General features: G+C 34.6%; 9 protein-coding genes, 6 long non-coding RNA genes, 1 other non-coding gene and 1 pseudogene across 17 annotated transcripts; 9 read left to right on the top strand and 8 right to left on the bottom strand.

Annotated features, from left to right (window-relative positions):
* The first annotated feature begins 42,935 nt into the window (after positions 1 to 42,935).
* Positions 42,936 to 43,382, top strand: LOC137390483 (uncharacterized). Its single transcript, XM_068076811.1, has one exon. It carries the CDS (start codon positions 42,936 to 42,938, stop codon positions 43,380 to 43,382), a length of 447 nt encoding a protein of 148 aa, XP_067932912.1.
* Positions 43,383 to 48,885: 5,503 nt separating this feature from the next.
* Positions 48,886 to 52,514, bottom strand: LOC137391080 (uncharacterized). The gene is made up of 4 exons (XR_010978105.1): positions 52,347 to 52,514; positions 51,670 to 51,830; positions 50,637 to 50,771; positions 48,886 to 49,225 (listed from the first exon to the last, which is right to left on the bottom strand). It is a non-coding gene; the product is annotated as an uncharacterized lncRNA (long non-coding RNA).
* Positions 52,515 to 52,791: 277 nt separating this feature from the next.
* Positions 52,792 to 65,608, top strand: LOC137391578 (uncharacterized). Its single transcript, XR_010978129.1, has 4 exons — positions 52,792 to 52,961; positions 61,781 to 61,871; positions 64,399 to 64,541; positions 64,839 to 65,608. It is a non-coding gene; the product is annotated as an uncharacterized lncRNA (long non-coding RNA).
* A 65,159-nt stretch (positions 65,609 to 130,767) lies between these two features.
* Positions 130,768 to 140,359, bottom strand: LOC137391988 (uncharacterized). The gene is made up of 4 exons (XR_010978198.1): positions 140,306 to 140,359; positions 137,054 to 137,164; positions 136,650 to 136,780; positions 130,768 to 130,848 (listed from the first exon to the last, which is right to left on the bottom strand). It is a non-coding gene; the product is annotated as an uncharacterized lncRNA (long non-coding RNA).
* Positions 140,360 to 162,304: 21,945 nt separating this feature from the next.
* On the top strand, positions 162,305 to 711,524 carry LOC137389874 (uncharacterized). The gene is made up of 3 exons (XM_068076024.1): positions 162,305 to 163,254; positions 164,053 to 164,159; positions 710,089 to 711,524. The coding sequence occupies exons 1-3, from the start codon at positions 162,380 to 162,382 to the stop codon at positions 710,253 to 710,255; spliced, it is 1,149 nt and encodes a 382-aa protein (XP_067932125.1). The 5' UTR covers positions 162,305 to 162,379; the 3' UTR covers positions 710,256 to 711,524.
* On the top strand, positions 182,971 to 187,151 carry LOC137392146 (uncharacterized). Its single transcript, XM_068078776.1, has 7 exons — positions 182,971 to 182,987; positions 183,547 to 183,737; positions 184,252 to 184,351; positions 185,279 to 185,446; positions 185,638 to 185,727; positions 185,929 to 186,188; positions 186,662 to 187,151. The coding sequence occupies exons 2-7, from the start codon at positions 183,555 to 183,557 to the stop codon at positions 186,872 to 186,874; spliced, it is 1,014 nt and encodes a 337-aa protein (XP_067934877.1). The 5' UTR covers positions 182,971 to 182,987; positions 183,547 to 183,554; the 3' UTR covers positions 186,875 to 187,151.
* LOC137391157 (uncharacterized) lies at positions 285,701 to 291,207 on the bottom strand (annotated as a pseudogene).
* LOC137392143 (malignant fibrous histiocytoma-amplified sequence 1 homolog) lies at positions 322,951 to 377,532 on the bottom strand. Its single transcript, XM_068078771.1, has 11 exons — positions 377,450 to 377,532; positions 374,215 to 374,352; positions 353,362 to 355,364; positions 353,049 to 353,132; positions 352,644 to 352,819; positions 351,934 to 352,122; positions 351,238 to 351,460; positions 346,136 to 346,378; positions 345,569 to 345,678; positions 334,214 to 334,341; positions 322,951 to 323,785 (listed from the first exon to the last, which is right to left on the bottom strand). Exons 1-11 carry the CDS (start codon positions 377,530 to 377,532, stop codon positions 323,770 to 323,772), a joined length of 3,393 nt encoding a protein of 1,130 aa, XP_067934872.1. The 3' UTR covers positions 322,951 to 323,769.
* LOC137391363 (uncharacterized) lies at positions 388,563 to 392,646 on the bottom strand. The gene is made up of 4 exons (XR_010978119.1): positions 392,507 to 392,646; positions 391,362 to 391,522; positions 390,328 to 390,462; positions 388,563 to 388,915 (listed from the first exon to the last, which is right to left on the bottom strand). It is a non-coding gene; the product is annotated as an uncharacterized lncRNA (long non-coding RNA).
* On the top strand, positions 398,483 to 399,593 carry LOC137391661 (uncharacterized). The gene is made up of 2 exons (XR_010978151.1): positions 398,483 to 398,606; positions 398,904 to 399,593. It is a non-coding gene; the product is annotated as an uncharacterized lncRNA (long non-coding RNA).
* Positions 619,274 to 693,547, bottom strand: LOC137392140 (uncharacterized). Its single transcript, XM_068078767.1, has 9 exons — positions 693,495 to 693,547; positions 691,149 to 691,294; positions 689,722 to 689,784; positions 634,895 to 635,005; positions 634,491 to 634,621; positions 628,631 to 628,749; positions 624,157 to 624,307; positions 620,937 to 621,002; positions 619,274 to 619,336 (listed from the first exon to the last, which is right to left on the bottom strand). Exons 1-9 carry the CDS (start codon positions 693,533 to 693,535, stop codon positions 619,274 to 619,276), a joined length of 891 nt encoding a protein of 296 aa, XP_067934868.1. The 5' UTR covers positions 693,536 to 693,547.
* A 1,242-nt stretch (positions 711,525 to 712,766) lies between the features above and the next one.
* On the top strand, positions 712,767 to 714,149 carry LOC137390482 (uncharacterized). Its single transcript, XM_068076810.1, has one exon. The coding sequence runs from the start codon at positions 712,767 to 712,769 to the stop codon at positions 714,147 to 714,149; it is 1,383 nt and encodes a 460-aa protein (XP_067932911.1).
* Positions 714,150 to 721,371: 7,222 nt separating this feature from the next.
* Positions 721,372 to 725,616, top strand: LOC137390480 (uncharacterized). The gene is made up of 4 exons (XM_068076809.1): positions 721,372 to 721,513; positions 723,325 to 723,828; positions 724,296 to 724,360; positions 725,277 to 725,616. The coding sequence occupies exons 1-3, from the start codon at positions 721,372 to 721,374 to the stop codon at positions 724,328 to 724,330; spliced, it is 681 nt and encodes a 226-aa protein (XP_067932910.1). The 3' UTR covers positions 724,331 to 724,360; positions 725,277 to 725,616.
* Positions 725,617 to 729,174: 3,558 nt separating this feature from the next.
* LOC137392168 (uncharacterized) lies at positions 729,175 to 730,350 on the bottom strand. The gene is made up of 3 exons (XR_010978218.1): positions 730,224 to 730,350; positions 729,870 to 729,985; positions 729,175 to 729,377 (listed from the first exon to the last, which is right to left on the bottom strand). It is a non-coding gene; the product is annotated as an uncharacterized lncRNA (long non-coding RNA).
* A 38,618-nt stretch (positions 730,351 to 768,968) lies between these two features.
* LOC137389873 (uncharacterized) lies at positions 768,969 to 773,057 on the top strand. Its single transcript, XM_068076023.1, has 7 exons — positions 768,969 to 769,154; positions 769,676 to 769,775; positions 770,741 to 770,908; positions 771,079 to 771,213; positions 771,512 to 771,601; positions 771,800 to 772,059; positions 772,500 to 773,057. Exons 1-7 carry the CDS (start codon positions 768,972 to 768,974, stop codon positions 772,710 to 772,712), a joined length of 1,149 nt encoding a protein of 382 aa, XP_067932124.1. The 5' UTR covers positions 768,969 to 768,971; the 3' UTR covers positions 772,713 to 773,057.
* A 291,619-nt stretch (positions 773,058 to 1,064,676) lies between these two features.
* On the bottom strand, positions 1,064,677 to 1,093,201 carry LOC137389876 (uncharacterized). 2 transcript variants are annotated; one of them, XM_068076025.1, is made up of 9 exons: positions 1,093,145 to 1,093,201; positions 1,090,741 to 1,090,886; positions 1,087,608 to 1,087,670; positions 1,076,033 to 1,076,143; positions 1,075,633 to 1,075,763; positions 1,073,753 to 1,073,871; positions 1,069,706 to 1,069,856; positions 1,065,717 to 1,065,782; positions 1,064,677 to 1,064,945 (listed from the first exon to the last, which is right to left on the bottom strand). In XM_068076025.1, exons 5-9 carry the CDS (start codon positions 1,075,699 to 1,075,701, stop codon positions 1,064,883 to 1,064,885), a joined length of 468 nt encoding a protein of 155 aa, XP_067932126.1. In that variant the 5' UTR covers positions 1,075,702 to 1,075,763; positions 1,076,033 to 1,076,143; positions 1,087,608 to 1,087,670; positions 1,090,741 to 1,090,886; positions 1,093,145 to 1,093,201; the 3' UTR covers positions 1,064,677 to 1,064,882. The 2 variants fall into 2 exon arrangements, with proteins under 2 accessions (XP_067932126.1, XP_067932127.1); XM_068076026.1 differs by lacking the exons at positions 1,087,608 to 1,087,670; positions 1,090,741 to 1,090,886; positions 1,093,145 to 1,093,201 and having other exon boundaries at positions 1,075,950 to 1,076,043.
* Positions 1,076,640 to 1,076,696, top strand: LOC137392319 (small nucleolar RNA SNORD78). Its single transcript, XR_010978223.1, has one exon. It is a non-coding gene; the product is annotated as a small nucleolar RNA SNORD78 (small nucleolar RNA).
* Positions 1,093,202 to 1,134,919: the final 41,718 nt, after the last annotated feature.

Genomic DNA, 1,134,919 nt, shown 5'->3' with positions numbered 1-1,134,919 from the left:
TATATATATATATATATATATATATATATATATATATATATATATATATATATATATATATATATTGCTTGGCACAAAAGTGATGTGCAAAGCTCATCACTTTTGTGATTTGAGCACTCTGGTGCCAGCACATTGACTTTCTTAAATCTGTGAGACAACTCATTGGTAATTGGATTTGTGTCCCTTGCCTAAGCTCTGAGCTGCACTGATGAGGCTTCAATAGCCGAAACAGTACTGTCTGTAGTAGTGCTGGGCACGGGTAGTAATACTCGTTGAACTCGCCGGTTTATCTTCTCTCGAGTATCGGGTAATAGAGATTTCGGGTATTCCGGTCCTTCGGGTTCGGGTTTTGACTTTCGAGTTCGGGTTTTGGTACACGGATCCGTCGAGTAGTGTTAACAAAAACTCGGTCTATTGCACCCTGCGCTCTTCGTCTGGGACCACAAGGCATTTCTGTGCCATTTTTGCTAAGGAGGCATGACGATGGGGTTTAACGAGTCTTTAATTTAATAAATAGAATAAAATATATCATACCTTATTTACTATGCCTACTAGAAATATTGTAGTCAAGCAGTGATTACTTGTCATTAAAAGGTGAGAAGAAATACTTACATCAAATTGTATTTGCGCAATTAGCCAAATCGGCTTCGTAAACAAATCTATGCCATTTTTAATACGGCGCGTGTTCGCAATCACCGATAACACATAGGTCCTTAGTCTGGTTCCGCTATCGCCTTGTTAGAAACAGCTATCAGCGTTGATAGTAGCAGTGAATATTTAATAACTCTGTTTAAATTGATTACCACAGCTAGCTATTATGGATTACATAATTCATTATAACCAAGCTTTACTAAGCCAACAAGCCTTACTAACGGAAAAAGCCGATAATGTAAAGTTTTTTATAATATTTGGAGCACCATCTACAAAAAGTCAGAGAGGTACATAGAACATGCTTAAGTATTAAGCTACCATAGACCCTATCTTCTGCCACCTGTTTACACGAAAATGCCCTGTAGCCCCAGACTATCTTGACTGTTTAACAACCCACCTGTTAACGCTGCGAGTACGAATGTCAGTCAATAAAAACTGAAAAATGATAAATAAAGTGAAAAAAAATATCATTGCTTTGTAAATTTGAAGATATATCTGTTTAGAAAATTTAAACATAAAATCCATATCAACAAACCCGATACCCGAAAAACCCGTAGGCAAAGAAATATACGAGTCTAGCACTACTAGCTACCCGATACTCGAAAAACCCGAACAGAAGGGGGCGGGTCTAAACCCGTTGACCAAGAAGTACTCGTGCCCAGCACTAGTCTGTAGCATGAGTATATATATATATATATATATATATATATATATATATATATATATATATATATATATATATATATATATGAGCAATATTTATTGTGGTAATCAATAGTCATATTTTACAATATGTTTTCCACAAGGTACCACAGCAAGTAAACTGACTAAAAAGCGGTGTACACCAAAAAATAAAAAGGACCCCAAAGAAACTATAGTCTAACTAAAAAACTAGTGAATAGTCTAACTAATATAATAATATTAGAACTGAATGCGTAAAATATGTAAAACGCAAGCTTGAGGATTGATATGAGTATTGTTTAAACAAAAAGTAGACGAATAAGAGCTCAGTGAAAATAGTATACATATCTATGAAAACAGTTTTCTAGTTATGAAAACAAAGTGTAATATAAAATTGCTAAAATAGGTAAGGCTATATGGTAAATGGTATTATTGGTCAGAGGATAGTAGGTGTAGTTTGAGTTTTGTTTTACAGGATTGCAAAGGAAGAGTTCTTAAATGAGTGCAGAGATTATTAAATGAATTGAGCAGGTTACTGTTGAGTTTGTTAAATCATATATGATTTTAGTGATGATAATTATCGCTTCATGTTATGAAAAAATAATTACACATTTTTCTCGAATGACAACATTAACAATTTTAATCTAGTGCTGCGCTGATATACCATTGGATAACATTGACCTGATGTATTAGCTATGGTTGCATAGACATATCTGTTCATTTTTAGGAGCTAATACCACCGGCTACAGAGTGGTGTGTCTGCAAGCGCTTACAAGACATGCCTTCTCTTCCTGAATGTTTGTGCTGCCATGATGCTGAGTTTGTGCATCGTCTCCATGACCGCGGGGAGCATGAATGCCTGTGTATGCATCCTGGTGTGGACAAACTTGTAGCGCCTGCACTCCTTGAGTTGGGGTGGAATAATTACCTGTGATATCATAGTGAGTTGGATTTTCATTTAATGCCAAAAACACCAAAGCTATGCTAATGTGTCAAGCATTATCTACAATTCTTGTGTTACACATTTAATGCATCGGTTGAACACACATATTCTGAACTCGTGGAACACAAGGAGAATTGTTATATTTAGCTTGTACATTTACTAGCGTAGAGAGTGTATTAGTTTTATAATTTTATTATATAAAGATCGAGATTATTTTGATGATCAGCAATTATTGTTTTTCAATAATTGTTTTGGTAGATAATCTATTCCCATTTTGAGAGCCATCGCCAAATGCTCGGAAAAGGTTGTGTGCATACCGCAATCTTGTGTTTTGGCTAATGCCGCAAATCTTGTTTGCAAGTCTGCAAACTCTTCTTCATCATCCGTTGGTGGGAAAAGAGCACGAATCTTAGACACCAAGCATGCAGGTAGAGGCCGTCGCTCACCGCGACGAATTTGCGGCATAAGCCAAAACACAAGCTTGCGGTGTGCACACAACCTTTGTAACAACATCCGTTGTAATGGACCTCACTCTCAGGCCGTGGGAAATTAGATCGGACTGGCATCGCTTGAAGCCTTCCAGCTCCATGGTGTTAGAGCTGGTGGTCTCTGTTGACTGCAAAATAAAGAAAGTTACGACCAACAATCACTTTCACATTATTTGAATGAATTATTTAGCTAGATCAGCAACTTCACGTTTATGTAATGATAACTACTAAAAAATTTGGGTTTTTGTCAGGCTGTGAAGTAAAAGCTGTCAAAGTTTTACCTTGACAAGATGGCTGTTGACTATTAAACCGCAGCTCTGATCCATCATAGTGTAGGCCCTGTATAGTGCGCAATGCCCCGGACTATCACATCTACCGTCACCTGCCAAATCAAGCTCCCAATCGATTGCTGACATCAATCCCTCGTTGTGCAGAGTGTGCTGCTCAGCAATACACTGTAAACTATTGTAAAACTTTATTATTCTCCTATATTAATTTTTATCATTATCATTAGTCTAAGAATGTAGAATCCTCTTCCCCCTGTTTGTGCTATATTATGATGAAGAATCAGCATTTTAAATTATAATATATTTCACTTGAAGGATGACATATTTTCATTTCAAGAAAAAAATGGTTTCTAAATGTCGTTATTCAATTAGTGTGCCAAGCTTTTACTCACATTTTCCAAGTTTATGGGTAAATATTAACACTCACACCATGTAAGTATTCTCTTTGTTGGTAGAGGCAAACGCTGTGGCTTGGTATCCCGATGTTCAGGAGCGACAGAAAACGGAGGGTCTGCGTAAGGCATTCGCCAGAAAAGAGTGATGCAGATGCCAGCAGGGGGTTGATGACGTGAGCTCTGTTCACCCTGGCAGTTGTTTCCCAAGTGTACGATTGGTGACAGGAGGCACATGTAACCTTGAACTTTACCCATCCGCCTACTCGCACTATCGTGAATGAGCAGGGGAGGGCGCAGGCGTGACCGTGAAATAGTCGCTGGAGTGCTGTCACACTTACTATTATTTTCTCCTCTTCGAAAGAGGATTTGGGTCTGAAATCACTACACAATAGTTGACTTGCAATAAGATTTGTACAACATCATTTCCTGTTATTATATCATATTTGCTTGATCAGAAAAAGAATAAATAAATAGCCATGCAATCATGACACAGATTTTACAAAACCTTATCAGAATCCATGATATTGTAAACATAAAATGTGAGTATAATAACTCTATGAATATTTTTTATATTTTGTCAAGTTTGGTTAAGTTCAACTATACATGTATCTTACATGTAATTGGAAAGCGTTTGACGCTGGCCAACTTAGCGCTCAAACTCTTCCCAGTCCTCAGTGGATGGCACTAACTCTTCATCTAATACTAATAATAATCATATAATAATATTAATATGCTATTAACGATGATACCAGGAAATGACAATAACTAGTTTATATAACATATCTATAAGTGAGTGGGGTTAAGAAATTTGGCGAAATTAATCGTGAAACTTGTAACATTATTTTATTGATTATATATTAATACATTACGTTTTACAGATAGACATGCAGGATGAATTAGTTTTTTGTTATTATAATAAGAATAATACACGTAATTAAAAAGATAAAATACTAATAATACCATATTACAATTAAATGACATTAATATTGTTATATTAAATATAGATTAATACAGTAGTATTAGGAGAATACTAGAAAATAACCCGAGTTACAACTACTAATACAAGTAATTCAAGAAATAAACTACTCACGTGCTTTGGTGAAATGTGGAGTATGCAAACAGGTTAAAAAACATGTCATCTTTAAAATGGCAAAAACAAAGGTAAGAGTAAGCAGGTGAATAAATAAAGTTTGTCACATCCAGCTTCACCCAGTTGCTCCACGCCCGGTGAAGGTCTGGTCTTTTCTCTGCTCTTATCCAAAAAAAAGGTGCTTCTCAGCTTGGCAGCTGCACAAACACTATGTGGCACGTTAGACATTTTGACGAATTGAAATTAACAAGTTTAACATGAGAAAGCGTGTTTGCTATTTGCGATAGATCGAACTTGAACTGAAACTAACATTATCTGATCATGTGACTTACAATTCCCGTCATATGGCGCGAACAATTTCTACAGTATTTTTCAACCATCATAGCTGACCAAAAGGCTCATCATTTTTATCAGAGGATGATATGCAATCGTTCAAGCTAAGTTTAAAAAAGTAAACATATTTTTATGCTATGTTTTGAGATATCAGTGCTCAAAGTTGCAGCATTACGGTGCCGATAAAATAGACGCGTAAGAACAATAGACATGGTTTTTATCGCAAGCGTGAAGTATATTTGTGAAAATAGTTCGACGAATAAAGATGCATGAAAGTGTAAACATAAACCATCTCTCTCACACATACGTCATATTTTAGCCGTTTTGGAAAACGAATCCAAACTTGGGCGGCCTCGTGTCGCTGCGATTTTCTATTCGCTTTTGAGCTTTTAATCAAATTCCCACATATTTGGCACCTACTACACAACAGAGTAAGACATGGCGAATCTTTTGATACCAAATAACTGTAATGTGAATTTTGTTGCAAGTCAGTTATATTGAGCTTTTTATTGGCCTTTTAATTTACATGATAACATCACGTGTCAAAACAATAACCTTAATGTTTGAGTACGTCATTGAAATAAAGGGATCCCAACATACACCGCTTTCGTGATAGCTGCGAATAACTGTTCGTTTTTGAGCTTTTAGGAGCTTGTAATCATATTTCCACATATTTTGCACCTACAACACAGCAGGGTAAAACATGGTGAGTCTTTTGATACCAAATAACTGTAATGTGAACTTTTTTGCAAGTCAACCTTTAAACTATGGCAACAACTCAAATGCCATTAGTCATTCTCCTTTATGAACATGTTTGTACAATAAACAATTTAGCTAATATAATATTTCATTGCTTTTCCAATCTTCAAAACTCAAGAAGGATGAGGTTTAAATTGTAGCCAGGAGATTGTAGGACAGCTAAAATAATCTAAATAAATTATAAGTAAAATAAAATGATATATATATATATCATAATCACAAAAAGAGTTTATAAAGCTAAAGATTATTAATTATTCATTTAAAAAAATGAAAGAGTAACTTTTAAGTTCCTTACAGTTAACTAGGTGTAAATCATGTAATATTTAAATACAATATAAACTGTGATACATTATTCTTCTAAGCTCAAAGATTTTTAGCTGACAATCAGTGAAATTTTTGCTCAATCTCAATTTCTTTCACACAGCCTAGCATAATGTGAGAATAAGTGTTGTTATTTTATTATTGTTCCTTCCTCAGTAACTTCATAATTACACATGAGTTTTGTTACCTCTCTTCTTAATGTGCCCGGTTTGAGAAGAGATGTGAAAGAGCCAAAATCTAGGGCAATATTTAAAGGTTCAATACCTTAAAATTGACAAAAGAATATTTCAAATGTTGATGAATATTTTTGTGTAATCCAGAGTATTTAAAAATCTTTGCACATCATTTTGTATGGACTTGTATAAACTAGTTTACCACAGCCTATGTAAAAAGGTTTTACTATTTTTAGGCAAGGTTTTTAAAATCTCTTCGATGTCAACCCTCTGAGATGGAAAAAAACCAATTAGTCAAACAATTCAAAACATTGTTTAATAATCCAACTTCAACAGTATATGAAATCTAGTTATTAAAGAATGTTCATTAAATAGAAAAAAATTCTCCAATATTTTTGCACAATCAAAAAAGTAAGTTACCTCTGTGAATCCCTTAAAAGTATAGTTTTAATTGAAACTGTCTGATAGAGAGCCATGCAGTGAGCAAATGGAAGTTCTGACCAAAAACGTCATTCCTCAAACACTATACTCAGTCCAAAACTTCTCAATAGCGTCTCAAGAGCACGTCTCTAGCAAACGTTGGTTTGACAAACAGAAACAGTTTCTACACAGATTGTGCGATGAATTAGTTTAAACGACATTTGCTACTATCATGTCTCACAAATGTTATTCTGTAGATTTTGTTTATGGTTCTCACTCTATATCTTTCATTCTCGCTTTCATTTTCTTTTTTCCTTCTTACTCACTATCTGTAGTAAGAGTAACATGCTAACATATGTTACTTCTAAAGTAACATATGTTCCCATGCGTTCTAAAGTTTTCAAAAGTGTGTCGAAGTTATAAAATATGTCAAGACATTGTGCATAAATAAATGATAAATAATATATAAATAATTTCCAGTCAACTTAATAACCAAATATTTTTATATGCAACCTTTTTATGTCATTACATTGTCACAATTTGTGTTCACAGAAACTATAATCTTTTTATCAGTTTGGTATTTTATGTTTAACAAAGTTTCTATAGTGACTACAATAATTACAAAAATTTATGAGGGTTTATAATCATTAATCAAAGCCATTATTGTCTCAGCAAAAAAATTGGTTAGTAGATGCAGAGTTTTCGAAGTTATGAATTTAGTTTTGGTAATACTTCAGGTTTTTGTATTCACAGTTTATCAATATTTTTGTATATAACTACATAATAGTTTTTTACATTCAAGTGATTTGTACTATGCTGCTAATATATTCTCAATAGAGTTTCATATTTAGTATAATAGTTGCTAACTGTTTAGGAAGTTTTTAGCAAGTATTTAAGTTCAAAATTCATTCTGCAATCTTCAAAAATATAATTTTGGTTGACTGAAAACTTTTATTTCAGTGTTGTCAAAGATTTTTTCATACACATTTTGTCAATAATTTTCTTAAGTAAATTTGTCTATCATTCCAAAACTATTCTTTGTAATCTTTATAAGTACTATTATATAACTCTTTCATTTGAAAATCAACTAAATGCTAGGTTTTGAGCAGAGTATAATCAAAATTACTTTGTTTGAAGAAAAATTATTTCTTAGTGTTGCTTCGTGTTTTGTAGGATTTGTAGGTAGAAGGGATTGCAAGTAAATGTGTGTCAGTATGAGATAACCAAACCTTAATCTTAGATATTCACAATAAATATAACGAAGGTCAGGGCCCAAATTCCAACTGTAATGTTAGTAACGTTTCAACTTTCGCATATAAATATAAAAATTTGTAGCGTCAGCTAAGTATGTTTTAAGTTATCCCCACATACATGTATTATAACTACTTACAGAACTATAATTATGAAGTTATATGCATTTGTGGTAGCTTTGCTCATGAAAAAACAAGGGTATGATTTTTTATGCTTTTTCATACTATCAGTCCAAACTTGAAATTAAGTAATTGTATCACTGGCTTTATATACCACACATCAATCTGAAGGCTAGTCTAATATACTAAAATTAGTGTACTATATTGAATCATAAACTATTTTGGTTAAAAGTTGATTTTAAAATTTTTGCAGCATTCTAATTTTTTTAGACATACAAACTATAAAATTTTGAAACAAACCAAAATTATGATAATAACTGCCCAGGTAAGCAACTAGTGTGGTTTGCAAATTATAAGGAGGTTTACACTAAAGGATAAAAAAATACACAATTAAAAGGCATGTTGTGGTTACCATCAACAAAATACAATCTTTCCAGGCTTTGAATTAGGATCTATCATATGCAAATCTTTTCATGTAATTAAACTTAAATACAAAGGATGACTTTTATACAAGAAAAGGCACAATCACAGCACTTCAAAGTAGCTCTTATCCGTCACCTGTCAGGGAACTGGTTGATGTTGTTATAGTTCATGTCAAGTACTTCTAGTGAAGTCAATTTTGTCACTGCCTTTGGAATTGACCGAAGAAGACCCCGATCAAAACCTATGTTGCTCAACTGGGATTCACCTTGACCGGTGATCATCAAAACTCTTAGCGTTTTTAGTTGGTCAAATCTACAATAAAAATATGCAAAAAAGAACCAACTAGAAAATTATTCAAATAGTTACCTAAACGTAAAGGAATTCTGAGACACCTGCTTCATAACTATCTCAAATTAACCCTGCAATCATTGCTAGGTAAATATATAAAGAAGGTATTTGTATGTCAGAATATGAAACAAAGTAGACCTATTGAGAAAACGCATTAATACTCTGCTTCTGTCTTGCAAGTTTTTTTTCTTTTAAAGAATAGAAAAAGCATAATATTATTATGTTTTATTATTTATCTTGAGTTGTTGACTGATGTTTTAAAAAAAGAATCAAGGAGATTGACCAACCAGAAGCTGAGATATAGCCAGCCAAACACAGGTCTACCAAAAAACATAAGTGTTTTGGTAATCATCAATATATGATGTATGAAATCGACTTGTGTGCCATTGGTCAATTAAGCCAACTAATGTGCTCTCTTATAACAATCACCGCGTTTTAATTGGTTTAATCCCTGAAAGTATAGAACAATCAAATTGGGCCTAACAATCATTGCTCTGAGAATTCCGAACCAGTCCCTTTGACGTGTAGATTGGTTTTAGAATAAAATAATTACACGCATTTATTATTTCGCTACATTCTGCTATCACGCTCTACAAATTATATTAGTTACATCATTTATTCTATACGCAGTTATATTATTATTTTGTATAATATGCATTATGATTATTATATTAACCATAAAAAATAATCATAGATAAGATAATAGATCAATAGAAAAATCAAATCAAAAGTTATCGTTTTCTTTTCTTACAGCAAGAGCAGCAAGGTCAAGTTATTCTTTTTAAGATTATAGCTGTAGTGAACTTACAGTCTGCTAATAGTGACGATAATCATGAAAATCAACTGAATGCTGCAGTAGAAACACAGTAGAAAAATGATGAATGAACAAAAATCCACATTCCTATTTTTTATTCTAAACGAACTGCAATTGCGGATGTCGCATATAGACTATACACGCGCCGTTCGTTGAACAGAGGATCTTCGGAGCATATCCGTGGAGATCGAGTTAAAATTTGAAGCGCAATAGTAAAAATCTCCTCTTCTGTTTTGAAAAATCACGGCGAGGGGTTGTGGGCAAATGCCTTTACCACACAATGTTTGCTTGATTTTTCTGAGAAACCAGAGCTAGTCTGCAAATTATTTACTATCGCGAGAAGCGTTTCACATTTCGTAGCCAAAACAATCATTATACGTAACGGCGGTAAGGGTGCGCAACTCCGGCACATGAACATTAAGTCGATTTCATATGTCACAGTTTTCGGGATTTTCGAAAGGTTTTCCTCTGATTCTTTATTAGGTAGACCTGTGTTTGGCTGGCTATATCTCAGCTTCTAGTGGGTCAATCTCCTCGATTCTTTTTGTTGAACATCAGTCAACACCTCAAGATAATTAATAAAACATAATATTATTATGCTTTGTCTATTCTTTAAATGTCTTCTGGCGGAGTAGGCTTCGACCCTAATTTCTGAGCACTAAATCGATTTCTTAGTTCTTGTTTGTGGGTAACTTGGCCAACTTAGGCTTAGTTTAGCTGGAGCTTATCGATAACTGTTTAAACAACACTGGCAGCTGACTTTCACCCAACCTTCTTTCATTAGTAGCAAAATTTTTCAATTAGAGCTCAGGTAGTGGAGCTTGCTGAGACAAAGCCTTGTGCCGCTGAGCCCCGCACTACAAATGGCTAAACTTTTCCATCAACAGTCATTGCTTAGTAGCAAGATAACGGTCCAAGGTGTGCAATATCTTGCAAGGCTTGAACTGGCCATGGCCCAATCATCTCCATCATTAAACCAGGTGCCAAGATTTCCTTCTCTGTTAGATTCTTAATAGTCCGGTTAACTAGTCAACCCTCCACTAAATCAATGAATGTCTGACACAATGGCCAGTCATCAAAGCTAGATATAGGTGCGGTCTTCCAGAGATGTCACTCCTTAATTCTGCCTATTTTCTGGTGCATTTAATCATTGAAAGTTCAAGTATGCTGTTTCATTAGCAGAAGCTTTGTATGTTTTCAAGTGCATTGTTAAACAAAAACTTACTCTGTGATATCGTATGAACATGTCAGAGTGGAATGACAAGGGAAGTTTAACTACTGAAGACATATCTAGTGACACAAAGCTTTTATTATTTATGATAAAGCTAACAAATGCCGTGTGTTACCAGCACATGTGTTAATGAGGGTGTTAATTATATGTTAATTAACACATAATTTAAAAATATGTGTTAATAACATATAACATAAGAAAAATGTGATATGATTTACTTGTAAGGAAGTTCTAACTGACAGACAGTTGTCGTTTTAGCAAAGCTGTCGTTGTTTTTTTAAAGTCAGAAAGGGTAAAAATATTCTACATGTGTAGATAGGTTTATGTATTATGTATTAGTTTATATACTAATACAAAATGAAGGTCATGAAGGCAAAAAACAACAGTATAGGGGATGTCTCGCGACTGACCCGTCATGCGACTAACCATCCCACCGCTATCCATTTGAACCTAAAAGGCCAAAGTTCATTCTATGATGTGTCCATGGTGATTGTTAGGACAACTTAAAATAAAAATACTGAGATTTGAACAGTGTGGGTGTAAGAGTAACTTGTCAATGTTTTTGGTTAGTCGTGCGACAATTTTAAAGCTAGTAGTTGTAAACATGTAGTATACGGAGAAGTTTAACATATTTGATTGTTTCATCATTTCCTATTATGTTCTACGGTGTAAAAAACATACTGAATTGATATTGTAAATTGGTATTTGGTAAATTGGTATTTTAGCTCCCCCAATATTAGCAAATATAATATTACCACTAAAAGGGATTTTTGAGGGCGACTTGAGAACCCTTAACTTCAATTGTATGGTACAACTAATTAGTATAGCTCGCATAATGATGAGCTGTATATTTTTTAGTCCTACGATTGTTCTAAACAAAACAAACATGTTCTGTATGTGCAGAAAAAAAGTTTTAAATATTGAGGCATTTTTGGCTGTATTTATGCACAAGCCCATGTGTCAATACAAAACAAAGAAAATGATTGATTGATGCCTCTATCAGAATGTTCTACAAAATTGTTCATTAATTTACACATGATTTTTTCAAAGGATGAAATGGCACTATTAGTTCTGTCACGCCACGTTCAGCCACCTTTAAAAAAGTAAAACTTTAGAAAGCCTAAAATTCGATGTATACTAGGCATCAAAAGTTGGGCACCTCATCTATTTTAAAAAAGAACACTATTTAGAGATAACAGCGAACTTTGAAAATGCTAGATTTCAACTGCACAATTTTACGTTTCATTGTTTATATTTGATCATTCATTAAAATTGTAGTTTTAATCAATTTTGCCACTACACTATTTTTACTATTCTCCTTTCTACCAACTTTCTATTATCCTTGCTCTGAGACATCTTCAATTAATATAGAGAGCTCAATTATATGACAGGTTTAGAAAAAGGTTGAAGACTGCAGTGAAAGATTTAAAAAAAATTGACCACCGCTGTAAGAAATTAAACAAAAAGCTTGTCTGCCGCGATCAGAAAGCTATTTGGTACACATTATCATATTTAATGTTTTTTACTAACACAAATTAAATCTTTAAAACAAAATTACGCAAATTTTGCTTTAACAACTACTTTCAGTTTTGTTTTGATCAGTTTAGAAGAAACCGCTTCTGGTCCCTAACAGCAGTTTAGATGAAAACTTAGTGCAGATTAAAATTGGTTCAGATAACTAAAGGTTCAAATAATTTTAATAATACTTATTTTAAATTAAAGAATGTGTTCACTAGGAAAATAATAGAACCTGATTTAAAGTTATGTATACTAGCATTTAACACTAACATGTATTTTGCATTTTAGGACAGTTTGAAAGTAAAAAAACCTCACCGGCTCTTATGATATTTAATGTACAACCATGCACCAGCAAGTTAAAGTAATTGTTCATCAATAGGTAGTAAACATTGTTCTCGTAAGGAATTCATATAAACTATGAGCATAACTACTTCTTAGGGAGTTGGCTTATCTTGCAATATGACAGGTTCAGCTCTTCTAGTGAACCCAATGCAGTGAGAGTTTCACAAACATTAATGAGTTCTGTTGGTCGGCTCTACCTTTAGTATGTATAAAGAACTCAGCTGTGTGATAAGTTTGAAAGAATTTGGTCTGCTGCTATCAGAAAGTTTTATGGTGAGCGGTATTATCTTAAAACTTACCAATCTGGTCGGATTATACACAAATAGACAGATTAATTTCAACGAAAATCGCCACAAAACACTTGACAATCTCTGTTTAATAAGATTTAAGACCGAAAATTGAAACGCCGAGGGACCAATAATAGAACGATGAAGTCTTGCGCATTTCACGAAAAAATAATGTGCACTTTTCACCAGTCTATAGCATTGTCGAATTGCCGAAGGTTTTGGCAATCAACATAGGAGTACAGAAATCGTTTCATTTTTGCCGATTTCAATTTTTTCATTTTCATTTGTCGACACATTTGAATACTTTCCCATTCTAACTGATGTCCAACACAGTATAAGTAAAGCAAATGATGATGATATTTTTAACGTTTCTTGTGAGATTATTACAATAATTGATTATAAGTTTGGATGACTACAGAACAATGACTACGTAGTACAGACTTTCTAAAAATATAACACAGTGTAAGTAAAGGCATGACGATGATATTTTTTCTAACGGTTCTAATGAGATTATTGCAATAATTAATTATAAGTTTGGATGACTACAGGACAGTGACTATGTAGTACAGATTTTCTAAAAATCTGTATAAATATCACAACTTAGTGATATTGCTAGCTATGCCGTTTTGAAATGTAAACAAAGTTGTGCATTGGTTTTTTATTATTACTATATAAATAATATTGATTGATCTAATAATATCAGTGCATTTTACTTCTAATATTGGCCAATATTGCATTTTTTTTTGCATGAGGAGAGATATAAACATATAATCTTTTCCTTTCATTATTGCTATTTGTTGTATATAATAACACCCAGTAAATTACAGCTACCACTGCAGTTATCCTATTTGACTGCTAATATTGCATTCCTCAACCAATCAGTACCCTTTCTTTTCTCCAATATCACTTTGGTCGTGGGCTGTATGACAGTGGAATTTCTAGTATTAATAGTAACAATCTAATACTTAAAGATTATTAACACAATAATATAACAGTTTAGATTAACAAAAGTAATAATATATTTCGCTAGATTAATCATAGTAATAACATAATATTTTAGATTAATAATTGTAATAATATCATAATATATTACTTTAGTTTAGGAAATGGGTTCATCTGAGGAATAATAAAACTTCATAAAATTTTTGGATAATTACTACCCTTTGATTTAAACCCTTTAAATTAAACTCTTAAAAGTTGACTTGCAACAAAATTCACATTACAGTTATTTGGTATCAAAAGATTCATAATGTCTGACTATGTTGTGTTGTACGTGCCACATATGTGGAAATGTGATTACAAGCTCTTAAAAGCTCAAAAACGAAAAGCAGCCGTAGATTGGAATCTCTTTATTTCGATGACGTAACCATGAAATTTGGTTATCGTCTTGTCACGTGATGTTCTCACGTGAATTGAAAGACCAATACAAAGCTCAATATAAAACTTATCGTAGTACTAGTTTATGACAAACACTTTGGGTTTTACCGAAGACCCCGTATCAAATATAGATGCTCGCTACTTGACAGTTTTGTTTCGCCTGGTCTAATCGGCAAGTCGTAATCTGATGATAGGACCCAATACTTCGCAAATCATTTTTGCAGCACTTTTCGATTATCACAGGTGACCAACAGGCTCGTCATGATTATCAGACAATGATATGTACCCCTTCAAGATCATGCTAAAAAATTAAACAAAATTTTACGGTAAGTTATAAGATATCAATGCTAGAAGTGACAGCATTACAATGACAATAAAACAGACGCGTAAGAACAATAGACATAGTTTTATTGAATGCGTGAAGTATATTTGTAAAAATATTTCAACGAATAAGGTTGCATGAAAATGTAAACAGAAACCATCTTGCACAACTACATCACGTTTGAGCCGTTTTGGAAAGGGGATCCAAACTACGGCGATCTCGTGTGACTGCGATTAACTGTTCGTTATTAAGCTTTTAAGAGCTTGTAATCACATTTCCACATATTTGACACCTACAACACAACAGAGTAAGACATGGTGAATCTTTTGATACCAAATAACTGTAATGAGAATTTTGTTGCAAATCAACCTTTAAGTAGTAGTAAAAGTTGTTCATAGAAAGAGTTCATATAAACTATGTGTATATTTACCTTTCTGGGAGTTGGCTTATTCTGCAACCTGACAGGTTCAGCTCTTCTAGTGAACTCAATGCAGCGATAGTCTTAGGAATCTCCTTGATATGGTTACCAGAGAGATTTAATTTTCTCAGCGACTTCGGAAAGCTCCACCTGAAAATAAAATATTATGAACAAATTTAGCTATCATAAAACATTCATATCCTCGACCTCAATTTTATTTAATTTGCGAACCATACAATTTTTTCTATACGTCGCAGTGATACACAACTTCACAGTACCAACTTTTTTTCAGCCTATCAGTTCTTTGTCATTGTAATTTTTATTTGCAAAAATCCTATGAATGTTACACAATTGTCTACTAAAGAGCTTTATAGTTATTAAATTGTTTAGTTTGCTTTAAGTTTTGCTTTAATTTTCGTTTATATCTTTGAGTACTACTGTAACAGAACGATGAATTAAATTAGCAGTTGAATAATAAAAAAAATATCAGCTGAGTGAATACATTTTTGACTTTATATTGTAATACTAGAAATTCCCCTGTTATACAGCCCCCGACCAAAATGATATTGGAAAGTAAGAAAGGGTTGAGAAATGCAATATTAGCAGCCAAATGGCGCTGCAGTGCAATAGGATAACTGCAATGGTAGCTGTAATGTACTGGGTGTTGGTGTTATTATATACAACAAATAGCAACAGTGAAAGGAAAAGATTATATGTTTATATCTCTCCCCCTGCAATGGGAGAAATGCAATATTGGCCAATATTAGAAGTAAAATGCACTGATATTATTACAATAACCAATATTATTAATATAGTAATAATATAAAACCAATACAAAATTTTGTTTACATTTCAAAACATCCTAGCTAACAATGTCAATAAGTTGTGATATTTATATAGATTTTTAGAAAATCTGTACTACGTAGTTATTGTTCTGTAGTCATCCAAACTTATAATTAAATATTGTAATAATCTCATAGGAATCATTAGAAAAAAATATCATCGTCATTTCCTTTGCTTACACTGCGTTGGACATCAGTTAGAATACCAAAGTACTCAAAAGCATCTAAAATGTCAGTTACTTTGAAATCGGCAAAAATGAAACGATTTCAGTACTCTTACGTTAATTACAGAAACCTTCGGCAATTCGACAATGCTATAGACTGGTGAAATGTGCACGTTAATTTTTTGTAAAATGCGCACGACTTAATCGTTCTATTCTCTGTCGCTCGGTGTTTCAATTTCCGGTCTGTTTTGAAAAAAAGTAAGACTTAGCAAGTTTTAATAACGATTTTTTGCAAAAGTAAGCTTTCTATTTGTGTATAATCAGTTCAGATGGGTAAATTTTAGGAATATGTCGACACTTTTCAAAGACTTGGTAACATGCTTAAATATGTTTTTATGTGTTTTATATTGTTATTATACTTTAATGGCTTTACAAAACAATGGTTAAATTTGTTGATGAGATTTCGAGACAAGGGTTCGTCTCATTGTTAATGAATAATTTTCGTAAGTTGTGTGCAAATGCATTTATCATAAAAACTCTCAAACTTCCCTCTCGCTCGTTTGGTCGTGGGAATACTATTACGATGGCTAATACTTGCACCGGTAGAGATAGTTATGTGTAATAAGAATTTGTACATTGTTTTCTAAAGGAAGGTGCATGGTGCAAGTAGCAGCATGCTTTGCTAGACTCCAAATATTCAGGTTTGATTCCTCTTGGAGTAAACCTCGTTCCTAAAGCTTTTAGCAAGGCAACAAATGCTGCTCTTATTATATTACAAATATATACAATGTAGATGATGCAAGCTAAAATATTATCTAAGAAATATCCACCAAAAACTTCTTCACAATCAAGTGCTTACTTATTCTAAGACAATAAAATAATAACTGCATCCAATCACAATATTGATTAACTTTACAAATAAAATTAGAATAGTGCAGGCATATAATTGTTTCTACTTCTTTCACTAGTCTGAACAAGAGAAAATGTTCATCTCAAGTTATGAGAACATCCCGTTTAATGAAAACAACAAAATATTCCACATGCTTAATTTTTACAAAAGTTGCAGAACTTGTCTCTAACTATCAAATTACTTGATATATTTAAAGATATAGAACAAGAACAAAAGTGAGAGGATAATTAGCAAAAAAAATTAGTGCTGATAAAAAAAACTACAGCTACTGGTGCAGCTAGTATCAGTCCTAATAAAATGCCAATATATCAATTTAATTATAGAGATAAGCCGTCAACAAGTAAATAACTCTATAAATTACTGAATACAAGATATCTATCAATTCAGGTAGTATGGCTTGTGTCTTGCTATTTCGGAATGATTGGTAGCAGTCAGTTTAAAAAGTACAATGCAGGAATGCGGACATTTTCTTGCTCAAACCAATTGTTTACATAAACTCAGTGCCTGAGAATGATAATGTTGCCCCTAACAGTTAAGGGTTACAATGATTCTGATAAAAAGGTCATTAATTGCTAGAACCAATAAAGATAGCTAAGACTTAACATAGATAATGCCTTTTGGTCAGATTTCATTTTATGATGACGCTGCTGTAGAACATCCTGTTGAATTCTTAAACTCACTGGATTTGTCCAGACTGCCTGCTCATAAATTGCAGCTAAAGATAGGAGCACCAATCATGCTTCTTCGCAACCTCAATCCTCCTAAGTTGTGAAATGGCACTCGGCTAATTGTTACGCAAATGTTTTCACGCGTAATTAAGGCAAAAATCATTTCAGGATCTGGTAGAGGAGAATCTATTTTTATTCCAAAGATCCCGATTATTCCAACGGACCGACTATTTGAATTTAAAAAGATTCAGTTCCCCATCAAAGTCTACATTGCTATGACCATCAACAAGTCGCAAGGTCAGTCCCTCAAAGTAGCTGTTATCGACTTACTGTCACCCTGCTTTAGCTATGGCCAGCTGCACGTTGCCTGCTCAAGAGTAGGCACAAGCCGAAAACTGTTTGTTCATACATCCGACAGAAAAACAAAAAATGTTGTCTATCCGCAAGTGTTGCGTTGAATTAACATTGTGTTATTGTTATGTCATGCTTGCATTGAATTAACATTATGTTACTGTTATGTCACGCGGTTTACTTCATGTTCTGCTATACCTACATATTATCCACATGCAGCATTTTCTAACATGTATGTTTTTCAGTATATATATATATATATATATATTTTCATGCATTTGTTTTTCTTATTGTGACTCAAAAAAGGCTATCATGTTGGCATTAGGTTTTATTATTGTAAGGTGCTAATGCTGTATCTGCATTGACATCATATACAGTGAAACATGGATAACTCAAACATCACGGGACTGAGCGAAAGTGTTTGAGTTATCAGAGCGTTCAAGTTATCAGAGCACAGTCACAAGTAAATGTATTTATCAGTAGATACATATACAAACTACATGTATATATATATAACTAAAGTATAGGTTGTTTGTTGTAAGTTAAAGGGCATCTGATGTAGAGTTTTAAAGTATTTATCAGAAGGTATAGATATTTTTATACACTTGAGATTTGTGTGTTGTTTTAGGTGATGTGACTGCCAGAACTTTTTCAGATTGAAATTGGCAAAACTTAATTAACTAGGTTAAAATGCTCAGAAGACATTTTTTCTTCTGAGTGTTTTACTCGAGATCAATTTTGCCAATTTTAATCTTAAAACGTCTTTTCAGTCACATTACCTAAAACTGCAAACAAATTTCAATCCAATAAAAAATATTTATTCTTTCTGATAATTTTTAAAACTGGACATAAGTAAACATTTATGACCAATGCAAAAAAGCATGCTTTACATCTGATCAGTTGTTTCATTTAAAAAACTTATCGAGTGTTTTCTGTGACAAGGTATTTTTTTGACAAAGATCAACAGTGTGACTTATTGTAGAAATAGATTTTAAACAGTTATTATAGTCCTTGCACTCTCTCATGTCTATAAAACGTCTGAGGACATCTAAAGCGTTGTTTGCATCAGCCAAGGTAGGTGGATCAGGTTCAACAATCTCAGCCTCATCCTCTCTATCGGAGTCATCGAGAGTACCACAATATGTCACGGACTGCACAATCTCTGCATCACTCAAATGCTCAGCAACAGTAATGTCTGCATCAACCACTAAAAGCTCATCTGCAAAACCAAACTTGAATTTAAGCTAAAGTAACACTATTTTTAAAACATTTGTTAGGCACCTTAGACAGTCATAAATTTAGCCCTTTATTGGGTCGAGTTCATAATAATGTAACAGCATTGGCTATTCCAAGATTACTTACTTGCTGTCACATTTAATGTAGAATCTATGTTGTGTAGTAGAAGATTTAGATTTCTCACCGTGTCACCTTCTTCATTATCATCAGCAGTTAAAGTCGCATCTGTTTGATCAAGGTTGGTATGACCAAACCCGTGGTGAAAACAGTTGGCAATCGTTTCTTTTGTGACACGGCTCCATGCTCTGTGCACCCAGCGTATTGCTTGCAAAACATTGATAGAAGCATCTGGCTTCTTTCTATGAGTGTCAATGTAATCAACAGTGAATTGCAAAACTTGCTGACGATAGTAAGATTTAAAAGTTCGAATGATTCCTTGGTCCATAGGTTGCAGCACGCTTGTGGTATTGGCTGGTGTAAATAGAAGCCTGATTGACATAAGCCCATTCAAAGTTGGGTGTGCTGGACAGTTGTCAATGATGAGAAGCACTTTCCTGTTTTTTCTGGTCATCCGGTGATCAAAATCTCTTACCCATGTTTGAAAGATGTCACTCACCATCCAAGCCTTCTTATTGTGGTAATACTGACATGGAAGGTTAGTAAAATTTTTAAAACAGCGGGGATTTTTGAACTTTCCTATTACAATGGGAACTTCCTTCTCGGTTCCCGACATATTAGCGCAAAGTGCCACAGTCAGTCTTTCTTTTGACAACTTCCCTCCACTACACTTCTCCCCTTTAAAGTGCAACGTTTTGTCGACCATGAGCTTGTAAAACAACCCGGTTTCGTCAATATTGAATATGTTATCATAAGTGTACGTTTGAAGTAATGGAGTAAGCACCTCTTTTTTCCACTTTTCCACTTCTCAAACATTTACTGCAGCTGACTCTCCAACAACTATCTGACTGCCAATAGAATGCCTTTTCTTCCACCTGTCGATCCAACCGCGAGAAACAGTAGAATCCTTTTCTAAATCCTGTAAAACCTTGTTAGCCTTTTCTAACAAAATTGGCCCGTCAATAGGTACGCCTTCACTACGCACTTGTCTAAACCAAGTCAATAATACACCCTCCAAATCATCGTGCGACGTTGAACGATCTCTTAGCCTTGATGAATTTTGGTCACATAACGATCTTATTCTTTCTTTTTGTTTAATCCATGTTGACACTGTAATTTTTGGAAGATTTTCCCTTCTTGATAATGCTGATAGCTTTTGTCCTGCTTCGATTTCCTCGAGTACTTTAAGTTTGTCAAAAGGTTTCCACGCTTTTCTTTGCTTGCGTGATGCCATCGTAAAGCGGATGTCTGTTGTAGTGGGCGCCAAGCCACGAGCCTATTTGTGACATTTTATCTTTATGTATCCGCATATAATCGCTGTTACAATATGTATTTTGCATTCTGTGTCTATCTTTATTAAATTTTTATTGCCAATACCTTCTAACGTTTATAGCTTGGCCGTAACTAAGCGATTGTCTTAGCGACCCTATTAATCATTTTTATACGATTTCTTTTTCGGTTCTATTATACGGTACGGGAGAAATTATACGTACACTATACGCATACTAAAAGCGCTTTTGTTAAGAAAGCAGTGTAGTCTCAGCTCCGCGACTAGTGGAAACTCCGTCGAAATAAATTGAGCGGAAACCACGTTTGTGAATTCGGCAAAAAAACTGTTCGAATTAACGGTGTCGAGGTCGAGTTATATAGAGCCATTTATCATTGCGAGGGAACGGACCAAGCAAATTCATTCGAATTAACCATGTGTTCGCTATATCCGAGGGGGAGTTATCCATGTTTCACTGTAGTCGGTACTGTTATACATGTAAACTTTACTAATAATAAATTTTATCATCACAACCACATTACTGTTGCACTGTTTGTACATGTCATGCCAAAACACAGATTATAGAAGAACTGGTGAGCCTTGATTAGTGTTAGTAGTCTTCATTCAATGTATAAGTGTAGAATTCATGTATAGTGCACGTATAAGTAACCATACAATAAATGCTGGCGACAGCCCAGCAGAGCAGTAGCAAAATATTTTGTAGAAATTGTTGAAAGATGCAAAATTTTTGAATACTGCTGGTTCGAAGAACTTCAGCTTGCCTAGCAATGACAATTTCATTATCAGTTCGCTGTACAAAAATATGACAACACCAGTTTGAGTGGTTTGAGACTGATGCATTATAGACTCTTAGTAAAACACATTGCAGATTAAACAAGAAATTGAAAAAAAAGCTTGTCCGCCGCGATCAGAAAGCTATTTGATAAACATTATCATATTTAATGTTTTTTACTAGCATGAATTAAATATTTATAACAAAATTACGCAAATGTTGCTTCAACAACTACTGTCAGTTTCATTTTGATCAGTTTAGAAGAAACCGCTTCTGGTCCCTAACAGCAGTTTAGATGAAAACTTAGTGCAGATTAAAATTGGTTCAGATAACTAATGGTTCAAATAATCTTAATAATACAATAAAACTTATTTTACATTAAATAATGTGTTCACTAGAAAATAATAGAACTTGATTAAAAGTTATGTACTTTAGCTTTATGTACTCCGCATTTTAGGGCAGTTTGAAATTAAAAAAACTGATGGGCTCCTATTATATTCAATTATTAACTATCAGCCAGTCAAAATGGTTGTTCATCAATAGGTAGTAAACATTGTTCTCGTAAGGAATTCATATAAACTATGAGCATAATTACTTCATAGGGAGTACCCATATCTGGCACTCTGACAGGTTCAGCTCTTCTAGTGAACTCAATGCAGCGATAGTCTTAGGAATCTCCTTGATAAGGTTACCAGAGAGATTTAATTTTCTCAGCGACTTCGGAAAGCTCCACAACCTAAAAATAAAATATAATCAACAAATTTAGCTATCATAAAATGTTCATATCCTCGACCTCAATTTTATTTAATTTGCGAATCATACAATTTATTTATTTTAGACTTTAACAAGCTATAGTCAGACAAGCATGAGAAATACACAGACAAGCTAACAGCTAACACACAGACAAGCTATGAGAAATAAATGTATGTATATATATATATATATACACATGCATATTAAATTGTTTCCTCACCTCGATTAACCCGTATGAGTGATAGTTTCTGCTCTAACTTGGGTCTCCTACCAGAGACCTGGGAGGCTCTGGTAGGAGACTCCCAGGTCTCTGGGAGCACTGGGCGCAATAACACCGGCGCATAAAATGTGGCTTGCCGAAATACCAACAACAATCAACTCAGGTGAGTTGCAGAAAAGTGTGCTATTGGGAACAGCTAAGATCTTGAGGCGAGCGCTCAAACTCCCAGGTCTCTGGTAGGAGACCCGAGTTAGAGCAGCATTTACCACCCATACGGGGTATCCTGGCTGAGGAAACAATTTGTTTATTTTTGTATATATATATATATATATATATATATATATATATGAATTAACTATGATAAGGTAAACTCACATCTGTCACAACTTTCTGGTAGCATCTGACTAATTTCAAACCTTTAGTAAAAAAATATTCTTAAAATATAATAATGCAATGTTTACTGTTATTCTGTATCTAATGCATTGTAGTGGAATCATATTAAATAAATTAACTGAATTACCAGCTGGGCAGAGTTTTCATATTGCAGTCAATCACACGGAGCTCTTCAAGAGAGTTTGCAGGCAAGCCTGGCCATTCTGGTGAGAGGTCAATCCGGCAAAGTTCTAACTTCTTGAGGCTGGTGAATGTTTCCAGACTAAAATACATTCCAAACAGCCATTTAAACCGGTGAAAACACTGTGAGCATAAGCTATACCAAAATGTATAAATGCCTTTTATTGCACAGTTTCCATATCCTACCTTCCTACTGCAGAAGTGTTTCTCAAATGTAAATGTGTCACATGAGGGGCGATGTCAGCTAGTGACAGGTAGCAATCTCCATCAATTGTTAGGTGAGTTATATGATGCTCTCCAATATCTGTTTTAATTTCTTGCGCATCATTTCTATGTTTACACACAAGGTCTCCAAGTTTGCCATTCCATTCTGGCTCCCCAGAGTGTCTGTAGCCTAATTTGGTTGCTAAAAGTAATGAAAAAGTAATTATAAAACATTTTCATAGAGGTAATTGCATCATTGAAGACATTTAAATGAAATTAAGACAAATATAAGGCTAAAAGTTCAACTACAACTTGATGTCATTTTTGTTTTTGTAAACTAACCCTGTCCAGAGATATCAGCGTTCGAATGTGATCATATTTTGGAAAGCTCAGATTCAAGCGAGTGCTTTATTCGTGACACATATAGTCAGCATAAATGAAAAGAGTACGGGAACAACAAATAAACGATCTTTTCTTTAGCAAATCATCAACGCAAAAAATTTATATATGTCATAATAGGCGTTATGGCTAACATGCTCATTGTCTGGGATCTTGAAGGTTCTCATCATTAGGGAATTTACTGAATTATTGAATCACACATGCTGAATCTACACATTTTATTGATGAGCAGCAGAATTTTAACAATGGTTCAAGTTCCAGCGAAGGTGACTCCGAGTTTTCTGAGCATCAGGTGATTAAAGCTTATGGCAGACAGCCTATAGAGCTAACTGGCATCAGCAGCATTATGAGGCAAAGGACGATATGAGAAGAAAAGTGAATCTATTTTTAACTTTTAGTCTCTAATATATACTGAAGTAATAGTAATAATTTTACTAGTCATGAATACATATACTAGGTAATAAAATAATAACTTTTTTACTATTACCAATCTTTGTTTGATATACTTTTTATGGGTTCATCTAACTATAAAATTTGCTTCAAATTTTTTTTGGTTGTTTAAGATAGACAATTAGATTTAAAATTAGAATTTAACTTCTAATCTTAAATCTAATTCCTCCACTTATCATCTGTAGCGACTGAAAAAAATGAATTATTAATGCTCATCTTTAACTTCCAGACATAAAGCTTCGAATTGTTGGCTTGGCATACTTATGCTTTTGTTAAACGTATGTTCATTTTGTAATTTTATGCTCTCGATCTTCCTAACTCCCAAATTGAAAGCTTAGAGTAGATACCCATTAGGAGGACATATCTAAGAATGACATTTAATAAATTTGTTTTATTAATTAAATGATGTTTAGGTGGCGCCACCAGTAGAGCAGTTGTGCTAATGTGGAAACTGCTAGACATGAATGTTTGCTGCACAAAAAATGATATGTGGCATTCTGTTCCTCAGACTGGTCCTTATTGGATGTTTGCTGCTGATAATTTTACTAGATTTCATTTTCACTTCCATGCGACATTCAATAAGTTATCTAAAGATAATAAAGGTTTAATATTTTGTTAGTACCTAAAGATTCTGATGTGAAGTGATTAAAATTATCTGAAAGGCTGACGAAGCATGGTATGTACAGCATGGTATGTAAACACAGAGGGAGTTTCCCCTACAGATCATGGGAATCTTGAACATACCCAGAAAGAATTACAAAAACAGAGTGGGGATCACTGCCAACCCACGAATACAACATAGTGAAAGCTACATATCTTAGGACAAAATATGAAGAGGAATATCCAGATACAATACATACAGAGTTTGAGTTTACTGCAGTAGAGTAACTTTTCCTATTATGAACTGAAAATATGTGAGTGGCCACGACTTGGTCGATTCTACTTTATGAAACTTTTTGCTGAAATGAAACTTTTTTGGCTTGTGAAAACTATACAAAAAATAGTAATGCTAAAGATAAAGCAAAAATTATTTGCACAGCATATTGAATACATCATAGCCCCATTGCCACCTGTGCTAAAATCTTCTCTGATTGATGGAATTGTGAAGTTTAATCAGAGCTGTATTGGCAGGTAATTTTGCACAGCTCGACTCAATTCAGACAGATTAAATATTAAGAGTTACTCAAAAGATTTTATGCTCAATGTTACTAAGTGAAAACAGGTGAGTCCACACCACAAATCAGGTACAGGAAGGGCTTTATTAACCCATTGCCAGAATCAGTGGGTTAATTCACTTAAAGGAAATCGATATTGTTTTGTGTTCGCCATTTTGGTCAACTAACAAAAACCATTTGTTCTGAACTTTAATCAACTAACCACATGTGACCAGGAAACTATTTCCTACAAATTGATACTGATAACGTACTTAATAGGGATACAGTTGGTTTCACCTTATATTTGAACATATTCTTTTTGAAGATGTGGCTTGCTTAATTTTATCTAGTAACTAGTTTCTAGTGTTGGTAGCAATTGAAAATTTTGCTGATACAAAGGCCCTGATGAACTAAGTTTAATCAATGACATCACTACATCATTACACTAGCAGAATTGTAGTCGGTACTCAGACGTTTACACAGCATTTAGAGGAAACTAATGGAACAAAATTTTAACTACCTTAATTGAGACGTTTGACACACCTATAGCAATATACATGTAACTAAATTATTTATTTTATGTTCAAATTTATGAGCAAATACAAATTAAAATATATGCCAGTAGAGCCCCCAAGCACTCGATTTTAATAGCAATAGCCAATGTAAGTACATGTGAGAGACAGGTAGTCTCGCAGCTGTAACAGGCAAATCTGGGCATATCTTTTTCTGCTGAGTGTTTTAACAGCAATATATTTTTTAGTTTTGAAACATCTTAGCAACAAGGCCACCCCAAACATCAAAAACAACCACAAATGATAGAATGATACCTATTTCTTTTGATAGAATAAACTAAAATTTTGGGCAACTACATCTCTAAAAGTGTCATGACAAAAATATATTAAAAAATCACACAATTTTTACATTCAGTCCTAGAGAGCAGTTGGCATTATAATAGTACTGGTAAGTTGTTATAATGCTGTCCATGTATTTTCTCACAAATTTTCTGCTAATTCTGTTAATTTGCAGAGAAAGACTTATTTTATTATGATAAGCAATTTTGCAGAAGGTTTTGAAATATTTGCAATTCCATGCTTCTAGGGCCGTTAGAAACTTTCTGATTTATCTTTTACACCCATTGTTGAAATTCAGTTAATTTGTAAAATGACTGAAAGGTTTACCAAGTATACAAATTATTAGCAAATTTTGGCCTTTGAGATACGGAAACCGGTATGATATGGCGGAGTTGAAATGCCAAAGTGTGAGATGGTTCTTAAAGAATAGAGAAAGCATAATATTATTATGCTTTATTAATTATCTTGAGGTATTGACTGATGTTCTAAAAAAATATTCAAGGAGATTGACCCACTAGAAGCTGAGATATAGCCAGCCAAACACAGGTCTACCTAATAAAGAATCAGAGGAAAGCCCATCGAAAATCCCGAATCTGTGACATATGAAATCGACTTAATGTTCATGTGCCGGAGTTTCGCACCCTTACCACCGTTACGTATAATGATTTATTTGGCTACGAGATGTGAAACGCTTCTCGCGATAGTAAATAATTTACAGACTAGCTCTGGTTTCTCAGAAAAATCAAGCAAACATTGTGTGGTAAAGGCATTTGCCCACAACCCCTCGCCATGATTTTTCAAAACAGAAGAGCAGATTTTGACTATTGTGCTTCAAATTTTAATTCGATCTCCACAAATATGCTCCGAAGATCCTCTGTTCAACGAACGGCGCATGTATAGTCTATATGCGACATCCACGATTGCAGTTCGTTTAGAATAAGGAATGAAAATGTGAACTTTTGTTCATTCATCATTTTTCTACTGTGTATCTACTGCAGCATTCAGTTGATTTTTATGATTATTGTCACTATTAACAGACTGTAAGTTCACTACAGCCATAATCTTAAAAAGAATAACTTGACCGTGCTGCTCTTGCTGTAATAAATGGAAACGACAACTTTTGATTTGATTTTTCTATTGATCTATTATTTTTTCTATAATTATTTTTTATGATTAATATAATAATCATAATTCAATTATACAAAATAATAATATAACTGTGTATAAAATAAATGATGTAACTAATATAATTTGTAGAAAACTCCAAATGATAACCGAGATTGATGATTGATGTAATTGATTCCAATTATTAGCTAAAAGTTAGTTAAAAAATTATTGGGTTAGTTCATTGCAATTAGTTTAAAAAATCTGAACAATGCTAAAGATGAGTCTGAATAGGAAAGCTAAGTAGGGGAACAACAAAACTGAGCTGAACTACCAAGATAGCGGAATGTTGCGAAATAATAGAAGCGTGTAATTATTTTATGCTAAAACTAATCTGCATGTCAGAGGGACTGGTTCGGAATTCTCAGAGCAATGATTGTTAGGCCCAATTTGATTGTTCTATACTTTCAGGGATTAAACCAATTAAAACGCTGTGATTGTTATAGGAGAGCGCATTTGTTGGCTTAATTGACCAAAGACACACAAGTCGATTTCATACATCATATATTGATGATTACCAAAACACTTATGTTTTTTGGTAGACCTGTGTTTGGCTGGCTATATCTCAGCTTCTGGTTTGTCAATATTCTTGATTCCTGTTTTAGAACATCAGTCAACACCTCAAGATAAATAATAAAGCATAATAATATTATGCTTTCTTTATTCTTTAATGAGACATCTAAGTGACCAAGTATCCAAAAGATTGTTTACAAAAAAAACACATCTTTGGTCTTTGAAATTTTAAAAGTCGGCTAAAAGTGTAAAATAAACGAGTTAAAAACTAAGCAGCCAAAAAAGGAAATGTGAAAAATTAAAAATAGATATAAACTTGAGACTAAATTTTGTGTAAAGTAAGTTTATTTGCATAATATTAAAAGTTTATGTTAAATGGTGTCACAAAAGGGTATTGTACAGATTGTTTTGTCCCCATGTCTCTCTCACACAGTCTCTCGAAGATACTCACTACATTACTATACGTGATAATGTGACATTTCATTGCAGATAACATCAGATAAATGAATGATTTTTAGTATGTGAGCGTTGGTGGTGAATAAGAACAGTTAAAACATGTTTATCTGTTGTATTGTCCTGTTTGTAGGTAGTTTTTTTTCAGATGAGAACAGATGACTTTTTAATTTGTCAATTTAAAAGAGAAAATTTGATTTTAGAGAGTGAATTGGCATATGAGCTTGATAATTGAGCAAATAATGATCTCAATCGATATGAATGTTAAGTAACTTCCTTTTTTAGTAAAAATGACACTTAAAACAAATTTCAAAAAAATTTAACTGAGCTTCTCATGAATAAACACATTTCAGTTAAAAGTCGCTCGACTTTATTTTTTCTGCATTAATTTTTAGGAAACATTTTAACGTGTATTTTTGAAATATGTGGTCATCATGATTCAATTTTAACTAATTATGCATAATGAGCAATAAGTTGTGTTAACTTGGTCAAATTATGAAATCTATGCTGGCTTTCATAAAAGAAAAACCATCTATATACTAACAATAGACATCGATAAATAAAATAATAAAATAATCACATCCTGCACTCTTTTTACTGGGCGCATTAGCCTTGCTATGGGAAGCTCCAAATTTTCGACCATAATTGTTGCCCATTTTCCTTCTTTACGAACAGCTGGTGAAAGTTAGGTTTCATCATTGAGTTACTGTATGGGTAGTGGAAGTGCTGTAAAAACAATTCGGAGATGAAAGTTCAATGATTAATACTTGACTAGTGCTATATAACATTCATCACTTGCTGTTTGTAGTGTTAAGGTATTCAAAGCTATTAACTTTAATGAATATATTGAATGATTATCAGAGTATTTGACTAACTTAGTTTAGTCTAAAAAAATACAATAAATTGTATGTCATTTCAAGTTTTTTGTTTATATATTTGATTTTTGTATTTGACTAGCATGTTGGAGCTGGCTGACATTTACTTTTGCTGACCTACTTTTGTCATTTTCACACAACCTAGAAAATAGACAGTTGGGGCATTGCCCATTTTTAAGGTATTGTTATACCCAGCAGGTATATCAACCACTAAAAATTTATATTATTTGTAATATCTGAAGAATTTGATTGCTGTACACAAATTTCGTTATATGAAAATAAAAAGTATGAATGCCCTAAAATTTTATATTATAAAAGTGTTTTGTACAGTTCAAGTCAAATTTGAAAGAAAATGAAACAACATGAAAGGTGTTTGAATTTGAACCATTTAGTAAGACAATTACAATAACAACGGAAAAGGGAACAACCAAAACTGCTCACCAAATACATAGGGCTATACTTGGTCATAAAGATCCTGGACCAATCATATGTACTTGGGGAAAAAACAAGGACAATCGTCCACCAAGTGTAAAAGTGTGAAAACCTTTTCGAGCATGTCCAGATGAGTTGAATTATGCTGCAGTCATCAACCCAGAAGGTCTAATGCAAAAAGAGACCAGCTGGTTCAACTAACAAAAACAGCAAACAAGCTGTAGGTGGTGTCATATACTCACATGAGTAGCCATAAAATAAACAAAAGAAGAAATAAAAAGGACTGGTGGCTGACAGCTTTTTTAGACAAGGGGTTTTAACCAGGGTATTAATCAGCAAGCAAGATCCTGAGTGCGATTTTCCAGTCGGTACCTAAACATTTCCATCAGAATAATTAAGCGACTTCACCAGCATGGAGATGCCTGAGGTGACACAGATTTGGCTATGCCCGGTATTGCTGCTAACAGTGACACTAACTTCACTAAGCAAGGGCTGAGGAAATCAGCTGTTTGGAGCCTGGGCTCTGCTGGCTTTCCCATCTAAAGTCTAATTAGAGAATGGTACTTCCGATGTGAGATCCATCAGGCCCTGTATACAGGCTAGCTCTTGACTTGGATACGCTTGATTAAGTTTGACTCAGTTAAACTAGGTGTTTAAATGTGAGTCAGCTTGTGTCAGCTTTTGCCTGAGTCACCTTCTATTTATAGGCACTCTGGTAAAGCAAGGTTAACCTTGTTGTACCAGAGCGTCTATAAAAAGAAGCAATGCAAGCAATGAGCTGAGCACTTTTGTGCCTTCTCTACATATGGGCTTCATTGTATACTTATATTTACAAATATATACATATATATTTTCCACCATTTTGGTGTGGTGCTGTAAAGGAATTGTGCAGACTTTCTTCACACATGAGTGTCCATTATATATTGCAAATATCCATGAGTATGTTTATGCATTTTTGCATGTATGCATAAGTGCTTGTGCATCGGCAAAAGTATGCATAAGTAATTGAGCGTTGGTAAAATTATGCATGGGGATGCTGATGTGGAAGTAAATGTTTGTGTCTGTAAATATTTGACAGTAAAAAAAATTTAATTACAATGATGATTAGATGAAGCAGATGTTTTCAAGAATTACTGTTTGTTGCCGAACTAGTGCATTAAAATATATGAAATGCATTTTTAAGAATTATATAAAAAGCAATGAAAATGGTCTCTATATATTGAAATAGGTTATGTTTGACAATTCAACTAGTGTATTGATCAAACCTTAAAGCTCTCTAGTTCCCGATGACGAGACCTCAGGATTCTAACTAGGTATACAACTGAAAACCAATTAAATAGAAGCTGTATTTGATGTTGTGTGGGCTCAATTCGAACTGTGCGCAAGGCAAACCAAAATCAAGCTGAATGCCCTGAAAAGCAACCAGACCTTAATACAAAGACACGCTGTAAAGGTAGAACGACTAATATGTACCATATATGCAGACCTGCTGGCACAATACTAGCCAACAATGGCCAAAATGTTTTGCAACTCCTTGAACCACCTCATTTTGCAGAGACACGTTTTGGCCGTGCTCACGCCATCACTAGCAAACTGATATAATGTTGCCAGTGCGGACGTAGTCACCTCCTTTGCAAAAGTAACCAGTTTTCTGCTGCTTAAGACAAAGGAAAGACAACCGGCCAGAGCCTGTGTCAGAACTGGTTGAGAGGTTCCAACGGTAGTCATCAGCTTACTCGCTTACTCTGATTGTGAAGCAGTTGGCCAAACTAATCGAGCAGACTCAAGACTGGCCCAGTCACCAAACAGCAAGAAACAAGTTCTGACCAAGCTCAGTTTCTCTCAACCATTTCTGACACAGGCTCTGGCTGATTGACTTACCTTTGTCTTAAGCAGCAGAAAAACTGACAACTTTTGCCAAGGCGGTGCCCACGCCTACACTGGTATATGGCAAAGCCAAAGAAAATTTTTTTTAGGATTTAGAACAGGCATGTCTGCTGAAGCAGCTTCAGCTATAAAAACTCCTGTTTTGTAAATCAGTGGGGCTGCAGCAGTGGACTGGTAAGAACCTACCCAAGCAGTCATCACTGAAAATCACCTCGCAAGACAGCAAAATCAAAGGCTCAATCACTAATTTTTACCTGTAGAGAAAGTAGCACTTAAACCGGCACAAGAGAACAAACACATATACACACCCGAGTCCCTTTCTTTAGGTGAGGCTGAATGCGCAAAAAGGAAACTGAGGGCCCTGTTTCCGGGTCTTCAAGAGCATCAATGAGAATTTGGAAAGGGTGATGGTACCTGCTATAAAAGTGGCAGGACTAATCTCCACTTACATTAGCCAAGCTGAAGCATGAACACCTCAAGATTCTGCTTCCAAGTGGTGGACTCTACCCCAGTTCAAAAGATCTGGCCAGACCAACAAAAAAGTTGGACAAGACAATATAGCCATCTATTCAGTCGCCACTGAAGCAAGAGTATGGTTCGGCCTAGGCACAAACTCTCAGCTGGACTAATTTAAGCCATTTTTTCCAGAAAGCTGGAGGGTTGGTGTGCGCAGTTCCTGCTGGATACGGGGTTGCAAAACTAAGATGTTAAGTAAGCAAGTGGTCAATCAACTTTCTCGGGTGCTGTATGACCAACTTGACAAAAGTGATGTGGATAAGATGTTCCTCAAAAGAGCCTAATTGTTTTTCTATGAGGTAATCCTAATGATGCTAAGATTTATCACAACAGAAAATGTTTTGTGGTGAGTTGCATCATCGAAGAAGCTACTCTGTGTTGCTGCATTTGGTAACGCAACAGTGCTCCTTGGAATTCCAGTAGTTGGTTGTCCTGACATTGTCATTTAATATCCAAGAACCACTGCCCACTGTGGCTAATACAGGAACAGTGAAAAACCATACTATCAGGCAGCACAAAAGCAGAAAGACAAGTGTTGGCAAAGTACATCAATCTGATGATGAAACCCCTGTCGCTGAAGTCCAGTACAACAATCGGTTCACACACTGGTATGAAAGATAACCAGCTGAACTCCATCCAGCCTTTGTCCGAAGAGGATGCCATGGTCCCAGTGTTGCGAATGGAAATAAGGGAGGGTACCGAACATCTTGGCATATCGTTCAAGACAACATAGTAAAACTGCCTAGGTCAAGTTCAGTCGAACAGGAAGACTGGCAGAGCTGTTGCACCAGTACATCCCCATCTCAAGTACCGGTGCCGGCAATATAGGATGCATTTCGTGGTAGAGCATCCATTCCAGTGAGGAAGGTACTAAGCTCATTTGTAAACCCCTATCTCTTCCTTATACCCCACATCACCTCGGAATCAAAAAGAAGGCGAAGACTGAAAGAAAGTATGTGACCTGCTGGGCAAGAAAGTGGCATTTGATGTAGACTACAGCAGACTCAAAACAGTTACCCAACATGATGACTACTTACTTCCTTAAATCAACAACATATTGGATCTGTTTTTCAGCATGAACCTGGTCCTGGTCAGTGGCTACTTTCAGACCCTCCTGGATGACCGCGTTCAAGAGAAGTTTGTATTTGCTACCCATTATTTTCTCTAGAAGTGGAAAGTCCTTTCTTTTGGAGTGACTTTCACGTCGAAGAATTTTAAGAGGCTGACTGTCACCATTGGTAAACACTCCTGTTGTGCCTATATGACTCTTTATCGCGACGAATCCTGAGATGCACTTTCAGGATCTAGAAACGGTTTTGGAGAGATGGCAAGAGCCACATTGAAGTTAAAGCTATCCAAGAAAAAACTGCTGAGATCAAGGTCAGTTACTCGGACAACATGCTCAAAAAGGAAGGCAAAAACCACCAATTTGGCAAAAACAGAGTTTGGGAACCGCAAGAATTTCTGGGTACAGTCGATTATCACCAGCAGTACAACTCAGAGGTCACCACCATGGCAAGCTCTCACCATAGGCCGGTCAGAAAGAAGAAATCATGGATGTGGTACTAGGAAGAGCAGTCAGCATTCAACCAGCTCATGACCTGTCACATAACCCCTGCATTGGAATATCTGTAATTCCAGAGACGATAATTCTAGACTGTAATTCTAGACTCGCATGCTTGAAAACATGATGTGAGAGCAGTATCGTGGCAAAAGCGAGGTGGAGGAATAGGTATTTGTGTACCATAGTGGAACACTCGCCAAAAAAAACCACTGCTTATGTGAAAAGAACTGCTGGTAGTCATAAAAGCGGCAACTCACTTTAGGCCCTACATTTATGGCTACGAGTTCCTTCAGCCAGCCATTGAAGAAATCAAAAGAACTCTTCCACCAGCTGACACATTGGCTGGAGATCCTGGCCAGGTTCTGCTACAATCTGAAGCACCATGCCGGTTAAAGGCACAAAGATGCGGGTGAGCTCAGCCAGCAGACCCCTGAGGACTGCCGACAGTGTGAGTTCACAAAAATTGGTATATAAGGCCAATGTGAGGGAACTGGCACAGGAAGGCTGGGATGAGGCAGATGAACTAAGGTGAGACACAAAATATCTGTCAAAAATTGCCAGAACGGCACGAGATACATGTAGTGCGCTATTCAGGTAAACTCCCTGACTTAAAAGCGGCAGATGTAGAGATTGAACCAGGACGAGCCAAAGCCACCCTGGCACCTTTTGACCTTGCTCGAGTAACCATGTGAGATGCAAAGAAAGGAGAGCTTGCCTAACTACAGGCAGTTGGGTAGACTCATTTCCACTATATAAGGAAGGGGTTAGCAATGAGACGAAGGTAACTCTGGAGCAGCTGGAGATGGGTGGCTAAGAGATCAGGATACTGTCCAAGATGCAGAATTTTCTGAGCAACAGGTTTGCCAACATGTTGGAAGACTAAGCGGCCCTCAAAATTAGCCAAGATGGTGTGCTGTCACTAAAAATGCTATAAGGAGTTTACCACATGGCCGACACACATCCTGCCCCACTCTTGAGTAGTAAGAACAAGGAGCCGCCTCCAACTCTTGTGGTGCTGGCCTGGCCTGACAGCAATCAATGAATAGGTGGCTAGTAAAGAGTTGGAAAGTGATCCAGGCTGCTACGTATGATGGGACCAGGACAGCTGTTGAAAAGTAAAGGCTACATGCTGGACAGCCCTGGCAAAAAGCACCCGTTCACTGAGTCTGACTCATTCTCACCACTCCGAGAGGTGATGGGTGCTGATACTCTCTGACCTTGTCATGAGATGACAAGATGCCCTATCCATGCCAGATATCATGACCTCAGTGATGGTAAAAACACTGGATACACTCAGGCGTTTTACTACCTGGGTTCACCTGAGCAGATCTAAACTGACTAGGTAAACTCATTTTGAGAGCAAATGATGAATGAGCTCAGCCAACAGGGAAAGAGAAAAAATAGCACTAACTCACCACACCTTATTATTCACCAGGCAATGGGATATAGTACAGTAGGAACATAAACTTATCTTTCAGCTTTTTCCTTCAGAGGGTGGGCTACTCAAAAGCGATGTTTCATATTCAAAAATTTATGATAAATTTAATTATAATATTTTACACCCATGTGTTTTGAAATTTTTGAGTCAGGGAGTACTTTTGAAATGGGATGGGGCAACTCCAAGTTTGCTTGGAAAACCTTACATATCAGACAAAGAAAACTATTAGATAATCTCGAAAAATAATAAATGCTTTTATTTGAGATTAGGTTACTCTCAGCAATTCTTAATCCATGCCAGGATGCGGCAAAACTGCTCGTTTAACTGCCTTGATCAGTCTGTGAAGAAAACCCTAGTCAAAGAGGCTAAAGTTTAATTTGAGACAGCCAAACAAAGTTTAAACAGATAGTTGATAGTGGAAAAAAAGAATATTCAATGTGAAATTGCGCAAAAAGTGCTACACATTTAGAAATTTGATGGGAGTTCAGACTTGTTACGTCATTATGCCTGTTATAAAAAGAATTGTACAATACTTTAATAACGAGTTTGTTACATAACAAACTCGTTATGGAAAGAGCTGAGAAAAGACATGAGAAGAGACAGAAAGAAAGTGATACAGCAGAAAAGGTGCATGAGAATAGACATTTATTAATTCACAAATCCATGATGATTACTCCATGATGATGGTACTTCGGTGGGAGAAAAAGAAAACATTTTCATTATTGTCTGCACATTTTGTGAGCAGCAAAACTAACTCTTTGCAGTTTACATGACGTGTTAAAGCCTACAATTTGAACATTAAAGGATACATAAATTAAAAGTAAGTAGAGAAATGATACTACCACAATATTTGAATTTACTGAATATAGGTGGACAATCAGTGTTGTATAAGGTTTGCTAGTCATACTTTGAACATTTTTATTGGCTCATTCCATACCTTCACCTATTTCTAAGGCTTCATCTAGGGTCATTTCTGTTCTTGAAAGTAGTTCACGATGTGTGCTCTCAGATGAAATGTGGCATGCAAACTGATCTTGCAATACTTTCGGTCTAAAATCTGAATAGAAATTACTGTGTTCCAAAAGTGCTTGGAGTTGTGCTAGAAACTGGTTCAGTTTTTTTTCTGGTTGATGTTATTTTAGCGAAAACGGACAGTTTCTACAACTATCTACAGAGCTAGAGATCAATTGATCAATTGATCAGGTAGAAATTGTGTAAGTGATTCAAGACCCTGGCTTTTGGATATATCGGGGACTATGAGACTGTACAAAAGGCTATTTTAGCAGAATAAGACTCTAAACAACGGCTTTCATTTTTGCATCATTTGTAATGCCAATTGCTACAGTGAACATTTCAAACAGTTCAAAATAAAGAAAGAATGCCTTCGAAAAGTCATCATCTGGGTTCGTGCTTTCTATGGACGCTGCCATATTATCCAGGTGTTTGCAGTGAATTGAGAAAAATGTTATTGTTTATTTTTATTAAGCTAGTGTCAAAAGAAAATATGACTGAACAGAATGTGATATGATGAAACATAGAGTTGGTGCAATATTACACATGGTATACATCTCTTGTTTTGTTGATGGTATTAATATTTTATGATGTCTCGTGAAACCAAATAAATCCCATCCTCAATGCTAGTTGCTCTCTTTTTAACGTTGCGTTATGATAGATATACAGCCTAAGCTATAGTAATTACAGCATTGTCATAGATAGTGTGCACACAAAGGCCCTTGACATACAGTAAAGAAATGTTAGAGCAGTAATCATAAGGTTACTTTAGGTCAAATAGCAGAGATTTGGTTGTTTGATTGGCCATTGTTTATGTTGTTACGGCAGAGCAATGTGATCAGGGCCATAGGGATAGGCCTACAGGCCCCCACAGTCATAGGGCCTAGACTTCAAGACACCGAGGAAGGCCTGGCCACCTATAAGGACTTAGACTAGAACAAAGCAAAGGCACCGAGAAGAAAGCCGATAGACCGAGAAGAAGACTGAGTAAAAACCGTGCAAAAAACAACGAAGAGGCAGAGCCTAAAATGTAAATAAAAAGATGTTAGAAATTCCACTGTCATACAGCACACGACCAAAGTGATATTGGAAAAAAGAAAGGGTACTGATGGTTGAGAAATGCAATATTGGCAGTCAAATGGCACTGAAGTGCAAGAGGATAACTGCCATGGTAGCTGTAATGTACTCAGTGTTATTATGTACAACAAACAACAATAATGAAAGGAAAAATTTATATGTTTATATCTCTCCCCCTGCAATAGGAGAAATGCAATATTGGCCAATATTAGAAGTAACATGCACTGATATTATTAGAATAACCAATATTATTAATATAGTGAAAATATAAAACCAATGCACTATTTTGTTTACATTTCAAAACGTCATAGCTAACAATATCAAGAAGTATCAATAGAATATCCAAACTTATAATTAAATATATTGTAATCTCATAAGAATCGTTAGAAAAAAATACCACCGACATTTGCTTTACTTACACTGCGTTGGAGATCAGTTAGAATACCGAAGTACTCAAATGTGTCTAAAATGTCAGATACTTTGAAATCGGCAAAAATGAAACCATTTCAGTACTCCTACATTAGTTACAGAAACCTTGAGCAATTCGACAATGCTATAGACTGGTGAAATGTGCACGGTTTTTTTTCGTGAAATGCGTATGACTTAATCATTCTATTCCCTGTCACTGGGCGTTTCAATTTCGAGTCCTAACTTTGAGAAAAGTGAGGCTTAGCAAGTTTTAATAACGATTTTCGTCCAAACAAATCTGTCTATTTGTGTATAATCTGATCAGATGGGTAAGTTTTAAGATAATGCCGACTGTTTACATAGACTCGGTAACATATTTAAATAGGTTTGTATGTGTTTTGTATTGTTATTGTACTTTAACGACTCTACAAAACGATGGTTAAATTTGTTGATGAAATTTTGATACAAGGGTTGGTCTCATTGTTGAATAATTTTAAGGACTTGTGTGCACGCGTGCATTTATCATAAATCTCCCAACCAATTGCTTCGCTCTTGTTTGGACATGGGAAAAGGAAAAAAATCGATCGTTTGAGCACAGTCATACTGCGCACATGCTCTCTACACGTTATACATGTAAATTTATATATCTACAGTGCACCCTCGAGATACGATTACTCTGATATACGATTTTTTCACCTTACGAAGTTTAACATCGTGAGATCTTCAACTCGCTATACGAACTTTATTTCACCATACGAATTTGAGAAAAGCTTTGCCTGAGTCAAAATTTGGCGGTCGGTGGGCTCATAACGCACATCGAAATAACAGAGACGCCGAAATGCGGTTTGCCGAAAACATTTCCCAACGTTTAGAAGATGCATGATGACCGACTTCTCTCATGTCAGAGTTCCACATGGTAAAGAGCGAGTATTCATTTTTACCGTTATAATCCCTCTACAAGACAAAGGAAAAATGACTTCCATGACTACAGAGTTGGAGGTCGTAAATAAATAAGAAGAAGACGCCTGTATTGTTAATATTGCAAAGGAATATGTTCGCAACCAGTCAACAATTGCAATTATTAAACATAAGAAATTCGTTAAAGCAAGCACAAGGAGGAACTTACGACTGACGACTTGAATGAGTTGAAAGCAATACACGGGATGTAGAAGAGACATAAAAACCGGCATAAAAGTGTTAAGTGTTAATTTACCAATGTGAACTGTTACATAAAAACATTACTGTACAATGCATATCATAATTTATCTTCTTTGTGTGGCATTTTGTTCGTGCTTTATTCAATACATTTTATGTCTTATTTATTTCATTTTGATTTTATGTTGTATTTTCTTTTTTAACCATGTATTTGCAGATGGGCCTGTTTTTACTCTGTTAAAACAAATCATCGGATGTATGTAACTCATATATAACTAGCTACTCAAGATAGTTGACGAATCCATATTACTTTCTGGAAGATGCTAAAACCATGCCCTTCAGGGTATAAATATGTACAAACCTCTGTATGTATGAGCACATTGATTTTTGTGCACAATTCATTCAAGACAAACTACTGTACAACATTTTCTGAATCATTTTACAAATGTTAGCTAGCTAGCAATTTTCTGCACTGCACCAGCATTTACAGTGCACGAGCAAGCGTCATCCTCAATAAGTAATAATCCGCACTAAGTTAGCTTCTTTTTTTAGCACTCTCTGTACCAGCAGCAAAGTTGTGTCTTCCTGGCCATTTCTGCTTTTCACGACCCAAAAATAATAAACTAGATCAACAGCTCAAGTCAAGTTACTCCAAAGGTATGTGCGTACACTACAGTATGGTAAATGAAATTTCATTTTTTGATGGCCATTATATGGCCAAGCGTATGAGAGGCTGCCTTTGAGAATTGCAACGCACGGCTTTTGTGGTAAAGTTAGCTTTAAAAAAGGTTTTAACCAGACTCGCGAAAGGCTATAGTAAAAGCTTGGAGGTGAAAAGATTTTAGTGATGAAAAGTTAAAACTTATTGAAATAGTTAAAAATACATACTGAAACTCAGCTTTGAATGTGGGTTTAGTAAGCTAAACATATTTGAAGTGAACTAAAAGCTTATGTTGTACGTACGTCTTGATAGTAAGAACTCCTTACCGTGTGTACTGCATTTTGTACACACATGATGACTGACGTTGCATTTTAAAGTTTTGCAGATTATAATCACTAGGTGCACTTAATACAATGAAGCTACTGTAGGTAACTATAGTTACTAAAGTTAACATACTATTAATTTACTAATTTTTAAAATGTACACCATTTTTATAAAATTTTGGACCATTTTTTTGCATTGTGTAATTACAATGGTTTCTATACCCTTACATATGATTTTTTTACGATACGATGCCAACCTTTCAATGGATTAACATCGTATCTCGAAGGTGCACTGTATTCAGTAATTCTACATTTCATTGACACTGAACACTCGGTATTATTCTTTGACTGCCTTGTGGAGAGTAAAGGGAACCCGCAATTTCCGTTATAACGTGTACAATTATTACAGTTCATGAGCATGTGTAGAGATCAATGCAAATGCGTGATGATAAGTGGTATGATACTGTAAGAGCAGATAATCGCTAATATTGTGTAACAATATGACGAGAAAGTAACTGCTAATTGTGTACAAGAACAATGATGCTGTATTGCAGTTATGACAAATTTACATGATTCATTCCAAAACTAAAAAAATATTGAAATGTTTAGTAAAAATTTAAGTACCACAATGGTGCGATTCTAAAAAGAGCATAGCGATATGTTCCTACATAAAAGTTTGCTATTTTGCTATTTTATTACACCCAACACTTTAGATGTCGGTTGATAAAAGTAGTAACAAGCAGATTTTTTGACCTAAACCTAAGCACAAGTTTACTTGTAATGACATCAGGTGCTGTTATTTACTTTTTATTATCAGAGCAAAATCTAATTTGTTTCTAGATTGAGGGGGTATATCATTCTGGGTTGGCAGAGAATAATAATGTCGAGCAACATTAACCTCTGTCAGCTGGTTTGCCTTATTATTACATTATCATTATGACATTATTATCCTCTGTGGGCAGAGCTATCACGACCAAACGATCGTGCTAAAGCTAAGAGACTTAGCTTCTCCGAAATAGCACAGAATCAAGCAGAAAAGACACAACCGGCTTTGGACTCAACTAAAAAAATGGATGGCCGGTCACTGACCAATAGGGGATCACTGAGTGACCACCAAGTTGGAGAGTGAGAGATCCGATCTACCACCAAATCGATAATTGAGAGACTGACCTACCACTGAGTCAGCAAGTGAGAGACCAACCTGCCACTGAACCGGCGAGTGTGAGACCGATCTACCATAGAGCTGGCAAGTAAAAGACTGAGCTAACATTGAGTTGGCCCTTCCAGAGAAGGTGCAGAGCCTCAGCTTGAAGCATATTGAATTCAGAAACCAGTTTCATGTACCTCATAAGCTATGAAAATGTCTCACAATTGAATGGTGCAACTAATGCAGATGCTAGTTTCACTATGTATATAAATCTCAAAGTCTGTTGCGTGTAGTTTCAGCTATAGCTTTACCATAGCTATAACTGGACATATGCACATATAAAATCATGTAAAAGCAGCCCAGATATGCCAAGCAAGCCAGAAAACGAGAAAGTCTGGTTACATGCAGCTGATTGTATGTGCACTACAAACTGTATTCATTATGCATCTGTAAAATGTAGACACTTCCTTATATTCCTAAAGTGGTTTGGTTTATTGGGGAGTTGCGAAGGGTCATAGCGAATCAAATCAACTTACATGTCAATTGAATTCATCTCAGCCAGAATAATAAGTCAATTGATAAACTTTGCTTATGAAAAGCTTTGGGTTGTCGTTTCTAACTGTAAAACAAGAGCATTATCTATCTATATATATCTACATCTATATATATACCTCAAAATTTGTGAGTCCTCTGTGATTCTGTGAATCGGCCTGTTCAGCTATAGCCATTAAAATGTTGAAATAAAAAGCTTTCTTGATGTTGGATTTGAACTCAGAGTTTGCAACCGCAAGCTTCTAATCCAGAGGTTCTAAACCAGTAGGAAATTTGAGAATTTTAGGTGGGAAATTCTCAAGCTTCAAATTGATAATATTGATTACACGCATTTCAGGGATATAGTTGTACTGTATTTTCATCACATACATGGTGCAGATGCATGCTTTTATTGTGGGTAAAACTGTAGTAATACGGAAACCAAGCCTAGTGATAGATCAAGCAGCTTATTGGCTAATTAGTCTGCATTGCATCAGCGTTGTATCATTACCATATTGCTGAGGCATCACACAAGTATACACCAAATCAGTAGACTGCTAGCTTTCCAAGGAGCTGTATGTATACTAACACTAGTATTGACAATATTTACTTGCATTCAATGCATACATAGTGCACTTTGGTAACATGATCTAGACATGTATAGCTATGTAATTTTATACACAATGCGCATTTAAAAATTATCTGCACATATCATGTGCAGATATGACATCATCGGCAATCCTGTCAAAGTCCTTTAAGCGAAAATATGATGAAAGTTATCTGGACATTGGTTTTTCACACCTTACTAGACAATATCTCCAGCTTCCACAATGTGTTCTATGTATAAATACATATGGGAAAGGTTCTATGAAACCAAATCAGCTTAAGTAGCATTTAAACAGCCAGCATCCGGAATATGCCAAGAAAGAAAGAGCTTTCTTTGAAACTAAGGAAAGACAACTTAAACGAGCAAGACCGGACACTATTGGTGCCATTCATCAGCACACCCATACTGCATTGAAACTATCTTATTATGTTTCACACCGCATAGCAAAAAAAAAAACAAACCACAAACAGCTGGTGAAACACTCATTAAGCCCAGCATGTTAGAATGTGTTAAGCTGGTGCTTGGTGACACTGCCTCTCGGAAATTATCTGATATAGCGCTTTCAAATGACACCGTTAGATCAAGAATCGATGATTTATCACTGAATATACAGTCCTGATTAATAGAAAAGGTCAAAGCTTCTCCCATATTTGCGATCCAACTCCATGAAACTACTGACATTACCAATCTTTCTCAATTAATGGCATGTGTTCGGTATGTCTCTCAAAATACAGTTGAAGAGGACTTCCTTTTTTTTAAACCATTGTTAGACACAATAACATCAGCTGATATCATGCAGGTGATATCTAAATTTTTTGACCAGGAAGAGCTGGATTGGGGCAAGCTTGTTGGAGTTTGTACAGATGGCGCTCCTGCAATATTGGGTTGCCGCTCTGGATTTGGTGAATTGGTGAAAAGAAGAATTTATTGATAGAAGGAAAACACTGCTTCATCCACAGAGGGGATCTCACTGCTAGAACTCTTCCAAGTTCATAAACGATCATCTTTCAACAGCAAATAAAGCCATCAACTAGATAAAGAGGTCTGCATTGAATACACGACTTTTTAACAAGCTATGTAAATATGTGAATGCACCTCACTTCTCTGTGTTAATCCACACAGAAAATAGATCTGTAGCTTTCCAAGGGCAACATGTTGGCCAGATTCTTAAGAGCTGTGATCAGAAACTGAAATTTTTGAGCACTCAGAAAAAAAACCCAGTCCTCCTCAATGAGTGCAGATGAACTTGAACCAACTTTTGCCTACTTAATAAACATCCTTGCCTCGCTCAATAAGTTAAAACGGAAGTCGAAAGGAATAAATAAGATGGTGCTGACAGCAGCAGACAACATCAGCGCATTCAAAGACAAACTTAAGCTGTGGCATAGCCGTGTGGTCAGGGGAAACGTTATTTCTTTTTCATTTTTAAATGAAATGCTGGAAAACAAAGAAGAAAGAGTTACTGATTGTCTATCTGAGAGTATTTCTGGCAATTTGGTTGCTTTGAGAGATGAATTCAGTAATTACTTTCCCAAATTGGATGCCGACAAAGAAATTCTTTGGGATTTAGCTAGAGACCCATACAAGCGGTGTGCTGAGGAAGTTCCTGAGGAGCTCCAAAAAGGCTTTCTGGAGTTGTACAATGATTCTACTATGAAAGATAAAATTTGGGGCTAAATCAGTGGAAGAATTCTGGGTTGCAGCCAGACCCATGTATCCAAACACCAGCTATGAAGCGTTAAGAATGCTTGTACAGTTCTCATGCACCTATTTATGTGAAACTGGCTTCTCAACTTTAGTCAGCATGAAGACAAAGGCACAGAATAAGCTTGACATAGCTGCTAATTTAAGGTGTGCTCTTTCTCGAATTTCACCAAACATACTAGAGCTAGTAAAAATAAACAGCAGCAGAGGGCCCACTAAGCGATCATGACTGCTAACTTTGTACTGTGCTGTTTTTATTATAATTAGATTACTCTATTGTTCTGTTTTATCTTGAACTTTATTTTTTCCATAAATAAAAAATATATGATGACAAACTATCCATAAAATATGATTTCTATCACAGTTCAATTAATAATTGATTCATTTTGACTGTATGGCAAAATGCTATCTAAAAAACTTCCTGCAAGAGGAGATTTTTGCCGCTCTGAGAGCGGCAAAATACCACTATTTTCGGCTGCTAGGAGGGGGAAATCTCGAAGTTTGGTTTGTCAAAGTGGGAAATACACTGAAAAGGTTAAGAACCACTGTTCTAACCAAACGTTTAATCACTGAGCTACATAGTCCTTAGAAATTGTATCGCTCTAATCATATATCATATAATCATCAATCTCGATTGTGTAAGTTTAATAACGTACTGATTGATACATTGCGACCAAGGATTACGATGCCCCTGTTATAAAATATTTTTTGCCTAACTCTATGAAACATGATGATTTTGATGATACTAGGGTGAACTTGTTTTCCACCATATAATAACAACAATGATTCCTCTCAAAATTAAACTTTTTTGATTGTTATATGTTATCTTTTTGCAAATTTTTGATGGTAGAAACAGATTCGCAAACAGATAAGTGATAAAATTTTAGTTAAAAGTTTACTAAGATACATACTAACACTTCCTTCATGTATGTTTTTAGTAAGATAAATTCATTTAAGTTAGAGTCAGCATTTATGTTACACGCCTATCTCGAAGGTAAAAATCTGCCCCTAGTACATTGTAATGCTACATTTTCTTTTAGATCATAACCACAAAATGCACTAATGTTATTGTAGATAACTAAAGTTACCATGGTTAACATATTGCTTTGTTAATACTTTTTAATGGTGATTATTTTGATGACTTTTACCAGGCATTGATTGCATTAGATAATTGTATGGCTTTATATACCACCCTATACGTCTACACCAGGGGTGGGCAACTGGGGGCCCCAGTTGGGGCAACTGAGGGCCCTTTGCCCATTTTTCAGTGGCCTTTTTATTGCTTAAGATTAGTAAAAAAAATTATATGCATTCTGATTAGCACAGCATAGGTTTAGTGACAAACTACTTTATTATAATGAAATTTAATGTGTACAAACATGCCAATTTGTAAATGCAGTAGCACCAATATAGACCAGGATGATTAACTATTTGCCTTCTCTCCAAATGGGGAAACTTTCTTTCGGAAATTTGAAATTCCTTATATGAGTTACTGCGCTATCAACCATACATTGGTTCTGGGGATTTCTCTAGATTGCCTAGAAATTTCCCCACATTATACAATGCCTAGCTTTCATTTTTGGAATATAACCGGAGACATTTGACCACATGGCTTCGACATCAGTGGACAGAAAAAACTGATCATTCAATACAGATTGGACTGAAAAGTTCTTCTTCCATGAAGTAGCTTATAAACCAGTGTGCCTAATCTGTTCTAAAACAATATCTATAAACAAGCAACCAAACCTCGCCAGACATTACAATACAAACCACTTAGACTATGATGGAAGATATCCAACTGGAACTGTCAGAAGAAAGGATGATCTACAGAAGTTGTCACAGCAAGTGCGTGGTCAGATGAATTTGATGAAATCTGCCAATTCTATTCAGAAAAGATGCACTGCTGCTAGTTACCAAGTAGCTCACATTCTTGGTAAAGCAATGGCTTCGCATAGTGAAAGTGAGACTATCAAAGAATGTATGCTGAACACTATTAAAATGCTATTTCCTGACCAAAAATATATCCATGAGGCTATACAAGGACTGCAGCGCTCACGCAAAACTACCACCAACCGAATTGAAATTAGTGCAGAGCACCTAATAGAGAAAGTTGTGAATGACTTAGAAGAATGTACTGCTTCTTCCATAGCTTTGGATGAAAGTACGGATATTAATGATGTTGCACAGCTTTGTATATTTGTTTGATACTTTGCCAACAATGCATTCCAAGAACAATTGTTGTCACTGATTCCACTAACCAAGCGTACCACAGGTGAAGATATTTACAAAGCTTTCAATACATTGATAGATACTCATAATATACCTCTAGATAAAATAATAGGAGTAGCAACTGATGGTGCATATGCGATGGTGGGGAGACAATCAGGTTTTGTAAAACATTTCATGGATTTTACTCCTACTGTAGTTCCATTCCACTGCATAATTCACAAGACTATGTTGTACTCAAAGTTAAATGCTGACTACAAGAATCTTTTGCTGAATATCATGAAAATGATAAATTATCTTAAAAACAAGTCAGCGTTGCGCCATCGACAGCTGAGAGCCTTCTTGCAGAACCTTCAAGCAGAATATGATAAGCTTCTTACTCACAATAATGTCCGGAAAGTTGCACGCATGCATACACAATGTAAAAGTCATGTTCAACTTGTTTACAAAGCTTGCCAGCACATGAAACTGGTTTTCTGTTTTTATGTTACCTGGCGAAACAATCATTCATATTATATCTATATCAGTTTCAATTTCTACTGATGATTTAAATTTGCCAACTTGCAGGTTGCTGAGCAAAGGCAAAGCTTTGAGTCAAGTGTGGATGTTCAGAAATGAGGTGGACAGCTTCCTAAAGCCTGGTTCCCATATACGTCGCAAAGCACCGGCGACAGCACCGCAGGCTATTAGCGATGAAATGGGAATGTATGCGCCGGGTACTGCCGAGGACCGCCAGTAGTTGCCAGCGGCATCGCAATAGTTTAAGGCTGTTCAAATTTCGCAAATGGTCGCAGGCAAAACCTTCCCGAAATGCACTGTAGGGGAAGGTGGGGAGGTTGAGCCACATTTTTTATTTTTCAAGTTATTTTTTAAACTATCGAAACTATTCTCACAAAGATTTGAGATTAATGTACCCCACAATGTTTAGTAGCAGTGCATCAAAGAAAAAACCTGTTAAGTAAGGCTTTTGGTTTTTACAATGATTTTAGTAAAGGTCTTTCCCTGGCTCTACCTGCCTCACACTTGGGGCAGGTAGAGCCATTCAATAATTTGTTATGGGGCAGGTTGAGCCACTCACATAAATGTAACCAAACAGTTGCAAACTTTAAATGATCCTGGAGAAGAACCTTATGCTGTCAATACAACAAGGTTGCTTATTACAAACATATTATTTTAATAAATATATTTAAAATATTGGTAAAAAACTATTGTTACATGATTAAAATATAATTTGTGTGTTACAACTAGACTAAAATATTGCTATGTAATCACTTTCAAAACAATTGTTTGTTCGAAACTTTGCAATCAATCATTTGTTGAACATTGAAGCCACTAATATCTACTGAAAACATAACCTTGCACACTAGTGGACTGGTTCCACCAACTCTAATAGGATTACCCAAGTCCATAACAATATTCTTCATTCCAACGTTCTCATCCATGTCCTGTTTCTCAGGGTAGATAAAAAGGCCACGGTACTACTAGCTTTACGCATGAAGTTTATTTTCTACAGGTTGTTTTCTACACCGATAATAGCTCAACATAGTAGGTTTGAGTTGTCTTCTGGGTGGCATATTTCACTAGTGCATGACTGTTTATAGTGAGTGCCCAACTAACAATTTTACGTTCCCAGAACGTTCCAGGGAGGTTCCGAAAAGTCCCAGAAACGTTACATCGTAACGTTGTCACAAGATTATTTGTAGACACATTTTCAACGTTCCAGCAACGTTGTGGGAAAAACATTGCTGGAACGTAACTCTCAAAACGTTCCATCAATGTTGTGGGAATTACTTTGCTGGAACATATTTCCCATAATGTCCCTACAACGTTGTGGGAAATACGTTGCTGGGACGTATTTCCCACAACGTCCCAGCAACGATGTGGGAATTACGTTGCTGGAATGTTAGCAAATGATCCTGCATAACATTCCCACAATATTGGGAGAACATTGCGTAATATTCCACGAACATTTCTTACATAATATTGTCTCAAGGCTATTAGCTAACATCCCAGGAAGGTTACGCATAGAACATTGGTGGGACATTGATGCGTAGGGATTTCCATCTTTATTGTACAATATTCCAAGCTACTGAGAATCGCTTTCCATGCCGCGGTAATCTCGTTGAGCTAAAACGAAATATAATTATAAGGGCAAACAAGTTAATGGGCATTGGCTTCGCTCTACTAACGAAATGATTTACATACGCGTCGCCTTGTCAGACGACACGGAGCGTTAGTCAATCGGTAGATAGACTACACACCAACCATCTGACACAACATGTATCTGTGGCGACTTGGTCAGTTGCGATGAGTTCACACTGTCGCGTTTTACTTTGACTCGTTTAACGGATGGACAGAGCTAATGGACCCTAGTCATTTTTGCGATATGTCTAATGAAGTGCGAAAATTGAAATTTGTAGTGAATTTTCATTTCATTTACATAAATCATTCAAATTTATCATTAATTTTTTTTATTATTTTGTTTGTTTTTATATCTGTAATGAAAAATCTATAACATTTTTAATTTGTTACATTTTAAATAATTTTTTGTTATGAAAGGGGGACAACTTCCAAAAAATGAATCATGCGTTTTTGTACCATTCTAGCTAGAACGTTAGAACGAGGAAAAGGTTTGCTAACGTTATTATAACGTTGTTACAAAACATTGTTATCGAATGTCCCAGCAATGTTACAGGATTGCTACTTTGAAATGTCTGGGTATAAGCATTCACATAATATTGTCTTCTAATATATTCGGAACAGTATGGCATTACACCATTATGGAACATTCAGCAGATGATCTGGTGCAAAATTCCTGCGACATGGGGAGAATGTTACAGAACATTCCACAAGCATGCCTTTCATGATGTTGCCTCAAAGATATTAGCCAACATCCCAGGAACGTTTTCGTGCAGAACATTAGTGGGATGTAACTGTGTAGACAATTTCTAACATTTTGATGTTTCACAGAATGTTCCTCTAATGAATTGCGTACAATGTTACTATAATGTACCGAGCATAACCGTCGACAATATTCTTTCCTTAAGCTATACAACATTCCGCCAACATTACGTCTCCGAAGCAATCTAATTTTTCTATAATGTGCCATGCTTGACCTTCACACAACATCTCTTCTCAAGGCTGACGGACATTCAACAAATATTGCACTTTAGATATATACAAAGACTTTTACTAGATTATTCTTAAAATAATCTTTGTGAGCATCTCAATAGTTAGGGCATGATTCCGAAGCTGTATATTTTGGTACAAACAGTTGCATGATATAATAACAAAAAATAATATGAAACACAATAAAAATATAGCTATAAAATGACTAAACTCTATATATATTGTCATCATCAAAACATGGCAGAAAAATACCACAACCTTTACACCAGAATAAATTATATATCAATGATACACAGAGACAAACAAGCAAAGCTATGATCATATTTGTGAATAATGCTACAGTCCACCAAATGCTTTACCACATTAGACTAAAGTTTTTCCAGCTCGTCCGTCCTTGGATTGTGGTGGCGAAGGCTGTTTTTTCATCAAACAATTCAGATTACAGTACAATCCTTTAAGCCCTGAAATGTGAAGAAGCACTTATATCAGCAGATGAGAACTGCTAAAAAGTACAGAATACAAACAAAGCAAATATGAGTATAAACTAAACATGGCAACAACCTGTTAACAAAGTAATTATGAACATCGAGGTTGATCTGCCACATCACAGTGTCACTTGCTAGATACATGAAATAGTACCAGCAATACTTTTCTTTTCACTATTTGTGGGCACTCTATAATAAGGTAATATTGTCCACTCATTCAAGTTTTTGGAATCGCGATTCCTCATAATAGGCACAGGTGGATACAAGAGTGCACAACCACCATATTTTCAAAATCATCCTAATCAGCTTTTTATTTAATGGCTTCATAACTGAGCTTCCTATAAGGCTGCAACTTCATATTGGCATATTATGAAAAATGCACAAGCATATCATATTTAGGGTTGCGCTAATAGTAAGTTTCTTCAGAAGCAACTAATGTCCTAGTCGCATTGTTCTTATGCTGAATTATCATTTTAATAATTTGAAATTTAAAAAGAGTTGTTGTAGAATAGCAATGCGGTAAATTAATTAGTAAATCTCATGTAGCAAAAAACACAAACTTGGACATATCCATTAAAAAATAATAACAAACTGTAAGCTAACAACTCCGCATTAGTCGAGTTATTTACTTGGAGGTTAACCTTTCTGATGAGACGCTATATGTGCAAACAGCTATATACGCAGGTAAATGAGAAGCACTGCTAATGCTATTGCAGATTGTTCCAAAGCTTTAAGAAACGCCGTGCAGATATTTAATGAAAAATTAAACGATAAGATTTTGTAAGTTTTAGTTGATCTAGAAGTATGCGAGCAGCCTGCCTTTTCAATTTCCTTTATAAGCTTGTTTGAATTAGCGCGTACACTCTTTTAAAAATACATAGTCAATCAGCTATTGTTGCCTCTTACATATTGTCAAATTCTTCAATCATACCTATCTTATATCACAATCAAATAGCTGAAAATCATGTCATAAAAAGAGAAAAAGAAATTACATCGCACTACTAGCTCTAAGTTGACATTTTGGTAAAAGGCAGCACGATTCTCAACCTAACATGCTTATCACAAGTTATACATAATCTAACACAATGCAAACTTTCAAGAGTTGCTTTCTTAATTATGTACACGTGCACACAACTCTTAGATTTCCATATTTTCTCTGCTTAAAATTCTGATGTGCTAGGTAGTTAGTGTTGAAATGTGCTTCCAATCTGCCAAAAAAATCTACGTTTTGTACTACAGCATTTCTAAATTTGAAACTAATTTTTCCAACTTTCAATAACAAAAATCACAGTTAAAGGGAGAGTAACTATAGATCTATCGTAAATTCAAGAGTACAAGTCGAGATCTGAAGTTTGGTTCGAAAATCCTGGTTTTGACATGTACATACCGTGACCTCTTCCATGGCCCAAATCCTTTATTCGCTAATAGTTCAATGGGGATCAGAGGCGGGCAATGCGTAGCTGAAGAAATGGCATTCAAAACACCATCAGTAAGGACGCCTTTTTTGGCGCCGTCGGGAATACTACAATTAACAAAAGCCTGAGAGTAGCATGTTATAGTGAAGATCACAGAGAACAAAAAACAAGCCCTTAACCAACGTACTGGTTCTCCTCAATACAAGAACAAAACCGCTACCTCGGATAATAGGTATTCAACAGAGTAGCAATGCCGCAAGACAGATTTCTGTCAGAAATCGTGATTCATGTACAAGAAAAAGGTGTGAATGCCCAATAGTGGATGTGTCAAATGGAATACTGAAGTGTGGCCTTGTAGGCAGATACTACAAAAACCAACATCCAATTCAAAACATATCACGTAATTCCAGAAGAGAATCCTAGTGATGACATTTCGAATGGTGAATAATGGGGACCTGGTGTTCCAATCAGCTCACATTGAGTAGGATTACTGGTATTTCACTATTTTATAAATAAATTCCTATATGTGATATCATGTAATTTTGATTTGCAACGGTTTTTGAAGTTGAATTTTACTAGAAATCGTGCCATGAATTACATTACCGTCATATTTTTGTGCAGACACCGCAGCAATACTATTTAAATTCATGAAAGAAACGAAGTCACTGTTGGGATTCAAACACAAATGCTCTATGGTAACATCTTCCAGCGCAGCGAGCTGGAAGCTTGTAGGTGTAGCATAAATACACACTGGTCAGTGCGCGAGGCGACATTGCAGTAGAAGGACTGGTCTTATGTACTGAATATTATATGGTATGTTTATCGAATTTGATATGGTTGTCACGACGTTAAGGGCTTAGGGCACAAATAAACAAACTTTCCATGTAGCTGAATTAAAGCATATTGATAACATATTAGTAAGCCTACAACATGTATAATAAAAACACAGACATGGAAAATTTGCAATAGTGATGGAAAAATGCAAGAAATATGTCTAGATCTCACCTGTCCCACATTTATTGATACCGATTCAATTGGTTATGGAGAATTTACTGTTGAGCCGAACCGGTGTATGGTTGGCAAATTGACCATAGTAGTGGTGATTGACTAGATAACGATTAGACGATTAGTTGCAAGGATAATGGCCAGATCTTGTGAGATTCATTCTAAAAAATCGCAAACAAACTACATTAGAGATCTTGCAAACAACAAATCGATAAACTATCTATATGGTAAGAATCTAATGGTTATGGACTTGGACTGAGATTGAACCGATAGTTGTAGTTGTAAACCCTAAATCTGGCCACTAAAAACTGCTGGTTGGTCACTACTAATATTGCTCAACATTTTCCAACTGAATAACAAGTTTAGTAGCTCAGTGACTAACAAACATGTCTTTACTCATTTGATATATGCGTATAGATCTTCATCTTTATGGAGACAATTTTGGAGACAAAAATAATGGCAATGAAAGAATTCTTCAAATTAAGTTTAGGAATGGCGTTCAAACTTGCAAGCTGATGCTTTTCAAGCTGTTTTCCAACGTCAAACGCATCCAAGAACGATAATCCACTGCAGTTTACCACCATGGAGTGCAATTATTTAGAAACACAGTCTTTAACACTCGGTTTTATTTACGGAGAAAAACTTGAATTTGTACCAATGCAAAAAACTTTACTCACCAGCAATAACGATCGCAAAGAGCGTCAATATCATTTATTACTATATTGTGAATTTTATTGCAAGTATTGCAGATGAGTTAAGCATCGTTAAATCATTAATTAAACTACAACAACCGGAAAAATAAATCATATGGCGGATATTTCCTCCTCCTAGTTTTGCCTTGTCCGATATTTTCAGGCATAATACGATGTAAATGCATACCTTCGAAATCTTTCGAAGGAGTACGATGCGGATTTTTAGCTTTCCCACGCATCGAACTTCATAAATTCCGAAAAGTTATAACTAAATTCTATGTATATGCCCACAAACAATCTCGGTTGATATTTTGGTTCATTATACAGTAATACAAAAACGCGTTTAATCTCTTTGTAAAGATTTAATAGACGTAAACTGACAAAACGTCGTAAAACCACGGTTATGGAAGACCAAGCGAGTCATACTTAACGCCGAATACCTGTTGGAGATTCCGACAAGTTGGTGATTTTTTCTGAAACTACCGATGTGATTACCGCTGCCTATACTCATGATGTTGTGTTAAAACTGCTAAAAGAGTTCTGAATAAATATCGCCGAGTGATTTATTCACTACTAATGGACGTGATTTGACGCTATTTGGTAAGAAACCTCAAATTGTTGATCAGTTACAAAACTGCCTTACACAAAGCCACTGCACACTCGCAGACCTGCGAAAATGGTGCCCGAAGGGTTGAAATCAACTTGATATCGAATAATGAATACCATATTTGCCTTGTGGTGACCGATTTAACTCATGCACTACTATAAGCCCCTCTGTGGGGCTTACAGACAATTTAAATCAGACGGAAGCCCCTCATTGGAGCTTTTTTATATTATGTGGTTTGGTTCTCTTTTTGTAGCTACAAGTGAATGGATTCAAATTTTCTTGGTTCAAATGCTTAGTATGGAGACTATTGTAGTGTGTGCTCATGTGAAACTGACAGTAAAGGATTCTTATAAGTATTATATATAGCATTTGTATTCATTTCATGTGAAACGTTAATTGCGGATGATTCCCAACGTCTATAAGCACAAAAGCTCTGAAACGCGCTCGTAGAGAGCATACGAATTTCATCGCATCCGACGAAGACTTGCCTTGTTTGGCCTGACCCATTTTGTGAGCAGCTGTTTGAATGGCTTTTGTTGATACAAATTAATTATGTTCAACCTAAAATGAATTACGTAGTGAATAAGTTGAAGACTCTTTTATGAGAAAGAGATTTTGAGGTGATTCTTTTGTGAGCAGTACATCATGTTTATGTTACACAACTATTTATTGTACTGACTGAAAAGAAAAACGAAGTTGCAAGTTGTCAGTCAAGACTCAATAATCATTTTTTATTTACAGCATGAAACTTTGTTGAGTCCAAAAATAATCCATCAGACAACAAGCAAAGCAACCTTTTCACTTCTAACATTCCTTGCAAAAAAACATAATTTTCAGTGATTTGTCTGCTAATATGTTACACAATTCTAAGAAAATTTATCTTTGCCAAAATTATTTAAGCATTGCCAATTGGAAGTAACTTTATGCGGATCCATGGTCTATTCTAGCAAATACATGTAGACTAATTATTATGACATGACCATGTAGTAACTGTAATTTTTAAATTCTGTAATTTATCTAATTGTGATTTTTACAGTTTGATATAAATGAGATAATCTCTCTTCGAGTTAAATTCAACAACAAGATTGCATAAAGGTTTGGAAATTTTTTTGAAGGTGCATCCCCCTTTTTCTTATTTTGTAAAGAGCAAATCTGACAATACAACAATCATTTCAACGGGTATGTGAACTGACTGTTTGATATAGCCGCGTAATTGCCTTTAAGCTGTATAAATCATCTATGTGAGAATTTTCTGCAAGTTGACAGTCTCGGTTACGATGGTTGTTTCTTGTGTCATTACTGACCAATGCCCCAGATGGGCGCAAACTATTTTTCTAATTGCAAAAGGAAGATTTGTTTAGTAAATTGACAATGTCATATAAGCAAGCTAATAACAATAACTGAACACTTCATTGTTTTGTTAATTATTTGTAACATCTACTGTGACAAGCAACGACAAAAACTGAGCCAAAGGTTTTAAAAGAACAGTGAATATCACACTGTATTATTTAACACTGTTTACGAAAACCTACAATAGGTGTTCTCGTCATTTCATGAACAAAAAATAAGATTGTTATATATGACCTATTGTTAAAGGTTGACTTGCAACACAATTCACATTACAGTTATTTGATATCAAAAGATGCACCATGTCTTATTCTGTTGTGTTGTAGGTGCAAATTATATGGGAATGTGATTAAAAGCTTTTAAAAGCTAAAAAAACCAACAGTTAATCGCAGCCACATGAGACCGCCGTAGTCTGAATTCTCTTTTCAAAGCGGCTCAAATGGGACGTAGTTGTTACAGGATGGTTTCTGTTTACGCTTTCATGCAACCTCATTCGTCGAAATATTTTTACAAATATATTTCACACATTCAATAAAACCAGGTCTATTGTTCTTACGCGTCTATTTTATCGTCATTGTAATGCAGTCACTTTTAGCTCTGATATATTATAACTTACCGTAAAAAGTCGTTAAACTTTCTATCCTTAGTTCGAAGGCGTACATATCATTGTCTGATAATCATGACGAGCCTGTTGGTCACATGTGATATTCGAAAATTGCTGCAAAAATTATTTGCGAAGTATTGGGTCACATGATCAGATTACGACGTGACGATTAGATCAAGCCAAAACAAAATTGAAAGTAGCGCGCATCTATATTTGATATGGGGTCTTCGGTAAAACCCGAAGTGTTTGTCATAAACTAGTGCTACGATAAGTTTTATATGGAGCTTTTTATCGGCCTTTCAATTCACATGAGAACATCATGTAACAAGACAATAACCAAACTGTCAGAACTACGTCAGAGAAATAAACAGATTCCAATGTACGGCGGCTTTTTGTTTTTGAGCTTTCAAGAGCTTGTAATCACATTTCCACATATTTGGCACCTACAACACAACAATGTAAGACATGGTGAATCTTTTGATACCAAATAACTGTAATGTGAATTTTGTCGCAAGTCAACCTTTAAGACTAAAACTAAAGCTTTGGAGGCTAAGCTGCTTTTCATCAACAACAAAAACTTCAGCTTTTTAAAATTCACTCTCAGGGTCGTAGAGCTCACATGTGTGCTATACGGCTCTGTTCACGTCTACACATACTGTTGCAACAATAAAGCTATCTCTCCTTGGAGCAGACAATTCCACTTCTCCGGTAACTTTTAACTACTAAACAGCTATGGCATTCGTTAAAAAGTATTAGTCAGCCCAGCTTATAGCTCTATGGTGACAGTTTTGTCTTATTAATAGAAACACACATGCAATAGATTGAAGGGGAGTCTATGGGTGATCGATCCGCATGATGCCACACTATCACAGTATTATCCAAGAATTGTATTTCAATGGGATTATCGCTCAACTGAGCAGTTACCGGTGTATCTTAGACTCGCAGCTTACAAATTTCTTACTCATCAATACTCTTTAAGGGTGGTCAGTGGTCATGTGAGAGCCGAAATGAACTAAACGACACAAAACAACGTCGCTGTCAGTTGTAAACTGTTCAGCCAAAGACATTTCTGGCTGAAACGAACCATTTCGATCCTGCTCAAAATTTTGTGGTCGAACCCTTGCGTTTATTGGCTGGTTAAAATTCTACCGAACACTCGTCACATTTCTATTTACGTGCGTGTGAGCAAAGATAAATAGAAATGGGACGATCTTTTTATTTGGTTAAATAAACAACATCAAACAATTTATGACCAGGCTCTCCCGGACTTGTGATTGTGTTGCATGAATGTAAGATGTTGTGCTTGAGTTTTGCATAAATGTTAAAAAATGGTTGTGGTTTTATTTCCTGTAGAATATAAGTAATGTGTCATACTCATCCTGATGAATAATCGTTGCCTGTTTTATTTATGTAAAACCACAGTACTATGATGAAGACTGTTTTTGTTTGTTATGTACTCAGCATAGAAAAACATTCATATATTAACAAAAAGTATAATTTTGTTGATGGAAGGTTTGGCAAAATTTTTCTATCGAGTGATTTATTCTGAGCAGGTGAACGATCTTCTGATAAGTCTGCTGTATAATAATAATTAATAATTGTTCCTCAAAGTTTTTTGTTTACAATAGAAATATTTAGTTTAAATACATAAAAACTACCAATGAAACAGTGTCCTGTCTCCATGCGTATGGTATCTAGGAGGCGAACTGACTTCGGATGCCATGTGACATGTTGCTTAGCCGACCCAAAGTAAACTAACCTCCAAACCTAAGTCAGTTCGGTCATCGCGTGACCACAGCTTTAGCGTGTCACCTTTGCAACATTACTAAAAGGCTGTGTTTCAAGTAAGCGAATCTATTACTGGTGCACCTTCCATTACATCACGTGGTCCATACATGCATACATAGCTGAGAGGTTCTATAGAGGTCCGAAGGGCTATACAATATTACATAGCCTTTTGCAGAGGTCTCTCCAAAGTCATTCTGTTATCGAAGATGTCATTGGCAGCTGACCAAAATTAAAGTAAAACAACCATGATAGTTAGTGTAATTAATATAATTATTCAATAAGTTAAAGCAATGGTAAAATAAATTGTGGCAATATGTTACAATGCAATACTGTTAGCAGCGGATGACATTCAATCTATATATAAATGTGAGCGTTAGTCGGTCGGTCCAGTTGTATACGGATAGTTTTAGTAATAAAAAATTCGCTTCGCAGAGGATTTAAACTTGCGAAGATTGTAATCGCAAGTTTGCAAACACGCATAACTAACCACAAGATTGTGATTTTCGGCCATCTTGTTTTCGGTATCCGTATTGTGATTGTAGGTTACTAACTAAATGTATATGTAATTTTTACTATTAACTAATATTACCATTTGTTTCATTTTTATAAAATCATTTTAAAATCCATTACCTCTCTTTTAATGTGACGTTTCAATTTCAGATGTCCTGCTACATTCCTATTTTCGGTTTCTTATAAAGCAATCGCTAAATCTACAAAGTACCGTGGTGTGCTTCATTGCTATACATTTGTACTGGTATCGTCCATAAAAACTTTTTCAATAGTTTTTCAAAGTAGCTTCTGCTGCAGCAGTAACCTTTGTATACACACATTTCTACATGTATATAGTCACTGTTATTAATAATTCAGCCTAGTCATGATTTTTATTTTATTTTTTCAATTAAATAGTGCAAGTGCTCTAGAATATCGAATATCAGAATAGGATGAGGTTAAGCACTTTACAAAGAATCACAGCCATCTTTGGTACTAAGAATGATCAGTGCTTGTCCAATTACTACATGAATTATGATGTTATACTTATTTCTTTGGCAATTAGGCTTATTTGTGCTGTTTGTCCGAGGTTGGAAGGAGCAGAAAAGCCTCTGACCTCTTGTATAGAACGCACTAGAGTTTGCGCAAGCAGAGTGCCTCAATAGTTTAATAACCTAACCAGGATGGACAATCATTTGTGTCGCTTTGGTTGTCCACTAGTTTATTGAATGATTCATAAGCAGTTTGTTTGTGTGTGTGTATGTGTGCTCTGGTCACTCACCTGTTCCCATACACGTCGCAAAGTACTGGCGACAGCACCGCATGCTATTAGCGGTGAAATGGGAACCTATGCGCCGGGTACAGCCAAGGACCGCCGATAGTTGCAGACGGCCTCGCAATAGTTTAGGGCTGTTCAAATGCTCGCAAAATGCCGCAGGCAAAACCTTCATGTAATGCTCGTACAGGTGAAGGTCACCATTATAGAAACGGCATGGTGAGCGAACATTTTAAGTGATTCCTCGATTATGTTTAGCGATGTAGCTTATATGTGAACATATGCCACCGAGCCTAGTGCCGCAAGCGTTTTGCTGCGCAAGTTACCGCCAGAGTCTCGAAATCGATATGTGAACCAGGCTTTAGTATTAAGCTGCGTTCAGATCAGCCATTGTGCAGAGGCCAAGTTTGATCTGAGAGTGGGTGATTTTGTCCGTTTTTTATTTGCAGGGTCAGATAACTTTAGCTGATATATTTTAGTGAGTCACTCCTTGAATTTTGCTGACTGTTTCCTACAATGTTTTTAGTGAACTTTTTTAGCAAACTGCCTGATTATTTTGCAGTGCTCATCGCTAATAATGGATAACCATAAGGAGGACGATCTTTTGCTAACATAATGTGCGCAGCAGTTATATGTTCCACAGCAGTTTTCCGGGTTGCTGTTACTCATGAGTGAAGCTATGACAATAGCATACACAGGTGTGAAGACAAATATGGTGTTCATATTAAAGCCTGATTTCCATATGACAGCACAAGGCCGCGACGTCCTGCGTGCGTAGGCCAGCTGTGATATGGAAACTTCAACACACGACGATAGCGCGACGTGCGTACGCTAATCGCAAGGATCCAACAGAATGGGTCCTTGCGATGGGTGCGCACGATTATGTATCCCACAATACACCGCTAGACCTTGTCAACCCATCCCATAATTCAAACGGAGGGCTGTTTTCCGAAGAAATCTGTCTCTCCTACGAAAAAGTAAGGAAATTATCCACTCTGTCCAATGCAAGCGTGGTGCCTACGCGCGAGATGGAAACACCGCATTGCGGCCTATAAAATGCATTAAATGCGCACGATCATTGTGCTGTCATATGGAAACCAGGCTTTAATGACACTATGACTCACGGTAAAAAAGATGTCATTGGCTACTCAAATAGAATATCGGCTTTGAAAAAAAATTTTCTCTTTGGACTATATCGGTAACAGGCTTGTTTGCGCTGTTCACACGATACGATTCTTGGTCAGTAGAAAAATTGGTCAGAGAATGGACCCAAAATCGGCTGCTGTGACCGCAGCTTTAGTCTGCTAGATTTAGCTTTCTGCTTTTAGGAGGAAACTTATGTTATGCAAAAGCTATTGTAACGAATATTGTTGGTTGGTCACATCGTGTATCTGCTCTAGTAGGGCAGTGGTGTCAGGTTTAATGCTTATTAGTTTGTTGTAGGGGCTTAATAGAAACTGATGTTTTTTTTCTTCTCTAGAGGGTATTCTCAGTAGAAGCATATATCTGACTTTAGTTCATTTTTGGCAATTGTTTCCAGTTCTAATTTATTGCAGCTTCAGTGGTAGTGTCTGCCTTTGAATTTTGAGCTAATATAATCGTGCATTGTTGTGCCATTTTGTGAAGCGACCAGCATTTGTAATCTTCAGTTACACACCCCATGAATACTTGTCATTGTGAAACAAAGGAACTCATCATGTTATTCAACTTCTATATTAGTATTTATGCATCCTGTCTTAAAGATGTAGTTGCGTCAAAATTTAAGTTGATCTTAAAAGAAAGCATTTTTTTTTCTCTATCAGTTGATATGTTGTTTGTTGTGTTACGCGATCGCATTGCCAAGATATTTGAAGATTAAAACCGAAAAAATCTGATCACCGTAAAAACGCTCAGGCCACAAAAACGTGCCCAGCCTCGCCAAAAATGATGTCACGCGTTTGGCAACCTCTCTCTATCTCTCGTATTCACATCGGCTATTTGCGATAAAAGTCTAGTCTTACGCGGCTCTATTGACATATATCTTATTTTGTATTTGCTCGTGTTGGCTAGAATAAAATTTTAAATCCTGCTACAGATGCATTATTATGAATGTTTGAAAGGCCTCAAATAACGAAAATTGAAAGTTTGTTCTACTCACTTTCTCCAAATGTTGTGTAAACATTTGGGTACCGACTACCAATTCTACCGGTCTACGGTAATGCTGTCTAGTCACTTTATGTAGAACGCGGTCTTTGTATCAGCACAGTTCTGCAGCTACCCATATAAACGATATACAGCCTCCCATAAGCCCCGCCCACATTATGTCGCCTATTACCTACGTACTAGTTTCTTACTAGTATTCTTACCGAATGCTAAATAATTGAAATAAGCAAGCCACCTCTTTGAAAAGAATATAGACAGGGATAGAGTTTTAAGGATGAGAAGTCTGCTGCAAACTAGATTTGAACTCACATTCTCCAGTTCTGCGGACACCCATATACCATATCCGATTCACTACAATATTCTGCAAATCATGTTTTGCATTATCTTCAACAATATTATTTTATTATATAATTTTTACAAGCAAAAATATTTTCATCTCGGCATAAAGCTTTTATTAAAAATCTTCATCAAGTCGTGGCCACTCACATAGTATTAGCTGATACAATAAGACAAATTCATCTACTGCAACAAACTCAAACAAAACATCATCCAGCACGCATTCAAGTCTTGCTTTCTCCTTTATAGCAGTTTCCACACTGACAAAGCTTCTTCGGCTGGTGGGACGACATAAACATTCTGTAATCAGTAAAACAAGTAAATGTAAACAAAGAAGATGCAATAAATATGTCATTCATAGATATGTCATTCTAAAGCGTATCTATTGACAGCTTCCAAATTGGGAGTTAAATAAATTGCGAGTGTAATTTTAAAAACGAATAAACATTTAATAAAGGCACAAGTACGCCAAGCCAACGATTCGAAGCTTTGGTTCTGGAAATTAAAGATTTGCAATGATCAATCGATTTTACCCACTTCCTACGTGTGAAAATAATTTGTAATCATGACTCTAATTTACCAAAGAAAATTCGAAAAAAATATTATAGCTAGGTAAAACGGCAGATAAGCTATGAAACGATGATTGGAGATAGCAAAGAATTATCATTTTATTAATTAGTATATGTATTTATGACTAAAAAATATTACATTTACTAAAGTATAGAAGACTAAGTTAATTTACCTCCATTCTGTCTTCTTCTGCAGCAAAACGCTGCTGACGCCTGTCAGCTTTGGCTATAGGCTGTCTACTCTAATCTTTTACTAAACGTTGCTCAAATAACTCTGAGTAGCGGTCGCTCGAACTTGAAGCCATTTTAAAACTATCTATAACTTAGTAATTGTTGAAACGCGTTGAATCAGTAACGATGAGCATGAATTCTCTAGCGATGAGAATCTTCGAGATCACAGACAACGCGTTTTACGAGTGATAACATTTATTACGGTCTATATAAAAACTTCGCGATCGTGATTGGCTAACGAAGCGACCTCATATTTATCGCTCGTCGTTTCGTTTCAGAAAACAAACTAGTTACGTCACGAAATTGGCACCCGCTGGAACGTGAGCTTTTTAAAAGAGGGCCTCATTCAAACGCATATATCTCTGGACAGGGTTGGACTACAAAGACAAAAAAGGCATCAAATTGTAGCTGATGTTTTAGCCTTTTATGGGTCCTAATTTCATTTTTGACGCAACTACATCTTTAAGAGTATTATACACCTCTTACATAACCACTCATCCCCTTTTATTTAACCATTTCTGATGTGATTAGGAAACAGCTTTCTGGACTCTTGCTAGCTAGCCTGGGCATGGCTTTCGTGGTGGATATGGAGAGAGAGCCTGGGACACATAGCGAAAAAAAGGTAAGATAACTTCTGCAAAACGAGCGACATATGTTACATATGACGCTCAGACTGATACTAATGGAAGCGTGTCGTTAGATTCGTATCTCACGATGTATTAGATGTGGCGCGTTTAAAAGCTTATTGTCATGGTAACGTGACTTGATCTAGTAAAAAGCGCTATTTTTTTGATAGGCTGGGTGGTTACGAAATACCTCGTTTGATAATAAAACGATAGGAACCATAGGCTACTATTCTCTTGCGTTTTCACGTTAGCAGTTTCATTTCCTATACTGATAAAAATGGAGCCATTCAAAATTCATCTATCAAAGCTAGGCATAGTCACACTGAGACCAAAACAGTCTCAAGTTTTACAACATATTATCGCAGGTTTTGACCAATTTATAGTTCTTCCTATTGGCTTCGGAAAGAGTATTTGCTTTCAGATGGCACCGTTTTGCAGTGGTAGATCCGAGTTGTTCATAATAACTGTCGCGAATAATAATACTCGTGAGTAAAATAAAACTGAGATTACTTTTTACTAGATAAACTTTTCTTTACTAGCAGCGTGCAATTCATTTTTGTTGTTCTATTGCTGTTCGTTTGCTATGTTTGTATTGTTATTGTGAATTTTTTTTATTCAATTGATTCAATTTTTTATTATAATTAAATCAAAACATAATGAATTGAACATATGAAATAATATAACTGTCGTTATTGCTTTATTATGCAACCGACATTTCATACTTACTAACCAGCGTTTGTTTGCTGCCAATTCAGATTAAAAATAATACATAATACTCGCGGAGATCATAAATAAGACCGTCACATGATACTCCTTCGGAAATAACGATTGTGATATTAGCGACTTCAGAAGTCGGCTTTTAGAGTTGTCTTCCCCGCGTGTTGCGATGTGTCCCAGGCTCTCTCTCCCAATCCCCACGAGAGCCATGCCCAGGCTACTTGCAGATTTATTATTCCAACTTATTAGCACCTGCTATTTTACTGCTTAGCATAAATGTTATCTGCTTCCTTGTACTTACTCGCTTACTGCCTAGGAAGCTTTGCAGCGCCCAATCGTCTGTGATCTACGGATGTGACGATTGCCTGACTGATTAGGCAAACATATATAAGCCTGTGTAGATCAGAAACAATTCGAACTCCATATTTTACTCACGCTCTACGTATCACTCTGCTCTTGTATCACTCTTTATATTTTTAGACTTGCGCAATGAGCATCGGCCATTGACTTGATTAGCCTTCATATATTTCATGTTTTTGCAATTGAAAGTTTGAATTTTTAATAAATATATTCTGTTTTAAAGTTTTTTAACTAAAACAAACCAGTCTAATTCTTGACATTAAATCTACACCTAAAATACAGTCCTTTATAAATTCGCAAATCATAAACCAACTACTTGAACCACCAATCCAGCACTTATAGTTAATAATCTTTTAAACAGAGGGTCATTACAATTTCTATGTCATCAGTGAACTATTCAATTGACAAGTTCATTACTGAAGCAGCATGTTTGTGGTGGTTGTAGATAGTAGTTTGTGATTTTGCTGCCAGCAACTTTCTAACAGCAAATTGTTTCCAGCAAAACTGTTGAAAATCTGAGTGTATTGATTTTAACTATATACATTGTATAATAACCGCAAGTACATCACTAACTTCCATACTATACTCCACACAAGTTGCTTGTAAAACTGTGTATCTCATAACTGAATATTGTAAGATGGCAGATCTCTTCATGAGTGTTTCTATTGTATTCTCAAAAATCTGGTTAATCATTGATTGGCTTGGTTTGCTGAGCATCAGTATCTTTGTCAGACTTATTATTGTTGGCATAGGCCTGAAATCCTCAATTGCTTTATTTGTTTTCTCTATAAAACATGTTATAATGGAACTCTATACATAACAACCCAAAGGTAGACAAATGTGTTTTATTTTATAATTTTAAAAGTATAGCACTATGATTCTTCGTCTTAACTTATTAGTATGCTGGACTTGGTAGATGGCATCGAAATCTGCAAGCAAACACATTAACAATCAAATATATTACAGAATAGGAGAATGTGTTCTAAAAATGGTAACTACCCTTGTTGCTAAGCTCGCACCTATTTTTTGGATCAGCTTTAAAATGGCTTTTGTGCTAGAAAAACAGCAATACTGTTTCTAGTGCTTTTTGATTCAACTTAACTAGCCCATGTTTATTACATTTACTGTGACTAGCATGCTCACTTATCACCACTTGCGACTCTACCACATGCCATTCAGCCACCTAAATGCTGAGTATTAATTAATGTCATACGGCAACCAGCTTTATGGATGCAAAGCTTTTATGTGAATTTAATAATATTTATAAAATTAATTGCTATTAAATCTAAGTGGTAAGTACAATGGCTGGTTTGGAAACTTTGGATAAGTTTTGGCACAGTATTCCGATGTCACTCATGAAAAGATCCTGAGACCTACCGAAATTTATTAAAAATAACATTCTTTGCAATTGTGTTATGCAATTAAAACGTGATTTTAATGACACAGATGGCTCCTGCCTCTACTTCTCTCATCTAAACCAAGAAAGAGTCATGTAGAAGGTGACGATGACTTCCATGATGATTTGAAATCAAGCGAACAGCTGGAAATCGAACTGTCAAGGTCTGGCTCGAACATAGTGGAGTGCATCGGTAGGTAAATATGACCAATATTTCCAGGTTTTCTACAAAACAAAATATCTGGCACACATTGCAGCCTCGCTGCATATGCTAAACTGCATGGCTGCTCATATTGTGGTGCATAATTTGGGTATATAAATGTATTTTGGTATTAGCTACTTTCACTTATTGTTAGTGTATAAAGCAGATATACAGAAAGCAGAGTGGCTTGAAATAATACTGCAGCAGATCAGCGATATGTAGTTAAATTTATTTTATGGTTGATACATATGCTTTTTATAATAATATTAGCATATGATATTTATTTAGCAGGTTATGAGGTACAGAGCTTAAAACTCAACTGCAATGACTGCACCAGCTTTATAGCCTCCTGTCCAGGTTTACGCATCATCCCCTGATGCGATACTAATCAGTGTAAAAGATAGAGGTGGTATGTTTCCACCTCATCCTGTCATCACAAAGATATGTCTAGGCTCAGAACTGAGCATACGGCAGAGTGTCGACTTACAAGGAATCACTGCAGACATACACAAGCTGGTGGTCACTAAAACTCTTTCATCGGTTTTACAAAGCAATTTGCATCAGGGATTTCCATGCTCGTTCCACTGCACAGCGCAACGTTAGTTAAAATATCACCTCCAGATATTTCAGGATTATAATTCATCAGGAGGCTACAAAGGTAGCAGCTAACAAGGGAATCTCAGATCAAGGCTTAGCCGACTGGTCGTCTTTAGTCATGTGTAGCCTTTCACAGTATGTCTAGAAAAGTGTACCATTTGTCGCTTGTTTTCTACGAGTTTGCTGATGCTGTTTGCATAACACCCAAGACCCAACATTTATATTCATGGCAGACTGCAATCAGCGTACGATGTACCAGTGTGTATGCATTTGAAATCAGTTTGTACACCTAGCTATCTGACATGTTAGCCCATAGCATATGGCAACATTGATAATTTTGCAATATCTTTTGGAATACATGTGCATCAATATACACTTTTACTCGCACTTTTTATATGAAATATTCAACTTCATGTTTACAAATTTGCAGGGTAGGAAATACATAGTGTATAAGCGTTGTATCTAAAATTTGAAACAAATATCTTGTGTGCTTTAGTAGTTATATCAAATTACGTGTAGCAACAAAAATGTCTCTTGATTCTTTCAGTGTAAACAATGATGACTCACTTGCCTGACCAGCTGCAAGTGAACAAAGCATTGCCCTTCTGTCACAAAGCATGTGGTTATTTATGTAGGACATCACTGCTTTGCATTGCCCAGTCTCCTATAGCTAATAGGTCTTAAATAGGCTCGTAAATGTCACCTTCAAGAAAGGGTAGTGAGCTTCAGCCAGCGCATTGGCATTTAAAATACACCAAAGGTCAAGCTGAGAATTAAACATGAGTAGCAGTACGCAGACCAACACACACAGGCACACATACATATTGAGCTATCCCTGCTACTTCACTCTGTATGGGGTATAAGTGGTAACATCACTTATGAGTTCAATATAGTGTCAGGGTCAGTCATGTAGTAGGACACTCCCCTGGTCATGAATATAATCTCCAACATATCTATGGCAAAACAGTCTTCAGCCATTTTGCAGCTGTTTAACTATGTGAATACAATTGTGAGAACTTTGCAAATTTTATGCAATTCAAGTTAGTTTATTTTTATCCTGCAAAGTTCTGATCAGACAGCTGTAATCAGCAATTTGGATTTAAATGCTCTCTGTTGTGTCCTTATGAGGCTTACAGCGTACCCGTACCCGTGGTTTTATAGAACTATTAGGACTAAAAATGGCTTGAGACAGCTGGAACAAACATTTACTGAACCAAAATGAATCGAACAATATTAGAGCATGAGCGTTTAATTAATCTAGCAAAAGGGCTACCCAAATATTGCAGCAGTAATATTAGGTGCTCAAAATTAGCCAGTTCAACCTTCTTAGGAGGGTTTTTGACATACACTATTTTCCCATGATGCGCAGTGCTTCGGAGTTGCGCCCTTTCCGAATCATGGAAACGGCGTCTTCGCACTGAAATCACTGCGCACTGATCAGTGCGAAGTCTGTGCAAATTTGCAACAAGGAAACAGCAACTGCGCGGTGGCTGCACATATCTCCCATGCCATGAAAACGGATTCTTCGAGGGCCATGAAATAGTACAAAAGCTATCCTGCTAATCTTGTTTTCTAATCTGATTTTCTTTCACCTATATTTAATTATGGTCTGCGCCCACAAGGATGAGGTGATTACTTTCCCAGACTTTGTTATCGATGCCAACACCTTTCGAAAAACAGGAGGCACGTCCTAAATAACGTTTAAATAATATATTGCTTAAAAAATTCTTATTAAAAATATATTACTTTGTAAAAATTGTGTTCAAGTTTTGTAAAACATTGTGATTGTGTATTGTAAATAAAAGTATAATGATGACAGAAGCATAAAAAGACCTTTTTTGATGTTCGGTATCCATGATCGATTCAATTTCTCCATCAGACGATTCGATTTATACAATGTCTCTTCTCTGGCTAATTTGCTGAAAACCACTGCGCAGCATGGTAACGTGTCAATCCCTTCGACTTTGGAGGGGGCTGCATCGCAGTACTGCGCACCATGGAAACATAGTTATAGTCCTTTTAACATTTCCCTAACAATAGACCGATCTTTAAACAGAGCAGCTCGTTTATTGTGAACGATATTTGCAATAAGGTTTCCTTTTATACATTTGGAAAATTTGCAGGTATTTTATAACCATAAAACAGCTAAAGTTTTTTAAAAATTCTGCAACTGAATAAAGCATTGTTGCAGAAAAACAGTGATATCTTATAGAGAAGTTGTTTTCATTGCATGAAGCAAGACTAAAGCCCAATAAGGATACTTCATTAATAATAATTTTGTTTGTGTTTTAAAGAGCCTTGTTAAATATTAAAATGGTTTTCTATTCTGTGCTAAAGTTTTGCATGCAAACAATAAAATAGAAGGAACTTAAATGACAACATAGGTGAAACAAATGCAGGCCTCGATTGAGTAAAATGTTGGTATATTGTACCTAAGTTCACTTGAAATGTAGAAAAGAGTAAATTGAATGTAATAAAATCCTGCAAAAGTGCTCTCAACTTCAATGAGGAATTAGTACGAGTGACTGCGCGTTACAATCAGAGAATATGAATAATTAAGCATTTTGCTATGTACACACTGTACTCTGCAATCAAGCGTTTCAATAAACACTTGCTGATGTGGATTTAACACCAGGCTTGACCTCAGAGGTCAAGTACTAGCCTAATTAATGACTCAATCAATAGCTAAGCAGTCTTGTCCCCGCTGAGCTTAGCAGCAATGATTCGGAAGGTTGGCACATTGAGACTGCTGAAATGGAAATAAAAACGACTGAATCGTGAAAATGTTTTTAATGTGATTGTCATCGATATTCTAATGCACATTAATAACACTAGTGCCGTTTCCATAATTGGCAAGAACAATGGATTCGATAATGTTTTTTAGATTGCAAAACTCGCTTAGCTTGCGGATTTATGCTGTTTCCATGACGCAGATAACTTGTGGATTGGCTCAGTTTGCAAATTATGAGCGTCATGGAAACGCAGCTATTGTCTGTTAATTCTCTAGCATGTTGAACTCTTCTCTAGTTGAGCTCTAAGAGATGAGCGAATTAATCACATCCTTCAAATAGCACGACAGTAGACGGTCTCACTGTCAAGGACTGTTACACAGGCTGAGGATGTCTGACTGCTAACACGAGCTCACTCCGTTGACTATCTATGCGTTGACTATCTATGCCATCTCACCGTGCGGCGCATGGGCCATCATCCTAACCATAATGTTTTGGAATGTTGCATATATGTTACAGCCATTCTGAAAATAGAAATACACACAAATTTTTATTAATCATTTTGATACTTATGTGGCTACAACATATAATGGCACTGTTTTGAAGCTGTCTTCTATTATAGTTGCAGCTGTGTCAAAGGTTGGCTTGCAATAAAATTCACATTACAGTAATTTGGTATTAAAAGATTCACCATGTTTTACTCTGTTATGTTGTAGGTGCAAAATATGTGAAAAGGGATTACAAGCTCTTAAAAGCTCAAAAACGAAAAGCCGCCATAGCTTAGAATCTCTTTATTTCGATGAGGTAACCACGAAGTTTGGTTATTGTCTTGTCACGTATGTTCTCACGTGAATGGAAAGGCCAATACAAAGCTCAATATAAAACTTATCGTAGCAATAGTTTATGACAAACACTTTGGGTTTTACCAAAGACCGCATATCAAATATAGATGCTCACTACTTTACAGTTTTGCTTCGGCCTGGTCTAATTGGCAAGTCATAATCTGATAATGTGAATTAACACTTCGCAAATAAATTTTGCAGCGCTTTTCGATCATCAAAGGTGACCAACAGGCTCGTCATGATTATCAGACAATGATATGTACTCCTTCGGGGTAAGGTTAAAATATTTAATGAACTTTTGCGATAAGTTATAAGATATCAGTGCTAAAAGTGACAGCATTACAATGACGATAAAACTGACGCGTAAGAACAATAGACATAGTTTGATTGAATGCGTGAAGTATATTTGCGAAAACATTTTGACGAATAAGATTGCATGAAAGTGTAAACAGAATCCATCTCTCACAACTACATCACAATTGAGCCATTTTGGAAAGGGAATCCAAACTACGGCGGTCTCGTGGGGCTGCGATTTTATGTTCGTTTTTGAGCTTTTAAGAGCTTGTAATCACATTTCCACATCTTTTGCACCTACAACACAACAGAGTAAGACATAGTGAATATTTTCATATCAAATAACGGTAATGTGAATTTTGTTGCAAGTCAACCACCAAACACCACTAAACACCTGGCCAGACATTTAGTTGTGCTGCCAAAATAGATGACTATGGTATATTTAAACCCACCAGTCTCATGTGCATCGCATCTCCATCATTCGCTCATTGAGCAATGCTATGGCTGTCCCAAAGTAGGTATTATTCATGGAGTAAGCTCCATGACTGCATGAACAGTAATCAATCAAAAGTTTACTATTTTAGTCATGTTTACCAGTTTGCCTCTTCGCTATGACATCACTCAATAGGCTTACAGTGGAAATGTCTTACGGTGTGTTTACACTGCAGCAACTACTATCAATTTTAGTTGCGCATGAAATTGGCTGCAATCACATAGCTGCAACTTCCTACAACTCCACCGATGATTGCACAGTAAAATTTTAGATTTACCAGACTTATTTGTTTTTTGAAACATGTAAACAGTTAGAATTTATATTTTCAAAGCTTGATGCAGTTGCACGAGTGCATTGGGCGGAGTCAATGACTATCTCTGACATCAAACATCTTTGTAAGCCTTTGCCTTTACAGATATTGTTACCCACAGCTAAAGCTTGGAACATCAGCAGAATTTATAACAGAATCTTTGTGATTGCTTTTGTCATGTTATGGAGGATTTTTTTCACCCAACCTCAGACCAGCTGACTATTTTACAGCGCTTACTGCTTGCTGTTTGAATTTTTCACCTTTATTGCTCTTCTATATGAATAAACATGTTTCACCAATCATTGCAAATGTTAGTTGACTTTGATCATGTCTCATCGCTTTTCTTCTTTTCACAGTGTATGACTTAGTATGAGGCTTCCTAGTTCATCTACTAGCAAAGTTATGGTAGGGATACTTAACAATCACTTTCAATACGTCTACTTCATTTAAAAGCTACAGAGTGACAAATCTAAACATCTGAGGTATGCATGAGTTGACATTAACTGACTTGCCCTTAATTCGATTATGGAGCAAACTTTGAAGGCATGGTATCAAATGAAACCATATACATGTACCTCTGAAAGGTGTTATGAGGTCACTTAAGTTAAAGTTACACTAAGCCAAAATAAATTTGGGCCTACAAAAACAACACTTGAGCTAAGGTTAAAATGGTCCGCTGCTTCTGTAAAAAGTATTCACAAAATTAGCCATTATTCTTCTTTGAGGTAGGTTTTCAGATAATATGTCACATATTTCAAACATTCATCTTGTTCATTGTTAATAAGACTAATATGCTCATTGCTAATATGATTAATTTATCTCTGCAAAACATTCCAGTTCATTAGAACATTGTCAAGACATGCACAACGCTTCATTTATTACTAGGTGAATGCCCTGCGTTGCAAGGGTAATATAACTGCTAATAAACACTACATTACCTACTACATTACAATTACAGTACATTAACTGCAACTGTTTATAAGTTGTTTTATTACCCCTGCAATGCCAGGCATTCAGCTAGTGAGGCTATGAGCCCTGAAGCTAGATGGTAATTATTATCATTGCTATAACAGGACTACACTTGGACACAGATTATATATATATATATATATATATATATATATATATATATATATATATATATATATATATATATATATATATATATATATATATATATATATATATATATATATATATATATATATATACTCATGCTACAGACAGTACTGTTTTGGCTATTGAAGCCTCATCAGTGCAGCTCAGAGCTTAGGCAAGGGACACAAATCCCATTACCAATGAGAGTTGATTTCCTGCCATGAAACAACTAGGTTGCCTCACAGACTTTAAGAAAATCAATGTGCTGGCACCAGAGTGCTCAAATCACAAAAGTGATGAGCTTTGCACAAACACACCTAGTAGTCTGATCAGGCCAAGGCAACCAGCTGTGGCCTGATCAGACTACTACGTGTGTCAGGCAGGCCGACGAGGGGAAGGCCCAGAGTTCAGGCTGCACCGGCTTGTTAGGATAGTAAGGCTGGCTCAGCTACCGGGCCAAGCCATTACAATATATACATATATATATATATATATATATGTATATATATACCCATATTTCAGAGTTAGGAGTTGAATAAATATATACCAGTTAGGAGGTTTCGGAATATAAGGGATTAGGAGTTAACGCAAATATATATGGGTAAGCCTCCTATATGGTCTAATTTATCTACATTGTAGATATATATATATATATTTATTCACCTCCTAATTATTATATATTTTTATGGAAATTTTAGGAGAATATGGTATCATACAATATATATTCATCGCCTTATCGTACTTTGTATATATGCATTCTAGAAAAACTGTCAAAACTTGGAGAATGTCTAGATGGTTGTTGTAAATTACATATCAATTTGAAGGTAAAATATTTCATACCTCAATGAGTGAGCAAAAATAAGGATTACCAGTTAGCAGATTGCTACAACTTACACATAAATTAGAATGTTACCATTGTAACTTATGTAATAGTCACAATGGAAACATTACATAGCATGGCACAGCTTACCTACCCTTTAGTAAGATGCCGTAATCTATATCATTTAGGAGTTTGCTATAACTTGTTTGTTTGAGAGGCTGCTCTGATTTACATATAATAAAGTATGTTGCTATAACTTATAGATCACTTGAGAAAATGCTATAATTTGAATTTCACATAGTTTGTAGCAATTATCTATATATCAGTAAGAAGGCTGCTATAAGTTATATATTATTTAGGAGGCTGCTGCTATTTATAAATTGTTTTGGAGGTTGCTATAACTTACATATCATTGCAGAGGCTGCTATGAGTTACATATAGTTTAGGATGTGTCTATCACTTATAGATCACCTAAGACCTTGCTATAATTTGAATTTTCCATAGTTGATAGCAATTATTTATATATCAGTTAGGAGGCTGCTATCGATTATATATTAATTAGGAGGCTGCTGATATTTATATATCATTTAGGAGGTTGCTATAACTTACATATCACTGCAAAGGCTGCTATGAGTGACATATAATTTAGGATGTTGCTATCACTTATAGATCACCTAAGACCTTGCTCTAATTTGAATTTTCCATAGTTGATAGCTATTATTTATATATCAGTTAGAAGACTACTATGAATTATATATTAATTAGGAGGCTGCTGCTATTTATATATCATTTAGGAGGTTGCTATAACTTACATATCATTGCAGAGGCTGCTATGAGTTACATATAATTTGGGATGATGCTGTCACTTATAGATCACCTAAGACCTTGCTATAATTTGAATTTTCCATAGTTGATAGCTATTATTTATATATCAGTTAGAAGACTACTATGAATTATATATTAATTAGGAGGCTGCTGCTATTTATATATCATTTAGGAGGTTGCTATAACTTACATATCATTGCAGAGGCTGCTACGAGTTAGATATAATTTAGGATGATGCTATCACTCATAGATCACCTAAGACCTTGCTATAATTTGAATTTTCCATAGTTGATAGCAATTATTTATATATCAGTTAGGAGGCTGTTATGAACTATATATTAATTAGGAGACTGCTGCTATTTTTACATCATTTTGGAGGTTGCTATATTTTACATATCATTGCAGAGGTTGCTATGAGTTACATAGAATTTAGGATATTGCTATGACTTATAGATCACATAAGAGTTTACTATAATTTGAATTTCATATAGTTGGTAGCTACTATTTATATATCAGTTAGGAGGCTGCAATGAATTATATATTACTTAGAAAGCTGGTGCTATTTATATATCATTTAAGAGGTTGCTATAACTCACATATCATTGCAGAGGTGCCATGTGTTACACATAATTTGGGATGTTGCTATCACTTATAGATCAACTAAGAGTCTGCTATAATTTGAATTTCATATAGTTGGTAGCTACAGTACTATTTATATATCAGTTAGGAGGCTGCTATGAATTATATATTAATTAGGAGGCTGCTGCTATTTTTACATCATTTAGGAGGTTGCTATAACTTACATATCATTGCAGAGGTTGCTATGAGTTACATAGAATTTAGGATGCTGCTATGACTTATAGATCACATAAGAGTTTACTATAATTTGAATTTCATATAGTTGGTAGCTACTATTTATATATCAGTTAGGAGGCTGCAATGAATTATATATTAATTAGGAGGCTGCTGCTATTTATATATCATTTAAGAGGTTTCTATAACTTACATATCATTGCAGAGGCTGCTATGGGTTACATATAATTTAGAATGCTGCTATCACTTATAGATCGCCTGAGAGTTTGCTATAATTTGAATTTCATCTAGTTGGTAGCTACAGTACTATTTATATATCAGTTAGGAGACTGCTATGAATAATATATTAACTAGGTGGCTGCTGCTATTTATATATCATTTAGGAGGTTGCTATAACTTACATATCATTGCAGTGGTTGCTATGGGTTACATAGAATTTAGGATGTTGCTATGACTTATAGATCACAAAAGAGTTTACTATAATTTGAATTTCATATAGTTGGTAGCTACTATTTATATATCAGTTAGGAGGCTGCAATGAATTATATAGTAATTAGGAAGCTGCTGTTATTTATATATCATTTAGGAGGTTTCTATAACTTACATATCAATGCAGAGGTGCCATGGCTTACACATAATTTGGGATGTTGCTATCACTTATAGATCAACTAAGAGTATGCTATAATCTGTACAATAAAACAACAATCTGTATAAAACAACAATAATTGTTGTTAGAACTTACATATTGTATAGTATGTTAAACTTTAACAAAGGAATCAATAAATTTGTATTTAAAACAACAACAGCCACCAAGCTTGATACTAAAAAATTCAACTAGTAAAGTACCATAGAATGGTCGTTGCTTAGTCACCAAACGGAGTAAATTTATTCAGACGTCAAGTTTAATGCGATATTACAAAAGCCTCAACAACAAGAAGACCCTGCTGCCAGTTTAATTTTGCAGCTTCTCGAGTAAGTTGTGGGCTCGGGCATAAGTCATCATTATAATTTTCAAACACCAATTTTTTTAACAGTATACAGCTCTGACATTTTTGGTAGTTTGCCTAAATCTTCCGATCATGGCTTTTTGAACTCTCAATTTTCTTTTAGGCTGCATAACTTTCTGCTCACTAAAATAAACAAATAATGTAACTCAATATTTATAAATATGGTCTATGTTATAGTTTTTTATTCAGTCACATATCGCTGCTGCACTGCATACAAAAACTTAAAAAAATCAGTTGGTAACAATGCATGGACGGAACTCAGTTACTGTGATTGCTAAAATGAAACACACACACACACACACACACACATCTTTGCTTGCTGTGCATATCATCTACAGTAATAATATGAATTACTTGCACAACATACTTAGTTACTCAATCTAACATACATTAACAGCAATGTGTTTCTATTCATCTTAAGCCACTCTTAGAACGTTAAGTAAAAACATTTCCTCACTCGGGAATGGAGTGTCAGGTTGCAAAACCTGCGCAATACCACAGCACCATAAATTGGGTAGATTCCAAACAAGCCCATTGTGCCTATGTAGAACCCAGGGAAAAACTTAATGTCACATAGAGAGCCAATAAAAATACAATAACATTCTATCTTGAGGGCATTTTCGCTTTTCAAAACTTCTTTCTTACTGCAATTTATTGTTAGCAATTATCAGTCGGGCTGGACCCAGCGCAGTACCAAATTTTTTCTAACTTTAGATCTCTTGACTTTGGGTGGTTTTATTGATCAATAGTAATACTGAGTGCTATTATTCACATTTTACCAGTAATAATAATGCCCTGAACTGTCAAGAAATTGATAGAACATTCTACTCAGACACATTCACTTAAATTTGGAAAATGACCCAAAAAGATATATTTCTCATTGTGTAGTGAATTTCTGATTGTTTTAGTCAAGCACAGCGTTCTAAGTAATTTTTTGGGCTTGTCGGTTTGACAGTAAGTTGTCAGTAGACTGGCTGCTGCGGCATATTTCCTTATATTTGGTTTTTCTTTAAAAGAATTATTATAATTTATCTTAGAGCTTGTTTCTTGAATAATACATCATAGTGTACAGTGCAGTACAACAGATAATATCTATTGTCGGTATTGTATTATCTATCATAGTCATTGTTTTATGCATATTTTCTGTACATAAAATAATAGCTAAGACTGCTTGATACAAAATAACTATACAAGTGCATTGCTGCGGAGTTGGTCTCTTTTAGTCTTCAAAAAGAGCACATTTATTGACAAATACAACGCAATGATAATAAGAAGGTTCAACAACATAAAAAATTCAGCTGGCATTTTTTCTCGCAGCCTTCTTTAGCAAGTTGTTGGCTCAAGCCCAAATCACTATAACACTTCTGTTAGGCAGCGTTGAGTGTATAGCATCCAACACTGATCTTGTTGGCAGTTTGCCTGATTTTTCAGTCCAGTGCTTGTCAAATTCTGCTATTTCCTCTGCACTTTACCGTTTTCTGCTGACTGAAATAGTAAATAATGTGAATTATCATTCATAAAAATCTGATAAGCTATGGCTTTGATGAATTACATATCATTGCTCAGCTCCATTCAAAAGTTAAATAAGCTGGTTTATGTGCGGCAAGTCAAAACAGAATTGACGGTTTCTCAGATACAAGTGAACAATAAGGACATTAATGCTCGTTAGTGTCATTTCTCATTTAGTAATATAATACTTAACCAATGTATTGTTATTCAAAACACACATATACTGTAGAAGGTACTTTGATGACCACTTCTATATACTACTTTAGTAGCTAATTATGAAACTAAATGGTGTGCCACTTGTGTGCATGCGATAGAGCAGTTTGGATTTCTATTTGCTTCAAACTATTAGAGAAATGATCAGGATTAACATTCATTGAGCAGTCTCAATGGCCAGTGTTCAGAAAGATTGCTGCTAAGCTTAGTGTGACCTGACTGGGTAGCTATTTATTGAGTCATTAATTAGGCTAATACTTGACCTATGGGGTCAACCACTGTGGTTAAACACGCATTGTTCAGGTGTTCATTGAAACCACTAATGCCTAGATTGTTCTAGATACCTAAATGCCTCTGACTAGGAGAGCTATGTTTTGTAACCTGACAGCAGCAGAACACAAAGACTAGTGTCAGCATTTATGTAGGCAACGAATTTGACTGAAATACTTGAAAAGCTAGACACCTCTATTTTTTCTACTGCATTTGAGCTACAGCAAAATAATCACGCTTGTTTCCCTAGTACATTGTGTTAGTTTAAAGCCACTTATCATAGCATCACCCACAATTAATCTGATGTCTGAAAATCACTCTTCGGTGTTGATAATCCATGTATGTCACTCTGCACTTATTTAAAATCAATGCATTTTTGATTAGATGCTACTACACAAAGAGAAATATACCCTTGGGTTCTTTTTTTAAAATCATGCATTAGTGATTTGCAAATATATGAAAGCAGAGCCTTATTTAAAACTAAAATCTTTTTGCGTCGATATTTGCAAAGTTATGCTTGCTATTTTAACCTTGACCCAAAACTCCAATATTATAACATTCTGAAATACAGCTAAATTGACATAAGGTAGAATCATAATTTGAAGGCCATGTTCATTTGAGTGCTACTCTAGAAGTGTTGAAAACTAGAGTGTCACCCTTTAATTGACAACCACATCCAGCTGACTGCGACTTCAACATTCTTTGATCTTTGGATTCGATTTTGGACAGGATGGATAGAAAAATGTTGACAAATTTTTACTAAAAATGACTCAGTTACAACAATAGCAATTAATACTTTTGTCAATGCATATTGAAGCGAGTTTTCTAACTTCTAAGCTTTACAGTGTTTTAGTTGAAGCTTTGAAAGCAGCACCGTGGAAAAAATTAATAACTCTATTAGGCTGATAATAATTTTATTGTTTAAGCGGCCTTGATAGTTCGGCATATATGAAAAAACGGTTTAGCAAATATGATGAAATCTGTACTACTATTTGAGGCTAAAATTTCTTGCACATGCTACAGCATTAGAATAAGCAGTTAACGATGGCATTTTGCAAGCTCAACGCCCAGTGTATATGTTATCACTGGATCACAGCTTAGTTTGTGTGTTATATAGTTTTTATGTGTTTTTTTCAAAAGAAGTAACGTTCACTTGAACGGTGGCGTTCTATCTTTAACCGTCATCTATTATAGTACAGGTCTAGTAGAGGGGCGTTTAAATGAATGGGGATTCAATTAGAGATTACATAATATTTTATTAACCCTTTCACCGCTGCATGCGCATTTAGGCGAAATCAATGGACGACCGGCATATGTGCATGTTGCGAATTTCCTGGCAATTGCATAGTAACTTAATTTTATTATTCGTTGACAACATAACTAACAGTCTTTAAGACTTTTTATGGTATTGACAGTGTTGTCCAAAAGTTTCCCTGTAAAATTACCCTAAACTCACGAAGCAATTTTAAATTTTTGTTTAAGACTTTTCAACATAAAAAGAAACATTTGTTCTTTCTGATTTTCGAAATATTTAGTGCTATTATAGCTTTCGCAAGTACATCCATAATTGAAAACAGATAATTACTTATGTTGATAACATTATTGATGATTGTTGATGACTGACGGATTAAGATTTTAGTGATTACACATATAATTAAAGTAGCAGCTCCAATAGTGACTTCAATGGTGGTCAAAGTAATAGTTTCGTAAGAGTAAGGAACATGGTAGAGCATTGTTTTTCGAGATTCGAAGGGATCGTAGCTTCACATAGCATTAGCAATGCACGAAGTAGGAATGCATTAAGTTTTTTGAATAGTACTATTTTTTAACGTGTTGGAAAAATAAAATCTATAACTAAAAGGTTTTAGATAGAGTTGAAGCTAATAAAGATTGAACATATATTATGAAGCACAATCGACAATTTTTGCCACTATAATTGGAAGGGTTAAAAAATGCAGTGCCATGGCATTCAAACATAGATTTTATAGTAATATTATTTCTTATAAATTTTTTGAAATAAAACTTTTATTAATGTGGCACGCTCTTGTGGAAATTAACCGTTAATCAGCAACATACCCCCTTCAAGAAAGCGTCCAGCTGTGCTTCGTACCATTTTCTATCTGGTGGATATAGTGCTTAGATGCGGTGACCAGGTTTCTACCAAAATAAGCAAAACAATTTGAATAGCCCAAACAGATGTTATGCAGATTAAAGATTGATGCAAAAGATGCCTGATGTTTTTAGGTTTTTCAGCAAATCCGTGTCCCTACCTCCCATTACTAAAATTCTATGAAGCAGTAATATTTTATCTCTTGCGATATTCTTCTACAAAATTGAAACATAGATTTTAAAGCTTCAACAATTTAAAGGATTTCATTTACTCCAGTCACTTACTTATGACTCAGCCTCTATTTTAAATCCGTATCAAATTACGACTAAAATGCATCAACTTGTTAATTACAATGAAAATAATACATTATCATAATTTTATACTGCCCTAAGCAAGCAAAACGCCCTATTTGAAAAGTTTTTCAAAATTCACTTTTTTGTGCTTATATGTAATTTAGGTTGAGATCTAACATGTCTCGAAATTTCATATATCTGAGACCACCAGAAATAGCACTTTTCACAATGTGCAAAATGCCCTATCCACATTTACCACACATAAAGTGGCAATCAAAGCTCTCTATCTGCAGATACAGCGTTTTGATTGGCCTGAACATACACAAAGTTGGACATTATGAGCAGCATTATGTAATCAAAGAGTATATAAACAAAGGGAAGTGAAACTGAAGCATATATATTTGGTTGTTTTAAGGCAGCTCATACAAGCTAGTGCACTTCTAAGTGCTCATCTTATTGCTATATTTTTTATCATAATATATTTATTATGACAGGACGATATCTAAGTGACAAAAGTCTCGATTTAAAGATCCGACTCAGAGATTTGATGAAAAATTTGTTTTAATTACATGTCCATTGGAAGGTTTTGCTTTTTTAAAATACTGACATTATTGCACTCAGTTGTTTGCTTTAAATTATTTTCAATAAAAGCGTTTGATCTTTTTTAAACTACTATTTTACTTACTCCTTTCATTTCATGACATCAGGTTTGAAGGATACCTAGATCTTTGATCATCTCTTAACTTTTGAGCTGAATATGGCTATTACAGGGCTTTAATCCATGTGTTGACTGGATGAGTAATAGGAATTGCAACATATATCATTTTGTTGACTAATTGCGGGTTAATATCAGAATTTAAACTTGTAATCCTTTGATAATCCAGTCATGGCAAATGGTCTTGTGGCAAACTAACAATGAGAAACCAGTCCAATTAAGCAATCAAAAGGCCCTATCTGCAGTGATAGGGGGTTTTGATTGCCTAGTGCCAGCTTAGTAAATTGTCAATTTAAGCAAACAAAATGCCCTAAGTGAAATAACTCCTTTGATTTTAAAAATTCACGAAAAAAAAAATTCGGTAAAGATTGTTGGATATTTCACCATAATAAATAAAAAAACAACTAAAATACTGCTAATACTGATGCCAGGCTCGACCAAAACGTGTTTGTGCTTGTGCTGAACAATTTACAAATATCAACATACAGCGTTTTGCTTGCTCAGGGCAGTAAAGTATAGGCTACTAATAATTCTGCCTGTTTGGTGCTATCAATCAGCTAACACTACTAATCAGAATAAAAAGCATCCATAATTATTTTAATGCTTTTTAAAAAGTTACAAAAGTTAGGAACATCGACAGAGTCACAGATATTCATCAATTGCTGGCTACTGTGCTATATGTTACCATAACTATTTTAATGTGTGTCGGTTAATCTCACAAAGCTACCCTCGTGTATAATTACAAAGTTATCATTTTATGAAAATTAGTAATAATTTCATTCTTTTAGCATTATAAAGTTGGGGTTTCTTGACCTTTTTAACTTGACAATATTACGATCTTGCAATTAAGGCAGTAAAATCCAAATCCAAATTAGCTGCGAAAACCTATGCATTGTTGTTTGCCGTCGCAATTTGATGACATGAGTAAGTTGCTTTGATATAGTATTTAAAGTGGCTCGCCCTACAGGTCAAAAATGGCCACTACCGGTCTAACTTTTTGCATTGGTATTGAGGCAAAGTAAAATACTTTTTCATGATGCCTTTTCACCATAATATGGTACAATTAATTCAATGACAAAATTGGCAAAAGTAATATAAAACAATTGTGACAAACAAATATACCAATTGTGACATGATTAGTCTGTTCTTCTGCTGCTGCAAAACCCTAAATGGCTAGACGCGTGAAAAAAGCAAAATGTTTAGCGGCTACAATCTCGCTAGAAGGTTGAACTTATGTGATAAGTCTTTAGGTTGTGTAGGAGTGAGAGGTTGGCTTGTTTCTTACAATCTATTTAATCAATTGACTAGCATGCAAGAAGATAGCAAGCCATGCCACATTAGGAGAATGAGTCACTTTAAGCACAAACCACAATTGTATAAGTACATAGGTCATTTCTGCTAGTGAGAAGACCTTGGAGAATAAGACCACATTATGCAATTCTGTGAAGATTTTATTACTGCAGTTATACTTGTGCTGCAATACTTCTAATAGAGTGAAAAGCAAATGAGCTGCCCAACGACAACCTCCTTCATTATAAAGTTACAAAGAATAGGAATAACAACAATAGCTTTCATTCGGAGGCTGAGGCTATTGAGAAGTAGAATGTGAATTAGCTAAGAAGGCAATAGTAGAACACACATAATAAGAGCATAGGCATCATGATTGACGTGTATGCAGGCAATGAATTTATGTACAATTTCACTACCAAATTTTTTAGTAAAGCTAGACACCTTTGGCTAAAGAGTGCTAGATATAGGTCAAAACAAGCCAGTGACAAATCTCATGTTATGCATCCTTGTTTGGACACTTTATTTCTAAAGTGTTTAATGCATTGGAAGTTTAACATAAAAGTGTGCTAAGAATGCACAAAGAACATTGACAGCAATAACTGCATAGTACTGACAGCAATAACTGAATAGAACATGATGTTTAATTAAAATGTAACATAAAAATAAACGTTTTATTTTGTTTTGGTAAGCTTGCAGCAAAAATGTTTGCTGTGCACATAAAATATTGTTTTGCTCCAAATACTTTACAAACAAATAATAATAACTTTATTGATGCAAAGTGTACTGAAATTATATTTGCTACGAGCACCAATGGAAGTCAAAATAAGTAATACAATTCTTACAGACCTTTTAAAAACAATGGCCTTTGCTGCTACAGAAAAGTGAGTAGACCCATAGGAAGAGAAGTATATGTTCTTATACTGCTAAAACTACCTTTGGTTCAGAAATCAGATTTGAAAAGAGCAATGAATTATTATAAGCATTGGCAAAATGTTTGGAATGGATAGGAAACAAAGCTGGGTATTGCACATGCTGGTAATTTAGCTAATGTAAATAGATTTCCTACACTACCTAATTGAAAGCATCAATGCAAAATCTAAATACATGTAAATACTTACTAGCCATAGTAAAGAGTGACCGTTTAATGTTTGTCAACATAACATCTGTACCGCTTTGAGCATCTTGAAATTATATTAAAGTTGCTTTCATTATGAGCTCCCTTTGACATTTTAAAGTATTAAAATGGGCAAATACAAGTTGCATTTTCAGAGAACTTTTAAATTCATGTCAGATGCCACAAAAGTTCCTCTGCGTTGTTTGTAGTATATTCTAAAAGTGCTAACACTACATTTGTTTTAAATTTTAAAGTTGACACAAATAATTGAGCAAATTATGTAGCTTATTAGTAAAACTTTTGTTAACATCAGCAAACAAACTGCATACATGCTGCCCGATACCGAAGGCCAAAAATAATAATATATATTGCTATTTATATTTTAACCAATAGTTTTGCAGTTTTGTTATTGTATAGCAATTTGTATAAAACCTACTGTATTTCAGGTTTGAGTAACTATGAGTTTTAGTAGTGTTCTGGCCCTTCCTATGGCGTGTTTTCAACATTTTGAGGTAATAATTAAAAGCCATGAGTTGAATTGCGCAACTTCAGCAGCATCTTATACATATATATCATTCGCCAAACTTATTGTCTTGAATCATCAAAGTTCACTAAATCATTCAAAAGGAAATACATACACTTGTATCTCTAATTCTGTTATAGCTTTACCCTTTTACTGCCACCCATGTAAAAACTAAGCTACCGGCCTACCGCCAACCATTTCACCGAAAATTGCCAATTTAGCTTCATGATATGTACATGAAGCATGTATACAATTTTGTTTCAACTTCAAAGTTTATCTAGAAACTTTTTGTAATATATTTTATTTTGCTAAAATGTTAACATATAGTGCTATGCAAAAATCAATGTACCTTCACTTTGTGCATTGCTAAAGCTATGTGAAGCTACAATCGCTACGAAGCTAAAACGATGCTCTACAATGTCCCTTACACTTAAAAAACTATTATTTTCACTATCATCAGAGTCACTGCTGCTACTTTAATTATCTGTGTAATCACAAAAATCTGAATTTGAATTGGCTATAGTGTCATCAACATACATGTAAGTGATTATATGTTTTCTGACTTGCGCGATACTTAACAAAACTTACACAAAAATGTCCATTTTCATTTTGGAAATTCCCAATAAAAAATTTGAAACTGCTTGGTTATCTTAGACTAATCTATTAGAGAAATATTCGAACCACACTGACAATACCATCAAAGTTTTAAAATCATCCGTTATGTTTTTAACGGATAATAAAATTAGGTGACCACGCAATTGTTGGAAAATTCGCAAAAATGTGCATACGGCAGTTGCTGATAGATTTAGCATAAATTCGCATACGGTAGGGTAAGAGTAAAAACCAACAAAATATTTGTCAATTTCCTGCCTCTAAACATGATATCTCAAAACTGATAATTACTCTCAGTGTTGACTGAGTAACTAAAAGTGGTAATGAGTAACCATGGAAAACTATTCATTTTATATAATTATGCAATTGCTCAGCAATTGCAACCATGACTCATAAAGACTAAGAAAAGCAATACTAAATCTCTTTGCTATGCTACATTCCTTTGATTGGTTTGCGCTATTTATATTATGTAATCTGCCAATAATAGATGAATAGAACACAAAAGTGGCATAATGGTTTATGTAAGCGTTTGAAATAATGCAATGCCTGTAAAAATTGACAACTTTTCTTACTGAAGCTATGGCTATATCAAATTATCACACTAATTTTTGGCTCGCATGTATAATGTGCTAGTTGACAGCAACTTATTGTAATATCGCATACCTTTAATTTTATGTCTGCAAATCAGTCTTTGGTGTGGGCCATCAATGCTTCTCACCTAGCAGTTATCTATAACTAATTGATTAATTTGATTATGAAGCGTCATTGATAATTTGCAACTATACAAAGAAAAACTAATTTTGGGCATGCTGTTACATTCTTACGTCAGGTATACATTTGCTAGTTACAGTAAAACTTTGTACAGTATATTTTGTGTTGGTGAATTTAAAGTTTTGCTTATCATAGTAACTTTGCCAAAACGTCAAACATTACTACATTTCAAAATACAACCTTACTGATATAATGTTTTATAGTTTGTAATCTATACTTATTTACATGTTAAAAAAATTTAATAAAATTCGGTAGATGAAACCTCGATTATTTTGACATATTTTTTATGCAAACCAACGTGTAATTAGCAATATACCTTTTCTAGAAAAGAACATCCAACTTTGTCTAATACTCTCTGCCATCTGATGAATATACTGGCATTAATGCTTACCAAGTTTCTAAAAAAAATGAATAGATAATTCAAATATCATAAACAGATATACAAACCAAAATGAATGCAAAATACACATTTTAGTTCACCGGTTAGGTTTTTTGGCAAACTTGAATGTCTGCCTCCTACTACTGAAGCTCTATAAAACAGATAAGCTCTTAATTACTACACAATTACTACACAAGATTCAAACTAAATACTAAAAGTTTTAAAATTCAAAGGCCGCATATACACCATTTACTTGCTTATGCCTATGCATGTACTACTATTACTTACAAAATCATAACTGAAATACGCAAACTCTCACTATTCATGATAACAATAATACAATTACATAATGATCATGATATTCTAACAACAGTTTTGACTGTTGGTAGAACCACATTAATAACTTTACTTATCATTATAAAAAAACATCAAAAATTATTATATTAATAAATGAAAATAGATTACTGTTAGAGAATTAACTGATTCACTAAAATAACTATTAATTGTCAGCTGGCGTGTCTGTGTTGATGTTACAAAACCGAACATTCGTGTAACAATAATAAAGTCCAAAATTAGGATTTTACAAAAAGTTTTGATATTCTCCTTTATGGTATCATAATGCTGAACTTTCTTGACTTTTCTATGCAGAACAATATCAGCAGTAGGATGACATAAACAGGTGTAAAAAAATATATATCAAACGTGTTCTATGCTACATTCCTTTAAAATTGTAATAATTGAAACATACTTTTTTCACGCTAGTCCTATTTCTTTATTAAATAAAATTTATACTGCTTTTCTACAACTGTATGTTTCAAGTAAATAAACTGTAAATTGACTAAAATAACATGAAAAACTTACCAAATGTGACGTGCTCCCTTACATATAGTTATTCCGCTGCTACCAAGCTCTAGTAGACTACATGGGTGAAGAACTAATAGTCCTAACAGCCACAGCAACATTATAACAGCCACATCTCGCTAGCTGTTATATACTGTGGTTATACTTTTGCCACTTAATTTCAATAAATTTTAAAAATCAATTCTTCGACTAAAAAACCATCTCTCAGGTATTGCATTCGGATGAAAAGTTTCAAAAAAAAATTTATTTTGTGGCTGGATGCAACGGCAGCAAAAATATGAATTGTACTGATTATACACTTATTTAAACTTTTACTACAGCCATGCTTAAACATCAGTGGAAAACATAATGTGCAATTATTGTGAATTTTCACAAAAAAGAGCAGATCAATGAGAAACCGTGCAAAAAAAGGGAGTGCTTAAATGGCAGTCTTGAAAACCATAAAGAGGGTCAGCAAATAAATTGTAATGTATTGTAGTTTGTTAATATACAACTTTATTTCCTAAATCTAATAAAGCTTTCATGAATATTAGCAAAACTGACTGTATCCGACATAGCTGCTAATTCCTTGTATATGCTGATGATTAGTCATAAGCTTATTGCAATATGTTTTTAAATAGATTGTGCTATTAACTGAAACGATACCAAAACACTTAAAAGTAAGAATATTTTAAATTTGATATATGCCTCCTAGTTCCATATATAAGAGCCTCCTAGAGTTTGTAATTTATTGATAGAAAATTACACATTTTTGTTGGAGTTGTCTCCTCTTTTCCATATATATGAATATAGATATATAAGGCAATTATGGGAATCATGTTTAAAATACTTCTATAGGGTTGTTAAGCCCTATAAACACTGCTAGAATTAGGAGGCTCCCTGGACGCCTCCTAATTTTTCAGAGCCTCCTAACATGGATTATATATTGATAGAAGCCTCCTAGTTGGGAAATATAGTTCTATATATATATATATATATATATATATATATACATATATACATATATATATATATATATATGTATATATATATTACAATATATACATATATATATATATAGCTAGCCCGCTATATATATATATATATATATATATAGCGGGCTAGCTATATATATATATAGCTATATATATATATATATATATGTATATATTGTAATGGCTTGGCCCGGTAGCTGAGCCAGCCTTACTATCCTAACAAGCCGGTGCAGCCTGAACTCTGGGCCTTCCCCTCGTCGGCCTGCCTGACACACCTAGTAGTCTGATCAGGCCACGGCTGGTTGCCCCAATCTCAGGCTCACTTGGAACGCTAACACAGCCTGCTCTCTGAGACCCTATCTAGGCTAGTCTAGGTTCCGGGCTAGCTTACTGTAGGGCCTGATCTCTAATGCTATGGCATTTCTGATCAGGTCCTGTTGTAGCGTAGCCAACCCTTAGCCTTCCTTAGGTATCTCCCAAGCAGTCCTTACTTGAAGCTAGATCAGTTTTGGTAGAATGGTCCTGACTAAGCCACCCAGGCAGGCATAAACGTGATCAGTCGGTGTGAGTGAATTTAGCCTATTTATTATATATAATCATGAATACATGTTGCACAGCGTCGCCCACTTACATAATAATTACATAACACCTAATTACGTTGCGGCAGGCCTGTGAGGCATGCAGTGTTACATAACAGGCTATAATAGAAAAGCACACATAAGGTTGTAATACAGAACATTGATATCTAAGGATAAGAGCATAGTTAATACATTTGTCTAGTCCTCCACAATATATATATAAAAAAAATTGTTTCCTCACCCCGGATATCCCGTATGGGTGGTAAATTCTGCTCTAACTCGGGTCTCCTACCAGAGACCTGGGAGTTTGAGCACTCGCCTCAAGATCTTAGCTGTTCCCAATAGCGCACTTTTCTGCAACTCACCTGAGTTGATTGCTGTTGGTATTTGGGCAAGCCATATTTTACGCGCCGGTGTTATTGCGCCCAGTGCCCCAATGACTACTGGGATTACAGTTGTTCTTACATTCCAGCATTTTTCAATTTCTTCTCCAGAAAGGGAGATATTTAAATATCTCCCTTTCTGGAGAAGAAAGGGAGATATTTAAATATGATATATATATATATATATATATATATATATATATATATATATATATATATATATATATATATATATATATATATATATATATATATATATATATATATATATATATATATATAAATATATATATATATATATATATATAGACTGTTGTTTATTCATTAGGCTCAGCTTACTTTTGTAGTCTATCAAGAATCACATGTAAGCCCATGTCTATTATTTTAGTGACATCTGTGATTGACTGGTTTAGAACATCAACTAGCCAGATATGCAAAAAAAACAGAAAATAAACGCTCCATTTGCAGATTATGGTTATGTACATAGTGTTGACACAAAATTTTGCATAAAACACGCAAATAAAATCACATGGAAAATGATAGCAAGTAGGCAAGCAAAAACCAAATGTGTCGACAAGCCTGAACAATGATGTTGTGTCTTCTAATATACAACCCTGATTCCTAAAGCTAAGAGCTGTCTGATGTGGACTACTGAGCCGTAGCGATACTAACTGCTAGTCTAAACATTTTACTTGAACATTATCTTTATGGTAAATGGATTATGATATACTTTAAATGCACAAACCCTATTACCCAAACAGACAATAGAAAAACCATTTGTTGTTGCATTGTACTATAGCCGTTTTGCTTAGTATCAAATCTATATATGATGTATTTTAACAATTCTAAAGCCAAATTAATCTAGCTTATCCTTCAGGGTCCTATTGGGATCTGAACTGCAACATGATAAAAATGAATTTTTTTAAACTAATTTAATGTGAACTTGTTAAAGATTTTCATAAACATGACTTGACTTGGAGCTCTCTACATGCACATGTATTTTTCTGTGTAATGCAAAAACACTGATTCAGTTCAAGCATGTACTCAGCTGCAATCTATTTCAATAACAGATTACCCAGTTTTTTCCAGTTAGAGTTTTCCCTCCTTGGAAGGTTGCATCTATGAGGTGTTAATCATGCCTCATAGCATTTCTCTAGAATTACTAGCAATTATCTGATACAACCTCCGGTAACTTCTCTTACTGCACCCTAAAACTTATGCTTAGTACAATGTGATTCTGCAAAAGAGTTGAAACCTGACAACAACAGAAGCTATGAAACATCCTGATAAAATACACCACAGTATAACAACTCCTTACCAGGTCTTTAGTATAACTACTAAATTGATGAAAACTGCCATATTTGGTAAAATCATCATTTATTATTATTCTAACATTATGACAGAACTAAATTATTTAGCGGAATGAAAGGTATATACTTTCGGTACTATGTTATGCAAATAAAATGTATGAACAAATCGAGTATTGAATTGTAATTTGAAAGTATTCAAACAATGTTGTTTTGGTATAATAAATCAAAACTCAAACCAAAAATGTTTAAAAATATTGCACAGGCTCACAACAGCAGACTCAAGTCTTTTGAAATAATTTCAACAAAATACATTTTTAATCAATTGGTTGAAAACATTTAACTTACAAAACAAAATGTAAACATGAAAAATTTGTTTAAAATGTACTAATACACATATTAAACTTACTTGTATTTCGTCTATATAATTTGTAAAAGCTTTTAATGATGAAAAAACAAATATCTGGCAAGCCAATTGAATTATCGTTTTTGGAATTTCAAAACTTAATGCTACAATTTTTAAAACCTTGCCGTAGTATTATTAATTCCCGTAAAACATATCAGTTGATGTTACACACATAGAATCAAAGTACTTGTTAATAAAATGTCGTTTGTCAATTTATATAAAGACTGTTTTTGCATCATCATTACTTCTAAGAACTACAATTGTAGCTGAATGCTTTATGCCTATTTACCAAATGTATATGTAGAACAGTCTAAACAGATGCAACTACTGTGAACTAGTAAATGCTGCAGCTTTATAACCTCGTTACATTTATATTACTGCTACACTTTCCTCTTTAGAAACTCTTTGTTTGCATTCAAACTTCTTTGCGTTGGCCTGTTATCAAATTAGCCAATGTTTTACTTTTTCAGCGCTCTCTGAAGTTAGTACCAGTACCAGTTGGTATTATTTTTGAAATTTGCTCTTTTCAACTATATTTGCATTTATCTCAAATTTTTAACAGGTTACTAATGAGGTTTTAACTACATTACTAATGAGTTTATGGTCAAAACGCATACAGCGATAGTCTGTCATTCTTGCTATAAACTTTGTAGTATTATTTTACATACCTAGTATTTAGGATCTTCAGTTAATAGCATCTATAAACTGTATGCAAAGTGAATACAGTGTCTTTCTTTTCGTGAATTTTAGCAAGTCAATAATCTTACTTTCCATTTTATTGACTACTGCAGTTTAACTATGTTAGTTTCAAAAAACTGCAAGCACCAACTATTATAGCAATTTAATAAAAACGAGTTAATGTGAAACTAAAAGTTGTCCTTCTGTTAAAGCGTAGTGGTACAACTCCCAAATTATTAAAACATCACTTGAAGTTACTGTATCTTGCTGCAAAATGAGAAGGTAACTTCTATGTAATTTTGTATGCAAAATATAAATATTGTGTGGCGTGCTCCGAGCAAATATGTCAACAGCATTGTTGCTTTTAGATGCAAGCTTCTAATTTGTTTAAATAGGTTTCTTTCTAAATATTATTGCATATATCCCAGTTGAAAATTTGGGATCTAGAAGCGACCACTAGCGGTGGAAACCGTCATGGTCAGGATACACTTGCCTGACCATAATGTTCCTGATTGCAACTCATAATTAATCACATTTGGCTAATGTCTAAAACTCTCTGTACCATTGTGCTCGATTTCTCAAAATAATGAATATCGATAGAGCTATTAATAATTCCCATACAAAAATGAGAAAAGTAAAATGATTGCAAACAGCTGTTATGATGAAAAAGACAAATGATTGCTATCAATTGGTTTTAGTCAAAACAATATTTGCATAGGAGGATGGCAAAATGGGTAAAAGTAAAATTAATCTTTTTTTTAATGGTTTGTTGTTCGCCTATTTATTAAACTACCAACAAAAGCTCTAATAGAACCAGTTATACAACTATGTACATATGTTACACCATAATGTTATAGCAACATAGCAAGCCCATGTTATACACATTTTTACACTCCAACATCCCAAAGTAATGTTTTTGTAACATTGCTGGGACATTTATTTGAAAGTAAAAACGATATAACACCACAATGTTCTAACTACATTGCAAGGCAATGTTATATAAATGTTTACGCTGGAACATTCAAAGGTAATATTTAATGAATATTCCTGGGACATTCATTTGAATGTAAGTATGATGTCACACCATAATATTCCAACTACATAGCAAGCCAATGTTATATGAATGTTAGCACTCGAACATTGCAGAGTAACGTTCCTGTGACATTTCTGGGACATTCATTTGAAGTTAATGACGATGTCACACCATAATATTCTAGCTACATTGCTAGCCAATGTTATATGAATGTTTTCACTCGAACATTCCAGAGTAACGTTTCTGGGACGTTCCTAAGACATTCATTTGAAGTTAAATATGCCGTCACGTCATAATATTCTAGTTACAATGCCAGCCAACGTTATGTGAATGTTTTCAATTGAACATTCCAAAGTAACGTTCCTGGGACATTCCTAAGACATTCATTTGAAGTTAAATATGATGTAACACCATAATATTCTAACTACATTACAAGCCAATGTTATATGAACATTAACTCTCGAACATTCAAAAGTAACATTCTTGAAACATTGTTGGGACAATTATTTGAATGTAAATATGATGTCACCCCATAATATTCCAGTTACATTTCAAGCCAATGTTATATGAATGTTTTCACTTGAACATTCCAGAGTAACGTTGCTGGGACATTCCTGGGACATTCATTAATAATGTTCGCTAACGACGTTATGATAACGTTTCCAAAATATATTCCTGTAACATTCTGCTGAACGTTATGATAATATTATTGCACAACATTATATGCAACGTTCCTGCGACATTGTTGGAACATAATTCCACAATGATCATCAAATAACGTTTGTAGAACGTTATGACAATGTTTTTGGAACGTTATTTCAGCGTAACGTTACAGAACATCCCAGGAATGTCGTTGTTAGTTGGATATCCTGGTGAATGACAGGATTTGCCCATTGTATTAGCAATTGCAAATGCAGTGTAGAGTAGATATGCTGCTTTTACAATTATATTATATTCATGAATAAACTAACTTCAATTCATGAATAAAATATCAAATATATCATGGGACATTCCTATGAAATTCATTTATAGTTAAATATGATGTCACACCATAATATTCTAGTTACATTGCAAGCTAATGTTATATGAATGTTAACCCTCGAACATTCCAAATTAACATTTTTGTAACACTGCTGGGACATTCATTTGAAATTAAAATTGAGGTAACACCATAATATTCCAACTACATTGCTAACCAATGTTATATTAATGTTTGCACTCGAACATTCAAAAGTAACATTCCTGAAACATTGCTAGAAAATTCATTTGAAGTTAAATATGATGTCACACCATAATATTCTAGCTACATTGCTAGCCAATGTTATATGAATGTTTTCACTCGAACATTCAAAAGTAACATTTCTGTAACATTGCTAGGACATTCATTTGAAAGTAAAATTGATGTAACACCATAATGTTCTAACTACATTACAAGCCAATGTTATATGAACATCAACTCTCGAACATTCAAAAGTAACATTCCTGAAACATTGTTGGGACAATTATTTGAATGTAAATATGATGTCACCCCATAATATTCCAGTTACATTTCAAGCCAATGTTATATGAATGTTTTCACTCGAACATTCCAGAGTAACGTTGCTGGGACATTCCTGGGACATTCATTAATAATGTTCGCTAACGACGTTATGATAACGTTTCCAAAGTATATTCCGGTAACATTCTGCTGAACGTTATGATAATATTATTGCACAACATTCTATGCAACCTTCCTGCGACATTGTTGGAACATAATTCTACAATGATCATCAAATAACGTTTGTAGAACGTTATGACAATGTTTTTTTTGGAACGTTATTTCAGCGTAACGTTACGGAACATCCCAGGAATGTCGTTGTTAGTTGGGTGTTTCCTTTGTTGGTTGAGTAGCTATATCATGAACGGTCTCGTCATCTATGCTGTTACGGTCTGTATCCAACGTCTTTTTTGCTAGTTCTTCTTCTGATGTGGATTCATGTCTTTGTTCTGTGATCTTGCCTTCGATAGAATTTAGTCTCTTCCTAATTTTCTGTTTATCTGAACATCTCTTTTAGTCTGTTTTTTTTTTTCGGGGTGTCAGTCAGTATGGCAGACCCCGCCTTTTTTCTTTTACATCTAGATCGGTTTCTAAGTCCTGCTGTAGGCACAAGCATAATTTGTTGGTGTATGACTTTTCTCTTACCGGCTAAAGCCTGAATAGGTGTGTACTCTTGATCAGAAGTAGTTTGTAGCATATTATTATTAGTAAGAGTAGCAGAGGTTGCAGGATGTTCTTCCTCAATTGCAGTAGCAAGAGTTGCAGGCTGTATATCTTCATCAATAATAGAGTTTGGAAATGGTCGGTCTGTCACGTTGGCTGCCATGAACTCATGATCACCAAATATTTGAGTATTTAAAAAAGAGATGCCCACATGAAAACCCTGGTAAAATATTAGCTGGAGTCATACTTAAGTTGAATGCAATAGCAGCCAATCGACCTATGTCATAGATTGATACAGGATAGCAGGATTAGAGCGCGTTAAGTTGGCACAAGCCTTATTGAAATAGGATTTCAGAAGACCAAAAACTGCTCGATCAAAAGGCTGAAGTGTGTGAGAGATATGTGGACGTAGAGTGAAAAGCTTGATATTTGATCGTTTGCATAGCTCAACTACTTCTAATGACACACGGTAATTATGGTCCAAAATCAGCAGAACTGGCTCATCTGGTGAACAATGGGAGTGTTAGATGATAAAAAGGCATGTAATCAATTACAAATATCTCTGATGTCATTTAGCCTGACTTAGAAGCTACTCGTTTTGCACCTGGCAGAGTGCCATTCACGAAGACTTTTCTTATGAAGACACTCGGAAATATGAAAAAAGGTGGTATGTAATTTCCACGTTCACTTATTGCTCAGCACAAACTAGAAAGTTTGCCACGCTCATGGGATACAACAGCTTCAACCTGTTTTTACCCTTGGAGCTAATCACTTCACCAAGCACCTGAACAGTTAGTTGTAATGCCCATTTCATCTAGATTATATATCTCCCAATTGGTTTGGGAGCAGGTTGAGCCAGGCTCAACCTGCCCAACTGCTCAAACAAACCAATTGGCTCAACCTGCCCCTTATTCTCATATTGAATTCAAATGCCAAAATAAATAAATTTTCTTGGAAGTTGATGGTAATTTAAGAATAAATTAACATAAACATGCCGCTTCTAAATATATGTTAATGAGAAGATTGTAAACCAAAATATGAAGAAAATACAGTTGGTTGATTATGGGAGACAATATTTACTTTTTAGGGTGTTTTCCACTATTTTAGAAATATTTCACTTACCATGCATTTAATGCAATCTCCAATGGTTTTAAAATGGCTGACATTGAGCGTTGACCTTCTGGAAAAGAGCACAACTCTTAATGTGTAATGGTTTTCAAAAAATTCACTATGGCTCAACCTGCCCTCTGGTTCAACCTACCCCACTTTCCCCTACAGGTAAAGGTCACCACTACATGTAGGAATGGCATGGCGGAGCGAACATTTTATTTGATTATGCAATTATGTTTACGATATTATTAACGATTTGGCTTTTATGTGAACAGATCCCAACGAGCCTAGTGTCGCAAGCGTTTTGCTGTGCATGTTACTGCCGAAGTCGCGCAATCAATATGGGAACCAGGCTTTAGTGAGATTGATACAGAAGCTAACAACACATTCTTGGAACATTCTGCGATCTGAACAGAAGATGGTAGACATGGCGGTTCTAGTTGACTTTCACAGCTACATGAATAATCTAAATGTCAAGCAGCAAGGTGATGGAAAATATGTTATTCATCTTTGGCAAACAATATCTGCTTACTAAAAAAAGTTGGAAGTATTTCACAATGATATTGTTAGTGATTTGGATCATTTTTCAACGCTAAAAGGCTTTATGCACCCATTGGAAGATTCTGACATTGTCGATCTTGTCAAACCACAAACGTTCATAGCTTATGTTATCGATGAAATGAATTGGTGTTTCAAAGCTTTCAACGATTTGAATTTCTTGACTAATTTACTTGCATGCCCTGATGATAAGGAAAACCACAAATGGAAACAGCAATTGTGTACATTTATGATGGAGATTAGTCCAGCATCGATGGAGCTGGAGCTATGTGAATTTTGGTCAGACAACTGTATTCGAGAGCAAAACAGAACCCAAGCACCATCGCCCTTCTGAACACAGCTAATCAACCATGAACAATTTCCTCTGCTGTCAAAAGTTGCCATAAAACTGCTTAGTCTATTTGGCAGCACATACTCGTGTGAATGTCTGTTCAGTAAACTGGTGTTCATAAAAAAAAAGTGCAGAAGTACCCAAACCGACCAGCATACTAAGCAGCTTATAATTGCAGCAGTAAGCAAGATAGAGGTGGATTATATGGAGCTAGTAAACAGCTGAGAGCGGCCTGAAGTATCTCATTGATCTGATATAAAATACTGAGGACGCAACTACCTACTACATCACTATGACAGCGCAGCAACTTCTCATGGACAGAGATATGTGTACAATTGAAATGTGTGTTCAATGTACAGTTAAAAAAAATATAATGTTATACGAATCACAAATTAACCTTGTTGTGCTTATTGCCTTATTAATCCCACGAACAAACGAGCGGAATCGAAGTATGAGAGTTTTTATGATAAATGCATGTGCACACAACTTACGAAAATTAATCATCAAAAATGAGACGAACCCTTGTCTAGAAATTTCATCAACAAACTTCACCACCATTTTGTAGAATTGTTAGAGTATAATAACGATACAAAACACATTTAAGCCTATTTAAATATGTTACCAAATCTTTGAAAAGTGTCGACATATTCTTAAAACTTACCCATCTGATTGGATTATACACAAATAGACAGATTAATTTGGACAAAAATCGCCACAAAACGCTTGAAAAGTTTGGTTTAATAAAAGTTAAGACCGGAAATTGAAATGCCGAGCGACAGAGAATAGAACGATAAAGTCATGCGCATTTCACGAAAAAACGTGCAAATTTTACCAGTCTATAGCATTGTCGAAGGTTTCTGTAATTAACATAAGAGTACTGAAATCGTTTCATTTTTGCTGATTTCAAAGTAACTGACATTTTAGACTCTTGAGTACTTCGGTATTCTAACTGATGTACAACGCAATGTAAGTAAAGGAAATGACGATGATATTTTTTTCTAACGATTCTTATGAGATTTTAAGATTATGAGATTATACTTATGAGATTATAAAAACTATGACGTTTTTAAATGTAAACAAAATTGTGTATTGGTTTTATATTATTACTATATTAATAATATCGGTTATTCTAATAATATCAGGGTATTTTACTTCTAATATTGGCCAATATTGCATTTCTCCCATTGCAAGGGGAGAGATATAAACATATAATATTTTCCTTTCATTATTGCTATTTGTTGTATATAATAACACCCACACCCAATACGTTACAGCTACCATTGCAGTTATCCTATTGCACTGCAGTGCCATTTGACTGCTAATATTGCATTTCTCAACCATCAGTACCCTTTCTTTTTTCCAATATCTCTATGGTCGTGGGCTGTATGACAGTGGAATTTCTAGTGCTATATATATACATGTAATATATCTATATAGTGGTATGGTTTGACAGCTTCCAAAGGGTTTGATCACGTGGCCCTTCGTTTTGGATGATTTCTGAATTTCGCCCTCATGCAAAAGAAGTTGCCCACACCCCTGGTATACACGATGTTTTCACCTTATGATGGCATCACTAAAACGAACTAAAATTATATAATCGTATCCAAAACAAGTTTTTGTTTTATCGTAGCAAAAACAAACTATATTTAGTCTTTCCTTATTAATTATTTTACATTTAAACACCTTTAAAGTTTTATTTTTGCTCCTAATTTATTTCAACAAAACACTTATTTCATGATATGAAATTTGAACATTTTAGTTGTTTGAAAAAGTTTGAAAAAATTAACAGTTGTTTTCTTTTTTCTTCTCATTCATTCGAACTGCATAAAAACACTTTTCTCATGATATGAAGTTTGAAAGTTAGAATGGTAAATGTTGCATATGTTAAACTAAGATAAATTTTCTGTCCAAAGACTTTTTATTACCAGAGCAATGTTGGGCATTCAACTAGTATATATATATATAAATCTCAAAGTTAGTTGTTCATCTGACCGTATAAAAAAACGTATCGCAGAAGATTTGATCTTGGAACCTCCCATTCACAAGGCGACAGGCTATCCCATTAACTCTTTCACTACTGCATTAAACTCTGACCTAAGGATTATTCTGCCCAGTATAATTCAAATGGATTTTTTGAAAAATCGATGTACCGTTAGTATTTAAGCAATATATCGAGAATCAAAATAAATATTGTTTAACTGTAAAATGCAACTGATTCAGAACAAAATTCTTTACAACATAATTATAAAATTATTTAGTGAATTCCACTTTCACAAAATTTCTGACACTTTATTTGCGTTGATCGAACACGATGTATTTCTTATTGTCATGACGATAACAATCTTGTGTTATTGTTTTGAAAAAAATAATTAGAAATGGAACTGTTGCACCAAAAGATTTTTAACACGATTGTTAGCAATGATAGTTATAGTTAATTAGATGATTGGCAACACGGTTGTTTCTTTGGGGACAAAATTTGATTGATCTAGCTAATGTGTGGGCTTTGTAATGAAAAGAAAATTGAAACCCTATTGATAAGTATTGATTAATTGCACTTTTAAGGGCGATAAGAGTCATTATCTGGGTTCAATTATGCATAGCAACTTTGCATAACCGCAAAATCGCTAAAGCACGCTCTGACGGCTTTTATTAATAAGTTTAGTGATACGGATACTAACTAACTCAAATTAGCCAATCGCAACTACATTACCTGCCACGGTTTATAAGCTGTTTTTTAATACCCAAGTAACGCCAGGTATCTGGCGAGTTACTGTATATACTCAAGTACGTATAAGTCAAGTTTTACGGTAAAAATTCTAGTATTGATTTATACAGGAGTAATGTTTATGAAAATGTTCTGTTAAGACAAACAAAATGGGAGTATGAAAAAGAAACTCGCTTATTATAAATCCAAAATAAACTTTTGTGGTATAACAGACACTCATAGTAATGGTGCTTCAGGATATGAATGTTCAAATTTGTTATAACCAGGTTTCGGTCATTTTAAATTATCGCTTAAAATTATCATCCTGCTTTCGATAACTCCTAACACATTATGCATTCACCAGATTACTTTGCCTCGCAAGGGCTGTGTTCCAGCATTGGTACCTAGCGTCTCACATCGCAATTGACGTTCAAATTGGCTTGAGGGTGGCGCAACATCTCCTTAGCCAATGGAATGATGCCAACAGATCCGGGTCATTTATGATAGCCAAATTCTCTTTTGATGGGTAATTACTGGTACCGTCCCGCCCTGAATTGTGAGCAGTGAGTAATCCTGTCACTCTTTCTGAAGCTCGCTAAGATCACAGTTCTACGGTTATCTATCTTCAATGCCGGGTAAATTAACGTCAGATCCTACTGCGGACTGCATCAACAAACAAAAATCCACGCTTTTCGTGGCGAGTTCCGTACATCCAAGGAGAGGCCAACTCGCCGAGCGATCTTTCGATAAAACAAGTGTTACAAATTCCTGCATACTTTCATTTTCTTTAAGTTTAATAATAACTGTAATCATGACATCAGTCCTTTGAATATTTCTTCAATAAAAAAATGATAAGTACTGTCTTAGAGTTAAAAATAAACTAATAAACGAACAAACACTGGCTGTGAGTTCTAATTTTAGTAACTGTTATTACTAATATTAGGACCAATATTAATAATAACATTAGTAATTATTACTAATATCATTCATGTTATTATTAATAATAACATTATTATTATCAATATCAGTATTAATAATTGGTTAACTCGAGTAATTGAGAATCCACACATACCTCCATAACATGTTAATTCACAGAACTATTGGTATCAAATATCAATTAAAATCCGATATAACATACATATATTATCTTGAACAATCTTATGACAGTACTTTCAATCATAAAAAGTAAGCACTATATTGTGTTATACCGTTATGTCTGATATTAGCCATGTACAGATACACAGCACCATGTACAGCACCGTTGCAAATTTCATAGCAAATTGCCACAGATATAGCATCTACAAATTCCAGAGATGGGAAAATCACCATTACAAGCCAACTCCAAGATTTCAATCCACAAATAAAACATTGGAAACTTTGCATAAAAAACGATAAATAACAACTAAAACCTTGAAGGTCAGAGCCAGATTAAAACCAATGATTAACTCCTAAATAGTGCATTTTAAGATAAACGTCTAACCAGATTCCTTAACAGGTACAGTCGCCAGACGATAGCAACTTGCGTCATGCAGTATATCAAAATCCGCATCTGGTACCAATCTACACCAAACAAAAGGTTATAATTAGAGATTAATTAATTAAAATCTCTGCTCATGGAAAACAAAAAGAAGTAAGCAAAAACATCCAAAAACTACAAGATTCACAATTGAGGACCTGAAACATATAGTTTCACTCCTGGACATTAAGGCTAAATTTTATTAAAAATAAAAAGACGAATATTCAATCATATTCTTCACTCTTTTAGCACAGTTTCTCCATAGCAGTCAGACGCATAAGTAGAACAAGCCGAAGAATTGATTACTGAGCTAACAAGAGAGTAGCTTCATCTCAAGTTTCAGACAATTACTTTTCAACTCTCATAATTTAGTCTTAAGATATAACTAGTACATCTGTATCTTATTCTTAAAATAAACATAGAGTCATGAGGAACTATGAAACAGTAGTCTTAAATTGCAGTATTTGGAAAGGTCAACTGCAAAATCTTATGAACATTAATAAACAAGTTAAATCGACTAAAACAGCCATTAATCAAGATCAGACCTTACTAAGGAGCTATTAGCAATAACTACTTACAGCAGCACATCTGTGGTCGATAAATAAACTGAGCCATTCCCAAAACGTTGTAGAGAACTGGTACGATAATCCAGTTCTATCAATCACCAATACAACAATACTGCTAAAAGAAGAATAAAATGTTGCACCTCAAACTGCAGGAAAGATTTCCTAAATAGTTGTTTGTTTTTAGTAGCAAGCATGTATTTGAGAATCTTCAACGATCAACTTGCGCTTTAATGTGGAAATCGTAAAGAGCAACACTCCGTGGCAGGTACTACGTGATGAGATACTGCTCCGTTATTGGTCGCTATGGCATTGGCTGATACTTACATCTGATTGGCTTCCATTAAGCTGTAAATGGTTAATGCGGGTGTATGGGCACATGTGATCCTTTACATGCTAGTCAATGACATGGCCAATAAAAGAGTTCATTGATTCATTGCATATAGCATATAAGCCTCTATCTAGGTTCTATATAATTGCATAGCTTCATTATAAACTCATTAACTATAAACTCATGCCTATCATGATATTACCCTGATATAACAACAGAAAAGTGATTGTCCATCCTCCTCTTTACTTCAACATCCATGGTATATATGTAGGTATATCGTTGATCCTACCAATGATATATCACTGATTCTACAGATTGTGATACCTGTTGATTCAATTAAATTACAGACGAATCATATAAATTCTTTGACAATGTATTGATGAATGATCATACAGAATTATATGGATCAATAATTAGATTATATTGTCATGAACGGATTTCCCTCTATTATTAAACACTACTTTTGTATCTAAGCTACCCAAAATTGCAAATATAAACTGAAAAAGTTCATGACCATATTTCCAGAGATAAATGTGTATTAACCATTATGTAACATGTGTGATAACCCGTTGCTAATGTCCTTCTTAGCAATGTTACCCTTAGGGGGCTTATTCTGTTTAAGCCAAGGTTCGTAGAACTGTTTTTCTACCACAAGATTTAATACTGTGATAACGAGACAGAGGTCGTATTTAAGATCAGTATATTCAACGACCTATATTACTTAGCGAGGATGTATAATAAAATTTGAGCGTAAGAGTATCGGTATAAATGTTTGAACGAAAGACTCCTCACAAACAAGAGGGGGTTCCCTTATATAGGAGAGTATGACTTGCATAAAATATGTGGGGCATGAGTCAAACACAAGATACAAAAATGTTGCAGAATAATATTTACACAATTAATTTTGTTCCAGGCGCACAGACAAAGATAAGCAAGCGGATGCGGACAGATCATTAGCGTAGTTGGAATGTTTATGGAGGCTGACACGAATGGTGACACAGACAGCCTTGGCAGGAAAAGATGTTGGTCTTGTAGTAATTGTCAGATGTCAAATGATGAAATTTTATAAAAAAAAGTGTTACGTTCTTATCTTTTGTGTATAGTAAAATAACAACTTAATGTGTAAAATATATGTAGCTCTGACATGAGAGTTGTTCTGACATCGGTATGTAGAAACCGCAGCTAGGCAGAGGCGAGATGAAACTAGGTCATAGTCAAGATACAGGTATCTTACACCTTCCCCCTTAGACGACGATGCGGCAGTAAATCTTCTTAAGGTAAAAGGAGCAGGGGTGATGAGGTTGGAGGTTCGACTGTCTATTTCTTGAACGAGGCAAAAGGAATGGGGGTAGAGTGTTGGTGACGAGGGGTTCTTCTTTGTATTGCTACCATCGTTCCATGTTTTGGTAATGTTTTTTGTAAATGTAATCTGCGCTTACGAGTCTTGCATGTGGCCTAGAGCAGATCCCTGCTACCAAATATATCACAACCAAAGCTGCACCTTCATGTATCTTGTCGATGACTCCTAATTTGCAGTACCCGCTATCCATCAGCATATGTGGTTACTGCTCCTAGCAACAAAAAGCAAAATCTCAGCAAAAGTTGTATCAAAATACAATAGTACATTGAGTGACAGCCTAACTAAATGAAGCCTTACCTACTAATCAGGCCTCTGACTAAGGTCACTCAGGTGAACATGTAAGAAAAAGAACATAAACTGTAAAATATTTAAAAAAATTTTTAAACATGATAAAATACAATGGCAAATAGGTTGCATATGTTGCTCCTCTCCCCTTCGCTCAAGAAAACTTTAGGTTGTTGTATGGAAATACTGCAAAAACAAGATACCAACGGAGAATGTAGCCAGACCACAGGATAAGCATATAATTCGTACAAGCAGCAAGACACCCAAAGACATTAAAAGATTTAATAATTAGAAAATGTCAAAAGCAAATTAGAAACTTCAAATTTGGAAGAAATCAATCATAGAAATTGCGTCAACACCAGATGGAGAATATGCCAAAGGGAGGTCGAAGCAATTAAACCTACCAACCACCATCATCAAAGAGCCACCAGAGAAACATTAGAGACGAGTCAAATGAGTCACATACAGATCTCCCACTCCTGTCAAACATGACCTAGACAGCAGGAGTAAGTCACGAGCTCCACCCTACATGTCAACATCACGTGCACCAGCTGATGAATTACGCAAACAAGATATCTTCACACGCCTGACAGAAAGCATTGAACCTTAACACTCAACCTACACCCACAGGCTAACCATATCGCATGCCAGACATCTATACAAGAGAACAGCTCCTATGACTCAGCATCTCTCCCTCCATCCCCATCTCTATTTCCTGCTCTAGCTTGAGCTCTGGCTCTCTCTCTCTCTCTCTTCCCGAGAGCCTCCTTGGACGCTTTCCCATCTGCCTGCTGAGGAGCTTCTCTCTCTTCTCTACCAATAGAGCCTCCTTCTCCACCACCAGCCGAGCCTCCTTTACGCCACTATCTCAACTGCCGACTCTCTCTACCTACAGTATGACCTCCCACGACTCTCGTTTGACTATTGAAACTCGCAGCCGCATAGACCTAGCCAAGCAAACACAGACGACCGTTCGAGTAAGAATATAATTTTTATTAGCTCTTCTAATTGTTTTGTCATTAATATTATTGTTTTAGAATTTTATTAGTTGTGTATTTTAATTGTTTGACTTATAGAATAAAGAAGTAACTTGTACTGGTATATATCAGCATTACTTACAATAAGCTTAACACCTTCACTATACCTGAACCAGTAATAATCAAAATAGCTCCCACAAGCTAAGTAAAAGTGCACAAACTAAACATAGTCAAAATAGAATAATATGACAAGCAAATTCAACACTGATGTTCTGTGTGAATTCGGATTAGTTATGCATAACATAATTTTTCCACAACCACACATAACATTTTTGGTGGAGGTGCCTTATCGGTCATCAACCTTTCACATAGCTAAGTGGGTATTCCCTAAACGCTTAAATCTTTCATAATATTATTCATAGCGCTTACCATAGAACTGACATCTTCATCTCTATTCATATCTGGTTGCTTAGCTATTTACAATACCTAATTTGATTGCTATATTCTACTGGGCAGGTAGATATTCACATATCTATTGTGGGACTCATTAAAAAGTCTATGTTAGCTGAGATCTCGTGACTTATCTAGGCATACCGTTTAGCTAAAGCATAACCACATAGCTAGGCAAATAATCCCCTGACGCCTAGACATTTCGTAATTCATACTTTCATAACGCGTAATTGCAGCCTATATTGGGGTTGATCACCCATTGCATACTGCTTATTGGCTTGCGGATCCTAGTTTATTGTAAGAAAATCTGATGTCAGATTTATATTTGCCTAGGAGAAAACTAGAACTTTCACAGCCGCGTGCTTCCACTTCACATTGGCCATAGTTTCCTCTATTTCCGACTGCCGTTCGTGGGAAATAAAACTCATATATCCTTTCCGACTGTTTCGTTTGCGGGAAAGGTAATATCAAGACTACACATACAGCTGAGCACTGTTGTTACTATATTGCCTACCTTCTGACTGTTTTACTCCAGGGCAAACACAGATCAGAAGTTGATAAATGTACAACTTCACAAATCTCTTAAGACACTCTCTACCTTGATTTATCTTTCTGACTGTTTCGCTTGCGGGAAAGCATAGATCACATTTATACATTGGCAACCTTTTATGTACGTTCAATTCTGCAGATTAATCCAGTCACACGCTCACACGCTCACACTCAACCTATCTTTCTGACTGTTTCGCTTGCAGGGAAAGCATAGTGTCATATTATTTCCGGCTGTTTCATTCACAGGGAAATAAAACTCATATCCTTTCCGACTGTCCGTTTGCGGGAAAGCGAATATCAATACTAACTATTAGTGACTGTAGATATATTGAGCTCAAGGTTATGAAACCTAACCTAAACATGTAAGATCTTAAAAACTATTTACTTTATGTTGAAGTACATCTAAGCAACATGTACGATCAAAAACTACTAAAATAAAGGTAATTTACTTAAGCGTAATTATAACTTGGAATCAGTTATTCGTTTACTGGATGGATAAGAATATATGCGCAATGTTCTTATTATGGGATAGCTATTTATAGCAGGTCCACATTAGCCGAAGCAAAATACAGATTCATCATTTTCTTAACGATGAAAACCAAATTAAACTCTGAAGTAAACAATAATTCACTTTGTATAATGTAATAAATTTGGCCGTGTACCCATTTCTGCTGCATGCATTTTTTTAAATGAAAATAAACTTGAAAAACTTAAGAAATAGTTCAAAAGAAATGAATATTAACAAATAAAACTTTTCATTGAAGTGAATCTTAGTGATAAACTTCTATTAAGTTCATTAATTAAATTTTTAAATTGATTCTTTGAAGCCTAAAAATGACTTAACACTTGGCAATTCTATAGAACTAGTACAAGTTCTTAAAATGAAATTTGATAAATACTGGACAACACCACATGCACTAGCGCATTTCTGATTACTATAGAAAGTTTTTCATAATTAGACTGTCTATCTTGCTTACTGGGCAGGCTGATAAATTACTAATTTTCAGTTGTGGGCAGATTTTATTACGCTATGCTAGCTGAGGCTTGATTGCAGTTTGCTATTTTTGAGAACCTAATCTAGGAAAAGCTTGCTATTTAAAAAGAATATTAATTAAGTGTTATAACAAGTCATAGTAATAATATATAAACTGACTAATTTTGAGACAATGCAGAATGATGGAACTGTAATAAACTGTGCAATAACGACATGCACTCGGTCAACCCAAACGTTCTTTTACAATCTCAGAACAATATCTAGCATACAATGAATTGCGCAACAACAATAATCCAATGTGGATTAGCTTCCCTTAGGTATTCTCGAGATATATACATTTGCTTAGCAAACAATCGTAAGCCTCATAAAATTTACAAAAAAAAATTTGTTCCTTTTATACTTATGTTACTGTAAGTATCAACGCCTTACTCTTACGTACACATTTGGCTTACTATGCATGTAGAACCTTCTTATTATATATTAATAGTAAGTTTTAATTTTAAAACTATCATATACCAATTATTGCACAAACTTATAATTGGCCATATAATACCACTAATTTCTAGCCCTACCCAAAATAGCATCGGGGAAGAAAACCCTCACCTATTGACTTTCTCACAAAACTTTGTGAGCAACATTTTGGCCTAAGACATTCACTCACCTTTCAATATTATCTGATGACTATTATTGGCTTGCATGCAGCCCAGAATAGATTAAAACAAAGCAGACGCTTCTAAGCTTGATTTGGTTAGATATTTAGAACACCTTCATTCAACGCTATAAACAGCATGTTTCCTATAAAAATTAAAGCACCATCCACTGAGCTCATGATTGCTAAATGGCAATGCAAACTTGAGACACGAAAAGTTTTGCTACATCCATTCTTAGTGTTATATTCATCCTCTGCTGGTCAGAGAAATAAACCATGCCTTGATGTACCAACAAAGCCATGAAAGCTAATTAGCTCCAGTACCAAGACTAGTAGCTCTGGTATGTCTGAAGCCACAAAGCTGATAAATTTGCGTTCCATTCTCAAAGCGCTTAATAATTGGAAACCGCGAAAGCTTCTTAGGATCTGATAACTGCTATGGTTGCCAAGACAACAACTGGCTATTCAGTGCAACATGCTTTTAAACATCTTTTGGCTAAACACCTGCTTTGTCTGACTCATTACTGTACAATCATTTGCATGTAAGCAGGAGAACTTTGAATGCATTCCTCAGGATGATGGTCATCCTAGATAGAACCAGGGGCTACATATCATCATTGGTAAAGCTCAGGTAAAATTCGTCTGACACTTTGTATGAATTTAAAAAAAAAATAGTTTGCAACCTTCTCCTGTAGTTGAGAGTTTAAAAAAAATACAACTTTAAAACAAAACAAAATCACCAATTAAAATAAAATTTAAAATAATTTTTGGCCATTCGACCAATCGAAAAAAAATGTTCACATTTACTTTAAATTTCAACAACTCGCTCTGCTAAATTTTCCCAAAAACAGTTTTGACCAAAAAATAATTTGCTCTATTTCCAACTTTTAGATGCATCGTTAATTTCAATCATATTTGCTTAACTCCAAAACTCAAGACTCAACAGCTTGTTAATACCGTGGAATGATATGTTTCATGTTCATGATTAAAATTAGAAGATTTGCAAAAGTATATCATTAAAAACAAATTTTATGTTCCATTTGTGAAATGGCTGACAGCCATATTACTTCGAATCATGGGATCAGATTTCACTTTAACTGCTTGATAAGGTACCAGAGGCTGTAACTACAAACTAATTTAAAAACACACTTCATAATTAAATTGCATATTGATGAGTTAAATATGTTAAAACAAAATAGGTAAAACTTCAACCTCCTGAACATTTGCGCTAGCCTCAGGTCATGCTCAGCTTGTCATGACAGACCAGCTAATCCGGATAGTTGATCTGCCATGTTCTGGTTGTCTGACTTGATTTCAGTTATAAGAAAAAGATATTCATACTGTGTATAATCCCAAAAATTTCCTTATCATCTAAAACATTAGCATAAGAAATTATAAAGCAACAATAAATATTTAACTCAGTTAAAAATAAAACCCACCAAAAAAAGTGTGCTTCTATTTGAACAGACACCTGTACACCACAGTAGCCTTTTGATTAACTTTCAGTTTAATATTTAAAAACTAGTCAAGTAAAACACTCATATTTTGTTTCCCAAAAGTGATTTGACAAGGAAGTTCTCTTACATAAGGTAATTCTAACTTATTCGTTCACAAAAAATATCATCCCAAAAGATGGTACGCCAGCTTTATGCAACTTTTGAAATATATGGTTGCTATCGTATCAATGCCATCACTACTTAGCTATCAATCGTCTCAATGCTACACTTTAAATTGATAGTAAAGCAATAGCGTTACATATTTTCAATTGATTTAATTTAATTACTTGTTGACTGTTAAAACCCAAAGACACTTCAATTCTTTTAAAACAACTGAAACTGCTTTTCTTTTCTAAAATGTTAGGGTCTACTGCGCTGGCAACTACTATTATAGGTTAATAAAAAGATTTAAAAATTGTTTGACACGTGTTTTGGAAAGTAATATAATCACGAAAATTATCTCGATGGCAAAGGGAAGTAAACTCGAAAAGTAAACACCCTCAAGTAAAAGGAAGAATAACTACCCACACAAAGACAATGATTAACAGTTTGCACTGAACAGAATGACTATAGTAATTACCTTTATGTCTATATGAATGAATGTAATGTGTGTGTTAGAGTAAGTATATCCATGTATGAATGTATGTGAAGCCGTGTGTGAGTGTGTTTATTAACCATTCTGTGATTGTTTAAAGTGAATGACAACGTGTGAACACTCGAGTGTGCATACGCTAATGAATGATAACCTCATTGCCGTACAAATTGGTTTAGCAGTAACGCCTTACGCATGATTTAAACTGGTTGAATATTTATTTTGCCTGCTGAGAGCTTGCGGCTATGAAAGAGTGATTAATCATGAATAAGTGACATATAGAACTACTACTCTTTATTGAACTACGACTGTGTGATGTGTGCAAATATATTGACTTTGTAGGCGCTAGATGACTTTAACAGTTAAAAACCTCTTTCTTCCTATTACAGTGCTTAGCTTTAAGCTCTCAAGATTTCAATGATTTTAATACTTGCTTTCCATGATATACTTTCCTACATAGCTTTACATAAATTAAACTTTCCCTTTTGATAATTAAAACTTGAAGTTGAATATATTAATTTACACATTAGCTGAAACGCAACCTTTTAATAGCATTCTAGTAGAAGCTTGAACCAACCATGCTACTAATAGACATCAACGCAATCCATTGATAGCTTTTAGTTAAATTGAACAAAGCGTAGGTGATATTAAGACTTGTCTTCCCAATTTGCTTAAACAAGAATGAGTGCAAAACTTCAAAATACAAGTCTCAATGACTAGCTTATTTGAAATTAACTTCTGACATTATAACTTATGACTCTAACTTATGACATTTTCCAGATTTAAAACAAAAACAGATTAATGGTATTTGATGTACTTATGACTTTCAATTAATAACTAACTGCTGACTATGACTTACTACTAATATACTTCAAGCAAACATGGAAGATTACCATACAATTTCTGCATGTGCTTCTCTAACCAGTTACAACTCTAAACTTACTTATGACTGGGACAACTAACTTCACCGATGATGTGACTTCAAATGCTTGACATTTATTGCTAGACTTTCTGATTTAATACTGCTTATGAATAGCTCTGACTAATATTCTCATAACCATCCACTTCCACTAACCTGGCTTACAGACTCACCTGACTCTCAACAATACTTTACTACTAAATTGAATTTTCATTACTCACTTGTCACTTACAATTATATCAAGTCATTTGTACAGACTATTATTCAAAGCCACAACTAGTATGTGTCTCACAAACCCGACCTAGCTAACCTTGGACAATGCCTTTTCACTATTAACAACAACCTTGTCCTTTACTGCATTGCATTCAAAGCACTCATTGACATGTACTCTTCCTTACACTCACAACATATACACAATACTTAGAGATGCAACCCTCTCATCTTCATCGCAGTCACCCTTCCAACCCCTTTTCAATTTCTATCTAACTACTAACTATGACAGATCATTGACTTTAATTTTGTACGAATATCTTGTTTATAAAACTTGTGTTCTTTTACAGATAACGTGCCGAGTTTTTATTTTGGATGTGGCTATTCGATTGTAACTGATAATTTCCCTCTTGATTAATGGTCTGAAAAATAAAAACCTATTTTGCCCCATTAAAGCTAACGGCGTGCCTCACAATAATGTTATAAAAAATTCTGTTTCCAAATTTTTAGGATAGATCTTTTGTTGTAAGTAAATCGTCACATAGCAAAAAAATATATGACTACTGAATTGTAATTTGTTTTTCCTCTTTAAAATTTTTGGAACTTTTTATTTTTAGGTTAAGATAGGCTAGTCAAAAGCAGGTGTTTTAAATAAACTGTTGGGTAGCACCACAAAAAAAAACTTCTGAATAAGTCACTCATTTAATAGTTACTGTTAATTTTTTTATTTCTTTGGAGGTACGCCGATTTGTGTTTGCAATGTATGAAGTTTCTGTTTTATGTTACCATCTTCTTTCTCTCTACAACTGCCACCCAAATGACCACAACGTTGCTTTCAGCCACCCACAAGTACCAATATACAGGATGACCCGTTTCCATCCCTATATTATGAATTTATTACATACATGTTTTACTCACAGTTACTTAGTGCTGTGTATAACTGGAACTGTCTACTTACTAATATAGTTACATTAAAGTTATTATAAGTTTTGCTTGAGTTGCAAAAGTTATTGTCACTGTACTGTGGAAAAACTAAATCCCTGTCTGCAAACACATTGCAGTACATTCTCTTGTCCGCATGTTTACTCATAGCACAGTTATTAAGCAATTGCTTTCCATGCATCACAGGCTGTATTCTTAGTCTTCCCAAGTGGTAGTCAACACAAAACTTTCCCAGTTGTTTTAGACTGTCAACTCCTAATATTAGTGAATATTTGCATGTTTCTATTACCAGAAAAACTGTTTCAATAGGAATATTACCATGGCATCGTATTGGCCCAAAAACCTCACCTAATCCTAACACTACATGTCCACTCATCACAATTACAGCTCGAGAAGTTTCTTTTATTTTAGACTGCATGCCAAGTTTTCTACACAAGTCCATGCTAATTGTAGATACCTGCGCGCCTGTATCTATCAGAGCATCGTGTTCTTGACCAAAAATTGTGGTACGTATTAAAGACTCATGAACTAAATTCGACATATTGCACACAATATCTGCTAAGGTGGGAGCATGTTGCCGTGTGTATACTCGTCTTGCTTTTGTCCGAGAGGCTATATGCTTAGTGGCCTGTCTAGTAGACTGTCTGTTTTGTGTCTTAAGTTGGTCAGTTTCCCTAGGTAAATTTCGCTCAGGTGTTTTGTAAGATACTAGCGGAAGGGAAGCTGGCTTTCCTGGAGCCCTACTGTTTTCCTCTATGTTAGTTATTTTATCTGATAGTATGTCATTGCTATTTGATGGCAATTCATCGACCTCAATCTCCTCAAGCTCATTTTGCTCCAATGGAATCTGGGTATTCCCAGTAGTTTGGTTCAAAGCGATAGATATTTTGGTATTTCCATCGGTTTCCTTAGAGCCAAGGAAATATCCACGCAAATTTTTCTTAGGATCTTTTGCAAATGCTTTCAGTCCAGGGCACATGAGAATGCATCTCCAAACTAAATTTAAGGTTATATATAGACAGCACAAGAATATCCAAAACTGCTTTATATCCCATGTACCATAGGTACTCAGGAATGAAAAAGTTCCTTGATTGACTATATTGTTTGCCAGTTTGCCGGATTGCAGTTAAGGGTCACTGTAAAAATTAGAAGTTACTCTTAAATGCTCCCGAATTTTCGCTTGATGTGAAGAGGAACTAGCCCAGTCATTTAGTGAGAACTTGTCTCTAAACGTATCCCAGTCATATAGTAATAGTTGATGGATTACCACCTTGTCATGTTCGATGCCAAACAATGAATAGTCTAGAAATATCAAGTTAAGAGAGTCAGTCTTGGTAATAGAAGTCAAATCACCGCTGCTATGATGATAATAGTACAACTTGTTCTGTAGCGAAACAGGAATTTCCTGGTTCATTGCACACTCACCGTAGTCCCTGTCATGAAATACTATATTTGTATGAGTGTCGAGCCAAACAGTTTGATTAGCGCTTGCAATATTAATGTTCAAAGGAATCCTGCTAGAGCACGTTTCCACAGACATTATAGAGTAGTTCTCAATTGGTTCACATGAATAAACCGATAAAAGGTTGTGAGTCAGCATTGCATAAACGTAGATATTATTTAGTAGGTGCCTAGCAGCCAATGTCGGGCTCCGCTCAAGTGAACTTGTGACCAATTGCACTAGTGCTTGCATGGCATGACAATTATTAAAAAAAAACGCTTTGCACATGTGATTGTAGTTTTGGTGGATTCGCAATTCAAGAGCTTGCAGCTTGGTATTTACTTCGCTATCCGTTACTCGTCCATCAATATCTCGTTTCCCTTGGGTTACATTGTTTACACGGCTGCAAGCTATGCCTTGGTCAGACAACTCCACATCGCCACCACATTCGCTATCTTGACGCACAATTTGATTTTTAGTGAAACTTAAGGCTAACTCACCACTTTCTGCCATCCAGAACCGATCTTGGAACTGGCCATGGAAAGTCTGGTGTGGCAGGTACTTGCACTCCTCCCTCTCGTCTGATTCTCAGAGAAGAGCAGAGCCATCCCTCAGGTTGCAGAAGCCAGCGAGGTAGGTGCAGTGGTCTACCACACCAGCAGGGCTTTCCACATTCTCGGCTTCTCCATGTCTCTTGAATACGCTCATCTCATACAAATAAGCATTGAAGACAGTGAACTCATAATCTGTGCAACATTTAAAACCAGTGTGAACTTCCGGTTCTGCCACATTATCTGTTTGATAGATTGAACCAATTTGTACCAGATCACCATGTGGGGAGGTATGCCATTTATACATTGAATAGCACGTGTCTCGTGAAACAAGTTGGTCAAAGTAGTTGTCTGTCCTAGTCTGTCCCTAACCAAAAAATCCTGAATTAGTCACAATCCTAGTTTGAATGGTTTTGCAATGAAATGCTCCGTTTTTGTATTGGACCAAATTGGGCTTATATAAAGTCAATGTCAAGTCGTAGGGGTCATGTGCGGCAGTGGTGTCTGGTAGTATGCAAAGAGGCAATTTGGACAATTGAAATTTTGCTACCGTATACCCAGTCCGGCAAAGCATTGGGGACTGAGCTTGGCACATAGTCAAGAGCGCAAGGAATGTAAACAAGAAACTCATGGCATATGACATTCCCAGTCCACTACCAACATTCCTTCTAGTTACACTAGGTGGTCTAGAAGGGTGGTAATTAGCCTCATTATCGCTATTCAATTGCCTCTGCAAACCGCTTGCACTCACTTCACTTGCACTACCCTTAAGGTTAGTCATCACTTGCTCAGTTTCAGCTACATCAAGTGAAATCAATTCGTAGGCTTGTTCCCTGCTTACACATTCGCTAGACACAGTAGGAACTACCTTAGCCCTATTGCCGACCTTAATTGTCTCAACATTTACCTGCGAAACCTGTGCTACTTCAAAAACAACCGCAGGTACTATTGTGGCTACACGGTAAATTATTGAACCCATTATTTTTGCTTTAACTTCCTGTGCAACTGGTGCCTCAACATATTCAAAAGCTATGTTGTCAAAAACCACGGTTGTATTATCTCGTGCCTGGTTGAGCGCTACACTAGCTGGCTTTCTCGTAGAATTTGCAAAGGGCACTTTGGCCGAAGCATATGCTGCTCGCGGGGGATTTGTGACAGGTTGCTCAGTAACTGGAGATTTTTGACTCGCTAGCCAATCCTTGAACCATTTCGGCATCTCGTTTTGCTGGTTATTTACCCTATGCTGGCCTCTATTGCTGCTATTGTCAAAGTTTGGTCTAGGTTGTTGGTACAACTGAAACCTGCCTTGCCCTGGCCTTGCTGACCTTCCCTACTACTCACAGCCTTCTTGTCACAAAATCTAGCTAGATGTTTGTCCGACAAACACAAAAAACATTTTCTAACTGTCTTGTCAAACCGTTTGTTTTGAACTGGGTGAGGCCTGCCACTCTGGTAATTTGCGGAAATGTCAGAAACATTTCTATCTGCTAGTAGCGCAGTTTCTACACCAATCGCAGCTCTCAAAATATCTAACAAGTTTTTGCAATGTGAGCCCATTATTTTGTCTCTAATAGCTGAATGCAAACCCGCTCTGAAGTGAAGCAAAATATAAGTGCTGTCTTCCCCAGCGCTTCCACTCGCAACCATTTTTCTGAAGCGTTCATAATACTTGTGCACGCTTTCCATACTTCCCTGTCTCACTGCTGAGACTTCCAACGCTACTTGCTCATCACCTTTGCATGCATTCAACTTAGTTTTCATGAGCCTTTTTACTTTTTCATAAGTTACCTAACCGCCTTCTGCCCTAACAATTTTTTTAAATATGTCGCAGCAAGATCTTTAAAATATAGCTGCAAAACCAGCACATAAGAAGACTTGGGCACTTCATTCAATAAACAACAAGTTTCAAATTGCATTGAGAAACTATCAAAATGTTCTTCACTTTTCCCAGTAAAACTTAAGCCAAACTTCACCTGGTCGCTCTTACAAGATTGCCTTACCTCATAGCCATTACGATCTAATAGGTTGCCACCAAAACTTACCGCTGGATCTTCCGCTGGAAGGAAACGGCTCTCTCCCCTCATTACCGGTCCTCTGTCAGCTATCTCTGACACCCTCTCTGTCAACGTTCGAGTCATACGCTCAATACTGTCAGTCTTCCTGTCCACAGCGTCTAGTGCATTCTGCTGCCGGTACACGACATCACCCATCTGCGCAAACCTCTGGTCGACCCGCTCCATCAGATCTTGAAGACTCACCAATGAGTTTTCCTCACTGTCTCCCATCACACGCAAAAACTTCTGACACCAGCGTGATAACCCGATGCTAATGTCCTTCTTAGCAATGTTACCCTTAGGGGGCTTATTCTGTTTAAGCCAAGGTTCGTAGAACTGTTTTTCTACCACAAGATTTAATACTGCGATAACGAGACAGAAGTCGTATTTAAGATCAGTATATTCAACGATCTATATTACTTAGCCAAAATGTATAATAAAATATGAGCGTAAGAGTATCAGTATGAATGTTTGAACAAAAGACTCCTCACAAACAAGATGGGGTTCCCTTATATAGGAGAGTATGACTTGCATAAAATATGTGTGGCATGAGTCAAACACAAGATACAAAAAGGTTGCAGAATAATATTTACACAATTAATTTTGTTCCAGGCGCACAGACAAAGATAAGCAAGCGGATGCGGACAGATCATTAGCGTAGTTGGAATGTTTATGGAGGCTGACACGAATTGTGACACAGACGGTCTTGGCAGGAAAAGATGTTGGTCTTGTAGTAATTGTCAGATGTCAATTGATGAAATGTTATAAAAAAGTGTTACGTTCTTATCTTTTGTGTATAATAAAATAACAACTTAATGTATAAAAGATATGTAGCTCTGACATGAGAGTTGTTCTGACATCGGTATGTAGAAACCACAGCTAGGCAGAGGCGAGATGAAACTAGGTCATAGTCAAGATACAGGTATCTTACACATGGTTGACTTATTTTACATGAGGTATTCAGATACATTAATAGGTTGCTCATCCATTAGTAGGTTGTGTTTGGCCGATAGAATTGACATATGTTACTATTTTTGAATATTCGTGCGGAAGACCGCGAAAAGTGGGTCCACCCTGTTGTTTTTGTTTTGTATGTGCGTTGCGAAAACCTTTGCGTGCGTGACCCGGCTGCGAAATTTTTTTCCCAAACAGGTTTACATACGGCAGTAAAATTTTGGTTCCTGATTGGTTCTAGTAATTTATTTTTAGTAATCAAAACCTACATTATTACATTAAAAGTCAATAGTTATAATTAGAAAGGAACACAAAATTCGGGTTTGTGTTGAATGGGTTGGTGTGAGCTCGACAGTGCCTCTCATCATCACTCGTGACCGTTGCGTAACTTTCTACCATCTGTTGTTGGTGGAGCCATAGTTACTAATGTTCGTACAATAAACTATCGTGTTATATATGCCCCTATGCATCGTATGGGCTTCGAAGCTTTGTGTGACTCGCCGGGTACCAGATTAGGACGTCACATGATGCAAATGTTATATACACAGAATTATCAAGCCTTTAGGTCTTCTTGACTTTTTCTTATTAGTAACTGACCTGTAGAATCTAACATGGTGTCATAGGCAGAAAACATTTATGCCGGATTTATCATATGGTACAAGACTCACAATATAGATGTCAGATTGTCAGCCTGTAGAAAAACTCCATTGCCGTGCGGATATTCCCCTATAAACTCATGTTTGACCGACCAATAAGGTTAGCCTTAAGGCGTGGTCACACGAGCACTGAACCGACGTAGGATCGGTTCGGAGGCTAGTTCGGTTTGTAGCACATGTCACACTGCCACCGAAGTAACTTTGCTTCCTAGATACCATACGAGAGAAAGGACACTATTTCATTAGTAGTGTTTATGTATTTGAGTTAAATATTTCTATTGTAAACAAAAAAACTTTGAGGAACAGTTATAAATTATAATTACACAGCAGATTTATCAGAAGATCGTTCAGCTGCTCAAAACAAAACACTCGATACAAAGATTTTGCCAACCCTTCCCATTAACATAATTATATTTTTTTATTAACATATGAATGTTTTTCTATGCTGAGTACATAACAAACAAAAACAGTCTTTATCATAGTACTGTGGTTTTACATAAATAAATCAGTCAACGATACTTCATCAGGATGTATATGACACATTACTTATACTCTACACGAAATAAAATCACAACCATTTCCTTACATTTATGCAAAACTTAAGTGCAACATCTTACATTTATGCAACTCAATCACAAGTCCGGGTGAACCTTGTCGTAAATTGCTTCATGTTGTTTATTTAACGAAATAAAAGTATCGTCACATTTTTTTTTAACTTTACTCACACGCACGTAAGGAAAAATGTGACGCGTGCTCGCTAGTATTCTAGAATTTTAACCAGCCAATAAGAGCAAGGGTTTAGCACAAAATTTCAAGCAGTGGTCAGGTATAATTGCAGTGGCTCAAAACCTGGTCAGCTTCTGGGTCGTTTTGTAGAGGTGGAGCTTAATGCGGAAATGCAAATGTTTTGTCGGCACTAAGCGACGAGGTTTTAATCAAGTGCCAATGTTTAGTCGGTTAGAAATTGAGTCTGTAATCTTTTTTTATTTTTTGTAACAAAATAAAGCATAAACATCGTTTCAGGCAAATCCTTAATCAAAAATATGAGATCTTTCATCAAACTAGCATAACGTATTCACATAGTTGTTTATCATAGTTTTGTCGTGTTAAGACAAAATAGTAACATGCTCACGAAACGGAAAAAAATCTTCTCAAAACTACATTATTAATTATTCTGTATTCATTTATACAGTGTGTATGAAAAATATCTTACATATGTTGTAATATGATTGCACTTACATGTATGTAACGCGGTATTACATAAGCTATTGAATATTTGTGATTATGTTCTAACCAAATAAAATGCACATTGAAACAATTGTCTACTTTGCTACCATTCTGAGAGCTAAAAAAGATTGTATTTCGTTTAAGTGTAACTATTTATGTTAGCATATCGTAAGACAAAGATGGTGAAAAGGCAACAGAAGACATTAGTCTATCTTATCTTTACTGCAAACACCGACTTCTCCAGCAGCTAACTTTATTTAGATTTTGAACATGACCATACTCTGTAGGTATTCATTTGTCAATTTGCTTATATATTTATTATTTATGTACATCATTGTGTGACCAAAAAATGTTCTTGATTTGTTGGGCAAAAAATATTTTATTACTGTTGGCATGATGAGGTATTTTCTTGCTCCAATATAAATAATGCATGTGGCAATTGTTGTGCATCATTGTTAGCAGCTTTCCCGTTACCTCCACAAGCACAATGTAGCCAATTCTGGAAAATCAGAGGGCAGCACACACAAAACCTTTAGCATGATGTATGTCTATTGGCATTGCTAACGTTGTACAACATATATTGTTTGAAAGGTCGATGTGCAATGACAAAATGTCTGGTGATGAACCACTGGAACAATGATGGGGAGTAGGTTGTTTCAGTTATCGGACAAATTTATCATGATAAATTGTTTAATAAAAGTTTAATAATTTTACTTTATTTGATATAAAAAGAAAATGTTGCACATAACCTAATTACTACCACATCAGCACCAAAGCCATAGAAGGCCTTTAACAAGCACAAATGAGAACAGAATAACCTAGTAGAAAAGGGCTACATATACTACATGTAGATATGTGAAAATAGGTGCATATAAGTCTGGGTTATTTAAAAAAAAATCAGTGTCGAAAATCCTGAATGTATTATGTATGCAGGTATGTTTTAATTTGATCAATATATTCACTCAAAATTGAGCACAGTACAAGCTGAAACAGTTTGAGTTTTTGCATATAAAAGTATTCCTATCTAGAACAAGTTTGTTCTCTATGGCTGCAGATGAATTGGCAATGAGGTGGAGGGCATGCCAGATGCCCTCTGGCGTGCCCTCTCTTCATTGCCAGTTCACCCACAGCTATAGGGAACAAACTTGTTCTATGCCTATCTACATGTAGATATTGCCTGTATTAGAAAGCCTCAGGAAACTTTTATGCTCTGTCATTTCTTACTACCTGCAAACTCTTTTTGGAGATCCTTGATCTAAAATAAAAACAATCATTACATGTGTATTTACATCTCCTTGAACTTGTAGAGTACTGTGAATGCAGTATTCAAGTGGCATTATTTGCGACGATTTTTGACTTTGACAGGAATATTATTTGTTAATTTAATGAAGTAGATTGGAAGGTTACATTGGACATTGTGATTAGCTTGAAGTTAATTTGGCGATCTCAAAGAACTGGGCAAATCTGCTTTTGCTAGTTCCTGACTTTATTACTGTTTTTACAGTAGTTTTATTTCACAATTATTTCTTGGCTTCATATATCTTCTCCGATCCTACATTGCTCAACCGACTTAGCCCATAGAGTTGACTTGTAGAAGACAACAACAACATTAGTCCAATTACTCAGTATACGAATCGGATGGTGTTGTGGCACCTTGTTATCAATTTCTCAAAGAGTTGATTACAACTCCAGAGATGCTCCCAAATTCTGATTAGAGATTTGCAAATTAAATTAAATCACCAATCATGAGATTGGCATCAAAGCACTATAAAATGGATTACCCAGCTTGTCAATTAAATCAAAACCATCAATTACATAGTGGATGATGGTTTTAATTTCATTTTATTTGAAAGCTGAGCAGTCACCCTTCTGAGTGATTTGATTTGGAGCAAAACACGTGCCAGCAACTTGATATGCCTTACAAATCTGGCATCAAAGAATTGGGAGCATCGCTGCACAACTTTCTCTAATTCAGACACTGAGCACTTACACTAAAGTGACACGAAAGCATCATGCAACAGGGTTCTAATTTTAAAAGTGAGTTACTGAATATTACCACCCACAGGACTGTTAGGTATGAAAATAACATCAGGTGTCTGAGTTACATCTATAATGCTGTCGTTTGTGGCGTTTCGTAGATGCTCCCCACATCTATGGAAGCTCGCATAGCCTATGCTCTTACTCCTACTCGTCCTGAGCAAGCACTGCGTTTCCTCCTTATCTTGAGCTTTAAATCAGAATGCTCGAGGCATTGAATGTTTAGCTGGGTGTGAACAGGCAACTTAACAAATATCGCAGTTGGCAGCAAATACTTTGTTTCTAAAACCTAATCCTGCCTACACAAGGGGTTCTTCTGCATTATCCTACTACAACTTCACGTTTTTCTAGCTACTAATCTAGGGCTATAAATGGCTTGAAGATCCGCCTACCAATGAAATTCCACATTTAACCATAATTAATATTGCACGATTTGCCTAAAATTTTATTGCTGGTTATGTGAGTGAGTACCTCCGTGTTACTATCAGATGTATTGTCTTGAGGGTGCGGTCTCTTTGTTGGATTCTGTGACTAAAAATGTAAACAATACGTAAATTATGTATATCGACACCATGTGCCAACATATATGAATTTATGCACATGCATAGCATATTTATATTTGTGGGCACAATCTAACTAAATTCAAATTGGCAAAAGAGTCCAAATAAAGGCCTTGTTGCCAGAGCTCCAAAATAAGCATTCATTTTATCTTGCTTTTAATGATTGTTTTTGCAAATTTTAGGTGTGAAATATTAAATGTAAAATAAAATATTACGCCCAAGTTTAACCAAAGGTGTGAACTGCAATATAATACTATCCGGCACATGTGTGAGGCCTCGGGATGAGAAATTCTCAAGAAAAATGAGACAGATTGCCGTAAACTTTACTGGCTATTGGGTCAAGAATATGGTATCTGAGCATTCCAATCAAGTCCTTGTTTCTTTGCAATTCTACCGAATTTCTATGAGAGTGCAGATGAATTAAAATAAGAGAAAATTTTTTTGATTTTTGATGTACTGTGCGACCGAAAGCAAAGTATCGAATACAGCTTAGACGTGTCGCAACCCTCACAGTAGTGTAGACTTAGATTTACTGCATTCTCTAATTTCAGGCTTACAGGAATATAAATGTCCACGCGTGCTTTTGTTACAAGATAGCTATTTCAGAAATAAGACAAATTAAAATCAATAAAAGAAATAAATATTATTTATCATCTCTATGTAAAATCCATACTATACTATCTGTGCATTTGTAAAGACATGGAAGGATAGCCCTGTCTAAATATATTGGACATACAATGACCGAGTTTTGCTGTCCAAAAATATCCCTTATAATAGGCTGAGTAAAATATTCTTGGTGTACCGGTAACTTACTCTCCGCTGTTCTTTGTACTTTTCCTTCTGGGTTAGCTGTCTTTCAGGGCCGTACATGCAACCATACTCTTTTTCTTCGCCATACATACATAAATAGCCTTGACTGTCATGAATGACGTTCTTACCTCTCCAAATAACTTCACCTTGTTAAATTAGAGCACATAAAATTTTAAAATTAAGAAACATGGTACAGATTTTTTAGATTCATTGGCTGAAGTCATTGTAGGTTTTTAGCCTTACTTGATTGCTAACACTCAATTGAGAACTAACTGCTGCATGTATATGATGCTTGATACATTTATTGCTTGCTTGATTGTAGTTATTAATATATACAATGATTTTTAATGTCATTTCAATTGCATGCCAATGCTTGTACATTGAAGCCTATGTATATCTTCTAATCAAGGCTGCACTATAAGCTTGATTGTAATCCACTGCATGTCTGTATATACACACGAATATCCACTTTGTTAAATAAAGTTTAAGAGTTGAGTGTCTATAGAGAGTAATCCTTTATTGCTGAGAGGTAGATGGTGTGTATCCAGTGTGAGTTGCTAGTGAACTGATGAAAATTGTGTCAACTCTGCTTCAGGTATGGCATGTGATGTCATAGATCACATGGTACAAAAACAAACCAAAAAGGGCTTCATAAAACTGCAGCATAAAAACATATAAGCTACTATTGACATGTACTTCTATTGCACAACAACCAAGCATAGGCCTACATTTTATAATCAAGGTTACACTTCACAATCAAGGTTACACTAAAATATCCGAGGTATAAAATGTTCATTTTCAACACAAGATCACAAATTAGGCAGTGGAGAAAAAGTGCAAGATTACCTTCAAAAAGTCTTTCATGCTTGTTGAATATGCCGTCCTTATGGTATGTGTAAAACTTGTTGCCATATTCGATTTCATGGGCTTTGATGGCTTGCTCAGCCTTGTTTAACGATGAGGCAAGAACAAGTGGCATAATGCTTAAATGCACTGCAATTAAAAATATATTTGGTAGGCCCTCAGGCTCTTTGCAGAAGTTGACTGTCGTCGGCAATCATGTCATTCAGCTATCGAGGCTTCGATAACTTACCGACACGATTGCCGACTACAGGCACGGGAGGCCTGTAGGTAGGCCTATATAGAAGATGAAATGACGAATACAAGAAGTCAGTAATGATTACATGATGACTCACTGAGGTCTTCTTTTAGGGTTGTAGCAATATGAATATGTAGTGCATTGCAATTAATTTTTTTAAGACAAATTGCAAGCAGTGACCGACTCTGACTACTGAGGACTACTGATCACAGACAGGCTGTTTAGTCCAAAAATATAACTGCCCTGCATTGCAGGAGACTACACAAATTTGCTTTACCTTGCCTCTTCTCCTACATTTCTTGTGAACCAAACAGATGAGATACAGCCTAGGCCTGGCAGTGCTACTTACAACGCACCATTGTAGAAACAAGTTCAAATAAAATTGGAGATACACAATTAAATGATTGTTCCTTAGGTGGCTACAGTACATACTGTCGTTGTTTTACAAGGTGCTACAGTTGAGACTTGGGAGTGATACAAAGTTAGTTGTTAAAGTGTGTGCTTGCCGCAAATACAGTAAAGATAAGAAACTGTTGTCTTCTGTTGCCTTCATTTTTACAATCAATGTCTAACGAGATGCTAATATTAATATTTACAGTGAAATTAAATTGAATCATTTTAGGCTCTCAGAATGGTAACAAAGTGGACAATCGTTTTAATGTGCATTTTATTTGTTCAGAACATAATCGTAACTTTTCAATATTTCATGTAATACCGCTTTACAAAAGTGTATTTATATCAAAAAAACATAAAACTATTTTTCAAATATAAACGAATACAGAATAATTAATGGTGTATTTTTGAGAATATTTTTTCTGTTTCGTGAGCACATTACCATTTATTTTTAACAAGAAAAAACTACGATAAACCGCTCTGTAAATACTTTATGTCAATTTGCTAAAATAACTCATATTTGTAGTTAAAAATTTGCTTGAAAAAGAAGCTTATGTGATACATGTATTTTGTTAAACAAAAAGATAACTACTCGATTTCTCAACAACTAAACGTTTGCAGTGGCTGAAAACAACTAACGGTGGCTCAGTACGACTAACTTTAAAGCTTTTGTATTTCCGAATTAGGCTTCACCCTTACAAAACGACCCAGAAACTGACCAGGTTTTGAGCCACTGCAATTATACCTAACCTCGAGCAGTACTGAAATAGTTTGTTTCGGCTAGAAATGTCTTCTGCCGAACTTTTCACAGCTGAGAGCGACGTCGTTTTGCGTCATTTAGTTCGGTTCGGTGCTCGTGTGACCACGCCTTTATGCATACCTTATAAGAAGGATGTAGACAATGGTCAGTTCAAAGATACCAGAGAACACATGAAAGTAAATTTGATTGTATTAGGAAATACAGGGCAAAACAACTCCTGAAAATTTTACTGGAGCAGGTTATACACGTTAGGTCTCCTACTGACATTGGAACTGAGAGTTCCGTGCTGAATAAGAATACCTATCCTTATAGTTACTATGTTAGGGTGCAGCGAGATCCAGATAAACAAAAGAAACTTTTTTGAGTTATACCCTGATTTTTCTGGTGGCTGTGCCATGGATGGATGATGGAGGAGAGGACCAGCCGCCAGCTACTCTCAGAGGTACCAGAACTAAAACCTTTCTTTCGAGGCGCAGACAACAGGTTGAGAATGTGATGCCACTTAGGAACGTGGAGCCAGTAATTGGCAAGTAATCCAGGCATGAGCAACATGTTGGGAATGTTATACCAACAAGAAATGGGATGCAAGTAGAAGGCGAGCAACCCATAAACGCTCAAGGTGCAAGGAATGTTCGGGTGACAAGATATGGCAAAATTAGCAAACCACCCAATATGGGGACTATGAGGTTTATTGAGGTCCACTTGTAGTTTTAGATACAGACCAATGTCAAGTTCTAGTTCTGGTGCGTACAATGGCTCAGGAAGGGATCTGGATCCAGAAAATTATATGATTATTATGATTAACATTGAATAGGTGTGTATTCTCGATGTGGTATTATTTGGTATGGCATATTCACATGATTTATGAAAAAGAGGCTGGGAACAATTTTGTGTCCAGTTTGTTAACATGTGTATACATATAATGGTGGGCCGTAATTCAAACAGAACATTAGATTAGACATACACTCATCAAATACACCGAAATTATTGAGGGCTAAAAAATCTCAAAAAATTATATAATTAAGTACAAACAACTGTTTGACATTTTTTCTAAAATCAAAAAGTTGAAATTTATAGAAAAACTCAACTGTTTGGAAAAAGCACCATATTGATTGTAAAATTGTTAATATATGAATATAACTACTTTAGCAAGAAATGAGCTAGGAGATGGTGCTGGTCTGGTTGATGACAGTGAGTAGCCTGATCATCTCCTCATCTTTGTTCTGTAACAAAATCTATAAGAGTAGCAGTTGATGACAAGTGGCATCTGATGACAAGGGGCCGTTGATGACAAGTGGCAGTCAATGACAAGTGGCAAATGATGACAAGTGGGAGTTGATGACAAGTGGCAGGAGGCACAGTTAAGAAGTAAGTTACAACTGAAAGTCACAGAGTAAATTAATAAAATTAAAAAAAACTAGCTAGTAAGATGTAGTGTTCATCATTTTTCAGTAGCTAATGAATTAACTTACGAAACATAATCAGTGCATGTAAAAACCTAAGGAACTCAAGATTCAAGCTTTAGGTGTACAATCTGTTTAATGATATCATAAATAATTTCCTTACAACATTGTCATGCAGAAACCAAGATTTATGTCGCAATCAAACCAATCCAAGTGACAATTATCAAATGAGAACCATGACTAAAGTACTTTGTTAGCCGTAGTACTTGATGGTGAAGTATGTAGTACTTTGTTAGTTGTAGTACTTGATGGTGAAGTATGCAGTACTTTGTTAGTTGTAGTACTTGATGGTGAAGTATGTAGTGCTTAGTAAATTGCAGTACTTGATGGTGAAGTATGCAGCACTTTGTTAGTTGTAGTACTTGATGGTGAAGTATGCAGTACTTTGTTAGTTGTAGTACTTGATGGTGAAGTATGTAGTGCTTAGTAAATTGCAGTACTTGATGGTGAAGTATGCAGCACTTTATTAGCTGTAGTACTTGATGGTGAAGTACGTAGCACTTAGTTAGTTGCGGTGATCCGACGGCCAGCATGTTTCAAGATTAAAATATTGAAAAAATTTGATTGCGGTTCAAACACCTGGGTGAAAAATACATGTGAAATGTGTTTTAACTGTAATCAAGTTTTGTTGATTTTAATCTTGAAACATCCTGGCAGTCAGATCACCTCAAACATTGAAAACCATAGCAAATAATAAAAATACTGATACTTTCCGATAAAATCTACTAAAGTTTTGTGAAAGTTCACATTTAATTAAATATTTATTAAGTGAACTGAGCAGATAATAAACAAAAAATATTTCCTACCTTCCAAATAATGACTAGAGAGTCATCTGAGTAAGTTATCAGGCCATGGCAGCACAACTCCACACCCCATGAGAAAAAATGGAATTTTTGATTATACGATAACAAAAAAGGAAAGAAGACAACTCTTGGATGTACAGCTGACAATTCCAGATAACGTAAAACATTTATGCAAATTTTTTGCTTCATACTTCATAAAAATTCCTTATCACATGACCTGTTAAGTCGGCAAAATTTTTCACCAAAATAGTGCTTTCTTTCATTCCGCACTTGGGAGAAAGAAAACAACAATGTCTCTATTATATATACAAGTGCCATAGCTGTCTGGTCCATCAGATGGTCGATAAAGCACAGAGAATCAGTAGGCGCTATAATCTTCAGCAATAATTGAGACGATCGATCGATGCAGATGTTAGAGTGTCACACTACTAATTCTAATATCACGAGTTGGAGAATCGGCTAAACTTATCTTGTAGCATAACCTTGAACCCTGGTGACGAATAGACAGACGGACAGATAGTCACTGCTCTATTTAGAGTGAAATATTTTTTCACTCAAGTTTTTTTCATTCATGAAAGATCAAATCACTTCGTAACGATCTTGGAATTAATTAGGTAGGTAATTCACATGTATTTCAATGTAATTATAACATAAATTTCCTTTAACGTAAAACTTTCTGGAACAGATTATTCTCATTGTAGGAGCCTCTACAGTACCTTACTCACTGTGGCCAAATGCTACTTCTACAGCCCAAATCACACTTATACAACTCATATCGTACAATTCATATCTTACTCCTACAATTCATATCATACCCTTTCAACTCATATCCTCCTTTTGCAACTCATACCCTACCCTTGCAACTCGTGTCATACCCTTTCAACTCATATCAAATTGTTGCAACTCATATGATACCCTTGCCACTCATATCACACCCTTGCAACTCATATCATACCCTTTCAACTCATGTTATACTTTTTCAACTCATATCATACCCTTGCAACTCATATCATACTCTTGCAACTCATATCATACCCTTGCAACTCATCTCATACCCTTGCAACCCAAATCATACCCTTGCAACTCATACCATACCCTTGCAACCCATATCATACCCTTGCAACTGATACCCTTGCAACTCATATCATACCCTTTCAAACCTACCATAGCCTTGCAACTCAGAACATACCCTTGCAACTCATATCATACCCTTGCAACTCATATCATACCCTTTCAACTCACACCCTACCCTTGCAACTCATATTATACCCTTGCAACTCATATCATACTTTTTTAACTCCTATCATACCCTTGCAACTCATATCGTACCCTTTCAACTCATAACATACCCTTGCAACTCATATCGTACCCTTGCAACTCATATCATACCCTTGCAACTCATATCATACCCTTGCAACTGAATACCCTACTTACACAACCCAGCAGCAAACAACAATCCAATAATCAGTGATTTGCAACACAGAAAGGTCTACCATATGTCTGAATTGATTAACAATCAACGAACATTAACACCTCTACTTGAACACCGGCTTTCTTCGAACGCTACCTTTAATATAACCCCACTATAGGAAGAGGGTTAAAAATAGAGCATCATCTTTAAATAGAACATTACCTCTATTTACTGTCACTTTGAAACTTTGTGATCTTCACAAACCCATAGTAGAAAGTCATCAGTAAAAAATGTACACAAGATCACATCAATAGAGTGACACCAATAACAATTAACTATTTTGTTTTTGCTGTTGTGCATGATTTTAGTGAAGGTGTATCTGATAAAATCAATTATCACAATCATCAGAGCTGCACTCTGATTCGAAATCATAATGGTCTAAATCTGAGAAACTGTTTCAAAATTCATCCATAATGTGGTTTATAATCCGACCTGAAGACTTAAAAGCATTATGATGAATGATGAGACAACTCTTCAGGAACACCGTAATTGTAGCCATTGTTATGGCGTATTCTAACATTAAAAACATTTAAATTTATTAAGTTTTATGTCCAGTTGCTAACTCTAAAGCTTTAGTATTCTCTTTAAAACTTTGAAAGCACCATGAACAATAATTAATAACTGTATCTGGCTTATATGTTTGTACTTAAAGCAGTTCCTTGTTTAACTCAGTCTGGAACTTGGACGTTTATGGTTTAGCAAAAATGCTGAGGCCAATGGGATTAATGTCACTCCGCCTAAAGGAATGTGCAAAATATAGGTTACATTAACATCACTTCACCTGTAGAAGGGTTAAACTGGTCTTCCCAAAATTCTGACTAGCTAGTCAAAAAATACATCACCACCCTCTAATTGAACATCGCCTGGAATAAATCGCCACTAAAAAATAATGGTTGCAAAATAAAGAGCCATGGCGTTCAAATAGAGGTTTTACAGTATCTTAAAAAGCTTTAGTTCAATTCCTTTCACTAATATTTAAAACTGTCATCAGCATTCATCAAAACATTGACTTCAGCAACTATATCTCAGAATTGCTTGGTACTAATGACCAGAACTATTCTAAGTGCTAAGAAACACACTGCGTGTTACAGGTTGTGGCTAATGAAAATTGTTAACACTTATAGATGACATTAATAATTAATCTATTACCAACACCTACCTTAACCATGGAAGCGTGAGCTAGAAGAGCTCCCTCACAGTGGAGAGTACATAGTGATTCATTTGACCTGTTTCTACCCTCTTCCTTCAGAACATTCACATCCCATGTGAGCAGCTTGCAGTTGTCTTTATTCTGTGTGATCAGCAAGCGACTATAAAAACACCAGGATAGCAGATTGAACATTAGCACTGTTTAGGTCTGGCCCATGGTCAGGTGACTGAGCTTTGGTATGGTGTCAGAATTAAACATGACTCTAGAGATGCTGATGACTGTGCCGAGCACTTACCATAAATCCCCATATATAAGCCGACCTTAAAAAACAGCCCTGAAAGAAGGAACTTATAAGAATTTGCAGATGAGCCGATCATATAAATCATAACACGCCGTATGTACCTATCAAAGCATAAAAGTTGCGGAAATGGAATTTGTAGGGCTTAGTACGAAATGTTTCTGATTGGTGAGTAGTGGTATAATTAGCCTATCATGCCTTCGCTTAATTGAAAGGAAACAATCATCTTTTTGCATTTAGCCAATGGAAAACATGTTTGCTTCTAACATTGACCTTAGTTTCGCTTTTCAAAAGCACAATTTTATAGCTATTTGTTCTTCGTGATGATCAGAAGCATTACCACTATAAAGGTTTTACAAACTGTAGATCAATAGACTTCTGATGATCATCTATTGGGCAATAGCAGTAGCGACAGTGAGTATTTATTTTAACAGTAATAATAATGCCATAAGCTACTAACCTATAGTAATAGCGGTAAATCGTGCGACCCGGAACATGCTCAACTTTTCAACCATAGTAGTATGAAAAGAACATGAACGTGTCTGAACTCATTCTGTAGCACATTTTTTACGTTTTTTATGACATCAGATGATGTAAAATTTTATGCTAATTGATTTGGTCAAATGTAATGACAACTTATATGCTCCAATGTCAAATATTTGGTTTTTCCAAATAGTTAATTTTTTCCGTAAAACATTTATTTGATAGCAAAAGTGTCAATGACAGAGGTAATTATTATTGAAGAAGCAGTGTAAGACATTATTTTCCTTTCATAGGTAAATCATATAATTCTCTGGTAAGATCTGTGCTAGTGATACTATCAATGCAATGCTAGCGATTATTTGTATGACCAACCATAAATGTTATTGTCATCATAGCCTACTATTACCAAACAAGTGCTACCTTGTGCTACCTTTAGGTGTGATGATTATAGATGAGACAAATTTAATTAATAAAGCTAAATGCTACAACCACTCAACAAAGATTAGATTACTTTAACCATGAAACTTTAATAACAGTCTTTTGTCCAAAGCTGACGATGCCACAAAATGTATTTTCCAAACGTTTTGATACACACAGCCGAGGATAAAACTGAGTCGCTAACGTTTGTTAACAGGAAGCAACCTCATTAAATGAGTTTTGTAAAATTAGAATTTGTTTTTTCATACAAAATAAGATTTTAGACTATACGATCTTTTGATAAGTCTTTACAATGGTGGTTAAATTACATTTCAATTTTTAAGTTAATCATCTGGTCCTGATTAAAATCTTTTTCATAAAAAAGAAACATTCAAAACGTATCTTCATATGGGGTAAGCATCTAAGAACTATTTGGAGTCAAATTTTGTTCATAATTGTATCAGCTAGTGAAATGACTAAAAAGGTTACATCTTACCAGAAGCTAGTTACTGTTACAGCTAGGTTTATCATCAAATTTAGTCATAGCAGAATGCGGTTGCACTCAAACAACTCGTAAACTATTAATAAGAAATTTTAACTGTAGTTTAGATGGTTATTAAATGTAGGAAGCACATTTGTCCTGCATCCATTTATACTAATTATTCACGGAAGTGATGTACATGTAGGTATTTCAATTAAAATTTGATCTGTTTTATTTGATTTTCAGGATAGCAAATGAACATTTTATAAGATTTAGAAAGGTGTTAGAAAACTAGAGCATGAGGTTTAGATAATTTGGTGCAGTGAATCGCTTGATAAGCCGTAAAATAAACAGCAGCGTCTGAAAGTGGTCAAAAACAAATTTAATCTGGCACTATAGCAAAAGATCTGACCAAATATCTGGCGGTAAAAGGGATTAAAATGTTTCAAAGTAAGCATATGTGTAAACTAGAATGATTCAGGCAGAAGGTAAACTCTCAGATCTCCAACGAAGTGAAACAATGTTAAATCAAGTTACACACTATGGGTGTACTGTAGCATCTAAGTTACATACTATGGGTGCACTGTATGATGTAAGTCGCATACTATGGGTGTACTGTAGCATGTATGTTACACACTATGGGTGTACTGCAGCATGTAAGTTACATACTATGGGTGTACTGCAGCATGTAAGTTACATACTATAGGTGTACTGTAGCATGTAAGTTACATGGTATGGGTGTACTGTAGCATGTAATTTACATACTATGGGTGTACTGTAGCATGTAAGTTACATACTATGGGTGTACTATAGCATTTAAGTTACATATTATGGGTGTACTGTAGCATGTAATTTACATACTAAGGGTGTACTGCCGCATGTAAGTTACATACTATGGGTGTTCTGTAGCATGTAAGTTGCATAATATGGGTGTACTGTAGCATTAAAATACATACTATGGGTGTACTGTAGCATGTAAGTTACATACTATGGGTGTACTGTAGCACGTAAGTTACATACTGTGGTGTACTGTATCATGTAAGTTACATACTATGGGTGTACTGTAGCATGTAAGTTACATACTATGGGTGCACTGTAGCATGTAAGTTACATACTATGTGTGTACTGCAGCATGTAAGTTACATACTATGGGTGTACTGTAGCATGTAAGTCACAAACTATGGGTGGTCTGCAGCATGTAAGTTACGTACTACGGGTGTACTGTATCATGTAAGTTGCATGCTATGAGTGTACTGTAGCATGTAAGTTACATACTACGGGTATACTGTAGCATGTAAGTTACATACTATTGGTGTACTGTAGCATATTAGTTACAAAATATGTTTGTACTGCAGTATGTAAGTTACATACTATGGGTGTACTGTAACATGTAAGTTACATACTATGGGTGTACTGCAGCATGTAAGTTATGGTAAAAGCAAATACTAAACATTATAAATGAAGTGTTGTGTGTGGCTATCAGGTTCATCAGGTGATATAAAAACCTATTGAAAAAGTGAAAATACTGAAAATTCACACCCTGCGGTCGTCTGGTAGTATGTTATATGACTAGGACATCTTAACTCATCAAGTCAAAATGATTTTTTTTTAATTTTAAAAGCTGCTGACATCGCCATATATAATCTTTCATACCTTGAGAAGTATTTAGTATTTTTTCAAACTGAAAACTGCCCTTTATTCAAAACAAAATGTCCTTCCTAATGATACATGAAATAGCTAGCTTAACTAAATTTTTCATTCTATAACAATAGGAAAAAATAGTTCAAGAAATAATTTCCAAATCGCACTTAAAGTACCGGAAATTATTTGTTCAAGAACCTAAATGTAGTGTTACACATGTTTTGTGACCTGTAACCTCTTATATTAGCCTTTACCATCATACTGAGCAGCACTGAAACCTTTTCATCCCGGTAACTCTATTATTTTGCACTACAGAAAACATGTTTACATAAAGCAACAAGAAGAGTTATAACTAGGATTGTAGAAGTTGTGTGATTAATACTTTTTTGTGTTCTTTGAAGCTTAAAATTCTTTGATAGTTTGGACAAAATAAAAACATTGACTTGGGCTATTTCTGGACTATTTGAAAAAAACTTAATGCTTTTGATTGGTTGAAACAGAATCATAAACTCCTAGAGATTTTACATAATAAAATTCATGTCTATTGTGTTGATCATGTCATAGCGATAAAACAAATTAAATGGGATACTTGGCTCCGGAAATTTTGCCTTCTTTTTTGATTAACGACTTTGGGAAAATTAAAAACACTCACTTTGACAACATAGGGTTCCAAATAGGTTGTAGGGTTGTAGAGAATTTTGTGGAGATACAGATAAACTAACAGTAGCTAAAAAATATTTAGCTACTGTTAGTGGTTGCCATGAAACAAGCAGATAGACTATGCAATGTCAGAAAGCTGCAATGATGCTGCTTGCTGACTTGAGACTAGACAGAAACTCAATGATACCTTGCTGGTACATAGTATACAAGACCAAGGGAAGAAGAGAATGTCTGTGCATATTCAAACTTTTGAGAAAGCAAGGAGACGACGTGGAGGCTTTTCTCATAGACAACCAGCAGCAAGTCCTGTGTGAAAATAAAATCTGTAATTAATGCTCAGACGGCAATCCATCCAATGCCAGCCAGCTTGCCAGACACAACCAAAGAAATTAAAGGTGCGTTTACACCAGGCCGATTTGTCGGAGTTGTTTCAACTCCGACAAAATCGGCCTGGTGTAAAAGGCAAATTGGTTGTAAACACTGCTTTATCTCCGTCACCGACACAAAATCGGCAGAATGCTACAAACTATGTTGGTCCGATTTTGACGGTCGTCCTTGTCGGAGTGAAACAATAAATTGACCAATCATATATCGTAATATTGCAAAATTTCGCAAGTGCGCAGGGAAATATAATCATAAAACATGGCTGTTTATTCCGTAGAACCTAAAGTTCAGTTAAAATTAGCATTGAAATCGCTGAGTTCCGAGCAGTTAATTGCAGAATTACAACCACGATTTTACATATAGAACCATACGCATCCGGAGCATTTTTCACGGGCTCAAGGACAGTATGTGGAGTTAGCCAAGTCGCTGAACAGCACAGGTTAGTAGGACTAGCACTAGTGAGCACTGCAGTTTTATAGTGTGAACAGCTGATCTAGCAAAGGTAGTACACACTTAGTAATTAAACATTATTAATGTTTATGTTAATAGTTTGTTTATTACCACAAATTTAATAATAATCGCTTTTATTTGAACCCTCGCCAAACTGCAACCTATTTTCATCATTGTTGATTGTTTTATTAGAGATCACTCATGTTTACCTACACAAGCATTCAATGTGTTAATTATTTATTTAGTTGTTCGTTTATTTTATTTCAAATTGTCAAAGCCAAATATCAAGTGCTACGTACGTACTGGCTGAAAGAATATAAAAAAGTACTCGGTTCTCAGAGGTCAGGTGCAGGGGCTGGAGATGCTTATCGACCATCTTGGCCATATTACACCAGCCTAATGTTCCTTTCAGCGACGGTGCATGTCAATCAGACTGAGTCTAGTATTGAGATGCCTAGTGAAGGTATTTAGTTCATTTACAGTTTTACAAATTGTACCTGGTGCATTTAACAATACCCACGCTACTGTATGACAAATCGACAAATAACTCATATTCGTCATCTTTTTCAGCACCCACAGACTCAGCCAGTCAAGCTGACATAGATAGATCAGATTCATTGGTGTTAGCTGTACCAATTGCCGCGTCTCCCAGCCTCGAGGAATTGAATGGTGAAAGTGCGCCCGAACCTGAAACCGCAGTTCAGGCATCCCGGTCACTGAAGCGCAAGAGGTCGGAGCCTGAAGAAACTAGAGTTAAAGCTTTAAAAGCTATAACATACACTATGATGACAGTGCAAGAAAGTAGGAACACAAAATTAGATGAGTTTGACTATGCTGGCAAGATGATTGCTGAGCAGCTCCGCCAAAGTTCAAGCAAACAAGCAGCCTCGACCGCATTGTTGAAGATTCAACAAATTCTTAATGAGGCTCGGTATCAAGAGCAACCACCGGCACCTACATGTATATATGGTCAATCAGCTGAAGCAGACACTGATCCGAGCTATTTAATATTATAGTACCAGCAAGTTCTTTTTATAATCATAAGCTTATATTTTCTGCATATATGCCTCTTGTATGGGAATACTAAAATTCTCATGTACAACATGGTTACCTACTGTGCATTTGGTCAATAACCATACATTATATATTAAACAAATCCCTTTTTGCCCTTATTTCAAATATGTAAATAAAACAGTTTATAAAATTATGTTTTTAAATCACTATGTAGGCTAAAAACTGAACATTTCATTTTTTTTAATTTGCAACATTTCAAAAAATTGAAGTGATCAGAATTCAGCCTACATAATTATTAAAAATTTAATTTAACAGCTGCTTCATTTATATATGTGAAACAAGGACAAAAATAGGAGTAATTTAATATATAATTTGTGGCCATGGACTAAATTTACAGACTATATTTACAGTGGATAACAAAGTTGGTAAATGAGATTTTTAGTTTCCCACAAAAGAAGTCCAGTTTATTTTGCACACCACTGTATATGTCATAAGTGAGAATGTTTTTACACAGATCAATAGGACTCAAATATTCAATAAACATGCATTTTAGACACTGTCTGTACCATTGAGCCAAATATTTAACTGCTGTACAGTAGATGGCAAACACCATAATTGCTGCGATCAAATGAACTCTTGCAGTGTTGGTTGATGTACATCGAACTTAATAATAATTCATCAATACATGACTGTGTTACCAATGCTTGACAGATCTAAAACATAGGTAATTCTCATTCACTACTGCAAGAGACAGTCTTAGATATGCTCACCAAACTACAGGTGAACCAGGTGAAAATTTTTGAAATGATTGCAATTATTTGTATCACTGCACGCAAATTGCTGATGAGAGATGTCAGAACACAAGAGATGAATTTCAAGCAACCTAGTTATAAAATGCTTTAAATTAAGCTTACTTGTATCATTGTAACAATGCATACTCTCTCTGCCACCAGACTGCTCCATCTTTGTTGAGATAATCACAGTACTGTTCCCGAACCATCTTAGCAGCTTCAGTTGGTCTAACGGGTCGAGCTTCAACACTAGGTATAGTGTCTGCTAGATTAGACGGTTCTCGAGGTAATGGTGGCACTGTTCATTCAGGAGGATGGCAAGAACTACGAATCAGATTGTGAAGAGCGCAGCAAGCCAATACAATGGTTCTAGTTTTATCTGGTTGAATATCAATGCGACGAAGTAAAATTCGCCATGTCGAAGAGAGAAATCCAAGAGTTTTCAATTAGTCTTCTAACTTGTGACAAACGGTAATTAAAAATTCTCCTCTCATCTGTCAAAACCCTTTTCGGATATGGTCGCATCAAGTGAGATTTTAAAGGAAAGGTCTCATCGGCTAATTTTACATAAGGTAAAGGTTCTTTACACCCTGGCAGCAAGCGGGCAGGCGGTACATTAACATTATTGCTGGTCAATGATGCCTGCAGCGTACTGACTTCAAACACACCTTCATCTGAAGCTCGACCTTGTGCCCCAACATCAACATACGTAAAAGAGTAATTGGCATCACACATAGCAAGCAAGATAATTGATTCCTGTCCCTTGTAGTTATGGTACTCAGACCCAGCAAGCCAAGGCTTGTTCATCATGACATGTTTGTTGTCAAGGGCACCAATGGCATTTGGGAAATTCCTTTTCTGTTCCAAATCAGTCGAGATGTTGAGCCATTCTTGCACACTAGACGGAGTTTTAATAAAGTAAACTTTTAAACAATTGTATATTGCTCTTGAAGTCTCGGAAATTATTTGTGATAAGCTAGCAACTGAGATGTACCATTCATAATGCATCTGAGTTAAACTAGCACCGGTGGCTAAATATCTCAGTGTTACCATCAATCTTTCTTCGGCAGTAATAGCTTCTCTATAGTGAGTATCTAGCTTCTTTATTTCTAGCTCCACTTTCGATAAAACTAAGCAAAACTCTTCTTTAGACAATCAGAAGTAATTTTGGAATGTGCCAACCCGGTTGGACGATAGCTTGTCATCACCAGTAGCATCGATTAGCTTTGGCACAGTTGAATAAAAAGCACCATGTATGGTACGTGATCCAGTAATTGGACCGACCCGCGGTTTACCCTTTCTCAAATCTTCCTACAAATACACAGAACATGCAGGAGTACAATCATGTGAAAAGTCGGTTTGGGTCACAAATCGAGGAAAGATTTTCTCGAAAATTAATAGGTATATTATTTTATTAATTATACCTATTAATTAGTATATTAATTATATATTAAAATATATATATATGAGCAATCTTTATTGTGGTAATCAATAGTCATATTTTACAATATGTTTTCCACAAGGTACCACGGCAAGTAAACTAATTAAAAAGCAGTGTTTAAACAAAACGTGGACAAACAAAAACTGTGAAAATAGTTATGCATAACTATGACAACAAATTTCTAGTAATGAAAAGAACCAACGTATAATGTTAAAATGGGTAAGACTAGATGGTGAATGGTATTATTGGTCAGTGGATAGTAGGCGTAGTTTGAGTTTGGTTTTAAAAGATTTTACAGGTGTTGTAGGGTAGAACACACGTAGGCCATATATAAGATAGGAATGGATAAAATTATAGTAATATAGTCTGGCAGTATCAAAGTTCATAAGATGACGAATGTTATAAAATAATCGTAGGTTAGATGATATGTTATTTGAAACGAATGAAATGTGGTCTGGTTGATGACAAAGCCAAGTAGTTTAGAAGTAGTTTGTCTTGTTAGGGTACTGTCGAACATAGAAATTGTCAGAGGGAGATTCAACGGTGGATTTACTAAGATATAGTGAGATTTCGATAAATATAAGCAATATTATTTCTAACGGTTGGTCTAACCGGGCACAGTGGCAATTGATAAAATTACGTGAATTGAAACATTGGTGAAAAACCGTGAACAATAATGTTAAATTAAATGTTAACAATATGAATAGCTTAAATAATTGACTATACAATGTATATCCAAATTAAAATATGCGTACGTACCTGTTTTTCTTCGCCTTCATCTAAAACTATAACGGTTGCAGCTGCAGCACAACATAGTAGTAAATCATCGTTGTCTTGTTCCATCATTGAAAAAAATTAATTTTGATGAACTAAATTATTACTATTATTACTATAAGAACTACTGTAAGAAGCAGTGTGGGCGTGCTATGAATCAATGACAAGGTTATCGTTTCCGTTCATAGTGATAAGCGCTCAAAATGGAATAGGTATCGATGTTGTATGTAATTAGTTAAAATATTGACCCACTTTGTATAATCGGAGTTGGAGTTGGTTCGGTGTAAAATCCTCTGCAAAAACGTATTACACATCGTAGACAGACTAGAAGCGGTTCCAACTCCGACTCTATCGGAGTTGAAGCAACTCCGACAAATCGGCCTGGTGTAAACGCACCTTAAGTACAATAATACAGGTACCAACGGTTGAGCAAGCTTGGTATAGAACACAACTGAGAAACTGATGGAACAATAAATCTTCCCAATACAACTTATGTACACCATGTAATTGGCCTGACTCCTGCTCTACCAGTTTCTGCTCAAGAGTAGGTTACACCTTCCAAAAGGGTTTTATTGAGATTATGCTATGAACATGTTTTGGACAATTAGATTCCAGTCATGAGCAAAATAAATAGAAAAGCTTTGTAAGACAACTAATTTCAAACTACTCATCAGATAATTCAAAACTTGCTCCTACGTTCCAGTCAGTTCTTATGGTAAAAAAACACTATCACGTTTTAAACATATATGTATATGGCTCACATCAACAATTAGACTAGAAGAATGCTGAGATGTCCCTATTTGACATATCAACACTGAACTTTCATACAAGAAATATTGTATGAGGTCTGAAAGCTTGGCGTGAATCATACATAGAGACATAGACATAGAACGGAGCTTGCGCTTGCAGTAAACAAAAACAAACTGATATATCTATAGAAATGAAATTGGGATTTCCATGTGCGTGTAACCGGAAATAGCAAGATTATAGGAGCAAGGAACAAACCAATCAGGGTGTTACTCTGTCTGAACAGGCCCGCTGCTACTACATTCAATGGTAATATGTCAGCAATATAATCACTAATGGGTTGCTGGTTTGCTTATTAACCTACCAAATATAGTCAGCAGGTTCTCTACATTTGTTTACCTAACCATATAGTTTACTGTGCAAAAAATGACATTGTTATGCGAGGGTCACACGCAACTAATTCAGCCAATAATAAAGCACTAAAATGAAGGTAAAAACTGACTTACACCATGCAGCTTCAAAAGGCAGTTTACAGGAGAATCTGAGAGGAAGGCAGGATATTCGGTTGGTTCCATCTTGTGATTAATTTTACATACTAACACTTCTCCTGATAACGTGCCGACTGCAAACTTATCCTCTAAAAACAATTCAGACTAAATACACTCAAGAGCGAAGATAGATTATTCAATGAAGATGCATTAGAGATAAGATATTGGCAATAATATGGATTACTTAATAGAATGGAAAGTGTAGAACAGGAACAGCACCGGAGAGAACTTATCAGTAGGAAACAAATATTTGTAAAATGCTCAACCCTATCGCTTTACCTGCGTTTCTGTGTTTTCAAACATGGCTATATAATCTGGAGAGTGGAGGAAGATGGTGTAAAACAAAAGTGTGTAACAAACACCTGATAGTCTGGTAGCAGAACAGAAGAGTGACTTCTCATCAAGTCGAGCTAGAATATCTACATGCTGTAGTGTAAGTCTACCGTTGGTATCCCAATGCTTCTCATATATGTCTATAAACATAACAGTCACCAACCGTCATTGCTTCAAATACAGCTGATAAGAATGTGTACATTATGAACACTATCAACTATCAACATTATTACGCTAGTAGTAAACACTAATCGTTTATCAGTTGTTCAACTCCTTCACTACCACAAGCAGCGTAATACGCCTGGCTCGCTTAGCAAAACGTTTGCGTACAGCTAAGAGGAGAATGGTGCGACTTTAGTAAGCTTCATACAAAACCATTCTGATTAGTGAGTAGTTGATTAATTAGACTATTGTATTCGTGCTCGAACAAAATTAAACAACTATTGGCATGTGTTAGGCCAATAGAAAATATGTTTTCAACCCATCCCAGGCATAGTTTCATTTTGCAAAAACTTTACTCTCCATTGCAATTTTTTGCTTACAAGGGTTTCACTAATTTTAGATTTAAAGACTTTCAGTGATTTTTATTGAGCAATAACACTGCTGGGAGTATTTTTATTTTAGAATAATAATGCTGTAAGCTGTAATAATGTTGGTAAATTGTCTGATGTGGATGTGATCATGGTTGTATTGAAAATAGTCAAAAAACTGATCAAGCTCATCTTGCAACATTGGAATTGTTGTGGAATTTTATGGAGCAAACTAGTGTAAAATTTGATGCTGATAAATTTGATTTCAAAATATTTTTATAGACTGTGTGGCTTGAAAGTTATGATAATTTACTTAATGCCATATTTGGTATATATATAAGGTGGCAAAATAATTAATGATGGTTACAATCTATATATATACATGTATATATATTTCTCAAGGTTTGTCATCAGTTTTATGTCATCTGTTTTCAGTATGTACAGCTTTACCTAATATTAGAATCTTGGAATAAAGAATCCGTACCGAAGAAGATTTGATCTCGGACCCTCCCCTTCACCTGTCCGACCCCATACCAATTAAGCCACTGATATTGATCTGTTAGCTAGCTGACATATTTCGCTATATGAGAGCAAATAACCAACGGTTTCGCGCACTACACAGGGTGATTGCGTAACGTCACAGAGACAAATAGCTCACATTTGTAAGCTTACTCAAATTCCGCATTGGCAACATGCCAGGCAAAAAGCAAGTGGCAGGTAACTCTCATTACTTCTCATTATTAAAAGGCCGATTTTTAATACCTGGGTAACACCTGGAAGCACAGCTAGTATAAGTATATAATCCATCTCATAAAAACACTGAGAGCACCACCTACTGTTATAAGTATATAATCCATCTCATAGAAACACTGAGAGCACCACCTACTGTTATAAGTATATAATCCATCTCATAGAAACACTGAGAGCGCCACCTACTGTTATAAGTATATTCCATCTGATAGAAACACTGAGAGTACCACCTACTGTTATAAGTATATAATCCATCTCATAGAAACACTGAGAGCACCAACAACTGTTATAAGTATAGAATCCATCTCATAGAAACACTGAGAGCACCACCTAATTTTATAAGTATATAATCCATCTCATAGAAACACTGAGAGCACCACCTACTGTTATAAGTATATAATCCATCTCATAGAAACACTGAGAGCACCACCTACTGTTGTAAGTATATAATCCATATCATAGAAACACTGAGAGCACCACCTACTGTTGTAAGTATATAATCCATCTCATAGGAACACTGAGAGCAACACCTACTGTTATAAGTATATAGTCCGTCTCATAGAAACACTGAGAGCACCACCTACTGTTATAAGTATATAATCCATCTCATAGAAGCACTGAGAGCACCACCTAATGTTATAAGTATGTAATCCATCTCATAGAAACACTGAGAGCACCACCTACTGTTATAAGTATATAATCCATCTCATAGAAACACTGAGAGCACCACCTACTGTTATAAGTATATAATCCATATCATAGAAACACTGAGAGCACCACCTACTGTTATAAGTATATAATCCATATCATAGAAACACTGAGAGCACCACCTACTGTTATAAGTATATAATCAATCTCATAGAAACACTGAAAGCACCACCTAATGTTATAAGTATATAATCCATATCATAGAAACACTGAGAGCACCACTTACTGTTATAAGTATATAATCCATCTCATTGAAACACTGAGAGCACCACCTATTGTTATAAGTATAATAATCCATCTCATAGAAACACTGAGAGCACCACCTACTGTTATAAGTATATTCCATCTGATAGAAACACTGAGAGTACCACCTACTGTTATAAGTATATAATCCATCTCATAGAGACACTGAAAGCACCACCTACTGTTATAAGTATATAATCTATCTCATAGAAACATTAAGAGCACCACCTAATGTACAAGGAATCAATCGCTTGTGATTAATAAACTATCACAAAGTATTCACTGCAGAAAATAAGGGCAAAACAAGTGGATGAATTTGACCAACCAGAGCTTGATAAATGAACTACTACTGTATATAGAATGAGTGCAATCAGCATCTTATTAGTACCATATAATTAGAAAATGCATTTAAAAGCTGCACATCACAAGTCTTTCACTGTTTTTTATCAGAAAGAAATGAATAATGATAAAAGTTAAGGTCGACTAGGAACTAAGTGGGTTTCTCCAATGAACTACTTCTTGTTTATGTATGATAATATATTTATAAAGAGAAAGGAGAGGAGTTAGTGATAAAGATCCAATATGATGAAGACTTGATCTTTGACTCATTATGATAAAGACTTGACCTTAGACTCATTACAAGAAAGATTGACCTCAGACTCATTAGCATAAAGACATGACCTTAGACTCTTTATGATAAAGAAATGACCTTAGACTCATCATAAAGACTTGACCTTAGACTCATTGTCATAAAGAGTTGACCTTAGACTCACAATCATAAAAACTTGACCTTAGACTCGTTATCATAAACACTCGACCTTGGACCCATTATCATAAAGATTTGACCTTGGACTCATTATCATAACGACGCGCCCTTACATTGTATTACCTTTTTAAAAAAACTTTTTGATAGAAAGTAGGAACAGGGAATATACAGGCAAATGGAAGTACGAAATGTTTTAAGCCATCTGCCACCTAGATGGCAACATTTGGAGGCGATCAACTGGTAATGCTGGTAACACAGTGCATAACAAGTCATACGGTACTCACCTACAGCATGGCCAGAGATGCACACAACATGTTCAGAAGATTCCAGAAGCTTCACAACATCATCTATATATAATGGAAAACAACTCATTAGTGATAGCAGAATATGACACAAAATCCATTACACACAACTTACACACATGTGCTTTATACAGCACTAGCTGCATTACCCGTCTACAGGAATAGATTCACACGCAGAATAAGGTTTATTGAGAGTTGTCTTTCATACTGTAAAACAACTCCAATTATGCAGTTACATCTCCCTCTCTCCATCTCTCCCTTTTCCCCTCTTTGCCCTCTCTCCCTCTCTCTCTCTCCCTCCTTCTTTCTCTCCCTCTCTCTTTCCCCCCTCTCCTCCTCGCTCTCCCTCTCTCTCTCCTTCTCTCCCTCTTTCCCCTCTCTCCGTCTCTCCCCTTTCTCTCCCTCCCTCCCTCTTCCCCCTCTCCCTCTCTCTCCCCCTCTCTCTCCCTCTCTCCCCTCTCTCTCCCTCTCTTCCCTCTCTCTCTCCCTCCCTCTTTCTCTCCCTCTATCTCCCTTTCTCTCTCCCCCCCTCTCCTCCTCGCTCTCCCTCTCTCTCTCCTTCTCTCCCTCTCTCCGTCTCTCCCTCTCTCCCTCTCCCTCCCTCTTACCCCTCTCCCTCTCTCTCCCTCTTTCTCTCCCTCTCTCTCTCACCCCCCTCTCCTCCTCGCTTTCCCTCTCTCTCCCCTTCTCTCCCTCTCCCCCTCTCTCCCCCTTCTCCTTGCTCTCTCTCTCCCTTTCTCTTCCTCTCTCTCTTCCTTGGTTCAACGCAACACATGCGGATAGACAACATTTTTGGTTTTTCTGTCGGGCGTATGAAGAAACAGTTTTCGGCGTGCGCCTACTTTTGAGCAGGCGACGTATAGCTGGTCATGGCTGATGCAGGGTGACAGTAAGTCAATAGCAGCTGCTCTCTTTCTTTTCACAATAGCGTATCACAACGCTCGGAGTACTCGTGACAGTTCTGTAATAGTAAGTTACAGTAGGCCTACTCGTAGCTGGAAAAAGAATTAGTAACTCGGCTGCTGAAGGAAATGAACATGACCCACTATCACGAACAGCGGTAAATCCAAAGTTATTAAGTAGTGGAGATGTGGCAATTAATAGACAATACAACATCGTATAAGAAACACTTACCTTTTTGATGTGGAAATTTAGTAGGTGAGAAATGTGTTTTTCCAGTGGCTCCAAAAAACAAACGTTTACGTGACCTTCTCGGTACACGTTGGCAGAAAATATTAATTGCATGCAAATACCTACTTGTTAATTTATTTTATTTAATGAATAGTACATTTGTATAGCTATTTAGACACCCTTGTATAGGCCGCAGAACTCAGAAAAGGTGCTTTTAAACACGGCAGAAAATTCGCCGTTTAAAAAGCGTGCTAATCAGGGATTTCGGTTAATGCGCTCGAGCGGTGAAAGAAAAACAACAGAATCGCCACACTTTTATATAAGCCCCTTGGCTCAAATCGTCAAAGAAAAGTAGCGGCTAATAGTCCATATTACGAAATTACGATATTACGATAATTAGTACACATATTAATTCGGTTGGCTTCGTTTGACCGAATGGAAAAAGAAAGACCGCTCTATAATTTATTTACCGTTACTACACATATTACCTAATTCAGTTTGCTTCGTACGACCGAAAATCGTACTACGATAAAAGGAGAGACCGCTCTATAAGGCGGACAATCAATCAGATAGACAACAATTGCCGTTTATATAGTAGATAGAGAACAGCGTTTTCCTAGTGGTTGCAAGAAACAAATGTTCCTATGACCTTCTCGGTACACGTTGGCAGTAAATATTAATTAGATGTAATTTACTACTCATTAATTTAATTAAAGAGTAGTAAATTTTATTTAATTCGCTACTAATATTTACTACTAATATTTACTACTAATTTAATTTTACTACTTACTCATATTAATTAAGTTTCTTTCCTACGATCGAATCGAAAAAAAAGACCGCCATATACGGTAATTTATTCATACTGCTCATATTTGGGAGTTATTGGTGACTCAATATATCGAGAAGACAACTCATACTATTAGCATATCAGTATTTATCGTCAATCCCTACGATGAATAGCAGTTTACATATTATAATAGAGGCGTGTACTAACCGGAGATTCCCGTTAATGCGCCCTAGCGGTGAAAAAAAACCCAGAATAGACACACCCTTATATAAAAGTAGCGGCTAATAGTCGGAAAAGTAAGGTACTTTATAAAGCGGACAGATACACAGATAGATAGACAGACTACGATTGCCGTTTATATAGTAGACTAGCTGCATTACCCGTCTACAGGAGCAGATTCACGGGCAGCATAAGGTTTATTGAGAGTTGGCTTTCATACTGTAAAACAACTCCAAATATGCAGTTACATCTCCCTCTCTCCTTCTCTCCCTCTTTCCCCTCTCTCCGTCTCTTCCCTCTCTCTCCCTCTCTCTTCTCCCTCTTTCTCTCCCTCTCTCTCCCCCCTCTCCTCCTCGCTCTCCCTCTCTCTCTCTTTCTCTCCCTCTTTCCCCTCTCTCCCTCTCTCCGTCTCTCCCCTCTCTCTTCTCCATCTTCCCCCTCTCTCTCCCTCTTCCCCTCTCTCTCCCTCCCTCTTTCTCACTCCTTCTCCCCTTCTCTCCCTCTTTCCCCTCTCTCCCTCTCTCCGTCTTTCCCCTCTCTCTCTCTCCCTCCATCTTCCCCCTCCCCCTCTCTCTCTCCCCCCCCCCTCATCCTTGCTCTCCTTCTCTCCCCTTCTCTCCCCCTCTCTCTCCCTCCCTTTTCCCCCTTTCTCTCTCTCCCTCTTTCTCTCCCTCTCTCTCTCCCCCCCTCCTCCTCGCTCTCCCTCTCTCTCCCCTTCTCTCCCTCGCTCTCTCCCTTTCTCCCCTCTCTCTCACTTTCTCCCCTTTCTCTTCTCCCTCTTTCTCTCCCTTTCTATCCCTCTCTCCCTCTCTCCCACCCTCTCCTCCTCGCTCTCCCTCTTTCCCCTCTCTCCCTCCCTCTTCCCCCTCTCCCTCTCTCTCCCCCCTCTCCTCCTTGCTCTCTCTCTCTCTCTCCCTTTCTCTCTCTCCCTCTCTCCTTTAGTTCAACGCAACACATGCGGATAGACAACATTTTTGGTTTTTCTGTCGGGCGTATGAAGACACAGTTTTTGGCGTGTGCCTACTTTTGAGCAGGCGACGTATAGCTGGTCATGGCTGATGCAGGGTGACAGTAAGTCGATAGCAGCTGCTCTCTTTCTTTTCACAATAGCGTATCGCAAACCTCGGAGTACTCGTGAAAGTTCTGTAATAGTAAGTTACAGTAGGCTTACTCGCAGCTGGATAAAAATTAGTAACTCGGTTGCTGAAGGAAATGAACATGACTCACTATCACGAACAGCGGCAAATCCAACGTTATTAAGTAGTGGAGATGTGGCAATTCATAGACAATACAACGTCGTATAAGAAACACCTTTTTGATGTGGAAATTTAGTAGGTGAGAAACGCGTTTTGCCAGTGGCTCCAAGAAACAAACGTTTACGTGACCTTCTCGGTACACATTGGCAGTAAATATTAATTGCATGTAAATAACTACTTGTTAATTTATTTTATTTAATGAATAGTAAATTTGTATAGCTGTATAGACACCTTTGTATAGGCCGCAGAACTCAGGAAAGGTGTTTTTAACACGGCAGAAAATTTGCGGTTTAAAAAGCGTGCTAACCGGAGATTTCGGTTAATGCGCTCGAGCGATGAAAGAAAAACAACACAATCGCCACACCTTTATATAAGCCGCTTGGCTCAAATCGTCAGAGAAAAGTAGCGGCTAATAGTCCATATTACGAACTTACGATAATTAGTACTCATATTAATTCGGTTGGCTTCAATCGACCGAATGGAAAAAGAAAGACCGCTCTATAATTTATTTACCGTTACTACACATATTAATTCAGTTCGCTTCGTACGACCGAAATTCGTACGACGATAAAAGAAAAGACCGCTCTATAAAGCGGACAGATACACAGATAGATAGATAGACAGACAACGATTGCCGTTTATATAGTAGATAGTGAACAGCGTTTTTCTAGTGGTTGCAAGAAACAAATGTTCACATGACCTTCCCAGTACACGTTGGCAGTAAATATTAATTAGATGTAATTTACTACTCATTAATTTATTTAAAGAGTAGTAAATTTCATTCAATTCACTACTAATATTTACTACTAAATTAATTTTACTACTTACACACATTAATTAAGTTTGCTTCGTACGATCGAATCTGTTACAATCTTGCCACAATCAATACTCATAGAGGATCTATTCTTTAGCCCTGAACCCTTGTATATAGTACATATCAATCAATTTATCTTTGTATAAGCGATTCTGCATTACTTATTTGAAGTCATCCTCTCATGTAAAGTTTCTTTTAACTTTTACACAAATATTCTCAAACTAAATATGAATTGTTCACTACTATCTTGCATTCAGGATTCTTCTACAGTTTCTGTTTTATTGGATAATATGCCTGCAAATAGAGGCTTTTTGATATTTTGTTATCAGCAAAATAAAAGATTACTAACTAACTAATGAATGAATCGAAAAAAAAGACCGCCATATAATTTATTTATACTGCTCATATTTGGGAGTTATCGGTGACTCAATATATCGAGAAGACAACTCATACTATTAGCATATCACTATTTATCATCCATCCCTACGATGAATAGCAGGTTACGTATTATAATAGAGGCGTGTACTAACCGGAGATTCTCGTTAATGCGCCCTAGCGGTGAAAAAAACTACAGAATAGACACGCCCTTATATAAAAGTAGCGGCTAATAGTCGGAAAATTACGGTACTCTATAAAGCGGACAGATACACAGATAGATATACAGACAACAATTGCCGTTTATATAGTAGACTAGCTGCATTACCCGTGTTCGGAACAGATTTACCTAAAGCAATAGTTTTATTGAGAGTTGTCTTTCATATCGTTAAAACAACTCCAAATATGCAATCTACTGAAATTTTTGTGCTGATCTGACTGCATACACATATGCAGTTGTACATGTCAATAATGTTGGAGAGCCCATTGGAGATATGCAATGTGTTTTACCGCTAGTCTACAATGCATCAGTCTCGAACTACTCAAATCGGCATTGTCCTAATTTTGTACACAGAACTGATAATGAAATTGACATTGTTAGGCAAACTGACGCCGTTCAAACTGGCAGTATGGCAAAGTTTTACATATTTTAAGAAATTCTAGAAAATATTTTGCTGTTGCACTGCTTAGCTATCGCCAGCTTTTATTGAATTGAGACTTCTGCATGCTTGAAACACTAATCATGACTCACCAGTTCTTCATCTATAGCCTGTGTTTTGACATGGTATAATATACAAACTGTGCAGCAGTAATGCGGTTGTTGATAAAATTTATTATGAATAAAATCTACTATATAAACTACATATATGGCCTCTCGCCTTTTCAACGTAAGGCGTTACATCCGGAGCATTTTTGGACATTCGTCTCATAAAAAAAATTCAACCCTATACTGTGTTGCATGACTGTAGTAAAGCGCGAAGTTTTCTGTCCATACACGGCGCCTGGTAATAGCTGCTGTAGTTAGTGCATCTCGCTGTTGTCGCCGTTTCATCCGCTCTGAAAATTCAGCTCGGTGAGCAGCTGTTGTAGCTAGTGCATCATTTTCTTGTCGCCGCTGCATCCGCTCGGAGGTTTCTGCACGTCTGGCCGATGTAGCGGCTGCTCTGAGCCGTTTGAGTTACTGCTGGGGTCGGTCTAGTAGTCTCTGCACTTCTAGCGGCTGCAGCATCTATTCTGGCCTGCTCTTGGTTTCTGCTCTTCTAGCAGCTGCAGCAGCAGTTCCGTTTCGTTTTAGGCGTAGCTGCGTTTGCTCTGCCGTTTCTGCTCGTCTTGCTGCTGCTTCGCAAATTCGATCTCTCTCTACGGGAATCAATCTGTTTTTGCGTTTGGGCAATAGGCTTTTTGGAAGGCATTGTGCTGCTTCAAGCATTTCTAACATTGAATGAGATGGTGTGCTTTTTGTAATATACGCTGCTCGCTTTCTTCTCACCGCTGCCTATCGCCAGGCTCGGAGCGCCCGTGCAAGTTCTGTAGTTTCTGTAGTTCTCGTAGCTGGAAAAAAAAGTAAAAGTAACTCAGCTGCGGAAGGAAATGAACATGTTTATTATCACAAACAGTGGCAAATCCAACGTTTTCAACCCTTTCACTGAAGTAGACTCCCTCATGCGTTTTCTATGGTCGACCGCCATAGACACATTTTTGCGACTTTCCCAGCAATTGCTAGTAACTGAATTTTATTATTCGTTGATAACATAACCAACGATTTTTAAAACTTGTATGAAGTGACAGTGTTGTCCAAAGATTTCTCTATAAAATTAGCCTAAAATTTAATTTTAAATCTTTGTTTGAGAATTTCCAACTTAACCACTTCAGGTGCATGCACGCTTCGAGTATATTCTTCTCAAGTTCATTAGCCAGTTTTAGGCTTTGCGTAGTTGCATTACTCACCCATCTATATTTAGAGCCTGCTTACAGTTACACTCTATTTACAAAGCTAAGCATGACTTTCAGACATGTTTGCAGACATCGGACTGGTCAAACAGCTATGGTCAAATGAAAGAATTTCAAGTAATTTGGGTTCAAAGTTCAACATCTCGATCAGTTAGTAACAACGCGATCAGTTAGTAATAACGCGTAGTAGTTAGTAGTTGATGCGTATAGGCTTCAACTCAGCGATAGAAATGGCAGACTTCCAGTAGAGTGGTGACGAAAATAAGTTAACAGCTATGGAAGAGATTGTAGATTGCATTGTATACACAGTATGTTTTAATTGTTTGTTATTATATATAGTTTTATACATTTTCATGCTACCCTTATTAGTCAAAAATGTTCGTAGAACACGAATTTTAATAAAACCGCTATTTCATGCTACTTTCAAAATTTATTATTTTTAATTTTTGAAATAAAGATAATACGATCAGATACAGAATTTTCTTTGCTTTCCAAAAGAATAGGTGTTCTAAGTAAAAATGTGAGTGCTTCTACGGTTAAAATGACTTTTGTTGACCTGTGTCATAATCTGTAGAGCATCATGATTTAATTGTACCTGAACGTGAAATTGGATTATGCAATTGTACCCGAAGTGGTTAAAAACAACCATTTTTGTGTAAGTTTTGAAAATGCCATCGAGTTAGAAAACAATTACTTGTGTTGATGACATAGCTGATTCAGATTTTTGTGATTACACATATAATTAAAATAGCAATAACATAGTAAATAGCAATAACATACAACAATACTAACCTTTTCGATGTAGAAATTTAGTAGGTAAAACGCAGTAGCAGTACCCGTGCAAGTTCTGTTGTAGCTGTAGTACTCGTAGCTGGAAAAGAATAAAAGTAACTCAGAACGAAGTGAACATGTTTACTATCACAAACAGTGGCAAATCCAACGTTTTCAACCCTTTCACTGAAGTAGACTCATTTATGCGTTTTCTATGGTCGACCGCCGTAGACACATTTTGCAATTTTACCAGCAATTGCTAGTAACTGAATTTTATTATTCGTTGATAACATAACCAACGGTCTCTAAAACTTTTATAGTAGTGAGAGTGTTGTTCAAAGATTTCTCCATAAAATTAGCCTAAAATTTAATTTTAAATCTTCGTTCGAGAATTTCTAACTTAAAAAGGAAGATTTTTTGTGCGAGTTCATTAAATGCGTCCGAGTTAAAAAACAAATAACTAATTATGTTGATGACACATGACAGATAATTAAAATGCACAAAATATAGATACAACGATTTTTTGTATAGCAGTGCTTGTTAACATGTTGGCAAAATGAAATATATAACCAAAACAAACAGTATGGATGGAGTTTGAAATTGAAAAAATATCGTATAGATATTAAGCAATATCGGCAAAATGGCTGGCAGTAGGCCGATAGCTAAAATTGTACACGGACGCAAGTGAAAGGTTTATGTAGTGGAAGTGTGGCAATTCATATACAATACAACATTGATTAAGAAATACCTACCTTTTTTTATGTAGAAATGTAGTAGGTGAGAACTGCGTTTTCCCGTGACCGCAAGAAATCAACGTTCATGTGACTTTCTCATTACACGTTGGCAGTAAATATTAATCGCATGTAAATTACTATTCATTAATTTATTTACCCTAGGACACTTATATTTCGCTAGTATTTAGTTTCGTGAGTAGCATACAGAGTAAAATTTTGCTGCAACTTAATTTCGTAGCTCTGATGAGTGTGAAAATATAGTGATGTGAAAATAAATGCAGTGGAACAAACATCATTAGATTCCTCAGGTCCAGTTCACTGGTACGAAATATGTTTCAATTTGGGACTACAGTACTTTTCAGACTATAAAACGCACCTCTATATAAGCTGCATCTGCTTTATTTTCCAATAAACGATAATAAAACAATACATAAGCCGTACCTTTGAATAGGCCGCAAAACTAAGGATTAAGCTTTTTAACGTGGCAGCAACTTTCCTGTTTAAAACGGAACAGTCGAGAACGGCACCGTTTCGTATTATCCGACGCTTTTTAAGTTAGTGCCTAACGGGACAGTACCGTGAGGCATTGTTTCGTATTTTCTTTCACCGCTAGAAGCCACTAATTGGAGATTTCCGCTAGTGAGCCCTAGCGGTTAAAGAAAAAGCCACAGATTAGCCGCACCCTTATATAAGCCGCATAGCTCAAATCATCAGAAAAAAGTAGCGGCTAGTAGTCCGAAAAGTACGGTAGTTTTTATTTGTGAACCACAGGTAAAAATGTGTAGGCGATATCAATAATGCAATTTAATAGCTTGCTGCCATTTGTTTCCTGGACTATCAATGACATCAAGGTCCCTGACGCAGTGACCTATGTGGTACCGATATTAGAATTTATAACACGCGGTGGCCATGGCTCCAGGTTGTTATTGCTTCGGGTTGGTAATAAAATTTGTCACCACAATAATTATTATTCAATTTTATGACTTTCCCTATTAGACTGTCATCCTCATCAGTTACAATTTCAAAGACTAAACTAATATCATCATCTTCCTAATTTGTCTAGGCTTTTACAAAAAAACTTATTATCTTAATTTGTTTGGCCATGCTGCTCAGTCGGTGTATTAGCTATAATGAGTTTAGCAAAAATTACACAATGAGCCAACCACACACGAAACTTGCCTGCATTTCTAATATGATGATTTTATTGTGAATATCAATGAACAAAGCCATTTAATTTCGCGTTTTCGCTTGTTCGTTATGAGAGTTTAGTTTCGCTCATGAAATTTTCGCGAGAGTATGCTGCCGCGAAAATGAGAAAGTTAGATGCCGCGAATACATAAGTGTCCTAGGGTAATGATTAGTACATTTGTATAGCTGTATAGGCTGCCAAACTCAGAACGGTGCTATTCCACACGGCCGAATTTTGCGGTTCCGAAAGCGCCAATGTCGTTGGGCGCCGTAAAGAGCCGCGCTAACCAGATATGACGTGCTCTGTGTAAAACTATGAATAGGTTATGTATAGTAGAGGCGTGTAGTAACCGGAGAATCCCGTTAACGCGCCCTAGATACCTAGTAGCGGCTAATAGTCGGAAAAGTACGGTACTCTATAAAGCGGACAGATACACAGAAAGATAGATAGACAGACAACGATTGCCGTTTATATAGTAGATTGGAATGCATAAGGAAAGTTTACAATTCAAAAATGGTTGCAACTAAGACTGCACAATGCAGAGAGTAACAACCTCCGTTAACTTACAAACAAAGACAGCTAGCATAGGTAGAGAAAGCAGAAGTGCTGGCAATGTCTAGAGAAAAACTTGGCAATGAATTATAATGTACTCAGTCCTTGAGTGTACCACTGGTTTACCACTGGTACTGAGATATACCGCTTCATCACTGATTGTACCAGTAATCAATTGATACAATCTTATTGAACTAATGAAGTCAGAAGTACCACTTTATCCCTAGTGGTACGTGTCAGTACCACTACATCATTGATACAAACAGTGATGAAGTTGTACATCTCAGTACCGCTTTACCACTGATTGTACCAGTGATGAGGTGGTACTGATATGTACCACCGCATCCCCGTTACAATCAGTGTTGAAGTGGTACATGTCAGTACCACTTTATTATTGATACAATCAGTGATGCAGTGGTAATCTCAGTACCACCTCATCACTGGTACAATCAGTGGTAAAGTGGTACTGAGATATACCACCTCATCACTGATTGTATCAATGATAAAGTGGTATTGACATGTACAACTTCATCACTGATTGTAACGGTGATGAGGTGGTACATCTCAGTACCACCTCATTACTGGTACTATCAGTGGTAAAGCGGTACTGAGATGTACTACTACATCACTGATTGTATCAATGATGAAGTGGTACTGACATGTACCACTTCATCACTGATTGTAATGGTGATGTGGTGGTACATCTCAGTACCGCTTTACCACTGATAGTACCAGTAATGAGGTGGTACTGAGATGTACCACCTCATCACCGCTACCATCAGTGATGAAGTGGTACATCTCAGTACCACTTCATCATTGATACAAATAGTGATGAAGTTGTACATCTCAGTACCACTTTACCACTGATTGTACCAATGATGATGTGGTACTGAGATGTACCACTTCATCACTGTTTGTATCAATAATATAGTGGTACTGACACGTACCACTAGTGATAAAGTGGTACTTCTGACTTCATTAGTTCCTTTTAGTTTTGATCGTTTAGTTTGCCTGAATTACGATGATAATTACCCCGGCAGTCTAGCGTACCATGAAAGATCATCAATAAATAGTATTTTGGTCAACCTGCGTCTATATTACTTCTGTTCACTTTTTCTGCGATCTGCGATAAAGCACAAACAATATTTTGAAACCTTTCTTCTGTAATGGCGGTCAAATAGAGGTGTCGTTCAAATAGAGGTTTATATATACATAATTATATACATAATTATTTTGCAATTGCAGAAGATGGTCGATTAGCGGAAGTGTTAGAGTGTCAATTGACTACACAGCAAGTTATTAGTTCGATTACTACAGAAAGAATTATTTTATAGTAACATTTAACCCTGGCTTCGGGCAGACAGACTGTCACGGCTCTTATCCTTGTAAAAAAGATTAGAATGTGATATCCAATAGAGTGGTCTTATATTCATCTTCTAGAATATTCTAGAATGCTGCTGTCCTTCATGTCAGGCTGTGCAAGCCAAAGGTTATGTTAAAATGACTAGAAACTAAACAAGAATTAAAATCATACAACTTGTAACTTCATTTATAATTCAGCAGTGGGTAAGATGACTTGGGCTAACCTTTAGCATTAGTTCTACCAATATCTTGAGTCGAGAAAGGTTATTGAAGCTGGTGGGAACTCATCTGGCAGAGCTGCAGCTTTGAGTGCCCAAACAATAGAGTAATAACATCAGGAAACTCTAAACAAGGTATGTGCAACATCAGCCTGTAATACATATGATGATTCAACTAAAGTTACTACTTCCTCAGAATGTCCTTGGGGCAATGAGTACCACAAAATAGTTCATAGACAAGTAAGAGATGAATTAATAATAACACCAAGATAAACCGATTTGCAAAGGAATCAGAAAGTGTGGAAAACTGTCTTAAACATAGGATTTTGTAGCACAAACAAAATATAATGTCTATGAATAACAATCAGGACAGACGTAAAGTAAGTAATCTATCCTACTTTATGGCTTCAAGTTTGACGGCTTTGCTGAATCATTGTTTTTCCGTGACCTTGATTTGGATACGCAAACACTGTAACACACTGTTTTTTCTCGCTGCTAAGGCACGAAAATGGCGGGGCCACAGCAATGAGCTGGTTGATGTCGTCAATGAAAATAAAATCCCAGTAACAGCTGAGATCAAATTTAACTATTGAATGCGATTGACAATCTCACAATTTTACAGAGATTTTTCTATAAGCCATTTTCGTCATTTTGCTATCCGGATGCTGATTGGCTCAATTTTTTTATCATTTACTTAATTTCTTTGATTTTCACTATACTCATATTTCGAAGTTGCGTTCTCATTTGTCACTAGAGAATGTCGTTACTACATACAACATACTATAGATGTATGCCACAGGTAAACGGTTACACATATAGTGATTTCAAAAGTTCAGATATCTGTTTATGTTCCAAAGTATTACTACTATGGTTGGTACGTCGAAAAAAAAAATTTTCTATTTCGTGGAAACTTTGATTTCACGCGTGGGTCAGTAACTTATTCTTGCGAAGCAGGAGAGATTACTGTACTCTGTGTACTTATTACTGTGTCAATACAACTGCAGATGACATATGAAAGAGTTTTCAAAGTAAATGTATCTATAAACTAGTTATAGTTAGAAGTTGAACAGGGACTTTCAAGGCCAATGCACACTATCGCTCCAATCAATGTTTAGCCACATAATAGACTGCAATGAGTAGTTGTTTTGACATCATCACCAATAATAAGGTGTACACACACACTAAAGCAATAGCCGTAGGTGGCCGCAAACCAACAACCAATAGAAGTTGTGATATTGCATTCCTGATATCACGGGCCCTTTTTCATCTTTTTAATTATCTGATGATGTAATTCATCACCAGCGTAGTTCTTCGCCATGCATGCGAATATGAATTGACACGAATCTTCACAACTGTTGAAATTGGATACGATGCCATAGCAGGATCAACTGGATCAAAATGATGCCATAGCAGCACATCGTTGCATAGCTAATCGTTGAATTGAGTGATAGCGTGCACAGGCCTTGTGGTTAGCATCGAGATGAGAGCAGACCACAAATAAACATTTCAATACCTTCATTTACTCTCAGCCTGTCAAAGATCAAACAAGGGTAATATCAGAAGATACTCAGGACACGACCAGCAGACACTTAAAACATGAACAGGAGACACTTGAGGCATCACCAGGTAACACTCAAAGTATCACCAGGCAACACACAAGGTATTGTCAGGTAAAACTCCAGGTATTGCAAGGAGATATTCTCGAGTGATAATTAGATCAGCGGTACCGGACAGAACTTTTAAAGTTTGCCTTTATCATTACTTTGTTTTCTAGATTCATGCAAAATTTAGTTTGTTTAAGAACTCGAAATTTTTTTGTCTTAACATATAAACAGACATCTTTACTTTATTTAAAAAATCTAAAAATGTTTGCTAATAGCTGTCGCTAAACAAGCTGGAAAAACCTAAAACTGGCTATGCTATGTTTTGTATTTGCAAAAGTTAATGGCTGCTGATCACGCAAACTAAATATCACCTGCATAAAAAAGTTAATTTTGGTATAAAAATTGGCCGAGTAACTTTAGAAATTTATTTCGCTGACAGAAATCAAATTTATCCTGTCAATAATTAGATCATCATGGATCCAATAAGGACAATAACTGAAAGCTTAAAAGCCAAGTAGAGGCAAATGTGAGTGCAATAAGCTAGACCTGTTTGACAAACCCAAGCCATCATTTAAAAGGTGTCATACACTAACCTCACAGATATATCTTCACTTAGCATGAAACACTTCAGCATCTCTCTACTTTCCAAGTCCCAGATGTGTAGTGGTGGTTAATAAATGTTCAACAAACAGCAAATAAGTAGCAACAAACAGAAAGATTACGAGAGTCCCACAGCAAAGGATACAGAAAGTTATAACGTCATGAGTATTAGACGAATATTTTCTATTTTCAAACCAATGTTGTTGATGTTGATTACTAAAGGTGATGCCACAGAGAATACAAGGGTAAAGGTGATGCCACAGAGAATACAAGGGTAAAGGTGATGCCACAGAGAATATAAGGGTAAAGGTGATGCCACATAGAATACAAGGGTAAAGGTGATGTCACAGAGAATAAAAGGCTAAAGATGATGCCACAGAGAATACAAGGCTAAAGATGATGCCACAGTGAATACAAGGGTAAAGGTGATGCCACAGAGAATATAAGGGTAAAGGTGATGCCACATAGAATACAAGGGTAAAGGTGATGCCACAGAGAATATAAGGCTAATGGTGATGCCACAGAGAATATCAGGCTAATGGTGATGCCACAGAGAATATAATGCTAAAGGTGATGTCACAAAGAATACAAGGGTAAAGGTGATGTGATGCCACAGAAAATACAAAGGTAAGGGTGATGCCACAGAGAATAAAAGGCTAAAGGTGATGCCACAGAGAATACAAGGATAAAGGTGATGCCACAGAGAATATAAGGGTAAAGGTGATGCCACAAAGAATACAAGGGTAAAGGGAAGGGAGGGTATTGAAAGGGAAGAAAGGGTATTTAAAAGTAAGAGAGGGTGTTTAAAGGGAAGGTATTTAAAACGAAGGGTGTATATTTAAGGGAAAGGAGTGTAATTAAAGAGAAGGGAGGGTATTTAAAGGGAGGGAGTGTATTTAAAGAGAAGGGAAGGTATTTAAAGGGAAGGGCGGGTATTTAAAGGGAAGGAAGGGTATTTAAAGGGAAGGGAGGGTATTTAAAGGGAAGGAAGGGTATTTAAAGGGAAGGGAGGGTATTTAAAGGGAAGGGTATTTAAAGGGACAGAAGGATATTTAAAGAGAAGGAGTGGTATATAAAGAGAAGGGAGGGTATTTAAAGGGAAGGAAGGGTATTTAAAGGGAAGGGAGGGTATTTAAAGAGAAGGGAGGGTATTTAAAGGGAAGGGAAAGTATTTAAAGGCAAGGAAGGGTATTTAAATGGAAGGAAGAGTATTTAAAGAGAAGGGAGGGTATTTAAAAGGAAGGAAAAGTATTTAAAGGGAATGAAGGGTATTTATAGGGAATGGAGGGTATTTAAAGAGAAGGGAGGGTATTTAAAGGGAAGGGAAAGTATTTAAAGGAAAGGGAGGGTATTTAAAGGGAAGGAAAAGTATTTAAAGGGAAGGAAGGGTATTTAAAGGGAAGAGAAGGTATTTAAAGAGAAGGGAGGGTATTTAAAGGGAAGGGAAAGTATTTAAAGGAAAGGAAGGGTATTTAAAGGGAAGGAAGAGTATTTAAAGAGAAGGGAGGGTACTTAAAGGAAAGGAAAAGTATTTAAAGGGAAGGAAAGGTATTTAAAGGGAAGGAAGGGTATTTAAAGGGAAGGGAGGGTATTTAAAGGGAAGGGAGGGTATTTAAAGGAAAAGAAAAGTATTTAAAGTGAAGGAAGGGTATTTAAAGAGAAGGGAGGGTATTTAAAGGGAAGGAAAAGTATTTAAAGGGAAGGAAGGGTATTTAAAGGGAAGGGAGGGTATTTAAAAGAAAGGGAGGGTATTTAAAAGAAAGCATTATTATGCTTGCAAAACAGAAAGTTATTGCAAGCATATTTTGCCCAAACACTGCAACACGTAATCTTACGGGATTTAACTGCATCTTATGTACATTTATCTGCCTTGTATTAGGTCCATTAAGGTAATCCTGAAATTTTATGCAGTCCTGGTTAGACTTGACATCACATTAAAGAAAGACATCATCGGCATAAAGCCTGATTTTTGAATGCCTAATCATATTACCTATGTGATTTATGTATAGGATAAACAACGCTGCACCTAGAACAGAAGCCTGAGGAACTCCAAGTGTAACTAGCAACATTTCTGAAAGTCTACCATTCACCGCAACCGTTTCGGACAAAAAATATTGTACCCACAACAAAAGCTTAGGATTTACGTTGTACTCAGATTGTAGGTCAAATATTAATTTCTCATGATCCATTTTATGAAACAATTTGAGAATTCTAAGATAGCGGTATGTACAGTTGTTTTGTCGTCTCGAAACTTCTGCAGTCCATTTAGAAAAAACACGATTTGAGTGTACAAGAAACCCCTTTCTAAAGTCGTGTTGGTTGACATTTTGTTACTATATATTAACAATAAGCGATTGCACAGAGTTGTCGCCAGACTTTTCTCCTTTTGTTTAATACAATACAGGATGACACTACTTTAAATTTTTACAACCACAAGTTTTGTTAAATAGGATGTAGAGCAGCCTAGTCTATGATATTCCTCACCCCACCCCCCCCCTCCCCCCGATATTCCCCTTTGCGTAATACTCGACTTCATTTACTTACACAGATTGCACCCTTTTGTTTAATGAGGTTTGAAACAAATCTAATTTCATGGTCAGTTCCCAAATAAATACCATAAAATTTCCAATCACAGAAGGTTGGTAAAAATATGAGGTTTGCAAATAACTAAATAAAACAGCAGTCAAAGCGTACAATTTACACGAAAAATTGGAGGTGTGTTGGCCGTGACCTTTGTCGAGAACAGTAACCCATGCTTTTTGAGAATCGGTGAAAAGGGCGGGCGTTAAGTGCTTAGGAGTGCCGCGAAAAATGATAGCAATTTAAACTTTTCGCTAAAATAGACCTAAAACAAAATCTAGAGTAGTAAAAACATATTTTGATGTACTAGATTGGTCACGTTTGAAGTAAATAGAGTTAAATAGATTCCAATTTGGTAAACATATTTTATTTATAAATAACTCATTTTTTTATTTCGCTTTGAAACATTAGTGCACAACGTTAGAGATTATCTTTGCATATTTTATCCTTACGGTTTTCCACTTATCAAGCTTAAGTTAACTGAAAGTTAAGGTTCATTTTTTCTCCTTTTGGTGCATCAACTATTCGAACGGGACGCTAAAGCGACATTTTTAAAACTGCATTGTTATAAGGTCGTTCACGACTTGTGTTTTTCAATGCCGTTCAATGATATTTCAACGTCATTTTGCTTATCACTAATGTTTCAATTACTATAGAACATGGACATATCTAATTGATTAATCATTCACCTAAATGTTAAATCTGTTACGATACAATATTATATGCATAAATTGAATTCACATTATCCATATCAAATGCATATGTTTGCTGTAGTCAAAAACAGCAAACTTTAATACCCCACAAATTGCGAGCTTACTTTTGCTTTATTTAAAAAATAGTGCCATCATCTTTTTGAGGTCTGCTTAAACACAAACCACCAAATGAACCATAATTATCTACCTCAACCATCAAGAATAATGAGCCATTGTGGCAAAAATTTTGCATTTGGGTTGTTTGCTCGAGTACTCCTAAGCTTCCTTGAATTTATTATCTTGATTAAATTATTTTTTTGACCAGGTAATATAGGTTTAACAATAACAATTATTCTTTGTAACAATGTAGATTGTTTTATTTTAATTAATGACTAGATTGTCTCAGCAAAGTAACGAGCTAAAGCTTATTATACAAAGCATGAAAGTATGATTAAAAATTAAATCTTGAAAAAATTATTTAAATCAAAGTATACCTAACTGTATAAGATAATTATCAAAACAAAATAATAGACTACAGTTCTACAATAATATCATCAGAGTGAACTATATTTTATTCCTAAAGCACATCAATTACATAAGCACTTTTATCATATACCCTACAGGATGAATTTATTCGCAGAGTTTTTTTTCGCGAAAATTGCTTTTTCATACATATTCGCGGATTAAATTATTTGCGGCAGAACACTGTCACTCTCTATGAAGAGTTAACTCTATTGCAGCTAGCAATAGAGTTAGCACAAAGCATGCGCAAACCGCGTGTTTCGGTTTCTATTTAGCTTATAACTACGAGGCGATCATGCTAAGCTATAAATGTTTTGCTGCGTTCAGAGGTTTTCACGAATATTCTTTGATTTGGAGGCCTTTGATGAACCAAGAATTCGTGGTAAGTAATGAGTTTTTTCTAAACCATTTATTAAATTAGTTGAATTTTACTTTAGTTCTTCTGTAATACGAAATATTTATTTTTTCCATCCCTACCGCTTCATTATTTGTTTTAGTGTGAGAGACTTTTCATCATACATGGAGGCACAATGACTACAAGGATGGTAGATGTCATTCTTGGAAGATCACCAATCATTCAGAGAGGTCTTGAAATTGAGGTAGAGGTGACCGCAGCTACTAATGAGGAGAATATATCTGTTTTAAAAAAGAAACAATAAACGCCTTCACGAGCACAATTTTTTTGCCAACTGGCAGAACTTTCCAATAGTAAGCCACGAGGAAAGTTCTGATGATAACTCCCTTACCAGCCATGTAGTAGCGAGAGTATCGCCTTTAACATCTACCCAAGACAGTGACAACGATATAGAGCTGCTATTACTAAAATAACTAGCCAGAGAGCACTATTACGCGCTAGTATTTACTTATCAAGTGTATCAGTTTAATTTTATTGTCAGACAACCGCCATATTGGCCAAACTGTTTTTATTTACTACATTCATCGTTTTTAAAATTTTATTTTTATTTGAAATCTTTTATTTGTAAACTCAAGTTTGTAATAAATTATAATATATCTACACATGAAATAAAATATATAATATAATCATGTTTGTCGCAGCGATATCAAGAAGTTGTTGTTGAAGAAGGGTCTTGGTTCATTAGTTGCTTCTCTGCCAATATTCCTGCCTCGGTGAATATTACTACTTGTCTTTAGTTTTCATAATCAGAATACCGGTAGGTGCCGCTTCGTTCTCAATCTGCAGTAAACACAAAGGAAAAATATTAACATGTGTAAAGGAAGTACAAAAACAGTCGCTGAAGTATTTACTGAACGCGATCAGTTTTTAAACAAAATTAACTAACACAGTTAAATATGGGAAAAACGTATCTGCACTGCAAATCAAATACATACCATAATGTCCAGATCAGAATCATTATTGTCCTCAACTTTGGTATTAGAAGTTGATGGAGCTGATTTCAATGTTAAATGACTGTAGGAGAGATTTTTGCGATGACGGTGCCATGCCTAATAACTTGTGAAAACCTTGAATAATTTTGTAAAGAAGTTTGATGCATTGACAATGGGCTTAACTTGAAGCCCCAGCGATGATTTTAAAAAGGTTTTGAAACTCGGCTACGTTTAGTACTTCTGCCTAGCAGCTATTTTTACGATGAGGCCATTCTGCAGAACTTGTGACACCTTGAATAATTTTGTAAAGAAATGTGATGCATTAGCAATGGGGTTAATTCAAAGCCCCGGCGACTATTTAAAAAAGGTTTTAAAACTCAGCTACCTTTAGTATTTATGCCTAGCGACTAGTTTTTACATTTGAGGCGGTAGTTATTCTCCGTTGTGATTAAAAATAGAACTAACTATTCGCGGAATTTCATAATTCGCGGAATTGACTGTTCGCGAAATCGCGAGTTTTTATATCCATCGAATATTTTCATTCTGTTGGGTATTGCAGTACACCAGAATCTTGGCTTTCGAATGGGCCAATGATCAATACACAAAGAATAATAGAACTATGAAAAACAGGGTGTCAAAAGTATGTCCTGCAATAAAAAACACTTGGTTGTGGTTCCCACAATGTGATGTCATAATTATCATTTAGCCTTAGATCGTCGATCCTTTTCGCTGCCATTGAAGCTGCGCTTGTCTGTGACAATCAGTGCTCTTAAACCCGGGGAGCGCTAATAATAAACTAGCATTCTAGATAATCAACAATGCCCGGGGATCGTGCTAACGCCCGACCGATACAAACACATGTTCTGAGTTAATTGATTTCGGGTAATTGTTAGAGTTTACTTTTTTTATCCTTTCGTTCATTTAAACATTTATAGTAAGTGTTATCACATCGTTTTATATGATGGCATTGTTTGTCCAATACAGAAATGATTAATAACTTGATTTATAATTACTTAGTAATTAAATATAAAGAAAAACAAATTAAAATATTTATACCTTATATTCGAATAAATAACAGTATATGGAAAATAAAAAAGCAGGTGTATTGAGCAGTTAAATTAATCACTTTGTGTATGATGCTAGCTTATAGACAAATTAAGTTATTCACAGTAGGCTTCTCATTTTTAACAATCCTAGAGTGCAGTGAGTCAATCCCAACAATTGATTTAATTAAATTGACTTCTACAACAAAATTAAACAAAAACAGAAATGACTACTATTAATGTAACTTGTTGTTAACCACCCATGGACGTAAAGTTAATGAAAACACATCAATTAAGTTGTGACCTGCTGTGGCGTGGCCCTAGGACTATATGTAGATTGCACTTTTGCGAGATCATGCAATGCTTGAAATTAATTTGCCTCAGTCGTGCCCCTCAACATCACAATAAAAAGCGAGCGCTAGCTCATTATATCATCGGAAAATTATAGTACAGTCAAACATGGATAACTCTAATTTCACGGGACCGAGCGAAAGTGTTCGAGTTATCAGAGCGTTCAAGTTATCAGAGCACTGTCACAAGTCCATTTATTTATTTATTTATTAGTAGATACATGTACATATACAAACTATAATATAAATCAAAAGCATAAATGGCTTGTTACAAATTAAATGCTTCTAATGTAAAGTTCAAAACATTTTTTTATCAAAAAGTATAGAGATTTTTCTATCACTTGAAATTGGTTTGTTGTTTGAGGTGTTGTTATTGCAAGAACGTTTTTTAGATTAAAATTGGCAAAACTTGATCGTTGTTGAAATGGTCAGAAGAAAAGACATATTTTTCTTTCGAGCATTTTAACCAAGGTCAATTTAGCCGACTTTTCTGCAAGTTTATCCGAAGGTTACCTCGCTTTTCCTTGCTTCCAAAGGGCCATCACTAAACCATTAGAAAAGTCGTTGACAAAAATATTTTGCCCGATGGTGGTAATAACGACATCTATGAATGACGAAAAGTTGAGGTTTACCTCTATGGCTTGGAATAAAGTGATTTTCTAAAGCGATAACAACCGTCTCGGTAGCTGTTTGGCAAAAAAATGTTCGAGTTAACAGAGTTGAGGTTGAGTTATCTAAAGCAATTTATTATTACGTGGGAACGGACCAAAGAAACCGTTCAAGTTAACCATGTTTTCGAGCTATCCGAGGGCGAGTTATCCATGTTTGACTGTATGGTGCTTGGAATCTGAGTTAATTATCTTAAAAATAATCTGTGCATGGATAGCTAATGACACTGATGCCTTGGTCATCTTCATTGGCTCTCTGGAGTTGTCCTACTTTCGCCTGCCTCTAGCGTCATTATCGTCGTTGATAAATATAAGCGGTAAGCATTAAAAATAAGCGGTAAGAGCACACAACACCGAATTTGAAATTTTTGGCGTCGCAGTTTTCGAGCCTATACCATTGAACGTTTCTGCGGTAGAGCTCTTGGGAAATCCTATAAACACCAACCTATGTCTGTGTCACCATGTCAAACAATGGCTCATTTGAAAGCAGAGATGTTGAAGAACTTAAATAAGCTGAAATAGTCCTTATGTAATTGATGTGCTTTAATCATATTTAATCTCTTTAGTTTTTACTTTTGATTTTGTCAAATTAATACAGGCTTTTATGGATGTATTTCACGTTGTGTGTGAGAGTTGTAGTTTCTTAAGCATTTGATTTTCTTCCGGGTTTTCCTAATCATTTTAGTTGTTATCAATATCAATCTGACCGACCCTTCATGTGACTTCTACAATTAAGTTTGTTTTTAATGTTTTTGTGGTGCTAATATATTTTAGTGCAAAATATGCGACGCTACAAGAAGATTCCTTCATGGAAATAGTGCTGCCAACTAGTGTTGTTTTCTAAATTGCTGAATTTTGAAGACGTCACATCAGGTGACATGGCGAAGGTGGTCAATTTTGGTTTTGACACCATTAAAGATGCATCCTCAGCTCTTTCATCTTCAATTAGGTCAGGATTTAGGACTAATTTTCAGCACACCGTCATTTCAACATCAACAGGACACGTTTTAATAACGAATCAGGGCATACAAATACTAAAGGTTTTGGAACTAAAAAGTCCTATTTATGAGTGTGTTATGACTCACATCAGAGCCTATTATGATAAGTTTGGTGATTGCACAAAATCATTTTTACTTTTGTTAAATGAACTACTCATACAAGTTGCTTACTTGTCTGGAAATCCTACTGGCTTCAATTATTTTCAAGAGAAAGACAGAGTTGCTCAGAGAGTGAAGCTATGCCAAGAGATAGAACATATTCTGGCTCATACAATAAACCATTTGTTTACTTTGATGAGCCAGTATTGTCTTGTGTCAGACATCGCTTTAGTCACTCATGACTCATCTCATCATATCGTAAACCTTATCGCGGGTTACTTCAAGAGTCATCTTGCTGACCAGGAGGCATTTTATCTTGGATTACTTTCAGTTCAGTTGATCGAAGCATGGAGAACATGTAAGACCTTCTCGTCTGTCGACTCTGTTGTACATCATCTCTTAAAAAACAAAAATTATATTCTCCATGAAAATGTCGGCCAATCCTTGTCAGCCTCAGCCTTATTTCCTGGATACTTACTAAGTCGAGGGTTTTGTCGTTTCGAACGTCTACAAAATTCTAAAATTAGTGTGATTGAAGGGAGGTTTGTTTTGTTGTCATGTCCTCTTGACAGCGGTGCTACAGATGGCAATAACATCGCAGAATATTCCCTTCATGATAACGAGGGTATAGATGCAGCTTTATATCACAAACGCGTACGCGCATCAAAAGTCCTTGAGTTGATCACGAGGCTTGGAGTTCAGCTAATCATTACTGTTTACCAACTCTCTACCACTGATAAAGATCTCTGTCAACAACATAATATGGATGTTATTCATGCCCTTCCCGAAGACGAGCTTGAATTCTTATCCAGATCCTGCAACAAAGCAATAGTCTATGATATTAATGATTTAGCTATAGACAATGTTTGCCCATTTAGTAGATGCACTGAAATAACTTTCGGAACAGTTATCTACTCTCATCTCATCCCAAAAGATGCACCTGGTGTGAACACATTAGTATTAGGAGCTCCAACGGAAGGTATCGCTCATCAGCTTAAAGACCTCATTTCAAGCAGTTTGAAAGCAGTAAGAAGCTCACTGGTTTCACGCGATGAAACTCAATGGATGAAGTGAGTAACATTTGCTATGCCTTTGTTTCATTATCTTATCTGGAATGCTCTTTCCTTTTGTTCATGCATCTACACTAACCATTTATTAACTGTATCAATGCACAATGGCATGTCATCATACTCTGAATATTCATCATACCCACCTGCTACCTTATGTAATACCACCTTTACGTGTGAAGTTTCAGTAAAATTCTTTGTTTTGCTGAATGTTTTGTAAGGGCCATTAAAAAACAACCAATTTAAAACCAAAGCCAAAAAGTAAAACCTCTTTCTAATGAAAATTTCATCGATATTTAAAGATAAATTTAACTGAATTGTAAATGAAAGTGCTTACGTATCATCAACAGTTTCTCGCACTTCATTCGTTTTGCCATCATATTTAACTCCCTTTTTTGGTATCATGTAAACTATCCCATTAGCTGCTACCAACTGTTTTCATGCAAGTGCCGATAGGGACCACCCATTTTATTATGTTAATACCACCTTATCTGTTTCTGTTTTTATATTTGATCACTATTTAAATGCACTTTTAGTAATCAAGAGAATATGTTTTATACTTATTTATAATTCACTTTCTTAAATTTGACAAAGAGGAGCATTTTACATATTTTGTTCTGTGCTGATTTATCTTGCAGGAAAAATAAAATAGTTATCGGCTATAACATAATTATTGGGAGGTAAAAAATAGTAATTTTTTGTTAATCTTTCTATTCCTGGTTTAATTGTTGTTTGGTAAAATAGTGCAGGTATATTTTCAGAATTGATGCTCGGTAACTATTTCTGTCAATTTGTTTGTAGCGCAAATATACAAAGTGGTATGTTTTCCAGCTCTTCAAAGAACTCTTCAACCGGTGTGACTAGGAGTAGAATATCAAAAGTTCTGTCAAAAAGCAACAATTTAACTGGTAAATGTTAATTTAGCAATGTTAAAATTGAAATAGTATATAGAGTGTGAATACATATAGAGTGTGAATCATAGCCTTTCGCAAGGATTGTATATTTAGTGCAAAAATTATCCCTTACATTCTGAATGCAATATTTTCCTCTTCTGATTGGTTTATTAAGAAGTAACAGTCCACATAAAATGATTTTTATTTGATTATGTCCGAGAAATTCACTCAAAAATTTCACAAATTATGTGGATATTATGTGAAACCAGAATAGTTTGTTGGTTTATTTTACTTGTGTTTTAAGATCTACTACATTAATTGTAAAATTTAATAACAAGCATATTCTACTTTCAGATTTTGTGGAGATCATGAAGTTAGTTGGCAGTTTTTGCTATAATGATATAGCAAAAATATCAGCCTATTAATAGGGTGATATATTATATTGTGACCAATCATAATCCAACTTGCTGCTGATGAAAGTCTTATTGTTCAGCTCGAGTTCAAAACTTTGTTTCTAGTGCTACATAGAATCAGTATGTCTCACTAATTTCTAGCACACTTACACTGGTTCTCAGGCTATACTTCACAAACCTGTTCAATCACCAATACCTTTTTCTATCATGACTTCATTTGCAGCATCGAAATAATCACAGAGGAAGTGCTTTATCTACAGGATATTTACTAAGTTTTGTAGCCTGAAGTAAAAGTTCTTATTTGTAAATGCTTTTTTCCTTTCCAGCTGTTTACTATCAGTGCAACTGTACATGGTTTTAGCTCACCTGCAACTGTTGTCATATGTTAGTCAGGTACTAGCCTAGGAGTAGGTACTAGACTTTTGTGTCTTAGCTATAAAGCTCTGTTTGTAGCACAAACGATCTTCATAGTTCATTATCATAATGCCAGTCTGCTAAAACTGTGACAATTTATGAATGATTATGTCAGACTAACTCGACGCATGTAAAAAGGTCCAAAAAGGATAAATAAAGTGAAAACGTTTTTTGTCAGTTTGAAGACCAATCAAAATTGAGTTCTTAATAATTTTGAATTACAAACATTACCTGACATCTTGTATACAATAAATATGAGTCTGAAGGTTTGTTAATTTCCATTTCAAATTAGAAATAGCTGGTTGATAAACTTTGACAATGTTGATCTGTCATATAACATCTCTCTCTCCTCCCCTCTCTCTATCTCCCTCTCTCTCTCTATTTCTCTCTCTCTATCTTCCTCTCTATCTCCCTCTCTCTATCTCCCGCTCTTTCTCTCTCTATCTCCCTCTTTCTCTCTCTTTATCTCCCTCTTCCTATATCTCTCTCGCTATCTCCCTCTCTCTATCTCCCTCTCTCTATCTCCCTCTCTCTATCTCTCTATCTCCTCTCCCTATCTCCCTCTCTCTATCTCCCTCTCTTTCTCCCTCTCTCTATCTCTCCCTCTCTCTATCTCCCTCTTCTCTCTCTATCTCCCTCTTCCTATATCTCTCTCCCTATCTCCCTCTTTCTCTCCCGCTCTTTATCTCTCCTTCTCTCTATCTCCCTTTTTCTCTCCCTCTCTCTATCTCATTTTCTCTCTCTTCTCCCTCTCTCTCTCTATCCTTCTCTCTATCTCCCTTTCTCTATCTCCCACTCTTTCTCTCTCCCTCTCTTTATCTCCCTCTTTCTCTCTCTCTCTCTCTCTCTCTCTCTCTCTCTCTCTCTCTCTCTTTTTATCTCCTTCTTCCTATATCTCTCTGGCTAGCTCCCTATCTCTATCTCCCTCTTTCTCTCTCTTTATCTCCCTCTTCTTATATCTCTTTTGCTATCTTCCTCTTTTTCTCCTGCTGTTTGTCTCTCCCTCTCTCTATCTCCCTTTTTCTCTCCTCTCTATCTCCCTCTCTCTATCTCCCTCTCTCTATCTCCCTCTCTCTATCTCCCTCTCTCTATCTCCCTCTCTCTATCTCCCTCTCTCTATCTCCCTCTATCTATCTTCCTCTCCTTCTTTCTCCCTCTTTCTATCTCTCCCGCTCTCTATCTCCCTCGCTCTATCTCCCTTTCTCTATCTCCTCTCTATCTTTCTCTCTCTATCTCCCTCTCTCTATCTTTCTCTCTATCTCCCTCTCTTTCTATCTTCCTCTCTTTCTATCTCCCTCTCTCTATCTCCCTCTCTCCCTATCCTTATCTCTTTCTCTATCTCCCTCTTCCTATATCTCCCTCCCTATCTCCCTCTTTCTCTCCCGCTCTTTATCTCTCTCTATCTCCCTCTTTTTCTCCCTCTCTCTATCTCCCTATCTCGCTCTATTTCCCTCTTTCTCGCCTTCTCTATATCTGTCTCCCTCTCTCTATCTCCCTCCCTATCTCCCTTTTTCTCTCCCGCTCTTTATCTCTCTCTATCTCCCTCTTTTTCTCCCTCTCTCTATCTCCCTATCTCGCTCTATTTCCCTCTTTCTCGCCTTCTCTCTATCTGTCTCCCTCTCTCTATCTCCCTATCTATCTCCTTCTCTCTATCTCCCTATATCCCTCTTTCTCTCCCGCTCTTTATCTCTCCCTCTCTCTATTTCCTTCTTTCTCTCCCTCTCTGTATTTCCCTCTATCTATCTCCCTCTATCTATCTCTCTATCTCCCTCTTTCTATCTCTCCCTCTCCCTATCTATCTCCTTCCCTATCCATCCCCTCTTCTCTATCTCCCTCTCTCTATCTCCCTTTCTCTCTATCCCTCTCTCTGTCTCACTCTATCTCCCTCTCTCTATCTCACTCTATCTCCCTCTCTCTATCTCCCTCTCTCCATATCTCTCTCTTTCTACAGTTTTATAGTTTGTCTAGAATGGTTCTTAATTGAAAAATTATATTTAAAATTTATCAGCTTATACAAGTCTCAGTCTGCCTGCGTTTATAAGTCTGGATGATCGTCTTGTAACAAGATTATAAAAAATCGTCTTCTCCTGACAGATGCTTATTATTTAATGGTGTGAAGTTCGCAGCTTCAGTCTGGTGAAGTTTTAAAAGAAACCTCCATAGATCTCTCACTATTTTGTAGTTGGCTTGTAGGTTGGTCCGTATTATTACATATGTGAAAGGATGTTGAGGCATACTGCTTTGATTAGGCTACAAACTTACCATTACCTCATAGTATAGCTTGTGGCAGCGAAAGCACTATTATGACATTGTTTCTAAATCTCTCAGCACATTTTACCTTGGTAGATATCAGCTCTATTTTTTACTAAGACTGGTTTGTGTATTGATCATAAGTCGATTTGTGCCTTCGCTCTTTACTCTGAAATTTGTGGCTGGTTTGAGATCCTTATTAAATGGAAATTGTAATAATAATCAATATTTTAGCCCTTTAATCATTAAAACCAGTTTAATCTCATCTAATAGTTGTGATCAACCCTTGGTAACCTGGTTTAATGCAACGCAAATCTGTCTTTCTGCCATTATCATGGATTGATCTTTCAAGTGATCAATTCAGCTCAATACATTCAGGTCTAAAGAGGGAGAGTATAACCCAAGTTTTGCCTTGTTTGAAGACAGGAGGAAAAGCTTGCTTGTTTCTCTTTTTAGAACCCCCCCCCCCAGAGTACCTCTGCACAATAGCCGTTGGTGGGACATTCGAGCTTGTTCTCCACCATATCATTGACAAACACCTGCAAGAACTGTCAGTCATATCGCATGGCGTTACTATGTTGACCATCCTTAGAGACTCTCTAATCTGCATACCTCAGCTGTTGCATGAGAATGCATATGGTCCTGCTAAGCCCCGTTGGTTGGAGACCCTCACCGTAACCAAGAACCGACTGCATCAAGGCGATTCTGTTGGGGTAGATGCTGTTGAAGGCACGATAACTACCCATTCAGAGACTGAGTCATTCCATAGCAAGTGTCAACTAATAGTTGAAGTATTACTTGCTTTACGTCAATTCCTGCATCTTCAGTCTGCAATCTAGTCAAATAAACCTTTAAATATACAGTTTGCTTTGGTACCTGCTGACACTTACAGACATCTGTTCATATCAGACGCTTTTATTTTCTCTAAAATATTCTTAATTCTTTCTCCATTGGTCTGTGATTAAAACTTTTAAATGCTGAATCATTGCTAAATTAATGGTTTAAAGTGTTTTTGTTGGGCACCCAGACTAAATTCTTCATCTCTACACCTGCCTGTCTCACAGTTCACAAAGCGCTTATGTGCACTCACAATGTCATATGTCACTAGACTTCTTTGTTCAATGATGTAATAACAGGAATCTTTCTTTTTATTAACTCTATTGATACATGTAAGTTTGTTAGCATAGCTAAATACAATCACTGTCCGGTACAAACTGCTAATTAAGAGTTGTTCTCCTTTTAATCAAGAGCAGTCAACTACATCAACAACTTAGCAAGTTTCATTGATTTTTTATTATCATAAAGTGACAGCTAACTGTTCAGAATTCATTCAATTGTACTAGTCATTATTTTTACTTGGCTCACCTGCCATAGCATTTTACCACTGTCAGTACTGTTCTTTTGTATTACAAACAAGTAAAGTTGCCATGATTCATTTTATGAAAGTAACTTATCAATAACACTTGTAGCAGTCAATGAATTTGAGTTCTTTGTCTGCATTTCGAAAGAATTCCTTGTTCACACATGAGGGCCGGGAGGTTAGAGAGCCAGACTATTTCAACAATTGTTTAGCTGCAAAAAAGTGGTGCATAAATGACCAAGATGCTTTGGCAGCATCTTCCTTTTTATACCTACTATTGATAGCCACATTTGACAGTGTCTTCATGAACACACAAAAAATTGATCAAGATAAATCCAACTCATGTCAACAATAATGCAGCATTTCAAATCTGTACTAAGGCAAACATATAATAAAAGTTGTCTTTATAACTGTACTTAAAACACTCATGAACTGGTTTGTTGTTCGACGTGAATCAGCAAATATGAGTTACAGTTAAAGTGAGCAGCCCGGTGTGATTCAATAGTGTCATAGCTGAATAAAAACACAAAGATACCCATTAGCAGTTGCCTTGAAACAACTGTTTGATTGATCTGATGATTGTTAAGAAAGTAAAGTCTCACATGGTTTGGGTTGTCAATAAAGGAAAACTGATAATTGTATTGTTCTGTTCGCAAGCTGCGACCACCCATCAAGTTAACCATCAAGTTTGTAAAGGTTCCGGCTGATTTCTGGGTTGTGAATGTTAATCATTAATATGGAGTTCTCTCCATATAGAGTTGTTTTTTGATTGACAACTTATTTACATCTTTTAATAATATCAAAGCTAATAAAAAAACAAAAATCAAGATAATCATAGCAACTGACTTGTGAATATAATAGACAAGGTGGCCAAATATATCTATATTTTATGGTGAATATTTAGACTCAACTAGGCAAGATACACCTTGTCAGGGAAATCAACTGATGTCGTCTTTAAATTTGACACTTTCGTCTGGGAGGTTTTAGGCTCAATACTATTTCAGTGTTACCTGTTTGCTTGGATAAACACTTTGTGAACTCCCAACCTACATATAAGCAGTGCTGCCGAGCTGTATTCATCTGAATGCCTTGTTACGTGGAGGACCACAAAAACATTAAAAGGTATACACAGCAGTTATTAGTTAAAAATGCTAGATACAAGATTTATACTTCACGTAACATAAGAGATCGCTTTTTGAGCAAACCCTGTACTCTAGGCATTCACTATGCTCCTCAACAGTTAACAAATCACTTTGACGCAAGCGTTGATATAATTGAAGCATCGATTTGCTGCCATGGAATTAGCTTTTTGCCAGCAATCAAACAACAAAAAGTTTTGTGATCTGTACAAGTTACAGTTACAATACAACAAATGTGCAACATAAAAACAGCAAATGCTCATGTAAACCAAATACAAAACAATGATTTCCTTACAATTAGTGATGGAAGCAGCAAAACCCATGCAGCAATTCATAAACAACGGCAAAGGCTTCCCTTCTCCAAAATATAATTCACTTATACAGTCTTTTGAAGATTAAAGGCTTTGTCTCTGCTGGCGTTCATTGCTTTTCTGCTGGTTTCTTAATCTTTCACTTTGATTTTATAATCTGTCCGCAGTTAGCTATCCTAATGTACTTTATCCTTTACTTTAAGCCCTCTTGTTAAAGCTCATTATCCCTTGGATAGTACATGAGATTACTAACATGTGGATAGAAAGTGTGATTGGGAATTAAAATCTCTTGCATCAATGACAAACAGCAACATAAATCAACTATGTCTGTGTTAGTTGCATCCTTGAACAATTACAACGCTAGATTTTTTTAGGTTTGATGACCAGTTTACTTTCAATGATTAGTAATACTGTCTCATCATCGTAACTATCTGCTTCTGAAGGATATACTCTACAATCTACATGGACTCTTCATAGAGCTGATATTTATTATTAATGTTATACATTGAACAGACGGAGTACAGAGTAGAAAGAGTCAAAAGCTAAACAAGCTTTTTAAGTAAAAATAAATCATATAGATAATAAAAGATTCAGTATCAAAAAATTTTTATCCATCAAGTCCGTCTAAAAATTATAAATTATGTATAAGTTTTAGAATCATTTGACCTGGAATAATACGATTAAAATAATTAAAATTCTAACAAAAGTGAAATAATATAAAAATTGTTAATAGTTAGACATATTCCTGCCGGCTGCTAACAAAATTGAGCTGTGGAGGATGAGGTGTACAGCGACTGTAGTTCAACAAATTACTTCTATTAATAGTTTTCTGAGTCGAACAGTTAGAGCAGTCTGAGCAGCTCACCGTATTACTGCTTTCGGTCAGACAGTTGGGGCAGCAGTCTGCCCTCCATGCTTGGTTATTATTCTGACTCATGTTGCCTTTATTTTCCTGATTTCCTGCGCTTAATCTAGCCCAATCTCTGTTTTGAATTGTTGTTGTTTGGGGTGAGTTGGGGTAGGCCGCTATCTGTGGATATTGTCTTAGTTGATGATTCACGGGCAAGACAAAAGTTTCATGAGGGTGTAGAGATGCCGCCCTTGGCGATGTAATTGAAATCGGTGGAGCATATATATCGTGTAGTTGAGTTCTCAGTTTATTATTACGGCCTCGGATTTGCATCTCTTGATCAACTTACGTTAAAAAATGTGCCATGAATAAATAAACAACTGTGAAGAAATTAGTACCCCTGCTGGCTCTATATATTCAGTAGTCATAGAGTTTACACTAGATGCAATTAAAGTACGTAATAGAAACAAAGTATGCTGCCGGATTGTGACTCTCTGTTGTTCATTATTGCAATATCTTCACTAATTGAGTTTAATAGGAAACTTATGACATTTCGATATAATTGTTCAGCCAAGGTCAGGTTGTCATGACACTCACCATGTATGTTGAAATATTATCATTAGCTGCCAATTACTCCTGCCAGCAGGGAATACACATACGGCATAGCCTATGAGGCTTCAGTTTGTTTATAGGACATATTTGTTCAGCCTTATTTCACAGACCATCTGGATTTTGTTAAGCTGTAAACTAGATAGATTATAGATGCTCGTATAATAAAATTGGAGGACCACATTTCCTACGCCAAGTAGTTACTAGCAATCTGTTTACTAACAATTTCATTACATATTGTTATTACTGAAGCGAAGTGATCCAAAAATGGCTTTTATTTAATTCGTTTTAGGTGAATCTTCACACTTCCAAGGGAGTTCTCTGCAAGAAGAGACAAGAATAAAAAACATACTCACAGGCCTCAAAAATACCCTAGAAATCGTTTAGCTAATTTGTTTGCATTTGCAATAAGGGCAAGTATTGTTCAGTAGCTCTCTGGCACTCAGATATTCATGTACCAAATAGTTAAAAGAACAATCAACGTAGTTCATATTTTGTTTGCTTACCGCTCCATTGGCTATCTCGGCGTAGACATGTCTTTCTTGGGCTGGAAGGGTGTGCAAATAGCCATCATTATTAGAGGGATGCATATTAGCATATTTCCTACAGCGTAGAACATAGTCAGTTACAGCCAGGTTTGTTTGTTTATCTCCTAAGTGATAGGGATGCCTAAAGCACCTGCTGCAAGGACTAAGAGCAACACCCATCGCTGCCACCATAGAACTTCATTAAGCTTTCCCTGTTGAAATGCTTTCTTCACTGATGAACTAATATCAATTGTAGCATTCAGAAACCAATTTATAATCTTATGTAACAGCGCATGAGATGACAAGGCGTAGCAAATGTGCAATCAGCTTGTAACATTGAACTAATCTAAATAAAACCACTTTTGTGTCGAGTGCACCTACGAACCATTGTTGGGAAATTGCAGTTTATTCATGCTAGCTGGAACGTGTTATGTAACAGGCCCTACACTATGCTTGTAACCACTGGAAGTGAATGCTGTCTGTCTATAGACGGCTTAATCTGTCTCGCTGCCAATGTGCCTTTTCAATGAAAATAATTTATGATGTCTCGTATCAGTGTCTGTTAATTATGGAATTTTTGTAACCTGACTAGACTCAGTTTTTTCAACTTCAACTTGGTTCAAATTTCAAAATCTCTAACACAATAAAAGGAAAAAATGTACGGTATACTTCGCTATAGTAAATTGTAGCTTCGTGCATTTTACAGTTTTATAGCGCTGTAAAATAATAGTATTAATGTAGCATTGTATAATGCAATGTTTTGACATTCCTTGTTTTTGCAACCAACAAGTAGGAAGAGCTAGTAGGAAAGGGTCCTGTTGAGACATGTTCATTTAAAACAATTTGTTAACACCTCTGTTGTTAATAAATATGACAAAATTAATATTTCACAATTTAACCCAAATGGGCAGTTATGTCTATTCATGCTATATTTATACATAACCAAATGACGGATCAACATTGTAATTGTGTTTCGATTTATTTCCAAGTGTTCATATACATTTTAGCCAGTTTCACAAAAAATAATGATTCAAATTGAAATATGGTGATGCCATACGGAAGATTTTGCTTAACATTACGGTGTTAACAAACTGTTTTTCTTGAATACGATCTAAAGCCTAATCCTCACCCCACCGTGAACAGCCGGAGGTGTACCTGCGGTCATCAGCGGTACCAGGGTAAGCTGTATGTTTCTAGCTTCTGGTTATGTATCGAAGGTGATAACGTGAGGAAGAAATGTTCTGCTTCGAGACAATGGTATCTTTTATGCATGGAGTTAAAATATAAAGAATGTTTCCAGGTCAACGTGGTATTCATTTCTTTATCCCAAAGAAAGAGTCGGTGTATTGCCCAACCCCTTGTGGAAAGCGTACGGGCAATGCATTCTGGGTGCATATGCCACCTGTGCACAGTTTTCACTACCGGCGACATCACACAACCTAAGCAAGCGCCCTTAGAAAAACTCAACTCGCTGAGCTTTGCTGGTGGCCACCGCCGACAGATATTTTACTGCCGGTTCAGATCAGCCTACTGGTTCTCAGCAACCACCGGCAGCTGTCGGTTGCATTACCACCACTCCTTACGGTGGGTTGAGAACCAGGCTTAACACAGCTTTACAACAGGATGTCATCCTTGTCCTTGGTAGCAACTATCAGTTTCACGATGTTGTAAGGTTCACATGTGAAAAATTAGGTAAAGCTTTCAATGCTCCAGAGTGTATACTGAAAAAATGAAATAATAGGTAAAATTTGTTATAGCAGGCGATTTTAAAGTTTAAATATGGCATAGACAACATTTCAAACACGTGATATTGTTATTCTATTTGCCAATGTGCCATGGGAGGTAAGTCCTTAACTATTTTAAATACCCAGTTTACACACCATATAAAGGCCCTGGTGCTGCGTGTATGATTCATGTTAGATAAACTTAAAACAGCCAATTAAGTCTGCTTAGAATTAAGAGTGTGTCGGATTTTTAATAGTATACAACTAAAAGTTGTATACTATTAAAGCCAAAGTGTACAACCAAAGGTTGTATAAATCAACATTAAATCTTGCTCAGAAAGCTTATTTTAAAGGAAACCCTTTCATACAACTTCATTCTCAGTGACTTACTTGATAGGGAAGACTCCTCGCTGCCATAAACAGAATCCAACGATCAGTGCAAGAAGTATTACAACTGTGAGCGCTATGATCACAACTATTATAAAAATTCCATTAGGACTGTTTTGATCATCCGCCCGATATGGCAGAGTCGAACTCCGAGCGGGTATAATTTTCTCAAGTATCGTCTTCGTTGTTGTTGAAGTAGTAGGTAGACTCTGTGATGTAGGTGAGGTAGATGTGAGGTAGACTCTGTGTATCTACATGTATAATGACCGTTGTTTCAGGAGTATTTCCTGGACATTGGCACTCGCTGGTACTGGTGTGGCACTGCAGCGTTAGAGGATTGAATGTCTCATTTTCTGGACACAGACAATGAGAGCAGGATAGTCCTTGACATCTGTAGTAGCTCTGGCAGTTGCGAGAGTCGGTAAAGTTGGTGACAGGGTAACGCATTCTTAGGGGAACGGATTCACTGCAGGCTGCAAACAGATGCAATGGTACATCATTAAAATATGTTCTGTCAGCTAGTGTCAAGTCCAAGCATCTGCCAACTGTATGAGCAGCTGCTGCCACAGCTTTCTATTCTAGTCATCTGCCTTTGATAGACTTTATGCTTCTCATTAGACAGACAACAGCATTAAATATAGCATTGGCCAAGATTGTATATCGCTTCTCAAGCCCGGTGGTTATAGCAATTATTTCTACGTCTGCGGGAGAGATAGGAGCTGACTTTTTCAAAAAATCAACTCAAGCAATAGTTTTAAAGTTGGCTAATTAATAGAGCAAATACATTCTTACAACGTGACGCATTGTACATTTACTTCAAATATTTCAAACTCTTTCTTGTACTGTTCTCGTGTTTACAAGCTTTGCCTTACAAAACTATAGATATGAAATTATATTACCCAAATGAAAAACAAACAAGTTTATCAATCACGCACCGAGTATATTCAGTCTCAAACAGATATTCGCAAGTCTAAGTAGAGTAAATAGGTAACCATTGACAGTAGCAGTTACGTATGAAGATTACTATGTCTAGGTATTTGACCAGACTAGAATTTGCATAAAACTCCAATTTGCTGGTATCAGACAATTGAGGAGGAACCCATTTAGTCAGGTTTCCAGCTTCACAGGCATTCAGTAGTGCAGAAATGCTGGTTAACTAATCTAAATGAACCATATTGCCAGCAGCTGGGCTCAACAAGTCTCTAATTTCAAGGTAGACCTCAATGGAATGCAACACCCTTTTATGATGGACTTGTTAGATGAGAGCGGGTATAACCATATCTAAAGGCAGCAACGTGATACACTCATAAAGATTGTGACCACCAAGTGCTTGCTCATAAGTGGTCGGATCACAAAGGAAAATTGTCTGGCTGCAGAAAGACGTTTCAAAATGTTCATCTATGTATTTGCTTGTGAAGAATAAGCCAACTTTCACTCAGTCTCAGTTATTACTAGCAAGTATATTATTAGGTTTGTACTTGACCCTACTTTTTGGATATTACGAAGAGGAGAGATTGTGTTGGCTGGCTTGTTCTTGTCCTCTTATTTATCCCTGAACCTATGAAAAGAAGAGCTTGTAATTGGCTTCTTTTTTTCTTTGTAACTGTTTCTCAACCTACAAAGACGCGAGTTTGTTAAGGGTAGCTCATTGCTCTTCATCTCAATTTTTATTTCCAAGGACTATAACATATCCTCTAAGCGTCTAGTCATTTTATGTAATTAGTTTTATACACAATCTGCAAGCATTCTGTATGTCTCATTCACATACAAATGGGTGTTTTCATGTCTTTCTTCCATCGTTCTCCCCAATTTTTCGATGACATCTAGCTCTTCATCTTCCAACTCACTCAGAGTGATCACACTTTCTGTGTCATTTTTGTGCCTTTTTTCAGCTCTTTGCTGATCATGGTCTGCCATGCCTTCTGTTATTGTCTTCCTTAACTATTAGCACTTTCCTCCCGATTATTTTTGCAGCTTCTGACACAAGAATGTCAGGGTGTTCTAACCTCACACTTATAGGTTCGGCATAAATTATTGTGTTATCGAAATTTGTATAACAAATTTCAAACAAGATAATATATTTTCGTAGTCAAAATTGTGCATTTTGCAATCACGTGTAAAAGACTCACCTTTTGTAGCTAAGAGTACTTGTCTTATATAAAACTATGATGACATAACTTTTGTCAAAACATAAACATTGCAAGACCCAACTTGGTACATGTGATGCACAACATTTGCCAAAAATAGACATTTTATTTTTTAGTCACAAAGTGATACAACTTAACTTCACAGACAGATGTATCATAACATTGGTTTTGAGAGAAAACTTTGAAGACAGACTCAAGTTGAGACTGTTAATTCTAGAGCGAGTTCATTGCATTGCATGTCAGCAATGATTGCCAATATAACTAAATCTGTAAACATTGCATAACTTGTGTAAATGCAATGATTTCTTGGAAATGTTATGGCAATGTTGCAATAATAAGTTAAAGGTTTTCAAATAAACGCATAGCGTCTGTATTTGCTCAGACTGACAATCAATCCAACAGAAATGAGTCATCAAGATTAAATTGTTCTCCTTCTTTAAGATATCTTCATATCTTACATATTATTAGTTTGCACCGACAACTTGTCTCTTTTTTGATCGATTTCACTGGTTTTCCAGACAATGGCTACAGCAACTTTACATTAGTTCAATGAGGAATAGCACATGTTCAGTGTCTACTTACGGCGATTTATTCATTTCTTTCTACACAGCAAAGTATATTCCGCAAAGTACAACTAATAACACATATTTTATATGTCTACAATAAAGGAAAACAAATTTATGCTTTACTATAAAAAGAGCAGTGCATATCTGTTTCTCGTCCATCCGCATCCAGGGGTCAAGGTTAAGTTACAAAAAAGGTTTCAGTGATACTCCAGCTTGTGAAGTTTAGAGATCAAATTCAACACTGTAACATCTTCACCAATTGATTGCCTTGAAATATTTATTAACCATTTATTAACACAACAAACTAAAAGGTCATGAAAATTGTCTATGTAATTATAGATGTAACGCTAAACGTAGGTCCTCAGAAACAAAACTATACTTTCCAATAAAAGGAGTAACCCCTACCTGTTTTTCGTCTATCTGCATCCAGGAGTCAAGGTTAGGATAAAAATTAGCTTCCAATGATAATCCAGCTGGTGACATTTATATATGAAAATCAACACTGTAACATCTGCACATATCGATTGCATTGAAGTATTTATTAACCATTTATTAACCCAATGATCATGAAAGCAATAAATCATAAAAATGTCATGAAAGCTGTCTATATAATAGATGTAAAGCTATACATATTTTTATCCCAAGTGAAGCAAAATATGTGACCATTTAAATAGAGTTTTCGCAGTTTCCTTTAATGGACACTTTATGTAATGTATAGCTTTTTAATGTATATAACCTGATATAAGGTAAGCAAGCAATGAGCAGTATCATGAGTTTGTGAAAGTACAGTTGGCTACTAATACAAACAATATTTGCAATAATAGCTTGCAAAGAGTACACAACTTCAAAGTGTATTTAATAAGGTTTAATCAAGTCTGGGCTTAGCCAAAATATTTTTGTTTATTCGTTCACTCATGTTCTTTTTTATCTAAAACTTGATTCATTTTATATAGGAAAATGACTAAAAGAAGCAAGTAGCCCCAATTCCAGCTAGCTCAGGGAAGGTAAATCTAGAAAGAGAAACTGATGTTGACAATACTTATGAAAAACTGGAGAAGATAATAAATGATGAGATACAGTGAATAACATAACTCGCAAGTATGTTCACAGCTATCTCCCTTTCTGTTATTTGATGGTAATTGATTTGGAAAACTCATCATACTATCCAGAGATAAGAAGATGTGAATATGCCAGGTGAGCTGCATTTTGACAGATTGCATAGTGTATAGCCACAATCTACATTTTAAAAGTGACAATATTCAGGCTACTGTCTAATTAAAATAAATAAGACAAATTCTATCGATACTACCCCAGTTCTTTACATTATTTACATGTGTAAAGAAATGATGTTATATCACATTCTTTTAATATGATTTGTCTGCTATGTATCTTTTCAAGTTTACATAAGGCGATTGTCAAAGTTTGTAGCATGCTGAACAGCGAATAACTCAGAATTTCCAATAAGTTAATTTCTGTTTACCTTACCTTAGAAAACTTGTGTCTACAAGATCAGCAATATCCTTATGTGCAGTGAGATAGCGCAATATGACTTCTCACAAGATGCGTGAATTAGAGGTAGTAAAATGTTCATTTACTAAACTGAACATTAGAAATTGATAAGATTATACTATTATAAAATAATATAATATTTCACTTTGTTATAAAACTTGTAATATAAAGTACAGAATTTACTCATTCAATATGTACTACACTATTATTATAGCAACAGTAATAACACTATATGTTATAGTGTTTCATTACCTGCCATAATATATGTGATATGATTTAATACAACATGTTATAATTTGATGCAATTCAATACATGTAGGGCCTACATTATACTATAATATATTATAAACTGATGTAATTCAATATAGACTCTATGATGATCTTTACTATAATCTTCACCGCAATCGTCACCATAATCTTCACCATAATTTTTACCATAAGCATAACCGTAATCTTTGTCGAATCTCTACCTTAATTCTTGGCATTAACTTTACTGTAATATGTACCGTAACTTTTATCGTTATCTCAACCAAAATATTTTCTGTATTTTCTAGCGTAATCTTTACCGTAATCTCTACCGAAATCTTTGCCATCATCTTTACTATCAATAAAGGTACAGCTGTTTGTTTGAAGTTACATGAATGACTGTCTTCAAAAAAGATTGCATCATGTGGTATTTGAACTTCCAACTATCAGCATGGCTGCCCATCACGCTACCTTTTTCTCAATTACCAACTCATTATTGTTGTAAGATAATTGCATAATTACCCATGGCACATCAGACGGCCGGGGTATTAGTATAGCATGACACGACATGTTATAAGATTATCTGATAAAATTATGTATGTATTAAAGAATACTACAGTATAGCGCAAGACAACTTATTATACTTTGTATGGTTTGTTATAAACTGATTTAACACCGCATAATACCAAGCAAGTGGATATAGCATATTGGAACAATACATAAAGTAATAAAGTTTATATATACAATATATTAATAGCAGTTTTTGTTTGTCTGTTGTTGGTGTGTCCAGTTATAGCATTAAAGTTATGGAAATTATCAATCTACTTGGCCTTGGATTTGAACTTGGAACCTTAAGGTTTGCAGACAAGTGTGCTTACCACTAGGTTAGGCAGGTACATTGCTGAACAAAGAAATAATTGTGGCCATACTCATTACACCAGTAGCACTCCGTACTCTTGAAGTCTTTGATAAATGTTTTTGGTTAATACTAGCGTGATTGAAGGCCATAATTGATTGCATGAGAGATCATTATGTCTAGCCATACTCTTGTGTGTGCTCTTATTAAGTAAGTTGATTTACCAACTTATAAGTTAATTCTAGTCAGCTTAAGTTACTCTTAAGTTACTCAAGTTCATTGGGTAATTATTTCATTACCCGTGCATTCCCAGATATTTACTATTTAAATTATAATACAGTAGAATATTAAACACTGGTATTTTTGACCGTCACTTTGGAGAGAAGCCTGATCTCCTAAACGATATTCTTATCCTTATATGACCAAAAATATAAGAATTATTTATTGTTACATTGGTCAGGTCTTATGTAACCCATACTCCTATATAGGAGGTTTAAAGATTTCAAGGACAAAGCTCGAGCGTCTGAGCATGAAAAACAAAAAAAAACATAAAGAGATACACAGAGACATTTTCAGAAACTAAAGCTAATCTGAAGATGAACAAAAAAGAAGATTCTGACACCAGCTCAGTGTCAAAATCTGGTTGATGACAATTCATTAGAGCGGCTCTACTGAAACTTTTTATTTCTGTTCATTTTTGACTTCACAAAAGTAACAGTTCAGGTTCATTTTAGATTGATTAGTTCTACCTGCAAGAGCTGGAACGCGCTACACAGCAGAACACATGTCTGTGTGTTGTAGAAGTGAATAATTAGGGGGAAGAAAAGCAACATTGTTGTAGCAGGCATTGAAAGTTATAGAGTGGGTTTGAATTATTGTTTGGATTTTGGATTTGCAAATTGCAATTAGAAAGTGTAAAAATCTCATGTAATTATATTAACCATAACTGTGAGATGCTACAGGTGCCATCTACATTTCTGCCATCTGGTGACAGAAATAAACAACCATAAATGTAGCAATTCCAACTCGTGTTGCCAAGGTCATGAACTACAAGTGATCAGTTTCAACACAATACCTCACTAATAATTATATCGTGAAATGACTCAGCATGAGTGCAAGCATTGAGGTTAGTTGGTATATCGGGTAGAGTGCTGTGAACATTCATAAATTTTTCAAAACAAGTTGGTTGTCCGTTTACTGCGAGTGATAGTCTATCATAAAAGGTTATGCAAGTATCATAGATTGGAAAAGTAGGCTCAAAAGTATAAATATGAAATAGATGTAAAGCGCTTGTGTATAAGTTTAGTGATAAAGTGGTAATTTAATTCCTTCCAGCTTTAATATTTGTCGTTGGGTTATAAATAATTTATGAAGTAAGTTGGTTCGGTAAGTCAGTAGTACTATTATATAGAGTAAGTTTTTTCTATAAAAAAAGTTGTATTATTATATACAGTAAGGTAGTTCAATAAGTCAGTTGTGCTGGTATATATAGTAAGGTAGTTTTATAAGTCGGTAGTACTAATACACAGAGTAAGTTAGTTTTACAAGTCAGTACTACTGATATACTGTGTATGTTAGTCTGATATCGCTTGCTAGGCCATTTTCCATCAGGTTGTACATGGTCATAGAGTTGTCATGTAACATTTTGTGACAACATTCATGTGGTGATTTTGTTTTATGACATACAACAATGCAAACAAATGCTAAAGAAGCTCTCTGACACAGGCCAGGTAATCATCCATATATGTTTGGCTTCGACTATAATATTACTGAAGCAAATAGTCTCTATTGGCATGAATTGGTTGATTTAAAAAAGTGATTGAGACAAGGTTTATCTAGCTGATTCTAATTTAGTCTTAAACTAAAAAACAACAGAATCAATAATTTCCTTAAAGAGTTGATATCATTAATTATAACATTATCATTACTCAAATACAATACGGATATTCTACAGATATCTAAGAGCCTCTAAAGATTTCAATTTTGCACAGCTATTTCATGCAGCATCTTCCATAGATTTTGGTATATTTTAATCTCTTAGAATATTATTAGTTCTTGTAATCAATAAGGGCTTTTTTTTAAATACTACATGTACTTTATATTGTTACATCTTTAGTGAGTGGCTAAATGCTGCGCCTTTCAAGGCATGATATTCTCCTGCACGTCGATGTATTTCAAAAGTGTCTGCTGCCTATTTTACCAGTGTCAGCTTTTTGGCAATCAGTGCATTTGTTTTTGAAATCAAGTCATTTGTGATAGCCTGTGATGGCACCGCAAGAGATGACAAACAGGGGTAACTAGGTTAAATTGCTGTTATTCACATACAGTCGGAAAATGAAGTGCAGAACACATTCATAAATTATCTGGTGAATCAGACCATAATATTTATAACACAACCATTTCCACCACACCAGCTGTCATGTCATTTATTTCCCCGCTAGACCAGTTCTTTCACAAGTGTTTCTACTATTAAAGTTGCTGATATTTCTATTATCTGTATTGCAGGCATTCATAAAACAACAAGATCTGCTGATGGCTGTCTAGAGCTGTTATTGAAACTTTTTTCATAAACTATTAATCATTATTCCTCAAAGTTTTTCTGCTATCTTTTTATACCAAACGGAATAACAGAATTATGCAGCTGGTTAGGATTGCACAATAATCCACGGCCTACAAAAGAGCAGACTATGTAACAACAACTGTTCTCTGATGTTACGGATGATTCCGAAGTGACCAGTGATCTCTCCAGTGATCTCTGACTTTGGGGACTTGGAGAAAAACAACTACATGTAGTAGTATTTATAAACTTGCAAAACTAAACTTGTTTAAAACAGAAATTTGTATAAAACTAAAGCAAGTCAAAAAACTTTCATTAAATGATGTTTGCTATTTACAATCTTCTCTAAATAATTCTAAAAACCTACAAAAGTGAAAATATATGGCGGCACCAATGACCATGCAATTAATGAAGTATTGAGTGTTACTAAAGTTTTATTACTCTCAAGTACTTCACAGCCATCAAGTATAAATTAATGATACGTGTTGAACTCAATTAAAACCATTGATCTGCAGCAGACATGATTTAGGTCTATCTTAAGGTATATTTTTGTCATTATTTGTTGTGCCAATATTATACAAAAAACTTATCTAACGCACAATGCAGATTAAAAAATGCTTGAAAAAAGAGACTTCAACAGAAGTTTAATAGAGGTTGGTGTAGGTTGGAAGCACTGACACTCTTTGCTCCACATTAAATCTGTTTCAATGGAATGGAGTGTTTACATACCAAACTTTAACTTTTTATCTTAATGATTACTGCAGAAGATCTAGGATAGACAGCTGTCAGAACTGATTGAATACACTTGCTAGCAAAATTGGTAAATCAGTAAAACTGGTATCGTGAAATATTTTAACCAGAAGATGCTGTTAAACATATTATTTGACCAAATTTTTCACAAACGGAAGCTGATGCTTTACCAGAGTATAAAAGCAGCTATACATCAATATCAGTAGCCAAAGGAAGCTGCTGCCTAAGGCAAGTACATACACATACAACTAGTTTTTGATACCACTTAGAGTAAGCTTTTGAATTTAAAAATGCATACACACAGATTTTTAGAAGAAAATTAACAATTCATATTGGAGGTATACCAAATTTTCTAAACATATTTTGTGGTAATACAATGGAGAAACCACAAATAAGATTCTTAATACCAAAACAATGAAAACAAAACAGGCTTACTCAGCATATAGTTGTACATTATGATGGCATTGTAATTAATCATTAACATTTATAGATTTACGTGTTCAGGTTACTTTAAAAATTTGACTTATGCAGGTAAACAATTTTAAAATTATACAATTTGTATGTAATAAAAATATTGTTGGTTAAAAGCATGAGAGGGAAATTTCGTAATAAATTAGCATATAAGAACTTGCTTGTCCGGTATGCCTTGTTATTATTGAGTTACTATATTTTTATTAAATTATAATTATTATGGCAATACATAATATGGTGAGCAGTAAATGCAGCGATCTGAATAAAATTAGTTATTTGAGGTAGATGATCTGTAAGTTTCGTATGCTAATTTTAGATTACATAATGGAAAAAGGTTACATAGTCAAGCGACAGAAGCGTAATGACGTCATCCAGGTATTGACTGCTGTTATAACAATCTCTGCTCTGACTCTCTCTGTCTACTCTCAAATAAGTTACCAGTTGTTAAAGGAGGATGTTAATCATTTAACCGCAAGACTAGATCAGCTAGAAAGAAATGGAATACAGGTGAGAAGTTATGAAATCTGTACAGTAGATTAACGACAATTGATCTTAGTAATAGTCAATTTAACAAGAATATATTCTGAACTGGTGCAAGTAGGATTGTGCGGCAGAGCTTAATTTCTTTGAATTTTTGTTTTAACATTGGAATGGTCACATGAGAAGTTGTTTTCATTTGAAAAGTTTTTTTTAACATACTTAATTGTCTGAAAGTGCAGGTACATATAACTGTCCAAGGACTTGCAACCTTATATAACAGATAGTATTATAACGATGTATGTTCAAAGTATGTTGTGTATAATAGGAACAGTAGACATAAAACATGCACTGGTACCCAGCATAGATTCTTCTTTAGCAAAAATCTTGATTTTATTGAGAAAAAATTAGGAAATGATGTCGCATCTTATGATAAATCATGTATCAAAAGATAAATGAATTTGTGCTGTTCACTTATTGGATAAGAAACTGTTTGAGACGCTGAGGTTTATAGGATTGTGTTACTTAAAAACTTCATATCTAGGTGACAATGATGTCTTCAACTGATATGGAACAAGTCCTACAAAAAAGATCAGCAGAAGACGAGGGAGTTAGTGATGGCATACTAAGTCAATTATCACCAGGTAAATTAGCCAAAATGTAACACTCACTATTCAGCTTTTATATCAAAGCAATAGACTTAATAACAAAGTTGTTAGTTTGCTAGTTTCCTACAAAAAGTAGAACAGGACACAATGGTACTTTAACAGTGGATTAGTTCAGTTCCTCAGCTCTACGCTAAATATAAGTTTTTTTCAATTTAAATACTGTTATTGTCACGGTGTCATGATGAAAAAAAACTTGTTTTCTCAATGCACTACTAACATAAAGAGACAATTCTCAATTGATTGATAAGAAGAATAGATATGCACATTAAAGGAATTATTAAATGACCTCGATATATCATAAACTGACACTACTTATGGCCTGTGAGCTGGATAAATTTGGTATACTATTTATTTGCTCAAAATATTAGATATCTATAAAGGATAAAACTGTAGTTTAACTCAAGTTTAATTGTAAAGCTTAAACAAAAGTATAAACTTCACTATTAAGATCAGCGTTGGTCAGGAGAGCAACACTCCTCCATACAAATAAACTTAAAAGTAGTGAGAAGTAAACAGAAAGTAAACGGAGATTTTCTATTGATTAAGACTTGATGATGTCATGACAGGTGTAATCAGAGCTACATATAAAATGGTTATTAAAGGTAAAATGTTGATGATATCAGTGGAATTGCTTAAGAATGTTTTTGCATGTAAATGTATAATGAAAATATTTTGGACAGGCAGAAAAAAGTCTTTGGAAACTTTAAATATATCCTTTTCTCATCAGAGTGCTGGTATGTTCTGTATTGCTTAAAGGCTCCCTAGACACTCCTGGAAGTCTTTAATGCTTGTACTCAAGTTTTTATTTGTTTTTACTCAAAGCATATTTAGATTATTTTAATTTAATGAAAGACTTGAGCATCAAAAAAAAACTATCGTAACATACATGTATTTTAACAACAGGACAACTTTCATACTTAAGAGGACCTCCAGGAAGAGATGGTAGGGACGGTAGAGATGGCAGAGATTGTGAAGAGTCAGACCTGACTGGACTGAAAACGAGGGTTGAAAAGTTGGTAAACTACACCAAGTCAGTTGTAGCTCGACCATCTGCCAGGCACTCTGATAATGGTATGTTCGCAATAATAAACAAGTTGGACATCATTTTAAAAAACACTTTATGTCAATGAAAAGAAAAACCATTTTATTTTCGAGATAGGAAACATCAATATTATTTTTACAAGATAATGAAAAATTGAAAGCTATGAAAACTTTTATAAAAATTGGAAACTCTGTAACATGTAACTTGATTTTTTTTGTAGCTGACGTACAACCAGCTTCTGGAGGAGGAAGTTCGTATATTAGATGGGGCAGAAAATCGTGTGGTAACACTTCACAGCTCCTCTACACAGGTTGGTTACAAAATATATCTACTACCCTCTAATTCCTTGCGGCAAACTTTATCAAGCAAATAAGATGACTGGTCATTCATTTAAAATATAATAATTTTGCAGATTCTTTAGAATACATTGCTTGTGATTCTTACCAGTGATTTCAAGTGCTGATTAATATTGCATTTACTTAAATTTCATGATTTTTAATGTATCCTACAGGACTAGCAGCAGGGCAACACTATGACCATGAAGGAGGGTCATCTGTCTATACATGTCTACCTTCAGAGCCGGAGTATAACTCATATTTAGCTAGCAGCACGGGTAATTACATATATGGAGGAGAGTACCAGACTGACTCGAATATATTTCCTAGTCGTATGCATGACCAGAATGTACCTTGTTCCAGATGCTACCTTCCTAGCATATCTACAACTATTATGATACCTGCTAAAAGAACTTGTCCATTATCTTGGAATAAGGTGAAGTACCACATATCATCCGATATAGGCTTCTTTGCATATAAGCTGATATTGGAAGAGAAAATTTCAAAACAACAATTTCATTTTTATACATTTGGTGGATTATTGTGTCCAATTACATATAAGCTGTAACATGTGCATTAGCAAAAAAGTTATTAATATGCTAGCTTCATACACAAGTTAGAATAGCGTCATACCATATTTTCGGAGCAACTTTTCTCAGATGCTCAGTTTGACACAAGATGTTTTTAATCTTGAATGATTTCATCAGCATGTTATCATGATAAAAAGGATGTTGTTTTATCAGTTTGATTACAAACATAATAGATAACTCCCAATTGAATGATGAGATGCCAATGAGAAAAAAATAGATCAACATTTGCATTAAGATAAATATGCAAATGTAACTAAGTTGCTAAATATAGAAGTGTTTGTAATTAATAAATATAAAAACTGAGTTTATTTTGGTTTAGGAGTATGAAGGATATCTGATGTCAGGGCTCTACAGTCAAAAGAGAGCGTATAACTATGTATGTATGGACAAAGAACCAGAAGCCTTAACTGGACTACATACCAATACAGATGGAGCGCTGTTTTATTTTGTTCAAGGAGCCTGTGGCGAACTAGGATATTGTCCACCTTACATCGCGAATGCAGAATTAACTTGTGTTGTTTGCTCTAAATGACATAGTTCATTTTCAGTAAATCTTTGAGTTAACTGAAAGTGGCAGTGAAATATATGTTGACTTTTTTTCACTCTTACTAACGGATTATACAACTAATTGTTCTGGTCAAAGATTTGAGCTGCATAATCTGAATTACTTCCCAACGTAATTGTTCCTTAATTAGTTCAAGATATCATTGTACCTGTGTAATGACTACTAACCAAAATATAAGAATAATAATTGTAAAGTAATAGTTACCTAAGACTAAGTAGAGAAATATAATACACTTTCGGATATACACATCATTGATTCTTTATTAGAGTAGGCCTATAACAGTGAGACAATATCTTAGAAGTAAATCAGTGATGTTAGCTTGCAGAGTTAGCTTGTATTGTTTGTTCTAAATAGCATGTTTCATGTACACTGATTTTATGAGTTAATATATATTAATTCCGCTGCTTATATAACTTGTTTTGCCAATGAAAGATATCAACGACATATAAACTCAAACAACACAAAACCCCAAATATTACTTCCAAATAAATTAATTTTTCTCTATAAATTCAAATCTATGTACCACTAGCATATCTTTTAATTGGATCACTTTAAAAAAAAATATAGGCTAAGTAAAGTGTCAGCATTTAACATAGTGGATGTGTTCTGCTGTTTTACATTTAATACACTTTTTGCTTGCTTAAACTGAGTTATGCGATATTCTGTTAGCCAGAAAGAATTGCTCTGAAACTTAATTCAGTGTACTTAAATTATCTCTCTTACAAAATAATACTATGGCTGATTTCGCAACAAAAATCAGACACCCAACCAAATGAGTATAGTCAATGATGAAAACAATGAAAACATCAAAACACCATTTCTAAAAGTGCACCAACAGGTGGTAAGACACTTTAATGTAAAAGTGAGTAATTGATGAACACTTAATGCCTTTGCAAGGTGAATCTTCTGTGTAAAAGCATCAAGGCTGACCCAGTGGCCTACTGGGAGCCTGCCACAAAGGTGACAGGACCATCTCCAACTCCAGCAACCTTTGGCCCACCAATCAATCGGCGAACTTTGCACCTGCCTTAAAAATGGCATGCTCAAAGATGCATGAACAGTATTCTATTGCTTCTTGAGACAGGGACGGTGCTGAGTGGATTAGGGCGCAAGCATAAGATCAGCCCTTTTTGAATAACTAATTTCTCAGAAAAAGCTAAACAGTTGATCTATGTTATACTTAATAAACATTGAGGTGCACCACAAACTTGCCGAGCAAGGTGGCTTTTGACCACGCTTCTCAAAGCAGCACAAGGTCAAACAGAAAAGACTAATAATCATGGCCATAGCTAATGTGGCCTGGCTACTTCTCTATGGGATGATCCAACTGCCAGCTTAATTGTGATATGTACATGTAAATACTGAGGTTTTGTAGTGACCAGATCAATGAGATTGCCATATTGAGAGTGCGGAGCTGAGTGGCCCCCTAATGCTTGATAGAGTTGATGAGCTTGATGACAATTTGTAACTTTAACAGACAAAATATATTTGATGGGCACAGATAGACACAAACGCTTGCTATGAGAAGGATGTGGGTAATTGGAGACCTGATGATTCCAACTTAAACTGATATGGTCATACTATGCTGGGTTGCTACCTAACTTTACTGTTCATAAAACCAGATAGAGGGTTGCCCAAGGGTCCCTGTTAGCTAGTAGCTTCGACCAGCCTGTCACATAGTAGTGTAGTCGCATGGTGCCTATATCTCGCTGAGAAGTTCAAGTCCACATCAAATGTTAAAACTTTGTGCTTAGAACTTGAAAGTAGACTTACTGTTCTACACCATTTGGAGCTACAGACCAAAATATTTGAAAAGCGAGAGCGCAAGAATCTGGGGCACTGATTCATTTAGAGAACTCACGGTATGGATCACAGGTGACAAAAAAAATGGAAAACCCCTCATTAGGCCAAATAACTCACCAATCTTCTCATGTGGTACCAAACACTTTTCAGCAAGGACTAAGAGACCTGGGCCGGACTTACAAGGTGGAACACTCTATGCCACTAAAGGAAACAACAAACGAATTTGGCTCCTACGTCCACTGATGCTCAAGAGAGGCCTCAACAAAACAGAAGGCGCAATACCTCTTGAAAAAGGGCTCATTGAGCCGGTTCCAAATGTCTGAGGCTAATGTGTTGTTGTGCCAAAGGAAAAAAGGTAAGTGAGTGTGATTGAATCATAGTAATTGCAGAATACTTCAAATTGACTTGCATTGCTAGGGGAAGTGTTTTGACTGCTGGATAGGACGGGCTAGCTCACACATTTCCGACACTGTAGCAATGTATTTACCAAACTATATGATTGTATTGAATGAACAAGTAGCTTGATTCTAATACAGAAGTAAAGGATTTTTACAAAAAGGTATTTTTTTTCCATGAGTGCGATTAGTATGATCTTTTACATACCGGTTCAACACAAACCAACGAATTCTTCATTAAACTTTCGACAACTGTGTTAATAGTGCCAGTAAGAGAAAAACTCAAAAAGACTAAGTGACAGAGCAAGGTGATGGCAGAAATGAAAAAGTGACAACCAGCCTTTAAACTACCAAGAAACAGATCGCGAGTGAATTGAATTCATAAACCGTCTGACCAACATATTAGAAAAGACTATCTTGCTTCCAAAGACCTTAACCTTCTATTTATAATTGAGTTATTTTCACAGTGCTTATACTTTGTATCTTTTGGTTTAAACATTAGTCATATTTGCATTTTACATATTCAATGGCTTCACTCCAATATTATTATATTAAAAAGACTACAACACCAATTTGGTGTTGATATAACTAATGCTATTTTGTTTACTTTCCATGGTGCTTTGTGGAAAGCATGTTGTAAAATATGAGCATTGCTTACCACATTAAAGATTATACAATAAATAAAAATAAAATGTACAATTGTACAATATTGTACAATAAATAAAAATAAAATACATTCTTCACAAAATCAAACTAAACAGGTATTTGACATCAAATAAGACTGGCTTAGACCTTCCATATTTTACTTTGAAAATATTTTGTCAGATTAGGTCTTATAAATTTTTACAAGTTGAATTAACAATCTCAGTTGTGTCATGGTAAACAAAACGCCTGTTTGAGTTTGCCGTGCACCTAAATGGCATTTTTTAAAGGCTCAATCACAAAATTTAGTTTTAATTTTGACAATTTATAAAGTTTGATGTTTTGGAAAGTTGAAAATCCTCACCGTAATTCCTTGAAAATTTTTAAGATAATTACTCTGACTTATAATATCCGACAAAATCACAAGAAGAACCGTTTGCCTTTTTGTTTTATTTTTTCTTAAGTTGATACAAAATTTGTTATACAAAAATTTACTTAATATTTTAACAATGATTCACTTGTGTAATAATGGTAATAAGAACTCAAATTGTATTAAAATTGATTTTGACAATTTTGGGCTATTGATGTTGCAGGTGATTAGAGCTTTTTGCAGTCTGGGAGTGTTCTTTTGTAAGTTAAACTTACTTTTAAGCTTGTTGTTACTCATTAACTCCACTCTAAGGTGGGAAACTGTTGTGTCTTACTGTTTGTCAGATGCAAGTCTTTGCCTTTCCTCAGAGTTGGTGAATGTCAACTGTCGCAAATCAATACTACATGATTTGTCATATAGAAATTGATTTATGAAATAATATAACATACTAATAATCATACTCAACATGAGATGAATCAAACACAAAATTCCATTAGTTTTCAAAGTTTCCATATTTTCCACGATACAAATTCTAGCAAAATTCAACTTCAAAGAGCCGTCGCAAATCAAAATTACATGATATGTATTTTTGATTTGTATGTATGTATGTATGTATATAGTGATTTATTTATGAAACAGTAAAATATTAGTAATGATACTCAATATGAGATGAAAGAAACACAAAGTTTTATTACTCACCGTTCAATTGGTCATCACTAAGATTCTCTTTTAGCATAACATGCTTTTATTCAAATTTAATGCTCTTTTCCGTAGTATTTGCGTACTAGCCCACACTTTGGTAATCTATTTGATACATCTACTATCATTCATCTATCTGGTTTCTTGTATTTGAATCACAATTCTTGACAGAAACCCGGCTTACAGCGTTGCGATTCTGTTAAATACATATTGTCAGCTCTGGCAGTTTTGTTCTTTTGGTGAGAGGGCCAATACGGGAGTGAAGTGCTGTTCTTTGTGCTCTGGGATTTTGATCTTCTTTCTCTCATTATTTTGCTAAGTGTAGTTTTGCTGAAAGCATAAAAACAGGAACCTCTGCTTGTGCTGTTTTTAAAGGCATTTCTTCAGCTATTCTTCGCCACCTATGAATGAAATATTAGCAGTCAAACAATTTGAGCCGGAAAGTGTGTGTGACCGATCCATGTCAAAACCAAAAAAAGTTTAACCAAACTTTAGACATCAGCTTATACGCTGTGTCGACTTGTACGCTGGAATTTGTGATGGATCTATGGCTACTCTCTATTTAACTGTGGTTTTTGTTTTGAAAGTTGACAAAATAGTTTCAAGTTTATAAATGCTCTAGTATAGAATGTAAATATTTTAGCACTTTTAGAATTTAGCATATTTTAAAAGCACTTTTAGCTATTAAAAACTAGTTAATTTTTATGCAGAGCGAACTTGGAATATCCAAGAGTCACGCCTACACGTACTTCATTAAGCAAGAAATCCAAAAAGCTTGCTCTTACATTATTTAGTTAATTATTATAACAAGCATGTTTGATTGAGAATAGTAGTTTTTCGAGTCGAAACCTTTAACTCCAATTTATGGGTTATTTTATTATGATTAAAAGTACATATGACTGTAAAAGTTGACAATGTGTAAGACGCTACAGCTGTTTCACCTTCACCTTTGTTTTGTAAACTAATTTCAATTTGTTTTTTTCAGCTGTTCATATAAGCATTCAAGTAATAAAAAGTGACTTACTATGTATTTTTGTATATACTTCCAAATCAACTGAAAATTACAAAAGCTTTTATTTTAAAAGTTGTTTTTATTAATTATCTGCACTCTGCATTTTTTAAACAATCGGCAATAGCGTTAGTAATGCATTTCATTTACCTGCATATCTGTTTCTTAACAGACATCGCCTCATCAGAAAGGTTTATTGCAAGTGAATAACTGGGAACTAAACCAGAGTTGTTAGCTTACAACTTGTAGTTGCTTCTAATTAGTAAGTTCACGGTTGATGTTTCTGGCAACATAGGGTTTATTAATAAATTTACCATGTTTATATCTCAAAACAAAACTTTTTTATTTATTTTAAATGCGTTTAAGACTCCTGAAGCAGAAACCCTTGAAAAAAACCTCCTATTAACACAACCATAAATGTGAGCTACTTGTGCATTTTATGATACACAAAAACAAATTTGCAGATTTATAGATAGACCAGTTATGTAGCCATCAGATAAACCGTTCATTATGATAAATCTTCCAAGGTATTGTAGTTGTGAAATTTTGTATTTGGGTCCGTTTCTACTGAAGAATCGAGAGTCCAAAAAATTTTAATGGGTGGCCATAATTACCATAGTATAGAGTGCCACAAAAAAGTGACAAGAAAAGAGAAGTATTGCAGGTACTATAAACATTCATGTATCCAGCAAGTGATACTTTGATATGGTAAATCAATCTTGATGAGTTATTTTGTGTCCTGTGATTTTTGGCAGCTCTCATCTGTTAATATACATGTAAATGCATTTTCCAATTTTAAACCTAAGAGCATTGTACTGTCATCTGATTCATTGAATGACAGAAAACCCTTTGCTACCGTTGTGAAAAATCCTTGGTAATAAAGCATTGGCTACACTGTAACAATATTCACAAGAATGATCAGTTTTCTTTGTTCGTATCGGGAAATCTTTGATATAGGCCTATACCTTTTTCTGGTTTAAAGGTTATTAATTTTTCTGGCAGGTTTTGATGAAAGTAATATATATATGGTTTAGTCATTTTATAGCTATATTTTATTGTGTTTTATATTATTGTTCTTGTTATTATACCATGCAACTAACAGGGCCAAATCACTAAAATATACAACATCGAAACCATGCCATAACTATTCAGGTATCTGAAAAGATTATTTTAGGAACATTTTATTAATTATCTTTGTATCTTTTACATGTAAGTGCAGTGTTTGTGGAATTTCATTCAAATTTGAGAGGAAATGTTGTAGGAAGGTTATGCTTGGTGCATTATAGAAACATTGGTATGCTTTTGACGTGCAACGCTAATGAAATGTCGTGGAAATTAAGGAAGGTATATTGTAGGAAGGTTTTGCTCAGTACATAATAATAACATTGTAAAGGACTTTTTAGATGAACATTCGGTGAAACGTTATCAGAATGTACAAAAAATTTTCCAATAGACCTTTTTCCTCACATAAATTTCCCCCATTGCTATATTGGAGTTGTCTTCTTCAAAAGGGTATATTCTGTTAGCATTGAACTGAAGAATATGATATAACAGCTTGTAACCATCAGTCTAGTATTCAGATGCTTTTAATGCTGCAACAGATCGTATAGATTTTGGTTGTGGAAAATATGTCGTGATCTTATAATGAGGCATGCAAGCGCTGTAAATTCATTAAAATTGATGGCAGAAGTAAAAGTACGGAGGCAAAGAATTAAAATTCTAAACAATAAATGGGACGAGAAAAGCTAATCTATTAGCTTTGCAAAAATTCATTTGCAAAGATTTACTTGAGCGTCTACACCCAGATACCATTTCGGATTTCTTGTTCAGTGTCGCCATATGTGGCTTGGACATAATGTAGATTTTTTCCCACAGGCACAGTTCGCATTTCTTGGCAGCATTATTGTAAGCTGCTGATATGTGGATAATATTCCATTTGAGGGTATGCATCATGTTTTTTTCTTTGAGAGACCATACATGTTCGCTTAACCTGGTTGCCGATCTTTTTTTGATATTGATGAAGGAAGACTTGTGGTTGGGGTACCTCTTCTTAAACGTATTTTTGGCTAATCCGATGTAAGTGTCTTAACTGTTATTCATCCTTACTGTAACTTGATATATAACCTTTATTGTTTAGAAGTTTGATACAAAGCCTCCACACTTTTACTACTGCCATCAATTTGTGAATTTACAGTGCTTCCATGCCTCATTATAAGATCACTACTTAGCTTGTAATTTTCTATGTATATATAAGCTACTGAGCATTAATGAATGTCTCCTGATAAGTGTTTTTAACACGAAACTATTAGTAGTGTAAATATAATAGTCAAAATTTGTATATATATATATATTTATATATATAGGCTCCATATGTATATATATATAGGCTCCATATATATATATATATATATATATATATATATATATATATATATATATATATATATATATATATATATATATATATATATATATATATATATATATATATATATGGGCAGTGTGAAACTTTTAGTCATAAACTGTTGCTAAAAACTTTTTCCATCTTTGTACTTATACAGGCTCGGTGGACCACTTTGAGCACTATATCAGTGAAGTCTCAACCATTATCTGTATATATATATATATATATATATATATATATATATATATATATATATATATATATATATATATATATATATATATATATATATATATATATATATATATATATATATATATATATATATATATATATATATATATATATATATATATATATATATATATATATATATATATATATATATATATATATATATATATATTACACAGCAGTTTGCCATTTTACTTCTAATATTGCATTTCTCCTATTGCAGGGGAGAGATATAAACATATATTGTTTTCCTTTTATTATTGCTGTTTGTTGTATATCATAACACCCAGTACTTTACATCTACCGTTGCAGCTACCATTGCAGTTCTCCTATTGCACTGCAGTGCCATTTGACTGCTAGTATTGCATTTTTCAACCAAAAGTACCCTTTCTTTTTCCATTATCTCTTCGGTCGTGGGCTGTATGACAGGGGAATTTCTAGTAATAGTATTAATCTAATACGTTAGATTAAGAAAGGTGTGCTTATGAGAAAAATAAAAAAAACTTCATAAGAATTTTGGATAATTACTACGCTTTGATTTTGTTTTAACACAGTTTTATGTAAAGTAGCCCACTTACAAATGTATAATATACAATATTTATTCAGTAGCAAGTTTATCATGGCTGCTGATAAAAACTTCATAGCAGTTCATACAGACTATGTGTATGTTTACCTCTCTGGGAGTTGGCTTATCTTGCAATCTGACAGGTCCAGCTCTTCTAATGAACTTAATGCAGTGATAGACTCGGGGAGCACTTCAATAAGATTACTAGAAAGATCCAACTTTCTCAGCAATTTTAGAGAGCCCAAGCTGCAAATGAATTATATTAAACAGATTTTTCTCTCATGAAATGTTCGTATCCTTAGCCTTAATTTTATTAAATTTGCTAAAAGATACAAATATGCTGTAAACACAGCAGTGACACACAGCTATACAGTAAGACCTTTCTTTTACCAATCAAGTCATTATCATTAACTTTTTATACAAAATATCATATAAATGAGCTAAAAATGTCTACCAATTGCTAAACTATCAAAGGTTTTCATCATTTTGCTTTAATTTTTAACTGTGTTTGAACACTAAAGAAAGCTGAATTATATTAGCATGTGAACCATGAAATAAAAGTGATGTCTCAAACTTATATTAAAGCTAGTAGACTTGCAGTCCCTTGGGACGTAATACTAGTAGACTGGCAAATCCTAGTGCTGTAAGAGATTGTCATGTGTACTAACTATTCCTAAAAATACTGATAGATGTGGGAAGGTGGTTGAGTGGGGCAGATGGTACCGTGATTAGCTGCAATCTAAATATTCAGATTTCGCTACTATGCGGGCAAATCTTCTTTCCAAAGCTTTTAGCGAGGCGACGGATACAGCTCTTATTGTATTAAACCTAAAGATTTATCATGCTAAAATATTTTGCACAAGAACCACTCCCGAAAGAACTCCTCACAATTGATCGGTTTTCTTTTTCTTAAAAAATAAAAAATAACTGAATCCAATAACAAAATTGATTAACTTTACAAACAAACTTAGACCAAAGCGTACAAGAAATTGTTTTGGTTCCTCCAATTGTCTGAACAAAATTTTTTTTATTATTGTCATAACTGTCATGCACAACATTTATCGTAATTTCTAGGTAAATCGAACACGCTGATTCCGACTTTGTACTCAAAATAAAGATTAATTCACAAACTTTCAGAGTGATGAAAGCTTTTTTTACAGCGTTTTAATGTCGGTCTTGAAAACAACGTGATCAGCATAACAAATTCGGCCCAAAAATATTTGACAAAGCCTAGCATTTTAGGAACGGAAGTTAGGTACATGTATGTCTAGTCCAATTTAGAATGATAGAGATGGATGTCTTAAAACCTATTATTGTCTACATTCAGCTTTCAAAGCAACTTCAGTCTTTTTAAAAGGTAGCTAAGCTAATTAATATAGCAAATTTAAAAATGAGCTCACAAAAGCGCGATAAAAGTGTTAGCTTGTTATAAAATCGTGCTTTTTGAGCTCATTTTTCTTGGCTTGCAGCCTATTAAAACATCATGTAACAAGCTACGAGCAATATTAAATAGTTTATATGCCATTCATAAAGGACTGAGATTATTTTACAGGCTGAATTTAGATAATAATGTGTTTTAAGACAACCATCTCTATCATTCTAAGTTGGACTAAACATCCCTAACTTCCGTTCCTAAAAATCTAGGCTACGTCAAATATTTGTAGACGGAGCTTGTTATGCCGATCATGTTGTTTTTGAGACGGATATTGGAATGTTTTAAAAAGGTCTTCATGACTTTGAAGGTTAGTGGACCAATATTTACTTTGAGTACAAAATCGGAATCAGAGTGTCTGATTTCATTAGAAAATACAATAACAGTTGTATGTGACAGTTATGGTTTAAATTATGAAAGCATGTGAATGAAAGTTTTTTATTAGTTAAATTTGAAATTTTTATTACATTAATATTTAGGAACTACAAACCATCATGTTATTTCTAAATGAATATTTGAAAAAAATGTTTGTAGTGCCTATAATATTATTTGTCTATTTGTGTATAATCTGATCAGATGGGTAAGTTTTAAGGGACTGTCAACAATTTACATAGACTTTGTAACATATTTAAATAGGCTTATATGTGTTTGTATTGTTATTATACTTTAACGACTCTACGAAATAATGGGTAAATTTGTTGATGAGATTTTGAAACAAGGAATTGCGCCGTTGTTAATGAATAATTTTCGTAAGTTGTGTGCACATGCATTTATCATAAAAACTCTCAAAGTTCACTCCCACTTGTTTGGTTATAGAAATATTATTAAATAACAAGAATTAAATCTTCATAAGAAAATTTAACACTTTTTGTGGCTGCCAGCTACTCCTTGATCAGCTTAGAGAAGTCCATATTTAATCACTAACAGCGATTTTGATGGAAACTCAGTGCAGGTTAAAACTGGTTCAGACTACTCAAGGTTTAAAGGTTGACTTGCAACAAAATTCACATTACAGTTATTTGGTATCGAAAATTTTACTATGTTTTACTCTGCTGTGTTGTAGGTGCAAAATATGGAAATGGGAAATGTGAAATGTGATTACAAGCTTTTAAAAGCTAAAAAGCGAACAGTTAATTGCAGCCACACGAGACCGCCGTAGTTTGGATTCAGTTTCCAAAATGGCTCAAATGGGACGTAGTTGTAAGAGATGGCTTTTGTTTACACTTTCAAGCAACTTCATTCATCAAAATATTTTCTCGAATATACTTCACGCATTCAATAAAATCAGGTATATTGTTCTTACACATCAATTTAATTGTCATTGTAATGCTGTCACTTTCAGCACTGGTATCCTATAGCCTACCGTAAAAAATTGTTTAAATTTTTAAATTTAGCTCGAAGGAGTACATATCATTGTCTGATAAATATGATGAGCCTGTTGGTCACCTGTGGTAATCAAAAAATGCTGCAGAAATTTAATCTCGAAGTATGGGTCACATGATCAGATTGCGACTAGACGAATAGACCAAGCCGAAACAAGACTGTAAAGTAGCAAGCATCTATATTTGATATAGGGTATTCAGTAAAACCCGAAGTGTTTGCCATAAACTAGTGTGGCGAGAAGTTTTATATCGAGCCTTTTATTGGCCTTTAAAATTACGTGAGAACAGCACGCGACAAGAAAATAACCATCTGTATTGACTACGTCAGAAAAATAAACTGATTTCAATCTACGGCGGCTTTTTGTTTTTTAGCTTTTAAGAGCTTGTAATCACATTTCCACATATTTTGCACTTACAACACAGGAGAGCAAGACATAGTGAAACCTTTGGTACCAAATAACTGTAACGTGGATTTTATTGCAAGTCAACCTTTAAGTAATCTAAATAATACATTAATAACGATACTAAAACTTTAGATTAATAATATTGATAATATAATATGTTAGATTAAGAAAGGTGCGCATCAAAAAAATAATAAAACTTCATAAAAGTTGTTGATAATTACTACACTTTGATTCTATTTTAATGCAGTTTTAACTTTAGTAACTATAGTTGCCTATGGTAGCTTTACTGTATCTAGTTGTTCGCATCTGTAAAAAATTAAAACATCACAACGTACTACACGCACCACGGGCAGCAGGGATAGACGTATAACATAAATGTTAAATTTAACCTAAACGTTTTTATCTTAGTAAACATACACTTAATGCTATTTTCTAGTATGTGTTTTACACAACTAAACTTCAATTTAGTCACAGGCTAAAATTTGATCACTTTTTCGTTTTGTGTTTGTTTTTACTGTTACTGTTTTGTAGAAACGGATCAACGGAAAACTTTCAAAGATTAATTCCCCAGCGTTGAGGGAAAGGGTTTCTTTTACTGCCATTATTTTCAATCAATAGAATTTATTTTTATATGTGTGTCAAAGAGTACATATTATAGTGCAAGGTTTTTTAAATTATCATATGTAACCCCCCTTTTTATCTTACGAATATTTTTATATAAATAATGTAACAATTTATATTAAGTATACTGAACCAAAAAGCTATGTTAGCTTTGCCATTCTACATTTAAACAAAGTTGATGAGTCAATAAACAAATACAAATTAAGGTTTTCTAGAAAATAATCAACATAAAAGTTACAAGGATTATATTTTATGTATTGAAAGCAAGAGTTTGTTTTACTTGTATAATTTTCAATTAATAAAGTTAACTTTTATATACAGCTCCAAACATAAGAATTATAGTGCAATTTTTTTAATATTAAGGTATCAACAATCATTTTTGCTTAACAAATATTTAGAACTGCTGTCCACAATTTTAGTACAGTCAGTTTTTTAATGTTTTAAACTGACTTCCTATTTGTTGATTTATATTCAGTAAGTTCTACGATACCTATTTTATACATATCTAATATCTGCTGAGTGACAGAAACATCAGTACCAGCCATATCACCATATCAGCCGCACTAGCTATACCTGCCGGCTTCACCCAATCTTGGCTGGCATTTGCCGCCTCTATCATTTGTAAAGAAGTCTCCATTTTAGAGGAAGACGGAGTAGGCAGTGGAATCAGTCAGATATGCAATATCCAATAAATATACAATCTTTGTACATTAACTCTGTAAATTATTATACATTAACATTATTTGGAAGCAATTCATTTCAAAGAATTGATCAGTGAACCTGTTCAAGTGCGCAGTTGGACAGGAGAAGTCAAATGGTGTTGTTTTAAATAAGGATATACACAAGTACCCTTTCATCATTATATAGTGAGTCTGGATAACTATCTTTGATAAGCAAAGATTGTAATTTGTTTAAAATTATTGAGCTTGATACCAATGTCTAAGGGAACAACATAAAATAAGGCTGGAATTAGATTATTTACTACATTTACGAAATGTATGTGACATTAAAAGGTAAACATTAGTAAAACTGTGTTGGGGCATTTACTTCATAAAATGATGATATGATTACCTATTTTACTCAAACATAATATACCTTAACCAAATTGCTTGCAATTTCAACTGTTCATCATTAGTGTAGAATAAAATAACCACATCGAATTCTATGCATTTACAACAATATTTATATATTAAAAAAACCAATATAATTTGTTAGGTTTCTTAAAATAACAAAATTATCAAAAAAATATTTAAAAAATGGTGTAATAACCTTTACATTCCTTACAGTTATTTAATGGAAAATCATGAAGTAATTACATATAGTATAAGTAAAACATGATAGAAAGTGTTTGAAGCTAGAAGTGCTCTAGCCGACAATGGTCATGGTTTTGGAAATTTTATGTCACAATTTTGGCAATTTATCTATACAACTTTCTCACCTTGTGATGCCAACACTGAAATGAACTATAATCATATAAATGTATATCAAATATTTTTTTAGTGTAATCGTAGCAAAACAGACTATACTTAGCTATTACTTGCTAATGATTTCACATATTTATTTAAACATCTTTACACTTTTATTCCTCCTAATTTGTCTCAACAAAACACTTATTTCCTGATATGAAATTTGAAACTTACAGTTGTTTTAAAAAGTTTAAAAACTTTTACAGCTGTTTTCTTTCTTAATTCATTTGAAATGAAAAAAATTCCTTCTTTTCATGACATGAAATTTAATATTTAAAATGGTTAGGGTTGTATATGTTAAATGAAAATAAATTTCTTGTTAAAAGATTTTTTTATTATTCAGGCATCACCTTGGCATTCAGTGATAGATCACATAATAATATATATCATATGTAATATATATCATATAATATATAGTATATATGATATATACATTTATTATATATATTTACAGTAATTACAATATTTACATTTACATTTCACAGTAATTTGAAAGCCACAAATAGCAATGTATCATGAGTGTAATGAAAGTTATTAAAATATGGAAAAAGGAATCAAGAATACAAATATAGCTCCAAAAATGCATTCTGAATAATTTTTACCTAATCAGATTTATTATTGTTTATTTTCAGTTTATTCTTAAAATCTTTTCATCAAAATCTTTGAAATACTGTAATGAGCATGTTTCAAAAAGTATGAAGTGTCTTCTCTTTAGAAAATTGAAAAAGTTATATTATCCATTCCAATTTAAAAGAATTTTTAGTGTAGTTTAACTATAATAAATTCTTCCGGACTGAGGAAGTCTATAAAGTAACCCATCAACTTTTTGTACACAACTACTGGGAAACTGTAGCTAATAAAATTTGACCAAACGCAAAAAAAATCAAAGTTTCTTTGGAAGTTGAATAAAAGCCTTCATATTCAATTTCAATTCCTACTTTACAAATACTGGTTGAGTGAGTTATCCTAACAGTAAATTTGACAGTATTCAACTTTAAATAAAAATATTTTATTTCTATTTTATCTTTCAAGAAAAGATCGGCCGATGTTGATACAGATACTTAACACCCATATCGGCACCGATACTGATTCCGATACCAATATCGGGGCAGCTCTACTGATGAACGATAATCTGTAACCAGCCATTGTCATAAGGTGAAACATCAAAATACAGTCTATGACTATTTTGGATGTGGCTAAATTTGTAACAGTCAGATGCGGTAAGGCTTTGACAGGGTAAGCGTATCAAACATTGAAGTGAATTTCATATGTATTTGATACCTGTCTGGGATTTGTCCCACACCATTGTTAGACAAATCAAGTACTTCCAATAAAGTAAGTTTGGTCACTACCTCAGGAATAGATTGAAGGGATCTATAATGTTCTTCAGAGTATGATATCTCCAATACCTTTAGCCTTTTTAGCTTTTCAAACCTGAAATACGATGATATAAATAATAAGAATATATTGAAAAGTACTTCAATAAATCATGTATTCACTCTTCTATACTGACTTGATTTCTGGTACATTTTCTTTTAAAGCACCTCAAAGAAATTGGCTGCTGCACCAAGTAAAGACTTGACTGATAGATTTGTCATCAGATCTGATTTATACAATTGATCACTTTTTTTAAGAAACTCAATTGCAGTCGCTACATTCAATACAATCGAAAATACAAAATGTTTATTGTTTCAACCTCTGGTAAAAAATTTAGTTCTAGTCACTTATTAATCTACATGTATATAATATATTTTAAACAAATATTTTCATGTTATTTCTATCCTATCACAGTCTGACCAGTTCAAACTAGTGACATTGGTGTGAGCTGATAAAATGAGAACAAACTGTTTCTGTGTTTTCATTTTGCAATTAGCAAATATACAAATCATTAAATCTATTTGTTTGTTATAGAATATGTAAGAACAGTACCTCTTTAGTGCAGGTATCAATAGTGAGACTATTATTTATTCATGGTGCTTTCCACAAGCTGAATCACATTCCGTGTTTTACACGGTGAAAGTACATGAAGCTGGTGAGTTATTAAACTGTGAAAAAGCTAAATGCTGTTCAAAGAACTTTTGAAGCGCACACAAGTAGTTCTAATGTGAATTAACAACCTTCAGACTCTATTTTACGCACACCATCCTATACATTAACAATAGTTTTGCTGTCAGTCACTTGAAAAACATGAATCACAATCAAACAATATTTTTAATCTTTAAATGTGAGCATAGCTGTCCCATAAACTAATCACATGCATTTACATACCAGAGTTTAAAAAGTACGTTATAACTAAACCGAGAGCAACTTGGTTTCTAGTTAAAAACCTCATTTAAGCAACTTATGAAATACTAGATCTTTGGGCAAACAAATAGTAGAAATTTTTAATCTGGTAATTACTATTTAGTGAACAATTCTATTGCGACAATGTTATAATGAAAAAAGAGAATCTAGAGAACAATTGATTTAGGTAGTATAATTAGGTTTACAAAGAAGGCAATCATTTATGAAGTTTAAATACCCTGAAGCTTTTGACTCTGCAACTAATTAGGTAGGATTTCATCAAGGTTTTTGACTTTTACTAGTAATATTCCTATGAATTATGTGTAAAAACCTGTCTACAGAAAAGAGTGAAAAGAACATTCATTTTCATCAGAATACCTATTTCATAGCAATATTGTGAAATTCAAAGTGTAACCATTAACAACACATTTATCATATACTAAATTAGGCCTACACTTTGATAAACCATTCAAAATTCAGCTTGCAGTGTAAAAAGAATAAATCATTTAAACTGTTGATTGTAACTTTGGATCATCATTGTTATTTGTGAAGGAAGTGTAACGGTTCTTGTTTTTAACTTATGACCCTTATAAAAGTTTTCAGCAAATGTAGACCCTATTAATAGGAATCACACGTACCAGTACATGTATTATATATAAATCAAGCACAGAACAAATCAATAAAGCGAATAATATATTACAAATAAGTTACTATACAAACTCTACAGATGTATATGCACAATAATTGTACACTACTACTTGTGCTTACTGTACTTGTGCTTATGCAGGTGAAAAATCTAGGCACTGAATGTGCCCAGTTAAAGCTGGAGGAAACACTGTTGCTCTAGTTAGGACTAAATTTAGTAGTAAAGGTCTACAGCTACAGCACTAAAAATTGATATAACTTTTGACAACCAATACTCATAACTAGGGTTAAGACTGTTCCCGATACTTGAACAGCGCAAATTATTTTATACTTTCTAACTTCTCAATTTACACTCTTTTTTATGGAATCAGCGTCTATTTTAATTTTTGATAGTCAAGATTTTGAGCCTTTGATCAGTTGTAAATTTTCCGCTGCTTGGCTGGTCACAAGATTTATAATCGATGCAGAAAACATAAAAAAATATGAGGGTTACTGTTGAAGATAAATGAATGTTTGAGGTGTCATTGTCATGTTACAGTGTCTGCTATTGAGATTTGTCACCGATATTTGTTCATACAGTGTTGTTGAACATTTTTACAGCAACTGACTCATCTATTTTCTAGCTATACACAATAATTATTGTTTAACTCATCAACCCTCTAAGAGTTTGGCTTCATCCTTCGAGGCGAAGAAAGACAATAACTGCGTATGAGATATAATTTCTCCGAAGGGTGTTGGTAGAGTTCAACATTGTGGAGCAAAGTTGACTCATTGAGTTATGCATACTCTTCTTCAGCACTGACATTTAACTAGCTTGGATGGTTCAACTCTGACTTGACCTCTACTCATGAGGAGATTGGTGCGCCAATAATACCTGATTATTAGAGTTAGTCATATTTGACAGGTTTTCTGTTGTCATGTCTCTGTTGCCAGAAGGTTGAAATATGTCAATCATCGTGAGGTTGTCATTAAGCAGTGTAATCAAATTGAGGTTCAATGGCTTCTGTGATGAGTCAAATGAAGCTGTTTTTTTAGTCACAATCACTTTGATCCATTCTGTGTGTTGAATCGGTTCATTGCTTCTCCTCTCTTTTCTTTACGTGATAAGGTAATATTTTTTGGGATGTGATAGGGTCTGAAAAATTTGGATCAAAGCTTTCCTTTCTTTACTTTCGTAGGATTTTAGCAACAACCGAGTTATAAACCTTCTCCTTAGCTTGCAATTTAGCCGGTCTACCTTGCAAAAACTTTCCTACCTTTTGAATGCATCTCTGTAAGTAGAGTCTATATTAGATTTTGGTGAAGTCAGAAGAATTATCGGGGTGTCATACATCTTGTGATACTGGACCTCGCCCTAAGCATCATTAAATTAGCATATTACCATCTCATGCTGTCTAGCCTGGTCGGTATGGCCCTCAATATTAGTGGTAGAAGTTGATCACAAGTGTCGGTGTCCTCTCCAACAAATAGAGCTATTGGTAAGTTAATCAAAGTCAACTTAAGCCTCCCGTCGACTGAGTTGCTCTGTGGTCAGTTCATGTTAGTGAGCGGTTAGGGAGAGGTTATGTGTGTCACATTTCCACAGTTCACAACATCTCAGAGCTTGGAAATGCCCCAAATGGAACGCAGCCCCTTGATACAAATGTATAGCTTTAGGCACGTAAAAATATGTATACACTATCTCATCCAGCACATTTGCTAGAGTAAAAGCTGTCCCATTTAGAAGGGGAATATCATAACTCTAATAAGTGAAGCGGTTGAGTTGTGATATGTGGAATATAATTAATGATATTTGAGCATTGCTTATGCTTAAACTTTTTATAATGATTTTTCTTGCCTGGTAAACAACTGCTTTGCACTTTATCACTTATCATTTTGTTAGAAAGCTTGAAAGGCTTATGCCAGATTGTCAGTGTCACTTGCCTTTATCAATATCAATAGAGAGGCTGTGTAGTATTATAAGTAGTCTAACAGTTAAATAAAATTACACTAAGACGGGTATATTTCAGTACCCAGTGGTATGTAGTGGACCAATTTAATTGAAGGCCACAACCTGACAGGGTTAACTCACATAAAACTGGTTTTTGGCTCTGCTTTGCAACTCGTTCATTCCTTTATGGCGCTAGCAGTCTTGCCATGTTTTTTATCTTTTGTTAAACTTGGTTCTTTAGATGGCAGCTATCACTGTGTTACCACCACAACCTGCATCCTATTTTGATGGCTCAACTAACATTTTCTGCTGATTGTTAGGTAAATACTTTGTCACTTTCTTCTAATTCATGTTATTTGTAGCTTTTCTTCAAGCTGAGTGTAAATCTGAGTAGAATCTACAAAGCTGTGCTGATTACTGGTTGCTCAATACACATGTGCAACAAATTCTGTTTTAGCATGACCTAGATAGTGAGCTTTAAGTTCGGGTCCTCTATCTATTTTTGTCCCAGTTTAGATTTTCCAGTAGTATTAATTATTCTCATGACATTGGTAATCATCTGTTATGGTAGCGAGTGCATCATTCTGCTCCAAATGCTGGGTAGTTTCTCGGTTTAGCTGTTTGTGTCTTTGTATCTGGAGGTAGCTCTATACCACTTTCTCCTTATTATTTAGAGTTTGCTCATTGATTGGATCGGTTTTTTTGTTGTCTCCTCCATGAACTAACCTGTGGTGCCACTCTTGATAATCAAGTAGTCGCAGCTTAAAAATGATTTTGTTTGCAAAAGGTTGTTTGGGTGTGCAAAAAAATACCTTGTTTCATGGTGGCTAGTTGTGACACCGCTAGCTTACATGATGATGTTCTAGTCAAGCTTGAAAGGTAGTAGTAATTGATCACTTATAACATGCTATCCTGAAGCTGTGGTGTTTGAAATAGCTTCTATGGGCCGCATGATGCAAGTCTGTACAAGGCTTCTGTGACAGATAAAAATTCTCCCAAAGTAAAGTATGTGAAGATAGGTCATGTCTTCCATTAGATGGTTGAAATTGGCCATGCATGTGCATTGGCGGCAATCCTCGCACACCTGCTAACTGAGCCCTGCTGACTCCGTTTCTGCTGGCTCAGGATATGCCTTTCCTTTTTAGGGCACTAACATCTCTATCGAATTATTTGGTTGTCTTTAAAAGTGGGCAATCCAGAGCAGTAGGCTAGTGACGTTTGATCAGCCTTTGTTTAAAACTCCCACATACTGCTAGAGTTTGAAATGCAAAATCCTAATTACAATTGCTAAATAATTGTTACGTGACACAATAGCTTTACTCATCCATTGACATCATTTTAAATTACCACACAATAACCTTGTCTTAGCTTTCCTGAAGAGAGATATATAGCTCTCAAGCCCATGATGCTAGCCTTGATTCTTAGGTTAAATAGGCAACTTTAATATTTTAATAAATCTATGGTGATAAATTTGCATCATTAAAAATGACAAGAGGTCTATTTTATGTCGCGGCCAAGGCCTGATCAAAGTAGCAGCAAATTTCCCATCATCGATTTTCAGCTTCTTGCTACCCACTGTGCGGCCAAAGTATTTAAGTATAAAATTTATTTTTAGAGCTATGGTTTTATATATGTGGTCTTATGTAGCAAAAAAACTTTTCAATATGTTGTATGTGGGTGTCAATGTACAGGGCACATACAATAATATCACGTAATATGTCAACATCATCTTCTAAAGGAGGCTTTATAGTACTGCTTTCATAAGAAGCTCAAATATGGATGGAACTGAGATTGACTCAAAAAGTATATACGTATAAAAAAAACACAATGAATGCTTAGTTTAAGACGTTCAAAAAAACTCGCACTTCTTTTAGTTTCTGTGACAGTCTTGACACTAGCCTTGAGTATATCTAAAATGCCTTTGTTAACTTATTCTCAACTTTCTGTAGACATTGTTTGCTAAAATGTTTCATGACTTCTGTTGAAAGTTCATTCAAAATTCATTAAGCATGAAAATATTAAGAGCAACAGCAAGTAAAAAAATGTAAGTAATGTTGTTTTGCGTCAGTGATTCTAGTGGGTGGTGCGACATTAATGTCGATATCGTACGCACTACGTATTAAGACTTACTACTGGTCTGTGTTCATTTTTTATTCAATGAAATACTATATAATGTGAAAGAACACATGTGATGACTTGAATAAGTACATTTTAGACATGTATATTTTTATTTTAACTTGTTTTGGGCGATCGTTATCAAACGTCCTTTCAATGTTTTTTTTTACTCAGTAAGATACTAAGCCTTTTTCCCCAAATCAATTTTTATGCTTTTATGTGAACAAAATAACTTGCTATTGGTCTGTGCTCGTTTATCTATCAAATTAAATACTTTTAAAGTAAAAGAACACATGTGAGGACTTGAATAACCACATTTTAGACATGTATCTTTTCATTTAAACTTGTTTTGGGCGATCGTTATAAATATCAATATGTTTTTTTACTCAGTAAGATACTAAGCCTTTTTCCCTGAATTGATTTTTATGCTTTATGATCGTTGTCCATGCCCTTTCTTTGTGCCTTTTTTACTTAGTGAGATCCAAGCATTGATTCTTTGTGAACACAAAAAACATTTTATAATCATGGCTTCATCTTCCCAACGACCTGCTAGATCAACTCGAAGGGCCCAGTTTGTTTTGGCAATTTCTATAGTTGATGACTCAGACAATGACTCAAATCTTGCTGATGTCAGTCTAATGGACTTTGATATATACCTAAGTGATGAGTCTAGTGATGACGATGCTTCTGTTGTTGGGGCAACGGATGGTGGAGGAGATGCAATCAGTAATGATGAGGTTTTAACTGTAATTAAAAACCTTAGCAATGACAAATGCCCCAATGTCAATGATTTTACCAGTCTCATTGGGCCAGTATTTGCTCCACCAGAGGCAACTGCAGTGAATTACTTTGAGGGATTTTTTGCTCCAAGTAAGCAGGGGGGTGTTTCTTTGTGGGAACATCCAGTCTTTGAAACCAACAAGTATAAAGAGTACTATACAAGAAAAAAACAGGTTCTCAAGAAACACTCCAAGGTATACAAGTGGAAAGATGTAACAGAAGAACAAATGAAAGCATTCATTGGCATTATATTGAACATGGGTATAAATAGAAAAAAGACTAATGAATCCTACTGGGACAGCACCAACTAATGTCAGAATGCCCCACCATTCAAAAATACATTTACACAGGATACTTTCAAACTGATCTTGTGTTTCTTTCATGTCAGTGACAGTGACCAAGAGCCAGAGAAAGGAACACCGGAATATGATCAGCTCTACAAGTTCAGACGAGTACTAGAGCATCTAAACCAAGCTTAGCAAAACGAGTTTAATATGGGGCATGTTCTCTCAATTGATGAATCTATAGTGGGTTTTAAGGAGAGGCATCCTTTAGTGAATTACATACGCATTAAGAAACACCATCAATGGGGCCGAAAGGATATAACTGGTGTGACTCTGCAACCGGCTACTGTTCACAGACTATGTATCATACCAAGGGAATGACAAAAGGTGTCTCTGGTCAGCCATTTTTGGTATGTGAAGCACTCATGAAGCCTCATATGGACAATAACCACCATCTCATAGTAGATAACTTCTACACAAGTGTAAACCTTTGTGAAAAGTTTCTTACCAATAGCACATACGTCACAGGAACTGTAAGATCAGGCCGTGTAAAACTTCCAAATGAAATGAAAGTGAAAATGAAGAACAAAGGAGAGATATTGGCTAGTAGAAAAGGCAACCTTCTTGCAGCCAGTTGCGTGGACAGAAAGCAGGTCAGATTGTTGTCCACTTGCTCAACAGCAAACATGGTAGAGAAAGAGGTATACAATGCAACAAAAGAAGTTCCACAGGTAGTAGTAGACTACAATTCTGGAATGGGGGCGTAGATCAATCTGATCAGATGACAGATCAATATTCTGGGGAGTTTTGCACAGTAAAACTGTGAAAGAAAGTAATCCTACACTTCATTGACAGAACTGTGACCATTGCTTATATCTGCTACAAGGCTAATTCTAACATTGTAGGAAAGAAGATGGACCATCACCGCTTTCTTATTCAGTTAGTCGAAGGGTTGATTGGAGATTACCGTGAGCCTAAAAAACGTGTAGGACGACCTAGCTGCTTTCGAGTTGCAAGGAAAACTGCCAGGCATTTCCTTGAAGTCATTCCAAATGTTAAAAAAAATAAATGTACAGTATGTGCTAAACCAAGGGGTCAAGGCTACAAAGGTTCTAGAATTGGTACATGGTGCAAAGATTGTGGAGTCGGATTGTGCAAAGGTGCTTGCTTCAACTCTTATCACAATTAGACAATAATATTGTCTATTTGTGGTCTATAGTCCATATTATGGACTATAGACCACAAATAGACTGTATAGACTATGAATATGTGCAATGAACTAAGTCTAAACAGTGGCTAATACGCATTACAAAATGTGGTTCTACTTGTAAAATGCTTTATTTGTAATATAAATACAGAATATGTTTTATTCAACAATATAACATTATCGCAACAACAACCAAATTTTTTAATTTTTTTAATAATTTACATGTGTAAGGGTAGTTTAAATATCTCAAATAGGCACAAAAGGTGTAAAACTGTTTGTAAAATGCCTTGTTATATGTTACCAACCTATCATACAACTATAATGTAGCAAAAAATATCACTTCAAAAAGTTTCAAAATTTTAAGTTTTTGAAATTTTTATATAAAAAATAATTTATCCAAGACGATCAGAAATAGGCTCAAAAACTCACCTGCAAAAGGGTTAACAATGTTTAACAAATATACTGAGGTTTTCATAAAAAAACAAATTTATTGTACAAAGTTGTTGCATCATGCTTTTTCTACCCACCAAAAGTTATATAGATCTTATTACACAGGTCTTTTCTGTAATATTCAGTCATCTTCATTGACTTTAAAAAGTGTTCTGACTTGCTCTATTATTGACTCAATATATTAGCATTAATATTTTACTTCAAGTGTTTGCTACACAATGATACATTAAAGGTTGACTTGCAATAAAATTCACGTTACACTTATTTGGTATCAAAAGATTCACCATGTCTTACTCCACTGTGTTGTAGATGCAAAATATAAGGAAATGTGATTACAAGCTCTTAAAAGCTAAAAAACGAACAATTAATTGCCGCTGTCACGAAACTGCCGTAGATTAGGAGGATTCATTTCAAAAACGGCACAAATGGGACATAGCTGAACAAGAGAGCTTCTGTTTACATTTTCATGCAACCTGATTTGTCGAAATATTTTCACAAATACACTTCCCGCATTTTATAAAACAATGTCTATTGTTTTTGCGTGCCTGTTTCATCATCATTGTAATACTGGCAACTTTAGCGTTAGTATCACTAAACCTATTGAAAAAAATTGTTTCAATTTTTAACCTCAGCAGGAACAAGTCCATATCATTCTCTGATAAATATGACAGGCATGTTGGTCACTTGTGACAGCCAAAAAATGCTGCAGATGTTGTTAGCGCTGTTTGGCAAGAAGTATGGGACACACGATCAGATTACGACTAGATGATTAGACCCAACCGAGGCAACACTGAACTACCGATCATCCATATTTGATACGGGCTTTTCTGTAGAACCCAAAGTGTTTGTCATAAACTAGTGCTACGAGAAGTTTCATATTAATTCTTTTATTGGCCTTTCAGTTCACGTGAGAACATCATGTGTCAAAACAATAACCAAATCGTTTAAGTATGTCAGAGAAATAAATTGATTCCAGTCTACGACGGTTCCGTGATGGCAGCGATTAACTACTCGCTTTGAGCTTTGGAAAGCTTGTAATCACATATCCACATAATTTGTACCTACATCACAGCAGAGTAAAACATGGTGAATATTTTGATACAGCATTATTGTAATGGGAAGTTTGTTGCAAGTCTACCTTTTAAGACGAAGTCATACTTTATGTAAAAGCAGACAGTAAGAAAAAAAAGGTAATCAAAAAGCTGACATAATTTTATACATCAGATGAATGAACAAGCACTCGAGTAAATCAATAATACTAAGTTTACTTTAAAAAATGAACGCCTTTAACAAAACTTGCTGGAAAGATACATAAATGTAATTAAGGTAAGTAGTAATTTAATGGCAATTGGAATGCTATATATGCCAATACTGACAGTTCTGTGCACCATCAGAGGTTTCCATGTGTAATAAGTATGTGCTCAATTATTATTAGATGTTGAAAGGCTATTAATTATTACATGCTATATATACCAATACTCTGACAGTCATGTGCACCATGACAGGTCTACATATGTAATAAGTACATGTATGTGCTCAATTATTATTAGATGTTGAGAGGCTATCAATTATTAAATACTATATATACCAATACTCTGACAGTCATGTGCACCATGAGAGGTATACACGTGTAATAAGTATGTGTTCAATTATTATTAGATGTGGAAAGGCTATCAATTATTGAATGCTATATATACCAATACTCTGACAATCCTGTGCACCATGAGAGGTCTATATGTGTAATAAGTATGTGTTCAATTATTATTAGATATTGAAAGGCTATCAATTATTAAATGCTATATATGCCAATACTCTGACAGTTCTGTGCATCATGAGTGGTCTACCGGTGTAATAAGTATGTGCTCAATTATTATCAGTTGTTGAAAGGTTGTTGAGAAGCACTGATAGTAGTGAGCTGGCTCGTAATATGAAGATCTGAGTTAAAGTTATGTTCTGTGCAATACTTTATCTAATGCCCGTAGTGTGGCTTCAAAAAGACTAACAGACAATCACAGTTCTTATTATAACAAAGATTGCCTATGTTAAGATAACCTAACATTTGTCACTACCTTCTGGTAGCATATTACTAATGTCAACCCTCTAGTAAATAATATTCTTAAAATATAGTAATGCAATGTTTACCGTTATTCTGTATCTAATGCATTTTAGTGGAATTGTACTAAATAAATTAACTGAATTACCAGCTGGGAAAAGTTTCAATTTTGCAGTCAATAACATGAAGCTCTTCGAGAGAGTTTGCAGGTAAGCTTGGCCATTCTAGTGAGAGGTCAATCTGGCAAAGTTCTAACTTCTTGATGCTGGTGAATGTTTCCAGACTAAAATACATTCGAAAAAGCCATTTAAACCAGTGAAAACACTGTGAGCATAAGCTAAACCAAAATGCATAAATGCTTTTTATTGCACAACTCCCAGATCTTACCTTTCTACTGCAGAAATGTTTCTCAAATGTAAATGTGTCACGTGAGGAGCGATGTCAACTAGTGACAGGTGGCAATCACCTATAACTGTTAGGTGAGTTATATGATGCTCTCCAATATCTGTTTTAATCTCTTGCTCATCATTTCTATGTTTACACACGAGGTCTGTAAGCTCACCATTCCATTCCGGCTCCTCAGAGTGTCTGCAGCCTAGTTTGGTTGCTGAAAATGATAAAAAGATCAATTATACATAAAATGTGTTTAAAACGTGGTTGCACCATTAAAGACATTAAAATATACGATTTTTTAGCCAATAATGGGCAAAAAAATTTAAGGAGGTCATTATAAGTGTTGTTGCTAGCAAACTCGTTGTTTGTAATTTTGAAGATTCTCATCGTTAGAAAGTTTACATATTTACTGAATCCCGCATGCTGAATCGACACGATTTATTGTTAAAGTTTATGGAAAACAGCCTATAGTTAGAGCTGATGGGCATTAGCAGTGTTATGTTGCAGAGGAAGCTAGGAGAATAGAGGTAAATCTATCTTGAACTTTGAGTCTAGCATATATATATATATATATATATATATATATATATATATATATATATATATATATATATATATATATATATATATCCCAGAGGATCTTAGTTTGAGGCGAGTGCTCAAACTCCCAGATCTCTGGTAGGAGACCCGAGTTAGAGCAGAAATTACCACCCATACGGGGTATCCGGGGTGAGGAAACAATTTTATATATATATATATATATATATACTTCACTAGCAGTAATAACTTTACTAGTCATGGATACATTCACTAATTAGCAGAATTATACCTTGTTGCTATCACCAATCATCAATTCATATATTTTTGGATGTCTCACCTCGGTATAATGCTTGCATTAGATTCTCCATAGCGGTTTTAGCCAGTAAATCAGATTCATGATTAGAATTTATGTTTACTTTTTACTTATAGAAAGTGAGGAAAATAGATTGATCAATACTCATTTTTAACTTCCAGAAAAATAAACTTTGAATTGTTGGCTTGGCATGTTTTTGAAAGTTTGTTCATTTGCTAGTTTTACACTTAAACTTACAGAACAATGTATCTATTAATGATATGTATTCATCACTTGTTGTATTGATTACAAGATGTTTAAGTGGGACCACCAGTGTGGCAGTGATTTCAGTGTGGAAACTGCTATGCATGAAGAAAGAGAGACATGAATCTGTGCTGCACAAACCATGATATAGCGGAGAAGCAGCCCAGAGCTATCTTTCACTTTTATTTATATAAATATGGAGAATAAAGTAAGACCAGATTGTTTGGCAGAATTTTATGCAGAGTTTAATAATGTTGTCTCTACACCTATACCTGGTCACATTTAGAAGTTCTAGGACAATTTTTATGTCGAGAAAGGACAACTCCTAAAAACTTGAGTAATTCCACTTTTTTTTCTTCTTGGTATTGCTGCTATGAGCTGCTATACATTTTAGAGTTATAAAAGCATGGATGATGGGGAGTGTGTTTTCTATCGTTTGGAAAATTGTGGTGAAATCTTGGTAAAGGTTGTTCTGAAAGGTATCGATGAAGCTGACAAGTTTGCTATAGAAACTGCAGTAGTAGTGTTGACCAAGCCATATATTGTAAAGCATAAACTATTCGCTTCCTCAATCCCACTCTTATGTCAAGACTTGTCCCTAGATTAGGAGATTTCCACGCTGTGATGGCTTTTCTTGGTGTGATAGGCAAAATGTATGGTGATGCTGGGTAGGCTAAAATAATCGCAGAATCGCAATGTATCACTGAAGGAAGCTTTAAAGGGATGGTCAATGGTTATAGTTACAATAGGTCCATCATGGCACAAAAACTCTGCATGGAAACACTGTATGACCTATTGTTGGATGATTTCGCTGAAAGTCTTGAATCCTCTAGTGCCTTTGACTCTTTTAGTTTGGATGTTAGTAGAGCTGTTTTATATCACACTTAATGTAATCAATCTGAATTGGCCCACATGAATCAGGCATTCCAAGATTTTATAGTCACCTCTTTAATAGGCAACCCCACATTTAGATTCTGGGTATAGTATATTGAAGTGGTGACACAGCTGCTAAATCTTTTCTGAGCCATAAGGGAATATGATTGGAACCTCCATGTCAAATAAATACTATGACTCTTGCCATGGTTTTGTGCATACAACCACTCCAACTATGCAAGGTATGGCACACTTTCCTATATGGCAAAGACGCACCCTCTAATTTACCCAGCAATGGCAGATAACCGTGGTTTTTTTTTCAATATGAGCATCACCGACCATTCTTCAGCATTGCCAGTGATATGGCGATAGAAGATACCGTCAACCAAGATTCTAAATCATAAGGTGGTCTCATTGAATTCACAAAAACTCGATCTGCCTCACAGAGATGGATCATGGCTCATCCGCAAAGGACAGCTGTGCACACAGAAATAAAAAAGCTTCTAGGATTGGACTCCACAAGCTCAGACAAGCATGGCTTGTCAGAATCAGCAGGAGAAGCTTTCGAAGACACCATATGTCTCATCAAATAAATCATATCTGCTCGAATCAACCTATTCAAGTACAAAAATAAAAACCTCGTCTTTATCGTCAGTAGAGTCGAGGCTTCAACTGACATTGCGTATGATTTACAAAATGCAAGACAGATCAAAATAAAGCAGTTTGAAGATTTTGTTACTAATTGGATGACAACTCAAGAAGTAGAACTCATTGCGCCAATAAAGGCAAACAAACTGAAAGGTTTTGCTTTGAATTAAAGTGCTAAAAAAACTTTTAATAAAAAAGTTTACAGTGTACAGAACGGATCTTTGATCGTCTTCTTGTAATCAGCCAGCAGAGGAACGTTGATCTTAGAAAAATACTTTTTATTCTCTTGGCAATGTAAGCTGGAGCCTGGCAAATGCGTATGGATTGATTATGAAGACACTTAGGTCGACCCTTATGGCAGCATTGGAGAAAAAGCTAAAGCCACATCCAACATGTTACACAAAATTTGAAATCCTTTCAAAATTTTATGCTGTGTTCAATGATGGAATGACTGAGATTCAAGCTTTGAAACCTCCAGCAGCACTTGGAATGGTTGCTAGTGTCCTGTTGAAAAGGCTAGCATCAATCGCGCTACATCATATGGTCCTTCTCGGGTGGATTTAGTCTGTGATAGCTATCCTGAGGCGAGCATCAAATCAACAGAATGAATGCATCATGGATTGAAAGGTAGTTAAAGTGTGACAATTTTTGAACCAAATCAAACGGTACCAAAATGGTCTGACTTTCTGGCAGAAGGTGCTAAGAAGGAATATTTGGTGGCTTTCTAGAGTAAGGAGTGGAGCAGTGCACAGATCAAACAAGATCTTGGTGTATATATCACATTTTCTTCCAAGTGCAAAAATATCAGTTTTCAAATGGATGGGAAATATAGTAATAAAAATATAGTGAGTCTAGCATCAGACCGGGAGGAAGCAAACCCAAAAATGATAGCACATGTAAAGTCCACAATGGAAGACAAATAATCGGACTGTACGGTGATGATAAAGTGTCAAGATACAGATGTGTTTAAGATTCGTATATCTTGCGTAGATGAGCTTCCATCAGATCAATTGTACTACTTTTTTGGGAAGAGAGAACGAATGCGAAACATACGCATTGGACATTTATTAGGTATTCTAACACCACCCTTCTGCCAGGAACTTCTGGGTTTACATGCATCCAGTGGTTGTGATAGTATGAAAAAAGGGAAAAAATCCTTTCAGAATTTGCTCAAGCAGAATCCTGAGTTCATCCACATATTTAGCTCTTTGGACTTGGAGTTTGAGGTAGATAATGATACTCAGCACTCTATAGAAAAAATCATTATCTGGCTTTACAATATTGGCTAAACTGAAAAGGTCAATGAAGCAAGATATTTGGTTTATTTCCCTCCCTCAAATATTTCCCAAGCTAACCATTTTCCTTCCCCCAACCCAAGAGGAACTGAAGCTGCATGTATTGAGAGCTGGTTACCAAGCAGCCATATGGCATAGAGCTACACAGCCAAAAATATTGACCCTCCTCTACCTACCAATCATGGCTGAACTTTGTCTAATGACAATCTCAAAATCACATGGAAGACACAGAACCTAGCGTCTTATGATGTGATGAAAGACGTGTTTTGTCGATGTAAGACAGGATGTTCATCAAATAGATGCCAGTGCCAGAAAGTTGGACTTAAATGTACAGATATGTGTCAGTGCAAGGACTGTGGAAACCAAACCGGTGCTGAAGAAGAGAATACATATTCTGATGAGAATGCTGGTGAAGAAAGACTATTATACATCAAGTATCAGATTATGTCTTTGAAAGTTGGCAGAATATTTCCACTCATGATACCTTTCCCTGATACCAGACAGAAAAAAAAGGTTCTGAATCTTGGTCAAATCTTTAAACAGCTGTGACAGCTTTTGATTCATTTTTCCTTCTTGTAGATGTGTAGAAAATAACACACAGTCACGGTGCTACATCAGACCCACAGCCAGACAAACTATGTAATTCATTATATTATATAATATTGTGTATAAGTTGAAATATATGTAACTTGGAAAGATATAAATATTAAATCTGAAATATACTACACATTCTGATCTTGATTGATGTGTTGCAACCTCTTTGCTTTCCTCAAATGATAAACTGGCAAAAATTGAAATTATATCATTAAATCTATATACTACATAATACATCACACAAAATGTTGTGGCCAGTTGAAAGAATTGTCAATTACATACTCAGAACAAGCTCCAAATTCTGGTCGAAAAACAAATGGAATCGAGTGGTATTCACAATCATATTTAATACATACTTCAAGTTACACATATAACTCACATAATTATATTATTATCCCATAACCAAACGAGCGTAGCGAGAGTTTGAGAGTTTTTATGATAAATGCATGTGCACGCAATTTACAAAAATTATTCATCAACAACGTCGCAAACCCTTGTTTCAAAATCTCTTCAACAATTTTAAGCATCGTTTTGTAGAGTCGTTAGAGTATAATAACAATACAAAACACATATAAGCCTACTTAAATATGTTACCAAGTCTTTGTAAATTGTTGACAGTATCTTAAAACCTACCCATCTGATCGGATTATACACAAATAGGCAGATTAATTTGGCCGCAAATCTTTATTAAAACTGGCCAAGCCTTACTTTTATTAAAATTAAGACTGGCCAACCAAACACCGAGCGACAGGGAATAGAACAATTAAGTTGTGTGCATTTCAAAAAAACATAACGTGCACATCTCACTAATCTATAGCATTGTCGAATTGCCGAAGGCTTCTGTAATTAACGTAGAAGTACAGAAATCGTTTCTTTTTTGCCGATTTCAAAGTAACTGACATTTTGGACACATTTGAGTACTTTGGTATTCTAACTGATTTCCAACGCAGTGTAAGTAAAAGAAATGATGATGATATTTTTTCTAACGATACTTATGAGATTATTACATTATTTAACTATAAGTTTAGATGACTATTTAAGAGTAATAGTCACACTAACAACATCAATGATGTGCAATATGTTACTGTTATTTTTTTCTAAAAGCTTTTGTTGAATAGATTTTCTAAAAATCTATATAAATATCACCACTTCTTGATACTGTTAGCTATGACGTTTTGAAATGTAAACAAAATTGTGCATTAGTTCTCTATTACTATGGTATTACCATATTAAAAATATTGGTTATTCTAATAATATCAGGCATTTTACTTCTAATATTGGCCAATATTGCATTTTTCCTATTGCAGGGGGAAACATATAAACATATAATCTTTTCCTTTCATTATTGCTGTTTGTCATGACCAAACAATTTTTTAAATAGATTTTCCAAAACTCTTTATAAATATAACAAATTTTTGATATTGTTAGCTATGAAGTTTTGAAATGGAAACAAAATTGTGCATTGGTTTTCTGTTATTACGATATTAATAATATTGGTTATTCTAATAATATCAGGGCATTTTACTTTTAATATTGGCCAATATTGCATTTCTCCTATTGCGGGGAGAAATATAAACACATAATCTTTTCCTTTCATTGTTGCTGTTTGTTGTACATAATAACACCCACACCCAGTGCATTACAGCTACCATTGCAGTTATCCTATGGCACTGCAGTCACTTTTGACTGCTAATATTGCATTTCTCAACTTTCATTATCTCTTCTTTTTTTTTTAAATCACTTTGGTCGTGGGCTGTATGACACAGAAATTTCTAGTGTAATATAAATTTAAATCCATGCATTTTTGCAATCCTATAATATGATACTTGAAATCAGCTACCAATTTGAATTAGTTTGATGTATCACAGTTCCGCTCCGTACTGGTCAAAGTTGTATATTATGAAAGTTTTATTATTAATTTATTGTATTACGTAATACATTATAATTAGTTTGGTGGCTAGTTTAGAAGTGTAGAAACTAGATATTCAGAATCAGCATAAAATTCTGGTCAAGACCATTATTTTAGCATATCATCCATTCTAATATAAAATAAATCACTTTTTTGAGCACTTTATGGCTTCTCCACTAATATGTGGCAGTAGGTTTCTCTGGTTGACCTTAAGTGTGTTGCAGAAGTGCAAAAAGTTGTAGACCTTATAAAATAAGGTTCATTGAGAGCGAAACTTCAAAACTACTGATGTTACCATAATAAGTTTTGTAGCTAATAGGATTTTTGTTTCTGCTAATTTCACTAGATGTCATGACACTTCCAAGCAACATTCAAAAGTTCTCAAAAAGGAATGAAAGTTTAATAGTCTGTTAGTTTTCAAGTATTCTTATGCAGAGAGCCTGAAACCACATGAAATGATGATGGAACATAAGATGTAAAACATGGCATGTAAAGACAGAAGAAGTCATGCATCCACCAAAAATTGGTATTTCAGACATACGCCGAAGGACTTACAAGACCAGAGTGATGATCACTACCAACCTGAGTATACAACTAGTGGGAGCTGCATATTATAAGACCAATTATGAGAAGGAACATCCAGATACGATGTATAAAGTGTTTAAATTCATTGCAGTAGAGTAATTTTTTCCTATAACATGAGCTGAAAGTCTTTGAATAACTACGACTTGGATGAATGTTTTTAATGAAAACATTTTGCTGAGAGAAAACTCTTTTGGTTCATAAAAGCTATATAATAAAATAATCATGCTAAAGATAATGTGAAATTTAATTGCAGAACATTAAATACCCCTTAGCCCTATTGCTACCTGTGCACAAATTCTTGTCTGATAAATGGGTTTATTAGGTGTAATCAGGACTGTGATGACAGGTACTTTTGCGTAGCTCGACTCAATTCCAACGAACCAACTATTAAGAGCTAGCAAACAATTCTATGCTATACACTTCTAAGTAAAAACAGAAAAGTCTACAACACAAACCGGGTACAAGAAGGGGTTTATTAACCCTTTGCCAAAGTCAGTGGGTTAACCGATTTAAAATAAATTGACGCTGTTTTGCGTGCACCAATTTGGTCAACTAAAAAAACATTAGTTTTCTACTCTAATCAACTAATAAAAAAGGACCAGCAATTTTGTTTTCACTAATAGATACTAACAATGACTAGATAACGTTGACTATGCCTGACTATTTTAGGAATGCGGTTCATTTCACCATATATTCAAATATTTTCTTTCAAAAATGCAGCTTGCTTATTTTATCTAGGAACTAGTGTTTCTAGTTTGAGTAGCAATGGAACATTTTGCTGGTACAAAAGCCTCAAGGAACTAAGTTTAATCAATGGCCTAACTACCGTAGACTGGCAGAATGATATTCAGGAATCATATGTTTTAACAACATTTAGAGGAAATGAAAGAAACAGTTTTTTAACTACTTCATTTAAGATATTTAGGACACCTAGAACAATATACATGTATATGAATTTAAATTAAAAAATTTATTCTGACAATTATGAACACAAATGCAACATAAAATATATGCCAATAGAGCCACGTAGCACTCGATTTGAATAGCAACAGCCGGTGTAAATACTAGTGAGAGACAGGCAGTTCCGTGGCTATATACATCCTAGCTATATACATTTTGGGCAAGTCTGGGCATGTTATTTTCTTCTAAGCATTTTACCAACAATAGTTTTTTTGATTATAATCTTGAAACACCTTAGCAGTCAGGCCAACTCAAAAAAAATAAAAAAACAACTGTAAATGACACCTATACTTTCTGATGGAATGAACTAAAGTATGGTGCAACTACATCTTTAAAAATGTTTTGACAAAAACTTTTAGAGATTGTGTGAAAAGAAGCCACACAATTTTTACATTCAGTTCTATACAGCAGTTGGTAATATTATAATACTGATAATTGGTTTATTTGATGCCCGTTTATTGTTTCCACAGATTTTCTGCTACGTTTTGTGATTTTCACAGAAAGATCTTTTTTATTATATTAAGCCAAATTCGCAAACAGTTCAAAAATATTTGCAATACCATGCTCCTAGGGTAGCTAAAAACTTTTTGATTTATATTTTACACCTTGTTTTAAATTCAGTTAATTTGTAGAACGACTGAAGCTTTTAGCCAATATACAGAGATACTAGACAGATTGGAGATGCAGACATATAAGATGGTTTTTGATGAGGCATCCATGTGGCCCAGTGTCTCAGAGCCTGTTACAAAAAACTGCACCATTAGCATTGTTTCATGAAAGTGGTTTAACAAATTAAATAGCGGCTAAACGTGTAAATTAAAACAAGGCAAAAATTAGGCAGCAAAAAAAGAAAAGTGAAAAATTAAAAATGGAGATAAACTTAAAACTAAAGTTTGAGTAAAGTAAGCTTATTTAAACAATACTGAAAGTACATTATATGCTACATAGTGTCACAAAAGTGTCTTGTACAGAACATGTTGCCTCATTTTTCTCAATCGCACAGTGTCTCAAAGATGAGATCTCACTACATTACTGTATATAATAATGTAACATATCATTGCAGATCATAATAGTTAGATAGGTAATTGTTACTGTATCAGTGTTAATGGTAAATAAGAACAGGTAATATCATGTTTATACAGTGCATTTGTTTTTGCATGTGTGTGTGTGTAATTTATTTCATCAAATATATAGTACATACAATTGCATACATACGAATAAGAAAAAAAAAATTTTCAAACAATTTTATATCAAGAATCAAACAAAAGCAGAGATGATGAGGCCAGTGCAAAATAGCAGAGCTACCCGGTCGCAGGCACAAGTTGACAGCCTAAGGCGTAGACACTAATGTTCACCAAGTCGAGCCAAGGTAGAGCTTTATCTCTGTTTGAAAATCACCAATAGGTTTTATTAATTTCAACAACGCTGGCAATTTATTCCTCAGTGCAGACATCACAAAGTTAGATGTTCGTTGACTAGCAGATGAAGAATAAAAAGGAGTAGGAAGTGAGGATGATTGAAATCGGGCGTTATAATGTGAAGGTTTTTAAAATGTTTGTGAATGATATAGTTTGTGGGCTTTAATAAGTGATTTGTAATGATACATTTTATCAGAAGTCAAAATCTTAGAGTGTTGAAATAAATCAAAAGTTGGGTAACCAAAAGGCTTTTTTATATATAATACACAATCATTTCTTTTTAAACTTAATTAATTTGTCAAGGCGAACCCAAGAAGCATTTCCCCATGATTCTACAGCATAGAATAGCATAATTTAGAGTGAATAAAAGAGTAGTAAAGCATTATCAGGATCTTTCTTAAAACACTAGTGTTTAATTGAAAAACAGTCCTGAAATAAGTCTTAAGTCACTCAGTAAATTGTGTGTGCGTGCGTGTGCGTGTGTGCGTGCGTGCGTGCGTGTGTGTGTGTGCACGTGTGTATATACACCAAATGCATGTGTACATACATGTATATACACACGTGAATTTCTGTGAAACTCATGTGAATTTGTCTCACATGTTGTGTACACTGCATGCATGGTGTAATCCCTTAATCACAATGAAGTAAGCTTTCAATTAATTTGATTGCACGATGTTTAGCACATATTTTAATGGAAAATGTGACATCCATTATGCAGTTCTGCTTTTGAAAGTTTTTAGAAACATTAATCACAGCTATACTACTCACATTCAACAAGGTAAGCAATGTTTTTGATAAATATTTACACATGAAGTAGTATAAATGAGAGGGCATTTTTCGCTAGCAGCTTCTTACCATGCAAAACATATTACTTTCGTGTAGGGTAAAGCCACACAGTTAGCATACTAGGCAAGTGCTCATTGCTATCAACACCCAGCAACTATTGCTTAAACAAGCTGTATAAAGCTCTTAGTTCAGGTGGTCTAACGATTATCGACGTGACTCAAGTTGTTTATTCAGTTGTTTGAAGCCTGATTGAGTGGTCACCGACTGCAAAAACTTAATACCCTAGGACACATATATGTATTCCCGTCATCAAACTTTTGCGTTTTCACAGAGCCATACTCTCGCGGAAATTTCATGAGAGAATTTAAACTATCATAACGAACGAGCAACAAAGCGAAATTAAATACCTTTGTTCATTGGTTTCCTCAATAAGATTGTCACATAGAGGGACAGAGACGTCATTGGTAGTCCAAGAAACAAATGGCAACAAGCGATCAAATTGAATTATCGATCTCGCCCACAAATTTCTACCTGTGGTTTACAAATACAAACTTGTCCCAAATTGAAAAAATTTTCTTACAAGCAAATTGGACCTGAGGAGTCTAATTTGTTTGTTCCACTGCATATATTTTCACATCACTATATTTTTGCACTCATCAGGGCCGCAAAATTAAGTTGCAGTGAAAGGTTATTCTGCGCGCTACTCACGAAACTAAATACTAGCTAATAAAAGTGTCCTAGGGTAGTCCAGGTATTCATTCGGTAAAGGAGACGCAGGCTCAGTCTTTTATTATAGGCCCTACTCAAAGATTTATGTCAGTAACCTATTGAAATTCGCTACATTTGCGATGGCTGAAGCGTGAAAGAATTTTATATGAGCAACATTTTTACCATATGAAACCAAAAATATCTTGACACATATTGAAACTACACAATTAGCGCGCTAGTCAGGGCTGGTTGCCAAGAACCTCTAGAAAGTAATGCTTAAGGAATGTGTATAAAGCTCGCTGTTCAACGGGTCAAACAATTATTGATCACTCAAATTGTTTATTCAATCGTTTGAAGCTACATTCACCAGCTTCAGACTGCGAAAACATAATAGTTAAGGTATTGATTTGATCCATTGAGATGCAGGCTCAGTCTATTGTAATAGACCCTATTTATAGATTTATGCTATTAGCCTATTGAGATTCTCCGCAGTAAAATAAAGCTTTCATTTGCCTCAGCCAGTTGAAAACAGAGAAGCCTTTGTTGATTTGCCTGGTGGATCCCTGGTGCAATTTTTTGCTGTGTTAAAAATAATTCATGCGAAGTTGAAACTATATTGTTTTTACCTCCTATTTCTTTCTAACTATTCATTACAGCATTTCATTGGCGAGTGAACAGTTTGAGTTTTTGCATCTAAGATTCAGATAAAAACATAAGATTTACCATCTTTAAAAAACTGTTTGACTTTATGTAAAATTCAATAGCATGTATGAAGTACTGTATATTAAACTAATGAAATTTTTTCCTTTCGATTTACGAACTTTTTTTTATGAATGTGTGATAACCGCTGTGATATATAGCGCTGTATTTAGAGACATTTACAAGAACGTAAACATTTTAAAATATATGTCAATAGGCCTATAAACTAATGATCAAATGACAAAAAACTAACTTAGTAGAACTGTATTGTAGATCTAAATCTGCTACAAGTGTTGCTGATGCGCAAAAATCACTCCATAGATATTGGACTTACGGATAAATTTGTAGCAACGAATCTGACTTAGTAGAACTCTATCGATATTCAAGGCTTGGTTAAAGCTGTTTCTAATTTGGAAACAATCACTCTTTAGAAATTAGACCATTGGAGCAAAATTGCCAAATGTCATGAAAGTCTTCACACAATACAGCGAGTAGAGCTTTCGGCTCTCTGCCAAAATGCATCTGTCATGTCATTTCATACATGTAGTACATTGCTTGTGTTCTATATTCCACTAATGCCATTCCCACAGTGCACGTTAGGAGTGTTTCCAATTTGTATAATATTCATGTTTATGTTAGGAGGTATAAATATGGTCTGCACTCACAAATATGAGAAGTATGGAGCTTACAAGAGCGGATAATACACACAGTGTGTAAACCAGTCCGCCTCATATGTAATTGGGTACATTATGGGCAGGGTGTAGAAGAGCATGCCTTATATAATATATTGTTGCCTTCATAAAAAGTTTTTAATTTTTTTTGGCAAGATTTAGGCATGTTGATAAGTCAAATGTACACACAGTCTAAAACAGGTACAGCTTAGCTCAAATTGCTTCACGAGTTTCATTCCGCAAAAACATGTTAGGGTTATGAATCACCAGGCACAATATGTACAAGAGAGTACAGTGTTCATGATACCAAAGATTAAATTCAGCATGTATGAAAGTCTACTGCACCCGCTAGTATAGTTGGATTGTCGCCTGCAACAAAATATAATGCACACAGTCTGCAAATCAAGATGCTTGATACACAGTTGAACATTTGGTTAAAAAAACATGCTTTTCTTGAATAATGAAATGTATACATATATATATATATATATATCTAACATATATTGTTATAATATATAACATATATTCCTAACGGCCAATATAATGGCCAAAATAATATATATGTATATATATATATATATGTATATATATATATATATATACATATATATTATTTTGGCCATTATATTGGTCGTTAGCAATATATGTTATATATTCCTAGCGGCCAATACATAATTGCTAATCATGGCAGCCCAGGAGTAAGTGCTCCCAACAAGGCAACTCCAAACGAAAACCTATCACACTAGAGACGATCCTAGATGCAGACTGTGCAAAGATGCACATGAGACCATCCAACACATCATCAGTGGATGCAAGCAGCTAGCAGGAAACGCATACACTGAGTGGCATAATCATGTCGCAGGTGTTGTGTATAGAAGTCTATGTGATGAGTATGGCCTTAATAACCCACAACACTTGTGGGAAGCTCCTGGTAAGGTCAATGAAAATGACCGCGCTAAGATCCTCTGGGACTTCTACATCCGGACTGACAAGCATGTCCTAGCAAACCAACCAGATATAGTGGTGGTAGACAAGGAGAACAAGAGGGCTACTATAATAGATATAGCAGTACCCAATGACTACAATATAGCCAGCAAAGAAAAAGAACAGGTAGAGAAATATATCCCTCCTGGAGAAGAGATTGAAAAGTGCTGGAATGTAAGAACAACTGTAATCCCAGTAGTGCTTGGGGCACTGAGCACAATAACACCGGCGCATAAAATGTGGCTTGCCCAAATACCAACAGCAATCAACTCAGGTGACTTGCAGAAAAGTGCGCTATTGGGAACAGCTAAGACCTTGAGGCAAGTGCTCAAACTCCCAGGTCTCTGGTAGGAGACCCGAGTTAGAGAAGAATTTACAACCCATACGGGGTATCCGGGGTGAGGAAACAATTATATATATATATATATATATATATATATATATATATATATATATATATATATATATATGTATATGTATATATAACATAAATATACTTTCATTTAATGAATAGTTTTATATCTTATTATCTGTATACATCTGTGTTTGTATTCTTATTACACAATGTGTCTAGTTATAGCACTTAAAATCCAGCAATCAAAAACCACCAGACACTGGATTTGATCACAGGACCTCTTGATCTAGAGGCAGCAAACAACCACTAGATTAATCGATATACAAATAATTCAAATGGACAAATAGTCACTACATTGGTTAATATACCCATGTTTAAATCAATTTTTTACAGTTAATAACTAGCACTATGGACAATCATGTATAACAATGGTTAGATGGACTACAAACACGGGTATTGACGTTGTAAATATTTCAGTGAAGATCAAGTGTTCCAGGTAATATATTCAGATTCCTTAGTTCAATATTCTATTATCTACCCAAAATTAGGCGTTTAGCCATTATATATAAAAATTGTTTTTCTGCTTTATAACGCGAAACTATATTTTAAAGAAAACTTGAGGTGATCTGTTATTGTCTATTACGAGTTTAAAGCGTAACTGTCTCAGCCTATATGTTCAACTTATGGTTGATATTATACAGACCTTACTACAAAAGACAAAGCTATTAAACTTTGAAATCACAGACATGTACATATTTGTTTAGTTTAAGTGTTATATAGATGTAAGTGGTACCAAATATATTTAAGCAACAATTTTTACATCTACACTATCCCCTGGTCATATGTTAGCAATTTATTTTTCAACTTTTTACACTTTTACACATTATATACTAAATAGCCAGGGTGAAAGATAGTCATAAAGCACATAAGGTTTGCCTTTTTATTTATTATAAAAACGTTAACCAAATAATCAAACAATCAATCTTTCCAGAAAATATTTTACCAAATAAGTGGCAAAAGGTGGTTGCGTTACCACTGCATTGACCCAGAACTACCAACTTCAAAAATAACTTTATGCAGTGAAAGTTTACAAATAAAAAAATAATTTATGCAGTGAAAGTAAAACCAAATTTATGCTGTGAACACTAAAGGGTGGTAAAAGACACATTGTGCAATTTGCTCTACAACTGACTGCACTCCCCCAAACCTAGATATGACGCTTTAGTTGTCATGTAAGTATTCAATTGCACTGTTTTGCTGCTGTTATTGCTCAAAACTCTGATCAGTTTCTGTTACCACTAAAGATACCTCCGAGGTATTCATCAACACTTTGTGGTCTGCTTTATGTTACTCCTTATACAGCTTATTGACTAAATTATTAACAACAGCAGCAAAATAATGAACAATAATTTAGGTTTGTTATCAAATTGAACATGAGAAGCAAAGCTATTTGTTAAATATGTAAAAATATACTTACTCATATCATATGGTTGATGGTGGTGATCAGTGTCCATATTCCTTGACCTTAGTTTATCACTGAACAGTTGACATGCACAGCAAGTGCTGGTTGTTAGGACTCACTAGCCACTACTGCTTACATACTATGTGTAACACACTTTGCTCCGCTAAAGCGCTATTGACCTACTTCGTTTTTTATTATTTCTTGGAGACTCATATTACGTGCCTTGCATTACAAAGGATAATTGTTCAGGTTTTGATTGCAGCTGTTAATATACTTGCTCCGTTATTTGTATTAAATCTTATAGACACATTTAACCTATTATTATTATGAATAGCCAGCAACAGATCGCTACTGAGCCCTCTAGTTGGTTAGAAATAATAGAGCTTTCAATGAACAAATTGTGACCTCTTAACACCTTTATCTAATTTAGTAGCTTAAGTATATTGCTGGTAACACATTTAGGTGTAGCGCTCTGAACAGATATTCCATTTGGAGATTTTGAAATGCAAGCAGAAGTGGAAATGAGTTGTCATATGCCAGTTGCTCGCTAAAATAGAACTGATAGTTCATTAGAATTCTTTTTTGTTGCCTTTTCACAACTGCTATTTGATTTTTTATAGTTAGCAATCGTGATATTTCTACTTATTACGTTAAGCAGTTGATATGTGTGGTTAAATTTAGACATCATAAAAAAGTAGATGACTGGACTATAATTTATGTAAAATGTACTGTTACATGCAAATATCAACATAATATATCAATACATTTAAATTAATCTTCCCCCAAGTTCAATTGACTTTTAAGAAAATTAATTAGTTAGAGTTGGTTGGTTGTAACAAAGGTGAAAACAGAAATATGAACTTTATTTAATGCAGATAATACTAATATTTATTACCATAAAATATTCTTGAACAAAGTATAAATACAAAATTGATCAGCCAATACTGTACATTAGGCTATAAACTCGAACAAATACTTTACCTGTAGCTAATTGTGATGCATATTAAAGTAAGCTTCACATTAATAATATGCTTCACATGGTAAATAAGCTTTATCATGTGAAGCTTAGACCTAAGCTGTTTGTGTTTGCGTATTGTACAACCAGCCAATGCATAATTAAAAATTGTTATTACCAGTTTTAAAAAGTTGTAATTGTGATAAAAAGGGAAACTTTGTGTTAATTCTATTTAAAAGCTCTAACTCAAAATATAATTGTATTAAAATCGTGTCAGAATGTTTTCAGCCACATTTTGCATTTTGGCAAAAAATATTGATGGTCAATGTTAACTCAGAGCAATGAAATACTTTGATATTTTACTTTTTTATATACTAATGCTAGCCTATTAATGTATGTTCCAGCTTATGGACATCTGTAATTACTCCTACACTTGCATCAGATTTTATTTATAATAGGGCTTAATTGATCTTTAATGTTAATCTTTACCGTAATCTTTCCTATAATGAAAGACATGGCCTTCCGTTTGAAAGCCATGGGTTGCTTTGAAAAGATTGTATCATGTAGTTTTTGAACTCTCAACACTAAGTATAACAGCTCAGCGTGTTACATCTGCCCCAATCAACAACCCATCAGCCTTGCAGAATAATGTTACATATGCATGTATGTATTGCAAATCACGATCTCTTACAGCAGATCAGACTGCCAGGGTATTAGTATAACACAATACAACATGTTGCAGGATTATTCCACAAACAAACGAGCGGAAGTGAAGTTTGAAAGTTTTTATGATAAATGCATGTGCACACAACTTACGAAAATAGTTCATCAACAATGAGACGAACCCTTGCTTCGAAATTTTATCAACAAATTTAACCATCGTTTTGTAGAGTCGTTAAAATATAATAGCGATACAAAACACATATAAGCCTATTTAAATATGTTACCAAGTATTTCTAATTATTCGAAATTCTCTTAAAACTTACCCATCTGATCGGATTATACACAAATTGACAGATTAAGTTGGTCGAAAATCGTCACAAAACGCTTGAAAAGCTTGGTGTAATAAAGGTTAAGACTGGAAATTGAAACGCCGAGCGGCTGAGAATAGACCGATTAAGTCGTGCGCAATTCGCAAAAAAACGTGCACAGTTCACCAGTCTATGGCATAGTCGAACTGCCAAAGGTTTCTGTAATTAATGTAGGATTTTTGCCGATTTCAAAGTAACTGACATTTTAGACACTTGAGTACTTTGGTATTCTAACTGATTTCCAACGCAGTGTAAGTAAAGGAAATGACGAAGATATTTTTTTCCAACGATTCTTTTGAGATTATTACAATATTAAATTATAAGTTTGGATTACTACAGAGCAATGACTACGTAGTACAGATTTTCTAAAAATCTATATAAATATCACAACTTCTTGATTTTGCTGACTATGAGGTTTTTAAATGTAAACAAAATTGTGCATTAGTTTAATATTATTACTATATTGAAAATATGGGTTATTCTAATAATATCAGTGCATTTTACTTCTAATATTGGCCAATATTGCATTTCTCCTATTGTAGGGGAGAGATATAAACGTATAATATTTGCCTTTCATTATTGCTATTTGTTGTATATAATAACACCCACACCCAGTATATTACAGCTACCATTGCAGTTATTATATTGCACTGCAGTGCCATTTGACTGCTAATATTGCATTTTTCAACCATCAGTACCCTTTTTATCCAATATCTCTTTGGTCATGGGCTGTATGACAGTGGAATTTCTAGTGTATAATTACTTTATAAAAGGTATTGAAGTATACTAAATGAGAGTACAAGACTAGATACTTTTGGTTAGCTATAATACGTTTTAATCCTGCATAATACCAAGAAGTTCGATATAAACTACAATGAACCTGAAAGAATACCAACTATAGAAATTTCTTTGTTTGTCTGTTTACCGTTCAAGTATCCTATAGAGCGACAAAGTTATGCGAACAACCCATCAGCCTTTATATAGCCAAAAATCAGCTCCACACTAGATATGAAATCAGACCCTGTAGCTCTGCAGACAAGTATGCTCATCACCACAGCTATAGCTGCTACATTACTACACAATAGAAGAATTGTAATCCTACTCATCATACAGGTTGAAGTATTATGTACAGGCTTGGGGCCACTAGCAGTGCAGTGCACACTGCACTGCACTAGTGCACTGCACTAGTGCAGTGCATAGTGCAGTGCAATTTAAAAATAGAAATGTCTAGTGCAATGCTTGTGCAAATTTGACATGAGTCCCTGAGTGCACTAGTGCAAGTGCAGTGCTTAGTGTGACATGGTATGTACTAGTGCAGTGCCTAGTGCGGATTAGAAAATTCCCATAAACGCACTAGTGCAAGTGCAGTGCACAGTGCAACATAAAATGCTCTAGTGCAATGCCTAGTGCGGATTGGAAACTTTTTCATAAATGTACTAGTGCAAGTGCAGTGCCTAGTGCGACATAGTATGCACTAGTCTAAACTAGATCTAAACTGACTGACGCCAACTTTGAAAGGCTAATGTTCCTTCGGTCAAATAAACATCTTCTCTGAACAATATTGCTTATCAATTTCGCCATCAATATGACTTACTGTTTACATGATACTGGTTTATCCAAGGGTAGATTTTCTTGTTGTCCCACGACCACACGAGCGGAGCGGAAGTGTGGGAGTTTTATGATAAATGCATGTGCACACAACTTACGAAAATTATTCATCAACAATGAGACGAACCCTCGTCAAGAAATTTCATCAAAAAATTTAAGCATCAGAATGTAAAGTCGTTAAAGTATAAAAACGATACAAAACACATTTAAACCTATTTAAATATGTTACCAAGTCTTTGTAAACCTACGATAATATCTTAAAACTTACCCATCCGATCGGATTATACACAAATAGACAGATTAATTTGAACGAAAATTGCCACAAAAAGCTTGAAAAGCTCGTTTTAATAAAAGTTAAGACCGAAAATTGAAACGCCAATAAAGCCGTGCGACCGATTGTAGAACTATTTAGCAGTGCGCATTTCACGAGAAAACCGTGCTCATTTCATCAGTCTATGGCATTTTTCACTTGTAATCGAATTTGTTCGAAGGTTTCTGTAATAAATGTAGACCGTTTGAGGCGTAGACCGATTTACAGGTACGAAATTGTGGTACACAGTTTATCAGCCTGTGTTTTTTGTCCAATCACCGAAGGTTTCATTATTTGAAACGTTAGCTGAAATTCTTTACAACTTATGTACAAGCTAGAGCCGAACTACAACGCCCCTTCATGACGAGAACATTTTTTATTTTGCTACAGTTTTATACACGTGAATGCTCTTACTCGCTTTCTGTTAAAGATCGCTTATCAAAACCATTCTACATTCAACGCAACCAACTTTCAAACTGTGTATAGTACACAGTAGCTTGCCATTTTACTTCTAATTTTGCATTTCAGAGTTATAATAAACATATTTCTTTATTGTTGTTGAATTACATACATTACAGTAGATTAGGCCTACAGCTTTATAACACTTTTATAACAGCTTTTATTTTGCTGCAGTTTGCAGAAATCTTCGAGACGCGTGAACGCTCATAGGTTTTCTATTATTGCTCTATTACTATATTAACAATATTGGTTATTTTAATAATATCAGTGCATTTTACCTATAATATTGGCCAACATTGCATTTCTCCTATTGCAAGGGAGAGATATAAACATGTAATATTTTCCTTTCATTGTTGTTGTTTGTCATGACCAAACACTTTTTAAATAAATTTTCTAAAAACCTATATAAATACCACAACTTCTCGATATTGCTACCTATGACGTTTTGAAATGTAAACAAAATTGTGTACTGTATTGTTTTTCTAATATTACTATATTAATAAAATTGATTATTCTAAGAATATCAGTGCATTTTACTTCTAATATTGGCCAATATTGCATTTCTCCTATTGCAGGGGGAAAATATAAACATCTTTTCCATTCATTATTGCTTATTGTTATATATAATAACACCCACACCCAGTACATTACAGCTACCATTGCAGTTATCCTATTGCACTGCAGAGCCATTTGATTGCTAATATTGCATTTCTCAACCATCAGTACCCTTTATTTTTTTGCCAATATCTCTGGCCATCTCTTTGGTCGTGGGCTGTATGACCTTGAAATTTCTAGTACATAGTACATTTATGTAATAAGAAGTGAATTCTTCCATTCCATGCTTGCTTAGTATATTTAGTTATTGTAATTGTTATACATTGCACTATTTGATATCTGTTGTCATCTGCACTATTTAATATTGAGCATTATTGTAGGTCTATGGTTTGTTTGAAATTTTAGGTGAGGCTAGTTTATTTGATAAATACATGGCTGACATCCTTTGCACGGCTATAATTGTACTATTGCAGTGGATAGCAGTAGATATCTGTTGATTAGCAAGCAATTCTTGCAGCTGCTATAGCAAAAAAGCTCATTGGTCTAGTGCCTAGTGAAGTTTAATAGTGAAGTGCCTAGTGCATTTATGATTTTACAGTGCACTAGTGCTAGTGCAATGTCTAGTGCACAAGAATTTTTGCTATTGCAGTGCCTAGTGTATTTTTGACTTCACTTTTCGATGCACTAGTGCTAGTGCAGTGCCTAGTGCACAAGAATTTCTGCTAGTGCAGTGCCTTATGCATTTTATATTATTACTATGCCATGCACTAGTGCTAGTGCAGTGCCTAGTGTACAAGAATTTCTGCTAGTGCAGTGCCTAGTGCATTTTATATTATTACTATGCCATGCACTAGTGCTAGTGCAGTGCCTAGTGCACCTTACTGTCGTCTAGCCAGCAAATAGTGCAGTGCGCTCAATACCCACTAGTGGCCCCAAGCCTGATTATGTATATATGTATATGTATATAACATAGATATACAGTCAAACATGGATAACTCGTCCACGGATAGCTCGAACACATGGTTAATTCAAACATTTCCTTTGGTCCGTTCCCACGTAATGATAAATTGCTATAGATAACTCGAACTCAACACTGTTAATTCGAACTGTTTTTTTGCCCAACGGCTACCGAAACGGTTGTTATCGCTTTAGAAAATCACTTTATTCAAAGCCATAGAGGTAAACTTCATCTTTTCGTAATTCATAAGCATCATTATTACCACCATCGGCAAAATATTTTTGTCAACTACTTTTCTAAAAGTTTGGTGAAAATTGATTTATACTGCGATACGATGAATAGCACGGGCTAGCCGGGTCACGCGCGCAAGGATTTTTGCCACGCACATACAAAACAAAAATCGCATGTTGTTTTGTATGTACGTGGCAAAAAACCTTGAGTGCGTGACCCGGCTAGCCCGTGATGAATAGTTTTTCGACGTTGATTCCGTGTTGAATCAACGTCGGAATGTTGAATGTTTAAAACGTCTTAAAATTGGTGTAATTAAACGTATACGTTGTCTGAGCTACAAAAAACTATTCATCGTTTGACCTAAACACAAATACCTGTGTACATTCAATAAGTATCTATTAAAAAAGCGTGAGTGATATAGAATGTACCGTAAAACCTCGTAAAACTTCTAATTGAACTACCTCGGAGTGTTGCTCTTAACGAATCCCAGGTAAAGTAAGGTAATCTGCATAAACTTCAAGAAGAAACGGCAAAATTGATCGTGGGTAAAACCCCAAAAGAAAAAAATGTCTTTTCTTTTGAGCATTTCAACAACGATCAAGTTTTGCCAATGTCAATCTGAAAAACGTCCTGGTAATAACATCACCTCAAACAACAAACCAATCTCAATTGATAGAAAAATCTCTATACTTTTTCATGAAAACGTTTTAAACTTTACATTAGAAGCATTTAATTTGAAACAAGCCATTTGTGCTTTTGATTTATATTATAGTTTGTATATGTACATGTGTCTACTAATAAATAAGTAAATATATAGACTTGTGACAGTGCTCTGATAACTTGAACGCTCTGATAATTCGAACACTTTTGCTCGGTCCCTTGAAGTTCGAGTTATCCATGTTTGACTGTACTTTCATTTAATGAATAGTTTTCTACCTTACTATCTCTATACATCTGTGTTTGTATACTTACTAAACAATATGTCCAGTTATAGAGATTAAAACTCAGCAATGAGAAAACCACCGGACATTGGATTTGATCTCAGGACCTCTAGGTCTAGAGGCAGCAAACTTAACAACTAGATTATTCGGTATACATATAATTTAAATTGGCAAATAGTCACTACATTGGTTAATATACTCATGTTAAAGCACTGGGTTGGAGCTAATAACTAGCATTATAGACGATTATGCATAATGGTGGTTAGACGGGCTCAAAATACGGGTATTGGTTTTGTAAATATTTCAGTAAAGATCAAGTTTTCTTGGTAATTTATTCAGACTTCTTAGTTCAATATTCTTTTACCCACACAAAATTAAGCGTTTAGCTAGTACATGTATATATATAAATATTGTTTTCTGCTATTTAACGCAAAGCTATATTTTAAAGCAAACTCGAGGTGATCTGGTTTTCTCTGATACGAGTTTAAAGTGTGAAAGTCTATGCTTATAAGTTCAACTTCTGATTGATATTATACCGACATTACTATATACACAGAGATAATTTTTTATTGGATTTTAAACCATTAGTAAATCTAAATTCAGGGTGACCAAACTGTACTCAAAATTGGTTTAATTGCATTTAATAATTATTTACCTATGCCAATGCATACTTTGGCTATTAAATCATATTATGGTTAATAGTTGAGCTGTTGTACAGGTATACTAGTGCTTCTTCAATCGTATTAAGATTGATAGTTGAGCTGTTGTACAGGTATGCTAGTGCTTCTTCAATCATATTAAGATTGATAGTTGAGCTGTTGTACAGGTATGCTAGTGCTTCTTCAATCATATTATTATTGATAGTTGAGCTGTTGTACAGGTATGCTAGTGCTTCTCAAATCATATATTGATTGATAGTTGAGTTGTTGTACAGATATGTTTTTTTTGGAAATAACCAAATCTAAATCATTCTACACTTTTGTGCTATGCTGCTATGCATGCTCTCTGCTCACTCATGGTACTATAATTTTTAAATTAAAAAATAAAATTTCAATTTTATACCAGGAGAAGACAATTACACACTTGGATGAATCGTTAATATGAGTTTCTCATTTTTATTTCCATAAAATGCTGATGTTAAATAAATGTATGAGCAAAATATAATATGGTAGTACTAAGGCTATAATATGAGTAAAAAAGGTTTAAAAATGAACTGTTTTGCGATGATACATTTACATGTAAATGTTTATAAATATAAAAGAGAAAATATATTAATTAAATACTATCGATACCAACCAAGACACCATCAGTTGGACTTCTAGAGAAGCTGTTACTAACTATTTCACATCATTTGAAGCAGTCTCCTCTGCGATGCAGAGTTTGTTGTCATCAATGATGAAGGCAGCCGTAACAGATGCTCCATCAGAAACTCAACTGATAAATGGGCTAGGGTGTGGTACCTCTGGTTAAACACAAAAAAAAACATGTAACATAGGCCAGAAATGCATCTACCTCAGTTGCCATCAGGACTACTGGTCCCGTTGGCAGAACAATGTAGATGCATCCCTGTACCTCTGTCAATACAATCGTTTTTACATATGCTGGTATCACCCAAGATACTTTGCGGAAGTATCTTTATAAACAGGCTGGTGGCTGCCGATTTGCCCTTCCAAACACGTTTCTTTATATCATCAAGCTTTTCACCTATAAAATCACGAAGGTAAACTCTTAGTTTTATAGATAAAAAACTGTAGTTCGGGTATGTGCTGTTGTAGTCATCTAAAATGATGATTGGAGATAATGTAAACCTCTAGCTCATGTAAACTAAGCTAAAATTAGTATACAGTTATGTAGGTAGGTGGGGTTAGTGATTAGGAGTTATTAAACTCTGGGTTAATGGTTAGGAGTTATCTTACTCTGTTTTAAGGGTTGGGAGATGATAATAATACAACTCACAACCAATAACTTGTGTAAACTCTGCTAAAACTAGTAATGTAGTGATGTGGGTAAGAGGGTTAATGATTAGGAATTATCTAACTCTCTGTTGAGGGTTGGGTTATAATAATACAAGTCGTTACATCACTACATAATACAAGAGTTGTAATCATACTCATCACACAGGTTGAAATACGTCTACTTAAAGCACTTGCAAAAAGGTTATTTGCTACCGCAACTTAAGATCATGATTGATTTCATGAGTGATCATGACACACATCATAAAAATGTTCATACTATTGTAAGATGATAGCCATCTTATAAATTAATTAAAGTGAATTTAATTTACTAGTTAAAGTTGATCAAATTCATTGGGTAATTATTTTATCACCCACGGAATGCTGCGCCTTCTCCTATCAAAATACAATTCAGATAAATATGGTATACTTGTATTTAGATTCAAAACCTTGCTGAGAAATCTGATCTTTTAAATTGTATTTCTATAATTATATGACCTACCAATAAAAATCATATACATTTTTACAATGTAGTTTGGTCAAGCTCTGTGTTATCTAGACACCTATAGTAGAAGCAAGCAAATACTTGAAGGTACTTGTTTGCATGTCTAATAAAGTATTGTTGAGAGACAGAAAAGGTTTGTTGAAACTTGAAATATATTATCTTCTTACCGCAGTTCTGGTTCATTCTATACTGATTACTTTTACTCACGATTACTCTTACTAGACGCCCATGAAAGTTTTAAGATCTTGCCTTTAAGCTTTTTACATGTATCGATATTCAGATTGTTTTAGTTTCACAAAAACTTTAGCATAAAACAAAAAAAACAAAACATTTTATATAAAAATTTCCTTATTTTTCACATATTTTGCCTACAGGAGAACCCTCTTACTTTAAGAAGATTGCACAGATAGATGGTCAGGATGGTAGAGGTGGCAGATATTTTGAGAACTCTGGTCTGACAGAACTGTGAGTGAGGGTTGGAAAGTTGATAAACCAGACTAAGTGTATTTTCTCACGGTTATCTGATAGGTACTCTTATATTGACATGTTTAAACTATTTTGTAAGTTCAGCTCTGTTGTAAATTTAATTTATTTAATGAACAAAAAAATGTTGATTGCAGTTTGAAGACCAGTATTTACATTATAAGTATTTGTAGAACACTACCAATACCTGTAATGTTTCCTGAGACAGATATCATGAGATTTTTTTGGACTTTTCTCCTGATGGAGTGTAACTAAAATAATGCTTATGGATCTCCTCTAAAAAACTACATGAAGCTTAAATAAATTGAAGAACAGGTGCAAGTAAATAGAGATAGGAATAAACCTTCTTCAAGTTCATTGCTTCTGCAATAGAACTATTGCAGAAGGTAATTAACCAAATTAATATTTAGTACTGTGAACAATTTGATAATAATAAAATGATCATTATGAAGGTGACAGAAAAGTTGATCAATGTACATAGATGCAATAGATGATCTATAATAAAAAGCCTATAAATTGGTTACATCTTTCTAGGTAAAAAATTAAGCACTATCCAAAACGTTTGAGACATAAATCTGTGGTTGCAAAAAAATGAAAAATAGAATACACCTTACTTCTATAAAGAGTGATTATTGTGTAACTGAGACACAACCCACAAGTTGATCACAATACTGGACATGGAAATTTATACATTTGATGGGACAGGAAATCATGTTGTAAATCTTGAAAGCTTCTCTACACAGGTTGGTTACAGAAAATATAATATACTTCCTTCTAGTTCCTTAAAACTAGCTTTATCAAGCAGAAAATGAGACTTGTCGTTCATTAAAATTATCATAATTTTGCAGAATCATTAGAACATGTTTTTGTGAGCAAAGTTTTTTTAAGTTCTGAATGACATGGCGTTTAGTTAGAGTTTATGATGTATAGATATATTCTACAAGGCTAACCGCAGAGCAAGGTTATAATTAAGAACGAGGCTTATATGTCTATACATGTCGCCCATCAGAGCCAGAGTATAACTCATATATCCAGCAGGTGACCAAAGTAATTACATATATGGAGCAGAATACCAGACCAACTCTAATACGAGATATATGTCCTAGCCACAAGCATTAAGTAAGATAAACATATTTGATGTGAAATATAAGCTTATGTTGTACGTACGCCTTGATAGTAAGAACTCCTTACAGTGCGTACTGCATTTCGTACACATGATGTTGCATTTTACAGTTTTGCAGATTATAATCACTAGGTGCACTTAATACAATGCAGCTGCTGTAAGGAACTATAGTTATTAAAATTAACATACTCTTTTACAATATGTTACAAGTTTTCAATATGTACAGCATTTTTATAAAATTTTGGACGATTGTTAAAATTTTTTGCATTGTATAATTACAATGGTTTCTATACCCCTACATATGACTTTTTCACTATACGATGCCAACTTTGGAATGATTCAACATCATATCTCGAGGGTGCACTGCATAGCCTTAATTATGTATAGCTCAAGTGTTTCAAATTGACTATATGTAGTTTGACAGACGAGTGAAAAAAATAAACGAGTCAATAGCAGTCTCAAAAAATGCACATTTAATAGATTCACCATGCAATGCTTAGTGGAAAGAAAGTTTGAAAATAGGAAGAATGATTTCAATACATTACAACCTTTCAATTAAGTTCTATAATTTTAAGGCAGTGTTCAAAAAATATTTAAAAGCTCCTTTTTAAAATGAATTTTTTTAGGTAATGCAATATTCTTTGCTTGCACCTTTTGTTCTGTGACTGACAACAAAATTAATTTTGATAATTCTTTAAATCGCTAAACAAATTTGTTATCAAATTTTGTGTAAAGAAAACATTTCAAAAGATAATTGTTGTTGTAAGTTACATTTGTTTATCTTTAATATCACAAACGATAAATAAACTTTCAAATAAAATCAATTTTTTTGTTTGTGACAGTGGGAGATTCAACTACCCTTTCCATGATTAAATAATTCCTATTTTACTAGGGCCTTAGATTTTCCTCAATAATGAAGATATTGTTATCAGTCTGTGGCTGATTGGAGGAAGACCTGTCATTACAGACTATCGCTGCTAATAATAAGTTATCTTCACTAGTTTGCCTGCTATTACTCTTCCTCTAACTAGTCATGACTAAAATGTATTTTATAGTTGTTCTTAAATGGATAGGTAATATGTAAATTACCTACCCTAACTTTTAGGTTTAGCAACTTAGTATACTTTTATAAAATAAACTAAAGATACTAATGTACAACAGTAGTATATAGAGAGCAGATCTACACACAAAAGTGACGGATCCAGCGGGGGGATAGAAAAAGGGGGTTGTGAATTAAATTGGCTAGGGGTGTAGATTGAATCGTGTGGAGTTGAATGAGATGTTGGGGTTTGGGGGGAAATTGTGGTGTAGAGTAGGGGGTTGAATTCGAGGGGTTACGGATCCGCTCCTGGCGTAATCAGCGGATTATCTGTGGATGAGTCATCCGATTAGCGGGGGATGAGTCATCCGATTAAACGCGGATTATCGCGGGATTAGTCGGGGGAATCGTCGCGGATTAGTCGGGCGAATCGTCGCCGATTATCGGTGGAATAGTGGGGGTGAATATCTGGGACATCGAGGGCTGGATGGTTTTCCGGAGTGGATCTCGCGGATTATCGAGGAGAGCGGGAGATTACCTACCGGATGAGTGAGGGGGTTAATATCTGGGACACCGAGGGGTTGATTTTCCGGAGATTGTTATATATTTGAAACATGGAATATATATGAGAAAGTGTTTATGTGCAAAGTGGAGAATGTTATATATTTGAGAACGTTGAATATATATGAGAAAGTGTTTATGTACAAAGTTATTTTTTTTGAAGATTTGATGTTTTTGTAATGTTGAAGCTCTTGAATGGTTAAGAATTTTGAGGATTTTTATTTTCGGTTTTTTTTTATATATGTTGAATGAAAGATCAGTTTTATTACAAAATTATTCACTTTAAAAGATATATTTATATGTATTATTCATTATTTCCATCATCATTTCGTTTCAATAAAAATAAAATAGTTTATGTTTAACTTGAAATATATGAAATGTACAAGTAGATAAGTCACAATAAAGATAATATAGTATAAATGAAACATTGAATATATATAAGAAAATGTTCATGTACATTCTTTAAAACGAAGTGTACAAGTAGATAAGTCAGAATAAAGATAATATAGTATAAATGAAACATTGAATATATATAAGAAAATGTTCATGTACATTCTTTAAAACGAAGTTTGTATCGAGTTGTTCATCAATCACTCATCGTCATCGGAAATAAGTGAGATAGCAGGATCCTTTTTGCATTGTACCGAACTCTCGTAAAATCTGCTTGCTTCTTCATGTCCCATGACTACTACATCATAGTATTCGCGAGTATTGTGAGATGTTACTAGCCCCTTGTATATAATGATACCCGGATAATTTTCTTTCAACGAAAGGGCACATCTCGAAGGCATCGTTAAAGTTCCTTGAACTTCCTCTCCATCAACTTTGGTTGAAAATGCTACAGTTGGTACCACATCCACATTGCCTTCACCATCTTTGTATTCACTTGCTCCAACATTGTGATAGTGGAAAATAGATGGTGCTTTGAACTCCTTGAGATGACGAATCTCGAAATGTTGTATAAGTTTTTCAAGTCTCTTCGATCTCAGATTGGCTAGAGTACGTTTCATGTCCGAAGGAGTTGAGGTTCCTTCTGTTACTCTTCTTAAGTCATGGTAACTTCCCTGTCCATTACTCTTAGGTTTTAATCCAAGATATACCATAATACTTGGATAAGACAGCGATCCATCCAGAAATCGTTGTGGAGCAAATACAGCAGTAGATTTACTAATCCCATTTTCCACATAGTTGAAGTGAATGATACAGCACGCTCCATGGAACGAATGAGCTTCTTCCGTTTTTGTCACCTCCATAATCAATCCTATTGAAAGATTTGACATTCTCTGCAGTGATTTTGCTTCCATTAAAGTAGCCTTACTTAATGTTCTTAACTTGTCTGCCACATCTTTTACCCTTTGCTCCAAATTCGTTTCGATTTGGTTGGATTTCTTCTTCTTCGTAGGAGGAGTCGTGTTAGAAAGAGTTACAGGTGACATTTTCTTTTTCGACATCTTCACTGAACTATTCGATCCAGGTTTTATCACTCCAGATTGAGTATTATCCTCCATAGTTGTGTAGTGTGTTAATTCTCCGAGTTTGAATGAACAACTGATATCGTTTTAGTAAAATTCTGCTGGTTATATACAATTCTCCTCATCAAATGATTAATGAGTTTTGATGAATTTAGTTGCATCATCCATAATATCAGAAGACTTTTCGCGAAATTGAAAATCGCGAGATTCAATTTCGCGAAAGATGACTATATAATATATATAATGTGTAATTACGCGAAATGGAATTTCGCGAAATTCACTTTCGCGAAATTCAATTTCGCGAAAGTTGACTATATAATATATATAATGTATAATTTCGCGAAATCCAATTTCGCGAAATTCACTTTCGCGAAATTCAATTTCGCGAAAGTTGACTATATAATATATATAATGTGTAATTTCGCGAAATCCAATTTCGCGAAATTCACTTTCGCGAAATTCAATTTCGCGAAAGTTGACTATATAATATATATAATGTGTAATTTCGCGAAATGGAATTTCGCGAAAGTTGACTATATAATATATATAATGTGTAATTTCGCGAAATTCAATTTCGCGAAATTCACTTTCGCGAAATTCAATTTCGCGAAAGTTGACTATATAATATATATAATGTGTAATTTCGCGAAATCCAATTTCGCGAAATTCACTTTCGCGAAATCCAATTTCGCGAAAGTTGAGTGAGACAAGTTGGATTAGAAGTGATTTATAGCTTTTGTGCAGGTTCCACCTCCTTGAACTTGACTAGTATAAATACAGCCAAGTTTAATGAACTCACCATTATCGAGAGTTTTTTTCGAACTATTTCTATACCTAACTGGATTATATATCTCACAAAAGTTTGGATTAATTCTACAATTTGGATATCTACGTATAATCTTCTCTCAGAATTTTGGATTATCTCTGTTTCACTGGATTATATTTCTCCGAACTAACTGGATTATATTTCTCACAAAAGTTTGGATTAATTCTACAATTTGGATATCTATGTATAATCTTCTCTCAGAACTTTGGATTATCTCTGTTTCACTGGATTATATATCTCCGAAATTTGATTACATCGAGGAAATGTATCTGGCAACTCCCCATTCAGAAGGAGAGTGGAGCAAATCTGATGAGGTAAGTTGATTTACAATAATTGGTGGAAAAAAATTTTAATGAATGAATAAATGTAGAGAGAATAGTAAAATGAGTTTTTTAAATCTTGACAGTTGGAATTCTTCCTCAAAGATGTTCAAGCTTTCACGAGAGCATAATTTAATTTCTTCGGAAAATTCTACTCCTTCCACTTCAATTGATAATAGAGAAAGAAGCAGAAGTAGGGAAAGAAGTGCATCATCCGTTTCAGCTAATAAATATATCTGCTTAGAATGTTCGACTTCATTTAACAAAAAATCAATCCTCAAAAGACATGTCAAGCACATTCATCTCCAATCGAATGAAAGTTCAGAATCGTTTACATCATCAACTAATGATTCTTCGGAACAATATCGCAAATATGATGATGATGATGATAGCTCAATTATTATACAAGTTTCCGATCACCCTTTCATTTTCAAAAAAGTAAAGAATGATTCTCATCATTCTTCATTTCGTTCTGCTTCAACTCAAATTGGAAGAGGAGATCCTACTCGATCTAAGATAACAGTAACTCCTATTACTCGTAATCTTGCTGATGATAAAACCGATGAATCAGATGTATCAGAAGAAGAAAATACAAATGAAATCGAAGAAAATAGTTATTTATCTGATCAACCTACAAATCAAATCGAAAGAAATGAAAATGAAGTGGACGCTGATGATGACAATTTAGTTGGTATTAATGATAGAGTCAAGCCCATCGTTCCTATCGAAAATGAAAGAGAACAAGATAATCAGGATATCATTCCTGTTAATGATGATGAGGAATGGGATGAGTTAATAAGAAGATATTGGAATGCTATGAAAACAAAAAGACGACGAGTAAGAGTTGTTGAAACGTTAAACGTAAATTTATGGAATGGAAATATTCCTCAAGCAGAACTTCCAACTCGAAACTATTCGGAAAGAATATGGAACGAGATGTTGACAACTTGGAATGGGTTACAAACAAGAGCAAAGTTAAATTGTAGTGTGGGATGCATTCTTGAACATAAAACTTCAGGAGAATTAAGATATTTTCATGCTTCATCGAATAATGCTACAATTTTCAAAAAAGCAAAACTGATTACAACAAGACAGGAACTACAGAATTTCTTTGAAGAATTGACAAGACAAGATCTTTCTGCTATAGCGATTCGAGAACGCCCGAGTACAGCTTGGAAATTGAATGTAATTACCAATATTTCATTCTATTTCTATAAATTGATTGGAATGGGGCAAATAGGATTGGCTTCAGATCTTCCGACTCACATTCTTAACAATCGACATGTAATCACTATGCATAACATTCCTCGTAGCTGCACTCCTTACACAGACAATCTCTGTTTCTTCAGATGTTTAGCATTGAAGGTAATGTGTAAGTGTTCAAACCGATGTAGTTGCACCAGACAAAGACCAAAACAGCAACTTGTGAAGGTGCTATTTCAAAAGTACTCGAATCACATGTCTTCTTCCTCATCCTACAAAGATCTGATGAATAATTTTCCTGGAATTGAGTTAGGAGACTTAATTTCTCTTGAGAAATGTTTTGACCTCCGTATAACCGTATTTTCTCTGAATGCTGATGAAACCTCAACAGTCATCTGGACATCGTCCCAAAAAGAGGGAAAGGAACTCTTCCTCGATTTGCAGAACTCTCATTTCAGTTTCATCAAGGATGTTAATGCTTATACTAAAGGGTTTAGTTGTCCTTCCTGTGAAGTGAGCTTTACAAAAAGAGGAAATTTCAATAGACATAAATGTAGTCAAGAAGTAGTAACAAACTTCATCTTCGAAGGAGGAAAGTTTAAGGCAACACCTACAATTTTCGAACAACTGAAACGAGAGATAGGAATATCCGTGGCTGAGGAAGATACTTATTATCCCTTTTTAATCACCTATGATATCGAGTGTTATCTTCCAAAATCCGACCTTCCACCAAATTCCAATTCGGTTACATTCACATCGAGACACGAATTGATGAGTATATCAGTTTGTTCAAATGTACCCGGATTTAAGGATCCAAAGTGTTTTGTAAGTGAGGGAGATACTGATTCTTGTATATCTTCTTTTGTTCAGTATATTTCCCAAATTGCTGATGAAGCCCGGGATATCCTTGAAAAAAAACTTTACTACATTAGACAGTTGATGAAGGCAAAAGCTGAAAAGCAAGGAAAAGTTGAAGAAAGATTTAAATCCTGTAAATTTTCCAATCCTCGAGTATACCATTCAAGAGAGGAATTTTGTCATTTATTTAATCGTTTCGACAAATTCATCTCATGTATTCCGATTCTAGGATTTAATTCACAAAACTACGACCTGAATGCGATGAAAGGACCTCTACTTCGATGTCTTCAAGACACAGAAGACGAAGATTTTGATTTTGTAGTGAAAAGAACAAACAAGATGAGCTGTATTCAATCAAGAAGATTCAAATTCTTGGATATTTCCAACTTCATTGCTCCAGGATTTTCCTATGCAAAGTATCTCAAAGCTTTCAAATGCTCTCAACAAAAAGGATTCTATCCTTATGAATATATGGATGATCTTGAGAAGTTGAAACAACCGTTTCTACCAGCTAAAGAATGCTTTTACAGTTCTTTGAGAGATGAACATATTTCGGATGCTGATTATGAAATCTGTTTAAACATTTGGAAACAAGAGAAGATGAAAACGTTAAAAGATTTTCTAGTATGGTACAACAATCTCGATGTAGTACCATTTGTTGAAGCTGTAGAAAAACAAAAAGAAGTTTACAGAACCATGGGAATCGATATGTTGAAAGATGCCATTTCACTTCCTGGATTGGCAGTAAAATGGATGTTGAAACTTTCAGATTCGCCTCCTCATCCTATGAGTTCTCATCATCAGACAATCTCATCACATCATTTCAAAGCTTGTCAACCTGTCTGTCTGATCAAGGAAAGTGATAAAGATATTTACTTTACTATCAAGGACAATATCGTAGGTGGACCTAGCATTGTTTTTCACAGACTTCATGAGTCGAAGAAAACACTGATTCGAGAAAGAAAGTTTGGAAAGGAATCCAAACTTTGTGAACTTATTCTAGGAGTTGATGCAAATGCATTATATTTGTGGAGTATGATGCAAGAAATGCCTACTGGAAACCCTAGAATAAGACGATTCGAAAATGGATTTGCATACACTCATTCTCGAAAAAATAGCATGGCTGCTCATGGATGGTTACAATTTTTGACTTGGAAGGACAATATTCAAATCTTACATGAAAACAACGATAAAGAATTTAGAATTGGACAACATAATCTTCCTGTTGATGGATATTGTGAAGAATCGAATACAGTGTTTCAATTTCATGGATGTTTCTGGCATGGACATAACTGTAACAAGACCAAAGGAATAAGTATACATCCATATAAGAATCGACCCATGAGTGAAGTTCTGGAGGAAACGATAAAGAAGGAAGAATATGTTAAAGAACTTGGATATCGTTTAGTAAGAATCTGGGAGTGTGAATGGAACAAGATGATTGAGGATAACACCGAGATTAAGAACTTTATTAGTATCTTCAACGAAGAGTTTTATCCTTCCAATTCCTTTGCCACCGAGGATGAGATTATTCAGCAGATTATAAAAGGGGAGATATATGGATTCATTGAATGCGATATATCTGTTCCTGAAAACTTATACGAAAAGTTTTCAGAAATGAGCCCCATTTTCAAGAATACATCTTTGAATAGAAATCATCTTAGTGAAAGTATGAAAGAATTTGCTGAAAAGGAAGGAATGCTACCTCAAGAACAACGAACTTTGGTGGGGAGTATGTTTGGAGAAAAAATTTTACTACTCACCACTTTAGCAAAATGGTATCTTAATCATGGATTGATTATAACCAAAATATATCAAGTCATAGAATACACCCCTAGAAGAGTTTTCCAGTCATTTGGAGAATCTGTCTCAAATGCTAGAAGAGCTGGTGACAAAGATCCTGACCAAGAGTTGATAGCCACAACCAATAAACTCATTGGAAATTCATCGTACGGGAAAACAATCACTGAGAAATTAAAACATCGAAATGTCAAGTATATTCAAGGAGATTATGAAGCATCCTTGAGAATACGATCACACAGATTTGAATCTTTGGAGGAAATCGCTGATAGCTTCTATGAGTTGACTCAACACAAGCCTTCGGTTAGTAGTATATATTTATTATCTTATTGATATAATTGAATCATAATGAAAAATTTACTTGAGCTAATATATGTAAAGGAATCTAATAGGACTGTATATATATTTATTCAGATGAAAATGGATATACCTGTACATATCGGATTCTCCATATTACAACTGGCTAAACTTCGGATGTTGGAGTTCTACTATGACTTCATGGATAGGTAAGTAATCTCATTTGTATCTTTTAGAAAAAATATGTATAATGGTAAACATTTGAATGATAATTTTTGAAATGGGAGTATTATAATACTAAGATAACAAGAATTAAGGATTGAAATTTTTTATTTTAGATACTTCGACAAAAAGGACTTCCAGTATGTGGCGATGGATACAGATAGTGCCTACATGGCTCTTTCATCACCTATGGATAATATCGTTAGAAAAGAGATCGCTGATATATACTACAAAGAATATGGAAAATGGTTTCCTAGGATGTATTGCGATTGACACGCGGATGATTTCCAACTCTGTAAATCTGTTCCTACAAAGTTGTGGGAATTACAAAATTGTTGCAAAGAAGTATATCAATATGATATAAGGACTCCTGGTTTATTCAAAGTAGAATTTTCAGGTCATGGAATAGTAGCCTTAAATTCTAAGACTTACTTTTGCTGGAATGATGAAACTCATTCTACAAAGCATAGCAGTAAAGGATTAAGTGAAACTACGAATAGTTTTACAAAAGACACTTTTTTAAAAGTATTACATTCAAGATCTCCTAAGGAAGGGGTAAACAAAGGTTTTGTAAAAAAAGACAATAGAGTGTTCTCATACACTCAACTTAGAACTGGATTAACATATTTTTATTCAAAAAGAAGAGTATGTAACGATGGAGTGAGCACAGAATATATTTTAGCATAATTTTTAGAAGTGAATTTGTTGTTAAGTATATATGATAGTAGAGTTTTGCTCCTCGATGTATTATTACTATAAAATTTTATTTTCTTCATTGTCTCTTCTTTTCGTATATACAATATCAATAATATATAACTAAGCTCATATAAATTCAATATACTATCCAATGTAAAATCATTTCGAATGTAGACTTTCTCATAGTAACATGACTCAAAACATTCTGATTAAAGATTTTGTTCCATTCGAGGTTGCAGAAATAATCCCAGATAACATCTTGGTTCATCTTGACAAAAATGAACAAATTCGTACACATCTTACCGAGGAATGTTTATACTACATTCTAGGAACAGCTGCTTTTAGAAAAGTTGTGTCATTGAAAAGATTAAAGTCCAACTGTGTCTGCAGTGCGTTGGAATGCAGGGAATGTTTGGAATCAACATTATGTGTAAAAGAAATATCGATAACACCCTCAGATTTGAAGATGACCTTTGAATGGGTTGATCTTGAAGCTACCATTCGAGAAGGTAAAATTGGAAAAGAGGTTGATTTAGAATGGATTAACAGATTTATCGCGACCGATTTTAAAACGATGGAAGAAACGTTTTTTGAAACCGTGTTTTGGAATAGAATTCGGCACTACATGACTCATCCTACTCAACGTGATGAAACGAAACAACTGCTCTTCAGAAGACTCATTCATATAGCACAATTTTCATTAATCGGAGAAAGAGTGGAAGAGGAAATCGAGCATGAAATTGATGATGTAATTATAGATGAAAAATCTGTTGGATGAAATAAAAAAAAAGAAGATTCGGAATGATATTAAGTCTACTCCTCTAGATTTCTCCACCATTCTTCAATTTAGCTCTGTTGGTGAAGGAACCAAAAAAAAAAAACGAAGAAAACAGAAACAATGTCGGTTATATTTCTAGAGGAGTTTATTCCAGCTCATCTTAAGGATGGACAATTATCAAGAGTGATTGTAAAGAAAAACACAAAAAAATTCATCAGAAGAGTTACTGAAGAAACTCTTTACTATGTTATCGGATTCTATATCTATAAACGTCTCGTAACATATTTAGAAAGTCGGTGTGGATGCTTCGAGGGAGCTCGAGGATGTCAATATTGTATTAGAATAATGCAAATACGATATGGAAATGAAGGATTGACTCGACAAGAACTTCATGAGACTTTTGCCGAACTCGATATTGGAACGTGTTTGGAATCTGCTCAAATCGGACCAAGGAGTGACAAAGTCCAACTATCTTTATTATCCTCACTTGATTGGAACACACCTTCAAACATAATATTAACCGAAACAAGACTTTATCCATATTTGAGAGGAGAAGCCAATGATCAACATTCTACAAATCGTTACTTCAGTGAACTCCTACATATCAATGGGAAGAATTGATAATCATCACAGTTAGACTTTGCATAATTCTTTATATTTAATCACTTTATATCCAAGAAGGATTGACTCATCAAATAGAATTGAATAACTTTTTTTGTATAGTATTTCAAAATAATTTTGAAGAATGAACTATATATATTATATTGACATACTTTTTTATGCATTTTCTTTGCCTACTTCAGTCAAGAGAGTAGTATTTTAAAAAGACACTATGACTATAATGAATTTGCACATTATAATATTTCTCATTTTACGCTTTACGGGAATAATAAATGGAAATCAAAGAATTCAATATGTTACCGATGCGAATAACTGCTTAAGCAGAACACTCAATGAATTTGAAGTTTCATTACTACTTCCATTCGAAGAAACTACTTTATACATAGATATATATATACCTAGATTGGCCAATAGGGAAAAAGCCTGTCAGACATAAATAGCACGACGTAACGTCACTGTATTGTACCTCACGCCTGACTGCACTGCTGTTTACAATGAATCTAATGGGAAGAAGGTAACAAAATTACATTTATTTTCACATAAAAACCTTCTTGTATACATAATCCAGTAAACTAAAGCAATTCTGTGATAATATCTGATAACCACCATAGATTAAAACTATAAAAGCTATGAATTGTTGCACACAAATCATGAGCCATCATGGCTTTATTTGCAACCTCTCTTATCCCCATTCTCTCTTTTCCGCTTCTCTAAAGAATAAGTTAGAAGGGGAAAAGAGAGAAGGGGAATGGAGAGGGGAGGGGAAATAGCCCACCCACTCAAAGAGCCAGACCTTGGCTAGGTAAATAGACTAATATGCTGAACTAAACATGACTAAATATGATGAGTATGCAAGTATGTCTGAAGTCAAAAATGAGACAGAATGATTATTTTACAGCTGGCTATGTAGCTGGCTAGGTCACCAAAGCTGAAGTGTAATGATTGTATCACTAGCATCGTGGATGTTACCAACGTTGATGTAAACCAAGCAACGAATTCCCTAATCACAGTTAAGAATCAGGGTGGCTTGACTTTGTCTTTGCCTGTGGTGATTGAGGTTTGCAACCACAGCGAGAAAGCGACAAGAGTGTTGCTAAATAGTGCTGGATTGGTGAAAAACTTTGCCAGGCTAGCACTAATTGCCACCACTAAGAAGCCAGTCACGAAAGGACAATACCAAGTTATTTGTACAATATGCAAAAGCAAGTTAAAGGTTGACTTGCAACAAAATTCACATTGCAGTTATTTGGTATCATAAGATTCACCATGCCTTACTCTGTTGTGTTGTAGGTGTGAAATATATGAGAAGGTGATAACAAGCTCTTAAAAGCTAAAAACTTATACAGTCATACTTCAACTTACGAGCTTAATGTGTTCCGAGACTGAGCTCGTATGTTAATATATTCGCATGTTGGTGCAATTTATTTATATATCGAACAATTAAATATATATTGCTTTGTTTCCATACTCTAAAAATGCAAATAAAACACTCAAAACAAGATATTGTAACAGAAAGAACATGTTGGTTATTGTCATAATCTACCACATGCCTTCAAAAAGCAACAATTAAAAAATAATACAAAAAATGTGATTAATTAAAATGTAAAATTAAATACATACAATAGCAGCTAATGCTAGCATTTGCGAGGGAGGGAGATATAAGTTATCCTTCATTACAGCAGTTGTCTTTGATAAATTTGAATTTTATCAATGTCTTAAAAGACAAACTCAGAAGCAAACCTAAAAGCAAACTTTCATTTTTAACTTGACGTAATTAAAATTTCTTCGGCGTTCGTAGTTTAAAGTTTCACGCTGGTTAGCTAATTTTTCCTTTGTTTCGCTTTCACGACTAGCCGGCCGTCTTAAAATAAATCTATCTAAATACGTTCGCCTTTGTAACATGTTGCGATTAGGACGAACGCAGGTGTCGTCACAAAGGATTAAAGCACAACCACTAGCCAACTTGTCCGAATGTCTATTTTTATAGTTTTGATAGATAGCACCGGCCTTTTCTCGTAGCATCGTTTCAGTTACGCTGTCACCGGACAATTGTTTATCTTTTATCCAATTAAATGCCTGAGCAGTCTCTCCATCAGCGGTCGTGAAGATCGCTGCGCCGTTTAGAAACAATGATTAGTCCTTTTGCGAACTAAATGCCCTGAATATAATCCTTCTGTTTGATAATTGTGGATGTATTTCTTTCATATTGCTTAGCTAGCTCAATCACGCATACACATTTCGCATATTTTTCAATAATTTTCTGTTTAATATCAACTGTTATCATTTGCTTTTTCTTTCATCATCTTTCATTTTACTGGCAAACTTTCAGTTAATGCAGAGTACTTTTAATTCACATACAGTGTAATTCTGCACTGAAAATCGCGCACAAAAACGCAGTACCAAAGTATAAATCTGAGTAGTTGAAAAATACAGAGTGATGCTGTTCTCATAAAACACCTTCGGCATACTTGGCAACTGACTCACGTGCTCGTATCTCAAACATGGCTCGTATGTTAGTACTGAAACTTGCTTAAAAGCTGGCTCGTATCTCAAGTTTCTCGTACGTTGGAGCACTCGTAAGTTGAAGTATTACTGTACTTTGTAATGTTTAGTTCAACATGATATTAGTCTTTTACCTAGCCAGGGTCTGGCTCTTTGTGTGGGTTGGCTATTTGCCCCCCCCCTCACCTTTCCCCCTTCTCTCTTTTTCCTTCTCACTTCTTCTTTGGAGAAGGGGAAAAGAGAGAATGGGGATAGGAGAGGGTTGCAAATAAAGCCCTGATGGCTCATGATTTGTGTGCAACAATTCATAGCTTTTATAGTTTTAATCTATGGTGGTTATCAGATATTATCACAGAATTGCTTTAGTTTACTGGATTATGTATCCAAGAAGGTTTTTATGTGAAAATAAATTTAATTTTGTTACCTTCTTCCTATTAGATTCATTGTAAGCAGCAGTGCAGTCAAGCGTGAGGTACAATACAGTGACGTTACGTCGTGCTATTTATGTCTGACAAGGCAACCGATGGGAATAGCTATTATTGGCCAATCTAGGTATATATATCTATGACTTTATATCACAAGAATAATGAAACATGCGGAAGAATATTTCCATTGGACTACTTTCATTGTGGTTATCCATTACCAGGCAATCACAGATTTGCGTGTAAAGAACTACTAAATGAAGATGAAACAGATGGAAAAAACCTATACCTTAATCCTATAGTGTCAGCTTCATCGGAGCAAGTTCTAACATATTCTGAATGTGAATATTCAGTTCAAAATTCCACAATCGATATTCTAATTGATTTCAAATTATTCTACAGAGGAGAATTATGTGGATATAACTCTACTCTTTCAATGTTGCAATGTCCTCCAGGATCGAATTTTCAAGATATTGACTTTATCTGTAATCTTCAACCTATTTCAAATTCTACTACACCTAAAGATACCTTCATATATGATAATATTGGAAATAATGAAGGATTAGATTTGTTACTTCCTGTTCAGTTTCTCAATTCTTTGGGAAAATCAACTCTTATTTTAGTTCTTCGATGTGACACAGAAATTGATGAAAGATGTATTCCAAAACTTTCCTTTTTAAAACGAATGACAGAATGATTTTGAATTTTTTGTAACATTTATAGTTTATATTTTATAATAAAAACTTATCTCTCATTCAACCAAATATATAACAATCTCCGGAAAATCAACCCCTCGGTGACCCAGATATTAACCCCCTCACTCATCCGGTAGGTAATCTCTCGCTCTCCTCGATAATCCGCGAGATCCACTCCGGAAAACCATCCAGCCCTCGATGTCCCAGATATTCAACCCCCACTATTCCACCGATAATCGGCGACGATTCGCCCGACTAATCCGCGACGATTCCCCCAACTAATCCCGCGATAATCCGCGTTTAATCGGATGACTCATCCCCCGCTAATCGGATGACTCATCCACAGATAATCCGCCGATTACGCCAGGAGCGGATCCGTAACCCCTCGAATTCAACCCCCTACTCTACACCACAATTTCCCCCCAAACCCCAACATCTCATTCAACTCCACACGATTCAATCTACACCCCTAGCCAATTTAATTCACAACCCCCTTTTTCTATCCCCCTGCTGGATCCGTCACTTTTGTGTGTAGATCTGCTCTCTATATACTACTTACAACAGTGTGGCTGAGTCTGCGCTGTTAGATACCCAGACAATTTTGCTAATGTTTATTTTTTGTGCTAGTCATAGAAATAAAAATTGTGTTTCAAAAAAAATTATTTTTATTTTAATTGAATATGTCTATGATTACTAATAAATTGGGTAAGTAATTTTTGGGACATATTAGATGCTTCTCATGTTTGTAAATAGACAATAAAGGGCAAATTACATGGTAGTCAGCTCTAAAAATAGATTAATCATGGTTACAGAGAAACCATGAGTTGTCTCCTCCTTAAATGATAGACATGTATGCTGACAGAACCTTCTTATCCTTATATTACTGCTTGCTGCCGAATCTATCCTGAATTATCTTATATAAAAAGAAAAAAAAAACATTTGTGCTTTCAATACAAGATTAATTTTCAATGCCGATTTATGAATCTATTATGTGTGCTTCTCAAAATAAACTATTAAAGATTAAATATCTGCATCATTTAGCTTACCTAGTAGCTTGATCAAAATATGGTCTCTTATTCTATATGCATAATAGTTATTCTTTATTGGTAATAAAAGGCATTTGTATCAGAAGTAGTTATTTTTAAAATATCTTACGGCTTTGTCTGGCCTGTTTGTGTGTAGATGACTAACTTATATTGAGGTTCCTTAAGACGCCTGACTGCGATAAGTAGGTTGAAGGTCTTTTTTATTGAAACACTACCTAATAAGCAGTCATCATTTTACTGCTAGAATAAAAAAACTAACAAATAATTTTATATGATATAAAAGTGTTGGAGCTTCTAGCACACCCATGGCAAATTTTGACCAATAATGCAAAATGGCTGCAACAAAGAACAGTTACAAATTAGCAACTACCAAACACATTTGTTTTGTATTCTGTGGCAGCCTGATGAGGCATTTCAGTTTCATAGGTGTTATCACTTTGTATTATCTCAAAGTACTTATTTCCTTCTTGTTTATTTCTGACGATAGTACTTTTTCATTTCAAGATTATCTAAGAGGCACTGTGATGAATGTGTCACTGCGGGGCATTGTAGAAGGCTGATCCTGAAGATCAGCCTTCTACATTCTATAATGCTGATCATCATTTTGATATCCTCGTGTGGATCTAAATAAAGTGTATCAGCAAATCAATGTACCTTTGCTTATAGTTCTATCTTCACTTTGATTACAGTTTGATGTCACCACTGTAGAAGAGATGGCTTGTTTTGGTGCCACTCTCAAACTGATACCTACACTGTATATCGGGTTCCCCTGGATATCGCTCAGACGCTTTAGGCATATCATAGAAACAGCGGTGATAAGGAGTCATTTTGGGAGATACCACACAGATTTTTTACAGCCGTCAGCTTTTTTCAACGGCCTTTAGATCTGTATTCTAGTTGGTCATCCACAATTTGATAAGCAGGACAAGAACAGCTAAGAAATTAAACAAACTTGGTATCCAAAAATTCAACTATAGAGAACTCACTCGGCAGCCTATTGTAGTCAATCTAAGTCAGATTTTAAGAGATTTCAGGCTATATAAAACAAAGCCTTGATGTCTTCTCATTAAAGCATTATAAAGGAAAACATTATTTTGTATAAGTATCTTAATAATAATCTACCAGTTAAACTTAATTGATGCATTTATAAAAAAACTGGTCGGAACTTTAGCTGTTTTCTAAAGATTTATCTTGCTGTTTATCATAACACATTTGTGTGCATTTTATCATATCTGAGTTTTGTACATTATATAAATGATTAGTGATGAAATAGCAAACACAAACTCACTTTGCATTTTTTCTAGCAACTATAGAAGATTGACCAAAAAGGTCTACATGAATTTCCTTCCGCAACCATTTGCCACTTGTTTGGCAGTTGAAACACACAACAAAATGGAATACTGCTACGCAACCTGGCAATATTTAGATAGGGATGGTGTTTTTGAATTATGTAGCTTTTATCCATGCTGTGAGCAATAAACACAATTCATGAACACAATTAACAACATTACAAGCTATTTGAAAGGAGAAATAGTTGATGCATTATTGCAACTTTTCATATATTAACCAGTAAAATTGAGTGTATTCCAGATCTCAACGCAATAACCAAACCTAGATGAGAATATTTAAGAAAAACAATTTGCAGCACGACTATCAGTAGAACGACTCAATACATTCTAAGTGTAATCACAGCCAACCCACAATGGTGGAGAAAGTACAACTTATTGGAAGCTCACTAATGGCAAAATAACAGTTTTTAAAAGAGAGTTAGACAGATCGCTTTAGATTATTTGAAATAATGCCTATTTGTTCTATGCATAGCAGAGTATAACTAACAATTACAGTATAGATTTTATTAAAAGTGTCTGATTAATGTACTTGATGCTATTATTGAGTACAAAAATCTTAAAAGAGTTCTACAAAACAACTCTCGTGTATCAGTATCAAACTGATGCATTTACGACCAATCAATAGTTTTTAAAGTAATTGATGCAATAAGTATAAACTTAATATTATCCAGATGTGTATTAACATGATTTATCCTGAACCTAAAGAAAATAGAAACATGTGTGCTATGTTTCTAGTAACTAGTCCATACAGAAAAATCTCTGTTTTATCACATTTGTGATTAGCAGGTGACCGCTAATATAATATACAGATAGCTGTTCACAAAAAATTGAGTCAATGCACTAACAAAGTAACAACTGCTGCTCAAATTTAAAGCAAGTAACTATGACAATTGAACATAAAACATGTGAACACTTTTAACAAGTTAAAAAATGTCTGAGAAAGTGAGTGAGTAATTTTTGTGTGGTCTGCTTTCACCTGTATGAGGGCAAGATTGTGCTATTTCAACCTAGGAATGTCAGCTTCAGATGAACTATATATAGTGTAAATAGTAGTGGAAAAACAATTTGGCATCATTAAGTGCAGTGCTATTACCAAATTTTAAGGCTCAGCTTCGCATTGAACACCCCTCTTGTTAGTTGTCTGAGCACCTAGTGTAGCAATTGACCTTTGATTGCAAGTTGAGCAAGATCTTTAGATCAATTAACTCTAGGAAGCATTGAAGCATTGCATGGCAATATCTAAATAACGTGAATATTGGTGAGCTGGTTTTAATAAGCTAATAGAAATGTAGTTATCTGTTCCTCTGTTAATATTTTTTAGAATGTGCATCCAGACATAATACATATTGTAATTTACTTTTAAGCGGTAAGATGACAAATATGATCTTGTTTGTCGTTTCATTTTTTTATTTTCCGTATTTGATTGTGCAATTTTTTATCAGTAATAAAGTTATATGGTTACATGAATGTGTTCATTTGACATTTTAAGCCTTGACATTTAGTCAGGAAGTTAGACAGATACAGGATTAGAACAGTTACAACAGACAACCGTTAGCCTTTGTTTAGTGTTGATTTTCTAAGACAGGATTAGGAAATGGTTCCTTTACATCAATTGTTAAAAATCAGCTTTTTCAGTTTTGGTAACAGTAATTAGGTAGTTTTATGCATTTCCGAAAGTATTGTTTAATAATGAGATGCTAGGGAAGAAATAACCTCATTTGTCTCACATTTAAACATTGCTTGAAACCAGAATATTGCTGCAAGAATCTTGTTAGATCAGTAGTTGCATTAACAACTTAAATTCATGCATTTTAATAGTTAACTTTTCAGAATTCGTGCTCCTGAAAGGCATTAAACCAAAATGGAAAGATCACCGTTTTTTTTCCTAAATATTCCTAAAAATTTAGCATATATAGTACTTTTTCTCTTTGTTGCAAGTAATTATATGACATAACTGGTTGGATGCCTGGCGTTGCACAGTTACTAAAATCAGCTAATAAACAGTGAAAGGTAATGTAGTTGCCTGCCACTTGCCATTAACCTGGCACACGGCAATTGGTTTACTTTAATAAGCTAGTAACCTAATGCTAAACTTACTAATAAGAGCCGTTAGAGCAAGCAAAAATTGATGTTGCCCAATAACGCAGAGCGTTAAACAAATTTTCACCCACATAGCAACGTATATATTGCCCAATGAATTTATCGATTTTGTATAGCTCAATGTTTAGCATATCATCTCGGGGTAGGGGGAGGGAGTTTCACAATAAAATATTTTGCGATATGGGCTACTCATTTAAAGATTTTAATAGTTATAGCTGGATAAACTGAATTACATACAAACTTTGGGATTTATATATATATAGATAGATAAATATAAAATTTATTCATGTAAAATCTTAGATAAAAAACAACTTCATTACTATTAGTTTCATGTCTGTTACGCAGACAATCATCAGATAAAATTGTTTTGGTCCAACTGAGTTATATATGTAAGCGAGGTGTAATTACTATAACGACTGATAGCTATGTAATTGCATTTCGTAGTGTGCATTTAGCAGAATGTCGGCATGTGGAAGCTAGCTCGTAACGCTTGTTGAGTGAGCTCATTTCTGGTTTTGTCAGGATGATGTACTTTTCTGATATGCACAGGTTACAACGCTTGGTGGCTGGGTCATATGGCCTTGCGTGTTGAACGATTTTCCATTTAATTGTATACGGTGTGTTCAGGCCTTTTAGCTGCCAGATGTAGTTACTAAGCTCTGTGGCAGATTGCTTGTCCTGGTGCCTGAAAGATGATATGTGGCCGCTGAATCGTGTCTTAAAGGTATTTTTTCTGTGAGGCCAATATAACTTTCTGTAGGTTTGCTACCGTCGTCTGCGGTGACTACAGCTTGGTAAATGAGCGACTTGCTAAGACAGTTTCCTTCAAGAGGGCATTCGTTTGGTGCGCGAAAGTTGCATGTTTTGTTGTTTGCTGGGTTCGTCGAGGCGTTGTTCAAAAGCTTCTTATTGTGATTGTTGATGGTTTGTTTGATTTTAGGCATGCAGCTGTAGCCAATCTTTGTGTTGTTTCTATTAAATAGCTTTCTTAGAGGGTGATTGCTCGGAAACGATTTATTTAATATTTTGATGAATGTCTGACTGATGTTATTTGCCACGTTTCTGGTATATGGTGGGTTGAACCATGTGATTTTTCTTCGTCGCCTGTGTAGTTTAGTTAGTGTAGTGGTCTCATGGGGTGTGAATTTCAGCTGGTGTGTATATCCGCTTGTTGTCAATGTCTGCTGGTACGGTGGTGCTGCTCGGTTGAACTCATTAGCATCGGATGAGATTGCTGATAGTCAGTGGTTGATTGCTTGAGGTAGCTGCTAAATAATGCAGGGTGGGTGGTTGGATTGAGTGAGGATGTATGACGGGATGTATTTGGGTTTGTTGTACGGTGAGTATTTTCCAGTTGTTAGGTCGAAGGTGACGTCTAGGAAGTGTGTCATTTTTTTGTTGGTTTCGGCTGTGATGTTTAGTCCGTGCTTCTTGAATATAAGGCAGAGGTCTTTTTTTAGTTTTTTGGCTTGGCGGGGTGTAGATCCTGTTAGTGCCAAACCGTCATCTCTATACAGTCCTACGTTGACGCTGTGCTTTTTACTGATCTCGTGTAGTAAGAATGAGCCAATTAATTCGCACGTTTCTGCTCCGTCGTAACTCCCCATTGTCACGTCAAAATGGGAGTTTTCTCCCTTTTTGCCCCACATTGTGTTTCCGTTAAATAACACTGATTGTTTGGTGTGCATGATGATGTCTGTGTCCTCAGGTGTAATGTTATCGTAGTTTGATGCAAATTTCAATGCTGATTGGAAGAGTTCGGCTGAGATAGAGGGGTAGAAATTGACTACGTCAAACTCTATAAAGATAGCTCTATCTCTGTTCTGGATATTCTTGAACCCGGTAATGACTTCTGCGGTGTTTTTCCACTGGTTGATGTTTAGACTCTTGCTGATGTTACAGTTTATGCAGTCGAGAATTGCTTTGCTTATGCATCCGATGTTTGATTTAGCAGGGTTTAATAATCTACATGCAGGGTTCTCTTTGAAGTTGGTTTTGTGGTCTTTCAATGTGATAAATGCGTCTCGTTGGGTCATGCCATTAATTCTGTCGTCTAGGTCGAGAGTTGTAGCAATCTTTTTGGCTTCTCTGTTAATACTGTCTGTTACATCAGCATCGATCTTTTTGTATGAGTTGGTTATGCTGTTTTGGAGTAGTCGGTTGTAATCGGCAGTGCCTATTTTGTAGAAGTTTGACGTCTCGTCAGCTGGGACTACCATTGATTGTGGGTTGTTAGTGATGTTCGCCATGTCTTTGGATAGTTTCTGTTGGAAAGTGCACGGCTGCTGTTGCCTGAATCTTACGTTGCGTATCATATTAGCCATTTCTCGTTCGAATTTCTTTAGTTTATGTTCTTGCGGTGGTGATTTGCGTGAGTTAAATCCGAATGTTTCTTTGCTTTCAGATGTGATGTGCGGGTTCAGGTGGAAAAATGCTCTCCATGGCATTCTCTTTATAAGGTGTTCTACTTTTTCTACAAGTCGTTTGGTATACTCTTGTTGTGATGGTATGCGGATGTTCTTGGCTGAGTATCCAAGGTTTATACAATCCATGTTGGCGTCTTCATGATTCAAAGACGCCAACATGGATTGTTGGCGTCTTTGAACGCACACTCGAAAGCACACAACAGCTGCTTTCGTGTGCTTGTTAACCTTCAAAATTAAATTTTTTAAGTAGCCACTTGCTGGTTTGTATATTTTCTTGATGCTGTCGAGCGAGTGTTGTGAATATTTTCAAGAATTGAGATGATGCATCAAACTAAAAGTCACTAATTAATTGTTTATAGTTTTTTTTCATGAATAACTTAGTTTTGCATTGTTTAGTAGTAACTTGTTTTGAACTTGGCTTTAACTAGTTTTTTTCTATGTTAATGCTCTGTTAAAGCAAGGTGATCTAAACAAAACCACTTGTATATTTTTTACAATAAAGTTTGCTTGTTTGAACAATAGCTAGCATATTAATATTAGATATAGCAAAGTTTGAAATTTGCAAAATAAATGATAAAAAATATATACAATAAAGGTGACCTTTGAGTAATTAAATGTGTTGAAACTGGAAAAGAATTAGGCTGAGAGCTGAAATGCTGACTTGAATTTCCTAGCAATGATTTGTGTTAACATCTTCAAAGGAAGGACTACAACAAGTTATAAAGGTTTGACTATATCACTGTAACAGTAACATATTTGTTGAATGTAAATAAGCTACAGCAGAAGACCCTGCGAGTCTAAAAGATTTCATAAAAGCTTCTAAATGACTTGGCACATTCTTATATATCTTGAACATGCCTGTCAAGATATACAAATAAAATTACTGACTGCCACCAAAGTCAAACATTGACATATAAATGTCTTGATATATAAATGTTTCAAGATGCAACGCGTAATTTGCAAAACTTTATGCTTTGGTAAAAAACAAAATATTTGAGATACGGTTTTCCATTCAATGTAAAGTATTGTTGGTGTGTATTAGCATGTTAACGTGTCATTGTGTAGTTTATTGTCATTACACTCTTTGCATACTTTAAAAAAGAGACTGACACAAACATTGTTAGGTCGCTACACTGTAAAAGTAGCATGTAGTGACAGTCAAAAGAAAGGTGAGGCGAAAAGGTCAGCCCAAAAAGTCGGATGAATAAGAGTTTACAATGTTAAAAATACTAATGAGCATCAGTTTAAGAATTTGCTTTTATTTGTGTTTACTTTTGTATGTCAATATATGTTTCTAGAAGCTGATATATGTATGAATGTGTGCGGCGTGTGCAGCATGCACGACTAGTTCGGAGTGTGCAGCGTGTACAGCATGTGCGGCGGGTGTGGAGGGTGTGGCGAATGTGGCGTGCGCAGCCTGCACAATGTGGGCAGTGTGTGCGATGTGTGTGGTGTGTGCAGTGAGTGCGGAGTGTGTGATGTGTGCGATATGTGTGCGCGTGCATGTGTGTGCTACTGTTTCCCTATACTCGTGTTAATGCTATAGACTCATGTTTGCATATAAATCAGTTTCTATTTTGAAATTGCCCCAAGTCACTGCTAAGACTTGCAACATAGGACATGTTTAATTGCTGTAAACACATAACATTTTTCTTGTACATCCCAAATAATATGGGTATTAGTTGGACATTCCGTAATGTTACGCATAAAAAACAGTCCAAGAAAACGTTTTCAAAGCGTTTTACTAACATTATCCAATGCTGATTATTGCATTCTATTCCAAGAATGTCCCATGAATGTTATAGTAATAATCTGTAGAATTTTACATGAATAAATGTCGCTAATGTTTTCATAACATTGTTCGAGGACATTTTTATTGAACAATGTTATATTTGTGCAATAATTCTATACAAAATTCTTGTTCAATCGTTGTTTACAACGAATAAACAACACAACAGTAACAATGTTGTTGTTCAATCGTTTTTCAACTGAACAACAACAATGTAACATTGAATGTTCCGATAAATTCCTGGGGCCTTCAAATGTTCCAGGATTTTTACTTTGGTGTGTTTTAATGTAAACGCCCATAAACATTGCTTGCAATGTAACTCCTAAATTAAGGTGTGACACCATTTTTACCTTCAAATGCATGTCCAAGTAAAGTTACAGGATTGCTATTTTGAAATGTTTCAGTGTAATTGTCCATATGACACTGACTTGCATAATAACTGGGCTACTAAGGTGTGACATTATTTTTACATTAAAATGGAAGTTCCGAAGATGTTTTTTTCAGAATGCTTAGATGTAAACATTTATATAACATTAGCTTGTAATGTAACCCAAACATTATGCTGTGACATCAAAGTTAGCTTCAAATGGATGTTTCAAAAATGTTACAGGAATGTTAGCTGAGTATCTTTGAGCGTAAAAATGCATATATTAATCAAATTAATCTCTCAGCATTGTTATAGGTCATGAACGTTGAGGACAATGTAGTATATCCTAAGCCAGACGATTTCACCTACTAGAGTCTGCTTGGTGCTGAAAAACTTTCATCTGGGTGACGCAATATTATTCTAATCAAATTTATTCAAAAATTTACAAAATTTCATTTCAAAGCAAACAAACTGATAAAATAATTGCTTCGAGCATGCTGCACAAATTTTTTATTTTGTATACAGCGTTGCAAATAAATTGCTTTCATTTAGGAGTAAGATAACTTCAAGCAGTGTATTACAGTTTTCAGAGATTTAACACTAGTCTTCAAAGGGAGAAAAATTTTCAGTTTCACAAAGTTAATCTCAAAAATTACTAATACTAGGGCAACATCTTAAAAATTGGAGAATTATGTACATAAATTCTAAAAAAATTTATGTAAAATAAATTAATTCTAGCCTTGACCTGTCTCTTTAGGTCACTCTACAGTCTAAATCTAATGTAACATTTAGAATCTCGTAAAACCATTGTTTCAATACTTTCACTTGTTTTTCTGATAGATTTAGCATTACATCTATTATTTTAAAGGTTTTAATTTGCGCAGGGAACTTGTTGGCTTGCCAGATTTTTATGATCTAACATTAAACATTCTTACAAAATCTATAGACAAACACAAATAAGTCCAATTATATGCGTTAAAGCAGCATAAATAATTCTTGTTGTTCTTATTATGATCTGTAAAAGTTGATTGTGTTTTCAACAAATAAGTTAACAATTTATTCTCATGCCACTATTTGGAAATAATTTACTCTTCCTTTTTAAGTCTGTTCAATATTTTTAATTTGTTTAAACATTTGATTTGGTATCCAAACCACATTGTTCAAATACTTTTGTTGCCAAAACCCAAAACTACAGTCTTCATGATGCTGAGTTGGTATCTAACACAAATTCATCAAACAATTTATTTGTATAAAAAATTACTGAAAGTGTATACTTTTTAATCAGATGAAGAATATAGCTGTCACAAAGTCGAAATAATAATAAAAGATAATTTTAACTAATATGATATTTTTCATCAGTTAACTAGTTAATTTAATGACCTGGTAAGGAGTTTTCATACTGTGATATTTTTTTTCAGGCTGTTTTATAGATGGTTTTTTTGGCATATTGAACCCTTTTGCAGCATCACATGTTATCAAGAATATGTTTAATTATTGATTAAGATAAACTATTCTAGTTTGTAACAGATAATTATAGTACTTCTGGATAAATGTGATGAGGTGTGATTAAAACCTTATAAATTTAACTAGCCAATGATAAAAGGTCTTAATGACAAAAATGGAACAATCTGTACGAGACCAGCCGAGGTTTTAGTGACAAAATTTTGCAGTAGACATGAGTTTGCACATGCTAGAACACTTGACCATCAGTAACTATGACAGTGTCATGTTGATGATTTTAATGATTTATATTACAGTTGATTAGAATTTAAAGTGCACTACTGCATTTGCATGACATAAACAAATATATGCACATGTATATTTAAAGATCTGTACAGGTATGTTACCCTTAGAAATTATAAAAGTTACGAAAAGTCAAGGCATGTTTATGACAATATTTAACATGTTTAAATTAACTTTTTTAGAAAAATGCATTTTTTATGATCCAGTTTTAGATCACAATTGAATTACCAAGTATAAAATAGGTTATTTGGCTTGTACGGTTGGTAAGAAAAACTATATAAATATTTTATTCAAAGAAAAGTGACTATTAGTACAAAATAATTAAATATGGCTTTTTATTGTTGGTTTGGGTCATATGGTCTGCTGTTTGTGCATTCAAGGTATATCATAATTAATTCACCATTAATATAAGGTTTGAGTAAAATGATTAGATTAGAAGTTGGTATTGGTGCAGCTCAGTCGTCAGCTGCAGATAACTCATAGCTTAAAGAAACAGAACCTGGCAGAAAGGAAAATACTTGGCAGCATTTTTTATGTGATTTCATTGACCATATGTTTATTCAAGATTTGGTGTCGACACTATGAACATAGCCACACCCAGTGAATGCGGCACTCATTTTCCTTTCTAACATTTAGGCTAGTTGATGTGATAAAACAGCCAATCATAGATGTCAATACAAGAATACACAAACACTTACTTGTGCTTTTTTTGGTAAACGTTGAAAAATAAGTCTAGCGTAATAAATAGAGATCAATACATATTTATATTGATATAAATAAATATATATCGTCAACAATCATGTTGAAGGTGTTGTGTACAAAAGTCTATGTGATGAGTACAGCCTTAATAAAGCACATCACTGGTGAGAAGTTTATGGTAAGGTCAATGGAAATTGCCGTGCAAAGATCTTTTGGGATTTTTACATCCGGGCTGACAAGCATGTCCTAGCAAACAAACCAGATATAGTGGTGGTGGACAAGGAGAATCAGAGGGCTACTATAATATATATATATATATATATATATATATATATATATATATATATATATATATATATATATATATATATATATATATATATATATATATATATATATATATATATATAGCAGTACCCAATAACTACAATATAGCCAGCAAAGAAGAATAAAAAGTAGGAAAATATCTCCCTCATGGTGAAGAGTTTAAAAAGTTATGGGATGTAAGAACAACTGTAAATCCAGTGGTCTTTTGTTCACTAGGCAAAATAACGCCTGCACATAAAATGTGGCTTGCCCAGGCACTGACAACAATTAACTCAAGTGAGTTGCAGAAAAGTGCACCATTAAGAACAGCTAAGATCTTGAGGCGAGTTTTCAAACTCCCAGGTCTCAGGTAGGAGACTCGAGTTAGAGCAGAAATTACCACCCATATGGGTTTACCAAGGCGAAGAAACATTTTTCTTATGTATATATGTATATATATATTTATATATATATATATATATATATATATATATATATATACCCAGAACTTGCCTTTTAGTGGGGATTTTGAAATACACCTACTAGTGGGACTTTTCTTAAGGTCTATAAAATTACAGTAAATATATATATAATACCCAATAGTCAATGTTGGTTAGCCATATATAAATTTTGCATATATATTGCTAACAAATGTTGACTATTGTATGGAGTGCCATTTGTAAAATTTTGTGATATTCACACTATAAAAACATTTTTAGTATACATGTTTAATATGTGAAGATTCATGTTTAGTATGTAAGTTAGCATACTAAACATGAATCTTCACATATTAAACAAGTAAACTGACATACTAAAAATGTTTTTATAGTGTGAATATCACAAAATTTTACAAATGGCACTCCATACTATTGAGTATTTACTATGCATTTATACCAAATTTAATTTTAATTATATTAATTATATATTAAAACGTTAATTTAAAATACATTCAAATAGCCTAAAAGTAAGTGTTTTATGAAATCGCTAAAGAATGGCAGACTATAAGTATATTTATTAAGATATGTACAATGTATAATAATTATGTTATTATATTGTCAATTGGAGGAATTCATGATCAGCTTAACTATACTGCTATGCAAGTCTATAATTCTTTTGCTCTTTGCTCATGTACTAAGCATTCTGCTTTTCGTGGTTGTTCTAACACCATCACAACACACAAAAGATTGCATATTACATCATACGTATTACAGATATTGCAAACCTACATTACCATACAGTCATTTCCAAATTGTCCTTTACAACCGGCCAATCTAAAAATCTAAATTTCTTGTTTTAACCATGCCATCAATATTTACCGAGTTCTAACCTACAGCGCACAGATGTAAAACTTGTGTGTATATTAGGATATTTAACCAAGACATTGACTCTCTTTTCTATTTTATGCATTCTGAAAAGAAGAGAGAAAGAGAGAGAAAGTTAGAGAAAAGGAGCTATAAACTTAGTTAATGCTACATGTCAGCAAGTATATTCCTCTTGTTGCACACATGCAGTATGTGCACTGCTTTTACATTAGATATATACTTTATGTAATACCCAATAGTCAATGTTAATTATCTATTAAGATATATTGTATAATTTATATATGGCCAACAAATGTTGACTATTTGGTATTTCAATATGCATATATATTTTTGGTAATATATTAAACGTTAAAAAGTTTCAATACGAGTTTTTTTTTATAAAATCCTTACAAATAAACATATACGGGCCATTCACCTATATATACTCACATAGTATCATATGTTATGATTTTGATGGATTTTTGATTGAGGTTTAGCCTTACTTTATTGCAATCAGACTTATAGCTTTATGTTTTTGACTCTTTCCTCATGTTCTAAGACTCTGACTAAGAACCAAAAGCCTTAACAGTTGGTAAACCCTAGCCAGTATTTATTTCTTACAGTGCACCCATTTCACATGAATAACAGTTACATCAAATATATATCTAATTTAACACCCAATAGTCAATGTTCGTTATCCATATATATATATATATATATATATATATATATATATATATATATATATATATATATATATATATATATATATATATATATATATATATATATATATATATATATATATATATATATATATATATATATATATATATATATATATATATATATATATATATATATATATATATGTATATATATACAATATATATGGATAACGATCATTGACTATTGGGTGTTACATTAGATATATATTTGCTGCAACTGTCATTCATATGAAACGCATACGCTGTGAAAAGTAAATACTGGCTAGGGTGTAACACCAGTTAAGGCTTTTGGTACTTACTCTGTGCCTTAGAACATGAGGAAATAATCAAAAACATCAAGCTATAAGTCTGATTGCAATAAATTACGGCTAAACCAAATCAACAATCCATCAAAACCGTGAAATATGATATTATATAAGTATATAAAAATATGCCCTGCATATGCATATTTGTAAGTATTTTAGAACAAACTTTTTTGTTGAAACTTTATAACGTCCAATAAATGACCATAAATATCTATGCAGACTAAAATACCCAATAGTCAACAATCGATACCCATATATATATATATATATATATATATATATATATATATATATATATATATATATATATATATATATATATATATATATATATATATATATATATATATATATATATATATATATATATATATATATATATATATATATATATACATATATATATATATATATATATATATTCTAACAGACTTTAAAAGGTCCCGTCAGGAAGCTTATTCCAAAATCTTTACAACAAATCCTTGCATTGGTCCAGTGGGCTAGGTGTAAGACTTGTGATCGGCTTGGTCCGAGATCAAATCCTCTTCGGTACAAAATATTTTTTCAAAGACGAATTTCTGATGAACGATTACAGGGATGGTCTTTGAGAAATAAATATATAGATAATAGATGGTTAATGATTTTTGGGTATTCTAATATACATATATATATCAATGATATTATCATAGACCTTGAAAAGTCATATTAGAAAGCTTTTTTTCCAAAAACCTCAAAAACAAGCAGTTTCTGATTATTTAGTTATGTACAATATATCATGTACTATAGTTTGTATTATCATTCTGATGAAGCAGCAATCAGAGTTTAGCCTGAATTTACTGCAATGCAGGCCGATAGCTCTGTTTTTGGCTCTTTCTCCATGTACTAAGTTTCAGAAATTTTGTGTTTGTGTTAACACCATCACCATACACCAACATTATACGCACATGTTCATTGTCGCATGTTCACTTTTCTGTCATATTTGTATTCATTGTTCAAGACGTGGCAGCAGTGATGTCACACATACCGTTTCGTGTCAAAATCCAAGCATGTTTTTTTTACAAGTGGGCTTTAAGATTAGGCTTCAGAAAATGATGAATTTGCCAATCTTTTAAAAGGCTTATGATAAGTCAATATTGACCTGTTAGATTACTGCAAAATCAATCAGTCTGGGTCGCATTGACCGCCCAATATCACTTTCATGTCATTTTCCTGGAAATCTAGAGCTTTGCAAAAAAAAGTAGCTCAAAACGGGTAGATAGGCTTTTTATTGACAACACATAACTTGCAACATCACAATGCAGAACTTGATTTCATACCAAAGCCTGAAACTATGAGCAGATCAAACACCTTTGATCATAGCTACTAGTTGATGCAACTGATCTTTAATGAGTGTTTTGTGTTTGAAATATGTATGTAGTTTAGATTTTGTTTAGTCTGTTACTATGTAATGCAATAATTTATTAAAAAAACTATGAGGAAATGGTACATATAGTAATTCTACAGAATTATTGTGAGTCAAGCACGCTTCTTCTTTAGCATGTACTGTGCCTTTGATCGAATGTTCATTCTCGATCGGCCTAACATCTTTGTCAATAGATCCATTTCTGCAGGAGTTGGTAGCTTTCCTGAGGATGAGGACCAGTTTTCTGTCAGCATCTGCTCTTCTTTTGTGGTCCTTCTCGCCCGCTCTGTTAAGATTGCAACAACACATACTATGAATATGGAATGCCTACCGGAACAAATATAAATTTGAACTCGGCACAAGTTTGATGAACTTTCACAGACATGGGAAGCACCTATATGTTGTAATGATTAAACAAAAAGGCATAGTTTTTTGCACAAATGCACACAGCATTAGACCAGCTATGTTATTTATTTTTTTAGCTACTTGCTTTCTTTATAATGAAATTTTTTATTGTGACGGTATCACGAAAAAATGATACAACTTGTTTTTAGTACCTCATGGATGACTGTAATGCAAAAAACTAACGTGTTGTTAACTACATTTTTTAAGCTTATTTTGAGTCACGAAACAAAGATAAGTGTGCGCTCGATGGTTACGATGCTACTGTAAATATGTGTACAAGTGTTGTAAAATTGTACGATTTTCATGGTATTTGCCTGAAGAAATTGTGAAATACATTTTTTCATTTTGGTGGTATTTGTTGTGTGCTGTTGAATTTTGTACTAGTGTTTTACCAAACATCTTTGTATTATGAGCGCAGTTACATATATTCAAAAAGAGTTTAAATACTTTGAAACCTGTGAAAAACTGTCCATAGTTACTGAAACACATTGACAAAGATGGCCAGGGTTCGAAGGGTTGTTTGGTCATGATTGCAATGTGATTTCAATTGTTATGTTTTTGAAGAGTATAATTGTGGAATATTTAAGTGAAATTGGTAAGGTTTGATTAATCCTAAACTTCTTCCTATTATTTTCAAACTGAGTTTAGAAGTGTAAAAATATTTTGTTTGTTACCAATCACTGCTGCTCTCAATACCGCGGCTTTTTTTGTTTAAATTAAAACTCAATATAATTCATGAAATGCTAAGTTCTAATCTTTATACTTTTTTAAGCATTGTTTTACTGACAAGAGCCTAATAGATTGATAACAAGTAATAGCCCTTGTCTGATTAAGTCGTAAGATTTGCAAAATTGTGTCATGTTGGTCCTTCACTGTGACTATATTACAAAAAAAATTGCTTTGCTTATTTTTTCTTAGGTTTTTGGTTTAGAATATAACAATGTTAGTTATATACACAGACCAATGCCAATATTGAGCAGCACCTCACACAGACAAGAGATGAGAGGAACAAGAATACTGGTCTATACACATTGAGTTTTACACTCACTAACCTTTTGAAACAGTGCTGGTTGAGGAAGCAGAACCTAACTGATCTCGTTCTTTCACTGGGGCTGCATCTAGAGCAAAAATATATGTAGAAAAAACATAGGGTAATTCAAGCAAAAGGTCAGTAATCAATTGGCAAACATTATATCAATCTCAATTATCACCTTTATGAAATTGTATTGAATGTAAATTGCAGATGTGGTAGGTAAAAAAGTTTTGAAAGGCCAACCTCGAAACGAGTTTTTTAAGTTTAAAATAGAACTTATAGTTTCCTCAAAATATATCTTAAAACTAAAATTATTTGACAAAGTTTTAATTATTCTTATGTGCTGTTATCCCAATACATTGAAATTTACTCCATAAGCCAGTTCCTAAATTCTAAACAGATTAAACTGACAGATGGGGGAAATAAAAGGTGTCTTCAAGGAAATTCTGGATGCCTTTGTGGAAATTTGGTTTTTGGATTGGGTTTTGCAGCAGAAACTGTCTAAAAGTATTAAGAGTTTCCAGCTTATAAGATTTTCAATCCACAAGAGTTTTATTGATATGTATTTAAAAAACATCTTTTTTAACTATTGGCATGTTTACCGACAATTCTGTCCTGCTAGAACCCTGCTCGTTGGCACTATTCTTGCAGCACAGAATAGATCTGTAGGTTTCGTTCATTTCATGATTCTGGTCAGAACCAATAAAAAATTTATTACATGTGGCCGTACTTTTAAAACTTGTTTTTTGTCCATTGGTCAACACTATCAAATAAAACGTCACTAGTTTTGGTTTGAAGCATCTGATTCAGCATTTAGATACGATCAGGTAATTCAAGTAAACAACAATGAAATGCCACGGCACACTGACAGTAAATCTGTTTCCAAGTTTGTTACTGTCCGTGGTTATTAAAGAAAATCTTTATCTATTTCAAGTCCAAAAAGTGTAGCCCTAAAAACCTAGGAAGCCTGTCACTTTTCACCGAATAATCAGCCATGCTCCCAAACATCACTAATAAGTTTGTGAAAGTCGCTGGTTGAGCGATGCTTTTGATTAGCAGAATTTCAAGTTGAGCAAGTTTCAGGTTTTTAATGCAACCCAGTGCCACTAGAATGGATATTTGTATTAAAATAACAATGTGAAGAGAGAGGTTGTTTTAGTTACCAACTTGACAAAGGTGAGGATAGTGATTTTAAAAGTGATGACATTGATTTTAAAAGTGACTATTCTGATGACAATTTTGTGTGGTAGGACTCCCAGTTCTATATAGAAAACTGATTTCCTAATTATTTATGATTGAAACTAAGGGAGAGAATAGCCTTTTTAGGATATGACCAATTTACCTTACAATAGCTAGCCGCATGTGTTTTACACAAATTAACCATTTTGATTTACCAGAACAAACAATCAGATCAGAACTGAAAGGTTTTTTTTAACTTCACATTAAGCCCAATCAGAGAAGATATGCTAAAATGTCACAAAAATTTACATATTTATGGATAAATTTCCACATGCATCAGTTCAAAAGTTTGTGGTAACACTTTTTGTATCTAGTAAAACAAGTTTTGAATCTACATAGTAATGTATGTGTGCAAAATTACTTTTTTTAGCAGTTTCTTCTACATCTTAGATCTTGGGTCTCTGACTCATCTGCAAAATTGAGTTTGTCACCAATTGACTAATTCAACAAACTAATAATGAGCCACTGGCAATAACAATTTGATCTCATGAGCAGGTTATGGTGAAAAAACCCATTATTGCTGTACTATAATGAACTAACCAGATTTGCAGCAAGAAAAATAGACAGTTCATTGACTATCTCATGAGTGTGTGTGCATGTGCATGCACAGTATGTGTTATTTTAACCTTACCATCCATGAGCTGATGGGTCTTTACTTGGGCGACTGCTTCATCCAAGGTCATATGGGTCCCTGCACTATCGGTTTCTGGCCGAAATCCGTTGAACATGGAAGTCAACACTTTTGCTCTTTTTGTCCGCTCTACTAATTCACTTTGGAGGGAATAATGATTAACGTGAATGCTATAATCATGACCCAAATGGTCAGCAAACTGTCTAATTTCTCCTTCATTCATTGACATTATCTGAAAACAAAAATACTTTATTTTACAAATCTGTTGCATTAGTTATCACAATGTAGCCTATTGCACCATGTAATTAGCCTTACCCAAGTGAGATAAAAATAACAGTTAGTAAGAGCCAGTGACACTTTGGAAAACAAATAAAACTACTTATTTGGTAAAAAAATTTGTTATGTATACAAAGTTTAATTTTAATCTATAGCATCAATGCCATATGCCACAATTAAACTTTAGCATCATGTCAAAACACAAAGATTGGCTCTATTAAATACACTTATTTTTGAAATTTGCTTCTTCTATTAACACTACTGAAACATTCACCAATAAAATATATGCTACATAGATTGACACAAAGCAAGAGTTGCATGGCTAGAATCACAAAAGAGACTTTTTAAATAGATATTGCTGCTGTCTCGACAAAATTTATATTCAGGAATCAAATGAAATTAATTGCTATTCAACATAGGTCAACTGAGGAGTAAGCAAGCACAGTTTTATCCCTTTGTTGCTGATGATCTGACCCAAAAGCAAAGTAACTCAAAGCCTACTGGTAAGAATGGTGGGTTGTTTGTAGTCAAACTTGAGCTTAATTTGAAAAAAAATCTGAATTAAGGACTAAAAATATTTTTGCTATAAGTACTCTAACTATATAAAAGAACCACCAAAATAATTCTTGTAATTCATTGACAGCGGTGCCGATACATTTTACATGTAGATACCTCAAGCTGATCTGCAGGATACAGTATACGGCTAATAATAAGCTAACCAATTTATGTAATAATACAAGCATACAAAAGTCAACCTTTTGAATCCAGGCCATTATTGTTAATGTGGATCAGCATTGTGAGAAAATTAACCAATGAGGTAAAGTTTTAAAACTTTTATTAAATGTGGCTAAATGTGCTCATAACCCAACATTTTTTGGTACAACACTAGCAGAAAAGTCTACAAACAACACTGTGGATATGCTTGCTTACTTGACATGAAGTGGCAACATATTTTCTAATTTTCCTTGAGTGTATTTGCTCAGGGTGTTGTAGTCCTGAACTAAAGCCAACTGTTTCTTTTAAAACCTTTGTTCTATCCAACGGTCTTTTACTAAAAGGCCTGTAAAATCAAAAAAGCAACATTCCTAAATTGCCACATAAAGTTGACCAAAAATAGAGACATCTGCAAACAAATAAGTTGGTGTAAAACTTTTAAGCATTGAAGCTATTTGTGGCTATACAACTGTTGTTTAAAAATATTTTATCTTTAAATCCAAGGCTATTCCAAGCTGTGATTTATTTGTAGCAATTAATACAAAAACACCAAAAATTAGTTCTGCCAAAATATTCTTAATAATGATAAAGTGGTTTTAAATCGAAGTTCTGCACTGCACTCACCTTTCGAACAGATAGTCACTCTGAGAAAATTTTTGAGGGTGGTTATCAATTAGATAATCTATAGCAGTTTTTGCTTGATTATTGATGAGGACAAAAACACTGCGCAGACCTCTAGTGGATTTGCCACTAACTTGGACTGCATGGGTGCTGCAAAACAATATTGATAAGAAAGATAATCTATGCAAACTGGAATAAAAAACTTTTATGCAAGCTGCGGCCATAAGCGTTGATAACAAAAAAACCACCTATGACCATTCCAGATCACACTTATCTCATGTTAATGAATAAAAATTGTAAAGGCCTGATCTTCGTTTCCAGTTCAGTATGCTGACCATATACTTGCACAAATTGATGTTTTAAAAAGCTCGAACACTTTCACAAGCATGTATATACATACTTTCGAGCAAAGACTATTTTGTCCTCTGACATCATGTCCAAGATTTCACGCCTATCATCACACCTCAATCTTTCTATACCTGTTTGTAGTCTTGAGTTTTCCGTTCTGAAACTTCTGCTGGACGACGAGCATTGATAAGAATGAGATGCGCCATGACATGTTTAAGCAAATGCTCATAATAACATCTATCTTCACTGAGCATCTCTCCCATTGAACTTTTTAAGTATTTGGATATAATTTCAATGTCTCTGGCCAATGGGAGTTCTTGTTTTTTGTTTAATTTTTCAATCTTTTGCCTGAAGAGTGTAGGAGAGCTAACTTCATTAGTCCACGAAGCGTTATAAAGCTCCATCCAATCTTGTGCGTCTTCTTTGTTCAACATAATTCCCTGCATGTTTTTTGTCGAGTGCACTGCGCGATTTGCAGTTGGCACAGACTTTTTATGAAACCTCCTATTTCAACAGTCATATGTTTATTTTCTTTTCTAATGTTTTCTGCAGCCGCAACAAAAAAATCATAGTATTGAGGTTTAAACAGATCGATGTACTGAGTCTCTTGTCCAACCATGTCTGAAATAAGCAATCTAAACCTGGCCAGAGCTTTCAATTTCTTCCTTATTTGGTTAATGACATTGTGCTCCAGTTTTGCTGCCTTTCTCTTTAACTGGAGTTGATCAAACATCCTTATAAGCTCATCAGATGCAACAATTTTGACAAGGCCTACAACCAACCATAAAGTAAACATTTCAATGTTTACTGCAACTTGTTTCAACCATCAACAACTATCCTATGCAACAAACTGTGGGATTAGTTTAGTTTTATGTGGTTCCAAATGCCAAACTAATTTAAACCACAAGTCTAGGACTGGGACTAAGTAAGTAAAATGGGGAAGCAATTTTCTTAAAGCTAGGTAAATCAAACTGGCATCAATCATCTCATTAGTAGATTACTACCGTTTAACATTTTTCATTGAGATAATTGTAGCACATCATATGATAATGTAGACGGCATTTTCGAATCTGGGCGTAAAGAGGATGAAGACACATAACTCATCTTCTATTGAAATAAAGTTCTAGTTACTACTGCAAACTATACCAGGCATATCAATCAGTGCAAAAAGCTTTTATACAACATTGATAAAGTTATAAAGGTAAGTTTAAAAGATAAAGGTCAATTTAGAATATCTCAACAGCAAAAGGTTCACAGCTTCAAAAATTTGTTCTTACTAGCTGTAAAACCTTTTTATGTCAACTTTACACAACAAATCTTAGCTTGAAAATAATTTTCCAGCATTTCAATGTATGTTAGGTCATGTAGCTAGCAAATTTTTAAAGGGAAGTTATAGCAGCATTCATACAAAAATGTTTGAGTGTCCAATTTTTAACTGTTTGGCTCGGTAAGATGAGGTTGACCAAACACATTAGTGAAAGTGATAAATACAAAAAAATAAATCAATAACAATGCAATATTTAGCATATAAGTTTGAGTGAGCATATGTATGCATGTACATCACCTTGGTTTTTTTCTTTTTCTCTCATTCCATGTATCGCAACATCATCGAGCTAGTTGCTAGCAGGAAGGAAGGGTTGTAGCACCATTAGCCCATCCAAAGGTGCATTGGATGTTACTATAAACTTTTTTCGGGTCATAAATTGGCTCTGGTTGCTCTTTTTAGCACATAACTTAACATGTGCAGCTAGGGCCTTTGTTTTATGATAGTATGCAAGACAATGTTGACATGGAAGGTAAAAATCAACAGGTATTTCCTCATGAGGGCAACGAGAGACCACCAACTCTCCATGACCTCGCGAAATAACCTAAAAGCAAACTCAAATATAGCATCACAAAAACTAGTGTGCCACTTTTGCAACAAAAAATAACTTGAATTTAGGCCTTTATCATGGGCTAAAACAACACTAATTCTCAGCCTCATTAATAGCGTAAAAAATATTTCCTATGTCTCGACTAAGGATATCAAAAAACAGTTATACATACATGGTCACAGAAATGTGTATACACTGCTAATGCATGCCATGCATGAACAAGTATTTGCATCAAAGTTCATAGTCATACATATTACTTATATGGTGCTGTGAACCCAAGTTTAGCAAATAAATTACCTCTGTGTTATGTTGGTGATCTCCAAGGTTCTGTAGAAGAGTCACTGATGTCAGCCGAGCCTCAGAATTTGTACAATCCTTGATTTCCTTCACTTTGAGTTCCTTGTTGTGGGTGTTTAAGTAATGCTTCAATATCTTCCCAACATACTTTTTTTGCAATAGAAGCACCAATGCAACTTTGTGTACTTGTTTTCACTTTGATAAACAATAACAACAACTGCAAATAAATAAAATGTTGAGTATAAATCTATGTATTGTCGATAGGTCTATCATTGCCCGCTCATGGTAAGCTATCATAGTTTTATGTCTGAGGTTCAAATTTCTCTATTAATTGGCTCAGTACACTAAGCTTTTTCTGTATAACACTTGGCATAAATAGTGTTACTACATTGAGCCAAATCAGAGATTTTTTGTTAGGCATTTGATCGATTCTCTAACAATGAGAATCTTTGAGCACGCAAACAACTACTTTGTTAACAATGATGCTGCGATGACCTTTATAAAAATTCCAAGTGGATTACAAACCACAAAATTAGTGAACAGGACAAAATTTCAACTAATGATAAACCCTCTTATCAATATGAAGAAAGCATATGCTGAGACCGTCTGTAAAGTGAGATGGCTTTGAAATGTATTTAACTACCCTAACTGCAGTTTAATAGGATGAATGGGTGACTCAGAATTGTTTGCCACAAGGGACATATTAAAAAGACCTTACTAGTGTCATTCTTATTGAAAGTTGTGAAGTTTTAAAAAAGAAGTCTATAAAAAAGGCAAATGACTAACAAACATTTTAGGTTATTATGTCAATTAGTTTTAAGCCGAATGCTTTTCTTTTTATGGTTGACCTTGCTGTTGGGGCCCTAAAGTCTTCAAATTAGCAGTTTCTAAAAAAATTTTGCAGCTACATGCATAAAATCTCCGACTCTGCTGGTTATGGTTAGTTTTGTGTATGATGTTAAAATGAGTAATGTTAGATGTGTAATGAAACTACATTCAACCTAACAGAAGAGTTGCATATGCTGAAGTAAATGGAATATTGTTTAAATAAAGCAAATAGATTCTAAACTATACATTCAATTTGACCATGTTTTGTCCAGACAGGTTTTACAAGGCTTTACAGGCTATTTAGATGAGGAGAGTCATATGGACTTGTTTCTGTGACAATTTAATTGTAAACAAAACCTTGATAAGCAAGAAATTATGTTATATAAAACAACTTACCATCTTTAACACGAGCAGCATATGAAGCAAAATTAGCGCCAGTAGAGCCACTTTCGTCATTTTCTATAAAAGTTGTTATATTCAACTTTTATACCAATAAGTCAAAGCTAGCAATTTGTGCATAGAAAAATTGCACAAAGATTATCCAAATTATCAAAAAAGTATCATTTCTTTGAGGAAAATACTTGGTGTACTATTGATCTCAAAACAATTGAGTTCTTGAAATGCAACTGAGTTGATGATGCACCAAAAGTACTTACCGCTGTCAGAATTACTAGTGATGCTAGCTGGGCTGTGTCTAGCTGCTGGTGCCTTTGCTGCCGGCAAGGTTTCATCAAGTCCGCTATCTATTTGAAATTGGGTTGCAGGTGGCATCGCGCAACTCATATTTCTCTCAGTGATTACCTGGTCTGCGATCAAAGGGTAATAATAGTTATTTACATGTATCAAAGGTGTGACAATAGCCCGCCTGATTGATGTAAACATAAGCATAATTTACCAATCAATAGGTGATATATTTTCTATTTATTTTAATTCAGTTTTTACCATTCATAAAATATGTTTTAGCTAGAAAATGGTCTCTTAATTTGTGTATTCAAGACTAACTTTGATACATTTTTTACTTTTACTCGCTCAAAGTTTTGTCAAGTTAAGATATGTTTACATGTTGTTAGCTTTGTAAAAATACTAAAGATTGGAGCTTTGCTAAACGTAGGTAGCTCTTTAAATAGAACTTATTAGAGTTAAACATACAATGTATTTGTTAATGGCTTTTTGATATAGTTTACTCGCAATAGAATGTTTTGTCTAATTTTGAAAAAAGGTTAATTGTCAAACAAAATTGTAACCGGTAATAATCATAATACTTTTGTAGTCTTTTGTAGCAATTGTTTTTTTCTAAAAAAAACTTGTTTTAGTAAATTTATTATGTTTTTGATGTGTTTTAACATGTTATGATAGTGCCAGGGTTTAAAAGTTGAAATAACTCGTTTCAAAAGGATGCAGTATGATTGTTGTATCGGGTCTTAAACTGACCTTCTGTTAGCCCTACATAAGTTTTATCAGTATTTTCTGCTATTACTGTGTCTTGCTATATGCAAGATGATGTTAGGCATTTCTCATTGAGTGAGCAGTTAGCATTGACTCTGCAGTTGCACTGTCTGATGTGATGGTCGTTGTTATTAGTTGACAGCAGCCGGGAGTTGTGTGCACTTATAATGTTCTTTATGCTAGTGCAGCAACTATAGCTGACCTTGATGTAATTACGATTAAAGATCTTATGGGGCTCATGGTGCTGGGAGAATGCTATGCTAATGATCTTCAGAAACCTCTTTCAAATATTGGTGAATACGTTCATGCTATATCCCGAATTGTACCACAATATGTTGCGCTTTCGAGGTAGTCGCTGATCCTTTGCATTAGCTGGGGGTGAGAACTTGAGTTTGTAATTGTGTCCACAAACATTAAAAATCAAATTTTACCAAACATCCGCTTGGAGATAGCCCTCCGTAAGCAAGGAGAAGTGCGGTAACCTTTAGATAAACCTAATTAAAGAAAAAATGGCAAAACTGGTTTTTGTTAAAAAGCTCAAAAGAAAAATATGTTATTTTTTCTAAGCTTTTATCAGTATTTTTTGCTGATACCAGTTTTCTGGTATGTTTTAGCCAATGTCTTAAATATTTCTGAACTGGATGGTATCACGCTTAGTCTCTTGTTGATAGAAGGTGGAACATTTGCAAGAGTAAATGTGGATGGTTTGATTTCATGTGTACATAAGTTGGAATGTTGGTGGGCTTTGTGTATGGCATGTAGGTCTTATCATGGATGTTCAGTGCAGTGTGCAAGTAGTTAACAATCTTCTTGCTGACCTCAATGGTGATCTTACGTCCAGTGTCATTGAATATTTTGCATATACCTTTCTTGATGGCTTTAGCTTTTCTAGGTGATTCACAAGTGATGCCTTAGCCGTCATCTCTGTAAAGTCCAAATCCTTGCCCATATTTCTCAGTAATTCTGTTCAACAAGAATAGTCCTACCAACTCGTATGTTTCTGCCACGTCATTGCTACCCATCATCACATCAAATAGGTTGTCAGAATGTTTCTTAGCCCAGTTGTCACCTGAGTTGACTAAAAATGACTTCTTAGCATGTAAGATAATATGGATATCGTCTTGTGATATATTAACGTGGTTAGAAGCAAAATCGAGAGCCAGCGTTAAAAGCTCTATAGTTATAGATGGGTAAAAGTCAACAATGTCAAACACTATGAAAGAATGTTTCTGACCGATGTTGAAAGAGTTATTCCACTGTAGTACAGATTTGGGGCTCTTCCGTTTCGAAATGAACTTGTCTCTACATGTAGACACGCGGTCAAATACTTGCTTAAGAACAGTAGTGTAACTTAGCTTTTACCAACTTATCTGCCTGATTCAGCTTTAGTTTTAATCTGTATGCTTGTGACCACACCATGTGTATATTTACTGCTTTTATTGAGCAAAGTCATTGTATCTGATGATTGTCTCGCAGAGGCATGAAACTATTTAGTAATAAATTGATTTGAACTTAGTCACATGTTTTTCCTGTAATACTTTATATATATAATAGGTATATATGTATATGTATACATAAGTCTATATATATATTTACATCTATATATTTATGTTTGTATATAAATATATATATAAATTTATATGTTCGTGTACATTTATCCCACGACCAAACACGAGCGGAGCAAATGTTAGAGTTTTATGATAAATGCATGTGCACACAACTCACGAAAATTATTCATCAACAAAATTGCAAACCCTTTAACCTGAAATCTCATCAACAAATTTAACCATTTTTCAATGGAGTCATTTAAGTATAATAACAATACAAAACACATAAAAACCTATTTAAATATGTTACCATGTCTTTGTAAGTTGTCGACAATATCTTAAAACTTACCCATCTAATCGGATTATACACAAATAGACAGATTAAATTGGCCGAAAATCGTTATTAAAACTTGCCAAGCCTTACTTTTATCAAAATTAAGACCGGCTAACGAAACGCCGAACAACAGATAATAGAACCATTAGGTCGTGCGCATTTCACGAAAAATTAATGTGCACATTTCACCAGTCTATAACATTGTCGAATTGCCGAAGGTTTCTGTAATTAACATAGAAATATTGAAATATAATCATTTCTTTTTTGCCGATTTCAAAGTAACTTACATTTTAGACACATTTGAGTACTTAGGTATTCTAACTGATGTCCAAAGCAGTAAAAGTAAAGGAAATGACAATGATATTGTTTTTTCACGATTCTTATGAGATTATTACAATATTTAATTATAAGTTTGATGACTATTGAAGTGTTATAGTTGAACTAAAAAATCAATGATGGGCAGTATAGTACTGTTATTATTTTTTCTAAATAGTTTTGTTAAATAGAATTTCTAAAAATCTATATAATTATCACAACTTGTTAATATTGTTAGCTATGTTGTTTTGCAGTGTAAACAAAAATATGCATTGGTTTTTGTTCAGTTCATTTTACTTCTAATATTGCACTTCTCTTATTGCAGGGGGAGAGATATAAACATATAATCTTTTTCTTTTATTATTGCTATTTGTTGTATATAATAACAGCCACACCCAGTAGATTACAGCTACCATTGCAGTTATCCTATTTGACTGCTAATATAGCATTTCTCAACCATCAGTACCCTTTCTTTTTGCCAATATCACTTTGGTCATAGGCTGTATGACAGGAGAAATTCTAGTATCTATAAACTTTGGTGCTTGTCTTTTTGCCTTTTAGCCTTGATTTTGAACAAGGTTTTCAATTATAAAAATTAGAATACAAAAATGAAAATCTGCTTGGTAATGAGATTGAACTCAGAACCGGAATCTTTACTGAACACATCAGACTGGCTCAACCCAAAGTTTGAAGCTGCTATCTTGCTCTGCTATACCATTCATACTTTTTGCAACTGCCAATCAAAGTGCCCGTGACTAAGCGCTCGTTCAACTGAATGCATCCACTTCGAGTAGGATTTGCTATCTTTTTCCAAAAACTTTAGTGACAACAATTTCAATGTTGTCACTAAAACATTAAGTTTAAGTTAAAATGTCAAGGATTTTAGCTTGTGGATTTTTTCTTTGAGCTGCATTAAAATTAAAAAAAGTTTTTTGTGAAAACGTGTTTGTTTTTTGGCTGGCTTAGATGGGATTGCCCCATAGTTCCCTGGTTGTGAATTAAATATTTCATTGTAATAATTTTACTATTTTTGATCAATTATCGTGCTTAACTCCATCTCAAGTTATTTTCTTCAACTTCACATTTTTGCTATAGTCTGAGCTTACGTGAAATATTCGTCATATTGGGCATTAAACGACATTGCATCTATCTGTGATGTATATACTGTACTTTTTTGATTTATTGCTTACAAATTATATACAATAACAATTATAAAAAATAAGAAAAATAAGAACTATAAAAAATGAAAATGTTATCATATTATGGAAGCAGGCTGATCAAATTACAGTTCAGTTAAGAAAGTTCAGGCCAACCCCACATTTGCTGCACACTGTGGTGGTTGCATTGACTTCACAAAGTTGACACCTTCCACGTATTTCAGCTTTGGTTGGCCAGTGACTTACTTCATATTTTCGATTATAAATGCATGGCAGGTTGATTATTTGTTGTATTTGGTAATGGCAAAGGAGACAAAGCAGGAAGACTTCTTTTTTGCTTGCGTTGACAAGAATTAATGCTGAAGCTAGATAACTCAGAAATTTACGCTGTGGCAACAACTCATTTTTGGTAGATTCAACAGTTTGTGGTCTCTTTTGTGCAATAGCCATGCATTTACAAGACCAACAGAAAGCATGTGCCAAAACAAATAGATGTACCACCTTCTTGATTTTAAGCAAAACCTATATTTTTCGAAGAATGAATCTAGCAAGTTTACACCACCTATGGGTTAGTTATAGTCTCTAATCACAGCTGGCATGACTACATGCAACTCATTCTTCTGCTTCTTGTTCCATCTCTTGGTTGTTTGTATTAGATCTAAGCAGGTAGTAGTGGACAACATTGTCACAGCTCGGTTGTCATACCCTCTAACTGCAGCAATGTTGCTCTCTTCATTCACTCGATAATCATACGAACCACGACCCTTCTTTTTTGGATCTGTTTCATTGGCCATGCTGATTCCTGGAAGACTGTTTTGTTTGACAGTACCAGTGTAAAATATTCCATCATCTGCAAGTTTTGTTAGAAAAGGTATACTAGTAAAAAGATTTTCAGCATTCACCTTATAATTTTGATGTTTTGGTAAAGTTGATGTGAGCTTAGCAACGACATCTCCTCCCTGACCTAATTATGTTCGAGTTCCATCGCCGCCTTGATAGACAACAAAATCCCTCAGCAGTTTGCTACTGTTAACCCTTGCCCATATTTTGAACCCTCATTGGTGAGACTCGCATTTTACATACTTTTGTATAGAACTCCTAATTCCTCTATACTGACACATCATTTCATCAACTGATGAATGCTCTTCTGGGACAATTGCTAGACACTGCTTCCTCATAGCGTTTAGCCAACGTCGAATTTTCTACAATTTGTCTTCTCGATTTGCTTTGTCATCTATTAGTGCATTATTGATAAAGTGAATCAAGGTACAGAGTAGTTCACACCTATTCCTTGACATGACACAACTGACTGGCTCATATGAGCGATCAGCTTCCCAGTATTGCCGCACGCAAGCCATTCTCACTAGTCCCATTCGAAAAAACATTCTTACCATCTGTTTGAGTTCTTTTACTGTTACAGTAGTATCGGCACACTTTCCAGTTTTCTTAACACTATAAAAGTTAGTATTTTTTGCGAGGCTACTTATCATGTCAGATGTTACCAACTTCTGAAAGTACCCAAAAGGTGTGAGTAGATGTTGATTTTCCTCAGCTGCAGTGGTGAACCTTTGAAGTCTGTTAAAGGCTGACAAAATGTCTTCTTCCACCAATAAGTTGGCTTACTATTTCTGGATGTAGAAGCAGACTGTGGAACCAAATGTATAAGGGGTTCATTGTCTCTGCTGCTGTCACTTTCACTATTGTATTGAACACTGTTCTACAATCTCAATATATATGCTATGTATATTGTTGTTACACTAAATATTAAAAAAAATTTGTAGTCTATCAAGTGCCTGATGCAGAAAAAATCTCAAAAATACGTATTGTATAGTAAAACTTGTTGGCTTTTTTTCACTTGTGAATTTTTAGTTCAGTCTTCATCTGAATTGCTATCATTATTAAATGTTTCTAAATCGCTGTCATCTGCATCAATCATATCGAGTATGCTTTCCACTCTAACATGTGTCTTATGAGAAGCGATAATTGTCAAGTTGTTGCTATTTTACAGTAATAGATCTACAAGAAGAAACATAGACATGTGAAATTACCTATCTCTAATACATATATGTATGAATGCATGTTTTGGCGCAATAATATTGGCAGTAACATCTCTTTGTTATTAAGAAAGGTGATTTTTCGATAATTATAGTGTGATTAGAACAAACTGTTTTTTGAGCAGCCAGGTATAAATGTATAATAATTAAATCTAAGTAATTACAAGAGATGTGGAAGCCTAATATAGGCAAAACATACAACCATTCCGGTAACTGATTGAGCCACACAGATTTCATTATGTTGCATAGTAAATGACACTAAATGCCCAATGGGACACATGTGTCATATGAAAATATTTCTCTCTAATTATGTCCACACCGTGAGAAAACAAAAAAACATAGTGGCCACATCTGAACAACAGACATGCATGAACACAGTTATGAAAAGTAATAGGTTGCAAACTTAACAGTTGTAATGTTTTTCAGCAGTATGAAATCAGACGTCACCAAATGGAAAGCAAGTAATCCATAATGGCTACCAAGTCACATGGTTTCAAGTAGCCAGTCAAAACTAGTTTGCATGTGTTGATAGCATAACAGAGGAATTATAGTGACAAAAAGCTTTGCTTCAATGCGCTTATTCATGGCTTGAGAACTTCCAGAATGTTCCGGCACTACAGCACTACAGCTTGAGTGTCACGATCATTGGTTACAAGTTAAACTTTGGATACTTTACTTATTCACATGTTTTTATCATAAAAAAAAGATTTATTCATTTTAAATAAAACTAATGAATTCAAACTAACTCTATTTTATCAAATTCATTCAATACATTGTCATTTATATGCATGTTGTAGTTCTTATGCATGGTACTACATGCTATAGTTATGGATATAGTGCATTAACAGGCAGAATTTTCTTTCATCAATGAATGAGCTTGAGCTCATTAACACATTCATCACAAAAGCTCGTTACAGTATTGGTTGTGTACTATCTTACATATTGTTTCTTTAAAATTTCACAAATGTGTGATTCATATTTTATTATCACTCAGTCCGACAAAAAACATTGTTTACCCTCGAGTGCTTCAGTGAGGTATTCATTTACGACAACTCATTTTTAAAACACACATCTAAAAAATAACAGATTTTTTTATTTTGGATTGTCATTTTCGAAAATTACTGTTTAACCTTCAAAATTGCTGTTTGACTCCTTCCATTTCTGAGTCTTCCTGTGGCCGTCACTAAAAACATCTCGCTTTTACATTTTTTATTGTTGTATTCAAAGGTCAACACATAGTTTTAGCTGCAACAGTAACTTTTCAATACACATACTTTTAGGTACTAATTGTTATTATTAATTCAAAATTTCAATTATTTCTACTTTGTTTTCTCAGGTTTTGTTAATCGCTTGAATACAAAGTCACATTTCATTGTGATCGTTGCAGCAAAACAGAACTCATCTAGCCATTACTTGCTGGATATTTAACATTTTAAAAAATCTACAAGTGTTTTATTTTTTCTCCATAATTATTTGAACTGCACAAAACAGTTTTTGTAATATCAAGTTTAAAAGTTATATACTGGTAAATGTTGCATAAGATGAATAATAATAAAGTTTATGTGCAAACTAGTACTTAAATAGGATTCAACTACTCAGCAGTATTCATCTAGTATTCAACAGAGTAGAAAAAATTATCGATTAAAACCGAGTCATCGATTGAAGCTGAACTGATTGATTTATATTATGCAAAATATGAATTAATTATTTGGTGCTTACTTCCAATAAATTTGGAGCTTTAATTTGTTCATGCTAACATTTTTTTATTTGTTTTAGTATGAACAACTTTATGTTAGCACAATCAAGCAATGTCCAGTCTATTGCCAATACATATTTATTAATGTTTCATTCCGCAATGCTATTTTAAAAAATGGTATTCACAGATGCTTAGTAGAATTTTAGACTACAGAGTGGACTTCTGTTGTTTCTCTGCACAAGCGCAGACTTCCCTCCAAAATGTACTTATGCTGAATAGCAAAGAGCGGCTAAATAGAATACTACACCAAAATTCAAGACGATATACAAATAAGGTTTACAACTTGCAAATCAAAGTGTAGATTGTAATATATATTTGTTGTCAAAGTTAATTTTAAGCAAACTGGTTATATAGTAAACTACATTTACTATTTAGTCTAGTCAAATGCAGAATGTTGCCATAGAAAATTTTATTTTGAACAAACAATGCAAGTTAACTCGGCTCCTTCTATATAGGGCGGGCAATGTTCAAGAGAGCCACAGTTTGCTTGAACAAAGTAAAAAAGTGCACCATTGTTATATCCGTGAAGTCCATCCAAAGCCTCTGGTTCTTTGTCCATACAGATATAGTTATACGCTCTCTTCTGTGAGTGGTGTCCAGACATGAGATATCCTTCATATTCCTGTGAGATCAGGAAAAATAAAGGCTTATATTAAACTGGTAGTTTATATGCGAAATGACACATATCTTTTTTTTCTGTGCATCACATATGCAACTTACTTTTAGAAAAAAGGAACAATAATAACTCAAATAGTTGAAATATATCTATAAAACCGGAAACTGACTTAGTTAAACGTGTAAACGTCAACCAATTCTTCGTAAGTCCTTTCAAAAGGTCATTAATTAGACAGATGACATTCAAGTTGCTTACCTTATGCCAAGATGATGGACAAGTTCGTTTAGCAGGAATCATAATTGTTGTAGACCTGCTAGTCAAGTAGCATCTCGAACAGGGTACATGCTGGTGATGCATACGACTGGGAAATATATCAGAATTGGTCTGGTACTCTCCTCCATATATGTAATTACCCTAGTCACCAGCTAAATATGAGTTATACTCTGGCTCTGTTGGGAGACATGTATACTCGGATGAACCTCCTTCATGGGTAAAGTGCTGACCTGCTGCCAGTCCTAAAAAATGTAGAAAACTTATACTCGTGTAGCCTATTTATCTATTAGAACATGTAATTGCATCGATATATCATCAAATTATGCATGTTGTCATCTCCTAACTTCAGGCAAGATCGCATAGAAAAGCTCAATCATGGCGTTATACGTAATGCAATCGTTTGCTCTGTAGCCTTTAGTTTTTGAAATAAAGAGCTTCCAGAGGTTCTTGGATTGTATATTTATATATTGCATTGTTTATATGTCCTTCAAATTAAACTATTCCAAGAGTTACGGTGTATTTACATACCAGGGTAGAGGAGTTCTGAAGAGTTGGTACATGACTTTCGACTCCACCTGATATATGAACTTCCTCCTTCGAATGTTACCGAAGAAACTTCCTCTGCTGCTGAAAAGAATTAAATGTTTTTAAAGCTATAGCTTCTGCACCTAATGTTGTTTTCAGTAACGAGCTTATTTGTTTCTCAAAGTCTAAAAGCATATCAGTGGTATCAAAGTGATTATTATCTTATTGAATTTTATTTAGATCAGAAAGTGAGTGTTATATGCGGCAACTCTCCCTAGTAACTCTCTAAAATAGAATTGCCAACTGAAGGTACTAATTACTGTTTTAGCCACAGCCATGCATACTAAACAGTAAATAGTTACCAAGAGATGGTGTATTTCTCTCATCTACGTGCTGAAGGCTCTCCTCAATTTCCTCTAATTTCCTGCTGTTGCTTTCAAGGCGGCTCAAAAGTCCATGAGCTATTGTTTGATTAAAGTCCTGTAGAAGTTTTTCTGTAATTATGTGTAATCCTAAATCTATATAACCTAGTTGCTTAAAAAGGTTTATTGTATTATCTGATCGCGGGTGTAAGGCCAAGGTACTATGTCCAAGATCTTTAAACATATGAACTACAATGTTGCAGTACGATACACACAAATTTAATTATATTAGCATCTTGTCAACAGCTGCAGGGTATACCATAATCGGAAAGTCTTTCAGATGGTGCTGGTCTTGTAGATCTTGTCTTCTTTACCAACATTTCAACTATCAACCTCAATGCAGTCCAATCTGACTCTTCACAGTCTCTTCCAACTCTACCATCCCTTCCATCTCTTCCAGGAGGTCCTCTCAAGTGTGAGAGGTGTTCTGTTGGTAGTGAAATAACATAAGTCAAGTGATGATATACTGACAGTCTTCCTTGTTAGAATGTATGTAAACAGGCAAGACAGAGTCGAGAAACTGATACTCATACTTCGTGTTCATGCCAAGTTGACCTGTGTAAAATTGTTTTTGGTTTTCTAGAAGTAAAAAAAACCTATAACCAATTAGGAAGCCAGAGTTCAAAAGACAAAAATACCAACTTTTTTACAGTTAAAAACAGACTAGCTTCATAGTATCAAGGTCAGGTAAAAGAGCTACATTAATTCTTAATTGATTATGGCCAAAAAGAGGTTTTGCTACTAACAAAACCAAATGTGCGATGCTAAAAAACATATTCAATTGTACATGCAGTTTTATGAAACTTATTTTGAACATCATTAGTTTATAGACTTAAAATATTTTGAACGCTTTACCTATTTGAGTCAATCAATAAGAACATTTTCTAAAGTTGATGCTGTGCATGAAAAGTTCTGTGGCTGAACCAAAACACTAGTTTGTAATGCTAGTTAAACAGAAAATTTCATATTATTTCTAAAGAAGTGACCCGATCATTAGCAAACATAAAAACTTCAATTTCCCAGTAGCATTAAAAATTATTGCTATGTTATTCTCCATTTGAACAAGGGCAAAATTTCCTACAAAGCGAATCATATTATATTACAATTTAAAACAAGATAACACTATTGAAGTTCAATTCAAATTGGCATGTAGCCTAAATTCTGATAGTTTTTTCATGTACCATCAAATACTTAGTTGTGTTTCTAGGAAATGTGAATGTTTCATAATACAAATAAAAAGTAGAAAAAATTAGATAGAGTACTTGTTTTGGTTAGCCTATCTTAGGCACTTTAGATATCTTGAGTACTTGTCTTGCTTGGGATATATATATATATATCTCATTCAAGATAAATACTTAAGGTATTTAATTATATATACATATTGTACATATATTTATATATATTTGTATATATAACATTCTGAATAAAATGATATATAATTAGCAAAGTATACATAATGTACTTAGAAATTATTAATGCATGGGACTAGAATACCACATATATTTTTTCAAGAAATATATATTTAACAACATACATGTATATATACAAAATATACTATATATGTTATGTTGTATAAAAATTAAATATAAACAGAACAGTCGGAATGTCTGGCGTTGCATGGTATTAAAAATCAGCTTATAAACAATGATGTGATATAGTTGTTTGCCACTTGCCATTAGCCTAGTACATTGCCAATTGCTAATTAAAGTGAGCTTACTAAAAAAAGCTAACTAATTGCTCTCATGAGAAAACAAGCATAAAATTTTGTTGCAATAAACCGAGATCAGTAGATTTTTTTCACCCAGGTAGCGACATATACCGTCCGATGAAACCACAAGTCCTGCATAGCTAAGTTGGTTAGGCAGTTGCTTAGTAAATGGTAAGATCAGAGATCAAATATTATGTGGTACGGGTTCTTTATTCTAATATTTTATTAGCTTTAGCTAGAACAACTGAACTATACACAAACATTGAGCTTTATACAAATATCTACTTAGATAAATTTATATACTAAATATATAAACATACAAAAATTTTCTGCGAAGACAAAACGAAGCAGCTGTATGCGATGTTGCGTGATACAATATGTTTTAATTATTTTGTAAAACATGATTTAAATTATTATTCCTGATTTAATTATGTAAGCTTTAACTTTCTGCTGCAATTTTAAATAGTAGCATATAATTACTCTTGCAAAACTATTAGGCAAATTATTGCACATTTTGTTTGAAGGCAAAATTGATTTCTTAACTCAATTACAAGGCAAATATTTTCTAAACTAATTCAATATTTCAATCCATATATTAGTTTCTACAGAGACTAATTAATCAGCTCAATTAGTTTACAGGCTAAAAATGAAGCCAAAAAATAAAACTGTTTTCTGTGTTTACAGATCAAAATCTCACCTGTATGTTTCTGTTTTTTGAATTTTTTTATTAAGTTTTATTGTAATATATACTTAAAACCTTTTGATACAACACTTTGATGCAAAGCTGTTGATTGAGCTAATAGGAACCTTGCATTTGTGAAACAAAAGGTTTAAGGAAAGGCATTCACACCCAGTATTCATATAAATGTTTTTCATCAGTCTCAAATGCTTTATATCTGTTTACTATTTGGCAGTATCAGATAGGTTTCTCACATAGACATCAACAAGTGTAATTTCTTTGAAAACCCAAACCAACGACTGCTTGCCAGTACAGAACCTATCAAGTTTGATTTGAGCTACAAAAGGGTAACCATATTTTAAATTACACTATAATTAGTAAATCATTTGCATTATCTTGTAGATAACATAATTTTTTTCAAAAGGTATATAATACAACGATCATTTGTAGTGACGCTGCAAATGGAAGTTCTTCTGGTCTGTTAATGTGATGGCCTCTTGAATATATGTAGGTTATATAGAAATAGTGGAAGTGACCTGCTTGTTTGGAAACTAGTTTAGAAATGTTTACAGGCTCATGCAAGCGTTTTGAAATTTAAATAGTTTTAGTTTATCATGCATGCAACAATTTTCAAATTAGCGATATTTTAAATGTTTATGCTAAAAAATACATATGAATAGCAATTCATCGTGGAAGTTTTTTTTTCATGAATTTCAAAACTTTGAGTTTTTGACCCACAATAAGTATTTAAGCGTTTAATGAAACTTGATTTGGTTTCCACGTAAGAACTGTTTTAAATACTGTCTCTACTACAGCTGCAGTTTTTATGACCTTCTCATCTGACTTACCTAAAGACAGCTGACCTAAAGTCACATCATCAGCATTCTCATCCTCTGCTGACCTTTTCATCATAGCATGATTCAAATTTGCTGAAGAGGTCATTGCTTCCTTAGAAATGAATCATCATTATTGTAGTATTTATATCTAAATATAGTATCATGGGCTCTCAAGGAGTTGGTAAACGATTTTGCAACATAGTGGAATTTCTAGCCGAATTTTGACTGACACGACCTTAGATATGGAAAAGAAAAATAAACAGAAAATTAAATGACAAATTAAGTCATGAGCAGTTATAACAAAATTATTTTGAAATTGTTGTTTTTGAGTAGCACATTTATTAACTCTATAATATTGAAACAGCATCTATCTATAAAATAATGTCTGCTAGAAACTTTAAAATTATTAAATATGGATGTGTAAAAGGAGACAGAAAGTTAAATAACAAATTAAGTCATGAACATATATAAAAAGTAACAAGTTTGAAACTTTTGTTTTTGGAGTCTGTTTTCCAACTTTATCAGAGTGAAGCTCTATCTATCTATAAAATAACGACTTAAAGTTTCTGAAAACCACTGAATATATGTAATGATGTGATAGTTGTAACTGAGTCTCACCTTATTAGTGTGTTTTTCCATCTGTTCCAGTCGAATGGTCAAATCCTTTACCTCATTTTGTAACCATTGGTTACTTATTTGAGCATAGACAGACAAAGTGACAGCAGATATTGCAAGGGCAATACTCAGTCTTTGGATAACTTCATGCTGCTTGAAACTTTGACTTTTTTCCATTGCGTTCTCTAAAAATTCATGTTCTAAAATGTACTGAAAATTTTTGTTTGTCATTGTGCAAAACAATATTTGTAACAAAAACTTTGTAGACAATGAATATAGAGTTAGTACTAACCAGTTATAGAAAAGATAATAACAAACATTATTAAAACTTTCCTTTTAATAAGTTTTACAGGTCTTTATTAAAAAAAGCAAGTTGCTACTGTTTGCATAGTTTTATAGCTAAAGACCAAATAACCAATATACTTTCTTTGAAAACTTTAAGTTTGGTTCAAAAAGTTGGAAATTTAGATAACATATTGTCACATTTGTTGTAGGATGGGGAAACCTTTTATTTGTTAGTTTCCAGAAAGATATAACATGTATTTTACTAGTATAGACAATTCTCATAATTTTAATTTTGTATTACATTTTTTTACAAATTATTGAATTTACGAATTTATTTCATGATGCTTGAGAGAATTTTAGTCAAGCATTCCTTTTATTTTTGAATTAAGAGTAAGCAAGGAAGTTCAATTTTCCAAAATGATTGATGGCCTCAGGTTTTGAACCTACATTCATGTCTTGACATTTTTGTGATTTCTATGGAAATATTTTGGCAACAAAGTTTACTTGCATGTAAAATTTATTACCAAGATTAAAATACCATCCGTTTCAGCAAATAATATGTCATTTGTAAAAAAAACATGATAAGATGTAACCACTTGAAGTATGTTTATTTGTCAGATTCTAATATCATAATTTACATGTAATTGTTAAAACAAGTGCATTGATTGATACCATTGAGGTTGAGAGGCTTTTATAAAGACTGTATATTACATGCTGGACTCTTGTAAGCGTTAATTTATATAAATTGTCTATTGTCATTGTTTAAGTCGGTCTAAACAAATAAATAATAAATATTAATTTTCCAAAAAAGCATTTACAAAAGGTTTCACACTTTTGTAAAACAATGACTAAAGATTTATCTTGTTTTATACAGGTAAGTGTGCACTGTTTAGTAAACTGCAGCAACAAAAAATTCAAATACAAACAGAGTTTACAATTTTGTAAAACAATGACTAAAACATTTCAGTTTATGAAATTTTGAATTTATTCTTTTGAATTTTACTTTAATAGGGATTAACAATTTATTTTTATTGTTTGTCAACCTAAGGGCATGTATTTACTCACCCTTACTAGCTGCTCTGTTCCGACTTTCCTCAGCAATTGAAAATGCTGGTCGATTAATCTTTTTTTATAGCAATGAAAGGTCATGGTGCATTCATTAGTTGATAAATATGATAAATAGATAAAAATAGTGTATTTTGTTACCAAAACAGCCAAATCATGTGATGTTATTTGGCATTGAAACATCTGTTATGAAGATGAAGTCACTCCTGCCTTATTGATTTTCCAGTGATCCAAAGGTCACATCCTGGGATTCGTTTGTAACATTTCACATTGAGTGACAGATGATGACATCTACATAAATTCTTGTCAGTAGAAAGATCAGGTCACCATGAACAGTTTTGTGTGTCCTATAAAATCACTCTTTCTTGTGCTCATTCTTGAGCTGGTCTGGCTGTCAAAACGCCAGACAAGTTGTTACAATAAATCAAAAACTCTAAAACTGCTGATAAGGATATGAAAGTCATCAAGTGAAAATAGATGTACTTACGCTATCTTCAACATTTGCAAATTCACTTTATAGTCCAATTTTATTCATTCCTGCATTCATGGAATTACAGATACAACATCAACTAGATATCAAATCTATAAACACCTAACTTGTCACTATTGGTAATTAAACCCTTGTCCAATATATTTATTTCTTACATGCATACACAAACAAATTATATTTAATGTTTAAATAAAATTATTATGTCTATGCACATGGTATGAAATATAGAATGAATATTTCAATCTCAGTCACAGTATTTTTTACATAGGTAGATAGTTTAGCAGAATAAAAAGTACAATTTATATTGTAGTAAGTAATGTCATACTCTTCTGACAAAATACACACTAGTGTCAATAGAGCTGAGTGGGCAGAGTAAATTAATATATAACAATTTCCTTGTACTTGCTAGTTGCAGTTAACTGCAAAGTGCTTAACTTTTTAACAGATTTTTGCCATTCTATATTTCAAATTTTAGTGAAGTCAGTAATCATTATTTTTACTCAAGTGCTAAAATGCTACAGTCTTTGTATTCCTGATACTTGCAAGCTGACTACACATTTTGTTCAATCTTCTATATCTACCACATCACATCACAGTTTTCAAGTAACAATTAGTTCAACCTCTGAATTAAACCTGGTTAGTAGTAGCATGCAGTTGGCTACCTTAATGTTTCTCTAAATAACAAAAAAATATCAGCTGTTTGTATAGTATAACTCTCACATGACTCATTTGTCTTTACCACTTCTTAGGTCAAGGTTAAGCCTCTTTAACTACTTACAGAAGGCTGTAAGGAGCAAATTTCTGATAATAAATAACTGCTTTCATTTTGGCAGTCTTTTAGCTGTGAAAAAATAATTCCTGAATGAAATGAACTAATGCCTGTAGTTTCAGGAATTTAGACATCCACTGGACAGATTGTATCCTGTCAAGCTTTGATTAATTCAGATTTTGAGATCAACTTGCATCTGTCTGACTAAGCAAATTCACATTGGCCAGCAAAAGGAACTTTATGCTGCACCCAATGCTAAACAGATTAAATCTTTATCTGCTCTCTCCAGTTCCAGCGCTAATGAATCCAGTTGATAATCACATACAATTATTCTGTTATAATTCAATATAACCGAATTATTGGATGTCATTATCAATGAGTCCATTTGTGTAGCATAGGCCTATATATCTGGGATAGCATAGTAGGTGTTATCAATCAACAGAGAAGAACATACTGAGAGTATACATGCTATAAAGGGCGGGACTCTAACGTTCACTTATGCTAAATGCTTATATCGTTAAAAAGCTTTAGTATACACATTAAAAAGCATATTACAATGATTATGCCACTACCTTATACCATTAGTCACTATCCTATTTTGCTAAAATGCATACAGTACAATAAGTAAACTGTCAGAGCCAGACTGTCACTAGTTTTGTTGTATATGTTATAATTTGTTTTATTATCAATGATGATTATTTCTATAATCACAGCAACAGCTGCCAGTATGCTGCTAAATATATTTGAAAGCACTTGCTAAAATCTGTTATATTATGCTTCTCAAACATATCATTATATTCAACAGCTAATGTGAAAATAATTGCAAAATTTTACACGTTTTATTAAATGTCTATTTACATGTTGGCTATTATTAAAGAAATTGTTAAAAATTGCTAGTCCTTTCATAGCTGAATAGAATGTGATTTATCGGTTAATACTACTGTTAAAAACTATATTAATTTAATAGCATATCCCTGCTCTAAAAATTGTATTAATAAAAATCAAATTTTCAAAGATCGACATTTAATTTTTTTAATATCTAAATAGTTGCTGCAAGTTGCAATCATAAAACATGAGTTATTCTGCAGCCTGTTTCTTAATACACTGAACATATATCTATTTATTTTTACTCTTAATAGGCTTACAGTTTAAGATAGCAATATACTTTATAATTAAACTCTGATGACCTACTGTAATTTATCACATCTGCAGTAAATATGTACAAAAACTAACATATTGAAAGTTTTTAAGCATTTAAGTTTTAAAATATATCCCTATTTCTGTATAGCTCATGTGTTTCAAGTTGACTAGCTTAAAAGTCAAATGGAAAAATAATAAATGAGTCAATGCCATTTAAAAAAGGCGTATTAACCATATTCATCATTCAATATTTAGTGAAAACAAAATCTGCGAAGAACAAGATTGAATTCAACCCATTACAACTTTCTAAGTTCTGTATTTCTAAGGCAGAGTATAAAATATATTAAAAATTCATTTTTAAGACTAAGTTTGTTGGGTAATTTAAAATTATTTGATGGTGCCTTTTGTTCTGTGAGTAAAAAATTATCAATATTGACAAATCTTTAGACCGCTGAAACAATTTTGTACCAAATTTTGTGTAAAGGAAGCATTTTAAAAAATAATTGCAGTTGTAATTACATTTAGTTATTTTTTATCACCAAATATAAATGAGCTCTCAAATAAAATCAACCTTTTATCTGTGGGAGAGTTCGAGATTTAACTAACCTTTCCATGAGTAAATAATTCCTATAGTACTAGGGCATTAGATTTGACTCAATAATGAAGACATTGTTATCAGTCTGTAGCTGATTAGCAAAAGCTGTCAATACAGTCTATTGCTGCTACTAATAAGGTATCTTCAGTAGTCTGTATGTTGCTACTGATTTACAAACTAATTATATAGTGTAACTGTAAAGAATTTAATTTATTTTTCCTAAATAGAGTAATAGGCAATCTGTAGATTATTTTTGTAAAATAAATAAATTTTTAAACAAAAATTGTTGGACTGAATTTGCGTTGTTGGAAACCTAAACTAGCTTTTCTAATGCTTCATCCTTCTATGCAAGTCATAGAAATAAAAATTCAGTTTTGAAACACCCAATGTTTATTTGATTTTATCAAATTTCTGTGATTACTAATAATTTAGATCAGATAGATTTTGAAACATATTAAATGCTTGTCATATTTATAAATAATCAGGACATTGGAGTCAGTTAGCTCTACAAACAGGGTAACCATAGTAACAGGCAAACCTTGAGTTGTCTCTTTTTGAAATGATAAACATATATACTGACACACCTCTCTTGTCCTTATATTACGGCTTGCTGGTAAATCATCATGAGTCACTTCATATAAAATGAAAAAACAACTTTATCCTTACGACAGTAGATTATTTTATAATGCCGATTCATGAACCTATCACGTGTGCTTCACAAAACAAACCTTAAAAGATAAAATATCTGCATTACCTGGCTTGCCTAGTAGCATAACTAAAATAGGTTTTTTTATTTTATATGCGGAACAGTTAGTCCTATTTGCTAATAAGTAGCATTTAGGGAAGAGGTAGTTACATGTATTTTTAGAATATAGGTTTTGCTTTAAACATCGCTATCTTTTGTGTGTAGAGTACTGACTTAAATTGAGGTTCCATAGCACCTATGACCTTGATAAGAAAGTTGATGGTCTTTTTAGGACTAAAACATGACCTAATAAACAGTCAGAATCTTGCCGTTATAATAAGAAGAACTAACAAATCATTATTTAGTAGATATAAAAGTGTCTGAGCTTCCAGCACGCTCATGGAAAGTTTCAACGAATAATGAAAAGTGGCTAAAACAAAGGTCAGTTAGCTATTGGCATTTGCAAAACACATTTTTTGTATTTGGTGCTAGCCTTCTAAGACACTCCAGTTTCATGGTTGATGCTGCTTTGCATAATCCCAAAGTACTTCTCTCTTGTATATTTTTTATTTCAAAGTCATCTAAGGGGCACCGTGATGAATACGCCATTGTTGGGCAATGTAAAAGGCTGATCCTGAAAATCAGCCTTCCGCATTTTTTAATCCTGAACAACATTATGATATGTTAGCTGTAGGCCTGATCAAGGTGAATTAACAAACCGGTGTACCTTTGCTTATAGTTTTACTTGTACTATTATTACAATTTGATGCCAACATTGCAGAAGAGGCAGTTAATTTTGGTGCCACTCTCAAACTGACACCAATATTGAGCCTCCCTGGATATCACTCAAACGCTTTAGGCATATTCAGATGAGCGGTGGTGATAAGAAGTCCCTTAGGGAGATACCGTGCTTAATTTTTACACTTGTCAGTTTTGTCACAGGCCCTTACATCTGTCTTCTAGTAGGTCATCAACATTTTAATGAACACCACAGAAGCGGCTAAGAAATTAAACGAACTTGGGCACTCAATGAACAAATCACAGGGAATTCGTCATCAGCCTTTTGTAGTCAATCTAAGTCAGATGTTTTGACAAGACAATTCAGGCCATGTCAAAACATAACCTTGATGTCCTTTCATCAATACATTATAAAAGAAAGCATTATTTTATATAAGTATCATATTTGTGTATGAACTAGTTTCTAGTAACTAGTCCAAACAAAAATATTTTTATGTTTAAGTGTATTTTTGGTTAGTATGTGAGAGCTACTAAACTATACAGCTAGCTGTTCACAATAAAAGTGAATCAATGCACTGACAAAGTACTGATTGTAGCTGAAATTAAAAGCGAGTGAATATTACAAATGAACCTGATCCACATGAATACTTTTAGCAAGTTAAGTGATGCATGAGTAGGTGAGTAATTGTCATGTGGCCTGTTTGTCCCTGACTCAGAGCAGGATTGGGCTATTTCAACCTAGTAATGCCAGCCTCAAATGGATTATAGTAATTCACGTAGAAATGGAAATACAGCAAGGAATCATTAAGTGCAGCTGTAATATCAAGTGGTGAGACTTAACGTGTGAGCAAACTAAAAGTGAATGAAGCAAAGCTATAGCAACAGAGGCATCAAATAAAAGTCACCTCAGAGCACACTTGGTGCGATATCATTTGCATCCATCAGAGCAAATTTATGATATAGATGGCGGTGGTATTTGCATTAATTTAAATTGGAACAAAAATGTACTAATTATTATTATTTATTTAACTATCAGGTAGCTTTAACTTTTTGGCAATTTCTCACCAGTTACTCCTCTTAGTATCTTCTCTTTTATAATTTTGGTGTATTTGATTATAGAGGCATGGCCTCTCTCTTACCAGCGCAATGATTTGCTCTTCTATATCTGATCACGCTACCATCATTATTTAAGTAATCAATTTATTATTATTAATACACTACTATTTGGTAAGACGACGCTTGTAGTTTTTGCGGTCTATGACCTTGGAACAGCCAATAGCATGCAAAAAGTTGCACCAAAAATCAAACATGTTTGAACGCTCTGAAAACGCCACAGTCTTGCCGTTGCAGCCTCCGCTTTGTCGCTTCGCTTCACTTTTGTGTCACATTTGCTCTAGTGTGCGCACACATTCAGCCTTGCATAGGACACGGCTTGTTTGTTGTCCAAGAACCAACTGCAGCGACTGCACATTTATTGCAGGTTGAACAAGATCTTCAGATCAGATGACTTTAGGAAGCATTAAGGCATTACATGATATTATTTAAATGAAATTGATGTTGGTGAGCTGGTTTTTATAAGATAATAGGGATGTAGCGAGATGTTCTTTTCTTAATGTATTTCAACATGTGCATCAATACTTAGTACACTTACTGTTGATTTTTAAGGTCTAAGGCGAGAAGTAGGATCTTGTTTGTGGTTTTGTTTCTGTATTTTGCGTGTTTTATTGTGTGGAATTTTATCAGTCATGAAGTTATATGGTAACTTGAAGGTATTTAATTTAAATTTTAAGCCTTGAGAATCAGTCAAGAGGTTAGACGGTGGCAAAGTTTGAACAATTATGACAGACAATTGTTAGCCATTTTTGATTCACGATGTTGCTCTAAAACAGTGGTTCCCAACCTTTTTTTCGCTTTTACCCCTTTGCAAAATTTTCAAATACAAATTCTCTCCCCTGGAAAATGTGGAGTGTTAACCTATATGATAGTGTATTCACTGAAAGAGCTACACTGGCACATATATGTAGTTCAGCACCATATAGACATTTATTTGTTAAATAACTGAGAGTAGCATATATAGTAATAAATCACGTCAACATTATGGTTATTTCGTTACACTCAACGGGTGTGGGGTGAGATTATGAATTTTAATGCGACCGCTCCTGCTGATGCCTCTGTGCAAGTTTACACAAATCAGGCTTTGTTTTTTATAATGCACATCTCAAGTCGCTCTCAAGGTCAAGTCGATTTATTTTCTCACTTTCAAGGTGCAGCATTGATGAAAATCCTACTTCGCGTAGGTAGGTACAGCTAAATGGCATCAGAATCTTTGCCTTTTCAGCAATGGGTGGAGAAATGTTTTTTGCTGAAAGCCAAATCTCGTCAATAGACATTGATCTGATATCATCTTTGAGTGCAGAAATGTTAAAGGTTGACTTGCAACAAAATTCACATTACCGTTATTTGATATGAAAAGATTCACCATGTCTGTTGTGTTGTAGGTCAAAATATGTTGGAAAGGTGATTACAAGCGACTAAAAGCTCAAAAGCGAACAGAAAATTGCAGCCACACGAGACCGCCGTAGTTTGGATTCCCTTTCCAAAATGGCTCAAATGTGATGTAGTTGTGAGAGATGGTTTTTGTTTAAACTTTCTTGCAACCTTATTCGTTGAAATATTTTCACAAATATACTTCACGCATTCAATAAAAATATGTCTATTGTTCTTATGTGTCTGTTTTATCGTCATTGTAATGCTGTCACTTTTAGAACTGATATTTTATAACTTACCGTAAAAAATTGTTTAACTTTTTAACCTTAGCTCGAAGGAGTACATATCATTGTTTGATAATCATGACGAGCCTGTTGGTCACCTGTGATAATCAAAAGTGCTGCAAAAATTATTTGCGAAGTATTGGGTCACATGATCAGATTACAACTTGATGATTGAATAATTCCGAAACAAAACTGTAAAGTAGCAAGCATCTATATTTGATACGGGGTCTTCGGTGAAACCCAAAGTGTTTGTCATAAACTAGTACTACAATAAGTTTTATATTAAGCTTTGTATTGGCCTTTCAATTCACGTGAGAACATACGTGACAAGAAGATAACCAAATTTCATGGTTACGTCATCGAAATAAAGAGATTTCAATCTACATGTACAGCGGCTTTTCGTTTTTGAGCTTTTAAGAGCTTGCAATCACATTTCCACATATTTGGCACTTACAACACAACAAAAAAAGACATGGTTAATCTTTTGATACCAAGTAACTGTAACGTGAATTTTTTTGCTAGTCAACCTTTAACCAACTCAACAGACTCCTATTGTAGCTCCTCTGGAATTTCTTCAACAGTACATTTAAATGGATTTCGTTTTATGTTGAGAATCTTCTTTTTTTTCTGAAGGTAGCTTAGGGAAGTAGCATCCAGAGTTTGTTATGAGATCAGACAGGTGTTTAGTAATGGTTGCCACTAAACTACCAAGAGCAAGTTTTGTATTCCAATAATTCAGCGAGTGTGGGAAAGAATACCGTGTTCCCAGTGCAGGTCGTGTATGCCACAGTACCAGCTTTGCTTTGAAAGCATCAATGCTGTCATGAAAGGCAAGGAAATGATGATTGCTCCTTGCAACTTCAAGTTCAACTTGTTTAGCGAGGCAAATGTATCAACCAGGTATGCAGTCTCAAATGCATAGTTATCAGCTTTCATGGCTGCGAAAAGTTCATGCTGGCCTCTACTTTCAAGAAATTTTATAACCTCGGGCGTAGCTCAAAGAGCCTGCCTAACATGTTTCCCTTGGGCAACCACCTCACTTCAGTATGAAATAACAAAGTTGTAAACACGACAGCACCTTCAGAACATAGTGCTGAGAACAATATGGTATTTAGTGCTGATGCTTTGGTGTAATTCACAACTTTTATGTTCACATCCAAGTTTGATTTCAACGCTTGTAGAAGAGTTTTTGATGCTAATAATTCACGGTGAATGAAGCGATATCCTTCTATAATCCTTCTATATCAGGGTTCTTGTGCTCGATCTGTCTTACAAAGTCGGATCTAAATCCTAACATAGCAGGTGCTCCATCAGTGCATACACTTATTAACTTCTTCCAACCTAACTTGGCCTTTTCAAGGAAATTTTCAACTATTTTCAACACATCTCTTGCTGAAGTTGTTCTAAGCAAGGACTGACAAAACAGAAACTCCTTTTCAATGGATGTGTCATGCACACATCTATCATACACCAATAGCTGGGAAAGACCAGTAACATCAGTTGACTCATCCAGTTTTATGGCACAAAATGGGGATGCTTTAATCTTAGCAACTACTTTCTCTTCAACATTTGCTGCAATACCATCAATGCGTCGCTTCACAGTCTGGTTGGATGCTGGGAGGTCTTGAAATTTTTGCCCAGCTGGTTTTTTAAGTACTATTGATGCACAGTCTAACATACATGGCTTGATCAGGGTCTCTCCTATTGTATGTGGCTTTTTACACTGAGCAATACGGTAGGAAACAGCGCATGAAGCTGTAATATGTGCATTACTATGAGCATAGAGATCTCCACTTGCATCAAGTCTACTTCTCTTTACTTGCCGCTCTTTAGACTAAAACTAATTCCGGTCATTCTCAGCTAGTGTGGGGTGAATTTTTTTGCTAGTTTTGCTTCAATTGAACGAGTTTCATGGAGTCATTTGAGAAAGTTTTCAGGCATATCACACATTGCGGAAGCCGAAGACCGTTTTTTATAAGATACGAAAACCCATAATCCAAGTAACTCTCAGTGTAGGTTCGTTTCTTTGCCTTTGACATCTTGCACTAATTAATAGTTGTAAAAATAAAGCGGCGGCTGTAAAATATTATAAATGAGCTAGTATCTGTTTGTACAATAATAATCATCTGTGACTGTATTAATATTTTTTTTTGGATCTACTACTATAATAGATGCATGATTATGTGACTTATTTGCAGAAAAGCAAATAAGACATGGCATGAGTGATAATAAGAAACAATAATGTGACCATATATGTTATTATACTTTCACAAAGAATCTTACAGATTTCTTTCTTTTATATGTGATGCAGTAGTTGATAAGTGAGTGTTTCCTTGTGTCAAATACATGTGCACTGTGAGCAGCACAATGTCAAAGTAAGCATTAGTTTGACCTTAGTTACTAAGGTCATTAATTAAGGTCAAGCTGGCTTATTGAAATTTTTCCAAATTGCTAGCAAAGATTATTACATTTACAGTACCTACATGCAAACCGTATTACAATGAATGCACAGTAAAATGTACTTGGTCTACTACCCTAGCCAGAATATACATGTAATAGAAGAGGAATAAGAAGATAAAACACATCTAGAATTTTGTTAAGGCTTAAAAGCGCATTCGAAAAATGCGAAATTATAAGAACTAAAATTCCCCCCCCCCCTTAAAATGCCAAATTCCCCCGGGGGGGGGGGGGAGAATTCCCCCCAGAGGGGAAATTCTCTCCAGGTTGGGAACCACTGCTCTAAAACATGATTGGGAAATTATGTTATGTAACTATGTTGTAAAAAAACTATGTTAAATATTTAATATTTAGTACTTTTTGTACTACATGGGTACTTTTATGTGTCTGACTATCTACCAAGCTGCTGAACAATTGATCATATAATTTTAATAGGTCAATTCTTCTTCTGTCTAAAACACACTACAATGAATTTGTGTTTTTAATAAATATCTATACTTGAAAATATAGTAAAAACTGTTTCCATTCTTTTTGAAGATGCTTTATGTATGACATGATTTTAGACATTAAAATAAAACTCTTTTACATTTGTTACAAAACTTATCTATGGTTAAGCCACTCTCCTATGATAGCTTACCTGCCAATTTCATATTCTTCTGTAGTTAATAGCTGCTTTATGGATTGCTTTGAAGTCGCCGAGGAAGTATTGTAAATGTCCTCAAGAATCGAGATGATGCAACAAACCAGAAGCCACTAACAAATAGTATATAGTTCATTTTCATGAATAACTCAGTATTTCATTGTTCAGATTTTACCTGTTTAGAAATTGACTTCAACCAGTTCTTTTCTATATTAAAGCTCTGTTAAGGATACTACACTGTAGTAGCCTTATCTAACTTAGGCTACTACAGTGAAACTTTGGCATATGTATGTCCTGACATATGAATGGTTTGAGATGCAGCACATAGTTTGCCAAACTGTACTCTTTGACATAGATCCAAATGTTTGAGAAATAATTTTCGATACAGTATTTTTCTTGTGTAAGCAACCGATATAAGCAATTCAGTTTGTTTTTTCATTAGTAGTGCAAACATGTCGATGTGTAATTACATGTAATTGTTGTCAAATTATTTGGACACTTTTAAAAAAGAGATTGAAATACACATCATTGCTATTTGGTATAATTGGCAGGTGATGAAAGTACAAAAAAAAGAAGCCGAAAATACAAAACATGAACGTAACAATAAGTAAAAGTTTAGGTGAGTAAAAATTAAGTAGCATTATTTAGGAATTTGATATGAGTTAGGAATTTGATTATATTTTTGTTCAAAGTTGTATGTCAAAAATTATTTTTAAAGACTGATACACATTACTGTTTCCTTATACTCGTTTCATTAATATAAAAATAGGTTTTGTTACAAATCAGTTTTTCTTCTGAAATAACATCAAGTGAGTACTATCGCTTGCAACATATGACAGCTTTTATCACTGTCTACACGTAATAAATTTACGTAGTTATTAGTGTACATACGTACTAAAATAATAACAACATACATAAATAAAATGGTAACAAGTCATTTCATTCCACCTCTCATAACCTTCACTTCTGTTGACCTACCATCATCATTCATTTTGGTAACTAAACATCCTTTTTGACTTTGTTTGCATTTATTATCAATTATCATATTACTATTTCATTCTATCAATATTAGTGTCATTACTCATTTTTTATAGAAACAGTATAAATTGCATGTCATTTAGTTGTGTTTTGTTATGGTTTTAAATTACAAGACCAAATTAACTCATATTACATTACTCGGAACAAAAAAAAAACTTTTTAGATGCAATTTCTATTATACAACGATGGTTATGAAACAAATTAATTTCATGTGTCAAATTTTCACGGTATTAAAAATGAATCAATCACATACATTAAAGAAATTGAACAAAATTGTATATCATTTGAATGATAACCAATAAGGGCTGATAGATTTATTTGAGTTGATTCCTGAGCTCTAACAGCGACTTCGTCGGAGATTGGAACATATGGCTGATCAATCGAAGATGCTGATCTTGTTTCAAGAAGCCCTTGATCAGCATATTAAAAAGTTAAACTAGGCTCAGTCATTACATAGATGTAGTATGAAAGGGCCAACTTATAACAAGAAATGCATACACAACACAGAACAAATTATAACCCCATCATCATTTGACAGCTCAAAATACAACAAGTAAAACAATGAAAGGTTAATACAGAAACAAATATGTCATTATTTGCGTATATGCAGAAACGCCGTGCTCGGGGAGTTTCTATATCTGTTTATTGTTTTATAGAAATGCTTAATAAATAGATACCAATGCATTCCATAGGTAGCTGTCATTTTGTGATATTTGACCAATATTTTGCTAATTTCATTGTGAACAGTAAACGGACTGTAAACAAGACTGGAAACCTTACATAAACAACCTTCCCACTATGTTGTTATAGCAGACACTCATTTGCTATAATGTCAACTTTAGTAGCCCTGAATAAGCAACTACATGTAAATAAATATGTGATTGATGTTATAAGCGTAGGCATTGTCGGGCTAAAATTCAGTTGGATCACCCTCTCATTAAATATATGCTCTAGTTGCTCTATTACTGCCACTGATGTTTTATTACATAGCTTCCTTCTAATACATATCTGCTAGGGCCACAGTCTTTTATTGTTGATTATGGTGAATTGATGTAACTAGTTATATTAACTGCTAACTGAGACCAGTCTCCTCATATCTCTACTTGCTCAGTTTCCTACTGAGCTGGAGCCAGATCTACTCACATAGACACAAAACATTGTTTTACAACTTTTTTACATTTTTGTGCAGATGCCAGCATCCCCCTTAATTGTTGCTCAACGTTGAGTTTGATTTACTGGTAGAGGATGAGACTCATCTTCTAGCAGTAAATCCTCAGTGTTTAGAAGTTTGTGCAGGTTGTCTCCTTTATTTTCCAAAACCGTTATGTAAACACTGCATAACTGTGTTATGAATCGCCCCTAAAGAACTTATGGTAATTTGTCTGCTTTGTTTTCTTGGAATCTGACGAAATAAATTCTAAGGATAAAACCATCCTCTTCAATTATGTCAATGATTAAGACAAATCTTTTTAACCCAATCATTTCACTCGTACCTCCAACTTTAGGCATTTTCACATCATTCAGCCCAAGTATTCCCCAGTAATACACTGTGGCTGTGTCTGTACAAACCGGCAAAAATCCCAAATTTATTTTAAAAACCATGTTTATTGCCTTTGCAGATATATTTAACTCTGCAGCCTTATAAGAGCTCCATCATTAATACCTCGTTACCATTTTTTATCTTCTACTATCCTGTTGTCAACCTCTACTCACACTCATACTGCATAGTTTAGAGCTACTAGCATTGCTTCCAAATTAGCCATATTGGTGTTCCAGTTGCACTTCACTGGCCCCCTGAGTGGGTCATGTGCCCCAAACACACGTGTTGGCTTTAGTTTCATATAACTGCATTCTACTCTGAGCAATCTAGCTACCAAATAGTGACCTATTGATTTCCCACATATTGAGTACAACCATTTTGTAGTTATTTGAGATTGCTCACCAAGCAACTCTGAATCTCTGCTGTGTATAGGAACAATTTATTCATTCAAAGGATTGTCAACAATATAGGGATTGCAACCACTTCCAATATTTTTATCTAGGAATAACAATGGCTATTATACAAGGCGGGATCTTAGGCGCTAGCTTGACTTAAACCCTATAAAAGTCGTCCCATACAGTCTGACATTGAAATTCACCGCTTGAAACTGCTGCAAGGGTACATCAACATTAACTTGTAAGTGTGGCTTCTGCAAATCAAGTATGCATGTCTGATCACCCAACGTGAGCCATTGTTATAGTTTCTCTTGATATACTGCTACATTGTTTTCTGTTTTTCTAGTTGCATACTTATTCAACTCACCGCTATAGTCTATGGCATGGCTTACTTTGCAGATTGGCGATAAGGGGAATTACATGTACCCCCATTTACCTCACCATCCATATTTTGTTTTGATATTTTAACCATCCTTTATTAATCCACTGTTTAGCATCAGTGCTATATTTATTTCTGCATGTGTTATTTATATCATAGACTCCACATTGAATTTTCAGAGCTGATTGTTTTTTATGTATTTCCAGCTACCTGTAAACCTGATGCTATTGAAAATCGCTATAAAGTCAATATCTTCAATGTGCAAATTGTTAGAGTGTGGCATTTGTTCTGCAGCAGCTACCACTGAACTATCTGAGTAATCAAACTTTACAATGCTGCATGAACAACTGTCACACTATTCAGTTTATAGGTTATATCTACTCCTAGAATAAATCTCCATTCATAAACTAAATCTGGTGCAACTAGACAGTTAAGCTTCACACTCTGGCCATCAATTAAAGCTTTTAGTTAGACTTTCATAGCTGCATCCTGTAGTACTTCCATTAAGCATTTCAATAGTTTTACGGAATTAGAAGATTTGATTTAAAAACAAATTCATATCTAAGTCTGAAATAGAAAATAAAGTAGAAACCTAGTCAGAGTTTATTAATAACTCAAAACTAAGAATCCAAACTGGAACCCAAATGAAAGTCAGGACCTGAGTCTATTTTCTAATTTAAAGAAAAACTTACAATAAAAGCGTTTTCGGTTATTAATCAGATCTGCAGTTCACATTGATATCCTAGTTTAAATCTGCATTAGTAAGGCCATAGAATTTTAATGTTGAGTTAAAATCTATTTTAAGATCTTCTTCCACTTATAAACAAAAATGCAGTTTCAACTCTGAATTGCACTTGGTCCAAGAACCCAAACAAGGTTTCGAATAAAATGCTGAAATAAAATTATACTCTGACTTGGACAGGTCCAGAAACAGAGCAGTATTCAAACTAGATTACCAGTTATTGTATGGTTCAGATGCATAATGTAAATACAGTTCTCATTATAAATAATAGTCAAAATAGAATTTATATCAGACATTAAATCTCAACCTAAAACATATATTGCTATCAAGATCAACTCTGAATTTAAATCGATAACCAAATATTAATCTCAAACAGAATTAGAATAAATTTCCAAATTGAATCTTGACAATGGAATGTGTATCTAAAAATAAAAGCTGAAGCTTACATCTTAATATGGCTTTAAATTTAATGTGTAAACCAAATCAGACTCCAAAATTGCTAATTAATTACAAATCTAAATCCAAATTGGAATACATTCAGCGTACAAACTGGAAGCAGGTATGACCTAAAATCTCAATAAAATTAAAAATTGTAAGTTTACACTCAAATAGTTTTTCATTTGAACTATAATTCGAGGGTTCATTTTTTGATTGCTCATGAATTGATTTTTATAAAACCTTTCATAATATAATAGACAATAAAAATCTGTTCTTTACTCATATCACTGCTACTTTGAAAGAATAAGCTTAAAAGAAAAAATCTACAAAATATTTTTTTATCTAGGGCTATGGGTTATACTAGTTAGCTCAAATGTGCATCATATTTGCCACAGAAAATTTTATTCTCATATCAAAGAAGCAATCTATTTTCATTAGTCAACCTAAAAAACTGCTGATTTATAAAAAAATTATTCAAATTACTTAAAAATACTTAGGCAAAAAATGCAGCCATAAATAGAAGTAAATGTTGATGCAATCAAAAAGCAAATAATAGCTAGTTAGCAGAGCCTCTTGTACCAACCAGAGGAGACTGCAAGAGAAGCATTACAGGTGGTTATATTCTTTTCTTTGTACTTACCTGAAGGTGGGAAACACATGCTGCTCAGCTAAAGCAGATGATCAAATAATATTAAATGCCGTATTCACACCTTGAGCGCTTCTTAATACACCCACCATTCAGCACCAAATAACTTATAGTGGAAATGCATGAATATCCTATAAGTCACATAAATGTCTATACCAGGCTACAGGTTTAGTCGATCATTCTAATTTCATCATTTGAAGCATCAGACAAGCTAAAGGGTAGACTTCTTAGCGTGTTTGTATAAAAGTGTAACTTTCCTTGGTACGCTTTACATTTTTTGACTATGAATATTGTTGTATAAATCGATGTGCTCACATGTATTGATGTGAAGATGAAGAAGCCTCCGTCTTTCGTTACACTGCCTTATATCCTCCACTATACTGCCTTACACTAGCATATCTACTAGCTTTACCCACTAGCTTTATCCTGCTTTATGCACTCACCGTAATTACCAAGACCACCTGTACTGCATTGAGCTCAGACACCAATATAGCCTGAGCCTAACAAATCCCATAATACAACATGCCCTTTCTTTTTTTCTTTTTGTTTTGGGCTACTCCATCACTACCAACAAGCAGACATAGTAACTTACCTTACTTGTGTTGCTCGTTACCTGACTCCATTAGGGCAGTCTCCATAGGCTATGACTCTGGCTTGTCTGACCCTGTACCACCGTCTAAAGTACTCTTCTCGCTACTGCCAGCTCCATTGCCAGTCTGCACTGGCTTTTCCATAACCATGACCTCCGCCGCTACCAATACTTTTACTGTGACCGCTGTCACTACCAACACTACTTCCACCAACATCTCCAACACTACTTCCACCAACCCTGATTAACCCGGAGCCTTTGGGTTGGGTCAGTAATGACTCCTCAACCTCATCTCCGTCTCTTCCGTCTTTACCTCGCTCTCCCCAGTAAGAGGCAGGCTCGACAGGCTTCCTGTGGGAAGTCTCCACCCGGGCCGTAACCGGCTGCACAGGGGATTGCACCACAGAGCTGGGAGTTGGCATAGGCCCAGACCTATCTAGCTCGACCTCACCTGCAACCAGTGCAGGTCTGCTACCAGCGATTCTCCTCTGAACCTTGGCTAACTCTTGCACCACTACCCTGAAAGCCTTGACATTTTCCAACTCCATGACTGCTGCCTCCCGTTTGGCTTTCAGCTTAGCCAGTTTCTCCTTCAACTTCCTCCGCACCTCCCTTTCCTCCCTTTCAATCTGTGCTACCTTTTTCTCATGACCTTCTCTGTCTAACATTCCATTGCTGGATACCTTGGCTAAAAAAGAGCAAACCTTTTCCTTTACAGACACTGGTACAGCTACTTTCTCAACACCTTCCCTTACCTCATCGTGACTGTGTTCTCTATCATACCCCATAGACACTTGCACCTCTCTGGTGCCTTGGGCTGTCCCCCGTTGACAACCAATTTCTACATATTCGCTACTCTTCACTCCCTTGGTTTTACAAGTCCACCAATCTTGACCTGTGTGACCTCTCTTAACTTCGCTCTCTCTGTCAGACTTATTTGTCAGGTTTTGCAACTCGACATCATCTGAAACATAACTTGACCCCGCAATAATGGTTCTTGACAAAAACGGCTTAACTGGCTTAATACTTCTACACTCCTTAACAGCCTCAAACTTACTTTCGCATAACGCATTTACAACTGCAAATAATTTAAGCTGCCTTAACTCAGTTATGCCCAAGAAGTTCGTTCTCAATCCTTTCACCACATAAACTTCAGCATCCATATGCCTGTCTTTACTTTCCAAATGAACTATTACACTTCCAACCACTTTTAACTCACTACCATCATCAGTTTCTAAAACTGTCGACGGTTTCTCTAACCGTAGGTTCAACTTATTGGCTGTTGCCTCGGTTACCATAGACACCTCAGCCCCAGTATCAAACGTAAACTCTACATTTACTCCATTAACTTCTAAATACTGCACAATTCCCTGGCCTAGTCATTGATCTTCCCCATATTTATCTCTATAACCAGAGAATCTAACACTTCTGCCCTTACTATTATCCCGGTACCCCTCATCATACCGGCTCGTCTCGCGCCTCTCCTTATACTTCTCCCCCTCAAACCTATCCGTACTTTTGTCCCTGTACCTACTAGACTTGTCTCTCATCTCGCGGGGGCTTTCTCGGCCCCTGTACCTCTCCCTACTACTGTCCCTGCCACTATATCGCTCATAGCTATTATCCCGACTACCTCCTGACCGCCTGCTACTACCTCGCCTGTCATAACCTACTTCTCTCCTATCCCTACAATAACGGGATACATGTCCTCGCTGTCCACAGCAAAAACATTTAATGGAGGGACAACTCCTCATCTCATGCCCACTACGTTTGCAATTGTAGCATACTCTACCTTCACTGCCTTCTCTACTGCTTGCTCTATATCTAGAGACATGCCTCTCCCTGCTATTATCTCTATACTTTCTACTGTCACTGTCCTTGTTATAACCCTGGCCTCTTGTCCCATATCTACTAGTATCTTGCTCTTCACTACCATAATACTCTCTACTACTCCTAGGGCTACCCTTAGGGGAAGATCTACTTGCTGAATCATAACTTCTATCTCTATCATTACTCCTGTACTGCACTCGGCTATCAAACTCCGATACCTTTGCTACTTCTCTCTTAACCTCACTCTTTAAATCGGTACTTCTACCCTCACCTCTCAAAAATCTATCAGAGTTGTTGGCCATTTCACGAGCCCTCAATGCCTCCTGCACTAACGCTCAAGTAAGATTGGCATTCTTCATTAACTCTATGCTTACTTCTCTATCTCTCAACCCGTTAACCGCCACAATAAGGGCAATCCTGACCCTATCATTATTGTTAGTCACCTCTGCATATCTGCTCAAACTCTCTACCCGTTGTAAACATTCTCTATCACTTTCCCCAAGTGCCTGCCTAGCCGTAAGGAACTTATGCCCCTTTACGAACATACTCTCTTGTCTATCATAATAGTCTTGCAAAACCTCCACTGCCCCTTCATAAGTAGAATTTACGCCATCTACGTCAAACCCTGCACCCCTCAATACTTCTCTACCACTGTGCCCAATAGCTCTCAATAGTGGCACTAACCTACCTCTACCTCTCATAATAGAACGTCTATTGCCACCTTCACCTTCGTAACCTCTTCTCTCAACAGCACTCTCAATACATAAATTCATCTCCTCTATGAATCTCTCCCACGACCCATCACCGTGCTCTCCAAACACCAGCTTCGGAAACCCACTCTCCATCTCTACCCGACACAATATATCTCTCGCCACCAATTCACTCTATCCCACTCGTATGAAATTAGTGTAATTCCCACCTCCGAATACGTAATAAATATTTACACCTCAACAACACCGCTACTTCACCGCTACAACGCCTCACAACACCACCCTAACTCACGTCACCTCGCCTGCACGCCCGTGAAAGGGTCTATTCAACCGTTTAAACTTACCCCGCAACCAGAAATATTATCGCCAACGTTAACACACAAAGAAAAAAGTTAGAATCCTATCAACTGTGCCATGTTGTATAAATCGATGTACTCGCATGTGCTGATGTGAAGATGAAGAAGCCTCCGTCTTTCGTTACACTGCCTTATATCCTCCCCTATACTGCCTTACACTAGCTTATCTACTAGCTTTACCCACTAGCTTTATCCTGCTTTATGCACTCACCGTAATTACCAAGACCACCTGTACTGCCTTGAGCTCAGACACCAATATAGCCTGAGCCTATCAAATCCCATAATACAACAAATATCTTTAAGATGTCTGATAGTTTGCCTATGCGAGGATCAAACCTCCAAATTAAGGATGCACTTTTTTGCTAGTAAATATTGACATGAGGAATAATTTAACACCTTCTCTGGTCGTCTGAATCAATACTTAATAAATAGCTCATGCAACTTTAAAAGCTCGAGTAAAAATACAGGGTCTGTTGCGTTAATCTGCTACACACAGACAAAGAGAACATTGTCAAAAATAGAATAGGAGAAAAAAGCCAAAACGCAAATAATAATGTTCTTTCAAAAATGAGTGTTACCGTTTCAAAAAATTTAAATACCTCTGTTGAAAAAGATTCATGAGCACTAGTTTCTATTAAAAACAGTCATCAGATTTCCACAAAGTGAAAAATATATATACATAACTCCTTTTAAAAACCCAAGGACTATATATTAGTGTAATACGACTTCACAGTTTCTCTTGCCTCTTTCTCTCACTTACTCCCTCACTCACTCTCTTACTCACGATCTTACTCATTCCATCGCCTAATCCCTCCTTCACTCTTTTTACTCAATTTTTCAATATCTCACTCTCTCTTTTACTCAATCTCTCACTCTCTCATTCCCTCACTCTTTCACTTCTTCACTTACTCAATCACTCTCTCTCTCTCTTTCACTTCTTCACTTACTCAATCACTCTCTCTCTCTCTCTCCCTTTCACTTCTTCACTTACTCAATCACTCTCTCTCTCTCTCTTTCACTTCTTCACTTACTCAATCACTTTCTCTCTCTCTCTTTCACTTCTTCACTTACTCAATCACTCTCTCTCTTTCACTTCTTCACTTACTCAATCACTCTCTCTCTCACTCACTCACTCACTCTCTGTCTCCCTCTCTCTCTCTCTCTCTCTCTCTCTCTCTCTCTCTCTCTCTCTCTCGTTAACTCATTCAATCACTATCTTAATTTTTCACTCTCACACTCTTTTCCTCACTCGATCTTTCATTTACTTCCCACTTACTTCCCCACTTATTCTCACCCCTCTTACTCAATGGTTCTTTCGCTCGCTTGGTCTCTCTCTCTCTTTTACTCTCTCTCTCTTTTACTCTCTCTCTCTTTTACTCTCTCTCTCTCTCTTTCATGCTCTCTCTCTCTCTTTCATGCTCTCTCTCTCTCTCTTTCATGCTCTCTCTCTCTCTCTTTCATGCTCTCTCTTATTTTTCTCTCACTCTCTCTCTCCCTGTCTATTTCCTTTCTTTAACTCTCATTCACACACTTATTCTCTCTCTCACTCACTAGCTCACCCATTTGCTCACTTGCTCATTCTCCCTGCTCACTCTCATTTGGTAGACCATTGGTCACTTTGAGAATGACTGTTTTGTAGTACTAGCTTTATCACTTACTTCTGTGCAGCTCCGTTTTCTGTTCATCTTGCCATCGGTTTCGGTTCATTTTCCTCAACTCCATGTTATGCACAGCTACATATTCGATTAAATTGTATTCAATATTTAATTTCAACACACTCTACCACAACGTTTCCTTAAATTTCATTCGCAAATTTACAAAATAGGCTTGTTACTCTTCTGTTTGCTTTCTATCTGATATTCCATCGTGTGCTAAAGTAGGAACAGCACAGTGCAAGGATTTGCAATATAAGTAATGCTTTAGCCAGTATTACTATCATTAATTTGGGTCATTTCCAGAAAACTGTATGCAGAATGCATTGAAGAACACTGGCTTTTGCAATACCAGTCTCTCTATGTAACAGTACAAAGGCGTAATCCAGAATGTAAGAACAGATCTAGACATACTGGTAGCTTTGATCTATCGCAGAGGCTAAATGGAGGATGTTTATCGATTCGGATTTTTAAATGTGGATACAGCTCACTTTTTGGGAAGTCTAGTAAGACTCATTATTTTGGGTATTTTACTCTGTTCCAAAAGTTTGCCCATATTCATCACAAGCTTATAGTTAGTGTTGCCAGTTAAGTCGCTGGCAATCCTATCCATAATCTATGACAGCTAGCATCAAAGCTAAACAACAAGCATACAGTTCATAGTTTTCACTTGCTGTTTCATGATTCTTTTCAACTTCATTATTTCTATTTATGATGTAGTAACATTATTCTACGTGTAACATGTATTTTGTGCAGGTTTTAATCATTAGCTGTATTTATAATTCATACTGCTGCTATATCTGAGCTTGTGGAGGTTTTGAACTAAATATCGTATTTACATGATAAAATCGCTTTCTACTTACAAAATGTTTTTCTGACGAAATGGCTTCCAGAGTGATTACTTCTGTAAGCAAAAGTTTTACTGTATGCATAATAAGAAGTACAACTAATGTGCAGTCAATGCTTTTAAATACTTTATTGTTCTAGAAGAACCAACTACACTCACTGTCCTGTAAGAAAGGAATAACTCTAGGTTTCTTTATTTATATGTTATATACTTTATAGGGTGTAATTCTACCCTCTGTGTTAGAAAAGCATTATTTGCTGATATTTCAGAATTCCACTTGCTAAATTCTCTGCATAGCAGTTGCGAATTCTTTGTTAGGTGCAAATTACCAGTTATGTCATCTTATTAGTAAAATATCAAGTTTTATTAGATTAAAGTATTATTCTTATAATTAATCTGCCTTAATGCTTGCTGCCTGCAGTTGCCTGTAACAATGGTCTCTACAAACTGCAGTAGAAAGGCTTTACAGGCTTTTAGCGCTTTGTTTACGCAGATTTCTCAGATACATTCAACAGTCAAATAACTCAAAAGAGGATAATCAAACACTTTATTTGGTTTACCGCCTAATTCTATTAAGGTTTTTACCAATATAAATAGCATATCTTTCCTAATTCTTCCAATGTACATCGTACATCTTGTGAAATCAACATAGAAAGATCAGCTAAAAAAGTTGACTCACATCTCAAGATAAATTTCAACTTGATCGCGAAAACCATTAACTGAAAGAACCTTGTCAGGATTGTCTTCTTGAGTGTATTTCTCCCATTACTCAGAGAAGAGGAATATCGATATACCTCCAGTTCCAGGATCTGAGTAAAAAAAAAAATCTGTCAAAAATATGAAGCTAGCATTACAAAGTTATTTAGTTACCAAATATAGGTAAGTTTTGGCAAAGTATTGTAGTCAGAAATATAATATACATGTTCATAAGACCGAAAGGTATATTAGCTAATCTAGTAGTAAGAAACTTTTTGTTATTAGTATGCTTGAGGTTTTATGTCGCTTGTTTGGTCATAGCATAACATGTTTTCTTCAAGTGTGTTTCCTTTAAAACTGAAAGAATATTCATTTTGCTCCCTTTTTAGACAACTTATGAATGCCATTTGATGGACACCGTAGGGAAGTGGCAGAAACTGTGTAAGAAATTCTTTTTGCGCAACTTGGGATATAACATCACATCTCGTGTTATACAGATAGTAAGAGGTAGACAGCAATTTCAGCTGGCTACAATTCCTGACCAATGTAGACGAAAAAATCTGGAACTGATCTATTGCATAAACAAATAGACTCACTCATCTGTTTATACCAACCTCGAATCTCAAATTATTAAAGGGAACATGCACCACATCAACTTTATTTACTTCATACCATAAGATATACCGTGTACATGAGAATAATTAGAAAATATGTGCTATTTTATTAGAGAAAACCTTAATAGAAATAGGCAGTGAACAAAATAAAATTGTGGTAATGCTTTATTGAGTTATTTGACTGTTAAATGTACCTGAGAAATCTGCGCAAACAAAGCAATAAAAGCCTGTAAAGCCTTTCTACTGCAGTTTGTAAAGACCGTTGTTACAGCCAACTGCAGGCAACAAGCATTAAAACAGATTAATTATAAGACTAATACTTTAATCTAATAAAACTTGGTATTGTACTAATGATGATGACATAACTTTTAACTTGCACCTAACAAAAGATTCACTACAGCGACGCAGAGAGTTTGGTAAGTAGATTTCTAAAATATCAGCAGATAATGCTTTTCTAACACAAAGAGCAGCATTGCAGTGAAGAGTACAATTCTCTCATTGGATTACTCAATATTCAACTTGTAAAAACTAGGCCTAACTGATCATGAGATCAGTAAAGTACGTAGTTAAGTACAAGTTATTTTACAGAAAAAAAAAGTTTAATAGCATTTCTTGCTCAACAATATAAAGTTAGTGAAAAGCCTACAGTAGTTGAAAAGAGTCCAGGGACATCATCAATGAGACACTAATGTCTTGAAATTGGTTTTAATACATAATGCAACACTTTGGTGCTGGTCTACAGAAAGGTTGAGGCATACTTTTTCATTCACTACATTCACAACCAAGTCCTTCTCCATTTAAAAACAAAATCGTTCTTCTTGGTGAGTTTTGCCTTTTATTGTTTTAATTCCCCTGATTGCATCAATTGTCGATAAAAAATTTTCCATTTCTCAGCCTGCTATAAGTAGTCATATGAGTTTTAGAGACTACAAATTAACATAGGAACATGGTGTTCTGGGTCTAACACAGCACTAATCGAGTAACTATTTGAATACTTCTGTCAACTTTTTAAGGTGATCATCCAGTCAACTTCCTCCACATTGTATGAAGCTGTTTAATCTCATCAAGCCTTTCTTCCTGAAATTTTCTCTCCACAACTACCATATCAACAGAGTCATCGAGCAGATACAATAGTGTAAGATGAATCTCAAGCACAATAATTAACAAAGTTTTATCTCGTTTTGCAAAGTATTATTTCCGCTTACTATTATTCAACTTTCCATCATCTATTCTAGTTCAACAACTACACTCCACTGCCCTGACTTGCTCTATAGCACTTTAAACTGTTATTTCCATGTAACAAAGTAAACTTTGTTTACTCTATTAGCTATGTTATTCTTTCTGCACCATTTATGTTTAGACCCATAACTCATTAATTTTATCGACCTTGCTTTATTTAGTTGTTGACAAAAACTCACCATCAAAATGGGGCACCATGTTGCTGTTAAGTAACTTCAAAGCTGTAACAGTCACAAGCTAAACAAAAACGGAAAATATCAGGAGCAAACCTAAAAAGTTTACATAAATATATCCAGAACAATTTTAAGAAAACACAGAAATAATGTTTCTGAAAGGTTGGTCAGGTAGCGAGTAATGTAACAAATCAACGATGTAAAGAGCAGCAAATGCTAGACCTTAGTAACATTGTATTTGTATGTAATTAATTATACAATAAACAAGTTAAACTAAAACATATCATAAACTGACAACATAAACTATTAATTGGCGATGAAAAACATTTTGAGAGCAGATCTAAATAACTCAATTTTACAAGTTGATATTATAATCACAAGTAGCTGTGATAGTTGTAATAGAAGCAATGCAGTTATGTGGCAAGTTCTTCTCAGAATCATTGTTTGGTCATGTTAGACATAGCAAGACATTAAGAAAATAACATATTTTATGGTATAGGCATCTTCTCTGTATAGAACTTTCAAAACTGTTTTCTTGCAAGGGGTGATTACATTTTTATTTTGGCGCAGAATTGTCTGACAGAAAATAACCTGAGTAAACAAAACACAATGGGATACTGCTGAACAAAGTACCAGTAAAAAACTCCAACAAACTTAGCATGCAGTTGAAAAGGTTGAAAAACTGAAAACTTTTATTTCAAACTCTTTTAATCACTGCTTGATTAAAAGTTGAAAAACAAAATGCACATTGGTAATAATCAGGTAATAGAAAACCTTTGACATCTCTTAATCGAGGTTAAACTTGTCAGACTCAAATTCTAATCGACTCAATTTACAATGAAAGGAAAGCCAACCTATCATAAGATAAAATTTTAAGTAATAAGTCAGCGGTAATGTCAGTGAAGTTCCTAAACTCACTAAGAACATCTTGATTTTCTAAGACTTCCTGAACCTGAGGATTTTTTTAATTCAAATGTTTACTATGGTTACTAGTTTATAAGTTATAGACTACAGCCACAGCGGATTGATTGTCGCACATGTAACATTAAGGTCTTAATGCTTACCTTAACATCTCATATAAGTTGTTGTAGCCATCCTTATCAAATCCTGCTGTACCAGCTTGTTGGTCCAATACCAACAATAAATGCCACTCTAGACTTTGACTACCAGTTCTAAAAACTAGCAAATTCTGCATATTGGGTATTCCAGCTTCAGCATAATTTGCATTGTGAACACCAGATCAAAAGCCATGGTGCTTTTTAGATACCAAATAGATTGTTTAGCAGCTGTCATAATCATCTCAATATCTCAGCAGGCCATGCATAGAACTTAGTCCGTGCCCTCTTTGTTTCAAAGTGTTCTAACACAATGATATGGAAAAATACTATCAATATTTAATTGATATAAGCCCATGTCAACGGGATTGCTACTATTGTCATAAATTGACTTACATCACATGCATCTACAAATGAAACTTGTTGATAACTCTGCATGTTCAACTTTCGAAAAATGTTGAGTTGTAGGGAGTTGGGTACTCTCTCAACTGCACGAAAATAAGGTCCTGATCTTGCATCCTGATAAGTTTAGAGAATGCCGGATTGACTTCATTAGGCTGCATTTAGAGTCAGACATGAGGAGCAAATAATCATTGTAGATTGCAGTCATTATTTGTTGATACTTTTTCACTGGGATATCTACACGTAAGTATCCAGAGATGAGTGGTTGACCGGATGAAGCAAAGAAATTTTAAATATATGTGTTTTACTTTGTTACAATTTCTAGCATGATGCGAAAAATAATAAAAATCTTTGGTAAACTAACAGATGATGCATTTTTGACAATTTTTTAAAAGACTTGTATACCGCAGCACATAAATACCTGTAACGGAAGATGGTGTTCCTGTTGAACTGCTTTCTAAATCTGGAACTAATGAATAGCTATACCTTGGTCTGCAACACTAGTTAGAAATATATATATATATCAATGACAAACAGGAATGATCTATATTTGTCAGAGTCTACTGGGTAATGAGAAAAACCCTTATCTAACATATGAGGAACTTACCAGTTTTGATAAAGCTTAGGGTTGCAACATTTATATAATTTAAAGTAGTATTTTATGTTGAACAGAGTTCTTTGCGCTCATTTAATAATAACCTACCTTTATCAGTGGTTTCATTTAATTATTTGTATCAATTAATATGTGGTATGGAGGAACTATATTTATCACAGTCTGCTGAATTTTGAGCTAAGCCCGTATTAATCATCTAGGGTTACACTAATTTGATAACCCATCACGTAAAGGTTTTGCATAAAGCACCTATTCATGTATGATAGTGTCACATCTTTTAGGTGGCTTGATGAGTTGCCATGGATCGTTATTGATCAGCAATTGAAGCTCAAACTTAGCAACAATATTCTAATCACCTCAAGAGTACAAACGTTCACTTCTGCCTCACTTCAAGGTGCGACAACTCTACCTACTGAACAAGCTGCTAGACTACCACCTGTAAAATCATAACCCTACATAAAACAAATTATAAGTCTATTGGAGCTTGTCAGTCAAGCATTTTGTAAGTAAAATAGATATATTTCAGATGCAAACCAATCTACTCTCATCAACTCAATTTTGCTCTCTTTTGTAATAGTTGAAGAGGCTGTAAGTATAATTATTAGAGCTGCACAAAGATTATAAAAAATTAATCATGATTAATAATTGGTTCGAGCCAGTTAACCTTCGATTAATCTTAGCATTAATCTATCAAAAACCTGCATATTCGAAAACAAATAATACAGCTACATGTATATATAAATTAATTATATTTGAGACAATATTTGTTAACAGGAGTACATTTTATGTACAATGTACATAAGTTACAATGTTATAATTATTATCTTGAGTATGAAAATAGTCCATGAAAGTCTATAATTAGCCAGCTAAGAGTTGAGGCAGCACAGTTTATTCACATTATCCGAATGAAGAGATGCCCTCTTCCTACAAATAATATTGCCAGCTTTAGAGAATAGCCACTCACAGGGTGAAGTAGGGGCAGTTGTCAGTAGTTGTAGTTATAGTCTGCAGACAGCTGGTGATGATTTCTGAGCGGTAGGATAAGAATCAGTTAAATGATATCTTAATGATGATGTGCTGTGGTGGTGGGCAAATTCTTTTTGGCATATATTGCACTTGACTTTCTTGTTTATGCTTTCAACAACATATGCAAATGTGTCACCTAGCTCGGAAGATATTCTCCTGCTTTCATGTTCAATAAAGTGTCAGTCTAATATTACTATTCTTCTGAAGCCAAAATTATTCTGTGATTTTTTTGAAAAATAAAAATGCATGTATAATTTACCTAAGAAAGTTATTCAATATAAACCAAAATAGACTGTAAGATATTAAATAATACTAAAACCGATTTTGTTGCCATTACCTAGAAACATGTTCAAACAACTAACAACATGCCCGCTTACAACTAGATCGACATGGCGCTTGTGTCATTGCATTGTATAAACAAGTTTTATGTTAGTGTTTTATGTTAGATTAATTGGCTCAACTCAGTTTATCGGTATTTGTATTGATTGCGTTAATCGATTAATGAACAGATCATTGTGCAGCTCTAATAACTATACTTGTCTAGCGTAATACCACACTCAACGGCAGCTGTAAGTATAGATGGGTTATAGAGTTTGTTGGTTTTAGACCTCATACTTGATCCAAATGTCAATTAAACCCAATGCTTCCAATTAATAATATTTTTTGAGTACGCAGTCTAGACCAGGTGCCCAAAAAGTATGATAGTCCTAAATAAGTATTCCGCTTTCCAACTTTTAATAACAGTATGTTCATAGACTTGATTGCCTCATGTACGGTTCTTCTCCAGCTATCAGCTCGGCCAGTTTGTTGTGTGGAATGAATAAAGAACTGTTTGAGATATTAAATATACATGAAACTCGTGTGATACATGTTGGCAACAGTAACTATCACTGTGGAGCATGCATATAGTCTGGCTAGTCTGATTAATCACAAGCAGTTCAAACACTTGAAATACCTAAAATCACTATATTTATCTTATAAAGTTATCAATAAGTCATTCCGCTAAAATCATCAACAAATAACAAAAATCATATAAAACTGTATTAATCTGTCTGCAAGGCCGTAATCATCAGTGTGAATTAATTTATTCCTAAGAATATTTTATACCTCATTAGAAAAAATACCTGAGTGAAATTTTGAATTTGAAATGCTTGAGATAACGTTCTTCCCTTGAAACACTTTTTTACAGATTAATACTTAAATTTGTGTTTAGTTGAATGTGCAACAAAGTGAAAAGAGAAGACAAACCATGAATATGCATAATTTGAGAGAGTGTATTACAGGATACAGCCAAATTAGACCTGAGTGGAAAAATCCAAAAGGTAAACCATTTATTGTGAAAAATTAAAAACATGCCAACTGTTATTCGCGACGGTTTAAATGTGAGCAACTGAGTAGAATCGGTGAAATAAGTAAGACACACAAGCATGCAGGATATATATTTGATTAACTATGTTATATAGTTTCTATGAATACAATTACCCCAAGAAAAAGAAGAAAAGTTTAAGATAAAGCACATTTGACTTATAGAAATCTCCTTAGTCCTCAACTATTGATAAATGGTTGCTGATTAGAAAGGTTTAGTATTCACAGTGAGGCTACTGAATGCCCTATATGGACCGAGTAATAAAAAAGTGTAACATAAATTTTGAATCTAACATAAATAAACTTTGCTCGCTAAACACATAACCAAAGAGAGTTTTAATATGTATTATACTAAACTTAGCTAAAATTATATCACTTATCTGTTTGTGAATGTTTTTATTAAATTGAATAATGCTGAACCGCGATGGCGAGCAACATATATCTCTTTTCAGGATTGTCAGAAGTATTTGGGCAAACAGCATATTGACATATTTGTTATTTTGCCACAATTAGTACACCAACTGTCAAATCTTGATTTCAAGAGAGTTTTTTGTTGATATTGAATAATCGAACATGGAAAACAAATTTACCCTAGTATGGCAAGGACAATAAAGCGTCGTGTTTTATGAATCACAGCAAACAAATAATATCACAGAGCATTGCAACACATTAGCACACTGTATTAATCAGTCCATAGTTTAAAATGTAGCATCGGGAAAAGGGTATACAGTACATGTATATGGTAATGACGATGGAATGGTAAAAACTGTGTAGCCATGTTGTTAGATGCGCATGATTACAAACTTGCGGTTGCAAACTTTGTTCAAATACAGCATGACATGGACTTTTAATTCCTAGAGATTAATAGCTCTAGATAGACAGACTAGAGTGACAGAGAGCAAACATTTAGATTTATATAGAGATTACATTTTATATGATTTTTGAACTTTTTCTTGATTATACTACGGCTGACTAAATTGAGAATTTTGCACCAAATATTTAAAAATAATTCTCAAAGTTCATTTATAAACGGTATTTGTAGTATAATGAAATTGACCTGCTATATTCAGCTTCTAATATTTTTTACCAGAAACCTTTAATTATAACTATAATTCTAAGTCTTTGGTTGGCTAAACATAATTATAATTTAAGTGATGTAACTTTCTTCCATGTTTATATAATCTGTCCAAAATAGAAAAAAAGTTTAAGAGAATTTTTGAAAAAAAAAATTTTTTGAATAAAAGGTTTCGATCTCAATTAACATGACAGGGTTTACAATAGATCAGCAAATGTGCTGTCAATGAGACTTAGGAGAATGTACTGTCACTATTGGGACCCATTGTCAGTCGGTTTAAACTGCTTCAAACAACCTCTCAAAAGGGTTGCGCGTTTCCGAATTGTTATAAATTGTTGTAATTGAATAAATTTTAAATTTGCATGTTGACTGAAAGAAACGGGTGTATAATAACATCATTTGTTTTCTGCCAAAAGTTCAAATTGTTTTTAAATACAGCAAGTAGGTTTTTAAAAATAATGCTATGGCGAAACTTAAATTTTAGAAATGAAAAGCCAAAAATGTTTTTTCTTTGACACAAGATAATTGAGGTGAAACTAAGGAAGTCTTAAAATATGATGATTGTTATTCATTATTTCTTTGCATTTATATTAGATAAAAACTGAGTTTATCTTCTTGATGGAATGGTAACTTGGAAACAATACATGCTTATTGAAGTATAATAAGGTTGTTAAGTACTGTGTATATATATATATCTCTAGAGCAATCATGAATACTGCGGATGCAGTGAATGGTGAGCCATAAAAATTAGCAATGATTTCAATGAGTAAGATATCAGTTCACACAAATATATTTTATTTATTTAAACTAGTAAATAAAATTTATATAGCAAATTAAAGTGGCAACCAGAACTGCCAGCATACCACATTGTTGTTAGTAGTTAAAGTATATGTTAGAGTTCAGATGCATAGGAGGAAAGTTAATTATGAGTTTACTATGGCTACTCAATAATAAACTAGATAAGATAATCCATGAGAATAACAAACAATACAAAGAGTCCAGTCAAATGGACCTATCAGCTCTCAGCAAAAGTATAATACTTGATAATAAAGAATGACACAATATTCGACTGTTGTGATGATGTTTATTTTCATGTAAACTAAGTGTACAACCTACTTGTCATGACAGACCAAGTTAGACCAAAGTCAGCAATTTTCAAAGCCATAATTTCTGAATGTCTATCAAAAACAAATTTAGCATATTCAAAATCTAATTTTAATAACCAAGTTCTGAAGAATGGTTGAGAAAGTCTGGTTTAGTTTGACGAAACAGCATTACATCAGTGGTGGGTTAAAGGTTTTACATTATCTTTAAGCTGTTTTGTATTAACTTTGCCCCAAGACTTAGTTTAATTTTAAAAGTGAAGCTCATTCTAGAATCTATACAAACAACACTGTATTGCTTATTGATGCAGCCAAATATTTTGCTTGTTAGGTACAGAATAAAATAGCTTAAAATTTAGTAGCTAACTTCAGCCTAATTTGGTCTGTCATGCCTACCAAATATATACAAACTATCCAGAGAAGCTTACACAGAAGTGACAAAAGATTTACCGGCTCGGGAAACATGGGAAAAGGTATAATTTTCTCCCGTGAGTAAAAGTACAGGTCGATGTTGGAACATTTCCACCTTGTGTGTCATTTTTCTGACTCATGCTGACCTTTTTTACTCTCTTCTGTACCTATAAAAACCATTAAAATTTGATTATTAAGAAATTGTAGTTGCAAATTGGTAGTCTCCTTTAAAAACCTCATTTTTAAATATGTTACAGTTTTTTTTCCTGCAGTAACGTATGAACTGTTTTAAAAGAGCATAACTTATTTCAACATATTACCACCAGTAGAAGAGATGAAAACGAGTGAGCCGCTTTTGGCTAACTTCACAATTTTGAATTTGGATTAAGATTGAAATGTAAAACAGCGAATATGCTTTTTTACTCCAACGTATTTTTAATAATACTTTATTTGAGTTAGCAGTTATCAACATTTAAAAATATATTGACTAAATTTTGAGACTCATCAAAGCACTCTTTGTTATGAATGTTGCTACTTGTTCACTTTTCTGCAGAAATCAAATTTACCAGTATTGTAAAACTTTGCAGAACAGTGTTGTCTCCTCCCTTTTTATGTAACAGAGGGTTGACAACTGTACATGTATGTACATCTATGGATAGTAATGTGTAAAATTATATTCTAATTTTAGGCTCTATTTACAGTTAAAAGAAAAGATAGTAAGAAGAGACTTAGTCTACCTTAAAGCAGTAATGATTGCTTTGAACTGAACTAGTTTCCTGAAAATTATAACAAAATTGAATTAGAGAAAATTTAAACCCATTTGTGGCTATAATATAAAAAGTTAAGGTTGTACCACTCCTTTAATATGTAGTGAGTTGTAGTTACTCACTGGTAATTAAACAACATTCTGTAATGAAACAACCCTTAAACATCATATGTGGCAACAGCAATGACTTTCTCTATGACTTTCTGAACCTGTGGATGTTTTACATTCAAGTGTTTACTTTGTTACTTGTTTATATGTTATAAACTACAGCCATAGTGGATTGATTGTCGCACATGTAACATTAAGGTCTGATTGATTACCTTAACATATTTTATAAATTGTTGTAGTCATCCGTCCCAAATTCTGCTGCGCCAGCTTGTTGGTCCAAGACCAACAATAAAGGTCACACTTTAATTTGACTACCAGTTCTAATAACTAGCAAAATCTGCATTTGTGTATTCCGTCGTCAGTATGATTTGCATTGTAAACACCAGATCAAGAACCATGGTGCTTTTTGGATACTAAATGAATTTTTTAGCAGCTGTCATAATCATCTCAGTATCTCAGCAGGCAATGCATAGAACTTAGTCTGTGCCCTCATTGTTTCAAAGTGTTCTAACACAATGGTATGGAAAATAGTATCAATATTTGATAGATATAAGCCCGTGTCAACAGGATCGCTACTACTGTGGTATCATAAATTGGCTTACATCGCATGCATCTACAAATGAAACTTGGTGATAACTCTGCATGTTCAACTTTTGAAGAATATTGAGTTTTAGGAAGTTGGGTGCTCTCTCTCATTAACTGCATCAAAATAAGGTCCTGATCCCGCATCCTGATAAGTTTAGAGAATGCCGGATTGACTTTCCTTAGGCTGCATTTAGAGTCAGACATGAGGAGCAAAAAATCATTGTAGATTGCTCTCATTATCTGTTGATACTTTGTCACTGGGATATCTACATGTAAGTATCCAGAGGTGAGTGGTTAACCGGATGAAGCAGAGAAATTTTAAATATATGTGTTTTACTTTGTTACAATTTCTAGCATGCTGCGGAAAATAATAAAAATCTTTGGTAAACTAATGGATGATGCATTTTGACAGTTTTTCCAAAGACTGGTACTGCAGCACATAAATACATGTAACATAATGATGGTGTTCCCTGTTGAACTGCTTTCTAAATCTGGAACTAATGAATAACTACTGTATCTTGGTCTGCAACACTAATTAGAAATACATGTATCAATGACAAACAGGAATGATCTATATTTGTCAGTCTTCTGGGTAATGAGCAAAGCCCTTATCTAACATATGAGGAACTTACCAGTTTTGATAAAGCTTTGGGTTGCAACATTTATAGAATTTAAGATAGTATTCCATGTTGAACAGCGTTCTTTGCGCTCATCTAAATAATAACCTACCCTTATCAGCGGCTCAAGTTAACTATTGGTATCAATTAATATGTGTTATGGGGGAGCTATATTTATCCCGGTCTGCTGAGTTTAGAGCCCAGCACTTATTGATAATCTAGGGTTACACTAATTTAATAAGCCATCAAGTAAAGATTTTGCATAAAACAGCTATTCATGTATGATAGTGTCACATCTTTTAGGTGGCTTGGTATGTTGCCCTAGATAGTTATTGATCATCAGTTGAAATTCAAACTTAGCAGCATCTTCCAGTCACCTAAATGTGTACAAACGTTCACTTCTGGCTCACTTCAAAGTGCTACCATCCCAGCTGCTCAACAAGCTGCCAGACCAACATAAGTAAAATCATAAATCTGCAACAAATAATAGGCCAATGGGAGTGTGTCAGTAAAGCATTTTGTAAGTGAAAGAGCTCTATCTCAGGTGCACACATATCTACTCTTACCAACTCAGTTTTGCTCTTTGCAAACATAATTATACTCGACAATCATGATATCACACCCCACAACGTCTGTAACTATAAGTGGATTATAGAGTCAGCTGGTTTTAGAACTCATGCTTGTTCCAAATGTCTAATGAAACCAAAGATTTCAATTTATAATCTTTATTGAGTATGCAAGTCTGGACAAGGCGCCCGAACACTCCGATAGTCCTAAATAAGCTTTTATTTTTCCAACTTTTGATAGCAGTAAGTTAATAGAAGTCAGTGCCTCATATACGGTGCTGCTCTAGCACTCAGCCCAACCAGTTTGTTGCGTGCAAATAATAGAGAACTGTTTGAGATATTAAATATACATGAAACTTGTGTGATACATGTTGGTAACAGTAATTATCACTGTGGAGCATGTATATAGTCTGACTAGTCTGATTAATCACTAGCACTTAAAACACGTGAAATACCTAAAATCACTATATTCATCTTAAAAAATTATAAATTAGTCATTCCGCTAAGAGCATCAACAAATAAGAAAAATTTCATAGAACTGTTTTAATGTCTGCAAGGCTGCAATCATCAGTGTGAATTAATTTATTACCAAGATTTTATACCTTCATTTGAATAAAAAACCTAAGTGAAATTTTGAATTAGAAATGCTTGAGAACCTTTCTTCCCTTGTAATACTTTTTTACGGAGTAACACTTAAATTTTTGTTTAGTTAAATGCGCACCAAAGTGAAAAGAGAAGAAAAACTATAAAAATTCATAAATGAGAAAAAATATTACAGGATACAGCCAAATTAGACCTGAGTAGACAAATTCAAAAAGTGAACCATTTAGCATAGAAAACCAATAACATGCAAACTGTTACTTGCAACAAGTTAAATCTGAGCAACTGAGTAGAATTGGGGAAATAAATAAAAACAGACAAGCCTGCAAGATATTTATTTGCATACTTATATTATATACCGTAAAAGCTCTAATTTAACGCCGTCTTTATTTGAACTCCTTCTTTATTTGAACACCATTTACAATTGACCGCCGCCCTGGGAGAAGCGTTGAAAAATAGATCCCCACTCTCCAATTGAACGTCACCTCCAGTTTCCCGCCACTTTGACTTTATTGGATCTTTATGAGTCCATAATATTAAATGACTTAAAGAAAAGTGTTTCCTGTTTATATCAATAACAATTAATTCTCTCATTGTCCAATTCCAAAGTTTTTCGTTTTTTTTTCCCTCGTTGAAACTTTGAAAGCAGCACCATAGCAATAATTAATAAAACGGTGTCAGCTTATTAGTAGTAGTTTTCTGTTTAAAACGGTTATTCTACTTTGAAGTAGCCTACATATGCATTACTAAAGAAAACGACTTAATATTATAATGTTACATGTAGATGAAATTTCAAAGCAACGCTCTAAAAATAATTACTGTCTCAGGCAAATAATGGTTCATTGTTTAACCCTTTAGCGACCGCGGGCTTACGGCTGGAAATTCCCCAGCGTACCAGTGCATTTACTATGGCGATTTGAGCCTTCGACACCGCTGCGTAAAAACTGCAACAGTTTTCTTCAAAATTGAGGTAGTTACATAAATTAACATGCATCAGAATCCTGAGAAATTTCTCTACAAGCTGATACTTTTTTGATGTAGTTAGCTTGCATTTGCTTACCTGCAAGAGTCGCAATTCGTTGAAGCTACGAGTTTTTTTATGTTAATACGTCATTTTCAATTGTATTTTACATTCACTAAAAGCAATTGGCAATGTTGTATAATTAATTCTTGCATGGATTCATATGTTCACAACAATTTGCAAAAAAAATTAGTCGTCCAAAAGCATTGAAAGCGGAGTTATGAGCTCCGATGTATAGCGGGAGCGCCATTGGAAAAGCTCAAAACGCCATGTCCATAAGCCGCGCAAGAGTCATCCGACAAGGTTGCTCCAACTTTCGTGCAAATTGGCACAAAACTGCAAATGAATATGCATCTAGAAGCTGAGACATTTTCCTGCAGAATGAGATTTTTTCCTCCACACAGCTTGCAAAAACTTTGCAGCTAGACATCTATATATGCGCAGTTAAAATTTTTTGCTCTGAATTTTTATGCATTTCTTGAGACTAGATTTATGTAAAAAATTTGCATATAAAGTCATTGCACAGATTCATGTGTGCTGCAGCAAAGATTAACTGGATGTGTGCAAGAAGAATTGAGTCGTGAGCCTATATTCACACATTTGGTGAAGCAGCAAAAGACAGGAAGCAACATTTATGAGCAGAAACAGCAAATCATGGACTGCTAGATTGCAGAACAATATGAGAACTGAACTATTTGATTAGACTGCTGCTCTGAAGATGGCAGTGTGCAACAAATACAGCACATCGATGCACAACTAATACAATAGATTAGCAAATGTATGTACAAAAGCTAGCAATACAAAGCAGTGAAGCATTTGCAGAAACTAAATAAAATACCATTTGTAAATAAATTTAGCTAGCATGGTAAGGATCAAAACATGACTCGCACAAAGATATTCCAAAATTGACTCCGCTGCCAGTGCATTCAGCTTGCTCATCGACAATGTATACAGACAATTGGTGCGCATAGCCAGAGACAGCAACGGAAAGCAAATAACATAATTCCAAAATTAGATCTTTTAGATGGAATATGCTGTCTGAAGTTGAGCCAGCCTTTCCATGCCAGCAAGCTTTCATCTACAAATATAAATTTATCAGATAGAAAAACAGGATAGAACCAGTCGCATGTCATGGCAAAAACATTTTTTAATTTGAACAATTTATTGCCAGCAGGGTCTTCAAAATTGTCAATAAAGTGTAAACTTGCTTCTAATTTTCTTTCAATTTATAAACTGATTAAAAATTAGCGTAGATAATAAAGGAATGTGGACCAGTAAGGCAATAGAGTAGGCTTTTTGAAAATACCTATATGCAAAACTAAACAAGCAACTCGCCAAATATTTATCATCAACAGGCTTCGAAGCATCGCAATGTTTTTGAAGGCCATATTTATTCGTTTCGTTAAATAAAACATTTATCATGGCCGATGTTTAAAAAGCTTTGAATAATAAAAACACTTACCTGTTTAAGAATTCAAACTTATACTCCTCCCAGGCTGTCAGCAAAATGTAATTCTTTTGGTTTTAAATCAGCTCCTCTTTGATATCCGCCATTATTCGCCGTTTCAATGCCGGCCGTTTCAGTCTCACTTTCGCAATCTAATTCATTCTGTTGATTTTCTTTTTTACTTTCATCGTCTTCCTCACATTTTTCTGGTATAAAATCCTCTTCTTCACTTTCAAACCAGTCGGTATCTTCCTGTAAACGAATCTTTTTAGCAGCGCCTCAAATATCGAGTCCGTTCATGATGATCAGCTTTCCATAAAGAACGTTCAACTTCTAACAACGTGTTCTTTTTGCACATGCGTAGAATGGACTAATTATTGCCTCAAAATAGTAGTGTGATATCTTTTAAAACGCTTAAAAGTATTAATTAAAAATTTTAGTGCCGTTTTTAAAATAAATAAATGAATTTAAAAAATACGTATCGAAGACTCAGATCTGACGGGCAATTACGGGTTCGGTACGCTGAGACTGCGCTCTCAGCCCGTCAGATTACGGGAACGGGATTCAAAAGGTTAACGTGGTTGTGATAATTCGAAGTGTGTGTACATATGAAAAGCTGAACGACTTTACGATGGTAGATGGATCTATGAAAGCAACGCCATAGAAATAACTACTAACTGTCCCAGGCTAATAATATTTCTACACTATGTTTAATATGGCCTAATACTTCGAAGGACATGCATATAAAAGCTGGTTTGCCAATTTTGGAGAAAAAGTTACGTTAGCGGGCAAACTAAATGAGCAAAACGAAGCAAACTTACACACACTGCTAAATGCGGCGCTTGTAAGTTTTTATCTGCCAAAAATTGTTTGAATGCTAGTATGGACTATTTAGGCAATGCAGAATAAGAATTGAGGCAATAAGATATTATGGAAGGTATTGGACAGCTAGAGGATGTTCGTTCCATCGAAAACAACAATCAGAACGCAGCTATACGAGCAAACGAGGGAAATAACTTATAAGAGCGTTATTTTTTGTTTCTTCATGTAATATAAGCGTGGTTCGTTTATGTCACTAATTCATGAATGTATTTTGATATCATTTGATAGATTATTATTGCATAACTTGTAAATATGCAGAGTTATAGTGTGTTAATTAATAACATCTTTGCAGCTTTTGTAACACGGCTTACAATGGATCGATGCTCATGACTCCACTTCTACTTCGTACAAAAAGCTTGGCTGCAAATTCTTGCCTGCAAACTGTAACAAACATATCAGTGAGTGCAATGAGATTTTATTCAACAATATCAAATATAAGTATAAAAAAATACGTCTTCAAATTTGGAAATAAATAAAAATTTAAAATGCCAATAAATTGCAAAGAAGGACGCAGGCTATGATTTCATCGCAGGTCAACTGCATGCAATATAGATATTAACTGATACAGATGTTTATATATGCCTCTTTATTAAAAGACCTTTGACAAGCTGGCAGTCAGTTTGCAGATTTACTGCATCCAAAGGGTCTAATATCGCTCTACCGAAAAAGAAGAGCAAAATATAGGCGACGCAATAGGGCTAAATTTATTTTCTGAAAATTATGATGAGCCATTTGAAAAATACACCACCAGCCTTTATTTGAATGCCACCTCCAATTGACCACCACTATAGATGAGAGGTTGAAAAATAGAGCGCCATGACGTTCAATTAGAGGTTTTACGGTAGTTTCTATGAATACAATTACCCTAAGTAAAATAATACCAGTCTAAGATGAAGCACATTTGACTAATAGAAGTCTCCATAGTCATTAACTATTGATAAATGGCTGCTGACTAGAAAGATTTAGTATTCACAGTGAGACTACCGAATGCCCTATATGGACTGAGTAATAAAAAAGGGTAACATAAATGTTGAATCTAACCTAAATAAACTTACCTTACTAAACACATAACCAAGGAAAGTTTTAGTATGTATTTTACTAAACTTCAAAATTTTAACTAAAACTATGTCACTTATTTGTTTGTGAATCTGTTTTTACTAAAATGAATAATGCTGAACCAGGACGGCAAGCAACATATATCTCTTTCCAGGATTGTCTGAAGTATTTTGACCAACAGCATATTGACATTTTTGTTATTTTGTCATAATCAGTACAGCAACTGTCAAATCTTTATTTAGAGAGAATTTTTTGTTGATATTGAATAGTCGTATATGGAAAACAAATTCACCCTAGTATGGCAAGGACAATAAAGCATCGTGTTTCATGAATTTAGGCAAACAAATATTATCACAGGGGCATCGTAACTCATTAGCACACGGTATTAACCAGTACATAGTTTAGAGTGTAGCGTAGAGAAAAGGGTATATAGTATATGGTAAGAGCCGTGGAATGGTAAGAGCCGTGTAGCCAAATGATTAGATGCTCATGTTTACAAACCTGTGGTTGCAAACTTTGTGTAGTGTAGGGAAAATGGTATATAGTATATGGTAAGAGCCGTGATATGGTAAGAGCTGTGTAGCCATATGATTAGATGCCCATGTTTACAAACCTGTGGTTGCAAACTTTGTGTAATGTAGGGAAAATGGTATATAATATATGGTAAGAGCCGTGGAATGGTAAGAGCTGTGTAGCCATATGATTAGATGCCCATGTTTACAAACCTGTGGTTGCAAACTTTGTTCGAATACAGCATGACATGGAGTTTTCACTCCTAGAGATTAATAGCTCTCGATAGACAGACTACGGTGACAGAGAGCAAAAATTTAGACTTATATAGAGACTACATTTTATAAGGCTTTTGAACTTTTTCTTGATTATTGTACGGCTGACTAAATTGAGATTTTTGCACCAAATATTTAAAAGTAATTCTCAAAGTTTATTTATAAACGGTATTTGTAGTATAATGAAATTGATCTGTTATATTCAGCTTCCAATATGTTTTACCAGAAAATTTTAACTATAACTATAATTCCAAAAGTCTTCGGTTGGCTAAACATAATTATAATTGAAGTGTTGTAACTTTTTTCCATGTTTATATAATCTGTCCACAATAGAAAAAAAGTTCAAGAGAATTTTTTAATAAAAGGTTTTGATCTCAATTAACATGACAGGGTTTACAACAGACCTGCAGATGTACTGTCGACAAGACTTTGGAGGATGTACTGTCAGTATTGGGACCCATTGTCAGTCGGTTTAAACTGCTTCAAACAATCTCTCAAAAGGGTTGCGTGGTTGTGAATTATTATAAATTAATATGTTTGAATAAATTTTAAATTTGCATGTTGACTGAAAAAAACGGGTGTATAATAACATCATTTGTTTTCTGCCAAAAGTTCAAATTGTTTCTAAATACAGCAAGTAGGTTTTTAAAAATAATGCTATGGCAAAACCAGAAATTTTAGAAATAAAACGCCAAAAATGTTTTTTCTTTGACACAAGATAATTGAGGTAAAACTAATGAAGTCTTAAAAGATGATGATTGTTATTTCCTTATCTCTTTGAATTTATAATAGATAACTGAGTTTATTTTCTTGATTGATTGGTAAGTTGGAAATAGTGCATGTTGAAATTTAATAACTTTGTCATTTACTGTGTATATATCTGTAAAGCAATCATGAATACTGCGGATGCACCGAATGGTGAGCCATGAAAATTAGCAATGATTTCACAATGTAGTGAGCAACATATCAGTTCACACAAATATTTTTATTCAAACTAGTAAATAAAATCAATATAGCAATTCAAAGTGACAACCAGAACTACCAACATACCACATTGTCGTTAGTAGTTAAGGTATATGTTAGAGTTCAGACTCACGAAGTGAGGTAAGTTGTTTAGGAGTCTACTAGCTATTCAATAATAAACTTGATAAGACAATCTGTGGAAATAACAAACAATACAAAGTGTCAAGTCAAATGGACCAATCAGCTCTCAGCAAAAGTAAAATACTTGATAATAAGGAATGGCGCCATATTCAACTGTTTTACGATGTTTATTTTCATGTAAACTAAATGTATAACATTTTTGTTATGACAGACCAAGTTAGACCAGAGTCAGCAATTGTCAAATTTATAATTTCCGAATGTCTAGCAAAAACAAATTTAGCATTTTCAAAATCTAATTTTATTTACCAAGTTCTGAAGACAAGTTGACAAAGTCTTGTGTAGTTTGCCAAAACGGCATTACATCAGTGGTGGGATAAAGTCTTGTGTAGTCTGACGAGACTGCATTACATCAGTGGTGGGTTAAAGTATTGTGTAATCTGCCGAGACTGCATTACATCAGTGGTGGGTTAAAGTCTAGTATAGTCTGACGAGAGTGCATTACATCAGTGGTGGGTTAAAGTCTTGTGTAGTCTGCCAAGACTGCATTACGTCAGTGGTGGGTTAAAGTCGTGTGTAGTCTGCCAAGACCGCATTACATCAGTGGTGGGTTAAAGTCTTGGGTAGTCTGCCGAGACTGCATTACATCAGTGGTGGGTTAAAGTCTTGTGTAGTCTGCTGAGACTGCATTACATCAGTGGTGGGTTAAAGTCTTGTGTAGTTTGAAGAGACTGCATTACATTAGTGGTGGGTTAAAGTCTTGTGTAGTCTGCTGAGACTGCATTACATCAGTGGTGGGTTAAAGGTTTTGCATTCTCTTTAAGCTGTTTTGTATTAACTTTGCCCCAAGACTTGGTTTAATTTTAAAAAGTGAAGTTCATTCTAGAATCCATGCAAAACACTGTATTGCTTATTGATGCAGCCAAATATTTTGCTTGTTTGGTACAGAATAATATAGCTTAAAATTTAGTAGCTAACTTAACCCTAATCTGGTCTGTCATGCCTACCAAAGGTATACAAACTATCCAGAGAAGCTTACACAGTGATGGCAAAAGATTTACCGGCTCGGGAAACCTGGGAAAAGGTATAATTTTCTCCCGTGAGTAAAAGTACAAGTCGATGTTGGAACATTTCCACCTTGTGTGTCGTTTTTCTGACTCATGCTGACCTTTCTTACTCTCTTCTGTACCTATAAGTACCATTGAAATTTGATTATTAAGAACTTGTAGTTGCAAATTGGTAGTATCCTTTAAAAGCATCAGTTATACAATAGTTAAGAAGATGAAAACAAGTAAGCCGCTCATAGCGAACCTCACAATTTTGAATTTATATTCAGATTGAAATGTAAAACAGGAAATATGCCCTTTTAGTCCACCATATTTTTAATAATACTTTAATTGAATTAGCAATTAACAACATTTAAAAGTAGATTGACCAATATTTGAGACTCATCAAAGTGCTCTATGTAATGAATGTTGCAACTTGCTCACTTTTTCACAGAAATCAAATTTACCAGTATTGTAAAACTTCGTAGATCAGTGTTGTCTCCTCCCTTATTATGTAACACAAAGTTGACAACTTTGGATAGCAATGTGTAAAATTATATTTTAATTTTAGGCTATATTTACAGTTAAAAGAAAAGATAGTAAGAAGAGTCTTAGTATACCTTAAAGCAGTATTGATTGCTTTGAACTAAACTAGTTTACCGAAAATTATAGCAATATTGAATTAGTGAAAATTGAAACTCATTTGTGGCCATAATATAAAAAGTTAAGGTTATACCACTCCTTTAATTTGTAGTGCGTTGTAGTTACTCAGTTGTAATTAAACAACATTCTGTAATAAAATAACCCTTGAACATCAAATGTGTCAACAGCAACACTCTTAGTTACATACAAACACCACCACAAATCTAAATATGTCCTTCTATGCTAAGGTACTGTGATAGTCTTCAATATGTTTTATTTAGGGAAATTAAGACTATGAAAATACTTGAGTATAAAAACTGCATAAAATTATGAAGATGAATTCTACCACTAAAGCTAAATAAAAACTCATTATTATATTTTGGTGCACCTGAAAAAGGTTGAGGGGAATGAGAGTAAAGGTAAAACCTATGGTAGCGTATTACCCAGGGGTATTTAAACAAGCAAATAAATAAAATTATGATATTATTTCAACTGATAGCGGAGAGTAAATCACTTGCTAAAACAAATACAAAATAAATAAACACACCAAGTGTTTTATCACTAGAGAATAAAAATTTTATCACAAATATGTATAAAAACACGAATCCAAATGTGTGTGCACACAAATGACAGCTCAAACTATCTAAAGGGCTTTAGCTTTGGGCAGGCTCCTTTTGGCAGCTGGAGCACCTTCCCCAATCATAGCAAGTGGGTGTCAAAGTTGGTGGCGGTGAGTACAATTTCATCTAGGTAGAGCAGCATCATTTTTCAATGCAAGACATGCAGTACGCGCTCCACCAACCTCTGGAAGGTGGTTGGTGCCGAGATGAGACCAAACTGCAAGACCCTCCATTTCCAGTAGCCGGAACGAGCAGCAAATTCTGACTTCTTTTGAGCAAATAATCATCCAAGGGTACTTTCCAATAGCCGTTAAAAAGGTCCAGTGTGCTAAAGTACTTGCTGCCAATGCTTTGAACCTGTCATTGCTGCGGGAAAGGGGATAGGTGCCCTGCTCGATGATGGCATTTAGCTGCTGGTGATCTATGATGAAACACGACTTGCCATCCTTTTTCAGGACGATTACCACTGATGAGCTACATACACCAACAATTGACTCAATGAATCGCTTGTCAAGCAATTTTTAGACTTCACATTGAGGCTCAGTCTTTTTCTTTGGACCAGTCGCTGAGGTGGCTGTAGGATAAGACGGTTTCTTACTTAGGTGGAAATGAATGATTCGCTTCAAAAGTCTAGCCCATATTTCCATCACAAGTGGTGAGAATGCGTTGGTAGCGTGTCAGCAACTGCGCCAGCTACTTGGGCTGTTTCAGCGCCCTGCAGCTATGTTGGCCCACCACATCGGAATCTGCCTAGTATGCTAGCACTTCTTATATTGGTTTAGCCACTCTCGGTTGTGCTGCTCCCAAACCGGATAGGCATGGTTTGTCATTAACCTGGCGGTCCTCTACCCCTGTACGCGCCAAATTTCAGCAACATGTTGAGGTTGAGGCACCGTGCTACTATGCTTCTATTTGACTAAATCCAGTTTAAGCTTGTAGCCTGGGATGGTTCATCAGGCAACCCTCAATCACTACCAATGGGGATAGTATCCTTAAGATAGCATCCTCCCTGATGTGACTCACAAAAGATACCTATTCGGCCTTTGTACCACGGAGCTCTATGGTCAGCCGTATTACCTCGTAAAAATGCAGCCTTGGTCCCATCAGCCATGATTCTGTGGCTGTCACTTTTTACAAAAAATCACTTGTAGCTAGGATAGCTTGTCGAACACTTCAAGTGACAAGTTTTTGATACACCCGGTGTCAAGTAGGAACTGAAAGGGCAGCTCCTTCAAATTCCCAGAGAAGATGTAGCTAGTGAAGTGGACCCAACTCAGTGAATGTGCCCAGACTTAATTTGCACCACTATGGCTAACCCAGGCACATGTCACTGATCTATGCAATCCTGAAACTGCCAAAGCGATGCTTTGGGGTGCCTGCAGAGTCTCACCGGCATGAGTACCGTGAATGAGTCCTACGGAATTTAAAGCAGGCTTCATATCGTGTACCACTCTATCATTGTATCTTTCAGCTCCGGGAGATGGCCTGAGAGTCAACATTCTTGGAGCTGACTTTTGAAGCAATTGATATCTTGTAGCAAGCAACTCTTGAGACGTTGAGCTGGCCAGAAAAGCAAGTCTCCAGTATTGCACCTGCCGGTTTATTTCCACCTGATTTGTGAGTGAGCTCCTGCCTGGGCAGCCAGGTTCAGCTATTTTTTGTTCAAATTGGCATCATGGCATACCTGGTCGGTCCTCTAAGAGTTGAGGCTTTGGATCCTCGAAAGCCTGGTAATCGTTTCTGAAATTTGTGGCCATAGTCTCCTCCATTGCTAGCAATAGCAGGGGCCGACCTCTTCCTTCTTGGCTCTCCATTTTTACGCCAGCGCTTTCAGGCTGTAGGCCCTTCCTGGCCGGATCTCTTCTGTAGGGACCTGATTGAGCCAGCCATTATGAAAGGCCCTTGACCCAGCGATGATTGATTTTATTTTTTCCAGGGGAATACGGTTTTGGGGCCTTGGTGCAATTTGTAGTTGACATTACCATCATGGTTTGGGACCAGTTTCCCGATGTACCCATATTCGAGGCAATGATGGTGCACATGCCTAGAGAGCCCGCTGCCTTAATATCGCAGAAGTTTTTTCCTTCTTTTCTTGAGGCCGGCTCCTTTTCAGTCGCTGCTGCTGCAGTTGCTGTGTCAGCTATTGTGTGAGCTGGCCCAACTGAATGACGGCATGATCTTGGATCATTGCTGCTTGCTCCTCAAGAGCCTTCTCCATGATCCACACATATGCTGCTACTTTGCCCTTTGGTTTGATTCCAAGGAACTTTGTCTTGGCATACACCGCCTTTATCAGATGACCGTGGGCACAACTAAGAGATGTCTCTGCAGAGCGGCATGCTAGACTAAGCAGCAAAAAGGTCATGTCTACCCTGTGGAGGCCGTGACACTCTCTGTACGCCACCCAGACTAATATTTGTACCTGAAAGGCATGCTCCTACAGAAAGGCTGCAGCGGTTTGCCTCAAGGTGCCCAGCTTGTTACAAGCTTACCCGGCAAATTGGTCAAACTGGATTCGAGGCTCATCAAAGACGGCTCTTACACGGTTGGCTTGTCCGCAGTCTTCTGCTTCTTCATTCTGGGTGTTTTGGAAATGTTGACAAAGAAACCGGCGAAAAAGAGGATGGAAAGTAGCCTAGATGAACAGATTCCACACAGAGAAGGCCTCTCGATCTCTTTCATCTAGGCACCAGTGTTAGCTACTTATTAGAACCGACTGATGCAATACTGGAGTTCTCCAAATCCTGAGAACTGAGGTGACTTGAACTGATGGACTAGGCCTAGGCTCAGCGTGTCATTGCTAGTCATTCAAGGGCATCGGCCAGCTGATCGATTCTTCAGCCATCCATAGACTACTGGAAACTACTTGCCAACTTCCATGGGACGGTGATGTTGTCTTCAGTGCATGGCCTGTAAGGGGTCAAAAATGCTTATACTTCTAGACTCAGTCTTGTAGAGCTAAAATCCTTGATTCCAACGCTGCCATCATAGTAAAGGAAATAGCCTACTCCTTTACTCCAAACAAGACAGTAAATTAATAAATAAACACACCTGGTGTGTAACCACCAGAGGATATATATTTTATCGCAAATATATATTAATACATGAATTTAAATGTGTGTGCATACAAATGACAATCATAAAGAGAGTCTGTCCTCGTTTTGCCAAAGTTATGCCAATCTTCTTTGTTAAAATGATTGTTTCTTGTTAGGCTCCATCCCCTTTTCTTTATTTACCACTTGGCCTCTTTAACTATCACTAGGTCGTCCGTGCCGGTTTATCGGTGATTGATCAATCTCCGACGGCAGGAATGCCTAGTTTTGTGATGCCACTGACCGTGGGGTTGGTCATTTCAGCTCGGATCACAGCGCTCCATCGCAACAATACAGATCTTTTCATTATATAATATGTAATAATTTTATTTCAAACATGCTGATGCCTTGCAGAGCGATAAGGTTGCTGGACTAGCTGGAGAATTATTTTTCACCTACTGACTTTGTTTAATCAGCGACTACTGCTAAAACTAGCAAGCAAAACTAGAAGAGGCTGTAGGCTGTACATATTACTCTCCTGAAGGGTCAGTAAAAAATCTAACAGAAAGAACAAAAGGAGCTACCACTTCACGCTACCCACAAGTGGGTATGGTTGTCAAAAAAACTGAGGAATGGGACAACTCCTAGTTGCAAGCTTGCTTTGTTAAGCAATATCAAAGTTTGAAAGCATGGCCTGTTCACATTCACTGCATGAAGCAGCACGAACAGTCATCCACATAAAGCGAAAGCTGTATCATGCTATATCATGCCTGCCCAGACGAACTGAGTTGTGATTTAAATACATTGGAGCTAAGAAAGACCCAGTATAAAGAGAGCAAGGCCATTTCACTAAGAAAAGTTAGAGAAAACCTTAAAATGATCTGGTTAATTCCTCAGCTTCAAGTGCTGCCACTCAACTATGCAAACAACAGAAAATGAAAACAAGGAAAAGGCTTAAAAACTGCTAACTACTCTGGCAAAAAACACTCTGAACTTGATCGACTCCAAAAAGTTACTCGAGCCAGTCTGACACAATCCAGAACCTGCAAAAACAACTCTGACACCAGATAGGTATTATGGTTGGACGTGCTCGGTGGTCGAAGATCAACAGCTTATAACAGAGTGATACACTACAAATCTGAGAGGGAAGAAACCTGTGGGATCAACTCCGCTATAGTTATTACTTCATTTCGTTGTGAAGCCTCTAACACTACAAACTTTTGATCTACTATACATAACTCATTTCATACAAAAATGAATATTGCCTTCTCAACGTCATATCAAAAACTGCTAAGTCAGTTGGACGCTCCTATGAAAAACTTTTCTGTATATACCAAACAGTCAGAGCAAGAATTGTCAGAGCACGCTGGGGCTGTCTTAAAAGTTTCAGCTGTAACAGCACGTGCTCAACATGCTTTGTAGTAATGAGCGGTTAAGCCTTCAGAAAACAACTAACCAAGCAAGCGATCCCAAAGTAATAACTCCACTCGAGTTTCACAATGACCTCGATTGGCTTGAGGAACCACCAGTGGAGAATCTTGCCTTAAAAGTGAAAAATAATCTTTTTGAGGCATGCAACATATAAATACTGCACACTGCACCAGATAAGAAAAAAATGGAGCATAGCTTGAGCTCCATATAGCTATACTACTTGCTACACAAAACCAACAGGAGAAACGAAGGCTATGGTCCGTCAGATATTTGTCTCCTGCATAGCCAAAATTGGACTGAGAACCTGCAATATCAAAGGGTTTTCACAGAATCTGCCATTTTACTACTGGTTATAGGTGGGCCCGCATCATGTGATGCAACACTTTATGACCTTTCTATGACTGTGTTTCTGCCAGAATGATTCACGAGACCAAGTACGGAGACATCAAAATGCCAACTTTCGGAAAAGCGTGACTGTGTTGTATGTCTGGTTGATAAGCCAGAACTGAGTCGACTTTTGGCGAATCAAGGATGGTATTCTTAAACTAAAATAACTCTGTGCAGCCCGATTCTAGCTACCCAAGATCGACTTTGAAGATCTAAAAAAGCCAGCCTAGTAGGCCAGACTACCTTTCCAAGCCTACATCAAAGGTTGACAAATGTCAGAAAATAGGTAACAAACTTCCCTTTGAAGCCCATTAGCCGTGTGACTTCCAAAAACTGACCAACATCTAAGACACTATTTGGATTGGCAAGGCGTAGGCTGGTCAACTATTTCTAAGGCAAAAGGAAAAACAAATGAGCTAATCAGCTAAACCAGGACCTTTAGGACAGGAAAGATGCTGCCAGAGCTACCCAGTGCATCACAGCTGGGGACCAATTTTACACTAGTGGTAGGAGGATGAGAACCTGGGGTACAGGAGCCCGGTAACTTCTGACCTTGGTTCAATTGGCTCTTACCAAAGTTTGAGTAGAAAGATAACTCTTCAAATAGTGAAATATATGGTAATAACCTGCAGACCCTATAACTGGACCACTGACTAATATAGCATAAAGACATTTTTTTATAATATTTAAACACCCCCACCCTATGCAAGAAGGCAGATATTGTTTGCATCTGTTTTCGTCTACAGGTATCCACATTTAACAAGTGAAGAAAACATACATTGAGTTATTCAAACAGAGTACAGTGCAACCTCGGTTCTCGAACACAATCCGTTCCAGAAGGTTGGTCGAAAACCAAGTTGTTCGAGATCCAAACAGGGTTTTCCCATTAGAATTAATATATATAAGTTTTAGTCCGTTCCAACACCCTGAATGTTTACCTTTTTACTATTTTATACATTATTTTATGCATGAAATTGCACATTAAAATGCTGACCAACACATAAAAAGCCATGTATATCTCAGAAAATGTTAAGCAAAATGGCAAAGACACAGATAACATAAACATAAATGTAACCCAGGCTAAACGTACGATCGCGTTGTCGTAATCTTCCATACGAAAGATTACGCTAACATGAAAGGGATAAAGAAAAGAATTATGAATCGGATTTTTTACTCGGCTACAGGGTGTTCATTTCTCTTAAAATATCTATCCAATGACACTCGCTTCTGCCTTCTTTTTAGCACTTTTCGGAAGTGGTTCATGATAGCCTTGTTAAAGTCATTGATGACTCTGGTGGCTGCGGCTTTATCGGGGTGGTGGAGTTCGACGAAATTCTGTAACTCGGCCCATTCGCTACACATTTGTTTAATCTTGGACAATGCGACAACAGTTGGTCACGGAGAGAGCGATCTACACCCGTACACCGCTCAGCATCCCACCCTCACATACGCACTCACGCGTTGTACCAGCGTTCGAACTCCGATTTTTGTTCGAACTACGAAGCAAGAAACTCTTGAATTTTTTGTTCGGACTCGGATTTGTTCGAACTGTGAGTTGTTCAAAAACCGAGGTTCCACTGTATGTTGTTTTTAGAGTTCAGATACAATGATAGGCATCCGTTATAATTCATAGTCTGTTATCAGATGTGCTAGAGAGTTTGCATTTGCTGCTCTTGCCGGAGCTGTGCTGGTCTATAGATAGTCTGTTATTGACTGTTATACATAGTCTGTATTAATGGCTCCTGCATTAGTTGTGCATAAGTGCATGGTTAATTATTGTCAGCATTTCTGCAACTATCTCAAAGTGTCAGTTTCTGTTTGGCCTAGTACAAAGTTTCCTTGATTATACTCAACTTATAAATTCCACTCTTGAAAACTACTAAAACTGGATGTGTAAAAATTTGACTATCATCAAGTAAACAGCAGGAATAATGCCTTATGCACTTCTAATTGGAATAGCTATTGTATTTCCATAAGATATAAGCACAATTCTCGGCTTTATTACCATGACCTTCAACAACTGAAAATTGAAAAGACCATAGCTTGCATAAAAACAAAATATAAGTTTGGGAGTAACAATTCAGCAATTCACGTAATGTAAGTCTAACTCGCGAGTTCTTTGGTGACCCTGCCATTTAGCTCAAAATGAAAGGCAGCTAAAATCACTCAGCAAAAAATACCTATCAGCTCGGCTCCCTCAGCAACCAGACTAAAAAGGTCAATGGGCATGGCTATCAGCAGTAGCCGCCAATCCCTCAGAGCATAGGCTTAGGAACAAACAGGCTGAAGAGAAGAAGGGAGCTGGAGGAATTTGGGTGTCAGGACCATTTATTTTTGTGCTCTACATTGACCCAGTTCTCCCCGGGGCGGGCACAGCAATTTATTTACAACAGCCACTACAACCGATAGACTTTTCACGCAAGATCTTAAAGTTACTATTCTCAATATTTTACCGTTGTAACAGGAAATGCGCTTTTACCAATATGAACTCTACTCTTCCGAGAGAGGGCAACAAGTGATATCCCAGCAGTAATTTCAGCAATAGACTGGTGAAATGTGCACATTTTTCTCGTAAAATGTGCGTGGTTTTAATGTTCTACTATCTGTCGCACGGCTTTATGGTCATTTTGTTGGCCGGTCCTAACTTTGATTAAAGAGGCTTGTCAGATTTTAATGCCGATTTTAGGCCACATTAATCTTTCTAGTTATGTATAATCCAATCAGATGGGTAAGTTTTAGGATATTGTCGACACTTTTCAAAGACTTGGTAACATATTTAAATAAGTGTAGATGTGTTTTGTATCAATATTATACTTAAACGACTCGACAGAAAAATCGTAATTTTTTATTGGATTTTGGTAAAAGGGTTTGGGTATGGTCGTTGGTCAATACTTTTTAGGAGTTGTGTGCACATATGCATTCGACATAAAGCTCCCAAACACTCGCTTGACTCGTGTTTAGTCGTGGGAAAACTCTATGGAAAATGGCTCTCTTTTAGTAAAACTATTATGTTGTGACATAAAAATATAAGCAACCTCACTTATGTTCAAGTTTCTGTAATGCTGTTGGTCTTTGCTAAGCATTTGCTAACCGTTCATTTACAGTGTATGGCCAAAGATATTTGCCGTTAAGCACTGAATATTCTTGTAGATTGCTTATGAAATAGTGAGCAACAAGCCGTACACGCCAATTAATCCCTCATCAATAAGATTTATAGAGGAGTCCTACAGAATGACCAGGAAAGCTCCAATTAACTTGTCATCAGGTAGACCTACACGAGATGGTGGAAAAAAGAGCTGACAGAGGTATTATTAAAAACATTGCCCAAGCTCCCACAGACTCCGGAGACTTTTAGTAAACGCTATATGGGAACTCCGATTTACCTCAGAACACATGACTAAAGTGAACGGAATACCTCTGCTAAACCCACGTAGCAAGAAACCGCACTTCTCCGCTGGAAATGCCCAAATCCGTGTCTGGCGCATGACAAACGGATTTTGTCGCAACATAATATTTTGTTATGAAACAAATTTTGTTGCAACATCATATTTTTGTTATGAAACTATTTTACGTCAGTCTGATGTTAACCAATGGAGTTACATGTTATTTTAAGCACCTATATATACAGAATATTCACTATGATTATAAAAGAGAGAAGTTTGTCATCTTTTCTACATTCAGTAACCTCGGAAGCACCTTTGCTAATATACTTGTACTCATAGCTATATTCACTCTTGTGCATTCACAGACTCTCTGCCAAAGCTACTCGCAGTTCAGGCAAGTGACTCTTTGTTATGATACAGCCTATGGGCAGAGTTATTTTTTCAAAGTGGTGGGAATTTTCTCTTTTATTTTATACTATGCTTTGCAACATTTGTAGTATATCTTATACATCTTGTTCTTTACTCTAATAGATAACATTTGATAGTGGGGTAAAAACAACCAACCTCATCTGGTTTCTTTATTTGACATGGTAATCAATTCAAAATCATTGTGGTAAATGCAACTCCATTTGATAGAACTTGTCACAAGATAAATTAGCATACTGGTCTAAAATGAGTAATTCATTCTAATGAGAAAATAGCACAGGACTCAGCGTTGCCTCGCAGACTATTCTGCATGAATTGGACTCAGTTTGCTGGTATTTTAAGTCTAGACAATTGCACTTAGGACCCAGATTTGCTCTTCAGCACACCATGTCTAAAATTTAACAAACTGGGCGCCCGACAATTGAGCAACACAATTCTATTGGTGTGGTGGAGACAAATCTGAAGTGAAAACTTATTACAAAAATATAAGTACTAAGACAACCACTCTTAATTGCTTTGATCTCAAGATTATCACAGTAAGGTAAACCCAGATGTTTTATCAGAATACATATAGATATGTATGACTAAGTCATATAGTTTTCATTATCATAGTTAATCATATTTTGCTTAAACTTTTTAGAGTACTTCAAATGAAACCTTGACAGCGTTTACAGTTGGCTCATTGAGCTGGAATGTACAAATACACAGCAGCATAGCAAATATATGTGGCTTTCGCCAAATGATAAAGCGTAGAAACAATAAACTTGGCCACATTCTTAATTTTGTGTTGAACCATCTTATTTATAATTGAACAAAACAAGTACAGCGTTTATGGAGGCTGTGAAATATTTGCAGAAATTTGTCTCATAAATTATCTATAAAAATGAGGTCTTTTTAATCTCCACTTTCTGATGCACACAGATATATCAGTAACTTTATGTAAGGATGCAGTAATCTATATAAAGTTAGGTGTTCATTACTTGGTTTGTTGATCATTTGTGTGGCCAGCTTTAGCAATAAAATATGTATGCTTGTAGTGCTAGCTAGCGTTGGAAACAAAAATATCGCATCACACTAAAATTGAACTCAAACCAACACTTAGACAAGACTTATGCAGACAGGCATGTAAACCAACACGCCACATGGCAGGAATTCCACACTAAGGAATAATTTTGGGCAAACATATTACATGAGCCAATATTTAATACAGCATTAGACTGTCAGCCTACTAGAAAAAAACAGGTTCCAAGACTTCCACAAAATGCTATAAATATGTGTATATACGAAATAAAATTATCCAAACTCGTAGCACAAAGAGAAATAAACACTCAATTTCATTTAAAAGCTAGGGGTTAATGTTGTATATGTTTATAAAAATAAACTATTTGGTCAAAAAAATTTTGTATTAATCATGCACAACTGGGCATTCAGCTCATGAAGTATACTTACAATTTTGAATAAACTCTCAATATCTCTGTGACAAGCGTGTCTGTAGAAGGTAGCAACTAACAGTCGAATAAACCAAGATCCATGAGTTGTGGACCTGATTGATCTGTATGCTGCAATGCATAGTAGGTTAAATAAACCCTATCCGCACTCTTATATGGCATAGCATCATGGTCATCCTATGTAAGGCACAGTTGTTTTTGATAGTTATTATGATACAGTTTTGTGGCATTGATACTTTTAGCAAAGTTTTATGATAGCATGCTACATTGGCAGCTAGAGTAGTAGATAAATATTAAAAAATATTGTATGTTAAAACTCCATCATAGGTGATTGTATTGGGGGTGTGCTACAAAATACAAGGAAGCTCGAAATAAAGGTAACAGCCTGATAAATAAATGGGTACAACATTTTTGATGTTTAACATAAAATCACCTTACTGAATGTCCTTTGTTGTGGTTGCAAATTATGGAATCTCTGTTAACTATGAGACGAGCCAAGCTTTTTTCTGCCAGCTATTATAGTATAATTATCAGGTGATTTGTGTTGGATGTGTGTCTTGGTACTCACATTCACAGCTAGATTTCATGATGAAAAAATCATCTACGTTGAGTACAGTTGGACGAGCTGAACGGGGAGGCTGATCATAATCAGAACAAGGTACAAAGGAAGGAAGTCCTGTGGTTCCTTTGGCAGCAGGCACTGGTGGAGTGGAGGAAGAGGACTGCTGTTCAACACATAACTTCACAGTTGTAGGAGTTCGACTGATCTCGGAATCAGGAATTTCTTGCAAGTCACCGTAATCAAACCGATCTAAAACACACAGTAGGCGATTTTAATCTGACTCATCAAAATATACAAGCGTCATAATGTATAGTATCTTAAAAATGCCCCTCTCAGTTCAAAGCGTAATGAAAATATTCTAGGTTGAAAATCGCATTATTTGCATGCATTCAAAATATATGCTATAATTCATATGGCTTTAAATATAATGAGAAACAGCAAACATAAAATGTGCTCAATTAAATATTCAATATCTGGTTATTTGTTCATCTTAACTTTTCTATGAATGGAATAAATGCTTAGCAAAACTTGCACAGTGGTAGACATCAAACTGCTTTCTGATGATTAGTTGACTTCCTCATAGTCAACAGCTAGTAGTCAGTTATCACATACAACCTAATGGTAAAACATGTTATAGCTGTTCAAAAGCACTTACTGAATAACTAAAATCTAGCTTTTAAGAATAATTAGTGAAGTGGTATGTGAGGTCATCAAGTTGTAAACCTTATTAAAAGTCTGGCTTTTAAAATATAAACGAGTAAGGCACCTGCTGTATGTGCTCATAGTCTACAGAGAAAACCTCTCATAAAGGTGCAACAGTTAGCCATATTCTGCAGACAACCTTTCCAAGGTATGTTATATTCAATTAAACTTAACTATTTAAAATACTTCAAACACAATTTTAGCAACTTTTATACGAATCAAATACAACTTACTTACATTTGACGTAAGCCGTCATTGCATCATTTTAAAACCTAAATTATTAATAAAGACCCAAAGGTTAGCACACTCCTTTTTCCTAAATATTACATCAGTTATTACTTAGTTATGTTTTGGATAGACAAACACAGATGAAATATATCACTGACTCATTGCATAATTATTAGCTGAGGAATCACACAACTGTGTTACTAAACAATGTATCACATGTATGAAGAATTGACCAACTACGAAAATGATATCTTCGATGAATTTTTCCATTATTGTTGAGTTACATATAGACATTTGCAGTAAAACATGGATCATCAATAACTTAGGACAGAAAAAGCGAGTATCCAGGAAACTTATGCAGTTAAATTTTCGCTTAAACAGTACCATATGTCAATGATAAAGACAAACAACTACTGAAACAGTCAGACTAAGTCAAAGACAGAAGTCCAACTGTAAAAATAAGTTTACATACATATATTTAGCTACTAAAAATTATATTACATGAAAGTATCTCTAAAACAATTTAAATTTTTTTATAAACTATACCACATTATAAAAAGGTTTTTATTTGCATGGTATAAAACAGGGTACCGATATTCATATAGTAAGCTCTTTCAGCCAATCACAGGTGTGCTAGTTCAATATTTACTGATGAAGATCAGCATGTTGGTTGTGAGAGTACACATGAATAATGCATGACTCACCACAAAGGCCATAGCTACCCCTAATATGCTTGTTTGTCTGTGTGTAGCAAGACATTTTCAATGAAAATTATTATACGACAGCAGTAACAGACTCTAGTAAGAACCTTGTGAAATTAATAAAAACATATGAATATACATTTATCTCCTTCTCTAAAGAATTCAGCTGATCACTAAAATGCAGAAACCAAAGCTACATGTAGCAGTTTTGTATCTACAGCTGAAAATTTTCACAGAAATATTTTTAGTTGTAAAGTTTCTCAAAAAATCCAAGTTCACTTGGATTGCTAAAGGCTGATGATAAAGTATTTGTTGAAAAAAATTTCCTTGTAGGTTTAAAATATATTAACTCGTTCAATCAAGTTTTACCGATATTTTCAAAACAAAAATCAAATTATTGAACTCATGTTTTTGTTTTGATCAGTAAAAACAAATTCATGGATTTCTGCTAATTTTCACAAAACTTTTCTTGATCCAAAATTTGAACAACTAAACAGCCAAATTTAAACTTGTGGTAGATGGCTGCATGATGCAAGACTTAAAGATGTAGTTGCGTCAAAAATGAAATTAGGACCCATAAAAGGCTAAAACATCAGCTACAATTTGATGCTATTTTTGTCTTTGTAGACCAACCCTGTCCAGAGATATATGCGTTTGAATGAGGCCCTCTTTTAAAAAGCTCACGTTCCAGCGGGTGCCAATTTCGTGACGTAACTAGCTTGTTTTCTGAAACGAAACCACGAGCGATAAATATGAGGTCGCTTCGTTAGCCAATCACGATCGCGAAATTTTTATATAGACCGTAATAAATGTTATCACTCGTAAAACGCGTTGTCTGTGATCTCGAAGATTCTCATCGGTAGAGAATTCATGCTCATCGTTACTGATTCAACGCGTTTCAACAATTACTAAATTATACATAGTTTTAAAATGGCTTCAAGTTCGAGCGACCGCTACTCAGAGTTATCTGAGCAACGTTTAGTAAAAGATTAGAGTAGACAGCCTATGGCCAAAGCTGACAGGCGTCAGCAGCGTTTTGCTGCAGAAGAAGACAGAATGGAGGTAAATTACCATAGAGTCTTCTATACTTTAGTAAATGTAATATTTTTTATAGTCATAAATACATATACTAATTAATAAAATGATAATTCTTTGCTATCTCCAATCATCGTTTCATAGCTTATCTGCCGTTTTACCTAGCTATAATATTTTTTTTTCGAATTTTCTTTGGTAAATTAGAGTCATGATTACAAATTATTTTCACACGTAGGAAGTGGATAAAATCGATTGATCATTGCAAATCTTTAATTTCCAAAACCAAAGCTTCGAATCGTTGGCTTGGCGTACTTGTGCCTTTATTAAATGTTTATTCGTTTTTAAAATTACACTCGCAATCTATTTAACTCCCAATTTGGAAGCTGTCAATAGATACGCTTTAGAATGACATATCTATGAATGACATATTTATTGCATCTACTTTGTTTACATTTACTTGTTTTACTGATTACAGAATGTTTATGTCGTCCCACCAGCCGAAGAAGCTTTGTCAGTGTGGAAACTGCTATAAAGGAGAAAGCAAGACTTGAATGCATGCTGGATGATGTTTTGTTTGAGTTTGTTGCAGTAGATGAATTTTTCTTATTGTATCAGCTAATACTATGTGAGTGGCCACGACTTGATGAATATTTTTAATAAAAGCTTTATGCCGAGATGAAAATATTTTTGCTTGTAAAAATTATATAATAAAATAATATTGTTGAAGATAATGCAAAACATGATTTGCAAAATATTGTAGTGAATTGGATACGGTATATGGGTGTCCGCAGAACTGGAGAATGTGAGTTCAAATCCAGTTTACAGCAGACTTCTCATCCTTAAAACTCTATCCCTGTCTATATTCTTTTCAAAGAGGTGGCTTGCTAGTAGTAAGAAACTAGTACGTAGGCAATAGGTAAAAGGCGACATAATGTGGGCGGGGCTTATGGGAGGCTGTATATCGTTTATATGGGTAGCTGCAGAACTGTGCTGATACAAAGACCGCGTTCTACATAAAGTGACTAGACAGAATTACCGTAGACCGGTAGAATTGGTAGTCGGTACCCAAATGTTTACACAACATTTGGAGAAAGTGAGTAGAACAAACTTTCAATTTTCGTTATTTGAGGCCTTTTAAACATTCATAAAAATGCATCTGTAGCAGGATTTAAAATTTTATTCTAGCTAACACGAGCAAATACAAAATAAGATATATGCCAATAGAGCCGCGTAAGACTAGACTTTTATCGCAAATAGCCGATGTGAATACGAGAGATAGAGAGAGGTTGCCAAACGCGTTACATCATTTTTGGCGAGGCTGGGCACGTTTTTGTGGCCTGAGCGTTTTTACGGTGATCAGATTTTTTCGGTTTTAATCTTCAAATATCTTGGCAATGCGTTCGCGTAACACAACAAACAACATATCAACTGATAGAGAAAAAAAATGCTTTCTTTTAAGATCAACTTAAATTTTGACGCAACTACATCTTTAACCCAAAATATTTAAACAATTAGCTAAGTATTGGCATGCAAGCTACTGCAAGCTGCGCTATGACACTGAAATTAGATAAAATAGTATCATTGTTGGTCATTTTGCATTTTGAACATAAAAAATTAGTGGTGCTGGGGTTTAGAGTTGTTTGCTCTTGTGATAACGGATGATTCACAAACTGTGCACATTACATTCAGTTGATAGGCTTTGGCTTGTACTGGAAATAAACCAAATATAATGCTTACAAACTCTAAGTCTACCAATACATATACAACGACTCATGAGTACACAAAAAGTACATATTACACCTAGTTAGAGTTTTTAGAGTCGAATTAAAATAACGCACTACAGAGGTTGACATGCTCCTCATTTACTAACACTTATTAACTGTAGACTCCAGCTATAATGGAACAAGTCTCGCCTTTTTCAGTAAGTAGTTTGCATTGATAATCCCATTGCTAAAATGAGAGCAGACTATTTTGTAAACACCGGGTAATTGTGATTGGGAGTTGTCCACTTATGGCTGGATAAGCCTCTCAATAACTTAAGTAATTAAACACTCAATGAATTTACACTCAAGAAATAATAATTAAACTCAAACTTGCACACCATCTCTCATGATAGTGAATCTAAACATATGATTGTTTCAGTAGATAGGAACAAATTATATAATTACTAAACTACCAGTTGACCTTGACACAAGCTAGCACAGAAAGTTTTAAATGGAATGAGACCATTTGTAAAACATTCTATTAAATGATGTAGTAACATTACCAATGTCAAATACACATATCAAATTTTGTCAAAAAAAATCAAAAATTTTCAAAAATCATAACCCTAAAAGTTTGTAAAGCATTTAATTTGTAGTCATATTTGAAATGTTGGCAAAGTCCTGAAAAGCTGGGTGTAGTATTATATTTATTGGAAGAAAGTACATCTTATTTCCTCACCTCCAGAGCACGCCTGGACAATGATGAGCTTAGGTTTACCAGCCATTGCGGGAAATCTCCTTGGAGACAAACTGTCTCTGATAGAAACCAATGAGAAATATTTTGCATGGTGGTCTAGTAGCATGTCTCCTTCAGTTCCATGGCTCATGATGATCAGTACAAACATTCCAAGTCTGTAATGCTCTTCTCTGCTTGTTTCCTCCTGTATCTCTTTCAGTATTGTCTGTAAAACATTTTGATAGAGAAGAATGTAAATGAAAATATTTATCAGCCTTTTCATTTTATTTATGAAATTAGAAAACCTTTTAATCAAAAAATACTCAAACTGGCACAGAAACACCACATTGTAACCGATCTTGTAATGAAGGGGATGTATATTTAGGTTCTGGTAAGAAGTATCAAATTCTATTGCAGATGATTGAACAAGACAATTTTCTTAAGAAACTCCTGGTTGAAACTACTCATCACATGTTGTCGAATGCACTTGCAGACATAACATAGATGTAGTAATACAGTTATACTGAAACTGTCAAAAGGTGAAAAAGTTAAAGCATCTATTGCGTGTTTATTTAGCAGTTGAACTGTTTATATAAAACTTAAGGTTTGGGTGAGACAACAGCTAGTACAGAAACTTACCAGATGATTGACAATAGATGATTGTTCAGATATTGATATTTAGTCAGAATTATCTACTACCTCAAAGCTCAAGTCGGTAAGTTCTGTTTGGGTTTTGGCGACATCAAATTTTAGATCTTTCAACAGCCTCTCCAGGTTAGCATAGTCTATATCAGAGCCATGCCTTGTGTCATGCCTTGTGCTTTGCTGGAATGTTTTGATGTTTAAAATAAGGGCTCTTCCTCTTCTTTTCTTACTCATCTGATATACCTAAATACCACTTAAGTATTAAAGAAGAAATAAAAATGTAATTTAGGAATATAATGAAGAATTTAATATTGCTTTACATGAAATGGTGTCCCAAGGCTGTGACCAAACTTTACAAAAGATTAGCTATAGTTGTAGAATGAGGTCCTAATTACAAGACGATAAACAACTACGTGTCAAAGCAATATTGTTGTTGAATATAGGCGTACTACGTAGTGTTATCTTTTTTCAATAAAACAAACAAGTTTTCTTATCCTGTAGAGCTAGACAATGTTTGTAATAGTTTGTATATTGTTGGAAGAAATTTGCTGAGTGTTGAAGCGTTAATAAAGTTATATGATTCTCTATCAATCTAACAACATTGACATCAACAACAAGCTTGATTTGTGATCATTCAAGTTACTTGGGCATAATTTAACAATAATAAAATTAGGCCATGTCATTTACGGGAAAATATAGCTTCTGATAAACCCCTCATGCAGTTGCCAATATCTTACAATATCTTCTTTACTTTAGATAAATACCTTGTCTTTGTTTGTGTAAAGATCTTTAATTTTTTTCTCTCGAACAGTAACCAGTCTCATGCTGATCAAGGGAGAGGAAGTATCGTCACAATGACTTTCTTCACTATCAGATACAACACTCTCATCATCTCCTGTTAATATTTCTACAGGAGGCACTCCTTCATCTTCACTCTGAGCTAAAGTTAAAATTCTGCCTAATAAAATATTGTGATGAGTAGCATTTCGAGCAAAGCATATTCAACTACCTTAATAATACGCTGATGAAATCACTATGATAAATAATTTGTTAATAAATGATTTGATTTGTTAATTTTTTTAAAGTGCTTAATTAGTGTCTGTATATTTATCAAACATGTAGATGAGTGAAGTGTTTTAAATACATATGTTGCCTATAGAAGTGCTCACCTTGTTCAAAATTGGCTTGGCATTGCTCTAATTTGAAAAGAAATTCCTTCAGCTTTTTGATCTCATTGTCAGTGAGGTGAAAGCCTAAAATTTGAAATTGAAAGTTTAATAATAGTCTTTTCTGTCTAAATTCAGAAAAAAGTTAATTTGTTCTTTTGCAGAAACTACCTTTCATCAACTCCCTTGAGTAATAATGTCTGTCGGTCAACAATCACAGTACCAAATACAAAGTAAAAAGACTATTTGTTTATTAATTGTGAATTAACTGAAATCATGGATAATTGCGGGAACTTAAAATATACAAATGACTTACATGGAAACCTCAAAGGCGTTGGCACTTTAACTGGAGCTGAGGAACGTTTTTTGCAAATGACTGGTTTTATTCCGGAATAATCCGTAACCTTGACCTCAGGTTTCTCTTCATCTGGTTTGTACTGGAAGTAAAGCCAAGGAGGATTGTCCTGAATGTCAGGTTCTTGACTGCCGATGAAGAAGCAATGGGAGCAGTAGGTACGAATAGTTACACGACAAGCTTTCCATGACTGAAACAATTGACAAATGATGGCTTCTGTTACACAAATCAGGCACTTCCAGGACTCGCTAAGCTCTTCAGTAGAAGTCGAAACATTGACCTCGACGAGTCTTTTCTGCAAATGATGTACCACACTTGTGACGCTGTCTCCATGCGCGATGTTGACCCCATTCTTCAGAGCAGAAGTTTCATGACAATGGTTTTGGAGAACATTGAGAACTGTGACTGACATTTGCTGATGAACATACTCTGGTATAGACAAACCTCCAAGAAGGATGTCTAATCTTAGTTGAAGTTTGTTTTTGGTCTCAAACAAGACTCCTGGAGATGTTAAAGCCAATGCTGGGACTAAATATTCAGCATTTGGCGACTCTTCAATTGGACCATGAATCATCAAAAAAGAGCGTAAAAGCTCTCTTGATACAGCAAATGGGAATGCCGAATCCTTGAGAAGGTTTTTCAGAAGAGCTTCTGCCAAGACACCATCATACAACAGTCGTTGTACAAGTTGTTTGTACTCAAACTTGCCAATTTCTCTACCGTGATGAGGGAAAACTTTAAACTTGGAAAGATGATTGTCCCACTGTTCTGGTGAAGAATGATGGAAAAGCAGATTTATCACGGAAGTGATTTCACTGAACCTGTGAAGAATGAAAGATGAGAGGCTTTTAATCTTTTCAAAGAAAAACACCCGACCAGCATTGTGCATGTAGCGCAGGATAATCAGTGGATCAGCATTTGGAAAGTTCTCGAGCACTGTTGAAACTTCCACATATGGCTGTTCAGAGAACTGTTGAATGAAACGCTCCACAGAATTCCATAGTTGGGGTAGTTCTACAATATGCTTTTCACATCTTTCATTGAGCTTCTTTTTAAGAAGTTCTATGTTAGATGTCTCTTTCAGATCGTTTCCAAACTCAAAAATCTCTCCTTCATCAAACAATGGTAGGTTCATGTTAGACAGATGCTCAACCACGGTCAACACCTTTGGAAAGAGAGTTTCAAGTTGTCTTTCTTCTTCTAGCAATTTCCCTCGTATTGACTCAGCTTCGGTGAGAAGGTCTTCCCGTGCTTGACTCCTCTGAGCGCTTGTCAGCTCATCTGTGTGAGTGAGAACAAGAATTGGTGGGCCGAGCTTTGGACAAGCCAGATAGAGATGAGATAGCCAATTGAAACATACCATTCTACATGCTTCTTCCGTTCCTTTATTTTGCACATTTTTTGCAAAATCTGCCAAATCTACTACTATCAGTGGTACACACCCCTCTTTGCTGAGAATTTGATATGCGAGATGATAAACTCGATTACCACCATAATCAAAGAGCTTGACTTTGGTGGCTTCAAGAGGCAACTCTTCTACTTGAAATACTCTGGTTGTCTCATCTTGTTCGGAGCTTCTATCACGGTGTGTCAGCACACGTTTGCCAGTTTTCAATGTTCTAAATAAGCTTGTTTTGCCAGACAGTGTGTTTCCAATAACAGCTACTGGCACTTCTACCAACTTTACTGGCTTGTCGGCAGCAAGATCAACAAAGAACTTTCTGATAGCTTCCACTCCTTGTTTGCAAACACTGTATGGAGGCTCCTTCAAGTTTTCACACCCTTCACAATCAAGACTATCAAGACTCTTCATCTCTAAGACTCCACTCTTTATTTTTTTCAACTTTGCGTTTTCCATCAGATCCAGCCTCTCTAGCATTTCTAGCTTGTAAATCCAGAGTGGGAGAGACTGAATGTAGTTGAATGACAAGTCCAAATCTCTCAGCATCTGAAGACTGTGGCATCTAAAATATAATTTTTTTACTCTTTTGAACTATAAACAAACTTTGGCCAATATTGTTGTTACATCCAAAGGCAGCGTCACTAACATAGAAAACATAGATATTATTTTAGACGCAACTATGCAAAGCTTTATTTTAAACTTTAATGCATTATTTTGATTAAATGCAACAAAATTATTGCAAATTTCTTCATTATATTAATGGCTGAAGGTGCTGAAGAATGTCATTAGTTGTGTTATAGCTACACTAGAATAATTCTTTAATTATTAGAAATATTATCAAACTGGAGTAATATCTCATGTAATCATATATTAAATATGTTCTGTTAAAATTATTTTAACTTAAGTTGCACATTTTTATACATAAATTCACTCAGCAAAAATTTGGCGAACCAAGTTGATTGAGCATATATATATATATATATATATATATATATATATATATATATATATATATATATATATATATATATATATATATATATATATATATATATATTCGGGACAGATGGTGCAGTTGGTAAGGTATTGGAACAGTGATCATTAGGTCCTAGGTTCAAACCCCAAAAAATGCATCCTTCTGGCAGGTCCTTACACAAGACCCTTGCCTGTATATTGTCTACAACCTCTATAAAGAGTGCAATAACCAAAGCCATGGTGGCTTGGATGTCACCTGACCAAACACGGTCTGTACTGCCTGTAGCTGAACCAGAACGAGGCAGTGACAAATGGGCTACTGGTTCAAAACGGTTGAGTGCTCAAACTCCCGAGTTAGAGCAAAAATTACCACCCAAATAGTTAACCGGGTGAGAAAACAATTTATATATATATATATATATACATTGTATATATATATTCACAAACTAATTTAAATGCTTTCACTATCAACGCAGTTGAGCCTTAGTGATAGCAAGTGCTCACTTTTGTTAGGTGCAAATGGTTTTTCGTTAATTATACTGCTAGTGATTTTGAAATTGAAAATTAAAACTTGAGGTTCAACATTGGTATAGTGATTAACATCAAAACTTATCAACTTTTTGATAAATAGTAAAATAAACAAATTAATCTGATTTTTGTCTTGTCTTATAAAGTCATGGCACCAGCACAAGTTTATCAATTTCGCTGAGCCGCATTGAAAGATAAAAGTTCATTAGAATGAAATGTCGTATATTTACAGTGTACGATGTCAACAGGGTCAGAAGACTTATGAAACCAGCAAGGCAAAAGCTTTGCTAGAAGATATAAAATCGTTACATCAATCTATGATTCAGCATTATTTAGTCTGCACAATAGCTCAATAACCTATAAACTGGAATACTAAGTTTGTTGGCTGATTATACAAAATCTTTCTGTGTTTAATACATAGAGCGAAGAGCCTACGATTAAAGTTAAAACTTCTTATTGTACACAATATTTGAATTGTTTTTAAACATTATGCAATGCTTAAAGAAGCTACAGTTAAGGTATTAAGACCTTCTAGTTTGTTGCAATTTTTTTCTACACTTTCCAAATTTCAGTTTCTGGCTTGATAATTTGTGTATTAAACCTAACGAGACATTAGAAAATTAAGTAGAAGTTGAACTATTACAAATGTGTAATAAGAAAAACAAGCAAACATGTCTCAAGTGAAGTTATATTTAGACACGATTTGAGATTCCTCTCTAGCCACCAGATTGCTTTAAAAGAACATTTTACCTGCCTCAGCTGTTTATAAATATACTTGTAGTTATTAATACAATAATGTTTAGTATATAGCCAAGCATTGTACTATGTAACCAAACAGACTTGCAGATTAGCCTAAAATCCACCGCTCTGTTAACATTTTTGCTACCGAATTTATTTCTAGATCTGCCCAATTTAATTTTTCTATTCACACAAATGTTGATATAACGTCCCTAAATTTGTTATAACTTGAAAAGAATAAAAAAATCAATTTAAATGTTGTTCAAAATAAGATACTTTTTTAGGAAATGGAAAGCACATTAAGTTGACTTTCTTTAAAATGGTAAAAACTTTCACAAACTTTACGAAAAATATTTTGCCAGCGATTTCGATAGTCGTATTTTTACTGTCGCCGTAATATTCGATCTTTATTACAGTTTTCCAAATGAAATACATGCATTGAAAAGACAGAATCACTTGATATAGAGTGACTGAAGACTCAATAGCAAAGAATTTTAGAGGCTTCTACAGCTTAAATGATTGGGTATTATTTTTTGTCGGTTCTTTTTCAGTTGTGAACTTTCTGTTTGATAATTAAGGAACTGTTAGTGAGAGGCCTGTTGATTGGTCTGTATCATTAGCAACAAGCTTGATTTCATGGAGACTAGATTTTATTGGTCTATTGGAAGCGAACGAAGAATAATCATAGATAAACTAACACATTGTATAAAAGCTGATGTATCGGCTTCCAGCTACAAAGAGATGGTAACCAGAGCCAAAACAACGGCTTGCGGTAGTAAAAGAGTTAATTATTGTTAAAATGGAAAATTCAAAAGACATGAAGTAAAAACATAACTCTGTGTTTATAATGCAAACTTGTATGCACCTATTTATGAGTTATTTACATAACACAAACTGAAAATACTAAGGAGTCACTTATTAAAAGTTGGAAGTTGTTATGAAAGCTCTAATCGTATTGTTGTAAAAAATGTTCTTTAAAAGCGAGCTCAAAGTTGATCATGTGTCGAGGTAAGTGATTTACTTTGCAATAAACGTTAAGATTCTATTTGCGTATCTACGCAAATTTTAAAATAAATTCATTAGTTTTTGTGATGTTTTGATAGATGACAAATAAATCATGTATAATCTATTGATAGAGAAGAGGTAGTAGTACAATGAACAATCAGCAGCAGTTGTGACCTGACACCATTATGAATATGTTAGAATTATAAGGCTATAATAACAACACAAGCAACTACTGTTTAACAAATTGTGTTTTGAGAAATAAAAAATGTTTAATTTTATTTCTTTTGAAAGTTTTTACCTTTCTATTTACCTATTGGTCACACCGAGCCATAATTGACAGATGATAAACAATTCCAAGAATATTCTTATGCATTAAACTGAACAGATTTTACAGTAACTTATTTTACAATAATTACTTTTTGATACAATTAATAATGGTTAATATTATTTTTTAAAGTATTATTATTTTTGAGATTCTAGCAGCACATTTAGAGTTGTAACAGTTGTTACTGAGCTATCAAAATATATTTACTTTGAATTTTATCAGAAATATTTTGAGCACAATACAAAAATATTAATTCATAGTTTCACTCAAAAACACTATTACTTATGAAGTAAAATTGGATGGTATACATTCAACACAAATTATTACTTTAAGAATCACTGTTAATATTACTTAGACATTTTTTATGGAAACTTCAAATGAGTAACATTAGACAACGAATTTCCTACTTGATATGCTGCATTTTATATCTCTAACTACTACTTGTATTCGTGAAAACCAAGTTGTAAATGTTTATTCGTACAAAAATTAGCATTTAACAAGAATATAAATCATAGCTTTCTGGCCAAATGAAGTACCGTAGCAAAATTTTGCAAATTTTTCTTCTAATTGTTGGTAAAATTTAATGAATATTAACTATCATATAATTATATTAATTTGAGACTAGTAATATAGGTTTAGGAAATGTAAGAAATAAAGGTAGTGTTGGTGATAATTATATATGGTATAATTTACTCTCACTTCAACTGAATAAACTTTTGGCTACTATAGCTTACATATTATTCATCGGTTTTTCGCATGTTATATTTCTGGCATTTTACATATATACTTAAAACAGTTTAAATATACTATCAAGTTTTAACCTTTTGAACCTTAATAGTCGGTTTTCCGGCATTGCCAAGGGTGTGTCAAAATCCTTAACGACCGGAATTGCGGCATTCACATGGCTTTGTTTACAAAAGCCGTTTCTAAGTAAAAGCGTAAACTAATCAAATTAATTCTTGCACAGGATGTTAGACCAAAAAATTATCTTTCATTTGTAACAATTTTCATATATCTTTATCTACTTTCTTCATAATAATAACAAATCTTTATTAGGACGATATTGCAAAAAATCGATACCGCTCGCTCGTTGGTAGGTAATAAATGATTGTGTTGCAAATAAAGAGTTTTATGATATTAACTTGAATATTCTAGAATAAAATGAATAAAAAAATAATGATTAACATGTGCTCGAAGAATATGATACTAGTGTAAATGTTTTTTACAAGTTTTTAAAATCATACTAACTTTTATAGTTTTAGGTTGAGTCATGGTCAAATACAGTTTTTTTCTGTTTGATGAAATTTATTGGGGTTGCCCGATTTTTTACTAGTAAACCTAATATAATTGTATTATGAGCGCAATTAGAAATCTTTAGTTAAAGTTTAAAAACTTCGGATCTTTGGACAACTTGCTCAGGGTTGCTGACACACATTGACAAAAATGGCCAGGCTTGAAAGAATTAAACTGTGAAGCTTTTTGAAAACCATTAGGTTTTATGTTAAAAATGTTTGTTCTTCAATTATAATCTTTTTACACATTTTGCCAAGTATTACAAAACTGAACGATTAGACGAATAGGTTGAAATTTAATTATACTTAAATATTATGATAACCAGAGTGGTACGAATTTGTTTAACTTGTCTCAATGTTTTTTGTGCTTTCTATTTTTACTTTTATGATCCCTTTATTAAAGAAATGCTTAAAAACTTTGTATCAATTTACTTTATGCCAAGCTCCAATCAGCATTTTTTTCAAATCAAATAATATTTATAATATGGTTTCTCTGTATGAAGATGTGGTTAAATGCTGGTATGCCAAAAATATTTATTTATTCTGGTATGAACCAGTATAAACTCCAATTCTAAGAGGTTTCACAACAGAAAAGTAAATGATATTCTACATCATATAAATTATACAGTTCTGCTCCGATAAGTGACTTAGTTTTATTTGCTCATTTTATGATGTGTTATTAAATATTGTAGATATAATATAACCATCTAGGGCAATAAATGATAGCTGAGAATATACAGGTACTTTATCTCACTTTTGCATATTTAAAAGTATTTTGACTGTTATATATTGGGAAATGTTGAAACATTGTGTGACTGTGTTTATTAATTTGTTAATTGATGAATGAATATTGACTGGAAGAAAAACTACTCACATAAACTAAACATTAACTCTTTCACTACCGCAAGCCAGTGTATTGGCTCGGGTTATCACCTGTTTGTGGCTGGAAGCCGATACATCAACATTTAAACAGTGTGTTAATTTATTTATAACTACTCAGCTTTTGTTTCAGATGAACCAAAAAAATTTATCTCCATAAAAATAAGCTTGTTTTTAACGATATTGACTAAACTAATCAGCAGGCTTCTCATTAGCGGCTCATTGATTACAAGACAGAAAGTTCGCTGCGAAAAAACCAGAGCAAAAAGGAATACCACTATTGTTTACAGCTGTGGAAGATTGTAACACCATTAGTCATTGGGACTCCAGTAACTGTATATCAAGTAATTCTGACTCTTCTAGTGCATGTGTTTCATGTGAAAAACTGTCATGGTAACTGAGTAATATAGTGACAGTCAAACTATGACTATCGAATTTGCTAGGAAAATAATGTTGGTAAAGTTTGTAAAATTTTGTTGTTTAATAAAACTCATTAAATTTTTCAATTTATTTCCTAATAAAATATCTTCATTTCAACAAATTATTTTTTTAAAGTACGTGGACATCTTGGTTCTTTCTTATGCTATCACCAAATTAGTGATGTTATGTCGCAATTTGTGTAAATAGAAATAAAAATTTTGGCCAGAGCTGGAAGTAATTTCGGTAGCAAAAAGGTTTAATTAGCTGCAAAAAATGTGAAACTTTATAACAATGTGTGTCTCAATAACAGATGTTGGTAAAAATTCCAAAACAACTGATGGAACAAAAAAAATCTGAAAAGTGTGGCATGAGCTTATGATATTGATGCACAGAATGTTTAGTGCCTCAACAGAAAATGTATGGGTTAATAATTTGGATAAATGAAAACTTTTCAAAATATGGCTATGAGCTGTTAATGACCTGTCCCATCAAAACATCAACATGATAAGTAAATTGTCATAGAAACCAACTAGATCACCAACAGAGCCAGCCAGGAAAATGACTGAGCTGTGTAGATATTTGGCTGGGTCGGTACAATAAAGATATCTTGGCCAATTTTCCAAAGAAGTAGGAGGAGCTAATTGCTGTACCTATATAAAGAATAGCTGCGCTTCTGCTTGGTAAGAGAAGAAAAAAATAATAATAAGCGCTAATCTACTATATAAACAGCAATTGTAGTCTGTCTTTTTATCTGTATGCGTATGTATGTGTCCGCCTTTTAGAGTACCATACTTTTGGGACTATTAGCAGTTACTAGGCATCTAGGACGCATTAACGGGAATCTCCGGTAGTGCGCCTCTATACATAACCTATTCATCGTTTGCTATTTTCGCACAAAAATGACATAATAATTACAACTTTATGGCCTTCTTTCAACTTCATGACACGCGATGCTTTTTTGTGCTCAACGTATTAGGGCTAATTTGTTTTCGGCAAAACGATATCGACAATAGACTCTCTCAATATTAGAATTTGGCGATTAAATTTTATTAATTCTATGAAACACGATGCCGTTTTTGTGAAGCTTTATTTCTGGCTTTTTTAAAGGGTTCAATTGTTAAATTGCTGTTAAGGTCACTCACTACTTTTCACGCGAACAATTGTATTATCTCGAGTAAGAATAGCATCTAGATTCTCTCACCTTTGATCAGGCAAAGACACTACAATATTTTATTTTTACTTAACATATTGTCGTACCAGTGTCGTCGTATTCAGAGTTTTGATGGATAGCTGTCGGTGGAACTGTAACTTTTTTTATACATACACTTCTATGCAAGAACTGTTATTATTAATTCAACATATTCACAAATTATATTCTATTTTCTCAGTTCGTATTAATTGTATCATTACTGAATCATATCATATTGTAATCATAGCCAAACAGACTCAATTTAGCTATTACTTGCTAATTATTTCACTGTTACATCTAAACCCTTATAGTCATTTTATTTTTAAAGATTATTTGACCTGCACGAAACCTTTTTTGTCAAGATATGAAGTTTAAAAGTTGTTTGACAAAGTAAGTTTGAAAACCTTTACAGTTGTTTTAGGTAAAATGGCAAGTGTTGTTATATGCTAAATACAAATCAATTTTCTGTTCAGTTTTTTATTTATTACCTGGACAACGCTGGGTCATACGTCTAGATGTATTAGCTTACACATATTTCCTGTTAAACCTAACCAGTTAGTTTTTTGTAATTAATTTCACATTTTACCACAAACATTTGTAAGATTACTGTGAGATTTATTGTGTAAGATTGCAAGTGTCAGTTATTCTCCAGTCTTTTATATTTACATAAACTGACGCACTTTGAGAAATATATGTATAGACATACAAATTTAAATTCTCTTATTACATTTATAAACTTCTTATGACTTTTGAAGTTTATAATACAGATTTTTTAAAGTTTGTTGCATCGTTGTTAATATTTCAACTTGCATTCTTTTAAACATAAATTGAGTATGGTGTTTGAAGTTTAAACATTATTCATTTTCCTATCACTGTTATTATTACTTGATTAGTTTCTAATCTTTATTATTAATACTATTATTTTATTCAACCATTTTTGGCAGACATTGTTCTAATAAAAATTCTACTACAAAATACTATGATATTCTGTCATATTTTTAGTATCGTCTTATTCAAAGAATTGATGGATAGTTTCTGGTGGGACAGTAACCTTCATATACCCACACACTTCTATGCAAGAATTGTTATTATTAGTTCAACATATTCACAAATTTTACTTTGTTTTCTCAGTTTGTATTAGTTGTATCATTACCATATCATCTTTTTTTGTAATTGTTGCAAAACCGACTTTATTTAGCTATTACTTGCTAATTATTTAAAATTTACATCTAATCCCATTTACAATGGTTTTATTTTTTTTAGTTTATTAGACTGGCAGAAAACCTTTTCCTCATTTAATGAAGTTTAAAAGTTACAGTTGTTTGACAAAGTTTAATAAACTTTACGGTTGTTTTTAAGTTCTCTCAAATTATTTCAACTATTCAAAACACTTTTCTCATGATAGATTACCTATCATTTTTTTCTTATGTTACCTATGTAGTTTGAGTGTTAGAATGTCAAATGTTAAATAGAAATATATTTTATGTGCAAAGACTTTTTTATTACCCGGGTACAAGTACAGCTTATGGTGTAAAATAGCAACTACAAGTACAAGCTTAAAAAGTACAGCTTATGACGTAAATAAAATGTTAAAAAAATACTTAACCAAAGTTTTTTTTCTTGCCTTGGAGTGGATTAAAGTTGACATTATTTTATTTTAATGGGAAAAATCGTTTTGGATCTCAAACAACTCGGTTTTCGAACTACTTTCTGGAACTGATTATGTTCGAGAACTGAGGTTCCACTATACGTTATCAAAAGATATAGGTCGCTGAAAGTTATGAAATTTTAAATTAACATTGGTTTGTAAACCTTTACAGTTGTTTTATTTATTTTTAAATCAGTTGTCCTGCACAAAACCTTTTCCTCATCATATGAAGTTAGAAAGTTGTAGTTGTTTAAAAAAGTTGGAAAACCTTGGCAGTTGTTCTATTTTCTCTCCTAATTTATTTCGACTACACAAAACACTTTTTTCATGATATGTAGTTTAAAAGTTATAATGACAAATGTTGTTATATGTTAAATACAAATCAATTTTCTGTGCAAAAACTTTTTTATTACCAGGGCATTGCTGGGTAGCACAGCTAGGCCTGGAGCCGTGGCGTCAGTCGGGGATGCGCAGGAGACCTTTTTTGCCCCGAGTACAGCAAGAGTCTCCAGGCGCGGCTTTCCGGATGAATGAGTTGGCGAGTGCGAGGTGATTGATTGCAAAGTGATTCAGTGCTAGGCGATTGATTCCGAGTGCGAATTGATTGGTTGCGAGACGATTAGTTGCGAGTGCGAGGTGATTGATTGCAAGATGAGTGTGAGGCAACTAAATGCGAGGCGAGTGCAAGGCGATTGAGTGCGAGGCGATTGATTGCGAGGCAAGTGGGAGGTGATTGGAAGGCGAGGGTGAGGCGATTGATTGGGAGTCCGAAGCGATTGATTGCGAGGCGAGTGCAAAAGCGCGATTGTCAACTGCTCGGCGGGTAAAGACTGGTCAACCAAGGCGGGGGCTCAGCGGCAGAAGTGCACGATCGTCAGCTGCAAATATAGACGGGTATAAATGGATGCATGAATCTAAACACAAAAATCTAGAATATTTACTAGACTTTACACACATATACTTGTAAAACACATTGCAGATTTTCATTGTTCGCCTCAACATTGACATGTATATGTGCATGCATACTCTGATCAGGACAACACTTTCAGTAGACTGCATATTTGGAGTTGTTTTACAGTATGAAATACAATTCTCAATAAACCTCATACTGCCCCTCATCTGTTCCTGTAGGCGGGTAATGCAGCTAGTTTATTATAAACCATTGTTTGTTTTATAGCTATTTTTAAGAATAAGTATATCATTAATACTGAAAAATGCTGATGTTTTTTATGTAGCAAATGAAAGTTTACATTCACTAAGTATGTGTTCTATAGACAAAACAAATCTGAATCTTTTAAATGGCAACATTGGCTCTACCAGATCTGTGTGCAAAAACCAACAGATAAATACTATGCTTTAACTTTTCACTAATGCTTTACGATTGTTAGTTATAAAAAAACTAAATGAGTTATGTCTGTAAAATGACGGTACCTAAACTAGAGTATTCTACAGATGATCAATAAATGTTCCGCTTTAATTCTTTGTTGGACATACATGTAACACCAGTTATGTCACCTTTATGCTGCAATCTTCCATGAATCGAGTGACAACTATTTAATTTAATATAGCATTATTGTAAAAATAAGTTCTTTTTATTCAGAAAAAGAATCAGGCAGTCAGGCAGAAATTGTTCTATGCAAGACATATTTCACTAATATACCATTGCCTTATTTCAATAACTTTAATTTCAAATTTTTGAAAAAGACGAGCAACTATAGGCATAGCAAGATTCATCAGATTCAGATACATCGGTGTTTATTTAGATTCCATCGCTCATATACATCAAAACTGAAGACCGACTCAAAACAGAAGACTCGTGTGTCAAGCGTATTTCAAACCTATATACTTGTTAGTTACACTGATCGTGTTATTTTCAGTGTTTGGACAAAAGAATTTAAAAACTTCGAAAGCTTGACAAAGGTTTAAACAATGCCTCTTCTAGTGCTGTTCATTTCATTAACCGCAACTGAAGACAATTCTAATTGCTTATCAAAACACGTTAGGGTTACCAATCCTATTGTGGCCAAGTTCATGAATGAAGTCGAAGACTGAAGATTGGAGTTATGCCTTGAAAATATTCTTGAAGCTGTATTTGTTATAAATCTAAAATTTGACTATTTTCACGTCAACCGAAACGAGGAAAATTTTTTTTTATTTTAGCCAATTCCTTTTTATTATTGTGTTTTTTAAATATAGTTCTTTGCTAATTGTATAATGATTAGTTCACACAAGACAAAGAAAGGTTTTTGAGTCATGACAAATATAGTTAACATAAAAATAACTATTTTTCCTAAAACATCTTTTTTACACAAAAAATGAATTTATAATAATAAAATTAAGTCCATATGTGCATCACTTTGCAGGTAGTTCTTTCTTAATAATTTTTATTTATTAATCATAAAAAATCCTGCGAATGGTTTTTGAGTCATGATAAAAGAAGCGGTCAAAAAAATAACAAGCAACGTTTTGATATTAATTTTCTCGCAAGGAGTAACTTTGAAAATAAAGTTGCCCGTCAAGTGTCACGGAGGACACGTCGGCATTCAACCATGAAGCAAAAACCTTTTATTACTATCAAGAGCAATCGCAATCTATAACATTAAGCATAACTCCATCTGATATGGCAGATCACCACTCCCAACATGCAGCGACTGAAATATGAGGCAGACATTGGGGTTGCAGCCCTCAATCCTGTTGCTAGAAAAGAATCCAACTAATCAGATAACAACCATAGCAGCATGGACCAAAGAAGTAGTGTGTGGAAGAAGGCTGCTCGCCTGCTAAGCGAGCTAGTTAGCTTAGAGACACAATCATATGAATGCGACTCTCCGGATTTGTACTGGTTGGTGGGCCCCTAAGATAGAAAGTTGTAGCCAAAGTAGATATAAGAGAAGAGAAAATATAATGGTTTTGCCATCATTTTAGGATTGCGACGGCAAAAGAAAAAGAGAGAGAAACAGAGAGAGAGAGGTTAGCAGAGAGGTGAGCAAAGAGATGAAGGTTACACAGAAGTACATGTATTTAGAAATGGATGTTGAAAGGCAGTACCAGGACCTATTGAGCAACAATATCATAAAGTCAGCTAGAGTACCCTGGAGCTCAACTTTAGCACTAGCATAAAATAGGAAGGATGGTGGGTAGCCTTTCTACAATGACTATGGACACGTTAATGGGATCAAGAAACATATTTTAATTTTAGATATTGGGTCCTGGCAATGGCTGTTGGATGTGAATGAAGAAGAGAAACCATTTTTAACTACTCTTTTTTGGTTTTGAAAGTAAGAAGGACATTATTTTGGGGTATTTCATCCTATGTTGTAGGACTTTTTTAGGACATAACGTTGATAAGCATTCTGCACAGCCTCCCTTGCAGACACTTTTGCTTTGTCAGATCAAAACAACCGACATTGCCGCTTATTTTGAAACACAATTTTATTGATTTGAACAAGTCTTTATGAGGCCGCGGAGAGCAGGATAAAACCTGAAACCATCTCAGTGCTAGCTGATGCAACAAAGTGTATGTTACTTGGGACACGTAGTCAGCAAAGACAGAACCAGAGTAAAGTGGCATGCCACGGACATCATGTAGCTACGTGGTTTACGGGATATGGCAGGATAACAGTCTGACCAATACGCAGTCTTAGAAGCAAAAGCTTTGCGGCTAGCAAAACCCACCACCATTGCTTATATTTTAGTGTATCCTTACACAGTTCAATAGTATAACCTGAACAAGAAGGGCAGCAGATGAAGGTCAAGATAGGAAAATAGAGCTATTGCATATTACAGTGAAACCTTGGCACCAGCAGAGCAATAGTGTTGCATCAAACTGAGTGAGTTATTGATAGTAGTCAAAACACCTCAGATAATACTTGTATGACCATGAGCTTTTGCTACAAACTGACCATTAATTCCTTTGTTCACAGTGTAAGGGAAAAACCATCCTATCAAGTAGCCATGTGGTAGATATACCTGCCAAGTTTGCTACCAAAAGTTCTTGAAACTTTGCCAGAAACATCCGTGAGAATGATTATGGGTTGAGCTATCAGACTTGCCAAGACTGACGTAAATGTGACCTGCAGCAAGCTCTCGGGTTGGGACGTTTGTCTAATTTTCTGCATTTTGAAGTGATGAAAAATTTATTTTGTCCTTGCCACACAAGGAAAAAGGTTTTTTCAACTTTTTGCCGCCTTACGATATTAACAAAAGTTTGGCTGTCTGTGTTCTGATTATGTCAAAATAAGGGAGTTGGCAATATGCTATTTGCCAAAATTCCCCTTACAAAGCCTCAAAAAGATACTATGCTCACTCGCTATCTAAGTTCAGCGTTATTAGTTAAAGTGAAAACGAAACTGAAACCAGATAGGTGGTAAAATTTCAGCTGATGACAAAGTTGAGGTTTGGTTTAGTATAATACATACTAAAACTTGGATTTGAGTATTTGTTCAGTGAGCTAAATGTGTTCAATTTAAACTTGACGTTTACATCATACATCTTCTCAAAGGTAACAACTCTCTACAGTATGTACTGTGCGTCGTACCGGGGAATGCTACAATTTATTGCAGATCCTAACCACTAAATACACTAAATACGCTACAGATACTTTGGGTAAGCATAGCTCCTAAGGTTAACATATTAATTTGTTACCAATTTTGATGTGCATGTATAGTCTCTACATGTACATAAAATTGTGATAATTTTTGATTTCGATCATATGGTGTTTGCATTAGATGGTCACCAAGGGTTTCTATACCCTTCTATACTGTGTTTTTGCCTAATGGGGTCAGCACTGAAAGAAATTAAAACTGTATGGTGAGGGTTCATCGTAATCGACTTAGGAGTTGGAGGGGCCAATAAGCAGAAACTCGCTTATAAAGATGAAGACATATCAGAAAGAAGACTGCAGCCAATCAGTAACTCTTTGCAGAAGCCAGCTGTCTGCTCAACATAGCTAAAATGTAAGATATCAAAATCTATCAAAAAAGAAGAGTGATTCATTTTGAATGGTCAAATTGTGTTTTCATGATGTGACATGCATAATTATCATGGCCAGCCAGACCAATATTTAGAGACGATTATCTGGTTATAACCATGTGGTTGAACATTCCCAAAAAGTATCACTTACACAATCTATGCAATGTTTGCTGTTTTAATTGTGTGTATATGGGCAGTCATTGCTAGCTTACATCGCTATGAGCCATGTCGAAAATGAACAATTTTATTGGAAGTCTGCAATTAGGATACATTTTTGATTCAACGTAATAGTTCATCTGTTTATGGGCTGTGATCACATCATTAATGTCTGAAAGATACTACGTATTATTAGGCTATGGTGCGCATCACATATACTAAGTTGTATTTGGCTAAGTTTATATTTTTGCTCAATTCATGCCGTCATAGCTTTTTTCTGAAATAATATTTTAGCTAAATAATGTCAGTATTTTGCATGTGATTGTTATATGCACGGTGTAAAATACTCAAAGATATGCTACTGTTCAAATTTAAAATTGGAAGTCATATTTGTACACAATATATACTGGACCCATAAGTGTAAGTTAAGAACACCTTCAAAAAGGATGTGTTGAGAGTTAGACGACTCCCACAATAAAGAAGCTGGAGAAGGAAAACTCTTTGATTAATTAGTCTAAACAAGCAGACTTCTCAATTGATTCACTTCAGCATGAATCGGTTGAAAAGCTTGTGCCACTTAATTTAAGGTTTGCTAAAATGACCGATATAAAGAGTGAGCGTGTCATAGCGTAACACACCAAAACAGTAGAAGACTGGAGAAGGATTCATCAGATGAAGAAAACTGTATGTAGGCAAATCTCTTCTAGAGTTGTTTCTTTGAAAAAAGTTGTTTCCAAGCAAACGATCATAAATTAAAACAGAGTTTACAAGGAAAGCACAAAACAAGCAAACATGAATAAAACAATATTTCCATTGCATCAGGTGAGCTAAGCGATCCTTTTTAGTATCAGACTGTTTGCAATGATGGATTCAATGAGCTTGAGTATATCTCAACTTCAAATCTAGAATCTTGTAAAATAGCACAGTCGGCAACAAAAACTGTCTAAATCAGTTAAACCGGCTGTCATTAATACTAACACTACCACAGAGTCAAACCATCTCAACATCAAAACTTCGAGCTCATGTCTTACCAGATAACCGGTAGCAGCTAAATAAAATTAAAAAGATAAATAAAAAATAACTTGGTTGACTGACATAAACTGTCTCTAATGCGAGCATCATTGGAACTGTTTGAGCTAACGAACTGGTCGGAGCATGGAGGGTAGCCGTGTTGAACGAATCTGTTCCAGCGGCGTTGGCTAAAAGTTAAATGCTGCGTGGGCTCCACTGCAACAAAGGATTATTGGCTGGGTACTTTTGTGCTCACTCACTTTAAAAATAAATTGACTGCCTGGAAACCGTGGCTTCCCGGTATCCAAGGCAAAAGATCGACGCATGTCAGAACAGCCATCATGAGTAAGAACATACGATGGCTTTCTGTGCAGCCCCAAGCCTCGAAAGATCCCGAATCAAAATAACATCAGTCTAAAGTTTTAGATGGGAATAAAAAATGTGGATGTTTAAACAATACAAGTAAACAGTTAGGATACGAAAATCGGATCATTAGGTACTTCATCACGGAGAATGTGGGAAAGATGGTAGTAAGCTTGAAACACCGTATAGACTGGTATGATATATGTAGTTATATTGCAAGTAACAAAAGAGGCCACCACATCTTACCATGTTTTGCAGCTAATATTTACCTTGCACATAGAAACATTTCTAGAGATAAAAAAACACAACATCAACAGAAGACGGAGAACACTCATACAATACTAATTATATAGTACCTATCCAGTTGAGAAACTACAACAAAACCAGTTGTTGAAGCCGAAAAATAAGGGACCTTAAACAAAGTCTTAGGATGTATTTCAGCCAGTCACGTAATTAAAAAAGGAACAGCAACAATAATAACAGTTGGGTAAGATTAATATGTGTGAACCAACTCCGAAGTGCAGCCAAGCAGGTAGCTTCTGACTAGAACTCGGGCATGGCGGAGAAAGAAACTGTAACATGAGGTGTCATAATTGCAATAGGGAGGGGGTGCTCCCACCCAAACTACTACACTTTCTAAGTATCAATTGAGGAAATTGTATAAACCAGCTTGATAACTAGCAGACCAGCTGAACAAAAACCTGAGACATGGCTAGTCTATTACAGAAGTACAAAAAGTTGTACCTGACTCACTTATCCAAAATAATAGGAAGAGCCAATAATCACACCTACATAAAGGTTTGCTGCGTCTCCACTTATGGAAACGAAGAAAATAAAGCAATAGAAAGAGGTCATATATGCTATATTATTAACAACTTTACTCATGCTGTAACTAGTGTTACAAACGAAAACTGCTAGTGTTTTTGTGTGACAACTGAAGTTCTAGCATCATTTATGTTTGCATCTTAAAGATATATTAAGATTTAACTTTTCAAAAAAATATTTTTAATCCAAAATAATGTTTACTGCTGAATTTAACCGTTAGCCGTGAACCATAATTAAAGTAACACAGGTATTTTTATCTAGCAACAAAAAATGCTGCTTTTAAACTCCACTCCCCACAATGAATCAGATGATATAACTAAAGATTTGATATCTCAAACACTAAACCGGGTGCTGTGTTGGCAAAGTTAAAGGATTAGCTTGGCTGCTCTAGCAAAGTATCATAATGTGAACTCACACCCTACACTGTAATCAGGGAACTGTTTGAGTGAAACCAGGTTTGAATAGCTGTAGCATAAACCTATTAACTATAGTATAGTTAGTAGGTCCCTAAGCTGTATTAAGGTTTGAATAGCTGTAGCATAAACCTATTAACTATAGTATAGTTAGTAGGTCCCTGAGCTGTAGTAAGGTTTGAATAGCTGTAGCATAAACCTATTAACTATAGTATAGTTAGTAGGTCCCTGAGCTGTAGTAAGATTAAAAACTGGTATTGTAATATTCATATACATGTCTTGAAACCATCTAAAACTCAATAAAGATGGTAAGCCTATGACATAACAAGCTGAGAAAGTAGATAAGTAGGTCTTCACTTTTTTGTTCCTGAAGAATAGTATGAACCAACTATTTATGATTTATGAATCAATATTTTATGATTTGCGGTGTTTTTAAACATTTAAACATTTTTAAAATTTTAACATTTTAAATGTTAAAATAATTGTAGTGAGCGTGCGTACTAATTATTTAAGCAACCTTTTCCGATTTGAAGAACCGTTGGTCCTATTGCCAAAAACCACCCCAATTCTTTTGTTAGTATTTGTATATTAAAAGTATGATATATTGAATACATCATTTAAAAATCTAAGTTTCCAGAAAGTTCTTTATTGATCAGAAGAACACAATTATTTATACACTACTATATGGGAATCTTCAATTAATTAAACAAATTGTAAGCTCATCAGGCGAGTTATGAGCAAAAGTACATCAATGTCCTATTAAAGTCTCCAAAAAGTGTTGAGGTCCAGTAGTTACTGATACAAATAAGCAACATAGACACAAGGTGTTAGAATCGCCCAATGAGTTGCGTATGTTTTATGAAATACACTGTAATAATTATATTTGTGCGGGTCCCTGCACATTTCGTCATAAATAACTTTAATATATGATCAAAAATCATCACACATTGGCTAAAAGACCATTGAAAGTAGTATTTAAGAAAATACATGGAGATGTAGAGGTAAATTAGTATCTCTCTGATGGAAGCAATAGAAATACATATTATAATATACTCTAGCATAAACTACACAACATCTGAACTACTAGAGCTTATACATGATTTGTTAGTCTTTCATACTATATCTTTCTGACAGCTTTTTACATTATCCTTTTCATTTTAAATACTGTGATACTTCTTAAATCTTAAACAATTAAATTTTAAATTAATTTTGTATGTAAAATAATATGTATCTACCAGTTTAATATGATTTATTGGTCAAATTCAAATAATGAGACAAGAGTATGCAGTGATCTAACAGTATACAAGTAGAGTCATTATTAAATATGGTTGCTGAAACTTTAGTTAAGAACTGAGCTTCAACGTGTCTATGGTTTTGAACTATCACAAAAACAGTAGTTTCAAGTGAACTACAATTGAAATCATACTCTGTGCGGACCAAGATCTTATTTCCATTCAACACTTACATTAAAAATGATTCATATTTTATTATGGCTGCTTGAGTAAATTTAGGTGGTATTAAAAAGCAAAGATTAGTGAAACTGTATGGTGCATTTACTTCATGAGATGATAAGATAACATGAGATTATGTTATGCACTCCAACATACTATGCATTGACTGCAATGCCTACAGAGACTACTGCATATCATTAGTTTGGAGTGAAATAAAATATAGTTTTACATGATTTCACAGATAATATTTACAGAGTAAAGTAGCACAAATAGTTTCTTGAACCGAGAAATGAACGAAAAACATTTGAAAAGTTGAAGAACCACGTTTGTTTTCCTTCTGGCCATCTTTTGAAAATCATTGGATAAATACATGTAACATAAGCATAGTGTGATATAATTTACCTTCGAACTAAAAGCCTTCTAGCTGACAGAAAGTTGTTTTTGAAATCATGTTTTTGTTTTTTTCAGGTCAGTCGAAAATAAATATATTCTACATATGAAGGCATATGTACTATATATTAGTATATGTCAATACAATACAGGCGATTCTTGATTAGCTCCTCTATGAAATAGTTTAAGAAAATTTTATATTTATGTTATGTTGGTCAACTCTATCTTTAGTATGTATAAAGAACTCAGTTGTGTGATAGGTTTGGAAGAACTTTAAATATCGCTGTCAGAAATTTAGAAAAAGGTTGGGCCACTGCTGTAGGAAAGTAGAAAAATTTTGGTCTGCTACTATCAGAAGGTTTTATGGTGAGCATTAACATAGTTAACATTATTAACTAACAAGAATTAAATCTTTGTAAGAAAATTTCGCACTTTTTTGTGGCTGCCAGCTACAGTTTGATGAGTTCAGAGCAGTCCATCTTTAACCACTAACAGCGATTTTGATGAAAACTCAGTGCAGATTAAAACTGGTTCAGACTACTTAAGGTTTAAGTTATGTGAATAATACAGCAATAACAATAATAATACTTTAGATTAATAATATTAATAACGTAATACGTTAAATTAAAAAAAGGTGCTCATGAGAAAAATAATAAAACTTCATAAAATTTGTTGATAATTACTAAACCTTAATTATATTTTTTTAGTTTTAGGGTAAAGTAACCCACTTATAATATTCAATGTTTAATCACCAGTAAGTTAACATGGCTGCTCATCAATAGGTAGTAAAAGTTGTTCATAGAAGGAGTTCATATAACTACGTGTATATTTACCTATCTGGGAGTTGACTTATCTTGCAATCTGACAGATTCAGCTCTTCTAGTGAACTCAATGCAGTGATAGATTCAGGAAGCACTTCAATAGGATTTCTATTGAGATCCAACTTTCTCAGCGATGTCAGAGAGCCCAAGCTGCAAATGAATTATATTAAACAAAATTTTTTCTTGAGATATTTTTATATCATTAACCTAGGTTATATTAAATTTGCTAAAAGATACAAGTTTGCTTTAAACATAGCAGTGATACACAGCTATGCAGCAAGAACTTTTCTTTAACCTATCAATTCTTTATCATCAACTTTTTATTTAAAAGACCATATAAATGAGCTACGAATGTCTACCAATTGCTAAACTATCAAAGGTTGCGGACATTTTACTTTTTTTAACTGTGTTTGGGCACTAAAGAAAGCTGAATTATATTAGCATGTGAGCCATGAAACAAAGTTATGTCTGAGAATTATATTAATGCTAGTACACTAGCAGCCCTTTGTACCGTTAGAGATTGCCATGTGTAATAACGATTTCTACAGTTATTTTTAGATATGGAGACGAGGTTGAATGATGCAGATGGAATCATGCTTAGATGGAATCCACATATTCAGATTTGATTCCTGGGCAGGGCGAAACTTCTTACTAAAGCTTTTAGCAAGGCGACAAACACAGCTCCCACTATAGTAAAGCTAAAGATTACCCATGCTAAAAGATTTTGCACAATTAATACTTCCCAAAGAACTCGTCACAATCAGGTGCTTTCTTATTCTGAGAAAATAAAAAATAGCTGAATCTAATAACAATATTGATTAACTTTACAAACAAAATTAGACCGAAGCATACAAGAAATTGACTTGGTTCCTCTAATAGTCTGAACAAAACTTTTTTTTTCTTAAACCAAAACTGTCACGTAAAACCTTTATTGCATTCTCTAGGTAAATCAAACACGGTGATTCCGATTTTGTACTCAAAATAAAAATTGGTTCACTAACTTTCAGAGTAATGAAGAGGTTTTTACAGCGCTTTAATATCGGTCTTGAAAACAACACGATCGGCATAACAAGCTCCGCCCATAAATATTTGACGTAGCCTAGCTTTTAAGGAACGGAAGTTAGGGATGTTTAGTCCAATTTAGAATGATAGAGATGTGTGTCTTAAAACCTATTATTATTTAAATTGAGCCTTCAAAATAATTTTAGTCTTTTTTAAAAGGAACATAAGCTATTTAATATTGCATATTTAAAAATGAGCTCAAAAAATTGCGATAACAATGCTAGCTTGTGATTAAACTACGCTTTTTTGAGCTCATTTTTTTGGCGTGCAGCCTATTAAACATTGTGTAACAAGCTACGAGCATTTTTAAAGGGAAACTGAACACAGTTTACTGATGAAGGCCAACTTTTATTATATTTGTTTTGTGAAATTTACAACATTTAACAAAATATAAATTATTTCTTGCAACAGATAAATACTCAGAATAATATTTTAAAAACAAAAAATGTCTGTGCATTCAGATATAACTGAGTACAGAGACTTTTTTTAACTGCATATTTTGAAAAAAAATCGGATAAATACTCCATTGCAAAAATGTGTGTGAAATGTACTCGCCACTGGGTGCACTGATTCTCAATAAATCATCCAATCATGCGAAACATAGCGTTTGACTTGATTTGTTTTATCTGTGATGGAGACCGCACATCCCCCGCAATTGTGACAACCCGGAAACAAGTGTGCATATAGAACACATTTTATGATGATCATTGCTAATACGTATCGCTAAAAAAATTGGTTATTTGGATATTATTTATTATTATTTATTTTTTTGGATATTATAATTTGGATATTCGGTGGTCTAACAGTATACAAGTAGAGTCATTATTAAATATGGTTGCAGAAATTTTAGTTAAGAACTGAGCTTCAACGTGTCTATGGTCTGACCTATTACAAAAATACTAGTTTTAAGTGGACTACAATTGAAATCATATTCTGTGCGGACCAATATCCTATTTCCATTCAAAATTTACATTAAAAATGAGTCATATTTTATTATGGTTTCTTGACTAAACTTAAATTGTATTAAAAAGCAAAGATTAGTGAAACTGTATGGTGCATTTACTTCATGAGATGATAAGATAACATGAGATCATGTGGTGCACTCCAACATACTATGAATTGACTGCAAATCTTACAGAGGCTACTGCACATCATTAGTTTGGAGTAAAATAAAAATATTGTTTTATATGATTTCACAGATAATATTTACAGAGTAAAGTAGCACAAATAGTTTCTCGAACCAAGAATTGAACGAAAAACCATTTGAAAAGTTGAAGAACCACAATTAAATTCCATCCGGCCATCTTTTGAAAATCATTGAATAAATACATGTAACATAAGCGTAGTGTGATATAGCTTTCCTTCGAGCTAAAGGCCTTCTAGCTGACAGACAGCTGTTTTTGAGAATGATGATTTTGTTTATTCAGATCAGTCGAAAATAAATATATTCTACATATGAAGGTATTTGTATTACATATTAGTATATGTCAATACAAGACAGGCAATTCTTGATTAGCTCCTCTATGAAAATGTTTAAGATAATTGTATATTTATGGTCTGTTGGTCCACTCTCTCTTCAGTATGTATAAAGACCTCAGCTGTGGGATAGGTTTGGAAGAACTTTAAATATTGCTGTCAGAAATTTAGAAAAAGGTTGGGCCACTGCTGTAGGAAAGTAAACAAATTTTGGCCTGCTGCTATCAGAAAGTTTTATGGTGAGCATTAACATATTCAACATTATTACCTAACAAGAATTAAATCTTCGTAAGAAAATTTCACACTTTTTCTGGCTGCCAGTTACAGTTTGATGAGTTTAGAGAAGTCCATCTTTAACCACTAACAGTGAGTTTGATGAAAACTCAGTGCAGATTAAATTTGGTTCAGACTACTTAAGGTTTAAGTTATGTGAATAATACAACAATAGCAATAATAATACTTTAGATTAATAATAGTAATAATATAATACGTTAGATTAAGAAAGGTGCTCATGAGAAAAATAATAAAACTTCATAAAATTTGTTGATAATTACTACACTTTGATTCTATTTTACCATAGTTTTAGGGTAAAGTAACCCACTTATAATACTCAATATTTAATCACCAGCAACTTTATCATGGCTGCTCATCAATAAGTAGTAAAAGTTGTTCAATATAGAAGGAGTCCATATGCTATGGGTATATTTACCTCTCTGGGAGTTGGCTTATCTTGCATTCTGACAGGTCCAGCTCTTCTAGTGAACTCAATGAAGTGATAGATTCAGGAAGCATTTCAATAGGATTATCAGAGAGATCCAACTTTCTCAGCGATTTCAGAGAGCCCAAGCTGCAAACGAACTATATTCAACAAATTTTTCTCTTGTGATATGTTTATATCATTAACCTAGGTTTTATTAAATTTGCTAAAAGAAACAAGTTTACTTTAAACACAGCAGTAATACACAGCTATGCAGTAAGAACCTTTATTTAACCTATCAACTCTTTATCATCAACTTTTTATTTAAAAGACCATATAAATGAGCTACAAATGTCTACCAATTGCTAAACTATCAAAGGTTGCGGACATTTTACTTTTCAAAACTGTGTTTGGGCACTAAAGAAAGCTGAACTAAACTAGCATGTGAAGCATGAAACAAAGTTATGTCTGAGAATTATATTAAAGCTAGTAGACTGGCAGCCCCTTGTACCGTTAGAGATTGTCATGTGTAATAACGATTTCTACAGTTATTCTTAGATATGGAGAGGAGGTTGAATGATGCAGATGGAATTTTTTTCTACATATTCTAAATTACACCTTCTGGCTTAATATTTTGTATATTAAACTTAATAAAACATTGTAAAATTAAGTAGAAGTTGAATTATTACCAATAAGTAATAAGCAAAACAAGCAAAAATGTCTCAAGTGAAGTTATATTTAGACACAGTTTATGATTCTTCTCTAGCCAACAGATTGCTTTAAAAGAACATTTAACCTGCCTCAGCTGTTTATAAACATGTTCGTAGTTTTTAATACAATATTGTTTAGTATATAGCCAAGCATTGTTCTATGTAACCAAACAGAATTGCAGATAAGCCTGAAATCCACCGCTCTGTTAACAATTTCGCTACCGACTTTATTTTTAGATTTATCCAATTTAATTTTTCTATTCACACAAATGTTGACATAACATCCATAATTTTCTTATAATTTGAGAAAGAATGGAAATATCTGTTTACTTTTTAAAAAAGGTTGTTCAAAATAAGATACATTATTAGGAAATGGAAAACATATTAAATTAACTTGAGTTAAAATGGTAAAAACTTTTACAAACATTACCAACAATATTTTGCCAGCGATTTCGATAGTTGTATTTTTACTGTCTTCATAATATTCGGTCACTATTACAGTTTTTCAAATGAAATACATGCACTGAAAAGACAGAATCACTTGATATAAAGTGACTGAAGACTCAATAGCATAGAATGTTAGAGGCTTCTACAGCTTAAATGATCACGGTATTATTTTTTGTCAGTGGTTTTTCAGTGGTAAACTTTCTGTTTGATAATCAAGAAGCTGTTAGTGAGAGGCCTGTTGATTGGTATGTATCATTAGCAACAAGCTTGATTTTATGGTGACTGATTCTTATTTGTCTATTTGAAACGAAAGCTGAATAATCATGGATAAACTAACACATTGTGTAAAAGCTGATGTATCGGCTTCCAGCAACCAAGAGATGGTAACCCGAGCCGATCGGCTTGCGTTAGCGAAAGAGTTAACTATTGTTAAAGCGGAAAATTCAAAAGACATGAAGTAAAAACACAACTCTGAGTTTATAATGCAAACTTGTACACCTATTTATGAGCTATTCACATAACACATACAAAAATACTAATGAGTCACTTGTTGAAAGTTGGAAATTGTTATAAAAGCTCTAATTATATTGTTGTAGAAAATGTTCTGAAAACGAGAGTTCAAAGTTGATCATGTTCAAGGTAAGTGATTAAAAATGCAAAAAAACATTAGATTCTATTTGCATATCTACGCAAATTATAAAATAAATTCCGTACTTTTTATGATGTTTTGATAGATGAAAAATAAATCATGTATAATCTATTGATAGAGAAGAGGTAGTAGTACAATGAACAATCAGCAGCAGTTGTGACCTGACACCCTTATGAATATGTTAGAATTACAGGGCTATAATAACAACTACAAGCAACTCCTGCTTAACAAATTATGTTTTGAGAATTTAAAATTGTTTAATTCTAATTCTTTTAAAGATTTTCAATTTTCTATTTACCTATTGCTCACACTTGCAGATGAAAAACATTTCGAGACTATGCATATGCATTAAATTAAACAGATGCTATGTTGTACCTATTTTACAATAAGTACTTTTTGATACAAATAATAATGTTTATTTTTTTTAAATTGTTATTATTTTTGAGATTCTAACAGCACATTTAGAGTTGTAACAGTGCTTACTGAGCTATCAAAATCTATTTACATTGAATTTTATCAGAAATATTTTGAACACCTTAAGAAAATATTAATTCATAGTTTCACTCAAAAACACTGACAGTTATGAAGTAATTTTGGAGGGTATAAATTCAACACAAACTATTATTTTAAGAATCACTGTTAATAGTACTTGGATATTTTTTATGGAAACTTCGAATGAGTAACATTAGACAAGGAATTCCTACTTGAAATGCTGAAATTTATATTTCTAACTACCACTTGCAGTCATGAAAACCAAGTTGTAAATGTTTATTCGAACAAAAATTAGCATTTAACAAGAATATAAATCATAGCTTGCCAGCCAAATGAAGTACTGTAGCAAAATTTAGCAACAATTTCATCCAATTGTTGGTAAAATTCACTGAATATTAACTATTATATAAATATATTGAGTTGAGACTAGTAACATAAGTTTAGGAAATGTAAGAAATAAAGGTAGTGTTGGTGATAATCATATATGGTATAATTTACTCTCACTTCAACTGAATAAACTTGTGGCTACTATAACTTACATATAATTCATCAGTCTTTTGCATTTTATATTTCTGGCATTTTAAATAAATTTAAAACTGTTTAAATATACTATCAAGTTTTAACTTTTTGAACCTTAACAGCCGGTTTTCCGGCATCGCCACGGGTGTGTCAAAATCCCTAATGGCCGGAATTCCGGCATTCACATGGCTTTGTTTACAAAACCGTTTCGAAGTGAAAGCGTAAACTAATCAAATTAATTCTTGCACATGATATTAAACAAAAAACTTCACTTCCATTTGTAACAGTTTTCAAATATCTCTATCTACTTCCTTCATTATAATAACAAATCTTTATTAGGACGATATCGCGAGAAAATCAAGACCGCCCGTTCGTTGGTAGGTAATAAATGATTGTGATGCAAATAAATAGTTTTATGATATTAACTATAATTTTCCAGTATATTTTGAATCAAGAACTGGTGATTAACATGTGCTCGATAAATATGATACTAATGTAAATGGTTTTACAAGTTTTTAAAATCGTACCAACTTTTATAGTTTTAGCCTGAATATTGGTGAAATACTGTTTTATTCTGTTTGATGAAATTTGATGGAGTTGCCCGACTTTTTACTATAGTGTTTTACCTAATATAATTGTATTATGAGCGCAATTAGATATATTTAACAAAAGTTTAAAAACTTCGGATCTTTGGACAAATTGTTCAGGGGTATTGACACACATTGGAAAAAATGGCCAGGGTTAAACGGGTTAAACTGTGAAGCTTTTTGAAAACAATTAGGCTCTATGTTAGAAATGTTTGTTTTTCAAGTGAAATCTTTTTACATGTTTTTGCCAAGTATTACAAAACTGAACGATTAGACAAGTAGGTAGGAATTCAACTATACTTAAATATTATGATAACAAGAGATGTACACATTTGCTTAACTTGTCTCAATGTTTTTGTGCTATTTTTTTACTTTTATGACCCCTTTTCAATTGAAGAAATGCTAAAGAAATTGTATCAATTTACCTTATGCCCAGCTCCAATCAGAAATTTTATCAAAGCAAATTACCTTTCTAATATGGTTTATTTGTATAAAAACGTGGCTAAATGGTGCTAACACAAAGTTTTGTAGGCCAAAAAGATTTATTTATCCTGGTATGAGCCAATATAACCTCCACTTCTATTAGGTTTCACAACATAAAACTAAATGATATTCTACATCATATAAATTATACAGTTTTGCTCTCATAAATGACTTAGTTTTATTTGTTCATTATATGATATGTTATTAAATATTGTATATATAATATAATCATAGAGGGCAATAAATTACAGCTGAGAATATACTGGTACTTTATCTCACTTTCACATATTTAAAAGTGTTTGGACTGTTACGTATTGGGAGATGTTGAAACAATGTGTGACTGTGATTATTAATTTGTTAATTGATGAATGAATATCGACTGGAAGAACAATTACTCACATAAACTAAAACATTAATTATTTCCCTACCGCAAGCCAATGTATTAGCTCGGGTTATCTCCTCTTTGCGGCTCGAAGTCGATACGCCGACTTTTAAACAGTGCGTTAGTTTATTTATAATTACTCAGCTTTCGCATCAGAACAACTAATAGATCTAGTTTTCATAAAAAATAAGCTGGTTTCTAACGATATTGACTAAACTAATCAGCAGACCTATCACTAGCAGCTCACTGATTATCAGACAGAAAGTTAACAGGCCGTGTCGAAAAAATCTGTTCCAGCTGCGTTGGCTACAAGTTAAATACTGGGCTCAACTAGAAGGAAGGACTAGTGACTGGGAAGATTTTGTGCTCACTCACTTTAAAATGAATTGACTACCTGGAAAGCATAGCTTCCGTGTCACCTAGGCAAAATGTTGACGTATGTCAGAACAGCCATCCTGAGTAAGAAAATACAATGTCTTTTTGTGCAACCCCAAGCCTCGAAAGATCCAAATCGAAATACCATCAGTCGAAAGCTTTAGATGGGAATAAAAACATGTGGATGTTTAAACAATACAAGAAAACAGATAGGATAGGGCAAATCTAATCATTAGGTACTTCATCACAGAAAATGTGGGAAAGGTGGTGATAGGCTTGAACCACCGGATAGACTGGTATGGTATATGTAGTTATATTACAAGTAACACAAGAGGCCACCACATCTTACCATGTTTTCCAGCTAATGATTACCTTGCACATAGAAACATTTCCACAGATCAAAAAACACAACATCGAAAAAAGGTGGAGAACACTCATACAAAGCTATCTATATGGTATCCAGTTGAGAAATTACAACAAAACCCAAAAGACCAGCTGGCAGTTGTTGAGCATGAAACCTAAGAAACCTTCAACAAAGACTTAAGATGTATTCCAGCTAGTCACGTGATTAAAAAAGGAACAGCAACAATAATAACAGTTGGGTGAGATTTATATGTGTGAACCAACACTGAAGTGCAGCCAAGGAGGTAGCTTCTGACTAGAACGCGGACATGGCGGAAAAAGAAACTGTAACATGAGGTGTCATAATTGAAATATGGAGCAGGTGCTCCCACCCAAACTACTACACTTCCCAAGTAACAATTGAGGAAAATTGTATAAGCCAGCTTGATCACTAGCAGACCAGCTGGACTAAAACCTGTGAAATGGCTAGTCTAGCGCAGAAGTAACAAAAAGTTGTACCTGGCGCACTTATCCAAAATCATAGGAAGAGCCAATATTCACACCTACATAAAGGTTTGCTGCATCTCCACTTATGGAAACAAAAATAATAAAGCAATAAAAGGAGGTCATATATGCTATATTATTAACAACTTTACTTATGCTGTAATTAGTGTTAGAAACAAACATTTTGTTAATATCGAAAACTGCCGTTGTTTTTGTGTGACAACTGAAGTTCTAGCGTCATTTATGTTTGTATCTTATAGTCAGATAAAAATTTAACCTTTTCACATAATATTTTCAATAAAAATAATGTTTACTGCTGAACTTAACCGTTTTCCTGCAAAACTCTATAAAAGGTTAAAGTAATACAGGTATTTTTTGCCTAGCAACAAAAAATTGCTGCTTCTAGGCTCGGCTCCCCGCAATGAATCAGATGATATAACTAAAGATTTGATATCTTAAATACTAAACAGTGTGCTGTGCTGGCAAAGTTAATGGATTAGCTTGGCTACTCTAGCAAAATATCAAAATATAAACTCACACACCCTACATTGTAATCAGGGTACTGTTTGAGTGAAACCAAGTTTAAATCACTGTAGCATAGACCTATTAACTATAGTATAGTTCATAGGTCTATGAGCTGTAGAAAGATTAGAAAATTTGTACTGGAATATTCATATACATGTCTTGAAACCAACTAAAACTCAATGAAGGTGGTAAGCCTATGACATAACAAGCTGAGAAAGTAGATTAGTAGGTCTTCACCTTTTTGTTCGTGAAGAATAGTATGAACCAACTATTTATGATTTATGAATCAATATTTTATGATTTGCAGAGTGTTTTTAAACATTTTAACATTTTAAATGTTAAAATAATTGATGTGAGCGTGTACATTAATTATTTAAGCAACCTTTTCCGATTTGAAGAACTGTTGGTCCTATTGCCAAAAACCACCTCAATTCTTTTGTTAGTATTTGTATATTACAAGTATGATATATTGAATACATCATTTAAGAATCTAAGTTTCCAGAAATGTCTTTATTGGTCAGAAGAACACAATTATTTATAAACTACTATATGGGAATCTTCAATTGATTACACAAATTGTAAGCTAATCAGGCGAGATATGAGCAAAAGTACATCAATGTCCTATTAAAGTATCCAAAAAGTGTTGAGGTCCCGTAGTTACTGATACAAATAAGCAACCTAGACACAATGTGTTAGAATCGTCCCAATGAGTTGCGTATGTTTTATGAAATACACAGTAATAATTATATTTGTGCGGGTCCCTGCACATTTCGTCATAAAAAACTTTAATATATGATCAAAAATCATCACACATTGGCTAAAAGACCCATTGAAAGTTGTATTTAAGAAAATGCATGGAGATGTAGAGGTAAATAAGTATCTACCTGATAGAGAGGATGGATGGGCATCTTATAATATACTCTAGCATAAGCTGAGCAACATCTGAACTACTAGAGCTTATACATGATTCGTCGGTCTTTCATACTATATCTTTCTAACAGTTTTTTACATTATCCTTTTCATTTTAAATACTGTGATACTCCTTAAGGTTAAGAATTAAATTTTAAAATAATTTTGTATGTAAATTAACATGTATAATATACCAGTTTAATATGATTTATCGGTCAAATTCAAATGATGAGACAAGAGTATGCAGTGATCCAACAGTATACAAGTAGAGTCATTATTAAATATGTGACCCAGGCAGTCAGAATGTACAATCGTGCTAAAACCAAATTTTTGAGTTATATCAATAATTAAAATCAGCAAATTCAGAGGATTTTAATGCATTTTTAATTTTTTAAATTGGATAGTTTAAGCCCAGGTTATGCAAGATTTAGTAGAGAAGGTCTCGTGATGAACTAAAACTGTTGTTTTGAGTTTAAGCAGGATAAAGTTGGTGATTCATGAACTGTAAATCATGGTATTTGTTTACAAATCAAAATGCCATAGAAACCGACCACTTAATCTCAACCTATTTTGATGAAACCTGGCATTATCCACAATAAAACCCTGAAAAAGATGATGGTTGCATTTTTATTCCAATTCGATTGACGGTTGACCTCTCAAAGGTCATGGTAAGGTTAACACTATATGTGGCTAAAAGCTCACCTTTTTGGAGTTTTTCATTAAAAGGGTATGCTTCAAACTTGGCACTTCTCATCAAGCTATATTGCTATGACTGCATATAATGACAGTCCAACGATTTAGCATAGTGTTGGAAGGGCATTCAGAATTGTCCAACTATACAGAAGGTGATGGTAAGGTCAAGTAAAAGTGACAAAAGAGCGCATCATGATGCGGAAGTATCAACCCAACTCATCAAGTGACTATTCAATCTAGAGCTCTTTTTATGTAGTTTAACACTCACACAGTGTAGCACGAGTACGCTGCAGAGATTTATTGTAGTGCATTGGAGGGGTTTGTTTGTTATGCTAGTGGCAATTTGTCCGAACACAACCGTATCCGATCTTTCCTTTAGTAATCCTTGATACACAGTTCTAATGAGGCTTAATGGTTCAGATGACATAAAACTAGCACATAATTCCCTACATTTGCACCCACTTATTAGTTTGATGTCAACAGCTAAAATAGAAATGTTATCAGCAGTGATAGGCTGATCTTTGATAACCTAGGACACTTATGTATTTGCGGCACCTATAACTTTCGTGTTTTCGCGGTGTCATCCTCTCGCGAAAATTTAATGAGCGAAACTAAACTATCATAACGAACGAGCGAAAACGCGAAGTTAAATAGCTTTGTTCATTGATATCCACAATAAAATCGTCATCTTAGAAATGCAGGCGATTTTCGTCTGTGGTTGGGATAAATGGGAAAATTCTAGTAAACTCATTATAGCTAATACACCGACTGAGCAGCATGGCAAAGCAAATTAAGATTATATCAGTTTAGTCACGGAATTTGTAACTGATGAGGATGAAAGTCTGGTAGGTGAAGTCATAAAATTGAAGAATAATTATTGTAGTGATGAATTTTATTACCATCCAAAAACAATATCAACCCTCATCAGGTCCAACCACATCATCTCTTTCACTGCCAACCATGTACAAATTCGTTACCGGCCTAGTGCCAGCCATCTTACCGAAATTTCCGATATAGCTTCATGATATGTATACAGTATTTTTTCAAGTTCTACTTTAATTATCTGTATAGAAAATCTAAACTGGCTACTAAGTCATCAACAACTAATTACCTGTTTTATGACTCGCGCGGGGTAGTTAATGAACTCACAGAAAAATGTTCGTTTTTAGATTACAAATTCTCAAACAAAAGTTTAAAATTGCTTCGTTGTTTTAGGCTAATTTTATAGAGAAATCTTCAGACAACACAGTCAATTTCATAAAACTCTTAAAGACCGTGGGTTATGTGGTCAACAAATAATAAAATCAGGTTACCACACCATTGCTGAGAAAGTCCAAAAATGCGTTTATAGCAGTGGCCCCTAGAAAACGCATAAATGTGTTTATGGCAGCGTAAGGATTATACAGTTTAGGTTGTGAAGTTGGTTGTTACCTATCTATTTTCTTCTTCTTGGGATTTGAGTGTGACAAACACAGCGGGAGGGACCTAGACAACATTGATAGTCTAAGAAACAAATGGCAGCAAGTGATCAAATTGAATTGTCGATCTCACCCACACACTTCAACCTGTGGTTTACAAATACGAACTATTCCCAAATTGAATTTTTTTCTTCTTAGTGAACTGGACCTGAGGAATGTAATGTTTTTTACAATTCATTTATTTTCACATCACTATATTTTCGCACTCATCAGAGCCGCGAAATTAAGTTGCAGCGAAATTTTACTCTGTGTGCTACTCACGAAACTAAATATTAGTGAAACATAAATGTCCTAGGGTAGGCGGTAATTTGATTTAATTCATTAGAATGATCGTTATTACTCGCATTATCGTTAGCAACCTCATATTGCGCAAGCAGCTGTAATTCTAAGGTTGCCCTCCCAACTAACAATTTTACGTTCCCAGAACGTTCCAGGGAGGTTCCGAAAAGTCCCAGAAACGTTACATCGTAACGTTGTCACAAGATTATTTGTAGACACATTTTCAACGTTCCAGCAACGTTGTGGGAAAAACATTGCTGTAACGTAACTCTCAAAACGTTCCATCAATGTTGTGGGAATTACTTTGCTGGAACATATTTCCCATAATGTCCCTACAACGTTGTGGGAAATACGTTGCTGGGACGTATTTCCCACAACGTCCCAGCAACGTTGTGGGAATTACGTTGCTGGAATGTTAGCAAATGATCCTGCATAACATTCCCACAATATTGGGAGAACATTGCGTAATATTCCACGAACATTTCTTACATAATATTGTCTCAAGGCTATTAGTTAACATCCCAGGAAGGTTACGCATAGAACATTGGTGGGACATTGATGCGTAGGGATTTCCATCTTTATTATACAATATTCCTAGCTACTGAGCATGGCTTTCAATGCCGCGGTAACCTCGTTGAGCTAAAACGAAATATAATTATAAGGGCATGCAAGTTAATGGGCAATGGCTTCGCTCTACTAACGAATTGATTCACATACGCGTCGGCTTGTCAGACGACCCGTAGCGTTAATCAATCGGTACATAGACTATCACCAAATATCTGACACATCATGTATATGTGGCGACTTGGTCAGTTGCGAAGAGTTCACTTTCTTGCGTTTTACATTGACCCGTTTAGCGGATGGACAGAGCTAATGGACCCTAGTCATTTTTGCGATATGTCTAATGAAGTGCGAAAATAGAAATTTACAGTGACTTTTTATTTCATTTACATAAATTATTCAAATTTATTATTATTTTCTTTTCATTGCTTTGTTTGTTTTTATATCTGTAATGAAAAATCTATAACATTTTTAATTTGTTTCATTTTAAATAATTTTTTGTTATGAAAGGGGGACAACTTCTAAAAAATGAATCATGCATTATTGTACCATTCTAGCTAGAACGTTAGAACGAGGAAAAGGTTTGCTAACGTTATTATAACGTTGTTACAAAACATTGTTATCGAATGTCCCAGCAATGTTACAGGATTGCTACTTTGAAATGTCTGGGTATAAGCATTCACATAATATTGTCTTCTAATATATTCGGAACAGTATGGCATTTCACCATTATGGAACATTCAGCAGATGATCTGGTGCAAAATTCCTGCGACATGGGGAGAATGTTACAGAACATTCCACAAGCATGCCTTTCATGATGTTGCCTCAAAGATATTAGCTAACATTCCAGGAACGTTTCCGTGCAGAACATTAGTGGGGTGTAACTGTGTAGACAATTTCTAACATTTTGATGTTTCACAGAATGTTCCTCTAATGAATTGCGTACAATGTTACTATAATGTACCGAGCATAACCGTCGACAATATTCTTTCCTTAAGCTATACAACATTCCACCAACATTACGTCTCCGAAGCAACCTAATTTTTCTATAATGTGCCATGCTTAACCTTCACACAACATCTCTTCTCAAGGCTGACGGACATTCAACAAATATTGCACCTTAGATATATACGAAGACTTTTACTAGATTATTCTTAAAATAATCTTTGTGAGCATCTCAATAGTTAGGGCATGGTTCCGAAGCTGTATATTTTGGTACAAACAGTTGCATGATATAATAACAAAAAATAATATGAAACACAATAAAAATATAGCTATAAAATGACTAAACTCTATATATATATTGTCATCATCAAAACATGGCAGAAAAATACCACAACCTTTACACCAGAATAAATTATATATCAATGATACACAGAGACAAACAAGCAAAGCTATGATCATATTTGTGAATAACGCTACAGTCCATCAAATGCTTTACCACATTAGACTAAAGTTTTTCCAGCTCGTCCGTCCTTGGATTGTGGTGGCGAAGGCTGTTCTTTCATCCAACAATTCAGATTACAGTACAATCCTTTAAGCCCTGAAATGTGAAGAAGCATTTATATTAGCAGATGAGAACTGCTAAAAAGTACAGAATACAAACAAAGCAAATATGAGTATAAACTAAATATGGCAACAACCTGTTAACAAAGTAATAATGAACATCGAGGTTGATCTGCCACATCACAGTGTCACTTGCTAGATACATGAAATAGTACCAGCAATACTTTTCTTTTCACTATTTGTGGGCACTCTATAATAAGGTAATATTGTCCACTCATTCAAGTTTTTGGAATCGCGATTCCTCATAATAGGCACAGGTGGATACAAGAGTGCACAACCACCATATTTTCAAAATCATCCTAATCAGCTTTTTATTTAATGGCTTCATAACTGAGCTTCCTATAAGGCTGCAACTTCATATTGGCATATTATGAAAAATGCACAAGCATATCATATTTAGGGTTGCGCTAATAGTAAGTTTCTTCAGAAGCAACGAATGTCCTAGTCGCATTGTTCTTATGCTGAATTATCATTTTAATAATTTGAAATTTAAAAAAGAGTTGTTGTAGAATAGCAATGCGGTAAATTAATTAGTAAATCTCATGTAGCAAAAAACACGAACTTGGACATATCCATTAAAAAATAATAACAAACTGTAAGCTAACAACTCCGCATTAGTCGAGTTATTTACTTGGAGGTTAACCTTTCTGATGAGACGCTATATGTGCAAACAGCTATATACGCAGGTAAATGAGAAGCACTGCTAATGCTATTGCAGATTGTTCCAAAGCTTTAAGAAACGCCGTGCCGATATTTAATGAAAAATTAAACGATAAGATTTTGTAAGTTTTAGTTGATCTAGAAGTATGCGAGCAGCCTGCCTTTTCAATTTCCTTTATAAGCTTGTTTGAATTAGCGCGTACACTCTTTTAAAAATACATAGTCAATCGGCTATTGTTGCCTCTTACATATTGTCAAATTCTTCAATCATACCTATCTTATATCACAATCAAATAGCTGAAAATCATGTCATAAAAAGAGAAAAAGAAATTACATCGCACTACTCGCTCTAAGTTGACATTTTGGTAAAAGGCAGCACGATTCTCAACCTAACATGCTTATCACAAGTTATACATTATCTAACACAATGCAAACTTTCAAGAGTTGCTTTCTTAATTATGTACATGTGCACACAACTCTTAGATTTCCATATTTTCTCTGCTTAAAATTCTGATGTGCTAGGTAGTTAGTGTTGAAATGTGCTTCCAATCTGCCAAAAAAATCTACGTTTTGTACTACAGCATTTCTAAATTTGAAACTAATTTTTCCAATTTTCAATAACAAAAATCACAGTTAAAGGGAGAGTAACTATAGATCTATCGTAAATTCAAGAGTACAAGTCGAGATCTGAAGTTTGGTTCGAAAATCCTGGTTTTGACATGTACATACCGTGACCTCTTCCATGGCCCAAATCTTTTATTCGCTAATAGTTCAATCGGGATCAGAGGCGGGCAATGCGTAGCTGAAGAAATGGCATTCAAAACACCATCAGTAAGGACGCCTTTTTTGGCGCCGTCGGGAATACTACAATTAACAAAAGCCTGAGAGTAGCATGTTATAGTGAAGATCACAGAGAACAAAAAACAAGCACTTAACCAACGTACTGGTTCACCTCAATACAAGAACAAAACCGCTACCTCGGATAATAGGTATTCAACAGAGTAGCAATGCCGCAAGACAGATTTCTGTCAGAAATTGTGATTCATGTACAAGAAAAAGATGTGAATGCCCAATAGTGGATGTGTCAAATGGATTACTGAGGTGTGGCCTTGTAGGCAGATACTACAAAAACCAACATCAAATTCAAAACATATCACGTAATTCCAGAAGAGAATCCTAGTGATGACATTTCGAATTGTGAATAATGGGGACCTGGTGTTCCAATCAGCTCACATTGAGTAGGATTACTGGTATTTCACTATTTTATAAATAAATTCCTATATGTGATATCATGTAATTTTGATTTGCAACGGTTTTTTGAAGTTGAATTTTACTAGAAATCGTGCCATGAATTACGTTACCGTCATATTTTTGTGCAGATACCGCAGCAATACTATTTAAATTCATGAAAGAAACGAAGTCACTGTTGGGATTCAAACACAAATGCTCTATGGTAACATCTTCCAGCGCAGCGAGCTGGAAGCTTGTAGGTGTAGCATAAATACACACTGGTCAGTGCGCGAGGCGACATTGCAATAGAAGGACTGGTCTTATGTACTGAATACTATATGGTATGTTTATCGAATTTGATTAGGTTGTCACGACGTTAAGGGCTTAGCGCACAAATCAACAAACTTTCCATGTAGCTGACTTAAAGCATATTGATAACATATTAGTAAGCCTACAACATGTATAATAAAAACACAGACATGGAAAATTTGCAATGGTGATGGAAAAATGCAAGAAATATGTCTAGATCTCACCTGTCCCACATTTATTGATACCGATTCAATTGGTTATGGAGAATTTACTGTTGAGCCGAACCGGTGTATGGTTGGCAAATTGACCATAGTAGTGGTGATTGACTAGATAGCGATTAGACGATTAGTTGCAAGGATAATGGCCAGATCTTGTGAGATTCATTCTAAAAAATCGCAAACAAACCACATTAGAGATCTTGCAAACAACAAATCGATAAACTATCTATATGGTAAGAATCTAATGATTATGGACTTGGACTGAGATTGAACCGATAACCTTGTAGTTGCAAACCCTAAATCTGGCCACTAAAAACTGCTGGTTGGTCACTACTAATATTGCTCAACATTTTCCAACTGAATAACAAGTTTAGTAGCTCAGTGACTAACAAACATGTCTTTACTCATTTGATATATGCGTATAGATCTTCATCTTTATGAAATTTTGGAGACAAAAATAATGGCAAAGAAAGAATTCTTCAAATTAAGTTTAGGAAATGGCGTTCAAACTTGTATCAGAGTTTGTCACATCAGAGTTGTCTTCTCTATTTTATGGCAGTCAAAAACTATTAATGATTCACCATTACTCCGTTTGTACACAACACACAGTCACTCGCAATGAGATTTATTATCAACAATGCCTCTGAAGTAGGTAATGAAATCAAAAAATATATGCTACTACTCAGTAACATGCTTTACCCATTTTTCTACGCATATATGGCTTCAAAGCCATTTCAATTCTATTAGCAAAAGCTCGCTCAACCAGCAAAAGTGTTTTTATCAGTTATTAAGACATTCGATAACATCGCTGTGATACGTGAAAAAAATCATATTAAAAGTTGTACTTCTCTTAAAGCACAGAGGTACAGTTAAAGAACGAAAGCAATATGTAACCCTTTTAGTGCCATAGGACTACTCTTTTTAATGAATTCCTGTTTACAGAAGCGAGACATTTTAAAGACAAATTATATCCATTCTATGACTCGCAAATGCTTTTCAAGCTGTTTTCCAACGTCAAACACATCCAACAACGATAATCCACTGCAGTTTACCACCATGGAGTGCAATTATTTAGAAACACAGTCTTTAACACTCGGTTTTATTTACGGAGAAAAACTTGAATTTGTACCAATGCAAAAAACTTTACTCACCAGCAATAACGATCGCAAAGAGCGTCAATATCATTTATTACTATATTGTGAATTTTATTGCAAGTATTGCAGATGAGTTAAGCATCGTTAACCCATTAATTAAACTACAACAACAGGAAAAATAAATCAGTATGGCGGATATTTCCTCCTCCTAGTTTTGCCTTGTCCGATATTTTCAGGCATAATACTATGTAAATGCATACCTTCGAAATCTTTCGAAGGAGTACGATGCGGATTTTTAGCTTTCCTACGCATCGAACTTCATAAATTCCGAAAAGTTTTAACTAAATTCTACGTATATGCCCACAAACAATCTCGGTTGATATTTTGGTTCATTATACAGTAATACAAAAACGCGTTTAATCTCTTTGTAAAGATTTAATAGACGTAAACTGAAAAAACGTCGTAAAACCACGGTTATGGAAGACCAAGCGAGTCATACTTAACGCCGAATACCTGCTAGTTCCCATCAGAAAAGTCGTGCGCCCTAGGCATGCAGTATATACGGTAGAAATATCCCATCAGAAAAGTCTTCGGTCCGCTCTAACTTTTCTGATGGGATATTTCTACCGTATATACCGCATGCCTAGGGCGCACGACTTTTCTGATGGGAACTAGCTTTTACCTTGGAGATTCAGACAAGTTGGTGATTTTTTCTGAAACTACCGATGTGGTTACCGCTGCCTATACTCATGATTTTGTGTTAAAACTGCTAAAAGAGTTCTGAATAAATATTGCCGAGTGATTTATTCACTACTAATGGACGTGATTTGACGCTATTTGGTAAGAAACCTCAAATTGTTGATCAGTTACAAAACTGCCTTACACAAAGCCACTACACACTCGCAGACCTGCAAAAATGGTGCCCGAAGGGTTGAAATCAACTTGATATCGAATAATGAATACCATATTTGCCTTGTGGTGACCGATTTAACTCATGCACTACTATAAGCCCTTCTGTGGGGCTTACAGACAATTTAAATCAGACGGAAGCCCCTCACTGGAGCTTTTTTATATTATGTGGTTTGGTTCTCTTTTTGTAGCTACAAGTGAATGGATTCAAATTTTCTTGGTTCAAATGCTTAGTATGGAGACTATTGTAGTGTGTGCTCATGTGAAACTGACAGTAAAGGATTCTTATAAGTATTATATATATAGCATTTGTATTCATTTCATGTGAAACGTTAATTGCGGATGATTCCCAACATCTATAAGCACAAAAGCTCTGAAACGCGCTCGTAGAGAGCATACGAATTTCATCGCATCTGACGGAGACTTGCCTTGTTTGGTCTGACTCATTTTGTGAGCAGCTGTTTGAATGGCTTTTGTTGATACAAATTAATTATGTTCAACCTAAAATGAATTACATAGTAAATAAGTTGAAGACTCTTTTATGAGAAAGAGATTTTGAGGTGATTTTTTTGTGAGCAGTACATCATGTTTATGTTACATAACTATTTATTGTACTGACTGAAAAGAAAAACGAAGTTGCAAGTTGTCAGTCAAGACTCAATAAACATTTTTTATTTACAGCATGAAACTTTGTTGAGTCCAAAAATAATCCATCAGACAACAAGCAAAGCAACCTTTTCACTTCTAACATTCCTTGCAAAAAAACATAATTTTCAGTGATTTGTCTGCTAATATGTTACACAATTCTAAGAAAATTTACCTTTGCCAAAATTATTTAAGCATTGCCAAGGGGAAGTAACTTTATGCGGATCCATGGTCTATTCTAGCAGATACATGTAGACTAATTATTATGACATGACCATGTAGTAACTTTAATTTTTAATTTCTGTAATTTATCTAATTGTGATTTTTACAATTTGATATAAATGAGATAATCTCTCTTCGAGTTAAATTCAACAACAAGATTGCATAAAGGTTTGGAAATTTTTTTGAAGGTGCATCCCCCTTTTTCTTATTTTGTAAAGAGCAAATCTGACAATACAACAATCATTTCAACGGGTATGTGAACTAACTGTTTGATATAGCCGTGTAATTGCCTTCAAGCTGTATAAATCATCTATGTGAGAATTTTCTGCAAGTTGACAGGCTCGGTTACGATGGTTGTTTCTTGTGTCATTACTGACCAATGCCCCAGATGGGCGCAAACTATTTTGTAATTGCAAAAGGAAGATTTGTTTAGTAAATTGACAATGTCATATAAGCAAGCTAATAACAATAACTGAACACTTCATTGTTTTGTTAATTATTTGTAATATCTACTGTGACAAGCAACGACAAAAACTGAGCCAAAGGTTTCAAAAGAACAGTGAATATCACACTGTATTATTTAACACTGTTTACGAAAACCTACAATAGGTGTTCTCGTCATTTCATGAACAAAAAATAAGATTGTTATATATGACCTATTGTTAAAGGTTGACTTGCAACGAAATCCACATTACAGTTATTCGATATCAAAAGATTCACCATGTCTTATTCTGTTGTGTTGTAGGTGCAAATTATATGGGAATGTGATTAAAAGCTTTTAAAAGCTAAAAAACCAACAGTTAATCGCAGCCACATGAGACCACCGTAGTTTGAATTCTCTTTCCAAAGCGGCTCAAATGGGACGTAGTTGTTACAGGATGGTTTCTGTTTACACTTTCATGCAACCTCATTCGTCGAAATATTTTCACAAATATATTTCATACATTCAATAAAACTAGGTCTATTGTTCTTACGCGTCTATTTTATCGTCATTGTAAAGCAGTCACTTTTAGCTCTGATATATTATAACTTACCGTAAAAAGTCGTTAAACTTTCTATCCTTAGTTCGAAGGCGTACATATCATGGTCTGATAATCATGACGAGCCTGTTGGTCACATGTGATATTCGAAAGTTGCTGCAAAAATTATTTGCGAAGTATTGGGTCACATGATCAGATTACGACTTGACGATTAGATCTAGCCAAAACAAAATTGAAAGTAGCGAGCATCTATATTTGATATGGGGTCTTCGGTAAAACCCGAAGTGTTTGTCATAAACTAGTGCTACGATAGGTTTTATATGGAGCTTTTTATTGGCCTTTCAATTCACATGAGAACATCACGTAACAAGACAATAACCAAACTGTCAGAACTACGTCAGAGAAATAAACAGATTCCAATTTACGGCGGCTTTTCGTTTTTGAGCTTTCAAGAGCTTGTAATCACAATTTATTGCAGCTTCAGTGGTAGTGTCTGCCTTTGAATTTTGAGCTAATATAATCGTGCATTGTGGTGCCATTTTGTGAAGCGACCAGCATTTGTAATCTCTAGTTACACACCCCATGAATACTTGTCATTGTGAAACAAAGGAACTCATCATGTTATTCAACTTCTATATTAGTATTTATGCATCCTGTCTTAAGAGTATTATACACCTCTTACATAACCACTCATCCCCTTTTATTTACCCATTTCTGATGTGATTAGGAAACAGCTTTCTGGACTCTTGCTAGCTAGCCGGGGCATGGCTCTCGTGGTGGATATGGAGAGAGAGCCTGGGACACATAGCGAAAAAAAAGTAAGATAACTTCTGCAAAACGAGCGACATATGTTACATATGACGCTCAGACTGATACTAATGGAAGCGTGTCGTTAGATTCGTATCTCACGATGTATTAGATGTGGCGCGTTTAAAAGCCTATTGTCACGGTAACGTGACTTGATCTAGTAAAAAGCGCTATTTTTTTGATAGGCTGGGTGGTTACGAAATACCTCGTTTGATAATAAAACGATAGGAACCATAGGCCACTATTTTCTTGCGTTTTCACGTTAGCAGTTTCATTTCCTATACTGATAAAAATGAAGCGATTCAAAAGTTACTATCAAAGCTAGGCATAGTCACACTGAGACCAAAACAGTCTCAAGCTTTACAACATATTATCGCAGGTCTTGACCAATTTGTAGTTCTTCCTACTGGCTTCGGAAAGAGTATTTGCTTTCAGATGGCACCGTTTTGCAGTGGTAGATCCGAGTTGTTCATAATAACTGTCGCGAATAATAATACTCGTGAGTAAAATAAAACTGAGATTACTTTTTACTAGATAAACTTTTCTTTACTAGCAGCGTGCAATTCATTTTTGTTGTTCTATTGCTATTCGTTTGCTATGTTTGTATTGTTATTGTGAATTTTTTTATTCAATTGATTCAATTTTTTATTATAATTACATCAAAACATAATGAATTGAACATATGAAATAATATAACTGTCGTTATTGATTTATTATGCAACCAACATTTCATACTTACTAACCAGCATTTGTTTGCTGCCAATTCAGATTAAAAATAATACATATTACTCGCGTAGATCATAAATAAGACCGTCACATGATACTCCTTCGGAAATAACGATTGTGATATTAGCGACTTCAGAAGTCGGCTTTTAGAGTTGTCTTCTCCGCGTGTTGCGATGTGTCCCAGGCTCTCTCTCCCAATCCCCACGAGAGCCATGCCCAGGCTACTTGCTAGCCTTACTGCCTAGGAAGCTTTGCAGCGCCCAATCGTCTGTGATCTACGGATGTGACGATTGCCTGACTGATTAGGCAAACATATATAAGCCTGTGTAGATCAGAAACAATTCGAACTCCATATTTTACTCACGCTCTACGTATCACTCTGCTCTTGTATCACTCTTTATATTTTTAGACTTGCGCAATGAGCATCGGCCATTGACTTGATTAGCCTTCATATATTTTATCTTTTTGCAATTGAAAGTTTGAATTTTTAATAAATATATTCTGTTTTAAAGTTTTTTAACTAAAACAAACCAGTCTAATTCTTGACATTAAATCTACACCTAAAATACAGTCCTTTATAAATTGACAAATCAAAAACCAACTACTTGAACCACCAATCCAGCACTTATAGTTAATAATCCTTTAAACAGAGGGTCATTACAATTTCTATGTCATCAGTCAACTATTCAATTGACAAGTTTATTACTGAAGCAGCATGTTTGTGGTGGTTGTAGATAGTAGTTTGTGATTTTGCTGCCAGCAACTTTCTAACAGCAAATTGTTTCCAGCAAAACTGTTGAAAATCTGAGTGTATTGATTTTAACTATATACATTGTATAATAACCGCAAGTACATCACTAACTTCCATACTATACTCCACACAAGTTGCTTGTAAAACTGTGTATCTCATAACTGAATATTGTAAGATGGCAGATCTCTTCATGAGTGTTTCTATTGTATTCTCAAAAATCTGGTTAATCATTGATTGGCTTGGTTTGCTGAGCATTAGTATATTTGTCAGACTTATTATTGTTGGCATAGGCCTGAAATCCTCAATTGCTTTATTTGTTTTCTCTATAAAACATGTTATAATGGAACTCTATACATAACAACCCAAAGGTAGACAAATGTGTTTTATTTTATAATTTTAAAAGTATAGCACTATGATTCTTCGTCTTAACTTATTAGTATGCTGGACTTGGTAGATGGCATCGAAATCTGCAAGCAAACACATTAACAATCAAATATTTTACAGAATAGGAGAATGTGTTCTAAAAATGGTAACTACCCTTGTTGCTAAGCTCGCACCTATTTTTTGGATCAGCTTTAAAATGGCTTTTTTGCTAGAAAAACAGCAATACTGTTTCTAGTACTTTTTGATTCAACTTAACTAGCCCATGTTAATTACATTTACTGTGACTAGCATGCTCACTTATCACCACTTGCGACTCTACTACATGCCATTCAGCCACCTAAATGCTGAGTATTATTTAATGTCATACGGCAACCAGCTTTATGGATGCAAAGCTTTTATGTGAATTTAATAATATTTTTAAAATTAATTGCTATTAAATCTAAGTGGTAGGTACAATGGCTGGTTTGAAAAATTTTGGCACAGTATTCCGATGTCACTCATGAAAAGATCCTGAGAGCTACCGAAATTTATTAAAAATAGCATTCTTTGCAATTGTGTTATGCAATTAAAACTTGATTTTAATGACACAGATGGCTCCTGCCTCTACTTCTCTCATCTAAACCAAGAAAGAGTCATGTAGAAGGTGACGATGACTTCCATGATGATTTGGAATCAAGCGAACAGCTGGAAATCGAACTGTCAAGGTCTGGCTCGAACATAGTGGAGTGCATCGGTAGGTAAATATGACCAATATATCCAGGTTTTCTACAAAACAAAATATCTGGCACACATTGCAGCCTTGCTGCATATGCTAAACTGCATGGCTGCTCATATTGTGGCGCATAATTTGGGTATATAAATGTCTTTTGGTATTAGCTACTTTCACTTATTGTTAGTGTATAAAGCAGATATACAGAAAGCAGAGTGTTTTGAAATAATACTGCAGCAGATCAGCGATATGTAGTTAAATTTATTTTATGGTTGATACATATGCTTTTTATAATAATATTAGCATATGATATTTATTTAGCAGGTTATGAGGTACAGAGCTTAAAACTCAACTGCAATGACTGCACCAGCTTTATAGCCTCCTGTCCAGGTTTACGCATCAGGGGATGATGCGATACTAATCAGTGTAAAAGATAGAGGTGGTCTGTTTACACCTCATCCTGTCATCACAAAGATATGTCTAGGCTCAGAACTGAGCATACGGCAGGGTGTCGACTTACAAGGAATCACTGCAGACATACACAAGCTGGTGGTCACTAAAACTCTTTCATCGGTTTTACAAAGCAATTTGCATCAGGGATTTCCATGCTCGTTCCACTGCACAGCGCAACGTTAGTTAAAATATCACCTCCAGATATTTCAGGATTATAATTCATCAGGAGGCTACAAAGGTAGCAGCTAACAAGGGAATCTCAGATCAAGGCTCAGCCGACTGGTCGTCTTTAGTCATGTGTAGCCTTTCACAGTATGTCTAGAAAAGTGTACCATTTGTCGTTTGTTTTCTACGAGTTTGCTGATGCTGTTTGCATAACACCCAAGACCCAACATTTATATTCATGGCAGACTGCAATCAGCGTACGATGTACCAGTGTGTATGCATTTGAAATCAGTTTGTACACCTAGCTATCTGACATGTTAGCCCATAGCATATGGCAACATTGATAATTTTGCAATATCTTTTGGAATACATGTGCATCAATATACACTTTGACTCGCACTTTTTATATGAAATATTCAACTTTATGTTTATAAATTTGCAGGGTAGGAAATACATAGTGTATAAGCGTTGTATCTAAAATTTGAAACAAATATTTTGTGTGCTTTAGTAGTTATATCGAATCACATGTAGCAACAAAAATGTCTCTTGATTCTTTCAGTGTAAACAATGATGACTCACTTGCCTGACCAGCTGCAAGTGAACAAAGCATTGCCCTTCTGTCACAAAGCATGCGGTTATTTATGTAGGACATCACGGCTTTGCATTGCCCAGTCTCCTATAGCTAATAGGCTCGTAAATGTCACCTTCAAGAAAGGGTAGTGAGCTTCAGCCAGCGCATTGGCATTTAAAATACACCAAAGGTCAAGCTGAGAATTAAACATGAGTAGCAGTACGCAGACCAACACACACAGGCACACATACATATTGAGCTATCCCTGCTACTTCACTCTGTATGGGGTATAAGTGGTAACATCACTTATGAGTTCAATATAGTGTCAGGGTCAGTCATGTAGTAGGACACTCCCCTGGTCATGAATATAATCTCCAACATATCTATGGCAAAACAGTCTTCAGCCATTTTGCAGCTGTTTAACTATGTGAATACAATTGTGAGAACTTTGCAAATTTTATGCAATTCAAGTTAGTTTATTTTTATCCTACAAAGTTCTGATCAGACATCAGCTGTAATCAGCAATTTGGATTTAAATGCTCTCTGTTGTGTCCTTATGAGGCTTACAGCGTACCCGTGGTTTTATAGGACTATTTTGACTATTAGGACTAAAAATGGCTTGAGACAGCTGGAACAAACATTAACTGAACCAAAATGAATCGAACAATATTGGAGCATGAGCGTTTAATTAATCTAGCAAAAGGGCTACCCAAATATTGCAGCAGTAATATTAGGTGCTCAAAATTAGCCAGTTCAACCTTCTTAGGAGGGTTTTTGACATACACTATTTTCCCATGATGGGCAGTGCTTCGGAGTTGCGCCCTTTCCGAATCATGGAAACGGCGTCTTCGCACTGAAATCACTGCGCACTGATCAGTGCGAAGTCTGTGCAAATTTGCAACAAGGAAACAGCAACTGCGCAGTGGCTGCACATATCTCCCATGCCATGAAAACGGATTCTTCGAGGGCCATGAAATAGTACAAAAGCTATCCTGCTAATCTTGTTTTTTTCTAATCTGATTTTCTTTCACCTATATTTAATTATGGTCTGCGCTCACAAGGATGAGGTGATTACTTTCCCAGACTTTGTTATCGATGCCAACACCTTTCGAGAAACAGGAGGCACGTCCTAAATAACGTTTAAATAATATATTGCTTAAAAAGTTCTTATTAAAAATATATTACTTTGCAAAAATTGTGTTAAGTTTTGTAAAACATTGTGATTGTGTATTGTAAATAAAAGTATAATGATGACAGAAGCATAAAAAGACCTTTTCTGATGTTCGGTATCCATGATCGATTCAATTTCTCCATCAGGCGATTCGATTTATACAATGTCTCTTCTCTGGCTAATTTGCTGAAAACCGCTGCGCAGCATGGTAACGTGTGAATCCCTTCGACTTCGGAGGGGGCTGCATCGCAGTACTGCGCACCATGGAAACATAGTTATAGTCCTTTTAACATTGCCCTAACAATAGACCGATCTTTAAACAGAGCAGCTCGTTTATTGTGAACGATATTTGCAATAAGGTTTCCTTTTATACATTTGGAAAATTTGCAGGTATTTTATAACCATAAAACAGCTAAAGATTTTTGCTTAGATTTTAAAATAACCTATCTAAAGTTTTTTTTTAATTCTGCAACTGAATAAAGCATTGTTGCAGAAAACAGTGATATCTTGTAGAGAAGTTGTTTTCATTGCATGAAGCAAGACTAAAGCTGAATAAGGATACTTCATTAATAATAATTTTGTTTGTGTTTTAAAGAGCCTTGTTAAATATTAAAATGGTTTTCTATTCTGTGCTAAAGTTTTGAATGCAAACAATAAAATAGAAAGAACTTAAATGACAACATAGGTGAAACAAATGCAGGCCTCGATTGAGTAAAATGTTGGTGTATTGTACCTAAGTTCACTTGAAATGTAGAAAAGAGTAAATTGAATGTAATAAAATCCTGCAAAAGTGCTCTCAACTTCAATGAGGAATTAGTACGAGTGACTGCGCGTTACAATCAGAGAATATGAATAATTAGGCATTGTGCTATGTACACACTGCACTCTGCAATCGAGCGTTTCAATAAACACTTGCTGATGTGGATTTAACACCAGGCTTGACCTCATAGGTCAAATACTAGCCTAATTAATGACTCAATAAATAGCCAAGCAGTCTTGTCCCAGCTAACTTAGCAGCAATGATTCGGAAGGTTGGCACATTGAGACTGCTGAAATGGAAATAAAAATGACTGAATCGTGAAAATGTTTTTAATGTGATTGTCATCGATATTCTAATGCACATTAATAACACTAGTGCTGTTTCCATAATTGGCAAGAACAATGGATTCGATAATGTTTTGTAGATCGCAAAACTCGCTTAGCTTGCGGATTTATGCCGTTTCTATGACGCAGATAACTTGTGGATTGGCTCAGTTTGCAAATTATGAGCGTCATGGAAACGCAGCTATTGTCTGTTAATTCTCTAGCATGTTGAACTCTTCTCTAGTTGAGCTCTAAGAGATGAGGGAATTAATCACATCCTTCAAATAGCACTACAGTAGACGGTCTCACTGTCAAAGACTGTTACACAGGCTGAGGATGTCTGACTGCTAACACGAGCTCAGTCCGTTGACTATCTTTGCGTTGACTATCTATGCCATCTCACCGTGCGGCGCATGGGCCATCATCCTAACCATAATGTTTTGGAATGTTGCATATATGTTACAGCCATTCTGAAAATAGAAATACACACAAATTTTTATTAATCATTTTGATACTTATTGTGGCTACAACATATAATGGCACTGTTTTGAAGCTGTCTTCCATTATAGTTGCAGCTGTGTCAAAGGTTGGCTTGCAATAAAATTCACATTACAGTTATTTGGTATTAAAAGATTCACCTTGTCTTACTCTGTTATGTTGTAGGTGCAAAATATGTGAAAAGGGATTACAAGCTCTTAAAAGCTCAAAAACGAAAAGCCGCCATAGCTTAGAATCACTTTATTTCGATGACGTAACCACGAAGTTTGGTTATTGTCTTGTCACGAATGTTCTCACGCGAATTGAAAGGCCAATACAAAGCTCAATATAAAACTTATCGTAGTATTAGTTTATGACAAACACTTTGGGTTTTACCAAAGACCGCATATCAAATATAGATGCTCACTACTTTACAGTTTTGCTTCGGCCTGGTCTAATTGGCAAGTCATAATCTGATAATGTGACCCAACACTTCGCAAATAAATTTTGCAGCGCTTTTCGATCATCAAAGGTGACCAACAGGCTCGTCATGATTATCAGACAATGATATGTACTCCTTCGGGGTAAGGTTAAAATATTTAATGAACTTTTGCGATAAGTTATAAGATATCAGTGCTAAAAGTGACAGCATTACAATGATGATAAAACTGACGCGTAAGAACAATAGACATAGTTTGCTTGAATGCGTGAAGTATATTTGTGAAAACATTTTGACGAATAAGATTGCATGAAAGTGTAAACAAAATCCATCTCTCACAACTACATCACGTTTGAGCCGTTTCGGAAAGGGAATCCAAACTACGGCGGTCTCGTGGGGCTGCGATTTTATGTTCGTTTTTGAGCTTTTAAGAGCTTGTAATCACATTTCCACATCTTTTGCACCTACAACACAACAGAGTAAGACATAGTGAATATTTTCATATCAAATAACGGTAATGTGAATTTTGTTGCAAGTCAACATTTAACAACTAAACACCTGGCCAGACATTTAGTTGTGCTGCCAAAATAGATGACTATGGTATATTTAAACCCACCAGTCTCATGTGCATCGCATCTCCATCATTCGCTCATTGAGCAATGCTATGGCTGTCCCAAAGTAGGTATTATTCATGGAGTAAGCTCTATGACTGCATGAACAGTAATCAATCAAAAGTTTACTATTTTAGTCATGTTTACCAGTTTGCCTCTTCGCTATGACATCACTCAATAGGCTTACAGTGGAAATGTCTTACAGTGTGTTTACACTGCAGCAACTACTATCAATTTTAGTTGCACATGAAATTGGCTGCAATCACATAGCTGCAACTTCCTACAACTCCACCGATGATTGCACAGTAAAATTTTAGATTTACCAGACTTATTTGTTTTTTGAAACATGTAAACAGTTAGAATTTATATTTTCGAAGCTTGATGCAGTTGCACGAGTGCATTGGGCGGACTCATTGACTATCTTTGACATCAAACATCTTTGTAAGCTTTTGCCCTTACAGATGTTGTTACCCGCAGCTAAAGCTTGGAACATCAGCAGAATTTATAACAGAATCTTTGTGATTGCTTTTGTCATGTTATGGAGGATTTTGTTCACCCAACCTCAGACAAGCTGACTATTTTACAGCGCTTACTGCTTGCTGTTTGAATTTTTCACCTTTATTGCTCTTCTATATGAATAAACATGTTTCACCAATCATTGCAAATGCTAGTTGACTTTGATCATGTCTCATCGCTTTTCTTCTTTTCAGTGTATGACTTAGTATGAGGCTTCCTAGTTCATCTACTAGCAAAGTTATGGTAGGGATACTTAACAATCACTTTCAATACGTCTACTTCATTTAAAGCTACAGAGTGACAAATCTAAACATCTGAGGTATGCATGAGTTGACATTAACTGACTTGCCCTTAATTCGATTATGGAGCAAACTTTGAAGGCATGGTATCAAATGAAACCATATACATGTACCTCTGAAAGGTGTTATGAGGTCACTTAAGTTAAAGTTAAACTAAGCCAAAATAAATTTGGGCCTACAAAAACAACACTTGAGCTAAGGTTAAAATGGTCCGCTGCTTCTGTAAAAAGTATTCACAAAATTAGCCATTATTCTTCTTTGAGGTGGGTTTTCAGATAATATGTCACATATTTCAAACATTCATCTTGTTCATTGCTAATAAGACTAATATGCTCATTGCTAATATGAATAATTTATCTCTGCAAAACATTCCAGTTCATTAGAACATTGTCAAGACATGCACAACGCTTCATTTATTACTAGGTGAATGCCCTGCGTTGCAAGGGTAATAGAACTGCTTATAAACACTACATTACCTACTACATTACAATTACAGTACATTATCTGCAACTGTTTATAAGTTGTTTTATTACCCCTGCAATGCCAGGCATTCAGCTAGTGAGGCTATGAGCCCTGAAGCTAGATGGTAATTATTATCATTGCTATAACAGGACTACACTTAGACACAGATTAATATATATATATATATATATATATATATATATATATATATATATATATATATATATATATATATATATATATATATATATATATATATATATATATATATATATATATATATATATATATATATATATATATATATATATAAATATATATATATATATACATATATATATATATATACATATATATATCTATATATATATATATATATATATATATATATTGTAATGGCTTGGCCGGTAGCTGAGCCAGCCTTACTATCCTAACAAGCCGGTGCAGCCTGAACTCTGGGCCTTCTCCTCGTCGGCCTGCCTGACACACCTAGTGGTCTGATCAGGCCACGGCTGGTTTCCCCAATCTCAGGCTCACTTGGAACGCTAACACAGCCTGCTCTCTGAGACCCTATCTAGGCTAGTCTAGGTTCCGGGCTAGCTTACTGTAGGGCCTGATCTCTAATGCTATGGCATTTCTGATCAGGTCCTGTTGTAGCGTAGCCAACCCTTAGCCTTCCTTAGGTATCTCCCAAGCAGTCCTTACTTGAAGCTAGATCAGTTTTGGTAGAATGGTCCTGACTAGGCCACCCAGGCAGGCATAAACGTGATCAGTCGGTGTGAGTGAATTTAGCCTATTTATTATATATAATCATGAATACATGTTGCACAGCGTCGCCCACTTACATAATGATTACATAACACCTAATTACGTTGCGGCAAGCCTGTGAGGCAGGCCTAGATATGCAGTGTTACATAATAGGGTATAATAGAAAAGCACACATAAGGTTGTAATACAGAACATTGATATCTAAGGATAAGAGCATAGTTAATACATTTGTCTAGTCCTCCACAATATATATATATATATATAAAAAATTGTTTCCTCACCCCCGGATACCCGTATGAGTGGTAAATTCTGCTCTAACTCGGGTCTCCTACCAGAGACCTGGGAGTTTGAGCACTCGCCTCAAGATCTTAGCTGTTCCCAATAGCGCACTTTTCTGCAACTCACCTGAGTTGATTGCTGTTGGTATTTGGGCAAGCCACATTTTATGCGCCGGTGTTATTGCGCCCAGTGCCCCAATGACTACTGGGATTACAGTTGTTCTTACATTCCAGCATTTTTCAATTTCTTCTCCAGAAAGGGAGATATTTATATATCTATTTATGTATGTATATATATATACATATATATATATACATATATATATATACATACATACATATATACATACATATATATATATATATATATATATATATATATATATATATATATATATATATATATAAAGTTTATTAAAAACTACAGGTTAAAATCATTACTACTATTAGTTTCATGCAATCGTGTTGCAATCTTCAGGTAGAATGACTAAAATGTATAATGGACAAGCTATAAAATTACTTAATAAAGCTGAGGGCTTAATACTATTGTGTGATATATATATATTATAGTATACAGCAAATTATGTAGTCAAATTATGTTATTGAGCTAATTAGATGTTTTCTGGCATGCCGGCATGTGGATATTAGCTCACTTCTAGTGTTAAGGCTGGCTAACTTCGGTTCGAATATGATGAAGTATTTTTCCCATAGACATAACTGGCAAGATTTTGTTGATGTGTTGTAAGATCGCGCTCTTTTGATGATCTTCCAGGTTATATTATAGCGAATGTTCTTGTCTTTTAAGTCCCATATGTATTTACTCAATTCTGTTTGTAGCCTTTTAGTAGGATATTTAAAGGATGTATTGTGGTTGGCTAGTCTTGTTTTAAAAGTTGTTTCGGTTAGGCCTACATACGTTTGTTTCTCTTGCCCATCGCGTTCTTCAGACTCTACGGTTGCCTGATATACTATGCATTTTGAAAGGCATTCTCCATTTAGAGGGCAATTTTCCCGATTTTTGCAATTGCATTTTCTGTCGGTGTTGGTTGGTTGTGATAGTGCTTGTTTATTGTGCCCGCTAATTATGTGGTTGATATTAGAAGCACAGCTATAACTTAGTTTTACGGATTTTTTTTGAAGATTTTGTGTAATTTGTGTTCTGGTGGAAATTCTCTCTCCAGGATCTGGAAAAATTGTTTACCGATCATGGTGTTAACAGCTTTGTTGTTGTGTAATCGGGTGGAAATTCACTCTCCATTTGTGGTTGCATCATCATCATGCTCTAATTGACTCAATTATTGAGCACTTTACTTTACAGTGTAAACCACATATACTATATATATATATATATAAAAAAAATATATATATATATATATAAAAAATAATATATATATATATAGACTATATATAATATATTATATATATAGAATATATATAATATATATATATATATATAGACTGTTGTTTATTCATTAGGCTCAGCTTACTTTTGTAGTCTATCAAGAATCACATGTAAGCCCATGTCTATTATTTTAGTGACATCTGTGATTGACTGGTTTAGAACATCAACTAGCCAGATTTGCAAAAAAAACAGAAAATAAACGCTCCATTTGCAGATTATGGTTATGTACATAGTGTTGACACAAAATTTTGCATAAAACACGCAAATAAAATCACATGGAAAATGATAGCAAGTAGGCAAGCAAAAACCAAATGTGTCGACAAGCCTGAACAATGATGTTGTGTCTTCTAATATACAACCCTGATTCCTAAAGCTAAGAGCTGTCTGAAGTGGACTACTGAGCCGTAGCGATACTAACTGGTAGTTTAAACATTTTACTTGAACATTATCTTTATGGTAAATGGATTATGATATACCTTAAATGCACAAACCCTATTACCCAAACAAACAATAGAAAAACCATTTGTGGTTGCATTGTACTATAGCCATTTTTCTTAGTATCAAATCTACATATGATGTATTTTAACAATTCTAAAGCCAATTTAATCTATCTTATCCTTCAGTGTCCTATTTGGATCTGAACTGCAACATGATAAAAATGAATTTTTTAAAACTAATTTAATGTGAACTTGTTAAAGATTTTCATAAACATGACTTGACTTGGAGCTCTCTACATGCACATGTATTTTTCTATGTAATGCAAAAACACTGATTCAGTTCAAGCATGTACTCAGCTGCAATCTATTTCAATAACAGATTACCCAGTTTTTTCCAGTTAGAGTTTTCCCTCCTTGGAAGGTTGCATCTATGAGGTGTTAATCATGCCTCATAGCATTTCTCTAGAATTACTAGCAATTATCTGATACAACCTCCGGTAACTTCTCTTACTGCACCCTAAAACTTATGCTTAGTACCATGTGATTCTGCAAAAGAGTTGAAACCTGACAACAACAGAAGCTATGAAACATCCTGATAAAATACACCACAGTATAACAACTCCTTACCAGGTCTTTAGTATAACTACTAAATTGATGAAAACTGCCATATTTGGTAAAATCATCATTTATTATTATTCTAACATTATGACCGAACTAAATTATTTAGCGGAATGAAAGGTATATACTTTTGGTACTATGTTATGCAAATAAAATGTATGAATAAATCGAGTATTGAATAGTAATTTGAAAGTATTCAAACAATGTTGTTTTGGTATAATAAATCAAAACTCAAACCAAAAATGTTTAAAAATATTACACAGGCTCACAACAGCAGACTCATGTCTTTTGAAATAATTTCAACAAAATACATTTTTAAATAATTGGTTGAAAACATTTAACTCACAAAACAAAATGTAAACATGAAAAATTTGTTTAAAATGTACTAATACACATATTAAACTTACTTGTATTTCGTCTATATAATTTGTAAAAGCTTTTAATGATAAAAAAAAACAAATATCTGGCAAGCCAATTGAATTATCGTTTTTGGAATTTCAGTACTTAATGCTACAATTTTTAAAACCTTGCCGTAGTATTATTAATTCCCCTAAAACATATCAGTTGATGTTACACACATAGAATCAAAGTACTTGTTAATAAAATGTCGTTTGTCAATTTATATAAAGACTGTTTTTTGCATCATCATTACTTCTAAGAATTACAATTGTAGCTGAATGCTTTATGCCTATTTACCAAATGTATATGTAGAACAGTCTAAACAGATGCAACTACTGTGAACTAGTAAGTGCTGCAGCTTTATAACCTCGTTACATTTATATTACTGCTACACTTTCTTCTTTAGAAACTCTTTGTTTGCATTCAAACTTCTTTGCATTGGCCTGTTATCAAATTAGCTAATGTTTTACTTTTTCAGCGCTCTCTGAAGTTAGTACCAGTATCAGTTGGTATTATTTTTGAAATTTGCTCTTTTCAACTATATTTGCATTTATCTCAAATTTTTAACAAGTTACTAATGAGGTTTTAACTACATTACTAATGAGTTTATGGTCAAAACGCATACAGCGGTAGTCTGTCATTCTTGCTATAAACTTTGTAGTATTATTTTACATACCTAGTATTTAGGATCTTCAGTTAATAGCATCTATAAACTGTATGCAAAGTGAATACAGTGTCTTTCTTTTCGTGAATTTTAGCAAGTCAATAATCTTAACTTTCCATTTTATTGACTACTGCAGTTTAACTATGTTAGTTTCAAAAAACTGCAAGCATCAACTACTATAGCAATTTAATAAAAACGAGTTAATGTGAAACTAAAAGTTGTCCTTTTGTTAAAGCGTAGTGGTACAACTCCCAAATTATTAAAACATCACTTGAAGTTACTGTATCTTGCTGCAAAATGAGAAGGTAACTTCTATGTAATTTTGTATGCAAAATATAAATATTGTGTGGGGTGCTCCAAGCAAATATGTCAACAGCATTGTTGCTTTTAGATGCAAGCTCATAATTTGTTTAAATAGGTTTCTTTCTAAATATTATTGCATATCTCCCAGCTGAAAATTTGGGATCTAGAAGCGACCACTAGCGGTGGAAACCGTCATGGTCAGGATACACTTGCCTGACCATAATGTTCCTGATTGCAACTCATAATTAATCACATTTGGCTAATGTCTAAAACTCTCTGTACCATTGTGCTCGATTTCTCAAAATAATGAATATCGATAGAGCTATTAATAATTCCCATACAAAAATGAGAAAAGTAAAATGATTGCAGACAGCTGTTATGATGAAAAAGACAAATGATTGCTATCAATTGGTTTTAGTCAAAACAATATTTGCATAGGAGGATGGCAAAATGGGTAAAACTAAAATTAATTTTTTTTTTAATAGTTTGTTGTTCGCCTATTTATTAAACTACCAACAAAAGCTCTAATAGAACCAGTTATACAACTATGTACATATGTTACACCATAATGTTATAGCAACATAGCAAGCAAATGTTATACGCATGTTTACACTCCAACATCCCAAAGTAATGTTTTTGTAACATTGCTGGGACATTTATTTGAAAGTAAAAACGATATAACACCATAATGTTTTAACTACATTGCAAGGCAACGTTATATAAATGTTTACGCTGGAACATTCAAAGGTAATATTTTGGGAATATTCCTGGGACATTCATTTGAATGTAAATATGATGTCACACCATAATATTCCAACTACATAGCAAGCCAATGTTATATGAATGTTAACACTCGAACATTCCAGAGTAACGTTCCTGTGACATTTCTGGGACATTCATTTGAAGTTAATGATGATGTCACACCATAATATTCTAGCTACATTGCTAGCCAATGTTATATGAATGTTTTCACTCGAACATTTCAGAGTAACGTTCCTGGGACGTTCCTAAGACATTCATTTGAAGTTAAATATGCCGTCACACCATAATATTCTAGTTACAATGCCAGCCAACGTTATGTGAATGTTTTCAATTGAACATTCCAAAGTAACGTTCCTGGGACATTCCTAAGACATTCATTGGAAGTTAAATATGATGTAACACCATAATATTCTAACTACATTACAAGCCAATGTTATATGAACATTAACTCTCGAACATTCAAAAGTAACATTCTTGAAACATTGTTGGGACAATTATTTGAATGTAAATATGATGTCACCCCATAATATTCCAGTTACATTTCAAGCCAATGTTATATGAATGTTTTCACTTGAACATTCCAGAGTAACGTTGCTGGGACATTCCTGGGACATTCATTAATAATGTTCGCTAACGACGTTATGATAACGTTTCCAAAGTATATTCCTGTAACATTCTGCTGAACGTTATGATAATATTATTGCACAACATTCTATGCAACGTTCCTGTGACATTGTTGGAACATAATTCCACAATGATCATCAAATAACGTTTGTAGAACGTTATCACAATGTTTTTTTGGAACGTTATTTCAGCGTAACGTTACGGAACATCCCAGGAATGTTGTTGTTAGTTGGATATCCTGGTGAATGACAAGAGTTGCCCATTGTATTAGCAATTGCGAATGCAGTATAGAGTAGATATGCTGCTTTTACAATTATATTATATTCATGAATAAACTAACTTCTATTCATGAATAAAATATCAAATATATCCTGGGACATTCCTATGAAATTCATTTAAAGTTAAATATGATGTTACACCATAATATTCTAGTTACATTGCAAGCTAATGTTATATGAATGTTAACCCTCGAACATTCCAAATTAACATTTTTGTAACACTGCTAGGACATTCATTTGAAAGTAAAATTGAGGTAACACCATAATATTCCAACTACATTGCTAACCAATGTTATAATAATGTTTGCACTCGAACATTCAAAAGTAACATTCCTGAAACATTGCTAGAAATATCATTTGAAGTTAAATATGATGTCACACCATAATATTCTAGCTACATTGCTAGCCAATGTTATATGAATGTTTTCACTCGAACATTCAAAAGTAACATTTCTGTAACATTGCTAGGACAATCATTTGAAAGTAAAATTGATGTAACACCATAATGTTCTAACTACATTACAAGCCAATGTTATATGAACATTAACTCTCGAACATTCAAAAGTAACATTCCTGAAACATTGTTGGGACAATTATTTGAATGTAAATATGATGTCACCCCATAATATTCCAGCTACATTTCAAGCCAATGTTATATGAATGTTTTCACTCGAACATTCCAGAGTAACGTTGCTGGGACATTCCTGGAACATTCATTTGAAGGTAAATATGACGTCACACCATAATATTCTAGCTACATTGCCAGCCAACGTCATGTGAATGTTTTCACTTGAACATTCCAGAGTAACGTTCCTGGGACATTTCTAAGACATTCGTTTGAAGTTAATTATGATGTCACACCATAATATTCTAGTTACATTGCAAGCCAATGTTATGTGAATGTTAACACTCAAACATTCAAAAGTAACATTCCTGAAAAATTGCTAGAAAATTCATTTGAAGTTAAATATGATGTCGCGCCATAATATTCTAGTTACATTGCAAGCCAATGTTATATGAATGTTAACCCTCGAACATTCAAAAGTAACATTTCTGTAACATTGCTAGGACATTCATTTGAAAGTAAAATTGATGTAACACCATAATGTTCTAAGTACATTACAAGCCAATGTTATATAAACATCAACTCTCGAACATTCAAAAGTAACATTCCTGAAACATTGTTGGGACGATTATTTGAATGTAAATATGATGTCACCCCATAATATTCCAGTTACATTTCAAGCTAATGTTATATGAATGTTTTCACTCGAACATTCCAGAGTAACGTTGCTGGGACATTCCTGGGACATTCATTAATAATGTTCGCTAACGACCTTATGATAACGTTTCCAAAGTATATTCCTGTAACATTCTGCTGAACGTTATGATAATATTATTGCACAACATTCTATGCAACGTTCCTGCGACATTGTTGGAACATAATTCTACAATGATCATCAAATAACGTTTGTAGAACGTTAAGACAATGTTTTTTTTGGAACGTTATTTCAGCGTAACGTTACGGAACATCCCAGGAATGTCGTTGTTAGTTGGGCTATTATCACAACTCTCCCTCATCATCGCTTTCACTATGATCCGAGGCAGCTGGCTCAGACTCTAAGTAGAAATACTCATCTAAATTAATAGCAACAACTAGCCGTAATTTTTGCGATTGCTTTATTTTGTTCTAGCTTAAAGCATCAAAACAGGAAATAGCCACATACATGCGCGCACCCGCAGTTAGAGGCTATATTTATGATCTTGGGTTATGAGAATTTCCGTAGCAACCACCGATATGGGTATAGTCAGAGCCATATAGTTTCACAGAGTCCCGTGACCAAAAGCCGGAAACAACAACGCTTGATTCCAAACAAACCTGATCGACATACTGATCTCTAATGGAATATTCATACCTCGCTGTCAATAACGCTCTTTTTTGCATTTACTTTACGTTTTTACAAAAACGTTATTAGCAGATTTTTGTAGGAAATTTTGTTTTCTTCCAAATGGTTCATAATACAACAATCAATTTTAAAGTGACTGCTGATGGGAGTAGTTTTTGTCGAATAATGTTGCGGCTTCTCCATTATAACTTATATAAAAATAGTAGGCGTGGCCTGTTTGTTTGGAATCGAGCGAGCTCCCGTATACGCTTCTGTTGGTCGCGGGACTCTGTGAAACTATATGACACTGGGTATAGTTAAATGGCAATTCTGGCTTTATGATTGGTCAGACACAAAAATAAACAAGACCATATGAAAGAGCAGGGTTGAATGCACTATAAATCACTGTTTACTAAAATAGTGACGGTGAGTCATACAATAGCGTAAAGCACGCTTATCGTGCTATTGTGAACAATCTAACTACCACACGATTGGAAATTCTGACGGCCGGGGTCACATATGGTTGCTGAAACTTTAGTTAAGAAGTGAGCTTCAACGTCTCTATGGTGTGACTTATCACAAAAACAGTAGTTTCAAGTGAACTACAATTGAAATCATACTCTGTGCTGACCAAGATCCTATTTCCATTCAACATTTATATTAAAAATGACTCATATTTTATTATGGCTGCTTGAATAAATTTAGGTGGTATTAAAAAGCAAAGATTATAGAAACTGTATGGTGCATTTACTTCATGATATGATAATATAACATAAGATTATGTGATGCATTCCAACATACTATGCATTGATTGCAATGCTTACAGAGGCTACTGCACATCATTAGTTTGGAGTAAAATAAAAATATTGTTTTATATGATTTCACAGATAATATTTACAGAGTAAAGTAGCACAAATAGTTTCTTGAACCAAGAAATGAACGCAAAAAAAATTTGAGAAGTTGAAGAACCACTTTTAAGTTCCATCCGGCCATCTTTTGAAAATCATTGGATAAATACATGTAACATAAGCGTAGTGTGATATAATTTTCCTTCGAGCTAAAGGCCTTCTAGCTGACGAACAGCTATTTTTGAGAATGATGTTTTTGTTTATTCAGGTCAGTCGAAAATAAATATATTCTACATATGAAGGTATATGTATTATATATTGGTATATGTCGATACAAGACAGGCAATTATTGATTAGCTTCTCTATAAAAATGTTTAAGATAATTGTATATTTATGTTCTGTCGGTCCACTCTCTCTTCAGTACGTATAAAGACCTCAGCTGTGGGATAGGTTTGAAAGAACTTTAAATATTGCTGTCAGAAATTTAGAAAAAGGTTGGGCCACTGCTGTAGGAAAGTAAACAAATTTTGGCCTGCTGCTATCAGAAAGTTTTATGGTGAGCATTAGCATATTCAATATTATTACCTAACAATAATTAAATCTTCGTAAGAAAATTTCGCACTTTTTCTGGCTGCCAGTTACAGTTTGATGAGTTTAGAGAAGTCCATCTTTAACCACTAACAGTGATTTTGATGAAAACCCAGTGCAGATTAAATTTGGTTCAGACTACTTAAGGTTTAAGTTATGTGAATAATACAACAATAGCAATAATAATACTTTAGATTAATAATAGTAATAATATAATACGTTAGATTAAGAAAGGTGCTCATGAGAAAAATAATAAAACTTCATAAAATATGTTGATAATTACTACACTTTGATTCTATTTTACCACAGTTTTAGGGTAAAGTAACCCACTTATAATACTCAATATTTAATCACCAGCAACTTTATCATGGCTGCTCATCAATAAGTAGTAAAAGTTGTTCAATATAGAAGGAGTCCATATGCTATGGGTATATTTACCTCTCTGGGAGTTGACTTATCTGGCAATATGACAGGTTTAGCTCTTCTAGTGAACTCAATGAAGTGATAGATTCAGGAAGCATTTCAATAGGATTATCAGAGAGATCCAACTTTCTCAGCGATTTCAGAGAGCCCAAGCTGCAAACGAACTATATTCAACAAATTTTTCTCTTGTGATATGTTTATATCATTAACCTAGGTTTTATTAAATTAGCTAAAAGATACAAATATGCTTTAAACACAGCAGTAATACACAGCTATGCAGTAAGAACTTTTCTTTAACCTATCAATTCATTATCATCAACTTTTTATTTAAAAGACCATATAAATGAGCTACGAATGTCTACCAATTGCAAAACTATCAAAGGTTGCGGACATTTTACTTTTCAAAACTGTGTTTGGGCACTAAAGAAAGCTGAACTAAACTAGCATGTGAAGCATGAAACAAAGTTATGTCTGAGAATTATATTAAAGCTAGTAGACTGGCAGCCCCTTGTACCGTTAGAGATTGTCATGTGTAATAACGATTTCTACAGTTATTCTTAGACATGGAGAGGAGGTTGAATGATGCAGATGGAATTTTTTTCTACATATTCTAAATTACACCTTCTGGCTTAATAATTTGTATATTAAACTTAATAAAACATTGTAAAATTAAGTAGAAGTTGAACTATTACCAATAAGTAATAAGCAAAACAAGCAAACATCTCTCAAGTGAAGTTATATTTAGACACAGTTTATGATTCCTCTCTAGCCAGCAGATTGATTTAAAAGAACATTTAACCTGCCTCAGCTGTTTATAAACATGTTCGTAGTTTTTAATACAATATTGTTTAGTATATAGCCAAGCATTGTTCTATGTAACCATACAGAATTGCAGATAAGCCTGAAATCCACCGCTCTGTTAACAATTTCGCTACCGACTTTATTTTTAGATTTATCCAATTTAATTTTTCTATTCACACAAATGTTGACATAACATCCATAATTTTCTTATAATTTGAGAAAGAATGGAAATATCTGTTTACTTTTTAAAAAAGGTTGTTCAAAATAAGATACATTATTAGGAAATGGAAAACATATTAAATTAACTTGAGTTAAAATGGTAAAAACTTTTACAAACATTACCAACAATATTTTGCCAGCGATTTCGATAGTTGTATTTTTACTGTCTTCATAATATTCGGTCACTATTACACAGAGAGAAAAAAATGATTGTAATTTGATTTAGTCAGGCTTAAGATTTAATATTATGTTGATAATGATCTAAAAATCACTGTTACCCATAACACATACCCATACTAATTGAAAAATGATTTGATAATGATAATTAATGGCAAATTAATCAAGAGCTGGAGTAAATAGTGAGTCTATCCTACATTCAGCCGACAACTCAAACTTCAATCACAACTGATCATTTTTAAATCAGTGAAGCAAAATGAAAAAATCAATCATATGACACTGAAGATTGATTTAATAATGATCGCTAATTAATTGTTGACAGCCAGGACTATCAAAATTCAATCACATACTTTCTCATGAATCTGTTTTAAATCATTGTTGAAATAAATCAAATTTCAGACAGTTGCCATTTAATATTGATTCCACAATTCACAGCAGTTTAGACCAAGAGTTGTTCCCACTTTAATCTAGTTACACATATTAAATACATATGTTACACATAAAAAATACAACCATGTTCAATTGTCTCTGTATGAAATGCTTACAAGCATTCAATTTGCTAGAGTCCAACGCTATAAAGTTGCCGTGTGAGCTACCATAACAATTGTTTTTCTCTGGATATTCCAAGTATAATAAAAGTTCAAAAAGTTTACATCATTTCTATCATCTGAATTATTTTTTATTCTGATCTGACAAAAAATCACTAACGATCGCAGGATCAAATCACTTTTATTTTACCATTTTAAAATTCGAGCCTATGTTGACTAGGTTTTTCAATTTTTATTCTTTTCCAAAAAGGCACGATTTGTTTAGCTTTTAGCACAAAGCAACGTCTCTCAGATAATCGTTTCATATGGTAATTCATCGACTAATATCTTGTTGATGATATTTAAACCTTACTAGCATTCACATCCTTTGTTTAACGCTACTAGACGACAGCTTTATAAACGTCTACCGAAAGCGACATAAAGTTCGTTTCTCCATGCAACCGATAAACGACATTAAAACGATAAACGATAAACGACACCCTTTCCCCAGCCCAAGGGTTGAAGTCAAGCAAAAATGACGTGAATTCCAGGATTTGAGTTTCAAAAAATGGTACTGCCATGGCAGAAACCGCAGTATAGAAGAATACGGCCCTGCATGGCAGTTTAGTGAACTGAGCTAAGAAATGTAATGCATTGTATTTTGAACCGCATCAAGCTGGGGTTAGTTCATGAAATTATCTGTTCCCTAATTGGAACTAGACAGAAGCGTTGGATTTGAACTTGGTAGTGGAAACTAACAGTCAATAAATAAAAAGTACTGGACATCCTTCCTTGCTGAGATCTTGGCACTGCCCCCTTGATTGATTCATATGAACAATTTATACATTTGGAGAATTATAAATATATTCATTCGTCAGTTTGTTCAAACCTAGCTAGATATTCTCTCAAGAAAGGTTTTCAACATGGCATTGTTGAGTTCACTGAACTAAGGTTTTTTTGCACAACTTTGCAGAAATGGTGCGCAGCCAAACACCGTTTTTGGCCCAAGACTGCTTTTGTCTGATCGCTGGGGTAATGAAATGCTGGAATAAGACTACACAACAGAGTAAATTATTGAGAATTCGGTAATCGGTATTGCATTAACCTTTTGCCTAAAAAATGTAACATGGTAAAATACGCAATTTCCTCTAGCAACTTATCTCATCATAATAATTATGTTTAGCTTGGATGTCAAAAGTCTAGTAATATAAGGGCCAAGACTGAGATCTCATTAATAAATCCAGACCACCATATCATCGACTTAGCTGCACAGGCTGCAGCAAGTCATATCTCATGTTCTACCAGCAACACAAAATTGAGCTGTCATTTACAAAGCTGTTTATTAACGAGCTTATGCAGAAGCAATGAAAGCTCTTTAGGCATGCTCTCTATCTAATGAGTCCAATGAAATAGCTGGCCAAGGACTGACATGATCAGCTTGCAATAGTTGTTTTAAATTTTCTATTAAACCTTGGACTGTTGTAGTAAGGAAATAGCTATGATCAGAATGTTGTTGAGTTTCAAATCTGGAATAATTGAAAAATTGCCTTATTGCATATTATTGGTCTACTCTGGAATGTCAACAGTATAATTATTATTATTAGACTTCTTTGATATTGAAAAAATTCATTTTGAAGCAATTGAAATTTCACAAGCATGACTAAGTTGTGTACATATTAATAATTAAAGCTTTGTATATATTATTCTTGATAAACATAGAATTGTGTTGGGAATCTCTTGACTAAATAGTTGTACATGTAAAACCAAGTAAAATTATAGTATCACACCTTTTCACACTTGCAGAAAATTGGAATGAGCTACAATAAAGGAATGTTGAAAACGGGGCAATCAGTCAAACATCGCTTTTGTAGGCAGTTTTAGATATAATTGATAACAATGGTAAAAACCCTCTGTCTAATATTATTGGTTTTATTGTTTTATTTATTATTTAGTTTTATTGTAGCCTAAGCTCAGCCTGTCTCAGGTTAGTTGCAGTTGATATATTTTTATATACATGCTAGATGGTAAACTCATTGGCTGTTATGCTACAGCCTTCCTAATTCAGCGAGCCCAATAATATCTACTAGCCAATGCCTAAAACCTCTGTTGGATTGTGCATAAAATGCTATCTTCCACAATCTTCTACTACAATTATCTAATACTATATGATTGCTTATTTATAGCGTGGTTATACCTTGTCTTATTATTAACAGATGCTATGAGTTACATAACTTAATTCAATGATGGGATTTATGTTGTATATGAAACAATAACGCTGTGAGTTATTGGGAGTGCTTGCTTTCAGTATGGGCCAGCGCAACAACTAGAGCGACCTGGTAATATTACAACCACAGCTGAGAAGAACATTTTTATAGACAAGCATTTAGTTATTATTGTTGGTCACTTTGTTCTTTTAGCTATCAGGATGTTTTGCTGAGCACTGTACACTATGATACCAAGCAGCCTTAATACTAGTATTCTGTAATGTGCTTTTGCAGTAGAAACAGGTAGTTGAAACCACCCCTTGACCGACAGCGAAACTCATGATGCCTTGAAATGAGTATGATTTAAATTTCTATATGGCTTGGCACTTCAATTATGGTGGCCATTTGAAAGGAGTGATTTTTGGTAGAGCTTATTGTATGTCAGGTTTTGAGGCAACTGAAGCCATTCTCCCGTTATCAATGAAAACAAAAATAAAGTTTCAGCTAATCATACAAAATCATTGTGCAATGCAGTCACAATTGTTTAACCAATGCTTCATGGATATAATTAATGGCCAATTGATGTTTGTCACTAGTATGATTGTATTTCACCAGAGATACAATAGCTAAGAAAACTTACCATCTTGTTAAAATTCAAGGATAAACATGACTCTGAAATCCTCTAATTGTAGCATGTAGCTAATGTATCCAAACTGCTGCAATCTAAGCTTGAGGCTGTACTATTGAAAAATTTTCATCACCTTACTATTTGAATGATGGCTTCAAACAACCCATTCGATGGTCATTGTCTGACTCAAATCTCCTAATTCCACTTTCCTAATTCAACAAACAAAATGTAGTTTGTGGAGTCGAATATAAGCGAATAGTATAGTATTAGTTGAGCCATCTGTAAGCTTTCTACTAGAGCTAAAAGGATGAAATAGTAGATTAAATTACTACATTACACTTATTTAGGATGTTTTTCCTTGCCTGATATCAATAAAATACACTTATTACCAGCGAAACATTTGGTTGGGAGCAATGATCTGGCAATTGTTTTCACTTAATCTGATACATAGAAACCTTTAGTGTATTTTATTTTACTGAGTGAAGATTGATTTCTCCTATTAAGTTGCATCGTCATTTGTAGTGCTCAGAAGATCTGTAATCTGTATGTTTATTTGACTTTTGTAAGTGTTGCTTAAAACATGGAGTTAAGGTGGTTATATGTGAGCCAAGGGGTGGCCATGGTTTGCCATGAGCTGACATTTATACACAGTATCATATACATGTAGATGTCGATTTCGCTGTTTATTGGTGCTATACAGTATATACACAAAATTTGATTTGCGTGGTAATAAGGAAAAACCCTGATAGTAATGCATTCCTAACACCGCGCATCTTCGCCACTGTTGCAACATCTATCTGATACTCAACCCAACTGAAATGATTAATGTATCCATAATACAATATTCAGTATAAGATAAGCTATTTGTTTTTATGTCAACTCAAGCAGCTACACTACACATATTGCGTGGTGGGGTAGAGGCACGGCTCTTTCTCTCTCCAAGAGAGCCTATCCAGACTAACTCATATTCATTATGTCTTTTTTTACTTATGTTGACATCTTGGGGTTTTTAAAATTCTCTGTATTCCTAGCTTAAAAATACAAACTAAAATCATTGCATTCCACGGTTAACTATTATTCACAGTATTTTTGCTCAATACATGTACAACAAATTGGCCATGTTTTGCTTTAAAGCTATAAATGCCCAATATTTATGATGATGATAAGCAGCTCAGGGGCTGGGCAGCCTATTCATCGCATTGACCAATGAAAACAAGGGAGGCATTTTCAAATCATCCTTGTAGAATTAAAGCTGGCAATGGTCATTTTGCACTTGATACTGTTAAAGCGATCACCTAGTAGGATACACAACACAATAGACAACTATTCAGATAATTACAAAATATATCGTAGTGACGACATAGACAATATTGAAGCAAGTAACCATGAAGAGCTTGTGCCATCTCTGCCATCACACTTTCTGCAGTCATTTGGATAATCAATTGTGAAAGCCTGCCATGGTGAGTTTGTATAACATACAACATGGCACTATTTAGCCAAAAATTTATCATAAATGTCATACTAATGTTTCTGTCACTAAGGAATGTAAAGTTCCTGAGAACTACATCATTGGATATCACAAAAACTTATAGAACACACGCACACCCCTTGGAGCAAGAGTAATGGTGGCTGTATTGGGATTTTTAAGACTATATTCACAATCTCAAATCTTTTATAATTTAATGTATATTGTCTGTTGTTTAAAACATATAATAGAATATTTAACCTCACAGAAACAACAGAACAACTATGAAAAAATTGCTCACATATTCAACCAGAATATATCATTTAAATTTTTCTATCAATTTTAGACCAAGGCGTCGATGAAGATATTTTTATAGAACTGATGGAACACCAGCTGGCCAACCTTCAGCCTAACATGATCTCAAGAACTCAAACTCTCCTTATTAGGAAACAGAAGGAGTTACAACGAGTAAGTTGAAAAACATTAATTCAAATTGTAAGAGTATGTTGAGTAAATCAATATTCCTCATTGAGTTAGATAACTCCGAATCATTAACGCAAAGTTAGATAACTCCTAAACATCTACCCTACCTACCCACATAACTATATTACTAGTTGTAGCCAGAGCTATTAGTTATGACTTGTATTATTATCATCACCCAGACCTTAACACAGAGTTAGATAGCTCCTAATCATTATCGCAGAGCTAGATAACTCCTAATCATTTACCCTACCTACCCACATAACTATATTACTAGTTGTAGCCAGAGCTCTTAGTTATGAATTGTATTATAATTATCACTCAAGAGTAAGGTAACTCTTAATCATTAATCCTACCTACCCACATCACTATATTGCTAGTTTTATCACATTTACATGAGCTATTAGTTATGAACTGTGTTATTACCTTTATGATTTTTACCTTTGTACCAATTATTACCAATTTACCTTTGTGGTTTTATAGGCGACAAGCTTGATGATGAAAAGCAATGTGTTTTGAGGTGCCAGTCGACAGCCACCAGCCTGTTTATGGAGATACTTTCGCAAAGTACCTTGGATGAAACCAGCAGAGGAGCCATTGTATTGACAAATGAACAGGAATGCATCTACCTGGTTTTGCCAACGGGAGCAGTGTTCCTGATGGCAACTGAGGTAGATGCATGTCTGGCCTATGCTAAGTGTTTGTTTGTGGTTAACCAGAGGTACCACATCCAAGCCCATTCATCAGTTGGGGTTCTGGTGGAATGTCTGCTACGGCTGCTCTCATCATTGATGACAACAACCTCTGCATTGCAGATGAGACTTATTCAAATTATGGGGATAGTCAAGTAACAGCTTCTCTAGAACTCCAACTGATGGTATCTCGGCTGGTGTCGCTAGTACTCAATTAAAATATTTTCTCTTTTATAACTATTTGTAAACATTTACATGTAAATACTTCATTGCAAAACAGTTCATTTTTAACCTTTTTATTCATATTATAGCTTTAAAGTTGTCATAATATATTTTGCTTATACATATATTTAACCTCAGTATTTCATGAAAATAAAAATAAGAAGTTCATAGTAATCAGTTCACTCAAGTGTGCAATTGTCTTCTCCTGGTATAAAATTACAATTTTATTGTGTTTTAAAAATGACAGTACCATGAGTGAACAGGGAGCATCCATAGCAGCACAGCACTGAATCGCAGAATGATTTAGTTTTGGTTATTTCCACAAAAAGCATCCCTGTACAACAACTCGACTATCAATCATAATATGATTGAAGAAGCCCTATTATACCTGTACCACAGCTCAACAATCAATCATAATATGATTGAAAAGGCACTAGAAAAGCTGTACAAAAGCTCAACATTCAATCATTATATGATTGATCAGGCACTAGCATACCTGTACAAAAGCTCAACTTTCAATCATTATATGATTGAACAAGCACTAGCATACCTGTACAAAAGCTCAACCATCAATCATTATATGATTGAAAAGGCACTAGCAAAGCTGTACAAAAGCTCAGCTATCAATCATAATATGATTTAATAGCCACAGTATGCGTTGGCATAGGTAAATCATTATTAAATGCAAATTAAATCAATTTTGAGTACAGTTTTGTCACCCTGAATTTAGATTTATTAATGATTTAAAATTCAATCAAAATTTCTCTCTGTGTACAGTTTTTCAAATGAAGTACATGCACTGAAAAGACAGAATCACTTGATATAAAGTGACTGAAGACTCAATAGCATAGAATGTTAGAGGCTTCTACAGCTTAAATGATCACGGTATTATTTTTTGTCAGTGGTTTTTCAGTGGTAAACTTTCTGTTTGATAATCAAGAAGCTGTTAGTGAGAGGCCTGTTGATTGGTATGTATCATTAGCAACAAGCTTGATTTTATGGTGACTGATTCTTATTTGTCTATTTGAAACGTAAGCTGAATAATCATGGATAAACTAACACATTGTGTAAAAGCTGATGTATCGGCTTCCAGCAACCAAGAGATGGTAACCCGAGCCGATCGGCTTGCGTTAGCGAAAAAGTTAACTATTGTTAAAGCGGAAAATTCAAAAGACATGAAGTAAAAACACAACTCTGAGTTTATAATGAAAACTTGTACACCTATTTATGAGCTATTCACATAACACATACAAAAATACTAATGAGTCACTTGTTGAAAGTTGGAAATTGTTATAAAAGCTCTAATTATATTGTTGTAGAAAATGTTCTGAAAACGAGAGTTCAAAGTTGATCATGTTCAAGGTAAGTGATTAAAAATGCAAAAAAACATTAGATTCTATTTGCATATCTACGCAAATTATAAAATAAATTCCGTACTTTTTATGATGTTTTGATAGATGAAAAATAAATCATGTATAATCTATTGATAGAGAAGAGGTAGTAGTACAATGAACAATCAGCAGCAGTTGTGACCTGACACCCTTATGAATATCTTAGAATTACAGAGCTATAATAACAACTAAAAGCAATTCCTGCTTAACAAATTATGTTTTGAGAATTTAAAATTGTTTAATTCTAATTCTTTTAAAGATTTTCAATTTTCTATTTACCTATTGCTCACACTTGCAGATGAAAAACATTTCGAGACTATGCATATGCATTAAATTAAACATATGCTATGTTGTACCTATTTTACAATAAGTACTTTTTGATACAAATAATAATGTTTATTTTTTTTTAATTGTTATTATTTTTGAGATTCTAACAGCACATTTAGAGTTGTAACAGTGCTTACTGAGCTATCAAAATCTATTTACATTGAATTTCATCAGAAGTATTTTGAACACCTTAAGAAAATATTAATTCATAGTTTCACTCAAAAACACTGACAATTAGAAAGTAATTTTGGAGGGTATAAATTCAACACAAACTATTATTTTAAGAATCACTGTTAATAGTTCTTGGATATTTTTTATGGAAACTTCGAATGAGTAACATTAGACAAGGAATTCCTACTTGAAATGCTGAAATTTATATTTCTAACTACCACTTGCAGTCATGAAAACCAAGTTGTAAATGTTTATTTGAACAAAAAATAGCATTTAACAAGAATATAAATCATAGCTTGCCAGCCAAATGAAGTACTGTAGCAAAATTTAGCAACAATTTCGTCCAATTGTTGGTAAAATTCACTGAATATTAACTATTATATAAATATATTGAGTTGAGACTAGTAACACAGGTTTAGGAAATGTAAGAAATAAAGGTAGTGTTGGTGATAATTATATATGGTATAATTTACTCTCACTTCAACTGAATAAACCTTTGGCTACTATAACTTACATATAATTCATCAGTCTTTTGCATTTTATATTTCTGGCATTTTAAATAAATTTAAAACTGTTTAAATATACTATCAAGTTTTAACTTTTTGAACCTTAACAGCCGGTTTTCCGGCATCGCCACGGGTGTGTCAAAATCCCTAATGGCCGGAATTCCGGCATTCACATGGCTTTGTTTACAAAACCGTTTCGAAGTGAAAGCGTAAACTAATCAAATTAATTCTTGCACATGATATTAAACAAAAAACTTCACTTCCATTTGTAACAGTTTTCAAATATCTCTATCTACTTCCTTCATTATAATAACAAATCTTTATTAGGACGATATCGCGAGAAAATCAAGACCGCCCGTTCGTTGGTAGGTAATAAATGATTGTGATGCAAATAAATAGTTTTATGATATTAACTATAATTTTCCAGTATATTTTGAATCAAGAACTGGTGATTAACATGTGCTCGATAAATATGATACTAATGTAAATGGTTTTACAAGTTTTTAAAATCGTACCAACTTTTATAGTTTTAGCCCGAATATTGGTGAAATACTGTTTTATTCTGTTTGATGAAATTTGATGGAGTTGCCCGACTTTTTACTAGTGTTTTACCTAATATCATTGTATTATGAGCGCAATTAGATATATTTAACAAAAGTTTAAGAACTTCGGATCTTTGGACAAATTGTTCAGGGGTATTGACACACATTGGAAAAAATGGCCAGGGTTAAACGGGTTAAACTGTGAAGCTTTTTGAAAACAATTAGGCTCTATGTTAAAAATGTTTGTTTTTCAAGTGAAATCTTTTTACATGTTTTTGCCAAGTATTACAAAACTGAACGATTAGACAAGTAGGTAGGAATTCAACTATACTTAAATATTATGATAACAAGAGATGTACACATTTGCTTAACTTGTCTCAATGTTTTTGTGCTATTTTTTTACTTTTATGACCCCTTTTCAATTGAAGAAATGCTAAAGAAATTGTATCAATTTACCTTATGCCCAGCTCCAATCAGAAATTTTATCAAAGCAAATTACCTTTCTAATATGGTTTATTTGTATAAAAACGTGGCTAAATGGTGCTAACACAAAGTTTTGTAGGCCAAAAAGATTTATTTATCCTGGTATGAGCCAATATAACCTCCACTTCTATTAGGTTTCACAACATAAAACTAAATGATATTCTACATCATATAAATTATACAGTTTTGCTCTCATAAATGACTTAGTTTTATTTGTTCATTATATGATATGTTATTAAATATTGTATATATAATATAATCATAGAGGGCAATAAATTACAGCTGAGAATATACTGGTACTTTATCTCACTTTCACATATTTAAAAGTGTTTGGACTGTTACGTATTGGGAGATGTTGAAACAATGTGTGACTGTGATTATTAATTTGTTAATTGATGAATGAATATCGACTGGAAAAACAATTACTCACATAAACTAAAACATTAATTATTTCCCTACCGCAAGCCAATGTATTAGCTCGGGTTATCTCCTCTTTGCGGCTCGAAGTCGATACGCCGACTTTTAAACAGTGCGTTAGTTTATTTATAATTACTCAGCTTTCGCATCAGAACAACTAATAGATCTAGTTTTAATAAAAGTAAGGTGATTTCTAACGATATTGACTAAACTAATCAGCAGACCTATCACTAGCAGCTCACTGATTATCAGACAGAAAGTTAACAGGCCGTGTCGAAAAAATCTGTTCCAGCTGCGTTGGCTACAAGTTAAATACTGGGCTCAACTAGAAGGAAGGACTAGTGACTGGGAAGATTGTGTGCTCACTCACTTTAAAAGGAATTGACTACCTGGAAAGCATGGCTTCCGGGTCATCTAGGCTAAATGTTGACGTATGTCAGAACAGCTATCCTGAGTAAGAAAATACAATGTCTTTTTGTGCAACCCCAAGCCTCGAAAGATCCAAATCGAAATACCATCAGTCGAAAGCTTTAGATGGGAATAAAAACATGTGGATGTTTAAACAATACAAGAAAACAGATAGGATAGGGCAAATCTAATCATTAGGTACTTCATCACAGAAAATGTGGGAAAGGTGGTGATAGGCTTGAACCACCGGATAGACTGGTATGGTATATGTAGTTATATTACAAGTAACACAAGAGGCCACCACATCTTACCATGTTTTCCAGCTAATGATTACCTTGCACATAGAAACATTTCCACAGATCAAAAAACACAACATCGAAAAAAGGTGGAGAACACTCATACAAAGCTATCTATATGGTATCCAGTTGAGAAATTACAACAAAACCCAAAAGACCAGCTGGCAGTTGTTGAGCATGAAACCTAAGAAACCTTCAACAAAGACTTAAGATGTATTCCAGCTAGTCACGTGATTAAAAAAGGAACAGCAACAATAATAACAGTTGGGTGAGATTTATATGTGTGAACCAACACTGAAGTGCAGCCAAGGAGGTAGCTTCTGACTAGAACGCGGACATGGCGGAAAAAGAAACTGTAACATGAGGTGTCATAATTGAAATATGGAGCAGGTGCTCCCACCCAAACTACTACACTTCCCAAGTAACAATTGAGGAAAATTGTATAAGCCAGCTTGATCACTAGCAGACCAGCTGGACTAAAACCTGTGAAATGGCTAGTCTAGCGCAGAAGTAACAAAAAGTTGTACCTGGCGCACTTATCCAAAATCATAGGAAGAGCCAATATTCACACCTACATAAAAGTTTGCTGCGTCTCCACTTATGGAAACGAAGATAATAAAGCAATAAAAGGAGGTCATATATGCTATATTATTAACAACTTTACTTATGCTGTAATTAGTGTTAGAAACAAACATTTTGTTAATATCGAAAACTGCCGTTGTTTTTGTGTGACAACTGAAGTTCTAGCGTCATTTATGTTTGTATCTTATAGTCAGATAAAAATTTAACCTTTTCACATAATATTTTCAATAAAAATAATGTTTACTGCTGAACTTAACCGTTTTCCTGCAAAACTCTATAAAAGGTTAAAGTAATACAGGTATTTTTTGCCTAGCAACAAAAAATTGCTGCTTCTAGGCTCGGCTCCCCGCAATGAATCAGATGATATAACTAAAGATTTGATATCTTAAATACTAAACAGGGTGCTGTGCTGGCAAAGTTAATGGATTAGCTTGGCTGCTCTAGCAAAATATCAAAATGTAAAATCACACACCCTACATTGTAATCAGGGTACTGTTTGAGTGAAACCAAGTTTAAATCACTGTAGCATAGACCTATTAACTATAGTATAGTTCATAGGTCTATGAGCTGTAGTAAGATTAGAAAATTTGTACTGGAATATTCATATACATGTCTTGAAACCAACTAAAACTCAATGAAGGTGGTAAGCCTATGACATAACAAGCTGAGAAAGTAGATTAGTAGGTCTTCACCTTTTTGTTCGTGAAGAATAGTATGAACCAACTATTTATGATTTATGAATCAATATTTTATGATTTGCAGAGTGTTTTTAAACATTTTAACATTTTAAATGTTAAAATAATTGATGTGAGCGTGTACATTAATTATTTAAGCAACCTTTTCCGATTTGAAGAACTGTTGGTCCTATTGCCAAAAACCACCTCAATTCTTTTGTTAGTATTTGTATATTACAAGTATGATATATTGAATACATCATTTAAGAATCTAAGTTTCCAGAAATGTCTTTATTGGTCAGAAGAACACAATTATTTATAAACTACTATATGGGAATCTTCAATTGATTACACAAATTGTAAGCTAATCAGGCGAGATATGAGCAAAAGTACATCAATGTCCTATTAAAGTATCCAAAAAGTGTTGAGGTCCCGTAGTTACTGATACAAATAAGCAACCTAGACACAATGTGTTAGAATCGTCCCAATGAGTTGCGTATGTTTTATGAAATACACAGTAATAATTATATTTGTGCGGGTCCCTGCACATTTCGTCATAAAAAACTTTAATATATGATCAAAAATCATCACACATTGGCTAAAAGACCCATTGAAAGTTGTATTTAAGAAAATGCATGGAGATGTAGAGGTAAATAAGTATCTACCTGATAGAGAGGATGGATGGGCATCTTATAATATACTCTAGCATAAGCTGAGCAACATCTGAACTACTAGAGCTTATACATGATTCGTCGGTCTTTCATACTATATCTTTCTAACAGTTTTTTACATTATCCTTTTCATTTTAAATACTGTGATACTCCTTAAGGTTAAGAATTAAATTTTAAAATAATTTTGTATGTAAATTAACATGTATAATATACCAGTTTAATATGATTTATCGGTCAAATTCAAATGATGAGACAAGAGTATGCAGTGATCCAACAGTATACAAGTAGAGTCATTATTAAATATGTGACCCAGGCAGTCAGAATGTACAATCGTGCTAAAACCAAATTTTTGAGTTATATCAATAATTAAAATCAGCAAATTCAGAGGATTTTAATGCATTTTTAATTTTTCAAATAGGATAGTTTAAACCCAGGTTATGCAAGATTTAGTAGAGAAGGTCTCGTGATGAACTAAAACTGTTGTTTTGAGTTTAAGCAGGATAAAGTTGGTGATTCATGAACTGTAAATCATGGTATTTGTTTAAAAATCAAAATGCCATAGAAACCGACCACTTAATCTCAACCTATTTTGATGAAACCTGGCATTATCCACAATAAAACCCTGAAAAAGATGATGGTTGCATTTTTATTCCAATTCGATTGACGGTTGACCTCTCAAAGGTCATGGTAAGGTTAACACTATATGTGGCTAAAAGCTCACCTTTTTGGAGTTTTTCATTAAAAGGGTATGCTTCAAACTTGGCACTTCTCATCAAGCTATATTGCTATGACTGCATATAATGACAGTCCAACGATTTAGCATAGTGTTGGAAGGGCATTCAGAATTGTCCAACTATACAGAAGGTGATGGTAAGGTCAAGTAAAAGTGACAAAAGAGCGCATCATGATGCGGAAGTATCAACCCAACTCATCAAGTGACTATTCAATCTAGAGCTCTTTTTATGTAGTTTAACACTCACACAGTGTAGCACGAGTACGCTGCAGAGATTTATTGTAGTGCATTGGAGGGGTTTGTTTGTTATGCTAGTGGCAATTTGTCCGAACACAACCGTATCCGATCTTTCCTTTAGTAATCCTTGATACACAGTTCTAATGAGGCTTAATGGTTCAGATGACATAAAACTAGCACATAATTCCCTACATTTGCACCCACTTATTAGTTTGATGTCAACAGCTAAAATAGAAATGTTATCAGCAGTGATAGGCTGATCTTTGATAACCTAGGACACTTATGTATTTGCGGCACCTATAACTTTCGTGTTTTCGCGGTGTCATCCTCTCGCGAAAATTTAATGAGCGAAACTAAACTATCATAACGAACGAGCGAAAACGCGAAGTTAAATAGCTTTGTTCATTGATATCCACAATAAAATCGTCATCTTAGAAATGCAGGCGATTTTCGTCTGTGGTTGGGATAAATGGGAAAATTCTAGTAAACTCATTATAGCTAATACACCGACTGAGCAGCATGGCAAAGCAAATTAAGATTATATCAGTTTAGTCACGGAATTTGTAACTGATGAGGATGAAAGTCTGGTAGGTGAAGTCATAAAATTGAAGAATAATTATTGTAGTGATGAATTTTATTACCATCCAAAAACAATATCAACCCTCATCAGGTCCAACCACATCATCTCTTTCACTGCCAACCATGTACAAATTCGTTACCGGCCTAGTGCCAGCCATCTTACCGAAATTTCCGATATAGCTTCATGATATGTATACAGTATTTTTTCAAGTTCTACTTTAATTATCTGTATAGAAAATCTAAACTGGCTACTAAGTCATCAACAACTAATTACCTGTTTTATGACTCGCGCGGGGTAGTTAATGAACTCACAGAAAAATGTTCGTTTTTAGATTAGAAATTCTCAAACAAAAGTTTAAAATTGCTTCGTTGTTTTAGGCTAATTTTATAGAGAAATCTTCAGACAACACAGTCAATTTCATAAAACTCTTAAAGACCGTGGGTTATGTGGTCAACAAATAATAAAATCAGGTTACCACACCATTGCTGAGAAAGTCCAAAAATGCGTTTATAGCAGTGGCCCCTAGAAAACGCATAAATGTGTTTATGGCAGCGTAAGGATTATACAGTTTAGGTTGTGAAGTTGGTTGTTACCTATCTATTTTCTTCTTCTTGGGATTTGAGTGTGACAAACACAGCGGGAGGGACCTAGACAACATTGATAGTCTAAGAAACAAATGGCAGCAAGTGATCAAATTGAATTGTCGATCTCACCCACACACTTCAACCTGTGGTTTACAAATACGAACTATTCCCAAATTGAATTTTTTTCTTCTTAGTGAACTGGACCTGAGGAATGTAATGTTTTTTACAATTCATTTATTTTCACATCACTATATTTTCGCACTCATCAGAGCCGCGAAATTAAGTTGCAGCGAAATTTTACTCTGTGTGCTACTCACGAAACTAAATATTAGTGAAACATAAATGTCCTAGGGTAGGCGGTAATTTGATTTAATTCATTAGAATGATCGTTATTACTCGCATTATCGTTAGCAACCTCATATTGCGCAAGCAGCTGTAATTCTAAGGTTGCCCTATTATCACAACTCTCCCTCATCATCGCTTTCACTATGATCCGAGGCAGCTGGCTCAGACTCTAAGTAGAAATACTCATCTAAATTAATAGCAACAACTAGCCGTAATTTTTGCGATTGCTTTATTTTGTTCTAGCTTAAAGCATCAAAACAGGAAATAGCCACATACATGCGCGCACCCGCAGTTAGAGGCTATATTTATGATCTTGGGTTATGAGAATTTCCGTAGCAACCACCGATATGGGTATAGTCAGAGCCATATAGTTTCACAGAGTCCCGTGACCAAAAGCCGGAAACAACAACGCTTGATTCCAAACAAACCTGATCGACATACTGATCTCTAATGGAATATTCATACCTCGCTGTCAATAACGCTCTTTTTTGCATTTACTTTACGTTTTTACAAAAACGTTATTAGCAGATTTTTGTAGGAAATTTTGTTTTCTTCCAAATGGTTCATAATACAACAATCAATTTTAAAGTGACTGCTGATGGGAGTAGTTTTTGTCGAATAATGTTGCGGCTTCTCCATTATAACTTATATAAAAATAGTAGGCGTGGCCTGTTTGTTTGGAATCGAGCGAGCTCCCGTATACGCTTCTGTTGGTCGCGGGACTCTGTGAAACTATATGACACTGGGTATAGTTAAATGGCAATTCTGGCTTTATGATTGGTCAGACACAAAAATAAACAAGACCATATGAAAGAGCAGGGTTGAATGCACTATAAATCACTGTTTACTAAAATAGTGACGGTGAGTCATACAATAGCGTAAAGCACGCTTATCGTGCTATTGTGAACAATCTAACTACCACACGATTGGAAATTCTGACGGCCGGGGTCACATATGGTTGCTGAAACTTTAGTTAAGAAGTGAGCTTCAACGTCTCTATGGTGTGACTTATCACAAAAACAGTAGTTTCAAGTGAACTACAATTGAAATCATACTCTGTGCTGACCAAGATCCTATTTCCATTCAACATTTATATTAAAAATGACTCATATTTTATTATGGCTGCTTGAATAAATTTAGGTGGTATTAAAAAGCAAAGATTATAGAAACTGTATGGTGCATTTACTTCATGATATGATAATATAACATAAGATTATGTGATGCATTCCAACATACTATGCATTGATTGCAATGCTTACAGAGGCTACTGCACATCATTAGTTTGGAGTAAAATAAAAATATTGTTTTATATGATTTCACAGATAATATTTACAGAGTAAAGTAGCACAAATAGTTTCTTGAACCAAGAAATGAACGCAAAAAAAATTTGAGAAGTTGAAGAACCACTTTTAAGTTCCATCCGGCCATCTTTTGAAAATCATTGGATAAATACATGTAACATAAGCGTAGTGTGATATAATTTTCCTTCGAGCTAAAGGCCTTCTAGCTGACGAACAGCTATTTTTGAGAATGATGTTTTTGTTTATTCAGGTCAGTCGAAAATAAATATATTCTACATATGAAGGTATATGTATTATATATTGGTATATGTCGATACAAGACAGGCAATTATTGATTAGCTTCTCTATAAAAATGTTTAAGATAATTGTATATTTATGTTCTGTCGGTCCACTCTCTCTTCAGTACGTATAAAGACCTCAGCTGTGGGATAGGTTTGAAAGAACTTTAAATATTGCTGTCAGAAATTTAGAAAAAGGTTGGGCCACTGCTGTAGGAAAGTAAACAAATTTTGGCCTGCTGCTATCAGAAAGTTTTATGGTGAGCATTAGCATATTCAATATTATTACCTAACAATAATTAAATCTTCGTAAGAAAATTTCGCACTTTTTCTGGCTGCCAGTTACAGTTTGATGAGTTTAGAGAAGTCCATCTTTAACCACTAACAGTGATTTTGATGAAAACCCAGTGCAGATTAAATTTGGTTCAGACTACTTAAGGTTTAAGTTATGTGAATAATACAACAATAGCAATAATAATACTTTAGATTAATAATAGTAATAATATAATACGTTAGATTAAGAAAGGTGCTCATGAGAAAAATAATAAAACTTCATAAAATATGTTGATAATTACTACACTTTGATTCTATTTTACCACAGTTTTAGGGTAAAGTAACCCACTTATAATACTCAATATTTAATCACCAGCAACTTTATCATGGCTGCTCATCAATAAGTAGTAAAAGTTGTTCAATATAGAAGGAGTCCATATGCTATGGGTATATTTACCTCTCTGGGAGTTGACTTATCTGGCAATATGACAGGTTTAGCTCTTCTAGTGAACTCAATGCAGTGATAGACTCAGGGAGCACTTCAATGGAATTAATAGAGAGATCCAAATTTCTTAGCGATTTCAGAGAGCCCAAGCTGCAAATAAATTATATTAAACAAATTTTCTCTCATGAAATGTTCATATCCTTAGCCTTAATTTTATTAAATTTGCTAAAAGAAACAAGTTTACTTTAAACACAGCAGTAATACACAGCTATACAGTAAGAACTTTTATTTAACCTATCAACTCTTTATCATCAACTTTTTATTTAAAAGACCATATAAATGAGCTACGAATGTCTACCAATTGCTAAACTATCAAAAGTTGCGGACATTTTACTTTTCAAAACTGTTGTAGTCACGATCCGTTATAAGGAAGAGTGGTTTATGACTGATATGAACTTTATTGACGTAGTTCACACCGTAAAAACTACAAAATGGTAAAATGCAGTTTATACAATACTATATATGCATTGAGTTTCACATCAGTCGATTTCTTTAAAACATAAGCAAGTAAAACTACAAGTGAATATAAGTAAAAATACAAGCATGATAAAATAAGCCAGGCAGCAGTTCAACACTACTAATTCTTCAATGTCAGCATATTGTTCATCCTATGTGACATTTCAGATGATTGCTAATACAGCCAAAAATAAGCAGTAATAAGTTGCCAACCTTGTGGAATTCAAAGCCTTGATTAAATACAATTGTAGCAGTAAATACAAAACTAAATGTAGCAATAAAAAACACAACATACCTTGTGCTCTCTCCATAACAGATCTGACTGGTTTAATACTGTGATTAGTTTGATCTTCAGAATAATTCCTAATACATGTGATATGACTGTAATACTTCAGAAAAATAATATGTAGGTGAGAGAGAATTCTCAAAGCGCTACTGTCCACTTGTGAAAGTCTGCCTGCTTATATACTATGGCATCTTGTAAACAGGTATAAAATTAGAAATTGTAGCACCTAAATACTTTTGCAATTGGTAAGCAACAGGAAAGTTGATTCATCTTTTGTTACTTAAAATACTTGAAAATCAACAATTTTCGGCTAATGCAACTCGTGACATCATACATTTCTTTGTGCTGACAGCATTTGTGCTGTGACATCAACAAAAAGAACATCCGGATAGGACGGTCACCCACCAGTTCATCAAAACACAAAACCAGATCAGAGCAGCCCGCCCACCCAGTGCAATGAGCTACAACAGCACAGTCATCAGTAAAACAAACAAACAACCGTGCCAAGGTCTACTTCTAACTAAGCGCAGCTACACTCCCCTCTTTAATTCGACCCCTTTTGTCGAATTCAATACTAGCAGGATAATCCTATAGGAGCTAATGATAACATAATCAGCAAAACTACAGAAAGCTTTAATAAATGAATGTTTGGCTAAATATTTGCATGAGGTTTGCACAGAAGTATTACTTTATTGATAGGTCTTTCTAAAAATACTTGTGATGAGAGTCGTCTACCCTTGTTGTCTATACTACCATCTGCTAATAGCAGTTTAACTTTTCTGACTAATTTGTCTTTGCTTGGGATAGTTTCCATTACTCTTGCGAGTGGCCAATGATTCCGATGTTTGGAGTCATCTTGTAAGATGACAATGTCATCTTTCTCTATGTTGGGACATACCTTTGTCCACTTTTGTCTTTTTTGCAAGGTTTGGAGATATTCCTTACGCCAACGGGACCAGAAAGTGTTGGCCAATCCCTGCACAACTCTCCATCGTTTTCGAGAGTAGGTGTCTTCAGAGTCAAACTCTCCAGGTGGAGGCATGACTACTTGTGACTTCATTGTAAGCAACTGATTTGGAGACAGTGCAGTTTCTACACTACTGTTGTCACTAACTGCAGTCAGTGGTCTGCAATTTGTTATGGCCATGGCCTCATAAAGAAACGTACGAAGTGTGCCTGTGTCTAGTCTGTTATGACTGTTCATAAGAATAGAATTTAACACACTTCTGATGGTTCTGATGTGCCTTTCCCACGCTCCTCCCATATGACTAGAGTGAGGTGGGTTTGTAACAAAGTCAAAGTGGTTGCTTTGGGCAAATTTTGTAAATTTGTTGTGGCTGCCCTCTTTGAAAGTTTTAGCAAACTCATTAGCGGCACCGATAAAGTTTGTGCCTCTATCAGTGTGGAGTTGTCTTATTGGTCCCCTGATTGCTATAAAGCATCTAAGCGCATTGATGAATGCATCTGTACTCATGTCATCTAGGACCTCAACATGAATTGCTCGAGATGCCATGCATGTAAATATTACCCCATAGCGCTTTAGCTCTTTTCTGTTCTCTTTCACTATAAATGGTCCGAAGCAATCGCACCCCACATATGTAAAGGGTGGAGCACTATTCACCCGTTCACTTGGCAAATCTGCCATTTTTTGGCTTTCTGTTGGACGCCGCTGCTTTCTACATTGTATACAGCTATGTATGTATGAAGCTACAAGAGAGCTGCCTCCTAGTATCCAATAGCCAGATGACCTAATTTCATTGAGTGTAATACCTTTTCCTTGGTGCGCTACTGCCCTGTGGCAATTTGCTATCACCAGTTGTGTGACATGTGATTTCTTGGGTAATACTATAGGGTGAGTTTCTGCAAAGGGCAAGTTTGCTTCTTTAAGTCTGCCACCCACCCTGATTATTCCTGAACTGTCAATAAATGGGTCAAGCTTTGCTAACGCACTAGATTTACTTAAGGTTCCTCGCTTTATTTGTTCATATTCTGTGAGTCCCCCTTGCTGGGCCCACTTTAGGATTGTAAGTTTAGCCTTTTCATGAGCCTCTACTTTAGAAATGATACTTTGTGCACCTGTCTTAGATCTCACAAAGCTTTGTAACTTGCTTACTGCTCTCACAGCTGACTGGAGGCTAGAGTATGCTGTCAGCCTGTCAGTCATGGTCAGTTTCTTTGAGCTTGTGAGACTGTGACAGGTAGCTTTAATCTCAGGGTCAGTAGGGTTCAGTGTTGTGTATTCTTTAGCTACAGGAAACAGTTGGAGGTTACTGTTCCTTAAGAACTTGGGACCAGTTAGCCAGCATGAGTCCACCAGGCTTTTTATATTAGCTCCTCTAGAGGCAATGTCTGCAGGATTCTCTTGAGTGCTGATGTATTGCCATTGATCAGCAAGTGTAATGTCAGTTATCTGCTGAACTCTGTTGGCTACATAGACATGGAATCTGCGAGCTTCATTGTGTATGTATCCAAGCACTACTTTGGAATCAGTCCAAAACACCTCCTTTGTGAGGTTATTCAGCTTTAATTCTGATTTCAGGTTGTGTGCTATTGTAGCTGAAAGTACAGCAGCTTGTAGCTCTGCTCTAGGAATTGTCACTTGCTTCAAAGGTGCAACTCTAGATTTACCACAAAGCAAAGTGCAATGAACTCTATTGTCAGCATTGACATATCTTATGTATGAGCATTGCCCATAGCCTAGATTGCTAGCATCTGAAAAATGATGCAATTCAGTTGAAATGATATTTTCAAAGTCTGAAGGTTTCAAACATCTGTCTATTTTGATTTGTGCTAATGCAACTAAGTCATGCATCCAGCATTGCCATTGGTTCTGCAGATTTTCTTTGCACATCTCTTGCAAGATTTGTTTCCCCTTCAAAATGAAAGGAGAAATGAGACCTAAAGGGTCAAAAACTGAAGCTATTGTGGACAGGATGCCACGCCTGGTTACTGGCTGACTTTTTAAGGCTATTTTGAACTGAAACTGGTCATTCTCAACACACCATTGTATGCCTAATGCACGCTCTATTGGAAGAGCGCTATTCGCAGCCTGCAAGTCTAAATCTTGGAAGTTGGCTGCCTTTTCTGTCTCAGGCACTGCGGTCATAACTTCCCTGTTGTTGCACACAAACTTGTGCAATCTTACATTGCCTTTTGAGCATAACTCTATAGCATTGTTTATGACACCTATGGCCTGCTCTTGTGAGTCCAAGCTCATTAATCCATCGTCTACATAAAAGTCATGTGTTACGAAGTGTTTGGCTTGCACACTATATGGTTGCTCTGGGTCATGCTTGTCTGCCACTAGCTTGCGTAGGCCAAAGGTGGCACACCCAGGAGAAGAGGTGGCACCAAATAAGTGCACAGCCATTCTATACTCTGCTATTTGTGACATGGTGTCATCTTTGTACCATAAAAATCTCAGGAAATCTCTATCAGACTCATGCACTCTGAACATGTGGAACATCCGTTGAATATCGCACATAATTGCAATTTGTCCTTTTCTGAATCTGTGCAGTATGCCTACAAGGCTATTCAACAAATCAGGTCCTTGCAGCAAATGCTCATTTAGGCATGTGGCTTGATATTTAGCACTACAGTCAAATACAACTCGGATTTTATCAGGTTTTTTAGGATGGTATACTCCAAAATGCGGAATATACCAAACTTCACCTGGAGTTGCTTTGCTGTTAGTGGGCACCACTTCAGCATCCCCTGCTTCTATTATTGTTGCCATGAATGCAATATAATCATTGCGGTACTGTTCGTCCTTTTCCATTTTCTTTTGCAAGAGTGAAAACCTCTTTTTTGCCATGGCTAGGTTGTTAGGCATTACAGGCCTTGTTTTGAATGGCAATGGCATTGAGTAAAAGCCTTGCTGAGTTTGTTCTGCTTGTTCAGAGAGTGTACTGACAAAACGTTTGTCTTCTTGAGACATAGGGATTTGCTTCAACTCAGGACTTTGTTTCTCTGTAAAGTCTTGTTGTAATAGATCTATAATCTGTTTGCTGCAAAGTTCATCAGTTGCTTCTGCTTTACACACAAACGTTACTGCTTTTGGCTCAAGTTCAGCATGATTTTGGTTTTGCAATGTCATGATCCTATGACTGGTGTGATTAAACTCTTCTTTCGAACCTTTTTGCAATTTTCCAACTATGCTCCAGCCTAATGGGGTTTGTACTGCATAAGGGTCTGCATGACTAGCGCCAATTATGGACTTTAAAGGCACAAGAGCTCTAGACATGTTATACCCTATAAGCATGCCTACTTCAACTTTTTCTCCTTGCAGGTTTGGAATTTCATGTGCTATTGCTTGCAAATGTGGCCAATCTTTGGTCATTTGTGCACTTGGTATGTGGCTCTTATCCAAAGGTATAGAGTCTCTAGTATAAGCACAAGGCACTTGTATACTATCGTGAGCGCTATAACCTCTGATTACCAAATCTGTATACATCTTACACTCTATGTTTTTGCTACTCGCAGTCATTGTCGTCAATTGAAGTGTAGTTGGTTTCCCTACAGTGTTCAACCGTCTAACTGCATTGTTTGTGACAAATGTAGTATCTGACATTGTGTCTAACATTGCATAGACTAGAATTTCCTTACTAGGTTGGTTTGTGCTAGATAACCAAACTGGCACTATCATAGAGCTGAGACTGTTGCTTGAATTTGCTTGACTGTCACTACAAGTTGCAAGTGCTTTTGATTCATTATTAGCAGCCTTCGCTGGTGGATTAGGTGTACTTGTACCTGTGGTTGTTGCCATGTGATCCTTTGTTTTTGTAGGGCTGGCAGCATTGTCATTCTTTTGATTTTCTGTTTTTGGCACTCGTTCAACATGCAGTGCAGTAGGATGATTCTTTCCACAAGCCTTACAAGTTGCTTTGCTAGTGCACTGTGCTGATCTGTGATCAGTAGCTTTTAGGCAAGAAAAGCATAGTTTTTGTTCAAGTACAAACTGTTTCTTTTCTTCTGCAGTTTTCCTTGCTAGCTTTCTGCATTCAGCTAAATCATGATTAGACAGGTGACAAAAAGCACAAGACGGCTTAGCTTTGGAGTTACTATTAGAATCACTATTGCGGTCACCGCTGTTACTGTTGCTGGTTGCCAGGTGAGCTGTCGATTTAGATTTAGTTGGCTTTTTTGGTTGCTTTGTGTCGTCAGAGCTAGTTGAGTAACTGACAATTGAAGGATCATTTAGAATGTCAGACTCATTATTTACAAATTCAACAAACATGCTAAAAGCAGGAAACTTTCCTGCTGACTTTTTGTGTTCTACAATTTTACGTTTCCATCTATTTGCTAGCCAATCAGGCAGCTTAGCCGCGAGTGCCATGTTGTAACGTGAATCATTGAGAATTTTCAATCCTTCAAGGTGTGACATTACTGTCTCACATTGGCTGAGAAAATCTGCAAATTTTTGTATGTGTGCATTGTCGTTGCCTTTGATTTTTGGCCATTGTTCCAGTTTTGACCTGAAAGCTTCTGCTACAGCACAATCAGAACCAAAACGCTCCTTTAACTTTTTTCTTGCTTTTTCATATGCATCGCTAGATTGGAGATAAAATAGCCCACTCACTGCCTCCTTTGCTGGACCTGCTAAGTATTGCTTAAGGTAGTGGATTTTATCAGAGTCTGGTATACCAGATCTCTCCACAAGTGATCTAAAAGACACTTCCCAATTAACATACTCTAATGGATTCCCAGAAAATATTGGAGGTTCAGGCACAGGGAACTTACTACTGTGTACAGCTTTTGCGATGGAATCTGCTAATATTTGAGCTTCCGATACATTACTTTTTACTGACACTACCAAGGATTGCTGATCGTTTTCAACTACATTTTCCTCTGCTGAGGGTTGCGCAATCTCATTACTAGCACCTACATATGGCCTGTTGTCAAGAGCTTGAACAATTTCTTCTCTTTCATCTACACCATTTTCTTCTAGTAGTCTGCGCCTCAAAGAAAGCCTATTTCTTTTGTCAACTAAAGACTGCTGTTGCATTTTTAATTTCTGGTCTTTTAATTTCTGCTCAAGTTCATTAAGCACACGCTCATTTTCTGCTTGCACTCGCAGTGCTTGAATTTCAGCCTCAACCTCTTCGGTTTGAATTCTTGCTACTTCTATAGCTATTGAACTCTTAGAAACTTTACTTTGACTATGACTATGAACCGAATGCGAAGCTCTTGGAAATTTGTCACTTTCAGTTTTGACATATTTTTCCATTAATGCGACTTGCTCTCTAACCTGTTCATCTTCAGTGAACTCAGGTTCAAGCTTACATAAAATGTCTAGCTCGGCAGTTACATCAAGGTATATGTCTGTTATTTTGTCTTTTATCTCATTAGTGCATGCAGGACCTTTTTTGGTCAGCTTATTGAACTTTCTGATACAACTTGCTATATTGTTTTTACGCAAAGCAATTTCGTTTTCAGTAGCCTTTCTACTTTGTTTTCGACTACGTTTGGACTTAGTCATCTTGCTTTTAATCTAGGACGTACTAAATGACGGCAGGATTGCTTGCCTGATATGCATAGTTTTGATATATGTCATAAGTCATGCACATAAACCAGACAAAACTACCCATAACCCCAGCCGAGCTCTGAAGAACAGTAGCAAAACCTACCCAGCCAGACGTTTTAATCGATGTCCGTTTTCAAATGCTTGCCAAAAATTGGATTTTTGTCTCAAATATGATGTCACACTGACAGAAGTATGATTTTGCACTTTCCAATGGCTTACCAATCGCAATTACAAGAAAGATTAGCCTAAGTAATGATTGCCAACAAAAAACCAAGCTGTGCTGTTTTCTAATGTCTTTTCTGATAGCTGAAGTGATTATCACTCACCGACCTCAGACTTCAGTGTTGATGTGTATTGGCTAGGTATAGTCTCAGATATCCATGTCAGTTGTCTCAATGTTATTGATTGTCTTTGTAGAAGGTAGGCGAATAAGCTATTCCTGCTGTATGCTGAGCTTTCGCTGGCTTCTCTTGACTCTTTTGGGTGAATAGGTTGTTTATTGAGCTCTGGTTACCACTCTTGACTCCATGGGAGAATAAGTTTTTACTGTAGTCACGATCCGTTATAAGGAAGAGTGGTTTATGACTGATATGAACTTTATTGACGTAGTTCACACCGTAAAAACTACAAAATGGTAAAATGCAGTTTATACAATACTATATATGCATTGAGTTTCACATCAGTCGATTTCTTTAAAACATAAGCAAGTAAAACTACAAGTGAATATAAGTAAAAATACAAGCATGATAAAATAAGCCAGGCAGCAGTTCAACACTACTAATTCTTCAATGTCAGCATATTGTTCATCCTATGTGACATTTCAGATGATTGCTAATACAGCCAAAAATAAGCAGTAATAAGTTGCCAACCTTGTGGAATTCAAAGCCTTGATTAAATACAATTGTAGCAGTAAATACAAAACTAAATGTAGCAATAAAAAACACAACATACCTTGTGCTCTCTCCATAACAGATCTGACTGGTTTAATACTGTGATTAGTTTGATCTTCAGAATAATTCCTAATACATGTGATATGACTGTAATACTTCAGAAAAATAATATGTAGGTGAGAGAGAATTCTCAAAGCGCTACTGTCCACTTGTGAAAGTCTGCCTGCTTATATACTATGGCATCTTGTAAACAGGTATAAAATTAGAAATTGTAGCACCTAAATACTTTTGCAATTGGTAAGCAACAGGAAAGTTGATTCATCTTTTGTTACTTAAAATACTTGAAAATCAACAATTTTCGGCTAATGCAACTCGTGACATCATACATTTCTTTGTGCTGACAGCATTTGTGCTGTGACATCAACAAAAAGAACATCCGGATAGGACGGTCACCCACCAGTTCATCAAAACACAAAACCAGATCAGAGCAGCCCGCCCACCCAGTGCAATGAGCTACAACAGCACAGTCATCAGTAAAACAAACAAACAACCGTGCCAAGTTCTACTTCTAACTAAGCGCAGCTACACTGTGTTTGGGCACTAAAGAAAGCTGAACTAAATTAGCGTGAGAACCATGAAACAAAGTTATGTCTGAGAATTATATTAAAGCTAGTAGACTGGCAGCCTCTTGTACCGTTAGAGATTGTCATGTGTAATAACGATTTCTACAGTTATTCTTAGATATGGAGAGGAGGTTGAATGGTGCAGATGGAATTTTCTTCTACATATTCTAAATTACACCTTCTGGCTTACTAATTTGTATATTAACCTTAAGAAAACATTGGAAAATTAAGTAGAAGTTGAACTATTACCAATAAGTAATAAGCAAAACAAGCAAACATGTCTCAAGTGAAGTTATATTTAGACATGGTTTATGATTCCTCTCTAGCCAACAGATTGCTTTAAAAGAACATTTAACCTGCCTCAGCTGTTTATAAACATGTTCGTAGTTTTTAATACAATATTGTTTAGTATATAGCTAAGCATTGTTCTATGTAACCAAACAGAATTGCAGATTAGCCTGAAACCCACCGCTCTGTTAACAATTTCGCTACTGACTTTATTTTTAGATCTATCCAATTTAATTTTTCTATTCACACAAATGTTGACATAACATCCATAATTTTCTTATAACTTGAGAAAGAATGAAAACATACATTTAATTTTTAAAAAAGGTTGTTCAAAATAAGATACATTATTAGGAAATGGAAAACATATTAAATTAACTTGAGTTAAAATGGTAAAAACTTTTACAAACTTTTACAAACTTTACCAACAATATTTTGCCAGCGATTTCGATAGTCGTATTTTTACTGTCTTCATAATATTTGGTCACTATTACAGTTCTTCAAATGAAATACATGCACTGAAAAGACAGAATCACTTGATATATAGTGACTGAAGACTCAATAGCAAAGAATGTTTGAAGCTTCTACAGCTTAAATGATTGGGTATTATTTTTTGTCAGTGGTTTTTCAGTGATAAACTTTCTGTTTGATAATCAAAAAGCTGTTAGTGAGAGGCCTGTTGATTGGTCTGTATTATTAGCAACAAGCTTGATTTCATGGTGACCGATTCTTATTGGTCAATTTGAAGCGAAAGCTGAATAATCATAGATAAACTAACACATTGTGTAAAAGCTGATGTATCGGCTTCCAGCAACAAAGAGATGATAACCCGAGCCGGTCGGCTTGCGTTAGCGAAATATTTAATTATTGTTAAAGCGGAAAATTCAAAAGACATGAAGTAAAAACACAACTCTGAATTTATAATGCAAACTTGTACACCTATTTATGAGCTATTCACATAACACAAACTGAAAATACTAAAGAGTCACTTGTTGAAAGTTGGAAATTGTTATAAAAGCTCTAATTATATTGTTGTAGAAAATGTTCTGAAAACGAGAGTTCATAGTTGATCATGTTCAAGGTAAGTGATTAAAATTGCAGAAAAACATTAGATTATATTTGCATATCTACGCAAATTATAAAATAAATTCCGTACTTTTTATGATGTTTTGATAGATGACAAATAAATCATGTATAATCTATTGAGAGAAGAGGTAGTAGTACAATGAGCAATCAGCAGCTGTGACCTGACACCCTTATGAATATGTTAGAATTACAAGGCTATAATAACAACTACAAGCAACTCCTGATCAACAAATTATGTTTTGAGAATTTAAAATTGTTTAATTCTATTTCTTTTAAAAATTTTCAATTTTCTATTTACCTATTGCTCACACTTGCAGATGAAAACATTTCGAGACTATGCATATGCATTAAATTAAACAGATGCTATGTTGTACCTATTTTACAATAAGTATTTTTTGATACAAATAATGTTTATTTTTTTTAAATTGTTATAATTTTTGAGATTCTAACAGCACATTTAGAGTTGTAACAGTGCCCACTGAGTTATCAAAATCTATTTACATTGAATTTCATCAGAAATATTTAGAACACCATAAGAAAATATTAATTCATAGTTTCACTCAAAAACACTGACAGTTATGAAGTAATTTTGGAGGGTATAAATTCAACGCAAATCATTAATTTATGAATCAATATTAATAGCACTTAGATATTCCTTATAAAGACTTCGAATGAGTAACATTAGACAACGAATTCCTACTTGATATGCTGAATTTTATATCTCTCACTACTACTTGTAGTCATGAACACCAAGTTGTAGATGTTTATTCGTACACAAATTAGCATTTAACAAGAATATAAATCATAGCTTGCCAGCCAAATGAAGTAATGTAGCAAAATTTAGCAACCATTTCATCCAATTGCTGGTAAAATTTACTGAATATTCACTATTATATATTATTATATATTGATTTGAGACTAGTAACATAGGTTTAGGAAATGTAAGAAATAAAGGTAGTGTTGGTGATAATTATATATGGTAGGCCTATAATTTACTCTCACTTCAACTGAATAAACTTTTGGCCACTATAACTTACATATAATTCATCAGTCTTTTGCATTTTATATTTCTGGCATTTTAAATAAATTTAAAACTGTTTAAATATACTATCAAGTTTTAACTTTTTGAACCTTAACCCTTTGACCGGGTATAAGCCCCCCCATAAACAACCGAGACTCGTGTAATTTATTTTCGAAAATTCAAAAAAATCGATATTTTATGAACATGCATAGCTCAAATCTTAAATTTAGTTCAATGAACAAAATTTTTTGTACATATACATTCATTCACATATCTACTACTCAAAAAAAATTACAACCATGTGCAATTGTCCCTGTATGAAATGCTTGGAAGCATCTTTTTCGGTAGAGTCAAACGCTATAACGTAGCCGTGCGAGCCACCATAACGATCGTTTTCTCTGAATATTCCAAGTATATTAAAAGTCCAAAAAAGTTTACATCACTTTTATCATTTGAATTAATTTTATTCTGATCAGACAAAAAATCACTAACGATCGCAGGATAAAATAATCTTTTATTTTACCGTTTTGAAAGTCGAGCCGATGTTGACTGGTTTTTCCAACTTTTAATCTTTTCCAAGGAATCGCGAGTTGTTTAGCTTTTAGCACAAAGCAACGCCTCTCAGATAATCGTTTCATATTGTAAATCATCGACTGATATCTTGTTGATGATATTTAAAACTTACTAGTGTTCATATCCTTTGTTTAACGTTACTAGACGACAGCTTTATAAACGTCTACCGAAATAGACATAAATGTCGTTTCCCCACGCAACCGGTAAACGACATTCTGGTCGTTTCCCCTGTCAAAGGGTTAACAGCCGGTTTTCCGGCATCGCCACGGGTGTGTCAAAATCCCTAACGGCCGGAATTCCGGAATTCCGGCATTCACGTGGCTTTGTTTACAAAAACCGTTTCGAAATGAAAGCGTAAACTAATCAAATTAATTCTTGCACAGGATATTAAACAAAAAATTTCTCTTCCATTTGTAACGGTTTTCAAATATCTCTATCTACTTCCTTCATTATAATAACAAATCTTTATTAGGACGATATCGCGAAAAAATCGAGACTACTTGTTCGTTGGTAGGTAATAAATGATTGTGATGCAAATAAATAGTTTTATGATATTAACTATAATTTTCCAGTATATTATGAATCAAGAAATGATGATTAACATGTGCTCGATAAATATGATACTAATGTAAATGGTTTTACAAGTTTTTAAAATCGTACAAATTTTTATAGTTTTAGCCCGAATTTTGGTGAAATATTGTTTTATTCTGTTTGATGAAATTTGATGGAGTTGCCCGACTTTTTACTAGTGTTTTACCTAATATCATTGTATTATGAGCGCAATTACATATATTTAACAAAAGTTTAAGAACTTCGGATCTTTGGACAAATTGTTCAGGGGTATTGACACACATTGAAAAAAATGGCCAGGGTTAAACGGGTCAAACTGTGAAGCTTTTTGAATACAATTAGGCTCTATGTTAAAAATGTTTGTTTTTCAAGTGAAATCTTTTTACATGTTTTTGCCAAGTATTACAAAACTGAACGATTAGACAAGTAGGTAGGAATTCAACTATACTTAAATATTATGATAACAAGAGATGTACACATTTGCTTAACTTGTCTCAATGTTTTTGTGCTATTTTTTTTACTTTTATGACCCCTTTTCAATTGAAGAAATGCTAAAGAAATTGTATCAATTTACCTTATGCCCAGCTCCAATCAGAAAGTTTATCAAAGCAAATTATCTTTCTAATATGGTTTCTTTGTATAAAAACGTGGCTAAATGGTGCTAACACAAAGTTTTGTTGGCCAAAAAGATTTATTTATTCTGGTATGAACCAATATAACCTCCACTTCTATTAGGTTTCACAACATAAAACTACATGATATTCTACATCATATAAATTATACAGTTCTGCTCTCATAAATGACTTAGTTTTATTTGTTCATTATATGATATGTAATTAAATATTGTATATATAATATAATCATAGAGGGCAATAAATTACAGCTGAGAATATACTGGTACTTTATCTCACTTTCACATATTTAAAAGTGTTTGGATTGTTACGTATTGGGAGATGTTGAAACAATGTGTGACTGTGATTATTAATTTGTTAATTGATGAATAAATATCGACTGGAAGAACAATTACTCATATAAACTAAAACATTAATTATTTCCCTACCGCAAGCCAATGTATCAGCTCGGGTTATCGCCTCTTTGTGGCTCGAAGCCGATACACCGACTTTTAAACAGTGCGTTAGTTTATTTATGATAACTCAGCTTTCGCATCAGATGAACTAATAGATCTAATTTTCATAAAAAATAAGCTGGTTTCTAACGATATTGACTAAACTAATAAGCAGACCTATCACTAGCAGCTCACTGATTATCAGACAGAGAGTTCACAGGCCGTGTCGAAAAAATCTGTTCCAGCTGCGTTGGCTACAAGTTAAATACTGGGCTCAACTAGAAGGAAGGACCAGTGACTGGGAAGATTTTGCGCTCACTCACTTTAAAATGAATTGACTACCTGGAAAGCATGGCTTCCGTGTCACCTAGGCAAAATGTTGACATATGTCAGAACAGCTATCCTGAGTAAGAACATACAATGTCTTTCTGTGCTACCCCAAGCCTTGAAAGATCCAAATCAAAATACCATCAGTCGAAAGCTTTAGATGGGAATAAAAACATGTGGATGTTTAAACAATACAAGAAAACAGATAGGATAGGGCAAATCTAATCATTAGGTACTTCATCACAGAAAATGTGGGAAAGGTGGTGATAGGCTTGAACCACCGGATAGACTGGTATGGTATATGTAGTTATATTACAAGTAACACAAGAGGCCACCACATCTTACCATGTTTTCCAGCTAATGATTACCTTGCACATAGAAACAATTCTACAGATCAAAAGACACAACATCGAAAAAAGGTGGAGAACACTCATACAAAGCTAACTATATGGTATTCAGTTGAGAAATTACAACAAAACCCAAAAGACCAGCTGGCAGTTGTTGAACCTGAAGCCTAACGGACCTTCAACAAAGTCTTAAGATGTATTCCAGCTAGTCACGTAATTAAAAAGGAACAACAATAATAACAGTTGGGTAAGATTTATATGTGTGAACCGACACTGAAGTGCAGCCAAGCAGGTAGCTTATGACTAGAACTCGGGCATGGCGGAGAAAGAAACTGTAACATGAGGTGTCATAATTGAAATATGGAGCAGGGGCTCCCACCCAAACTACTACACTTCCCAAGTATCAATTGAGGAAAATTGTATAAGCCAGCTTGATCACTAGCAGACCAGCTGGACTAAAACCTGTGAAATGGCTAGTCTAGCGCAGAAGTACAAAATGTTGTACCTGGCTCACTTATCCAAAATCATAGGAAAAGCCAATATTCACACCTACATAAAGGTTTGCTGCGGCTCCACTTATGGAAACGAAGATAATAAAGCAATAAAAGGAGGTCATATATGCTATATTATTAACTACATACTTATGCTATAACTAGTGTTAGAAACAAACATTTTGTTAATATCGAAAACTGCCGTTGTTTTTGTGTGACAACTGAAGTTCTAGCGTCATTTATGTTTGTATCTTATAGTCAGATAAAAATTTAACCTTTTCACATAATATTTTCAATAAAAATAATGTTTACTGGTGAACTTAACCGTTTTCCTGCAAAACTCTAAAAAGGTTAAAGTAATACAGGTATTTTTTGCCTAGCAACAAAAAATTGCTGCTTCTAGGCTCGGCTTCCCGCAATGAATCAGATGATATAACTAAAGATTTGATATCTTAAATACTAAACAGGGTGCTGTGCTGGCAAAGTTAATGGATTAGCTTGGCTGCTCTAGCAAAATATCAAAATGTAAAATCACACACCCTACATTGTAATCAGGGTACTGTTTGAGTGAAACCAAGTTTAAATCACTGTAGCGTAGACCTATTAACTATAGTATAGTTCATAGGTCTATGAGCTGTAGTAAGATTAGAAAATTTGTACTGGAATATTCATATACATGTCTTGAAACAAACTAAATCTCAATAAAGATGGTAAGCCTATGACATAACAAGCTGAGAAAGTAGATAAGTAGGTCTTCACTTTTTTGTTCCTGAAGAATAGTATGAACCAACTATTTATGATTTATGAATCAATATTTTATGATTTGCAGTGTTTTTAAACATTTTAACATTTTAAATGTTAAAATAATTGATGTGAGCGTGTACATTAATTATTTAAGCAACCTTTTCCGATTTGAAGAACTGTTGGTCCTATTGCCAAAAACCACCCCAATTCTTTTGTTAGTATTTGTATATTACAAGTATGATATATTGAATACATCATTTAAGAATCTAAGTTTCCAGAAAGGTCTTTATTGGTCAGAAGAACACAATTATTTATACACTACTATGTGGGAATCTTCAATTGATTACACAAATTGTAAGCTCATCAGGCGAGATATGAGCAAAAATACATCAATGTCATATTAAAGTCTCCTAAAAGTGTTGAGGTACAGTAGCTACTGATACAAATAAGCAACATAAACACAACGTGTTAGAATCGTCCCAATGAGTTGCGTATGTTTTATGAAATACACAGTAATAATTATATTTGTGCGGGTCCCTGCACATTTTGTCATAAATAACTTTAATATATGATCAAAAATCATCACACATTGGCTAAAAGACCCATTGAAAGTAGTATTTAAGAAAATGCATGGAGATGTAGAGGTAAATAAGTATCTACCTGATAGAGAGGATGGATTGGCATCTTATAATATACTCTAGCATAAGCTAAGCAACATCTGAATTACTAGAGCTTATACATGATTCGTCGGTCTTTCATACTATATCTTTCTGACAGTTTTTTACATTATCCTTTTCATTTTAAATACTGTGATACTTCTTAAGGGTTAAAAATTAAATTTTAAAATAATTTTGTATGTAAAATAACATGTATATACCAGTTTAATATGATTTATCGGTCAATTTCAAATGATGAGACAAGAGTATGCAGTGATCTAACAGTATACAAGTAGAGTCATCATTAAATATGTGACCCAGGCAGTCAGAATGTACAATCGTGCTAAAACCAAATTTTTGAGTTATATAAATAATTAAAATCAGCAAGTTCAGAGGATTTTTATGCATTTTTAATTTTTTAAATTGGATAGTTTAAGCCCAGGTTATGCAAGATTTAGTAGAGAAGGTCTTGTGATGAACTAAAACTGTTGTTTTGAGTTTAAGCAGGATCAAGTTAGTTATTCATGAACTGTAAATCATGGTATTTGTTTACAAATCAAAATGCCATAGAAACCGACCACTTAATCTCAACCTATTTTGATGAAACCTGGCATTATCCACAATAAAACCCTGAAAAAGATGATGGTTGCATTTTTATTCCAATTCGATTGACGGTTGACCTCTCAAAGGTCATGGTAATGTTAACACTATATGTGGCTAAAACTCACCTTTTTGGAGTTTTTCATTAAAAGGGTATGCTTCAAACTGAGCACTTCTCATCAAGCTATATTGCTATGACTGCATATAATGACAGTCCAACGACTTAGCATAGTGTTGGAAGTGCATTCAGAATTGTCCAACTATACAGAAGGTGATGGTAAGGTCAAGTAAAAGTGACAAAAGAGCGCATCATGATGCGGAAGTATCAACCCAACTCATCAAGTGACCATTCAATCTAGAGCTCTTTTTATGTAGTTTAACATTCACGCAGTGTAGCACGAGTACGCTTGATTTATTGTAGTGCATTGGAGGGGTTTGTTTGTTATGCTAGTGGCAATTTGTCCCAACACAACCATATCCGATCTTTCCTTTAGTAATCCTTGATACACAGTTCTAATGAGGCTTAATTGTTCAGACTACATAAAACTAGCGCATAATTCCCTACATTTGCACCCGCTTATTAGTTTGATGTCAACAGCTAAAATAGAAATGTTATCAGCAGTGATAGGCTGATCTTTGATACCCTAGGACACTTATGTATTCGGGGCACCTATAACTTTCGTGTTTTCGCGGTGTCATCCTCTCGCGAAAATTTAATGAGCGAAACTAAACTATCATAACGAACGAGCGAAAACGCGAAGTTAAATAGCTTTGTTCATTTATATCCACAATAAAATCGTGATTTTAGAAATGCAGGCAATTTTTGTCTGTGGTTGGGATAAGTGGGAAAATTCTGGTAAACTCATTATTGCTAATACACCGACTGAGCAGCATGGCAAAGCGAATTAAGATTATATCAGTTTAGTCACGGAATTTGTAACTGATGAGGATGAAAGTCTGGTAGGTGAAGTCATAAAATTGAAGAATAATTATTGCAGTGATGAATTTGATTACCATCCAAAAACAATATCAACCCTCATCAGGTCCAACCACATTATCTCTTTCACTGCCAACCATGTACAAATTAGTTACCGGCTTAGTGCCAGCCATCTTACCGAAATTTCCGATATAGCTTCATAATATGTATACAGTATTTTTTCAAGTTCTACTTTAATTATCTGTATAGAAAATCTAAATTGGCTACTAAGTCATCAACAACTAATTACCTGTTTTATGACTCGTGCGGGGTAGTTAATGAACTAACAGAAAAATGTTCGTTTTTAGATTAGAAATTCTCAAACAAAAGTTTAAAATTGCTTCATTGTTTTAGGCTAATTTTATAGAGAAATCTTCAGACAACACAGTCAATTTCATTAAATTCTTAAAGACCGTGGGTTACGTGGTCAACAAATAATAAAATCAGGTTACCACACAATTGCTGAGAAAGTCCAAAAATGTGTTTATGGCAGTGGCCCCTAGAAAACGCATAAATGTGTTTATGGCAGTGTAAGGGTTATACAGTTTAGGTTGTGAAGTTGGTTGTTACCTATCTATTTTCTTCTTCTTGGGATTCGAGTGTAAAAAACACAGCGGGAGGGACCTAGACAACATTGATAGTCTAAGAAACAAATGGCAGCAAGTGATCAAATTGAATTGTCGATCTCACCCACACACTTCAACCTGTGGTTTACAAATACGAACTATTCCCAAATTGAATTTTTTTCTTCTTAGTGAACTGGACCTGAGGAATGTAATGTTTTTTACAATTCAGTTATTTTCACATCACTAGATTTTCGCACTCATCAGAGCCGCGAAATTAAGTTGCAGCGAAATTTTACTCTGTGTGCAACTCACGAAACTAATTATTAGCAAAATATAAGTGTCCTAGGGTAGGCGTAATTTGATTTAGTTCATTAGAATGATCATTATTACTCGCATTGTCGTTAGCAGCCTCATATTGCGCAAGCAGCTGTATTTCTAAGGTTGCCCTATTATCACAACCCTCCCTTATCATCGCTTTCACTATGATCTGAGGCAGCTGACTCAGATTCTAAGTAGAAATACTCATCTAAATTAATAGCAACAACTAGCCGTAATTTTTGCGATTGTTTTATTTTGTTCTAGCTTAAAGCATCAAAACAGGAAATAGCCACATACATGCGCGCACCCGCAGTTAGAGCCTATATTCATAATCTTGGGTTATAAGAATTTCCATAGCAACCACCGAGATGGGTATAGTCAGAGCCATATAGTTTCACAGAGTCTCGTGACCAAAAGCCGAAAACAACAACGCTTGATTCCAAACAAACCTGATTGACATACTGATCTCTAATGGACTATTCATACCTCGCTATCAATAACGCTCTTTTTTGCATTTACTTTACGTTTTTACAAAAACGTTATTAGCAGCTTTTTGTAGGAAATTTTGTTTTCTTTCAAATGGTTCATAATACAACAATCAATTTTAAAGTGACTGCTGATGGGAGTAGTTTTTGTCGAATAATGTTGCGGCTTCTCCATTATAACTTATATAAAAATAGTAGGCATGGCCTGTTTGTTTGGAATCGAGCGAGCTCCCGTATACGCTTCTGTTGGTCGCGGGACTCTGTGAAACTATACGAAACTGGGTATAGTTAAATGGCAATTCTGGCTTTATGATTGGTCAGACACAAAAATAAACAAGACCATGAGGAAGAGCAGGGTTGAATGCACTATAAACCACTGTTTACTAAAATAGTGACGGTGAGTCATACAATAGCGTAAAGCACGCTTATCGTGCTATTGTGAACAATCTAATTACCGCACGATTGGACATTCTGACGGCCGGGGTCACATATGGTTGCTGAAACTTTAGTTAAGAAGTGAGCTTCAACGTCTCTATGGTGTGAGTTATCACAAAAAACAGTAGTTTCAAGTGAACTACAATTGAAATCATACTCTGTGCGGACCAAGATCCTATTTCCATTCAACATTTATATTAAAAATGACTCATATTTTATTATGGCTGCTTGAGTAAATTTGAGTGGTATTAAAAAGCAAAGATTATAGAAACTGTATGGTGCATTTACTTCATGATATGATAATATAACATAAGATTATGTGATGCACTCCAACATACTATGCATTGATTGCAATGCTTACAGAGGCTACTGCACATCATTAGTTTGGAGTAAAATAAAAATATTGTTTTATATGATTTCACAGATAATATTTACAGAGTAAAGTAGCACAAATAGTTTCTTGAACCAATAAATGAACGAAAAAAAAATTGAAAAGTTGAAGAACCACTTTTAAGTTCCATCCGGCCATCTTTTGAAAATCATTGGATAAATACATGTAACATAAACGTAGTGTGATATAATTTTCCTTCGAGCTAAAGGCCTTCTAGCTGACGAACAGCTATTTTTGAGAATGATGTTTTTGTTTATTCAGGTCAGTCGAAAATAAATATATTCTACATATGAAGGTATTTGTATTACATATTAGTATATGTCAATACAAGACAGGCAATTCTTGATTAGCTCCTATATGAACATGTTTAAGATAATTGTATATTTATGTTCTGTCGGTCCACTCTCTCTTCAGTATGTATAAAGACCTCAGCTGTGGGATAGGTTTGGAAGAACTTTAAATATTGCTGTCAGAAATTTAGAAAAAGGTTGGGCCACTGCTGTAGGAAAGTAAACAAATTTTGGTCTGCTGCTATCAGAAAGTTTTATGGTGAGCATTAGCATATTCAACATTATTACCTAAACAGAATTAAATCTTCTTAAGAAAATTTCACACTTTTTCTGGCTGCCAGTTACAGTTTGATGAGTTTAGAGAAGTCCATCTTTAACCACTAACAGTGATTTTGATGAAAACCCAGTGCAGATTAAATTTGGTTCAGACTACTTAAGATTTAAGTTATGTGAATAATACAACAATAACAATAATAATACTTTAGATTAATAATAGTAATAATATAATATGTTAGATTAAGAAAGGTGCTCATGAGAAAAATAATAAAACTTCATAAAATTTGTTGATAATTCCTACACTTTAATTCTATTTTAACATAGTTTTAGGGTAAAGTAATCACTTATAATACTCAATATTTAATCACCAGCAACTTTATCATGGCTGCTCATCAATAAGTAGTAAAGGTTGTTCAATATAGAAGGAGTCCATATGCTATGGGTATATTTACCTCTCTGGGAGTTGACTTATCTGGCAATATGACAGGTCCAGCTCTTCTAGTGAACTCAATGCAGTGATAGATTCAGGAAGCATTTCAATAGGATTACAAGAGAGCATCAACTTTCTCAGCAATTTCAGAGAGCCCAAGCTGCAAATAAATTATAGTAAACAGAACTTTCTCTTGTGATATGTTTATATGATTAACCTAGGTTTTATTAAATTTGCTGAAAGATACAAACTTGCTTTAAACACAGCAGTAATACACAGCTATGCAGTAAGAACTTTTATTTAACCTATTAATTTTTTATCATCAACTTTTTATTTAAAAGACCATATAAATGAGCTATGAATGTCTACCAATTGCTAAACTATCAAAGGTTGCGGACATTTTACTTTTCAAAACTGTGTTTGGGCACTAAAGAAAGCTGAACTAAATTAGCGTGAGGACCATAAAACAAAGTTATGTTTGAGAATTATATTAAAGCTAGTAGACTGGCAGCCCCTTGTACCGTTAGAAATTGTCATGTGTAATAACGATTTCTACAGTTATTCTTAGATATGGAGAGGAGGTTGAATGGTGCAGATTGAAATTTCTTCTACATATTCTAAATTACACCTTCTGGCCTAATAATTTGTATATTAAACTTAATAAAACATTGTACAATTAAGTAGAAGTTGAACTATTACAAATAAGTAATAAGCAAAACAAGCAAACACGTCTCAAATGAAGTGATATTTAGACACAGTTTATGATTCCTCTCTAGCCAACAGATTGCTTTAAAAGAACATTTAACCTGCCTCAGCTGTTTATAAACATGTTCGTAGTTCTTAATACAATATTATTTAGTATATAGCCAAGCATTGTTCTATGTAACCAAACAGAAATGCAGATTAGCCTGAAATCCACCGCTCTGTTAACAATTTCGCTACTGACTTTATTTCTAGATCTATCCAATTTAATTTTTCTATTCACACAAATGTTGACATAACGTCCATAATTTTGTTATAACTTGAGAAAGAATGAGAATATCCATTTGATTTTTAAAAAAGGTTGTTCAAAATAAGATACTTTATTAGGAAATGGAAAACATATTAAATTAACTTTAGTTAAAATGGTAAAAACTTTTACAAACTTTTACAAACTTTACCAACAATATTTTGCCAGCGATTTCAATAGTCGTATTATTACTGTCTTCATAGTATTTGGTCACTATTACAATTTTTCAAATGAAATACATGCACTGAAAAAACAGAATCACTTGATATAGAGTGACTGAAGACCCAATAGCAAATAATGTTTGAAGCTTCTACAGCCTAAATGATTGGGTATTATTTTTTGTCAGTGGTTTTTCAGTGGTAAACTTTCTGTTTGATAATCAAGTAGCTGTTAGTGAGAGACCTGTTGATTGGTCTGTATCATTAGCAACAAGCTTGATTTCATGGAGACCGATTCTTATTGGTCTATTTGAAGCGAAAACTGAATAATCATAGATAAACTAACACATTGTGTAAAAGCTGATGTATCGGCTTCCAGCAACAAAGAGATGGTAACCCGAGCCGACCAGCTTGCGTTAGTGAAAGAGTTAACTATTGTTAAAGCAGAAAATTCAAAGGACATGAAGTAAAACAGAACTCTGAGTTTATAATGCAAACTTGTACACCTATTGATGAGCTATTCACATAACACATACTACAAATACTAAGGAGTCACTTGTTGAATGTTGGAAATTGTTATAAAAGCTCTAATTATATTGTTGTAAAAAATGTTCTGAAAACGAGAGTTCATAGTTGATCATGTTCAAGGTAAGTGATTAAAATTGCAGAAAAACATTAGATTCTATTTGTATATCTATGGAAATTATAAAATAAATTCCGTATTTTTTATGATGTTTTGATAGATGACAAATAAATCATGTATAATCTATTGAGAGAAGAGGTAGTAGTACAATGAGCAATCAGCAGCTGTGACCTGACACCCTTATGAATATGTTAGAATTACAAGGCTATAATAACAACTACAAGCAACTCCTGATCAACAAATTATGTTTTGAGAATTTAAAATTGTTTAATTCTATTTCTTTTAAAAATTTTCAATTTTCTATTTACCTATTGCTCACACTTGCAGATGAAAAACATTTCGAGACTATACATATGCATTAAATTAAACAGATGCTATGTTGTACCTATTTTACAATAAGTACTTTTTGATACAAATAATAATGTTTATTTTTTTTAAATTGTTATTATTTTTGAGATTCTAACAGCACATTTAGAGTTGTAACAGTGCTTACTGAGCTATCAAAATCTATTTACATTGAAATTTATCAGAAATATTTTGAACGCCATAAGAAAATATTAATTCATAGTTTCACTCAAAAACACTGACAGTTATGAAGTAATTTTGGAGGGTATAAATTCAACGCAAATCATTACTTTATGAATCACTATTAATAGCACTTAGATATTCCTTATGAAGACTTCGAATGAGTAACATTAGACAACGAATTCCTACTTGATATGCTGAATTTTATATCTCTCACAACTAATTGTAGTCATGGAAACCAAGTTGTAGATGTTTATTCGTACCAAAAATTAGCATTTAACAAGAATATAAATCATAGCTTTCTGGCCAAATGAAGTACTGTAGCAAAATTGTGCAACCCTTTCATTCAATTGCTGGTAAAATTTACTGAATATTAACTATTATATAAATATATTGATATGAGACTAGTAACATAGGTTTAGGAAATGTAAGAAATAAAGGTAGTGTTGGTGATAATTATATATGGTATAATTTACTCTCACTTCAACTGAATAACCTTTTGGCTACTATAACTTACATATAATTCATCAGTCTTTTGCATTTTATATTTCTGGCATTTTAAATAAATTTAAAACTTTTTAAATATACTATCAAGTTTTAACTTTTTGAACCTTAACAGCCGGTTTTCCGGCTTCGCCACGGGTGTGTCAAAATCCCTAACGGCCGGAATTCCGGCATTCACATGGCTTTGTTTACAAAAACCGTTTCGAAGTGAAAGTGTAAACTAATCAAATTAATTCTTGCACAGGATATTAAACAAAAAATTTCTCTTCCATTTGTAACAGTTTTCAAATATCTCTATCTACTTCCTTCATTACAATAACAAATCTTTATTGGGACGATATCGCGAAAGAATTGAGACTGCTTGTTCGTTGGTAGGTAATAAATGATCGTGATGCAAATAAATAGTTTTATGATATTAACTATAATTTCCCAGTATATTTTGAATCAATAAATGATGATTAACATGTGCTCGATAAATATGATACTAATGTAAATGGTTTTACAAGTTTTTAAAATCGTACAAACTTTTATAGTTTTAGTCCGAATATTGGTGAAATATTGTTTTATTCTGTTTGATGAAATTTGATGGAGTTGCCCGACTTTTTACTAGTGTTTTACCTAATATCATTGTATTATGAGCGCAATTACATATATTTAACAAAAGTTTAAGAACTTCGGATCTTTGGACAAATTGTTCAGGGGTATTGACACACATTGAAAAAAATGGCCAGGGTTAAAACGGGTTAAACTGTGAAGCTTTTGAAAACAATTAGGCTCTATGTTAAAAATGTTCGTTTTTCAAGTGAAATCTTTTTACATGTTTTTGCCAAGTATTACAAAACTGAACGATTAGACAAGTAGGTAGGAACTCAACTATACCTAAATATTATGATAACAAGAGATGTACACATTTGTTTAACTTGTCTCAATGTTTTTGTGCTATTTTTTTACTTTTATGACCCCTTTTCAATTGAAGAAATGCTAAAGAAATTATATCAATTTATCTTATGCCCAGCTCCAATCAGAAAGTTTATCAAAGCAAATTATATTTCTAATATGGGTTCTTTGGATAAAAACGTGGCTAAATGGCGCTAACACAAAGTTTTGTAGGCCAAACAAATTTATTCATTCTGGTATGAACCAATATAACCTCCACTTCTATTAGGTTTCACAACATAAAACTAAATGATATTCTACATCATATAAATTATACAGTTCTGCTCTCATTAATGACTTAGTTTTATTTGTTCATTATATGATATGTTATTAAATATTGTATATATAATATAATCATAGAGGGCAATAAATTACAGCTGAGAATATACTGGTACTTTATCTCACTTTAGCATATTTAAAAGTGTTTGGACTGTTACGTATTGGGAGATGTTGAAACAATGTGTGACTGTGTTTATTAATTTGTTAATTGATGAATGAATATCGACTGGAAGAACAATTACTCACATAAACTAAAACATTAATTATTTCCCTACCGCAAGCCAATGTATCAGCTCGGGTTATCTCCTCTTTTGGCTCGAAGCCGATACACCGACTTTTAAACAGCGCGTTAGTTTATTTATAATTACTCAGCTTTCGCATCAGATGAACTAATAGATCTAGTTTTCATAAAAGATAAGCTGGTTTCCAACAATATTGACTAAACTAATCAGCAGACCTATCACTAGCAGCTCACTGATTATCGGACAGAAAGTTAACAGGGCGTGTCGAAAAAATCTGTTCCAGCTGCGTTGGCTACAAGTTAAATACTGGGCTCAACTAGAAGGAAGGACCAGTGACTGGGAAGATTTTGTGCTCACTCACTTTAAAATTAATTGACTACCTGGAAAGCATGGCTTCCGGGTCACCTAGGCAAAATGTTGACATATGTCAGAACAGCTATCCTGAGTAAGAACATACAATGTCTTTCTCTGCTACCCCAAGCCTTGAAAGATCCAAATCAAAATACCATCAGTCAAAAGCTTTAGATGGGAATAAAAACATGTGGATGTTTAAACAATACAAGAAAACAGATAGGATAGGGCAAATCTAATCATTAGGTACTTCATCACAGAAAATGTGGGAAAGGTGGTGATAGGCTTGAACCACCGGATAGACTGGTATGGTATATGTAGTTATATTACAAGTAACACAAGAGGCAACCACATCTTACCATGTTTTCCAGCTAATGATTACCTTGCACATAGAAACATTTCTACAGATCAAAAAACACAACATCGAAAAATGGTGGAGAACACTCATACAAAGCTAACTATATGGTATTCAGTTGAGAAATTAAAACAAAACCCAAAAGACCAGCTGGCAGTTGTTGAGCCTGAAGCCTAACGGACCTTCAACAAAGTCTTAAGATGTATTCCAGCTAGTCACGTAATTAAAAAGGAACAACAACACTAATAACAGTTGGGTAAGATTTATATGTGTGAACCAACACTGAAGTGCAGCCAAGGAGGTAGCTTATGACTAGAACAAAGGCATGGCGGAGAAAGAAACTGTAACATGAGGTGTCATAAATGAAACGTGGAGCAGGGGCTCCCACCCAAACTACTACACTTCCCAAGCATCAATTGAGGAAAATTTTATAAGCCAGCTTGATCACTAGCAGACCAGCTGGACTACAACCTGTGAAATGGCTAGTCTAGCGCAGAAGTACCAAAAAGTTGTACCTGGCTCACTTATCCAAAATCATATGAAGAGCCAATATTCACACCTACATAAAGGTTTGCTGCGTCTCCACATATGGAAACGAAGATAATAAAGCAATAAAAGGAGGTCATATATGCTACATTATTAACAACTTTACTTATGCTGTAATCAGTGTTAGAAACAAACATTTTGTTAATATCGAAAACTGCCGTTGTTTTTGTGTGACAACTGAAGTTCTAGCGTCATTTATGTTTGTATCTTATAGTCAGATAAAAATTTAACCTTTTCACATAATATTTTCAATAAAAATAATGTTTACTGCTGAACTTAACCGTTTTCCTGCAAAACTCTAAAAAAGGTTAAAGTAATACAGGTATTTTTTGCCTAGCAACAAAAAATTGCTGCTTCTAGGCTCGGCTTCCCGCAATGAATCAGATGATATAACTAAAGATTTGATATCTTAAATACTAAACAGGGTGCTGTGCTGGCAAAGTTAATGGATTAGCTTGGCTGCTCTAGCAAAATATCAAAATGTAAACTCACACACCCTACACCGTAATCAGGGTACTGTTCGAGTGAAACCAAGTTTAAATCACTGTAGCATAGACCTATTAACTATAGTATAGTTCATAGGTCTATGAGCTGTAGAAATTAAGATTAGAAAATTTGCACTGGAATATTCATATACATGTCTTGAAACCAACTAAAACTCAGTGAAGATGGTAAGCCTATGACATAACAAGCTGAGAAAGTAGATTAGTAGGTCTTCACTTTTTTGTTCGTGAAGAATAGTATGAACCAACTATTTATGATTTATGAATCAATATTTAATGATTTGCAGAGTATTTTTAAACATTTTAACATTTTAAATGTCAAAATAATTGATGTGAGCGTGTACATTAATTATTTAAGCAACCTTTTCCGATTTGAAGAACTGTTGGTCCTATTGCCAAAAACCACCTCAATTCTTTTGTTAGTATTTGTATATTACAAGTATGATATATTAAATACATCATTTAAAGGTCTAAGTTTCCACAAATTTCTTTATTGGTCAGAAGAACACAATTATTTATAAACTACTATATGGGAATCTTCAATTGATTACACAAATTGTAAGCTCATCAGGCGAGATATGAGCAAAAGTACATCAATGTCCTATTAAAGTCTCCAAAAAGTGTTGTGGTCCAGTAGTTACTGATACAAATAAGCAACATAGACACAAGGTGTTAGAATCGTCCCAATGAGTTGCGTATGTTTTATGAAATACACAGTAATAATTATATTTGTGCGGGTCCCTGCACATTTCGTCATAAATAACTTTAATATATGATCAAAAATCATCACACATTGGATAAAAGACCCATTGAAAGTAGTATTTAAGAAAATGCATGGAGATGTAGAGGTAAATAAGTATCTATCTGATAGAGAGGATGGATGGGCATCTTATAATATACTCTAGCATAAGCTAAGCAACATCTGAACTACTAGAGCTTATACATGATTCGTCGGTCTTTCATACTATATCTTTCTGACAGTTTTTTACATTATCCTTTTCATTTTAAATACTGTGCTACTTCTTAAGGGTTAAAAATTAAATTTTAAAATAAATTTGTATGTAAATTAACATGTATAATATACCAGTTTAATATGATTTATCGGTCAAATTCAAATGATGAGACAAGAGTATGCAGTGATCTAACAGTATACAAGTAGAGTCATTATTAAATATGTGTCCCAGGCAGTCAGAATGTACAATCGTGCTAAAACCAAATTTTTGAGTTATATCAATAATTAAAATCAGCAAATTCAGAGGATTTTAATGCATTTTTAATTTTTAAATTGGATAGTTTAAGCCCAGGTTATGCAAGATTTAGTAGAGAAGGTCTTGTGATGAACTAAAACTGTTGTTTTGAGTTTAAGCAGGATAAAGTTGGTGATTCATGAACTGTAAATCATGGTATTTGTTTACAAATCAAAATGCCATAGAAACCGACCACTTAATCTCAACCTATTTTGATGAAACCTGGCATTATCCACAATAAAACCCTGAAAAAGATGATGGTTGCATTTTTACTCCAATTCGATTGACGGTTGACCTCTCAAAGGTCATGGTAATGTTAACACTATATGTGGCTAAAAGCTCACCTTTTTGGAGTTTTTCATTAAAAGGGTATGCTTCAAACTGAGCACTTCTCATCAAGCTATATTGCTATGACTGCATATAATGACAGTCCAACGACTTAGCATAGTGTTGGAAGTGCATTCAGAATTGTCCAACTATACAGAAGGTCATGGTAAGGTCAAGTAAAAGTGACAAAAGGGGGCATCATGATGCGAAAGAAGCAACCCAACTCATCAAGTGACCATTCAATCTAGAGCTCCTTTTATGTAGTTTAACACTCACACAGTGTAGCACGAGTACGCTGCAGAGATTTATTGTAGTGCATTGGAGGGGTTTGTTTGTTATGCTAGTGGCAATTTGTCCCAACACAACCGTATCCGATGTTTCCTTTGGTAATCCTTGATACACAGTTCTAATGAGGCTTAATTGTTCAGACTACATAAAACTAGCGCATAATTCCCTACATTTGCACCCGCTTATTAGTTTGATGTCAACAGCTAAAATAGGAATGTTATCAGCAGTGATAGGCTGATCTTTGATACCCTAGGACATTTATGTATTCGCGGCACCTATAACTTTCGTGTTTTCGCGGTGTCATCCTCTCGCGAAAATTTAATGAGCGAAACTAAACTATCATAACGAACGAGCGAAAACGCGAAGTTAAATAGCTTTGTTCATTGATATCCACAATAAAATCGTCATCTTAGAAATGCAGGCGATTTTCGTCTGTGGTTGGGATAAATGGGAAAATTCTGGTAAACTCATTATAGCTAATACACCGACTGAGCAGCTTGGCAAAGCGAATTAAGATTATATCAGTTTAGTCACGGAATTTGTAACTGATGAGGATGAAAGTCTGGTAGGTGAAGTCATAAAATTGAAGAATAATTATTTTAGTGATGAATTTGATTACCATCCAAAAACAATATCAACCCTCATCAGGTCCAACCACATTATCTCTTTCACTGCCAACCATGTACAAATTAGTTACCGGCCTAGTGCCAGCCATCTTACCGAAATTTCCGATATAGCTTCATAATATGTATACGGTATTTTTTCAAGTTCTACTTAAATTATCTGTATAGAAAATCTAAATTGGCTACTAAGTCATCAACAACTAATTACCTGTTTCATGACTCGCGCTGGGTAGTTAATGAACTCACAGAAAAATGTTCGTTTTTAGATTAGAAATTCTCAAACAAAAGTTTAAAATCGCTTCGTTGTTTTAGGCTAATTTTATAGAGAAATCTTCAGACAATACAGTCAATTTCATAAAACTCTTAAAGACCGTGGGTTATGTGGTCAACAAAAAATAAAATCAGGTTACCACACAATTGCTGAGAAAGTCCAAAAATGCGTTTATGGCAGTGGCCCCTAGAAAACGTATAAATGTGTTTATGGCAGCGTAAGGGTTATACAGTTTAGGTTGTGAAGTTGGTTGTTACCTATCTATTTTCTTCTTCTTGGGATTCGAGTGTGAAAAACACAGCGGGAGGGACCTAGACAACATTGATAATCTAAGAAACAAATGGCAGCAAGTGATCAAATTGAATTGTCGATCTCACCCACACACTTCAACCTGTGGTTTACAAATACGAACTATTCCCAAATTGAATTTTTTTCTTCTTAGTGAACTGGACCTGAGGAATGTAATGTTTTTTACAATTCATTTATTTTCACATCACTATATTTTCGCACTCATCAGAGCCACGAAATTAAGTTGCAGCGAAATTTTACTCTGTGTGCAACTCACGAAACTAATTATTAGCAAAATATAAGTGTCCTAGGGTAGGCGGTTAGCAGCCTCATATTGCGCAAGCAGCTGTATTTCTAAGGTTGCCCTATTATCACAACCCTCCCTCATCATCGCTTTCACTATGATCTGAGGCAGCTGACTCAGATTCTAAGTAGAAATACTCATCTAAATTAATAGCAACAACTAGCCGTAATTTTTGCGATTGCTTTATTTTGTTCGAGCTTAAAGCATCAAAACAGGAAATAGCCACATACATGCGCGCACCCGCAGTTAGACCCTATATTTATGATCTGGGGTGATGAGAATTTCCATAGCAACCACCGATATGGGTATAGTCAGAGCCGTATAGTTTCACAGAGTCCCGTGACCAAAAGCCGGAAACAAAAACGCTTGATTCCAAACAAACCTGATCGACATACTGATCTCTGATGGAATATTCATACCTCGCTGTCAATAACGCTCTTTTTTGCATTTACTTTACGTTTTTACAAAAACGTTATTAGCAGCTTTTTGTAGGAAATTTTGTTTTCTTTCAAATGGTTCATAATACAACAATCAATTTTAAAGTGACTGCTGATGGGAGTAGTTTTTGTCGATTAATGTTGCGGCTTCTCCATTATAACCTATGTAAAAAAAGTAGGCGTGGCCTGTTTGTTTGGAATCGAGCGAGCTCCCGTATACGCTTCTGTTGGTCGCGGGACTCTGTGAAACTATACGACACTGGGTATAGTTAAATGGCAATTCTGGCTTTATGATTGGTCAGACACAAAAATAAACAAGACCATATGAAAGAGCAGGGTTGAATGCACTATAAACCACTGTTTACTAAAATAGTGACGGTGAGTCATACAATAGCGTAAAGCACGCTTATCGTGCTATTGTGAACAATCTAATTACCACACGATTGGACATTCTGACAGCCGGGGTCACATATGGTTGCTGAAACTTTAGTTAAGAACTGAGCTTCAACGTCTCTATGGTGTGACTTATCACAAAAACAGTAGTTTCAAGTGAACTACAATTGAAATCATACTCTGTGCTGACCAAGATCCTATTTCCATTCAACATTTATATTAAAAATGACTCATCTTTTATTATGGCTGCTTGAATAAATTTAGGTGGTATTAAAAAGCAAAGATTATAGAAACTGTATGGTGCATTTACTTCATGATATGATAATATAACATAAGATTATGTGATGCACTCCAACATACTATGCATTGATTGCAATGCTTACAGAGGCTACTGCACATCATTAGTTTGGAGTGAAATAAAAATATTGTTTTATATGATTTCACAGATAATATTTACAGAGTAAAGTAGCACAAATAGTTTCTTGAACCAAGAAATGAACGAAAAAAAATTTGAGAAGTTGAAGAACCACTTTTAAGTTCCATCCGACCATCTTTTGAAAATCATTGGATAAATACATGTAACATAAGCGTAGTGTGATATAATTTTCCTTCGAGCTAAAGGCCTTCTAGCTGACGAACAGCTATTTTTGAGAATGATGTTTTTGTTTATTCAGGTCAGTCGAAAATAAATATATTCTACATATGAAGGTATATGTATTATATATTAGTATATGTCGATACAAGACAGGCAATTATAGATTAGCTCCTCTATAAAAATGTTTAAGATAATTGTATATTTATGTTCTGTCGGTCCACTCTCTCTTCAGTATGTATAAAGAACTCAGCTGTGGGATAGGTTTGGAAGACTTTAAATATTGCTCTCAGAAATTTAGAAAAAGGTTGGGCCACTGCTGTAGGAAAGTAAACAAATTTTGGCCTGTTGCTATCAGAAAGTTTTATGGTGAGCATTAACATATTCAATATTATTACCTAACAATAATTAAATCTTCGTAAGAAAAGTTCGCACTTTTTCTGGCTGCCAGTTACAGTTTGATGAGTTTAGAGAAATCCATCTTTAAACACTAACAGTGAGTTTGATGAAAACCCAGTGCAGATTAAAATTGGTTCAGACTACTATTTTAGGGTAAAGTAACTACTTATAATATTCAATATTTAATCACCAGCAACTTTATCATGGCTGCTCATCAATAAGTAGTAAAGGTTGTTCAATATAGAAGGAGTCCATATGCTATGGGTATATTTACCTCTCTGGGAGTTGGCTTATCTTGCATTGTGACAAGTCCAGCTTTTCAAGTGAACTCAATGCAGTGATAGACTCAGGAAACACTTCAATAGGATTTATATTGAGATCCAACTTTCTCAGGGATTTCAGAGAGCCCAAGCTGCAAACGAACTATATTAAACAAGATTTTCTTATGTGATGTGTTTATATCATTAACCTAGGTTTTATTTAATTTGCTGAAAGATACAAACTTGCTTTAAACACAGCAGTAATACACAGCTATGCAGTAAGAACTTTCTTTAACCTATCAATTCTTTATCATCAACTTTTTATTTAAAAGACCATATAAATGAGCTACGAATGTCTACCAATTGCTAAACTATCAAAGGTTGCGGACATTTTACTTTTCAAAACTGTATTTGGGCACTAAAGAAAGCTGAACTAAACTAGCATGAGAACCATGAAACAAAGTTATGTCTGAGAATTATATTAAAGCTAGTAGACTGGCAGCCTCTTGTACCGTTAGAGATTGTCATGTGTAATAATGATTTCTACAGTTATTCATAGATATGGAGAGGAGGTTGAAAGGTGCAGATGGAATTTTTTTCTACATATTCTAAATTACACCTTCTGGCTTAATATTTGGAATATTAAACTTAATAAAACATCGTAAAATTAAGTAGAAGTTGAACTATTACCAATAAGTAATAAGCAAAACAAGCAAACATGTCTCAAGTGAAGTTATATTTAGACACAGTTTATGATTCCTCTCTAGCCAACAGATTGCTTTAAAAGAACATTTAACCTGCCTCAGCTGTTTATAAACATGTTCGTAGCTCTTAATACAATACTATTTAGTATATAGCAAAGCATTGTTCTATGTAACCAAACAGAAATGCTGATTAGCCTGAAATCCACAGACTGGTATGATATATGTAGTTATATTGCAAGTAACAAAAGAGGCCACCACATCTTACCATGTTTTGCAGCTAATATTTACCTTGCACATAGAAACATTTCTAGAGATAAAAAAACACAACATCAACAGAAGACGGAGAACACTCATACAATACTAATTATATAGTACCTATCCAGTTGAGAAACTACAACAAAACCAGTTGTTGAAGCCGAAAAATGAGGGACCTTAAACAAAGTCTTAGGATGTATTTCAGCCAGTCACGTAATTAAAAAAGGAACAGCAACAATAATAACAGTTGGGTAAGATTAATATGTGTGAACCAACTCCGAAGTGCAGCCAAGCAGGTAGCTTCTGACTAGAACTCGGGCATGGCGGAGAAAGAAACTGTAACATGAGGTGTCATAATTGCAATAGGGAGGGGGGTGCTCCCACCCAAACTACTACACTTTCTAAGTATCAATTGAGGAAATTGTATAAACCAGCTTGATAACTAGCAGACCAGCTGAACAAAAACCTGAGAAATGGCTAGTCTATTACAGAAGTACAAAAAGTTGTACCTGACTCACTTATCCAAAATAATAGGAAGAGCCAATAATCACACCTACATAAAGGTTTGCTGCGTCTCCACTTATGGAAACGAAGAAAATAAAGCAATAGAAAGAGGTCATATATGCTATATTATTAACAACTTTACTCATGCTGTAACTAGTGTTACAAACGAAAACTGCTAGTGTTTTTGTGTGACAACCGAAGTTCTAGCATCATTTATGTTTGCATCTCATAGATATATTAAGATTTAACTTTTCAAAAAAATATTTTTAATCCAAAATAATGTTTACTGCTGAATTTAACCGTTAGCCGTGAACCATAATTAAAGTAACACAGGTATTTTTATCTAGCAACAAAAAATGCTGCTTTTAAACTCCACTCCCCACACTGAATCAGATGATATAACTAAAGATTTGATATCTCAAACACTAAACCGGGTGCTGTGTTGGCAAAGTTAAAGGATTAGCTTGGCTGCTCTAGCAAAGTATCATAATGTGAACTCACACCCTACACTGTAATCAGGGAACTGTTTGAGTGAAACCAGGTTCGAATAGCTGTAGCATAAACCTATTAACTATAGTATAGTTAGTAGGTCCCTAAGCTGTATTAAGGTTTGAATAGCTGTAGCATAAACCTATTAACTATAGTATAGTTAGTAGGTCCCTGAGCTGTAGTAAGGTTTGAATAGCTGTAGCATAAACCTATTAACTATAGTATAGTTAGTAGGTCCCTGAGCTGTAGTAAGATTAAAAACTGGTATTGTAATATTCATATACATGTCTTGAAACCATCTAAAACTCAATAAAGATGGTAAGCCTATGACATAACAAGCTGAGAAAGTAGATAAGTAGGTCTTCACTTTTTTGTTCCTGAAGAATAGTATGAACCAACTATTTATGATTTATGAATCAATATTTTATGATTTGCGGTGTTTTTAAACATTTATACATTTTTAAAATTTTAACATTTTAAATGTTAAAATAATTGTAGTGAGCGTGCGTACTAATTATATAAGCAACCTTTTCCGATTTGAAGAACCGTTGGTCCTATTGCCAAAAACCACCCCAATTCTTTTGTTAGTATTTGTATATTAAAAGTATGATATATTGAATACATCATTTAAAAATCTAAGTTTCCAGAAAGTTCTTTATTGGTCAGAAGAACACAATTATTTATACACTACTATATGGGAATCTTCAATTAATTACACAAATTGTAAGCTCATCAGGCGAGATATGAGCAAAAGTACATCAATGTCCTATTAAAGTCTCCAAAAAGTGTTGAGGTCCAGTAGTTGCTGATAAAAATAAGCAACATAGACACAAGGTGTTAGAATCGTCCCAATGAGTTGTATATGTTTTATGAAATACACTGTAATAATTATATTTGTGCGGGTCCCTGCACATTTCGTCATAAATAACTTTAATATATGATCAAAAATCATCACACATTGGCTAAAAGACCATTGAAAGTAGTATTTAAGAAAATACATGGAGATGTAGAGGTAAATTAGTATCTCTCTGATGGAAGCAATAGAAATACATATTATAATATACTCTAGCATAAACTACACAACATCTGAACTACTAGAGCTTATACATGATTTGTTAGTCTTTCATGCTATATCTTTCTGACAGCTTTTTACATTATCCTTTTCATTTTAAATACTGTGATACTTCTTAAATCAAAAAACAATTAAATTTTAAATTAATTTTGTATGTAAAATAATATGTATCTACCAGTTTAATATTATTTATTGGTCAAATTCAAATGATGAGACAAGAGTATGCAGTGATCTAACAGTATATAAGTAGAGTCATTATTAAATATGGTTGCTGAAACTTTAGTTAAGAACTGAGCTTCAACGTGTCTATGGTTTTGAACTATCACAAAAACAGTAGTTTCAAGTGAACTACAATTGAAATCATACTCTGTGCAGACCAAGATCCTATTTCCATTCAACATTTATATTAAAAATGACTCATATTTTATTATGGCTGCTTGAGTAAATTTAGGTGGTGTTAAAAAGCAAAGATTAGTGAAACTGTACGGTGCATTTACTTCATGAGATGATAACATAACATAAGATTATGCGATGCACTCCAACATACTATGCATTGACTGCAATGCTTACAGAGACTACTGCATATCATTAGTTTGGAGTGAAATAAAATATAGTTTTACATGATTTCACAGATAATATTTACAGAGTAAAGTAGCACAAATAGTTTCTTGAACCGAGAAATGAACGAAAAACATTTGAAAAGTTGAAGAACCACGTTTGTTTTCCTTCTGGCCATCTTTTGAAAATCATTGGATAAATACATGTAACATAAGCATAGTGTGATATACTTTACCTTCGAACTAAAAGCCTTCTAGCTGACAGACAGTTGTTTTTGAAATCATGTTTTTGTTTTTTTCAGGTCAGTCGAAAATAAATATATTCTACATATGAAGGTATATGTATTATATATTAGTATATGTCAATACAATACAGGCGATTCTTGATTAGCTCCTCTATGAAAATGTTTAAGATAATTTTATATTCATGTTATGTTGGTCAACTCTATCTTTAGTATGTATAAAGACCTCAGCTGTGTGATAAGTTTGGAAGAACTTTAAATATTGCTGTCAGAAATGTAGAAAAAGGTTGGGCCACTGCTGTAGGAAAGTAAACAAATTTTGGTCTGCTGCTATCAGAAGGTTTTATGGTGAGCATCAACATAGTTAACATTATTAACTAACAAGAATTAAATCTTTGTAAGAAAATTTCGCACTTTTTTGTGGCTGCCAACTACAGTTTGATGAGTTCAGAGCAGTCCATCTTTAACCACTAACAGCGATTTTGATGAAAACTCAGTGCAGATTAAAACTGGTTCAGACTACTTAAGGTTTAAGTTATGTGAATAATACAGCAATAACAATAATAATACTTTAGATTAATAATATTAATAACGTAATACGTTAAATTAAAAAAAGGTGCTCATGAGAAAAATAATAAAACTTCATAAAATTTGTTGATAATTACTAAACCTTAATTATATTTTTTTTAGTTTTAGGGTAAAGTAACCCACTTATAATATTCAACGTCACAATCATGTTCAAGGTAAGTGATTAAAATTGCAGAAAAACATTAGATTCTATTTGCATATCTACGAAAGTTATAAAATAAATTCCGTAGTTTTTATGATGTTTTGATAGATGACAAATAAATCATGTATAATCTATTGATAGAGAAGAGGTAGTAGTACAATGAACAATCAGCAGCAGTTGTGACCTGACACCCTTATGAATATCTTAGAATTACAGAGCTATAATAACAACTAAAAGCAATTCCTGCTTAACAAATCATGTTTTGAGAATATAAAATTGTTTCATTCTAATTCTTTTAAAGATTTTCAATTTTCTATTTACCTATTGCTCACACTTGCAGATGAAAAACATTTCGAGACTATGCATATGCATTAAATTAAACAGATGCTATGTTGTACCTATTTTACAATAAGTACTTTTTGATACAAATAATAATGTTTATTTTTTTTAAATTGTTATTATTTTTGAGATTCTAACAGCACATTTAGAGTTGTAACAGTGCTTACTGAGCTATCAAAATCTATTTACATTGAATTTTATCAGAAATATTTTGAACACCATAAGAAAATATTAATTCATAGTTTCACTCAAAAACACTGACAGTTATGAAGTAATTTTGGAAGGTATAAATTTAACACAAACTATTATTTTAAGAATCACTGTTAATAGTACTTGGATATTTTTTATGGAAACTTCGAATGAGTAACATTAGACAAGGAATTCCTACTTGAAATGCTGAAATTTATATTTCTAACTACCACTTGCAGTCATGAAAACCAAGTTGTAAATGTTTATTCGAACAAAAATTAGCATTTAACAAGAATATAAATCATAGCTTGCCAGCCAAATGAAGTACTGTAGCAAAATTTAGCAACAATTTCATCCAATTGTTGGTAAAATTCACTGAATATTAACTATTATATAAATATATTGAGTTGAGACTAGTAACACAGGTTTAGGAAATGTAAGAAATAAAGGTAGTGTTGGTGATAATCATATATGGTATAATTTACTCTCACTTCAACTGAATAAACTTTTGGCTACTATAACTTACATATAATTCATCAGTCTTTTGCATTTTATATTTCTGGCATTTTAAATAAATTTAAAACTGTTTAAATATACTATCAAGTTTTAACTTTTTGAACCTTAACAGCCGGTTTTCCGGCATCGCCACGGGTGTGTCAAAATCCCTAATGGCCGGAATTCCGGCATTCACATGGCTTTGTTTACAAAACCGTTTCGAAGTGAAAGCGTAAACTAATCAAATTAATTCTTGCACATGATATTAAACAAAAAACTTCACTTCCATTTGTAACAGTTTTCAAATATCTCTATCTACTTCCTTCATTATAATAACAAATCTTTATTAGGACGATATCGCGAGAAAATCAAGACCGCCCGTTCGTTGGTAGGTAATAAATGATTGTGATGCAAATAAATAGTTTTATGATATTAACTATAATTTTCCAGTATATTTTGAATCAAGAACTGGTGATTAACATGTGCTCGATAAATATGATACTAATGTAAATGGTTTTACAAGTTTTTAAAATCGTACCAACTTTTATAGTTTTAGCCCGAATATTGGTGAAATACTGTTTTATTCTGTTTGATGAAAATTGATGGAGTTGCCCGACTTTTTACTAGTGTTTTACCTAATATCATTGTATTATGAGCGCAATTAGATATATTTAACAAAAGTTTAAAAACTTCGGATCTTTGGACAAATTGTTCAGGGGTATTGACACACATTGGAAAAAATGGCCAGGGTTAAACGGGTCAAACTGTGAAGCTTTTTGAAAACAATTAGGCTCTATGTTAAAAATGTTTGTTTTTCAAGTGAAATCTTTTTACATGTTTTTGCCAAGTATTACAAAACTGAACGATTAGACAAGTAGGTAGGAGTTCAACTATACTTAAATATTATGATAACAAGAGATGTACACATTTGCTTAACTTGTCTCAATGTTTTTGTGCTATTTTTTTACTTTTATGACCCCTTTTCAATTGAAGAAATGCTAAAGAAATTGTATCAATTTACCTTATGCCCAGCTCCAATCAGAAATTTTATCAAAGCAAATTACCTTTCTAATATGGTTTATTTGTATAACAACGTGGCTAAATGGTGCTAACACAAAGTTTTGTAGGCCTAAAAGATTTATTTATCCTGGTATGAGCCAATATAACCTCCACTTCTATTAGGTTTCACAACATAAAACTAAATGATATTCTACATCATATAAATTATACAGTTTTGCTCTCATAAATGACTTAGTTTTATTTGTTCATTATATGATATGTTATTAAATATTGTATATATAATATAATCATAGAGGGCAATAAATTACAGCTGAGAATATACTGGTACTTTATCTCACTTTAGCATATTTAAAAGTGTTTGAACTGTTACGTATTGGGAGATGTTGAAACAATGTGTGACTGTGATTATTAATTTGTTAATTGATGAATGAATATCGACTGGAAGAACAATTACTCACATAAACTAAAACATTAATTATTTCCCTACCGCAAGCCAATGTATTAGCTCGGGTTATCTCCTCTTTGCGGCTCGAAGTCGATACGCCGACTTTTAAACAGTGCGTTAGTTTATTTATAATTACTCAGCTTTCGCATCAGAACAACTAATAGATCTAGTTTTAATAAAAGTAAGCTGATTTCTAACGATATTGACTAAACTAATCAGCAGACCTATCACTAGCAGCTCACTGATTATCAGACAGAAAGTTAACAGGCCGTGTCGAAAAAATCTGTTCCAGCTGCGTTGGCTACAAGTTAAATACTGGGCTCAACTAGAAGGAAGGACTAGTGACTGGGAAGATTTTGTGCTCACTCACTTTAAAATGAATTGACTACCTGGAAAGCATAGCTTCCGTGTCACCTAGGCAAAATGTTGACGTATGTCAGAACAGCCATCCTGAGTAAGAAAATACAATGTCTTTTTGTGCAACCCCAAGTCTCGAAAGATCCAAATCGAAATACCATCAGTCGAAAGCTTTAGATGGGAATAAAAACATGTGGATGTTTAAACAATACAAGAAAACAGATAGGATAGGGCAAATCTAATCATTAGGTACTTCATCACAGAAAATGTGGGAAAGGTGGTGATAGGCTTGAACCACCGGATAGACTGGTATGGTATATGTAGTTATATTACAAGTAACACAAGAGGCCACCACATCTTACCATGTTTTCCAGCTAATGATTACCTTGCACATAGAAACATTTCTACAGATCAAAAAACACAACATCAAAAAAAGGTGGAGAACACTCATACAAAGCTATCTATATGGTATCCAGTTGAGAAATTACAACAAAACCCAAAAGACCAGCTGGCAGTTGTTGAGCCTGAAACCTAAGAAACCTTCAACAAAGACTTAAGATGTATTCCAGCTAGTCACGTGATTAAAAAAGGAACAGCAACAATAATAACAGTTGGGTGAGATTTATATGTGTGAACCAACACTGAAGTGCAGCCAAGGAGGTAGCTTCTGACTAGAACGCGGACATGGCGGAAAAAGAAACTGTAACATGAGGTGTCATAATTGAAATATGGAGCAGGTGCTCCCACCCAAACTACTACACTTCCCAAGTAACAATTGAGGAAAATTGCATAAGCCAGCTTGATCACTAGCAGACCAGCTGGACTAAAACCTGTGAAATGGCTAGTCTAGCGCAGAAGTAACAAAAAGTTGTACCTGGCTCACTTATCCAAAATCATAGAAAGAGCCAATATTCACACCTACATAAAGGTTTGCTGCATCTCCACTTATGGAAACAAAAATAATAAAGCAATAAAAGGAGGTCATATATGCTATATTATTAACAACTTTACTTATGCTGTAATTAGTGTTAGAAACAAACATTTTGTTAATATCGAAAACTGCTGTTGTTTTTGTGTGACAACTGAAGTTCTAGCGTCATTTATGTTTGTATCTTATAGTTAGATAAAAATTTAACCTTTTCACATAATATTTTCAATAAAAATAATGTTTACTGCTGAACTTAACCGTTTTCCTGCAAAACTCTATAAAAGGTTAAAGTAATACAGGTATTTTTTGCCTAGCAACAACAAATTGCTGCTTCTAGGCTCGGCTCCCCGCAATGAATCAGATGATATAACTAAAGATTTGATATCTTAAATACTAAACAGGGTGCTGTGCTGGCAAAGTTAATGGATTAGCTTGGCTACTCTAGCAAAATATCAAAATGTAAACTCACACACCCTACATTGTAATCAGGGTACTGTTTGAGTGAAACCAAGTTTGAATCATTGTAGCATAGACCTATTAACTATAGTATAGTTCATAGGTCTATGAGCTGTAGTAAGATTAGAAAATTTGTACTGGAATATTCATATACATGTCTTGAAACCAACTAAAACTCAGTGAAGATGGTAAGCCTATGACATAACAAGCTGAGAAAGTAGATTAATAGGTCTTCACTTTTTTGTTCCTGAAGAATAGTATGAACCAACTATTTATGATTTATGAATCAATATTTAATGATTTGCAGAGTATTCTTAAACATTTTAACATTTTAAATGTTAAAATAATTGATGTGAGCGTGTACATTAATTATTTAAGCAACCTTTTCCGATTTGAAGAACTGTTGGTCCTATTGCCAAAAACCACCTCAATTCTTTTGTTAGTATTTGTATATTACAAGTATGATATATTGAATACATCATTTAAGAATCTAAGTTTCCAGAAATGTCTTTATTGGTCAGAAGAACACAATTATTTATAAACTACTATATGGGAATCTTCAATTGATTACACAAATTGTAAGCTCATCAGGCGAGATATGAGCAAAAGTACATCAATGTCCTATTAAAGTATCCAAAAAGTGTTGAGGTCCCGTAGTTACTGATACAAATAAGCAACATAGACACAATGTGTTAGAATCGTCCCAATGAGTTGCGTATGTTTTATGAAATACACAGTAATAATTATATTTGTGCGGGTCCCTGCACATTTCGTCATAAAAAACTTTAATATATGATCAAAAATCATCACACATTGGCTAAAAGACCCATTGAAAGTTGTATTTAAGAAAATGCATGGAGATGTAGAGGTAAATAAGTATCTACCTGATAGAGAGGATGGATGGGCATCTTATAATATACTCTAGCATAAGCTGAGCAACATCTGAACTACTAGAGCTTATACATGATTCGTCGGTCTTTCATACTATATCTTTCTAACAGTTTTTTACATTATCCTTTTCATTTTAAATACTGTGATACTCCTTAAGGTTAAGAATTAAATTTTAAAATAATTTTGTATGTAAATTAACATGTATAATATACCAGTTTAATATGATTTATCGGTCAAATTCAAATGATGAGACAAGAGTATGCAGTGATCTAACAGTATACAAGTAGAGTCATTATTAAATATGTGACCCAGGCAGTCAGAATGTACAATCGTGCTAAAACCAAATTTTTGAGTTATATCAATAATTAAAATCAGCAAATTCAGAGGATTTTAATGCATTTTTAATTTTTTAAATTGGATAGTTTAAGCCCAGGTTATGCAAGATTTAGTAGAGAAGGTCTTGTGATGAACTAAAACTGTTGTTTTGAGTTTAAGCAGGATAAAGTTGGTGATTCATGAACTGTAAATCATGGTATTTGTTTAAAAATCAAAATGCCATAGAAACCGACCACTTAATCTCAACCTATTTTGATGAAACCTGGCATTATCCACAATAAAACCCTGAAAAAGATGATGGTTGCATTTTTATTCCAATTCGATTGACGGTTGACCTCTCAAAGGTCATGGTAAGGTTAACACTATATGTGGCTAAAAGCTCACCTTTTTGGAGTTTTTCATTAAAAGGGTATGCTTCAAACTTGGCACTTCTCATCAAGCTATATTGCTATGACTGCATATAATGACAGTCCAACGACTTAGCATAGTGTTAGAAGGGCATTCAGAATTGTCCAACTATACAGAAGGTGATGGTAAGGTCAAGTAAAAGTGACAAAAGAGCGCATCATGATGCCGAAGTATCAACCCAACTCATCAAGTGACCATTCAATCTAGAGCACTTTTTATGTAGTTTAACATTCACACAGTGTAGCACGAGTACGCTGCAGAGATTTATTGTAGTGCATTGGAGGAGTTTGTTTGTTATGCTAGTGGCAATTTGTCCGAACACAACCATATCCGATCTTTCCTTTAGTAATCCTTGATACACAGTTCTAATGAGGCTTAATTGTTCAGATGACATAAAACTAGCACATAATTCCCTACATTTGCACCCACTTATTAGTTTGATGTCAACAGCTAAAATAGAAATGTTATCAGCAGTGATAGGCTGATCTTTGATACCCTAGGACATTTATGTATTCGCGGCACCTATAACTTTCGTGTTTTCGCGGTGTCATCTTCTCGCGAAAATTTAATGAGCGAAACTAAACTATCATAACGAACGAGCGAAAACGCGAAGTTAAATAGCTTTGTTCATTGATATCCACAATAAAATCGTCATCTTAGAAATGCAGGCAATTTTCGTCTGTGGTTGGGATAAATGGGAAAATTCAGGTAAACTCATTATAGCTAATACACCGACTGAGCAGCATGGCAAAGAAAATTAAGATTATATCAGTTTAGTCACGGAATTTGTAACTGATGAGGATGAAAGTCTGGTAGGTGAAGTCATAAAATTGAAGAATAATTATTGTAGTGATGAATTTTATTACCATCCAAAAACAATATCAACCCTCATCAGGTCCAACCACATTATCTCTTTCACTGCCAACCATGTACAAATTCGTTACCGGCCCAGTGCCAGCCATCTTACCGAAATTTCCGATATAGCTTCATGATATGTATACAGTATTTTTTCAAGTTCTACTTTAATTATCTGTATAGAAAATCTAAACTGGCTACTAAGTCATCAACAACTAATTACCTGTTTTATGACTCGCGAGGGGTAGTTAATGAACTCACAGAAAAATGTTCGTTTTTAGATTAGAAATTCTCAAACAAAAGCTTAAAATTGCTTCATTGTTTTAGGCTGACTTTATAGATAAATCTTCGGACAACACAGTCAATTTCATAAAACTCTTAAAGACCGTGGGTTATGTGGTCAACAGATAATAAAATTACGTTACCACACAATTGCTGAGAAAGTCCAAAAATGCGTTTATGGCAGTGGCCCCTAGAAAACGCATAAATGTGTTTATGGCAGCGTAAGGGTTATACAGTTTAGGTTGTAAAGTTGGTTGTTACCTATCTATTTTCTTCTTCTTGGGATTCGAGTGTGAAAAACAGCGGGAGGGACCTAGACAACAATGATAGTCTAAGAAACAAATGGCAGCAAGTGATCAAATTGAATTGTCGATCTCACCCACATATTTCAACCTGCGGTTTACAAATACGAACTATTCCCAAATTGAATTTTTTTCTTCTTAGTGAACTGGACCTGAGGAATGTAATGTTTTTTACAATTCATTTATTTTCACATCACTATATTTTCGCACTCATCAGAGCCGCGAAATTAAGTTGCAGCGAAATTTTACTCTGTGTGCTACTCACAAAACTAAATATTAGTGAAACATAAATGTCCTAGGGTAGGCGGTAATTTGATTTAATTCATTAGAATGATCGTTATTACTCGCATTATCGTTAGCTGCCTCATATTGCGCAAGCAGCTGTATTTCTAAGGTTGCCCTATTATCACAACTCTCCCTCATCATCGCTTTCACTATGATCTGAGGCAGCTGACTCAGGTTCTAAGTAGAAATACTCATCTAAATTAATAGCAACAACTAGCCGTAATTTTTGCAATTGTTTTAATTTGTTCTAGCTTAAAGCTTTAAAACAGGAAATAGCCAAATACATGCGCGCACCCGCAGTTAGAGCCTATATTTATGATCTTGGGTTATGAGAACTTCCATAGCAACCACCGATATGGGTATAGTCAGAGCCGTATAGTTTCACAGAGTCCCGTGACCAAAAGCCGGAAACAACAACGCTTGATTCCAAACAAACCTGATCGACATACTGATCTCTAATGGAATATTCATACCTCGCTGTCAATAACGCTCTTTTTTACATTTACTTTACGTTTTTAAAAAAACGTTATTAGCAGCTTTTTGTAGGAAATTTTGTTTTCTTTCAAATGGTTCATAATACAACAATCAATTTTAAAGTGACTGCTGATGGGAGTAGTTTTTGTTGATTAATGTTGCGGCTTCTCCATTATAACTTATATAAAAATAGTAAGCGTGGCCTGTTTGTTTGGAATCGAGTGAGCTCCCGTATACGCTTCTGTTGGTCGCGGGACTCTGTGAATCTATACGATACTGGGTATAGTTAAATGGCAATTCTGGCTTTATGATTGGTCAGACACAAAAATAAACAAGACCATGTGAAAGAGCAGGGTTGAATGCGCTATAAACCACTGTTTACTAAAATAGTGACGGTGAGTCATACAATAGCGTAAAGCACGCTTATCGCGCTATTGTGAACAATCTAATTACCACACGATTGGACATTCTGACGGCCGGGGTCACATATGGTTGCTGAAACTTCAGTTAAGAAGTGAGCTTCAACGTGTCTATGGTGTGACTTATCACAAAAGCAGTAGTTTCAAGTGAACTACAATTGAACTCATACTCTGTGCTGACCAAGATCCTATTTCCATTCAACATTTATATTAAAAAAGACTCATATTTTATTATGGCTGCTTGAGTAAATTTAGGTGGTATTAAAAAGCAAAGATTATAGAAACTGTATGGTGCATTTACTTCATGAGATGATAAGATAACATAAGATTATGTGATGCACTCCAACATACTATGCATTGAATACAATGCTTACAGAAGCTACTGCACATCATTAGTTTGGAGTAAAATAAAAATATTGTTTTATATGATTTCACAGATAATATTTACAGAGTAAAGTAGCACAGATAGTTTCTTGAACCAAAAAATGAACGAAAAAAAATTGGAAAAGTTGAAGAACCACTTTTAAGTTCCATCCGGCCATCTTTTGAAAATCATTGAATAAATACATGTAACATAAGCGTAGTGTGATATAATTTTCCTTCGAGCTAAAGGCTTTCTAGCTGACAGACAGCTATTTTTGAGAATGATGTTTTTGTTTATTCAGGTCAGTAGAAAATAAATATATTCTACATTTGAAGGTATTTGTATTACATATTAATATATGTCAATACAAGACAGGCAATTATTGATTAGCTCCGCTATGAAAATGTTTAAGATAATTGTATATTTATGTTCTGTTGGTCCACTCTCTCTTTAGTATGTATAAAGAACTCAGCTGTGTGATAGGTTTGGAAGAACTTTAAATATTGCTGTCAGAAATTTAGAAAAAGGTTGGGCCACTGCTGTAGGAAAGTAAACAAGTTTTGGTCTGCTGCTATCAGAAAGTTTTATGGCGAGCATTAACATATTCAATATTATTACCTAACAATAATTAAATCTTCGTAAGAAAATTTCGCACTTTTTCTGGCTGCCAGTTACAGTTTGATGAGTTTAGAGAAGTCCATCTTTAACCACTAACAGTGATTTTGATGAAAACTCAGTGCAGATTAAAATTGGTTCAGACTACTTAAGGTTTAAGTTATGTGAATAATACAACAATAACAATAATAATACTTTAGATTAATAATAGTAATAATATAATATGTTAGATTAAGAAAGGTGCTCATGAGAAAAATAATAAAACTTCATAAAATTTGTTGATAATTACTAAACTTTAATTATATTTTAACACAGTTTTAGGGTAAAGTGACCACTTATAATATTCAATATTTAATCACCAGCAACTTTATCATGGCTGCTCATCAATAAGTAGTAAAAGTTGTTCAATATAGAAGGAGTTAATATGCTATGGGTATACTTACCTCTCTGGAAGTTGACTTATCTTGCATTCTGACAGGCCCAGCTCTTCTAGTGAACTCAATGAAGTAATAGATTCAGGAAGCACTTCAATAGGATTACGAAAAAGATTCAACTTTCTCAGCGATTTCAGAGAGCCCAAGCTGCAAACGAATTATATTAAACAGATTTTTCTCTTGTGATATGTTTATATCATTAACCCAGGTTTTATTAAATTTGCTAAAAGATACAGATATGCTTTAAACACAGCAGTAATACACAGCTATGCAGTAAGAAATTTTCTTTAACCTATCAATTCTGTATCATAAACGTTTCATTTAAAAGACCATATAAATGAGCTACGAATGTCTACCAATTGCTAAACTATCAAAGGTTGCCGACATTTTACTTTTCAAAACTGTGTTTGGGCACTAAAGAAAGCTGAACTAAATTAGCGTGAGAACCATGAAACAAAGTTATGTCTGAGAATTATATTAAAGCTAGTAGACTGGCAGCCCCTTGTACCGTTAGAGATTGTCATGTGTAATAACGATTTCTACAGTTATTCTTAGATATGGAGAGGAGGTTGAATGGTGCAGATGGAATTTTCTTCTACATATTCTAAATTACACCTTCTGGCTTAATAATTTGAATATTAAACTTAATAAAACATTGTACAATTAAGTAGAAGTAGAACTATTACCAATAAGTAATAAGCAAAACAAGCAAAAATGTCTCAAGTGAAGTTACATGTATATTTAGACGCAGTTTAATTATGATTCTTCTCTAGCCGGCAGATTGCTTTAAAAGAACATTTAACCTGCCTCAGCTGTTTATAAACATGTTCGTAGTTTTTAATACAATATTGTTTAGTATATAGCCAAGCATTGTTCTATGTAACCATACAGAATTGCAGATAAGCCTGAAATCCACCGCTCTGTTAACAATTTCGCTACCGACTTTATTTTTAGATCTATCCAATTTAATTTTTCTATTCACACAAATGTTGACATAACATCCATAATTTTCTTATAACTTGAGAAACAATGGAAATATCCGTTTAATTTTTAAAAAAGGTTGTTCAAAATAAGATACATTATTATTAGGAAATGGAAAACATATTAAATTAACTTGAGTTAAAATGGTAAAAACTTTTACAAACTTTTACAAACATTACCAACAATACTTTGCCAGCGATTTCGACAGTTGTATTTTTACTGTCTTCATAATATTCGGTCACTATTACAGTTTTTCAAATGAAGTACATGCACTGAAAAGACAGAATCACTTGATATAAAGTGACTGAAGACTCAATAGCATAGAATGTTTGAAGCTTCTACAGCTTAAATGATCACGGTATTATTTTTTGTAAGTGGTTTTTCAGTGGTAAACTTTCTGTTTGATAATCAAGAAGCTGTTAGTGAGAGGCCTGTTGATTGGTATGTATCATGAGCAACAAGCTTGATTTTATGGTGACTGATTCTTATTTGTCTATTTGAAACGAAAGCTGAATAATCATGGATAAACTAACACATTGTGTAAAAGCTGATGTATCGGCTTCCAGCAACAAAGAGATGGTAACCCGAGCCGATCGGCTTGCGTTAGCGAAAGAGTTAATTATTGTTAAAGCGGAAAATTCAAAAGACATGAAGAAAAAACAGAACTCTGAGTTTATAATGCAAACTTGTACACCTATCTATGAGCTATTCACATAACACATACAAAAATACTAATGAGTCACTTGTTGAAAGTTGGAAATTGTTATAAAAGCTCTAATTATATTGTTGTAGAAAATGTTCTGAAAACGAGAGTTCAAAGTTGATCATGTTCAAGGTAAGTGATTAAAAATGCAAAAAAACATTAGATTCTATTTGCATATCTACGCAAATTATAAAATAAATTCCGTACTTTTTATGATGTTTTGATAGATGAAAAATAAATCATGTATAATCTATTGATAGAGAAGAGGTAGTAGTACAATGAACAATCAGCAGTTGTGACCTGACACCCTTATGAATATGTTAGAATTACAAGGCTATAATAACAACTACAAGCAACTCCTGCTTAACAAATTATGTTTTGAGAATTTAAAATTGTTTAATTCTTTTAAAGATTTTCAATTTTCTATTTACCTATTGCTCACACTTGCAGATGAAAAACATTTCGAGACTATGCATGTGCATTAAATTAAACAGATGCTATGTTGTACCTATTTTACAATAAGTACTTTTTGATACAAATAATAATGTTTATTTTTTTTAAATTGTTATTATTTTTGAGATTCTAACAGCACATTTAGAGTTGTAACAGTGCTTACTGAGCTATCAAAATCTATTTACATTGAATTTTATCAGAAATATTTTGAACACCATAAGAAAATATTAATTCATAGTTTCACTCAAAAACACTGACAGTTATGAAGTAATTTTGGAGGGTATAAATTCAACACAAACTATTATTTTAAGAATCACTGTTAATAGTACTTGGATATTTTTTATGGAAACTTCGAATGAGTAACATTAGACAAGGAATTCCTACTTGAAATGCTGAAATTTATATTTCTAACTACCACTTGCAGTCATGAAAACCAAGTTGTAGATGTTTATTCGAACAAAAATTAGCATTTATCAAGAATATAAATCATAGCTTGCCAGCCAAATGAAGTACTGTAGCAAAAATTAGCAACCATTTCATCCAATTGTTGGTAAAATTTACTGAATATTAACTATTATATAAATATATTGAGTTGAGACTAGTAACACAGGTTTAGGAAATGTAAGAAATAAAGGTAGTGTTGGTGATAATTATATATGGTATAATTTACTCTCACTTCAACTGAATAAACTTTTGGCCACTACAACTTACATATAATTCATCAGTCTTTTGCATTTTATATTTCTGGCATTTTAAATAAATTTAAAACTTTTTAAATATACTATCAAGTTTTAACTTTTTGAACCTTAACAGCCGGTTTTCCGGCATCGCCACGGGTGTGTCAAAATCTCTAATGGCCGGAATTCCGGCATTCACATGGCTTTGTTTACAAAACCGTTTCGAAGTGAAAGCGTAAACTAATCAAATTAATTCTTGCACATGATATTAAACAAAAAACTTCACTTCCATTTGTAACAGTTTTCAAATATCTCTATCTACTTCCTTCATTATAATAACAAATCTTTATTAGGACGATATCGCGAAAAAATCAAGACCGCCCGTTCGTTGATAGGTAATAAATGATTGTGATGCAAATAAATAGTTTTATGATATTAACTATAATTTTCCAGTATATTTTGAATCAAGAACTGGTGATTAACATGTGCTCGATAAATATGACACTAATGTAAATGGTTTTACAAGTTTTTAAAATCGTACAAACTTTTATAGTTTTAGCCCGAATATTGGTGAAATACTGTTTTATTCTGTTTGATGAAATTTGATGGAGTTGCCCGACTTTTTACTAGTGTTTTACCTAATATCATTGTATTATGAGCGCAATTAGATATATTTAATAAAAGTTTAAAAACTTCGGATCTTTGGACAAATTGTTCAGGGGTATTGACACACATTGGAAAAAATGGCCAGGGTTAAACGGGTTAAACTGTGAAGCTTTTTGAAAACAATTAGGCTCTATGTTAAAAATGTTTGTTTTTCAAGTGAAATCTTTTTACATGTTTTTGCCAAGTATTACAAAACTGAACGATTAGACAAGTAGGTAGGAATTCAACTATATTTAAATATTATGATAACAAGAGATGTACACATTTGCTTAACTTGTCTCAATGTTTTTGTGCTATTTTTCTACTTTTATGACCCCTTTTCAATTGAAGAAATGGTAAAGAAATTGTATCAATTTACCTTATGCCCAGCTCCAATCAGAAATTTTATCAAAGCAAATTATCTTTCTAATATGGTTTCCTTGTATAAAAACGTGGCTAAATGGTGCTAACACAAAGTTTTGTAGGCCTAAAAGATTTATTTATTCTGGAATGAGCCAATATAACCTCCAATTCAATTAGGTTTCACAACATAAAACTACATGATATTCTACATCATATAAATTATACAGTTCTGCTCTCATAAATGACTTAGTTTTATTTGTTCATTATATGATATGTTATTAAATATTGTATATATAATATAATCATAGAGGGCAATAAATTACAGCTGAGAATATACTGGTACTTTATCTCACTTTAGCATATTTAAAAGTGTTTGAACTGTTTTGTATTGGGAGATGTTGAAACAATGTGTGACTGTGATTATTAATTTGTTAATTGATGAATGAATATCGACTGGAAGAACAATTACTCACATAAACTAAAACATTAATTATTTCCCTACCGCAAGCCAATGTATTAGCTCGGGTTATCTCCTCTTTGTGGCTCGAAGCCGATACGCCGACTTTTAAACAGTGCGTTAGTTTATTTATAATTACTCAGCTTTCGCATCAGAACAACTAATAGATCTAGTTTTAATAAAAGTAAGCTGATTTCTAACGATATTGACTAAACTAATCAGCAGACCTATCACTAGCAGCTCACTGATTATCAGACAGAAAGTTCACAGGCCGTGTCGAAAAAGTCTGTTCCAGCTGCGTTGGCTACAAGTTAAATACTGGGCTCAACTAGAAGGAAGGACCAGTGACTGGGAAGATTCTGTGCTCACTCACTTTAAAATAAATTGACTACCTGGAAAGCATAGCTTCCGTGTCACCTAGGCAAAATGTTGACGTATGTCAGAACAGCCATCCTGAGTAAGAAAATACAATGTCTTTTTGTGCAACCCCAAGCCTCGAAAGATCCAAATCGAAATACCATCAGTCGAAAGCTTTAGATGGGAGTAAAAACATGTGGATGTTTAAACAATACAAGAAAACAGATAGGATAGGGCAAATCTAATCATATGGTACTTCATCACAGAAAATGTGGGAAAGGTGGTGATAGGCTTGAACCACCGGATAGACTGGTATGGTATATGTAGTTATATTACAAGTAACACAAGAGGCCACCACATCTTACCATGTTTGCCAGCTAATGATTACCTTGCACATAGAAACATTTCTACAGATCAAAAAACACAACATCAAAAAAAGGTGGAGAACACTCATACAAAGCTAACTATATGGTATCCAGTTGAGAAATTACAACAAAACCCAAAAGACCAGCTGGCAGTTGTTGAGCCTGAAACCTAAGGAACCTTCAACAAAGACTTAAGATGTATTCCAGCTAGTCACGTAATTAAAAAAGGAACAGCAACAATAATAACAGTTGGGTGAGATTAATATGTGTGAACCAATACTGAAGTGCAGCCAAGGAGGTAGCTTCTGACTAGAACGCGGGCATGGCGGAGAAAGAAACTGTAACATGAGGTGTCATAATTGAAATATGGAGCAGGTGCTCCCACCCAAACTACTGCACTTCCCAAGTAACAATTGAGGAAAATTGTATAAGCCAGCTTGATCACTAGCAGACCAGCTGGACAAAAACCTGTGAAATGGCTAGTCTAGCGCAGAAGTAACAAAAAGTTGTACCTGGCTCACTTATCCAAAATCATAGGAAGAGCCAATATTCACACCTACATAAAGGTTTGCTGCATCTCCACTTATGGAAACAAAAATAATAAAGCAATAAAAGGAGGTCATATATGCTATATTATTAACAACTTTACTTATGCTGTAATTAGTGTTAGAAACAAACATTTTGTTAATATCGAAAACTGCCGTTGTTTTTGTGTGACAACTGAAGTTCTAGCGTCATTTATATTTGTATCTTATAGTCAGATAAAAATTTAACCTTTTCACATAATATTTTCAATAAAAATAATGTTTACTGCTGAACTTAACCGTTTTCCTGCAAAACTCTATAAAAGGTTAAAGTAATACAGGTATTTTTTGCCTAACAACAAAAAATTGCTGCTTCTAGGCTCGGCTTCCCGCAATGAATCAGATGATATAACTAAAGATTTGATATCTTAAATACTAAACAGGGTGCTGTGCTGGCAAAGTTAATGGATTAGCTTGGCTACTCTAGCAAAATATCAAAATGTAAACTCACACACCCTACACTGTAATCAGGGTACTGTTTGAGTGAAACCAAGTTTAAATCACTGTAGCATAGACCTATTAACTATAGTATAGTTCATAGGTCTATGAGCTGTAGAAAGATTAGAAAATTTGTACTGGAATATTCATATACATGTCTTGAAACCAACTAAAACTCAATGAAGGTGGTAAGCCTATGACATAACAAGCTGAGAAAGTAGATTAGTAGGTCTTCACCTTTTTGTTCGTGAAGAATAGTATGAACCAACTATTTATGATTTATGAATCAATATTTTATGATTTGCAGAGTGTTTTTAAACATTTTAACATTTTAAATGTTAAAATAATTGATGTGAGCGTGTACATTAATTATTTAAGCAACCTTTTCCGATTTGAAGAACTGTTGGTCCTATTGCCAAAAACCACCCCAATTCTTTTGTTAGTATTTGTATATTACAAGTATGATATATTGAATACATCATTTAAGAATCTAAGTTTCCAGAAATGTCTTTATTGGTCAGAAGAACACAATTATTTATAAACTACTATATGGGAATCTTCAATTGATTACACAAATCGTAAGCTCATCAGGCGAGATATGAGCAAAAGTACATCAATGTCCTATTAAAGTCTCCAAAAAGTGTTGAGGTCCAGTAGTTACTGATACAAATAAGCAACATAGACACAATGTGTTAGAATCGTCCCAATGAGTTGCGTATGTTTTTTGAAATACACAGTAATAATTATATTTGTGCGGGTCCCTGCACATTTCGTCATAAAAAACTTTAATATATGATCAAAAATCATCACACATTGGCTAAAAGACCCATTGAAAGTTGTATTTAAGAAAATGCATGGAGATGTAGAGGTAAATAAGTATCTACCTGATAGAGAGGATGGATGGGCATCTTATAATATACTCTAGCATAAGCTGAGCAACATCTGAACTACTAGAGCTTATACATGATTCGTCGGTCTTTCATACTATATCTTTCTAACAGTTTTTTACATTATCCTTTTCATTTTAAATACTGTGATACTCCTTAAGGTTAAGAATTAAATTTTAAAATAATTTTGTATGTAAACTAACATGTATAATATACCAGTTTAATATGATTTATCGGTCAAATTCAAATGATGAGACAAGAGTATGCAGTGATCTAACAGTATACAAGTAGAGTCATTATTAAATATGTGACCCAGGCAGTCAAAATGTACAATCGTGCTAAAACCAAATTTTTGAGTTATATAAATAATTAAAATCAGCAAATTCAGAGGATTTTAATGCATTTTTAATTTTTTAAATTGGATAGTTTAAGCCCAGGTTATGCAAGATTTAGTAGAGAAGGTCTTCTGATGAACTAAAACTGTTGTTTTGAGTTTAAGCAGGATATAAAGTTGGTGATTCATGAACTGTAAATCATGGTATTTGTTTACAAATCAAAATGCCATAGAAACCGACCACTTAATCTCAACCTATTTTGATGAGACCTGGCATTATCCACAATAAAACCCTGAAAAAGATGATGGTTGCATTTTTATTCCAATTCGATTGACGGTTGACCTCTCAAAGGTCATGGTAAGGTTAACACTATATGTGGCTAAAAGCTCACCTTTTTGGAGTTTTTCATTAAAAGGGTATGCTTCAAACTTGGCACTTCTCATCAAGCTATATTGCTATGACTGCATATAATGACAGTCCAACGACTTAGCATAGTGTTGGAAGGGCATTCAGAATTGTCCAACTATACAGAAGGTGATGGTAAGGTCAAGTAAAAGTGACAAAAGAGCGCATCAGGATGCCGAAGTATCAACCCAACTCATCAAGTGACCATTCAATCTAGAGCTCTTTTTATGTAGTTTAACATTCACACAGTGTAGCAAGAGTACGCTGCAGAGATTTATTGTAGTGCATTGGAGGAGTTTGTTTGTTATGCTAGTGGCAATTTGTCCGAACACAACCATATCCGATGTTTCCTTTAGTAATCCTTGATACACAGTTCTAATGAGGCTTAATTGTTCAGATGACATAAAACTAGCGCATAATTCCCTACATTTGCACCCACTTATTAGTTTGATGTCAACAGCTAAAATAGAAATGTTATCAGCAGTGATAGGCTGATCTTTGATACCCTAGGACACTTATGTATTTGCGGCACCTATAACTTTCGTGTTTTCGCGGTGTCATCCTCTCGCGAAAATTTAATGAGCGAAACTAAACTATCATAACGAACGAGCGAAAACGCGAAGTTAAATAGCTTTGTTCATTGATATCCACAATAAAATCGTCATCTTAGAAATGCAGGCGATTTTCGTCTGTGGTTGGGATAAATGGGAAAATTCTGGTAAACTCATTATAGCTAATACACCGACTGAGCAGCATGGCAAAGCAAATTAAGATTATATCAGTTTAGTCACGGAATTTGTAACTGATGAGGATGAAAGTCTGGTAGGTGAAGTCATAAAATTGAAGAATAATTATTGTAGTGATGAATTTTATTACCATCCAAAAACAATATCAACCCTCATCAGGTCCAACCACATTATCTCTTTCACTGCCAACCATGTACAAATTCGTTACCGGCCTAGTGCCAGCCATCTTACCGAAATTTCCGATATAGCTTCATGATATGTATACAGTATTTTTTCAAGTTCTACTTTAATTATCTGTATAGAAAATCTAAACTGGCTACTAAGTCATCAACAACTAATTACCTGTTTTATGACTCACGCGGGGTAGTTAATGAACTCACAGAAAAATGTTCGTTTTTAGATTAGAAATTCTCAAACAAAAGTTTAAAATTGCTTCGTTGTTTTAGGCTAATTTTATAGAGAAATCTTCGGACAACACAGTCAATTTCATAAAACTCTTAAAGACCGTGGGTTATGTGGTCAACAAATAATAAAATCAGGTTACCACACAATTGCTGAGAAAGTCCAAAAATGCGTTCATAGCAGTGGCCCCTAGAAAACGCATAAATGTGTTTATGGCAGCGTAAGGATTATACAGTTTAGGTTGTGAAGTTGGTTGTTACCTATCTATTTTCTTCTTCTTGGGATTTGAGTGTGACAAACACAGCGGGAGGGACCTAGACAACATTGATAGTCTAAGAAACAAATGGCAGCAAGTGATCAAATTGAATTGTCGATCTCACCCACACTTCAACCTGTGGTTTACAAATACGAACTATTCCCAAATTGAATTTTTTTCTCCTTAGTGAACTGGACCTGAGGAATGTAATGTTTTTTACAATTCATTTATTTTCACATCACTATATTTTCGCACTCATCAGAGCCGCGAAATTAAGTTGCAGCGAAATTTTACTCTGTGTGCTACTCACAAAACTAAATATTAGTGAAACATAAATGTCCTAGGGTAGGCGGTAATTTGATTTAATTCATTAGAATGATCGTTATTACTCGCATTATCGTTAGCAGCCTCATATTGCGCAAGCAGCTGTATTTCTAAGGTTGCCCTATTATCACAACTCTCCCTCATCATCGCTTTCACTATGATCCGAGGCAGCTGACTCAGACTCTAAGTAGAAATACTCATCTAAATTAATAGCAACAACTAGCCGTAATTTTTGCGATTGCTTTATTTTGTTCTAGCTTAAAGCATCAAAACAGGAAATAGCCACATACATGCGCGCACCCGCAGTTAGAGGCTATATTTATGATCTTGGGTTATGAGAATTTCCGTAGCAACCACCGATATGGGTATAGTCAGAGCCGTATAGTTTCACAGAGTCCCGTGACCAAAAGCCGGAAACAACAACGCTTGATTCCAAACAAACCTGATCGACATACTGATCTCTAATGGAATATTCATACCTCGCTGTCAATAACGCTCTTTTTTGCATTTACTTTACGTTTTTACAAAAACGTTATTAGCAGCTTTTTGTAGGAAATTTTGTTTTCTTTCAAATGGTTCATAATACAACAATCAATTTTAAAGTGACTGCTGATGGGAGTAGTTTTTGTCGATTAATGTTGCGGCTTCTCCATTATAACTTATATAAAAATAGTAGGCGTGGCCTGTTTGTTTGGAATCGAGCGAGCTCCCGTATACGCTTCTGTTGGTCGCGGGACTCTGTGAAACTATATGACACTGGGTATAGTTAAATGGCAATTCTGGCTTTATGATTGGTCAGACACAAAAATAAACAAGACCATATGAAAGAGCAGGGTTGAATGCACTATAAATCACTGTTTACTAAAATAGTGACGGTGAGTCATACAATAGCGTAAAGCACGCTTATCGTGCTATTGTGAACAATCTAACTACCACACGATTGGACATTCTGACGGCCGGGGTCACATATGGTTGCTGAAACTTTAGTTGAGAAGTGAGCTTCAACGTCTCTATGGTGTGACTTATCACAAAAACAGTAGTTTCAAGTGAACTACAATTGAAATCATACTCTGTGCGGACCAAGATCCTATTTCCATTCAACATTTATATTAAAAATGACTCATATTTTATTATGGATGCTTGAATAAATTTAGGTGGTATTAAAAAGCAAAGATTATAGAAGCTGTATGGCGCATTTACTTCATGAGATGATAATATAACATAAGATTATGTGATGCACTCCAACATACTATGAATTGATTGCAATGCTTACAGAGGCTACTGCACATCATTAGTTTGGAGTAGAATAAAAATATTGTTTTATATGATTTCACGGATAATATTTACAGAGTAAAGTAGCACAAATAGTTTCTTGAACCAAAAAATGAACGAAAAAAAAATTGAAAAGTAGAAGAACCACTTTCAAGTTCCATCCGGCCATCTTTTGAAAATCATTGGATAAATACATGTAACATAAGCGTAGTGTGATATAATTTTCCTTCGAGCTAAAGGCCTTCTAGCTGACGAACAGCTATTTTTGAGAATGATGTTTTTGTTTATTCAGGTCAGTCGAAAATAAATATATTCTACATACGAAGGTATTTGTATTACATATTAGTATATGTCAATACAAGACAGGCAATTCTTGATTAGCTCCTATATGAACATGTTTAAGATAATTGTATATTTATGTTCTGTCGGTCCACTCTCTCTTCAGTATGTATAAAGAACTCAGCTGTGGGATAGGTTTGGAAGAACTTTAAATATTGCTGTCAGAAATTTAGAAAAAGGTTGGGCCACTGCTGTAGGAAAGTAAACAAATTTTGGCCTGCTGCTATCAGAAAGTTTTATGGTGAGCATTGGCATATTCAACATTATTACCTAACAATAATTAAATCTTCGTAAGAAAATTTCGCACTTTTTCTGGCTGCCAGTTACAGTTTAATGAGTTTAGAGAAGTCCATCTTTAACCACTAACAGTGATTTTGATGAAAACCCAGTGCAGATTAAAATTGGTTCAGACTACTTAAGGTTTAAGTTATGTGAATAATACAACAATAACAATAATAATACTTTAGATTAATAATCGTAATAATATAATATGTTAGATTAAGAAAGGTGCTCATGAGAAAAATAATAAAACTTCATAAAATTTGTTGATAATTACTACACTTTGATTCTATTTTACCATAGTTTTAGGGTAAAGTAACTACTTATAATATTCAATATTTAATCACCAGCAACTTTATCATGTCTGCTCATCAATCAGTAGTAAAAGTTGTTCAATATAGAAGGCGTCCATATGCTATGGGTATATTTACCTCTCTGGGAGTTGGCTTATCTTGCATTCTGACAGGTACAGCTCTTCTAGTGAACTCAATGAAGTGATAGATTCAGGAAGCATTTCAATAGGATTATCAAAGAGATCCAACATTCTCAGCGATTTCAGAGAGCCCAAGCTGCAAACGAACTATATTCAACAAATTTTTCCCTTGTGATATGTTTATATCATTAACCTAGGTTTTATTAAATTTGCTGAAAGATACAAATATGCTTTAAACACAGCAGTAATACACAGCTATGCAGTAAGAACTTTTCTTTAACCTATCAATTCATTATCATCAACTTTTTATTTAAAAGACCATATAAATGAGCTACGAATGTCTACCAATTGCTAAACTATCAAAGGTTGCGGACATTTTACTTTTCAAAACTGTATTTGGGCACTAAAGAAAGGTGAATTATATTAGCACGAGAACTATGAAACAAAGTTATGTCTGAGAATTATATTAAAGCTAGTAGACTGGCAGCCCCTTGTACCGTTAGAGATTGTCATGTGTAATAACGATTTCTACAGTTATTCTTAGATACGGAGATGAAGTTGAATGGTGCAGATGGAACTTTCTTCTACATCTTCTAAATTACACCTTCTGGCTTAATAATTTGAATATTAAACTTAATAAAACATTGTACAATTAAGTAGAAGTAGAACTATTACCAATAAGTAATAAGCAAAACAAGCAAAAATGTCTCAAGTGAAGTTACATGTATATTTAGACGCAGTTTAATTATGATTCTTCTCTAGCCGGCAGATTGCTTTAAAAGAACATTTAACCTGCCTCAGCTGTTTATAAACATGTTCGTAGTTTTTAATACAATATTGTTTAGTATATAGCTAAGCATTGTTCTATGTAACCAAACAGAATTGCAGATTAGCCTGAAACCCACCGCTCTGTTAACAATTTCGCTACTGACTTTATTTTTAGATCTATCCAATTTAATTTTTCTATTCACACAAATGTTGACATAACATCCATAATTTTCTTATAACTTGAGAAAGAATGAAAACATCCATTTAATTTTTAAAAAAGGTTGTTCAAAATAAGATACATTATTAGGAAATGGAAAACATATTAAATTAACTTGAGTTAAAATGGTAAAAACTTTTACAAACTTTTACAAACTTTACCAACAATATTTTGCCAGCGATTTCGATAGTCGTATTTTTACTGTCTTCATAATATTTGGTCACTATTACAGTTCTTCAAATGAAATACATGCACTGAAAAGACAGAATCACTTGATATATAGTGACTGAAGACTCAATAGCAAAGAATGTTTGAAGCTTCTACAGCTTAAATGATTGGGTATTATTTTTTGTCAGTGGTTTTTCAGTGATAAACTTTCTGTTTGATAATCAAAAAGCTGTTAGTGAGAGGCCTGTTGATTGGTCTGTATTATTAGCAACAAGCTTGATTTCATGGTGACCGATTCTTATTGGTCAATTTGAAGCGAAAGCTGAATAATCATAGATAAACTAACACATTGTGTAAAAGCTGATGTATCGGCTTCCAGCAACAAAGAGATGATAACCCGAGCCGGTCGGCTTGCGGTAGCGAAATATTTAATTATTGTTAAAGCGGAAAATTCAAAAGACATGAAGTAAAAACACAACTCTGAATTTATAATGCAAACTTGTACACCTATTTATGAGCTATTCACATAACACAAACTGAAAATACTAAAGAGTCACTTGTTGAAAGTTGGAAATTGTTATAAAAGCTCTAATTATATTGTTGTAGAAAATGTTCTGAAAACGAGAGTTCATAGTTGATCATGTTCAAGGTAAGTGATTAAAATTGCAGAAAAACATTAGATTATATTTGCATATCTACGCAAATTATAAAATAAATTCCGTACTTTTTATGATGTTTTGATAGATGACAAATAAATCATGTATAATCTATTGAGAGAAGAGGTAGTAGTACAATGAGCAATCAGCAGCTGTGACCTGACACCCTTATGAATATGTTAGAATTACAGGGCTATAATAACAACTACAAGCAACTCATGCTTAACAAATTATGTTTTGAGAATTTAAAATTGTTTAATTCTATTTCTTTTAAAAATTTTCAATTTTCTATTTACCTATTGCTCACCCTTGCAGATGAAAAACATTTCGAGACTATGCATATGCATTAAATTAAACAGATGCTATGTTGTACCTATTTTACAATAAGTATTTTTTGATACAAATAATAATGTTTATTTTTTTTAAATTGTTATAATTTTTGAGATTCTAACAGCACATTTAGAGTTGTAACAGTGCCCACTGAGCTATCAAAATCTATTTACATTGAATTTTATCAGAAATATTTAGAACACCATAAGAAAATATTAATTCATAGTTTCACTCAAAAACACTGACAGTTATGAAGTAATTTTGGAGGGTATAAACTCAACGCAAATCATTAATTTATGAATCAATATTAATAGCAATTAGATATTCCTTATGAAGACTTTGAATGAGTAACATTAGACAACGAATTCCTACTTGATATGCTGAATTTTATATCTCTCACTACTACTTGTAGTCATGGAAACCAAGTTGTAGATGTTTATTCGTACACAAATTGGCATTTAACAAGAATATAAATCATAGCTTGCCAGCCAAATGAAGTAATGTAGCAAAATTTAGCAACCATTTCATCCAATTGCTGGTAAAATTTACTGAATATTAACTATTATATATTATTATATATTGATTTGAGACTAGTAACATAGGTTTAGGAAATGTAAGAAATAAAGGTAGTGTTGGTGATAATTATATATGGTATAATTTACTCTCACTTCAACTGAATAAACTTTTGGCTACTATAACTTACATATAATTCATCAGTCTTTTGCATTTTATATTTCTGGCATTTTAAATAAATTTAAAACTGTTTAAATATACTATCAAGTTTTAACTTTTTGAACCTTAACAGCCGGTTTTCCGGCATCGCCACGGGTGTGTCAAAATCCCTAACGGCCGCAATTCTGGAATTCCGGCATTCACGTGGCTTTGTTTACAAAAACCGTTTCGAAATGAAAGCGTAAACTAATCAAATTAATTCTTGCACAGGATATTAAACAAAAAATTTCTCTTCCATTTGTAACGGTTTTCAAATATCTCTATCTACTTCCTTCATTATAATAACAAATCTTTATTAGGACGATATCGCGAAAAAATCGAGACTACTTGTTCGTTGGTAGGTAATAAATGATTGTGATGCAAATAAATAGTTTTATGATATTAACTATAATTTTCCAGTATATTATGAATCAAGAAATGATGATTAACATGTGCTCGATAAATATGATACTAATGTAAATGGTTTTACAAGTTTTTAAAATCGTACAAATTTTTATAGTTTTAGCCCGAATTTTGGTGAAATATTGTTTTATTCTGTTTGATGAAATTTGATGGAGTTGCCCGACTTTTTACTAGTGTTTTACCTAATATCATTGTATTATGAGCGCAATTAGGTATATTTAACAAAAGTTTAAGAACTTCGGATCTTTGGACAAAATGTTCAGGGGTATTGACACACATTGAAAAAAATGGCCAGGGTTAAACGGGTCAAACTGTGAAGCTTTTTGAAAACAATTAGGCTCTATGTTAGAAATGTTTGTTTTTCAAGTGAAATCTTTTTACATGTTTTTGCCAAGTATTACAAAACTGAACGATTAGACAAGTAGGTAGGAATTCAACTATACTTAAAAATTATGATAACAAGAGATGTACACATTTGCTTAACTTGTCTCAATGTTTTTGTGCTATTTTTTTACTTTTATGACCCCTTTTCAATTGAAGAAATGCTAAAGAAATTGTATCAATTTACCTTATGCCCAGCTCCAATCAGAAAGTTTATCAAAGCAAATTATCTTTCTAATATGGTTTCTTTGTATAAAAACGTGGCTAAATGGTGCTAACACAAAGTTTTGTTGGCCAAAAAGATTTATTTATTCTGGTATGAACCAATATAACCTCCACTTCTATTAGGTTTCACAACATAAAACTACATGATATTCTACATCATATAAATTATACAGTTCTGCTCTCATAAATGACTTAGTTTTATTTGTTCATTATATGATATGTAATTAAATATTGTATATATAATATAATCATAGAGGGCAATAAATTACAGCTGAGACTATACTGGTACTTTATCTCACTTTCACATATTTAAAAGTGTTTGGATTGTTACGTATTGGGAGATGTTGAAACAATGTGTGACTGTGATTATTAATTTGTTAATTGATGAATAAATATCGACTGGAAGAACAATTACTCATATAAACTAAAACATTAATTATTTCCCTACCGCAAGCCAATGTATCAGCTCGGGTTATCGCCTCTTTGTGGCTCGAAGCCGATACACCGACTTTTAAACAGTGCGTTAGTTTATTTATAATAACTCAGCTTTCGCATCAGATGAACTAATAGATCTAGTTTTCATAAAAAATAAGCTGGTTTCTAACGATATTGACTAAACTAATCAGCAGACCTATCACTAGCAGCTCACTGATTATCAGACAGAAAGTTAACAGGCCGTGTCGAAAAAATCTGTTCCAGCTGCGTTGGCTACAAGTTAAATACTGGGCTCAACTAGAAGGAAGGACCAGTGACTGGGAAGATTTTGTGCTCACTCACTTTAAAATGAATTGACCACCTGGAAAGCATGGCTTCCGGGTCACCTAGGCAAAATGTTGACATATGTCAGAACAGCTATCCTGAGTAAGAACATACAATGTCTTTCTGTGCTACCCCAAGCCTTGAAAGATCCAAATCAAAATACCATCAGTCGAAAGCTTTAGATGGGAATAAAAACATGTGGATGTTTAAACAATACAAGAAAACAGATAGGATAGGGCAAATCTAATCATTAGGTACTTCATCACAGAAAATGTGGGAAAGGTGGTGATAGGCTTGAACCACCGGATAGACTGGTATGGTATATGTAGTTATCTTACAAGTAACACAAGAGGCCACCACATCTTACCATGTTTTCCAGCTAATGATTACCTTGCACATAGAAACAATTCTACAGATCAAAAAACACAACATCGAAAAAAGGTGGAGAACACTCATACAAAGCTAACTATATGGTATTCAGTTGAGAAATTACAACAAAACCCAAAAGACCAGCTGGCAGTTGTTGAACCTGAAGCCTAACGGACCTTCAACAAAGTCTTAAGATGTATTCCAGCTAGTCACGTAATTAAAAAGGAACAACAACAATAACAGTTGGGTAAGATTTATATGTGTGAACCGACACTGAAGTGCAGCCAAGCAGATAGCTTATGACTAGAACTCGGGCATGGCGGAGAAAGAAACTGTAACATGAGGTGTCATAATTGAAATATGGAGCAGGGGCTCCCACCCAAACTACTACACTTCCCAAGTATCAATTGAGGAAAATTGTATAAGCCAGCTTGATCACTAGCAGACCAGCTGGACTAAAACCTGTGAAATGGCTAGTCTAGCGCAGAAGTACCAAAAAGTTGTACCTGGCTCACTTATCCAAAATCATAGGAAAAGCCAATATTCACACCTACATAAAGGTTTGCTGTGTCTCCACTTATGGAAACGAAGATAATAAAGCAATAAAAGGAGGTCATATATGCTATATTATTAACAACATACTTATGCTGTAACTAGTGATAGAAACAAACATTTTGTTAATATCGAAAACTGCTGTTGTTTTTGTGTGACAACTGAAGTTCTAGCATCAATTATGTTTGTATCTTATAGTCAGATAAAAATTTAACCTTTTCACATAATATTTTCAATAAAAAATAATGTTTACTGCTGAACTTAACCGTTTTCCTGCAAAACTCTAAAAAAGGTTAAAGTAATACAGGTATTTTTTGCCTAGCAACAAAAAATTGCTGCTTCTAGGCTCGGCTTCCCGCAATGAATCAGATGATATAACTAAAGATTTGAAAATTGTATAAGCCAGCTTGATCAAATATTGTGAAATGGCTAGTCTAGCGCAGAAGTACAAAATGTTGTACCTGGCTCACTTATCCAAAATCATAGGAAAAGCCAATATTCACACCTACATAAAGGTTTGCTGCGGCTCCACTTATGGAAACGAATATAACAAAGCAATAAAAGGAGGTCATATATGCTATATTATTAACTACATACTTATGCTATAACTAGTGTTAGAAACAAACATTTTGTTAATATCGAAAACTGCCGTTGTTTTTGTGTGACAACTGAAGTTCTAGCGTCATTTATGTTTGTATCTTATAGTCAGATAAAAATTTAACCTTTTCACATAATATTTTCAATAAAAATAATGTTTACTGCTGAACTTAACCGTTTTCCTGCAAAACTCTAAAAAAGGTTAAAGTAATACAGGTATTTTTTGCCTAGCAACAAAAAATTGCTGCTTCTAGGCTCGGCTTCCCGCAATGAATCAGATGATATAACTAAAGATTTGATATCTTAAATACTAAACAGGGTGCTGTGCTGGCAAAGTTAATGGATTAGCTTGGCTGCTCTAGCAAAATATCAAAATGTAAAATCACACACCCTACATTGTAATCAGGGTACTGTTTGAGTGAAACCAAGTTTAAATCGCTGTAGCATAGACCTATTAACTATAGTATAGTTCATAGGTCTATGAGCTGTAGTAAGATTAGAAAATTTGTACTGGAATATTCATATACATGTCTTGAAACCAACTAAAACTCAATAAAGATGGTAAGCCTATGACATAACAAGCTGAGAAAGTAGATAAGTAGGTCTTCACTTTTTTGTTCCTGAAGAATAGTATGAACCAACTATTTATGATTTATGAATCAATATTTTATGATTTGCAGTGTTTTTAAACATTTTAACATTTTAAATGTTAAAATAATTGATGTGAGCGTGTACATTAATTATTTAAGCAACCTTTTCCGATTTGAAGAACTGTTGGTCCTATTGCCAAAAACAACCCCAATTCTTTTGTTAGTATTTGTATATTACAAGTATGATATATTGAATACATCATTTAAGAATCTAAGTTTCCAGAAATGTCTTTATTGGTCAGAAGAACACAATTATTTATAAACTACTATATGGGAATCTTCAATTGATTACACAAATTGTAAGCTCATCAGGCGAGATATGAGCAAAAGTACATCAATGTCCTATTAAAGTCTCCAAAAAGTGTTGTGGTCCAGTAGTTACTGATACAAATAAGCAACATAGACACAATGTGTTAGAATCGTCCCAATGAGTTGCGTATGTTTTATGAAATACACAGTAATAATTATATTTTTGCGGGTCCCTGCACATTTTGTCATAAATAACTTTAATATATGATCAAAAATCATCACACATTGGCTAAAAGACCCATTGAAAGTAGTATTTAAGAAAATGCATGGAGATGTAGAGGTAAATAAGTATCTACCTGATAGAGAGGATGGATTGGCATCTTATAATATACTCTAGCATAAGCTAAGCAACATCTGAACTACTAGAGCTTATACATGATTCGTCGGTCTTTCATACTATATCTTTCTGACAGTTTTTTACATTATCCTTTTCATTTTAAATACTGTGATACTTTTTAAGGGTTAAAAATTAAATTTTTAAAAAAATTTGTATGTAAATTAACATGTATAATATACCAGTTTAATATGATTTATCGGTCAAATTCAAATGATGAGACAAGAGTATGCAGTGATCTAACAGTATACAAGTAGAGTCATTATTAAATATGTGTCCCAGGCAGTCAGAATGTACAATCGTGCTAAAACCAAATTTTTGAGTTATATAAATAATTAAAATCAGCAAATTCAGAAGATTTTAATGCATTTTTAATTTTTTAAATTGGATAGTTTAAGCCCAGGTTATGCAAGATTTAGTAGAGAAGGTCTTGTGATGAACTAAAACTGTTGTTTTGAGTTTAAGCAGGATAAAGTTGGTGAATCATGAACTGTAAATCCTGGTATTTGTTTACAAATCAAAATGCCATAGAAACCGACCACTTAATCTCAATCTATTTTGATGAAACCTGGCATTATCCACAATAAAACCCTGAAAAAGATGATGGTTGCATTTTTATTCCAATTCGATTGACGGTTGACCTCTCAAAGGTCATGGTAAGGTTAACACTATATGTGGCTAAAAGCTCACCTTTTTGGAGTTTTTCATTAAAAGGGTATGCTTCAAACTTGGCACTTCTCATCAAGCTATATTGCTATGACTGCATATAATGACAGTCCAACGACTTAGCATAGTGTTGGAAGGGCATTCAGAATTGTCCAACTATACAGAAGGTGATGGTAAGGTCAAGTAAAAGTGACAAAAGAGCGCATCAGGATGCGAAAATATCAACCCAACTCATCAAGTGACTATTCAATCTAGAGCTCTTTTTATGTAGTTTAACACTCACACAGTGTAGCACGAGTACGCTGCAGAGATTTATTGTAGTGCATTGGAGGGGTTTGTTTGTTATGCTAGTGGCAATTTGTCCCAACACAACCATATCCGATGTTTCCTTTGGTAATCCTTGATACACAGTTCTAATGAGGCTTAATTGTTCAGATGACATAAAACTAGCACATAATTCCCTACATTTGCACCCACTTATTAGTTTGATGTCAACAGCTAAAATAGAAATGTTATCAGCAGTGATAGGCTGATCTTTGATACCTAAGGACACTTATGTATTCGCGGCACCTATAACTTTCGTGTTTTTGCGGTGTCATCCTCTCGCAAAAATTTAATGAGCTAAACTATCATAACGAACGAGTGAAAACGCGAAGTTAAATAGCTTTGTTCATTGATATCCACAATAAAATCGTCATCTTAGAAATGCAGGCGATTTTCGTCTGTGGTTGGGATAAATGGGAAAATTCTGGTAAACTCATTATAGCTAATACACCGACTGAGCAGCATGGCAAAGCAAATTAAGATTATATCAGTTTAGTCACGGAATTTGTAACTGATGAGGATGAAAGTCTGGTAGGTGAAGTCATAAAATTGAAGAATAATTATTTTAGTGATGAATTTGATTACCATCCAAAAACAATATCAACCCTCATCAGGTCCAACCACATTATCTCTTTCACTGCCAACCATGTACAAATTAGTTACCGGCCTAGTGCCAGCCATCTTACCGAAATTTCCGATATAGCTTCATAATATGTATACGGTATTTTTTCAAGTTCTACTTTAATTATCTGTATAGAAAATCTAAATTGGCTACTAAGTCATCAACAACTAATTACCTGTTTCATGACTCGCGCTGGGTAGTTAATGAACTCACAGAAAAATGTTCGTTTTTAGATTAGAAATTCTCAAACAAAAGTTTAAAATTGCTTCGTTGTTTTAGGCTAATTTTATAGAGAAATCTTCAGACAATACAGTCAATTTCATAAAACTCTTAAAGACCGTGGGTTATGTGGTCAACAAATAATAAAATCAGGTTACCACACCATTGCTGAGAAAGTCCAAAAATGCGTTTATGGCAGTGGCCCCTAGAAAACGCATAAATGTGTTTATGGCAGCGTAAGGGTTATACAGTTTAGGTTGTGAAGTTGGTTGTTACCTATCTAATTTCTTCTTCTTGGGATTCGAGTGTGAAAAACACAGCGGGAGGGACCTAGACAACATTGATAGTCTAAGAAACAAATGGCAGCAAGTGATCAAATTGAATTGTCGATCTCACCCACGCTTCAACCTGTGGTTTACAAATACGAACTATTCCCAAATTGAATTTTTTTCTTCTTAGTGAACTGGACCTGAGGAATGTAATGTTTTTTACAATTCATTTATTTTCACATCACTATATTTTCGCACTCATCAGAGCCACGAAATTAAGTTGCAGCGAAATTTTACTCTGTGTGCAACTCACGAAACTAATTAATAGCAAAATATAAGTGTCCTAGGGTAGGCGGTAATTTGATTTAGTTCATTAGAATGATCGTTATTACTCGCATTGTCGTTAGCAGCCTCATATTGCGCAAGCAGCTGTATTTCTAAGGTTGCCCTATTATCACAACCCTCCCTCATCATCGCTTTCACTATGATCTGAGGCAGCTGACTCAGATTCTAAGTAGAAATACTCATCTAAATTAATAGCAACAACTAGCCGTAATTTTTGCGATTGTTTTATTTTGTTCTAGCTTAAAGCTTCAAAACAGGAAATAGCCACATACATGCGCGCACCCGCAGTTATACCCTATATTTATGATCTTGGGTTATGAGAATTTCCATAGCAACCACTGATATGGGTATAGTCAGAGCCGTATAGTTTCACAGAGTCCCGTGACCAAAAGCCGGAAACAACAACGCTTGATTCCAAACAAACCTGATCGACATACTGATCTCTAATGGAATATTCATACCTCGCTGTCAATAACGCTCTTTTTTGCATTTGCTTTACGATTTTACAAAAACGTTATTAGCAGCTTTTTGTAGGAAATTTTGTTTTCTTTCAAATGGTTCACAATACAACAATCAATTTTAAAGTGACTGCTGATGGGAGTAGTTTTTGTCGATTAATGTTGCGGCTTCTCCATTATAACCTATGTAAAAATAGTAGGTGTGGCCTGTTTGTTTGGAATCGAGCGAGCTCCCGTATACGCTTCTGTTGGTCGCGGGACTCTGTGAAACTATACGACACTGGGTATAGTTAAATGGCAATTCTGGCTTTATGATTGGTCAGACACAAAAATAAACAAGACCATGTGAAAGAGCAGGGTTGAATGCACTATAAACCACTGTTTACTAAAATAGTGACGGTGAGTCATACAATAGCGTAAAGCACGCTTATCGTGCTATTGTGAACAATCTAATAACCACACGATTGGACATTCTGACAGCCGGGGTCACATATGGTTGCTGAAACTTTAGTTAAGAAGTGAGCTTCAACGTCTCTATGGTGTGACTTATCACAAAATCAGTAGTTTCAAGTGAACTACAATTGAAATCATACTCTGTGCTGACCAAGATCCTATTTCCATTCAACATTTATATTAAAAATGACTCATCTTTTATTATGGCTGCTTGAATAAATTTAGGTGGTATTAAAAAGCAAAGATTATAGAAACTGTATGGTGCATTTACTTCATGATATGATAATATAACATAAGATTATGTGATGCACTCCAACATACTATGCATTGATTGCAATGCTTACAGAGGCTACTGCACATCATTAGTTTGGAGTAAAATAAAAATATTGTTTTATATGATTTCACAGATAATATTTACAGAGTAAAGTAGCACAAATAGTTTCTTGAACAAAGAAATAAACGCAAAAAAAAATTGAGAAGTTGAAGAACCACTTTTAAGTTCCATCCGGCCATCTTTTGAAAATCATTGGATAAATACATGTAACATAAGCGTAGTGTGATATAATTTTCCTTCGAGGAAAAGGCCTTCTAGCTGACGAACAGCTATTTTTGAGAATGATGTTTTTGTTTATTCAGGTCAGTCGAAAATAAATATATTCTGCATATGAAGGTATATGTATTATATATTAGTATATGTCGATACAAGACAGGCAATTATTGATTAGCTTCTCTATAAAAATGTTTAAGATAATTGTATATTTATGTTCTGTCGGTCCACTCTCTCTTCAGTATGTATAAAGACCTCAGCTGTGGGATAGGTTTGGAAGAACTTTAAATATTGCTGTCAGAAATTTAGAAAAAGGTTGGGCCACTGCTGTAGGAAAGTAAACAAATTTTGGCCTGCTGCTATCAGAAAGTTTTATGGTGAGCATTAGCATATTCAACATTATTACCTAACAATAATTAAATCTTCGTAAGAAAATTTCGCACTTTTTCTGGCTGCCAGTTACAGTTTGATGAGTTTAGAGAAGTCCATCTTTAACCACTAACAGTGATTTTGATGAAAACCCAGTGCAGATTAAATTTGGTTCAGACTACTTAAGGTTTAAGTTATGTGAATAATACAACAAAAACAATAATAATACTTTAGATTAATAATAGTAATAATATAATACGTTAGATTAAGAAAGGTGCTCATGAGAAAAATAATAAAACTTCATAAAATATGTTGATAATTACTACACTTTAATTCTATTTTACCATAGTTTTAGGGTAAAGTAACTACTTATAATATTCAATATTTAATCACCAGCAACTTTATCATGGCTGCTCATCAATAAGTAGTAAAAGTTGTTCAATATAGAAGGAGTCCATATGCTATGGGTATATTTACCTCTCTGGGAGTTGATTTATCTCGCATTCTGACAGGTTCAGCTCTTCAAGTGAACTCAATGCAGTGATAGACTCAGGGAGCACTTCAATGTAAGTAATAGGGAGATCCAACTTTCTTAGCGATTTCAGAGAGCCCAAGCTGCAAATAAATTATATTAAACAAATTTTCTCTCATGAAATGTTCATATCCTTAGCCTTAATTTTATTAAATTTGCTAAAAGATACAAGTTTGCTTTAAACACAGCAGTAATACACAGCTTTACAGTAAGAACTTTTCTTTAACCAATCAAGTCATTATCATCAACTTTTTATTTAAAAGACCATATAAATGAGCTACGAATGTCTACCAATTGCTAAACTATCAAAGGTTGCGGACATTTTACTTTTCAAAACTGTATTTGGGCACTAAAGAAAGTTGAACTAAATTAGCGTGAGAACCATGAAACAAAGTTATGTCAGAGAATTATATTAAAGCTAGTAGACTGGCAGCCTCTTGTACCGTTAGAGATTGTCATGTGTAATAATGATTTCTACAGTTATTCATAGATATGGAGAGGAGGTTGAATGGTGCAGATGGAATTTTTTTCTACATCTTCTAAATTACACCTTCTGGCTTAATAATTTGTATATTAAACTTAATAAAACATTGTAAAATTAAGTAGAAGTTGAATTATTACAAATAAGTAATAAGCAAAGCAAGCAAAAATGTCTCAAGTGAAGTTATATTTAGACACAGTTTATGATTCCTCTCTAGCCAACAGATTGCTTTAAAAGAACATTTAACCTGCCTCAGCTGTTTATAAACATGTTCGTAGTTCTTAATAATATATTGTTTAGTATATAGCCAAGCATTGTTCTATGTAACCAAACAGAATTGCAGATTAGCCTGAAATCCACCTCTCTGTTAACAATTTCGCTACTGACTTTATTTCTAGATCTATCCAATTTAATTTTTCTATTCACACAAATGTTGACATAACGTCCATAATTTTCTTATAACTTGAGAAAGAATGAAAACATCCATCTGATTTTTAAAAAAGGTTGTTCAAATTAAGATACATTATTAGGAAATGGAAAGCATATTAAATTAACTTGAGTTAAAATGGTAAAAACTTTTACAAACTTTTACAAACTTTACCAACAATATTTTGCCAGCGATTTCGATAGTCGTATTTTTACTGTCTTCATAATATTTGGTCACTATTACAGTTTTTCAAATGAAATACATGCACTGAAAAGACAGAATCACTTGATATAGAGTGACTGAAGACCCAATAGCAAATAATGTTTGAAGCTTCTACAGCTTAAATGATTGGGTATTATTTTTTGTCAGTGGTCTTTCAGTGGTAAACTTTCTGTTTGATAATCAAGAAGCTGTTAGTGAGAGGCCTGTTGATTGGTCTGTACCATTAGCAACAAGCTTGATTTCATGGAGACTGATTCTTATTGGTCTATTTGAAGCGAAAACTGAATAATCATAGATAAACTAACACATTGTGTAAAAGCTGATGTATCGGCTTCCAGCAACAAAGAGATGGTAACCCGAGCCGATCGGCTTGCGTTAGTGAAAGAGTTAACTATTGTTAAAGCGGAAAATTCAAAGGACATGAAGTAAAACAGAACTCTGAGTTTATAATGCAAACTTGTACACCTATTTATGAGCTATTCACATAACACATACTACAAATACTAAGGAGTCACTTGTTGAAAGTTGGAAATTGTTATAAAAGCTCTAATTATATTGTTGTAAAAAATGTTCTGAAAACGAGAGTTCATAGTTGATCATGTTCAAGGTAATTGATTAAAATTGCAGAAAAAACATTAGATTATATTTGCATATCTACGCAAATTATAAAATAAATTCCGTATTTTTGATGATTTTTAGATAGATGACAAATAAATCATGTATAATCTATTGATAGAGAAGAGGTAGTAGTACAATGAACAATCAGCAGCAGTTGTGACCTGACACCCTTATGAATATCTTAGAATTACAGGGCTATAATAACAACTACAAGCAACTCCTGCTTAACAAATTATGTTTTGAGAATTTAAAATTGTTTAATTGTAATTCTTTTAAAAAATTTCTATTTTCTATTTACCTATTGCTCACACTTGCAGATGAAAAACATTTCGAGACTATGCATATGCATTAAATTAAACAGATGCTATGTTGTACCTATTTTACAATAAGTATTTTTTGATACAAATAATAATGTTTATTTTTTTTAAAGTGTTATAATTTTTGAGATTCTAACAGCACATTCAGAGTTGTAACAGTGCTTACTGAGCTATCAAAATCTATTTACATTGAATTTCATCAGAAATATTTAGAACACTATAAGAAAATATTAATTCATAGTTTCACTCAAAAACACTGACAGTTATAAAGTAATTTTGGAGGGTATAAATTCAACGCAAATCATTACTTTATGAATCACTATTAATAGCACTTAGATATTCATTATGGAGACTTCGAATGAGCAACATTAGACAACGAATTCCTACTTGATATGCTGAATTTTATATTTCTCACTACTACTTGTAGTCATGGAAACCAAGTTGTAAATGTTTATTCGTACAAAAATTAGCATTTAACAAGAATATAAACCATAGCTTGCCAGCCAAATGAAGTACTGTAGCAAAATTTAGCAACCATTTCATCCAATTGCTGGTAAAATTTACTGAATAGTAACTATTATATATTATTATATATTGAGTTGAGACTAGTAACATAGGTTTAGGAAATATAAGAAATAAAGGTAGTGTTGCTGATAATTATATATGGTATAATTTACTCTCACTTCAACTGAATAAACTTTTGGCTACTATAACTTACATATAATTCATCAGTCTTTTGCATTTTATATTTCTGGCATTTTAAATAAATTTAAAACTGTTTAAATATACTATCAAGTTTTAACTTTTTGAACCTTAACAGCCGGTTTTCCGGCATCGCCACGGGTGTGTCAAAATCCCTAACGGCCGGAATTCCGGCATTCACGTTGTTTTGTTTACAAAAGCCGTTTCGAAATGAAAGCGTAAACTAATCAAATTAATTCTTGCACAGGATATTAAACAAAAAATTTCTCTTCCATTTGTAACGGTTTTCAAATGTCTCTATCTACTTCCTTCATTATAATAACAAATCTTTATTAGTACGATATCGCGAAAAAATCGAGACTGCTCGTTCGTTGGTAGGTAATAAATGATTGTGATGCAAATAAATAGTTTTATGATATTAACTATAATTTTCCAGTATATTTTGAATCAAGAAATGATGATTAACATGTGCTCGATAAATATGACACTAATGTAAATGGTTTTACAAGTTTTTAAAATCGTACAAACTTTTATAGTTTTAGCCCGAATTTTGGTCAAATACTGTTTTATTCTGTTTGATGAAATTTGATGGAGTTGCCGGACTTTTTACTAGTGTTTTACCTAATATCATTGTATTATGAGCGCAATTAGATATATTTAACAAAAGTTTAAAAACTTCGGATCTTTGGACAAATTGTTCAGGGGTATTGACACACATTGAAAAAAATGGCCAGGGTTAAAACGGGTTAAACTGTGAAGCTTTTTGAAAACAATTAGGCTCTATGTTAAAGATGTTTGTTTTTCAAGTGAAATCTTTTTACATGTTTTTGCCAAGTATTACAAAACTGAACGATTAGACAAGTAGGTAGGAATTCAACTATACTTAAATATTATGATAACAAGAGATGTACACATTTGCTTAACTTGTCTCAATGTTTTTGTGCTATTTTTTTACTTTTATGACCCCTTTTCAATTGAAGAAATGCTAAAGAAATTGTATCAATTTACCTTATGCCCAGCTCCAATCAGAAAGTTTATCAAAGCAAATTATCTTTCTAATATGGTTTCTTTGTATAAAAACGTGGTTAAATGGTGCTAACACAAAGTTTTGTTGGCCAAAAAGATTTATTTATTCTGGTATGAACCAATATAACCTCCACTTCTATTAGGTTTCACAACATAAAACTACATTATATTCTACATCATATAAATTATACAGTTCTGCTCTCATAAATGACTTAGTTTTATTTGTTCATTATATGATATGTTATTAAATATTGTATATATAATATAATCATAGAGGGCAATAAATTACAGCTGAGAATATACTGGTACTTTATCTCACTTTAGCATATTTAAAATTGTTCGGACTGTTACGTATTGAGAGATGTTGAAACAATGTGTGACTGTGATTATTAATTTGTTAATTGATGAATGAATATCGTCTGAAAGAACAATTACTCACGTAAACTAAAACATTAATTATTTCCCTACCGCAAGCAAATGTATCAGCTCGGGTTATCTCCTCTTTGTGGCTCGAAGCCGATACACCGACTTTTAAACAGTGCGTTAGTTTATTTATAATAACTCAGCTTTCGCATCAGATGAACTAATAGATCTTGTTTTCATAAAAGTAAGCTGGTTTCTAACGATATTGACTAAACTAATCAGCAGACCTATCACTAGCAGCTCACTGATTATCAAACAGAAAGTTCACCGGCCGCGTCGTAAAAATCTGTTCCAACTGCGTTGGCTACAAGTTAAATACTGGGCTCAACTAGAAGGAAGGACCAGTGACTGGGAAGATTTTGTGCTCACTCACTTTAAAAGGAATTGACTACCTGGAAAGCATGGTCACCTAGGCAAAATGTTGACGTATGTAAGAACAGCTATCTTGAGTAAGAACATACAATGTCTTTCTGTGCAACCCCAAACCTCGAAAGATCCAAATCAAAATACCATCAGTCGAAAGCTTTAGATGGGCATAAAAACATGTTGATGTTTAAGCAATACAAGAAAACAGTTAGGATAGGGCAAATCTAATCATTAGGTACTTCATCACAGAAAATGTGGGAAAGGTGGTGATAGGCTTGAACCACCGGATAGACTGGTATGGTATATGTAGTTATATTACAAGTAACACAAGAGGCCACCACATCTTACCATGTTTTCCAGCTAATGATTACCTTGCACATAGAAACATTTCTACGGATCAAAAACACAACATCAAAAAAAGGTGGAGAACACTCATACAAAGCTAACTATATGGTATCCAGTTGAGAAATTACAACAAAACCCAAAACACCAGCTGGCAGTTGTTGAGCCTGAAACCTAAGGAACCTTCAACAAAGACTTAAGATGTATTCCAGCTAGTCACGTAATTAAAAAAGGAACAGCAACAACAATAACAGTTGGGTAAGATTTATATGTGTGAACCAACACTGAAGTGCAGCCAAGGAGGTAGCTTCTGACTAGAACGCGGACATGGCGGAGAAAGAAACTGTAACATGAGGTGTCATAATTGAAATATGGAGCAGGTGCTCCCACCCAAACTACTACACTTCCCAAGTAACAATTGAGGAAAATTGTATAAGCCAGCTTGATCACTAGCAGACCAGCTGGACTAAAACCTGTGAAATGGCCAGTCTAGCGCAGAAGTACAAAAAGTTGTACCTGGCTCACTTATCCAAAATCATAGAAAGAGCCAATATTCACACCTACATAAAGGTTTGCTGCGTCTCCACTTATGGAAACAAAGATAATAACGCAAAAAAAGGAGGTCATATATGCTACATTATTAACAACTTTACTTATGCTATAACTAGTGTTAGAAACAAACATTTTGTTAATATCGAAAACTGCTGTTGTTTTTGTGTGACAACTGAAGTTCTAGCATCATTTATATTTGTATCTTATAGTCAGATAAAAATTTAACCTGTTCACAAAAGATTTTCAATAAAAAATAATGTTTACTGCTGAACTTAACCGTTTTCCTGCAAAACTCTAAAAAGGTTAATTAAAGTAATACAGGTATTTTTTGCCTAGCAACAAAAAATTGCTGCTTCTAGGCTCGGCTTCCCGCAATGAATCAGATGATATAACTAAAGATTTGATATCTTAAATACTAAACAGGGTGCTGTGCTGGCAAAGTTAATGGATTAGCTTGGCTGCTCTAGCAAAATATCAAAATGTAAACTCACACACCCTACACTGTAATCAGGGTACTGTTTGAGTGAAACCAAGTTTAAATCACTGTAGCATAGACCTATTACCTATAGTATAGTTCATAGGTCTATGAGCTGTAGTAAGATTAGAAAAATTGTACTGGAATATTCATATACATGTCTTGAAACCAACTAAAACTCAATGAAGGTGGTAAGCCTATGACATAACCAGCTGAGAAAGTAGCTAAGTAGGTCTTCACTTTTTTGTTCCTGAAGAATAGTATGGACCAACTATTTATGATTTATGAATCAATATTTTATGATTTGCAGTGTTTTTAAACATTTTAACATTTTTAAAATTTTAACATTTTTAAAATTTTAACATTTTAAATGTCAAAATAATTGAAGTGAGCGTGTACATTAATTATTTAAGCAACCTTTTCTGAATTGAAGAATCGTTGGTCCTATTGCCAAAAACCACCCCAATTCATTTGTTAGTATTTGTATATTACAAGTATGATATATTGAATACATCATTTAAGAATCTAAGTTTCCAGAAATGTCTTTATTGGTCAGAAGAACACAATTATTTATACACTACTATATGGGAATCTTCAATTGATTACACAAATTGTAAGCTCATCAGGCGAGATATGAGCAAAAGTACATCAATGTAGTATCAAAGTCTCCAAAAAGTGTTGAGGTCCCGTAGTTACTGATACAAATAAGCAACATAGACACAAGGTGTTAGAATCGTCACAATGAGTTGCGTATGTTTTATGAAATACACAGTAATAATTATATTTTTGCGGGTCCCTGCACATTTCGTCATAAATAACTTTAATATATGATCAAAAATCATCACACATTGGCTAAAAGACCCATTGAAAGTAGTATTTAAGAAAATGCATGGAGATGTAGAGGTAAATAAGTATCTACCTGATAGAGAGGATGGATGGGCATCTTATAATATACTCTAGCATAAGCTAAGCAACATCTGAACTACTACAGCTTATACATGATTTGTTGGTCTTTCATATTATATCTTTCTGACAGTTTTTTACATTATCCTTTTCATTTTAAACACTGTGATACTTCTTAAGGGTTAAAAAATTAAATTTTAAAATAATTTTGTATGTAAATTAACATGTATAATATACCAGTTTAATATGATTTATTGGTCAAATTCAAATGATGAGACAAGAGTATGCAGTGATCTAACAGTATACAAGTAGAGTCAATATTAAATACGTGACCCAGGCAATCAGAATGTACAATCGTGCTAAAACCAAATTTTTGAGTTATATCAATAATTAAAATCAGCAAATTCAGAGGATTTTAATGCATTTTTAATTTTTTAAATTGGATAGTTTAAGCCCAGGTTATGCAAGATTTAGTAGAGAAGGTCTCGTGATGAACTAAAACTGTTGTTTTGAGTTTAAGCAGGATAAAGTTGGTGATTCATGAACTGTAAATCATGGTATTTGTTTACAAATCAAAATGCCATAGCAACCGACCACTTAATCTCAACCTATTTTGATGAAACCTAGCATTATCCACAATAAAACCCTGAAAAAAATTATGGTTGCATTTTTATTCCAATTCGATTGACGGTTGACCTCCCAAAGGTCATAGTAAGGTTAACACTATATGTGGCTAAAAGCTCACCTTTTTGGAGTTTTTCATTAAAAGGGTATGCTTCAAACTTGGCACTTTTCATCAAGCTATATTGCTATGACTGCATATAATGACAGTCCAATGACTTAGCAAAGTGTTGGAAGTGCATTCAGAATTGTCCAACTATACAAAAGGTCATGATAAGGTCAAAGAAAAGTGACAAAAGGGGGCATCAGGATGCGAAAATATCAACCCAACTCATCAAGTGACCATTCAATCTAGAGCTCTTTTTATGTAGTTTAACATTCACACAGTGTAGCACGAGTACGTTGCAGAGATTTATTGTAGTGCATTGGAGGGGTTTGTTTGTTATGCTAGTGGCAATTTGTCCCAACACAACCGTATCCGATGTTTCCTTCGGTAATCCTTGATACACAGTTCTAATGAGGCTTAATTGTTCAGACTACATAAAACTAGCGCATAGTTCCCTACATTTGCACCCACTTATTAGTTTGATGTCAACAGCTAAAGTAGAAATGTTATCAGCAGTGATAGGCTGATCTTTGATACCCTAGGACACTTATGTATTCGCGGCACCTAACTTTCGCGTTTTTTGGCGGTGTCATCCTCTCGCAAAAATTTAATGAGCAAAACTAAACTATCGTAACGAACGAGCGAAAACCCGAAGTTAAACCATAACTGCCGCCATCCTGAGTAGAAGTTTTTCAAATAGCAAATCAACTATGCTGATCACTATGGGCACACTATTTTTCATATTTATTGCCTCAATAAAAAAATTCCAAACAGTTTTGAGATTAATTTGCATTTTGTCCCCAAAACGATGTCATTTAGAACACGTCGCTATTTAGCGGATATCGTTAATTTAGTGGCGTAACCTAGCTTACAATTGGCCAATTAACAACGCTAGCTTATAATAAAATCGCGGTTTTTTGAGCTTTATTTTCTCGGCATCCAGCCCATAAAACATCCGGTAACAATCTACTTCTGGTGATACCGCCGCAAGCAGTGTCAGGGCAAGCAGCTTTAGGGTAGTGAGCGTGAAATTTTTATATAGCTTAGTTTCTCATATGTGTTCCGTCTGTCATAGTACTAATGTAGGGTTAGTTGAGACTGATAGGGTATATGGTATGTCTATTTTATTTGAAGTAGTTTGTAACGATTGTAAGACCGTAGTTATGTCGCAGCACACATCCCCGAGTGTGGTAAATGGTAAGGCTTATGATATAAACGATAGATTTGTTTATTCTTGTAAGAGTAACAGGGTAGGTTATGAACAGGCATGCAGCTTTATTTCGGATTTAAATTTACCACTGCCTATTACGAGTGCCTCATACTTCGCTATGTTAGGTAAGTTAGCTACTGCATGTTCTACAGCTTTAGAGGCTTGTTTTAGAATCATTAGGAATATTGTAAAGGCAGAGTATCTAAAGCTTGATAGACGTAGTACTGATGTAGATACTGTAGATATAGCTGTGAGTTACGACGGTGCATGGCAGAAGCGTGGACACACTTCACGCAATGGTGTATTTGTTGCTATAGATGTTCTTACTGGGTATGTTGTAGACTTTGAAGTGATGTCAAACTACTGCCAGGTATGTGAGAAAGGACCGAAGAAGGATGACAGAAGATCCATGACTGCTCAAGCGGTGCTATGGAGAGAGAAGCAGCAAAGATTATCTGGCAGAGATCTACAACAGGGCCTTTACGTTATACTGTTTCTCTTGGTGATGGTGATAGTGCAGCGTATGATGCGGTGTGTAGTCTGAATGTGTATGGTAATGTCAGCGTCAAGGAGGCGTGCATAAATCATGTTGCTAAACGTTTGTCAACTCATATGAAATAACTCAAGTTTCATATAGTAAATCGGCGACGCCTATTTCCGGGAAAGGCAAGCTTACAGAAACCTTGATGACCTCTTTGCAGTCTTGTTATCGCAAAGCCATCAGTCGGAATCCAGGTAACATTGATAGAATAAAAAGAGAAATTTTGGCCGCGCCGTATCACATCACGTCTGATGCCTCGCACCCGCAGCATGATTATTGCCCTCGTGATAGCTGGTGTTGATATAAGAATCCCAGCAAGTCATCTTCAAAACCTGACTGACCAAATGCGATGTTGAGTGTGATACGAGAGATTGTCAGACGAGAGATTGTTGGAGCGGTGTGCGAAGGTTCATACGCAGAATGCGAATGAGTGTTTGAATGGGGAAATCTGGCGACGTTGCCCGAAGACCCAGTGGCATGGTGAGCATGCGGTGACAGTGAGCGCGACGATGGCCCTGATGTTCTTCACTAGTGGTAGGACTGAAGTATTCAAGGTACTGAAGTATTTTGGTTTGCTTGTAGGTGAGAAGTCATTGCTGCATGCAAAAGTTAAAGATGAGCACAGATTGAAGAGAAAGAATCGGAAATCGGTAAGGTTTACTTTCTTTCGCAGTTGCTTGGTTTCATACTCTTGAAAAGGTGGAGTAGAAATCGAACAACTGCCGAAGTAAGTCAACAGCATGTCGCACGACTACTGAGCAACAGAGAAGCGGCATAAATTTTTTTTCAAAGTCGTTTTTCTCAAATGTGCTTTTTCAGTGACTCCATATGCTACGTGAGACTATATAAAGAAGAAAGTATGTAATATTGTCATGAGATTTTACTTGTATATTCAGAATTTTGTGTAGAATCAGGTGATAGTAACAGATTTTGGCTAAAATCTGCACCTTCTTTGTTATTGTGTAAATTATAGGTCAGTCTTGTAAGATCGATCGGCATAAATTTATTTGTTCAAAAATGAAATTTTGTATTCATTATCAAAATTCTGTTTCTATGGCTGCTAGAACCACACTCTGAGCTTCAATTTGACACCAAGAACAAGCATTTTGGTGTAGCAGCTTATTTACTAAATCGTCAAATGTGAGGCAAGCATTACAGGTTTCAGCTCGTTTCTTGTTTGGAAAGCGGTGCAAGGCCAGATTTTGGCATTTCTCAGGATTGCTTGAACATTCATAGGCACAGCACCCACGGCGACTTGACTTTTTATTGGCCTAAACATTAACAATACATACATGTAGTAGAATGAATATAATTACATTACTTCGAATGAGACAAAAAAAGGCATTTGATCAACCATGCCAAGCTAGATTACAACCCTACCAGCTGAGAGACAAGTATGTAATATATGTTGTTGTAATCAGTCTAAACAATCTTTCTTTTGATAGTCCCATTCATTCACTTCACTTTCAATTCCGAATAATCATAAAAAGGTATGTTCGTTGTTATGAGACCATGATAGGACAAGTAAGTTGAGTTGGTAAGGTAGTTAGTTTGTTACCAGTAGCAACATGCAACGTGAACCAATGATATAGCACACGCGCAAAGGTTAAGTTGATTTAAGTATTTAAAATTTTTATTTTGGGTTCACATACCTGAGGTGTTGTAGTTTTTTCTGCTGACATTTTACCGATATTTTAGTTTTATTGTAACGTTTATGACTTATAAACTAGTAGCACAAGCATGCTTTCACTACTAAACTCATTGCTCAGCGGAAGGCTCTGTTGCCGTGATGCACATCACTGCGACTTGACATCGTGAGAACAACAGCCAATTATAGGCCTCACTTTTGCTCCATTGTAATGATAGCTATTCGCCAATCTAGGATTTACTATATCTATATCTAAACTCTCTTTGCTTATAGCAATCAGCAAGACAGTTGATAGATCAGCAAGATAGTTATTAAAGGTTGATTTGCAATAAAATTCTCATAACAGTTATTTGGTATCAAAAGATTCACCGTGTCTTACTCTGTTGTGTTGTAGGTGCCAAATATGTGGAAATGTGATAAAAAGCTCTTAAAAGCTCAAAAACAAAAAGCCGCCGTAGATTGGAATCTCTTTATTTCGATGACGTAGCCATGAAATTTGGTTATTGTCTTGTTACATGATGTTCTCACGTGAATTGAAAGGCCAATAAAAAACTCAATATAAAGCTTATCGTAGTACTAGTTTATGACAAACACTTCGGGTTTTACCGAAGACCCCTTATCAAATATAGATGCTTACTACTTTACGGTTTTGTTTCGGCATTATTCAATCGTCAAGTCGTAATCTGATCATGTGACCCAATACTTCGCAAATAATTTTTGCAGCACTTTGAATATCACAGGTGACCAACGGACTCGTCATGATTATCGGACAATGATATGTACTCCTTCGAGCTAAGGTTAAAAAGTTCAATGATTTTTTATGGTAAGTTATAATATATCAGTGCTAAAAGTGACAGCATTACAATGACGATAAAACAGACTCGTAAGAACAATAGACAGTTTTATTGAATGAAGTATATCTGTGAAAATATTTCAACGAATAAGGTTGCAAGAAAGTCTAAACAGAAACCATCGCTCAGAACTACATCACATTTGAACCGCTTTGGAAAGGGAATCCAAACTACAGCGATCTGGTGTGGCTACGATTTTCTGTTGGTTTTTGAGCTTTTAAGAGCTTGTAATCACCTTTCCACATATTTTGCACCTACAACAGAGTAAGACATGGTGAATCTTTTGATATCAAATAACTGTAATGTGAATTTTGTTGCAAGTCAACCTTTAATAACTATCTTGCTGATCTATCAACTGTCTTGCTGATTGCTATAGGCAAAGAGAGTATGTTGCCAATCGGCATAAATTTCTTCGTCGTCTGTACTAGGAAACAGTGCTCTGACATAAGCATATATGCAGGCAGGTAGTGGCTTTCTTTCACCTCGTTTCAAACTTGGGTATGCCCAAAATATTAACGACCTGTAAGCGCACAGTCTTTTTTGTTCATTAATTAGTCTGGTAATCTGTTCTTGGGTTAGGTTTGGGCCCACTTGAAGCAATTCAGCATCTGGTCTTTGTGGTACTGTAATGATAGGAACAAAGGTTAAAAACATAGTCCACGCATGCTAGGTTGAGATTATGGGTGATTTTCAACCCATCATGCTGGCTGTAGGTAAACTTTTGCAATAAAATATCTACAATATTCTTGTAAGAGGTAGCATTATAGAGCTGCATAATAATTTGCTTGAAAGATTAAAAACATTATAGGATGAGGAAGGGATTTGCTAAACAGCAGACATGTCATGCGACAAATCTCATTATGCAGTGCAAATCAAAACACACCATGGTATGTACAGTAGTTGTGCCACATGTTTCTTAAGGGGGCATACATCATAAGTTCGCCAATGTTGGGGCATGATGTAATGCAGGAAATCTCTGGCCCTCCACTTCTTTGCGTGTCCCATATAGGATGATTCCTGCAACAGATGTTCATGTCTTCTTTAGGCCAAGCCTGGCATCTCCCACAGCCACACCATTCCTCAACAGGTCTTGGTACATAAACCTGGTAAGGAAGCGAATGTTTTAGTGACAAGAGGTTGAATACAAAGCGGCTTATCTTTACATACATGTACAACTGAGTCTCAAAGTGAAAAATTTGGGGAAGCTAAGTCAAGAATATTAAACTCAATAAATTTATTGACAACACAACATGATGATGAACAAGCCGATATATTCATTTGTATGTATGTATATAATCCAACGAAATCTAATAAAATGAATGATATAACTGCTTTGTACTTTATAACAAATATCGCATTTTTTCATCAATTATTTTCGATAAATTAAAAATAAATGAAATAAAAATAATATTACTCACGTTCACAACCTCGTTATCTTCCATCCTAACAAGAGGTTCAGCCACAAAACCATGCATACCTTCATCCATGGGTACTTGGGTTCCTGCCATTGAGAGCGTTATCTGTATAAAGCGATTTCCGAGCGTCTCGTTAAGAATTTATGAAAAATTATGTAAACCTGACCTTGACCTTTGGAGATTTGACATCTGTAACGTCGATTTTCATTGGTAAGCTCGCAGAGCTATTTGTTTCTCAGTCGACTAAACATCTCCGACTTGCGTCCATAAAAAGCTAGGTTACGTCACATGTTTATGGGCGGGGCTTGAAGTGTCGTTTTCGACCCCGATATTGAATCGCTGTAAAAAGCCTTCAAAAACAAAAATGACTTTGAAAACTAGTGGACCAATTTTTATTTTGATTACAAAATCGGAATCAGCATGTCTGATTTACATATGAAAAAAACAAAAACACTGATCGTGGCAGTTATGGTTTAAATAGCTTTGTTCATTGATATCCACAATAAAATCGTCATCTTAGAAATGCAGGCAATTTTCGTCTGTGGTTGGGATAAATGGGAAAATTCTGGTAAACTCATTATAGCTAATACACCAACTGAGCAGCATGGCAAAGAAAATTAAGATTATATCAGTTTAGTCACGGAATTTGTAACTGATGAGGATGAAAGTCTGGTAGGTGAAGTCATAAAATTGAAGAATAATTATTGTAGTGATGAATTTTATTACCATCCAAAAACAATATCAACCCTCATCAGGTCCAACCACATTATCTCTTTCACTGCCAACTATGTACAAATTCGTTACCGGCCTAGTGCCAGCCATTTTACCAAAATTTCCGATATAGCTTCATGATATGTATACAGTATTTTTTCAAGTTCTACTTTAATTATCTGTATAGAAAGTCTAAATTGGCTATTAAGTCATCAACAACTAATTACCTGTTTTATGACTCACGAGGGGTAGTTAATGAACTCACAGAAAAATGTTCGTTTTTAGATTAAAAATTCTCAAACAAAAGCTTAAAATTGCTTCACTGTTTTAGGATGACTTTATAGATAAATCTTCGGACAACACAGTCAATTTCATAAAACTCTTAAAGACCGTGGGTTATGTGGTCAACAGATAATAAAATTACGTTACCACACAATTGCTGAGAAAGTCCAAAAATGCGTTTATGGCAGTGGCCCCTAGAAAACGCATAAATGTGTTTATGGCAGCGTAAGGGTTATACAGTTTAGGTTGTGAAGTTGGTTGTTACCTATCTATTTTCTTCTTCTTGGGATTCGAGTGTGAAAAACACAGCGGGAGGGACCTAGACAACATTGATAGTCTAAGAAACAAATGGCAGCAAGTGATCAAATTGAATTGTCGATCTCACCCACACATTTCAACCTGTGGTTTACAAATACGAACTATTCCCAAATTGAATTTTTTTCTTATTAGTGAACTGGACCTGAGGAATGTAATGTTTTTTACAATTCATTTATTTTCACATCACTATATTTTCGCACTCATCAGAGCCGCGAAATTAAGTTGCAGCGAAATTTTACTCTGTGTGCTACTCACAAAACTAAATATTAGTGAAACATAAATGTCCTAGGGTAGGCGGTAATTTGATTTAATTCATTAGAATGATCGATATTACTCGCATTATCGTTAGCAGCCTCATATTGCGCAAGCAGCTGTATTTCTAAGGTTGCCCTATTATCACAACTCTCCCTCATCATCGCTTTCACTATGATCTGAGGCAGCTGACTCAGGTTCTAAGTAGAAATACTAATCTAATAATTTTTGCGATTGTTTTAATTTGTTCTAGCTTAAAGCTTTAAAACAGGAAATAGCCACATACATGCGCGCACCCGCAGTTAGAGACTATATTTATGATCTTGGGTTATGAGAATTTCCATAGCAACCACCGATATGGGTATAGTCAGAGCCGTATAGTTTCACAGAGTCCCGTGACCAAAAGCCAGAAACAACAACGCTTGATTCCAAACAAACCTGATCGACATACTGATATCTAATGGAATATTCATACCTCGCTGTCAATAACGCTCTTTTTTACATTTACTTCACGTTTTTAAAAAAAACGTTATTAGCAGATTTTTGTAGGAAATTTTGTTTTCTTTCAAAAGGTTCATAATACAACAATCAATTTTAAAGTGACTGCTGATGGGAGTAGTTTTTGTTGATTAATGTTGCGGCTTCTCCATTATAACTTATATAAAAATAGTAGGCGTGGCCTGTTTGTTTGGAATCGAGTGAGCTCCCGTATACGCTTCTGTTGGTATACGGGAGCTTTTCAACTTTCACTTGTTGAAAGTTGGAAATTGTTATAAAAGCTCTAATTATATTGTTGTAAAAAATGTTCTGAAAATGAGAGTTCATAGTTGATCATGTTCAAGGTAAGTGATTAAAATTGCAGAAAAAACATTAGATTATATTTGCATATCTACGCAAATTATAAAATTTGATTCTCTCTTTAGTATGTATAAAGAACTCAGCTTGGGATAGGTTGGGAAGAACTTTAAATATTGTTGTCAGAAATTTAGAAAAAGGTTGGACCCCTGTTGTAGGAAAGTAAACATATTTTAGTATTCTGCTATCAGAAAGTATTATGGTGAGCATTAAAATATTCAATATTATTACCTAACAATAATTCATTCTTCGTAAGAAAATTTCGCACTTTTTCTGGCTGCCAGTTACAGTTTGATGAGTTTAGAGAAATCCATCTTTAACCACTAACAGTGATTTTGATGAAAACCCAGTGCAGATTAAAATTGGTTCAGACTACTTAAGGTTTAAGTTATGTGAATAATACAACAATAACAATAATAATACTTTAGATTAATAATAGTAATAATATAATATGTTAAAGTAAGAAAGGTGCTCATGAGAAAAATAATAAAACTTCATAAAATTTGTTGATAATTACTAAACTTTGAATCTATTTTACCATAGTTTTAGGGTAAATTAACCACTTATAATACTCAATATTTAATCACCAGCAACTTTATCATGGCTGCTCATCAATAAGTAGTAAAAGTTGTTCAATATAGAAGGAGTCCATATGGTATGGGTATATTTACCTCTCTGGGAGTTGACTTATCTTGCATTCTGACAGGTCCAGCTCTGCTAGTGAACTCATTGAAGTGATAGATTCAGGAAGCACTTCAATAGGATTACGAGAGAGATTCAACTCTCTCAGCAATTTCAGAGAGCCAAAGCTGCAAACGAATTATATTAAACAGTTTTCTCTTTGTGATATGTTTATATCATTAACCTAGGTTTTATTAAATTTGCTGAAAGATACAAGTTTGCTTTAAACACAGCAGTAATACACAGCTATACAGTAAGAACTTATCTTTAACCTATCAATTCATTATCATCTACTTTTTATTTAAAAGACAATATAAATGAGCTACGAATGTCTACCAATTGCTAAACTATCAAAGGTTGCGGACATTTTACTTTTCAAAATTATGTTTGGGCACTAAAGAAAGCTGAACTAAATTAGCGTGAGAACCATGAAACAAAGTTATGTCTGAGAATTATATTAAAGCTAGTAGACTGGCAGCCCCTTGTACCGTTAGAGATTGTCATGTGTAATAACGATTTCTACAGTTATTCTTAGATACGGAGATGAAGTTGAATGGTGCAGATGGAATTTTCTTCTACATATTCTAAATTACACCTTCTGGCCTAATAATTTGTATATTAAACTTAATAAAACATCGTAAAATTATGTAGAAGTTGAACTATTACCAATAAGTAATAAGCAAAACAAGCAAACATGTCTCAAGTGAAGTTATATTTAGACACAGTTTATGATTCCTCTCTAGCCAACAGATTGCTTTAAAAGAACATTTAACCTGCCTCAGCTGTTTATAAACATGTTCGTAGTTTTTAATACAATATTGTTTAGTATATAGCCAAGCATTGTTCTATGTAACCAAACAGAATTGCAGATTAGCCTGAAATCCACCGCTCTGTTAACAATTTCGCTATCGACTTTATTTTTAGATCTATCCAATTTAATTTTTCTATTCACGCAGATGTTGACATAACGTCCATAATTTTGTTATAACTTGAGAAAGAATGAAAATATCCATTTAATTTTTTAAAAATGTTGTTCAAAATAAGATACATTATTAGAAAATGGAAAACATATTAAATTAACTTTAGTTAAAATGGTAAAAACTTTTACAAACTTTTACAAACTTTACCAACAATATTTTGCCATTGATTTCAATAGTCGTATTTTTACTGTCTTCATAATATTCGGTCACTATTACAGTTCTTCAAATGAAATACATGCACTGAAAAGACAGAATCACTTGATATAAAGTGACTGAAGACTCAATAGCAAAGAATGTTTGAAACTTGTAAACCTTAAATGATTGGGTATTATTTTTTGTCAGTGGTTTTTCAGTGGTAAACTTTCTGTTTGATAATCAAGAAACTGTTAGTGAGAGGCCTGTTGATTGGTCTGTATCATTAGCAACAAGCTTGATTTCATAGTGACCGATTCTTATTGGTCTATTTGAAGCGAAAGCTGAATAATCATAGATAAACTAACACAATGTGTAAAAGCTGATGTATCGGCTTCCAGCAACAAAGAGATGATAACCCGAGCCGATCAGTTTGCGTTAGCGAAAGAGTTAGTTATTGTTAAAGCGGAAAATTCAAAAGACATGAAGTAAAAACAGAACTCTGAGTTTATAATGCAAACTTATACACCTATTTATGAGCTATTCACATAACACATACTAAAAATACTAAGGAGTCACTTATTGAAAGTTGGAAGTTGTTATAAAAGCTCTAATTATATTGTTGTAGAAAATGTTCTGAAAACGAGAGTTCAAAGTTGATCATGTTCAAGGTAAGTGATTAAAATTGCAGAAAAACATTAGATTCTATTTGCATATCTACGCAAATTATAAAATAAATTTCGTAGTTTTTATGATGTTTTGATAGATGAGAAATAAAGTATAATCTATTGATAAAGAAGAGGTAGTAGTACAATGAACAATCAGCAGCTGTGACCTGACACCATTATGAATATGTTAGAATTACAAGGCTATAATAACAACTACAAGCAACTCCTGATCAACAAATTATGTTTTGAGAATTTAAAATTGTTTAATTCTAACTATTTTGAAAATTTTCAATTTTCTATTTACCTATTGCTCACACTTGCAGATGAAAAACATTTCGAGATTATGCATATGCATTAAATTAAACAGATGCTATGTTGTACCTATTTTACAATAAGTACTTTTTGATACAAATAATAATGTTTATTTTTTTTAAATTGTTATTATGTTTGAGATTCTAACAGCACATTTAGAGTTGTAACAGTGCTTACTGAGCTATCGAAATCTATTTACATTGAATTTTATCAGAAATATTTTGAACACCATAAGAAATTATTAATTCATAGTTTCACTCAAAAACACTGACAGTTATAAAGTAATTTTGGAAGGTATAAATTCAACACAAACTATTATTTTAAGAATCACTGGTAATAGTAGTTGTATGTTTTTTATGGAAACTTCAAATGAGTGACATTAGACAACAAATTCCTACTTGACATGCTGAATTTTAAATTTCTAACTACTACATGTAGTTGTGAAAACCAAGTTGTAAATGTTTATTCGTACAAAAATTAGCATTTAACAAAAATATAAATCATAGCTTTCTGGCCAAATGAAGTACTGTAGCAAAATTTAGCAACCATTTCATCCAATTGTTGGTAAAATTCACTGAATATTAACTATTATATAAATATATTGAGTTGAGACTAGTAACACAGGTTTAGGAAATGTAAGAAATAAAAGTAGTGCTGGTTATAATTATATAAGGTATAATTTACTCTCACTTCAACTGAATAAACTTTTGGCTACTATAACTTACATATAATTCATCAGTCTTTTGCATTTTATATTTCTGGCATTTTAAATAAATTTAAAACTTTTTAAATATACTATCAAGTTTTAACTTTTTGAACCTTAACAGCCGGTTTTCCGGCATCGCCACGGGTGTGTCAAAATCCCTAACAGCCGGAATTCCGGCATTCATATGGCTTTGTTTACAAAAACCGTCTCGAAGTGAAAACGTAAACTAATCAAATTAATTCTTGCACAGGATATTAAACAAAAAATTTCTCTTCCATTTGTAACAGTTTTCAAATATCTTTATCTACATCCTTCATTATAATAGCAAATCTTTATTAGGACGATATCGCGAAAAAATCGAGACCGCTCGTTCGTTGGTAGGTAATAAATGATTGTGATGCAAATAAATAGTTTTATTATATTAACTATAATTTTCCAGTATATTTTGAATCAAGAAATGATGATTAACATGTGCTCGATAAATATGACACTAATATAAATGGTTTTACAAGTTTTTAAAATCGTACAAACTTTTATAGTCTTAGCCCAAATATTGGTGAAATATTGTTTTATTCTGTTTGATGAAATTTGATGGAGTTGCCCGACTTTTTACTAGTGTTTTACCTAATATCATTGTATTATGAGCGCAATTAGATATATTTAACAAAAGTTTAAAAACTTCGGATCTTTGGAAAAATTGTTCAGGGGTATTGACACACATTGAAAAAAATGGCCAGGGTTAAACGGGTTAAACTGTGAAGCTTTTTGAAAACAATTAGGCTCTATGTTAAAAATGTTTGTTTTTCAAGTGAAATCTTTTTACATGTTTTTGCCAAGTATTACAAAACTGAACGATTAGACAAGTAGGTAGGAATTCAACTATACTTAAATATTATGATAACAAGAGATGTACACATTTGCTTAACTTGTGCTCAATGTTTTTGTGCTAATTTTTACTTTTATGGCCCCTTTTCAATTGAAGAAATGCTAAAGAAATTGTATCAATTTACCTTATGCCCAGCTCCAATCAGAAAGTTTATCAAAGCAAATTATCTTTCTAATATGGTTTCTCTGTATAAAAACGTGGCTAAATGGTGCTAACACAAAGTTTTGTAGGCCAAAAAGATTTATTTATTCTGGTATGAACCAATATAACCTCCACTTCTATTAGGTTTCACAACGTAAAACTAAATGATATTCTACATCATATAAATTATACAGTTCTGCTCTCATAAATGACTTAGTTTTATTTGTTCATTATATGATACGTTATTAAATATTGTATATTTAATATAATCATAGATGGCAATAAGTTACAGCTGAGAGTATACTGGTACTTTATCTCACTTTAGCATATTTAAAAATGTTTGGACTGTTACGTATTGGGAGATGTTGAAACAATGTGTGACTGTGATTATTAATTTGTTAATTGATGAATGAATATCGACTAGAAGAACAATTACTCACATAAACTAAAACATTAATAATTTCCCTACCGCAAGCCAATGTATCAGCTCGGGTTATCTCCTCTTTGTGGTTCGAAGCCGATACACCGACTTTTAAACAGTGCGTTAGTTTATTTATAATTATTCAGCTTTCGCATCAGATGAACTAATAGATCTAGTTTTCATAAAAATAAGCTGGTTTCTAACGATATTGACTAAACTAATCAGCAGACCTATCACTAGCAGCTCCCAAAGAGCAGCTCCCAAAACCCAAAAGAGCAGATGGCAGTTGTTGAACCTGAAGCCTAACGGACCTTCAACAAAGTCTTAAGATGTATTCCAGCTAGTCACGTATATAAAAAAGGAGCAGCAACAATAATAACAGTTGGGTAAGATTTATATGTGTGAACCGACACTGAAGTGCAGCCAAGGAGGTAGCTTCTGACTAGAACGCAGGCATGGCGGAGAAAGAAAGAAACCTTTCTTATTAAGTCATCAACAACTAATTACCTGTTTTATGACTCGCGCGGGGTAGTTAATGAACTCAAAGAAAAATGTTCGCTTTTAGATTAGAAATTCTCAAACAAAAGTTTAAAATTGTTTCGTTGTTTAAGGCTGATTTTATAGAGAAATATTCGGACAACACAGTCAATTTCATAAAACTCTCAAAGACCGTGGGTTAGGTGGTCAACAAATAATAAAATCAGGTTACCACACAATTGCTGAGAAAGTCCAAAAATGCGTTTATGGCAGTGGCCCCTAAAAACGCATAAATGTGTTTATGGCAGCGTAAGGGTTATACAGTTTAGGTTGTGAAGTTGGTTGTTACCTATCTATTTTCTTCTTCTTGGGATTTGAGTGTGAAAAACACAGCGGGAGTGACCTAGACAACATTGATAGTCTAAGAAACAAATGGCAGAAAGTGATCAAATTGAATTGTCGACCTCACCCACACATTTCAAGCTGAGGTTTACAATTACGAACTATTCTCAAATTGATTTTTTTTCTTATTAGTGAACTGGACCTGAGGAATGTAATGTTTTTTCCACTTCATTTATTTTCACATCACTATATTTTCGCACTCATCAGAGCCGCGAAATTAAGTTGCAGCAAAATTTTACTCTGTGTGCTACTCACAAAACTAAATATTAGCGAAATATAAGCGTCCTAGGGTAGGCGGTAATTTGATTTAATTCATTAGAATGATCGTTATTACTCGCATTATCGTTAGCAGCCTCATATTGCGCAAGCAGCTGTACTTCTAAGGTTGCCCTATTATCACAACCCTCCCTCATCCTCGCTTTCACTATGATCTGAGGCAGCTGACTCAGATTCTAAGTAGAAATACTCATCTAAATTAATAGCAACAACTAGCCGTAATTTTTGCGATTGTTTTATTTTGTTCTAGCTTAAAGCATCAAAACAGGAAATAGCCACATACATGCGCGCACCCGCAGTTAGAGCCTATATTCGTAATCTTGGGTTATAAGAATTTCCATAGCAACCACCGAGATGGGTATAGTCAGAGCCGTATAGTTTCACAGAGTCCCGTGACCAAAAGCCGAAAACAACAACGCTTGATTCCAAACAAACCTGATCGACATACTGATCTCTAATAGAATATTCATACTTCGCTGTCAATAACGCTCTTTTTTGCATTTACTTTACGTTTTTACAAAAACGTTATTAGCAGCTTTTTGTAGGAAATTTTGTTTTCTTTCAAATGGTTCATAATACAACAATCAATTTTAAAGTGACTGCTAATGGGAGTAGTTTTTGTTGATTAATGTTGTGGCTTCTCCATTATAACTTATATAAAAACAGTAGGCGTGGCCTGTTTGTTTGGAATCGAGCGAGCTCCCGTATACGCTTCTGTTGGTCGCGGGACTCTGTGAAACTATACGACACTGGGTATAGTTAAATAGAAATTCTGGCTTTATGATTGGTCAGACACAAAATAAACAAGACCATGTAAAAGAGCAGGGTTGAATGCACTATAAACCACTGTTTACTAAAATAGTGACGATGAGTCTTACAATAGCGTAAAGCACGCTTATCGTGCTATTGTGAACAATCTAATTACCACATGATTGGACATTCTGACGCCGAGGTCACATATGGTTGCTGAAACTTTAGTTGAGAAGTGAGCTGCAACGTGTCTATGGCGTGACTTATCACAAAAACAGTAGTTTCAAGTGAACTACAATTGAAATCATACTCTGTGCTGACCAAGATCCTATTTCCATTCAACATTTATATTAAAAATGACTCATCTTTTATTATGGCTGCTTGAATAAATTTAGGGGGTATTAAAAAGCAAAGATTATAGAAACTGTATGGTGCATTTACTTCATGAGATGATAAGATAACATAAGATTATGTGCTGCACTCCAACATACTATGCATTGATTGCAATGCTTACAGAGGCTACTGCACATCATTAGTTTGGAGTAGAATAAAAATATTGTTTTATATGATTTCACAGATAATATTTACAGAGTAAAGTAGCACAAATAGTTTCTTGAACCAAGAAATGAACGAAAAAAAGTTGAGAAGTTGAAGAACCACTTTTAAGTTCCATCCGGCCATCTTTTGAAAATCATTGGATAAATACATGTAACATAAGCGTAGTGTGATATAATTTTCCTTCGAGCGAAAGGCCTTCTAGCTGACGAACAGCTATTTTGAAAATGATGTTTTTGTTTATTCAGGTCAGTCGAAAATAAATATATTCTACGTATGAAGGTATATGTATTACATATTAGTATATGTCAATACAAGACAAGCAGTTATTGATTAGCTCCTCTATAAAAATGTTTAAGATAATTGTATATTTATGTTCTGTCGGTCCACTCTCTCTTCAGTATGTATAAAGAACTCAGCTGTGGGATAGGTTTGGAAGAACTTTAATTATTGCTGTGAGAATTTTAGAAAAAGGTTGGGCCACTGCGGTAGGAAAGTAAACAAATTTTGGCCTGCTGCTATCAGAAAGTTTTATGGTGAGCATTAGCATATTCAACATTATTACCTAACAATAATTAAACCTTAGTAAGAAAATTTCGCACTTTTTCTGGCTGCCAGTTACAGTTTGATGAGTTTAGAGAAGTCCATCTTTAACCACTAACAGTGATTTTGATGAAAACCCAGTGCAGATTAAAATTTGTTCAGACTACTTAAGGTTCAAGTTATGTGAATAATACAACAATAACAATAATAATACTTTAGATTAATAATAGTAATAATATAATACGTTAGACTAAGAAAGGTGTTCATGAGAAAAATAATAAAACTTCATAAAATTGGTTGATAATTACTACACTTTGATTCTATTTTACCATAGTTTTAGGGTAAAGTAACCACTTATAATATTCAATATTTAATCACCAGCAACTTTATCATGGCTGCTCATCAATAAGTAGTAAAGGTTGTTCAATATAGAAGGAGTTCATATGCTATGGGTATATTTACCTCTCTGGGAGTTGACTTATCTCGCATCCTGACAGGTCCAGCTCTTCTAGTGAACTCAATGCAGGGATATATTCAGGAAGCATTTCAATAGGATTACTAAAAAGATTCAACTTTCTCAGCGATTTCAGAGAGCCCAAGCTGCAAACGAATTATATTAAACAATTTTTTCTCTTGTGATATGTTTATATCATTAACCTAGGTTTTATTAAATTTGCTGAAAGATACAAATTTGCTTTAAACACAGCAGTAATACACAGCTATGCAGTAAGAACTTTTCTTTAACCTATCAATTATTTATCATCAACTTTTTATTTAAAAGACCATATAAATGAGCTATGAATGTCTACCAATTGCTAAACTATCAAAGGTTGCGGACATTTTACTTTTCAAAACTGTGTTTGGGCACTAAAGAAAGGTGAATTATATTAGTGTGAGAACCATGAAACAAAGTTATGTCTGAGAATTATATTAAAGCTAGTAGACTGGCAGCCCCTTGTACCGTTAGAAATTGTCATGTGTAATAACGATTTCTACAGTTATTCTTAGATATGGAGAGGAGGTTGAATGGTGCAGATAGAAATTTCTTCTACATATTCTAAATTACACCTTCTGGCTTAATAATTTGTATATTAAACTTAATAAAACATTGTAAAATTAAGTAGAAGTTGAATTATTACAAATAAGTAATAAGCAAAACAAGCAAACATGTCTCAAGTGAAGTTATATTGACACAGTTTATGATTCCTCTCTAGCCAACAGATTGCTTTAAAAGAACATTTAACCTGCCTCAGCTGTTTATAAACATGTTCGTAGTTCTTAATACAATATTATTTAGTATATAGCCAAGCATTGTTCTATGTAACCAAACAGAAATGCGGATTAGCCTGAAATCCACCGCTCTGTTAACAATTTCGCTACTGACTTTATTTCTAGATCTATCCAATTTAATTTTTCTATTCACACAAATGTTGACATAACGTCCATAATTTTGTTATAACTTGAGAAAGAATGAGAATATCCATTTGATTTTTAAAAAAGGTTGTTCAAAATAAGATACTTTATTAGGAAATGGAAAACATATTAAATTAACTTTAGTTAAAATGGTAAAAACTTTTACAAACTTTTACAAACTTTACCAACAATATTTTGCCAGCGATTTCGATAGTCGTATTTTTACTGTCTTCATAGTATTTGGTCACTATTACAATTTTTCAAATGAAATACATGCACTGAAAAAACAGAATCACTTGATATAGAGTGACTGAAGACCCAATAGCAAATAATGTTTGAAGCTTCTACAGCCTAAATGATTGGGTATTATTTTTTGTCAGTGGTTTTTCAGTGGTAAACTTTCTGTTTGATAATCAAGTAGCTGTTAGTGAGAGACCTGTTGATTGGTCTGTATCATTAGCAACAAGCTTGATTTCATGGAGACCGATTCTTATTGGTCTATTTGAAGCGAAAACTGAATAATCATAGATAAACTAACACATTGTGTAAAAGCTGATGTATCGGCTTCCAGCAACAAAGAGATGGTAACCCGAGCCGACCGGCTTGCGTTAGTGAAAGAGTTAACTATTGTTAAAGCGGAAAATTCAAAGGACATGAAGTAAAACAGAACTCTGAGTTTATAATGCAAACTTGTACACCTATTGATGAGCTATTCACATAACACATACTACAAATACTAAGGAGTCACTTGTTGAATGTTGGAAATTGTTATAAAAGCTCTAATTATATTGTTGTAAAAAATGTTCTGAAAACGAGAGTTCATAGTTGATCATGTTCAAGGTAAGTGATTAAAATTGCAGAAAAACATTAGATTCTATTTGTATATCTATGGAAATTATAAAATAAATTCCGTATTTTTTATGATGTTTTGATAGATGACAAATAAATCATGTATAATCTATTGATAGAGAAGAGGTAGTAGTACAATGAACAATCAGCAGTTGTGACCTGACACCCTTATGAATATGTTAGAATTACAAGGCTATAATAACAACTACAAGCAACTCCTGATCAACAAATTATGTTTTGAGAATTTAAAATTGTTTAATTCTATTTCTTTTAAAAATTTTCAATTTTCTATTTACCTATTGCTCACACTTGCAGATGAAAAACATTTCGAGACTATACATATGCATTAAATTAAACAGATGCTATGTTGTACCTATTTTACAATAAGTACTTTTTGATACAAATAATAATGTCTATTTTTTTAAAATTGTTATTATTTTTGAGATTCTAACAGCACATTTAGAATTGTGACAGTGCTTACTGAGCTATCAAAATCTATTTACATTGAATTTTATCAGAAATATTTGGAACGCTATAAGAAAATATTAATTCATAGTTTCACTCAAAAACACTGACAGTTATAAAGTAATTTTGGAGGGTATAAATTCAACACAAACTATTATTTTATGAATCACTATTAATATAACTTAGATATTTCTTATGGAAACTTCAAATGAGTAACATTAAACAACGAATTTCTACTTGAAATGCTGAATTTTATATCTCTAACTACTACATGTAGTTGTGAAAACCAAGTTGTAAATGTTTATTCGTACAAAAATTAGCATTTAACAAGAATATAAATCATAGCTTGCTGGCCAAATGAAGTACTGTAGCAAAATTTTGCAACCATTTCATCCAATTGTTGGTAAAATTTACTGAATATTAACTATTATATATTATTATTTATTGATTTGAGACTAGTAACATAGGTTGAGGAAATGTAAGAAATAAAGGTAGTGTTGGTGATAATTATATATGGTATAATTTACTCTCACTTCAACTGAATAAACCTTTGGCTACTATAACTTACATATAATTCATCAGTCTTTTGCATTTTATATTTCTGGCATTTTAAATAAATTTAAAACTGTTTAAATATACTATCAAGTTTTAACTTTTTGAACCTTAACAGCCGGTTTTCCAGCATCGCCACGGGTGTGTCAAAATCCCTAACGGCCGGAATTCCGGCATTCACATGGCTTTGTTTACAAAAACCGTTTCGAAGTGAAAGCGTAAACTAATCAAATTAATTCTTGCACAGGATATTAAACAAAAAATTTCTCTTCCATTTGTAACAGTTTTCAAATATCTTTATCTACTTCCTTCATTATAATAACAAATCTTTATTAGGACGATATCGCGAAAGAATCGAGACCGCTCGTTCGTTGGCAGGTAATAAATGATTGTGATGCAAATAAATGGTTTTATGATATTAACTATAATTTTCCAGTATATTTTGAATCAAGAAATGATGATTAACATGTGCTCGATCAATATGACACTAATGTAAATGGTTTTACAAGTTTTTAAAATCATACAAACTTTTATAGTTTTAGCCCGAATATTGGTGAAATACTGTTTTATTCTGTTTGATGAAATTTGATGGAGTTGCCCGACTTTTTACTAGTGTTTTACCTAATATCATTGTATTATGAGCGCAATTAGATATATTTAACAAAATTTTAAAAACTTCGGATCTTTGGACAAATTGTTCAGGGGTATTGACACACATTGAAAAAAATGGCCAGGGTTAAACGGGTTAAACTGTGAAGCTTTTTGAAAACAATTAGGCTCTATGTTAAAAATGTTTGTTTTTCAAGTGAAATCTTTTTACATGTTTTTGCCAAGTATTACAAAACTGAACGATTAGACAAGTAGGTAGGAATTCAACTATACTTAAATATTATGCTAACAAGAGATGTACACATTTGCTTAACTTGTCTCAATGTTTTTGTGCTATTTTTTTACTTTTATGACCCCTTTTCAATTGAAGAAATGCTAAAGAAATTGTATCAATTTACCTTATGCCCAGCTCCAATCAGAAAGTTTATCAAAGCAAATTATCTTTCTAGTATGGTTCCTTTGTATAAAAACGTGGCTAAATGGTGTTAACACAAAGTTTTGTAGGCCAAAAAAATTTATTTATTCTTGTATGAACCAATATAACCTCCACTTCTATTAGGTTTCACAACATAAAACTAAATGAAATTCTACATCATATATAAACTAGAAATTCCACTGTCATACAGCCCACAACCAAAGTGATATTGGAAAAAAGAAAGGGTACTGATAGATGAGAAATGCAATATTGGCAGTCAAATAGGATAACTGCAATGGTAGCTGTAATGTACTGGGTGTTATTATATACAACAAATAGCAATAATGAAAGGAAAATATTATATGTTTATATCTCTCCTCCTGCAAAAAAGAAATGCAATATTGGCCAATATTAGAAGTAAAATGCACTGATATTATTAGAATAACCAATATTATTTATATAGTAATAATAAAAAACCACTGCACAATTTTGTTTACATTTCAAAACGGCATAGCTAACAATATCACAAAATTGTGATATTTATATAGATTTTTAGAAAATCTGTACTACGTAGTCATTGTCCTGTAGTTATCCAAACTTATAATTAATTATTGCAATAATCTCATTAGAACCGTTAGAAAAAATATCATCGTCATGCCTTTACTTACACCAATGATATACAGCCCCTCATCATTGGGGGCTGTATATCATTGCTTACACTGCGTTAGATTTTTAGAAAATTTGGACTACGTAGTCATTGTTCTGTAGTCATCCAAACTTATAATTAATTATTGTAATAATCTCATGAGAAACGTTAAAAAATATCATTATCATTTGCTTTACTTATACTGCGTTGGACATCATATTGCGTTGGATATCAGTTAGAATGGGAAAGTATTCAAATGTGTCGGCAAATGAAAATGAAAAAACTGAAATCGGCAAAAATGAAACGATTTCTGTACTCCTATGTTAATTGCCAAAACCTTCGGCAATTCGACAATGCTATAAACTGGTGAAAAGTGCACGTTAGTTTTTCGTGAAATGCGCAAGACTTCATCGTTCTATTATCTGTCCCTCGGCGTTTCAATTTTCGGTCCTAACTTTTATTAAACCAAGCTTTTCAAGTGTTTTGTGGCAATTTTCGTTGAAATTAATCTGTCTATTTGTGTATAATCCGATCAGATGGGTAAGTTTTAAGATAATACCGACAGTTTACAAAGACTTGGTAACATATTTAAATAGGTTTAAATGTGTTTTGTATCGTTATTATACTTTAACGACTTTACATAACGATGCTTAAATTTGTTGATGAAATTTCTTGACGAGGGTTCGTCTCATTGTTGATGAATAATTTTCGTAAGTTGTGTGCACATGCATTTATCATAAAAACTCCCACCCTTCGCTCCGCTCGTTTGGTCGTGGGATTATACAGTTCTGCTCTCATAAATGACTTAGTTTTATTTGTTCATTATATGATACAAAATGTATGTTGTTAAATATTGTATATATAATATAATCATAGAGGGCAATAAATTACAGCTGAGAATATACTGGTACTTTATCTCACTTTAGCGTATTTGAAAGTGTTTGGACTGTTACGTATTGGGAGATGTTGAAACAATGTGTGACTGTGTTTATTAATTTGTTAATTGATAAATGCATATCGACTGGAAGAACAATTACTCATATAAACTAAAACATTAATTATTTCCCTACCGCAAGCCAATGTATCAGCTCGAGTTATCTCCTCTTTGTGGCTCGAAGCCGATACACCGACTTTTAAACAGTGCGTTACTTTATTTATAATTACTCAGCTTTCGCATCAGATGAACTAATAGACCTAGTTTTCATAAAAAATAAGCTGGTTTCTAACGATATTGACTAAACTAATCAGCAGACCTATCACTAACAGCTCACTGATTATCAGACAGAAAGTTCACAGGCCGTGTCGAAAAAATCTGTTCCAGCTGCATTGGCTACAAGTTAAATACTGGGCTCAACTAGAAGGAAGGACCAGTGACTGGGAAGATTGTGTGCTCACTCACTTTAAAAGGAATTGACTACCTGGAAAGCATGGCTTCCGAGTCACCTAGGCAAAATGTTGACATATGTCAGAACAGCTATCCTGAGTAAGAACATACAATGTCTTTCTGTGCAACCCCAAGCCTCGAAAGGTCCAAATCAAAATACCATCAGTCAAAAGCTTTAGATGGGAATAAAACATGTGGATGTTTAAACAATACAAGGAAACAGTTAGGATAGGGCAAATCTAATCATTAGGTACTTCATCACAGAAAATGTGGGAAAGGTGGTAATAGGCTTGAACCACCGGATAGACTGGTATAGTATATGTAGTTATATTAAAAGTAACAAAGGAGGCCACAACCACATCTTACCATGTTTTGCAGCTGTTTACCTTGCACATAGAAACATTTCTACAGATCAAAAAACACAACATTAACAAAATTTGGAGAACACTCATACAAAGCTAACTATATGGTATTCAGTTGAGAAATTAAAACAAAACCCAAAAGACCAGCTTGCAGTTGTTGAACCTGAAGCCTAACGGACCTTCAACAAAGACTTAAGATGTATTCCAGCTAGTCACGTAATTAAAAAAGGAGCAGCAACAATAATAACAGTTGGGTAAGATTTATATGTGTGAACCGACACTGAAGTGCAGTCAAGGAGGTAGCTTATGACTAGAACTCGGGCACGGCGGATAAAGAAACTGTAACATGAGGTGTCATAACTGCAATATGGAGCAGGTGCTCCCACCCAAACTACTACACTTCCCAAGTATCAATTAAGGAAAATTGTATAAGCCAGCTTGATCACTAGCAGACCAGCTGGACTAAAACCTGTGAAATGGCTAGTCTAGCACAGAAGTACTAAAAAGTTGTACCTGGCTCACTTATCCAAAATCATAGGAAGAGCCAATAATCACACCTACATAAAGGTTTGCTGCGTCTCCACTTATGGAAACAAAGATAATAAAGCAATAAAATGAGGTCATATATGCTACATTATTAACAACTTTACTTATGCTGTAATTAGTGTTAGAAACAAACATTTTGTTAATATCAAAAACTACCGTTGTTTTTGTGTGGCAACTGAAGTTCTAGCGTCATTTATGTTTGTATCTTATAGTCAGATAAAAATTTAACCTTTTCACATAATATTTTCAATAAAAAATAAAGTTTACCGCTGAACTTAACCGTTTTCCTGCAAAACTCTAAAAAAAGTTAATTAAAGTAATACAGGTATTTTTTGCCTAGCAACAAAAAATTGCTGCTTCTAGGCTCGGCTTCCCGCAATGAATCAGATGATATAACTAAAGATTTGATATCTTAAATACTAAACAGGGTGCTGTGCTGGCAAAGTTAATGGATTAGCTTGGCTGCTCTAGCAAAATATCAAAATGTAAACTCACACACCCTACACTGTAATCAGGGTACTGTTTGAGTGAAACCAAGTTTAAATCACTGTAGCATAGACCTATTAACTATAGTATAGTTCATAGGTCTATGAGCTGTAGTAAGATTAGAAAATTTGTACTGGAATATTCATATACATGTCTTGAAACCAACTAAAACTCAATGAAGGTGGTAAGCCTATGACATAACAAGCTGAGAAAATAGCTAAGTAGGTCTTCACTTTTTTGTTCCTGAAGAATAGTATGAACCAACTATTTATGATTTATGAATCAATATTTTATGATTTACAGATTATTTTTAAACATTTTAACATTTTTAAATGTTAAAATAATTGAAGTGAGCGTGTACATTAATTATTTAAGCAACGTTTTCCGATTTGAAGAACTGTTGGTCCTATTGCCAAAAACCGCCCCAATTCTTTTGTTAGTACATGTATTTGTATATTACAAGTATTATATATTGAATACATCATTTAAGAATCTAAGTTTCCAGAAAGGCCTTTATTGGTCAGAAGAACACAATTATTTATACACTACTATATGGGAATCTTCAATTGATTACACAAATTGTAAGCTCATCAGACGAGATATGAGCAAAAGTACATCAATGTCCTATTAAAGTCTCCAAAAAGTGTTGAGGTCCAGTAGTTACTGATACAAGTAAGCAACATAGACACAATGTGTTAGAATCGTCCCAATGAGTTGCGTATGTTTTATGAAATACACAGTAATAATTATATTTTTGCGGGTCCCTGCACATTTCGTCATAAATAACTTTAATATATGATCAAAAATCATCACACATTGGCTAAAAGACCCATTGAAAGTAGTATTTAAGAAAATGCATGGAGATGTAGAGGTAAATAAGTATCTACCTGATAGAGAGGATGGATGGGCATCTTATAATATACTCTAGCATAAGCTAAGCAACATCTGAACTACTAGAGCTTATACATGATTCGTCGGTGGTTCATACTATGTCTTTCTGACAGTTTTTTACGTTATATTGTTCATTTTGAATACTGTAATACTTCTTAAAGGTTAAAAATTAAATTTTAAAATAATTTTGTATGTAAATTAACATGTATAATATACCAGTTTAATATGATTTATTGGTCAAATTCAAATGATGAGACAAGAGTATGCAGTGATCTAACAGTATACAAGTAGAGTCATTATTAAATATGTGACCCAGGCAGTCAGAATGTACAATCATGCTAAAACCAAATTTTTAGTTGTTTAAATAAATAAAATCAGCAAATTCAGAGGATTTTAATGCATTTTTAATTTTTTAAATTGGATAGTTTAAGCCCAGGTTATGCAAGATTTAGTAGAGAAGGTCTTGTGATGAACTAAAACTGTTGTTATGAGTTTAAGCAGGATAAAGTTGGTGATTCATGAACTGTAAATCATGGTATTTGTTTACAAATCAAAATGCCATAGAAACCGACCACTTAATCTCAACCTATTTTGATGAAACCTGGCATTATTCACAATAAAACCCTGAAAAAGATGATGGTTGCATTTTTATTCCAATTCGATTGACGGTTGACCTCTCAAAGGTCATAGTAAGGTTAACACTATATGTGGCTAAAAGCTCACCTTTTTGGAGTTTTTCATTAAAAGGGTATGCTTCAAACTTGGCACTTCTCATCAAGCTATATTGCTATGACTGCATATAATGACAGTCCAACAACTTAGCAAAGTGTTGGAAATGCATTCAGAAATGTCCACCTATACAGAAGGTCATGGTAAGGTCAAGGAGAAGTGACAAAAGGGGGCATCAGGATGCGAAAATATCAACCCAACTCATCAAGTGACCATTCAATCTAGAGCTCTTTTTATGTAGTTTAACATTCACACAGTGTAACACGAGTACGCTGCAGAGATTTATTGTAGTGCATTGGAGGGGTTTGTTTGTTATGCTAGTGGCAATTGGACCCAACACAACCATATCTGATGTTTCCTTTGGTAATCCTTGATACACAGTTCTAATGAGGCTTAATTGTTCAGACTACATAAAACTAGCGCATAATTCCCTACATTTGCACCCACTTATTAGTTTGATGTCAACAGCTAAAATAGGAATGTTATCAGCAGTGATAGGCTGATCTTTGATACCCTAGGACACTTATGTATTCGCGGCACCTAACTTTCACGTTTCCGCGGTGTCATCCTCTCGCGAAAATTTAATGAGCGAAACTAAACTATCATACCGAACGAGCGAAAACGCGAAGTTAAATAGCTTTGTTCATTGATATCCACAATAAAATCGTCATCTTAGAAATGCAGGCAATTTTAGTCTGTGGTTGGGATAAGTGGGAAATTTCTGGTAAACTCATTATAGCTAATACACCAACTGAGCAGCATGGCAAAGCAAATTAAGATTATATCAGTTTAGTCACGGAATTTGTAACTGATGAGGATGACAGTCTGGTAGGTGAAGTCGTAAAATTGACGAATAATTATTGTAGTGATGAATTTTATTACCATCCAAAAACAATATCAACCCTCATCAGGTCCAACCACATTATCTCTTTCACTGCCAACCATGTACAAATTCGTTACCGGCCTAGTGCCGGCCATTTTACCGAAATTTACGATATAGCTTCATGATATGTATACAGTATTTTTTTCAAATTCTACTTTAATTATCTGTATAAAAAATCTAAATTGGCTATTAAGTCATCAAAAACTAATTATCTGTTTTGTGACTCGCACGGGGTAGTTAATGAACTCACAGAAAAATGTTCGTTTTTCGATTAGAAATTCTCAAACAAAAGTTTAAAATTGCTTCGTTGTTTTAGGCTGATTTTATAGAGAAATCTTCGGACAACACAGTCAACTTCATAAAACTCTAAAAAAACTCTCATAATAAAATCAGGTTACCACACCATTGCTGAGAAAGTCCAAGAATGCGTTTATGGCAGTGGCCCCTAGAAAACGCATAAATGTGTTTATGGCAGCGTAAGGGTTATACAGTTTAGGTTGTGAAGTTGGTTGTTACCTATCTATTTTCTTCTTCTTGGGATTCGAGTGTGAAAAACACGGCGGGAGGGACCTAGACGTCATTGATAGTCTAAGAAACAAATGGCAGCAAGTGATCAAATTGAATTGTCGATCTCACCCACACATTTCAACCTGTGGTTTACAAATACGAACTATTCTCAAATTGATTTTTTTTCTTACGAGTGAACTGGACCTGAGGAATGTAATGTTTTTTCCACTTCATTTATTTTCACATCACTATAATTTCGCACTCATCAGAGCCGCGAAATTAAGTTGCAGCAAAATTTTATTCAGTGTGCAACTCACGAAACTAAATATTAGTGAAATATAAGTGTCCTAAGGTAGGCGGTAATTTGATTTAATTCATTAGAATGATCGTTATTACTCGCATTATCGTTAGCAGCCTCATATTGCGCAAGCAGCTGTATTTCTAAGGTTGCCCTATTATCACAACCCTCCCTCATCATCGCTTTCACTATGATCTGAGGCAGCTGACTCAGATTCTAAGTAGAAATACTCATCTAAATTAATAGCAACAACTAGCCGTAATTTTTGCGATAGTTTTATTTTGTTCTAGCTTGAAGCATCAAAACAGGAAATAGCCACATACATGCGCGCACCCGCAGTTAGAGCCTATATTTATGATCTTGGGTTATGAGAATTTCCATAGCAACCACCGATATGGGTATAGTCAGAGCCGTATAGTTTCACAGAGTCCCGTGACCAAAAGCCGGAAACAACAACGCTTGATTCCAAACAGACCTGATCGACATACTGATCTCTAATGGAATATTCATACCTCGCTGTCAATAACGCTCTTTTTTGCATTTACTTTACGTTTTTACAAAAACGTTATTAGCAGCTTTTTGTAGGAAATTTTGTTTTCTTTCAAATGGTTCATAATACAACAATCAATTTTAAAGTGACTGCTGATGGGAGTAGTTTTTGTTGATTAATGTTGCGGCTTCTCCATTATAACTTATATAAAAATAGTAGGCGTGGCCTGTTTGTTTGGAATCGAGCGAGCTCCCGTATACGCTTCTGTTGGTCGCGGGACTCTGTGAAACTATACGACACTGGGTATAGATAAATGGCAATTCTGGCTTTATGATTGGTCAGACACAAAAATAAACAAGACCATGTGAAAGAGCAGGGTTGAATGCACTATAAACCACTGTTTACTAAAATAGTGACGGTGAGTCATACAATAGCGTAAAGCACGCTTATCGTGCTATTGTGAACAATCTAATTACCGCACGATTGGACATTCTGACGGCCGGGGTCACATATGGTTGCTGAAACTTTAGTTAAGAAGTGAGCTTCAACGTCTCTATGGTGTGACTTATCACAAAAACAGTAGTTTCAAGTGAACTACAATTGAAATCATACTCTGTGCGGACCAAGATCCTATTTCCATTCAACATTTATATTAAAAATGACTCATCTTTTATTATGGCTGCTTGAATAAATTTAGGTGGTATTAAAAAGCAAAGATTATAGAAACTGTATGGTGCATTTACTTCATGAGATGATAACATAACATGAGATTATGTGATGCACTCCAACATACTATGCATTGATTGTAATGCTTACAGAGGCTACTGCACATCATTAGTTTGGAGTAAAATAAAAATACTGTTTTATATGATTTCACAGATAATATTTACAAAGTAAAGTAGCACAAATAGTTTCTTGAACCAAGAAATGAATGAAAGAAAATTTGAAAAGTTGAAGAACCACTTTTAAGTTCTATCCGGCCATCTTTTGAAAATCATTGGATAAATGCATGTAACATAAGCGTAGTGTGATATAATTTTCCTTCGAGCTAAAGGCCTTCTAGCTGACGAACAGCTATTTTTGAGAATGATGTTTTTGTTTATTCAGGTCAGTAGAAAATAAATATATTCTACATATGAAGGTATTTGTATTACATGTTAGTATATGTCAATACAAGACAGGCAATTATTGATTAGCTCCTCTATGAAAATGTTTAAGATAATTGTATATTTATGGTCTGTCGGTTCACTCTATCTTTAGTATGTATAAAGAACTCAGCTGTGGGATAGGTTTGGAAGAACTTTAAATATTGCTGTCAGAAATTTAGAAAAAGGTTGGGCCACTGCTGTAGGAAAGTAAACAAATTTTGGCCTGCTGCTATCAGAAAGTTTTATGGTGAGCATTAGCATATTCAACATTATTACCTAACGATAATTAAATCTTCGTAAGAAAATTTCGCACTTTTTCTGGCTGCCAGTTACAGTTTGATGAGTTTAGAGAAATCCATCTTTAACCACTAACAGTGAGTTTGATGAAAACCCAATGCAGGTTAAAATTGGTTCAGACTACTTAAGGTTTAAGTTATGTGAATAATACAACAATAACAATAATAATACTTTAGATTAATAATAGTAATAATATAATACGTTAGATTAAGAAAGGTGCTCATGAGAAAAATAATAAAACTTCATAAAATATGTTGATAATTACTACACTTTAATTCTATTTTACCAGAGTTTTAGGGTAAATTAACCACTTATAATATTCAATATTTAATCACCAGCAACTTTATCATGGCTGCTCATCAATAAGTAGTAAAAGTTGTTCAATATAGGAGTTCATATGCGATGGGTATATTTACCTCTCTGGGAGTTGACTTATCTCGCACCGTGACAGGTCCAGCTCTTCTAGTGAACTCAATGCAGTGATAGATTCAGGAAGCACTTTAATAAGATTACCAGAGAGATTCAACTTTCTCAGCGATTTCAGAGAGCCCAAGCTGCAAACGAATTATATTAAACAAGTTTTTCTCTTGTGATATGTTTATATCATTAACCTAGGTTTTATTAAATTTGCTGAAAGATATAAATTTGCTTTAAACACAGCAGTAATACACAGCTATGCAGTAAGAACTTTTCTTTAACCTATCAATTATTTATCATCAACTTTTTATTTAAAAGACCATATAAATGAGCTATGAATGTCTACCAATTGCTAAACTATCAAAGGTTGCGGACATTTTACTTTTCAAAACTGTGTTTGGGCACTAAAGAAAGGTGAATTATATTAGTGTGAGAACCATGAAACAAAGTTATGTCTGAGAATTATATTAAAGCTAGTAGACTGGCAGCCCCTTGTACCGTTAGAAATTGTCATGTGTAATAACGATTTCTACAGTTATTCTTAGATATGGAGAGGAGGTTGAATGGTGCAGATAGAAATTTCTTCTACATATTCTAAATTACACCTTCTGGCTTAATAATTTGTATATTAAACTTAATAAAACATTGTAAAATTAAGTAGAAGTTGAATTATTACAAATAAGTAATAAGCAAAACAAGCAAACATGTCTCAAGTGAAGTTATATTTAGACACAGTTTATGATTCCTCTCTAGCCAACAGATTGCTTTAAAAGAACATTTAACCTGCCTCAGCTGTTTATAAACATGTTCGTAGTTCTTAATACAATATTATTTAGTATATAGCCAAGCATTGTTCTATGTAACCAAACAGAAATGCGGATTAGCCTGAAATCCACCGCTCTGTTAACAATTTCGCTACTGACTTTATTTCTAGATCTATCCAATTTAATTTTTCTATTCACACAAATGTTGACATAACGTCCATAATTTTGTTATAACTTGAGAAAGAATGAGAATATCCATTTGATTTTTAAAAAAGGTTGTTCAAAATAAGATACTTTATTAGGAAATGGAAAACATATTAAATTAACTTTAGTTAAAATGGTAAAAACTTTTACAAACTTTTACAAACTTTACCAACAATATTTTGCCAGCGATTTCGATAGTCGTATTTTTACTGTCTTCATAGTATTTGGTCACTATTACAATTTTTCAAATGAAATACATGCACTGAAAAAACAGAATCACTTGATATAGAGTGACTGAAGACCCAATAGCAAATAATGTTTGAAGCTTCTACAGCCTAAATGATTGGGTATTATTTTTTGTCAGTGGTTTTTCAGTGGTAAACTTTCTGTTTGATAATCAAGTAGCTGTTAGTGAGAGACCTGTTGATTGGTCTGTATCATTAGCAACAAGCTTGATTTCATGGAGACCGATTCTTATTGGTCTATTTGAAGCGAAAACTGAATAATCATAGATAAACTAACACATTGTGTAAAAGCTGATGTATCGGCTTCCAGCAACAAAGAGATGGTAACCCGAGCCGACCGGCTTGCGTTAGTGAAAGAGTTAACTATTGTTAAAGCGGAAAATTCAAAGGACATGAAGTAAAACAGAACTCTGAGTTTATAATGCAAACTTGTACACCTATTGATGAGCTATTCACATAACACATACTACAAATACTAAGGAGTCACTTGTTGAATGTTGGAAATTGTTATAAAAGCTCTAATTATATTGTTGTAAAAAATGTTCTGAAAACGAGAGTTCATAGTTGATCATGTTCAAGGTAAGTGATTAAAATTGCAGAAAAACATTAGATTCTATTTGTATATCTATGGAAATTATAAAATAAATTCCGTATTTTTTATGATGTTTTGATAGATGACAAATAAATCATGTATAATCTATTGATAGAGAAGAGGTAGTAGTACAATGAACAATCAGCAGTTGTGACCTGACACCCTTATGAATATGTTAGAATTACAAGGCTATAATAACAACTACAAGCAACTCCTGATCAACAAATTATGTTTTGAGAATTTAAAATTGTTTAATTCTATTTCTTTTAAAAATTTTCAATTTTCTATTTACCTATTGCTCACACTTGCAGATGAAAAACATTTCGAGACTATACATATGCATTAAATTAAACAGATGCTATGTTGTACCTATTTTACAATAAGTACTTTTTGATACAAATAATAATGTCTATTTTTTTTAAATTGTTATTATTTTTGAGATTCTAACAGCACATTTAGAATTGTGACAGTGCTTACTGAGCTATCAAAATCTATTTACATTGAATTTTATCAGAAATATTTGGAACGCTATAAGAAAATATTAATTCATAGTTTCACTCAAAAACACTGACAGTTATAAAGTAATTTTGGAGGGTATAAATTCAACACAAACTATTATTTTATGAATCACTATTAATATAACTTAGATATTTCTTATGGAAACTTCAAATGAGTAACATTAAACAACGAATTTCTACTTGACATGCTGAATTTTATATCTCTAACTACTACATGTAGTTGTGAAAACCAAGTTGTAAATGTTTATTCGTACAAAAATTAGCATTTAACAAGAATATAAATCATAGCTTGCTGGCCAAATGAAGTACTGTAGCAAAATTTTGCAACCATTTCATCCAATTGTTGGTAAAATTTACTGAATATTAACTATTATATATTATTATATATTGATTTGAGACTAGTAACATAGGTTGAGGAAATGTAAGAAATAAAGGTAGTGTTGGTGATAATTATATATGGTATAATTTACTCTCACTTCAACTGAATAAACCTTTGGCTACTATAACTTACATATAATTCATCAGTCTTTTGCATTTTATATTTCTGGCATTTTAAATAAATTTAAAACTGTTTAAATATACTATCAAGTTTTAACTTTTTGAACCTTAACAGCCGGTTTTCCAGCATCGCCACGGGTGTGTCAAAATCCCTAACGGCCGGAATTCCGGCATTCACATGGCTTTGTTTACAAAAACCGTTTCGAAGTGAAAGCATAAACTAATCAAATTAATTCTTGCACAGGATATTAAACAAAAAATTTCTCTTCCATTTGTAACAGTTTTCAAATATCTTTATCTACTTCCTTCATTATAATAACAAATCTTTATTAGGACGATATCGCGAAAGAATCGAGACCGCTCGTTCGTTGGCAGGTAATAAATGATTGTGATGCAAATAAATGGTTTTATGATATTAACTATAATTTTCCAGTATATTTTGAATCAAGAAATGATGATTAACATGTGCTCGATGAATATGACACTAATGTAAATGGTTTTACAAGTTTTTAAAATCATACAAACTTTTATAGTTTTAGCCCGAATATTGGTGAAATACTGTTTTATTCTGTTTGATGAAATTTGATGGAGTTGCCCGACTTTTTACTAGTGTTTTACCTAATATCATTGTATTATGAGCGCAATTAGATATATTTAACAAAATTTTAAAAACTTCGGATCTTTGGACAAATTGTTCAGGGGTATTGACACACATTGAAAAAAATGGCCAGGGTTAAACGGGTTAAACTGTGAAGCTTTTTGAAAACAATTAGGCTCTATGTTAAAAATGTTTGTTTTTCAAGTGAAATCTTTTTACATGTTTTTGCCAAGTATTACAAAACTGAACGATTAGACAAGTAGGTAGGAATTCAACTATACTTAAATATTATGATAACAAGAGATGTACATATTTGCTTAACTTGTCTCAATGTTTTTGTGCTATTTTTTTTACTTTTATGACCCCTTTTCAATTGAAGAAATGCTAAAGAAATTGTATCAATTTACCTTATGCCCAGCTCCAATCAGAAAGTTTATCAAAGCAAATTATCTTTCTAGTATGGTTCCTTTGTATAAAAACGTGGCTAAATGGTGTTAACACAAAGTTTTGTAGGCCAAAAAAATTTATTTATTCTTGTATGAACCAATATAACCTCCACTTCTATTAGGTTTCACAACATAAAACTAAATGAAATTCTACATCATATATAAACTAGAAATTCCACTGTCATACAGCCCACAACCAAAGTGATATTGGAAAAAAGAAAGGGTACTGATAGATGAGAAATGCAATATTGGCAGTCAAATAGGATAACTGCAATGGTAGCTGTAATGTACTGGGTGTTATTATATACAACAAATAGCAATAATGAAAGGAAAATATTATATGTTTATATCTCTCCTCCTGCAAAAAAGAAATGCAATATTGGCCAATATTAGAAGTAAAATGCACTGATATTATTAGAATAACCAATATTATTTATATAGTAATAATAAAAAACCACTGCACAATTTTGTTTACATTTCAAAACGGCATAGCTAACAATATCACAAAATTGTGATATTTATATAGATTTTTAGAAAATCTGTACTACGTAGTCATTGTCCTGTAGTTATCCAAACTTATAATTAATTATTGCAATAATCTCATTAGAACCGTTAGAAAAAATATCATCGTCATGCCTTTACTTACACCAATGATATACAGCCCCCCATCATTGGGGGCTGTATATCATTGCTTACACTGCGTTAGATTTTTAGAAAATTTGGACTACGTAGTCATTGTTCTGTAGTCATCCAAACTTATAATTAATTATTGTAATAATCTCATGAGAAACGTTAAAAAATATCATTATCATTTGCTTTACTTATACTGCGTTGGACATCATATTGCGTTGGATATCAGTTAGAATGGGAAAGTATTCAAATGTGTCGGCAAATGAAAATGAAAAAACTGAAATCGGCAAAAATGAAACGATTTCTGTACTCCTATGTTAATTGCCAAAACCTTCGGCAATTCGACAATGCTATAAACTGGTGAAAAGTGCACGTTAGTTTTTCGTGAAATGCGCAAGACTTCATCGTTCTATTATCTGTCCCTCGGCGTTTCAATTTTCGGTCCTAACTTTTATTAAACCAAGCTTTTCAAGTGTTTTGTGGCAATTTTCGTTGAAATTAATCTGTCTATTTGTGTATAATCCGATCAGATGGGTAAGTTTTAAGATAATACCGACAGTTTACAAAGACTTGGTAACATATTTAAATAGGTTTAAATGTGTTTTGTATCGTTATTATACTTTAACGACTTTACATAACGATGCTTAAATTTGTTGATGAAATTTCTTGACGAGGGTTCGTCTCATTGTTGATGAATAATTTTCGTAAGTTGTGTGCACATGCATTTATCATAAAAACTCCCACCCTTCGCTCCGCTCGTTTGGTCGTGGGATTATACAGTTCTGCTCTCATAAATGACTTAGTTTTATTTGTTCATTATATGATACAAAATGTATGTTGTTAAATATTGTATATATAATATAATCATAGAGGGCAATAAATTACAGCTGAGAATATACTGGTACTTTATCTCACTTTAGCGTATTTGAAAGTGTTTGGACTGTTACGTATTGGGAGATGTTGAAACAATGTGTGACTGTGTTTATTAATTTGTTAATTGATAAATGCATATCGACTGGAAGAACAATTACTCATATAAACTAAAACATTAATTATTTCCCTACCGCAAGCCAATGTATCAGCTCGAGTTATCTGCTCTTTGTGGCTCGAAGCCGATACACCGACATTTAAACAGTGCGTTACTTTATTTATAATTACTCAGCTTTCGCATCAGATGAACTAATAGACCTAGTTTTCATAAAAAATAAGCTGGTTTCTAACGATATTGACTAAACTAATCAGCAGACCTATCACTAACAGCTCACTGATTATCAGACAGAAAGTTCACAGGCCGTGTCGAAAAAATCTGTTCCAGCTGCATTGGCTACAAGTTAAATACTGGGCTCAACTAGAAGGAAGGACCAGTGACTGGGAAGATTGTGTGCTCACTCACTTTAAAAGGAATTGACTACCTGGAAAGCATGGCTTCCGAGTCACCTAGGCAAAATGTTGACATATGTCAGAACAGCTATCCTGAGTAAGAACATACAATGTCTTTCTGTGCAACCCCAAGCCTCGAAAGGTCCAAATCAAAATACCATCAGTCAAAAGCTTTAGATGGGAATAAAACATGTGGATGTTTAAACAATACAAGGAAACAGTTAGGATAGGGCAAATCTAATCATTAGGTACTTCATCACAGAAAATGTGGGAAAGGTGGTAATAGGCTTGAACCACCGGATAGACTGGTATAGTATATGTAGTTATATTAAAAGTAACAAAGGAGGCCACAACCACATCTTACCATGTTTTGCAGCTGTTTACCTTGCACATAGAAACATTTCTACAGATCAAAAAACACAACATTAACAAAATTTGGAGAACACTCATACAAAGCTAACTATATGGTATTCAGTTGAGAAATTAAAACAAAACCCAAAAGACCAGCTTGCAGTTGTTGAACCTGAAGCCTAACGGACCTTCAACAAAGACTTAAGATGTATTCCAGCTAGTCACGTAATTAAAAAAGGAGCAGCAACAATAATAACAGTTGGGTAAGATTTATATGTGTGAACCGACACTGAAGTGCAGTCAAGGAGGTAGCTTATGACTAGAACTCGGGCACGGCGGATAAAGAAACTGTAACATGAGGTGTCATAATTGCAATATGGAGCAGGTGCTCCCACCCAAACTACTACACTTCCCAAGTATCAATTAAGGAAAATTGTATAAGCCAGCTTGATCACTAGCAGACCAGCTGGACTAAAACCTGTGAAATGGCTAGTCTAGCACAGAAGTACTAAAAAGTTGTACCTGGCTCACTTATCCAAAATCATAGGAAGAGCCAATAATCACACCTACATAAAGGTTTGCTGCGTCTCCACTTATGGAAACAAAGATAATAAAGCAATAAAATGAGGTCATATATGCTACATTATTAACAACTTTACTTATGCTGTAATTAGTGTTAGAAACAAACATTTTGTTAATATCAAAAACTACCGTTGTTTTTGTGTGGCAACTGAAGTTCTAGCGTCATTTATGTTTGTATCTTATAGTCAGATAAAAATTTAACCTTTTCACATAATATTTTCAATAAAAAATAAAGTTTACCGCTGAACTTAACCGTTTTCCTGCAAAACTCTAAAAAAAGTTAATTAAAGTAATACAGGTATTTTTTGCCTAGCAACAAAAAATTGCTGCTTCTAGGCTCGGCTTCCCGCAATGAATCAGATGATATAACTAAAGATTTGATATCTTAAATACTAAACAGGGTGCTGTGCTGGCAAAGTTAATGGATTAGCTTGGCTGCTCTAGCAAAATATCAAAATGTAAACTCACACACCCTACTCTGCCAGATCCTTGTGCAAAACCAACAGATAAATACTATGCCTTAACTTTTTACTAATGCATTACAATTGTTAGTTGGAAAAAAAACTAATTGAGTTCTGGCTGTGAAATGACAGTATTTAAACTAGCGCATTCTAGAGATGATCAATAAATGTTCTGCTTTAAAGGTTGACTTGCAACAATATTACCATTACAGTTATTTGGTATCAAGATTCACCATGTTTTACTCTGTTGTGTTCTACGTGCCAAATATGTGGAAAAGCGATTAAAAGCAGTTCAAAATTAAAAAACAAAAAGCCGTCGTAGATTGGAATCTGTTTATTCATCTGACGTAGTCATTACAGTTTGGTTATTGTCTTGTCACGTGATGGTCTTACGTGAATTGAAAGGCCAATAAAAAGCTCAATATAAAACTTATTGTAGCACTAGTTTATGAAAAACATTTCGCGTTTTACCGAAGACCCTGTATCAAATAAAGATGCTCGCTACTTGACAGTTTCGTTGCAGCTTGATCTAATCGTCAAGTCCTAATCTGATCATGTGACCGAATACTTCGCAAATAATTTTTGCAGCATTATCCAATTACCACAGATGATCAACAGGCTTGTCATGATTATTAGACAATGATATATACTCTTTCGAGGTAAAATTAAAAAATTAAATGAATTTTTGCGGTAAATTATATGATATCACTGCTAAAAGTGACATCATTACATTGACAATTAAACAGACGCATAAGAACAATAGACATGGTTTTATTGTATGCATGAAGAATATTTGTGAAAATATTTCGTCAAATAGGTTGCATGAAAGTGTAAACAGAAGCCATCTACCACAACTACATCAAATTTGAGCCATTTTGGAAAGAGAATCCAAACTACGGCGATCTCGTGTGGCTGCAATTAACTGTTCGCTTTTAGCTTTTAAGAGCTTGTAATCACATTCCCGCATATTTTGCACCTACAACACAACAGAGCAGGACAGGGTGAATCTTTTGATATCAAAAAACTGTAATGTGAATTTTGTTGCAAGTCAACCTTTAACTCTTTGTTGGACATACATGTAGCACCATTTATGTCACCTTTATCCTGCACTCTTCCATGAATCGAGTAACAACTATTTTGTTTAATATGATTTGAACTTACACAAAAATGTTCGTTTTCAAGTTGGAAATCCCCAAACAAAGATTAAAATATGAGGCTTGAGGCTAATTTTATAGATAAATTTTTAAAACAAAACGGTCACTACCATAAAAGTCCAAAAGACCGTTGGTTATGTTACCAACGAATAATAAAATTCAGTTACTAGCAATTGGTGGTAAAGTTGCAAAAATGTGTCTGCGGCGGTCGACCATAGAAAACGCATAAATGAGTCTACATCAGTGAAAGGGTTGAAAACGTTGGATTTGCCACTGTTTGTGATAGTAAACATGTTCATTTTCTTCTGAGTTACTTTTAATTTTTTTCCAGCTATGAGTACTACAGAACTACAGCTACCACATGACTTGCATGGGTATTGCTATTGCGTTTTGCCTACTAAATTTCTACATCGAAAAGGTTAGTATTGTTGTATGTTATTGCTATTTACTATGTTATTGCTAGTACTGCTATTGCTATTTTAATTATTTGTGTAATCACAAAAATCTGAATCAGCCATGTCATTAACATAAGTAATTGTTTTCTAACTCGGTGACGTTTTTAAAACTTACACAACACACAACAAATGGTTGTTTTTAACCACTTCAGGTACAATTGCATAATCCAATTTTGCGTTCAGGTACAATTAAATCATGATGCTCTACAGATTATGACATGGGTCAACAAAATGTCATTTTGACCATAGAAGCACTCACATTTTCACATAGAACACCTATACTTTTTGGAATGCAGAGAATATTTTGTATCTGATTATATTATCTTTATTGCAAAAATTAAAAATAATAAATATTGAAAGTAGCATGAAATAGCGGCTTTGATATAATAATAGCGGCTTAATAGAAGACATAATTACAACATATAAGTTCAATTATACAAGAAATTGAAATTCACACAACTTGACACCAGACTTCTACAAACTATCACACCACTCTAAACAGTATAGTGACAAGTTGAAGTGTGTAAGGAAATGTCATTAATTATATTTCAGGCTATAAATTTAATTGCAAAATTAAATGCAGATTTAGTTGATTTTACTCTTTATACAAACAAGGATATGATATTTTATTCTTACTTTACACTACCAATTAGACTGATAACAAATAGTAATGTTACCTTCAGAAACAAAACATGAAACCATTTGGACTTCTCTTAAGAAATAAATTATTTTACTGAATTAAACCTTAAACTTATCTGGTTAAAAACCAGTTCAAAGAATTTCGCAAAATCCAATTTAAAAAAGTTACATAGTGAAACTTTAAAATTTTAAAAAAATTAATGACTTACTGTATTTTAATTACACAAAAACAACCAAATGATGTTTTGATCTTGTCAGAGCAATAAGCCATAAAATTGAAGAGTTAAAATTTAATGGTTTATTCTAGTTACCACCAATAAGAAACAGTATTAAACATGGCAAAAGCCTTCATAACAAACCAGTAAAGAATTGTTGTGTATCTGAATTGTGAGAAGTGTAATGTATTTTATATAAATGTATGTTAAACCTTTGAACTTAAATAGAAATCGTCACATTGATACAAGGAAACAGCTACCATGGCACCGGAGAGCAGCTGTTATTTCTCACCTATCAGGGAGTTCATTGATCCCGTTGTCTGACAAATCAAGTTCTTCTAATGAAGTCAATTTGGTCAGCACCTCAGGAAAAGTTTGAAGGCCATAATAGCTGTATTTAAATCGATACGTACAATCTTTGTACAAATCATTGGAATAGCCAGTGATCCTCAGAACCTTCAGCTTTTGAAGTTGTATAAAACTAAAATAAGATAATATAAGTGAATTTAATTGACAAAATCTGATTCAACTGATCATTCATGCGAACCAAAAATCAAAAACAGGTGTTTAATTTAGAGCTGAAAATTGCATAATATCTAATTAACCACATTCTATCAACTTTCAGGGTAGTTAGCCGCTTCACTAACTATAAAAATTAATACTATATTTAATTTTTTACACTTTATGTTATGTTTTAACTTCGGATGAATTAAGTGTAAAGGAATAGAAGAAAAATTTAATTATTTAATTAGAGATCTATCGTATCAAAAGATTTTGAGAAGTCAATGAGTACAACTGAAACAAAAATGATATTGTTTAAAGCAGCAAGAGCATCAATTGTAAACTCTATTGATGCTTTGTGAGTTCCTTTCCTTTTCTGAAATCCAATTTGAGTTTTTGTAACGTTTACTTAGCGTAAATACGCATTTGTTGGTTAATGAGATGCTCAAAAACTTGTGAAAAAACTGTCAGAATAAAAACAGGTCTATAGTTATTAGATAACAGCTTATTGCCTCCGTTTTTAAACATGGGCAAAACTTTAGCACATTTCATTTTTTGTGGGAAAACACATGGTTTTATGCTTAGGTTGAATAAGCATGCCAAATATTTTGATAGCTCATGCGAACGAGCTTTCACTAACTTTGCGGGTATTGCATTTATGCCTTTTATTGTTCATTTAATAAACTAATGCAAATGAAGGTTTTCTAGAAATGAATCAAAAAAGTTACAAAGATTAATTGCCAGGTACTATGTTATAATTTATGGAAAAAAGATTTGTCAAAGATAAATTTTTGCGAAAGATAAATGCTGTTGTAATTTATAAAACAAAATCTGAACCAAAAAGCTATAATAGTTTTGCCATATTACATTTAAACAAAGTTGATGAGTCAATTAATTAATACAAATTAAAGTTTTCTATAAAAGAATCAACATAAAAGTTACAAGGATTATATTTTATGTATTGAGAGCAATAGTTCATTTCATTGTTATGAATTTCAATTAATAGAGGTAACTTTTATACAGAGTTCAAAACATAATTATTACAGTGCCAGATTTTTTATGTGCTAAGGTATCAACAATCATTTTTGCTTAACATAATAATTATGTTAAGCAAAAATGATTGTTCGAAACATATTATGTTTCGAACTGCTGTCCAAGATTTTAGTAAATTCAGTTCGTTTAGTGTTATGAATAGGTTTCCTATTAACTCAGTAGTTTTACCATAAAAAGTCTTCCCGATAGGAAATCCATAAAGTATGACATCATTTTTTTGCACACAACTAGTGGGAAACTAGCTAATAAAGTTTGATCGCAACATCAAAAAAATCCAATTTTTTATGAGCGATAAATGAACGCTTTCATTTCCAATTTCAATTGCCACTTTACAAATACTGGTTGAGTGAGTTATCATCACAGTAAATTTTAACATTATTCAACTTCAAATAAAATATTTTAATTTGTTCAGCCCCATATGATTTCTTCATATCTTTTTGTTTGCCGTCCTTGATGTTTTCTTTTAATGTGGAATCTTTTTTTAATGTGTGGTGTAGGAAATTTGTTAGGTAATAAATAGCATAATCTATATTTATACGTTAAATTGATGATATATTCAACAACAGCTCCATGATTGACTTATGTTAAAGCACATGAATTACATAATTTTTTATCATATATTTCAATACATGAGAGTCTTGGCTTTCGAATGAGCATTGTTTGACATGGTGAGACAGTCGTTGGTTGGTGTTTATAGGATTTCCCCAGAGCGCTACCGCAGAAATATGCAATGGTATAGACTAGAAAATTTTGACGTCACCATTTTCATATTTGGTGTTGTGTGCTCTTACCGCTTATTTTTGCTTACTGCTTATATTTATTAACTACAATAATGACGCCAGTGTCAGGCGAAGGTAGGACAACTCCAGAGAACCAATGAAGATGACAAAAGAATCAGTGTCATTAGTTTTCCATGTACATATTATTTCTATGATAAATAACTGAGATTCCAAGCACCATACTATGTTTTCCCGATGATATTATGCACTAGCCTTTTCATTTTATTGTGATGTTGAGGGTCGCGACTGAGACTAATTAATTTCAAGCATTGCGTGATCCCGCGAAAGTGCGATTGACATGTAGTCCTAGGGCCACGCAACCGCAAGTCGCAATTTAATCAATGTGATTTCATTACCTTTATCAACGACAGTATATTTATTGAAGCAAATTAACCCAGAACATGTGTTTGTATTGGTGGGGCTTTAGCACGATCCCGGGCATGGATGATTATCTAGAATCCTAGTTTATTATTACCGCTCTCTGGGTTTGACAGCACCGATTGTCACAGAAAAGCGCAGCCTTAATGACAGCAAAAGGGATTGACTATCTAAGGCTAAATAATAACTGTGACATCACATTGTGGGAACCGCAACCAATTGTTTTTTATTGCAGGACATACTTTTGACACCCTATCTTTCATAGTTTTATTATTCTTTGTGTATTGAATATAGGCTCATTCGAAAGCCAAGACTCTGATGTATTGAACTATATAATAAAAATTATGTAATTTATGTGCTTTAAAGTGATATTCAAATGGTTTCATTAAATATGAATCTTCATTCAAAAACGAAAGAAATAGGTTTGATCTAACATAAAAGTTGTTGTCAATGCTTGTGGATCATTGTGAATATAACTGTGTGGTACTTTTCACCTGATGATCACTGGAAACAAAAATAAGTTTGGTAAATCTTCTATGTTATGAGGTTTGCATTTTTTATTGTTAGATAAATTCTAGAAAAAGTCATCCGCATATACAGTACAAAGCAGTACTTATTTGACAAAACATATTGATAAGATTAATAATTTTCTCCCTTATGTATCTAGTATATGTAAGTTTATGTTGGTATATAATAGGTATAAAAATATTGAGCTTGATATCCATTTTAAAGTCAACAACATAAAATAGGGCTGGAATTTGATTATTGACTACATTTACAAAATGCATGTGATATTAAAAAGTTAACATTAGTAAAACTGTGTTGGGGCATCTACTTCATAAAATGATAAGATGATTACTTATTTTACTCAAACAGAATATGCCTTAACAAATTTGCCTGCAATTTTTACTGTTCACCATCACTGTAAAGTAAAATAAAAAAATGATTTCTATGCATTTACGAGAAATCATATTTATGTATAGAATTACACAATTTTTTTTTAAGTTTCCTAAAAAACAAAGACATAACAAAAAATTCAAAGAATTGTGTAAGAACCTTTAGATTCCTTACAGTTATTTAATGGAGAATCATGGAGTAATAACATATAGTATAAGTAAAATATGATAGAAAGTATTTGAAGTTAGAAGAGCTCTAGCAGACAATAGTCATGGTTTTGGTAATTTTATCATTGATTTATTACAGGTCAGCGAAAGGTGAAAATATCCTTTGTCACTTTTATTTCTATCTTTTCTTTGATAATAGTTTAATTAAATATAAAAGGTTTTGCTGCCTCACTTCTGATATGTCAGACTCGTGAAGAGGTTTAAAGCAAGTTAACATCATGCAAATTGTTTTAGTTTTCAGAACGTCAAAATTGACATAGAACCATTTTTAATGTCGGTAACTGATTTTTATGTTGTCAAAAAATTCAAAAATATCTGCATATCATTTTGTATGCGATCTATAGATAGCTGGCAACAAGGAAACTAAAATGATTTTACTATTTCAAGCAATGTTCTAAAATACCTGGAAATCCTCTGAGACGTCCAAAGGTACCATAAAACATGAAATTTGGTTATCAGAGAATGCTAACTAAGGGTAACAATTTACACGGATTCTATTCGATCCACAATTTTTCTTTCTCAGACAAAACTCTTCACAATAAACTCACATTTATTACAAGTTTTTTTTTCAGGAACATAATAATTAAACATGAACAGTTTTGATGGCCATCATCTTGTCATTTCTGATTTTTGAAAAGATTTAAAAGAACCAGAAACTTGGAAACTTTTAGCAGTTCAGGGAATTACAATTAAAAGGGAACGTTTGTAGCAACGTTTATGCATTTCAATTCTATAAATGGCTGAAAACTAACGCAAAGTGAAGTCGTTTTGTTGATTCAGGTTAATTTTGAAACACACCTCGATTCAAAAACCCAGCAGAGCGCAAAAATCAAATTATCCAATAATAGAAAACATAGTTACAATATATATGTTCAATTATACAAGAAATTGAAATTCACACAACTTGATACCAAATTTCTACAAACTATCAAACCACTCTAAACAGTATAGTGACAAGTTGAAGTGTGTAAGGAAATGTCATTAATTATGTTTCAGGCTATAAATTTAATTGCAAAATTAAATGCAGTTTTAGTAGATTTACTCTTCATGAACAAGGATATGATATTTAATTCTTACTTTACACTACCAACTAGACTTTGATAACAAATAGCGATGCTACCTTCAGAAACAACAGATGAAACCATTTGGACTTCTCTTAAGAAATAAATGATTTTACTGAATTAAACCTTTAACTTATCTGGTTAAAAACCAGTTTAAAAAATTTGGAAAATCCAGTTTAAAAACGTTACATAGTGAAATTTAAAAATTTTGAAAAAAAATGACTATTTTAAAATTACTGTATTTCGATTACACAAAAACAACCAAACGATGTTTTAATCTTGACAGAGCATTTTTCGGTAAAATTCAAAAGTTAAAAGTTATTGGCTTATTCTAGTTACCACCAATAAGAAACAGTATTAAAACATGGCAAAGGCCTTCATAACAAACCAGTAAAGAATTGTTGTGAATCTGATCTGTGTGAAGTGTAATGTATTTTATATAAATGTATGTTAATTTTTTGAACTTAAATATAAATTATCACATTGATACAAGGAAACAGCTACCACAGCACCGGAGAGTAACTGTTATTTCTCACCTATCAGGGAGTTTATTGATGTGGTTGTTGGACAAATCAAGTTCTTCTAATGAAGTCAATTTGGTCACCACCTCAGGAATAGTTTGAAGGCCAAAAAATTTGACGTGATGAAACTTCTTGTCCAAAGGCTTGGCATAGCTTGTGATCCTCAGAACCTTTAGCTTTTGAAGTTGTATAAAACTAAAATAAGATAATATAAGTGAATTTAATTGACGCAAATCTGATTCAACTGATCATTCATGCCAACCAAAAGCCAAAAACGGGTGTTTAATTTAGAGCTTAAAAGTGATAATATAATATGTTAGATTAAGAAATGTGCATATCAGAAAAATAATAATACTTCATAAAAGTTGTCGATAATTACTACACTTTAATTCTATTTTAATAGTTTTAGGGTAAAGTAATCCATTCAAAAATGCAATGTTTAATCACCAGCAAGTTAACATGGCTGCTCATCAATGGGTAGTAAAAGTTGTTCATAGAAGGACTTCATATAACTATGTGTATATTTACCTATCTGGGAGTTGGCTTATACTGCAATGTGACAGATTCAGCTCTTCTAATGAACTCAATGCAGTGATAGACTCAGGAATCACTTCAATAGGATTTCTAAAGAGATTCAACTTTTTCAGCGATGTCAGAGAGGCCCAGCTGCAAATGAATTACATTAAACAGATTTTTCTCTCATGAAATGTTCATATCCTTAGCCTTAACTTTATTATATTTGCTAAAAGATACAAATATGGTTTAAACACAGCAGTGATACACAGCTTCACAGTAAAAACCTTTATTTAACCAATTAAGTCATTATCATCAACTTTTTATTTAAAATATCATATAAATGAGCTACAAATGTCTACCAAAAAGATATAACCATAAAAGGTTTCAAACATTTTGCCGTAATTTTAAACTGTCTTTGAGCACTGAAGAATGCTGAATTATTCTGATGAATTTATCTCTGATTACTAAAGGAAGCTGAAATAAATTAGCATGTGAACCTTGAAATAAAAGTGATGTCTCAGAAGTCTATTATTGTACACTGGAAGTTCCTTGTGCCGTACAAGTGAGTAAATAAAACGTTTAGTAAGGGGACAGCTCACTTGACACAGCTCTCATTATAGTAAAGCTAAAAATTACCAACGCAAAAAATATTTTGCACACAAATTACTCACCAAATAATTTCTCACAATCAGATGCTTACTTATTCTGAGACAATAAAAAATAACTGAATCCAAAACAATATTGAGTAACTTTACAAACAAAATTAGGCAAAAGCATACAATAATTTGTCTTGGTTCCTCTAATTTTCTGAGGAAAAGTTTTTTCTTAAGCTTTGACAACATTCCACGTAACAAGAATAACAGTATATTTTACTTGATAATTCAGTAAGTTTTAACAGTGCTTTAGAAAAATGAAAAATCCTAAAAAGAAAACATATAAGGAAAAAAATTTACTTTGACTGTTTATGCCTGCACTTACTTATTACAGAAGTTGTCTGGCCTCTGTTATATCAAGAAAATGCTTGATACATTTAAATAAATATAAAAAAATCGAAAGCGATAGGCAAATTTCCAAAAAATGAATTCTTACAGCAAGAAATACCCGCTAACAATGGAGATAATAATTACACATAGTCTCCATAGAACGTGGTAGAGTAATAGCTAATAACTACAAGTTATTAACTACTGGTAGACTACAAGTTAATAACATTATGAGTCTCTAAAACCAAATATCTATTAACTTAATCGAAACCAACTAATTTTCATGCAATCTACTTTTAATACCAGTCATTTATCAGAAAAATGCTATAATTTATGTTTTTATGCTTCAAAAATGCTTTTTGATGTTTTAGTGTTCATATAGAAATATTCATTAAATTGTAGTTTTAATGAATTTCGCCACTTCTTCCACCATTTCCTATGCCTAGCAACTTGCTAGTACCCTTGTAAGTGGACAAACAGCTTCATTACTAATATTAATGAGTTTGGTTGCACTGAGAAAACTTCAGTAAATAGAAACAGTTCTATCACATGACAGGTTAGGAGGAAGGTTAAATACTGCAGTCAAAGATTTAGACAAAAATTAAACCACTGCTGTGAAAAAACTAACAAAAGTTTGTCTACTGCTATCAAAAAGATTTATGGGTAAAATTAACATATTTGATTTTTAAATTTACATGAATTAAATCTTCATAAAAAATTTCTAGATTTTTACCTTCACAAATACTGCCAGTCACATTTTTTATCAGTTTAGAAAATTTTAGTCGGATACAGCAGGTTTGGTGAAAACTTAATGCAGATTAAAAGTGATCGAGTGTGCGTGTTAAGAAAAATAACTTACAATTATCCTTAACATAAAAAATATGTTATTTTCAGCAAAAGATTTCAGCGGTTGAACTTTGCACAGAGCTGGTACTGAGACAGAGTTGCATGAGATTGAAAGAAAAGGAAAGGGTATGAAAGGAGATCGAGGTTAATATGTTAGAATGTAGGGCAAGTTTACGGAACATATAATAGAGTCGCAGAGTGCTCATGTACTCAGTGTAGCTGTAGAGCACCTGGGTAAAGCTCAAATGATTGCTGGGAGTAGGCCCGAAGTCTATCAGAGACAGACTGAGATAAGTAGGTATGGGCCTACTTTGATACCAATGCTTGTGGTGCCACTTTTGATGCTGTTCGACATGCCCTGAAGTTTTTTGTAACGAGAAGCCTGTCATACCTGTATCTTTTAGTGAGAACACAGCAAATATAAAAACAGCAGTAGCTGTGGTAGATAGGTAATAATTAACTCAAACATCAGACTCTGGACTAGTCAGTAGTAATGATAACAGTGGTGACAAGGTCACGGTAGCAATATTGATAGTTTTTGCTGGTTGGTTTACCTTTTGCTTGTTGGTGGTTACAGTATTCGAATTGAGGTTCCAAAAATACCAATGACAACACCAGTAAAACAGAAGGTGGTTTTGGCAGTGGTACATGATTGCAAGGGCTAGAAATACAACCGATTAAAGCAACCTTAGAAGAGTCAGGTAATCTGACAAGTTGAGTGAATCGTAAAAAGTAATGAACATCATTGCATGCGGCTTTGCAGCTATGTGCAGTTCATTGAAGTCCCTCGTAGTTCTGGTACCAACATAAAAATTATGCTTTTCTCATAAAAAGGGAAAGGAAAAGAAAAAAGAAAGCATATTGTGTGATATTATTTGTAGGTCAAGGCTAGATTGACATCTGAGTGTCAGTTATGGATGTCAGTTATGGATTAGGCATGGGTAGACGCCATGCCCTCCAAATTAATTTGCAAGAAATCCGGTCTCACATGCAAAGCCTCTGTCAGACTGTTGGCGGGCATAGCCAAAATGTGTCTCTGCAAGCCGGGATGGTTGACCAAACTGCAAAGACAGCTCCTCAGACATGGAGATTCTTTATGGTCTTGGAAGGTTGCAAAATGCCCCTTGGACCAGCTTTTCATCTGGCAGACATGCTACTAAAAGGAGTTTGCTTAGACCCATCTCAGGGTGCTCAGCTTAGTGCAAGCCTGCTTTGGCAAGAAGCCGAACCAGTCGCCAAGTGTGTCAAATATGGCTTCTACACCATTGGCCTCTCTATAGTCCTGTTTCTTCCTTCAGGAACCTTCGGAGGTGTTGCAGCTCACCTTCCTTGGTCCAGGAAAGGTCTGATGAAATACTCCGCATTTCCAGTTCCTGAATTCTGAGGTGCATTTAAATGATGGAGCAAGGCCAGGGCCTGACACGGCCATTGCTATTTGTTCAAGGACCTCAGCCAGCTAGCCCATTTCCTAGCATCTTTTTTCCACTAGAAAAAAGCTCATCAAGCTCTGGGGCAACATTGCTCATGCAACATGGCCTACCGAGTTCGGAGAAATCCTTTTCCGCCACTTACTCAAACAATGCTGGTGATGCTGTCTCTAGCACATTGTCTGCAAAGGATCAGGAATGCTCTTGCTTCTAGACTCTGTCTTTTGGAGCCAGATTTGATCTCACTACTGCCAGCAGTGTAGAGGAAACTAATGGTTCCTTTCACTCACCAAAATGCAGTCAAGCAATAACACTGAGTTTTAAGCTCCAACAATGCATACATGTACAGATATCTAAATAAATAAGTATTTAGCAGCATATATGGAATATAGGCAATAAACCATATAGTAGAGCAGGAGGGCACCAAAAAGCTGTCAAAAAATGATTTATTCCTTTTGGAGGTGGGCTACGTGATAAGAGTGGCATCTAGATCAGAATTTTGAGCTGATTTCAAATATTTGGTTTCTACACCTCTTAGATTGTTCATTTTTGAGCAATTTAATTAATATATTATTTTAATTAAATAAATGTCTGTAATGTTTCATGTGCTTCTACCAACAATGTAATAATGAAAATGGCATATAAATACTAAATAACTAGCAATAACCAAAGTTGGAATCAATTCTGATAACACTAAAATGTTTATTTTTCAAATATAATATTAGAATTGTATTATATAATAATATGTATTCCCAGTTTGGGTGATATTGTGGCAGCTTTACAGTTTGTCCTTGGTATTCCGCAACTCATATATCATTACAGATCTGCAAAACAAAATGAAAAGTATTTTTAAACTCAAACCATGTATATATAACATTTTAGTATACCCTACAGGATGAAAATATTCGTTGGTCAGAAAAAATCGCGATTTCGCGAACAGTCAATCCCGCGAATTATTAAATTCAGTGAATAATTAGTTCTATTTTTAATCACAAGAGAGAATAACTACTGCATCAAATTGAAAACTAGTCGCTAGCCTAGTTTTTAATGTAAATACTAAATGTAATTGAGTTCCAAAACATTTTTAAAATCATTGCCTGAGCGTTGAGCTAACACCATTGGCAATGCATCACATTCATTTACAAAATTATTCGAGGTTGTCGCAATATATGCAGAATGGCGTCATCGCGAAAATAGCCGCTAGGCAGAAGTACTAAACGTAGCCGAGTTCCAGAACATCTTTAAAATCATTGCCAGGCTTCGAGCTTTATTGCCATTGCGTCAAACTTTACAAAATTATTCAAAGGTTTTACAAGTTACTCGGCATGGCTTCAGCATAGCAAAAATGCTCTCCTATTTTTTCTACATTAGAATCAACTTCATCAATCTCTAATACCGAAGTTGAGGACGATCATGATTCTGATCTGGACATTATGGTGTGTATTTGATTTGCAGTGCAGATACGTTTTTCCATAATCAACTGCATTAGTTAATTCATTTGTTTAAAAACTGATCACTTTCATCAAATACTTCAGCTATTGTTTTTGTACTTCCTCAACACTCGTTAATATTTTTTCTTTTTTGTGTTTACTGCAGATTGAGAATGAAACAACCTACTCCGATTACGAAAACTAGAGACAAGTAGTAATATTAGTAGTATGTAGAGAGCAGATCTACACACGTTTGCACTTAAAGTGAGATTTTGGGTACATTTTAGCCCGAGAACCTTGGAGAATGGTGTTGTCTGATGGAAAGTTTGGGGGGTAGGTGTGTGAGTGTTGGGAGCTAAGGTTATGAAGTTTGAGAGGAATTGTGGGAAGGATGCGGTGCTGGTCGAGAGGAATTGTGGGAAGGATGACGTGAAGAGGGCGATGGTTTCGGGTTTCGATGCGATGGGTTTGGGGTTCGGGTGTCGACGAGTTGAGCGATCGATCGTCGAATGGTTGGGGTTGGGTTGGCGACCGGTGGGGTGAACGGTGTTATGTCGTTTCGGTTGAATGAACGCTGATGTTGGACGAGTTCGGGCGTGTCTATTCGTGGAATCGGTTAAGTCTCCCTTCGTTATAAAATTCTTTAAAGATGAGTAATAAGAAAGGGGAAAGTCGAATGATTTATTCATTATGAAAAATTTCTTTTGAGAAGACATGAAGAGTCTTTATAGAAAACTAGATGATATAATTCAAATTTCTCCAATACTATTTATTAGTTTTGGATTTTTTTCGGTTAACGGTGAATTTTTACGAAATATAATTCAATTAGAACATAACCCCTCGGATTGTACTTATGGTATAGCTAGTTATGAAATTATTCAAAGGTTGGGAATTACTGAACGAGTTGTTCAATGGGCTAATCCATCTTCACGGTTAGCGAGATATTGTGTAGGCAACTCAGCTCGTTCAAGGTTTTGTGGAAGGAGAGCATTGCCTATTAAGTTTGTTTGTCATCATCCACATTTCGAAGAAAATAATGGTAGATTTACAGCACCAATTAATACTTCCACTACTCGATCCACCATCAGAACTACACACACATCCAGAATTCCTACCACCACCACAACTACACTCGCTAGTACAATTCCTACTACCACCACAACTACACTCGCTACCATCATTCTAGCAAGTGGAATCACAACTCTTCCATCATCTGAAAATCTTAAGGAAAATATAACTAATATCCCATTTGTACCAATAACCTTAAGATTATATAATCCGAATAATGAAGAAAGAGAATATGGAAATGAAAGTTTTTCTGTAGAAAGATCCACCATCATAACTACACACATTTCCACAATTCCTACCAACATTGCAACTACGGACGTTACCACTATTCCAGTGAGCAGAATGACAACTCAGACATCATCTGAAAATCTTAAGGAAAATATAACTGATATCTTATTCATACCAAGAGCCTTAAGATTATATAATCCAAGTAATAAAGAAAGAGAGTATGGAAATGAAAGTTTTTCTGTAGACAAATTACAGGATGTCGAAATTTTTTATCATAATCACATGCTGCTGCTAAAGTTGTAATCTAATTTTCATGCTTTCCTAAATTTTTATTCCGCAATGAAAATGATATGTGAATATTGTATTGATTTTATTTTAATAATAGTATCTTAAAATATACAATAAAATATAAATTCTCCATCTTTGGAGATGAAGATTTTATTTCTAAAGGTTCTATTGATTTGCATATATATTCATTCAAAAAAAAAAAAAATTCTTTCTTATAAATACTAATTGCCAGTTTTCTGTGGAGTTGAAGAGCTTGCCACTTCAGAATATTGTAATTCTTTCTTATCGAGATAGAAGTATGTGTTGCTTGACTCGCTTTTCTCATCAACTTCTTTTTGTTTTGCATCATCACTGTTTAAATATATAAAACATTGAGGAATGAGAAAGGATGAAATAAATGGATAACTATATATCTTTGGATTTAAAATTCTCAAAATCTACTTACCAAAATATACATTGAGCTAAGCCATCGTATACGTCTTGTCCACATGTACAGGAAGGTAATCCATCTATAGGATAATCTAATGGTAAATCCAATTGCAACTCCGTTTCACTATTTTGAGAGTTTGTTTCTTTCGAGTTGTTTTTTTCATCAGTTTCCTTACCATCTTCTTGATACCTGTTTAATTTTTTGAAAAACCATTGAAAATTGAGAAAAGATGATGTATATAAAATGAATAATTATATATTCATATAAAACTTTAGAATTTAAAATTTCAAAATGTATTTACCAATGTACACATTGTGCTAATCCATCATATACATGTCCACATGTACAGGAAAGTAGTCCGTGTGTACAATATTCCCATGGTGTAGCCCAAATTTGAAGACAACTATCTGTACATTTCCATTCTGACATTTTACCCTTCTCAGAATTCTGTTAGCTTATGAAGAGTGTTATGATAATAATGATTCGTTCTCGATTGCTTTATATAGTTGAACGTTTGTAAAACACTTGAGTGAATTTAATGAAAATTTATAAATAGATTACAAAACATTCCTCTATGCTTACAATTTCGCGAAAATGAATTTCGCGAAATTACACATATATATATTATATAGTCAACTTTCGCGAAATTGAATTTCGCGAAATTGGATTTCGCGAAATTTCACATCATATATATTATATAGTCAACTTTCGCGAAATAATTTTCGCGATATATCGCGATATTATCGCGATTTTTGCGATATCGCGATTCTGCGATATCGCGATTTTCGCGAAATTATCGCGATTTCGCGATATAATTATCATATATATTATATAGTCAACTTTCGCGAAATTGAATTTCGCGAAATTTCACATTATATATTATATAGTCAACTTTCGCGAAATTCATTTTCGCGAAAATCTGTTTACTATTTTCACCTCATTAATTCCTTTGGACACACCCATCATTCTTCAATTCATTATATAAGCGTTGCATGAACTGATGGAATATTCTGCCTCCTTAACCATCTCTTGATGCCTACTTATATACAGACTTGAGAATTTGGGTCGATCGATCGTTGATACCATAAGGCTTGTATGCTTCAGCTAGAATTCTGTTAGCCGGCTACTCGCGATTAAGTTCGTTGAGTGTCGCTGTGTTCAGGTTGTTGTGTGGACAAGCGCCTTGGCATTTGACCTGATTGTTTTCCTAGGTTTACCTATGGAATTCTCCTGTTTGGTTTGGCTTAACCATTCCATAACAGTTTCTCGACCAGTAAATAGATGAAGATGATGAACTAGTAAAGGGGCATACATGGATTAATATGTGGATTATTTTGAGGATAGCTCCAACTCAGCGTGAGTATATCAATATATAAAACTTATATCAAAAAAGTAAATAATATTCGGTTGTATTTGTTACCAAGTTTATTTCGATATAAAGTATATATGTATATTCAATTGTAAAATATAGAAAAAAATTTATGTCAGTTCTTCTAGTAATTTAACAATTTGGGAAGTTCCTTGAATATGTACATTGTCAACACCTTCATTTTCTTCGTTATTAAGACTTTTACTAATTTTTCCATTCCAATCATATCTATCTAGTATAGTTTTTCGAACCACATGATCTCGTGTATCTGTTTGAGAAATTTTTAGCATAACTGTTAGAAAATCTTCTATTGAACATTCTCTGCTCCAAAATATTGCGAAGAGAAGACAGTAATCTCCACATGTTGTTGAAAGAAATCCTTGGAGTAGAACATCATTCCATTTAATTAACTTTATTATAATAATTGTACACATACTTATTCTCAGTACTTTATTAACACTCCTGATGATCTCTTACAGCACTTTATAATAATTGTACATATACTTATTCTCAGTACTTTATTAACACTCCTGATGATCTCTTACAGCACTTTATAATAATTGTACATATACTTATTCTCAGTACTTTATTAACACTCCTGATGATCTCTTACAGCACTTTATAATAATTGTACATATACTTATTCTCAGTACTTTATTAACACTCTTGATGAACTCTTACAGCACTTTATAATAATTGTACATATACTTATTCTCAGTACTTTATTAACACTCCTGATGATCTCTTACAGCACTTTATAATAATTGTACATATACTTATTCTCAGTACTTTATTAACACTCCTGATGATCTCTTACAGCACTTTATAATAATTGTACATATACTTATTCTCAGTACTTTATTAACACTCCTGATCATCTCTTACTACACTTTACAATAATTGTACATATACTTATTCTCAGTACTTTATTAACACTCCTAATGATCTCTTACAGTACTTTATAATAATTGTACATATACTTATTCTCTGTACTTTATTAACACTCCTGATGATCTCTTACAGCACTTTATAATAATTGTACATATGCTTATTCTCTGTACTTTATTAACACTCTTGATGATCTCTTACAGCACTTTATAATAATTGTACATATACTTATTCTCTGTACTTTATTAACACTCTTGATGATCTCTTACAGCACTTTATAATAATTGTACACATACTTATTCTCAGTACTTTATTAACACTCCTGATGATCTCTTACTACACTTTATAATAATTGTACATATACTTATTCTCAGTACTTTATTAACACTCCTGATGATCTTTTACTACACTTTATTATAATTGTACATATACTTATTATCTGTACTTTGTTAACACACCTGATGATCTCTTACAGCACTTTATAATAATTGTACATATACTTATTCTCTGTACTTTATTAACACTCTTGATGATCTCTTACAGCACTTTATAATAATTGTACATATACTTAATATCTGTACTTTATTAACACTCTTGATGAACTCTTACAGCACTTTATAATAATTGTACATATACTTATTATCTGTACTTTAATAACACTCCTGATGATCTCTTACTACACTATATAATAATTGTACATATACTTATTCTCAGTACTTTATTAACACTCCTGATCATCTCTTACTACACTTTATAATAATTGTACACATACTTATTCTCTGTACTTTATTAACACTCTTGATGATCTCTTACAGCACTTTATAATAATTGTACACATACTTATTCTCAGTACTTTATTAACACTCATGATGATCTCTTACTACACTTTATAATAATTGTACACATACTTATTATCTGTACTTTATTAACACACCTGATGATCTCTTACTACACTTTATAATAATTGTACATATACTTATTCTCAGTACTTTATTAACACTCCTGATTGCACTGTGAGAGATCATCATGAGTAATCAGTATATTGAGAATTATTCCATGAAGCGGTAAAGCACCCATGGATCCTTTAATTAAATTAAACTAGTAGACTTGCTAGCATCACATTCTAACTGATATCTTCAAAATATGGAAAAGACTGTGAAGTGATATATAATACACAATCTTTCGATAAAATCATGACAAAATACTTTTGGTAAAGAGAACCCTGTTATCATTCATCAATCTTTGAGAGAATAAATGATACATACTACATTTATTCAAAACAATACATATATTCGTTTTCTTTATATTCTCTTCAAAACGAATACTTACCTATACCTACCTTAGTACAATTCCTTCATCTGTCCATTGGGCCTTCTTTTTTTTGCTCATCCCTCTATTTACTGGGCAAGAGACTGTTATGGAATGGTTAAGCCAAACCAAACAGGAGAATTCCATAGGCAAGCCTAGGAAAACACTCAGGTCGATGGCCAAGGCGCTTGTCCACACGACAGCCTGCACACAGCGACACTCAACGAACTTAATCGCGAGTAGCCGGCTAACAGAATTCTAGCTGAAGCATACAAGCCTTATGGTATCAACGCTCGATTGCCCCAAAATCTCAATCTGTATATAAGTAGGCATCAGGAGCAGGACTAAGTGATGAAAAGGAAAATTACACTGAGCAAGCTTCTTATACAGAGTATTGAAGAATAGTGGCGTATCCAACAGAATCAATGAAGCGAAAATAGTAAACAGATTTTCGCGAAATTGAATTTCGCGAAAGTGAATTTCGCGAAATTACACATTATATATATTATATAGTCAACTTTCGCGAAATTGGATTTCGCGAAAATGAATTTCACGAAATTGGATTTCGCGAAATTACACTTCATATATATATTATATAGTCAACTTTCGCGAAATTGAATTTCGCGAAAGTGAATTTCGCGAAATTGGATTTCGCGAAATTACACATTATATATATTATATAGTCAACTTTCGCGAAATTGAATTTCGCGAAAGTGAATTTCGCGAAATTGGATTTCGCGAAATAACACATATATATTATATAGTCAACTTTCGCTAAATTGAATTTCGCGAAAGTGAATTTCGCGAAATTCAATTTCGCGAAATTACACATTATATAGTCAGTTTTCGCGAAAGTGAATTTTGCGAAATTCAATTTCGCGAAATTACACATTATATATATTATATAGTCAACTTTCGCAAAATTGGAATTCGCGAAATTCAATTTCGCGAAATTACACATTATATATATTATATAGTCAACTTTCGCGAAATTGGAATTCGCGAAAGTGAATTTCGCGAAATTACACATTATATATTATATAGTCAACTTTCGCGAAATTGAATTTCGCGAAAGTGAATTTCGCGAAATTGAATTTCGCGAAATCTGTTTATATATATCATTAGGTCACAAAATTAATGAACCACGTCAACACTTCTACTTGTTATAAAACCTTCGATAGAATATGCCTTTTCAATTCAGTTCATAACTTCACAATGAGTACCAGAGACAACAGAAAAAGGATATTTCAAGAACCATTACAATGTGCAGATAAATGTGTGAAGCGATGGGGTTACTGCTCTCATGGAATGGAAATAAGCGACCGGAATCGAAAAGCTTGTCGATTTCTCTTACATGAAAAGTTCTATCAAGATCTCAACGAAAGATTACGGTTTACAGTAAGTACTACAAATTCAATCTAGATGTTATGTAGGAATGTTACAATGTATCTTCTCTTCTGAGTAGTAACTATGTGTTCTAGGCTGATTGTATTCATTGTAATTGCAAACTCCAATATCTTAGCAAAGTGTATGTTATATCCCTACTCAGATTAAAACAGATGAATTTGGTTCTTCTGAGTTAATTGAATGAGATGGTTTGAATGTATATTGTAGTCTGACTGTAATCAATGCTATTGTAGATTCCCATATCTCACCAGCAAAATGGATATATCCCTAAACATAGTCAGAAAAGGATGGAAGAATTTGCTTCTTCAGTAAGTATTACATGTATTTATTTCCTTAGTTCAACTGAATGAACTAATTTGTCTGAATGTTTTAGTTTTACTATAAGTCCTATTTTGTCATAGTCTGTCTGTATGTCCTATTGGGATATTCTTTCAGAAAATACAACTTTTCGAGACTCGTCATCTCAAGGAGTTCAAAGCACCATCTATTTTCTACTATCACAATGTTGGAACAAGTGAATACAAAGATGCTGAAGGCAAGGTGAATGTGGTACCAACTGTAGCATTTTCAACCAAAGTTGATGGAGAGGAAGTTCAAGGAACTTTAACGATGCCTTCGAGATATGCCCTTTCGTTGAAGGTGGAAGTATTAATTGGTGCTGTAAATCTACCATTATTTTCTTCGAAATGTGGATGATGACAAACAAACTTAATAGGCAATCCTTCCACAAAACCTTGAACGAGCTGAGTTGCCTACACAATATCTCGCTAACCGTGAAGATGGATTAGCCCATTGAACAAGTCGTTCAGTAATTCCCAACCTTTGAATAATTTCATAACTAGCTATACCATAAGTACAATCCGAGGGGTTATGTTCTAATTGAATTATATTTCGTAAAAATTCACCGTTAACCGAAAAAAATCCAAAACTAATAAATAGTATTGGAGAAATTTGAATTATATCATCTAGTTTTCTATAACGACTCTTCATGTCTTCTCAAAAGAATTTTTTCATAATGAGTAAATCATTCGACTTTCCCCTTTTTTATTACTCATCTTTAAAGAGTTTTATAACGAAGGGAGATTTAACCGATTCCACGAATAGACACGCCCGAACTCGTCCAACATCAGCGTTCATTCAACCGAAACGACATAACACCGTTCACCCCACCGGTCGCCAACCCAACCCCAACCATTCGACGATCGATCGCTCAACTCGTCGACACCCGAACCCCAAACCCATCGCATCGAAACCCGAAACCATCGCCCTCTTCACGTCATCCTTCCCACAATTCCTCTCGACCAGCACCGCATCCTTCCCACAATTCCTCTCAAACTTCATAACCTTAGCTCCCAACACTCACACACCTACCCCCCCAAACTTTCCATCAGACAACACCATTCTCCGAGGTTCTCGGGCTAAAATGTACCCAAAATCTCACTTTAAGTGCAAACGTGTGTAGATCTGCTCTCTACATACTACTAATATTCATCAAGGCAGGAATATTGGCAGAGAGGCAACCAGTCAACCTAGACCCACCCCTTCATCGACAACAACTCCTTGATATCGCTGTAGCAAACATGATTAAATTATATATTTTATTTCATGTATAGATATATTATAATTTATTACAAACTTGAGTGTACAAATAAAATATTTCAAATACAAATAAAATTTTACAAATGATGAATGGAGTAAATATAAACAGTTTAGTCCATATGGCGGTTGTCTAGCAATAAGATTAAACTGGTACTCTTGATATGTGAATACTAGCGTGTAATGGTGCTTTCTGGCAACCAGTCAACCTAGACCCACCCCTTCATCGACAACAACTCCTTGATATCGCTGTAGCAAACAAGATTAAATTATATATTTTATTTCATGTATATATTATAATTTATTACAAACTTGAGTGTAAAAATAAAATATTTCAAATACAAATAAAATTTTACAAATGATGAATGGAGTAAATATAAACAGTTTAGTCCATATGGCGGTTGTCTAGCAATAAAATTAAACTGGTACTCTTGATATGTGAATACTAGCGTGTAATGGTGCTTTCTGACTAGTTATTTTACTAATAGCAGATCCGTCGCTGTCACTGTCTTGGGTAGGTGTTGAAGGCGATTCTCCCGCTACTACATGGCTGGTAAGGAAGTTATCATCAGAACTCTCCTCGTGGCTTACTTTTGCAAAGTTCTGCCGGTTGGCCAAAGATTTGTGCTCGTGAAGACGTTTTTGTTCCTTTTTTAAAAACAGATATACTCTTCTCGTAAGTAGCTGCAGTCACTTCAACCTCAATTTCCCGACCTCCCTGAATGATTGGTGATCTTCTAAGAATGACATTTACAGCCCTTGCAATCATTGTTCTTTGGTGTATGATGAAAAATCTCTCTCACACTAAAACAAATAATGAAGCAGTAGGGATGGAAAAAAATATGGTAGTATTGCGTTTTACCGAAGAACCAAAGTAAAATTCAACTAATTTAGTAAATGTAAAAACTCATTACTTACCACAAGTGGTTGGCTTATCAAAGGCCTCCAAAGCGATGAATATTCGTGAAAACCTCTGGACGCAGCAAAAATTGTTTACCGTAGAATAGCATGATCGCCTCGCAGTTGTAAGCTAAATATAAACCAGAAAACGCGGTGTGCGCATGCGTAGTAATAACTATTACTAGCCGCAATAGAGTTAACTTTTCCTAGAGAGCGGAAGTTTTCAGCCGCAAATAAATTCATCCGCGAATATGCATGAAAAGACAATTTTCGCGAAATATAACTCCGCGAATAAATTCATCCTGTAGGGTACATATATTCATCATTAATGCTTATTATGTTGATCCGTTTACTTTATTATGCAAGTCAACTTGCAATTAGTCAGTCTTTTATACGGTGTGACACATATGTATTCTAGTCAAAAATGAAGTGCACCTTTGGTTACAATACCACTCGAATACTAACCTTCTAATTCACAGTCATCTGAGTCTTCTGCATCACTACTTTCATCTCCATCCTCTTTATTTCTATTGCTACAGCAGCTGCTTCTGCACATGTCCGTACACTTGAGATCTGTATTGTTGCACTGACAGCGACGAGACTGGCACCCAGTTTTGCATCGACAAAACATGTCCATGAGCACATCAGGAGGTGCTGGTTGTTGTGTTATCCATCTAGCTTTAAGCTCTCCATCTTCCATAAACCATCCATGTTGCTGGGGGATGGGGCATTGATGATGATTTGCTTGGCTCTTCTCCATATCGCGGCCTGATAGGCAGCCTTAAATATATGGAGATTTAACTCATCTAGTGTGGGTGGTAGGTTTGGTTGTGATGTACGAGACGGTGAGCAGAACATCATATACCTTGCTTCATTGATGGAATTTGTCTCGTCACCATATAATCTGCATATGAATGTCTCGATAGATTATCTTATTGCACCATCAATTTCAAAATCTGCTCCCAATGACTTTAGTGTGTTACAGAATTCAAGATTGTTCTTTAGCAGCATGAAGAAAGTTATCTTCCCGTTGGAATAGAATGCGCTTACACTGTCGCATCAACTTAGAGCATGGAGCCCGAGCAGTGCTCTGCATCATTCGGGTGTGAGGACAGTAGACAGACAGACAGCCTGTTTACATATCTCAACTGCTTTTTACCACATCAGTAAATGAGTTTTTGTGATGGCAATTCATCCACTAGAGATAGACAGCTTAGGAAAACATCTGTGTCCTGGCACTTGACTAGAACTTTTTTAGCTGGGTTTGTCTTCTATTATCTTTGCGATATGTGATAAAATGCGCGTATCTGCTTCCTCGTGGTCTGGTGTCAAACTATCTATTTGGCTTACAGCGATTGATCCATAAAGGTCATAGCTGATCATGTAGCATTCTTGAGAAAAAGCTGTTACAAGATCTAGTTTCTGCTTCACAGTTGACTTCCTCCATGTATCCTTAAAAAATTCACTAGGGCAGTCTTGTTTGAGCCATCTGCTAAAAATTCAGACCTTTTTGGCACTGATTAATTTGGACTAAACACAGCAACCTTCTGCCTTCCTTTCACACTTCTATGACTTCTCTCACCTCCTTTAATGCTGATATCAGGGTATGTGTCACAAACAAAATCCAGACGACATGTGTGACATACGTTTGCAATACTAACTATTCGTTGCAAAAGCTGATTTGCAACCATGCCAAAAGTTGGAAGAGCTTTAAGGGTCTGAATTTCAGCCATAGCATCAACCACAACAGCGTCAAAGACTGGTAGCTGATCCTGGTTAACATAGATTGTAGGTTGATCATCAACATCTTCCTCAACAGCAGCCATCAGAGCCGACTTGGCAGTCTTGGATATAGAGCCATCAGAGTTAGCCAGAGACCAGCTGACGTTGCCAAGAGAGAATGATAACACTCTTCTCAAATCCAAGTTACGCTGTTAGCTGATTACTAACAAATTCTCAAACAGTCTGTGCGAACACGCTAGGACTTTTTCTTTTGATTTTTTCTTAGCTGATTGTAATGTGGGGAAGGTTTTGAGCTTGTTTGACTTGATGGATGCATTGAAATCAATCTCATGGTTGGTTAACCTCCTCTGGACAAATTCTGAAAGCTGTTTCTCTCCTATCACATTTGCCATTTCAAGATCCTGCTTCACTTCAATGGAGGCTTTTGCACCACTGGTAATATGTACTAGCTTGGTGGTTTGAAACGCAAACAGGTTTATTCTTGCTGTTATGAGTCTTTCATGACTTACCTCATGTCCTCATCAGCCTTCCATGCCTTTTCACGCATCTCATAACTTGCAGCATCCGAATCACCAGGCACTAGCATCTTCTTCATGTCTTTATGTACAGCTGTTCGTTCTGGGTGAGATAGAGTCCAGCATTGAGAGGCCGATGATTCCCGGTAAACCCTATGATTCTACAGTGAGACTTTGAGTCTCTTTTAACTGTTTGCTCAATAGATTGATCACAAGCAATAGAGCTGAATGGACCGTGATATCGTGATTGATAAGTAAAATACCCCTTCTTCATAAGAGCTTCATACACCTTGCTACGCTATACTTTCAGATTAGTCAACTCTGCATAGTACAGCATGCCATATCTAGCGTAGTTTATGTAGTCATGTGCAAAAAAACAAGGAAGGATCATACATGTAATTTATCTATAAATTTATGTCTAAATTGTAGGCTATAACACGTCATGTAAACTGCAAAGAGTTAGTTTTGCTGCTCACAAAATGTGCAGACAAAAATGAAAATGTTTTTTTTTCTCCTACCAAAGTACCATCATCCTGGAGTAATCATCATTAATTTGTAAAGTTATAAATATCTAATCTCACCTCTTCTGCTGTATCACATTCTTTCTGTCTCTTCTCATGTCTTTTCTCAGCTCTTTCCATAACGAGTTTGTTACAATACTTTTTATAACGGGCATAATGACAACAAGTTTGAACTTTGATCGAAGTTCTCAATGCTTAGCACTTTTGGAGCAATTTTCCATTGAATGCTCTTTTCTTCTAATATCAACCATCTGTTTGAATACTTTATGGCTGTCTCATATTGAAGTTTAGTCACTCTGACTAGGGTTTCATTCACAGACTAATCAAGACAGAGAAACAAGTGGTTTGCTGCATCCTTGGCATGAGTTAAGGAATGCTGAGAATTGACTCACTTAATCTCAAATAAAAGCATTTATTAATTTTTGAAATTATAAAATAGTTTTCTTTGTCTGATATGTAAGGCTTTCTAACCAAACTTGGAGTTGCCCCCTCCCATTTCAAAAGAGCTCCCTAGCTCAGGAAAGTGCAAACACATAGGTGTAGAAACATTATAATTGAATTCAGCATAGATTTCTGACTATAAACATCTTAGTTTGAGTAGCCCACCCTCCGAAGGAAAAGACTGAAAGATAAGTTTATGTTCCTGCTCCACTAATATAAAAAAATGCAGAGAGTGCGCGTGTAAAACTCTGCTCAAACGATTGTGTCATGCTCCTTTTATATCTTTTATCCTTTTTAGGCTCAACCAAGTTTTCTCTTTGTTTCATTTTCAGTCTTTTGGTGTGGTTTACTTGGTCATCCGGGCGTACTCAACAGTGACCGGGTCTGCTTCTGTAACTGGAAGCTTTGGTCAAGCAACCATGGTTGCTAGGAAGTCAATTACTACGGCCCCTGTTGCTGCGCTCTGCCGTAACGCAACTGTGAAAATTTTCCTATATTTTCAATAAAGTTAAAGTCTAACTTATTAGGTTATTGTAAAGTTGTGTTACAAATATGTGTATAATGTATTATCACTTCATGGTGAGGTATAACCTTGGGATAAAAGAATATCATCAATTGATGGTTTGGTGAGAAAAACATAATTGTGAAACAAGCTCAAAATTTTGTTTTCACTAAATATTGAGTTAGTTAATGATTGCTTCTGAAGAGGAACAGCGTATAAGATCAAAGCTAGCAAATCTACATAAATATTTTTTGTTCATATTTAGTAATTTATTAAAATACTGTCTTCAAATAATTTTAACCACTGAATCTGCATTTGTTATCTCTCTTCTGCCTATATTTTAGAACATCGCAGATAAGTTGCCATCAATGTTGGCTCTGTTTAAACACCCTTTTTCTGTGTGATGTGTTGAGTGAATGTAGTAACTGAAGGTGACTAATACATTCAGGGTTATTCTGAATTATTCTGTAAAAATCATTGAAAATAAGTGTATAATAATTATTTAAGCAAACCTTTTCTGGTTTATAAAACTGTTTGTGCTACTGCCAAAAACCACCAAAAAAGGTAAATAGTTTAAAAAGATTTTAATTTGAGCAAGCAAAACGTATAAAAAGTGGAGTTTCTTGCTATTTCGAAAACAAAGAACATTTAGAGACAACAGTGTGCTTAAAACTTTCCAGATTTTCGATATGTATCGAATATCCATCAAAATTGTATATTTAATGAACTTTGTCATTAAATTCTTCCACCATTTACTATCCCTATGAATTTTCTAGCTTTCTTGTAAGTTGGCAAACAATTTCATTCCTAATATTAATATGTTTGGTTGCCTCTATATATCAGTAGTAAATATAGAAAACTCAGTTGTGCGACAAGTTTAGCTTTATTGGTTTAGAAGCTGGTTTAGAAGAAGATTAAATATTGCTGTCAGAAGTTTAGAAAAGGTTGGACCGCTGCTGTAGGAAAGTAAACAAGAGTTTGGCCGCTAATATATAACAGTTTTATGGTGAGCCTATTTAATAATAACATATTTAAAATTATTAAACAACAAGAATTAAATCTTCATAAGAAAATTTAGCACTTTTTGTGTCTGCCAGTTACGGTTTGATCAGTTTAGAGAAGTCCATCTTTAATCACTAACAGCGGTTTTGATGAAAACTCAGGGCAGGTTAAAATTAGTTTAGACTACTTAAGGTTTAAAGGTTGACTTGCAACAAAATTCACATTACAGTTATTTGGTATCAAGAGATTCACTATGTCTTACTTTGCTGTGTTGTAGGTGCCAAAAATTTGGGAATGTGTGTACAAGCTCTTAAAAGCTAAAAAACGAACAGTTAATCGCAGCCACATGAGACCACCGTAGTTTGGATTATCTTACTAAAATGGCTCAAATGTGACGTAGTTGTGGGAGATGGCTTCTGTTTACACTTTCATGCAACCTCATTCTTAGATTTTGTAATATTTATTCCTTTAATAGCGTAATTATGCATTTTTGGTTATTGAGATGCTCAGAAACTTGTGAAAAAAACTGACAAATTTTAGTTAATTAAGCTTCAACGTTTCGATGGTTTGAACTATCACAAAAACAGTAGTTTTAAGTGAACTATAATTGAAATCATACTCTGTGCCAACCGAGATCCTATTTCCATTCGACATTTATATTAAAAGTGATCCATATTTTATTCTGGTTTCTTGACCAAATTTAGGCGGTGATAAAAAGTAAACATTAGTGAAACTGTTTGGTGCATTTACTTCATGAGATATTAAGATAACATAACAGTATAAAGGGCACACCAACATACTATATGCATTGATTTCAATGCCTACAGAGACTACTGCACGTTACTAGTTTGAAGTGAAGTAAAAATAATGTTTTATATGATTTAAAAGACAAGATTTACAAAGTAAAGTAGCACAAATAGTTTTTTGAGCTGAAAAATGACCAAAAAACTTTTGAAAAGTTAAAGAGCCGCGTTTAAATTTCATTCGGACGTCTTCTGAAAATCATTGGATAAATAAATGTAACATAAGCGTAGTGTGATATAATTTACTTTCAAGCTAAAAGGGTTCTAGATGAGAGACAGCTGTGTTTTGATAATGATATTTTTGTTTTTTAAGGTCAGCGAAAAATAAATATACTCTACATGTGAAAGTATATGTATTATAGATTAGCATATGTAAATACAATACAGACAATTATTGATTAGCGCTTACATGAAAATGTTTAAGATAATAATCTATTTATTTACATATAATTTTTTGAATGAATTACAAGGTATTATTAGTCCTCCAATTCAACATTCAAGTAATTTAAAAAAAGGGAATAGTTCAAAAATATTTTAACTTCAGCATGCACTGGGCATAAAATGTAATTACATGTAATTCCCCGTTTTGAAAATAGAAAACATATAGAGATAGCAGCGCGCTTACAGAGTTTGCCAGAAATCTATCAGACTATTTCACATTTCGTGTTCAGATTAATCAATCCATCAAAATTGTAGTTTGAATTAACTTTGTCATTAAAATCATCCGTCATTTTCTATCTCTATCAATTTCCTAGCTTCCTTGAAAGTTGGCAAACAAATTCATTATTGATATTAATAGATTTTGTTGCTCAACTCTATCTTTAATAAATATAGAGAACTCAGCTGTCTGATAGGTTTGGAAGAAAATTAGATATTGCTGTCAGAAATTTAGAAAAAGGTTGGACCCCTGCTGTAGATAAGTAAACATATTTGATATGTTGCTATTAGAAAGTTTTATGGTTAGCATTAACATATTTAATATTATTAACTAACAAGAATTAAATCTTTGAAATAAAATTTATGACTTTTATGTGGCTGCCAGTTACAGTTTGATGAGTTTAGAGAAGTCCATCTTTTATCATTAACAACTATACAAACTATGTGTATATTTACCTATCTGGGAGTTGGCTTATCCAGCATTGTGACAGGTTCAGCTCTTCTAGTGAACTCAATGCAGTGATAGACTCAGGGATCCCTCTGATAAAGTTACTAGAGATATCCAACTTTCTCAGCGATGTCAGAGAGCCCAAGCTGCAAATTAATTATATTAAACATATTTTTCTTTCATGAAATGTTCATATCCTTAGCCTTAATTTTATTAAATTTGCTGAAAGATGCAAATTTACTTTAAACACAGCAGTGATACACAGCTATACAGTAAGAACCTTTCTTGAACACATTAACTCATTATCATAAACTTTTTATTTAAAATATTATAGAAATGAGCTACAAATTTCTATTAGATTATTATTATTACAGAGATTATTCATGCTACTATATTTTGCACAAGAAATACCAAATAATTCATCACAATCGTTTACCTACTTAATCTGAGACAATAAAATAATAACTGCATCCAATGACCATATTGATTAACTTTACAAATAAAATTATACTAAAGCATACAATAAGCTGTTCTAATTAGTTGTAATAGAAATAATTGTTGTTAGTTTCTATAATAGTCTGAACAAAACATGATATTTAAGTTATGAAAATATTCCGTATAACAAGAAAAATGATATGTTCTATTTGATAATTCAGAAAATCTCACCATTGCTTTATAAACTAGAAATTCTCCTGTCATACAGCCCACAACCAAAGTGATAATTGAAAAAAGAAAGGGTACTGATGGTTGATAAATGAAATATTAGCAGTCAAATGGCACTGCAGTGCAATAGGATAACTGCAATGGTAACTGTATTATACTAAGTGTTATCATATACAAAAACAGCAATAATGAAAGGAAAAGATTATATGTTTATATCTCTCCCCCGCAATAGGAGAAATGCAATATTAGAATTAAAATGCACTGGTATTATTAGAACAACCAATATTATTAATATAGTAATACAGTAATAGTAAAAAAACGATGCAAAATTTGGTTTACATTTCAAAACACCATAGCTAACAATATCAAGAAGTTGTGATATTTATATAGATTTTTAGAAAATCTATTTAACAAAACTATTTAGAAAAAATAATAAAAGTAACATATTGCCCAACATCGGTCACTATATACTTCAATCTTGTAAATTCGAACGCTTATTCTTATAATTAAATCTCATAAAATCGAATAATTATTCTTATAATTGAATCTTATAAAATCGAATGATTATTCTAATAATTAAATCTTATAAAATCGAATGATTATTCTTATAATTAAATATTGTAATAATCTCATAAGAATTGTTAGAAAAAATATCATCATTTCCTTTACTTTCACTGCACTGCTTTGGACATCAGTTGGAATACCAAAGTACTTATAAGTGTCCAAAATGTCAGTTACTTTGAAATTGGCAAAAAAGAAACGATTACTTTTCAGCACTTTTACATTAATTACAGAAACTTTTGGCAATTGGACAATGATGTAAACTGTTGAAATGTGCACGTTTTTATTCGTGAATTGCGCATGACTTAATGGTTGTATTCTCTGTCGCTCGGCATTTCGTTTGCCGGTCTTAATTTTGATAAAAATAAGGCTTGGCAAGTGTTAATAATGATTTTAGGCCAAATTAATCTGTCTAGTTACATGTATGTATAATGCGATCAGATGGGAAAGATTTAGAAAATTTTGTACAAGTAATAGATAATTAGTAACATATTTAAATAGGTTTATATGTGTTTTGTATCGTTATTATACTTAAACGACTCCATTGAAAAATGGTTAAATTTGTTGATGAGATTTCAGTACAAGGGATTGCGACAGCCGTTGATGAATAGTTTTCGTGAGTTGTGTGCACATATGCATTTATCATAAATCTCGCGAACAATCGCTTCGTTCGTGTTTGGTTGTGGGAAAACCAACAGTTGTCAAATAGAAAACATGTGAAAAATATATTTATAGTTTGATTATTTGTCACAGTGCTTTATTTTGACAGCTGACAGGCGTCAGCAGCGTAATGCTGCAGAGGAACATAGAAGAATGGTGGGGAGTTTATCTTTAACTTTGAGCATCCTATACATATATTCTAAAGCAACGGTAATAAATTGAGTACTCATGAATATATCTACTAATAAGTAAAATTATATAAAATTTTTTGCTGTCTTGAATAATCTTTGCATATCTTTTTAATCGTTTCACCTAGCTATAACATTTCATTTAGAATTTTTTGCTAGCAAATTAGATTCATGATTAGAATTCATGTTCATTTCTCACTTGTTAAAAGTGAGGAAAATCGATTGATCAATGCTCATCTTCAACTCTCAGAAAAAAAGCTATGAATTGTTGGCTTGGCTTGCTCATCTTCATCTCAGTAGATACGCGTTAAAACAACACACATATATACATGTATATATACATATATAGATATATATGTATATATATAAATATATATACATACGTGTATATAGATATATATGTATATAAATATATATATATATATATATATATATATGTTGACAATTATTACATTTGGTTTAGTGTTGCAGGATGTTTATGTTTACAGGTTCACTAGTGGAGCAGTCGTGTCAGTCTGAAAACTGCCATAAATGGGAGAGAGAGAGACACGAATATGCGCTGCATAAACCATAATATGTTTTGTTTGAGTTTGCTGCAGAAGATTAATTTATCATATTATATGAACTAAAACTATGTGAATGGCCACAATTTTGGTGGATGTTATTAATAACAACTTTGTGCTGCGATGAAAATTTTTTAGCTTGTAAAAATTATATAATAAAACAATATTGTTGAGGACAATGCAAACATGATTTGCAAAACATATAGAAAACATTATAGTCCTGATGTCATCTAAGCTGAAATCCTCAAATGTTTACACAGTATTTAAAGGGAGTCAATAGGCAAGTTTTCAGTTTCCCTCATTTGAGGTGTTTGAAGCATTCATAATAATGTATTTGTAGCTGGATTTGAAATTTTATTCTAGCCAACATGAACAAATACAAAATAAAATATATGCTAATAGAGCCACGTAGGACTAGACTTTTATTGCATTAGCCGATATGAATACAATAGATGGAGACATCATTTTGGGCAAGTCTGGACATGTTTTTTTAGCCTGAGTGTTTTCACCCGATCAGTTTTTTCGATTTTAATCTTCAAATATCTTAAAAATGAGATTACCTAACACAACGAACAACATATCAACTGATAAACAAAATAAATACTTTCTTTTAAAATCAACTCAAATTTGACGCAACCATATCTTTAAAGATAGCTCGGATAATAATGTGGGAAAATATAACATATTTGTTTATCTTGCATTGCCTAGCATTAAATATTAACTTATTTGAACTGGTACAATAATTGCAAGAACTTCACAAATCTGTTGATAATGTCCTTCAGTAAAAAATAACATAATTTAAGTTAGCATGCATAATAATATTTCAAAAAACTTTTTCAAATTTGTAAAACCATTAGCACTATTTTCAAAAACCACTTGCTTTCATTTATTTACATGTTGTAGATTATTCGTACGATAGAGTGTATAACAAATATTATATAAAAATATCCTTATATGAAGATTCTCTTTCTCATCAGATTTATCTGTTGTTTTAAATAGCGCTCCTGTTTACACTGTCACGTTTGGCAGTTTGTTTGTTGGCTTTAATCTCATTAAATAAATAACATGAAAAATGATAGAAAAATTAAGGTGCAATGAGGATCGATATGCACAGTAGCAAGGCAATTCGAAGCGCAAAGATTTAAAAGATAATTTTGAATTAGTTCTAAACTTGAATGAGAAAATATATTTGCTAAAGCTTATTAATCAAAATAGAGAGATCTATCGTATCAAAAGACTTTGAGAAGTCAATGAGTACACCTGAAACAAAAAGAGTATTGTTTAAAGCAGCAAGAACATCAATTGTAAACTCTATTGATGCTTTGTGAGTTCCTTTTCCTTTCTGAAATCCAATTTGAGTTTTTGTAATATTTATTTATTTAATAGCGTAATTATGCATTTGTTGGTTAATGAGATGCTCAGAAACTTGTGAAAAAACTGACAGAATGGAAACAGGTCTACAGTTATTAAATAACAGCTTATTCCCTTTGGTTTTAAATATGGGCAAAGCTTTAGCACATTTCATTTTTTTGTGGGAAAACACATTGTTTTATGCTTATGTTGAATATGTTGGCCAAATATTTTGATAGCTCATGTGAACGAGCTTTCACTAACTTTGCGGGAATTGCATTTATGCCTTTTATAGTTCATTCAATAAACTAATGCAAATAAAGGTTTTCTAGAAATGAATCAAAAATGCTACAAAGATTAATTGCCAGGTACTATATTATAATTTTTTTAATTATATAATAATAATTGAAAGATTATTCTTATCTAACTAATTCGTATTTGAATTATTAATATAATAATAATAATAACTGAAAGATAAATGATGCAAACTATTTTAGTTTTCAGAACATCAACAGAGAACAATTTTTGACATCGCTAACTAAATTTCATGCAGTCAAAAAATTCAAAAATCTCTGAATATCATTTCGAAAATTTCTTTATGCTCTTCACAATATACTTACATGTATTACAAGTTTTCTTTCAGGAACATAATAATTAAACATGAACAGTTTTCATGGCCATCATCTTGTCATTTCTTATTTTTGAAAAGATTTGAAAGAATCGGAAACTTGGACACTTTTAGCAGTTCAGGGAATTAAAATTAAAAGGGAACGTTTGTAGCAACGTTTATGTGTTTCAAAGTTATAAAGGGCTGAAAACCAACACAAAGTAAAATTGTTTTGTTGATTCAGGTTAATTATGAAACACACATCTATTCAGATACCCAGCAAAGCACACAAAAGCAAATTCTCCAATAATAGAAAACATAATTACATTATATAAGTTCAATTATACATGACATTGAAATTCACACAACTTGACACCAGACTTCTACAAACTATCACTCACTCTAAACAGTATAGTGACAAGTTGAAGTGTGTAAGGAAATGTCATTAATCATATTTGAGGCTATAAATTTAATTGCAAAATTAAATGCAGCTTTAGTAGATTTACTCTTCATATAAACAAGGATATGATATTTTATTCTTACTTTACACTATCAACTAGACTTTGATAACAAATAGTAATGTTACCTTCAGAAACAAAACATGAAACCATTTGGACTTCTCTTAAGAAATAAATTATTTTACTGAATTAAACCTTAAACTTATCTGGTTAAAAACCAGTTCAAAGAATTTCGCAAAATCCAATTTAAAAAAGTTACATAGTGAAACTTAAAAATTTAAAAAAAATTAATGACTAACTGTATTTCAATTACGCAAAAACAACCAAATGATGGTTAGATCTTGTCAGAGCAATAAGCCATAAAATTGAAGAGTTAAACTTTAATGGCTTATTCTAGTTACCACCAATAAGAAACAGTATTTAAACATGGCAAAAGCCTTTATAACAAACCAGTAAAGAATTGTTGTGAATCTGAACTGTGTCAAGTGTAATGTATTTTATATAAATGTATGTTAAACCTTTGAACTTAAATAGAAATCATCACATTGATACAAGGAAACAGCTACCACGGCACCAGAGAGTAACTGTTATTTCTCACCTGACAGGGAGTTCGTTGATCTTGTTGTTGGACAAATAAAGTTCTTCTAATGAAGTCAATTTGGTCACCACCTCAGGAAAAGTTTGAAGGCCATAAGGTATTGATCGCTTGGAATAGCCAGTGATCCTCAGAACCTTTAGCTTTTGAAGTTGTATAAAACTAAAATAAGATAATATAAGTGAATTTAATTGACACAAATCTGATTCAACTGATCATCCATGCCAACCCATAGCTAAAAACAGGAGTTTAATTTGGAGCTTAGAATTGCATAATGTCTAATTAACCACATTCTATCAAACTTCAGGGTAACTAGCCGCTCCACTAACTACAAAAATTACTGCTATATTCCAGGATTTACACTTTATGTTATGCTTTAACTTCGGATGAATTAAGTGTAAAGGAATGAAAGAGAAATTTAATCATTTAATTAGAGATCTATCGTATCAAAAGCCTTTGAGAAGTCAGTGAATACAACTGAAACAAAAAGAGCATCAATTGTAAACTCTATTGATGCTTTGTGAGTCCTTTTCCCTTTCTGAAATCCAATTTGAGTTTTTGTAATATTTATTTCTTTAATAGCGTGATTATGCATTTGTTGGTTAATGAGATGCTCAAAAACTTGTGAAAAAACTGTCAGAATAGAAACAGGTCTATAGTTATTAGATAACAGTTTATTGCTTATTGTGATTATTATTATAATTATGGTGATGAAGTTATCTCTGATTACTAAAGGAAGCTGAATTAAATTAGCATGTGAACCTTGAAATAAAAGTGATGTCTCAGAAGTATATTAATGGTAGTACACTGACAGTACCAGTACCTAAGATATTGTTACATGTAATAACTATTCCTACAAGTTTTCTTAGGTATGGGAAGGTGGTTGAGTGGTGCAGATGGTATCATATTTAGCCGGAATCTAAATATTCAGATTTCATCCCTGTGCGATGCAAACCTTCTTCCTAAATCTTTTAGTGAGGCGACTTTTAATACCAGTCATTTATCAGAAAAATGGTATAATTTATGTTTTTATGCTTCAAAAATGCTTTTTGATGTTTTAGTGTTCATATAGAAATATTCATTAAATTGTAGTTTTAATGAATTTCGCCACTTCTTCCACCATTTCCTATGCCTAGCAACTTGCTAGTACCCTTGTAAGTGAACAAACAGCTGCATTGCCAATATTAATGAGCTTGGTGGCTCTGAGACAACTTCAGTAAATAGAAACAGTTCTATCACATGACAGGTTAGGAGGAAGGTTAAATACTGCAGTCAAAGATTTAGACAAAAATTAAACCACTGCTGTGAAAAAACTAACAAAAGTTTGTCTACTGCTATCGAATAGATTTATGGGTAAAATTAACATATTTGATTTTTAAACTTGCATGAATTAAATCTTCATAAAAAATTTCTAGATTTTCACCTTCACAAATACTGCCAGTCACAGTTTTTATCAGTTTAGAAAATTTTAGTCGGATACAGCAGGTTTGGTGAAAACATAGTGCAGATTAAAATTGACCGAGTGTGTGTGTTAAGAAAAGTAACTTATAATTGTTCTTAATATAAAAAATATGTTATTTTCAGCAAAAGATTTCAGCGGTTGAACTTTGCACAGAACTGGTACTGAGACAAAGTTGCATGAGATTGAAAGAAAAGGAAACAGTGTGAAGGGAGATCGAGATTAATATGTTAGAATGTAGGGCAAGTTTACGGAACATATAATAGAGTCGCAGAATGCTCATGTACTCAGAGAGGCGGTAGAGCACCTGGGTAAAGATCAAATAATTGCTGGGAGTAGGCCCGAAGTCTATCAGAGACAGGCTGGGATAAGTAGGTCTGAGCCTACTTTGATAGCCATGCCTGCGGTGCCGCTTTTGATGCTGTCCGACATGCCCTGAGGTTTATTGTAACGGGAGGCCTGTCATACCTGCATCTCTTAGTGAGAACACAGCAAATATGAAAGCTGCAGTAGATGTGGTGGATAGGTAATGATTAACTCAAACATCAGACTCTGGACTAGTTACCGTAGTAGTAATGATAACAGTGGTGACAAGGTCACGGTAGCAATGTTGATAGTTTTTGCTGGTTGGTTAAGCTTTTGCTTGTTGGTGGTTGCAGTATTCGAATTGAGGTTCTAAAAATACTAATGACAGCACCAGTAAAACAGAAGGTGGTTTTGGCAGTGGTTCATGATTACAAGGGCTAGAAATACAACTCATTAAAGCAACTTTAGCAGAGTCAGGTAATCTGACAAGTTGTGTGAATCGTAACAAATAATGAACAACATTGCATGCAGCTTTGCAGCTATGTGCAGTTCATTGAAGTCCCTCGTAGTTATGGTACCAACAAAACAAATTATGCTTTTTTCATAAAAGGGAAAGGAAAAGAAGATAAAAAAGCATATTGCGTGATATGATTTGTAGGTCAATGCTACATTGACATCTGAGGCCATGTCAGTTATAGATCAGGCATGGGTAAACACCATGCCCTTCGAATTAATTTGCAGGAAATCCGGTCTAGCACGCACAGCCTCTGTTAGACTAGCGGCGGGCATAGCCAAAATGTGTTTATGCAAGCCGGGATGGTTGATCAAGCTGCAAAAACCGCTCCTTGGACATGTCGATCTTTTAGGGTCTTGGAAAGTTGCCAAATGCCCCTTGGACCAGCTTTCCAACTGGCAGACATGCTACAATAAGGAATTTGCTTAGACCACCTCAAGGTGCTCAGCTTAGTGCAAGCCTGCTTTGCACTAAGCTAATAAAAAAACTCCCACACAACATTAACTTGTGACTAACTACACTATCCAGTAATGAGGATGAATTTAGCAAAGCAGCACTACCTTACCAAAAAGCACTCAATGAAAGTGGTTATAACCACACATTAAAATACAAACACATCCCGACACAGCCACAGCTTACGCTGACAAGAGACAGCGTAAGCAACACATAACATGGTACAACCCACCTTTTAACGCCAACGTACAGACTAACATAGGCAGAAAATTTATAAACTTTATAGATGCATGCTTCCCGCCTACTCATCCAATGCACAAAGTATTTAACAGACACACACTAAAACTCAGCTATTCTTGCATGCCTAACATGAAACAGCACATATGTTCACATAACAGACACTTGTTGAACAACCAGAACAGCACGACTACAAGTAGGGCTTGCCATTGTAGAGTAAGGCACAACTGGCCACTATACGGAAACTGCATAACTACGAACATAATATACCACGCCATAATGACTAAAGAAGATACGGGCACCGAGAGCACCTACATAGGACTATGCACAACCGACTTCCAATCAAGATTTAGAAACCACCCGGCCTCTTTCATACACAGTGACAAACAAAACAGCACATAGCTAAAGTAAAGACATCTAGAAGCTTAAGAATGACAATACAAGCTACAGGATTAAATGGAAAATTATACAGAAAGCTAGACCTTTTCAAACCAAACAAAGAAATGCCATATGCGCCTTACTGAAAAGTGTTACATCACTTGCAGGCCAGAAACAGCCACTCTAAACAAAAGAATCAAAATAAACAACACATGCCAACACTCCAAGAAATGCCTTTTTAGCCAATACGGTCAAGACAGAGGGGAGCTACGGACACCGCCAACAACACCAGGAGAGGCAATTATACCAGCCATTTACCGCAAGTCATCTGAAGAGTGCACCAGCAGGAAAAAGACCTGTCATGACCCCAGAATAAAACATCAATCTGGAAGAAAGATAAGTAACATTAACCTATTCCACACTCTAGTTAGTTATAACACTCTGCACTTTTTAGATCGTAGAGTGCTGTTGGCAGTAGGCCTGACCACTTGATCTATTATATATATATGTATGTATATATATATATATATATATATATAAATTTATACATAACTATATATATATATAAATTTATACATAACTATATATATATATATATAGTTATATATAACTATATACATGTATATATATAGTTATATATAACTATATATAACTATATACATGTATATATATAGTTATATATAACTATATACATAGTTATATATATATACATGTATAACTATATATATAACTATATACATAGTTATATATATATACATGTATAACTATATATATAACTATATACATAGTTATATATATATATATACATGTATAACTATATATATAACTATATACATAGTTATATATATATATACATGTATAACTATATATATAACTATATACATAGTTATATATATATATACATGTATAACTATATATATAACTATATACATAGTTATATATATATATACATGTATAACTATATATATAACTATATACATAGTTATATATATAGTTATACATGTATATATATATAACTATGTATATAGTTATATATATAGTTATACATGTATATATATATATAACTATGTATATAGTTATATATATAGTTATACATGTATATATATATATAACTATGTATATAGTTATATATATAGTTATACATGTATATATATATATAACTATGTATATAGTTATATATATAGTTATACATGTATATATATATATATATAACTATGTATATAGTTATATATATAGTTATATAAATATTAATAATTTAATAAATTTATATAGATTGTAACTTACCAAATAATAATACTAATTACGCTGAAACTATTAGTGTTGCTTTAATTTTGATCAGTGGCCAATGACGTATTCAATAACAGAACGACATTGAAATAATCTCTGCGTCAGGCGGTGTGATATTGTAAGGCGTTTTGGATTTTTGTAGAACCTCTCAGCTATGTATGCGTGTGAAGATCAAGCGCCGCAGTGGAAGGTGCAACAGTAATTGATTCTCTGATTCTCTTATGGTGTTTGATTTGGAGCTTAATAGTGATAATATAATATGTTAGATTAAGATGATGTGTGTATCAGAAAAATAATAAAACTTCATAAAAGTTGTCGATAATTACTACACTTTGATTCTATTTTAATATTTTAACAGTTTTAGGGTAAAGTAACCCACTTAAAAATTTAATGTTTAATCACCAGCAAGTTAACATGACTGCTCATCAATAGGTAGTAAAAGTTGTTCATAGAAGGCGTTCATACAAACTATGTGTATATTTACCTATCTGGGAGTTGGCTTATCCTGCAATGTGACAGTTTCAGCTCTTCTAATGAAATCAATGCAGTGATAGACTCAGGGAGCACTTCAATAGGATTACTAGAAAGATCCAACTTTCTCAGCGATGTCAGAGAGGCCAAGCTGCAAATGAATTATATTAAACAGGTTTTTCTCTCATGAAATGTTCATATCCTTAGCCTTAATTTTAATAAATTTGCTAAAAGATACAAATTTGCTTTAAACATAGCAGTGACACACAGCTATACAGTAAAAACCTTTCTTTAACCAATCAAGTCATTATCATCAACTTTTTATTTAAATTATCATATAAATGAGCTACAAATGTCTACCAAAATGATATAACCATAAAAGGTTTCCAACATTTTGCCGTAATTTTAAACTGTCTTTGAGCACTGAAGGATGCTGAATTATTCTGATGAATTTATCTCTGATTACTAAAGGAAGCTGAATTAAATTAGCATGTGAACCTTGAAATAAAAGTGATGTCTCAGAGGTATATTAATGCTAGTACGCTGACAGTAACAGTACCTAAGATATTGTTAGATGTAATAACTATTCCTACAAGTTTTCTTAGATGTGGGAAGGTGGTTGAGTGGTGCAGATGGTATCATGATTAGCCGGAATCTAAATACTCAGGTTTCATTCCTGTGCGATGCAAACCTTCTTCCTAAATCAATTAGTGAGGCGACAGCTCACTCAACACAGCTCTTATTATATTAAAACTAAAGATCACCCATGCAAAAATATTTTGCACACGAATTACTTACCCTAAGACACTTTAATTTCGCTAGTGTTTAGTTTCAAGAGTAGCACACATAGTAAAATTTTGCTGCAACTTAATTTCGCGGAACTGATGAGTGCGAAAATACAGTGATGTTAAAATAAATGCAGTGGAAAACACAGATTACATTCCTCAGGTCCAGTTCCCTGATAGGAAAAAAAATTCAATTTGGGACTAGTTCGTATTTGTGAACCGCAGGTTGAAATGTGTGGGTGGGATCGATAATTCAATTTGATCATTTGCTGCCAAGTGTTTTTTGGACTATCAATGACGTCTAGGTTAGAGCCGTATAGTTTCACATGTCGAATGTGAAACTATATGGCTCACTCATGGTCATATGTGAAACTATATGACACTGGTCTAGGTCCCTCCTGCCGTGAATTTCACATGTCTTTCACACTCGAGTCCCAAGAAGAAGAAAATAGGTAACAACCAAAACTGTATAATGTGGTTGGGCCTGGTGAGGGTTGTTATTGTTTTTGGTTGGTAATAAAACTCATCACTACAACAATTATTATTCAATTTTATGACTTCACCTACCAGACTTTCATCTTCATCAGTTACAAATTCGGTGACTAAACTGATATCATCATCTTAATTTGCTTTGCTATGGTGCTCAGTCGGTGTATTAGCAATAAGGAGTTTACCAGAAACTTCCCATTGATTCCAACCACACACGACAATTACCTGCATTTCCATTATAAATATTTTGTTGTGGATATCAATGATTAAAGCCACTTAATTTCGCTTTTTCGCTCGTTCGTTATGATAGTTTAGTTTCGCTCATAAAATTTTCGCGAGAAGACGACACCGCGAAAATGCGAAAGTTAGATGACGCGAATACATACGTGTCCTAGGGTACCAAAGAACTCCTCACAATCAGATGCTTACTTATTCTGAGACAAAAAAATAACTAAATCCAAAACAATATTGATTAACTTTACAAACAAAATTAGGCAAAAGCATACAATAGTTTGTTTTGGTTCATCTAATGGTCTGAAGAAAGAAAAAGATTTTCTCAAGCTTTGACAACATTGCACGTAACAGTAATAACAGTATAGTTGACTTGATAATTCAGTAAGATACCATTTCCGATACCAAAATCGGGGCAGCTCTACTGATAAACTTTATTATAATATACAACCAGCCATTATCATTATGAGGTGAAATATCAAAATACATTCTATGAATATTTTGGATGTAGCTAAATTTGCAACAATCAGATGCGGTAAGGCCTTGAAAGGGTAAGCATATCAAACATTGAAGTGAATTTCATATGTATTTTATACCTGTCTGGGATTTGTCTCACGCCATTGTTAGACAAATCAAGTACTTCCAATGAAGTAAGTTTGGTCACTACCTCAGGGACAAATCGAAGGGATCTATAATGTCCTTCAGAGCATGATGTCCTCAATACCTTTAGCCTTTTTAGCTTTTCAAACCTGAAATATGATGATATAAATAATAAGTATATATTGAAATCATCTATTCACTCTTCTATACTGACTTGATTTCTGGTACATTTTCTCTTAAATTACCTCAGAGCAATTGGCTGCTGCACCAAGTAAAGACTTGACTGATAGATTTTTCATTAGATCTGCTTTATACAATGGATCACTATATAAAATATGGATCAAAAAATGGATCACACAATATAAAACATTGTTTGTTTCAACCTATGGTAAAATATTTAGTTCTAGTCACCTATTCATCTATATATTATATTAGAAACAAATACTTTCGTGTTGTTTCTATCATTTCACAGTCTGACCAGTTCAAATCAGTGATATTGGTGTGAGCTGTTAAAATGAGAACAAACTGTTTCTGTGTTTTCATTCCACAATTAGCAAATATACAAATCATCCAATCTATTTGTTTGTTATAGAATAGTTAAGAACAATACCTCTTTAGTGCAGGTATCAATAGTGAGACTATTATTTATTCATAATGTTTTCCACAAACTGCATCATATTCCCTGTTTTACACGGTGAAATTACATGAAGCTGGTGAGTTTCAAAACTGTGAAAAAGCTAAATGCTGCTCAAACAACTTTTGAAGCGCACACACATAGTTCTAATGTGAAATAACAACCTTCAGATTCCATTTTAGGCACACCATCCTTTATATTAACAATAGTTTTGCTGTCAGTCACTTGAAAAACATGAATCACAACCAAACAATATTTTTCAATCTTTAAATGTGAGCATAGCTGTCCAATAAACTAATCACATGCATTTACATACCAGAGTTAAAAAATTACTTTATAACTAAACCGAGAGTGACTTTGTTTTCAGTTAAAAATATCATTTAAGCAACTTACGAACCGCTAGATCTTTGGGCAAACAACTAGTAAAAATTTTTAATATGCTAATTACTATTTAGTTAACAATTCTAATGTGACAATATTATAATGGAAATAAAGAATCTAGAGAACAATTGATTTAGGTAATACAATTAGGTCTACAAATAAGGCAATCATTTATGAAGTTTAAATAGAGATCATATCATGTTCAGTCCAATATTTTCTCTAACACTCTTGGTGTGACTTCAGACAGACAAACTGACAAGCACAGTTCTTATTATAGCAAGGATTACCTATGATAGGGTAAACTCACATCTGTCACAACCTTCTGGTAGCATCTGACTAATTTCAAACTTTTAGTAAAAAAATATTCTTAAAATATAATAATGCAATGTTTACCATTATTCTGTATCTAATGCATTGTAGTGGAATCATATTAAATAAATAAACTGAATTACCAGCTGGGCAGAGTTTTCATATTGCAGTCAATAACATGAAGCTCTTCCAGAGAGTTTGCAGGCAAGCCTGGCCATTCTAGTGAGAGGTCAATCTGGCAAAGTTCTAACTTCTTGAGGCTGGTGAATGTTTCCAGACTAAAATACATTCCAAACAGCCATTTAAACGGGTGAAAACACTGTGAGCATAAGCTATACCAAAATGCATAAATGCCTTTTGTTGCACAGTTTCTATATCCTACCTTCCTACTGCAGAAGTGTTTCTCAAATGTAAATGTGTCACGTGAGGGGCAATATCAGCTAGTGACAGGTGGCAATCTCCATCAATTGTTAGGTGAGTTATATGATACTCTCCAATATCTGTTTTAATTTCTTGCTCGTCATTTCTATGTTTACACACGAGGTCTTTAAGCTCACCATTCCATTCTGGCTCCCCAGAGTGTCTGTAGCCCAGTTTGGTTGCTGAAAAAGATAAAAAGAGCAATTATAAATAAAATATGTTTAAATATGTGATTGCACCATTAAATTTATTAAAATATACCATCTTTTTTTAGCCAATAATCAGCACAACATTTCCAAGGTCATAATGAATGTTATCGCTAACAAACTCGTTGTCTGTGAATTTGAAGATTTACATCGTTAGGAAATGTACCAATTTACAGAATCATGCATGCTAAATCGACACCTTTTATTGATGAACAACAGAATTTTTACAATGCTTCAAATCCCAGCGAAAGTGACTCGGACTTTTCCGAGCACCAGGTTGTCAAAGATTGGGGCGGACAGCCTATAGTTAGAGCTGACAGGCATCAGCAGTGTTATGCTGCAGAGGAAGCTAGGAGAATGAAAGTAAGTCTATCTTAAACTTTGATTCTCTCATATATATATACTAAAATAAAAGTAATAATTTTACTAGTCATGGATACATTCACTAATTAACCAAATTATACCTTTTTGCTATCACCAATCATCGTTTCATAACTACTTGGATGTCTCACCTCGCTATAATATTTGCGTCAAATTTTCTATAGCAGCTTTAGCTAGTAAATCAGACTCATGATTAGAATTTATCTTTACTTTTCACTTGTAGAAAGTGAGGAAAATAGATTTAGCAATAATCATCTTAAATGCCCAGAAAAAAGCTTCGAATTGTTGGCTTGGCATGCTTTTGTTAAAAATTTGTTCATTCTGTAATTTTACACTAAAACTTACAGAACAACATATTTAGTAATGACATCTACTCATCACATTCATTGTATCGATTACAGAATGTTTATGTGACTTCACCAGTAGATCAGTGATGTCAGTGTGGAAACTGCCATACATGAGGAAAGAGAGACATGAATGTGAGTGCTGCACAAACCATGATATGTGCCATTATGTTTCTCAAGTTGATCTAAGTGTGTTGCAAAAGGGCAGAAGGTTGCAGAGCTTATAAAAGCAGGTCTATTGAGAGTGACATATTAAAACTACCGACGCTACCATAATAAGTTTGGTAGCTAATTGAATTTTGTTTCTGCTAATTTCACTAGATGTCATATCACTTCCAAGCAACATTCAAAAAGATATCAGAAGGGAATGAAAGTTTAATATTTTGTTAGTTTCTAAGTATGTGCCTAAAACAATATGAAAGGCTGAATGAACATGAGATGTACAACATGGTATGTAAAGACAGAGGAAGTCATGCACCCCAAATCATTGGTATTTTTTAACCTTTTCCATACTGTTTCCGCATTTCGTCAGGTTAAGAGCATGGTCTCAGCGTACCAAACCCGTATATGCCCGACGGATCTGAGTCTTCAATAGGTATTTTTTAAATTCATTTATTTATTTTAACAACGGCTCTAAAAAATTTCAATTGATAATTTAAGAAGTTTTAAAAGACATCATACTACTATTTTGAGGCTATAATTAGTCCCTTATACGCGTGTGCGACAAGAACACATTGCAAAATGTTGATCGTCCTTTACGGAAGCTAATCATCATGAACGGACGCGATTGTTCATGCGCTGCTAATAAGATTTGTTTACAGGAAGATATCGAGTGGTTTGAAAGTGAAGAAGAGGATTTTAGGGCAGAAGAATGTGAGGAAGAGGATGAAAGTGAAAAAGAAGATCAACAGAGTGAAGTGGATTGCAAAAGTGAGACTGAAATAAAACAGGGAATTATGACGGATATCAAAGAGGAGCTGATTTAAAACCAAAAGAATTACATTTTGATGACAGCCGGGTGAGAGTAGAAGTTCCAATTCTTAAACAGGGAAGTGTTTTTTTATTATCTAAAGCTTTTTATAACATTGTCCATTATAAATGTTATATTTAACGAAACGAATGAAGATGGCCTTCAAAAACATTGCGATGCTTCGGAGCCTGTTGATTATAAATATATTTGGCTAGTTATTCGTTTAGTTTTGCATATAGGTATTCTCAAAAAGCCTACTCCGTTGGCTTACTGGTCCACATTCTTTTATTATCTACGCTGATTTTTAATTAAATTGAACGTAGAATGAAAATTAGAAGAAAGTTTACACTTTACTGACAATTTAGAAGACTTTGCTGGAAATAAATTGGTCCAGTTAAAAAATGTTTTGCCATGATATGCAACCGGTTCTATCTTGTTTTTCTGCCTGATAAAATTGTATGCAAAATTTTTACATAAATCTAGCTTCAAGAAATGTATAAAAATCAGACAGCCAAAATTAAACTGCGTATATTTGGATCTCTAGTTGCAAAGTTTATGCAAGCTGTCTGGAGGAAAAAATCTCATTCTGCAGGAAAATTTCTCAGCATCACATTTCTCAGCTCATTTCACAGCTTCTGATAAACAAGCTAAGCTACACAAGCTTTTCTACAAGTGTCAAAGACTTACACAAGCAATGCTTCCTTATTCTCATGCTGAGATTGCAAAATAATGCATGGTTGAGGCTATGCAAACAATTTTTCCAGATAAGCGTGATATGATTAGCAAATTCAAAGCTATACGACATTTTGGGAAAACTTCTACAGGTAGAATTGAAACCATTAATGATTATCTTGACTTTGCTAACCCACATAGACCAAGTAGATTACTTTTCAATCGCTATTGATGAGCCTACTGATATAATGGCCTACTACTCAATTAGCAGTCTTTGTAAGGCATATAGGCTACTGTGTGTACACTATCAACTGGTAATGTTATTTTTATCATGTGGTTGCCAGCTGAAGTGGTTACATCATGTGGTTACAAGTGCATTTTAGGAGACACTTGAAGGAGAACACAACTCCAAGTAGAAAATGATGCACTTATTTTACGATTTTTGGTTTAAAGTGACTAAGCCAAAAATTTATACTACATGCGTCTTTATAAAGCATCAGCATGCTTCTCTATAAAGCATAGTATTATGTTTTATTCTTATATCCTGTGTCGGCGATTCTTTGCTGGTGAAGAAATAAAAGAGGGCTTCTTACTTTGGTTGGATTAGAAGGAGAAACTACCACCCAGCTATCTATGATACCCTCGTTAAAGGAGGGCATTCATATTATCAATTCCTCATAGATAAATTGATAATATGAATATACCTCTCCACAAATGTATATCTGTCACAACAGATGGTGCAAAAGCCATGGTTGGAAGAGATCAAAGTGTCATAGCTAGATTGAAGAACGATGTGGCATCAGTGCTAGCATTATATTGCATCATCCACCGGACTATTTTATGCAGAAAACCAAATAATCTATTTCAACAACTAATGTGTGAGGTGAGGCTATGAAGATGATCAACTTTTTCAGAAGTCAATCAGCTCTCAGATACAGAAACTCAAGAAAGTTTATAAAAGAAAGCAATGCCAATTGTGAAGATTTACTAACATACAATAACATTAGATGGCTAAGTAAGGGAAAGTATGCGTACGTGTATGTGTGTGTACGTGTGTGTACGTGTGTGTACGTGTGTGTACGTGCGTGTACATGTATGTGTGTATGTGCGTGTGAATCAGCATTTGAGTTCAAGATCATTTGAGTCACGATCATTTGAGCATTTGAGATCAAGATCAAGTTAAAGATCAATCAAGTTGAGATCCACTTTGACTCAAGATCATTTGTGAGAGCCAGATTACCAAGAGATAGTGAGCAGCCATAACACCTTTTTAAAAAAAATGATTTTCCAGTAAAATAATTCGCCCACAAGGAGGGGGGTCTGATATAATCCTGAAAATTCACCTGCAAAAGGGTTAACCATATTTTTAGGAAACATTTTTATAGACAGTGCAGTGTACGCACAGGATGCAATTTTGATCCATTCCAGGGTTGGTATCATATAGTGAAAAAAATCATATGCAGTAGCTTAGAAACCCTAGTAATTATATAATGCAAACATCCCTTGGTGAAAATTGTCAAAATTTTATATAAGTGCTGCACATATTAAAAACTGACATAATAGTATGGTAACCTTAGCAACTATAGTTATCTACAGTAAGTTTATTGTATTTGTATTGTGATCTGCAATAAAATGTAACATTATAATGCACCATAGAGAGTTATTGCCTTCAAGACTGACGCACGTATAACATAAACTTTGAATTGACCACAAAATTTAGCTTACTAAACACACGCACGCACCCACCCGATGCTGTTTTCATAATGAAGTGGAATTTTGTTAGGAGGTTAGAAGAGGTTGCCTGAAAACGGACTTCTTTGAAGAGATCGCAAATCCAAATTTGCTTACTGGTTTTGAAAGGAAAATATTACCTATTTACATGGAAATTGCTGAACTGAGAGAAATCAGTCATTGTGTCTCTTTCAAGCATTGTGAAAATATTTTTGTCAAACAACATTTCGGTAAATTTGCTATTTTTACGTACATAATAAGCACACTGACTGCCAAAATTGAACTTGGGCAAAAACTTTGTTTAATTTGTGAAATGAGATTTGTATGGGGTGGTGAAAAAATCATCATCTTTCACTTTGTAAGGTGAAAATAGCAGGGTAATCATATCCTGAAAGAGCGCTCTATATTTTATAATATGAGGTCAGCATGATTTAATTTTAATGAAACATGCATAATGAACATTGAGTTGAGCTAACTTGATCAAATTATGAAAATCTAGCCTAGCTTTCATATAATAAAAACCATCTATATACTAACAATAGACATCCATTTACCAAATACTCATTAATAAAATACCCAACTGGGAGTGTATTTGAACATGTAACTCTTCTGGTAATTCTAGCAATATTTAATTCATTGTGATTTCATTGTATGTCATTGTATTTTCATTGTATGTCAGACATTTGACTTCCTAGTATTTATTGAATGATAAATACATACTCTAGGTTTCTGTTTTCATTTGTTTAAATCACACTAAAAGGCAACTACTTTACTCACCAGGTTTCCTGAAATCCAGATGCTCCTCAAAATCATTACTCTTTGTCTTTTTTTCACTGGGGGCATCAGCCTTGCTACAAGAAGCTCCACGTTTCTGACTAAAATCCTTGTCCATTTTCCTTCTTTCAGAACAGCAGGTGAAAGTTAGGATTCGTCAAAAAAGTACTGTATGGGTAGTGGAAGTGCTGTTAAAACAATTAGGCGATGAAAAAACAATGATTGATACTTGACTAGTGTTATATAACATGCATCACCTGCTGTGTGTGATGTTAAGGTTTTTAAAGCTATCGACTTTACTGAATATATTGAATGATTATTAAATAATTTGAGTAACTTAATCTAGTCTAAACCTGTCAAAATTTATATAATAAAGTTTTTCTCATTTCCATTGTTTTATTTATATATATTTGAATTTTATATTTGACCACCTAGGAAATAGACAGTTAGGGCATTTCTCATTTTAGGGCGTCGTTATTCCCTGCAGGTAAATCAACCATGGAAAGTTTATATAATTTGTAATATCTGAAGAATTTAATTGCTGTACACAAAGTTTATTATATGAAAATAAAAATATAAACGCTCTAAAACTTTATACTATAAAAAAGTGTTTCGTGCAGTTCAAATAAATTTCGTAAAAAAAAGAAACAACATCGCAGGTGTTTAGTTGTGAACTATTTAGTAAGTAATGATTAGAAGGTCTGTTCTACTCTAATGCTTACAATGAAAAACGATTGGATACTGATTCAATAATTACAAACAGATTACAATCCAACAATTACAATAACAACAAAAAAGACAACAAACAAAACTGCTCACCAAAAACATAAGGTAATACCAGGTCATAAAAGCCTGGGCTAATCAACTGTACTTGGCGAAAAGACAAGGGAAATCCTTCACCATGAGGGAAAGTCTGAAACCCTTTCACTCACGTCTGGAGGAGCTAAATCACGCTGCGGTCCTCCTCAAACCGAGAAGAAGGTATAATGCAAAAACAGACCAACTGTTTCAGTTACTAAAGACAGCTGAGAAGCTGGAAGTGATATCATATACCCATACGAGTAGTCAAAAAAAATACAAAAAAAGAAATAAAAAGGACTGTTGGTCGACAACTTCTGTCAGAAGAATCAGCCAGCTCCACCAGCAGGGGGAAGCCTGAGCTGATGCAGACATGACTATGCCAGGTATTGCCGCTAACAGTGACACTAGCTCCACCAAGCAAGGGGTGATAATAAAAGAAATCAGCTGTTGGGAGCCTGGGCTCAGCTGGCTCTTCCACTTAAATTCTAATTAGAGAATGGTACATTCGAGGTCAGATCTAGTGGGCCCTGCGGACAGGCAAGCTCTTGACTTGGGTCAACTCGATCGGGTTCGACTAATTCAAACTAGGTCAAGCAAAGTGAAGTTTGCTTCGCCAGAGTGTGTATGAAAAAGAAACAATGCAAGCAATGAACAGAGCACTTCTGCGCTTTTTCTACATATGGGCTTTATTGTATATTTTTTATTTACAAATACATCCATAAATACTTGACCACCACTGCCCAGTTGAGCTGACTTTGGTGTTGTACTGTAAAGGAATCTTGCAGACTTTCTACACACATGAGTGTCCATGACACTGCAAATATCCATGTGTACATTTATGCATTTGTGCATGTATGCATAGGTACTTGTGCATCGGTAAAAGTATGGATAGGTACTTGTGCATCGGTAAAAGTATGGATAGGTAATGGGTTCATTGGTAAAAGTATGCACGGGAACATTTATGTGCAAATTAATGTTTGCGTTTATCAATATTTGACAATGAAAACTTTTTTTTAATTTAAATGATGATTAGATGACGCAGACTTTTTCAAGAACATGCTGTTTGCTACCAAAAAAGTGCATTAAAATATATTAAATGCATTTTTTATAAATTATATAAAAAGCATCGAAATTTGTCTCTATATATTGAAAGAGGTTATGCCTGGCAACTTAGCTGTTGATCAAACCTTAAAGCTCTAGAGGTGCTGATGACTGGACCCGAGACTTTGACCAGGAATATCAATGAAAACCACCATCCAGTATGGCATTATGGGGTATGCTGAACATTTATCAGCCACTGGAACTGGCAAATGCCCTTCAGTGAACAGCCGGGGCATCCATATTACACTTCCGGAAAAGCCTCAAGGAAGAAGCTGAAGGTCGTGGTCAACCCAATGAAATATAAGCAGAACTTGATGCCCTCAATGCAGACGAATTTCGAACTCTCCACAAGGTAGACCAAAATCGAGCTGAATGCCGTGAAAAACAACCAGATCTCACCGCAAGGACACGATGTAGAGGTTGAATGACTAATCTGTATCACGATGCAGACTAGTTTAGGCAATACCTGCCAATAATAGCCAAGATTTTTCGCAACTCCTTGAACCAGCCCTGCTACACAGACACCTTCTGGCCATGATCAGCAAACTAGCAAACTGGAATCATTTTTGTCAGGGAGGGCATTTGGCACAGCCTTTGCAAAATTTGCCAGTGTTTCTGCAGCTTAAAACAAAGGAAAGATAACCGAATGGAATTTGTGTCAGAACTGGCTGCGAAGACCCACCAGTATTCATCAGCTTACTTGCTTACTCTAATGGTGAAGCAGGTGGCCAAACAGATAAAGCAAATTCAAGACTGGCCCAGTCACCGACCAGTAAATGACAGTTGTCAGGCAAAGCCAAAGGCAAACTTTTTCTTAGGATTCGAAAGAAAGAGACATAACTGCTGAAACAGCCTCAGCCATGAAAAGCGCAGTCTGGTAAATCGGTAGTGTTGCAGCAGTGGAGTCTAATACTCATTGCACTCAGGTCTTCCACACTACTTTACTGGAAAAAATTGACTCCAGAGGTCGTCACTAATAATCACCTCTGGAGAACCGCAAAAACAAAGGCTCAGTCACTTCTTTTAACCTATGGAGCAGGTGGGATATGAGCCGGCACAAGAGAACAAACACATGGACACACCCAAGTCCTTAGCTCCAGGTGAGACTCAAAGCACAGGAAGGATACCGGGGGCTTGCTTCCGGGTTTCAACAAACCTATGAGAATAAGGAGCGTGATGGTACCTGCTTTAAAAGTGGCAGGGCCAATCCCAATTACACCAGCCAAGCTAAAGCACGAACACCTGCAAATTCTGCCTCAAAAGGTGGCGGGCTTCAACTCAGTTCACAAGAGCTGGCCAGACTAGTAGGAATGCCAGACAAGACAATATGGCCATCCATTCAGTCACCACTGGACCAAGAGTACAGTTCGGCCTGGGCGCAAACTCTCAGCTGGATCAATTTGAGTTATTTATTTTCCAGAAAGCTGGAGGGTTAGTGTGTGCAGTTCCTGATTGATACGGGGTTGCAAAACTATGTTAAGTAAGCAGGCGGTCAATTAAATTCCTGGGGTGCTGTATGATTAACTTGACAAAAGTGATGTCCATAGGATGTCGCTCAATAAAGCCCAATTGCTCTTCTATGAGATAATCCTAATGAGGCTAAAAGATGTCAAAACAAAAAAGGTTTTGTGGTGAGTTGCACTAATAAAAATACCACTCTGATATGCTGCATTTAGTTGTTCTTATTAGGCAAAAGTTGAAGCACTATGGTTGCAGGTGTCGACAATTGTCATAAATGTTGAATACTACCACAAGTGTGACAAGGTCTTCAAATCATTTAGGAGCCTGTGTTCTTGGGGGGAAATGATACACCCACATTATTTGAATTTAGTGAAGATACTTGGACAGTCTGTGGTGTATAAGGTTTAATAGTCATCTAGTGAACATCTTTATTGTATTGCTCCATACCCTTAGCTATTTCTAAGGCTTAGTCTAGTGTAAGTTCTGCTTCTGAGTGTAGTTTACGATGTGTGCTCTCAGATGAAATGTCACATACAAACCAAACTTGCAATACTCAAGGTCTAAAATTGGCACAGGCATAACAGTGTTACGAAAGAGCTTAGCGTTGCGCTAGAAACTGAGTCACGTTTTTCCGGGTAGCTGTTTTTTAGGGAAAATGAATAGTTTATACAATTATCAAGGACTGGAAATAAATGACCCATTAAAAATTGTGTACGTGCTGATAGACCCTGCTTTTTGGATATATCAGGAGCTGTGAGACTGTAAAAAAGACTGTATAGGACAGTATAGGACTCAATGAAACAGCTTTTTTTGCAGCATATGTAATGCCATTTGCTATGGTGACTATTTTAAGCCGTTCAAAATAAAGAGTGAATGTCTCCAAAGAGTCCTCGTCTTGGTTCCAGTGATTGGAAAAAAAGTTACTGTTTTTTTGCTTGTTGAACTTGTGTCAAAAGAAAATATATGACTAAAAAAGTGTGATAGGATGATAAAACTGATATAGTTGGTGTAATTTAAAAATTTGGCATGCAAAGAAAACAAGTATACATGCCTGTCAACAAAAGTCTCTTTTTGTTGATGGACATGTATAATCTATGACGTTCTGCGCAATCAAGTGAATCTCATCCTCGTTGCCAGTTGTTCTCTTATTACCTGTTGGGATAGATACACGGCCTAAGCAATAGTAATTACAACATAGTCCTAAATAGTGTGCACACAAGGGGCCTTGAGGTAGAGTAAAGGAATGTTAACCCAGTAATCAGAAGGCTACTTTAGGTCAATTAGCAGACTTGGTTGTTTGATTTGCCACTTTGGTTACGTGTATAATTATTACAGTTCATGAGCATGTGTAGAGGTCAATACGAATGTGTGTTGATAAGTGATTTGGTTATTGTAAAAGTAGATAGCCATTAATTATGTGTAACACTATGAAAAGAAGGTAGCTGCTAAATGTGTTAAGAATAATGATGCCGTGAATGAACTCTCATGATTTTTACAAAATCTAAAGAAAAATAAGATAGATCTGTAACAATTTAACTACCGAAATTACAAAATTTTAAATTTTTATTTCCTGCATAAAATTTCATTATTTTGCTATTTTGTTAGGCCCACCACTTTACATGTCTGCTGGTGAAACTAGTAAAAAACACACTTTTTGACCTAAATAGTAGCACAAGTGTTTACTTCTTACGACAACGGCTGGTGATATTTATTTCTTATTATCAGAGCAAAGTCTAATTTTTGTAGGTCAAGCAGGTATATCAATCTGATATGGCAGAGGAAAATAATGTCAGTCATGATGGCAGAGCCATCACGGCTGACATTATTATCCCATCAGCCATCGTGACAAACCAACCGCGCTAAAGCTACAAGACTCGGCCTCAGCGAAATTAAAGAGAATCGAACAGAAAAGGCTAAGTCGGCACTCAACTGGGCCAGAAAAACAGATAGCCGATCACTGGCCAATAGGAGATCACTGAATGACCATCGTGTTAGAGATTGAGAGATGGATCTACCACCGAATCGGCAATTGAGAGACCAACCTACCACCGAGCAGCAAATGAGAGACCGACCAGCTACCGAATCGGCAAACCTGAAACTGATCTACCACTGAGCCGACAAAGGAAAGTCCAAACTACTACTGAGTCAGCCCTTTTGGGAAAGGTACGGAGCCTTTACATGAAGCAACTTGGGTTCAGAAACCAGTTTCATGTACCTCATTAGTAAGCTATAAAAATGTCTCACAGTTGAATGGTGTAAGTAATGCAGATGCTGGTTTCACTATGTATATAAAAATTATAAATCTCAAAGTCTGTTGTGTGTATGTGCAGCTATAACGATGCAATAACTATAGCTGGACATATGCACATAAAATCGTATAAAAGGAGCCCAAATGAGCCAAGCAAGCCAGAGCACGGGAAAGTCTCGCTACATACAGTTGATTGTATGTGCACTCTCAACTGTATTCATTATATATTTGTAAAAATGCATACACTTCCTTATATACTCAAATTGGTTTGGTTTCTTGTAGAGCCATAAAAGGTCACAGCAAAATCCTTTACCAAATAACATGCAAGTTGATCAAATTCATTCCAGCCAAAAGTCAATTGATGAATTCTGTACATGAAAAGCTTTGTGTTATTGTTTTTAACTCAAAAAAAGCGTTATTACCATATATACTCACATATAAGTAAAGTCTCGGGGAACAAACATTGGAAAGGATTTATACAAGAGTAACGTTTATGGATATGCTTTGCTAAGTCAAATAGAATGTGAATGTTAAAAAGAAACTCAGTTTTATAAATGAATATAAACATTCCAGTATCGCCTTAACAGACCCGCATAATAATGGTCTTTCGCGATATGAATATTAAAGGTTGACTAGCAACAAAATTCACATTACCGTTATTTGATATGAAAAGATTCACCATGTCTCACTCTGTTGTGTTGTAGGTGCAAAATATGTGGAAAGGTGATTACAAGCACTTAAAAGCTCAAAAACTAACAGAAAATCGCAGCCACACGAGACCGCCGTAGTTTGGATTCCCTTTCCAAAACGACTCAAATGTGATGTAGTTGTGAGAAATGGGTTTCTGTTTACACCTTCTTGCAACCTTATTCGTCGAATTATTTTCACAAGGATACTTCACGCCTTCAATAAAACTATGTCTATTGTTCTTACGCGTCTGTTTTATCGTCATCGTAATGCTGTCACTTTTAGCACTGATATCTTATTAAATTAGCGTAAAAAAACCGTTAAACTTTTTAACCTTACCTCGAAGGAGTACATATCATTGTCTGATAATCATGACGAGCCTGTTGGTCACTTGTCATGATTATCAGACAAGTGCGGATAATCAAAAAGTGCTGCTAAAATTATTTGCGAAGTATTGTATCACGTGATCATATAGCGACTTGACGATTGAATAATGCCGAAACTAAACTGTAAAGTAGCGGAGTATCTATATTTGATATGGGGTCTTCGGTAAAACCCAAAGTGTTTGTTATAAACTAGTACTACGATAGGTTTTATATTGAGCTTTGTATTGTCCTTTCAATTCACGTGAGAACATATGCGACAGGACGATAAACAAATTACGTGGTTACGTCAGAGAAATAAATAGATTCCAATGTATGACAGCTTTTCGTTTTTGAGCTTTTAAGAGCCTGTAATCACTTTTCCACACATTTGGCACCTACAACACAACAGAGTAAGACATGGTGAATCCTTTGATACCAAATAATTGTGATGTGAATTTTGGTGCAAGTCAACCTTTAAGGTTTTTTATTTATATGTAGATACAGTGAACCTTTACCATGCGATTTCAATCCGCTCCAGACTTGGCATCGTATGGCAAAAACATCATATAAAGGGGTATACAAACCCATAGCAATTATCTAATGCAAACATCCCTTGGTAAAAATCATCAAAATATTATATAATTACTGTACATATTAAAAATTAGTAACAAGCTAGTATGTTAGCCCTAGTAACTATAGTTACAACCAGCAACTTCAATTTATTTAGTGATTACGATCTGATATAAAATGTAACATTACAATGTACCTTCGAGACAGACGAATTACATAAACTTTGAATTTAACTGAATTTAGATTACTAAACAAGCACTTAAAGCTGAGTTTTAGTATGTATTGTCAACTATTTAACATAACTTAACTTTTTTATTGCTAAAATTCTATCACCTTCATATTTCCAGCTTCCTTTTCACCATCACTTTTAACCGGCCTTATAAAAACCCTTTTCAACCCAAGTTGACAAGAAAGCCCAAAAGATGCTGTTCTCAAAAAATTTTCTGTTTAATGTGTAATGAAGTGGGTTTTGTTAGCAGGTTAAGGAAAGCTGTCTGATCCCAGACCCTCTGTTCGAAGGGATCGCAACTCACACTTTGTTAATGGTTTCAAAAGAGAAAAATTATCGTTTTTCACTTAAGGAATGCTGAACTGAGAGAAATGGGTCATCGTACCTTTTTCAGGCGTTGTGAGAAGGTTTTCAGCAGACAAAACATCGGCCTCTTTGTTATTTCGACGTGATAAGCAAATCAACTGCAAAATTTGAATTTTGACCAAAATATATGACTGAATTTGTACGGCGAAGTAGAATTCGTATGGCGAAGTAGGATTTGTATGGCGAAGTAGAATTCGTATAGCGAAGTAGAATTCGCATGGCGAAGTAGAATTCGCATGGCGAAGTAGAATTCGTATGGCGAAGTAGAATTCGTATGGCGAAGTAGAATTCGTATATCGAGTTGGAATTTGTATGGCCACGTAGAATTCGTATATCAAGGTGTAATTCGTATGGCGAAGTAGAATTCATATGATGAAGTAGAATTCGTATGGCGAAGTAGAATTCTTATGATGAAGTAGAATTCGTATGGCGAAATAGAATTCGTATGGCGAAGTAGAATTTGTACGGCGAAGTAGAATTTGTATGGCGAAGTAGAATTCGTATGGCGAAGTAGAATTCGTATGGCGAAGTAGAATTCATATGGCGAAGTAGAATTCGTATGGCGAAGTAGAATTCGTATGGCGAAGTAGAATTCGTATGGCGAAATAGAATTCGTATGATGAAGCAAAATTCGTATGGTGAAGTAGAATTCGTATATTGAGGTGGAATTTGTATAGCGAAGTAGAATTCGTATAGCGAGGACAAAAACAATCAGTAGAGCGGGAACATAAACTTATCTTTCAGCTTATTCCTTCCGAGGGTGGGCTACTCAAACAAAGATGTTTCATAGTCAGAAATTTATGCTGAATTCAATTATAATGTTTCTACACCTATGTGTTTGCACATTTCTGAGCTAGAGAGCACTTTCGAAATGGGAGGGGACAACTCCAAGTTTGCTTGGAAAAACTTACATATCAGACAAAGAAAACTATTTTATAATCTCAAAAGTTAGTAAATGCTTTTTCATGTATTTGAGATTAGGTGAGTCAACTTTCAGCACTTCTTAACCCATGCCAAGGATGCAGCAAGACTGCTTGTTTCACTGTCTTGATCAGTCTGCGAATGAAACCCTAGTCAGAGTGACTAAACTTCAATATGAGACAGCCAAACAGTATTCAAACAGATGGTTGATATTGGCAGAAGAGAACATTCAATGTGAAATTACTCAAAAAGTGTCAAGCATTGAGAACTTTGATGAGAGTTCAGACTCGTTATGTCATTATGCCTGTTATAAAAAGTATTGTAACAAACTTGTTATGGTAAGAGCTGAGAAGAGACAGAAGAATGTGATACAGCAGAAGAGGTGAAACTAGATATCTATTCCTTTACAAATTCATGATGATTACTCCATGATAATGGTACTTTGGTGGGAGAAAAAGAAAACATTTTCATTTTTGTCTGCACATTTTGTGAGCAGCAAAACTAGAGATGTGGAAAGATTGTGAAAACGGCTTCCTAAACAAGCTCGAAGGTCAGATGCCATCATCTGACTTGCCTGTGCTGCTGAAATACCAACTGACATCACTTTCCCTTCATATGTACACTTCCAACCGTCAACACAAATCAATCATGTACCTCAAGCTGAATTTGAAAAATGGGGCAGTGATTATTCGCAAAGACTTCAGTGAGAACTTTAACTGTAAGCAACTGAAATCAAAGCACCTACTACACCACAATAGGGGTGACAGTAACCACTGTCATGATTTATTATAAGCTGAATAGAGTCCTAGCCTACAAATGCTGTGCATTAGTTAGTGATAGCCTAGAACAAACTAAGGATGCTGCTTACACTGTTTAATAGAGAACTTGTGAAATTTCTGAAAGCCGAAACTATTAACTTGCAACATAATCATTATGTAAGTGATGGATCTGAATTGCAAAACAAAAACTGGTTCACAGTTCAGAAATTGATAAGCCATAAGGGAGAAATGGGTATGGCAGCTGACTGGAAGTTTTTTTTAGACATCGCATGTCAAAGGCTCAGTAGATGGTGTTGGGAGAAGCATCAAACAACAGGTTCTAATGGCAGAATACCAAGGATGGTATGTGGTAAACTCGGCAAAATCATTTGCAGAAGCTGCAACAATAGTAACTTCCAAATCAGTAAAACCAATGAAGATTTTATACATCTCAGAAAATATGATCACTTAAACGGCAAGGGGCTGCAAAGAACGCTGGTCTACTGCACCTCCAATTTGTGGCATTCTATCTTGCCATCACATAGCAATTAAGGAAGATGGTGACGTTACTCTGATGGAATGGGGTTCTTCCACTTATCAGCCAGTTCCATCCACACCGAGCAGGGAACCGAATCAAAAGGCAACCATAGGAGATACTTCACAAACACCGACTCAGCTCTTACCCCAAATGCTGGTCACAGTGGCCTATAACTCTGAAGTCAGCTTTGGAGAAATTCTCACAATCAAAGCTAATGAAGGTAGTTACACTGTAAAGTACATACACCGTGCACACAAGCAGTGACCAAACCCCGACGACATAAGATCCACCCACAGGAATTTGCTTCTTTAAGTATGCCCAGTTGTTGTACCAGCAGCAACTACCAGGTCACTGAGATACTTTGTAATAGGAAATTATGCAATCATAATGGCAGAATATGTTTTTTTAAATGGTTTACTGCATGAAAGTCTGACAGCCTTCCAATTATATGTGTTTTATCTTTAAATAAAATAAATACAATATATGGTAATTTTAAAACTATTGTTTGGTTTAGCACAAGTAAATATACATACGCAATGTGCATACATATGCAATGTTGCAACTACAACTCATAACAATTTGTGGTCTAACAACTAGAAAACATAGAAAAATGCTTAATTTTCATAATGTTATTTTTGTCCCACGCGTCACAGTCCCGCGCGTTACAGGTGGTAGTCTTCTTTCAAACCTTACAGAATCATTAAAATTTGGCCTGGAAACAAAATGATATGTATTCCTAATAGGGGAACAATAAAGCTTTGAGCTTGTCAAATGATAATGTTATGAGTCAAAAATTTCCGAAGATTTTTCTAATTGATCAAAATGTAGTTTTTCATGTCAAACTATGGCCCCGCGCGTCACGCCAGCTTTAATGGTTCATAATTTGTTAATGAGTGGCATGACAAAGATGAAATCTCATTGAGTGATGGTTGATGTCAAGTGCTCTCTAAAAAAAGTATGAATAATACCAGAATTACGCATCTGAGCTGAGAAGTATGCGAGGAAGCACTCAAATGACCGGACAACCAAAAATACACGCTTCTCGTGGCGAGCTCTGTGCATCCAAGGAGTGCCCAACTTGCCGAGTGATCTCTTCATAAAATGAGTAGGCTATTACAAATACCTGCATAATTGCCCTTTCCTAAAGTTTAATAATACATTTAATCATGATATAATCGTCTCTGTGAATATTTCTTCAATTAAAAAAAATGATAATTACTGTCTTGGAGTTAAAAATAAACTAATAAACTAATAAACTCTGGTTGCGAGTTCTATTTTAGTAACTGTTATTACTAATATTAGGACTACTGTTATTAATAATATTAGTAATTATTATTAATTTTATTCATATTAATTATCCCACGACCAAACAAGAGGGGAGCGATTGATTGGGAGATTTATGATAAATGCACGTGTGCACACAACTCTCGAAAAATTATCCGTTAACGGCCGTCACCAAACCTTCGCAACGAATTCCTATCAACAAATTTAACTATTTTTCAGTAAAGTGCTCAAGTATAATAATGATACAAAACGTATATAAACCTATTTAAATATATTACCAAGTCTTTGAAAGGTTACCGCAAATTCCTAAAACTAACCCATCTGATCGAATTATACACAAATAGACAGATTAATTTGGACGGAAATCGCCACAAAACGCTTGAAAACCTTGGTTTAATAAAAGTTAAGACCGAAAATTGAAACGCCGAGCGACAGAGAATAGAACGATAAAGTCGTGCGCATTTCACAAAAAAATAACGTGCATATTTCGCCAGTCTATAGCGTTGTCGAAGGTTTCTGTAATTAACATAAGAGTACTGAACTCGTTTAATTTTTGCCGATTTCAAAGTAACTGACATTTTAGACTCTCGAGTACTTCGGTATTCTAACTGATGTACAACGCAGTGAAAGTAAAGGAAATAACGATGATATTTTGTTCTAACGATTCTCATGAGATTTTAAGATTATGAGATTATACTTATGAGATTATGGAAACTATGAAGTTTTTAAATGTAAACAAAATTGTGTATTGGTTTTATATTATTACTATATTAATAATATTGGTTATTCTAATAGTATCAGTGCATTTTACTTCTAATATTGGCCAATATTGCATTTCTCCTATTGCAGGGGGAGAGATATAAACATAATCTTTTCCTCTCATTATTGCTATTTGTTGTATATAATAACACCCACACCCAGTACATTACAGCTACCATTGCAGTTATCCTATTGCACTGCAGTGCCATTTGACTGCTAATATTGCATTTCTCAACCATCAGTACCCTTTTTTTCCAATATCTCTTTGGTCGTGGGCTGTATGACAGTGGAATTTCTAGCAATATTAACATTATTATTATTAATAATATTATTAATAATTGGTTAACTCGAGTAATTGAGAATCCACACATACCTCCATAACATGTTACTTCACAGAACTATTGGTATCAAATATCAGTTAAAATATGATATAACATCCATATATTATCTTAAACAATCTTATGACAGTACTTTCAATCATAAAAAGTAAGCACTATATTGTGTTATACCGTTATGTCTGATATCAGCCTTGTACAGGTAGACAACACTGTGTACAGCACCATTGCAAATATCATAGCAAATTGCCACAGATATAGCATCTACCAATTCCAGAGATGGGATAATCACTATTACAAGCCAACTCCCAGATTTCATTCAACAAATAAAACATTGGAAACTTTACATGAAAACAATAGATAACAACTAAAACCTTGAAGGTCAGAGCCAGATTAAAACCAAGGATTAACTCCTAAATAGTGCATTTTAAGATAAATGTCTAACCAGACTCCATAACATGTACAGTGGCCAGACAACAGCAACTTGCGTCATGCAGTATATCAAAATCCGCATCTGGTACCAATCTACACCAAAGTTTATAATTAGAGATTATGTATGATAAAATCTCTGCTGATGGAAAACAAAAAGATGTAGGCAGAAACATCCAAAAACTACAAGATTCACAACTGAAGACCTGACACATATAAATTTACTCCTGGACACTAAGGGTAACTTTTATTCAAAATAAAAAGACGAATATTCAATCATACTCTTCACTCTTTTAGCACAGCTTCCCCATAGCAGTCAGATGCATCAGTAGAAGAAGCCGAAGAATTCATTATCGAGAGAACAAGAGAGTCGGTTCATCTCAAGTTTCAGACATTTACTTTTCAACTCTTATAATTTAGTCTTAAGGTATAACTAGTATATCTGTGTCTGATTCTTAAAATAAACATAGGGTCATGAGAAATTATGGAACTGTAGTCTTAAATTGCAGTATTTGAAAAGGTCAACTGCAAAATCTTATGTACTTTAAGAAACAAGTTAAATCGATTAAAAGAGCCACTAATCAAGATCAGACCTTACCAAGGAGCTATTAGCGATAACTACTTACCGCAGCACATCTGTGGTCGATAAATAAACTAAGCCATTCACAAAACCTTGTAGGGAACTGGTACGATAATCCAGTTCTGTTGATAATATGCCCGTAACATTTATGTTGTGTTGTGACTTAATACTATTATTCTGAATAACTCATATATCTTAGTTTCATGTTTTGTAGAGCCTGGAGTGGGCCTTGTACATAAACTAACACAAATCTAAAGTCAGTCAACAGTTCTATTCATATTGTACAACGAATAACAAACATGGTGCCCCGAGTGAGGAGATACTACTACTGATGAGAAGTGACTGACAGTTGATGATTCGCAAATCTCAAAGCTTCTACCTATCTCAAATCACAACAACAACTTAACAATATGAGCATCAGTGTTGACTTTCTAGCTCCTAAGCCTATAGAAGATGGAGCAGACTTATCCAATCAGTGGAGCAGATTCAAAGATGAATTCGAGTTATTTCTCCCAGCAGCTGAGAAGACTAACTCAGATGACAAAGTTAAAGTTGCTCTTTTGTTGAGGTGCGTTGGACCAAGGGGAAGTGATATATTTAAAACATTCACTTTCCAGACTGGCAAGTCAAAATATGTTTATAAAGATGTGATGGAGAAATTTGATGCTTTTTGTAACCGTGGCACAAAGAAGCTTTTCAAGAGACATCAACTCCTTTCAATGAAGCAGAACACCCTGACGATAGATGAATATGTTACAGCTCTTCATAAAGTCGCGAGTGAATGTCAACTCAATACCATGTATGACGACTTCATGCTTCAAGTTCTGCTTCTGGGTATCAATGATGATCAACTGAGACGAAAATTATTCGATGACGCTGGAGGTGATACCGGACTTGGATTAGAGCAGGCTATAAAGAAATGCCGCATTGCAGAAAACTCGAAGAATGACATGGCAACTCTTCAGTCGGAGGAGGCCATTCAGGTAGTAACTACAAAGAAGAATGATGGTAAGAATGGTAACCAAGAAGGAACAAGGCCCACCCGGGTTGGTAAATCAAGCAACAGAAGTATGTGCAGAAATTGTGGCGCATCCCATCCTCCACGAAAATGTCCAGCATGGAGACAACAGTGCCATGGCTGCAAAAAGTACAACCACTATAAGATGCAATGTCAATCTAAACGACAAGTGAATCTTGTGGAGGATGAAGGATAAGGGTCAGAGGGCTCCCTATTATGCCTTCATGTTGTCCGGAGAGACAGGAAACTGCTTACATCTGTTGTCACCAAGGTGAATGGAAATAGAAAGCAGACCAGATTTCAGCTGGATACCAGAGCGTCCTGTAATATTTTGAATCACACAGATTACATAGATCTTGGAAAACCCAGTCTAGATGGCAACCGTAAACAGCTGAGACAGTTTGATGGTTCAACTACTAGGGCGTTAGGAGGATGTGAAGTGGAAGTCGCTGGTAAAACCTTCTATTTTCTGGTACACAAAACACGCAATCACAGCTTGCTGTCTCTAGATGCTTGCCTTGAGCTCGGGCTGATCTCAATCAAAGATGAATGGGTAACTCTTGTTAGTGGTGACAACTTTCAAGAAATCCTCAAAAGCTATCCAGATGTATTTGAAGGAATTGGTTGCTTGCCAGGAGAATACCAATTGAAGTTGACAAAGAAGCCATACCGAGACAGAGCCACAACCGAAAGACGCCACTTTCCATGATGACTGATCTGAAAGATAAATTAGATAGCTACACAGAGAAGGGTATTTTAGCTCCAGTTGACTACCCTACGCAATGGATTAGCAATAATGTATCTGTCAGAAAGCCGAATGGTTCACTACGTGTGTGCATTGACCCTTGTAACCTCAACAAGGTGATACAGAGGAACCATTTCCCCATGCCAGTTCTGGATGATGTTCTCAGCGATCTGGATGGCGCCAAGGTGTTTACCTTGTGTGATGCTAAAGATGATTTTCTCCAAGTAAAGTTGAGTGATGTATCTAGCGATTTGACAATCTTTTGGACTCCCTTTGGGAAATACAAATGGCTCCGAATGCCTTTCGGTTTGTCATCGAGTCCAGAGGAGTTCCAAAGACGACTCTCAGATGCTTTGAGTGGGTTAAAGGGAGTGAGAGTGGTAGCGGATGACATTTTAATCTATGGAAAAGGCGCAACATATGAAGAAGCTATGCTGGACCACAATGTAAATCTGGAGAAATTCCTTGCCTGCTCTAGGAGAGTAAACCTGAAACTCAACAGAGAGAAGTGCAAGTTTATGCTCGATTCACTACCATATATTGGCCACATAATAACACCGGAGGGCGTAAGACCAGACCCTGCTAAAATTCAAGCTATTACCAAGATGACCGCTCCCACCAACAGTGATGGGATGTGCAGATTCCTTGGTCATGTGAATTATTTGGCCAAGTTTGTTCCACACTGTTCTGCAGAATGTGAGCTATTGCGCAGACTAGTAGGGGTGTCAGATGGAGAGTTCAGATGGGGTGAAGATCAGCACTGTACCTTTGCAAAACTAAAATGTTTAATCATCGCAACTTCCTCTCTAAGATACTTTCAGGTGAACAAAGCAGTTGTAGTGCAAACAGATGGCAGCAAAGAGGGTCTTGGTGCAGTACTCTTACAAGATGGTCAACCGGTGTCTTATGCCTCTCAGAGTCTGACTGAGAGTGAACGAAATTATGCGCCCATAGAGCTAGAGCTGCTTGGCATTGTCTTTGGTATGCAAAAATTTGATCAGTATGTTTTTGGAAATCCTGATGTCACTGTGCACACAGATCACAGTCCACTGGAGTCAATATTTAGCAAACCACTTATTCAAGCACCAAAAAGACTGCAGTCGATGTTGTTGGTCCTTCAACGGTATCCTATGTCGGTAGTCTACAAGCCAGGAAAGGAACAGATTAGTGCAGATCTACTTTCAAGAGCTCCCACTGGCACACCTGAACAAGAATTCAATGAAGAACAAATTTTCACAGTCAACCAGCTGAGGTCATTCATGTCTGACCTGAATCCAGAAATCATAAAGAGACCTACCAGTCTCAGAGGCGACATATGTGAAAATACAACAGCAAACCAGGACTGATCCCATTCTGAGCCAGCTGAAAACAATGATTCTGTCAGGATGGACTGATAAATAAGTGATCTGCCGGAAGAGCTCCGGCCATACTACTCTTATCGAGATGAGTTGGCTGTACCTGATGGGGTCATCTATAAGGGTTCAAGACTTGTAGTTCCAGATATGATGAAACTGGATATTCTAGAGAAACTTCGTAGTAGCCATCAAGGTACCGCAGCAATAATCACGAGAGCCAGAAGTGTAGTGTTCTGGCCCCCGATGGCCAAGGACATAAGAATCAAAACGCATAAGTGCGTCACCTGTGCATTAAACTCTCCAGCACAAAACCTCATGAGACTCTAAAGAGTCATGACACACCTGCAAAGGTGTGGAGCAAGATTAGAATGGACATATTTACACATAAAGACAAGCATTATCTGATACTTGTTGACTACTACTCAGACTTCTTCGAGTGCGAGCCTCTCTCTGATCTGCAGTCAAGATCTGTTATTAAAGCTTGTAAGAAGGCGTTTGCTAGGTATGGAATTCCACATCAGATTCATTCTGACCATTGAACACAGTTTACCTCAGCAGAGTTCACCAACTTAGGCAAGATCTGGGGTTTCATACACACCACATCATCTCCCGGACACCAACAGTGTAACGGCAAAGCAGAGGCCGCCGTAAAAATAGTAAAGAGATTGATGAGGAGGGCAGATGATGTTTACCTGGCCCTGTTAGAGTATCGGAATACAACCACTGCTGGCATGTCTACCTCGCCTGCACAGAGAATGTTTGGTAAAGCTACACGCTCCATACTCCCTACAGCTTCTGACCCTGAGGCCGAGGTTCTGAAGCAGAAGGCAAATCAAAAAATGCAGACGCAGAAATACTATAATAAAGCAGCCAGAGATCTCTCTGAACTGGCTATTGGCTCTCCAGTGATGCTGAAAGATATTCAAGCACAAAAGACAAAGTGGTATCAGGGACGGATAGTGGAACAGCTATCAGACAGATCGTACCTGGTATCAAATAAAAACACAGGCAATGCAGTGAGAAGAAACAGAGTTGATCTAAGACCAATGGTATCTGGTCCTGACCATACCATCGAAGCTGAAGTCATTAACCCGCCTGAGCCTCAGGCAAATGATTATGTGCCACCTGATGTTGAAACGGCACCAATTAGCTGTGACCAGTCTGTAGCTACAGATGAAGCTATGTCAGCTCCATGGCAGAGAGCTCGACAAGTCAAACTACCAAGCAAATACAAGGATTATGAGATGTACTAGGTGACCAGGCTGACCCAGGAGGTGTCAGAACAGGCTGAGGGGGCCTGCGCCTCTGAGGCCTGATGGGACTAACACAATCTCTTTGATACTGGTCATGAGACGATAGATGACAAGAGACTTTACAAACTATATTGCTTTGACAATTAGTCAGATTCAGTTCATATTTCATTTATACACTAATACATACGAGCAACATTTGTGAGAAGCTATTACCACACATTTCTATTCATGTGCAATAGCATTTCTTCATCATACCTTTGTGGATACATACGATACATAATATGTGATATTCATGACTTGCTTTATCACATGCTTCTTTCCAAATATTGTAAAAGGTATGTTGATAATATGCCCGTGACATTTATGTTGTGTTGTGACTTAATACTTTTATTCTGAATAACTCATATATCTTAGTTTCATGTTTTGTAGAGCCTGGAGTGGGCCTTGTACATAAACTAACACAAATCTAAAGTCAGTCAACAGTTATATTCATACTGTACAACGAATAACAAACAAGTTCTATCAATCGTTAATACAACAATACTGCTAAAAAAACGAGTGAATTGTTGCACCTCAAACTGTAGGAAAGGCTTCCTAAATATTTGTTTGTTTTTAGAAGCAAGCATGTCTTTGAGAATCTTCAACGATCAACTAGCGCTTTAAAGTGCTGCCATTGCACAAAAATTATTTAGGCAAGTCAATCCAAACCTCATTTAAAACAAGTCTAGATAGGGGCGTTTTCTGAGATTACGATTACGGTATGAGACTGGACAAGACGTCATAGTTAGCTAGCCGTGGCAGCGGAAATGCTACGCCTCCCAATGATGACATATTAATGAGACACTTACTTTCACCCTCCAAAAACCTACCTCAATAAGTAGCTAGGGTTATTTAAATACAACGATTCCACTTTTCTATTCTTTACTTTGTTGGTGACTTCCTATATTGGTGAATGTATTGGGAGTTTTCCTTTCCGAGATGTTTGAAAAGATAACTCCAGAATTGTATATCAAATACTTGGTAAATCCGTTTTTGAATAAATAAGTTGCAAACATTTTGAGAATTACTTTGACCTTATAAGTTGGAGATGTTTTTACTTTTTTTGCTTTGGCTTCATTGGCAGATTTGCAGCAGAAATAACAATCAAGACCTTAATTTAATAATTGATGAGTTGAAATGTTAATTTTACAATTTTAACGGTATGATAGAAAATTATTGCTTTTATTGCTGGTGGTACATCTTGCAAATTGATGAATTTGCTAAATCAAACTGCGTTCTTCTCTTTGGCTGTGATTTTAAAAGTGCAAAATTAAACACTGTAGGAACTGCATCTTTCTTCAAGATATTTACGCCTCTCACTTTTGAATAGCGGTTATCAATAAAGTACGCCTGAAATAAAAATCAAATCAGAGATATACATATTAATTAATATTAACAGAAGTAATACTAACGTCTTTTCATTACAATCGACCTACCTATAAAAGTATGCGCAATGTGCTGAAAATATAGCACTACACAAAAATGATAAACCCAACCAACCCACAAGCAAACAACCAGTTGAACTGGCACAATGGGCCATAACATGAGTTGTCTACAAAGACTAAGATTTTCTTCAAACGTGAATTCTTAGTCCTGTAAAAGATTCTCGTGCACTAAGCAACAGCTTCTACTTTTAATAGCAGAATTATTATTAAGACTCATTAAAAAGGTGGTCGTTTGTACTTAGTACTATATACTAAGCTTAGTCTTGTTATAAAATGTTACAACTTACTGAGCATAAACATGATGAGCTGATGGGCTGCCAGTTTGTTTCCTTTACTAGAGTCGAAAGAGGAGATACGTTTCATATTTGCCAGCCATTGATTCCGTAGTAAGTCAGTCTTTGGAAACTGATGGAAAGTAAACCCTATTAGTGCAAAGAGGTTCTGTTCAACTGCTTAAAGAGTTTAAAGAGAGCATTTTAAGAGAGTTTAAACTTTAAAGTTTACAGAGAGCAGCCTTTCATGGCTTTAAAAAAACTGACACAACATTTTAAGTAAGGCTATGTTAAAATAAATAATAATTTGAAACTTGCTGATGCACAACCACCCTTTGGAAGAAAATTTTTTTGGCTGGTAGTGCAGGCATGATTTATTATTAAACTCTCTCCCTTTTTTCGCTGACCTTGAAGATTGAATTTTGAAAGGTAATGTGAGACCATTTATTTCATTCATTTGATCTTTATATTTGTGAAGGCCATTTATTTGCCTTTTGCACAAATTATTTTCTACATCTTCATCAAAACAAACATTAGTGTACAAAACAATGATTTCTTCCACAAATAAAAATTTATCTGCTCATAGGTTCAGGTTTGACTGGTCTTTTTATCTCGTGAGAATTAATATTTATAGTAGGTAATTTTAACAAATTGTTATTTCACTTTCCAAGTTAGACAGCGTAACTTACCTACCAGTGGATGCGCTGTAGAGTTGCTGGGTTGGTGTGAGCTTGACGATGCCTCTCATCATCACTCGTGACAGTTGCGTAACTTTCTACCATCTGTTGTTGGTGTAGCCATAGTTACTAATGTTCGTATGATAAACTATCGTGTTATATATGCGTCCCCTATGCATTGTATGGGCTTCGAAGCTTTGTGTGACTCGCTGGGTACCGGATTAAGATGTCGCATGATGCAAAGGCTATATATACAGAATTATCAAGCCTCCAGGTCTTCTTGACTTTTTCTTATTAGTAACTGACCTGTAGAATCTAACATGGTGTTTAGGCAGAAAACATTTATGCCGGATTTATCATATGGTACAAGACCCACAATGAAGATGTCAGGTTGTTAGCCTGTAGAACAACTCCATTGCCGTGAGGATATTCCCCTAGTAAACTCATGTTTGACCGACCAATAAGGTCAGCCTTATGAGAGGGATGTAGACGATTGTCAGTTCAAAGATACCAGAGAACACATGAAAGTAAATTTGATTGTATTAGGAAGTATAGGGCAAAACAACTCCTGAAAATTTTACTGGGGCAGGTTGTACACGTTGGGGCTCCTACTGACATTGGAACTGAGAATACCGTGCTGAATAAGAATACCTCTCCTTATAGTTACTATGTTAGGGTGGAGCGAGATCCAGATAAACAAAAGAAACTTTTTTGAGTTATTACCCTGATTTGTCTGGTGGCTGTGACATGGATGGAGGATGGAGGACCAGGCGCCAGCTACTCTCAGAGGTACCAGAACTAAAACCTTTCTTTCGAGACACAAACAACAGGTTGAGAATGTGATGCCACTCAGGAACGTGGAGCCAGTAATGGACAAGTAATCCAGGCATGAGCAACAGGTTGGGAATGTTATACCAACAAGAAATGGGATGCAAGTAGAAGGCAAGCAACCCATAAGCGATCAAGGTACAAGGAATGTTCGGGTGACAAGATATGGCAGAGTTAGCAAACCACCCAATATGGGGACTATGAGGTTTATTGATGTCCATTTGTAGTTTCAGATACAGACCAATGTCAAGTTCTAGTTCTGGTGCGTACAATGGCTCAGGAAGGGATCTGGATCCAGAAAATTATATGATTATTATGATTAACATTGAATAGGTGTGTATTCTCGATGTGGTATTATTCGGTGTGTCATATGAAAAAGAGGCTGGAAACCCTGTTGTGCCCAGTTTGTTAACATGTGTATACATATAATGGCAGGCCGTAATTCAAACAGAACATTAGATTAGACATACACTCATCAAATACACCGGAATTATTGAGGGCTATAAATCCCAAAAAATTACATAATTAAATACAAACGACTGTTTGACAATTTTTCTAAAATCAAAAAGTTAAAATTTATAGAAAACCTCCACTGTTTGTAAAAAGCACCATATTGATTGTAAAATTGTTGAAATATGAATATACATGTAACTACTTGAGCAAGAAATGAGCTAGGAGATGGTGCTTGTCTGGTTGATGGCATTGATAAGCCTGATCACCTCATCATCTTTGTTCTGTAACAAAATCTATAAGAGTGGCAGATGATGACAAGTGGCAGTTGATGACAAGTGGCCGTTGATGACAAGTGGCAAATGATAACAAGTGGCGGTTGATGACAAATGGCAGGAGGCACAGTTAAGAAGTAAGTTACAACTGAAAGACACAGAGTAAATAAAATTTAGAAAACTAGCTAGTAAGATGTAATGTTCATCATTTTTCAGTAGCTAATGAATTAACTTACAAAACATAATCAGTGCATGTAAAAACCTAAGGAGCTCAAGGTTCAAGCTTGAGGTGTAAAATCTGTTTAATGATATCATAAATAATTTCCTTACAAAATTGTCATGCAGAAAACAAGATTTATGTCGCAATTAAACCAATCCAAGTGACAATTATCAAATGAGAACCATGACTAAATACTTTGTTAGCCGCAGTACTTGACGGTGAAGTACGTAGTACTTTGTTAGTTGCAGTACTTGAAGGTGAAGTACGTAGTACTTTGTTAGTTGTAGCACTTGATGGTGAAGTACGTAGTACTTTGTTAGTTGTAGTACCTGATGGTGATGTAGGTAGTACTTTGTTGGCTGTAGCACTTAATGGTGAAGTATGAAGTACTCAGTTGTAATACTTGATGGTGAAGTATGCAGTACTTTGTCAGTTTTAGTACTTGACGGTAAAGTATGCAGTACTTTGTTAGTTGCAGTACTTGATGGTGAAGTACGTAGTACTGTTAGTTGTAGTACCTGATGGTGATGTATGTAGTACTTTGTTGGCTGTAGTACTTAATGGTGAAGTATGTAGTACTCAGTTAGTTGTAGTACTTGATGGTGAAGTATGCAGTACTTTGTCAGTTTTAGTACTTGACGGTAAAGTATGCAGTACTTTGTTAGTTGTAGTACTTGATGGTGAAGTACGTAGTACTTTGTTAGTTGTAGTACCTGATGGTGATGCATGTAGTACTTTGTTGGCTGTAGTATTTAATGGTGAAGTATGTAGTATTCAGTTAGTTGTAGAACTTGATGGTGAAGTATGCAGTACTTTGTCAGTTTTAGTACTTGACGGTAAAGTATGCAGTACTTTGTTAGTTGTAGTACTTGATGGTGAAGTATGTAGTACTTTGTTAGTTGTAGTACTTGATGGTGAAGTACGTAGTACTTTGTTGGCTGTAGTACTTGATGGTGAAGTATGTAGTACTCAGTTAGTTGCAGTACTTGATGGTGAAGTATGCAGCATTTTATTAGTTGTAGTACTTGATGATGAAGTACATAGTACTTAGTTAGTTGTAGTACTTGATGGTGAAGTACGTAGCTCTTAGTTAATTGTGGTGATCCGACGGCCAGCATGTTTCCAGATTAAAATAGACAAAACTTTATTGCGGTTCAAACACCTGGGTGAAAAATACATGTGAAATGTGTTTTAACTGCGATCAAGTTTTGTTGATTTTAATCTTGAAACATCCTGGCAGTCGGATCACCTCAAACATTGAAAACCATAGCAAATGGTAAAAATACTGACACTTTCCGATAAAATATATTAAAATTTTGTGAAAGTTCATATTTAATTAAATAATTATTAAGTGAAATGAGCAGATAATAAGCAATAAATATTTCTTACCGTCCAAATAATGACTAGAAAATCATCTGAGTAAGTTATAAGTCCATGGCAGCACAGCTCCACACCCTATGAGAAAAAAATGAAATTGTCGATTACACGATAACAAAAAAGGAAAGAAGACAACTCTTGGATGAACAGCTGACAATTTCAGATAACGTAAAACATTTATGCAAAGTTTTTGCTTCATACTTCGTAAAAATTCCATATCACATGACCTGTTAAGTCGGCAAAATTTTTCACCAAAATATTGCTTTCTTTCGTTCCGCACTTGAGAGAAAGAAAACAACGATGTCTCTATTATATATATACAAGTGCCATAGCTGTCTGGTCCATCAGATGGTCGATAAAGCACAGGGAATCAGTAGGCGTATATAATCTTATAATCTTCAGCAATAATTGAGACGATCGATCGATGCAGATGTTAGAGTGTCGCACTACTAATCCTATCACGAGTTGGAGAATCGGCAAAAGTTATCTTGTAGCATAACCTTAAACCCTGGTGACGAATAGACAGACGGACAGATAGTCACTGCTCTATTTAGAGTGAAATATATTTTTGTTTTGCTTTAGTGTAGACGCATAAAATATTTTTCTTATTTTTCTATTGCAGGATAAACTTCGCAGTCTGCAAAAAAAAATGAACAAGTTGTTATAAATTGGCATTGTAGGTGTGCACTCCTTTTAACTTACTGTCAAATTACCGCAATATTGGAGCAAAAACTGAGCAAAATTGATGAAATAAAAATAAGAAAAGTTGTCGACACGAACTGAAAATACTACAGTTACAGTAGTCAATAAATTTAAAAATTAAGGTAGTTTTTTGCATTCATGAAAGATCAAATCACTTTGTAACGATCCTAGAATGAATTAGGTAGGTAATTCACATGTATTTTAATGTAATTGTAACATAAACTGCCTTTAATGTAAAACTTTCTGGAACAGATTATTTACGTTGTAGGAGCCTCTACTGTACCTTAATCACTGTGCCCAAATGCTACTTCTACAGCCCAAATCACACTTATACAACTCATATCGTACAATTTATATCTTACTCCTACAATTTATATCATACCCTTTCAACGCATATCCTCCTCTTACAACTCATACCCTACCCTTGCAACTCGTGTCATACCCTTGCAACTCATATCAAATCGTTGCAACTCACATGATACCCTTGCAACTCATACCGTACCCTTGCAATTCATATGATACCCTTGCAACTCATATCACACCCTTGCAACTCATATCATACCCTTTCAACTCATATTATACTTATTCAACTCCTATCATACCCTTGCATCTCATATCATACCCTTGCAACTCATATCATACCCTTGCAACCCATATCATACCCTTGCAACTCATACCATACCCTTGCAACCCATATCATACCCTTGCAACTCATACCCTTGCAACTCATATCATACCCTTGCAACTCCTACGATACCCTTGCAACTCATACGATACCCTTGCAACTCATATGATACCCTTGCAACTCATATCATACCCTTTCAACTCATAACATACCCTTGCAACTCATATCATACCTCTCGTTTCACTCATATCATACCCTTGCAACTCATATCATACCCTTGCAACTCATATTATACCCTTGCAACTCATATCATACCATTGTAACTCATATCATACCTTAGCAACTCATATCATACCCTTGCAACTCAAATCATACTCTCACAGCGAATACCCTACCCACACAACCCAGCAGCAAACAACAGTCCAAGAATCAATGATTTGCAACACAGAAGGGTCTACCATATGTCTGAATGGATTAACAATCAACGAACATCAAAACCTCTATTTGAACGCCGGCTTTCTTCAAACGCTACCTTTACTAGAACCCCACTAAAGGAGAAAGGTTAAAAATAGAGCGTCATCTTTAAATAGAGCGCTACCTCGATTTGACTGCCACTTTGAAATTTTGTGATCTTCACAAACCCATAGTAAAAAGTCATCAGTAAAAAATGTCCACAAAATCACCTCAATAGAGTGACACCAATAACAATTAACTATTTTGTTTTTGCTGTAGTGCATGATTTTAGTCACGGTGGATCTGAGAAGATCAATTATCACAATCAACAGAGCCGCACTCTGATTCGAAATCATTATGGTCTAAATCTGAGATATTGTTTCAAATTCATCCATAATGTGGTTTATAATCTGACTTGAAGACTTTTGATGAATTATGAGAATACTCTTCAGGAACACCGTAATTGTAGCCATTGTTATGGCGTATTCTAACATTAAAACATTAAAAACGTTTAAATTCTTTTAATTTTATGTCCAGTTGCTAACTCTAAAGCTTTAGTATTTTCTTTAAAACTTTGAAAGCACCATGAAAAATAATTGATAACTGTATCCGGCTTATATTTTTGTACTTAAAGCAATTCCTTGTTTAACTCAGTCTGGAACTTCGATGTTTATGGTTTAGCAAAAATGCTGAGGCCGATGGGATTAATGTCACTCCGCCTGAAGGAATGTGCAAAATATAGGTTACATTAGCATCGCTTCACCTGTAGAAGGGTTAAACTGGTCTTACCAAAACTCTGACTAGCTAGTCGAAAAATACATCACCACCCTCTAATTGAACATCACCTGGAATAAATCGCCACTATAGAAGAATGGTTGCAAAATAAAGAGCCACAGCGTTCAAATAGAGGTTTTACGGTATCTTAAAAAAGCTGCAGTTCAATTCCTATCACTAATATTTAGACCTGTAATCAGTATCCATCAAAACATTGACTTCAGTAACTATATCTCAGAATTGCTTGGTACTAATGACCAGAAGTATTCTAAATGCTAAGAAACACACTGCGTGTTACAGGTTGTGGCTATAAGAAACACACTGCGTGTTAAAGGTTGTGGCTATAAGAAACACACTGCGTGTTACAGGTTGTGGCTATAAGAAACACACTGCATGTTAAAGGTTGTGGCTATAAGAAACACACTGCGTGTTACAGGTTGTGGCTATAAGAAACACACTGCGTGTTAAAGGTTGTGGTTATAAGAAACACACTGCATGTTACAGGTTGTGGTTATAAGAAACACACTGCATGTTAAAGGTTGTGGCTATAAGAAACACACTGCATGTTAAAGGTTGTGGCTATAAGAAACACACTGCGTGTTACAGGTTGTGGCCAATGAAAATTACTAACACTTACAGACAGATGACATTAATAATTAATCTAATACCAACACCCACCCTAACCGTGGAAGTGTGAGCTAGAAGAGCTCCCTCACAGTGGAGAGTACATAGTGATTCATTTGATCTGTTTCTACCCTCTTCCTCCAGAACTTTCACATCCCATGTGAGCAGCTTGCAGCTGCCTTTATTCTGTGTGATCAGCAAGTGACTATAAAAACACCAAGATAGCATATTGAACATTAGGACTGTTTAGGTCTGGCCCATGCTCAGGCAACTGAGCTTTGGCATGGTGTCAGAATTAAACATGACTCTAGAGATGCTGATGACTGTGCTGAGCACTTACCATAAATCCCCGTATATAAGCTGACCTTAAAAACAGCCCTGAAAGAGGGAACTTATAAGAATTTGCAGATGAGCCGATCATATAAATCGTAACACGCCGTATGTACCTATCAAAGCATAAAAGTTGCGGAAATGGACTTTTGTAGGCTTAGTACAAAATGTTTCTGATTGGTGAGTGGTGGTATAATTAGCCTATCATGCCTTCGCTTAATTGAAAGAAAACAATCATCTTTTTGCATTTAGCCAATGAAAAACATGTTTGCTTCTAACGTTGACTTTAGTTTCACTTTTCAAAAACACAATTTTATAGCTATTTGTTCTTTGTGATGATCAGAAGCATTACCACTATAAAGGTTTCACAAACTGTAGATCAATGGACTTCTGATGATCATCTATTGGACAATAACAGTAGCGACAGTGAGTATTTATTTTAACAGTAATAATAATGCCATAAGCTACTAACCTATAGTAATAGCGGTAACTCGTGTGACCCGGAACATGCTCAACTTGTCAACCATAGTAGTATGAAGAGAACATGAACGTGTCTGAACTCATTCTGTAGCACATTTTTTACCTTTTTATGACATCAGATGATGTAAAATTTTATGCTAATTAATATGGTCAAATGTAATGACTACTTATATGCTTCAATGTCAAATATTTGGTTTTTCCGAATAGTTAATTTTCTCCGTAAAACATTTATTTGATAGCGAAAGTGTCAATGATAGAGGTAATTATTATTGAAGAAGCAGTGTAAGACATTATTTTCCTTTCATGGGTAAATCAGACAATTCCCTGGTAAGATCTGTGCTAGTGATACTATCAATGCAATGCTAGCGATTATTTGTATGACCAACCAGGAATTTTATTGTCATCATAGCCTACTATTACCAAACAAGTGCTACCTCGTGCTACCTTTAGGTGTGATGATTATAGATGAGACATATTTAATTAATAAAGCTAAATGTTACAACCACTCAACAAAGATTAGATTACTTTAACCATGAAACTTTAATAACAGTCTTTTGTCCAAAGCTGACGATGCCACAAAATGTATTTTCCAAACGCTTTGATACACACAGCCGAGGATAAAACTGAGTCGCTGACGTTCGTTAACAGGAAGCAACCTCATTAAATGAGTTTTGTAAAATTAGAATTTGTTTTTTCATATAAAATAAGATTTTAGGCTAGACGATCTTTTGATAAGTCTTTACAATGATGGTTAAATTACACTTCAATTTTTAAGTTAATCATCTGGTCCCGATTGAAATCTTTTTCATAAAAAAGAGACATTCAAAACGTATCTTCATATGGGGTAAGCATCTAAGAACTACTTGGAGTCAAACTTTGTTCATAATTTTATCAGCTAGTGAAATGACTAAAAAGGTTACATTTTACCAGAAGCTAGTTACTGTTACAGCTAGGTTTAACATCAAATTTAGTCATAGCAGAATGCAGTTGCACTCAAACAAGTCGTAAACTATCAATACGGAATTCTAACTGTAGTTTAGATGGTTATTAAATGTAGGAAGCACATTTGTCCTGCATCCATTTAAACTAATTATTCACTGATGTGATGTACATGTAGGTATGTCAATTAAAATTTGATCTGTTATATTTGATTTTCAGGATAGCAAATGAACATTTTATAAGAGTTAGAAATGTGTTAGAAAACTAGAGCATGAGGTTTAGATAATTTGGTGCAGTGAATCGCTTGATAAGCCGTAAAATAACCAGCAGCCTCTAAAAGTGGTCAAAAACAAATTTAATCTCACACTATAGCAAAAGAACTGACCAAATATCTGGCAGCAAAAGAGATTAAAATGTTTCAAAGTAAGCATATGTGTAAACTAGTATGATTCAGGCAGAAGGTAAACTCTCAGATCTCCAACGAAATAAAACAATGTTAAATCAAGTTACACACTATGGGTGTACTGCAGCATGTAAGTTACATACTATGGGTGTACTGTAGCATGTAAGTTACATACTATGGGTGTACTGTAGCATGTAAGTTACATACTATGGGTGTACTGTAGCATACTAAGTTACATACTATGGGTGCACTGTATGATGTAAGTTACATACTATGGGTGTACTGTAGCATGTATGTTACACACTATGGGTGTACTGCAGCATGTAAGTTACATACTATGGGTGTACTGTAGCATGTAAGTTACATACTATGGGTGTACTGTAGCATTTAAGTTACATACTATGGGTGTACTGTATGATGTAAGTTACATACTATGGGTGTACTGTAGCATGTATGTTACACACTATGGGTGTACTGCAGCATGTAAGTTACACACTATGGGTGTACTGCAGCATGTAAGTTACATACTTTGGGTGTACTGCAGCATGTAAGTTACATGGTATGGGTGTACTGCAGCATGTAAGTTACATACTATGGGTGTACTGTAGCATGTAAGTTACATACTATGGGTGTACTGCAGCATGTAAGTTACATACTATGGGTGTACTGTAGCATGTAAGTTACATACTATGGGTGTACTGCAGTATGTAAGTTACGTACTATGGGTGTACTGTAGCATGTAAGTTACATACTATGGGTGTACTGTAGCATGTGAGTTACATACTACGGGTGTACTGCAGCATGTAAGTTACACACTATGGGTGTACTGTAGCATGTAAGTTACATACTACGGGTATACTGCAGCATGTAAGTTACATACTACGGGTGTACTGCAGCATGTAAGTTACACACTATGGGTGTACTGTAGCATGTAAGTTACATACTATGGGTGTACTGTAGCATGTGAGTTACATACTACGGGTGTACTGCAGCATGTAAGTTACACACTATGGGTGTACTGTAGCATGTAAGTTACATACTACGGGTATACTGCAGCATGTAATTACATACTACGGGTGTACTGCAGCATGTAAGTTACATACTATGGGTATACTGCAGCATATAAGTTACATACTATGGGTGTACTGTAGCATGTAAGTTACACACTCTGGGTGTACTGCAGCATGTAAGTTACATACTACGGGTGTACTGCAGCATGTAAGTTACATACTATGGGTATACTGCAGCATATAAGTTACATACTATAGGTGTACTGTAGCATGTAAGTTACATACTATGGGTGTACTGCAGCATGTAAGTTCTGGTAAAAGCAAATACTAAACAATATAAATGAAGTGTTGTGTGTGGCTATCAGGTTCATCAGGTGATATAAAAACCTATTGAAAAAGTGAAAATACTGAAAGTTCACACCCTACGGTCGTCTGGTAGTATGTTATATGACTAGGACATCTTAACTCATCAAGTCAGAATGATTTTTTTTTAATTTTAAAAGCTGACATCGCCATATATAATCTTTCATACCTTGAGAAGTATTTAGTATTTTTCAAACTGAAAACTGCATTTTATTCAAAACAAAATGTCCTTCCTAATGATACATGAAATAGCTAGCTTTACTAAATTTTTCATTATATAACAATAGGAAAAAATAGTTCAAGAAATAATTTCCAAATTGCACTTAAAGTGCCGGAAATTATTTGTTCAAGAACCAAAATGTAGTGTTACACATGTTTCGTGACCTGTAACCTCTTATATTAGCCTTTACCATCATACTGAGCAGCACTGAAACCTTTTCATCACGGTAACTCTATTATTTTGCACTACAGAAGACATGTTTACATCAAGCAACAAGAAGAGTTATAACTAGGATTGTAGAAGTTGTGTGATTAATACTCTTTTGTGTTCTTTGAAGCTTAAAATTCTTTGATAGTTTGGACAAAATAAAACGTTGACTTGGGCTATTTCTGGACTATTTGAAAAAAACTCAATGCTTTTGATTGGTTGAAACAGAATCATAAACTCCTAGAGATTTTACATAATAAAATTCACGTCTATTGTGTTGATCATGTTATAGCAATAAAGAAAATTGAATGGGATACTTGGCTCCGGAAGTTTTGCCTTCGTTTTTGATTAACGACTTTGGGAAAATAAAAAACACTCACTTTGACAACATAGGGTTTCAAATAGGTTGTAGGGTTGTAGAGAATTTTGTGGAGATACAGATAAACTAATAGCAGCTAAAAAAATATTTAGCTACTGTTAGTGGTTGCCATGAAACAAGCAAATAGACTATGCAATGCCAGAAAGCTGCAATGATGCTGCTTGCTGACTTGAGACTAGACAGAAACTCAATGATACCTTGCTGGAACATAGTATACAAGACCAAGGGAGGAAGAGAATGTCTGTGCATATTCACACTTTCGAGAAAGCAAGGAGACGACGTGGAGGCTTTTCTCATAGACAACCAGCAGCAAGTCCTGTGTAAAAATATAATCTGTAATTAATGCTCAGACGGCAATCCATCCCATGCCAGCCAGCTTGCCAGACACAACCAAAGAAATTAAAGGTGCGTTTACACCAGGCCGATTTGTCGGAGTTGTTTCAACTCCAACAAAATCGGCCTGGTGTAAAAGGCAAATTGGTTGTAAACACTGCTTTATCTTCGTCACCGACACAAAATCGGTAGAATGCTACATACTGTGTTGGTCCGATTTTGACAGCCGTCCTTGTTGGAGTGAAACAATCTATTGACCAATCATATCTCGTAATATTGCAAAATTTCGCAATTGCGCGGGGAAATATAATCATAAAACATGGCTGTTTATTCCGTAGTACCTAAAGATCAGTTAAAATTAGCATTGAAATCACTGAGTTCCGAGCAGTTAATTGCAGAGTTACAACCTAGATTTTACATATGGAACCATACGCATCCGGAGCATTTTTCACGGGCTCAAGGACAGTATGTGGAGTTAGCCAAGTCGCTGAACAGCACAGGTTAGTAGTACTAGCACTAGTGAGCACTGCAGTTTTATAGTGTGAACAGCTGATCTAGCAAAGGTAGTAAACACTTAGTAATTAAACATTATTAATGTTTATGTTAATAGTTTGTTTATTACCACAAATTTAATAATAATCACTTTTATTCGAACCCTCGCCAAACTGCAACCTATTTTCATCAATGTTGATGGTTTTATTAGAGATCACTCACGTTTACCTACACAAGCATTCAATGTGTTAATTATTTATTTAGCTGTTCGTTTCATTTTAGTTCAAATTGTCAAAGCCAAATATCAAGTGCTACGTACGTACTGGCTGAAAGAATATAAAAAAGTACTCGGTTCTCAGAGGTCAGGTGCAGGGGCTGGAGATGCTTATCGACCATCTTGGCCATATTACACCAGCCTAATGTTCCTTTCAGCGACGGTGCATGTCAATCAGACTGAGTCTAGTATTGAGATGCCTAGTGAAGGTACATAGTTTATTTACAGTTTTACAAATTGTACCTGGTGCATTTAACAATACCCACGCTACTGTATGACAAATCAACAAATAACTCATATTCGTCATCTTTTTCAGCACCGACAGACTCAGCCAGTCAAGATGACATGGATAGATCAGATTCATTGGTGTTAGCTGTACCAATTGCCTCGTCTCCCAGCCTCGAGGAATTGAATGGTGAAAGTGCGCCCGAACCTGAAACTGCAGTTCAGGCATTCCGGTCACTGAAGCGCAAGAGGTCGGAGCCTGAAGAAACTAGAGCTAAAGCTTTAAAAGCTATAACAGACACTATGATGACAGTGCAAGAAAGTAGGAACACAAAATTAGATGAGTTTGACTATGCTGGCAAGATGATTGCTGAGCAGCTCCGCCAAAGTTCAAGCAAACAAGTAGCCTCGACCACATTGTTGAAGATTCAACAAATTCTTCATGAGGCTCGGTTTCAAGAGCAACCACCGGCACCTATATATGGTCAATCAGCTGAAGCTGACACTGATCCGAGCTATTTAATATTATAGTACCAGCAAGTTCTTTATATAATCATAAGCTTATATTTTCTGCATATATGCCTCTTTTATGGGTATACTAAAATTCTCATGTACAACATGGTTACCTACTGTGCATTTGGTCCATAACCATACATTATATATTAAACGTATCCCTTTTTTGCCCTTATTTCAAATATGTAAATAAAACAGTTTATAAAATTATGTTTTTAAATCACTATGTAGGCTAAAATCTGAACATTTCATTTTTTTTAATTTGCATCATTTCAAAAAATTGAAATGATTAGAATTCAGCCTACATAATTATTAAAAAAACTAATTTAACAGCTGCTTCGTTTATATATGTGAAACAAGGACAAAAATAGGAGTAATTTAATATATAATTTGTGGCCATGGACTAAATTTACAGACTATATTTACAGTGGATAACAAAGTTGGTAAATGAGATATTTAGTTTCCCACAAAAGAGGTCCAGTTTATTTTGCACACCACTGTTTATGTCATAAGTGAGAATGTTTTTACACAGATCAATAGGACTCAAATATTCAATAAACATGCACTTTAGACATTGACTGTACCATTGAGCCAAATTTTTAACTGCTGTACAGTAGATGGCAAACACCATAATTGCTGCGATCAAATGAACTCCTGCAGTGTTGGTTGATGTACATCGAACTTAATAATAATTCATCAATACATGACTGTGTTACCAATGCTTGACAGATCTAAAACATAAGTAATTATCATTCACTACTGCAAGAAACAGTCTTAGATATGCTCACCAAACTACAGGTGAACCAGGTGAAAAATTTTGAAATGATTGCAATTATTTGTATCACTGCACACAAATTGCTGATGAGAGATGTCAGAACACAAGAGATGAATTTCAAGCAACCTAGTTATAAAATGCTTTAAATTAAGCTTACTTGTATCATTGTAACAATGCGTACTCTCTCTGCCACCAGACTGCTCCATCTTTGTTGAGATAATCACAGTACTGTTCCCGAACCATCTTAGCAGTTTCAGTTGGTCTAACGGGTCGAGCTTCAACACTAGGTACAATGTCTGCTAGATTAGACGGTTCTTGAGGTAATGGTGGCACTGTTCCTTCAAGAGGATGACAAGAACTACGAATCAGATTGTGAAGAGCGCAGCAAGCCAATACAATGGTTGTAGTTTTATCTGGTTGAATATCAATGCGACGAAGTAAAATTCGCCATGTCGAAGAGAGAAATCCAAAAGAGTTTTCAATTAGTCTTCTAACCTGTGACAAACGGTAATTAAAAATTCTTCTCTCATCTGTCAAAACCCTTTTCGGATATGGTCGCATCAAGTAAGATTTTAAAGGAAAGGCCTCATCGGCTAATTTTACATAAGGTAAAGGTTCTTTACACCCTGGCAGCAAGCGGGCAGGCGGTACATTAATATTATTGCTGGTCAATGATGCCTGCAGCGTACTGACTTCAAACACACCTCCATCTGAAGCTCGACCTTGTGCCCCAACATCAACATACGTAAAAGAGTAATTGGCATCACACATAGCCAGCAAGATAATTGATTCCTGTCCCTTGTAGTTATGGTACTCAGACCCAGCACGCCAAGGCTTGTTCATCATGACATGTTTGCCGTCAAGGGCACCAATGGCATTTGGGAAATTCCTTTTCTGTTCCAAATCAGTCGAGATGTTGAGCCATTCTTGCACACTAGACGGAGTTTTAATAAAGTAAACTTGTAAACAATTGTATATTGCTCTTGAAGTCTCGTGAATTATTTGTGATAAGCTAGCAACTGAGATGTACCATTCATAATGCAGCTGAGTTAAACTAGCACCGGTGGCTAAATATCTCAGTGTTACCATCAATCTTTCTTCGGCAGTAATAGCTTCTGTATAGTGAGTATCTAGTCTCTTTATTTCTAGCTCCACTTTCGATAAAACTAAGCAAAACTCTTCTTTAGACAATCGGAAGTAATTTTGGAATGTGCCAACCCGGTTGGACGATAGCTTGTCATCACCAGTAGCATCGATTAGCTTTGGCACAGTTGAATAAAAAGCACCATGTATGGTACGTGATCCAGTAATTGGACCGACCCATGGTTTACCCTTTCTCAAATCTTCCTACAAATACACAGAACATGCAGTAGTACAATCATGTGAAAAGTCGGTTTGGGTCACAAATCGAAGAAAGATTTTCTCGAAAATTAATAGGCAATATATATATGAGCAATCTTTATTGTGGTAATCAATAGTCATATTTTACAATATGTTTTCCACAAGGTACTACAGCAAGTAAACTAACTAAAACGCAGTGTTTAACAAAAAGTGGACAAACATAAACTGTGAAAATAGTTATGCATAACTATGACAACAAATTTCTAGTTGTGAAAACAACCAACGTATAATGTTAAAATGGGTAAGACTAGATGGTGAATGGTATTATTGGTCAGAGGATAGTAGGCGTAGTTTGAGTTTGGTTTTAAAAGATTTTACAGGTGTTGTAGGGTAGAACACATGTAGGCCATATATAAGATACGAATGGATAAAATTATAGTAATATAGTCTGGCAATATCAAAGTTCATCAGATGACGAATGTTATAAAATAAACGTAGGTTAGATGATATGTTATTTGAAACAAATGAAATGTGGTCTGGTTGATGACAAAGCCAAGTAGTTTAGATGTAGTTTGTCTTGTTAGGGTACTGTCGAACATAGAAATTGTCAGAGGGAGATTCAATGGTGGATTTACTAAGATATAGTGAGATTTCGATAAATTTAAGCAATATTATTTCTAACGGTTGGTCTAACCGGGTACAGTGACAATTAATAAAATTATGTGAATTGAAACATTGGGGAAAAACCGTGAACAATAATGTTAAATTAAATGTTAACAATATGAATAGCTTAAATAATTGACTATACAATGTATATCCAAATTAAAATATGCGTACGTACCTGTTTTTCTTCGCCTTCATCTAAAACTATAACGGCTGCAGCACAACATAGTAGTAAATCATCGTTGTCTTGTTCCATCATTGAAAAAAATTAATTTTGATGAACTAAACTATTACTATTATTACTATAAGAACTACTGTAAGAAGCAGTGTGGGCGTGCTATGAATCAATGACAAGGTTATCATTTCCGTTTATAGTGATAAGCGCTCAAAATGGAATAGGTATCGATGTTGTATTTAATTGGTTAAAATATTGACCCACTTTGTATAATCGGAGTTGGAATTGGTCCGGTGTAAAAGCCTCTGCAAAAACGTATTACAAATCGTAGACAGACTAGAAGCGGTTCCAACTCCGACTCTATCGGAGTTGAAGCAACTCCGACAAATCGGCCTGGTGTAAACGCACCTTAAGTACAATAATACAGGTACCAACGGTTGAGCAAGCTTGGTGTAGAACACAACTGAGAAACTGATGGAACAATAAATCTTCCCTTTACAGCTTATGTACATCATGTAATTGTCCTGACTCCTGCTCTACCAGTTTCTGCTCAAGAGTAGGTTACACCTTCCCAAAAGGGTTTTATAGAGATTATTCTATGAACATGTTTTGGACAATTAGATTCCAGTCATGAGCAAAATAAATAGAAAAGCTTTATAACAGAACTAATTTCAAACTACTCTTCAGATAAGTCAAAACTTGCTCCTACGTTCCAGTCAGTTCTTATGGTAAAAAAACACTATCGTGTTTTAAACATATATGTATATGGCTCACATCAACAATTAGACTAGAAGAATGCTGAGATGTCCCCATGTGACATATCAACACTGAACTTTCATACAATAAATATTGTATGAGGTCTGAAAGCTTGGCGTAAATCATACATAGAGACATAGACATAGAACGGAGCTTGCGCTTGCAGTAAACAAAAACAAACTGATATATGTATAGAAATGAAATTGGGATTTCCATGTGCGTGTAACCGGAAATAGCAAGATTATAGGAGCAAGGAACAAACCAATCAGGGTGTTACTCTGTCTGAACAGGCCTGCTGCTACTACATTCAATGGTAATATGTCAGCAATATAATCACTAATGGGTTGCTGGTTAGCTTATTAACCTACCAAATATAGTCAGCAGGTTCTCTACATTTGTTTACTTCAGCAAATAGTTTACTGTGCAAAAAATGACCTTGTTAAGTGAGGGTCACACGCAACTAATTCAGCCAATAATAAAGCACTAAAATGAAGGTAAAAAGTGACTTACACCATGCAGCTTCAAAAGGCAGTTTACAGGAGAATATGAGAGGAAGGCAGGATATTCAGTTGGTTCCATCCTGTGATTAATTTTACATACTAACACTTCTCCTGATAGTGTCCCGACTGCAAACTTATCCTCTAAAAACAATTCAGACGAAATACAGTCAAGAGCGAAGATAGATTATTCAATGAAGATGAATTAGAGATAAGATATTGGCAGGAATATGGATTACTTAATAGAATGGAGAGTATAGAACAGGAACAGCACCGGAGAGGACTTATCAGTAGGAAACAAATATTTGTAAAATGCTCAACTCTATCGCTTTACCTGCGTTTCTGTGTTTTCAAACAAGGCTATATAATCTGGAGAGTGGAGGAAGATGGTGTAAAACAAAAGTGTGTAACAAACACCTGATAGTCTGGTAGCAGAACAGAAGAGTGACTTCTCATCAGGTCGAACTAGAATATCTACATGCTGTAGTGTAAGTCTACCATTGGTATCCCATTGCTTCTCATATATGTCTATAAAAACAAACAGCTACTAACCGTCATTGCCTCAAATACAGCTGATAAGATTATGTACATTATGAACACTATCAACTATCAACTTTATTACGCTAGTAGTAAATATTAATCGTTTATCAGTTGTTCAACTCCTTCACTACCACAAGCAGCGTAATACGCCTGGCTCGGCAAAACGTTTGCGTACAGCTAAAAGCCGCATGGTGCAACTTTAGTAGGCTTCATACAAAACAATTCTGATTAGTGAGTAGTTGATTAATTAGACTATCGTATCCATGCTCGAACAAATTTAAACAACTATCGGCATGTGTTAGGCCAATAGAAAATATGTTTTCAACCCATCCCAGGCATAGTTTCATTTTGCAAAAACTTTATTCTCCATTGCAATTTGTTGCTTACAAGGGTTTCACTAATTTTAGATTTAAAGACTTTCGGTGATTTTTATTGAGCAATAACACTGCTGGGAATATTTTTATTTTAGAAGTAATAATAATGCTGTAAGCTGTAATAATGTTGGTCAATTGTCTGACCTGAATGTGATCATGGTTGTATCGAAAACAGTTAAAAAAAACTGACCAAGCTCATCTTGCAACATTGGAATTGTTGTGGAATTTTATGGAGCAAGCTGGTGTAAAATTTAATGCTGATAAATTTGATTTCAAAACATTTTTATAGACTGTGTGGCTTGAAAGTTATGATAACTTACTTAATGCCATATTTGGTATATATATAATGGTGGCAGAATAATTAATGATGGTTACAATCTATATATATATGTATATATATTTCTCAAGGTTTGTCATCTGTTTAATGTCATCTGTTTTCAGTATGTCCAGCTTTACCGATTATTAGAATCTTGGAATAAAGAATCCGTACCGAAGAAGATTTGATCTTGGACCCTCCCCTTCACCAGAGATTGATCTGTTAGCTAGCTGACATATTTCGCTATATGAGAGCAAATAACCAACGGTTTCGCGCACGACACGGGTGATTGCGTAACGTCACGGAGGCGAATAGCTCACATTAGGAAGCTTACTCAAATTCCCTATTGGCAACATGCCAGGCTAATAGCAAGAGGCATGCAACTCTCATTACTTCTCATTATTTATAAGCTGATTTTTAATACCCGGGCAACACCTGGAAGCACAGCTAGTATAAGAATATAATCCATATCATAGAAACACTGAGAGCGCCACCTACTGTTATAAGTATACTCCATCTCATAGAAACACTGAGTGCACCACCTACTGTTATAAGTATATAATATATATCATAGAAACACTGAGAGCACCACCTACTGTTATAAGTATATAATCCATCTCATAGAAACACTGAGAGCACCACCCACTGTTATAAGTATATAATCCATCTCATAGAAACACTGAGAGCACCACCTACTGTTATAAGTGTATAATCCATCTCATAGAAACACTGAGAGCACCACCGACTGTTATAAGTATGTAATCCATCTCATAGAAACACTGAGAGCACCACCTACTGTTATAAGTATATAATCCATCTCATAGAAACACTGAGAGCACCACCTACTGTTATAAGTATATAATCCATCTCATAGAAACACTGAGAGCACCACCTACTGTCATAAGTATTTAATCCATCTCATAGAAACACTGAGAGCACCACCTAATGTTATAAGTATATAATCTATCTCATAGAAACACTGAGAGCACCACCTACTGTTATAAGTATATAATCCATTTGATAGAAACACTGAGAGCACCACCTACTGTTATAAGTATATAATCCTTTTGATAGAAACACTGAGAGCACCACTTACTGTTATAAGTATATAATCCATCTCATAGAAACACTGAGAGCACAACCTAATGTTATAAGTATATAATCCATCTCATAGAAACACTGAGAGCACCACTTAATGTTATAAGTATATAATCCATCTCATAGAAACACTGAGAGCACCACCTACTGTTATAAGTATATAATCCATATCATAGAAACACTGAGAGCACAACCTAATGTTATAAGTATATAATCCATCCCATAGAAACACTGAGAGCACCACCTACTGTTATAAGTAGGCCTATATAATCCATCTCATAAAAACACTGAGAGCACCACCTACTGTTATAAGTATATAATCCATCTCATAGAAACACTGAGAGCACCACCTACTGTTATAAGTATATAATCCATCTCATAGAAACACTGAGAGCACCACCTACTGTTATAAGTATATAATCCATCTCATAGAAACACTGAGAGCACCACCTACTGTTATAAGTATATAATCCATCTCATAGAAACACTGAGAGCACCACCTACTGTTATAAGTATATAATCCATATCATAGAAACACTGAGAGCACCACCTAATGTTATAAGTATATAATCCATCTCATAGAAACACTGAGAGCACCACCTACTGTCATAAGTATTTAATCCATCTCATAGAAACACTGAGAGCACCACCTAATGTTATAAGTATATAATCTATCTCATAGAAACACTGAGAGCACCACCTACTGTTATAAGTATATAATCCATTTGATAGAAACACTGAGAGCACCACCTACTGTTATAAGTATATAATCCATCTGATAGAAACACTGAGAGCACCACCTACTGTTATAAGTATATAATCCATCTCATAGAAACACTGAAAGCACCACTTACTGTTATAAGTATATAATCCATTACATAGAAACACTGAGAGCACCACCTACTGTTATAAGTATATAATCCATCTCATAGAAACACTGAGAGCACCACTTACTGTTATAAGTATATAATCCATCTCATAGAAACACTGAGAGCACCACCTAATGTTATAAGTATACAATCCATATCATAGAAACACTGAGAGCACCACCTAATGTTATAAGTATATAATCCATCTCATAGAAACACTGAGAGCACCACCTACTGCTATAAGTATATAATCCATATCATAGAAGCACTGAGAGCACCACCTACTGTCATAAGTATATAATCCATAAGTAGTATGTAGAGAGCAGATCTACACACGTTTGCACTTAAAGTGAGATTTTGGGTACATTTTAGCCCGAGAACCTCGGAGAATGGTGTTGTCTGATGGAAAGTTTGGGGGGTAGGTGTGTGAGTGTTGGGAGCTAAGGTTATGAAGTTTGAGAGGAATTGTGGGAAGGATGCGGTGCTGGTCGAGAGGAATTGTGGGAAGGATGACGTGAAGAGGGTGATGGTTTCGGGTTTCGATGCGATGGGTTTGGGGTTCGGGTGTCGACGAGTTGAGCGATCGATCGTCAAATGGTTGGGGTTGGGTTGGCGACCGGTGGGGTGAACGGTGTTATGTCGTTTCGGTTGAATGAACGCTGATGTTGGACGAGTTCGGGCGTGTCTATTCGTGGAATCGGTTAAGTCTCCCTTCGTTATAAAACTCTTTAAAGATGAGTAATAAGAAAGGGGAAAGTCGAATGATTTATTCATTATGAAAAATTTCGTTCAACTAGAAGGAATATAAAAATATATAAAATTATGGAAACTATTCATAAGGATAATTCTAAAGTTTACAAATCTTGTGAAGAAGAAAAAGATAATACAGATGGATTAGTTGAAAATGCTGTATTATTACATAAACATTTTGATAACATCACTAAATCTACATCAAAACCGCTTCGACAAAGTTTGCTTCAATTTTTTGGACCGGTTTTAATATTACTTGCAATAACTGTAGCTTCATCTTTGATTGAATATTTTTTTATTCGGATTACAGGAGAAAAGATGAATGCTACTGTGAACTATGTAGAAGTATTTTTTCAAAATCTTATGAATAATGAAAGTGTGATTTTTGAAAACATCTCCTCATCATTATAATTAGTTGAAATGAAAACTTCAATGTTAGTAATTATCAAAACATGGAGAAAGACGGACTACAATCAATTGATGTGAGGTTACATTCTCCTTTCACATCTATGATAACAGGACCAACAGGATCAGGAAAAACTCAACTCGTTAAACGGTTGATTGAACAATCTCAATTAATATCTACCCCTTCTCCAATCGAAATTATATATTGCTATGGAATATGGCAGGAAGCTTTTGAGGATATGAAAGGAGTGGAATTTCATGAAGGATTGAAAGATCCGAGTACTTTTCCCAAAGATGGAGAAAATAGATGGATGATCATTGATGATCTAATGGAGGAATTATCATCAAATATCAAGATGGCTAACAATTTGTATACTCGAGAAAGTCACCATCTAAATATTAGTATTTTTACTATTACACAAAACTTATTCTTTGGTAAACTTAGAACAATTTCGTTGAATAGTCACTATTTTTTTATAGGAAAAAACCCCAGGGATTCTACATCAATCACATTTTTAGGAAAACAAGTTTTTCCTGGACAAGTTAAATATTTTCAGGAATCCTACCGAGATGCAACATCTTCACCATATTCCTTCATGAGACTGGACCTCCGACAAGAAACCGATGATACAATGAGAATTATGGGAAATTTCCCTCCTGTTGACTCTACGCCTATGATTATTTATAAGCCTAATTAAGCAATCGATTTTGATTGGTATTTCATAATTAAATAAAACAAGTATATATTCCAAGTTCTCCTTAAATATTCACCATACTACTTCTGTATCTTCCTCTGAGTGATTACTATAACATCACTAAAATTATCACATAGATATGGCTGAAACAAAAAGAATTCAACGAAATTTACTAACTTTATTAACTCTAGTTGGTGATTCTATTTCTTCTCAACATTCAATTATTAAAAATGCTAAAACGGATTTAATTTTAGCAATTATTGATTGTGTGAAATTACTCATTATAAGAAAAGAACGACTAACTGATGCTCAGTATAAAGCTTTGAGTCGACAAAGTACGAATATCGCTCGACTGATTAGTCCTAAAACATCGAATTTGGAAAAGAAACAACTTTTGCAAAAAGGAGGGTTTTTATCGGCTTTACTAGGTCCGATCGCGGGTGCTATACTCCCAGGATTAGTTGAACCATTGCTCGGAGGATTGTTTAAACCACGAAAAAGAAGATAATTAAGTTAACATGGATAATTCTCCACTTTCTAAGAGAATGAAAAAAAACAGAGTAATTCTGCAAATACTGAACAGTCTTACAGATGAACTTGCAAGTTCTGCTTTACCTCATATGAAAGAAGAAGTAATTAGAACATTACTTGAAATTGTTAAAAATATTATATATGGGAATGTACCTTTAACGAAAAATCAATGCCATTCTCTGAGTCAACATAAAAAGGAGTTGATGAATATTATCAATGAAAACAAACCGCTTAAATATAAACGAAAGATTTTGCAAAACGGAAGAGGATTATTGAAACGGATTATAAAGCCATCCCTCAACTTGTATTAATCATTCAGCAGGAAGATGAGCTTTCCTAAGTACACAAAAAAAATTTTTTTGGTTTCTGAAGACGAGTACAAAAGGAACCAATTTAAAAGTCAACAGGATTCAAAAATTATCAATGATGGCTATAGTTCGTCACTTCGTTTTAATCCATTAGAAAATCCAAGAGTAAGTAAGGTTAAGGAGACCAGAGATAGGATGCGTCAAATTAATAACGATAACACTATTTCAGACTATAACAAAGTTAATTTGTATGCAGCTGAACTTCAAAATTTTTTAGATGAAATGAATTCAATTCGGAGTTATCCAATTCAACAGTCTCTGACTATTCGAAAACCGATTTCAATGATGTCACAAACACCTTCAGCTCCACAAAATTCAAAAGAAACTCTAAAGAAAGATACACCTGAATTACCCGAAGATAATTCGTCTCAAGACTCTACAGTTTTAAAAGATTCACCAAAAAAGAAGACACATTATTACAACCGAAGTTAAACGAAGAAGAACCATCGTCAAATTCTTCTAGATCGTATTCCATTTCTTCAATAGTTGAAGACTTCGGTTCGAAACAAGATCAAACTAAAGTGAAAAAACTTCTGGAAAAATTGGAAAAGTCTGGAAATTATGATTCTTTAACCGGGAAAATAACAGGATCTACAGGAGAGATTAAACCTGAGAACTTACGAAATCTTCTTGAAAGAAAGATTCGTGTTAAAGATAGTTCAATTGTATCTTCTCCCTTTTCTCCAAGTTCATTTGAGAAACAATATAACCTATTTGAAAAAATTATCAAGGAGTCGAACTCGAATTTATCAAATAAATCAAAAACCAATTCGAATAGATCGTCTTCACGAAAACCTTATGTAGGAACAAGAGGAAAATGGACGACTTACTAAATGAATTCTATTATACCCCAGATCTACCATCTTCATTAGGTGGAGCACGAAAACTGATTGAAGCACTTCGGAGAAAAGAAAGCGAACAAGAAGTTAGAGATTGGTTAAGTGGTGAAGATGCTTATACGTTACACAAACAAATAAAAACGAAATTTAGAAGAAGACCTACAATTGTTGCAGGAGTTGGTGAACAATTACAGGCTGATTTAATGGATGTTAGATCTCATCGAGCTGAAAATGATGGAATTACATTTTTACTTACAATGATTGATGTTTTTTCAAGAAAAGCATGGGTAGAGCCTCTTGTTAACAAATCAGGTATATTGGTAGCAAAAGCCTTAAAAAAGTATTGGATGGAACTAATTATAGAGTTTTTCAAACAGACAAAGGAAAAGAGTTTAATAATCGAGATGTCAAAAAAGTTTTGAAAGAAAATAAAGTAAAATGGTTTACATCTGAGAATGAGACAATTAAAGCTTCCATCATAGAACGATTCAACAAAACATTACGGATGAAGATGTATAGATTCATGACATATTCGGATGAACGTAGATATATTGATGTTTTACCACAAATGGTAAAAGCATATAACAATACTATTCACACAACATTAGGAATAAAACCGAATGATGTAAATTATGAAAATCAAGAAAGAATCTGGAATAGGATTTATGAAAATGGAGAATATAGTTCTGACAGTACTCCCAAATTCAATATTGATGATTACGTTCGTATTAGTAAAGCTAGAACAGCTTTCGAAAGAGGTTTCACAATAAATTGGACGGTTGAAGTTTTTCAAATTACAGAAGTACTTGATTTTGAAAGACCGATTATCTATAAATTACGTGATTTGGCAAACGAACCGGTTGATGGAACTTTTTATGAAGATGAACTACAGAAAGTAAAAAAACCCACATTTTTTCGAATCGAGAAAATTCTCAAATCTCGGAAACGAGGAAGAACAAAGGAAATACTCGTTAAATGGATGGGATATCCTGATTCATTCAATAGCTGGGTCAATGAAAGAGATTTTGTTAAATAAAAGAGGATGATAAGGAATTGAACTTCATTGAAAGAATTGAAAATGTCGGAGTTCGTAACTCTTCCTTCTGATGCTAGTTTTAGTGACTTTCCTAAAAATACTAATTCAAACTTTACAGTTAGACTAGCCAGATATGTAGATTTTACAGAAGGACAATGGGAAGTTGCTCTAAAAGATATATCGTTTTTAAATAATTGGCCAAATGTAGTAGAAGGGATAATAAGCATCACAAAAGCGGAACTTAATGGGAGATTTCGTCGTTTCGACATAAAAATTGGAAATGGAAGATACGAAGATATAGATGAAGTAATTCAACGAGCTCATGATGTTCTAAAATCCTTCAATTTCCATCCAACTATAGAATTCGAATACGACAAAATATCCAACAAATCTATGTTGTATGTAAGAGATTCGAGTGTTCAGGTTTCGTTTTCACAAGATTTCGCAAATATCTTAGGATTAGATCCAAAGATAACTTATAATGTGGGAAAACACGGAAACATCACATCTCCGGATATCAACTATGGATTTACATCATTATACGTATATTCATCAATTGTAAGTAACAGACTCGTTGGAGATGCAAATGTACGATTGTTACGAGTTGTCCCAGTAAGTGGAAAGAAGTTCTCTCGAGTTTATACAGAATTCAGTCAAGCGCATTATGTTGAAGTAGATAAAATTTCTACTGATGTGATAGAGACCCTTATAACAAGTGATGATGGAGAAAAAGTACCATTTGATGGAGGGAAGGTTATACTAACGGTTCATTTCAGAAAGAAACTATGAATTCCATATTAATTCCATATACTCCAGAAGACTCAAAAAACTTTTACATTCAATATTACACGTCTAATCAAACAGGAAATGGCGGATTGACACCATATAAAGGAAAAAGAGTGATGGGAAATGGACGACTATGAGGAATATTTAAAAAATTAGCAAAAGCTGTTGCGCCTCTAGCAAAAAAAACGGCTATCTCATTAGGGAAAAAAGGGTTAGATGCTGCATCCAATTATCTTAATAACATGGTAGAGAGACCAAAAGAAGAAGAAGAAGAAACAGATGAAGTAGTAATTCCAAGAGTTAGAAAACCTGGGAAAAGAAAATTAAATAACCGTAGCAAACCTGCAAAACGACGGAGAAAAGCCACTCCAAATATTTTTTAAAATTTGAAATGTTTTATATATTATTATCTCAATATTTTTAGTTCATTTCATTGACATACATCAATAGTGAAAGATGAGTTCTGGAGAGATTGGTTCAACAGGTTTAAAAATAACGGGTTCTCCTTTTACGATAAACGAAAGTTTGGGTATATTTGATGTTCCGGGCACACATAGTTCGGTGGAGCACGGATATTATAGTGAATTAGGTCCGTCACGACTCAGTGAATATGGACCAATTGAAATTGAAATACCTGGAGATGTAGATCACTATATCGATTTAAGTAATTCATATTTGCAAATCGAAGGAAAAGTAGTCAAGGACGATGGTTCCAATTTAGACAATACTGTTGGTAACGTAAATGTTGTACCAAGGGATGCGTTTTTTCATTCGCTAATCAAAACAGCAACATTCAAAATTAATGGATCCGTTGTTGAACATTCAAGTGATTATCCTATGAGATCGTTCATAGAAACCCTTCTCAATAATAGCAGAGAAGCAAAACAATACCAATTAAAAGCAGAAGGATGGTTTCAAGATGATAATCTTGCAAAAGATGGTGCGGATTTCGATAATACTGCGTCTACAGCAAGAAAGAATCTTATTAGAGGATCAAACACATTTGAGTTTTTTGGACGACTCCATCTTAGCATTTTTCAACAGGAAAGATATCTCATTCCAGGATTGAATTGTAAATTAGAACTAGACCGAAGTAAACCAAGTTATTGTCTGATGGCAACAGGAGCTGCTCCTGGAGGAGGGGGAAAAGTAAAGTTGACGAAATGTGTACTTCATCTTCGAAAATTAAAAATCAACCAAACAATTCAGCTTTTACATAACGAAAAACTACTTAATGGTGTTAATGCAAAGTATCCTCTTTCTCGGGTATACACCAGATCTTATAATGTGAATACTGGATTAACCCATACTCAAATTAAAATTGCTGATAACACACTTAGACCAAATTTAATACTTGTTTCACTTTCATCACACGATGGAGAAAATGGATCATACAATCGTAATCCTTTCAAATTTGGTCATTACGATGTGAGTCATGTAGAACTACAAATTGATGGACTACCTTTTGGAAAACGATATACTCCAAATTTTGAAAATAGAATGTATACTCGACCATATGTACAACTTCTAAATGCAATGGGAAAAGATCTTTCTTCTGAAGGAAGTGGAATTGGACTGACTGAATATGAAACTGAACTTGCAATATACGCTTTCGATTTGACAGGAGATCTCTCATCCGAAGGTTTTCATTTAATGAGACATGTTTCACTAACAATCGATATCGGTTTTCGGACTGCAACACCAGAAAATGTCTATCTTAATACATATATACAAAAAGATGGAATGATGGAAATCGCTTCTGACTTTAGCGTTCGACTCAGTGGTGGAAGCATATTCTAAGGATGAATACAGCAAATATTTCCGATGTTCTTTCCCAAGATCACATGACTAATAATCATTTTTTTGCTGTCTGTGCAAGAAATGAATTTAAAGAACAATTTTTATCGAATGAAGGAATATATATTTTTAACACACACTATTCTTATCAACCAGGAGAACACTGGATAGGAGTTATTCGAACAAAATCCGAAATTAATTATTTCGATTCAACAGGACGAGATCCTTCAACATATCCAGATGTCGCTCAAATCTTAAAACTTTCTGGAATAAAGTTAATTAAATGGAATGATGTTCTACTCCAAGGATTTCTTTCAACAACATGTGGAGATTACTGTCTTCTCTTTGCAATATTTTGGAGCAGAGGATTTTCAATAGAAGATTTTCTAACAGTTATGCTAAAAATTTCTGAAACAGATACACGAGATCATGTAGTTCAAAAAACTATACTAGATAGATATGATTGGAATGGAAAAATTAGTAAAAGTCTTAATAACGAAGAAAATGAAGGTGTTGACAATGTACATATTCAAGGAACTTCCCAAATTGTTAAATTACTAGAAGAACTGACATAAATTTTTTCTATATTTTACAATTGAATATACATATATACTTTATATCGAAATAAACTTGGTGACAAATACAACCGAATATTATTTACTTTTTTGATATAAGTTTTATATATTGATATACTCACGCTGAGTTGGAGCTATCCTCAAAATAATCCACATATTAATCCATGTATGCCCCTTTACTAGTTCATCATCTTCATCTATTTACTGGTCGAGAGACTGTTATGGAATGATTAAGCCAAACCAAACAGGAGAATTCCATAGGTAAACCTAGGAAAACAATCAGGTCAAATGCCAAGGCGCTTGTCCACACAACAGCCTGAACACAGCGACACTCAACGAACTTAATCGCGAGTAGCCGGCTAACAGAATTCTAGCTGAAGCATACAAGCCTTATGGTATCAACGATCGATCGACCCAAATTCTCAAGTCTGTATATAAGTAGGCATCAAGAGAAGGTTAAGGAGGCAGAATATTCCATCAGTTCATGCAACGCTTATATAATGAATTGAAGAATGATGGGTGTGTCCAAAGGAATTAATGAGGTGAAAATAGTAAACAGATTTTCGCGAAAATGAATTTCGCGAAAGTTGACTATATAATATATAATGTGAAATTTCGCGAAATTCAATTTCGCAATTTGACTATATAATATATATGATGTGAAATTTCGCGAAATCCAATTTCGCGAAATTCACTTTCGCGAAATTCAATTTCGCGAAAGTTGACTATATAATATATATGTGAAATTTCGCGAAATCCAATTTCGCGAAAGTTGACTATATAACATATATGATGTAAAATTTCGCTAAATCCATTTTCGCAAAATTCACTTTCGCGAAATTCAATTTCGCGAAAGTTGACTATATAATATACATAATGTGAAATTTCCTGTTATAAGTATATTTACTGTTATAAGTATATCATCCATCTCATAGAAACACTGAGAGCACCACTTACTGTTATAAGTATAAAATCCATCTAATAGAAACACTGACAGCACCACCTAATGTTATAAGTATATAATCCATATCATATAAGCACTGAGAGCACCACCTACTGTTATAAGTATATAAGCTATCTCATAGAAACACTGATAGCACCACCTACTGTTATGAGTATATAATCCATCTCATAGAAACACTGACAGCACCACCTAATGTTATAAGTATATAATCCATCTTATAGAAACACTGAGAGCACCACCTAATGTTATAAGTATATAATCCATATCATAGAAGCACTGAGAGCACCACCTACTGTTATAAGTATATAATCTATCTCATAGAAACACTGAGAGCACCACCTACTGTTATAAGTATATAATCCATTTGATAGAAACACTGAGAGCACCACCTACTCTTATAAGTATATAATCCATATAATAGAAACACTGAGAGCACCACATAATGTTATAAGTATATAATCTATCTCATAGAAACACTGAGAGCACCGCCTACTGTTATAAGTATATAATCCATCTCATGGAAACACTGAGAGCACCACCTACTGTCATAAATATATAGTCCATCTTATAGAAACACTGAGAGCACCACCTAATGTTATAAGTATATAATCTATCTCATAGAAACACTGAGAGCACCACCTACTGTTATAAGTATATAATCCATCTCATAGAAACACTGAGAGCACCACCTACCGTTATAAGTATATAACCCATCTCAAAGAAACACTGAGAGCACCACCTACTGTTATAAGTATATAATCAATCTCATAGAAACACTGAGAGCACCACCTACTGTTATAAGTATATAATCCATCTCATAAAAACACTGAGAGCACCACCTACTGTCATAAATATATAGTCCATCTTATAGAAACACTGAGAGCACCACCTAATGTTATAAGTATATAATCCATCTCATAGAAACACTGAGAGCCACACCTACTGTTATAAGTATATAATCCATCTCATAAAAACACTGAGAGCACCACCTACTGTCATAAATATATAGTCCATCTTATAGAAACACTGAGAGCACCACCTAATGTTATAAGTATATAATCCATCTGATAGAAACACTGAGAGCACCACCTACTGTTATAAGTATATAATCCATCTGATAGAAACACTGAGAGCACCACCTACTGTTATAAGTATATAATCCATCTCATAAAAACACTGAGAGCACCACCTACTGTCATAAATATATAGTCCATCTTATAGAAACACTGAGAGCACCACCTAATGTTATAAGTATATAATCCATCTCATAGAAACACTGAGAGCCACACCTACTGTTATAAGTATATAATCCATCTGATAGAAACACTGAGAGCACCACCTACCGTTATAAGTATATAATCCATCTCATAGAAACACTGAGAGCACCACCTACTGTTATAAGTATATAATTCATCTCACAGAAGCACTGAGAGCACCACCTACTGTTATAAGTATATAATCTATCTCATAGAAACACTGAGAGCACCACCTACTGTTATAAGTATATAATCCATCTGATAGAAACACTGAGAGCACCACCTACTGTAATAAGTATACAATCCATATCATAGAAGCACTGAAAGCACCACCTACTGTTATAAGTATATAATCCATATCATAGAAACACTGAGAGCACCACCTACTGTTATAAGTATACAATCCATATCATAGAAGCACTGAAAGCACCACCTACTGTTATAAGTAGATAAACCATATCATAGAAACACTGAGAGCACCACCTACTGTTATAAGTATACAATCCATATCAAAGAAGCACTGAAAGCACCACCTACTGTTATAAGTATATAATCCATATCATAGAAGCACTGAGAGCACCACCTACTGTTATAAGTATATAATCCATCTGATAGAAACACTGAGAGCACCACCTACTGTTATAAGTATACAATCCATATCATAGAAGCACTGAGAGCACCACCTACTGTTATAAGTATATAATCTATCTCATAGAAACACTGAGAGCACCACCTACTGTCATAAATATATAGTCCATCTTATAGAAACACTGAGAGCACCACCTAATGTTATAAGTATATAATCTATCTCATAGAAACACTGAGATCACCACCTACTGTTATAAGTATATAATCCATCTCATGGAAACACTGAGAGCACCACCTACTGTCATAAATATGTAGTCCATCTTATAGAAACACTGAGAGCACCACCTAATGTTATAAGTATATAATCTATCTCATAGAAACACTGAGAGCACCACCTACTGTTATAAGTATATAATCCATCTCATAGAAACACTGAGAGCACCACCTACCGTTATAAGTATATAACCCATCTCAAAGAAACACTGAGAGCACCACCTACTGTTATAAGTATATAATCAATCTCATAGAAACACTGAGAGCACCATCTATTGTTATAAGTATATAATCTATCTCATAGAAACACTGAAAGCACCACTTACTGTTATAAGTATATAACCCATCTCAAAGAAACACTGAGAGCACCACCTACTGTTATAAGTATATAATCAATCTCATAGAAACACTGAGAGCACCACCTATTGTTATAAGTATATAATCCATCTCATGGAAACACTGAGAGCACCACCTACTGTCATAAATATGTAGTCCATCTTATAGAAACACTGAGAGCACCACCTAATGTTATAAGTATATAATCTATCTCATAGAAACACTGAGAGCACCACCTACTGTTATAAGTATATAATCCATCTCATAGAAACACTGAGAGCACCACCTACCGTTATAAGTATATAACCCATCTCAAAGAAACACTGAGAGCACCACCTACTGTTATAAGTATATAATCAATCTCATAGAAACACTGAGAGCACCACCTATTGTTATAAGTATATAATCTATCTCATAGAAACACTGACAGCACCACCTAATGTTATAAGTATATAATCCATCTTATAGAAACACTGAGAGCACCACCTAATGTTATAAGTATATAATCTATCTCATAGAAACACTGAGAGCACCACCTACTGTTATAAGTATATAATCCATTTGATAGAAACACTGAGAGCACCACCTACTCTTATAAGTATATAATCCATATAATAGAAACACTGAGAGCACCACATAATGTTATAAGTATATAATCTATCTCATAGAAACACTGAAAGCACCACCTACTGTTATAAGTATATAATCCATCTCATGGAAACACTGAGAGCACCACCTACTGTCATAAATATATAGTCCATCTTATAGAAACACTGAGAGCACCACCTAATGTTATAAGTATATAATCTATCTCATAGAAACACTGAGAGCACCACCTACTGTTATAAGTATATAATCCATCTCATAGAAACACTGAGAGCACCACCTACCGTTATAAGTATATAACCCATCTCAAAGAAACACTGAGAGCACCACCTACTGTTATAAGTATATAATCAATCTCATAGAAACACTGAGAGCACCACCTACTGTCATAAATATATAGTCCATCTTATAGAAACACTGAGAGCACCACCTAATGTTATAAGTATATAATCCATCTCATAGAAACACTGAGAGCCACACCTACTGTTATAAGTATATAATCCATCTCATAAAAACACTGAGAGCACCACCTACTGTCATAAATATGTAGTCCATCTTATAGAAACACTGAGAGCACCACCTAATGTTATAAGTATATAATCCATCTGATAGAAACACTGAGAGCACCACCTACTGTTATAAGTATATAATCCATCTGATAGAAACACTGAGAGCACCACCTACTGTTATAAGTATATAATCCATCTCATAAAAACACTGAGAGCACCACCTACTGTCATAAATATATAGTCCATCTTATAGAAACACTGAGAGCACCACCTAATGTTATGAGTATATAATCCATCTCATAGAAACACTGAGAGCCACACCTACTGTTATAAGTATATAATCCATCTGATAGAAACACTGAGAGCACCACCTACCGTTATAAGTATATAATCCATCTCATAGAAACACTGAGAGCACCACCTACTGTTATAAGTATATAATTCATCTCATAGAAGACCTGAGAGCACCACCTACTGTTATAAGTAGATAATCTATCTCATAGAAACACTGAGAGCACCACCTACTGTTATAAGTATATAATCCATCTGATAGAAACACTGAGAGCACCACCTACTGTTATAAGTATACAATCCATATCATAGAAGCACTGAAAGCACCACCTACTGTTATAAGTATATAATCCATATCATAGAAACACTGAGAGCACCACCTACTGTTATAAGTATACAATCCATATCATAGAAGCACTGAGAGCACCACCCACTGTTATAAGTATATAATCTATCTCATAGAAACACTGAGAGCACCACCTACTGTTATAAGTATATAATCAATTTGATAGAAACACTGAGAGCACCACTTACTGTTATAAGTATATAATCCATCTCATAGAAACACTGACAGCACCACCTAATGTTATAAGTATATAATCCATATTATAGAAACACTGAGAGTACCACCTAATGTTATAAGTATATAATCCATCTGATAGAAACACTGAGAGCACCACCTACTGTTATAAGTATACAATCCATATCATAGAAGCACTGAAAGCACCACCTACTGTTATAAGTATATAATCCATCTGATAGAAACACTGAGAGCACCACCTACTGTTATAAGTATATAATCCATCTCATAGAAACACTGAGAGCACCACCTACCGTTATAAGTATATAACCCATCTCAAAGAAACACTGAGAGCACCACCTACTGTTATAAGTATATAATCAATCTCACAGAAACACTGAGAGCACCACCTATTGTTATAAGTATATAATCTATCTCATAGAAACACTGAGAGCACCACTTACTGTTATAAATATATAATCCATCTCATAGAAACACTGACAGCACCACCTAATGTTATAAGTATATAATGTATCTTATAGAAACACTGAGAGCACCACCTAATGTTATAAGTATATAATCCATATCATAGAAGCACTGAGAGCACCACCCACTGTTATAAGTATATAATCTATCTCATAGAAACACTGAGAGCACCACCTACTGTTATAAGTATATAATCCATCTCATAGAAACACTGAGAGCACCACCTAATGTTATAAGTATATAATCCATCTCATAGAAACACTGACAGCACCACCTAATGTTATAAGTATATAATCCATATTATAGAAACACTGAGAGCACCACCTAATGTTATAAGTATATAATCTATCTCATAGAAACACTGAGAGCACCACCTACTGTTATAAGTATATAATCCATCTCATAAAAACACTGAGAGCACCACCTACTGTCATAAATATATAGTCCATCTTATAGAAACACTGAGAGCACCGCCTAATGTTATAAGTATATAATCCATCTCATAGAAACACTGAGAGCCACACCTACTGTTATAAGTATATAATCCATCTGATAGAAACACTGAGAGCACCACCTACCGTTATAAGTATACAATCCATATCATAGAAGCACTGAAAGCACCACCTACTGTTATAAGTATATAATCCATATCATAGAAGCACTGAAAGCACCACCTACTGTTATAAGTATATAATCTATCTCATAGAAACACTGAGAGCACCACCTACTGTTATAAGTATATAATCCATCTTATAAAAACACTGAGAGCACCACCTAATGTTATAAGTATATAATCCATATCATAGAAGCACTGAGAGCACCACCCACTGTTGTAAGTATATAATCTATCTCATAGAAACACTGAGAGCACCACCTACTGTTATAAGTATATAATCCATCTCATAAAAACACTGAGAGCACCACCTACTGTCATAAATATATAGTCCATCTTATAGAAACACTGAGAGCACCACCTAATGTTATAAGTATATAATCCATCTCATAGAAACACTGAGAGCCACACCTACTGTTATAAGTATATAATCCATCTCATAAAAACACTGAGAGCACCACCTACTGTCATAAATATATAGTCCATCTTATAGAAACACTGAGAGCACCACCTAATGTTATAAGTATATAATCCATCTGATAGAAACACTGAGAGCACCACCTACTGTTATAAGTATATAATCCATCTGATAGAAACACTGAGAGCACCACCTACTGTTATAAGTATATAATCCATCTCATAAAAACACTGAGAGCACCACCTACTGTCATAAATATATAGTCCATCTTATAGAAACACTGAGAGCACCACCTAATGTTATAAGTATATAATCCATCTCATAGAAACACTGAGAGCCACACCTACTGTTATAAGTATATAATCCATCTGATAGAAACACTGAGAGCACCACCTACTGTTATAAGTATATAATCCATCTCATAGAAACACTGAGAGCACCACCTACTGTTATAAGTATATAATTCATCTCATAGAAGCACTGAGAGCACCACCTACTGTTATAAGTATATAATCTATCTCATAGAAACACTGAGAGCACCACCTACTGTTATAAGTATATAATCCATCTGATAGAAACACTGAGAGCACCACCTACTGTTATAAGTATACAATCCATATCATAGAAGCACTGAAAGCACCACCTACTGTTATAAGTATATAATCCATATCATAGAAACACTGATAGCACCACCTACTGTTATAAGTATACAATCCATATCATAGAAGCACTGAAAGCACCACCTACTGTTATAAGTATATAATCCATATCATAGAAACACTGAGAGCACCACCTACTGTTATAAGTATACAATCCATATCATAGAAGCACTGAAAGCACCACCTACTGTTATAAGTATATAATCCATATCATAGAAGCACTGAGAGCACCACCTACTGTTATAAGTATATAATCTATCTCATAGAAACACTGAGAGCACCACCTACTGTTATAAGTATATAATCCATCTGATAGAAACACTGAGAGCACCACCTACTGTTATAAGTATACAATCCATATCATAGAAGCACTGAGAACACCACCTACTGTTATAAGTATATAATCTATCTCATAGAAACACCGAGAGCACCACCTACTGTCATAAATATATAGTCCATCTTATAGAAACACTGAGAGCACCACCTAAGGTTATAAGTATATAATCTATCTCATAGAAACACTGAGATCACCACCTACTGTTATAAGTATATAATCCATCTCATGGAAACACTGAGAGCACCACCTACTGTCATAAATATGTAGTCCATCTTATAGAAACACTGAGAGCACCACCTAATGTTATAAGTATATAACCCATCTCATAGAAACACTGACAACACCACCTAATGTTATAAGTATATAACCCATCTCAAAGAAACACTGAGAGCACCACCTACTGTTATAAGTATATAATCAATCTCATAGAAACACTGAGAGCACCATCTATTGTTATAAGTATATAATCTATCTCATAGAAACACTGAGAGCACCATTTACTGTTATAAGTATATAACCCATCTCAAAGAAACACTGAGAGCACCACCTACTGTTATAAGTATATAATCAATCTCATAGAAACACTGAGAGCACCACCTATTGTTATAAGTATATAATCCATCTCATGGAAACACTGAGAGCACCACCTACTGTCATAAATATGTAGTCCATCTTATAGAAACACTGAGAGCACCACCTAATGTTATAAGTATATAATCTATCTCATAGAAACACTGAGAGCACCACCTACTGTTATAAGTATATAATCCATCTCATAGAAACACTGAGAGCACCACCTACCGTTATAAGTATATAACCCATCTCAAAGAAACACTGAGAGCACCACCTACTGTTATAAGTATATAATCAATCTCATAGAAACACTGAGAGCACCACCTATTGTTATAAGTATATAATCTATCTCATAGAAACACTAAGAGCACCACTTACTGTTATAAGTATATAACCCATCTCATAGAAACACTGACAACACCACCTAATGTTATAAGTATATAATCCATCTTATAGAAACACTGAGAGCACCACCTAATGTTATAAGTATATAATCCATATCATAGAAGCACTGAGAGCACCACCCACTGTTATAAGTATATAATCTATCTCATAGAAACACTGAGAGCACCACCTACTGTTATAAGTATATAATCAATTTGATAGAAACACTGAGAGCACCACTTACTGTTATAAGTATATAATCCATCTCATAGAAACACTGACAGCACCACCTTGGGTTATAAGTATATAATCCATATTATAGAAACACTGAGAGCACCACCTAATGTTATAAGTATATAATCCATATCATAGAAGCACTGAGAGCACCACCCACTGTTATAAGTATATAATCCATCTCATGGAAACACTGAGAGCACCACCTACTGTCATAAATATGTAGTCCATCTTATAGAAACACTGAGAGCACCACCTAATGTTATAAGTATATAATCTATCTCATAGAAACACTGCGAGCACCACCTACTGTTATAAGTATATAATCCATCTGATAGAAACACTGAGAGCACCACCTACTGTTATAAGTATATAATCGATCTCATAGAAACACTGAGAGCACCACCTAATGTTATAAGTATATAATCCATCTGATAGAAACACTGAGAGCACCACCTACTGTTATAAGTATATAATCCATCTGATAGAAACACTGAGAGCACCACCTACTGTTATAAGTATATAATCAATTTGATAGAAACACTGAGAGCACCACCTACTGTTATAAGTAAATAATCCATCTCATAAAAACACTGAGAGCACCACCTACTGTCATAAATATATTGTCCATCTTATAGAAACACTGAGAGCACCACCTACTGTTATAAGTATATAATCAATTTGATAGAAACACTGAGAGCACCACCTAATGTTATAAGTATATAATCCATATCATAGAAGCACTGAGAGCACCACCCACTGTTATAAGTATATAATCTATCTCATAGAAACACTGAGAGCACCACCTACTGTTATAAGTATATAATCAATTTGATAGAAACACTGAGAGCACCACCTACTGTTATAAGTATATAATCCATCTGATAGAAACACTGAGAGCACCACCTACTGTTATAAGTATATAATCCATCTGATAGAAACACTGAGAGCACCACCTACTGTTATAAGTATATAATCAATTTGATAGAAACACTGAGAGCACCACCTACTGTTATAAGTATATAATCCATTTGATAGAAACACTGAGAGCACCACCCACTGTTATAAGTATATAATCTATCTCATAGAAACACTGAGAGCACCACCTATTGTTATAAGTATATAATCTATCTCATAGAAACACTGAGAGCACCACTTACTGTTATAAGTATATAATCCATCTCATAGAAACACTGAGAGCACCACTTACTGTTATAAGTATATAATCCATCTAATAGAAACACTGACAGCACCACCTAATGTTATAAGTATATAATCCATATCATATAAGCACTGAGAGCACCACCTACTGTTATAAGTATATAAGCTATCTCATAGAAACACTGAGAGCACCACCTACTGTTAAGAGTATATAATCCATCTCATAGAAACACTGACAGCACCACCTAATGTTATAAGTATATAATCCATCTTATAGAAACACTGAGAGCACCACCTAATGTTATAAGTATATAATCCATATCATAGAAGCACCGAGAGCACCACCTACTATTATAAGTATATAATCTATCTCATAGAAACACTGAGAGCACCACCTACTGTTATAAGTATATAATCCATTTGATAGAAACACTGAGAGCACCACCTACTGTTATAAGTATATAATCCATCTGATAGAAACACTGAGAGCACCACCTACTGTTATAAGTATATAATCCATCTGATAGAAACACTGAGAGCACCACCTACTGCTATAAGTATATAATCCATCTCATAGAAGCACTGAGAGAACCACCTACTGTTATAAGTATATAATCTATCTCATAGAAACACTGAGAGCACCACCTACTGTTATAAGTATATAATCCATCTGATAGAAACACTGAGAGCACCACCTACTGTTATAAGTATACAATCCATATCATAGAAGCACTGAAAGCACCACCTACTGTTATAAGTATATAATCCATCTGATAGAAACACTGAGAGCACCACCTACCGTTATAAGTATATAACCCATCTCAAAGAAACACTGAGAGCACCACCTACTGTTATAAGTATATAATCAATCTCATAGAAACACTGAGAGCACCACCTATTGTTATAAGTATATAATCTATCTCATAGAAACACTGAGAGCACCACTTACTGTTATAAGTATATAATCCATCTCATAGAAACACTGAGAGCACCACTTACTGTTATAAGTATATAATCCATCTAATAGAAACACTGACAGCACCACCTAATGTTATAAGTATATAATCCATATCATATAAGCACTGAGAGCACCACCTACTGTTATAAGTATATAAGCTATCTCATAGAAACACTGAGAGCACCACCTACTGTTATGAGTATATAATCCACCTCATAGAAACACTGACAGCACCACCTAATGTTATAAGTATATAATCCATCTTATAGAAACACTGAGAGCACCACCTAATGTTATAAGTATATAATCCATATCATAGAAGCCCTGAGAGCACCACCTACTGTTATAAGTATATGATCTATCTCATAGAAACACTGAGAGCACCACCTACTGTTATAAGTATATAATCCATTTGATAGAAACACTGAGAGCACCACCTACTGTTATAAGTATATAATCCATATAATAGAAACACTGAGAGCACCACATAATGTTATAAGTATATAATCTATCTCATAGAAACACTGAGAGCACCACCTACTGTTATAAGTATATAATCCATCTCATGGAAACACTGAGAGCACCACCTACTGTCATAAATATATAGTCCATCTTATAGAAACACTGAGAGCACCACCTAATGTTATAAGTATATAATCTATCTCATAGAAACACTGAGAGCACCACCTACTGTTATAAGTATATAATCCATCTCATAGAAACACTGAGAGCACCACCTACCGTTATAAGTATATAACCCATCTCAAAGAAACACTGAGAGCACCACCTACTGTTATAAGTATATAATCCATCTCATAGAAACACTGAGAGCCACACCTACTGTTATAAGTATATAATCGATCTCATAGAAACACTGAGAGCACCACCTACTGTCATAAATATGTAGTCCATCTTATAGAAACACTGAGAGCACCACCTAATGTTATAAGTATATAATCTATCTCATAGAAACACTGCGAGCACCACCTACTGTTATAAGTATATAATCCATCTGATAGAAACACTGAGAGCACCACCTAATGTTATAAGTATATAATCCATCTGATAGAAACACTGAGAGCACCACCTACTGTTATAAGTATATAATCAATTTGATAGAAACACTGAGAGCACCACCTACTGTTATAAGTATATAATCCATCTCATAAAAACACTGAGAGCACCACCTACTGTCATAAATATATTGTCCATCTTATAGAAACACTGAGAGCACCACCTACTGTTATAAGTATACAATCCATATCATAGAAGCACTGAAAGCACCACCTACTGTTATAAGTATATAATCCATATCATAGAAACACTGATAGCACCACCTACTGTTATAAGTATACAATCCATATCATAGAAGCACTGAAAGCACCACCTACTGTTATAAGTATATAATCCATATCATAGAAACACTGAGAGCACCACCTACTGTTATAAGTATACAATCCATATCATAGAAGCACTGAAAGCACCACCTACTGTTATAAGTATATAATCCATATCATAGAAGCACTGAGAGCACCACCTACTGTTATAAGTATATAATCTATCTCATAGAAACACTGAGAGCACCACCTACTGTTATAAGTATATAATCCATCTGATAGAAACACTGAGAGCACCACCTACTGTTATAAGTATACAATCCATATCATAGAAGCACTGAGAACACCACCTACTGTTATAAGTATATAATCTATCTCATAGAAACACCGAGAGCACCACCTACTGTCATAAATATATAGTCCATCTTATAGAAACACTGAGAGCACCACCTAAGGTTATAAGTATATAATCTATCTCATAGAAACACTGAGATCACCACCTACTGTTATAAGTATATAATCCATCTCATGGAAACACTGAGAGCACCACCTACTGTCATAAATATGTAGTCCATCTTATAGAAACACTGAGAGCACCACCTAATGTTATAAGTATATAACCCATCTCATAGAAACACTGACAACACCACCTAATGTTATAAGTATATAACCCATCTCAAAGAAACACTGAGAGCACCACCTACTGTTATAAGTATATAATCAATCTCATAGAAACACTGAGAGCACCATCTATTGTTATAAGTATATAATCTATCTCATAGAAACACTGAGAGCACCATTTACTGTTATAAGTATATAACCCATCTCAAAGAAACACTGAGAGCACCACCTACTGTTATAAGTATATAATCAATCTCATAGAAACACTGAGAGCACCACCTATTGTTATAAGTATATAATCCATCTCATGGAAACACTGAGAGCACCACCTACTGTCATAAATATGTAGTCCATCTTATAGAAACACTGAGAGCACCACCTAATGTTATAAGTATATAATCTATCTCATAGAAACACTGAGAGCACCACCTACTGTTATAAGTATATAATCCATCTCATAGAAACACTGAGAGCACCACCTACCGTTATAAGTATATAACCCATCTCAAAGAAACACTGAGAGCACCACCTACTGTTATAAGTATATAATCAATCTCATAGAAACACTGAGAGCACCACCTATTGTTATAAGTATATAATCTATCTCATAGAAACACTAAGAGCACCACTTACTGTTATAAGTATATAACCCATCTCATAGAAACACTGACAACACCACCTAATGTTATAAGTATATAATCCATCTTATAGAAACACTGAGAGCACCACCTAATGTTATAAGTATATAATCCATATCATAGAAGCACTGAGAGCACCACCCACTGTTATAAGTATATAATCTATCTCATAGAAACACTGAGAGCACCACCTACTGTTATAAGTATATAATCAATTTGATAGAAACACTGAGAGCACCACTTACTGTTATAAGTATATAATCCATCTCATAGAAACACTGACAGCACCACCTTGGGTTATAAGTATATAATCCATATTATAGAAACACTGAGAGCACCACCTAATGTTATAAGTATATAATCCATATCATAGAAGCACTGAGAGCACCACCCACTGTTATAAGTATATAATCCATCTCATGGAAACACTGAGAGCACCACCTACTGTCATAAATATGTAGTCCATCTTATAGAAACACTGAGAGCACCACCTAATGTTATAAGTATATAATCTATCTCATAGAAACACTGCGAGCACCACCTACTGTTATAAGTATATAATCCATCTGATAGAAACACTGAGAGCACCACCTACTGTTATAAGTATATAATCGATCTCATAGAAACACTGAGAGCACCACCTAATGTTATAAGTATATAATCCATCTGATAGAAACACTGAGAGCACCACCTACTGTTATAAGTATATAATCCATCTGATAGAAACACTGAGAGCACCACCTACTGTTATAAGTATATAATCAATTTGATAGAAACACTGAGAGCACCACCTACTGTTATAAGTAAATAATCCATCTCATAAAAACACTGAGAGCACCACCTACTGTCATAAATATATTGTCCATCTTATAGAAACACTGAGAGCACCACCTACTGTTATAAGTATATAATCAATTTGATAGAAACACTGAGAGCACCACCTAATGTTATAAGTATATAATCCATATCATAGAAGCACTGAGAGCACCACCCACTGTTATAAGTATATAATCTATCTCATAGAAACACTGAGAGCACCACCTACTGTTATAAGTATATAATCAATTTGATAGAAACACTGAGAGCACCACCTACTGTTATAAGTATATAATCCATCTGATAGAAACACTGAGAGCACCACCTACTGTTATAAGTATATAATCCATCTGATAGAAACACTGAGAGCACCACCTACTGTTATAAGTATATAATCAATTTGATAGAAACACTGAGAGCACCACCTACTGTTATAAGTATATAATCCATTTGATAGAAACACTGAGAGCACCACCCACTGTTATAAGTATATAATCTATCTCATAGAAACACTGAGAGCACCACCTATTGTTATAAGTATATAATCTATCTCATAGAAACACTGAGAGCACCACTTACTGTTATAAGTATATAATCCATCTCATAGAAACACTGAGAGCACCACTTACTGTTATAAGTATATAATCCATCTAATAGAAACACTGACAGCACCACCTAATGTTATAAGTATATAATCCATATCATATAAGCACTGAGAGCACCACCTACTGTTATAAGTATATAAGCTATCTCATAGAAACACTGAGAGCACCACCTACTGTTAAGAGTATATAATCCATCTCATAGAAACACTGACAGCACCACCTAATGTTATAAGTATATAATCCATCTTATAGAAACACTGAGAGCACCACCTAATGTTATAAGTATATAATCCATATCATAGAAGCACCGAGAGCACCACCTACTATTATAAGTATATAATCTATCTCATAGAAACACTGAGAGCACCACCTACTGTTATAAGTATATAATCCATTTGATAGAAACACTGAGAGCACCACCTACTGTTATAAGTATATAATCCATCTGATAGAAACACTGAGAGCACCACCTACTGTTATAAGTATATAATCCATCTGATAGAAACACTGAGAGCACCACCTACTGCTATAAGTATATAATCCATCTCATAGAAGCACTGAGAGAACCACCTACTGTTATAAGTATATAATCTATCTCATAGAAACACTGAGAGCACCACCTACTGTTATAAGTATATAATCCATCTGATAGAAACACTGAGAGCACCACCTACTGTTATAAGTATACAATCCATATCATAGAAGCACTGAAAGCACCACCTACTGTTATAAGTATATAATCCATCTGATAGAAACACTGAGAGCACCACCTACCGTTATAAGTATATAACCCATCTCAAAGAAACACTGAGAGCACCACCTACTGTTATAAGTATATAATCAATCTCATAGAAACACTGAGAGCACCACCTATTGTTATAAGTATATAATCTATCTCATAGAAACACTGAGAGCACCACTTACTGTTATAAGTATATAATCCATCTCATAGAAACACTGAGAGCACCACTTACTGTTATAAGTATATAATCCATCTAATAGAAACACTGACAGCACCACCTAATGTTATAAGTATATAATCCATATCATATAAGCACTGAGAGCACCACCTACTGTTATAAGTATATAAGCTATCTCATAGAAACACTGAGAGCACCACCTACTGTTATGAGTATATAATCCACCTCATAGAAACACTGACAGCACCACCTAATGTTATAAGTATATAATCCATCTTATAGAAACACTGAGAGCACCACCTAATGTTATAAGTATATAATCCATATCATAGAAGCCCTGAGAGCACCACCTACTGTTATAAGTATATGATCTATCTCATAGAAACACTGAGAGCACCACCTACTGTTATAAGTATATAATCCATTTGATAGAAACACTGAGAGCACCACCTACTGTTATAAGTATATAATCCATATAATAGAAACACTGAGAGCACCACATAATGTTATAAGTATATAATCTATCTCATAGAAACACTGAGAGCACCACCTACTGTTATAAGTATATAATCCATCTCATGGAAACACTGAGAGCACCACCTACTGTCATAAATATATAGTCCATCTTATAGAAACACTGAGAGCACCACCTAATGTTATAAGTATATAATCTATCTCATAGAAACACTGAGAGCACCACCTACTGTTATAAGTATATAATCCATCTCATAGAAACACTGAGAGCACCACCTACCGTTATAAGTATATAACCCATCTCAAAGAAACACTGAGAGCACCACCTACTGTTATAAGTATATAATCCATCTCATAGAAACACTGAGAGCCACACCTACTGTTATAAGTATATAATCGATCTCATAGAAACACTGAGAGCACCACCTACTGTCATAAATATGTAGTCCATCTTATAGAAACACTGAGAGCACCACCTAATGTTATAAGTATATAATCTATCTCATAGAAACACTGCGAGCACCACCTACTGTTATAAGTATATAATCCATCTGATAGAAACACTGAGAGCACCACCTAATGTTATAAGTATATAATCCATCTGATAGAAACACTGAGAGCACCACCTACTGTTATAAGTATATAATCAATTTGATAGAAACACTGAGAGCACCACCTACTGTTATAAGTATATAATCCATCTCATAAAAACACTGAGAGCACCACCTACTGTCATAAATATATTGTCCATCTTATAGAAACACTGAGAGCACCACCTACTGTTATAAGTATATAATCAATTTGATAGAAACACTGAGAGCACCACCTAATGTTATAAGTATATAATCCATATCATAGAAGCACTGAGAGCACCACCCACTGTTATAAGTATATAATCTATCTCATAGAAACACTGAGAGCACCACCTACTGTTATAAGTATATAATCAATTTGATAGAAACACTGAGAGCACCACCTACTGTTATAAGTATATAATCCATCTGATAGAAACACTGAGAGCACCACCTACTGTTATAAGTATATAATCCATCTGATAGAAACACTGAGAGCACCACCTACTGTTATAAGTATATAATCAATTTGATAGAAACACTGAGAGCACCACCTACTGTTATAAGTATATAATCCATTTGATAGAAACACTGAGAGCACCACCCACTGTTATAAGTATATAATCTATCTCATAGAAACACTGAGAGCACCACCTATTGTTATAAGTATATAATCTATCTCATAGAAACACTGAGAGCACCACTTACTGTTATAAGTATATAATCCATCTCATAGAAACACTGAGAGCACCACTTACTGTTATAAGTATATAATCCATCTAATAGAAACACTGACAGCACCACCTAATGTTATAAGTATATAATCCATATCATATAAGCACTGAGAGCACCACCTACTGTTATAAGTATATAAGCTATCTCATAGAAACACTGAGAGCACCACCTACTGTTAAGAGTATATAATCCATCTCATAGAAACACTGACAGCACCACCTAATGTTATAAGTATATAATCCATCTTATAGAAACACTGAGAGCACCACCTAATGTTATAAGTATATAATCCATATCATAGAAGCACCGAGAGCACCACCTACTGTTATAAGTATATAATTCATCTCATAGAAGCACTGAGAGCACCACCTAATGTTATAAGTATATAATCTATCTCATAGAAACACTGCGAGCACCACCTACTGTTATAAGTATATAATCCATCTGATAGAAACACTGAGAGCACCACCTACTGTTATAAGTATATAATCGATCTCATAGAAACACTGAGAGCACCACCTAATGTTATAAGTATATAATCCATCTGATAGAAACACTGAGAGCACCACCTACTGTTATAAGTATATAATCCATCTGATAGAAACACTGAGAGCACCACCTACTGTTATAAGTATATAATCAATTTGATAGAAACACTGAGAGCACCACCTACTGTTATAAGTATATAATCCATCTCATAAAAACACTGAGAGCACCACCTACTGTCATAAATATATTGTCCATCTTATAGAAACACTGAGAGCACCACCTACTGTTATAAGTATATAATCAATTTGATAGAAACACTGAGAGCACCACCTAATGTTATAAGTATATAATCCATATCATAGAAGCACTGAGAGCACCACCCACTGTTATAAGTATATAATCTATCTCATAGAAACACTGAGAGCACCACCTACTGTTATAAGTATATAATCAATTTGATAGAAACGCTGAGAGCACCACCTACTGTTATAAGTATATAATCCATCTGATAGGAACACTGAGAGCACCACCTACTGTTATAAGTATATAATCCATCTGATAGAAACACTGAGAGCACCACCTACTGTTATAAGTATATAATCAATTTGATAGAAACACTGAGAGCACCACCTACTGTTATAAGTATATAATCCATTTGATAGAAACACTGAGAGCACCACCCACTGTTATAAGTATATAATCTATCTCATAGAAACACTGAGAGCACCACCTATTGTTATAAGTATATAATCTATCTCATAGAAACACTGAGAGCACCACTTACTGTTATAAGTATATAATCCATCTCATAGAAACACTGAGAGCACCACTTACTGTTATAAGTATATAATCCATCTAATAGAAACACTGACAGCACCACCTAATGTTATAAGTATATAATCCATATCATATAAGCACTGAGAGCACCACCTACTGTTATAAGTATATAAGCTATCTCATAGAAACACTGAGAGCACCACCTACTGTTAAGAGTATATAATCCATCTCATAGAAACACTGACAGCACCACCTAATGTTATAAGTATATAATCCATCTTATAGAAACACTGAGAGCACCACCTAATGTTATAAGTATATAATCCATATCATAGAAGCACCGAGAGCACCACCTACTGTTATAAGTATATAATCTATCTCATAGAAACACTGAGAGCACCACCTACTGTTATAAGTATATAATCCATTTGATAGAAACACTGAGAGCACCACCTACTGTTATAAGTATATAATCCATATAATAGAAACACTGAGAGCACCACATAATGTTATAAGTATATAATCTATCTCATAGAAACACTGAGAGCACCACCTACTGTTATAAGTATATAATCCATCTCATGGAAACACTGAGAGCACCACCTACTGTCATAAATATATAGTCCATCTTATAGAAACACTGAGAGCACCACCTAATGTTATAAGTATATAATCTATCTCATAGAAACACTGAGAGCACCACCTACTGTTATAAGTATAAAATCCATCTCATAGAAACACTGAGAGCACCACCTACCGTTATAAGTATATAACCCATCTCAAAGAAACACTGAGAGCACCACCTACTGTTATAAGTATATAATCAATCTCATAGAAACACTGAGAGCACCACCTATTGTTATAAGTATATAATCCATCTCATGGAAACACTGAGAGCACCACCTACTGTCATAAATATGTAGTCCATCTTATAGAAACACTGAGAGCACCACCTAATGTTATAAGTATATAATCTATCTCATAGAAACACTGCGAGCACCACCTACTGTTATAAGTATATAATCCATCTGATAGAAACACTGAGAGCACCACCTACTGTTATAAGTATATAATCCATCTCATAGAAACACTGAGAGCACCACCTAATGTTATAAGTATATAATCCATCTGATAGAAACACTGAGAGCACCACCTACTGTTATAAGTATATAATCCATCTGATAGAAACACTGAGAGCACCACCTACTGTTATAAGTATATAATCAATTTGATAGAAACACTGAGAGCACCACCTACTGTTATAAGTATATAATCCATCTCATAAAAACACTGAGAGCACCACCTACTGTCATAAATATATTGTCCATCTTATAGAAACACTGAGAGCACCACCTACTGTTATAAGTATATAATCAATTTGATAGAAACACTGAGAGCACCACCTATTGTTATAAGTATATAATCTATCTCATAGAAACACTGAGAGCACCACTTATTGTTATAAGTATATAATCCATCTTATAGAAACACTGACAGCACCACCTAATGTTATAAGTATATAATCCATCTTATAGAAACACTGAGAGCACCACCTAATGTTATAAGTATATAATCCATATCATAGAAGCACTGAGAGCACCACCCACTGTTATAAGTATATAATCTATCTCATAGAAACACTGAGAGCACCACCTACTGTTATAAGTATATAATCAATTTGATAGAAACACTGAGAGCACCACTTACTGTTATAAGTATATAATCCATCTCATAGAAACACTGACAGCACCACCTAATGTTATAAGTATATAATCCATATTATAGAAACACTGAGAGGACCACCTAATGTTATAAGTATATAATCCATATCATAGAAGCACTGAGAGCACCACCCACTGTTATAAGTATATAATCTATCTCATAGAAACACTGAGAGCACCACCTACTGTTATAAGTATATAATCAATTTGATAGAAACACTGAGAGCACCACCTACTGTTATAAGTATATAATCCATCTGATAGAAACACTGAGAGCACCACCTACTGTTATAAGTATATAATCCATCTGATAGAAACACTGAGAGCAACACCTACTGCTATAAGTATATAATCCATCTCATAGAAGCACTGAGAGAACCACCTACTGTTATAAGTATATAATCTATCTCATAGAAACACTGAGAGCACCACCTACTGTTATAAGTATATAATCCATCTGATAGAAACACTGAGAGCACGACCTACTGTTATAAGTATACAATCCATATCATAGAAGCACTGAAAGCACCACCTACTGTTATAAGTATATAATCCATCTGATAGAAACACTGAGAGCACCACTTACCGTTATAAGTATATAACCCATCTCAAAGAAACACTGAGAGCACCACCTACCGTTATAAGTATATAATCAATCTCATAGAAACACTGAGAGCACCACCTACTGTTATAAGTATATAATCCATCTGATAGAAACACTGAGAGCACCACCTACTGTTATAAGTATATAATCCATCTGATAGAAACACTGAGAGCACCACCTACTGTTATAAGTATATAATCCATCTCATAAAAACACTGAGAGCACCACCTACTGTCATAAATATATAGTCCATCTTATAGAAACACTGAGAGCACCACCTAATGTTATAAGTATATAATCCATCTCATAGAAACACTGAGAGCACCACCTACTGTTATAAGTATATAATCCATCTGATAGAAACACTGAGAGCACCACCTACCGTTATAAGTATATAATCCATCTCATAGAAACACTGAGAGCACCACCTACTGTTATAAGTATATAATTCATCTCATAGAAGCACTGAGAGCACCACCTACTGTTATAAGTATATAATCTATCTCATAGAAACACTGAGAGCACCACCTACTGTTATAAGTATATAATCCTTCTGATAGAAACACTGAGAGCACCACCTACTGTAATAAGTATACAATCCATATCATAGAAGCACTGAAAGCACCACCTACTGTTATAAGTATATAATCCATATCATAGAAACACTGAGAGCACCACCTACTGTTATAAGTATACAATCCATATCATAGAAGCACTGAAAGCACCACCTACTGTTATAAGTAGATAAACCATATCATAGAAACACTGAGAGCACCACCTACTGTTATAAGTATACAATCCATATCATAGAAGCACTGAAAGCACCACCTACTGTTATAAGTATATAATCCATATCATAGAAGCACTGAGAGCACCACCTACTGTTATAAGTATATAATCCATCTGATAGAAACACTGAGAGCACCACCTACTGTTATAAGTATACAATCCATATCATAGAAGCACTGAGAGCACCACCTACTGTTATAAGTATATAATCTATCTCATAGAAACACTGAGAGCACCACCTACTGTCATAAATATATAGTCCATCTTATAGAAACACTGAGAGCACCACCTAATGTTATAAGTATATAATCTATCTCATAGAAACACTGAGATCACCACCTACTGTTATAAGTATATAATCCATCTCATGGAAACACTGAGAGCACCACCTACTGTCATAAATATGTAGTCCATCTTATAGAAACACTGAGAGCACCACCTAATGTTATAAGTATATAATCTATCTCATAGAAACACTGAGAGCACCACCTACTGTTTTAAGTATATAATCCATCTCATAGAAACACTGAGAGCACCACCTACCGTTATAAGTATATAACCCATCTCAAAGAAACACTGAGAGCACCACCTACTGTTATAAGTATATAATCAATCTCATAGAAACACTGAGAGCACCATCTATTGTTATAAGTATATAATCTATCTCATAGAAACACTGAAAGCACCACTTACTGTTATAAGTATATAACCCATCTCAAAGAAACACTGAGAGCACCACCTACTGTTATAAGTATATAATCAATCTCATAGAAACACTGAGAGCACCACCTATTGTTATAAGTATATAATCCATCTCATGGAAACACTGAGAGCACCACCTACTGTCATAAATATGTAGTCCATCTTATAGAAACACTGAGAGCACCACCTAATGTTATAAGTATATAATCTATCTCATAGAAACACTGAGAGCACCACCTACTGTTATAAGTATATAATCCATCTCATGGAAACACTGAGAGCACCACCTACTGTCATAAATATATAGTCCATCTTATAGAAACACTGAGAGCACCACCTAATGTTATAAGTATATAATCTATCTCATAGAAACACTGAGAGCACCACCTACTGTTATAAGTATATAATCCATCTCATAGAAACACTGAGAGCACCACCTACCGTTATAAGTATATAACCCATCTCAAAGAAACACTGAGAGCACCACCTACTGTTATAAGTATATAATCAATCTCATAGAAACACTGAAAGCACCACCTACTGTTATAAGTATATAATCCATCTCATAAAAACACTGAGAGCACCACCTACTGTCATAAATATATAGTCCATCTTATAGAAACACTGAGAGCACCACCTAATGTTATAAGTATATAATCCATCTCATAGAAACACTGAGAGCCACACCTACTGTTATAAGTATATAATCCATCTCATAAAAACACTGAGAGCACCACCTACTGTCATAAATATATAGTCCATCTTATAGAAACACTGAGAGCACCACCTAATGTTATAAGTATATAATCCATCTGATAGAAACACTGAGAGCACCACCTACTGTTATAAGTATATAATCCATCTGATAGAAACACTGAGAGCACCACCTACTGTTATAAGTATATAATCCATCTCATAAAAACACTGAGAGCACCACCTACTGTCATAAATATATAGTCCATCTTATAGAAACACTGAGAGCACCACCTAATGTTATAAGTATATAATCCATCTCATAGAAACACTGAGAGCCACACCTACTGTTATAAGTATATAATCCATCTGATAGAAACACTGAGAGCACCACCTACCGTTATAAGTATATAATCCATCTCATAGAAACACTGAGAGCACCACCTACTGTTATAAGTATATAATTCATCTCATAGAAGCACTGAGAGCACCACCTACTGTTATAAGTATATAATCTATCTCATAGAAACACTGAGAGCACCACCTACTGTTATAAGTATATAATCCATCTCATGGAAACACTGAGAGCACCACCTACTGTCATAAATATATAGTCCATCTTATAGAAACACTGAGAGCACCACCTAATGTTATAAGTATATAATCTATCTCATAGAAACACTGAGAGCACCACCTACTGTTATAAGTATATAATCAATCTCATAGAAACACTGAGAGCACCATCTATTGTTATAAGTATATAATCTATCTCATAGAAACACTGAAAGCACCACTTACTGTTATAAGTATATAACCCATCTCAAAGAAACACTGAGAGCACCACCTACTGTTATAAGTATATAATCAATCTCATAGAAACACTGAGAGCACCATCTATTGTTATAAGTATATAATCTATCTCATAGAAACACTGAAAGCACCACTTACTGTTATAAGTATATAACCCATCTCAAAGAAACACTGAGAGCACCACCTACTGTTATAAGTATATAATCAATCTCATAGAAACACTGAGAGCACCACCTATTGTTATAAGTATATAATCCATCTCATGGAAACACTGAGAGCACCACCTACTGTCATAAATATGTAGTCCATCTTATAGAAACACTGAGAGCACCACCTAATGTTATAAGTATATAATCTATCTCATAGAAACACTGAGAGCACCACCTACTGTTATAAGTATATAATCCATCTCATAGAAACACTGAGAGCACCACCTACCGTTATAAGTATATAACCCATCTCAAAGAAACACTGAGAGCACCACCTACTGTTATAAGTATATAATCAATCTCATAGAAACACTGAGAGCACCACCTATTGTTATAAGTATATAATCTATCTCATAGAAACACTGACAGCACCACCTAATGTTATAAGTATATAATCCATCTTATAGAAACACTGAGAGCACCACCTAATGTTATAAGTATATAATCTATCTCATAGAAACACTGAGAGCACCACCTACTGTTATAAGTATATAATCCATTTGATAGAAACACTGAGAGCACCACCTACTCTTATAAGTATATAATCCATATAATAGAAACACTGAGAGCACCACATAATGTTATAAGTATATAATCTATCTCATAGAAACACTGAGAGCACCACCTACTGTTATAAGTATATAATCCATCTCATGGAAACACTGAGAGCACCACCTACTGTCATAAATATATAGTCCATCTTATAGAAACACTGAGAGCACCACCTAATGTTATAAGTATATAATCTATCTCATAGAAACACTGAGAGCACCACCTACTGTTATAAGTATATAATCCATCTCATAGAAACACTGAGAGCACCACCTACCGTTATAAGTATATAACCCATCTCAAAGAAACACTGAGAGCACCACCTACTGTTATAAGTATATAATCAATCTCATAGAAACACTGAGAGCACCACCTACTGTTATAAGTATATAATCCATCTCATAAAAACACTGAGAGCACCACCTACTGTCATAAATATATAGTCCATCTTATAGAAACACTGAGAGCACCACCTAATGTTATAAGTATATAATCCAACTCATAGAAACACTGAGAGCCACACCTACTGTTATAAGTATATAATCCATCTCATAAAAACACTGAGAGCACCACCTACTGTCATAAATATATTGTCCATCTTATAGAAACACTGAGAGCACCACCTAATGTTATAAGTATATAATCCATCAGATAGAAACACTGAGAGCACCACCTACTGTTATAAGTATATAATCCATCTGATAGAAACACTGAGAGCACCACCTACTGTTATAAGTATATAATCCATCTCATAAAAACACTGAGAGCACCACCTACTGTCATAAATATATAGTCCATCTTATAGAAACACTGAGAGCACCACCTAATGTTATGAGTATATAATCCATCTCATAGAAACACTGAGAGCCACACCTACTGTTATAAGTATATAATCCATCTGATAGAAACACTGAGAGCACCACCTACCGTTATAAGTATATAATCCATCTCATAGAAACACTGAGAGCACCACCTACTGTTATAAGTATATAATTCATCTCATAGAAGCACTGAGAGCACCACCTACTGTTATAAGTATATAATCTATCTCATAGAAACACTGAGAGCACCACCTACTGTTATAAGTATATAATCCATCTGATAGAAACACTGAGAGCACCACCTACTGTTATAAGTATACAATCCATATCATAGAAGCACTGAAAGCACCACCTACTGTTATAAGTATATAATCCATATCATAGAAACACTGAGAGCACCACCTACTGTTATAAGTATACAATCCATATCATAGAAGCACTGTAAGCACCACCTACTGTTATAAGTATATAAACCATATCATAGAAACACTGAGAGCACCACCTACTGTTATAAGTATACAATCCATATCATAGAAGCACTGAAAGCACCACCTACTGTTATAAGTATATAATCCATATCATAGAAGCACTGAGAGCACCACCTACTGTTATAAGTATATAATCTATCTCATAGAAACACTGAGAGCACCACCTACTGTTATAAGTATATAATCCATCTGATAGAAACACTGAGAGCACCACCTACTGTTATAAGTATACAATCCATATCATAGAAGCACTGAGAGCACCACCTACTGTTATAAGTATATATTCTATCTCATAGAAACACTGAGAGCACCACCTACTGTCATAAATATATAGTCCATCTTATAGAAACACTGAGAGCACCACCTAATGTTATAAGTATATAATCTATCTCATAGAAACACTGAGATCACCACCTACTGTTATAAGTATATAATCCATCTCATGGAAACACTGAGAGCACCACCTACTGTCATAAATATGTAGTCCATCTTATAGAAACACTGAGAGCACCACCTAATGTTATAAGTATATAATCTATCTCATAGAAACACTGAGAGCACCACCTACTGTTATAAGTATATAATCCATCTCATAGAAACACTGAGAGCACCACCTACCGTTATAAGTATATAACCCATCTCAAAGAAACACTGAGAGCACCACCTACTGTTATAAGTATATAATCAATCTCATAGAAACAATGAGAGCACCATCTATTGTTATAAGTATATAATCTATCTCATAGAAACACTGAGAGCACCACTTACTGTTATAAGTATATAACCCATCTCAAAGAAACACTGAGAGCACCACCTACTGTTATAAGTATATAATCAATCTCATAGAAACACTGAGAGCACCACCTATTGTTATAAGTATATAATCCATCTCATGGAAACACTGAGAGCACCACCTACTGTCATAAATATGTAGTCCATCTTATAGAAACACTGAGAGCACCACCTAATGTTATAAGTATATAATCTATCTCATAGAAACACTGAGAGCACCACCTACTGTTATAAGTATATAATCCATCTCATAGAAACACTGAGAGCACCACCTACCGTTATAAGTATATAACCCATCTCAAAGAAACACTGAGAGCACCACCTACTGTTATAAGTATATAATCAATCTCATAGAAACACTGAGAGCACCACCTATTGTTATAAGTATATAATCTATCTCATAGAAACACTGAGAGCACCACCTACTGTTATAAGTATATAATCCATCTCATAGAAACACTGAGAGCACCACCTACCGTTATAAGTATGTAACCCATCTCAAAGAAACACTGAGAGCACCACCTACTGTTATAAGTATATAATCAATCTCATAGAAACAATGAGAGCACCATCTATTGTTATAAGTATATAATCTATCTCATAGAAACACTGAGAGCACCACTTACTGTTATAAGTATATAACCCATCTCAAAGAAACACTGAGAGCACCACCTACTGTTATAAGTATATAATCAATCTCATAGAAACACTGAGAGCACCACCTATTGTTATAAGTATATAATCCATCTCATGGAAACACTGAGAGCACCACCTACTGTCATAAATATGTAGTCCATCTTATAGAAACACTGAGAGCACCACCTAATGTTATAAGTATATAATCTATCTCATAGAAACACTGAGAGCACCACCTACTGTTATAAGTATATAATCCATCTCATAGAAACACTGAGAGCACCACCTACCGTTATAAGTATATAACCCATCTCAAAGAAACACTGAGAGCACCACCTACTGTTATAAGTATATAATCAATCTCATAGAAACACTGAGAGCACCACCTATTGTTATAAGTATATAATCTATCTCATAGAAACACTGAGAGCACCACTTACTGTTATAAGTATATAACCCATCTCATAGAAACACTGACAACACCACCTAATGTTATAAGTATATAATCCATCTTATAGAAACACTGAGAGCACCACCTAATGTTATAAGTATATAATCCATATCATAGAAGCACTGAGAGCACCACCCACTGTTATAAGTATATAATCTATCTCATAGAAACACTGAGAGCACCACCTACTGTTATAAGTATATAATCAATTTGATAGAAACACTGAGAGCACCACTTACTGTTATAAGTATATAATCCATCTCATAGAAACACTGACAGCACCACCTAATGTTATAAGTATATAATCCATATTATAGAAACACTGAGAGTACCACCTATTGTTATAAGTATATAATCCATCTGATAGAAACACTGAGAGCACCACCTACTGTTATAAGTATACAATCCATATCATAGAAGCACTGAGAGCACCACCTACTGTTATAAGTATATAATCCATCTGATAGAAACACTGAGAGCACCACCTACTGTTATAAGTATACAATCCATATCATAGAAGCACTGAGAGCACCACCTACTGTTATAAGTATATAATCTATCTCATAGAAACACTGAGAGCACCACCTACTGTCATAAATATATAGTCCATCTTATAGAAACACTGAGAGCACCACCTAATGTTATAAGTATATAATCTATCTCATAGAAACACTGAGATCACCACCTACTGTTATAAGTATATAATCCATCTCATGGAAACACTGAGAGCACCACCTACTGTCATAAATATGTAGTCCATCTTATAGAAACACTGAGAGCACCACCTAATGTTATAAGTATATAATCTATCTCATAGAAACACTGAGAGCACCACCTACTGTTTTAAGTATATAATCCATCTCATAGAAACACTGAGAGCACCACCTACCGTTATAAGTATATAACCCATCTCAAAGAAACACTGAGAGCACCACCTACTGTTATAAGTATATAATCAATCTCATAGAAACACTGAGAGCACCATCTATTGTTATAAGTATATAATCTATCTCATAGAAACACTGAAAGCACCACTTACTGTTATAAGTATATAACCCATCTCAAAGAAACACTGAGAGCACCACCTACTGTTATAAGTATATAATCAATCTCATAGAAACACTGAGAGCACCACCTATTGTTATAAGTATATAATCCATCTCATGGAAACACTGAGAGCACCACCTACTGTCATAAATATGTAGTCCATCTTATAGAAACACTGAGAGCACCACCTAATGTTATAAGTATATAATCTATCTCATAGAAACACTGAGAGCACCACCTACTGTTATAAGTATATAATCCATCTCATGGAAACACTGAGAGCACCACCTACTGTCATAAATATATAGTCCATCTTATAGAAACACTGAGAGCACCACCTAATGTTGTAAGTATATAATCTATCTCATAGAAACACTGAGAGCACCACCTACTGTTATAAGTATATAATCCATCTCATAGAAACACTGAGAGCACCACCTACCGTTATAAGTATATAACCCATCTCAAAGAAACACTGAGAGCACCACCTACTGTTATAAGTATATAATCAATCTCATAGAAACACTGAGAGCACCACCTACTGTTATAAGTATATAATCCATCTCATAAAAACACTGAGAGCACCACCTACTGTCATAAATATATAGTCCATCTTATAGAAACACTGAGAGCACCACCTAATGTTATAAGTATATAATCCATCTCATAGAAACACTGAGAGCCACACCTACTGTTATAAGTATATAATCCATCTCATAAAAACACTGAGAGCACCACCTACTGTCATAAATATATAGTCCATCTTATAGAAACACTGAGAGCACCACCTAATGTTATAAGTATATAATCCATCTGATAGAAACACTGAGAGCACCACCTACTGTTATAAGTATATAATCCATCTGATAGAAACACTGAGAGCACCACCTACTGTTATAAGTATATAATCCATCTCATAAAAACACTGAGAGCACCACCTACTGTCATAAATATATAGTCCATCTTATAGAAACACTGAGAGCACCACCTAATGTTATAAGTATATAATCCATCTCATAGAAACACTGAGAGCCACACCTACTGTTATAAGTATATAATCCATCTGATAGAAACACTGAGAGCACCACCTACCGTTATAAGTATATAATCCATCTCATAGAAACACTGAGAGCACCACCTACTGTTATAAGTATATAATTCATCTCATAGAAGCACTGAGAGCACCACCTACTGTTATAAGTATATAATCTATCTCATAGAAACAATGAGAGCACCACCTACTGTTATAAGTATATAATCCATCTCATGGAAACACTGAGAGCACCACCTACTGTCATAAATATATAGTCCATCTTATAGAAACACTGAGAGCACCACCTAATGTTATAAGTATATAATCTATCTCATAGAAACACTGAGAGCACCACCTACTGTTATAAGTATATAATCAATCTCATAGAAACACTGAGAGCACCATCTATTGTTATAAGTATATAATCTATCTCATAGAAACACTGAAAGCACCACTTACTGTTATAAGTATATAACCCATCTCAAAGAAACACTGAGAGCACCACCTACTGTTATAAGTATATAATCAATCTCATAGAAACACTGAGAGCACCATCTATTGTTATAAGTATATAATCTATCTCATAGAAACACTGAAAGCACCACTTACTGTTATAAGTATATAACCCATCTCAAAGAAACACTGAGAGCACCACCTACTGTTATAAGTATATAATCAATCTCATAGAAACACTGAGAGCACCACCTATTGTTATAAGTATATAATCCATCTCATGGAAACACTGAGAGCACCACCTACTGTCATAAATATGTAGTCCATCTTATAGAAACACTGAGAGCACCACCTAATGTTATAAGTATATAATCTATCTCATAGAAACACTGAGAGCACCACCTACTGTTATAAGTATATAATCCATCTCATAGAAACACTGAGAGCACCACCTACCGTTATAAGTATATAACCCATCTCAAAGAAGCACTGAGAGCACCACCTACTGTTATAAGTATATAATCAATCTCATAGAAACACTGAGAGCACCACCTATTGTTATAAGTATATAATCTATCTCATAGAAACACTGACAGCACCACCTAATGTTATAAGTATATAATCCATCTTATAGAAACACTGAGAGCACCACCTAATGTTATAAGTATATAATCTATCTCATAGAAACACTGAGAGCACCACCTACTGTTATAAGTATATAATCCATTTGATAGAAACACTGAGAGCACCACCTACTCTTATAAGTATATAATCCATATAATAGAAACACTGAGAGCACCACATAATGTTATAAGTATATAATCTATCTCATAGAAACACTGAGAGCACCACCTACTGTTATAAGTATATAATCCATCTCATGGAAACACTGAGAGCACCACCTACTGTCATAAATATATAGTCCATCTTATAGAAACACTGAGAGCACCACCTAATGTTATAAGTATATAATCTATCTCATAGAAACACTGAGAGCACCACCTACTGTTATAAGTATATAATCCATCTCATAGAAACACTGAGAGCACCACCTACCGTTATAAGTATATAACCCATCTCAAAGAAACACTGAGAGCACCACCTACTGTTATAAGTATATAATCAATCTCATAGAAACACTGAGAGCACCACCTACTGTTATAAGTATATAATCCATCTCATAAAAACACTGAGAGCACCACCTACTGTCATAAATATATAGTCCATCTTATAGAAACACTGAGAGCACCACCTAATGTTATAAGTATATAATCCATCTCATAGAAACACTGAGAGCCACACCTACTGTTATAAGTATATAATCCATCTCATAAAAACACTGAGAGCACCACCTACTGTCATAAATATATAGTCCATCTTATAGAAACACTGAGAGCACCACCTAATGTTATAAGTATATAATCCATCTGATAGAAACACTGAGAGCACCACCTACTGTTATAAGTATATAATCCATCTGATAGAAACACTGAGAGCACCACCTACTGTTATAAGTATATAATCCATCTCATAAAAACACTGAGAGCACCACCTACTGTCATAAATATATAGTCCATCTTATAGAAACACTGAGAGCACCACCTAATGTTATGAGTATATAATCCATCTCATAAAAACACTGAGAGCCACACCTACTGTTATAAGTATATAATCCATCTGATAGAAACACTGAGAGCACCACCTACCGTTATAAGTATATAATCCATCTCATAGAAACACTGAGAGCACCACCTACTGTTATAAGTATATAATTCATCTCATAGAAGCACTGAGAGCACCACCTACTGTTATAAGTATATAATCTATCTCATAGAAACACTGAGAGCACCACCTACTGTTATAAGTATATAATCCATCTGATAGAAACACTGAGAGCACCACCTACTGTTATAAGTATACAATCCATATCATAGAAGCACTGAAAGCACCACCTACTGTTATAAGTATATAATCCATATCATAGAAACACTGAGAGCACCACCTACTGTTATAAGTATACAATCCATATCATAGAAGCACTGTAAGCACCACCTACTGTTATAAGTATATAAACCATATCATAGAAACACTGAGAGCACCACCTACTGTTATAAGTATACAATCCATATCATAGAAGCACTGAAAGCACCACCTACTGTTATAAGTATATAATCCATATCATAGAAGCACTGAGAGCACCACCTACTGTTATAAGTATATAATCTATCTCATAGAAACACTGAGAGCACCACCTACTGTTATAAGTATATAATCCATCTGATAGAAACACTGAGAGCACCACCTACTGTTATAAGTATACAATCCATATCATAGAAGCACTGAGAGCACCACCTACTGTTATAAGTATATAATCTATCTCATAGAAACACTGAGAGCACCACCTACTGTCATAAATATATAGTCCATCTTATAGAAACACTGAGAGCACCACCTAATGTTATAAGTATATAATCTATCTCATAGAAACACTGAGATCACCACCTACTGTTATAAGTATATAATCCATCTCATGGAAACACTGAGAGCACCACCTACTGTCATAAATATGTAGTCCATCTTATAGAAACACTGAGAGCACCACCTAATGTTATAAGTATATAATCTATCTCATAGAAACACTGAGAGCACCACCTACTGTTATAAGTATATAATCCATCTCATAGAAACACTGAGAGCACCACCTACCGTTATAAGTATATAACCCATCTCAAAGAAACACTGAGAGCACCACCTACTGCTATAAGTATATAATCAATCTCATAGAAACAATGAGAGCACCATCTATTGTTATAAGTATATAATCTATCTCATAGAAACACTGAGAGCACCACTTACTGTTATAAGTATATAACCCATCTCAAAGAAACACTGAGAGCACCACCTACTGTTATAAGTATATAATCAATCTCATAGAAACACTGAGAGCACCACCTATTGTTATAAGTATATAATCCATCTCATGGAAACACTGAGAGCACCACCTACTGTCATAAATATGTAGTCCATCTTATAGAAACACTGAGAGCACCACCTATTGTTATAAGTATATAATCTATCTCATAGAAACACTGAGAGCACCACCTACTGTTATAAGTATATAATCCATCTCATAGAAACACTGAGAGCACCACCTACCGTTATAAGTATATAACCCATCTCAAAGAAACACTGAGAGCACCACCTACTGTTATAAGTATATAATCAATCTCATAGAAACACTGAGAGCACCACCTATTGTTATAAGTATATAATCTATCTCATAGAAACACTGAGAGCACCACCTACTGTTATAAGTATATAATCCATCTCATAGAAAGACTGAGAGCACCACCTACCGTTATAAGTATATAACCCATCTCAAAGAAACACTGAGAGCACCACCTACTGTTATAAGTATATAATCAATCTCATAGAAACAATGAGAGCACCATCTATTGTTATAAGTATATAATCTATCTCATAGAAACACTGAGAGCACCACTTACTGTTATAAGTATATAACCCATCTCAAAGAAACACTGAGAGCACCACCTACTGTTATAAGTATATAATCAATCTCATAGAAACACTGAGAGCACCACCTATTGTTATAAGTATATAATCCATCTCATGGAAACACTGAGAGCACCACCTACTGTCATAAATATGTAGTCCATCTTATAGAAACACTGAGAGCACCACCTAATGTTATAAGTATATAATCTATCTCATAGAAACACTGAGAGCACCACCTACTGTTATAAGTATATAATCCATCTCATAGAAACACTGAGAGCACCACCTACCGTTATAAGTATATAACCCATCTCAAAGAAACACTGAGAGCACCACCTACTGTTATAAGTATATAATCAATCTCATAGAAACACTGAGAGCACCACCTATTGTTATAAGTATATAATCTATCTCATAGAAACACTGAGAGCACCACTTACTGTTATAAGTATATAACCCATCTCATAGAAACACTGACAACACCACCTAATGTTATAAGTATATAATCCATCTTATAGAAACACTGAGAGCACCACCTAATGTTATAAGTATATAATCCATATCATAGAAGCACTGAGAGCACCACCCACTGTTATAAGTATATAATCTATCTCATAGAAACACTGAGAGCACCACCTACTGTTATAAGTATATAATCAATTTGATAGAAACACTGAGAGCACCACTTACTGTTATAAGTATATAATCCATCTCATAGAAACACTGACAGCACCACCTAATGTTATAAGTATATAATCCATATTATAGAAACACTGAGAGTACCACCTATTGTTATAAGTATATAATCCATCTGATAGAAACACTGAGAGCACCACCTACTGTTATAAGTATACAATCCATATCATAGAAGCACTGAAAGCACCACCTACTGTTATAAGTATATAATCCATCTGATAGAAACACTGAGAGCACCACCTACTGTGATAAGTATATAATCCATCTCATAGAAACACTGAGAGCACCACCTACCGTTATAAGTATGTAACCCATCTCAAAGAAACACTGAGAGCACCACCTACTGTTATAAGTATATAATCAATCTCACAGAAACACTGAGAGCACCACCTATTGTTATAAGTATATAATCTATCTCATAGAAACACTGAGAGCACCACTTACTGTTATAAATATATAATCCATCTCATAGAAACACTGACAGCACCACCTAATGTTATAAGTATATAATGTATCTTATAGAAACACTGAGAGCACCACCTAATGTTATAAGTATATAATCCATATCATAGAAGCACTGAGAGCACCACCCACTGTTATAAGTATATAATCTATCTCATAGAAACACTGAGAGCACCACCTACTGTTATAAGTATATAATCCATCTCATAGAAACACTGAGAGCACCACCTAATGTTATAAGTATATAATCCATCTCATAGAAACACTGACAGCACCACCTAATGTTATAAGTATATAATCCATATTATAGAAACACTGAGAGCACCACCTAATGTTATAAGTATATAATCTATCTCATAGAAACACTGAGAGCACCACCTACTGTTATAAGTATATAATCCATCTCATAAAAACACTGAGAGCACCACCTACTGTCATAAATATATAGTCCATCTTATAGAAACACTGAGAGCACCGCCTAATGTTATAAGTATATAATCCATCTCATAGAAACACTGAGAGCCACACCTACTGTTATAAGTATATAATCCATCTGATAGAAACACTGAGAGCACCACCTACCGTTATAAGTATACAATCCATATCATAGAAGCACTGAAAGCACCACCTACTGTTATAAGTATATAATCCATATCATAGAAGCACTGAAAGCACCACCTACTGTTATAAGTATATAATCTATCTCATAGAAACACTGAGAGCACCACCTACTGTTATAAGTATATAATCCATCTTATAAAAACACTGAGAGCACCACCTAATGTTATAAGTATATAATCCATATCATAGAAGCACTGAGAGCACCACCCACTGTTATAAGTATATAATCTATCTCATAGAAACACTGAGAGCACCACCTACTGTTATAAGTATATAATCCATCTCATAAAAACACTGAGAGCACCACCTACTGTCATAAATATATAGTCCATCTTATAGAAACACTGAGAGCACCACCTAATGTTATAAGTATATAATCCATCTCATAGAAACACTGAGAGCCACACCTACTGTTATAAGTATATAATCCATCTCATAAAAACACTGAGAGCACCACCTACTGTCATAAATATATAGTCCATCTTATAGAAACACTGAGAGCACCACCTAATGTTATAAGTATATAATCCATCTGATAGAAACACTGAGAGCACCACCTACTGTTATAAGTATATAATCCATCTGATAGAAACACTGAGAGCACCACCTACTGTTATAAGTATATAATCCATCTCATAAAAACACTGAGAGCACCACCTACTGTCATAAATATATAGTCCATCTTATAGAAACACTGAGAGCACCACCTAATGTTATAAGTATATAATCCATCTCATAGAAACACTGAGAGCCACACCTACTGTTATAAGTATATAATCCATCTGATAGAAACACTGAGAGCACCACCTACTGTTATAAGTATATAATCCATCTCATAGAAACACTGAGAGCACCACCTACTGTTATAAGTATATAATTCATCTCATAGAAGCACTGAGAGCACCACCTACTGTTATAAGTATATAATCTATCTCATAGAAACACTGAGAGCACCACCTACTGTTATAAGTATATAATCCATCTGATAGAAACACTGAGAGCACCACCTACTGTTATAAGTATACAATCCATATCATAGAAGCACTGAAAGCACCACCTACTGTTATAAGTATATAATCCATATCATAGAAACACTGAGAGCACCACCTACTGTTATAAGTATACAATCCATATCATAGAAGCACTGAAAGCACCACCTACTGTTATAAGTATATAATCCATATCATAGAAACACTGAGAGCACCACCTACTGTTATAAGTATACAATCCATATCATAGAAGCACTGAAAGCACCACCTACTGTTATAAGTATATAATCCATATCATAGAAGCACTGAGAGCACCACCTACTGTTATAAGTATATAATCTATCTCATAGAAACACTGAGAGCACCACCTACTGTTATAAGTATATAATCCATCTGATAGAAACACTGAGAGCACCACCTACTGTTATAAGTATACAATCCATATCATAGAAGCACTGAGAGCACCACCTACTGTTATAAGTATATAATCTATCTCATAGAAACACTGAGAGCACCACCTACTGTCATAAATATATAGTCCATCTTATAGAAACACTGAGAGCACCACCTAATGTTATAAGTATATAATCTATCTCATAGAAACACTGAGATCACCACCTACTGTTATAAGTATATAATCCATCTCATGGAAACACTGAGAGCACCACCTACTGTCATAAATATGTAGTCCATCTTATAGAAACACTGAGAGCACCACCTAATGTTATAAGTATATAACCCATCTCATAGAAACACTGACAACACCACCTAATGTTATAAGTATATAACCCATCTCAAAGAAACACTGAGAGCACCACCTACTGTTATAAGTATATAATCAATCTCATAGAAACACTGAGAGCACCATCTATTGTTATAAGTATATAATCTATCTCATAGAAACACTGAGAGCACCATTTACTGTTATAAGTATATAACCCATCTCAAAGAAACACTGAGAGCACCACCTACTGTTATAAGTATATAATCAATCTCATAGAAACACTGAGAGCACCACCTATTGTTATAAGTATATAATCCATCTCATGGAAACACTGAGAGCACCACCTACTGTCATAAATATGTATTCCATCTTATAGAAACACTGAGAGCACCACCTAATGTTATAAGTATATAATCTATCTCATAGAAACACTGAGAGCACCACCTACTGTTATAAGTATATAATCCATCTCATAGAAACACTGAGAGCACCACCTACCGTTATAAGTATATAACCCATCTCAAAGAAACACTGAGAGCACCACCTACTGTTATAAGTATATAATCAATCTCATAGAAACACTGAGAGCACCACCTATTGTTATAAGAATATAATCTATCTCATAGAAACACTGAGAGCACCACTTACTGTTATAAGTATATGACCCATCTCATAGAAACACTGACAACACCACCTAATGTTATAAGTATATAATCCATCTTATAGAAACACTGAGAGCACCACCTACTGTTATAAGTATATAATCCATATAATAGAAACACTGAGAGCACCACATAATGTTATAAGTATATAATCTATCTCATAGAAACACTGAGAGCACCACCTACTGTTATAAGTATATAATCCATCTCATGGAAACACTGAGAGCACCACCTACTGTCATAAATATATAGTCCATCTTATAGAAACACTGAGAGCACCACCTAATGTTATAAGTATATAATCTATCTCATAGAAACACTGAGAGCACCACCTACTGTTATAAGTATATAATCTATCTCATAGAAACACTGAGAGCACCACCTAATGTTATAAGTATATAATCTATCTCATAGAAACACTGAGAGCACCACCTACTGTTATAAGTATATAATCCATCTCATAGAAACACTGAGAGCACCACCTACCGTTATAAGTATATAACCCATCTCAAAGAAACACTGAGAGCACCACCTACTGTTATAAGTATATAATCAATCTCATAGAAACACTGAGAGCACCACCTATTGTTATAAGTATATAATCTATCTCATAGAGACACTGAGAGCACCACCTACTGTTATAAGTATATAATCCATCTCATAGAAACACTGAGAGCACCACCTACCGTTATAAGTATATAACCCATCTCAAAGAAACACTGAGAGCACCACCTACTGTTATAAGTATATAATCAATCTCATAGAAACAATGAGAGCACCATCTATTGTTATAAGTATATAATCTATCTCATAGAAACACTGAGAGCACCACTTACTGTTATAAGTATATAACCCATCTCAAAGAAACACTGAGAGCACCACCTACTGTTATAAGTATATAATCAATCTCATAGAAACACTGAGAGCACCACCTACTGTCATAAATATATAGTCCATCTTATAGAAACACTGAGAGCACCACCTAATGTTATAAGTATATAATCAATCTCACAGAAACACTGAGAGCACCACCTATTGTTATAAGTATATAATCTATCTCATAGAAACACTGAGAGCACCACTTACTGTTATAAGTATATAATCCATCTCATAGAAACACTGACAGCACCACCTACCGTTATAAGTATATAACCCATCTCAAAGAAACACTGAGAGCACCACCTACTGTTATAAGTATATAACCCATCTGATAGAAACACTGAGAGCACCACCTACTGTTATAAGTATATAATCCATCTGATAGAAACACTGAGAGCACCACCTACTGTTATAAGTATACAATCCATATCATAGAAGCACTGACAGCACCACCTACTGTTATAAGTATATAATCTATCTCATAGAAACACTGAGAGCACCACCTACTGTCATAAATATATAGTCCATCTTATAGAAACACTGAGAGCACCACCTAATGTTATAAGTATATAATCTATCTCATAGAAACACTGAGATCACCACCTACTGTTATAAGTATATAATCTATCTCATAGAAACACTGAGAGCACCACCTACTGTTATAAGTATATAATCCATCTGATAGAAACACTGAGAGCACCACCTACTGTTATAAGTATACAATCCATATCATAGAAGCACTGAGAGCACCACCTACTGTTATAAGTATATAATCTATCTCATAGAAACACTGAGAGCACCACCTACTGTCATAAATATATAGTCCATCTTATAGAAACACTGAGAGCACCACTTACTGTTATAAGTATACAATCCATATCATAGAAGCACTGAGAGCACCACCTACTGTTATAAGTATATAATCTATCTCATAGAAACACTGAGAGCACCACCTACTGTCATAAATATATAGTCCATCTTATAGAAACACTGAGAGCACCACCTAATGTTATAAGTATATAATCTATCTCATAGAAACACTGAGATCACCACCTACTGTTATAAGTATATAATCCATCTCATGGAAACGCTGAGAGCACCACCTACTGTCATAAATATGTAGTCCATCTTATAGAAACACTGAGAGCACCACCTAATGTTATAAGTATATAACCCATCTCATAGAAACACTGACAACACCACCTAATGTTATAAGTATATAACCCATCTCAAAGAAACACTGAGAGCACCACCTACTGTTATAAGTATACAATCCATATCATAGAAGCACTGAAAGCACCACCTACTGTTATAAGTATATAATCCATATCATAGAAACACTGAGAGCACCACCTACTGTTATAAGTATACAATCCATATCATAGAAGCACTGAAAGCACCACCTACTGTTATAAGTATATAATCCATATCATAGAAACACTGAGAGCACCACCTACTGTTATAAGTATACAATCCATATCATAGAAGCACTGAAAGCACCACCTACTGTTATAAGTATATAATCCATATCATAGAAGCACTGAGAGCACCACCTACTGTTATAAGTATATAATCTATCTCATAGAAACACTGAGAGCACCACCTACTGTTATAAGTATATAATCCATCTGATAGAAACACTGAGAGCACCACCTACTGTTATAAGTATACAATCCATATCATAGAAGCACTGAGAGCACCACCTACTGTTATAAGTATATAATCTATCTCATAGAAACACTGAGAGCACCACCTACTGTCATAAATATATAGTCCATCTTATAGAAACACTGAGAGCACCACCTAATGTTATAAGTATATAATCTATCTCATAGAAACACTGAGAGCACCACCTACTGTTATAAGTATACAATCCATATCATAGAAGCACTGAAAGCACCACCTACTGTTATAAGTATATAATCCATATCATAGAAACACTGAGAGCACCACCTACTGTTATAAGTATACAATCCATATCATAGAAGCACTGAAAGCACCACCTACTGTTATAAGTATATAATCCATATCATAGAAACACTGAGAGCACCACCTACTGTTATAAGTATACAATCCATATCATAGAAGCACTGAAAGCACCACCTACTGTTATAAGTATATAATCCATATCATAGAAACACTGAGAGCACCACCTACTGTTATAAGTATACAATCCATATCATAGAAGCACTGAAAGCACCACCTACTGTTATAAGTATATAATCCATATCATAGAAGCACTGAGAGCACCACCTACTGTTATAAGTATATAATCTATCTCATAGAAACACTGAGAGCACCACCTACCGTCATAAATATATAGTCCATCTTATAGAAACACTGAGAGCACCACCTAATGTTATAAGTATATAATCTATCTCATAGAAACACTGAGATCACCACCTACTGTTATAAGTATATAATCCATCTCATGGAAACACTGAGAGCACCACCTACTGTCATAAATATATAGTCCATCTTATAGAAACACTGAGAGCACCACCTAATGTTATAAGTATATAATCCATCTCATAGAAACACTGAGAGCCACACCTACTGTTATAAGTATATAATCCATCTGATAGAAACACTGAGAGCACCACCTACCGTTATAAGTATACAATCCATATCATAGAAGCACTGAAAGCACCACCTACTGTTATAAGTATATAATCCATATCATAGAAGCACTGAAAGCACCACCTACTGTTATAAGTATATAATCTATCTCATAGAAACACTGAGAGCACCACCTACTGTTATAAGTATATAATCCATCTTATAGAAACACTGAGAGCACCACCTAATGTTATAAGTATATAATCCATATCATAGAAGCACTGAGAGCACCACCCACTGTTATAAGTATATAATCTATCTCATAGAAACACTGAGAGCACCACCTACTGTTATAAGTATATAATCCATCTCATAAAAACACTGAGAGCACCACCTACTGTCATAAATATATAGTCCATCTTATAGAAACACTGAGAGCACCACCTAATGTTATAAGTATATAATCCATCTCATAGAAACACTGAGAGCCACACCTACTGTTATAAGTATATAATCCATCTCATAAAAACACTGAGAGCACCACCTACTGTCATAAATATATAGTCCATCTTATAGAAACACTGAGAGCACCACCTAATGTTATAAGTATATAATCCATCCGATAGAAACACTGAGAGCACCACCTACTGTTATAAGTATATAATCCATCTGATAGAAACACTGAGAGCACCACCTACTGTTATAAGTATATAATCCATCTCATAAAAACACTGAGAGCACCACCTACTGTCATAAATATATAGTCCATCTTATAGAAACACTGAGAGCACCACCTAATGTTATAAGTATATAATCCATCTCATAGAAACACTGAGAGCACCACCTAATGTTATAAGTATATAATCCATATCATAGAAACACTGAGAGCACCACCTACTGTTATAAGTATATAACACCCATCTCATAGAAACACTGAGAGCACGACCTAATGTTATAAGTATATAACCCATCTCATAGAAACACTGAGAGCGCCACCTAATGTTATAAGTATATAATCCATCTGATAGAAACACTGAGAGCACCACCTACTGTTATAAGTATATAATCCATCTCATAGAAACACTGAGAGCACCACCTAATGTACAAGGAATCAATCGCTTGTGAGTAATAAACTATCACAAAGTATTCACTGCAGAAAACGAGGGCAAAAACAAGTGGATGAATTTGACCAACCAGAGCATGATAAATGAACTACTACTGTATATAAAATGAGGGCAATCAGCATCTTATTAGTACCTTATATTTAGAAAATGCATTTAAAAACTGTGCTTCACAAATCTTTCATTGTTTTTTATCAAAAAGAAATGAATGATGAAAGTTAAAGTCGACTAGGAACCGAGTGAATTTCTACAATGAACTAATTCTTGTTGATGTATGATAATATATTTATAAAGAGAAAGGAGAGCAGTTAGTGTTAAGTGATAACGATCCAATATGATGAAGAAATAACCTTTGACTCATTATGATAAAGACTTGACCTTTGACTCATTATGATAAAGACTTGACCTTAGACTCATCATGATAAAGACTTGACCTTAGACTCATAATGATAAATACTTGACCTTAGACTCATTATCATAAATACTTGACCTTAGACTCATTATCGTAAAGCCTTGACCTTAAGACTCATTATGATAAGCCTTGACCTTAGACTCACTATCATAAAGACTTGACTTTAGACTCATTATCATAAACAATTGACCTTGGACTCACTATCATAAAGACTTGACCTTTGACTCATTATGATAAAGACTTGACCTTAGACTCATCATGATAAAGACTTGACCTTAGACTCATAATGATAAATACTTGACCTTAGACTCATTATCATAAATACTTGACCTTAGACTCATTATCGTAAAGCCTTGACCTTAAGACTCATTATGATAAGCCTTGACCTTAGACTCACTATCATAAAGACTTGACTTTAGACTCATTATCATAAACAATTGACCTTGGACTCAGTATCATAAAGACTTGACCTTGAACTCATTATCATAACGACGCGCCCTCATATTGTATTACCTTTTTGAAAAAACATTTTGATAGAAAGTAGAAACAGGGAATATAAAGGCAAAAGGAAGTACGAAATGTTTAAGCCATCTGCCACCCAGATGGCAACATTTGGAGGCGATCAACTGGTAATGCTGGTAACACAGTGCATAACAAGTCATATTATACTCACCTACAGCATGGCCAGAGATGCACACAACATGTTCAGAAGATTCCAGAAGCTTCACAACATCATCTATATATAATGGAAAACCACTCATTAGTGATAGCAGAATAGGACACAATGTCCATTACACACAACACACATGTGCTTCATACAGCATTAGAATGCATACGGAAAGTTTACAGTTCAAAAATGGTTGTAACTAAGACAACAATGCAGAGAGTAACAACTTTGGTTAACCTTCGAACAAATACAGCTAGCAAAGGTAGAGAAAGCAGCAGTGCTGGCAATGTCTAGAGAACAACTTGGCAATGAATTATAATGCACTCAGTCATTGAGTGTACCACTGGTTTACCACTGGTACTGAGATATACCGCTTCATCACTGATTGTACCAGTAATCAATTGATACAATCTTATTGAACTAATGAAGTTAGAAGTACCACTTTATCACTAGTGGTACATCTCAGTACCACTTTATTATTAATACAATCAGTGATGAAGTGGGAATCTCAGTACCACCTCATCACTGGTACAATCAGTAATGAGGAGGTACATCTCCATACCACTTCATTACTGGTACAATCAGTAATGAGGTGATACATCTCAGTACTGCTTTACCACAGATTGTACCAGTGATGAAGTGGTACATGTCAGTACCACTTTATCATTGATACAGTCAGTGATGAGGTGGTACATCTCAGTACCACCTCATCACTGGTACAATCAGTGGTAAAGCGGTACTGAGATGTACCACTTCATCACTGTTTGTATCAATGATATAGTGGTACTGACACGTACCACTAGTGATAAAGTGGTACTTATGACTTCATTAGTTCATTTTAGTTTTGATCGTTTAGTTTGCCTGAATTATGATGATAAGTACCCTGGAAGTCTAGCGTACCATGAAAGATCATCAATAAATAGTATTTTGGTCAACCTGCGTCTATATTACTTCTGTTCACTTTTTCTGCGATCTGCGATAAAGCACAAACAATATTTTGAAACCTTTCTTCTGTAGTGGCGGTCAAATAGAGATGTCGTTCAAATAGAGAGTATATACATAATTATATACATAATTATTTTGCAATAGCAGAAGATGGTCGATTAGCGGAAGTGTTAGAGTGTCCATCGACTACACAGCAAGTTATTAAATCGATTACTACAGAAAGCATTATTTTATAGTAACATTTAACCCTGGCTTCGGGCAGACAGACTGACACGGCTCTTATCATTGTAAAAAAGATTAGAATGTGATATCCAATAGAGTAGTCTTCTATTCATCTTCTAGAATATTCTAGAATGCTGCTGTCCTTTATGTCAGGCTGTGCAAGCCAAAGGTTATATTAAAATGACTAGAAACTAAACAAGAATGAGAATCATACAACTTGTAACTTCATATATAATTCAGCAGTGGGTAAGATGACTTGGGCTAACTTTTAGCATTAGTTCTACCAATATCTTGAGTTGAGAAGGGTTCTTGAAGCTGGTGGGAACTCATCTGGAAGAGCTGCAGCTTTGAGTGCCCAAACAATAGAGTAATAACATCAGGAAACTCTAGACAAGGTATGTGCAACATCAGCCTGTAATACATATGATGATTCAACTAAAGTTACTACTGCCTCCGAATGTCCTTGGGCAGGGAGTACCACATAATAGCTCATAGAAAAGTAACAGATGAATTAATAATAACACCAAGATAAACCGATTTGCAAAGGAATCAGAAAGTGTGGAAGACTGTCTTAAACATAGGAATTTGTAGCACGAACAAAATATAATGTCTATGAATGACAATCAGGACAGACGTAAAGTAAGTAATCTATCCTACTTTATGGCTTCAAGTCTGGCGGCTTTGCTGAATCATTGTTTTTCCATGACCTTGATTTGTATACGCATATACTGTAACGCACTGTGTTTTCTCCCTGCTAAGGCACGAAAATGGCGGTGCCACAGCAATGAGCTGGTTGATGTCGTCAATAAAAATAAAATTCCAGTAACAGCTGAGATCAAATTTAACTATTGAATGCGATTTGACAATCTCACAATTTTACAGAGATTTTTTTATAAGCCATTTTCGTCATTTTGCTATCCGGATGCTGATTGGCTCAAATTTTTTAGCTTTTACTTAATTTCTTTGATTTTCACTACACTCATATTTCGAAGTTGCATTCTCATTTGTCACTAGAGAATATCGTTACTACATATAACATACTATAGATGTATGCCACAGGTAAACGGTTACACATATAGTGATTTCAAAAGGTCAGAAATCTGTTTATGTTCCCAAGTATTACAACTATGGTTGGTAGGTCAAAAGAATCTATTTTCTATTTCATGGAAATTTCGATTTCACGGGTGGGTCAGTAACTTAATCTTGCAAAGCAGGAGGGATTACTGTACTCTGTGTACTTATTACTGTGTCAATACAAGTGCAGATGAAATACAAAGGAGCTTTCAAAGTAAATGTATCTATAAACTAGTTATAGTTAGAAGTTGAACAGGGACTCTAAAGACCCATGCACACTATCACTCAAATCAATGTTTAGCCACATGATGGACTGCAATGATTAGCTGTTTTGACATCATCACCAATGATAAGGTGTACCCACACACTAGAGCAATTAGCTGTAGGTGACTGCTAACCAACAATCAATAGAAGTTGTGAAATTGCATTCCTGATATCAGGAGGGGGCCCTTTTCATCTTTTTAATTATCTGATTATGTAATTCATCACCAGCATAGTTCTTCACCATGCATGCAATATGAATTGACACGAATCTTCACAACTGTTGGAATTGGATCCGATGTTGTCAACAAACAACCAATCAAGGTGCTAACAGCTGCGATCATCGGTGTCAAAGTTCAACCTGTTGAAAGTCCATCGCGTCATCACTAGCAATGATTACGTTGGCCACTCATGGCAAAATGATGCCATAGCAGCCCATCGTTGCATAGCTAATTGCTGAATTGAGTGATAGCGCGCACAGGCCTTGTGGTTAGCATTGGGATGGGAGCAGACCACAAATAAACATTTCAATACCTTCATTTACTCTCAGCCTGTCAAAGATCAAACAAGGATAATATCAAAAGATACTCAGGACACGGGCCGGCAGACACTTAAAACATGAACAGGAGACACTTGAGGTATCACCAGGTATCGTCATGGAACTCTCAAGGTATTGTCATGTAAAACTCAAGGTATCACTAGGTAACACTCAAAGCATCACCAGGCAACACTCAAGGTATTGTCAAGTAAAACTCAGGGTAATGCGAGGAGATACTCTCGAGTGATTATTATATTAACGGTACCGGACAACTTTTAGAGTCTGACTGTATAATTACTTTGTTTTCTAGATTCATGCAAAATTTAGTTTGTTTAAGAACTCGAAGTCTTTTTGTCTTAACATATAAACAGACATCTTTACTTTATTTAAAAAATCTAAAAATTATTGCTAATAGCTGTCGCTAAACAAGCTGGAAAAACCTAAAAATGGCTATGCTATGTTTTGTATTTGCAAAAGGTAATGGCTGCTGATCGCGCAAACTAAATATCACCTGCATAAAAAAGTTAGTTTTGGTATAAAAATTGGCCGAGTAACTTTAGAGATTTATTTCGCTGACAGAAATAAAATAAACATATCATGTAAATTATTAGATAATCATGGATCCAATAAGGACAATAACTGAAAGCTTAAAAGCGCCAAGTAGAGGCAAATGTGAGTGCAATAAGCTAGACCTGTTTGACGAACACAAGCCATCATTTAAAAGGTGTCATACACTAACCTCACAGATATATCTTCACTTAGCATGAAACACTTCATCATCTCTCTACTCTCCAAGTCCCAGATGTGTAGTGGTGATTAAGAAATGTTCGCCAAACAGCAAATAAGTAGCAACAAACAGAAAGATTACGAGAGTCCCACAGCAAAGGATACAGAAAGTTATAATGTCATGAGTATTAGACGAATATTTTCTATTTTCAAGCCAATATTGTTGATGTTGACTACTAAAGGTGATGCAACAGAAAATACAAGGCTAAAGGCGATGCCACAAAGAATACACGGCTAAAGGTGATGCCACAAAGAATACAAGGGTAAAGGTGATGCCACAGAGAATACAAGGGTAATGGTGATGCCACAGAAAATACAAGGCTAAAGGTGATGCCACATAGAATACAAGGGTGAAGGTGATGCCACAGAGAATACAAGGGTAAAGGTGATGCCACAGAGAATACAAGGGTAAAGGTGATGCCACAGAGAATACAAGGCTAAAGGTGATGCCACAGAGAATACAAGGGTAAAGGGAAGGGAGGGTATTTAAAGGAAGGGAGGGTATTTAAAGGAAAGGGAAAGTATTTAAAGAGAAGGAAGGGTATTTAAAGAGAAGGGAGGGTATTAAAGAGAAGGGAGGGTATTTAATGGGAAGGGAGGGTATTTAAAGGGAAGGGAGGGTACTTAAAGGGAAGGGAGGGTATTTAAAGGAAAGGGAAAGTATTTAAAGGGAAGGAAGGGTATTTAAAGAGAAGGGAGGGTATTTAAAGAGAAGGGAGGGTATTTCAAGGGAAGGGAAAGTATTTAAAGGGAAGGAAGGGTATTTAAAGGGAAGTGAGGGTATTTAAAGGGAAGGAAGGGTATTTAAAGGGAAGGAAGGGTATATAAAGGGAAGGGATGGTATTTAAAGAGAAGGGAGGGTATTTAAAGGGAAGAAAGGGTATATAAAGGGAAGGGATGGTATTTAAAGAGAAGGGAGGGTATTTAAAGAGAAGGGAGGGTATTTCAAGGGAAGGAAGGGTATTTAAAGAGAAAGGAGGGTATTTAAAGGGAAGGGAGGGTATTTAAAGGGAAGGAAGGGTATTTAAAGGGAAGGGTATTTAAAGGAAAGGAAGGGTATTTAAAGGGAAGGGAGGGTATTTAAAGGAAAGGAAGGGTATTTAAAGGGAAGGGAGGGTATTTAAAGGGAAGGTATGATATTTAAAAGGAAATATGGTCAACAAAAGTAAAACATAAGTTAGAGGTAAATAAAGGATATGGTAATGAGACTATCTTTTTCAATGCTGATCAGTTTGGTGCACTGCCCAGGGAAATGAATAGATTTTAATACACTTATAGAAACTTGATGGTTGTAGAGGATGGCTAATTCCCTTCCAGCCTACAATGGTCACATATGATATCTTTAAATTACCCATAACTAAAGCTTTCTTAACTGTAAACATACAAGATGTCAGCCTTAATGCAATTACATACCAGAATATCCCAAACAACCACTTTCCCAGATACAAGTCCTGCAGCAAGCCTACAATTAAAAAAAAGTCGACCGATGGCAAACCGTTTCTGAAAATACTACACAGTAAAGCCATGCATTATTAGTAGCAACCTTTGAAAATATTGATATAATAAATGGTGTTTAGTACCGTGATATATTAAATAATTAAATTTGTATGAATATTAAATTTCACTTTCATCACGTAGTAGTCACACAAATAGTCAGTCAAGCATTTGGAACAACTCATAGAGATTCATCAGAATAACTTATCTAACTCACTCCTAGGGTGATCCTCTAACCGCTAGTAGTGATCATGCTACATGAGCAGTGATAACTATGGTGATGTTTAACCATTGTTTACACAATCTTTACTATAATAATATCTGTCTATCTGATAAGACACTAAGAGCATTATAAAAAAGATCACCTCACACAAGAATCAAACCCAAGACATTGGATTAAAAAGCAAGCATGCTACCGCTACCCCATTCAGTCACCTTACCACTTCGTGGGATAATTATGCCCATACTGATTACTCATGACGATCTCTCACAGCACATGAGACTGGTAAGTATACTAATTATCTTAATATAAACACCATGTAGTAATTTACATGTATATCAATGATCAAGAAGGCTTGCCTTGGCATCAGAGTAAGTGGCAAAATGATGCGTATGCAAACTTTCCGATATTGCTGACACAAGATCGACTACAAACACTGGCAGGAAGTTTTGAACGGCATACCAACCTCTTGCCCCTCAGATATGAAACAAAATTTACACACTGAAGGCAGTAGACAATAAGGAATGATGAACAATAAAGATAAGCCCTAAAGAATGTTCTAGAAAACCAATCCCAAAGTACATTCCAGAGTTTTCATATTAATAATCAAACAAGTGCAAAAAGAAGCATTACTTTGTTTAAACCTAACAGATTCTAAAAACAAGACTTTCACTATGTTTCCACGACTCGACTCGCATAATCCGTATGATTCACATAATTCGAACGATCAGCAAGTGGAGTTACTTAGCAATCCAGCATTTCAATGAACACCTGGCGATTTATCACACGCGGATTTAACACCAGTACTTGACCCCATAGGTCAAGTATTAGCCTAATTAATTAATCTATAAATAACTAAGCAGTCTTGTCACGCTTAGCTTAGCAGCGATCGTTCGGAACGTTGGCGCATTGAGACTGGTGAAATCGAAATAAAAATGTCTGAAGCGTGAAAATGGTTTTAATGTAATAGCCATCGATACTGTAATGCGAATTAATCGCAAGTACGGGTTCCATGATTCGCAAGCACGATGGATTCGATAAAGTTTTGCGGATCGCAAAACTCGCTTAGCTTGCGAATTAATGTGAATAGCTTCCGGATTTATGCCGTTTCCATGACGCAAATAACTTGCGAAATAATTTGCGAATTATGCGGGTATTGGAAACGGAGTGATTGTGTATTAAGTACATTAATGAGGAACATCACCTCATATACAGCCTATGATACTTTCTACCATAGATACAGAAAACCATCGACCATAGATATAGTAAACCATAAACCATAGATATAGTAAACCATAAACCATAGATATAGTAAACCATCGACCATAGATATAGTAAACCATCGACCATAGATATAGTAAGGGTTTACCAGATCTATGCTTTTTACAGAGCACAGAAAACAGAACAAACAACGAGAAAAGTGCCCACCTAGCAGCTGGACTAGAGCCACTCACATAAGAAGGTTCTGTTGAGTGAAGGAGTCCAAGTAACCGTAAGGTGAAAACATAGCATTTCTTCCATAAACACAACATTTCATTGATTTTTGAAGCGATTGCAATATTCAAATATTGCAATCGCTTCAAATCAGGTCTCAAGCAACACATCATTGATTCACTCGAATAGTGATTCTGTACTTTTTACCATCTAAATAAATCAACTAACTGGTAACCAGGGCCCAGCGCTATGACTAGCTATTCTAATGAGCATGTGGGTCCTCATTGCACAATTTTTTTCTGTTTCTCGCTGCCAGGTAATTATTTTTAATGAAATAAAACAAACAACATATTTACCTGCGATTGTCTATCCCCAAGACACACTCAACACTCTCTTGTGCATCAAATATTTTGATATCGCTATAGTACGGATTTTGCCTCCTAATCTGCAAATGGTATATGCTAAATGTAGAGTGTACCATTAACAGCACAAAGTAGTGACATAACACCTGACTACTCCGCATCATGTCACTGCGTATATACTTTTCAATAGTGAGCTCTAGCGAAGGCATATAACAGTGTTGAATCACTAGAAATTGTCACCAATGTTGATTTTTTTCAGAAGGCCATCAATTCGATTCTTCGACTATACTCGTGATATAATATATATTATATAATGCTAATCATATAAAATATATATAATATATGCTATATCTACTATTATAAGTAATAAGTTAGTACTTCCAACTCACATACAACTGTTTAGTATGGAGTGCAGGTTCAAGGATCTTAGATTCTGATATCATAAGTATAACAGATATAAGTTTATAACAATATAGGTTCTTGTGAAGTAGATTTGACTACATAGACAACTGCATAAACTAGATTCTCTTTTTGAACCTCTATCAAATTGTAAACATTAGAAACACTTTATTGTAGTCTGTGTACTCGATTTAGTGTATTGTAGGAGTTGTCCTATCATGTGTTGTTGGTGAAGATAACTCCATCTACTACTACTCAGACATTAACAAAATCTTTTCACAAAAACATACAACTTACATTATGTATTTGCCTACAATGGTGAACCTTTAGTTTAAATACAAGAACCAGCCAATTGCATACTTTCACGAACAAATGACAGCAAGAAGAATAGGACTCACTTGTCTAAAATCTAAGCTAATTTAACTCTATACATATACTATGTTTGTAGTTTTTAAAATAGTCAGGCATTATAAATCACTAGAAATAATTATATACCGAACTATTCATAAACCACACTTACTAGTGATACATCTCATTTTGTGTAATATTAAATATATATCAAAATGAATGGCAAGTATTAAAACTACTTAAAATGATACCTGTTCCAGCAAACGCCCTCTCTGATTGGCTGATTTGGATTTGTTTGCGTCTTCTTGCGACTAAAAAAGGAGAATAAATTATGACACAAAGTCCGTGTAAACAAACTCATTCCAAGCTTTTCAGCATAAAATACAAGCAGTTGCCTCCTCGTGTCAAGCACTATAAGTGTTGCTTACCATAAATTAACAAGCAATGACCTAATACCCATGATATAAGTTCAACAGGCTGAACTTATATCATGGCCAACAAAGTTTATGTGTATGAATAAGACAAACGCTATATTAACCTACAGATTTGTAAAGATTTCCACATGAAACTACAGGAATTTAGAGAAAAAGTTAGTTTAGTACGCTGTTATGCACTTGTTAGTCATAATACATTGTATTGCCCACAGATGACAGGATTGTCACGCCTAAATTATTCAGTTCCATCAAATTTAAGCTGCAGGTTGAAGATTAGCAAAGTCTATTCCTCTCATTAAAATCTTATCAACTATTATAATTGATACAAATAATAATAATATAAACAGCCATTTCAACTAATTAGAAATAATATAAGAAATGGAAACCTTTAAATACACCACAAAGTTAGATGCATTACGTCGGGTTTCAATTTGACACTATTGCAAAACCTCGTAAGATTAAAGGCAAGTTTTGTCTCCTAAAGTTTATATCTGTTAGATATAAAACTTGCATTACGCTGATCACTGTAGTGATGATCAGACTGTAGTGATGATCAGACTGTAGTGTGAGCATTTCTTTGAAAACATCATTCTAGTGATTAAAATTATGGATATATCAGAAATAATGATTGGCTTAAAGAAATATCCTCGAGGTGTCAATATATCCTCAATTTAAATAATATATACGTCGACGTTCAAACCAAGCTTCATGTGAATAGTACAAGCAACACATAAAATACTAATATACAGTACTAGGTGAGTATCAATTACTAATATGGTTTTTTGTATCTTTTTATCCGCATGCTAAACAAAATAGCGTAAGGGTGTTATTAAAAGACTATTATATTATGGTCTACGGATGTAGTTTTACAAGTGGCAGGAGACATACAATAAAACTTCAGATTTTTACTGCAATCCTTTTCAAAAGGCTGTTTAAAAAGCGATTTGTTCAAAATCCAGTTATTTAAATTGAAAACTACATTCCCATTATAATCAATGTAAAATAATTGTAAACCCTTCCAAATCTAGAAAATAGCTTTTTCAAACAATTTTTTATGATTTAAACAATAAACTGTACGCATGTAATAAGAAAGTTGGTCATATGTGAAATACAATGATCATCTCATGAAAATCTATGAATAGACTAGAACAGATTGTGGAATGTACCAAACTGCTGTATCTGTAGCCGGTCATACCTCACCCTCGTTTACCCAAAGTCTTGTCAACTGTTTACCATTAATTAAAAATATAGAAATAGACTGTGATTAATTTTAAGAAAAAATTTCCTATATTAGATCATAAACATTACATCAACATTCCCTTCATTTTGTTTTTAGCAATTTTTATATAAACTGTAAAGTAGCGAAAGCTCGCCTATGCTCAGGTTGCATATATAAAACATCCAATGAAGGAGTGTGTGACATAAAACAGCGCAACAGAAACATTCTATTTTTGCCAATCCTAACATCAAAACAATTAAGGTAGCAACATAATCCATGCTATGGTAAGATGTAACAAAATAATCAGAAAAAATTGTAGAAACGTTAATAAAGGATATAGTTAAGCATTGTATCAAAGATTGTGCGTCTAAAATGGCCGACCTTAAAAAATGTCTTTTTGACACGAATCACAATTACAACTGCTCACAATAGAGGTTGAATATAGAACTAGGTAGAACTAAAATCCGAGAAATTTTCAAAAAACTTTGATAAGGTTCTCTTTAACTTCTGCATCTGTTATCTTTACAGAGCTTACATCAAGTACATGTAGCATTAGTAGCTCTTTGAAGATGAAATTTTCAACCTAAAAAAGTCGTAAGTTACCAAACCTATGATAGCTATCTGACACATCTTATGACATAATAAAAATTATCATAACTTGTAAAGAAACCATTTACAATTATTCTTGTCATACTTGAATGGCTCGGAAAAATCAATTAAAAAAATTATGGCATTGACAAGAATAGGCAATCAGTAAGCAGAAAAATGTTAGCTATTTGGCAGGGTTGGCTCGGCAAAAACCAAGCAGTTTAAACCAGCCGAAAAAAACCGTTTGCAAACTAATATTTCATTTAGTGGGTTCAAGCCAAAGTGCTTGGATTGTCAGAATTCAGTTCATCAAGTTTTTGTGTTTTGAAAAGTTAAAGCAGTGCCTTGAATTTCCAACATGCCTCACAAAAAATAACCCTGTTTGGCAGTATTTTACTCGAACTGCAGAAGGCAAAGGTTTTAAGGCAAAATGTAGTAAGTTCGTTGTTGCAATACAACTAGTCACTGAGAATCAGCATGATTAGGCATATTCGTGTGTTTTACCCTGGGTGAATCTCAAGTTTTCATTGCATATTCCAGCAACAGCCTACACGAGAAGAGGTATGCTACATACTTTACTTTGGGGGAGCTTGAAATAGTACCAGTTCTATTAATCCAAGCATCCTAGTTGCTTTTTAACACACTGTTTCAATATGCACATCCCATTTAATATCTCTACCGATATTCACACCTTAATACTTTATTGTTTCCCTGTTTATTGTCTTTTGTTATTGCAAGCATATTTTGCCCAAACACTGTAACACGTAATTTTACGGGATTTAACTGTATCTTATGTACATTTATCCGCCTTCTATTAGGCCCATTAAGGTAATCCTGAAATTTTATGCAGTGCTGGTTAGACTTAACATCACATTAAAGAATGACATCATCGGCACAAAGCCCGATTTTTGAATGCTTAATCGTATTAACTATGTGATTTATGTATAGGATAAACAACGCTTCACCTAGAACGGAAGCCTGAGTAACTCCAAATGTAACTAGCAAAATTTCTGAAAGTCTACCATTCACCACAACCTTTTGGAGAGAAAATATTGTACCCACAACAAAAACTTAGGATTTACATTGTATTGAGATTGTAGCTCAAATATTAATTCGTCATGATCTATTTTATGAAACAATTTGAGAATTCTAAGATAGCGGTATGTACAGTTGTTTTGTTGTCTCGAAAGTTCTGCAGGCCATTTAGGAAAATCACAAATTGAGTCTACAAGAAACCCCTTTCTAAAGTCGTGTTGGTTGACATTTTGTTAATATATATTAACAATAAGCAATTGCACAAATTTGTCGCCAGACTTCTCTCCTTTTGTTTGAATAAAATACAGGATGATACAACTTTAAATTTTTACAACCACAAGTTAAATAGGATGTAGAGCAGCCTAGTACATGATGTTCTCCTCCCCCCCCCCATAATCCCCTTTGCGTTGTTGTATGGAAATACTGCGAAAACAATATACCAATAGGGAATGCAGCCAGAACACAGGATAAGCATATAATTCGCACAAGCAGCAAGGCGCCTAAAAGATGTCAAAAGATCCAATAATTGAAAACGTCAAAAGAAAATTATAAACTTCCGAATTGGAAGAAATCAGTCATGGAAACTGCATCAGCACCGCCTGTGGAAACCACCAAAGGAAAGTGGAAGCAATTAAACCTACCAACCACCTTCACCAGAAAACCACCAGAGAAACATAAGAGACGAATCAAATGAGTGCACACATATAGATCTGCCACCCCTGTCAAACATGACCTAGATACCAGGGGTAAGTCACGAGCTTCACACTACACGCCGACATCACGTGCACAAGCTAAAGACTTACGCAAACAATATATCTTCATACGCCTGACATAAAGCATTGAACATTACCACTCAACCTACACCTACAGGCTAACCATTTCACATGCCAGACATCTATCAAATATAACAGCTCCAATGACTCAGCATCTCTATCCCCATCTCTATCTCCGGCTCTAGCTTGAGCTCTGGCTCTCTCTCTTCCCGAGGGCCTCCTTGGACGCTTTCCCATCTGCCTGCTGAGGAGCCTCTCTCTCTCTTCTCTACCAATGGAGCCTCCTTCTCCTCCACCAGCTGAGCTTCCTCTACGCCACTATCTCAACTGCCGACACTCTACCTATGACCTCTCATGACTCTCGTTTGGCTGTCGAAACTAACAGCTGTACAGGACTGATCAACAATCATAGACGACCGTTCGAGTAAGGATGTAATTTTCATTAGCTATTCTAATTGTTTTGTCATTAAATATTATTGTTTTATAATTTTGTTAGTTGTGTATTTTAATTGTTTGACTTATAGAATAAAAAAGTAACTTTTACTGGTAAATATCAGCATTGCTTACAATAGCTTAACACCTTCACTATATTTGAACCAGTAATAATCAAATTAGTTCCCACAAGCTAAATAAAAGTGCACAAACTAAACATAGTCAAAATAGAATAATATGATAAGCAAATTCAACACTGATGCCATGTGTGGATTTGGATTAGTTATGCATAACATAATTTCTCCACAACCACACAACAGCGTAATACCAATGATATACAGCCCCCCTTGCCAATGATATACAGGGGGCTGTATGTCATTGGTAATACTCGACTTCATTTACTTACACAAATAACACCCTTTTGTTTAATGAGGTTTGCAACAAATCTAATTTCATGGTCAGTTCCCAAATAAATACCATTAAATTTTCAATCACAGAATGTTGGTAAAAGTGTGAGGTTTGCGAAGAACTAAATAAAACGGCAGTCAGAGACTGCAATTTAAAGAAAAATTTGAAGGCGTGTTGACCGTGACCTTTGTGGAGAACAGCAGCCCATGCTTTTTGAGAGTCGGTGAAACGGGCGGGTGTAGTAAGTGCTTAGGGGTGCCGCTAACAATGTTAGCGTTTCGCAATTTAAACTTTCCGCTAAAATAGATTAAAAACCAAATCTAGCGTAGTACGTACATATTTTGTACGTGTATATAGTGTATGTTCGTACTACGCTCGATTTGGTTTCAAGTCTACTTTAGCGGACAGTTTTGGTCCGTTTAATCTGTAAATATTATGGATGTCTTTTATTTTATTTTATTTGAGCAATATTTATTGTGGTAATCAATAGTCATATTTTACAATATGTTTTCCACAAGGTACCACGGCAAGTAAACTAACTAAAAAGCGGTGTACATCAAAAAAATAAAAAGGACCGCAAAGAAACTATAGTCTAACTAAAAAACTAGTGAATAGTCTAACTAATATAATAATATTAGAACTGAATGCATAAAATATGTAGAACACAAGCTTGAGGATTGATATGAGTATTGTTTAAACAAAAAGTGAACAAATAATAGCTCAGTGAAAATAGTATACAAATATATGACAAGTTTTCTAGTCATGAAAACAAAGTGTAATATGAAAAAAATATGTCTGAGCGGATGTCTTTTATGTTAGACACTTTACCCAAATTATTCAATCTTATTTAGCTAATGAGATGCATGAATTTTAAACAGTTCTGATATACGAACTGGCTGGTGTTGAAGAATTTAATTAGGGAGGAGATTTGTCACGTTTGAAGTAAGTTGAGTTAAATAGGTTCCAATTTGGTAAACATTTTTTATAAATAACTCAATTTTTTTATTTCGTTTTGAAACATTAACGCACAACGTTAGAGATTCTGTTTGCGTAATTTATGCTTACAGTTTTCCACTTATCAAGCTTACGTTGACTGAAAGTTAAGGTTCATTTATTCTCCTTTTGGTGCATCAACTATTCGAACAGGACGCTAAAGCAACATTTTTCAAAACTACATTGTTATAAGATCATTCACGAATTGTGTTTTTCAAGGCCGTTCAATGATATTTCAACATTATTTTGCTTGTCATTAATGTTTCGATTACTATAGAACATGGACATATCTATTTGATTAATCAATCACCTAAATGTTAAATCTGTTTTGAGACAATATTATATGCATCAATTGAATTCACATTATCCATATTACATGCTTATGTTTGCTGTAGTCAAAAACAGCCAACTTTAATACCTCACAATTTGCGAGCTTACTGTTGCTTTGTTTAAAAATAGTGCCATCACATTTTTGAGGTCTGCTTAAACATACAAACCACCAACTGAACCATAATTATCTACCTCAACCATCAAGAAAAATGAGCCATTGTGGCAAAGATGTTACATTTGTGTTGTTTTCTCGAGTACTCCTAAGCTTCCTTGTATCTATTATCTTGATTAAATTATTTTTTTGCTGTTTTGACCAGGTAATGTAGGTTTAACAATAACACTTTTTCTGTGTAACAATGTAGATTGTTTTATTTTAATTAATGACTGGTTGTCTCAGCAAAGTAACGAGCTAAATTATCAAAGCGAAATAATAGACTACATTTCTATAACAGTGTCATCAGAGTGAACTATATTTTATTCTTAAAGCACATCAATTACATTAATACTTTTATCATATATTTCAGTACATCAGTGTGTTGGCTTTCGAATGAGCCTATATTCAATACACAAAGAATAATAGAACAATGAAAAATAGGGTGCCAAAAGTATGTCCTGCAATAAAAAAACACTTGGTTGTGGTGCTCACAATGGGATGTCTTGATTATCATTCAGCCTTAGATCGTCGATCCATTCCGCTGTCATTGAAGCTGCGTTTGTCTGTGACAATTGGTGTTTTTAAACCCGGAGAGCGGTAATAATAAACTAGCATTCTAGATAATCAACAATGCCCGGGGATCGTGCTAACTCCCGACCGATGCAAACACATGTTCTAAGTTAATAGATTTCGGGTAATTGTTAAAGTTTACTTTTTTCATCTTTTCGTTCATTTAAACATTTATAGTAATTATTATCACATCGTTTTATATGATGGCATTGTTTGTCACATACAGAAATGATTAATAACTTGATTAATAACTAATTACTAATTAAATATCAAAAAGAAAAAAAATAAAATATTTATATCATATTATATTCAAATAAATTACAGTATATGGAAAATAGAAAACAGGTATATTGGACAGTTAAATTAATCACTTTGTGTATGATACTAGCTTATAGACAGATTAAGTTATTTACAGTAGGCTTCTCTATTTTGAACAATCCCGGAGTGCAGTGAATCAACCCCAACGATTGATTTAATTCAATTGACTTCTACAACAAAATTAAACAAAAACAAAAATGACTAGTAACAACGTACCTTGCTCTTAACCACCCATGGTGGTAGAGGTAATGAAGTCACATCGATTTAATTGTGACCTGCAGTGGCGTGGCCCTAAAACTATGTGTAGATTGCACTTTTGCGAGATCATGCAATGCTTGAAATTAATTAGCTTCAGTCGTGCCCCTCAACATCACAATGAAAGGAGAGGGCTAGTTCCTAATATCATCAGAAAAATATAGAATGGTGCTTGGAATCTGAGTTAATTATCTTAAAAATAATCTGTACATGAAGAGCTAATGACACCGATTCCTTTGTCATCTTCAGTGGCTCTCTGGAGTTGTCCTACCTTTGCCTGCCACTAGCGTCATTATCGTAGTTGATAAATATAAGCGGTAAGCAATAAAAATAAGCGGTAAGAGCACATAACACCGATTATGAAAATTCTGACGTCACAGCTTTCGAGTCTATACCATTGAACGTTTATGCGGTAGAGCTCTTGGGAAATCTTATAAACACCAACCTATGTCTGTGTCACCATGTCAAACAATGGCTCATTTGAAAGCAGAGATATTGAAGAACTTAAATAAGCTGAAATAGTACTTATGTAATTGATGTACTTTAATCATATTTACTCTTTAGTTTTTACCTTTGATTTGGTCAAATTAATACAGGATTTTATGGATGTATTTCGCGTTGTGTGTGAGTTGAAGTTTCTTAAAGGTTGCAACACTTGCAACAAAATTCACATTACAGTTATTTGGTATCAAAAAATTTACCATGTCTTACTCTGTTGTGTTGTAAGTGCCAAATATGTGGAATTGTGATTACAAGCTCTTAAAAGCTCAAAAACGAAAAGCCGCCGTAGATTGGAATCTCCTTATTTCGATGATGTAACCACGAAATTTGGTTATCATCTTGTCATGTAAGTTTTCACTTGAATTGAAAGGCCAATACAAAGCTCAATATAAAACTTATCGTAGTACTAGTTTAAGACAAACACTTCGGGTTTCACCGAACACCCCGTATCAAATATAGATGCTCACTACTTTACAGTTTTGTTTCTGCATTATTCGATCGTCAAGTCGTAATCTGATCATGTGACCCAATACTTCGCAAACAATTTTTACAGCACTTTTCGGTTATCACAGGTGACCAACAGGCTCGTCATGATTATTAGACAATGATATGTATTCCTTCGAGCTAAGGTTAAAAAGTTTAACGATTTTTTTCCGTTAAGTTATAAGATATCAGTGCTAAAAGTGACAGCATTACAATGACGATAAAACAGACGCGTAACAACAATAGACATAGTTTTGTTGAATGCGTGAAATATATTTGTGAAGATATTTCGACGAATAAGGTTGCAAGAACGTGTAAACAGAAACCATCTCTCACAACTACATCACCATTTGAGCCGTTTTGGAAAGGGAATCCAAACTACGGCGGTCTCGTGTGGCTGCAATTTTCTGTTCGTTTTTTAGCTTTTAAGAGCTTGTAATTACCTTTCTACATATTTTGCACCTACAACACAACAGAGTAAGACATGGTGAATCTTTTCATATCAAATAACTGTAATGTTTTGTAATGTAATGAATTTTGTTGCAAGTCAACCTTTAAGCATTTGATTTTCTTTCGAGTTTTCCTAATCATGCTAGTTGTTATCAAAATTAGTTTGACCCTTCATGTGACTTTTACAATTACGTTTGTTTTTAATATCACTGTTTGCTAATATATTTTAGTACAAAATATGCGACGCTACAAGTAGAATCCTTTATGGAAATAGCGCTGCAAACTAGTGTTGTTTTCTAAATTGCTGATTTTTGAAGACGTCACATCAGGTGACATGTCGGAGGTGATCAATGTTGGTTTTGACTCCATTAAAAATGCATCCTCAGCTCTTTGATCTTCAATTAGGTCAGGATTTGGGACTATTTTCCAGCACACCGTCATTTCAACATCAACAGGACGCGTTTTAATAACGAATCAGGGCATACAAATACTAAAGGTTTTGGAACTGAAAAGTCCGGTTTATGAGTGTGTTATGACTCACATCAGAGCCTATTATGATAAGTTTGGTGGTTGCACAAAATCATTTTTACTTTTGTTAAATGAACTCCTCATACAAGTTGTTCACTTGTCTGGAACTCCTACTTGCTTCAATTATTTTCAAGAAAAAGACAGAGTTGCTCAGAGAGTGAAGCTATGCCAAGAGATAGAGCTTATTCTGGCTCATACATTAAACCATTTGTTTACATTGATGAGCCAATATTGTCTTGTATCAGACATCGCTTTAGTCCCTCATGACTCATCTCATCATATCGTAAACCTTACCGCGGGTTACCTCAAGAGTCATCTTGCTGACCAAGAGGCTTTTTATTTTGGATCACTTTCAGTTCAGTTGATCAAAACATGAAGAAAATGTAAGACCTTCTCGTCTGTCGATTCTGTTGTACATCATCTGTTAAAAAACAAAAAATATATTCCTATTGAAAATGTCGGCCAATCCTTGTCAGCCTCATCCTTATTTCCTGGATATTTACTAAGTCGAGGGTTTTGTCGTTTCAAACGTCTACAAAATGCTAAAATTAGTGTGAACGAAGGGAGGTTTGTTTTGTTGTCATGTCCTCTTGACAGCAGTGCTACAGATGGCGATAACATCGCAGAATATTCCCTTCATGATAACGAGGGTATAGATGCAGCTTTATATCACAAACGCGTATGCGCATCAAAATTCCTTGAGTTGATCACGAAGTTTGGAGTTCAGCTAATCATTACTGTTTACCAACTCTCTACCACTGATAAAGATCTCTCTCAACAACATAATATGAATGTTATTCATGCCCTTCCCGAAGACGAGCTTGAATTCTTATCCAGATCCTGCAACAAAGCAATAGTCTATGATATTAATGATTTAGCTATAGACAATGTTTGCTCATTTAGTAAATGTAATGAAATAACTTTTGGAACAGTTACCTACTTTCATCTCATCCCAAAAGATGCATATGGTGTGTCCACATTAGTATTAGGAGCTCCAACGGAAGGTATCGCTCATCAACTTAAAGACCTCATTTCAGGCAGTTTGAAAGCAGTAAAAAGCTCACTGGTGTTTTGCTTGGCAGTTTTTGCTATAATGACATAGTCATGCCTATTAATAGGGTGATATATTATGTTGTGACCAATCATAATCCAACTTGCTGCTGATGAAAGTCTTATTGTTCAGCTCGAGTTCAAAACTTTGTTTCTAGCGCTACATAGAATCAGTATGTCTCACTAATCTCTAGCACACTTACACTGGTTCTCAGGCTATACTTCACAAACCTGGTCAATCACCAATACCTTTTTCTATCATGACTTCATTCGCAGCATCGAAATAATCATAGAGGAAGTGCTTTATCTACAGGATATTTACTGAGTTTTGGTAGCCTAAACTAAAAGTTATTATTTGAAAATACTTTTTCCTTTCCAGCTGTTTACTATCAGTGCAGCTGTACATGGTTTTAGCTCACTTGCAGCTGTTTTCATATGTTAGTCAGGTACTAGCCTAGGAGTAGGTACTAGACTTTTGTGTACTAGCCATAAAGCTCTGTGTGTAGCACAAACAATCTTCATAGTTCATTATCATGATTCCAGTCTGCTAAAACTGTGACAATTTATGAATGATTATGTCAGACTAACTCGACGCATGTAAAAAGGTCCAAAAAGGATAGATAATGTGAAAAGGTTTATGTCAGTTTGAAGACCAATCAAAATTGAGTTCTTAACAGTTTTGAATTCCAAACATTACCTGACATCTTGTATACAATAAATGTGAGTCTGAAAGTTTGTTAATTTCCATTTTAAATTAAAGATAGATAGTTGATAGACTTTGAAAATGTTGATCTGTCTTTTAACATCTCTCCCTCTATCTCCCTCTCTTTGTCTCCCTCTCTCTGTCTCCCTCTCTCTGTCTCCCTCTCTCTATCTCTCGCTCTCTCCATCTATTTCTCTCCCTCCCTCTATCTCCCTTTTTTCTCTCTCTATCTCCCTCTCTGTATCTCCTTTTTTCTATCTCTCCCTCTCTATCTCTCCCTCTCTATCTCTCTACAGTTTTATAGTTTGTCTAGAATGGTTCTTATTTGAAAAATTATATTTAACATTTATCAGCTCTTATCTAAGTCTCAGTCAGTCTCCTTCTGCCTGTGTTTATAAGTCTAAATGATCGTCTTGTAACAAATTGATTATAAAAAATCGTCTTCTCCTGACGTATGTTAATTCTTTAATGGTGTGAAGTTCGCAACTTCAGTCTGGTGAAGTTTTAAGGGAAACCTCCATAGATCTCTCACTATTTTGTAGTTGGCTTGTAGGTTTGTCTGTATCATTACATATGTGAAAGGATGTTGAAGCATACTGCTTTGATTAAGCTACAAACTTACTATTACCTCATATGATAGCTTGTGGCAGCGAAAGCACTATTATGACAGTGTTTCTAAATCTCTCAGCACATTTTACCTTTGTAGATATCAGCTCCATTTTTTACTAAGACTGGTTTGTGTTTTGATCATAAGTCGATTTGTGCCTTGGCTCTTTACTCTTAAATTTGTGGCTGGTTTGAGATCTTTATTAAATGGACAATGCAGCAATAATCGTTAGTTTAGCCCTTTAATCGTTAAAACCAGTTCAATCTTATCTAATAGTTGTGATTAACCCTTGGCATCTTGGTTTAATGCAACAGAAATACGTATTTTGTCATTATCATGGATTGATCTTTTAAGTGATCAATTCAGCTCAATACATTCAGGTCTAAAGAGGGAGAGTTTAACTCAAATTTTTGCCTTGTTTGAAGACAGTAGGAAAAGCTTGCTTGTTTCTATTTTTAGATCATCCCCCAGAGTACCTCTGCACAATAGCCGTTGGTGGGACATTCGAGCTTGCTCTCGACCATATCATTGACAAACACCTGCAAGAACTGTCAGTCGCATCGCATGGCGTTACTATGTTGACCATCCTTAGAGACTCTGCTCTGCATACCTCAGCTGTTGCATGAGAATGCATATGGTTCTGCTAAGCCCCGTTGGTTGGAGACCCTCACCGTAGCCAAGAACCGACTGCATCAAGGCGATTTTGTTGGGGCAGATGCTGTTGAAGGCACGGTAACCACCCATTCAGAGACTGAGTCATTCCATAGCAAGTGTCAACTAATAGTTGAAGTATTAATTGCTTTACGTCAATTCCTTCATATTCAGTCTGCAATCTAGTCAAATGAACCTTTAACTATACAGTTTGCTTTGGTACCTGCTGACACTTGCAGAAATCTGTCCATATCAGACGCTTTTATTTTCTCTAAAATAATCTCAATTTTTTCTCCATTGGTCTGTGGTTAAAACTTTTGAATGCTGAATCAATGCTAAATTAATGGTTTAAAGTGTTTTTGTTGGGCACCCAGACTAAATTCGTCATCTCTACACCTGCCTGTCTCACAGTTCATAAAGCAGTTATGTGCACTCACAATGTCATATGTCACTAGATTTCTTTGTTCAATAATGTAATAACAGGAATCTTTCTTTTTATTAACTCTATTGATACATGTATGTTTGTTAGCATAGCTAAATACAATCACTGTCTGGTACAAACTGCTAATTAATGGTGCGTTTACACTGGCCGACACCGACTTCGATTAGGTGCCAATACCCCGACTCAGACAGGTACCTCAGACATTTCACGTGTGGGTGCCGACACCGACTCCCCCTTTACATTGCAACGATCAAACGATTTTTGTCGGTACCAACAGCCAATCACAGCGTTTCGCCGTTCTGACCTTCACCCGACAACGCGACGACGAGTACACATAAAAATCAACGCGCTTGATGTGGAAAATTATATACTAGTACTACACTACTACTACTGCTCCTACTACTACCGCTAGAAGCAACTACTGAATGCCAAGCAATGAATGAATGATGAGAAAATGAAAATCCGAGCAAAGAACTGTACGTACAGTTCTGTCGTCCGAGTAATTATAATAAATAAAATGAATAATGAAGAAGATTGAATGGTGAATGTATATTTGTGGTAGTAGTAGTGTGATGGACGCCGGGCCAACACTTTACACTTCTTGCAATTATTTGTTTGTATATATTTATATGTCTGTAAATATTTTATTATATGGGTTGTCCTTTTTATTCTGTTTTTATTGTTGGCCTTGTTACTCGTTATGCTATCAATTGTCGTCGTTTATGTTGTCATATCAACGCACTAGCGGGCCTAATTATTGGCCATTTAAACATTGTTAGCCGGTATTCTCACTCGGTCCCGTTAGCCGGAACGGGCAATTTTATTGTATATAAGGGAGCAACGCTCACTTAGTAGACAGAGCAAATGGCCGTACACTCCTCGGCTAGTGAATTTCCTTGGCTAATGAAACATTGAATGAAATCACACGCAATTTATTTCTGTATGACATAATCTAGATCGTGCCAAGTAAGGGCACGATCTAGATTATGTCATACAGAAATAAATTAAGTTCCAAGTAAAAGCCGGCAAATTCCTTTACAGTAGTACTAGTAGTAGAACTAATAGTAGTACTAGTAGTAGTCGTACAACTGGCTAGTCACTTTTAATTAATTTAAATTAAAGAACTAACTTGATTTTTTGGTACTCTCGCATTCACATCGTTGCTAGCCATGCTGGTTCACTATTAAAAAGAGAACGAGGGAAAGTTTAATGACAGTCTCCTAGCCTCTCATTAAACCTAGCCCTTTCGTTTCATAAACTTAGCACTGTCATTAAAGCCTAGGCTCATTTAATCAGAGGCTCCTAGCTTCTGATTGGCTGATGAGCGTTCGATTTGTCGGTGCAACCGGGCACGGCTGGGTTTCTCCGACACCGACTTTCAGATCGGTGCCGACACCGATCTTTCTGTTCACACCTACCGACACCGACTCATCAAATTTGTCTGTGCACGACAAAATCGGCCAGTGTAAACGCACCATAAGAGTATTTCTCCTTTTAATCAAGAGCAGCCAACTACAACAACGACTTATTAAGTTCCTTTGATTTTTTTATTATCATAAAGTGACAGCTAACTGTTCAGAATTCATTCAATTTTACTAGTCATTATTTTTACTTGGCTCACCTGCCATAGCATTTTACCACTGTACTGTTCTTTTGTATTACAAACAAGTAAACTTGCCATGATTCATCTTATGAAAGTAACTGATCAATAACACTTTTGTAGCAGTCAATGAATTTGAGGTCTTTGTCTGCATTTCGAGAGAATTCCTTAACTTGTTCACACATGAGTGCCAGGAGGTTAGAGAGCCAGACTATTCTAACAATTGTTTAGCTGCAAAAAAGTGGTGTATAAATGACCAGGATGATTTGGTACCATCTTCCTTTTTTATACCTACTATTGATAGCCACACTTGACAGTGTCTTCATGAACACACAAAAGAATGATCAATATAAATCTAACTCATGTCAACAATAATGCAACATTTCAAATCTGTACTAAGGCAAACATATAATAAAAGTTGTCTTTATCATCAGTGATGTAGACATGTACAATTTTGTAGAGAGTGGTATAAGAGGTGGTGTGTCTACATGCGGAGGCTTGCGATACGCCAAGGCCAACAATCCTTATGTAGAGGGGTATGATAAAAAGAAACCAGCTACCTACCTGATGTACTTGGATGAGAATAACCTGTACGGGTGGGCCATGTCGCAAAAGCTACCGACTGGTGGTTTCGAATGGGTGAAATCGAAAGGGCTGCCAGACATTAATAATGATGAGGGCTACATGGCGGAGGTAGATCTAGAATACCCAAACAAGCTCCACGACGAACACAATGATTATCCGCTGGCACCCGAATCAATGAAACCTGATCAGTGGTCAGAGTATATGCGCGATGTGGGAGAGCTTGGCAAGCTTGGAGAGCCGTGCTATGCAAAAGTTCCTAAGCTGGTGCCAAACCTTCGAGATAAGTGCAAGTACGTCGTACATCACAGTATCTTAAAGTATTATTTGAAAAAGGGTCTGCATTTGACTAAAGTACACCGAGTTCTCAAGTTTAAAGAAAGTGCATGGATGGAGCCGTACATTCAACTAAACACCGATCTTCAAAAGCAAGCTAAGACTGATTTTGAGAAAGATTTTTTCAAGCTCATGAACAATGCGGTATTCGGGAAATCGATGGAGAATGTTCGCAAACGGATAGATGTAGAGTTGACTACTAAAATGAATCGCAAACAAAAGCTCATAAATAAGCCGCGATTCAAGTGTAAGAAAGAGTTTAATGACAACTTGGCGGCCATTCTCATGAGCAAATCTACAGTGGCCCTAAACAAACCTATTTACATCGGTCAGGCCATTTTAGATCTGTCCAAACTGCTCATGTACGAATTCTTTTACAATGACATACGACGGCAATACCCCGATGCTAGAATGATGTATACTGACACGGACAGCTTAGTGTTATTAATCGAGACAGAAGATTTTTATAAGGAAATGCCGCTCGAAAAGTATGATACGAGCAACTACCCTAAAGATCACCCGTGCTACAGCGAGAAAAACAAGAAAGTGATAGGTCTGCCCAAGGATGAAGGTGGTGGCAAACCGATAGCGGAGTTTGTGGCTTTGCGAGCCAAGTCATACTGCGTAGAGGGTGAGGGCTGGGGGCTGACAAAATGCAAAGGAGTGAAAAAGTGTATAACCAAAAACCTAAAGTTTGATACCTACAAACAATGCCTGGATAGTGGAGATCCGGCTCCGAATGCCACCATGACGACACTCCAGTCCAAACTACACGAGATAAAAAATTGTATATTCAGTAAAAAGACTCTGTCGGCCTTTGACGACAAACGCTATTACCTAGATTCAATAAATAGCTTGGCACACGGACATAGAATAAATGACATTAACAATGCCGCACTTCTTGAATAGGAAACCAAAAGAAAGTTTGAGTCAAAGATGGATCAATGCGTTGGAGTTGTTTGATCTCGTCCGACCCCCTGTGTATGACGAATATAAAGAGTCAACGGAAAAATATACAGTTCGAGGTAGACCCATACCTAGGTATGAGAACAGAATGCCACCAGAACTGTGCGTTAACTTACCCGAACTCAAAAAGCTGGCCAAGGCAAAAGGTATACCCGGGTACAAAACGATGAAAAAGGCGGCTCTACAAGCCGCATTGTCATAATTTTATACAGTCGTATAAAATTACATCATGGAATAAGCTATACCCGCGATGACTATAGTGCCGCCAATTCACAATTTATTTCCTTCGTGAACATTGCGCTCGGGCGGTGACAATTCTGTTGATGGCTTTACAGAAGGGGCAGGTTTTGGTGAAAATAATTCTGTAGGAAATATAGATGGCTTTACAGAAGGAGTTGATTTTAGTGTCGGTGCTGGAGGCTGCTTTAGTGGTGCAGGTTTCGGTGGCTGTTGTAGTGGCACAGGTTGCGCAGGTTTTGGCTGTTGCGCGGGTTTTGGTGCAGGTTGCGCAGGTTTTGGCTGTTGCGCGGGTTTTGGTGAAGGCTTTAGCGGTGTGGGTTTTGGTTTCGGTGGTGGAGGTTTTATTCCTACGCTATCAAACGCTTGGGCTATTTTAATTTTATCGTTAAATCCTTTTACGCTTTGTCCTAAAGCGTTCAAGTTCAAGTCTGACGGTATCATGTACAGACCTTTGGCTATAACATAATTTGTTTGCCCGCGAGTTTTAGTGAGGGCATCCTCAAAGTTTGATATAGAATCTTGGAGAGATTGCTTTTTCATGATCAAGTCATTGACCAGAACTAAAAATTCTTGTTGAGACTCGAGGGAGGAACCCGCTTGTCTAGCTTGCACCTGAGCTCCCAGTAAACAGTAGACGTAAGCTCTAATACTATCATTAAGTCTAACTATTCCGGGGGATGTGAATGACTTACTATGATCGGGCACTACCCTTTTGTAGTCAAATGGGTCTTGAGTTACCGAAACCATTTTAGTACCCGCACTCGAATTCCACTCCGGAAATTGGTAATAAGTACCCCAACCATTGGCACCACTCCGATGCACATCCATATCCGTCTTATCTTTACTGCTTGATGGATATTTTGGATACGGTTTGTGATGCCTTCCTAGATCAGCCATCTGTTTTTGTAGAGAACCTACTTTACTACCACCGTCTTGTATGATAAATCCGAGACCTCCGGCTGGTTGATCAATCTCAGGAATATCTTTAGCGGTTACTCTAAACTCATTGAGCAATTTGCAGTACTCGGTTTTGTTGTAAGGATTGTTGTACGGATCAAAATCTCGATCTCCGGGATTTCTAATCTCCATTTGCGCCAACATCTTTTTAGTTTGGTACATAACGTGAAAGTTTAAAATAGCTTTTGTAAGAGGTAGACCTCGTGTCAACTGATCTTTACTGACACCGCACAAAGCAGTCGCGCAGTATAAGGCAAACTTATATTGCTGAAAATAATATAACATGGGGTCATCATACCATCGATTGACATCATCAAAGCTTTTAACCACTACCGGTGCTGGTGAGATATTGACAAACTTTTTGACAAAGCTATACGATATTTTGTTATGTTCGTCTATCGCTACGACGACAGTTAAGTTGTAAAAATCTATGGGATAACCGCTAGATAGTTGTCCAGTCATTTATTAATAAATGACCTCTTTGACAATAAACAAAACCGGTCGCATTGAACTCGATCGATCCGTGAAGGCAACCAGTATTAGCCTTTAGACAATTACGTTATATTTATCTTTTTACAATTTGACTGAGGTGACCAGTTACACGTACAACGGTAGAACGACTACTACTCAGCCGGGGTATTACACGTACGAGCAGCTCCTTTCCAAATTACCAGGCTCATTTAAAGTTCATCAAAACACTTTAAAGGTTAGTACTGACGCGACGATTACGGGTGGACTAGCCAAACTGATAGAGAATGAATATTTATATCTGACCCCATTGTGTTTGTATTTATACATCGATGGAATAGACACGTCTAAAAATTTATGGAACGGTAAACGATCAAATCTCCTTTCGATTATTCCCATAGGCAGAACTGATGTGGGAGAAATAATACAACACCATCCTACTAATAATTACAAATCCATGCTCATTGGCGAGCTCAACAGCTTAAACGTGTCAATCTCGGATGAACGAGGTAACGCTTATCCCGGAAAATTTATTGCGGAGCTCGAGTTATCGTAGAATAAATGTATGGCAGTAAATCAAAATCTGTAAATGTGCATCAAGTCAAGCTAGATCGGGCGAGGCTTTATGATGGTAAATCCTTGTTTATGCCAGTTATTCCTCGAGGTGGAACTATTAAGGATATTATTCTCTACCGGCCGTACACACCCGGAGTGGAATTGAATATAGAATTTTTAAATGACAAATCCGAGGGTGTAGGAACGTATTTTGGGTTGTTAACTAATAAACTTCACGCGATCAATCTTCGGGTAGAGGGAATTGTGACCTGTCTCATATTCAGTCCTAATATAAAAGAGCTTATAGTATTTTATGAGATATAATAAATGGCTAGTATCGCGATTATGGTAGTGGGAGCCGTCGTAAACTCTTTAGCGTTCGCCGGTGGAAATTATCTTTTTTCAAAGATTGATAAAAATTGAGCTCAGGAAGAAGCCAAAAGACATAATGCGGCGTTAGAAAAGCTAAACGCTGAACAAGCGGATTACAACATCAAACGAGCCAAAAACCAAGATTGGCTAAACGAGCAAAATGCTCGAAAGCAGGAGGCTACCGATGAAATATACTCGGTAAATTCGGCCTTTGATACTTATGAAAAGCTCTACGGTGAAAAGCCTACACTACCTCACCCTGATTTAAAAGCACCTTCTTTAGATTACACCCCTAGCTCTGAACAAAAAAAATATGAGCAAGTTTTTGTAGGCGCTGCCACGGCTGCGGGTGTAGGAGGTTTTGCGCTAATCCAATAAGGTAACAATTTTTGTAATCTTTGTAACAATTCCTCATAACAATTCCTCGTAACAATCTTTTATGACGCCATAAAAGATTTATCTGTGCTTATTTATTTCATACGCTAACAAAGTTAATGCCGCGGCGATGATTATCCACAAGTTGCTTTCGAGATAATCTACAGCATTTTCCATCATGTGCCAAAATGCTTGTACTGCGCCGGAAGTGTTTAGATATCTGTCATGAAAGTACGCGGCCAAGTCTTCCAGATTTTTCTTGATAATTTTGCCAATGCCGCTTTCGATAATATCCTTCGGATCGGTAGATTTAGGAATAAGATCTTTTACCGCATCAGATCCCAATGCATTCGCTACCGCTTCGAATATGGCCGTTAAAATTCCTCCAGCGGCTAATCCACCACCAATGCCTAAAATTAGGTTGCGCTGCTTTCGCATCTTTGCTGTATTATCCGAAAGGTCTCCTTTTAGATCACTGATTAAACCGTTTTGCGCATCCAACTCTTCTTTTAGTTGTTGCAACTTTGCGAGTTCATTAGGAGATTTGTCCTCTTTAGCATCGAGTTGTTGTATCTGCTCTGTCAGGTTCGCAGCTTTTGACACAGCCACTGATATTTGTCCTTTTATAGTTTGAAATCTCTGATCAATAGCTACTAACTCTCGTTCCGGTAACCTTCCCCCTATATCACTCATATCACTCATATCAAATTCTTCGCGATAATTAAACTCTGATGTTTTTCTGTTACTTTTGAGCCGATCTATGAAATTTTTTGCTCGGTCTTTCACCGTGTCTCCCTGTTTAGATAGCCATGACTTGAAGTCAGTCAAATTGCCTTGATCCGCATCCACTTCTTCATCCACCGGAGCGATGGTTCTAGCATTGGCTTTTTCTACTCTTTTCGTGTATTCATCTTTGTTCAAGCCAAAAAGTCCTTGATATTCCACGGTTGGGATCTTTGGATTCTTGACAAAAAGCTCAGGGTTACGCACATAAGTCAACATTTGCGAGCCTTTGCTCGTTTTTACCGCGAGGCCACCGTCATCCATCAGAGCAAACTTGGAATGATCTATACCAGAGTATATATCCAGCTTGGATAGTTTTACACCGATTGTATTTTGCGTGTGTGTGTCTACACCAGGCGTGTTAATGGGAGGATTAGGTACACTATCTATAGAAGAGGTGAGATAGCTATCAATTTCTTCTCGCGTAAGAAACCTTTTACTAACAAAGTCATCATAAGTACCTCTGCGTCGCGAGTATTCGTCATAAATATTTATAGCCGCATTTATTCCATCAACATCTCGGGGTTTTACGACTTCAACAATAGCCGAAAACAATCGTTTATCTACAACCCTACCTTTCCCCTTTTTTAAAATTATTTCATCAATGCTGGGCAACTCAGCTTGAGCGAGCCAATTATTCGCCATGGATATCGCATCATTTTGTTCATGAATGCGCGGCTCGGTAAATGATGATGCGGGCTCGATAAATGATGGTTCCCCCGGGATTTCATCGACATCGGGGTTAAAGTCTTTACCTTCCAATTCCATATTTATTTATTTATTATAATAAATGTATACAGGAGAATTAAACCATAACCTGTCCGCGAGAGACAGGCAGGGTCTAAAAGAGCACAAGATGCACGCGCGAGTCGTGCACAATCCATCTACAGCGAGTCCTAGCGATGAGCTAGTAATTAAAATGCCCCAGCTAACGCCCAATACAGTTCTTTACCCCAAATCGCTTAATCTAACCTACAATTTCAAACTAGCCAGCGATGGAACTGAAGCGGACATTCCCGATCACCTTACATCGGCGATCGTAGAAAAGTTTAAGATGACCATAAATGGTCAAACTATATCCGACATATCCAACTACGCTCATCTAGCGATATATAGAGAGTTTTGGCATTCGAAGCAAAAGTATACTTACGATCTTACGCATAGAGGTATTCAGTCTACAGCGACTAAAAAGAAACGACATTCAATAAACGGCGCGGCTGGAGACATTCTCGCAAAGATTCACGGTGAGAGATATTCTTTTCACCTAGGTTCATTTTTGACTTACGCCGCCTTTACTCCGCAGGCGATCCAAAACGATGTAGAGTTTCATATCAAATTCGCCGCGGGTAAGTATACGCTGACCAACCTCTGCTTAGAATATGACTACATTTTAGAACCCAGTTTGGCTGAAGGTATTAAACAAAAATATTCTAATCATAGTCACATTATCAACGATTACAAATCTCACACGACCAAGGATATACAAAAAGAAAAGTCCGAGTTTGAAATAAACATAAACGCAAGCTATGAAAGTCTTCGAGCGATCGTGGTGTTTTTCAAGAAGGATAACTCTGTTGACACTACATTTTGGAATCCGATGCTAAAAGATGTCGGACTAGATATAGACGGCGCAACAAACCAGCAATTTACATCAAATTACTTAGCTCCCTACTCGTATGAGAACGCGGTCAAGTACTTTGGTTATGGAGAAGCGTTCATCAACCAAGAAAAATTTTACACGGACAAGTTTTGTTTAATTATAGATATGAGGACTTTGAATGATGAAAGATCGAGTGGGACGGGTCGACAGATCAAAGACTATGTCAAGCTTAAGCTATCAAAAGATGTAACGCAAGACGATGGCAAAGCGTTTGTATTTCTAGTGACTGACAAACGTGTATCTTTTGTAAATAACCAACTGACTAATATCGAACAATAAATAGACAATCAGAGGTTTAAAGAATTTTGTATAATAAATGGACAATTTACTTCCAAAGCATCCGCACAACGCAATCATTTGCGGACGAACAAACTCGGGTAAGACTTATCACGCGCTAAATGTAATTGAAAGGTATTACCTTCATGCTTTTGATCACATTTTTATCATCTGTCCCACATTCCATGACAACAAGACTTACAATCGTCCTTGGCTGAATAGGTGCACAGTTTTGTGCAACGGTAACTTGTTTGACAACTTAGAAAGCCTGATCAAGCGACACTCCAAAGGCGGCCAACTGTCGGGTAAAAAGTTGCTCATCATCATTGACGACTGCAGCGCGGAAGAAGACATCAAAAAACACTGCACATCACTCAGCAAGATCGCTTTTAGCGGGCGCCATGCCAACCTAACCACTTGGTTCATAACGCAGCGCTACCTTTCGGCTCCCAAAGATTTTAGAGAAAATATTCATTGGGTCTTGGTAACCAAAAACACTTGTAAAAAGTCTTTTGAGACTATTACCAGCGAGAATGACATTATCCCGTCAGAGCGCCACGATGAAATAAAGGCTGGACTGGCAAATACTTTTATGCTGTTTGTCAACACTGACCTTGGACAGTATTTGATCCTTAGCAAATGATTGAACAAATATTCTACGCGACGGGTTCACTCTTCTTTTCTCTGGGGAGCTTTGTAATCATCAAGTGCTACCTGACATGGAAACGGTTGTATAATAAAATGGAACCGACAATTTCACTACCGGAGCAGGCTGAAGAGACATCAGTACATGATGCCAACTATCGAAAAAGGCTGGCAAAGGCACGCGTCAAGACAGAAGAAGACCTTGCCAAAATGTCAGAGAATGAAGTTAAAAAGTTATATCTCAAACACGAGCAGAGCATCATTGACAACGTTGCCGGTAACGTATCCAAGGTGTTCGCCAAACTCTGGACAAAATCTGTGTCTAGAGTCGTGTCTGTAGATGAGGTGGAACTGGAAGCTGAACTAAACAAAGACGTCTTTGTCGAGGCATTCCTCAAAGAATATTTCCCGCCATTCTACTACGACTACGGAATGTATTTGGCCCCTTTCTCAGTACTGCTCACTACTGCCAACCACATCGACTACAAGTGGGTAGGAAATTCTCTAGAAATAAATGATAACGGTCAAGAAGAACCCCAAGAGGATGACGCCGATGCAGACTCCTCTAGAACCTCTGAGCGACATTAACGATGAGCTCTCCGCGATAACCCAGCAAACTGAACATCCCGAAGAAACTGAACATCCCAAAGAAACTGAACACGCGTGGATAACCGTCGGTCTCGGTATAGCTCTACTGTTGATAGGTTGGCAATGGTACACAAAGCCACTAGCACTAACGCCTACACCAACTCCCACACCAAAGCCTACACCAACTCCCACACCAAAGCCTACACCAACGCCCGCTGTAAAAGCGAGAATATTTTAGTATAATAAATGGCGCAGATGAACAACACTCTCAAGGATATTGGTAACGCGCTGTACCAAGGCGCTTTGTTAGCTACAGGGTTAGTAGTCACTAGAAAAGCAGTTAAGGAACTGGGTTTCAAGGATAGACCCGTCGAAATGAAAGTCAAAAGTCTCGTTGAATTGAGTTTTTAATTACAGACAAGGAGTTTTTGTTATACGGTAAGGTAATATGGACTGGTTGAAAGTCATTCACGTTGTTTCCATGATGCGCAGTACTTTGGAGTTGCACCCTCTCCAAATCATGGAAACGGCGTCTTCGCACTGAAATCACTGCGCACTGATCAGTGCGAAGCCAGTGCAAATTTGCAGCAAGGAAACGGCATTTGTGCAGTGGCTGCGCATAACTCTGTTGTTGCGGAGAAAGATTCATCGAGGGCCATAAACTAGTACAAAAGTTATCCCGCTAATCTCGTTTTCTATTCTTCCGATCTTCTTTCACTTAAATTTAATTATGGTTTGCACCCACGAGGATGATGAGGTGATTACTTTCCTAGACTTTGTTATCGATGCCAACACTTTTCGAAAGATAGGTGGCAAATCCTAAAGTAATGTTTAAATAATATATTACTTAAAATACTTATTAAAAATATATTGCTTTCTAAAAATTGTGTTAAGTTTTGTAATACCTTGTGAATGTGTATTGTAAATAAAAATATAATGACGGCAGAAGCATAAATAGACTGTTTCTGATGTTCGGTGTCCATGAACGATTCTATTTCTCTATCGGGCGATTCAATTTATACAATTTCTCTTCTCTGGCTAATTTGCTAAAAACCACTGCGCAGCATGTAAACGTACAATCCTCTTGACTTCGGAGAGGCTGCATCGCAGTACTGCGCATCATGGAAACATAGTGATTGAGTGATGGTTGGCGCTTGCTATTGTCTTGCGTGCTTTATTTTTTCTAATTGGTTTTGTGAACTTTTCCTTAGCTTCGCTTTTGCTAATCAAAATGCTCAGAGACACATCAGCCTTAGCTTTTAGTTTTGATGGTTAGTCCCTTCGCTGCTAATCGTGGGTATTAGAATGATGATGGTGATGAATGAATGGTGATGTTATGCGTACATTTTAACCTACTCAACTCTGTGCTCTAACAAGTGTGGTAATAGCCTTATGTTGCTGTTGTCTCTGCATACACAGTCATTCCTCTGCATAATAGTTTAAATTTTTCAAAGATTTAATTTGTATACTTTTTATTTTTATCAGACTGCTTCAAGTCAGTTAATTTGTACCTGAACCGAATGACTGTATAGTAACGTGTATTATTGGCTTGTATTAACAGCCTTTCCCTTCTGTTTATTATCACAGACACTTGCTTCTAGGTCCATGATAACAGTAGTGTTATGTTAATGGAAGCACATGTCTTTCACTGTCAGTGCAAATCTATTTTTTGCACTTTTTCTCAACAGCACGACCTATGTTTCAAAGAAAAAAAAGTGTATGTCTGAAAGAAAGTAAATGAAAAATCTATCTCTACTATTATAAGAACGGCGTCTGTCTGTTTGTACAAAGCCAGGATTAGATGTTAGGATAATAGATTTCTTCCACCGAACCAAAAGTAAAGCAAAAAAGTAAACTATGCTTTTAAGGCTAACTATAGAAGGCTCATTAGTCAAATCAAGTTAGAGAACCTGCACTGACTTGACACTTTACGCTAAATGGAATTTCTTACATAATACAAGTGCAAAAACTTTACATAAATTCTTTATGTTCAGTGTAATTAACTTTATATAGGAGGTTTATGGTATAAGGGCATCTACTGTAGTCATTATTGTTCTGGCCAGCATTTCTTGCTTCTTAAAAAATAGATGTATACAAATATTTAGCTCAAACACAACTATTTTGTTGTGTATATTATGTTGTGTTATTATGTTTGTTGTTTTATTAAATTTGACCTTGACAATGGTTTTCCATTTTTAGAGAAATACATTTATAAGCCATTGACCGAAGAGACACTGACTGACTCATTGGACAATCGGACAACCGACCATCTTGACGCTACTGCAGCTGCCACAGTTACTACCGATACTGACGCTCCGACTACTACCACTGAGGATTCTGCTGCGAACAGCAAGACGACCACTGCTACACAGTCCTTGACGGCTACTTCTATTATTACAGACTCCGTGACTACTGCTACAGACGCCGCGACCGCTACTGTTACACAGTCCTTGACGGCCACTTTTATTATTACAGACTCCGTGACTACTGCTACAGACTCCGCGACCGCTACTGCTACACACTCTTTGACAGCCGCTTCTACTGTTACAGACTCTAAAACAAGAACAACAGATACTATGACTGCCTCAACTGCTAGTGGTACAAAGACTGACTTGATCATGACTACTCAGACATACACTACTTCTTTAGTGTCAGTGAAAAGAAAACAGCAACAATTATTGACAACTAGCAAAAAAAAAGCCGGTAATCTTTTTTACTGTTGAACATGCCTTTACTTGAATTAGTATTATATATGGATTGTTGTAAAGTCACTTAGAAGTAGAAGCTATTATATAGGATAAGGTAGCAACCTGGTATAATTTATCCAGTTACTGTTCATTAAGGCCAAGTACTATATGAAGGATTGCTTTATCTAGTCATGGATACATCACAATACAAAAATAATTTCTTGGTTCTGTCACTATTAGAGATTATAAACGTTTGCGAGTCATTCCTGAGGTGTAAGGAATAAAATAGTTTTTGGCAAAGGAAGCAATAGTAATGCGCAAAAGGATCAACGATTTGGTCAATTTTCGGTGCTAGATATAATAGTACTTATATTTTTAGATTTTAGCAAATATCACTTTCTGTGCTGCAGAACACCTAATAAACAATTGTGCACCTTCAAATCTTTTGCCAATTTAACCCACTTTGCATTCATGTCCTTGCAGAAATGCTGCGATTATGGAGCTTTGATGATGAGTGAACAAGGGTTGGTGAAGTGGTCGGATTTTGAGTGAGGAAATAGTGTTAAACTTGTAGTGGTTAGAGTTTTATATCTTCTAATTTACATAGAATAGTTAAACATTTTTGTGCAACAGAAATGCGATGTGTTCGCTAGAGATTTAAAAAAATACAGTATTGTATAGAGATAGGAGCTTAATGTCTTAATGTCTTAATACTTGAGTCAATTCACTCATAGCTCAAATCAACTTCTATATAAAACAACTAAGTACAAATTAATCCATTCCCACCATCTAAAAACTATAATGAGCTATTACAATGGTAAAAAATCTTTTTAATTGTTGTAATTCTCCATTTACGCTCACAATGTAACATTTTGTACACTACTGTATAGAGTTGTTACCTTTGAAAGAGAGAGACATCTGATGGCAACACTTTTGATACGCTACACTTTTGTGACAGTACATAACATAAACTTTACAAGTGTCATCACGAAAGGCTAACATGTGACCACTGGCCAACTTGTCCGGGTGCTTTTTTCTAATATGATGAGAAAGAACTGTTAGAATCTGATGAGAATGTAAAGTTCCTAATGTGGCTGCATTAGGAACTGTCTTGTATCCTCGTATCTCCAATATGCCTCGTGTCAGGGCGAAAATTTGCTCAGAATTTTCCACGCATCTCAAATTTTTCATATGTTGTGACATTCGTATGTCAGGGTATTCCTATATAGGAACTTTTATTAAATCCCTTTGACATACATATATGTGATGCTTGATTGTTTTTTTACATTGTTGACAATTTTCAAGTGGTGTGGTGCTTTCCCTAAGCACTTGTTCTGCTCTCCATACTGCACTGTACTTCTTGCAACCACCTTTTCTCTCGTCTTCACCCCTCTTTTCAAACTCCTGTTATAAGTATACACCGTTAGAAGTTTTATGTAATTAAGCTGTTTAATTCTTTTGTAGTAACCTTACCTGGGAGCCAATAGAAGGCACACAGATTTCTACCAATGTTTCTCCTTTGAAGATAATTAGTATTGTATTGAGATCTCATAGTATCTCAACCAAGCTTTTCTCATTTTTACGTAACCAGTTGTTTATTGATATATTTTTATTATGGCGAACTTCTGTACTAGTTGATACTAATGTCTGTACCAGAACGCATTCATTTTACATGCAATAATTACTGCATTTAATTATTGCTATCACTTACCTATTGGCCTTCCTTTTTACCTAGACAGCTACTGGAACAGTGTAGTTCGTTTTATCATCTAATGGATTTTTGAACTGATCAATGTCACAATCAATACATTACATCTTTAAGGTTTCGAAATACAATTTATTTATGATTAAATATCGCAAGTATTTAACGATAAACTTTATTGCTCCGTCTGTAATATCTAATGATCTAATTAGATGTAGGAAGCTAACCTTTAATGAGTTGCTAGATGCTAGAAAAAGTGACCAAAATATACTTATCTTCTTTTTTACACGGCGTGTGTCATCATTATCAACCTCATATTGTATGAATCCAGACCAATGGGCAAGATATTCTGATATATCTTCACTCGAACTTCCTTGGCGTGCTGCATAAAAATCACCAGGTCATATTCTACCAAAGCTCTGCGCTTAACTAGTTGTGACAATATTTTTTGGCAGAACATTAATGATTTTGCCCATCAAATTGTGACCTTGTTTTTATATCTTGTTCTATGGATACTCAGCTTATTGGTTTTGATTTTATCTAAAACGTGATAGCAACTTTCCCATTTATGCTGGATATTGATTAGGCAGGCTGTCAATAGTAACTGCTGTTTCAAAGAATGCTCACTAGTGTGTCAGTCAGCAGATTCCTGGCGCAGGGACCTGTCAAGAAAATTTTACATGGTGCATGCAAACCATTGGTTTATTTTGATAGGTTTTTTTACTGGTACAATGTACATCGCAATCTTGTCTTCAAAATCAAGACTATGAACCAAAAATGCATGCTCAGCTGGCAAGTTGGTTAAGGTCACAACAAATCAACAAATAATTTTATTGATTTTTCTCAATTTTTGTCCGCTACAGCAAAGCAGTTGAGTTGAGCTGATCCTCATGTTGTATCATAAACGTGTCAGGTTTTTGACGGTTGTAAATAACAATAACTGTTGCTGATGGAAGAAAAAATTTAAAACGATGGACCTGAGCGATGATAGGTAACAAGCCACATTCGGATTACTATAAATGAATCTGCATGGTACGAACTCCTCATACTAGCTGTCAGCCTAGGTTCCAAATTAAAATTAGGGCTTCAAATGTATTTGCATTGTAATAATATGAAGTGCAAGTTATATTGTTGTAAAACGCCATGATATCTCGAAAGATGGCAAATGAAAGCGTCAGTGGAAGTGAGCTTTAAAATGAACGATCAAGATCACGAATCGACTTCAAAGATAAAAATTTAAAAAGGTCTTCTGCAATTCTGAACTGTTAGACCTTCCTGCCAAGCTTAATTGTCTATATGAAAAACATAACTTTTGCTCTTCTAGCTTAGCTTCCTCTTAGCTTCTCATTCAACTTTTTCGTTTGAGCAAATTTTTTTGCTATAAAAGCAGTGGTGCTTACACATTGAAGCCGTCTAACACTTGAACATCCAGAGAATTGTGTAAAATAGCAAAATATGTCAACAATATTGAAGAATTGATTAAGGCCATGCAAGGGCAAGGGTGCCATTAATAATAAAAACTTAGTTATTGTAAAACAAACATTTAAACAGTTTGTTTCATTTCACATAATATAAACTTATATATTATTGGATATTATAAAAGAAACTATACTGAAAATACATATATTGACCTCAATTGTTATACAAATATAAATCTTGCTCCACTGAATAATTTGAGGCCGTAAGTCAGCACACAATTACTGAAAGGTTGCCAACCAGTGATCTAAAGATTAATGGCATGATCCACATATATATTCTCTAGCATGCAAGAGCGCCTCTTAAAAATCTTCGCTTTTATCTAGACTAATTACCTCATTTGTAATTAGTTACACGCGTAGTATTACAGCCATACATTTTGAATTGTTGTATAGTACATTGTCAGCTTCAATGATTATTTTAATTTGCATGTAAGCAATGATATACAGCCCCATGGGGCTGTATATCATTGATGTAAGCTAGGCTGAAGAGAATACTTTTAGGTTTAAAATGATTACGGTTATATGGCTATATGGAAACCATTCTATAATAAATTATTTTTGCCAAGGTCTATGAACACTCTTACTAACTGCCCTTTCTCAATGTTATTGAAGTGAACTAAATGTTTTAAGCAATTTACCCTAAAGTTTGGTAACTCATTGCCATGGTGGGGAGATAACTTCTAACACCGTTCCAAAGTTGTCTCCTCTTTTTGTTGGCCTTCCAACATTGCTATTAAGGCAAATATAAGCCAATCAAAGCAACACAAGGTTTCTCAGTGGACAATTTTCTTCATATAGCATAGGCCAGCGTATGAGCATATTTTGAACTGTATGTAAAATGAGGGCTGATCGGAGTAGCTTTGTTCATATACATGAGATTATGCTTACACCACTGTATTTTCTATAGGCTGCGTCTATTTGAAAACTGATGAACTGTTTTCATCAGGATGAATATACACTGAATCAGTTTTATTAGTGCTAAATATGACAATATGCAAAACGATTGAATATATGCAAGTTACATAAAAGCGACACATACACAAAAATAAAAAGGATTTTCATACGGGCAAGCACATGAGATCTGCATACGTTTGTTTCCCAAATTGCTGTTCAGTAGTTGCCACTATGACATATCTAACAAGTAATACAGACTGAGCTATAGAAAAGAGGAACATTAACAATAATCTCAGCAACCTTGGTAAATAAGAAAACTATATGACAAAATAGACAAATAACCAGAAGTGGTGCATTATAGTAGCCATCATAAAAAAACCCATATATGTAACTGCCTTTACCATCGCACACATTGCATTTTTGCTATTTAGTTTACATAATAAAATTCTAAATAGTCACGCAAAAGTCGCTGACATACAGTTGTGGAAAGGTTTAATGTTTTGGATAAAATTTATGTGATAGCAGGCTAACCAGTTTAGCAATGCATGTTACCCATAGAGGGCTTTTTCTTAAAGCAAATGTATAGTATACAAATGGAAATACAGCTAAGGTAAAAATACTTAATGTGTAACGAACATAACAGTCATGTAGATTTGACATTGGTGTGTTGTATCAGCTCTGTTGATCTAGCTTGAAGATCATTGAATGCGGAGATATATGGTATATCCCCACATATAGCATATATCTCTGCAAATAAGCCTGCTCTAGAAAAACAGCCCTGAAATCAGGAATTTATAACAATCTGCGGACCTACATGTAAGCGGACCTTAAAAATCCTAAAATACTGTACGTATGTATCAAAACAAAGAGTTGCAGAAATGGAGTGACTTTTGTCGGCTTAGTACATAACATTTCTGATTGGCGCGTTGTTGTATAATTTGCCTTTTGTACCTCTGCTTAAACAAAGGAAACAATCAAGTTTTTGTGTTGACCCAATGGAAACCATTTGCACCTCGTGGTGACCTTAGTTTTGCTTTGCAAAAACACATACTTTATATTAATTTCTTCTTTGCGATTATCAGACGCATTACAGCTATATAAGGTCAGCATGAGGTGCAAATGGTTTCCATTGACCCAACACAAACAGTTGATTGTTTTCATTTGTTTAAGCAGAGGTACAATCAGCTAATTATGCAACTACTCGCCAATCAGAAACATTTTGTACTAAGCCGACAAAATTCATTCCATTTCTGCAGATCTTTGTTTTGACAGGTATGTACCGCGTGTTACGATTTATAGGGCCAGGTTATATGTGAATTGTTATAAATTCCCAGATTTCAGGGCTGTTTTTCTACGGCTGGTTTATATACAAGATAGGCTTATATGCAGGGATGTACAGGGCTGAATTCACAATTATTAAATCTCATCATCACTACTATCTTCACTGCTGCACATCTCATCATCTGTGTAAGGTTCTGGTACATAACTTCCCTAAACAACAAAGAAAAAATAAGACATATGATCATCATCTATTTTACACCAAAAATCAACTACAACAATCTCAGTAAGGTTAGGGTAATAGCCCTTGTCTTGTATGGACTTAGGCACACTTGCATATGCAAACTATCATCACTAGCAATCGTCTCACTATCGATGTGATATCAGCAAGTAGAGGAGAATGGGGGGCTTCTTATCCATTTTCCTTCTAGTATATTTGCCATGTCACACATGTTGTCACATATGATGTTAGTAGAACATCTTATAAATTAAACTTCATTAGGCCACAGTTGTGACCAAACATGCTGTGCGCGCAAAAGAAGTAACAATAAATAAGCAACCTTCATAGGATGAATGATAAATGACAACTTCTCATGTGATACGCTAAACTTGGCAGAAGGCAGAACTAGCTATTATGTAGGAATGCATCACTAAACGACCACATTGAAAAAATGACCGAATAATTAGGTGAGCAGTGAGACTAACTTGAGTATTATTGAATTCCTTGCACAAGTATAGTTGGCAGGATGCCGCAAAATTTGAGATAAAGATGTTTCTAGAAAGCTCAACTTTTCTTGTCTTCTACTCTTGTAGTAATTGCACTACAACATGCAGTTACAGTGATAATTTGTGAATTCTATGAACACAAATAGTTCTCAATTTGTTTTGGTTGCGATATGAACAATATAGGTGAGCCATGTCAGTAACTTGTGTGATCTCATGAGAATCTCTGTTAATGAGAACAACTTTTACATGCTCACGAGTGAAACTGAGCATTGTAAGCATTCCTAATTTTTAACTTTTCACAACTGCACATGCAAACATACATAAATACTGTACCTGCATATCGGAGCAATTTAGAGCGTTCATGATGCAATATATCAAGTTCTTCTTCCATTCATTGCAGCAGGTTGTATTTTTCTATTAACGAAAGGAGCTCAGGGGTGAGGGAAACTGCATCTGAAGAATTCGTCCATGGGAAAATCAAAGTTTGTGTGCAATTATTGAAGTCATCTCTCCATCGAGATGGGTTGACTTTGATGTATTTGTCAATCGCCTTGTCCAGCTATTCATAGAGGGTCCGTCTCTTGTTACAGATTTTAGCACGAGTTCTGCTAGAATCTAGACAACAAATAATAATTAAATTGACAAACTGTCAATGAAACATATTCAATACGGCTATTGTGTCCAGTTAACCAAAGGGACTATTTAATCAGGTTATTAAACCACGATAGATGTAAAACATTATAGTAGCACAATGTTATGATGTAGAGTGTTTTACATCCAAACAAATCGATGTTTTAGGCAACTTGAGCATTCATTCTTCTTCTAACTTGATAGAATGCATGTGTGTGTGGCAATAGCTTAACAAACACCTAAATTGTCAAAAAGCTACCCTGTGACAAAAATGTACACTTGCGTGCCAACATTTCTTATAGAACCATCACATACCTAATAGTAAGTCAATACAGGGGCAAATGTAGTACCATCTACCTCCCTAGCATATATTTTGCTATGTCTAACAATATTACACTTTCAGTGCATGTGATGAAAATTGTAGGAACATACCAGCAACTTTTGTCATTTGCATGGTCATTCTTTGTATGCCATAAGCTATCCTTTCAAGAGATTCTTGCTCACTCGATCGATCTACATGTTGACCAAAACAGATATATGAGAAAAATACGAAAAATCAAGTTTGCGAGGCTAGCAAGGAAACCTATAGTGACGATGTGCCATATTTGATGACGTAAACCCATGTCAATGCACCAAATTCTTAGCATACATGTGCAATGAAAGAGCTGACTAGACTTCATTTATCCAGGAAAAGAATCTATTTTCATAAAATTTGCTTAGCCACTACAGCTCTGTAACACACCTTGATTACTAGCACACAATCGCTTTGCCATGGCATCTATATCAGAGACATGTAATCTGAGACATTCAGATAAGACCTTGCGCAACACAGGGATTTGCAAAGCGCACTAAAATACAAAACACCAATGATATAAAAACGCACATTAACACAAAAGACAAACTCATGAGGCGTTATCAAAGCATATTCAACATACACAAAATTATGACACATGATTACACATACACAATGTTACACATAATGTGTATTGGCTACATTATTACATGCTTCATTATTACTGCATTGACGGAAATTTCACCACGAACGTGATGTCCTAAGTAACGCAATCAGTTATTTGATGTGGGACAAAGCGAAGATGTCAGTGCAGTCTCATGTTACCAGATGCAAACGTTTCTAAAAGACCTCGATATCAATGCGTGTTTTTATTGGCCAATAAAGTGTACTACACTCTAATATGATATAGCTATATGGTTTGCCTGCGAACTGACAATAAGCTTTTTCAGACTTGCCTTTTTAACGACTCACCTTTGTACCTTTTCTATTTAAAAACAATAATCATGGTTTGTATTTTCGGATTAGCAGGCTTAGTACACACGTGTTACTAGCGTAACGTAATCATAATTATAAGCAAAAGTTTATTTCAGACAGCTTCGGATGTGGCTCTTATTATAATAAAGATGTAAACTAGTTTGAGTTACTCAAATTTATTGGGTAAAGAAACTTAGCCAAGGGCAACTACATTAGCTACCACCGTTTATAAGCTATTTTAAATCTTAAACGAGTGTGTTGCATATACCTGTACAACGCCTGACATTCATCTAGTACGTGTGTATACATGTACATATGATAGCATTAGCGGCATTGTGTTCCACAATGATGATTCTTTCCACTTGATAATTCTGATAGCAGCAATGATAAAGCCGGAAAATATGGTTACTACGAATAAATAGTAAAAGTAGCGTTTTATACAATTACTTTCCTTCCACAACAAACAATCTAAAATTAGTTTCTCATGAGTACCTCGGAACTTGTAACACTAGCTAAGAGAAACCTTGTAACATTTAAACATTAATTTTTATTAAAAGAGCTAAACAGCCAATGCAGTGACTACTCAAGTTAGTTAACTGACCTTATTGATGGCTTTGTTGAGTTGGAAGGGTAGCTTTACCTTCTTTCGAAAATTCCAAAATATGGCTGCCTGTGCCAATCGATTTTTTCGTCCTAAAGAGATTGAAATAGATTTTACAACACAAAACCAATAAAATGTAGAACTCCGTAATTTAGAGCAGGAAAATATATGGGTACACTATTATAATAAAATATATGTATATTAACTTCAAAAAATTATATATAATTAACATCGATTTAGTGCAGATAAAGCCAAAGAGTTTTTTTTCGACAACCACCCAGTCTATAACATTTTTAACTACAAAGACCACTGACTCATACAGGCCAAACAACAAATAAACAATAGATGGACACAAAAAGGCTGTACTAAAAAAAGAGCAATATCAACATAGATATCGAAGAAACATCGAGAACTTGTAACTGTGGGCAAAAAGATAATCATCCTTTAGATGGAAACTGCCTAGCCAAAGAAGTTGTACACCAAACCATCGTAACAAGGCTAGATAACAACACTAGTCCAACGTGTGAGAATTGGTGTCAATGATTTTAAGAGTAGATACAGCTACTGCATATCATCCTTTGAAACATCGACAAAAGAAACCAGACTGAACTTAGTAAACCCATTTGTCATATGAAAATGATACCAAATAAGAACGAAAGTGCAAAATGATGAAACGATATTTCAATGTTACTAAAAAGCAAGGTGAAGGTTTGTTACTAGACTCTTGTGAAAGAGCGTTGTCATGAGGATGAGTTATTTAAAAAAAAATAAAACTATACTGTACAAACAATTCCTATAGTTTTGAGTTATCTGCTTAACACTATTTATCCAAAACCATTGAAATATATACATGTATATATATATATATATATATATATATATATATATATATATATATATATATATATATATTTCAATATGCATATGCATATAATACGATCAGAATACAATAATGTTTTTTGTATTTGGACCAAGTTTGGCAAACAAAAAACAACTAAAATTGCCGAGTTTCAAGCTACTGCAATAGAGATATAAAATACACTGTATATGTAACATGGCCCTTCCTTATTAACAGACACCAGTATGCAGTAGAAGAGATTGGGCAACTTTCATTTTTTCCTTTATTCAAAAACTATATTAGACAAAACGTTTCAATTCATGAAAAGCTACTATGAACAAACCTGTTAAGCGCTAAAATGCTCACCTGACAAGCCAATTGTGATCTTTTGCATGCAAAACGCTCAGAAATGTCTTTTGCGAAGCCGCAAGCTGTGGATAAATTTTGGTGAGCCATGGGTAACAGCGACATTTATGTTGAGAACAAAGCTCTGCACAAAAGCAATATTTAATCAGTGCTACCCTGAGCAAACAATTAGCCTATATCAAGCAAAATAAATTACACTCCAAAGTTTGCAAATAAAAACTGCACATATTTCATCAAACCCAGCAATAACTCTGGGTGCGCAGCGCAAACAAATTTCACAATAAATACGAGTTTGTACAACTCAACAAATGTAAAAAGGAATAGAAGTTTCGAAGAGGCTTCAAAAAGTAGGCTAGGGATGCGCTTAAAACGACACATTACTCCAGTCAACTAAAAAAAAGATGAATAGAAAAAAATATGCATAATCAAATACCCCACAACTTACCAGCAATGCAATTCTTAATGCAAAACTATCTGCTAATAATGATTCAACAATGCAATAATGTATAAAGCTCACCTGCAATATGTAAGTGTGAACAAACACTTCCTCTCTTGTCATGTTCAGGCATTTTAATATAAAAAGAATGTCTGCATGTTGCAACCATACAACCGGTGATATCTTTCTTACTTCGTTCTTTTGAGCATGTTTCCATAGCTTTCCAATTGCCACATGCAGACAAATCTGGAAACTAACAATAAATTACACATTGTACGTAGATAGTAACAAAGATATATTTATACACTAAATCTTAAAAAGGTACATATGCAGTTATTCGGCGTTGAAGAAGATATACCATTCCAAATAACCTAAGATTACCTTAAATTGTGTCTAAATTCATGATGTACGATCAGATTTAGCTAACCATACTTTGTTTTTGCGCTTGGAAGCGATGATGCAATGTAGTGCATAACAAACAGGAAATGAGCCTTACTGTTTTTTTCTTGCGTAAAATTATATAGCTTAGCTTAGTCTGGCTGTACAATTGTAACACATAGCCCCATTTAGATGAAAATGACCATTCATCATTCACCGTCTGACAGACTTATAAAATGAGGCACAATGTTACCGCTAAAACAATTCTTACTCAATTGCACCAACCATGCTAGCCATGAACAGTATGAGATTCTTAAGAACTTCATTAGGCAGCCGCATTCAAGGAGAATTCAGTGCAGATCACCAGTGTACTTGAAGTTCCCAAAACAAGTCAAAGTAACACTTAATGAGATGAATTATTTTTCCACAGCATAGCCTCATCTAAGCCTGGCTGACGAGCTTTGAACATACCAGACTGAAACTTTTTTGGCATGGCCTATTTTGTAATGCCATGACAAAAAAGCATGGCAAAAGGTTTTATAGAAGCAGGTTGCAGGTAATTTTTAACTGTGAAAAACTTTCCAAATTAACATCTGCTTGTAAAATTGCACATTTATTGCTATAGAAAACCTGTGGGCAAACAGCATTGAGCGAGTGAGCCACAATTGTTATTAGGCTATGCCATAAGTTAGCTATACCATAAGTTAGCTATACCATATAGTCGTTCAGGTACTGATGTGTTAGTCACTGCTAAAACAATGGAAACTTTTTGCTTCAATTGAATAATCAACTTGAAACACTTGACTCTTTAATTTAGGGACCAATCTAGGATTAATACATATATACATATAACAAACTACCTGCTTGTTTTGAAAAAAGGCCTAAACTTTACTTATAGTGAAAACATGAAATATATGCTTGGCAGGCATAATTAAATAAACTAATAATCCTTACTCGCACAATACGGAATTGTAAGTCCTTTGTGAAAAACTAGTTTTAAAATCCATTATGGACTTCCTAATGTTTTTCAAAACTGTTGGATTTCTCATGAAATGGTGTGAAAGGAGAAATATTTAGTTAAGATGACAATATGAACTTCTATGAGACGAGCGACTGAACAGGAGTAAAGAATGAATAAAAGGACTATTTTGGTAAAATACTACATACACAAATCTACTAACTTTCTTTTCAGCATTCGGTTCAACTCGAGCAACTTCGTTTGCGACCTCATTCGAGGGAACAAAGAGATTCGATGCAGTTTCACGTCCTCTATCATCATCACTCATCCTAAAAATGAATTAATTTAAACAAGTAAAGACAACAAAGTTTGGAAAATAATGTTTTTTATTCTAGCATAATAATAGCCCTTCTGGAAACTTTCTTGTCAAACAAATGTGCGTATTACAATATTGGTCCTCCATATTGTATTGTTGCTCTGTCTCTTCCACAAATGCAATTATTTGTTAATTTAGGAACAAATTTTAAGGAACACCAAAATTGCATGGGAGTTTGTGGCAACTGAACGTTTCTTTATGAGAAACTGTGGCACTAAGGAAAATAAAGAAGACATAAACAGTTAAAAATAAACTATGAAACTTTCTCAACTTCCCGCAGATCTATAATGATACAGCTTCATATTGCCATCAATGTGTATGGTGTGAGGCTCTTCTTTGCAGCATGGACAAACAAATGGTTTGATAACAGAGCACAAATAGTTTGCCTGTGCTACTCGCCATTCTGAAAAGCTGTAGTTAAAGGTCTCCTGTGAAATGTTGATCATATTCTAAAACAATACAAGACATACTACCACCAATCTGTCGGAAGAATCACAGAAGTCTTACATTTTAATGTTCATCTAGTGCTTTTCAAAGAAGGTTAATCTATCAAGGTTTACCGTAATTCTTCCTACCACACAGATTAAAAATTAGAAACTCAATTTTGTTAATTATGAGCCTTAAATTGAACTATTTAGAAAAATTATACTGTTTCGTGAACTTTCATAATTTGTCCTTCTACGTAATGCGTGATAAATATGCAGTGTATATACAATACTGAAATTATTAAAGCATTAATGAGAACTGCAAGAAGCATGACTTTATGAGAATCAAAAAGGTAAAGTCAATTCTATACAGTGGAACCTCGGTTTTCGAATGACTTGCAGTTCGAACAAATCGGAGTTCCAACAAAAAATTCGAAAAATTCTTGCTTCGTAGATCGAACAAAAATCATAGTTCGAACGCCGGTGCGACGCGTGAGTGCGTACATGAGGGTGGGATGCTGAGCGGTGTACGGGTGTAGATCGCTCTCCCCGTGACCAACTGTTGTCGCATTGTTCGAGATTAAACATGTGTGTAGCAAATGGGCCGAGTTACAGAATTTCGTCGAACTCCACCACCCCGATAAAGCTGCAGCCACCAGATTCATCAATGACTTTAACGACACTATCATGAACCACTTCCAAAAAGTGCTAAAAAGAAGGCACAAGCAAGTGTCATTAGATAGATATTTTAAGAGAAAAGAACATCTTGTAGCCAAGTAAAAAATCCTATTCATAATTCTTTTCTTTATCCTTTTTTTTATTTTTACACGTTCATGTTAGCGTAATCTTTCGTATGGAAGATTACGACAACGCGAACATACGATTAGCCTGGGTTACATTTATGTTTATGTTATTTGTGTCTGCCATTTTGCTTAACATTTTCTGAGATATACATTGCTTTTTACAGTATGTGTTGGTCAGCATTTTAATGTGCAATTTCATGCATAATATAATGTATAAAATACTAAAAAGGTAAACATTCAGGGTGTTGGAACGGATTAAAACTTATATATACTAATTCTAATAGGAAAACCTGTTTCGGATCTCAAATAACTCGGTTTTCGACCAACCTTCTGGAACGGATTGTGTTCGAGAACCGAGGTTCCACTGTATATTCATGAGCTAGTCAGCTGTAGGATAGAAAAAAATGGCAAGTGCCGATTGGCGATTTTCTGTAAATGAAAGATGCTTGAATTACATTTTGAGCGATTTAAGCTATTGCTCCATTATATTCCGTCTTTTATCACTGACAATAGTCAGCTTGTTGATAAGGATTTTTATATCAAAAGACTGCGTGCTCCGAAGTTATGTCATTGCGATGATACTGTCAGTGTATTGCTACACGGTGTTTAAATAAAGACCACTGTCAGTCGGAAGAACATATACTGCGCTGCTTCACACTGTACATACTCTTTAATTTATTCATCTCACAAACAAAATGAATCGGACTTCTAAACATAATTTATCACTATTCAATAGCAAACGAAGAAACTCGAGTGGCAATGAAACTTGCATGAGATATAACAAATGTGCGATAGAGAAAGTTGTGTAGGAGAAAGGACTACGCTAGTACAATATATCCTACCAAGTAGATGCGTGATAGAAAGTAAGATGAGCTCTCAAGAAAGTATGTGACCAAATGTATATTTGCATCAGGCAAAGCGAAATTTTCCAAAACACTGGTTTGCATTATGACAAACTAAGTAACAGAGCGCACAGCTCCTCCCTTCTAATTGTAAAAAATGACAAACAATATTTATGTGAGTTGGCCATAAAATGAAGACCCCCCTGGTGATTCTTCTTTTCTTTTTGTCAGATTTGCATGCCAAAAAATAAATATAATTCGAAAGCAACACTGACACAATATGTAGGCACACCGCAACTATACTTTTGACGTACTGTATATGAACCAGACATTTTTTAAGTTGTTACTGCATATGGTGCCCGCCAAAACTTTTGAACCAACCAGAATTGCAACTTTAAAAAACAGATGTTTCTGATTTTGCAACTTACATTTGCACCAAGAACATTTACTACCTAATAGAAATTAGTTCACCTTCGCATCAAGAGATGTAACAAATTTAAGCGTTGATAGAATGCTACTCATGCCAAGGCTAGGGCTGTGATGTAGAAGAACGCTTATATGAAACATATAAACGAACTGGAAAAACGCAGTCCCTTCTGCATATACTGGCCACAAGCCAAGGGTAACATAATCAGCCATTGTTGCAACTGGCTTCCACAGGCACTGGTGGCAACTCGGGATATTAAAAGATTCTCTCACCAGGCCTAAAAGAAATAAAATATTGCGACAAAGCTCTCAATGCGGTTGAAAACGACATTAGGTGGCGGAATTCTCTTTCGGACTTTAAGGATATCGACTCAAATGTGGGGCTGAAAACCAGAGATTATGAAAGAAGTATCGCAAGTAAGGTCATTTTTATAGAGCAAGGATCTTGCTAATAAAACTTGAAGCACAAAAATTATATAAATTTTTTATTATATAGTTCAATACAGCAGAGTCTTGGCTTTCGAATGAGCCTATATGCAATACACAAAGAATAATAGAACTATGAAAAACAGGGTGTCAAAAGTATGTTCTGCAATAAAAAAGCACTCGGCTGCGGTTCCCACAATGTGATGTTATAATTATTATTTAGCCTTAGGTAGTCGATCCCTTTCGTTGCCATTGAGGCTGCGGTTTCCTGTGACAATCGGTGGTGTTAAACCCAGAGAGCGTTAATAATAAACTAGGATTCTAGATAATCAACAATGCCCGCGGATCGTGCTAACGCCTGACCAATACAAACACATGTTCTGGGTTAATTATGCTTCAATAAATATACTGTCGTTGATAAAGGTAATGAAATCACATTGATCAAATTGTGACCTGCAGTTGCGTGGCCCTAAGAATATATGCCAATCGCACTCTCGCGAGATCATGCAATGCTTGAAATTAATTACAGTCGTCTCAATTGTGCCCCTCAACATAATAAAAAGAGAGGGCTAGTGCATAGTATCATCGGGAAAACATAGTATGGTGCTTGAAATCTGAGTTATTTATCATAGAAATAATCTGTACATGGAGAGCTAACGACACTGATTCCTTTGTCATCTTTATTGGTTCTCTGGAATTGTCCTACCTTCGCGTGCCATTAGCGTAATTATCGTAGTTGATAAATATAAGCGGTAAGCAATAAAATAAGCGGTAAGATCACACAACACCGCATATGAAAATTGTGACATCACAATTTTCGAGCCTATAACATTGAACATTTCTGCGGTAGAGCTCTGGAGAAATCCTATGAACACCAACCGATGTCTGTCTCACCATGTCAAACAAAGTCTCATTCGAAAGCCAAGACTGATGTATTGAAATATACAATAAAAAATTATGTAACTTATGTGCTTTAAACATACATCGCAATATACGATACATATCTTGAAAGTAGTGCGCTTGCAGAAGTTTGAGTGTAACAATAATAGTTGCAAATTATAGCGATGTAGGTTTAAATTTGACACATAACAATGTTTACAAAGTTATTCCCTACCATCTATTGAGATCAAACTCAAAGTAACTGGCAGCCCTGTCCATTTGATCTTTCCTCTGCACTTGGGACAATCTTCGTATTGATATTTAAAACGATCACCTAAAACTGCAGTAATAATGATGCATTGATTTGTACAATACAAAGCCAGCATTACAAACTCAATGCTAATATGACAAATCAATAAAAAACACAATTATAGCATTTTTCATGGATATAAAATTACAACAAATGTATACATCCTTTTATGGTTTCTATATATAAACTTACTCATCTTGCTTATGTGTCGAACAGATATGCCCATGGCAAAGGCAGCGTGTAGTTCATCTCGAACGCTGTCCCATTTTACTTTGCTAGATTCTATAAATGTTGAGTGTTTCGGGGGGTCAGGGAATGTTGACGACTTATGTTAATATATTCTTGAATATCTACAACAGCATTTAGTACCGAGTGACCATTTGGTAGTCATTTTAAAGAAAAACTTATGATAACAAATTTATGTTTTTGTAAAGCGCAACTCGCCTCAGCCTGGACTTTAAACAGGTTTGCGCGGAGCTTACTAAAGCCACACCATGCCAGTATACCAGAATTTACGGTGATTCTTATACCATTTTAAGTATACAAACATTCAATTAAAACTAGTACACACTATATGACACTTTTTCATCATCTTTAAGAATGTGCTATCAAACCTTCATCGACAGAGTTGACTGTGGATATGCTTGACAAGTCAACATTGCTTGATGATCCTGCTGAAAAACTTGATGCACACGGAGTCGGTGAATCAGGCCGATTTGATGTACATGGTAAAGATTCTGTAAAAATAGCAACATCATAAAATACATACCAATAAATATGAGTGATGATTTTAACAAACGTAAATTTATGAAGTTACTAAAACTCATTGTTTGATGTTATATACATACCGTAAGTCCTTATGCTCAAGCCGCGCGGTTTGTCATTGGGCGCGGCTTCTGGTTCAAGGTCATAGGCCGTGGCTAAAACCAAGTTTTTAAAACTTACGTGAGGCTGAGGGCGGCTTCTCGATAAATGCGGTCACTGCTCAGTTCCGCGCTATGACCATAGAATCTCAGTCATGATACACTTTTATGTACAGGATCGTGGCGACCTACTCGTTTATTTTCAAGGTCATATTTATGGAATACTTTAGACTAAAGAAGAATTTATCGCTAATGTTTAACTCATCACAGTCATAGGTTATTAAAACTGTTTCATTCTTGCCCGGCATCTTTCCATAAACGTGAAGCCCTCTAACAGCGCAATAAAAATCTAGCTGAGACATAGCAAGTAAGTTCTTGATGCAAGGGTTTAGGAATTTTAATTCGAACTTGGAAGTAAAAGAAAACTCTTTTCGCATGTACTGATGTAGCCTGTTTTCTTACTCAAGATGACGGGGTGTAGCGAAACCCTTCTCAACACTCTCGCTCCTGAAGGGGTCAAGGACGACAAAACCTCAGTCATTAGCCGCGGTCAGTGGGCATACGCGGCTTGTTGGAGGATTATTTTTTCTTTCGTGAGTCATCTGGTTTTGAGCACAAGCCGCGCAGCTTGAGCATGAGGACTTACGGTATACATGAGTGGAACCAGAGAACGCATAAAATATATGAGATATGAGAGTACTGCAGAAGTACTACTGGAAAATAAACTTAATAGATCGAGAAAAATGTATAGCCAAAGCTCCTACATATTTAAATGATGGAACTACTAGAAACCTTTAAAACTTTTCAAGAAAAGAAGGTGTGACAGCAGCAAAAGATCATAAAACAGACTTTGGCAACAACATCTAACATACAAGTTCTTACAAATCACTTCAAACAAGAATAGCTTTCTTATTAAAAAATTTATACTTGTTCAGCACAATCGTGAGAGAGCAATCAATGACAGCACAATGAATTTGAATTAGTCATGTAGTTCAATATCTTAAAACAATTATGAAGTATAGACTGATCTTAGCTAATATGAGAAAAATAAATAAATACTTATGACCAGAAGTTTCAGAATCAGTAATTACCTTTTACAATTTTCTTCTCGGTAGCTTTTTTGATCTTTTCCATCACTTCAGCATAATATTCAGGGCTATCATGCGACTTTTTTTTAACTTGTCTTTTCCGTGTCTTCTCTAACAACAGCACATAAAATTTACTATCACATTAAAAAGAGGCCTGCATATAAATTAAAATTATTCAGCAAATAATATATACATATATATATATATATAATCATTAATATAAAAAAATCAAAGGAAGTATAGGATGACCTTAGCTTATATATACAGTGAAACTCGGATAACTCAAACTTCAAGGGACCGAGCAAAAGTGTTCAAATTATCAGAGCACTGTCACAAGTCCATGTATTTACTTATTTATTAGTAGATACATGTACATATACAAACTATAATATAAATCAAAAGCACAAATGACTTGTTTCAAATTTAATGCTTCTAATGTAAAGCTTAAAACGTTTTTATCAAAAAGTATAGAGATTTTTCTATCACTTGAGATTGGTTTGTTGTTTGAGGTGATGTTATTGCTAGGACGTTTTTTAGATTGACCTTGGCAAAACTTGATCATTGCTGAAATGCTCAAAAGAAAATACATCTTTTTCTTTTGAGCGTTTTACCCGCGATCAATTTTGCCGATTTTTCTTGAAGTTTATGCAAAGATTACCTTATTTTGCCTGGGATTCGTTAAGAGCAACACTCTGAGGCAGTTCAATTAAAAGTTTTATGAGGTTTTACAGTACATTGTATATCACTCACGCCTTTTGAATGGATACTTATTGAATGTACACACGTATTCTGTGTTTAGGTCAAACGATGAATAGTTTTTTTAGCTAAGACAACGTATACGTTTAATTACTTACAACAATTTTTGAGACGTTTTAAACATTCAACATTCTGACGTTGATTCAACACGGAATCAACATCGAAAAACTATTCATCACGGGCTAGCCGGGTCATGCACTCAAAGATTTTCGCCACGCAAATACAAAACAAAAACAACATGCTGTTTTTGTTTTGTATGTGCGTGGCGAAAATCCTTGTGCGCGTGACCCGGCTAGCCCGTGTTATTCATTGTATAGCAGGATAAATCAAATTTCACCAAATCTTTAGAAAAGTCGTTGACAAAAATATTTTGCCGATGGAGGTAATAACGACGCTTATGAATTATGAAAAGTTGAGGTTTACCTCTATGGCTTGGAATAAAATGATTTTCTAAAGCGATAGCAACCGTTTCGGTAGCCGTTGGGCAAAAAACAAGTCGTTATAACAGTGTTGAGTTCGAGTTATATAGAGCCATTTATCATTGCGTGGGAACGGACCAAGCAAATCCATTCGAGTTAACCATGTGTTCGCTATATACGAGGGTGAGTTATCCATGCTTCACTGTATATGGAATAAAATAAACAAATAGTTACGATTAGAAGTTTCTGATTTGATAATTACCTTTCACAATTCCCTTCCCAGTAGCTTTTTTGATTTTTGCCATCACTTCGGCATAATTTTCATGGCTATCATGTGCTTTTTTTTTAACTTTTCTCTTCCGAGCGTTCTCTAACAACAGCACATCAAATTGACTATCACACCTAAAAGAAGCCTGCTTAAAAATTAAAATTATTTAGTAAATCAAATTTACCTGCTCCTGTACAGTTGTTGTATAGAAATATTAGCAAACGCAGATAGCATAATGGAGAAATGACTAAACATCGGGGACATATATGCACTATTGCAATGAACATGACACCTAATACACTAGAGGAACAGCAATAAAGACAGTCATCGTATACTCATATACAAGCAGCTTAAAAACCTGTGGAAGTAGCTCACAAGGAAAAAGACACTAATTGACATGCCAGGAAACCATTAAAAGATATCAGACCTGTACTAGACACGACCAAGACATTTGGAGTTAATCATCATTTCTAATCATGCTCTCAGGACGTTCTTAAGATAAGTTCACTCAATTGCTAACCTTCTGCAACACAAAGAACAGAACCTGAGCTCCTAAACACCTTCTCACAGGCTAACCGAGACATATATAAAAAAGAACAGCTTCAACCACTCAGCATCTATCAGTCGATCTATCTCTCTTTCTCAAGGCTCCCTTTCCTGAGGCGCACAGGCACCTCTGCCTCTATCTCCTCCCTCTCTCTTCCCTCTGCCTCCGGAGCCTCTATCTCCTCCCTAAACCTATGGAGCCTTCTTATGCCTCATCAGAACAGAACCGGAGCTCCTAAACACCTTCTCACAGGCTAACCGAGACATATATAAAAGAGAACAGCTTCAACCACTCAGCATCTATCAGTCAATCTATCTCTCTTTCTCAAGGCTCCCTTTCCTGAGGCGCACGCGCACCTCTGCTTCTATCTCCTCCCTCTCTCTTCCCTCTGCCTCCGGAGCCTCTATCTCCTCCCTAAACCAATGGAGCCTTCTTATGCATCATCTGCTGATCCTTTTCTACTTCCCTATCTCAACTTCAGAGCTTTTACATATAAGGACTGCCATGACTCTCATCTGACTATCCTACCAAAACCTCCAGCCGTATGAACCGAGCAAGCAAACATGGATGACCATTCGAGTAAAGGTGTAACTTTTATTGGCTATTTTAGCCTTTTATCATTAATATTATCGTTTAGAATTTTGGTATGCTTATTTTACTTGTTGGACTTATAGAATAAAGAAGTACCTTTTACTGGTAAGTATCAGTGTTGCTTACGATAGATTAACAACTTCGCTTGTACCTTAACCAGTATTTATCAAATTAATTCCCACATGACCAAGCAAAAGTACAAACTGAACATAGTCAAAATAAAATGAAATGACAAGGCAAATTCAACACTGATGTTGTGTGTGGGTTTGGATTAATTATGCATAACATAATTTCTTCCATATCGCAGTCTCTAGCGCCAGCAAAAGTTGTGACTTAGGAAACATTGTCTCATTATCGATTATATCGTTTCCAGTTGGCAACAAAGTTGGAATTACAATGTTGCCATATAATGTATTTCAATATAAAAATTGAAATATAGCAACGTAAGAGACATTGCAGCAGCCTACTGTAATTACCGGAGTATCTATACAAATGGCAACATAATGTTCAGCTTTAACCTATAGGATATGCTCAACCAAAATTGGAAAATATATCTACAGAAAACCAACCGAAACCAAGCAAGACAAGAGTTGGGAGCCAGACTTACAAAAAGAAATACTTGACAAATATGAAAAAATATCTCTGGACAAAATGTTATTACACAGAGCATTTTAATACAAAAACGATAGATAATTAGAACTCATCCAAAAGCACTGATGCTGATATTTGTCAATATTTTTTTAATATACTAGTCACTGCACGCTGATAAAAAATAAATTGATTTGATAGCCTACAATAACCAGTGACTAAAAATCAGTAACAGTGCAAGCTATTGTTTTAACAAAGGCTCAAAGTAAAAACAAACGCACCTTTTTTGCCCCGTTCTCGGCGGTGGTTTTGTCAGCAATACTTTTAATAGGCAATACCTTAGGAGAATCATTATTCGACATGTCGCGTGCAAACGATTGTATTAATTACACCAAATGTTCCCTTGAGATAATTAATAACTGATAACTATCTTGGCTGAAGCGATCTGACTTGAAAATAAATTAACGGAAATGAAGCGTGGCCCAGCAGTGTTCTTTAACACAAAAAATAAGTGTATCTATTAAATACTATTATAGTTAATCATATTTATTTTTTTAGAAAGTAGTAAAACTTTGGTGATAACCAAAAAACTCATAATCATTTGAGTGGCAGTTTTAAGAAATTGCGGTAAAAACCTAAAAATTCTGAAATTCTAAATTTAATTACCTCGAATCTAGGCGTATTGCGTCAGAACGTCTACATGCGACGTATTCTCGTGCACGATGCACTGTTCATGTTATAGGCTAACACTGTATATCAAAAGAAGACAACTCCAATGTTCAATATTTTTTGATTTCTGATATATTTAGAGACCAAATAATCAAATATACATGTATATGTAAAGATATTGCGCAGCACTACCACCAACCATTTTTTAGCAAATATTTTATAGGTTCAACTACTGCTATTCAGTTTACTTTCCACGGTGATTTGTGGAAAACATGTTGTAATATATGATCAATGTTTACCACAATAAGGATTGCTCAATAAATAAAAATAAAATAAATTTTTCACAAAATCTCAGTCATTTGGCACTATATAAGACTCGCTTAGGCGTTTCATACTTTAGTTGGACAATATTTGGATCTATTAAATCTTAGGTCTATTTGTTTAGGTCTATTAAATCTTCACAGAGAGAGTTAACAGTCTTGATTGTCGTAATAAATGAAGCGTCTGTTTGGGTTTGCCGCGTGCAAATGGTTTTGTTCTGGGCACAGAAACAAAATTTATTTATAATTTTGACAATTTATGAAGATTGAAGTTCTGGAAAGTTGAAAATCCTGAGCAAAATTCCTTGGAATATCTAAAAATATTCATTGTAACTTATATTATCAGACAGGGAGGAACCGCAAGAAAAGTTTGTGTTCTTGTTTTTTTTCTTCTTAAGTTTATACAAAGTTAATTATAAAAAGTTTAACATTTTAATCATGATTCAATTGCATAAATACTCGTAATAAACATTTATAATGTATTAAAAACTGATTTTACAGTTTCGGGCTATTGTTGTTGCAAGTGATTATAGTTTTTTACATTGGTACAAATTGGGAATTTTTTGTGTGAGTCAAACTGACTTTTAAACACGTTTTTACTCAATAATTTCACTTTAGGGTTGGAAAATGTTTTGACTTACTGTTCTTTGATGTGGTGGTTTGACATTGGGAAACAGATAGAAAAGCATATACGAGTTATGGAACAGATATAATTCGTTCTAAAAATGTTTGTTTTACCTGGAAACAGGAATTCCTTGCAAGTAATGTAGTACTCAAAGGGTTACATAATGCTTTTGTTCAATAGCTGTACCACAGTGTTTCAGGGTAAAAACAACATTCAATTAGACTTAGGATTTTTGACATGCCACTGCGATGTTATCAAATGCCTTAACTCGGGGTAAAATGAGGTCTAAATTAGGCTATGCATTAGCAAATCTTTAGTATAACAGTGTTTGTCAAATGCAGGTCTTTGCCTTTCCTCACAGGTAATGAATCTTAACCGCTGCAAATAAAAATTACATGATATGTCATATAGGAACTTATTTATGAAATAGTAAAATACTAGTGATCATACTCAACATGAGATTAAGCAACCTAAACACTCCATTACTCACCATTCAAATGGTAATCACTAAGATTCTCTTGGAAACATGATATGTTTTTTTTAATTTAATGCTTATTTTCATATTAGTTGTCTACTAACCCACATCTCGGTAATCTATTTGATACACATACCATAATTTATCTATCTGTTTTTTGAATGTGATACATGCTTTATGATAGAAATCTATCCTAAAGCAAAGCCATTATGTTAAATAGGTATTAACAGCTATAGCAGTTTTTTCTTTTACTGAAGAGAAAAAAAAAACATTGGTGAAGCGCTGTTTTTTGTGCTCAGTAATTTTGACTGAAACTTCCTTCTCTTATTATTTTGCTAGTTGGAGTATTGCAAAACGCTTCAAAAACATTCATTCTTGCTGATGCCGTTTTGAATGCATTTCTTCAGCAACTTTTTGCTACTTATTATCCTGAATGAACTACATGTATTAGCAACCAAACAGTTTGAGCCAGAAAAGATTTTGTAACAGGTACATGTCAAAACAATGATTTTTAAACAAAATTTTAAATAGCCTATACGTCGTGTCAACATGTAAGCTGGATTTTGCGGTATATCTAAAGCTGATCTTCATTTACCTGTGGTTTTTGTTATTGAAAGTTGGGAAAAATAGTTTCAAATTTAGAAATGCTGTAGCACAAAATATAAACATTTTTAGCAGGTTAAAAGATTTTTTAGCTATTAACTATCAAAATTTTAAGCAGAGCAAACTTTGAATATTCAATAGTCGTGCTCACATGTACATCACTAAGGAAGCAACTCCAAAAAGCTTGCCCTTACATTGTTTCGATATTGTAATAAGTATGGTAGATTGACAGTAGTACTGGCTTGATTACAAACGTCTAACTCTATCATAGTAAAATAATTCATAAGTTTTATGGTTTTTTTTATTAGGATTTGAAATAGGTGTGACTTTAAAATTCGACAATACGAGTAGGAGGCTACAGCTTTTTCACCTTCGCCTTCATACTGCGACCTAATTTCAATTTGTTTTCTTTAGTTTATTGTATAACCATTCAAGAGTTAAGATTGACTTACTATTTATTATTATAACAGCAGATTCACTGGTTCCAACAAAATTATATGAAGAAAATGCATAAGCAGGCTGCTGCCATACTTCTGGACCAACTAAAAGTTACAAAATCTTCTGATTTAGAATTCATTTGTCAATACCTATCTGCAATTTGCATTTCTCACAACTTCTGAACAATCTACAATAGCGTTAGTAGTGTTCTTCATTTATCTGAATATCTGTTTGCCAACGCACACCGCCGCATCAAAAACGTTTACTTCAAACAAATAACTCAGAACTAAACCGGACTCGTTAGCTTACAATTAGTAGTCATTTTTCAATGAATAAATCCACAGTTGATGATTTTTGCTCCACGGGATTTATTACTTAATTTACCGCATAAATACTCTACAACAAAAATCTTTCTTTAATTTTAATTGATTTAAAGACACCTTAAGACAAATTTAGAGACATTTAAGACAAAGAAGGAACCCTTTGACAGAACCGTCTATTAACACAACCCTAAATGTGATATACTTGTGCATTTTATGATTTGCTAAAACTAGTTTTAAGCCAAATAAGAAAACAAGTTATGTACTGTAGCAATTGGATAAAAAACTATATGATTATAATATATTTTTGAAAGCGTTGTAGTTGTGCACTCTTCTGTTTGGCTCTGCCTATTCTGAAGAATTGCGATTCTAGAATGATTTAATGAGTGGTCAATATTACCATAGTATAGACTGACCACAAATAGTGATCAGAAAAGAAAGGTATTGCAGGAACTATTTCATGTATCTATCAAGATATGCTGTAATGTGGTACAGCAATCTCAAGTTAAATGCTCTAATTCGTGTTATTTAGGAGTTCTCATTTTAATATGAATGCATCTTCTTATTTCAGACCTAAAATCCTTGCACTGCTATTTGATTTGTTGGATGAAAAAACACCCTTCGCTACCTCAATCAAAAGATGGACTGGGATAACTTCAGTCTGATGCATTAAAGCGTTGGGTACACTGTAAAAATATTTACAACTATGATCATAGTTTAGTTTTTTTCATATCTGTGAATCATTAGTATATAATTTTTTCTGGTCTAAAGGTTTTTGTTCTGACATATTTTGATGATGGGAATATATATATATATATAGAGTTTTGTACTTTCATAGTTATATTTTTATTGTGTTTTTTTATTTATTATACATGTACCATGTTACTATTGGTACCAAAATATCAATATATACAACATTGCAACCATACCATGTCTATCAACATATGGAATCGAATCGACAAATTGAAATTAAGGACAATTTAGTAATAATCTTTGTATCTTTAAGGTGCAATGCTTGTTAAATGTCCTTCAGCTTTGAGAAGAAATGTCGTACGAAAACTATGCTTGGTGCATTATAGAAACATTGATTTGTATCGGACGTGCAATACTGACAAAACTTCGTAGAACTTGAGGAAGACATGTTCTGGTAAGTTTAAGCGCTGTACATCATATATAGTAAGGTTGTAGAAAATTGGTTAAACGAACATTCTGTGAAACCTTATCTGAATGTATAAAAATGTCTACATTTCTAGCAACGCATTTCTGACAGCGTTGCAGAAAAGTTGTGTAACGTTCAAAGGGTGTCTACAAACAATCTTGTGACAGCGCTGCAATGAAAAGTTTCTGGCAATTTTCGAAACATCCCTGGAATGTTCTGGGAATGGATAATTTCTAGTTTGTTACCTACCTGACACTTGAAATTTAAACTGTCTTTTCACCAGCACTCTGTATGCCTGAGGCAATCTTTAGTGTAACAAAATCTATGTCTGCCCATTTATCTCAAGTTGTAAAAAATTTGCGCCATGCTGGGTTTTGAACTCATAAGTTTTGGTAAAATAGTCTGACACTTCCTAAACAACTGTGCTAATCAAACACCTCTAGATATTTGAAATAGTGGTGGAGATACTGCTTCTCAGTGCTTCATTGACCCATCTGACAATCTCTTATGCCACAATAGGCTGCTCGGGTATTAGTTAATATATTGGAAGGCCTAACGGCCAGACTGGTTGAAAAACCATCAATTTTTGTCAAATTGCATATTACAGCAAGTCAAAAAAGATTTCAGAATTAACAGAATATTAGTACCATTTCATCTATTCAACATACATGTGCAATGTGGGGTAGCTAAAACAGTTCTAATTAGTTTGCGTTGTTAGGACAAAATTGAAGGAAAACTCAATATTTAAAAAAAAGCCTCGACTGAGGCAAAATTTTATACTGTATTTGTCTGATTTTGATAAACAGCACTGATGGATGCAACATGAATTTAACCAATCATATTTTGCAATAGCACCAGATATACAGTGGTGATATATGCTACTATTTTAAATGATCAGTTAGCAGTAGCATAAGCTGTGTTCACACCGAAACCATTTAAAATAAATACCAATAAGTGTATAGTAAATATTATAATAACTACACATACATGTACATAAAGTGTAGCAATGGTGTGATTCTCTTCTGCGTTTTTTATGCTTATAAGAAATCAAAGTGGAATGCATATTGATGTTGTATTTCAGTTTCAAAAATATTGGCACATTTTGTATTGTCAGAGTTTGAGTTGGTTCGGTGAACAGACGAGAGGTCATCCCAAATCCATCTCTATCAGCGAAAACACAACTCCAACCAATCAGACTGATGATAATGTACTATTTACCATCGAGTCTTTGCATTGGATGGCTACTGTTTCGCTGACATGGTTGTAAAGTAAAGAAATAATAGAAGGCTTTTTTCGATCGACTAGAACATTATTGATTTGGTTTGTGCATATACATGTAACTAGTTGAATCCCCGGACTGCACCGGTAATAAAAAGTTATTGCATAAAATTTTAGATTTAATTGGCTAAGATTATTTATCCAATAAATTTGATTAACTTGAGCTTGTTTAAATCTTTGCTATAATATGAGCCATGTCTACCTCTCTGAAACCTGGGAAAAAATTGTTTCATAATCTCTCATGTGAACATAATATTTTAAACAATCAGCGTTAAATATTGGCAGGTGTATAAGTATGTGCACAATAATTCCATGGTAATGCCAAGTAGATGAGTACCTTAATGAATAGCACATCTGTCTATGAAGATGGCAGTTCAGAGTTCAGTGCCAGTGTAAGTCGGATTTTTGGTTTCTAAACTTTCATAGCTATAAATGGACACAAACATGACAGACCAATAAACAAAACTGCTGATATTTGTATAAATACACTTAATTTAGTATTTAGTCATTTAGATTTAGTAATTGACATACTTTTATAAATCGCACCTGCTTTAATGCCATGTCAGATTACTTAATTATTAATAAACTTTTTCTGAGATTTTTTACATGGGTACCAGTACACTGACAATCTCCGGATTGTGAAAGACCATCTGGTGGATTTTAGACCAACTTGAACAAAGTTTTTTTTAGAAATTTTGTCAGAAAGTATAGGTATTATTTGATCGTTTACAATAGTTTTTTTTATGTTTGGGTTATCTGATTACTAAGGTGTTTATAGAGTATAATCGATAAAACTTGATCTCGATTGAATGCTCAGATCACGATCAGATGACAACTATAACTGCAAAGAGTTAAAAAAAACAGAGACGAAGAATGCTTCAACTTGAATGCAATAGCCGCTATCAAATGTTGCAGAGATAACAAGAAGCACTGTCAGTTCACACACATTATTCTACAGAGCTTTATCAAAAGTAATTTTTAATAACATATACTAAATATTGTGTAGGTTAACTTTTAAGTAGTTGTACAATTATTCTGTAATGCATGAAGGAGTTCAAGTGGCACAGTTAGTAGTGTACCTGACTGTAAATTAGAATGTCTGAGTTCATTTTTATATGTTGCTCTTCATTTTCTAAGCATGGTTTCAAACAAACAAGCCAATGAACTTGGTACTTATTATAGTAAAGAGTTTAATTAAAAAGTTATCCATAGAGTTAAAACCAGTCTGTTCACATTTGTCATAATACGAGTATTAAGGTCAGTGGATTTCTTTATGAAATTCTAGTAAGTCAAAGACTAGCCAGATAGTTATGCAATGTATGTAGGTCTGGGCTTTGCTCAAAACCATGAAAATGCTAGATTTGGTGTGGCAACAGAATGAGATCAGCATATTACATAAAAAAGTTTAGTGTTTTATTTTTAGTAGCACACCACTGAGCAAAGCTCTTTTGCTTCAGTTTATTAATAGGTATTTCAGCGACTAAATAATCTCAGATGGCCAACATTGTTGATGGTACGTGTTGTCTGAACACCGGTATCCAGGTTATGCAAGGAGACAGATGATGAGCTCAACAGAATAGAGGGGAAGAAAGTGATGGTTACAAGAGAGATAAACAAACTTAAGAACAATCCTGCAGCATTCAAACAGTCTGGTTCAGATGTCAAGTTTGTTACAGACAGACTAATAACTAGGATGGGATGTACACAATAATAGTCAGAGGTGTATGACAACTGAACCAAGGTTTATATATTGTAACTAACCATTTACGTTTAGTTTTGAGTGGAAGTAAATAGTACATGCTGTGTATACATGTACACATACATATATTTAGTACTTACCCAAATACCTATTTATTTCCTATAGGGATACTTAATGGCATATCACTGATGCAAGTATATACTCAGATTTATACATACTGATCTGAACTACTCCAATAAATCATGCTTTTATATACAGTAATAACTTTACCAATTCACTCAAAGTTATTATATAAAATTATTATTTTGCTACAACATTTTTATATAGTTATTACTTTTGTTACAATATTAAAAAAATTCACAAAGCAAAAATGTTCAATACCATAAATTTTTTTTAGAATGCAAAGTTGAATGTACTCACTCTGCAGTTTTTTAGCATCCGCCAGAAAACATACACCAGGATATATTTTTATACTGTTTCAGGTTCTATGAACTTAGATGTATTCTATTAGACATTAACTTTATTTCTTAGCCACCAAAAAAACTGCTTTAAAGGAAGTGACTAATACGGGAGACAGCTTGGGAAAGTGACTCAAGCTAACATACAGTAGACATCTTTAAAACGTAAATAATCTGTTCCAGGAATGTTTACGTTATGCATGTAGAAATTTCGCATTGTGCAAATTTTAAAATGCAGGTAAATTGCCTAATCTGTTCTAAGATCTTTCCAAACTAATCTTTGGGGCATACAAAAAAACTAGACTTGACTTCTTAATTTGTTGGCAGTATCATAAAAGGAATACTTGTGAGGGTGTGTTGGCCTCAGACTTATGGGTTTGACGTAAAGTCTTGTGCAAATAAGACTTCCGCTTCAAACTTCAGGCAAGATAATATATTTGTGTAGTATACACTGTGCATATTGCAATCACATGTCAAAGACTCACTCTCCATAGCTCAGAGCAGTTCTTTTATATCAAAAACCATGACAGCATGACTGATGACAAAACATACGCATTGCCAAACGCAACTTGGTATCTATATGCGACACATGACATTAGCAAAAAATATGCATATTATTTTTTAGAGACAAAATGGCATCACCTCACTCCACAGACATATGTGTCTTAACATTGGTTTTGGGAATAAATTTTGAACGCAGTCACAGGATGAGATGGTTCTTTTTAGATAAAGTTCATAGCAATGCATGTCAGCAATGATTGTCAGAATAGATAAATCCATAGAAATCGCCGTAGCTTGTGTAAATAAGTGGCTGTCTTGGAAGTGTTATCCGCAATCATGTGTCGCTATAATGAGATAATGGTTCTCAAATAAATGCCTAGCAGCTCACTCGCTAGGACTGACATAGTCAGGTCCACACAAATGAGTCATTGAAAATAAACTGTACATTTTCTTTGAGATAACTTAATATCTTACACCTTTATTCTTTGAAACTGGGTATGGTCGAACAACAAGAACATTGCTTCAGAGTGTTGAAAGAGTTACGAAATATTGAAGATCTGGTACCATCTTCTAAAATGTTTTTTTAGTTTATGCAATGTTTGAGGCGTTTTGTGTATCAACAACTGCTTTGGTGCCTGTGTGTCTAATGAATATCACAAAATCTTAGGGCGTTCATATACCATGTTCTTGCGTAATATTAATGTATGTAATTTTCTTATGTAAGGTTCTTGAGCTCTGGGATAGTATATAAAGAGTGTGCAGTAATAATTGAAAGTAATTAAATACGCAAAAAACCGAATGTTTCATTGCTAACTTAAATTTTGCTCTGCTGTTCAGGTTTCTAATTATTGCTACCGTAAAAAGAAAAAAAAGCTGAAAATAAAAAATATTTTGGTTAGTCTTACATGTAGATAAAGCAACCTCCTTCGACTCAATCTTTTTTGCATTAGAGAGTCAATGGTACCTCAATTAATATTTAGATGCGAGATTAGAAAAGGTTCAGTTTGGACCATTACAAGTCAAACTTGCAGCTTATATCTGTTGCTTAAAAAAAATCTGAGTCGTGTTCAAGCAAAGATGTAACACACACAGCTGCAAAGTTAAAAAAACTTCTTAAAAACTTATCAGAATTGCTATACAGTAGCGATGATCTGCAGTAAGACAATTTGCACTCTCTTGAAGAGCGGCGTGCATTTCAGCTTCCACTGTCAACATGTGGCACTGTTTGCAGACTACCATGGAGATGTGAAATATAGTTCATTCACACACAACAACAAGCTCATTAAAAACACTACATTAGAAAGTGTGAGAGAAAGAAAGCTAATCTGTGCACTAAATTTTAGCGAACTTTAGGTTTGTGGTTTACAAGCTAGCGTTTTTGAAATCCTGTTTCGATTACCTACTAAACAACTGAAAATTGTTAATGTTATTGTTAAATTTAATTGTTCAATTCTTTTTTTATAAAGCAAAACAAATATGTTACCCTAATAAAAAGGAAATAGGCTCGAATTACTATTAACAATGTTCCAAAAGGCAGTTAGAAAATAGTTAGTTTTACAAGGAGTAAAATTACTGTCTGGCCGGAATGTTGTATCCCTGAGTACAGTTGTCAGGGTCAAAATCAGATGAAGTTTTTGTGTCACCATCACAATGCTTAACTGAGTCGTAAGTCGGTGGTTGAAAGTCTTCAGTTAGTTGAGGCTTGCTCTTCATGAGCTGCTGTACATGTAGGCGTGTAACAAACAAACATGTTAGTCAGAACAAGTATGACAAGTGGGAAGTCGGCTCTTCTTGATAAATTGTAGGTGTGTTTACATACATTAAAGACAATGGCTTTAATTGCAATTCACCAGTTGAGTAGTTTACCAATGTGCCGTCCATGTGTCTAAATTGGTCTATTTTTAGTATCAAATGACAGTGACATTCCAGCATAACCAATAACCTGGCTCTAATTAACCTGTTTTAATTGTACCACACTGGTATGTAAACCTAACTTATGCCATTGACACCACCTCCACTTGCAGACCTAATAGCTCACACTGTTTCCTTCATTTTAGTTGTTAACCCAGGAGGGCCACAAAGGAATTCTGTTATGGCCGAAATTTGAGCTCCACTAGCAATAAAAACTGATTGCTTCACACCGGCTACCATAGTGCTTACCATTGATTTGTGTATGTAAAAAGTTCAGAGGCAAAAGATATAAGACATTGCTGGCTGTTCCGAATGAAAAGGGTAAATAGAATAACTCAGCGACCGACTTTTTCCAACACTTGTTACAAGTGAGCTTGGTGACCTGGTGGAACATTTATTATTTAACCACGCTGCGTTTGCGTGGCATACGGCACGCAATATATATATGCCACGAGCAATATATATTGCTCGTTGTTAGTGGTGTCTACCTGCATGCATTTGTGATGCTGACTGCAAAACTTCAGGTTTCTCAATTTCACTAGTACAAACTAGTATTGGTTCAAACAATAGATGATCAACTGTGTTTCTCTACATGCTTTTCATAAATCTTTTCAATCATCATTTCAGGAACCATTGTGTCAGGTAGTGTACTTGGCGGCAATGACAGAAACGGAACCATGGCATTAGAATGGCCTGTTTTGCAGACCATTGAGGTTTGTCCACTTACTATGCTATGACTGCAACATGCCAGTTAAATGAACTAGTGAGAGCTTTTTACTAGAGACTTTTCTATTAGCTTGGTATGCATGAATGATATCTGATGATTGGTTAATTGGGGAATCCCCTTGCGTAGGGCATAAAGGTTTCTCCGGTGCTTACTGGCATAGTGACATACTCATCTATTACAACATTGTTGTCATAGATGAGTACGTGATCTCATGGTTGTCAGCTCTTTTCCTATGAAAAGCATTAGATTCTACTGTCTCCTTTGGCTCTACATTGCTTTCCAAATATAAATCTACAGGAAGTGGCTTGGCTGCCTCATGTGAGTTGCTTAGAGTAGCTTCAGGTTTATTAGCTTTTTAGCAATAACCATGTCAATGCTAAGCGCCTCGCTTAGAGCCACTGCAGCAGCGACTGTCTCCACAGCACCAAAGCTGTCAAACTATGGTAGTTCAATCATAGCTTCTTCAGCATCCGCAAAACATGTAATTTCGGACAGACATTTTATCTCATTTTTACTGTTTTCAATTACAGCATTTACAGAAGATGAAAACTGGTACAATTATCAATGGGTTCTGCCTTATTTTTAGCAGAAACATTATCCTGATTACTGCTGGAATCAACAGAAGAAACTGGCTTAGTTGCTTGTAATTCTGCAGACATTTGTCCAAACCACTATTGAGGACAGTACTGGTAGCACACATAGGTATCCAGGAATTTGTTGCTGTTGTCTTGGTGGCTCCCTTGATTGAGGTGAGAAGTTATTGGACTGGAAAACCACTGTTTGTGGGTTTTAACTCTTAAATTTTTTCATTGCGAAAGCTTCCATTTGCATTGTATTTATTTTTTGTATTTGTTCTTTGAAAAGGGCATTAAAAAGACAAATTTCACGTGACCATTTAAAACAGTGTCTCTCTGTCTCCCTATGTTTCTCAAAGCGGTTGTTCTGGGAAAGGAGTTTACTTGAACATCTGTATTTACAGCACTTGAATTATAGTTGACAGCATTATCAACTTCAGGATTGTTATTTGTGAGCTTGGTTTCTACTCTATTCGCCGCTTAAAAAAGGCTCGGGAAAAGATTTTTGTTCGGAAATTTTAGTATGCTTTCACAGATTTTTAGTTTTAAGCTTTTTCTAAAGTGAAGCAGCACAAATGAGTTTTTTTCCAATTTCCACCCTAGCTCACAATATTTATAAACTGTTTGTAGTACTGTTTCACAGTTTCATTCTCACCCTGTTTAATTGAGGGATTTCCATAGCCAGTTGCTCAGTACCTTGTGAAGCCTTTAACCTGTTTTTTAATAAACTTTTTTAAGTACCATGACTAACACCATCATTTATTTTTTTCACAATTTTTCGGAAATACTTAGCTACCAAATCTTTGGTGGCAAAATTGCAAACCAAGCTGGCAAAATGACGACGTATTCAGTTTCACGGACATCATTCAATACAAAACACGGTTCAATTTTCTCAATAAGCGTTTCAAAAAATGTTCATCTACCGATTTGACTGTGAAGGACACAACAACTTTCACCTAGTCTTTTCTATAACTAGTGAGCATAGTATTAAGTCGGTAATTATTCCTACTTTCCTGGATCCTACGAAAAGGAGAGCTTGTGTTAACTGACTCTTTCCTGTCCTCCCAATTATTCTTAAACCTGCGGAGAGGAGAGGTTGTTATAGCTGGCTTCTTTTTTTCTTCGTAACTGTCTCAGATCTTACGGAGAGGGGAGCTTGTTAAAGTTGGCTCCCTTCTGTCCGTATTTTCAATTTTTACTGCCATAGAATATAACATATCTCCTAAGCGTCCAGTTTGCTCATCCAACTGGCCTTTTTAATCGGTTTGCAAGCCTTCTGTATGACTCATCCAAATACTGGCAGGCCTCTTCATGTCGTTCTTCTATCTTTCGCCTTAACGTTTCAATGGCACCTAGCTTTCCATCCTCCAACTCACTCAGTGTGATCATGATTTCTGTATTATTCTTGTGGCTCTTTACTGGTCATGTTCTACCATGGCTTCTGATTTTGTCTTCCTCGACTACTAGCAGTCTTCCTCTCAATTCTTTTTGTAGCTTCTGACACTAGAATGTGAGGGTGTGCTGCCCTCAACTTTATAGGTTTGGACTGAGTTGTTGTGCAAATAAGACTTTTACTTTAAACTTCAAGATAATATATTTGAGTAGTGTACACTCTGCATATCACTGTAAAAAGAGTCACTATGTATAGCTAACAGCGCTTCTTCCATACAAATACTATGATGGCATGACTGATGTCAAAACGTAAACATTGCCAAACACAACTTTGTATATGTGACACACAAAATTAGCCCAAAAATATGCATATTGTATTCTAGACACAAAATGACACGACCCAAACTTCACAGACAGATCTACCACAACATCGGTTTTGAAAATAAACTTTGAGCGCAGACATAGGATGAGATTGTTCATTTTAGACTGTGTTCATGGTGATGAATGTCAGCAGTGATTGTAAATATAAATAAATCTGTAAACATTGCATAACTTCTGTAAATGAGTTGCTATCTTGGAAATAATAAGGCAATGTTGCTATAATGATGCATAGTAACCAGAAATGTTTGAACTGACATTATCAGGTCAACACTGATGAGTAATTGAGAATAAACTGTTCTTCTTCTTTGAGATATCTTCATTGCTTACATGTTATTAGTTCGCATCGACAACTTGTCTCTTTTTTTGATCAATTTTACTAGTTTTATAGACAGACAGTGATTGCGGAAATTTTACAATGATTAAAAATGATTGGCACATATTCAACATCTATTTACAGCAATTAGTTTATTTTTAGACAGCAAAGTCTATTCCACAAAGTAAAAATTAGTAGCGAATGTTTGATATGACTCAAATAAAGGAAAACAAAATCATACTTTACTTTAAGAAGAGCTGTGTCTACCTGTTTCTTATCTATCTGCATCCAGGGCTCAAGGTTAAGATAAAAAATAGCCTCAAATGATGCTCCAAACTCATTACATTCAGATTGGAGGATCAACGCTGTAACATATGCACCAATGGAATGCTTTTAAGTATTTAGTAACAATTGCGCAGTTATACCTATTCTCAGTTTTGATAACACACTCATGATCTATCGCGATGAACTAAAATGTCATGGAAGTTGCTTGTAAAATAGATGTAAGGCTATATTTACTTCAATTTTTTTACAACTGCTGCAAAATATGTGACCTTTCAAATTGAATTTGAAAAGTTGTTCTTACTTGAAACTTTGCACTATATAAAATCTATTCTGTGGTGCAAAGCGAAACGTTGCAAAATTTTTTTTACTCTTAGGAAGTATATGTTATAGAAAAGTCTACTGTTACATTATACAGCAACTAATATATATGCATTTACATGTATATTACATGTTTTGTACAATACTAAGCCCTCATGTTTGTCAAACTTGTGCAAAAGACAAGCCTAATTATGAACAGTATCAAGTAGACAAACAACTGAGTAAAATAAGTAGAGATTAGATAGTAATAACTAAGCATAGACAACTCAGACAAAGTCATAGAATGTAGTTAGTATTAACTAAGCATAGACATAGAGTATAGTTAGTAATAACAAAGCATAGCCATATACTGTAGTAATAACTAAGCGTATAGACATAAAGAGCAGTTGATGACAGCTTGGCATAGACATAGAGAGTAGTTAGTAATAACTGGGCATATACATTGAATGTAGTTAGTAAAAACAAAGCATTGAATTAATGATTAGTTAGTAATGACCACTCATAGACATAGAGTGTGATGAGTAACAACTGAGCACATATATTTAATGAATGAAATGATATAATAAAAATATATCAAAAGCAGATGTACTGTTATTCATACAAACTGGTTCTCATGAACTCTGAATATTATTTAAAATATTACTTTTATATTATAAACTTCTTTAAGGTAAGCGAGGAATGAGCAGTATCATGAGTTTTTGAGAGTACGGTTGGTCACTAATACAAACAATGCTGGCCAAAAATAGCTTGCAAAGAGCACGCAACTTTAAAGCATATTTAAACGCTTCTAATCACGTTTGCTCTTAGCCAAGATATTTTTGTTTAATTGTTAATGCATCTTTTCTATCTAAAATTTGATTATTTTCTTATAGGAATATTGATCTAAGAGTAGCCAAGAGCAGCAAAGAGTAGCTAGTAGCCCCAGTTTTGGCTAGCTCGGAGGAAATAAGTCTAGAAAGAGATAGTGATTTTAATAAAACTGATTAGGAACTGGAGAAGATAATAGAAAATGAGGTGAGTAACATAACTTACTAGTTTGTTTACAAGTATCTCCTTTTTATTATTTAATTGTAATTGATTGAGAAAACTCAAGACACCACTCTGGAAAAAGGCAATTTGAATATGCAATGTGAATTGCGTATTCACAGATTGCATAGTGTATAGCCACAATCCACATTTTAAAAGTGACAATATTCAGGCCACTGTCTAATTAAAATAAACAGGACATATTATATCGATACTACCTCAGTTCCTTACATTATTTGCATGTGTGAATAAATGATGTTATACAAAATACTTTTAACATGAATTGTCTGCTATGCATCTTTTCAAGTTTACATAAAATTATTGTCAAATTTTGTAGCATGCTGAACAGTGAAGAACCTAAAATTTATAATAAGGTAATATTTGTTTAATTTAACTTTGAAAATACTATCTGCTTGATCGGCACTATCCTAATGTCTAGTGAGACAGTGCAGTACGAATGCTTGCAAGATGCTTGAAGTAGAGGTAGCAAAATGTTTATTTACTAAAATGGACATTCAACATTCATGAGATTATACTCGTCTAAAATAATATAATATTTTACTTTTTCATAAAACTTGTAATATAGAAGTACAGAACTTACTCATTCAATAACTGCTACACTATTTTTATAGCAACACAAATAATAATATATATATTATAATGTATCATTATCTTCCATAATATGTGTAATACTATTTAATACAACATACATGTATTGTAACTTGATGTAAGAAATGATATAAACCCCCCTCATGATTGGCGACGGCTATCTTACGGATATCATAGCGATATACTAGGATCCATAGAAAATACAACATTTTAAATTAACTATTTTTACCAAATTTGAAAGTTGTAGAGGTCGTAGTCTATGCTTAAAGTTGAATATAATTTACCAGAAATCACTCGAACAACGTCTTTTTGTCCCTAGCTTTTGATAAATATTTTGCTACCCGTAATATAAAATAACAAAGTTTTTCATCGTTGTCACATTGTTTGAACTGGCCAATAAGATGGTTTAGCAGGTAAAGCTGTACAGTGTAGCTTTCATACTCAAAATCTAAATCTAGAACTGAATTTGGGCTATTTCACAATGGCGACTATTAATATCACAAACGCTTGTGAATAGCAAACGACTAATCATAATGGTGACAATATTGAGCAACTACATGTAAACTTATTTGATCACAAAATGCAACATACAGATCAGTAAAATAATCGCTATTGTTCATAATATTTGTAAATTTACAAGTGGCTTTATTCAGCATATTTCACTGTTCTGTTGCCATGTTTGGGTTAATCCCAACAGAGCCCGATCATTAAACCCTACCCATATGATACCTGTCGCCTATCCTGTGGAAGGGGGTTTATATCATCGGTGATACACCATAATATATTTGCTATACAATATCTTTATTCTGCTAATAATAGTAATCAAAGTTGTAATATAATAGCAAGTCATTAGTAGTCGTCAGCACAGCAGCCAAAAAAATTTCTAAATAAAACTTAAATGACAGTATATGACAGCGTGATATAAAAAAACTAGAATATTACATGAATTAAGCAGGCGTCCATTACGTTTAACTTAAAAATGAAAGAGAGATCCAACTAGTTGGTGCCAATAAACACCCGGTACTATGCTGTACAGATGCCCTAGCAGCAAATAGCTAAGCAAACTATTATAACTTTAAGAAATGGTAAATACATGTACAATAAAGTATACATTAGAAAGTTCTTCAACAGAAATTTTTGTAACAACAACTATAAGGTTCTACCGAAACAATTTAATGCAAAATTTCTAGTATAGCTTAACTCTTAAATAGCAACTTTAGTTCTATAGCGTCATATTATAACGTCGTAACCTAAAGCTCAATAAATTTAATGAACTATGCTATATAAGGTTGCTTGTAGGCGGAAACAGTGGCTGTAGCTGAACAAACGATTACACTATGAACTTAAAACCAAGCTGTTAAAGCTCTAGATCCAAAAACATTATGTTTCATACCAAGCGTTTCTCCTTTATTACTCTAAAGATAAAGGCTAATGTAGCAATGCTAGTTAAAAGATAACAATAGAAGTATACAAATAAAAACATCCATGTATCAAGTAAGTTTAGTGAACATTTAGTTCCCCTCTAATAACATGCCATAGTCGAGTCTACTCGCCGCATTCCACTCATCACAGACTAGTCAACTCGCCTCAGCACCATCAAAGTCACTATTAGCAGTGTTCAATCAATGATATAAAACCCCTTCAAGATAGACGCCGGCTATCACATGGGTGAGGTTTAATGATCAAGCTCTGTTGGGATTGTGCTAGCCTGGGTTTAGGGGCTAACTCCTTTCTCACGATGTGAAGATAAGATGATATGTAAGAATTATTTATTATTACAATGGTCAGACTCTGTGTAGCCCAGACTCCTATAGAGGAGGCATGCAAATAGTAGGAGGGACGAGAGAAGAAACTGATGTCTATGTCAAGGACAAAGGACGAGCATCGGGGCATAAAAAACACAAACAACGACAAAGAGATATACGTACAGAGACAATTTCGAGAAACTAAAGCCCATCTGAAGATGAATGGAAAACATTTTGATATCAGCTCAGTGTAGAAAACTGGTTGATGACAATTAATCAGAGCGGCTCTACTAAAACTTTTTATTTCAGTTCATTGTTGACATCACAAAAGTGACAGTTCAAGTTAATTTCAGTTTGATTAGTTCTAACTGCAAGAGCTTGAATAAACTACATAGGAGAGCACATGTCTGTGTGTAGCAGAAGTGAATGATTGGGTTAAATGAAGGTAACAATGTTGTAGCAGGCATTGGTAGTCCTCGATATATTGAATTAATGTTTGAGTTCTGGATTTGTAAATTGAAGTAAAGAATGTAAAAACTCATGCAGGTATATTAACTATAATTGTGGGATGTTGCAACATATTCTGTAAATACTGCCACCTGGTGACAGAAATAAACAACCTTAAATATAAAGATTCCACTTCGTGTTGTCAAGGTCATGAACTACAAGTGATCAGTTTCAACACAATACCTCACTAAAAATCATATCATGAAATGACTCAGCATGAGTGCAAGCATTGAGGTTAGTTGGTACATCGGGTAGAGTGCTGTGAACAGTCATCAATTTTCAAAAGCATGTTGGTTGTTTGTATATAGCGAGTGATAGCCTGCAAGAACAGATTATGAAAGTGTTGTACATTAGAACAGTAGAGTTCAAAAATATAAATATACAAAGTATGTAAAGTACTTGTGTATAGATTATGGTGATAAAGTAGTAACATCATTCCTTTCAGCTTTAATATTTGTCGTAGGGTCAGTAGTACTAACACATAGAGTAAGTTAGTTTTACAAGTCAGTATTACTAACATATACAGTAAGTTAGTTCTATAAGTCGGTAGTACTTACATACAGAGTAAGTTAGTATTACAAGTCAGTACTATACTGACTTACTGAATATGTTGGCTCGATATCATTTGCTAGGCCATTTTCCTCAGGTTGCACATGGTCATAGAGTTGTCATGTAACAATTTGTGTCACCATTTATGTGTTGAGTATGTTTTACGACAGACAATGATACAAACAAATGCTAAAGAAGCTTTTTTAATTGAGGCTATGTAGTCTGCCATGTTTGTTTGGCTTTGACTATAATATCACAAAAGCAAATACACTTTAATGTCATACATTTCATGAACTTTTATAAAGTGACTGAGTCAATGTTTATCCAGCAAAAAGTATTTGCTTTATTCTTAAACCAAAAAACAAAATACTCAATCATTCCTTTAATGAATTGATGTCATTAATTATGATGTTACTTAATATAGAAATGCTACAGATCTCTAAAAGTCTGTAATGATTTCAATTTTGCACAACTATTTCATGCATCATTTTCTATAGATTTTGGTCTATTCTATTACCTTAGAAGAGTGTTAGTTCTTGTAATCATTAATGGTTTATTATTTTAAAAATGTTATATGTACATTTGATTGTTACATCTCTATTGAGTAGCTAAATAGTGTGCCTTTAAAGGCATGATATACTCCTGCATGTCTGTGTACTTAAAAAGGAAGTATCTGCTGCCTATTTTGCCAGTGTCAGCTTTTTGGCAATCAGTGCTTTTGTTTTTAAAGTCGAGTCACTTGTGATAGCCTGTGATGACATCGCTAGAGAAAAGAAACACGAGTACTATGTTAAATAGTTGTTATTGGCATACATTGGGAGGATGAATTTCAAAACGCCTCCATAAAGTATCTGGTGAATCATGCCGTAATAGTTATACCAGGGAACTTTTCAACGCACCAGCTATGATTTCATGTCTTCCTGCTAGACCAGTTTTTTCACAAGTGTTTCTTCTATTAAAATTCTTGACCTTGCTATTATCTGTATTTCAGGCATTCATGAAGTGACAAGATCTGCTGATGGCTGTCTAGAGCTGTGATTGAAACTTCTATCATAATCATTATTCCTCAAAGTTTTACCAAAGAAATTCTTGTACCAAACAGAATAACAGATTTATGGATCTGGTTAGTGATACACAAACATCCAGGGCCTACAAAGGGGCAGACTTTGCTGCAACAATTTTTCTCTGATCCTACAGAGAATTCCATAGTTATCAATGGTCACTCCTGACTTTATAGGCTTTTAGAAAAACATAAGTAGTAGGGGAGTTTCAACAGGATACCTAATATCAACGCATGAGATTTTCACTTTTTCACATCCTGAAAGAAGTAATATATGTTTTAATACAAGATTTTCTATGTCTATTTTATATACTCAAAGCGTCATTGCAGCTGTTTATTATAGTAATTAGTTTTTGGTGTTTTATAAATCAATCCAATTTCCAATTTGTCCCCAACCATGTGGGTAAAATTGAGCGCTACGCTAATATCAGTGGGATCGTTTGGATGATTCAAAATAATGCTTTTATTAGGTATTTATTCATTATAATAATTTGAAAATAGTACGGTAAATTACGTAGCTTTAAAGACAATAAATTATAAACCCAATTATATGTATAGCCCACACATAAAGTCAGCATCCTCATCATTGAAGCCAGCAAAAAGCTTGTGAGCCCAGCTACTGCAATCCCTGCGTTTCACCTATCCACTGTCAGCGTTATCTATTCAGTAGGAATCATTGCAGTATAAACAGCTAACATCTTCGTAGTCGTTATTGCTACTTACTGGTGTAGGAATCTTCTCTATTCTGGCCTGTTTAGTTTGTTTCTTATATATTTTATTTGGCCGCTTTCTGAGGTTTTTTTTCTGCCAAATGAGCCAAATAAGCTTCATTAGTAAGTATTCCTCTCTTAGTGTTAAGTTTTGTGAATGTATAAGTTGATTATTTAGGAAAAGGTGATATTTCTTTGGGGTGTTTATGAAAATATGTGTGTCTGGTAGTTAATGCAGAGTTTGATGATTTGCTTGGAAAAGGTGAAGGAATAGGACTACCTGCTTATAGATATTGCATGCTTCTGTATTGTCAGTAGATGCTGGTCTCTCGAACATGTCATCAGTGAATACCTCACGATCTGTTGGGAGAATCACACTCCTCCTAAATTCACTGGTGGCATCTGCTGGAACTGAAGCTTTGACATTGGCCTTACCCAATAAGGTTGCTACATTGTCTAACGCCACTACATGGCTGGGATTATTACACAGCCATACCTCAACTTCCTTGTCTTAGTAGGTGCTGCGTGAACACATCATAAACACCTCCAGGAGCTGCATGCAGTGGCTATGGTGTGGTGGCAAACCAAGTTTAGTAACATCACTGCGTTTTGTATTACAGCAAGATTCTGTTTGTGGTTTTTTGTGGCCATCAAGTATCAGCAGACCTGGGTTGTTTCGAGTAGACCCGGTGTGCTTGAGAAATTGTTCAAACCACATTTCAAACACTTGAATTTGAAATCTATGCAGAAGGATGTGTGACACAGAGGGAATCTGGTGGGCCCCTAACTTGAAATAGAGCTTCATGCAGACTCGAGGACAAATTAGCATAGGAAAGACAAACATTCTAACAGCATTCATGCACAATAATTTAGTGCTCACGGTACCTCATTTAGCTGATGTCAGAGAGCCCACCTGTGTTTTTCTGCAAAGAGAAACCACTTTAGAGGTTTTGGCTTGCACTGTAGTAACACCTATCTCAGCCGTGTTAAATATACTACTTGCTGGAAACTGTTTAGCATCCTGAATACTCTGCAAGAAGTCAGAGAATGGGGATACAGATCGTCTATTGAACCCTTGGGCTCGCGCTGTGAAGGTAGCCTCGGGGCTTTTCAGTGACAAGTTATGACTACTCATGAAACTTCTCATCCATTACCAACCAGATCGTTTTGACTCATTGTGGAATGGATGTTGAATGTTGTTGCTCTCAGCATATTGATTTACCAAACTATGCAACCCAGTTGTAGTCAGACCATACAACTTCCATAGACCATCTATAAACTTTACATATGCTGCAAGCTCAGCCTCTTAATTAATTGTAAATGTAGTTGGTCTACTGCCCAGTCCTTAACTGGTTTCTTGAAATGGTTTGTTGCCATTCTTAGACCGGCGCTCTGATGTACTTTTTTGGAACACCATACTTATTTGCGGCACTCAGGCATCCACATTCATCTTCCTTTACTTCAGCTATTGCTTTAAGCATAGAATCCTCATCTCATGAGTGCCTGTTGGTTTATCTTACATAATCTTGTGGAATATTAACACCTAGAAAGTGTAATGAAATGAAGTTTCACAGCCTGAGGTAAAATTGGGATAGCTTTGGGTAAAATGGGATACAAAGTATCCATTTTACCCAATACTCTTAGTCTATAAAGTTTACGTGTAAAAAGAAAGTGAATAAATGAATCATTTTTAAATTCTATGCCATCTGAGGCTTAAACACTGAACAGGTTGCAAAAGTTGTTACTGGTTATAAAACAGATAATTTGTGATTCAGTAATTAGACATATGACCTTTGGTTTTTGCAAGAAATTTGAAAAGAAATGAAAATCTTTTACAAGTTTTCTGATCATGAAAAAATAGAATATGACCTTTACATTGAGTTAGCATAGGTCAATGGTATTCTCTCTGTGTTAATTAGGATTCGCTACCGCTCTCCTATATACAAAATATTGCCTTATCCCATTCTACTTCATAACTGCATATACCCCAACTTCCCCTATCTTTACACTTGAAAACTTAAGCTTTTTTAAAACTGACATTTGTGTAAATGTAAACAAATTGCTCACCATTTGTCTTAAAATAATTTTTTCTGTCAATGATATTATCTAAATGATGCTGCAAACATTCACAAGTGAAAATATATGGTGGCACGATTGACCATGCAATTAATGAAGTATCGAGTGTTACTAAAGATTTATCACTCTCAAGTACTTTACAGCCATGATCAAAAATATATCAATGACATATGTTGAACTCAGTTAATACCAGTGCTCTTCAGCAGACAACAGGGTCTATCCTAAGATAAATTTTGTTTATTACTTGTGTTGCCATGATTAAACAAAAACTTAGCTAACATACAATACACATCAGAGTATACTTAAAAAAAGAACCCTAACATTAGTTTAATAATAGCTTGTATAAGCCGATGTTGGAAGCACTGACATTGTGTGCTCCACATTAGACATTTTTTGATGAAATGGAGTGTTTACAGACCAAACTTCAACTCTCTATCTTAATGACTGTTGCAAATCATCTAGGGTAGACAGCTGTCAGAACTGATAGAATGCCTTTGCTAGTGAAATGGATGAAACAGCGAAATGTGAATGATGTAGTATTTCACTCGGACAGTGATGTAACAACATGTTACTTGACCCAATTTTCCATAAACGGATGCTGATGCTCTACAGAAGTATAAAAGCAGCTAGACATGAATATCAGTAACCAGAAGGTGCTACTGTATAAGGCAAGTGTATTACATATACAACTAGTCTTTGATTCTACTTATCAGGGTTGAACATTAAACTCGGAAACATATACACAAATATTTTCAAACAACATTTTGATTTTTACTTACCAAAATATTTTGTGGTATGAATTTGGTTTTACCATGAATTGTCAAAACGTCTTTTGCGCCGATACAAATGGAGAAATATCCAATAAGATTCTTAATACCAAAACAATGAAAACAAAAAGGCTCTCTTAGCATACATTTGCATGATGGCATTTTTATTCATCCTTAACATTAATATATTTAACCGTTCAGTTTAATTTGAAAATTAAACTTTTTTAGTTAAATAATTCTACAATTATAAAACTTACTTGCAAGAAAAACAGTTTTGGTTAGAAGCATCAGAGGGAAATTTTGTAATAAATTCTCATAAAAAACTCGCTTGTCTGGTATGCCTTATTACTATTATTATTATGTTATCATAATATTATGATTAAAGTTTCACACATAAGATAGTGAGCATTAAATGCACCTATCTGAGTAAAAATCATATTTTGGGATCTTTTATCTATAAGTTTTGTATCTATATACTTTTGTATAATAATTTTAGATTACATAATGGAAAAAGGCTATGTAGTCATGCAACAAAAGCGTAATGATGTCATCCAGATATTGAGTGCTGTTATTGCAATTTCTGCTCTGGTTGTGTCTGTCTACTCTCAAATAAGTTACCAGTTGTTAAAGAATAATGTTGATCATTTATCCAGTAGACTAGATCGGCTAGAAGGAAATGGAATACAGGTGAGAAGTTATTAAATAGGTACGTTAAAGTAACTATAATATACCTTAGTAGCAGTCCATATTACAATAATGTATTCTGAACTGATACAAGTAGGAATGTACAGCAGAGCCTAATAATTTTTAATTTTGTTGTAAAATTGTGAATGGTCACATGGGAGTTTGTTTTCATTTTAAAAGTAGTTTTGTCACACATGTTTAAATATCTCCAAGTGCAGGTACATATAAATGACTAAATACTTGCAACTCTATATAACATACAATATGATAATGACGCATGATCAAAGTATGTTGTGTGTAATATAGACAGTGAACTTAGAACATGCACTTGCGCCTAGCGGAGATTCTTCTTTAGTAAACATCTTGGTTTTATAGAGAAAAAATCAGTAAATTATCTCGCATCAAATGATTAAAAATTGGTCAGAAGATAAATGAATTTGAGCTGTTCACTTATTGGATAAGAAACTGTTTCAAATGCAGAGGTTCATAGGATTGTGATATTAGAAAACTTTATATGTATGTAGGTGTCAATGATGTCTCCAAATGATATGGAACATGCCATACAAAAAAGATCAGCAGAAGACGAGGGAGTCAGTGATGGCATACTGAGTCAATTATCACCAGGTAAATTAGCAAAAATGTAACACTCACTATCGCAAAATTTTAATAGATTTTTGGTATTCAGCTTTTATATCAATGCAATAGGCTCAATAACATAATTATTAGTTTTCTAGCTTCCTACAAGATGTGGAACGGCACACAGCAGTACTTTTACAGTGGATTTGTTCAGTTCCTCAGCTCTACGCTAGCTATATGTTTTTTTTCAATTTGAATACTGTTATTTTCATGGTACCATGATGAAAAGGGAGCTGTTTTCTCAATGCGCTACTAACATAAATAGACAACTCTCAATTGATTGACAAAAAGCATAGAGATATGCATTAAAGGAATCAATAAATGACCTCGATATATCATAAACTGACACTTTTTCGGGCCTGTGAGCAGGATAAAGTTGGTATAATATTCATCTGCTCAAAATACTAGATAGCTATAAACGTTTAAAATGTAGTTTAATTCATGTTTAACTGTCAAACTTAAACAAAACTATTGACCTTACTACTAAGATCAGCGTTGGTCAGGAGAGCAAAACTCCTCAATACAAATAATCTTAAAAGCAGAGAGGAGTAAATGTGTTAAATAAACAGAGACTTGCTATTGATTAAGACTTGATGATGTCATGACAGGTGTAATCAGAGCTAGATATACAATGGTTATTAAATGTATAAATGTTGATGATATTAGTAGGATTGCTTATGAACGCGGTTGCATGTACAGGTTTAACTAAAATATTTTGGGCAGCCAGAAGGAAAGTCATTGGAAACTTTAAATACACGTATTTCGTTTTCTTATGACAGTTGCTGGTGTTCTGTATTGCGTAAATGTGAACTAGACACTCCTGAAAGTTTTTAGAACTTTTGCTAAAGTTTTTATTTGTTCTGATTCATAGCACATTTAGATTATTTTAATTTCATGAAAAACTTGAGCATCGAAAAAGAAACAAAAACTGTTGTTGCATGTTTTACCAACAGGACAACTTTCATACTTAAGAGGACCTCCAGGAAGAGATGGTAGGGACGGTAGAGATGGTAGAGATTGTGAAGAGTCAGATCTGGCTGGACTGAGAATGAGAGTTGGAAAATTGGTGAACCAGACAAAGTCAGTTGTAGAGCGACCATCTGCCAGGCTCTCTGATAATGGTATGTTTTTAATAATTAACAAGTTGAGCATCATCTAAAACGACACTTCATTTCAATGAAAAGGAAAACAGCTCATATTAGTTTGGAGTAAAGTATTTATATAGTAAAATGAGTGTCACACTACAAAGTTTATATTATTTTGAGATAAGAAACACCAATATTATTTTCAGACGAACTCCTACAAGAGTTTAACCAAACAATTGCTCATGGGTTGCTGAGCCTCCTCCAAAGTAACAACCGAAAGTTGGATGAAATTGAACAACAACTGCAAACAGATGAGGAGAGAAGAGGACCCTCTTCAGGGGGTTAGATAAGTTACCCTTTTACAGTACGCTGTAAACAATTGAAGATTTGGTATAAAGAAAAGCTTGAAATTAATAAAACTATTATTCCGAAGGCAACAGGAAGTTTGCTCATGGTAGATTTAATGGGTGATTTATGATGAAAGACTTGAAAATTCTTTACTGCTCATTATGTGCAAAACATTTAGATGCTAAACGAAAATGTATGAGACTTAGATCTGTGATAATGAAAAATTGAAAACTAGACTTTATTTTTATAAAAAATGGAAATTTTGCAACATGGAACTTGATCATTTTGTAGTTGATATACAACCAGCTTCTGGAGGAGGAAGTTCGTACATTAGATGGGGCAGGAAATTATGTGGTAACTCTTCAGAGCTCCTCTACACAGGTTGGTTACAGAATGTTTTTGCTTCCTTCCAGTTTTTAGCAGCTAACTCTATCAAGTAGAAAAGGTTACTTGCCATTTATTTAAATTTTCTTAATTTTGCAAAATTATCAGAATATATTGCTTGTTTATTCAGTTATTTCAAGTGCTGAATAGTATGGCAGTTAATTATATTTCAAGATTTATTGATTTATCATACAGGGCTAGCAGCAGGGCAACACTATAACCACGAAGGAGGCTCATCTGTCTATACATGTCTTCCTTCAGAGCCAGAGTATAACTCATATTTAGGTGGTGACCAGGGTAATTACATATATGGAGCAGAGTACCAGAGCGACTCTAATATATTTCCCAGTCGTATGCATGACCAGAATGTACCCTGTTCTAGATGCTACCTTCCTAGCAGGTCTACAATTATTATGATACCTGCTAAAAGAACTTGCCCATCATCTTGGAATAAGGTGAATTATCATATATCATCTTATTTAAACTCATATTGCATATATGCTGATATTATAAAATACAATTTCAAAATGAGATATACCGGTAAGCCTTAATATGCACATTAGCAAGAAAGTAATTAATTTGCTAGTTTTGTAAACGATATAGAATAGCACCATACGGAATTTTTGCAGCAAGTTTTCGCATATGCTTAGTTTGACACAAAGTTTTTTTCAATCTTCAATGCGATTATCATCACAGTACCATGATAAAAAGGTAGTTGTTTTCTAGTTTTTATCACAAACATAAGTAGATAACTCCCAACTTAATAATAAGATACAAATAAGAAAGGAATTAGACCAATATTTACATTAGGATGAATAAGCAAATGTAATTTGGTTAGTAAATACAAAATTGTGAGTAATTATTAAATATAAAAACTGAGCTCATTTTTGTTTAGGAGTACGAAGGATATCTGATGTCAGGGCACCACGGTCAAAAAAGAGCGTACAACTATGTCTGTATGGACAAAGAACCAGAAGCCTTAACTGGACTGCATGCCAATTCAGATGGAGCGCTGTTTTATTTTGTTCAAGGAAGCTGCAGCCAGCTTGGATACTGCCCACCTTATATTCAGGATGCAGAATTAGCTTGTGTTGTCTGTTCTAAATAGCATGCTTCATGTGTACTGAGTTTATGAGCTAACTAAATTAAATAGATACATGGTAACTTTACTGACTTAATATTTCCTTAACCTTGTTAGCTGATTATATAACTTTTATGAATATTGAATATACCAACGACGTAATCTGAAATTCCAAATATCCCTTCCCAATATTAATGTTTCGCATTTAATCCATAATTATTTACTCATGTAATTACTTGTACTATGGAAATATTTGATGCATAGTAATATTTTCCAAAGGCAAAATATAACAATATAAATAATGCTGTTGAGTATGTACTGTATTGATTCTTTACTAAAGTACAGTTTGACAGAATATTTTAGAAATCGTGTACCTGCGATTCAACAAAATGTAAATTGGTTTTCAAGTATCGTGTACCACTAGACCTATATCACTTAATTTGACACATTTTGGAAAAGTATAATTCAAGTGTCAGCATTCACTCTAGCTGATGTGTTCAGCTGTTTCACTGCTGATACACATATTGCTTGCTTTAGCTGAGTTAGGTGATATTTTTTTAACCAGGAAGAACTGCTCTGAAACTTGATTCAATGTACTCAACTGATCTCTCTTATAAACAGACACTTAGTGTAATTCTACAACAAAAGTCAAATATAGAACTGAATGATTGTAATCACTAATGAAAATTATAAAAAACTCAAGGAAACGCTTTACAAAAAACATCAATAGGCAATACAATATTTTAGTGTAGAAGTGAGCAATTGACAAAAAGTGAATGTTTTAGCAAGGTAAAGCTTGTGTGTAAAATCATCAATACAATTGGTACATGCAACATTCTTGTCTTACATGATGTCTTCTTCCTTGTACATTCGGACTGAAAAGCAAGTCTTGGCAAACTAACCAGAACTTGTAGGGTGGAAAATGAGAGCAAATGGGCTTATGAAATAAAAATAGCCATATTCAATGAGTACAACAGTTAGCCAAGAAAAGGAAAGATAGGGATGCTATCCGGCTATATGTTATCTTGGTATTAATGTCCTTCTAAACTTGGTATATAAGTTGACAGAAATTTTACTTTTCACTGTAGTTTCCTGCCCAAAAACGCGCACTGAAATGTTGCCTCTCACATCCTAAACCACTGTCAACATTATTTTTGACGTTTTTCTGTGCTTCTTTGAAAATTTTTGACAGGAAATAATGGGTGTTTCAATCACATTGACTGCTACTTTGACTCTGGCTGATAGCAAACCATCCAAGTCGAAACAAAAGTCCCAAATTTGTTTAAAAAACAAGCTCACTTTCCTTTAACTATGTTCAAACTTTTCCTAGAAAATTTCAATTGCTTAGCTATGGCGGCATCACTGAGCATGCTAGGTACTAACCTGCAGCACACCTTGGAGTACCCAGTATCCTTTTGAAGAATAGATTGTATTGTTCCAATGGAGCATCTCAATGCTTTAGCAGTTTTCTTAACTAACATCCCATGTCTTCTCTGACGAGCTTGTTCAAGGCCCCCAATTGGCTGACATAGCTGTCTCTTTTGGCCTACCTGACCTTGATTTGTCCTCAAGATAATCTTTTGCTTCCTCAAAACTATTACGCTGTTTAAAAACCGGTTTTGGTTCTAGCAATAAGAACTATATTAAGCTTTCATACTCCTATTAGTTTCACTTGGTCTGACTACTTCACTTAAAAAAAATCTTATTAGGTTCATTTGTTCAACATATGAGTAAATTTTAAGGAGAGCAGCCATTTTAAAAGAACCTCCAAAATTTTATACCTTCGATCTTTAAAAAAAAAGCAATGAAGCAAACACCTAAACAAGCGTAACTCCAAAAAATATACAATTATTACAATAAAAATTTAATGTATAAATGCATAATCTTTATTAATGTTATATTTTTACTAATGAATGAGATAAACACACATACACACTCGCACACGCACATGCGCATACGCGCACCCGCGCACACGCGAGCCCGTGCACACGCGAGCCCGTGCACACGCATACACACGTCTACTCACACACACTCACACACACATTCAGACTCACTCTCACTCACACTCAGACTTACTCTCACTCACACGCATGCATACACACACGCATGCACATACGCACACACGCACGCACGCACGCACGCACACACACACACACAGTCTTGTAAACGCATGCAATTGGGGACGCGATATTTTTACCATCACTTTGAGGACATTTTTCATCTATCATTAAGAGCTTTAAAAAATAACATATTAAAACAGTTTTTGTTGGGTTTACACATGCACTGATTTTTGGAGCTGTCATCTTATCCGTTTTTCAGTTATAGCTCATGAGAATTTAACACTAACTTTGGGGACATCACATCACACACATGTATGAATTTTTTATCTAATAAACCGGGACTTTTGCGTAGAGAAGATAACTCTGGCTTATTTTTGTTTTTTTTCAACCATTTTGGAGTTGTCGGTATGTGATACTTTTCCCACACTTTCGTAAATGTACTTGTAAAAGTTATCCATCACTAAATTTTTCCCCAAATGTCAACTTAGAAGTTTAATAGTTCTTTATTAAACCTATTTAAAGTACTAATTCTACATATGTATGGTGCGCAAAGGTTGAATCGACCTTAGACTTTTTATGTTTAGTAATAAATTCAGTGTAATCAAGTGCTTCACAGAATTTACGGTGATCTGTTCATGTTAAGGTTTTGAATTGCAAACAGCCAGGCCTGGGTTGCAGGCTGATGTCTATCTAGATTTAAGACTTTTCAACATTTAACGCGAGTATGTTCAAGGTAAACATTTTAACATAGTTTTCATAGAACTCTTAAGCCCTGAATAGGCAAGAAATTTAATTACTATAATCGATAAAGTATTTTGCTACATCTCATTTTATCACTACCAAAAGCAGCTATCAGAAAATTTACATTGCGCGATCATGAGTTAACTTTTTTTTAAAAAAGTGAAAATAACCAGGCAAGCAAATGTGAGCAATTTTTTTTAAGTCAGGAAGCCAAATAAATTTCGATACAGTTAATTTTAGTCATACTTTTCTGTTTGGTTGCACACGATGATTACCACATTTAATTTAAACTTTTGTGCAATTCTTCTGTTTGTAAGCCATGCATGAAAAGCCAAGCATAGGCGGAGACATATTAGAATCAAGCTTTGGAAATGAAACATTGGTATCTCCAATATGCCTAATGTAAGCCCAATAACTTTTACCTTATAAAAATATCATTATGTTTAATAAAACGTGTTATCCGTACCAAAAATTTGCCTTCTTTTACATTTTCTTAAAAATATATTGAGTTGCCTATCTTTGCAAAAACCATACATTTAATTGTAATCTATTCAAATATTTAATAACAAGATTGACTGAACTTTTAGTGCAGATATGACCAAAAGTATGCAAAATATTTTAACCATTAGCTTGGGAGTGTTAAATAAATACTATCACTGCACACACTGATTTGAGCTATCTCGGTACTATTGAAATAAACTTTGTTCCATTTGAAGGCGTGTACGTCATTCAAATTATGTATGATACTACAGTCAATGTTTTTTGAAGTACTTGGCCAGTTATTGTAACTGCAAACCGTCAAAGATAGTCTCAAATATGTTGTCATACAATTTTTCTGATGTATGATGTAAACATAAAAGAAAAGTGTGTTTGTATTAGTATACAGGTATATTAGTTATTTAGGTACAATTGACAAACTATTAGAAGTGCACACGATATCATAAATTCGCTCAATGCTAGTCAAATAGGGTGTCTGTACTTTTCACTATCAACTATTTAGAGGTCAATATGAACACAAGGGAATGTTTGGTATTTTAATCAGCAAGTTTGTAACCATTAGTTTAACAAATTAGTAGAAATATTATCATGAAAATATATCCCAACATTGGTTGTAGAAAAATTATCGCAGGTGTGTATGATATTTTTACCATTGATTTTGGGACACTTACTAATTATTTTATTTGATATCACAGTCATCATCATTCCTAATACCATTGCTGCTCGATGTTCCAAATTTAATGCCAAAATATTAACCCTAATGAATATACTTCTTAAGCAGTTTCCTGAGCACATTGACCAACTATAACAAAAGAGCACAGTCATTCATAGAGTATGTCAACACCATTGCAACAATATGTCGCCAATTTGATTGTAAAATTATTCTCACAGGTGTGTATGATATTTTAACCATTGATTTGGGGACATTGACTGATCATTTTATTTGAAATCACAGTCATCATCATTCCTAATACCATTGCTGCTCGATGTTCCAAATCTAATGCCAAAATATCAACTCCAATGAATGTGCTTTTTAAGAAGTTTTCTGAGCACATTGACCAATTAAAACAGAAGAACACAGTCAGTCATAGACAATGTCAACACCATTGCAACAATATGTCCCCAATTTGATGGTAAAATTATTCTCACAGGTGTGTATGATATTTTAACCATTGATTTGGGGACATTGACTGATTATTTTATTTGAAATCACAGTCATCATCATTCCTAATACCATTGCTGCTCGATGTTCCAAATTTAATGCCAAAATATCAACTCCAATGAATGTGCTTTTTAAGAAGTTTTTTGAGCACATTGACCAATTAAAACAGAAGAACACAGTCAGTCATAGACAATGTCAACACCATTGCAACAATATGTCCCCAATTTGATGGTAAAATTATTCTCACAGGTGTGTATGATATTTTAACCATTGATTTGGAGACATTGACTAATTATTTTATTTGAAATCACAGTCATCATCATTCCTAATACCATTGCTGCTCGATGTTCCAAATTTAATGCCAAAATATCAACTCCAATGAATGTGCTTTTTAAGAAGTTTTCTGAGCACATTGACCAATTAGAACAAAAGAACACAGTCAGTCATAGACAATGTCAACACCATTGCAGCAATATGTCCCCAATTTGATGGTAAAATTATTCTCACAGGTGTGTATGATATTTTAACCATATATTTGGGGACATAGAACAATTATTATGTGTGAAATCACAGTCATGAACAATCAAAAAACCGTTGCTGTAAGATGGCCGTTATTTGACAGCCAAATATCTCAGACATGTTTACGCTATTTTAAACATTTGTATGGTCGCATTAACCAATTATGATCAAATAATGTGCAGTTTTAAGCCATGTAAATTCATCATGCCAAGATGTCTCAATTTGATCACAGAACTATTATCACATATGCATATGACTTTACAATTTTTTGTAAGTTCACTTACAGTCACTAATCATTTCAAAGCATCTGGGCTGTGGGAAAATCTCTCTAATTTAATAGCACAAATATCACAGGAAGTTTTAGTTATATTTGAACCAGTAGCTTGAAAAAATTGATCTATAATTGTAAGTGCACACTTATTCGCCAACCATCTTAAAGCGAATGTGTGAGAAGACTTCACCAATTTTGTGCTAAAACTAATATTGCAACTGTGAATGATTTTGCTTTTATTAGTTTGAAACATTGATCAATTATTACCAATCTACACACAGTGATCAAGCATCTCATAGCTATTGTGACAAGATGTCCCCAAATAGATGCTAAAATACCATCACCAGTGTTTATAATTATGTAACTATTCTGGGAAGTTGGCCAATATGCAACTCCGCTCACAGTCGTACAACAGCTCAAAGTATCTGTAATAAAATTTCCCTATTGCTCGTTTCATTATCTCCACAAAGCTTGTATGATTTTTTAACCATTTGCTTGGGGATATTGAGCAATTATTACAAAAGCAGTTTGAGTGATATAGCATCTCAACGCCATTGTGCTATGTTGTTGCTAATTTGAGGCTTCAAGTATAACCACGAGTTTGCATGATCTTTTAACCATTGGTTTGAAATAATTGTCAAAATTTACTGGTGCATAAATAGTATTAATTCATATCAAGGATGTTACAAAAAGTTTCCTTCAGTTTGTTGTTACATTTGATGACAAAGAATAAAATATCTCTAATTTGGAAAGATGAATACCACAACAAATACTTATTATATTACAACCATTAGTTTGGAACATTACACAATGATTATAAGAGCACAATTAGTCGCCACCAATCTCAAAACATTTGTAATAAGATGTTCCCAAATTGATGGTAAAAATATCAGTGCATGAACATTTGCTTGTATGGCCATTGGTTTAAAAACATAAGCAAATATCATAACTGTACATACAGTCATAAAATTTCTCAATGCTGTTTCAATAACTACGAATATTATCAAAACCGTTAATTAAAATACAACCATTACTTTTAGAATATTAATGAATAAATTAAGTATACTTTCATCCATAAAAAATTCATGAAAAATTGAGAAATTGGAGGTGTGTTTGTTGTTTCAACGATTAATTTTGCAAACATTAGTTTAACCAAATAATAGAAATAGCATTGCGATAATATATCCTCATTTCGGTTTTGGAATTATTATCATGGGTGTGTATGACATTGAACCTATTAGTTTGGGATTTTTACCAATTCTTGTACGAAAATTATTAGGTGTATTAAAAAATATTTATTTTCTTTCAAATATTTGCATGATAGAAACTATTGAGCCTATAATTGGCACAGATACACAAGACAACAACACTAATGCAATACAAATATAATATAATTTGTGTACAGCTAAAAGACAATTTTGCAACTAAAGGTGATTTGCTGTCCGCTAAGTAGGTATTTGCCAGAATTATTTATCTTCAGAATCTGTGAAACAAAATACAACCTGTCAAACACATTTCACTTGCTATGCCTGTTTGGCTTTTAATTCATATTGAAGTTTTTAAAAATAAAAATAGACAGTAACTATCAAATTCTTTAAGTATTTAATAAATTTTTAAGTATAACATTTCAACGTGAAACCTTCGGCAATATTTTACTAAGTCAGTATTGTTTATGATAATAATCATCTATGTGAGCAACATCCAATAATATGAAATATTTTGAAAAGGTGATTCGTCTTTACCGCTAACTGTTGTTCACTTTACTTTTTCGATTCAAAACGCATGGCATAATTCTTTGGCAACTGTGCAGTAAGTTGATGAATTGTGAAAGCTGTTTAGATTGGCAAATATGTACGCATGTCTTTAAAAAAATGGGCATAGTGGAAACCATGTGATATAAAATAAAAGTGAGCATGACCATCAGATGTTGCAAATAAAGTTTAAAATCTTGTGCCTAGGTAGATTTTCGACAAATTATTTGCAGTGTCTGTGAGATTTACAAGCTACCATTTCATTAACAACATGTCTCACTCACCGAATCTGCTTGGTTTTTAGCTAACCATAAAGCCGCGCACAGAATAGAATATTATAGAACTGCGTAGACAGAAAATGCTAAGTTCATTTAATATTTGTAAAGCGTCTATGCTATTGAGCGCAAACTTTATAAGAGTTTAGGATCTTATTTGTCTTTGATTTAGTGTACAAGCAGAAAATGTTATAATCTTGTCATTGTGCGTGAGCAGCGCTGAACTTTACTGATTGCAGTATTGAATAAGTCTCTTTGTTCCCTAAGTTTAATTGATCCTTCTTCAATATTGCATAATCATAAGCAGAACAAGACATGTTCAATGTATGACAGGCAAAGTTTCAACAGTCATAAACATGTTGGCTCAGAAAACTCTCAAACAGAGCAGAAAGTTTATTAATGCTGTGAGAGTTTTTCAAAGCAATTATTAATAAAAAGGGGTGGCTATATACATGTATGAGCTACGCAAAGTAAAGTGAGATGAGTTTTCCAATCTTTAAAACTATAGGTAAGCTTTCCAACAAAGGTAGTAAATGGCCAGCTATAGAATAATTCTAAAATAAATGTTTAATTCAAATTAGCAATCACAATAGAACAATAAGTAGGTTATTGCACTATTGCTATTGATATCTAAAATTATTTTGTTACAATGCAATTTCTAAAAAGACTTGTGTAGTTTTTCAAACAAAATTACAAAATGACAAAACAAGAGTTTTGGCTTGTGACCTTCCTTGAGTAAAAGACCAAAAGTAATAACTTTGTCAGCAGTAATAACAAACAGTTGACAAGGATCTTCAGGCAATTTTGCAAGTGTGCTTGTGCGAATTTTTAACAAGGGATCTACCAGTTGGTAATTATTGGTGCTCAACACAAGTTTTTGTTTAACTTCGTGTCTAAATTATCAGAAATATTTTTGCAAATTGGTATCATTCCTGCAGACTTTTTATTATTGTGAATTTTATAAGCAATTATCAGCCTCTCTTGCTTCATATAAAATTAGCATTGTAATTAAAACCGTTAAATATTTTTAAGTGTAGTATGTTATGGAGAGCATATCTTTAAAGAAAAAATTTCTTCTCTGGATGAGAGGCTGTGTGAAAGTCGCAAACCATATGATCTTATTATTGCCTGCAAGTAACCGTATTGCATAATTTCCTTTGTTCTATTAATAGATCTTGTTGCTGTTTGATGTTGCATCATGATTACCTGGACCCTTGCTGCTTAATGTTTAGCAGAAAATAAGTGGAAAGTAATAATATTTACTTGGTTCAGGAGATTCTCTACCAACACTGAAAGTATACCAAAACGACGGATATTAAACAAAAATTATTACAAAAACAACGACACTAGAAAACAACTTAGCAATAATCACTCACTATTAAAGTTCTTGCTGTGCAAGCCGGTACATCAACCGAACTATCTAATGTGATGCAAAAGAAAAAAACTTTGAAAGTGTGATATTCCAGCAATCAACTTTGAGAATCATGCATTTTGGGTTTAAAAGATTTTTTTCCAATTGCAATTTAAATTAAAAACTAAAGCAAATCAGTAAATACATGACTTCAAACCTTCTATAGTTAGGGTGATATAATTCTATTGACTATCATAATTTTCTTCTGGTATAAGTTGCTCATGGTTAAATTGCATTAAAATTGTCAAAATACTAAATTTCTCTTGAGAAATTGAAAAAGGTTTTATAAGAAATACCCTTCATATTTGTTTTAAAATGTAACTGTTCAACTCTTTGTAAATTCGAGAGTCCAATTAAAGAATTAATTTGTGTTCCATATTACGTTTTGTTTTTCATAATGTTATCAAATAAATCATTTGACAATATTGCCCTATGTCAGTATAGCGTATGATAATAGTAGTCTATGGGAACAACATCAATTTAGATGAAATATTTTAAAAATATGATTTGTCTTGATTGTTAGCTTTTGTTCATTTTAATTTTTCTATTTAAGATGCATGTGATAACTCTTCAGAAACTATGCAGTGATTTGATGCACTACGAAAGCTGTTTAGATAGGCAAATATGTACGCATTTCCTTAAAAAATGGGCTTAGTGAAAATCATGTGATCTGAAATGAACGTGAGCACGACTATCATTAATCCAAAACAAATGTAATATTTCCTGTTTGAGGCTAGCTAGGTGATGTTGCAAATAAAGTTTAAAACCTGGCACCTGGGTAGATTCTTAAAAACTATTTGCAGTGTCTGGGGATTTTGAAGCCACCATAGCATTTACAACACGTCTCACTTGCTGAGTCTGCTTGCATTTTAGCTAACCATAAAGCTTTGCGCAGAATAGAATACTGTAGAGCAAAGTAGATAGAAAATACTAAATTCATCAAATATTTGTAAATTGTATATGCTAGCAAGAGCAAACTTCATGAGAGTAAACATTTGATTTGTCTTTGATTGCTGTATAAAGCATCAAACGTTATAATCTTGTTATTGTATATGACCATCAGTACTGAATAAGTTTCTTTGTTCTCCAGATTTAACTCCTGATTCTTCGATATTACATAATCATAAGCAAGACACTACAGGCTCAAGGTATGACAGGCAAAGATTGAGAAGCGATAACATGTTGGGTCAGACAAATCGCAAACAGCATCAAATATTCACTAATGCCGTGAGACTTTTTCAAAGTAATTATGGAAAAAAGAGCAACTATCAGTAACACAAAGTACAATTAGATGGGTTTTCCAAACATTGAAACTGTAGATAAAATTTACAACCAAAGTTGTCAATGACCAGTTATAAAATAATTCTCATAAAACTGATTAGTTCAAATTAGCAATCACAATAACAATAGAACAATAAGTAAATTATTGCACTATTGATATCTAAAATTAGTTTGCTACACTGCAATCTATAAAAAATTCTTGCGAATGTCAAATAGGATGTTTCCATGGGAAATATTTGACAACATTGATCTATGTCTGTATAGTTTATGTTAACAGTGATCTTTGTGTGCAACATCAATTCAGATGTAATATTTTGAAAATATGATCCGGCTTGATTATTACAGGTGGTTCACTTTATTTTCTCTATTTAAAACATATAACATTACTCTTTGGCGCCTGAGCAGTAATTTGATGCATTTTGAAAGCTACTTATATTGGCAAATAAGTACGCATTTTCTTAAAAAGATTGGCATAGTAAAAACAATACGATTTAAAGTGAATGTGAACATGAGTATCATTAATACAAAACAAATACAATTTGTTCTGTTTGAGGCTAACTGGGTGATATTGCAAATGAAGTTCAAAATCTCGCGCCTAGGTAAATTATTGACAAATTATTTGCAGTGTCTGTGAAATTTACAAGCTACTATTTTATTAAAAACATGTCTCACTCACTGCATCTGCTTGGTTTTTAATTAACAATAAAGCCTTGTGCCAATAGAATATTATAGAACGGAGTAAATGGAAAATAATAAACTCATTGAATATTTGTAAATTGTATAGCACAAATTTTATGGAAGTAAACATCTTATTTGTCTTTGATTTGGTGTGTAAAGCATCCAATGTTATAATCTTGTTATTACAGATGACCAGCAGTACTGAATAAGTTTCTTTGTTCTCTATATTTAACTTGTGGTTCTGCAATGTTACATAATCATAAGCAAGACACTACAGGCTCAAGGTATGACAGGCAAAGGTTGAGAAGCGATAATATGTTGGCAAACAAATCTCAAATAGCACGAAAATTTTACCAATGCTGTGAGAGTTTTTTAAAGTAACTATTAGAAAAACAAGCAACTATGACCAACAAAAAGTTAAATGAGTCGGTTTTTCAAACATTAAAACTGTAGGTAAGCTTTCCAACAGAAGTAGTCAATGGCCCGCTATAGAATAATTCTCATAAAACTGTTTACTTCAAATTAGGAATCACGATAACAACAGCACCATAATTAATTTATTGCCCTATCGCTATTGATATCTAAAATTAGTTTGTTACAATGCAATCTATAAAAAATAATTGCAAAGTTTTTGGAACAAAATTAAAAATAGCAAAATAACAAACGTTTACCTGTAAACTTTTTTAATTAAAACAGCGCAAGTAATAACTTTGTCAAGAATAATTAAAAAAACAGTTAACAAGAAATTGCTAGCAGTTTTGCCAGTGTGATTTTGAAAATCTTTGACCAGGGATCTACTATTTGGTATTTTTTGGTGATCAACAAAAGTTTTGATTTCATTTTGTGTTTTAATTATAAAAAATGTTTTTCTTTATATTGGTCTAACTTCTTTAGATTTTTTATTGTTGTGAATTTTAACAAATAGGTAGCAGCCTCTCTTGCTTTATATAAAACAAGCAGATTGCCCGATTTTGCACGGGTAATAAAAATGACGGTTTCAAGTGAAGGTGTTTTTTTTTATTTCTGCATACTGCATTTATTTCTGTGTACTTTTTATATATTTGTGTAATTTATACTGTGCCTGTTTCAGTTCTACTACAGCTCTCTACTGATTGTAATATTCTTGCTTATCATATCAATCAAGCTTATGAGGGAGTCATGTAAGTTATGCATTGTTATGTTAAAACAATGCATACTTATTATAAATGAACATACAATAAAAGACAAAAAGACACTGATATTTATATATAGATTTTCAGTATGCATTGCTTATTTGCTGAGACGTTAGCTAAGCGCATTTGGCTTTGTATCGTATAACAAACAAAGTTTCATGCATTCACTGAACCGTATTAGGCTCTTACATATATACACTACTGAAATCCAGCTAAAATTATATATGATGAATACTACAATAAAATTAAAAAAATTTTAATCTGTTGCATTCCCATGAACGAAGTAAAAATAAACATTAAAAAAATCATTCATGTTGATGATTATTTGCGGTCAGTATTTCACACCCATTTAACACCCCAAAAAATATTTTTATTGTTTGCGAGTATGCAAAAACACTTTGCCTTTTTGTATACCTAATTTTTTGCCAATTTCATGTGCTCGGTGGACAATTTCATGTGCAATCTCATGTGCACACTTTCACAATTATGCTATTAAAAGTTATGCATGACTTCATTTCTACTTCAAACTCAACTCAAAAGTTCTATAGTTGCCTATGAAATCTTTGTTGAGTAATAAATATACATATTATAACACTTTTTTAATTTACTTTTAGGAACTATTAATGATGATACACGTGTATGATGTACAAAGGATAACTCAGCATTAGGCCATTAGCGATTGACATAAACAGACAACAAATTTAATTACGTTACTGAATTAATTTTGTTGCCGTATCTCATTTTATACTGCTAGCAATGCCAGTCATCAACATATTTACATTGCGTCAGCATGAGTTAACTATTATAAACAAAAGTAAAAAGAACAGGTGAGGTGATGACAAGCACTTTTTCAAAAATCCAAAAGCCAAAAATAATTAAATATATTCATTAAATGTTGACACTGCTGCTTAGTTTTACACATTGATAACCACAATTGATTAAACTAGAAACTTGTATAATTCCATTGTTTTCAAGCTATACATGAAAAGCAAGCCTAGGGACATAGGAGTTAAATTACAATCAAGCTTTAGATAAAATATTGGTATTGTTAACATACTCAATATAAACTTGATGAAATATATATATTTTCTAAAACAACTATAAGTATTTTTGATGAGGAGCGATAAATGTATGGCAGAATTTTCCATCTAGCTGTTTCATTCTCTAAAGATATACTACCTTGTCAAACAGCAACGAAAGTTTTTTAGTGGAGCTGATGAAGGAATACTACATAGTAAAAAAGTTCAATGTTGGTCTGAGAAAGAAAAAACAGAAAATTTCATTGAATTCCAACAACATACAGATCTCAGATTACAAATTTGCAGAGACACTTGAAATTGGTTTAATAATGTTTGTTTTAAATGTTTTGAACCAAAATTATCAGACATTCAAGTTAACTTTTAAAATATATTTTAAATCAGAATTTTGACCATTATTATTCATAGATATAGGAAAAATGTAAACGAGTTAGAGAAAGCATTGGAGGCTACATGTTTTATTTTAATATTTTATTCAGTCTAAAAGTATCAAGGAAGGATGATGTAGTAAAGTTCTTGCAAAGACATACAATGGATCAAGATTTGAAGTCAATAAAGTACATGTACAGAGATCTTATGCTTAAGACTATGTGAAATTAACCTGAGATTTTATGCAGCAATAACTTATGTAAGAAATGTACGTAATGAATTCAAACAAATCTTTTGAATAATAAAGCACAATTTTTTTTTAATTGCGTATAAACTACAACCATACTAAAAATAAAAGCCAGTAAGTAAAGAAGGATGCATATGTGAGAATATTTGAAAACGTACAAGAGCTCTCAAGGATTATTAAAGGCCTGAACTATTGAAGGAAGCAAACGAGACACACTTTCAAATGTCTTCTGAGCGTGTATAACTGCTGACCAAATACATTATATTGTAAAAAAAAACTCTGCAAATGCTAAACTACAAAATACATTTGTAATGCAGAAGAGCAAATATAGCCTTTAGCTAAACATAAGTTCAAAAATAGTATAAACGCTCAATTTGCTTCTGAAGCTACATTTTAAAAAAAACTCACAAATATTGTGACTTTTCACTCACAAATATTGTGAGTTTTCATCTCTTGTAATTTCATTCTTGTAGCAACTCGCAAATATTGTGAGTTTTTACAAGGTAGAAATTAGCTCCCCAATAAGATATAATGTCCCCAATTGTTAGGTAAAAAGTTTCTATGAGAAGAAAACTCCGAAAATACTTGCCTACTCACAAATGGAAACAGGTCAAATGTGTGTAAGAATTTAACAAACTTAATGGGGACTTACATATTTTTACACACACCCACACTCACAGATGTTCTCGTACAAATGCAGGTAATTGGGGACAGTGCTCAGATTTTGTCGGGAGTTGGATTAAACTATATATTTTTTAGTTTTTTATAAGAAAAAAGGGTTTAAAAGATTGGGGACGTCCCCAATTTGTCTGTTAAATTCTGGTGTGAGTTCCCAATTGCATGCATTTACAAGTTCACACACACACACACGCACGCACGCACGCACGCACACAGTCTTGTAAACGCATGCAATTGGGGACGCGATATTTTTACCATCACTTTGAGGACAATTTTCATCTATCATTAAGAGCTTTAAAAAATAACATATTAAAACATTTTTTGTTGGGTTTACAAATGCACTGATTTTTGGAGCTGTCATCTTATCCGTTTTTCAGTTATAGCTCATGAGAATTTAACACTAACTTTGGGGACATCACATCACACACGTGTATGAATTTTTTATCTAATAAACGGGGACTTTTGCGTAGAGAAGATAACTCTGGCTTATTTTTGTTCTTTTCAACCATTTTGGAGTTGTCGGTATGTGATACTTTTCCCACACTTTCGTAAATGTGCTTGTAAAAGTTATCCATCACTTAATTTTTCCCCAAATGTCAACTTAGAAGTTTAATAGTTCTTTATTAAACCTATTAAAAGTACTAACTCTACACATGTATGGTGCGCAAAGGGTGAATCGACCTTAGACTTTTATGTTTAGTAATAAATTCAGTGTAATCAATCGCTTCACAGAATTTACGGTGATCTGTTCAAGTTAAGGTTTTGAATTGCAAACAGTCAGGCTTGGGTTGCAGGCTGATGTCTATTTAGATTTAAGACTTTTTAACATTTAACGCGAGTATGTTCAAGGTAAACATTTCAACATAGTTTTCATAGAACTCCTAAGCCCTGAATAGGCAACAAATTTAATTACTATAATCGATAAAGTATGTTGCTACATCTCATTTTATCACTACCAAAAGCAGCAATCAGAAAATTTACATCGCGCGATCACGAGTTAACTTTTTTAAACAAAAGTAAAAATAACCAGGCAAGCAAATGTGAGTAATTTTTTTTAAATCAGGAAGCCAAATAAATTTGGATACAGTTAATTTTAGTCATACTTTTTTGTTTGGTTGCACTTGATGATTACCACTTTTAATCTAAACTTTTGTGCAATTCCTTTGTTTGTAAGCCATGCATGAAAAGCCAAGCATAGGCGGAGACATATTAGAATCAAGCTTTGGAAATGAAGCATTGGTATCTCCAATATACCTAATGTAAGCCCAATAACTTTAACCTTATAAAAATATAATTATGTTTAATAAAACGTGCTATCTGTACCAAAAATTTGCCTTCTATTACATTTTCTTAAAAATATATTGAGTTGCCCATCTTTGCAAAAACCATACATTTAATTGTAATCTATTCAAATATTTAATAACAAGATTGACTCAATTTTTAGTGCAGATATGACCAAAAGTATGCAAAATATTTTAACCATTAGCTTCGGAGTGTGAAATAAATACTATCACTGCACACACTGATTTGAGCTATCTCGGTACTATTGAAATAAATTTTGTTCCATTTGAAGGCGTGTACGTCATCCAAATTATGTATGATACTAAAGTCAATGTTTTTTGAAGTAATTGGCCAGTTTTGTAACTGCAAACCGTCAAAAATAGTCTCAAGTATGTTGTCATACAATTTTTCTGATGTATGATGTAAACATAAAAGAAAAGTGTGTATGTATTAGTATACAGGTATATTAGTTATTTAGGTACAATTGACAAACTATTACAAGTGCACACGATATCATAAATTCGCTCAATTCTAGTCTAATGGGGAGTCGGTACTTTTCACCATCACAAGGGAATGTTTGGTATTTTAATCAGCAAGTTTGTAACCATTAGTTTAACAAATTAGTAGAAATTTTATCATGAAAAGATATCCCAATATTGGTTGTAGAAAAATTATCGCAGGTGTGTATGATATTTTTACCATTGATTTGGGGACACTTACTGATTATTTTATTTGATATCACAGTCAACATCATTCCTAATACCATTGCTGCTCGATGTTTCAAATTTAATGCCAAAATATCAACCTCGATGAATATGCTTCTTAAGCAGTTTCCCGAGCACGTTGAACAATTATAACAAAATAACTCAGTCAGTCATGGAATATGTCAACTCCATTGCAACAATATGTCCCCAATTTGATGGTAAAATTATTCTCACAGATGTGCATGATATTTTAACCATTAATTTGGGGACATTGACTGATTATTTTATTTGAAATCACAGTCATCATCATTACTAATACCATTGCTGCAAGATGTTCCAAATTTAATGCAAAAATATCAATCCCAATAATTATGCTTCTTAAGCAATTTCCTTAGCACATTGATCAATTATAACAAAATAACACAGTCAGTCATAGAATATGTCAACACCATTGCAACCATATGTCCCCAATTTGATGGTAAAATTATTCTCACAGGTGTGTGTGTGTGTGTGTGTGTGATATTTTAACCATTAATTTGGGGACATTGACTGATTATTTTATTTGAAATCACAGTCATCATCATTGCTAATACCATTGCTGCTCGATGTTCCAAATTTAATGCTAAAATATCAATCCCAATAAATATACTTCTTAAGCAGTTTCCTGAGCACATTGACCAATTATAACAAAAGAAAACAGTCAGTCATAGAATATGTCAACACCATTGTAATGATATGTCCCCAATTTGATGGTAAAATTATTCTCACAGGTGTGTATGATATTTTAACCATTAATTTGGGGACATTGACTGATTATTTTATTTGAAATCACAGTCATCATCATTCCTAATACCATTGCTGCTCGATGTTCCAAATTTAATCCCAAAATATCAACTCCAATGAATGTGCTTTTTAAGAAGTTTTCTGAGCACATTGACCAATTAAAACAGAAGAACACAGTCAGTCATAGACAATGTCAACACCATTGCAACAATATGTCCCCAATTTGATGGTAAAATTATTCTCACAGGTGTGTGTGTGTGTGTGATATTTTAACCATTAATTTGGGGACATTGACTGATTATTTTATTTGAAATCACAGTCATCATCATTCCTGATACCATTGCTGCTCGATGTTCCAAATTTAATCCCAAAATATCAACTCCAATGAATGTGCTTTTTAAGAAGTTTTCTGAGCACATTGACCAATTAAAACAGAAGAACACAGTCAGTCATAGACAATTTCAACACCATTGCAACAATATGTCCCCAATTTGATGGTAAAATTATTCTCAAAGGTGTGTGTGTGTGATATTTTAACCATTAATTTGGGGACATTGACTGATTATTTTATTTGAAATCACAGTCATCATCATTTCTAATACCATTGCTGCTCGATGTTCCAAATTTAATGCTAAAATATCAATCCCAATAAATATGCTTCTTAAACAGTTTCCTGAGCACATTGACCAATTACAACAAAAGAACACAGTCAGTCATAGAATATGTCAACACCATTGCAACCATATGTCCCCAATTTGATGGTAAAATTATTCTCACAGGTGTGTACGATATTTTAACCATTAATTTGGGGACATTGACTGATTATTTTATTTGAAATCACAGTCATCATCATTCCTAATACCATTGCTGCTAGATGTTCCAAATTTAATGCCAAAATATCAATCCCAATAAATATACTTCTTAAGCAGTTTCCTGAGCACATTGACCAATTATAACAAAAGAAAACAGTCAGTCATAGAATATGTCAACACCATTGTAATGATATGTCCCCAATTTGATGGTAAAATTATTCTCACAGGTGTGTACGATATTTTAACCATTAATTTGGGGACATTGACTGATTATTTTATTTGAAATCACAGTCATCATCATTCCTAATACCGTTGCTGCTCGATGTTCCAAATTTAATCCCAAAATATCAACTCCAATGAATGTGCTTTTTAAGAAGTTTTCTGAGCACCTTGACCAATTAAAACAGAAGAACACAGTCAGTCATAGACAATGTCAACACCATTGCAACAATATGTCCCCAATTTGATGGTAAAATTATTCTCACAGGTGTGTGTGTGTGTGTGTGTGTGTGTGTAATATTTTAACCATTAATTTGGGGACATTGACTGATTATTTTATTTGAAATCACAGTCATCATCATTCCTAATACCATTGCTGCTCAATGTTCCAAATTTAATCCCAAAATATCAATTCCAATGAATGTGCTTTTTAAGGAGTTTTCTGAGCACATTGACCAATTAAAACAGAAGAACACAGTCAGTCATAGACAATGTCAACACCATTGCAACAATATGTCCCCAATTTGATGGTAAAATTATTCTCACAGGTGTGTATGATAATTTAACCATTGATTTGAGGACATTGACTGATTATTTTATTTGAAATCACAGTCATCATCATTGCTAATACCATTGCTGCTCGATGTTCCAAATTTAATGCTAAAATATCAATCCCAATAAATATGCTTCTTAAACAGTTTCCTGAGCACATTGACCAATTACAACAAAAGAACACAGTCAGTCATAGAATATGTCAACACCATTGCAACCATATGTCCCCAATTTGATGGTAAAATTATTCTCACAGGTGTGTACGATATTTTAACCATTAATTTGGGGACATTGACTGATTATTTTATTTGAAATCACAGTCATCATCACTCCTAATACCATTGCTGCTCGATGTTCCAAATTTAATGCCAAACTAGCAACTCCAATGAATATGCTTTTTAAGCAGTTTTCTGAGCACATTGACCAATTAGAACAGAAGAACACAGTCAGTCATAGACAATGTCAACACCATTGCAACAATATGCCCCCAATTTGATGGTAAAATTATTCTCACAGGTGTGTATGATATTTTAACTATATATTTGGGGACATAGAACAATTATTATGTGTGAAATCACAGTCATGAACAATCTAAAAACCGTTGCTGTAAGATGGCCGTTATTTGAGAGCCAAATATCTCAGACATGTTTACGCTATTTTAAACATTTGTATGGTCGCATTAGCCAATTATGATAAAATAATGTGCAGTTTTAAGCCATGTAAATTCATCATGCCAAGATGACTCAATTTGATCACAGAACTATTATCACATATGCATATGACTTTACAATTTTTTGTAAGTTCACGTACAGCCACTAATCATTTCAAAGCATCTGGGCTGTGGAAAAATCTCTCTAATTTAATGGCACAAATATCACAGGAAGTTTTAGTTATATTTGAACCATTAGCTTGAAAAAATTGATCTATAATTGTAAGTGCACACTTATTCGCCAACCATCTTAAAGCGAATGTGTGGGAAAACTTCACCAATTTTGCGCTAAAACTAATATTGCAACTGTGAATGATTTTGCTTCCATTAGTTTGAAACATTGATCAATTATTACCAATCTACACACAGTGATCAAGCATCTCATAGCTATTGTGACAAGATGTCCCCAAATAGATGCTAAAATACCATCACCAGTGTTTATAATTATGTAACTATTCTGGGAAGTTGGCCAATATGCAACTCCGCTCACAGTCATACAACAGCTCAAAGTATCTGTAATAAAATGTCCCTAATGCTCGCTTCGTTATCTCCACAAAGCTTGTATGATTTTTTAACCATTTGCTCGAGATATTGAGCAATTATTACAAAAGCAGTTTGAGTGATATAGCATCTCAACGCCATTGTGCTATGTTGTTGCTAATTTGAGGCTTCAAATATAACCACGAGTTTGCATGATCTTTGAACCATTGGTTTGAAATAATTGTCAAAATTTACTGGTGCATACCTAGTATTAATTCATATCAAGGATGTTACAAAAAGTTTCCTTCAGTTTGTTGTTACATTTGATGACAAGGAATAAAATATCTCTAATTTGGAAATATGAATACCACAAAAAATACTTATTATATTACAACCATTAGTTTGGAACATTACACAATGATTATAAGAGCACAATTAGTCGCCACCAATCTCAAAACATTTGTAATAAGATGTTCCCAAATTGATGGTAAAAATATCAGTGCATGAACATTTGCTTGTATGGCCATTGGTTTAAAAACATAAAGCAAATATCATAACTGTACATATAGTCATAAAATTTTTCAATTCTGTTTCAATAACTACGAATATTATCAAAACCGTTAATTAAAATACAACCATTACTTTTAGAATATTAATGAATAAATTAAGTATACTTTCATCCATAAAAAATTCATGAAACATTGAGAAAATGGAGATGTGTTTGTTGTTTCAACGATTAATTTTGCGAACATTAGTTTAACCAAATAATAGAAATAGCATTGCGATAATATATCCTCATTTCGGTTTTGGAATTATTATCATGGGTGTGTATGTCATTTAACCTATTAGTTTGGGATTTTTACCAATTCTTGTACAAAAATTATTAGGTGTATTAAAAAATATTTATTTTTTTTCAAATATTTGCATGATAGAAACTATTGAGCCCATAATTGGCACACATACACAAGACAACAACACTAATGCAATACAAATATAATATAATTTGTGTACAGCTAAAAGACAATATTGCAACTAAAGGTGATTTGCTGTCCGCTAAGTAGGTATTTGCCAGAATTATTTATCTTCAGAATCTGTGAAACAAAATACAACCTGTCAAACACATTTCACTTGCTATGCCTGTTTGGCTTTTAATTCATATTGAAGTTTTTAAAAATAAAAATGGACAGTAACTATCAAATTCTTTAAGTATTTAATAAATTTTTAAGTATAACATTTCAACGTGAAACCTTCGGATTTATTTAACTAAGTCAGTATTGTTTATGATAATAATCATCTATGTGAGCAACATCCAATAATATGAAATATTTTGAAAAGGTGATTCGTCTTTACCGTTAACTGTTGTTCACTTTACTTTTTCGATTCAAAACACAGGGCATAACTCTTTGGCAACTGTGCAGTAAGTTGATGGATTGTGAAAGCTGTTTAGATTGGCAAATATGTACGCATGTCTTTAAAAAAATGGGCATAGTGGAAACCATGTGATATAAAATAAAAGTGAGCATGACTATCTGATGTTGCAAATAAAGTTTAAAATCTTGTGCAGTGTCTGTGAGATTTACAAGCTACCATTTCATTAACAACATGTCTCACTCACTGAATCTGCTTGGTTTTTAGCTAACCATAAAGCCGCGCACAGAATAGAATATTATAGAACTGCGTAGACATAAAATGCTAAGTTCATTTAATATTTGTAAAGCGTCTATGCTATTGAGCACAAACTTTGTAAGAGTTTAGGATCTTATTTGTCTTTGATTTAGTGTACAAGCAGAAAATGTTATAATCTTGTCATTGTGCATGAGCAGCGCTGAACTTTACTGATTGCAGTATTGAATAAGTCTCTTTGTTCCCTAAGTTCAATTGATCCTTCTTCAATATTACATAATCATAAGCAGAACAAGACATGTTCAATGTATGACAGGCAAAGTTTCAACAGTCATAAACATGTTGGCTCAGAAAATTCTTAAACAGAGCAGAAAGTTTATCAATGCTGTGAGACTTTTTCAAAGCATTTATTAATAAAAAGGGGTGGCTATATACATGTATGAGCTACGCAAAGTAAAGTGAGATGAGTTTTCCAATCTTTAAAACTATAGGTAAGCTTTTCAACAAAGGTAGTGAATGGCCAGCTATAGAATAATTCTAAAAAAAATGTTTAGTTCAAATTAGCAATCACAATAGAACAATAAGTAGGTTATTGCACTATTGCTATTGATATCTAAAATTATTTTCTTACAATGCAATTTCTAAAAAGACTTGAGTAGTTTTTCAAACAAAATTACAAATTGACAAAACAGGAGTTTTGGCTTGTGACCTTCCTAGAGTAAAAGACCAAAAGTAATAACTTTGTCAGCAGTAATAACAAACAGTTGACAAGGATCTTCAGGCAATTTTGCAAGTGTGCTTTTGCGAATTTTCTACAAGGGATCTACCAGTTGGTAATTATTGGTGCTCAACACAAGTTTTTGTTTAACTTCGTGTCTAAATTATCAGAAATACTTTTGCAAATTGGTATCATTCCTGCAGACTTTTTATTATTGTGAATTTTATAAGCAATTATCAACCTCTCTTGCTTCATATAAAATTAGCATTGTAATTAAAACCGTTAAATATTTTTAAGTGTAGTATGTTATGGAGAGCATATCTTTAAAGAAAAAATTTCTTCTCTGGATGAGAGACTGTGTATAAGTCGCAAACCATATGATCTTATTATTGCCTGCAAGTAACCGTATTGCATAATTTCCTTTGTTCTATTAATAGATCTTGTTGCTGTTTGATGTTGCATCATGATTACCTGGACCCTTGCTGCTTAATGTTTAGCAAAAAATAAGTAGAAAGTAATAATATTTACTTGGTTCAGGAGATTCTCTACCAACACTGAAAGTATACCAAAACGACGGTATTAAACAAAAATTATTACAAAAACAACGACACTAGAAAACAACTTTGCAATAATCACTCACTATTAAAGTTCTTGCTGTGCAAGCCGGTACATCAACCGAACTATCTAATGTGATGCAAAAGAAAAAAACTTTGGAAGTGTGATATTTCAACAATCAACTTTGAGAATCATGCATTTTGGGTTTAAAAGATTTTTTCCAATTGCAATTTAAATTAAAAACTAAAGCAAGTCAGTAAATACATGACTTCAAACCTTTCGTAGTTAGGGTGATCTAATTCTATTGTCTATCATAATTTTCTTCTGGTATAAGTTGCTCATGGTTAAATTGCATTAAAATTGTCAAAATACTAAATTTCTCTTGAGAAATTGAAAAAGGTTTTATAAGAAATACCCTTCATATTTGTTTTAAAATGTAACTGTTCAACTCTTTGTAAATTCGATAGTCCAATTAAAGAATTAATTTGTGTTCCATATTATGTTTTGTTTTTCATAATGTTATCAAATAAATCATTTGACAATATTGCCCTATGTCAGTATAGCGTATGATAATAGTAGTCTATGGGAACAACATCAATTTAGATGAAATATTTTAAAAATATGATTTGTCTTGATTGTTAGCTTTTGTTCATTTTATTTTTTCTATTTAAGATGCATGTGATAATTCTTCGGAAACTATGCAGTGATTTGATGCACTGCGAAAGCTGTTTAGATAGGCAAATATGTACGCATTTCCTTAAAAAATGGGCTTAGTGAAAATCATGTGATCTGAAATGAACGTGAGCATGACTATCATTAATCCAAAACAAATGTAATATTTCCTGTTTGAGGCTAGCTAGGTGATGTTGCAAATAAAGTTTAAAACCTGGCACCTGGGTAGATTCTTAAAAACTATTTGCAGTGTCTGGGGATTTTGAAGCCACCATAGCATTTACAGCATGTCTCACTTGCTGAGTCTGCTTGCATTTTAGCTAACCATAAAGCTTTGCGCAGAATAGAATACTGTAGAGCAAAGTAGACAGAAAATACTAAATTCATCAAATATTTGTAAATTGTATATGCTAGCAAGAGCAAACTTTAGGAGAGTAAACATTTGATTTGTCTTTGATTGGTGTATAAAGCATCAAATGTTATAATCTTGTTATTGTATATGACCAGCAGTACTGAATAAGTTTCTTTGTTCTCCAGATTTAACTCCTGATTCTTCGATATTACATAATCATAAGCAAGACACTACAGGCTCAAGGTATGACAGGCAAAGATTGAGAAGCGATAACATGTTGGGTCAGACAAATCGCAAACAGCATCAAATATTCACTAATGCCGTGAGACTTTTTCAAAGTAATTATGGAAAAAAGAGCAACTATCAGTAACACAAAGTACAATTAGATGGGTTTTCTAAACATTGAAACTGTAGATAAAATTTACAACCGAAGTTGTCAATGACCAGTTATAAAATAATTCTCATAAAACTGATTAGTTCAAATTAGCAATCACAATAACAATAGAACAATAAATAAATTATTGCACTATTGATATCTAAAATTAGTTTGCTACACTGCAATCTATAAAAAATTCTTGCGAATGTCAAATAGGATGTTTCCATGGGAAATATTTGACAACATTGATCTATGTCTGTATAGTTTATGATAACAGTGATCTTTGTGTGCAACATCAATTCAGATGTAATATTTTGAAAATATGATCCGGCTTGATTATTACAGGTGGTTCACTTTATTTTCTCTATATAAAACATATAACATTACTCTTTGGCGCCTGAGCAGTAATTTGATGCATTTTAAAAACTATTTATATTGGCAAATAAGTACGCACTTTCTTAAAAAGATTGGCATAGTAAAAACAATGTGATTTAAAGTGAATGTGAACATGAGTATCATTAATACAAAACAAATACAATTTGTTCTGTTTGAGGCTAACTGGGTGATATTGCAAATGAAATTCAAAATCTCACGCCTAGGTAAATTATTGACAAATTATTTGCAGTGTCTGTGAAATTTACAAGCTACTATTTTATTAAAAACATGTCTCACTCACTGCATCTGCTTGGTTTTTAATTAACAATAAAGCCTTGTGCCAATAGAATATTATAGAACGGAGTAAATGGAAAATAATAAACTCATTGAATATTTGTAAATTGCATAACACAAATTTTATGGAAGTAAACATCTTATTTGTCTTTGATTTGGTGTGTAAAGCATCCAATGTTATAATCTTGTTATTACAGATGACCAGCAGTACTGAATAAGTTTCTTTGTTCTCTATATTTAACTTGTGGTTCTGCGATGTTACATAATCATAAGCAAGACACTACAGGCTAAATGTATGACAGGCAAAGGTTGAGAAGCGATAACATGTTGGCTCAAACAAATCTCAAATAGCACGAAAATTTTACCAATGCTGTGAGAGTTTTTTAAAGTAACTATTAGAAAAACAAGCAACTATGACCAACAAAAAGTTAAATGAGTCGGTTTTTCAAACATTAAAACTGTAGGTAAGCTCTCCAACAGAAGTAATCAATGGCCCGCTATAGAATAATTCTCATAAAACTGTTTACTTCAAATTAGGAATCACTATAACAACAGCACCATAATTAGTTTATTGCCCTATCGCTATTGATATCTAAAATTAGTTTGTTACAATGCAATCTATAAAAAATAATTGCAAAGTTTTTGGAACAAAATTAAAAATAGCAAAATAACAAACGTTTACCTGTAAACTTTTTTAATTAAAACAGCGCAAGTAATAACTTTGTCAAGAATAATTAAAAAAACAGTTAACAAGAAATTGCTAGCAGTTTTGCCAGTGTGATTTTGAAAATCTTTGACCAGGGATTTACTATATGGTATCTTTTGGTGATCAACAGAAGTTTTACTTTCACTTTGTGTTTTAATTATAAAAAATGTTTTTCTTTATATTGGTCTAACTTCTTTAGATTTTTTATTGTTGTGAATTTTTACAAATAGGTAGCAGCCTCTCTTGCTTTATATAAAACAAGCAGATTGCCCGAATTTGCACGGGTAATAAAAATGACGGTTTCAAATGAAGGTGTTTTTTTTATCTCTATGTACTGCATTTATTTCTGTGTACTTTTTATATATTTGTGTAATTTATACTGTGCCTGTTTCAGTTCTACTACAGCTCTCTACTGATTGCAATATTCTTGCTTATCATATCAATCAAGCTTATGAGAGAGTCATGTAAGTTATGCATTGTTATGTTAAAACAATGCATACTTATTATAAATGAACATACAATAAAAGACAAAAAGACACTGATATTTATATATAGATTTTCAGTATGCATTGCTTAAGTGCTGAGACGTTAGCTAAGCGCATTTGGCTTTGTATCGTATAACAAACAAAGTTTCATGCATTCACTGAACCGTATTAGGCTCTTACATATATACACTACTGAAATCCAGCTAAAATTATATATGATGAATACTACAATAAAATTAAAAAAATTTTAATATGTTGCATTCCCATGAATGAAGTAAAAATAAACATTAAAAAATCATTCATGTTGACGATTATTTGCGGTCAGTATTTCACACCCATTTAACACCCCAAAAAATATTTTTATTGTTTGCGAGTATGCAAAAACACTTTGCTTTTTTGTATACTTAATTTTTTGCCAATTTCATGTGCTTGGTGGACAATTTCATGTGCAATCTCATGTGCACACTTTCACAATTATGCTATTAAAAGTTATGCATGACTTCATTTCTACTTAAAACTCAGTTCAAAAGTTCTATAGTTGTCTATGAAATCTTTGTTGAGTAATAAATATACATATTATGACACTTTTATAGTTTACTTTTAGGAACTATTAATGATGATACACATGTATGATGTACAAAGGATAACTCAGCGTTAAGCCATTAGCGATTGACATAAACAGACAACAAATTTAATTACGTTACTGAATTAATTTTGTTGCCGTATCTCATTTTATACTGCTAGCAATGCCAGTCATCAACATATTTACATTGCGTCAGCATGAGTTAACTATTATAAACAAAAGTAAAAAGAACAAGTGAGGTGATGACAAGCACTTTTTCAAAAATCCAAAAGCCAAAAAGAATTAAATATATTCATTAAATGTTGACACTGCTGCTTAGTTTTACACATTGATAACCACAATTGATTAAACTAGAAACTTGTATAATTCCATTGTTTTCAAGCCATACATGAAAAGCAAGCATAGGGACATAAGAGTTTAATTACAATCAAGCTTTAGATAAAGAGATTGGTATTGTTAACATACTCAAAATAAACTTGATGAAATATATATATTTTCTAAAACAACTATAAGTATTTTCGATGAGGAGCGATAAATGTATGGCAGAATTTTCCATGTAGCTGTTTCATTCTCTAAAGATATACTACCTTGTCAAACAGCAACGAAAGTTTTTTAGTGGAGCTGATGAAAGAATATTACATAGTAAAAAAGTTCAATGATGGACCGTTGGTCTGAGAAAGAAAAAACAGAAAATTTCATTGAATTCTAACAACATACAGATCTCAGATTACAAATTTGCAGAGACACTTGAAATTGGTTTAATAATGTTTGTTTTAAATGTTTTGAACCAAAATTATCAGACATTCAAGTTAACTTTTAAAATATATTTTAAATCAGAATTTTGACCATTATTATTCATAGATATAGAAAAAATGTAAACGAGTTAGAGAAAGCATTGGAGGCTACATGTTTTATTTTAATATTTTATTCAGTCTAAAAATATCAAGGAAGAATGATGTAGTAAAGTTCTTGCAAAGACATACAATGGATCAAGATTTGAAGTCAATAAAGTACATGTACAGAGATCTTATGCTTAAGACTATGTGAAATTAACCTGAGATTTTATGCAGCTATAACTTATGTAAGAAATGTAAGTAATGAATTCAAACAAATCTTTTGAATAATAAAAAGCAATTTTTTTTTATTGCGTATAAACTACAACCATACTAAAAATAAAAGCTATTAAGTAAAGAAGGATGCATATGTGAGAATATTTGAAAAAGTACAAGAGCTCTCAAGGATTATTAAAGGCCTGAACTATTGAAGGAAGCAAACGAGACACACTTTCAAATGTCTGCTGAGCGTGTATAACTGCTGACCAAATACATTATTTTGTAAAAAAAACTCTGCAAATGCTAAACTACAAAATACATTTGTAATGCAGAAGAGCAAATATAGCCTTTAGCTAAACATAAGTTCAAAAATAGTGTAAACGCTCAATTTGCTTCCGAAGCTACATTTAAAAAAAAACTCACAAATATTGTGACTTTTCACTCACAAATATTGTGAGTTTTCATCTCTTGTAATTTCATTCTTGTAGCAACTCGCAAATATTGTGAGTTTTTACAAGGTAGAAATTAGCTCCCCAATAAGATATAATGTCCCCAATTGTTAGGTAAAAAGTTTCTATGAGAAGAAAACTCCGAAAATATTTGCCTACTCACAAATGGAAACAGGTCAAATGTGTGTAAGAATTTAACAAACTTAATGGGGACTTACATATTTTTTCACACACCCACACTCACAGATGTTCTCGTACAATTGCAGGCAATTGGGGACAGTGCTCAGATTTTGTCGGGAGTTGGATTAAACTATATATTTTTTAGTTTTTTATAAGAAAAAAGGGTTTAAAAGATTGGGGACGTCCCCAATTTCCGAACGTCCCCAATTTGTCTGTTAAATTCCGGTGTGAGTCCCCAATTGCATGCATTTACAAGTTCACGCACACACACTTATTGAGTCACACTCATATTAAACAGGATCCATACAACACAAGTGCCATCAGGGACATGGCAACTCCAAAAATCACTAAGACTGTTGAAAGATTTCTCGCTCATGCAAGTAATTTCTCTAACTTCCATCCCTACTGTTCGCCAAAATCAGAACAACTATAACAACTCATGAGTCTGGTAGAGAAAGATTCTTTGTAAAAAACTGTTCAAGAAAAAGCTTTTGGCAGGCTCAAACAGCTGACCACACCAGGCTCAACACTAAAGTACTTTGAGGTGAATAAACAAGTGACGGTACAAACTGATGCCAGCATCTATGGGCTAAAAAGTGAACTCTTTCAAGACGACAAACTAATAGCGCTTGCGTCATGGAGTCTTACTGATACAAAAATAACCATGCCCTTATCGGATAAGAGCTACTGGCAAGAATGGGATAAAAATTGAGGTTGAGCTATTGCAGATATTAGATCAATATGTATTTGGGAACCTTGATGTAACTATTCAAACAGATCATCAACCTTTGGTGACAATGTCGTCTAAAGGCATATTTAAAGCTGCAGTTCATTCTTTTATTATGACAACACTATATATTCTAGATAATTTACCAGGCATGAGCTGAACAGATTACCGCAGACATGCTATCAAGATGTTCAGTAGACTGACTGTGCAGCAATGAAAATCCTGAAAAAGAGGTCTTTCAAGTAGGTATAACAATTTATATTTTACCTCAACTCCTGTTATCCTCAATAACATGCTTTGGCTTCTGCAAAAACATATCAGCAGATAAAACTAGCTACTGGAGAAAATTTCAAGTGGTAAAAGTTAACCTACTTATCACCGCTGGATGGCCAACATCTCACAAGCACTTGGATGATAATATAAAGTTTTACTATCACCCATGGTTGAGATAGATGTAGTAGATTAAGTAGTTTATTAAGGATCCCTGCTTTTTGTACCTCAGACATACCAAACAGAGATACTGTGAGAGTTACTTCTTAGTGATCAAGGAGTTGCTGCCATTGGTAGTTCTAGGTCTTGTGTATATTGGCCATCGATGTCTGAAGACATAAAATAAACACAGAACAATGAGTCAGAAGTGCCATGGATGCATCAAACCAATAACAGCAAGCTATTCCAAATCATGAAACCACAGTTGCTCTCTGGAGAAAGTCGGAATGGATTTGTACATCTACAAAAAAAAACAGAGACCGTGTAGTCATAGTCGACCATCTTACTGACTACTTGGAGAATGAAATCCTGAAAGAAACCTCGCGAAATAAGTCCTTGGTATATGCAAAAAAGACATTTGTTAGACTATAAATCCTAGGAATGTTAGTCGCAGCTCAGTCTGATAATAAACTGCAGTTTACTGTATATGAGCTCACATCTTTTTGTAGCATATGGGGTTTCAACCCTATTACCACTTCTACAAGAAAGGCAAATCAAATAGTGGAATCTACTGGCAAGATTCCTCAAATGCTGAAGAACTCAAATGGTCTTTTTCTGTTTATGTTAGAATGCAATAATACACTGGCAGCTAGAACATCTTCTTAATTCTTCTGCAAAAAAAATGTTTGGGCAGTCTACCAAGTCTGTACTTCCTACCAGAGAAACTCTGGACAAATCTTCCCATTTACTCTGCTTACTGGAGAAAAATCGAAAAGGCTTGTGACTCAAACAAAATATGATCAGTTTCCCAGATATCTTCAGCCTATATCACTTAGCAGGCATGTACTAAATAAAAGCTTAATTTAAATAAATAGTCAATGGGCAAAAGGTAAGGTGATAGAAAAACTTTCTGACAGGTATTGCACAGTATTCAATGAAAACAGTGGCAAAAACATATGGACAAGCAGAATTGATATACTTCCAAGACCTGAAACTCAACCAGTCGCAAAAGCTGTGCCACAGATGACTTACAACCCTCAATACAATGAAAACGTACAACGACCTTCACCGCCATTGCTTGAATTGAACGCCTCACCAGGTATGAGTCAACACTACTCCAATGAGCTCCACGAATCAGCATAGTTCATCAGATGTTTAAAACAATGTGATAGATTAAAATCGTGACTTTTGGAAGCAATGTCATTAGATTTAAATAGTTTTGTATAGAAAATCTCTCTAAGAACTTATATCATGGAAAAGGGGATGTTGATATAATGTGATTAAGAATCATGTTCCTCTTATTGATTGTTGCTTTATATTAAAAGTTGTGATCTCATTCTCATTTATTAACTGAGTGTAATGTTTATTTAGATGCTCAGTGTTATAACACCATAATAATTACCAAAGATATAAAAATTCTAGTTTATCTTGCCCTGATTTGTATATAATCATCAATGTTGTTAATGTATCTTAAAATAACCTGCGTACTACATATACTGTGTTATTATATCATTGATACATTCCCTGGTTTAAAGTATGAGTCTAGAACAGCAGTACAATGTACAACTGAATGAACTCTCTAACTCATCAAACCTGATTGACTGTATATAAAGTTTGCATGCCACCAATCACAAAAAGTTGGTCAGTTGGGTCTAATCGCTGCCTTGCAAAATTGACCAAAGACCAACCGATGAGTAATTGACAAGGAATCTATTGACACATCCATGGCACAATGTACCAAGTACTTTCAAATAATGATAAGCTGACCCAGAAGCAATTAGAACTTTAAGAAGGAGAGCTTCGGAAGCATTGCAATATCTGGGAAATCCTTGAGATCAGATAGATGTATCCTTAGATAAGATAGGTAAGATCCCTAGATATATCCCAATGAGCAACCCAAAGAGTGCTCTATTTTTTGTTTGGCTGACATTGAAACTGCCATTTGGCAAGCGTGTCCTATTGCCTACTATGTGATAGGCAGGAGGACCAGTCAGCTCCGTTGAATTTTGTTCTGGCCATGTCTGACAGTAGTGGTAAGGGGGCTGGTCAGGGGTTGCCCATAGTACCAAATTGTGATGCATAGAACGCCAGAGAGAGAGAGAGAGAGAGAGGCAGAGGCTGTAAACTAGCTGGCCATTGTAGAAAGTGGCTGTAGACTTTGAAAGCCTAATATAAAGAGACAGAAAGCTAATAAATGAACCCTTTTGCTAAACAACCACTAACTGGTAACCAAATGTGCTGGCTTTTCTTGAAGCCATTGTTGTGATAGTAGATGACACACTAGATAAGCAGGTGCTCTGCTACATGGGTTTGTCATAACAGGTCTACAAAAACATAAGGCATAATTTAATAGCAAATTTTTGGCAGAGATGTGTCAACTGCAATGTGTAGATAAATCAAACACTCCATATCACTCTCAGGTGATTGAATAGTTGAGCATAACACATAATAGAAAGCTGAAAGTTTGCTCAGGCAGCTACTAATAAACTGAGGCCAAAATGAATGAGAAGTGACCAGAAAATGTGACAATAAGCCAAAGAGAAACCAAAAAACACCCTCATGTAGGAGAGGAATTACAATTTCTAGATTAGCTGCAATGTCAACCTGATTCACAAACTCCATCTGGTACATGAATATGTGGCAGAAATGTAAAAAAGGCAGGAGTAAACACACCAGATGCTTTGTTAAGTAATGATAAATATCTAACTGTAAATCAAGAGGTGCCATTTTCTATTCCAACCATAAATAGGTTAAGATTACAAACAAAGATAGACGACAGTTTGAAAACCATAGTCCGCAAACCTGATTTTTTGTAGGACCCTAAATATCTGGCAGAGTAACAAAGCTAGTTGTTTATACAGAACAAAGCCCAGAAAAAGCCCAACTATGCCTTTCGAACGAGTTGGATCAAGCTCTGGCTAGAGTACTACTAAGGAGGAACTAAATTATAATAGGAGGCAGACAGGCTCAAAATGACTTGAGACTTTAGCAAGGCCAAACTACAATTTGCAGTTCTAAAGCTAGAAATGATTGCTAGTTGGAAGTTGTTTCTTGAACCAGGAACACAGGGAGAAAAACTGGCACCAATCCCAATAATGCTACAAAGCTTCAGAATTTCTGGCCCAGCTTGCAAGCCTAGAAAAACCAGCACCAGTTTCAATACAGCACAGTTTTCCAGCCAGCCAGAATGCTGTGAAAGTTGGGCAAACCTAAAAATCGTACGAATCAATCTCATTCAATTAGAGTAGGGTGTTACAATGATGTATGGCGAGCGCCAAGACAAATATTCATTTCGCGAAAAATGGTTTCAATCATGGATCACTACTACTTCAGTGCTACGGGACCCAATTCATGATACACAACTTTCTGACTCCAATGAGATAGGTTATTAGCAGCAGCTTAAGCCTAGCAATTTGTGTGAGGATATGCTAAGCAAGCTGAGACCACCAACTTCAGGAAAGAAGAAGTGGTTAGATGACCTCCCAAACTAAAATAATCTGACTGTGTGTATGAAAAGATGGCTCACCTGATTTGAACAAGGCAATGGGGCCACCAGTGAAAGAGATGGAGAACAAAGATGTAAATGCTTGTACAGACTGGATTAGTGCATCATTAGTCTTTTTTATGATAAACACGTTGTGTTTCCATGGAGCCACATCTGACCAGAATTCGAACCACGTGCTAAGACCGACTCAAAATATGATACCGTACTAAGGGAAAAGCTTTGGGCTGAATGAGACTGAACAAGTAGGTACACCCTCTTTAGCCAAATCGGCACTACTGGAGATTTAAAAAAAATACTTTGAATGGCTGTGAACGGTAGAGCTGCCAGAGTCCATTTGTCGTGAAAGCTGAAGAAGCCAACACGGAGCCCTCACACAACTCGAGCCGGCTGGTGGAAAAAGCAGCAAGCCAAAAAAGACTCATGTCAAAACCAAGACCAAGCCAGCAACAAAAAAACTGTACACGGAGGTATTTTGCTGATAGCTCATGCCCAAATACACTGAAAGTCAAGCTGGTCTGAACTAGTCTCAAGACTTATCAAGCTAGACTTGGCAGGCTTCTATTAAACTGGCAAATAGGATTGCGCAGATAGAGCAATACATTTCACAAAATACCTGGAAATGTAACCACCAAACTAATGATATGTGTGATTGTTGTTCCAACTGTAACTGTGGGCGGGCCACATGGGTTAAAACCACATTATCCAGCAATACACCATTTTCTGTAAAACTCAATATTTCAATAAACAAATGTAAGCCAGGCATAATGGTTATGTTGACTTGCTCACTGTTACAATTTTACATGCATATATACATGTACATGGTTGTTAATTTAACCATGTACATGTATATATACATGTACATGGTTAATTGGACTTCAACGCAGGTGACCAAAAATAGGTTAGCAAATGACCAGATAGCCAGGATTGCCAAACCATTAGAAAATGAGACACAATCAACTTCCCTAGGGGAGACTACATGAAGGTAGGATATAATGAGTAGTTCTCACCACAATCACTCACACAGGTGTCTCAAACCTTGTTTATGGGAATAAATACATGCAAAAAATAAAAGTCAGCTAACAACCAGACTACTATCATGACAGACCCCTTGGAAAGGGAGGTACAATCAGCTTCCCTAAAAGAGAGATGACACAAAGGTGAGGTATAATGAACAGCGGTTACACAGGTGTCTCCAACCTTGCTTGTAGGTTTATATATCCTATTTCTTAGCAATACTCAACCAAATTTCATAGATATTTCAAACGCAGTGATAAATATTTTTAGATGTGATGGACAGCTTAAATGGATATTGATTTGAAATCAGTTATGGCTACATGTATGTTTTAATGTTTTAATTCGGTTGAAAATTAGTGAACAGACCCCAAAGCATATGTGCGCTCTTGTTTTTGCAAGAGTTATCTTACCTAACACAGAAAACCTGCCCCTCAGTTATTTATTATTTAGTTATGCTGTGAGAAAATTCATTTTGACCACAATTCACAAAATTCACCATATGGCTAGTAAGGGTGCAAGTTTTTCTACATCTCTCATGGTGTTTGGTAAAGGTTAGGGCAATGCTGAAACGGATGAGAGAATATTTTGTCACACTAATAGATAAGAACAGACATGCAACTGCCCACTCCAATTTTTCTCATTTTCATATTTTAAGAGATGGAACAATTGTAGACTTCCGATACCAAACTCAAGCAAAGCAAAGAATTGCAAATGACTTTAGTAAGTAAAGAGGAATTTCATAATATTGGTGTTTTAATATTGCAGACTATAATCGATCACCCTAACATTTTTAATATAATACTTCAGTTTCCTTCTTTCTTGTACAAATGAACGATTGTGCTACAAATATTGTTTTGCTACACAATTTAATTCATGCAGTAGTGGTAGCACCAATTTTGGTTAAAAATGTAGGACAACCTCGTAGGTGCTTGTAGAAGACATGGTTGCATATTTACATCATTGAAATATGCACAGCACACCTAGGACAGCTCTGAGATATTGTAAGCACAGGCGCTAATTGAATAGAAAAGGAAAAATTTGCATTGTACAACCTGACCAATAGAAATCTATGAAATGATATTCAAGTAACTATAATATAATCTGTATAGATTAACACTTTTAAGCCTTAATTTGTATACACAGGCAAGTCCCTGTTTCTAGACAGCAATAGCACCGTTCAATCTTCAGTGAAAGTATGTAGTTAGAATAACACAAATTTTTGAACAGAATTTCATTTTGAAACTTCAAGCTTGTAGAACCTAATAAAAAGACAGAATTACAATATACTAGACAAATTTTTATACATGTACTCATTCAAAGGTGTGACGTTTTAGAGGTTACAGTAGAAATATAACATTTGATATGAACAGAGCCTGATAAAGTGTACATACTTTGTATAAACAAAAAAGAAAGCTTTTGTTGCTCAGGAGAAGCAGCTGTCTAATTTGCTTTTACTTAGTTTGCCAAGTTTATATTTTCATCACTAAGAACTTTAATTGGTTTGACAACAGAGACTAATGTTCTGAAGAAAGCAACTTTTAATTTCTTCTTGCTTAAAAGTGTTCTCTGTTGTGTATCTATTATTATGACATCATTATGAACTGTTGTGTATCTATTATTATGACATCATTATGAACTGTTGTGTATCTATTATTATGACATCATTATGAACTGTTGTGTATCTATTATTATGACAGCATTCTGCATTAACTTTCAGCCATTGACTACGTCAGATAAGAGAAATAAGTTTGCGGATCCTCTGAATGCAACTAAGGTTTTATAATTTCAGCAAAATTGATGAATGTCTGACCATGCACATAGCAGGACTCTGCATAAACTTTTACACAAAGTAAAGCTAGATGTATAGTCACCCTCACACTAACTAGATTCTAGCACTTCAATTGATAATGAAAATAACGACTATAGTAAACTAGATTAGTTTATTGTTGAACTTGAATGCAAATAGTCCCAAATATCTTTAATTTAAAAATATAAATCAACATACAGTAAGCTATAAATTGATGAAAAGAAAACTTTTAAATCTATCTTTTTTTGCCTTTTAACAGTTACTTGAATAATGATTGTGATATTTAATTTTATGTGGCACTTTAAAGGTTTATACCTGATGACCTGGCTAATTTTTTTTTAAATCAATATTTCTGCCAAAGTAAATAAAAAGTTTGAAATGTGGTTGCATACTGTCTAATTTACAACTGATTTGATAGCATATCACAACTGCAAATAATAATATCTTTAATTATTTTTTTGTCAATTTCAATATCTTTCCTGAGTGAAATCAAACTAACATGGAGTAATATGAAGATTTCTAAAAATCTTTCAAACCAGTCACTGTATTATTTTGCTTTAATAGTGATCACTTTCAGAGAAATTATAAAATAATGGTACGAGCTTTGCATCCAAAAGGTTGGTTGACTCGTGATTTTTATCATACTCAAATTTAGGTGACTGATTGACAGATAGTTGAGTTTAAAATTGTGATAAGCAAGCATGGGAGTCAAATTCAATGTAATAAACATGTGCTAGGTCAGTGTAACCAAGGAGTACTAGAAAACGTATTGCTGTTTATTTCTGCCAAAATCCATTTTGAAATGGATTTTGAAATATGGGTGAGAAGTTAGCAATAGTGTAGGTCACTACTTTGAAAACACATTTTATTATTTAAAGCAACATTTTCTAACGTACTTGGTTGGTAACATGTTTGCTTGCAGATGTCGATATTGTTTACCAAGTACAGCATGCTAATAAGGTCAGATGTTGATATTGTTTACCAAGTACATCATGCTAATAAGTTCAGATGTCGATATCGTTCACCTAGTAAAGCATGCTAATAAGGTCAGATGTTGATATTGTTCACCAAGTACAGCATGCTAATAAGTTCAGATGTTGATATTGTTCACCAAGTACAGCTTGCTAATTAGGTCAGATGTTGATATTGTTCACCAAGTACAGCATGCTAATAAGGTCAGATGTTGATATTGTTTACCAAGTACATCCTGCTAATAAGTTCAGATGTCGATATCGTTCACCTAGTACAGCATGCTAACAAGTTCAGATGTTGATATTGTTCACCAAGTACAGCTTGCTAATAAGTTCAGATGTTGATATCGTTCACCAAGTACAGCATGCTAATAAGGTCAGATGTTGATATCGTTCACCAAGTACAGCATGGTAATAAGTTCAGATGTTGATATCGTTCACCAAGTACAGCATGCTAATAAGGTCAGATGTTGATATTGTTCATCAAGTACAGCATGCTAATGAGTTCAGATGTCGATGTCGTTCCCTAAGTACAGCATGCTAATAAGTTCAGATGTTGATATTGTTCACCAAGTATAGCATGCTAATAAGGTCAGATGTTGATATTGTTCACCTAGTACAGCATGCTAATGAGTTCAGATGTCGATATCGTTCCCCAAGTACAGCATGCTAATAAGTTCAGATGTCGATATCGTTCACTAAGTACAGCATGCTAATTAGGTAAGATGTTGATATTGTTCACCAAGTACAGCATGCTAATAAGGTCAGATGTTGATATTGTTCACCAAGTACAGCATGCTAATAAGTTCAGATGTTGATATCGTTCTCCAAGTACAGCATGCTAATAAGTTCAGATGTTGATATCGTTCACCTATTACAGCATGCTAATAAGGTCAGATGTTGATATTGTTCACCAAGTACAGCACGCTATAAGTTCAGATGAAAAACATACTAATATGATGCCTGAAATTATAAAATAAGTTCTTTGATTTACTGTTCATTTGTTATACATAGTTTTCCAATATAAATTAATTGAAATAACAAAAAATGTAAGCAATTGAACATTTTATGCCACCAGTAATGCATTTGACAAAAATACTAATGCCCAGAAAACCAAGCCAATCACTGAGTAATCAGATTTTTGAAGATAGGATAGAACTTCTCATAAAACACATCTGTCATCTGTCAAGAGGAAAAATAAGACTGTAAAGGTGTTTGAATGCAACTATGAAATCGTTATCAAGAAATCGCAAAATGTAGTCTGTTTTGCTATGATTACAATAAAAAATATTTTTGTGTAAATGAGGATATGATTTTACAACACTTCAGCATTGGCGTCATAAGTCGAAAATATTGTATAGACGTACATAGTGGTATAGAAACTTATAGTAAATCTTTACTGCAAATATCATCAAAACCATCAACATTGAAGAATAGTAACAAAACAGTGTGTTAGCTTTTGTAACATTGTAATGCGCATTGTGTCGAGTTCTTACTTTGAAGAATAGCGTGTAAAATAAATGCTAAAACTAACTTATAAGACTTCAGCTTACTAAAACCATAGTTGAAATAAGTTTTAGAATTCATAAATATTTAGTAAATTTTAACCAATATTTTATCACACGTCGGTTTGCAAACTCGTTTTGATAATAACAGATTATGCTGAACTAATATACAATCATCGAAATTTAATTTCAAACAAACTTATTGTTGATGCCGTTTTGCGGAAAACAAGTTAGCGTTAGTATGATGAGAACCAAAAAATCACTATGAAACCCTAGAACAAAGCTTTAAAACAAGGAGGGCAAAGAAACTCTATTAAACTTTATCGTGTTTCACATGGCTAATAGAATTTTAATTGTACTATTTAGCGTGTAAAATCGGGAAAAGGGTGTATAATATATAAAGTAAGAGCTGTATCTTCGATAACAGAATGAGATGTAAATAACTTCTGCGAAGGGCAGTGTAATATTGTATCGTCGTTTGAACATTTAAATAACCTCTCAGCTATGAACGCATGTGAGGACCGAGTGTCGGGGTGAACGGTGCAGCATTAATAAACTCACTTACTTGAGATTAAACATTTAGGAATGTTGCAAAAGTTACGGACAGAATGTTTGCTAGCAAAAAACTGTAAGCTGTGAGGAGAAGATACACTGATAACTGGGCAGTTGAGTAATAATACCATTAAAATGATAGTCCTGGAAAGTACTGTGATCACATGCAGTCGTGTGGATCAATTGCGCGTGAGTTTTAACTTAATTTATTGCCTGTACGCCTTTATTAACAGCATAAAATTGTCACTATAGAGCTACAACATGGACTGCCCAATATTTTTGTAACAAAAACACGGCTTTTTGCTGCTTAGAAGTTACTAGAAACCTATAATTATCTACCTTGAGAAGTGATAGCTTAATCGTTGCAACCTTTTTTGTACACACAAACATAGCACATATGTGTGCTCTCAAGCTCTGCACATGAATTTCAAAAAACTGACAGTTTTTTTCTGTTGATTAAAAGGAGCTTAGCCTACAGCTTTTCATTTTTAGTTTTAACAGTAAGTCATATGTTACAATATGGTTTTTGTTCATGAAATGATTACCTGTTGTGGGTGTTAGTAAACAACGGTAAACGTACTATATTATATGACCATAATTTTACTGATTGCTACTACCGCATCATTTACTGGTTGCATGTGTGTGGGTGACAATATTTTTAACCCTTGGTCTGTAAGGTTTAGTAAAAAAGTGCATGTAAGAGGCAGTGATTTTTTTTGCCTGAACAGCATTAAATTCATACATAGAAGCAAAATTACACCATGGGCAAACGCAAAACCAAAAAGCAAACGGCTTTTCACATACACATTCCATTTGGCTGGACCTAATGTTTTTAATCAAGTTGGTTCACTTTCAAATACTGCTTTGAGCAAAAACTCATTTAGAAAATAGCGTTTTTTATTGTTAGTAAGTCTTGTGTCATTGCAATTTTAAGCCAATGAGCCAATATGGTGATAAAAGCTACCTACTCCATGAAATCATTGCTTTACAAGAAATGTGAGTGCAAAGCCCACCATCCTTATTAAGAGTGACATTGAGTGCTTTCTATAACTGTGTTATTATTTTAGTATGTAAATATCCATGGCACGAGGGTCAACTTTTATTACCATTGAATCGTTTCTTTTTTTAAGTTTTCAGCTCAGTTTTGGTTGTTTGTTTTCACAGCAAATATTCTAACCTTTAACAAAATTATTAAGTGTTGATTGGTTGTTATTATCTTATTTGTATAACATATACAATACTAACTAATGTTATATTTCTAATTGCAGCTTGGTTTACAAGCATCTGAGGCAATTTAACCCTTTCACTGCCATCCATGTACAAAATTAGCTAGTACCAGCCATTTTACCAAAATTGCCGATATTGCTTCATGATATGTATACAATATTTTTTCAATTTCATACTCTATTTAGAAAATTTTTGCAACATACATGTACTTTATTTTTCCATCATTTTAACTAACACTCCCATGCAAAAACTTCAAGGTATCTATACTTTATGCGATGATAAAGCTATGTAAAGCAATCGCTACGAAGCTAAAACGATCTTCCACAATGTTCCTTACTCTTACAAAACTATTACTTTCACCACTATCGAAATCACTGCGGCTACTTTAATTATCTGTCTAATGACAAAAATCTAAATCTGAATTGGCTATAATGTCATCAACATAAGTATTTACCTGTTTCTGATTTTTGCAGTACTTACCAAAACTTACACAAATTTTTTTCGTTTTCAGGTTACTAGTTAACAAACAAAAGTTTTAAGCTGATTTTATAGATATATATTCGGACCACGTTGTCAATATCATAAAAGTTTTGAAGACTGTGGGTTATGTTGTCGACAAATAATAAAATGAAGTTACTACTGTGATGGAAACGTTATGTTGCCATCCCCTTTTTCTTTATATCATTTGGAGTTGTGCTCCCTTTTTCATTTGTGTAACCACGCCCCTAAAGGAGGCTGGCCTTTGCTACCTTATTTGCATAATTGAATGTATTTAAGGCAGAGCCTCGGCTCTTTTATGTTGTTCAATATATGCCTTGCATTTGGAACCATACTCTTCTGTTACTTGCGCAATAGCAGAACCACACCGAGCACTTACTTTACTCCAAGACTCAGTCTATGGACTGTGCTTTGGGAGTGAAGCCACAGAAACACTGTCGACCCCGTCGACCTCAGGTCGACCTTGTCGAACTAGTATAGTACCACTCAGGGAGCAATTCCTGTTGTAAGGTGGTTGATGTGGACCGGTGGTGTAAGTCGACCTAGTCGCCTCCGCGTGTTGGTCACGGGCAACCCTTACACAGCCCCTGTGAAGAGTGAATGCAGACCGGTAGAGTAAGCCGACCTAGTCGCCTCTACGTGTTGGTCGCAGGATCCAACACACTACACAATTGCTGCAAAAGTCGCAAAAATGCGTCTACGCCACTCGGCCATAGAAAACGCATACATGCGTCTTTGGCATCAAAAGGGCTAATTCAAAAATGAATAACAACCTCATTTTCGCATCAGATTTTGGATTGAAAATCACAGTCAGATCAATTGCAGATACTGAAAGCTCTGGTTGTGATAACTACAGAGCTATGAAAACTCTGTAGTCTGCATACATATGCTAGATTAGATTATAAATTTACATAGAAATTATTTTTGGAAATTCCTCAAAATTTTTGTCACAGCTACATTTCTTAAAGTTACTTACCTTGCTAAGAGACTATTTAATGAGAAATTGTCATTTTATAATATTATTTGATGAATCATTTTTTCAACTCAACCGAGTTTCATGCTGTCAAGAAAATTGATAATCGGGTCTTGAATGACAATTTGCCAGTTCATTTTTCAGTTTTCTCAGTAAAATAAATTGAAGTGTAATAAACATGGCGTTTTGTTGACAGAAAATTAGAAGCTTTACACTTTTTAGTAATGTTAACGCAATGGCATGAGTATAAAATAAGTTTCTATAAAAGAGGAAATCACATTGGTAGTTTTAGACAACCAGTTTTATTGTATTGTTATTGTCACACTTATCCAGTAGTGTTTTGTCACTAACCGAATGTATCTTAGCATCTCAAAATCTCCCTATCTCCTAGTGAATGTATCATTGAAAATATATCAGGTAATTCAGTAGCAAATACAGTTTTATTGTTAAAAGTACCCTAACATGGCATCATACTTTTAGGCTACTTGGCTCAGTCACCAACCACAGCTTTTTATCATGACTGGTCAGCTTCTCAATCATTTCAAACAAAATATCATCTAACATAAATTTATTTTGCAGCATTCCTACAAACTTTGACACTAGCAGACTATATTATTATAATTCTATCCATGCGTTTCTTATACGCGATGTTATGTGTCGTGTATCCTACACCTTCATGTGTCGTATATAACAAAGGCAGCAACACCAGTACAATATCCAAACACGCTATTTGTGTTACAAGCAAAACTTTGCGACTTATATATGTACATTTCGAAATTTCGTCATAAGATTCATCACTCTCTATCTAAAAACTTATTAACAAAAACTACTGGTGTTTTTTTTCCGAACTACTATGTCACATCTGTTTACCTGCTTTATTGCTCATTTAATACTCAGCAATAACTATTTTAAATAATTCAGATATAGCTTTTAAACCATAAATCATGATTACATAAACAGGACCAGATTTACATTACCAAGTACTTTAAACCATAACAAACGCATCAGTAACCTAATAAATTTATTCAATAGCATCCACACTTGTCTAATAACGTTTTTTCTGCAATGATTAAAAACAAACCTCACACTATACCTACTATCCCTTGACTATTAATAACCATCCTCATACAACGCCCATGATTTGAGTTTTTGTAAGTAGAGATCTATTCTAATAAATATAGTCATAGCTATTTTCATAATGTTTATACAGTCACTCTAGTTTAAACAAAACTCATATCAAACCACATGCATGCTCTTTACATATTTTATGGTTTTAATTTCTACAATGTTCTATTAGCTAGACCACTAAATAATTTTATTAAATGTTGTATAGATATAACTACTGCTAGCTAGTTTACTTGTTGTATATATATAACTAGTGCTAGCTAGTTTACTTGTTGTATAGATATAACTACTGCTAGCTAGTTTACTTGTTGTATAGATATAACTACTGCTAGCTAGTTTACTTGTTGTATAGGTATAACTACTGCTAGCTAGTTTACTTGTTGTATATATATAACTAGTGCTAGCTAGTTTACTTGTTGTATAGGTATAACTACTGCTAGCTAGTTTACTTGTTGTATAGATATAACTACTGCTAGCTAGTTTACTTGTTGTATAGGTATAACTACTGCTAGCTAGTTTACTTGTTGTATAGATATAACTACTGCTAGCTATTGTACTTGTTGTATAGATATAACTACTGCTAGCTATTGTACTTGTTGTATAGATATAACTACTGCTAGCTAGTTTACTTGTTGTATAGATATAACTACTGCTAGCTATTGTACTTGTTGTATAGATATAACTACTGCTAGCTAGTTTACTTGTTGTATAGATATAACTACTGCTAGCTAGTTTACTTGTTGTATAGATATAACTACTGCTAGCTATTGTACTTGTTGTATAGATATAACTACTGCTAGCTATTGTACTTGTTGTATAGATATAACTACTGCTAGCTAGTTTACTTGTTGTATATATATAACTAGTGCTAGCTAGTTTACTTGTTGTATAGATATAACTACTGTTAGCTAGTTTACTTGTTGTATAGATATAACTACTGCTAGCTAGTTTACTTGTTGTATAGATATAACTACTGCTAGCTAGTTTACTTGTTGTATATATATAACTAGTGCTAGCTAGTTTACTTGTTGTATAGATATAACTACTGTTAGCTAGTTTACTTGTTGTATAGATATAACTACTGCTAGCTATTGTACTTGTTGTATAGATATAACTACTGCTAGCTATTGTACTTGTTGTATAGATATAACTACTGCTAGCTATTGTACTTGTTGTATAGATATAACTACTGCTAGCTAGTTTACTTGTTGTATATATATAACTAGTGCTAGCTAGTTTACTTGTTGTATAGATATAACTACTGTTAGCTAGTTTACTTGTTGTATAGATATAACTACTGCTAGCTAGTTTACTTGTTGTATAGATATAACTACTGCTAGCTAGTTTACTTGTTGTATATATATAACTAGTGCTAGCTAGTTTACTTGTTGTATAGATATAACTACTGTTAGCTAGTTTACTTGTTGTATAGATATAACTACTGCTAGCTATTGTACTTGTTGTATAGATATAACTACTGCTAGCTAGTTTACTTGTGGCGTTTTGTAAATAAATCTGTTGTAGTATATGACCATTGCTTACCACAATAAAGATTGCTCAATAAATAATAATGAAAGTGTCTGGTTAGGGTTGCCGCACACAAATGGTTTTGTTCGTTGGCCCAGACACAAAATTTAGTTATAGTTCTGACAATTTATGAAATTTGAGGCTTTGAAAAGTTGAAAACCGCACATCATACATCTTTGAAACCTTTTTTAACTATTTATTTTGAAGTATAATATTAAACAGGGCAGAACCGCAAGAAATGTCATTTAAATTGTTTTACATTTTGTTCTTTTTAAGCTAATATTTAGCTTAGTTAACGTTTTAGCAAAGTAAAAAGTAATGAAAAATTGTACTTTTAACTTGCAACAATTTGTAATAAGAAATCGTATTGTGTTGAAAATTGATGTTGAAAGTTTTGGGTTATTGTTACTGCAGGTGGTTAGAGTTTTTTGCATTGGAACAAATTTGGATTTTTTTTGTTAGTAAAACTGACTTTCAAACATGCTATTACTTATTAACTTTACTCCATGGGAGGAAATTGTTGTGATTTACTGTTATTTACTGAGTTTTGACAATTGGAACAGCTTGAAAAACATATTCGAGCCATGAAATGGTTACAAACTGTTATAAAATGTCTTGCTTCTGTACACAAGAGTGCATTGAAAGAAGTGTGGCAGTCAAAGGGTTGCAGATTGCTCTTGATCTATAGCTGCACCTCTGTGCTTCAGCAGAACTCAAACTTCCAATTTAACTTGTTTTTTTGGGCGTCCCTGAAATTTGATAAAATGCCTTAACATGTGGTAAAATTTTGTGTTCAGGCTATGCATTAGCAAACTTTTAGCAAAATGGTGTTTGTAAAATGCAGGTTTTTGCCTGTCCTCATAGTTAGCTTCTTATAAAATCTTGCAAAAAATACTTATTCTTGTTGAGTGAATTTTTACTAATAAAATTAAGAACAATTTGAAGTCACATTTGTCTAGAAAATGGATTTAAGCTTTAGTGAGTAATAACATGTGTCTTTAGATTTTGTTACCTAATTCAGAGGCATTGATGATAATAAATACCATTGTTAGACACTGCAGCTTGGGTACAAACAAAGCACTTGTAGATCATTAATAATTTTTGACTCATCATAAAAATATAGAAGACAATTCTAATGCTACAAACTCTAATATGACGAACTCTGATACAAGTCTGGGAGCCATTATTCCATGTTTTTTTAAAAGAGTTTTCCATGCAATTAATTTGTCTCTAAAGCATCACTAAGGAGACCATCTCTACTCATGTTAAATGAGCAAAGACAATTTTACTAGAACAAAAGTATTAAACTTGTTATTCATTGGGAAAATGTTGAGCAATATCACAGGAGACCAACTAGCTATAATCAGCGGTCAGATTTAGGGATTGCAACTGCGAAGTTATTGGTTCAGTCCCAGTTCATGTCCACCTGTTTCATTATTATGTAGGTAGTATATTTATGCATTGCTTGCAAGATCTCTATTACAGTTGATTTGCAAGTTCTAGAACAAATCTTGTTAGATCTGGTCATTATTTTAGCAAATTCAGAATAAATCGCTATTCAGTCCAACACCACTACAACTGTGGTAAATTTACCAATCATATATATATTTAGCTCAACAAACTCTTATAAGCAGTTAGATCAGTACAAAGAAATCACGTAAAATTTTGGTCTAACCATGTTTTTTTTGACGATTTTCTATCATTATTGGAAATTTTCCATGTGTGTGTTTTTACAATACATGATGTCGTCTAATTGTAAAAAATTTTGCAGTATGCTTCAGTTCAACTTCGTATGATATTTGTTGCGTGTGATTTTTTTTGCCCTAATATTGAGACAATCACATAAAATTCAAAAAACATACCATATAATGTAGAATATTTAAGACCAGTACCTCCAATTCAACACTGCTTTTACATTGATCAGTGTGATTTTTTGCTACATCAACAAGCTTTCATTTTGCTGTGCCAGTAATGATCACCATAGAGTATCTGTGTTCAAATCCCCACTGTGCCATAATATTTTTCATGAATTTACAAAGCATTTTCATGTTGTCGACACAAAAATAAAGTTCCAGAAAATTGTTGAACAATTTGTAAAATCTGGAATATATGTCAAAGATTTGGCGCCGAATTTTGAGCCTAAAAATCCATCCTCGACTTATTTGTCAGTGATAATTTTCATGACACAAATTTTAGGAAAATTAAACTTCAAAAAACTGTGCCGAATTTAAAATACATAAATTGTCATAATTATAACAATTTATTTATAAAATAGTAAAATACTGTAATCCTACCCAACATTTGATGAATCAAGCACAACGTTCTATTATTTACCAATCAAATGGTCATTGCTATGAATCTATTTGGGCTTGATCTATTTTTTTTAATTAATGCTCCTTTCCGTAGTATTTGCCTATTATCTCACACTTCAGTAATCTATTTGATACATCCTCTATTATCCATCTATTCATTCTTTGTACTTGATTCACCACCTTTGACAGAAATCTGTCGTACAGCATTGCAATCATGTTAAATGCATAAATGTATTACTAGCTGTAGCAGTTTCTTTTTATAGTGAGAAGAACCAATACGTGGTAGAAGTGCTGTTTTTCGTGCCCTGCAATTTTTACTAAGACTTCCTTCTCTCCTTATTCTACTAAATGTAATATGGCCAAACGGGCCAAAAATCAGGCTCTTTTGCTGATGAATTTTTAATTCATTTCTCCAGCTATGCACCGCCAACGTCAGATTCTGACTGAACTATTAGCAAACGAAACATCTTAGCCAGAAAATAGAGTGTTGCGGGTACATGCAAAATCAAAAAACATTTAAATAAAATTTCAAACCTCGGCTTATTTGCCGTGTCAACTTTTATGCTAGAAAATGTGCTAGATCTATAGTTTATATTTATTTAACCGTGATTTTTGTTATTAAAAGTTGGAAAAATAGTTTCAAGTTTAAAAATTCTGAAGTTGGCATTGTAGATATTTTTAGCGGGTTGGAAGCAAATTTAATTAAACCAATAAAATTAATCTTTGCACAGGAGTTTAGACCCAAAGATTCACTTCCATTTGTAACATATTTCAAATGTCTTCATCTACTTACTTCGCTATATTAACAATTTTGTAAATACGATATCACAAAAATATCGATGACTCATTTCTCTCTAAGTCGTGGATGATTGTGATGCAAATGAAGGATTTTATGATACTAACTACCATTTTTCAGATTATTGCGAGTCATGAAATAAAGATAAGCGTGTGTTCAATAGATATGATACTGCTGTTGAGATTTTTTGTCAGCTTTTAAAATCGTACGAATCTTTTTAGTTTTAGTCCGAATAATGGTGAAATACTGTTTTTTTCCTGTTTGATGACATTTATTGTAGGTCGCTCAAATTTTTTATTAGTTTTACCAAATGTCATTGAATTATGCGCACATTTAGGTATATTTAATAAAATTTTTATAAACTTTGTATTTTTGGACCAGTCGCCCAGGATTACTGAGACACATTGACTAGAATGACCAGGATTCAAAGAGTTATAAGGCAACAGCTGTTTTACTTTTACTTTCGCGCAGCAACCTATTTTCAATTTGTATTATTGAGCCTTTCATATAAATGTCAAGTGTTCAAAAGTGGCTGACTATCTATTTTTATAACAGCGTATGTGCTAATTCAAACAAGTTAATATGGATAAATTGAAAATGCAGGCCGCTCCCATACTTCTAGATAAACTAAAACTTACAAAATATGTCTGTTTAAATTTCAATTGTTTATCACATATTTGCTCTTTGCATTTCCCAAATCTTCTGAGCAATCTGTGATGGTGTTAATAATGTTTCTCATTTACCTGCAAAGTTGTTTGTGCACCCGCATTGCCTCATCCAAACGGTTTACTCCAAGTGAATAGCTAGGAACTAAACTACAGTTGTTAGCTTACAATTTGTAAATTTTACAAATTTACAATGAATGCGTTTGACTTAATGTTCTTGGTTACATTAGAGTTATTGATTAATTTACTGCATTGATATTTTACTAAGAAACTCTTCTTTGTAATTTTGAATGCATTTACGACTCTTAAAAAGAAATCTTTTGAAGAAATCGTCTCTTAACACAACCTTGAGCCTGATATACTTGTCCATTTTTATAAAATGCTAAGACAAATTTCTAACCATATACAATGTAGGAAGACCATTATGTATAGCCATTATATAAAATGCTGATTATGATATATTTCTGAAAGTATTGTATGTATGCACTTTTGTATTTGGCTAAAAACATGAATGAGTTGTCAATGTTACCGTAGTATAGGCTATAGAGTAACCACAATAGTGATACAGAAATAAAATTATTGCAGGTACTATTTCATGTGTCCAACATATGGCACCGTGATGTGGTACAACAACCTTAAGTCTTTATTTGGTGTTATGTGCTCTTTAACACTTTTCATCTGTTAATATAAATTCATATTTTCATTTCAGGCTGAAAAGTGTTGCGCTGTCATATAATTTGTTGAATGAAAGATCACCCTTTTCCACCACAATCTAAAGATGAGCCAGAATAACTTCTGTTTTCTCTGGTAAATTTTTTTATACTGGAAAAATATTTAAAAGCATGCTCATAATTTTGTTTGTTGAATCTGTCAATCTTTGATATATTTGTATATTATTTGATATAATTTATTTTGGTATAAAGGTTATTATTTTTTCTGTCTTACTCTGATGGAAATAATCTATGTAGAATTTAGTCATTGTATAGCTATATTTTTTTTATTTTATGTTTTGTTTTGTTATTAGGCCATGCATGCCGCGCCGTGCATTGTCTGTGCCAAAATATACAGTATTGAAATCATACCATAACAACCGAGATATCCACAAAGGTTGTTCAAACAACCGCTTAGTAATAATCTTTGTCTTTTTAAGGTGAGTTGTTGGTGGAATGTCCTCCAGCTTTGAGGAAAAATATTGTAAGAAGTTTATGCATGGTGCTTTTGTGTGCATCAGTAGTGCTACTCTGGTGAATGTCGTATAGCTCGAGAAAGATATATTTTACAGTAGGATGTTTGATGTTTATGCTCGATACATAACATACAGTTTGTACTCGATTCGTTAAAGGAACATTGTTTGAAATGTTATCAGAATGTTTGGAAATGTCTACAAAGTTACATTCTACTATTTTTATTTATAAAATGTTCTTGAGGTTTTAGCTACTATATCTTTGAGACATATATTTTCATATAGGTTTGAGGTGTACTATTTTAAAGACAACATCATGGAAGGTATGTTTGTGGAATATTATGTTGCGCTATCCCAATATTTTTGGAATTTTTGCAAGATCATTTGCTAAATGTTTCACAATGGTGGAACACCATGTTTTAACTACATTTTAAATTAATGTTGCATAGATGTTTACACTTAAAAATTTATACTAGCATTCCTGCAATATTGCTGAGAAAGTCGCTTGAAGAAAAATGATGCTGCACAATAATGTTTGAGTTGCATTTCATGTCGAAGTCATATGGACATTTATGCTCAATCATTACCAAGAACATTCCTAGGACATTCAATAAAAATGTTATCTAACAACATTATGATAACATTAAGAAAGTCTATTCCTGTAATTTTTCAGCTAGAGTGTTACAAGATTACATGAATTATTTGTTTGAAGTGGTAGCCCTTCGATAATCGAAAACTGTTTAAAATGAGGCAAATTAAATAATTCATGGATTTTTTATTGTTTGTTTAAAAACGAGTAAAATAATATAGAAAAATTATGTTAATTTTAAAAAATTCATGTAAAGAAAACTAAATATTAAAACAAATTTTCGACTTCGTGACAAATATCGGAAACCTTATTTGGTTCCAAGGAAGAGGAATTGCACTACCGCGTGTTATCTACAACGGAACAATTCGCAGACTTGTTGCGCTACCAGTGAAGCAATGTTGATCAAATGAATAAATGGGTAAAAAATTACTTGTGAATGGTAGCACAAGTAGTAGAATTAGTTACTTTTACTGTGCTCATATTTATACCTTTAATTTTTATTATAGTTTTAAAAGAGGTGTTGAGGGAAAGTTATGCTCAGTACATAAAAGTAACGGAACGGTAACATCCTGAATATAATCAGAATGTTTAAAGATTTTACATTCACATTCCATTAATCTTCTGCTCATAAAGTTCCTGAGATGTTAGCTAATATCTTTCAGGCAACATCAAGAAAAAAATGTTTGTGGAGTATTACGTAATGTTGCGCCATTATTGTGAAAATGATGTGAGAGATCATTTGCTGAATGTTTCAGCAATGCATTTACCACAATGTTGCTGGAACAATGCGAACACAAGCTCAAGCAATGTATTTTCCACAATTTTGATGTAACGTTAAAATATGTACATGTATACAGATAATATTGTGAGAATCTCGCAATGAGACAGTTATAGGGTTTTTCGAAACATCCCTGGAATTTTTTCGCAGTTTAAATTTATTAGTTGTGTACTAACATATAAAGTAAGTTTTTTATATAAGACAGTACTACTAATATATCAATAGAGTGAGTTACATGTAGTTCTATAAGTCAATGCTACTAATATAAAAAGTGAGTTAGTTCTGTAGGCCAGCAGAACTGATATATACAATATGAGTCTATAAGTCTATATAAAGTCTATATGTCAGTACTGCTAATATATACATGTACATAGTAGGCTAGTTTTTCAAGTCATTAAATGTTGTAATATAAAAGTTTAGTTTCTTAGTTAGATATCATCTGCTAGGCATCTTTTATCAAAATTTACATCGCCATTGTAGTTTTATGTGACATTCTGTGACAGCAACCATTTAGTGATTATGTTTTATGACTTACAATGATGCAAACAAATGCTAACATAGTTTTCTGACTCAGGCCAGGTAATCCGCAAAGTTTTGGGCCTCTGACTATGATATCATCTACAACAATATTATCTAATGTCAGGCAATAATTGAATAGTTATGGATAACAAGGTTGAGTCCAGGTTTATCTTGCTAAAAATATTGTTTTAATCTTAACCAATAAACAGTCGGTCCAATCATTTTATGATTAGTTTGCTTTCTTCAATTGTAATGTTATCCGCTATAATCTAGTAAAATACAAGGATGCTACAGATCTTAAAGAGTCTCCAACACTTTCAATTATTGCACATTCATTTCACATTTCATCCTTAATAGGTGTTGGTCTATTGTAATCTCTTAGACCAACATGCAGCTATGAAAAAACATTGGTAATTTTCATAGATGGAAATAACGATCTTTGGAAATGACCGATATGTAGTCGTTTCCATAGATGGAAGAATAGAAGAATATCAGCCCAATAGTGATTAATGTTTTATTCTTTAAGAAATAGTTCATTTAATAATGAATGTTATATTTATTGAACTGATAGATATTGTTTTATTCAAGACAGGATATACTCGTGCATGTCTATGTATTTCAAAAGCCGTGTCTGTTGCCTATTCTACCAGTGTTAGCTTTTAGACTTTCTGCACTTCAGTTTTCAAAGCAAAGCCAAATTTAATTGCTCGTGACAACACAGCGAGAAGTAAGACATAGGGATGACTAATTTAATTAACCACTATTTAAATACATTGGAAAGACATAGCGAAAAATTATTTCCAAAATCTAGTGAATAAGGCCGTAATATTTAAAACAGAACCGAGTCCACTACAGAAGCCATGATTTCATTTTGATCCGGCTAGACCAGTTCTTTCATAAATGTTTTTCAACTCAAAATGGTTGATCTTTCTATCATCTGTATTTCAGGCACTCATACTTTGAAACTATCTGTAGATAGCTGTTTAGGGCTGTAATGGATATCCCTGTCATAACCTATCATTGTTCATTAAAGTTTTTTCTACTAAATTGTTATGCCAAACAGAATAACAGATTTATGCATCTGGTTAGTAATGCTCAGTTGTTCATGGTCTGCAAAGAAGCACATTCTATTACAACAAATATTCTATGACGCTACATATGATTGTAATGCTACCTGCGGTCACTCCTGACTATAAGGACTTGGATGACAACAACTAATAGTAGATATTAACTTATCGAACTAAACCTTTTTAAACAGACTATTTTGTAAAAGTAAACAAAGCTTGCAACTTTTTTTGTGAAATAATGTTTTCTGCCTACGATATTCTTCAAATAGCACTGGAAAACATACGTGGGTGAAAAATATGGTGACGCAACTGACCCATCAAATACTGAAATATTGAGTGTTACCCGAGTTTGATCACACTCAAAAACTTAACACTCATAACCAAGTTTAAATGAAGCCATCAGTTGAACTCAATTAGCTGACCAAATTTGGGTCTATACTAAGCTAAATTTTATTTGTTTTTTTTTGTCAATATGAAACAAAAAACTACCTAACACCCAATACACATCAGAGTATACTTGAAAAAAGAAACTTAGCAGTAGTTTAATAGAGGATGGTTGGGAGGAGGTTAGAGGCACTGACATTGTGTTGTCCAAATATTATCGGCTTCGATGAAACGGAGTGATTACAGACAAAACTTTAACTTTTGTTTTTGATGACTTCTGCAGATAATCTGGGGTAGACAGCTGTTAAAACTGATTGAATGCTTATGCTAGCAAAAATAGTAAATCAGTAAAGCATGTGAGAGTGAATTAGTAAAACATTTATTGTTTAATATTTTAACCAGATAACAATGTAAAAACATATTACTTCGAAGACCTAGTTCCTGGCAAATGGGAACTGATGTTTTCCTATATAATACTGTGACAACATTGTCATGAAATGTTTTTTGAATTTTTCGAAACAACCTTGAGAAGTTGTGAGATGTGAACTTGTTAGTTTGGTACCAACATAGAGAAATTTAGTTCTATAAGTCAGTAATACTAACATATAGATTAAGTTAGTTTTTAAAGTAAGTAGTACAGTAGAACTTTAGTTCTCGATCACAATCCGTTATCGAAGGTTGTTTGAAAACCGAGTTGTTGAAGATGCCAAACAATTATTTCCATTTGAATTAATATATGTAAATTTTAATCCGATCCAAGCTGACAAAAAAACTTTGAGAAAGTAATTTTTTTTAACATGTTACACCATAAACTACTGTATGCTACATACTATAAAATGGGCATATATTTTGTTCATTTTTAATGATAAACTTTTCATCAATGATGATGAAAATAAAAACCAAAAGTAAAATATTTTATGTTTTGCACTAAAAACATCAAAAATATTCTAGGTTAAGATACAATACCAAAGATCGCCAAAATTGTTAATGAAACAGCAAAAAATGCAACAGATCAGTTACAGCAGAAATCCTATGAGAAAGAAAATATAAACAGCAATGTCACGTTTACTTCACATCTTTAAAAGAGAATCCTCATCCAAAACATTTTAGCGTAAATTGACTGAATAAGTTGTCTCTCTAGTAAATAACTTTGGTAGAAGGACGTCATCCCAAACGACTCCTTTGATACATTTAAAAAAAAATGAAGCGTGACTTGCTTATGCCGTTGTTAACAAATGTTTCCATGCTGTTTGCGGACCTGTTCTGAAGTTTAGTTATTAATGCGCAGGCCCAGGCTTAGTCGAAAACCAAATTTATGTTCGATATCCGAGATGAACAAATCTTAATTATTTTGGACAAAAAACCAAACTGGTCAAGAGCCAAAGCATTCAAGAACCGAGCTGACACGGTAATAATATACAGAGTTAGTTAGTTATTTTAGTCCATACTACTTATAAATAGACCAAGATAGTTTAATAAGCCAATATATAGTACTAATATAAAGAAGAAGTTAGTTCGGTAAGTCAGTATTACTATTATATACAGTATGTTAGTTTGATATCATCTGCTAGGTCATTTTTCAGCAAATTGTACACTGTCATACAATTTTATGTGACACTCTGTGTCATACCTAGTGTTTATGTTTTATGACAGACAACAATGCAAACAAATGCTAACATAGTTTTCTGACAAAGGCACGGCGATAAGCTTTTTTTCCCGTTGACTATAATATTATATAGAACAATATTGTTGGATGTCAGACATTAATTGAGTAGTTATGGATAACAAGGTTGAGTCCAGGTTTATCTTGATAAATTTATTGTGTTAATCTTAACCAATAAACAACTGGTCCAATCATTTAATGACCGGATTCCTATCTTCAAATGCAATATTATCAGCAATAATCCAGTAAAATATAAGAATGATACAGATATTAAAGAGCATCTAACATTTTCAATCATTTCATGCTTTTTCTTCTATGGACATTGGTTTATTCTAATTTGTTAGACCAACATCTCTGAGAATGATGTTGGTCTTTTCTAAAAATGAAAATAACTATCTATGAAAATTACTAATATATGATCATTTTCATCGAAGGAAGAACAGAATAATATCGCCTCAGTATGTATTGATGTTTCCTTATTTTAGAAATAATTCATTTACTTTCGACTGTAACATGTTTATTGAAGATCAAAACATTGCTCTATTCAAGGCATGATACTCCTGCATTTTTGTGTTACTAAAAAGAGTGATCTGCTGCTTATATTAGCAGCGTCAGCTTTTGACACTTGGCACTTTACTTTTCAAAGTCGAGCCATATGTGATAGCTAGCAATGCCACTGTTAGAGATGGAGGAATAGAGATTACTTGGTTAAATAACTGTTACTTACATACAATGGAAAGACATAACCCAAACTGCCTTCAACAAAGTAATGAATCAAGCCATAATGTTTATAATGGAACCAAGTTCACCACACAAGCCATGATTTCATATATTTTCCAGCTAGACCAGTTCTTTCATGATTGTTTCGCCTATTAAATTGCTGATCTTTCTATTTTCTGTATTTCAGGCAATCATAACTTGACAAGATCTGCAGATGGCTGTTTAGAGCTGTTATGGAAAGAACTGTCATAAACAATTACTCATTCTTCCTTGAAGATCATCAACATTTTCCTGGTAAAATTGTTTATGCTAAAGAAAATTACAAATTTAGTCATCTAGTTAATTAGGGTCAAGGGTTGAGTGCCTACAAAAGAGCACACTGGGCTATGACAAATGCTTTTGACCCTACAGGTGATTCCAGAGTTATTTGGTTGATTACTGATTGAGTGACTGGTTACTGCCGACTATAAGAAGTTATGATTGATTACTGCTGACTATAAGGAATTAAAGAAGAACAACAAATAGTATCTGTAAAATTACCAAACTAAACCTTTTTAAACAAAATCTTGTGCAAAAGTAAAAAGAGTATGCACTTTTCATAAAATAGTATTTCCTGTCTACAATATTTTTTAAATAGTACTGCAAACATACACAAGTTAAAAATATAGAGACATCGTCAAAATACTGAAATATTGAGTGTTACTAAAGATTCCTTAATCTCAATTACTTTACAGCTATAATAAAGTATTAAACGAATTACATATGTTCAACATGGTTAAGACCATTGATCTTCAGAAGGCAAAATTTTGGTCTGATGAGAGATATATTCAACTTCTCATTTGTGTTTCCAATATGAAACAAAAACTTAGCTAACACATAATACATACCAGAGTATACTTGAAAAAATAAACTACATCAGTAGCCTAAGAGAAGCTGGTGTAGGAGCAAGTTGAAGGCACTGACACTCTGTGCTCCACATTAAATCTTTTTCAATGGAATGGAGTGTTTACAGACCAAACTTTAACTTTTTATCTTAATGAATTATGCAGATGACTTAGGGTGGACACTTGTCAAAAATTATTAAGCACCCTAACAAGAGTAATGGGTGAATCAGTAAAGCATGTAGGGGTGAATCAGTAAAGAATTTTTGGTGTAATATTTCAACTAAATAGGGGTGTAAAAACACATCACTTTACCCAATATTTGACAAACGGAAGCTGGTGCTCTCCAGAGTTATAAAAGCAGCTAGACATAAATATCAGTAACCAGAAAGTGCTACTGTCTAGAGCAAGTATATTACATATACCGTACAACTAGGCTTTGATTTTGCTCATTAACATTTAATTCTAAATTTAGAAAGGCATACAAAATATGTAAAAAAAATTTATAACTTTATAGTTAAAAATATGCTTTTTAGAATGAATTTGGCTTGAGGTTAAGTTTTTCAAAACATTTGAGGATTGATACAACTGGAGAAACATCAAATACAATTCTTAATATTGAAACAATAAAAACAAAAGAGGCTTACTTATCATACAGTTGTACAATGCCATTGTAATTCATCAATAGCATTTAAATATTTAATAGTTCAGATTGATTTAGAAAGTTAAACTTATCTGGTTAAACAATTATACAATTACTACATGAAAAAGATAGCTTTGGTTAAACTAAGCAAAGGAAAAATTATGTAATAAATGTTCATATAATAATTTGCTAGTCTGGTATGCCTTATTATTATGTTGTTTATATCATGAATAAAATATCACATTTAATATGGTGTGATGAAAATATATTATTTGAAGTATTTGATATGTAACTTTTAAATGCTAATTTTAGATTACATAATGGAAAAAGGCTACCTAGTCAAGCAATCAAAGTGTAATGATGTCATCAAGATATTGACTGCTGTTATAGCAATATCTGCTTTGGTTGTGTCTGTCTACTCTCAAATAAGTTACCAGTGGTTAAAGAAGGATGTTGATCATTTAACAAGTAGACTAGATCAGCTAGAAATAAATGGAATTCATGTGAGAAATTATCAAATATGTACATTAAATTACATGCAATCGATCTAAGTAATAGTCAGTTTAACAAGAGTGGTTTCTGAACTGGTACAAGTAGAGGTGTACAGCAGAGCCAAATTAGTTTTACTTGGTTATAAAAAATTATATGGTCGCATGAAAGTTTGCTTTCATTTTGGAAAGTAGTTTTGGTCATCATATTTGAATGTCTGAAAGTGCAGGTACATTTAAAAATCCAAATACTTGGAACTTTATATAACATACTGTATGATAATGATGCATGTTCAAAGTACATTGTGAATAATATAGACAATGAGCTTGAAGCATGCACTTGCACCCAACTTAGATTCTTTTTAGTATGAATCTAGGTTTATAAAGAAAAAACAGGATATGATATCGCATCAAATTTTAATGATTTAATCAAAAGATAAATAAATTTGAGCTGTTCACTTAGTGGGTGAGAAGCTGTTTCAAATGCAGAGGTTCATGGAATTCCCATATTTGAAAACTTTGTCTAGGTGTCAATGATCTCTCCAACCAATCTGGAGCATGCCATACAGAAAAGATCAGCAGAAGAAGAGGATTTCAGTGATGTTGTACTAAGTAAATTATCACCAGGTTAGTTAGCAAATTTTTACAATCACCATCACAAAAATTTGACAATCACTATAGCGACTTTTCAATAGAGCATTTATATTCAGTTTTATTTTATATCAAAGCAATAGATTTAACAATAAAATTGCTAGCTTTGTACAATACGTAGAGACACACCCTATGATACTTTAGCTGCGGATTTATTGAGTCACCCAGCTCTACACTGGATATATTTTACATTGAACATATGTTTTCTTTTCAATTTGGATATGATTGTTGTTTTGGTAGCATAGTGAAAAGGAAGTTGTTCTCTCAATGCACTGCTAACTTCAATAAGTAACTCTCAATTGACTGGTAAGAATCATAAAAGTGTGCCTTACAGGAGTTATTAAAGGACCTCTGTAATCATACACTGAAACTACTTTGTGCCTGTCAGCTTGACAAATTATTTGTATGCTTCATCTGTTCAAAATATTGAATAGCTATAAAACTTTGAACTGAAGTCTAGCTTACGTTTAACTTTCAATCTTGATTAAAAATATAAACTTTACTGAAAAGATAATTGTTGGTCAGGAGAGCAAAACTTCTCAATACAAATAAACTTAAAACCAGTGAGTGGTAAATGGGATAACTAAGCAAACACTTGCAATTAATTAGGACTTGTTTATGTCATGGCGTGTTGAATCATAGCTAGATATGCAGTGAGTTTTAAATGTACACATGTATGGTGATGTCAACATACTTTCTTATGAACTTGTTAGCGTGTTTAATGAAAATTGTGTTGACAGAGAGAAGATAGGTCTTTAGAAACTTCAAATTTATCTTTTCTTACTTCAATGCTTATGTGCTCTTTCTTATTGCTTGATAATTCAAAATTCTCACTAGACATTTCTGAAAATTTTGAAAACCTGTGCTGAAGTTTTTATTTGTTTGGATTTGGAGCATAATTAAACTATTTTAGTTTCTCTAAAAACTTCAGTTTTAAAAAACATCAGAAACACAGAGTTTTGTTTCATATTTTATCAACCGGACAACTTTCATACATGAGAGGACTTCCTGGAAGAGATGGTAGAGATGGTAGAGATGGTAGAGATTGTGAAGAGTCATATCAGGCTGAGTAGAGAAGGAAGGATTGGAAATTGGTAAACCAGACCAAGTCTGTTGTAGTGCTACCATCTGACCGGCACTCTGATAATGATATGTTTCCGATATTTATCAAGTAAAGCACCATTGTAAAAAATCTGATGAAAATGAAAAAAGGCTCATATCAGTTTGAAGTGAAGTAATTACACAGTAAAACCTGTATTGAACCACAAAGCTTAAGTGTTTCCGAGATAAGCAATACCAATGTTGTTTTCAGAAGAACTCCAACAAGAACTTAACCAAACAATTGCTCATGGATTGCTGAGTCTCCTTCAAAGCAACAACAGAAAGTTGAAAGAAATTGAACAACAAATGCAAGTAGAAGAGGAGAGGAGTTAACCCTCTTTAGCTGGTTAGTTGAGTCTCTCTTTTGCAGCACACTGTAAAACATTGCATAAAACTGCGGATTTTGTATCAATTTGATTTTAATAAAACTATTATTCTAAAAGCAAGAGAAAGTTTGTTCATAGTAGATGTAATAGGCAATCTATGATAAGACACCTATAAATTCTGTACTCTCGTTTTGTACAAAAAATCTAGGTACAAACCAAAAAAAGTACATAGATGAGACCTAAAAATGAAATAATAAAAATCAAAATACACTTATAAAAAGTTGAAAATTTTGTAACATAAAACTTGATCAATTTGTAGCTGAGATGCAACCAGCATCTGGATGAGGAAGTTCATACATTAGATTGGGCAGAAAATCATGTGGTAACTCTTCAGAACTCCTCTACACAGGTTGGTTACAGAAAGCCTCCACTTCCTTCCAGTTCCTTGCAGTTAAATTTTTCAAGCAGAGAAGGTAACTTGCCATTCATGTATATTATTACAATTTTTTATATTTTAGCATGTATTGTTTGTGTAATGAGCTCTTTCAAGTGCTGAATGATATGGCTTTCAACAAGATTTTATGATTCATTGGTGTATCCTGCCGGACTAGCAGCAGGGCAAGATCATGACCAAGAAGGAGGCTCATCTGTCTATACATGTCTCCCTTCAGAGCCAGAGTATAACTCATATCTAGCAGGTGACCAGGGTAACTACATTTATGGAGCAGAGTACCAGACCTACTCAAATATATTTCCTAGCCGTGTGCAAGACCAGAATGTATGCTGTTTCAGATGCTTCCTTCCCAGCAGGTCTACAACTATTATGATTCCTGCTAAAAGAACTTGTCCATCATCTTGGAATAAGGTGAATATCATAAAGACTCCCATTGAAGCTTATCTTGCATATAGGCTGATACTGAAAAATACAGTTTCAAAACAAAGATTTATAAAATAAATGGCATATAAGCTGAAACAGGCGCTTTAACAAGAAAGTCATTAAGTCGCTAGCTTTATACACAATATAGAATAAGGTAGTTTTGCAGCAAATCTTCTCAGGTCCCCTGCTTGATGCAAAATATGTTTTTACAAACTAAATGCTATTATTCTTATAGTACCAAGATAAAAAGGAAGTTGTTTCCTCAATTTTTTTTATACAAATATGCAGTAAATAGATAACCCCCAGTGGAATGATAGATGAAGATGAGAAATAACATAGACTGAAATTTACATTAAGACATATAAACGCATTTTATTAAGCATGTAAATATAGAAACGCGACTAACTGTTAAATATAAAAACTGAGCTTACTTTGGTTTAGGAGTACAAAGGATATCTGATGTCAGGACAGCGCAGTCACAAAAGAGCGTATAACTATGTCTGTATGGACAAAGAATCAGAAGCATTAACTGGATTACATGCCAATACAGATGGAGTGTTGCTCTATTTTGTTCAGGAAGCTGCCTCTACCTTGGATCCTGCCCACCTTATATTCAGGATGCAGAACTGGCCTGTGTCGTTTGCTCTAAGCAGCATAGTTCTTGTAACTGAGTTTATGGGTTAACTAATACTGGCAGTGAACTTTTAATAATCTAATTTTCTCATAACCTCTTTATCTGATTATATAACTTGTTTTTCAGAGTGAAGATATCAGCAACATAATATGGAACCAAAGCTATTACATTCTAATGTTAACATTTTTTCTTTAATCAAAGGTTAAATGATAATCTTATAATTACATGTACTCTCGATACCTTTGTGATTACTACTAAACAATGTCTAAAAACAGTTAATGTATAATAATACATACCAAAGACACAATATAAAATAAATATTTTTTTCTTGGATATATGCAGTGTTGATTCTTTATTAAAGTACAGTTTGACTTAATAATTTAAAAGTCACCTGCCTGCAATTCCAGAAAATGCAAATAGTTTTCTAAGCCTCAGGTACCCCTAGTATACCACCTAATTTGACACCATAATTGAAAATATAATTTAGGTGTCAAAATTCAGCATAGCTTATGCCCTCCTTTGTTTTTACAGTTGGTACGCTTTCTGCTGGATTTTGCACAGTTTTGTGATATTTTATTAGCCAGGAAGAACTACTGTGAAACTTAGATCGATATATTCAAACGGTTTTTCTTACAAACTAAAACTATGTCTAATTCAACAACAAAATTCTAATAAAGAGCTAAATGACTATGTTCAATGATAAAAACTTGAAAGTGACCCACATCCTAAAAGAACATGAAAAGGCGAAAAAAGATTTTAGCGAAAAAGTGAACAATTGACCAACTCCTAATGCTTTTGACGATAAAGCTTGCACGAGAACACATAGATAAAATGAACACATGCAACTTTCTTGTCTTATGTGATATCTTCCATCTTGTACATTTAAACTGACAAGCAAGACCTGGCAAATCAACCAGAGTGCTGGTTTGCCAAGGCTTGCTTGTCAGTTGTGGACAAAGAGATCAATTGAGCTCATGGAATAATCATAGGGCATTCAATGACTAGAAAAGTTAGCCAAGAGAAGAAAATACAGGAATGTAATCCAGTTCAATATACATGTAAGTATTTAGCCTGATACCTACATTGGTCAACACAACTAACCAATATGTCGGTAGGCCGTCTTTCCTTTAGCTAGCTGACCCGAGCCATAACCTAATCTAAATTGGAAGATGACCATCCGAACACATCCCAGGTTACCTCAAGTACAATGATCTGAAGCAAGTCAGACTAGTTGTGAATAAAAATAATCTGAAGCAGCAGCCTACTGGAAGCTGCCTCAAATGTGGTAGGACTAGCTCCAGTTCTTGCAGCTTTTGTCCCACCAATCAAGCTGGCAAACTATGCACCTGCTCTAAAGGTGACATGCTCAAAAATGAATGGGTAGTGTTCCATTGCTCTTTGAGACAGAAACGGTGCAAAAACGATTAAAGCACAGATATAGGAACAGCTTCACTTGAAGAAGGGTATTCTCACACAAAACCCAATGGGTTGATCTCACCAGTACTTGATAATCTCGGAGGTGCACCACACACCTGCTGATCAAGCAGGTTTCTGATCGGCTTCTCAAACATTGGAGTGTCAAAAGCAATAGACTGATAATCATGGTATTTGGCTGATGGACCTGGCTATTTTTTACGGGATGATTGGGTCACCAGCTCAAATGTGATATGTAAAGATTGAGGTCTTTGTAGTGATCCAGATCAATGATATAGCCATTTCGAGAGTTCTGAGCCTACACGGTAGCTCACTAGTTTTTCATAGAGTTTCAGCAGCTTGTGATTTCTACAGACGGAAGACACCTGACATGCACATATAGACATGAACCACTATATAAGCAAAATGCGGGTGGTGAGAGACCTGTTCATGCCAGCCTAATCTGATATGGTCATTCTATGTTGTTTAGCTACCCTCAAATTACTGTTTACAAAGCCTAAGAAGGGCTGCTCATGGAACCCTGTTAGCCGCTAGTTTAGACCGGTCTGTGCCGAAAAGGCTGTGTAGTTGCGTAATACCTAAATCTTGCTGAGCAGGTGAGGCCCTTTTCATTAGTTACACTTTTTTGCTTGGAACTTTAAGTTGGACTTTGTGTTCTAGACAATTTGGTGCTGCAAACAAAATTGTCTGAAGAGCGAAAGGGCATAAGGCGGGGTGCCAATTCACTTAGAGAGCTTATCATAGACGGATCAAAAGTACTGCAAAACGCTTTAAAAAAGTGACTCACCAACCTTCAGATTGGGTACTACACACTTTTCGTTGAGGAGAAAGAAACATGAACCAGACATACAAGATGCAACAATCCACGCCTCTAAGCGAAACACCAAAGCCCATACACCAACTTCTCCTGTTCTCACATCCCCTTGCACGCAAGAGAGGCCTAGACATAAACAAAGATACAAGACCTATTGAAAAAATGGCTCGCTCATTAAGCCAGTTGTAGGGGCCTGAAGTTTGTGAATTGTTGGGACAGCAAAAAAATAATTAGTGAATGTACTTGGATGATATCGGATTAGTTGCACAAGATTTAAACTCTACTTTCATAGGTAAGGGAAGTGTTACATTGGGTGAAAAAGTAAGACTCTAGCTAAAATCAGTCCAGTGGACTCTGCCCCAATCTCAAGTTTGCTATCGGATCTATGTTCTCCGTAAAAAAGGGGTAGCTGCTAATATTAAAAAAGCTCAGGCAGTTTTGGACTGGCTTAAGCTTTTAGGCTAAGTCATTCTCACCTGAACTATTTAAAGAAGATATGTAAACAAATTGAATCAAAAACTAACACATTTTAAAATTATGGTTATCAACTTATAGATATACACTGTATTTATGGTTTAAAGTACATGTCCGGAACATAATTATAATATAAAAATAGCTGAAAACTCACCAAACCTGATTGACTGAATAGAATATGGACATACAAGCAATCATAACACTGTGCCCAAAGTATTGACTTTACTGTGAGTGACTGAGATGTGCTGCTTTCTCTTAGAGTACAAAACCCGAATGAAATACATTTTCCGCATTGCAAAAAACTGGAGAATGCGGTATTATTTCCGAAACAGATTCAAATAGGAGTTTGGGTATTATCTCGTAGGGACAATAAAATCAGAAAAAAATGATGTGGTCAAGATAACTTTTCTTCTTAGGTGTATTAGACTAAGGGGATTAGATATTTTTAAAGGTTTCAGCATTTATATAAAATATTAAAATACATGCATGTGTATAAGAAAATAAGCAAAAAATAGTTAAGCTTCGGATTAAACTGTGCAAAAACCTTATATAGTAACACCAACTTTGATGAACAACCATTGATGACTACTTTAAAATGCTACATAAACATGGATATATTGCCGTTTAGATCACATATGTGATGATTTTATGATGCAAGCGCTCCTCTTACACATCAATATTAATTGCTTACATCGTTAAAGCTTAAAGATTTGGACCGGCTGCCATTGGCAAAATACAATTGAGGCTGGGCGGTTTTGGGCACCAACAGTACACAGAGAGCGCACCGATTTAAACTGATACCGTACCGTAGAAAATGGACTAACTGTCTGAGCAGCTAACCAATACTAGTGATTAAAATGTCTCGTTCTCATATGTGCAGGTGGTGAAAGAGGAAACAACTATCATCTCTAATTGCCCCCGTCAAAAAAAAATGATTCAGTAGCACTTAAACACAGGGTCTACGCATAATATCACCCTTATGCCTACAGGTGGTCAGTGAAAAACAACTAACATCTCTAGTTGCCTCAAACACTGAAACTAAGAAAAAAAATGCATTCAGTGCCAATTAAACACGGGGTCTACAAGCAATAGTATCAATATCAAAGACTACCAATCACTTGGAAAACAAACAAATAATAAGCAAAGATAGCGTTATTTTCAATCCTACGACTGAACTGGAACCAAGCCCGTAGGAAATCCATAGGAAAGCTGGAAGGTCAACACTTTAAACTCTATGTAGTGACGGCGGAAAACATAAGCCTATTGTCAGCAGATGCCTACCATGACCTAAGATTAATTACAATCAATAGTGAGCAGGTTAATGTTGTAAATAATTTTGATTACAACCAACTGAACAAAATCTATGACACACAGAAAAAGTGTTTGAAAAAATTGGATGTCTACCCGCTGAAAATCAAATCAAGGTAGACTTTAAAAGGAATTTTGAACGTAACTTGACTTTGACTTGAAAGTAATTGACACTATTCTTGAAACAATCATAAGCGTTCAACATGTTCAGCATGTGGCCCTGAGGCAGCATCCAGTCCTTGGCTGGTTTTTTTGTGGCCTCCAAAAACCAGCATGTTGAAAAAATTCCGTACTAGTTTATCTTTGTTCTTAGGTTATAGTTAACGAAGATCGCCGCTATGGGTAGTGCGCATAAAAATGCACCAATTACTATTGTTGAAAATTTCGAATTCTCTATCTGCTTTTTAGAAATTCTCTTACAGCCTTCATTTCTATTAGCCGAGTAAACATATCAAACAGGAATCCCCAATCTGAGCTAGGGGATGTTCTGCAGTTACCTGGATGCCAGCTAAATTTGAATTGCTCAGTTACAATTATGGCCACACACAGGAACGATGACCGTGAGGGAAGAGTTTTTAATAACAGTTGGAAATTGCAATACTTTATCAAATACTACGGGGAAAGCTAAGAAATTTGTGTCATATGCAATCAAGTAATTGCTGTGCTCAAAGAGTACAGTGTATTATACAACCCGCCATAGCGCATATGAGCAATACCCAGGTCGTAACGTACAGGAGAAATACGACTCACTATCATCCAATCAGCAGCAACATTTTACAAGATATGCAGAGATTGTGAAAAAAGCCACAAAATTCTGTATCGCTATTGCTCAACTAATTGGTCAATGACAACTACCATTTCAACATGGAGAATTTGCTAGGGAGGTAAGCATTTTTTTAATATATGTCAGGTAAGAGATGCATAAAAAATAATAGGCATGGAGTTGTAGACCTTAAAAGACAGAGGCAAATTATGACTCCTTGCATAGCCTGATATACCTGAAAGTAAAATAAAACTTTCAAAAAGAGTTTGTTCGGTTTGCCATTGTCATTGTTGTTATATTTTAGTAACTATCAATTCCATTTATCTTAACCTTGCTTAATTATTTTTAGGTACTGGCAGTGTTTGTGGATGAATTCTGCCCTGATAAAAAGAGCAATTTGAAAAGTGTCGCTCTGTCAAGAAGCACCATTGCAAAGAGAGTGCAAAATCTGAGTAAGGACATTAAGCGTACAATGGAAGCCTTGATTGAGAAGTTTGTTTAGTTCAGCATAGCATTAGATAAGAGTACAGATCTGTCTGACACTTCTCAGTTTGCAATTATAATGTGAACATTGATAATGAATTCAATGTTGCTTATGATTTCCTAACAATGAGAATTGTTCATGGCACAACAACTGAAAAATATGTCTACGAGAGTCTCTTAAAAGAGCTAGCTGAGTTCAGCCTACCACTGTAGAATATGTAGACTGATGAAGCACCTGCAATGACGGAGAAAACACTGGACTAATAAGTCCTTTAGTGGTGCACCATTGTGTCATACATCAAGAAAATTTACTATAGCAGCACAAACTCCGAGGATGGATCATGTTATGGGTCTGGTTGTATATATTGTTAACTTCATTTGATCACGAGTATTGAATCATCGCCAATTTAAAATTATGCTTGAGGAGACGAAATGTGAATACATAGATGTAGCATATTACTGTAAAGTCAGGTGGCTCAGCCGAGCTAAAACACTGTGAACATTTTACAGCCTGCTAGCAGATAGTGATTTATTTATGAAAAACAAGGGTTGTGAGTGTGATGATTTCAAAGATCAATTCTTGATCACTGATTTGGTATTTCTAGCTTATATCACAGCGCATATGTCAGTAGTGAACCTTCAGCTACAAGGAAATAAACAGACATGTCTCAACTCTGGAGATACATCACTGCATTCAGGACAAAGCTTGAGCTGTGGGAGCAGCAACTTCAAAAGGAGAATTATGCTCACTTCTAAAATCTGTCAAAGCGTCAGCAGAAAGGCTATTGTATTGAGGTCAACTCTGAGCAATGCCTCAACATCATGTCAACTCTATCAGCTGAATTTGAAAGAAGATTTTTGAGGTTTCCAGAAACAAAAAAGATAAAGATATTTGCCTATCCATTTTCTGTCAACCATAGCAGTGCAGCGGCCGAGTTACAGATGGAACTTATTGACTTGCAGACCAAAGAAAGTCTAAACAACAACCTTTCAGCCATGAACTCATAAAGTTTTATCATGATTTATTTCCAGCTGGCACATATCCAGCTCTGCATAAACATGCTCTGCAAATGGTCAGCCTCTTCGGCTCTACCTACTTACATGTATGTGAGCAGTTCTTCAGTCGCAAAAAGCTTACCAAAACCGGACTAACTGGTGAGCATCTAGCGCAGCAGCTAAGGATTTCATTTTTAGATATTAAACGTGACCTAGACTGGATTGTACGAGAGAAGCCATACCAAGTGGCTCACTGAGAGTATTATACTCCGCACCATTACCAGTAAAAACTTAGCGCTGCAATTATACTTCTTCAACAAGGACACTGCACATAAATTTTATATGATGCACTTGCTAATTATATGTCTATTTATTTGAAACCAATATTTTGAAGCATTTGTGCTTTAGTAATTACATGTAGTTAAAACAAATGTATTGGCTGTGGAGAATGGGAATAACACGTGATGAATAGAATCATGTTTTGCAATACATAAAATTATGAAAACTAACTATTTGTAATTCATTAAGCAGATATGTGTGGCCCTCAGCCTAGGCTTGACTTTGCATAATTGCTCTTACTCTAAAAAGGCTAGACACCTCTAACTTTAAGAAATAGCTCACTTCATTGTCAGAGAACGCAATAGTGTCCAAAGTAAATTACCCAACACTCTAGTTAAACAACACACTGGTTTGGAGAAAACATACCGGTAAGCTGACCGTCTTGTGCTACTGGTTAATCCTTATAAGCATTTAACAAGCAATCATTGGTCTATATCAACATCAGAAGATTTAGTACCTGAAAGTATTTTACTTTGTGGTACCAAATTAATTGAGTGACCTCACTGCATTCTAAACGTCGTTTGGCATGTAAAATGTGCTTTAAAGGTCATCTGTCCTATTATCTAGTTCAGAGGAGTTCCAGAGGAAACCATCAGATGTGCTAGATCGTCTTAAAAGTGTATTAATTGTCACAGATGAAACTTTGACGTATGGCAAGTGATAACAGTTGAGGAAGTCACAAAAGAAAACAACTCAAACTTAAAAATGATGCTGGAGAATGCTCAACAAGTTAACCTGAAACTCAACTAAAATAAATGTGAGTTTTTGTTGAATTGCTTGATTTAAATTGAGATCAACACATTATAACAAGGTGATTTGATCAGTGAAATTAATTTCACTATAAGATAAGTTGCAATTGAGGTAAGCATTTAATTTGCTTCAATGTAGTTGCCAGACAAGTCAACACAATTTTGCCATCTTATTAGTATTTTTTTATTTCGTCAACGTAAAATTCTGTAGAGTGCCATTTAACCATTTGGTCACCGTTTCTGGGACGTCATAGCAAATATCCATATGAATGCCTATGATATAGGACTTTAGAGCACCAAAGGTATAATAGTCAGAAGGTGCACGATTAGGGCTGAGAGGTGGGTAGTGCAACAGTTTTCAACATAGTCTGTTGATAGTCTCAATTATTCAAGTGGTAGTGTTTGGTCTTGCACTGAATTGGTTGAGAATGGCAACACCAGATTGCACGCTATTTATTTTGTCCTTAATGGCAGAAATTACAACTGTTCACTGTGGTTTCCTGCTTAAAAAAGCTTAGCGTTATGAGGCCTCTCACATCCTAAACCACAGTCAACATTACATTTTGACATTTGTCTGTGCTTTTATCTTTTTTCTGAGAGGAGATAATGGGTGTTTCAAATGCACTGACTGCAGCTTTCACTCAGGCTCATAGCATACCACTCAAGTCTCCTTACAAGTCCAAGGTCTGTTTTTTCCTAAAAGGTTCAACTGCTTAGGTTTGTTGGCATCACTGTGCAATTTGGGTACCTACTGCACAGCACCTTTGAGTACCCAAGATTTTCATGAAGAATGGATTTTATCTCTCTTGGAGTTGCTCGATAATTCAGCAATTTCATATACTTTTATTATTCCATCTGCTCTGAAGGCTTGTCAAAATCTTTTAAATTGGCTGAAGTAGCCTCTTCTTTTGGCCTACTTGACCTTGGTCTGTCCTCAGTCCTCGGTCTTTTCTTTCTAGAAACTATTAGCAAATTTTAAAACTGTTTTAGTTTAAACAATAGTCACCATATTAAACTTTCATTTTCCAATAAATTTAATTTGGTCCGACTCCTACACTTAAAAAATCATACCTCTTTGTACAAATAAAAGCAAATTTCAAGAGAAGCAGCAATTATGAAAAAGTCTTAAAAAATTTACAGCTCAAACGTAACTAAAAAAAGTTCCAGTGTGAAGCCAACACTTATATGAAGACAGCTCGAAAAAGTTAGCAAACATCACAATATTCATGAAATTTATAAATACATTATTTTTACTTATTGAATCCGTTTTATATAAAAAACTGAGTAAAGCAGGGTCCAAAAATGGTGAGTTTGTCATAAAGTTTCTTAGTCAAATTAACTACCTCTCCAACTTCATTCCCAACTCTTCTCCAGAATCAGAACCATTAAGACAACTTCTGATGTTGATGGATATAGATTTTTGTCATAAATAAGTCCAAGAAAATCTTTTGGCAGACTGAAACATCTGAGCATTTAAAGTTGAATAAGCCAGTGATTGTTCAAACTATTCCATCACCGATGGACTAGGAAGCACACTTTTTCAATACGACAAACAAATAGCCTTTGTGGGAAAGAATCTTACTAATAGCGAGACAGGCCTTTGCCCCATTGAGTTAGATCTACAGGAAAAAATTGAGTTACTGCAAATATTTGACCAATATGGCTATGGCAATTGCAATGTAACTATTTGTGTAGGTAACCAACCTTTAGTAGCAATATTCAGTAAATTTCTTCTCAAGGTGTTTGAAGGCTGTGGTCCATGTTGTTACTATGCCAATGCTATCTATCCTAAGTATTTTACAAGCCTTTAGCCAAACAGGTTACAGCAAACATGCTATCAAAATGCCTGGTAGACAGAGAGTGTAGCTTTAAAATTTCAAAATAGGTCTTTTAAGTAGAACCGTTTATATTTGACCTCAACCCTTGTTATCATCAACAAGATGCACTGGTTTCTGCCAGAAAATATCAGCAGATAAAACCAGATAACGAAGAAAATTCAGAGTAACGAAAAATTAATCTACTCATCACAACAGGATGGCTGGCACCTCACAAAGATGTGGATGGTAATCTGAAATTTTACTACCACCTTCTTTAGTGAGTTAACCGTACTAGGTGGATTAGTTTAAAAAGAATTCTGTAAAATCTACCACTTAGTAATCAAGGAGTTTCTGTCACTCGTGGTTCTATGTCATGTGTATATTGACCGTCATTGTATTTAGAAGTTATATGGCTTTAGAAGTAACACAGAACAGTGTGTCAGATCTACCATGGATACATCAGATCAGCCACAATAAACTACTCAAAATCATAAAATTACAGTAGATTCTGAAGTAAAGTTGGAATAGATTTGTTCAACAACATAAAAACAGCGACTATCTGTTCATTTTTGACTACCTTACTGACTTCTTCAAGTTTGAAAAATGGAAGGAATCGCATACAAAGGAAAAGATTTGCCAGCCTAGGAATCCCAGACGCAGTTTGGTCTAGCAATAGACCACAGTTTACTGCATCTGTGTTCACATGTTTCTGTGACAAATTTTCAAACCTATTGCCACTTTTTCAAGACACACCGAGTTAAATGTTAAACAGAATATGGTGCTAAAATTCACAAATGAATCCTGAAACACTCAAATGGTCTCCGTGTGCTTCTTTTAGAATGCAGTAATATTTTGAAAGCTGGAATGTCACCTTAATTCAACTGTGAAAATGGTATTCCGACAGTCTACCTGGTCTGTACTTCCCAAAGAAGAAGCTTAGGCTAAAGTGTCAAGTTTACTGAGGTTACTGAAGAAAGATTGAAACAGCTTGCAAATTAAAAAAAATATAATCTATTTGCCATAGTTCCGCAGCCTACTGTATATCACTGGGCATCTCTGTACTCATCAACAGCATAAGTTGGATAAAGAATCAATGTGCGGGAGGCAAGGTGATAGAAAAACTATCTGATAGAACTTTTGCAGTATTGAATGAAGTGAGTCGCAGCATTACACAGTGAAACAGACTTGATATACTTACAAGACTTAAAACTCAACCTTTTGCAGATGCTGGTCCAGAAATTACTAACACCCTCTATTCACTGAAAGTGCACTAATGCTTTTACAGCCGAATCTTGAACTGAAGCCTCATCAGCAATCAGTTAACATCATTCCAACTAGCCTCAAGAATCAACAGAGCTCTTCAGAGGTTTAGATACTATGTGATAGAATAAAACTCTGGAACTTATGATAGATCTGACACCAAATCCAAGTAATTCTGTATAAAAAATCTCTTCTACAACTTATGACATAGGAAAATAGATGTTGACATGGTAAAATTAAGAGTTAACTGTATGTTATGTTTGTCCAAAGTGTTTGTGATTTAACGCCATAACATTTAACAAAAATCTAACACTAATTGCTTGTCATCCTGATATGTTTATAATAATCTACATTGTTAATGTATCTAAAAAACAACCTGTACATTACATATTCTGTTACTAGAGTACTAAAGATATACCCTTCTGTTTGAAGCAAAGTTCTGAAACATAAATATATTATACAACTAAGTAAAAACTCTAACTCATCAAGCCTGATGAACTGTATATAAAGTTTGCATACCACCAATCACAACAGTTGGTCTGTTGGACCAACTCGCCACATTAAAAATGGGAGCAGCTGGCCCATCCGTTTTTATTTTACTGGTAGCACAAAAAGTTGATTCGAGACTAGCCAATGTTCTATTGACTAGGAATTTATTGACACATATTGAGTGAAAGCTCATTACAACCAAGCAGCTGTTACTAAAGGCCACAATGTACCTGGCATGTTTAGATGGCAATGATACGACCCAGGATCAGCTAGAATAGTAAGAATGAAAACTTCAGAAGCAGTACAAGATGTAGGAAACCCTTAAAACAGCCTGGACAGAGCCCTGGAAACCAGGATATTTTTAAATGAGCAGCCCAGAAGGTGTGCCATTTCCTTGTTGGCCGTCCTTAAAATTAAAATTGGACAAGCATGTGCTTTGACTCATTATGTGGTAGGCAGAACAACAACTCAGCTTTGAAGGATCAGGTACTGGCCAGGTCTGAGGAAAATAGTAAGGCGGTTGGTCAGATGTTGCTCAGTCTGCCAAGCTGCAATGAATGGTAGAAAAACAACTGCTAAAGAAAGGCAGAGGTGTTACGCTGGCCGGCCATGGCAGAATGTTGCTGTAGATATAGTAGGCTTCCTATTAGAAACAGAAAGGTAATAAAAGAACCCTTGTGCTGATGAACCCCTACAGCTAGTATAAAAATGTGCTGGTTCTTCTTGAAGCAACTGTACTGATAAAAGATGGCGCCCTGGATAACGGGTGTTTTGCTACATGAGTTTGCCTAAACCGGTCTAAACAAACATCTAATAATGGCAGCGGGTGTGTCACGAGTGGAGAAGTCTCAAACCCCATATAACTTTCAGGCAAATGAAATAGAGGAGTGCAATATGTCATAGAAATCTGGCAGTTTGTTCAGGCCTCCGCTAATAAACTGAAATCAATAAGTAAAGGAATTTGTTGCTTCTTTAATTTACAAAAATTTACTGGGGTATACCACACTCATCCCAAAAGGAAACGGAACACATGCGAATGCTAGGGCGGAAATGTTAGTTTCTGGATCAGGTGGGATGTCAAACTTACACGGAAAGTTTTGCTAGCACATGAATATGCAGTAGAAATTAAAAAAAGCTTAAGGAGAAGGCTGGAGCTAGAGAAACGCTAAAGATCAAGCAAGCATTTTGCTGATAGCTCAGGCTAAAAAAAACTGAGAAGAAGTCCACACAATCTTCTATGATGAGCTGATGGCTGTCAAATAGGAAGACTAAGAGGAGCTGCTGCTGTATTCACCAAGAGACTGGGTAATTTTCATAAATAAGGGGAAAAGACGAGAAGACGCTCTAAGCTACAGACCAAGTTTTTGGGACCTTTCCAGGTCATGAAAGCTTGGAAAAACCACACTTGCTCATAGAGTTACAGAACTACTTTTAATTGCAGGCCGGAAGCAAGCTGAAGCTTTTTGATTCTTTCAAAGAAGAGTTCAGACTAGTACCTGTTACCATAAGACCCAAAAGAGGCCCCAATATAAAATAGGCAAGGGACAGAAAAAGGAGGCACTGGAAAAGTGTAAATCATTTTAGCTGGCATGGCAAAATGAAGAGACCTTCACTACTTCTGCTTCTGCAAACAACTGGAGGCTTAGATGTGGGAACTATTGAGGAGACAGGAGCGATGATAAAATTATATTCTAGTAAAACTAACTTGGCCCGTGAGACTCTTGCTGGCTGTGTCTCCTCAGGCCATTCTTTAACTTGCAGAGACGCTGGTTTTAAAACACGCCTGGTCGACTCCTTTACGACTGTTGAATAGACCAATATTGCTTGCATCATGCCATTTAAAACTATTCAAAACCGCCAACTGGTCAAGAGGCCCTTGGAGATTAGTTAGCAGCTTGACTGGATCAAAAGAGTAAAAAGAATTGAGCTGAAAAAACCGGTTTGAATCTTGTGCTTATTCGAAACCAAGCCTATTCCATAGCTGACACCTACACAGCCACCACTAAGAAAGCTAATGGTAAAGATGGCTAAATTTTTAACGAAGCCAAAAAGGAGGTGTCTTCACCAAGCGTTATGTCAGTGGCAGCATTTATAAATGAGTGGAAAAAGAAATTAAAAAACAAGTGCCTGTGGGAACTAGCATCATGTACTACAGCACTTCGATACTGATGTTAGCTTCTGCCGATACCAGTACAATCTGTAAAACCAGCTCATTGTGCACCGAAAATTACACTGGGACCCCAAATGTGATGACATAGTGTACTTGATTGAACGGGTAAGTTAGAATCAGTTCTCACATGAAAGGTGGTGGCTGGCTGACTTGGATATGCAACCTTGTCATCCGACAGTTGTCACGAGTTTGACAGAGCTGAAAGAAGAGCTATTGATGGAGGTTTTGTCAGAGCTAAGGCTTGGGCTGCTGTAACTCAATTATGCCCACCTAGCTGCCCTGAGCCTAGAACTAACAGCTAACTAGTAAGAATGAGATCCGCACCAACTCGTCAGAAGACAACCCCACTAGAGCTGCGAATGTGTCAGGCCACCAAACCCGCGACCAGAGAAAGTCCCAGACTGAAGGGTTGATTCGTCTTTTCCATGAAACTAACACAGATAAAACCTTGTATATACACGCCATATTTATATAACTTATATATATATATATATGTATATATAACCTCTAATATACCCCGTATATGTACGCTAGCAAAAAAAACCTCATCAGATAGTAGAAAATAGCCACTATAGACAAAGGAAGGCCATGCCGACGAGTCAACTGTTAAAGGCCTGGCGCCTACAAAAAGACCAAAAATTTGTGCAGATTGAAGTACATCTAGAATGAGTTTAATTTGGAGCAAGACAGCACTTATTGAAGGGGCAGAGCCTAATCAGAGAAAAAACGTATATAAGGGACTGTCTGATGTTGTTAGGGCAGAGTTGTAGGCATACACTGTCCATGTGCTTGTTTTTTGTTGCAGAATTATTATATCTTTATATTTTTATTAAATACATATTTTTCTGTGATTAAACAGTCAGTGTGTTTAATTGCTTTGCTCGTCTTTTGGAGAGCAAAGAGGTGTGCTGAGTCCTTTACAATGCATTATATCATATTTTTACAAATATTCAGTACTGGTGACTTTGCAAACTATGTTTAACATATTTACATGAAGCACCGTGGTTATGAGTGCTTATCAAGGCGTCATATCACTATATGTATATTTTATTAATAATAACAGATGTTTTGGGGTTTATACTCTATCCGAATTAGCAGCAACATGTTCACAAGAATTACTCTGGTAGAAGTCGACGAAAAATTGTTAAATTTTTTCAAAAGTCTCTCTCAAATTTGTTTTGTACATGAGTATATATGGCAGACAATAATTGAACAATATATGTAATTATAAAGTAAAGTAAAGGGAAAACTAGAATAACCTTTGGTATATTGTTATTCACTGTTTATCTTTAATGATTTTGGTGGCAGATTAACTATATACATGTAGCTTGTGGCTGTGGCTATTTTAGCCATAAGTACACAATTTACGTTGACTGTTAACATAAATTCTAAAGCAATCGCTCATATTTAAACTTTGACTAATTTTAGTAGCAGCAATGCTTATCCTTACTTTTTCATTACCACAGGTTTTACTACTTTTAGTGAGTTTTTAAACAGTAAGTTATATGACAATGTGCTCAACAATGCTAAAGCCTGGTTCCCATATGCATTGCAAAGCACCGGCGACAGCACCGTAGGCTATTAGCGGTGAAATGAGAACCTACGCGCTGGGTACCGCCAAGGACCGCCGGTAGTCGCCGGCGGCATCGCAATAGTTTCGCACTGCTCAAATTTTGTAAAAGGTCGCAGGCTAAACCTTCCCGAAATGCACTGTATGGGTAAAAGTCACCATTATAGGAACGGCATGGCCCGCAAACATTTTATTTGATTACGCAATTATGTTTACGATATTATTAACGATGTGGCGTTATGTGAACAGATGCCGGCGATAATAGCTTCGCAAGCATTTTGCTGCGCATATTACCGCCGGAGTTTCCCAATTGATATGGGAACCAGGCTTTACTTTCCGTGAACACAACATTAACTAAAACCTGTGTAAAGTTGCCTGCTGTATGTCATTTTTTTGTATGTATATAGTGAGAAAGTCATAATCACTTTTAATCTGTCTCCTCAAAGGTTATTAAATCTTAGAGACAATAACTTTATACTGCAGTCAAGAGGGCTAGCAGAGCAAATATGGTATACATTAAACAACAAATGGTTCCCTAGGAGGTCAATTCAATCATATATGTGTGATCAACTGTTACATTTGAGGCTTCTTTATCTTGCTGCCTCTCACACAAATTGTTTAGTGTTTTACCTCAAAACTATGATATCACACAAATGAAATATTTTTTCTCATCCCATGACTACCCTTTGATACATATTTTTCCAATTAGTAAACTAGTCTTCAGGTAATATAGTCAACCTATTTAATAAAGCAAGAAACAACGCAGGGTGCCTTCAGGATACAACCACTATGATAGACCGCTTTTTTCCATCTCCATAAATATGTTATCTCAGCAGATGAACGCAACAAGATTTGGCGCTGGTTCAAATTTGGCACTCAGTGTGGTTATTACATATATCAAAAAGTCACCAAAATTTATTTGGCGAAATCGTGGTCAAAACTCCAGAAAAAAATACAGTGACTAATGATTTTTAGTGCAGCAATGCTCTTGAATAAAATGACAAAGATTTCTTTTGAAAACCAGTAACAGAGTTAGAGTTGTGATAAAAACAAGTTGAATAAGTTGCAACAAAGCCTGTAAAATAATTAAAAATACATAATAAAATTTAACTTCAAGTGTGTGCGCGCATGCCCGCATGTGCGCGTGTGTGATTGTGTGCATGTGCGTGTGCATGTGCGTGTTTGTGTGTGTTTGTGCATATGCAAATGTGTGGGTGCATGTGTGTGCATGTGTGTGCATGTGTGTGCGTGTGTGCGCATGTTTGCAAATATGTGCCTGTGTGTGCATGTGTGTGTGCGCTACAACAATATTGTTGTGTAATGTGATCCACTGAGAGCTGAGCCTAGGGCTGAGCTAAGCCGATCCAGGCTGTGCAGGCAGGCAGGATAACAAGTCAGGATATCAGTCAGGCAGAATAACAAGGTCAGAATTTAGCCAAGCCAAGCCAAAGCCAACCCAAAATCGTGCCGAGTCCAAACTGAGCCGTGCTAGGTCCAGCCAAGTAGAACGGAGGCGGAGCTTACTAGCTACGTATATAAGCTCGAACATTTGTATAGGAGAGCAGAGCTGTTCTGGGCCTGTTCATTGCCTGTTACTTGAGCATTGTGGTACAACATATGACTAAGCAAAAAGTATATGTATAAACTCATGCTCCGAGTCTTGTACTAGTGGAGAAAAAGTAAAGGTCACACAGAACCTTTACACTGGTGGCAGCAGGGGGATTGCTGACGATCCCAAAAGCTCCACCACAGGACTTGCACCAGGATCACTGGACACTGGGAGGATTACTGGACTCAAGATGAACTGGGCTGCCTGAAAAACGACGACAATGCTCCTATTGGAAGAACATTTTGACAACAGGAAGAAACCCACAGAGGGCTGTAAAAAGCCCAGAGGTATCGAACCCAGTGGATGTACTGCTCTGGGAGCAAAAACCTACTAAATGCTCCAACAGGACATGCCTAAGGAGGCAGCATTGCTCCTTCTGAAAGAATTTCCCAAAGACAGAAACCTGGAAAAGAGCCGACAGCCATGGACACAGAAGAGGCACTGCTCTGGAAAAAGAGCAGAAACTTACTGAAAGCCAGAAATGGCCAATAGGAGAGCAAGAAGTGCTGAACCAGGACCCAACCGACACAATAGGACTACACAGGATTCAGTGACAGCCGACGATTGGTTTCAACCAGCAAGGACTAGGCAGAGGAAAACTCGTGCACAGGAAATGCCTGTGGAAACACGAATTTACTACCAGTCTTTAAGTGAGGCCAATCTGGATATTCCCACTGTCCCGGATGCTGCCTATGCCCCTCCGTGCGAACGGCAGGGCCATAGCCCAAAACGAAGGAGGGTGACCCTAAAATCCCCTCCACCTCAGACAGCGAGAACCACCCCCAGTGGACCGGATGGTCGGAAGCTTGCCTTAAAGGCGGCAGGGCCGACCCTTTCTCTGCCTTGAGGATGGCAATCACAGGAGCCACGGGTCTACCTCGGATGCGGAGCGGCTCAAGGGACCGACCCCGCCCAACCGCGGAAAAAAGTGTCCCAGGCCTCACGGAAGATGTCTTGGAAGACACCACTAGGGTTCAAGCCCTTAGCCAACCTCACTTCACCAGCCTTTTCTTTCCAAGAACAGTGGACGGGCCGCCCATCCAGTTTCTTTCAGACAAAGAATGCACCACAAACCTGATCAATAGGCAGGTCTTTGACCGATTGCCAGGAGCTGTACGGGACCAACTCGAGGAGAGTGACAGCCACGGACTGTTGGCTGACGGAACATGGCTCCCCTTCTACGGGATAATCCATTTGACCATCCGCCTGATAGATGTAAAGACAGAGGAGGTTTTTGTGGTTAGCCGTCTCAGCGAGGATGCCATACCAAAAATGCCATTATCCATGGCCCATCAGTGCCCCATCGAATTTGAGCAGCCGGTGGTCCGAGTGGATGGCAGACAGCTAGTCTGCACGAACCGACATGGGCGGCTGCTACAGAGCAAGGTACAGGCAAAAAGGGGGGCAGTGGTACTCGCCTGGGCAGAGAGGACAATACACTGTCACATTACCAAACAAAATTACTGCCCCATGGGACTGGTCAAAGGATTTCCCGACGGACCTCCGGTAGCAAGTAGCCTGAATCAGCTGAGACTCAAGGGACAGGTCATCACCCACTGCATGAATGCGGCCATTGACCTTCTGGTTCGGAGCCAATATCGCCACTTACACGGGAGTGGAAACCCCGCATGTCGAAGAGGACAATCTTTTACTGTGTGACATCGGTCCGAGTTCTATCAATGGAGTGCCGGCTAACCTTGAGGATTTGTTCTAAGCGGCCCGGCTAAAATGTAAGGGGACGGGTGAAACGACGAGGTTGGTTCCCTTGCTGAGTCGATATGCCACTGTGTTCAGTACGGGTGATGACAATGTAGAAAGGGCGACCGAAGTAGAACATTCCATTCCACTTAAGAAAGGCATTCGGCCAATCTAGCAACACCCCCCACCCACAGACTCAGACCGGAGAAGGAGGCCGAAGCCGAAAGGCAGGTCCATGATCTGCTCAAGCGAGGGCTGATTGAGCCAGCTGCAGGAGCTTGGAGCTCCCCAAGGTGTTAGTCAAGAAGAAGGACGGAAAGTGGCGCTTCTGCATCGACTACCGGCGTTCAAACGCCATCACTTAGCAGGACGCCTACCCTCTACCCAGGATCGACGACAGCCTAGACGCCCTGTCCGGCAGCCGCTACTTCAGCACGCTCAACCTTGGTAGCGGGTACTGGCAGGTACCCCTGGATGCAGAAGCGCAGGAGAAGTCAGTCTTCCTGACAGGGTCCAGATTATGGAAATGGGAATGTCGCCTTTCGATCTGACGCCCGCCCCCGTCACCTTCCAAAGACTCATGGGACGTGTGCTATTTGGCCTCAACTGGAGAACGCTGCTACTAAATCGGATGATATTATAGCCATCCCCCTGGACTTCAATACACATCTGCATTGGCTGAAGGGGGTCTTCAAGAGACTCTACAAGGCCGGACTGAAGTTACGGCCGTCTAAGTTCAAACTATTGCAACCCCAGGTCCGCTACCTGGGCCACATAGTAAGCCAGGATAGAGTCTCTACAGACCCCGACAAGGTGAAGGCAGTCACAGATTGGCCGAGCCTGCGTGAAGTGAAAGAACTCCAAGGATTCCTCAAGACAGTCGGCTACTACTGACAATATATCCCCGACTTTGCCTCTATCACACATCCCTTGCACCGACTGACCGCAAAAAGAGAGCTTTGGAGATGGACGGAATGGAAACAGATCGCTTTCAACACACTGAAAGATAGTATCAGCAATGCCCTGATCTTGGGCTACCCGGATGCCCAGAGACAGTACTTCCTGGACACAGACGCCAGCTGATGTGGGATTGGGGCCGTGTTGTCCCAAATACAGGAGGGTTGCTAGAGAGTCATTGTCTACTACAGCAAGATCCTCACATACTCCAATTCTACCAACTCTGCTGAAACATGGGGAAAACCCATTCAACTCCTTATCAACCACAGGCCAACGGAATTGTTGAATGGAACAATTGGGGACTCGGAGACTCTTTGAGGGCCCTTCTCCTGGCCTGGAGACAAGATGAGTTGAACCTGCTGCTTCTCCAGGTGATAAGGGCATACCGAGGCACCCCCACTCCGCAACCGGAGAGACAGCCAACATGTTGATGTTGGGATGGGAGCTGAGGTTGCCGGACCAGCTGGAAAGCTACCAACCACCAACCGAGTTCTTTTCTGGCCACGAGCACGCCATTAAGGTGCAGCAGAGACTGCGGACAGTGCGCAAGGCGCTACGACAAAGTCAGATGAATGTGACACATGAGGACCGGAAAGAGCTACCGCTGTACGCCCTAGGCGTCTGGGTATGGCTCACGAATAAACGCTGGAGACGAGGAGAAAATCCCAAGCTACAAGCGAAATTTGTGGAACCATACCAGGCCCTGAAGGCCTGGGGGAACCACACATATCTGGTGGAACGACAGGGCCAGTCTTCCATTCAGAGCGAAGGAAAGCTGAAACCTTATCATGCTTACCCAGAAAGGTTGGGGCAAGCCCCGGTCACCCTGGAGCCAAAGAACGGTCCTAATATGAAAGGAGCTCGACCCATCTGGCCAAAGAGGAGGCAGAAAGAAGTCAGAAAAGACCCTGTACCCATAAAGCTACTTCCAGCTAAGAAAATTTGCTGCTAGAGGCTGCTGAAAACCGAGGCCATAAGATAACTCTGGGAGAGAGTCCGGCAAGACCAGAGGAAGGAGAAAGCCAAAGATCCCCTCCGAGTTCCGAGGGACTCAATTCGGCCACACGGGCAGAAGTTTTAGGAAAACCTGAAGCAAACCTGGTGGAGACCGAACAGACCACAACACCAGATCCTATGAACTCCGCAATCCAACCAACTTCAGCCCGGCACAATCCGAGGCTGGCCTGGACCACCAAGAAGCCGGAACGGTACGGAGATGGGGTATGCTACTTCATGGAATTGTCGGAAAACGGTCCGGAGGTCGAACAGGAAGGCAGCAAAACGGTCCGCACGGATGCGACCAAAGCTTTCCTTTTAAAACACTTGTTTTTTTCTGGACAGCGTTAGAGCACTTGAGAAGATGAACAGAGAAGGTAACACCTCGCTACAGGATTTATTGACTTCAGTCACAACTAGCTTGAAAGAAGCTCAGGAAGCACTGGGTGCACCAGAGCTGGTAAGTGTGGCAGCACCCAAGGGAGATCAGAAGTGGCAGTTGGCGACTGCCGAGGCCGCACAAGCAGCCCCGGTGAAGCTATCTCTGAAGTGGATGTCGAGGACCTGGACAGAACCCTAACAGGAGAGGAGGAGGTCTGCGGAGTGGCTTCCATAAGCTCTCTTTCAAGGTCTAGATTGAAGACCGTGGTCACCAATAGAGGGGAAAGTGTTGTGGAATGTGATCCACTGAGATCTGGGACTAGGGCTGAGCTAAGCCGAGCCGAGCTGGGCTCCGTTAGGCAAGATAACGAGGTCAGAGCTTAGCCAAGCCAACCCATAGCCAAGCCAAGCCGGAGCCGTGCCAAGTCAACACTGAGCCGAGCCGGGCCGAGCCGTGCCAGGTTCGACCACATAAAACGCAGGCGGAGTTTACTAGCTATAGAAGCTCGAACATTTGTGTAGAAGAGCAGAGCGGTTCTTGGCCTGCTCATTGCCGGTTAGTTGAGCATTCTTAGACAACTTATGAATTAAGCAGAAAATATAAGTATAAACACATGCACCGAGTTTTTTACTAGTGGAGGAAATTGAAGGTCGCACGAAACTTTTACAATATTGAAAATAAACAACTACACATAAATAATAGAGTGAAATGAGTTCGTGCAAGTCCTAAATGTCAATTTTTTTGCTAACATCAAAAGGAACTAATAATTTTGTTAGAGGTTGACTTGCAACAAAATTCACATTACAGTTATTTGGTATCAAAAGATTCACCATGTCTTACGCTGTTGAGTTGTAAGTGCCAAATATGTGGAAGTGTGATTACAAGCTCTTAAAAGCTCAAAATTGAAAAGCAGCCGTAGATTAGAATCTATTTATTTCGATGACATAGCTGGTTATCTTCTTGTCACATATGTTTTCACGTGAAATGAAAGGCCAATACAAAGCTCAATATAAAACTTATCGTAGTACTAGTTTATGACAAACACTTTCGGCTTTACCGAAGACCCTGTATCAAATATAGACGTTTGCTACTTTGTAGTCTTGTTTCAGCTTGAACTAATCGGCAAGTCGTAATCTGATCATGTGACCCAATACTTCGAAAATAATTTTTGCAGCACTTTTTGATTATCATAGGTGACCAACAGGCTTGTCATGATTATCAGACAATGATATGTACTCCTTCGAGCTAAGGTTAAAAAGTTTAACAATATCTTACGATAAGTTATAAGATGTCAGTGCTAAAAGTGACAGCATTACAATGACAATAAAATAGACACGTAAGAACAATAGACACAGTTTTATTGAATGCGTGAAGTATATTTGTGAAAATATTTCAACAAACAAGGTTGCAAGAAAGTGTAAACAGAAACCATCTCTCACAACTACATCACATTTGAGCCGTTTTGGAAAGGGAATCCAAACTACGGCTGTCTCGTGTGGCTGCGATTTTCTGTTCGTTTTGAGCTTTTAAGAGCTTGTAATCACCTTTCCACATGTTTTGCACCTACAACACAACAGAGTAAGACATGGTGAATCTTGTCATATCAAATAACAGTAATGTGAATTTTGTTGCAAGTCAACCTTTAGGGTTAATGAAACAGCATACTACTACACACCGATGCTCAAAGCATTGATTTCTATTTCAGTTTTCAAATGATTATTCAAGAATAACGATCAGCAAAACTAAAGCTTCTCCGACCTTTGTTTTTGAAATGCACTGAGTAACTATTTTTTGGCTTTTTATACTATTGAGCTTGTCCCTTTCATTTTGGTGAAGGCTGATGATCCTTTGTTCGATTCGTTACCTGGAAGTTTTTTCGTTATGCTGATTATAGTCATAAATTTCCAACTGACAACTAAACTTCAAATGTATCACAGGCTAAAATTTCATCATGGCCTGTTTTTAATTTTTTTTAATATAACTTATATTGATTATGGCTAAATTAAAATAGGCAGCAATGTATATCACTTTCAGATGTTGTTGGAGGGATTTCTATAAAATTGGCCAAGTGTTGCTGGATTGGCCGAGTGCCCTTCTTAAGTGAAATGGAATGTTCCACCTCGGTCGCCCTTCCTACATTGTCATCACCCGTACTGAACACATTGGCATATTGACTCAGCGAGGAAACCAACCTCGCCGTTTGACCCGTCCCCTTACATTTCAGCCGGGCCGCTTAGAACAGTTCCTCAAGGTGAGCCGGCATTCCATTGATAGAAGTCGGACCGGCGTCACACAGTAAGGGATCGTCCTCCTCGACCTGTGGGGTCTCCACTCCCATGTAAGTGTCGTTATTGGCTCCGGACGGAAAAGTCAATGACCGCATTCATGCAGTGGGTAATGACCTGTCCCTTGGGTTTCGGCTGATTCAGGCTACTTGCTACCGGAGGTCCGTCGAGAAATCCTTTGACCAGTTCCATGGGGCAGTAATTTTGTTTGGTAATGTGACAGTGCATTGTCATCTCTGCCCAGGCAGGTATCACTACCCCCCTTTGGACTTATTTTACTTTGTTATAATCAGTACACAACCCCAAATACTAATTTACTGACACTTTTTATTTGGTAAGGTCAAAAAATCGAAAGAAAATGTTTTTTTGAGGGAGGCCGGCAAAGACATTGTGTCCCATGTACTAAATTGACAAAAATGTTATAACAGATCATTGTGTTCCAAAGATGCACTGAATGAATTATTAATTGAGCGTTTGCTAATGCGAAAAAAGGTATACGCAATATGATAAAGGCAATTGAAATGGTAGGACCAATTTAGCCTTGTGGTTAGGTGCATGTGTTTACAAACTTTCAGTTTCAGATTATGTGTGTTTAATTCCAGTACAAAGTGCATATTTGTTTTCGAGATTTTAATCCCTATAGCTGGACAGATGAATGGTAAATGCTGAGATTCATATATAAAGATAATATAGTACAAGTATGATAGCACTTAACCTTACATATGCAGCCTTTCTGCTAACACTGTGCAGCTGACAAATGAGGCAGTTACTGGGTGCAAAACCCAATAATTATTATTACTTAGTGGTTAGTTGCTGTATGTAGCAATCTTAGCTAGTCAGCACTTAATATTATTCAGTGTTTGCATCAATGTAAAACTGATTCTTTTTTTCAAAGGCCCAGATATGTTAGTATAAGCTTTTGTGATATATTTTATTGAAGTTTTCTGTGCATTAGAGGCTACTGAAAACCATTGATGTACATAGGCGACCATGCTATTTGTATTCTTCAAAGTGAACTTCAAATCTTTTTGCATCAGGCTTCTCATGTAGGCCACTCTCCAGAAACTGACAAAATTTATTATGTGGTGTTGACACTTTCTCTCACCACACACACTGACACGCTAGGCAAGTACAGATGGCCAGTATCAACCACTGACTAATGATTACGTAATATGTGTGACACTAATCGCTTTGCTAAACAATTACTGAAATATTTGAGATTTTTTGATTGGATTTATGCAACCCTTTTTTATAGACACAAAAGTATAATTAAGTTTGTAGGCCTATAAGTTAACTAAAATGTTCATTCTATTACACACGGTAAGCAGCTGATAGTGCATGCTCTAAGAAAAGAAAAAACAAAGATGATGGCTTTGGTGTGTGAGAGCTAAGCGTTTCATCTGCTCTAATGCAATGCGTATATAAATCAATACATAGTAATATAATAATACTAATACTAATAATATAATACCAATACATACTAGCAAAATAATAGTTTTATGCATATTATATCTTCCATAGACAGATGGTATGACAATGAAATAGCATTTGTTTTGAGATATGTTTCGTCTCTTTTCAATCTGCCGGTTGGATTAGTTTAGCAGTTGATCAATGTGCACCTTAATAAAAATAATTTCCTTTGACTATCATCAGATAGTGACAACCAGACATCAACATAGACATAGACATCAACCAGCTAATGAAAAAAAAAGAAAAAATTCAAAAAAGATAAAAAACAGATAAAATTGAGCTAATGGATTGTTTAATATAACTATGCGCCGTACTGAAGCACGTTGGTTTATAAGACAGATTCATTTAAGATGACTCCTAGACTTGTAAATTTCATTGAAAAATATCAAAATTATTTTGTCCTTGCCATTATCGTTAATGTTTAAGATGATTAACTGCCAAAACTTTGTACAAAAAAAATTGGCAAAGCTTGATCCTGGTCAGAACATTTAAAATGCTTCTGCATATTTATTTACAAGACCAGTCAGCACTTGTTTTTGAGAAGCTGAATTGCAGTTGCCCGCCCTTTGCGCAAACAGTGGGATGAGTTGTGAAGGCAGCTTTAAGTCAGATCTTAGATTTATAGTGCAAATAGTAGAACCTTTGGCTGCTGAACATACTTCTGGCTCTCAAAAAAATGGAAGTTCGCTTGTCAGGGTACACAATTCATGTACTGCACCTCGTTCTTTGGTGACTGGGTATGGTTGTGTGTTAACCTTTTGGCTCGAGAAACGACAAAAATGTTGTTTATACGTAGGTTGCATGGGGAAGTGACATTCATGTTTATGATGCTTTTCGCGAAGCCTTAAACATTTAGCACAATGCAACGCTTTTCAGATGATCGTTTTTATTGTAACTCTTCGACAAATATCTGGTTGATGATATTTACAACTCACTAGCAATTGTATCATTGGTTGGATGTTACTAAGCGGCTGTTTTATAAATGTCTATCGAAAGCGAAAATTATGTCCCTCTGAGAGGCATTGCTTTGTGCTAAAAGTTAAAAGCATCGCGACTACTTGGAAAAAATGGAAGTTGGAAAAACCAGTCAACATCGGCTCAATTTTCAAAATGGTAAAATAAAAAAACTATTTGTTCTTGTGATCGTTAGTGATCTTTTGTCTGATTAATATAGAAATAACTTGCATGATAGAAGCGATGTAAACTTTTAAGACTTTTGAACATAAGAGAAAAATGATCGTTATGGTAGCTCGGACGGCTACGCTATGGCGTTGGACTCTACTGAAACGAATGATTCCAAGCATTTCACACTGGGAAAATTGTACATAATAGTATCTTTTTTGGAGTGGTACATAGGTAAGCGAATGTTTATGCACAAAATATTTTGTTAAAAGAAATAAATTTCAGTTTGAGCCGTGCATGCTCATAGAATACCAATTTTATTGAATTTTTATTAATAATGTACATAACTCCCGGGTGTTTTTGCGGGGCTTTTACTCAGCCAAAGAATTAAGACACCTCACAATAACTCTATCATTATATTTGAGCAAACTAGTGAAGCTTTCAAACAGACATTATTATCTGTTTTTGCATGGTTTTTATACAAAGGTCTCGTAGGATGTGATTGATTAGACACATGTATAAGGTGACCGATGAGTCACCATTCAGGTCTAATTTGTACTTTTATTAACTTTGTGACCTAGACCTTAATTCTTAGCAGTTCTCTAGTTCTGAATGTACAGGCAAACCAATAGTCTTAGTGCCAATGTAGTATAGCTTTGTTTAAGAAGGAGGCATAGTTGTGCTTTCTGAAAAACAACATTCTAATTACAGCTAAGTTAGCGGTATTCCTTACCCATAGATATAATAAACTGTTTATTATATCTATGTTCTTACCTTAAACTGAACAAGATATTTTTACAAAGCATATTTGACATTGCGCCTACATTGTCGACACTTAACTAGGACTGATCCATAAAGGTCTTAGTCCTAGTTTCTCTTACTATTAGATGCTCTTCTATTCTAATTGGCAGAGACAGAAAAGTTTTGTAGAAGATATGTTATCATTGCTGCTTGCATTTAGTAAGAATCAAATGGTATGTCATTTTACTTTTCCTTGAATAATTTGATCGTCTGGCTTGTCAAATTTTAGTTTTGGAACGTCTAGCATGCCTGAAAATTTACCAAGCAGTACCAGGTAAAGTTTCCACCTGCTGACTTGGTGAGTTTATACCTGAATTGATGCTGGCATAGAGTATTATACTGTGAGTAGATAGCTTCTCCAATGTAAACTCAAAAAATCATACTGTCGATGAGAAGGAACCTGGGCATGATGTAGCGTTGGTTGTATTCATATCAAAGGGGGTAGCTAACTATGACACCATTTTTGCAAACAGCATTTTTAAGATGGCCACATCTTCCCAAGCAACAACCAAGACTCCTAGCGTAAGTTTTCTAGACCAATGGATTCTGAATCTCCTTATCCCACGACCAAATGAGTGGAGCGAAGTTTGAGAGTTTTTATGATACATGCATGTGCACACAACTTACAAAAATTATTCATCAACAACGTCACAAACCCTTGCATCGAAATACCATCAACAAATATAACCATTTTTTGTAGAGTTGTTAAAGTATAATAACGATAAAAAACACATATAAACTTATTTAAACATGTTATCAAGTCTTTGAAAGGTTACTGCAATATTTTAAAACTAACCCATCTGATCGGATTATACATAAATAGACAGATTAATCTGGCCAAAAATCGCCACAAAACGCTTGAAAAGCTTGGTTTAATAATAGTTAAGACCGGCCTACGATATGCAGATAAAGCCACGCGACAGATAGTAGAACTATTTAGCAGCGCACATTTCACGAGAAAAACGTACTCATTTCACCAGTATATAGCAATGTTTAATTGCCGAAGGTTTGTGTAATTAACGTAGACTGTTTGAGGCGTAGACCGATTTACAGGTACGAAAATGTCGTACACAGTTTATCAGCCTACGTTTTTATCCAATTACCGAAGGTTTTTTAAATTATTTAGAACATTAGCCAGATTTCTTTACATCTTATCTAAAAGCTAGGGCAGAACTACATTGCCTCTTTATGACAAGAATATTTCTTTATTTCACTCCAGTTTTCATTAAACTTCTAGATGCGTGAGTGCCAATGCTTGCTTTCTGTCACAAATCGCTGTCAAAACCATTCTACATTTACAACACAACCAACTTTCAAACTGTATATTACATGGCAGCTTGCCACTTCACTTTTAATATTGCATTTCAGAGATATAATAAACATATTTTTATATTGTTGTTATTAGTTAAATTACGTAGCGTAGGTTAGGTCTACAGCTTGAATTAATATTTATTTTATTTTTGTAAAACAGAGGTTTGAGAAAGTTAAATATTTATTTTTTTAATATTTATTTATGTTACATATCGCTGTCAAAACCATTCTACATTCAACACAACCAACTTTCAAACTGTATGTGACAATATATTTTATTTTTAATATTGCATTTCAGAGATATAGTAAACATATTTCAATATTGCTGTTGTTAGTTAAATTACGTACACTAGTTTAGGTCTACAGTTGAGTCAATGGTTCAATTGGTACTGTCTTGCGTATCATATACTGTGCCAATCAAGGCCCACCTGCATTACCCGCTTTCGTTGTCTGCATATTTCCATATTACTCTGGTCCAAGATTTCTTCCCGAACACCCCAACATATTTTCAGTTATACCTATCAAGCGTACTTGGAAGGCTGGCCATGCCACTCTTAGCCATACTGGCATTCCTCTCGATCTAGCATGGGGTTTGACAATACACAAGAATCAAGGTCTTACCATGGCTAAAGCTGTCATTGATATAGGCCACGTCGAAATGACCGCTGGAATATTGTTTGTTGCCCTCTCTCGAGTTCGAAACATCAATGACTTACTTGTTAACAACTTCGCTAGGGAGCGCATCACTCGATTACCTATCAATGACCAAATCTTACAACGCAAAAGAGAGGAGACTAGACTGTGTGACCTTTAACAGATACTGTATAATTATAACATACATTGTAATATCAACAATTAACCAATTACTCGTATACCTGGTTTCAACCCAACTTTACCTCCAAAATAAATTGTTAGTTGCACCTTTTTAAAGTCGTGCTCCCTCAGATTTATTTTATTTCATCTCAAACAAGTCTCATTTACACTATACTCTCTCAACTCCTGCTGAGAACTACTTTTTCAACAACCAACAGTACCTTTCTTTTTCCATAATCACTTTGGTCGTGGGCTGTATGACAGTGGAATTTCTAGCACTATATCAATTCTTAAACAACTTCTCTCTTTTGAGCCATAGTCTTCTGCATCAGGCTAATCGTAGAGTCTAATAGAGTAAACTAAAATACAGCTTTGACATTCTCCTGCTCCAATTTGGTAGTGGTAGCACATCTTGATGGTATTCCTTCATCATCCTGATGGTTTCTCTTATGGTCTTTGAGTGCTTGATTAAAATGTGTTTTTCTATAATCTGTATCATATATAGCCTACTTAAAAAAAGCTTGTACTAGGTAATAATAACTCTAACAATCGCGTTGTGGATATGCAAAGTCGTTTTATTGTGAGACTTCAACCCAAGACGTTGCATAGTAATATTCTCCATTTCTTAAAAGTAGCCAACTGTGTGTAAGCTTGCTAAAGATACATGTATGTCCTGAATCCAGAAACCAAAGTTTTAAAAGTCTTATCGAGACAATTTCTGACCGGTTCCCCCAAAAACAGTCATTTGATGTAGCACCGTTTCATCACCAATCAGTTTGTTGTTCTTAGAACTGGCTAATAAAACAGTTCAAATTCTTGAGTTTCTTTGAATTTTCGATGTTTGATGAAATCCCTAAGCAAGTAAAGAGTCTATTGATACTCTCTGTTAAATATTCCAGAGCCTGATCATAATTTTGAAGCATTGCTAGCTGGAGTACTAGATTAAGCTTCATCTAACTCCTGGTTATTAGCGTGCCTTTTAATAATTGTAGTAATGCTAGTTAAAAGAAAATCTAATTTCTGCAACCAAATATATTTTGATAAATTGAACACCCAGTACATGTTACAACTAGTAGTGATTAATGAATAATCACAAAAATAACAAGATGCTAGCTTACAATGCTATTAAACGATTGATTATTATTGAGGTTTTAATGCTACTGACAAGATTTTCACTAGCCTGATTAAATTAAGATGCTTTAAATGAGTCTTTCCGTATCCAGCAGGTGTTATTTAAACTAGCTGTTTTCTTTTAAATACCAAGCAACATAAAGTGAGATGATCATAGTTGAGACACTAATCACAAGGGTCTGGGCTATACTAATAACCTACATCTCTAGACTTATATGTTTAGACGTGTTCTAGTAATTTGAATGATAAGCGTAAAGAATTGACAATAGTATTGAGGAAAATTTATTAGAGCAATTACCTATGCACATTTTTGAACTTTGATATAACTGCATGTATGCCAAAACAAATATATAGTAAATATAATGAACTTAACTGGTTTTGAAAACTAAAGAGAGAATTATGCTGTACTATCAACTTTTATTTCAGCTCTCCATTTGTTTTATTAGTAATCCAATTGTTAAGTTGTTTTTATTTGTTTTATTGAAAAAAAAAACAAAGTGCATTTTATTAATTTCTTAACAAATCAACTTGGCTTCAACTGTTACTCTTTCTGTAACCAGCCACAAAGCTAAATTAGATTATCCGATGTGTTCTATAATACTCAAAGACACAAGGTCATGCGCTGACACAATATCACAGTGTTAATATTTTCTATTTCTAGACATACCTTGACTTGAGGTTTAAAATTTTTAAATTTATTTTTCTAGAAATTAGAGATGATATTCCTTATTAGACAAAAATAAACCAATTTCATTATGTTCTAATGTATCAGCATAAAGTTACATTGTTTTTTTTTGAGAACCAAGAAAGATTTTGGTTAAAACAACAGATATTGTACGGTAGCAGCGTCTGATACCGCATGGGCTCATCAGACTTTGATGTACCATATATTTTCATAAAAAACGGATATCTTTTATTTCGACGCAAACGAAAGTGTAACAATCAAGTATTTAATAAGATCAAAACAAGTTTGCATACACCCATAGACTATGTAAGATAACGAAAGAAAGAGCCATTGTCAGCAGACGATTTGTGTAACAGGGAAATTTCTTGACTTAGCCTGAGTGTTTGTGTTAGTGCGTGTGCGCATGCACATGAGTGTGCATGTGTGCGCGTGGGTGCGTGTGTGTTTTAGTTTTTGCTAACCCAAATTAAGTATGAAATCGGTTGTTTGACCTAAGTTTGACCGGGTATATATGCATTACATATACATCTTTATTTTATAAAGTACTTTGCATGCCTATTTACAATCTATATTATAATTTGCAGATATATTCAGTTAATGCAGCTATATATAAACATATATCAATATATATATATATATATATATATCATGGTTTTCTCAACGTGGTTAACCAAAGTGCTCGGTAATGTCTTTGCAAGCGCGGACCTCCTACCAGACTCTTGGGAGTTTGACCAATTAGTTAAAGATCTTGTTTGTTTCCAATAGATCACTTTTCTAGAAGTCACTTGTGTTGACTGTTTGCAATATTTAAATAAACTTAACTTCAATTGCAAAAAATTTTGCACCCAACGCCCAACTGACTACCAGAATTGCAGGTGTTCCAAAACATCAGCACTTTTTAATCTGCCCTCCGGGTGGGAGATATTTCTCCACCTTTTTTATTTCTTGGCTGGCAATGTTGTAGATATCAAGGACTGCTATATCTAATATGTTTGCCCTTTCATTTTGCCCTTTTCTTGTCCACTACCATGATGTCTTGATGGTTTGCATAAATATGTCTGCAGTTTTGTATGTTGAAGTTCCAGAGGAGTCTAGAACCATTATTCTCAGGGATCTTCTATTCAACTTCCGACCTTTGTTGTGTTTTATGGAGTCCATAGTCAATGCAATAACCCTTTTAAATGGCAATTAGAGTATGAATTGTCTGCTAGCTGATAGCATCTACTGAAAATGTGTTTGTTTTTTTTAGCTATCTGCTGTCGAAATTTAAACGCTCGGCAAACTTTGGAGTCTCCTTTCAAATACCTCAGAGTTTCAGTGATTGTTTCAAGACAATCAGTCTATCAACTGAGATTCAGGAGTAAATGTTTTTATGCACACTGATATATATAAATAGGATTTTTAATATTGAGGTATCAATAGGTTGAGCTCATCAATATTCCTTGCTAATTATCACAACATGAGATAGATCATGTTTCTAGTCTATTCTGCCTATTTTCTCTAATGACCTTTGCAAAATACTTCTATCTCACTCTGCGTATTGTATCTAACAACACCTGCACATACACAACTTTACAACCACTGATTGTATACTAGTCAGGTCCATATTGAATAGTTTTTTTGTGTCTGATCTGTAGTTTTCAACTCAATCTCATCAGATGCTAAAAGGTTTTTATCAGTTTTGAGTTAACACAATCATTCAATGCATATTTTGTTAATCATTTAATATAAATATACCAAGACAGTAAACTCTTTATAATAAAATGATTTGACACCTTTGGGTATCATTTTAGATTCCAAATTAGTCTTGACTCTGATGGTGATTTATTTTTTTCTTTTATAATCAAAGTACGCATATAGTTGCACTGACATGGCTCCAGTTGCAAAACATCTAAAATACTTTACTCAGCTGTCATTTGCTTCAGGCTCATTCATGCACAAAATACTTTTTTATTGAGATGAAGAGTTAGCCAAAGGGTTAAAAATCTTAATGCCATTATACAAATATTATATATGTTTAAACCATTATTGACTATATTTAGTACAATTTTCAGAATTTTTCTTTTTACAACCAATTGCAGATTATATGCATGAACCAATTTTATTAGTTCTCGCTCGACATAATGATTGCTGAAATAAGTTCTATTTAATAAAAACTTCCAGGTTTGCTGGCACTTGAACTAAATAACTCAAAGAACTCAATCGCTATGTCAAGCTTATCAAAGATTTTTAAAAAGGGCCAGAGTACTGGAAGCTACAGCTCTTCTGATTCAGGATTGACTAATTTTGAAGTTTGGCAAGACTCCTATAATAGTAGTAACACCTTTTGAGTATCAATATTTTAAAAGATTAATTGAAGTAACTCATGTATTATTCAAAATGTTATAGAAAGTGGACATTTAGTCAAGCATTTTTCTCCGACTATTTTAGACATCTATGAGATAAATTAAATTTTCTCAAACTGTTTTTGGGAGGTTATGGACCTTAAGGTGACCATTGCTATTAATGTGAGATAACTTATAGTTGTGGCTTTCAGTCATTTTGTATCTGTGGTCAAACAAAGAACTGTAAAGCACAAAAACAAGCTTAAGATATTCACACAATTCCAATGTATTTGAATAAAGTATTTTATGAAACTTACAACTAAATAAAAACATATTAGTAGTAATAAAAGGCCTAAGGTAAGCTGAAATGCTAAATGATGTGAGCATATTGAGTTTCAGTCAATAGATTTACTAGAGGGTAAGTCTATAATTGTCTAGAACATCAGAAGGTAATCAATGACCAAAACATTCAATAGAGTTGTTCAACACATTCCTCACCAATACATCAATGATTTCGGAATCCTGGAAACAGATATAATTTTCGGCGATGTGTGAAGGTACAGATTGATGTTGGAACATTTCCTCCCATTACGTAGTTTGGTGGAATGAGGCTGATTTTGCGAACTCTCTCTTGGATCTGCAAGGATAATTTGAACTTCTTTCAAATTCTCTGCCGACCAAATTTGAATATGTGTAAATTTTTAATATTGACCTATTAAATTATAAAATTGATTTCCAAATATCTAAGCATAGGGCCTATATCTAAATCACAAAATGTCAGTTTGTGTTTTCCCACTTTATGCTTAGTTTGTGTTTTCCCACTTATTTTTTCCCATGCTGTTTTGGCTGACATCGGCAGCTTTCAAAAACTTAAGCCAAAACAATAATTACGTAATTAGTTTTTCAGTGAAACGTTTTCTTTGACTAAATAAATATGGCGCTTGGCTATAAATAATATGATCATGGGTTTGAGTCCGATCAAAGTCAACTTACATTTTGTGTTTTGATGCATGGTAACATTTTAACAGGTCTTTTTTATTCTACTTAACTTTGTAGCCTACCACTCCAAAATGCATATAGCTTAAAAGTGTCCAAAACACAAGGCCACTTAGGAGCTCCCATGCATGCTTTGGTAGGAAATATCTATTAGATTCATTTACTACAGTATTTATGCCATCTAAAGTTAGAAAAAGGTTTAGAAGATCAAACATATTATCGGGCCAGCAATTCACACTTTAATCTTTGCCAAGCTTTCCTCGAAATGCAAATCCTTTGGCTTCAAATCGACTCCTCGCTGATATTGATTGTTAGCGCTAGTTCAATGATCAGCTGTCTCACACTTGCTTTTGCAATCCCTTTTGTTCAGTTTTGCATACCCACAATGCAATAAAAACAATCTAAAAACACCCATAACTTCAGAGCACGCTGAAGCCTAACAGAAAAAAGCCAAAACTAAGGAGCAAAGCAGCCGCAAAACAATCCATAACAAATTCTTAACATCATGAAAGTAAAATAAAAATACCAGCATTGACTGAAAACATTCTACTTATTTTGAAGTTCTTTTTCCAAAGTAGTGATTTTGATTCTGAAAAGTTTCCTTGTCAAGTGTACAATTATAACAGCTGCAATTAACAAGCTTCATTTGGAGCCAAAAAGTTGATCAGCTTGCGTTAATGCTAAAGATTAAGGTTCAAGGACAACTTCACAATATCAGCGGCTCTTTATTTTTAGTACCAGGTGAACAACCGCAACTTTTTGCAGTTTTTGCAGTTTTTTGCAGAAATTAATATTCTACAACTATCAGCAAAATCAGCAGAGCATAGATGCAGCCTCATCGAAGGAGTGTGAGTAGACACAAATATTGTACTGCACAAACAGCTCTATGAACATAACCCATAGGTGGAAAAGTTTAGTACTGCTATATGAAGGATAACACAGAATGCTGACAAGTTTAGGGTTTTTACTTGTGCAGAAAATAGACCTAGAAATGATCATGAACAGAGATTTAATGAACATGGGGTGAAAGATGTTTCTATTCAAATTTTTGTTGTTATTTATTTAAGCAAAGCAATGCAATGGCAAATCAATAACAGGTACAGCAGCTAGTAAAGCATAAACTATATGAGGACTAACATATGTAAACAGTGCTTACTATTTTGAATAGACTCTCAACATCTCTGTGACAGGCATGCTTATAGAATGTAACAACTAACATCCGGATGAAAAACGATCCACCTGTATGTGATTTAGTTGCTGTGTATGCTGTAAAACAAGAAATAGTATGTTATCAGACCAATGAAGTGTTAACAGTACAAGCTTTAATAAACAATTGGATTAGCACTGTTAGCATAAATATTAACAACAAAGATCATGGTTATGTAAGCAAGTATTATGTTTACATAAAAAATCAATTTAAAATAGGTTTAAAAACAATAATAAGTAATTTTAAAAATGAAAACATTTTCTATGACAATTTTTATTACTTTTACTTCAAATAATAATCTTGCAGCTTCTTTACTATTTACATGTACACTAAAAGCACCAAAACATAGTCCTGAATATAGCCAATACATACATTCACTGCTGGCCTTCATGATGAAAAAGTCATCCACATTTAGCACAGTTGGTGGATCTGAAGGAATGTTCTGTTCATCATGAGGACCTGAGCAGAATAATGACTGCTGCATTTGGTCACCAGTAGTAGGTCTTGTTGCACCAGATGACACTTTTGTTCCTCCAGATGAGTCTTGGGATTGTCCAAAGTCTAACCGCACTGTAGTACCACAATAGAAGAATACTTTATGAATGTCATCACACAGATGCAAACACGTAAAACTCTTTTCTCAGATTTCATAAGCCAGTATTAACGGTTTAAAAGTTGTCTAAGACCTGCTCACCACCCAATTTACATACAAATATTAAAACCTAATATTTTTGCACAATAAAAAATTTAGTGCAATAAACGTATAATGCAATTATTTTCCTATGAGCAATAATATTTTAACTCATATATCTACAAACTATTTTCTACCAAAGTCAAAAAGTACTACAAAAAAGTTAATAAATTTAAAGCTAATAGCAGTGTAAGCTGAGTTGGCAACCATCTGGCCTAAATTTCCGTGTTCATTAATCTAGTTATATTTTACTTACCTCCTGAGCAGGCTTGGACAATGATGAGCTTAGGTTTACCAGCCATTGCAGGAAATTTCTCTGGAGACAAGCTGTCTCTGATAGATACCAAGGGAAACAGGTCTCCATGGTGGTCTAGCAGCATGTCTCCTTCAGTTCCATGGCTCATGATGATCAGTATAAACATTCCCAATTTGTGATGTTCTTCTTTTTCTGTTTCTTCTTTGATCTCTCTAAAGATTTCCTGTTACAAAAGTTGTGTATAGTATGTTAAACGACGGGACAAGCTTTATTAATTTACATGTATTTAGTCAACTGTTCTAACTATTCCTGGGTTCTAAGTCAAAAACTGAAACAGATTAATAGAGGTGAATGGTACAAATGTTTAATTAAATTAACTACAAGCGCTCATAACCTATCATACGCATGTCTTCATAAACAGAGTGATAAGCATTTCATGAAGACCTTTCGGTAATCTCTATTCTTTAAACTATCCGTATTTTTTTCGAATCGCAAGCAGCAAAAAATTCTCATAGAGAAAAGTGACCAATAAAAGTATAGTATAAGACTAGCCTTACTTATTTTTGACTTTATATTCTCATGTTTAAAGACTCAGAAAAGCTAAATAAAAAAGCTGACAAAACTGTTATAACATGCAGCAACGTACCTGCAGACTATGAAACTGATTATAGTACAACTAGTCAAGTTCAACTCATCGGAATCAAGCCATATCATTTTAACAACATGAAATTTGAAAAACTCATATAACTCTGTAAACCAACTAGTTTCCGATTTAGCTACCTCAAAGCTCAAGTCAGTAAGAGCTGCCTCTGTTTTGGCGACATCAAACTTCAGGTCTTTCAATAGTCTTTGCAGGTTGTCATAGTCCACTTCCGAGCCATGCCTTGTTGCACCAGTGTGTCGAAATGTTTTGATGTTGAAAATAAGGGCTCTTCCTCTTACTCCCTCGCTCATCTTGTAGACCTAAAAGCGCATGCAATGAATACTTTGTCCCATTTAATGCATGTGATAACATTTAATAACATTGATGGTGGTATTGCCCAACTTCTTGTAATTTATTCTGCATGTCTTGAAAAATTACAGTATGTAGCCTATAATGTTAATAAGAACTTTTGCATAGTGTTCATGTCAACTAATAATGTCCTAACTTAGAAAAGTGTTTCACTATTTGCCTCCATCAAAATTCATGGTTTCTATTATTGCTTTCTTGTTATTTCATAATCTAAAACACTAGTGGTAGCCAGAGTGATGACAGGATTTCTAATTACATTGATTTTAAGGATAATGGATAGGCTTTTAACACCTGAGATCTATTTGAGGATATTTTTCATTTCGTTATTATTAAAATGCTCAAAGTGAGGGCTAGTTATCATATAACATTACGTTCATTCAAGAGCCTCAAATAGATCAAAGACTTTGCCAACTCACTTCAAGTTCAATGTCGTGTCTGAAAGGTAATTTCTAAGAGTAATGGCCGAGACAGTAATAATTTACGATATTTTTATTACAATACATCATTACCACTTCAACCACTTAAATGCAGTCTATGAATTGCTTATTAAACTTTGTATTTTGTTTTAAATAAAACTTCAGTAATGGAGTTGCATGTATAAAACATTCAGCAAGTGCTAATGGTTTCCAAAAGGAAACATAAACTGTTGAAAAACATAAAAGTTTAGCTTTGATCCTAATGGTTAACTGATTACTATAAGGTTATATTGGGTTTGTTTAGTGGATGGCTCTATAAAAAATTTACTAAAGGTTGACTTGCAAAAAAGTTCACATTACAGTTATTTGATATCAACAGATTCACCATATTATCCTCTGTTGTGTTGTAGGTGCAAAATATGTGGGAATGTGATTACAAACTCTTAAAAGCTCAAAATCGAACAGTTAATCACAGCTACATGAGACCGCCACAGTTAGGATTCTCTTTCCAAAACGGTTGAAATGTGACGTAGTTGTGGGATATGGTTTCTGTTTACACTTTCATGCAACCTTATTCGTCGAAATACTTTCACAAATATACTTCACACATTCAATAAAACCATTTATATTGTTCTTACTCGTCTGTTTTATCATCATTGTAATGCTGTCACTTTTAGCAGTGATATATTATAACTTACCGAAAAAATTTATTTAAACTTTTAACCTTACCTCGAAGGAGTAGCCTACTTCTCATTGCCTCATTATCAAAACAAGCCTACTGGTCACCCTCTGATAATCGAAAAGTGCTGCAAAAATTGTTTACGAAGTATTGGGTCACATGATCAGATTACGACTTGACGATTAGATCAAGCCAAAAATCACTGTAAAGTAGTGAGTATATATATCTTTGATACGGGGTCTCAGTAAAACCCGAAGTGTTTGTCATAAACTACTGCTATGATAAGTTTTATACTGAGTTTTTTATTGGCCTTTCAATTCACGTGAGAACATCACGTGACAAGACAACAACCAAACCGTCAGGACTACGTCAGAGAAATAAACAGATTTCAATCTATGAGGCTTTTCGTTTTGAACTTTTAAGCGCTTGTAATCACATTTCCACATATTTGGGTCCTACAACACAACGGAGTAAGACATGGTGAATCTTTTGATACCAAATAACTGTCATGTGAATTTTGTTGCATGTCAACATTTAAGCATTTGAAAACCATATGTGATTTAAACTAATATCATAACATTGATAAGCAGTAGATAATTTAGATTCATTTAGATAATTACCGTAAAACCTCTAATTCAATGCCACCTCCATTTGACCACCAATTTGACATTATTTTATCTTTATGAGTCCACAAAATCTATTAATCAGCAGGAAAGGGTCCACGCAATTGTATTAATAATGAATCGCTTACGTGAATAACAATTAAAACTCTCGATGTCCAGTTCTAAAGCTTCAAGTTTTATTTTCATTAAAACTTTGAAGACAACACCAAAGAAATAATTAATAACTTCTTGAGACTAATATTTCCTTGTTTAAAATAGTCTTGGTAATTCAGAGTAAATGTAATGTTGAGCAGGACTACTTATTGGCTAACGACTTTAGACTCGTCTCCTTCCGTTCGAGATTGTAGAGTATCAGGTAGATAGTGGTGCTGGGCACGATTACTTCTTGGCCAACAGGTTTCACAGGTATCGGGTTTGTTGATACCGGTTTTATGTTTGAAACTTCCAAACATTAAACAAATTTTGAAATTTGCAATGAAATAATAATTCCATTCAATTTATTTATTGTTTTTTACTATTTTCTAACGACTAATATTTCTGCTCGCTGACTTAACCGTTTGTAGTATGAATCCCAACTGTTGGTTTTCAAACATGGCGTAGGGTGTTTTAGTCTCTCTATCGACCAAAATTCCGACATTCACATGGCTTTGTTTACAAAAGCTGTTTTAAAATAACAGCAATAATCAATCATTAATTTTTGCACTAGGTATTGGACCAGACATTTCACTTCCATTAGTAAGTTTTAAAATATCCTTACCTACTTCCTTCGTCTTAATAACAAACCTTATTTGAACGATATTGCGACAAAAATGGCATAACTCGTTTGTTGGTAGGTCATGAATGATAGTGATGCAAATAAAGAATTTTATAATACTAATCACAATTTCCAGCATATTTGGAGCCATAAAATAATGAACATGTGCTCAATGAAAATGATGCTATTGTGGTTGTTTTAACAAATTTTTTAAAATCGTACAAACTTCTATAGTTTTAGGCTGAATAATGGTAAAGTAAAGTTTTTTTCTGTTTTGTGACATTTGCGGTGGGTTGGCCAACTTTTTAGTAGTGCTTTACCAAATGTCATTGTATTACAAGCACGTTCATATATATATATATATATATATATATATATATATATATATATATATATATATATATATATATATATATATATATATATATATATATATATATATATATATATATATATATATATATATATATATATATATATAATATATATATATATACATATACATGTATATATATATCTGCCAAACAGCAGCTAGTAGCACTCTCGGCACGACTGAAGCGGTACACCAAAGAGCGGGATAACAAGATAATGAACAAACTGTTCATCAATAATCCATCTAGAGTGTATTCCCAGTTCAAAGGTGAACTGCAGAGGCCAATGTCTGAGCCTCCCCGATCTAGCACTTCAAAGTTCTGGAAGGACATCTGGGAGAAAGAGACTACTCATAACACCACTGCAAATTGGCTGAAGAGTCTTAAAGAGAACCATCAACACACTGTGGCTCAGCAAGGACTCACCATCAGCAAAGATGACATCAAGTGCAGAGTGCAGCGTTTGAAGAACTGGGCAGCACCTGGCCACGACATGATTCAAGCCTTCTGGTTAAAGAAATTGACATCACTTCACACTAGAATGGCTAAGCAGATGGAATGCCTAATAGAACAAGGTGACGATCCAGAATGGCTGACCAAAGGACGAACTGTACTTCTGATAAAAGATCCAAAGCAGGGACCAATTCCCAAAAACTATCGACCAATAATGTGCTTGCCCACCACTTAGAAACTGCTCTCAGGAATAGTTGCAGACAAACTTGAAGAGCACATGAGTCACTATATGACCAGTGCTGAGAAAGGAATTGGGCGCAACACCCGAGGAGCTAAACATCAGTTACTGGTGGATCGGACGGTCTGTCAAGACAGCAGGAAAAGGCAAACCAATCTTGCCATTGCTTGGATTGACTACAAAAAGGCCTATGACTCGATTCCCCATAGTTGGATACTTGAGTGCCTCAGTATGTACATACAATGTTCACCCTGCCCTTGTGGCATTCATCAAGATGTCAATGACCAAATGGAAGACGGAACTGGAGGCTAATGGTAAAAACTGGCGAGTGTACAAATTAAGCGAGGCATCTATCAAGGTGACTCCTTATCACCGCTGCTCTTCTGCATATGCCTAAACCCTCTAAGCAATATGCTGGAGGAGACTCAATATGGGTACCAGTTTAAGAGTGGCACCAAGATAAACCACCTCTTCTACATGGATGACATCAAGCTGTACGCTAACAAAGAAAGGAACATTGATTCGCTAATACACCTCACTCAGGTATAAAGCAAGGACATCGGAATGACCTTCGGTATTGAGAAACGTGGAAGGCTAATTCTTAAGAAAGGCCATTCTATGCTCACAGATGGCCTAAGAATGCCAAATGGTACCATCGAAGATATAGAAGAAGGGTACAAGTACTTGGGGATTATGCAAAGCAACATCAACCACGAAGCCGAGGTACGTCACAAAGCCATCACCGGATACAAGAAACGCCTTCGGCAGGTCTTACGGAGCCAGCTCAATGCCAAGAACCAAACCATGGCAATAAATACCTACGCACTGCCAGTAATAAGATATCCAGCAGGCATAATAAAGTGGACTGAGGAAGCCACCAAAGAAACAGATATAGCAACTCGTAAACTGCTGACCATGCATGGAGCACTCCACCCAAAATCTGATACTACTAGATTGTATATTGATAGGAAAGATGGTGGTAGGGGACTCAAAAGTGTACAGCAGACAGTGAAAGAGGAGGAGCAAAGCATCAAAGCCTATGCAGCCTCCATGGCCATCTCAGATAAGTCGCTAGCTGAATTTCAATCAGCTGCTCTTACAACTGACCTACGCCCTGATGATGAGGAAATTGACTGGCACACAAAACCTCTTCATGGTGCTTACCAACAACAAATATCTAAGGTTGGCGATCTTCACCAGACATATATGTGGCTGAACAAAGGAAACCTAACGGCCAATACAGAGTCGCTAATCATGGCAGCCCAGGAGCAAGTGCTCCCAACAGGGCAATTCCAAATGCAAATCTATCACACTAGAGACGATCCTAGATGCAGACTGTGCAAAGATGCACCTGAAACCATCCAACACATCATCAGTGGATGCAGGCAGCTAGCAGGGAACGCATATGCTGAGCGGCATAATCATGTCGCAGGTATTGTGTATAGAAGTCTATGTGATGAGTATGGCCTTAATAAACCACAACACTGGTGGGAAGCTCCTGGTAAGGTGAATGAAAATGACCGCGCTAAGATCCTCTGGGACTTCTACATCCAAACTGACAAGCATGTCCTAGCAAACCAACCAGATATAGTGGTGGTAGACAAGGAGAACAAGAGGGCTACTATAATAGATATAGCAGTACCCAATGACTACAATATAGCCAGCAAAGAAAAAGAAAAGGTAGAGAAATATCTCCCTCTTGGAGAAGAAACTGAAAAATGCTGGAATGTAAGAACAACTGTAATCCCAGTAGTCATTGGGGCACTGGGCGCAATAACACCAGCGCATAAAATGTGGCTTGCCCAAATACCAACAACAATCAACTCAGGTGAGTTGCAGAAAAGTGCGCTATTGGGAACAGCTAAGATCTTGAGACGAGTGCTCAAACTCGCAGGTCTCTAGTAGGAGACCCGAGTCAGAGCAGAATTTACCACCCATACGGGGTATCCGGGGTGAGGAAACAGTTTTTTATATATATATATATATATATAAATATATATATATAGATATATATGTAATAAAAGTTTTAAAACTTTGAATTGTTGGAGAGTTTGCCAGAGGTACTTATACACAATGAAAAAAAGAGCCAACGTTTTAAAGGGTTGACAGGCCAGTTATTGAACAGTGTTTAGAGAGCAGGGCGCAATAGACAGAGTCTTTATCCACTCTACTCGCGCATCCGCGTAACAAAACTTGAACTCGCAAGTCAAAACCCGAACCCGCAAGATCTCGAGTGAAGATAAACCCACGAGTTCAACGAGTTTTATTACCCATGACCAGCACTAAGTAAATTTACAATAAAATTGGTCCACATTAACGATGGTACAAATAATACGTTTAGCAAGCAAAACATTTATGTGTTGCATTTGTGCTAAATGCATAGCGTGAAAGTGTTGCTGTGGCAACGAATTGTTTGAGCGCTGATATCAACTAGTTCAGCAGTGCTAAAAAAATTGATGTCAGAAAATATTGTGGAAGGTACTGAACAACCAGAAGATATTCATTCCATCGAAAGCAACAATCAGACTGCTGCTATTTGTTGATGCAAATTTTTTTCCTAAAAACGTTAATTTTTGCTTCTACATGTAGTACAAGTATAGTTCATTCATGACACTTGTTCATCCCACGACCACACGAGAGGAGCGGAAGTGTGGGAGTTTTTATGATAAATGTATGCACACACAACTTACGAAAATTATTCATCAACAATGAGACGAACCATCGTCAAAAAATTTCATCAAAAAATTTAAGCATCGGAATTTAAAGTCGTTAAAGTATAAAAACGATACAAAACACATTTAAACCTATTTAAATATGTTACCAAGTCTTTGTAAACCTACGATAATATCTTAAAACTTACCCATCTGATCGGATTATACACAAATAGACAGATTAATTTGAACGAAAATTGCCACAAAAAGCTTGAAAAGCTCGGTTTAATAAAAGTTAAGACCGAAAATTGAAACGCCAATAAAGCCGTGCGACCGATTGTAGAACTATTTAGCAGTGCGCAGTTCACGAGAAAACCGTGCTAATTTCATCAGTCTATGGCATTTTTTACTTGTAATCGAATTTGATCGAAGGTTTCTGTAATAAACGTAGACCGTTTGAGGCGTAGACCGATTTACAGGTACAAAATTGTGGTACACAGTTTATCAGCCTGTGTTTTTTGTCCAATCACCGAAGGTTTTTAAATTATCTAGAACATTATCCAGATTTCTTTACATCTTATCTACAAGCTAGGGCGGAACTGCAATGCCCCTTTATGACAAGAATGTTTCTTTATTTCACTCCAGTTTGCATAAAACTTCCAGACGCGTGAATGCTAATGCTTGCTTTCTGTTAAATATCGCTGTCAAAACCATTCTCCATTCACAACACAACCAACTTTCAAATTGTATATTACATGGCAGCTTGCCGCTTTATTTTTAATATTTCGTTTCGGAGATATGGTAAACATATTTTTTTATTGTTATTGTTAGTTAAATTACGCACAGTAGGTTAGGTCTACAGCTTGAATTAATGTTTATTTCATTGTTGTAAAACATAAGTTTGAGATAGGAGTAGATTAAGTCTGATTTTTTTCCAAACTTTTGTTTTGCATAATTGACCTTTTGAATTTTCTTTCAAAACAACTTGACAACTACCATGAACATACCACCTCCTAGAACACCTCGTCGTCGCATTGGCCGTCCATGTGTCTCCCAATTATTATGGAGGATGAGAAATAGAAGGTCCTCACAGCAACCATCAATATCAAATGCTAATTTTCAACAACACGCTACTCAAAATAACAACAACAACTCATCTGATTCTGAGAATTCTTTAGTAGATGTTGTAGGCGAAGTCTACCACATTTAAACCAACTCATTTCCTTCAGAAAATATTTAAGGTGCTTCTATAAACTCTGAAGTTATTATTCTAAAAAGTAAGTCATCTAGACAAATGTTCTATTTCATTTAAGCACAAACAGAAAATCTAGGTCAGCCTAAAATGTCACAAAAAAGTTGCAAAAATGACTAGCTTAACAGAACTGGTATTGACTTTTTTTATATCATCATCCTTGCTAGCAATTTACTTTATACTTCAAGCAAAACTTCAAAAAAATAAAAGCATTACCTTTAAGTATTTGTTGTCCAGTTTAATGGCCGTACAAATGAAAAAACAACACAAATATATAATATAGAACTTTAAACATGTGAAAATGGTCAGATCATTGGAGAAAGTTTGTACTGAAATTTTCCATTGGCAAGTTTTATCACAATTCCTAAATTACCAAACTGCTCTTCCAAATAAAAAACTGGACATTATAATTTATGTAGAATTTGTTGACAGCTGATTGAAATGTTTTTTGTTTTCAAGTAATTGTTTTTTGCAGTTTCTATAGTTACTGTTGCTTAACCTAGGTTATTCTATACATGTTGCAAGTTATTGATGTTTTGTTTTTTCAAGAAAACTATGCAATTTACAAACTAATTCAATTATTTATATTTGATCAGAACTTAGTTTTTAATAATAATAGCCGATTTAGTTAGAAAACTCTAATTTCATATAAAAAAGGCTTGGGTAAAATCCACTAAAAGAAAAATCGATCTTTTTTTCATTAGCTACACATATGATCCTTATTCAAACAAAAATATTTTGATGTACATGTAACTCTACTGGTCATGCTGGCATTCCTTATAAAACTGATGATTTGTTTCTGTACAGGAAAATATTCTATGCTCAACTACCAGTCACGATATCAAAATTACCTCTTTTTTATCCTCAAAGAGGTCTTTTATTGTCTTTTTCCTGGTTGAGATCAATCGCGTTATGATCTTTTTGTGTGATTTTTTCTCATCACAATATCCTTCTTGTTCAACATCAGACAAATCACTGTCTGGGTCCATGGAGAGGCTTGAAACTTGATCCATGTCTGAAAGATCACACAATGTTAGAGAAAATGAAGTTGCTAAGTTTATGTTTGGAGTTGCAAGTTAAATTAAAGAAATAGATAAATTTCAGTGGAAGTGAAAAAAATATACACAAAAGAAAAAGACTGATGGCAAATATTTAAATAATTATTTTATTATTCACATGTGTATCCATATGGAATTACTAGGGAAACCAGTTTTTTTAATAAGTTATTCACACATTTGGTTGCTTACTTTCTGAAGAGCTGAATTGGTACGGTTCCAAATTGGACAAATAATTGTCAACTGCAGCGACTTCATTGCCAGTGAGTTGTATGCCTACAATACAAAGTTGGAAGATGATCATGAGCTCCGTTTGATTGGATTGCATGTTCCAATTTTGAAACAAACTTTGTAATAATTGCCAAGCAACGATAATACAACCCTGCAAAATAGGCGAGCTAACAAATTCTATGCAGAGTTATAAACAAAGTTAACATCTCACTTACATGGAAACTTCAATGGTAAGGGGACATTTGGCGAGGAAGTGGAATATTTTTTGCAAATGACCGGTTCTACCCCAGAAAACGTCGAAACTTTTAATTTGGCTTCTCCATTTGCCTCATAGACTGAGTAAAGCCATTCAGGATTAACCTGGAATTCTGGTTGCCGATCTCCTTTAAACAGGCAGTGTGAACAATAGGTGCGAACAGCTACATGGCAAGCTTTCCATGATTGAGACAACTGGCGGATGATGGCATCTGTGACACCAATCAAGCGCTGCCAGGATGTGCTAAGCTCTTTGGGGATGGTTGCAATGCTTACTGTTATGACTCTTTCGTTGAAATTGTGTTGAACAGTTGTTACACTATTTCCCTGCGCGATAGTAACTCCACTTTTAAAAGCAGAGCTTTGGCAAACAGGGTTGCAAAGAAGATTCAAAACTGCAACAGAAAGTTGGTGATGAACATACATCGGTATGGGTAAACCTTCAAGAAGGATGTCTAATTTTAACTGCATCCTATTTTTCATATTGGCCACATCTTCCATAAATACAGAAGCTACAGCTGGAACCAAAAATTCTGCGTGTGTAGGCTTCCCAATCGGACCATGCATCAGCAAAAAAGACTTCAAAAGCTCGATTGAGACATCAAACGGAAATGCAGAACTGCTGAGAAGATTTTTCAGAAGAGCTTCAGCCAAAATGCCATCGTGTAGATATCGCTGCACCAGTGCTCCATATTCAAGCTGATGTATGACTCTGCCCTGGTGAGCAAAAAACTCAAACTTGGAGAGATGGTCATCCCACTGATTTTGTGATCTATGATGAAACAGCAGGCTTATCATAGTTGTGATTTCACTGAACTTGTGAAAAATGTAACCCGAAAGACCTTTGAGTTTTTCAAAGAAAAACACTCGACCCGCATTGTGCATGTACCGCAAAATAATTACTGGATCATCATCTGGAAACTTTTCCAGCACTTGTGATAGCTTCACATATGGTTGATGAGAAGCTTGTTGGATAAAAAGCGCCACAGAACTCCACAGCTTTGGAAGTTTTACAATGTGATCTTTGCATCTTTCATTGAGCTTCTTTTTCAGATGTTCTATGTTGGATGTGACTGCTGGATCGATTCCAAATTCGAAAATCTCATCATCATCAAACAATGGCAGGTGCCTGTTAGACAGATGCTCAATAACATTCAGCACTTTTGGAAACAGACTTGCAAGTTGATTTTCTTCTTTTAGCAGTTTCTGTCGTATCGACTCTGCTGCGGTGAGAAGCTCTTTTCGTGTTTGAGTGATCTGATCACTTGCTAGTTCATCTGTATGAGTGAGAACAAGAATCGGCGGGCCAAGCTTAGGGCAAGCAAGGTAAAGATGAGATAGCCAATCGAAACACACATTTTTGCATGCAATCTCACCTCCATTAGCTTGCGCCTTTGTGGCAAAATCTGCTAGATCAACAACTATCAGAGGTACACATCTCTCTTTGCTGAGAATTTGGTATGCGAGATGATAAACTTGATTACCACCATAATCAAAAAGTTTGACTTCGGTGGCCTCAAGAGGTAAATCTTCTACTTGAAATACTCTGGTTGTCTCATCTTTTTCAGAGTCTTTATCACGATGTGTCAGAACACGTTTGCCAGCTTTCAGTGTTCTAAATAAGCTTGTTTTGCCAGACAGCGTGTTTCCAATAACAGCTACTGGCACTTCTACCAACTTTTCTGGCTTTTCAGCAGCAAGATCAACAAAAAACTTTCTGATAGCATGTATTCCTTGTTCACAAACACTGTATGGAGGCACCTTCAAGTTTTCACACCCTCCCCAATTAAAACGAACAAGACTCTTCATCTCTAAGACTGCACTCTCTATTTTTTCGAGCTTAGTGTTTTGCCTCAGATCCAGTTTCACTAGCCTTTCTAGTTTGTAAATCCAGAATGGGAGAGACTGAATGTTGTTGAAAGACAAGCCCAAATCTCTCAGCATCCGAAGACTGTGGCATCTAAAATATAGTTTTGTTACTGATTTTTGAACTACAAACAATTTTTGGTAAAAGCTTTTGATACATCCAAAGGCAGTGTCACCAACATAAATAGCAGCATATCACCGCAGATTGAACTATGCAGTGCATTATTTTAAACTTTTGTGCATTATTATGATTAAATATAACACAAATATTGCAAACTTCTTCATTATATTAATGGCTGAAGGTGCTCAAGAATGTCATTAGTTGTGTTATAGCAACACCAGATTTATTCTTCAAATAAGCAGAAAGATTATTAAGTTGGGGTTATATCTCTTGTAATCATATATTAATTATGTGCTGCCAAAAATATTTTAACTTAAGTTGCACATTTTTTATACAAAAATTCACTCAGTAAAAGTTTGGTGAACCCATTTGATTGAGCACATATCTATATGATATATTAATATGATATATATATATTTTTATATATACATATATATATATGTATATATACATATATATATATATATATATACATATGTATATATATATATATACATACATATATACATATATATATATACAAATATACATATATACATATATATATATACATGTATATATATATATATGTATATATGTATATTTGTATATAGGCTGCATAGGCTTTGATGCTTTGCTTGAAAGCAAAGCATCAAAGCCTATGCAGCCTCCATGGCCACTCAAGATAAGTTGCCAGCTGAATTTCAATCGGCTGATTTTACAATGGACTTTCACCTTGATGACGAGGAAATTGACTGGCACACGAAACCTCTTCAAGGTGCTTACCACTGACAAATATCTAAGGTTGGCGATCTTCACCAGACATATACATGTATGTGGCTGAACAAAGGAAACCTAATGACCGATACAGAGTCGCTAATCATGGCATCCCAAGAGCAAGTGCTCCCAACATTGCAACTCCAAACAAAAATCTCTCATACTAGAGATGATCCTAGATGCAGACTGTGCAAAGATGCACCTGAGACCATCCAACACATCATCAGTGGATGCAAGCAGCTAGCAGGAAACGCATACACTGAGCGGCATAATCATGTCGCAGGTGTTGTGTATAGAAGTCTATGTGACGAGAATGGCCCTAATAAACGACAACACTGGTAGGAAGCTCCTGGTAAGGTCAATGAAAATGACCGCGCAAAGATCCTCAGGGACTTCTACATCCGGACTGACAAGCATGTCCTGGCGAACCAACCAGATATAGTGGTGGTGGACAAGGAGAACAAGAGAGCTACTATAATATATATAGCAGTACCCATTGACTACAATATAGCCAGCAAAGAAAAATAAACGGTATAGAACTATCTCCCTCTTAGAGAAGAGATTAAAAAATGCTGAGATGTAAGAACAACTGTAATCCCAGTAGTCATTGGGGCACTGGGCGCAATAACACGGGCGCATAAAATGTGGCTTGCCCAAATACCAACAGCAATCAACTCAGGTGAGTTGCAGAAAAGTGCGCTATTGGGAGCAGCTAAGATCTTGAGGCGAGTGCTCAAACTCGCAGGTCTCTGGTAGGAGACCCGAGTTACAGCAGAAACTACGACCCATACGGTTTAACCAGAGTGAGGAAACAATTTTTTTTATATTTAAATACAGCTATATGAAGCTATATATTAAGCTATATTTAGACAATTTATGATTTCTCTCTAGCAAACAGATTACTTTTAAAGTACATTACATTTAACCTGCCTCAGTTGTTTATGAACATGTTCGTAGTTATTATTACAATATTGTTTGGCATATAACCTGACATTGTTCTATGTAACCAAACAGCAATGCAGATTAGCCTGAAAGCCACCACTCTGTTAACACTTTCGCTACACACTTTATTTCTAGATCTGCCCAAATTCAACTTTTCTATTCGAACATATGTTGACATAGCGTCTTTAATCTTGAGATAACATGAGAAAGAATGAACATATCTATTATATATCTATTATATGTCTATATGAATATTGAATTTAAAAAAATGTGATTCAAAAATAAGATACTTTATTAAGAAATGGAAAGCACATTAAATTAACTTTATTTAAAATGGTAAAAACTGTTACAAACTTTACCCATATTATTTTGCCAGCGATTTTGATCGTCATATTTTACTGTCGCCATAATATTCGGTCACGATTACAGTTTTTCATATAAAATACATGCACTGAAGAGCCAGAATCGCTTGATATAGAGTGACTGAAGACCCAATAGCAAAGAATGCTAGAAGCTTCGACAGCTTAAATGATTGGGATAATATTTTTTGTCGGTACTTTTTCAGTGATAAACTTTCTGTTTGATAATCAAGAAGCTGTTAGTGAGTGGCTTGCTGATTAATCTATGTTGTTTGCCACAAGCTTGTTTTCATGGAGACCAAATCTTATTGGTCTATTTGACGCGAAATTTGAATAATCATGGATAAACTAACACTGTCTAAAAGATGATGTATCGTTTTCCAGCAACAAAGAGATGGCAACCAGAGCCAATACATCGGCTGGCGGTAGTGAAAGAGTTAACTATGGTTAAAGCGGAAAATTCAATAGACATGGAGTAAAAACAGAACTCTGTGTTTATAATGCGAACTTATACACCTACTTATGAGCTATTCACATAACACATACTAAAAATACTAAGGAGTCACTTGTTGAAAGTTGGAAATTGTTATAAAAGCTCTAATTATATTGTTGTAGAAAATGTTCTGAAAACGAGAGTTCAAAGTTGATCATGTTCAAGGTAAGTGATTAAAATTGCAGAAAAACATTAGATTCTATTTGCATATCTACGCAAATTATAAAATAAATTCTGTAGTTTTTGTGATGTTTTGATAGATGACAAATAAATAAAGTATAATATATTGATAGTGAAAAGGTAGTAGTACAATGAGCAATTGGCAGCAGCTGTGACCTGATACCCTTATGAATATGTTATAATTACAAGGCTATAATAACAAATAAAAGCAACTACTGCTTAACAAATTGTTTTGAGAATTTAAAAATGTTTTGTTTTCAATTTTCTATTTACTTATTGGTCACACCGAGTTAAAATTTGCAGATGAAAAACAATTTCAAGACTATGCATATGCATTAAATTAAACAGATGCGATATTGTACCTTTTTTTACAATAAATACTTTTTGATACAATTAATAATGTTTTTTTATGTTTTTTTTAAATGTCATTATTTTTGAGATTCTAACAGCACATTTAGAGTTGTAACAGTTGTTACTGAGCTATCAAAATCTATTTACATTGATTTTTATCAGAAATATTTTGAGCACCATACGAAAATATTAATTCATAGTTTCACTCAAAAACACTGACAGTTATGAAGTAATTTTGGAGAGTATAAATTCAACACAAGCTATTACTTTAAGAATGACTGTTAATAGTACTTAGATATTTTTATGGAAACTTCATATGAGTAACATTAGACAAGGAATTCCTACTTGAAATGCTGAATTTTATATCTCTAACTACTACTTGTAGTCATGAAAACCAGGTTGTAGATGTTTATTCCTACAAAAATTAGCATTTAACAATAATATAAATCATAGCTTTCTGGCCAAATGAAATACCGTAGCAAAATTTGTCAACGTTTTCATCAATTTGCTGGTAAAATTTACTGAATATTAACTAAAACATCATTATATTGATTTGAGACTAGTAACATAGGTTTACGAAATGTAAGAAATAAAGCTCGAGTTGGAGATATTTATATATGGTATAATTTACTCTCACTTCAACTGATTAAACTTCTGGCTAATAGATAATAGCTTGCGTATTATTCATCAGTATTTGGCCTTTTCTATTTCTGGTGTTTTACATGTATTTAAATCTGTTTAAATATACTATCAAGTTTTAACCTTTTGAACCCTAACAGCAGGATTTCCGGCATCGCCTAGGGTGAGTCAAAATCATTAACGGCCTGAATTCAGGCATTCACATGGCTTTGTTTAAAAAGCCGTTTCTAAGTCAAAGCATAAACCAATCAAATTAATTTTTGCACAGGATGTTAGACCAAAAATTTCCTTTTCATTTGTAACAGTTTTAAAATATCTTTATCTACTGCCTTCATTATAATCACAAATCTTTATTAGGACAATAACGCAAAAAATTGATACCGCTCACTCGTGTGGTTTCTCAGCGATTTCAGAGAGCCCAAGCTGCAAACGAATTATATTAAACAAATTTTTATCTTGTGATATGTTTATATCATTAACCTAGGTTTTATTAAATTTGCTAAAAGATACAAATTTTCTTTAAACACAGAGTAATACACAGCTATGCAGTAAGAACTTTTCTTTAACCTATCAACTCTTTATCATCAAATTTTTAATTAAAAGACCATCTAAATGTGCTACAAATGTCTACCAACTGCTAAGCTATCAAAGGTTGCGGACATTTTACTTTTCAAAACTGTGTTTGGGCACTAAAGAAAGCTGAATTATATTAGCATGAGAACCATGAAACAAAGTTATGTCTGAGAATTATATTAAAGCCAGTAGACTGGCAGCTCCTTGTACCGTTAGAGATTGTCATGTGCAATAACGATTTCTACAGTTATTCTTAGATATGGAGAGGAGGTTGAATGGTGCAGATGGAATTTTCTTCTACATATTCTAAATTACACCTTCTGGCTTAATAATTTGTATATTAAACTTAATAAAACATTGGAAAATTAAGTAGAAGTTGAACTATTACCAATAAGTAATAAGCAAAACAAGCAAATATGCCTCAAGTGAAGTTATATTTAGACACAGTTTATGATTCCTCTCTAGCCAACAGAATGCTTTAAAAGAACATTTAACCTGCCTCAGCTTTTTATAAACATGTTCGTAGTTTTTAATACAATATTGTTTAGTATATAGCCAAGCATTGATCTATGTAACCAAACAGAATTGCAGATTAGCCTGAAATCCACCGCTCTGTTAACAATTTCGCTACCGACTTTATTTTTAGATCTATCCAATTTAATTTTTCTATTCACACAAATGTTGACATAACGTCCATAATTTTGTTATAACTTGAGAAAGAATGAAAATATCCATTTGATTTTTAAAAAGGGTTGTTCAAAATAAGATACATTATTAGGAAATGGAAAACATATTAAAGTAACTTGAGTTAAAATGGTAAAAACTTTTACAAACTTTACCAACAATATTTTGCCAGCGATTTCGATAGCTGTATTTTTACTGTCTTCATAATATTCGGTCACTATTACAGTTCTTCAAATGAAATACATGCACTGAAAAGACAGAATCACTTGATATAGAGTGACTGAAGACCCAATAGCAAAGAATGTTTGAAGCTTCTACAGCTTAAATGATTGGGTATTATTTTTTGTCAGTGGTTTTTCAGTGGTAAACTTTCTGTTTGATAATCAAGAAGCTGTTAGTGAGAGGCCTGTTGATTGGTCTGTATCATTAGCAACAAGCTTGATTTCATGGAGACCGATTCTTATTGGTCTTTTTGAAGCGAAAGCTGAATAATCATAGATAAACTAACACATTGTGTAAAAGCTGATGTATTGGCTTCCAGCAACAAAGAGATGGTAACCCGAGCCGATCGGCTTGCGTTAGCGAAAGAGTTAGTTATTGTTAAAGCGAAAAATTCAAAAGACATGAAGTAAAACAGAACTCTGAATTTATAATACAAACTTGTACACCTATTTATGAGCTATTCACATAACACATACTACAAATACTAAGGAGTCACTTGTTGAAAGTTGGAAATTGTTATAAAAGCTCTAATTATATTGTTGTAGAAAATGTTCTGAAAACGAGAGCTCAAAGTTGATCATGTTCAAGGTAAGTGATTAAAATTGCAGAAAAACATTAGATTCTATTTGCATATCTACGCAAATTATTAAATCTATTGATATTATAATAATATAATCTATTGATAGAAAAGAGGTAGTAGTACATTGATCAAACAGCTGTGACCTGACACCCTTATGAATATGTTAGAATTACAAGGCTATAATAACAACTACAAGCGACTCCTGCTTAACAAATTATGTTTTAAGAATTTAAAATTGTTTAATTCTATTTCTTTTAAAAATTTTCAATTTTTTATTTACCTATTGCTCACACTTGCAGATGAAAAACATTTCGAGACTATGCATATGCATTAAATTAAACAGATGCTATGTTGTACCTATTTTACAATAAGTACTTTTTGATACAAATAATAATGTTTATTTTTTTTAAAATTGTTATTATTTTTGAGATTCTAACAGCACATTTAGAGTTGTAACAGTGCTTACTGAGCTATCAAAATCTATTTACATTGAATTTTATCAGAAATATTTTGAACACCATACTAAAATATTAATTCATAGTTTCACTCAAAAACACTGACAGTTATAAAGTAATTTTGGAGGGTATAAATTCAACACAAATCATTACTTTATGAATCACTATTAATAGCACTTAGATTATCCTTATGGAGACTTCGAATGAGTAACATTAGACAACGAATTCCTACTTGATATGCTGAATTTTATATCTCTAACTACTACTTGTAGTCATGGAAACCAAGTTGTAGATGTTTATTTGTACAAAAATTAGCATTTATCAAGAATATAAATCATAGCTTGCCAGCCAAATGAAGTACTGTAGCAAAATTTAGCAACCATTTCATCCAATTGCTGGTAAAATTTACTGAATATTAACTATTATATATTATTATATATTGATTTGAGACTAGTAACATAGGTTTAGGAAATATAAGAAATAAAGGTAGTGTTGGTGATAATTATATATAGTATAATTTACTCTCACTTCAACTGAATAAACTTTTGGCTACTATAACTTACATATAATTCATCAGTCTTTTGCATTTTATATTTCTGGCATTTTAAATAAATTTAGAACTGTTTAAATATACTATCAAGTTTTAACTTTTTGAACCTTAACAGCCGATTTTCCGGCATCGCCACGGGTGTGTCAAAATCCCTAACGGCCGGAATTCCGGCATTCAGATGGCTTTGTTTACAAAAACCGTTTCGAAGTGAAAGCGTAAACTAATCAAATTAATTCTTGCACAGGATATTAAACACAAAATTTCTCTTCTATTTGTAACGGTTTTCAAGTATCTCTATCTACTTCCTTCATTATAATAACAAATCTTTATTAGGACGATATCGCGAAAAAATTGAGGCTGCTCGTTCGTTGGTAGGTAATAAATGATTGTGATGCAAATAAATAGTTTTATGATATTAACTTGAATATTCTAGAATAAATTGAATAAAGAAATAATGATTAACATGCGCTCGATAAATATGACACTAATGTAAATGGTTTTACAAGTTTTTAAAATCATACTAACTTTTATAGTTTTAGCTTGAGTCATGGTGAAATACAGTTTTTTTCTGTTTGATGAAATTTATTGGGGCTGCCCGATTTTTTACTAGTAAACCTAATATCATTGTATTATGAGCGCAATTAAAAATATTTAGTTAAAGTTTAAAAACTTCGGATCTTTGACAAACTGCTCAGGGTTGCTGACACACATTGACAAAAACGGCCAGGATTGAAAGAATTAAACTGTGAAGCTTTTTGAAAACCATTAAGTTTTATGTTAAAAATGTTTGTTCTTCAAGTGAAATCTTTTTACACATTTTGCTAAGTATTACAAAACTGAACGATTAGATGAGTAGGTGGGAATTTAACTATACGTAAATTTTATGATAATAAGAGATGCACACATTTGCTTAACTTGTCTCAATGTTTTTGTGCTATTTATTTGTACTTTTATGAACCCTTTTCAATTGAAGAAATGCTAAAGAAATTGTATCAATTTACTTTATGCCCAGCTCCAATCAGAAAGTTTATCAAATCAAATAATCTTTCTAATATGGTTTCTTTGTATAAGGATGTGGTTAAGTGCTGGTAACACAGAGTTTTGTAGGCCAAAAAGATTTATTTATTCTGGTATGAACCAATATAACCTCCAATTCTAAGAGGTTTCACAACAGAAAACTACATGATATTCTACATCATATAAATTATACAGTTTTGCTCTGATAAATGACTTAGTTTTATTTGCTCATTATATGATGTGTTATTAAGTATTGTAGATATAATATAACCATCTAGGGCAATAAATGATAGCTGAGAATATACGGGTACTTTATCTTACTTTTGCATATTTAAAAGTATTTTGACTGTTATATATTGGGAGATGTTGAAACATCGTGCGACTGTCTTTATTAATTTGTTGTTTCATGAATGAATATTGACTGCAAGACAAACTACTCACATAAACTAAAACCTTAACTATTTCACTATCGCAAGCCGATGTATCAGCTTGGGTTATCACCCCTTTGTGGCTCTAAGCCAATACACTGACTTTTAAACAGTGTGTTAATTTATTTATAATTACTCAGCTTTTGTTTCAGATGAACCAAAAAGATCTATCTCCATTAAAATAAGCTTGTTTTTAACGATATTGACTAAACTAATCAGCAGACTTCTCACTAGCGGCTCATTGATTACAAGACAGAAAGTTCGCTGCGAAAAAACCAGAGCAAAAAGGAATACCACTATTGTTTACAGCTGTGGAAGATTGTAACACCATTAGTCATTGGGACTCCAGTAACTGTATATCGAGTAATTCTGACTCTTCTAGAGCATGTGTTTCATGTGATAAACTGTCATGGTAACTGAGTAATATAGTGACAGTCAAACTATGACTCTCGAATTTGCTAGCAAAATAATGTTGGTAAAGTTTGTAAAATTTTGTTGTTGTTTAATAAAACTCATTAAATTTTTCACTTTATTTCCTAATAAAATATCTTCATTTCAACAAATTCTTTTTTTAAAGTACATGGATATCTTGGTTCTTTCTCATGCTATCACAAAATTAGTGATGTTATATGTCGCAATTTGTGTAAATAGAAATAAAAATTTTGGCCAGAGCTGGAAGTAATTTCGGTAGCAAAAATGTTTAATTATCTGCAAAAAAATGTGAAACTTTATAACAATGTGTGTCTCAATAACAGATGTTGGTAAAAATTCCAAAAAAACTGATGGAACAAAAAAAATCTGAAAAGTGTGGCATGAGCTTATGATATTGATGCACAGAATGTTTAGTGGCTCAACAGAAAATGTATGGGTTGATAATTTGGATAAATAAAAACTTTTTAAAATATGGCTATGAGCTGTTAATGACCTGTCCTATCAAAACATCAGCATGATAAGTAAATTGTCATAGAAACCAACTACATTGTAGATCACCAACAGAGCTAGCCAGGAAAATGACTGAGCTGTGTAGATATTTGGCTGGGTCGGTACAATAAAGATATCTTGGCCAATTTTCCAAAGAAGTACGAAGAGCTAATTGCTGTACCTATATAAAGAATAGCTGCGCTTCTGCTTGGTAAAAAAAGAATAAAAAAAAGATAAGCGCTAATCTACTATATAAACAGCAATTGTAGTCTGTCTGTTTATCTGTATGCATATGTATGTGTCCGCCTTATAGAGTACCAAACTTTTCGGACTATTAGCAGTTACTAGGCATTTAGGACGCATTAACGGGAATCTCCGGTAGTGCGCCTCTATACATAACCTATTCATCGTTTGCTATTTTCGCACAAAAATGACATAATAATTACAACTCTATGGCCTTCTTTCGACTTCATGACACGCGATGCTTTTTTGTGCTCGACGTATTAGGGCTAATTTGTTTTCGGCAAAACGATATCGACAATAGACGCTCTCAATATTAGAATTTGGCGATTAAATTTTATTAATTCTATGAAACACGATGCCGTTTTTGTGAACTTTTATTTCTGGCTTTTTTAAAGGTTTAATTGCTAAATCGCTGTTAAGGTCACTACTTTTCATGCGGACAATTGTATTATCTCGAGTAGGAATAGCATCTAGATTCTCTCACCTTCGATCAGGCAAAGACACTACAATATTTTATTTTTACTTAACATATTGTCGTACCAGTGTCGTCGTATTCAGAGTTTTGATGGATAGCTGTCGGTGGAACTGTAACTTTTTTATACATACACTTCTATGCAAGAACTGTTATTATTAATTCAACATATTCACAAATTTTATTCTATTTTCTCAGTTCGTATTAATTGTATCATTACTGAATCATCTCATATTGTAATCATAGCCAAACAGACTCAATTTAGCTATTACTTGCTAATTATTTCACTGTTACATCTAAACCCTTATAGTCGTTTTATTTTTAAAGATTATTTGACCTGCACGAAACCTTTTTTTTGTCATGATATGAAGTTTAAAAGTTGTTTGACAAAGTAAGTTTGAAAACCTTTACAGTTGTTTTAGGTAAAATGGCAAGTGTTGTTATATGCTAAATACAAATCAATTTTCTGTTCAGTTTTTTTTATAACCTGGGCAACGCTGCATGGGTCATACGTCTAGATGTATTAGCTTACACATATTTCCTGTTAAACCTAACCAGTTAGTTTTCTGTAATTAATTTCACATTTTACAACAAACATTTGTAAGATTACTGTGAGATTTATTGTGTAAGATTGCAAGTGTCAGTTATTCTCCACTTTTTTATATTTACATAAACTGACATACTTTGAGAAATATATGTATAGACATACAAATTTAAATTCTCTTATTACATTTATGAACTTCTTATGACTTTTGAAGTTTATAATATAAGTATTTTAAAGTTTGTTTCATCGTTGTTAATATTTCAACTTGCATTCTTTTAAACATAAATTGAGTATGGTGTTTGAAGTTTAAACATTATTCATTCTCCTATAACTGTTATTATTATTTGATTAGTTTCTAATCTTTATTATTAATATTATTATTTTATTCAACCATTTTTGGCAGACATTGTTCTAATAAAAATTCCACTACAAAATACTATGATATTCTGTCATATTTTTAGTATCATCTTAATCAAAGAATTGATGTATAGTTTCTGGTGGGACAGTAACCTTTATATACCCACACACTTCTATGCAAGAATTGTTATTATTAGTTCAACATATTCACAAATTTAATTTGTTTTGTGAGCTGTAGTAAGGTTTGAATAGCTGTATCATAGACCTATTAACTATAGTATAGTTAGTAGGTCTATGAGCTGTAGTAAGGTTTGAATAGCTGTATCATAGACCTATTAACTATAGTGTAGGTAATAGGTCCCTGAGCTGTAGTAAAGTTTGAATAGCTGTATCATAGACCTATTAACTATAGTATAGTTAGTAGGTCTATGAGCTGTAGTAAGGTTTGAATAGCTGTATCATAGACCTATTAACTATAGTATAGTTAGTAGGTCTATGAGCTGTAGTAAGGTTTGAATAGCTGTAGCATAGACCTATTAACTATAGTATAGTTAGTAGGTCCCTGAGCTGTAGTAAGATTAAAAAACTGGTATTGGAATATTCATTTACATGTCTTGAAACCAACTAAAGTTCAATGAAGATGGTAAAGCCTATGACATAACAAGCCAAGAAAGTAGCTTAGTAAGTCTTCACTTTTTTGTTCCTGAAGAATAGTATGAACCAATTAATTATGATTTATGAATCAATATTTTATGATTTGCAGAGTATTTTTAAAAATTTTAATATTTTTACATTTTTAACATTTTTAAATGTTAAAATAATTGATGTGAGCGAGCGAATTAATTATTTAAGCAACCTTTTCCAATTTGAAGAACTGTTTGTCCTATTGCCAAAAACCACCACAATTCCTTTGTTAGTATTTGTATATTACAAGTATGATATATTGAATACATCATTTAATAATCTAAGTTTCCAGAAACGTTTTTATTGGTTCGAAGAACACAATTGTTTATACACTACTATATGGGAATCTTTAATTGATTACACAAATTGTAAGCTCATCAGACGAGATATGAGCAAAAGTACATCAATGTCCTATTAAAGTCTCCAAAAAGTGTTGAGGTACCGTAGTTACTGATACAAATAAGCAACATAAACACAAGGTGTTAAAATCGTCACAATGAGTTGCGTATGTTTTATGAAATAAACGGTAATAATTTTATTTTTGCTGGGCTCTGCACATGTCTTCATAAATAACTTTAATACATGATCAAAAATCATCACACATTGGCTAAAAGACCCATTGAAAGTAGTATTTGGGAAAATGCATGGAGATGTAGAAGTAAATAAGTATCTACCTGATAGAGAGGATGGATGGGCATCTTATAATATACTCTAGCATAAGCTAAGCAACATATAAACTACTAGAGTATACACATGATTCGTCGGTCTTTCATACTATATCTTTCTGACAGTTTTTTACATTATTCTTTTCATTTTAAATACTGTGATACTTCTTGAAGCTTAAAAAATTAAATTTTAACTTAATTTTGTATGTAAAATAATATGTATCTACCAGTTTAATATGATTTATTGGTCAAATTCAAATGATGAGACAAGAGTATGCAGTGATCTAACAGTATACAAGTAGAGTCATTATTAAATATGCTTGCTGAAACTTTAGTTATCAACTGAGCTTCAACGTGTCTATGGTTTTGAACTATCACAAAACAGTAGTTTCAAGTGAACTACAATTGAAATCATACTCTGTGCCGACCGATGTCCTAACTCCAGTCAACAAATATATTAGTATATTATGGCTGCTTGACTAAATTTAGGTGGTATTCAAAAGCAAAGATTGTAGAAACTGTATGGTGCATTTACTTCATGAGATGATAATATAACAGGATATTATGTGATGCACTCCAACATACTATGCAATGACTGCAATGCTTACAGAGGCTACTGCACATCATTAGTTTGGAGTGAAATAAAAATATTGTTTTATATGATTTCACAGATAATACTTACAGAGTAAAGTAGCACAAATAGTTTCTTGAACCGAGAAATGAACAAAAAAACATTTGAAAAGTTGAAGAACCACGTTTAAATTCCATCCGGCCATCTTTTGAAAATCATTGGATAAATACATGTAACATAAGCGTAGAGTGATATAATTTACCTTCGAGCTAAAAGCCTTCTAGCTGACAAACAGCTATTTTTGAGAATGATGTTTTTGTTTATTCAGGTCAGTCGAAAATAAATATATTCTACATATAAAGGTATTTGTATTATATATTAGTATATGTCAATACAATACAGGCAATTATTGATTAGCTCCTCTATGAAAATGTTTAAGATAATTGTATATTTATGTTCTGTCGGTCCACTCTCTCTTTAGTATGTATAAAGAACTCAGCTGTGGGATAGGTTTGGAAGAACTTTAAATATTTCTGTCAGAAATTTAGAAAAAGGTTAGGCTACTGCTGTAGGAAAGTAGAGAAAGTTTGGTCTGCTGCTATCAGAAAGTATAATGGTGAGCATTAACATATTCAATATTATTGACTAACAAGAATTCATTCTTCGTAAGAAAATTTCGCACTTTTTGTGGCTGCCAGTTACAGTTTGATGAGTTTAAAGAAGTCCATCTTTAGCCACTAACAGCAATTTTGATGAAAACCCAGTGCAGATTAAAATTGGTTCAGACTATTTCAGGTTTAAGTTATGTGAATAAAACAGCAATAACAATAATAATACTTTAGATTGATAATATTAATAATATAATACGTTAAATTAAAAAAAAGTGCTCATGAGAAAAATAATAAAACTTCATAAAATATGTTGATAATTACTACACTTTATAATTCTAATTTAACAGTTTTAGGGTAAAGTAACCACTTATAATATTCAATACTTAATCACCAGTAAGTTAACATGGCTGCTCAACAACAAGTAGTGAAAGTTGTTCATAGGAGTCCATATGGTATGGGTATATTTACCTCTCTGGGAGTTGGCTTATCCTGCAATATGACAGGTTCAGCTCTTCTAGTGAACTCGATGAAGTGATAGATTCAGAAAGCACTTCAATAGGATTACCAGAGAGATTCAACGTTCTCAGCGATTTCAGAGAGGCCAAGCTGCAAATGAATTATATTAAACAAATTTTTCTCTTGTGTAATGTTTATATCATTAACCTAGGTTTTATTAAATTTGCTGAAAGATACAAATTTGCTTTAAACACAGCAGTAATACACAGCTATGCAGTAAGAAACTTTCTTTAACCTATCAATTCTTTATCATCAACTTTTTATTTAAAAGACCATATAAATGAGCTACAAATGTCTACCAATTGCTAAACTATCAAAGGTTGCGGACATTTTACTTTTCAAAACTGTGTTTGGGCACTAAAGAAAGCTGAATTATATTAGCGTGAGAACCATGAAACAAAGTTATGTCTGAGAATTATATTAAAGCTAGTAGACTGGCAGCCCCTTGTACCGTTAGAGATTGTCATGTGTAATAACTATTTCTACAGTTATTCTTAGATATGGAGAGGATGTTGAATAGTGCAGATGGAATCATGCTTAGTTGGAATTCACATATTCAGATTTGATTCCTGGGCAGGGCGAAACTTCTTTCTAAAGTTTTTAGCGAGGCGACAAACTCAGCTCCCACTATAGTAAAGCTAAAGATTACCCATGCTAAAAGATTTTGCACAATTAAAACTCCCCAAAGAACTCGTCACAATCAGGTGCTTTCTTATTCTGAGAAAATAAAAAATAGCTGAATCTAATAACAATATTGATTAACTTTACAAACAAAATTAGACCCAAGCATACAAAAATTTTTGTTGGTTCCTCTAATAGTCCGAACCAAACTTTTTTTTTCTTAAACCACAAAATTGTCACGTAACCAAAACTGTCATGTAAAACCTTTATCGCATTTTCTAGGTAAATCAAGCACGCTGATTCCGATTTTGTACTCAAAATAAAAATTGGTCCACTAACTTTCAGAGTAATGAAGAAGTTTTTACAGCGTTTTAATATCGGTCTTGAAAACAACACGATCGGCATAACAAGCTCCGCCCATAAATATTTGACGTAGCCTAGCTTTTAAGGAACAGAAGTTAGGGATGTTTAGTCCGATTTAGAATGATAGAGATGGGTGTCTTAAAACCTATTATTATCTACATTGAGCTTTCAAAATAATTTTAGTCTTTTTTAAAAGGAACATAAGCTATTTAATATTGCATATTTAAAAAATTTTTTGGCGTGCAGCCTCTTAAACATCGTGTAACAAGCTACGAGCAATTTTAAAGGGAAACTGAACACAGTTTACAGATGAAGGCCAACTTTTATTATATTTGTTTTGTGAAAGTTACAACATTTAACAAAATATAAATTATTTCTTGCAACAGATAAATACTCAGGATAATATTTTAAAAACAAAGAAACGTCTGTGCATTCAGATATAACTTAGTACAGAGACTTTTTTTAACTGCATATTTTGAAAAAAAATCGGATAAATACTCCATTGCAAAAATGTGTGTGAAATGTACTCGCCACTGGGAGCACTGATTCTCAATCAATCATCCAATCATGCAAAACATAGCGTTTGACTCGATTCGTTTTATCTGCGATGGAGACCGCATATCCCCCGCGATTGTGACAATCCAGAAACAAGTGCACATATAGAACACATTTTATGATCATCATTGCTAATACGTATCGCTAAAAAATTTGGTTATTTGGATATTATTTATTACTATTTATTTAATGGATATTATAATTTGGATATTCGGTGGTCTAACAGTATACAAGTAGAGTCATTATTAAATATGGTTCCTGAAATTTTAGTTAAGAACTGAGCTTCAACGTGTCTATGGTCTGACCTATCACAAAAATACTAGTTTTAGGTGAACTACAATTGAAATCATACTCTGTGCGGAACAAGATCCTATTTCCATTCGACATTTACATTAAAATTGAGTCATATTTTATTATGGTTTCTTGACTAAACTTAAATTGTATTAAAAAGCAAAGATTAGTGAAACTATATGGTGCATTTACTTCATGAGATGATAATATAACATAAGATTATGTGATGCACTCCAACATACTATGCATTGAATACAATGCTTGCAGAGGCTACTGCACATCATTAGTTTGGAGTGAAATAAAAATATTGTTTTATATGATTTCACAGATAATATTTACAGAGTAAAGTAGCACAAATAGTTTCTTGAACCAAGAAATGAACGAAAAAAAATTTGAGAAGTTGAAGAACCACTTTTAAGTTCCATCCGACCATCTTTTGAAAATTATTGGATAAATACATGTAACATAAGCGTTGTGTGATATAATTTACCTTCGAGCTAAAGGCCTGCTAGCTGACGAACAGCTATTTTTGAGAATGATGTTTTTGTTTATTCAGGTCAGTCGAAAATAAATATATTCTACATATGAAGGTATTTGTATTATATATTAGTATATGTCAATACAAGACAGGCAATTATTGATTAGCTCCTCTATGAAAATGTTTAAGGTAATTGTATATTTATGTTCTGTCGGTCCACTCTCTCTTCAATATGTATAAAGAACTCAGCTGTGTGATAGGTTTGGAAGAACTTTAAATATTGCTGTCAGAAATTTAGAAAAAGGTTGGGCCAATGCTGTAGGAAAGTAAACAAATTTTGGTCTGTTGCTATCAGAAAGTTTTATGGTGAGCATTAACATAGTTAACATTATTACCTAACAATAATTAAATCTTCGTAAGAAAATTTCGCACTTTTTCTGGCTGCCAGCTACAGTTTGATGAGTTTAGAGAAATCCATCTTTAAACACTAACAGTGAGTTTGATGAAAACCCAGTGCAGATTAAAATTGGTTCAGACTACTATTTTAGGGTAAAGTAACTACTTATAATATTCAATATTTAATCACCAGCAACTTCATCATGTCTGCTCATCAATAAGTAGTAAAGGTTGTTCAATATAGAAGGAGTCCATATGCTATGGGTATATTTACCTCTCTGGGAGTTGACTTATCTTGCACCATGACAGGTCCAGCTCTTCTAGTGAACTCAATGAAGTGATAAATTCAGGAAGCACTTCAATAGGATTATTAGAGAGATTCAACTTTCTCAGCGATTTCAGAGAGCCCAAGCTGCAAATGAATTATATTGAACAAGGTTTTCTCTTGTGATGTTTGTATCATTAACCTAGGTTTTATTAAATTTGCTAAAAGATACAAATTTGCTTTAAACACAGCAGTAATACACAGCTTTACAGTAAGAACTTTTATTTAACCTATCAATTCATTATCATCAATTTTTTATTTAAAAGACCATATAAATGAGCTACGAATGTCTACCAATTGCTAAACTATCAAAGGTTGCGGACATTTTACTTTTCAAAACTGTGTTTGGGCACTAAAGAAAACTGAATTATACTAGCATGTGAACCATGAAACAAAGTTATGTCTGAGAATTATATTAAAGCTAGTAGACTGGCAGCGCCTTGTACCGTTAGAGATTGCCATGCGTAATAACGATTTCTACAGTTATTCTTAGATATGGAGAGGAGGTTGAATGGTGCAGATGGAATTTTCTTCTAAATATTCTAAATTACACCTTATGGCTTAATAGTTTGTATATTAAACTTAATAAAACATTGGAAAATTAAATGGAAGTTGAACTATTACCAATAAGTAATAAGCAAAACAAGCAAACATGTCTCAAGTGAAGTTATATTTAGACACAGTTTATGATTCCTCTCAAGCCAACAGATTGCTTTAAAAGAACATTTAACCTCCCTCAGCTGTTTATAAACATGTTCGTAGTTTTTAATACAATATTGTTTAGTATATAGCCAAGCATTGTTCTATGTAATCAAACAGAATTGCAGATTAGCCTGAAATCCACCGCTCTGTTAACAATTTCGCTACTGACTTTATTTTTAGATCTGCCCAATTTAATTTTTCTATTCACACAAATGTTGACATTACGTCCATAATTTTTTTATAACTTGAGAAAAAATGAAAATATCCATTTAATTTTTAAAAAAGGTTGTTCAAAATAAGATACATTATTAGGAAATGGAAAACATATTAAATTAACTTGAGTTAAAATGGTAAAAACTTTTACAAAGTTTTACTAACTTTACCAACAATACTTTGCCAGCGATTTCGATAGTCGTATTTTTACTGTCTTCATAATATTCGGTCACGATTACAGTTCTTCAAATGAAATACATGCACTGAAAAAACAGAATCACTTGATATAGAGTGACTGAAGACCCAATAGCAAAGAATGTTAGAAGCTTCTACAGCTTAAATGATTGGGTATTATTTTTTGTCAGTGGTTTTTCAGTGGTAAACTTTCTGTTTGATAATCAAGAAGCTGTTAGTGAGAGGCCTGTTGATTGGTCTGTATCATTAGCAACAAGCTTGATTTCGTGGAGACCGATTCTGATTGGTCTATTTGAAGCGAAAGTTGAATAATCATAGATAAACTAACACATTGTGTAAAAGCTGATGTATCGGCTTCCAGCAACAAAGAGATGGTAACCCGAGCCGATCGGCTTGCGTTAGCGAAAGAGTTAATTATGGTTAAAGCGGAAAATTCAAAAGACATGAAGTAAAAACAGAACTCTGAGTTTATAATGCAAACTTGTACACCTATTTATGAGCTATTCACATAACACATACTAAAATTACTAAGGAGTCACTTGTTGAAAGTTGGAAATTGTTATAAAAGCTCTAATTATATTGTTGTAGAAAATGTTCTGAAAACGAGAGTTCAAAGATGATCATGTTCAAGGTAAGTGATTAAAATTGCAGAAAAACATTAGATTCTATTTGCATATCTACGCAAATTATAAAATAAATTCTGTAGTTTTTATGATGTTTTGATAGATGAAAAATAAATAGAGTATAATATATTGATAGAGAAGAGGTAGTAGTACAATGAACAATCAGCAGCAGCTGTGACCTGACACCCTTATGAATATGTTAGAATTACAAGGCTATAATAACAACTACAAGCAACTCCTGCTTAACAAATTATGTTTTGAAAATTTAAAACTGTTTATTTCTAATTCTTTTAAAAATTTTCAATTTTCTATTTACCTATTGCTCACACTTGCAAATGAAAAACATTTCGAGACTATGCATATGCATTAAATTAAACAGATGCAATGTTGTACCTATTTTACAATAAGTACTTTTTGATACAAATAATAATGTCTATTTCTTTTTAAATTGTTATTATTTTTGAGATTCTAACAGCACATTTAGAGTTGTAACAGTGCTTACTGAGCTATCAAAATCTATTTACATTGAATTTTATCAGAAATATTTTGAACACCATAAGAAAATATTAATTCATAGTTTCACTCAAAAACACTGACAGTTATAAAGTAATTTTGGAGGGTATAAATTAATAAAATCGTACAAACTTTTTATAGTTTTACCCCGAATATTGGTGAAATACTGTTTTATTCTGTTTGATGAAATTTGATGGAGTTGCCCGACTTTTTACTAGTGTTTTACCTACTACATTGTATTATGAGCGCAATTAGATATATTTGACAAAAGTTTAAAAACTTCGGATCTTTGGACAAAATGTTCAGGGGTATTGACACACATTGAAAAAAATGGCCAGGGTTAAACGGGTTAAACTGTGAAGCTTTTTGAAAACAATTAGGCTCTATGTTAAAAATGTTTGTTTTTCAAGTGAAATCTTTTTACCTGTTTTTGCCAAGTATTACAAAACTGAACGATTAGACAAGTAGGTAGGAATTCAACTATACTTAAATATTATGATAACAAGAGATGTACACATTTGCTTAACTTGTCTCAATGTTTTTGCGCTATTTGTTTAATTTCATGACCCCTTTTTAATTGAAGAAATGCTAAAGAAATTGTATCAATTTACCTTATGCCCAGCTCCAATCAGAAAGTTTATCAAAGCAAATTATCTTTCTAATATGGTTTCTTTGTATAAAAACGTGGCTAAATGGTGCTAACACAAAGTTTTGTAGGCCAAAAAGATTTATTTATTCTGGTATGAACCAATATAACCTCCGCTTCCATTAGGTTTCACAACATAAAACTACATGATATTTTACATCATATAAATTATACAGTTCTGCTCTCATAAATGACTTAGTTTTATTTCTTCATTATATGATATGTTATTAAATATTGTATATATAATATAATCATAGAGGGCAATAAATTACAGCTGAGAATATACTGGTACTTTATCTCACTTTAGCATATTTAAAAGTGCTTGGACTGTTACGTACTGGGAGATGTTGAAACAATGTGTGACTGTGTTTATTAATTTGTTAATTGATGAATGAATATCGGCTGGAAGAACAATTACTCGCATAAACTAAAACATTAATTATTTCCCTACCACAAGCCAATGTATCAGCTCGGGTTATCTCCTCTTTGTGGCTCGAAGCCGATACACAGACTTTTAAACAGTGCGTTAGTTTATTTATAATTACTCAACTTTCGCATCAGATGAACTAATAGATCTAGTTTTCATAAAAATAAGCTGGTCTCTAACGATATTGACTAAACTAATCAGCAGACCTATCACTAGCAGCTCACTAATTACCAGACAGAAAGTTCACAGGCCGTGTCGAAAAAATCTGTTCCGGCTGCGTTGGCTACAAGTTATATACTGGGCTCAACTAGAAGGAAGGACCAGTGACTGGGAAGATTTTGTGCTCACTCACTTTAAAAGGAATTGACTACCTGGAAAGCATGGCTTCCGGGTCACCTAAGCAAAATGTTGACGTATGTCAGAACAGCTATCCTGAGTAAGAACATACAATGTCTTTTTGTGCAACCCCAAGCCTCGAAAGATCCAAACTCAAAATACCATCAGTCAAAAGTTTTAGATGGGAATAAAAACATGTGGAAGCTTAAACAATACAAGAAAACAGTTAGGATAGGGCAAATCTAATCATTAGGTACTTCATCACAGAAAATGTGGGAAAGGTGGTGATAGGCTTGAACCACCGGATAGACTGGTATGGTATATGTAGTTATATTACAAGTAACACAAGAGGCCACCACATCTTACCATGTTTTCCAGCTAATGATTACCTTGCACATAGAAAAATTTATACAGATCAAAAAACACAACATCAAAAAAAGGTGGATAACACTCATACAAAGCTAACTATATGGTATCCAGTTGAGAAGTTACAACAAAACCCAAATGAGCAGCTGGCAGTTGTTGAACCTGAAGCTTAAGGAACCTTCAACAAAGGCTTAAGATGTATTCCAGCTAGTCATGCAATTAAAAAAGGAGCAGCAACAATAATAACAGTTGGGTAAGATTTATATGTGTGAACCGACACTGAAGTGCAGCCAACGAGGTAGCTTCTGACTAGAACGCAGGCATGGCGGAGAAAGAAACTGTAACATGAGGTGTCATAATTGAAATATGGAGCAGGTGCTCCCACCCAAACTACTACACTTCCCAAGTATCAATTGAGGAAAATTGTATAAGCCAGCTTGATCACTAGCAGACCAGCTGGACTAAAACCTGTGAAATGGCTAGTCTAGCGCAGAAGTACAAAAAGTTGTACCTGGCTCACTTATCCAAAATCATAGGAAGAGCCAATATTCACACCTACATAAAGGTTTGCTGTGTCTCCACTTATGGAAACGAAGATAATAAAGCAATAAAAGGAGGTCATATATGCTATATTATTAACAACATACATGTACTTATGCTATAACTAGTGTTAGGAACAAACATTTTGTTAATATCGAAAACTGCTGTGGTTTTTGTGTGACAACTGATGTTCTAGCGTCATTTATGTTTGTATCTTATAGTCAAATAAAAAATTAACCTTTTCACATAATATTTTCAATAAATAAAATAAATGTGAAAATATTTTCAATAAAATAAATGTAATGCATTGGCAATGGTGTTAGCTCACAGCCTAGGCAATGATTTTAAAAATGTTTTGGAACTCACCTACGTTTAGTAGTTATATTAAAAACTAGCCTAGCGACTAGTTTTCAATTTGATGCAGTAGTTATTCTCCCTTGTGATAAAAAATGGAACTAATTATTCACGGAATTTAATAATTCGCGGAGTTGACTGTTCGCGAAATCGCGAATTTTTATATCCATCGGATATTTTCATCCTGTACGGTATTCAATATTTAATCACCAGCAACTTTATCATGTCTGCTCATCAATAGGTAGTAAAAGTTGTTCATAGAAGGAGTTCATATAACTATGTGTATATTTACCTATCTGGGAGTTGACTTATCTTGCAATATGACAGATTCAGCTCTTCTAGTGAACTCAATGCAGTGATAGATTCAGGAAGCACTTCAATAGGATTTCTATTGAGATCCAACTTTCTCAGCGATGTTAGAGAGCCCAAGCTGCAAATGAATTATATTAAACAAGATTTTCTCTTGAGATATGTTTATATCATTAACCTAGGTTTTATTAAATTTGCTAAAAGATACAAATTTGCTTTAAACACAGCAGTAATACACAGCTATGCAGTAAAAACCTTTATTTAACCTATCAATTCTTTATCATCAACTTTTTATTTAAAAGACCATATAAATGAGCTACGAATGTCTACCAATTGCTAAACTATCAAAGGTTGCGGACATTTTACTTTTCAAAACTGTGTTTAGGCACTAAAGAAAGCTGAACTATATTAGCATGTGAACCATGAAACAAAGTTATGTCTGAGAATTATATTAAAGCTAGTAGACTGGCAGCCTCTTGTACCGTTAGAGATTGTCATGTGTAATAATGATTTCTACAGTTATTCATAGATATGGAGAGGAGGTTGAATGGTGCAGATGGAATTTTTTTCTACATATTCTAAATTACACCTTCTGGCTTAATATTTGGAATATTAAACTTAATAAAACATTGTAAATTTAAGTAGAAGTTGAATTATTACAAATAAGTAATAAGCAAAACAAGCAAACATTTCTCAAGTGAAGTTATATTTAGACACAGTTTATGATTCCTCTCTAGCCAACAGATTGCTTTAAAAGAACATTTAACCTGCCTCAGCTGTTTATAAACATGTTCGTAGCTCTTAATACAATATTATTTAGTATATAGCCAAGCATTGTTCTATGTAACCAAACAGAAATGCGGATTAGCCTGAAATCCACTGCTCTGTTAACAATTTCGCTACTGACTTTATTTCTAGATCTATCCAATTTAATTTTTCTATTCACACAAATGTTGACATAAGGTCCATAATTTTGTTATAACTTGAGAAAGAATGAAAATATCCATCTGATTTTTAAAAAAGGTTGTTCAAAATAAGATACATTATTAGGAAATGGAAAGCATATTAAATTAACTTGAGTTAAAATGGTAAAAACTTTTACAAACTTGTACAAACTTTACCAACAATATTTTGCCAGCGATTTCGATAGTCTTATTTTTACTGTCTTCATAAAATTTGGTCACTATTACAGTTTTTCAAATGAAATACATGCACTGAAAAGACAGAATCGCTTGATATAGAGTGACTGAAGACCCAATAGCAAATAATGTTTGAAGCTTCTACAGCTTAAATGATTGGGTATTATTTTTTGTCAGTGGTCTTACAGTGGTAAACTTTCTGTTTGATAATCAAGAAGCTGTTAGTGAGAGGCCTGTTGATTGGTCTGTACCGTTAGCAACAAGCTTGATTTCATGGAGACTGATTCTTATTGGTCTATTTGAAGCGAAAACTGAATAATCATAGATAAACTAACACATTGTGTAAAAGCTGATGTATTGGCTTCCAGCAACAAAGAGATGGTAACCCGAGCCGATCGGTTTGCGTTAGTGAAAGAGTTAACTATTGTTAAAGCGGAAAATTCAAAGGACATGAAGTAAAACAGAACTCTGAGTTTATAATGCAAACTTGTACACCTATTTATGAGCTATTCACATAACACATACTACAAATACTAAGGAGTCACTTGTTGAAAGTTGGAAATAGTTATAAAAGCTCTAATTATATTGTTGTAAAAAATGTTCTGAAAACGAGAGTTCATAGTTGATCATGTTCAAGGTAAGTGAGTAAAATTGCAGAAAAACATTAGATTCTATTTGCATATCTACGCAAATTATAAAATAAATTCCGTATTTTTTATGATTTTTAGATAGATGACAAATAAATCATGTATAATCTATTGATAGAGAAGAGGTAGTAGTACAATGAACAATCAGCAGCAGTTGTGACCTGACACCCTTATGAATATGTTAGAATTACAAGGCTATAATAACAACTACAAGCAACTCCTGATCAAGAAATTATGTTTTGAGAATTTAAAATTGTTTAATTCTAATTCTTTTAAAAATTTTCAATTTTCTATCTACCTATTGCTCACACTTGCAGATGAAAAACATTTTGAGACTATGCATATGCATTAAATTAAACAGATGCTATGTTGTACCTATTTTACAATAAGTACTTTTTAATACAAATAATAACGTTTATTTTTTTAAAATTGTTATTATTTTTGAGATTCTAACAGCCCATTCAGAGTTGTAACAGTGCTTACTGAGCTATCAAAATCTATTTACTTTGAATTTCATCAGAAATATTTAGAACACCATAAAAAATATTAATTCATAGTTTCACTCAAAAACACTGACAGTTATAAAGTAATTTTGGAGGGTATAAATTCAACACAAACTATTACTTTAAGAATCACATTTAATAGTACTTGGATATTTCTTATGGAACCTTCAAGTGAGTAACATTAGACAACAAATTTCTACTTGATATGCTGAATTTTATATCTCTCACTACTACTTGTAGTCATGAAAACCAAGTTGTAGATGTTTATTCGTACTAAAATTAGCATTTAACAAGAATATAAATCATAGCTTGCCAGCCAAATGAAGTACTGTAGCAAAATTTAGCAACCATTTCATCCAATTGCTGGTAAAATTTACTGAATATTAACTATTATATATTATTATATATTGATTTGAGACTAGTAACATAGGTTTAGGAAATGTAAGAAATAAAGGTAGTGTTGGTGATAATTATATATAGTATAATTTACTCTCACTTCAACTGAATAAACTTTTGGCTACTATAACTTACATATAATTCATCAGTCTTTTACATTTTATATTCCTGGCATTTTAAATAAATTTAAAACTGTTTAAATATACTATCAAGTTTTAACTTTTTGAACCTTAACAGCCGGTTTTCCGGCATCACCACGGGTGTGTCAAAATCTCTAACGGCCGGAATTCCGGCATTCACATGGCTTTGTTTACAAAAACCGTTTCGAAGTGAAAGCGTAAACTAATCAAATTAATTTTTGCACAGGATATTAAACAAAAAATTTCTCTTCCATTTGTAACAGTTTTCAAATGTCTCTATCTACTTCCTTCATTATAATAACAAATCTTTATTAGTACGATATCGCGAAAAAGTCGAGACCGCTCGTTCGTTGGTAGGTAATAAATGATTGTGATGCAAATAAATAGTTTTATGATATTAACTATAATTTTCCAGTATATTTTGAATCAAGAAATGATGATTAACATGTGCTCGATAAATATGACACTAATGTAAATGGTTTTACAAGTTTTTAAAATCATACAAACTTTTATAGTTTTAGCCCGAATATTGGTGAAATATTGTTTTATTCTGTTTGATGAAATTTGATGGAGTTGCCCGACTTTTTACTAGTGTTTTACCTACTATCATTGTATTATGAGCGCAATTAGATATATTTAACAAAAGTTTAAAAACTTCGGATCTTTGGATAAATTGTTCAGGGGTATTGACACATATTGAAAAAAATAGCCAGGGTTAAACGGGTTAAACTGTGAAGCTTTTTGAAAACAATTAGGCTCTATGTTAAAAATGTTTGTTTTTCAAGTGAAATCTTTTTACATGTTTTTGCCAAGTATTACAAAAGTGAACGATTAGACAAGTAGGTAGGAATTCAACTATACTTAAATATTATGCTAACAAGAGATGTACACATTTGCTTAACTTGTCTCAATGTTTTTGTGCTATTTTTTTTACTTTTATGACCCCTTTTCAATTGAAGAAATGCTAAAGAAATTGTATCAAATTACCTTATGCCCAGCTCCAATCAGAAAGTTTATCAAAGCAAATTATCTTTCTAATATGGTTTCTTTGTATAAAAACGTGGCTAAATGGTGCTAACATAAAGTTTTGTAGGCCAAAAAGATTTATTTATTCTGGTATGAACCAATATAACCTCCACTTCTATTAGGTTTCACAACATAAAACTAAATGATATTCTACATCATATAAATTATACAGTTCTGCTCTCATAAATGACTTAGTTTTTTTTGTTCATTATATAATATGTTATTAAATATTGTATATATAATATATTCATAGAGGGCAATAAATTACAGCTGAGAATATACTGATACTTTATCTCACTTTAGCAAATTTAAAAGTATTTTGACTGTTATATATTGGGAGATGTTGAAACAATGTGTGACTGTGTTTATTAATTTGTTAATTGATGAATGAATATTGACTGGAAGAACAATTACTCACACAAACTAAAACATTAATTATTTCCCTACCGCAAGCCAATGTATCAGCTCGGGTTATCTCCTCTTTGTGGCTCGAAGCCGATACACCGACTTTTAAACAGTGCGTTAGTTTATTTATAATTACTCAGCTTTCGCATCGGATGAACTAATAGATCTAGTTTTCATAAAAAATAAGCTGGTTTCTAACGATATTGACTAAACTAATCAGCAGACCTATCACTAGCAGCTCACTGATTATCAGACAGAAAGTTCACAGGCCGTGTCGAAAAAACCTGTTCCAGCTGCGTTAACTACAAGTCAAATACTGGGCTCAACTAGAAGGAAGGAGCAGTGACTGGGAAAATTTTGTGCTCACTCACTTTAAAATGAATTGACTACCTGGAAAGCATGGCTTCCGTGTCACCTAGCATGGCTTCCGTGTCATCTACATTGAGCCTTCAGAATAATTTTAGTCTTTTTTAAAGGGAACATAAGCTATTTAATATTGCATATTTAAAAATTAGCTCAGAAAAGCGCGATAACAACGCTAGCTTGTGATTAAACTACGCTTTTTTAAGCTCATTTTTTGGCGTGCAGCCTATTAAACATCATGTACCAAGCTACGAGCAATTTTAAAGGGAAACTGAACACAGTTTACTGATGAAGGCCAACTTTTACTCTATTTCTTTTGGGAAATTTTCAACATTTAACAAAATATAAATTATTTCTTGCAACAGATAAATACTCAGAATAATATTTTAAAAACAAAAAAATGTCTGTGCATTCAGATATAACTGAGTACAGAGACTTTTTTTAACTGCATATTTTGAAAAAAAATCGGATAAATACTCCATTGCAAAAATGTGTGTGAAATGTACTCGCCACTGGGTGCACTGAATCTCAATCAATCATCCAATCATGCGAAACATAGCGTTTGACTTGATTCGTTTTATCTGCGATGGAGACCGCATATCCCCCGCAATTGTGACAACCCGGTAACAAGTGCACATATAGAACACATTTTATGATCATCATTGCTAATACGTATCGCTAAAAAATTTGGTTATTTGGATATTATTTATTATTATTTATTTATTGGATATTATAATTTGGATATTCGGTGGTCTAACAGTATACAAGTAGAGTCATTATTAAATATGGTTGCAGAGATTTTAGTTAAGAACTGAGCTTCAACGTGTCTATGGTCTGACCTATCACAAAAGTACTAGTTTTAAGTGAACTACAATTGAAATCATACTCTGTGCGGAACAAGATCCTATTTCCATTCGACATTTACATTAAAAATGAGTCATATTTTATAATGGTTTCTTGACTAAACTTAAATTGTATTAAAAAGCAAAGATTATAGAAACTGTATGGTGCATTTACTTCATGAGATGATAAGATAACATAAGATTATACAGGGCACTCCAACATACTATGCATTGACTGCAATGCTTGCAGAGGCAACTGCACATCATTAGTTTGGAGTGAAATAAAAATATTGTTTTATATGATTTCACAGATAATATTTACAGAGTAAAGTAGCACAAATAGTTTCTCGAACCGAGAATTGAACGAAAAAACATTTGAAAAGTTGAAGAACCATGTTTAAATTCCATCCGGCCATCTTTCGAAAATCATTGGATAAATACATGTAACATAAGCGTAGTGTGATATAGCTTTCCTTCGAGCTAAAGGCCTTCTAGCTGACAGACAGCTGTTTTTGAGAATGATGTTTTTGTTTATTCAGGTCAGTCGAAAATAAATATATTCTACATATGAAGGTATTTGTATTATATATTAGTATATGTCAATACAGTACAGGCTTTTAATGATTAGCTCCTCTATGAAAATGTTTAATATAATTGTATATTTATGTTCTGTTGGCCCACTCTATCTTTAGTATGTATAAAGAACTCAGTTGTGTGATAGGTTTGGAAGAACTTAAATGTTGCTGTCAGAAGTTTAGAAAAAGGTTGGGCCACTGCTGTAGGAAAGTAAACAGATTTTGGTCTGCTGCTATCAGAAAGTTTTATGGTGAGCATTAACATATTCAATATGATTAATTAACAAGAATTAAATCTTCGTAAGAAAATTTCACACTTTTTCAGGCTGCCAGTTACAGTTTGATGAGTTTAGAGAAGTCCATATTTAACCACTAACAGTGATTTTGATGAAAACCCAGTGCAGATTAAAATTGGTTCAGACTACTTAATGTTTAAGTTATGTGAATAATACAACAACAACAACAATAATACTTTAGATTAATAATAGTAATAATATAATAAGTTAGATTAAGAAAGGTGCTCATGAGAAAAATAATAAAACTTCATAAAATTTGTTGATAATTACTACACTTTGATTCTATTTTACCATAGTTTTAGGGTAAAGTAACCACTTATAATACCGTACAGGATGAATTTATTCGCGGAGTTATATTTCGCGAAAATTGTCTTTTCATGCATATTCGCGGATGAATTTATTCGCGGCTGAAAACTGCCACTCTCTAGGAAAAGTTAACTCTATTACGTCTAGCAATAGAGTTAACCTTACGCATGCGCGGCTGCGCGCATTGCCCGTTTCGTTTTCTATTTAGCTGTCGTTCTATTTAGCTGTCTATTCGTTTTCTATTTAGGGTGGATTGTACTAAGCTATAAATTCTTTGTTGCGTTCAGAGGTTTTCACGAATATTCACAGATTTGGAGGCTTTTGATGAACCAACAATTTGTGGTAAGTAATGAGTTTTTCACATTTACTAAATTAGTTGAATCTTACTTTGGTTCTTCGGTAAAACGCAATATTCATGTTTTCCATCCCTACCAATTCATTATTTGTTTTAGTGTGAGAGAGAGATTTTTCATCATACACGGAAGAACAATGATTGCAAGGGTGGTGTATGTCATTTTTAGAAGATCACGAATCATTCAGGGAAGTCTGGAAATTCAGATAGAAGTGACCGCAGCTACTTACGAGGAGAATATCTGATTAAAAAAAGAGCAAAAACGCCTTTACGAGCACAAATCTTTGGCCAGCCGGCAGAACTTTGCAATAGTAAGCTACGAGGAGAGTTCTGATGATAATTTTCTTACCAGTCATGTATTAGCGAGAGAATCGCCTTTAACATCTACCCAAGACAGTGACAGCGCCGCTATTACCAAAATAACTAATCAGAGAGCACCATTACACGCTAGTATTCACTTATCAAGAGTACCAGTTTAATTTTATTGCTAGACAACCGCCATATGGACTAAACTGTTTATATTTACTCCATTCATCATTTGTAAAATTTTATTTGTACACTCAAGTGTGTAATAAATTATAATATATCTATACATGAAATAAAATATATAATTTAATCATGTTTGCTGCAGCGATATCAAAGAGTTGTTGTCAATGAAGGGGTCTAGGTTGACTGGTTGCTTCTCTGCCAATATCCCTGCCTTGATGAATATTACTACTTGTCTCTAGTTTTCGTAATCGGAGTAGGTTGTTTCATTCTCAATCTGCAGTAAACACAAAAAAGAAAAAAATCTTAACAAGTGTCAAGGAAGTACAAAAACAATAGCTGAAGTATTTAATGAAAGCGATCAGTTTTTAAACAAAAGAATTAACTAATGCATTTAATAATGGAAAAACGTATCTGCACTGCACATCAAATACATACCATAATTTCCAGATCAGAATCATGGTCGTCCTCAACTTCGGTATTCGAGATTGATGGAGTTGATTTCAATGTATAAAGACTAGGAGAGCTTTTTGCGATGATGAATCCATGCCGAACTACTTGTAAAAACCTTGAATAATTTTGCAAAGTTTGCTGCAACGGCAATAAAACTCGAACCCCGGCGAGGATTTTAAAGAAGTTTTGGAACTCGGCTACGTTTAGTACTTCTGCCTAGTGGCTATTTTCGCTATGACGCCATTCTGCCTATCTTGTGACAACCTTGAATAATTTTGTAAATAAATGTAATGCATTGGCAATGGTGTTAGCTCACAGCCTAGGCAATGATTTTAAAAATGTTTTGGAACTCACCTACGTTTAGTAGTTATATTAAAAACTAGCCTAGCGACTAGTTTTCAATTTGATGCAGTAGTTATTCTCCCTTGTGATAAAAAATGGAACTAATTATTCACGGAATTTAATAATTCGCGGAGTTGACTGTTCGCGAAATCGCGAATTTTTATATCCATCGGATATTTTCATCCTGTACGGTATTCAATATTTAATCACCAGCAACTTTATCATGTCTGCTCATCAATAAGTAGTAAAAGTTGTTCAATATAGATGGAGTCCATATACTATGGGTATATTTACCTCTCTGGGAGTTGGCTTATCTTGCAATATGACAGGTCCAGCTCTTCTAGTGAACTCAATGAAGTGATAGATTCAGAAAGCACTTCAATAGGTTCACCAGAAAGATTCAACTTTCTCAGCGATTTCAGAGAGCCCAAGCTGCAAACGAATTATATTAAACAAATTTTTCTCTTGTGTAATGTATATATATCATCAACCTAGGTTTTATTAAATTTGCTAAAAGATACAAATTTGCTTTAAACACAGCAGTAATACACAGCTATGCAGTAAGAACTTTTCTTTAACCTATCAATTCATTATCATCAACTTTTTATTTAAAAGACCATATAAATGAGCTACAAATGTCTACCAATTGCTAAACTATCAAATGTTGCGGACATTTTACTTTTCAAAACTGTGTTTGGGCACTAAAGAAAGCTGAATTATATTAGCGTGAGAACCATGAAACAAAGTTATGTCTGAGTATTACATATATAATTACATACAAATATATTATATAGTAGTATATTAATACTAGTAGACTGGCAGCCCCTTGTACCGTTAGAGATTGTCATGAGTAATAACGATTTCTACAGTTATTCTTAGATATGGAGAGGACGTTGAATGGTGCAGATGGAGTTTTTTTCTACATATTCTAAATTAAACCTTCTGGCTTAATAATTTGTATATTAAACTTAATAAAACATTGTAAAATTAAGTAGAAGTTGAGCTATTACAAATAAGTAATAAGCAAAACAAGCAAACATGTCTCAAGTGAAGTTATATTTAGACACAGTTTATGATTCCTCTCTAGCCAACAGAATGCTTTAAAAGAACATTTAACCTGCCTCAGCTGTTTATAAACATGTTCGTAGTTCTCAATACAATATTGTTTAGTATATAGCCAAGCATTGTTCTATGTAACCAAGCAGAATTGCAGATTAGCCTGAAATCCACCGCTCTGTTAACAATTTCGCTACCGACTTTATTTTTAGATCTATCCAATTTAATTTTTCTATTCACGCAGATGGTGACATAACGTCCATAATTTTTCTTATAACTTGAGAAAGAATGAAAATATCCATTTAATTTTTAAAAAAAGTTGTTCAAAATAAGATACATTATTACGAAAAGGAAAACATATTAAATTAACTTGAGTTAAAATGGTAAAAACCTTTAAAAACTTTTACAAACCTTACCAACAATATTTTGCCAGCGATTTCGATAGTCGTATTTTTACTGTCTTCATAATATTTGGTCACTATTACAGTTCTTCAAATGAAATACATGCACTGAAAAGACAGAATCACTTGATATAGAGTGACTGAAGACCCAATAGCAAAGAATGTTTGAAGCTTCTACAACTTAAATTATTGGGTATTATTTTTTGTCAGTGGTTTTTCAGTGGTAAACTATCTGTTTGATAATCAAGAAGCTGTTAGTGAGAGGCCTGTTGATTGGTCTGTATCATTAGCAACAAGCTTGATTTCATGGTGACCGATTCTTATTGGTCTATTTGAAGCGAAAGCTGAATAATCATAGATAAACTAACACATTGTGTAAAAGCTGATGTATCGGCTTCCAGCAACAAAGAGATGGTAACCCGAGCCGATCGGCTTGCGTTAGTGAAAGAGTTAACTATGGTTAAAGCGGCAAATTCAAAAGACATGAAGTAAAAACCGAACTCTGAATTTATAATGCAAACTTGTACACCTATTTATGAGCTATTCACATGACACATACTAAAAATACTAAGGAGTCACTTGTTGAAAGTTGGAAATTGTTATAAAAGCTCTAATTATATTGTTGTAAAAAATGTTCTGAAAACGAGAGTTCAAAGTTGATCATGTTCAAGGTAAGTGATTAAAATTGCAGAAAAACATTAGATTTTATTTGCATATCTACGTAAATTATAAAATAAATTCCGTATTTGTTATGATGTTTTGATAGATGAAAAATAAATCATGTATATTCTATTGATAGAGAAGAGGTAGTAGTACAATGAACAATCAGCAGCAGTTGTGACCTGACACCCTTATGGATATGTTAGAATTACAAGGCTATAATAACAACTACAAGCAACTCCTGCTTAACAAATTATGTTTTGAGAATTTAAAATTGTTTAATTCTATTTCTTTTAAAAAATTTTCAATTTTCTATTTACCTATTGCTCACACTTGCAGATGAAAAACATTTCGAGACTATGCATATGCATTAAATTAAACAGATGCTATGTTGTACCTATTTTACAATAAGTATTTTTTGATACAAATAATAATGTTTATTTTTTTTAAATTGTTATTATTTTTGAGATTCTAACAGCCCATTTAGAGTTGTAACAGTGCTTACTGAACTATCAAAATCCCTTTACATTGAATTTTATCAGAAATATTTTGAACAACATAAGAAAATATTAATTCATAGTTTCACTCAAAAACACTGACAGTTATAAAGTAATTTTGGAGAGTATAAATTCAACACAAATCATTTCTTTATGAATCACTATTAATAGCACTTAGATATTCATTATGGAGACTTCGAATGAGCAACATTAGACGACGAATTCCTACTTGATATGCTGAATTTTATATCTCTCACTACTATACTTGTAGTCATGGAAACCAAGTTGTAGATGTTTATTCGTACAAAAATTAGCATTTAACAAGAATATAAATCATAGGTTGCCAGTCAAATGAAGTACTGTAGCAAAATTTAGCAACTATTTCATCCAATTGCTGGTAAAGTTTACTGAATAGTAACTATTATATATTATTATATATTGATTTGAGACTAGTAACATAGGTTTAGGAAGTGTAAGAAATAAAGGTAGTGTTGGTGATAATTATATATGGTATAATTTACTCTCACTTCAACTGAATAAACTTTTGGCTACTATAACTTACATATAATTCATCAGTCTTTTGCATTTTATATTTCTGGCCTTTTAAATAAATTTAAAACTGTTTAAATATACTATCAAGTTTTAACTTTTTGAACCTTAACAGCCGGTTTTCCGGCATCGCCACGGGTGTGTCAAAATCCCTAACGGCCGGAATTCCGGCATTCACGTGCCTTTGTTTACAAAAACCGTTTTGAAGTGAAAGTGTAAACTAATCAAATTAATTCTTGCACAGGATATTAAACAAAAAATTTCTCTTCCATTTGTAACAGTTTTCAAATATCTCTATCTACTTCCTTCATTATAATAACAAATCTTTATTAGGACGATATCGCGAAAAAATCGAGACTGCTTGTTCGTTGGTAGGTAATAAATGATTGTGATGCAAATAAATAGTTTTATGATATTAACTATAATTTTCCAGTATATTTTGAATCAAGAAATGATGATTAACATGTGCTCGATAAATATGATACTAATGTAAATGGTTTTACAAGTTTTTAAAATCGTATAAACTTTTTTAGTTTTAGCCCGAATATTGGTGAAATACTGTTTTATTCTGTTTGATGAAATTTGATGGAGTTGCCCGACTTTTTACTAGTGTTTTACCTAATATCATTGTATTAAGAGCGCATTTAGATATATTTGACAAAAGTTTAAAAACTTCGGATCTTTGGAAAAATTGTTCAGGGGTATTGACACACATTGAAAAAAATGGCCAGGGTTAAACGGGTTAAACCGTGAAGCTTTTTGAAAACAATTAGGCTCTATAATAAAAATGTTTGTTTGTCAAGTGAAATATTTTTACATGTTTTTGCCAAGTATTACAAAACTGAACGATTAGACAAGTAGGTAGAAATTCAACTATACTTAACTATTATGCTAACAAGAGATGTACACATTTGCTTAACTTGTCTCAATGTTTTTGTGCTATTTTTTTACTTTTATGACCCCTTTTCAATTGAAGAAATGCTAAAGAAATTGTATCAAATTACCTTATGCCCAGCTCCAATCAGAAAGTTTATCAAAGCAAATTATCTTTCTAATATGGTTTCTTTGTAAAAAAACGTGGCTAAATGGTGCTGACACAAAGTTTTGTTGGCCAAAAAGATTTATTTATTCTGGTATGAACCAATATAACCTCCACTTCTATTAGGTTTCACAACATAAAACTAAATGATATTCTACATCATATAAATTATACAGTTCTGCTCTCATAAACGACTTAGTTTTATTTGTTCATTATATGATATGTTATTAAATATTGTATATATAATATAATCATAGAGGGCAATAAATTACAGCTAAGAATATACTGGCCCTTTATCTCACTTTAGCATATTTGAAAGTGTTTGGACTGTTATATATTGGGAGATGTTGAAACAATGTGTGACTGTGATTATTAATTTGTTAATTGATGAATGAATATTGACTGGAAGACAAACTACTCACATAAACTAAAACATTAATTATTTCCCTACCGCAAGCCAATGTATCAGCTCGGGTTATCTCCTCTTTGTGGCTTTAAGCCGATACACCGACTTTTAAACAGTGTGTTAGTTTATTTATAATTACTCAGCTTTCGCATCAGATGAACTAATAATATCTAGTTTTCATAAAAAATAAGCTGGTTTCAAACGATATTGACTAAACTAATCAGCAGACTTATCACTAGCAGCTCACTGATTATCAGACAGAAAGTTCACAGGCCGTGTCGAAAAAATCTGTTCCAGCTGCGTTGGCTACAAGTTAAATACTGGGCTCAACTAGAAGGAAGGACCTGTGACTGGGAAGATTTTGTGCTCACTCACTTTAAAAAGAATTGACTACCTGGAAAGCATGGCTTCCGGGTCACCTAGGCAAAATGTTGACGTATGTCAGAACAGCTATCCTGAGTAAGAGCATGCAATGTCTTTCTGTGCTACCCCTAGCCTCGAAAGATCCAAATCAAAATACCATCAGTCGAAAGCTTTAGATGGGAATAAAAACATGTGGATGCTTAAACAATACAAAAAAACAGTTAGGATAGGGCAAATCTAATCATTAGGTACTTCATCACAGAAAATGTGGGAAAGGTGGTGATAGGCTTGAACCACCGGATAGACTGGTATGGTATATGTAGTTATATTACAAGTAACACAAGAGGCCACCACATCTTACCATGTTTTCCAGCTAATGATTACCTCACACATAGAAAAATTTCTACAGATAAAAAAACACAACATCAGCAAAAGGTGGTGAACACTCATACAAAGCTAACTATATGGTATTCAGTTGAGAAATTACAACAAAACCCAAAAGACCAGCTGGCAGTTGTTGAACTTGAAGCCTAACGGACCTTCAACAAAGTCTTAAGATGTATTCCAGCTAGTCACGTAATTAAAAACGGAACAGCAGCAATAATAACAGTTGGGTAAGATTTATATGTGTGAACCAACACTGAAGTGCAGCCAAGGAGGTAACTTCTGACTATAACGCGGGCATGGCGGATAAAGAAACTGTAACATGAGGTGTCATAATTGAAATATGGAGCAGGTGCTCCCACCCAAACTACTACACTTCCCAAGTATCAATTGAGGAAAATTGTATAAGCCAGCTTGATCACTAGCAGACCAACTGGACTACCTGTGAAATGGCTGGTCTAGCGCAGAAGTACCAAAAAGTTGTACCTGGCTCACTTATCCAAAATCATAGGAAGAGCCAATATTCACACCTACATAAAGGTTTGCTGCGTCTCCACTTCTGGAAACGAAGATAATAAAGCAATAAAAGGAGGTCATATATGCTATATTACTAACAACATACTTATGCTATAATTAGTGTTAGAAACAAACATTTTGTTAATATCGAAAACTGCTGTTGTTTTTGTGTGACAACTGAAGTTCTAGCATCATTTATGCTTGTATCTTATAGTCAGATAAAAATTTAACCTTTTCACATAATATTTTCAATAAAAAATAATGTTTACTGCTGAACTTAACCGTTTTCCTGCAAAACTCTAAAAAAGGTTAATTAAAGTAATACAGGTAATTTTTGCCTAGCAACAAAAAATTGCTGCTTCTAGGCTCGGCTTCCCGCAATGAATCAGATGATATAACTAAAGATTTGATATCTTTAGATTTGATATATCTTTAGATCTTTAGATTTGATATCTTAGAATAGAGAAAGCATAATATTATTATCCTTTATTAGTTATCTTGAGGTGTTGACTGATGTTCTAAAAAAAGAATCAAGGAGATTGACCCTCTAGAAGCTGAGATATAGCCAGCCAAACACAGGTCTACCTAATAAAGAATCAGAGGAAAACCCTTCGAAAATCCCGAAAACTGTGACGTATAAAATCGACTTAATGGTCATGTGCCGGAGTTGCGCACCCTTACCGCCGTTATGTATAATGATTGTTTTGGCTACGAGACGTGAAACGCTTCTCGCGATAGTAAATAATTTACATACTAGCTCTGGGTTCTCAGAAAAATCAACCAAACATTGTGTGGTAAAGGCATTTGCCCACAACCCCTCGCCATGATTTTTCAAAACAGAAGAGCATATTTTGACTATTGAGCTTCAAATTTTAACTCGATCTCCACGGATATGCTCCGAAGATCATCTGTTCAACGAACGGCGCGTGTATAGTCTATATGCGATATCCGCGAGTTGCAGTTTGTTTAGAATAAGAAATAGGAATGGGACTTTTTGTTCCTTCATCATGTTTCTACTGTGTATCTACTGCAGCATTCAGTTGATTTTCATGATTATCGTAACTATTAACAGACTAGAAGTTCACTACAGTCATAATCTTAAAAAGACTAACGACCGTGCTGCTCTTGCTATAAGAAAAGAAAACGATAACTTTTGCTTTGATTTTTTTATTGATCTATTATCTTATCTATGATTATTTTTTTATGATTTATATAATATTCATAATGCATATTATACAAAATAATAATATAACTGCGTATAGAGTAAATGATGTAACTAATATAATTTGTAGAAAATTCCAAATGATAACCGAGATTGATGATTGATTTAATTGATTCCATTTATTAGCTATAATTAAAAAAATCTGAACAACGCTAAAGATGAGTCTGAATAGGGAAGCTAAGTAGGAGAACAACAAAACTGAGCTGAACTAGCAAGATAGCGAAATGTTGCGAAATAATAGATGCGTGTAATTATTTTATGCTAAAACTAATCTACACGTCGGAGGGACTGGTTCGGAATTCTAGGAGCGATGATTGTTAGGCCCAATTTGATTGTTCTATACTCCCAGGGATTAAACCAATTAAAACGCCGTGATTGTTATAGGAGAGCACATTAGTTGGCTTAATTGACCAATGGCACACAAGTCGATTTTATACTGTCATATATTGATGATTACCAAAACACTTTTGTTTTTTGGTAGACCTGTGTTTGGCTGGCTATATCTCAGCTTCTGGTTGGTCAATCTCCTTGATTCTTTTTTTAGAACATCAGTCAACACCTCAAGATGAATAATAAAGCATAATAATATTATGCTTTCTCTATTCTTTAAATACTAAACAGGGTGCCGTGCTGGCAAAGTTAATGGATTAGCTTGGCTGCTCTAGCAAAATATCAAAATGTAAACTCACACACCCTACACCGTAATCAGGGTACTGTTTGAGTGAAACCAAGTTTGAATCACTGTAGCATAGACCTATTAACTATAGTATAGTTCATAGGTCTATGAGCTGTATAGTAAGATTAGAAAGTTTGTACTGGAATATTCATATACATGTCTTGAAAGCAACTAAAACTCAATGAAGATGGTAAGCCTATGGCATAACAAGCTGAGAAAGTAGATTAGTAGGTCTTCACTTTTTTGTTCCTGAAGAATAGTATGAACCAACTATTTATGATTTATGAATCAATATTTTATGATTTGCAGTGTTTTTAAACATTTTAACATTTTAAATGTCAAAAAAAATTGATGTGAGTGTGTACATTAATTATTTCAGCAACCTTTTCCAATTTGAAGAACTGTTTGTTTTATTGCCAAAAACCACCCCAATTCTTTTGTTAGTATTTGTATATTACAAGTATGATATATTGAATACATCATTTAAGAATCTAAGTTTCCAGAAAGGTATTTATTGGTCATAAGAACACAATTATTTATACACTACTATATGGAAATCTTCAATTGATTACACAAATTGTAAGCTCATCAGGCGAGATGTGAGCAAAAATACATCAATGTCATATTAAAGTCTCCAAAAAGTGTTGAGGTACAGTAGTTACTGATACAAATAAGCAACATAAACATAAGGTGTTAGAATCGTCCCAATGAGTTGTGTATGTTTTATGAAATACACAGTAATAATTTTATTTTTGCTGGTCTCTGCACATGTCTTCATAAATAACTTTAATATATGAACTTTAATATGTGATGATATCAAAAATCATCCCAAATTGGCTAAAAGACCCATTGAAAGTAGTATTTAAGAAAATGCATGGAGATGTAGAGGTAAATAAGTTTCTACCTGATAGAGAGGATGGATGGGCATCTTATAATATACTCTAGCATAAGCTAAGCAACATCTGAACCACTAGAGCTTATACATGATTCGTCGGTCTTTCATACTATATCTTTCTGACAGTTCTTTACATTATCCTTTTCATTTTAAATACTGTGATACTTCTTTGGGGTTAAAAAGAAAATTTTAAAATAATTTTTCATTTAAATTAACATGTATAATATACCAGTTTAATATGATTTACTGGTCAAGTTCAAATGATGAGACAAGAGTATGCAGTGATCTAACAGTATACAAGTAGAGTCATTATTAACTATGTGACCCAGACAGTCAGAATGTACAATCATGCTAAAACCAAATTTTTGAGTTATATAAATAATTAAAATCAGCAAATTCAGAGGATTTTAATGCATTTTTAATTTTTTAAATTGGATAGTTTAAGCCCAGGTTATGCAAGATTTAGTAGAGAAGGTCTCGTGATGAACTAAAACTGTTGTTTTGAGTTTAAGCAGGATAAAGTTGTTGATTCATGAACTGTAAATCATGGTATTTGTTTACAAATCAAAATGCCATAGCAACAGACCACTTCATCTCAACCTATTTTGATGTAACCTAGCATTATCCACAATAAAACCCTGAAAAACGATGATGGTTGCTTTTTGATTCCAATTCGATTGACGGTTGACCTCTCAAAGGTCATGGTAAAGTTAACACTATATGTGGCTAAAAGCTCAACTTTTTAGAGTTTGTCATTAAAAGGGTATGCTTCAACCTTGGCACTTCTCATCAAGCTATATTGCTATGACTGCATATTATGACAGTCCAACAACTTAGCAAAGTGTTGGAAGTGCATTCAGAATTGTCCAACTATACAGAAGGTCATGATAAGGTCAAGAAAAAGTGACAAAAGGGGGCATCAGGATGCGAAAATATCAACCCAACTCATCAAGTGACCATTCAATCTAGAGCTCTTTTTATGTAGTTTAACATTCACACAGTGTAGCACGAGTACGCTGCAGAGATTTATTGCAGTGCATTGGAGGGGTTTGTTTGTTATGCTAGTGGCAATTTGTCCCAACACAACCGTATCCGATGTTTCCTTCGGTAATCCTTGATACACAGTTCTAGTGAGGCTTAATTGTTCAGACTACATAAAACTAGCGCGTAATTCCCTACATTTGCACCCGCTTATTAGTTTGATGTCAACAGCTAAAATAGAAATGTTATCAGCAGTGATAGGCTGATCTTTGATACCCTAGGACACTTATGTATTCGCGGCACCTAACTTTCGCGTTTTCGCGGTGTCATCCTCTCACGAAAATTTAATGAGCAAAACTAAACTATCACAACGAACGAGCGAAAACCCGAAGTTAAATAGCTTTGTTCATTGATATCCACAATAAAATCGTCATCTTAGAAACGCAGGCAATTTTCGTCTGTGGTTGGGATGAATGGGAAAATTCTGGTAAACTCATTATAGCTAATACACCGACTGAGCAGCATGGCAAAGCAAATTAAGATTATATCAGTTTAGTCACGGAATTTATAACTGATGAGGATGAAAGTCTGGTAGGTGAAGTCATAAAATTGAAGAATAATTATTGTAGTGATGAATTTTATTACCATCCAAAAACAATATCAACCCTCATCAGGTCCAACCACATTATCTCTTTCACTGCCAACCATGTACAAATTCGTTACCGGCCTAGTGACAGCAATTTTATCGAAATGTCTGATATAGCTTCATGATATGTATACAGTATTTTTTCAAGTTCTACTCTAATTATCTGTATAAAAAATCTAAATTGGCTATTAAGTCATCAACAACTAATTACCTGTTTTATGACTCGCGCTGGGTAGTTAATGAACTCACAGAAAAATGTTTGTTTTTAGTTTAGAAATTCTCAAACAAAAGTTTAAAATTGCTTCTTTGTTTTAGGCTGATTTTATAGAGAAATCTTTGGACAACACAGTCAATTTCATAAAACTCTTAAAGACCGTGGGTTATGTGGTCAACCAATAATACAATCAGGTTACCACACAATTGCTGAGAAAGTCCAAAAATGCGTTTATGGCAGTGGCCCCTAGAAAACGCATAAATGTGTTTATGGCAGCGTCAGGGTTATACAGTTTAGGTTGTGAAGTTGGTTGTTACCTATCTATTTTCTTCTTCTTGGGATTCGGGTGTGAAAAACACAGCGGGAGGGACCTAGACAACATTGATAGTCTAAGAAACAAATGGCAGAAAGTGATCAAATTGAATTGTCGATCTCACCAACACATTTCAACTTGTGGTTTACAAATATGAACTATTTCCAAATTGAATTTTTTCTTGTTAGTGAACTGGACCTGAGGAATGTAATGTTTTTTTTTCCACTTCATTTATTTTCACATCACTATATTTTCACACTCATCAGAGCCACGAAATTAAGTTGCAGCAAAATTTTACTCTGTGTGCTACTCACGAAACTAAAGATTAGCAAAATATAGGTGTCCTAGGGTAGGCGGTAAATTGATTTAATTCATTAGAATGATCTTTATTACTCGCATTATCGTTAGCAGCCTCAGATTACACAAGCAGCTGTATTTCTAAGGTTGCCCTATTATCACAACCCTCCCTCATCATCGCTTTCACTATGATCTGAGGCAGCTGACTCAGATTCTAAGTAGAAATACTCATCTAAATTAATAGCAACAACTAGCCGTAATTTTTGTGATTGTTTTATTTTGTTCTAGCTTAAAACATCAAAACAGGAAATAGCCACATACATGCGCGTACCCACAATTAGAGCCTATATTTATGATCTTAGGTTGTGAGAATTTCTATAGCAACCACCGATATTGGTATAGTCAGAGCCGTATAGTTTCACAGAGTCCCGTGAACAAAAGCCGGAAACAACAACGCTTGATTCCAAACAAAGCTGATCGACATACCGATCTCTAATGGAATATTCATACCTCGCTGTCAATAACGCTCTTTTTTGCATTTACTTTACGTTTTTACAAAAACGTTATCGGCAGCCTTTTTGTAGGAAATTTTGTTTTCTTTCAAATGGTTCATAATACCACAATCAATTTTAAAGTGACTGCTAATGGGAGTAGTTTATGTTGATTAATGTTTAGGCTTCTCCATTATAACTTATATAAAAATAGTAGGCGTGGCCTGTTTGTTTGGAATCGAGCGAGCTCCCGTATACGCTTCTGTTGGTCGCGGGACTCTGTGAAACTATACGACACTGGGTATAGTTAAATGGCAATTCTGGCTTTATGATTGGTCAGACACAAAAATAAACAAGACCATATGAAAGAGCAGGGTTGAATGCACTATAAACCACTGTTTACTAAAATAGTGACGGTGAGTCATACAATAGCGTAAAGCACGCTTATCGTGCTATTGTGAACAATCTAATTACCACACGATTGGACATTCTGACGGCCGGGGTCACATATGGTTGCTGAAACTTTAGTTAACTTGACTTGATTCATTTTATCTGCGATGGATACTGCACATCCTCCGCAATTGTGACAACCCGGAAACAAGTGCGCATATAGAACACATTTTATGATCATCATTGCTAATACGTATCGCTAAAAAATTTGGTTATTTGGATATTATTTATTATTATTTATTTATTGGATATTATAATTTGGATATTCGGTGGTCTAACAGTATACAAGTAGAGTCATTATTAAATATGGTTCCTGAAATTTTAGCTAAGAACTGAGCTTCAACGTGTCTATGGTCTGACCTATCACAAAAATACTAGTTTTAAGTGAACTACAATTGAAATCATACTCTGTGCGGAACAAGATCCTATTTCCATTCGACATTTACATTAAAAAGGACTCATATTTTATTATGGCTGCTTGAGTAAATTTAGGTGGTATTAAAAAGCAAAGATTATAGAAACTGTATGGTGCATTTACTTCATGAGATGATAATATAACATAATATTATGTGATGCACTCCAACATACTATGCATTGATTGCAATGCTTACAGAGGCTACTGCACATCATTAGTTTGGAGTAAAATAAAAATATTGTTTTATATGATTTCGCAGAAAATATTTACAGAGTAAAGTAGCACAAATAGTTTCTTGAACCAATAAATGAACGAAAAAAAATTTGAAAAGTTGAAGAACCACTTTTAAATTCTATCCGGCCATCTTTTGAAAATCATTGGATAAATACATGTAACATAAGCGTAGTGTGATATAATTTTCCTTCAAGCTAAAGGCCTTCTAGCTGACGAACAGCTATTTTTGAAAATGATGTTTTTGTTTATTCAGGTCAGTCGAAAATAAATATATTCTACATATGAAGGTATTTGTATTACATATTAGTATATGTCAATACAAGACAGGCAATTATTGATTAGCTCCTCTATGAAAATGTTTAAGATAATTGTATATTTATGTTCTGTTGCTTGTGTTGGATCCAGCGACCAACACGTAGAGGCGACCTGGGTCGGCTTACTCTACCGGTCTGCATTCACCTTCCACAGGGGCCGTGTAAGTGTTGCCCGTTGACCAACACGCGGAGGCGACTCAGTCGGCTTACACCACCGGTCTACTACAACCACCTTACACGGGGAATTGCTCCCTGAGTGATATTATGCTCGTTCGACAAGGTCGACCTGAGGTCGACCGGGGTCGACAGTGTTTCTATACTCTACTCCCAAAGCACAGTCCGTAGACTGAGGCTTGGAGTAAATAAGTGCTCAGTGTGATTCTGTTATTGCGCAAGGTAACAGAAGAGTGTGGGTCCAAATGCAAAGCATGTATTGAACAACTTCTAGGCCGATAAACACGGCCTTAAATATAACAGAATATGCAAATGAGGTGGCTAGGGCCAACCTCCTCTAGGGGCGTGACTATATAAAATAACACAAGAGAACACAACTCTAATGATAATAACCAAAAAGGAGATGGTACTGCAGGTTTCCATCACACACGCCGCCCCTATAGACGACTACCGGCTATATATATAAAAAAAAAACCACAAGAAAAGAAAAAAAAAACACAAGAAATATAGGAACACACCAACTAGCTACAACAAAACAGACAAAGAAAAGGGAATATAATAATATGAGAAACCGCAATTACTAAATACCAAGAGAAATACGGATAAATCATGTCGACCGGGTCATCTAGGAGGTCGACATGCGATTTGCCAGGTCCTCCAGGCGACGAGCCGCCCGTCGGAGGTTGGAGGCCTCTTCTCGTAAAGCGTCCACTGTAACCCGGGGTCGTACGTCCCCCAGCCGGCTCTGGATGCTGCCTATTGTCGTCAACCTTCTAGGAGCTGGGACCGGTCGTTCCAGCTTAGGCGGACTGTACCACTTCTTCTTCGGGGGAGAGGGGAGAGGTGCCGGAGGTCCTCTTCGTGTAGGTGGCTTGGTTTTAATTGGCCCGTAGGGTATAGGCTTTTCAAAGGCCGGAGGATTATTTAATTGTACCTTTTTGCTCCAGGTCGGGTAGCTATCTCGGTCGACCTCGTATATAGTAATTCCCTTTCCACCGTGCGCCTTCCTTACTTCGGCATCCTTGATCCGAGCCTGATGTTTGGCAATAGTATCTCGAGATGTAGAATTTCTCCCACATTTGCAGAAAAAGCGTGTAAAGTGCTGGGCGATGTGGATTCTGCGCCGTCGAGGGGTAGAGAGTAGTTGTTGGCACAATGGACAGTTAGTACCTTTCTCTCGACATAGTTTCGAGATCGTTTTAGCTGTCTCTGCCGCAATCCATTTGGTTGGTAGTGGGGGGTGTGGAACGTGATTATCTAAAGAATCCGTTTCTGAGTCGTCCAGGGTTTCACCCGGCGCTGGGTGGAGCTCCAGTGGCAGGATCTTTACTTCTGGCAACAGGGGTAAAGCTCCGATAATCGGTGCCGACTTCTTCACGGTTTCTTTGGTGACTTCCATGTTGAGAAAAGATATAGGTGTGTGCGCCTCGAGTTGGTAACAAGTAATGAGCGCGTTCTGTCTGGGACCCAAAATGGCCGCCTTCTGACCTTGAACTCCGAGGGCTTCTCCCGATTGGACGGTGCTAGTGTCGTAATCGGCCAAGTACGCGGGAGGCCTCCTGATTCGTTGGGGCCGTGGTGCATCTCCAGCCCCGGTATCACTAGCCTGGGCTCCCATATTTTCTGTGGCTCTTTCTTCCTCGGGTATCGACTCGTCGCCAGGGTCGGGGTCAATCATCAAGGTAGGATTGTGCTCCCCTGGGGGAACCAAGGGGTCCCTCCTGGGAATTCGAAGGGTTTCTGACCTTCCTGGCGACTGAGGTATTCGCAACTCCGTTAGTTGGCTAGGCAGGGGCAACTCTGAAATAACTACTTCTGGGTTATCGTTTCCTCGTGCGCTTTCCACAGGATTTCCTGTCTCAATGTTTTCGGGCATACCACCACTACCTTTTCTCGCCCATTCTGGGTAAGATGGAGAGTCAACACGCCCGACTCGTCGAGCTGGAGCTGGTGAAACATCCGGACCAATCGTTGCAGCTCGGGGCTGCCCACTCGTAGCACGGCTTCTTCCACTCCTTTCCGGTCCCTGACGGCTTGGTAAATGACCCCTAGGTCGGTAGTGGCCCTCTGTTGTAGCGCCCGTACTTCGTCCAGCGGGGTTTGTACCACCGTCAGCTGTTCTGGACCCTTTTTGACTACACTTTCACCAGTTCCATCCAAATTTTTGGTTTCGCCAGTTATCTTGACGGCTTGTGACTGAGGATCCTGAGGTCTTCTGGGAGGGTGGTCCAACACTCTAGGTGTTCCTGCCCCGCCCGGCAGCCGTACCAGGACTGGACTGGTTGGTGTGAGAATCGGGGGGCCGTGCCCTAAAGCCGGTCTGTTGCCAGGTAGTTGAGGCCATTCATCCTCATCCAACTGGCGGGGGTTGGGACTGGATGTTCCGACGCCTCTCGGCGGCTGTACCGGAACTTGGTCCACTGGCACCGCAGTGTCCCAATTCGTTCCTGGGTTTATTAGGGAGTCGTATACTTGCGACCTCGTTGGCCCTTGATCCCGCTTCTCAATAACAGCACACTGCCGGCAGTCGACGCACTGTCGTCGACTCAATCCATCGGCGTTCCCGTGTTTATCGCCTTTTCGATGGATAATTCGGTACTTGTGCTCGGCCAGACTCTCCAGCCACCGGGCCACCTGGCAAGAGGGTTCCTTCCTCCGGTGCAACCAAACCAAGGAGGCATGGTCGGTTCGGATGGTAAACTCTCTGCCATATAGGTAAGGACGGAAATGCCGGACAGCTTGTACCACTGCCAGTAGCTCCCTTCTGGTTACGCAGTAATTGCGTTCGGCGGAGGAGAGGGTCTTGCTATAGTAGGCTATGGGTCGCTCCGTGCCCTGCTGGACCTGGGATAACACAGCCCCAGTCCCTACATTACTAGCATCAGTATCTAGTACGTAGGGCAAGGAGGGGTCGGGATATGCCAGTACTGGAGCGTGTGTCAGCGACCATTTGAGCCTAAGAAAGGCTTCCTGTTCCTCTTCTCCCCATTTCCAGGGGACCCCTTCGCTGGTCAACAAGGTGAGAGGTTTGGCGACCGAGGCATAGTCCGGCACGTATCTGTGATAGTACCCAGTGGTACCCAAGTATGACCTTAGCTGTGTCACATCTTGGGGTGCTGCCCATCCACTTATAGCCTGAATCTTTTCAGGGTCGGTAGCCACCCCTGTGTTGCTGACTATGTGGCCCAGGTATTTGACTTGGGTCTGGAACAAGCTGCATTTGGAGGGCTTTAATTTCAGCCCGGCCTGCTTCAATCGTTCCAACACCTCGGCGAGCCTAGTGACATGACTGGAGAAGTCGGCTGACATGACGATGATGTCATCGAGGTACAGCAGCAGGGTTTTCCAGTGTAGCCCTTGGAGGACACGTTCCATCAGCCGCTGGAAGGTAGCTGAGGCGGAGGTCAGTCCAAAGGGGAGCACCTTCCACCTCCACAACCCACTGCGTGTGGCGAATGCCGACCGCTCCTGGGCCTCGGCGGAGAGGGGTACCTGCCAGTACCCGCTCATCATGTCCAAGGTACTGAAGAACCTACTGCCAGACAAGGCGTCCAAGCTCTCATCAATCCGGGGGAGGGGGTAGGCGTCCTGGCGAGTGACACTATTAAGTTTCCTATAGTCTACACACAATCGCCACGCCCCGTCCTTCTTCCTCACCAAGACCACCGGAGAGCTCCAGGCCCCGTGAGCGGGCTCAATCATGCCTTGCTTTTCCAGGGCCGAAACCTGTCGTTCGATTTCGGCTTCCTTCTCGTGTCCTACACGGTACGGGTGTTGACGGATGGGTTGTGCCTCTGGGAGGAGGGGGATCTCGTGTTGTACCAGGGTGGTACGCCCCATGTCTTCGCTCCCTTGGCTGAATACATCCGCATAACGGGTCAAGAGGTCTTTCATTCTTCGGTGCTCGGTAGGGGACGAGCAATGTGGTGCCGCCTGTCGGAGCAGGTCCAGCATGTGGGGTGGTACATTGGAGACAGGAGGGGGAGTTTCTTTGGAAACCTCGGCTTCTCCCTTCGCTGTCCAGGGGGCCCCTATTTCGTCCGGCCCGACCCCAGTGTATTGCCCCACGACCGTTCCTGCCGTCACACTGACGGGATGGTCGGTGGGGTTCATACAACGGATGGCCACTCTCCCCTTCTCACCGGGTTGGTGTAGGCTGGCGGCCACCATATATCCGTTCTTCGTTCCCTCAATTAACCCGACTGGCTGATAGGAGGAGGACGTGAGACGTCCGGCAACCAGGACCTCGGTTCGAGGGGGAAGCGTTGTGGCTCGCATTACCTGTACGCTGCTTGTCAGAGGTCGACCCTCTCGGTCAGTGCACGTCAACTTCTGTCCATTTAACACCAACGTGGGTTGCTGGAAGTTCATCTCGCAGTGGTGGTCGACCAGGAAAGGCATGCCCAGGATGGCATCCTCCTTCAGGGCACACACCACGAGAGACACAGTAACCTGGACACTCCTGACTCTGACCGGGAGAGTGATGAGTCCGTGGAACTGCAGCCGGGTACCATCTGCCATTTGCCCATAGTCCTCCCGGACCTCCAATTTGCTTTTGACGTCTTTAGGTAACCGCTCAAAGACATGTCGTCCCAACAAATTAGAGGTACACCCGGTGTCCACGAGGAATTGGACGGACTGACCTCCGATGCGACCTGGCAAGAAATAGCTGCTATTATGCGGCTTCCATGATTCGTCTCCGTGGGTCCGTCTGGCTTTGCTAGTCCTCTGGGGGCCCTTCTTGGAAGGCCGAGACGGCTTTGGCCAGACGTAGGTTTCGTCCTTGGCTTCTGAGAGTGGGAGACCTGCACACTCAGGTAAGGGTTGATATTGGTTATGCAAGGGGACCGGTGGCGAGCAGGGGGGGAGCCTGCGTCGCCTAGTCCGTCGTGGCTGTTGCCACTGTCCTTGCAAGGGTATATTTGATCCACAGTCAGTACTTCCCCCTACTGCTGTGGATGGTAACCGTTTCCCGGCCTCGTGACTTGAGGCCGTTGTCCTTGGGGGGCTTGGGGGCACCGGCGTTGGATGTGCCCTGCCTGGCCGCAACCCCAACAGTTTGGTCCCCTTTTGTCCACTCCCCGTTGTCCCAACAGCTTCCCTTCCCTCAGTCCATCTGCTAACCCCTTTATAGCCATCAGGACGTCGTTCAAGGTGGCTGATGGGGGTTCCGAATGAACGGGGGCGACTGTAGCGGGGGTAACTTCTTCCTCCTCCACCGTCATTATTAGGGGTCGGGCACCAGGTCGAGGAAGAGTGGGCTGGATTTGCAGGAACTCGTTCCCCGCCTGCACTGCTTCCTCCAAGCTCTGTGCCTTCATCGCTAACAGGTGGCGTTGGAGGGGCGTATTTCCCAGTGTCAGAGAAAACGCATCCATGGCCATACTGGACTGGTAGGATTCTGGGAGGTCAGCGTATGCTATTTTCACCAGACGCTCCATCTCTGTGGCATGTTCTTGGAGACTCGTCTTGGGTTCTCTTTTTAGGTGGAGTTTACTCCTAGCCTCTCTCGGGGAGAGCCCGTACTTCATGCGTAAAGCCGAGAAGATGGAGGCAGATGAGTCCCCTCGACTGCATCCTCTGGCTCCTTCCTTCAGGGTCTCCCGCAGGTGGAGGAGCGTGGCCTTCTCACTCCACTCATTTGCTTCCGCGACCTCTTCGAACTGGGAGATGAATAGCTCTACATCCTCACTCCCATCGAACTTCGGAGGCTTGAAGTTGGCTCCCCCTCGGGGTATCTGTAAGGCTCTAGTGATAGCCTCTGTCAGTTGACCAATCTGGTCGACCTGCTGTAACTCTGCCTCAGCCAGATCTCTGGTAGCATTCCGTCGGCTGTTTGGCATGGTTACTAGGTTCGTCTTATAAGTCCTAATTACCGCAGTTCAATCCCACTGCTGCCACCAGTGTGTTGGATCCAGCGACCAACACGTAGAGGCGACCTGGGTCGGCTTACTCTACCGGTCTGCATTCACCTTTTACAGGGGCCGTGTAAGTGTTGCCCGTTGACCAACACGCGGAGGCGACTCAGTCGGCTTACACCACCGGTCTACTACAACCACCTTACACGGGGAATTGCTCCCTGAGTGATATTATGCTCGTTCGACAAGGTCGACCTGAGGTCGACCGGGGTCGACAGTGTTTCTATACTCTACTCCCAAAGCACAGTCCGTAGACTGAGGCTTGGAGTAAATAAGTGCTCAGTGTGATTCTGTTATTGCGCAAGGTAACAGAAGAGTGTGGGTCCAAATGCAAAGCATGTATTGAACAACTTCTAGGCCGATAAACACGGCCTTAAATATAACAGAATATGCAAATGAGGTGGCTAGGGCCAACCTCCTCTAGGGGCGTGACTATATAAAATAACACAAGAGAACACAACTCTAATGATAATAACCAAAAAGGAGATGGTACTGCAGGTTTCCATCACATGCTCCACTCTATCTTTAGTATGTATAAAGAACTCAGCTGTGGGATGGGTTTGGAAGAACTTTAAATATTGCTGTCAGAAATTTAGAAAAAGGTTGGGCCACTGCTGTAGGAAAGTAAACAAATTTTGGTCTGCTATCAGAAAGTTTTATGGTGAGCATTAACATTTTCAACATTATTACCTAACAATAATTAAATCTTCGTAAGAAAATTTCGCACTTTTTCTGGCTGCCAGCTACAGTTTGATGAGTTTAGAGAAGTCCATATTTAACCACTAACAGCAATTTTGATGAAAACCCAGTGCAGATTAAAATTGGTTCAGACTACTTAAGGTTTAAGTTATGTGAATAATACAACAATAACAATAATAATACTTTAGACTAATAATATTAATAATATAATACGTTAGATTAAGAAAGGTGCTCATGAGAAAAATAATAAAATTTCATAAAATTTGTTGATAATTACTAAACCTTAATTCTATTTTAACACAGTTTTAGGGTAAAGTAACCACTTATAATATTCAATATTTAATCACCAGCAACTTTATCATGGCTGCTCATCAATAAGTAGTAAAAGTTGTTCAATATAGGAGTCCATATGCTATGGGTATATTTACCTCTCTGGGAGTTGACTTATCTTGCAATAAAACAGGTCCAGCTCTTCTAGTGAACTCAATGAAGTGATAGATTCAGAAAGCACTTCAATAGGATTACCACAAAGATTCAATTTTCTCAGCGATTTCAGAGAGCCCAAGCTGCAAACGAATTATATTAAACAAATTTTTCTCTTGTGATATGTTTATATCATTAACCTAGGTTTTATTAAATTTGCTAAAAGATACAAATTTGCTTTAAAAACAGCAGTAATACACAGCTATGCAGTAAGAACTTTTCTTCAACCTATCAATTCTTTATCATCAACTTTTTATTTAAGAGACCATATAAATGAGCTACAAATGTCTACCAATTGCTAAACTATCAAAGGTGGCGGACATTTTACTTTTCAAAACTGTGTTTGGGCACTAAAGAAAGCTGAATTATATTAGCATGTGAACCATGAAACAAGGTTATGTCTGAGAATTATATTAAAGCTAGTAGACTGGCAGCCCCTTGTACCGTTAGAGATTGTCATGTGTAATAACGATTTCTACAGTTATTCTTAGATATGGAGAGGACGTTGAATGGTGCAGATGGAATTTTCTTCTACATATTCTAAATTACACCTTCTGATTTAATAATTTGAATATTAAACTTAATAAAACATTGGAAAATTAAGTAGAAGTTGAACTATTACCAATAAGTAATAAGAAAAACAAGCAAACATGTCTCAAGTGAAGTTATATTCGGACACAGTTTATGACTCCTCTCTAGCCAACAGATTGCTTTAAAAGAACATTTAACCTCCCTCAGCTGTTTATAAACATGTTCGTAGTTTTTAATACAATATTGTTTAGTATATAGCCAAGCATTGATCTATGTAACCAAACAGAATTGCAGATTAGCCTGAAATCCACCGCTCTGTTAACAATTTCCCTACCGACTTTATTTTTAGATCTATCCAATTTAATTGTTCTATTCACACAAATGTTGACATAACGTCCATAATTTTCTTATAACTTGAGAAAGAATGAAAATATCGATTTAATTTTTAAAAAAGGTTGTTCAAAATAAGATACATTATTAGGAAATGGAAAACATATTAAATTAACTTGAGTTAAAATGGTAAAAACTTTTACAAACTTTACCAACAATATTTTGCCAGCGATTTCGATAGTCATAATTTTACTGTCTTCATAATATTCGGTCACTATTACAGTTCTTCAAATGAAATACAAGCACTGAAAAGACAGAATCACTTGATATAGAGTGACTGAAGACCCAATAGCAAAGAATGTTTGAAGCTTCTACAGCTTAAATGATTGGGTATTATTTTTTGTCAGTGGTTTTTCAGTGGTAAACTTTATGTTTGATAATCAAGAAGCTGTTAGTGAGAGGCCTGTTGATTGGTCTGTACCATTAGCAACAAACTTGATTTCATGGTGACCGATTCTTATTGGTCTTTTTGAAGCGCAAGCTGAATAATCATAGATAAACTAACACATTGTGTAAAAGCTGATGTATCGGCTTCCAGCAACAAAGAGATGGTAACCCGAAGCCGATCGGCTTGCGTTAGCGAAAGAGTTAGTTATTGTTAAAGCGGAAAATTCAAAAGACATGAAGTAAAGCAGAACTCTGAGTTTATAATGCAAACTTGTACACCTATTTATGAGCTATTCACATGACACATACTAAAAATACTAAGGAGTCACTTGTTGAAAGTTGGAAATTGTTATAAAAGCTCTAATTATATTGTTGTAGAAAATGTTCTGAAAACGAGAGTTCAAAGTTGATCATGTTCAAGGAAAGTGATTAAAATTGCAGAAAAACATTAGATTCTATTTGCATATCTACGCAAATTATAAAATAAATTCCGTAGTTTTTATGATGTTTTGATAGATGACAAATAAATCATGTATAATCTATTGATAGAGAAGAGGTAGTAGTACAATGAACAATCAGCAGCAGCTGTGACCTGACCCCCTTATGAATATGTTAGAATTATAAGGCTATAATAACAACTACAAGCAACTCCCGCGTAACAAATTATGTTTTGATAATTTAAAACTGTTTAATGCTAATTCTTTTAAAAATTTTCAATTTTCTATTTACCTATTGCTCACACTTGCAGATGAAACTCGCACTTTTTTTGGCTGCCAGTTACAGTTTGATGAGTTGAGGGAAGTCCATCTTTAACCACTAACAGTGAGTTTGATGAAAAACCAGTGCAGATTAAAATTGGTTCAGACTACTAAAGGTTTAAGTTATGTGAATAATACAACAATAACAATAATAATACTTTAGATTAATAATAGTAATAATATAATACGTTAGATTAAGAAAGGTGCTCATGAGAAAAATAATAAAACTTCATAAAATTTGTTGATAATTACTAAACTTTGATTCTATTTTACCATAGTTTTAGGGTAAAGTAACCACTTATAATATTCAATATTTAATCACCAGCAACTTTATCATGGCTGCTCATTAATAAGTAGTAAAACTTGTTCAATATAGAAGGATTCCATATGCTATAGGTATACTTACCTCTCTGGGAGTTGACTTATCTCGCATCCTGACAGGTCCAGCTCTTCTAGTGAACTCAATGAAGTGATAGATTCATGAAGCACTTTAAGAAGATTACCAAAGAGATTCAACTTTCTCAGCGATTTCAGAGAGGCCAAGCTGCAAATGAATTATATTAAACAGATTTATCTCTCATGAAATGTTCATATCCTTAGCCTTGAATGTTAATAAATTTGCTGAAAGATACAAATTTGATTTAAACACAGCAGTAATACACAGCTATTCAGTATGAACTTTTCTTGAACCTATCAATTCTTTATCATCAACTTTTTATTTAAAAGACCATATAAATGAGCTACGAATGTCTACCAATTGCTAAACTATCAAAGGTTGCGGACATTTTACTTTTCAAAACTGTGTTTGGGCACTAAAGAAAGCTGAATTATATTAGCATGTGAACCATGAAACAAAGTTATGTCTGAGAATTATATTAAAGCTAGTAGACTGGCAGCCCCTTGTACCGTTAGAGATTGTCATGTGTAATAACGATTTCTAAAGTTATTCTTAGATATGGAGAGGAGGTTGAATGGTGCAGATGGAATTTTCTTCTACATATTCTAAATTACGCCTTCTGGCTTAATAATTTGTATATTAAACTTAATAAAACATTGTAAAATTAAGTAGAAGTTGAACTATTACCAATAAGTAATAAGCAAAACAAGCAAACATGTCTCAAGTGAAGTTATATTCAGACATGGTTTATGATTCCTCTCTAGCCAACAGATTGCTTTAAAAGAACATTTAACCTGCCTCAGCTGTTTATAAACATGTTCATAGTTTTGAATACAATATTGTTTAGTATATAGCCAAGAATTGTTCTGTGTAACCAAACAGAATTGCAGATTAGCCTGAAATCCACCGCTATATGTTAACAATTTCGCTACTGACTTTATTTTGAGATCTATCCAATTTAATTTTTGTATTCACACAAATGTTGACATAACGTCTATAATTTTCTTATAACTTGAGAAAGAATGAAAATATCCATTTAATTTTTAAAAAAGGTTGTTCAAAATAAGATACATTATTAGGAAATGGGAAACATATTAAATTAACTTGAGTTAAAATGGTAAAAACTTTTACAAACTTTTACAAACTTTACCAACAATATTTTGCCAGCGATTTCGATAGTCGTATTTTTACTGTCTTCATAATATTTGGTCACTATTACAGTTCTTCAAATGAAATACATGCACTGAAAAGACAGAATCACTTGATATAGAGTGACTGAAGACCCAATAGCAAAGAATGTTTGAAGCTTCTACAGCTTAAATGATTGGGTATTATTTTTTGTCAGTGGTTTTTCAGTGATAAACTTTCTGTTTGATAATCAAGAAGCTGTTAGTGAGAGGCCTGTTGATTGGTCTGTACCATTAGCAACAAGCTTGATTTCATGGAGACCGATTCTTATTGGGCTATTTGAAGCCAAAACTGAATCATCATAGATAAACTAACACAATGTGTAAAAGCTGATGTATCGGCTTCCAGCAACAAAGAGATGGTAACCCGAGCCGATCGGCTTGCGTTAGCGAAATATTTAATTATTGTTAAGGTATAAACACACTAGGCAATATTTAGAGCGATATCGCGCTGTGTGGCGCTAATCTGCGCTAGAATTCACCCAGCGTGCTCATCCAGAGCGATAACGCTAGACTTTCTCTGCACAACTTTATCGCTAGCGAGATGCATTTCGATTGGTTGGATTTTACCAGAATGCAATATTATGGCGGGTAATTATTTCTTATCGATGTTCACCAATGTACAGCAGCGACAATTTGCTATTTTGTTAATATTGAAACATCTTCAGAACGAGCACTGAATTGTTCATAAATTTAATAATAGCACTCCCAGTCATGTGCACCATAACAAACAAAAATTACAAAAAATCCAAGTTGAAAACCAACGTTTGGAATCAATCGTTGCACAGGTTGACCATCTATAGAACGATAAATATTTAATACATTAGGCCTAAATATAAAAAACCACTACAAAATAAGATATGTATAAAAATAGTGAAAAATATTACAGTTAAAAATCCAATAATCGTTTTTCTTATGTCTCCTTGTAGTGTAGGCAGTGTACAATCCGTGAAAGTGAGATAGGTTTAATAACAAATGCGTAAGTTGTTTACGTTGTCGCCTAGACGGCGCCATATTGACTGACCTAAAGTTATTAACAACTCCGAAGAAACTAATGATACAAAATTTTATTGGCAGTTTGTGGGCGTGCCCATTATATCGCTTGCTAGTGAATCGTTCAAGTGTGTTTATGCACACGCTAGCGATATCTCCGCCCTCCTCATGACGCTCGCGATAAAATCGTGCTTTTATCGCGAGCGTCATTTTTATCGCGAGCTTTTATTTTTAATTCTTTTAAAAATTTTCAATTTTCTATTTACCTATTGCTCGCACTTGCAGATGAAAAACATTTCGAGACTATGCATATGCATTAAATTAAACATATGCTATGTTGTACCTATTTTACAATAAGTACTTTTTGATACAAACAATAATGTTTATTTTTTTTTAAATTGTTATTATTTTTGAGATTCTAACAGCACATTTAGAGTTGTAACAGTGCTTACTGAGCTATCAAAATCTATTGACATTGAATTTTATCAGAAATATTTTGAACGCCATAAGAAAATATCAATTCATAGTTTCACTCAAAAACACTGACAGTTATGAAGTTATTTTGGAGGGTATAAATTCAACACAAATCATTACTTTATGAATCACAATTAAAAGCACTTAGATATTCCTTATGGAGACTTCGAATGAGTAACATTAGACAACGAATATCTACTTGATATGCTGAATTTTATATTTCTCACTACTACTTGTAGTCATGGAAACCAAGTTGTAGATGTTTATTCGTACAAAAATTAGCATATAACAAGAACATAAATCATAGCTTGCTAGCCAAATGAAGTACTGTAGCAAAATTTAGCAACCATTTCATCCAATTGCTGGTAAAATTTACTGAATATTAACTATTATATATTATTATATATTGATTTGAGACTAGTAACATAGGTTTAGGAAATATAAGAAATAAAGGTAGTGCTGGTGATAATTATATATGGTATAATTTACTCTCACTTCAACTGAATAAACTTTTGGCTACTATAACTTACATATAATACATCAGTCTTTTGCATTTTATATTTCTGGCATTTTAAATAAATTTAAAACTGTTTAAATATACTATCAAGTCTTAACTTTTTGAACCTTAACAGCCGGTTTTCCGGCATCGCCACGGGTGTGTCAAAATCCCTAACGGCCGGAATTCCGGCATTCAAATGGCTTTGTTTACAAAAACCGTTTCGAAGTGAAAGTGTAAACTAATCAAATTAATTCTTGCACAGGATATTAAACAAAAAATTTCTCTTCCATTTGTAACGGTTTTCAAATGTCTCTATCTACTTCCTTCATTATAATAACAAATCTTTATTAGTACGATATCGCGAAAAAATCGAGACTGCTCGTTCGTTGGTAGGTAATAAATGATTGTGATGCAAATAAATAGTTTTATGATATTAACTATAATTTTCCAGTATATTTTAAATCAAGAAATGATGATTAACATGTGCTCGATAAATATGATACTAATGTAAATAGTTTTACAAGTCTTTAAAATCGTATAAACTTATATAGTTTTAGCCCGAATATTGGTGAAATACTGTTTTATTCTGTTTGATGAAATTTGATGGAGTTGCCCGACTTTTTACTAGTGTTTTACCTACTATCATTGTATTATGAGCGAAATTAGATATATTTGACAAAAGTTTAAAAACTTCGGATCTTTGGACAAATTGTTCAGGGGTATTGACACACATTGAAAAAAATGGCCAGGGTTAAACGGGTTAAACTGTGAAGCTTTTTGAAAACAATTAGCCTCTATGTTAAAATTGTTTGTTTTTAAAGTGAAATCTTTTTACATGTTTTTGCCAAGTATTACAAAACTGAACGATTAGACAAGTAGGTAGGAAGTCAACTATACCTAAATATTATGATAACAAGAGATGTACACATTTGCTTAACTTGTCTCAATGTTTTTGAGCAATTTTTTTACTTTTATGACCCCTTTTCAATTGAAGAAATGCTAAAGAAATTGTACCAATTTACCTTATGCCCAGCTCCAATCAGAAAGTTTATCAAAGCAAATTATCTTTCTAATATGGTTTCTTTGTATAAAAACGTGGCTAAATGGTGCTAACACAAAGTTTTGTTGGCCAAAAAGATTTATTTATTCTGGTATGAACCAATATAACCTCCACTTCTATTAGGTTTCACAACATAAAACTAAATGATATTCTACATCATATAAATTATACAGTTCTGCTCTCATAAATGACTTAGTTTTATTTGTTCATTATATGATATGTTATTAAATATTGTATATATGACATAATCATAGAGGGCAATAAATTACAGCGGAGAATATACTAGTACTTTATCTCACTTTAGCATATTTAAAAGTGTTTGGACTGTTACGTATTGGGAGATGTTGAAACAATGTGTGACTGTGATTATTAATTTGTTAATTGGTGAATGAATATCGACTGGAAGAACAATTACTCACATAAACTAAAACATTAATTATTTCCCTACCGCAAGCCAATGTATCAGCTCGGGTTATCTCCTCTTTGTGGCTCGAAGCCGATACACCGACTTTTAAACAGTGTGTTAGTTTATTTATAATTACTCAGCTTTCGCATCAGATGAACTAATAGATCTAGTTTTCATAAAAAATAAGCTGGTTTCTAACGATATTGACTAAACTAATCAGCAGACCTATCACTAGCAGCTCACTGATTATCAGACAGAAAGTTCACAGGCAGTGTCGAAAAAATCTGTTCCAGCTGCGTTGGCTACAAGTTAAATACTGGGCTGAACTAGAAGGAAGGACCAGTGACTGGGAAGATTTTGTGCTCACTCACTTTAAAATGAATTGACTACCTGGAAAGCATGGCTTCCGGGTCACCTAAGCAAAATGTTGACGTATATCAGAACAGATATCCTGAGTAAGAACATACAATGTCTTTCTGTGCTACCCCAAGCCTCGAAAGATCCAAATCAAAATACCATCAGTCGAAAGCTTTAGATGGGAATAAAAACATGTGGATGTTTAAACAATACAAAAAGAACAGATAGGATAGGGCAAATCTAATCATTAGGTACTTCATCACAGAAAATGTGGGAAAGGTGGTGATAGGCTTGAACCACCGGATAGACTGGTATGGTATATGTAGTTATATTACAAGTAACACAAGAGGCCACCACATCTTACCAGGTATTCCAGCTAATGATTACCTTGCACATAGAAACATTTCTACAGATCAAAAAACACAACATCGAAAAAAGGTGGAGAACACTCATACAAAGCTAACTATATGGTATCCAGTTGAGAAATTACAACAAAACCCAAAAGACCAGCTGGTAGTTGTTGAACCTGAAGCCTAACAGACCTTCAAACAAGTCTTAAGATGTATTCCAGCTAGTCACGTAATTAAAAAGGGAGCAGCAACATTAATAACAGTTGGGTAAGATTTATATGTGTGAACCAACACTGAAGTGCAGCCAAGGAGGTAGCTTCTGACTAGAACTCAGGCATGGCGGAGAAAGAAACTGTAACATGAGGTGTCATAATTGAAATATGGAGCAGGGGCTCCCACCCAAACTACTACACTGCCCAAGTATCAATTGAGGAAAAATGTATAAGCCAGCTTGATCACTAGCAGACCAGCTGGACTAAAACCTGTGAAATGGCTAGTCTAGCGCAGAAGTACAAAAAGTTGTACCTGGCTCACTTATCCAAAATCATAGGAAGAGCCAATATTCACACCTACATAAAGGTTTGCTGCGTCTCCACTTATGGAAACGAAGATAATAAAGCAATAAAAGGAGGTCATATATGCTACATTATTAACAACTTTACTTATGCTGTAATTAGTGTTAGAAACAAACATTTTGTTAATATCGAAAACTGCCGTTGTTTTTGTGTGACAACTGAAGTTCTAGCGTCATTTATGTTTGTATCTTATAGTCAGATAAAAATTTAACCTTTTCACATAATATTTTCAATACAAAATAATGTTTACTGCTGAACCTAACCGTTTTTCTGCAGAACTCTAAAAAGGTTAATTAAAGTAATACAGGTATTTTTTGCCTAACAACAAAAAATTGCTGCTTCTAGGCTCAGCTTCCCGCAATGAATCAGATGATATAACTAAAGATTTGATATCTTAAATACTAAACAGGGTGCTGTGCTGGCAAAGTTAATGGATTAGCTTGGCTGCTCTAGCAAAATATCAAAATGTAAACTCACACACCCTACATTGTAATCAGGGTACTGTTTGAGTGAAACCAAGTTTAAATCACTGTAGCATAGACCTATTAACTATAGTATAGTTCATAGGTCTATGAGCTGTAGTAAGATTAGAAAATTTGTACTGGAATATTCATATACATGTCTTGAAACCAACTAAAACTCAGTGAAGATGGTAAGCCTATGACATAACAAGCTGAGAAAGTAGATTAGTAGGTCTTCACTTTTTTGTTCCTGAAGAATAGTATGAACCAACTATTTATGATTTATGAATCAATATTTTATGATTTGCAGAGTATTTTTAAACATTTTAACATTTTTAAAATTTTAACATTTTAAATGTTAAAATAATTGATGTGAGCGTGCGTATTAATTATTTAAGCAACCTTTTCCGATTTGAAGAACCGTTGGTCCTATTGCCAAAAACCACCCCAATTCTTTTGTTAGTATTTGTATATTACAAGTATGATATATTGAATACATCATTTAAGAATCTAAGTTTCCAGAAATATCTTTATTGGTCAGAAGAACACAATTATTTATAAACTACTATATGGGAATCTTCAATTGATTACACAAATTGTAAGCTCATCAGGCGAGATATGAGCAAAAGTACATCAATGTCCTATTAAAGTCTCCAAAAAGTGTTGTGGTCCAGTAGTTACTGATACAAATAAGCAACATAGACACCAGGTGTTAGAATCGTCCCAATGAGTTGCGTATGTTTTATGAAATACACAGTAATAATTATATTTTTGCGGGTCCCTGCACATTTCATCATAAATAACTTTAATATATGATCAAAAATCATCATGCACTGGCTAAAAGACCCATTGAAAGTAGTATTTAAGAAAATGCATGGAGATGTAGAGGTAAATAAGTATCTACCTGATAGAGATGATGGATGCGCATCTTATAATATACTCTAGCATAAGCTAAGCAACATCTGAACTACTAGAGCTTATACATGATTCGTCGGTCTTTCATACTATATCTTTCTGACAGTTTTTTACATTATCCTTTTCATTTTAAATACTGTGATACTTCTTAAAGGTTAAAAATTAAATTTTAAAATAATTTTGTATGTAAATTAACATGTATAATATACCAGTTTAATATGATTTATTGGTCAAATTCAAATGATGAGACAAGAGTATGCAGTGATCTAACAGTATACAAGTAGAGTCATTATTAAATATGGTTGCTGAAACTTTAGTTAAGAAGTGAGCTTCATCGTGTCTATGGTTTTGAACTATCACAAAAACAGTAGTTTCAAGTGAACTACAATTGAAATCATACTCTGTGCGGACCAAGATCCTATTTTCATTCAACATTTATATTAAAAAGGACTCATATTTTTTATGGCTGCTTGAATATATTTAGATGGTATTAAAAAGCAAAGATTATAGAAACTGTATGGTGCATTTAGTTCATGATATGATAATATAACATAAGATTATGTGATGCACTCCAACATGCTATGCATTGATTGCAATGCTTACAGAGGCTACTGCACATCATTAGTTTGGAGTAAAATAAAAATATTGTTTTATATGATTTCACGGATAATATTTACAGAGTAAAGTAGCACAAATAGTTTTTTGAACCAAGAAATGAACGAAAAAAAATTTGAAAAGTTGAAGAACCACGTTTGATTTCCTTCCAGCCATCTTTTGAAAATCATTGGATAAATACATGTAACATAAGCATAGTGTGATATAATTTACTTTCGAGCTAAAGGCCTTCTAGCTGACGAACAGCTGTTTTTGAAATCATGTTTTTGTTTTTTTCAGGTCAGTCGAAAATAAATATATTCTACATATGAAGGTATATGTATTATATATCAGTATATGTCAATACAATACAGGCAATTCTTGATTAGCTCATCTATGAAAATGTTTAAGATAATTTTATATTTATGTTATGTTGGTCAACTCTATCTTTAGTATGTATAAAGAACTCAGTTGTGTGATAGGTTTGGAAGAACTTTAAATATCGCTGTCAGAAATTTAGAAAAAGGTTGGGCCACTGCTGTAGGAAAGTAGAAAAATTTTGGTCTGCTGCTATCAGAAGGTTTTATGGTGAGCATTAACATAGTTAACATTATTAACTAACAAGAATTAAATCTTTGTAAGAAAATCTCGCACTTTTTTGTGGCTGCCAGCTACAGTTTGATGAGTTCAGAGCAGTCCATCTTTAACCACTAACAGCGATTTTGATGAAAAATCAGTGCAGATTAAAACTGGTTCAGACTACTTAAGGTTGAAGTTATGTGAATAATACAACAATAACAATAATAATACTTTAGATTAATAATAGTAATAATATAATACGTTAGATTAAGAAAGGTGCTCATGAGAAAAATAATAAAACTTCATAAAATTTGTTGATAATTACTAAACCTTAATTATATTTTTTTAGTTTTAGGGTAAAGTAACCCACTTATAATATTCAATGTTTAATCACCAGTAAGTTAACATGGCTGCTCATCAATAGGTAGTAAAAGTTGTTCATAGAAGGAGTTCATATAACTATGTGTATATTTACCTATCTGGGAGTTGACTTATCTTGCATTCTGACAGATTCAGCTCTTCTAGTGAACTCAATGCAGTGATAGATTCAGGAAGCACTTCAATAGGATTTATATTGAGATCCAACTCTCTCAGCGATGTCAGAGAGCCCAAGCTGCAAATGAATTATATTAAACAAGATTTTCTCTTGAGATATTTTCATATCATTAACCTAGGTTTTATTAAATTTGCTGAAAGAAACAAATTTGCTTTAAACACAGCAGTAATACACAGCTATGCAGTAAGAACTTTTCTTTAACCTATCAATTCTTTATCATCAACTTTTAACTTAAAAGATTATATAAATGAGCTACAAATGTCTACCAATTGCTAAACTATCAAAAGTTGCAGACATTTTACTTTTTTTAACTGTGTTTGGACACTAAAGAAAGCTGAGCTATATTGGCCTGTGAGCCATGAAACAAAGTTATGTCTGAAAATTATATTAATGCTAGTACACTAGCAGCCCTTTGTACCGTTAGAGATTGCCATGTGTAATAACGATTTCTACAGTTATTTTTAGATATGAATAGGAGCTAGGTTGAATGATGCAGATGGAATCATGCTTAGTTGGAATCCACATATTCAGATTTGATTCCTGGGCAGGGCGAAACTTCTTTCTAAAGCTTTTAGCAAGGCGACAAACACAGCTCCCACTATAGTAAAGCTAAAGATTACCCATGCTAAAAGATTTTGCACAATTAATACTCCCCAAAGAACTCCTCACAATCAGGTGCTTTCTTATTCTGAGAAAATAAAAAATAGCTGAATATAATAACAATATTGATTAACTTTACAAACAAAATTAGACCAAAGCATACAAGAAATTGACTTGGTTCCTCTAATAGTCTGAACAAAACTTTTTTTCTTAAACCACAAAATTGTCACGTAACCAAAACTGTCACGTAAAACCTTTATCGCATTCTCTAGGTAAATCAAACACGCTGATTCTGATTTTGTACTCAAAATAAAAATTGGTTCACTAACTTTCAGAGTAATGAAGAGGTTTTTACAGCGTTTTAATATCGGTCTTGAAAACAACACGATCGGCATAACAAGCTCCGCCCATAAATATTTGACGTAGCCTAGCTTTTAAGGAACGGAAGTTAGGGATGTTTAGTCCAATTTAGAATGATAGAGATGGGTGTCTTAAAACCTATTATTATCTACATTGAGCCTTCAGAATAATTTTAGTCTTTTTTAAAGGGAACATAAGCTATTTAATATTGCATATTTAAAAATGAGCTCAGAAAATTGCTATAACAATGCTAGCTTGTGATTAAACTACGCTTTTTTGAGCTCATTTGTCTTGGCGCGCAGCCTCTTAAACATCGTGTAACAAGCTACGAGCATTTTTAAAGGGAAACTGAACACAGTCACTGAAGAAGGCCAACTTTTATTATATTTGTTTTGTGAAATTTACAACATTTAACAAAATATAAATTATTTCTTGCAACAGATAAATACTCAGAATAATATTTTAAATAACACAGTAATAACACATTTTGAAATACACAGTAATAATTATATTTTTGCGGGTCCCTGCACATTTCGTCATAAATAACTTTAATATATGATCAAAAATCATCCCAAGTTGGCTAAAAGCCCCTTTGAAAGTAGTATTTAAGAAAATGCATGGAGATGTAGAGGTAAATAAATATCTACCTGATAGAGATAATGGATAGGCATCTTATAATATACTCTAGCATAAGCTAAGCAACATCTGAACTACTTGAGCTTATACATGATTCGTCGGTCTGTCATACTATATCTTTCTGACAGTTTTTTACATTATCCTTTTCATTTTAAATACTGTGATACTTCTTAAGGGTTAAAAATTAAACTTTAAAATGATTTTGTATGTAAATTAAACTGTTTAATATGTATGTAAAATAGCATGTATCTACCAGTTTAATATGATTTATTGGTCAAATTCAAAAAGATGAGACAAGAGTATGCAGTGATCTAACAGTATACAACTAGAGTCATTATTAAATATGTGACCCAGGCAGTCAGAATGTACAATCGTGCTGAAACCAAAATTTTGAGTTATATAAATAATTAAAATCAGCAAATTTAGAGAATTTCAATGCATTTTTAATTTTTTAAGTTGGATAGTTTAAGCCCAGGTTATGCAAGATTTAGTAGAAAAGGTCTTGTGATGAACTAAAACTGTTGTTTTGAGTTTAAGCAGGATAAAGTTGGTGATTCATGAATTTTAAATCGTGGTACTTGTTTACAAATCAAAATGCCATAGCAACCGACTACTTAATCTCAACCTATTTTGATGAAACCTGGCATTATCCACAATAAAACCCTGAAAAAGATGATCGTTGCATTTTTATTCCAATTCGCTTGATGGTTGACCTCCCAAAGGTCATGGTAATGTTAACACTATATGTGCCTAAAAGCTCACCTTCCTGGAGTTTTTCATTAAAAGGGTATGCTTCAAACTTGGCACTTCTCATCAAGCTCTATTGCTATGACTGCATACAATGACAGTCCAACAACTTAGCAAAGTGTTGGAAGTGCATTCAGAATTGTCCAACTATACAGAAGGTCATGGTAAGGTCAAGGAAAAGTGACAAAAGGGGGCATCAGGATGCGAAAATATCAACCCAACTCATCAAGTGACCATTCAATCTAGAGCTCTTTTTATGTAGTTTAACATTCACACATTGTAGCACGAATACGCTGCAGAGATTTATTGTAGTGCATTGGAGGGGTTTGTTTGTTATACTAGTGGCAATTTGTCCCAACACAACCGTATCCGATGTTTCCTTTGGTAATCCTTGATACACAGTTCTAATGAGGCTTAATTGTTCAGACTACATAAAACTAGTGCATAATTCCCTACATTTGCACCCACTTATTAGTTTGATGTCAACAGCTAAAATAGAAATGTTATCAGCAGTGATAGGCTGATCTTTGATACCCAAGGACACTTATGTATTCGCGGCACCTAACTTTCGCGTTTTCACGGTGTCATCCTCTCGCGAAAATTTAATGAGTGAAACTAAACTGTCATAACGAACGAGCGAAAACGCGAAGTTAAATAGCTTTGTTCATTGATATCCACAATAAAATCGTCATCTTAGACATGCAGGCAATTTTCGTCTGTGGTTGGGATAAATGGGAAAATTCTGGTAAAATCATTATAGCTAATACACCGACTGAGCAGCATGGCAAAGCAAATTAAGATTATATCAGTTTAGTCACGGAACTTGCAACTGATGAGGATGAAAGTCTGGTAGGTGAAGTCACAAAATTGAAGAATAATTATTGTAGTTATGAATTTTATTACCATCCAAAAACAATATCAACCCTCATCAGGTCCAACCACATTATCTCTTTCACTGCCAACCATGTACAAATTCGTTACCGGCCTAGTGCCAGCCATTTTACCGAAATTTCCGATATAGCTTCATGATATGTATACAGTATTTTTTCAAGTTCTACTTTAATTATCTGTATAGAAAATCTAAATTGGCTATTAAGTCATCAACAACTAATTACCTGTTTTATGACTCGCGCGGGTTAGTTAATGAACTCACAGAAAAATGTTCGTTTTTAGATTAGATATTCTCAAACAAAGGTTTAAAACTGCTTCGTTGTTTTAGGCTGATTTTATAAAGAAATCTTCAGACAACACAGTCAATTTCATAACACTCTTACAGACCGTGGGTTATGTGGTCAACAAATAATAAAATCAGGTTACCACACAATTGCTGAGAAAGTCCAAAAATGCGTTTATGGCAGTGGCCCCTAGAAAACGCATAAATGTGTTTATGGCAGCGTGAGGGTTATACAGTTTAGGTTGTGAAGTTGGTTGTTACCTATCTATTTTGTTCTTCTTGGGATTCGAGTGTGAAAAACACGGCGGGAGGGACCTAGACGTCATTGATAGTCTAAGAAACAAATGGCAGCAAGTGATCAGATTGAATTGTCGATCTCACCCACACATTTCAACCTGTGGTTTACAAATACGAACTATTCCCAAATTGAATTTTTTTCTTATTAGTGAACTGGACCTGAGGAATGTAATGTTTTTTTTTCCACTTCATTTATTTTCACATCACTATATTTTCGCACTCATCAGAGCCACGAAATTAAGTTGCAGTGAAATTTTACTCAGTGTGCAACTCATGAAACTAAATATTAGCGAAATATATGTGTCCTAGGGTAGGCGGTAATTTGATTTAATTCATTAGAATGATCGCTATTACTCGCATTATCGTTAGCAGCCTCATATTGCGCAAGCAGCTGTATTTCTAAGGTTGCTCTATTATTACAACCCTCCCTCATCATCGCTTTCACTATGATCTGAGGCAGCTGACTCAGATTCTAAGTAGAAATACTCATCTAAATTAATAGCAACAACTAGCCGTAATTTTTGCGATTGTTTTATTTTGTTTTAGCTTAAAGCATCAAAACAGGAAATAGCCACATACATGCGCGCACCCGCAGTTAGAGCCTATATTTATGATCTTGGGTTATGAGAATTTCCATAGCAACCACCGATATGGGTATAGTCAGAGCCGTATAGTTTAACAGAGTCCCGTGACCAAAAGCCGGAAACAACAACGCTTGATTCCAAACAAACCTGATCGACATACTGATCTCTAATGGAATATTTATACCTCGCTGTCAATAATGCTCTTTTTTGCATTTACTTTACGTTTCTACAAAAACGTTATTAGCAGCTTTTTGTAGGAAATTTTGTTTTCTTTCAAATGGTTCATAATACAACAATCAATTTTTAGGTGACTACTAATGGCAGTAGTTTTTGTTGATTAATGTTGCAGCTTCTCCATTATAACTTATATAAAAATAGCAGGCACCACGCCTACTATCGAGAAATCTATAGAGAAATAGAAAATGTTTGTTTGGAATCGAGCGAGCTCCCGTATACGCTTCTGTTGGTCGCGGGACTCTGTGAAACTATACGACACTGGGTATAGTTACATGGCAATTCTGGCTTCATGATTGGTCAGACACAAAAATAAACAAGACCATGTGAAAGAGCAGGGTTGAATGCGCTATAAACCACCGTTTACTAAAATAGTGACGGTGAGTCGTACAATAGCGTAAAGCACGCTTATCGTGCTATTGTAAACAATCTAATTACCGCACGATTGGACATTCTGACGGCCAGGGTCACATATGGTTGCTGAAACTTTAGTTAAGAAGTGAGCTTCAATGTGTCTATGGTGTGACTTATCACAAAAACAGTAGTTTCAAGTGAACTACAATTGAAATCATACTCTGTGCGGACCAAGATCCTATTTCCATTCAACATTTATATTAAAAAGGACTCATATTTTATTATGGCTGCTTGAGTAAATTTAGGTGGTATTAAAAAGCAAAGATTATAGAAACTGTATGGTGCATTTACTTCATGAGATGATAATATAACATAAGATTATGTGGTGCACTCCAGCATACTATGCATTGATTGCAATGCTTACAGAGGCTACTGCACATCATTAGTTTGGAGTGAAATAAAAATATTGTTTTATATGATTTCACAGATAATATTCACAGAGTAATGTAGCACAAACAGTTTCTTGAACCAAGAAGTGAATGAAAAAAAATTTGAAAAGTCGAAGAACCACTTTTAAGTTCCATCCGGCCATCTTTTGAAAATCATTGGATAAATACATGTAACATAAGCATAGTGTGATATAATTTTCCTTCGAGCTAAAGGCCTTCTAGCTGACGAACAGCTATTTTTGAGAATGATGTTTTTGTTTATTCAGGTCAGTCGAAAATAAATATATTCTACATATGAAGGTATTTGTATTACACATTAGTATATGTCAATACAAGACAGGCAATTATTGATTAGCTCCTCTATGAAAATGTTTAGGATAATTGTATATTTAGTTTCTGTCGGTCCACTCTCTCTTTAGTATGTACAAAGAACTCGGCTGTGGGATAGGTTTGGAAGAACTTTAAATATTGCTGTCGGAAATTTAGAAAAAGGTTGGGCTACTGCTGTAGGAAAGTAAACAAATTTTGGTCTGTTGCTATCAGAAAGTATTATGGTGAGCATTAATAAATTTAATATTATTAACTAACCATAATTAAATCTTCGTAAAAAATTTCGAACTTTTTCTGGCTGCCAGTTACAGTTTGATGAGTTTAGAAAAGTCCATCTTTAACCACAAACAGTGATTTTGATGAAAACCCAGTGCAGATTAAAATTGGTTCAGACTACTTAAGGTTTAAGTTATGTGAATAATACAACAATAACAATAATAATACTTTTGATTAATAATAGTAATAATATAATACGTTAGATTAAGAAAGGTGCTCATGCGAAAAATAATAAAACTTCATAAAATTTGTTGATAATTACTAAACTTTAATTCTATTTTACCATAGTTTTAGGGTAAATTAACTACTTATAATATTCAATATTTAATCACCAGCAACTTTATCATGGCTGCTCATCAATAAGTAGTAAAAGTTGTTCAATATAGAAGGAGTCCATATACTATGGGTATATTTACCTCTCTGGGAGTTGACTTATCTTGCATTCTGACAGGTCCAGCTCTTCTAGTGAACTCAATGAAGTGATAGATTCAGGAAGCACTTCAATAGGATTACTAGAGAGATCCAATATTCTCAGCGACTTCAGAGAGCCCAAGCTGCAAACGGATTATATTAAACAATTTTTTTCTCTTGTGATATGTTTGTATCATTAACCTAGGTTTTATTAAATTTGCTAAAAGATACAACTTTGCTTTAAACACAGCAGTAATACACAGCTATGCAGTAAAAACTTTTATGTAACCTATCAATTCTTTATCATCAACTTTTTATGTAAAATACCATATAAATGAGCTACAAATGTCTACCAAGTGCTAAACTATCAAAAGTTGCGGACATTTTACTTTTCAAAACTGTGTTTGGGCACTAAAGAAAGCTGAACTAAATTAGCATGTGAACCATGAAACAGAGTTATGTCTGAGAATTATATTAAAGCTAGTAGACTGGCAGCCCCTTGTATCGTTAGAGATTTCTACAGTTATTCTTAGATATGGAGAGGAGGTTGAATGGTGCCGATGGAATTTTCTTCTACATATTCTAAATTACACCTTCTGGCTTAATAATTTGAATATTAAACTTAATAAAACATTGTAAAATTAAGTAGAAGTTGAATTATTACAAATAAGTAATAAGCAAAACAAGCAAACATGTCTCAAGTGAAGTTATATTTAGACACAGTTTATGACTCCTCTCTAGCCAACAGATTGCTTTAAAAGAACATTTAACCTGCCTCAGCTGTTTATAAACATGTTCGTAGTTCTTAATACAATATTATTTAGTATATAGCCAAGCATTGTTCTATGTAACCAAACAGAATCGCAGATTAGCCTGAAATCCACAGCTCTGTTAACAATTTCGCTACTGACTTTATTTTTAGATCTATCCAATTTAATTTTTCTATTCACACAAATGTTGACATGACGTCCATAATTTTGTTATAACTTGAGAAAGAATGAAAATATCCATTTGATTTTTAAAAAAGGTTGTTCAAAATAAGATACATTATTAGGAAATGGAAAACATATTAAATTAACTTGAGTTAAAATGGTAAAAACTTTGACAAACTTTTACAAACTTTACCAACAATATTTTGCCAGCGATTTCGATAGTCGTATTTCTACTGTCATCATAATATTTGGTCACTATTACAGTTTTTCAAATGAAATACATGCACTGAAAAGACAGAATCACTTGATATAGAGTGACTGAAGACCCAATAGCAAATAATGTTTGAAGCTTCTACAGCTTAAATGATTGGGTATTATTTTTTGTCAGTGGTTTTTCAGTGCTAAACTTTCTGTTTGATAATCAAGAAGCTGTTAGTGAGAGGCCTGTTGATTGGTCTGTATCATTAGCAACAAGCTAGATTTCATGGAGACCAATCCTTATTGGTCTATTTGAAGCGAAAACTGAATAATCATAGATAAACTAACACATTGTGTAAAAGCTGATGTATCGGCTTCCAGCAACAAAGAGATGGTAACCCGAACCGATCGGCTTGCGTTAGTGAAAGAGTTAACTATTGTTAAAGCGGAGAATTCAAAGGACATGAAGTAAAACAGAACTCTGAGTTTATAATGCAAACTTGTACACCTATTTATGAGCTATTCACATAACACATACTACAAATACTAAGGAGTCACTTGTTGAAAGTTGGAAATTGTTATAAAAGCTCTAATTATATTGTTGTAAAAAATGTTCTGAAAACGAGAGTTCAAAGTTGATCATGTTCAAGGTAAGTGATTAAAATTGCAGAAAAACATTAGATTCTATTTGCATATCTACGCAAATTATAAAATAAATTCCGTATTTTTTATGATGTTTTGATTAATCATTAATCATTAAATTAAACAGATGCTATGTTGTACCTATTTTACAATGAGTACTCTTTGATACAAATAATAATGTTTATTTTTTTAAAATTGTTATTATTTTTGAGATTCTAACAGCACATTTAGAGTTGTAACAGTGCTTACTGAGCTATCAAAATCTATTTACATTGAATTTTATCAGAAATATTTAGAACACCATAAGAAAATATTAATTCATAGTTTCACTCAAAAACACTGACAGTTATGAAGTAATTTTGGAGGGTATAAATTCAACACAAACTATTACTTTAAGAATCACAGTTAATAGTACTTGGATATTTCTTATGGAACCTTCAAGTGAGTAACATTAGACAACAAATTTCTACTTGATATGCTGAATTTTATATCTCTCACTACTACTTGTAGTCATGAAAACCAAGATGTAGATGTTTATTCCTACAAAAATTAGCATTTAACAAAAATATAAATCATAGCTTTCTAGCCAAATGAAGCACAGTAGCAAAATTTAGCAACCATTTCATCCAATTGTTGGTAAAATTTACTGAATATTAACTATTATATATTATTATATATTGATTTGAGACTAGTAACATAGGTTTAGGAAATGTAAGAAATAAAGGTAGTGTTGGTGATAATTATATATGGTATAATTTACTCTCACTTCAACTGAATAAACTTTTGGCTACTATAACTTACATATAATTCATCAGTCTTTTGCATTTTATATTTCTGGCATTTAAATAAATTTAAAACTGTTTAAATATACTATCAAGTTTTAACTTTTTGAACCTTAACAGCCGGTTTTCCGGCATCGCCACGGGTGTGTCAAAATCCCTAACGGCCGGAATTTCGGCATTCACATGGCTTTGTTTACAAAAACCGTTTCGAAGTGAAAGTGTAAACTAATCAAATTAATTCTTGCACAGGATATTAAACAAAAAAATTCTCTTCCATTTGTAACAGTTTTCAAATATCTCTATCTACTTCCTTCATTATAATAACAAATCTTTATTAGGACGATATCGCGAAAAAATCGAGACCGCTCGTTCGTTGGTAGGTAATAAATGATTGTGATGCAAATAAAGAGTTTTATGATATTAACTAGAATTTTCCAGTATATTTTGAATCAAGAAATGATGATTAACATGTGCTCGATAAATATGATACTAATGTAAATGGTTTTACAAGTTTTTAAAATCGTACAAACTTTTATAGTTTTAGCCCGAATATTGGTGAAATACTGTTTGATTCTGTTTGATGAAATTTGATGGAGTTGCCCGACTTTTTACTATTGTTTTACCTAATATCATTGTACTATGAGCGCAATTAGATATATTTAATAAAAGTTTAAAAACTTCGGATCTTTGGACAAATCGTTCAGGGGTATTGACACACATTGACGAAAACGGCCAGGGTTAAACGGGTTAAACTGTGAAGCTTTTTGAAAACAATTAGGCTCCATGTTAAAAATGTTTGTTTTTCAAGTGAAATCTAGGACCAGTGACTGGGAAGATTTTGTGCTCACTCACTTTAAAATGAATTGACTACCTGGAAAGCATGGCCTCCGGGTCACCTAGGCAAAATGTTGACATATGTCAGAACAGCTATCCTGAGTAAGAGCATGCAATGTCTTTTTGTGCAACCCCAAGCCTCGAAAGATCCAAATCAAAATACCATCAGTCGAAAGCTTTAGATGGGAATAAAAACATGTGGATGCTTAAACAATACAAGAAAACAGTTAGGATAGGGCAAATCTAATCATTAGGTACTTCATCACAGAAAATGTGGGAAAGGTGGTGATAGACTTGAACCACCGGATAGACTGGTATGGTATATGTAGTTATATTACAAGTAACACAAGAGGCCACCACATCTTACCATGTTTTGCAGCTAATGTTTACTTTGCACATAGAAACATTTCTACAGATCAAAAAACACAACATCAACAAAAGGTGGAGAACACTCATACAAAGCTAACTATATGGTATTCAGTTGAGAAATTACAACAAAACCCAAAAGACCAGCTGGAAGTTGTTGAACCTGAAGCCTAACAGACCTTCAACAGAGTCTTGAGATGTATTCCAGCTAGTCACGTAATTAAAAAAAGGAACAACAACAATAATAACAGTTGGGTAAGATTTATATGTGTGAACCGACACTGAAGTGCAGCCAACGAGGTAGCTTCTGACTAGAACGCAGGCATGGCGGAGAAAGAAACTGTAACATGAGGTGTCATAATTGAAATATGGAGCAGGTGCTCCCACCCAAACTACTACACTTCCCAAGTATCAATTGAGGAAAATTGTATAAGCCAGCTTGATCACTAGCAGACCAGCTGGACTAAAACCTGTGAAATGGCTAGTCTAGCGCAGAAGTACAAAAAGTTGTACCTGGCTCACTTATCCAAAATCATAGGAAGAGCCAATATTCACACCTACATAAAGGTTTGCTGTGTCTCCACTTATGGAAACGAAGATAATAAAGCAATAAAAGGAGGTCATATATGCTATATTATTAACAACATACATGTACTTATGCTATAACTAGTGTTAGGAACAAACATTTTGTTAATATCGAAAACTGCTGTGGTTTTTGTGTGACAACTGATGTTCTAGCGTCATTTATGTTTGTATCTTATAGTCAAATAAAAAATTAACCTTTTCACATAATATTTTCAATAAAAAATAATGTTTACTGCTGAACTTAACCGTTTTCCTGCAAAACTCTAAAAAAGGTTAAAGAAATACAGGTATTTTTTGCCTAGCAACAAAAAATTGCTGCTTCTAGGCTCGGCTTTCCGCAATGAATTAGATGATATAACTAAAGATTTGATATCTTAAATACTAAACAGGGTGCTGTGCTGGCAAAGTTAATGGATTAGCTTGGCTACTCTAGCAAAATATCAAAATGTAAACTCACACACCCTACACTGTAATCAGGGTACTGTTTGAGTGAAACCAAGTTTAAATCACTGTAGCATAGACCTATTAACTATAGTATAGTTCATAGGTCTATGAGCTGTAGTAAGATTAGAAAATTTGTACTGGAATATTCATATACATGTATTGAAACCAACTAAAACTCAATCACTATGTTTCCATGATGCGCATTGCTTCGGAGTTGCGCTATCTCCGAATCATGGAAACAGCGTCTTCGCACTGAAATCACTGCGCACTGATCAGTGCGAAGCTAGTGCAAATTCGCAGCAAGGAAACAGCTGCTGCACAGTGGCTGCGCATAGCTGTAATGTTGTGGAGACGGATTCTTCGAGAGCCATAAACTAGTACAAAGGTTGTCCTGCTAATCTTGCTTTTTTTACTATTCTTTCGATCTTCTTTCACTTAAATTTAATTATGGTCTGCATTCATGAGGATGATGAGGTGATTACTTTCCTGGACTTTGTTATCGATGCCAACACTTTTCGAAAAATAGGTGGCAAGTCCTAAATTAACGTTTAAATAATATATTACTTAAAATAACTTATTAAAAATATAATACTATGTAAAAAGTGTGTTAAGATTTGTAAAACCTTGTGAATGTGTATTGTAAATAAAAGTATAATGACGACAGAATCATAAAAAGACCGTTTATGACGTTCGGTATCCATGATCATTTCTATTTCTCCATCAGGCGATTCGATTTATACAATTTCTCTTCTCTGGCTAATTTGCGGTATTTGCTGAAAACCACTGCGCAGCATGGAAACGTACAATCCCCTCGACTTTGGAGGGGGCTGCTTCGCAGTACTGCGCACCATGGAAACATAGTGAATGAAGATGGTAAGCCTATGACATAACAAGCTGAGAAAGTAGCTAAGTAGGTCTTCACTTTTTTGTTCCTGAAGAATAGTATGAACCAACTATTTATGATTTATGAATCAATATTTTATGATTTGCATAGTGTTTTTAAACATTTTAACATTTTAAATGTTAAAATAACTGATGTGAGCGTGCGAATTAATTATTTAAGCAACCTTTTCCGATTTGAAGAACCGTTGGTCCTATTGCCAAAAACCACCCCAATTCTTTTGTTAGTATTTGTATATTACAAGTATGATATATTGAATACATTATTTAAGAATCTAAGTTTCCAGAAAGGTCTTTATTGGTCAGAAAAACATAATTATTTATACACTACTATATGGGAATCTTCAATTGATTACACAAATTGTAAGCTCATCAGGCGAGATATGAGCAAAAGTACATCAATGTCCTATTAAAGTCTCCAAAAAGTGTTGTGGTCCAGTAGTTACTGATACAAATAAGCAACATAGACACAAGGTGTTACAATCGTCCCAATGAGTTGCGTATGTTTTATGAAATACACAGTAATAATTATATTTTTGCGGGTCCCTGCACATTTCGTCATAAATAACTTTATTATATGATCAAAAATCATCCAACATTGGCTAAAAGACCCATTGAAAGTAGTATTTAAGAAAATGCATGGAGATGTAGAGGTAAATAAGTATCTACCTGATAGAGAGGATGGATAGGCATCTTATAATATACTCTAGCATAAACTACACAATATATGAACTACTAGAGCTTATACATGATTCGTCGGTCTTTCATACTATATCTTTCTGATAGTTTTTTACATTATCATTTTCATTTTAAATACTGTGATACTTCTTAAGGGTCAAAAATTAAATTTTAAAATAATTTTGTATGTAAATTAACATGTATAATATACCAGTTTAATATGATTTATTGGTCAAATTCAAATGATGAGACAAGAGTATGCAGTGATCTAACAGTATACAAGTAGAGTCATTATTAAATATGTGACCCAGGCAGTCAGAATGTACAATCGTGCTAAAACCAATTTTTTGAGTTATATAAATAATTAAAATCAGCAAACTCAGAGGATTTTAATGCATTTTTAATTTTTTAAATTGGATAGTTTAAGCCCAGGTTATGCAATATTGAGTAGAGAAGGTCTCGTGATGAACAAAAACTGTTGTTTTGAGTTTAAGCAGGATAAAGTTGGTAATTCATGAACTGTAAATCATGGTATTTGTTTACAAATCAAAATGCCATAGCAGCCGACCACTTAATCTCAACCTATTTTGATGAAACCTGGCATTATCCACAATAAAACCCTGAAAAAGATGATGGTTGCATTTTTATTCCAATTCGATTGACGGTTGACCTCTCAAAGGTCATGGTAAGGCTAACACTATATGTGGCTAAAAGCTCACCTTCCTGGAGTTTTTCATTAAAAGGGTATGCTTCAAACTGGGCACTTCTCATCAAGCTATATTGCTATGAGTGCATATAATGACAGTCCAACGACTTAGCATAGTGTTGGAAGTGCATTCAGAATTGTCCAACTATACAGAAGGTCATGGTAAGGTCAAGTAAAAGTGACAAAAGGGGGCATCATGATGCGGAAATATCAACCCAACTCATCAAGTGACCATTCAATCTAGAGCTCTTTTTATGTAGTTTAACATTCACACAGTGTAGCACGAGTACGCTGCAGAGATTTATTGTAGTGCATTGGAGGGGTTTGTTTGTTATGCTAGTGGCAATTTGTCCCAACACAACCGTATCCGATGTTTCCTTCGGTAATCCTTGATACACAGTTCTAATGAGGCTTAATTGTTCAGACTACATAAAACTAGCGCATAATTCCCTACATTTGCACCCACTTATTAGTTTGATGTCAACAGCTAAAATAAAAATGTTATCAGCAGTGATAGGCTGATCTTTGATACCCTAGAACACTTATGTATTCGTGGCACCTAACTTCCGTGGTGTCATCCTCTCGCGAAAATTTAATGAGTGAAACTAAACTATCATAACGAACGAGCGAAAACGCGAAGTTAAATAGCTTTGTTCATTGATATCCACAATAAAATCGTCATCTTAGACATGCAGGCAATTTTCGTCTGTTGTTGGGATAAATGGGAAATTTCTGGTAAACTCATTATAGCTAATACACCGACTGAGCAGCATGGCAAAGCAAGTTAAGATTATATCAGTTTAGTCACAGAATTTGTAACTGATGAGGATGAAAGTCTGGTAGGTGAAGTCATAAAATTGAAAAATAATTATTGTAGTGATGAATTTTATTACCATCCAAAAACAATATCAACCCTCATCAGGTCCGACCACATTATCTCTTTCACTGCCAACCATGTACAAATTCGTTACCGGCCTAGTGCCAGCCATTTTACAGAAATTTCCGATATAGCTTCATGATATGTACACAGTATTTTTTTCAAGTTCTACCTTAATTATCTGTATAGCAAATCTAAATTGGCTTTTAAGTCATCAACAACTAATTACCTGTTTTATGACTCGCGCGGGGTAGTTAATGAACTCACAGAAAAATGTTCGTTTTTAGATTAGAAATTCTCAAACAAAAGTTTAAAATTGCTTCGTTGTTTTAGGCTGATTTTATAGAGAAATATTCAGACAACACAGTCAATTTCATAAAACTCTTAAAGACCGTGAGTTATGTGGTCAACAAATAATAAAATCAGGTTACCACACAATTGCTGAGAAAGTCCAAAAATGCGTTTATGGCAGTGGCCCCTAGAAAACGCATAAATGTGTTTATGGCAGCGTAAGGGTTATACAGTTTAGGTTGTGAAGTTGCTTGTTACCTATCTATTTTCTTCTTCTTGGGATTCGAGTGTGAAAAACACTGCGGGAGGGACCTAGACGTCATTGATAGTCTAAGAAACAAATGGCAGCAAGTGATCAAATTGAATTGTCGATCTCACCCACACATTTCAACCTGTGGTTTAAAAATACGAACTATTCCCAAATTGAATTTTTTTCTTATTAGTGAACTGGACCTGAGGAATGTAATGTTTTTTCCAGTTCATTTATTTTCACATCACTATATTTTCGCACTCATCAGAGCTGCGAAATTAAGTTGCAGCGAAATTTTACTCTGTGTGCAACTCACGAAACTAAATATTAGCGAAATATAAGTGTCCTAGGGTAGGCGGTAATTTGATTTAATTCATTAGAATGATCGTTATTACTCGCATTATCGTTAGCAGCCTCATATTGCGCAAGCAGCTGTATTTCTAAGGTTGCCCTATTATCACAACCCTCCCTCATCATCGCTTTCACTATGATCTGAGGCAGCTGACTCAGATTCTAAGTCGAAATACTCATCTAAATTAATAGCAACAACTAGCCGTAATTTTTGCGATTGTTTTATTTTGTTCTAGCTTAAAGCATCAAAACAGGAAATAGCCACATACATGCACGCACCCGCAGTTAGAGCCTATATTTATGATCTTGGGTTATGAGAATGTCCATAGCAATCACCGATATGGGTATAGTCAGAGCCGTATAGTTTCACAGAGTCCCGTGACCAAAAGCCGGAAACAACAACGCTTGATTCCAAACAAACCTGATCGACATACTGATCTCTAATGGAATATTCATACCTCGCTGTCAATAACGCTCTTTTTTGCATTTACTTTACGTTTTTACAAAAACGTTATTAGCAGCTTTTTGTAGGAAATTTTGTTTTATTTCAAATGGTTCATAATACAACAATCAATTTTAAGGTGACTGCTAATGAGAGTAGTTTTTGTTGATTAATGTTGCGGCTTCTCCATTATAACTTATATAAAAATAGTAGGCGTGGCCTGTTTGTTTGGAATCGAGCGAGCTCCCGTATACGCTTCTGTTGGTCGCGGGGCTCTGTGAAACTATACGACACTGGGTATAGTTAAATGGCAATTCTGGCTTCATGATTGGTCAGACACAAAAATAAACAAGACCATGTGAAAGAGCAGGGTTGAATGCACTATAAACCACGGTTTACTAAAATAGTGACGATGAGTTATACAATAGCGTAAAGCACGCTTATCGTGCTATTGTGAACAATCTAATTACCGCACGATTGGACATTCTGACGGCCGGGGTCACATATGGTTGCTGAAACTTTAGTTAAGAAGTGAGCTTCAATGTGTCTATGGTGTGACTTATCACAAAAACAGTAGTTTCAAGTGAACTACAATTGAAATCATACTCTGTGCGGACCAAGATCCTATTTTCATTCAACATTTATATTAAAAAGGACTCATATTTTTTATGGCTGCTTGAATATATTTAGATGGTATTAAAAAGCAAAGATTATAGAAACTGTATGGTGCATTTAGTTCATGATATGATAATATAACATAAGATTATGTGATGCACTCCAACATGCTATGCATTGATTGCAATGCTTACAGAGGCTACTGCACATCATTAGTTTGGAGTAAAATAAAAATATTGTTTTATATGATTTCACGGATAATATTTACAGAGTAAAGTAGCACAAATAGTTTTTTGAACCAAGAAATGAACGAAAAAAAATTTGAAAAGTTGAAGAACCACGTTTAAATTCCATCCGGCCATCTTTTGAAAATCATTGGATAAATACATGTAACATAAGCGTAGTGTGATATAGCTTTCCTTCGAGCTAAAGGCCTTCTAGCGGACGAACAGCTATTTTTGAGAACGTTTTTGTTTATTCAGGTCAGTCGAAAATAAATATATTCTACATATGAAGGTATTTGTATTACATATTAGTATATGTCAATACAAGACAGGCGATTATTGATTAGCTCCTCTATGAAAATGTTTAAGATAATTGTATATTTATGTTCTGTTGGTCCACTCTCTCTTTAGTATGTATAAAGAACTCAGCTGTGGGATAGGTTTGGAAGAACTTTAAATATTGCTCTCAGAAATTTAGAAAAATGTTGGGCCACTGCTGTAGGAAAGTAAACAAATTTTGGCCTGCTGCTATCAGAAAGTTTTATGGTGAGCATTAACATATTCAATATTATTACCTAACAATAATTAAATCTTCGTAAGAAAATTTCGCATTATTTTTGGCTGCCAGTTACAGTTTGATGAGTTTAGAGAAGTCCATCTTTAACCACTATCCGTGATTTTGATGAAAACCCAGTGCAGATTAAAATTGGTTCAGACTACTTAAGGTTTAGGTTATGTGAATAATACAACAATAACAATAATAATACTTTAGATTAATAATAGTAATAATATAATACGTTAGATTAAGAAAGGTGCTCATGAGAAAAATAATAAAACTTCATAAAATTTGTTGATAATTACTAAACTTTAATTCTATTTTAACACAGTTTTAGGGTTAAGTAACCACTTATAATACTCAATATTTAATCACCAGCAACTTTATCATGGCTGCTCATTAATAAGTAGTAAAACTTGTTCAATATAGAAGGATTCCATATGCTATAGGTATACTTACCTCTCTGGGAGTTGACTTATCTCGCATCCTGACAGGTCCAGCTCTTCTAGTGAACTCAATGAAGTGATAGATTCATGAAGCACTTTAAGAAGATTACCAAAGAGATTCAACTTTCTCAGCGATTTCAGAAAAGCCAAGCTGCAAACGAATTATATTAAACAAATTTTTCTCTCATGTAATGTTTATATCATTAACCTAGGTTTTATTAAATTTGCTGAAAGATACAAATTTGCTTTAAACACAGCTGTAATACACAGCTATGCAGTAAGAACTTTTCTTTAACCTATCAATTCTTTATCATCAACTTTTTATTTAAAAGACCATATAAATGAGCTACGAATGTCTACCAATTGCTAAACTATCAAAAGTTGCGGACATTTTACTTTTCAAAACTGTGTTTGGGCACTAAAAAAGCTGAACTAAATTAGCGTGAGAACCATGAAACAAAGTTATGTCTGAGAATTATATTAAAGCTAGTAGACTGGCAGCCCCTTGTACCGTTAGAGATTGTCATGTGTAATATCTATTTCTACAGTTATTCTTAGATATGGAGAGGAGGTTGAATGGTGCAGATGGAACTTTCTTCTACATATTCTAAATTACACCTTCTGGCTTAATAATTTGTATATTTTAAACCTAATAAAACATTGGAAAATTAAGTAGAAGTTGAACTATTACCAATAAGTAATAAGCAAACAAGCAAACATGTCTCAAGTGAAGTTATATTTAGACACAGTTTATGATTCCTCTCTAGCCAACAGATTACTTTAAAAGAACATTTAACCTGCCTCAGCTGTTTATAAACATGTTCGTAGTTCTTAATACAATATTATTTAGTGTATAGCCAAGTATTGTTCTATGTAACCAAACAGAATTGCAGATTAGCCTGAATTCCACCGCTCTGTTAACAATTTCGCTATCGACTTTATTTTTAAATCTATCCAATTTAATTTTTCTATTCACACAAACGTTGACAGAAAGTCCATAATTCTCTTATAACTTGAGAAAGAATGAAAATATCCATTCAATTTTTAAAAAAGGTTGTTCAAAATAAGATACATTATTAGGAAATGGAAAATATAATAAATTAACTTGAGTTAAAATGGTAAAAACTTTTCCAACCTTTTAAAAACTTTACCAACAATATTTTGCCAGCGCTTTCGAAAGTCGTATTTTTACTGTCTTCATAATATTCGGTAACGATTACAGTTTTTCAAATGAAATAAATGCACTCGAAAGACAGAATCACTTGATATAGAGTGACTGAAGACCCAATAGCAAAGAATGTTTGAAGCTTCTACAGCTTAAATGATTTGGTATTATTTTTTGTCAGTGGTTTTTCAGTGGTAAACTTTCTGTTTGATAATCAAGAAGCTGTTAGTGAGAGGCCTGTTGATTGGTCTGTATCATTAGCAACAAGCTTGATTTCATGGTGACCGATTCTTATTGGTCTATTTGAAGGGAAAACTGAATAATCATAGATAAACTAACACATTGTGTAAAAGCTGATGTATCGGCTTGCAGCAACAAAGATATGGTAACCCGAGCCGATCGGCTTGCGTTAGTGAAAGAGTTAGCTATTGTTAAAGCGGAAAATTCAAAAGACATGAAGTAAAAACAGAACTCTGAGTTTATAATGCAAACTTGTACACCTATTTATGAGCTATTCACATAACACATACTAAAAATACTAAGGAGTCACTTGTTGAAAGTTGGAAATTGTTATAAAAGCTCTAATTATATTGTTGAAGAAAATGTTCTGAAAACGAGAGTTCAAAGTTGATCATGTTCAAGGTAAGTGATTAAAATTGCAGAAAAACATTAGATTCTATTTGCATATCTACGAAAGTTATAAAATAAATTCCGTAGTTTTTGTGATGTTCTGATAGATGACAAATAAATCATGTATAATCTATTGATAGAGAAGAGGTAGTAGTACAATGAACAATCAGCAGCAGCTGTGACCTGACACCCTTATGAATTACAAGGCTATAATAACAACTACAAGCATATCCTGCTTAACAAATTATGTTTTGAGAACTTAAAACTGTTTAATTCTAATTATTTTAAAAATTTTCAACTTTCTATTTACCTATTGCTCACACTTGCAGATGAAAAACAATTCGAGACTATGCATATGCATTAAATTAAACAGATGCTATGTTGTACCTATTTAACAATAAGTACTTTTTGATACAAATAATAATGTCTATTTTTTGTTAAATTGTTATTATTTTTGAGATTCTAACAGCACATTTAGAGTTGTGACAGTGCTTACTGAGCTACCGAAATCTATTTACATTGAATTTTATCAGACATTATTTGAACACCATAAGAAAATATTAATTCATAGTTTCACTCAAAAACACTAACAGTTATGAAGTAATTTTGGAGGGTATAAATTCAACACAAACTATTACTTTAAGAATGACGGTTAATAGCACTTAGATATTTCTTATGGAACCTTCGAATGAGTAACATTAGACAAGGAATTTCTACTTGATATGCTGAATTTTATATTTCTAACTACTACTCGTAGTCGTGAAAACCAAGTTGTAGATGTTTATTCCTACAAAAATTAGCATTTAACAAAAATATAAATCATAGCTTTCTAGCCAAATGAAGTACTGTAGCAAAATTTAGCAACCATTTCATCCAATTGTTGGTAAAATTTACTGAATATTAACTATTATATATTATTATATATTGATTTGAGACTAGTAACATAGGTTTAGGAAATGTAAGAAATAAAGGTAGTGTTGGTGATAATTATATATGGTATAATTTATTCTCACTTCAACTGAATAAACTTTTGGCTACTATAACTTACATATAATTCATCAGTCTTTTGCATTTTATATTTCTGGAATTTAAATAAATTTAAAACTGTTTAAATATACTATCAAGTTTTAACTTTTTGAACCTTAACAGCCGGTTTTCCGGCATCGCCTCGGGTGTGTCAAAATCCCTAACGGCCGGAATTCCGGCATTCACATGGCTTTGTTTACAAAAACCGTTTCGAAGTGAAAGTGTAAACTAATCAAATTAATTTTTGCACAAGATATTAAACAAAAAATTTCTCTTCCATTTGTAACAGTTTTCAAATATCTACTTCCTTCATTATAATAACAAATCTTTATTAGGACGATATCGCGAAAAAATCGAGACCGCTCGTTCGTTGTTAGGTAATAAATGATTGTGATGCAAATAAATAGTTTTATGATATTAACTATAATTTTCCAGTATATTTTGAATCAAGAAATGATTATTAACATGTGCTCGATAAATATGACACTAATGTAAATGGTTTTACAAGTTTATAAAATCATAAAAACTTTTATAGTTTTACCCCGAATATTGGTGAAATACTGTTTGATTCTGTTTGATGAAATTTGATGGAGTTGCCCGACTTTTTACTAGCGTTTTACCTACTATCATTGTATTATGAGCGCAATTAGATATAATTAATAAAAGTTTAAAAACTTCGGATCTTTGGACAAATCGTTCAGGGGTATTGACACACATTGACGAAAACGGCCAGGGTTAAACGGATTAAACTGTGAAGCTTTTTGAAAACAATTAGGCTCCATGTTAAAAATGTTTGTTTTTCAAGTGAAATCTTTTTACATGTTTTTGCCAAGTATTACAAAACTGAACGATTAGACAAGTAGGTAGGAATTCAACTATACTTAAATATTATGATAACAAGAGATGTACACATTTGCTTAACTTGTCTCAATGTTTTTGTGCTATTTTTTTACTTTTATGACCCTTTTTCAATTGAAGAAATGCTAAAGAAATTGTATCAATTTACCTTATGCCCAGCTCCAATCGGAAAGTTTATCAAAGCAAATTATATTTCTAATATGGTTTCTTTGTATAAAAACATGGCTAAATGCTGCTAACACAAAGTTTTGTATGCCAAAAATATTTATTTATTCTGGTATGAACCGATATAACCTCCACTTCTATTAGGTTTCACAACATAAAACTAAATGATATTCTACATCATATAAAATATACAGTTCTGCTCTCATAAATGACTTAGTTTTATTTGTTCATTATATGATATGTTATTAAATATTGTATATATAATATAATCATAGAGGGCAATAAATTACAGCTGAGAATATACTGGTACTTTATCACACTTTAGCATATTTAAAAGTGTTTGGACTGTTACGTATTGGGAGATGTTGAAACAATGTGTGACTGTGATTATTAATTTGTTAATTGATGAATGAAAATTGACTGGAAGAACATTTACTAACATAAACTAAAACATTAATTATTTCCCTACCGCAAGCAAATGTATCAGCTCGGGTTATCTCCTCTTTGTGGCTCGAAGCCGATACACCGACTTTTAAACAGTGCGTTAGTTTATTTATAATTACTCAGCTTTCGCATCAGATGAACTAATAGATCTAGTTTTTATAAAAATAAGCTGGTTTCTAACGATATTGACTGAATTAATCAGCAGACCTATCACTAACAGCTCACTGATTATCAGACAGAAAGTTCACAGGCGGTGTCGAAAAAATCTGTTCCAGCTGCGTTGGCTGCAAGTTAAATACTGGGCTCAACTACAAGGAAGGACCAGTGACTGGGAAGATTTTGTGCTCACTCACTTTAAAAAGAATTGACTACCTGGAAAGCATCCATGGCTTCCGGGTCACCTAGGCAAAATGTTGACGTGTGTCAGAACAGCTATCCTGAGTAAGAGCATGCAATGTCTTTTTGTGCAACCCCAAGCCTCGAAAGATCCAAATCAAAATACCATCAGTTGAAAGCTTTACATGGGAATAAAAACATGTGGATGTTTAAACAATACAAGAAAACAGTTAGGATAGGGCAAATCTAATCATTAGGTACTTCATCACAGAAAATGTGGGAAAGGTGGTGATAGGCTTGAACCACCGGATAGACTGGTATGGTATATGTAGTTATATTACAAGTAACATAAGAGGCCACCACATCTTACCATGTTTTCCAGCTAATGATTACCTTGCACATAGAAAAATTTATACAGATCAAAAAACACAACATCAAAAAAAGGTGGAGAACACTCATACAAAGCTAACTATATGGTATTCAGCTGAGAAATTACAACAAAACCCAAAAGACCAGCTGGAAGTTGTTGAACTTGAAGTCTAAGGAACCTTCAACAAAGACTTAAGATGTATTCCAGCTAGTCACTTAATTAAAAAAAGAGCAGGAACAATGATAACAGTTGGGTAAGATTTATAAGTGTGAACCGACACTGAAGTGCAGCCAAGGAGGTAGCTTCTGACTAGAACTCGGGCACGGCGGAGAAAGAAACTGTAACATGAGGTGTCATAATTGAAATATGGAGCAGGGGCTCCCACCCAAACTATACTACACTTCCCAAGTATCAATTGAGGAAAATTGTATAAGCCAGCTTGATCACTAGCAGACCAGCTGAACTAAAACCTGTGAAATGGCTAGTCTAGCGCAGAAGTACAAAAAGTTGTACCTGGCTCACTTATCCAAAATCATAGGAAGAGCCAATATTCACACCTACATAAAGGTTTGCTGCGTCTCCACTTATGGAAACGAAGATAATAAAGGAATAAAAGGAGGTCATATATGCTATATTATTAACAACATACTTATGCTATAATTAGTATTAGAAACAAATATTTTGTTAATATCGAAAACTGCCGTTGTTTTTGTGTGACAACTGAAGGTCTAGCGTCATTTATGTTTCTATCTTATAGTCAGATAAAAATTTAACCTTTTCACATAATATTTTCAATAAAAAATAATGTTTACTGCTGAACTTAACCGTTTTCCTGCAAAACTCTAAAAAAGGTTAAAGTAATACAGGTATTTTTTGCCTAGCAAAAAAAAATTGCTGCTTCTAGGCTCGGCTTCCCGCAATGAATTAGATGATATAACTAAATATTTGATATCTTAAATACTAAACAGGGTGCTGTGCTGGCAAAGTTAATGGATTAGCTTGGCTGCTCTAGCAAAATATCAAAATGTAAACTCACACACCCTACACTGTAATCAGGGTACTGTTTGAGTGAAACCAAGTTTAAATCACTGTAGCATAGACCTATTAACTATAGTATAGTTCATAGGTCTATGAGCTGTAGTAAGATTAGAAAATTTGTACTGGAATATTCATATACATGTCTTGAAACCAACTAAATCTCAATGCAGATGGTAAGCCTATGACATAACAAGCTGAGAAAGTAGCTAAGTAGGTCTTCACTTTTTTGTTCCTGAAGAATAGTATGAACCAACTATTTATGATTTATGAATAAATATGTTATGATTTGCAGAGTGTTTTTAAACATTTTAACATTTTAAATGTTAAAATAACTGATGTGAGCGTGCGAATTAATTATTTAAGCAACCTTTTTCGATTTGAAGAACCGTTGGTCCTATTGCCAAAAACCACCCCAATTCTTTTGTTAGTATTTGTATATTACAAGTATGATATATTGAATACATCATTTAAGAATCTAAGTTTCCAGAAAGGCCTTTATTGGTCAGAAGAACACAATTATTTATACACTACTATATGGGAATCTTCAATTGATTACACAAATTGTAAGCTCATCAGGCGAGATATAAGCAAAAGCACATCAATGTCCTATTAAAGTCTCCAAAAAGTGTTGAGGTCCAGTAGTTACTGATACAAATAAGCAACATAGACACAAGATGTTAGAATCGTCCCATTGAGTTGCGTATGTTTTATGAAATACACAGTAATAATTATATTTTTGCGGGTCCCTGCACATTTCATCATAAATAACTTTAATATATGATCAAAAATCATCACGCATTGGCTAAAAGACCCATTGAAAATAGTATTTAAGAAAATGCATGGAGATGTAGAGGTAAATAAGTATCTACCTGATAGAGATGATGGATGGGCATCTTATAATATACTCTAGCATAAACTACACAACATCTGAACTACTAGAGCTTATACATGATTCGTTGGTATTTCATACTATATCTTTCTGACAGTTTTTACATTATCATTTTCATTTTTAATACTGTTACACTTCTTGAAGCTTAAAAAATTAAATTTTAAAATAATTTTGTATGTAAATTAACATGTATAATATACCAGTTTAATATGATTTATTGGTCAAATTCAAATGATGAGACAAGAGTATGCAGTGATCTAACAGTATACAAGTAGAGTCATTATTAAATATGTGACCCAGGCAGTCAGAATGTACAATCGTGCTAAAACCAAATTTTTGAGTTATATAAATAATTAAAATCAGCAAACTCAGAGGATTTTAATGCATTTTTAATTTTTTAAATTGGATAGTTTAAGCCCAGGTTATGCAATATTGAGTAGAGAAGGTCTCGTGACGAACTAAAACTGTTGTTTTGAGTTTAAGCAGGATAAAGTTGGTAATTCATGAACTGTAAATCGTGGTACTTGTTTACAAATCAAAAAGCCATAGCAACCGACCACTTAATCTCAACCTATTTTGATGAAACCTGGCATTATCCACAATAAAACCCTGAAAAATATGATGATTGCATTTTTATTCCAATTCGATTGACGGTTGACCTCTCAAAGGTCATGGTAAGGTTAACACTATATGTGGCTAAAAGCTCACCTTCCTGGAGTTTTTCATTAAAATGGTATGCTTCAAACTGGGCACTTCTCATCAAGCTATATTGCTATGACTGCATATAATGACAGTCCAACGACTTAGCATAGTGTTGGAAGTGCATTCAGAATTGTCAAACTATACAGAAGGTCATGGTAAGGTCAAGTAAAAGTGACAAAAGGGGGCATCAGGATGCGGAAATATCAACCCAACTCATCAAGTGACCATTCAATCTAGAGCTCTTTTTATGTAGTTTAACATTCACACAGTGTGGCACGAGTACGCTGCAGAGATTTATTGTAGTGCATTGGAGGGGTTTGTTTGTTATGCTAGTGGCAATTTGTCCCAACACAACCGTATCCGATGTTTCCTTCGGTAATCCTTGATACACAGTTCTAATGAGGCTTAATTGTTCAGACTAAATAAAACTAGCGCATAATTCCCTACATTTGCACCCACTTATTAGTTTGATGTCAACAGCTAAAATAAAAATGTTATCAGCAGTGATAGGCTGATCTTTGATACCCTAGAACACTTATGTATTCGCGGCACCTAACTTTCGTGGTGTCATCCTCTCGTGAAAATTTAATGAGTGAAACTAAACTATCATAACGAACGAGCGAAAACGCGAAGTTAAATAGCTTTGTTCATTGATATCCACAATAAAATCGTCATCTTAGACATGCAGGCAATTTTCGTCTGTGGTTGGGATAAATGGGAAATTTCTTGTAAACTCATTATAGCTAATACACCGACTGAGCAGCATGGCAAAGCAAATTAAGATTATATCAGTTTAGTCACAGAATTTGTAACTGATGAGGATGAAAGTCTGGTAGGTGAAGTCATAAAAATGAAAAATAATTATTGTAGTGATGAATTTTATTACCATCCAAAAACAATATCAACCCTCATCAGGTCCAACCACATTATCTCTTTCACTGCCAACCATGTACAAATTCGTTACCGGCCTAGTGCCAGCCATTTTACCGAAATTTCCGATATAGCTTCATGATATGTATACAGTATTTTTTTCAAGTTCTACCTTAATTATCTGTATAGAAAATCTAAATTGGCTTTTAAGTCATCAACAACTAATTACCTGTTTTATGACTCGCGCGGGGTAGTTAATGAACTCACAGAAAAATGTTCGTTTTTAGATTAGAAATTCTCAAACAAAAGTTTAAAATTGCTTCATTGTTTTAGGCTGATTTTATAGAGAAATCTTCAGACAACACAGTCAATTTCATAAAACTCTTAAAGACCGTGGGTTATGTGGTCAACAAATAATAAAATCAGGTTACCACACAATTGCTGAGAAAGTCCAAAAATGCGTTTATGGCAGTGGCCCCTAGAAAACGCATAAATGTGTTTATGGCAGCGTAAGGATTATACAGTTTAGGTTGTGAAGTTGGTTGTTACCTATCTATTTTCTTCTTCTTGGGATTCGAGTGTGAAAAACACTGCGGGAGGGACCTAGACGTCATTGATAGTCTAAGAAACAAATTGCAGAAAGTGATCAAATTGAATTGTCGATCTCACCCACACATTTCAACCTGTGGTTTAAAAATACGAACTATTCCCAAATTGAATTTTTTTCTTATTAGTGAACTGGACCTGAGGAATGTAATGTTTTTTCCAATTCATTTATTTTCACATCACTATATTTTCACACTCATCAGAGCCGCAAAATTAAGTTACAGCGAAATTTTACTCTGTGTGCAACTCACGAAACTAAATATTAGCGAAATATAAATGTCCTAGGGTAGGCGGTAATTTGATTTAATTCATTAGAATGATCGTTATTACTCGCATTATCGTTAACAGCCTCATATTGCGCAAGCAGCTGTATTTCTAAGGTTGCCCTATTATCACAACCCTCCCTCATCATCGCTTTCACTATGATCTGAGGCAGCTGACTCAGATTCTAAGTCGAAATACTCATCTAAATTAATAGCAACAACTAGCCGTAATTTTTGCGATTGTTTTATTTTGTTCTAGCTTAAAGCATCAAAACAGGAAATAGCCACATACATGCACGCACCCGCAGTTAGAGCCTATATTTATGATCTTGGGTTATGAGAATGTCCATAGCAACCACCGATATGGGTATAGTCAGAGCCGTATAGTTTCACAGAGTCCCGTGACCAAAAGCCGGAAACAACAACGCTTGATTCCAAACAAACCTGATCGACATACTGATCTCTAATGGAATATTCATACCTCGCTGTCAATAACGCTCTTTTTTGCATTTACTTTACGTTTTTACAAAAACGTTATTAGCAGCTTTTGGTAGGAAATTTTGTTTTCTTTCAAATGGTTCATAATACAACAGTCAATTTTAAGGTGACTGCTAATGAGAGTAGTTTTTGTTGATTAATGTTGCGGCTTCTCCATTATAACTTATATAAAAATAGCAGGCGCCACGCCTACTATCGAGAAATCTATAGAGAAATAGAAAATGTTTGTTTGGAATCGAGCGAGCTCCCGTATACGCTTCTGTTGGTCGCGGGACTCTGTGAAACTATACGACACAGGGTATAGTTAAATGGCAATTCTGGCGTTATGATTGGTCAGACACAAAAATAAACAAGACCATGTGAAAGAGCAGGGGTGAATGCACTATAAACCACGGTTTACTAAAATAGTGACATTGAGTCATACAATAGCGTAAAGCACGCTTATCGTGTTATTGTGAACAATCTAATTACCGCACGATTGGACATTCTGACGGCCGGGGTCACATATGGTTGCTGAAACTTTAGTTAAGAAGTGAGCTTCAACGTGTCTATGGTGTGACTTGTCACAAAAAACAGTAGTTTCAAGTGAACTACAATTGAAATCATACTCTGTGCGGACCAAGATCCTATTTACATTCAACATTTATATTAAAAAGGACTCATATTTTATTATGGCTGCTTGAGTAAATTTAGGTGGTATTAAAAAGCAAAGATTATAGAAACTGTATGGTGCATTTACTTCATGAGATGATAATATAACATAAGATTATGTGGTGCACTCCAACATACTATGCATTGACTGCAATGCTTACAGAGGCTACTGCACATCATTAGTTTGGAGTAAAATAAAAATATTGTTCTATACGATTTCACAGATAATATTTACAGAGTAAAGTAGCACAAATAGTTTCTTGAAAGAAGAATTGAACGAAAAAACATTTGAAAAGTTGAAGAACCACGTTTAAATTCCATCCGGCCATCTTTTGAAAATCATTGGATAAATACATGTAACATAAGCGTTGTGTGATATAATTTACCTTCGAGCTAAAGGCCTTCTAGCTGACGAACAGCTATTTTTGAGAATGATGTTTTTGTTTATTCAGGTCAGTCGAAAATAAATATATTCTACATGTGAAGGTATTTGTATTACATATTAGTATATGTCAATACAAGACAGGCAATTCTTGATTAGCTCCTCTATGAAAATGTTTAAGATAACTGTATATTTATGTTCTGTTGGTCCACTCTCTCTTTAGTATGTATAAAGAACTCAGCTGTGGGATAGGTTTGGAAGAACTTTAAATATTGCTGTCAGAAATTTAGAAAAAGGTTGGGCCACTGCTGTAGGAAAGTAAACAAATTTTGGTCTGCTGCTATCAGAAAGTTTAATGGTGAGCATTAAAATATTCAATATGATTAACTAACAATAATTAAATCTTCGTAAGAAAATTTCGCACTTTTTCTGGCTGCCAGTTACAGTTTGATGAGCTTAGAGAAGTCCATCTTTAACCACTAACAGTGGTTTTGATGAAAACCCAGTGCAGATTAAAATTGGTTCAGACTACTTATGGTTTAAGTTATGTGAATAATACAACAATAACAATAATAATACTTTAGATTAATAATAGTAATAATATAATACGTTAGATTATGAAAGGTGCTCATGAGAAAAATAATAAAACTTCATAAAATATGTTGATAATTACTAAACTTTAATTATATTTTACCATAGTTTTAGGGTAAAGTAACCACTTATAATACTCAATATTTAATCACCAGCAACTTTATCATGGCTGCTCATCAATAAGTAGTAAAAGTTGTTCATAGAAGGAGTCCATATGCTATGGGTATATTTACCTCTCTGGGAGTTGACTTATCTCGCAATATGACAGGTACAGCTCTTCTAGTGAACTCAATGAAGTGATAGATTCAGGAAGCATTTCAATAGGATTATCAGAGAGATTCAACTTTCTCAGCGATTTCAGAGAGCCCAAGCTGCAAATGAATTATATTGAACAAGGTTTTCTCTTGTGATGTTTGTATCATTAACCTAGGTTTTATTAAATTTGCTGAAAGATACAAATTTGCTTTAAACACAGCTGTAATACACAGCTATGCAGTAAGAACTTTTCTTTAACCTATCAATTCTTTATCATCAACTTTTTATTTAAAAGACCATATAAATGAGCTACGAATGTCTACCAATTGCTAAACTATCAAAGGTTGCGGACATTTTACTTTTCAAAACTGTGTTTGGGCACTAAAGAAAGCTGAATTATATTAGCATGTGAACCATGAAACAAAGTTATGTCTGAGAATTATATTAAAGCTAGTAGACTGGCAGCCCCTTGTACCGTTAGAGATTGTCATGTGTAATAACGATTTCTACAGTTATTCTTAGATATGGAGAGGAGGTTGAATGGTGCAGATGGAATTTTCTTCTACATATTCTAAATTACACCTTATGGCTTAATAGTTTGAATATTAAACTTAATAAAACATTAGAAAATTAAGTAGAAGTTGAACTATAACCAATAAGTAATAAGCAAAACAAGCAAACATGTCTCAAGTGAAGTTATATTTAGACATGGTTTATGATTCCTCTCTAGCCAACAGATTGCTTTAAAAGAACATTTAACCTGCCTCAGCTGTTTATAAACATGTTCGTAGTTTTGAATACAATATTGTTTAGTATATAGCTAAGCATTGTTCTATGTAACCAAACAGAATTGCAGATTAGCCTGAAACCCACCGCTCTGTTAACAATTTCGCTACCGACTTTATTTTTAGATCTATCCAATTTAATTTTTCTATTCACACAAATGTTGACATAACGTCCATAATTTTCTTATAACTTGAGAAAGAATGAAAATATCCATTTAATTTTTAAAAAAGGTTGTTCAAAATAAGATACATTATTAGGAAATGGAAAACGTATTAAATTAACTTGAGTTAAAATGGTAAAAACTTTTACAAACTTTTACAAACTTTACCAACAATATTTTGCCAGCGATTTCGATAGTCGTATTTTACTGTCTTCATAATATTTGGTCACTATTACAGTTTTTCAAATGAAATACATGCACTGAAAAGACAGAATCACTTGATATAGAGTGACTGAAGACCCAATAGCAAAGAATGTTTGAAGCTTCTACAGCTTAAATGATTGGGTATTATTTTTTGTCAGTGGTTTTTCAGTGGTAAACCTTCTCTTTGATAATCAAGAAGCTGTTAGTGAGAGGCCTGTTGATTGGTCTGTATCATTAGCAACAAGCTTGATTTCATGGTGACCGATTCTTATTGGTCTATTTGAAGCGAAAGCTGAATAATCATAGATCAACTAACACATTGTGTAAAAGCTGATGTATCGGCTTCCAGCAACAAAGAGATGATAACCCGAGCCGATCGGCTTGCGTTAGCGAAAGATTTAATTATTGTTAAAGCGGAAAATTTACAAGACATGAAGTAAAAACACAACTCTGAATTTATATTGCAAACTTGTACACCTATTTATGAGCTATTCACATAACACATACTGAAAATACTAAGGAGTCACTTGTTGAAAGTTGGAAATTGTTATAAAAGCTCTAATTATATTGTTGTAGAAAATGTTCTGAAAACGAGAGTTCATAGTTGATCATGTTGAAGGTAAGTGATTAAAATTGCAGAAAAACATTAGATTCTATTTGCATATCTACGCAAATTATAAAATAAATTCCGTATTTGTTATGATATTTTGATAGATGACAAATAAATCATGTATAATCTAATAATAGAGAAGAGGTAGTAGTACAATGAGCAATCAGCAGCTGTCACCTGACACCATTATGAATATGTTAGAATTACAAGGATATAATAACAACTACAAGCAACTCCTGATCAACAAATTATGTTTTGAGAATTTAAAATTGTTTAATTCTATTTCTTTTAAAACTTTTCAATTTTCTATTTACCTATTGCTCACACTTGCAGATGAAAAACATTTTGAGACTATGCATATGCATTAAATTAAACAGATGCTATGTTGTACCTATTTTACAATAAGTACTTTTTGATACAAATAATAATGTCTATTTTTTTAAATTGTTATTATTTTTGAGATTCTAACAGCACATTTAGAGTTGTAACAGTGCTTACTGAGCTATCAAAATCTATTTACATTAAAATTTATCAGAAATATTTTGAACACCATAAGAAAATATTAATTCATAGTTTCACTCAAAAACACTGACAGTTATGAATTAATTTTGGAGGGTATAAATTCAACACAAACCATTACTTTAAGAATCGCTATTAATAGCACTTAGATATTCCTTATGGAGACTTCGAATGAGTAACATTAGACAACGAATATCTACTTGATATGCTGAATTTTATATCTCTCACTACTACTTGTAGTCATGGAAACCAAGTTGTAGATGTTTATTCGTACAAAAATTAGCATTTAACAAGAATATAAATCATAGCTTGCCAGCCAAATGAAGTACTGTAGCAAAATTTAGCAACCATTTCATCCAACTGTTGGTAAAATTTACTGAATAGTAACTATTATATATTATTATATATTGATTTGAGACTAGTAATATAGGTTTAGGAAATGTAAGAAATAAAGGTAGTGTTGGTGATAATTATATATGGTATAATTTACTCTCACTTCAACTGAATAAACTTTTGGCTACTATAACTTACATATAATTCATCAGTCTTTTGCATTTTATATTTCTGGCATTTTAAATAAATTTAAAACTTTAAATATACTATCAAGTTTTAACTTTTTGAACCTTAACAGCCGGTTTTCCGGCATCGCCACGGGTGTGTCAAAATCCCTAACGGCCGGAATTCCGGCATTCACATGGCTTTGTTTACAAAAACCGTTTTGAAGTGAAAGCGTAAACTAATCAAATTAATTCTTGCACAGGATATTAAACAAAAAGTTTCTCTTCCATTTGTAACAGTTTTCAAATATCTCTATCTACGTCCTTCATTATAATAACAAATCTTTATTAGGACGATATCGCGAAAAAAATCGAGACCGCTCGTTCGTTGGTAGGTAATAAATGATTGTGATGCAAATAAATAGTTTTATTATATTAACTATAATTTTCCAGTATATTTTGAATCAAGAAATGATGATTAACATGTGCTCGATAAATATGATACTAATGTAAATGGTTTTACAAGTTTTTAAAATCGTACAAACTTTTATAGTTTTAGCCTGAATATTGGTGAAATACTGTTTTATTCTGTTTGATGAAATTTGATGGAGTTGCCCGACTTTTTACTAGTGTTTTACCTAATATCATTGTATTATGAGCGCAATTAGATATATTAAACAAAAGTTTAAAAACTTCGGATATCTGGACAAATTGTTCAGGGGTATTGACACACATTGAAAAAAATGGCCAGGGTTAAACGGGTTAAACTGTGAAGCTTTTTGAAAACAATTAGGCTCTATGTTAGAAATGTTTGTTTTTCAAGTGAAATCTTTTTACATGTTTTTGCCAAGTATTACAAAACTGAATGATTAGACAAGTAGGTAGGAAGTCAACTATACTTAAATATTATGATAACAAGAGATGTACACATTTGCTTAACTTGTCTCAATGTTTTTGTGCTATTTTTTTACTTTTATGACCCTTTTTCAATTGAAGAAATGCTAAAGAAATTGTATCAATTTACCTTATGCCCAGCTCCAATCAGAAAGTTTATCAAAGCAAATTATATTTCTAATATGGGTTCTTTGTATAAAAACGTGGCTAAATGGTGCTAACACAAAGTTTTGTAGGCCAAAAAGATTCATTTATTCTGGTATGAACCGATATAACCTCCACTTCTATTAGGTTTCACAACATAAAACTAAATGATATTCTACATCATATAAATTATACAGTTCTGCTCTCATAAATGACTTAGTTTTATTTGTTCATTATATGATATGTTATTAAATATTGTATATATAATATAATCATAGAGGGCAATAAATTACAGCTGAGAACATACTGGTACTTTATCTCACTTTAGCATATTTAAAAGTGTTTGGACTGTTACGTATTCGGAGATGTTGAAACAATGTGTGACTGTGATTATTAATTTGTTAATTGATGAATGAATATCGACTGGAAGAACAATTACTCCCGTAAACTAAAACATTAATTATTTCCCTACCGCAAGCCAATGTATCAGCTCGGGTTATCTCCTCTTTGTGGCTCGAAGCCGATACACCGACTTTTAAACAGTGCGTTAGTTTATTTATAATTACTCAGCTTTTGCATCAGATGAACTAATAGATCTAGTTTTTATAAAAAATAAGCTGGTTTCTAACGATATTGACTAAATTAATCAGCAGACCTATCACTAACAACTCACTGATTATCAGTCAGAAAGTTCACAGGCCGTGTCGAAAAAATCTGTTCCAGCTGCGTTGGCTGCAAGTTAAATACTGGGCTCAACTAGAAGGAAGGACCAGTGACTGCGAAGATTTTGTGCTCACTCACTTTAAAATGGATTGACTACCTGGAAAGCATGGCTTCCGGGTCACCTAGGCAAAATGTTGACGTATGTCAGAACAGCTATCCTGAGTAAGAACATACAATGTCTTTCTGTGCTACCCCAAGCCTCGAAAGATCCAAATCAAAATACCATCAGTTGAAAGCTTTACATGGGAATAAAAACATGTGGATGTTTAAACAATACAAGAAAACAGATAGGACAGGGCAAATCTAATCATTAGGTACTTCATCACAGAGAATGTGGGAAAGGTGGTGATAGGCTTGAACCACCGGATAGACTGGTATGGTATATGTAGTTATATTACAAGTAACACAAGAGGCCACCACATCTTACCATGTTTTCCAGCTAAAGTTTACCTTGCACATAGAAACATTTCTACAGATCAAAAAACACAACATCGAAAAAAGGTAGAGAACACTCATACAAAGCTAACTATATGGTATTCAGTTGAGAAATGACAACAAAACCCAAAAGACCAGCTGGCAGTTGTTGAACCTGAAGCCTAACAGACCTTCAACAAAGTCTTAAGATGTATTCCAGCTAGTCACGTAATTGAAAAAGGAGCAGCAACAATAATAACAGTTGGGTAAGATTTATATGTGTGAACCGACACTGAAGTGCAGCCAAGGAGGTAGCTTATGACTAGAACGCGGGTATGGCGGAGAAAGAAACTGTAACATGAGGTGTCATAATTGAAATATGGAGCAGGGGCTCCCACCCAAACTACTACACTTCCCAAGTATCAATTGAGGAAAATAGTATAAGCCAGCTTGATCACTAGCAGACCAGCTGGACTAAAACCTGTGAAATGGCTAGTCTAGCGCAGAAGTACCAAAAAGTTGTACCTGGCTCACTTATCCAAAATCATAGGAAGAGCCAATATTCACACCTACATAAAGGTTTGCTGCGTCTCCACTTATGGAAACAAAAATAATAAAGCAATAAAAGGAGGTCATATATGCTACATTATTAACAACTTTACTTATGCTGTAATTAGTGTTAGAAACAAACATTTTGTTAATATCGAAAACTGCCGTTGTTTTTGTGTGCCAACTGAAGTTCTAGCGTCATTCATGTTTGTATCTTATAGTCAGATAAAAATTTAACCTTTTCACATAATGTTTTCAATAAAAATAATGTTTACTGCTGAACTTAACCGTCTTCCTGCAAAACTCTAAAAAAGGTTAAAGTAATAGGGTATTTTTTGCCTAGCAACAAAAAATTGCTGCTTCTAGGCTCGGCTTCCCGCAATGAATCAGATGATATAACTAAAGATTTGATATCTTAAATACTAAACAGGGTGCTGTGCTGGCAAAGTTAATGGATTAGCTTGGATACTCTAGCAAAATATCAAAATGTAAACTCACACACCCTACACTGTAATCAGGGTACTGTTTGAGTGAAACCAAGTTTAAATCACTGTAGCATAGACCTATTAACTATAGTATAGTTCATAGGTCTATGAGCTGTAGTAAGATTAGAAAATTTGTACTGGAATATTCATATACATGTCTTGAAACCAACTAAAACTCAATGAAGATGGTAAGCCTATGACATAACAAGCTGAGAAAGTAGATTAGTAGGTCTTCACTTTTTTGTTCCTGAAGAATAGTATGAACCAACTATTTATGATTTATGAATCAATATTTTATGATTTGCAGAGTGTTTTTAAACATTTAAACATTTTAAATGTTAAAATAATTGATGTGAGCGTGTACATTAATTATTTAAGCAACCTTTTCCAATTTGAAGAACTGTTGGTCCTATTGCCAAAAACCACCCCAATTCTTTTGTTAGTATTTGTATATTACAAGTATGATATATTGAATACATCATTTAAGAATCTAAGTTTCCAGAAATGTCTTTATTGGTCAGAAGAACACAATTATTTATAAACTACTATATGGGAATCTTCAATTGATTACACAAATTGTAAGCTCATCAGGCGAGATATGAGCAAAAGTACATCAATGTCCTATTAAAGTCTCCAAAAAGTGTTGAGGTACAGTAGTTACTGATACAAATAAGCAACATAAACACAAGGTGTTAGAATCGCCACAATGAGTCGCGTATGTTTTATGAAATACACAGTAATAATTTTAGTATTTAATAAAATGTATGGAGATGTAGAGGTAAATAAGTATCTACCTGATAGAGATGATGGATGCGCATCTTATAATATACTCTAGCATAAGCTAAGCAACATCTGAACTACTAGAGCTTATACATGATTCGTCGGTCTGTCATACTATATTTTTCTGACAGTTTTTTACATTATCCTTTTCATTTTAAATACTGTGATACTTCTTAAGGTTAAAAATTAAATTTTAAAATAATTTTGTATGTAAATTAACATGTATAATATACCAGTTTAATATGATTTATCGGTCAAATTCAAATGATGAGAAAAGAGTATGCAGTGATCTAACAGTATACAAGTAGAGTCATTATTAAATATGTGACCCAGGCAGTCACAATGTACAATCGTGCTAAAACCAAAATTTTGAGTTATATAAATAATTAAAATCAGCAAATTCAGAGGATTTTAATGCATTTTTAATTTTTTAAATTGGATAGTTTAAGCCCAGGTTATGCAAGATTTAGTAGAGAAGGTCTTGTGATGAACTAAAACTGTTGTTTTGAGTTTAAGCAGGATAAAGTTGGTGATTCATGAACTGTAAATCATGGTATTTGTTTACAAATCAAAATGCCATAGCAACCGACCACTTAATCTCAACCTATTTTGATGAAACCTGGCATTATCTACAATAAAACCCTGAAAAAGATGATGGTTGCATTTTTATTCCAATTCAATTGACGGTCGACCTCTCAAAGGTCATGGTAATGTTACCACTATATGTGGCTAAAAGCTCACCTTTTTGGAGTTTTTCATTAAAAGGGTATGCTTCAAACTTGGCACTTCTCATCAAGCTATATTGCTATGACTGCATATAATGACAGTCCAACGACTTAGCATAGTGTTGGAAGTGCATTCAGAATTGTCCAACTATACAGAAGGTCATGGTAAGGTCAAGGAAAAGTGACAAAAGGGGGCATCATGATGCGGAAGTATCAACCCAACTCATCAAGTGACCATTCAATCTAGAGCTCTTGTTATGTAGTTTAACATTCACACAGTGTAGCACGAGTACGCTGCAGAGATTTATTGTAGTGCATTGGAGGGGTTTGTTTGTTATGCTAGTGGCAATTTGTCCCAACACAACCGTATCCGATGTTTCCTTTGGTAATCCTTGATACACAGTTCTAATGAGGCTTAATTGTTCAGACTACATAAAACTAGCGCATAATTCTCCACATTTGCACCCACTTATTAGTTTGATGTCAACAGCTAAAATAGAAATGTTATCAGCAGTGATAGGCTGATCTTTGATACCCTAGGACACTTATGTATTCGCGGCACCTATAACTTTCGCGTTTTCGCGGTGTCATCCTCTCGCGAAAATTTAATGAGCGAAACTAAACTATCATAACGAACGAGCGAAAACCCGAAGTTAAATAGCTTTGTTCATTGATATCCACAATAAAATCATCATCTTAGAAATGCAGGCAATTTTCGTCTGTGGTTGGGATAAATGGGAAAATTCTGGTGAACTCATTATAGCTAATACACCGACTGAGCAGCATGGCAAAGCAAATTAAGATTATATCAGTTTAGTCACGGAATTTGTAACTGATGAGGATGAAAGTCTGGTAGGTGAAGTCATAAAATTGAAGAATAATTATTGTAGTGATGAATTTTATTACCATCCAAAAACAATATCAACCCTCATCAGGTCCAACCACATTATCTCTTTCACTGCCAACCATGTACAAATTCGTTACCGGCCTAGTGCCTGCCATCTTACCGAAATTTCCGATATAGCTTCATGATATGTATACAGTATTTTTTCAAGTTCTACTTTAATTATCTGTATAGAAAATCTAAATTGGCTACTAAGTCATCAACAACTAATTACCTGTTTTATGACTCGCGCAGGGTAGTTAATGATCTCACAGAAAAATGTTCGTTTTTAGATTAGAAATTCTCAAACAAAAGTTTAAAATTGCTTCGTTGTTTTAGGCTAATTTTATAGAGAAATCTTCAGACAACACAGTCAATTTCATAAAACTCTTAAAGACCGTGGGTTATGTGGTCAACAAATAATAAAATCAGGTTACCACACAATTGCTGAGAAAGTCCAAAAATGTGTTTATGGCAGTGGCCCCTAGAAAACGCATAAATGTGTTTATGGCAGCGTAAGGGTTATACAGTTTAGGTTGTGAAGTTGGTTGTTACCTATCTATTTTCTTCTTCTTCTTCGGATTCGAGTGTGAAAAACACAGCGGGAGGGACCTAGACAACATTGATAGTCTAAGAAACAAATGGCAGCAAGTGATCAAATTGAATTGTCGATCTCACCCACACATTTCAACCTGTGATTTACAAATACGAACTATTCCCAAATTGAATTTTTTTCTTATTAGTGAACTGGACCTGAGGAATGTAATGTTTTTTCCAATTCATTTATTTTCACATCACTATATTTTCGCACTCATCAGAGCCGCGAAATTAAGTTACAGCGAAATTTTACTCTGTGTGCAACTCACGAAACTAAATATTAGCGAAATATAAGTGTCCTAGGGTAGGCGGTAATTTGATTTAATTCATTAGAATGATCGTTATTACTCGCATTATCGTTAGCAGCCTCATATTGCGCAAGCAGCTGTATTTCTAAAGTTGTCCTATTATCACAACCCTCCCTCATCATCACTTTCACTATGATCAGAGGCAGCTGACTCAGATTCTAAGTAGAAATACTCATCTAAATTAATAGCAACAACTAGCCGTAATTTTTGCGATTGTTTTATTTTGTTCTAGCTTAAAGCATCAAAACAGGAAATAGCCACATACATGCGCGCACCCGCAGTTAGAGCCTATATTTATGATCTTGGGTTATAAGAATTTCCATAGCAACCACCGATATGGGTATAGTCAGAGCCGTATATATAGTTTCACAGAGCCCGTGACCAAAAGCCGGAAACAACAACGCTTGATTCCAAACAAACCTGATCGACATACTGATCTCTAATGGAATATTCATACCTCGCTGTCAATAACACTCTTTTTTGCATTTACTTTACGTTTTTACAAAAACGTTATTAGCAGCTTTTTGTAGGAAATTTTGTTTTCTTTCAAATGGTTCATAATACAACAATCAATTTTAAAGTGACTGCTGATGGGAGTAGTTTTTGTCGAATAATGTTGCGGCTTCTCCATTATAACTTATATAAAGATAGTATAGGCGTGGCCTGTTTGTTTGGAATCGAGCGAGCTCCCGTATACGCTTCTGTTGGTCGCGGGACTCTGTGAAACTATACGACACTGGGTATAGTTAAATGGCAATTCTGGCTTTATGATTTGTCAGACACAAAAATAAACAAGACCATGTGAAAGAGCAGGGTTGAATGCACTAAAAACCACTGTTTACCAAAATAGTGACGGTGAGTCATACAATAGCGTAAAGCATGCTTATCGTGCTATTGTGAACAATCTAATTATCGCACGATTGGACATTCTGACGGCCGGGGTCACATATGGTTGCTGAAACTTTAGTTAAGAAGTGAGCTTCAATGTGTCTATGGTGTGACTTATCACAAAAACAGTAGTTTCAAGTGAACTACAATTGAAATCATACTCTGTGCGGACCAAGATCCTATTTCCATTCAACATTGATATTAAAAAGGACTCATATTTTATTATGGCTGCTTGAGTAAATTTAGGTGGTATTAAAAAGCAAAGATTAGTGAAACTGTATGGTGCATTTACTTCATGAGATGATAATATAACATAAGATTATGTGATGCACTCCAACATACTATGCCTTGATTGCAATGCTTACAGAGGCTACTGCACATCATTAGTTTGGAGTAAAATAAATATATTGTTTTATATGATTTCACAGATAATATTTACAGAGTAAAGTAGCACAAATAGTTTCTTGAACCAAGAAATGAACGAAAAAAAATTTGAAAAGTTGAAGAACCACTTTTAAGTTCCATCCGGCCATCTTTTCAAAATCATTGGATAAATACATGTAACATAAGCGTAGTGTGATATAATTTTCCTTCGAGCTAAAGGCCTTCTAGCTGACGAACAGCTGTTTTTGAGAATGATGTTTTTGTTTATTCAGGTCAGTCGAAAATAAATATATTCTATATATGAAGGTATTTGTATTACATATTAGTATATGTCAATACAAGACAGGCAATTATTGATTAGCTCCTCTATGAAAATGTTTAAGATAATTGTATATTTATGTTCCGTCGGTCCACTCTATCTTTAGTATGTATAAAGAACTCAGCTGTGGGATAGGTTTGGAAGACTTTAAATATTGCTGTCAGAAATTTATAAAAAGGTTGGGCCACTGCTGTAGGAAAGTAAACAAATTTTGGCCTGCTGCTATGAGAAAGTTTTATGGTGAGCATTAACATATTCAATATTATTACCTAACAATAATTAAATCTTCGTAAGAAAACTTCGCACTTTTTCTGGCTGCCAGTTACAGTTTGATAAGTTTAGAGAAGTCCATCTTTAACTACTAACAGTGATTTCGATGAAAACCCAGTGCAGATTAAAATTGGTTCAGACTACTTAAGGTTGAAGTTATGTGAATAATACAACAATAACAATAATAAAACTTTAGATTAATGATAGTAATAATATAATACGTTAGATTAAGAAAGGTGGTCATGAGAAAAAATAATAAAACTTCATAAAATTTGTTGATAATTACTACACTTATATTCTATTTTACCATAGTTTTAGGGTAAAGTAACCACTTATAATATTCAATATTTAATCACCAGCAACTTTATCATGGCTGCTCATCAATAAGTAGTAAAAGTTGTTCATAGAAGGAGTCCATATGATATGGGTATATTTACCTCTCTGGGAGTTGACTTATCTTGCACCATGACAGGTCCAGCTCTTCTAGTGAACTCAATGAAGTGATAAATTCAGGAAGCACTTCAATAGGATTATTAGAGAGATTCAACTTTCTCAGCGATTTCAGAGAGCCCAAGCTGCAAATGAATTATATTGAACAAGGTTTTCTCTTGTGATGTTTGTATCATTAACCTAGGTTTTATTAAATTTGCTAAAAGATACAAATTTGCTTTAAACACAGCAGTAATACACAGCTTTACAGTAAGAACTTTTATTTAACCTATCAGTTCTTTATCATCAATTTTTTATTTAAAAGACCATATAAATGAGCTACGAATGTCTACCAATTGCTAAACTATCAAAGGTTGCGGACATTTTACTTTTCAAAACTGTGTTTGGGCACTAAAGAAAGCTGAATTATACTAGCATGTGAACCATGAAACAAAGTTATGTCTGAGAATTATATTAAAGCTAGTAGACTGGCAGCGCCTTGTACCGTTAGAGATTGCCATGCGTAATAACGATTTCTACAGTTATTCTTAGATATGGAGAGGAGGTTGAATGGTGCAGATGGAATTTTCTTCTAAATATTCTAAATTACACCTTATGGCTTAATAGTTTGTATATTAAACTTAATAAAACATTGGAAAATTAAATGGAAGTTGAACTATTACCAATAAGTAATAAGCAAAACAAGCAAACATGTCTCAAGTGAAGTTATATTTAGACACAGTTTATGATTCCTCTCAAGCCAACAGATTGCTTTAAAAGAACATTTAACCTCCCTCAGCTGTTTATAAACATGTTCGTAGTTTTTAATACAATATTGTTTAGTATATAGCCAAGCATTGTTCTATGTAATCAAACAGAATTGCAGATTAGCCTGAAATCCACCGCTCTGTTAACAATTTCGCTACTGACTTTATTTTTAGATCTGCCCAATTTAATTTTTCTATTCACACAAATGTTGACATTACGTCCATAATTTTTTTATAACTTGAGAAAAAATGAAAATATCCATTTAATTTTTAAAAAAGGTTGTTCAAAATAAGATACATTATTAGGAAATGGAAAACATATTAAATTAACTTGAGTTAAAATGGTAAAAACTTTTACAAAGTTTTACTAACTTTACCAACAATACTTTGCCAGCGATTTCGATAGTCGTATTTTTACTGTCTTCATAATATTCGGTCACGATTACAGTTCTTCAAATGAAATACATGCACTGAAAAAACAGAATCACTTGATATAGAGTGACTGAAGACCCAATAGCAAAGAATGTTAGAAGCTTCTACAGCTTAAATGATTGGGTATTATTTTTTGTCAGTGGTTTTTCAGTGGTAAACTTTCTGTTTGATAATCAAGAAGCTGTTAGTGAGAGGCCTGTTGATTGGTCTGTATCATTAGCAACAAGCTTGATTTCGTGGAGACCGATTCTGATTGGTCTATTTGAAGCGAAAGTTGAATAATCATAGATAAACTAACACATTGTGTAAAAGCTGATGTATCGGCTTCCAGCAACAAAGAGATGGTAACCCGAGCCGATCGGCTTGCGTTAGCGAAAGAGTTAATTATGGTTAAAGCGGAAAATTCAAAAGACATGAAGTAAAAACAGAACTCTGAGTTTATAATGCAAACTTGTACACCTATTTATGAGCTATTCACATAACACATACTAAAATTACTAAGGAGTCACTTGTTGAAAGTTGGAAATTGTTATAAAAGCTCTAATTATATTGTTGTAGAAAATGTTCTGAAAACGAGAGTTCAAAGATGATCATGTTCAAGGTAAGTGATTAAAATTGCAGAAAAACATTAGATTCTATTTGCATATCTACGCAAATTATAAAATAAATTCTGTAGTTTTTATGATGTTTTGATAGATGAAAAATAAATAGAGTATAATATATTGATAGAGAAGAGGTAGTAGTACAATGAACAATCAGCAGCAGCTGTGACCTGACACCCTTATGAATATGTTAGAATTACAAGGCTATAATAACAACTACAAGCAACTCCTGCTTAACAAATTATGTTTTGAAAATTTAAAACTGTTTATTTCTAATTCTTTTAAAAATTTTCAATTTTCTATTTACCTATTGCTCACACTTGCAAATGAAAAACATTTCGAGACTATGCATATGCATTAAATTAAACAGATGCAATGTTGTACCTATTTTACAATAAGTACTTTTTGATACAAAAAATAATGTCTATTTCTTTTTAAATTGTTATTATTTTTGAGATTCTAACAGCACATTTAGAGTTGTAGCAGTGCTTACTGAGCTATCAAAATCTATTTACATTGAATTTTATCAGAAATATTTTGAACACCATAAGAAAATATTAATTCATAGTTTCACTCAAAAACACTGACAGTTATAAAGTAATTTTGGAGGGTATAAATTAATAAAATCGTACAAACTTTTTATAGTTTTACCCCGAATATTGGTGAAATACTGTTTTATTCTGTTTGATGAAATTTGATGGAGTTGCCCGACTTTTTACTAGTGTTTTACCTACTATCATTGTATTATGAGCGCAATTAGATATATTTGACAAAAGTTTAAAAACTTCGGATCTTTGGACAAAATGTTCAGGGGTATTGACACACATTGGAAAAAATGGCCAGGGTTAAACGGGTTAAACTGTGAAGCTTTTTGGAAACAATTAGGCTCTATGTTAAAAATGTTTGTTTTTCAAGTGAAATCTTTTTACCTGTTTTTGCCAAGTATTACAAAACTGAACGATTAGACAAGTAGGTAAGAACTCCACTATACTTAAATATTATGATAACAAGAGATGTACACATTTGCTTAACTTGTCTCAATGTTTTTGCGCTATTTGTTTAATTTCATGACCCCTTTTTAATTGAAGAAATGCTAAAGAAATTGTATCAATTTACCTTATGCCCAGCTCCAATCAGAAAGTTTATCAAAGCAAATTATCTTTCTAATATGGTTTCTTTGTATAAAAACGTGGCTAAATGGTGCTAACACAAAGTTTTGTAGGCCAAAAAGATTTATTTATTCTGGTATGAACCAATATAACCTCCGCTTCCATTAGGTTTCACAACATAAAACTACATGATATTTTACATCATATAAATTATACAGTTCTGCTCTCATAAATGACTTAGTTTTATTTCTTCATTATATGATATGTTATTAAATATTGTATATATAATATAATCATAGAGGGCAATAAATTACAGCTGAGAATATACTGGTACTTTATCTCACTTTAGCATATTTAAAAGTGCTTGGACTGTTACGTACTGGGAGATGTTGAAACAATGTGTGACTGTGTTTATTAATTTGTTAATTGATGAATGAATATCGGCTGGAAGAACAATTACTCGCATAAACTAAAACATTAATTATTTCCCTACCACAAGCCAATGTATCAGCTCGGGTTATCTCCTCTTTGTGGCTCGAAGCCGATACACAGACTTTTAAACAGTGCGTTAGTTTATTTATAATTACTCAACTTTCGCATCAGATGAACTAATAGATCTAGTTTTCATAAAAATAAGCTGGTTTCTAACGATATTGACTAAACTAATCAGCAGACCTATCACTAGCAGCTCACTAATTACCAGACAGAAAGTTCACAGGCCGTGTCGAAAAAATCTGTTCCGGCTGCGTTGGCTACAAGTTATATACTGGGCTCAACTAGAAGGAAGGACCAGTGACTGGGAAGATTTTGTGCTCACTCACTTTAAAAGGAATTGACTACCTGGAAAGCATGGCTTCCGGGTCACCTAAGCAAAATGTTGACGTATGTCAGAACAGCTATCCTGAGTAAGAACATACAATGTCTTTTTGTGCAACCCCAAGCCTCGAAAGATCCAAACTCAAAATACCATCAGTCAAAAGTTTTAGATGGGAATAAAAACATGTGGAAGCTTAAACAATACAAGAAAACAGTTAGGATAGGGCAAATCTAATCATTAGGTACTTCATCACAGAAAATGTGGGAAAGGTGGTGATAGGCTTGAACCACCGGATAGACTGGTATGGTATATGTAGTTATATTACAAGTAACACAAGAGGCCACCACATCTTACCATGTTTTCCAGCTAATGATTACCTTGCACATAGAAAAATTTATACAGATCAAAAAACACAACATCAAAAAAAGGTGGATAACACTCATACAAAGCTAACTATATGGTATCCAGTTGAGAAGTTACAACAAAACCCAAATGAGCAGCTGGCAGTTGTTGAACCTGAAGCTTAAGGAACCTTCAACAAAGGCTTAAGATGTATTCCAGCTAGTCATGCAATTAAAAAAGGAGCAGCAACAATAATAACAGTTGGGTAAGATTTATAAGTGTGAACCAACTCTGAAGTGCAGCCAAGGAAGTAGCTTCTGACTAGAACTCGGACACGGCGGAGAAAGAAACTGTAACATGAGGTGTCATAATTGAAATATGGAGCAGGTGCTCCCACCCAAACTACTACACTTCCCAAGTATCAATTGAGGAAAATTGTATAAGCCAGCTTGATCACTAGCAGACAAGCTGGACTAAAACCTGCGAAATGGCTAGTCTAGCGCAGAAGTACAAAAAGTTGTACCTGGCTCACTTATCCAAAATCATAGGAAGAGCCATTATTCACACCTACATAAAGGTTTGCTGCGTCTCCACTTATGGAAACGAAGATAATAAAGCAATAAAAGGAGGTCATATATGCTATATCGTTAACAACATACTTATGCTATAACTAGTGTTAGAAACAAACATTTTGTTAATATCGAAAACTGCCGTTGTTTTTGTGCGACAACTGAAGTTCTAGCGTCATTTATGTTTGTATCTTAGAGTCAGATAAAAATTTAACCTCTTCACATAATATTTTCAATAAAAAATAATGTTTACTGCTGAACTTAACCGTTTTCCTGCAAAACTCTAAAAAAGGTTAATTAAAGTAATACAGGTATTTTTGCCTAGCAACAAAAAATTGCTGCTTCTAGGCTCAGCTTCCCGCAATGAATCAGATGATATAACTAAAGATTTGATATCTTAAATACTAAACAGGGTGCTGTGCTGGCAAAGCTAATGGACTAGCTTGGCTGCTCTAGCAAAATATCAAAATGTAAACTCACACACCCTACACTGTAATCAGGGTACTGTTTGAGTGAAACCAAGTTTAAATCACTGTAGCATAGACCTATTAACTATAGTATAGTTCATAGGTCTATGAGCTCTAGTAAGATTAGAAAATTTGTACTGGAATATTCATATACATGTCTTGAAACCAACTAAAACTTAATGAAGATGGTAAGCCTATGACATAACAAGCTGAGAAAGTAGATTAGTAGGTCTTCACTTTTTTTTTCCTGAAGAATAGTATGAACCAACTATTTATGATTTATGAATCAATATTTTATGATTTGCAGATTGTTTTTAAAAATTTTAACATTTTTAAAATTTTAACATTTTAAATGTTAAAATAATTGATGTGAGCGTGCGTATTAATTATTTAAGCAACCTTTTCCGATTTGAAGAACTGTTGGTCCTATTGCCAAAAACCACCCCAATTCTTTTATTAGTATTTGTATATTACAAGTATGATATATTGAATACATCATTTAAGAATCTAAGTTTCCAGAAAGGTCTTTATTGGTCAGAAAAACACAATTATTTATAAACTACTATATGGGAATCTTCAATTGATTACACAAATTGTAAGCTCATCAGGCGAGATATGAACAAAAGTACATCAATGTCCTATTAAAGTCTCCAAAAAGTGTTGTGGTCCAGTAGTTACTGATACAAATAAGCAACATAGACACAAGGTGTTAGAATCGTCCCAATGAGTTGCGTATGTTTTATGAAATACACAGTAATAATTATATTTTTGCGGGTCCCTGCACATTTCGTCATAAATAACTTTAATACATGATCAAAAATCATCACGCATTGGCTAAAAGACCCATTGAAAATAGTATTTAAGAAAATGCATGGAGATGTAGAGGTAAATAAGTATCTACCTGATAGAGAGGATGGATGGGCATCTTATATTATACTCTAGTATAAGCTAAGCAACATCTGAACTACTAGAGCTTATACATGATTCGTCAGTCTTTCATACTATATCTTTCTGACAGTTTTTTACCTTATCATTTTCATTTTAAATACTGTGATACTTCTTAAGGGTTAAAAATTAAATTTTAAAATAATTATGTATGTAAATTAACATGTATAATATACCAGTTTAATATGATTTATTGGTCAAATTCAAATGATGAGACAAGAGTATGCAGTGATCTAACAGTATACAAGTAGAGTCATTATTAAATATGTGACCCAGGCAGTCAGAATGTACAATCGTGCTAAAACCAAATTTTTGAGTTATATAAATAATTAAAATCAGCAAATTCAGAGGATTTTAATGCATTTTTAATTTTTTAAATTGGATAGTTTAAACCCAGGTTATGCAAGATTTAGTAGAGAAGGTCTCGTGATGAACTAAAACTGTTGTTTTGAGTTTAAGCAGGATAAAGTTGGTGATTCATGAACTGTAAATAATGGTATTTGTTTACAAATCAAAATGCCATAGCAACCGACCACTTAATCTCGACCTATTTTGATGAAACCTGACATTATCCACAATTAAACTCTGAAATAGATGATGGTTGCATTTTTATTCCAATTCGATCGACGGTTGACCTCTCAAAGGTCATGGTAAGGTTAACACTATATGTGGCTAAAAGCTCGGCTTCCTGGAGTTTTTCATTAAAAGGGTATGCTTCAAACTTGGCACTTCTCATCAAGCTATATTGCTATGACTGCATATAATGACAGTCAAACGACTTAGCAAAATGTTGGAAGTGCATTCAGAATTGTCCAACTATACAGAAGGTCATGATAAGGTCAAGGAAAAGTGACAAAAGGGGGCATCAGGATGCGAAAATATCAACCCAACTCATCAAGTGACCATTCAATCTAGAGCTCTTTTTTATGTAGTTTAACATTCACACAGTGTAGCATGAGTACGCAGCAGAGATTTATTGTAGCGCATTGGAGGGGTTTGTTTGTTATGCCAGTGGCAATTTGTCCCAACACAACCGTATCCGATGTTTTCTTCGGTAATCCTTGATCCACAGTTCTAATGAGGCTTAATTGTTCAGACTACATAAAACTAGCGCATAATTCCCTACATTTGCACCTGCTTATTAGTTTGATGTCAACAGCTAAAATAGAAATGTTATCAGCAGTGATAGGAAGCTCTGTGATACCCTAGGACACTTATGTATTCGCGGCACCTAACTTTCGCGTTTTCGCAGTGTCATCCTCTCGCGAAAATTTAATGAGCGAAACTAAACTATCATAACGAACGAGCGAAAACGCAAAGTTAAATAGCTTTGTTCATTGATATCCACAATAAAATCGTCATCTTAGAAATGCAGGCAATTTTCGTCTGTGGTTGGGATAAATGGGAAAATTCTGGTAAACTCATTATAGCTAATACACCGACTGAGCAGCATGGCAAAGCAAATTAAGATTATATCAGTTTAGTCACGGAATTTGTAACTGAGGATGAAAGTCTGGTAGGTGAAGTCATAAAATTGAAGAATAATTATTGTAGTGATGAATTTTATTACCATCCAAAAACAATATCAACTCTCATCAGGTCCAACCACATTATCTCTTTTACTGCCAACCATATACAAATTCGTTACCGGCCTAGTGCCAGCCATTTTACCGAAATTTCCGATATAGCTTCATGATATGTATACAGTATTTTTTTCAAGTTCTACTTTAATTATCTGTATAGAAAATCTAAATTGGCTATTAAGTCATCAACAACTAATTACCTGTTTTATGACTCGCGAGGGGTAGTTAATGAAATCACAGAAAAATGTTCGTTTTTAGATTAGAAATTCTCAAACAAAAGTTTAAAATTGCTCCGTTGTTTTAGGCCGATTTTATAGAGAAATCTTCGGACAACACAGTCATAAAACTCTTAAAGACCGTGGGTTATGTGGGCAACAAATAATAAAATCAGGTTACCACACAATTGCTGAGAAAGTCCAAAAATGTGTTTATGGCAGTGGCCCCTAGAAAACGCATAAATGTGTTTATGGCAGCGTAAGGGTTATACAGTTTAGGTTGTGAAGTTGGTTGTTACGTATCTATTTTCCTCTTCTGGGGATTCGAGTGTGAAAAACACGGCGGGAGGGACCTAGACAACATTGATAGTCTAAGAAACAAATGGCAGCAAGTGATCAAATTGAATTGTCGATCTCACCCACACATTTCAACCTGTGGTTTACAAATACAAACTATTCCCAAATTGAATTTTTTTCTTATTAGTGAACTGGACCTGAGGAATGTAATGTTTTTTCCACTTCATTTATTTTCACATCACTATATTTTCGCACTCATCAGAGCCGCGAAATTAAGTTGCAGCGAAATTTTACTCTGTGCGCTACTCACGAAACTAAAGATTAGCGAAATATAAGTGTCCTAGGGTAGGTGGTAATTTGATTTAATTCATTAGAATGATCGTTATTACTCGCATTATCGTTAGCAGCCTCATATTGCGCAAGCAGCTGTATTTCTAATGTTACCCTATTTTCACAACCCTCCGTCATCATCGCTTTCACTATGATCTGAGGCAGCTGACTCAGATTCTAAGTAGAAATACTCATCTAAATTAATAGCAACATGTGCACACAACTTACAAAATTTATTAATCAACAATGTCGCAAACACTCGTTTCGAAATCTCATTAACAAATTTAACCGTTTTTCTGTGGAGCCGTTTATGTATAATAACGATACAAACACATATAAACCTATTTAAATATATTACCAAGTCTTTGAAAAGTGTCAACAGTATCTTAAAACTTACCCATCTGAACGGATTATACACAAACAGACAAATTAATTTGGCTGAAACTCTTCGCAAAACGCTTGACAAGCTTGGTTTAATAAAAGTTAAGACCGGAAATTGAAACGCCGAGCGACAGAGAATAGAGCGATTAAGTCGTGCGCATTTCATAGAAAAATAACGTGCCTATTTAACCAGTCTATAGCATTGTCGAATTGCCGAAGGTTACTGAATTACTGAAATCGTTTCATTTTTGCCGATTTCAAAGTAACTGACATTTTAGACACATTTGAGTACTTTGGTATTCTAACTGATGTCCAACGCGGTGTAAGTAGAGCAAATGATGATGATTTTTTTCTAACGATCCTCATGAGGCTATTACAATATTTAATTATAAGTTTGATGACTACAGAACAATGACTACGTAGTACAGATTTTCGAAAATTCTATATAAATATCACAATTTCTTGATATTGCTAGCGATGACGTTTTGGAATGTCAACAAAATTGTGCATTGATTTTATATTATTACTACCTTAATAATATTGGTTATTCCAATAATATCAGTGCATTTTACTTCTAATATTGGCCAATATTGCATTTCTCTTATTGCAGGGGGAGAGATATAAACATATAATACTTTCCTTTCATTATTGCTATTTGTTGTATATAATAACACCCACACCCAGTACATTGCAGCTACCATTGCAGTTATCCTATTGCACTGCAGTACCATTTGACTGCTAATATTGCATTTCTCAACCATCATTACTATTTCTTTTTTTCCAATATCTCTTTGGTTGAGGGCTGTATGACAGTATAATTTCTAGTTATTTTAAACTATTACAAGGCCACTATAAGACAATGATTGAAACATACAGCTCGATCATTTTATTGAACACCAGATTTATTTGATTATCCCTTTGACATTAATTGATATTTATCAATCCATAATAATAGGTGATCACTGTTCACAAAACAGTAATAACATTGACTCAATTACATCAATAACAATAAAAATTTTGTTGTTGCTGTAGCGGTGGCCATGGTTTCCGCAATATGGTACCCAAAAATATTTATCATAACACCGCCAGAACTAACCAACGGAACATCAAATGAAAATCGATAAATAGAAAAAATAGAAATAGTTCTACCTATTAATATATATTTCTCAAAGTATGTCCAAGTGTTGTCGTGTATCATATATCTGTCAGTTTTTCGGCTATAGATCTAAAAATCTCGATATTCTGAATTCTGATGGATTTGGACTCATGACAATTTTTGCAACGACCAGTGTTTTATCCGGATGCTCCACCACTGAGCTAGAACCCCATAGTGATCAGATACATTTTATATAAAATATATAGCATGCGCGCTAATTATTTTAGCCTTAGGTTTCCAACAAAGATTTTAAAATTTGTTTGCTTTGTAGCTTGAACATAAATTCGGTTCTCGACTGAACTGGAGCATGCTCATTGCAATTAGCAAAGCTCCGGAAACACTTGGAAATGGATTAACATTTTACGTGTCATAAATTATTTACGAAAAGAGAGAAACCATCTGGAACGAAGCCTCCTTTACCGGATAAATTTGCTAGGGAGATAACAGTTCCAGTCGAGTTACCCTAAATTGTTTTGAAGGGTGAGTCTCATTTAGAGATGTAAAGTAAACAGGCATTTTATGTTTATATATTTTTTTTGCTTCAATTTTTGATGTAATTATTTGTTGCATTTTTCGCTGTTTTGTTATATATTTTTATAATTTTTAGTATTGTATTTTGACCTTTAATGCTTCGGATGTTTTAAAAGCCAAACATACAAAATGTTTACTTTTGCTTTTTATTCCAACATCATAAAAATAAAATATTTTATAAAAATTAAACACAATCTATATATACACGTTTCTGATTATATTGTGCAGTATACATTACAGCTTATGGTATAAAATGTTGAAAAAATACTTTACCAAAATATACTTCAAATTTACCTAAGTTTTTCTGATCTTGGAACGCATTAAAATCTACATAATTTTATTTTAATGGGAAAAATTGTTTCGGATCTCGAAGAACTCGGTTAGCATCACTAAAACAGTTCCGCTAGAATAAGTTCCACTGTATGTTATTAAAAGCTATACAATGCAAAAAGTTAACAATTTTTAAATTTACAGTGGTTTGAAAAACCTTTTCTCATGATATGAAGTTTGAAAGTTACAGCTGTTTGCAAAAGTTTTAAAACTTTTGCAGTTGTTTTTATTTTCGCTCTTAAATTATTTCAATTCCACAAAGCACTTTTTCCATGATATGTAGTTTGAAGGTGAAAGTGGCAAATGTTGTTATGTGTTGAGTAAAAATCAATTTCCTGTCCAAAGACCTTTTTATTACCTTATTATTAATTATTATTTAAATTATTATTATTTTATTTTTATTACGCCTGGTAACACAGCTAGTAGTTGATAGATAACAGCTTATTCCCTTCGGTTTTAAATATGGGCAAAACTTTAGCACATTTCATTTTTGTGGGAAAACACATTGTTTTATAATAGCTCTCTGAACAATACACTCATGAACTTCTACATAATTAATCTGGGAATGTATTTATCCCTGACACTTGGTGCTTTATATTTGTATTAGAACAAGCTTACATAAGTCTGGTTCATATTTCTGTAAAGTAAGTGTAAAATGATGTAACCATTTGTATGTCATCAGTTAAATCTTCAGAGTTAGAGTCTAAAAGCTCAGTAAATTCTTGGGTTTTACTTTGGTTTCGACCACAATGATTATTTATTAAATTCAAGGGTCATTAATTTTTAGTATTCCATGAGAATAGTAATCAGCTTTTGTTTTTTTGATATGGGATTAAACTTTATTTTTAGCTTTTATGTAGTTCTTTTTTAATTTAGGACTAAATGAGTAAGCTCTGTACTTGTCAAATAAGACGTCTTTCTTTTGTATCCAAATTAGGCTTTTTAGTTCTCCAAAAGTTTTTAAAGCTTTTGGGCCCGCAACACGTTGGTTTCTCTATAGCAGCAATATAGTCAAAAATAATTTGTTCTTGTTCACGAAAAAGCGTTTTGTTTTATTCTTGTGTCATTCAAAGCTAGATGGATGACCGATGTTGCTCGAATAATAAAACAGTCCTTGTACAGAAAACTTATCTTAGGCTAACGCACAAAAACAGTAACCACTAGCTGTGCTACCCTACCTTGCCCGGGTAGTAAAAACGTCTTTGGGCAGAAAATTGATTCGTAATTTAAAATATAACAGCATTTAACATTCTAACTTTCAAACTACATATCATGCAAGAAGTGTTTTGTGTAGTTAAAATAAATTAAGAGAAAAAATAAAACAACTGTCAAGGTTTTCAAACTTTTTCAAACAACCACAACTTTCAAACTTTATATCGAGAGGAAAAAGATTTGTGCAAGACAACTGATTTAAAAATAAATAAAGCAACTGTAAAGGTTTTCAAACCAATGTAAATTTAAAATTTCATAACTTTCAGCAACCTATATATTTTGATAACATACAGTGGAACATCAGTTCTTGAACATAATCAGTTCCAGGAGGTAGTTCGAAAACCGAGTTATTAAAGATCCGAAACAATTTTTCCCATTAAATTAAAATTGTGCAAATTTTAATCTTCTTCAAGGCGAGAAAACAACTTTGGTTTAGGATTTTTGCAAAATTTTACACCATAAGCTGTACTTGTTAAGCTTGTACTTTTAGTTGCCGTTTTACACTATACGCTGCACTTGTGCAAGGGCATCGCCCAGGTAATACAAAAGTCCTTGCACAAAAATTATGAAAACAGCTTAATCCATAAACCGCCAAACAGGTGCAAGAATGGTTTTATTAACCCTTTACCAGAATCAGAGGGTTAATTGATTGCAACGAACTTGACGTTGTATTGATTTCACTATTGCATTCAACTCATAAAAAACATTTGTATTGTACTTGAATTAACCAATCAGATGGGACCAGTAAAATTTTCTACATATTGATACTAATAATGACTAGATAAAGTTGGCTATACATGACTTTTTGGGATGTAGTTGGTTTCGCCACACATTCGAACATATTTTTTCCAAAGATGGTGGCATGCCTATTTTATTTAGTAACTACATGTACTTTCCAGTGTGTGTGTAACAACTGAGAATTTAGTTGATCAAAGGCTGGGATGAAATAAGCTAACTCGACGACCTTAAAACCATAGATCGGTAGAAGTGGTAGTCGGTTCTCGAATGTTTACACAGCATTTAAAGGAAGTTAAAATGGCAGGTTTTCAATTTCCCTTATTTGAGGCATTTGAACCATTCATAATAATGTATCTGTAGCTGATCTTAAAATTTTATTCTATCCAACATGAGCAAATACAAAATAAAATATATGCCACTAGAGCCACGTAGGACTAGACTTTTATCACATTAGCCGATGTGAATACGACAGATGGAGACATCATTTTGGGCAAGTCTGGGCATGTTTTTTTAGCCTGAGCGTTTTCACCTCGATCAGATTTTTCGATTTTAATCTTCAAATATCTTGACAATGAGATTACCTAACACAACAAACAACGTGTCAACTGATAAACCAAATAAATACCTTCCTTTAAAAGGGTGAAAAAGATAGAGGGTGGAAAAAATAAAACAAATAAGGAATGACGAGTGTTGTAATGTGTTGACAAATTAGTTGATATTTAAATTGTGTGAAGGCTAAGAGACATATTCTTAGTTGATATAGTTGTTGTGTTGGCAAAACACGAGATTTTTTAAACAAATGAGTTGATGGAAAATAAGAGTTTTCAGGATATGTTATTCTAAGCAATCGATTCTAGATGACCAAAACTATGTTTAAGAAACTCATCAGAGCATTTCGCCATGATTCCAAGCAATAGACTAATTTACTATTAATTAGAGTATTATATAAAAGTAAAAGAGGCATTTCTGTAAAAATCAATGAGGCCTGGTAAATTAGCCCTGAGCTTTGTCGTATTTGTTTTCTTAATAGTTCCCTGTGACTTGACCATTTTAGGGCACTATTCATTGTAACAGCTAAAATATTATACTATCCGTCATTTGTATGATTTGTCCAGTTCGAAATGTTTTTTGAAAATCAGAATTTATTTTGTGGATTATGAATAACTATGAATTTTTTCTCAACAACATTCAATGTTAGTTTTGGTCACACTAATTTTTCATCACATTTAATTCTTTGTTAATTATTGCTCTATCTTTATTCAAGTTTTTAGCGGTATAAAATAACTTGGTATTTTGCGGAAAACAAAATAGTTCTAAATTTATCAGTACGCTTTACATGATCAATTATATATAATAAAAACTGTGTTGGTCCAAGGATGGATCCTTGTGGTACTCCACATTTACTTAATAGAGGTTGGGATATTTTCTGTGGTATTCTAACACTTTGAAAACGATTTGAAAGATAATTTTGAATTAATTCTAAACTTGAATGAGAAAACTTATTTGCTCAAGCTTATTATTTAAAATAGAGCGATCTATCGTATCAAAAGCCTTTGAGAAGTCAATGAGTACAACTGAAACAATAAGAATATTGTTTAAAGCAGCAAGAGCATCAATTGTAAACTCTATTGACGCTCTATTAATGCGAACGATTTTTCATTAATTTTGCGGGAATTGCATTTATGCCTTTTGTTGTTCATTCAATAAACTAATGCAAATGAAGGTTTTCTAGAAATGAATCAAAAAAGCTACAAAGATTAAATGCCAGGTACTATGTTATAATTTATGGAAAAATATTTGACAAAGATAAATTTTTGTGAAATATAACTAATGTAATAATTTATATAAAATATTCTGAACTAAAAAGCTATATTAGTTTGCCATTTTACATTCTATATTTAAACAAAGTTGATGAGTCAATAAATAAATACAAACTAAAGTTTTCTAGAAAATAATCAACATAAAAGTTACAAGGATTATATTTTATGTACTGAGAGCAAGAGTACTGAAGTACTGAAAAGTAACAGTTTCTTTTTTGCCGATCCAACCAGACTCTGACATTTTGGACACTTATAATGAGTACTTTGGTATTCCAACTGATGTCCAAAGCCGTGAAAGTAAAGGAAATGACGATGATACTTTTCCAACAATTCTCATAAGATTATTACAATATTTAATTGTAAGAATAGTTATTCGATTTTATAAAATTTGGTTAAAAGAAAAATCATTCGAATACACAACATCGAAGTATATAGTGACTGATGGTGTGCATTATGTTACTGTTATTATTTTTCTAAAGATTTTGTTGATGTACTATGGCAGAGCCCAATATCTGCCCAACCGTCTTTAATATCTGCCAACCTAAGCAATAGGCCTACATTTTCTTATAGATATACATTATGTCTATGACAAATAGCTAAAATCTGTTTAGATTTTTAAATTCAGCATCATTTTTTAGATATAAATACAGAAATCTTGATAAATATCACAGCTTCTTGATATTGGTTGCTATGACCAATGATATACAGCCCCCAGCTATATATATATATATATATATATATATATATATATATATATATATATATATATATATATATATATATATATATATATATATATATATATATATATATATATATATATATATATATATATAAATATATATATATATAGAGGAATAACAATATCAATATTTTAGATTAATAACAATAATTATAATCTAATATGTTAGATTAAGAAAGATGCGAACCAGAAAAATAACAAGACTTCATAAGAACTTTGGATAGTTACTACGCGTTGATTCTATATTAACTCAGTTTTATGTAAAGTAACCCACTTACGCTATCCAATATTTAATCAGCAGCAAATTAACATGGCTGCGCATAAAAACTTAATTGCAGTTCATACAAACTATGTGTATATGTACCTCTCTGGGAGTTGGCTTATACTGCAATCTGACAGGTTCAGCTCTTCTAGTAAACTCAATGCAGTGATAGACTCAGGGAACACTTCAATGGGGTTTCTAAAGAGATTCAACTTTCTCAGTGATGTCAGAGAGGCCAAGCTGCAAACGAATTATAATGAACAGATTTTTCGCTCATGAAATGTTGATATCCTCAACCTTGACTTTATTAATTTTGTTAAAAGAAACAAATACGCTTTAAACACAGCAGTGACACACAGCAATACAGTAAAAACCTTTCTTTAACCAATCAAATCATTATCATCAACTTTTTATTTAAAAGATCATATAAATGTGCTACAAATGTCTGCCAATTGCTAAACTATCAAAGGCTTTCAACATTTTGCTTTAATTTTTAACTGTGTTTGAGCTTTAAAGAGAACTGATTAAAATTACCATGTGGACCATGAAACAAAAGTGATGTCTCAAAACTAAATGTGGGGAATACAATTATCATACCGTTTAAATTAAATTTAAAAATTAAACAAAATTAAATATTTTAATAAATATTTAATTATTAAAATTAATTAAAAATTCAATCAAATATTCAGATTTTATTCCTGTGCAGAGCAAACCTTGTTTCTAAAGCTTTTAGCAAGGCGACAGACACAACTCTTATTATATCAAACCTAAAGATTATCCATGCTAAAATATTTTGCACAAGAATTACTCACCAAGGAACTCCTCACAATAAGAATCTCCTCCCAAATGACTGCATCAATAACACTATTGATTACTTTTACAAATACAATTAAACCAAAGCATACAATACATTGTTTTAGTTTCTCTAATAATCTGAACAAGACATAATCTGTATCTCTAGTTATGAAAACATTCCGAATAATGAGACAAACAATATATTCTTCCTGGTAAATCAGTAAGTTTCAACATTGATTTAGAAAAAGCCACAAATATAGTGAAAAAAAATCATAAGGGTAAAACATCTCTACTGCGACTTTTCATCACTGCCCTTAATCTTTTTTCATAAATCGTCTGATGTCTATCATATCATAAATAAATAGAACAAAAACAGAATTGAGAGGCTAATTTGTAAAAAACTGATTTCTTACAATAAGAAATACAGCTACTAATGCAGCTAGTAATTAGTCTCAATAAAACTTGGTAGACTAATTTTATTAATAGAGATAAACAATCTACAAGTTAATAACTCTGTGAGGCACTGAATACAAAATATCTATTGACCGACTTGCACTTGACTAACTTGCATGTGATCCACCTTTAACACCCACCATTTCTCAGAAAAATGCTATAATTTAAAAGTTGACTTGCACCAAAATTAACATTACAGTTATTTGGTATCAAAAGATCCACCATGTCTTACTATGTTGTGGTGTATGTGCCAAATATGCGGAAATGTGATTACAAGCTTTTATAAAAGCACAAAAACGAAAAGCCGCTGTAGATTGCAATCCGTTTATTTCTCTGACGTAGTAATTACAGTTTGGCTATCGTCTTGTCACGTGATGTTCTCACGTGAATTGAAAGGCCAATCAAAAGCTCAATATAAAACTTATCATAGCACTAGTTAATGACCAACACTTTGGGTTTTCCCGAACACCCCGTATCAAATATGGAAGCTCCCTACTTTACAGTTTTGTTTCGGCATTATCTAATCGTCGAGTCGTAATCTGATAATCTGACCCAATACTTCGCAAATAATTTTGCAGCACTTTTCGATTATCACAGGTGACCAAAAGGTTCGTCATGATTATCAGAAAATGATATGTACTCCTTCGAGCAAAAGTTAAAAATTAAATGAATCTTTACGGTAAGTTATAAGGTATCACTGCTAAAAGTGACAGCATTACAATGACAATAGAAACAGACGCGTAAGAACAATAGACATGGTTTGATTGAGTGCGTAAAGTATATTTGTGAAAATATTTCGACAAATGAGGTTGCATGATAGTGTAAACCGGAACAATCATGTAACAACTACGTCCCATTTGAGCCGTTTTCGGAAAGTGAATCCAAACTACAGGGGTCTCGTGTGGCTGCGATTAACTGTTCGTTTTTTAGCTTTCAGGAGCTTGTAATCACATTCCCATATATTTTGCACCTACAACACAACAGAGTGAAACATGGTGAATCTTATGATACCAACTAACTGTAATGTGAATTTTGTTGCAAGTCAACCTTTAAGTTTTCATGTTTGAAAACGGCAATATGATGTTTTAGTGTTCATATTCAAATATCCATTAAAATTGTAGTTTCAGTAAATTTTGACATGTTTCTACTATTTCCTGTCATTAAAAAATGTTCAGTGCCTTTGTAAGTTGGCAAAGAATTTCATTACTAATATTAATAAGTTTGGTTGCTCTGAGACCGCTTCAGTAAATGTAGACAGATATGTTATATGACAGGTTTAGAAGATTGTTAAATATTGCTGTCAGAAATTTAGAAAAGATTGTACCACTGCTGTGGGAAAGTAAGCAAAAATTTTCCATAACTATCAGCAAGTTTTATGGTGAGCAGTAAAAAATTTGAAATCATTAACTGACAATAACTAAATCTTCGTAAGAACATTTAGCAATTTTTGTGGCTGCCATTTATGTTTTGACCAGTTTACAGAAGCCCATCTTTAACCAATAACAGCGGTTTTGGTAAAGACTCGATGGAGGCTAAAATTGGTTCAGACTACTCAAGGTTTAAGTAATATGAATAATACAGCAATAACAATACTAATACTTTAGATTAATAATAGTAATTATAATCTACTATGTTAGATTAAGAAAGGTGCGTATCAGAAAAATAATAAAACTTCATGAAAGTTTTGGATAATTCCTACACTTTGATTCTATTTTAATACATTTTTAGGGTAAAGTAACCAACTTATAGTAGTCAATATTTAATCAGCAGCAAGTTTATGATGGCTGCTGATAAAAACTTCATCGCAGTTCATACAAACTATGTGTATATTTACCACTGTGGGAGTTGGCTTATCCTGCAACTTGACATGTTCAGCTCTTCTAATGAACTCAATGCAGTGATAGACTCCGGGAGCACTTCTAAATAATTTTTAGAGAGATTCAACTTTCTCAGCAAGTTCAGAGAGGCCAAGCTGCAAATGAATTATATTAAACAGATTTTTCTCTAATGACATGTTCATATCCTTAGCCTTAACTTTATTAAATTTGCTAAAAGATACAAATATGCTTTAAACACAGCAGTGACACACAGCTATACAGTAAGAACACATTTTTTAACCTATCACTTCATAACCATCAACTTTTATTTAAAAGATCATATAAATGAGCTACAAATGTCCACCAATTGCTAAACTATCAAAGGTTTTCAACATTTTGCTTTAATTCCTAACTGTGTTTGAGCGCTAAAGGAAGCTGATTTAAATTAGCATGTGAACCTTGAAACAAAAGTGATGTCTCAAAATTAAATTTGGGGATTAGAATCAACATAACATTTAAATTAAATTTAAATATTAATTAAAATTAAATACTTTAATAAATATTTAACTAATGAAAATTAATTAAAAATTGAATCAAATACTCAGATTACATTTCTATGCGGAGCAAACCTTCTTCCTAAAGCTTTTAGCAAGGCGACAGACACAGCTCTTATTATATAAAACCTAAAGATTATATTTACTAAAATATTTTGCACAAGAATTACTCACTAAAGAACTCCTCACAATCAGGCGTTCACTTATTCTGAGACAATAAAAATAACTGCATCAATAACACTATTGATTACTTTTAAAAATAAAATTAAACCAAAGCATAGAATACATTGTTTTAATTCCTCTAATAATCTGAACAAGACATAATCGGTATCTCTAGTTATGAAAAGATTCCGTATATTGAGACTAACAATATATTCTTCCTGGTAAATCAGTAAGTTTCAACATTGATTTAGAAAAAGCCACAAATATAGTGAAAACAAATCATGTGAGTAAAACATTTCTACTGCAACTTTTCATCACTGCGCTTAATCTTTCTTCATAAGTCGTCTGATGTTTATCATATCATAAATAAATAGAACAAAAACAGAAGCGAGAGGCTAATTTGCAAAAAAACTGATTTCTTACAATAAGAAATACAGCTGTTTATCAAGTTTATCTGTTGTTTTAAATAACGCTCACGTTTACACGGTAATGTTTGGCAGTTTGTTTGTTTGCTTTATTAACATTAAATAAATAATATAAAAAATGATAGAAAAATTAAGGTGCAATGAGGGCCGATATGCACAGTAGCAGGGCAATTCGAGGCAAAGAGACTGCATTTACAGATGAAATTGTTAATAAAAAAACAAACGTGTTTGTCTAAGCAAACTAAGTCAGAACAAATCTATTCCAGAGAGTACAGCAAGTACTGCTTCAAAGCAGACCTAAAATTGTCATGCCTATCAATTTCCATAAGCGAATTGGCAAGGAACTCCATGCTATGACGCACAATAGGCAACCCATCTATGGCAACCAATGGAAGAGGGTGGAAAAGATAAAGCAAATAAGGAATGACGAGTGTTGTAATATGTTGACAAACTAGTTGATATTTAAATTGTGTGAAGGCTAAGAGACATATTCTTAGTTTATATAGTCGTTATGTACGCAAAACACGAGATTTTTTAACAAATGAGTTGATGGAAAATAAGAGTTTTCAGGATATGTTATTCAAAGCAATCGATTTCAGATGACAAAAATTTTGTTTAAGTAACTCATCAGAGCATTTTCCCATGAATCTAAGCAATAGACTAATTTACTATTAATTAGAGTATTATATAAAAGTAAAAGAGACATTTCTGTAAAATTCAATGAGGCCTGGTAAATTAGCCCTGAGCTTTGTCGTATTTGTTTTCTCAATAGTTTCATGTGACTTGACCAGTTTAGGGCACTATCCATTGTAATGGCTAAAAATTTTATACTATCCGTCATTTGTATGATTTGTCCAGCTCGAAATACTTTTTTGTAAATAGAATTTTATTTTGTGAATTATGAATAACCATGAAATATTTTCTAGTCAACATTCAATGTTAGTTTGTTTCGCACTCTAGTTTTTGATCAGATTAAATTCTTGGTTAATTATTGCTCTATCTTTATTCAGGTTTTTAGCAGTCTAAAATAACTTTGTATTATTGGCAAACAAAATAGTTTTAAATTTATCAGTACTCTTTACATGATCAATTATATATGACAAAAATCATATTGGTCCAAGGTTGAATCCTTGTGGTACTCCACATTTAATTAATAGATGTTAGGATATTTTCTGTGTTATTATAACAACTTGAAAACGATTTGAAAGATAATTCTGAATTAATTCTAAGCTTGAATGAGAAAATTTATTTGATCAAGCTTATTAATCAAAATAGAAAGATCTATCGTATCAAAAGTCTTTGAGAAGTCAATGAGTACAACTGAAACAAAAAGAATATTGTTTAAAGCAGCAAGAGCATCAATTGTAAACTCTATCAATGCTTTGTGAGTTCCTATCCTTTCACTAATGTCGCGGGAATTGCATTTAGGCCTTTTATTGTTCATTCAATAAACTAATGCAAATAAAGGTTTTCTAGAAATGAATAAAAAAGATACAAAAATTAATTGCCAGGTAAAATGTTATAATTTATGTAAAAAGATTTGTCAAAGATCAATTTTTGTGAAAGATAAATGATGTTGTAATTTATAAAAAAATTCTGAACTAAAAAGCTATTTTAGTTTGGCCATTCTACATTTAAACAAAGTTGATGAGTCAATAAATAAATATAAACTAAGGTTTTCTAGAAAATAATCAACATGAAAGTTACAAGGATTATATTTTATGTATTGAGAGAAATAGCTTGTTTTATTGTTATAAATTTCAATCAATAGATTTAACTTTTATACAGAGTTCAAAACATAATTATTACAGTTCCAGATTTTTATGTGCTGAGGTATCAACAATCATTTTTGCTTAACATATGCTAAAACTGAATTTTAATAAAGTCAGATCTTCTAGCATTATGAATAGGCTTTCTATTAAGTCAGTAGTTTTACCATAAAAAGTTTTCTAGATAGGAAATCCATAAAGTATGACATCAATTTTTTGCACACAACTAGTGAAAAACTGTAGCTAATAAAGTTTGATCACGACAAAGCAATAGGTTTGATCTAACATAAAAGTTGTTGTCAATGCTTGTGGACCATTATGAATATAACTGTGTGGTACTTTTCACCTGATGATCACTGGAAACAAAAATTATTTTGGTAAATATTCTATTTTATATGGTTTGCATTGTTTATTGTTAGATAAACTCTGGAAACAGTCATCCGCATATACAGGACAAAGCAGTACTAGTTATTTGACAAAACTTATTGATAAGATTAATAATTTTCTCCCTTATGTATGTAGTATATGTAAGTTTATGTTGGTATGGAATGGGTATAAAAATATTGAGCTTGATATCCATTTTAAAGTCAACAACATAAAATAGGGCTGGAATTCGATTATTGACTACATTTACAAATTGTATGTGATATTAAAAAGTAGACATTAGTAAAACTGTGTTGGGGCATTTACTTCATAAAGTAATAAGATGATTGATTACCTATTTTACTTTAACATAATATGCCTTAACAATATTGCTCGCAATTTCTACTGTTCATCATCACTGTAAAGTGAAATAAACACGTTGATTTCTATGCATTTACAACCAATAATATTTACATATAGAGAATAACACAACAATTTTTTTAAAGTTTCTTAAAAAAACCAAAACATAAAAAAAATTCAAAAAATGATGTAATAACCTTTCGATTCCTTACAGTTATTTAATAGAGAATCATGAAGTAATAACATATAGTATAAGTACTAAGTGATAGAAAGTGTTTGAAGTTAGAAGAGCTCTAGCCGACAATGGTCATGATTTTGGTAATTTTATCATTGATTTATTACAGGTCAACTAAAGGTGAAAATATCCTTTGTCACTTTTATTTTTTTCTTTTCTTTGATAAAATTTTCATTGAATATAAAAAGTTTTGCTGCTTCACTTCTGATATGTCAGACTCGTGAAGAGGTGGTTTAAAGCAAGTTAACATCATGCAAATTATTTTAGTTTTCATAACATCAACATTGACAGAGAACCATTTTAATGTTAGTAACTAATTTTCATGTAATCAATAAATTTAAAAATCTCAGAATAAAATTTTGTATGCGATCTATAAATAGCTGGCAATAAGGAAACTAAAATTATTTTACAATTCAAGCAATGTTCTAAAATACCTGGAAATCTTCTGAGACGTCCAAAGATACCATGCTTCATAAATGAGACAAATTACACGGCTTCTGTTCAATACACAATTTTTCTTTATCAGACAAAACTCTTTACAATAATTATACTTACATTTATTACAAGTTTTTTCTCAGGAACATAATAATTAAACATGAACAGTTCTGATGACCATCATTTTGTCGTTTCTGATTTTTGAAGAGATTTAAAAGAACCAGAAACTTGGAAGCTTTTAGCAGTTCAGGGATTTACAATTAAAAGGAAACGTTTGCAGCAACGTTTATGTATTTCAATTCTATAGAGGGCTGAAAACCAACATAGAGTCAGGTTAATTCTGAAACACACATTGATTCAGATACCCAGCAGAGCGCAAAAAGTCAAATTCTCCAATAATAGAAAACATAATTACAATATATATGTTCAATTATATATGAAATTGAAATTCACACAACTTGACACCAGACTTCTAAAAACTATCACTCACTCTAAACAGTATAGTGGCAAGGTGAAGTGTGTAAGGAAATGTCATTAATTATGTTTCAGGCTATAAATTTAATTGCAAAATTAAATACAGTTTTAGTAGATTTACTCTTCATCCAAACAAGGATATGATATTTTATTCTTACTTTACACTACCAACTAAACTTTGATAACAAATAGTAATGTTACCTTCAGAAACAACAGATGAAACCGTTTGGACTTCTCTTAAGAAATAAACAATTTTACTAAATTCAACCTTAAACTTATCTGGTTAAAAACCAGTTTAAAGAATTTCGCAAAATTCAATTTAAAAAAGTTACTCGGTGAAAATTAAAAATTTAGACAAAAAATGACTAGCTTTATTTCGATTACACAAAAACAATCAAAAGATGTTTTAATCTTGTCAGAGCAATAAGCCATAAAATTGAGGAGTTAAAATTTAATTGCTTAAACCACCAATAAGAAACAGTATTAAAACATGGCAAAAGCCTTCATAACAAACCAGTAAAGAATTGTTGAGAATCTGAATTGTGAGAAGTGTAATGTAGTTTATATAAATGTATGTTAAGCCTTTGAACTTAAATATAAATCACCATATTGATACAAGGAAACAGCTACCACGGCACCAGAGAGCAGCTGTTATTTGTCACCTGTCAGGGAGTTTATTGATCCCGTTGTTCGACAAATCAAGTTCTTCTAATGAAGTCAATTTGGTCACCACCTCAGGAACAGTTTGAAGGCCATAAGATAGGGAGGTAATTGGAGTTATGGTGTTGTACCAATCCTTCGGATAACTAGTGATCCTCAGAACCTTTAGCTTTTGAAGTTGTATAAAACTAAAATAAGATAATATACATGTAAGTGAAGTTAATTGACAAAAATCAGATTCAACTGATCATTCATGCCAACCAAAAACCAAAAATAGGCGTTTAATTTGGAGCTTAGAATTGCATAATATCTAATTAACCACGTTCCATCAAATTATCAGGGTAGCTAGCCGCTCCACCAACTATAACAAATTACTGCTATATTTAAATTTTTACACTTTATGTTATGCTTTAACTTCGGATGAATTAAGTTTAAAAGAATGAAAAAAAAATTTAATTATTTCATTAGAGATATATCCTATCAAAAGCTTTTGAGAAGTGAATGAGTACAACTGAAACAAAAAGAATATTGTTTAAAGCAGCAAGAGCATCAATTTTAAACTCTATTGTTGCTTTGCGAATTTGTTTCCTTATCTGAATTCCAATTTGAGTTTTAGTAATATTTATATCTTTAATAGTGTAATTATGCATTTGTTGGTTAATGAGATGCTCAGAAACTTGCGAAAAAACTGGCAGAATAGAAACAGGTCTATAGTTATTAGATAATAGCTTTTGGCCTCCGTTTTTAAATATGGGCAAAACTTTAGCACATTTCATTTTTTGTGGGAAAACACATTGTTTTATGCTCATGTTGAATAAGTAGGCCAAATGTTTTGATAGCTCATGCGGATGAGCTTTCACTACTTTTTCGGGAATTGCATTCATGCCTTTTATTGTTCATTCAATAAACTAATGCAAATGAAAGTTTTCTAGAAATAAATAAAAAAAGCTACAAACATTAATTGCCAAGTACTATGTTATAATTTATGCAAAAAAGATTTGTCGAAGATAAATTTTTAGGGAAACACAAATGATGTAACTTATATAAAAAATATCTGAACCAAAAAGTTATATTAGTTTTGCCATTCTACATTTAAACAAAGTTGATGAGTCAATAAACAAATACAAATTAAGGTTTTCTAGAAAATAATCAACATAAAAGTTACAAGGATTATATTTTATGTATTGAGCAATAGTTCATTTTATTGTGGTAAATTTCAATCAATAGAGTTAACTTTTATACAGTGTTCCAAACATAATTATTACAGTGCCAGATTTTTTATGTGCTATGGTATCAACAATCATTTTTGCTTAACATATGTTTCGAACTGCTGTCCAGGATTTTAGTAAATTCAGTTATTTTTGTGTTATAAATAGGCTTTCTATTAACTCAGTAGTTTTAACATAACAAATTCTTCCAAATAGGAAATCCATAAAGTATGACATCAACTTTTTGCACACAACTAGTTGGAAACTGTAGCTAATAAAGTTTGATCACGACATCATATTCAATTTCAGTTACAAATACTGGTTGACTGAGTTATCATCACAGTAAATTTTAACAGTATTTAACTTTAAATAAAAATATTTCTATTTTTTCACCCCTATATGATTCCTTAACATGTTTCTATTTTCTGTCCATTATGTTTTATTTTCAATTTGAATCAATTTTTAATGTGGATTGTAAGAAATTTGTTTGGTAATAAATAGCATAATCTATATTTATACAATAATTTGATAATCATATATTCAACAACAGCCTCAGAATGAATTCATGTTAAAGTGATATTCCAATTATTTTATCAAATCTGAACATTCATTTAATAATGAAAGAACTGTGTAACTAACATAAAAGTTGTTTTCAATGCTTGTGGACCATTGTGAATATAACTGTGTGGTACTTTTTACCTGATGATCACTGGAAACAAAAATTATTTTGGTAAATCTTCTATGTTATATGGTCTGGATTGTTTATTGTAAGATAAATTCTGGAAACAGTCATCTGAATATACAGGACAAAGCAGTACTACTTATTTGACAAAACGTATTGATAAGATTAATAATTTTCTCCCTTATGTATGTAGTATATGTAAGTTTATGTAGTAAAAGTAATAAAATAAACACATTGATTTCTATACATTTACAAGAAATAGCATTTATATATAGAATAAAACATATGGTTTTTTTAAGTTTCTTAAAAAAACAAAAACATAAAAAAAGCTTCTAGCATTCTGAATAGGCTTCTTATTAACTCAGTAGTTTTACCATAAAACGTCTTCCAGATAGGAAATCCATAAAGTATGACATCAACTTTTTACACACAACTAGTGGGAAACTGTAGCTAATAAAGTTTGATCACGGCATTAAAAAACCCAAATTTTTATGAAGGATGAATAAAAGCTTTCATATTCAATTTCGATTCCCACTTTACAAATACTGGTTGAGTAATTTATCATCACAGTAAATTTCAACAGTATTCAACTTCAAATAAAAATATTTTAATTTTTCCAGCCCCATATGATTCCTTCATATTTCTCTATTTGCTGTCCTTGATGTTTTCTGTTCATGTGGAATCTTTTTTAATGTGTAGTGTAGGAAATTTGTTTGGTAATAAATAGCATAATCTATATTTATACAATAAATTGATAATGAGATATTCAACAGCAGCTTCAGAATGGACTCATGTTAAAGTGAAATTGAAATTATTTTATCAAATCTGAACCTTCATTCAATAATGAACAAAATAGTTTTGATCTAACGTAAAAGTTGTTGTCAATGCTTGTGGGCCATTGTGAATATAACTGTGAGGTACTTTTTACCTGATGATTACTGGAAACAAAAATTATTTTGATAAATTTTCTATGTTAGATGGTTTGCATTGTTTATTGTTAGATAAATTCTGGAAACAGTCATCCGCATATACAGTACAAAGCAGTACTACTTATTTGACAAAACGTATTGATAAGATGAATAACTTTCTCCCTTATGTAGGTAGTATATATAAGTTTATGTTGGTATGTGATAGGTATAAAAATATTGAGTTTGATATCCATTTCAAAGTCAACAACATAAAATATGACTGGAATTAGATTATTGACTACATTTAGAAAATGTATGTAATATTAAAAAGTTAACAATAGTAAAACTGTGTTGGGGCATTTACTTCATAAAATGATAAAATGATTACCTATTTTACTCTAACATAATATGCTTTAAAAATATTGCTCGCAATTTCTACTGTTCATCATCACTGTAGAGTGAAATAAACACATTGATTTCTATGCATTTACAGGAAATAATATTTATATATAAAATAAAACAAATGATTTTTTTTAAAAACAAAAGCAACAAAAATTTCAAACAATGGTGTAATAACCTTTCGATTCCTTACAGTTATTTAATAGAAAACCATGAAGTAATAACATATAGTATAAGTAAAATATGATAGAAAGTGTTTGAAGTTAGAAGAGCTCTAGCCGACAATGGTCATGGTTTTAGTAATTTTATCATTGATTTATTCCAGGTCAGCAAAAGGTGAAAATATCCTTTGTCACTTTTATTTTAATTTTTCTTTGATAATATTTTAATTAAATATAAAAAGTTTTGCTGCCTCACTTCTGATATGTCAAACTCGTGAAGAGGTTTAAAGCAAGTTAACATCATGCAAATTCTTTTAGTTTTCATAACATCAACATTGACAAAGAACCATTTTCAATGCAGCAAATTAATTTTTATAGTCAAGAAATTCAACAGTCTCTGCATATCATTTTGTATGCAATCTATAAATAGCTGGCAACGAGGAAACTAAAATTATGTTACTATTTGGGCAATGTTCTAAAATACCTGGAAATTTTCTGAGATGTCTAAAGATACCATAAAACATGAAATTTGGCTATTACAGAATCCTCACTAAATGAGACAATTTACACGGTTTCTATTCGATCCACAATTTCTCTTTATTAGACAAAATTATTTACAATAAACTTACATTTATCACAAGTTTTTTTTTTAGGAACATAATAAGTAAACATGAACAGTTTTGATGAACATATCATCTTGTCATTTCTGATTTGTGAAGAGATTTAAAAGAACCGGCAACTTGGAAACTTTTAGCAGTTCATGGAATTACAATTAAAAGGGCATGTTTGTAGCAACGTTTATGTATTTCAATCCTATAAATGGCTGAAAACCAACACAAAGTAAAATCGTTTTGTTAATTCAGGTTAATTTTGAAACACACATCGATTCAGATACCCAGCAGAGCGCAAAAAGTCAAATTATCCAATAATAGAAAACATAATTACAATATATAAGTTCAATTTTACCTGAAATTGAAATTCACACCACTTGACTCCAGACTTCTACAAACTATCACAGCACTCTAAACAGTATAGTGACAAGTTGAAGTGTGTAAGGAAATTGTTATTAATTATGTTTCAGGCTATAAAGTTAATTGCAAAATTAAATGCAGTTTTAGTAGATTTACTCTTCATTCAAACAAGGATATGGTATTTTATTCTTACTTCACACTACCAACTAGACTTTGATAACAAATAGCAATGTTATCTTCAGAAACAACACATGAAATCATTTGAACTTCTCCTGAGAAATAAACAATTTTACTGAATTAAACCCTAAACTTATCTGGTTAAAAACCAGTTTAAAAGATTTCGCAAAAATCAATTTAAAAAAGTTACATAGTGAAATTTAAAAATTTGGAGAAAAATTACAAACCGTATTTTGATTACACAAAAAACAATCAAAAGATGTTTTAATCTTGTCAGAGCAATTTATGGTAAAATTGAAAAGTTAAAATTTATTGGCTTGTTCTAGTTACCACCAATAAGAAACAGTATTAAAACATGGCAAAAGCCTTCATAACAAACCAGTAAATAATTGTTGAGAGTCTGAACTGTGAGAAGTGTAATGTATTTTATATAAATGTATGTTAAGCTTTTGAACCTAAATAGAAATCATCACATTGATACAAGGAAACAGCTACCACGGCACCAGAGAGTAACTGTTATTTATCACCTGTCAGGGAGTTCATTAATCCGGTTGGCAGACAAATCAAGTTCTTCTAATGAAGTCAATTGGGTCACCACCTCAGGAACAGTTTGAAGGCCATAATATACAAAATTATGAAACGCGTCGTCCAAAGGCTTGGCATAGCTCGTGATCCTCAGAACCTTTAGCTTTTGAAGTTGTATAAAACTAAAATAAGATAATATAAGTGAATTCAATTGACACAAATCTGTTTCAACTGACCATTCATGCTGACCTAAAGCTAAAAATAGGTGTTTAATTCAGAGCTTAATAGTGATAATATAATATGTTAGATTAAGAAAGGTGTGCATCAGAAAAATAATAAAACTTCATAAAGTTTGTTGATAATTACTACACTTTAATTCTATTTTAATAGTTTTAGGGTAAAGTAACCCACCTAAAAAATTCAATACTTAATCACCAGCAAGTTAACATGGCTGGGCATCAATAGGTAGTAAAAGTTGTTCATAGAAGGAGTTCATATAACTATGTACAGTCAAACATGGATAACTCGGCCACGGATAGCTCGAAAACATGGTTAATTCGAACGGTTTCTTTGGTCCGTTCCCACGTAATGATAAATTGCTATAGATAACTCGAACTCAACACTGTTAATTCGAACTGCTTTTTTGTCCAACGGCTACCGAAACGGTTGTTATCGCTTTAGAAAATCACTTTATTCAAAGCCATAGAGGTAAACATCATCTTTTCGTAATTCATAAGCGTTGTTATTACCACCATCGGCAAAATAATTTTGTCAACGACTTTTCTAAAGGTTTGGTCAAATTTGATTTATACTGCTATACGATTAATAGCACGGGCTTGCCGGGTCATGCGCGCAAGGATTTTCGCCACACACATACAAAACAAAAACAGCATGTTGTTTTGTATGTGCGTGGCGAAAATCCTTGAGTGCGTGACCCGGCTAGCCCGTGACGAATAGTTTTCCGACGTTGATTCCGTGTTGAATCAACGTCGGAATGTTGAATGTTTAAAACGTCTTAAAATTGGTTTTATTAAACGTATACGTTGTCATAGCTAAAAAACTATTCATCGTTTGACCTAAACACAGAATACGTGTGTACATTCAATAACTATCCATTCAAAAGGCGTGAGTGATATACAATGTACCGTTAAACCTCGTAAAACTTTTAATTGAACTGCCTCGGAGTGTTGCTCTTAACGAATCCCAGGTAAAGTAAGGGATTTTTCTTTGGTAACTTTTTCTTGAAGTTGCATAAACTTCAAGAAAACTCGGCAAAATTGATCGTGGGTAAAACGCTCAAAAGAAAAAGATGTCTTTTCTTTTGAGCATTTCAACAACGATCAAGTTTTGCCAATGTCAATCTAAAAAAACGTCCTGGCAATAACATCACCTCAAACAACAAACCAATCTCAAGTGATAGAAAAATCTCTATACTTTTTTATAAAAACGTTTTAAACTTTACATTAGAAGCATTTAATTTGAAACAAGCCATTTGTGCTTTTGATTTATATTATAGTTTGCATATGTACATGTATCTACTAATAAATAAGTAAATACATGGACTTGTGACAGTGCTCTGATAACTTGAATGCTCTGATAATTCGAACACTTTTGCTCGGTCCCGTGAAGTTCGAGTTATCTATGTTTGACTGTATATATTTACCTCTCTGGGAGTTGGCTTATCCTGCAATGTGACAGGTCCAGCTCTTCTAATGAACTCAATGCAGTGATAGACTCAGGGAGCACTTCAATAGGATTTCTAGAGAGATCCAACTTTCTCAGCGATGTCAAAGAGGCCAATCTGCAAATGAATTATATTAAACAGATTTTTCTCTCATGAATTTTTCATATACATGTACTTAGTCTCAATTTTATTAAATTTTCTGAAAGATACAAATTTGCTCTAAACACAGCAGTAATACGCATCTATACAGTAAGAACTTTTTTTTAACCTATCTATTCATTATCATCATTTTTTTTTAAAATATCATATAAATATCACAGAAATGAGCTACAAATGTTATACCAACAAGTTATAACCATAAAGGTTTCGAACATTTTGCCTTAATTTTAAACTGTGATTGAGCACTGGAGGATGCTGAATTATTCTGATGAATTTATCTCTGATTACTAAAGAAAGCTAAATTAAATTAGCATTTGAACTATGAAATGAAAGTGGTGTATCAGAAGTATATTAATGCTAGTACACTGACAGTACCAGTACCTAAGATATTGTTACATGTAATAGCTATTTCTACGACTTTTCTTAGATGTAGGAAGGTGGTTCAGTGGTGCAGATGGTATCATGTTTAGTCGGAATCTAAATATTTAGTTTTCATCCCTGTGCGAGGCAAAACTTTGTGATAAAACATTTAGTGAGGCGCAGCACAACACACTCAAGCGTCACTCAACACAGCTCCATTATATTAAAACTAAAGATCATTCATGCGAAAATATTTTGTACAAGAATTACTCACCAAAGAACTCCTCACAATCAGATGCGTACTTATTCTGAGACAATAAAAATAACTGAATCCAAAAACAATATTGATTAACTTTATCAAAAAAAGCATACAATAATTTGTCTTGGTTCATCTAATGGTCTGAAGAAAAAGATTTTTTCTCAAGCTTTGACAACATTCCATGGAACAAGAATAACAGTATAGTTTACTTGATAATTCAGTAAGTTTCAACAGTGCTTTAGAAAAGGACAAAAAATCACTAAAAAGAAAACATGTACGTAAAATATTTCTAATTTGACTGTTTATCACTGCACTTACTTTTTACTGAAGTTGTCTGACCTCTATCATATCAAGAAAATGCTTGATACATTTAAATAAATATAACAAAATCGGAAACATTTTGGCTAATTTCAAAAAAACGAATTCTTACAGCAATAAATTCTCGCTAATAATAGAGCTAGTAATTACACATATCCTCAATAAAACTGGGTAAACTAATATTTAATAACTACAAGTTATTAACTACACACAGACTAAAAGTTAATAACTTTATGAGGCACTAAAACAAAATATCTATTAACTCAATTGCAACCGACTAGCTTTCATGTGATCTACCTTTAATACCAGTCATTTCTCAGAAAAATGCTATAATGTAGGTTTTCATGCTTCAAAATGCTTTTTGATGTTTTAGTGTTAATATAGAAACATTCATTAAATTGTAGTTTTAACAAATTTTGCCATTTCTTCCACCATTTCCTATTTCTAGCAACTTGCGAGCACTCTTGTAAGTGAACAAACAGCTTTATTACTGATATTAATGAGCTTGGTGGCTCTGAGACAAATTCAGTAAATAGAAACAGCTCTATCACATGATAAGTTAGGATGAAAATTAAATACTGCAGTCAAAAAAATTGACAAAATTAAACCACTGTGGTGAGAAAACTAACAAAAGTTTGTCCACAGCTACCAAAAAGATTTATGGGTGAAATTAACATAATTTATTTGCTTTTTAAACTTGCATGAATTAAATCTTCATAAAAATTTTTTAGATTTTTACTTTCACAAATACTGCCAGTCACAATTTTATCAGTTTAGAAGATTTAAGTCGGATACAGCAGTTTTGGTGAAAACTTAGTGCAGATTAAAATTGATCGAGTGTGCGTGTTAAGAAAAGTTACTTACAATTGTTCTTCATATAAAAAATATGTTATTTTCAGCAAAAGATTTCAGCGGTTGAACTTTGCACAGAACTGGTACTGAGACAAAGTTGCGTGAGATTGAAAGAAAAGAAAACAGTGTGAAGGGAGATCGAGGTTAATATGTTAGAATGAAGAGTAAGTTTAGGGAACATATCGCAGAGTCGCATAATGCCAATGTACTCACAGTGGCGGTAGAGCACCTGGGTAAAGCTCAAATAATTGCTGGGATTAAGTCCGAAGTCTATCGGAGACAGGCTGAGATAAGTAGGTCTGAGCCTACTTTGATACCCATGCCTGCGGTGCCGCTTTTGATGCTCTCTGACATGCCCTGAAGCTTATTGTAACGGGACGCCTGTCATACCTGCATCTCTTAGTGAGAGCACAGCAAATATGAAAGCTGCAGTAGCTGTGGTGGATAGGTAATGATTAACTCAAACATCAGACTCTGGACTAGTTACTAGTAATGATAGCAGTGGTGGTACGGACACGGTAGCAACTTTGGTAGTTTTTGCTGGTCAGTTTAGCTTTTGCTGGTTGGTGGTTACAGTATTTGAATTGAGGTTCCAAAAATACTAATGACAACAACACCAGTAAAACAGAAGGTGGTTTTGGCAGTGGTACATAATTGCGAGGGCTAGAAATACAACCCATTAAAGCAACTTTAGCTGAGTCAGCTAACCTGAAAAGTTGAGTGAATCGTAAAAAGTAATGAACGCCATTGCATGCAGCTTTGCAACTATGTGCAGTTCATTGAAGTCCCTCATAGTTCTGGTACCAACAAAAAAAAATTATGCTTTTCTCCTAAAAAGGGAAAGAACAGGAAAAAAGAAAGCATATTGCGTGATATGATTTGTAGGTCAATGCTACATTGACATCTGAGTATCAGTTATGGGTGTCAGTTATAGATTAGGCATGGGTAGACCCCATGCATTCTGACTTTTTTTGCAGGAAATCCGGTCTCACACGCACAGCCTCTGTTAGACTAGTGGCAAGCATAGCCAAAATGTGTCTCTGCAAGCCGGGATTGTTGACCAAGCTGCAAAGGCAGCTCCTTAGGCATAGAGATCCTTTAGGGTCTTGGAAGGTTGCCAAATGCTCCTTGGACCAGCTTTCTACCTGGCTGACATGGTACTAAAAAGAAGTTTGCCTAGACCCACCTCAGGGTGCTCAGCTTAGTGCAAGCCTGCTTTGGCAAGAAGCCGAACCACTCGCCATGTGTGTCAAATATGGCTTCTACGCCATTGGCCTCTTTATAGTCCTATGTTTCCTCTTTTCAGGAACGTTCGGAGGTGTTGCAGCTCATTTTCCTTAGTCCAGGCAGTGACTCTGGCTACCTCCAGGAAAGGTCTGATGAAATACTCCACATTTCCAGTTCCTGAATGTTGTGGTGCAATGAAATGAAGGAGCGAGGCCAGGGCCTGACACGGCCATTGCTATTTGTTCAAGGACCTCAGCCAGCTAGCCCATTTCCTAGCATCTTTTTCCCACTAGAAAAAAAGCTCATCATGTTCTGGGGCAACATTGCTCACGCAACATAGCCTACCAAGTTCAGAGAAATCTTTTTCCACCACTCACTCAAGCAATGCTGGTGATGCTGTCTCTAGCACCTTGTCTGCAAAGGATAAGGAATGCTCTTGCTTCTAGACTTTGTTTTGTGGAGCCAGATCCTTGATCTTACTACTGCGAGCAGTGTAGAGGAATCTCGTGGTTCCATTCACTTACCAAAATGCAGTCAAGCAATAACACCGAGTTTTAAGCTCCAACAATGCATACATGACCGTAACGGATATTTAAATAAAAAAGTATTTAGCAGCATATATGGAATATAGGCAATATACCATAAAAAAAATGCAGAGAGTGTGCGTGTAAAACTCTGCTCAAACGATTGTGTCATGCTCCTTTTATATCTTTTATCCCTTTTTAGGCTCAACCAAGTTTTCTCTTGGTTTCTTTTTCAGTCTTTTAGTGTGGTTTACTTGGTCATCCGGGCATCCTCAACAGTGACCAAGTCTGCTTCTGTAACTGGAAGCTTTGGCCAAACAACCATGGTTGCTAGGAAGTCCATTACTACGGCCCCTGTTGCTGTGCTCTACCATAACATAACTGTGAAAAATTTCCTATATTTTCAATAAAGTTAAAGTCTATCTTATTAGGTTATTGTAAAGTTGTGTTACAAATATGTGTATAATGTATTATAACTTCATGGTGAGGTAAAACCTTGGGATCAAATAATATCATCAATTGATGGTTTGGTGACAAAAACATAATTGTGAGATAAGCTCAAAATTTTGTTTTCATTAAGTAATGAGTCAGTTAATGATTGCTTCGGAAGATGAACAGCGTATAAGAATAAGGCTAGCAACAGCAAATTTAAATCTACAAACATATTTTTTGTTCATATTTAGTAATTTATTAAAATACTGTCTTCAAACATTTTTAACCACTGAATCTGCATTTATTATTTCTATTCTGCCTATATTTTAAAACATCGCAGATAAGTTCGCAATCGATGTTGGCTCTGTTTAAACACCCTCCATCTGTGTGATGTGTTGAGTAAATGTAGTAACTGAAGGTGACTAATACATTCAGGGTTATTATGAATTATTCTGTGGAAATAAGTGAAAATAATCAGTGATCTTGCATTGCCTAACTTTAAATACAAAATAATTTGAGCCCATGCTATATTTTTGAGCATTTTATCATTTGTCAGAGAATAAAATTTTAAATGTCAAAATAATTGAAGTGAGCGTGTATATTAATTATTTAAGCAACATTTTCAGATTAGTAAAACTGTTTATCCTATTGTCAAAAGCCACCCCAAATCCTTTGTTTGTATTTGTATATTACAAGTATAATATATCGAATGCATCATTTAAGAATCAAAGTCTCCAGAAACTTTATTATTGGTGCTAAAAACAATTATTTGTACACTACTATAGTCTGAACCAGTTATATATGATTTATGAATAAATATTTTATCATTTGTAGAGAATTAAAGTATTTGTGCTATTGCCAAAAACTACCCAAAAAGGTAAATAGTCCAAAAAGATTTTAATTTGAGAAAGCGATAGGCATAAAACATTAAGTTTCTCGCTATTTTAAAAACAAACAACATTTAAAGACAACAGTGTGCTTAAAACTTTCCAGATTTTTGATATGCGTCGAATATCCATCAAAATTGTATATTTAATGAACTTTTTCATTAAATTCTTCCACCATTTACTATTCCTATAAATTTTCTAGCTTTCTTGTAAGTTAGCAAACAATTTCATTACTAATATTAATAAGTTTGGTTGCCTCTATCAGTAGTAAATATAGAAAACACAGTTGTGTGACAAGGTTAGCTTTATTGGTTTAGAAGCTGGTTTAGAGGAAGATTGAATATTTCTGTCAGAAGTTTAGAAAAGGTTGGACCGCTGCTGTAGGAAAGTAAACAAGTGAGCAGTAAACAAAGTAAGTAAACAAAGTAGTGAGCCTATTTTATATTATCATATTTAAAACTATTAAATAAAAATAATTAAATCTTCATAAGAAAATTTAGCACTTTTTATGGCTGCCAGCTACCCCTTGATCAGCTTAGAGAAGTCCATATTTAATCACTAACAGCGATTTTGATGAAAACTCACTTCAGGTTAAAACTGGTTCAGACTACTCAAGGTTTAAAGGTTGACTTGCAACAAAATTCACATTACAGTTATTTGGTATCAAAAGATTCACTATGTTTTACTTTGCTGTGTTGTAGGCGCCAAATATGTGGGAATGTGAATACAAGCTTTTAAAAGCTCAAAAACGAACAGTTAATCGCAGCCACACGAGGCCGCCGTAGTTTGGATTATCTTTCTAAAACGGCTCAAATGTGACGTAGTTGTGGGAGATGGTTTCTGTTTACACTTTCATGCAACCTTATTCGTCGAAATATTTTAACAAATATACTTCACGCATTCAATAAAACCATGTCTATTGTTCTTACCGCCTCTGTTTTACCTTCATTGTAATGCTGTCAATGTTAGCAGTGATATCTTATAACTTACTTTAAGAAATTCATTTAATTTTTTAACCTTAACTCAAAGGAGTACATATCATTGTCTGATAATCATTACGAGCCTGTTGGTCACCTGTGATAATCGAAAAGTGCTGCAAAAATTCTTTGCGACGTATTGGGTCACATGATCAAATTACGACTTGCCGATTAGACCAGGCCAAAACAAAACTCTACAGTAGCGAGCATCTATATTTTATACGGGGTCTTCAGTAAAACCCGAAGTGTTTGTCATAGACTAGTGCTACAAGAAGTTTTATATTGAACTTTTCATGGGCCTTTCAATTCACGTGAGCACATCACGTGACAAGACAATAGCCAACTGTAATGACTTTGTCAGAGAAATAAACTGATTCAAATCTATGGCGGCTTTTGGTTTTTTAGCTTTGAATAGCTTGTAATCACATTTCCACATATTTTGCACCTATAACACGACAGAGTAAGACATAGTGAATGTTTTGGGACCAAATCACTGTAATGTGATTTTTGTTGCAAGTCAACCTTTAAGTAATCTGAATGATACAATAATAACGATACTAGTACTTTAGATTGATATTAGCGATAATATAATACGTTAGATTAAAAAAGGTGCGCATCAACAAAAATAATAAAATTTCATAAAAGTTGTTGATAATTACTACAGCTTGATTCTATTTTAACACAGTTTTAACCTTAATATTGATAGTTACCTACATTAGCTTTATTGTATCTAGTTGATTGCATCTGTAAGAAATTTAAACATCACAACGTACTGCGCGCAGTACGCGCAGTACGCGCAACAGGGATAGACGTATAACATAAATGTTAAATTTAACTTAAACGATTTTAGCTTAGTAAATATACATTTAATGTTATGTTTTAGTATGTGTTTCACACAACTAAACTTCAATTTTGTCACAGGCTAAGATTTGATCAATTCTCTGTTTTTGAATTTGTTTTTACTTCAACTGTTCTGTAGAAACGGAACAACAGAAAAGTTTCAAAGATTAATTCTCCAGCTTTGAGGGAAATAGTTTCTTTTACTGCCATTATTTATAATCAATATAATTTATTTTTATATGTGCGTCAAAGAGTACATATTATAGTGCAATGTTTTGTAAATTATTATACGAAACACTCATTTTTATCTTACAAATATTTTTATATACATAATGTAATAATTTCTATAAAATACTATGAACCAGAAAGCTATATTAGTTTTCCATTCTACATTTAAACAAAGTTGATGAGTCAATAAATAAATACAAATTAAGGTTTTCTGGAAAAGAATCAACATAAAAGTTACAAGGATTATATTTTATGTATTGAGAGCAATAGTTGGTTTTATTGTTATAAATTTCCATTAATAGATTTAACTTTTATATACAGCTCCAAACATAGGAATTATAGTGCGAATTTTTTTTATATGTCAAGGTATCAACAATCATTTTTGTTTACAAATATTTAGAGCTGTTGTCCACGATTTTAGTATATATCAGTTATTTTAGTGTTTTAAATAGGCCTCATATTTGTTACTTAGTATTCAGTAAGTGCTATGATACCTATTTTAGGCATCTCTAATATCTGTTGAGTGACAGAAACATCAGTACCAGCCATATCACCATATCAACCGCACTAGCTATACCTATTTACTAATATGGATTAGTATATTTATTAATAGCTTATAGCTATATGATTGGTTTTTGTTGTCAAAGTGTTATCACAGTGCACTTTTATTCTATTTTAACAGTTTTCAGGTAAAGTAACCAGCTTATAAAATTCAATGATGAATAACCAGCAAGTTAATATGACTGCTCATCAATAGGTAGTAAGAGTTGTTCATAGAAGGAGTTCATACAGACTATGTGTATATTTACCTCTCTGGAAGTTGGCTTATCTTGCAATGTGACAGGTTCAGCTCTTCTAGTAAACTCAATGCAGTGATAGACTCAGGGAGCACTTTGATAGGGTTAGAAGAGAGATCCAACTTTCTCATCAATGTCAGAGAGCCCAAGCTGCAAATGAATTAAAATAAACAGATTTATCTCTCACGAAATGTTTACATCATCAACTTTGGTTTTTCACAATACAGTAAGAAACATTTTTTAAACCTATCAATTCTTAATTAATTTTTCTATTCAAAAGATCATATGAATGAGCTACAAATTTCTACCAACAAGTAATAACCATAGAAGGTTTTAAACACTTTTCTTTACTTGTTTACTGTGTTTGAGCAATAAAGGATGCATAATTAAGTTAACTTTTGTACCATGAAACCAAAGTGTTGTCGCAGAATTGTAATTATTATTATTACTACATCGGCAGTTCCTTGTACCTTGAGAGAATGTCTTGTGTAATAACATTTCTTACAAATAGTCCTATATATGGAAAGGTAGTTGAGTGTTGCATATGGTATCGTGCTTAGCTGGAATCTAAATATTCAGATTTGATTTCTGGGCGGGCAAACCTTCTTCCTAAAGCTTATAGCCAGGTGACCGGACACAGCTCTCATTATAGCAAAGCTAGAGATTATTCATGCAACAATATTTCCTCACAATTGTTTACCTATACTTAATCTGAGATAATGAAAGAATTACTGCATCCAATTACCATAATGATTAACTTTACAAATAAAATTATACTAAAGCGTATAATAAGCTGTTCTAATTAGTTGTAATGGAAATAACTGTTGTTAGTTCCTCTAACAGTCTGAACAAAACATGATCTTTATCACAAGTTATGAAAACAACCCGTATAACGAAAAAAATGATATGTTCTAATGGATAATTTAGATAGTCTCATCATTGCTTTTTAAAAAAACCAAAGGTTGTCAAAAAGAAAACATGTGAGTAATATATTTACACTTTGATTGTTTGTCACATTGCTTAAATTTTTACCGAAATTCTTTGACTATTATCACGTCATAAAAAATCTTAATAGATTGACATAAACAGAACAAGAACAAAAGTGCTAAGGTTTTGACAAATATTCTTGTTTTAATCATGAAATTATTGTATTAGTTTAATAGCAGCCAATAAACTTTGCTATTCCACGTATACACATATTCTTGCATTGCTAACTCAATTGACTCAAATAAATAAAAAACTCTTTCACAAACTCACGTTGCAAATTTATGAAAACTAACAATGACAAGTAGGCAAACATTGGAGGTTTGATTTAACGATCATGATAATTTATATGCCAGCTGTAGAAATATATTTACTCCAACCTATGGATTATAAATACTCAGCATCTGAAAATGACAGTGTTGCTTCTGACAGTTATGTGGTAAGATTATTCAGGTGAAATGACCACTAAGTGTGAACGGGTCAATAGAGACAATTAAGACTTGAAATAGAAATGCCTTTGAGTTATTATGCTTTCCATAGGTGCTACAGGCGCGCCTAACCTCTGTTTGAAACCAATATAAACTCAAAACTTTAGGGAAAATATTTTTACAAAATATTGAACGTTTAGGTATACAGTAGGCGCTCCTACGAGATAAATCATTTATTTCAGGAAAGTAAGGATGTTATGTTATAAGAACAATAAAATACATGTACGGCAAAACTTTCTGTTTTGGCCGTAAAAATAAACAATAAACTAGACTTTAGTTTTTAATTGGTAAACTGTTCCACAACTGCAGTATTATCGGTTTGCATCAAAAAATTTTCTCATTAACTTCGCTGGTTTTATAGACCATGATTGAGGTACTTTTACAATAAGTTGATTGAGAGTATACACCTTCAACGTACATTTACAAAGATTTGCCATTTCCTTCTAAACATCAGAGTCTATTCTGGAAAGTAAAACTAATAACATATATTGTATGCATCTACGAGAAAGCAAAACAAGATTTTTATTATAAAAATAACCGCGTCTACCAGTTCATTGTCTCTCTGTATCCCAGGATAAGGTTAAGATCAAAATAACTTTTGACGATACTACACTTTGTGACATTCACATCGGTAGACCGACACGGTAAAACCTGTACTAATCCATTGTCTGGTTTTGCTACGGTCAACAATTACAAACAGCGTGTAAAGTGCAGTGTCTGATCTAGATGAGAATGCATCTAGATGATGCACATCGACTACTAGTAGATTTTAGTAGCTACATGCATCGACATAATTATTTTACATTAAACATCAATTATTTGACGCCGTTAATGTACTGAATTAATGCACCGACACGTTTTATTGATGAACAACAGAATTGTAACAATGCTCAGTTTAGCGAAAGTGACTCAGATTTTTTTGAGCGTCAGATGATCAAAGATTCGGGCAGAAAGGTTATTGTTAGAGGTGACAGGCGTCAGCAGCGTTATGCTGCAGAGGAAAATAGGAGAATGAAAGTAATTTTATTTTTAACTTAGAGTATCCTATGCATATATTTTAAACTAAAGGTAATAATTTTAGTACTCATGAATACATCTACTAATAAGTTTATGTAATTCAATTTTATAAAAGGCTGAAAACCAACACAAAGTAAAATCGTTTTGTTAAGTCAGGTTAAATTTGAAACACATATCAATTCAGATACCCAGCAGAGCGCAAAAAGTTCAAGTCTCCAATAATAGAAAACATAATTACATTATATCAGTTCAATTATACCTGAAATTGAAAATCACACAACTTGATAGCAAACTTCTACAAACTATCACATCACTCTAAACAGTATAGTGACAAGTTGAAGTGTGTAAGGAAATGTTATTAATTATATTTGAGGCTATAAATTTAATTGCAAAATTAAATGCAGCTTTAGTTGATTTTACTTTTCATACAAACAAGGATATGATATTTTATTCTTACATTGCACCCACCAATTAGAGTTTGATATCAAATAGCAGTGTTACCTTCAGATACAACACATGAAATCATTTGGACTTTTCCTAAGAAATAAAATATTTTACTGAGTTAAGCCCTAAACTTATCTGGTTAAAATCCAGTTTAAAAAATTTTGCAAAATCTTATTTAAAAAGTTACATAAAGAAATTTAAAAATTTATAAAAATATGACTAACTGTATTTAAATTACACAAAATCAACCAAATGATGTTTGATCTTGTCAGAGCAATAAGCCATAAAATTGAAAAGTTTGAAGTGAATGGCTTATTCTTCTTACCACCAATAAGAATCAGTATTAAAACATGTCAAAAGTCTTCATAACAAACCAGTTAAGAATTGTTCTGTATCTGAATTGTGAGAAGTGTAATGTATTTTATATAAATGTATGTTAAGTTTTTGAACTTAAATAGAAATCGTCACATTGATACAAGGAAACAGCTACCAATGCACCAGAGAGTAACTGTTAGTTGTCACCTGTCAGGGAGTTCATTGATCTGGTTGTTGGACAAATCAAATTCTTCTAATGAAGTCAATTTGGTCACCACCTCAGGAACAGTTTGAAGGCAATCAGATATTGATAGCTTAGAATAGCCAGTGATCCTCAGAACCTTTAGCTTTTGAAGTTGTATAAAACTAAAATAACATAATGTAAGTATATTTAATTGACAAAAATCTGTTACAACCGATCATTCATGCAAACCCACAGCCAAAAACAGGAGTTTAATTTAGAGCTTAGAATTGCATAATATCTAATTAACCATGTTCTATCAAATTATCTAAGGTAGCTAGCCGCTCCACTAACTATAAAAATTACTGCTATATTTAAGTTTATACACTTTATGTTATGCTTCAACTTCAGATAAATTAGGTGTAAAGGAATGAAAGAAAAATTTAATTATTTTAAACTGCAGGAAGACCACTATAAGATGAGAATTGAAACATACAGCTCAATCCTTTTATTGATCACCACCTTTATTTGATTATCACTTTGACATTGACTGGTATTTATTAACCCATAATAATAAGTGATCAGTGTTCACAAAACAGTATTATTATTGACTCAATTACATCAATAACAATTACAATTTTGTTGTTGCTGTAGTGGTGGACATGGTTTTTGCAATAGCGTTTTGAGAAAAAAAATGATCATACAACCACCAGAACTAACCAACCGAACATCGAATGAAAATCGATAGATAGAAAAAATAGAAACAGATCTATCTATATATATATTTCTCAAAGTATGTCTGTATGTCGTGTATCATATATCTGTTAGTTTTCCAGCTATATATCTTAAAATCTTGATATCCTGCATTCTGATGGATTTGGACTCACAACAATTTTTGCATCGACGAGTGTTTTATCCGGATGCTCTGCCACTGAGCTAGAACGCCATAGTGATCGGATATGTTTTCATATAAAATATACAGCATGCACGCTAATCATTTTAGCTTTAAGTTTTCCACCGAAGATTTTGAAATTTGTTTGCTTTGGAGCTTGAACATAAATTCGACTCTCGACTAAACTGGAGCATGCGCAATGCACTTAGCAAAGCTTCAAAAACGCTTGGAAATAGATTAGCATTTTACGCGTCATAAAATCTTGTTGGAAAGGGAAAACCATCTGGAACGACGCCTCCTCTACCAAAAAACTTTGCTAGAGAAATAAATGTTCCAGTTGAGTTACCTTTAAGTGTTTTTGAAGATGAGTCTCATTTAAAGATGTAAAGTAAACAGGCCTTTGCTGTTTATATTTTCTTTTTGCTTCGATTTTTGATGTAATTCTCTGTTGCATTTTTTGTTGTTTCATTACCTATTTTTATAATCCCACGACCACACGAGCGGAGCGGAAGTGTGGGAGTTTTTATGATAAATGCATGCGCACACAACTTACGAAAATTATTCATCAACGATGAGACAAACCCTCATCAAGAATTTTCATCAAAAAATTTAAGCATCGGAATTTAAAGTCGTTAATGTATAATAACGATACAAAACAAATTTAAACCTATTTAAATATGTTACCAAGTCTTTGTAAACCTACGATAATATCTTAAAACTTACCCATCTGATCGGATTATACACAAATAGACAGATTAATTTGAATGAAAATTGCGACAAAAAGATTGAAAAGCTCGGTTTAATAAAAGTTAAGACCGAAAATTGAAACGCCAATAAAGCCGTGCGACCGATTGTAGAACTATTTAGCAGTGCGCATTTCACGAGAAAACCGTGCTCATTTCATCAGTCTATGGCATTTTTTACTTGTAATAAAATTTATTCAAAGGTTTCTGTAATAAACGTAGGCCGTTTGAGGCGTAAACCGATTTACAGGTACGAAATTGTGGTACACAGTTTATCAGCCTGTGTTTTTTGTTCAATCACCGAAGGTTTCATTATTTGAAACGTTAGCCGAAATTCTTTACAACTTATGTACAAGCTAGGGCCGAACTACAACGCCCCTTCATGACGAGAACATTTTTTATTTTGCTACAGTTTTATACGCGTGAATACTCTTATTCGCTTTCTGTTAAAGATAGCTTATAAAAACCATTCTACATTTAACGCAACCAACTTTCAAACTGTGTATAGTACACAGTAGCTTCCCATTTTACTTCTAGTTTTGCATTTCAGAGTTATAATAAACATATTTCTTTATTGTTGTTGAATTACATACATTACAGTAAATTAGGCCTACAGCTTTAGAACACTTTTATAACAGCTTTTATTTTGCTGCAGTTTGCAGAAATCTTCGAGACGCGTGAACGCTTATAGGTTTTCTATTATTGCTGTATTACTATATTAACAATATTGGTTATTTTAATAATATCAGTGCATTTTACTTGTAATATTGGCCAACATTGCATTTCTCCTATTGCAAGGGAGAGATATAAACGTGTAATATTTTCCTTTCATTGTTGTTGTTTGTCATGACCAAACACTTTTTAAATAAATGTTCTAAAAACTTATATGAATACCACAACTTATCAATATTGCTACCTATTACGTTTTGAAATGTAAACAAAATTGTGTATTGTTTTTCTATTATTACTATATTAATAAAATTGATTATTCTAAGAATATCAGTGCATTTTACTTCTAATATTGGCCAATATTGCATTTCTCCTATTGCAGGGGGAAAATATAAACATATTTTCCATTTGCTTGCTAATATTGCATTTCTCAACCATCAGTACCCTTTATTTTTTTGCCAATATCTCTGGCCATCTTTTTGGTCGTGGGCTGTATGACAGTGGAATTTCTAGTATTGTTAGTTGACAGTTTTGACAGTTGACAGGAATTTCTAGTTTATAGTATTGTATTCAAATCTTTAATGATTCGGATGTTTTAAAAGCCAAACATACGAAATATTTACTTTTGCTTTGTTTTTCCATCATAAAAAATATAAAACATTTATTACAACTAAACACGATCTATATATACCCGTTTTTATTTATATTATGCAGTACACAGTACAGCCTATAGTATGAAATGTTGAAAAAATACTTTACTGAATTATATTCCAAATTTAGCCAAGTTTTTATGATCTTGAAACAAATTAAAATCTAAATAATTTTATTTTAATGGGGTAAATTATTTCGGATCTAGAAAAACTCGGTTAGCAATGCTAAAACAGTTCCGCTAGAACAGGTTCCACTGTATGTTATTAAAAGCTATACGTTGCAAAAAGTTATGAATTTTTAAATTTACAAGGGATTAAAAACCTTATCCTCTTGATATGAAGTTTGAAAGTTACAGCTGTTTGAAAAGGTTTGAAAACTTTTACAGTTGTTTTTATTTACTCTCTTAATTTATTTCACTTACACAAAGCACTTTTTTCATGATATGTAGTTTGAAGGTTAGGGTGGCAAATGTTGTTATAAGTTAAATACAAATCAATGTTCTGTCCAGACTTTTTTATTACCCGGGCAACGCCGGGTAACACAGCTAGTAGTTGTTAGATAACAGCTTATTCTCCTCGGTTTTAAACATGGGTAAAACTTTAGCACATTTCATTTTTTGTGGTTTCGTCCACAATGATTATTTATTAAATTTCAAGGGTCATTAATTTTTAGTAATTCATGAGAATAGTAACCGGCTTTTGCTCCTTTGATATGGGATGAAACTTTATTTTAAGATTTTATGTAGCTCTTTTTTAATTTAGGACTAAATGAGTAAGCTCTGTACTTGTCAAATAAGCCGTCTTTCTTTTGTATCCAAATTAGGCTTTTTAGTCCTTCAAAGGTTTTTAAAGCTTTTGGGCTTGCAACAAGTTGGTTCCTCTATAGCAGCAATTTGGTCAAAAATATTTTGTTCTTGTTCACGAAAAAGCATTTTGTTTCATTTTTGTGTCATTCAAGCCTAGGTGAATGACCGATGTTGCTTGAATAATAAAAAAGTCCTTGCACAGAAAAGTTATTTTAGGCTGACACACAAAAATAGTTACAACTAGCTGTGCTACCGGGCATTGCCCGGGTAGTAAAAAATGTCTTGGACAGAACATTGATTTGTACTTGACACATAACAACATTTACCATTCTAACTTTCAAACTACATTACATATCATGCAAGAAGCATTTTGTGTAGTTGAAATAAATTAGGAGACAAAATAAAACAACTGTCAACGTTTTCAGACTTTTTCAAACAACTATAACTTTCAAACTTCATATCATGAGGAAAAGGTCTTGTGCAGGACAACTGATTTAAAAATAAATAAAATAACTGTAAAGGTTTTGAAACCAATGTAAAATTAAAATTTTATAACTTTTAGCGACCTATATCTTTTGATAACGTATAGTGGAACCTCGGTTCTCGAACATATTCAGTTACAGGAGATAGTTCGAAAACCGAGTTGTTCAAGATCCGAAACAATTTTTCCCATTAAAATAAAATTATGTAAATTTTAATCCGATCCAAGGCAAGAAACTCCTTTGGTAAAGTATTTTTTCAACATTTTACACCATAAGCTGTACTTACCAAGCTTGTACTTGTAGTTGCTATTTTACACCATAAGCTGTACCTGTACCCGAGTGTTGCCCTGGTAATAAAAAATTCATTGCACAGAAAATTATGAAAACAGCTTAGTCCACAAACCGCCAACTGGGTGCAAGAATGGTTTTATTAACTCTATGCTAGAATCGGTGGAATAATTAATTGCAACAAACTTGATGTTGTTTTGAGTTCACTATTGCGTTCAACTCATAAAACCATTTGTTTTGTACTTGAATTAACCAATCAAGTGGGACCAGCAAAATTTTCTACATATTGATACTAATAATGACTAGATAACGTTGACTATACATGACGTTTTGGGATGTAGTTGGTTTTGCCACATATTTGAACATATTATTTCTAAAGATGGCGGCGTGCCAATTTTATTTAGAAGCTAGTTTCCAGCTTGCATGTAGAAACTGAGAACTTAGCTGATACAAAGGCCATAATGAAATAAGCTAACTCGACGACCTAAATACCGTAGACCGGTAGAATCGGTAGTCGGTACTTAAATGTTTACACAGCATTTAAAGGAAGTTAAAATGGCAAGTTTTCAAGTTCTCTTATTTGAGTTGTTTGAAAATTTTGTAATAATGTATCTGTAGTTTGACTTAAAATTTTATTCTAGCCAACGTGAGCAAATACAAAATAAAATATATGACAATAGAGCCATGTAGGACTAGACTTTTATTACATTAGCCGATTTGAATACGAATGATGGAGACATCATTTTGGGCAAGTCTGGGCATGTTTTTTAGCCTGAGCGTTTTCACAGCGATAAGTTTTTCGATTTAAATCTTCAAATATCTTGACAATGAGATTGCCTAACTTAAAAAACAACATATCAACTAATACTCAAAATAAATACTTTCCTTTAAAATCAACTCAAATTTGATGCAACCACATCTTTAAAGTAAGCTCGAATAATAATGTGGAGAAAATATAAAATATGTGTTTATCTTGCATTTTCTAGCATTAAATACTAACTTATTTGAACTGCTACGATAATTTCAAGAACTTTACAAATCTGTTGATAATGTTGTTCGGTGAAAATTAAAATAATTTAAGTTAGTGTGCATAATAATATCTAAAAAAACATTTTCAAATATTTAAAACCATTAGCAGTATCTTCAAAAACCAACAGCTTTCGTTTATTTACATGTTGTAAATTATTCGTATGATAGAGTATAACAAATATTATATAAAAATATCCTTATATGAAGATTCTCTTTCTCATCAGATTTATCTGTTTTTTTAAATAGCGCTCATGTTTACACGGTAATGTTTGGCAGTTTGTTTGTTTGCTTTATTCACATTAAGTATATAGCATAAAAATGATAGACAATAAAGGTGCAACGAGGGCTGATATGCACAGTAGCAGGGCAATTCGAGGCACAGAAACTGTGTTTACAGATGGAATTGTTAATAAAGAAAACCTGTTTGTCTAAGCAAGCTAAGTCGGAGCAAATCTATTCCAGAGAGTCCAGCATATACCGCTTCAAAGCAGACCTAAAATTGTCATCACTATTAATTTCCATAAGCGAATTGGACACGAACTCCATGCTATGGCACACAATAGGCAACCCGTCAATGGCAACCAGTAGAAGAGGGTGGAACAGATAAAGCAAATAAGGAATGACGAGTGTTGTAATATGTTGACAAATTAGTTGATATTTAAATTGTGCGAAGGCTAAAAGACATATTCTTAGTTGATATAGTCGTTGTGTAGGCAAAACACCAGATTCCTTTTAACAAATAGGTTCATGGAAAATACAAATTTTCAGGATATGTTATTCTAAGCAATCGATTTTAGATGACCAAAATTTTGTTTAAGTAGCTCATCAGAGCATTTCGTCATCATTCCAAGCAATAGACCTATTTACCATCAATCAGAGTATTATATAAAAGTAAAATAGGCATTTCTGTAAAAATCAATGAGACCTGGTAAACTAGCTCTGAGCTTTGTCATATTTGTTTTCTCAATAGTTCCATGTGACATGACCAGTTTAGGGCACTATCCATTGTAACGGCTAAAAATTTTATACTATCTGTCATTTGTATGATTTGTCCAGCTCGAATGCTTTTTGTAAATAGAAATTTATTTTGTGAATTATGAATAACTATGAAATATTTTCTAGTCAACATTCAATGTTAGTTTGTTTCGGTCACTCTAGTTTTTGATCAGATTAAATCCTTTGTTAATTATTGCTCTATCTTTATTCAAGTTTTTAGCGGTATAAAATAACTTTGTATTATCGGCAAACAAAATAGTTTTAAATTTATCAGTACTCTTTACATGATCAATTATATATAACAAAAATCATATTGGTTCAAGGATGGATTCTTTTAGCACACCACATTTAATTAATAGAGGTTGGGATATTTTCTGTGTTATTATAAACTTTGAAAACGATATGAAATATAATTTTGAATTATTTCTTAACATGAATGAGAAAATTTATTTGCCTAATCTTATTAATCAAAATAGGGAGATATATTATATCAAAAGTCTTTGAGAAGTCAATGAGTACACGTGAAACACAAATAATATTGTTTAAAGCAGCAAGAGCATCAATTGTAAACTCTATTGATGCTTTGTGAGTTCCTTTCCCTTTCTGAAATCCAATTTGAGTTTTTGCAATTATTATTTATTTAATAGTGTAATTATGCATTTGTTGGTTAATGAGATGCTCAGAAACTTGTGAAAAAACCGGTAGAATAAAAACAGGTATATAGTTAATAGATAAAAGCTTTTTGCCTCCGATTTTAAATATGGGCAAAACGTTAGCACATTTCTTTTTTGTGGGAAAACATTGTTTTATGCTTGGGTTGAATAGGTAAGTCAATCAATTTGATAGCTCATGTGAATGAGCTTTCACTAGAGGGAATTGCATATATGCCTTTTATCGTTCATTCAAAAAACTAATGCAAATGAAGGTTTTCTAGAAATGAATAAAAAAGGTAAAAAGATTAATTACCAGGTACTATATTATAATTTATGTAAAAAGATTTGTCAAAGATAAATTTTTGTGAAAGATAACCAATGTAATAATTTATATAAAATATTATGAACCAAAAAACTATATTAGTTTTGCCATGCTACATTTAAACAAAGTTGATGAGTAAATAAACAATACAAGTTAAGGTTTTCTAGAAAATAATCAACATAAATGTTACAAGGATTACATTTTATGTATTGAGAGCAATAGTTCGCTTTATTGCTATAAAATTCAATTAATAGAGTTGACTTTTATACAGAGTTCAAAACATAATTATTAAGTGCCAGATTTTTTTATGTGCTAAGGTATCAACAATCATTTTTGCTTAACATATGTTAAAACGACTGTCCAGGATTTTAATAATGCCAGTTCTTTTAGTGTTATGAATATGCTTCCTATGAACTCAGTAGTTTTACCATAAAAAGTCTTCAAAATAGGAAATCTATAAAGTATGACATCAACTTTTTGCACACAACTAGTGAAAAACTGTCGCTGAAAAAGTTTGATCACGACATAAAAACATTCAAGTTTTTATGAAGGATGAATGAAAACTTTCATATTCAATTTCAAATCCCACTTTACAAATACTGGTAAAGTGAGTTACCATCACAGTAAATTTTAACAGTACTCAACTTCAAATAAAAATGTTTTAATTTTTTTAGCCCCATATGATTCCTTCATATCTTTCTATTTTCTGTCCTTTCAGTTTTATTTTTAGGTTGAATCTTCTTTTAATGTGGAGTGTAGGAAAATTGTTTGGTAATAAATAGCATAATCTATATTTATACAATAAATTGATAATGATATATATTCAACAACAGCTTCAGAATGGACTTATGTTAATTGATAATGATATATTCAACAACAGCTTCAGAATGGACTTATGTTAAAGTGATATTCAAATCATTTTATCAAATCTGAACCTTCATTTAATAATGAAAGAACTGTGTAACTAACATAAAAGTTGTTGTCAATGCTTGTGGATCATTGTGAATATAATTGTGTGGTACTTTTTACCTGATGATCACTGGAAACAAAAATTATTTTGGTAAATATTCTATGTTGTATGGTTTGCATTGTTTATTGTTGGATAAACTCTGGAAACAGTTATCCGCATATACAGGACAAAGCAGTACTAGTTATTTGACTAAAGGTATTAATAAAATTAATAATTTTCTCCCTTATGTATGTAGTATATGTAAGTTTATGTAGGTATGTAATAGGTATAAAATATAGAGATGAATATCCATTTCAAAGTCATCAACATAAAATACGACTGGAATTCAATTATTGACTACATTTACAAATTGTATGTAATATTAAAAAGTAAACAATAGTAAAACTATGTTGGGGCAGTTACTTCATAAAATGATAAGATGATTACCTATATTATTCTAACATAATATGCCTTAACCAAATGGCTTGCAATTTCTACTGTTCATCATCATTTTAGACTAAAATAAACACATTGATTTATATGTATTTACAATAAATAGTATTTATATATAGAATAACACAAATAATTTTTTTAAGTTTCTTTTAAAAAGCACAAACCTAAAGAAAATTTCAAACAATGGTGTAATAACCTTTAGATTCCTTACAGTTATTTAATGGAGAATCATGAAGTAATTACATATAGTATAAGTAAAATATGATAGAAAGTGTTTGAAGTTAGAAGAGTTCTAGCCGACAATGGTCACGAATTTGGCAATTTTATCAATGATTTATTCCAGGACAACAAAAGGTGAAAATATCTTTTGTCACTTTTATTTTTATCTTTTCTTTGATAATATTTTCATTAAATATAAAAGTTTTGCTGCCTCACTTCTGATATGTCAGACTCGTGAAAAGGTTTAAAGCAAGTTAACATCATGGAAATTATTTTAGTTTTCAGAACATCGACATTGACAGAGAACCATTTTTAATGTCGGTAACTGATTTTCGCGTAGTCCAAAAATATCTGCATATCATTTTGTATGCGATCTATTGATAGCTGGCAACAAGAAAACTAAAATTATTTTACTATTTAAGCAATTTTCTAAAATACCTGGAAATCTTCTGAAACGTCCAAAGATACCATAAAACATAAAAATTTGGTTATCAGAGAATGCTCACTAAATGAAACAATTTACATGGTTTCTATTCGATCCACATTTTTTCTTTATTAGACAAAACTCTTCACAATATACTTACATTTATTACAAGTTTTTTTCAGGAACATAATAATTAAACATGAACAGTTTTGATGGCCAACATCTTGTCATTTCTGATTTTTGAAGAGATTTAAAGGAACAGGAAACTTGGAAACTTTTAGCAGTTCAGGCAATTAAAATTAAAAGGCCACATGTGTAGCAACATTTAGGTAATTGAACATATTTGGTTTGAAAAGGGATTATTTGTCCTGAAGTTACATAGATTTGATTCAGCAAAATAAACTCATATTTAGTATGATATAAAAGCTCATGTTTTCAGCTCTACAATGGTGTGCTTATACATAGCTTCATTAGCATTACCGTGGACATATTATATAAATGGAAAACCTCAAAAGCCGCCAGCCCCTGCGGGAAAGATTGTACTAAAGCGACCAGACTTGAAAGTGTTAACTCATTTGCAACCGACTAACTTTCATGCAATCTATCTTTAATACCAGTCATTTCTCTGACAACTGCTATAATTTAAGTTTACATATGTTAAAATTTAAATTCCAAATCATCCAAAAAGCATTATGATGTTATAGTGTTTATATTGAAATATTCATTAGATATGTAGTTTCAATAAATGTTACTATTTCTTCCACCGTTTCCTATTCTTATCAATTTTCTAGCCGACCGACATGACTCTTACTATACTAAAGCTAAAGATTACCAATGGTAAAATATGTTGCACAAAACTTACTTACTAAAGAGCTACTCACAGTCCTTTACCTACTTATTCTGAGATAACAAAATAATAACTGCACACAATAACAATATCGATTAACTTTACAAAATTACACTAAAAGATACAATAAATTGCTTTAGTTATTCTAATAGTCTTAACAAGACATAACATTAATGTCAAATTTTATCATAATTTATATCTGGACGCCATCTTTGAGGCATCTTATATATATAAATATATATATGTATATATATATATATATGTATATATATATATATATATAAATATATATATATGTATATATATATATATATATATATATATATATATATATTTTATATATAAATTTTGCCTTAATTTTAAACTGTCTTTGAGCACTGAAGGACGCTAAATTATTCTGATGAATTACTCTGATTACTAAAGGAAGCTGAATTAAATTAGCATGTGAACCTTGAAATAAAAGTGATGTATCAGAAGTATATTAATGCTAGTACACTGACAGTACCAGTACCTAAGATATTGTTACATGTAATAACTATTCCTACAAGTTTTCTTAGATGTGGGAAGGTGGTTGAGTGGTGCAGATGGTATCATGTTTAGCCGGAATCTAAATATTTAGGTTTCATCCCTGTGCGATGCAAACCTTCTTCCTAAATCGTTTAATGAAGCGACAGCTCACTTGACACAGCTCTCATCGTATTAAAACTAAAGATCACCCATGCTAAAAGATTTTGCACACGAATTACTTACCCTAGGACACTCTTATTTCACTAGTATTTAGTTTCGTGAGTAGCACACAGAGTAAAAATTCGCTGCAACCTAAATTCGCAGCTCTGATGAGCGCGAAAATATAGTGATGTAAAAATAAATGCAGTAGAAAACACAGATTACATTCCTCAGGTCCAGTTCGCTAATAAGAAAATAAATTCAATTTGGGACTAGTTCGTGTTTGTAAACCACAGGTTGAAATGTGTGGGTGACATCGATAATTCAAATTGATAACTTGCTGCCAAGTGTTTCTTGGACTATAAATGACGTCTAGGTTAGAGCCGTATAGTTTCACATGTCGTATGTGAAACTATATGGCCCATTCATGGTCGTATGTGAAACTATATGACACTGGTCTAGGTCTCTTCTGCCGTGAATTTCACATGTCTTTCACACTCAAGTCCCAAGAAGAAGAAAATAGGTAACAACCAAAACTGTATAATGTGGTTGGACCTGGTGAGGGTTGTTGTTGTTTTTGGTTGGTAATAAAATTCATCACTACAATAATTATTATTCAATTTTATGACTCCACCTACCAGACTTTCCTTTTCATCAGTTACAAATTCGGTGACTAAACTGATATAATCATCTTAATTTGCTTTGCCGTGCTGCTCAGTCGGTGTATTAGCAATAAGGAGTTTACCAGAAATTTTCTATTGATTCTAACCACACACGACAATTACCTGCATTTCTATTATGACTATTTTGTTGTGGATATCAATGATTAAGGCCATTTAATTTCGCGTTTTCGCTCGTTCGTTATGATAGTTTAGTTTCGCTCATTAAATTTTCGCGAGAGGATGACACCGCAAAAATGCGAAAGTTAGGTGCCGCGAATACATAAGTGTCCTAGGGTATCAAAGAACTCCTCACAATCAGATGCTTACTTATTCTGAGACAAAAAAATAACTGAATCCAAAACAATATTGATTAGCTTTATAAACAAAATTAGGTAAAAGCATACAATAATTCGTCTTGGTTCATCTAATGGTCTGAAGAAAGAAAAAGATCTTCCCAAGCTTTGACAACATTCCACACAGTATAGTTGACTTGATAATTCAGTAAGATACCGTTTCCGATATCAAAAGCGGGGTAGCTCTACTGATAAACTTTATTATAATATATAACCAGCCATTATCATTATTAGGTGAAATATCAAAATACATTCTATGAATATTCTGGATGTAGCTAAATTTGCAACGGTAAGATGCGGTAAGGGTTTGATAGGGTAAGCGTATCAAACATTGAAGTGAATTTCATATGTATTTCATACCTGTCTGGGATTTGTCTCACGCCATTGTTAGACAAATCAAGTACTTCCAATGAAGTAAGTTTGGTCACTACCTCAGGAACAAATCGAAGGGATCTATAATATTCTTCAGAGCATGATATCCTCAATACCTTTAGGCTCTTTAGCTTTTCAAACCTGTAATCAGATGATATAAATAATAAGAATATATTGAAAAGTACTTCAATTAATCATCTATTCACTCTTCTATACTGACTTGATTTCTGGTACATTTTCTCTTAAAACACCTCAGAGCAATTGGCTGCTGCACCAAGTAAAGAATTGAGTGATAGATTTGTCATCAGTTCTGCTTTATACAATGGATCATTTTTTAAGAAACTCAATTGCAGTCGCTACATTCGTTACATTCGAAAATATAAAATATTGATTGTTTCAACCTATGGTAAAATATTTAGTTCTAGTCACCTATTCATTTATATATTATATTATAAACAAATTATTTCATGTTATTTCTATTCTATCACAGTCTGACCAGTTCAAATTAGTGACATTGGTGTGAGCTGTTAAAATGACAAAAAACTGTTTCTGTATTTTCATTCCGCAATTAGAAAATATACAAATCATTCAATCTATTTGTTTGTTATGGAATATGTAAGAACAATACCTCTTTAGTGCAGTTATCAATAGTGAGACTATTATTTATTCATGGTGCTTTCCACAAACTGCATCATATTCCCTGTTTTACACGGTGAAATTACATGAAGCTGGTGAGTTCCTAAACTGTGAAAAAGCTAAATGCTGCTCAAACAACTTTTGAACCGCACACAAGCAGTTCTAATGTGAATTAACAACCTTCAGATTCCATTTTAGGCACACCATCCTATATATTAACAATATTTTTGCTATCAGTCACTTGAAAACATGAATCACAATCAAACAATATTTTTCAATATTTAAATGTGAGCATAGCTGTCCCATAGACTAATCACACACATTTACATACCAGAGTTAAAAAATTACGTTAAAACTAAATCGAGAGCGACTTTGTTTTGAGTTAAAAATCTCATTTAAGCAACTTACGAACCGCTAGATCTTTGGGCAAACAACTAGTAAAAATTTGTAATATGGTAATTACTATTTAGTTAACAATTTTATATAGCAACATTATTATAATGGAAATAAAGAATCTAGAGAACAATTGATTTAGGCAATATAATTAGGTCTACAAATAAGGCAACCATTTATGAAGTTTAAATAGACATATCATGTTCAGTGCAATATTTTCTCTAACACTCTTGGTGTGACTTCAGACAGACAAACTGACATACACGGTTCTTATTATAGCAAGGATTACCTATGATAAGGTAAACTCACATCTGTCACAACCTTCTGGTAGCATCTGACTAATTTCAAACCTTTAGTAAAAAATATTCTTAAAATATAATAATGCAATGTTTATCGTTATTCTGTATATAATGCATTGTAGTGGAATCACACTGAATTAATCAACTGAATTACCAGCTAGGAAGAGTTTCCATTTTGCAGTCAATCACATGAAGCTCTTCAAGAGAGTTTGCAGGCAAGCTTGGCCATTCTAGTGAGAGGTCAATCCGGCAAAGTTCTAACTTCTTGAGGCTGGTGAAGGTTTCCAGACTAAAATACATTCCAAACAGCCATTGAGACCGGTGAAAACACAGTGAGCATAAGCTATACCAAAATTTATAAATGCCTTTAATTGCAGTTTCCATATCCTACCTTCCTACTGCAGAAGTGTTTCGCAAGCGTAAATGCCTCATGTGAGGGGAAATGTTAACTAGTGGCAGGTGGCAATCTCCATCAATTGTTAGGTGAGTTATATGATGCTCTCCAATATCTGTTTTAATTTCTTGCTCGTCATCTCTACGTTTACACACGAGGTATCTAAGCTCACAATTCCATTCTGGCTCCCCAGAGTGTCTGTAGCCCAGTTTGGTCACTGAAAAAGATAAAAAGAGCAATTATAAATAAAATATGTTTAAATATGTGATTGCACCATTAAATTTATTAAAATATACCATCTTTTTTTTGCCAATAATCAGCACAAAGTTTTTAAGGTCATAATGAATGTTATCGCTAACAAACTCGTTGTCTGTGACGGCCTTCAAAAACATTGCGATGCTTCAGAGCCTGTTGATCATAAATATATATGGCTAGTTATTTGTTTAGTTTTGCATATAGGTATTCTCAAAAAGCCTACTCTGTTGGCTTACTGCTCCACATTCTTATATTATCTATGCTGATTTTTAATTCAATTGAAAGTAGAAAGAAAATTAGACGCAAGTTTACATTTTACTGACAATTTTGAAGACCTTACTGGAAATAAATTGTTCAAGTTAGAAAATAGTTTTGCCATGATATGCAACCGGTTCTATCTTGTTTTTCTGCCTGATAAATTTGTATGCAAAATTGTTACATAAATCTAGTTTCAAGAAATGTATAAAAATCAGACAGCAAAAATCATAACTGCGTATATTTAGATCTCTAATTGCAAAGTTTTTGCAAGCTGTCTGGAGGAAAAAATCTCATTCTGCAGGAAAATTTCTCAGCAACACATTTCTCAGCTCATTTCACAGCTGCTGATAGACAAGCTACACAAGCTTTTCTACGAGTGTCAAAGACTTACACAAGCAATGCTTCCTTATTCTCATGCTGAGATTGTAAAATAATGCATGGCTGAGGCTATGCAAACAATTTTTCCAGATAAGTGTGATATGATTAGTAAATTCAAAGCTATACGATTTTTTGGGAAAACTTCTACTGGTAGAATTGAAACCGTTAATGATTATCTTGACTTTGCTAACCCATATAAACCAAGTAGATTACTTTTCAATCGCTATTGATGAGCCTACTGATATAATGACCTACTACTCAATTAGCAGTCTTTGTAAGGCATATAGGCTGCTGTGTGTACACTATCAACTGGTAATGATATTTTTATCATGTGGTTGCAAGCTGAAGTGGTTACATCATGTGGTTACAAGTGCATTTTAGGAGACACTTGAAGGAGAACACAACTCCAAGTAGAAAATGATGCACTTATTTTATGATTTTTGGTTTAAAGTGACTAAGCCAAAAATTTATACTACATGCGTCTTTATAAAGCATCAGCATGCTTCTCTATAAAGCATAGTATTATGTTTTATTCTTATATCCTGTGTCGGCGATTCTTTGCTGGTGAAGAAATAAAAGAGGGCTTCTTACTTTGGTTGAATTAGAAGGAGAAACTACCACCCAGCTATCTATGATGCCCTCGTTAAAGGAGGGCATTCATATTATCAATTCCTCATAGATAAATTGATAATATGAATATACCTCTCCACAAATGTATATCTGTCACAACAGATGGTGCAAAAGCCATGGTTGGAAGAGATCAAAGTGTCATAGCTAGATTGAAGAACGATGTGGCATCAGTGCTAGCATTATATTGCATCATCCACCGGACTATTTTATGCAGAAAACCAAATAATCTATTTCAACAACTAATGTGTGAAGTGAGGCTATGAAGATCATCAACTTTTTCAGAAGTCAATCAGCTCTCAGATACAGAAACTCAAGAACGTTTATAAAAGAAAGCAATGCCAATTGTGAAGATTTAATAACATACAATAACATTAGATGGCTAAGTAAGGGAAAGTATGCGTACGTGTATGTGTGTACGTGTGTGTACGTGTGTGTACGTGTGTGTACGTGTGTGTACGTGCGTGTACATGTATGTGTGTATGTGCGTGTGAATCAGCATTTGAGTTCAAGATCATTTGAGCATTTGAGATCAAGATCAAGTTAAAGATCAATCAAGTTGAGATCCACTTTGACTCAAGATCATTTGTGAGAGCCAGATTACCAAGAGATAGTGAGCAGCCATAACACCTTTTTAAAAAAATTGATTTTCCAGTAAAATAATTCGCCCACAAGGAGGGGGGTCTGATATAATCCTGAAAATTCACCTGCAAAAGGGTTAACCATATTTTTAGGAAACATTTTTATAGACAGTGCAGTGTACGCACAGGATGCAATTTTGATCCATTCCAGGGTTGGTATCATATAGTGAAAAAAATCATATGCAGTAGCTTAGAAACCCTAGTAATTATATAATGCAAACATCCCTTGGTGAAAATTGTCAAAATTTTATATAAGTGCTGCACATATTAAAAACTGACATAATAGTATGGTAACCTTAGCAACTATAGTTATCTACAGTAAGTTTATTGTATTTGTATTGTGATCTGCAATAAAATGTAACATTATAATGCACCATAGAGAGTTCTTGCCTTCAAGACTGACGCACGTATAACATAAACTTTGAATTGACCACAAAAGTTAGCTTACTAAACACACGCACGCACCCACCCACCCGATGCTGTTTTCATAATGAAGTGGAATTTTGTTAGGAGGTTGAAAGAGGTTGCCTGATAACGCACTTCTTTGAAGAGATCGCAAATCCAAATTTGCTTACTGGTTTTGAAAGGAAAATATTACCTATTTACATGGAAATTGCTGAACTGAGAGAAATCAGTCATTGTGTCTCTTTCAAGCATTGTGAAAATATTTTTGTCAAACAACATTTCGGTAAATTTGCTATTTTTACGTACATAATAAGCACACTGACTGCCAAAATTGAACTTGGGCAAAAACTTTGTTTAATTTGTGAAATGAGATTTGTATGGGGTGGTGAAAAAATCATCATCTTTCACTTTGTAAGGTGAAAATAGCAGGGTAATCATATCCTGAAAGAGCGCTCTATATTTTTATAATATGAGGTCAGCATGATTTAATTTTAATGAAATATGCATAATGAACATTGAGTTGAGCCAACTTGATCAAATTATGAAATCTAGCCTAGCTTCATAAGAGAAAAACCCATCTATATACTAACAATAGACATCCATTTACCAAATACTCATTGACAAAATAACCAACTGGGGGTGTATTTGAACATGTAAATCTTCTTGTAATTCTGGCGATATTTAATTCATTGTGATTTCTTGTATGTCATTGTATTTTCATTGTATGTCAGACATTTGACTTCATATTATAATTTATTGAATGATAAATACATACTCTAGGTTTATGTTTTGATTTGTTTAAATCACACTACAAGGCAACTACTTTACTCACCAGGTTTCCTGAAATCCAGATGCTCCTCAAAATTATTACTACTTGTCCTCTTTACACTGGGGGCATCAGCCTTGCTACAACAAGCTCCATGTTTCTGACTAAAATCCTTGTCCATTTTCCTTCTTTCAGAACAGCTGGTGAAAGTTAGGTTTCGTCAAAAAGTTACCGTATGGGTAGTGGAAGTGCTGTTAAAGCAATTAGGCGATGAAAGAACAATGATTGATACTTGACTAGTGTTATATAACATGCATCACCTGCTGTGTGTGATGTTAAGGTTTTTAAAGCTATCGACTTTTCTGAATATATTGAATGATTATTAAATAATTTGAGTAACTTAATCTAGTCTAAACCTGTCTAAATTTATATAATAAAGTTTTTCTCATTTCCATTGTTTTATTTATATATATTTGAATTTTATATTTGACCACCTAGAAAATAGACAGTTAGGGCATTTCTCATTTTAGGGCGTCGTTATTTCCTGCAGGTAAATCAACCATGGAAAGTTTATATAATTTGTAATATCTGAAGAATTTGATTGCTGTACACAAAGTTTATTATATGAAAATAAAAATATAAACGATCTAAAACTTTATGCTATAAAAGTGTTTCGTGCAGTTCAAATAAATTTCGTGAAACAAAGAAACAACATCGCAGGTGTTTAGTTGTGAACTATTTACTAAGCAATGATTAGAAAGTATGTTCTACTCCAATGCTTACAATGAAAAATGATTGGATACTGATTCTATAATTACAAACATATTACAATCCAACAATTACAATAACAACAAAAAAGAGAACAAACAAAACTGCTCACCAAATAAATAGGGTAATACCGGGTCATAAAAGCCTGGGCTAATCAACTCTACTTGGCGAAAAGGCAAGGGAAATCCTTCACCATGAGGGAAAGTCTGAAACTTTTTCACTCATGTCTGGAGGAGCTAAATCACGCTGCGGTCATCCTCAAACCGAGAAGAAGGTATAATTCAAAAACAGACCAACTGTTTCAGTTACTAAAGACAGCTGAGAAGCTGGAAGTGATATCATATACCTATACGAGTAGTCAAAAAAGATACAAAAAAAGAAATAAAAAGGACTGGTGGTCGACAACTTCTGTCAGAAGAATCAGCCAGCTCCACCAGCATGGGGAAGCCTGAGCTGATGCAGAATTGACTATGCCAGGTAATGCCGCTAAAAGTGACACTAGCTCCACCAAGCAAGGGGTGATAATAGAAGAAATCAGCTGTTTGGAGCCTGGGCTCAGCTGGCTCTTCCACTTAAATTATAATTAGAGAATGGTACATTCGAGGTCAGATCCAGTGGGCCCTGTGGACAGGCAAGCTCTTGACTTGGATCAACTCGATCGGGCTCGACTAAGTCAAACTAGGTCAAGCGAAGTGAAGTTTGCCTCGCCAGAGTGTGTATGAAAAAGAAACAATGCAAGCAATGAACAGAGCACTTCTGCGCTTTTTCTACATATGGGCTTTATTGTATATTTCTTATATATAAATACATCCATAAATATTTGACCATCACTGCCCAGTTCAGCTGACTTTGGTGTTGTACTGTAAAGGAATCTTGCAGACTTTCTACACACATGAGTGTCTATGACACTGCAAATATCCATGTGTACATTTATGCATTTGTGCATGTATGCATAGGTACTTGTGCATCGGTAAAAGTATGGATAGGTACTTGTTCATCGGTAAAAGTATGGATAGGTAATGGGCTCATTGGTAAAAGTATGCACGGGGACATTTATGTGCAAATTAATGTTTGCGTTTATCAATATTTGACAATGAAAACTTGTTTTCAATTCAAATGATGATTAGATGACGCAGACTTTTTCAAGAACATGCTGTTTGCTACCAAAAAAGTGCATTAAAATATATTAAATGCATTTTTTATAAATTATATAAAAAGCATCGAAATTTGTCTCTATATATTGAAAGAGGTTATGCCTGGCAACTTAACTGTTGATCAAACCTTAAAGCTCTAGAGGTGCTGATGACTGGACCCGAGACTCTGACCAGGAATATCAATAAAAACCACCATCCAGTATGGCATTATGGGGTATGCTGAACATTTATCAGCCACTGGAAGTGGCAAATGCCCTTCAGTGAACAGCCGGGGCATCCATATTACACTTCCGGAAAAGCCTCAAGGAAGAAGCTGAAGGTCGTGGTCAATCCAATGAAATATAAGCAGAATTTGATGCCCTCAATGCAGACAAATTTCGAACTCTCCACAAGGTAGACCAAAATCGAGCTGAATGCCGTGAAAAACAACCAGATCTCACCGCAAGGACACGATGTAGAGGTTGAATGACTAATCTGTATCGCGTATGCAGACTAGTTTAGGCAATACCTGCCAATAATAGCCAAGATGTTTCGCCACTCCTTGAACCAGCCCTGCTACACAGACACCTTCTGACCATGATCAGCAAACTAGCAAACTGGAATCATTTTTGTCAGGGAGGGCATTTGGCAACGCCTTTGCAAAATTTGCCAGCGTTTCTGCAGCTTAAAACAAAAGAAAGATAACCGAATGGAGCCTGTGTCAGAACTGGCTGCGAAGACCCACCAGTATTCATCAGCTTACTTGCTTACTCTAATGGTGAAGCAGGTGGCCAAACAGATAAAGCAAATTCAAGACTGGCCCAGTCACCGACCAGTAAATGACAGTTGTCAGGCAAAGCCAAAGGCAACCTTTTTCTTAGGATTCGAAAGAAAGAGACATAACTGCTGAAACAGCCTCAGCCATGAAAAGCGCAGTCTGGTAAATCGGTAGTGTTGCAGCAGTGGAGTCTAATACTCATTGCACTCAGGTCCTCCACACTACTTTACTAGAAAATATTGACTCCAGAGGTCGTCAGTAATAATCACCTCTGGAGGACCGCAAAAACAAAGGCTCAGTCACTTCTTTTAACTTATGGAGCAGGTGGGATATGAGCCGGCACAAGAGAACAAACACATGGACACACCCAAATCCTTAGCTCCAGGTGAGACTCGAAGCACAGGAAGGATACCGGGGGCTTGCTTCCGGGTTTCAACAAACCTATGAGAATAGGGAGCGTGATGGTACCTGCTTTAAAAGTGGCAGGGCCAATCCCAATTACACCAGCCAAGCTAAAGCATGAACACCTGCAGATTCTGCCTCAAAAGGTGGCGGGCTTCAACTCAGTTCACAAGAGCTGGCCAGACTAGTAGGAATGCCAGACAAGACAATATGGCCATCCATTCAGTCACCACTAGACCAAGAGTACAGTTCGGCCTGGGCGCAAACTCTCAGCTGAATCAACTTGAGTTATTTATTTTCCAGAAAGCTGGAGGGTTAGTGTGCGCAGTTCCTGATTGATAAGGGGTTGCAAGACTATGTTAAGTAAGCAGGTGGTCAATCAAATTCCTGGGGTGCTGTATGATTAACTTGACAAAAGTGATGTCCATAGGATGTCGCTCGATAAAGCCCAATTGCGCTTCTATGAGATAATTCTAATGAGGCTAAAAGATGTCAAAACAGAACAGGTTTTGTGGTGAGTTGCACTAATAAAAATGCCACTCTGATATGCTGCATTTAGTTGTTTTTATTAGGCAAAAGTTGAAGCACTATGGTTGCAGGTGTCGACAATTGCCATAAATGTTGAATACTACCACAAGTGTGACAAGGTCTTAAAATCATTTAGGAGCCTGTGTTCTTGGGGGGAAATTATACACCCACAATATTTGAATTTAGTGAAGATACTTGGCCAGTCTGTGGTGTAAAAGGTTTTATAGTCATCTAGTGAACATCTTTATTGTATTGCTCCATAACCTTAGCTATTTCTAAGGCTTAGTCTAGTGTAAGTTCTGTTTCTGAGTGTAGTTTACGATGTGTGCTCTCAGATGAAATGTCACATACAAACCGAACTTGCAATACTCAAGGTCTAAAATTGGCACAGGCATAACAGTATTCCAAAAGTGCTTAGCGTTGCGCTAGAAACTGAGTCACGTTTTTCCGGGTAGCTGTTTTTTAGGGAAAATGAATAGTTTATACAATTATCAAGGACTGGAAATAAATGACCAGTTAAAAATTGTGTATGTGCTGATAGACCCTGCTTTTTGGATATATCAGGAGCTGTGAGACTGTAAAAAAGACTGTTTTTGACAGTATAGGACTCAATGAAACAGCTTTTTTCGCAGCAAATGTAATGCCATTTGCTATTGTGACTATTTCAAGCCGTTCAAAATAAAGAGTGAATGTCTCCAAAGAGTCATTTTCTTGGTTCCAGTGATTGGAGAAAAAAGTTACTGTTTTTTTGCTTATAGAGCTTGTGTCAAAAGAAAATATATGACTAAAAAGTGTGATAGGATGATAAAACTGATATAGTTGTGTAATTTTACATTTGGTATGCAAAGTATACAAGTATACATGCCTGTCAACAAAAGTCTCTTCTGTTAATGGACATGTATAATTTATGATGTGCTGCGCAATCAAGTGAATCTCATCCTCGTTGCCAGTTGTTCTCTTATTACCTGTTGGGATAGATACACGGCCTAAGCGATAGTAATTACAACATAGTCCTAAATAGTGTGCACACAAGGGGCCTTGAGGTAGAGTAAAGGAATGTTAACCTAGTAATCAGAAGGCTACTTTAGGTCAATTAGCAGACTTGGTTGTTTGATTTGCCACTTTGGTTACATGTATAATTATTACAGTTCATGAGCATGTGTAGAGGTCAATACGAATGTGTGTTGATAAGTGATTTGGTTATTGCAAAAGTAGATAGCCATTAATTATGTGTAACACTATGAAAAGAAGGTAGCTGCTAAATGTGTATACAAATAATGATGCCGTGAATGAACTTGCATGATCTTTCTAAAAGCTAAAGAAAAATAAGTTAGATCTGTAACAATTTAACTACCGAAATTACACAATTTTAAATTTTTATTTCCTGCATAGAATTTCATTATTTTGCTATTTTGTTAGGCCCACCACTTTACATGTCTGCTGGTGAAACTAGTAAAAAACACACTTTTTGACCTAAATAGTAGCACAAGTGTTTACTTCTTACGACAATGGCTGGTGATATTTATTTCTTATTATCAGAGCAAAGTCTAATTTTTGTAGGTCAAGCAGGTATATCAATCTGATTTGGCAGAGGAAAATAATGTCAGTCATGATGGCAGAGCCATCACGGCTGACATTATTATCCCATCAGCCATCGTGACAAACCAACCGTGCTAAAGCTACAAGACTCGGCCTCAGCGAAATTAAAGAGAATCGAACATAAAAGACTAAGTCGGCACTCAACTGGGCCAGAAAAACAGATAGCCGATCACTGGCCAATAGGAGATCACTGAATGACCATCAAGTTAGAGATTGAGAGATGGATCTACCACCGAATCGGCAATTGAGAGACCAACCAACCACCGAATCAGCAAGTGAAAGACCGACCAGCTACCGAATCGGCAAATCTGAAACTGATCTACCACTGAGCCGACAAATGAAAGTCCAAACTACTACTGAGTCAACCCTTTTGGGGAAGGTACGGAGCCTTTACATGAAGCAGCTTGGGTTCAGAAACCAGTTTCATGTACCTCATTAGTAAGCTATAAAAATGTCTCACAGTTGAATGGTGTAAGTAATGCAGATGCTGGTTTCACTATGTATATATAAATTATAAATCTCAAAGTCTGTTGTGTGTATGTGCAGCTATAACGATACAATAACTATAGCTGGACATACGCACATAAAATCGTATAAAAGGAGCCCAAATGAGCCAAGCAAGCCAGAGCACAGGAAAGTATTGTTACATACAGTTGATTGTATGTGCACTCTCAACTGTATTCATTATATATTTGTAAAAATGCATCCACTTCCTTACATACTCAAATTGGTTTGGTTTCCTGTAGAGCCATAAAAGGTCACAGCAAAATCCTTTACCAAATAACTTGCAAGTTGATCAAATTCATCCCAGCCATAAGTCAATTGATGAATTCTGTACATGAAAAGCTTTGTGTTATTGTTTTTAACTCAAAAAAAGCGTTATTACCATATATACTCACGTATAAGTAAAGTCTCGGGGAACAAAAATTGGGAAGGATTTATACAAGAGTAACGTTTATGGATATGCTTTGCTAAGTCAAATAGAATGTGAATGTTAAAAAGAAACTCAGTTTTATAAATGAATATAAACATTCCAGTATCGCCTTAACAGACACGCATAACAATGGTCTTTCGCGACATGAATGTTGAAGGTTGACTAGCAACAAAATTCACATTACCGTTATTTGATATGAAAAGATTCACCATGTCTCACTCTGTTGTGTTGTAGGTGCAAAATATGTGAAAAGGTGATTACAAGCACTTAAAAGCCCAAAAACTAACAGAAAGTTGCAGCCTCACGAGACCGCCGTAGTTTGGATTCCCTTTCCAAAACGGCTCAAATGTGATGTAGTTGTGAGAGATGGGTTTCTGTTTACACCTTCTTGCAACTTTATTCGTCGAATTATTTTCACAAGTATACTTCACGCATTCAATAAAACTATGTCTATTGTTCTTACGCGTCTGTTTTATCGTCATCGTATTGCTGTCACTTTTAGCACTGATATCTTATAAATTAGCGTAAAAAAAACGTTTTAAAACTTTTTAACCTTACCTCGAAGGAGTACATATCATTGTCTGATAATCCTGACGAGCCTGTTGGTCACTTGTCATGATTATCAGACAAGTGCGGATAATCGAAAAGTGCTGCTAAAATTATTTGCGAAGTATTGTGTCACGTGATCATATAACGACTTGACGATTGAATAATGCCGAAACTAAACTGTAAAGTAGCGGAGTATCTATATTTGATACGGGGTCTTCGGTAAAACCCAAAGTGTTTGTTATAAACTAGTACTACGATAGGTTTTATATTGAGCTTTGTATTGTCCTTTCAATTCACGTGAGAACATACGCAACAGGACGATAAACAAATTACGTGGTTACGTCAGAGAAATAAATAGATTCCAATGTATGACGGCTTTTCGTTTTTGAGCTTTTAAGAGCCTGTAATCACTTTGCCACACATTTGGCACCTAAAACACAACAGAGTAAGACATGGTGAATCTTTTGATACCAAATAATTGTAATGTGAATTTTGGTGCAAGTCAACCTTTAAGGTTTTTTATTTATATGTAGATACAGTGAACCCTTACCATGCGATTTCAATCCGCTCCAGACTTGGTATCGTGTGGCAAAAATATCATATAAAGGGGTATACAAACCCATAGCAATTATCTAATGCAAACATCCCCTGGTAAAAATCATCAAAATATTATATAATTACTGTACATATTAAAAATTAGTAACAAGCTAGTATGTTAGCCCTAGTAACTATAGTTACAACCAGCAACTTCAATTTATTTAGTGATTACGATCTGATATAAAATGTAACATTACAATGTACCTTCGAGACAGACGAATTACATAAACTTTGAATTTAACTGAATTTAGATTACAAAACAAGCACTTGAAGCTAAGATTTAGTGTGTATAGTCAACTATTTAACATAACTTAACTTTCTTATTGCTAAAATTTTATCACCTATATATTTCCGGCTTCCTTTTCACCATAACTTTTAGCCGACCTTGTAAAAACCCTTATCAACCCAAGTTGACAAGAAAGCCCAAAAGATGCTGTTCTCAAAAATGTTCTGTTTAATACGTATTTAAGTGGGAATTGTTAGCAGGTTAAGGAAAGCTGTCTGATCCCAGACCATCTGTTTGAAGGGATCGCAACTCACACTTTGTTGATGGTTTCAAAAGAGAAAAATTATCGTTTTTCACTTAAGGAATGCTGAACTGAGAGAAATGGGTCATCGTACCTTTTTCAGGCGTTCTGAGGTTTTCAGCAGACAAAATATCGGCCTCTTTGTTATTTCGACGTAATAAGCAAACCAACTGCAAAATTTGAATTTTGACCAAAATATATGACTGAATTCGTACGGCGAAGTAGAATTCGTATGGCGAAGTAGAATTCGTATGGCGAAGTAGAATTCGTATGGCGAAGTAGAATTCGTATGGCGAAGTAGAATTCATATGGCGAAGTAGAATTTGTACGGCGAAGTAGAATTCGTATATCGAGGTGGAATTCGTATGGCCACGTAGAATTCGTATATCAAGGTGGAATTCGTATGGCGAAGTAGAATTCGTATAGCGAGGACAAAAACAATTAGTAGAGCGGGAACATAAACTTATCTTTCAGCTTATTCTTTCCGAGGGTGGGCTACTCAAACAAAGATGTTTCATAGTCAGAAATTTATGCTGAATTCAATTATAATGTTTTTACACCTATGTGTTTGCACATTTCTGAGCTAGAGAGCACTTTCGAAATGAGAGGGGACAACTCCAAGTTTGCTTGGAAAACCTTACATATCAGACAGAGAAAACTATTTTATAATCTCAAAAGTTAGTAAATGCTTTTACATGTATTTGAGATTAGGTGAGTCAACTTTCAGCACTTCTTAACCCATGCCAAGGATGCAGCAAGACTGCTTGTTTCACTGTATTGATCAGTCTGTGAATGAAACCCTAGTCAGAGTGACTAAACTTCAATATTAGACAGCCAAACAGTATTCAAACAGATGGTTGATATTGGCAGAAGAAAACATTCAATGTGAAATTACTCAAAAAGTGTCAAGCATTGAGAACTTTGATGAGAGTTCAGACTCGTTATGTCATTATGCTTGTTATAAAAAGTATTGTAACAAACTCGTTAGGGAAAGAGCTGAGAAGAGACAGAAGAATGTGATACAGCAGAAGAGGTGAAACTAGATATCTATTCCTTTACAAATTCATGATGATTACTCCAAGATAATGGTACTTTGGTGGGAGAAAAAGAAAACATTTTCATTTTTGTCTGCACATTTTGTGAGCAGCAAAACTAGAGATGCGGAGAGATGGTGAAAACGGCTTCCTAAACAAGCTCGAAGGTCAGATGCCATCATCTGACTTGCCCGTGCTGCTGAAATACCAACTGACATCACTTTCCCTTCATATGTACACTTCCAACCGTCAACACAAATCAATCATGTACCTCAAGCTGAATTTGAAAAATAGGGCAGTGATCATTCGCAAAGACTTCAGTGAGAACTTTAACTGTAAGCAACTGAAATCAAAGCACCTACTACACCACAATAGGGGTGACAGTAACCACTGTCATGATTTATTATAAGCTGAATGGAGTCCTAGCCTACAAATGCTGTGCATTAGTTAGTGATAGCCTAGAACAAACTAAGGATGCTGCTTAGACTGTATAATAGAGAACTTGTGAAATTTCTGAAAGCCGAAACTATTAACTTGCAACATAATCATTATGTAAGTGATGGATCCAAATTGCAAAACAAAAACCGGTTCACAGTTCAGAACTTGATAAGCCATAAGGGAGAAATGGGTATGGCAGCTGACTGGAAGTTTTTTTTAGACATCGCATGTCAAAGGCTCAGTAGATGGTGTTGGGAGAAGCATCAAACAACAAGTTCTAATGGCAGAATATCGAGGATGGTATGTCGTAAACTCGGCAAAATCATTTGCAGAAGCTGCAAAAATAGTAACTTCTCCAAATCAGTAAAATCAATGAAGATTTTAAACATCTCAGAAAATATGATCACTAAAACGGCAAGGAGCTGCAAAGAACGCTGGTCCACTGCACCTCCAATTTGTGACATTCTATCTTGCCATCACATAGCAATTAAGGAAGATGGTGACGTTACTCTGATGGAATGGGGTTCTTCCACTTATCAGCCAGTTCCATCCACACCGAGCAGGGAACCGAATCAAAAGGCAACCATAGGAGATACTTCACAAACACTGACTCAGCTCTTACCCCAAATGCTGGTCACAGTGGCCTATAACTCTGAAGTCAGCTTTGGGGAAATTCTCACAATCGAAGCTAATGAAGGTAGCCACAATGTAAAGTACATAAGATCCACCCACATGAATTAGCTTCTTTAAGTATGCCCAGTTGTTGTACCAGCAGCAACTACCAGGTCACTGAGATACTTTGTAATAGGAAATTATGCGATCATAATGGCGGAATATGTTTTTTTAAATGGTTTACTGCATGAAAGTCTGACAGCCTTCAAATTATATGTGTTTTATGTTCAAGTAAAATAAATACAATATATGGTAATTTTAAACTATTGTTTGGTTTAGCACAAGTGAATATACATACGCAATGTGCATACATATGCAATGTTGCAACTACAACTCATAACAATTTGTGGTCTAACAACTAGAAGACATAGAAAAATGCTTAATTTTCATAATGTTATTTTTGTCCCACGCGTCACAGTCCCGCGCGTTACAGGTGGTAGTCTTTTTTCAAACCTTACAGAATCATTAAAATTTGGCTTGGAAACAAAATGATATGTATTCCTAATAGGGGAACAATAGAGCTTTGAGCTTGTCAAATGATAATGTTATGAGTCCAAAATTTCAAAAGATTTTTCTAATTGATCAAAATGTAGTTTTTCATGTCAAACTATGGCCCCGCGCGTCACACCAGCTTTAATGGTTCATAATTTGTTAATGCGTTGCATGACAAAGATGAAATCTCATTGAGTGATGGTTGATGTCAAGTGCTTTCTAAAAGGGTATGAATAATACCCGAATTACGCATCTGAGCTGAGAAGTATGCGAGGAAGCACTCAAATGACCGGCGTGTCACAATCTTGCCAAAAACGGCCTTACAGCCTTACTACCCCAGTGCATTTTGTGAGCCAAAAAAAATCGTATAACAGGGGAACATGATATCCCCAGGGCTCACTGTGTCCGGTTTCGGTCGCTTTAAACTATTATTTAAAACTTGGAGTTATCATACTGTTTTGGATAACTCCTAACACATTATGCATTCACCAGATTACTTTGCCTCGCGAGGGCTGCATTACAGCCTTGGTACCTAGCGTCTCACATCGCAATTGACGTTCAAATTGGCTTGAGGGTGGCGCAATTTTTTCCTTAGCCAATGGAATGATGCCAACAGATCCGGGTCAATTATGATAGCCAAGTTCTCTTTTGATGGGTAATTACTGAAACCGTCCCACCCTTAATTGTGAGTAGTGAGTGATCCTGTCACTATTACTGAAGCTCGCGAAGATCCCATTTTTGTGATATCTCTCTTCGATGCCTGGTAAATGAACGTAAGATCCTATTGTTGACTGTCTCAACAACCAAAAATACACGCTTCTCGTGGCGGGCTCTGCGCATCCAAGGAGTGCCCAACTCGCCGAGTGATCTCTTCATAAAATGAGTAGGCTATTACAAATACCTGCATAATTTCGCTTTCCTAAAGTTTAATAATACATTTAATCATGATATAATCGTCTCTGTGAATATTTCTTCAATTAAAAAAATGATAATTACTGTCTTGGAGTTAAAAATAAACTAATAAACTAATAAACTCTGGTTGCGAGTTCTAATTTTAGTAACTGTTATTACTAATATTAGGACTACTGTTAATAATAATATTAGTAATTATTGTTAATTTTATTCATATTAATTATCCCACGACCAAACAAGAGGGAAGCGATTGATTGGGAGATTTATGATAAATGCACGTGTGCACACAACTCCCGAAAAATTATCTGTTAACGGCCGTCACCAAACCTTCGCAACGAATTCCTATCAACAAATTTAACTATTTTTCAGTAAAGTCGTTAAGTATAATAATGATACAAAACGCATATAAACCTATTTAAATATGTTACCAAGTCTTTGAAAGGTTACCGCAAAATCCTAAAACTAACCCATCTGATCGAATTATACACAAATAGACAGATTAATTTGGACGGAAATCGCCACAAAACGCTTGAAAACCTTGGTTTAATAAAAGTTAAGACCGAAAATTGAAACGCCGAGCGACAGAGAATAGAACGATAAAGTCGTGCCCATTTCACAAAAAATAACGTGCATATTTCGCCAGTCTATAGCATTGTCGAAGGTTTCTGTAATTAACATAAGTGTACTGAACTCGTTTCATTTTTGCCGATTTCAAAGTAACTGACATTTTAGACTCTTGAGTACTTTGGTATTCTAACTGATGTACAACGCAGAGAAAGTAAAGGAAATGACGATGATATTTTGTTCTAACGATTCTCATGAGATTTTAAGATTATGAGATTATACTTATGAGATTATGAAAACTATGACGTTTTTAAATGTAAACAAAATTGTGTATTGGTTTTATATTATTACTACATTAATAATATTGGTTATTCTAATAATATCAGTGCATTTTACTTCTAATATTGGCCAATATTGCATTTCTCCTATTGCAGGGGGAGAGATATAAACATAATCTTTTCCTCTCATTATTGCTATTTGTTGTATATAATAACACCCACACCCAGTACATTACAGCTACCATTGCAGTTATCCTATTGCACTGCAGTGCCATTTGACTGCTAATATTGCATTTCTCAACCATCAGTACCCTTTCTTTTTTTCCAATATCTCTTTGGTTGTGGGCTGTATGACAGTGGAATTTCTAGCAATATTAACATTATTATTATTAATAATATTATTAATAATTGGTTAACTCGAGTAATTGAGAATCCACACATTCCTCCATAAGATGTTACTTCACAGAACTATTGGTATCAAATATCAGTTAAAATACGATATAACATCCATATATTATCTTAAACAATCTTATGACAGTACTTTCAATCATAAAAAGTAAGCACCATATTGTGTTATACCGTTATGTCTGATATCAGCCTTGTACAGGTAGACAGCACTGTGTACAGCACCATTGCAAATTTCATAGCAAATTGCCACAGATATAGCAGATCTACAAATTCCAGAGATGGGATAATCACTATTGCAAGCCAACTCCCAGATTTCAATCCACAAATAAAACATTGGAAACTTTACATGAAAACGATTGATAACAACTAAAACCTTGAAGGTCAGAGCCAGATTAAAACCAAGGATTAACTCCTAAATAGTGCATTTTAAGATAAATGTCTAACCAGACTCCATAACATGTACAGTGGCCAGACAACAGCAACTTGCGTCATGCAGTATATCAAAATCCGCATCTGGTACCAATCTACACCAAAGTTTATAATTAGAGATAATGTATGATAAAATCTCTGCTGATGGAAAACAAAAAGATGTAGGCAGAAACATCCAAAAACTACAAGATTCACAACTGAAGACCTGAAACATATAGTTTTACTCCTGGACACTAAGGGTAACTTTTATTCAAAATAAAAAAACGAATATTCAATCATACTCTTCACTCTTTTAGCACAGCTTCCCCATAGCAGTCAGACGCATCAGTAGAAGAAGCCGAAGAATTCATTATCGAGAGAACAAGAGAGTCGGTTCATCTCAAGTTTCAGACATTTACTTTTCAACTCTTATAATTTAGTCTTAAGGTATAACTAGTATATCTGTGTCTGATTCTTAAAATAAACATAGGGTCATGAGAAATTATGGAACTGTAGTCTTAAATTGCAGTATTTGAAAAGGTCAACTGCAAAATCTTATGTACTTTAAGAAACAAGTTAAATCGATTAAAAGAGCCACTAATCAAGATCAGACCTTACCAAGGAGCTATTAGCAATAACTACTTACCGCAGCACATCTGTGGTCGATAAATAAACTAAGCCCTTCACAAAACCTTGTAGGGAACTGGTACGATAATCCAGTTCTGTTGATAATATGCCCGTAACATTTATGTCGTGTTGTGACTTAATACTTTTATTCTGAATAACTCATATATCTTAGTTTCATGTTTTGTAGAGCCTGGAGTGGGCCTTGTACATAAACTAACACAAATCTAAAGTCAGTCAACAGTTCTATTCATATTGTACAACGAATAACAAACATGGTGCCCTGAGTGAGGAGATACTACTACTGATGAGAAGTGACTGACAGTTGATGATTCGCAAATCTCAAAGCTTCTACCTATCTCAAATCACAAAAACAACTTAACAATATGAGCATCAGTGTTGACTTTCTAGCTCCTAAGCCTATAGAATATGGAGCAGAGTTATCCAATCAGTGGAGCAGATTCAAAGATGAATTCGAGTTATTTCTCCCAGCAGCTGAGAAGACTAACTCAGATGACAAAGTTAAAGTTGCTCTTTTGTTGAGGTGCGTTGGACCAAGGGGAAGTGATATATTTAAAACATTCACTTTCCAGGCTGGCAAGTCAAAATATGTTTATAAATATGTGATGGAGAAATTTGATGCTTTTTGTAACCGCGGCACAAAGAAGCTTTTCAAGAGACATCAACTCCTTTCAATGAAGCAGAACACCCTGACGATAGATGAATATGTTACAGCTCTTCATAAAGTCGCGTGTGAATGTCAACTCAATACCATGTATGACGACTTCATGCTTCAAGTTCTGCTTCTGGGTATCAATGATGATCAACTGAGACGAAAGTTATTCGATGACGCTAGAGGTGATACCGGACTTGGATTAGAGCAGGCTATAAAGAAATGCCGCATTGCAGAAAACTCGAAGAATGACATGGCAACTCTTCAGTCGGAGGAGGCCATTCAGGTAGTAACTACAAAGAAGAATGATGGTAAGAATGATAACCAAGAAGGAACAAGGCCCAACCGGGTTGGTAAATCAAGCAACAGAAGTATGTGCAGAAATTGTGGCGCATCCCATCCTCCACGAAAATGTCCAGCATGGAGACGACAGTGCCATGGCTGCAAAAAGTACAACCACTATAAGATACAATGTCAATCTAAACGACAAGTGAATCTTGTGGAGGATGAAGGATAAGGGTCAGAGGACTCCCTATTATGCCTTCATGTTGTCCGGAGAGACAGGAAACTGCTTACATCTGTTGTCACCAAGGTGAATGGAAATAGAAAGCAGACCAGATTTCAGCTGGATACCAGAGCGTCCTGTAATATTTTGAATCACACAGATTACATAGATCTTGGAAAACCCAGTCTAGATGGCAACCGTAAACAGCTGAGACAGTTTGATGGTTCAATTACTAGGGCGTTAGGAGGATGTGAAGTGGAAGTCGCTGGTAAAACTTTCTATTTTCTGGTACACAAAACACGCAATCACAGCTTGCTGTCTCTAGATGCTTGCCTTGAGCTCGGGCTGATCTCAATCAAAGATGAATGGGTAACTCTTGTTAGTGGTGACAACTTTCAAGAAATCCTCAAAAGCTATCCAGATGTATTTGAAGGAATTGGTTGCTTGCCAGGAGAATACCATATTGAAGTTGACAAAGAAGCCATACCGAGACAGAGCCACAACCGAAAGACGCCACTTTCCATGATGACTGATCTGAAAGATAAATTAGATAGCTACACAGATAAGGGTATTTTAGCTCCAGTTGACTACCCTACGCAATGGATTAGCAATAATGTATGTCAGAAAGCCGAATAGTTCACTACGTGTGTGCATTGACCCTTGTAACCTCAACAAGGTGATACAGAGGAACCATTTCCCCATGCCAGTTCTGGATGATGTTCTCAGCGATCTGGATGGCGCCAAGGTGTTTACCTTGTGTGATGCTAAAGATGATTTTCTCCAAGTAAAGTTGAGTGATGCATCTAGCGATTTGACAATCTTTTGGATTCCCTTTGGGAAATACAAACGGCTCCGAATGCCTTTCGGTTTGTCATCGAGTCCAGAGGAGTTCCAAAGACGACTCTCAGATGCTTTGAGTGGGTTAAAGGGAGTGAGAGTGGTAGCGGATGACATTCTAATCTATGGAAAAGGCGCAACATATGAAGAAGCTATGCTGGACCACAATGTAAATCTGGAGAAATTCCTTGCCCGCTCTAGGAGAGTAAACCTGAAACTCAATAGAGAGAAGTGCAAGTTTATGCTCGATTCACTACCATATATTGGCCACATAATAACACCGGAGGGCGTAAGACCAGACCCTGCTAAAATTCAAGCTATTACCAAGATGACCGCTCCCACCAACAGTGATGGGATGTGCAGATTCCTTGGTCATGTGAATTATTTGGCCAAGTTTGTTCCACACTGTTCTGCAGAATGTGAGCTATTGCGCAGACTAGTAGGGGTGTCAGATGGAGAGTTCAGATGGGGTGAAGATCAGCACTGTACCTTTGCAAAACTAAAATGTTTAATCATCGCAACTTCCTCTCTAAGATACTTTCAGGTGAACAAAGCAGTTGTAGTGCAAACAGATGGCAGCAAAGAGGGTCTTGGTGCAGTACTCTTACAAGATGGTCAACCAGTGTCTTATGCCTCTCAGAGTCTGACTGAGAGTGAACGGAATTATGCGCCCATAGAGCTAGAGCTGCTTGCCATTGTCTTTGGTATGCAAAAATTTGATCAGTATGTTTTTGGAAATCCTGATGTCATTGTGCACACAGATCACAGTCCACTGGAGTCAATATTCAGCAAACCACTTATTCAAGCACCAAAAGGACTGCAGTCGATGTTGTTGGTCCTTCAACGGTATCCTATGTCGCTAGTCTACAAGCCAGGAAAGGAACAGATTAGTGCAGATCTACTTTCAAGAGCTCCCACTGGCACACCTGAACAAGGAATCAATGAAGAACAAATTTTCACAGTCAACCAGCTGAGGTCATTCATGTCTGACCTGAATCCAGAAATCATAAAGAGACCTACCAGTCTCAGAGGCGACATATGTGAAAATACAACAGCAAACCAGGACTGATCCCATTCTGAGCCAGCTGAAAACAATGATTCGGTCAGGATGGACTGATAAATAAGTGATCTGCCGGAAGAGCTCCGGCCATACTACTCTTATCGAGATGAGTTGGCTGTACCTGATGGGGTCATCTATAAGGGTTCAAGACTTGTAGTTCCAGATATGATGAAACCGGATAATCTAGAGAAACTTCGTAGTAGCCATCAAGGTACCGCAGCAATAATCACGAGAGCCAGAAGTGTAGTGTTCTGGCCCCAGATGGCCAAGGACATAAGAATCAAAACGCATAAGTGCGTCACCTGTGCATTAGACTCTCCAGCACAAAACCTCATGAGACTCTAAAGAGTCATGACATACCTGCAAAGGTGTGGAGCAAGATTAGAATGGACATATTTACACATAAAGACAAGCATTATCTGATACTTGTTGACTACTACTCAGACTTCTTCGAGTGCGAGCCTCTCTCTGATCTGCAGTCAAGATCTGTTATTAAAGCTTGTAAGAAGGCGTTTGCTAGGTATGGAATTCCACATCAGATTCGTTCTGACCATGGAACACAGTTTACCTCAGCAGAGTTCACCAACTTAGGCAAGATCTGGGGTTTCATACACACCACATCATCTCCCGGACACCAACAGTGTAACGGCAAAGCAGAGGCCGCCGTATAAAATAGTAAAGAAATTGATGAGGAGGGCAGATGATGTTTACCTGGCCCTGTTAGAGTATCGGAATACAACCACTGCCGGCATGTCTACCTCGCCTGCACAGAGAATGTTTGGTAAAGCTACACGCTCCATACTCCCTACAGCTTCTGACCCTGAGGCCGAGGTTCTGAAGCAGAAGGCAAATCAAAAAATGCAGACGCAGAAATACTATAATAAAGCAGCCAGAGATCTCTCTGAACTAGCTATTGGCTCTCCAGTGATGCTGAAAGATATTCAAGCACAAAAGACAAAGTGGTATCAGGGACGGATAGTGGAACAGCTATCAGACAGATCGTACCTGGTATCAAATAAAAACACAGGCAATGCAGTGAGAAGAAACAGAGTTGATCTAAGACCAATGGTATCTGGTCCTGACCATACCATCGAAGCTGAAGTCATTAACCCGCCTGAGCCTCAGGCAAATGATTCTGTGCCACCTGATGTTGAAACAGCACCAATTAGCTGTGACCAGTCTGTAGCTACAGATGAAGCTATGTCAGCTCCATGGCAGAGAGCTCGACAAGTCAAACTACCAAGCAAATACAAGGATTATGAGATGTACTAGGTGACCAGGCTGACCCAGGAGGTGTCAGAACAGGCTGAGGGGGCCTGCGCCTCTGAGGCCTGATGGGACTAACACAATCTCGTTGATACTGGTCATGAGACGATAGATGACAAGAGACTTTACAAACTATATTGCTTTGACAATTAGTCAGATTCAGTTCATATTTCATTTATACACTATTACATACGAGCAACATTTGTGAGAAGCTATTACCACACATTTCTATTCATGTGCAATAGCATTTCTTCATCATACCTTTGTGGATACATACGATACATAATATGTGATATTCATGACTTGCTTTATCACATGCTTCTTTCCAAATATTGTAAAAGGTATGTTGATAATATGCCCGTGACATTTATGTTGTGTTGTGACTTAATACTTTTATTCTGAATAACTCATATATCTTAGTTTCATGTTTTGTAGAGCCTGGAGTGGGCCTTGTACATAAACTAACACAAATCTAAAGTCAGTCAACAGTTATATTCATACTGTACAACGAATAACAAACAAGTTCTATCAATCGTTAATACAACAATACTGCTAAAAAACGAGTGAATTGTTGCACCTCAAACTGTAGGAAAGGCTTCCTAAATATTTGTTTGTTTTTAGAAGCAAGCATGTCTTTGAGAATCTTCAACGATCAACTAGCGCTTTAAAGTGCTGCCATTGCACAAAAATTATTTAGGCAAGTCAATCCAAACCTCATTTAAAACAAGTCTAGATAGGGGCGTTTTCTGAGATTACGATTACGGTATGAGACTGGACAAGACGTCATAGTTAGCTAGCCGTGGCAGCGGAAATGCTACGCCTCCCAATGATGACATATTAATGAGACACTTACTTTCACCCTCCAAAACCTACCTCAATAAGTAGCTAGGGTTATTTAAATACAACGATTCCACTTTTCTATTCTTTACTTTGTTGGTGACTTCCTATATTGGTGAATATATTGGGAGTTTTCCTTTCCGAGATGTTTGAAAAGATAACTCCAGAATTGTATATCAAATACTTGGTAAATCCGTTTTTGAATAAATAAGTTGCAAACATTTTGAGGATTACTTTGACCTTAAAAGTTGGAGATGTTTCTACTTTTTTGCTTTGGCTTCATTGGCAGATTTGCAGCAAAAATAACAATCAAGACCTTAATTTAATAATTGATGAGTTGAAATGTTAATTTTACAATTTTAACGGTATGATAGAAAATTATTGCTTTTATTGCTGGTGGTACATCTTGCAAATTGATGAATTTGCTAAATCAAAGTGCGTTCTTCTCTTTGGCTGTGATTTTGAAAGTGCAAAATTAAACACTGTAGGAACTGCATCTTTCTTCAAGATATTTACGCCTCTCACTTTTGAATAGCGGTTATCAATAAAGTACGCCTGAAATAAAAATCAAATCAGAGATATACATATTAAGTAATATTAACAGAAGTAATACTAACGTCTTTTCATTACAATCGACCTACCTATAAAAGTATGCGGAATGTGCTGAAAATATAGCACTACACAAAAATGATAAACCTAACCAACCCACAAGCAAACAACCAGCTGAAGTGGGACAATGGGCCATAACATGAGTTGTCTACAAAGACTAAGATTTTCTTCAAACATGAATTCTTAGTCCTGTAAAAGATTCTCATACACTAAGCAACAGCTTCTACTTTTAATAGCAGCATTATTATTAAGACTCATTAAAAAGGTGGTATTTTGTACTTAGTACTTTATACTAAACTTAGTCTTGTTATAAAATGTTACAACTTACTGAGCATAAACATGATGAGCTGGTGGGCTGCCACAGTTTGTTTCCTTTACAAGAGTTGAAAGAGGAGAGACGTTTCATATTTACCAGCCATTGATTCCGTAGTAAGTCAGTCTTTGGAAACCAATGGAAAGTAAACCCTATTAGTGCAAAGAGGTTCTGTACAACTGCTTAAAGAGTTTAAAGAGAGCATTTTAAGAGAGTTTAAACTTTAAAGTTTAAAGAGAGCAGCCTTTCATGACTTTAAAAAACTGACACAACATTTTAAGTAAGTCTATGTTAAAATAAATAATAATTTGAAACTCGCTGATGCACAACCACCCTTTGGAAGAAAAATTTTTTGGCTGGTAGTGCAGGCATGATTTATTATTAAACTCTCTCACTTTTTTCGCTGACCTTGAAGATTGAATTTTGAAAGGTAATGCGAGATCATTTATTTCATTCATTTGATCTTTATATTTGTGAAGGCCATTTATTTGCCTTTTGCACAAATTATTTCCTACTTCTTCATCAAAACAAACATTAGTGTACAAAACAATGATTTCTTCCACAAATAAAAATTTATCCGCTCATAGGTTCAGGTTTGACTGGTCTTTTTATCTCGTGAGAATTAATATTTATAGTAGGTAATTTTAACAAATTGTTATTTCACTTTCCAAGTTAGACTGCGTAACTTACCAGTAGATGTGCTGTAGAGTTACTGGGTTGGTGTGAGCTTGACGATGCCTCTCATCATCACTCGTGACAGTTGCGTAACTTTCTACCATCTGTTGTTGGTGTAGCCATAGTTACTAATGTTCGTATGATAAACTATCGTGTTATATATGCGTCCAGGCATTTTATGGACTTCGAAGCTTTGTGTGACTCGCCGGGTACCGGATTAAGATGTCACATGATGCAAAGGCTATATATACAGAATTATCAAGCCTCTAGGTCTTCTTGACTTTTTCTTATTAGTAACTGACCTGTAGAATCTAACATGGTGTCATAGGCAGAAAACATTTATGCCAGATTTATCATATGGTACAAGACCCACAATGAAGATGTCAGGTTGTCAGCCTGTAGAACAACTCCATTGCCGTGAGGATATTCCCCTAGTAAACTCATGTTTGACCGACCAATAAGGTCAGCCTTATGAGAGGGATGTAGACGATTGTCAGTTCAAAGATACCAGAGAACACATGAAAGTAAATTTGATTGTATTAGGAAGTATAGGGCAAAACAACTCCTGAAAACTTTACTGGGGCAGGTTGTACACATTGGGGCTCCTACTGACATTGGAACTGAGAGTACCGTGCTGAATAAGAATACCTCTCCTTATAGTTACTACGTTAGAGTGGAGCGAGATCCAGATAAACAAAAGAAACTTTTTTGAGTTATACCCTGATTTGTCTGGTGGCTGTGACATGGATGGAGGATGGAGGACCAGCCGCCAGCTACTCTCAGAGGTACCAGAACTAAAATCTTTCTTTCGAGACACAAACAACAGGTTGAGAATGTGATGCCACTCAAGAACGTGGAGCCAGTAATAGACAAGTAATCCAGGCATGAGCAACAGGTTGGGAATGTTATACCAACAAGAAATGGGATGCAAGTAAAAGGCGAGCAACCCATAGGCGCTCAAGGTGCAAGGAATGTTCTGGTGACAAGATAATGGCAGAATTAGCAAACCACCCAATATGGGGACTATGAGGTTTATTGAGGTCCACTTGTAGTTTTAGATACAGACCAATGTCAAGTTCTAGTTCTGGTGCGTACAATGGCTCAGGAAGGGATCTGGATCCAGAAAGTTATATGATTATTATGATTAACATTGAATAGGTGTGTATTCTCAATGTGGTATTATTCGGTGTGTCATATGAAAAAGAGGCTGGAAACCCTGTTGTGCGCAGTTTGTTAACATGTGTATACATATAATGGCAGGCCGTAATTCAAACAGAACATTAGATTAGACATACACTCATCAAATACACCGGAATTATTGAGGGCTATAAATCCCAAAAAATTACATAATTAAGTACAAACGACTGTTTGACAATTTTTCTAAAATCAAAAAGTTAAAATTTATAGAAAACCTCAACTGTTTGTAAAAAGCACCATATTGATTGTAAAATTGTTGAAATATGAATATACATGTAACTACTTGAGCAAGAAATGAGCTAGGAGATGGTGCTTGTCTGGTTGATGGCATTGATAAGCCTGATCACCTCATCATCTTTGTTCTGTAACAAAATCTATAAGAGTGGCAGATGATGACAAGTGGCAGTTGATGACAAGTGGCAAATGATGACAAGTGGCGGTTGATGACAAATGGCAGGAGGCACAGTTAAGAAGTAAGTTACAACTGAAAGACACAGAGTAAATAAAATTTAGAAAACTAGCTAGTAAGATGTAATGTTCATCATTTTTCAGTAGCTAATGAATTAACTTACAAAACATAATCAGTGCATGTAAAAACCTAAGGAGCTCAAGGTTCAAGCTTGAGGTGTAAAATCTGTTTAATGATATCATAAATAATTTCCTTACAAAATTGTCATGCAGAAAACAAGATTTATGTCGCAATTAAACCAATCCAAGTGACAATTATCAAATGAGAACCATGACTAAAGTACTTTGTTAGCCGCAGTACTTGACGGTGAAGTACGTAGTACTTTGTTAGTTGTAGTACTTGATGGTGAAGTACGTAGTACTTAGTTAATTGCGGTGATCCGACGGCCAGCATGTTTCCAGATTAAAATAGACAAAACTTTATTGCGGTTCAAACACCTGGGTGAAAAATACATGTGAAATGTGTTTTAACTGCGATCAAGTTTTGTTGATTTTAATCTTGAAACATCCTGGCAGTCAGATCACCTCAAACATTGAAAACCATAGCAAATAATAAAAATACTGATACTTTCCGATAGAATCTACTAAAATTTTGTGAAAGTTCATATTTAATTAAATATTTTTTAAGTGAACTGAGAAGATAATAAGCAATAAATATTTCCTACCTTCCAAATAATGACTAGAGAGTCATCTGAGTAAGTTATTAGGCCATGGCTGCACAACTCTACACCCTATGAGAAAAAAATGGAACTGTCGATTATACGATAACAAAAAGGAAAGAAGACAACTCTTGGATGTACAGCTGACAATTTCAGATAGCGTAAAACATTTATGTAAAGTTTTTGCTTCATACTTCGTAAACATTTCTTATCACATGACCTGTTAAGTCGGCAAAATTTTTTACAAAAATATTGCTTTCTTTCGTTCCGCACTTGAGAGAGAGAAAACAACGATGTCTCTATTATATATGCAAGTGCCATAGCTGTCTGGTCCATCAGATGGTCGATAAAGCACAGAGAATCAGTAGGCGCTATAATCTTTAGCAATACTTGAGACGATCGATCGATGCAGATGTTAGAGTGTCGCACTACTAATCCTATCACGAGTTGGAGAATCGGCAAAAATTATCTTGTAGTATAACCTTAAACCCTGGTGATGAATAGACAGACGGACAGATAGTCACTGCTCTATTTAGAGTGAAATATATTTTTGTTTTGCTTTAGTGTAGACGTATAAAATATTTTCTCTTATTTTTCTATTGCAGGATAAACTTCGCAGTCTGCAAAAAATGAACAAGTGTTGTAAATTGGGGTTGTAGGTGTGCACTCCTTCTAACTTATTGTAACATTACCGCAATATTGGACCATAGAATGAGCAAAATTGATGAAATAAAAATAAGAAAAGTTGTCGACACAAACCAAAAATACTACAGTTACTGTAGTAATAAATTTAAAAATTAAGGTAGTTTTTTTCATTCATGAAAGATCAGATCACTTCGTAACGATCTTGGAATGAATTAGGTAGGTAATTCACATGTATTTTAATGTAATTGTAGCATAAACTGCCTTTAACGTAAAACTTTCTGGAACAGATTATATACGTTGTAGGAGCCTCTACTGTACCTTAATCACTGTGCCCAAATGCTACTTCTACAGCCCAAATCACACTTATACAACTCATATCGTACAATTTATATCTTACTCCTACAAATCATATCATACCCTTTCAACTCATATCCTCATCTTACAACTCATACCCTACCCTTGCAACTCGTGTCATACCCTTGCAACTCATACCACACCCTTGCAACTCATATCATACCCTTGCAACTGATATCATACTTTTTCTACTCATGTCATACCCTTGCAACTCATATCATAACCTTGCAACTCATATCATACCCTTGCAACTCATATCATAACCTTTCAACTCATAACATACCCTTGCAACTCATATCATACCCTTGCAAGTCATCTCATACCCTTGCAACTCAGATCATACCCTTGCAACTCCTATGATACCCTTGCAACTCATATCGTACCCTTGCAACTCATATCATACCCTTGCAACTCATCTCATACCCTTGCAACTCATACCATAGCCTTGCAACTCATGTCATATCCTTGCAACTCATGTCACACCCTTCCAACTCATATACCCTTGCAATTCATATCATACTTTTTCAACTCCTATCATACCCTTGCAACTCACATCCTACCCTTTCAACTCATATCATACCTTTGCAACTCATATCATACCCTAGCAACTCATACCATACCCTTTCAACCCCTACCATACCCTTGCAACTCAGATCATACCCTTGCAACCCATATCATACCCTTGCAACTCCTATCATACCTTTGCAACCCATACCCTACCCTTGCAACTCAGATCATACCCTTGCAACTCATATCATACCCTTGCAACTCCTATCATACTCTTGCAACCCATACCCTACCCTTGCAACTCATATCATACCCTTGCAACTCATATCATACCATTGCAACTCATACCATACCCTTTCAACCCCTACCATACCCTTGCAACTCATATCATACCCTTGCAACTCATATCATACCCTTGTAACTCATATCATACCCTTGCAACTCATATGATACCCTTGCAACTCATACCGTACTCTTGCAACTCATATGATACCCATGCAACTCATATCACACCCTTGCAACTCATATCATACCCTTGCAACTCATACCATACCCTTTCAACCCCTACCATACCCTTGCAACTCAGATCATTCCCTTGCAACTCATATCATACCCTTGCAACTCATACCATACCCTTTCAACCCCTACCATACCCTTGCAACTCAGATCATACCCTTGCAACTCATATCATACCCTTGCACCTCCTATCATACCCTTGCAACTCATATCATACCCTTTCAACTCATAAAATACCCTTGCAACTCATATCATACCCTTGCAACTCAAATCATGCCCTTGCTACTTATCTCATACCCTTGCAACTCATATCCTACCCTTTCAACTCATATCATACCTTTGCAACTCATACCATACCCTTTCAACCCATACCATACCCTTTCAACTCATATCATACCCTTGCAACTCATATCATACCCTTGCAACTCATACCATACCCTTTCAACCCCTACCATACCCTTGCAACTCAGATCATTCCCTTGCAACTCATATCATACCCTTGCAACTCATACCAAACCCTTTCAACCCCTACCATACCCTTGCAACTCAGATCATACCCTTGCAACTCATATCATACCCTTGCACCTCCTATCATACCCTTGCAACTCATATCATACTGCTTCAACTCATAACATACCCTTGCAACTCATATCATACCCTTGCAACTCATATCATACCCTTGCAACTCATATCATACCCTTGCAACTCATATCATACCTTTGCAACTCATATCATACCATTGTAACTCATATCATACTTTTGCAACTCATATCATACCCTTGCAACTCAAATCATACTCTTACAGCTCATACCCCACCCACACAACCCAGCAGCAAATAACAGTCCAAGAATCAATGATTTGCAGCAAAGAAGGGTCTACCATATGTCATTCGAACGCTACCTTTAATAGAACCCCACTATAGGAGAAAGGTTAAAAATAGAGCATCATCTTTAAATAGAGCGCTACCTCTATTTGACTACTACTTTGAAGTTTGGTGATCTTCACAAACCCATAGTAGAAAGTCATCAGTAAAAAATGTCCACAAGATCACATCAATAGAGTGACACCAACAACAATTAACTATTTTGTTTTTGCTGTAATGCATGATTTTAGTAAAGGTGTATCTGAGAAGATCAATTATCACAATCATCAGAGCTGCACTCTGATTCGAAATCATTAAGGTCTAAATCTGAGACACTGTTTCAAATTCATCCATAATGTGGTTTATAATATGACCTGAAGATTTTAAAGCATTTTGATGAATGATGAGAATACTCTTCACGAACACTGTAATTGTAGCCATTGTTATGGCGTATTCTAACATTAAAACAATAAAAACATTTAAATTTTTTTAATTTTATGTCCAGTTGCTAACTCTAAATCTTTAGTATTTTCTTTAAAACTTTGAAAGCACCATGAAAAATAATTAATAACTGTATCCGGCTTATATTTTTGTACTTAAAGCAGTTCCTTGTTTAACTCAGTCTGGAACTTGGACGTTTATGGTTTAGCAAAAATGCTGACGCCGATGGGATTAATGTCACTCCGCCTAAAGGAATGTGCAAAATATAGGTTACATTAACATCACTTCACCTGTAGAGGGGTTAAACTGGTCTTCCTAAAATTCTGACTAGCTAGTCGAAAAATACATCACCACCCTCTAATTGAACATCACCTGGAATAAATCGCCACTATAAAATAATGGTTGCAAAATAAAGAGCCACGGCGTTCAAATAGAGGTTTTACAGTATCTTAAAAAAGCTGCAGTTCAATTCCTACCCCTAATATTTAGACCTGTAATCAGTATCCATCAAAACATTGACTTCAGCAACTATATCTCAGAATTGCTTGGTACTAATGACCAGAACTATTCTAAATGCTAAGAAACACACTCCGTGTTACAGGTTGTTGCTAATGAAAATTACTAACACTTATAGATGACATTAATAATTAATCTAATACCAACACCCACCCTAACCGTGGAAGTGTGAGCTAGAAGAGCTCCCTCACAGTGGAGAGTACATAGTGATTCATTTGATCTGTTTCTACCCTCTTCCTCCAGAACATTCACATCCCATGTGAGCAGCTTGCAGCTGCCTTTATTCTGCGTGATCAGCAGGCGACTATAAAAACACCAGGATAGCAGATTGAACATTAGAACTGTTTAGGTCTGGCCCATGGTCAGGTGACTGAGCTTTGGTATGGTGTCAGAATTAAACATGACTCTAGAGATGCTGATGACTGTGCCGAGCACTTACCATAAATCCCCATATATAAGCTGACTATAAAAAAACAGCCCTGAAAGAGGGAACTTATAAGAATTTGCAGATGAGCCGATCATATAAATCGTAACACGCCGTAGGTACCTATCAAAGCATAAAAGTTGCGGAAATTGACTTTTGTAAGGCTTAGTACAAAATGTTTTTGATTGGTGAGTAGTGGCATAATTAGCCTATCGTGCCATCGCTTAATTGAAAGGAAACAATCATCTTTTTGCATTTAGCCAATGAAAAACATGTTTGCTTCTCACGTTGACCTTAGTTTCACTTTTCAAAAACACATTTTTATATCTATTTGTTCTTCGTGATGATCAGAAGCATTACAGCTATATAGGTTTCACAAACTGTAGATTAATAGACTTCTGATGATCATATATTGGGCAATAGTAGTAGCGACAGTGAGTATTTATTTTAACAGTAATAATAATGCCATAGGCTACTAACCTATAGTAATAGCGGTAACTCGTGTAACTCGGATATGCTCAACTTGTCAACCATAGTAGTATGAAGAGAACATGAACGTGTCTAAACTCATTCTGTAGCACATTTTTTACCTTTTTATGACATCAGATGATGTAAAATTTTATGCTAATTAATTTGGTCAAATGTTATGACGACTTATATGCTCCAATGTCAAATATTTGCTTTTTCCGAATAGTTAATTTTCTCAGTAAAATATTTATTTGATAGCGAAAGTGTTAATGATAGTGGTAATTATTATTGAAGAAGCAGTGTAAGACATTATTTTCCTTTCATGGGTAAATCAGACAATTCTCTGGTAAGATCTGTACTAGTGATACTATTCATGCAATGCTAGCGATTATGTGTATGACCAACCATGAATGTTATTGTCATCATAGCCTACTATTACCAAACAAGTGCTACTTCGCGCGGCTGCGCATATTACCCGCTCTTACCGTGATAACAAAAGCTAGACAGAATAAGGCTACATGCACCGGTTCCATTGTATTTATTTTTCAATTAGCCTGCACAAGAGGCTTTTCTTGAAGTGCCATCTTTACTGTATAAAACAAACTGCAAGTAAAAGGCTACTAGCCATGCGCTTAGCGTTGTTCAAGTTTTAATTGTTGAAATTAAGTTAACATAATGTGATTTGCTTTGCTTTCAATCAGAGTTATGCACGTATCAGCTACACCCATAAGTTTGGTAAAAAAACATTTTGCATTCTAGAATCTGCATATATCCTGGGATATACGGTAGAATATTTTTGATTTTTTGAGCCAGCTCTGCTCTTATGGAAGTGTGATAATTTTAGATGGTGTCTACCCAAAGGAGCAGCGTTCAGTACCTTACATATATGTAGGATAATATGGTAATTTTATACTAGTGAGTTCACTATTGTTAATGTACATGTATTTTATTCCTTGATTGTATCAGTCATAGACAAAAACATATAAAAGAGTTGCTTTAGGTAATTCTAGCAAATTTTGGATGTGAAAAATATCTTTCCTGGCCCATCTATGATGCACACTGGTTTATTCAAAAAAGTTAGATTTGTCAGCCAACTCCTTTAGGTGTTATGATTATAGATGAGACAAAATTAATTAATAAAGCTAAATGCTACAATCACTCAACAAATATTAGATTACTTTAACTATGAAACTTTAATAACAGTCTTTTGTTCAAAGCCAATTTTGACGATGCCACAAAATTTATTTTCCAAATGTTTCGCTACACACAGCCGAGGATAAAACTGAGCCGCTAACGTTCGTTAACAGGAAGCAACCTCATTAAATGAGTTTTGTAAAATTTAAGTTTGTTTTTTCATATAAAATAAGATTTTAGGCTAGACGATCTTTTGATAAGTCTTTACAATGATGGTTAAATTACACTTCAATTTTTAAGTTAATCATCTGGTCCTGATTAAAAACTTTTCTATAAAAAAGAAACATTTAAAACATATTTTCATATGGGGTAAGCATCTAAGAACTATTTGGAGTCAAATGTCTTTTAATTTTATCAGCTAGCGAAATGACTAAATAGGTTACATTTTACCAGAAGCTAGTTACTGTTACAGCTATGTTTAACATCAAATTTAGTCATAGCAGAATGCAGTTGCACTCAAACAAGTCAAACTATTAATAAGGAATTTTAACTGTAGTTTAGATGGTTATTAAATGTAGGAAGCACATTTGTCCTGCATCTATTTAAACTAATTATTCACGGAAGTGATGTACATGTAGGTATGTCAATTAAAATTTGATCTGTTTTATTTGATTTTCAGGATCGCAAATGAACATTTTATAAGATTTAGAAATGTGTTAGAAAACTTGAGCATGAGGTTTAGATAATTTGGTGCAGTGAATCGCTTGATAAGCCGTAAAATAAAATGCAGCGTCTGAAAGTGGTCAAAAACAAACTTAATCTGGCACTATAGCAAAAGATCTGACCAAATATCTAGCAGCAAAAGAGATTAAAATGTTTCAAAGTATGTGTATTTGTAAACTAGTATGATTCAGGCAGAAGGAAAATTCTCAGATCTCCATAGAAATAAAACAATGTTAAATAAAGTTACACACTGTGGGTGTACTGCAGCATGTAAGTTACACACTATGGGTGTACTGCAGCATGTAAGTTACACACTGTGGGTGTACTGCAGCATGTAAGTTTTGAGATCTAGGTAGAGACAAATACTGGACATTATAAAGTGTTGTTTGGCTTTCAGGTTCATCAGGTGATATACATGTAGAAACCTATCAGAAAAGTGCAAATACTGTAAATTCATACCCTACGGTCATCTGGTGGTATGTTATATGACTAGGACATTTTAACTCTTTAAAGTCGGCATGAATTTTTTAAAGAAATTTTAAAAGCCGACATGGCCATATATAATATTTCATAACGCGAACAGAATTTCCTTTCTAACGATACATTAAATAGCTAACTTTACAACTTTTTCCATTCTACAAAATTGGGAAAAAATGGTTGAAAGGAATAATTTCCAAATCGCACCTAAAGTGCAGGAAATTATTGGTATAAGAACAAAAGTGTAGTGTGACACATGTTTTGTGACCTCTGACCTCTCGTGTTAGCCATGTACATCATAGTGAGCACTGAATCCTTGTCATAATAGTAGCTTTATTATTTTGCACTGCAGAGGAAAAGTTTTCATCGAGCACAACGCGCAGCTATAACTAGGATTGTAGAAGTTGTGCGATCAATACTCTTTTGTATTCATTGAAGATTAGAGTGGGAGGTTCTTTGAAAGTTTGTACAAATAAAAACGTCGACTTGGGCTATTTCTAGGCTATTTAAAAATTCATTTTCAGAGCTAATACTTTCTGAGGAGTTTCCGAAACCAAAAGTGTTTGTCAAATATGGTAATTGGGTAAGGTTAACTAGACAGTCAGATTAGTTGATCAAAAACTTTGCTAAAATGCTTTTGACTGATTAAAACAGAATCATAAACTTCTGGAAATTTTACATAGCAAAGTACATGTTTATGGTGTTAACCATTTCATAGCAGTGAGAACAATTAAACAGGATACATGGCTTTAGAAATTTCTGATTACCAATTTTGGAAAAATAAAAAAACTCATTTTAGCGATATAGGGTTTCAAATAGGTTGTATCTTGTAGAGAATTTTGTGGAGACGCGGCTAAAAAAATTATATAGCTACTATTAGTGGTTGTCATGCAACAAGCAAATGAACTGCGCAATGTCAGAAAGTCAGCTTGCCTACTTTGAAGAGTTAAGACTAAACAAAAATTGAATGATACCTTGCTGGAACATAGTATACAAGGCCAAGGGAGGAAGAGAATGTCTGTGCATATTCACAATTTCCAGAAAGCAAGGAGACGACGTGGAGGCTTTTCTCATAGGCAACCAGCAGCAAGTCCTGTGCAAACATAGGAACTCTAATTAATGCTCAGTCAGCGATCCATCCCATGCCAGCCAGCTTGCCAGACACAACCAAAGGAATTAAGTATAATAACACAGGTACCAACGGTTGAGCAAGCTTGGTGTAGAACAACAGAGAAACTGATGGAACAATAAATCTTCCCTAGACAACTTATGTACACCATGGAATTGTCCTGACTACTGCTCTACCAGTTTCTGCTCAAGAGTAGGTTACACCTTCCAAAAGGGTTTTTATTGAGATTATGCTATAAACATGTTTTGGACAATTAGATTCCAGTCATGAGCAAAATAAATAGAAAAGCTTTGTAACAGAACTAATTTCAAATTACTCATCAGATAAGTCAAAACTTGTTCCTACATTCCAGTTAGTTCTTATCGTGAAAAAGTAACACTATCATGTTTTAAACATATATGGCTCACATCAACAATTAGACTAGAAGAATGCTGAGATGTTCCCATGTGACATATCAACACTGAACTTTCATACAATAAATATTGTATGAGGCTTGAAGGCTTGACGTAAATCACACATAGAGACATATACATAGAACGGAGCTTGCGCTCGCAGTAAACAAAAACAAACTCAATTATTTACAAAAATAAAATTGGGATTTCCATGTGCGTGTAACAGGAAATAGCAAGTGTAAGAGCAAGAAACAAACCAATCAGGGTGTTAAGGTCTGGCCACCCGTAACGAATTATTCGTTCATTCTGACTAAATTCACGAAATGAACAGAATTGTCTGAGCTGTGCATGAACACCGAATTCGTCGACAAAACGCTTTTAATTGGCTAAACACTTTTTTAGCGAGCACGACTCTAGAAACTTTTGCAATTAGCACAGTCCGAAACACGTGTAACGACACACAATAAAAGTACCAGCACAATTCAACATAGCACATACGATGCAACTGCTTAAATTGCGTTATTTTTTGTTAGCGACCGCGATTCTAGCAGCTTTTGCAATTTATATAGTCCGACGCAAATAACGTGACACACAAAAAATATTACGATAATTTGTCATAGTAAATACGATGCATCTAACTTGATTGCACCAAAGATGACAGCACTTTCTACCTAGGGACTTTGTTGCTAAAAATAAATAATTATTATTAAAAGAGAAACTATTTGTAACCATGCTGTCCAAACAATAAAGAACCAACAATAGCGCAATTAAGGCAGCTGCATCATAAGTACTATGTTGAATTGCGCTGATACTTTCATTGTGTGCTGTGGTACGGGTCTTGGACTATACCAATTGCAAATACTGCTAGAATCGTGCTCGCTAAAATAAAAAAATGTTTAGCCAATTAAAAGTGTTTCGTTGACGAATTCGGTGAGCATGCACAGCTCAGATAATTCTGTGATACTTGGCCAAATAAATCTGTGAATTTCGTGAATTCGGTCAAATTAACGAATAATTTGTGACATGTGGCCAGACCTTTACTCTGTTTGAACAGGCCTGCTGCTACTACACTCAATGGTAATATGTCAGCAATATAATCACCAACTGGGCCAATCACTTCCACCTGCGAGTGGTCCAGAGAATCTATTCTAATTTGAACCAATGTGTTGCGGATTAGCTTATTAACCTACCAAATGTAGCCAGCAGGTTCTCTTCATTTGTTTACCTCACTATATAATTTACTTTACAAAAAGGTGACCTTGTTAAGTGAGGGTCACACGCAACTAATTCAGCCAATAACAAAGCACTAAAATGAAGGTAAAAACTGACTTACGCCATGCAGCTTCAAGAGGCAGTTTACAGGAGAATATGAGAGGAAGGCAGGATAGTCAGTTGGTTCCATCCTGTGATTAATTTTACATACTAACACTTCTCCTGATAACGTGCTGACTGCAAACTTATCCTCTAAAAACAATTCAGAATAAATACAGTCGAGTGCAAAGAGTATCAAATGAATATGAATTAGAGACAAGAGTGAGGCAAGAATATGGATGATTTGATAGAATAGAAAGTATAAAGCAGGAACAGCACCAGAGAAAGCTTATCAATGAAAAACAAATATCTGTAAAATGCTCAACTCCATTGCTTTACCTGCATGTTTGTGTTTTCAAACAAGCCTACATAATCTGGAGAGCGGAGGAAGATGGTGTAAAACAAAAGTGTGTAACAAACACCTGATAGTCTGGTAGCAGAACAGAAGAGTGACTTCTCATCAGGTCGAGCTAGAAGATCTACATGCTGTAGTGTAAGTCTACCATTGGTATCCCATCGCTTATCATATATGTCTATAAAAACAAACAGTCACTAACCGTCATTGCTTCAAATACAGCTGATAAGAATATGTACATTATGAACAGTATCAACTATCAACATTATTACGCTAGTAGTAAATATTAATCATTTATCAGTAGTTCAACTCCTTCACTACCACAAGCAGCCCAGTACAACTCGGCAAAATGTTTGCGTAGGGCTAAGAGCCGCATGGTGCGACTTTAGTAGGCTTCGTACGAAACCTTTCTGATTAGTGAGTAGTTGATTAAACAGACTATCGTATCCGTACTTAAACCGATTTAAACAAATATCGGCATGCGTTAGGCCAATAGAAAATATGTTTTCAACCCATCCCAGGCGTAGTTTCATTTTGCAAAAACTTTATTCTCCCTTGCAATCTTTTGCTTACAAAGGTTTCAAAAACTAGGTTTAAAGGCTTTCTGTGATTTTTATTGAACGATAACACTGCTGGGAGTAATTTTATTTTAGAAGTAATAATAATGCTGTAAGCTGTAATAATGTTGGTCAATTGTCTGACCTGAATGTGATCATGGTTTTATTGAAAATAGTCGAAAAAGTGACGAAGCTCATTCTGCAACAGTGGAATAGTTGTGGAATCTTTATGGCATAACCTGATGTAAAATTTCATACTGATCAATTTGGTTTCAAAACATTTTTATAGACTGTGTGGCTTGAAAGTGATGAAAATTTACTTGATGCCATAATTAGTCATGTCCCTGTCAAGAAATCAACTTGGTGGCAAAATAATTAATGATGGCTACAATCTTTATATATATATTCCTCAAAGTTTGTCGTCTGTTTTATGTCATCCGTTTTCGGTATGTCGGGCTTTAACTATTATTAAAATCTTGGAATAAAGATTCTAAGATTAGAGATTTAAAGATTCCCTCCCCTTCACCAGTCCGACCCCGTACCAATTAGGCCACAGATATGGTTCTGTTAGCTAGCTGACATATGTCGCTATATGAGAACTAATACTTTAACGGTTTTGCGGTTTTGCGCACTACGCAAGGTGATTGCGTAATGCCACGGAGGCAAATAGCTCTCATTAGTAAGCTTACTTAAATCTCCCATTGGCAACATGCCAGGCTAATAGCAAGTGGTAGGCAACTCTCATTACCTCTCATTATTTACGAGCGGATTTTTAATACCCGGGCAACGCCGGGAAGCCCAGCTAGTATAAAGTAAAGAAATCAACTTGGTAGCAAAATAATTAAGAATGGTCACAATACGTGGAATGCACTGTATAATAGATGGAATATAAGTATATAATCCATCTCATAGGAACACTGAGAGCACCAACTACTGTTATAAGTATATAATCCATTTGATAGAAACACTGAGAGCACCACCGACTGTTATAAGTATATAATCCATCTCATAGAAACACTGAGAGCACCACCTACTGTTAAAAGTATATAATCCATATCATAGAAACACTGAGAGCACCACCTACTATATAAGTATATAATCCATATCATAGAAACACTGAGAGCACCACCTACTGTTATAAGTATATAATCCATCTCATAGAAACACTGAGAGCACCACCTACTGTTATAAGTATATAATCCATCTCATAGAAACACTGAGAGCACCACCTACTGTTATAAGTATATAATCCATCTGATAGAAACACTGAGAGCACCACCTACTGTTATAAGTATATAATCCATCTCATAGAAACACTGAGAGCACCACCTACTGTTATAATGATATAATCCATCTCATAGAAACACTGCGAGCACCACCTACATTTATAAGTAATGATCTATCTCATAGTAACACTGAGAGCACCACTTACTGTTATAAGTATATAATCCATCTGATAGAAACACTGAGAGCACCACCTACTGTTATAAGTATATAATCCATCTGATAGAAACACTGAGAGCACCACCTACTGTTATAAGTATATAATCCATATCATAGGAACACTGAGAGCACCACCTACTGTTATAAGTATATGATCCATCTGATAGAAACACTGAGAGCATCACCTACTGTTATAAGTATATAATCCATCTGATAGAAACACTGAAAGCATCACCTACTGTTATAAGTATAAAATCCATCTCATAGAAACACTGAGAGCACCACTTACTGTTATAAGTATATAATTCATCTGATAGAAACACTGAGAGCACCACCTACTATATAAGTATATAATCCATATCATAGAAACACTGAGAGCACCACCTACTGTTATAAGTATATAATTCATCTGATAGAAACACTGAGAGCACCACCTACTATATAATTATATAATCCATATCATAGAATCACTGAGAGCACCACCTACTGTTATAAGTATATAATCCATCTCATAAAAACACTGAGAGCATCACCTACTGTTATAAGTATATAATCCATCTCATAAAAAACACTGAGAGCACCACCAACTGCTATAAGTATATAATCCATCTGATAGAAACACTGAGAGCAACACCTACTGTTATAAGTATATAATCCATCTCATAGAAATACTGAGCACCACCTACTGTTATAAGTATATAATCCATCTCATAGAAACACTGAGATCACCACCTAATGTTATAAGTATATAGACCATCTCATAGAAACACTGAGAGTACCACCTACAGTTATAAGTATATAATCCATCTGATAGAAACACTGAGAGCATCACCTACTGTTATAAGTATATAATCCATCTCATAAAAAACACTGAGAGCACCACCAACTGCTATAAGTATATAATCCATCTGATAGAAACACTGAGAGCATCGCTTAATGTTATAAGTATATAATCCATATCATAGAAACACTGAGAGCAACACCTACTGTTATAAGTATATAATCCATCTCATAGAAACACTGAGAGCACCACCTAATGTTATAAGTATATAATCCATCTCATAGAAACACTGAGAGCACCACCTAATGTTATAAGTATATAATCCATCTCATAGAAACACTGAGAGTACCACCTACAGTTAGAAGTATATAATCCATCTGATAGAAACACTGAGAGCATCACCTACTGTTATAAGTATATAATCCATCTCATAAAAAACACTGAGAGCACCACCAACTGCTATAAGTATATAATCCAACTGATACAAACACTGAGAGCATCGCTTAATGTTATAAGTATATAATCCATATCATAGAAACACTGAAACAACACCTACTGTTATAAGTATATAATCCATCTCATAGAAATACTGAGAGCACCACCTGATGTTATAAGTATATAATCCAACTAATAGAAACACTGAGAGCACCACCTAATGTTATAAGTATATAATCCATCTCATATAAACACTGAGAGCACCACCTACTGTTATAAGTATATAATCTATCTGATAGAAACACTGAGAGCACCACCTACTGTTATAAGTATATAATCTATCTGATAGAAACACTGAGAGCACCACTTACTGTTATAAGTATATAATCCATCTCATAGAAACACTGAGAGCACCACCTACTGTTATAAGTATATAATCCATCTCACAGAAACACTGAGAGCACCACCTACAGTTATAAGTATATAATCTATCTGATAGAAACACTGAGAGCACCACTTACTGTTATAAGTATATAATCCATCTCATAGAAACACTGAGAGCACCACCTACTGTTATAAGTATATAATCCATCTCATAGAAACACTGAGAGCACAACCTACAGTTATAAGTATATAATCCATCTGATAGAAACACTGAGAGCACCACCTACAGTTATAAGGACATAATCCATCTCATGGAAACACTGAGAGCACCACCTACTGTTATAAGAATATAATCCATCCCATAGAAACACTGAGAGCACCACCTACTGTTATAAGTATATAATCCATCTGATAGAAACACTGGGAGCACCACCTGCAGTTATAAGTATATAATCCATCTGATAGAAACACTGAGAGCACCACCTAATGTTATAAGTATATAATCCATCTGATAGAAACACTGACAACACCACATACTGTTATAAGTATATAATCCATCTGATAGAAACACTGAGAGCACCAGCTAATGTTATAAGTATATAATCCATCTGATAGAAACACTGACAACACCACATACTGTTATAAGTATATAATCCATCTCATAGAAACACTGAGAGCACCACCTACTGTTATAAGTATATAATCCATCTCATAGAAACACTGAGAGCACCACCTACTGTTATAAGTATATAATCTATCTCATAGAAACACTGAGAGCACCACCTACTGTTAGAAGTATATAATCCATATCATAGAAACACTGAGAGCACCACCTACTGTTATAAGTATATAATCCATCTCATAGAAACACTGAGAGCATCACCTACTGTTATAAGTATATAATCCATCTCATAAAAAACACTGAGAGCACCACCAACTGCTATAAGTATAAAATCCATCTCATAGAAACACTGAGAGCACCACTTACTGTTATAAGTATATAATTCATCTGATAGAAACACTGAGAGCACCACCTACTATATAAGTATATAATCCATATCATAGAAACACTGAGAGCACCACCTACTGTTATAAGTATATAATTCATCTGATAGAAACACTGAGAGCACCACCTACTATATAATTATATAATCCATATCATAGAATCACTGAGAGCACCACCTACTGTTATAAGTATATAATCCATATCATAGAATCACTGAGAGCACCACCTACTGTTATAAGTATATAATCCATCTCATAGAAACACTGAGAGCATCACCTACTGTTATAAGTATATAATCCATCTCATAAAAAACACTGAGAGCACCACCAACTGCTATAAGTATATAATCCATCTGATAGAAACACTGAGAGCAACACCTACTGTTATAAGTATATAATCCATCTCATAGAAACACTGAGCACCACCTACTGTTATAAGTATATAATACATCTCATAGAAACACTGAGATCACCACCTAATGTTATAAGTATATAGTCCATCTCATAGAAACACTGAGAGTACCACCTACAGTTATAAGTATATAATCCATCTGATAGAAACACTGAGAGCATCACCTACTGTTATAAGTATATAATCCATCTCATGAAAAACACTGAGAGCACCACCAACTGCTATAAGTATATAATCCATCTGATAGAAACACTGAGAGCATCGCTTAATGTTATAAGTATATAATCCATATCATAGAAACACTGAGAGCAACACCTACTGTTATAAGTATATAATCCATCTCATAGAAACACTGAGAGCACCACCTAATGTTATAAGTATATAATCCATCTCATAGAAACACTGAGAGCACCACCTAATGTTATAAGTATATAATCCATCTCATAGAAACACTGAGAGTGCCATCTACAGTTATAAGTATATAATCCATCTGATAGAAACACTGAGAGCATCACCTACTGTTATAAGTATATAATCCATCTCATAAAAAACACTGAGAGCACCACCAACTGCTATAAGTATATAATCCAACTGATACAAACACTGAGAGCATCGCTTAATGTTATAAGTATATAATCCATATCATAGAAACACTGAGAGCAACACCTACTGTTATAAGTATATAATCCATCTCATAGAAACACTGAGAGCACCACCTGATGTTGTAAGTATATAATCCAACTAATAGAAACACTGAGAGCACCACCTAATGTTATAAGTATATAATCCATCTCATATAAACACTGAGAGCACCACCTACTGTTATAAGTATATAATCTATCTGATAGAAACACTGAGAGCACCACCTACTGTTATAAGTATATAATCTATCTGATAGAAACACTGAGAGCACCACTTACTGTTATAAGTATATAATCCATCTCATAGAAACACTGAGAGCACCACCTACTGTTATAAGTATATAATCCATCTCATAGAAACACTGAGAGCACCACCTACAGTTATAAGTATATAATCTATCTGATAGAAACACTGAGAGCACCACCTACTGTTATAAGTATATAATCCATCTCATAGAAACACTGAGAGCACCACCTACTGTTATAAGTATATAATCCATCTCATAGAAACACTGAGAGCACCACCTACAGTTATAAGTATATAATCCATCTGATAGAAACACTGAGAGCACCACCTACAGTTATAAGGACATAATCCATCTCATGGAAACACTGAGAGCACCACCTACTGTTATAAGAATATAATCCATCTGATAAAAACACTGAGAGCACCACCTCCTGTTATAAGTATATAATCCATCTCATAGAAACACTGAGAGCACCACCTACTGTTATAAGGATATAATCTATCTCATAGAAACACTGAGAGCACCACCTACAGTTATAAGTAATAATCCATCTCATAGAAACACTGAGAGCACCACCTACTGTTATAAGTATATAATCCTTCTCATAGAAACACTGAGAGCACCAACTACTGTTATAAGGATATAATCCATCTCATAGAAACACTGAGAGCACCACCTACAGTTATAAGTAATAATCTATCTCATAGTAACACTGAGAGCACCACTTACTGTTATAAGTATATAATCCATCTCATAGAAACACTGAGAGCACCACCTACAGTTATAAGTATACAATCTATCTCATAGTAACACTGAGAGCACCACTTACTGTTATAAGTATATAATCCATCTGATAGAAACACTGAGAGCACCACCTACTGTTATAAGTATATAATCCATCTGATAGAAACACTGAGAGCACCACCTACTGTTATAAGGATATAATCCATCTCATAGAAACACTGAGAGCACCACCTACATTTATAAGTAATAATCTATCTCATAGTAACACTGAGAGCACCACCTACTGTTATAAGTATATAATCCATCTCATAGAAACACTGAGAGCACCACCTACTGTTAAAAGTATATAATCCATATCATAGAAGCACTGAGAGCACCACCTACTATATAAGTACATAATCCATATCATAGAAACACTGAGAACACCACCTACTGTTATAAGTATATAATCCATCTCATAGAAACACTGAGAGCACCACCTACTGTTATAAGTATATAATCCATCTCATAGAAACACTGAGAGCACCACCTACTGTTATAAGTATATAATCCATCTGATAGAAACACTGAGAGCACCACCTACTGTTATAAGAATATAATCCATCTCATAGAAACACTGAGAGCACCACCTACTGTTATAATGATATAATCCATCTGATAGAAACACTGAGAGCACCACCTACATTTATAAGTAATAATCTATCTCATAGTAACACTGAGAGCACCACTTACTGTTATAAGTATATAATCCATCTGATAGAAACACTGAGAGCACCACCTACTGTTATAAGTATATAATCTATCTCATAGTAACACTGAGAGCACCACCTACTGTTATAAGTATATAATCCATCTCATAGAAACACTGAGAGCACCACCTACTATATAAGTACATAATCCATATCATAGAAACACTGAGAACACCACCTACTGTTATAAGTATATAATCCATATGATAGAAACACTGAGAGCACCAGCTACATTTATAAGTAATAATCTATCTCATAGTAACACTGAGAGCACCACCTACTGTTATAAGTATATAATCCATCTCATAGAAACACTGAGAGCACCACCTACTGTTAAAAGTATATAATCCATATCATAGAAACACTGAGAGCACCACCTACTATATAAGTACATAATCCATATCATAGAAACACTGAGAACACCACCTACTGTTATAAGTATATAATCCATCTCATAGAAACACTGAGAGCACCACCTACTGTTATAAGTATATAATCCATCTCATAGAAACACTGAGAGCACCACCTACTGTTATAAGTATATAATCCATCTGATAGAAACACTGAGAGCACCACCTACTGTTATAAGAATATAATCCATCTCATAGAAACACTGAGAGCACCACCTACTGTTATAATGATATAATCCATCTGATAGAAACACTGAGAGCACCACCTACATTTATAAGTAATAATCTATCTCATAGTAACACTGAGAGCACCACTTACTGTTATAAGTATATAATCCATCTGATAGAAACACTGAGAGCACCACCTACTGTTATAAGTATATAATCCATCTGATAGAAACACTGAGAGCACCACCTACTGTTATAAGTATATAATCCATCTCATAGAAACACTGAGAGCACCACCTACATTTATAAGTAATAATCTATCTCATAGTAACACTGAGAGCACCACTCACTGTTATAAGTATATAATCCATCTGATAGAAACACTGAGAGCACCACCTACTGTTATAAGTATATAATCCATATCATAGGAACACTGAGAGCACCACCTACTGTTATAAGTATATAATCCATCTGATTGAAACACTGAGAGCATCACCTAATGTTATAAGTATATAATCCATCTCATAGAAACACTGAGAGCACCACCTACTGTTATAAGTATATAATCCATCTCATAGAAACACTGAGAGCACCACCTACTGTTATAAGTATATAATCCATCTGATAAAAACACTGAGAGCACCACCTCCTGTTATAATTATATAAGCCATCTCATAGAAACACTGAGAGCACCACCTACTGTTATAAGTATATAATCCATCTCATAGAAACACTGAGAGGACCACCAACTGCTATAAATATATAATCCATCTGATAGAAACACTGAGAGCACCATCTACTGTTATAAGTATATAATCCTTCTCATATAAACACTGAGAGCATCACCTACTGTTATAAGTATATAATCCATCTCATAGAAACACTGAGAGCACCACCTAATGTTATAAGTATATAACCCATCTCATAGAAACACTGAGAACACCACCTACTGTTATAAGTATATAATCCATCTCATAGAAACACTGAGAGCACCACCTAATGTTATAAGTATATAATCTATCACATAGAAACACTGAGAGCACCACCTAATGTTATAAGTATATAATCCATCTCATAGAAACACTGAGAGCACCACCTACAGTTATAAGTATATAAGCCATCTCATAGAAACACTGAGAGCACCACCTACTGTTATAAGTATATAATCCATCTGATAGAAACACTGAGAGCACCACCTACTGTTATAAGTATATAATCCATCTGATAGAAACACTGAGAGCACCACCTACTGTTATAAGTATATAATCCATATCATAGGAACACTTAGAGCACCAACTACTGTTATAAGTATATAATCCATCTCATAGAAACACTGAGAGCACCACCTACTGTTATAAGTATATAATCCTTCTCATAGAAACACTGAGAGCATCACCTACTGTTATAAGTATATAACCCATCTCATAGAAACACTGAGAGCACCACCTACTGTTATAAGTATATAATCCATCTGATAGAAACACTGAGAGCACCACCTACTGTTATAAGTATATAATCCATCTGATAGAAACACTGAGAGCACCACCTACTGTTATAAGAATATAATCCATATCATAGGAACACTGAGAGCACCAACTACTGTTATAAGTATATAATCCATTTGATAGAAACACTGAGAGCACCAGCTACTGTTATAAGTATATAATCCATCTCATAGAAACACTGAGAGCACCACCAACTGCTATAAATATATAATCCATCTGATAGAAACACTGAGAGCACCATCTACTGTTATAAGTATATAATCCATCTCATAGAAACACTGAGAACACCACCTACTGTTATAAGTATATAATCCATATCATAGAAACACTGAGAGCACCACCTAATGTTATAAGTATATAACCCATATCATAGAAACACTGAGAGCACCACCTACTGTTATAAGTATATAATTCATCTCATAGAAACACTGAGAGCACCACCTACTGTTATAAGTATATAATCCACCTCATAGAAACACTGAGAGCACCAGCTAATGTACAAGGAATCAATCGCTTGTGATCAATAAACTATCATAAAGTCTTCACTGCAGAAAACAAGGGCAAAAACAAGTGGATGGATTTGACCAACCAGAGCTTGATAAATGGAATACTACTGTACATAAAATGAGTGCAATTAGCATCTCATTAGTACCTTATATTTAGAAAATGCACTTGAAAACTGCACATCACAAATCTTTCACTGTTTTTTATTAAAAAGAAATGATTAATGATAAAAGTTAAAGTCGACTAGGAAACAAGTGAGTTTCTACAATGAACTAATTCTTCTTGATGTATGATAATGTATTTATAAAGAGAAAGGAGAGTAGTTAGTGTTAAGCGATAATGATCCAATATGATGAAGACTTGACCTTTGACTCATTATGATAAAGACTTGACCTCAGACTCGTTATCATAAAACTTGACCTTAGACTCAATATCATAAAAACTTGACCTTAGACTCATTATCATAAAGACTTGACCTTAGACTCATTATCATAAAGACTTGACTCTAGAATCATTATCATAAAGACTTGACCTAAGACTCCTTATCATAAAGACTTGACCTTAGACTCATTATCATAAAGACTTGACCTCAGACTCATTATGATAAAGACTGGACCTTTGATTCATTATCGTAGACTTGACCTTACACTCATTATGATAAAGACTGGACCTTTGATTCATTATCATAAAGACTTGACCTTAGACTCATTATCATAAAGACTTGACTTTAGACTCACAATCATAAAAACTTGACCTTAGACTCATCACCATAAAGACTTGACCTTAGATTCATTATCATAAAGACTTGACCTTGGACTCATTATCATAAAGACTTGACCTTACACTCATTATGATAAAGACTTGACCTCAGACTCATTATCGTAAAGACTTCACCTTAGACTCATTATCATAAAGACTTGACCATAGACTCCTCATGATAAAGACTTGACCTCAGACTCATTATCGTAAAGACTTGACCATAAACTCATTATAATAAAGACTGGACCTTTGATTCATTATCGTAAAGACTTGACCTTACACTCATTATGATAAAGACTTGACCTTTGACTCATTATGATAAAGACTTGACCTTAGACTCATTATGATAAAGACTTGACCTTAGACTCATTATGATAAAGACTTGACCTAAGACTCATTATCATAAAGCGTTGACCTCAGACTCATTATGATAAAGACTTGACCTCAGACTCAATATCATAAAGACTTGACCTTAGACTCAATATCATAAAGACCTGACCTTAGACTCATTATCGTAAAGACTTGACCTTAGACTCCTTATGATAAAGACTTGACTTTAGACTCACAATCATAAAAAACTTGACCTTAGACTCATTATCATACACTTGACCTTGGACTCATTATCATAAAGACTTGACCTTACACTCATTATGATAAAGACTTGACCTTGGATTCATTATCATAAAGACTTGACCTTGGACTCATTATCATAACGACGCGCCCTCATATTGTATTACCTTTTTGAAAAAACATTTTGATAGAAAGTAGAAACAGGGAATATAAAGGCAAAAGGAAGTACGAAATGTTTAAGCCATCTGCCACCCAGATGGCAACATTTGGAGGCAATAAACCGGTTATGCTGGTAACACAGTGCATAACAAGTCATACGGTACTCACCTACAGCATGGCCAGAGATGCACACAACATGTTCAGAAGATTCCAGAAGCTTCACAACATCATCTATACATAATGGAAAACCACTCATTAGTGATAGCAGAATAGGACACAATATCCATTACACACAACACACAAGTGCTTCATACCGCATTGGAATGCATAAGAAAAGTTTACAGTTCAAAAATGGTTGCAACTAAGACAACAATGCAGAGAGTAACAACCTCGGTTAACCTTCGAACAAAGACAGCTAGCAGAGGTAGAGAAAGCAGCAGTGCTGGCAATGTATAGAGAACAACTTGGCAATGAATTATAATGCACTCAGTCCTTGAGTGTACCACTGGTTTACCACCGGTACTGAGATATACCGCTTCATCACTGATTGTACCAGTAATCAATTGATACAATATTATTGAACTAATGAAGTCAGAAGTACCATTTTATCACTATTGGAACGTGTCAGTACCACTTTATCATTGATACAAACAGTGATGAAGTGGTACATCTCAGTACCGCTTTACCACTGATTGTACCAGTGATGAAGTGGTACATTTCAGTACCACTTTATCATTGATACAATCAGTGATGAGGTGGTACATCTCAGCACCACCTCATCACTGATTGTACCAGTGGTAAAGTGGTACTGACATATACCACTTCATCACTGATTGTATCAATGATAAAGTGGTACTGACATGTACCACTAGTGATAAAGTTCTGACTTCATTAGTTCATTTTAGTTTTGATCGTTTAGTTTGCCGAATTATGATGATAATTACCCCGGCAGTCTAGCGTACCATGAAAGATCATCAATAAATAGTATTCTGGTCAACCTGCGTCTATATTACTTCTGTTCACTTTTTCTGTGATAAAGCACAAACAATACTTTGAAACCTTTCTTCTTTAGTGGCGGTCAAATAGAGGTGCCATTCAAATAGAGGTTTGATGGCAATTATATACATAATTATTTTGCAACGGCAGAAGATGGTCGATTAGCGGAAGTGTTAGAGTGTCCATCGACTACACAGCAAGTTATTAGTTCGATTACTACAGAAAGCATTATTTTATAGTAACATTTAACCCTGGCTTCCAGCAGACAGACTGACACAGCTCTTATTACCCTACAGGATGAATTTATTCGCAGAGTTATATTTCGCGAAAATTGTCTTTTCATGCATATTCGCGGATGAATTTATTCGCGGCTGAAAACTGCCACTCTCTAGGAAAAGTTAAGTCTATTGCAGCTAGTAATAGAGTTATTCCTACGCATGCGCACATCGCGTGTTCCGGTTTATATTTAGCTTACAGCCGCGAGGCGATCATGCTAAGCTACGGTAAACAATTTCTGCTGCGTCCGGAGGTTTTCACAAATATTCATCGCTTTGGAGGCCTTTGACAAGCCAACAACTTGTGGTAAGTAATGAGTTTTTTACATTTACTAAATTAGTTGAATTTTACTTTGGTTCTTCGGTAAAACGCAATACTTATTTTCTCCATCCCTACCGCTTCATTATTTGTTCATGCGAGAGTGAGATTTTTCATCCTACACCGAAGAACAATGATTGCAAGGGTGGTAAATGTCATTTTTAGAAGATCACCAATCATTCATTTCAGGTCACTTCAACCATGAGGTTGAAGTGACCGAAGCTACTTACGAGAAGAATATATCTGTTTTTAAAAAAGGAACAAAAACGCCTTTACGAGCACAAATTTTTGGTCAACCGGCAGAACTTTGCAATAGCAAGCCACGAGGAGAGTTCTGATGATAACTTCCTTACCAGCCATGTAGTAGCGAGAGAATCGGCTTCAACACCTACTCAAGACGGTGACAGCGACAGAGCTGCTATTACCAAAATAACTAGTCAGAAAGCACCATTACACGCTAGTATTCACATATCAAGAGTACCAGTTTAATTTTATTGCTAGACAACCGCCATATGGACTAAACTGTTTGTATTTACTCCATTCATCGTTTGTAAAAATTTATTTGTATTTGAAATATTTTATTTGCACACTCAAGTTTGTAATAAATTATAATATATCTATATATGAAATAAAATATATAATTTAATCATGTTTGCTGCAGCGATATCAAGGAGTTGTAGTCGATGAAGGGGTTGACTGGCTGCTTCTCTGCCAATATTCCTGCCTTGATGAATATTACTACTTGTCTCTAGTTTTCGTAATCGGAGTAGGTTGTTTCATTCTCAATCTGCAGTAAACACAAAAAAGAAAAAAATATTAACGAGTGTTAAGGAAGTACAAAAACAATAGCTGAAGTATTTAATGAAAGCGATCAGTTTTTAAACAGAAGAATTAACTAATGCAGTTGATTATGAAAAAACGTATCTGCACTGCAAATCAAATACATACCATAATGTCCAGATCAGAATCATGATCGTCCTCGACTTCGGTATTAGAGATTGATGGAGTTGATTTTAATGTAAAAAGACCAGGAGAGCTTTTTTGCTATGCTGAAGCCATGCCGAATAACTTGAAAAACGTGAAAAACCTTGAATAATTTTGTAAAGTTTGACGCAATGGCAATAAAGCTCGAAGCCTGGCGATGATTTTAAAGAAGTTTTGGAACTCGGCTACGTTTAGTACTTCTGCCCATCGGCTATTTTCGCGATGACGCCATTCTGCATATCTTGTGACAACCTCGAATAATTTTGTAAATAAATGTGATGCATTGGCAATGATGTTAGCTCAAAGCTCGGGCAATAATTTTAAAAATGTTTTGGAACTCAATTACGTTTAGTATTTATATTAAAACTAGGCTAGCGACTAGTTTTCAATTTGATGCAGTAGTTATTCTCTCTTGTGATTAAAAATAGAACTAATTATTTTACGGAATTTAATAATTCGCGTGATTGACTGTTCGCGAAATCGCGAATTTTTATGACCGACGAATATTTTCATCCTGTAGGGTATTGTAAAAAAGATTAGAATGTGATATCCAATAGAGTGGTCTTATATTCATCTTCTAGAATATTCTAGAATGCTGCTGTCCTTTATGTGAGGCTGTGCAAGCCAAAAGTTATGTTAAAATGACTAAAAACTGGACAAGAATGAAAATCATACAACTTGTAACTTCATTTATGATTCAGCAGTGGGTAAGATGACTTGGGCTAACCTCTAGCATTAGTTCTACCAATATCTTGAGTCGAGAAGGGCTCTTAAAGCTGGTGGGAACTCATCTGACAGAGCTGCAGCTTTGAGTGCCCAAACAATAGAGTTATAACATTAGGAAACTCTAGACAAGGTATGTGCAACATCAGCCTGTAATACATATGATGATTCAACTAAAGTTACTACTGCCTCAGAATGTCCTTGGGGCAGGGAGTACCACATAATAGTTCATAGAAAAGTAACAGATGAATTAATAATAACACAAAGATAAACCGATTTGCAAAGGAATCAGAAAGCGTGGAAGACTGTCTTAAACATAGGAATTTGTAGCATGAACAAAATATAATGTCTATGAATGACAATCAGGACAGTCGTAAAGTAAGTAATCTATCCTACTTTATGGCTTCAAGTTTGGCGGTTTTGCTGAATCATTGTTTTTCCATGACCTTGATTTGGATACGCATACACTGCAACGCACTGTTTTTTCTCCCTAAGGCATGAAAATGGCGGTGCCACAGCAATGAGCTGGTTGATGTCGTCAATAAAAATAAAATTCCAGTGACAGCTGAAATCGAATTTAACTATTGAATGCGATTTGACAATCTCACAATTTTACAGAGATTTTTTTATAAGCCATTTTCGTCATTTTGCTATCCGGATGCTGATTGGCTCAAATTATTTAGCATTTACTTAATTTCTTTGATTTTCACTACACTCATATTTCGAAGTTGCATTCTCATTTGTCACTAGAGAATATCGTTACTACATATAACATACTATAGATGTATGCCACAGGTAAACAGTTACACATATAGTGATTTCAAAAGGTCAGAAATCTGTTTATGTTCCGAAGTATTACAACTATGGTTGGTACGTCAAAAGAATCTATTTTCTATTTCATGGAAATTTCGATTTCACGGGTGGGTCAGTAACTTAATCTTGCAAAGCAGGAGGGATTACTGTACTCTGTGTACTTATTACTGTGTCAATACAAGTGCAGATGAAATACAAAGGAGTTTTTAAAGTAAATGTATCTATAAACTAGTTATAGTTAGAAGTTGAACAGGGACTCTAAAGACCCATGCACACTATCACTCAAATCAATGTTTAGCCACATGATGGACTGCAATGATTAGCTGTTTTGACATCATCACCAATGATAAGGTGTACCCACACACTAAAGCAATTAGCTGTAGGTGACCGCTAACCAACAACCAATAGAAGTTGTGAAATTGCATTCCTGATATCAGGAGGGGGCACTTTTTCATCTTTTTAATTATCTGATTATGTAATTCATCACCAGCCAGTTCTTCGCCATGCATGGGAATATGAATTGACACCAATCTTCACAACTGTTGGAATTGGATCCGATGTGGTTAACAAGCAACCAATCAAGGTGCTAACAGCTGCATCGTGTCAAAGTTGGTGTCAAAGTTAAGATAGCAAAGTCAAGATACCAAAGTTGGTATCATCGGTGTCAAAGTTCAACCTGTTGAAAGTCCATCGCGTCATCACTAGCAATGATTACGTTGGCCACTCATGGCAAAATGATGCCATAGCAGCCCATCGTTGCATAGCTAATTGCTGAATTGAGTGATAGCGTGCACAGGCCTTGTGGTTAGCATTGGGATGGGAGCAGACCACAAATAAACATTTCAATACCTTCATTTACTCTCAGCCTGTCAAAGATCAAACAAGGATAATATCAAAAAATACTCAGGACGCGGGCCCGGCAGACACTTGAAACATGAACAGGAGACACTTGAGGTATCACCAGGTATCGTCATGGAACACTCAAGGTATTGTCATGTAAAACTCAAGGTATCACTAGGTAACACTCAAAGCATCACCAGGCAACACTCAAGGTATTGTCAAGTAAAACTCAGGGTAATGCGAGGAGATACTCTCGAGTGATTATTATATTAACGGTACCGGACAGAACTTTTAAAGTCTGACTGTATAATTACTTTGTTTTCTAGATTCATGTAAAATTTAGTTTGTTTAAGGAATCAAATTTTTTTTGTCTTAACATATAAACAGACATCTTTACTTTATTTAAAAAATCTAAAAATTATTGCTAATAGCTGTCGCTAAACAAGCTGGAAAAACCTAAAAATGGCTATGCTTAGTTTTGTATATGCAAAAGGTAATGGCTGCTGATCGCGCAAACTAAATATCACCTGCATAAAAAAGTTAGTTTTGGTATAAAAATTGGCCGAGTAGCTTTAGAGATTTATTTCGCTGACAGAAATCAAATAAATATATCATGTCAATTATTAGATAATCATGGATCCAATAAGGACAATAACTGAAAGCTTAAAAGCGCCAAGTAGAGGCAAATGTGAGTGCAATAAGCTAGACTTGTTTGACGAACACAAGCCATCATTTAAAAGGTGTCATACACTAACCTCACAGATATATCATCACTCAACATGAAACACTTCAGCATCTCTCTACTTTCCAAGTCCCAGATGTGTAGTGGTGATTAAGAAATGTTCAACAAACAGCATATAAGTAGCAACAAACAAAAAGATTACGAGAGTCCCAAAGCAAAGGATACAGAAAGTTATAATGTCATGAGTATTAGACGAATATTTTCTATTTTCAAACCAATATTGTTGATGTTGACTACTAAAGGTGATGCAACAGAAAATACAAGGCTAAAGGTGATGCCACAAAGAATACAAGGGTAAAGGTGATGCCACAAAGAATACAAGGGTAAAGGTGATGCCACAGAGAATACAAGGGTAATGGTGATGCCACAGAAAATATAAGGCTAAAGGTGATGCCACAGAGAATACAAGAGTAAAGGTGATGCCACAGAGAATACAAGGCTAAAGGTGATGCCACAGAGAATACAAGGGTGAAGGTGATGCCACAGAGAATATAAGGGTAATGGTGATGCCACAGAGAATACAAGGGTAAAGGTGATGCCACAGAGAATACAAGGCTAAAGGTGATGCCACAGAGAATACAAGGGTAAAGGGAAGGGAGGGTATTTGAAGGAAGGGAGGGTATTTGAAGGAAAGGGAAAGTATTTAAAGGGAAGGAAGGGTATTTAAAGAGAAGGGAGGGTATCTAAAGAGAAGGGAGGGTATTTAATGGGAAGGGAGGGTATTTAAAGGGAAGGGAGGGTATTTAAAGGGAAGGGCGGGTATTTAAAGAAAAGGGAAAGTATTTAAAGGGAAGGAAGGGTATTTAAAGAGAAGGGAGGGTATTTAAAGAGAAGGGAGGGTATTTAATGGGAAGGGAGGGTATTTAAAGGGAAGGGAGGGTATTTAAAGGGAAGGGCGGGTATTTAAAGAAAAGGGAAAGTATTTAAAGGGAAGGAAGGGTATTTAAAGAGAAGGGAGGGTATTTAAAGAGAAGGGAGGGTATTTCAAGGGAAGGGAAAGTATTTAAAGGAAAGGAAGGGTATTTAAAGAGAAGGGAGGGTATTTAAAGAGAAGGGAGGGTATTTAAAGAGAAGGGAGGGTATTTAAAGAGAAGGGAGGGTATTTAATGGGAAGGGAGGGTATTTAAAGGGAAGGGAGGGTATTTAAAGGGAAGGGCGGGTATTTAAAGAAAAGGGAAAGTATTTAAAGGGAAGGAAGGGTATTTAAAGAGAAGGGAGGGTATTTAAAGAGAAGGGAGGGTATTTAATGGGAAGGGAGGGTATTTAAAGGGAAGGGAGGGTATTTAAAGGAAAGGGCGGGTATTTAAAGAAAAGGGAAAGTATTTAAAGGGAAGGAAGGGTATTTAAAGAGAAGGGAGGGTATCTAAAGAGAAGGGAGGGTATTTAATGGGAAGGGAGGGTATTTAAAGGGAAGGGAGGGTATTTAAAGGGAAGGGCGGGTATTTAAAGAAAAGGGAAAGTATTTAAAGGGAAGGAAGGGTATTTAAAGAGAAGGGAGGGTATTTAAAGAGAAGGGAGGGTATTTCAAGGGAAGGGAAAGTATTTAAAGGAAAGGAAGGGTATTTAAAGGGAAGTGAGGGTATTTAAAGGGAAGGAAGGGTGTTTAAAGGGAAGGGTATTTAAAGGGAAGGAAGGGTATTTAAAGGGAAGGGAGGGTATTTAAAGGGAAGGTATGATATTTAAAGGGAAATATGGTCAACAAAAGTAAAACATAAGTTAGAGGTAAATAAAGGATATGGTAATGAGACCATCTTTATCAATGCTGATCAGTTTGGAGCACTGCCCAGGGAAATGAATAGATTTTATTAAACTTATAGAAACTTGATGGTTGTAGAGGATGGCTAATTCCCTTCCAGCCTACAATGGTCACATATGATATCTTTAAATTACCCATAACTAAAGCTTTCTTAACTGTAAACATACAAGATGTCAGCCTTAATGCAATTACATACCAGAATATCCCAAGCAACCACTTTCCCAGATACAAGTCCTGCAGCAAGCCTACAATTAAAAAAAAGTCGACAGATGGCAAACCGTTTCTGAAAATACTACACAGTAAAGCCATGCATTATTAGTAGCAACCTTTGAAAATATTGATATAATAAATGGTGTTTAGTACCTTGAGAGATTCAATAATTAAATTTGTATGAATATTAAATTTCCCTTTCATTGCATAATAGTCACATAAATAGTCAGTCAAGCATTTTGAACAACTCATAGAGATTCATCAGAATAACTTATCTAACTCACTCCTAGTGTGATCCTCTAACCGCTAGTAGTGATCATGCTACATGAGCAGTGATAACCATGATGATGTTTAACCATTGTTTACACAATCTTTACTATAATAATATCTGTCTATCTGACACGACACTAAGAGCATTATAAAAAAGATCACCTCACACAAGAATCAAACCCAGGCATTGGATTAAAAAGCAACCATGCTACCACTACCCCATTCAGTCACCTTACCACTTCATGGGATAATTATGCACATACTGATTACTCATGACGATCTCTCACAGCACATGAGACTGGTAAGTATACTAATTATCTTAATATAAACACCATGTAGTAATTTACATGTATATCAATGATCAAGAAGGCTTGCCTTGGCATCAGAGTAAGTGGCAAAATGATGCGTATGCAAACTTTTTGATATTGCTGACACAAGATCGACCACAAACACCGGCAGGAAGTTTTGAACAGCATACCAACCTCTTGCCCCTCAGATATGAAACAAAATTTACACACTGAAGGCAGTAGACAATAAGGAATGATGAACAATAAAGATAAGCCCTAAAGAATGTTCTAGAAAACCAATCCCAAAGCACATTCCAGAGTTTTCATATTAATAATCAAACAAGTGCAAAAAGAAGCATTACTTTGTTTAAACCTAACAGATTCTAAAAACAAGACTTTCACTATGTTTCCATGACTCGCATAATCCGTATGATTCACATAATTCGAACGATCCACAAGTGGAGTTACTTAGCAATCCAGCATTTCAATGAACACCTGGCGATGAGGATTTAACACCAGTACTTGACCCCATAGGTCAAGTATTAGCCTAATTAATTAATCTATAAATAACTAAGCAGTCTTGTCACGCTTAGCTTAGCAGCGATCATTCGGAACGTTTGCGCATTGAGACTGGTGAAATCGAAATAACAATGACTGAAGCGTGAAAATGGTTTTAATGTAATAGCCATCGATATTGTAATGCGAATTAATCGCAAGTACCGGTTCCATGATTCGCAAGCACGATGGATTCGATAAAGTTTTGCGGATCGTAAAACTCGCTTAGCTTGCGAATTTATGTGAATAGCTTCCGGATTTATGCCGTTTCCATGACGCAAATAACTTGCGGATTGGCTCTAATTTGCGAATTATGCGGGTCATGGAAACGCAGTGATTGTGTATTAAGTACATTAATGAGGAACATCACCTCATATACAGCCTATGATACTTTTTACCTTAGATATAGTAAACCATCGACCATAGATATAGTAAACCATAAACCATAGATATAGTAAGGGTTTACCAGATCTATGCTTTTTACAGAGCACAGAAAACAGAACAAACAACGAGAAAAGTGCCCACCTAGCAGCTGGACTAGAGCCACTCACATAAGAAGGTTCTGTTGAGTGAAGGAGTCCAAGTAACCGTAAGGTGAAAACATAGCATTTCTTCCATAAACACAACATTTCATTGATTTTTGAAGCGATTGCAATATTCAAATATTGCAATCGCTTCAAATCAGGTCTCAAGCAACATATCATTGATTCACTCGCATATTGATTCTGTACTTTTTACCATCTAAATAAATCAACTAACTGGTAACCAGGGCCCAGCGCTATGACTAGCTATTCTAATGAGCATGTGGGTCCTCATTGCACAATTTTTTTCTGTTTCTCGCTGCCAGGTAATTATTTTTAATGAAATAAAACAAACAACATATTTACCTGCGATTGCCTATCACCAAGACACACTCAACACTCTCTTGTGCATCAAATATCTTGATATCGCTATAGTACGGATTTGGCCTCCTAATCTGCAAATGGTATATGCTAAATGTAGAGTGTACCATTAACAGCACAAAGTAGTGACATAACACCTGACTACTCCGCATCATGTCACTGCGTATATACTTTTCAATAGTGAGCTCTAGTGAAGGCATATAACAGTGTTGAATCACTAGAAATTATCACCAATGTTGATTTTTTTCAAAAGGCCATCAATTCGATTCTTCGACTATACTCGTGATATAATATATATTATATAATACTAATCATGTAAAATATATATAATATATGCTATATCTACTATTATAAGTAATAAGTTAGTACTTCCAACTCACATACAACTGTTTAGTATGGAGTGCAGGTTTTAGGATCTTAGATTCTGATATCATAAGTATAACAGATATAAGTTTATAACGATATAAGTTATTGTGAAGTAGATTTGACTACATAGACAACTGCATAAACTAGATTCTCTCTTTGAACCTCTATCAAATTGTTAACATTAGAAACACTTTATTGTAGAGTGCGTACTCGATTTAGTGTATTGTAGGAGTTGTCCTATCATGTGTTGTTGGTGAAGATAACTCCATCTACTACTACTCAGACATTAACAAAATCTTTTCACAAAAAACATACAATTTATGTATTTGCCTACAATGGTGAACCTTTAGTTTAAATACAAGAACCAGCCAATTGCATACTTTCACGAACAAATGACAGCAAGAAGAATAGGACTCACTTGTCTAAAATCTAAGCTAATTTAACTCTATACATAAACTATGTTTGTAGTTTTTGAAATAGTCAGGCATTATAAATCACTAGAAATAATTATATACCGAATTATTCATAAACCACACTTACTAGTGATACTTCTCATTTTGTGTAATATTAAATATATATCAAAATGAATGGCAAGTATTAAAACTACTTAATATGATACCTGTTCCAGCAAACGCCCTCTCTGATTGGCTGAACTTATATCATGGCCAACAAAGTTTATGTGTATGAATAAGACAAATACTATATTAACCTATAGATTTGTAAAGATTTCCACATGAAACTACAGGAATTTAGAGAAAAAGTTAGTTTAGTACGTTGTTATGCACTTGTTAGTCATAATACATTGTATTGCCCACAGATGACAGGATTGTCATGCCTAAATTATTCAGTTCCATCAAATTTAAGCTGCAAGGTTGAAGATTAGCAAAGTCTACTCCTCTCATTAAAATCTTATCAACTATTATAATTGATACAATAATAATAATAATATAAACAGCCATTTCAACTAATTAGAAATGATATAAGAAATGGAAACCTTTAAATACACCACAAAGTTAGATATATTACGTCAGGTTTCAATTTGACACTATTGCAAAACCTCGTAAGATTAAAGGCAAGTTTTGTCTCCTAAAGTTTATATCTGTTAGATATAAAACCTGCATTAACGCTGATCACTGTAGTGATGATCAGACTGTAGTGATGATCAGACTGTAGTGTGAGCATTTCTTTGAAAACAACATTCTAGTGATTAAAATTATGGATATATCAGAAATAATGATTGGCTTAAAGAAATATCCTCGAGGTGTCAATATATCCTCAATTTAAATAATATATACGTCGACGTTCAAACCAAGCTTCATGTGAATAGTACAAGCAACACATAAAATACTAATATACAGTACTAAGTGAGTATCAATTACCAATATGGTTTTTTGTATCTTTTTATCCGCATGCTAAACAAAATAGCGTAAGGGTGTTATTAAAAGACTATTATATTATGGTCTACGGATGTAGTTTTACAAGTGGCAGGAGACATACAGTAAAACTTTAGATTTTTACTGCAATCCTTTTCAAAAGGCTGTTTAAAAAGCGATTTGTTCAAAATCCAGTTATTTAAATTGAAAACTACATTCCCATTATAATCAATGTAAAATAATTGTAAACCATTCCAAATCTAGAAAATAGCTTTTTCAAACAATTTTTTATGATTTAAACAATAAACTGTACGCATGTAATAAGAAAGTTGGTCATATGTGAAATACAATGATCATCTCATGAAAATCTATGAATAGACTAGAACAGATTGTGGAATGTACCATACTGCTGTATCTGTAGCCGGTCATACCTCACCCTCGTTTACTCAAAGTCTTGTCAACTGTTTACCATTAATTAAAAATATAGAAATAGACTGTGATCTATTTTAAGAAAAAAATTCCTATATTAGATCATAATCATAAACATTACATCAACATTCCCTTCATTTTGTTTTTAGCAATTTTTATATAAACTGTAAAGTAGCGAAAGCTCGCCTATGCTCAGGTTGCAGATATAAAACATCTAATGAAGGAGTGTGTGACATAAAACAGCACAACAGAAACATTCTATTTTTGCCAATCCCAACATCAAAACAATTAAGGTAGCAACATAATTCATGCTATGGTAAGATGTAACAAAATAATCAGAAAAAATTGTAGAAACGTTAATAAAGGATATAGTTAAGCATTGTATCAAAGATTGTGCGTCTAAAATGGCCCACCTTAAAAAATGTCTTTTTGACACGAATCACAATTACAACTGCTCACAATAGAGGTTGAATATAGAACTAGGTAGAACTAAAATCCGAGAAATTTTCAAAAAACTTTGATAAGGTTCTCTTTAACTTCTGCATCTGTTATCTTTACAGAGCTTACATCAAGTACATGTAGCATTAGTAGCTCTTTGAAGATGAAATTTTCAACCTAAAAAAGTCGTAAGTTACCAAACCTATGATAGCTATCTGACACATCTTATGACATAATAAAAATTATCATAACTTGTAAAGAAACCATGTACAATTATTCTTGTCATACTTAAATGGCTCGGAAAAATCAATTAAAAAAATTATGGCATTGACAAGAATAGGCAATCAGTAAGCAGAAAAATGTTAGCTATTTGGCAGGGTTGGCTCGGCAAAAACCAAGCAGTTTAAACCAGCCGAAAAAAACCGTTTGCAAACTAATATTTCATTTAGTGGGTTCAAGCCAAAGTACTTGGATTGTCAGAATTCAGTTCATCAAGTTCTTGTGTTTTGAAAAGTTAAAGCAGTGCCTTGAATTTCCAACATGCCTCACAAAAAATAACCCTGTTTGGCAGTATTTTACTCGAACTGCAAAAGGCAAAGGTTTTAAGGCAAAATGTAGTAAGTTCGTTGTTGCAATACAACTAGTCACTGAGAATCAGCATGATTAGGCATATTCGTGTGTTTTACCCTGGGTGAATCTCAAGTTTTCATTGCATATTCCAGCAACAGCCTACACGAGAAGAGGTATGCTACATACTTTACTTTGGGGGAGCTTGAAATAGTACCAGTTCTATTAATCCAAGCATCCTAGTTGCTTTTTAACACACTGTTTCAATATGCACATCCCATTTAATATCTCTACCGATATTCACACCTTAATACTTTATTGTTTCCCTGTTTATTGTCTTTTGTTATTGCAAGCATATTTTGCCCAAACACTGTAACACGTAATTTTACGGGATTTAACTGTATCTTATGTACATTTATCTGCCTTCTATTAGGCCCATTAAGGTAATCCTGAAATTTTATGCAGTGCTGGTTAGACTTAACATCACATTAAAGAATGACATCATCGGCACAAAGCCCGATTTTTGAATGCTTAATCGTATTAACTATGTGATTTATGTATAGGATAAACAACGCTTCACCTAGAACGGAAGCCTGAGTAACTCCAAATGTAACTAGCAAAATTTCTGAAAGTCTACCATTCACCACAACCTTTTGGAGAGAAAATATTGTACCCACAACAAAAACTTAGGATTTACATTGTATTGAGATTGTAGCTCAAATATTAATTCGCCATGATCTATTTTATGAAACAATTTGAGAATTCTAAGATAGCGGTATGTACAGTTGTTTTGTTGTCTCGAAAGTTCTGCAGGCCATTTAGGAAAATCACAAATTGAGTCTACAAGAAACCCCTTTCTAAAGTCGTGTTGGTTGACATTTTGTTAATATGTGTTAACAATAAGCAATTGCACAAATTTGTCGCCAGACTTCTCTCCTTTTGTTTGAATAAAATACAGGATGATACAACTTTAAATTTTTACAACCGCAAGTTAAATAGGATGTAGAGCAGCCTAGTACATGATGTTCTCCTTCCCCCCCCATAATCCCTTTGCGTTGTTGTATGGAAATACTGCGAAAACAATATACCAATAGGGAATGCAACCAGAACACAGGATAAGCATATAATTTGCACAAGCAGCAAGGCGCCTAAAAGATGTCAAAAGATCCAATAATTGAAAACGTCAAAAGAAAATTATAAACTTCCGAATTGGAAGAAATCAGTCATGGAAACTGCATCAGCACCGCCTGTGGAAACCACCAAAGGAAAGTGGAAGCAATTAAACCTACCAACCACCTTCACCAGAAAACCACCAGAGAAACATTAGAGACGAATCAAATGAGTGCACACATATAGATCTGCCACCCCTGTCAAACATGACCTAGATACCAGGGGTAAGTCACGAGCTTCACACTACACGCCGACATCACGTGCACAAACTAAAGACTTACGCAAACAATATATCTTCATACGCCTGACATAAAGCATTGAACATTACCACTCAACCTACACCTACAGGCTAACCATTTCACATGCCAGACATCTATCAAATATAACAGCTCCAATGACTCAGCATCTCTATCCCCATCTCTATCTCCGGCTCTAGCTTGAGCTCTGGCTCTCTCTCTTCCCGAGGGCCTCCTTGGACGCTTTCCCATCTGCCTGCTGAGGAGCCTCTCTCTCTCTTCTCTACCAATGGAGCCTCCTTCTCCTCCACCAGCTGAGCTTCCTCTACGCCACTATCTCAACTGCCGACACTCTACCTATGACCTCTCATGACTCTCGTTTGGCTGTCGAAACTAACAGCTGTACAGGACTGATCAACAATCATAGACGACCGTTCGAGTAAGGATGTAACTTTCATTAGCTATTCTAATTGTTTTGTCATTAAATATTATTGTTTTATAATTTTGTTAGTTGTGTATTTTAATTGTTTGACTTATAGAATAAAAAAGTAACTTTTACTGGTAAATATCAGCATTGCTTACAATAGCTTAACACCTTCACTATATTTGAACCAGTAATAATCAAATTAGTTCCCACAAGCTAAATAAAAGTGCACAAACTAAACATAGTCACAATAGAATAATATGATAAGCAAATTCAACACTGATGCTATGTGTGGATTTGGATTAGTTATGCATAACATAATTTCTCCACAACCACACAACAGCGTAATACCAATGATATACAGCCCCCCTTGCCAATGATATACAGGGGGCTGTATATCATTGGTAATACTCGACTTCATTTACTTACACAAATAACACCCTTTTGTTTAATGAGGTTTGCAACAAATCTAATTTCATGGTCAGTTCCCAAATAAATACCATTAAATTTTCAATCACAGAATGTTGGTAAAAGTGTGAGGTTTGCGAAGAACTAAATAAAACGGCAGTCAAAGACTGCAATTTAAAGAAAAATTTGAAGGCGTGTTGACCGTGACCTTTGTGGAGAACAGCAGCCCATGCTTTTTGAGAGTCGGTGAAACGGGCGGGTGTAGTAAGTGCTTAGGGGTGCCGCTAACAATGATAGCGCTTCGCAATTTAAACTTTCCGCTAAAATAGATTAAAAACCAAATCTAGCGTAGTACGTACATATTTTGTACGTGTATATAGTGTATGTTCGTACTACGCTCGATTTGGTTTCAAGTCTACTTTAGCGGACAGTTTTGGTCCGTTTAATCTGTAAATATTATGGATGTCTGAGCGGATGTCTTTTATGTTAGACACTTTACCCAAATTATTCAATCTTATTTAGCTAATGAGATGCATGAATTTTAAACAGTTCTGATATACGAACTGGCTGGTGTTGAAGAATTTAATTAGGGAGGAGATTTGTCACGTTTGAAGTAAGTTGAGTTGAATAGGTTCCAATTTGGTAAACATTTTTTATAAATAACTCAATTTTTTTTATTTCGTTTTGAAACATTAACGCACAACGTTAGAGATTCTGTTTGCGTAATTTATGCTTACAGTTTTCCACTTATCAAGCTTACGTTGACTGAAAGTTAAGGTTCATTTATTCTCCTTTTGGTGCATCAACTATTCGAACAGGACGCTTGATATGACTGCTTTCTCAATAATTGATTAAGTAAAATATTATAGCTTTCTTATCAAGGAAAACAGCTATATCAATAACTCACCAAGTACTTGGGTTGTCACTTGTTACAGGTCCCGTTGGTACGTCTACCTCGGAGAGTGGTCCAGCTTCAAGTTCCCAGAACTGCAGTCACCTACTTTTGACGTGGCGGCTCTGCAGTTCTAAAAGCAACCACTCAGAGGCAGTATCCTGTCTAGAGGTAGGTATTTATCTCCTTATTTGGGCAAGGTATAGTGAACAAGGTAGCCAATGCCGCTGGCTTCCAGACTTAGCTGCGAAGCAGCTCTAAGCCTATTGCCATAATAATAGGTTCTTGCCTTGGTGTAATTTCGGAGATGCAGTATGCGTAATGTCCATTATATATGCCGCCTGGTATGATAATGTTATGCATGTACTCAGTGGCTTCCTATTGTACAATCTTATGATATTCAAAAGCTCTGAGTTGAGACATATCATTCACCCAACCTTTTAAAATATTAGTCCCTAATATAACAAAACATTTACAATAGAAGACATCACACAAACAAAATAATAAGAGTTAATAGTAGAGTGCTCGTAACAAAAAAAACAACAACCTAACTTCTGGTTTGTTAGGCGAGGAAACCTTGCAACAGTGTAATTGCTGCGCAATAATAGTATGTCGATACGCATTATTGGATCCTCTACACGTGTTTCCGTAGTAATTATCGTTCAGAGCGAATCCTAATACACGTACAGTTTAATTCATCTTTCAGTCATTATGATTTTCAACTATTTGGTTCTGCTCCTTTCGTTCGTTAGTGCCTTTTCGGCTATTCCTCTTCGTATAGTAAGTATAATATATGTGACTAGTTATGCATTTAAGGTATATACAAAATGCCCGCGTTGCATCTTCTCGCATTGCTCCAATATACAGGTTGTGCTAATTTAGAATTGTGCTAATTTAGCAGAAAAGAGAGCAGTGCGACCGAGAGATTATCATAGGGCGTTTCACTTCTTTTTCTCGGATTTATTCATTAATTGAATTTTCATCTAAGAAAATATGTGCAAAGAAAAACACGATGAAGTATCGCTATGAGTAACATACATTCGGTTAATAATTCGCTATACTAATGTGATTAGCTAAATATAATATGCTGAACTAAGCTTACTGCACTCGTTGCATACACACATATATATACATATATATATATATATACATATATATATATATACACATATACATATACACATACACACATATATATATATATACGAGTGTAAAACTTGAAACTATTCCCTGGTTTTCAGAAGTCAATAGCAACGCCTCACCACTTTCACATGAGAGTAAATACGAGTGATAAGCTATTCGATAATAGTTCAACAGTCACTAGTAAAAACATTTAGCATGGTAAAAGAAATAAAGAAACTACGTTCAGAAAAAGAAACTAATCTATTCGCTAACTTAGAAGTGTATGGCGCGTCGCTATTCCTTCCTACATTGTTTCACAGTTTAAACCAAATTGTAAAGGATGGAAAGGTGTCACCCAGTGTAGTCCTATAGAAACCTCCGCTACATCGCCGTTGGCTACCGGTTGGGCTATTAAGGACCGCTCCACTATCAAATCTTCCATTATGGAGCATGAATTCATTACATTTGCTCCGGAGTTTTCGTCGCATGCTCCTGAGCTCCTGACAACGACTGATCTCCCTACGACCATTGGTAAATGAAATTGTTCTCTTGCTATAAGTGTTTATCAATCATCAATTCGTAGTGATCTAAGGAGAGATCCTATCGTTGTGGTTTCTATGCTGGTGTTGTAGATTGGTCAGTGGTCGGACCGATTTTGGCAGTTGCCGCAGCGGGGATTCTTGGCTGCTGCGTGGCCTACTGTTTATGCCGTCGACATAGAGGTTCTGCGGGGACAACTACTCTCGCTTTAGCTCCTATACCAGAGCAATAAAGTTTCTTAGTGACAATATATATAATACGTATATCATGGCTTGATTATAATCTAAGTAATAAACTGCATATTGTTTGTCGCAACATCTCGTCTATTTTGCTAAAGTTAAAATGTACTGTGTTGGAGCTATAAGAGATTAAACGCGATTAAATAGTGGTACGGCCTAATATAGGTGAGTCCTTCTATTAGTGGCTTGGGTAGACAAAGCCGGTCTCTCTCTTTCGCATTGGCCGTCTCCTTAGGCCGTATTTATCGTTTCTTCTTTCTGCGTTATTGGTGGTCGGGCAATCCTTCGTTTCAGAATCTGCTGTCATACGCCTACTCATCGCATAAGCGGGATCTCGTCTATCCAAATTTTGTTGCGCCATTTTGCTGTTTGCAGTCTGTTTGCTGCCTGAATGCTTACTTTTTGAAGATTCATCATTTGAGTTATTAAATGTTTCAGATATACTAAGGCTATCTTCATCGAATTCATCCCTTTCGTGCACTCCCGGAGCTGAGGCGCCCTTACTGTCGGTTGCGGATCCAGAACTACCTTCCAGGCGCTCCTGCTCCTCATCCGAATCACTGTCAGGTGAATATCCTAAGTCTATACTCATTTCATGACTACTTCCTCTCACAAGTGGTCCACGATAGAGTTTAAGGGTGTTCAAATGTACTTTGAAAGGGGGTTCGTCGGGATCGTCAAAATGTTGTATCTTTGCATTGGTATCAGAAATGCTCTTGATTATATATATTCCTGTCCAACGCTTAATCAGTTTGGCTGTGCGATTCTTGAAGCCTCTCGGTATGTAGTATAGGACCGCATCGCCTACTTGTAGGGTTGACGGCTTCGCTTTTTTATCATATTGGTTTTTCTGGGCCAGCTTTCCCTTTTCGATGGCTTCTCTGGCGCATTGCCAGACCTGGGACATTTTCTCATGAAGGTGTGAGGCAAATGTTCCTGGTTCTACTCTTTCGGGTAGTTCTGGTTTAGTCAGGTCATACGGTAGTCGCATTTCCCGACACATCAGTAACATGCTAGGTGATGCATTTATTATAGTATGTCGCGACGAGTTGTGTGCCAACTGGCAAAATGGAATAAACTCGTCCCAATCTCTATGGTTGTCCGCCACGACATGTGACAGCATGTTTCCGATGCTGCGATTGTAGACTTCGACCTGGCCATTTGTTTGAGGGTGGTACGAAGTCGTAAGTCGATGATCGACTTTTAGTAGTCGATTGATATTCGCCACGACATCGCTCAGAAAGTTTTTGGCCCGATCGCTTATGAGGATTTTGCTGGCGCCAAATCGGCAGAAAATTCTGTTTATGTATGATCTGGCTACAGTTGTCGCTAGCTGATCCTTGGTCGCCTCCATCTCACACCATTTAGTGAAATGGTCGACCCACACTAGTATGTGCTTATTGCCCGCTTCGCTTTCTACATAGGGTCCTTGAAAATCGACAGACAGTACATGGAATGGATACTCTGCCATTTGATTTTTCAAAGGAACCCTCAGGGGCGTTTTTGGGTTTTTCTTTCGTTGGCACGATCCACATTGTGCAATGTGTCGGCTTACCTCCTTTCGCATTTTTGGAAACCAGTAGCGATCAGATAGCTTAAGCATAGTTTTAGTTAGTCCAGGGTGCATTGACATCATAGACTCATGTGCTGCATATAGCAGTTCCTTCCTCTGGGAGGATGGTACTGCTAACAAGAGTTTATCGTCTTTTACCCGGTAGAGCACATTTTTCATTAGTTTAAAGTGTTGGCTCTTTTCTTTTATCACATTAGTGTCACGCTTTCCTGCATCTGTCGGAAATTTACCCTTCTGTAGGTATAAAAGGATTGGTGACAGGTAGTAATCTTTGGATTGAGCTATTGTTGTAGCACGATCGTTTTCCGTAATTTCCTCATCTGTCTGAACCATTACTACTCGTGCCCTAGACAGCGCATCTGCCACTACATTTTCTCTACCAGGCTTATGACTTATGTCAAACGAGTAGTCCGCTAACTGCACTGCCCATCTGGCTAGTCTTGGTGACAGGTCGCTCTTCTTTACTATGTAGGTACATGCTACATTGTCTGTCATCACCTTGAAGTGCACATTCATCAAGAAGGCTTTATAGTGCTTTATTGCACACAGTATGGCATACAGCTCCTGTTCACAAGCATCCCATTTCTGCTCAGCTAGTGAGAGAGCTTTCGAATAGAAAGAGATTGGGTGCATTTTCCCATCCTCCCCCTTCTGTGAAAGTACTGCTACCACTGCAGCTGCTGACGCATCAGTGGTTAAAACAAACTCCTGTTTGAAATTTGGGAATGCCAGAACTGGTGCCGAGCATATTTTGTCCTTGAGAAGTTGAGCGGCCTTCTCACACTCCTCTGTCCATCTGAATTCATTGCACTCCTTGGTAAGCGCTATCAATGGAGCGGCTAACTTACTGAAGTTCTTAATGTAGGATCTGTAAAAGCCAAACAGTCCTAATAATCTTCGAACTCCTGTCTTGTCTTTAGGTCTTGGAAATTCCCTGATCTTTTCAGTGTTGTGTGGTGATACAGCAATACCCCCCTGCGATATAACATGTCCCAAGTATGTAATCTCTCGGCGGCAAAAATAGCTTTTGCTGAACCGATACTTTAGACCTGCATATCGCAAGCGAGTAAGTACTGTAGACAACAACTGAAGGTGTTCGTCAAAATTTTTAGAGGTCAACAGCCAATCATCTATGTATACACAGGAGTTTCCAGCACTGATCAGGTCAGCTGTTATAGCTAAAGCTAGTCTGGTAAAAGTGCTGGGACTCCCGGAAGCTCCCATCGGCATAACCGTCCACGCGTAGGATCCCCATGGAGTTATGAAGCTACTCTTCTCTTGGGAATCTTTGTGGAGGGCTACTTGATAAAAGCCAGAGCTCAGTTCTATGCTGCTGAAATATTTTTTCCCATGCATTACCTCCATCGCGTTCTCGATGTTTGATAGTGCCATCGAGTGCTTTACGGTAACAGCATTCAGCTTCCTGTAATCAACACAGAATCTCCAGCTGCCGTCTTTCTTTTTGACTAACACTATAGGAGAACTCCAGGTTCCGGTGCTCATCCTAATTAAGCCGTGTTCTAACATTCTGTCGATTTGTGACTTCACCTCAGCCTTAAGGTGGACTGGAATATTATAGGGTCGACTCCGTACAGGTGCAGCGCCTGGTACTGTTTCAATTACGTGCTGGACAATTTTGGTTCGACCCAGTTCCGAGATATTTTCTCCAATCGTATCACTAAAGTCATTAATTAACGTTCTTAGCCTTTTCATTTCGCAGTCTGTCAAATATGTCTCTTCCTGCTTCAGGGTGTCTCCTGGATTAGAAGACTCCTTGCTTTTGGCAGGTGCGGGCTTCAGGGCTAAAATTGGCAAATCTTCTTCCAAGGTTTCCACATTTCCAACGAAGGTACTCTCTGGGAGGGTGTAGGAAGATGGTCCAGCATTCATTACTGGAATGCGGATTTTTCCTGCCTTTACGTTGCAAATGGATTTGCCAAGTAAGACTCGTCTGGAGCCCGCTTGTGGATCTCCTTCAAATAGGCAGTCACGCCCATTGATGTGAGCAGAGTTGACACTAGCTTCGATTAGCGTCTCTGAAAATGGCGGCAGTGTGGCTTTTTCGACAGTCTTCACTGTGCACACTACATGGTTTATCTTTGAGGCTGTACTCGAGTGTATGGCTTTGTTTCCCATAGGTAGGGTTTCACCACTTACTCGAATGGTACACTTTTCAAAGTTATAGGCGACCTCACCCAACTTCGCCAAGAAATCGGTTCCCAGTATTATCTCATGAGAGATTTTATCAGCAACATAAAAACACTGCTGATATTCATGCTTGCCAAGTTTTAACAGTGCTGCGGTGCGACCAACTATCGCTAACGTGTCATTGGTAACTCCGGTAGCAACTAATTTGTGTTTGTGAAGAGGCAAATTCAGTTCTTGAGCAATATCCAATCGCATTAGCGTTATGGTGGCTCCCGCATCTGCTAAAGCCAAACAATCGCGATTGGTTATGCTTACTTTCACAATAGCATTTTTGCATCGTCTTCCGCTGGAAACTCCGAGAACTTGTTGGATGTTGGGTGGGTCGGCCTCATGTCAGTGTGTCTCTTCGTGATAAAGAGTTGGGAAAATCATTTCTGGAATTTTGGCAACGGGTGCTCGAGAGTACACCTCTGATTCGGTAGGAGCAGATGGCTGGGCCCAGGGGTCCAATTCTTCTTGCGCAGTCCACATAGGAGAGCGCTCAGGTGTAGCCAACACTTGGTCAGCTTCATCTTTGAACGCCGGTATCTTTTCAGAGATGATCTCCAATTCCATATCATCTTGCTGGTCTATGGCATTTACAGTTTCTTTACCGTATAACTGTTGATGCCGCCGACATGCTTTTGTGAAACAGCAGTAGCCAATAAGGCCTGCGGTCATTACACTGACGATAATGTTCACTACGAACGACCACAGTTCAAATCCAGTCGCGACGTGACCTCCAAAAAGAAAAGCCATGAAAGATCGACCGAGGATTTCCTCTTTCGATTCTTTCACATTCACATCAAAGGACCTATGCGGGGTGGAAGACACGCCCATGGCTTTTAAGACCTGGTGTTGTCTGCTAAGAGTAGACAACAGATCATTCATGACGCCGTGATCACTGAATTCTTGCCAATTCAGGCGATGGGCGAGGCTGTAAATACCTTCGTGTATTTTAATTGGATGAGCACCTAAATGTATATTTGGTAGTGTTAGGTTTTGCGTGGTCTTTGCCAAGGCCAGTGTTCCATCTAGACTGTACTTGTAGATAGTTCGATTCAGTTGCACCAGTGTCTCCTCTCGCAGTTCACATCGAACTTGTATGCTATGCGAGTGAATGACATTCAATATTGGGTCCAGGAAACCCATATGTGTCTGACCACCCAAAGTGACATTCATTGGCAGATATTCTGTACAGTTATCTTTAGGCATAGCCAGAAATGTGTACATATTTGAGGCAAGTTGTGTACAGGGGTATACCTGCACATAACTGGGGCCCGCCTTGGCAGTCACATTGGGGTTCTGCAATAGGTATCGAGCACTAATTGTTGGGTGTTGGGTCATCAACAGGCTCACAATTTTCAGGGTAGATGCTATGTTTTGGCATGTATAAGCATAGTTGTCCCAAAATTGTTTACGTTGAGTAGTGGCCAGATTGGTAGCAACTCCTTGAACCATAGCGTTTAGTAAGGCTGTGTCTTCACCCCAAGCTGTGTATTCCTTAGTGACATGGTCTTCTATGGTAACGTTAGGCAAGGGGGTCAGAAATCTCACTAGGAGTCCTTGGTCGTCATTGATGCGACTCGTCCTTGGCAGTCCTGGTGATGATTGATTCCATGCTTTGAAAAAGTGAAGGCCATATTAAATTCGTTGTCCACGAAATGCCCATCGAAGTAAGTGCCATTTACCTGAAAATCAGGCTCAAACTCACACGTGACATTTCCATTTTTCTCCCACACCAGCAAGGTACGATCTGTCAGCAAACAACTCCCATGGTCATAATCGCAGTGAGACACGTCCCCTGCGGGTGACTCAAAATATTGTGCCCCATGTCTTTTGTACACTGTCGTTTCTATTACGCTGCATTGGTCAGCACTAAAGTCATGCTTTTTGCAGCAGTATTTGTACTCTGCGTTGATGGGGTTTTGTGTGAGAAAAACTCCATTTCCTCCTACAAGAGTTCCTTCTTTACATTCACCTGTATTGACCATACTCAGACACTCTTCTTTCGTGACTGTTAATTGCTCTGAGCTTGTAGTTTTGGTCTTCACATCGGAAAAGAATGATTCTTGGGTGGTGATGGTCTGCCTGAATTTGCTGCATTGATATGCCATGCTAGACCATTTCACCAAATTCTTCTGGTAGACCATCATGTTCAGAGGAGCGGGTTTGAGAGTTGCATTTCGTACTTGCTTATCACAATGGTAATTCGTGTCGATACGGAAAATATGTGGCCCATCGGCATTTCTCGATCCGCATACAAGGGGTTGGTCCGGATGAATAGCTTCTCCCCCTATGAAAGTACAGAGAAATGTCATCATTGCCAAGGAAGCATACGTGGCAGGAGTTATGCCTCCTTGAACCTTTCGGTTTCTTCGTCTTTTTGGCTTTTCAACTTTCACCACATTCACTTGCTCCTTTTCCTCTGCGGGTTGACATAAAAGCTCCGCAAACTGCTCATCGTTAAGTTCTGCCGTGGACTCGGGCTTGACCTCCGTGTCTACCGCATTGACTCCACGGTTTGCCTTGTAACATCGTGCCAGTTCATGCCCAGTCATCCGGCAGTGAGAGCAGTACAATTTTGGTTTTGAGGGGTTGTGCCCTCTGTCAAAGCTTCGGGGTGTGAAAGTGTTAGGCTGTTGGTTCCCCTGCGTCCTGGCCGTTGCCTGGTCGCTTGCCCTGGGAGCATACCTAGGTTTGCCCTTTTTGTTAAAATTTGAGCTGATTCCTCTCCTGGCTGTAGTCGCCGAGCCTTTCTGTCTTGAGGCCGAGTCCTGACTAGCTTTTGCTGTCTGGGCTCGTACTAAATCAGACAAGGCGTTCATCTGCCTGGTGAGGGCTTGTAGCGGGTCCGGTGCCTCTTGAATGCTGTTGACATGCCCATGTGTAGCAGCCACCAGCTTCTGCCCTTTGCCTATAGCGTCGGTGTATTCCACTCGCTTGGCAATATCTAGGGCCTTTTCAAGGCTGCAATCGCCGCTGGCTAGGATTTTATCCTGGTATTTATCCTTTAGGCCATTTATAAAGGCATCTCTAATAACTCGGTTTTTATAATCAGCTGGCATATCAGCATAAGCTGATTTGCCTGCTGTGACTACCTCGTCATAGAAGGTGCCCACACTCTTCTTTCCTTGTACAAGGGTGAAAAGACTGCGGCCTTTCATAGGCTTGTGGCGAAGAAATGCTTTACTAAGCTCACTTTTAAGCCTCTGGTAGTCGCGTATGGCTGGGTCACCTGCTTTTACCAGCCCTATGTAGGTCTGATATGCTGACCCCCTAAGCGATTTAGGCACGCACTGGGCCAACTGGACACCGTCCAGCCCGAAGGTCATCATCTCGATCTCCCATCTTTCGATAAATCCCTCCCAACTCTCAGTCGGTTCATCGGCGAAGGTTTCTTTTACGTCGAAGTTGGGGAGTATGACAGTGCCGCCTCCTCTCCTTCCTGCATCACTGGGTGATGCTGCCAGTGGTGAAACCTCAGAAACAGCCAGATTGGCTTCTGCACAAGGGGCCTGAACTGGGGGTTGGGGCCTTGACCACTCCGGTTGCTGCTCTAGGTGTGGCCGAGAATAACGCTGAGTTGGTATGCCAGGTGGGCCAAAATTTCTGATGGGTGGCGCATTGTAAGCGTCCCGGTTCCGATGACCGTTAGGGCGATAGCTCGGAGTCGTCGAGTTCTGTCGGGGCGGTGGTGCGGGGTTGCCATGATTGGGGTTGCTTTGGGTTGGGCCTCCATTCAGGTTTAATATATAGGATTTTAAATCGCTCGGTATTGAATTCCATACCGCTAACGCCTGTTGCTCACGTGATGCATGCTGGCCTGTGAGCTGGGCTGTCTGCGTTGGCAGATTATCTCCCACTGAACGTTGAATGTTTCCGGGGGCCACGCTCGCTTGAGCGTTTAGTGGTATTTGTGGGGCATTTGGCATCACTGGTCCATTGGCCCTGCTTGCCGGAGGTCCTTGAGTGTTGCTAGGCAACATTGAGATGGCTGCCTGAGAGGGTGCTGCCAAATTTGGGTACAGACTGGTTTGTGGCGGCGGTGGTGACGAAGTTGCGGTCATTAGCGATAAATTGGTCAGTTGCATATCTTGTACAGATGCAGTAGGTAGAGGAAATCCATCGACTAGAGGTGGTTGCTGGGTGTGGGCGGCATTTCCTGCGCCCCTAATCTCGTCCAGCAAGTCTCTCGGTCGCTGATAAGGGGTTGATGAAGACAAAGGTGTAGATAGATATGAGGGTGCTAGAGATGTTGAGGCAATGGTTGTGAGGGGAATAGATTGAGAACTACTAGCTTGAGATGACATGGTGACAGTTGTTCCAGTAGGAACAGGTTGATATGCAGCTCCGCTTCGTGTTTTTCCACCAATTATATTTTTATACCAGTCAGAAGTAAACATATGGTTGGATTATGTGAGCAGTTAAATTGCAAAAGTTGTAAATGCGCTATCAATGCTTAGAAATACAGCCAAAGTAATCCTTTGTTGCAGTTTTTATTGCATCAATTTGCACTTAGGTACTACTATTTGCTACGCGTACATGTGCACTGGCGAATGCAAGTTAGACTAAATAAGTGATTAGATATATTATTATGCACTCAAGCCTATGCTGTGTCGCGTAATTGCTCTAACAATTCCAATTTTGCCAACTGCTCTCTTGATAAATTATCAAGCTCTTTCAGAGTCAGTCTACAGCATGCGGGGATTAAAACTTCGATAATCAACCCTATTTGCCTATGCGATATGACGCATGGGTAATTAATTGCTAATACTGTTTGCTTAGCTAGGTTGCCGGTCCTTTAGCTATCGCGTATTAGCGCTGTGTTGATACGTTTAGTGCAGATTGTTTAACAATCCTCTCAATTGTTAAGATTTTCCTAGGCCTAGGTATTTACTTGCTAATTAGTTATCAAGCGCGGCCACCGTAATTCAAGCGGTCCCACACGCGACAACAAACAAGATTAATGGCTGCACACGCAATAAAACACAGTTTATGTAAAATGTATGGATGGGGGCTAGTCCACCAGAGATCTCAGTTATTCTGTGCAAAAATATGCACAAGTTCATGTATGGTACACAGGAAAGAAACACTGTGCCTCCACCAAAAATGATATGACTGCTTTCTCAATAATTGATTAAGTAAAATATTATAGCTTTCTTATCAAGGAAAACAGCTATATCAATAACTCACCAAGTACTTGGGTTGTCACTTGTTACAGGTCCCGTTGGTACGTCTACCTCGGAGAGTGGTCCAGCTTCAAGTTCCCAGAACTGCAGTCACCTACTTTTGACGTGGCGGCTCTGCAGTTCTAAAAGCAACCACTCAGAGGCAGTATCCTGTCTAGAGGTAGGTATTTATCTCCTTATTTGGGCAAGGTATAGTGAACAAGGTAGCCAATGCCGCTGGCTTCCAGACTTAGCTGCGAAGCAGCTCTAAGCCTATTGCCATAATAATAGGTTCTTGCCTTGGTGTAATTTCGGAGATGCAGTATGCGTAATGTCCATTATATATGCCGCCTGGTATGATAATGTTATGCATGTACTCAGTGGCTTCCTATTGTACAATCTTATGATATTCAAAAGCTCTGAGTTGAGACATATCACGCTAAAGCAACATTTTTCAAAACTACATTGTTATAAGATCATTCACGAATTGTGTTTTTCAAGGCCGTTCAATGATATTTCAACATTATTTTGCTTGTCATTAATGTTTCGATTACTATAGAACATGGACATATCTATTTGATTAATCAATCACCTAAATGTTAAATCTGTTTTGAGACAATATTATATGCATCAATTGAATTCACATTATCCATATTACATGCTTATGTTTGCTGTAGTCAAAAACAGCCAACTTTAATACCTCACAATTTGCGAGCTTACTGTTGCTTTGTTTAAAAATAGTGCCATCACATTTTTGAGGTCTGCTTAAACATACAAACCACCAACTGAACCATAATTATCTACCTCAACCATCAAGAAAAATGAGCCATTGTGGCAAAGATGTTACATTTGTGTTGTTTTCTCGAGTACTCCTAAGCTTCCTTGTATCTATTATCTTGATTAAATTATTTTTTTGCTGTTTTGACCAGGTAATGTAGGTTTAACAATAACACTTTTTCCGTGTAACAATGTAGATTGTTTTATTTTAATTAATGACTGGTTGTCTCAGCAAAGTAACGAGCTAAATTATCAAAGCGAAATAATAGACTACATTTCTATAACAGTGTCATCAGAGTGAACTATATTTTATTCTTAAAGCACATCAATTACATTAATACTTTTATCATATATTTCAGTACATCAGTGTGTTGGCTTTCGAATGAGCCTATATTCAAAACACAAAGAATAATAGAACAATGAAAAATAGGGTGTCAAAAGTATGTCCTGCAATAAAAAAAACACTTGGTTGTGGTGCTCACAATGGGATGTCTTGATTATCATTCAGCCTTAGATCGTTGATCCATTCCGCTGTCATTGAAGCTGCGTTTGTCTGTGACAATTGGTGTTTTTAAACCCGGAGAGCGGTAATAATAAACTAGCATTCTAGATAATCAACAATGCCCGGGGATCGTGCTAACTCCCGACCAATGCAAACACATGTTCTAAGTTAATAGATTTCGGGTAATTGTTAAAGTTTACTTTTTTCATCTTTTCGTTCATTTAAACATTTATAGTAATTATTATCACATCGTTTTATATGATGGCATTGTTTGTCACATACAGAAATGATTAATAACTTGATTAATAACTAATTACTAATTAAATATCAAAAAGAAAAAAAATAAAATATTTATATCATATTATATTCAAATAAATTACAGTATATGGAAAATAGAAAACAGGTATATTGGACAGTTAAATTAATCACTTTGTGTATGATACTAGCTTATAGACAGATTAAGTTATTTACAGTAGGCTTCTCTATTTTGAACAATCCCGGAGTGCAGTGAGTCAACCCCAACGATTGATTTAATTCAATTGACTTCTACAACAAAATTAAACAAAAACAAAAATGACTAGTAACAACGTACCTTGCTCTTAACCACCCATGGTGGTAGAGGTAATGAAGTCACATCGATTTAATTGTGACCTGCAGTGGCGTGGCCCTAAAACTATGTGTAGATTGCACTTTTGCGAGATCATGCAATGCTTGAAATTAATTAGCCTCAGTCGTGCCCCTCAACATCACAATAAAAGGAGAGGGCTAGTTCCTAATATCATCAGAAAAATATAGAATGGTGCTTGGAATCTGAGTTAATTATCTTAAAAATAATCTGTACATGAAGAGCTAATGACACCGATTCCTTTGTCATCTTCAGTGGCTCTCTGGAGTTGTCCTACCTTTGCCTGCCACTAGCGTCATTATCGTAGTTGATAAATATAAGCGGTAAGCAATAAAAATAAGCGGTAAGAGCACATAACACCGATTATGAAAATTCTGACGTCACAGCTTTCGAGTCTATACCATTGAACGTTTATGCGGTAGAGCTCTTGGGAAATCTTATAAACACCAACCTATGTCTGTGTCACCATGTCAAACAATGGCTCATTTGAAAGCAGAGATATTGAAGAACTTAAATAAGCTGAAATAGTACTTATGTAATTGATGTACTTTAATCATATTTACTCTTTAGTTTTTACCTTTGATTTGGTCAAATTAATACAGGATTTTATGGATGTATTTCGCGTTGTGTGTGAGTTGAAGTTTCTTAAAGGTTGCAACACTTGCAACAAAATTCACATTACAGTTATTTGGTATCAAAAAATTTACCATGTCTTACTCTGTTGTGTTGTAAGTGCCAAATATGTGGAATTGTGATTACAAGCTCTTAAAAGCTCAAAAACGAAAAGCCGCCGTAGATTGGAATCTCCTTATTTCGATGATGTAACCACGAAATTTGGTTATCGTCTTGTCATGTAAGTTTTCACTTAAATTGAAAGGCCAATACAAAGCTCAATATAAAACTTATCGTAGTACTAGTTTAAGACAAACACTTCGGGTTTCACCGAACACCCCGTATCAAATATAGATGCTCGCTACTTTACAGTTTTGTTTCTGCATTATTCGATCGTCAAGTCGTAATCTGATCATGTGACCCAATACTTCGCAAACAATTTTTACAGCACTTTTCGGTTATCACAGGTGACCAACAGGCTCGTCATGATTATTAGACAATGATATGTATTCCTTCGAGCTAAGGTTAAAAAGTTTAACGATTTTTTTCCGTTAAGTTATAAGATATCAGTGCTAAAAGTGACAGCATTACAATGACGATAAAACAGACGCGTAACAACAATAGACATAGTTTTGTTGAATGCGTGAAATATATTTGTGAAGATATTTCGACGAATAAGGTTGCAAGAACGTGTAAACAGAAACCATCTCTCACAACTACATCACCATTTGAGCCGTGTTGGAAAGGGAATCCAAACTACGGCGGTCTCGTGTGGCTGCAATTTTCTGTTCGTTTTTTAGCTTTTAAGAGCTTGTAATTACCTTTCTACATATTTTGCACCTACAACACAACAGAGTAAGACATGGTGAATCTTTTCATATCAAATAACTGTAATGTTTTGTAATGTAATGAATTTTGTTGCAAGTCAACCTTTAAGCATTTGATTTTCTTTCGAGTTTTCCTAATCATGCTAGTTGTTATCAAAATTAGTCTGACCCTTCATGTGACTTTTACAATTAAGTTTGTTTTTAATATCACTGTTTGCTAATATATTTTAGTACAAAATATGCGACGCTACAAGAAGAATCCTTTATGGAAATAGCGCTGCAAACTAGTGTTGTTTTCTAAATTGCTGATTTTTTAAGACGTCACATCAGGTGACATGTCGAAGGTGATCAATGTTGGTTTTGACTCCATTAAAAATGCATCCTCAGCTCTTTGATCTTCAATTAGGTCAGGATTTGGGACTATTTTCCAGCACACCGTCATTTCAACATCAACAGGACGCGTTTTAATAACGAATCAGGGCATACAAATACTAAAGGTTTTGGAACTGAAAAGTCCGGTTTATGAGTGTGTTATGACTCACATCAGAGCCTATTATGATAAGTTTGGTGGTTGCACAAAATCATTTTTACTTTTGTTAAATGAACTCCTCATACAAGTTGCTCACTTGTCTGGAACTCCTACTTGCTTCAATTATTTTCAAGAAAAAGACAGAGTTGCTCAGAGAGTGAAGCTATGCCAAGAGATAGAGCTTATTCTGGCTCATACATTAAACCATTTGTTTACATTGATGAGCCAATATTGTCTTGTATCAGACATCGCTTTAGTCACTCATGACTCATCTCATCATATCGTAAACCTTACCGCGGGTTACCTCAAGAGTCATCTTGCTGACCAAGAGGCTTTTTATTTTGGATCACTTTCAGTTCAGTTGATCAAAACATGAAGAAAATGTAAGACCTTCTCGTCTGTCGATTCTGTTGTACATCATCTGTTAAAAAACAAAAAATATATTCCTATTGAAAATGTCGGCCAATCCTTGTCAGCCTCATCCTTATTTCCTGGATATTTACTAAGTCGAGGGTTTTGTCGTTTCAAACGTCTACAAAATGCTAAAATTAGTGTGAACGAAGGGAGGTTTGTTTTGTTGTCATGTCCTCTTGACAGCAGTGCTACAGATGACGATAACATCGCAGAATATTCCCTTCATGATAACGAGGGTATAGATGCAGCTTTATATCACAAACGCTTATGCGCATCAAAATTCCTTGAGTTGATCACGAAGTTTGGAGTTCAGCTAATCATTACTGTTTACCAACTCTCTACCACTGATAAAGATCTCTCTCAACAACATAATATGAATGTTATTCATGCCCTTCCCGAAGACGAGCTTGAATTCTTATCCAGATCCTGCAACAAAGCAATAGTCTATGATATTAATGATTTAGCTATAGACAATGTTTGCTCATTTAGTAAATGTAATGAAATAACTTTTGGAACAGTTACCTACTTTCATCTCATCCCAAAAGATGCATATGGTGTGTCCACATTAGTATTAGGAGCTCCAACGGGAGGTATCGCTCATCAACTTAAAGACCTCATTTCAGGCAGTTTGAAAGCAGTAAAAAGCTCACTGGTGTTTTGCTTGGCAGTTTTTGCTATAATGACATAGTCATGCCTATTAATAGGGTGATATATTATGTTGTGACCAATCATAATCCAACTTGCTGCTGATGAAAGTCTTGTTGTTCAGCTCGAGTTCAAAACTTTGTTTCTAGCGCTACATAGAATCAGTATGTCTCACTAATCTCTAGCACACTTACACTGGTTCTCAGGCTATACTTCACAAACCTGGTCAATCACCAATACCTTTTTCTATCATGACTTCATTCGCAGCATCGAAATAAGCATAGAGGAAGTGCTTTATCTACAGGATATTTACTGAGTTTTGGTAGCCTGAACTAAAAGTTATTATTTGAAAATACTTTTTCCTTTCCAGCTGTTTACTATCAGTGCAGCTGTACATGGTTTTAGCTCACTTGCAGCTGTTGTCATATGTTAGTCAGGTACTAGCCTAGGAGTAGGTACTAGACTTTTGTGTACTAGCCATAAAGCTCTGTGTGTAGCACAAACAATCTTCATAGTTCATTATCATGATTCCAGTCTGCTAAAACTGTGACAATTTATGAATGATTATGTCAGACTAACTCGACGCATGTAAAAAGGTCCAAAAAGGATAGATAATGTGAAAAGGTTTTTGTCAGTTTGAAGACCAATCAAAATTGAGTTCTTAACAGTTTTGAATTCCAAACATTACCTGACATCTTGTATACAATAAATGTGAGTCTGAAAGTTTGTTAATTTCCATTTTAAATTAAAGATAGATAGTTGATAGACTTTGAAAATGTTGATCTGTCTTTTAACATCTCTCCCTCTATCTCCCTCTCTTTGTCTCCCTCTCTCTGTCTCCCTCTCTCTGTCTCCTTCTCTCTATCTCTCGCTCTCTCCATCTATTTCTCTCCCTCCCTCTATCTCCCTTTTTTTCTCTCTCTATCTCCCTCTCTGTATCTCCTTTTTTCTATCTCTCCCTCTCTATCTCTCCCTCTCTATCTCTCTACAGTTTTATAGTTTGTCTAGAATGGTTCTTATTTGAAAAATTATATTTAACATTTATCAGCTCTTATCTAAGTCTCAGTCAGTCTCCTTCTGCCTGTGTTTATAAGTCTGAATGATCGTCTTGTAACAAATTGATTATAAAAAATCGTCTTCTCCTGACGTATGTTAATTCTTTAATGGTGTGAAGTTCGCAACTTCAGTCTGGTGAAGTTTTAAGGGAAACCTCCATAGATCTCTCACTATTTTGTAGTTGGCTTGTAGGTTTGTCTGTATCATTACATATGTGAAAGGATGTTGAAGCATACTGCTTTGATTAAGCTACAAACTTACTATTACCTCATCTGATAGCTTGTGGCAGCGAAAGCACAATTATGACAGTGTTTCTAAATCTCTCAGCACATTTTACCTTTGTAGATATCAGCTCCATTTTTTACTAAGACTGGTTTGTGTTTTGATCATAAGTCGATTTGTGCCTTGGCTCTTTACTCTTAAATTTGTGGCTGGTTTGAGATCTTTATTAAATGGACAATGCAGCAATAATCGTTAGTTTAGCCCTTTAATCGTTAAAACCAGTTCAATCTTATCTAATAGTTGTGATTAACCCTTGGCATCTTGGTTTAATGCAACGGAAATACGTATTTTTGTCATTATCATGGATTGATCTTTTAAGTGATCAATTCAGCTCAATACATTCAGGTCTAAAGAGGGAGAGTTTAACTCAAATTTTTGCCTTGTTTGAAGACAGTAGGAAATGCTTGCTTGTTTCTATTTTTAGATCATCCCCCAGAGTACCTCTGCACAATAGCCGTTGGTGGGACATTCGAGCTTGCTCTCGACCATATCATTGACAAACACCTGCAAGAACTGTCAGTCGCATCGCATGGCGTTACTATGTTGACCATCCTTAGAGACTCTCTGCTCTGCATACCTCAGCTGTTGCTTGAGAATGCATATGGTTCTGCTAAGCCCCGTTGGTTGGAGACCCTCACCGTAGCCAAGAACCGACTGCATCAAGGCGATTTTGTTGGGGTAGATGCTGTTGAAGGCACGGTAACCACCCATTCAGAGACTGAGTCATTCCATAGCAAGTGTCAACTAATAGTTGAAGTATTAATTGCTTTACGTCAATTCCTGCATCTTCAGTCTGCAATCTAGTCAAATGAACCTTTAAATATACAGGTTGCTTTGCTACCTGCTGACACTTACAGAAATCTGTCCATATCAAACGCTTGTGTTTTCTCTAAAATATTCCTAAGTTTTTCTCCATTTGTCTGTGATTAAAACTTATGGATGCTGAATCATTGCTAAATTAATGGTTTAAAGTGTTTTTGTTTGGCACCCAGACTAAATTCGTCATCTCTACACCTGCCTGTCTCACAGTTCATAAAGCGCTTATGTGCACTCACAATGTCATATGGCACTAGACTTCTTTGTTCAATAATGTAATAACAGGAATCTTTCTTTTTATTAACTCTATTGATACATGTATGTTTGTTAGCATAGCTAAATACAATCACTGTCTGGTACAAACTGCTAATTAATGGTGCGTTTAAGGCGTGGTCACACGAGCACCGAACCGACGTAGGATCGGTTCGGAGGCTGGTTCGGTTCGTGGCACATGTCACACGGCCACCGAAGTAACTTCGCTTCCTAGATACCATACGTATAGAGACAGGACACGGTTTCATTAGTAGTTGTTATGTATTTGAGTTAAATATTTCTATTGTAAACAAAAAACTTTGAGGAACAATTATAAATTATAATTACACAGCAGATTTATCAGAAGATCGTTCGGCTGCTCAAAGTAAATCACTCGATACAAATATTTTGCTAACCCTTCCCATCAACATAATTATATTTTTTCTATTAACATATGAATGTTTTTCTATGCTGAGTACATAACAAACAAAAACAGTCTTTATCATAGTACTGTGGTTTTACATAAATAAATCAGTCAACGATAGTTCATCAGGATGAATATGACACATTACTTATATTCTACACGAAAGAAAATCACAACCATTCACCTACATTTATGCAAAACTTAAGTGCAACATCTTACATTTATGCAACCCAATCACAAGTCCGGGTGAACCTTGTCGTAAATTGCTTCATGTTGTTTATTTAACGAAATAAAAGTATCGTCCCATTTCTTTTTTAACTTTACTCACAACACGTAAGAAGAAATGTGACGCGTGCTCGCTAGAATTCTAGAATTTTAACCAGCCAATAAGAGCAAGGGTTCGGCACGAAATTTCGAGCAGTACCGAAATAGTTCGTTTCGGCCAGAAATGTCCTCAGCCGAACTTTTTAGAGCTGAAAACGACGTCGTTTTGCGTCATTTAGTTCGGTTCGGTGCCCGTGTGACCACGGCTTTACACTGGCCGACACCGACTTCGATTAGGTGCCAATACCCCGACTCAGACAGGTACCTCAGACATTTCACGTGTGGGTGCCGACACCGACTCCCCCTTTACATTGCAACGATCAAACGATTTTTGTCGGTACCAACAGCCAATCACAGCGTTTCGCCGTTCTGACCTTCACCCGACAACACGACGAGTACACATAAAAATCAACGCGCTTAATGTGGAAAATTATATACTAGTACTACACTACTACTACTGCTCCTACTACTACCGCTAGAAGCAACTACTGAATGCCAAGCAATGAATGAATGATGAGACAATGAAAATCTGAGCAAAGAACTGTACATACAGTTCTTTCGTCCAAGTAATTATAGTAAATAAAATGAATAATGAAGAAGATTGAATGATGAATGTATATTTGTGGTAGTAGTAGTGTGATGGACGCCGGACCAACACTTTACACTTCTTGTAATTATTTGTTTGTATATATTTGTATGTCTGTAAATATTTTATTATATGGGTTGTCCTTTTTATTCTGTTTTTATTGTTGGCCTTGTTACTCGTTATGCTATCAATTGCCGTCGTTTATGTTGTCATATCAACGCACTAGGGGGCCTAATTATTGGCCATTTAAACATTGTTAGCCGGTGTTCTCACTCGGTCCCGTTAGCCGGAACTGGCAATTTTATTGTATATAAGGGAGCAACGCTCACTTAGTAGACAGAGCAAATGGCCGTACGCTCCTCGGCTAGTGAATTTCCTTCGCTAATGAAACATTGAATGAAATCACACGCAATTTATTTCTATATGACATAATCTAGATCGTGCCAAGTAAGGGCCGGCAAATTCCTTTACAGTAGTACTAGTAGTAGGACTAATAGTAGTACTAGTAGTAGTCGTACAACTGGCTATTCACTTTTAATTAATTTAAATTAAAGAACTAACTTGATTTTTTGGTACTCTCGCATTCACATCGTTGCTAGCCATGCTGGTTCACTATTAAAAAGAGAACGAGGGAAAGTTTAATGACAGTCTCCTAGCCTCTCATTAAACCTAGCCCTTTCGTTTCATAAACTTAGCACTGTCATTAAAGCCTAGGCTCATTTAACCCTTTCGCGGGCGAATTTTCAAAACTAAATCAGACTCCCATGGGCGAATTAATTTTCCAAAAAATCAATTTTTTTCAAAAGGTTCATACACTTTTCTGTGTGTTATTATGTGCATATATCTATGTTTAAAGGTGCATATGTACACATGTATATGTCCATAGGCATATATATATATTATAAACAAATAAAAATGTATAACATAAAATATATGCTTTTCATAATAATTGTCTATTTACGAATGATATTTTCGAAAGCATTCTCCTTTACAAAAGCCCACATCACAGTCTTTGCTCCATGTACTTATTCGTGTAACAAAGAGCTCCCACAAAAATGTACTTCCTAGATTGACAGGCTCAAAAAACTTTTCAAAATACTCTACTGGTTGAGCATCTACTGGAGTAAATACTGGGCCTGTCACTGCTATAAACTGCTGAATTGTAGGAGGTTTATCTCTGTTTATGTTGGTTATATTCTTCCAGGCACTGGCATCACTCCTACTCACATCCTCATCATTACTGCTACCAGCCTTTTCATCATTGTCACTTCCAGATGTAAAGTCATTACAATCACAATTCAAACCTGATTCACTGTCATCTCTTGCTACTAAATCTAAAAAGTCACTGTCAGCTCTGAATCTCTTAGTAATTTCGGTACTAGTACTTGCTTTATTAGAATAATCTCGGGAGGTTCTTTTAGAAGTCGCCATGATGGTAAACTAAAGTCAAACTCTCAAAAAATTCGGTAAATAAAAGCTAAAACCGAAGCAAGAAAAATAAAAGTTGATAAATTATTTAGAACAATTTTTTAATTTTTTTCGAAAGTTTATTTATTCATCACTGCTAAAAACGATCGTTTTTTCAACCTTGAAGTCAATTTTTGAGGCTAACCGAAACTACTATATCGTAGCTTGCTATTGGTAAAAAAAGTAAACAAAAAACGGCATTTAGCTAACCAGAAATGGCAATAATAAAATACGTTACCGAAACGACAAAAACGTCGCACTGCCCATTAGCAGCCGTATCGCAAAGCGACAAAAACGTCGCACTGCCCGCGAAAGGGTTAATCAGAGGCTCTTAGCTTCTGATTGGCTGATGAGCGTCCGATTTGTCGGTGCAACCGGGCACTGCTGGGTTTCTCCGACACCGATCTTTCTGTTCACACCTACCGACACCGACTCATCAAATTTGTCTGTGCACGACAAAATCGGTGACAAAATCAGCCAGTGTAAACGCACCATAAGAGTATTTCTCCTTTTAATCAAGAGCAGCCAACTACAACAACGACTTATTAAGTTCCTTTGATTTTTTTATTATCATAAAGTGACAGCTAACTGTTCAGAATTCATTCAATTTTACTAGTCATTATTTTTACTTGGCTCACCTGCCATAGCATTTTACCACTGTACTGTTCTTTTGTATTACAAACAAGTAAACTTGCCATGATTCATCTTATGAAAGTAACTTATCAATAACACTTTTGTAGCAGTCAATGAATTTGAGTTCTTTGTCTGCATTTCGAGAGAATTCCTTAACTTGTTCACACATGAGTGCCAGGAGGTTAGAGAGCCAGACTATTCTAACAATTGTTTAGCTGCAAAAAAGTGGTGTATAAATGACCAGGATGATTTGGTACCATCTTCCTTTTTTATACCTACTATTGATAGCCACATTTGACAGTGTCTTCATGAACACACAAAAGAATGATCAATATAAATCCAACTCATGTCAACAATAATGCAACATTTCAAATCTGTACTAAGGCAAACATATAATAAAAGTTGTCTTTAGAACTGTACTTAAAACACTCATGAACTGGTTTGGGGTTTGACGTGAATCAGCAAATATGAGTTACAGTTAAAGTGAACAGCAAGGTGTGATTCACGCCTGGCTGTTCACTTTATTTTAAGCAGTTTTTATTAGGCAGTGTCACAGCTTAATAAAAATACAAAGATACCCATTAGCAGCTGCCTTGAAACAACTGTTTACTTGATCTGATGATTGTTAAGAAAACAAAGTCTCACATGGTTTGGGTTGTCAATAAAGGAAAACTGATGATTTTATTGTTCGCAAGCAGCGACCACCCATAAAGTACACCATCAAGCTTGTAAAGGTCTCGGTCTGATTTCTATGTTGTGAATGTTAATCATTAATATGGAGTTCTCTCTATATAGAGTTGTTTTTTGATTGACAACTTATTTATGTATTTTAATAATATCAAAGCTAATAAAAAACAAAAAACAAGATAATCATAGCAACTGATTTGTGAATGTAATATACAAAGTGACCAAATATCTCCGTAATTTATGGTGAATATTTAGACTCAACTAGGCAAGATACCCCTTGTCAGGGATATCAACTGACGTAGTCTTATAATGTGGCACTTTCGTCTGGGATGTTTTAGGCTCACTATTATCTCAGTGTTACCTGTTTGCTAGGATAAACACTTATTATGAACTCCCTACCTACCTATAAGCTGTGCTGCCGAGTTGTATTCATCTGAATGCCTTGTTACGTGGAGAACCACGAAAACAAAAAAGTATAAACAGCAGTTATTAGTTAAAAATGCTTAATGCAAGATTTATAGTTTACGTAATAAAAGAGATAGCTTTTATGAGCAAACCCTGTACTCTAGGCATCCACTATCATGCTCCTCAACAGTTAACAAATTACTTTGACGCAAGCTTTGATATAGTTGAAGCATCGATTTGCCGCCATGGAATTAGCTTTTTGCCAACAATCAAACAACAAAAGGTTTTGTGATCGGTACAAGTTACAGTTGCAATACAACAAATGTGCAACATAAAAACAGCAAATGCTCATGTAAGACTAATACAAAACAATGATTTCCTTACAATTAGTCAGGGAAGCAGCAATTTCCATCCAGCAATTTATAAACCTCGGCAAAGGCTTCACTTCTCCAAAACATAATTCACTTATACAGTCTTTTGAAGATTAAAGGATTTGTCTCTGCTGGCGTTCATTGCTTCTTCGCTAGTTTCTTAATCTGTCACTTTGATTTTATAATCTGTCTACCGTTAGCTATCTAAAGCCTGGTCCCCATATACGTCGCAAAGCACCGGCACCACACCGCAGGCTGTTAGCGATTAAATGGGAACGTGTGCGCCGAGGACCGCCGGTAGTTGCCGGCGGCATCGCAATAGTTTCGCACTGCTCAAATTTCGCAAACGACTGCAGGCAAAACCTTCCCGAAATGCAATGTACTTTACCCGTACCATGCATTTCGGGAAGGTTTTGCCTGCGGTCGTTTGCGAAATTTGAGCAGTGTGAAACTATTGCGATGCCGCCGGCAACTACCGGCGGTCACCATTATAGGAACGGCATGGCGAGTCAACATTTTATTTGATTTCGCAATTCTGTTTGCGATATTATTAACGATCATAGACCTATTAACTATACAGTCATACTTCGACTTACGAGCTTAATGCGTTCCGAGACTGAGCTCGTATGTGAATTTACTCGCATGTTGGTGCAATTTATTTATATATAGAACAATTAAATATATATTGATTGGTTTCCATACCATAAAAATGCAAATAAAACACTCAAAACAAGATATTGTAACAGAAATGACATGTTGGTTATTGTCCTAACTTACCACATGCTTTCAAAAAGCAACAAATAAAAAATAATGCAAGGAAATTTGATTAATTAAAATGTAAAATTAAATACCTACAATAGCAGCTAACGCTAGCATTTGCCTGAGAGGATGATATAAGTTATCCTTCATTACAACAGTTGACTTTGATAAATTTGGATTTAATCAGTTTTAAAAGACAAACTTAGAAGCAAATCTAAAATTAAACTTTCATTTTGAACTTAACATAATTAAAATTTCTTCGGCGTTCATAGTTTTAAGTTGCTCACTGGTTAGCTAATTTTTCCTTTGTTTCGCTTTCACGATCAGCCAGCCGTTTTAAGATAAACCTATATAACGATGTTTGCCTTTGTCGCCCTTTCAACATGTTGCGATTAGGACGAGCACAGGTGTCGTCAGAAAGGGTTACTGCACGACCACTAGCCAACTTGTCCGAATTTGTATTTTTATAGTTTTGATAGATAGCACCGGCCTTTTCACATAGCATTGTTTCAGTTACGCTGTTACCGGCCAATTGTTTATTTTTTTATCCCATGCCTGAGCAGTCTCTCCATCAGCGGTCGTGAATATCGCTGCGCCGTTTAGAAACTATGGTTAGTCATTTTGCGAACTAAATGCCCTGAATATAATCCTTCTGTTTAATAATCGTGGATGTATTTCGGTCATATTGCTGAGCTAGCTCTATCACGCATACACATTTCGCATATTTTTCAATAATTTTCCGTTTAATATCAATTGTTATCATTTGCTTTTTCTTTGCATTATCTTTCATTTTACTGGTAAACATTCGGTCTACACACAGTACTTCTAATTCACATACTTATGCACTGAAAATCGCGCACAAAAACACGGTACAAAAGTATAACCTGAGCAGTTAAAAAATACAGAGTGATGCTGTTCTCATAAAACACCTCCGGCATACTTGGCAACTGACTCACGTGCTCGTATCTCAAACATGGCTCGTATGTTAGTGCTAAAACCTGCTTAAAAGCTAGCTCATATCTCAAGTTTCTCGTACGTTGGAGCACTCATAAGTTGAAGTATTACTGTACTAGACTTGGCAATGGGAAGCCATGGTGTCCTACATAAATAGCCACATTCTTCGCGACGTAACGTCAACGCTTTGTTCACTCGCAGCTCGTCAGGCAAGCGAGTCATCATTGTTTACATTGAAACAATGACAGAGACAGCTTTGTTGCTACATGTAATTTGATTTAACTACTAAAGTACACAAGATATTGGTTTAAAATTTTAGATGCAAAGCTTATACACTATGCATTTCCTACCCTGCAAATTTGTAAATATAAAGTTGAATATTCCATATGTAAAGTGCGAGTAAAAATGTATATTGATCTATTCAAAAAATATTGCAAGATTATCAATGTTGCCCTATGCTATGGGCTAATATGTCAGATAGCTAGGTGTACAAACTGATTTTAAATGCATACACACTGGTAAATGGTACACGGATCGCAGTCTGCCATGAACATAAATGTTGGGTCTTAGGTGTTATGCAAACAGCATCAGAAAATAGGTTTATGTTCACTTTGTTGCTTTGTTCACTTTGCCTAGTCCAGGCCATAGTTTTAAGTAGGAAACCATGGAGAGTGGAGCAACTACCAGCACTGGAAATGATTCGAAGGTAAATTTTACTCCAATTGTTTTCAAGTGTGGTTGTGAGAGCTATCTAGATACAAAGAGCAAGAAATCTTGCGGATTTTTCCGAGATATGCATACAAATAATAGTTTTTTCCAAAATGTTTTCTTAAAGTTTATTGCCGGCACTAATATTTGAAAAGTTGCTTCGCACAAAGAGGTACCAACCGCGAAGTAGACGAAGTGTTGCCCATTTCATAAAGTTTTTTATCACCATGGCAGGTGGACAAAGGCTAGTAAATAAGTATGGTGATGGCTGTGCTATATTTAGAAGTGTAGCTAAACCCAACGAAAAGATTTTTACTTTATGATGATCTCATAAGAATGCAAGTATTTACTGATTATTTTGCAGGACAAGAGGAGTAAAAATTTTTCCTGTGCATTCGGTTGTTCTAATACTCCAGTAAAAGACAGTTAACTCAGTTTCCACATTTTTCCATCGGAAGAAAAACACCTAGACATACATAACAAGTGGATAGACGCCGTGAAACGTAAGGACTGGATGCCTTCCAAATACTCTGCGCTCGGCAGTGATCTCCTGCAGACCTCTTGGTATGATGATGGCTGCCATACTAAAGCCTACTGCTGCACCAAGGGTGTTTGATTCTCTGCCAAAATATTTACAACTGGCTCAACCAAAGCATAGACGACTGTTATGCCGACCAACACTCTCTAAATCATCTCCACCAGACCGCGATGAGCCAGACCTGGAACCTTCACTTTGCTATGAAGAGCCAACAGCCGTCAAGCAATCTGAAGAGATCATTCCCGACCCTCTACATAAGCGTACCTCGTACCTTGGAATAGGGAATTAAATTTTTCAAACATTTCGCGAGGCTAAGTATCTACTTATGTACAAGCTTGGACAGGAGCATATAGAAACACTGTCCTCAAAGATTCGGGCCAAGGGAGGTTTCAACAATAATCCAGATGTCTATAGCTTCAAATCTGCACTGAAAGCTCGACTGGTGAAAACAGACATCACACCTAGCACGAGTGCTAACTGTCTTGATTATAATAGCTCCGATGACTCCTGCTCCCTACTTCTCTCATCTAAACTAAGAAAAATTCATGTAGAAAGTGGCGATGACTTCCATGATTATTTGGAATCAAGCGAATGGCTGAAAATCGATCTGTCAAAATCTGTCTCAGACATAGTGGAGTACAGCGGTAGGTAAATACAACCAATTCCTCCATATTTTCTACAAAACAAGAGATCTGGCACACATTGCAGCTTTGCTGCATGCGCTAAACTGTATGACTGCCCATATTGTGGTACATGATTTAGGTATGTACATGTATTTTGGTATTAGCTACTCTCACTTATTGTTAGTGTATAGAACAGATATACAAGTAGCAGAGTGGCTTGAAATAATACTGCAGCAAATCAGTGAGATGTAGGTAAATTTATTTTACGGTTGATACGACTGGTCGTCTTTAGTCATGTGTAGCCTGTCACAATATGTCTAGAAAAGTGTACTATTTGTCGTTTGTTTTCTACGATTTTTCGGATGCTGTTTGCATAACACCTAAGACCCAACATTTATGTTCATGGCAGACTGCGATCAGTGTACCATTTACCACAAACTGTTTATGTACAAACTGATTTCAAATGCAGTGTGTATGCATTTGAAATCAGTTTGTACACCTAGCTGTTTGACATGTTAGCCCATAGCATAGGGCAACATTGATAATTTTGCAATATTTTTTGAATAGATCAATATACATATTTACTCGCACTTTACATATGAAATATTCAACTTTATATTTACAAATTTGCAGGATAGGAAATGCATAGTGTATAAGCTTCGTATCTAAAATTTTAAACCAATATCTTGTGTACCTTAGTAGTTATGTCAAATTACATGTAGCAACAATGCCGTCCCTGTCATTGTTTCAATGTAAACAATGATGACTCGCTTGCCTGACGAGCTGCGAGTGAACAAAGCGTTGACGTTACGTCGCGAAGAATGTGGCTATTTATGTAGGACACAACGCTGAGCCGTGATGCATTGGATTGCCTGGTCTAGTATAGTTAATAGGTCTATGTTAACGATGTGGCTTTTATGTGAACATTAAACTGCACCGAGCATCGCAAGTGTTTTGCTGCGCGATATTACCGCCGGTGCTTTGCCACGTATATGGGAACCAGGCTTTAATGTACTTTATCCTTTACTTTAAGCCCTGTTGTTGAAGCTCATTGTCCCTTGGATAGTACATGAGATTACTAACACGTGGATAGAAAGTTTGATTGAGAATTAAAATCTCTTGCATCAATGACAAACAACAACATAATATATCAACTATGTCTGTTTAGTTGCATCCTTGAACAATTACAAAGCTAGATTTTTTAGGTTTGATGACCAGTTTACTTTCAATGATTAGTAACACTGTCTCATCATCGTAACTATCTGCCTCTGAAGGATATACTCTACAATCTACATGGACTCTTCATAGAGCTGATATTTGTTATTAATGTTATACATTGAACAGACTGAGTACAGAGTAGAAAGAGTCAAAAGCTAAACAAGCTTTTTAAGTAAAAATAAATCATCATAGATAATAAAAGATTCAGTATCAAAAGATTTTTATCCATCAAGTCCGTCTAAAAATTATAAATTACGTATTAGTTTTGGAATAATTTCACCTGGAAGAATACGATTAAAATAATTACAATTCTAACAAAAGTGAAATAATATAAAAATTTGTAATATTTAGAAGTATTCCTGCCTGCTACTAACAAAATTGAGCTGTGGATGATGAGGTGTACATTGGCTGTAGTTCAACAAATTACTTCTATCAATAGTTTTCTGAGTCAAACAGTTAGAGCAGTCTGAGCAGCTCACCGTACTACTATTATCAGTCAGACAGATGGGGCAGCATTCTGCCCTCCATGTTTGGTTTTTATTCTGACTCGTGTTGCCTTTATTTTCCTGATTGCCTGCGCTCAATCTAGCCTAGTCTCTGTGTTTAATTGTTGTTGTTTGGGGTGAGTTAGGATAGGCCGCTATCTGTGGATATTGTCTTAGTTGGTGATTTGCGGGCAAGACAAAAGTTTCATGAGGGTGTAGAGACGCGGCTGTCAGCGATGTAATTGAAATCGGTGGAGCATATATATGGTGTAGTTGTCTTCTCAGTTCATCATTACGGCCTCGGATTTGCGTCTCTTGATCAACCTACGTTAAGAAAATGTGCCATGAATACATAAAAAAACTGTGAAGAAATTAGGACCCCTGCTGGCTCTATATCTTTAGTAGTCATACAGTTTACCCTAGATGCAATTAAAGAACCTAATAGAAACAAAGGATGCTGCCAGATTGTGACTCTCTGTTGTTCATTATTGCATTCTCTTCACTAATTGAGTTTAAAAGGAAACTTATGACATTCCGATATATTGTTCAGCCAGGGTCAGGTTGTCATGACACCCACCAAGTATGTTGAAATATATTATCATTAGCTGCCAATTACTCCTGCCAGCAGGGAATACACATACGGCATAGCTTATGAGGCTTCAGTTTGTTCATAGGGCATATTTGTTCAGCCTTATTTCACAGATCATCTGGATTTTGTTAAGCTGTAAACTAGATAGATTATAGATGCTTGTGTAATAAAATTGGAGGACTACACCTCTTACGCCAAGTAGTTACTAGCAATCTGTTTACTAACCATTTCATTACATATTGTTATTACTGAAGCTAAGTGATCCAAAAATGGTTTTTATTCCATTCGTTTTAGGTAAATCTTCACACTTCCAAGAGAGTTCTCTGCACGAAGAGACAAGATTAAAAAACATACTCGCAGGCCTCAAAAATACCCAAGAAACCTTTTAGCTAATTTTTTTGCTTTGTATTTGCAATAAGGGCAAGTATTATTCAGTAGCTCTCAGGTACTAAGATGTTCATGTACCGAATAGTTAAAAGAACAATAAACGTAATTCATATCTTGTTTGCTTACCGTTCCATTGGCATTCTCGGCGTAGACATGTCTTTCTTTGGCTGGAAGGGTGTGCAAATAGCCATCATTATTAGAGGGATGCATATTAGCATCTTTCCTACAACGTAGAACATAGTCAGTTACAGCCAGGTTTGTTTGTTTATCTCCTAAGTGATAGGGATGCCTAAAGCACCTGCTGTAAGGAATAAGAGCAACACCCATCGCTGCCGCCATAGAACTTTGTTAAGCTTTTGCTGGTGAAATGCTTTCTTCACTGATGAACTAATATCAATTGTAGCATTCAGAAACCAATTTATAGTCTTATGTAACAGCGCATGAGATGACAAGGCGTAACAAATGTGCAATCAGCTTGTAACATTACAACTAATCTAAATAAAACCACTTTTGTGTCAAGTGCACCTACGAACCATTATTGGGAAATTACAGTTTATTCATGCTAGCTGGAACGTGTTATGTAACAGGCCCTACACTATGTTTGTAACCACTGAAAGTGAATGCTGTCTGTCTATAGACGGCTTAATCTGTCTCGCTGCCAATGTGCCTTATCAATGAAAATAATTTATGATGTCTCGTATCAGTGTCTGTTAATTATGGCATTTTTGTAACCTGACTAGACTCAGTTTTTTCAACTTCAACTTGGTTCAAATTTCAAAATCTCTAACACATTAAAGGAAAAAATGTACGGGTATACTTCGCTATAGTAAATTGTAGCTTCGTGCATTTTACAGTTTTATAGCGCTGTAAAATAATAGTATTAATGTAGCATTGTATAATGCAATGTTTTGACATTCCTTGTTTAATAATATATTATAAATATTAAATTAGGCACAGCTATTTTGTTAAAATTACATCTAGTTTAGCTAGAATAAATTGCAACCAACAAGTAGGAAGAGCTAGTAGGAAAGGGTCCTGTTGAGACATGTTCATTTAAAACAATTTGTTAACACCTCTGTTGTTAATAAATATGAAAAAATTAATATTTCACAATTTAACCCAAATGGGCAGTTATATCTATTCATGCTATATTTATACATAACCAAATGACAGATCAACATCGTAATTGTGTTTCGATTTATTTCCAAGTGTTCATATACATTTTAGCCAGTTTCACGAAAAATAATGATTCAAATTGAAATATGGTGATGCCATACGAAATATTTTGCTTAACATTACGGTGTTAACAAACTGTTTTTCTTGAATACGATCTAAAGCCTAATCCTCACCCCAATGTGAACAGCCGGAGGTGTACCTGCGGTCATCAGCGGTACCAGGGTAGGCTGTATGTTTCTAGCTTCTGGTTATGTATCGAAGCTGAAAATGTGAGGAAGAAATGTTCTGCTTCGAGACAATGGTATCTTTTATGCATGGAGTTAAAACATAAAGAATGTTTCCAGGACAACGTGGTATTCATTTCTTTATCCCAAAGAAAGAGTCGGTGTATTGCCCAACCCCTTGTGGAAAGCGTACGGGCAATGCATTCTGGGTGCATATGCCACCTGTGCACGATTTTCACTATCGGCGAAATCATACAACCTAAGCAAGGGCCCGTAGAAAAACTCAACTCGCTAAGCTTTGCTGGTGGCCACCGCCGACAGATATTTTACTGCCGGCTCAGATCAGCCTACTGGTTCTCAGCAACCACTGGCAGCCGTCGGTTGCATTACCACCACTCCTTACGGTGGGTTGAGAACCAGGCTTAACATAGCTTTACAACAGGATGTCATCCTTGTCCTTGGTAGCAACTATCAGTTTCACGATGTTGTAAGGTTCACATGTGAAAAATTAAGTAAAGCTTTCAATGCTCCAGAGTGTATATTGAAAAAATGAAATAATAGGTAAAATTTGTTATAGCAGGCGATTTTAAAGTTTAAATATGACATAGACAACATTTCAAACACGTGATATTGTTATTCTGTTTGCCAATGTGCCATGGGAGGTAAGTCCTTAACCATTTTAAATACCCAGTTTACACACCATATAAAGGCCGTGGTGCTGCGTGTATGATTCATGTTAGATAAACTTAAAACAGCCAATTAAGTCTGCTTAGAATTA

Source organism: Watersipora subatra, chromosome 3, assembly GCF_963576615.1.
Source record: "Watersipora subatra chromosome 3, tzWatSuba1.1, whole genome shotgun sequence".
NCBI classification, from domain to species: Eukaryota; Metazoa; Bryozoa; class Gymnolaemata; order Cheilostomatida; family Watersiporidae; genus Watersipora; species Watersipora subatra.
This window is presented reverse-complemented; position numbering and strand designations above follow the sequence as displayed.

Bases quoted from the DNA above. Each gene is read 5' to 3' on its own strand.
- LOC137390480 (XM_068076809.1), top strand. From the start codon at position 721,372: ATGGCGCAGATGAACAACACTCTCAAGGATATTGGTAACGCGCTGTAC. The intron at 721,514-723,324 runs GTCTCGTTGAAT...TTCCATTTTTAG, and splicing joins CGTCGAAATGAAAGTCAAAA to AGAAATACATTTATAAGCCA. The intron at 723,829-724,295 runs GTAATCTTTTTT...ATGTCCTTGCAG, and splicing joins AACTAGCAAAAAAAAAGCCG to AAATGCTGCGATTATGGAGC.
- LOC137389873 (XM_068076023.1), top strand. From the start codon at position 768,972: ATGGAAAAAGGCTATGTAGTCATGCAACAAAAGCGTAATGATGTCATC. The intron at 769,776-770,740 runs GTAAATTAGCAA...TTTTACCAACAG, and splicing joins ACTGAGTCAATTATCACCAG to GACAACTTTCATACTTAAGA. The intron at 770,909-771,078 runs GTATGTTTTTAA...TATTATTTTCAG, and splicing joins TGCCAGGCTCTCTGATAATG to ACGAACTCCTACAAGAGTTT.
- LOC137390482 (XM_068076810.1), top strand. From the start codon at position 712,767: ATGTACAATTTTGTAGAGAGTGGTATAAGAGGTGGTGTGTCTACATGC.
- LOC137392140 (XM_068078767.1), bottom strand. From the start codon at position 693,535: ATGATGAAGTGTTTCATGCTAAGTGAAGATATATCTGTGAG. The intron at 689,785-691,148 runs GTTAGCCCAAGT...CATTATATATAG, and splicing joins TGGTAGAACTAATGCTAAAA to ATGATGTTGTGAAGCTTCTG. The intron at 628,750-634,490 runs GTAAGTCACTTT...ATTTTTACACAG, and splicing joins GCCTTTTGAAGCTGCATGGT to GACTTGCTGCTGGTTGTCTA.
- LOC137389874 (XM_068076024.1), top strand. From the start codon at position 162,380: ATGAGCCAGTATTGTCTTGTGTCAGACATCGCTTTAGTCACTCATGAC. The intron at 163,255-164,052 runs GTGAGTAACATT...ATTTGTTTGTAG, and splicing joins GATGAAACTCAATGGATGAA to CGCAAATATACAAAGTGGTA. The intron at 164,160-710,088 runs GTAAATGTTAAT...TTCTATTTTTAG, and splicing joins AAAAAGCAACAATTTAACTG to ATCATCCCCCAGAGTACCTC.
- LOC137392143 (XM_068078771.1), bottom strand. From the start codon at position 377,532: ATGCTTCCTGAATCTATCACTTCATTGAGTTCACTAGAAGAGCTGGAC. The intron at 355,365-374,214 runs GTAAATATACAC...ATTATATTTTAG, and splicing joins ATAAGTCAACTCCCAGATAG to ATGCCACAGTCTTCAGATGC. The intron at 353,133-353,361 runs GTAAGTCATTTG...TTCAAATTTTAG, and splicing joins AACGCCTTTGAGGTTTCCAT to GCTTTCACCTCACTGACAAT.
- LOC137389876 (XM_068076025.1), bottom strand. From the start codon at position 1,075,701: ATGGAACCAACTGACTATCCTGCCTTCCTCTCATATTCTCCTGTAAAC. The intron at 1,065,783-1,069,705 runs GTGGGTGTTGGT...TTTTTCTCATAG, and splicing joins CTCACACTTCCACGGTTAGG to GGTGTAGAGTTGTGCAGCCA. The intron at 1,064,946-1,065,716 runs GTAGGAAATATT...ATTTTGTTACAG, and splicing joins CTCTAGTCATTATTTGGAAG to AACAAAGATGATGAGGTGAT.
- LOC137390483 (XM_068076811.1), top strand. From the start codon at position 42,936: ATGAGTGCAGATGAACTTGAACCAACTTTTGCCTACTTAATAAACATC.
- LOC137392146 (XM_068078776.1), top strand. From the start codon at position 183,555: ATGGAAAAAGGTTACATAGTCAAGCGACAGAAGCGTAATGACGTCATC. The intron at 184,352-185,278 runs GTAAATTAGCCA...TTTTAACAACAG, and splicing joins ACTAAGTCAATTATCACCAG to GACAACTTTCATACTTAAGA. The intron at 185,728-185,928 runs GTTGGTTACAAA...TGTATCCTACAG, and splicing joins TTCACAGCTCCTCTACACAG to GACTAGCAGCAGGGCAACAC.